The sequence below is a fragment of the Grus americana genome, chromosome 21 (genome assembly GCF_028858705.1).
Source record: "Grus americana isolate bGruAme1 chromosome 21, bGruAme1.mat, whole genome shotgun sequence".
Lineage (NCBI taxonomy): Eukaryota > Metazoa > Chordata > Aves > Gruiformes > Gruidae > Grus > Grus americana.
The window spans coordinates 8604291-9559835 of NC_072872.1; the positions used below are offsets into that span (position 1 = coordinate 8604291).

The 955545-nt window shown below is 52.1% G+C and overlaps 26 protein-coding genes and 3 long non-coding RNA genes across 95 annotated transcripts; 15 read left to right on the top strand and 14 right to left on the bottom strand.

The window, feature by feature from the left end:
* The first annotated feature begins 98291 nt into the window (after positions 1–98291).
* Positions 98292–243945, top strand: AJAP1 (adherens junctions associated protein 1). 2 transcript variants are annotated; one of them, XM_054849789.1, is made up of 6 exons: positions 98292–98621; positions 114580–115247; positions 124844–124931; positions 127551–127793; positions 129094–129224; positions 134469–136134. In XM_054849789.1, exons 1-5 carry the CDS (start codon positions 98593–98595, stop codon positions 129164–129166), a joined length of 1101 nt encoding a protein of 366 aa, XP_054705764.1. In that variant the 5' UTR covers positions 98292–98592; the 3' UTR covers positions 129167–129224; positions 134469–136134. The 2 variants fall into 2 exon arrangements, with proteins under 2 accessions (XP_054705764.1, XP_054705765.1); XM_054849790.1 differs by lacking the exons at positions 129094–129224; positions 134469–136134 and adding an exon at positions 243895–243945.
* A 5541-nt stretch (positions 243946–249486) lies between these two features.
* Positions 249487–270166, bottom strand: NPHP4 (nephrocystin 4). Of its 3 annotated transcripts, none has more exons than XM_054849788.1 (29): positions 270045–270166; positions 269423–269598; positions 268694–268825; positions 266685–266857; positions 266303–266367; positions 265871–266026; positions 264787–264923; positions 263792–263958; positions 263588–263714; positions 262259–262441; positions 261630–261765; positions 259385–259431; positions 258460–258671; positions 258164–258355; positions 257342–257529; positions 256593–256753; positions 256002–256182; positions 254854–254982; positions 254501–254703; positions 254202–254428; positions 253905–254094; positions 253678–253761; positions 253426–253582; positions 253022–253107; positions 252259–252344; positions 251792–251963; positions 251114–251293; positions 250219–250362; positions 249487–250064 (listed from the first exon to the last, which is right to left on the bottom strand). In XM_054849788.1, the coding sequence occupies exons 1-29, from the start codon at positions 270058–270060 to the stop codon at positions 249924–249926; spliced, it is 4248 nt and encodes a 1415-aa protein (XP_054705763.1). In that variant the 5' UTR covers positions 270061–270166; the 3' UTR covers positions 249487–249923. The 3 variants fall into 3 exon arrangements, with proteins under 3 accessions (XP_054705763.1, XP_054705762.1, XP_054705761.1); XM_054849787.1 differs by having other exon boundaries at positions 252259–252380; XM_054849786.1 differs by having other exon boundaries at positions 258464–258671; positions 259231–259431.
* Positions 270167–270445: 279 nt separating this feature from the next.
* On the top strand, positions 270446–290205 carry KCNAB2 (potassium voltage-gated channel subfamily A regulatory beta subunit 2). 5 transcript variants are annotated; one of them, XM_054849983.1, is made up of 16 exons: positions 270446–270532; positions 276671–276789; positions 277136–277177; positions 284863–284906; positions 285261–285298; positions 285425–285504; positions 285744–285788; positions 285937–285981; positions 286054–286097; positions 286213–286299; positions 287480–287565; positions 287793–287913; positions 288073–288167; positions 288352–288472; positions 288555–288643; positions 289037–290205. In XM_054849983.1, the coding sequence occupies exons 2-16, from the start codon at positions 276713–276715 to the stop codon at positions 289124–289126; spliced, it is 1104 nt and encodes a 367-aa protein (XP_054705958.1). In that variant the 5' UTR covers positions 270446–270532; positions 276671–276712; the 3' UTR covers positions 289127–290205. The 5 variants fall into 5 exon arrangements, with proteins under 5 accessions (XP_054705958.1, XP_054705960.1, XP_054705957.1 ...); XM_054849982.1 differs by lacking the exon at positions 270446–270532 and adding an exon at positions 272975–273277; XM_054849985.1 differs by lacking the exon at positions 277136–277177 and having other exon boundaries at positions 289037–289519.
* Positions 290206–291911: 1706 nt separating this feature from the next.
* On the bottom strand, positions 291912–323159 carry CHD5 (chromodomain helicase DNA binding protein 5). Of its 5 annotated transcripts, none has more exons than XM_054849708.1 (42): positions 322979–323159; positions 321709–321836; positions 317559–317738; positions 316614–316732; positions 315806–316044; positions 314395–314519; positions 312487–312610; positions 310336–310502; positions 310033–310251; positions 309037–309246; positions 308733–308944; positions 307319–307450; positions 306649–306757; positions 306156–306347; positions 305870–306070; positions 305333–305470; positions 304636–304757; positions 303880–304053; positions 302978–303119; positions 302632–302763; positions 302073–302190; positions 301496–301620; positions 300434–300665; positions 300218–300343; positions 299911–300083; positions 299028–299202; positions 298444–298536; positions 297889–297977; positions 297557–297690; positions 297023–297167; positions 296439–296598; positions 296196–296275; positions 295989–296118; positions 295320–295409; positions 294787–294924; positions 294433–294541; positions 294121–294253; positions 293485–293680; positions 293075–293238; positions 292874–292988; positions 292704–292754; positions 291912–292496 (listed from the first exon to the last, which is right to left on the bottom strand). In XM_054849708.1, exons 1-41 carry the CDS (start codon positions 323040–323042, stop codon positions 292747–292749), a joined length of 5862 nt encoding a protein of 1953 aa, XP_054705683.1. In that variant the 5' UTR covers positions 323043–323159; the 3' UTR covers positions 291912–292496; positions 292704–292746. The 5 variants fall into 5 exon arrangements, with proteins under 5 accessions (XP_054705683.1, XP_054705684.1, XP_054705686.1 ...); XM_054849709.1 differs by having other exon boundaries at positions 305333–305467; positions 321709–321839; XM_054849711.1 differs by having other exon boundaries at positions 298450–298536; positions 321709–321839.
* A 94-nt stretch (positions 323160–323253) lies between these two features.
* RPL22 (ribosomal protein L22) lies at positions 323254–325976 on the bottom strand. Its single transcript, XM_054849713.1, has 4 exons — positions 325830–325976; positions 325304–325408; positions 324411–324535; positions 323254–323472 (listed from the first exon to the last, which is right to left on the bottom strand). The coding sequence occupies exons 1-4, from the start codon at positions 325839–325841 to the stop codon at positions 323328–323330; spliced, it is 387 nt and encodes a 128-aa protein (XP_054705688.1). The 5' UTR covers positions 325842–325976; the 3' UTR covers positions 323254–323327.
* A 598-nt stretch (positions 325977–326574) lies between these two features.
* Positions 326575–331909, top strand: RNF207 (ring finger protein 207). 3 transcript variants are annotated; one of them, XM_054800999.1, is made up of 18 exons: positions 326575–326664; positions 327124–327338; positions 327526–327658; positions 327746–327890; positions 327969–328050; positions 328116–328191; positions 328284–328409; positions 328556–328602; positions 328730–328802; positions 328874–328942; positions 329113–329181; positions 329279–329400; positions 330472–330661; positions 330747–330932; positions 331026–331077; positions 331169–331286; positions 331359–331439; positions 331513–331909. In XM_054800999.1, exons 2-18 carry the CDS (start codon positions 327148–327150, stop codon positions 331673–331675), a joined length of 1923 nt encoding a protein of 640 aa, XP_054656974.1. In that variant the 5' UTR covers positions 326575–326664; positions 327124–327147; the 3' UTR covers positions 331676–331909. The 3 variants fall into 3 exon arrangements, with proteins under 3 accessions (XP_054656974.1, XP_054656976.1, XP_054656975.1); XM_054801001.1 differs by having other exon boundaries at positions 331579–331909; XM_054801000.1 differs by having other exon boundaries at positions 326589–326664; positions 327148–327338.
* A 588-nt stretch (positions 331910–332497) lies between these two features.
* ICMT (isoprenylcysteine carboxyl methyltransferase) lies at positions 332498–337148 on the bottom strand. 2 transcript variants are annotated; one of them, XR_008580149.1, is made up of 6 exons: positions 336893–337148; positions 336648–336736; positions 336401–336570; positions 335359–335576; positions 333965–334506; positions 332498–332704 (listed from the first exon to the last, which is right to left on the bottom strand). XR_008580149.1 is itself a non-coding variant. In XM_054850095.1 (5 exons), exons 1-5 carry the CDS (start codon positions 337127–337129, stop codon positions 334324–334326), a joined length of 897 nt encoding a protein of 298 aa, XP_054706070.1. In that variant the 5' UTR covers positions 337130–337148; the 3' UTR covers positions 332713–334323. The 2 variants fall into 2 exon arrangements, 1 of the variants encoding a protein (XP_054706070.1); XM_054850095.1 differs by lacking the exon at positions 332498–332704 and having other exon boundaries at positions 332713–334506.
* Positions 337149–337530: 382 nt separating this feature from the next.
* ACOT7 (acyl-CoA thioesterase 7) lies at positions 337531–343775 on the bottom strand. Of its 4 annotated transcripts, none has more exons than XM_054850083.1 (10): positions 343638–343774; positions 342723–342840; positions 342130–342286; positions 341544–341635; positions 341294–341408; positions 340787–340801; positions 340084–340170; positions 339233–339349; positions 338817–339001; positions 337531–338179 (listed from the first exon to the last, which is right to left on the bottom strand). In XM_054850083.1, exons 1-10 carry the CDS (start codon positions 343688–343690, stop codon positions 338075–338077), a joined length of 1044 nt encoding a protein of 347 aa, XP_054706058.1. In that variant the 5' UTR covers positions 343691–343774; the 3' UTR covers positions 337531–338074. The 4 variants fall into 4 exon arrangements, with proteins under 4 accessions (XP_054706058.1, XP_054706060.1, XP_054706059.1 ...); XM_054850085.1 differs by lacking the exon at positions 343638–343774 and adding an exon at positions 342935–342983; XM_054850084.1 differs by lacking the exon at positions 340787–340801 and having other exon boundaries at positions 343638–343775.
* A 1764-nt stretch (positions 343776–345539) lies between these two features.
* Positions 345540–357165, top strand: ESPN (espin). 5 transcript variants are annotated; one of them, XM_054850090.1, is made up of 15 exons: positions 345540–345865; positions 346677–346870; positions 349156–349342; positions 349426–349608; positions 349687–349818; positions 349896–350115; positions 350188–350465; positions 351992–352153; positions 352243–352417; positions 352705–352731; positions 353927–354072; positions 354162–354443; positions 356310–356389; positions 356471–356482; positions 356577–357165. In XM_054850090.1, exons 1-15 carry the CDS (start codon positions 345572–345574, stop codon positions 356722–356724), a joined length of 2520 nt encoding a protein of 839 aa, XP_054706065.1. In that variant the 5' UTR covers positions 345540–345571; the 3' UTR covers positions 356725–357165. The 5 variants fall into 5 exon arrangements, with proteins under 5 accessions (XP_054706065.1, XP_054706064.1, XP_054706066.1 ...); XM_054850089.1 differs by having other exon boundaries at positions 349426–349818; XM_054850091.1 differs by lacking the exon at positions 352705–352731.
* Positions 357166–357330: 165 nt separating this feature from the next.
* On the bottom strand, positions 357331–361301 carry TNFRSF25 (TNF receptor superfamily member 25). Of its 2 annotated transcripts, XM_054850094.1 has the most exons (7): positions 360985–361301; positions 359119–359314; positions 358902–359033; positions 358674–358826; positions 358502–358583; positions 358355–358411; positions 357331–358266 (listed from the first exon to the last, which is right to left on the bottom strand). In XM_054850094.1, the coding sequence occupies exons 1-7, from the start codon at positions 361012–361014 to the stop codon at positions 357636–357638; spliced, it is 1281 nt and encodes a 426-aa protein (XP_054706069.1). In that variant the 5' UTR covers positions 361015–361301; the 3' UTR covers positions 357331–357635. The 2 variants fall into 2 exon arrangements, with proteins under 2 accessions (XP_054706069.1, XP_054706068.1); XM_054850093.1 differs by having other exon boundaries at positions 358674–359033.
* Positions 361302–361466: 165 nt separating this feature from the next.
* On the bottom strand, positions 361467–372475 carry PLEKHG5 (pleckstrin homology and RhoGEF domain containing G5). 5 transcript variants are annotated; one of them, XM_054850071.1, is made up of 22 exons: positions 372457–372474; positions 370564–370640; positions 368452–368581; positions 368167–368269; positions 368026–368086; positions 367834–367925; positions 367619–367755; positions 367394–367542; positions 365652–365837; positions 365304–365474; positions 365133–365228; positions 364994–365044; positions 364725–364874; positions 364540–364650; positions 364320–364469; positions 364092–364229; positions 363759–363878; positions 363520–363652; positions 363328–363443; positions 363117–363256; positions 362256–363041; positions 361467–362141 (listed from the first exon to the last, which is right to left on the bottom strand). In XM_054850071.1, the coding sequence occupies exons 3-22, from the start codon at positions 368492–368494 to the stop codon at positions 362132–362134; spliced, it is 2943 nt and encodes a 980-aa protein (XP_054706046.1). In that variant the 5' UTR covers positions 368495–368581; positions 370564–370640; positions 372457–372474; the 3' UTR covers positions 361467–362131. The 5 variants fall into 5 exon arrangements, with proteins under 5 accessions (XP_054706046.1, XP_054706047.1, XP_054706048.1 ...); XM_054850072.1 differs by lacking the exon at positions 365304–365474 and having other exon boundaries at positions 372457–372475; XM_054850073.1 differs by lacking the exons at positions 370564–370640; positions 372457–372474 and adding an exon at positions 369518–369618.
* Positions 372476–374995: 2520 nt separating this feature from the next.
* On the bottom strand, positions 374996–381673 carry NOL9 (nucleolar protein 9). Its single transcript, XM_054849335.1, has 12 exons — positions 381431–381673; positions 381140–381365; positions 380817–380944; positions 380497–380635; positions 379814–379910; positions 378970–379067; positions 378047–378208; positions 377589–377877; positions 376842–376953; positions 376299–376476; positions 375642–375775; positions 374996–375323 (listed from the first exon to the last, which is right to left on the bottom strand). Exons 1-12 carry the CDS (start codon positions 381620–381622, stop codon positions 375195–375197), a joined length of 1884 nt encoding a protein of 627 aa, XP_054705310.1. The 5' UTR covers positions 381623–381673; the 3' UTR covers positions 374996–375194.
* A 49-nt stretch (positions 381674–381722) lies between these two features.
* On the top strand, positions 381723–386408 carry TAS1R1 (taste 1 receptor member 1). The gene is made up of 6 exons (XM_054849339.1): positions 381723–381865; positions 381950–382256; positions 382450–383226; positions 383624–383836; positions 384240–384360; positions 385358–386408. Exons 1-6 carry the CDS (start codon positions 381723–381725, stop codon positions 386287–386289), a joined length of 2493 nt encoding a protein of 830 aa, XP_054705314.1. The 3' UTR covers positions 386290–386408.
* On the top strand, positions 386401–390908 carry ZBTB48 (zinc finger and BTB domain containing 48). Its single transcript, XM_054849336.1, has 10 exons — positions 386401–386908; positions 386995–387236; positions 387918–388029; positions 388421–388513; positions 388822–388908; positions 389275–389429; positions 389854–389990; positions 390100–390264; positions 390363–390451; positions 390549–390908. Exons 1-10 carry the CDS (start codon positions 386471–386473, stop codon positions 390843–390845), a joined length of 1815 nt encoding a protein of 604 aa, XP_054705311.1. The 5' UTR covers positions 386401–386470; the 3' UTR covers positions 390846–390908.
* A 545-nt stretch (positions 390909–391453) lies between these two features.
* Positions 391454–399890, bottom strand: KLHL21 (kelch like family member 21). Of its 2 annotated transcripts, none has more exons than XM_054849337.1 (5): positions 399834–399890; positions 397937–399016; positions 396085–396490; positions 394295–394367; positions 391454–393966 (listed from the first exon to the last, which is right to left on the bottom strand). In XM_054849337.1, the coding sequence occupies exons 2-5, from the start codon at positions 398967–398969 to the stop codon at positions 393673–393675; spliced, it is 1806 nt and encodes a 601-aa protein (XP_054705312.1). In that variant the 5' UTR covers positions 398970–399016; positions 399834–399890; the 3' UTR covers positions 391454–393672. The 2 variants fall into 2 exon arrangements, with proteins under 2 accessions (XP_054705312.1, XP_054705313.1); XM_054849338.1 differs by lacking the exon at positions 399834–399890 and adding an exon at positions 399387–399735.
* Positions 399891–400069: 179 nt separating this feature from the next.
* Positions 400070–404740, top strand: PHF13 (PHD finger protein 13). The gene is made up of 4 exons (XM_054849590.1): positions 400070–400226; positions 400683–400784; positions 401209–401761; positions 402173–404740. Exons 1-4 carry the CDS (start codon positions 400188–400190, stop codon positions 402397–402399), a joined length of 921 nt encoding a protein of 306 aa, XP_054705565.1. The 5' UTR covers positions 400070–400187; the 3' UTR covers positions 402400–404740.
* A 3895-nt stretch (positions 404741–408635) lies between these two features.
* On the bottom strand, positions 408636–427918 carry DNAJC11 (DnaJ heat shock protein family (Hsp40) member C11). 2 transcript variants are annotated; one of them, XM_054849587.1, is made up of 16 exons: positions 427785–427918; positions 424698–424827; positions 422464–422537; positions 421183–421284; positions 416574–416702; positions 415782–415904; positions 414797–414870; positions 413637–413826; positions 413161–413246; positions 412598–412714; positions 411472–411627; positions 411100–411169; positions 410922–410979; positions 410132–410274; positions 409546–409675; positions 408636–408903 (listed from the first exon to the last, which is right to left on the bottom strand). In XM_054849587.1, exons 1-16 carry the CDS (start codon positions 427854–427856, stop codon positions 408878–408880), a joined length of 1680 nt encoding a protein of 559 aa, XP_054705562.1. In that variant the 5' UTR covers positions 427857–427918; the 3' UTR covers positions 408636–408877. The 2 variants fall into 2 exon arrangements, with proteins under 2 accessions (XP_054705562.1, XP_054705563.1); XM_054849588.1 differs by lacking the exons at positions 422464–422537; positions 427785–427918 and having other exon boundaries at positions 424698–424829.
* Positions 427919–428031: 113 nt separating this feature from the next.
* On the top strand, positions 428032–727412 carry CAMTA1 (calmodulin binding transcription activator 1). 13 transcript variants are annotated; one of them, XM_054849895.1, is made up of 24 exons: positions 428032–428095; positions 432252–432345; positions 455667–455785; positions 501466–501533; positions 530879–531014; positions 593907–593978; positions 664019–664172; positions 674566–674706; positions 677041–678896; positions 682164–682290; positions 683075–683209; positions 700509–700648; positions 700886–701082; positions 701426–701504; positions 701870–702185; positions 702546–703069; positions 704267–704454; positions 704873–705119; positions 705604–705675; positions 706579–706599; positions 709439–709632; positions 709825–709899; positions 714826–714856; positions 723907–727412. In XM_054849895.1, exons 2-24 carry the CDS (start codon positions 432282–432284, stop codon positions 723937–723939), a joined length of 4989 nt encoding a protein of 1662 aa, XP_054705870.1. In that variant the 5' UTR covers positions 428032–428095; positions 432252–432281; the 3' UTR covers positions 723940–727412. The 13 variants fall into 13 exon arrangements, 12 of the variants coding, with proteins under 12 accessions (XP_054705870.1, XP_054705869.1, XP_054705871.1 ...); XR_008580122.1 differs by having other exon boundaries at positions 428051–428095; positions 714826–714950; XM_054849906.1 differs by lacking the exons at positions 428032–428095; positions 432252–432345 and adding exons at positions 448243–450216; positions 718914–719095.
* Positions 727413–731054: 3642 nt separating this feature from the next.
* VAMP3 (vesicle associated membrane protein 3) lies at positions 731055–735873 on the top strand. The gene is made up of 5 exons (XM_054849433.1): positions 731055–731168; positions 732575–732656; positions 733378–733536; positions 734217–734268; positions 735057–735873. Coding segments are annotated over exons 1-5 (315 nt in total). The 5' UTR covers positions 731055–731166; the 3' UTR covers positions 735077–735873.
* Positions 735874–735915: 42 nt separating this feature from the next.
* PER3 (period circadian regulator 3) lies at positions 735916–770402 on the top strand. 8 transcript variants are annotated; one of them, XR_008580080.1, is made up of 24 exons: positions 735925–736070; positions 736374–736766; positions 738073–738224; positions 738824–738939; positions 739827–740028; positions 740923–740971; positions 742714–742856; positions 743237–743315; positions 744051–744157; positions 745003–745159; positions 746120–746225; positions 746659–746784; positions 747535–747661; positions 748756–748900; positions 749514–749638; positions 750810–750995; positions 751484–751735; positions 752664–753397; positions 754498–754675; positions 755255–755435; positions 756030–756180; positions 757791–757908; positions 769893–769961; positions 770249–770402. XR_008580080.1 is itself a non-coding variant. In XM_054849426.1 (23 exons), exons 2-22 carry the CDS (start codon positions 736483–736485, stop codon positions 757890–757892), a joined length of 3702 nt encoding a protein of 1233 aa, XP_054705401.1. In that variant the 5' UTR covers positions 735925–736070; positions 736374–736482; the 3' UTR covers positions 757893–757908; positions 760464–761784. The 8 variants fall into 8 exon arrangements, 6 of the variants coding, with proteins under 6 accessions (XP_054705404.1, XP_054705402.1, XP_054705401.1 ...); XM_054849426.1 differs by lacking the exons at positions 769893–769961; positions 770249–770402 and adding an exon at positions 760464–761784; XM_054849429.1 differs by lacking the exons at positions 769893–769961; positions 770249–770402 and having other exon boundaries at positions 735916–736070; positions 755258–755435; positions 757791–761784.
* Positions 763855–769854, bottom strand: UTS2 (urotensin 2). The gene is given in 5 exon segments (XM_054849434.1): positions 763855–765571; positions 766173–766216; positions 766757–766867; positions 769177–769336; positions 769338–769854. Coding segments are annotated over 5 exon segments (480 nt in total). The 5' UTR covers positions 769386–769854; the 3' UTR covers positions 763855–765454.
* Positions 770403–773405: 3003 nt separating the features above from the next.
* On the top strand, positions 773406–781210 carry LOC129215748 (uncharacterized). Its single transcript, XR_008580082.1, has 3 exons — positions 773406–774369; positions 779558–779651; positions 780130–781210. It is a non-coding gene; the product is annotated as an uncharacterized LOC129215748 (long non-coding RNA).
* Positions 781211–783324: 2114 nt separating this feature from the next.
* Positions 783325–787780, bottom strand: TNFRSF9 (TNF receptor superfamily member 9). The gene is made up of 7 exons (XM_054849933.1): positions 787449–787780; positions 787248–787370; positions 786858–786995; positions 786303–786369; positions 786031–786167; positions 785673–785807; positions 783325–784726 (listed from the first exon to the last, which is right to left on the bottom strand). Exons 1-7 carry the CDS (start codon positions 787561–787563, stop codon positions 784599–784601), a joined length of 843 nt encoding a protein of 280 aa, XP_054705908.1. The 5' UTR covers positions 787564–787780; the 3' UTR covers positions 783325–784598.
* PARK7 (Parkinsonism associated deglycase) lies at positions 787236–797413 on the top strand. Of its 3 annotated transcripts, none has more exons than XM_054849935.1 (7): positions 787236–787366; positions 791515–791649; positions 792710–792811; positions 793446–793505; positions 794365–794434; positions 795977–796063; positions 796951–797413. In XM_054849935.1, exons 2-7 carry the CDS (start codon positions 791560–791562, stop codon positions 797109–797111), a joined length of 570 nt encoding a protein of 189 aa, XP_054705910.1. In that variant the 5' UTR covers positions 787236–787366; positions 791515–791559; the 3' UTR covers positions 797112–797413. The 3 variants fall into 3 exon arrangements, with proteins under 3 accessions (XP_054705910.1, XP_054705911.1, XP_054705909.1); XM_054849936.1 differs by lacking the exon at positions 787236–787366 and adding an exon at positions 789092–789236; XM_054849934.1 differs by lacking the exon at positions 787236–787366 and adding an exon at positions 789393–789537.
* A 12951-nt stretch (positions 797414–810364) lies between these two features.
* ERRFI1 (ERBB receptor feedback inhibitor 1) lies at positions 810365–821469 on the bottom strand. 2 transcript variants are annotated; one of them, XM_054849956.1, is made up of 4 exons: positions 821368–821469; positions 813726–813924; positions 813529–813605; positions 810365–812919 (listed from the first exon to the last, which is right to left on the bottom strand). In XM_054849956.1, the coding sequence occupies exons 2-4, from the start codon at positions 813845–813847 to the stop codon at positions 811721–811723; spliced, it is 1398 nt and encodes a 465-aa protein (XP_054705931.1). In that variant the 5' UTR covers positions 813848–813924; positions 821368–821469; the 3' UTR covers positions 810365–811720. The 2 variants fall into 2 exon arrangements, with proteins under 2 accessions (XP_054705931.1, XP_054705930.1); XM_054849955.1 differs by lacking the exon at positions 821368–821469 and adding an exon at positions 820671–821348.
* On the top strand, positions 820785–892248 carry SLC45A1 (solute carrier family 45 member 1). Of its 16 annotated transcripts, XM_054849944.1 has the most exons (13): positions 852773–852956; positions 865012–865073; positions 865842–865953; positions 866405–866470; positions 882809–882987; positions 883775–884187; positions 885221–885313; positions 885766–885990; positions 887048–887787; positions 889010–889163; positions 890305–890481; positions 891681–891886; positions 891953–892248. In XM_054849944.1, the coding sequence occupies exons 6-13, from the start codon at positions 883788–883790 to the stop codon at positions 892232–892234; spliced, it is 2277 nt and encodes a 758-aa protein (XP_054705919.1). In that variant the 5' UTR covers positions 852773–852956; positions 865012–865073; positions 865842–865953; positions 866405–866470; positions 882809–882987; positions 883775–883787; the 3' UTR covers positions 892235–892248. The 16 variants fall into 16 exon arrangements, with proteins under 16 accessions (XP_054705916.1, XP_054705912.1, XP_054705914.1 ...); XM_054849941.1 differs by lacking the exons at positions 852773–852956; positions 866405–866470 and adding an exon at positions 820785–820917 and having other exon boundaries at positions 882812–882987; XM_054849937.1 differs by lacking the exons at positions 852773–852956; positions 866405–866470 and adding an exon at positions 821538–821597.
* A 4676-nt stretch (positions 892249–896924) lies between these two features.
* On the bottom strand, positions 896925–898889 carry MRPS16 (mitochondrial ribosomal protein S16). Its single transcript, XM_054849957.1, has 3 exons — positions 898739–898889; positions 898400–898660; positions 896925–898314 (listed from the first exon to the last, which is right to left on the bottom strand). Exons 1-3 carry the CDS (start codon positions 898749–898751, stop codon positions 898190–898192), a joined length of 399 nt encoding a protein of 132 aa, XP_054705932.1. The 5' UTR covers positions 898752–898889; the 3' UTR covers positions 896925–898189.
* On the top strand, positions 898791–900818 carry LOC129215921 (uncharacterized). 2 transcript variants are annotated; one of them, XR_008580127.1, is made up of 3 exons: positions 898791–898929; positions 899839–900059; positions 900610–900818. It is a non-coding gene; the product is annotated as an uncharacterized LOC129215921 (long non-coding RNA). The 2 variants fall into 2 exon arrangements; XR_008580128.1 differs by having other exon boundaries at positions 898801–898929; positions 899803–900059.
* A 6912-nt stretch (positions 900819–907730) lies between these two features.
* Positions 907731–912444, top strand: LOC129215912 (uncharacterized). The gene is made up of 4 exons (XR_008580126.1): positions 907731–908812; positions 909652–909801; positions 911202–911283; positions 912221–912444. It is a non-coding gene; the product is annotated as an uncharacterized LOC129215912 (long non-coding RNA).
* The last annotated feature ends 43101 nt before the right edge of the window (positions 912445–955545 follow it).

Below are 955545 nucleotides of genomic sequence, written 5' to 3' on the forward strand. Positions count from 1 at the left end.
ATTTGCACCAGCACCTTCGCCAAGTCCCCAGTGCGCTGGGGAGAGCCATTTTCTTGCTGCAGCAACAGCACTGAGGTGTGCTATTGCACTTCCCAGAGCTCTCCTGAAGTCCCTGCACTCCGATTAAAGCAGCCCACCGGCTAGGTGCTAAATTTGAACAGAGCACAGCCAGACCATGAAGGCCTGTTGAGATCCTCCAGAACACGCCAGGCGCCGCAGAGTTTGCTTTTGGACACAATGAAGTCCTCTCTCACTAGCGCTCTGGCTCATAGCAGTTGCAGGAGGGGAAAAAAATATGAGAAAGGAGCAGAACAAGTGAGAGCAGCCACCATAGGCTTTCTTTGAAGCAATTCTTCCTGGTATATACTCCCTCACTCCCTAGGTCTGCAAGTATTTGTCACAAATGCGATTAACTCTCTCAAACAGCCATTACTGCTTTTCATCACAAACCCTCCTGTTGAGCTCACCTGCGACATTTGAAGCTCCCGTTCCCCAGAGAGCCACCAGCAGGCAGCACGAGTTGCCTCGAGCCCCAGGAGGGCTGCTGGCCCCCCAGCCACGGCGCAGGGGACACCCCAACCACCATCGCTCTGCCGAGCCATTGCTCCTGGCCACTCATCAGCTCCAGGTGGAGTTTGCAGGGACACAAGAAAAGCGGACGAGAACGTGCTTCAAATGATGAAGTTGGGAAGTTTGAATGGCAGGCACGGATGCCTGGAAAATAATTTCTGCGTCCTGTTTTGGAGCAGAGCAAAGCAGAAGATGTGTCAACAGGCATCCTGGCTGCAAGGAGACCATTCCCTCCTCTCCTGCACGGAGACGTGCGGCTGCACAAACCTGAGCTGAAAGAGAGCCTCCAATCACGCGGGGAAGATCAGAACACCCCGGCAGCAGTTAGCTTGGCTGAAGACAGCAGTGCACAGAGCAACAACTCGGAAATAATTTTTGCCCGTCTTAAAGCTGCCTCTCTGCTGTGAGGAGCAGAAAGCAGCACAGATCTGTATGGGAGCCAGACATCTGGATTCAGATGGGCACAGTGCCACCGAGCTGCTGCTTGTCATTCCTTTCTGGAGAGGATGCGGAGGAGCACCAGCCACACGCCTCCGTTCCCGCTGGAGACTCCTTTTCTGCAGGCAAAACACTGGCAAGGGCTGCGCCGAGGGACACTTCCCCGCACCCCTTCCCTGGTCCCGATGGGAAAGACGCTCAAACCCATCTCAAAACGGCTGCACTCACCACGTGCCTGTTCTCACATTTTTCTTCCAAGCCATTTACTACTTCGAAGATTTTTTGCCCCTCGGTTTCACATCTCCTTCCAAAACATCACATCTCCCTTAAACTGACTTGAATGTAAATGATGCAAATGCAGGAAGGAGGTAATTAGTCTCTGGAGGCTACGATTGGGATTTAAGCAATGAAATCTTTTTAGATGGGTACAATTTCACCTAACTGAGAAAGGAAGGAAGCCCTAAAGAGCAGCTGATCTGGGGAGGGGTGGGGGTGCAGCCCAGCTATCGCTGCCGAAAGCTGCCACCCCTCTCTTGCAAGAGCTGCCTTGGATTTCAGCGGCCTGAAGGGCTTCGCTGCCCAAAGCCAGGCAGGAGGATGGCTCAGGCTGTAGCTCAGCAGCTCCCAGTGATGCACGCCATTCCCATCTCCCTCCCGTACAAACGCACCGCCCCTTGAAGACACCCACACGCTCATCTCCCGCTCCCCGGCGTTCTCCCCGGGGGCTCCGTGCTCCCGCAGTGCCCCGCCACCGACAGCTCCTTCTGCTCTTGGCCGCGGCTCGCCTCCGAGTCCTGAAAGTCATTTCGCACCCTGGACCGGGAGCTGCAGCTGCAATCAACTGGCTGGGCTCATACGCTCCAAATCACCCTAATGGCACTTCAGAAATGCAAATAAAAGTGAGATGATGATATTTTACGTAAATAAGCAATGTGGCGATCCCAGACTGGCTTGGCCTGCCAGGGAAATTCGCTGGAGAGATATTAACATTGAAATATGTGAGTGTGTTTGCACGGAACATTTATTGTATAACTCTGGGCTCCAATAAAGGCTTGCATAAATTATTCATTTTGGAACTGAGATGAAATGCCAAAAACCCCACCCACCAAGGGACTGCTGTTATTGCTACCAAAGATCTCGTTTTAGTTAGCAACTAAACCATTAAGACAGCATGCAAGGTAATTACAAGTGGGAAGCGAACAGTTACCTCCCCGGTGACACACGCCCTCAGCTCAGGGCGGCTGCTGGTCGTCCCTACGCCAGGCCCTTCTCGGACGATGCAGAACCAGGTCGCTGCTTAACGAAGAGCACGAGCTCCTGCCTGCTGTGCTCGTCGTGGGGAGCCTGGAAGGCCAGCAAGCCTCTGCCAGAGGAAGCCACAGCTCCTGCCCGAGCGCGGCGTGCTTGGAGCTGCGGGCGATGAGCGGCCACCTCGCCGCAAGCTCGGCTGTGGGACCCTCTGGGTCCCTGGACCCTGAGAGCAGCCAGCACACGCATGCCACAGAGGGGAGCGGGCGCCACGGGATGCGGGCTGCCTCGGAGCAGAGCGGGCAGAGGAGCGTGACCGCTGTGCCATGGCTGGGCACACGCAGCGTGAGCGTCTCCCTGTACCGATCCACAAAAAACCCGGGTGGCAGTTGCCATGGCAACTCCTCTTTTTAAACACTGCTGTTAAAGAGTTGCATGAAACCTTCTGTGAGCACCAGGAGCATCATCATGGGAGCCACGGCAGGGGCACCATCCTGGCTGCTACATGGGCTTGTGCTGTTCCCTGCCTGGCCGCATCCCAGCGCTGCGTGGCGAGGGGTTACAACAGGTTGCTGTGTTTTCTGGAACTGCAAAGCTAACATTAAGGACCCAGTTACCCATTTGCAGCTGAAAATTACTTTTTTCCATCTCAAATGCCTGCAGCACCCACTGTCACAAGGCCTAGCTGCAATTAGTCTTCCACACGCCCCCTCCCTCCTCCCACCTCATGCCTCCCCTTCTTGAGTTTCCAGGAGGCAAAACAAGGCGATGGATCACGGAGATGAGTTTGGGGGCTGCTGGTTTTCCTGATTTCAATGGGGAGGGTTGCAGGGATGCCCTTTTTGGGCTGCACGTAGCCTGCCCGTGCCCCAGCTGCCCCCTGCCCAGCCTCACCTCCAGCCTGCTCGCGTGGGCAGTGGGACGGATGCTCCTGCAGCCTCCACACCAGCAGCACCCTCATAACCCACCATGCCCCCATCCTCCAGCACCAGCTGAGCTCTAGAGCCCTTCCTCCCCCCTGCAGCTTTTTATAACCTGGCACCTGAGCTCAATTAGGCTCCTCTGTACCTCTGTTAACCCTCTCCTGCCCGCTTCCATGGCCTGACCTTTGCACACAGGCTGGGATGTAAAGGCTGCACGCTCAGCTGCTCAGGGACATGAGCAGTTGGGTTTCTTACCAGACCTCTGTGTGCCAGCCCGTGCTGCGCCGACCACGCCGACAGCACTGGCTCCAGTGCACAACATCCCTTACCCAGCGCGCGGCGAGACGGCGAGGGAGTCAGAAAGCCGCGGGGGCCAATGCAGGTCTGAGACATGGGGTCCGGCTGGCACGTGGCACGCTGGGGAGCTGATACAGGAACGGCAGCGGCAACGGTGCTTTATTCCTGCGTTAGCAGCACTGCGCTTGCACAGTCACGGGCGTCCCGTACAACCGCAATAAGTTCTCTTTACCAACTCTAACTTTTTTATATCAGCAGCTGTCTCTGCCTCCAGCAGCGTTTTATGGATCATAAGAAAGGCTAAGTGGAAGTTTGGTTTTTTTTTTGGAAGCAGATCAAACAGCCTTAGTCAAACAGCTTCGTGTGGTCTGGAGCAGAGCCCCGTGTGACAGCCGCCACCTGGGCTGTTCCCCGGCCACGCTTCCCCCGAGGAAAGGACGCGTGTCCTGCAGCTCGTCGGGACGCTGCACCGCAGCCCCGCTCTGCCCTCCCGTGACACCGCTTTGGGTGTCGTAGCGAGTGTGGAAGGCAGGAGCCGCAGAAAGGCGACCGTAACGTGACGACCTTGTGCAGCAGCCTGCTCTTGGCTTGTTTCAGCTGTAGGGTGGGGAATAATTTCACTGCAGGGAATGCTAATAAGAGGTTTGTATGAGAGAGAGAAATAGAGAGAGGTGAAGCTACCTATCACAATAGTGAATAACGAAATTAGGAGAGTAATAATTACCAGTGCATGAGATTCCAAGCAGAACAATTATCACAAGTGCTGTATCACTAACTGCCTCGGGTCTCCGCAGACGTCTCCCACCCCTCGATTATTTTCACACCGCACAGCTCCGGGCAGCTCCAGTGCTCTGCTCCGCCAGCCCCCCAGCCCGCTGCCGGCCCCCCACCTCCCGGGGACTGGAGCCGGTACGGCCAGCGAAGGGCTGGAAGAGCCTTTTCTTGCCCTGCTGCTACTGCTCGGGGAAGTAGCCAAGGAACTGCCTTCCCTCATAAGCCCACGTTGAGAAGCTGAAGAGAACAAGCCTGTGCCTGCGATTGGATCTCAGTGGTGTTAGGCTGGGTTAGAAAACAAGCCCCGCAGCACTGCCTGCTCCAGCGCTTTTCCCAGACTTCTGAAGGCGCGGGGAGCACCGGGGCGGCACGTGGAGGTGACGTCCGGCTCCGTTCTTGCCTGCCTTGGGAGAGCCGCAAGCACAGCCGCCCTGGGAGCAGAGCCCGCGTCTCCCAGGGAATGCAGCCTGGGCGCGAATACTTCCAACAAAATTCTGAACACGTCTGAAAAATGCATCTTAGGCTTCAGGGGCCAAGTTGTGCCGTCTCATTGTGTAAGGAGAGATGATATAATTCCAGATCGTGGCATCTTTAGTGGGGATTTTATTTCTTAGCCTGCAGCGGTGTGTCTTTGGGAGGGCTCAGTGTTTTGTTAGGGAGATAATCAAATGACTCTGAGGACCTGGAGACAGACAGCGATGTCAGCCTCTCTTCACAAAGTTTATATTTAAAGCCTGTGCATTGTGCTGGAACGCTAATTTGACATATTTCTGAGGGCTGCCTCTGCCGCCTGCCGCTCCTCGGCATCAGCCAGTGCTCGCAGGCGAGTGCAGAAAGAGGGGGCCAGCTTTTGGCTGCCCACGGGGCTGGGGGGACGGGCGAGCAGCCCTCGCGCCTCCGGCACCGCATGCGGGCGCAGGGGGCTGAGCCCTCGTCCCCCCGGCTCGTGGGGTGCATCCCTCCAGCTTCCAGGCTGGGGGGGCTGGTCGCGTCGCCTCCCTCAGTGCTACGTGGGGCAGTTTGGTGCCGCTTCCCAGCCGGATCGTGGCCGGCAAGTGCAGCTCGGAGGGGCCACAGCCCGGGCCCCCTCCCTCCCTCGCGCCCCAGCCGCTGGAGGAGGGTCTCATCCTGCACAGGCACCTTCCCACGTGGCATGCCGAGGAGATTCAGCCCTGCAAAAATCCAAACAATGAGGGAAAGTGTCAATAAACATATATTTTTTACAGTCCATTATCTTACCCTTGCCAGCTTTTAGAGTGTTATTGCACCAAGCCATTAAATCCCCTCCATGAGCGAAACATGCCATTTGTGTAATACAGTGTAATGGGACCGTTAATGCTTTCCCTCCCCCTGCCGCCGAGCGTTTCCAGGAGAGGCATTAATATCCACATTCACCAAAACAATCCCTTAGTTCCAGGTTATTTGCACTTAATGCAATGATACTGCTAAAATCCCCCCTAAAATTAGCACAGATGATTTTAACAAAACCAAGAAAACATATTAATTAATAATTGCTATGATGAATGCATGGATATAAATAGGGCATTCTGTCTATCTAGAAGCTCTTTCAGGAGCAGAAGGGCTTATGATTTCTTGACGATGGTCATCATAGGACATGAATAATTTGCAGGCTGGTGGCTAGATCAAGCCACAGCTGACTTGCGTTGGGAACGGAGGACACGTTTGCTGCTCTAAGACCAGCAACGTGGTCCGTGTTCACTGGCATTTCCGTTCACTGACCTTCCAGAGTCTATTTTTTAAAAAATAATTAAACGACATTTCCAGTTCAATAATGTTTTGCTCTATTAGCTGTAGAATCTAAGATGCAGAATTAAAATAACGAAGTCAATCAGCCAGTGCGCACAGTCTGTGAAACCAGCAGCCCCTGCCCAGGCTGCAGCCCCAGCTTGGGCTCGCTGCTTGCTGCCTTGCCGCCTGCCGAGGCCGGCTCGCGGTGGCGGGCACAGTGCTTTGCCAGGCTGCCAGCGGAGCAGAGCCCTTCCTTCGGTGCTGAGCAAACCACCGGCTCTGCCAGCTCCAGCCCCCGGCTCCCTCCGGGCTCTTTGCACCGTTTCCTTGCTCCTGAGCCTGCAGCTCAGCTCAGGGCACACAGCCGAGCCATTTTTGCTCTTTTACTGCTTCTTACGCAGCGGCTGAGGCTGCTGGCAGGGTTTGCCAGCAGAGGAGAGCGTGAGAAGCAGCGTGCTGGGATTATTAGCAACTCCCTTCCGAAAGCGTTGCTATTAGCAGGGTGACACGGGGACAGCCACCGCGGTGCTGCGGGCACAGAGCTGGGACGTGCCGTGAGCACCGTCCAGGGCCAAAACCAGCTTGGGGAGACCACGGTTTGAAAATGGCCGGCTCTGGAAGAAACCGGAGTCACTGTGCAGAGCATCCAGCTGGAAGCGAAGCAGAAGGAGCCAGACGACGTCCCTAACGCCGCTCAGTGCGAGGTGCAGCGGGCCCAGCCGCCAGCACCAGGCCCAGCCACGCCAGCTCCGGCACGGCAACTGCGGTGCTAAGCTCACATTTGTAAATGTTTGGATACTGCCGAGATAGGTATCGACAGCAGCAATTAATCCCTCAATTTATGTGCTGACCTGCTGCATAAGAGGGGTCACATTCAATTCAACTACCCAAATATGCCGTTATTGTTGTAGGCAGCAACTTCGCTTCATGCCTCATGCCAGCTTTTAGATTTTGTTCTTAAAATCCTGGCACTAAAAAGCATAACCCCAGGCAGCACTCGAGGCTCACGCTTGGTCGAGATGGGAGAGCCGGCGAGAAGCTCTCGAGGGGAATGTGCGTTCAGGACAGCCGGGGGTAATCACACCGCTTCCCCACCAGCCCTGCGCCCGCGAGAAGCCACCCTACGTGGGCTTTACCCTCCTCCTCCTCCCCCCTGCAGACTCGACCCTTATTGAAGCAGCTTCGGGAAGGCACCTGCGGCGCCTGTAGTACAGGTGGATGCTCCTGAGCATCCCGGTTAGTGCCCGGCTGCCCCCCAGCCGCCCCAAAAAGCGCCGAGCCCCTCGGTGCTGCAGGGCCGCGTGGCCGGTGAGGCCGAGTGCTGGTGCAGCCGGTGCCGGAGGTGCTCGCTGCCTGCGCTGCCTGCGCTGCCTGCGCTGTCTGTGCTGCCTGCACTGCCTGCACTGCCTGTGCTGCCCACGCTACCCGCTCGGCCGTGGCCCTCCAGGGCACAGGCGCCTCGGGGGAGCACAAACCCCCCGTGTGCGGCTGCCCCCAGCTCTTTTCTGGCTTTTCCTTCCAGCGCGTTCACTTGCACATTTTCTATTATGAATTGATTCCTAATCTCCTTTCAGAGGAAGATCAAACAAGCCCTTATGCCTTTCTTGGCTGCTTCCTTTGCTTACTTTTAAGTCATTACGCTGGTTTTGAAGTACAATTAAAAGGGAAGCGAGGATCCCGAGCGTGGGGTGCGCGGCCGGGTGATGCCGTTGTGGGTTGGAAGCAGAAGACCACAGAGCCCCTGTCACCCCCTGCCCCGTGCGGGATCCTCCCGCCTGCTCGCACCGTCTGCGCTGCTGCGGGGGGAATCCACGCCCGTAGCCTCGGCTCTCTGCACTCGTGTTTTATTTCTTCTGAGCAAGACTCTGTCATTAGCGTTTCTCCACCAAGCCACACTGAGCAGCCCAGGCAGAGGAATTAGGAATTCGTAGCGCCGTGGTCCAGCATAACTCAGTTTTTGGTTTGTCCCAGTTCAGCCACAGCCCCGTTGCTGCAGATGAGTCCTTTGTGCATCGTCTGGACATGGCGCTACACGTAAAACTACTCCCATGGTGCCGGCTGCCGTGCCCAGCGTCCTGCCAAACCCACGAGCGGGCTGGCAGGAGGGACGGGGCTGCGCCCTCGGGTGCATCCTCCAGCCGGTGACCCACGCACCCCCCTGCAGCCATCCTAAAGCCAGCCGGCACCGCGTGTCCGCGGCCGTCTGCAGCCTGCAAAGCCATCTGCCTCCCTACTCCGTGGCAGCGAGTGGTTTACGTTAGATAACGCCCGTGTTCTAAACCTTTATCCCTTGCCGTATTCTTAAGGCCTGATACTTAAACAGCAAAGCTGAAACACGCTGGAATTTATAGGATTTTTATGTACGTGCCATTGTCTTGAACAATTGACGAGAATTTGAGAACGACGATGCCACTTTTCTCCCGTGGCATCTTGAGGACGAGCTCAGAAAATGAATTGTCTTGCCAAAGACAATGCCCTTGATGCATAATAGCGGAGCCATTGCCGAACAATCGGGGGCTGATTTTTATTTTGGCTTTAACTCAGCTTTCTCAGCGCAGGTGTCCAATTTGTTCCTGCCTGTATAAATCCCACCATTTAAATGACTCAGCTGTTGGCACAAACCAACCCGGGAGATATTTCCCTGGCCGGGTTTGTACCTTGTGAAGGCAGCGACACCATGCCTGTAAAACAGACGGCTGTGATATACTCCCGCCCTGAAGGAGATTTACTGGAATAAATCGCACGTGAGGTTAAACCAATAGCGGATTCCTCCACCGTGTCTGTCACCCGCGGACTCGGGCTGCCCGGCGGCTCCGGCGGCACGCTGCCCGCCCAAACCCCTGCCAAGTGTCCGGGCGCGGGCAGCGGCTGCTAATTTACTGTCGGGGCTGGCGGCGGGTTAAGTGCCATAATCTGAAACAGCATTTCTGTAACCTTACGACAAGGGTAATAAAACTGAATGAGATGCACCTTGTTCCCTGGAATTTATCAAACTAGGATCGTCTTTCTCTTTCAGGAAAGGTCACGATGCGCCTTATTTTATGGCGCACAAAAGAACAAGGGCAATTACCCCGGTGCGTGGCCGAGCGTCTGTCTTGAAAACTTTTAGGTGTAAAGGTGGTGTTCATGGAAAGTTCAGAGTAAGATGATGGAGAGCCAAGCCAGGGTCTCTCAGCCCGCGGCGAGCCTGCTCCCATCCAGTTTTCGCATCCCCCGGTTTTCCGTGCGCACCAGGCGAGGATCGCCGCTTGCCGGAGCAGAAGCACGGCACGCCGGGGCTGCTCTTCCTCCCCTGGACCTGTGTGGTGAGAGGTGAGGCAAACCCAGTCTGCCCACCCTTGCAAGTCCTTCCTTTTCATGGGAAATATTTGTATTTGAGGGTTTGGGTGGTGTTGCTGCTCGCACAGAGGCTGCCAGCGTCACCTTCCACCCGTCCGCATGCCAGCCGGGGCTTCCACTTGGGGAAACTTGAAGAAACTTCAGAGTACCTACAGGGAATGCCTCCGATCCCCAAATTCCCGAGCTGCTGTTCCACCATCCCCACCCTGCAAGAGCCACCGAAGCCCCGTGTGCCTCAACAGCTCCGGCAAGAACCGCAGCTGCCTCGAGCCTCGGGTTGTTGTGGAGATTCCGAGGATTTCTCCTCGGTGCAGGCTGAGGAGCAAAGTATAAAGTAATTAAAGCAAGCCATCGGTCTTCCTCTGAAGTGGCTGCTACTGGCTGTTTCACGATGGCTTTTACTCTTTGGAATATGACCCGGACAACATTTACATCATCATAAGGTTTCACTTCAAGGGTCTTAAAAGGAAATCAATTATCTTTAGAAATATAAATATTTTATGAAGCTACTTCTTTTTCTAATGATGGAATAAAGAAAACCACAGCCATTTCACTCTTCAGTGACAGCAATGCAGCAATCCAATCTCCAAACCTGCAGCACTTCACCTGAGTCACCTTCTCCGGGCATCTTAGGAAGGAGTCTGCAATACAATATTCTCTGCTAAATTATGCACATTGGAGCTGGCCGCTCTGCCGTCGGAACGGAGCGGTCAGGCTCTGGTTGAAGCCTGCCGTGCCCTGGCTCTGCCCGGCAGCTCCCCGGAGCCCGGGGAGGGCGACGCTGTTGGCACGAGCAGCCGAAACGGCGGCGCTGGGCATGCTGCGAGCGGGAAGGTGGGTCCCCTCGTGCCGGGGCACGGCCGGGCTGGTGGCACCGCTGCTGGGAAGCCGGGAGGTCCCCGCTCCGGACAGGCTTTCTGTGCGGTAGAGGTGGACAGGGCAAAGCCGGGACACACTTCAGAGACGCTGTCGCAGCTGCGTGTGCGCTCCAGGTTCCCACCCCCGGGGGGACCCGGCACTCGGGTGGGAGCAGCACTCAGCACCGCTCCCCCCCTTAACCTGGGAACCCAGCGCCTCTGAAAAACGCAGGCGTTTAGATTTTGATATTATTATTGTTTATATCAAATGAGTGAATTCCCAGCCGCTTTGGTTTGCTCTTACATAATTCAGGCCAATCAGTGCGCTTCCTAACGCAACAAGCTCTTAACTTTGCTGAGCCCTAAGGCATCGCATTTATATTCTGTTCTGCTGCTGTGAAAATGAATGGTGTGACAGTGACAAGAGGAGGAAGGAGCTTTAAAGAGAGAGAAGAAGCCAAAGAGAAAGAAAGATAGTTGAAAGAAGCAGAAAGACAGGGAGAGGAGAAGATACAGAACAGCAAAGTGGTTTATAATGGGAGGACTGTAATTTATTTTGACACTAATCATGTATTATTCATTCGGAACAAAAATAAACCTTATTAACCAGGAAAAACAGATCTCCCGTCTCCAGCCCACGTTGCGACGAGCGAGTGGCGGTGGTGAGGTTCCTGACAGCCGCCAGGCTGGCTCCGTGCCGCATCCCGCACCGCGCACGTCGGTCCTCGCCCGGCGGAGCGGCACCCGAGGGCGCTGCGAGCTGGAGCAGCGTGATGCTCCCGCAGCGGCACGAGGAATCGCTGCTCTTAGTCACCAAGAGGAAAGATGACTTTGGCTGTCAGGGAGGTCAGGTAATGCGCTGGTATTGTTTTCGTGCCCAGCCGATGGCCCTCGTCTCCAAGGCTCTCGACATCCTTTCCAGGCTATAAATAGCCAGGTTGCTCAGCAGGTATTTACTCAGCGAGTATTTACTCAGCGAGTATTTACTCAGCGGGTATTTATGAGGGCGTGAAGCCGAGTAACCCTCGCTGCTCCAACTGCGAGGAAATCCACGGGGTTTCGGTGGTGCCGAAGGGGTGTGCGTGCCTGGACGATGCGCACGGGCGCACGCTGTTGTTTTGCACTGCTGAAGAAGCCTTTGTCGCCGGCGGCAGAGCCGCGTCCTGCCCGGGCGGTGGACGCAGCACGAGCCCTGCAGCCAGCAGCTGCGGGCAGCCGGCACGGTGATGCCTTGCTTCACCCGTTCGGCTGCTGGGAGGTTCGCAGTGGAAGCGCCGCTGTTACTGCAACTGGCAAAGCTCAGAGGACGAGCGCTAAATAACTGTGTTGCTTCCCCGCTTTAGAAATGCGAATGACAAACCCGTAATCAGCAGGGCTTTCCTGCCCAGGCTGCTTGTGAGCCACCCGTGCAATTACGGCACTAAATCCCTCTCCCGTTAGACCAAGCCAGCCGCCTCCTCTCGCACGCAGCTCTCCCACATCGCATCCTCCGCTCCCGCGTCGAAAGTGCTCGGCGTCTCGACCCTGCAGGCACTTCCCCCTGGTTTTGCCCATTCTTCTTTTCCTGTGAGGCAGATAGGAACGGGCGGGAGAAATTAAAACCACGGCTAGTTCACTTCTAATGGTCCCTGCGAGCATCAGCCGTGGAAGGGCTGCAAGGAGTGGAAAGCCAACACGGGGAGCAGGAAAACCCTGACTTGTCGTTCCTGCTGATCCTAAAGCATCGCAGAGTGTATTTTGATCGCGGAGGGCTTTGTGTGCCGGGGAGCCGGGGCATGCCAACCCCTGCTTCCAGCATCCCCGGCCGGCACCAGCGCAGCCCTTCCCATGCAGGAGCAGGAGCTTCCTCTGCGTCCTCGGGGCCTCTCCCTTCCCCACCAGCTACTAACGACTCTCTCCGCTTCTTTACCGTACTTTGTGCACATAAAATGTAGCTCATCAGCATCAAACCAACCCTCCCCGGCTCCTGGCAAGATTTAGGGTGGATTTCAAAGCGTTATTACTGGCTTATGAGCCTTTAAATAATATTGGACTCTGCATATCTTTCAAATCTACTTTCTTTTAATATCCCTGATCAGGTTTTAAGGTCTGAGCCTGGAGATTTATGGGGCTGTCCCCTCCGTAACTCAGTCACGTGTGGCTTGCGCCTTCAGCGTTCACGTTCCCGGTTTTTGAAGCCAGTTTGGCTTCACACTTCGGGGCTTCTGTTTCAACGTGAAAAGCAAACACATTTGCAGCCAAGCCTCCTTTCCGCCAGCGTAAGAAGAGTCCTGGGGAGGGAGTTGTGTGCCACGGCGATGCCGTCCCCCCGCACCCCAAGCCGTGATTAGCCCTGGAAAGATGCCGAGCCGCTGTCATACAGCGAGGCGAGCTTTTTTAAGAGCCGGTGAGGAGCACTGCCCGGTGCTGACCCGTTTTGGAGGCAGCCCTTCCCTCTGCCCCATAACCGCCCGTGCCCGGCGCTGGCGCTGGCGCTGCCCCATCCCAGCCCCATCCCAGCCCCTCTCCTGAGGCAGTGGCAGCACGACGTGAGGCTGGGTTTTGTATCCGGCCCTTGTGTCTGCACGCTTCGGGTCACCGGCTGACAAGTTTATTTACTCGTTATAACACAGAACAAATTATGAAGGGGCTCCCTGAGACCCCCCTGGGCAGGAACCAGAGCGGCCAGCGCACGTGGAGAGCGAGCAGCGCCAATGGAGTTGTGGTTGGAGCAGGCAGTAAGCGATAGGACAGCGTGCTTTGGGAAGCAGCAAATTATAAATTGAGGTATTCAATCTCTAGAAAGCTTACACATTTAATTATCTAGCCAGACCTTCAGGGAAAAGAATTAGAACAATAATTATCAATTTGTTCTTTGTATCCAAGGGTAAATTTAGCATTTAGAGGACAGAGTTGTTGCCGGCTTCTTTTTTTCCCCTGCTCTTTGTAATCCTGATTAGCAAAATGTATTTTAGCCTTTGAAATGAATGATTCCTGCTCTCTGGCCAGCGGAGCTGTTTCCTTGGAAAACGTTCTGGGTGCCGGGGGATTTGCTAGGGGCAGCGCTGAGGACGGAGCCGGGCTGGGGACGGGCGGCTTTGCCCAGGAGGAAGGTGAGGGGAGATTTTTGCCGCCGGTGATTCCTCCGCCTCTGTGCAAAGGACGGCTGTGTCTCAGAAGCCTTGGGCAGTACTCCTGCTTTCTCCCGGCGAGCAGGCAAGGCTGCCCAGGGAAGGACACCCGGGGTCTGCCCCCAAACACCCCTTCCCGCGGCTGGAAAAACGGCTTCGCCTGGAGCCCGGGGTCACCCAACCCTTTCCAGCAGCGCGTGGTGCTGTCCCTGGGTTTCCTTAGTGCCGGAAGGGCGCAGGGTGCTGCTTGCTGGAGGAGACGAGCCGGCAGACCCAGCCACGCCAGCGGTGCAGGGCTGCTGTGGCCACGCAGCCCGTGCACATCTGGCTGCTGCGCCGCGCTCGCCGCCTTATCAACTGCCTTTCTGCCGCGGGGTTCCCATTGCACAGCGTATTCCTGGCGCGTTGTCGCATTATTGATTCCATTCCCTGTTAATAGCCCCCTGTCATAAACCACATAGACAATAATGAGGCATTTTATGTTGATTGTTGATCTATGGGAATTTCCAGAAACCGCATTCTTTATTTATTCAGCAGTGTAATGGTAATTCAATATCGCAGCTATGCAAATTAAGGGTCTTTTTTTTCTTCTGGGCTGGAACCTGAGCAAGTCCCTCACCGGCTGTGGCACTGCCTCTCATCACATCGTTATTGTTCATTCGGGGTTTGTTTTTTAAAGGCCGTAAGGTCCCACACCTGGACCTTCAGGGAAGGTGGGAACAAGCGGGACCCCTGCCAGGTCTGCCCGTGGGACAGGCAGGAAAGGAGGTGAAACTCTGCCCGCCGCCGGGGTCAAAGAGCTCCCTGGGCGCCAGGCTGGGCGATGCTGGAAGCATCCCTGGTATTTTGCTCCGTTACGAGAAAAGGCTCCTCCTGGTCCTGACCGCCGGCCCCCTGAGGAAGGGGCGAGGGCTGCAGGGGTGCGTGCGAACCAAGGACCCCGGCCTGCAGTCCTTAGTACTTTGCACTTATCTGCACCTGACAGGCTTTAATTTATAGATAATGGACATTTTTTTACAGTTATTACTTGAATACATCAGTTTCCACTTGACCTGTCTGAACGACTTCTTGATGGATATTCGACCTCTTTCATAAACGGAGCTTGTCCTTCAGCTCAGGGAGAAAATGAGACATTAACACGAAATACAAAATGCAATCCGGCCTCTTCAGGAGGAGAACAATTCCCGGTCAGCAGCGTCCCCCCGGGCTGGCCGCGGCATCACCCAGCCCTTCCCCTCCTGCCTCGGGCCGGTGGCGAGAGCAGAGCACGCTGCTGCACGGGCTGAACCCCACCGAGCTTTCACTGCTTATTGCTTCTTTTGGGTCCTTTCCATAAAAGTATGGAAAGGATAAAGATGCTGAAGCTGGTGTGGAAAGCCTCCTGCAATGAGCTACATTATTAAAAATGCTCAATTTAATTCAGATTGATAACTGCATTAAAGTAGCGGGTTTTCCCTTCCGTAATTGAGTTACACCTACAGCATTGAAGTCAAAATTATTTTAATCGCCGCCAGCGTTAGGTGATGTATGCTAAATTCCTGGTGTCAATGCGAGTGCTTAGAAACATCAATTAGAGATGCTGCTTTCCGCTCCCTCCTCTCATCGCCGTCAAGCGCCGCGCGCTGCGGGAGAGCTCTGGCTCGTCGTCGGCTCGTGACCTGCTCGCTCTGCCCTCGGCGAGCTCCCACGACCGCTGCTCGTTGCCCTCCGCTGCTCCTCGCTGCTCTCACCTCTGGGAGCATCCCTTGCCGCCGCTAGCCCTTTCTCTCCTGCCCTTTTCCAGGCTCCGTGCCTGTACGGATTTGCAGGCGCTTTTCACGCCAGCTGGTCCGTGGCAGCGGGGAGCGACCCTCGGGGGAGACGTGCCGGCCGCCCGGCAGCCCGTGGCACCGTGCAGGGGTTCAGCCTCGCCACAAAACCCAGGTCAGGAGGGGAGGCAGCTCCGCACCTCCACGGGAGCTGGGCGCGAAGCCGGAGCACGTTCCCGATGGACTCTCCTGGCCCTGGAAGGCTGCGACAGCCCCGCCTCGGTTTTGCCTGTGCCGCATATATTTGGTGCCCAGATATACAACGTGGACACGCACAAACACACAGCGTCCCCCAGCCAGGGAAAAGAGCCAGAGACTCTTTCATTTTGACATCAGATAACCTTGATAAATTCTCTTATTAAATTTAATATCTTTGATCAATCACAGTAAAACTTGAGGAGATGAATTATTAAAATGAAGAATTGCTTTGCAGGGTTTATGGTTATTGTGCTACCTAAATTAAAAATGTAGGTGCTGTTATTTAAAAGAAAAAATATTCCCACTGTCCCTAAAGCCATGTATATCATTTTAGCTCCAGCCAGAGATCTCCGATAAGCAGAAATCACATCGCTCTCCTTGCACACACTAATTAAGCAGCGCCCCGTTTCCCTGAGCCATGAATTACAGGTGGGTCCTCGTACATGGCACGGCAGAGCACGTCACCCCTCCCTTGACGGCGTGATTTCTGTGCCAGGGCGTCGCGCCCCTGGGAGGGGTGGGCGCAGGGACGGGGCTGGTTTTGAGGGGTGGGCGCAGGGACGGGGCTGGTTTCAGGCCATCGGCTTATGGCGAGCGAGCGGCTGGGTGAGCGGGCGGCGAGCAGACGTGGCGTTCCCGGCTGCTCAGACCGCTTTCGGGAGCTACGGGCTTCACAGCAGCCCATGCCACCCGTGCAGTGGTGAAACCAGCTCATGTTAAACCTTCACGGTTTTAACTACCCCAGAGAAAAGTACGCAGCTCAGAGCGGAGGGCATCGCCGCTTCTGTTGCTGCGGCTGCTGAGATCCGAAGGAATCCCGCTGGCTGCTCCGGCTCCAGGGATAAGCGTGGGGCCAGCGGCTCCGCTTGTGCCCGGGCTCAGGAGCTCCTGAGACACGTCCCGCACGAGATCGCCTGCTTCTGCAGGTGGGTCCTGCTCACCGGGGTGCTCCATAAACGATAAACCACTGATGCCCAAACGACCTTCCTTCGGGGCGTGCAGAGCACTGGCGAGGTCTGTGCGTGCCAGAGGATGGGCAAAGCCGCGCGCAGCGCGAGAGCCTCAGCTCCCGTAACCGTCCTGCACGCTACGTCCCGCACGCAAGCCGTCACCCTGCTGATAACCGAGTGCCATTTTTCAGAGCCGATCTCTGCCGAATACTCCACTCCTCTGCCTCACGCTCTCGTTGCAGGGTTGGACAAAGTGTCATTGCAGTGATTGAAACGAAACTCAATTTCCTGGAGGGCTTGTCTTCGCTCCACGCTGCTGTAATGCACAAGCTTCCATTTCCCAGTTAAATGCCTCAGCCTTTTCTTGGCCATTACTCTAATTTGATAACATTATATATTCTTTAAGCTTAATTGTACAAAATGTAATGAAAGCGGCGAAGACGTCAGCACCCGCAGTACAAAAGGGGCAGCGAGGGCGGAGGGATGCGGGCGGGAGCAGAAGGAGCTGCTGCTGAACCCAGCCCCGAGCTCTTGGGGCAGGGAAAGCGCAAGGAGGGAGGTGGCCGACAGCAGGAGCCGGCCGGCCGCCGTCCTTCCCGGTTACCTCGCTGCGCGTCCCGTCCTCGCTGCGCGTCCCGTCCTCGCTGCCGCTGCTGCTGCCGCCCCGGGGGTGGGGGTGTGCGGCTCCCCTGCTCCCCTGCTCCCCTGCTCGCACGCTCGCCCACCCCTTCCCCACCTGCCTGGCCTTTGTACCCATCGCTCAGCACTTTCTTAGTTTTCTGACAACCCTCTTGGTTTTCTTCTTCCTTGAATTGTTTTTTTCTCCAAACCCTTCAAGACACCATCAGTAAAAAAAGGACACTGGGGAATTATTATTAGATGCTGGGTTTTTTCGGTGCTAGGAGCCTTGGGCTTTTTTGGAACGCAATTAAGGCACATCGCTCCCGCGTTGAAAGGCAAACCGTTTCTAAACCCCTGCATAGAACCGATGCAACACATGTTTCCTGCACTGCTCGTGCTAAATAGCGAAAGGCCGAAGAAGGGCTTGCAGGCTGGGGAGAATTTCCGTTTTTCATCCCCTGGTGGGGAGGGTGTTTTACAGAGCAGCGGGCGTGCGAGGGGCGCAGAGCCGGGCACTCGGGCTGGCGGCAGCCTGGAGAGGCACCTCGCCCGGGGACGTCGGCGTGCGCGAGGGGTCCTGGGGAGGGTCCCCCGCAGCGCTGGGTGCTGCCGGAGTCCCGGGGGAAGCGCTGGCTCCCGGCGGCTGGCACCCACCCGGGGGCACGCGGAGCTTGCAGGCGCTGGTGGCTGATTTCGGCTTCGGCGGCAAGGTGACAGCACCCCACGGGGCTTCCTAGCATTGCCAGGGGAAGCGCCAGGGCTGTCAGGATCACGACGTACGAGCTTAACAGCTGAGCGTATGCAGAAAACTTCAGGGCAGAGAGAGCAATTCCTCCACCCAGGAGACCTCAAAATGAGATTTAATCTTTCCCAGCCTTACTTCAGTGTTTGGAAATCCAGGACAAGACGGTTTGGGGTTTTTCTTGTGAAAAGACGTAAAGCAACTTAGATTTTAGGGTCAGTGAGCAAAGAAATGTCCAGGACCTGATGAGAGCTGCGTGCAGCTGACTGCGCTGGGGCGAGCGCCGGCCCCGGGGCTCGTGCTTTACCTGCAGCTGCATCGAGCAAGTGACATCGGCCACCGCCGGCAAAGTCCCCGGCCGCGGCACCGGTGCTCTGCAGCGGGCAGCTAGCAGTGCTGGGGGACGGCAGGAGATGGGGAGGTGGCAGGAGGCGAGAGCCATCGTGCCCCCGCAGCTCAGCTGACACCTGCACAGCCACCCTCGACGAAATGCCACCTGAATTCAGGCAGCTCGTGAAGATACGGCTTCTTCGACTTAGAAGCTGGCAGCTTGACGTATTTTTTTCCCCTAGATTGCAGGGAAAAGACAATTAGAAGGGATGAAATCAAATGTTTTTTAAAAGAGTGTGTTATTAGGCACATGCGGCGCTGCCTTGTCAAGATGAGCTGCGAGGGACCAGCGGGGTTCGGGGTGGATTATGTGTTTAGAGGGATAAAGAGCAAATCCAAAGCTACAGTTGTGCACAAGGGAAAACCTGCAAGGGTATCGGTATGTGAGGGAAGAAGCCGAGGTGCAGGCGGGAAATCATAATTACCTGCTGCTGCCTTTCCTGAAACTTTGTCTGCAGCATCAGTTACGGGTTATTTTGGGAGAGAAGACACTGAACAAGCTTCCACCTTGGCTACCCTGCGGAGAGGCTCGACAGGCAGATCGCAGGGTGGGAGATCTGTTCCCGGTATCTTTTCAGCTCAGGAAGCTTTAGCAATGTCATAAGAAATAACGATCAGCCCAGCTGCCAGAGCACAGGAGCGCAGCGAGCCTCCGTATTTCAGGCTACTTAATCAAAGCGAACTTCTACATTTCTCACTCATCGTGAATTTTCTCTGTATCCTTAAAAACAGCTTTAAACTGCCAGGCTGCAGCTATTTTCCTCCCACTGTTTCCTCTGTGCTGGTTCCTTCCATCACAGCCTGTCAGTCCTCCTGCTCGCAGCTCTTCAGCAGTGATGTACGAGCGTGCCTCCGGAGGACCTCCGGCTGGAGGCAGCTGCCGTGATGGATGGGCTCGGCGCGGGTTTTCCAGCAGCGCCGGGCTTGCTGGAACTCGGCGGGACGCTGGAGCTGTGCGGGAAGCCGCATTTTCAAAGGCGCATTTGGGTTAGGGCTAGCAGGGCGTCCAGCTGTGCTGCACAGCTGCCGAGGGCAGGGCTGAAGCTCTGGGGCGATAGCAGTCACCAGCGGCAGCTCCTCCCTGGAGCTCTGGCAGCTCCTTTCCTCCTCGTGTGCCACCGCAACACTTTAACGCTTGGGCTAACACGTGCAGGTGGCCACGGCCGTGGTCAGCGTCCCCCCTCCGCTGCACCCGGCTGCTGGTTGGTGACGCCGGGACGGCGGGAGGAGGCTGGGGCGGGGGGGAGCCCAGGTCCTTGCGGAGGTGTGCCACGTGCTGCCTGGGCAGCTTGGGGCAGGTAACCAGACCTCCCAGAGCTCGGCTCACTCCCAAAGCTCGGCTCATCTCCCAAAGCTCGGCTCACCTCCCAAAGCTCGGCTTACCTCCCAAAGCTCAGCTCATCTCCCAAAGCTCGGCTCACTCCCAAAGCTCGGCTTACCTCCCAAAGCTCGGCTTACCTCCCAAAGCTCAGCTCACTCCCAAAGCTCGGCTCACCTCCCAAAGCTCGGCTCACTCCCAAAGCTCGGCTCATCTCCCAAAGCTCAGCTCACTCCCAAAGCTCGGCTTACCTCCCAAAGCTCGGCTTACCTCCCAAAGCTCGGCTTACCTCCCAAAGCTCGGCTCACTCCCAAAGCTCGGCTCACCTCCCAAAGCTCGGCTCACCTGCCATCAGGTGGGGTGGAAACAGTGGCCGTGCAGCCAGCCCCCAGGAAATATTACTGTTATATTGACTCCCCTGTTCCTTTGGCACCTGAAATTAATTTTGTATTTGTTTGGACCGTGATGGGTTTTAACCTATAGTAACAGCAAGCTTTTGCCAACCCCAGGCAGTTTAATAGCTAAAGCATTTGATTAAAAAATTTAATAGCCCCAGAATGATGGAACAGCTTCTGTCCACAATATATTAAGCTTCTGGCACTCAGATTTATATGCAGTGTAAACTTCCTTTATACGAAAACATTTGTTTCCTTTCCTGCATCCGCAGCAGAGCAGACTCTTCTCCTGCCCCGTTTCCAGCCACTGACTTAACTGCGCGTTTTTCTGAAGCTGCCGCACGCGGGGAGGCAGGTTCCGGCCGCGGTTATTTGAAGGAGCAGAAGGAAACGCCGGCGCCGGCAGTCGCGGGCTGCCCGGTCAGTGGCTGTGCGGGCTCCAAACGCGGGGCAGAAAGGGCTCCTTGCTCCAGCGGGGCTTTCCAAGGGACCCCAAAGCGAGCGGCTTTCCAGTGGAAAAGCTACCGGGAGTCTTGTGCCGTCATTAATTTCGCATCGTGGGCAGTTCAGCTCCGGCGTCCAGGCTCGGCTCAGGGACACGACCGGTCGCCTCTCCGCCATGCCGTTGAGTTACATGTCCATCCCCTGTCAGGAACACTTTGTAGGAGCCTGAATAAATTCTTGTCACCGGCAGACCCCATAAATCTTCATTATCATTTGCCTCAACCGATCTGCTCAACATTTCGCCTCTCCCCAAGAGTTCCCGAAGTGGCCATAACTCTTCTCCAGGTCAAGGAGTTAATCATATTTCATAGCAGATGGATACATGCCGTTTACATTTCGTTTCTCAGCCTGGTGTTTTTAGGCAAACATTGTCACTTCCCACCCGAGGAACAGCTCGGACTGGCAACCAAAGCCAAGAGCTGGGGCCGTCTCTGAGGGGGGGGTGGAACCTCGCCGGGCTCGGCGGGGATGGGATGGACCAAAGAGCGAGAGGGAGGGGGGACAGCTCAGGGCATCGACTCAGGCTCCTCATCCAGGGAAGGACATTTTCGGCAGCCAGCATCTCTCAGCATCGAGCCCTCGGCCAGGAGGGGCACCAGCAGAGTCCTCCTCCGCTCATCTTCTGGAGAAGCTGGCATTTAATTTCACATCGCTCCTAATCCTCTTACTCCTGTGGACGTTGCAAGGGTGGATTTTGAGCTGTTTCTCGCTGTCATAGCGCCAGGCAGAAATGTGGGCTTTAGGCTCCGCTGTAGGACTTCATAGAGAATTTTGTCACCACGGAGAAGCTCGGGAGGAAGGAGAAGTCCCCCAGAAGCGCAGCCCAGAGGGATGGCTGTGCCTGGCTCTGGGGACAAGGCAGAGGACTGTTCAAGTCCATGTACATGCTCTACAGTAAAAGGAAATTGCCGATTATCTTTGGCGACAATTTATTAGTGAAGAACAGTTTGTTCTTATACTCTTCTGACTGTCTGGCTTTTTTTAGATGAGAAACTCTATGAAATATGCTGTAAAACACCTAATGTGCCTTTTCGGGATAATAATTCATTGTCTGTGTTCATAAATTCACATTTTGCTAAAAAAGGGGGAAAAAAGAAGCAGGAGATCTTGGGTAATTTATAACACTTACTCTGTGCTGTTACTCCCCAGCCGTCCTGATGCTGTTGCTCGGGGATTTGGAAGCTGCACGGAGCCAGCAGTCAGTTTGCAGTCCTTCGTTTCGGCTGTTCGGGCCACAATAGGTTTTTCAAAGCTGAAGAACAATTTGGAAAACACGTAAGCCCACTTCGCAGAGCTGGAGGCGACTATCACATCCCGGAAACGGAACTGCATTTATACCTGCTTTGATATACTGGCCAATTAAGCATTGCCAATGGAACGGGGAAATTTGCATCAAAACGTTGTCTCCATCATGACAAATAGAAGGCTCCTACCTACTCTCTACCTAGAGGACGATCTCATTTCATTTCTAGTTTGTCACTGCACATACAACGTAAAGCATCGGTCGCTCGGCGCTAGGAAGCGCATTTGTTTCCTGAGCCAGCCTCACCCCCCGGCTCCGCGGGGCTCTTCCTGCCCGGCGCGAACAGCGGGACCTTCCTCCGTTTGCTTTCGTCCTGCTCGCAAAACTGAATTATTATCCCCGCAATGATATTCTTAAGGTTAAGAACAAATATATATATAGAGAGAACACCGTGGGAAATTTGTCCGCTTCAGAGTTGACAGAATAACACCGTATTTAAAGCTGTCTTAACAGTTTTGCCATCTTAACGGTAACATTTTTCATTTCATTAGCACCAAGCGCGCTCGCCAAGCTGCTGTTTTAAGACGAGTTTCTGTGTAAAATCTGAGGAGCCTCCGCTTAAGGCCACGTGCCGAAGGCTGCGCCCGGGCGATGTCGTCGCTTGCTGCTTGCTCCCACGGGCCCGGGGATGCTCCTGTTCCCGGGGTACCCCCGAGCAGGCAAAACGGGCGGCAGCAGAGCCGTGCCACCCCCGCCGGCAGGCCCCCCTCCCAATAAAGCTGTAATGAACCCGAACTGGGATTTATTGTACCAGGCAGACGTTTCTTCAATACCTTGAGTCAATGACCTCGGTGTTGGTTTTGAACTATAGTTCAATTTGTACTCGTTGCAATTTGAAACTCAGCACCGTGATTAATCATCGGCCCGGAACATCGCAGGGCTGCACAAAGGGGGATATGGAGATTAATTAGCGAAGGGTATTTGAATGCACGGTTCAGCATCTCAAGGAATCAGAGCTGTTGCATCCCGAATTCTGGCAGCGCGTCCCCGACCTGCCGGAGACGCGCTCCACTTCTCTCTGGGTTGCTCTGCACAAGCACCCAGCCGCCGGAGGGGTGGGAACTGGTTCCCGGGGTGCAAACGGGGTGCGGGGACCTTCACATCTGATAACGGCACCAACCCGCGCTGCCCCTTGGGAGTGGGACCAGGACCCCAGGAACTACTGGGGCACCTCTGCGTGACTCAGCGCGGCGACGTGCCTGCCAGAGCTTTCCGGGAGCTCTTTTCTCTGAGCAATTAACTCGATGAATTGAGGGATGGCCATCCTTTAAAAAAGAGTTATTTTAATATATTTGTCATTTAGATTTGTACTCGAAAATGTGGAAATTGTTCCGGATTTCTCCCGCCCATGAACGAATCCCCCTCGAGTTGTCTGAGCCGCCGCGGCTCCTGCTGCTATTTACCGTGCCGATGCTGCTGCCCTGCTCGAGTGGTTTCCCTGGGGAGCGGCTCGAGCAGACGGGTTCTCTCCTCCCTCTCGACACAAACCCAGCCTGGTAAACCACCACACCGACACAGCCGCGTCCCACCCCCGGCACCGGCTTCGCTCGTGCCGCTGCACCTGGTCTGGCACTGCCAGTAACTACACGAGAGCCTGATTTTTTTTTTCATCCCAGTCCACGACAGATGTCAAATTTTTTATAAAAATATAAATTATAATCAAAGGTAACGCACAGGCAAGATTGGAGCCCAGAGGTAGTGTCGGTCTTAACGGCTTTATTAAAGTTTTAATATTCTCTTCACCTCTAGCTAATCTTGCAGTCATTAGGATTAGGAAGAGGAGAAAACCAGGCTGAGAAGATGATCGGCGCCGTGCCCGGAGTGGCACGAAGGCAAGGGCTCACGTCTCCGGTCCCCCGGCTTGCCCGCTCCCGTGCCCCCCACGTTTTGGGATGCTGGCGGAGGCAGGGGACCGGCAGCCGGTGCTTGTGCTCGGCCGGGTCGCGTTCCCGGAGCCCCATCCCTTGCTGCGAATGTTAATGGTGCCGTTAAAACGATAGTTCAGCCAGGATGTATTGATTTGCTGAAAATGTCCGCACCTCCAGCAGCTCCTGCAAGGACGTATTTTTAAATGGAAATGAAACCCTGAGCAAAACCTAATTTGCTTAAAATAACTGTAGAGGTTGAGCTGTTTTGTGCTGGAAGAACAAATAAACAGATGGAAGAAACGGAGTTTGAGTAACGAGTGCAAGCTTCATATGACACTTTTTAATACAGAATTATGGATGGAATCATCGCAGAGTACATCCTATTTGTATTGTAAAACATGTCTGCTTGTTTAAACAATTGCATCACAGACCTGAGCGCCAGCAGTCTACGCAGGATTATTAATGAGAGCTTCGGCAGGACTTTCTTTTGCAGAATTTCTAATAACTGTTTAATAAATATGTAAATACGCATCCATCCGTTTCAGCAGCGCACGCCAATAAAGCCGAGCGCTCTGCCCGCGGGAGTTTTGCAGAGGGTGCCTCTGCCAGGAGCCCTCGCCGGGAGGCTGCCGCGCTGCTGCCAGCGGGCACGGGCGCTGCCGGGGGGCTGTGGCGGCCGGATCCGGGGCTCTGCAGCCCTCCTGCCCGGTTCCTCCCTCGCTTGCCTCTGGGACGCCCTTCGCAGGGAAAATACGGCACGGCGCGCGGCAGCAGAGATGGAGCTGCCCGGGCGTCGCTCACGGGGCGCTCCGGCCTCTCCGGCTGCACCGGCGCCGGGGCATCGGCGGGTCCAGTCAATAGGTGACACAATTACAGTTTCACTGAATTGCTTTTTCACGGCCGCAGCTCCGGGCAGTAAGAGCCTGACAATAAAAATAATTTGTCGGAGGGCTGTTGATAAAACCCTGCTTATTGCCAGCTGTAAATTCAGCACAGACACTTCCACCTTTATTTCTCACCCGGGGAACAATATCCCCCCGCACCGAGCCGGGAGGAGAGGGCAGGATCTGCTGCAATCATTCTGCTCCTCCACTCTTACCCAGGAGCTCGTAAAACTTAAGGAATGGGTTTGATTCAGCGAGATACGGGCTCTGTGGTTGCCAAAAACGAAGCACAAAATTGCTCCAGCCTGAGGAGATGATCGTAGCGTAGCAAGGTTTCTTTTTCTGTGTCCAATTTACCAAATTCTTGTAAACTGCAACTAAAGAAGCAGAAGCAATTCCAGATGTCTCGTTAAGCTTTTCCTTAACCCTTAATTTTGCCGAAGGAAGGATAATTTGACACGAGCAACGTGCTGGCGGCCCACACCTCCCTCCCGGCCGCTGGAGGGGCAGAAACGGGGGAAACCCAGGGCGTTCAGGCGGGTTTTGCACTTTGCTCATTCCCTCTGCAACTCCAGTGCTTGGGGGCTGCCGAACGGACTGCAGGGCACGAACGTGGCGGGGGGGGCACCGCTGCCCCCCAGCAGGGATTCAAAACGTGAACAGCTGAGCCGTTCGCCCCGCGCTTTGCAGCACTTCCAAGTGACTAATCAATTATTCTTTATTAGGTTTATTTCTTTCATTAGGCATTTCTTCAATGCTTTCAATGTTTCATTAGTCTCCTCTCAAGTTTCAGTGGATTTCCAGCACTGTGTGGAAGAGGATAATTCATTTTATTAGGTCATTTATTTTCTGGGTACATTTTTAAAGGTCAATTAATCCATCTAAATGGAGGAGGAAGTATAGAACACCGTACAGTGCCTCCTTCCACCGCTGCCAGAGAGAGCCCACTGTTAGTCTGCCTGCCCAGGCAGGGAGGGATGGAGCCGCAGGGGTCAGCGCCGCGCATTGCCGCGACATCACAACTGGGAATTACGGCTTCACAAGCTGCTGTCAGGGGTACGTTCACCGGCTCCTTCCCAGGGATGAAGAGCTCCTCAGCCCGAGGGAGGGCAGCCAGCGCCCGCCATTCCTTTTCACCCCGAGAGCTGCTCAGCGCATCCCGGCCCCCCTCACGCCAGAGCATCTCCTGCTCCGGGACCAGCTGGATTTGCGCTGATGCAGATGACATCAGGCCGGGGATGCCCACGTGTCGTGCTGGAAGGGGTGATATTCTGTCTGCGGTTTCGCTGGCTTCGCCCATCAGTAACGCTGCCATCGATGAGACTAAATATTGTTGTGCAGGGATTCAAAACCATCATTTTATAAATATTTTCACCCAAGCAAGTGATTTGTTCCATTCTAGGGCCACGATCATTATGGAAATTTGGAAGCAGAAAGCTACTTGTCTCGCTCGTGTGAATCATCCCATTAATTTCCAAACGAGGGGAGCTGGCAGATCTGCACGTCGGGCAGGGCGTGAGCGGTGCCGAGGAGCACAGAGGGGCCCGAGCCCGTCCCCGCACCGGCCACCACCGGAGCAAAGCGCTGCCGTGCCAGGCGCCGTCACCCCCTCGCCGCTCCCCAACAACAGCCAGGGGAAGCCGCGGTTCGGGGCAAGAGCCGTGGGGGAGCTTTGGTTACGAGGCTCAGTCAAGAAGCTGGCCACCCCGCGTAGGCACTTCGTTATTGCTCCTTACGGGGAACCGGAGAGCTGCCAGTTCAGCCCAGGGAGCAAAAGCCAGAAAAATCCATCACTGCCGCTGCCTTTCCTGTTTGTATTTACATTTTTATTGATGCCTACAGTGTCAGACACCCATTATTTTAACTGGAAAATCCATCGAGCAGTCTAATAAAGCTTCCCTTAAAAAAGGCGACGTGTGATAGAAAGCGCAAACAGCTTGACACCTCCACTGAAACGTAAAAGGTGCGTTTTACTCCGACTGGGAAATACTTGGAAATCTTTGAAAAATCAAACCCTCTGCCTTGCAGGAGCCGGAGAGGAGCCCGTGTCCCGTCTGGCGAAGGGAAGGCGGAGGTTCCCACGCCTTCCTGGGGGGCAACGGCGATGATTTCTCTCACCACCTCTGCCCTGAGCCCGGCAAAGACGCCGCTTTGCCAAAAAACCCCGCTCTGGTGTCAGTTCGACAGCTTTGCAAACCGCTGCGCTCTCCACGTGGAGTTTGGGCACCGATGAGCTGCAGCCTTTGGGGGGGTCTCAGGAAGAGTCGGGGACCCAGGGGGATAAAAGCAGCGGAGAACCAGGCGCGTTGCTCGGCAGGTTGGGACAGCGGCGCTCCAGCGAGCCCAGCAAAGAGCCCGACGCTCGTCCGCAGAAGGAGCCAGCAGCCAGGAAAAACGAGAGTTAAAACACCCCGAGGTGACATGAGGAGGTGATTCCGAGACCAACTTTTGGTTACGTGGAAGCACACTAATGAGGATGCATCATTAGTCCCCATTCATATTAATGACCTGGCACGCTAGTCATGGCTCGGCGTTACCTCGTGCAGGGAGCTGGTGCAGCGGTGCAGCGGTGCAGGATGCGTCCCGGCCGGCTGCTGCGGGGTCCCGGGCTCAGACCCCCGCGCTTTGCTCAGCCCTTTGCAGCGCGGCGGGGAGGGTCGGCGGCTCCATCTCCCCCGCACCGGACCCTCCCAGCTGCGGGGAGGATGGAGAAGCACAAGAAGGGCCTGTGTTCGCCCAGAAAAGGGCTGCTCATAGGTGCTGGTTGCCAGAAAAGCCAGGGCACTCATTTTTTGGCTGTGCCAAAGCTGGCCAGGGTGCGTAAGACAGCCAAGGGCACAGGCACACCAGGGACCCCCCCTCCGTGCAGAGTAGTTTCCCCTTGTTCCATCCTTGCTCCATCTCATTACACGTGTTGAAAAGCTTTTCTGAGGGCTCCTTAAAAAACCCCAACAAACCGACGGGCCGATATTTGAAGCATGCACAGCTGAGGGGGATGTTTCTGTAATTGCCAAAAAATATGGGGTTTTTCTTCTTCCAGTGCAGGAACGATTTAAAAAACCCTCATGATGCAAGGCAGGTTTCAAACCACTTATTAAATAATGCAGAGCAAGAGTTAAAAATTGATGCTAAACTTTATTTTCTTTGGCCTCCTGAGAGGCCGCTCGGCTTGTTACAGCCCGGCGTCTCTGCCGTTTATCAAGAGCCGTAAGACTTGCCGGGTGTTAATGCTTATCAAAGCTCGTGGTAAATCTCCTTCCATTCGCCTCCTTTCCCATCCCTGACTTTTTCAGTGCCATCAAATGCTCTCTCCGGAGGAGCCCCCGTGCTGCGGGCTGGAAGGGGCTCGCTCCGCAGCGGGTCAGCGGCTCGCCACCTTGCCCGGTCCTGCTCCTGCCGCACCCCGGCACATCTCTGGGGGCTTTATTTGGAATAGCTGCCCACAAATGGAAGGGAATAGACGGTGGAAAGCAGACCTCTGCTGAGAACGGAGCTGCACCGGGGTGATTTATCCTGCCGGCATTGCCACCGCAACGCTTCTGCCTGCGCAGTGCTGCAAGAAGCCTCCTGAATCCTCCTCAGAATTATTAGGCAATTAGACTTCCCCTTCTCTCTCTGCCAGCACAGAGCTGATGCCTTCGTGGTTTACAGCCACGCAGGCTTCCGATAGCTGCGCCGCTGGCACGGGACACTGAGGAGACGGTTTAAGAGCCAGCCGGAGCTGCCCTTGCCTGGCACGGAGCGGGGAGGATCTGCTGGGAGGTGCCGTTGGAGCCTTCGCGTGCCGGAGACCAAACACCTCCCTCCGGCCGCTCTCTTCAAAGGACTCGCACAGCAGCGGTCACGGCGGGATGTCCGTGTGGTCCGGAGACCCGGCGGGGAATTCCTCGTGATCCCCATCGTCACAGGCGTCTCCTCACGCTGCCCGAGAAGATGCCGGGGACGAGTGGCCTCAGTGCAAGCGAAGCTCCCGTGCAGCACTTGGGCTTCGCCGTGCAGGGTATCTGCCAGCTCAGAGGGAAAATCCTTCTGAAAACACCCCGTCTGGCTCTAAAATCCTTCTGAAATGACCCCGTCTGGCTCTCTGAGGGTGCCTGGGGGCAGGAGCGGCCGAGCTGGGAGACAAAATCTTTGTGGATGTGTCACAAGTCTCCTGCAACATGCTTAGGTTTTAAACAGGCTAAATAAATATTAATAAACCATAAAGAACACGGGCTCCGTTAGAAAAGTAGAGGATAACAGATGGTCTGTAGTTAACCATAACATCATTTTCAGCTGAGGAGCCGGGCTGGTACACGAGACCGTGCGAGCCGCACTCGAGCCTCTCTCAGGGCTCTCGGACCGTGAGATGTGAACGCTTCGAGGAGCTCCAGCCCATCTGCCGCTCTCTGCCGCAGGCAGCAGGACGGGCTCGCTGCGGGGGGGGCCCTGGCAAAAGGCACCGTGCGCCCCTTCGCCGCGCAAACCCATCGCTGCTGCGACGCGTGGGATGCTGCCACCGCTGCTGCCACCGCTGCTGCCACCGCTGAGGCCACCGCTGCTGCCACCGCTGCTGCCACCGCTGATGCCACCACTGATGCCACCGCTGATGCCACTGCTGATGCCACTGCTGCTGCCACCGCTGCTGCCACTGCTGATGCCACTGCTGAGGCTACTGCTGAGGGTACTGCTGCTGCCACCACTGATGCCACCGCTGCTGCCACCGCTGCTGCCACCGCTGATGCCACTGCTGCTGCCACCGCTGAGGCCACCGCTGATGCCACCGCTGCTGCCACCGCTGAGGCCACCGCTGCTGCCACTGCTGATGCCACCGCTGAGGCTACTGCTGCTGCCACCGCTGATGCCACTGCTGCTGCCACCGCTGATGCCACCACTGATGCCACCACTGATGCCACCACTGATGCCACCACTGATGCCACGGCCACCGCGCAGGGCGCCCAGCACCCTGCCAGCCTGCTCCACCAGTCAGTGCCGTTCGGCGCCCGCCCGCTGGCGGCAGCTCGGTAACTCGGGTGTCCGGCTGCGGAACGTCAGCCCGGATCGCCGGCGGCACAGTGGAGGAGCGGGGCTGCCGGCTAGGCGGGGATGGGGCTGCAAGCAGGGTAAAAAGCCGAGCTTCTGAAAGCAGCCGGTGCCTTGGGGGGTGGGAGGGTTTGTACCCCGGCAGCGCCCAGCCGGCAGAGCACAACGCGATGCACAGTTTTCCCTAAAACTTCCTCCCACACGAGAGGGGCCAGAAACCAGCAATAAGCAGAACGATCTTCAAAGAAGATGTCAAAGCGAACGAGAGAAGAAAAAGCCGTTAAGCTTTTTAATATTTTGTGCCCGGCTTGGAAGAAAAAACAGTAATGCAAAGTGAAGCGTAGTGTAGCGTCCTCAAAATCATCAGGGGAGCCGGGGGTTTTTGGGGTGGTGGCTCCCAGGGCCGGCCGGGGCTTTCCTGCTCCTGGTAAAACCCTTCGTGAAGTCTGCGGCTGGGAAAGATGGAAAAGGGAGGGAATGCATTGTGGGTTTTCTGAATCTGTTTTCTGTTTTCTTTTAGTGGGGCAAATAATGTAAGAAAAATGATCTGGCGGCCTCCAGTCATCATCAGAGGGAGAGCAGAAGGCTCATGGGTTCACTGCAAGCGCGTAGGAGACAAGGAAACAAGAGGAAAGGATGGCGTTTATAAATTGTAGCTGTTAAATCTAAAGGGGGGGAACGAAACAGGAGATAATTGAGCTAACCAGTCATTGCAAGAATAAAATTTAAATTCCAGCAGTCAGCAAGAAAGTTTTCATAAATAGAAATACCAACTGTTCAGGTGGAGGACTTAAAGATCTCTGCAGAAGTGAACGATAAAAGAATTGCTTGAATACATTCAGGGCCCATTGTTCGGGAAAAGAAAGCAGTAACGAAAAGGAAAATAGGGCTCCTCAAAGTAATGAGTGGAGCAGATGGGGGAGAACAAAGGCCCAGCAGCTCCCTATCCAGTTAATTTGTTCCTATCTCATTGGAGAGAATGAGAAGCGGGCAGGGCAGCAACGTGGCTGTTTGATGCTGCGGAAAGGGTACCGTTATTAAAGCTTAGCAAAATAACCAAAGAGGCACGAGCTGGGGGCTGATAAACTGGATCAAGCTCCAGAAATTGAGTTCGGCGTGCAAGTGCTTCCTAAGAGGGTTTCACATCTCTGGTGTCTTTATGATGAATCTAATTGCACCCGTTCCCAGTACAGCTCGGCAGCCTGGGCACAGGGGCTGCTCGCTCTCCACGCTGCTCAGAGATGCTCCGGCAGAGGTGTGCCAGCAGTGATGTGCCAGCAATGATGTACCAGCAGAGATGCTCCGGCAGAGATGTGCCGGCAGAGATGCTCCGGCAGTGATGTGCCAGCAGAGATGCTCCGGCAGAGATGTGCCGGCAGAGATGCTCCGGCAGAGATGCTCCGGCAGAGATGTGCCAGCAGAGATGCTCCGGCAGTGATGTGCCAGCAGAGATGCTCCGGCAGAGATGTACCAGCAGAGATGCTCCGGCAATGATGTGCTGGCAGTGATGCTCCGGCAGAGATGCTCCAGCAGTGATGTGCCGGTGCTGGCATCCACGTAGGGCACCACCAAGCCAGCGCCACGCTTCCCTGCATTACAGCAAGCTGCCCCTAACCTCCCCTACAATGCTGTTTATTGTTCTGGGCTGTGCTTATTTCCAATTATGATTCAGTTTATCCCAATTAAATGCCACTTATACTTCAATGTAGTTATCCAGTCCAATACTCTTAATTAGTTTGTAAAGTATTAGAAGTCAATTTTAATTATTTCCAGTGGGTTTCAGGGAAATCTCAATTAAACGTCTTGTGGTTTTACTCCAAGCAGCAGCTCTTCCTTTGCCTCCCCAAGTGCCATTTCCTTCCCCACGTTTCCCCTCGCCCACCGGTGGAGCCCAGCCGGAGCCGTGGGGATCTGGCAGAGCCCAGCCGGAGCTGCAGGGATCCGGCAGCCAGCCCAGGACACGCGGCAGAGGGTGCGGGAGCCACCCAAACCAAACGCACGGGAGGGACGGGGTATCGGGCAGGGCAAGCGGCCACCAGCGTCTCTGCCAGCTCCTCGGGGGACCTCCGTGCTGATAATTATCTGCAGTCATGTGGCACCTTTCTTTGGTAATTGCTTCGTTTTGCATGGAATTTAATTACAGAAATCCACATGGGGAAACTGCTGCACAGTTCGATTTTACGTGGCTCGTCTGCTTCACGGCGAAGCTGTAGCTGGGGAGATGGGGTACGGGTGTCCCTCTCCTTGGGGCAGCCCCACATCGCCACATCTCGCTGCTGAGAGCCCACGAGCGTTGGTCCAGAGAGCAGAGCAGGCGGCACGCGGTCCAGCCGAGCTGGGCTCCTGCATCCCGGCAGCCGGGGAGGGGGACCCTGTCCTGGCAGCCCCTGCGCAGCTGGATCCCAAATCCCTTTGGATTCATTTTTTCTTACTTATTCCATGCAAATCCAGGGCCAAATTGATTTGCCCCATCTCCTTCTCAAGGTGAGCGGCAGTAGCTAAAATTAATTTCATGTGCAAAATCCCTTTTAAACCCCGGCTTGCCAAAACAAGGTTCACCTAAGCCTTAGCAGAGCGCAGCTCCCGAGTGGCTTCGGGCAGGAGCTCCTCGTGCCGCCCCGCGGCAAGGCTGGGACGCTGCCCCGGATGGCTGCCCCGACACCACCCCCCGTGCAGCCCCGTGCGGCGTGGAGCGGCCGGCGCCTGGCGATGGAGGGTGTTTGCAGGGCAGAGCAGCTGCGGCTGCGAGAACGAACAGATCGGCTGGGGCTTGTTTCGCAGCAGGGGATGCTGAAAGGTGGCTTCACCCGGGGTCTGGTGTCGACTGGGGTCCCTGTGCCGGGCCGTGCCCCGGCCACCCACGCACGTAACACGGGAACCTCTTCACGACGGCGCTGCGTGTCAGCAGACGCTGAAGAAGCAATTACAAATGGCAAGGAGGGGAACAGACGATTCCTCAAACTGGTGAAAACCAGTCTCCAAAGGGCCCCGTGAAGCGTTGTTCAGACTCAGCCTTGCTGTGCAACGTCTCTGCGGACGTCCAGAGTCATCTGGGCGAGCGGCACGTTAGAAACCCCGTCACCTCGGATGCCGACGAGCAGCTGCCTGGCGCTCGCGCCTCTTCACGTGCGGATAAATGCTCCTCGCTTCATCTTCAAGGGCTGGGAAAGCTGAGCAGCAGAATCCCCCTTTTAGGGTAACAAAATAACAACACCAAAAAAAAGATAAAGCAATTCTCGGCTCCGACTGAAGATGAATCCTCCTTTCCGCTCATTATAAAATACCTATTATCTCCCTTTATCTCCTAGCCAACAGTGTTATTTCAATTTAACAGTGTATGAGAAATGCAAGGAAATATAATAAAAGAGCCATGGATGCACTATTTAATGTCAGAATGACAGATGCTTCAATTAGGCAGACAGGGCTATTTCTCCCCAAAATAGATAAAGATGAAATTTTTATAAGATTGCACTGTTTGTGTTTACGATACAGTACTGTTACAAGCTTTCATTACAATATAAATTAAAATAAAAGCTCCTATTTCAGCGGAAACCCAAACAGATTTGCCAATAATTTTGCAAGTCGTCAAACCAGTGGTCCCCTCGGCGCACGGCGTTGCCTCGGTGCCCCGGGGCCGCGGGCAGCTGCACCTCCCCCGGCGCGGCACCGCCACGCTCTCACGGTGGTGGTGGGACTTCCCCCCCCACGCATCCTCCACCAAAGTGACCATGAGCCGTTCCCTCTGAAGCTCGGGTGGGTTTATGGCCCCTCGGCCGCCTGGCCACGCCGCAGCGGTGACCTTCCCGGGAGCGCGGAGGCTGCCGGTGACACCGGTGCCCGGGTTCCCCGCAGCCGCCTCTGGCAATTTGCTGCTCCGGGATGCGCAGGGCTCCCTGCGAGCCCTTGAAATTTCTGAAGGTCTCGCCTTTCGAGCGCTGCTAAATTCCAAGGCATATTTGTACAGTAACTGGGTCAAGGAATAGTCAACAGAAAAGTTATGTCTGTGTTTACCCTGGAATTATATATATCGCTTCAATTATGCATGAATTAAAAAAAGTCAACACGAGCGACACAGTAAACACGTTGGCTTTGCCGGCGGTTTGAAGAGGGGGGATAAGTGGGGAGGATTGTGCCGGGAAGCTTCCCACGGCGCCAGAGTCAGAGGTGGAGCGGTGCCATGGGGTGCCAGGTTGCAGGCACTGTGCCGTGCCGTGCCGTGCCGTGCCATGCCGTGCTGTGCCGTACCATGCCGTGCTGTGCCGTACCATGCCATGCTGTGCCGTACCATACCATGCCATGCCATGTCGTGCCATGTCGTGCCGTGCCGCGGAGCCCAATGGACTGGTACCACTGGGGCCGGAGCTGAACCGGGCACGGGGCTGCGGAGCGTCCCAGCACACGCGGCAGCTTCGGCACCCGCCTTTGCACACCCGCGGTTGCACTTGCTCTGTTGAGTTTATTTATGGCTTGAGCCTGGCTTTAATTGTTTCCATCTTGTGTGTTTTAGCCCGTTAGCTTGTGTCTGATTTGTCACATAGTGCTGAGGATGTTTTGGTAACTAAGCGCTATAAACATTATTTATTATTATATTTCAGCCAAAACAAGCATTACTCTAATTTATTTATTAATCACTTTTCAAATTCAAAGGAAACATCTGTGCAGATTTGCAATTAAGTGAGTTTATGGCTCGAGCGAGATTTCCCTAGAATTTCTATAAATAGATCCCGTGTTTATTCCTCATTGTCTTAATATTTCCAAACAATAATAATCATCACGATAATCCTTCCAGCCTGCTGTAACTCGTTCGTAGCCCTGCGACCCGGCTGCATCCCGCCAGGAGGACGCGGCGATGCCGAAGGGCTGCTGCCCCTCTCTGAAAGCGTCCCACCGGAGCCGGATGGAACCTGCTCACGCGAGCCGGGGTGCTTGAACCAGCCCCGTCCCTGCGGCCGCCGCCGGTCACCCCAGGAGCATCGCTGCTGCCGTCTGACCGCCGTCGCTCCCCGGGAAAGGTCTGCTGCTGCTCCGCAAACCCTGACCCAGCGCTGAAGCCCAGCGCCCCCCGCGCCATCGGCACACCGGGCATGGCTGTGCGAAACTGTTCCTGCTCCTACCTGCCTCCTAATTAAGCCCCAGCGTGTCACTGATCCATCACAGCTTGACGCCTCCTCTTCCCAGCTGAAGCACTACGCCGTGCTGACCCGCAGCCCCGCTCTCCCGCAGCCCTCGGGGCGCTCCGAGCCCCCCGCCGCTCCTCACCGCCATTGGGGTCTTCCCGACAGAGCCGGGACCAGGCACCCCGAAGTGCCACATGCCATTCCCCGTTTGGTACCGGGTGTGTGTTTATCACCTTGACGGCATCCTGGGGACAAAAACTCTAAATGAGGTGTTACGGCTCAGCAGTTCCATCCAGTTCTCAAACTTAATAGATTTGTTAATGATAAATATATTAATGCCATTGGCATTTCGGAGAACGAGAGGATGATGGAGCGCAGGAGAGACCTCAGGACATCTAGATGGCTTAATTGCAAGGCAACGACGTTTGATAGGTGGCAACACGCTGCCTGCACTTGAACAGCAAGTAAACACCTCGTCCCAAAGGACGTAACTTCCAGGCCAAGAGTTTTTGTTCTTGCCCCGGCTCTGGTGTGAGAGGAGCAGCCCAGCCCAGCTCAGCTCAGCCCAGCCCAGCTCAGCTCAGCCCAGCCCAGCCCAGCTCAGCTCAGCCCAGCTCAGCTCAGCTCAGCCCAGCCCAGCCCAGCCCAGCCCAGCCTAGCCCAGCCCAGCTCAGCCCAGCCCAGCCCAGCTCAGCTCAGCCCAGCCCAGCCCAGCTCAGCTCAGCCCAGCCCAGCTCAGCCCAGCCCAGCCCAGCCCAGCTCAGCTCAGCCCAGTTCAGCTCAGCTCAGCCCAGCCCAGCCCAGCCCAGCCCAGCCCAGCTCAGCTCAGCCCAGCCCAGCCCAGCCCAGCCCAGCTCAGCCCAGCCCAGCCCAGCCCAGCCCAGCTCAGCCCCGCTCAGCCCAGCCCAGCCCAGCCCAGCTCAGCCCAGCCCAGCCCAGCCCAGCTCAGCTCAGCCCAGCCCAGCCCAGCCCAGCCCAGCCCAGCCCAGCCCAGCTCAGCTCAGCCCAGCCCAGCCCAGCTCAGCTCAGCTCAGCTCAGCCCAGCCCAGCCCAGCTCAGCCCAGCCCAGCCCAGCCCAGCTCAGCCCAGCCCAGCCCAGCTCAGCTCAGCCCAGCCCAGCTCAGCTCAGCTCAGCTCAGCCCAGCCCAGCTCAGCCCAGCCCAGCTCAGCCCAGCCCAGCTCAGCTCAGCTCAGCCCAGCCCAGCCCAGCCCAGCTCAGCTCAGCTCAGCCCAGCTCAGCCCAGCCCAGCTCAGCCCAGCCCAGCCCAGCTCAGCCCAGCCCAGCCCAGCCCAGCCCAGCCCAGCCCAGCTCAGCCCAGCTCAGCCCAGCCCAGCTCAGCTCAGCTCAGCCCAGCTCAGCCCAGCCCAGCCCAGCCCAGCTCAGCTCAGCCCAGCCCAGCCCAGCCCAGCCCAGCCCAGCTCAGCCCAGCTCAGCCCAGCCCAGCCCAGCCCAGCTCCCCAAGCAGGCAGTACCCACAGCACCGGCCACACCAGCAGCAAGTGGCCTCGACAGCTCCAGTGGCATCTTCAAAACTGCCACGCCTGGGAGCTAAACTGCTTCTAAGGATGTTGGGAAACTGGGTCCATATTTCAACGATGTCTTCCATTTCACTTTTGGGTCTATAAATCATCATCTTTTAGCAGGAATTTCCATATTCTGGCTGTGCTCTGCTCTGCCAGTCATCCCCTCCGAGCGAGGCTCTAACCTGGTTTGCTACCCGGAGACGCAAGTAACACGTTTAACCTTTATTATGAGGCATATTTATTGCTTTCAGGGGCTACCCTTTCCAAATCTCCTCCAAACAGACATTTGTCTTTTTGAGGTTTCCAGTGTTCCCAGTGCAAAGCCTGAGAATCAATACAGCTCACATCGTTTCGGCTTTCCCAGCCGCCAGATCCAGATTGGATTTAAGCCGGGCTCCGTCCCCCATTTACGCTTTAAGCATCCCAAGACAGCGCGCACTCGCAGAGCTTTATTGACTGCGGTGGGGAAAGTGTGATTTATCCTCGCTGATCATCAGTTCAATTTGCCCAAAGGAACCACTCCTCGGGATGGTTGTAAGTAGGACTATAAACGTATTTCATACTCTTCTCCTGCAGTGGAAGAGGTAAAATATAGAGTAGACGGCTCTATTATATCAGCTTCTGGTTATTCTCTCTAATATTTATTTCAGAAGTCCTGCACAAAAACCACTTTGTGCGAGGAGATAAACCTGCTTTTGAACTAATTGCAAATCACTTTTATTGGCAGAGAAGCCGTGCGAGGGAGACTTTACTAAAACAACGGTGGGGTTTAAGTTAGCGTTTGCAGAGTGTGCTGGGGAAACCCAGCAAGGAGGAAGAGAGAGTTCGGCGTAAACCGGGGGCTGAGCCATTTGGGCGTCCTCCGTCGCCCTGGGGCAATGCCAGCTGCCGCCTTTTGCCTCCCTGCACGGTAGCTGGGACCCAGTTTTATGCCGTCTTTCAGAAACAAAGCCAAGATCATCCCGTCCACGGGAGCTTGCGTTCCTCATCCAGAGACATCGGCAGCTGCTGCCCCAGCTGTCGGCACCTCTCCCGGCACGGCTCCCGCGCCGTCCCGGTGGGTGATGCGAGAGAAGCCATATGCTGGCGCAGGGCTATCAGAGCTGACGTCGGCTCGCCGAGCTTTGCCGTCGGGAAGCCTGGGGAGAGCGCTTTACCGGAACGCATCGTGCAGCTGCTTAGCCGTTTCGTCCTTACAAGCTCGTGCTCGAAAGAACCAGTGCCAGCGCTGGAATTGCAAAAGAGCTGGCAAAGAAGAGGAGGGATGTGGAAAGCGGCCAGGTGGTCCGGCAGCCGCAGCCTGGCACCCTGCTCTCTGCCAGCAACCCAGCGAAATTCCTCCAGGGCTGTCTCTGACCTGCATGCAACGGCAGCGTGCAGCTTGTGTGCCATCACAGTGTGCAGCTTGTGTGCCATCACAGCGTGCAGCTTGTGTGCCATCACAGCATGCAGCTTGTGTGCAACGGCAGCGTGCAGCTTGTGTGCAACAGCAGCGTGCAGCTTGTGTGCCATCACAGCATGCAGCTTGTGTGCCATCACAGCGTGCAGCTTGTGTGCAACGGCAGCGTGCAGCTTGTGTGCAACAGCAGCGTGCAGCTTGTGTGCCATCACAGCATGCAGCTTGTGTGCCATCACAGCGTGCAGCTTGTGTGCAACGGCAGCGTGCAGCTCGCGTGCAATCACAGCGTGCAGCTCGCGTGCAATCACAGCGTGCAGCTCGCGTGCAATCACAGCGTGCAGCTCGCGTGCAATCACAGTGTGCAGCTCGTGTGCAATCACAGCGTGCAGCTCGTGTGCAATCACAGTGTGCAGCTCGTGTGCAACGGCAGCGTGCAGCTTGTGTGCAATCACAGCGTGCAGCTCGCGTGCAATCACAGTGTGCAGCTTGTGTGCCATCACAGCGTGCAGCTCGTGTGCAACGGCAGCGTGCAGCTTGTGTGCAATCACAGTGTGCAGCTTGTGTGCCATCACAGCGTGCAGCTCGTGTGCAACGGCAGCGTGCAGCTTGTGTGCCATCACAGCGTGCAGCTTGTGTGCCATCACAGTGTGCAGCTTGTGTGCAACGGCAGCGTGCAGCTTGTGTGCAATCACAGTGTGCAGCTCGCGTGCAATCACAGTGTGCAGCTCGCGTGCAGCGGCAGCATGAGCAGAGCACTCGTACACGTCCAGAGCTGCACAAGAAGCCGGGGCCGCTCACGTCCTGCTCCTGTCAGGACACACGCTATCGCTGCTCCGCAGTTGGCAGCGCGCGCAGGGTAGATGTCAGCCCTGGCAGGGACTGTGTGCAAGCCACGGCCATCTGAGAAATGGGGAAGGGGACCCCGTTTCCTTCGGAGCCGGGCGGTCCGAGGCACGCACTGGAATTATTCGCTTGCAGATAATTTCTGCACGAAGTTCTGTTTCCTCCCAGGAGAGGGCAATAACAGACGGGCGCTGGCTGGGAAGGCTGATGGGCGCCAGAGATGCCCCTGGGACAGACACCTGCACCGGACCGAGCCGCCTGCTCCACGGCTCCTGCTGCCAGCCAGGCCCGCTGCAGGCAAAGCCATTTGAAAAACAAACCTTCGCTTGTCTCCCCTGAAGATGGCTACGGCATCCCAGAATGCATGTGCTTAATCAAATCAGTAGAAATTAAACCCCCTTATTCTCAGGAAATCATCCGTTTCCCAGATAGTCGGGAATGACGATTGCTGGCATCCGCCCAGCCCGTGGTTAACAAGCAAGCCTTGGAAATGCGGCTGCGAGATCCGATGCGAATTATTTGTGCAAAGCTGGAGGATTTCATCTCAGACGAGCTGCCAAAGTGGGAAGTTTTAATAAGTGAAATCCTCTAACATAATTAACCGGTGAAGACATCGGCCCTGGAAAGTTTACACGCTGTGGACTTCTTGGCGCTGCAGACCCAGGGGTCTGGGTCCACGGCCGGTCCCTCGCCGGGAGGAGCTGGAGCCCCCGGCCCGGGGGGGGGGAACCGGGTGCTGCCCTGAAGGGAAGGGCAGGCTCTCCCCCGCACCCAGACCACCAGAAACGAGCCGAGAAATTGAGTTTTCTGTACGAGAACGCGGGCAGGGGCTTGGCCCGTGGTATTTCAGAGCTGGTTTAATACGGAACGATTCGGAAGCCCTGCCAAATGCCCTGATTTGGGATCAGACCGGGTTTGCCTGCAGGCTGCCGTCGCCTGGGCGGGCGCGGGGGAGCCGGTGCAGTTCATCGGCAATTCTGACTGTCAGCTCCGCACAATTCCCCACAAGCGGAGTTTCTTAAAGACCCGCATTAAAGCAATCATGTTGTCTTCTCTCCTCTGCTCCGGTGACAGTTCTCCCTGACACCGCCGCTATTGGAAGCTATATTCATGTCACAGGAGTACGGATCGGCTCTCTGGAGAGTCCTTCTTTACTGGGAAGTGGCATCTCTGTCGTGTAGTCCGGAGAGAAATCAATGAGAAAACGAGCCAGGGATCAGCAGACGAGGCTGATAACTCTTTCCAGTTACACCGGCGTGCCTCACCCTGGCTTGTGGAAGGGGAGAAATGGCAGGGGCGCGGAGGAGGTGGAACGCGGAGAGGGGGAACCGGGCGCCGGGGCTGCCCTGCTGCGGTGGGTCTGCCTCTCCCCATCCCACCTTCGCCCTTCCTGCATTTCCCGGGGAGCTGCTCCCCCCGGGAGCGCAAGGTATCCGTCAGTCAGGAGGTCAGGTGTGCTCGGGGTGAATTTCTTCACGCTCAGCAAGTCTTTCCTGCAGCGAGCAGCAAGAGGGGCAATGCAAGAAAAATGATCAGATTTTCTCCTTCATTGAAACAGCTGAGTATTAGCTCCCGCTCTATAAGACAAAGCGGGGATAAAGGGTCACGTTTCCATTAGATCTTCTTAATTGGGCTTTTTCCTGAAAACACAAAATCAATATTTTCATCTCCGCATACCCAATAAGCTATTAGGGTCTCCCTTAATAATGCAAATCTGGCCTTTGGGCGTGCAGACTGATGGGGTACAGGCAGCTGCCTGCTGCAAGCCGGACGTGCCGGAGGCCAAGCCGAGGAGATGCCGGGTCAGTGAGACAGCACCGCAGCACCGCGAGCCACGAGTGGCCCCGGCCCCCCACGGCACACCAGAGAAATGCCATGTGAAAGGAGCTGCCCGGGCCGTGCCGCAGGGATCGGGGCCGTGCCGGCCGTTGGGAACCCAGCCGGGTGCCAGCGGTGCGCGAGCGATCAAAGACTTTGGTGCCAGAGAAAAAAAAGCCAATTCTGCGCCCAGCAGCCTCAGTCAATACCTGCCAATTCCCAAGAAATTGGCCACCTTGAAGGAACCGAAGTGACAAAATAGAACCGATTAGAAAAATTAAACTCAGACCGAGCTGGAAAAAAGGCCATTCGGCTCACTGAAAACATTATCTGCTCTAATTGGAAGCTTTGTTTAATTTGGCTTTGAAATTGAATTCCTTTTCCTTCCCAGAGAACTGTTATTACCTTAATTCTCTGCTTTGAATAAGACCATTTATACGGTCAAATGCGGCTCGTTTGCAGCACAGCAAACACCGAGTGGTGCGGCTAGCGTTGGGCCCCCGCATGCATCGCTGCTTCACCCTTTTCATTTTGCTTTCTCTTGGTAACTATATCATTCATTAAAAGAGCGAAAGACCGGTTTTACCCCCATACTCCTTCCGAGGCAGACCCGGGCGCTCTTCACGCTCCCCATGTGCAGTCGGAGCAGCAAAAGGGGAGCAAGCTCAGGGAGGGGAAGATTTGCAACCCGGGATGTCTTTGAGCAGGATGCTGCAGCCCGTCCCTCCGCGGTCGCTGCTCCAGCCGGGTTCAGCAGGCTCCAGGGATAAGGAGCCCGTCCTGACGCGCGCGCGGCCGCTGCTGGCTCGGGCTATGAATGGCAAAGCGGGTTTTCCCGTCCCCGTGCCAGCTCCTTTCACCAATTTTAGCCGGCTCGCTGTCGTGTAGCTTATTTGCGGAACGGCAATAGAGGGAAGACAACAGCGTAATGAAAGCATTGCATCCCAATTTCCAAGTGTGGCCAACAAGATCAATCAGGCACTTTGGAAAAATCAAGAACTTTATCTCCAATCAGCCAGCTTTTATCTGCATAGGAATAAACAAGGCTGAGGAAGCTACTGGTAGCAACAGCTGCATTGTAAATAAGCCTGAAGCCAGACCCTTCTGCTGGAAGTAAATAATTGATCTCAGAAAACTTCTGCTTAGGCAAAGCCATTTCAATTACCTGGTAGATGACGACGAGTGCCACGAGAGGTTAATGGCTCTAAAATATTTAAAGAGACGATGTTTGCCTGGGCGCAGTGTAGTTTGTCTTTCATTTACCCAATAGAGGGGGATGATTTGAGAGACGAAGCGGCACGTAGGTGCGACCGGCCCGGCCCTCTCCGGCACGATTTCTTGGGGTGACCGGCGAGGGCCACCGGCTTTGGGGCTGAAGGGCAGAGACGGCTCTTGCGTTCCCACAGGAGGTTTTAGGTGGTCGCGCCAGCCCTAACTGCGACTTCTCCGGGCTCTGGAGCACATCGAGGGCTGCGAGCTTTTCTTGGGGGTTTATCTTGACCGCAGCAGAAGTCTGGCACTTCGTGGAGCCGGGCAGGTGAGACATAATAGGGAGCTACTGGAAGTGAGGAGCTGCTGTGCAGTATGCCCGGGGGCTCCGAACACCTGGACGTTTAGTTTAGTGCTGGGGTATTTCCCCCTCGGCAGAGAGAGCAGCCTCCCAAAACCGCCCGTCGCGCTGCCGGAGCCGGGGAGCAGCGGAGCCTGGATGCTCGGAGCATCGCTGGAAGCAGACCTCCTTTTGGGTGCAGGAGGGAGCCTTCAGCCCATTTCCACTGAATTCCAAACCCAGTGCAGTTTATTGCGAGATGTATTAAATAAGGTACTAGTGAAACAAGGGCTCTTGCGGAGCGCTGCGTGCCTCACCGGCCTCCCAGTCCTTTCCCCAGAAGCGAGGTGCATCCCCCGGACGGGTGCACATGGGAGCGGAGCACCCCGTGCCCGGCTGTGCCACGCCGCTCGCAGCGCGCTATCAAAGCCTCCGTGTTGATCACCGCGGCGGGCTGCGCAGCGATCGGCTTTGGTTTTGCAAGAGCTTTGATCATGATAGCTCAGCTGTGGGAAATGTGTGGTTCCCTTTGTTTCGGTTAACTTTCCTTTCTTCACTTTCATCCTCGTAAATAATTTATTCTTGTTTGTTCTATTCACTTTCATATTTTTGTTTTATTCTCCACTAAACTTCTGCTTCAGTGGCTTGTGGAGAAACTTTGAAGCTCTCCCTCCCTGTCCTCAACCTTTCTGGGGAATCAAAGCCCTCCCCAGCACGGTCGCCAGGAGGGAGACACTTCACCCCCTCGCTCCCGGCTGCTCTTTCCGAAACGCTCGCCCCCCGCGCGCCCCTGTCCCCGTGTGCCTCTGCGGTGACGAGCAGCTCTGGGCGTGCGAGCAGGGGGCACGCGTGGGTGATACCCGCGGATACGGGGCGGGAGCGCGGCTCTGTCGAGGGGCTGACCGTGAAGACAAAACTATTTCTGGCGTTATAACGTATGCTGCTTTGGATATGGCAGGTCAATAAATGCCTTCTCTGAGGAGGGATCGCTTCTCTGATGTTAAAAAGATTATAAATTTTCAAAGCAGAGCACAGATTCGGTGGACACAAACGCCCTTATGCACAGCTGCTGAGAAGGGCTTTCAAAACCACGGCATTGCTTGTCCCCCGTCATAAAACCAGCAGCCCTCAGCTGGCTTTTCCTTTCCCTTTCAGCACAGCGGTTTCTTTAGCAGTTTTAGCTGTTTTCTGTTTTACAGAGCTCTATTTTTTACCTTTTGTCAATATTTGTTCCCCGTTGGAAGATGGCTTTTATTGTATTCACGCTTAGACGAGTCCCCCAAAACTAATCAAGGTGCACCTGCCACTTCCCATTGTAGCTGTTACACCCAGGTGGCTCTTCCCAGGTTTAGTAACTCCACCCGTGCTCACACCAGCATCTGGGGGCTGGTTTGAGATGCGCTGTGATGGCACCAGGTTTTCCTGCTTTGGCCATCAGACCTCAGGCTTTAAAGCCCCCAGGGTTGCAAGGGAGGGGTGTTAGTGGCTCCTCTCCTGGGGTGCAGGGCTGGCTGTGGTCTGTTGGCGTGTGTGGTGGGGGAGAAGATGGTCTGTTGGCGTGCGTGGCGAGCAGAGGACCAGCCTGCGTGGTGGGGGAGAAGATGGGCTCTTTGCCCCCTTGGATAATTGAGGTGGCAGCAGCCTTTTACAAGAACCAGAAAGGTAATTACGTGGAGGGGAAGCGGAAGGTGTTCAGATTAGGGGGTGTCATTTGTTCTGGGGTGGCAAACTGTACTGGTGGTGTTCTTATTACTCTGATGGCAGCACCCAGGGCCCTTCTGAGGAGGGAGGTGCTGCTCCTTGCCTTGATGGGCATGGCCTCTCTGGTGTCCCTTGTTGCCATCAGCATTTACAAGCCTGTTGTGGAGAACTGGGTGCTCTTTCCAGTTTATGGAGGCTCAGTGTGTGTGTTGCCTTGAGCAACCCAGAGTGATAAAGGGGTAATTAGCAGTTATTATCAAACATGACTTAGCCCAGAGGATCTGGGAATGCTTTTTAAAGTACTGTCCCTAATCCTGCAGTCAAGGAATGGACCCATGAAAACTGATTGAGAGCGAGTCTCACCCCTTGTGCACCATGAAATTGTGCCTGCAAGGCTGCCTCGGGGGATGCTGCCTGCTTGTAGCTCCTGTCTGAACCTTCTGGGACTACTGATTGGGATCGCTAATTGGCCTGGCTTTGTGATGGCTGGGGGCAGGGGGCTCCATGCCACTCAGGTGCCTTCACAGACGTATCTCTGCAGCAGAGCTCTGCCTCCGAACGGGTCTCCTGGAAGATGCTGCTGCTGGTCGGTGCCTTTTCTCTGTCCCTCTTCCACCACTTACAAATACCGGGGTGAGCCTCCCTTCCTCGCCTCCATGTGCAGCGCCTGTCCCAGACCCCTGTGCCGTGCCCAGCTCCCTGGCTAGTGCCCTGGGTGTGAGTAGCCAGCATTGCTGCGGGGACCCAGGGCTCCCTGGGGACCCCGAGAGCTGGAGCGTGACTGAGCTGCTGTGCCTGCGCAGGAGGCATCAATCTGTGATCCTGAATAAAGCCGGTACGGTGTCACCTTCTCCCGCAGGAAAGGGAAGATGCAAACCCCGCTTGTGAAAAGGCATCTTCATTTGTAGGGAAACTTCCTATCTGCGACTCTCATGGCAAATGTATTTCAAGCTGAAGGGCTTATGGCAATAATAACCCTCGGATATGTCTTTTTTTCTTTACTGCTGTGGGATTTATAACATCCAGAAAACAGTCAAGCCCAGGATAGCACCTTAACCAACATGCATTATGTCAGTTCACACCGCGTTACCCTCCCTGCATATTTTCTGTAGTAATCGGATTTAACTACTTCCCTGCAAATTGACAGAGCTCGCAGGTTGGCACATAGGCAGACACAACTCTTTGAATTAAAAATAGTTTTCCATGTCAAGGCTCATCTCAGTAATCAGCCCCGCCGGGCAGCTTTGATCTCAATCCCACGAGCTCTGTGATGGCTTTCCAGCGCCGTACGGCTCTGGTGTTGCACAGGCGTGCACACCGGGAGTGCACACATGCTGAGCACGAGTAGGGGTCTGTACGTGTGTGCAGAGATGGGTGGGCTGCTAACCCTGCCTGGGGGACACGCTGTGAGTCCCCGTGCCTCTGCAACGTGCCGAAAACTCCCATTGATTTGAGGGCTGGGGACTGAGCTGGAGACCTCCAGAGTCGTGTGGGGGACCTGAACTTCCAGATCCCGTTAAAATAAGTGTGCTCCCTTAAAATGAGCCCTCTAAATCCCAGAGAAGTGGCAGGTGGGAGCCCGAAGTGATGAGAAAGGGGTGACGGTGGGGCTCGGCTGCCCACGGAGGGCTGGAGCAGCCCGGGATGCTGCATCGTTCTGCTGTAAGAGCAGTCCTGGCTCTGCAACGCGTGTGTGCAAATTACTGGGGCACCGGGTTAACTTGCAGCACGTGGCTTTCTGGATGCTGCCGTAATTCTGCGGCTCGTGGCGATGAGAGCTTGAGCTACCTGGAAAGCGGGGAAGGGTCTTCTGAAAGAGCCCCCTGCAGCTGCCTGGGGAAGAGGCTCTGCTTTGGGGGGGGGAGCAGAGTATTTCTCACATCCCGAGCTCCAGTCTTATTTGGTCGTGACAGGCAAAGAAAAGGCACTTCCAGGAACCAACCTCACAATTGCAAATTTTTCAGAAGCAGAGGCTGGTTTGAAGGAAATTGGAATTTCTTAGCCTGGAGGAGGGAGGAAAGACAATAGATACAGTTCAGTTAAACAGTAATCACAGGTTGAGGAAAAGAGCTGAGAAATTTAAAGCTAATTAAAAGTATCTGAGGTTTTCTAAAACCACTTCTAAAGCAGACAAATGGAAATAACCCACCAGGCCATGATGAGCTTTGAATTTTGTTAGAAATCACAGAAGAATAAATTTAGCAAATCACCAGGAAAGGCTAATGCAACGGTGGAGCTACAGCACACAGTCAGTACTGGTAACTCTCCAAATTCCTGACAATTATCCATTTCAGGAGACATTTCCACTTATCTTACCTCACCTTACAACCTTCCTATTGAACTCTGCCCGTGATTAATCCTCGTTCGTGCTCGCCTTTCTCTGCTCTCCATTATTGCTTTCCTCTGTTTCTCAGCATGGCAACATCCATCCTCACCTACCTGTCCTTTTTTCTGCTGCTGCTCCGTTTAAGGAGGATTAAGCTTTTAATTGGGGGGGGGGGGGGTGCACCTTATCTTGCCGCAGCGTTGCGGAGCTGCCTGGCAGCATCTGAGGCTTCTGGGGCAGCTCAAATCTTTCCGAAAGCTGCAGCCCGGAGGTGTCTCCTGGTGTTCCCTGATGGCTGGGATGCTCCCGACAGCAGCATCCCTTCCACGTGGGCAGAGTTCGGTCTGACCCCGACCAGGCATGCTGGTGAGGATAGCAACTTTTGGCTCTGGGAGCTGACACAGGAATGCTGAGATCCTTTTTTTTTCTGAAGGAAAACAGAAGTGGGAATTTTCCAGAAACTCTGTTTTTCAAAGAAGGACAAATGCAGGACAGAAAAATGCAGCGTGAACAAAGATGCAGCCTCGAGATGTCCTGGCCACGGCACGCAGAAGATGCGGGAGCTGGGGAACAGAGAGAGGGGAAAAATTATGTGATGGCATAGTAAGGAAGAAGAGATGATAATAATAAAAAGGGAAATGAAATAAACACAAGGAAAAAAAACCCAAGCTGTATCTCAATGGACTGTAGGGTTCAATGAGCAGCTGGGACAAAAAAAAATGCAAACACCGTGCTTCCTGAATAATACAGAGATGGGAAAACAGGTGATAAGAAGGCGACTGAAGGAAGGAGGGAAAAAATAGAAAGGAGAAATTACTGAAGGGAGAAACCTGCAGGTGATGTGCTATTTTGCTACACTAATAAAGAGATGAAAGTAAATGGAACAGGAGCAGAGACTGGTAAAAGTCTTACTTTTGTTGGAAAGAATAAGAGGATAAACGTTTTTAACATTTATGAAGTAGCAAAATAAAGCAAAGAAAGGCTGAGAACATCAGGCTCGTAGACGAGGAAATTAAAGTACATAAAATATTTATTCATTTGTGCTCAGTGGCTGTCAGCCATGCATGCATTGGAGAAATGGTATGTTTCTAGGCACAGTTTTATTCTTGCTCCTATTTTTTCCTCCTCTCCCAGAGATGAACAGGAACAATTTGGTAAATAGTAGCTGAATGCTCAGCTCATTTTCTACATTCCATTAATGTTTCATTTCTTAATACCCTCGAAACAAAAATGGGAAGTTGGTATAAAACATCATTCTCCTTTCAAATCGTGGTAAAAAAGAGCGTGGTTCCAGGCCGGTCATCAAGATTATAAACTGGCGTCTGTATTAAAATGGGGATGGAGTACTGATGATACGCGCCAGATTGGAAGCGGCCCTTTAATGAGCCACGGAAAGAGATGTAACACAGGGTTTTTTGTGTCACCAGCTGTCTCCGTCCTGGCCCAAGAGGACCGTTTCTGGAGGATGCTCTTGGCGGCTTCTCCTCTGAATATTTCACTTGATGTCCTCACGGACCCAGCGAGCAGATTCCTCAGTTCGGGCGACTTATCGCTTACTGCACTGGAAAGGAAAGCCGCTTCCTCATTACGGATGTGGGGCTCGATGACCCAAGTGGGTGGCATGTCCCGTGGCCGGAGCACGGTGCCCTCGTGGGTGTGCAGGGGATGCAGCTCCCAACGCCGCCGTCAGGACAAGCAGCACCGTGCGGCTCGGCAGCTCTCTGCACCGGGTGGTTCGCTCGCCGGTCGCTCGTTGTTCTCGTCGTCTGCGTGGCAGCGCTGGCCCCAGGCAGCGGGCATGTCAGCCTCTGGCCTATTGCTAATTTAAATTTGTTTGATGGGGAATCCCGGGTGCTCCGGTGACGTGGCTGGCATCGCCTGCCGCCTGTCAGATGCATTTATCCTCCAACAGCAGCATCCAGCATTTACCAACCCTGAGCTACCTTGCTGCTCCTCTTGTTCAGGCAATGTTTCTCTTCAGTCACCGGGCTGCCCTTACCCGGGTACCTGCCTATTCGCTTGATCTCGGGGAGCCCTGCTGAGCTGGGGTCCCGCGTTGGGAGCTTCCCGGGGGCTGGCTGGGCCGCAGAGCGCTGCCCGGGAGGGGACCACGGGGGCGAAGGGGATGAGCTGGGGTGTGGAGCCACACAGGCAGAGCGGGGCCCCGTGTCCCCCTCGTGAGCGGCCTGTGGGACGTTGTGGGTGGCCGGAGCACGAGCACCCCGGGCGGGAGGAGGAGGAGGCCAGGGCTGGAGGTGCACCTTCACGGGCAGCGCCGCGTGGGGGGAGCTGCTTTGTCCTTCCGGCCAAGGTCGGGTTGGCGTCTGGTTTTGCAGAATTACAAGTGCTAATGTTATGTTACGTGTTTGCCCGGGTCTCTTGGGATTAATGGAGAAGCTGCTGGGTAGCCCGAGGGATTTTCCAAATCCTGCCCTTCCGGGAGCGATATCACGGGGGAGCTGTGAGTGAGCCTTGGGCAGCGCGGGAGAGCGCGCCTTCTCCTTGTGCATCCTTTGCAGCCTTCTGTAAAGCATGGAGATGTCGATTCATTTCATTATGAAGCTCAAAAAACCCCTTGATTTTTGGCTTTATCAAATTATAAATTCTTGGAGAATTTCTTAGTGTGGATATTATGGTTTCTAGTGAGATACTTGGATAATGAAAGCTAAAATCAATTAATTGACTTCAGTTGGGATCTGCCAACTTACACCAGCTGGGAAGATGGTCTCTGTCTTCTGGTGACAATTTTGTCTAAGTAAAGCTGATCCAGCCTGAAGGAAATGAGAAGCCGACAACCACAACAAGCAGTTTCCTGCGTACCCACATGACGCAACTTTCACCTCTGATGCGGGATCAGAATTTTCTCAAAGAGAGAGAGAAAAAACAGAAGGAATAATTTCTCAGGATCACCACTGAGAAATCACTTTAACAGCTTATAATGACACTTTATGGGAGGCACACGTGAACTCCCCCGTCACGGCGATTACAGTATTTCCGAGCCGCAGGAGCTGTGGTGGGCATCCTAACGGTGCCCGACGGGAAGCCGGGTGCCGAGGAGAACCGGGGAGCAGTCACCCACGGACACGCGCCGCTGGGTCCTCACCAGCCGTGGAAATCAAAGAAAACCCCATACGGGGGCGGAGCCTACGAAAAATGGGGGGGGGCAGGTAATTGAACCGTGTAGAGAGTTAACTACATGGGGAAATCAGGCTGCTTGGGAAGAAGTCCTCTGTAGGTTTTCCTCCCGATTCCCTCATGCGTCTCTGACGGTGGCTGACGGCAGCAAGCCGTGTTTTGTGTATTTGACAGGCTGTCGCGAGGTGCTGCGGGGTGCCCCGGCAGCGGGGTGCAGGATGGGTGCTTTGCCTGTTGGCTCCGCTAATTCCGCCTGGCTCGCTCGCTCTGAAGGCTGTGGTGCGCATCACGTCTTTGCTGGGCTCCAGAGCCCTTCGCGTTTCCCCCGTGGCCTTCCTCGCCAGCGTTCTGCATATAGACTCTCTCGCAAGCCCTTGCACTTGATTCAGGCACTGCTTAATTTAATCCTCTAATTTAATCAATACTTCATGGACCGGGTCTTTGTTTTTAAAAAACAAACAAACAGAAAACCTTCTAGCCTTTTTTTTTTTGTGTGTGATTGCTTTATGCAGGTGTAATTAGGTTAATGCAATCAGCGGTGATAAAGCTGCCCTCCATTTAATGAGGGAGCAGCCTTGTTCTGCGTGTCATGGAAGGGAGGGGAGCCTGGAGAAGAAAACCACGTGCTGCCCAAGTTGGGTACTTGTGACAGTACCGCTGGCATCATCAGATTCACAGAGGTGACCCTTTCTGTTGCAGAAATGATGGGAGGCACCAGCGAGGACTCCACCTCCTCTCCCGATGCTCCACAAGATGCGAGTGAGAGGCGGGACACGCTGCGGCCTCAAGAGGCGAGGAAGGATGGGGAAAGGTAGGAGGATGGAGAGAGCGGCGCGGTGAGGAACGCAGGCAGATCCGATGGCTTCTCCGAGGTCGTGCGGCACTTAGGGTGGGAGGCGCGGTCTCTGGTCACGCACGGCGTGAAGGTGCTTGTCCTCGTTCGAGCTCCGGTTGTGCAGGGCACTGGTGCAAGCCTCCTGGTCGCAGGCTCTGTCCTCCCCGTGCCTGCCGGCAGCGCTGACAGAGCACGTGCTCGGTGCTGGCTCTCAGCTTAATGAGACGGTGCGCCCGCTATTGATAAGCGTGAATCCTGCAGCAGTTGTTCCATCTTTAATCAAATTTGTAGAGCCTCAGGCCATTTGTGGGGAAAAAAAGTGTTTTCCATCTGTAATAAGGGGAAAGTTTGGCTGTCGAGGGGCGCAAATCCCGATAATGAAGTTACGCTTTCTCGTTGCGTCTTACTATGAATTTCTTAAGACTAGTCTCAACAAAGTAATGATGCATGCAGAAGATTTTTCAAGCTCTGTAAGAGGGCTGGTAAACAGTAACAGCCGCTTCCACTTCCAGGGCTTAGAGATGCATTACCTGTCTCCGGCTTTCTAAATCAGACCGCGCAAAGCAGGCGGGGAAGCCTGCTCGTACGGAACCGTGGCGTGGATGGCTTCCGTCTAACGGGACAAACGTGCAGCGGGGAATGGGGTACCTGGCAGAGGGCGAGGTGGGGGAGCCGCGGGCTCCCAGCCCCGGGGACGCTGAGATGCGGCGAGGGCTGTGGGTGCTAACCCTGGCGCGGGGCTGAGATCGGGAGCTCTGCGCAAAGCGTGTGGAACGAGAGCCGTGGTTCTGGCAGCTGCTTGCTGGGATTTTTTCAGTCCTAGATCGTGCGTTTGCGGCTGGTTCTTGCCATCTCTGTCTTCCCTCATTTGGGAAAATTCTGTTTTGCCTGCAAGCTTTAGGGCTTTGGCTGCGTTGCGCCTCTACTGAAGAAAACCAACCCCAGTGAAGCTAGTGAGGAAATAAACCCCCAAAGAAGCTACAGTAAGCACCAGGAGGGTGATAAAAAAGCAACAGGAGCATCCCTACCTTCTTGTTTTTTCAAGAAAGGTCAATTGACTCCCTGCCACCTTGGAGCCCATAACAAAATCGATGATACTTCATCTTTAATTTGATTTTTCCATTCAATAAGGGTGGTAAGCATTAGTGTCGCTGTAATTTTACAGAGTACTGTTAGATAACAGGAGAATATCAAACATGAAGATTATGTGCGGTATCAGTGGCAAAATATTATACCCAGTAATGATTTAGAAGAACATTAATGTCTCAGACATGCTATAAGACATGTCATGAATGGCACAATAAAATGTCTCGTTCTTCAAATAATTGCTCGCAGGCTGACGCCTGGCTGTTGGGGAGGCAGATAGGCGCCCGTGGAACCGAACGGCCCATCCGCAGCCGGTGACCTGCCGGCATTTCTCCGACGGCAGGCAGCTCCGCTCTCCTGCGGCTAATCCTGCGTGGCAGCGAGGCGGGCGGCTGATGCGGCCGGAGCAGTGACGGATGCTGCACATTTTAAGCAGGTCGATAACGGGATCGGTGTAGACCACGGTTATTTTTGCGTTTAATTCACTGAATAAAATGAAACAGGTAAATCACTCGGAGGAGATGTGAGCTGATGTTAATAGGCACATTTGTGGCACTATCTAAAAATGAGTTCTGCAATTACTGACTCATGCCATCATTTGTGCTCCACGGCTTGAAGCCTCGGTGGTGCTGCTGGAGCAGCTCTCCCCGCCAGCACCCCGGGGAGACGGGCTGGGGCACTGCAGCTGCCGGGGGACGGGGCTCGGACGGGGCCATGCCCGGACCCTGGCAACGCACGGCAAGCACGTGCTGTCCCCGCGGAGGCGCAGGGCGTGCTCTGCTTTTCCGTGGCCTCGCAGGAACGCGTGGGGCTGAGCCAGCAGAAAGCAGCAGGGCCGGGCAGCTCGTCCAGGCTGCGTTTAGCAGCAGAGGAGATGGCCCAGTCGTCTTGCCTCCCTTGCCCCCGGGCAGGAAAGGGAGGAAAGGGAGCAGTTAGCGTGCCCGTGGCAGGGAGTCAGCAGTCTCTGCTCCTCCAGCTTCCCCGCAGACGTTTGCGCTGTGCGTGGCCCGGGGAGCTCAGCTAATTTGGTGCTGCGGCTGCCCGAGAGCCCGTTCACCCAGGGCTAACAGCAGGTAGCAAAAAGCACAACCACTGCGGCTGAGGACGAGAGACTCCAGGATAAGCGTGAAATTGGATCAGCGCAGCCGTTTACCAGCCAGAGACTCCCACAAGAAGCCGCAGCGCGCCCTGCTCCCCGCAGAGGAGGCTGAGCTGGCACGGAGGCTCGCTCACGGGGGGACATGGGGGGACGTTTGCCTGGAACCGCCCTGGAGGAGCCTCGTTAGAGCGCCGGGCATCTGTCCGGGATGAGAGAAGAGATGAGAGAGATTCTCAAATGATTATGGCTGCATTTTGGTGCTGTTGCTATCACCTCTGGCTGCCAGTGAGCCCCCCCGCAGTGCTGCCAGCTTCTGCTGGGCTCGTTCCCTGCCCGCTTTGCCTGCGGGCTGAACGCGCGTCGCGGGGGGTGCGGAGAAGCGGCTGAGCTGAAGGGGCTGCAGGCAAAATGCCAAAGGAGGGGAGGGGAAGTTCTGTATCCCTTCTGCTGAGTAAACCACTTTGCAGCACCCCAAGGCGCTTGGCAGGGGGGTGCCGGCGTGGGTGCCGCCAGCCGCTGCCTCTTGCTTGCGGTGGGACTGGAAATATCCCCGGCGGTACGAGGCAGCCTGCGTCCCTGCACGCAGCCCAAACGCACGTGAGGGTGCAGAAGAGATGTACGTACCCACACACCTCCACTACTATATTTCAGTGTCTGTGCCAATTCTGTACAGCCGCCAGCTCAGAGGCAGGGTTCTTCTGTGACTAATCTTTCTCCTGCTGCACTTCTGGCTGCCGCGATGGAGGCGTTGCCGGGCTCTTCAGCTGGCTTCGCTGTAGAGGATGAGGCGCCTTTGTCCAGAGGAAATGCAGAAGCTCAGCCGTGGGCACGTGTTTAATCTCTCCCCCGTGGCTGGGGTGGGATGCGGGACCTCCTGAGCATCCTCAGCCCTGACCCTTCCAGGCCTCTGTGCGAGGAATGACGGTGCCGGGGTGGACCAGGCGTTCGGATGGGCGCTGCGGAGCGCTCTGCCAGCTTCCCAGAATAGCATCCTATGCAAGGCCGGATTAGTGCCCACGGAGCCTTGCCGCTGGAGCAGCACGCTGCGTTCCCACCTCTGCAGAAGGAGAAGTGAAGGATCAGGGACCTGGATGACATAGCCATCAACCCTTTTATTGGGAAGGAGCAGAATTAATCGCTCGGATCAGCAGAGTCATTGTGGCTTACTGAAAACAAAACAAAGCCAATTATTATTCAAAACTTGTCGGGGGGCCGTGGCTAATCTCATTACCCGCAGAGCAGCAAGGCACCGGGGAAATCTCACCGTGCCGATAAAGCGCTCAGCAGCTGCACGAAGCAATTACGGTCAAACCTCTGGGCTGCTGGTGGGGATGCGCTGGGGGCTCAGCCCCTCCTCGGGGCTGGGCAGGGACAGGCGGAGGGATGTCCCCAGCCACGCATCTCCTCCCTGCGCTGCCTTTGCGGGGAGCCCCTTCTCCCCAGTAGCGCCTGGCGAGAAAGCGCAAGGCGGGTGCTGTTCCTCAAGCCCATCCTGGTGCCTTCGCCCCCTGTAAAAGTCTGTTTGCTGATGCCCGGTCAACACGCAGCTCGGCAAGTACTCTGCCAGAAGCAAAGAAGTTGTGGGACCGACCCCTCGGTAGGCGCCCCGGCTGGGCAACGTCATCCTGGGGGTCTCTTGCCAGGGACAGTCATCCAGAAGGCATCAGGCACGTAACCCTCTTAGCACTGCGGAACAAAGATGTCTTGTCCCAGAAGGTGGTAAAAGATATTTATGGGTCACCGTGCAGGCCATAATTGAATGGCATTAGAGTGGTGCTACTTTTTAATTTTTTTTCAAAAAATCTTAAATCATTGCACAGCTCTTGCTACTGTTTTAAATTGTACCTTGGCTTTTTAAAAGTTTATCGTGCACTAATTCATTCAGCCTGTTCATTTACATTCTGCTGACAGGGTACAAAATTGCTTCTTTTTTCATCCCAGAAAATTCTAACTTTGGTGATTTATGGCGCCTTTTTGATTTAATCAGGATATTTCCTAAACTTCCATGGCAATAAGAAGACATTTTTCAAGAAGCACCTGAGAGATGGCCGAGCGTTATTTATATCCCTGGTGCACACGGTGTTTCTGAAGGACTTCCCGTGGGTCGCTGGTGGTTGTGCACGGGCTGGAAGCCGTGGGTCAGGGCAGGGGTCCCTCCAGCATCGCTTGACTGTGCTCCCCAGGGAGGACCTGGAGAGCCCCTTTTTTGCCTTTTTTTGCCATTGTGAAAAATGCCCGCGTGTCGTTCTTCCCATCCTCCCACCCTGAAGGAGCCCAAAGCCTTCGGGGAGCCCCTGGGAGAGCTGGGTGCCCATCTGAGGGACCTGCCACCACCAGCGCGTCGCTGGTCTGCCATGGATGGAGGCCCTTTGGCGCTGCTCCGCAGAGCCAGTATCATACCGCTACGTGCTGAAACGCTGTTATTTCACTCCTCCAAACACTGTCAGAGCAAGTCACAGGAGGGATTATTTTTGGCTCTGTTCAGCGTAGTTACCTAGCAATTTGCAGGAGGCTTGGTATTACTGGGTAGTTACTCGAGCCGGGCGAGCTGCTTTGCAGCGAGCAATTCATTTGTTGCATTTGGTTCCTTTTACTGCTCACAAATAGTCCAGACGCCAGCTTGGAGTCTTACAAATTTGTTCTCTGCTGGAAAGATTTCAGCCCTGTTGGTTGTTTGTGAAATATTTCCTCTGATCGTTGCCTTTGAGAGCTCGCTGCCTGTAATTCCCAAATCATGCCTGGGCTCAGTCCACCGGCATGATGCAGTGCTTTCCCTCTGCCCTGTGAAAGGAAGGGAGAAACAGCAACGTGAACAAATATTCTGTAGGACATTGCTTGGAAACGTCTTCCGATATTTTGCTTTCACATTTCTCAGGTTGAAGAGAAATAATGTGCGAGTGCCTTCCTCTTCCGGCTTCTCGCTGCGTGTGTTCCCATGCACGCACAGCATCACTGCTTTAATGAGCCATAAATACTGTTTACATTTGGCTTATTATCTCCAAGGTAATTTATGCTTTTTTGCTCATCCAGGGCGTTCATAGGCCTTCTGTTCCCTGCAGAACTTGAAGAATTGTAATGAGGAATTGTTATTATTCAGCTAATGAGCAATATCGATTGCTGAAAAGCAAAGTCACCGCCTTCCATCCTCCCAGTGTCAAACTGGAGGAGAAAATCCCCAGGGAAAATCCTGAGTGGTGCAGAACAGGGAAAATAACATCCACAGGAGCACTTTCATATCCCGACGAAGCGTTTAGCACGGGCAATAGCTTGGAGCTGGTCTAGCTCACGAGCGGCTTCCGAACAAGGCGCCGCCTCGACGGGTGCTGTGCCTCCAGCCAGCCTTGGCATCCTGCGGTCTGGGCTTGCAGGTGCAAAAGTGAGGTTTTCCTGTCTGCTTGCTTGGGGAGTTCTTGCAGCTCGGTGCTCCCGGGGCCCGGCACCTGCTGGGTGCTGCTCGCACGTCCCGGGGAGGCTGAGCACGTCCCGGGGCAGCAGCAGCAGCAGGTGGGAGCATCCCGCTCTCCTGGCAGCAGCCTGGCAGCACGCACAAGCTAATGAAGCAATTACTATAGCTGAAGGACGCTCATTTAATCTCATCAACGTCGAGGCTGCGTTTGTTCTGCAGCGGGATGATGTTGTCAGGTACGGCCGATGCTTTTCATGGGAAACGTGTTGATGAAACTTTGCTCCCGCGGCACGTGGCTGTTCGTTAGCTCTGTTATCCCGACCCTTTGGATCTCCAAAGTGTTGCCGAGAAGACGAAATGAGAGGGATGGCTCTTTCGGAGCTCCAGCGGGCGCTGGATGTTTGCTTTAAATAGAATTAACCATGCAAATTGAATCATGTGAGCGTAAATTAGCGCTCTTTTCGCTGGTGCTCTCGGTATCCTTAACCTACCATTTACCCCAAGACATCTGCTAAGTGCCATTCTTTCAAGTACTTAAACAGCACCTATCGCTACCAAAAAAGCCCCAGCCCCACGGAACAACAAAGCTGCCGGAAAGCCTGTAATTATCATTAAAGGACTATTGTGCTTCTGGCGATGATAAAGCCGGCGGGTGAGGCTTTCCAGGGCTGCCTCTCCCGCTTGCCGAGGGGAGGGAGGTGGAGCGGAGCTGGGGCCGAATCCTGCCTGCTCCCTTCCCCGGTTGCTCCGGCAGCCGGGAAGGTCCCGGCACACGACTACACCGATTTTGGCCAAACCCTGCCGGGTTTCAGGCAGGGCCCGTGCCCTGGTGAAGCTCTGCGGTACGAGGCACCGTGCAGCCTCGTAAGGGAGCGATTAACGGGGGGCACCCAGCACAGCCCGCCGGGACGGGAGCTACCGGCTGCGCTGGGGGTGGGCACAAAGAATTGGAAATGTGCCGGAGGAGGAACGCCGGGCTGGGACCGAGCTCCCCAGCCAGGGTTTCCACCCCGTGCAAGCCTTGGGCAGGAGACCACGCGTCTGCCGGCAGATTTCAACCTCCGCTATCTCTCGCTGGCACCGCTTCCTCTGCAGCCGATAAGGAGAGAGGGGCCAAGGCTGCAGCGAGCGCGGTGTCGCTCCTCCAAGCCTTCTGCAGTGTGATCTATTATTTACACGGTTATTTAAGCCTTTGCTGTCATAGCTGGGAGAATTAATGCGTTAACCTCGCAGAGAAGATGGAGTGCCGGCAGGCTGGAAGCACCCGGCGCTCTGCCCTTCAGCGCAGGTTTGCTTCTGCACATCAGATCGGAGCTGAAAGCGTGACGGGTGGGGAGGAAGGGCGGAGGGGGTGGCATCGCTGGGGCCTGAGCAGCTCGAAGGGGTCCCACGGATGCTCAGTCGGCTCCTCAGCCAGGCCCCTCGTGGGAAACATCACTGCGATGCTCGCTGGCTTCTCGTGCGATTCCTGGCCCCTTCCTGCAGCGTGAGAAAACTCATTGTGGCTGGTATGAATAGAGTTGGACACAATTCCTCCAAAGCGGTTATGCAAATTCCCAGCCATAATGACACATTGTCTTGTGCGATCCTGCGAACAGATGGCCCAAAGGCAGGCTCAAGATCTGAATTAGTCCTGGGTTCCTGCAACGTAGCTGGGAGCATATGGTCCTCAGAGCTTCGTGGTTTAGCCTTAACAGCAAAGTGAACTGTTTCAGATGAATAAAGGGAAAAGAGGAGGAGAAAAAACAGTATTGTCATGACTCAGTAGTGCTCAGACTCTTCCCAGATGCTGGAACGGTCCCTCACCAAACTGGTGCTTCCTTCCAGCAACAGGCAAAGTTTTGCTGTTGATGATCTGTAAAGGCGCGAGCAGCTCTTCTGCTCTGCAGAAATCCAGAATCCTCGGGAAGGCGCCTGTTCTGGGCGCTTTGTTTTATTGCGAGGCGTTAGGAACTGCTTTGACAGATAGCTGCTTTTCTCCTGCTTGTCACGTCCGTGCTGCGTGTTTTCTCAATCGCTGGTTTCCAACTTGGAGCCATCAAGAGAGGCGTCGGTTTGGGAAAATGGGGCATCGTATGTTCACTTCTTATAGGTTTGTAAATCCGTGAAGCGCTGGGTTTCTTCTCCCTTTTATTTCAACCTAAAGATGTTTGTAAGGCAGCTCATCGATGCTGCTTGGGATTTCTCCAAGGACCAAATGGGAAACTAATACATATGGTGAAAGTGCTGAGCAACGATGATTAATCCTGTCAGTTAAATATCATACAAGTGTTAAACAGCGTATGCTGCCATAACTGCCTCCCCTCTGACATCAGAAGAACCGTACCATTCCCATCAGCAGATGAGCTGTCGCTTCAAGTCCAGAAAGCAGCATCTGGATGGAAAAGGATTTTTTTTTTTTTTTTTTTAAGCTATACCATTTTTCATCAGCTGGGTGTCTGGGTCCTACTATTTGCCTACAGCAAGTTCTTTCAGTAATCTGACTAAGCGGTCCCCGAGGCTTGTAACCGTGAAAGCGCGCGGAAGGGATTTTGGTGCCTGTGCCGCTGCCACGCGGTTTTGTGGTGCTGCAGACCCGGTGGCACCAGGACCGGGCTCTGCCGGCTGCCCCGCCGGGAGCGGAGCGGCTGTGCCGCAGCCCCCCGCGTCCTGCAGTGCTTTCCCCTACAAAACTAGTAAGCAGCACCAGATGTTCCAGATGATTTTTTTTTTTCTTTGCCATGTTTTGCATTAGTGTAAAACAGCTCAGCAGGTCTGCTGGGATTCCCCCGCTACGAGGGCACTCTCGCTCTGGGCGGAGGAGAAACCCCAAACTCAGCGTCTCCATGAAAATAAACAGCTCCAGGCGCGGGGGGACCCCCGGGAGGCCTGAGGCGGCGGCAGGGTAAAGGCAGGGCGTTTCGGACTGGAAATGAAATGGGGTGCTGTGGCGTGGGTCCGTCCGTCCTTGCTGCGGCTGTGTGTCTGTAACGTCACCTTCTCGCACGTGGGCAAAGGGCGAGCTTGCTGCTGCCCCTGGCTTAGTCGTTAGGGTGCCCTCGGAGGAAGCGCAGACCATCGCAGGGGACACGAGTGACCTTTCATTTCCTTGTAATTACAAAGCAGATTTGTAATTAATTGATCCCGATATTTTCTCGAAGAGGGATGGAAAGGACGATGCGGTTTCACATCGGGACAGATGAAATACCAGGGAAGATGACGCTTAATGGGGCAGCGCTGTGAGCTGCTTCTCCAGCCTTCAGGGGAGCTCTCGTCCTCGTGCTGGGGGAGACCAGTGGCTGACGATCAGGAAACACCCCAGGGTTTCTTTCTGCTGTTCCAGCATGGCTGGCCGTTTCCCTGGCCTGCAGAAGAGGGCTCGGCAGAACCAGCCCCCTCCTCCCCGCTGCCTTGCCGTGGCCCTGCCAGAGCCAGCGCTCCCCCGTCCCTCCTGCTGCGACCCGCCGGGCATCGCACACCTCCCTCGTCAGGACAGGTCCCCCCGCGCTGACCGCCAGCTTGGCAGCGCTGCCAGCATCTTCGGTTTCCATGGCAACCACAGGATGCCGTGCCGTTGGGTACCGGTGCGTGCCACGGCAGCGCCGGCTTCTGCTGGTTCCTCCGGGAAGCGGGTGGCACGAGCTGCTTCGCAGCTGGAGGAGCCCACGGGAACCCGGGCACAGGGCACGGTGCATGGCTGGAGCCGGCTGCGGGGGATTTATTTCCTGGCAGAAAGAGAGCAGAACCTCTGTGCTGGAAGGGAACGCTTGCAACCCTGCAGAGAAGCACTACATACATACATACATACATACATATATATATATTTTTAGCAGGGCAGCAAGACAAATGAGCCCAGCTCTTGGAACCATTCATCTAACTCGTGTGCTCTGGACCCCTGTTGCCACCACAACCTTTTCCAAGTAAATTAAGTCCTGCGCCGGGCTCTGTTTGCTCTACCAAGCTGTTGTGCTCCGAGGCACAGCAGCCTGCCCTGGGTTTTTGGGCACCCGTGGTGGGGCGTGATGCCGAGCGTGGGGCGATGACTGGTCTGTTTTGGTGTGAGACAACGGCCTGTCTTTCATTTCTGCTTGCCTAGGGCAGATATACGCCACGACTGCTGGGAAAGCAGCTTTCTCTGATGCCATCCCTGGAGTGAGAAATTCGGGTTTTATCTCCTGCCTTAACCAGAGACACTTGGGATGGACTGTGGCAGCACCACAACTCCCAGCCGCTCACCCCACGCCTGCCCGAGATGCTGCAGGCAGAGCGCGTGCGCGAGGGGATGCAAACTGTTAAAATCCAATCCTGGTTTTGTTCGAAGAGCAGTCTCCTGGTGTACAAGACTCCCTGCTGCCTCCCGATCACTCTTTGCTGACACACAGCATACAAACCCGAGCAGACAAGCTGCCGGCTGAGGCTCCGAACGTGCTCCCTGCGCCCGTGGTGGATGGTGCTGCCGCCTCCCTTTCCCAGGCAGGACCTGGCTGCGCCGACCTGAATTATTAATGCCTGGAGCCGAAGGGCAGGGAGAGGCAGGTTACACCTTTTCCACCCGTCTCAGGCAGTCGGTGGATGACTGATGCTCATCCGTTGTCTTAATTTTTGTGTTTCTTGCACCGGGGGCGAGGACGGGCAAGGCCGGCGCAACGCCAAGCACCGCACGCTGCCGCCGGGGCTCCCTGTGCTCCTGCTCCCTGTGATATACGCACCGTTCTCCTTCTGTGGATTCTAACTTTTACGTGTGCTGTAACTCACTCCGCTTCTCGCTGGCTGTGGCCAGGTGGAAAGGTGGGATTAATCTACCGTGCTTCATATTCCATCGGCATCGCGACCCCCGTTGACGGGGCATCGCTTCCCTGCCCGTTCCCTCTGCCTCTCCCGCGGCTGGAGGTGGGATGCTCGTGGCAGGTCCCTGCAGCCTCGCCTCATCCCCTCCCGGCTGCAGCCAGGCACCGGCACCTCGGCAGATTTCCCACGCGCGTGATCGATGCACCTCGTTCCTTGATAACAATCCTGCAGCTAATAAAAGGGAATAAAATGTGAAACGCCACACAAACAGCATCCCCGAAGAGCGGTAAAGTGCTAAACTGCTGCTTCTTGCAACGATCAGATGAGATTTTTGTCTTTAAACAAATAACCCTAGTTAACAAGAATATTCAAACAGTGTAAGAGCGCATTGAAGGAATAGAGGTGACTCCTTACAGGCAGCGGGACCTATCCTGCGCTCGGCAGCACCCGCATCCCCGGGCAGCCGGGGTGCACGCCGATGGGGAGGAGCAGGATGTGGCACACCGGCCCCGTTGTCCATTTGCTGCTGGAAACGCCTTTAATTTCCCCTAGCACGAAGCAGCCAGACCTTGCACCCAGCGGGTCCGGGTGCTGCCTTGCAGCGCTGGTGGCAGGAGAAGCCATGCAGCAGCGCTTTGCGGGGATTTCAGAACACTTCGTCACCGTTATGTGAAGGGGAAGCACCTGTGCTGCGCCCCGGGACCCTTCCCAGCCTGGCTGGTGGAAATCTCCAGGAAAGGAGCCCCCCGGCGCAGCGCAGAGAAAAGAAGGGGGAAGGCACAGCAAGCACAGAGACGGAGGTAATTTGGGACCGTCCTGGCCTAACTGGAGCTGCCCGATGGAGATGCCCAGCGCAGCGCGGTGGAGAGCTCGGTCTCCCTGGCAATGGTTGCCATGCGATAGCTGCTGTGGCACTGCGTCCGCCTGACTTCAGGCAAACACATTTTTCTTCCCAAGGGAACGCGCTTGTGTCAGAGTCCCCGGGGAGGCACGAGCACGGAGGAGCCCTGCGACGTGACGACTCGGCGCTGCGGGATGGATGGACCCCGCTGATGGGGAGAGGGGAGAAAGAGGGAGAGACCTGGAGGTCTGAGCCCCGAAGGTGGAGCTGCCCCCCCGTCCTGCAGCGAAGGCGTGAAGTGGCTGTCGTGGCAGGAACGAGCGGCACGCTCACCAAACTGTGCCCGCGTCCTGCCCTTCCGGGGTCCTTCCCCGGTACAGAATCCCATCTCGCCGTGGAACACGACCATCAATCACAGTCCTGCGGCAGATGCAGTTTTCCAAACATAATGTGGCCTGGGAGACATTTATAACCCATTTTTGGTGGGTTTTCAGCCCTTTCAGGTCGATGCCCAAGCTGGGGTTTGTTGCTGCAGTCTCACAGCCTCCTCTGCGCTCCCGAAGCTGATGGACAAACAATTTAACGTTGTCACGAACAGCGCCTGGAGCGCAGGGGGTTGCTGAGGCTCCCACCAGCGCAGGTTTCAATAAGCATTGCGTGCGGAGGGGTCCTGGCTTGGCAAAGCATCTGATCACGCACTGGAAATAGTCGAGTAAATGTTTAAAGTGCGTTGGGAAATGCATCCCAGTTGTTTAGAGTAGGGCTGTAACCGCCAGCACCCGTCACTGGGTCGAGTCGGGTCCTGAAGATCCGCCTGTGCTGGGGCGGTGGTTGGCTTTATCCGCTGTCAGCAGCGACTCGAGAGCTGTCCCAACAGAAATCGCCTGGTGTTTCATAAATTACTCGCAGCCGATTTTTGTATCCGCTTTTCCACATGAACAATAACGTTGAAGCGAACGTCAGTCATCAGACAGACATAATTGGATTTGGAAAGTGTTATATTGTGAATTAAGTTGACTGATGGGGAAGTGTCAGTTTTATTAACAGTCTTCCTTCAGATGATAATTTTATATCTATAAGGATGAATTACAAAAGAGTACTTGAAGGCATCAGTTCAAAACGATGAAGTCATTTTAATACAGGCTGACTTTCTCTTTCATATCCTTGTTTCTAAATATTTTATCTCCTTGTGGGAAACTGTAGCTAATTAGGAGCCAAAACCAGCGTAAAAAATGCAACATAACAAGCGATTAGCGTGCATCCGGACTCCGGGTGCGCGGAGCCGCCGCGCAGCAGCCAAGCCCTGGCCAGGGACCAGTTGCCTCCAGGCAGGTTTGGTTTCCATTTTGCTGGGGCGACCTGGCTCCTGGGGGCGATCGCTGCGGGTCCGCTTGTTAACGAGAGCAGAGTGCGTTCTCCTCTTTGCACGCAGACGGAGATCTGGGATGTGTTTAACATCTGAACTAACCGGCGCCAAGCCAGGACCGGGCGGGAGGCGTTGCCATCTCTTCGCATCCTCTCCCAACGCGGGCGACGGAGCGGTCTCTCCTCGCCGCGGGAGTTTATTTATACCGCGTGCCCAGCAGCGAGACGCGGGAGGGAGCGGCTTCGGGCACCAAGCGCATCACCGTGGCCTCGGGCAGCTGCCTCTCAGGTCGTCCCCAGCCCTGGCCTCCTCCTCCTGCTCCCGTTATCCCGGCTCCGGCTGGGCGGGGAGGATGGCAAGCCTGCTGCTTCTGGGGGGGGGGGCACGGGAGCCGGGAGCCCGGCTGGAGGGGACGGTCCCCAGGCACCCCGTCTGCATCAGATCAGGCTCTCCCGTCACCCCGGGTTCTCCATCGCATCGCCGCCTGCCGATCCCTGTGCTTGGGGCTTCCGTGCAAATCTGAACATTGGAAAAAATCTACTTCCTTTCATTGCATTTTTCTGGAAGAAAGAAGCGGGAAATAGAGTAAGAAAAGGAAGAAGGTGGATAAAGCCAAACACTTGGAAATGTCCCCAACTCCCTTCTACTGAAAGAAACGTTATTTGCTTTGTTCGGTATTTTTCACAGCAAGGAGATGTTTTTCCCCTCATCGTTTCCAGTCACGGTACCGCTGAAATCAAAAGCGTTTGGGGTTTATATGTCGGTGCTAGTGGGGCGGCTCAGAGCCCTCTTCTAAAGATGCAGGTCACCGCTTTATTTCCCTTTTCTACTTAAGCTTATTCTAATTAAGAGTGTCTTAATAAATATTTGATGTGCTTTTCAGTGGAAATGGAGGTTGAGAGCCATGCCTGTTATGAGCGCTGGTCAATGCAGTCAGCAATCCAGGAGTCACCTTTGCCCGCTCATTTATCACCGCACAGCGTCCGCTTCATTACGTCTCTATTGATCAGTTAAATACTTTGTGCTTTATTTATCCCACCGACAGGAAGGAGTATTGCAGGAACAAAGAACAGTCAGGTTAGACTAAAATCTAAGGAAGAAGAATGAGCTGATAAAAGCTGTGCTACGCCCGGCTTCTCTTTCATAGGGGGCTTTGCAGGACTTGGAGTGGGGTTTCTTTTACTAATGAATAAAAGTGGCTGCAACCCTGGAAATCAGTGAAAAACCTTTTTAGCCAAAGTTTTAGTGTTCTGCACATCCACAAATGATTTTGCAGTGTCCCAGGCGAAGGAGAAGAAGGTCTGCGCTTCCCAGGGGAGCAGTGCGGGGCTTCAGGGAGCTCTGGGCTTTCATCCCCAGCTCCTCTGCTTCTGCGTCGCGGTGGCACACGGTGCCCTTGGCCTGTCGTCGGGTGACCGTGCCGGGCACGGAGGTTTTCGGAGCTTTGGGAGGTGCTGGGAGCCTCCTGGCGCAGCGGGGTGGCCCGGTCGGGCGGTGAGCGCCAGCTGATTGCCAGAGGTGTCCTCGCCCTGCGCTGCGGATCGGAGGCGAAGAGCAAAACCCACTCTTCCGAACTGCTGTTGTTCTAAAGTGGGTCATCGGAAAACAACAGGCATTGAGCAAAATCCTCCCTGACAGCGTTTTTCCCGGCCATTCGTTTCCCTTCCCCCCGTGCTCCTTCTCCCGCAGCAAGGCAGCGGCCGCTCGCATCCAGGACCCGGGGCCGGACCGATGGCTGCGGCACGCCAGCCCGATCCCAGCCCCGGGTCGAGGCAACCGCAGGCAGGGCGAGCGCGGTGCCGGTGCCAGTGCCGCCCCGGTGAGCCCGTTCACCGGCACGAAACCCCGCTCCCAGCATCGCATCCCTCCGAGCGGATGGGGTGGGTGACCCGTTTATTTATATTTTCCTTGAGAGACGAAGGGAGAGAGCCAACTGCTGCGTTGGCCAATAATGAGATTAAACACGGCTGCATGACGCCTTGGGAGCCTCAGCGCTGTGCGGAAGGATGGAGTGCTGTTATTGTTATCTAGACGACTGCTATAGTTTTATCGCTGGAATAAAACCCCCGCGTTTGCGGAGACCTGGCCTGACCCGCCGTTAGAGATAGAAAGGTGCTCCGTCAGAGGATGCTGTCAGATATGCCCACCGCTTCCCCCCCCTCACAAAAGGAATCCCAGATTTCAAAGCGAAATTACAATTCCGGTTGTTCTTTGGTGAAGATCTGAATCTCTGTCTTCTGCTGGAACGGTTTTGTGCTGAAATGGTTTGAAGTCAGATGCTTTAGCAGCACAGAGAGCGCGAGGCTGGATTTGCATGTGAAATGAATCACGCCTGATGTGATTAAAAATGCCATAAAGGTTGAATTTAAGACTTTTTTTCTTACTTACTATTAAAGTTTTTCAGTAATTTTCCACCCCCACAGATGAGCACCATTCAGATGAATTGGAGAGAAACTTTCTCTGTGATTCATTACTGAGGGGTCTGAGGGGAATTCTTCAGTTTTCAGTGAAAAAGCAAAGCTAAAAATAAAGGGTTTTCCATCAGATAAGTATTTTTGTAGAAGCCGAGATTCTGGGAAACATGAGGGCAGCGTTTTATCTTGTGAATTGTCTGTGGTAACTAATTAGGAAAGGGAGAAGGAGCGGGCAGGGTGCGGTGTGCGATGGGCACGGCGAGGGCTGTGCCGCTGCTGCTCCCGGCGTCCCTGCGACGTGCGGTGAGCCGCGGCTGGAAGGCGTGTTCGGTGCTGGCAAGAACACTGATACAGTGCGATCTGGAAAACAGAGCGCAGAGCAACGGGAAGGGCCGGGGTCCCGGCACGGGATGGCTCCCGGTGCAGAGCAGCTCCGGGCACCACGAGCGAGCGGGAGGCCGGACTGGGATTGCGTTGCTCCGCATCAATATTTCAGCATTTCAGCATTTGAGCGTTGCCAGCGTGACCGCTTGGAAAAGCAACCGCTGGGCTCAGCCGCGGGGATGGGGAGCTGATGCGCGTTTTCCCAGCCACCTCTGGGACCATTAGCACAAGGACGTTGCCAGACCCAGAGCAAAATGCAAACACCCAAAGTTTGCACAGCGTCTGTCCATGCCCGCACAACTGGCCGGCACAAATGTGCCTCAAAGCCCGGGAGCAGCTGTCCACCGGCATCCCCATCCCACCCGCATCCCCATCCCACCCACATCTTCATCCCACCCGCATCCCCATCCCACCCGCATCCCCATCCCACCCGCATCTCCATCCCACCCACATCTCCATCCCACCGCATCCCCATCCCACCCACATCCCCATCCCACCGCACCCCCATCCCACCCACATCTTCATCCCACCCGCATCTCCATCCCACCACATCCCCATCCCACCCGCGTCTGCATCCCACCCACATCCCCATCCCACCGCATCCCCATCCCACCCACATCTCCATCCCACCCGCATCCCCATCCCACCCACATCTCCATCCCACCCACATCCCCATCCCACCGCATCCCCATCCCACCCACATCTCCATCCCACCCACATCCCCATCCCACCGCATCCCCATCCCACCCACATCCCCATCCCACCCACATCCCCATCCCACCCACATCCCCATCCCACCGCATCCCCATCCCACCCACATCCCCATCCCACCCACATCTCCATCCCACCCACATCCCCATCCCACCGCATCCCCATCCCACCCACATCCCCATCCCACCCGCATCCCTGTGCCCACGGACACAGCAGTTAGTCCCTGAGGAAAGATTATTTGCATGACAAAAGGAGGAGGCACATCACAGGCAGCAAACCACATTCCTTAACTATGCTCTTATGAAACAGATGCATGTCAGCATATGTCTTAATGCCAGCATCTATACCGATGACAGCAGAATCAGTCAGTGGCTGGAAGAAAAAAGGAGATCTCTCTCCATCTATGTAGATGTGGGGCTGAAAGCATATTTGTATGTAAATGTGGTTTTTCTAAACGCAGGCTAACTTACCAGTTGCTACAGGAGATATTGCCTATTCATAGCAGGAGAGCTTTTTACCCGAACAGGAGTTTTCGAAAGTACTTTGCATGATTTTTTCCTTTTTCTCCGAGCGTCGGAGTTTGACTAACACGTTGAAAATTAAAAAATAATTGAAACAGATCATATGCAACTCAGCAGGGGCATTATTTTCCGGTGAGTGGCAAGGGAACGGTGCAGCGGTAATGCGCGGCTTTTGTAGCCTTGTCACTTTGATGAATTCTTTAGCAACATCAGAGGCAGCGCGGGGAGACTCGGGCTTTACGCCGCCCCTCCGTCAGGGAGATGCCAGCTGGAGCAGCAGCGCGGGCTGGACTCAGGGAGCCTCATCCCGGGGAAGAGCGTATGTGTTTTCCGCTAATCAACAATATACGTTTTCCTTGTAAACACAAATTGGACATGGGGAAACGTCGCTGGAAGGAGCGCGGGTTCATGCCTGCGCTTTTCCCCCAGGACCCTTTGGCTGATGGCAGAGGAAAGGCCGGGGGGATGCTCCCCTCAAAGCCGGCCCAAAACACTCGGCAAGCCACGCACCGTCGACAGCTTTGTGCAAAAAACCCCCAGCGCCGTGAAGCGTGGGGCACCTGAGCAGGGCGAGCAATGCGAGCAAAGATTCACCTCCCAATCAGCCAGGGAGGCTCCTCCCCCGATCCACGCCGTCGCTTCGGGAACGCTCCCGATTTATCCGCTCCTGGGATACCCTCGGTCGGGTTTACCTTAGACATTAAATTATTCAGCGTTGGTCGTGAAGTTTTAACCCCCATGATGGTCTGGGGGGCGAGCGCGTCTCTGGCGGGCACCGGCCCCTCGTAACGCCCAGCTCGATCCTGTAGTTCAGCGTGGGCAGCTGCCCGCGGGGACTCCTTGCAGACCCCACGGCTGGCGGTGGTGTTTTCTGCCAGCAGGTTCTGCCAAAACAAACCCCGATCCCCTGAAGGCGCAGAGCAAACAAGCACGGGGGCATGGGGGGGGGGGCAGCCGGGCTGGGGTGCTCCCGGGACCCCCAACAGGCTCCCGGCTCTGCAGCGGGGGAGGTCGGCCGGGAACGGCTTCCCAGGGAAAATAAAAACAAATCATGGCTTGGAATCATATCTGCCTGCAAACGTTTCCATACCACATCTGGTGCTTTGAATTAGGACCTGAATATTCATCTCCAAAATGTATAATTTATACTTACAGCAGACAATTCATAATTTAAGTGTTATTGCTCTAAATTAAGTATAACATTTAAGCTGGCTGCGGACCAGATAACTAAAACCAAGATACCATGAAGAAGGAAACCCGCTCTCTTGGCAGCTCACGCCGCAGGGCACCAGCTGGATGCCGGTACCCCAGCCCGGGGCGGCCGGCGGGAGGATGCCCCATCCGGAGCAGAGCAGGACCCGACTGCGTGCAATGCCCTGGCCAGCACCTCTCCCTCCTCCGATGGCAGCTGTTAGAGAAAGAAATTAAAAAAAAAAAAAAAAAAACAGAAACGAAAAAGGAAAATTAAACATGAAAATTTAATTAAATCACCCTTTGATCACTCTCTGTGGAATGGACTTGGTTCAGAAGATTATTTGTTGGAGAGCAATAATAGCTTCTAATTAGGATAGGATTCAATGTGAAATGAGGTTTTTATTATTTTTTTCTTAAATCAACCCGTTTTTCCCCTACACAAATCAACAGGGCTCCGTGCACATTACCAGCCAAATATTATTAAAATTGTATTCTATAGCCCGGTTACTTGCCATTGTTTATCCATTTGAAATTCCTGGTTTAAAGTCAACGCAGAAATACAGTCAAAGCGGTCGACGGAGAATCAGTTTGTGCTTTAATTGCCAAAAGCGGGTGCAGGGTGCAGCTGTGGGTGCAGCTGCGTGACTCCCACGGAAAGCAAGGTTGAAGAAGAGCGTTCTTGCCCACGAAACCCCAGGCTTTGGCTCCCATACTGTAAATCCCCTGAAAGCGCGGCCATGGCTGCCTCGGCTTTGTGAATGAGGCCCTTAAAGATTTGCATATATCATAATAAATGTGAGTCATAACCAGCCAGCATTGAAAATGCTCACCGAAAGAAAGAACCAAATATCCCCATTAGAGCTTTTATCCCCTGCTATTTCATATCACAATAAAATGTCAAAAGGAAAAGAGAAGCAGATTTCTGATATTATTACTTTGAACTTTTCTTGGCTATACTCCCCTGAAGCATGACATTTACCGAGGAGAGGAAAAAAAGGAGAGGCTGGAATATCTCCTTAATCATCTTTATTTCAGCGCTGTGGCATCGAGCGGCTGGCCCTCATCTCCCGCCTGCATCGGAGCGGTGAGCTGGGGTGGCCCTGGGACCCCGCCGGGACGCGGCACCCCCCGGGCTGCTCTGCCGGGGCGCAGCCGAGGAGACGCAACGGGCACCATTTACATCATCATCACCATCACCGCTACCGATATCAACGTGAATATGAACATAACAACACACGGTTCAGTATCGTACCGCGTGGTGTAGTGTGGCAGCAGCAGAGTGACGACATTTAGCGCTTTTCAAGGCATCGGCCGGCCGATCCCGCTGCGCTCCCGGGAGGAGCAGCACGAAGAGCCGGTCCCCGGGCGCTGGCAGAGCCGTGCCGATGGGTCTGTCCTGGCAGTGCCCCAGCCCCGGCTCTGCCTCCGGATTTACGCTGCGGCATCAAGGTGTCTCCTGGGGACCAGCAATGAATCGGTTTGTAAAAAAATTATAAGTCATTAAAAGTTGATAGCGAAAGGAAAAGTGTGAATAGATGTCATAAAAAAGTTAGAAGAATCAAGTGGCTCTTCCATCAAAAGCTTTTACGAGTCCATTTAAGAAATCCATTTTAACTGTATTTTAATTTCATTTACGGACCTAATAAAGTCAAATAGTGTCAGGGAGATTCACAAAGGTGGGGCACTAGCACTCTGTACGACTTCCATTTCTGGAAAAAACCCCACTTTTTGCCACGGACTGAGGTTCCCGGGGCTCTCGGGGGGAGCAGGGTGTCCTCGGGACTGCAGGCTGCGGTGGCCCGGGATGGGCAGCTGAGGAAGCACCGAACGGCAAAGCTGAACGTCGCGCCTGCAGAGCGGGGTGCGAGGGACTTCTCGTGGGCCTGAAGGAGACGGGCTGTGCTCCCAGGCTGCCAAAATCTCACCGGAGCTCGTCCGCCTTCCCTGCGCCCCGGCTCACGGAGGAGATCAACCAAAGTCTCCATTTTACGTCACGTTTCCATTCCGGATTTGCTGGTTAATTTTGCAGATCCAAAGTGGAGCCGCGTGAGCTGTTTCTGCGTTCCCGCCCTCGCCACGGCCGAACCTCGGCAAGGTTTTCCGAAAGGGAATACCAAGAGGGTGAGGGGCCGGATGAAGCGAGGCTATTTAATAAATAAATCAGTCTGGCGTGGCAAGAAAGAACGGGAATTAACACGCACGGGCATGATTTGGCAGCGCTTGCCCTCTCCTCGCCCTGCCAGGCAGCTTCTCTCCTCCCGCGGCCGAGGAGCCGGTGGTGCTGCCCAGAGGAGGGGGCTCGGGGGCTGCGCTGCCCGTTCGCACGGGTCCCGCCGTGCCTCGCACCCCGCTTGAGGCAGGGACAGAATTCAGGGATCCCTGGGCCATTTCTGTGCCCTCGGGAGCATGCGGTGCTGTAAACAATTTTCATTCTGTTTTTGCTGCTTTGCCTTCGGTCCTGGTGCTGATGCTGCTGGGACGACTTGATCTGCGTAAGTGAATCCGATTTAGCAGTTTCGTCTCTTGTGTTTAATTTTCACGTGAACGTAGCAGGGTTACGTGCTGGCACAGCATGGGTCCGAGGCGGGACGGGGAATTGCTAAGAGGCAGCAGCATTACTGACCTTACAGAGGTACCTGGAGAAGGACGGTCTCGGAGCAACGCTTTCCTGCTGGGGAGTTTCAGGAGGTTAAAAACACAATAAATCTACCGGCACTGCGGAATCTCATGCGATCAGGATTCAGTCTGAAGCCAGGACCTGGCAGACGAACGCGTTGACCTGCTCCTTCGAAAGACGGGAGCGGGCAGGAGCGCTGCTGAGGAGATGCTGCGCGTGGGGCTCCGGCTTTGCTCAAACGATGCCGGAGGCAGCTCAAACCCTCCAAAGCTCAGACCTGAACCGTCAAAGGGCCACGTCGAACCCCGGCGGCCGGGGGTCCTGCCCACACCGGGGGGTCCTGCCCGTGCCGGGGCCGGTGGGGTTTGCTGGCTGCGGAGGGGCCAAAGGCAGGGAGGGGAGCGGCGGCTGCACTCGGAGATGCGGGAGGAAAGGTGTTGTTATGGTAACAAATGACTTGTATTCTCCAAAGGAAGCAGGATTTTGGTTAAATAGGGGGGAAACGCAGGGAAGAAGAAAAGGATAATATTTCAAAAAAATTTAATGAGACATGAATTGTACATGCTCCTTCTCTGGAGTGTGTAATGGTTCAAGAGGGAGGACGAGCGGCGTTTACAACCCATCTCACGCGCCGAGCGGGGCTGCTGAGCCGCTGCCAGCGCTGCGCCCGCCGGGAAGCCAAACTTCGAGGCACCCGCTCGGCTCCTCCGACGCCAGCGAGCCGCCTCAGCCGAGATGCCAACCCGGGGAGATGCTGGTTGCTCTAAAGCCTCAGCCTCTGCCAAAGGGCGCTGCTCGTCCGAGGGCACCGTGGGGAAGCCAGAGCCGAGGCACGCGACGCAGGAAAGGCCGGCGAAGGGGAGCACCCGAGCAACGCCATGGGACAGCTTCCCCAGGGGGGAGCGATGCCCTGCAGGCAGCGGGGCGGAGGCAGAGCTGCCCTCACCTGCCTGCCCGCTGGCCACGGCCCCCTGGTCTGGGAGCATCCCTCCAGCGCGGCACAGCCGTGCCGGTGCCGGTGTGGCCATCGCCAGCCTGGACTTCCCTCGCTGAGCGTTGCGCCGGCTCCTGCCTTCGTCTCCTCTACCCAGCAGCGCTGATTTGCTGAAGAAAGGCGGTGGTTTGATAAGGAACACAATAATTAGGAATGTGCCAGAAACCAGGTATTAATAGAAGCGCTATTAGAGAATTTATGGATGATTTAAGATGCAGCCCATTCTGCTAGTGAATGCCTCGTCTGTTTAAGAGCAGTAATTGCCTATTATCTAGCAGCTTCTGATGTGCTTGGCTCGTGCTGGCATGACACACGAAGATGCAGCACATAGTTAAAGAGCTAATGCCAATTCAAAGGACCTGCTTGTAATTTTAAACACAAGAATCCAATAAAATTCAAATGGCAGCTGGGAGGTGAAAAAGCGAACGGCAGACACCAGGCACCAAATCAATAAATAAGCAGGTAAGCGCCCCGTGGCACGGAGGTGGGTGCAGCTCTCGGTGGGTGCTGAAGCTGCAGAAGACAGTTCTGCTTATCTTTAGCGCGGGTAAATTTTACCCCCCCTCACTATTTGCCACTTGTTTTGTGCCCTGTAGCAAAGATCAAACAGAAACCAGTTAATGGCTAAAGGAACGTGAAAAATAATGTAACACCGTGCAAACCTGTGAGCGTCCTGCTCGTTTATCTCCACGTACATCTTCTGAAAAACACCGGTTTGATTTTTTTTTTCACAATGTTGTGGAACCTTTTTTGAAGTGCGCTAATCTACCTGAGAAACCTGGATTTCTGGATCGGGGGGTAAGCATCCTCTCTCATCCGCCGGCTGCTTTCTGCGCCAGCCCCTCTTCCGAGCGGGAGGAGCACGGTGCTGAGTGCGGGCTGCCCGGAGACGCGATGCTTGGGGGAATACCAACCAGCAGAAGCGTCGGGCCAAGCGTTGGTCCCGCTCTGAAGCTCTGTAGCTGAGCTGACCTGCGAATGCCCGTTTCTGGCACCGCGGATGGAGTGAAAGCAGCCGGCGACCATGCGGGAAGGAGAGCCAGACCCACGCTCAGCCCTGCCCGCAGGCGCAAACCCCTTCCACCGCGACCTGCCGATGCTGAGCCCAACGCTGCTGCTGCCACCGCCGCCAAGTCGCTCTCGTGCCTGCGACGGGGCCCCCTCCGTGCATGCCCACCCCCCTGCCTGCCTGCCTGCCCGCCTGCCCACCCCCTGCCTGCCTGCCCACCCCCCTGCCTGCCCGCCTGCCCACCCCCCTGCCTGCCTGCCCGCCACCACAACGGTGCACAGACCACCACGGCAGAGGTTTTTCATATCTGCTGAAAAGAATCTCTTGGTGGCAAAAAGCTTTCTTGGCGGCAGAGGGAAAGTTCCCGCTGTTCAGCTTGCAGGGCTCCAGCTCGCTCTGCGAAGAATAAATGTCTTTTGAATACCAGCCACAGCAGCCGGGAAGCGCGTTCGACTGTCGTCTTGGCGGCTTTTAATTTATAGCGCCTGCACTTTGACGTGTTGATCTTCGTGATTGCACAAGGAATTGAATTTGATTCAGATTTATTTGATCTAATTTGTGCCTCCTGTTACTTATCGCTGCAGCTTCGTAGGCTGTGGATGGGTTTTGTTCAGCCATCCCAATTAAAGCCTGCAAAGTGCAAATACACACAAGAGCAGCTGGAAATACAACGAGCAAAGAGCAAACAGGGAAACAAGCCAAACCCCACAGTGACTGCAAAGCCCGAGCTCTTTGCACCAAGAAGAATTTCCCGTCTCCCCTGCCGCCAAGAGAGACCCACCTCCCCGGCCGCCTCTGCCCTGCTGACGAGAAGACCGCGCTAATGGCAGAGCTCACGCTGCTCGCGACCATGAAATACTGCGAGATGTTTCTCCTGAGCTGCAGTGTCCGTTCTGCTGCCCTGGACATCTTCCCGCTCAGGTTATTATATCCTGCCTCCCTCCCGTCCCCTGCAGTCTCGGTTATTTAGAGCCTCATTTTCGGAGGGCTGAGCACCGGCAATTCCAGCCGACTTCAATCTCCTTGTCTGCAAAAAAGGGGACAATGAGAGCGACCTCCTTTATAAAGCGCTTGGAGATTTGCTGATCAACAGCTGCATCCAGGAGGTCAGCATTAGTAATAATGATTCGGAGTAAAGATGAAAGAGCTTTGCACTTTTCGGTAGCAGTCCCTTTCTGGCTAGTGTGGAATTTTTTCCCCTCCGAGTGGCACCCCCAGTCGCCGGGTCTGGGCCAGCTCCCTCCCCGCTCGGGTGCTGAGCCGGTGCACAAGTGTGGTGGTGCCCGGCCGGTCCCTCGGGAGAGCAGAAAGGGTCCTCCTGGGGCGGGAAATACCGAGAGTCCGTCATTTCTCTCGGTATCGTTAATTGCCCTCGGTGCTATCGGGGAAAAAAGGCCTTCGGGTTTAATCGGAGCGTGTCTAGCTTTAATTCCCATCGGCTGGTTCTCGCAGTGCTCCTCTGTACCTGAGGCCCTGCCGTGCTGTCCCTCCCGTGCAGGTCCTCGTGCAAAGCGGCCAAGTCGTCCCTCGGTTGTCTTCTAATAAGCCTAATGGACCGAGCTCTTTAATTGCCTTTGGGGGAGACATTTTTCCAGCCCTCAACTCACTTCTGCCTGCCTTTTCTCCATGAAGAAGCTTGCCTTCCTTTTGTGGAGTGTTCCCTCTGGTTCTGTTTCCATCAGGCGAGATTTTCTTTTCTCCTTTTTAAAAAAGCCTACGTTCTCCTCGCGGGTGGCACTATAGAAATCCGTAAATAAATAACAATACCATTACATGGCTCTGGCGGGTCACACCGTCACACCAGGATCTCCCGAGTTCAGAAGCAGCCGAGGTCTGCTCCCCCCGAGGCAGGCTCCGAGCATCGAGCGGAGCATCGCCCGCCCCGGCACACCTGCCCGTCCCAGGGAAACCGCAGCTCCCCGCCGTGCGCCGGTTACCGCCGACAATGTAATCTCGCTCCTCCGGCCTCCTGTTGTGCCCAGAAGTGACAATGACATGGCAATCAATGGCAATGATCTCCCAGGTAGCCCGGCTGATAAACACGCTCTCAAGGCTGCTGCGAGCACGTCTGAGCTGCTCGCTCAGAATAAATTGGGTTTGATGTATACAATGCGAGGTGTATACACTTTTAAATTTATTCCATTCCTTCAGTTCCCGTTGCTTCTGAACCCCCGCTCCTGGGGGGGTAGATGGGAGCGCTGCCGGGCCATGCCCGTGTCCAGGCTGCTCCTGCTGCTGCGGGGACGAGGGGGACCCGGCCGCAGGAGCCAAGCGCCCACCTTCACAGCTGCACATCACCGCAGCTTCCTGCGGCTCAGGACCAACCGACTGGTACCCCCGTGTGCTCAGCACACGTGTGCTGCGAGGATACCTCTCCCCCTTGATGGGGAGGCTGTGTAAAAGCAGCTGACAGCGGTTATCCCATCTATTTAAAATCAGTAGCTGCAGGTCAAACACTTGCATTCACTTCCACTGAAAGGGTTTAGCAAGAATTGGGCTTTAATGACTCCACCAAGGCTGCGGTACAAAGCAGCAGCAGCGGGAGCACCGTGGCTTTCCTCCATTAGCCGGGCTGCCGTGCCGGTTACCCAGCTGGCAACCCTCTGAACCGGGCGATCCATGGGCTGGGGCAGCCGCTGCCGCAGGCGGTGAGTGAGGGGCCGTGGGGGCTGGCGCTGGGCTGCTTCCCCGCAGGCGATGGCTAGGGCCAGGCATCGCACCGAGGCGGCAACGCTGCCGGCCTCCTTTGGCTGAATGTTTTCTTTGTGTTTGCTTTGTTTGTGGAGTACATATGAAAAATTAATATAGAGGTGCTAATTGTACTTGGTCCTGAATGTGAATCTGCTACAAGTGTAAACTGAACAGCAAGTGGAAGGGAAGATTTTACTAGAAAACAGGTTTTTGCTTCAGCCAGGGGGCTATAACCAAAGCTCGGGTCTGAAAGCCTCAAGGGGCGTCAGGGTCCGAAACCTGACCAGAGCGAAGCAGCCGTGCACGGAGGGACGGGGCTGGGAGGCTGCGAGCAGCAAGCGCAGGGAGCCCAGCCGGTGCCCCCCCGTGCCTCCGACCCCCCGGGCTGCGTGCCGGGGCGCAGCTCCTCGGCAGGTGCCCGAGCGTGGGGGCACGCAGCGGCAGCCTCCAGCACGGTTTGTGTGCTGGCCTCCTGGTCCCCTCCATCCTCATCCCGCGCCCGACCTGCTGCTCGCGGCTTGATGTAAAAGCGCGGCGTTTGCACAGGGGAGGTGAGAAACCCCGTGTCCCTGCCCCCCCTGGGTCCTTCCGTGCAGGTATCCATCATCTCCGTTGTTTGGTTGCCTTAATTGAGCTTGCTATTTATAGCTGATTATTGGAACCAGGTCGAACTCATCTCGGTGCGATTTCCATGAGGAGACAGGCAGTGAGTCACGCCGAGTCCCTCCCGCCCGTCCCCGGTGGCAGCGCGCGGGGCTGTGCACGCTCGGGGGGTGCGCGCACGCCAGGTCCCTCCGGGTAGCACCGTTTCTGCCTTGCAGCCGCCCAAGGAGAACGCCTCTTAAACCTGAGGTTAGCCTTTGATTTACAGTTTTGTTCTGCAGAAAATATACATTAGCCTTTTGATCTCCAAGTGGGCTTTCGAGAAGGATTGCAGTGAAGTCTTCAGGACGTGAATACTGAGCTGCGTAATTACGCTCCTGGAAACATAATGAATGGCCGCAGCCAGCAGTTCTTGCCGGGTCTCTGCATACTTCAGCCGCCGTTTAACACAATCATTTTCTTTTGCTGGCTATAAATATGTTTGAATTCTCTGACCTCGTGAGCCAGCGTTATTCTCAGAGGCAGAATTATTTCTTATTCTGCGGCTCGTAGGTTGGCTTTGGCCTTGAAGCTCCCCAGCCCCTGACAAGTGCGTGAAGCCCAATTTACAAAGCAAACGAGGCACCGGCAGCAGACCTTGGAGGGAGGCAGGGCGGTGGAGCAGAGCGCCCTTCCCACTCCAGCCCCCACCCGCACCGTGGTTTTCGGGTGGCAGTTAGCAAACCATCGCGCCCCTGGACGTCGCTGCTGCGACCGCGGTGCGGATACGGTTGGTCACGGTCCCAAGAGCCGGGAGGAGCCCGTCCTCCTGCGCACGGGTCCCCTGATGCTACGTGGGCGTTTGCGAACGCGTTGCTGTGCCGCTGCTTGCACCTTCCTGCTGCCCGTGGCAGCTTGTGGCGAGTGAGTCCGTCCGTCCGTCCGTCTGGCAGCCCCGGAGCAGCCCGAGAGCTGCTTCCCACAGACACACCTCGTCCGGGGCAGAAAACAGCCCTGCCTTGCGTGCGCTGCCTGCTCCTGCCTGCACCCAGGACTGTGCTCTCCCTTCATCCGCAGCAATTTGCTTGCATAAATAATTGAGACTAGAGTCTCCTATGACTTGCTCCTCATATTCACTGCTCATCCCAGCGTTCTGCCGAAAACCTGTTTCTTATTAATCGCTTCTGTTTTACAGTAGCTCTCAGCTGTACAGTCACTTATTAGCAAACCTATTACTGTTCCAATGTTCTGCTGACGGTGACCTTGTCCCTAAACCCCTCTCTGCTGCTTTTCCCTATGAAATCACCTTGCTGTAACAGTGCTAGAGTGGAAAGAATTTACTGCTTAAATAATTTATCTAGATTCAGTACAGAAAGTCTTTTGAGGAGATTCATCAGCTAATAAAGAAAATTGATTCTGGAAGCCAAAGTCAATATGGGGTTAGAGAAACGCCACCGCCTGCCGTGGGCTGCCTTCCAGAAGCCTCACGCTGCCACATCTGGCTCGCGCTGCCACATCTGGCTCGCGCTGCCACGCGCCTCCCGAGCACCTTTCCCAAATCGGATCGTGCCTGCCTCCCCACCTGCCAACCCTCAGGCACCATTTTTTTTCTTTTTTTTTTTTTTTGAAGTCCTGTGTTTCTGGTGAGACCCATAGCTCGACGAGGCATCGCTCTGCCTGCTGCAGAAAGGAGGAGCAAGAGGGGGATTCACGTGGCAAAATGCGACGCCACGGGGCGATGCAGCCTGAGCACGAAGGTGACGCAGCCCCCTCTCCGGGCACACTGTGCTCCTCGGGGTAGCTGCTCCGACTTTGGAAGATGGTCCAGCACAAGCCGGATCCTTCTGAGCTCACTGACAAGACCCTGTTCGTGCAAAGCTGCTTCCTGGCACCGATTTTGTGTTTGCCAGGTCTGACCGGCACGTGGGCTCCCGTCGCCCTTGCTCCGTCCTCATCTGCGGAGGCTCGAGGGAAGAGCAATGCACGGGGCCAAGAGGGGCGTGGGAGCGATGCTGTAAATCCGGAGCAAGTGGCAGGGCAGCAACGTCCCTTCCCCAGCTGGCTGCCTGGGCACCCTCTGCCCACCCTTCTCTGGATTTTAGGGAATATTTTTTCCTTTGTGTGATCTGGAAGACAAATACAACAAAATTTAAGAAACGGAAGCACCCAGAAAATGGCTCGAACTGGCCCGCAGAAAGGGAGGTGGGACGTGATGCCGTGACTGGGGACGTGGAGGAGTCCGGGTGCCTTTCGTGGCAGCCCGTGGAAGATGAAAAATAGCCAAAGGAAAGAAAGAGAAAAGACAATTTGGCAGAAACGTTTGGCCATATGGCTGATTTGTACTTCATGTGTGTTTCTCCATATGTTGCACGTACATGTGTTTGTTTACCCCCGTACACTTTGCATGCCAGCGACGGTCTCAAACCCATCACAATTATCTTGTAAAAGACCGAGGGGTTTAGGCACGCTTTCCTTCCCTCGGCTGTTCCTCAGAGCCGTTTATCCCAGCCACCCCCATCGCCTTGAAAAATTCAAGCCGCCTTTGCCCCGACGTGGCCTTTGCCCTCCCCGAGCTCTCCTGGCGAGCCGCGAAGCACGAGGCGTGCAGAGCTGCGAGCGCCCGGCGGGCTCAGCCAGTTCATTTCCCGCGAGCCGGGTGACATTTGCCAGGCAGGGAACCGCTCTCGCCGTCGTCATTGCCTCTGCTGGAACCCGTGTTCCCATCAATAATTCAGGTGCCCTTACAGCTACCCCCACAGATCCCTCCCTGCCTGCTTAATGGAAAGCACGTCTTGGTGCCCGGCTCGGGCAGCGATCCGCGGGCGAGGAGCCGGGTGTCCGGCTGTAATCGTGGAGCTTCCCAGCATCGCTCCTGCAGCAGCATGAGCCCACGCCGGTCTGCCCCTCCAGCCGAGCGGGGAGCCTGGGGCTGCCGGGCGCGGGGGGCTCAGGGGTCCGCTGCCCTCTGAAGCCAGGGAGAGCCGACCTGAAGGTGAAGGTGAGCGTACGACTGGGAATGTAGAGGAGTAAAATCCAAACTCGCTGCGGTCGTCACAACTGAACGAGTATCTCCACGTGCCAAGCCCGCTCCCCAAGCGTGATTTAAGCCGAAAATTCAGAATCGTTTCCTGGTACAAATCATTCAAGCGGGATGAAACAATCGATGGGAGATATAATCTGCGATTCGTCTCTGCAGCCAAAAACATCTCATCTGTGAACACAAACTCATTAGGAGTGTGATTAATGGGGTCTGCAGGCAGGAGTCAGGGGTAGCGAAGCTATCTGCGAGCTCTGCCTTCCGCTTAACCCACACAAACAGCACCGTGCCAAACGGCAGCGGCCCCGCTCTCCAAAGCCAAGAGAGCCGAGCTCGCTCGAGGAGCCAGCGGAGGGATGAGGAGCTCTGCACCACGCTAGCTGTCTCAGAAGCCGTGCAATGCTTTAGTTTTCCAACAGCTTTTTCTTGCTGGAAAGAAGAAATTTTGCACTCGCTGGAGCCGAGGGGAACAGCCAGACCACTCCATCAGCTGGAAAAGCGACTCTGGGCTGTTAGAGATAGAAACAGCCACCAAAAACATTCTCAGGGGAGCAACTGTGGAGAGCCATGAAGAGAGGAGAAATGTGGCTGCAATTACTCGATGAGAGATGCAATTACTCGATGAGAGATGCAGGGGGCTCTGCCCGGCGCCCGTGTCCCTGCCGGAGCGGGGAGCCGGGAGTTTCCCTGTGCCGTGAGATCCCTGGAGCGCAGCCCGTTTTCAGCGCTGGCAAAATTAGTATTCAGGAGGGACCTGATTTGGTTTCTCTTCTAAATTGCCTGCTTGATTAGATATCTCAAAAGCACACTTTGAGGAACAAAGCTCCTTTCACCGCTGTGACCTGACACCGGCGTAAGAAATGACCTGAAGCCTCTTGGTTTCCTCGGCCAGCACCAATTCCTGCTCAGCAGCAGCCGGGGCTGCCTCCCGGCACGGCTCAGCGGTCAGCCTCTGCTCCGCTCCCCTCGGCCGCTGCGGAGCCTCACGCGGCACTGCCAGCACGCGTTTTCCCCCGGCTCCGGCCGGCGTGTGCTCCTTCGCCCTTCCCGTCTGCCATGGGAGATCCCAGGTACAAACCCTCCTGGGATGCAGCAAGGGAAGGTGCTGCCCTGCTGCCTGCCCTGCTGCCTGCCCTGCTGCCTGCCCTGCTGCCTGCCCTGCTGCCTGCCCTGCTGCCTGCCCTGCTGCCTGCCCTGCTGCCTGCTCTGCTGCCTGCCCTGCTCCATCCTTCACCCGCTGCCCAGGGGCTTCACGGCAGCACTGAGCTGTGGGAGCGAGGATGGGCAAGGTCAAGGAGGCTTAGAGAAGTGAATGGGGGGAAGATTTTAGGAATGTGGCTCAAATAGTGAGGGAATTAATTCTGGAGATGCTACGGAAATGATGGCCCATAAAGTTAATGAGATATTGCTGAAGAAAGGGTAAACAATTAGGACTATTAGCTGCAAAGATAAACCAAGACCTATTGCCCTCAGAAACACTGAAACTAATTAAATTGAAAATTACAACATGGGAGTACAAAAACAAAAGCAAATAAATTGAGAGAAAGAATTAACTGGCTTAATATCATGATGATAATATTATTAGCAATAGGAAGCAGGGATTGTATGATTAAAGCTGTTTATTCTCACGCTTTTTCACTGAAAGCGGGCGGCAAGGGACTCGGGGCAGGCGGGGGGGACCCACAGCTCTGGGGGTCTGCTGGGGTCCCAGCCCAGCGCCATGGCCCCTCACAGAGGTGGTTACGGCCTCCTGGTGCCGGTGCTGTCCCAGCCGGAGGTCGGGCTCATCTGCCTGCAAACCCTCCAGTGCCCTCGCCAGCCGCGGCCCGGGGAGCCCTCCAGAAGAGTCATTAGCACTCCAATAATTGGTTCCATTTAAAGGGATTAGAGCCAAATTAACTTTGTGGTTTGCCACCCAGAAATAATCCTATTTTAAGTGGACAGATTCTTCTGCAGCGTCCGAGGCGACTATGAATGGGTGATGTACTGCTCGAGCGCGTTCCCGACAGCCGAGGGGCCTCCTGGTCCTTCCTCGAGGGGACCTCTGGCGCCAACAGCACTCGTCTAAGCAGGGGTGAGGAGATGGGTGCTGACGCGTTAGCACCGGTTTCTGTCGGCATCCCGGCAAGGGCAGCGAATCGAGGAAGAAAACCCAGCGGAGAACAATAAAAGGACACTTGGGGCAGGAATTTGTGCACCGTGGAGGGAAAGCAGAGAAAATCAATCTGCCGTTTGCTGGCCGTGCCCCGGCAGCGCGGAGACGTGAGCCATCGCTCCCAGCCGCCGGCCAGGAGCGCCAGCAGCGCTGACCCTCCCCTTCCCCGGTAACTGAGAGGGGACTGACTCACTCGACGGAAGATTGCAGAGCAGATTCCCACGCGTCTGAGATGCTCTTTGAGAACGTCAGTAAAGCGGATGGAAAGGCGGCGACGGCCGTGGTTGGGCTTTGCATCGCTCACAGCTCCTGCCTGGGAGGAGGCTCTGGCGTGAGCCCCGATCTGAAACCTGGAGATTGCTCAGATCACTGTGAGGCTCCAGCTGATAAAAATGGGCATTTTACTCTACTCTTCTGCTTTTACCCCTTCTGGTAAAGTAATCTTTCCTGCTGCATTGCGAGCCCCGCATTCAGATGTGTGTGGCTTCTCTAGAAAATGACGTTTCCTCCCTTTCCAGGTTTGAGAGGCTTAGCACCGGGGTTAAAGCCTTACGCGATGGCCCGAAGACCCCGACGTGCTTTTCAAGAGCAGAAATAAAGCCAAATGAAAGGCAGCCAACGCACTGGAAATGAAGCGAGAGCTGAGAAGATTGGGAAGGCAGAAAGGGTCTGCAAATTGGGGTCAAGTTTATGGCTCGGTCCCATCCAGCCGTTCTGCGGGTGAAGGTCAGCGACACGGACAGTCCAGCCCCAGGAGCCTGCGGCGTTGCCAGAAGCCGATCGGCCGGAGCGGGAGGCAGCACGGCAGAGCTGCCGCGGCCGTGCCGCGGTGGACCAGCCGCTCCTGCCCCGTTGGGCTCGGTGCCCTTGCGTGCAGAGTCTGCGATATTTGTGATCTAGTGATGGAGAGCAAAGTCTCTCTTTATGGTCGTTTCATTATGATGCTTAATTTCTTCTGCAGAAGCAATTACGTTCTATGGGTGGAAAGCAATATCGGAGACGTATGATTGTTATTGCTATCCCACCGGCTCCTCGGCTGGCGGCTGCCGCTCCTGCGCTCCCACTGCCGCAGGAATAGCAATCAGGGCGCGGGAGCCAGCGGCTGCGGCAGCGCCCGCCTGCGCCGGGACAGATAAGAGGCTTTGCAACCGGGAAGATAACCCCGTCCGCTGGCCAAACATTTACCTGAGCGGGGGTGCCTATCGCATCCGAAGGACGGCTCTACGAGGGCTGATCAAACACTCGCTGACCTCTGGGAACAAGCAAAATTGATAACGCGCCCCATGGCCGGGCCCCTCTGTTCTCCGTTTTCATCGCCAAGTTCTCTAATTATTCGGGAAACGCACCGGCAGCGTGCGTGGTTTGGGCTTTGGTTTTTATTTCTTACACCTTCTTCAGCTAACAAAACTAAATGTATTGGCGTTAATTCCTTTTCTATTTCTTATAGGCTAAAAAAAAGGTCACTTTTTTGCCCAGTTAAATGAATCTGGCGGGAAGTACGAGGTTATTTTCTAGCCAGTGGCCCAATCTGCATAGGTATTGAGGGGGTCTAATTAAAACCGTCTGAACCAATTAGGCACCTTGCGGCCATCAAACATTAGTTTGCTGTGAAGATTAGTCTACTTAACGATGTTTCCTCCATAACTAAAAGTAGCGTATCAAGGGCTACGGTGCTGGAAAAGCAACTGCGAAGGCAAAGGAAAGACTTGCCGAGGATTTGCGGGCGCTCTGTGTCAGGACAGCACCGTGCGAAGGAGCTGGAAAGGTGCTGAGCATGTCCAGGACCGCACGCGTGGGCCGTGGCTCCCGGCTGCGGTGGAGAAAGCGGTGACTGCTGCCTGGACGGCACCGGTCAGCGATCCGTCTGGTGTGGTGCTCGAGGGAGGAAGGAAATTCACGGCGGCATGAATCGCAGGAGCCGGGTCGGGTGCTGGCAGCACCGCGGGTGCACGGGCTCAGCAGGATGGGGATGCTCACGCCGGGCCGGCGCTGCCCGAATTGGCAGCAGGGCAGCCTGAATGCTGACGCCTCGCAGCAGCTCGTTAGAGTGTAATGACATTTGCGGAGCCAAACGGCGGCGGGAGCGCGGGCGAGGATCCGCGAGTAGGTACGGCGTGATATATGCTGCGCGTCGCGAGGCAGCCGGGGCTGAGGTGCGCGCAGGGCGCCGCTCGCCATCCAGTTGTCTGCTTTTAATGGATATAAATGGTTCTCTTTAGTGCTGAAAAAGCTGAATAGATACAAATATTACCAATACCTTCAGGGTGCGCTGGGCCCCATTATCCTTGGGTAATCGAGGTTACGTGGAGCTCTTCTCCTTTATCTGTCACTGTCTCTCTTGGCAAGGTGCTGAAGCAGGAAAACCTCGAGGATGAATTGCCTGGGAAGCTGGAGAAGGGCTGGGACCCCGAAACCTCGCCGGGAGGAGGGAGCACCCGCGTCCTGCTGTGTGCGGGCAGAGCTGCCGGGCTCGGCTGGAGGACGGAGGGGCTCGTCCCGTGCAGCCCGCGTATAACGGCTTTCGGCGAAATCTCTGCAAGTAGTTCCTTATTCGGTACGTTTTGCTTCTCTGTCTTTACGAATCGCAGGCAAAAAGCCAGTGGCATCCTCAAAGGAATCCCCAGTTATTTCTGACTTTCTCCCAGAAACATTGCAATTCGTGCGCTGAGTCGGTATCGCGCAGGACAGTTGCTTCTCCTTCCCCGGGTAAACATCTACCTACGTGCTACCCATCGCTGCGTGCAAGTGCTATTCTGGAGAGCTACAGAAATATCCCTTTGGTAAACAAACCCGAGACTACCCCCGGCAGCGGATTCCAGGGGGTTTCTCGGTCTGGCGAAGCCGGCTGCGGTGGGGAATCCCACAAGCCGCACGCGGCTCTTCCCGCTTCTCGGTGGGAGTTATCTCGCAGCGCAAGTTGTGCGTTCTACAGCTGAATCTATAATGCAACACTCGCAAGCACCAAATGCGCGAGCATTCAAGCTGAGAATTTGCTTTCTGCGAGTGTTCTTACTAATGAAAACAAGGCCGTAAAATATTCCTGGAAAGTGCTTACAAAAGGCTTTCAGATATGTCAAATGATGTTTTTCGTGTTATCTCAAATTTGCTTTCCGTTTCTAAGGAATACTCAGACTTTCAACTCCTCCCCTCCTTTTCCCCCCCTGCTTGCAGTGTACGAGTTGGGTTTGTAAGGGGGAGGAAGGCTGTGCCGTATGCATAACTACATAGCAGCACATCCACAGATCTTCTTACCAAAATGGTAAGAAATACTGAACGGCATTTTTGCACTGAAGCACTCAAGCAGGTTCATAAAGCCCCAACTCTGTTTCCTCCTCCGTGAAAAGAGAGGGGGAAAAGCAGTTTCAAACAGTTCTCCTTCCCTCGTCTCCTTGGCAGAGCAGACGAGGGGCCCGCAGGGGCCAAGCCCAGGTCCCCGCGCAGCGTGTGACGTCTGCCAGGCAGGGGTCGGGACGCGGCCCCCCAGCCCCCCCAGATGCCCTGTGCTCCGGGATCCCGGCTGCCTCTTCACCGATCGCTTCCAGCGTGTTGGCAACGTTCATGGAAAACGGCTTCCCTGCAGAAAAGCGATGCCGCTGCGGAGCCGGTCCAGGCCCTCGGCTCACTTTTTTACTATAGGCAGGAAAACTATTAATATGATGAAAATGACCTCAAATTGCTCTTGCTGGATTATTTAATCTGGCCGGGCTCCTTTCGACTCTCAGCCACCATAAAAGAAGACAAATTGCCTGTCTGGTGTTTAAAGGTTTTGGAATATAGGACAGCATCGATTTTGTGTATCTGAAAAGGTGAGGCTCCCCGGGCTCGCCAGCCAGCGGGGTTGTGATGACAAAGCATCCTTCGGAGGATAACCCAGGGAACAAAGGGGTGGGATGGAAGAGGGGGAGGAAAGCGTCACCTCCCCGGGCTCTCTGCTGCCGCCCGGCTCTGACCTGGCCAGGCTGGGACCCAGCTTGGCTCCGCGGGGACCCCCCTTTGGGCAACCGAGCAGTCGCCCCTCCGTCTCCTTCCCGACGAGCGGAGCAGATGGAGCGCTTTGCCTCTCCCGGGAAGCGTTATTGCCAGCCCTCGACTCGAAGGGGACAAGCGCTCCCCATTTCAGGGGTTATCGAGCCCGCGGGGCAGCCTGGTCCCCGCGGTGCCGCCTCCTGCTCTCCCGGCATCGTGGCCTTCCTCACCCCACCCCACTACCACCGAAATGGCTGGGGAGTCTCCATCGCCCCCCCCCGGCGAGCCGCTGGGGCTGCTAGCCCAGGGAAGAGGCAAAATTGCCCTCTGGGACTTCTCCCACCCCGGGCAGGGGGACGCGGGGCTGCGCACCCCCGTGCCAGCGGGGTTAAAGGCTTTTGTCTGCCCAGCCGAGCTGTGTGCCTGTAAACCAGGGCAAATACACCCCGATCGGGTTCACACGCTAACTAAACTAATTCCTTGTTCACGTTTCCTTCCCCTAATTCCCAGGAATAGCTCACAAAGGGGAAGCTACGAAGGAAAAAGTGATAAATTCTCGGTGGCACATCAAAACACCATTTTTATTACAATTCATCCTTTTCGTGCACTTTGGCCTTTTCTGATTCATTCTTGCTCTTTTGAGGTGGAACAAGGCTGATGTTTTGCAGCTCCTGTTTCTCAAGAGGAGTTTTTTAACTCTTGATTTGCTGTTGTAGCTGCATCGGTGAATGAGAGCCTTTCCCCCTGCGCCTGCAGGAACGGGGGTGCTCCGGGGATGCTCCCTGGGAGCAGCAGGATGCTCTGCTCTCCCTGCATGGGACTTTCCTGCCCTGCAGGATCCAGCCCGGCCATGATGGGGTGCAGTGGGGTGCAGCTGAGCCAGGGCCATCCCCAGCCGAGCCACCAGCCCCCCCAGTTCCACCATGCAGTGCCGGTACGGCGGCGTTTTACAACACAGCGTAACAAAACCTGCAATGTACTGGAAATAATGCTACTATCAAATGCATTCAGCTCTGTTTGTTTGCTTTTAAATTAACATTGGGGATGAAATAATTCACTGAACTACAAAGGGATGCCTCGACTTGACAAGAATCGCAGGCAGGATTTCTTCCACTTTCAGTTATCACAGGAAAAAACATTTCAACATCTTGTCTGCTCAGTGCAAGAAAAATAGTTTTGTACTCTATGCCTGGGAAACAAGGAGCTTATCAAAAAAATCTCAGGCATCAGAGGGACAAGATGGCAGAGGCGCCGAGGAGGCACCTTTTCTCTCCGCTGTGCACAGCCGGGAGCTGCTGCGGGGAAGGACGGGTCTGGGAGTCAGCACGGGGCTGCTCCTAGTGACTGCTGGTGTCCCTGGTTAGGGGATGGGTCCCGCGGAGCCACAGCGGCAGGAGCAGGGGCACCGGCAGGAGCAGTGGCACCGGCAGGAGCAGTGGTACCAGCAGGCTCCTCGGGGCCAGCGCTGCAGCCCACAGCAAAGAGACGGGGGAAGGGAACGATCCTCAGTGATTTTCCTGCACAGCATCCTCTCAGCACGAGCAAGAAAAGCTTCTCCCCTCTTCCCACCTGGGTTGAAGTCCTGACAGCAGCCCACGGCTCGGGTATTCCAGGGGCCAACTTAATCCGGACACGAGGCACACACGTAGGGACGACAGTGACGATGAGGAGCCGCTTTAGGTAACGATTAGGAGCTGCGGCAAAGCAAGCGCGGGTGGATAAGCCGGACTAGTCAAAGAGCACATAAGCCTAGAGTCATAATTAGACGTGGGGAGAGGAGCCATGACCTTGAAAGTATTAGGGAAGAGGACTTCTAATTAGGAGGCAAAAGGGCCAGGCGCTGCTTAACCTGCTTCTAACAGCCATTACACTGCCCCGGATGACTTTATTGCCAAGAAGATTTGGAGGACGAGCTGACAAGCTTGAGCAAAGCTGACCGAGCGAGATGAGATGCCAGGCGGGAGGCGAAGGCACGCTCCTCCACGTCCGGCCCCAAGTCCTCGGGCTGCCCGCACCTCGGACTGGGGCTGGCCGCGAGGTTAACAGCTCCCGCAAATCCACCGGCAGCCTGCAGAGAGGGGGGAGCATCCAACAGCTCCGTTTGCAGGGCAGGCTCCTGCGCAGTACGTATTTCTAGCTGGATTAGGGCTGGAAAAGGCGTTTAAGTCAGGGAAGAGACTGGTGAGGTTTTGCTTCTGGGAAAACCAGAGGGAGACAGAAAGGCGGGTGTCAAGGAAAGGCTCCTGGAGAACATCAGGCCACAAGTCAGGAATTTCCAAACCATTTTAGTGCACAAATCCCTTTAACATTGGCGCCTCGGGAGCAAACGCAACACAGGGCTCGGAGAATGGAATAAGGCAGAGGAACTAAACATTTCTCTCGGCTGGTTGCCCTTTAGGTGGGAAGCTCCGGCTGCTGGTTCTCCAGCTTGCAGAGGGCTTCCAGGAGCACCCCGGCTTGCGACGGCATTTCCCGCACGACGCCGACACGTCCTGTGTGGGTGGCTCCGGGTGGGAAGCTGACGCTTGGAGACTCACCACCACGGGTGAGAAGCTGAGGGATGCAGAAATTTAAGCTTTAGATTGGGATTTATTTCCTTTTCATTGAGCTGGTTTGCTAATTCCGGTTTGAAAGCTGCTGACTGTTCCAGAGTCAACAAGGTTACTGGACGATCACGCTCTCCGCTTCCATCAGGTCCCTTCCACCCCCTTAATGAAAACAAATGCCGCCCAGGACAAGGGCCATCCTTCTTAGTTGTCTTCCTGGGCCCCGAGAATGGGCTTGCTTTAGACTTCTTTTTAGATGTGTTATTTTAACAAATGAACCAAATTATATCCTGGCTGCTCCCAGATACATCTAATTCCCAAGCCATAATGGAGCTGTTCCTGGTCTCTGGCCGTTAACCCTGTTAGTGCCAGCCCCTGCATCTGGTCCTGGGCCCGTGAAATTCAAGTTACTCGAAGAGGGCTGAAGTATGAGAGCAGTTTCCCGCATCAGGGCTCCGAAGGGCAGGAGCGGGGCGTAGCGGCCAATTAACAGAAGCTAATTACCTCTGGCCTGCCCCTTGCCCAAATCCATGCCCCCGAAGGAGGGAGCTGGGGTTGCTGGCGTGGCGGCGGGAGGGGAGGGTTAGTCCCCTCTTACAAAGTTTGCGATCCCAGCTTTGTAATAAACCCCAGCGTTTCAGCCGGTGAAATGCAATTGCCTTTTGAAAGCGGAGAATTAAAGCTTCCTAGACGGCTTATGGCCGACCCCGAACAGGAGAAAAGCAGGGAGAAGCCAGACAGCGGGAGGGGATTTTTGTGCAATAAGCCGGTCCTAAGACTGCGCAGGCAAGCAAATAAGAGTTGATGAGAATTAATTGGTTTGCAGCAGGCCCTCGGCTGCAGCAGCTCAGGTTTCCGGCAGCATCAAACTTCATTCACTCCTAAGGACCTCCAAACTTTAAGACCGTTTTTCCCCCCTCAATATTGAAGCGCTGGCACAGTCTCCAGCTTGCCGGCCCCGTGGGTACCGGGGGGGATGGATGAGCACATCATTAAACAAATGGGAAATAACAGCTTACTTTTATTGAGATGGAAAAAAGAAGACGAGGGAGAGTGGAGAAGTGCTTAAATAAAACCCTGGGGCTGGAAGGAGCAGACAGAGGCAGAGACATCGGAAGCAGGTACCTGCATGGCTCTGCTCCGCTCCGGGGCTGGCACGCAAATCCTGCGGCTGCTTGTCTGTCTGTCTGCCTGCCTGCCTGCCTGCCTGCCTGCCTGCAGCCTTGTGCACTCGGCCCGTGCACAAGCCCTCGTGCAAGGTGTGCCCACACACGAGCCCTCGTGCAAGGCGTGCCCACACGCTCCACGGCCTGCGGCTGCACCCCGTCCCGCAGAACAGTAACTCGCAAAGCCGACCCTCCGTCCCCGGGGACGAGCCGCCCGTGCACCGAGCGGGGCGCTGCCAGAACCCGGCCACGGCGCGGCTGCAGCCCCTCGCAGCCCTCCCCTCCTGCCAGCCGCCAGCCAGGCACCCCTTAAAGGCAAGTGGGGTGCCCCCAGCCCAGCCCTGCCCGTCCTGCCGTGGGGTGCAGCTGCGCCTTGCTCGCCCTCCTGCAAAACAAGGGCAGGAAAAAACTATTTAGTGTTTGGTTGGGGCAGAGACCAAATATTGCCGTGTTTCTCCCAGACTGGTTACATCTGGCGTTCTTCCGAGCGCGTTTGCTTCCTCCCTGTCCTGCAAACAGGCTGTGCCCCACGCAGCGGGCGGGGAGAGGACAAGGCTGTATGAAGAGCACATGGAGATGTTTTTTCTGGCTGTTTTGGAGACGGCGAGCCAGGCTCCGAGGAGAGCTCCGAGGTGCTGGCCGTCCCCTCTCCATCCACGCTGCCCAGCCGGATGCTGGTGGGCACGGGGGGCAAAGGAGCCCGGGAGCCCGGCAGGGCGGGACGCGACGCTGCCGGCACATCCTCTGCCCGACGCCTCGCTGTGCTGCGACAGAGCGGCCGCGGGCTGGGGACAAAGCCACCTCCTCTTGCCGGGGGACGTGCCAGGAGCGCGGCGGCGTGCCGGGGCGGTTGTCCCCGCCGTGGAAGCGGGGCAGGGGCAGCGGGGCGGGCGCTGCCTTCCCGGGCACAGCGAAGCTGCTCGGGGGCTGCTGGGGAGAGGGTTTTACCCTTGAGCATTTGTTTTGCTTCTGTTCTCTGGAGCAAGACACCTGCTTTTCCCACAAACAAAGCCATAAATTGTCACGCAAGCAGGTTTCAGGGGAAGAAAAAGCGGAGCTGGGATGACAGCGACAGGGAGCTGCGCGAGGAGGCGAATTACTTGAAATATTGCTGAAAACTTCCACGCCATAAATATATTTCTGATCACAGCTAATAAATCATTGTAATTATTCTATAAATAAGGGAAAGGCTGGCTGTATGGTACCTGACTTTTTTCTGCAGGCCTCTGGAGCAAATTTGTTAGCATCTTAAAATAAACTATTTGCTCCAGATAGTTTGTTTGTCCTCTCCAGGCTGAATTGTCTTCTCATTCATTTTTCATCACCTTTGGTTTGGTCGTTGGGAATCTTTTTGTGCTTTTTTCCCTGTCTGGCTCTGACAAAGAGATACTGGGGGGGAAGCACGTCAAAAAAACAACTGGAAAGTGTTTGCTTTTCTTCTGTGCCGCGAGGGGCCGTGACAGCAGGGATCAAAGGTTCCTTCCCCGTCCCCCTGGGCTGGCTCGGGTCCGCGTTTGGCTCTCAGCTGGGGACGGGACAAGCTGGAGAAGGTACCGTGCTGGATGGTGTCGAGACGCGGTGCAGAGCCGCACACCCGAGCATCCCAGCCTGCCTGCGCCCGACCGGAGAGCTGCCCGGCCGCTGCTCCCTCCGTGGGGATAAAGACCACGAGGTACAAACCGCGAACACGGCAGGGATGAAGCACAAAGGGTAATTCCGCGTTCCGCCTGGCAGCTGGCTACGAGGGGACCCGGCTGGGCGGCGAAACCCGCGCGGAGGTTTTCCCTCGACGCGTACGTGACAGATTCACGACCGGCTGGCCTCAGTATCTTCTCTCCAGCCGGTTGCTGTTCCTGCTGGAAGCAGCCTCTCTGGGAAGCAGGGAGTGCTGAGCGCCCCGTGATGCGGATGCCAAGCAGGGAGCGGGTCCTGAGCCGCGTGTCAGACGCACAGAAAAACACGGTTTCCATTCCCCGTTTGCTCCGTGTATTTCTGGTGGAGACCAGAGCTCCTGCCTGGTGAGAGCCGCGGCAGTGATGGAGGAGAGCCGGGGAGCATCGCTGCCTCAGACGTCAAATCCCATTTACTTCATTTCAGGTTTCTTCAGTGGGAAAATTATCAATCAACTCCACGTATATTTAGAGTGGCTGTTATGGGGAAAGCTTGTACCTGTGCAGAACCTCATTGCTGCAGCCCCCCCGGTTGCAGGGAGGGAGCCGCGGGGTTTATGAGTTTGAGGACGGGAGCCCAGCAGCCTCCGGTCACCCAGCGCCGGCCCGCGAACCTATTTCTGTGCGAGAGTTTTCCAAGCGGTGAAGGCAACATCGGTCTGCGATGAGACAAACAGTCTCGCGTCAGGCGTTATCCCGGGCGGAGGTAAAGGATGCGCAATGCCCTTGCGGCCGGGGTGCGGTTCCCTGCAGGTAATGCCGCATTCATGCCGGTCTGCGGCCCCCGGCCCCCCCGATGCTCAGGAGGCCTCTCTTTAACGCCTTTTCCACTGGGCTATAAACTCACAACGCACCGTTTTTTCCCTTTTATAGATCAGCATTACTAATTTATTGGAAGTTTGCTGTTTGGAAATGTTCTCATATAAATTAATGGGAAGGTAACATTGAGCCTCAGTCCCTGGGGGAGGAGAAAGCCACGCACGGTCCCTGTGCAGAAGGAGAGGCAGCCCGTTAAATCATCCCCTGTGCTCCGCAGAGGCCGTCGCTGCGAGAGGTCCGGGCGATCTTCCTTCACAACGTGGGTGGGGACCTACGCGCCGCGCGGTCTGGAGTGCTTTCCAGGCGTGCAGACATCTCAGGGCACTTCGCCGAGCGTTTAATTACACGCCAGAGGAAGAAGCGCCCTACTCAGCCAGCTTCCGTCGCCGCCGCGAAGGGCACGGCGCAGACGTATGTGTTCGTGCCAATTAACCGGCACAACAGGTCTGCGCGTTCCTCCGCTAAACGCAGACAAATCCGTATTGAGAGGAGGGGATAAGGAGCTGTCACGTGCGCGAGGAGGAGCGGGGTTTTTCAGAGGCACGAGCCGTTATTAAAGACTGCTCCTTCATCTCCTGTGCTCCAGGAGCAAAACTGGCAGTTTTCTGCCCCAAAAGGAGCGCCTGTCAGCACCTCCCGCTCGGCGAGGGGTGTCCCCAGCCGGGGATGCAGCCCCCGTGCGCACGCTGGGACCCGCGGCAGGGAGAACTCCCGCTGCTGCTGGCCGGGGGGGGGCCACCGCGTCCCCCGCAGCCGGGACGGGGCTTGGAGCGACGGAGCTGACGGGGACCGTCGTGTCAATTAATTCACACGTGCCTCCTCTCCTTTGATAAAACTAGTGCCGCCTATGAGAAAAGCTTCCCGAGTTAAATCACTGCTCCCGCAGTAATATAAAAATGCTGCGGCTCAGGAATACTGACATGCATGAGAGTCGGGCTCACTTTTCTTGCTGAGCCGATGAGGAACAGGAATGATTATTGTGTATCACTTTACGAAAGAGACCTTACTGTAATATACCTGCTGTGCATTGATAAATAGCACCAGCAGATAATAAGGGCCTTAGGCAAGGAGCAAGGAAGAAAAAAGGCTTTCCAGCATGTGAACACAAACGCTTTAAATGTGAACTAAATTGGCCTGATCGCGCCTCAGATTTGCAAAATAAAACCATGCCCAATTGTCAACATCGCTGAGATTTACGAGACAAATATAGCCAAAGCAAAGGGAATGTGTCACAGCCCTGCTGGAGACGCTTGTAGGGTTGAAGAAGCACATACCGTTTGTGAAACCAAGTGCTGTAACTTCGTTATCCTCCGTCCTGCCTCCGAGCAACAGAGAGACAGAAAAGTTCATCAGCCGGGGACACACGGGGACTGCGCCGGCACCAGAGCTGGGAAGAAGCCGGCCTCGCTGCCGGGTCTCTGCTCTTAAGAAAACCTCTTTACGCAGGCAGAGCCGGACCTACGCGTGCTACACGCCACCATCAAGGTGACAAACCCTGAGCGTGCATTAGTGTCTTGGGAAGGAACGTGCTGCAGACGTGCGTGGGAGCGATGGAAGAACCTGCAGAGGGGAACCACGAAGCCGGCAGCCCGCTCCTTCAAGCTCTGCCGAGCGCTGGGTTTGCTCCTGCCGTCTCTTGCTGCTAGGGGCCATCGTTTTAAATCAGCAGCTGCTCCGCACGATGTAGTTGCTGTGTGGCCAACGGGAACTGCAAGTTAGTGAAATCAAAATTACCTTTGTATTGCCCTGACTACACCTCATTTACCTGGAGCGCGGAGTCCTGCCGTAGCTTGAACCCCCCCTCCTGCAGAAAGAACCCCCGCCTAGCTGCATCTCTCCTGTGTTTACCTTACCCTATTTAGCAAAACGGGACTGGATTAGCTTTTCCTTCCCCGCAAGGAACGGTGCAAAGCATCGCACCCTGTGATGGAACCTCTCCTTTGCAAGGCAGAGGAGGAGACCTCTGCTTTAGTTTCACGTCTCCGGGTTGTTAATGCCTCCCAGCCGACAGCCACCGCGCAAAGGAGAGCCACCTTGCTTCACCTTGCAGCAGCTAGATGTAAAACCCGGGGAAACCATGGCAATGCTGAAGTCAGTGTCACCTTCCTAATGATGCCAAGGATTTCTCAGCACAGTTAACAAAGGCAGGTTACTTCTCCAGCTGTTAAAAGCACAATTCCCGGTCTCCTGCTAGCGCTGTCTCTTGGGCGTTTGCTTTTCACCCCAGCTGGTGCCCCCAGGCTCTGCAGCCCCTGCCCGCTGGATCCCCCCCCCCCCGGGCTCTGCAGCCCCTGCCTGCCCTGCCTGCTCCGTAACAGAGGTGCCGGCAGCCGCGCGGCAGAGGGGCGAGGGCTCGGCCTGCCGGAGGTGAAGCCAGCCAAGAGCTGATGGCGTCTCCATCAAAACAGAAGGTGCCTGAGCACGAAGCGCGGGGCGAGCAGGTGGGTTCCCGGTGCTTGTGCTGAAGGCAATTAAGCTGCTCAGATCCTCGTCTCTCCTCAGGGTCCTGCTTCAGAGTCTTTGCAGCCCGGCCAGGAGGCTGGGGGATGCACGCTGGCAGCCAGACAGAGCTGACTGATCCGAGCCCGTTCCAGCAGTGCTGGAACAGAGGCAGAGCCAGAGGAGCTCCATCCCCGCAGTCCAGCTGCTGCAGTCAGGATACTCGTGCCTGCAGGTGTCTTGCACGAGGAGCTCGTCCCCATCCTATCCCGCTCGGAGGCAAGCCAAGAATCCTGACATCCCACCCTGCCCGAAGCTCTACCAGGGGCCCGTGCATTTCCTAAGCGAGCACTGGAAATAAGAACTCTAAGAGCACCTCAGGGCTGTTGCTAAATACCAAGAAGAGGAGAAAACACTGAGCTCCCTGCTTGGCTCCAAGAGCAAAGTGCTCCCCAGCTCTGTCCCCACGTCACCCCCCGCCCATTCCCCGGCAGTGCCCTTGGGGGGGGCTTGCAAGAGACCCGCAGGCAAGAACAACCGCCTGAGCCTGGGCAAAGCCGGTGTGTGTCAGGGACTGCGGCCGCTGGGGCTTGGGCATGCTCTGGGGTCGTGCTAAGGGCATGGGGAAGGTAGGCGTTTTTCCTTCTCTCATTAATCTCTGAGGCTTCAGCTTAATTATGCTACTGGGCTGCTAAGTCAGGGCTTCACGCTTCCTAATTTTTTCTTTTGTCTTGCATATACACATGAGACAGATTTTGCTTCCACAAGGGATATTTATAGGACATATGTTAGAGCTTGAAGAAGCTGATTAGCAATGTTTAGATTAAAAAAAGAAGAAATTGCATGAGAGCAGCCTAGCCAGACAAGTACTATACAGGCTGTTGGCTTCGGGGTAGCGACTCCCCTGCCTTCTTCGCTGGTACTCAGCGCTGGACAAGACCAGCCGGGGGGGGCACGGAGCCGGGCGTGCGAGGCAGGCTCTGCGGCAGGGCCGGCATTAGTCAGCGAAGGCAGGCTGCTCTGCCTCCTCTCCTTGGGGAAGGACTTTGGGGACAGAAGTGGCTAAATAGCGTGCTTCCCTGGGAAAGGGAGCGGCGGCTGGAAAGCTAGCTAACATCCCCAGGCAGGCAGCCCCCGCGGCGGGGAGGCTCTCCGAGGCTGCGGGGGCTTGCGGTGGCTCTTTCAGGCAAGGGGCAGAAGGCAGATGTGCCCCGCTAAATACTTTCCAGCTTTTTCACATCTTCTCAGCCCTGCCCTCCAGCTCCCTGCCTCTTGACTCTTTCCGTCCAGGGGTCTGGAGTGCTGGAGCTGGAGCTGTGCCTCACTGTACGGTCCCATCAAGACCATTCGCAGAGTCCGAGACCTTTCTTAAGTGAATGCAAGTCTCAGAGTCCCCTAAGAGCTGCTCAGAGTATAAAACCTGTGAGGTGCTTTGCAGAATCCTATTTCCTGTCAGCACCGGTCTGAAAACCTGAAGCACGATGTTACAAGGAGGTAGAAATTGCATTATACTCCTCTCTTCTTCACAAGCTCTAAGTAACACTTCTGCTTTTTCCATATGAAAGGCAAATGGGTAATGACAACCTATTTCTATTGAAGAGACAATTTTCACTCCTCCTTGGCGAGTGCAGCCAGGGCAGCGTCTTTCTTTCCACTCAGAGGCAAATTAACGGATTTTGCCTCAAGAAGACGGTGGGTGAAGTGTGGTGTAGCTGGCGAGGTTCAGCAGCACCCGTGGGGTGCCCACACCTATTAAAGCTGGCGGCGGATGATGGGTGACAACGCAGGTGCTGGTACGGGAAACCTGGGACGCGCAGTTCGTATCCCAGGGAAAACCCCTCTTTTCTTCCAGAATATGGGGCTGCGTGAGCATCTGCAACCCGCAGCGCGGCAGCCAGTTCCACTCAGTGCTTACAGCTTTGCACCAGCGTCAGGAACTTTACTCTCTTGGAGAGATGACTCTGAGAAGAACAAGTTAGACAAATGAATTCGCTAATGACTTCCTTCCCTCCTACTTAAATGGTGGGATAATTCACAGTTCCTGCTCCCGCAGCGGGCTGCTCCATCGCCCGCCCCGCGCTCGGCAGCCCCGGCAGCGCTGCTGAGTAAATGAGGCAGACAAAGGGGGCCAAGATTGCCGATTGGCATCCATCTGCCTGTTAAAATGCCACTCAAAATGGGGCGCTGGCTATTTTAAGAAGGCGCAGAAGTGCCTCACGTGTCGCCCGGCCCAATGGCGGGCAGGCAGCAGGCAGGGCTCTCCGGAGGGCAGCGAGGACATGGCCAAGATGCCCAAACTCCGGCCAAGCGTCTCGCTCCCGGCCAGGTTTACACCCCAAGTGTCTCCGAGCAGCCCTGAACCCAAATAACGGCCTATAGATAAAAGCTCTGTGTGCACGCTTGCTTCGGTACCGTTGAAAGCCTCAACTCTCCTTTGGTGTCTCTTTTTTTTCCTGGTTCAAAAATATCCTGGGAGCTTCTGGCTGGTGGCGTTCCAACACAGGGCTGAGGCCAGCAGCTCGAGAAAAGGCTCGTGGCCAGAACAAAGCTGATGCCGAGGGCACGGGGCCTTTCAATACCGGGGTTCGCTTCCCTTATTAGCGTATATAGCGGTATAACAGATGTTTATAGCCAAATCAATACAGGCCAAGTTTCCTGGTGACTTCCAGCCCCTTTCTCGAGCTTGGGCTGTGCTGCCAGGTGCGCAGCTCCCCGGACGCGGTCCTGCCCCTCACCGCAGGATGGGACCCCCGCGTGCAATCCCCGCACCGGCTCCACACGTTTGGCACAAATGGGGAAAGAATATTTTTTTAAGTGGGGATGAGTTAAGAGGATTTGTTTCAGATACAAGATAGCTCTCATTAATGTTTGCTCATTTGGGTTTATTTAAGCCTTAATTGATTGTCTTCTACTTAACTGCGTTCCAGTATCTCTCAGGCTCCAGATCAGACTCTTACGAGACTGATGATTGCACACTCTTCCCTTCTTCTCTCTAAAGATCTTTCATGTTAGTTAGCTAGGTTTAATGGCTGATAAAATTCCTGGGCTTGCAGTAAAGCCGAGCTTTCTCTTTCACGTCACTACGCGTACAGGCTCCAGACAGGCTGCGTCCAGGTGAGTGTGGTGCTCTGACGCCTGCTTTTGCTGAAGCTGTTGTAATGTGCAGCTACAAACATCGCACATCAACTCATGGGTTTGCATGTCACGAACGTCCCTGGGTCTCATGGCTGCGGAGGGATGAGAAGTCTGACTGGGCAGAGCCCTGGTCCAGTTTGTAACTGTCCTCATTATGGGGAGACGGAGAGGGGACCGTCATCGACCTTGCAGCGTCACCGAACGCACGCTGCCTGGCCTGCAAGACGGGATTGCATCGGGGGCTCCGAGGGACCCGTGCCCAAAGGCCAAAGGACCCGACTGCCCCAGCAGGTCGGAACCATGCTTAGGGAAGAACAAAAATCAGCCTGGCCATCATGTAGGACACTTTGGTAGCCCTGGTTCTGCTGGGGCTTGGATAGGAGAGGTCTGTCTCCCCAGCAGCTGAAATCTCACTGGATAAGCTGTTCCTCAGGCCAGCCCCAAGATTTCATCCTTCCCAAAACAGGTTCTTTCCAACCAGGAACCCGACTCCGAACAACGCGGGGATTTGGATGCTGAACTACAGCACTTCTAGTGGCAGCTGGAGCTGATCCACCGGGAGCAGGCGTAAGGAGCAGGGAGTCGGGCGGCGTCACAGGGACAATGCTGACCTTTTGTGGGGCTGCCTTGCTTAAAGGAGGCTCCTTCTGTTTCTAGAATAACTTTATACGGAGGCAGGAGAGAAACCCGGTGACTCAGAAAGGCAGCAGAGAGCGACTCGTTTCTACTTAAGCCTCGCTTTCTGGTGTGATTGTTTGGAACAAAGCGAGCCGTGGCTGTTGAAATGCCCCTTCCTGGCTGGCCCTGCGTGGAGGTGAGGCGCGACGGAGGTTTGCTCCGGTGCGAGGGGACCGCCCAGGCAGTTCTGGCTCTGCAAACGGCAGCCCCGCTTCTCACTCGTAGCCAGGAGCAGCTTCGAAGAATCAGTCCCGAAATTCATACAAAACCTTCTTTTATTGCAGCGACTGAACAGAAACCATCCAAAGGAGCTCGTCTTTTCAAGAGAGACGCTTTTCTTTCAATACACTAGCTATAGGAATAATTTAGCTTCTTACTGACAGCACCCCTGGAAAGAGAGAAAACGTATCAGGCTCTGATGAAACACCTCTTAAAATAACCAAAGCGTTTCCCGACACGTTCGCTTGTCCTCTTTGTGCTCTATTGTCTTTAAACGAGCACAGAGGAATAAAGGCACGAACTTCCAGCTGAAGGAAATCTGGTGGCGGCGGCGGCTGGTGCCAACCTCTCTCATTCGGAGTCGGGGACGGAGGCGGCCGCTCGCCAGGGAAGATCCGCGCTCGCTCGACATTTTTCCTGGCGAACAGATGTGCGGGGTCAGGAGTGGAAACTCCTGCGGTTCTGTTGCTCGGGAGCGGGATGCGGCGGGCACGGCTCTCCCGGGCAGCCTGCGCCTGCTCGCACGGCCGGCTGGTGGAGCCCGCTGCAGCCCGGGGCCGGGCCCGCTCCCCCGGGGCTCCCCGCAGCGCCGGTACCCGCAACCTGTGGCCGGGCTGCCCCGGCCGGCGGCGGGGGGGGTGCGAGGGCGCCCCGGGACTTTCCAAGCACGGATTAAAAATGCCCCCCCCCCCCCCCCCGCCCCGGCGGTCTTTAGGAAACTGCCTTCAGCCGTGCTGGGGGGGCCGGCTCCTCAGGGGACCCCCCAGCCCCGGGGCGCTGACCTGCTAAACGCGCGCCTAACTAGGCGGGCACGCAGGCTGGAGCAGGTGCGTGCAAACCGGGCAGAGCGAAGCGTCCGCCTTCCCCCGGAGCCGCAAGCGAGGCGGAGTTCGCCCGGTTCAGGGAGAAGGAGCGTTTCGGCGGCCCGCCGCGCAGGCGGGGGGGGAGGAGGTGTGCTGGCCAAACGCGGCGTCCTGGGGAGGGCACGGCCGTTTCCCGGAGGGTCTCTCCCCCGCGGCCCCCCTCGCCCGCCGCCTCCGCTGGGGCTCCGGCGCCCGACGGGGCCGCACACAGCCCCGGCCCCGCCGGTGGGTCCGTCCCCGCCCCGCCGCGGCCGCGGAGCGGAGGGGCCGCGCTCCGCCCCCGCCTCCTCCCCGCGCAACTTCCCCGAGCCGCGGCCCCCCGCCCCCGCCCCGCGGGTGCGCGCACAGACGCGGGCGCGCCGAGCCGAGCGGAGCCGAGCCGAGCCGAGCCGCACCGCGCCCGCAGGGGCCCCGGCCGCCCCGCGCCTCCCCCGCCGCGCATGGGGCGCGCAACCTCCGCGGGCGCGCAGCTGCCCCGCCGGCGTTGAGGGACCAGGACAGCCGGAGCGCCGACCTCCGCCGGCCCCCGGGCATGCCCGCCCCGCTGGGCGCCGCCTGCCCCGCCGCTGAGCGCTGCCGCGGGCGCGGGGCGGCGCGCCCGGATGGAGAGCTGAGGCGGTGAGCCCCGCCGGGCCGGGCCGGGCGGGCCGGGAGACGTGACGATGTGGATGCGACGGCTCCCGGGAAGCAGGTAGGGCCGGGGCGCGGCCGCCCCGCGGAGCGAACGCCGGCTGCGCTTCTCGTCGTGCCCCCCCCCCCCCCCCCCCCCCCCCCCCCCCCGCGCCCGGCCGCACTCGCGGAGCGGCTGGCGGAGTTAAAGGATGAACTTGGCGGTGCGGGGTGCAGCCCGGCGGCTTCCAGCGCCCGGGGAGGCGCGGCCGGTGCCCGTTCGGGCGGGATGGCGGGAGCCCCGCCGTGCCTCTCCCGCAGCCCCTTCGGCCGCCCTGCCCGGGGAAACCCGCGGTCTGGGGTCCCTTTGCTGTTCCCTGCACGCCGCCGGGAAGGGGTCCCCCCCCCTCTGTCGCCGCCCCGCCGGGAGCCTCTCGGGGGGCCGGGGCCGGGGCATGTGGGGCGGGCGGGCGGGCGGATGGACGCGTTTGGGAGATTAATCGAGAATTGCAAAGCGGAGGAGACGGCGGCAAAGTGTTATGTAACACATTTTCATTACCGCTGCGAAGTCATCTGAGCCGAAATCTTGTTATTTCCATGGCACTGTGTTCGGAGAACACTAGTTACCGGCCCCTGACGCCGCAGGAATGCCCGGCTGCCTGGGCTTTCGAGCCGCTCTCGGTGGAATTCATTTGGAGCAGCAGCGTGTTAAGCAAGATCGCAAGGAAAACCACGCTGCTGTGCCGTCCGTGCTCTGCTCCTCTCCCCTCCAACCCGATGTTGTGTTTAAAAACTCCCGGGTTTGGGCCGGCGAGTGGTTCGTGTGGGGCAGGGGTCGGAGGCTGCCGCCTGCCCAAGCCCCTCTGCGGAGCGCGAGAGCGGTTCAGGTGCGACGTCGCGTTCTCCGGCTGCGTCGAGGGTCTGGCTGCCGCAGAGGGGTCCCGAGCGGGTGACCCCGCTCCCGCAGCTCACACCGGGCCCTGCTGACGCTCCCCGGGGAGCGGGACTGGTCGCCCCAGACGGCTGCGGGGTGAGCGGACGGCCGCGGCCCTGCCCCGCGCTCCGGCAGAACATGGCTGCCGCTTTGGGGGCGCGGGAGGGAGGCGGGCAGGGCCCCCCGAATGCCGCGGGTGGTGCGAAAGGCCTTTGTCCGTCGCCCTTCGGAGCCGCTGGAGGCTTTGTCTGAGCTTTGGATGGAGTCCTGGAGGGTGAAACTTGAACAGGGGTTTTGTCTGCGCCAGGAGCTGGGGGAGGCCCTCGGCTTTTGTGTTACACTCGCGTGTGCCGTGCACCACATCCCAGGTGCACGTGGCAAGCCAGCAGCCCGATGGCCCCGGGCCTCGTCCCCTGCCCCAGCCCGTGCACCCTGCGGGCCCGCTGCCGCCAGAGACCTCCGTCCGTCCGTCCGTCTGCCGAGGCTGCTGCGCGGTGGGAAGGACAGAGTCTCCGAGGAGTCTGCGGCGGTGTAGTGACCTTAGGAATTACTCCTAGGGAAAGCACCCGAGGGGTTTCTGGGGGTGCCTCGCCTTTGGATTGATTCTGGGGCAGACGAAAAGCCCGGTGGAGCCGGAGGGCTGTTTCCCGAGGCTGGAGCCAGCAGAAGACTGTAATCTTGGAAACAGAGGACGCCCTCTGCTTTTTTTATTTTTGTGAAGAGTTTAGCAATGAAAACAGGAGCCTTCCGGTCGCTTCCCTCCTCGATTCGCCGTGCGAATTTCTTAGCTGTGTATCCTGGATCCTCTCCTCAGCGCCAGGCTGTCCTCTGTACCACCTCTTCAGCTTCCAGTCCCTCCGTGTTTTATTTTTAATAAGAGATAACTTTACTGCTAACCTTGCCTGCTGCTCTCGCTTCTCTCTAACTCTAATTGCTTCTGGCTTTATTTCTGACATTTCCCATGTCGTTTCCCCTCATTTTCTTGAAGACTGCTAGAAAAATAGCTCCGAGAGAAGCAGGAGACCTTTCCAGTGCCCGTTTCACCCTGCGCAGCCTCTGCCTGGAGCCGCTGCCTGGCGCGGGGAGACGGTACCGTATTGCTCCTTTCAAGTCGGATTCCTTTCGCCCCGGGCGGCGGCAGCTGCCTGACCTTGCGGGCCAGCCTTGCTCTTAAGCCGAGGAGGGCGAGACCTGCAAATCGCTCGGCGTGGCTCTGCCCCTGCTTCGGTGCAGGGGAGCTTGCTGCTGCCCCGGTTCCGAGCGCTGCAGGGAGCCAGCCTGGGTGTGCAGCTTTCCCCCTCGTGCCCCTGCGCGTTCCCGGGGATGCTCCAGGTCCTCTCGCCCTTGGCAGCGGGGCAGGTGCCGGCGTGGGTGCCGCAGGGCGAAGGTCTGTTATTTGGGGGGGGGAGGGCAGCTCCTCTGTCGCCTCCTGAGTGTGCACCGACGTACGCGTGCGTGCCTACGGCTGCGTCGGTGCTGCGCGCCTGTGAGGGCACGACGGCTTTCTGCAGCGTGCCGTCTGCCTGGCTTCTAGCTCTGGCTGAGGACTTCCTTTCCGTAGCTTACAAATAGAATATTTTAAACAATATGCCACGATTTTTACAGCATTTAGCTCTGGAATGATTTGCAGCACGAGTAAAACCAGTGTTTGCGATTTCTTCCCGATTGCATAAAACAACTCATTAAAAACATACAGCCCTGCGCATTGGCGCTGAGGAAACTTTATGGGCCCTGTAGCGACTGCCAAAGCAAACATTTTCCATGAATTTCACTCATCAAGTTCACGCTGTCAAATGTAGATTCAGCCGCTTGTCAAAGATGCAAGCCTTGCAGTCTGGGAAGTAATGAGAGCAGTAAGCAGTGGGAGTTAATGGCCTCCACTGAGGAGTCCTTACTCATCCCGCATCCACGCAGGGGCTGAGCTGGCTGCTCCTGGGTGAATTGATTGCCACAGAAATTCATCTAGTGTCACCGGCTATGATACTTAACAGCCACAATAATGCTTGAATAAACTGCGCTTTTATGCAGCGGTTCGTACCTCCTAACTGGCAGCAATTTCACAGATGAGGCAAAGGGAGCGGCACTGGTCTTTAGCAGCCTCTTCCCCATGGCATGAATAATTGTTGTAATAACGCCGGAGCCGGGGCCGCCGCGTTGCCTTTGTGGCGTCTCCGGCGGGGTGACGGATGGGAGCTGCCGCGGTCGCGGAGCTGCCGCTCGCCCGGGATGCTCGGGGGGCTGCCCCACGTCACCGGCCGTCCTGCCTGCCTTCGGCATGCGGGGCACGGGACATGCGAGCCGCCGGCACGTCTGCTCCAGGCGTCGGGGCACCGCGCCTCGGGTTTGCTTTACATAACGGTCATCTGCTGAAAAGGAGGAGTTGCTGGGTTTCCTTCAAAGCCTAGTCTGCAAAGGGCACCCACGGCGAGGTAGCGACCAGCCCAACAACCTTCTTCCTACCTCTCCTCACCCGCGTCCGATCCGCGAGATCTCCCAGCACGGCTTATTTACATTTGTATCTATATGTACGCGTACAAAGCGGCGGTGAGCACCGAGGGCGGCTTCGCACAACAGCTCCGTAGGGTGTGAATAATCCATATGACTTCTGACAGGTCTGAGGTTCATTATGAAAATGTATGCACGTTTAAGCCTTTAAATATAGCTAATAGGAGAAGGATGGGGAGGAAAGATTACGGGAATCAATATGCTGAGCCGGAGGAGCGGGAGCTGCTCCGCTCCGGGCTGCGGTATCTGTTATTCTCGTTAAGGGCTGGGGATGACGAAGTGGGTTACAGCAATTCAGGCCCCACAGAGTTTGGGTTTGAGACCAAAACTCTTCTAGCGGGATAAGTCCTGGGAGCCAAGTGTGTTGGGTGGGATCAGTGGGGAGGGTGGAGCGGCCTCGGCGGCACTTTCACCTCCTTGTTGGAAACAAAGGGCTTTTTCCTTCCTTCCTTCCTTCCTTCCTTCCTTCCTTCCTTCCTTCCTTCCTTCCGGGGCTCCTGAAGCTGCCCCTTGGGCCCGGCTTCTCCTCGGGTACACGGTTTTTATCAGACTGAACTTTTTCACTGGAACAATGTCAAACTCTGGACCTGACCTGCCTCCTTAAAAATGGAATTCGAGTTGATATGAATATTTCCTGTGGCTCTTCTTACTGGGACCTGCACCTACAGACTTTGATAGCTTACATAATTTCCTGTGATGGAGATGCACTTCATCTAATTTCACTTTGAAATGCATTGATTAAATCAGAACTGCTGGGAGATTTAAACCGAGTCTCTGTGGCCTGAACTTAACTGTGGGAGGTTTACCTACCCTTCATCCTTCAACATTAATTTGGTTTTATGAGGATTCCTCGTGAAATGAGGTTTTGTCTGCCGCTGAATTGCTCCTGCTTTCTGGGTTTATCAATTCCTTTCCCAGCGGCTCTGCGAGGAGAAGCTGTGCTAAAGCTAAAGCCGCCTTTCAGCGCGGCGTTGGATGCCTTTGCCCGGAGCCACGGGGGGGACGCGGCAGGACCGATGGGCATTTCTGGCGAGGCGGCATCTCTCTCCGGTGCTCCTGGCGTGGGTTCCCCGGGCGCCCGCACCGCTCGTGGTGTGGGCAGCAGGGCTGGGACGCAGCGGCGAAGCTCTCAGCCGGTGCCGCTGGGCACGATGCTCACGGAGCAAGATGGAGACTTGCAGCGATAACCCCAAGTGCAGGAGGATGCGGCGCTTCTCCAGCGTGTCCTCTCCTCGGTGCCGAGTGATTCAGCCTTTCTGGTACCAAGCAACAGCGATGAAAGGGAAAGAAATGCGGCTTGGCTGGAGATGGATGAGCAGTTGTGTGGAAATAAGCAGGGACGGGGTCAGCGAGCGCCGAGGGCCCCGGGGTAGGAGGCCGAAGCCCCCGCCGGGGACTCGCCCGAGGCCCTTCCCGGCAGAGCAGCGGGGCGTACGTCCCCAGCGAAGCCTTTGAGCCTGGCTCTGCTTTTCTGTCCGAGACCACTGACCGCCTTTGGGCCAGCGCCCCACCAAAATTCAGCAGCAGAGGCTTCCCCAGCCCTCCGCCTTTGCTGGCTGTTGGGGAGAGATTAAATGGACTGCAAAAAAAAAATATATGTAAAAAAAATGAAGCTCATCATTCATAAAGTGTTCATTTTCGACTCTGATCTGCACAGTGTCTCATTGTGACTTGGAAATGATGTGTAGGCAGGAGATGTGCTTTAACACGCGATGATTTCTGTTGAAATTTGCTCTGAAGGTCTTTCTCAGCAGCTCTGCTTTTCTGGAAGCGTTGTTGCATCCCCAGCAGCGCTGTGTCCGTTCTGTCGGTGGCTGCTGGTGCGTCCCCGTGAGCGATGCTGCCAGTGCGCTTCAGCAGCCCCCGGCTCGCCCGATCCTGCACGGTGCTGTGGGGAGCAAAAGCCGTGCCCCGGCCGGAGCGGGTACTGAAAGCAGCTCGTTGGTTCCTGATGAAGAAGATGGCTGGCAGCGAGGAGAGGCAGAGCCTCGGCTGCGAATCTGCTCTTTGCCCCGGGCGAAGCTCTCCGTGGGACGAGGTTTGGCCGTTGCGACGTGGCGAGGTGGGAGCGGCGAAGCTTTCCTCTGCCCGGCTGGGGGGCGAGCGCTGCAAACGCCGCTGGCTTCCAGATAAAGGCTGAGTAAAAGCTGCTTCAAAACCAGCACGCAGGCTGGGAGCGCTGACCTGCTTCCTGCGAGAGAAATACAAGTCTGGACCCTTGAGGTGGAAAAGCCGGAGCTTGCCGGAGTGCGCGTGCCCTAACGGCACAAGGGGGGGTGATTGCGTGCCCGGGACACCGGCGGAGCGGCACGCACCGTGCGAGGGACTGCGCTGTTCCGTGCAGGAAAGCGGTTTGGCAGAGTTGAGCTACAACCTCGTGGGATCGGTTGCTCCCATCCGTAAGGGGCTTTGGCCGTGCCTCCCTTCTGCAGCGTCCCGGGATGTTGAGGAGCATCTCCCTGTCGTTCCCGCTCCGGCCGTGGGCTGGGGCCCTATAAATAGGAAATGTGGCTGCGTAACGCTGGTTAGTAACTGCGTAAAGCTTTTGTGGCTCGGTGTGGGAGGGCTGAGGGCTCGTTGCTCAGCAGACAGCATTTGAGGCTCCGTTAAGAGCAAACGGCGCTAATTGATGTTGCCACTTGACTGGATGTCATTCAGGTTGGAGACGTGGCAAGGTCGGGGGGAGCCCGGGTTTCCCCCCCCCCCGGGATTTGCCTGCCTGGCGAGCCGAGCCCGCCGCACGCGCGGGTTCCTCGGGGACGCGTTCCTCTAATTGCCGGAGTCCCGTGCGTGACCCCGGCCCTGCTCCCGCTGCCTGCGATAGCATCTCTGCCTCCGTCTGCAGGACTCGAGTAATGAAGCGTCAGTTAATTGACATGGATTAGGACATCCACTTAAGTACCCACCGAAACGTGGGTGATTAATGCCAGGAGCTGAGGCCACGTGGCCACGCGTCCCACCGGGAGCGCGGTCGGGCTCTGTCTCTCCTCGGCAGAAGCCGAAGCTCGGCTGAGCCCGCGGCGGCTGGGCGTTACGCGTGGAAAGCGTTGCCATGTCAGGTGCTGGCAAGCGCTAGGTTCGAGGGAGCTCCCGAGGAGAATAAACTCCTTTTCTACAAGTAGCTGCCTTTCCTGGGTTTTCTTATTAAGTTTTCTCTGGGAAGGATGAGGATGAGTTACTCATCTTCGTGTTTCCTGGCTTCCTAAGAGCCTCTCCGCTCCTTTAGCATCCTCCGACGTGAAATATTCAGGACTTACTCTGGGTTCCCATCAAAGTGACATATTCTCTGGCAAAATCAATTTTGCTAATTTTGATGGATGAGGATGGGAACGTTTCTTGTGGGCAGCTCCCTGGGGATGTTCTGCTCAGGCGTCCGGTGGGAAGGGACAGGATTCCATGTTCTTCCCTTTTGTCCCGCTGCTGGTGCGTGGGCCCGGCACGGCGGGTGTTTGCCGAGATACCGCGGGAGATGCAATAAATTGTGGAGGTTTGCGAAAAGCGGCTAGGGATGCGGGAGGTCTGCTATCGCCACCGATCTGCCTGGCAGAGACCTCCGTCTCTCCTTTGGAGATAACGCTCTGAAAAGTTTAATCGCTCCCGCAAAGGGGATTTTTTTTTTTTTTTTTTTTGTAATGAGATGCAAAGCACAGCGATATCTGACTCACTGGCAATTAGGCTCGGGAGGGTGTGGGCCCACAAACAGCGCAGTGTTTTCTAGGCGCTCGCGGTGCCGCTGGTGACTCATGTTCACCTTGATCCCGCAGGATTTCGCTCCCGCGGCTGCCGGAGCGGGAGAGCCCGCGAGCTGCCCGGATGCTGTACGCGTGATGAGGTGGCCGTGCAGGGAGAGCTGCTCTTCTTCGTGGGAAAGAAATTGTTTTGTGCTAAAAGGGGATTTAAACCTCTGTATGAAAGGATCAAGAGTCTTCGCCCCGGATTTCGTTCTCACTGCCGTTGCTTTCTGTTTTGGTTTGGCCTTTTCTCCATCTTTTTGGGCCGTTCTCTTTTCCCACGAAGCGTGTCAAGCTGCGAGCCTTCTCCAGCGGCGGGACGTCCCGGCGCCTGGCTCGGGAGCAGGACCGTGGGGGCCGGCAGCTCCCCGGCACCGTGCCGGAGCCTCGACCAGGCGATGCGATGCCCGCGCTGGGCTCCCCTCCCTCACACCTTTGCTTTCTCCAGGCTTTCCTATTGATGTTTCACGCCTTCAGAGAGTGCTCTGCTGCTTCTATTTTTTTTTTTTATTGTATTTCTTGCTCCATAAAAGCCACCTGTCTATCTGTCTGCTTTTAGAGGCTTTATTTCTCTAACCTCCTCCCTTCCTGTAGGAGTTACTGAACCTTTAGAAATTCTTTACGCTTTCCCCGTGTTCGTTCCCTTGTACGGCTGCTGAGGGTTCAGGGTGGGCTGCGCGTCCCTGGGCTGCCGGGGACGTCCCGGGAGAAAGCCGGGTTTGCATTTCGGTGGCTCCGGCACGAATCGAGAGCAGCTCTTCTGGGAGACCACAGCACCGGAGTTAGACCCGAGTCGGTGGGATTTCCCACACGGACATCCAGCCCTCGCTGCGGGAAGGGCCGGCTGGGCCCCGTGCCGGTCGTCCGGGTGTTTCCAGCGGGGTCAATGCTTGTCTTCGTCCCGGGAAAGTGGAGCTCCTTGGGAGATCGTCGTGAAAATCCCATTAGAATGGGTATTTTCCGCAGTGGTAGCATTTCCCATTGATGGGGATATTGTGGTAGACTCCCAGCGTGCGGCTCCTGTGAAGCCTTATTGTGTTACAACAATGCAACGGACCTATTTTAATTATTTTGTTTTAAAGCTCATTAAGCTGCTACTTTATACGTACTGAGCTAAGTTATCTTATTTTTTTAGATCAAAGCGTTTCCTGCGTACGTTGTAATGACACGCTTGAGCACGTTAATTTAGAAAATGAGATAAGCGCTCGGTTTATTTACCAGCGAAGGGGTGGTGGTAAAGGGCGGCGTAAGCAGTAGCTTGTACCGTGGTCTTCCTCGCTGTAGGTCCCTCCAGAGCCAGAGGGCTGGCTGGAAATAGCCGCTATCTCTTGAAATCACCGTGCCTTCGTGGATACAGGCTTCAGAGGAGGAAAACCCGTGGTAAGGCTCCTGCTCCAGCCCGGGATCAGGCAGGATTACGGCGATCCTGGCGTTCGGCCGCTCGGTTCCCGGGGGGAGAGCCCCGCTCCTGCCGTCCCGTCCCGCAGCGCTCGGGCTTTGCATCCCGCTCGTACGCCCCGACACGGTCGTTTCGTCAGAGGAGGAGGCCCGATCGTCCCACAGAGACCCGGCTTTGCCCACGGATCAGCGGTACCGGGGGTAGACGTGTGGCAAAGGAAGAAAATTCACGAGCAAAGCAGGGAAACAAGCAACTCCTTCATTTATGGCTACGGGGGGAGCATCTTCCTCCGTCAGGCTGTATCCGCATCGGGGAGCTGTTAAACCGAACCGCTGTCCTTATTTATTGCGTACAGCGTCAGGGATGATCTCTAAGCTCCCGGGTTTAGTGCCGTCCTACGTACGTGGCAGTCCCTGCCCTCCAGCAGACCGCTTTTTACGTGTGTTTGGGACAAGGGGGAGATGTTCTCTGCTCTCGTGGTGGTGATGGGAGAGGTCTCGCACGCCCGGACATCTCCCGGGTAGGTGTTAGCAAGTAAAGACTGGGCAGCGATTTTGTGGTGCACTGAGGTGGTGGGACGTACGAGGAGGTTTAGATAGAAGCTAAAATATGGGGAAAAAACCCCTGATCGCCTTAGGTTTATGGGTTTTTTTTTAATATTGCCAAGAATGGAGCTCGAGGCTGTGACGCTTGGACAAGATTTTTGGTGGATTTGGAAATCTGAGAGAAACTTCCCGGCAAGTTGTGTCTGAACCGAAGCTCTTGCTGCTGCCTGATCCCCGGTGCAGAATTCGGGGAGGGGGGGGACACGAGCGAAATAAGTCGGCGACAGGTGCAGGTTTGGGCTGGAAAGCCAGCGCTCACAAACCCCCTTTATCCGGCGGGACAAAAGCCGAGTGTTGTTTCCGACGGTTTGATGAAACGCCCCACTGTCCGGCGCTGCCACGCTAAATGCACGCAGTGTTTGCCGGCTGGGTTGGCCGGGCGCTGGCGGCGTGCGGAGCGGCGGCGGGGGAAGCGGCGGCCGCGGCGGCATGCACGGCGGAGGGGACGCTCCAGCGGTACCGGGGCTGCAGGGGCTGAGCCTGCCGCTGAGCCGTGTCCCCCGGGAAGTGCTCGGGGCGGTTTGTCACCCGGCCGGGGCGGGAGGCAGCATGACCGCCGTCCCCTGCCTGCAGCGGGCAGGCAGGCAGTGCAGGCAGCGTGAGGCAGCTTGCCCGGGCCCTGCCTGGCGACGTCTGGCAGATGAAACCGCAGCCCGCTGGGTCTTGCCGGGGGAGCTAGACCGCGCGCGGGGCTCCTTCTGCCGGAGCAGCGGCGGGTGAATCACCCAGCTCCGGTTTTGCACAGAGATTTGCTGAAGACGTTTCTCTGTCTGAAGGCGCGTGCCGACTCCTGGGCTTCCCGCCCCTGGCGCTTTTCAAATCCTATCTGAAGCGATCCCGCAGGACCGTGGAAAGCACGCGCTACGGCAGACGCGCGTCCCTTTTAGAGCAGGTCGATCTTGGACGACATTCGCCCGCTTGCTGCATTAGCTGGGCTCTGGCGCTCATCCTCAGGCCGGCTGCCGTCACCGAGCACCCCTTAGTCCCGTCGGCGTCCGTTTAAATGTTTAAAAATGTGAAATGAACTTAAACCCCAGACTTGAAGTTTGGCTCAGCTTTGGCAGTGACCAGGCACGCGGCCGCCGCGGAGCAAAGCTGCTTTTGCCTTTGCAGCAATGCCATGTGCGCCCATTCTCTCTTTTTTTCTCTTTCCCACGTTGCTCTGCAAGACCGTGCCGCTTCTCCCGGCGTGGGCGTGGGATGCGCCGGTGGGGTCCCGCACCGGCCCCGGGCTGCTGCGCTCGGGGCTTTGCCCTTTCTGCCTCCAGCGAAGGACGGGACCCGCAGGCGAGAGCAGCCGTGGCCGCGGCACTGCTGAGCCAGATCTGCTCTCTGACAGCCTTGGCAGGGTCTGCGCCTACCGCATCAGCACATTGGCGGTACCGCTGGGTATTAATTATGCCTTCCGCACTCGCGGCTATTCAAATGTTAAAATTGTTTATTTGCAGCTGGGTGAGCTCAAGACAGAGGCAGAAAAGCCCCATGCGAGCAGCTCCCCTCCGCCGCCCTCCTGCCCCGCTCTCCTCCGTGGGATGCGTCTCCCCGAGCGCAGGCAGGGACGGATCCGGCCGCCTCAGTCTCGGCATTTCTGCCCCGGGCAGGACCCGCTGCTTCCCAGCCCCAGCCGACCTCTTTCCGCCCCGTTTTCCGGGGACGTGGGCGCCGTCTGCCTGGCCGCGGGAGCGTGGTGGTGAGGATTCAGCCCATTTCACCCTCCGCTGGCTTCCCTCCCTGATAAATCCCATCCCCTCCGCTGCGGGAAGCGGTGTCGGTTTAATTACTTGTGGGGAGAAGGGGGAGAGCGGAGGAACTTCGGACTTGTTTTAAATATCTCTTTTATTAGTAGGTAATCCTGAAGCTCAGTTCTGTAATATAGATAGGTAGTGATGTGGCACATTTAATTTACCTAGGTGCTACTGTGTGTCAGCTTTTGTGCCTTAATTCCCAGTCCCGGCTTTAAAGAGCTTGGCAGCCATATTTTCTCAAATTTATAATTATCCTGGAAGAAGCCGTGGCTGCGGACAGCACAGTGAATAGTAACTTCCCAGTTCCCGCTGGGTTTGGGTTCAGAGCGACTTTTCCCGGAGCAAAACATCGCTTAGGAGGTCCCAGGGGAGCGGGGCGGGGTGCGGTGGGTGCTGTGCTGGGTGCCCTGCCGGGGTGGTCCACGGGGTCTCCTGCCCATCAACGGCATAAGGGACCCTCGCGTGGGAACGTGCTGCTTCCTTCCTCCCAGCCCAGGCGAGGGTCCGGTTCCGGTGGGAGGGAAACGGTGATGCTCCATTTCCATGGCGATGGCTGCTAGTGTCACAACAAAGGACAGTGGCTGCACTGCAGGGACGGGAGCACGCGAAAGCGGGGCTGGAGAGGAGAGCAGCTGCGGCAGGAGCCGGGTCCGCAGTCCCCACCTCGGCGAGGACAGGCGATTGCGGGCCAAGTATCTGCCACCGCCGCCGAAACTTTCCCCTCTTCCTCTTGCTCCGGCGTGGAAGTCACCCGCCGAGATGCAGCGGCCTCGTTCTTTCTCCAGCCAGCGAGTTCCTGCACATACTCTCACAGCGTGTCGTGCTCCGAACGCCTTTGTAGGACACGCAGCCGTGCTGCCAGGGATGCTTTTCCTGGAGCGTGGCACCCGCTTTCCTGCCGTGTCTTGCCTGGGACAAGCGGACGTCACCCCGTCCCTCCGGCCACGGCTCCCGCTCGTGCTCCGGGCGCTCGCCGGAATATTCTGTCTCTGTCTCGCTCGGTGTTTGAGATATGAAACGCTCAGAGTCCATAAATCATCCCAACAAGGACATAACCTTGATTCCCTGTGCAATACCAATAGATTACCTAACAGGAGGCGTGAAATGGAAGAATGGCTCCATTTGTATAATTCCGCATTAAAAATCAGCCTATTCTGCATTTAATGCTGCCTGTGACGCGGCTCCACGGTCAGGGGAGGAAGGGGCCGGTGCTGGAGAGCAAACAAGTACCTTATGAAAGGGACGCCCATGGGCACCTCTCGCTGGCGCTGCCCTGGGAGTCACGCTGGCCGGAGCCTTTTCAGGCTCGGGGGAGCTGGGTTATTTGCAAGCGGCTTGCAGGCTGCTGACGGTTTGTGTTTCGCAGTTTGAGAGCCGCTCAGTGGCCGTGATCCCGGATAATTGCTCGCACGGATTACCAAACTTGGGGATTTCTGGGGGCACAGCGGTCGCCTGGTTTTGCAGTCGCTGGATTAACCTGCGTCCTGCCCGCTGGCATCGTGTTCCCGTGGCTGCTCTGTGGATAGAAATGCGAAATAACGCGCGTGGAGGGTGGCAGAAGAGGGGCTGTACTCCGTGTGTCCTGACTGCTGTCTGTGCGCTGTTTTCCCCATGGATTTCTGCCCCGCTTCATGCGGTACTGCTCTGCCACTGCACGCAGCCCCATCGTTTCCGAAGCGCTAAGCAACCCTCGGTGCTCCTTATTGACTTGGAAATGTGGCGTAGGTGATGCAAGCAGCGCCCTGCGCCTGCGTGGCCCGTGCACGTGCTTCGGAGTTGCTGCGATTATCTGAGTAGTTTCCTTGAAATCTGCTCCCGTACTGCTAGCGAAGCGCAGGTAGATATTTGTAGGAGCTTCCCTTACCGTGTGCGAATACGGACACCTCTCCAGCCATGAAGCCGTGGGAGCGGATTCATGGTTTGTGGGAGCAAAGGCTTCAGATGAGGAGGGCGAAGAAGGGATTTCATCTTCTCAGAGATCTCTGCTGCTCTGTTCTTTTCTTGAACTGATATTTCAGAGTTTTGTAGAATTTTGTTCTTGAGTTTGAGAAGTATTTTGGGATAACGCTCCCGTTCACCTCCAAGATGGGAAAAGAAATAACGTGAAACCGAAACCGAGCAGTGAAGGTTCCTCCTGCCTCTGCTTCGCGGCGGGTGATGTGCAGGTCGTGCCGTTGGAGGAGGGTTTGTGCCCTTTGATGTCTCAGCAAAGCTCAAACGTCCTCCCAGGCTCCAAGCAGCGGTGACTTTCTGCTCGCGCCTCCCGAGAGGCGAGCGATGCTCTTCTGCCTGTTTTGGGGATGGGGAGGCAGAGGCACGGGGACTCCCCGGGGGCGGCGTGTCGGGAGCAGCGGGCTTTTGTGGGACAGCCCCGGTTTTTTTGGGGCACGCACAAGGTGGCAGGACCTCCGGGCGGGACGTGTCCCTGCTCCCTGGGCTGCCCCTGGGACACGTCCCTCTCGCCCCAGCTTTGGCAGGGTGCTCCAGTGGGGCCAGGGGAGCAGGAGGGGTGGCAGGGGGAGGGAAGGGTGGTCCTGTGGCCGAGCTCAGGGTCCCTGGCTGCCGCCGGCCCCGCCACGCGCTGCCGCATCCCCGCCGCCGCGCCGAGCACATCGGCTGCGTTGCCTAGACAACGGCAACTCCTACACGCTGCTATTTATTCTGAAGGACACTTGCTCTTATCTGTTGTTGCAAAGCCCTCAAAAGATTGCATGCCACGCAAAATTCCTCCGAGGTAACCGGACTCGCTGCTCCCGTCCCAAAAGCTGCCTCCTGGGGACGTGCCAGCCAGCGGGGTGGCCAGGAGGATGGGTGCTCCTTGGCTGACAGGTCCTTGGCTGGCATCACTCGAGGGGAGGGATGCAGGCGGGAGGGTGACCCATGCCGTCCTTGGGGCAGGATGGGTGCTGCCCCATACGAGCCCTGGGTGTCCCCCCCATCGCCAGAGGCTCTGACCTGGGGAGCGATGCCCGGAGCGAGGGACACCCCCGCCTCTGGGTGTCACCCGGCGCTGCCAGGCCGTGCTTGGGCATTCCTGGCGTGTGGGCGTGAAGCCGGGGGTCGCGCGTTGCCTTTTCCCCGCGGGTCTGCCCGAGGCTGCGGGGGAGCAAGGCAGCGATGCTCGGGCAGGTCCCGCGCAGGAGCAAACCCCCGTGAGCGCCAGGCTGCCGTCACTGCAGCTCGAGCGTGTCACGAGCAAGCGGGAGGAAACGGGAAGAGGGGAAAAATTCTGTTTTTCCTGCGAGCTGCCAATCCCCAGTACCGAGGACTGGCATTTTGTCTTTCGGAAGCTTCTATGCAGCAGCTGGGATTTAGTGAGCACCGAGTTTGGGCTCGTCGCTCGCCTTGTTCAGCGGCTGCTGCTGGCAGTGCCTCGCACGCTGCGGCCTCGCGGGGAGCTGCACGGGCAGGGCAGGGGGGTGCGCGGCGGTGCGAGCGGTGGTACCCGGGTGAGCGCTGCACGGAGATGTTTCGGGTGGCGTTGGGGAGTCGGGCAGGGGCTCCCGACATGCCGCCGGAGTGACTGTGAGCCGAATATTGCGAAGGCGACGCTGGGTTTGGTGCTCTCGCTGGAAGCCGGAGCTCCCGACTCCTCGCCGGGGGAGACGGGGTGTTGGCGATGCGCAACACGTGGGGGATGCTCTTCGTGCTGCCCCCCGCGGCACTGCCACCGCTCTGCCGGCCTCTAAAAAAATCCCCACCGACAACGTGTTTTGGGTGGTTTGGGTTTTTCGAAGCCTTGAAATCCTTCCTCCCCCAGCCTGAACTATTTTGGTTTATGTTGTCTGTTTCTGGCTCTTCCCTTTCTCCTTCTGTGCTCTTTCCCTGCGTCGCCTTATTCTTCCCCAAAATAAATGCTGTTACGCTTTGAAAAAATACCCAATTAGGAAAAAAAAAAAAGAGATCCTCTGAGCAGAAAAAGACTGTGCCTGAGAGTATCCAGGTCAGCTCCTTTAGCTTCATTTGCTCACGCATGGAGGGAGTGTACAAATGCTTCTGTCAACCAGATGCACATTTTGTAGTGCTACCAAGGACTTTACGGGGCGCAGCGCTGCGGAGGATTAGTCTATTTAGCCATATAAAGCTCTCATTAACTCCTGCTGAGTTCGACAAAAGTCTTTCTTGTGTAAAAGCTGAATAAAATGGAATAAAGATTTTTGGGCTTTGGCCTAATGGGTTTTTTTCAGGGGGAGGGGGGGGAAATAAATTTGTGTATTGGGCATTTTCAGGCTTCATGTGGAATGGCATCTCGGGGAAAGACGTGAGCGGAGCAGAACCTCACAAGGTGCGGTGCTGCCGAGGACGGAGCGGGCTTTGACATGGCCTGGCCTGATGGAGGCATGTCACGTCAAAGCAAAATTTTATATACCGAGCCTGCCGACGGCACGGCGTGATTTCCAGCTGTTCTGTGAAAAGGATGCTCGTCCTTCCCTGCTAGGGCAGGGGCTTCACCGAGGAAACCACGGGGGAGTCCCCATGCCGCGGGGTCGCGTTCGGCACTGGGTGCGGTGCTCCACCGGCAGAGATGCTCCTGCCGCGGCATGGGCGACCTCCCCGGCGGGAGCTGGGTTACGCGTGCGAACGCGAGAGCCCGTGGGCTCTTCTGCTTCGGCTCGTTGAGGGATCGGTTCTGCTGCCCTGCGCAGGCTGGCTCCTTGGACCGCGGCTTGGGGAGCCGGGCTCCCCGATACCCCGGTGCCACAGAGACGCCGGAGCAAAGGCTCTCGCTGCTGGCACTCCGGTTGTGCCAGGCTGCTCGATAATTCACCTAAAAGGGCTGAGTTTGGGCAAGGCAGACGCTGGCCACTTCCTCAGGGCATCCCGCGGTCAAACCCATCCTGGAGCCGCTGCCGGTGCTTGCAGAGCCGCTGACGCGCGGCGACGTCGCGCTTTCGCGTGGGGGTCCTTCGTCTGCCTTGTTCCTGGTGGTGGGTTCCCAGCGGGTGGGGAAGGGGTGCAGGGCGCCCTGCAATGCTGTTTCGGGGGGCCCTGTCTGGAGCGTGGGGGGAGGACGATGGCACCGCTTTCCCGCGCTGCCGGGGGGTGTTTCGGGTGGCCGTGCCGGGAGGGAGCGCTGGGTTGCCCCTCTGGCTTTCTAACACGGTTGCTGTCTGTCCGCAGGTCAGGTTGCCCGCTCGGAAGCCATGCTTGGATTTTAATAGCCATGTTCCACCTAGCCATGGACCTCGCCAGCTGCCAGCCCCCAGCCAGCGGCGCCGGGGGGAGGCTCTCACCACGGCCGGCGCTCCGGCACAGACTGTCCCACGGCTCGCTGTGGGGCACGGGGAGCGGGGAGGAGATACGGCGCCCCGGCCCCCCCTGGACCTGCACCCCCGAGCCCTCCCTACAGAGACCCCGCGCCCGCCGGCCACCCCCCGCCACCCCGCTGCCCGCCGGCCGCCCCCCGCGCCGGGCCCGCTCCCGGAGAGGCCGGCGGCACCTGCGCGGCCACAGCTTTGCCCCGCGGGACGGGCGGCCCACGGCGCTGCCCGAGGTCATCGTCTGGGGCCCCACGGGCGAGGAGGACTCCCTGGAGAGCAGCACGCTGCCCAGCACCTTCGCCACCACTGCCGCCACCACCACCACCGCCGCGACCACCACCACCGCCGCCGCTGCCGTCACTGCGGCTGCCACGCCGCCTCGCGCGCCCCCCAGCACCCCGGCTCCCGCGCCCGGCAGGGACGGACCCCGCAGCAGCCCCGGCCGCACCAGCACCGCCGAGCCAGCCGCCGGCCACAGCAGCGGTGGCAAGGACGCTCGCCCGCCCCGCGGGCTGGGGGACAGCTCAGGTAGGGTCTGCCGGGGGGGCCGGGGCGGCAGCGGGTATGTCGGGAGGGCTGGGGGGTCCTGGGGCGGAGGGGGTGACTGCGGCACGAGGTTCCCCGGCAGCAGAGCCACCTGGCATGGAGATCAGCGCGCGATGTCGAACGGGAGCGCTCGGGAGGCGAGCGGCAGCTCTGATTCATCGCTTTTATCTGAGGCGGTTTCCAGCAGCTTGCTGGGTTTTTCCCATTAGTGGTATCCATCCACAGCCCATCTCCCGTAATCGCGTTTCGCACGGCGCTCGGGCACGGCGCTGCCTTCCCCCGGCACTATCTGCTGCGTGGACATGGATGGGAAAGTTGCTTCCCATTTATTTCAAATTATATTTGTTATTGCCAGTATTAAACCGTGGGATACCGTTGTATAGTTTACAGAATTTATTCACTGTGCATCGACTGCTTTTAGCCCACAGTGATTTTTCTAGTCGATTCAAAAAAGAATTTTATGGCCTAATCTTAATCCCAATTAATTTATCTAGCCTGCCCTGCTTGGCAGAAAGAGACAAGCCGGCCATAATGTTGTTGCTGACTTAGAGGAGTTATTTATGGTGGCGAAACACCTCCCAGCCTGCACACCTTTGAAAAAACGCTGGGATCGGCTGGGTACATTAGGAAAGGAGTATCGATAACGACTGCCGGCGTGAGCCGCGTGATGAGATTTTCAGCCGTAGCTCCCCAGACCGGTGGCGGTCGGTGCCTCCGGGCTCGGTGGCATCGTCCGGTCCGGGCGCGCGGGGCTCGGTGTGCTGGTCGCCGTCAGCCGGCTGCGGCAGCCCGTCTGCCGGCTCCGTTGGCAGCTCGTGGGAGGACGGTGCCGGGCACGCGCTGCGGCTGCTTCGCGCGGCTGCCTCGTGCAGGTGAGGATGAGGATGAGCCGGCGGAGCTGCCGCCGGCAGATCGGCAGAGAGCTGCAGCCCCGGCAGCTTCCCAGGGGCCGACTGCTTTAATCTGCCGGCTCTTAGCGCTCATTAGGGGCTTTTTCCAGGATTGGAGTTTTTGCTAATTAACTTCTTTTGGCCGAGCGGCGAATACGATAAACTCCTTCCCGGGGCTAAAGGACCTTTTTGATCTCAGCCCGTCCACCCTAAATTGAAAAGCGCCTCAGTTCCAGATCTGCTTTTCCTTCCGGCGCCGGTGCCGAGCGCCCAGGAGAGCCCGGCCAGATCCCGGCACGGAGCGCCGAGCCCCTGCAGCACCCTCGGGACGAGCGATTTGGAGCCAGCGGCCAGCGCCGCCCCGAAGCCGCGGCCGTGCGATCGCCGGTTTTGCTGGCGACGTGCCTGCGCGAGGCCGTGCGTTTTTCGAGCCCTGCTCCTCTCTGTTATGTAAGCTTGAGCGGCTGGAAGCGTTTGTTCTCTGCTGGGAAAAACATATGGCTACAAATTAGGATTAGGTAACTCGTCTGTACTTCTCATTTGCCTCAGCGAGCGTTGCAAGTCCTCGTCCTGTAAGGCGCCGCACGTCGCGATAGGAGCCCGGGGTGGGCGCGCGGGCGGGGAGGGATGCTGCTGCTCTCGCAGCTTGCGGTCCCTCAGCTTTCCCCGGCACCTGGGGGTCAGGGTGGTCCCGCTGGCAGCACTCAAGGGAGTTGGGGCACCCCAGGAGCCGGCAGAGCCCCCCCCAGGGCTCCCGCGGCCGAGCAGACCCGTGCTCCCCCCCCTGCTCCCGTCGGTCGCGTGCTGCTGTCGTGCTAACGAAGGTGCTGCTTCCTCCCGTGCCCCCCCCGGCGCCGTGCCCTTGCTTCGCTGGAAAGGGACTTGTTGGGGGACCGTGGGGGTCCTTGGGGCGCCGGGATGGGGGCACTTCAGCGAAGGCAGCAGCGCTCGCTTAGATGAGCAGTGAGAGCTGTCGTGCTCGCTTAGACCTTCCTCCCGCCCTGCTCCTCCTCGCTGAAGAAGCGAGAGAAAAAAAGGCAGAAACGACGTCTCTGTGACTCACCAGCAGCAAAAACAAGCTGAAAAAAATTCCCCTGGAATAGCAAATACTGTGCTTGTAGGTAGGAGAGGAGGCAGACGAGCGATCACTTGTAATGCCTGGAAAGACGGGAGAGGCTGGTGCGTGCCGCTCCGGTTTGGGGGTGCCCCGTGCGGGGGGCGGTGTTCTGGGTAACCCGCAGCTCAGGTGTGTTTGTCCCGGTGCCACCTCTGCCGCGCGGCGCCTGGCAGAGTGCTGATGGCAGTCAGATGGGGACGCAATATGTTCACCCAGGCGTAGTTTATGCTTATGCTTTTCAAAAATGTGCTTCGTTTTTCGGGGGCTGTCATAATCATTTTACGGTGGAGCACGGAAAGAGAGAAATAATTAAAATTCTGGCGTGCTGCAAGAGCCAAGGGCCGTAAGGAGCTTCACCGGGGCGGCCGCGCAGATGCTCTCCGTGCGGGCTGGGCTCCGCCGCCGCGGCAGAACGTCCTCCTGTACTGCGGGCTCAGCCAAAAAAAAAAGAAGAAAAGAGAAGAATGAATCAGAGACTGTCGGAGCGAAGGCATGAATTGCGCTCGCTGGGTTGTCTGAGGCTCTCCTTTCAGTATTATTAGAATAAAGCCGTCTTTAATTAAACCTTTAAGTGCTTTATAAGGCAGAAGACTTTATGTGCCGTCTGCTGCTCTTAATGGCGATTTGATCGCCGGTACGCAACGGGTTTGGCATCGTGCTCTGCGAGCAGCGTGCTCGTGCAGGAGCCGGTGCTGTGGGACACCCCCGTCCCCGGGGCCGGGTTTGCCGGCCGGGAGGAGGCGAGGGGCCGCGTGGGTGCTGGCGTGGGCACCCGCCGTGCCGGCACTGGAGCCGAGCTCGTGGCATGCCTCTGCTCCCTCCCCGGCGCTGGCCGGCAGCGTATCAGGAATAAATAATAATAGAGATTCATTTCCCCGCTGGGACATGACCCTGCCTTCAAAAAGAGGGTGCGGGAGAGGGGGCGCTGGATGCAAGGAGATAGCGGATGCAAAAGGCTTCAAAGGAATTAATTAAAGATAAAATGTGGTTAAAAGAAGACCCTGGGCGGTCGGGATGGAGCTGCCTCTTTGATCCGCCGTGCGAAGGCACAGGGAGCCATGGCAGCCGGGGGCCGGAGGGGGGGCGAGGGGGCTGCACGGCATCTCCTGGGCCGGCACCCACCGGTCGCCTTTCCGGGAGGCTCCCGAAGGATCCCTTCTAAGGCTGCGCGTCGGCCGCCAAGGATGCAGGACGAGGGCTGGAGCAAGGAGTGAGCGCGGCCGTGAGCTGAGCTCTCTCTGGCAGGGGAGAAGGGACCGTCTTTCTCCCCGGGATTAGCAGATGTCGTGCGTGCGCCTTCACCCACGTGTGTCTAAACGAGCCAGAAACTCTCCTCTGCCGCTCTCCCAAGTATTTACTGCTCAGTGATATTTGCTGTAACACCTGAGAAGATAAGTCCCAGTGTCTTTAGCATAAGCCTCTAGGATCTTCGTTCTTGGCAAGAATATTTCTCAGCAGCAGCAGGATATTCTCCTCCTTTCATCAGTCCAACCCAAAGAGGTTTCCAGGAACCTTGGTTGGTTTTTTTGGTTGGTTTTTTTTTTTTTTTTTTTGCTGAAGAGCTGCATTTTCCCTTCAGGATGAGTAATGCTCACTGAGCTGGGTTTTGGAGCTGATCGCCCTGATTTACCGGGTGGGAAACCGAGGGGCTTTGCCGGCACGGTCTCTGCTCTGAAGGCAAGGGGGTGTTCAGGGGAGCGGGCGGCCCCAGGGCGGTTTCCCAGCCGCTCGGGCAGAGGATGAACCAGCTTCGCACCCGAACAAAGTTTCCCAAGAAGGCTCCTGCCGTATTTCCTCCCCCGTATCTAACCCTCATGGGTTTTGTAATTTATTTTTCTTAGAAGCTGCTAAACGGCAGCAGGGTTTGTGTTAGGGCAAAGTCTGACTGATCCCCCCGGGAAAGGCCGTTTGTGGCTGCGATTGCAGCAGAGCGGCCACACAACGCTCCTGATTGACTATTTCTGTCCAAAAGCGGTTTTTATGGGCTGGATGAAGCTTTCGGGGATCAGATGCATTTTCTGATGGATGCGCGTGTGTAAATCCCGCTGCAATCAAGCACTCGCCTCTCCAGCTCACCCCCGCGACGCCGGACGGGTCCTCCCGGCTCCCCGCCACGTGTCGGCAGACCCAGCTCTGGGTTATTTGGGAGATTTACCCTCTTGCGGCGTTTTGACTCAAGCCAGGAGTCGCGGGAAGGCTGAGGCGGGGGGGGGGGAGAAGGGAGGAATCCGCACGGCACCGGTGCGGGAAGGGGCTTCGGTGCCTCCTTGGAGCCTCCTGGCTGGGGTGTCGCGGGTATTCGGAGCATCTCTTGTTTTCCTACCGCTAACGGTAGCTCAGGATGATGCTCGGCAGAAATGGAATGGAGCTGTTTTTTCCTTTTTTAATTTTATGCAGCTTAGAGGCCTTGACGAGGGTCTTCAAAGAGTTGCAGCTCGTAGCTGTTTTTATTGGGAAAATGAAAAATACGGTCTCCCTAACCAGAGCTGTTGAAGTAAAGGCCTTGGGGGATAGAGGTTCTCTTTGTTTTTAATTAAGAGCTTATATCTCCTGTTCGCTGCCATTGCGCACTTCTGCAGCAGCAAGACGTAAGTCTCGAATGGATTTTCTCATGGAATTAATTCTGTTGATGCAGAGCTGTCCGGGAGCCGTTTCAAAAGGTGGCCAGAAAGGCCAAAACTCAGTGCTTTCATCTCAGCGGCAAATATACAGTCTGTAAAATAACATATATATATATTTATATAAAAAAAAAAAAAAAGCCCTGGCGTTTGCTTGCTTCGATAAGATTGGGTTTTTTCCCTGCACCTGGGGAATTTGGAGTTGCGTTTTGCGGGTTGGTGCCCGCGGGGATGCTGAGGCTGGGTCTGCCACCGCCGGAGGGGACGAGAAGTCCCCGGCGAGCCCGGAGCGCGCTCGGACGGCGCGGGAGTGGAAAAACCCAGCGATATTTCAGCATTTCCGAGGGTTCAAAGAGCGCCTTTGAAGAGCGTTCCCTCCTGGCAGGCGACACATTAAATTCTGCTGCACTAGCAGAAGCGCGGGCGTTTGGACACACTTTCGATTCCATTAAATACTTCTCCTGTAATTACCCTCGAGTTAAATGGTCACTGCGTCAAATTGCCTAGTAAAAGCCTTGTAAGAGGGAACCGCTCGCGGTCCCCTCGCAGGGACGAGGCATTTACAGCTGCCGTGGCCGCCGGTCGGGGCAGCAGCTCGCCGGGCGTCCCCCCACCCGTGCGCCAGCCTCTGCCCTTCCCGCGGCTGGTCTCGGCGCCGGGTACGAACGTGTGGAGTCGCTGGGCTCGGAGCGGTGCCGTTTGCAACGTTTGCCACGGAGACGAGCCGACAAAACCGAGCCACCGTAATCCCAGCTCCCAGGTTCTTTCCCGCAGCCCGCCCCGCGTTTTGGGGGCGCGGGTTTCGCTCTGCGGCACGTGCCCGGCAGAAGGCTTCCCGCGCTGGAGGAGGAGGAGGAGGAGGAGAGTAATTTTGCTTTATGAGCTATTGATTTTATCCTCCAGGTCCCTTTCCTCCACACAGATCGGGCTCCTGGGGCCGTGTTTAAAATAACGCGTTGCTCTTGGCTGCCATCTCTCTCTCATCTCGCCTGGCCCCGGGTGCTGCGTGTCCCTTACGGGATGTTCCCCTCTCCCAGGATGCCCCATCCGTTAGCACCTTCTCGTGCAGATTGGATGTTTCCGTTCGATTTTCCTCTCTGCGGGTCCATATATTTCTTTGAAGGCCCAGAGGAAAGGATCTGGTGTTAGTCTCTATTGCGGTGGACGTTGCTATGGAGCTTCCCAGGGAATGGTCCCAGTCCCCCATCAGGTCCCGTTCCCTCTTGCCGTCACCACCATGGTTAACGCTTAAAAACCATTTCCTGTCCCCTTGAAATCCCCCCGGGCTCTGGTACAGAATTAATATGCGATGCAAAGGAACTTTCTGCTGTGCCGGTACATATGGCAACTTATGTATGTGATGGAGTCTAAAATTATCCAGCCCTTCTTAAAATCCATGTGTCCTGCTCCCAAGAGCTGCCATCCTTCCCAGCGCTCAGCCACCTGCAGTCTGTTCTGCCTGCGCGTTCCCCATTATGTAAGTGCAAGGATTAATTGCATCGTTAGGTTCTCCCGTGTCCCTGCCACCTCGGCGCCCATCTTTGCAGGAGGTCTCGCTTCCGACGCCGCTTCTGTTTTCAAAGGAATCGGGCACTGGGCTGTTTTTATTTTATTTTTAGAGTCTTTCCTTTTATCTTTTTCGGCAGTGTCCCACTGGGAGCTGCTCCAAGATTGCTGTGAAGGACGCGGCCGGGCTGGCTGCGCCGGGCTGCTGCCGGGGCGGGTGTCGCTCCTGACCCGGCACGCACCGGAGCACCAGGGCGGGCGTGAGCTGGGGGCTGGGAGCTGCCGGCTGCGCTCCTCGGGTCCATCGCGACACGGCTCCCATCACCACCGACCTCCAGGAACCCGAAGCGCCGGACCAGAAGTCTTCCTCTGCGCCTCGCCTTCAGCCCGGCGGTGCCGGCGGGCGGTGGGGAAGCCCCGTGGCATTTTTTCCCGTGAATTCCCTTGGGAAATGAAAGCCGGAGGCAGAGCAGCCCAGGAGCAAATAATTTGGCTCTGGCTCCCCAGTTGCTCGTGGGAGGTGGCCGATCTCCCCAGCTCCGGGGAGGACGACTCCGCCAGCCCCCGCAGCTCCGGGCTCGGCAGCTCCCGAGCCATCCTGCCCGCCCTGGGTGTCCCCGCGGGCGGTGGCTGTCTGTTCGGAGCCCCCCCCAGCCTGTAGAGCCACGACCGGGCTCTGCCAGGCGCTTGCCGCGTCTCCTCCTCGAGGGCACGAAGCCCGGCGGCTGCTCCCCGGCGTCGGACCCCTCCGGGGCTGGGGCTGCTGCGGTGGAGGTGGGTGCCGGGTGCTCCTCATCCTCTGCCGCCAGCGTCCCCAGCCCTGGCGCTTGCTTCCCCTGACCCGCTCTTTGTTCTGGCAGCTGCCCGTGCCAGCCGTTCTCCGGAGGAGCCTTGTCACAGCCTGTTTGAACCAATTGGAGTGTAATTGGGAGTAAATGGAGGAAATGGGTCATTTGCAAAATAGGTGCTTGAGTCGAAGGAGAAAAATAACCCTGACGCATCCCATCCCGCTGCGCTCGGCTTCACCAGGGCGTCGGGGCTGGCGAGCAGCCGTCCCTCTGTCCGTCCGATGGCTCCCCGGGGAGGGAGCGTGCGGCTCGCGGCGCTGGGGAGCAGAGGAAGAACCCCAAATCCTGGAGCTTTGCAGCGTTCTGCACCTCCCTGTGTTTTGGTGGGCTCTTGCCTTCTGCTGGCTCAGCACTGGGGCCGTGCCTCTGGAAAACCGCTGTCCGCGGCGATGTCCGTGGCGTGGCTGACATCTGCCGCCGCCTCCCGCTCCAGACCGCATCCTGTCCTTAAAACCAGTTGGGATCCCCGCTCCTCTCTCCGGCTCTTCTCCCGGATCTCCCCCATAGCGTATCCGCTGGCAAAGCGGAACAAGCGCTACAAGATGGTGGGTGTGTGCTTCCTTCCAGAAACCCCGCTGCTTTTATTTTGTTTCTGCTCCACCATCCACCAGAGCTTTGTGGTCGCCAGGCCAGCTGCTGGCTGGCCTCATTGCTCCAAATCTGGGATTTTATGGGTCTCTGCACCCTGAGCGGGGAGGGATCCACGCCAGCTTCCTGGGGTGCCCTGCGGCGAAGCCTGGGGTCCTGCGGCCCGGGCAGCGCGGTAACGTTGACAAGGACGAGTTGATGGTGGATCTTGAGCAAGGATGCTCGGGCAGCGAGGCGTGGTGCTGAGGCACGCGTGCCCGTGGGCAGGGCTAACGGAAGCCGGGGTAGCCCCTCGAGCCGTGGCGTGATGGGCGCTTGTGCTCCCGAAAGCTGGGAGGCTGCTGGAGGGAGGTGTGCCGTCGAAAGGTGACTTACGTCTCTCCGTGCGCCCACGCCGAGCTCTTTCCATCTCCCCTCGGGTGTCACCACGGGTCGCAGCAGCCTTGCACAGCTTTTCTCCTGCTCTTCCCCAGGCCAGAAGCGTTTTCCGTCCCGTTTCTGGGGGATTAGCGGTTCTTTGGAGGTGCGTGGGCCGGGAAGGCGTCAAACGCTGTGCGCCCTGGGAGGTGGCAGCTTTGCCCTGGGAGTCGGGCTGAGCTCGAGCAGCTTTTCTCCCTTGATGAGTTTTGTCGGCAGCGTGGGCAGCGACCTGAAACCCCTGGGGTGCGGCGATGAGTGGGGGGAGACGAGAGAACAAATTTCAAGGGAGTCAAACTTTTGTCCTTCGAGAGAAGGCAGCGGAGCAGCAAGCGTGATCCGTGGTTTAAAATGCCACTGATAAATCTCGTCTGGCCTAATTATCCTGCTTGGAGGCTCGCCGTGAGAGTGGGGCGCGCTGTGCCGAAAGCAGGGGAGCCCCGGCGTGGCCCCAGATCCACCGCTCAGGAGCGTGGGAGAGCCCTGGGCAGCGTTGCCGTGGGAGCGTGGGGATGCTCTGCGCAGCGTCCCCACGGAGGGCGAGCCGGGGACCGGCTGCGCTCTGGGCTGCGGTGGGGGGCACGCCGCCCCCAACAACTCTCTCCCGGGAGGGTTTTCCACCCTCTGAGGAGGAGGCAGGCCGGGCACACACCGCTTTCGCCAGGGAAGGGCTGCGCGTGCATACGGCCGCCGGCGCTGGAGGAGCTGCTCGGTTCACCGCCGAGCCCCGCGGCCGGGCAGGCAGGCAGCCGTCTGCCCACCTCCTGCCCGGGTCTGCGGCCGGGGTGGCCCCACGGGCATCCCTGGCTCTGACCGAGCCGCGGCAGCCGGCCGGGAGCCCGTGCGCTCTGTGTGGGAGGAAGCAGCAATTTCCTTGCCACACGCACCCGCACGAGCTGGGAGCGCTGCGCACGTATCGTGCAGATGTGCACATATATATTTATACATATAGCTGCTTGTTTTCCTGTCGTACTAGCGCTTATTTATTTATTAAAAATACCATCCATCAGGAGCTGCAACATCTGTTTGTGAAAAACGGCACATCCTTGGGCTGCAGCCAGGAAAATCATTTCATTACGAAATTGCAACTGTAAAGCAGCACCAAATCACAAACATACTGTACATTGAGATGCTTTTGTTTCCAAACTGCTCATTAGGAATGATACACGAGCCAGAATTATACCCTGTGTAAGGTGAATTAGGAGAAAATGAGCCCACCCGACCTTCTAAGTGAGCAGCAGTTAGTGCGGTAATTATTATCTCTGGTTAATCCCGCACCCACTGCAAGGCTGCGCTCAAGTTTCCCTTTCCGTCCCGGAGGGGATACGTCTTCACATCTCTTCCGTTCTTCGTGCCTAATTCGGGCTGACAAGGAACATACTTGAGAGGATAGGAAATGAGAAGCCTGGCTTAAAGATTATTTTATGTAAGGCAGGAGAGAGGATTGCGTCGCCGCTGCCGGGGAAGGGCCGGGGGGAGGCGGCGGGGGGGTCCGCTCGGCGGGGGAGCGGCTGTGCTCGGCGGGGGCTTTGCTCGCCGCTGCCCGGGATCCCCCGTGTCGCCCGTCCCCACTCTCTGTTTCTTTTCTCCGCAGGTCTGGCGGTTCATCAGATAATCACTATTACCGTGTCCCTCATCATGGTCATTGCTGCTCTGATAACAACTCTTGTCTTAAAAAATTGGTAAGGTCCCTCCTGGGTCTCTCTGGCTTTGGGGGGTGGCGCAGGGATGGGGACACGGTGGGGACGGGGGTGTCTTCCCAGCCGTGAGTGCTAAAGCCCGCGGCATCCGCCGGGATGGCTCCGGAAAGGCACCTGAGGAGAAAATGGGGTGTTCTTTAATGCCGAAACCCCCACGGGAGGCAGAAGCGCCTGGGCTCACCCGTGCCCCGGCAGCTCGGCCACCTCTCGCCGCGTGGTGGGTGGCTTTGGGGCTCAGCACGTGGCCAGGGTGGGGTGGCCGAGTCCCACGTGGGCCACGTGCTCATCGCTGCTCCAGGATTGCCTCGCTGCAACGTGATGCCACCCGGTGAGGTCAGAGTCGAGCGCTCGGCCGCAGCGGGTGTCCCCGTGAGGGTGCCGGGACCTGCCCCGCGCCGGGTGGCATCTCCTCTGCCGCCTTGCTTAAGCAGCTTTACTGCTGCTCCTTCGATCACCAGCCTGGCTCCGCAAGCAACAACTGCGTTTTCCGACCTTGCCGAACCCCAGGGCCCAAAGGACACCTCCCGAGCCCCCCGGGTGCCGCCGGTTGGAAGCGTGCCCCATCCCCGGAGCGCTCCTCTGCTCCTCCAGTGGAATTTGCTCCCGTTTATTCCCTCGGCACGGCTGGGGCGTATGGCAAAATAGGTTAGCTTTTCGCTTCAGGCGCTCGTGACTTTACCTATTTTCCCAGGGAAACTGCCCTACTTTGAGGTCAGCGTTGCTGGTGTAATGATACGGCTGCAGCTCTGGGCCGGCGGGAGAGCTGCGGCGCGGTGCTGCCGTGCTCGGCGGCGGCAGTTCTCTGCTCCGGCGGTCTCCTCCAGCCCGGCCACCTCCTGCCCGCTCCTCCTGCCCGAGCTCTCGCCAGGTGCCGCAGCAAATCGATTCCTGCGCCCGGGAGGAAATTAGAAAACCGGGTTGATGAAGAAGCCTGCTCGCTCCCTGGGATTAGAGGAAAATCTGTTTGCAGGGCTACGGAGGCATCTTAATCTGGGCAGAGCTTTAACGGAGCATTGCAGCTGGCCAAGGGCACGAGCTGCTCACCCCGCGGACGAGTTTGCTTTGCTGGGAGCGGGCCCGCGGGGAGGCATCGGGGGTGCGATGCTCGGCTTTGTATCTCAGACGGGCTTTGCTGCACCGAGCCTGCCTGGTCGTAGCGGTATTTCCCCCTCCCTGGCAGGGTTCAAGGCCAGGCTGGATGGGGCTTTGGGCAACCTGGGCTGGTGGAGGGTGTCCCTGCCCGTGGCAGGGGTGGCACTGGGTGGGCTGTGGGGTCCCTGCCCACCCAAACCGGGCTGGGATTGTAAGGTTTTGGTGAAAGGGCATGGAAAGTGCTTTATAAAACACTTCTGGGATTTTTCTCTAATCACGCTCATAAGCAGTACATATCATTGATCCGGCTGACCACAGCTTGGCTGACCAGCTCGAGGAGTAACCCAGCACTGATGCCAGAAAGGGAAAAAGGAATAAATACAGCGGTCAGTGCAGAATGGAAGTTGTTTACAGTGAGCGAAATCGGGAAGTCACCGGAGGATACCTGCAGGCGAGCGCGGGCAGCGGTCAGGCACGTCCCAAGCAGAAAAGCAGCAGCCCGAGGAGTTTGCCCAGCTCCAGCATTTCCCAAACTGTGCTGTGGTTTTCCGCACATTTTTTCGGCTACCTCCGACACCGCTTGTGCAGGGGAGGGCCAGCCACGGGCTCCTTGGCAGAGCTGACCCCGATCGCACCCTTAGTTCCCAGCCCCAGCCGAGCTGCCGTCTCTTCCCCCGTCCTTTGGCTGGCGCTTGTCCCGCTCGGGCAGGACGGGCGCGCGATGGCCGCGCACCGTGCAAGCGTCCTTCTTGTCGTTACTGCTGCCCGCCTGCCGTGGCGGAGCTGACGGTAGCTTCAGTGGCTGCCGGGCGGTGCAGAGCAGGCTGTGCCCCGCTGCGGGCAGATGCTGCGCCCCGGCCGGTGCTGCCTCCGGGGGAGCCTCGTGCTCCCGGCCCCGCGGGTCTGCCCCCGCGGCAGTGCCGGCATCCCCCGCCGAGCTGCCATCTTCCAGGGTTAGGATAGGCACTGGCAATCCTGTCCGGAAAAAGCGACGTCTTAATTAAATCGGCGTCTAGACCCTTAAATAGGAACAGCCTGATCTGGGGCAGGTTCCTGCTGGCTGGCGTTCTCCTTCTTTCGCACAAACCGAACCAGAAGTGTTGCACGGCCACGAGATCCCATCGGTGCCTCCGGGGAGCGGGGCTGCCGTGTCAGACCAGTTTCTGAGCTTATTTATCCCAGTAAGTTAAAACCTCTTGGTGCCTCCCAAACGGAAAGGGTTCTCACCTCTGTCTTTTCACTTACAAAATGCTTTAATGTCCTGCAGGTCTAAACGTGTGACTTGCTAAGTAATTCCTCTGGTGGTAAAAAGCTCGTACCTAAATTTAAATTTGATCCCTAAAAAAAGAAAAAAGCCAGGCAAATGACTGCTTGCTTGTGGCTGATCTTTCCAAAGCGCCCGAGTTCTAATCTAATGTTGGGCGATGTATAACGAATGGCCGATAACGCGCGTTCCCCTGCCGAGCGTCAGCGGTGATCGTGTCCCTTCTTCTCTCCCCGCCACCCCAGCTGCGCGCAGAGCGGGCGCCCGCGGCGCAACAGCCACCAGCGCAAGCTGGACCAGCAAGAGGAGAGCTGCCAGAACCTGACCGACTTCGCCCCCGCCCGCGTGCCCAGCGCCCTCGACATCTTCACCGCCTACAACGAGACGCTGCAGTGCTCCCACGAGTGCGTCCGGACCCCCGTGCCCGTCTACGCGGAGGAGGCGTTACGCTCGCCCGGGGATTATAAAACAACCTTCAATGGAAACAGGTGAGGTGGCCGGCGCGGTTTCCCTGCGGGTTGGGGAGCGCCGTCCCATGCCGGGGGTCCGCTGCCCCCTCTCTTCCCCGGGGGGATGCCCTGGGAGCACGTGGCGGAGCTGCTTTCCTCCGGCTCGCCACGCCGCCGCGATGCTCGCCCGCCCCGTCGCTCGGCGTGGGCGCGGCCGCCGGACCTCTCGTCCCGCCGATGAGGGTGGGCGGTCGGCTCAGCGAGCCCTGGCCGTGTTCGGCACCGCGCGTTTCACAGTTCCTGGCTGCTGCCGCCAGCGCGTGAATGCTGCTGGATCCATCTTCCAGCAGTCGCGCTGTCTCCTAAGCGGCGTCGAAAGAGCTGCCGGGTTGCGAATGAGCGGGGTGATTAATGGGGGAGCAGGCGGTGAGAGCCAAATGAACTGCTTCTCTGGCGTGAAGTAACGACGCGTTAACAAGGGGGCTCACAGCCGCTGGCGGCGCGGCGTAAAAGACGCGAGCGCTGGCTCTGCGTGCACCTTGCCTGTGCGGGCAGGGGGGTGGTCGGCAGCGGCCTCGGGCTCCCAGAGCCCTTTCACTGGGCGCTGGTGCAGTCGCACCATGCGGTAAATGCACGTCCCCCATCAGAGCTGGAGATAAAATCAGGAGGAGAGTTTGGAGGGAGGAAAGGAGCCGCTGGCGCTGCACGCAGCCTGGCTGGAGCGTGGCGTGCGTGCTGCCCGTGCGAAGGACGGAAGCCTGGAAACCAGCAGCTGAACGGACATCTTCTTAACCGCCATCATCTGCGTGCGCGTGGGGTTATGCTGGTTCGCGTTTTTCAGGGTTTCCTCAGCTCTCGGAAGGCAGAGAATTGGCAGGGAGTTTCAAACCGTGTCCTTGAACGTACGCGCGCCTTGATTTTGATGTGAACCCCAGCCAGGCAATGCCGGGGTGCCCTTGTTCTGGCTGGAAGGGCTTCGTCGCTTCTCTGCCGTCGGGTGAAAAGGACCCTGTTGGCCTCGGGGGGCTGGAGAGGCGGGGAGGTGGCCCGCAGGAGATGTCCTGCCGCCATTCGGGTCGCGTATCCCCAGCGCAGTTGGCTGCGTTAAGAGGTGCTCGTGCACAGGGGTAAAACGTTCGATGTTCCAGCCCGTCTTTTTTGTCTGCTTTCTCTGCTCTGCACCACCCTGGTTTCCAATAAGCCCATTCGGAGCATCGTTTGAGAGAGATTTGGGGTTCCTTTTCCTCTAAAAATGCTGATTTTTGCAGCAGGCCACCTCGGCTTGCTCCTGGTGTGTTCCGTACCAGCACGTGCAAGCCCGTTTTTCTGCTCGCTGCAGACCCTCTTCTTCTGACCGGCATCTTATTCCCGTGGCCTTTGTGTCTGAGAAATGGTTTGAAATCTCCTGCTGACTGGCCGAAGCCTGTTTGACTTCTGGGGGCAGGGCAGACGCCATCGGGCTGTTTCCTGGTACGTACCGCGCTCCCCCCGCGTGCGCCCCGTGCCCACCACCCCGAGCCCACCGTCCCCTGCCCGGTGCCATCCTCCCGCTCGCGCTTCTTTTGGGGCATCGGACCCGAGCCGGGTGGCTCGCCTGGCCGGGATGCCGGGCACATCTCCCGCCGCGGAGGGGAGGTTGGGTACCAAAATGCATTTTCCACGGAGGTGAATTACAGACAGGCCCGAGCTAAAAGTCAGGGGCTGGGATGGATGTGGACTTGAGAGCGAAGGGTCCCTGCGGCGGCCTCGAACTTCAGCCTGACCTTGTGGTTCCAGCCACCTCTAAAACCTTGACAAGTGATAGTAATTTCCGTGCCGTGAAGTGGCCTGATCTGTAATTAACCTCTTGTTGCATGATGGACAGCCCGTCTCATTCGAGGGTCATGCATCCGACATGCACGCTCCATCGGTACCCGAAAGCTCATTTGGTGATGTTTGATGTCATGAACAGCTCTCATTGCATGGGTGCTGGGGTCTTCCTCCTCCTCCTCCTGCTCCCATGCCCCTCCTTGCGCTGTGGGCAGCCGAGCCTGCAAGCCCGTGTGCGCAGTCCCCAGCAGCCGGCTTCACGCCTCGGGTACTGCTGCAACCCAGGGAGTACAAGGATGTTGTGCTGCTTGCAGCAGTACGTTGTCTGGGGATTTTTTTCTTTTTTTTCTGAGTTAGTTTGGGCCGTTTTCACCTCCTTGTATTGCTTTGAAGGTGGCACGGCCGCGAGCGGTGGCAGGAAAAGCAATTAGGGTTCACGGCGTGCCAGCTCACCGTGGGGCAGCAGTGCCCGTTCAAGCCGTGCGCTCAGGTGAATTAATTGGTCTGTCCCAAGTCCCCGCTGTAATGAATCATACATTCAGTGTAAATGAAATTTCCAGCCTTCCCTGACTGCAGCTTACTCGGAATAGCCTGTTTAACATTATGCTCAGCTATTGAACACAGAAATATAATTAGATTAGAATGGAAGGGAATAAAAAGTTAATGGTCCCGGCCGTGCTCGGGGCTGGCTGCGTCTGGGCGGGCCAGGTGCGGTGTGCGGGGAGGGCAGCGAGCCGGGGTCCAGCCGTCAGCCCACCGGCGTCTTTGCTGCAGGGTCCCGCTGGCACGACCCCGCTGCTGGAGGGGCTTTGCTATTAAATGTGAAAAGGCTCTTACTCCCCATCTATGAATGTTCGCTCCTAATTTCTCCGACTCTTTTGCTGTGGCCGCTGTCCGGAGGAGCAAAGTGCGAAGGTACCTGGCCAGAGAGCTGGCGTTAGTGAGCAAGGGCAGCCGGACGCCAAACGGGAGAGGTTCTGCAGGGTCTTCCTCAACGGCACGTGCGGACGCTGGCTCCGGGACGCAAACGGCAATCATCCGCTGTACCTTTTCCACCCTGAGCTTTGCAGTTTGTGAACTCCGTCCATTGGCTTGAAATGATGTTTTCAAAAACCCGACGCAAAGCCCAAGCCAGCCATCCTAGGATGCCGTCGGCAGCTCTCTCACCTGAAGCAGAGGGAAGGACGACGAGCAGCTCTGAGCTGTTGCCTGCTATGGGAAGCCGGTGCAATTCCCACCGCTCCTGCCCGAGGTCCTGGAAACGCTGTGCCAGAGACTGCGCCCTGGTCATCTCCATAGATTTCCTTAAATAGTCCAAGGCTGGTCCATTAATCCTTGAAATTCTCATTGACCCGTTTTCATGGAATCCATAAAAGGTGTATTGACGCGCTCTAGAAAAATCTATCTGAGTCATACCTGGAGCATTAGCTCTGTAACAGTATTTCAATTATTTATACGGTTCTGGAAGCTGATGTTCACTTTCATTAGTGTTAACAAATGAGATTAATCCAAAAACTGTTCTCTGCATGAGTACACATGCATATGTGTTTTTGCACCAGGGTATTTCTGGAATACACGTGCGTAAGTGGTACCCCGTGGTAAGAACCAGGTGACTGCCATGGATCCTACCGTGTGTGGGGAGGAACGTCGCCACAGCACACATAACGGGAGAAATTGTCATCGTCCCAAAATGGGGTCAACCCAAATCCTTCAGAAGTTCCAAACAGGTTGCTTAATATTTTTTTCCACGCCCGTGACCTCTTCTGCCGGGGCATGGTTGTCAGAGAGAGGAGCTGCCAGGGTCACGGCGGGGATGTCTCTGGAGCGGACTCTGCTCTGCTGTCCTGCAGCCCCACGCTTGCCCGGCAGCGGTCGGCACGGCCCCCGTAGCTTCCCAGGAACCTGCGGTCGAAAGAGGCATCGCAACCCCACGCGAAGAGCGTTTTGCATGAATGCATGTGTGCCAGCTGGGACAGCCCACAGACACGATGAATATTTCAAGTTTCGCATGTCGCTGTGTAAGGTAAAACCTTCCGAGAGCAGATGGCGTGGCTGGTGGTGCCGAGGGAGCTCCCCGGTAGGTTGTCCCCTGTCATCGTGGTGGCCTCGTACTGTCACCGGACAGATGCTGCTAAGCGCAGGGAGAGCGCTGGGGCTGCGGATGCCTTTCCGGCTCTTCTCTCCAGAGGAGAGGCTGGTGGAAAAGGAGATGGAGCTGCTTCGGGCTGCACCTCTTCCCGAGGGAGGGCCGTTGCCCTGGCTGGCTGCTTCAGTAGCCTGAAGGTTGGTGTTGACCCGCTGCAGCTCGGCAGGGGCGGACAGATGCTCTGGAGCACGCGGAGCTCCCTGGCTCTTCCTGGAGGGGTTACGGGCAGCTTTCTCTTCCCAGCCCCTTTCTCTCGGCATCTGCAGGGGACGGAGCGGGGCAGGCGGCGGCACCCCCCGGCCAGGGCGAGCGGAGGGTTGGGGGTCTCCACGCTCTGCGGGCGCACGGCCCGGCACCGGGAGGGGTCAGACGCTGCACCGGTCTCCACGCCGGAAACCTCGCTCCTTGGAAAGGCTGAAAGCACTTTACAAGTTTTAATCGATGGCACTTCACAGCTCTTAGCTGCCTAGTAAGCAAATTAGTACTGCTGAACCGTAGAGCCCGAGCTGGAGGCACAGGACGGACGACGTGGCCGGGGCCAGGGATGGCAGGGCAGAGAGGAGTGCGGGCATTTCGACCAGACGAACACCGGGAGGCTGGTTGGAGTTCAACGCGGACTTTACGTACGACAGGGAGCGAGTACCGAACGCCGCGCTGGCCTAAATGGCAGTCTGGCTTTTGACAGTGCTGATGGCGGCGTAAGGCTGAGCGGTTGCAGGGAGCAGATGTAGGGGACGGCGCCACGGAGCAAGGCTCCAGCCTGGAGAGCTGCAGGCAGCGCTGAGGTTGTGTCAGGAAACCTGGTGAAACTCATCTAGTTACACGGCAAGCAGATGTTGAAGTTGTTTCCCGGGGTCGGATTCATCCCATGCCAACAGGAGCGCCGGGGAGGGTTCCTGTGCTGCCGGCGCGGTCCCTGCCGCGGTGCCGGCTCTCCCGGGAGCGGGCGACGTCGCCCGCGGTGAGCAGCTGTTGGAGCTTTCCGGCAGGTTGCCGGCGGCCAGGCCCCGCTGGAGCGCTGGCTTGGGGATGGATGTCACACCTCGGCTGCCGGCAGCTGCTCCTGCATGCGGGGGACCTGGCCCGGCCGGGCAGCGCGGCGCGCGAGGGCGGAGGCGGCGGCGGCAGCAGCAGCATGGCCCAGGGCTGGGTTAGGTGAAGAGTGAAGCAGTCAATTGTTAAAGTGTTGGTACCAGGCGGCTCACAGGAGAATTATCTGCACGGAGGTCTAAGAAGCAAAACTCTGTGCCCCGATCGCGGCAGGTGACAGAGGAGACGCCGCGGCGGGAACAGCCGCCGTTTTGCAAGCCGAGAGGTGAAATTTGCTGAAGATTCGAGTGGCTTTGGCCGGGTACCACAGCGAACTCCGGCTGTTTTGGTTTGATTTCATACTGGCTTTGGGGCTTTCTGAAATGAAGTTTGAGATTTCGCATTATTCTTGTCCTTAATCCCACTCTCTTTGACTGAAAAACCCCATGGAATGAGATTATACAAAAATCGGTAAGGTTGATCAAGCGCTGACCTACTTTGCTCAAAGAGGCTATTTGGAAGACAATATAAATTTTCCATCCTGCAATGCATGCATTAAATAGTATTCATCCAGAACTATGTAAATGTTCGGCATCGCTGTTAGGGAAGTGGCGATTTGAGACCTGAAAACCGTACCGGTACGGTAACGTTGCTCTGACCCCAGCTTTTGCACAAGGCAGTTAAAATTTACGGCGTTGCATGGTAATTCTGAGCTTTGAACACGGCGAGCAGCTGCCGCGATGGCCCCGTTCTGCCTAACAACAGCAAATGGTTTGTATTAACATTAACAGATAATGAGTCATCATAAAAAATCCAGACTTGTCTTCGGAGGAATAACAGCAGTCCCAGCACAGCCCCGGTGCAGGAGATTAAGGACTCTGTAAAATCTGCCTCGCTAATTAAGGCTCGAGTGTCGTTCTTGGAGATGGCGCATATTGGGCATCTTGCTTAAAACGAACGTTGAGGAAAGAACCCTTGACCATAAAGCGTGTTGCTTTTCCAGGTGCTAATAACCAGCTGGGCAGAGGTCGTAGCATGGGACAGGGCATCGGTGTCACGAGCACGCTGCAGGCAGCCCTTCTGCCCGCGCTGTACGTATAGCCGCCGTACGTACAGCCCACGCCTGGGGCAGATATCGCTGGGCGTGCAATCACACGCGCGTGGAGCAAGCGGCCGCCCGCTAACGGTGGGGAGTAACTGTCTTCGCATAAAGGTTTAGAGATTACGTAGGGAGAGATCTTTCAGAAGATGGCAAATAAATAGCTTAAGAAGAACTTCAATAGGATCTCTGTTTTTGATGCTTAACCAATTCTCTATTGATTTCTTTAGGGCATTTAACTTTAGAAAATCTTGTTAGTACTCATCATCGTCTTCTCAGCTGCCAGAGCGCTCGCTGCTGTTACCCCCGTATGAAAAGCTCCAGAACGCGAGGCTGCTCAGAAATAAATTGTGCTTTGGGAGAGGCCCCAGGAGATAAAAGCGTGCAGGAAGCCGGAGCCCCTCAGTCACTCCCACTGCTCACCAGCTGGGGAGGGCCACCGGCTCCCCCCGCACGCTCGCCCGCTGCTGCCGGCGTTTGCCCCCAGAGCCCTGCCGTGCCGCTGCTGGGAGGAGGAGGAGGAGGAGGAGGAGGAGGGGGAAGCTTCGGGGGGGCGTCAGAGAAGCGCTGTGAGTTGTGAGGCATTTCCTTGTCCTGATTTAATCTTTGTTTTTCTTCTCATCCTTAACAGGATTCCATTGGTGAACCTGTAAAAAATATAAAAAATAATGGGTTACCTGTACCTACCATTTCTGTTTACCAGTAGGAGACTCAAAGAGCAGCGTTCTATGGGCCAAATATATTTTTATAAAAATGAACACGCCTATAGGGAACTGCGTTTTTCAAAGAGCGCGTTTTTTGGAGAAGAGAAAGAGAAAGGTGGAGCAAAGGATCCCGTGGAGGAAGAGGAACCGGCGAGGGACGGACTGGGAGGGGAGGACCGAGCGCTTGGAGCCTGGACGGGGACTGTGACTCTGAACCTGTGCCAATAATACCATTATGTGCCATGTAACGATGCAAAGACTTCGCGAGAAGCCGAAGCTAAGTCGCTAACGCCTGGAGCCGTTGGGGAGGACGAGGGGGGCGTCTCTTCTGGTGGGGTCATTCATTCCGGTCCATACGCATACATACGTGCGATAGATGTAGAGAGAAAATATATATATACACACACAAACACTTTTTCTACTGTAGCAATTTTTGAAGATCTTAAATACTCATTTTTAAAGACGACGTCACGGGCTAAAAGTCTAATTTCTTTAACGCGCATAATACGAACTAGGTGAACTGATGTTTTCTACTTTGGCAGCTTGCCTTTCAAACCTATATGTGTATATATAGGCAGACATATATACATATATGTATGTGTGTGTGTGTATGTATAAGCATATATATGTATGTATACATATATATAGTTTTGGTTCTTTTTGGAAATGCGTTTCCAGTGGTGGCGATGCGAGCGGACCGCAGCAGCGGGCGGCAGGGGTCAGCCCGGGCTGGCTCTGAGCGCGGTGCCGGCGCGGCAGCCTGCCGGCGGGGAGCGGGGCAGAGGCTTCCCAAAACCGGCTGCGCTGCCCGTGGTTCCTCCGGTGCTGGAAGGGATGGCGGGGAGCTCGGGAGGAGGGGTGCGGGGCGGTGCGGGGCAGGGAGCTCGCAGCAGGCAGGGCCCCCGGCTCCTGGGAGCTCGCAGCAGCCCGAGGCGGCGGTGAAGGCTGTTTCCAGACTTTTGTAGCCCGATACATCGTGAAGGGAGATAGGAAGAAGCCCGAAAGCCTGCGTCCGCCCTTCGTTTCGCAGAGCCGCGGTCCCCGCTCTGTTAGGCGTGATGCCTCGGGGCTGGCTGGGGACGAGTTTTAGGCGTGGATTTTCAAAGGATGAGCCTCTCTCGGCACAGGAGACAAACTTCAGCACTGGGATGTGGGAGGTTTTTTGGAAAATGGCTTCTAAGTTGGCCACGACACCAAAGCTTGCTCAGCCCCTTGTCAAGAAACAAGAAAGGAAGAAGCCGATCGACTGCCTCCCGACCCAGCCTGGGGCAGCGAGCTCCGGGGAGCATCTCCCTTGGCTCCCGGGGTCTTGGCCGGGTCTGCCGTGGCAGGAGAAGGTGCGGCCCGCTGTCCGCAATCAAGGGGATCATTTAATAGTATTAAAAAGGGAATTTTGCCCAACAGTTTGCCAGGGAAGTACGGTTCACTGGCTCCGGTTTGATGCGTTGCTCTAGAGACACATCCCATCGCCTGTCCCAGCGTGGTTTAGGTGGGTGCTGACAAGCATGGCAGCCTACCCGCAAGCCCCCCCGTCCAAGTCTTTCCACGGAGTCGGGTGCTGCCGTGCCGTGCCGTGCCGTGCCGTGCCGTGCCGTGCCGTGCCGTGCCCCTCCAAGCCGGTGCCGCTGGGAGAGCCAGGCAGGAGGGGGGATGGCGGCCGCAGGCGGGGGTCTCCCAGCCTGCCCAGTGTCTCACCACAGTTTGCTTCCGCTCTTTACCACGTGCCCTGCTCCAAGGCCGGGCTTGCCCACGTAGGTTGTGCCAAGGCCAAGCTGGGCGACTGCACCGTGCGGCCTCGGCTCTGCTTCAGCTGGGTCTCGGTTGTGTTGCCTCAGCGTTCCGCAGGTGGGAACGACAGCAGAGTTCAGACCAAAGTCCTCTGGTTCTTTTTGTAAACCGCCCTTCGTAAATATTAGCGATTTTTTAGAATTGTCCAGATACACATTTCTACTCATCTGCTAATTATTCAGCTTAATTTCTTTATTATAAGGAGCGTGCAGTTAAAAAAGTAGAAACTTGGTATTGCGCGTAGCCCCATGTGCAGTCTCTTGTTTCCGTACCCTTTTCTGTCCTTTCCTGATGGAATTGCACAGTCTGGATTATTTTTCCCGAATTTTTGGATGCTGCCCCGGGAAGAAGTCTTCCTTGCCAGACCTGACGGTTACCTGCAGACTTGAACCAAACATCTCCGAAGGCGTTGGCAACGCTCCCCTGAGCCCCGAGCATCGCCTCGGGCTCCTCCTGCACCGGGGTCGCTGCCGACCGGCAGCCAGAGAGGAGGGGGGGTTTGGGTGGGATGCCTCCCCGGGATGCCTCGGGTGGGGACGGACAGTATCTCGCTAGGGGAGCGACCCCCGAAGCTTTAGCCTTCCCTGGGAAGCGCGGGGTGTGCTGGCCCTCGGGGGGCCCGGGGGTCTGCCCCGCCATGGGGGACACCCGAGGAGCGTGGATTCGGAGCGGCTGCTCCAGGGCCATCCGTCATCTCCGTACACCGGGGCTTTGGTGGTTTAGTGACCGAAGCGGTGCAGCCCCTGCAAATCACCCTTGCTGGCGCGGGATTTGAATTCTCCTTGGTTCGACTTCCCTGGCATCAATCCACTCCAGCTCAGGAGCCGCGTCGGCCGTGCTGCGCCCGTTGATCTTCCCGTTTCTTTGTACGTGCTGGCTGCACCCAGTAGTTCTTGTGGGTATTCCAGCGTAAGCTCAGTAGCGATTCGACGTCGTAACATAGATCTTAGCTCCCGCGTTCCTGAGCGTTTGAAGCATCGCTCTGTATTTCTGCGTGTGAGGAACCCGCTGGCGGGGCGGTGCTGTGCTGGTGCTGGTGCTGGTGCTGGTGCTGGAGGGGTGCCCTGCCCTGAGCCCGGCACCTGGCTCCCGGGGAATTCCCCACGGAGCTGGGGGAAGGGGAGGGAAACGTGTGTGTCTGTGTGTGTGTGTGTGTGTGTGTGTGTCAGGGAGAGAGAACGAAGGCGAGTAACTGTGACCCCAGATGACGGGAGCAGGTTTCTGATGGCGGGACTCGCACGAGCTTTGCAGAAGGACACGTCCTGGTCACCGAGAGATGAGCCAGGGAACAAAAGTAGATGCACAATCTTCCCTTATTTATAAGGACCAACAGCACTTGCACTTTATCAGAGAAACCCTCCCATCCCTACGCACGCCAAGCACGCCAACGAGGGACAACTGCCAGGAGGAAGGGAAGGAGGGAAGGGCCGGAGTCGCAAATGCAGTGATTCGCGAGGCAGGATCCTAGCGTCCCCACGTCTTTCGTAGCAGAGAGAGATGAACTGTGGTTATTTCATTCCCTACCATTGATGAAAGCCAAAAACAAAAAGAGAAATGAAAACGTGAAGTCGTATTTGAGTGGAATAGACCGATTGAGCAGATCTTTCACGCCGGGGAAAAGGCGGGCAAGCGTGGCGCTTGCAGACGCGTTCCCTCGTGAGCTCCGCCACGTTGCGGCCGCATCTTCTGTCCGCGAGGTCTTTTGGCTGCCACAGCCACAGGCGATGGCTCTGGATGGGCTCCTTCCATCGCCGCCCTTTGCCGGACACAAAGCCTCATCCCGAGCCAGCCCGAAGCTTATTCAGCAATAACGGGGGAGGTTTTGCAAACGCTTGTGCCACCAGGTACTTTGAGTCGGCTGGAGCCGCTCGCCCCAGCAGCGGGGTCTTGCTCCCGCGCGGGGACAGAAAGGACTTACGTGCGTTTGGAGAATTAGGGGTTTTTCTGTTGCCATTGCGAAATCGAGCCCGTTTTCCAGCCCGATAGTGTCGCGCAGGGAGCAGGAAATGTTCCACCGTGAAATACAGCCCTGTGCGCTGGATGGCACCGTTTGCACTGGGATGGATTGAGCCGCGGCTCGCGGGCAGCGGGGCTGTGGGCACGCGGGTGCTGGGACTCGATGGACGGACGGAAATCCGGGAGAGCAGCCGCAGCGGGCGCGGGGTGCAGCCTGGACGCGGCTCCTGCAAAACTGTGGTTGTGGTGTGCGGTTTCCTTGGAAAAACAGAGCTTTTCACTGCGTTTAGTTTCATTGTGGATCTGGCAGCTTGAAAAAAAAGAGTTTTGCTCCTCGCCTTGCCATACACTTCCAGCTAGCTGCTTCTCGTTTCTTTTCGGTTCATTTTACGGATTTCTTAGCCCCTTGGTAGTTACTAAGAAATGCGTCCCAGCTGCTGAGAGGCCACCGAATCCCCAGACGCGTGCTGGCGTGTCCGCGTGTTGCTCGTGGCTCCGGGGGAGAGAGAACGGCTTGGGACGAGCCAGCGCCTGCGGGGAGCCGGCAAAGCTGGCTGCTCCCCGGGGCCGCGCGGACCCTCTCCTCCGACGCTACTCGTTGCAAACGCCGAGCAGGAGCCGCGGGACTTGCCACTGGCGCTGGCAGCCGCTTTTCTGCGCCAAACGAAGCTGGTTTGGGGCTGCCGGTCCGAGCTACTGTGTCGCCGCACCTCCGGGTGCCGCGGGCAGATTGGTAGGGTTTGCTTCTCCGTCCCCTGATTTTGCATCCCGGGGTACCCCGAGGGCAGCGTGGTGCCGTGGCGTCCCCGGGCGCGCAGGGCAGAGCGGGTCCGGGGCGGCTGCCCATCCCTCCGAATCTGATCGTTTACCTTCACTCTGTCTTCCCAGCCCGGGAACGGGCAGCCCGTCCTGCCGCGGCCGGGGGGGGCGGAAAGCGTGCGGGGGGCGGATTTCGGGTTACCTCTTCTCCATTGGCAGCTTGCTGCGAAGGAAGGTAGTTCAGCTAAAATGGTAGTTAAATAGTAGATATTCTACACATATTATATATTTTGTAAAAAAAAAAAAAAAAATTAAAATAGAACAAAAAATATATATATATGCTATCTCAGCCCACCCATTTCAGGATGAATGTGGTTGGAATTTTCATTCAACCAGGTATAAAATCTGTAAGCGATTTTTTCAAAACCAGCAAGAAATCCCTCACCATCTCAGAAGTCCGTGGGTTTGGTCTCCAGATCTCATGTAACGCTTCTCACACATTTTTAAGAATTATTCTCAGCGTTTGTAGGTACATTTTTAATAGTGTCAGGAGTGGAGATAATATTTACTTTGAGAAAAAGTATACGTTGCACAAAAATGTACACTAAGGGCACAGATTTCTGACCCAGATTCTTCTATTTTAGGTTCCGAGGGGTTTATTTTTTTGTTCGATAGGACATGTACAGTGAAGTTTACACTTTATTTTTATTTTGCCAAAAACCGTTTTCTAACATGAGACAGCTTTTACTTTGTAACCGGTTTTACATCACTGAGTACTTCTTTATTTTCCCGGGAAAATCCTGCACCGCGAGACATCCAGCACGTCCGCGGGCGATGCTCTTGCCGTCTGCACACGCAGCCCTGGCAGCGGCCGGCGCCGGCCGGCGTCGCGGTTCCCACGGTGCGGGACGGTGGCGGCGGGGCCCCGGGGGAGCCGGCTGCCTGCGCAGGCGAGAACTGTTTTCTTCCCAAGCGGTTTTTAATTTCTCTCTGTACTTGGAAGCTGTGTGTTTGGAAGCACTGTAAATGCCACCCTGTACCGATTTCCCTGTGTATATTTAGTACTCTGATGTTGCTATTAAAACTGATATGAGAACCGCGCAGCCGGGTGCTGACTGGGTTCCTCCGCGCGGTGCCCGCGGGCCCCGGGAGGGGATGGGGTCGTTTCGGGGGGCCGGGGGGGGGGGGGGGGGGGGCCGACCGCTCGGCAAGAAGGAGCCCGGGGGCTTCGCTGGAGACGTCTCCCCATCTCCCCGGCTCCGCGCCCCTCGGGCGAGCGGCTGAGAGATAAGGGCCCTGCCTGCGTCCCGGGAAGAGGGTCCCGCGCTCCCCTCGGGGTCCCCACCGTGGCCACCCCCCCCCCCCAGAGCCCACGGCAGAGGCCGGAGCACGCCGGGTCCCCGGTCTCACCCAGCGTCCCCCGGGGCTCCGGGGGGACCCGTGCACGTGCGCTGGGACAAGGCGCTTGACAGAGGGAAGCCCGTTAATAGGACGGTTAGGGAGTTAATTAAACGTCACTAATGATGGTTTAAATGAACAGCTATGCAGTCAGGTAAGCGGGCGCTATGGAATCGCTTAACCTAGATACGTGTTGTACCTAAAGATGCGTTTTGCTGTGAGCAGATGTGAATCAAAAAGATACTTTTGTGTGCAAATCGGGGTTGAAATGGGTGACGATGCCCGGGCCGTCGTGCTCCCAGGCGGGGCTGGCCCTGCCGTTGATCGCCGGACAGACGGACGGACGGACGGACCCGGGCACCGTGCCGGGGGGCTCTGGCAGAGCTTGCCGGGCAGCAGGGACAGCTTCCAGAGCCCCCCGTGCTCCCGCCGGCGTCCTCCCCCTGCCCGGGGCACCGCGGGACGGCGTGGCCGCGATTCTTCGAAACGCCATCTGACCTAGAAAGGGGAAAAAAGCCTTTTTCAGTGTCTGTGGGCTTTGAAGAGGGACGGCCTGGGAAGACAGAGCTCAGCACAGCCGCCTGCTGCTTTCGTTCCCAGGCCGTGGCAGCAGCCGTCCCGCGGCGCCGGGACCCTTTGCAGCTCTCCGTGCCTGACGGCACGCCGAAACGGGCACCGGAGATGCTGCCTGTCCCCAGCTCGGCCAAATCCTCCCCAAAAGCTCTCCTCTGCGGGAAAATATATAGGAAAATAGGGAGGGACAAAGTGAGATGCTCTTCATTTTAGGGCCAAATTGCCAGCTTAAATCACCGTGACAATGTGTACAAGCTAACAGGATGCGAATGGCCCCGAAGCTGCATATATCAGCCGGAGAGCTCTGTTCATTTCCAGATACAAGTGGGATTTCAGGGTATGAAATACAGCGTTGGGATCTCATTCCTTTCCCTGCTATTTATCACAGCCGGAAACGTACTCGCCAGCTTGAATTGTTGCAAGTGTCGCTGCTGGGAGAGCAAAGGAGAAATATTGTGCTGAGCGGGGCAGCGTGGGAGAGGGGACGTGGGGGGCGAGGAGGAGCCAAACGGCTCGGGCGGGTGGGTGCTGCGCGGATTTGCACGCTTCGCTCGCGCAGATTGCAGCCCCCGACGGCCACGGGCAGCCCGTTTGGCCGCAGGAGCAGGCAGCAGCTCGTCGCTGCTCTGCTGTTGGGATGACTTCTTGTGCTCCATGAAAGACCATTGCTGCAGGAGCTCCTGCGCAGCCCGGCGAGCTCGGCTTTCTGCATTGCAGCCAACGGGGAGCACCAGCCAAAACGGCGTCCCCGCAGAGCCAGCGCCGCAGAGCCGGCCGTCCCTGTTCCCCCCTGCCAGGCACGGAGCCAGGAGCATCCCCTCCTGCGGCGAGGACCGGGGCACGGCCACCGCCCGCCGTGCCCTGGGATGAACGGTGCCTCGAGCGGTCCCCGGGGCCAGAGGGGCCCTGCCTGGGTCACCGTCCCCTTTTCGGCGCTGGAGGCAGCGATCTCTGCCTCCCTTCAGGGCTGCTCAGCCCAGCAGTGGGGTGAGACTGAAAAATGAGGCTGGAAACAAAACACGAGCGCACTGATGCCACAGCACACAGTTCTGTTAAAAAGTAGGACTAAGCATTATCCAAGTTTAATTATTATAATTATACCGGGGCGAAGTAATTGCTGGAGATATTTTAAGCATCAATCAACACGCTATTTTGAAAAACGAAGCCCTGATTTATCCAGGGCTAGGTAGTAACCATCAACATGCAACAATGCTGCCTGCAGAAGGAGGAGCCCACCGAGAAAGGGGTTTTTAAGCTGGTCACGGCTTCTTATTTGCAAGTAGGGATTTGGGGGGGGGCTGGGGAGAGAGATGAGAAGGGGGGAGTTGGAAAAGGGTCCCCTCGCCGCGGGGACTGGTCGTGCCAGCATCCCTGTGTCCCGCGAGACGTGCGCGAGGAGCCGGGCTGCAAGAAGAGCACCGGCTTTGGGAAGAGGAGCCGTGCCCGGTGCAGGGACCCCACCTTGGCGGTGGCTTTGAGGAAGATCAACGGGGGCTGGATGATTTAGCGATGCTGAAATCATTTCAGCTTGTTATTGTGCTTTCTATGGCTCTCTGGCTGGAAGTAACAAATTGTCTGCATCGTTTTCCAGATGGATCATTCTTAAATCATCCAGGACAGGCTTCAGGGCTCAGCAGTGAAGCAGTAGAAAGCACTTCAGTTCAATAAATGCTGGAAACGTGCTATATTGAGTGCTATTTCTTATTAAAAGTTTAAGTACATCACCCGAGCTGACGGGTCTCACAGCCACGATCTCCGTGCTTCACAGCCCTTCTAAGCGCCGTCAGTTCCCCGTGGGGATGGGGGACAGGGACGGGGCCGTGCGTGGGGGCCCGTGGAGGGGACGCTGCCCGATGAGCTCAACCTGCCTGGACGGGTACCAGTCCCCGGCGCGCGTCCGGCTGCTGGCCTGGCCCAAACGTGTCTGGACTTTGGGCTGAACAAAACCTTGTATTCAAGTGGGAATTATTGGATTGACCAAAAAGTCCCGTTGCAAAGCAGAGGGGTTTATTATTGCTGTTACCGGTCGCTGAAGCAGCCCATGGGTCATCCAGCCCGGGCTCGTGCCGAGCCCCCGGCGGCAGGGCGTGCTGCTGAGGCAGCGGCGCTCACATCTCAGCATTTGGCCGCGGACGTGCACGCCCAATAAATGACGAGCGCTGAGAGAGCGCTTTATTACTGCCAGGCAATTTGTGCTAATAAGCAGTTTGGAGCAGCAAAGCCTCTCAGCAGAGAGATGAATTATGGCAGGAGGGCGTTGGAAAGGAAGAGCCCCGAGGATGCAGCAGTGGAGCAGACCTGCATGGAAAGCGCCGGCGCAGCCCGCGGTGGGCTCGGTCCGTGGTGGGATCAGCCCACGGTTGGGGTCAGCCCACGGTTGGGGTCAGCCCATGGGATGGGGAGCATGGCAGCTGCCCACGGCTTGCACTGGGGACCCGCTCCCCGACGGGACTCGTGTCTTCTCCTGAAGACTTGGGAAGTGCGTGTGGATGCGATTCGCAGGATTCAAATGCCAGGCTGGTGTTAGATCTAATCTCGGGTTTTATTGATGCTGATATGACCTGAGCCCCGAGACTCCGGGACCCGTTCAGCTCTGCCAGCAGTGACACGTCTATATGTTTTTAATAAACTCACCAGATGAAATCCTCGCTGTTCCTGTAGCTCTGTTCATTCTCCAAGCATGATATTAACTGAAAACTCGCATTTATCTTAGTTCCTTGTCAGGCCAAAACGGGGCCGGGGTTATTATTATCTTTCCCTTGCAGATTTTCAAGCGTGAATAAGCGATGTGCCTGGAGCAGAGGACGGGAGGCAGGAGCTGGTGGCGGGCATCCTGGGCGCCCGCTCCTCGCTCTGCCGACGCAGAGGACCAGCGCGGGAGCTGCGTTAGCAAAAGCCCTGGCGGGACCCCGGGGCTGCCGCAAGGCACCGTCCCCGTGCGAAGCCGAGCTCAAGCAGCGATGCCACGGGCAGCACGTCCCCCTCCGTGGGCGAGCGGCGTCCTCTCGGGTGCGGTATTTATTGACCTGTCAAAGGGCTTAGACATGGCTGAGCGCGCTTCCCCCTGCAACAATCGATTTCAGTCGGCTTAGATGAGGGAGCAGTTGATTTCTTTGCCTGATACTCGCTCTGGCCTTCGATAGCCGAGTGTTTAGAAATACATCGCTCGCCTCTTGTTTCCAGCGGGCAACCCGAACGCCTACGGCCCAGGTACGGCCTTGGGGCTTTAACTTCCCAGAAAAAGCCGTAATTAGGCGATGGTCATTCAGCCTCGGGATGCCACCGAGTATTTCCGAGTTCTCTGCTAACCCAGAGGACTGTCTGCTCATGATGGGACCGGCTCAAGGCTTTCCTCCGAGCCTCTCCGACCTCGCTGGCTCCGTGACCGGGGCGGATCTGGACCAGCCGGTGCCCCCGCCGCGCTGCGAGGGACACGGCCCCGTTGGTCTCCATCCAGCGGAGCCCGATGCGGGCAGTCGGAGCGCAGCATCCCGGTCCAGGGCCGGGTGTCCTGATGGTCCGGCGGTAGAGGCAGCCAGACTGCCGTCCTCGCCCGGGCGCGTCTTTCCAATTACCAGCACATCTTTCTCTACTTAAAAGGCTGGCCAGCACTTTGCCCTCGGTCTGTAAAAAGCACATCTTGACATTTGTTTTTCCCTATCTCTTTCTCATTCGTGTTTTCCTTCTCCTTGCTTCAGACTCTGCTGACATCCAGACCAACAGCTATACGCATAGCAGTGGATCGCAGCCAGCTCCATTTATCAAACGGTTTTGTGAAGCCATGAGAGGAGCAATATCCATGTAACAGTCCATAAACCGGTACATCGAAGCAATTAGCCGTGATCGCGGTCCCTGGGACAGAAGAGCCCCACATTCACCAATTTGCTTTCAATCAGCCCAGAGAGCCTCTCGGCTGGGAACCCTCCGGCAGCCGGCGACGTCCGTCGCTGCCACTAATGCTTTGGGCCGGTATATTTGCACTGTTGTTCTCCCGGGGTTTTAGAAGGCAGGAGCCCCCAAAGCGGGGCCCTCCCGGGCAGAGAAATGGGGACGCTGGGGCTTCTCTGCAGCCGGACGTCGTACCTGGCAGGGGCGGGCGCTGGCTCGTGCGTGCCCAGATCCCACCAACGTCTTTGCAAGTCCGGTGGAGCGTGCAGCTGCAAAACAGGAGCCAGGGCTAATATTTAAAATGCAAATAAAACCTTTTCCCTCAGGCTTGGCAGGTTTTAGCGCTGTCTGGCTTCAAACCATTGAGTCCCAGAGCCACTGAGGCTGGCTCTCCTTGGGCAGAGGGTAGGGCAGAGCAGCGACCGCCTGTGCCGAGCTGCTGACGCCTGCCAGGGTCTCCTCCGTCCTAGGAGCGGGACAGCGGGGAGAAGCAGCCAAGAGCCCCCCCAAAAACCCTCCCCTGAGCCCACGTCCCCCTCGGTGCCGGGGAGCCTGGCAGCGGGGCGAGCGAGCCCTTTGGAGCAGACCCCGTCCGGGGAGACGGCACGCTGGCAGGGACAAAGCCCGGTGACAGCTGAGTGACACCGAGCAGCGGCCGCCGGAGCCCGGGAGCATCCTTTCCCCGGGGTCTGGGAAGAGACGGGACGGTGCAGCCTCTCCGGTGGCAGCCAGCCAGAAGCGCTCAGCACATCGAATGAGCAAACAAAGCGGCGGGACAAGAGGCCCGAAAGATGTGCCGGAGACCATCCGAGCGCAGTTTTAACCCTCTGAATTGATTTGGAACGGTTTTCTGGCCAAGCGCAGCCCTCGGATCACGCTGGGGCTATACAAGTGGAGTGTCAGCTTGAGCCAGGTCCGAGGGCTGCAAAGAAAGAAAAGAAAAGAAAAAGCGAAGGTTGACAAGCCCCATGAAATTCCTTCCCAGAGTCCAGCTGAGGCTCCCCGCGAGGGAGCTGAGCGGGGGAAACGCAGCGTCCCCGGCAGCGGCAGGGCCGGCGTAGCGATTCCCAAGGGAGCGAGGAAGTAGAGGCTGCGTTCTCAAGGGGAAAAAGATGAGAAGAGGGAAAGGAGAAAGAAAGTAGGTGAGGCATCGGTAGGATGCGGCAGGAACGGTACCAAATGGGCATTTCTCCTCAACTTAAGCAAAGTTTGGAAGAGCTATTAAAGCAGGAGATCAGTGAAGGGGGAAATTGAAATGTTAGGGGCTGAAACGGAAAATTAGGCACAGATAATGGCGTAATGGCACTAGGGTTTAAAGCACCCTCCAATCATTTGTTGTGAAGAGCTGTAAAATGCTCCCATGTGAGATCGTCTCTCTATCCAAGTGCCCGGCGAGCAAAATCCCCGCAGCCGCAGCGTGACGGGCACGGCTGCCCTGGGGTTGTGAGTTCCTGCCGCCGCTCCCCGTCGTTACCGATCGGTGCTACAGAAAGCAGGATAAAACCCGGAGATGAAGAAGGGTTCGGAGATGCTCAGGCAAAGCAGCAGCAGCAGCGACACCCAAGAGAGCCGATTGCCGTAGCCCTTTCCAAAAAAGCAGCAGGAGCTGGCTTGGCCACCCGAGGCTCTCCGGACTCGGCCCCTCTTGCCACGGCTCTGCTGGAGGAGATGGGGCCGGCGGGCACCTATAGCCAGGCACCGCGCTCAGCACCGCCGGCAGCGCCGTGGCGGCAGCAGGGATTAGGTGTCTGCCTGGGAAGCCATGAGGTTGGGCTGGGGAGGCGAGAAGGTGCTTTGAGATTGGAGTCAAAGACTTTTGATCTAAAGAGGATTTGGAGTGGAGTCAGACGCGCTCGTCCCCCCACACTTTCACTGTCAGAAGCGGTTGGAGCGGCCGGCACCCCGCTCCCACCGGCACTTTTGCCGGGCGGTGCAGCCACCCCAGGCCAGGGCTGTTCCAGCGGCTGCGGGTCCCAGAGTCGGCACAGAGCCTGGGCTTAGCGAGCGCTTGGGGTGGGGTACCCCCCGGTGACGTGATCTCTGTGTCGGTACTCCCTGACCCGCTGCAGAGTGTACGTGGAGTAAATCACTCCTGCAGCCTAACGGGGGCTTGCACCCTCTGTCAGCGCTCTCAGATCAAGTGCAAGCGCACGCGGAGCGCGGCCGGTTACACAGAAAGCTGCCGCAGAGCCTTTCCCCTGCTCACGCGGGCTGTGGGAAGCAAAGGGAAACTGTGAACATGCTGCACATAACACACCGGGGCTGAACGTGGCCGCGGGAGCTGGATGGAGCAACAGTGTGCGGTGGGGTGGAAACGGCGTCGGGGATGGACGGAGAGCCTGTCCGCCACACGTGCTAGCAAGAAGGGCTTTGCCATGGCTGCGAGGACTTGAAACACAAGTTTCAAAGCAAGAAAACCCCGCCGAAGGAATCCGTGCTGCTGCAGCACCAAACACAACTGCAGCTGGGCACGGCTCAGCCACGGCACGGCTATCGGCAGCCCGAGTCCGGGTGCCGCCTCGCAGGGGCTGGGGACCACCAGCACCCAGGACACGTCCATTTCAGACAGAGAAGCTGCTGCTGCAATCCTGTCGTGTGGCACAGCACCGGGGCTGGGCTGGGTGCTGAGTCAGCCCCTTTCACAGGTGGGCAGGCAGGCAGGCAGGCAGGCAGCTGCCCGTGGGGCGGGGGTCTCCTGGGCTTGATTGGGCCGGGGGGGGGGAGGTTATTTAACACGCAGGTAAGGAGCCAGCGCTGCCTGTGTCCCAGCCCCTGCCTGTGTCCCCTGGGAGCCTGGTGGCAGCTCGTCCCTGGCAGGTAAGGGGTGGCCCGGGGGGGGGGTTGCCCCTGCTCCCCAAGGCTGGCACCGCGCGCTTTTCCTTTCAGCTCGCAGTAATAAGCCCGGGTTAGGGAGATGTGCAAATCTGGCAGTTGCTATGAGACCCACTTGATGGTTTTGATGCAGTGTGGAGGCAGGTGAGTCATTAAGAGGAATATTGTGTTTTCTGGCACCATTTGAAAAGCTGCACAAGTTTTCTGGTGGGATGCAAATGCCGAGCATCCCGGCTCCCCCTCTGCAGCAAGGGCACGCAGCGCCCGGGGAAGCTGGGAGTGGTGGCTTCTCCGTGTCACGGTCCCTTTTCCTTGTGGCTTTCCAGGCTGTCGATCTCCACAGCTGCTAGCTGCTTACAGGAGAATATTTCCCGGGGTTAATTCTGAGGAGGAGAGAGCTTAACGCGTGCTTTGCTCTAATTGTGGCTCGGTCTCTGCCAGCGGAGCCGGCGCTCCTGGGCTGCTCCCGCTCCCTGTCCCTGCTCACGGCTCCTCCAAGGCAGGCGCGGATGGAGAGCTGGCCGGGAGAGCCGGGGTTGCCGCGTGTGGCCCTCGGGCGTGCCGCAGCGGTGCCATCGGGACGAGGAGGCACCCGCGTCCCCCAGCGGGACCTGGACCGGGGGTCCCCTCCGTGGGTGCCGGCGGTGAGCGGGAGGGGAGGGCAGAGCGCAGCTCTGGCATTTACCGGATCGGGAATCGTCAAAACGGGGTCTCGGGCTGCGGCGCTCGCACCGTGTGCGGTGACTTACGTAACCGGCGGCAGGAACCGGCGCAGCAGAAATTTTTAATTACGTATTTGACTGTAATATTCTCAGTTTGAATTCATGCAGTGTTGGTTAGTTACCTCAGTTAATTAGAAATTTTACAGCTGGATAAAAAAAGTTTATAAACCACTGAAAAGAGCAGGGCATTCGAGATGGCAACGGTCTCTGCCCCCGCTTGTTCTGGCGGAGCGAGCCGCTGTGCAGGAGCCGTGCCCGCGGCAGCGCCCGAGTTCCCGCGGCAGCGCCCGAGTTCCCGCTGCCCCCCCGATGGTTTTGCTGCGGACGCTGACCCGCTCCCTCCCACCCTGCGGGTTCGGGGCTCCTTGGCAGGAGGGGTCAGCGCAAGCTGCCGGACGAGCCTGGCCAGGCTCGGGCGTCCCCTCACGGGAACGTTAAATGAGGCTTAATCTGGCGGTAATTCGTGGTCACATTAAATGTGATCGATGGGCCCCAGGGGTGGGGGCGGTCGCCCTGGCAGCTGTGATTTAAGAGCGGCCCAAGGCCAGGAGACGGTCGATTCGATTCGGAGGTCCTGTTTTCGCAGGTCCCCCGGCTCTTATCTACAGACCCCAAAGCGCTAATTCAGGCTTTGCTAACAAGGTGGTTTCCTTCCTCCCTGGCAGCCCTTTGTCGAAGTCTGGTAGAGCGGAGGTTCCGGGACGATACTGATACCTTGACGTTATCACCGTATTGGAGAAATGGGTGTTTGCTCCCTCGCCGCCCGGGAAGCGCGTCTCGGTGAACGCCGGCCCCTGGAGGTGCCGCGCCGAGGGGTGTCTGTGGCAGTAACGCATCAGCCTGCAGCGTTGCGGCCCTCTGGGGAAGAGGGATTCAAGGAGGGAAACATTAAAATAATACCTGTTGTAAAGGAGCGTAGCAGCGCAGGCTGTTATTTACATTTGCGGTAATAGCTCGGCGCTGCGGCGGCTCACGGCCGCGTGAGGGGTCTCGGGGCTGCGCGCCAGGGATAAAACCGATGGATGCCCACGCTTCCCTTGGGCACGGGGCTCACGGCGGAGGCTGCTCCTGCGATTCGGCTGAGCGCTGCAAGGCTGCTGCTCACTGGGGCTGGAAACCCAGGGGCAAGTGGTCCCCAAGCTGCCGGCCGGGGATTCGGCCCCGGAGCTGCCCGGTCCGGTGCAAATTCGGCGTCTCCTGGAGCCCGGCCGGGCTGCTCCCCACGCAGCTTTCCCCCCCCAGCTCCTCGCAGCCGCTCACCATCCCTGCTGATGGCTGGCGTGGGAAGCTGTCCTCTCTGAGCAAACCTGCAGGAGATCCCTCCGTGGACAAGCTCTTGTCCATACGATTTTAAATTATTTTTTTTGAGACTGTGTGATTTTCAGATTCGGTGCCATTAATACACAGAGACAGTTACCACAGATGAAAGATTGGAAATGGCTGATGGTTCATGCGGATGCTCGAGTCTCCTCTGAAGCTTACAGCCTTGCAAATGGAATAAAAGTGTTTCTTAAGTATTTGAAATCAGTTTTATTTACGTAATCTGACAAGTTACTATGTGCAGTCCTTATCTGACTCCATGATTTATGGGAAAGATCCTCAAATCTATATTTAAAATTATGGTTAAACAGCATTTTTTGCCTCTTCAGCTGAGGTAGAAGCACCATTAACAGCTGTTGCCCTAGAGCTCAAGTACTTCGTTAGTTTAGGAAAATTAATTTTTTTCCATTAAATCTTCCTAGGAGTCTGACGCTATATTTGCTTGTAAACTTTCAGTAATAAAGAAAAAAGTCTTTTGGTAGTTGTGATCTTTGGTTTCCTCCTGCCTTTAAGGTCTCGTGTACGTGCAACCCTGGGCTGCATCCCTTTGGCTCGAGCACCGGGAACCCCGCTGCCGCCGGGGCAGATGCGCAGCCTGGATTTTGGTGCTGGAGTTCAAGTGCGGCCGCAGAGCAGGAGGACCAGGAATGGGAGCAGCCGCCCGAGAGTGTGGTCCCAGGGCGGGGGTGCCCCAGGCTCAGCCCAGCTCTCGGGGTGCTGCTGCCTGCCCTGAGCACCCACGGGCAGGGTGCTGGAGCGGGGGCTGCGGTCGCTCCGGACCCCCTTCTGCTGGCGGGGGAGCCGACCGAGGCAGCGGATGGCATCTCATCACCGCCGCGATGCCCAGGTGGGAGGAGATGCTCTGGAAGTTCTCGGTGCTCCTCTTTGTCCGTCTGCTGCTCAAATCCTGCGGAGAGGTGGCTTTTCAAGTGCAGATTAATCTGAGTTAACTTGGCTTTCTCCTCGTGAGGCCAGAGGAAAGGCCAAAGCCTCTTCTCATGGGTACAGCTGCTCCTGGCAGGTTCGAGGTTGTCTTAGAAGACGCGGCACTGCTTTCATGCTCCTCCAGCTCCGTAACGAAAGAGCCGGTAACAATCGTGCGTATATATGGGTGTATTATTCCTAGCCTGGAATATTAGTTTATATTGAATTCTATCCTATTTTCTTACGTCCTTCTAGTTTAGCTTTTTTCTTCTCCTGCTTGGACGTGATTCCTACACTTTGATGCAAAAGTTGATGGAGATGGGGTGCAGGTCTCCAGCGGACGCTTGCACCTCTCCCGAGGATGCCGCCGGTGTTTTATTTGCAATCGCATAAGGACTGCGGAGGCGAGGAGCTCCGGAGCGGAGCTGAACAGGGAGGCAGTGGTTGTGTTTCGGAGAGCCGACCTGTGCAGCAGGATTTATGGAGATATTCGATGCTTTATGGACAGCACAGTAAACTTCTCTTTGATAGAGCTTTAAATATTCACTTGCAATATTTACATAAGCGTTGTAACAGCTGCAAAGGAGTCATTAAGGACTACTTACGGAGATAATCCCGATTTTAAAATTCCTTTAATGTGCATTTCCAGAGAGATTACCGCCACATCTATCTGGTCAATAAAGAGCACATGCCCCTCCGTAGGGTTTGAGGGCAGACCGGGAAGGCAATCGAAAATAAGCAGGCAAAACATATCTGGATTAAGCTGTGTTTGTTTCTGGCTTCCGTTGGCTTACTTTGCAGCCTAATGCCATTTCAAAGGAATATCGGGTGTGCTAATTAGCTCCCGAGCCTGAGCAATCAAATGCGCGACTGATAAAATCGATCGATGCCCCCGATAAAAGGTTTTCCTCATCCAGTTCAGTCCGCTGGAGTTGTTCGTGCTTGCAGAGAAATGAAATGGGGTTTCCAGTCTTCCTTAAGTGGCGCGGCAAGGTGTGCGTTCCCGCGCGGTTACGCTCGTACTACGAGAGCCGGGGACCGCTGTTGCGGCCGTCGATTGATCGTTCAGGTGTTCTGGGGCCATTTCGTTGCTGTGGGTTGGTTCTGTTTCTGATTTCATAACCGTCCTCAGCACGTCCTGGCAAGGATGGGTTTTGCCGGTGTCAGACTTGCTACCGCAGCAGGGACCTTTGGCTGGGCTGCAGCGGCTGCTCTTTCTTGTCCGCCGTGCGTATCGGGCTTCATCTTGCAGAGCCTTGCTCGAGTCCCCCGTGCCAGCAGGCTTTCTCCGGGGCTGCTCCGGGAAGAGCTCGGTCCCATCTAAGAGGAGATGAAGGCGACCGAATTGCCAAACCCCTTCTCGCGCACCCGGCGATGGCACGGTGTGTAATGCAAGTCAAAGGAAACGTAAAGATTTGCAGATCCTGACTCCTTCCCCAGACTTTTAACATTTCAGCTGGGCGCCGGTGGAAAGACGCTAATTTGAGCTGGCAGCGATTCGTGTTCACTGCTCGGGACAACACGGCATCGGAGAACAGGCGGGAGCGGAGCGCGGTGAAGAGTGGCTGAGAGGCACGGGGGGAGGGATGCGCGGGGAGCCGCTCACAATGGATTCAAAGGAAAAATTAGGCTGCCGGTCTGTACCTAACAGCGCTCCTGGGCTCGGAAATGCTTTTGCAGAGGTTTTTGCGAGGCCTTGCTTGTCGTTTCCCCGGAGGGGCAGCAGAGCTGTGGGGAAGGGCAGGAGTCGGAGGCAGATGTCGGGCGAGGGCAGCGTTTCACGGGGCGGGCGGCCGAGCAAAGCGGGGGGCACGGGCTGCTTGCAGACCCCATGTGCGATCCGCTGGTGGAGCTGACAGCAGCTGCACAGACTTTTTTTCCCTTTCCTCAAGCTTACAAAATGGGAAAATTTCCCTTGGAATCGTGAAGAGATAATAAATATGGATCGTGTTGCTGTATGAGTTTCTTGCACGGCACAGCACTTTAAATTAAGCACTGTAAAGCGCCGCTGAACGTAATGGGAGAACAATCTGGGCTGAACAGAATGCATAATCACCGTTCCTTCCTTCCCCGGTCCCACTGAAGCCTGGACCCCTTCCCTATTCCTACTGAATTCCCGTGGCAATCCCGATTTCAGTAATCCCTTGGCTCTCTGAGCCTGAGACTCTGGAATCTCGGGACCACTCGGACTGCTGTGGGCTTCCCCGCTTGCCAGCCCGCGGTCCCTCGGGTGGGTGACGGCTTGCCGTGGAAGGTGGCAATGCACCGACCTCGCCGTTCCCGCAGTGCCAGCGCGTCGCCTGTCAGTTATTCACAGGTCGCAGCGAAACCCAGCTTTGCCTTTCTGTCGAACGCCTCATCCTGCGGGACTTGTACTTCTCCTGGTTCTAAATATTTGATTGTGGCTGGGATTTTGGGACGCTATGAGCTGCGGGGCAGTCGGCAGTCACCCCCCATTCCCGTGCGATGCTCCCCACGGGGCTGGGTTCAGGCAGTCGGGGCCAGAGCTCGGCCCCAGCCGCTCTCCCGAAGTGATGACTTGGAGTTCAGCACAGCAGCTTAGATCCAAATCTGCCCGGTGAGAGTGATTTCAATAACTCTGCCCTGCCTCCGAACCCGCAGAAGTTTACAGAAATAAACCCGTTTGGCACTGGAGCCGATGTGAAATGGCTTTGCTGAACAGCCCTGCTTCGCTGAGCCAGCAGTGTTGCGTTTGAAATCTCTCCAGCCCAATGAACTTCTCCTGCCTCCCAGGCGGGGGTCTGCGCCTGGCAAGCTGCCCTGCGGCGAGGGACTCGCTTTGGAACGAGCCCAGATGCAGAGAAATACATGGGTTTTCTACCCAGACAAGCCTCGCTTCCTCTCTGCTTCGCTCCCTGCCCCAGCAAGCGCCGGTTCCAGCGGCGATGCCACGGCACCGCTCGGCTGCAGCTCTTTGGCCTTTGGGGCAAAGCTCTGGATGGGACGTCGCTCCCTTGAGCTGGTCCTGGTGACGGGGGCAGCACCGCAGGGATGCTGCGTGAGGCCGCCTGGGGCTGCGGATGCTGGGGAGGAGGAGGAGGATGCGCACGGGGTCAGACATCAGGATTCAGCTCCAGTCACGGCGTCTAGGAGCGGTTCAGTTGTCATCCCCTCCGCTGGACCAGTCCTGCGTCCTCTGCTGCGGGCAGGGTGAGGGCAGGGGGGCAGCCGGCAGCTTTTCCCAGGGCGCGCTGCTGAAACTCGCTCCTTTCCCCGAGCCTGGCTTTCCAGCCCCTGCGCGTGCTTCCCACCAAGCCTGACTTTCATGCCGGCATAAGCAAACGGCGCTCTGTAGAAACCGCGCCTTTCCTGGGCTGTCAGATCTTGTCTTGCCTGTACTCCCGGGGGAGGCGAACGAAAAATTTCTAAGTAAACACTTGGGAATAGGTGCAGGGGAGAGGAACCAGGACTCTGAGGATATTCTCCCTCTCTGCCAAGACTGTACACGCTCCTTTTAATTTCAAGAGGTATTTTTAGCTCCTTCCTTTCCAATTATCGCCATGAGAAGGCTGTGGAAAGGAAGAGGAAAGCAGGAGGGAACTGGCTCTGAAGTCTGCGGACGGCAGCTGGGTCCGCCGGGTGTTTTCTCCTTGCCGTGCCCCCCGCAAACGCCCGGGGCTGGGGAAGGCGTCCGGAGGGGGACCCAGGGCAGGGGGGAAACTAAACCCAGAAAACAAGCTGCAATTTCAGCTTGTAATTGTATTTGGTACGTAATAGCTGAAGCAATAATTGTATTTGTGGAGCCGAAAACTGAAAGGAGATAAATGGTTTAATTTGAATCAATATTAATTTTATGCAATGTAACTTTTTATCACAGCAAACACAATTATCGTACTTGGGATCCATCAAGAAAGAAAAAAGTCCTTTTAGCTCAGAAAACGCTCAGCTAACCAGGCAGGGCGTTTGCGGGCTGAGAGGATTGTTTATTGCTTTAATTTTGATCGGCTGCACATTTGTGTTCTAAAGGAGCCGATCGCTGCAGGAGCAGGCAGGAGCTCTGCCAGGACGGGCAGGCAGGGCTCACCACCGGTACTGCTGCAGAAAACAAGGCTCAGCAAAGCAACAGGCTGCCACGATCAGGGAAACGGCTGAAAATAAGGAAATAGTCAGAGCTCTAGCATTTGCTGAGACCTAAGAATCCCTGCCCCTTGTCCTCTGTCTGAGAAGCCATCCAGGCAACGAGTAACCGAACGGCTGCAGCGGCCTCACTTGCGTCCCTTACCTTCCTCTTCGCCACAGCTAGCACCGGAGCAGCCCGAAGCGCGCAGGACTTGCCGTTGCCCTGGGGCTGCGCCGATACGGGGTACCCGTCGCACACCTCCCCGCGGCAGCAGGCGTGCCCTCGGTGATGAGAGGCTTTTTAATTACGGCGTCCCGTCCCTGCTCGGTTTGAGCTGCATTCAGAGCTGAGCTCTCCTGGGAGAGGAGCCGAGTGGGACTCGTCCCGTGTGCGCGGTCTGTCGGAGCGGAGGTGGGGAGCTCGTCGCTGTGCGGGGTCCGGGCGTGCGACCCGCCGGGTCTGAACCAGCATTGGCTGCAGATGTGAGCAGGCAGGGCTGCAGGCAGGTGCTGGCAGGAGACTGGGTGCGTTTCTGGTTGCACCCAAATGAACAGCGTTTGCAAATCGTGTAACTGGAACCGAACAAACCACTGCGGCTCCACCGCGAGCCTTCGTGCCTTGCGATCACCTTTTAAAAATATCGAAAGGCTGCTTCGGACAAAAGTGATCTTTTCCTTACAAGTCAAAGCTACGTGCTGCCTTTTTTCTGAGTTTGGAGACAGGAGGAGGTCACCAGAACTGGCCTGTGCTTGGCTTCAGCAATGCTCCCGGGTGGAGCCGGTGCCGTGCTGGTCCCAGCACGGATCTTCCAACGGGATGCAGGGGCCAGGCAACGTGTGCTTGGCAGCATCCTTGGGGACCGGCCATCTCGATTGGGTGTGGGAGCCCATTCGTAGGCGCCCGCCCGCTCCTCCCTGCATCTGTAAACCCTGGGGAAACTCGGGTTTACAAACCTGGAGCATCAGCATCCTCAAAAACCATCAGTGTAAACCGTTTTAAAGCAGAGTCCTCGCAGGCGCCGGGTTTGTCTCCTTCTGAAGCGTCGCTCCTCAAACTGCGCGCCAGGCAAGGGGCTGCGTTACTAACGCACGGGCGTTAATTGGGAAATGCTGGTACCGTCTCGTATACACCAAGGACAGCTTCTTGAACAATCATCGCTGCAAAGTATTAAACACAGCATTTATCTTTCTGAAAATTGGTACAGGCTTTGAACATTGATTTTTACCTTAGGGCTAACGTGTTACTTTGGGGAAATGGCTGTAGAATAAAGGATGTTTTGATCTGTTTTGCTTTAACCTTTTTAAATACATCTCGAGCGCAAACGCTGACTGCTCATTCATTACCCGTTTTTGATCGCCCGCAACATTTGGAGGAAGAGGGGGGGGGATCAGAAGGACGGAGCGGTTATTGCTGCCGACAGCAGCTCGTGTCCGTGGGCTGCGGCATGGCACAGCGTGCCTCCCGCTCGCTTCGGGACCCCACCGCTCGGGCGCGGGGACGGGCGCCGGGCAGATGCTCAGCCCATGACCGGAGGCCGGCGGGACCGGCTGCGGCACAGCGTGGCATCTCGTCTGCGTAGGGCTCTTTGCGCTGACTCGGGATTCTTCTCCTCTAACTTCAGGTAGCCAGAAGCTGGGCACATCGCTTGGGCTCGGCTCCCTCGAGGTGCCCTGCAGGGACCCAGGGATGCTCGCCGTGGGTTTTGGGTGAGCCGGGTGCCAGCGTCCCCCAGCGTGCCGAGCACGTGAGACACGGCTGCGCCTCCCGCCTGGGGCCGTGTCGGCGTCCCAAAGCCTCGGGCGGTGCAGAGCCCAGGACGGGGCAAGTCCGGAGCCCGTGAACTCGGGAGAGAAAAAATCTCCCTTTGGGCTTTGCGGAGCTGTCGGACGGGCCCCCGCCGGTGGGCGCGGGGCCACAAAGGGCACGTCTTGGCTTGACGACAGAGATGCTCAGGCACCGATTTGGGGCAGTAATAGAGGGACAGGCAGAAGGACTCGTTCTTTTTGTGCAGGCCTGGGGAGGTCTGTCCCTGTTACTTCTCTGAGAACCAAAGAAAAACCCACCAGAGACAGATGTCCAAATTTTAAGGTCATTTTTTTCCCTTTTATATGGTAAATGTATTAGCTGAGCAGAAGCAATGCTCAGTAAGTGCCTTAGGACAGAAGAGCCGTTTTAGGGAATTGGCTGAGAGATACGATCTTTCACTTAAAGTGCAATAAATAAATATACTTTCCTCTTCAAATAACATGGGGAAGCTATGCCATGAATCTTCCAGAAAGTTAGAAGACCTTTGAAGCATTCGGTTTTAGAGAGAATCAGTCATGTTACACATTTAAAAAGCAAGCAGACTGGGAAAGTAAACTGCAAGCCTCTCTTTAATGTGCAAAAGTTTTGGAAAGTTTTGTTTTTCACGGTGACTGATGGTTGAACGGGCCCGGTCCCTGGCTGAGATCCGCATCAAGATCACGTTATGGTAAAACGTGTGATTTTGTAACGTGTCTTTCGCACGCTTTACTAAGTTCTCGTGTTTTATGCCGCCTTCTCATCAGCGCCAGGCTCGTAAGGCTGTATAACGCCGGGGCTCCGTAACGTTACAGGCGACTGGACGAGCTGCCGCGCTGCGAGGCTTTGGTGCCGCGAGCGTGCCGTATGGCGCGGTCCTCCGGCCCGCAGCAAGGGGGCTTCGGCCGCCGCTGCCGGCGTGGGAGTCCCCGCTGGGGCACGCTGCCCTCGAGGGGACGGGGCTGCAAGGGCATCTGCATCGCACCGGCTTGCAACTGAGGTCAGCGCAGGCAGGAGCCACCCAGGAGGGGCCGGGAGCAGAAGACCCCGACCACCGGCACGGAGCCGGTGCCACGCTGCAGACAGCGTTACTGCCTCCGAACGCCGCAGGCTCCAGCCACGGATGCTCACGGATGCCGTTTCCCTCGCAGGAGGTCGCAACGCTTTTACCGAGAGCAGAGGCAGCTCGGCATCCAGCTACTCGGCGAGCTTTCCATCCCTGCGTGCCAGGGCCGGACCGGGCAGGAGCCTTGCGAAGGGCTCCGGCGCAGCAATCGCTGAATGACCGTATTCAGCAGCAAACGTGAAACGAGGGAGCGGAACCGAGCAGGGGTTTTTCAGGACAAAGCAAGCGGGTGTAGACGACCATTTGGAAAGAAAACGTATTTGGGATTCATTGTTCCCTTGGAGCAAATCTCACTTTTAAGGTAGAAAAGCCTTTTGACTAAGTGCAAAAGCATGTACTGCATTCTCCTGGAAAGAAAAATGTGTGATTCACATCACTTCTAGTGCCAAAACCTCCTAAACCTGTAGAGAAAGGCTGCGGCAGTTATTGTGCTTGCACAGGCGCCTCGGCCAGCTGTGCCCTCGTCTCGCCCCGGGATGCGGCGTAGGACGGACCCTGCAGCATCTGCCCAAAGATTCCCAAAAATGCTACTGGGGGAGACCAAGCGATCCTGCTCGGCATCTCAGCAGCCTTGCGAGACCGGGATCAAATAAAGCACTTCCCGTCATCTCCCGTGTTTCTCCTCAGTCTAATCATTAACTGGAGCATGTCCGCGTTCCTGCCACCGCGTTTTCACTTCAGATGCGGCAGAGGTCACGAATTCCGGAACCAAACAGCCTGGCAGCTGCTTCCCGTGAAATCCCACAAAGTATTTCAAGTATCTCCGTGAGGTTCCCACGACGCGTGTGGTCTGCCCGTGTCCCAGCGGGAGGGGGCTGCTCGTGCCCCAGGGCTGGCGTAAGCGATTCCAGGCTTTTAAGAAGGAGGGAGGGGGGGCAAGAAAAAAGAAAAAGTGGTTTAAGGATTTAAGCAGAGGCCTCTTGGCGATGGAGGGAGCTGCCTGGGGTGGTGGCTCTGGCCAGGATGCCCTTGGGGTGATGGAGCCGGGTGCCGGGCGCTGCCTCTCTCTGCCCACCCGTCCTCGGGTGCGAGGGGTCAGAGGAGGTAGAACCTGCCGAGGGCGCGGAGCGCGGAGGGGGGGTTTGATCAGCTCTGCGCTGGCCGCCGCCTCCCCGACAGCATTCGCACACCGGCGATCCGCCTCGGCGCGTCTTCAGCTCCCGCCCTCGAAACTGCAATTAAAGCACCGGGAAAAGGCGCAATAAACTTGACCTATAATAAACACAGTCCCGCACCCGCTCGGGCTGTTAACCAGCGCTTTTCCCGCGGCGTTCCCCGGGGACCGCGTAAAGCAAACGCCTGGGGCGTTCGGTTCGGCGCTCGGGGAGCCTCGAGCTGGGTTATAGTCCGAAATAACGCTGAAATACAGCGCATCGTGTCAACGGCCGTTGCTCTCTCCGGCATTTGCCGTTCTAAGGCAGCAGAGTGCACAAAAACTTGGAAAGTTAAGGGGAATAAGGTGAAACGGCCCGTTTCCTGGAGCTGGTATTTCCCAGCAAGTTTCCCTGATTTCAATAATGTGAAAACACTTCAGTATATTTCTGACATTTTCACATCAAAACATAATTATGTTTCACTGTTCAAATATTTAGCAGAAAGTTCTTAACCAGTCCTTGCTACATTAATTATTCCTATTAATTATGTATAAATTTATAAATAGCAATAGAATTAATATTTAACAGTATTTTTATTAGAGAATTTCAAAAGCGTGTTAAAAATCTGCATATCTGAAACGCTACCTTTTAAGTCGAAGGACAGTTTTCTTCTTCATCTTCTTCCTCGCTCTCTGTCTTACTGGCTTAAACACTTCTCCCTAGGGATGATATTTTTAGTTCTGGGGTTTGGTGTTTGGGGGTTTTTTGTAATCATCATTTGTAGTAGGACGCATAAATTGGGCGCTGCTAATTAGAGCTGTTCCCATGCAGGCATTACTCCCGGGTGAGGGCTGTGCCTCTGTCCCGTCCCCGGGGAGCAGTGCACCTGCGGCTATCGCAGGGTAATTAATCACCGTGAAGCTAATTGATTTCCTCCCAGGAGGGCTCAGAGCGGCTCGGCGATGCCCTGCTGACCAGCTGGAGACGGCGGGCTGGCGGCAGAATGGCCGCGTTGAGGTGGCCACGAGGCTGAGATGCGCCTTCGGTCGGCACCGGCGCGGCGTTGCTGGCGCGGGGGGCTGCCGGCGCGGCGTCGTGCCAGCGTTGTGCTGAGCGTGAGGTCCCAGGAGTAGCTGGCGTGCCTCGCGCGGGGCACAGCGTCTGCCGAGGTCTCGCAATGACGGCGTGGAAGGCCCCGCGATGGCCGGTCCCGTCTGCACGCGGCAGCCGCGCTCACCGCAGCAAGGGGGTCCCCGGCCAGGCAGTTAGTGCCCCGAAGCGTGATTTTGGTAAAACTGATGAAACTCTTTTTCCTAAGAGATGCGCCTCTATCAGAAGAGAAAATAATAATCATCTTTTTCCTGGCGTGTTCCACAGACTGGAACGAAAGAAGAAAAAAACCTAGAATGAACGAATGGAAAATTTCTGTATGGTTTCAAACGGAGGAGAAGGAAGTAAAGCCCCTCCGTCGGCCTCCCCCGCTGCTGCAGAGGGGCTTCTCGAGCCCGCGTTACGGGCCCCGGGCGCGATCCGTGGCGAGCGGGTTGCTGCCCTCCTGCCTCGCGTCTGGAATCGTTTCCAGTCTTCCATCACCTTGAAAAGATCCGCATACGGTGATGGCGCTTGGGTCATCAAGATTAATAACGGTAGACTTCTGGTGTTTAGTCAGGGAAAAACACCTGGAGCTGCTCTTTTATGACTGATTAATTAGGGGGAAAAAAACCGCCGTGGTTCTAATTGGCATTTGAGTTCTTTCTGAGTTTTAACATTCATGCTATGCAAATATATCAATTCCTAACAATGTCTAACAAGATCATTTGAAAATGAGTCTCCCTGGGGGATGGCAATCACGGCTTTGGGAAAGGCCTGAGCCCGTTTGCCTTCCACGTACTCACGGCAATCAACAGGGAAGTCGGCGTCTCCCGGTCGGCACCCGACGCGCGTCCCTCGGGTGCCTCCCAAGCGCCGGGAAAAGGCGCCTTTCACCCAACTCTCGTTCCAGCCCCTAACTGGGAGAGCAGAGAGGGGCTCCTGGTCTTTTCTGTCTTCGTCTCCGCACCCCCCCTTCCCTTCGTCCCCGCTTGCTTCCTCGCAGCCTGCCGTGGGAGCCGGCGATGCCGCTCTTGTGGCGCGAGGAGCTGGGCTGCGCCTCCGGCCCCTCTGCCCGGCACCAGATGTTCCAGCAGAACGAACGGAATCGCCCATGATTAATTTATCCTCATAAAAAACCCATGGCTGCCTCCGACTAATAGCTGGCTCGGCGGGTGCTGTGTGACTTGGCTCCGGAAGGGCGGCCGCCGGGGCCGTCTCGGCGCTGCAAGGTGTTCCTGGAGGGCTTGTTTACACCGGAGTGATAAAACAAGTCCTCGATGTATTTTAATGTGCTAATTGGGGGTTATTACGGCCCTTTTTATTTACGATTATTTTACAAATGTAATACTCCGTCTGATTTTACGCTGCGCTACGAGCTTTGAAAGGATGATAATTACCTCTCATGTAAACCTATACTTATATAGAAAAAATGACGTGTGAAATGAAAGGCCTGAAGAAGCGGCATAATCTGTGTGTGCTTTGCGTAGACGTGCAGGATACGCGCCCGCTCCGCTCCTGGATGTACGTGGTATCGACGCTGGAGCGGCTCGTTAGCGCCGCTGCCGCGCTCGGGCGCCGAAGGCAGCGCGAGGGGACCGCGTCCCTGCCACGTCCGTCGGGTTTGCTTAATATTAAGGCAGCCCTCTGCGTGTAAATGCTGGCTGGGAGGGGATGAATAATTCATGGCCGACATGCGGAGCGGATGGATTTTGCCTCGTTTTCCTGCCCGGTGTAAATCCTGTGTGCGAAGGGCATCGCTGCCCGCCCCAGAGCTGTCTGGAGAGTGTTGCCTCCCTCCCTTGCTCCCCACGGGTTTCGGGCTCCGAAGCTATCGGGTTGGGAGGGTTTGCTGGCAATGGCTTGCTCTGCTCCACGCTCAAGATTGCCTTCGCATCTGTTCGTCTCGTTATATGGAGCGCGTCGTGCCGCAGCATGAAAGATTAGCTACGGATTAAAAAAAAAAAAGAAAAAAAAAAAAAAAGAAAGTACAGGGCTGTAAAAGCAACAAGTTGGCGAGGAGCGAAGGAGGGTACCGAAGCACCCGGGTTCGTTTCGGCTCCCTCCCTCCGTAGCGCATCCATTTCCCTGTGCCCGCGGGAAAATTGCATCAGCTCCCCGAGCTGGCAGGGGAACTCACTGCTGCAGCTCTTCCCTCTCGCTGCCTTTTCTGTTCCTTTTCCCCTTTTTTTTATCTCCAAGGCCCCAGGGTGATAATTATTTTTTGACTGGAACAATAAGCCAAAGCTCTGCGACTGGCAGGGATAAGTTTGGGTTGTTATTTATTTTAAATGACTAAGCTGATTTGCTTAATGCTCATCTCTCAGCCGGGGATGCGGAAGGGGCAGCTCAGCTCGACCTCTCGCTTTGCCGCCGCGGAGGAAAGGTAAATATTTCCTCGGGCAGAAAGTTTCTCCGAGCCTTGCGAGATGCGGCAGCCGCTGCCTTCCAGCGCAGGGCCAACCTGCGGCCGGCTCGGATGCGCGGAGTAACGTTAAGGAGGACTCTGGCCCCACCGCTGTCACCGCTACCCCGGAGGTGTTCGCGAGGGTCCGGTGCAGCGTGAAAGCATCAAGTGGTGGGGGGATCCCGGGAGAGATGGCTGCGAGCTCGGGGCTCCCGACGGCACCTCGGTCTTCCCTGGGGAATGGCGGCAGAGAAGCGGAAGGATGAGATGGGCTGTGCTGCGTCCCCTCCGTCCCCAGCACGCGAGCATCGCGCGGGGGAGCGAGGTCGGACCCACGGCACCCAAAGCCCCTCTCTCTCTGGCAACGCCGCCAGCAAGGACGAGTCTCAGTTGCATCAAGAATGACATTCTAGCTAAATTTGAAGGGGTTTTTTTCCTTCTGATTTTGAAGTTTGCCGGGAAACTTGCTAAGAAGGCTAATACGGAGGTTGAAGCCTTTTCAGAGCGCAGCCAGCTGACCCAGTTAAGTCGCCCGTCCCCCGGCGTAACAGGATCAACCCTTCGGCGCGCTGCGTCACGCCGGGGACAGGGGAACGGGGGAAGGCATCCCGCAGGCTCCGCGCGCGGCCGCATCCCTCCCTGCGAGGTTCATTTTGGTCCCGGGAGGGACTGAGATCGTCCCCATACCCTCGGGCTCGCCTAGAGCGCTGGGAAGGACTTGCCTTATGGCGGATGCAGCTCGTGGGTTTGCTCTGCTGCCGCTCCGCTGCTCGCTTGCCTCTTGTTTTTGCTTTATTTTCCCAAAGCGCTCACAAATAAGCCGCGCTCTGCTTTACAGCCCTGGCAGGCATCCGCTTTGCCGCCCGGCTGGCTGCTGCGGCTCTGCGGGGCCGCTCCTGCCCAGCTCCAGCGGACGCTTCAAGGGCGCTTAATAACAACCAGCCAAACGGCTTGCGGCGTCCGAACGCGTCGACGGGCCGCTCTTGGGTGCTCTGCATCCCGCCGGCAGCCCCGGGAGGACGCTGACAAACCACGAGAGGATGGTTTTACACCTACGGCTGGGCCAGGCAGCGTCTCTGGTGGGAGCTGCCGCAATCCTCCCACATGTTTGCGTTGCGGCAGATGTTGCTTTATACGTTTTCTTTCCCTTAAGTCTGTGGTTATTACTGAGAGGCAGAGACGCCAGGTGGGACCCTAACTACCAAAATCAGGACTCGTTCAGTGCTTTGATGGCATCAATTAGCTTCCGGGTGCCGGTGCCAAGATCCCTCCCGTTACGGCAGGTAAATCTCTCGCTCTATAATAGTCTCACGTGCAGCGGTTCAAATGACTTCCATTTCTGTTCTACCGAGACGTACGTCCGTGTGCACCTACGCACGTGTCGTAGGAAACCCCTTGCTACGCTGTGACTCTGGCCGATATTCTGCGTTCACAGACGCGCTCGTTTTTCTGAAAACAGTCGCTTTGCTGCTGCCGTCCGTGTGATGACCAAGGCCCCAGTGAGCCTGGTTTCCGGATCAACGGGGGAACAAACCCATGGAATTATAAGTGAAAGAAAATAAAAAGCACCAAACCAGTCCGTTTTCAAGACATGGAAGATGGATTTCAGACTGTCTGGGGGGGGTCTGTTCCTTCGAGCGCTCTGTACCAAGATGGATAACAACATGGTTTTCAAGTGCTTTCGTGAGGAGCGAGGCGCTCGGCACCGCTCGCCACGGTCCATGGTGGCCGCAGGGCGATGGGGGGATCCACGGCGATGCCTCTGCGCCGGCAGATTCCTCTGGAGCGGTTCAGGCCGAGCGGGGGAAGAAGGGAAGTTCAGAGGTGGGCTGTGCAGGGGGAAGCTTTCCTGGGCGCTCTGGATCTGGAAAGTTCCTCATTTACATCAGGCGGAGAACTGGGACCGTGGTCCCGCGTCGCTGCCGGCGATGGGCGCAGACCGAGCAGGAGCGGGGAGAAGCCTTGTTGTCCTTGGTGTAACCGTTCGGTGGATAAACAGCCACGTTTAATCTTCGCTCAGACACCTTTCATCAGAACTGTATTAACTTCTTTTCTTTTTTTAATGAGAGAGTATTAAATCTGAGAGGATTTGCAGCAGAAGCGAGTTTCATATCCCGATTTCCGCACCCAGGAAATCAACTACTGAGTCCAATCGTTGTCAGAAGCAGTTACCAAAAAAAAAAAAAAAAGAAGAAGAAGAAACTCAAAATCTGCACAGAAGAAGAAACACAAAGTCTTTGGTGTGAAGGGAAGAGGCGTATCTCCCTGGAGAATATGATAATTTATAATGAAACATTATCTACAGACCCATATGTTACATTTTCTATTTATGGCTAATTTGCTTAAGCATTTATAATGTGCACCCCAAGGGAGGACAATTTGTCTTTGGGCAGCTGGCTAGCCAGGGAGGGAGGAAACGACGCGCTGTTTCATCTGAGCACGCCAGCAGCCGGGAAGCAAACGGCGCCCGCCCCGAGAGGTGCTCGGAGCTGAGCTACATTCGGGGAGCTGAGCTGCAGTCGGGGAGCTGAGCTGCCTTTGGGGAGCTGAGCTAACTTTGGGGAGCTGAGCTGCCTTTGGGGAGCTGAGCTAACTTTGGGGAGCTGAGCTACCTTTGGGGAGCTGAGCTACCTTCGGGGAGCTGAGTTACCTTTGGGGAGCTGAGCTAACTTTGGGGAGCTGAGCTGCCTTCGGGGAGCTGAGCTGCCTTCGGGGCTCTCGCCGAGCCAGCCGCGGCACGGCCAGGATGCTCGCCATGGCGGAGGGACGAGCCGGGGGGGCACCGGCCGCCCTGACGGTCCCTCGGTCACTGCCCCCAGGCTCGGGGCTGCCCCCAGCACGCCCAGGGCTGTGGGCTAAAGAAGTTAACCTCCCGTGCTTATGATTTTTGGCGTAAAAAAATGAGGGGCCAGCTTCTCCCAAGGCAGGGGGTGTCCCCGGCATTTCCCACCGGCATCTCGTGCCTCCCGGCCGGCCCAGCAGCGGGTGGTGCCGAGGACACGGCTCTGTCCCTCTGGTGCGATCCGGCTAAAGCCGGGAGCGGTGCTGAATGAGAAAGCCCAAAGAAAATGTGTGTGAAAATGATGAATGCTCCTCTCAGCCTTGCTACGAGGCTGAGGAGATCCTGGGATATAAACATGACAGTTTATACGCCGGGTATGACTGCTCTGCTCTTCCCGGATGATGCTCAGCCACAAACATTTCAATCACATCCTCAGCGAGGGGTGGATAACCCAGATGACTCTCTGAATCACTCTCTGCATCACTAAAATATTTTCAGATCTGATCCTAGACGTCTCAACAAGATGTTCACAAATCAGCCCAGGAATACATCTCCCTGCCTCTGATGTTCAAATTTTGCCCTTGAGCTCCCAGAGGGGAAAAAAAAAAAAAAAAAAGGAAAAAAAGGAGATTTGGAGATTTCCTCCCGCTATTTGACCCAGATGGCTCCTCGCAAACGCGCAGAGGTCGTCGGGGAGCCCCGGGTGTGCTGGCCCCACGGCAGAAGAAAACTTCATTTCGCTGGAGCAAGGCTTGCCTGCACAGCCGCAAGCTGCCTCTGGAAGTGACGTCGTTCCCTTCGGCGCGAGGTGACGGCTGTTCTGCTGAGGTCAGAGTCACGGGTGCTCCGCACCTGCGGGGCCGCGGAGGCGACTCGTTCCTAATTCCGTGGCTCCTTCTGTGCTCGTGGCTGGTCACGCGGGGACGGAGTTAACGTATCGGCCGTCGGTGGTACCGGTGATAAGTTCGGTCACGCTTTCCGTTCGGGGAGCAGAAGGTTCCAGACCTGGCTTTCTGCTCTAAGGTGCTGGCCTGCGTCGACGCACGGTTAGCTGCCACGCGGCTCCGTGGCGAGAGGAGCAGGCGTAGCGCTGGAGCTGGGTGTAAGCGCGTGTGTCCGGAGGTGCCGTGCCCTTCACAACTGTGGTAATTTCCCGGTCAGCTCCCGCTTTCCTCTGGCCACTTACATCCCCAGCCAGCTCAGCAGCAGCGGAGGAGAAGCTCACCCTCCCCGAATACTCAGGTGACAATTTTATGGATACTTCACGCCCCTGCAACATCAATCCAGCTCTCAGCTTTGCCTGGGTTATTGATTAAAAGCATATTAACGATCAATAGCTGGTCTAATTTGCAGGGCTGCTGTAACGGCCGCCTCTCCGCTCTCGCGGGCGCAATGCTCGGTGGCAGCGTGCCGGTCCCTCTCCCTCGCCCCCTGTACAGCTGCCTGATGTGTGACCGGGAATCTAACGTCTCCCTGATACAATATCAGCCTCCCAGAGCGGATTTCCAGAGAGGAAATCAAAGCGAACTATTAAAACTCATTACCATTTTTATCTCCAATGCTGCAGATTCTATTTGCTATAGTTTTATTTGAATCTGAATGCTCATTGTATTTGCACAGGCAAGAATACCCTCTCTTTCTCCCCCTCATTTTTGTTCTAAGGAACACTCGCTCGCAGCAGCCGCACACATCCCTTTCGGAGCCGGGCTCCGGAGAAGAGAGCGGGTTTGAAGTGCTGAAGCTCGGGGGCTGCAGGGTTGCTGGGAAGCCTGGATTGCCGAGAGGGAAGTTCAGGAGCACGGGCAAACGGTGAAGTGTTTTAAACCAGTCAGCGGGTGTAGCCTTCGGTGCTCTTCCTCGTCTTGGTCCCTGTCGTCTGTGAGCCGCACAAGGATGAACGGGAAAGCTGGGCTCCGTTAGGCTGCTGCTGGGCTCCGGGAGCCCCCGCGTTCCCCAGCCCTCGCGCCGCCAGCCCGGGCATCTTCTCGAGCAGATGCTGGAATCGCTTCCTTTTGCCAAATTCAAAGCTGAGCATCCGTTTTAGCAGTAAATCCTGACGCTGTTTCTCCTGTCCCCTTCCAGCGCCTTCGCTTGGGCGTGCTCCTGCGCTCGCTCGGGGGCTTCTCGGCTGCCTCGGCGAGGGGCACGCAGAGCCAGCCGCCAGCGGGGAGCGGGCGCCGGGAAGCAGCATCGGTCCCTCTGCGCCCATCGAGACGGACGGACTCGACCCCCCCCGTTGCGCTCGGGCCTCTTCCTCGGCCTTTGGCACGGCCTCGGACATGGGGTGCTGGTGCTTAAGAGCAACGTCAAGAGACTCGACACGTCCCCCCCGGGGCTGTTGAGAGCAGAGGGATGCCAGCCGGCAGCGTGCCGGAAGGAGCCAGGCCGTTACCCCACAGCGTGCCGCCGTGCAGGGGTCCTGCCGGGTGCCCCACCGTGGCTGCCTGGGTCTCGTTTCCCCTCACCCACGCGGGCGGACTCATTTTCACGCTCGCCTCCTCCCTGGGAGGAGCCGCGCGTTTCCCCTCGCATCGTGTGCGAACCACGTTTCACTGCAGCCCACGTGCTGGTTAAAGTTAGAAACAGCTTGAGATGATGCTAGCACCGAGGCAGCGCTCCCCGCAGCGCCGAGCAGCACCGAGCACCGCGGCTTGGGGCCCGTGCTGAGCGGTGAGCTGCAGCGAGACGGGGCGACCTGGCCTGAGCCCCCCCCTCGAGCCCCCACGGCAGCCGGGAGCTGCCAGGCTGGGACCGGGCCGGCAGCAGGAGCATCCCACGGGATGCTGGAGCGCGGGGTCGTCCCCAGCCCCAGGGTTCCCGTGGCAGCAGCAGCAGCAGCATCACCTTTCCCGGGCTGCTAAAAGTGACCGTCAAGTGGCAGATTAATACGCGCTCGTAAAGGCGAAGAGCTCAGATCTTCCTCCAAGGCTTTGGAGCGAAGCTTTGATGCTTCACTCAAAAACACAAGGAGAAAGTGCCAGAAAGGGAGAGCCACACGCCAGTATTTTTAGAGCCCAGCGTGTGGCTGTTGCAGCTGCTGAAGCCGCGGCGCGTTTGGGCTCATTACAAACAGTTTGTGCTTCTCCCATGGCAGCCTGGCCACGGGGATGGAACGATCGCAGCCGATCGTGTGGCTCCCCACGGCTCCCACACCGTGCCCCGAGTACGAGACCTTTCGTAACCGCCGTTGGAGCGGGCTGCCGGCGTTCCCTCACCTGCCAGCAGCCGCTTGGCGAGAAAACACTAATGGGAAATCAGATGCAGAAAGGTGAATCCCAAAAACTTCCCACCCCCCGGTTTCCTTCTCCTCTACCCAACACCGGTGTGTTGCCGTGATGGTTTTTATTATGAAAACAATAGATTTCATAGTTTGCCAAAAGAGACTAACAATATCGATTTACCCGCAGCAGCACATTTCCTTTGCCATTACATTTTTATGGAGCATAACGAGCTGTGTGGTGGGTGTGATCGTTCCCGAGCGCTAAGGTAAGAGCTTCAGTAGATGTGAACGTCGCTGGTAAGAGCGTTCATACGATCCGGCAGCTCCTCACCCGGCCTCTGCTTCACTGCCGCGCTGCGCAGTCGTACCGGAGACGGGAAAGGCTTTGAGCAGCAAACAGAGGATATTCTCAAGGCAGAGAAGATGCTGCGCAGCAGCTTGCTCTCTGGTGCGATGAGCATTTAGTCTCTGAACCAGTTTTCCACCTTCCAGCTATTTACGAGTTTCCCCGAGACACGGTTCTGTCTATCGATGCACAGAAATTCGCTCTCTGCTACCGTACGTCGGGGCTTCGCCTCGCTGCGGGGAAGGCTCACGGCTCCGGACGCTGAGGGTTGTTTTTCCAGCGCTGGCTGCTCTGAGAGTGTTTTCCCGCGTGCCACAGATGTTCATTCCAGCTGTAGCCAGTCTGGGAGTGCAGGGAAGTAATTTACAGCTGGGAAAAGGCAGTCCGGCTGAACGCAGGTAACTTCCCAAATCTTTCCTAAGACATATTAGGCAGCTTTTCGTGATTTCTCTGCGTAATTTGTCATTGTTATGCTGCTGTAAATTCTGCCTGGCAATGGGTGCAGCAGATGGTCGGTGGCGATTTATATTTTAACGCCGAGGCCATGCATAAACATACCATATGTAAAACCAGGGGTGTAAGTGTACTCGGCCTCTTGCTGAAAACCGGGCTGCCTTTCTGGCCCACGTCTCACTTGTTAGCAGTATCCTGTCTAATTACAAAGTCTGGGCGTTTCTTAATTGGGCCGCGATGCTCCCGATGGCCGCAGACCGCCCTCAGCCGTGTTAATCCGGGTTGTGCCCATCCTCCCCGCCCAGGTGCTGGGAAGCCGAGCTGCAAAGGTGTTGCCCGACAGCTACCGCAACGGCAAACTAATAAAAACTATGTGGTGAAGTCATAAAATTATAAAAAAAAGCTATTGAGCAGTAATATCGTGCCCCAAACCCCGCGGCCTGAAGGGTCGAACGGGCATCGGCGCAGCCAGCTGCTCTCCATCTGCGCTCCCATCCTTCCTGCCGACGGCCATTGTCTTCTCCTCGGCTTTGCGCAGGTCCTCGCCGTCAGGGAAAAAAACCCTTCAAAAGTCTGCTCTCGTCCGCAGCGGCAACGTAAACCAAAACACTGAGCGCTGCCCGCTTGTTCCTTCGCCGTGCAAAACCTCAGCGCTTGGCCGGATTGCTGCCGGACGCCACGCTACACGTGCCAGGATCGCACCCCGCGCCTCTGCCCTTCCCTGTGTGGGAGGAGACGCAGGCTTTCCCAAAACGCCGTCCTTTCTGCCGAAATCCTATCCCCTCCCCAAGTTTTAGCACGGGAATCTAATCTTTTGCAACGAGCAGAGGTTCTTTTTTGACAGCCAAATTAATATTCATTATTCATCAGGGAAGAAAACGCTGAGCTGTTTATCATTGCTTCATTAGATTTAGCCAAATACCAGCTAAACATAATTACTTGCATAAATTCCTGTGGCAAGGCTTGAAATTTGTAGGCAAAAAAGAAAATTCAAGGAAGGACGGCAGGAGTTTGACTCGTGGGTCTTAGCAAGGGTTTCTGAGCCCGATGGCTGCTGCAGGAGCAGACGTGCGCTCTAGGAAGCATCTCCCCGGTCCTCATCATCTCCTTTCCTCATCGTTTACGGCCAGCGAGAGCACGCAAGGTAACTACAGCGAGCGTCCCCAGGCGCCGCGGCTCTGCCCGCCTGCGTTGCTGTTCGGGAAGGGACGTGCCGACGAGAGAAGCGGCTCCGGGGCCGCAGGCCGGGCGGCTGCACCCATCACCGGTCCCTCCCAGCGCTGCCGGTGCCGCGCGCCCGGCACGGAGAACCTGCAACATCCCCAGCTCCGTCCTGGGAGGCGAGGATGGAGCTCCCCCAGGTGCCCCCGTTGGGTTTTGTGGGCAGGGAAATGCAACCTGTTCCCCCTTCCCACACACTTAATTAAAGCAATCAAGGCTTCCCCCTCCGCCTCTGCTTCCCTGCCCGTAAAAGCAGTGGTAGGGGCTGCAGGAGCCCCAGCTGCCCTGCCCAAGCCCAGCTCCGTCCCAGCTCCGTCCCAGCTCCGTCCCAGCGCGCCCAGGACGCCAGGGGGATGCTCTGCAGCGCGTGTGGAAGGCAGGTCACCTCTCCTTCTCCTCCCCAGGTCCTGACCGACGTTAAATCCCTCCGACAGGCACCTGAAGAGGAAGCAAAGGCTCTTCTCTGCCTTTCAGACCCACTTACTAATTGCAAAGTGTGTTCGTTTTAGCACCCTGCTATCCCATAATTGATGTTGGATACCTCTCACAATGAGCCTGATTTAAATGTATACATGTTTCTCCTTCTCCTGAAACCCTGCTGGCTGTGAGACACCTAATTAACAGCAGAGCTTTCAAAGTCTCCCTAACAAATGCATCCCTGTGTTTCTTAGCACAAGGACTCTCATTAGTGAAGCAGTGCTTTGTGATTATTTATACCCCTTCTATAATTAAAAATTCTGAAAGCTAATTACAATTATCCATCAGTTTTTCAACATACCGGGACTTGAGTTTTTCACCTTTTTTTTTTTAGCATTGTTTTTCTTTTTAAACCGACATCCCCCCGTCCCTCAGGCGTGGGCGTGCACAAGCCCCCTCCCAGGCTGCGCCGTTCCCACCCCCCCGGCCGCAGCTCTGCTTCCCGCCGCACGCCGTGGCCGCTGGTTATTTGCTTTTGTTGTGTGCTTTGCTCCGTCGTTGCCAGCGATGGTGTTTGCTTTGGTAGCTGAAAGCGGGAGCAAGCGACAGCAATTGCTCCTGGCTCCGAGAGCCGAGGGAGCGTGCGAGGTGCTCGCGCACGTGTGCGAGGTGCTCGTGCGTGCGCGAGGTGCTCGTGCCTGTGCGAGGTGCTCTCGCACGTGTCGGGCTTGCTGCAGCCCCGGTGAAGCGATGCTCCCCCTCGTGTCGTGACCCCCCGTAGCACCTTTCGGGGGTTCGGAGCGGGATCGGAGAGGGACTGTGAAAAATGACTTTTGAGCAGAGCGTGTTCCCCGCACGGGCTGCGGCTGGGAAGTCATAATCTTAATATGAACATCTTTAAATATCCTTACTAATGGGCTCATTCTTTAATTTCCTGAAGCAATGACAGTTTCAACAGACCCTATATCACAGCGAAGATGGGATCTGTCGCCGAATGGCTGAATTATATTTCATCCTTTATTTTTATCAGCTCTGCTGACTTACTTATTACTTTTAGAGTCCCGGCTGGCTTTTGTCTGGCCTGTACTTTGCTGCTGCTCGTAGAGAAAAAAGCAATAGTTTATAAAGCCATTTTCACAGCGTCCCCATAATTTTAGGCCATGTCTGAGGCTTCATTTTGAATGAAACTCTGTAGATAAACTGTTATTCATGGTGATGTCTGTGAAGTCCTTGGCAGCCCCCAGAGAACGCTGCCTGCTTATAAAGGGCTTTCCCTCAGATTTATTTTTGAAGAACAAAGGGCAATTTTCCCATCTTCGCAGCAGCAGCAGCAGCCCACGTGGCAGATGCCGCTCAGGGTGTTCTCTTGCAGCACTTTTTTTTTTTTTTTTTTCCTTGAAAACGTAATAAACTCCCGAGCTGCGTGCGGCTGGAGAGCGAGCCCTGGGATTGCTTCCCACGCGGGAGCTGGGTGGGTTTGCAGGAGGCGGCCGCTCTGCGGCTCGGCGTCGGTCACGGTTCCCACCGGGCTGCCCTGGGCGGGCGGGTGGTGGGAAAGCCCCCGTGGGTTTCCCCCCAGGCATCCCCGGGTGGTCCTGCTCTGCCGCTCGGCGTGGGGGCCGGAGGGTGACATCCCCCCTGCCTCGCTCCCCCGTGCCTCGTCCCCAGCAGTTCAGCCTGAAACGGGTCCCCAGCCTGGCTTTAAGCATCTGGACGTGACGAACGCGGGGGGTGTTGAGCCAACAGAGCATTTGGTCGTGTTGTCCCGGATGCGTTCCCATGCTCCCTGCTCCGCTCGTGTGTTGGCTCCGGCGTCGCGCGTGCCCGCGGGAGCGGTGAGCGTCTCCCAGCCCGGGCGCTGCCGGCACCGCTCGGCTGCTCTGTGGCACCGGGACGGCTGGGTGCCAGCTGGGATCCTCGCCGGCCTCTCCCGCTCACCGAGCGGTTCAGGGCAGCTCACGGCACGGCACGGAGACACGAGCTGCCGGCAAATGTCAGTGACCTCCAGGCGGCCGCGGTTTCGGGGACGGGGAATTCTCCAGGCAGAAGAGGAGAGCGGAAAGGAGCTGGGGGGGCGGAGGCGAAGCACATGAGCAACTCCGAGATCTTCTCCCGAGACCCGGCAAGTGCCAAAGTTAATACATTTAATATATTTTGTATGCGCTATGCCAGCCATTAGGAATGTGCTTGTTCTGTCATTGCTCTGAGGCAATCACGGTGAAGCATTTGTCCTCTGAGTGCACGGGGAAAAATTAGAGTGCCCTGAGCCGAATTGGTCAGCCAAAAATAATGTACGGCTTTATCCTTGGAAGGAAATTGGGCATTGATTGGAGGACAGAAGCTCGGCACAATACTGAAAGCAATGTGACATTTCCATACATTAGGGAAGCGTGCGCGGTAGGCGTAATTTAGGGCGTAAATCACCAGTCCCCAGTCGCGATCCTTTGCATGCCTTCGCCTGCGCTCAGGGAAGAGCGGCTCTCGCCGGGCGCCGTGTCCCAGTCCCTCGCTCGGCGTGTCGCCGGGCACGGCGCTGTCCCGCGGGAGCTGCCCCGCTCCTGCCGCAGAGGTCACGGCAAGGATCAGCGATTTAGCACCGCCGTAAAACCTCGAGCGGGGAAATGATCGGAAAGCTAACGCGGTCACTGCGTCACTAATTCATCGGTCACAGGGGAAGGCGATGGAGCAAATTGGCTTTGGTGTAAATGCCGGCAGCTGCCGACCCGGCCCCAGCCTGACCCCGACCGTTGCCTGCCTTGCACCGCTGCTGACGGGTCGGGTGGCGTGGGAGAGACCCGGGGATGGTGGATGGGGTTTGCATCAATGGCGTGTTTCCAAGGCTTTTCATGTTATTATTCAAAATCTCCTTAGCAAGAGTTTATATTCCTTCAGTTCCTGTGCCAATGGATATTAAGAGGGGGGAAAAAGGCAACTCCTGGCTTAGGTAATTGTGAGATTTGCTTCCAGTGCTGCTGACACGACGGTGGGAGCATCTGAGCTTGATTTCTTCCTGGAGAAAGGCTGAGCAAGAAGAGAGTCTTCGCTAAGGCATCCTGCTAGCACGACGCGCTGGGCAGCTGCCTGCACGTGCTGCCTGTGCCTGCTGCCCGCGCCTGCTGCCTGCACGTGCTGCCTGCGCGGGCTCGTGGCTGCTCAGCAAGTCCTGGCGTGCTGCAAGCGGCAAACGGGGAGCGCCCGTTCTGCGCCCTGGGGAGCGTTCCCAGCCTCGTCGTGCGGCGCAGGAGGGACGACCTGTTGCCACTCACGAATAAACGGCCTATAGGAAAATTCAGCCCGCGGCTTTCCCCGGGAGCGTGCCCGAGACGGCAGCTCCTATGGCCCTTAGCAGGCCCGCGGAGGCGATCTCGTTAGTCCCCACGCACCCGCCTGGAGCAGTGGAAGTTCAGACTGGACTGGCGCGACACAGGGAGCTCGCGGTCGGCGGAGCGGCAGCTGCGGGGGGGTTACTGCGCGGTCGTACGGCCGCTTCGGGAGCCTTCGGGGTGTGTTCCCGCAGCAGCGGTGCGAGCGAGTGGATGTGCGCCAGGGCGAGAACATCCTCGCCGCGGCCTTCCTCCGTCTCGCCTCACCACACCTAAAACCTGGAACAGCCACAAAGCAGCGAGTGACCTGGAGAAATCGCCGAGGTGCCCACCTCCCGCCCTCCGGTGCACGTCCCCCGTGTTGTCTCCGAGTGCCGGGCTGGTGCTGCCACCAGTGCGGGCCAGTGAGCCCCGGGTGAGCGGCACGACGATGCCTGGGCTGGGACGCTCCTTCGGGGAGCAACGGCTGCAGGGGGAGAAGCTGCCCAGCCCCTTCGGCCAGCAGCGCTTTCCCCATCCAAACCATGAGAAATTTTTCTCGGCTCTATGAATATTTAAAGTAACTTGCAGGATCTCAAGGGCTCCCTATCTGCCCTTCCTGGGCATGGTAATGAGCTCTGAATATGGAATTAGGAACAATTCTAACCCATTCATGCCTTTAATAATGAGTCAAATAATTCCAGTGCTCGTTGGCAGAAGTTCTCTGGAAGTTTCCCGCCCTGCATGAGCCGAAGCGATTTCACCGCCGCCTGAGTCAGAAGCTTTTCTCTTAGCAGCAGCTCACAGTCCTGCAACGCCCGGGACGTCGTGCGAGCCAGGTCCCGGTGAGCCCGCCGAGCCTCCGTGCAGGGAGTACGCCGGTGCTGCCGCACGTGCCCTGCGCTCGGCCGGTGCCACGGTGGGTTCTGCCCAGGTCCTCTCCCTGCGTGGGAAAAGGCGTTGAGAAGTCTCCTGGTTTTCATTTAATTGATTTTGCTGTGGTTTTAATTAGCAAAAGGGGGATCGAGCTCCAACTTGAGGGCATTGGCTGTAGCTTATTTATGTTTTCCATTTCAAGTGCATTGACGTCTATGTCATAGCATTTTTCCCCTTCAAATAACTCGCTTGTAGTTACCCGTTCTCATACGGACAGGATGCTTCCGTTGCCTCAGCTGGGTTTCTAAAAGGCTGCTAACAGCACAAATGCCAGCGAGGCTCAGCACCGGGTGACACGAGTCGTGGTCCGCTCCCGCGCTGGCGGTCGGTGAGCTCCTCTGTCTGACGGGGCATCGTCAGGGCCCCCCGTTCAGGGGCACGCGGCGGCCGTGCAGCGATCGGGAAGGGCAGCGTGCTTTTATTTCAGAGCAAACTTTCCAATTCCAGCCGTAACTTGAGGAATTCCCAGGCACGTCCGATGGACGGAAAGCCAAGTGCTCCGTTCCCAAAGCTAATGCAGGTACAGACGACAAGAGAAGAAAGGAGCTTATGACTAAACATCACAGTGGCCTGAAGAGCACAGCAGTATTTTAAGCTACTGCCTGCTATCTTTGGTCTGTGACTCTCTGATGAGTAACAAAATATTTGCTTTTTTTCCCTTTATGGGTCTGTCATTTCACTGGCAGAACCTTGTCCTATTGACCCGAAGAACCTCAATTGCAAAGCTATTAAAACCTAATTTTCTATACCAGGCTCCTGAGACAGGCACTAACTTTCATAGAATAATTCATTTCTTCCCTCTGTAAAAAAAAAAAAAAAAAGAGGCGAGGCGTCAGAGTGCCTCTTCAAAGGGAAGCCCGGGACGGAGCGGCGCAGCCAGGCAGCAGCCGCCGGCGTGTTTCCTGCTGATATCTCGCTCCGCAGTGTCCTTCCAGGAGAGGAGCAGGAGCGCTCCTCGGATAAACGCCCGTTTAGAGCCACGGAGCGCCAGCTGTATTTACACAAGACAACTGCTGTTTACCGATAAAACACAAATCCCGTGCCGCCGCGCTCCGTCCTGCCTGTGGGCATTGCTGGACGGCCAAGGTCGGCGATGGTGCCGGCAGCCGGGCGGGCAGGAGCCGGCAGGGCAGCTCCTCTCCCGTCTCCTCATGGGACAAATAAACTTCCAGCCGCCTCCTCCAAAACCTTCGGGTTTGCTTGGTCCCAGGAGCCGGGAGTCGGGTGTTGGTGGCGGAGTGAGCAGAGTACGTCGGGAGCTTGGGGACACCGCACTCGGGTTTCGGGAAATCGGTGGGAAAATGGTGCTTTTGCCGGGCGGCTCGCTCGGGTGCCAGCAAACCCTGCAGCCAGCGGTGCTCCGCCGAGCCACCGTTTAATATTCTCCGTCGTGATAACGCTTTGTTGGATAAGTGCTTTTTTAAACCCTACAGATAGATAGAGTATCTGGAGTGGCATTTTAAAAGAGAAAATTGAGACAAGATTCATTACAGGCACCAGTAAATGTCAAACATTTTATCAACTGTGTAAAGTGCCGTGTTAAGCTGTCTTTTCTCCCCAAAGCTTGATTAAAACTATAAATGCCTTTTTAATATTAATATTATTCTCTTCTCCGTGCTGCTTGTTTGGTTATTTGCAATGGCAAGAAAGGGCTGGTGGATAGTGGAGGAGGCAGCGTGGGCAGGAGAGGCAGGGGTGCAGGCAGCGGGACCCCCGCAGCTTCGCAATGCGGGTGCCGGGCTGGGGGCTGCCCGCGGCGGGGGGAGCAGGCGCCCACCCACCCCCTGCCCCGGGCTGAGCCCTCCCGCCGCGGGACCCCCGTCCTGGGGCATCCTTTCAGAGTCGGTCCCGCTCGGAAACACTCCTACACGCGTTTCTCCCTGTGGTGGGTTGACCCTGGCTGGAGGCCAGGTGCCCACCAGAGCCGCTCTCTCACTCCCCTCATTCACTAAACAGGGGAGAAAAGGCATAACGAAATGCTTGCAGGTCGAGATAAGGACAGGGAGAGATCACTCACTAATTATCGTCACGAGCAAAACAGACCAAACTCAGAGAGGGAATTCATCTAATTTATTACTAGGCAAAACAGAGTAGAGGAATGAGAAAATAAAATCAACTCTTAAAACACTTCCCCCCACCCCTCCCATCTTCCCGGGCTCAACTTCACTCCCGGCTTCAACCTTCCCCCCCCTCAGCGGCACAGGGGGACGGGGAGTGGGGGTTACGGTCAGTTCATCTCACGGTGTTTCTGCCGCTTCTTCATCCTCAGGGGGAGGACTCCTCTCATCGTTCCCCTGCTCCAGCATGGAGTCCCTCTCACGGGGTGCAGACCTTCAGGAGCAAACTGCTCCAGCGTGGGGTCCCCCACGGGGTCACAAGTCCTGCCAGCAAACCTGCCCTGGCGTGGGCTCCCCTCTTCATGGGTCCACCGGTCCGGCCTGGAACTTGCTCCAGCGTGGGCTTCCCACAGGCCGCAGCCTCCTTCAGGTGTCTCCACCTGCTCCAGCGTGGGGTCCTCCACGGGCTGCAGGTGGAATCGCTACACCCCCTCATCCTTCCTCCATGGGCTGCAGGGGGACAGCCTGCTTCACCATGGCCTTCACCACGGGCTGCAGGGGGATCTCTGCTCCGGCGCCTGGAGCTCCTCCTCCCCCTCCATCTGCACTGACCTTGGTGTCTGCAGAGTTTCTTACATCTTCTCACTCCTCTCTCCGGCTGCAAAAGCTCTCTCTCTCTAAGTGTTTTTCTACTTCTTAAATATGTTATCACAGAGGCGCTGATTGGCTTGGCCTTGGCCAGCGGCGGGCCCGTCTTGGAGCCGGCTGGCATTGGCTCTATCAGACACAGGGGGAGCTTCTAGCAGCTTCTCACAGAAGCCACCCCTGTAGCCCCCCCGCTACCAAAACCCTGCCACGCAAACCCAACACATTCCACCCCTCGCCTCTGTGAATCACATATTCAAGAATTATTAAAACATACATTCAACAGAAAAACTACACACACACAAATCACATCTACAAGGAAAAAGAAAAAAGAATTCCCCCCACCAGAATCAAAGCAACACTATCACAACACTAAACAAGAGTAGACAATACACACAGAATCCACCTCTCGTCCCTTCACCGCTATTTCACTCTCAATCTACGTTCAGTCAATGTTTTGCTCGTTACCTCTTCCAATTACTGTCCTTATCTCGATTTTCTCCTGCCCCACGTTGGGCGCCAAAAAGACTGTGGTGGGTTGACCCTGGCTGGAGGCCAGGTGCCCACCAGAGCCGCTCTCTCACTCCCCTCATTCACTAAACAGGGGAGAAAAGGCATAACGAAATGCTTGCAGGTCGAGATAAGGACAGGGAGAGATCACTCACTAATTATCGTCACGAGCAAAACAGACCAAACTCAGAGAGGGAATTCATCTAATTTATTACTAGGCAAAACAGAGTAGAGGAATGAGAAAATAAAATCAACTCTTAAAACACTTCCCCCCACCCCTCCCATCTTCCCGGGCTCAACTTCACTCCCGGCTTCAACCTTCCCCCCCCTCAGCGGCACAGGGGGACGGGGAGTGGGGGTTACGGTCAGTTCATCTCACGGTGTTTCTGCCGCTTCTTCATCCTCAGGGGGAGGACTCCTCTCATCGTTCCCCTGCTCCAGCATGGAGTCCCTCTCACGGGGTGCAGACCTTCAGGAGCAAACTGCTCCAGCGTGGGGTCCCCCACGGGGTCACAAGTCCTGCCAGCAAACCTGCCCTGGCGTGGGCTCCCCTCTTCATGGGTCCACCGGTCCGGCCTGGAACTTGCTCCAGCGTGGGCTTCCCACAGGCCGCAGCCTCCTTCAGGTGTCTCCACCTGCTCCAGCGTGGGGTCCTCCACGGGCTGCAGGTGGAATCGCTACACCCCCTCATCCTTCCTCCATGGGCTGCAGGGGGACAGCCTGCTTCACCATGGCCTTCACCACGGGCTGCAGGGGGATCTCTGCTCCGGCGCCTGGAGCTCCTCCTCCCCCTCCATCTGCACTGACCTTGGTGTCTGCAGAGTTTCTTACATCTTCTCACTCCTCTCTCCGGCTGCAAAAGCTCTCTCTCTCTAAGTGTTTTTCTACTTCTTAAATATGTTATCACAGAGGCGCTGATTGGCTTGGCCTTGGCCAGCGGCGGGCCCGTCTTGGAGCCGGCTGGCATTGGCTCTATCAGACACAGGGGGAGCTTCTAGCAGCTTCTCACAGAAGCCACCCCTGTAGCCCCCCCGCTACCAAAACCCTGCCACGCAAACCCAACACACTCCCGTACGAGGAGAGTTTCTACAACGGGTCCTTCTCGCTAAGCTGTATTTAATTAAAAGCTGGCTCTTTGTTGCATGAGCTAATTAGCACTCTTTGCTTGGAGGCTCAGACTCAATCAATATCTAAATCCGTGGTCTAAATCTAGCGCAATAATAAATAGCTGTGCAGGCTGTTGCACGAGGATCCCAAAGCCGTTGTCGTCTGCGCCGTGAGTTCAGCACCGGCGGCGCTGAGCGGCTCTGCCAGAGCTGGCCCGCGGGGCCGGGAGGGGCTGGCACGTTTCCCCAAAGACTCCCTGAGTTTGCAGGAAACGTGCACTTTATAATAGAGTTTTCCTCCAGGAATCGCCTGTGCTTCCAGGTAGGAGGGGAGCACGCCTTGGGAAGAGCTGTCGGGGCGTACCTTGCTTGCGGGGCGCTTGTTCCCCCCTAAACCGCCCGCAGCGGGGTGCAGCCTGAGCCCCTCCGCGGGTCCCTCCTGCATCCCTCCGGCATCCCTCCGGCATCCCTCCTGCCTCTGCCACGGAGCTGAGCCAGCCAAACTGTTTCTCTCAACCGAGATGATCAGAAGCAGCTTTTCCAACAAATTATTCATTATAAAAATTACTTCTGTTACAGATGCATCTGATCCTCCTAAAGGGCGCGGTTTCTGATAGCAGCATGAACTCATGAAAAATACACGACCTGGAGCGTCTCTAGAACGTTTATTTATCCAGCAAGTCTCGCTCGGGGCGTTAACGGCGCTGCTGAGGGTGCCGGCACCAGTGACTGCCACCTCCGAGCCGCCGGCTCTCTCCCTGCCAGCCCTGGGTCTGGGTTTTGGGACTGGGCGGCGTTCCTGCACGCCGCCTGCCGGCACGTCGCTGGGGAGCTCCGAGTTGCATCTTGGCCACAGGATAACCGGGGGCCTGCAAAGACCATGGCATGGCCAGCACCGGGTCTGCTAGCGAGGTTCTGGGGGCCAGCACGAAGCCTTGCTGGGAGGCGGCAGCTTCCCCCGGGCTCTGGGGAACCGCGGTTCCTCCTGGTGCTGAGCCTGTGTTTTTCCTCTGTTTTCCTGCTATTTTCCCTGCGAGTCGTCTTCAGCCAGGAGCGGGTCTGCAGCTTCAGCCTGCCTTCCTTTCCCTAATTGCGTTAATAATGCCGCCGCGCTGTGGGATGGACGTGCTGGCACCATGAGTTATGCTGGGCTGTGGCATAGCAACAAGGCTATCAATTAATTTCATAGAGAGCGATAGGTAAAATAAATGGCGGTGAACGAATTAACTCTGTTTTGAGGATAAAGGCTGCCTGTGCACAAATGGAAACGCTCACGCAGGCCGGCGCTTTCGCTCGTGCCGGTCCCGGTGAGGCGGGCAGGAGGACGGTGCAGCCTGCGTGGGAGCCGTGCCGTGGATGCCCGCCGGAGGGGGAGCGCCGGCAGGAGCCGTGCTGAGCCCCGAGCACAGGTCCCATCGCCGCACTGCGAAGCTGTCCATGAATTTTCCACTCACGCTGCTGTATTAAATCAACAGACTCACCCTTCAAGCTCAGCGCTTTACCGAAAGTGATGCGGTTAGCTGGTGGAGGTATGAACCGATGCTTCATCTGGCTGTGCCCTCGCAGCAACGCTTAGCCTCGCTGCGTAACCACCGTTCAGCAGAGTCACTTAAAACGACGTCTAAATTGAGAGGAAAAAGGGGTGCGGAGAGAAGCCCAGTGAGCGCTGGGGGAGTCTGGCGGTTGCTCAGTTGTGGTAATCAGGCATTTCGTGATGCTCCGTGCGCAGGGCACGATTCCGTCCCGGTGACTTTGCCTCCGAGCGCTCGCAGTTTATGAATGAGGCAGGCGGTGAGTACGTTGTTGACGCTTAACAGCCCCGATGGGTTTGGGCCGGCTCGTCTCCCCTCGCACCCGAGGGATGTCCTCAAGGGAGAGATGTGGGATGGAAAACACTCTTTGGGGATAACTTCATCCCTGCGTTGGCTCTGATACTGGCCCGTGCGTTAAACCGCGGTATCAGACTCTTACCTCCCATACCGAGAGCACCGCTGAAGCGGCTGAGAGCCAGACATGAAATTACCGTAGCAAGGTTTGCATTTAGTTTTTAGGTACGGGCTGGGAGCGGGAGGTTTGCACGAGCACAGAGAAAACGGGTGGTTGGCAGCTCCCATCTGTGCAGTCCTACAAATCACCCGTGATTCACAGTTATATAAAGCTTCTTATATAGTAAACAATCTCGTTAATAAAAGCAGAAGTACAAGGTCCAATGTAATCCAGCCAGTGTGACTAACTGGATTTATAGGCTCACTCCCAGTGCTCGGTGCAGAAGCGGAAAGATTCCTTAGATCTTACAGGAACTAATTTTCGCAAAGATCCTCGGCAGTGATTGTTCCCGCCCAGAGAAGGGACGGCGGCGTGGAACTAGGTTAGCGTGACGTGGGGGGGTTTAATTTGCTTTCCCAGAGCCCCAGTCTGAACAGCCCACCGTGGTGCTACCCGCTCTCCCCCTGCGTGGGCTTTGCATCCGTGGAGGCGGGCGCAGAGCTCGGCTCCCATCTCCCCCAGAGCCGCGGCTCGGTGTTTTCCTGCCGGCTCCGTGTCGGGAGGGAAAGCTCTTTTTCCTTTGACTGAAGCAGCAATTGTGGGGTGACCGTCACCTCTCAGGGTGCTTTCGCAGAGACAAACGTGTTCCTGTGATCGTGGCACTTCATGTCTTCCCTGTGACCGGAGCTTTTCCAGCTTTCCATCGCCAGGTCTGGGGTGCGATGAGCTGGGTCTTCGCCTTACCGTGATGGCTTTGTTCGTGCCGATTGTCGGGGAGATTTGGTGCGCGGTCTGGAGAGAGGCTTTGGGGAGGGCTGCTGAGAACAGCGAATATTTATAGGCTGTTACAGCAATGGCATTTGCAGATAATTTTGGGTAGTAAGGGAAAACAGCAGCGTTTGCTTCCCCAGCTACGCAAAGCTACCACGCTCAAGTGGGATAAAAAGTTATCATTACGAGAGCGTGCTTTAATTATATATTGGAAGAACTAGAGGTTCAGCTTTGGCGTTGACGAGGAGGAGCCTGTTAATTGGCTTATTTTATCAGCCAGCGCGTGCCTCACGGTTTCACTGCGGCAGCGCTGGCAACGCGCACGCCCATGGGTATCGGCTCCGGAGGCAGCAGGCAGCGTCCCGGTGGGACCGGGCGTCCTTCCCGGGGAGCGCCGCTCCGCTCGCTTTTCCCTGGCCCTGCACAGTGTCGATTAAACTGTCGTAAGCTGCGGTGCCATATGTCATCTTTTCCTACAGCCTTTTCAAAGCGCGAAGAAAGAGACAACTGTGAGAGGTGGCATTTCCACGCTCGGTACCGCAACATATGCTTTTCGTGAATAAACTCGGCCTATTATAATACAGGCAACAGGTAGCGTGCCATATTGCTGGGCTGTTCTGGAGACTTTGGAAGTACAAGTGACGGCCTCCGAGCCGGCCCTTGTAAAGCCGCTGCCGTCCCGGCATGTGTCTGGGCTGGATCCCGCCGGGGAGAGTGCCGATACCCCGGCTGCAATGCCCCCGCACGGCAGTCGGGCTGCCCGGTGCTTGCGGCGGCTGCTGTCGCTGTAACCGAGAACAGCGCAAATCCAGAAATGCAGCTTAGCTCACCGGTACCAACCATCCTTCCAGCTCCTGCGGCAGCTCTTCGGGCCACCAACGTACGAGATCCAGTCGCTCGCTGCGGGCTCCCTGCTCGCCTGATTTCCCAGTTCTCTCTTTGCTTTCTCTAAAATCCTGCTTAAGGCTGCCCGGGCTCAGGACCATCGCAGCATCCCCGGCGGCGGCCGTTCAGGCTGGCTGCCTTAGGTAAGCGAGGGAGGGACCTCGCAAAACTTCTTCCATTCCGAGGCTTGTTCAGTTAAAAGCCATTGTTACGGTGCGTGCGCTAATTATAACTTTTTAGCCCAGAGGATCAAAATGAACTTGTTGCTTATAATTCTATAATTCAAATCTACTGCGATTAGTTGGGATGCTCAGAAATTTTCAAAATAATTCTTCTATATAAATGTGCTTTGCTGATGCGATTTTTTTTTTCTCACTTGAACTTTTTTGGTACGCTTATAGGCAAAGGAAACTGCCTGGGGATATGTTTCTTGCAAAAAGCAGGGATGCTGATTCTTGAAACTGTTATGCTGGTGAACGGTAATAATTATCCATGTTGGTTTAATACCACAGTGTAAGATATCCCAGGCAACAGAGCACTGCAGAAGGGGAAAACGCCCCAGGGAAACACCGAGCCATTTTCTCTGGTGAGAACGGCAGCGATTTCCCATCAAGGTGAGGTCTTGAGACTTTAATTTGGTGCTTCCCTTAGAGGTGCAAAGGCTGCGGAAAAGCCGGACCCCGTCTGTGCTTGAAGGGCTGAGAGGCCGTTAGTCCCTTGCTAACGACCCTCCGGGGCAGCTCCAGGGACCCACCGCAGCGAGAAAGGGGATTTTGGAGTTTGGCTGCCGCGTTTTCTGAGTAACGCGTAGGACGCGGCAGGGTTCGAAGTGCTGGCTGGCAAAAGGGGAGCGATGCCCAGCGCCTGCGGGTCAGGACGCAGCCTGGTCTGACCTGTGCTGTGCTCCCCGTTTTCCCTCTCTACGTGGCTGGAGGCGTTCGCTGTCATCTCCGACACCGGTGACAGAGCCGCCAGCCCCGACGGCTGCTGCGGTCCCGTTCGCGGTGCCTTGCGTGCTCGCCAGCGTGGGTTTGGATGCGGGCGGATCGCGGCCCTTCGCTGCAGAGATCCGGTTGTGGGAGCGTGCGGTCCCTTTGTCACGAGCCAATAATGATTTGAAATGACATCCGCGTCCCTCCCGGCATGTACGCTACGAATCGCAGTAATTCTGTGCCATAATGAAGCCAATTAGTGCCGCGGCTCTGCCGGCACGGGAGCCCCGGGAAGGCGTGCTGGGTGAGGATGCCTGCGCATCCCGGGAGCGACCCACCGGGCGCAAGCCGTGCCGGAGCGTAAGCCCACGCTCCCGGCATCTCCCTTCCACGCTGGTGCACCGCTGCCAGAGGCCACGTACCGTGGAGCCGGGGGGAACCGGAGGGATCTTGCGAGGCAGTGGGTAAGTCACAGCCGCCGCGGCACGTGCCCCGGCGTAAGCACCAACCTGCCCAACGCGTGTCAGAAACGCCAGTCGTGGCCTCTGTATCGCTTACATTCAAGGAGACCAGGGAAACTGAAAGGGAAAAAAAAAAAAAAAGGACTAGTCTAAGTTTGCAGTGGAAAAATGCAATGCTGAATTATTCTCGAGAGGGGAGCTGGGTCTCCTGAGTGCACGCAGCAGCTCTTTTTCCTGAACGCGCAGTGAAAGATTGGGGCAAATTCTCCCAGGAGTTTTTAATTTTCTGTCCAGTGATTTCAGAGCTGTTTCCATCCCAACTCGTGAGTCACTGCGGCAGGAGGTTGCACGCTCGCATTCCCGGCTGCATCCTGCCGGCACCGCAGCTCCTTTCCTGGACCGCGGATCGCACCTTTCGACTCTTTCCCGATTCCTTACTCTGCGCTTCCAGGAGTTCCTGCAACGAGCTGCTTGCTGCACTTCCAGCGGAGAAGATCATACTCGTGCTTCAGTTCATTATAAATAAGCATCCAGGGAAATATTAAGTCAGGAATTAAATTCCAGCTACTTACGGGGCTGACGCGGGAGTGCATCGTCTGAGGGGCAGATGGCAGATGCTGCAGTGAGTAGAGCGGCTTTCCCGTGGCGCTGGCTCCCGGCGCTGGGCGAGCGCTGCCTGAACCCCCGGACGGGGCAGCGGGGGCCGGGACCGGCAGCCCTCCCCGCCCAGGACCGGCCCGCTGGGCTCAGCACCCCCTCCCCGGGGGCAGCAGCGGTTTCGGGGGATTGAGCTGGGGTCTGCCGGCGGAGGAGGGAGCAGAGGTGGGGGTCGCGCCGGCCAGCCCCGTCCTTCCGCGCGTCCTTCCTTACGTCTCGTGCACGAGGAGTTTGCGCTCGAAGGGGGAAACCCGGTGAATCTTGTCGAAAAGGTTGCAATCTGTTAATAAGTTGCTCATGTAATGATCTTAATTATGGTTTCGCTGAGCCAGCGTTGTTGCCAACGCAAAGGGAAAAAAGGAGAAAAGGAAAAACGTCTCCTGGATTAGCAAAGGCCGAGTACCGCGTTCCTCTGTGCCGCCGCGGTTGGTCCCTGTCGCGCAGAGGCTGGGGAGCGGGACGGAGGGGAGGCCAGGCTGCGTCCCCCGCTGCCGCTCGTAACCAACGCGGGGGCAGCACCCGCGGGGCGGCCGAGCACCCGCGGCTCCATCCTCGCCTTCCTCCAGCGTTCTCCCCGTGCAAGGATCTCCGCGGGAAGATGCGGCTCTTTTGATGGCCGAGGCTCGTTACGACCACGCACCGGTTGGGATCAAAATAACTTCCAGGCTTTCAAGGCGCGCAGACGTCGGGTTCCGATCAGCGCGAGGTGCACTGGGCACGGCCCCCGTTCGGCCGGCGGCTGGCAGCCCTTGCAGAGCCCGCAATAAAACCGCCACGAGCAGTGATGTGTTTAAGCGTATGCTTAAATGTTGCACTAATTAGGGCTTGTAAGCACATGTGCGGTAATTACGTTTTTACGCCGTTAAGACTGCAGCTACTATTAGTGTATAAATAGACGGAGCAAAAGCAAATATGTTTGTTTCTACCTTACCTTGTGCGCTAGAGAGAGAAGCACCAGCTGCCTCAAAAGCCGTATTTATTATTCACTCAGAACACACTTTAAAAAACCAGGAATGAAAGCAAAGTCAAAATATTTGGTTTCCGCGGCAAGCCGAGGCTGCCGTAGCACTTCTTACGGCACGGAAGCTGAGGAGCCGCACGCCACGGAGCCATGGTGTAAAACAAAGGGAAGAATATTTTGAGATCAAAAGGTTCCTGCTCAGCTCGGGGCTTTGGCATCGAGCTGTCACGGCGCTGAGTTCTGTCATTCCAAGGGCACGGATCCGCAGCCACCTCTGCCGCTCCCGTGGTAATGAAGCTTTTCTGAAACCCTCCTGTTTGCTGGCTCTTTGCACCCAAAAAAGTCCAACCGCCCCTTCGATGGCTCATTTCATCAAGGGAGACCTTGCAGCACCCTGGGAGCACAGCGGCCACCGTTCCCCGCTGCGAGGTGTGCGGCGTGCACGCTCGGCTGCTCCGTCGCTGTTACCTCGCTCCGGGACGGGGAGGTCCTTGGCAGGATTCACGCGGCCGGTACCCGCTCGGACACGACTGCCGGAAGGGATGTCCGCGGGGATGGGGCTGGAAGGAGGGCTGGCTCCCAGCAGCACGCGGAGACGTGATTTAGGGGCCGACAGTCAGGATGTTCTGAAGGATGCTTTTCAGGGCGTAGCGCTCCCGATCCCGTACAGGCACCGATCGCGTGTTTATGGCGATGGCACGTATGGTAATCACAGGCGTTTTGCCTGAACGCGTTTAGGCGTTTTCTCCTATCAAGCCGCGGCCCTTTTCAGTTTAAATGATGCTCCTGGGTTTTGGAGGACGAGTTACGGGCAGCGGGGAAGGCACGAGGCTCTGGAGAACTGGAGAAAAGGAGAACTTTGCACCTCGCCTGTGCCCTCGTCCTCCCTACGCATTTCTCCCCACCTCTGCTTGGCCCGTCCCCGTCCCAGGGAGATGAAATAACAGATAAATAGCAGATAAATAACCAGCACTGTGACGGGTGCTCCCGGCAGCAGGGGACCCAGTCCCAGCCCCGTTTCGGAGCGGTGAGCCGATCTCCACGACCCGTTCGCCAGCCCAAAGTTGGCCAAACTTTCATGAACTTTGGGTGCCGGTTAGCTGGGGTGGGAGGTCTGGAGCGGCCGACGGGCACCACCGCGCGTTCCCCCACCCACCTTTTGCACATTAGGAAGCCGAATAATCCGTTTTTCCCCAGCCCCAGACGGAACAAGCACGTCATAAATATTCATCTGCTCGAATGAAAGCATTAGCCCTTGTTTCCTCAAGTGGAACTAACTGAAAATTGATGATAGTTTTCTGAAAAATGCAAGATTATGTACACAGAAGCAATTATATATAAACTTATTAATTATTTAACAGCTTGTTAATGAGCGAGTTTCGGTCTCGTAGCTCGGGCCGTCCCGCCCGTTTGCTGCCGCGGGTGGCGGGGCCGGGGGGAGCCGAGGGCCAGGGATGCGTTTCACGTCTGAAGCGATGCCCTTTGGCGGCCGGCCCGGCGAGGTGACGGTGGCGGGGCCGGGATCCAGCGGCGCAGCAGACCTCTTCATCTCCAGCTCCAAGCGCCTGCTCGCAGCCCGGAAGCATTAGCTGCTTTATGCGCTTTTGAAATTCTCATTAAACATGTATAAATGGAAATCGTTTGATTTTCTAATGCAAGCAAACGATTTGCATTGATAGAAAACGCGTGTTCCTTGAGCAGCGCTGGTGCGCCAGAGCAGCCGGCACCGCCGGCCGGGCTGCCAGCACCCGCTCCGAGCCTCCTGCAAACGGAGTTTCTCACTTTTACAGCAATTCCCCCCATCCCGAGCTCCGTCGTGTGCTGTCGGCGTGAGCTGGTGCCCGCTGTTAGGCGAGGGAGGTCTGGGCCAGGTCCTGTGCACCACCAGCGCTCTGCCATCACTTTGGAGGTGACAGCAATGCTAAAGTTCGTTTCAAGAGCTGCTGCGGTGCCGTTTTCAGCAATATTTTTCACATCGTTACGACCCGCGCTAGAATTGAGATACGGCCTGTAAATAGGTGCACGGCACGTGGGGGGATTGGCGGCTGATGAAATCCAGCAAGCCGTTTTCCTTGAGCTCGGTGGAAGATTTGTGCTTAATAAAAGTACAAACTAATAAACACTTGCAAATGCAAATAAGGGGAGGTTCATTACTTATGCTAAGGAGATTATGTACATTACTTACAAGTAGATTACTTACTGAGGCGTTAGTGGAAACGGAAAGCAAAATATTGGATGTAATCGTATAGGTGGGTTCCTCGGCACGTGGAAATAGCCCAAGCGTCCGTCGTGCGGCGGCGCGAAGGGCGCCGATCCCCCCGGTGAGGAGCGGGATCGCCCCGGCGCAGGACCGGGGAGTGGAACTCAGCTGCAGAGCACGCTGCTGGCATGGCACAGGGTGAAGCTCTCGGTTGCCCCATCGGAGGGCAAGTCGCCTCTTGGCTCTTTCTCTCTCTCCCTCTGTTGTTCCCGAGCAGAAAAGCCTGGCTCCTTCTCGCTGAGCAAAACCTGCCAGCCCGGCGAAAGATGCGTTTCCCTCTGAGGCAGGACGGGCAGCGGGCGCTGCGGCCGGGCGCTCTCTGTACGTCTCTGCTGGTCCGGGTGATGTCCAAGGGACGGATCAATTGCTTCCTCCTTTAATTCTCTTTCCTCTTCAGACAAGAGGACGTTTTAAAATTAAATGCAGTCTAGATCATTCAAATTTAAGATAATCTGCTTCCAGATTTCAGAACCGAGTTGACAGCAATTATTTTTTTCCTATGAGCTAATTGGCTTATTCCTAAAGGAAGAGATGCAAGACCTCGTTAATGGAAGGCTGCAGAGATTGTGTTTTAATTTGGGCAAACGGGAAAGCTGTCAGGCTGTAATCTGAGCCACGGAAAAACGATTAGGGGCATCATTGGAGCCACATAAATCCCATCGGCATAGATGGGGACAGAGAGGCAGGGTTGCCGATGTCTTGGTGACCGTTCCTGGGGAAACAGGACTCCGCATCAGTCAGGAAAACACATTCCCATTGTTTTATCGATTGTTATGAACATGACGAGCGGAGCGGATGGGACTTCTTTGCACTTTTAATGTTTAAAACCTGCCGTGGAGGCTCGCTCAGCCCCGGCCGGGCAGGGACCCTGCGCAGGCAGCTGCCTGCAGCCCGGCGGGTTTGTTTGCACGGGCAGGCGTCTCCTGCCCAGCCTCCCAGGGGAAAAGTCCTTTGAAAAGCCACTCGCAGAAGCTGTTGGCAGCAGGTATTGAGGTGTCTCAGTGGAAAGACTTCCTGCAGAAGACGTGTCGGTTAGGGGGGAGAAAAGAAGTCCCACCACATTTTCGAATACGTGTCGCTGATGAGGAGTTTCGTTGCATTATTCATCCTGGAAAGTGTGTAAACCAGGAAAGTTAGAGAGGGCAATTGGTGTTTTAACATGCAAATGGCAGCTTTTATTCCTAGCGATAGAACTGCGAGATTTTTAATTGTGGAGGCTGTGCGCTCGACACAGCAGCCCGACAGCTCTGGCTGGGGTCTCCCCGTATTTCCCTTGCTGTCGAGCGGCTCTCAGATCTGTGATAATTTAATTAACCTGCCCTATTCTGCCGCCTCCCCTGGCGCAGGGCAGAAGGATCCAGACATCCAGGGAGTTACTTCTTTGCCTGAGCACGTACGTCTCCTCCACAAAAGTCACAGCACAGCAATTTCCCCACCTGGAGATCTCATTGTGGGCTTTTAAATTATAGATCATTTTCATAGACGCGTGTCAACCGCTCGGGCTAAAGAAGAAAGCAATCTATGACACGGACGGCGTGCGGTCACGTCCGCGCTGACCCTGCCCGCGCAGCTCCTGGGCATCGAAGCTCTGGGGGAAGCGGGGAGCCAGGGCTCGCTGGCCGTACTGCGCGTCGTCACCTTCGAGAGCCGGCTGAGAAACCGAGGTGCTTGCACAAGGGCAAAGGAATTTCAGGAGTTTAAAGGTAAGCTTTGACCCCGCCGCTTGTCGGTGCGATGCTCCACAGCTCTAAAAATAGAGCCTCTCCGACGGGGGAAGGATATTTTTGGAAAAGCCGGTTACTGCCGCCAGTCTCGGAGTCTTCCTTTGATTTCCTTCTGCACGTACACTTGATGAAGTGCCGAGAAAGAGCTGGCGCGCGCCCTTGCAAGGCAGCACGCTCTGCGGCGTGCACGCCTCCCCCGTCCCCGCCGCCCCCCGGGCACAGGGACCCCCCTCCCCAACCCCCGGGGGTCGCACCGCACCCCGGCAGAGGTGGGGCTGGGGGTCCAGACCCAGCCCGGCGTGACGCACTGGCTGGCGGCGAGTCTGCACCAACCCCAGACCAGGGAGCGCGGCCGGGAGTGCCAAACCTGGCCAAGCGCCCGCCCGCGGCTCCGAGGGCTCGGCGAACTCGCCGGGGGTGCGGGACGCCGCGAAGGGAAGGGGAGCGCAGGGGGCAACGCCGCGGCCCCGCTCCCAGCCGGCCGGCCCCGCGCGGAGGTGCCGGGCTTTCAGCAGCAAACTAACGAGCTGCTTGCAATCAGGTAGGAGGGCCGGGAAGTGGTGGGAGCCCCAAGAGATGCAATTAGTCATCACTTCACTCGAGGCACCACAGCGAAGCCTGATTTGAACCGTCAGAAACTCTGATCCCGTGGGTCGGGCACGTGCCCCGTAATGAACTGGCGGGAATGCCCCTGGCAGTTTATTTACCGGAATCACTGCTCAAAACGCGCGTTGAGAGGGACTCTAAATATAGGGAGGCGGGTAGAGATGATGAACTCCAGCTAGATCTGCTCGGAGGGAGCAGGCGCGTGAGGTGTGTTCTTCTTTGTGCGGATGAAAAAAGAAAAATTGACTCTTTTTGGTCCTGGCTCCCAGCAGACAGCCCGCCCAGCTCCACCACATCTCCCTGATAATGATGGAAACTGCCTCGGATCTCGCTTACGAGCACCGAAATTAATACCGGTCTTCATTGGAAGTGGCACAGCCAACTGCTCCCCAAAAGGTGAACGTTAATATTCTGATTTTCAGTTGTTAGACCCGTGTTCCGACCTCGGAGCTGCAGAGGTGAGGGAATGAGGGAGGAAAGCGCAGCTCTGCAGTTTGGGTACCCCAGCTCCGTCCCCGCAGCATCCGTGGAGGGAAGCATCTCTCGTGAGGCCTGATGCTATCGGGAGGGTTGTGTCGTGACAGCTGCCGCATCAGGTCGCTGTCTTGGAGGGTTTTCAAGGCAAGAAAAGGGGAGATAAATCTTCACGGCTGCAACCTCATTATCTGCGTGGCATTTAAGCGTAATTTATACCCGACATCTCGCCACTTCTCTGGTAGGAAATTGCATTGTTGGTTCCCCGGCTCTCAGCTTCTGCGGCAACTGCGTCAGAAATATTGAAATAAATCGATCCGGCTTGAGTTCCCCGTGCATTTTTATTGCCGATTTATCAAGGCGGGCAAGGCACTAAACGAGCTCTGTTGGCAGGAGGAGGAGGAAGGTGAAGATGTGGTGGCCTGGCTGCCCGCCCCATCGCCAAAAGGGTTTGGACGTCTCTGCAATCACCGCCGCTCACGCTAGGGATCCGGCTGAATTCTCTGTACCGCCAGTCTTCCTTCTTGTCTTTTTTTTTTAATCACATCCTAATTGGGAAAGCAGCAAAAGCTTTTAAAAAAAGAAAACAAACAAACAAAATTGATGAGCAGCGTCAGGGGAGGAAAAAAAGCGTTTTCTGGCCGGAGTCCTTGGCGCGGGTAGGAAATAGCTGCTCCTCTTGGAGAGCGTTTAGTCCGCTGCGAGCTGCCAGCTGAGGAAGTCAAGTGAAAACCAAGTGCCTGGGAGCCGAGTTCGCTGCAGCGTCCCTCCCGTAGTGCCTCAGCCTCAGCAGTGGGTACTTGGATCTTTATTCCCAGACTAAATTGCTTTTGGAGCTCCGACTCGTTTGTCAGAGAGAGAGAAAACAAGCTGTCGTTTGGCCCAGCAGCCTTCCCGGCTCCTTCTCCCGGCTGGCTGCGCCCACGTGGGGGAGACGTGCGGCGAGCAGCCGCGCTGCCCGGGGCTCTCCGGTGCCAACGCGTGCCAGCGCGGAGAGACGGGCGCCTGGCGCTGGCGTCCTGCGAGAGAGGCTGACGCGTGCGGAGCGTCGAAGCTGTGAACTCTTGCGGGAAAAGTTTCGCACGTCTGGGAAACGTCGGAGCCGGTATCAAGCCTCGGAGCTTCCCGGCTCCTCTGGGAGAGCGGCTTCGCTCACGCGTGGTGCTCAAAGCAGCCGTCGCCAGGTGCGCACAGGAATTAGGAGGGTGTCTGCGATAGGCTGCAAGCTAAGTAAGAGCTGATAAATCTCCAGCAGTCCGTTATATACGCAGCCCTGTTTCCATACGGATTGGGTAGCAGCGCAGGGTATAACGCTCCTCCGTTTCATACCCCCTGAACAATGCGGGGGGCAGTTTTGATCCTTTCTGACCAGTCTGTATTTGGGGGGTGAGGGGTTTTTGCTTGTTGTCCCTGTGGGGTCTTTTGGCTGGTTGGTCCCTCTTGCCTGCGGGGAACCGGTCCGTCCGAAAGCTGAGTCTGGCCTCGGAGCATCGCCCGCCGCCGCAGGCAGCCACGACCCGTGGCCGTGGGTGAGTAAAACGCTGATCCTCACGCGTGGTTCTGCAGCTCCCGGAGCCATCACCCCTTTGCCGTGGCTTTACGCCTTTCATCGCCATGGCCGTTGGTATCACGGGCCGCTTCTGCAGCCAGCGCTCCCTTCCCCGCGGCAGCATTGCCTTTCCTCCCAAGCGCCGAGCAGCAAACGTTTTCCGTGTAGGCTGCGTGAAAAACTCATTACAGGGGCAAGATTCATAGAACCTTATCTCCGTCCTCGAGGTCTGCTTCGCAAAGGCGGGAGGGGGGAACTCACCGATTTTCACTAACCGCCACGCGCTGGCCCACAGAATTCCTTGCTCCGTGAAGAGCGCTCCTCGTGCACGCCTGTTCTTCTCCTCTTTCTCCGTGGAGCATCCCAGCTGTCTCTAGAGAAATCGGCAAGTCCTTCCTAGTCCACGGGGAAGCGATGCTAGATTGCTTTTTTTAGCAATGCTCCTTTTCGGTAGAACTTGCAGAATTTCCTCCAAAGTTTTGGCTAGGAAGAACAACATAGTTTTCTTGCTTCGGCACAAGTTAGGAACCCAAACGGAGACGTTTAATGCCTCACAGGGATTATTAGAAGCAAAAAAAGCACTGGAAAGAAAGCATGCCGTAAATCCAAGCCTTTCTGTAAGCTCTAAATCTGTTACACGTTAGACCGGAGTCTTCTAAAACAAAAGTGACTGCACCAAATAGAGACTGTTATTGTTTAAATATTTCTGCTGGGAAATGCCGCATGAAGAGAAGCCACAATAGCTGCCCCGACACAGGATTTATTAGAGCAAGTTGGCACCACTCTATTTGTAGGGAGCGGAATATGCTTGTAGAGATTATACCAGATTTACAGTGATTAATAATGGATTGGACATGGCAGACTTCAAAGGGTTTGGCTCCCTCGCAGTTTGGTGGTAGGTTCAGCTGAGCTAAAATCGCAGATTCGCTCCAGTGGTTCAAACAAGATTTTTTTTCTTCGGAGAGCAAGGCTTTCGGCCGGCCGGCACCAGCGACGCCCCGCTCCTCGTGCCCTCGTCCTCTCGGCTTGGTGCAAGCAGCACGGCCGAGGCGGCGGCACGCCGAGGGTGCCGGTTCCCTGCGGACTCCTGCTTGCCACCATGGCCGAGCCCAGCCCCGGCGAGTGCCCGGCCGGCTCCTGCCCCGCGGGAGGTGCCCTGCTCTGGGGAAGCCGCTGCACCCGCCGAAAACAGCCCGAGGCCCCCGGCACCGTGGCTGCTGGGGAAGGTGAAGCCCTTAATTACGGGAAAGGTTCTTCGCCGAGCTGGAAGGGGGAGCGCGCCTGCCGGGAGGATGAGTGGTGGTTTTGTCATCAGCCTGAGGGATTAAGCGAGCCGGGAAATGTAGGGCATCCCTCCCGCTCGCTGTGTCGCCCGGGCACACGTGGACCTCGAGCTATTTTTAAAGAGCTTCCAGCGTACGCCGTGGCCGTAACTTTTGGTATTAAACACCTGACATCCGCCCCGTGCCGCAGGACCTCTCCCGCTTTGTCCGGAGGCTCCTGGCCGCGCTGAGGACAGCACAACAAACAAAGAGCAAGACTTTTAAAATTAATAATAGTGTTATTAATTATGTGTTGTTGTAAATACGCCCTCATTTGATCTTCGTCAGGCGATTTAGTGGTGTCCTGCGTGCAGCTGCGGTCGCGCTCTGCCCAGCCGCGTCCCTTCTCCTTCCCCGCCTGCTCGAGCGCTCGGACGTACGCCCGTGCATCTTAATGTAAGATCGCTCAGACGAGGCAGGAAAAGGCCAGGACAAGCGCGAGTTGCCGAGGAGCCTCAGACAAACGTATTTCGTAAGTGATAAACGCTTCGGCGTTAATCAAGCGTTATTGTGTGTTATAGTTGGGAGGCATCTCGAGCTAATGAAGACGTTTTCCCTCTCTCTGCCGTTATCTGGGCGCCTGGAAGCGCTGCGGAGGAGCTCTCATCCTGCTCCAGGCAGGGCTGATGGGATTTGCACCGGTCCCAGTTGCCATGGAGAAAGCGTTGGATGGCTTTAATACATCTCCGCGAATTTCTCCCCGGAGTTTTCCCGTGACAAGCTGGACTGGAGGTAGCGTATAAGAAGCTATAATCTTCCAACTCTATGAAAAAATGATTGATGGAGCGCGAGGGGCGTAACGAGCTTACTGGGGCTCTGGCAGCTCGTGGCGCGGCAAGGCGGGCGCCGGGAGGGACCGGCCGTGGTCCCCGAGGGATGCGCCCCTGGACCGGGGCTGCGCCGCCCCCGCCCTGCCATCCAAATCCCTGCGTCCCTGGGGGGCTCAGCCAGATGTGTGTGTGTCCCCTTGCCGTGCCCCTCGTGTGTGGGGCGGGATGGGGACGGCGGCCGTCGGGCTGTGCCCACGTCGGGCTGTGCCCACGCTGCCATCGCCATCCCATCGCCATGGCCACGCTCCTCGTCGCCGGTCCAGACGTGTCTCTCATTAGCGCTGCTCTGTCAACAGAGCTCTGCTCCCCACCTTCTCGTTAACGTGCGTTCATGGGAATTAGAGGAAAGGACATTAAACCTCTATTTGTTTTCGCATCAATGTATTCCCATTTAACAGTCTGAACGTTTACATTTGCCTGTTTGCTTTTGAAGCTGATGAAAACACGAATGATTCATGTAAACAAAGGAAAAAATCATTTCCAGCTCGGTGTGCCGAGAAGCAAATCGCTCACCCGCCCGGATCGCCCCGGGTTCCGTTTTGGCTTTTTTCCCCTTGATTCATCCCGTCGCCCTGCCTTTAACCAAAAAGACTGCGGGACACGGATCGTGATGGCGTGGAGTAACCCTGAGCTGGACGTTTTCAACCAGAAAGGAGACGACAGGAGAATTAAGAGGAGCAGAGAGAGAAGCGCTGGCTGTCAAAACCCGCAGCCGTTTCTGGAGCCTGACGGAACGAGACCCGGGCCGGTGGGTTTGGGAGCCAACCGCGGGGCCGGGCGGCTGGCAGTCCCCCTGCCTCCTTCCCCTCTTTCTGCCGTTTTGGTTTGTTATTTTTCCCACGCGCACGCCCCCGGTGGCGCTTCCAGCTGCTTTAGATTCTCTAAACATTTCCCTTCTGCAGCTCATGGGCTTTTGAAATATGAAGTCCATCAATCACCGGGTAATGTCACCTCCGCAGCGGTTTCTGCTCCCGGGCAGCCGGGCACCGCACGGGGCCGGGATTGGGGAGCGGCTGCTGCCGTAGCCAAAAATCAGAATATCCGGCTCCTTGTTCTCACCTTCCGGTGTTTTCCAGGGGTTTCGGTGAAACCCCTCACAAATTCAGCCGCTTGGCTGGAGGCTGCCCCAGCACTCGGCTCGGAGGACGATTTCCCGTGGAGAGGAGAGGTTGCACAGCAAAGCGCACGCTTCAGCCGATACGCCGGGGTTAAAAAGTAATTAATTAGCGAGTTTATGGTGTTTTCCCATCTGAAATTCAAAACAAAAATTATGCAGAACATAGAAGGTAATTAGGAAGCAGCAAGCTGCCACACACCTTTAAAGAGCTCCGAAAAGCGTGGTGTTCGTCAGCAGGTTTGTAAGGTAACAGCGGATAACGGCTCCTGCCCTCGGCCGCCGTCCCGGCAGCGTTCGGCACGCTTCGCCCTTCCCTTTCGCATCCAGGGAGGGCCCCAGCAGCACCCGAGCTCCTCATACGCTCGGAGCCTAGCTGTGATCAGAGTCGCCATTTGAAATCTATTAGGATGAGAAAATCGCTTGGTATTTTATGTGCCTAGTTTAATTTTTTTTTGTTTTCCCTTGCTTTTACAAGTGGCTCCTAGCGTGTCACCCACCCCCTAACGATTCAGCTGCGCAAGATGTTCCACCAATTTATTAGAGTGGAGTGCACGGAGCAGGTCACGCATACTAAACGTGAAGTTTTTACTACAGTTGGTTCAATAATCTGAAAGAAAAACTTCTTCTTTTTTTTCTCTCTTGTTTTACCGTGTACCAGCTGCTGCTTTTGGCAGGGCGGTTTCTGAGCCGGGCACCCAGCGATGCCACTGCGCTTCCCAGGGAGAGCGACGCCCGGCAGGCAAAGGGCATCCCCTCCCTGCCCGCTGCGGGAAGCAGCCCTGTGCCGTGCCGTGCCAGCCGAGGCAACGCGGGACGCATAGACTTCACCGTCACCCGTCGGGAGATGAGGCGGCCATTGATCCGCACGCGTGTGTCGGCACTAAACCAAAGTGGAAATCGAGGGTTTGCAGTGCGTTCCCTCGCAGCCAGGTCTGTGATGCCGGGAGCAGCGGTGTTTGCATGGCGCGCCAACCCCCTTTGCCAGCCCGGCCTCGTCTGCGCGGAGGCTGGCGAGCGTTCCTCCCGGGAACCTGCCTTTGCCTGCGTCTCCGAGGCTCCTCGCCGTTCAGCGGGAGGAAAAGGCTCATTCTGGGAGCCGTGACCAAGGAAGCCGCTTCCCGGCCGGTGGGGCGACGGGTGGGGTGGCCGGGCTCCCGTCCGGAGCCCTGGGGTGGCCAACGGCCCCGGGAAGGCGGCCAGAGCTGTTTGCCCACACGACGATATTTCCCTCCCTGGGCAGCGCTGGCCTTCCTGCAGCACCGTGTGCGTTTGGCAGCCGCTCCAGCTTCCAGCTGCACTTTCGTCACCTGAATCCCTCATCGCCTGCTCTTGCTTGGGGGTTGCTTTCTGTTATTTTGCTTAGGTTAGAAGATGGGGATGCTGAATGCCAGCCCGAGGCAGGGCAACCGGCGTGTCCGGCGCGGCTCTGCAGCCCCGACCCTGCTCCCAGCCGCAGGCTCTCGGCTCCGGGGTTCGTTCCCACGCTGCGAGCGCAAGCAGGGCTAATATATTCCTGAGGTAAGGCCGACTAATTAACATACAGCCAGTTGCTGCTGCTCTGCTTCCCCATTTCTTTCGCTTGTCGAGCTCAGAGTCATATAACGGGAAGTTTTTAGGAATGACAGTTTTACACAAAATACTGCGTTTCCTCTTTCAGCGCGTGGGGCGGCTCGTGGTGCCGATGGCTGCTGTTCGCTTCCCACCGGTGCCGAAAACAGCGCGGGGGTCGTGACTGGCAGCCGGCTCGGGCAGTTAGCCGCGGGGCGCCTGGTTCCCCTCGAAGCCAACTGAGGCAGCAGCGAAAGGGAAAGGGGAGCAAACGGCCGAAAACGCGGTCCGAGCATCTTCTGCTGCGGGAGCCGGGCGCTGGACTCGTGGGCCACAGCCACAGCGGCCGGCCAGCAGCAGCGGTGCTCGGGGGACTCCTAAATGAATTTTCTGATTATTATGGGCAGTAATCGCGTCGGTTAAACAATTTTAAAGAAAGACCATTCTTTTAATCGTGTTTCTTGATGGTTTTCCCTACTTTTCCCCCGCTTTCCAGTCTGTGCGGTTGAGCGCAGCGCCCCTGGCAAAGGACGGGGGGGGATTGCCATGAGAAATGGCGGTGACACGAGCCGGGCCGAACGGACGGCTGAAGAAAAAAATCATCCTCACGAAAATGCCAGCATCACCCCTGGCAGGGAGAGCAGGAGAGAGATGGCGTTTGAAGGAGGAGAACACAAAAGCCTCTGTGGGAATGGTACCTGCGCAGGAAATACGGCCCCAGGGGACGGTGCTGGGGGATGCCGGGGCGATGGCTCCTCTCAGCTCGGGTCGTCCTGACCACGCGTATCCTGCTGGTTCTGCAGGTCTCTGTCTTCTGCTTCTGTTCGCTTTCTCCCTCGGTTTCCTTTCTGGCCCTCTCTTTCTGCTGTTAACTGTCTTTTCCTTTGATTTTAGGCTGCTCCCTCCCCAGGAAGACCGGCACATCTGTATTCCCCGCAGCGGCAGCCCTGCCTCCTGCCCCCGGTGCATCCTCGCTCCTCGGGCTCGCTCGTAAACTCACCGAAGCTGCTTTGCCCGCAGTGGCTGGTTATCCTTCCAGGAAATTCACTTCTTAAGTTTTGCCTGGGTTTCGGGCGCGTTTCGGAGGCTGCCGGGCCGTGCAGACCCTCGCGCCGCCTTTTCTCATCACTTAACCTCCAGAGATACCCAGGGGTCCCCCCGATGCAGGACCTGGCGGTGGCAAAGTCACCGAGGGCGGTGGGTGCGGAGCGGGCGCTGCCGACACGAAGGCGTGCGCGTTATTAGTTTGGTTCGGTGCCTGCAATCAATATGAGCTTGCTCAGGGTAATTTTTTTGTGTCTTTGGAACAGTTTATTTGGTCTCTGGAGCGCTCGTTTTCTAGAGCAATTTCTCAAGCCTTGTCCAAGCGTCTTGTCATGTCTGCACTAAGTGAGTTTGAGGGCGTTTTCTAGTCGCTTTCTTGTTTCTATTTTATTTTTCGATTGGCTCTAAATTTACATTGAAGTGTAATTCAGTTTTGTTTTGCTGACTTGGGCATGAGAAGAAACACATTACTGTCGTCAGGAAACCCCTGCAAGACACTTGGCTTTTGAGTAACCTGCGGAGCTTTGTGGGTTCCACTTTCCTCATCCTGAGCCCTTTTCCCCTGATCGCTCTTCCCCTTCATCGGGCTTGGGCAGTGCCAGGGGACTCACTCAGGGATGCAGGGACCTGGGGATGCAGGGACGGGAGGATGCAGGGATGGGGGGATGCAGGGACAGGAGGATGCAGGGACCTGGGGATGCAGGGACAGGAGGATGCAGGGGTGCAGGGACAGGAGGATGCAGGGACCTGGGGATGCAGGGACAGGAGGATGCAGGGACCTGGGGATGCAGAGACGTGGGCATGCAGGGATGCCATGTCCCCACAGCCACGCCAGCCCTGCTGCCCCCAGCCGCTCTAAAATCAAATTAAAGGATGGCCCACGAGCACAGGAGAGGGAGGAGAAAGCCTGATCTTTACAGATGACATTTAAGCCTGCAGAAGGCCGGTGTATTTTACCCACTGTCACATTTAAAAGGCACTGAATTCATTATACCATTGAATAAATCATTTTTTTTTTAAATGTATTTATCCGGAGAAGAGCCACTGCTTTCCAGTCAAGAGCTCCTCCTGCTAGGACAAAAGCTCCCAGCGCGGGAGCGAACAATCCAGCGCCTCCTCTCCGGCCGTGCCCGCAGCCGGGACCCAGACCCCACGCCGCCGGTCGTGCCGGGACGATGCGCCGAGGCTTCGTGTGGGGGAGCGGCCGAGGGCTGACAACGGCCCAGGGTGCTCCCCCTCCGACCGCCAACGGGCGCAAAGGGTGAAGAGCCTGAGATGGAGCTTGGGAAATCAGGCAGGAAAATAATCAGCTCCCAGCTGAAGTGAGGAGATGCTTGGTATTTTACAGCTCCTTTCATACACTTTACAGAAACTAATGGTTACACAAATAATACCATGGGGATGATAACGGGCTATAAATAATTCAGGGTTCTCAGCACGGAGCTGCCGTGTGCGGGTCTGAGGAGCGTGCGGGCGCCTGGGCACGACGCCGGTCCCTCCGAAAGAGGCGCAGGGGAGCGGTGCCCTCTCGCCGTCCCGGCAGCCCTCCCGGCCGTGTCCCTGCCGTTTTCCCAGCCTTTCTCCCCTTTGCACCCGCGTCGCCCGCCCCCCTGACCGCCGCGGTGGTTATCGGCGATGCCCTTTGCCGATGATGCCGGGAGAAGCCCGAGGTTTCCTGTGCGTGCTGGGACCGTGCAACCGGCTCGCCAAACCCATCGCCTTCCGCGTTTGTGCGTGAGCGGCTTTGGCTTTCTGCCCCCAGGAAATGGCTGCGTGTCCACATCCGAGCCGAGCGTCTCGGGAGAGCGGCTGCCTCCCGCTAGCCGGGGGTCAGGGCCAGGCACGCACGGGAAAACGGCTCTGCCCGGCTCTGCGCCGGCGCGGCAGTGTTTTTCACGAGTATTTGAGGTTTTGAGAGAGCCGTCGTGCAGAATTCCCCATCTGCAGATGTAGCGGTTTCAGTTTAACTCTGCCGCTAAATATTTTGACAGCCTCCCTTCTACAGCCTAGCACAGCGTGTCATCTCGTACGGTAACGGGCCCCGCGGCTCCTCGCCGCGGCACGCTGCATGCTCCAGGGCGGCACGCCGCGTGCTCCCCGCTGCCAAAACGGGCTGCGCCGGGCTGCTGCGACCCTCCTGGGGGAAACGCTCCCGGCTCGGACCCCGGAGATGGGAACGGGGGCGAGGCAGAAAGCTGCCCTGCCGCGGGGCTCAGCCCGTCTCCCCCCAGAGATTCCCAAACGTCGTGTGTCCCCCACCCCGCTGGCCATCTTAACGTCTCGCCCACGACCTTCTCGCTTGCTTAATGAGAACGCGACCAGAAAAGTTGGCGGCAGGACCCACAGCTCAATTAACCAAGAGAACAAAAACCTTCGACATCGCAATTTGGAAACGGGTTTGTTCTTCTCAGCCCATTTCGCGGGGAGGAATTGATCTGTCTGATCTCTTATCTGTGACTATGAAATTGTATTTCCCTCTTAATAGGCCTACAAATGTTACAGACGAATAGTTCCGGAGACACGCTGCAAACGGCAGGAATACTAAAAAGGGACAGTGGGTTTTGCTCGCTTTGGGTTGCGGAAACCAGCGCGCACGAATGCCGGGGTCTGCGTCGGCTCCTCGGGGACGCGTCTCAAAAACCGACATTCACACCCGACTCCTGCCTCGCTCCGGCTGGGGAGGTCCCTAAGAAGCCGCGTTTAGTTTGGGCATCCCGGGTTTGTCCGCGATTTCACCTGCGAGTTCGCAGGCGCTGGCTCCACGCGTCGACGCTCGGGTCGCAGAAGGTGAGGTGCCGGCGTCCCGTCGGAGCTGCGCTCCCCGCCTGGCAGGGGCCGTCTCGCCCGGCAGCGTCTCCGGCGTGGAGGCGATGTGCTGGTGCAAAGTGCCCCCAGCCCTGTGTCCCCCCCTCCGCTCCCGTCCCCAGGGAGGGTGCTGGGACCAGACAGCCGAGGCGAAGCAGAGGCGCGAAACGTTGGCTCCAGCCCGGGAACGTGGAGCTGCGAGCAGCAATCCCAAACCACTGCTAAATGTGTTAGAAACAGGAAAAAAGTCAGCCTCCCTCCCGCCTCGCCGCTTCAGAAACCCGCACAAGCAAGGAGACTGGAAAGCACGCCGGCCCCGCCACGGGCCTGTTTGATGGATGAATTCGGAGCGGCCCAGGCGACCTTTTCGGGAGGAGATGGATGCCGTGCCCGTCCCCGCGCATCCCTCGCGCCTGCCCGGGGGATCGAGCCCTTTGCAGGACGCTGCTTGGCAAAGCCCCCGCCTCCGTCGGTCGGGGCACTCGTCGCCGAACCGTCACCGTATTTAAATGCGTCACATTAATCACTTTGTCATCCAAATACAGGTGGATTAATGCAGTCGCTTAATACTCTGTTTAAGCAGCTGATTTTTAAAAAAAGCTAAATAATTGAGGGAATTACTGTAAAATTAGGGAACTTAGCAGTTTATTTACTGCTTATTGTCAGAGCTGCCGGCCAAGAGAAGCCGGTGGATGCTCGGCGGTGCGGCAGGGACCGGGGCCGGCAGGGACCGGGGGCCGGCGGTGCCGTACAGCCCCGGCTGCGGACTCTGGGACTTTGTTGCCCCCGGGGAGCAGCTCCTGGAGCCGAGGGTCGAGGTCCGGCGCTGGCTCCAGAAGCCCTTTGGTCTCCCCAAACCGCAGCCGTGGAGCGGGATGGGGCTCCCGGAGCTGCGGATGGGTCTCCCGCCCGGACCGCTGCGGCCAAGACTGAGCAGGCAAGAGTGAAAATAACTGTCACGGGAGGAAACAAGCTTCATCTCCTCGCGCTTTAATACGGGAAGTATCACCTGCTCCTCCAGCTCCTCTCATAAACAGAGAATTTATCTGTCAGTAAGCTAAACCAATATAAGTTGAATAATATTTGTTGATTAATGTAGTCGATGAATTTCATCTTTTCTTTAAAATATTTGCTGCATATTTCCGTAAATTATTCATCTGGTTTATAAGGCAAAGCAAATATTTGTGAATAGATATGAATTATGTGATTTATAAAAATGAAATATTCATGAGCCATTTTCATTATTCACCTCGTCCTGGAATCGCTACATAAATCTGATCAAGCAAATAGATTTGGTGAAGCTCAGCCCGAATTTACGGATGCCAGGGAGCTCACTGGCTCCCGCGCAGCAAACCGGAGTGGATTTGGCCCAAACGTTTGAATGGCGTGCTCGACCCCCGCTCCTCGGGCTGCGGTACCCGCTTCACGCAGAAATCAGCTTTCACCTGAATTTCAGCAGAGACAAGGGCAAGAAGAGGGGACTGACGGTTTCCTTCGCCGACAAGGACACTGGTGCTGCCGGGAGGTCGTGCAGCACCGCGGGGAAGGGCGCTGGGGAGAGGTGTTTCAACTCAGAACGACGACCGCAGACAGCGGGAGCATCGACCGTGCAAAATGAGTGAAAAACTGGATAAAAAGCCTTGCCGTCGGGCGGCTTCAAACCCGGCGCTTGCAGATGCCCTTCGCCAGCCTTCAGCTTCCCACGCGTGCCCCCCGCCTGCCCGTGGTGCCCCCTCTCCCACCCGCCTGCTGCCGGGCTGCTCGGGCTCCTGTGTCCGAGGATGCTGAGCCGAGGAGGTTTCGCCCTCTGGTCGCTCCCACCAAGCTGCTCTCCCTCCTGCATCCTCCAGAACATCGTCTTTGCCTCCTGCCTCTTCATTAACAGCAATTTACTTTACGAAGGTGTTGCCCAAACCGCCGAGCGGTGGGAGCAGCGAGAGAAGCATCTTGTGAAGGACATGCTCGAGCGAGGGACGTTCATCTCGGCCTGTGCTTTCCCAAAACCAAAAAGCACCTTGGGGTTGTGAAACGGGGACAAGTATGGAAAACGCCGGGAGCAGAGCTGTGACCCCAGAGGAGAGGCCCCAGGACAGCGGGGGACAGCGGGGACCCCCGGCCACAGCTGCCTCGCAGGGACAGGGTGAGTCTGGGAACAAATCCGATGCCACTCTTAGAGTTAAAAATAAAAAATGGAATGTTAAAAACTCAGTTAAGCAGATGCTTAACTTTTAGGACGTGAGTAATGTCTCCAACTACGCTGGGACTGTGGGTCTGCTCAAAGTTGTGCGCACTAAGTGCTGCTTGGACCGGTGCCACCCGGCGCTCGCTGCTGCTCGGTAATGAACTCGGCTTTTTCGGAAGCTGCAAAATGAGCACTCAAAAATTCAGCTTTGGGGACCTTCATATTTTCCAAAGTGTTAAAGTGCTTTCTTTTTAAATAGCAAGCTTCCATTTAGAAAATAGACTGCTCCACAGATAGCATTATACATCTTCTGCCACGGGGGTGTTTTGCTCAACACTGCGCGGGGACATCATAAAACCCATGTGCTTAGCCAAGTGGAATTGCTGACTCTATTACCCTGGTCAGAGAAAACCGTCTGTCTTCATCCTCCCTCTTATCCATCAGGAAGGGGCCGATACGCATCCCAGATCCGCAGCGGAGCCCATCGAGCTGAATTCAGTGGAAACTCTTTGGGGATGCAGAACCCGAGGCCGTGGCTCCTCTCCGCGTGTTGAAGAGGTCGGATCGACCCGTAGGGTCGTTCAAATCCACCGCAGCGTGGACATCCCGCAGCCCTCGCCCGCTCTCCCGCACGAAGGCGGCGGCGGCGGCAGGGCTGGCTGCTGTTGTAACGCCCGCCCAGAAAAGAGGGAGCGATTGCTCCGCAGCCTTGTGCACGGCAGGGGCGGCCGACGCACCGAATCCCCCAGGCGAGGGGTGGGCGTGCGGGGACCCCCCGGGGCAGCGGGAACCCCCGGGCAGTGGGGCTGGCAGCCACACCGAGGAAGGACAAGGGGGTTTGGGTCCCCGGCAGCTCCCTCTGCGCTGCTGGCACGCTCGCTCGCTCGCAGCCCCTCTCCCGAAGGTCACATCGCTGCCCGCGAGAAGCGGCGATGGTTTATTCTGGCCGGGGCAGTTCCTGAGTTTTCACACTAAACTCCAGACTTGTTCAGCCGTGGGATGGCATTTTTCCCCTTGCCGGCTCTGGAATAGCCACAGAGAAGCCATTTATCAGCGCTGTGTGTGCATCCAATCTCCGGGGCTCTCTGCTGCGCCTCCCGTTAGCGGCCGTCTCCGCAGCACTTAATGAAGCAGCTACTTTGAGGAGACAGCCTAATGAATTTGGAAAGTTTTTGACCCTTTTATTGCAACGTCTCAAATATCAGGTATCTGGAAAATAGTTTTAATGTTGCATAGACCATTATGAGCCAATGTATTTCTTCTAGGTACTCTGCTCTGAGACGTGCAGCAGAGCTGTGGGACAGCGGCCAGCAAACCGGAGTAGCGGGAGATTCAGCTGTAGGGCTTTTCCTTAGAGAGATTTCTCCGTTTAATGCTCCTTTTCCATACAGCATCTCTCCTGTGCCTAGCAAGCCAGAGGTTACAGCGGGCTCGCGGTCACCGCAGGCAGAGCCGGCATCGGTTTTGCCGTCACGCCGAGGCTGGCCGTCCCGCGGAGGCGCTGCCAGCCCGCGGGTGCCTTTCCCCCCAGGAAAACAGGCTGCACCATTGAGCCTGGGGTAAGAGCAGGTAAAGGCAGCAGCAAGCAGCAGCTCGCTGCTCTGCAAGGCTTGCACGGGCACGCTTCGCGCCGGTACGGCAGCTCCTCCAGCCCCTGGGAGGGCAGGTCTGGTGCTGGCCACGGGGCACCGAGAAGCAAAGCCTCTTGTGCCAGAGCATCAGTGTTTCCATAAATACGCCTTCCCCATCAGAGGGCACGGCGGCTGCTAAGCTGCTTAACGGCTGCACGCGCGGGCGATGCGGCAGTGCCGGCAGCGGGAGAGGCGGCTCACCAGCGGCACTGCCTCCGACAGCGAGCTGGGCTGGCCGGTGGCGTCTCCCCGGGCAGCATCTCCCCACGCGGGGTCTGGCCACACCTGGGTCTGCTTCGGAGCCCGGTCAAACTCTTTGCTGCAGCCATCCTGCTGTGAAGAACGTGTTCCCACAAAGCGAGCTCGGTGTTGGGAAGCCCTCCTCGGAGCAAGGGTGTTTCTGCAGGTCTGGGGGCACCGACGAGAGCACGAAGCCCCGGGAACACGCTCTTGCCGAAAACGGAGCAGATTCTCCTGTACCCGCACTCTTGGCAGGAAAGCACGGTTGGCCCCGTGCATGGAGGCGTGCTGGGCGAGGGCTGGACCGCACGATGCCCGTGCCCTGCGCGATGCCCGTGTCCCGCACGGTGCCTGTGTCCCGCTGCTCCTCCGTGCTGCGGGATCCGGCCGGGAGCGTCCCACGGGCGCCTCTCCCCCAGACCCGGCGTTCGGGGGATTTGGAGCCAACCTTTGCGGGTGGGTTAAAACCACAGAGGCTTTTCCAAAGCAGGAGGGAGGTTGCGCAGGGCGGTTCTGCTGCTGCAGCAGGGCCACCGAAGGAGGGCACTGAGCTGGAAACCCCCCGGGAACGACCCGGGCAGCGGCTGGGAGAGGTTTCCGTGCTTCGGCCCCAGCTCGGTAACGATACACACTTCAGTAACGGAGAGAAATTGCACCCTCGGGTTAGTGCAGCTGGAAACACACCCGCCAATATTGGCCAACGTTTGTTTGAGGTTTTGCCTCCTGGCTCTACACGGTCTCGACAAAATGAAGCACGGCAGGCACGCCGGTGAGGGATCTGAACTCAGACAGCAAACTTTGTAGTGCGTTTGGATAATACAGAATTTTACACGAGAAAGTCAAGAGCTTGGCAACTTAGAGACAACCGAGGCTTTCAAGGGCAAGGCAGTAAATCGTCCCCGTTCACAGCCCTGCTCCAGAGAGACGGGCAGCGGCTGCGGTGCATCGCTGCTCCGGGCCAGGGCACGCCTGGAGAGCGGCTGCAAGCCCGTCCCAAGGGGCACAGGACCCCGGCGGCCAGGGGCGCACCCGGAGCGTGTGGTCCCCTCGCCGGGCAGCCGCTTTCCCCAGTGCCGCAGCCCGTCCTCCCGCACCGCTGCCTCCCTCCTCGCGCCCGGCAGGCAGGTAGAGGAGCACAAAAAGCCGCTGCCGCCGCCTCCGGACTCGGGATTTCTGTTTTCAAGTTTCTTCTTTTTCCCCATCTGCTTTGTGGAAAGCCTTTGTTCCTTAGCCATTTATTTTTTAAAAGAGTAGATAAAAATCTGCGCTCCTCCAAGGGACATTAATTGCTGCTACTTCAGAGCACACGGGGCCGGTAATTACGTTTTTCGCTCAGCAGCTGCTGGACTCGGAAACCGCTTTTATCCCAGAAAAGGGCGGGCGAGGCACGCCGCCTCCCAGGTAAACCACGCGCGGATCTTCGAGCGCTGCGCCAGCGCCTGCGTGCTGCAGGACGGCGGGCAGCCCCGGAGCAAGGGCTGAGCGCGGGGCAGCGGCAGCCCCAAGCAGCCCTCCGCGGAGCGCAGCCTCCCCCCCTACAAATCCTCCCGGACGCCCCTCGCTGCCTCCTCGCGCGGGACAGATTGTTTGTCGGCACCGGGAAACAAATGCAGCCAAAGCCGCCGCTGCCTCACGGCAATATCGGCTATAATTTTAAGGTCCGTTAAATATGATTTAAATATTTTTTTACTCATTAGCAATAATTTAGAATGATTCTCTTTCTTTTTTTTTGGAAACTTCAAGTATGATTGTAATAGCTTTGTAATTTTGGGCTCTATCATTAAAATTAATGATATCCTAATGCTCTATGTGCACTAGAAAAGTCTGATCAGTTTTTTCCCTTTTATATATCATTACTAATAGAACATTTTAATGGCTGTAATTTCCAGCCCTGTAGATGGAAACCTAAAAATAGGAAGAAAGCCTATTTCATCACGCCATGCCAGCGCCTAAATAATTCAATTACATAGACCGGAATATCTGAAGCTGGGTGTGTTCCCAGCTGCAGATAACCAAAAGTACTTGGTATTACTCTTAGAGCAGGGCTGGGTCTTACAAGGTCTCGCCCTCCATTCCCCGCCGGGGATGGATGCCGACGTGCGGCCGCAGCAGCATCTTCCCCACCCCGCGCCGAGCCGGGGGCCGGAGGCGCTGCCGGGGTCCTGCAGCGGGGCAGCACCGGGGCTCCAGAAGTTCAGCCCCCCTCGTAGTAAGCACAAACCGTCCTGTCGCCGGAGGGCAATGCCCGCACCCGTGTCCGGCAAAGGCTCCTCCGCAAACTCCTCGGGCTCCTCTCGACAGCGTCCCTCGCACGGTCCCTGTCTGTCCCAGCCCTCTCCCCGCTGTGGGCGAGAGCATCACCACAGCCGAAGCCTAAAGCTTCCCTAAAACCACGCTAAGCCCCTGCTTTATTACTCCCCACGCTCTTTCTCCTGTTTAGGCACTTCTAAAGCCTTTCATCATCCTACCCACTCCTACGTGCAGCTCACTCCTTTCACGTCTTTACCTTGCAGAGTTTGTCAGACGTATTTCTCCTATTTATTGGCTTATGCTTTGCCTCCACTACCAAGAATTCATGATTAAATTCTCACTGCGAGTTGTTTTGGGTTTTTCATTTCTTTTTCTTTGCCTCAGACAGTGAGAGATCGCTCTTGTGTGCTCGTTATGGAGCCGACATCTCCCTTTGGCGGCCGGACCCAGGTGGTGGGTGGGAGGGGAAGGACGGTGGGGTTCCAGCCCACGCGTTTGCTCACCTCAATAATGCACCATTTTGGTCCAGATCCGCCGTGTCGCTGCCGGTCCCTTGCGAGCGGAGCAGAGCGCGGGCTCGCCGAGGCTGCGGTGGAGGTGGTGACCGTGCCGTCACGCGCCATCGGTGCGGCGAACCTGCCAACCGCGCCAGCCTCACCCGCACCGCGGCTCTGCGGGCATCACGTCGGCTGCCGGGAGAAAGGAGGAGAGGCGCGGGAGGGAAGAAAAGCAACTTTTATACATCTTTATGAGCAGCTCGCGAGCCAGACACCTTTATGTCAAATATTTGTTTTACAATAATTGCCCGGTCTGAGCTTTTCTGTGGTTCCCCCCGCGAGTGCCATACCCCGAACATCACCTCGTACCACTGCGCAGGGAGGGACGGTCGGCCTCCGGAGGGGAATGGGGCCGGTGGGGGGATGTCAAAGAGCATAATTTAGCAGGATGGACCCAGTTCCCTCCCAAAGCCCAGCAGACTGTGACAGTCACCCCCCTCCTCAGCTGCGGGTACGCAGGCATGGCCAGGCTTGCAATGCGGGCTGGCAATTAAAAACCTCTTCTGAAGGTCTCTTCAGGCTCGAACATCGTTTACTGCCTAATAAGGAGAGCTTTTATATTTTGGCAGTTCTTTTCCCATGGTATCATCAGTGCTCAGGAGAAAAAGTCAAAGCAACGGAGAAAATTAGCGCAGCCGTAAGTTATTGGGCTGGAAGCAGGAGCGAGGGCGGGAGCACCCTGGTCCGTGCTGCCGGAGCTCGGGCTGGGCACCGGAACGGGATGCGCCTGCAAATGCCACGCTGTTAGAGCACGGCTCTTCCCTCCTCCATTAGGCAGATGAGATTCGCAGGGGTCGAAGCCTCGCCTGAGAAATGAGCGTGGAGGAACAAGCCGGAGACAATTAGGGAAATGTCAGAAATCGTGAAATTAGAGACGAAAACCCTCCGAGCGCGGATCGGTGCGAGGCAGCTGAAGCGAGGAGCGGAGCTGACCCCGGGCTGGGTGAGGTTACGCTGCCGGGTGTTTCCAAGGCTGTTTCCAATCCAAACCCCGTTGTCGGATTTGCCATCCCCTTCCTGCGGAGAGCCGCGGGCATGGCTCGGATCCAGCTTTTCCCACGTGCTTGGGGTCCCTTGCGAGCGTGCGGCAGCATCAGCGGGAGAGCCTGCGTCCCCCACGAGAGCCGTCCGGCTGCCTGCGGGGTCACGGCATCCCCGGTTCAGCCCTTCCCAGGCTGTAAAGCTACAGCCGACGTATGCAAAATGCAGTCGGATGGAGCTCCGAGGGCCGTTAAATCGATTCGGCTGTTCGCAGGTGTCCACGTCAGGAGGAAAGAGGCTCTGCCGAAAAAGAAAAAACCGAGGGAGCCTGGGGAAAGTTGCGTTTCTTTTCAGGTGGGAGGCAAGCGCGGGCAGCTGGCGGGGGCCTCAGCCTCCCTGTGTTGCCCCAGGTCTCCGAATCGATGTTTACCACGGGATGAGGCATTTACCGTCGGCTATTCGAGGAGCTAATCTTGGCCAGCTGCTAGCTGCGTGTTCAGGAAAGAAAGAAAACATTTGTATTCCGCCTCATCTTTCGGTTCCCAGCGTGGCGATGCTGTAGCACCGGTCCACGTTTCGGTTTGGCTTCCGTGTTAAAGTTTGGGTGCCGAAGGGAATACGTTATCGCCCGAAGAGCAGCATCCACAGCAGCCGGCTGCAGAATAACACATCCATTTCAAATTGGCAAGAGCGGGCTCAGTAAAACAAGGTGCCGTTCCTGCCAAGACGCTGATTTACAATGCGTCAGCCCTGACCCTGCCGACACTTTCCCCGCGAAAGGAAGTGATTATCTGCTTCCAGCCCTCCGCTGAGACACGGCGCGAGGAATTGGAGCTGCAATGTGCTGTATTTCAATTACTCTACGCAAGTGGCTTGCCCGAGTTCTGAAAGGATTCGGGATGCGTTTCGCCGTGCAGCTGCCGGCGCTGGTCCAGCCCCGCGCGCCCAGCCCTGCCCCGCAGCGGGAGCAGACAGAAGGGGTGCGGGCGCCCCGCTTTTCGGGGGGGGGGGGGGGGGGGCGAGAGGATGGACGTGTCAGGATCTGCTCCCAGCAGCTATCGTCCTGCTCCTCTCGCCCTCGGAGGCGAGAAGCCAAGGTCAGGCAGCGGCAGGTTTCCACGCTCTGCAGCAGATCGGAAACCCACAACAGCGAAACGTTTGGACTTGTTGTTCCCAATGTGTGCAAAACAAAATCTGTTTGAAAAAACAAACCGGGATAAAAAAACTACTGGAAAGAAAACCTTGTCAAATTCCCAAGGAGCAAGGTGGACTCGCTCGGCTCTGGGCGCCGCAGCCCGCAGCAGCGCCGTTTCCAGCGAGGAGCTGGGGTGCCCGGCTCCCTCCCCGGGTGCCGCACACGCCTGCGCCCAGCCCAGCGTCCCCGGGCAGCGGCTCGTCCCATCTCCGCACCGCCCGGCCCACGAGCGGCAGCCGTGAGAGGGGGCATCGCCCTTTGCGCTTCCGCCGGCGCGTAGGAAAACGCCTGGATGGCGCCCGGGGTCTCTGTGGTTTGGAAAGGGGTCGGTGTGCCCGTTTCCGAGAGCAGGTCCTCGAGCGCTTTGCGACGTTTTCCCTGTGTACGAGGATCAACATTTTCTTAGAAAGTAAGAATTTGTCATCGCGCTTTTCCCCCTCCTTCCGGCAGCGGGAGGTTTTCCTGCCCAGCACGGGGGGAGCACGTGAAATGGTGGCACGGCCCCGCTGAGCTCCACGTGTGCCGTGAACAGCCACGGGACGCTCGAGCCGCCAACACAATCCTTTCCTACTGCGAGGTATTCAGCATCCGTGTTCAAAACCGACACGCCTTTCTATCTTAAAAATACTAACCGGGTTTTATCGGTCGCATCGAACTTCTCCACGTGAGTACTGCTCTGCTATCGGCTATACGAGCGTTGCAGCCTGGTGACAGATATTAGAGCGTATTCAGAGCTGTGTTTTGCTGCTCCTCTCCTCTTTGGAAACCCCGTTCCCGCTGGGCTGTTCAAATGCCGGTGCTCGGGTCCGTCACCTCCACGCTGGGAGCGCAGCCCTGACCGCAGCCGTCTCCGAGCCCGCAGTGCTCGCTGGAACTCGCCAAACTTCTCTTCTCACAACCGGAGAAAGTGCTCAGGGCGGCTATTAAAGTGTAATCAATCAGTGTCAAATAAAAGTCATCAGAATATGACTGAGAGTCTGATTGCCTGTAACCAACATAATTAGACAGTGAGGATTTTCTTTCTTTTCCCTTTCTGCAAGAAGGCTAAAAGCCTCCAAAATTGGAGCTAATATCCTGTGTCTGGAGCGAGGTGAATTCACATTTGACCTATTGTTCAAATAAAAATTCTCAAATCCAGCCCAACCTGGAGACGGCAATCACGGCAAGGACTTCAGCACAGACCTATCTGGAGAACAGCACCAAAAAAAAAAAAAAAAAAAATCCCTGAAATTTGCTTCTGTTGAGTCTGCGTGCTTGGGCGGTTTTCAAGGGTGACGGGGCAGGAGAGAAGGTCTTTGTCTCGCTCGTTAATCACCCCATGCGAGCAGCCTTCGTCCCAGCGCAGGTGAGCATCACGCTGGAAGCATTTGCTAAATAAAGCCACGTGCGCAGCGGCGGCAAGGCAAGGGAGATAAACCGGCCTGAGGTGGGAGAGAGGGCACGCGCCGCAGGCAGATCCCTCTCGCCGAGGCACCGGCGTCAGAGCCGGGAAGCGAAGGATGAGCCGATAACCGCAGGATGAGCCGATAACCGCACGCCCGTGGTGCTGCGGTGCTGCGGTCCTCTGGCTCCGGCGTGCCCGCACGGTGCCGGTGCTGCTGTCCCGGCCGGTCCCAGCCCGGGCATCACGAGCATCCTTTGCATCTCCAGTAACGCCGCACCGATTTCCTCAGGCTGACAAAAGCAGGCCGTGTTTCCACGTTCCCTGTCACCGCTTATCCGTCTCCTCTCGCCCTCCAAATCCTCTCTCCAGTTATACTCGCTTCAATGAAGTGCTGCCGTCCCACTGCACCCACCCTCGCCGTCCGGCGCTGCCTCGCGTGCCGGCACCCCGGCATTGTCCAGCTGAGCCGAGGCCGGCGGTGCGGCTCATCCCACGGTTGCAGAGGGGAAGCCCGAGGTTTCCTGCCTGGTTGGCCGTACCGTCTGGCTGACGTCTAGGTGGGGTTTGTTCCTCCAGCTCATTCCTTTTTACTCTTTTTTATCAGATATTTGATGGTTTTCTCCTGTCGTCCTGCCTTTAAGGCGACCTGCAAAGGAAGCAAACAAATGAGGCTCTCACTGTTTTGCCCTTTTTACTTCACTCCTTGAATGTTTTATTGGCCCGTTTCTTCCTCACCCCGTTTGTGCGTGTTTTGGCACAGAGCCTGTTTGGGAAGGTCTGCAGTAGGAAGGGCCGGCTCCTTTCCCGGTGTAATTCTGCTCCTGGCGAAGGCAGGCTGCGTTGCAGTGAGCCCCCGGGACTGGGTCCGCTCTTCCCAGGGCCAGGTGAGGTTTGGAGCCCAGGGGGGTGCTGGGCAGCCCGAGCTCGCTGCCCGGACGGACGTCCGCTGCCGGAATGAGCCGCCAGCTTCACCAGCTCTCCGGTCCTCAGCATCGCCCCACACGGTCCTCAGCATCGCCCACCACAGGGCCCTGCCTGTGCCGAGCATCACCGGGCCGCCGCAGCCGGCAACCAAACCATCCAACTGATCTATTTTCCTAAGCACCGAGTAATTAAAAAAACAGCGCATGGAAGTAATTCCCACTTAGGAGAAAGGACCTGCTGGAATTCGTGATGGGGAGGAGGCATTCAACAGATGTGCATTAGCATAATGTGGAAATGGCGTGAAGCACGACGCTATTTTTCTCCCCAAGCCGCTTACAGTAAGTGGAGCTGCCCTCCCCTCCGCTTCAGGTTTTCCTAGCGAAAAGTGGGAGCTAACGCAGCCCGGGGACAGGGTGGCTGGAAGTCCCGCTCGAGCCAGCACCAACCTTTCTCCCAGGGCTGGCCAGCGCCGGTGCAAACCAGCTCGGGGAAAGCCGGGACAGGTTTCCTTCGGAGGCGGAAGGGGTGGGTGAGCTGAGCTGGGGCAGCGGGACCCCTCCCCGGGGCGCCCGGCCCCCCGCCGCAGCCCCCCCCGCCGCTGACATTTCTCCTCGGCTCTGGCATTTATTTTAATCCGCCTTGGTTTTGCATTTCCCTCGTGGGATTAACAGGCAAAGCAGCGAGCTGTCGATACATAAAGCTTAACTCACCCCGCGTGAGAGCCACGGCCCGTGGTGCGAGAGGAGAAACTGAGGCAGCCTCACCATCCTGTGCGAGGGATGCGAAGCCCAAAAAATCCCCTGCGGGGCAGTTTTTGTGCCTGTCGAGCGCTGGCAGAAGTCATCAGACACACGCACGCACACGCCCAAGGGCCCGCACCAGCCCAGCCTGCATGGCAAAGCGAGAGGAGCCAAGGCAGCCGCTCTCCGTCCCTGTCCGGGCACCGCCTGGGAGACGAGCAGATGGACGGACAGACAGGCCACCGTGCATCGGGGCGGACAGACGGATGGACGGCTGCTCGCCATCCGGCATCCTCCCGGCTGCACATCGTCTGCCCGCAGGCTCCATCTTGTGGAAGGTGCTCCCCCGAGGAGCCCGAGTGGGAAGCCGCCCCTTGGCGTGGGAGCCGCCATGCGTGGGTCCGCTCGGCACCGCCGGCGTGTCGGCACGGCAGGAGGGTCCCTGGTGGGATGGCAATGCTGGCACCCAGCCGGCACCCCGGCTCCCCCGCTCTACCTCCATGGGCTTAATAATACATTACGCCCCTGTACAGTTAATCAGAGAAATAAATGCAGTGGAATTTATTGCAACAGATGGAGGACAATTTTCTTCTCATCATTTAACCGACGCACCGAGCACCTCCCTCCGCAGGGTCCCTGCGCGGCAGAGGACTGATACGGCGAGCAGGTGTACTACGCCGTGCTCATCCTGCCGCTCCGGCACAGGCAGAATTTATCTCTCCCCATCAGGGGAATTTAGATGCAGCAAGCAAGAGGAAGGAATGAAACGTGGTGGCAAGTCCCGCCATGCTGTACCGGGTAGCGATGCCTCGGGCTGTGGCACAGCAGCACCGGGGCTTTGCCGGCAGCACCAGGCGGCTCCCACCGCCCCGGCCCCTGGCGCTGCAGCAGAGCAGCCTGTCCCTCGTCGTACCCCTCAGCGCTCGGCTGCAGGACAAAACTGAGTGGGTTTCAGGCTGCTGCGTGTTCCGCCTTCATCGAGGTTTATTTCCCTTATAACGTGACACAGGGATTTCACTGTGTGTAATTTAATGAGACATTAGGAAAGAATTAATCACTGGAAGCAGCGCTCACGCCGGACTGCTTGGCTGAGAGGAGCCCCGCTCCCAGCCCTCGCTACCCGGGCCCGGGTGGTGCAGCCCCTCGGGAGCGAGGGTTCGGCGGGCAGCGCCGCCGCGGACAGGCAGAAACGCTGCCGGCACCGTCGCTGCCGGCTTTCTCAGCCCAAGTGACCCGGGTTCCTTTGCAATCCCGCTGTTGCCTGAGGCTGGGGACACGGCCGGAGGGACGTGGTTGGAGACGGCGCTCGGTAGGAGAACAGGATGTGTGAAACTCTCAAGAGCACATCCAATTTCCACTCATTAAGCCGTAATTTCCATCATTTTAATTACATAAAAGGCAGATAAATGGTGAGTATGCTCCTGCTTGTGCCTTCTCTCTAATTATTAGTCCTTTGCACGGGCCAGTTTGCAAGGAATCAGCCTTTAAACAGTGTCCAACCGGAACAAGTTCTGCTTTGTTCGAATTATCTCGTTGGCCGATCATTCCCCAGAACATAATAAAATAAACATTAATTACTGCTTCAGCAGGTGCAATCTTCTTGAAAACACTCAGCGCCACTCAAGCGCCATTGTAGCCTCGTGCTCCGCACTTTAAGGCACGTGGGTAAACAAACTCACCCGGCAGGTCTGAGTGTGCGAGAGCCTGCCGCTCCAAACAGGCGGCTTGGGAAAGTTCGGAAAATGCGCGGGTACGGCAAGGAAAAAGCCAAGCCTGTCGCCCAAAGAGGCTGGAAGATCCGGCGGGATGCGGCAGGGTTGGACCCAAGGCGAGCAGCCGCAGCAAGCCGTGCCAGCGCTTGCTCTCAGCTTGCACCGGGCTGATCTGGGGCTCGGCCGCTCTGCAACGGATCACCCACGTGTGAATGGCAGCCCCCGGTCCCCGCGCAGCTTCCAACGGCGTTTCCAGCACCGTTACTCAAACACCCCGGCACGGTCAGACGGGGGGGCCGGAGGGGCCGGGTGCTCCCTCCGCAGCTGGGGATGGGCACAGCTGGGGGCACTCAGCACCACCCCCAGCTCACCTACAAAGGGCTGCTGCAAAGCCCAGGAGGGTTTTGGCCAGAGGGAGAGGGCTCTGGGGCGAGGGCTGCCAGCCGGTTTCACTCCTCCCGCTGAGCCTGGCTTTGGAAAATCCCTGCCTGGTCCGATCTGCCGAGGAAACCCCTGAGCATCGGCTGCTGGTGGGGCTGCCGCAGGCTCCTGTGTGCGGCCGGGCTTTGCACCCCTGCGGCTTTGCTGCCCTCAGGAAAGGTTTCGCACTGGCAAAGCCATCGGAGAGCCAGGAAAACGCTGGTGTGGGGCAGGGAGGAGGATTTCCCAGGAGCAGCAAGCTTCGTCGAACACACGTGAAGCCTCCTCGTGCTCAGCCCTGGGCCAGCTCTGGGGACACAAGGTGGGTCGGGGTTTGGGCTTTGCCGGCCAGGGAGCTTGGGAGGTCTGGTGGTCTCAATTGCTGATGCTGAGCCTTGAAGTTTTGGGGGGGTCCTGTCCCCCCGGGGAGAAATCCTGGGATGCAGAGTGAAGGGAAAGGCAGGGCTGCAGCCGACAGCCGTTGCGATGCTGATCCGAGACACAGGCTGTGCCGAGCGGGTTTCTGTACCGGTAACCGAAGGGATTTGTTCTGTTGGGGACTTTCAAACATGGGGGAGAGGAATAAATCTCAATTCTCAGCACCCTTCTGCCACACTGACTTGCAGCAAAGCAGTGCACATCTGCCTAATTAGAAGCAATACTTGTGGCAGATGAGTTTCTTCCTCTGAGATAAGTGGGATTTCTTCCCACCCGTGCCTCTCGAGAGCGTTTTAAAGGTTCCCTGCCAAGGGACCCCTCTGTGCTCCTGCGGCCAGCGTAACCTGCCGCTTTCCTCTGTGGGTCGTGGCCGAGGAAGCGGCTGCGTTGGGGCGTGTAGATGTAGCCCCTTCCCCCGGCTCTGCCCTCGGGGTACCTCGCTCCTGGCCCGCCGATGCCCCCGGGACGGGTGCTGGCCTGGAGGGTGCCGACTCTCACCAGCCAGCTCAGAGGTCTGGCATTGCCTCTGGTGTTCTGGCTTCTCTGCAAGCAAGGAGGGGTTTAGCTCGGTGCAATCCGGGCGTGTTTTAGCTGGGAGAGGGAAGAGACGAGTCTAAAGCCAGGCAGCAGGATGACATTTTTCCAGCCAGTTTAAGTTCAACATCATTAGACATTCCTCCTACACATCGAGGCACAGAAACGCCTCGGCAAGGTCTCTCCCTGGCGGGGCTGCCTTCTCTGAAGCTGCTCCTCACCTCCCTCCTGCTCCTCCACCTGCAGAAACCCGGCCGTTGGGGTTTTCTCTCGGAGTTACTAAAAGCTTTAAAAATGAGGGCAATTTTCCTTGCCCATAGCCCCGCTGCCAGCCACAGTGCATTTCCAAGAGGATCTCTGCATTTCATTAGATGCAAAGCTCCTGTCTGAGAGAAATCAATGCAGCCTGACTCTTAAAGACAAAAATCAATCGTAACTCTGCTTTCCAAGCGTGGGCTCATATGCATGCATTGACTGAAGAGGCTCGGGCAGCCTCCGGGTCCGAAGGGACCGTTATGGACTGGTGGGTTGGGCGTCAGCAAGAATAAAAACCGGCTATGAATGCAAAGAAAGCACAGGCTCTTCTCTGGGGTGCGGTTGTTTAAGGGGCCGGTTCTTGCCAGTGTGGGGATGTGCCCCAGTGCCGTGAAAACCCATCTCGGTGCAGGTTTCCATGGAGAAGGAGGTGGAATCAAAACTTAGCCTGTGTCAGCACATCCTCAGGTGTGCCTATTCAAATACCGATACCAAAAAGAAAATGTCTGAGTTTCCTAAATATTCAGCACTGTTACTTCAATGCTCTGGGCTTGCATTTGTGCGGGAAAAAAGGAATTTAAAAATGGTTTTAAATAAGAAAACAGTTTCGTGTTGTTTTGTTAACGTCCCCCCTGCCCCCAAAGGGCTGCGTGTTTCTTTTCCTTCGGTGTTTCCCCCGAGCAGGGTGCCCCGGTGTAGGGGCATGGGGCAGCCAGGGAGAGCCCGGTCCAGCCCCGGCATCCCGGAGGAGGAGGAGGAGGAGATGCTCTGCGGATAAAGCCATATGTTGTCAAGTTAATAAAAGACCTTGGAAAGCATAAATCCTCTGTATGCTGGCTGCTAGCCCAGGTGCATAATTTCCTTGCCATGGGGGGAGCAGACGGCAGCTGTACAGCTCCTGTATTGTGAGCTAATGAAAAAGCCCACAATGAAACGCTCCATCCCCTGCGGACGGCGAGGGAATGCGGCGCGCTCTGTCAGAGCCATTATTTGTGTTGGAGGGGAGCCTGGCAGGCTGGAGCAAGGCTTCCTCCTGCCCCCGGTGCTGGGGAAGGACCAGTCCTGCTGCAGGCTGGCTCAGTCGAGCACCCGGGGGTCCCGGGAGGCATCTCCGTGGCATGTGCCCCGCACCGGGGTGGGGGGGGGCGGTGAGCCGGGACCTCACCTGTGGCACAGAGGGAAAGGAGCTGCTCCTGCAAAAGGGGAGAAAGCCCCTCGTCCTGCTGCGTGTTGCTGACCTGCAGACCCCGTTGCTGCAGAAACAGAAAGCTTTGGATGCACTCAGTGGGATGAGTGTGGAGGGGAGGAAGCAGCGAGGGCTGTGCGACCCCGAGACTCTTGCTCTGCCCCGGCCGGAGGCTGCTCCAGGCTGCCCTGCGCCCGCTGGGCTGCGGGGTTTGTTCCGAGAAACTTTTTTTAATCAGTAAAACAAATTCTCAATGACCCACCTGAGGCTGAGGGGGAACAGGGAAGCTGTTGTGTATATGACTCAACCGTAATGCAAAGCTATTTCCTTTCTCATTTGCGAACCTGAAAATTCAGGCATACACAAATTAATGAGTATTATTATGAGCCTCATTAAAAGAACTGTTCTTTAGGGGGAACCATCTTCCCCAATACAAGCACTGCGTTCTGTTTGCTCGCCTATTAATTGATGGCAAACTGTGAAATTCTCAATTTCACTATGATTAAATTGTGCGGTCTGTAACCTGCCGGCTGGTCGCCCTCCCGGTGCAAGCAGCGATGGCGCGGGGTGCTGCGTGTGGTTACGGAGGTCGGAGCTGGCTCTCGCCCATGGGCACCGGGTCCGGTTTTGCTCGGATGAGTGCGGTGCCGCTCCGAGGACAGCCCTACGCCTCTGAGGCCGAGCGAAGTTGCTTCGCTTCCTGCGGCTCCAGCGAAGATGCCGGACTTCTCAGGGAAATAAATACCACGCTGGGTTTTTTCTCCTCATCCTCATGTGGATTGATCCAACACAAGTGTTCATCCTCGCCTTAAGTAGGGAACCGGCGCCGCATCTCAAAGCCTCATTTTGCCTTTTGCCATTAAATTATATTAAAAGAGCTTTCATGTTATCTCTTAAGTAGGTGCTTTTCATTCCAGCCACATTTCCTCCCTTACCGCCAGCCTTCTCAAAGCAAGAGCTTTCCTTGCGTGTACAGAAACAGGAGGCGTCTCCGTTTCTGTCTCCCCTGCGGATTTTGGGCCCCTTAAACACGACGCGGTGTTACCATGCGAGTGACCACCTCTTTCCCGCGGGCACACGAACAGGCGTGATGGGCTCCTACCCCCTTGGCACGCTGACCGTGCCGACGCGGCGGCACTGAATTATGTCCCCGTTGCCTGCTGCTCCCGGAGGACGGTGTCAGCTGGGGAGCGGGGAGACTGGGACCCTCGCTGTCATCTGCAGGTGAACTGGCGGAGGAGGAGGGATGGTTAGCTCATGACCTGACAGCACAGAAACCATCAAGGCAGCCGCGCCGTCCCTCGGATGCCCAAGAACACCACTGACTAATTGGGAGCGATGCTTGGCCCGAGCCCCATTTGGAGTCTCGAGCAGATTTGTCTTTTACAATGGACAGAAAAACTCAATTTTCAAGAAGTGCATCAAGCCCTTAATTGGGATTTTAATTCCTAAATGGCAGCGGGTGCAGCAAACCTGGCTCCCCGGGCTAATGCATCCTGGTTATTAGGGAGAAGACACCCCTCGAACGGGGAGAGGCGGCAGCATTTGCATAGCAATGAGGCGTTCTGGCAGCCCCGCGCGCCAAAGTTGATTTTCTTTTGCATCTAAAAGCAGACATGAGTGGTACTTATTAATTTGAGTCCACCTCTGAATGCACTTAACGATTCAAGTCCAATTAGTTTTCAGAGTGCCCAGGTAGGAAGTAATCATTAAAAACATGTAAATTAAGTTACTGGGGAGCTTAATAGATTAGTCATTGACTTTCTAGCTTATGTTGGCTCTTAACCTTCAGCTTAAATTAATCACCAACAATTTCTCTGAACTGGCTACAAAAGGTTAGAGCCCAGGGGCTGCGGCATGGCCGAAACGAGAGCAGAGCCCTCCCTTGGCACCTCCCTGGGGGAAAGGAGCCCGTGCTGGAGACCCCCTCTCCTTCCCAAAGCAAAGACCCTGGTTGCCGCAAGCGCTTCGTTTGTGGGTAACGAGCTGCTGCGCCCGAGCCGGCGGGGGGGGGGGCTGCCTTCAGGCAGGGGGGTGGCCCCTGCCCAGATCCAGAGCCCCAAACCATTTACCCCATGTGGGAATGGTCATTTTCTTAAGTTATGAACAGCAATGTGTTTCTTGCCTTCGGGATGAACCGCTTGTGAGCGCAGGTCTCTGCCTAATTCTCCCCATCTTTGTGCCGGGCTCTCTTCCCACCACGCACCACCAGCGCGTTTCTGCAGTAACGGAATCTGTGGCAGCTGGAATTAATAAGAGTGAATCTGAAATTATTTGGGGACTCCTAGTAGATGCCCTACGAGGTCAGGAGGTGCCTAATAGAAAGATGGAGTTTCCTGGGGCAGCACGAACCTCTTGGTCTGTGGCGGGGGGCACCCGCAGAGCCCCCCGCTCCCCCCGAGGCATCCCCAGCCCGGCTGCATGGGGCACGTGCCACCGTGGGCAGCAACGATGTCACGGAGGGGAAAACGAAGGAAATGTCTTCTAAAAAGATATCTGGCTGTGAGCATTTGAAAAAGCTATTTCTAAAATTGCAATTACCAGGAAAGAGAACAAATTACCACTTCAGGGACCGTCACACGTGGAGAATCAGAGCTTTGGGAAATAATCAGAAGAATATATTCACAGGAGTGCATTATTTATATTGAAACATTTTAAAGTAAAGGTCACAAGGAGAAGCTGGAGATTAGTAAATAGGAAAATGCAAGGATCACTTTACTGCCATGATGATTACGGTCCGTTTTGATTATGAGTGCGTTAGTCACCGAGACACATCGCCCAGGCGCAGGCTTTTAGGAGTTAAGGAGGTGACGGACCCGCACGCACCCCTCAGCGGCACCGTCGCTTGTTCCTGCTCCGGACCGGAGACTCGCGCCGTGGGCAGGAGCCGGCGGGCGCTCTCCTCCTCAAGCCCTTCAGGCAGCTTCACCTCCGAGAAGCGGATTCCCCCGTCCCTGCAGACCCTGGGCACGGCTCCGGGACCTCGGGGTCCCACGGCTCCCACCCTCAGACCTGCGTGATCGCCCCCCTGCCGCTCACCTCGCCCTGCAGCAGGGTCTGGGCGTTTATTGATGCTACCAACCGCCTTTAAAGAAAAATCCCAGGCGGGGAGAGTTTTTCTCCTCCGCACCCAACAGCGTGCGTGTGTGATACAGCGGATCAGTTCATCGTGTTCCCTTCTGTGCCCTTCAGAGCTGAGTTCTTGCAAGACAGCTGTCTCTTTCCTCCCCTTGTCTTATCACGGGCCATTTTTAATGCTGCGCCGACCTGTCAAGCTTCCCCTGGCTCCCGCTGAGCTATTACAAAAGACTTAGATGTACAGAGAGGTCGTCTTGGGCAGCACCAGAGCCCGTACGAGGCGCTGGGTGTGTGCCGAGCCCCTCGTGTGCCACTTTGACGTTTGGGGGGGCCGAGCAGAGCAGCCACATCTTCCGTGGGATGCCGGAGCCAGCCCAGCTGGACTGTCAGGCCGACCCGGCTGCGCTCAGCTCTGCCAACAGCCCCCCGGCTCCTCTCCTCCTCCCTCCCTGCTGAAGTAGCCCTGAGAAAATATTTGCCGTTTATAAGCAGCAAAAATAGGATTGATTTACTGTAGTGACATCTCAAAACATGAAGTGGCACTTTTACACTCGTATCGCCCATTAGACATCTGAAGGCATCAGCACAGCCCATTTCATTTTTAAAGACGTACAAAATGCTCAGAGGAAGCCATTTGACATCCCCATTCTGGGAGCTATGATAGCGTGCTGAAAATAATACAAATGCCTGAGAAGTCTTACGTCTAGTCGTTTCAGTCCCTGCTTTCCCTTCGAGTTGTGTCAATATGCCGCTAAAGAGCGAGTAAGTGTTGCTCGGTAATTTTTCTAAGTGTCGCAGCTGCTGAAGAAGCTGCCCGTGGACAGTGCGCTTAAATCGAAGCGGCAGTCGTGTCCGCATCTGGCGGGCGCGCCAGCCCCGTGCGTGGGGAGATGCTGGAGCACCTTATGGGAGATGCTGGAGCACCTTATGGGAGATGCTGGAGCACCTTATGGGAGATGCTGGAGCACCTTATGGGAGATGCTGCTGCTGCATCTTGGGGCAGAGCCTTTTCCGGAGGCAGTGTGTCTGAGCAGCCTCTGCTGCCCAGGAGGAGGAGGAGGAGGAAGGCTTTTCAGGCGAGGAGCTTTCCTGCTCTTCCCTGGAGCTGGGTGGTGGTACCCCCTGAAATCGCTTCCCTGCACGGGGCATCCCACCCATATCCAAGCGTGGGGTGCATCGCCCATGGCCTCGGCCACCCTGGGGGTACCCCGAGCGCGTGGGGCCGTGTCTCTCCCTCCGGCTGGGGGGCTTTTCTCTCCAGACCCAGCAGCAGCTCCGTGCTGGAAACACTCGCAGCTTTTAATGGCATTAATCCTTCACCAGGTGCCAGAGGGGAAAGAGCCTGACTGTGTTTCTGAACGGTAATAGCTGCGCACCGAATAGCGCCGGCCCTGATTTATTAACGAGGAGGAGATTTCACAGGCTCCCGGCTACTGACAAATGGCCACAATTTTAGCCCTCCCTCCCCCCAATCAATACCTTTTAATCAAATCGAATCGCACCAAATTAAATTAAGGAAAGTGTCCAAAATAACCCCAAAGTGCCGGTCTCGGCACAAGCCGGCGCAGGGAGCTGCGGGAATTAATCACCGCTGTGCTGCCGGCGAGAGGAGCCCCGGGGCCGGGCAGGGGAGGGAGGAGGGGGGGCAGGTTAGATCTCGCCCCCCAGCACCGGTGCGGGCGGCCAGCGGACCCACGCAATCCCCACGTTTCCTTGCCTCGACTCCAGCGGTTTCCTGGAGCCTTCCCCGCACCCGGGGATGCCGGAGAGCCCCTTGAATTACGAGGTGTCCCGTGGCCGAGGGCCGCTCAGGCGAAGCGTTTGTACCACCCGGGATGCGCTGAAGCAATATGTAAGGAAACAAAAGGACTAAATCTCTGTCTGTTGAGCGTACAAAACGAACAGGGCCGTTTCTCTGGTGTCCAGCTTGGCACAAGCAAATCCAAGGACCTCCCGCCTCTTCCCGAGGCTTTCCTCGCTCCCCCCGCGTCCCAGGGCAGTGGCGCGACTTAAAGGACTGTCTCGGAATATTTTTTATCGCTGCCGCTCTATTGCTCTTGCATTTCCGTCGTGTTTGTGCAGTTTCCTTATTGTTCCTTGGGGTTTGCTCTATTTAGCTGCTCATGCTTCCACTAAGTTTTAGAGCTATTTCTGCATATGAATTATTCTCTGACATAATTTTGCAGCACTGGTTATATTTAGAGAGCTCGTTCATTGGGTGAGGCTTTCTCATTTTCCGTTTCGTTGGGTGAGCTCCTCTGATTTCTGCACTCCATATTTCAGGCTCCAGTTGATGTGCGCTAACTAATTACATTGTGGGATGCCAGATGAGGCCGAGCTCGTGCTTCCTCCGGTCTTTGTAGTCATTTTTATTTGTGATAACGCAAAAGGCAGCCGTGGAGAGACACGTCCCCCTGCGTGCGTATTACAACTGTATCAGCTTGTGCTAGATCAGCTATGGAAGAAATTTTCACCGTGAAGAGAGGAAAGCTGTTGCGGTGGGACCCGGATTACTTTATGTTTTCTGTCCATTAGGGGCCCGGCTCCCCGCTGCCGTGTCGGCATTCCTCGGCCGAGCGCGGCTCTCTCCGTGGCCACGCGGACGGCTTTGCGGCATGGCCGGAGCCTCCCGGTCCCCGGGGAGGTTTCCCTGGGGGCTGCGGCGGTTTGTCCGTCCGTCCTCACCCGGCTGGCCGCTTCCCCTCCACCTTACGCTGCTTCTCCTCCACCGCTCCTCGCACGGGCTCTCGTTTCCCCAGCCACGTCTCTCACCTCGCTACCTTGATCTATTTTTAAAGCTGCTCTTGTTTTTTCCTCCTCATCCTTCTGCCTTCCATAAAATACTTGACTTTTCACAGCGTAATTGGCATCTTACATGTGCCCTGACTCCCCCGACAACCGGCCGTCAGCTCTCGGGAGCATCCCGGCAGCCCCCCGCCTGCCTCCCCAGCCGCTCGCCCGGCTCTGGGCACCACCGACGTGCCACCACGGGCCGACTCCGTGCAGCGGGACCTCGCTCGCGCCGGGAGCCCCTGTCACCCGGCGGTGGCTTCGGTGACCGGCACCCCTCCTGGAGCTCCTCATCTGAGCCCAGCATGCCAGCGCAGCCTTCGGAGAGGATGGCTGGGCTGCTGGAGCTGTGCCAGCTGCAGCAGCTGGAGCCTGGCAGAATTAAAGTCTTAATTGCCTGTGATAATTAAAAATCTGAGGAAGTTTCCCCAAAGCATGAAGCTGTGTCCTGGCCCGATCCGAGCGTGCGCAGTTACGGGCGGTGAAAGGGACGGCTCGTTTGTGCCTCCAAATCAGCCCAGCAGTGGTTTGGGGATGGCTTGCGTTGCATTTTTTTGGACTTTTTTGGCAGGCTGTGAGGCAAAGCTGCCCGAGCCCTTTTCCCCGGGAGGGGATTTGGTCCAAGCCCTGGACCGGTGGTACCGTGCAAGCGGCTCCTACAAACTGCATCGGCATCCCGGCCAGCAGGTCCTGGGGAGGGGGCTAGCAGCGCTCGTTAAGAGTGGTACCAGCCCACGGCTAATTAACAACTCTGTCGGGAGGGCAATGCCGGGGGGGCACAGGATCCCTTCGCCGGGGGAAGATGCTGTCAGGAATGAGCTTCCTGAGGTGCCGACCGGTAAGGGAGGGCCGAGACGGTGACAGAGCTGTAGGCGTGCAGGGTCTGGCCCTGCGCTCACCAGCACCGGTCTCAGCCACCAGCGAGGGAGCCGATGCAGGAAAGACTTTAATAACCACCCTTAGTCCTGTGCATGCGGATAACTGCAGCTGCAGATTTATGGTTCCAATTAATTGTGCGAGTAAATGAGAGGCACCCAGGTGAAACCACAGACAAGACGTTTCCTGTGTGCTTTTCCCTCCTTGGCACTTGCCGATCCCTCCCGGCCCCTGGTAAGGGCAGGGCAGGCTGCTGCAGAGCTCCGTCCTCCCCCGCCGAGGAAGGCATCCGGGACAGATCCGTGTTCGCAGCAGCCGCGTGAGAGCCCTGGCAGAGGATCGCTGCTGCGGGAGGACGACCTTGCAGTCCCCGCTCCTCGCCAGCCCTCAACGCTGCCGCTTCCCGGGAGAGAGCTCCATCTTCCCCGTCGACAGTGCATCCCAACTCCCAGTCATCAAGAAAATCTCATCAAGCTCCCTCCTAACCTTTGTGCAAAGGTCGTGAGAAATGCCAGGGCCGTATTTCACAAGAAATATGGGTCCGAGCGGTCCCAGGCTCGTAAAGTCTCGGGCAGGAGATTCACAGCGGGGCGGCCAGGCTCTGCCTGCCTGCAGCAGGAATTACCCAGCCCTCGACGAGTGCCGCAGCAGGCTCCGGGGAACGGTTCCTTTGGAAGAGGCTGACCCTCCGCGGCTCGCTGCGATGGATTAGGAGAGCCCGGCTTGCCTGTGCTGCCTTATCTGCCCAATAATTGAACGGAATAAGCTCTCTTATCTTTCTGGTCCGGCTTTTCCCTGGCAGTCCCCTTATCTTGCAGCCTTTGGAGATTGCGAGGAGCCGCGGAGCCTCTCGTGAGGGTGCTGCATCCATCTGCTCCTTCTGGGCTTGGGTGTCCCGGCACGGTGGGGGGCACGTCCCCGTCTCTGCCCCTCATCCTGCCGCAGAGACGCAGGTCCTGCCGGAGGGGCTGTCCGGGAGGATGCTCCCGCCAGTGGCTGCAGGAGCGAGGATGCTGCTGGGGGCTGGGGCTGCGAGGGATGTGCAAACCCCTCCCGTCTTCAACCAAAACAGCACCAGAAAGCCAGAGAGGACCCTGCCTGTGTGCCCGGACCACCCAGGGCCGGCACTTCTATCACAGCGTAGTTTACACCCATGCTGTACTCTGCCGCGTGGTCTGCTCGTTGCCTGGCTAATACAGGGAAAATTGAGTCTGCTGCCGGTTACGGCTGTGGCTCTGGGGGGTGTACGGGAGCGTGGATGCCTCTCCGCTCGGGCAAAGGTGGGACTGAACTCTTGGAATCAAATCCGGAGAACTGGTGCATCCTTTTTGTCACTGACCACCTCTTTGCTCTGCCTTTGATTAACGCCTTTCGTTGCAGGCACCCAAAGCCCTGTCCATCGAGCAGCTCCATGCAAAGATTTCAGGGAAAAATACTGCATATTTGGGTTTGGTTATTTCATTATTGGTTATTATCGATTGTATGAGAAAATGGAGGATAAAAAGCAGCTGTGAGTGATTGCCACTAGATGGCAATGAAAATGTCAATGAGTGTTGTCATACCAGCCTGGCAGGGCTGGTGGCCCTGGGCCACCGGTGGCACAGCCTGCGGCTCCTGGAGTCACTCCCGGCTGCTAAAGGCCCCCCAGGAGCGAGCTCGGCCCCTGGGCCGGGGTACCCCTGTGCACCCGCAGCCTCCTGCCCGTTCCCGAGCCCTCCCGGGGAACCGAGTGGGACACAAGCCCTCCTGCCCTTCGTTCCTTCACCCGAAGCCTTGAAGTTATTCCCCTGCCACATGTGATGCCGGAGAAAAGCTTTGCGGCGGACGAAGCGGTCGGTGGTGGGGTTTTATCTGCGATGCTCAGAGGAAAGCACGTAATTGGGTCTCTTAGGTAACCTGCGCCGGATTGAAGGCGGCTGCAGCTGCACGGAGCTGATGGACCACTGAGGAGACATTAGCATGTGAAATGATGACCATTAACTTGATTAAAGAAAGGACACAACACGCATTTTGTTCTTGTATCGGAGCTGCTTCTTCCCATGAATCGTTGGTTGGGGATTTCGATTTCCTTATGCCAGGAGACAAAATACCTCGGAAAGGATGGGTAATTGCTTATGGGCTGAGTTTTTCTAGGCTAACTTAATCTTGCCAGGGATTTGCTTTTAGCTCGAATGCGAGGACGGATTTTCTTTAAGATCAGGATGAAAAACACTATCATATATTAGAAGCGGAATAAATCACTTCTGAGCACTGGATTTACACAGGCTTTTCTTAAGTGATGGCTCACCTGAAAAAGCCAGCCCCAGTCCTACCCACAGGGTGCGATCCCGACCGTGCGCTCGGCTCCTGGGAAATGACTGGGAATGCCTGGGAAAACCAGCTGGGCATCCCAGCCCGGGATTGCTGCCTGCAGCAAGCGCTGCCCTGGGGACGGCTGGGCCCCGCGTCGCTGGAGAGGGGGGGTCCGGCACCGCTGGCCCTGACACCCGTGTGGGTCAGCCGGGACGCCGCAGGAGCACGCAGATGTGCTTGTAATTAGGATGCATCAAATCGGTTAAAGCTGAAGACAAAGAAAATTAGAGAAAATGAAGAGGAAATGAAAGGGCTCACACAGATGCAAGAAAAATATTTTTAGTCCTTCTCAGTCCATGGCGTCTGTTGTTTTTGAAGAGTCCGTGCTGAATCCTCCCGGGACTTGCTTCCTTTCAAATGAGGTTGCCATCTCCCAGTGCTGCAATTAGACATGTCCGCACAGCTTCTATTTAGTACAACCAAAGCACTTAATTTTCATTAAAAAGATGACATTGTGAGCAGTTATGAAGGACAGGAGGCAGCCAGTGGTATCTGCGTTCCTGAGGACAGAACGGGACACACAGATGCATAAATTATCGGGCTCCCGTTCCACGTTCCTTCTTCCTGCTTCTCTGCAAAGAAGATTGACTCGATTGTAGGTGCCTCTCCTCGTTTCTCTTCTTAAATCCTATTTCCATTTGCGGTAGATAATTCAGTATATCCATAAATTAGTGTTGAACATCAATTGGTTTTATGGAAGCGTTGAATAATCTCCGCCTCGTGGATATTCACGGTCCACCCCAGGATCCCCAGCAGAGGCAGGGGAGGCGGGTGAGCGTTCACGGGAAGGACCCCGTCCTCCTGCCGTACCCCCGCGGGGTCCCACCAATTTCCTGCGACCCGTCGCCAAAGCCAGAAGGATATCACAGGAGCTCTCACTCACTTTTAGCTCTCCGTAAGGTGGGAGGTAACAGGGCTGCACGCACCTCCCTCGGCATCTCACCGGCGTGAGTGCTTCCCTGCCCCGGAGCAAGCCAGGGATGCGCTCGGGCCACGGACACCGTGCTTCGCATCCCGCCCCATCCTGCCACCGCGCGCTATCGTAGCCAAACTTCTGCAGTGCCTTTTCTCGCTCCTGCCAAAACATTGCTGTTTTTAAAACCGCAAACCCCTGGCGCTGCCTCCTGCCTTGACAGGGGGGCTGCTGGCACCGAGCCGATTCGGCCAGCACCGCGGCAGCCAGCCGGCTCGCCGCACATCCAAGTAGTGAGGTTTACAGCGCAGCGTGGCCAGCTTCCCCGGGAGCGGCAGCGAGTCTGTGCAGCCACGCTGGGCGCAGGCAGCCGTCCTTGCACGCTCCGACGATGGAAACCTCGCGGGGTGCCGAGAGAAGGGAACAGAGCTGGATAAAATAGGGTCATTTTTATTTTTCAAGTTTTCCACGTTCATGAAAGCAAAGATTCGTGTGGCTGAGCCTGAAGACAAACTGCTTCAAAGAGCAATTTTAATTGAAATGATAATGATGAAATTTTTGCAGCCAAAATTGAAATATGCATTACAAGTGTTCCCTCCTCCCGCGAAGCACGTTCGTGAAGAGCAATAACAAAACCAGGGATCTTTGGTGAGAGCCCTTTGGTCCCACTCTACGAGTGGTGGCAGTTTCCTCAGTCCACAGATTATCTTTTTCTCTGTAAAAATCAATAAGTGACTGCAAGACCCAACTCCTCTGCAGCTCTTCTCGTCTTCCTCCTCTCCCCTTGCTCCCAGCTGGTTGAGCATCGCCGCGGCACTCCCCTCTACCCGCGCCGGGCCAGGCGCCGGCAGCTCCACGCGCCACGCCGGCAGCGCGCAGCACCGACTCCCACCGATGCGGCTGAGCACAGCTCTGTTCCTGCTCTGAAATCCATCACTGGTGCTCGGAGCTGGGGCTGTGCCGTATGCCACCAGCGTAACGGCCCCCCGCGAGGCGCCGTGCAAAGGGCTGCCGTCCCTCGCCGGAGCCTGCGCCGCCATGCGCGGCCTCAAAAGGGTGACGTTTAAGACGTTTTTAGAAAGCAGAAGGCAGAGGTGCTGAGTCCCTGCTGCGGAGCAGAGCTGTGCGGCAGCCACCTCCCCCGTGGCTGCAGTCCCATCTTGGAGGTTTCTGGCAGTGCTTTGCTTTTCCTGTCAAACCCCCCCAAAAAAAGGGTGTTGAGGAGGTAGGAGGAGAGCCTTCATCTCCCCCCGGGAGAGGAGCAAGGCAGTGGGGAGGGGCAGGGGTAGGCAAGCCTGAGCACAGGGAAACCATCCTGAGCGGAATAGCTTGCGTCTGATTTTGATGAATAACTGTCGAAAACAGCAATGACGATTGCTTTTTAGCAGGCTGGCACCTAGGGACGCCTGACTTTGCTGCTGATGAAAACAAAGCGGGTGGGGGGAGTGTCCGTTGGCAGGTGCCGGTCCGACGGTGGGACAGGCAGGGGATGCTGCTGGGGCAGAGGAGGGGGCTCAGGCAGGCCGTCCTGCTGCCGGCACTCAGGGAACCCGGCTGGGAAATGGGACGGGTGCTGCCGGACTGACCTGCGCTCCCGCGGTGCTGTGGCTTTCGGGTCCGCATCCATGGGATACCCCTCCTGCCTTCCCCGTGCGGGCAGCTGCCTTCCCGCTGCCGGCATCTCCCGGTGATGCCCAGAACTCTGCTGCTGTGCATTGCAGATCTCTGGGTAACATCAGGGAACCTTCCCTGGGCAAAGACCGTCCAAAAATAACCCCCAAATCCCTCTCGGTTCCAAACCGTTACAATCATGGCACGTTCCTGTGCAACCTGTGACTGTGCCCAGAGCGATGGCCAGATGAGGCCGCGCGTCGTTCTTTTTACCCGGCACCAGGCATCTGTTGTTGCCCTGCAAAGCTGGGAGAGAACAAAGTGGCATCTGACAGGCGGCCGTGACGGGGACACGTGTCTTTTGAGAGCTAAGCAGAAGAACAGAAACACATCTCGGGGGAGCAGAGGGAGGGCTGCACCGCGGCGTTACCACCAGTGCGGCAGGAGCAGGGAGTCCGCGTGGGGCTGTAACGGGGACCCCTCTGCTCCGCGCCCCGTGCCGCCGGCAGGTTGTGTTGCCGTTGGGTTTAGTGCCGCTCCGTCAGGTTAGCAGATGAAAGTGCTGAGCAGGATGCTCCGGGATGCTCCCCCGGGGTGGGTCAGCTCCCAGCGGGGTCAGGATGGAGCCCCGAGGCTGTGCCCCCCCCTCCCTGGCTGGACCGCTGCTGGCTCCTGGCAGGAGCACAGGGGCCCGGGGGGGTGAAGAGCTCCTCCGCTCCCCAAACAGAAAACGAATGCTGGTTCCCCTCTCCTCGGCATTAATCTCTGTCCCTCCTGGGAAATTACGCCATGATAAATCTTTATTTCTCATGATGGCTTGCCAGCTTTAATAACGGTTTCACGGGGGACGGGAGAAGCCGGCGAGCCGGAGCCGGAGTGCAGGCTGGAGGATGCTCCGCTCCCCCTGGAAACACGGACGGGTCGGGACTGATTTATCCTCCTTCCCCAAGCCCTGTTTGTCCAGCTGTCGCACAGGGCCAAGTGAATAACTGTTTCCTCAGTAAATTTAGCCTCTTCTTAATCTTCAGGCATCCAGGATTTTCTGGAATTTATTTGCTACCCAAATGGAGCTGGATGGCGAGAGATGTAGGGCTTCAGAGCCTCCTTATGCAAGGATGCCTGCCTCGCTCTTGCACCCGCATGTGTGGGCAGAAGAGCCGGTCCCCGCCGGGCGTGCTCCGGAGCCGGCCGCATCCCGCATCAGCCCCGGCTGAGCAGCACCGAGGGACGGCGGGTGCCCGGGCTGCCACCACCGACAGCGGGATGCTCTGCCGCGTAACACAGCGATACCTGCGCCCCGTTCTGCTGGCGTCTGGAAGGAAAACACGTTGCATTGCAGCACCTCGAAAGGGCTGGTTGGTTGCTTTGTTTGCTCGAATGTGTGCACGTGGCGGTGCCAGGGATTTTTATTGTTTTCTAACTCAATCCAAACCATTTGTAGAGCTGCGTATAAGAAAAATGGAATTTGTCCTTAGTTTCCACGGTATCCGAGTGGCGAATGTGAATAATTGTGTTTTCCTTTATTTGTGGAAGTAACTGAATGGCCAAATCCAATTACTTCTGGAAATTCTGCTGCGATGCAGAGACCAGCGTGAGCCCCGACTCGGTTTTCTCTGTACAGGGGTGGCCGGTGGCCAACGCTCCCGGTGAGCGCCGGGATGCTCAGTAGCCAGGCTGCGCTCGGCCGTCCGGCTCCCCTCCTGCTCCTCTTCCCTGAGGAGGAGGATGGGTTGAGAACATACATTTCAACCCAATGAAAACGTGACCCACAGATGAGGAAGAAGACAGAAAGATGCTGCATGGGGAGAAAAGACCTGTTGCATCTCGTCCCGGGGGCCGCGCATCCCCTGGCCCCCGTCGCCGGGCCGCGCCAGGCACCCGTATGGTGCTGGTAACGGCTCGAAGCGGGTCCCGTAACGGCCGGAGGAGAAGGACCCCGGGGACTCCTCGCCGAACCTGCAGCCGGGGGCTGCTCCGCTCAGCCTGGCAGTCAGGGCGGCAGAACAGCTTTAGCCGGGGCGAGTGTCAAATGTTTTAGCAGGGAGTTACTATAGAAACTATCTCAACTCTTCTTTCTGTGCAGCCTCGTTGCCACTAATAAATAGCCTCATTATTTTGCAAAAAGTGCTTTGGAAACCAGCAGCACCACAGTTCGGGCCAATACAAAATTAATGATCGAAAATAGCGGGGCCGTTTTTTTCCTGCACCATAAAAAGCAGGGAGGCCGGGGTTTCCATTAGGGAGAGTTATGGCTCATTTCTTTGCTTTTGCTGTATTTATGTTTTATGGATTGAAAGTGATTTCAGCCACTATCACAAATTACTAATTCCCACATTACATTAAATGTCTGTGAACAGGAATGGCTCCTGCCTATCAAAACAAACCGGTAAGTTATGTGCTGGCAGGGACGCGGCTCGGGAGCAGCCCAGCAGCTCCGACGGTCCCAGCTCCTCCCTGCACGGCTCGCTGGTGCCGGCTGATACGGGGGGACCACGGCAGCCCTCATTTCCATGACGAATTTCTCCCTTCTCTGCTGCCCCAGCAGTCGCAGCTGCCTCCACCTCTCTGCCCGGCTACTTAAAACGTGCAATTTCCATTTCATCTCAGGCATGCTCTTCCCGGTGCCCCGAGCAGCCCAGGAGAGGACAGTTAAAAATAATAACAGGAATAACACAGCCCTCCAGAGAGAAGCTAAAGCACGCATTGCTCCTCGTATATTAATAGGTCCTGCTGTTAATCACTGCTGTTGCTGTTCCTCTCCCAGCCGGCGAAGCGTTTCATCCACGCAGGGCAGTGCCTGGGCTCGGGCACGTGCTGGGGAGTGAACGGGCGTTTAGGATTGGCACTGGGGTCTTAGATGTTCGTGGAGGTCAGCCCTCTGATCGGCTGGCCGCAGTCACCGTCCCGTTGTACGCGCCTGGATCTCGCTTAGAAAATCAATCCCTCGCCGATCCCTTCAGTGCCGGAGACTCCGGCAGCACGCTTCCCTGCATCTGGAAGATCATCAAACCCCAGACGGGTTTGGGTGGGCAGGGACCTCCCAGCCCACCCAGTGCCACCCCTGCCATGGGCAGGGACACCCTCCACCAGCCCAGCTTGCCCAAAGCCCCATCCAACCTGGCCTTGAACACTGCCAGGGAGCCAGGGGCAGCCACAGCTTCTCTGGGCACCCTGTGCCAGGGCCTCAGCACCCTCACAGGGAAGGATTTCTGCCTCACATCCCATCTCCATCTCCCCTCCTGCAGCTTCAGGCCATTCCCCTTGGCCTGTCACTCCCTGCCCTTGGCACCAGCCCCTCTCCAGTCTCTGGATCTGGATTTTTCACAGATCTCGTCTGACTCCGGCTGTGAAATCTAGCTCGTTTGTGCCACCTAGAAAACCTCCGTATTTGGATATCAATAGCTGGAGCGTTTTGCTCGCACAGCCAGGCTGCACTTCATTACAATATCACCCGTATTACCTCAACCGCAGGTAGTCGGACGTACGGTTCAGCACTGAGTGACTCCTGTAAGTGAAAATGGAGCATTGGTAGGGGAAAGCTCCTCAGCCAGCTCCCAGACCAGGGCTTTTTCTGACAGAGAGCTCTTGCTGTGCAAAACCTTCGGCGGGAAGTGTTGCATTTTGCTCTTTGCGTTTTGCGCTGCCCTGCCCGTAGCTGCCAGGCTCTGACTCTGCTCAATTGAATGTTATCATCCGTGGATCCCAGAGGGAAATACTGCCCGGGAGAAGATGAGCTCAATATTTACCTCAAGGGAGGGTGGAAGCTGATAGTCCCCACAATAAACCATCAGCGCAGGTGCGGCATTGCTGTGCACCTTCCCCTCCGGCGTCGGCAGGCATCTCCTCCCTGCTACCGGTTTGCAAAACCTTTCGCAGTCAGAGTTTGCTCTCCTTTGCCTTTCGAGCTGGTAAAAGCTGGATGTCATTGTTTATATTTTCATGCCGTGTCTCTATATGTAGGCTTTTTTGTAAAGATCTGAAAGAAAACTAGAATTGATCACACTGGTTTGCCCCTGGCATGAATCACCACGTACAAATAGGAAATACTACTCTCCACGGCTCTTCTTGGAGATCACGTTAATGACTTGCCATGGTGCAGACCCAACATCTCGATGGGAGGCAGCCAGGCATCAGAGAAAATGATGGGGAATATAATGAATCATTTGTCTTCCCTGTAGAAGGAAGAGTGGCAGTGGGAGAAACAGGCTCTTAACTCTTCAGCTGCTGCCGAGGTCTCTGACGGGCGAGCAGGACGGGGAAGGGGAGCACAGGAGACGGACGAAAGGACGTCACCACGCTGGCGTGTCTTCAGCATTTAAAATGGATTCAGGCTCGTGCTCCAGAACAGCAATTCTGGATGTCGGCAATTGCTTATTTTGCTGCTAACAATGTAGGGCCACTTATGGAAAAGGATTTCGCTTTCTCGATAACATAATAAAGTAGACTTGGCTTCGCGGGCAGCATCCTTCATCTGAGGTCCTGGGCACGCTGGAGGCACCCGCAGAGCTACAGCTCCGACACGGGCCGGCGGTGGGAGAAGCTGCGTCTGCTGGAGCCGGCGGAGAAGCCGAGATGAGGAAAGCCCCAGAGCTGCCCTCTCCCCGGGTGCTGCCTCTCCCCAGCCGCTGCCCGATGCCACAGGCTTCATCGCCCAACTTTTGGGCTTCATCGCCCCCCGCGGGACGCCCCGCCGGGATGTCCCTGCCTGCTGCTGCCCAGGGCCGCGCTGCCCACCCTGCCGGCTCGCGGCTCCGCCACCAAACTGGCCATGCAGGGCAGGTTTGGCAACGCCGGCAACAGCTCCGGCACGTGAATGGGGTGGCTGCGTGGTTACGCGTTGCAGCGGGAAGGGGCACGTGCCTGACCAGCCTTGCACTTGGAAAGACAGCGACAGGCAGCTGCATTAGAAGAATTTGCTCAGCGCGCTCAGCACCAGCCCCCTAATTACGGGTGGTGAAGGGGTGACTTTACACAGCGGCACCGGGAGCTTCATTATATTGGTCTTGGCCTGTCCTTTATCAGGCAATGAAAGCGAAGGCGCAGGTGAAAGAAAGATTGTGCGGGGAGGGCAAAGGAACGAACCTGAGCGCTCTCGCCATGAAGGATAAAGGGGTCCGAAGAGGCGAGATGGGGGTGAATAATCCAAAAGTACGTTGTAAAAGTCTGTTACAAAATCTGCTACGGTCTCTCCAGGTGTATCAATACAAACTTTCTGGGGGTGCCTGAACTGCCGACGGCTGGGAAAAAATTACCAGCTCCCATTTAATCAACTCTGCTCATTGTTTCCCGTTGAGTGAATTAAAAAGCTTTCAGCCACACGTACAAATTGCGGTCCAAACTCACGACTGATAAATGTTCCTTTTGAACTTCAGCACAATAGGGGAGCCGATTAAACTTTTAACATTTTGAATCCTATAATTTATTTAAAATGTATTAGCTGAAAGAAAAGAAAGCGGAATACTTTTTTCGTTATTATTTTCTTAAGAGGAGTTGATGTTAGAGATAGATAACGTAGTCCAGTAAGCCTGGCTCTGACATTGCCATTCAACCCGAGTCCCATAACTTGGGCTGAAATTGCCGACTTTCAGTGGAACCTGGGACTCAGCTGGGCAGGAATTTCCCCGGCAGAGTTTGGCAGCAGCATCCCCCCCGGCAGGTCCCATGGCAGAGCAGGCAGCAGGAGCGGAGCCGGTGGCTCTGTGACCGTGGGTTTGCACAGCTTTTCTTTCAATAAACTGAGACTTGTCTTCCTGAAATGCGGTTCTGCATTTTAACTCGACTCTTGCTGGGACGAACAAGCCCCAGTCACCCTTGAAGTCTGACAGCGTAACTAATATTTGCCATTTAAATAGGGTAACTGCCCGCGGAGCACGAAGCGAACGTTACGCAGCTAACCACTGCCCAGCTCCGCTCCCGGTGCTGCCGCGGTGCCGCCGCTCTGCCCTTGCCCTGCCAACCCGCCAGCCCGGCGCTCGCCATCCCGCAGGAGTTTCCCCAGCCATACGGACGGGTCTCATTAACCACCACACATCCCAAGTGGAATTTGCATGGAACAGCACCGCATATACACGCGTCACAGCCCAACGAGCTTTCCATGATTGTTGTTATTACCATAATTACTGAAGGAATTAGTAATGATAAACCGTTGAGAGTTAAAGCACTGGAGGCTAAAGAGCCGTCTGATGCATTGAAACGCTGGGAAGCATTTTCCAAGTTAAGAGCCATACAATATTTACCGGGGATGGCAAATGCGAGGACGTAGGATGCTCGGCACAGGACGTGCTTGCAGGAGGCTGCTTGGAGCAGAGGCTCCGGGCTGCCGTCGCACCGGCGGGCATCAGTGACGCGTCTGTTCGCAAGACTGAAAATCAACGCAAGGAGAAGGAGAAAGGCCGAGTGTCTGGGCTGGGCAGGCGGAGCTGAATCCCGCCTGCTGCAGACCGATAGCAGGGATGCGGCCGTAATTCCCTCCCGGCTGGCTGCTGCGGAGCAGATTCCCACTCTGGCTCGGCACCGGCCCTCACCGGCGGGACTCGCCAGGAAGCGAGGCTTGGGGTTGCTTTTTCCAACCACGTTGCTGCCGCACATCGCCGAGCTGACAGGATGACTTTCGTGCTCCGGCCCCGGCCAAACCAAGGGCACGTTTTCCCTCCAGGATCTCACCCTCTCCATTACGCCGGGCGTCTGCGTGGCCAGCGCTCGGGCAGTTCTCATCATCGCACGGCTCCTACCTCAGGCAGCAGCCTTAAACCCGGCCTCTCGATCTTTTTTGACAACTTAATCTTTATTTGCTACTGACAACAATATATGTAATTGCAGCCCTTGACAGATAAGAGCACTCCAGACACCGCAAGGAATAAGTGGTGGCGCCTGGTCCAAGCCCAGCGCGTTTTCACCCCTTCTTGCCATGGCTGCGAGCTCTGCTCCGACGGCAGCAGCGAGAGGGATGCTCCGGCCGCCGTGTGCTGCGCGCAGTCCCCGAGTCCAGCCCCCTCCTGCCACGGCTGAATTTTTGCGCCCACAGGAAATTTGCATGAAAGCCACTGGATCCCCGCACGTCCCATTAGTTCCAACAGAGAGAGGTGCTCCGGCGGTTTTTGTGCACTTCCATTCTTGGGGCTGGGGACCGGGTGTGCAGCGGGACGCCGAGCAACCGCCGCCTCCTGCAAGCCTTATTGCCATCTCATAATCGATACCCCTGCCAACAGCGATGCCAATAACTTTAATTCTTGATAAATGGCAGGCACAAAACTGAGCTATTGTGTTGCTAAAAGAAATTTAATTAAGGGTGAACAGAAGGGATTCATCACTTGGCAGCGTAGCCGTTAACATCGGCTGGCCGTCCAGCCCCCATCGATGGCCTTTCAGCTCTTGCCACAGTTCACGCCGGTAACAGCGGGTCCCTGAGCACTGGCTGCATCGGTCCCCGCTCCCTAAGACCGGCCCATTCCCATCACGCAGCTCAATGCCTCTCGTCGCCGCACAGCCAAGCAGGTCTCCAGCCCCCCCAGCGCCCCCCCAGCACCCCCCCAGTACCCCCCAGCGTCCCTCCTCACCCCCCTGCGGTAGGGCACGTCCCGGCACTGGGGACTCGGTGTCGCCCACGGCCACTCGCAGCCACCTCCAGCCCACCCTGTGGCCGTGGGGCTGTGCGGGTCGGTCCCCTGGACGTGCACGGAAGGGATTTTGTCTCTGCGAAGTTTTTAATTACGGGCAGCCTTTTCTTCGGGACAGACGCTGATTTATGTCTGATTATTTTTCTTAGCGCATCTGTGACATAATCAGGGTTTCCTCTGCATGCACAGGAAGACTTTCTTCATTAGTTATTAGATTTCAGCCCCCAAAGAGCAAATTAGGGGACATCAATATGCAAATGTAATGCTTCTAAACTGATAGCGCCAGAGCTTCCTCCGGAGGGGAACAAAGCTGCCGTGACATTTGGCTTCCAACTCTTTGCATTTTGGGGGTAGGGTTTTATACTGTCTTTAATTTGTTTTTTGCACTGGAGGGAGCTAAAAATAAAGCTTCCACAAAAGTTGTTCTTTTTGCTTGCCTGGTTGTGTTTGGTTTGGCTTTTTTGAAATACCATTTGCACCGTGTTGACAAAGCTGGCCAGCCTGCAGCCGGAGGGGCCGAGGCTTTTCCAGCCCGCGCTCAGGTGCCGTCCCGGCGATGCTCTGCCCGGTCCCCGTGCGACGCTGCGGTGGGCGAAGGGCAGTGACGCCAGCACGGCTGCCACGGCGAGGTAATTTAGCACGAAGGACAGCTTGGGGATGTGCTGGATGCCAGAAAGTGCGCGGCATCACAGATGGCTTCAATTTGGGCTGTAACTTCCCCAAACAAGCCATTTCCCCGTTCAAGCCCTTCCAATCCCACCCCTGGGAGTCCTGCGGCAGAGCCAGAGAAGCCAACGGAAAGAGCCGCCGGCTCTGCTCCCTGAGCGGGGCTTGCTCCGCCAACGGACCCTCTGCAGCCCACGCAGGGTCCGGCTCCCGCAGAAACGCCAACGCCACGATGGGAGGGTGGGCTTTAAATCCGCAGGAATTTCGCAGGCTCCAGGGAGGATATTCGGGCTCCCGGACCAAGGTTTGAACACGATGCAGGTCAGCGGTGGTTTCTGCCCCCCTCTCAGTGCTGGCACAAACACCCGCTGTCGGGGACGGGACGTACCCCCAAACAAGGGGGCAGGATCCGTCCCGAGCGCAGCGCGGCACTGGCTGCCCCCGCATCCCTCCCAGCCAGCGGTGCCCCCTCGGCGGGGAAGAGGAAGAACGTTAAATTCTGCACTTTGGGAGAAAGGGATGTTTTTAACAAATACTCCATTAACTGCCAGCAGGATTTGATTTTTTTCTTTTTCTGAGCGTGCAAAATGCGCAGGGAGCTTCAAATGGCGCTCGGTGGCAGCTTGGCTCCTCCGCTCCCATCTGTGCAGCGCTGCCTTCAAATTAACAGCTACGCCAGAGCAGCCCCCACCCCGGTTAAGCCCCCCAGCCCCCTCCCAAGCCTCCCGCATCCTCCCGCATCCTCCCGTGTGCCGGGGCGCTTGGGGCTGCTCGGCTGCTTTTGTACATCCAGCGGGGAGGCTCTGGGTGCTCCGGCGGCTGCTTTGCACGGGAGCACGCAGGGATGGGGAGGCAATCGTCCTCACCACGCCGTTATTTCTTTGTAAGAGAAAAAAAAACACCCTCTTTACATCTTCCTAGGAGAAAAGCTCCCTCCCTGCATCCTGGCCTGGCTGGAAACGAGGTCAGCGCCACCGGGACAGTCATCAGCGTAATTACCGTGAGCAATCAGAATTTGTACGGTCTCCTGACAAGAGGACTCATAAGTGAGCACGAGAAGTGAAACGAGTCCCGCCGCAATTATTAAGCAGGGGAGAAGTCAGTGGGTGCGGGGGGAGTGATGGTGGGGTGCCCCTCGCCCTCCGCTCTCGGGAACAGAAAGGGAAACGACGCTGGACTGAGACCCGGGTTTGGGGGCATTTCTGGATGCCAGAAAAAGAGGTAAAAATTTACCAGACCTCTTTTATCTAAATTATGTGGCACTTCCAAAGATTAAAGATCCCACACAAGCCAGCAGCCCCCAAGTTATCAGTCTCTAGGAGGAAATACGAGCTCGCGGGAGCCGTGCCATAGACGTTTGCAGAGCATCAGCGGTAATGGATTTCATCATTCTTTGCTGCGGATTGGAATAAAACGGCCTTTCCATGCGGAAGGCGAGCCGATATTTCACGGGAAATGGGTATTTGCGAAATCATCAGGCAAACCAGCATAAAACCTCTGGACGAGGTGTTGCAAACCTCTGGAGGAGCACTGCAAACCCACAACGCTTTTGCACGTGGTCAGAGTTAACACCCCGGAGACACCAAAGCACTTGCAGGATCCGGACCCGCTCCCGGCACCGACGCGCCCCGCGTCCGTCACTGCCAACAGACGCGTGAGCCCCAGCGTCTGTCCCTGCCTTAGAGCGGCTTTTGTCGCGGCACGCCTCTTCTCACCGCCTTCATCCTGAGGCCGGAGCTGCCCGCTGCCTGCCGAGGCACACGCTTTCCCAGCGGATCTTCGCTGCCGGCGATGCCCGTGCAAACGGGAGGATTCCTCGCGCTGCCCGGGAAGGGCTGCACGCCGCGCGTCCCACCTCCGCCGAAGCATCCCTCCCAGCCCCAGGACCACCCCAGCCCCGCGCCTGCCCCCCGCATCGCCTTCCCCTCCCTCCCCTGCCTGCGCTCGTTAATGATGTACTGCAAATCAAAGCTAGCGCGGCGCTCTCTTTTTATATCTAATCGCGGCGGGGAGAATTATAGCTGCTCCGAAGCCAACATTTATACTTTCTCTCCGGGGGCCCTCGCGGCCGGCGGAGCAGCGAGGTGGGCTGACGCCTGCGTGACGTCCCTGGCCTGAAGGTGACCACGCGCCCACCCACCTGCCTCACCTGGGAGATTAAAGGCACGAAGCCCCCAGGTATTACACGGCCTGCGGGGCACCCCCATGCCGGGGGACCGCCAGGGTAACCCTTCGGTAAATATTCGGGGCAATAAGGACGTCCAGGGAAGCCCCCGGCAGCAGCAGCTGTCGGTTCCTGTACCACCCCCAGGGCTGCCAATGCCCTTGGCTGGATTTCACCCTGCTCTGCGCCAGCCCAGCCTCTGCTAATAAGTAATTAGGAGATAATTAACATTTGTAGCATACAGTGGGAAACATCTGGGCCTGATAATGTATGAGGAGCCTTCGAGGGTGATTAATGGGGTCCGGAGGAAGGAGAGCTGCGGGTGGCTGGGCAGAGCATCGTGTCGGAGAGGGTGGGCTGGGGACGGGGGGGGACGGGCTGGGACAGCCCCGGGGATGGGGACGTGGATGGGGACGTGGATGGGGACATGGATGGGGACATCTCTTCCCAGCCTGCTCCCGAGCAAGGGTGGGAAAGCGGAGAAGTTCCCCCGGGAAGAAGGTTTCTCAGTCGGGAGACGATCACTCAGAAGCGACCCGGACTCGGAAGGAAAACGGAGGGCGTTTGTTGGAGCTGGTATTTATTTTGTGTGACTCCTACTTAATTAAGTAGTTCATTTGCATAACCTTGCGCAGTTGCTTCTGTCATCATGAAATTCAGCCATGTGCAAACAGTTAGCAAAAAATAACACACATAACTCAAACTTATGTTTGTTGTAAAAATGGTTTTACACGATGCGGTTAACCGGGCCTGACGCACAGCCCAGAACTGTCTTTCCTTCCCATTTAAAGAGAGGAATAAATCTCCCCATTGATTTCCGGGGAAATTATTTTAGATTTTGCTCAGCTCCCCTTCGGCAGATTTCCCTTGCTAGCTGGCTGCTCCGCAGCGGAGGGAGAACCAGCGCGCTCCCCACAACCACTCACACGTTGCTTTCCCTGCAAATTAGCAAAAGGCCAAGCCGAGGGGTCCTGAAGGCCCAGCGTAACCTTATTAAACCTTTCTCTTCCTCTTAAAGGTTACCTGTGCTCAGGTCTCTCCAGCCTTTTAACTAGCAGCATGCGTGTCGAATAATGAAGGAGCCAAAAATACATAACGCGCGCGTACAGATATGTATTTTTAGGGCTGCTCTGACCTTCTGCAGCTTGCCGCTCTCCTCCCCGTGTGACACCAGGACAAATATCCCTGCTGACACTCGGCGGCCGTTGACGAGCAGCCCGCGAGCAAGCAGCACCGCGCCACGTGGGCTCGTCGGCTTTCGGGCAGACGGTGCAGCCAGGAGGGTTTGGCGCTGCGGGACGCTTGGCAAACCCGGCTGACATTTCCCAGCCTGCCCTCAGTAAAGGTGGGTCTGGGCGATGCCAGGGACGAAGGGAGCTCCGGAGGCGCCGGGGAAGAAGCCGGGGCATCCCTGAGGAGGGGGACTCCGAGGTTCGCCAGATCCTGCCCTGCTCTTTTCTTTTCTCGCCTGCGACGGAGCGGTGCCTGTCCCAGGGCTGCAGCACGTGGCTCTGCGCGTGCCGCTGCTCCCACCCTGCCGGTCCCCGGGCCCCCCGCCGCCCACCGCCGTGGGTGAGCATCCCTCCTCCAGCCTGGCGTTTCTAGGGCACCCGTGTCCGCGGCGGCTCGAGCAGCGGCTGCCGAAGGACTCGCCACCTCCCAGACCGATGCTGCAGCCGAGCCCTCCTGCAGCTTCTCACAGCAAAAGGGCCCAGCTTGGGGAAAAGCATCCTCACGGGCAGAAGCTTTTCACTGGGATCCGAAGGTTTCAGAGGTGTTTGCAAAGTTTTAGCGTGTTAAGCATGAACAGGTCCGGTTTAGTACTCTCTTTGCCACTCCTGGGTGGCTGCAGCATCGGTGCTGAGCCTGAGGTCGGGGGTTATTTCCAGGCAGCCAAAAACAGCTGGAACAGCTCACCCTCGGGTGCACTCACTATGGAAAACCCATTTAAAGGTGCCCTGCGAGGCTCCGGCAAGCGGCCGAGCCCGGGATGCCCCGACACACAGACAGGGCTGCCCGGCACACAGGGGAGTCGCTGCTCTGAATCCCCTCGTTAGCAAAATTAGCCAAGAGCAACAACCCCCACGCGCGGCCCCGTCGCCCCATCGCCAGGAACACACACGCTTGTGTCTTATGGCAAAGGAAGAACAATTCAGTGTCTAGAAGTACCCGGGAAGGTAAATGCATTAACCTTAGCTTGATCCTGGAGTGTAATTACATAAAGCCTGGCTCCCAAGTAAATTAGTACATTAATAACAATTTTGTTCCTGTAATTACTATCATTTCTTAGATCTCGCAGCTATTGCCTAATTCAGCCGTGTGTGCGAGGGCATTTCCACCACCAAACCCGCCACCGCCTGCGATGGCCCGGCCTCGGCCACACAGCTCTGTGCCGTGCACAGGCTCCCAGGAGACCCGAGGCTGTTTGTAGTTTAAATAAAGATGCTACAAACAAATTAACTGATGCTTGTTCGGTGAAAGGGTCAGGTTGGTCCCCACCTGGAGGTAACACCTTCCGCCGGCCAAGGGGTCGGCTCCGATGTGCGGGATAACTTCCACCGACAGCCTGCTCCGTTTTTCACAAGGCGCAGACGCCGGTCGCGAGGAGAGGTCCCGGGAACTGCCCAGGGACAAACCCACGTCCGTCGAGCGATTCCTCTTCACACAGGGGTGACGGCGGGGACGGGCACCAAGCCCAGCGTGTTACAGGCAGAGCAGAGGAGCTGTGGCAGCACCGATGCCCACACCAAAGCTGCTGGGTTCACCACCGGTGACACATGGTGGACGCGGCTGTGGAGCCGCCGGCTCCTCGGGGACCCCCGGCCCCGCCACGGGCCATCCCCAGAGGCTGCCTCTCCATCGGCTCCGGAGGAGGAGGAAGGAGCATCCTCTCGGATCTCCATGGAAACCCGCGCCGAGCGGCGGGGAAGGCTTTAATTTGAAGTGCTGCTTTGGCTGAGACCCTGGGAGCAATCGGCAGGAGATGAGCTGCATTAAGAAGCAGCAGGGGTGGGATGCTTCTCTGAAAATGGGTGCCAAAAGAGTATATCTGATACATTAGGCTTGAAAACCTGCTTCCAAAAGGCAGGGAGCCGAGCTGGGCGAGCCCGTCACAGCAAAGGATTTATTTCTTTCATTTGGCCCCTTTTTTCTGTGCGCAAATTATCCATGAAAAGACTTTGATTTTTTTTTTTTCCCCCCCAAATTTGTTCATTAATTTGAAGCGAGGGGCAGATGGTCCGCGCAGGCAGAGCTCAGCGCATCCTCTGGCACGCACTGCGGGTGAAGGCAAACCCCACCGCTGTCCCCACGCTGCGTGGACCTCCCCCACCAGCCCAGCAGAACACCCAGGTTTGCAAAAGCTGTGCTCGAGAAATATGCAGGCCTGGTTTTGGGCAGGTACGCCCAGGGTCAAAATGGGCCGCTCCGCGCTCGGCCACTGTCAGCAGCACACGGGGCTCACCCAGCTTAATTAGTTCCAGTTTGCCAGCGTTGGAGTTAATCACCCAGCCCAGGGGCTGATGGCAGGGTGGGATGGGGTGGGGTGGGGTGGGATGGGATGGGATGGGGTGGGGTGGGATGGGATGGGGATGGGGTGGGATGGGATGGGATGGGGATGGGATGGGGTGGGATGGGATGGGGTGGGCTGAGGAGCTGCACAGAGCCAAAGCCCAAGACCGTTGGTGATGCTCAAGCACCCATCATCCAACAGACTCCAGCCAGAGACCCCTGAGGCCGAGCAGAGGTCTCCATCCCACAGCTCCCCGGGGGGGGGGTCCCATGGCAGCATGGGGTGATGCGGGTGCTGCCGTGTCAGCAGAGGCAGGGGCCTGACGCCTGCGCAGCCGGGCTCACGCCGGGCGAGGGCTGGCAGCGAGCAATCCTGGAGTTATCCCGCAGCAGCAGATGTAAACGTTAGCCTCCGTCCCACGGGGAGTCCAAGCCCGCACTGAAGGCAGAGGACAGCTTTTACGATCAAATCTCTTTTACAGCCTTTCTCCGGGAAAGCGGGTGTAACAGCAGGGCACGGCTGTTCCCAAAACCCTGGGTGACACCGCGTCAGACACCAAGAGGTGACTCACCAGAAATTTCCAGCTGTAAAAGCAAAGCCCGTCCCATCCGGCACGCAGTGAATAACCACGTGTGCCGTAACTCCGGGTAGGAAGGGCAGCCCCTGCCCCTCCGGCTGCCCAGCAGCCCTGAAGCTGGTCTTCTCCGGGCTGGCACCGCTGGAGATGCTGGTAGCAGCCACCCAGGCGATTGGCACTCAGCAAACTTGCAGGGTGAGAAAGGACATGCCTTTCTTCGGGGAGAAAATACAGAGCATGGAAGTAGAAGACGCTCCATCATACATGGAGCCGCACACTGCAACTAGCAGAGACCTGCCCGAGCCCTCTGGCATCTCCGGTCCCATCTCCCACCCCATGTGTATGTTGGAGATAAACAGAAGGCCGTAGCCTCCGAGGCTTTTATCCAGGACTTTTCATTTAATTTAATTACTGAAGTATGTTTCCCCCCTGAGATAAGATCTGCATGACATTTGATAAGCCGTACCTCCTGGCATAGTCCACTCACGCGCACCGGCTACCAGCTGCAGAGATTGAGAGACGCCAATAAATGGGTCTTGTTGCAGGAGGCAAAACCAGCATCCCCAGGAGGAGTCTTGGGGCACCCCGGCCGAACAGCTCGCGGAGCAGCAGGAGCGGTGGGAAGCCGGAGAAAAACCGGGTGAGAATCAAATATTTGTTTGGGCTGGGAGGTGATGAGCGGCTGTTGGTGCTCGGCTCATCGTGTCCCCAAAATCAAGTGCTCTCTAAGCGTGAATTCGGGGGCGCACGCTTTGCTGTACCTGGTTTGGAGACCTCCCCGCCGGACTCCCACCGCCGAGCCAGATGATCCGGTCTCTCTGCCACGAACACCTTGTCCCCGGCCGCTGGGAGCTGCCGCAGGAGCCGGAGCCATCTCGCCAGAGGTGCTTGCTTTGCCTACGGCACCCACAGAGTTTGTTTAAAAAGCTTAATGGTATTTGGAAGTAAGAGGTAAACACTCGATGTCAGTGACCTTCACTAAGGTGGACGCTGCTTCCCACCGCTATGCGATAAATTAATTGGTAAATGAACACAAAGCCCCAATTCTTCATCAAATGTCAAGTCTGGGACAGGAAGAAGGGAAATGATTTAAAAGCAACCACCAGTTTATAAATGTTACAGATTTCTCATTATGTAGCTGCGAATTATTATTAAAAACTACCCTGCGTTTCAGCGCTGCCGTGCCTGCCCAGAGCAGCCCGCGGTGGAGAGGCTCTGTCTCCTTCACCCCATGGCTGCAGAATCCCATCAAAGACCCCGAAACCCCTTGCAAACTCAGAAGCCCCGCTCGACTCTAAACCCAGGCAGGAGTCGAGCTCCTCGGGGAAGCAGCCGGCATTTCTCACAGTGATTTCACACGTAATTGTGAGGCTCCGCTCACCACGGGTCCGGTGCTCCAGCCCCGGCTGCTGCCCAAGAGCATCCGGCTCCCACCGGGCAAAGGCCACCGTCGTGCTCTTTCACCGCGGAGCTCGAAGGGACGGGTCCATCACCCTCTGCCCAACAGGACCCGCTTAGAGAGCGAGGACATGTTTTGAAAGTGCCCTTCACATCTCATCCATCCCGGCTGAATGGGAGCGCAGCAGCCGCAGCTCGGAGGCTTTTCATCTCCTCCGCCAGCCCTCCCTTCTGCTGGAGATGCTAATGAAATGCATTTCCTACAGCCATTGGTTCACGTATGGAACCTTCAGCCCGGTTTTGATTGAGTGCACTTAATATAGTTGCTCTTGTTGTAGAAAGGATTTTGAGCCTGGTATTTTACAGCCTTGATCTTAAAGAAATCCATTAAGCAGAGCTTTATCTCTGGGTTTTGTAACCATTAAATCGGGTTCGTATCAAGTCGGTGGTGCCTTTCAGGAAAACTTGTGGGACAAACAGGGAAGGAACCTCCCCGGTGCTGGGGCTGCTGTGCCGTATTTGGGCTATGTCTTAGGAACCAAAAGGGGATTTTTCTCTGCCGAAGAACATCTTACACCTCGCTTCAGAGAAGTTCAGGGTCCGAACTTCCAGGGGACAAGAAAGACTCGTAATTGGCCTGACAAATATTCCTTAGTGTGGCCAGATAACCATTCCTTCCCTCTGGAAGGCGAGCACCGGGAATCACGTCTGGCTTCAGCCACCAGACAGCCACCGGTCCCGGTCCCGGCAGTCGTTGTCCAAGCGCTGTCCGACTCAGCGACGGCACGCAGCCGGCAGGTTGAGTTACCGTGTGCCTGCCAAAGACAAAAGCTAATAAATTAATCTCGGGTGAATTGAAGCATTTCATTTAGATTTTGACCTTTCAAAAGAAAATGAATAATGCATTTCAAAATAAAAACTCATTTCAGACTTGAGAATCAAAACACTTCCAGCTGGAAATGCCAGGGCGACGCATTCTAACACCGAAGTGTTTTGATTCCGTAGGTGGGACGACTGCTCCCTTCAATCCCAGTGCCAGCAACCGCCCCGAAGGCATCTGCGCCCGCTGGGTTTTCTCTGCCCTCCTCCTCCTCCTCCAACCCCACCGGGCTCCTCGGGGAATTCCCGGGAGTTTTACGGAGCGGAGCGGCGGTTTCCCACGGTGTTGCTGTTGCAAGGCACGGCATCGGCCTGCCGGTCACCCTGGGCTCCGGCAGCACCGCCAGCCACACTCAGCACCCGGAGCAGAGACCGTACCGCAATAGATTCATGGTGTAACTGTCCCTCCATGTGTTGTCACTTAATTGACAATGAAATTACGTTCCAGGATATGTTCCGAGAGCCAGATCTGCCTCTCCCGGCTGCCATCGGCTTCCCCCGCGGGAGGAGAAGGTGCCTTGCCGCTTGGCCAACGCTAGCCAAAAGGCGACGGCACGGCTCCATCAGCGGGACGCTGTGTCTGCCGTAAGAAGGTGCCACGACACGCCGGCAGGGCCGATGCCAGGGCACCTTCCCGGCCCCCTCCCACCGCGCAGGGCAACGGCAGCCGCCCTCCGCCGCGGCCAAGCCTCACCGGCAGGTTGGAGAAGCGTTTGCTTGGTGCTGCAGTGCCGCTTTCAAACGAGTCTATCAGCTTTCAGTTTGGCAGACTCTAAATACTCATTTCAGCTAATAAAGATACCCGGTAATGTCGTGTTACAATGCTGGCAAGCTCCCAGCAAATGTTATGGTGAGCCTTTGTTTAATTAGGGATTTCTCAGGCAGTTGCAATTTTGGCCCCATAATGGGCAAAATAAGCTGGGTTTAAAAGCTGGAGGCCGAGGAAGACCCTGCTGATGCCCGGGCATCTCAGGAGCCTTTGCCCAGTCTGAAAAGGCATTTTGCTGCTGCAGAAGCTTTTGCACCCAACTCCCTTTTTTCTTTTTCTTTTTTTTTTTTTTTCCCTCTGCCTGCTCCTGCCTCCCCCGAGTCCCAAACACAGCCCCAGAAAGGTTGTTTGTTCTGCGAATCAGTAAAGTTCAGCCGCCACAGCAGCACGCCAGTGACGGCTCCTGTCTGGGTAAGCAAATGAATTTTGATGGGTTTTCCACCCACCCCGCTCAGGATGGGAAATGCCAGCGCTGGTTGGCAAAGCTCACGGGGAGACGCAGCCCACGGAGGCAGCAGGAGCTGAGCAGGAGCCGTCCCAGCCCAGCCACCCCGGTCACCTCCCCGCGGCACATCCGCAGCCGAGGAGGGCAGAGAAAGGCGCCCAAGCAGCAGAGCGGCAGCACGCGTGCCAGCATCCCTCCAGGCTCCCAGCATCGCTCCCAAGAGAGGGGAGCCCACGTCCCGTGGCGCTGGGCAGCCGGCCCCGTGCTGGATGCCTCCAAGCAATGGCTACAAACCCCACCGGGACCCAGGCGCCTGGAGAGGCAAAGCACGAGTGGAATCAAACCGGCCGTGGAAAGCCTTCAAAGGCTGGCTGAAGCACCGGGCAGCGACACAGCGCATTCCTGCCTTCACCTCACCAAATGAGCCCAATTAACGAGCTGCTGCGGAGCAGCGTTGGATCTCCATTCCTCGGGAAACGCCGGGAGCAGAGCCCCAGGGGAGCCGCAGGGGAAGGCAGCCCCTCGCCAGGTCCCTCTGAGGATCTGATCCCCAGGTGCTGCGCTGCCTCGGGAATCCGGCCGGATCCAGCAGCATCAGTGCCCATCGGCCGCCCGCGGAGGCGAGAGGCAGAGCGAGGAGACTGAGGCTGCCCGGGTGAGCTCGGCGAGGCGAAGGCAGCGATGCTCAGGTCCCCGAAGGGTCTCGCCTGCCCCGAGAGGGCAGAGCAGTCCCAAGAGTTATCGAAACCACAGAAAGTGCTTCCCAAGCTTTCCTTCCCTGAGCGCTTCCGTGATGAGATGTGCACCAAGATTTTTGGGGTGAATTAATTATATCGTTACAGGAACTCAATTTTCTTCCTGACATGAATGAAATGGCAAGAGAACAAGGAGTTGCATGCTATGCACGCAGTGCTACGAGTTTATTGTCATTAACGGGGACGATGACTTCATTAACAAGCGTGAACCCAAGCAGCGGCCCCATCCCGGCCCCTGCCTGCCAGAGCCGGGCAGCAGACGCAGCTCCTGCGCTTGCCCCGTGCTCGAGCAGCAGCAGCAGCATTTCCAAGGGCCGCGTTTCTAATCGGATCAGCTTTTCTCCAACAGCCTCGCCAGTTCTGCAGATTTGGGGTTGAAACAGCCGGGCGCACCTTAACGTGTATCAGCGAGAGGCACGCGCTGCAGCAGCCGCTCACGTTTAACGGCAGCGCGACTGCTGAGCCGCCAGCTCGGCTCAAGCCCCTGCGTCGGCATCCCCTGCCCGCCGGCATCTCGTTTACCGGCGGCTGTGAATGCCTGGCACTCGAGCCACGGCCGAGGGTACGGCACCAGCTCGTTCATAAGCCTCAAGAAGTATCGTTGTATGGAAATGTAATGAAAATTATTCAGCTAATCTACTTTAATAACCCGACTTAGGGGCCTCTCTGTGCTGCAGACAGTGTAATCATTTATAAAATATTAGCTGTCATTTCCGATCAGTCCTAGGGAGGCAGAGGAACTCGGCACACGACTTCATTGGGGCTACTAATGCACCGGCCTGGGACCCGTAAGGAGAAGGCACAAGGGGGGCACAAGTCTCCCGGGGGGTCACGGGCTGCCGGCCGGGGCTCTGTCCCCCACCAAGCCATGGTGGCGGGGCAGGGCCCCCCCTTTGCCTGCCTCGGCTGACTTTTTCCTCACCGCTGTTTGTCCCCTTCCGTGCAGTGAACCTAACGCATCACGGCACAAGCGATAGGTGTGCCACAAACTGCCGAGGAACTGGGGGGGCCTTTTAGTACCCAACAAGCAAGATTACAGCGTGCTGGGAGGGGGCCGCCATCCCTCAGCCCCGGAGCTGTCAGCCCACGCTATTTCCCCATCCTTCCCCTCCCCTTCTCCAGGGAATTTGGGGTGACACAGGGGACCCCTGCACTCCCCCCCGCAGGGCTGATGGCACCGAAGCCCAGGCAGCACCGGGATCCCAAAGTTTCTACCTCCCACGGAAGAAAATGCCCCCACACGCTGCCAGTTCTGCACAGCAAGTTTAATTGATCAAGGATGAGTAAAAAAAGTATCGAAAACCCCAGAAAACTGGTTCAGCATGTACAAAACTCATTGTAGAATACAAAATACTTTAAAAATATTCCACAGAATCAGATCTGCAAACTCTTTAAGTTAAAAAAAGATCCAACATGCCTAAAATATAGTAACGCTTAACAAAAATAAAGACGCCCCGTGGTCATGACGCACGGTAACCAATACATTCGCTCGCCCCGATTTGCACAGATGGAGCCGCGTGGCACCACCGGCGCTCACGGCAACGCCCGGGGATCCCGGCCGACAGCAAGACCTCCCAGCTCCGTACGGTGACTACGAGGGGACGGGGCTCACGCCCCCCATCGCAGAGACGCAGGCATCCCCGAGGCGGCGCTGGTGCAGAGACCAGCCGCTCTGCCACGGGCGGCCTCACTGGTAGAGGACCTTCACGCAGAAGGTTTCCTCGTTCTTGTCCTCGTGGTCGTTGATGTGAATGAGGATCTCCTCCTCCCCCGCGCCCTGGCTTGGGGCGAAGCGCAAGCCGATGGTGTACACCTCCCCGCCGGCGACCTGCGGGAGCACGGCCGTGAGGAGAGGTGGTGGGACCGGGCCAGGAGCCCTCCAGGCGCCCACCCTCCCCAGGCCGGCACGGCCCTCCCACGGCACCGCTCCCCTCGAGCATCGCGCCGGCAAGGGGGGGCCGGCCGGCGGCAGGAGGCCGTACCTCGAAGGAATCCTCCTTGAACTGGAGGAGGTCGGGTCGGTTGGTGCACAAGAAGTAGAGCCTGGGCGAGGGGTAGGGGTTGGTGTAGGTGATGCGCTTGTTGCAGCCCCTCCCGCCTCCCGCGGGGAGCGAGATCTCGAAGGCCTGCGGGTCGAGCACAAGCCGTGGCAGAGGCGGCACAGAGCACGGACGGGGCAGAGGGAACGACGGGCGCTCCTCCAAACTGGCCACGGAGACCTGCCCCCCGCGCCAACACACCTTACGTCCCCCCCTCACGTTTGATCTCTACCGGCAGGTACAAAGAAACCCCCTTCGAGCACGAGCATCCTCCTCACGCTGCCATAATTACCAGCCCGAACGAGAAAGGGCCGGGGGAGCAGCTGGGACCGGCCAGCTCATTCTCCAGCTCATTAACGGAGGTCCCCGGGCAGAGCCGTGGCGCTCGCTCAGATAACGCCCCGCGGCACCGGAGGCAGGCTGGCACGCGGCAGGAGGCCGGGGCTCCGGTTTAAACGCCGATCTGAACTTCCCCCGGTACCGAGGGGTTTGGGAAAACGTTCTTAAAAGGAAGACATTAGCCAAGAAATCTAATTTTCTATCCGAGGCAAGGCCTCTGCCAGCACAGGGCTAATCGAAAGCAGCATGCCGCAGCTTTAATTTCACAACCGGGGACACTTCAGCGGTGACACCCCGCAGCATGGGGCTGCCTTCAACGCAGCCGGAAAGACATCTCACCTCGGGCTGGGGCGAGATTATTCGAGCAGCCAAACGTGTGCTCAGGGTGGCAAGAGCCAAAACACCCACAGATGTAAAGAGAGGAAGGAGCAGGCACCGCCCCGGGTTACTGGCCAGACCACGACCGCCGGTCCAGCACCACCACCACGTTTTTCCATACCTTGGAGATGAGGGGCTGCCGGCAGGAGAGGCAGAGCAGCCAGGAGGACACCAGCTGGTGGGACTCCACGTCCACCAGGTTGAGGTAGATGAACCTGCTGCCGGCCCGCCGAGGCCTCACGCCGACGTACAGGTCCTGGATGCCGTTGGCGGGGAGAAGGAAGGTGCCGGCCGGATCCACCTGCAGAAACCAACATCAGGAGCTGCAGCCGCCCACGGTGGCCTATCGCACCTCCGCGGCGTCCAGCTTGAGTATGAACTAGACCCGATTGCTCCTAAAAGCCTGCGCAGCTATGCCAGCACTACGGAACCCCGGCTACACGAAGGGTAAGAGCCGCTCCCCCCGCCCGGGGACTCCCTCCCCTCGCAGGCTTCCCCGGGGAGACTTTTGCTTTTGTTTATGGGACAGCGATGGAGTTTTTGTGCCTTTTATTATTCATGTTCGCAATTATGGCCAAACGGATTCTAGAGAAATTGTTAGTCTTCGGATAGTCTCATTAACGCAGATAATTTGCCCTCTGGGGTTCCGTGCCAATGATCCTACACACGACAGCTCTAATCAAAAGATAATTATCGCAAACACTTTACGGCAGCAAATTGTTCCTAATTCCGAGCGGGCTGCCTTTCCAGAAGGGAATTCACCGGGCTGGTCCGGCCCCGAGCCCGCGGGGGGGGTTACCTGCAGCTCCTGGGGGTGGGAGGTGAACGCCCGCACCCTGCGCGGGGCCGGGGTGCCCCGCAGCAGCAGGGAGAGGCGGGCGAGCTGCCCGGCCGTGCAGCTGACGTCCAGGCGCTGCAGCGAGTGCAGGTAGAACTGCCAGATCTGGACAGGCGCCGCCAGCCAGGCGTCCCTGCGGCAAACAGACGGACGGACGGGGCTCGCCGACGGCTTCTTCCAAGGAACGCGCGTTGGTCCCTAAAGCACCATCTAACGCAGAGATAGCCCGGCTGGCTCACAAGGCACTAGCGTGCGCACCGGGGATGCTCTGGCCAGGGACTATTTAGAGGAAAAGGGAACGACACAAAACCCTAATGGCAAACAGTTTGGGAAGCCGCAAGCAAGGAAAGGACGGCGCGAGCTCCCCTCCTGCCCTGCCACGCGCTCGGGGTTCGGCTTTCCCGCTTTTCTGGGGTCCTGCTACTTACGTATAAATAGCAACAAAGAACTTTTTGATCTGCGGGCTTGGTCCTCCGGCGACTTTTAAGAAGATGTCCTGCGGCTCCCCAGGCCCCTGTGCAGAAATCAGAGCGCAGTTCCAACAGTTAACCTGGAGATCAAACCAGATAACGAGGACTCTGGGGTTTCCCGCCCGTTAGTGGAAAAACCCGCCACCAACCCACTTACGAAAGCAGATGCTTTCAGCATCCAGTTAAGCTATGTTATTAAGTTATTATACAGCTTGGCTGAGCTCTTCCAGTATTTTTAATTACAAAAGAGGATACAAATGACTATTGCATTCCAGGTCCGCATCTGTAATCAAATTTTGGCAAATTTTCCCCAAGTTTTCTAACAAGCCATAATCCAATTACCATACTAACGCGTTTCTGCAACAGCAATTAGCAACTATCCTTCGTCGCCATCTGCACATACGTGGGCAAGTTGATTTTTCCCTCCGGCCTCCCCCAGCTGCAGAGCAAGCCCTCCCCACCGCCCCGGTGTCACCCAGCGGGGGGATGCCCTGCCCCGCGTTCGGAGATAAGGCACGGCGTTCGGCTTCAACCACAAAAACAACACAGCTCCTTCTACTTGGGAATGAAGGGCAATTCCGGCTTCATCGCTGCCGGCGTTTCACTGCCACGGGCTGACAAACGGGGACGCTCCGTGGGCGCCAGGCATTTCTCTGCCGACAGATACAACCCGCAGCAGGAGGACACAAAGGACAGACTGATGTCAAAGCATAACCAGTACCATATTTTTGGTTTCACAAATGATGTCAGGGTCGCTGCAGCGAACAAACATCTCGGGCTCCCCCCCCGGCATCCCCACCGGCGCACCTGCGGAGGAGAGACAGCGAGGTGAAACCTAATTCGGCATTTTCTCTGGTTGTGCTTGCAGCACTGCGCCCCCCCCAGCCGCAGACCAGAAGCCCTTACGCAGGGTACCAGCACGGGGCACAGGCACACCAGTGCGGGGAATTAAACATAAAATTAATGCAGGCAAGCAGATGAAGAGTGAGCGTGGAGCCAAAGGCAGCAAGAAAGCAGAGGTGAGCTCCCCGCATGCCACCCACACCTCCAGGAAGGCCCGTATGAACCGTGGAAGCTGACTAACGAGGAAGACCCCCAGCCCTGCCAGACACACCACAGGCTCACCGGGGAGAGTGTGCCAGGGGGGCAGCCGAATGGTCTTCTTCAGGAAGGTGAGCTCCGGGTGGTAGAAGCGGAACGTCTGGTCCACGACGTGGGGCTGTGGCTCCACCTTCACCCGCAGGAGCGCAATGGGTTTCCCCCCGCTCACCTGGAAGGAGACCTGCCGGGGGGCGGCGGGAGGGACAGAGTTTGGCGAGAGGGACGCTTCTCCTCCCGCGCAGCCCCTCGAGCGGCGTTTTCGCCCGGCTCCCTCACCTGGATGTGCTTTGTCCGCCCAGCCCCGCTCTCCCCCAGGGAGGGGGCGGCCACGTCGGCACCGGCACCCAGCCCTGCTGGTCCCTGCGAGGTGCAAGACCGGATTGCCTCGGGATGCAGCACGGCTACGGCTGCGCAGTGCTCCCTGCGGCGGGACCACCCTGCCCCACGCAAGCAAACACGGCAGAGAGAAACACTTCCCCCTCAAAATGGGGGCCTGCACGTACCTGCGCTGCGACGACCGCAGGGTCCGCAGAGAAGGTCTGGTATTTGAAGGGGATGCGGACGGTCTCATTGGGGCGCAGGTAGACCTGAGGTCTGAGGTCATCACGGAGGTGGAACATCTCCTCCTCCACTGGCGTCACACTCTTGGTCAGCTCCTTGAAGTGCCGCCACTCCCTCGGGTCTAGTATGACGCTGGGGAAGCGAGCGAGCAGTGGAGATGCTGGTGAGGACCGGTCGGGAGCCAGTGCCACCCTGGCATCTCCCCACGCACACAGGAGAGACCCCGCTTCGACCCCCACCTGAGCTCAGGGTGGTCAACCTCGATGGTCACGGTGTGCTGGACGCCATAGGGGTTCCTCAGGGCAAACTCAAAGAACTCTGCCGTCCCCAGCACGGCGTGCACGGTGTGGGTGGCGGTGATGGCCTGGTTGAGCATCCGGGAGATGCTCTCGCCCTTGACGTGCTCCCGGTAGGCATCGATGATCTGCAGGTCCTGCATGTGCCGGGCGCGCTGCTCCTGCCAGCCCTGCCGGGACAGAGGGGACCGTAAGCCCAGAGCCGCCGCAGCATCCCCGGCCCCCGGCACCGCTCTCCTCACCGAGAGCTGGGGCGTCCTCCCGCCGCTGGCGTCCTCCTGCTGCCGCACCAGCGCCATGCGCCGCAGCTTGCGCCGGCGGGCGGCCGCAGCCTCGTTGGGGACAGCCGGGGGAGCCAGCCTTGCCTCTGGCCGGCGGCTGCGCAGCACGGCCGCCAGCTCACTGTCCACCTCAGCCAGCCTCCGTGCCCGCAACACCCGCCCGCCTGGGGAAGAGAGCACCGTGGCACCGGCGGGGCACCCCCGTTAGCGTGGGGCTGGGAAGGGGAGCACCGGAGGGGCAGAGACTGGCAGAGACCCTGCCGACCCGAACCCGCACGGGGAGACGGGCTGAGCCCCAGCCCGGCAGAACTCACCACCGGCGGCATTCGGGGAGAACCAGCTGCCTGCCAGGACGCTGCCAGTGCTGTCTGACGTGCGCACGGGGCGGGAGCGGGACGGCGGCGAGGACGGCAGCTGCCCCGGGGTCTCCTCACACGGGTGGCCTGCCAGGAGCAGAGATGGGGGAGGTGAGTGGAAACCATCGCTGTTTCATCCTTGTAAAATCTACCACAAATTTCTATCCCCGCTGCAGCTCTTTGCAGACACTTGAGAAGAGCAGGAGCGAGCACCAGGCTCCTCTCGAGGCTCTGCGAGCCCTTCGGCGCTCCCTCCAGAGCCTACTGCCGTTACCCGCACGCAGCCGCCCACCCAGAGACAGACCGGCATCAAAAGCCCAGCGCCATGCCGAGCAATTCACTGCCGAGCCCCTCACCGGCTCCGGTTTTCATTTCCGGTGCTGTCGCCGGCACGGCAAACGCTCTCCCGCAAAGGTGCGCCCAGCAGAGCCGGACCCGGCTGTAAAGCTGCCGGGTGTTTACCCGGCCTAGAAATCCCCGCCCTGTCCTTCTGGCAGGGCAGCGAGCTCTTCAACGCTGTTTGTAACAACAGTATTTTGAATTTAAAAAAGATTCCTCCCTCTCTCCTTTCACACGGTGCGAGTTAAACCTATCCCTGGGTTGTGAATCTCATTCTCCTTCCCAGGAGCTTATCGTCCCTTTGCAGGCAAAGTACGGAAACGATGATTTAAGATATCTTATAATGGAGCTAATCTTTCTTCTGAAGATAAGATTTTAAAACCTGGAGTCACTGCACATTTATAGGATGGGGAATTAAATATATAAAATAAAAGCGCCCAGCAGGTTCTGGGAAGAATAGCATCCTTACAAGCGCGGTTTGCTTTCGGGTACAGCCTTGCGTGCGCCGCCCGTTTCTCCCGCAGCCCCGTGCTGTTTGCCAGCACCTGACCGCACGGCGCTGCCCCCGTGCCACCGGCCGCCTTGCACCAGCATTTCCAGCCGAGCAGGCAGGAGGGACCACAAGCGCAACCCCGGAGCCACACGCCTCTGCCCGCAGCCCGGCAGTGCCCGGAGCCGAGTGGCTGGCACCAAGACAGGGGCTCCGGCCAGCACCGGAGGTGCACCAGCACCCAAGCCTTTCGGCTGCGCGAGCCGCGGGCTCTTACCGACGTTGGCCAGGCAGAGGTGGAGGCGGCCCCTCACCGCCACGCGGACACCGAGGGGCCGCAGGGCGCCGTGCCGCAGCGCTTCCCGGCCCATCACCGCCACGTCCGGCTCGTACTCGGTGGTGGCCACCTCCAGCTCGTGGTGGGTCCTGACGGCCGCCCGGCCCTGGCGCAGCAGGGGCTGGGGACAAGCAGGGACAGGAGAGGGTAACGCGTTACCAGGGAAGGCAGGTCTGGGGGGCGAAGGGGTCTGGGTAAGGACGTCTCTGGCTGTCCCGCCTGGGGAGGGGTCAGCCCTAGAAGGCGGCAGGAGTCCCAGGAAGTGGAAGGAAGCTAACGTTTTGCCATCGCTCTCGAGGAGATGACAAATCCCACGATTAGGGGCTTGTCCGGCTGACATCAGCCGGGGTTACACGGAGGGGCTGACAGCAGCTGGGTTACTAACGGCACCAGGGCAATGCCACAGCGTCTCAACGCAGGACAAAGGAAGGGTCAGGCTGGTCCCAACCCTCCTGCACGCTAACCGGGGGTCATCTCTGTCACTGGCAGTCCCAAGGGCTTGAGGGGAACGACTTCCAGTCTGAGCAGTACCTCCAGTTTAACGGCAGCGGAGCCAACAAGGAGCAGGGAGTCTCCATCCCAGACGTCAATCTGGAGGCTGTGCTCGGCCAGGTACCGCACAAACCAGCGCTGCTCCCCGCGCCGCAGGAAAGCGGGATCCACCATGTACTTCAGCTGCAAGCCCGGCGGTCCTGCGAGACAGGCGGCATCGTCATGGAAACAGAGCTTCCGGGACAGGGATGCTCTCCTGCTCCGGAGAAGCCTGCCTGCTCGCACACGCGCTCTCCTCCACTTAATGAACCTGACGGTCAATTAGCGGTGTCCGAGGTCCCCCGGGACTGGCACCCTCCCACAGAAACACTCGGTCTGCACAGACCCCCCTCTCCTTTCCATGAACGGCTCCAGGTGGAGAAGGAGCTTTGTCAGCCACAAGCGCTTGGTGCTCTTGGGACCCGAATTTAATAAGACACAGAAAGAAACAAAGAGAAGCATTCAGCGAGGAGGATCAGAGCCGCTCACTGCGGGCGCTCTGCTCTCACACACTGCCTTTCTTTTCAAAGGCGCTTGGCCGCAGCGGGAGCCAGCAACCTCAACAGCCAAATCGTGCCACCAACATTTACCAGTGGTTTACTTCAAAACGTTGGATGTTTTGAACATTTGAACCAACTAGCGGAGGTTTGCTATTAAACAGCCAGTGGCTCATTCCTCAGCCCAGGGGCAAGCCCAAATGTGACTGACAGAAGGAGCGGCCGCACGAGGATGCTAAAAGCAGAGCTTACCGGTGCCGAGGGTCCCATCCTTGTTCACCTGGACAAGGAGCTGCGCCGGCACAGCCTGCCCGGCCGCCAGCCCCCCATCCACGCTGACCAGCCGCAGCCGCGGTGTGGTGACCGGTGGGAAACGGTAGAACTGGAAGGTGAGGAAGATGGTCTGAGGCCACGTCCCCTCTGCGCCGTCCCGGGCATCCCTTGAGCGAGAGAGAGGGGTTTGGGTTAGCTCGTGGCGCAGCGCTGCCTCCCCATCACGAGCCCCTCGTGCATTTGGCACCCGCTGAGAGGCAGAAGAACAAGAGAAGATCGGCAGCATCGCAAGTATTTGGACTTCTCTGAAGACAGCGGGCATATGGTTGGCCTCGGCTTTCCAAAAAGCTTCATAATTCCAGCTGTCTCCTGCCATATGCTGTGACGGAGGAGCCCAGTAAAGGCAGCGTTTTACCTTCGCACAGCACACTGCCATCCGGGAAAAAAACCACAAGTGGGGCCTTACCCAGCCAAAGCCACCCCACGGGTGCCAACTTTTTCAATTCTGCATGCATTTATGGAGAAACCCTGCATTAATCAGCTTTTACATCACATTGTGGCTAATGGATGCAACAAAAACACTTGGAATATGATTTAAGAGTGCCCTGAAAGGATGAGAGCATCACCGCAGAACGCTCCGGGGCTTTGCTTCCACAGCAGGCGCTGGAGGCAGCGGCACCTTTGTAAGAATTTCTCCCGCTCGAGCGGGGAACCGGGTTGGGGGGTTTGGGGAAAGGACTCGCCCCCAGGAGGCCCCTCGGATCTGCCCACAGAAGGCACCATGAAGAGCTGCCGTCCCACCTGCCAAAGGCCAGGAACTGCAGGATTATTTCGTTGCCTTGCAGAGGGTCGGCTTCCTCCAGCTGCGGGCTGAAACTCGCCGGGTCCACCGGCTCCGAGATTTCTACTGGCTCCTGGTTGCGATCCAGGATCTCCGGGAAGCCGGCGGCATGCAGGCGTGCCAGGGAGGCGCGGGACAGCAGCGTGCGGGAGCTGACGGAGAAACGGGGATGAGCTGCGCGGAAGCGACCGCAGGAGACCAGGGAAGGGCCGGGCGATGGGGCGCAGGAGCCCGGGGAAGGGCGGCCGAGCATCACCTGCCTGCCTGCAGCCCCACGGCGGCGATGGGCACCTGCAGCGGGGCGAAGGGCAGCGCCCGCAGCTGGTCGCCGGCACAGGGCTCCGGGTCCGGCGAGCCGAGGTCGGCCTCCAGGTGAGTGATCCCCCCCTCCTGCCGAGGGCTGCGGCCGTGCGGCGCCGGGGACTGGCCCCTGCCTCGCGGTGAGGCCGACAGCTGGGACACCGATAGCTGTTGGGAGAGCGGCGAGCGTGAGCGTCCGCAGCCCTGCGCCGAGGGAGCAGCCCCCCGAGGCAGCCCGCCCTGCACAGACCCCCGTGGCAAGGTGGGCCAGCAGCCCCCCCCCGCTAAAGCGGCTCAGATGCCGCATGCTCTGGCATCGCCGCTCTGCCGAGAAATGGCTCGGCTCGGCTGCTGGAGGGTTCGCACCTCTGCTTCCTACTTAGCTGCTGCGTCCTCCCTGGCAAGGGGAGGGATGAGAAAACACAGCAGGAAGATCAAACCGCTTAACGCGGTCTTATGAAGCATTTCATTTCATCAAAAATATTTGTGTGCATTGATCCCTGCATCAAGATATAAAAAAGCATAAAGAGGGATCTCAGTATTCACAGCTCTCCCTAAATCCTGGTAGCTCCGCACGAAGAAACCGTGTGTCACTGTCAGCGCGTACCAGGGACAATAGCACCCAGCAAATCTGGGCTGTCAAAAGTCAGAACTGCCCTTAAAAACACATTTGGGGTGTGAAAAGAGCTCAGGGAATCGTGCCCAGCATGTTGTACGCAGGGTCCACCTTGCTGCCCCGGAGGAGGGGGATCTGACCAGGACGCTCGGTGCCTCTTGGCCGCAGCAGCCAGGAAACCGGCAGAGGACGGGACCGGCAGCACGTCCTCAGCGCGTGGGTCACCCCCCGGGAACGCCGCTGCCCGCCACCGCGTGGCACTTACCCCTGGTCCCCGCGGGGAGGCTGCCATCTGCGGCGGGGCCGACAGACCTGCGGAGAGGGACGGGAGAGATGCTCTAGCGGAGCCGTCACCCCCCAGCTCCACCGCCGCAGCTGCGTCCTCGGCCACGAGCCCCCTCCTGCCTCCCCTTTGCTTTTGGGGGGTGGGACCAGCTTATTGAGGTGCCTTACCATTTCTCAACCACTTATTTGACTTATTTTTCTAACAAGTCCGTTGCCTGGCGGGGGAAAACGTAGCGCATCTCCAGAGCCATCCATTATTTTGCCGGGAATTAGAGTAAGTTTGCCGTAAAAGGCAGCTCCTCTGTCCCCAGACAGTGCCGCAGTTCCCCTACGGCCACGAGGCACTGCCTAAGTGGGATGCTTAATGAGACGTGAAAGTTTTAGGATACTTAAGGTTTTCATCGCTCCTCCGTTATTCCTTGTCACTCCCTTCATCTGTTCATGCATTCGTGCCCCGAAACGGTACGAGCTTTATCGTGTTTATATTTGGCTGCTCGGCTCGCGCGCCGGCACAGCTGAGCTCGCTGTGCCGCTGAGCCGCGGGTCCTTCGGAGCAAACCAGGGGCACAGATGTTGTATTTCTGCATCCACGTGATGCCGAGACCTTATTTTGCTTTCACCACCATGCGTATTCCAGCTATTTCCTGCTGATTGCCATACAAAAGAAAGCGCCCCGTCTCCCTTACATCTAAGACAACCGTTTTCTCTCGGTTAGGAGGGCTTTGGCCACTGGTAAAGAGACGATGGACAGAACCATCAGCACCACCGGCTGAGCCTCCCCTGGCCAAAAGGGCCAGAGAGCAGCATGTTCCAACGGAGCACTACAACAAGTTAACAAAATGCTCTTTTCAGCAGCTCAGGGTACAGGCTGGCTCTCACGGGCAGCTGCTCACCTCGCCGTACGGCTCCAAGACCACCACCGTGCTTCCTGAGCTCTCCCCAGTGCTGCCAGCCCCCCTGGAGCCAGGGAATCGCCACGCAGCTCACCCCCCAAAATCACCCCTCACCGGGCACCCCAGCACGCTCCCCCCAAGCCGGGGTGTGCCAGCCCAGCGCCGGGTGCAAGCTCACCGTCGGTGCACGCTCACTTCTCCCTTCACCACGCTGCAACTCCCAATGCCCGGGCCACCACCGGCTGGAAGGCGTCCAGGAAAACCTCTCGAGCAGCCACGTCACAGAGAGCCTGACCCAGCGCTTCCCCAACATCACCAGACCCCTTCGCTTCACCCATGAAGCTTTCTGCTCCAAAGCCCCTCACACCAGCAAACCCAGCTCCTCGCAGGCAGAAAGCCAGGACTTGCTGCGGCAAAGCCACGGTGCCACTGCCATCTCGTGGAAGGCACAGCAGCACCGGAGCCGGCGCCGGAACAGGCAGCCGCCGCACCGGGCATCGCCTCGACCCGCGGGCTGGCAGCTACCCGCTGCTCACCAGAGGAGCTGGACAAGCTCATAAAACGTATTTAAACACTGCAGAGGAGAGGGAAGTTTGTTTTCCACCGCTCACAAAAGGTGGGGTTAGACAGAAAGAAGGTGGAGAGGATTTCCAGGAGCCCGGGGCACTGACCCTACTCCGCGCCCAAACCCAAGCCAGCGGCAGTTCTCCTTCTGCCTCCAACACGCACAGCAGACGGGCGCTGAAACCCCGACCACCTGGCACCCTGCGCTACACGTAGATGTGTACGTGCACACACGCACACGCAGCCTGGTTCTCCCCGGCTAGGCGCTGGCACAGCCCGTGCACGCCGATGGAACGCGTGCTGCTGTCACGCTCCCTGAGCGGCGGCGCAACAAGATTATTATTCTTTTTCCTTAGTCTGTAATTGACATCTCTCCTGTCCTCACGTCTGGAGGGATTCGGAGTCCAGAGAGACGAGCAGCGGCACCGGCAGAGAACAACGTGCTGCTGGTGCAGCCGCTGCGCCCGTCCAGCCGCTCTGGGTGTTGAGCACGGGAGCCCAAACACCGTCAGAGTGACCCGAAACGGGAGTGGGCAGGTGCCGTGCCAGAAATCCCTGGGGATTTTGCACCTGGCTCAGCGCTACTATCACAGGGCGACGTTGCAAGTTAGAAAACAAAGAGCCGAACTCAATTCAATGGAAACTTGGTTCGCCCTGGTAATTCACAAACTAGCTCGCTGGGACTCGGTGCAGTCGTGTTTTTTCTCCTGAGCAGACACCAGTGTCACACTCTATATTTTAAATGTCAGCGATCTGGAAAACACTCACTCAGCGATGGCGTAGGAGGCTTCTCCGACTCGTCCCTGTCTCTACGTAGGATCTCTGCAGCAGTTACAAGATGTTCTTCCGAGTCGGTGGAAACATGGAATTGGACAGTCCCAGACTCGGTGTGCTTCCCCTGGAACTGGAAGCGAAACCCCTTCAGGCAGCACGCCACGCGTACCTCCGAGACCACCCCCGTGCCCTGCAGCTGGAGAGCGGCGGTGCAAGCCGGGGGCAGAGCTAGCAAGGGGCTGTGCTTTAATAAGCTGACCAAATACCCCATCCCCGCGGAGGCAAAACACACCCCCTGGCAGAAGGGTTTTCTGAGCAAGTTCTGCAGACGCTCATCCCTCCCTGGCAGGGAGCGACCCGTGCAGCTGAGCACCGCAGCCGTGTTTTGGCTGCCACCCCCCGTGACTCCCCAGCCCCAGCCTCCTCTTGCTGATCAACTCTGGGGCGCCAGGTCTCTTTTGTGTGCACATCACTCGGAATAACCCACCTCAGGTGATAGTGGCCCCCAAAAAGTATCGCGATCAATAACTGCGCTGACCAACTACGCGACAGCTCAGTCTGCACGTTTGCAGCAGCCGAAGTCGGCGTCCCCGTGGATTCGCAGTGCAGAAGCGAGCCCTTACCTGGCGAGAGCTCCTGCCGCCCGGCGGGCTCCGGTACACCAAGGCTTGGCAGGGGCCGCGGCGGGCACCACCGCGCAGGGGCAGGACCACCTCCGCCTCGCCGGCGGCCAGGACGGGGCTCCAGACGGCCCAGCGCACCGAGCACATGTCAGCCCCCTCGCCGCGGGCGCTGCCGGACAGGGCCTGGGGAGAGAGACGGGGGAGGGCTGGGGAACCCCGGCAGACGGGAAAGGTGGCGTAAAGGCTTCCACTTACCCGGCGCATCCACAGCCTCCCCTTACGCCAAAAGAGAGGCACAGAAGCGAAGCGAGAGGTCTCTACCAGCGCCCGCAATCACCCTCACAGCCTGCTAATTATGGCAGGGAGGACAAGGTGATCAGCTCGGCAAGCGGCTTTAGGATTAACCGCTCTGCACAAGGCTGTGCCGCGGGGAACCGGCTCTGCCACCGCCCCAGCCAGTGCTGCCGGCACGGCCAAACAACCAGATCTGCGTCTGGAGCCCCAGATCTCCACGGATCCTGGGGTTTCAGCTTTTTTAAGGAGTTGAACCCAACGCCTAACTTCCAACGGCATGGCTCAGCTTCTCCCCCCCCAGTACAAATCCCTCTGGCCTGGCGCGTGCGTCCCGCTTTATCAATACCCCAGGTTTTCCCCCCAGTTTTGCTCTGGACAGCTCTAACGAGACGACACTCGCTGTGTTTTCAATAAGCATCTTAGCGGGACGATCAGGGCCTCCTAACGAACCCACGGCCATCAACTCAGCCACACTACGGGCTGCAATAGCAAAGGGTCTCTGGAGGGGATAACCGAGCCCGCTAAGCCGGGTTTAACCTGTGGAAGGGTTAAGCTGAAGTACATATAAGTGATCAGTAAGTAGGCGTTGGGGAGCGTGGTCTCTGCAGTCAGTACAGAGACTTCTCCTGGCTTTAAGGTGCAGAGCACATCAGGCTGAAGCTCCAGAAAAAAACTCAGCGTTCAGGGAAGGAAAAAGAAAAAAAAAAAAAAAAAAAAGCAGGAGGGGTTAACTTCTTTCTGGCATAGATGCTAAATTCTAAAGAAAAGCCTTTTTTAAATTAAAAAAAAGCTGAAATTTTCCAAATTAGCTCACTAGAAGACTATGGGACCACTGCAGGCTACACTTCTCCATATACATAGTGGGGAAATGTAACCGCGTGTAATTAAAATGACTCAATAGGCCCATTTGCAGGATATTTTGCACAGCAAGGACTGGGGGTGCGGGACGGCAACGCGGAGCAGAGGATGGAGTTACTCAGCAGGGCTCACTCCCCGCTCTACCAAGGGACGAGGCGCAGGCACGCTCAGCCCTACCTTCCCGCCGGCTCTGCCCGAGGCACAGAAGACGTACTCCAGCTGGAAGCAGACCCCGAACGCCGGGTGAGGCACCATTTCGCTCAGGTGGATGCGGCTCCTCAGGACCAGGGCTTGACCTGCACCCCTGCGCCAGGACGGAGAAGCGGCTGTGGGCAGTGCCCGAGGCAGGAGGGAAGCAGCAGCGGAGGGTCTCCCCGTTACCTGGCTCTGGAGCCCGGCACCCTCGCGCAGCCGCCCTGCGCCGCCTCCGCCTCCGGCACCAGCACGGCCACCTGCGGCGCCTGGATGAAGCGCAGGCCATTGTGGACGCCGACGTGCAGCCGCCGCTCCCGAACCGTCACCTCGTTGCCATCCGGTGCGGCATTAGCCTGCAACAGGCAAGTTTTCCAGCTCAGGCAGCGAGGCAGCACGGGGTGGCACAGCATCCCCCCCTGCACCACCCGTGGCCAGGAAAATTCAGGCAATCTGTCAGAAAAATCCAAAAAATGATCCCCACCCCCCAGCAGCTGATGGATATTAAAATGTTTTGTCTTTATGGCAGAGTTGGTGCAAATCTGGCAAATAAAGAAGGATCTGACCAGCAGTCCTTACTGCACACTGAGTGCTGCTGTTCCCGAAGAGATGTACTACGATGAGCACTGCACCTTATCTATGATGAGTACTGCATCTGATCCTTGCATTTTCCATAGCAGAGCAAACCCAGATTCTGCTTATTAGTGTCCGGATGTTCAAAACAAACCCAACACAGAGCACCAGCATGCTAAGCCAGCAGCAAAGCAAAAGGTTTGCACAAAGAATCAGAGACTCCAAGTGAAACAAATACACAAGCATCATTTCATAGAATCATACAATGGTTTGGGTTGGAAGGGACCTCAAAGATCATCTAGTTCCAACCCCCCTGCCGTGGGCAGGGACACCCTCCACTAGACCAGGTTGCCCAAAGCCTCATCCAACCTGGCCTTGAACACTTCCAGGGATGGGGCCTCCACAACCTCCCTGGGCAACCTGTTCCAGTGCCTCACCACTCTCACAGTAAAGAATTTCTTTCTAACATCTAATCTAAATCGACCCTCCTTCAGCTTAATGACCCTCCTTCAGCTTAGTTTATCTGAAGCTTTCCGCTCTGCTGAAAACGAAGCGCCAGCACTACTGCTCGGGCACCGTGCTTTCCCCTGCCATAACCGCACCAGCACTACCTTCAGTAAGCGATCGCTGTTCAGTAAGTCCAGCAGTTCTTCCTCAAATTCCTCCAGGGAAGGGTACAGCTGGACGGACAGCCTCTCCAGATAGCAGGTGACCGGCTTCATCAGCCGGGGTTTCTGCAAGCAGTCATCTGAAAAGACAAGGCAGTGGCCACAGGTCACGCCACAGCCAGGGGGACGTCACCGGGACCGCAGGGGCACCTGCTGCTGGACCTGAGCCGAAAGCAGCACCGGGGAGAGGTCGTGGTCGCACACGGGATCCCCAGCTTCCCCGGCACATCCGCATCCTTACACCCAGGAGAGACCCAGAAGTACCCAACGCCTTCGGTGTCAACGCATGCAATCGGTTTACTTAAAGCCACCGCCACCTCTGCGCTGGGGCGCACTGCCGTGCAGGACGCCGGCTCTCCCCTCTTCTGCTCTCGAGCGGTGGTCTTCACAGCACCGGGGGCTCGGCTGCTTTGGAGACCTCGCTCAGCTTTAATGTTAACAGTTACGACCCCCACGATGGCTAGCAGTTGGGTTTTCCAGGCAGTAAAGCTGAAGAATAATTCAGCTGCAGAATTCAGAGTACTTTTTACCCTCTCAATCTTCAGATTGGATAATTTTAATCCCAGCAGCTTGAACGGCAAGGCTGCTACCCACAAGGAAAGATTAACGAGGGCTGAAAGTGCAAGAGCTTGTCCCCTCGAACCTGCCAGATCCCCCGTGACCCTGAGCCCCGCCGCCAAGGAGGATGACTTTAAACAAGCTGCAAGGGCTTCTCCTAAGACTCTGCCAAACGACTGTAATTAAAGCGACCATCACTTATCCCTAGCAGTTTCCCAGGAGCGAAGCAATTAATGAAGGAGAACAGACCGAAGCTATTTTGACATCTTTCAGGATGCGCTAGAAACACAAGGGCTGCAGCCCTGCCAGCCCTCGCAGCCGGAGATGCTCTTGCCAAGGGGCAGCGCTGCAGAGAACCCGTCGCTGCTCCCAGAAGCCCCACGCCAGCGCCCTGCCCGCAGCCTCCCCGGGGACCTGCCGCCTTGAGCGGGAGCGGGGCAGGCAGTGAGGGAAGGGAAGGAGCCCTTACTTGTGTCTCCGCGCGCCGGCAGCACACCGGGAATGTTCTGCAGCCCAGACACCAGAAGATTTTCAGGAAGGAGGTGAAATATCGTCTCCAGGGGCTGGTGGGGCTTCAGGGTGTACTGCAGGTGGCTCTTCTCCATCACCGTCAGGTATTTGTTCTCTGAAGAAGAGAAAACATCCTGAAATCACCAAAACCAGGGGGAGACGGCTTCGCGGCGCTGCCGTTGAAGAAATCATTATCCACAAACGCACATGCTGGGACCAAAGTGAAACCTGGGGTTGCCCGGCCAGGCTTTTCCCGGCTGGCAGTAAGGCACATCCACTTAGCACTGCCAGGGCACAGACCACGCATCGCATCGACCAGACACAGACGATACTCTCTTATAAGAGAGGCCGCCAAGAAAGGAGTGAGATGCAACATCTCGCTGCTGCTTACTTTCCACGGGGTCCTGGAAGCGTGGGTGCAGCAGGGCGCGTGGGGTCCCGTGGTACAGCTTCAGCCTGAAAGACAAGAGCACGCCGGGAGCGGCCAGTAAATCCACCCTGGAGCACGCCATGACCTGCTGCAACGCCTCTGCTCAACAGCAAGCAGCGCTCTCCTGCTCCGTCCCCATGGGAAAAGCCCTGTCCTTTAGGGAAAGGGCAGGCATCGCTTACAAACCCATCGCTGCTTCCCCAGCAGCAAAGAACTGCAGTTCTATAAATGCTGGCTGTGTCTCCGCAGCCCCAGGACCACCCTTTCTCCCCCCTACAGCGCCATGCACGTTGCCACCCCAATTCCCGGTGAGCCCCATCACGCGGTGCCGGGGCAGACCTACGTTCTGTCCTCAGCAGCCAGGTCCGTCGCCTCCGACCCGCTGCCGAAAAGGGGGATGAACCCAAAGCCGCAGGAGAGATGCTGAGAGCCCCCGTCCCCTTTGCCGGCCGTCACCACCACTTCCACGACGGCGGTGATGCCGGGGTGGTTCAAGGAGGTGTGGAAGTAAACGGTCTGGGACAGGAAGGAGAGAGAAAGGGGATTTCAGAGCTGGTGGCGGCAGCTGCAGGCAGAGCAAGACCTGTTGCATCTGGACAGCCCGCGGCACAACCAGAACATCCACGGAAACTTCCAGGCAGCGGCTCATGGCAAATGTCCTCTGGCAGCGCTCGAAAACCTTCACCTCCTTAAGTCACAAACATCATTAACTTTTTATTCTTATTTTTGGTTGTTAACAACCATTTTTCAGAGTAACTCACAGGCTGCAGACCCCGTAAGAGCAGGGTTTCAGCACACCCCCAACCCGCAGCACCATGGCGAGCCCCATGCCGGAAAAGCCAAAGGAGCTGGAAACCCTCCTGCTGCGGGGTGGCCCGGACCAGAGGGGACAGGACACAGGTCACCTCCCCGGGACAGGATTTAAAGCTAGGTCAATCCTTCTATTAAAAACTCATTACCATGGTGTCCCAGGGAAAACATTTACTGTAATCACAGGCTGTCAGGAAGGGATAACGGAGAGAGACATTACCGCATCAGCCAGGGAAATAAATTGTTATTCTATTATCTTTTATTGCAAAACATTGAAATAATGACCGCTGGCCGCAGATCGATGCCTGGCCTTGCAAAGACACAGAGAGCCCTTAAAGTGGATCCCTTGTAAAACCAAGCTCGCCGTTCCCTCCGTAACACTAACAGGGGCTTGCGACAGCGTGCTCCTCTCCCCTGAACCCCGCGGGCTGCCTCTCCTCTGCCCCTCGCCTTCGCAAGGCCCCGAGCGCTGCGGCTGCACCGTGAGCGTGCCGGGCAGGCTGCAGGGGATGGGCAACGCGATTCAGCGACTGCAGAATTAGGTGCTGTGCGGCACCTAGCTCGGCTACAGTTTTTCTCCCATCTCTCTTCAAACAGGCAGGGGTTGGCCAGTAATTAAAACACTTGGGGAAGAAATACACAAGTCAATGCCTTTCAGATACCGCTAACGAGTTAAATAAATGAAGGAGCACGGCTCCAATCAGCGCTACGCTTCATCCACAGCACAGAGTGCTGGAGGAGATGGAAACAAAATTTTCATTAGAAAACATCTTGGCTGTCGTCCATGCTACAGGGCAGCAGGATCTCCCCAGTAAGGGGACACCCCGATTTACTGCTGGTATCAGCAGCAATGGAAGCTCAGCTTTGGGTGAGTTTAATTCCCAGGTAAGCAGGGAAAAGTGCTGTGCTGGAGGGCGAGAGGCTGCGCCTCCCCTTCCTTCCCATTTGTGAAGTAACACTGCTCTCTGCCGCCGGCTCTGATCACAGCAGGCAGCACACGGCAGCACACCGCAGCTCCCACGCGGTTACCCAGCCCCGGAGGTAACCCAAGACCCCAATTTCCCATTCCAATAAACCACGTGTAAAAGTTTAATAACCGGGCAGCGCCTGGGATGCACCGGGGCAAAGGGTCTGGACGTGCCGGAAGGGAAGAGGGCTTGCTGCTGCTGCTGCTGCCTGCAGGCAAGGGAACGCACCGCTGCAGGGAAGGCTCAGCGGCAGACAGAAGGACAGAGCGACGACGGTGCACGCTTAGGGCTTGCTGCTTTCAAAGGCTCACGGCTCAGCGTGCTGACCGCGCGCTCCGCTTCACCGGACTGGTGGAGTAAACCAGCACCAGAGGAGAGCAGCTCCAGGCTGAACTCGAGCAGAGACGGCTTTTCCCTTCGTGCATTAAACACCTCCCTCCTCCGACCCGGCTCCTGCAGCTCCAGCAGCCTCCCCGCGGGATCGCTGCCCCCGCCGCCTCTCACCACCCCACCCCAGGGGGCTGCCGGCACGCTCCCAGACCCAGCCGGCACGGCCGCTCCCCCGGCACCCTACCTCATTGAAAGCTGCCCTGGGCAGGCGCGGCGGGACGGCGCGGGCAGTTCTCCAGCCGCTCCTCCACGTCCTCCCGAAGAAGCGGTGGTAGGTGGCGTCGAAAAGGGAGAGGCGCAGCTGGTACTCGGCTCCCTGCAAGGCACAACAGGACGGGAGGCGACGGCACTCGGGCCGGCTCAGCGCCCCAAGCTGCAGAAAACACACTTTGGTAAGAGAGGGCAAATAATTCCCGTTTTCTAATCGACGCCCGGATCAGGCACGTGGCCGCACACGGCTTCGTGCGTCGCTGGAGAACCGGCCTGAAAGCCAGAGGTCGAAGGAGCGAAGCAAAAAGCGGGAAAACTGACTATTAAGCATATAAAAAATAGGGTGTCAGACCTTTACAGGGCTACCTAGAGATTTTAATTTTAAAATACTTATCTAAATGAAAAATTAACAGAAATTAAATTAGAAACTAATTAAACACTACCTCAGATTTGCAGGTGAAAACGCACGGGATCGAGGCACGGCTCCGGTTTGTGCTTCTGGCACATCTGCAGTTAGTCCCCCCAAAACAAGAAACCTCGTCCCGACCCCCCCACGCCCTTACGGGCTCAGCCCCACAACCGGGGCAGATGCCGGCGGCCCCACGGAGCGTCCCCACGGGCCCAGCGAGGGGGCAGAGCTGCCCCCCACACACACCCGCTGCCCCCCACACACACCCCCCGCCCCGCCGGGCCCCCCCCGTACCTGGGTGAGGGCAGCCCCCTCCAGCGCCCCGAGCACGCAGCGGAAAGCGGCGGATGGCGGCGGGCGGGCCCTTCCGCGCTGGCGGGGGGGCGGCAGGGCCAGGCCCCGCAGGAACACCCGCTCCCACTCGCCCATCGCGCTTCTCCCCGCCCGCGGCTGCCGGGGCGGGCGCTGCGCTGGAGGCGGGAGGGAAACACGGAGCCCGATGAGACGCGGCCGAAAGGGCCCCCGGACCCCCGCAGCCCCCCGCGGGGCACGACCCGCGTGCGCGCACAGAGCCCCACGCGTGTGACCCACAGACACCCAAATGCACACGCGCACACACCGCAGCCCACACGTGCGTACGTACATACATACACACACACATATATACATACATACATACATCCACACACACCCCACACACACACACACCCCCCCGCCACAGGCACGCCAGGCCCATGCCCCCCGGGGATGCATACACGCGTGGGTCGTCCATGCCGCGGGGTAAAGCCACGGACACGCGTGCCGGGCAACACGCGCGGACCCGCGAGGCGGCCAGCACACGCTCGCACACCCATAGGCAGCTATAGGTGCCCGCACCGCCCGCCAGCCCGAGCCCCCCCCCCCCCCGCACACTCACCGCGCCCCGACGCCATCTTCTCGGGCACGACCAACCTCGCGCCGGACCGGGGGGGGGGACACGGACGCGCCGCCGCCGCCGCTCACCACCCCGCCGCCCGCGCTCCCTCGCTCGCCCCCCCGCCGACGGGCAGCGAAGAGAGGCGGCGGGAGAAGATTTCGGAGCGGTGCGGAGCGCGGCGGCGGCGGGGAAGCGGCGGCGGCGGAGGAGGCCGTGTCCCCCCCCCCCCCCGCGGGTGGTCGCGCCCGGCTCAGCATCGGGTTACTAGGGCGATGGTGCCGCACCGCGAGGGGCGGGGCCTCGCCGCTGGGCCCGACCCGCGCTGCAGCCAATGGGGACGGCGCGGGGGGCTCCCGTCATTTGCATGCGGCGGGAGAGGCGGGCGGCGCGGCCAATCGGCGGCGGGCGGGGCGGGGCGGGGCGGGGCCTGGCCTGCCCCCCACGAGGGCGCCGCGGCGGAGCGGTGGGGAGCGGCGGACGGCGGGCAGGTGCGGGGGGCGCGGGGATGGCGGCGGGCACGGCGGGGGTGGCACGGCACGGCACGGCACGGCACGGCGGGGGTGGTGCTGGGGGCGGCCGTGGGGATGGCGGAGCCGGGCACGGCCGCGGGCAGACGCACGGTAAGGCCGGGCCGCCGCACGCCCCGGCACCGGGCCGGCGCTCCGGCAACATCTGGCTGGTAGCCCGGGAGCGGCGGGGGAGGCTGCGCGGGGCAGCCGGTGCCCCTTCCCGCGGAGGGTCGGCTCCGATCGTCGGCCGCGCCCCGGGCATCCTCCCAGCGCTGCCGGGCGTTATCGGGGGGCGGCCGGCGCAGGCGCGGTCTCGGCGGCGCTCCGCGGGGACGGAGGGAGACGCTCGGGGCGCCGGGTGCGATGCGCGGCCCCGGTCCGTCCCGCCCGCTGCCCGGGCCCTGCCGCTCCCGCAGAGCCGCGGGTTTGCTCACCGGCTCCGATTCTGGCTTTGCCCGGCGCCGATCCCTGCCCCGATCCCGCAGGGCCCCGGTCCCTCCGGTCCCGCCGGGAACCCCGCTCCGGGCGGGGAGGATGGCTCGGCCCGCCCCGTTTGTCCCCAGCAGGGCGAGGTGACCCTGGATCCCCGCTCGGGCGCCGGTGGCCTGCAGCCCGTCTCGTCGTGCTTCAGCCCCGGTAACGCGACGTGCTGGCAGAGCGTAAATGTGGGGGCTTCTCCCCAAAACATCTTCCCCGGTTTTGTAATCGGAGCCGCTTTGCGCACAGCGGAGACAAAACCGTCACATTTTCTACGGAAGGCAGCGGCATCGTTAACCGAAATGACACGTAGGGTCGTTGGAGAGGAAGACCCCTCTCCCGAGGACTCCCTGTCCTGCAGCCCAGCCCTTCCCTCAGCCGGGCCCGAAACTCTTTGGCCCACGAGCCCCTCTCCAGCCTCTGCTTTTCAAGGCCGTTTTCCTTGCGATGGAGCAGCCCCGCTGGTGCCGTGCCCGCTCAGCCAGCGGCTGGGTCGCCGTGCTGTCGTGGCTAACGCGGGCGTCCTGGGACCGTTCGCGCGGGCGCTTTGGGCTCTCGCCCCGGTGAGAGCCTCGGCCGAAGAGCAGAGCCATGCTCCGCGCCCTGGGAGGCGAGACCGGGTCGCCGTCGGCTTTGCGTGGGTAGGGCATCGAGCCAGCTTTCCAAAAACCACACGTTTCTTCCAAAAGCATCGCTGGGAGCTGCGGTGCTGCGTCGTGGGTGAGTGCCAGAGCAGGCAAGCTGGGCAATATACGTATCCACTATGTACTGCATATATATACACATACTGCATATATGCAGTGATTTTCCAGCTGGTTAGCAAGAAACGCCTCTGCTCGCAGCTGCTAATGGAAGATGCACCAGAGCTGCTTTTTTTATTTTTTATTATTCATTATTATTATTTTAATGAGGAGGGCAGCAGGGCCGGCCATCGTGTCCCCGCTCTCAGCGTGCTGGTCTGTGGGTCGGGCGCGTGGCAGAGCGAGAGCAGAACGACTTGGTGCGTGGTTTCCAGCGTCTGCTGGGGAAGCAAAGCTGCCACTGTGCTGGTGCTGGGGAGCGCTCCCCAAACGGGATGGGGTTTACGGCCTCCCCTGCCTGTCCACACTGCTAGCAGAGCTGCTGCAGCGTGGAAAGCCGACATCCTGCTGGGATCACCCACCCAGGCGGTGCTGAGTGGGTCCCTGTCAGTGCCGGCGCGGTCCGGAGCGGGCACCATGCTTGCTGGCCCCGTAGCCAACAGAGCTGTGCCAGGAGGGCAGAGAAACTGGCAGGGTGCCGTAGTGAAGCTGAGCGGGACTCAGCGGATGGAGAGGCACCGAGTTTTCCTAATTTATAAATTAAAAAAGCGCTGCTGCACGTTTCCGAAACCCTGACCCCTTTTTGCTGGCTTGGCCTCTGGTTTTCATGTAAATCCAGCTGCCAGCCGCATCGATGCTGTTATCGCTGCAGGGTTACAGTGCCCTGCTGCCCCCGGGTCCGGCGTGCTCCAGCTACCGGGGTGTCCCCGAACCGCGCGCTCCAGGGTGGGCTTTTTGCCCAAGATGGCCAAAAAGCAAAAGCCGCTGAGAAGGTGTGATTGGTGTGTGTGGACAAGGAGGAGGAGGACGGGTGGCAGCCCAGTGGGACGTGGTGGCTGGGCAAGCCCCAGTGCTGGGAGGCAGCCCCGCAGCGTTGCCTGCGGACACCCGCATTTTATTCTTTAATAAAAACACCCAGCCTGATTTAAAGGCATCCGGTGATGGAAACGTTCGGCTCCAGACTCCCTGCGGCTGCCGGCTGAGCCTCCTCTCGCCTGAGCTGCGCAGGGGTGGCCGGCGCCGGGTGGCAGCCACTCGCTCACCCACGCACGCTGCTGGTGCCGGGCTGCGGCACCGACACGGTTAAGGCACCGGCGGGATGGGGGAGCCAGGCTGCACGCCACGGCTGCACGCCACCAGCGGAGCCAAACCTGCCGAGTCAGGATGTGAGAGCGGCAGGGACGGCTCTGCAGCGTCCCTGGGTGCTGCCGCATCCCGGGGTGCCAGGGGCTCAGCCTCCCCTCCTCCGCCAGACACCTCTTCCCAGGGACAGAGTGGGAATGGGGTAGGAACCGTCATCCACTGTGTTTGCCTCCGGCTGTCGCAGCCACTCTGCACCGGCACCAGCGCCGCTTCCTGAAACCTGCAGAGCTTCCAGCTCTGCTGAGGTTTTATCTCATTTTTTTTGCCTCCTGACTGTGCATCTCCGTTTGAGCACCAGAGCCAGGTAGGTGTGGTGCTGGGGTGGCCGGTGCCCCCGACGCAGCGGGGAGCCTGCCCACCGGCTCATGGGGAAGGGGCACGCACTGACGGTGCTGCACGTCGGGGACCCGCGGGTGCTCGGTGGCCTGACGCACCCCGTTGCTTTTGTGCTGGCGTACGGGAAGGCAAAGCAGGAATAACCCCGTCTGACGTGTCGCGTGTGGGTTTGGGCTCTGCTGTTGGCTGGGGGGGCCGAGCAGCGCCGAGTGCCTGCGCTTTGGCACGGTCACAGGCCACCTCACGTGTCACAGCTAAACCCCCAACGCCTGCCTCGGTCGGTGTCTTAATGACCGGCTGGTGAACGCGCTCGAGCCCACCAGCTGCGGCCGGAAGCAGCCCGCGCCGCGATGGCAGCCGGGGGGGGAACGCTGCTCTGCAGCAGAGGCTTCCCCGGGCAGAGGGAAGGGGCAGGACTGCTGCTCTGCGCATCCCTGCAGCATCGGGGCTGCGTGCCGGGGGCCGGGAGCGGGTGGGGGGTGCACGGGACCCAGCGCGGGGCACAAACAGGCAGGTGACGGCAGGGCAGCGTGAGTAATTGTGCTAAAGTCACCGTTCCCGTGGGGTGTTGGGGGGGGGAGGGCATTTGCTGAGGGTGCTGTTTGCAAACTGGGTAAAAAAGGGGTAGGAATGTGAAGACGGATTGCCGGAGTGGGGAGATGCTCAGCGCCGTCTCCCCCACACCCCTCACCTGAGCAGCTGGGCAGGATGCTGGGGTGCCCGGGGTGGGGGTCCCACAGCTCCCCCTGCCCCAGTGCCTCACCCTCGGGGGCTCAGGCTCATCAGTGGGTGAGGAGGCTTCGCCCTTATATTCCAATTAATTCTCCGGGCAGTTTCACCTCCTCTTGCTGTGACAGCAGTGTATTTGGGAGGCTGCGGTCCGCAGACCATCCCTGGACTGGCCCAGCAGAGCTTTTGCTCCCAGGGGCTTCCCAGCCACAAATCCTCCCCGCATCCCAGCGCCCGGGCTCTCCCCAGCGCCATTGTGCTGGCCAGGGATGGGGATGGAGCAGGAGCCAGGTGGGAGCACAAGCTCTTGGGGTGCCCCTCGCACCCTGGTCCCAGGCACACCCCGCAGAAGAAAACACTTTTCTTCCCTTTCCCTGCATCGCCCTGCAGAAACTCCTGCAGTTGCAGGCGCACGGTGCTGGAGTGGTCTTGGGGAAGCACCAAAATGTCGGCACGACGGGGACCGGGCTTTCGGCAGCACCTATGACTTGGAGCACCCGGAGTTGTGGGTTGGCCCCGGGGGCTGGGATGCTCCGGCTCCTTGGGATGCAGAGCCCTGCCCCGTGTGCCGGCGATCCAGCAGCACTTCCCAGCAAAGTTCCTGAAATGCTGCCGGAGACTTGCCAGCCACCGCGCTCGGCTCCCCCCCCGGCATTACCACGAGGTAATGGATGAGGGGTGTCAGATCCTGCTGGAAATTGCGGAGAGTTGAGCTCATCACGGAGCTGAGCTCATCGCACCACAGATCCCCGGGACACGTACACAGAGCCAGTCCCAAGCCCTGCAATAAGTTTGAGTCCCGGTTTGTGGCAGTGCAGGCAAGGAAGCCGCACGGCTGCCCCCACTGCGACTGGGGCACAGGGGTCCGGCTGTCCCTCCTGCAGGCATCCCCCCAGCTCGCTTCAGCTTCATTATGCTGCCTCTAATTAAGCGATGCTGGGCGGGCATGAAGCAGCTTGCAGAAACATGCATGACGGTGCCCGGGCCGGTGGCCACTGTTGACCCTGTGTTGGTGCAGGCAGCTGCCCGCTGCCAGGCGAGGGCCGTGGGGAGCTGTGAAGGTCACGCGAGCAGCCCCTGGGAGAAGCGGGAGGGGGTCGCGATGGCTTTGGGGGGCTCGGGACACACAGCGCAACGGTGCGGGGCCACAGGAGAGCAGCTGCCTCCTGCCCTTTCAAAAATAAACCTGGCTTTATTGAGCCCAGCCTCAAGCCCCGGCGTGGCTGTGGCCAAAAGGAGCCGCGTTTCTGCGGTGCTTGGGGGAGGAGGGAGATGGGGGTCTGCACCGGGACTGGGGGCCGCAGCGGGGCCAGGGGCCACGGTGGGCGGGCAGGCGGCTCCGCGGGGACGGGCTCGGCTGCCGCAGCCGCTGCCATTGGGCCGCGTGGGCTGCAGGGGCTGCGTCGGGATGCAGGCATGCTGTGCCAGGATGCTGGGGGGATGCGGGATGCGGGAGGGATGCGGGATGCGGGAGGGATGCGGGATGCAGGCATGCTGTGCCAGGATGCTGGAGGGATGTGGGATGCGGGTTGCGAGCACGCTGGATCAGGATGCTGGAGGGATGAGGGAATGCGGGATGCAGGCACGCTGGGCCAGGATGCAGGAGGGACGCAGGATGTGGGAGAGATGCAGGATGCGGGAGAGATGCAGGATGCAGGCATGCCCTGCTGGGATGCAGGCAGGATGCGATATGCAGGCACGCTGTTCCGGGATGCAGGCGGGATACATGCCAGGACATGAGCAGGCTGTGCCGGGCCACGCACCCGGAGATCTTTCAGTCCCCATCTGGGGGAAAAAGCAGCGGCGTAAAGATGGCATTTCCCAGGCCTAGAGAGGGATGGGTTAAATTTAAAAATCAGCCCCAGTTTTGTAGGCAAGCATTGCGGTTTTCTGTGATCCTGGAAACCGCTGGCGGTGTTGAGGCATGGGGAGCGGGAGCAGGACCACGGCTTCCTCAGGAGTCATGCCAGGTGCCCCCCTGGCATGGGGATGGGGATGGGGACAGGGAGGGTGGGGGTGCCTGGGGGCAAGCCCCCCTTTCCCTCGCAGCTCTTGCCTCCCTGCTCACACAGTTACGTGCGGGCTGCGGGAAGAGCCAAGGTGTTTTCGTTCCCTTGGCTTGTCCCTTGCAGAGGGACCCTCTGGGGGCTGCTTTAGTGTTAAACACCCGCAAAATATTTAATTTTTCAGCCCATTAATGCTTCTTCACCATTTCCTGATATGTCGTAAGACCTCCATGGTGTGGGTCGGTGCCTCGCTGCCGCAGCCGGGTTGCCCCATGGCATGCCCTGCTCACCTCCCGTGGGCAGCGAGGTGGGCAGCGGGCAGGCAGCGAGGTGGGCAGCAATCAGCCCCGCTCTGCCCTCCGCGGGAGCCCCAGAAATCTGGGGAGAGCAACCGAGTTGGGGAGTCGTCGGCACAGGGCATGGGATGGGCTTGGGATCGGCAGCGGGTCTGGGTGGGAGCCCTGGGGTCTGGGGCCGGCAGAGCTGCCGTGCCCTGCCCGCTGCTGCCCGCAGCGCTGCCTGTGCCACACGCCCATCCGGCTTACAAGCTCCTGCAACAGGAAGCACCGTCATGCACGCGCCCCAAAAACCCCATTTCTTCCTCTTTTTCTCTTCCCCTGTGGCAGGGGTGAGGCGGCAAGCGGCTCCGGGGAGCCCAGGCTGGCTCCATGTATCCCGAATCCACCACTGACTCCCCGGCGCGACTCTCGCTGCGGCAGACGGGCTCCCCAGGGATGATTTACAGGTAAAGGCACGGAGTAGCGTCCGGGGGGGGGCTTCAAACCCAGGGGTGCACCCTGACGGATGCCACGGTACGCCAAAACCACCCCAGCACGCTTAGTGCAAAAACTTACAGGACTGCGAAAAAACAGGCAGCGGCAGCAGCATTTTTGGGCGCTGATGCCTGCCATGGGAAGAGTGGGTACTTTTGGGGAGCATGCTGGTGCCCGCTGCACAGTGCCCCCCGTGATGCGGCACAGACGGGTGCCACTGACCCTTCCCACGGCCGCCGGCTCTGCCGCTCGTTCCCGCTCTGCCTTTCTAACGGGGTTTGTGGCATCTTTCTTCTTTCTCCCCTTTGCTGTCGGAAGCGCGAGGTACGGGAGCCCCAAGCGCCAGCTCCAGTTCTACAGGTAACCCAAACCGTCCCCTCCCCAAAAATCCCCCCCGGCAAGCGGACGCGGCCGAAGCCCCGGTAGCCCCTGCCCATGCCCAGGGCACTGCTGGCGCGGGCACTGCTGGCACAGCTGTGCCGGGGTCCCTCCATGCGGGGCGAGCATCGCCGGCGTGGCGCCGCGTCTTTGCCAGCTCATGGGTTTGGCAGAGCGACACGGGGACCCCGCGTGTGCAGCTGGGTAGGTGGGGGGGCTGTCCTTGCCGGGCTCCCCAAGCAGCGGAGTGTGGCCGGAGCGTGGCTGGAGGGCAGCCACCACGGGGCTGCGGGCCTCGGCTCGGGTGGGCATCCTGCGCCGATGCTGCGCCAGGAAGAGCCCGCTGGCTTTTCCCGAGGGCAGCTCCAGGAACCCAGCCAGCCGCTCCGCTGCTCCTTCCATTAAGAGAAGCGTCACTAAGTGGCACAGAAGGCAACGCTCCCCCCCCCCCATCCTTTTACCGTCTGAAATGAAGGCAGCACTTCTCCCGCACACCGTGCCAGCAGCCGTTTTGGTGCTCCCAGGGCCGCAGCAGCCCGGCAGCAGGGGACGGGGGGCTGCCCCCCAAGGGAGCCGTGGCCTCCCCGCTCCGTCCCTGTGCGTGGCGGGGGGAGCAGAGTTTGGCCGGCACCGGGGTGGCTCAGCGGCACTGCGAGCGTGCCTGTCCCGGTGATGTGCCGCCGCCGGCACTGCCGAGCCCAAGGCACGGGAGGGTTTTGGCTGCCGAACCGGCCAGGCAGAGCCGTGCACCGGAACCGCTGGGCACATCTGGCGCAGAAGGCTGCGAGGCCAACAGGCAGGAGCCACCTTGCCCGTGGGCTGCCTGCAGGCAGCTGCCACTCGTGTCTGTCACCCAGCCCCGTGTTTCGGTCCTGCCACAGCCCAGCTCCGACCCTGCACCGTGGGGCGCGCAGGAGGGCTGCAGGGACCGGCCCCCAGTGCCCCCGGCTGTCCCCAGTGCCCCGCGTGCCGATGGCACGGGACCTGTCGCTGCAAGGCGAGGGGCGGCTGCGGGCAGCGGCAGCGATGCCAGCGTTGATAAAGCAGCGGCGCATCCCCGGGCTTTTAGCGAAGCGGCCATGAATAATTTAGCTCCCCTTTGCGAGGAAGAAAATCCCCTAATAGGGCTAATGGAGCGCGGTGAGAAAGCTGGGCTCTGGGGGGGCCTGCCGCAGCCGCCAATTGCTTTGGACGCCAAGCGCCAACGCTGCCCTAATGCAAAAAAACCCGGCGGCCGCACGTCTCTTATAGCTGCCCCGGGGCAGCCCGGCCGCCCAGAGCGTTGCTGTTGATGAGCAGCATCCCCGGCGCGCGGGTGAGTCGGGGCCGGCGGCGTGAGCGGCGAGCGGGGATGGGCGCAGCCGGGGGTGCAGCCCGCTGCGGGCAGCAGGGAGGGTTTGCTGTGCGGGGTGATTCGGGATGTGGTGGCTTGCGGGGGGGTTCGTTTGGGGGTTGGGGTCTTCTTGGTTTTAGGCAGGCTGTTGGTTGCCAACAAGTTCCCAGCTTGGCAAGCCGGGCCGGACAGCCGCCTTTCCGAGCAGCTACCCTGCGCGCCCGACCGTCACCCGCTTGTTGTGCCCCTGACGCGCCCTGATGGTCTGTGTCCCATCCCCGCTCCCTCCCCGCAAAACAGCCTCTCCCGCTCGGGCACGGCTGCTTGGGCTTCGGCAGCTTCTGCAGCCCCCGCTGCTTCTTGTCCCTCGGGCAGCATCAGGATTTCGGCTAACGAACAGCCCGTGGACGAACCTGCTGCCTCCACGCTCTCTCTGCCACCCCGTAACGTTGCTCAGCCGAAAATCAGGGAGATGTCGGAATGAGGCGGCCGGTGGATTCCCACCCCGCTCCCCAAAGCAGCCCAGACCAAACCCCCCCCGGCTCTGCTTGTTGCAGCCGTTTCGTTGCGGCACGGTGAAGCTGTAGAGCAGCCGTGCAGCCGGCTCGGAATTTTCCTGGCCGCTCTTGAGCAAGGGGATCCCACCGGGGGCGAGGTGGTCCTGCCGGGGACCAGGGGATCCCCCCAGGGCCGGGTGCTGCGCCCACGCCCAGCAGGAGCCCCCGGTGCTGTGTCCATTAAACCCAGCAGCCATGGAGAAGGGCTGGTGCTGGCGGTGCCGGCTCGGGCTTTGAGGCAGGGCAGGAAGAGGAGGCTGTGGCCAGGGTTCGTTTGGCTTTGCTGCAGGAGAGGGGGTCCCTTTCCGTGTCTCCCCGCCTTCCCAAGCCCTTGCTGCGGAGCAGGAGGAGCACGGGAGGGTCTCCGGCAGCGCTGGTATCGCAGGAGCTCCCCGGGGTTTTGGTCCTGTCCCCCCCTTGCCAGCTGCTGTTCCGTATCTTCTGGGTTTTCTTCTTTTTTCTTGAGGTCACACCTCAGTGGGAAAGTGCACTTTGCTTTTGGCTCCTGCTACTGTAAATTTGAGCTTCGCAGGGAAAGAAGAAACCACTGGTGGGAGCCTGGCCGCAGCACGATGCCGGCACAGCTCCGGCACGGTGTGCTCCCAGCTCCCAGTGGCCGCTTCGGCACCAGCGCCGTGGTTTTGGCCCCGCTCCCCGCTCCTTTCAGACACTGAGTGCGAGGGACGCTGCAGAGCGCGGCAGGGAGATCGATGCCGGCGCCGCCACGGGTGAGATCCCAGCCGTAGAGGCGGCGGGTGCCACCGGTGGGTGAGGAGCCCGCTCTGCGGCAGGCTATTTTCAGCAGCACGCACCGGCTGGGAGGTCGCTGCCGTGGCTGCGGGGAAGGCGTTGGCTGGCGGCGCGGGTTGCGGCAGCCTGCCACAGGCACGGCAGCCACCACCAGCACTTACGACCCCCTCTGCGGATGCCCACCCTCCCCGGGGAGCCCCACCGGGCCACCTTTACCCTCCTGGCCTCTCCCACCCCTCCGTCGGCATGCGGTGCCGGATTCTCACCGGCAGCACTTGTGCCACCACTTTCCCCTCCCCGGTGGGGTGCCGGGCCCCACCGCGGCCCTGGTGGGGATGCAAACCAGTGGCAGCCCAGCGGGTGTGAGCCGGGAGGCGGCACAGCCGGGGCACGTGCCAGGCTGCAGCAGCTCGCGGAGCTCGGGGTGGCCGTGGCGGGCACCCGCCGCAGCCCCCGCTGCCCATCACCGCCCAGCCACAGGCTGTGCCATGGCCCTGCCGCGCTGCCGCCCTCGCCCTGCCTTTGCTGTTCGGCTCCCCTTGCCCCGCTGAAGCCCCCCCTCCTGCTCTCCCCTCCCCGTGCCACAGACCCGCCGCAGGTCCTCGCAAGGGCGGGTGCCGCTGGGGCTCCGGCATCGCGGCACGGGCACGGCTCTCCCACGAGCGGCGGCAGAGCCCGGCGTTGCGGCAGGGCACTTTCCCAGCTCTCTCCATAGCATCGCTGAGCGGTCGGCGGCGGGGCCGGCCCGCAGAGCCCACGCTCGGGTGGCGGGATGCTCTCCATGACGTACAGCGAGAGCCTGCGCAGCGTGGCTAGCCGGCACCCCCCCGAGTGGGGGCTGCCGCCGGCCCCCCAGCCAGCGGACGGGCTGGAGCTGCGGCGGCTGCGGGACGTGCGGGCGGCGGCGCGGGCGAAGACGCTGGAGGAGTTCCTGCGGATGCACGGGCTCTCCCTGGCCGACAGCACCGCCCGCGCCACCGGCATGAAGTACAGGTAAGGCAGCGCCGGTGCCGGCCAGGGTGGCGAACGCGGCGAGGGCCGAGCGCATCTGGCCCAAGATGTGGGGACGGAGCAGGGACGCTGCTTAGCGTGGGTTTACACCTCATCGGGAAAAGCCTGGCCTGCAGGATTTCACCGGTTGCCCTGTGCTGCGCCGAGGTTGGGAGGAGCCGGTGTCCTCGGCAGAAAAGGTGATGTCGTGCGGCGGGGCAGCGCCGTTACCTCTTGCTTGCTCGATGGTCTTTGAGCGTCTCACTTGATTTTCCTTTTTGCTGTTGGGAAGTTGCAAGCGCAAACACGCTCCGTGCTTTTAAAGATCGGGCGGTTGGAGCGAAGAGCTGCAGAAACGCTCTGTCCGTCCATCGAGCGCTTGTTGCAGAGCTGGTGCTCCATTAATTTTGCATGCGGGACCCGGGCGCGTCTCAGGATTTCAGCCGACTCTTGTCCTCCTCGTTACCCGCCCGTGCCGGGAGGACGCGCCGGGCAGCCGGAGCCGTCGGCCACGGCTCCCCTGAGGGCACGCGGCTGCTTTTCCCAGCGCGTCCCCCAGCGTCGCAGCTGGGGCGATGGGGCACCCCCGTAACCCAGCCGGGCCTTGGGCCGGGGCACCGGGGCTGGGGACAGCGGCTGTTCCCCCCCAGGAAAGTGCAGGGGTGCCAGGGGTGCCCCTCGCCTCCCACTGCAGTGAAGTGCCCGGGGGGGCAGCAGCTGTGCCAGCTCCTGCCGTGCTGTGCCGTGCTGTGCCGCGCTGTGCCGCACCGCGGGTCAGGTTCCCCTCCGCTCACGGTAACAGAGGTAACATTTACACGGTGGCAAGACTCATCTAATATTCATGGGGCGGTTATTAATTGATGGGGAGAGGCTGGCACAGGCACCCCCAACGATGCTCCTCCGGGCATGTGCCCGCTGCCCCCAAAATCTCTGGGGTGTCTCCTCCTCCGGGGAGCTGCCAATTGCTGCCGGGTCCCCCCCACCCCGGGGCCGGCGCTGGCGCTGGCGGGATTACCGGGCTAAGGAGCTTTGCGGCAGAGGGAAGCGGAGGAGATTACAAGATTTCTCATTAGGTCGGGGCTGAACGTGCGTAATTTCCCCCATGAGCCAAGCCCCTGCCCCGCTCCTTGCTGCTTCCCTGGGGGCACAGCCGGCGCGGGCAGCGGGCAGCAGGCAGCAGCCCCGGCCCCGAATCGGTGCTGTAGCACGGCCGGTTGGCATCCCTCCTTCGGCGGGAGATGCCAGGCTGGGTTTCACCTCAATCCGCTTAGCTCGGGCCAGGCGGAATTTGGGGGATGCGACACCGAGGGGGTCACCCCGTCCAGCTTCGGCAAACCACCGGGCTCTGCCCCCGGAGTCTTGTGTCTGGCGATGTGCACACGCTCCGGCCGGGAGAGCGTCGGGCTCGCACCGGCCTGCGAGGAGGGATGCTGCGCCACCGCGGCACGGCCGGAGGGAGACAAACGGCCCCTTCGCCCCCGGGACCCCCGCTGCGCCGTGAACCAGGGCCGGGCGGGAAGCGTTGCCCGCGGGGGATGCTCGGTGGGGGGGTCCCTTCGGGGGGCACCCGCTGCGGCGCTCCCCTTCCCGCCCCCCCACCTGCCCGGGCGCCGCTCGCTCGCTTCCTGAGCTCATCAAATATTGAGGGCAGGAGGGCTGCCGGGAGCCGGCCCCACGCCCGCCGCCTCGCAGCCCCCCGCCGTCACGTTGGCAGAGCGGCGGCGCGGGAGGAGCTCCCCGCCTCACCGGGGGCGCCGGCTAAATTTAGGCAGCTGGCGCGGCTGCCCGCCGGAGCAGCATGCAGGTCTCCTTTGTGTGCTCCGAGCACAGCATCAAGAGCCGGAGCGCGGAGGACCGGCTGAACCGGCAGAATGCCGGCAGTCCCAGCCTCGGCACCCGCGGCAAGTTCCGGGCAGTGGCCATGGTGGCCCGCAGCCTGGGGCAGCTCTCGGTGCAGAACGCTCCCTCCTCCAGCGAGTCCAGCGTCAAGCAGCCGGGGATGAAATACCGGTAGGAGACGGGCACGCTGCTCGGGCGGCAGATCTGCTGCCTGCTCGGTGCTTTCTCTGTTCCTCACCGAGCTCCGGGCGGTGGGGGGGGCTCTGGGGGGCCGGCTGTGCTGCACTCCCCCACTCCCTGGCTCGCGTCCTGCTCCGTAGGTTTCTGGGTGCTAAAAGTGCTGACCGTGCACCTCCGTCGCCTTCCTCGCTGTTCGCTCCTGTCCCCTCTCAGGGCGGCTTTGATCCAGCCTTGCGTAAAGCCAGCGGGATGGGGGGGGAGGGACCCTAAAATTTGGGGTAGGATTAGTAGGATCCCCAGCGCCTGCCGAGCCGGGCAGGCTGCCGAGCGGGGAGGGTCTGAGAGTGGCGGTGCGCGTTAATCCGCGGGCTGCCATGGCATCAGTACGGCCCTGCCGGAGACTCGCCCCCCCGTGAAGCATGCGTGGAGCCGTAAGCCAGGATTTGGCCCTCGGCTGCCCATGGGGGGCTTGGAAATGAAGGGCGGTGTGTGCACGCTGTGCCCCCCAGCCAGCACCCGCAGGGTTAATGCGGTCCACATCCCTGGCACCGGAGCAGAGCGCTGGGGCTTCCCCCTCCCTCCCTCCCCCGGGATGAGCGTGCACCCAGGCGCGGGGCTGGGGGCTCCCCCCGGGGATGAGCGTGCACGCCGCGGTCCAGCTGATAGCTGCTGCGTGCCCAGATGCGACCGGCGTTGGGCTGCGAAGCGCATCAGGCCGGCAGAGTGCTGGGATGAGTCCAGCCGTCACCCACCATCATCGTCCAAATCAGCCGAGTCCCCTCGTCAGGGCGCTGGGGTTCGGGGTGGCCCCATCCAGCTCTCAAATGCTGAATCCTTGCAGCACCCCCCGGGCTTGGCGCTTGTGCCCCGCGGTCACGTCCCGATCCGGAGCAGCAGCATCGGGGGACCACCCTCTCCCGGGCGCTGGGTGACCAGCTCGGGGGTCCCCGCCAGCAGCTGCGGGGGGGACGGTGGCACAGGGGGATGCTCCGTGCAAACGGGCGGGACAGGGAGGCCATGGGGCAGCGCCGGGGAACACTTGGCCTCCCCCAATATCTGCCAGCGTCTCCGTCAGGCGGCCACCCCACGGCCACAGCCTCTCCACGCCATGAAACGCTCTAAAAATAACGAGGGTTGGGGAGGAGCGCCCGCGCCTCCAGATGTTGGGCAATAACGCAGCGGCACGGAAGGACTCGGCTCAGCTCGCGATTCACCGCCGCCATCGGACCACGGCTGCTCCCTGCCCAGCTCCCCGTGCCCATACCGGCGATGCCGGCGGTGACGGTGCCTCCCGGTTGCTACGCGACACCCGCGCGGGCGGGCTGCCGCGGCTCACCTACACTTTATTTATTTTAACGTTCGTTCCTCAAGCCTTTGTCATTTTTAACGAGAAACTGGCTCTACATCACCGCGGTGAAGGCGTCTGCCAGCCCGGCCTCCTTCCCAAAAGCTGTTCCCTGGTTCCTTGTGCCGGCCAAATTTTCGGCGGTGCTCCGTTTCTCCAGGACCCGTCTCGGCTTCCCAGCACCCTCTCCTCATGCGAGCCTTGCGCTCCCCTGTGCCACGCTGCAGAGAACGGGCACAGCTCGTGCCGCATGTGGGACCCTCCGGGCCTGACCGCCGCTGTGCCCTCTCCCCTTCTCCTGCCCCATCCCCCTGCGCCCGCGGCGCTGTCGGGGGAGCCAGGCACCCCGGCCTCGTCACAGGGAGCCTTGTAGCCGGGTCACTGCCCGCTGCCGCTCCGATTACCCTGCCGGCTACAGCAGCAAATGGCATCAACTGCGCCGGGGCCGGCCGTGCCGCTGGTGAGCCACAGCGTGCCTGGACCAGGACGGCTTTTTAATCAGTCACGGGGGACCCTCGCTGCGGGATCGTCCCAGATGGGGATGGGGACAGGGACCAGGGACCACCACCGCACCTCCCAGCCCACACGGACAGGGCGCTCGGTGGCACGCGGATGCATGAGACGGCATTTTGGGGCTTTCTGGCGGCTTTCCTAACAGGTCTCTGTCTTCCAGGAACCTCGGGAAGTCTGGGCTGCGCGTGTCCTGCCTGGGCCTGGGTAAGTGCCGGGGTTTGCCGCGGCTCCTCTGTCCCACAGCTGCTGCCAGCGCTCCCCGGCAAGGGCGGCACTCGCCTGCTCCAGCGACGCTTTGCCAAGGGAAGGAAAGGGTTTCCCTCCGGCCTGGCGGCGGTTTTGAGACGCGGCCCAGAAGTTGTCAAATTATTTTCTCTTTTTCTCCTCCAACGTGATTGGAAGTGACCGGGCTGCGCTGGGAGCACCGTGCCGCACGTGGCGGGGCCAACCGTGGCCACCGCGTGCCGGGGCTGTGCCAGGGGAGCTGGGGTGGGTGGCCGGGGGCTCGGGGCAGCAGCGGTCGGTGCTCACCGTGCGTGCACCCTCTCTCCTCTGCAGGTACGTGGGTGACTTTCGGGGGGCAGATCACAGATGAGGTAAGGATCGCACCCCAAGCCAGGCGGGGAGGGGATGGGGCCGGCAAAGCCGCAGCGCTGGTCTCGGTGCACGTGGTATGCCAGAGCTCACCCCCTTCGCTGACCCTCCCCGCTCTCCCCTCGCAGATGGCGGAGCAGCTGATGACTTTAGCCTACGACAACGGCATTAATCTCTTCGACACGGCAGAAGTCTACGCCGCCGGCAAGTAGGTACCCTGCTTCGGCAGCAGCACGAGGGGCCTCACCGCATGCCCCAGCCTCCGGCACCTCCGAGCTGCAGCGGCGCTGGGAATCTCCCGGGTTTGCCGGCTGCAAAGCGGCTGCCAGGACGGGGCAGCGATGGCTTGCTCGCGGGGGGTGATGGCTCGTGCGGTCCCGCGCTGCCTGTGGCTGCCTGTGGCTGCCTGCACCATGGCCGCAGCAGCTGACCCCCCTTCTCTCGTAGGGCCGAAGTGGTGCTGGGGAACATCATCAAGAAAAAAGGGTGGAGGTAAGCCGGACTTCACTCCCGTGCGGCAGAGCCGGTCACCGTGGTGCCAATGGGCTGGGGAAAGCTGGCAGGGAGCGGGCAGGGAGCGGGCAGGGCACACGGGGCTTTGCAGGTGCCGTCAACGGTGACTTTCTCTTTCTCCCTGCAGACGGTCCAGCCTGGTGATCACCACCAAAATCTTCTGGGGAGGAAAGTAGGTAGCGCGCCCACCCCGTGGCAGAGCGGCCGGAGCACGCCAGGCTCTCACTCACCTTTCCTTTTCCAGGGCCGAGACGGAGAGGGGACTGTCCCGAAAGCACATCATAGAAGGTAGGGCTACTCGCTGGGCGCTGCCGGCCTCGGCACCAGGCTGTGCCGGCCCCGGCTGCCGTGCCCGCTGGCGGCACAGAGCCCAGCACTCCTGACGGTCCCGTCGGTGCGGCAGGTCTGAAGGCGTCACTGGAGCGGCTGCAGCTGGAGTACGTGGACGTGGTGTTCGCCAACCGGCCCGACCCCAACACGCCAATGGAAGGTGGGTGCTGCGCCGCGCTCCTCCCCGCCGCCTTTCATCACCGTCGTGGTTGGTTTGCGCCAGGCTTTCATTTCAAGGGCATTTTCCCTTCCCGAGCAGACCCCCCCCTCCTCCGCCACGGTCAGCCCACGCCACGGTTCTGCCTCTGCTGCCCCCAGCCCGGCACCTGGGGCTGCGGCAGGGGTGGGTTGGTGGGGTGGCAGCTGGTCGTTGCCCCCATCCCAGTGAGCCGCTCGCTCCGCTCTGCCAGCAGCAGCCGACTCCGCTCTCTCTCAATCTCTCTTTTATCACCAGGGGACCCATTTAGTTCCTCCAAGTCCAGGACTTTCATCGTAGAAGGTACTCCCTGCCCGCACTCTGCCCGCCAGCCGCTGCCTGTGTCCCAGCGGCATTTTCTGGGGCAGAACCCCCACTCCTCTGTGATTTCCATCCCTATCCCCCCGCCCCGAGCAAACCCTGCCGTAAAACGCACAGGCGGCAGCAGCAGCACAATGAAACCACCCCCTGCCCCTTCGGACCATCTTGCAGTTGAAGGGGAAGAAAGCAAAGAGGGTCCCCAGCCCCCCCGGGCTCCTCACCACGGGGCACCCTTTGCAGCCGCGCTGGGCACCACGGCAGGGTCCCTCCTCGCCAGGGCAGCTGTGAGCACGCCGGGGCGCACACGCCAGCGCTGGCCAGACGAGCCTCGCGCCCCTCGCTCTCCCCGCTGCCCGCCTTTGGCTGCAGGAGCGCCTTTGCTTGGCCCCAGCCCGCATGGCTCAGGGCCGGCTGCCCCCAGAGACCCCCGCGGCCCTCGCACAGGGTCCGGGGTTCCCTCCCTCTCCTGGGTCTCGGTGCATGGGCGATGCTTCGGGTCCCTCCCCCTGCGGCGGTGCCAAGCACAGTGCTGGTGCTGGTACCCCGTGGGGCCGGTGCCAGGAGCCTTGGGCTGCTCTCTGTGCCGGGAGAGCCAGCGGCACGTCAGGGTCAGCCGTGGCCCCCGGCCCACCCCGAGCGGCTGCTCCCTTGGTCCCCGTCCTGCTCCTCTGAAAGCATCCTCCGGACACAACCCAGCTCCCACCTCCCACCTCTGCCTCGGGGAGCGGGATGCTCGCCAGCCGTCGGTGCGGCGCGAGCCCCCTTCTGCTGGCGCGGCGCCCCGCTAACCCCCGCCTGCTGCTCTCCCCTTCCCTCCCGGCAGAGACGGTTCGAGCCATGACCCACGTCATCAACCAGGGGATGGCCATGTACTGGGGGACCTCGCGCTGGAGCTCCATGGAGATCATGGTAGGGGCCCGGGGGCAGCCGTGGCGGAGCAGCCCCAGTGCCGCCGGTGATGCTGATTTAATTAGACAGCAGCTGTCAGCAGCCAAGCGCTTGCAGATGCGCTTGAGCCTTAATTATTTTTTGCGGCAGCTCTCGGGGCTCGGCCAGGGGGATCGGGGAGTGGTCGGCGGGGGAATCGGGGGGGGGGGGGCGGTGGCGGGGCACTGAGGGTCCTGGCTCTTTGGCAGGAGGCGTACTCGGTGGCCCGGCAGTTCAACCTGATCCCACCGATCTGCGAGCAGGCCGAGTACCACATGTTCCAGCGGGAGAAGGTGGAGGTGCAGCTCCCTGAGCTCTTCCACAAGATAGGTACAGCAGCGGGGGTCCCGCCCTGGCTCCCCCAAAGCACAGTGCTCCCCAAAGCCCGGCGGGGCTCACCCCACGTCCCTGGGGCTGGCCAGCCCCTGTGCCGTGGTCCCCGGGGGAGCTGGGGGGCAGCAGGTCACAGCCCGCTGTGCTCTGCCCCAGGCGTCGGAGCCATGACCTGGTCCCCGCTGGCCTGCGGCATCGTCTCGGGGAAGTACGACGGGGGGATCCCCCCCTACTCCCGTGCCTCGCTGAAGGTGAGCCCGGCCGGGGCTGGGGCATCGGGACGGGAGCGGGGGGAGCAGGGCCTGGGGGGTCCCCATGGGAGCAGGAGGTCCGGGAGTCACGACCCAGGGAGCCTGGGGATGCCCTGCCCGCGCAAAGTCCCGGTACACCCCGATCCCACCGTGACACCCCCTCCGAGCCCCCTCCCGTCCCCAGGGATACCAGTGGCTGAAGGACAAGATCCTGAGCGAGGAGGGCAGGCGGCAGCAGGCGAAGCTGAAGGAGCTGCAGGCCATCGCCGAGCGCCTGGGCTGCACCCTGCCCCAACTCGCCATCGGTAAGGGGCTGGGGGGGGGGGGCCGGGGGGGCCACGGGGGACGCCGGGCCACGCTGAGGCTCTGCTCTCCCTCCTACCCCAGCCTGGTGCCTGCGCAACGAGGGTGTCAGCTCCGTCTTGCTGGGCGCCTCCAATGCCGACCAGCTGATGGAGAACATCGGAGCAATACAGGTCAGTGCTCCCCGCCTCGTCGGCAGCACGCCGGGGGAGGCATTGCTGCGGGGAAGCGAGCAGACCCTGCCCGTGCACGCTGTGCTGCTGCAGTCCTGCAATGCACTGCGTTGGCAAAGGAGGTCGTGAACCTGGCCCGAAACAAAAATTACGGGTTTTCTTGATCCAAAGCTGAGCAGAGATGAGGCTGTGCTGGGCTAAGAAGGCAGAGGAGGAGCCCAACCGAGGCTCCCCGTAACTGGGTCACTCAGCCGGCAAGCTGGGGCTTGTAGCATCAAGGTGGCGGGGCGGAGGCGGTGAGCGCGGCACGGCTGCGTGCCATTGGTGGCTGCATCCTCCCGCGTGCACCAGTGCCACGATCCCAACTCCCAACGGCACCCCCGTCCCCCGCAGGTCCTTCCGAAGCTGTCGTCTTCCATCGTCCACGAGATCGATAGCATCCTGGGCAACAAACCCTACAGCAAGAAGGACTACAGATCCTAAGCGCGCGCCCGAGCGCGCCGCCCACCGCGCAGCCCTCGCCGCCCGTTCGCTTGCTTACGCTTTGTTGGAGCAAAGTGGAGAGTGTGGTTTGCACCGCGAGCCCGACGCTGCGAGCGCCAAGAGCCAGCGCTCCCGCCCGCCGCTGCCCCGGACCATCGTACCGCTTCCACCCGGCGTGGCTCTGGAGCACGGGGACGGCCGCTGGCGGGGAGCGCACGAGGGCGAGCTCCGAGCTGCCCGGCCGCCCTGCCCGCAGCCGAAGGCGCCACCGGCGCGGCACGGGGACCCGTTGCATGCGTCGCTCCCGCCCCCTGCGTTGCTGGAGGCGGCGGGCGCGGGGGCGCGGGCGGGTGCTGTACGCCCACGAGGCCGACAACACGAAGCTGTTCCCCAGCCTGCGCTCCGCCCCTCGCCTCTGCCCTGCCCGCGTCGCGCCGGCGTCACCAACCTGCCACCGGCACCGCGGGGCTGCAGGCCCACGGGAGGGAGTACCTGCTCCCGGGGGATGGGGAGGGATTGGGGGCAGGGGGGGCAGCCACCCGCCCAGGGATCGGGGTGGGGGGAGCGCGTGAGCGTGCACGTACAGACACGCACATATAGCCATCCCTGTATCTGTACACGTTGTGTGCAGACAGCTACGTGCAGCTGCGTAGATACAACGCTTCATCCACAAGTTCCTTTAGCTACCTTTACGTATAGATGCACCTATATACGCACACACACAATTACAAATGTATATACGCACACACGGATACATCTACAGCTGGATCTAGAGCTGAAGCCCTGTCCCTCCCTCCATCCCTCCACCAACCCGTGTACAGATACCCACACCTATGCAGGCAGGCAGAGGTATGTAGATACGTATGCACACATCTATGAAAATTACATATATAATATGTATACAACCATAGAAATGTGGATGTGTATTTGTGTATACAGACATGTATAGCTATATGTATATATCCATATATGTAGATCTATAGCTGTGTACCTATCCGTGTAAATATATTGATATAGCTACATATATATTTCTATGTATATAAATGCACACATCTATGAAAATTACAGATATACACAGATATATGTGCAGATGTATCTATATCAATAGCTATATAACTACATACTCTTATCTGAACCTATATATAAACATATGCCTATATATATACATGGACATATACATATTTGTAAGTTAGCACTACAGATATATATAGATAGATAGGTATCTGTGTACTCTGTGTGGAAACACCTATCTCTGCCAATACACATATCTATCCGTATCCACACGCACACGTATATACGCACAGCCCTATATACAGGCACACATAAATATCAAAAGTACAAATTTATGTACAACACTGTCGCTCTGCGCACAGCGTGTATACGTATACGTGTGAGCGTTTATCTACTATATACACAGATACAGCCACACTCCTGTCCCTGCCATGGGGGGGTGCATACACACGCACACACGGTCTCTCACAGACCGCACGTTCAAGCCCTAGGTACACGCCTGGGGGGTCTGTGTGCAGACACACACACACACACACACCCCCACCCCTTTACATGTGTCAAATTATCTCTGTCTATACCTACATACCTTTATCTATATACCTCCTTGTCTCTACAGAACCACACCGATGATGGCATACATATATATACACTCATACATATGTATAAAATTACATGTGTGTATCTGCGTATACACACATGTATACTGTATGCATAGCTGTATCTATACACCTTTATCTGTATCTCTATCTACACTTATGTATAAATATATAAAAGCTACAAATACATATGTGTCTGCATAGATACACACACAGATCTATATATCCATATAGGTACAGATATGTATATAGATATATCTACATACGTATGTGTGTATATATACATATATAAGTTACAGATACATTTATGTGTATATACACAGAGATACATCTATGCGTATGTACACCTACGTAAATATCGATCTATACATCCATACCTACATATATACGCCTATTTACCCATACTTATTCCTGTATATATACACACCCCTCTATATATTTACTTACATAGGTATGTAAGCACATATGAACACACGCGTATTAAAATCACAAAAACATATACACACGCATATAAAAATATACAGATGTGTGTGTATATATATGCGCACCCACATAGATACAGCTGTACCTGAACACCTATACCTTTAGCGATACCTATATACCAACACCTATTTATATCTATGTACGCTTAGATATGCACACACAGAGATCTAAAAATCACAATTCTATGTATATCTACGTGTATGTATACGTATAGATATGGATCCACACCTATACATACCTGTAGAGGTGTATACGTACATACACACGTAGACCGATGTACGTATATGTAAATGCACGCGCACCCAAGTAAAACTTACACTACACACGTGCACACGTGCACACACCCACACGTACGTGTCGGTCCACGGGTGGCAGAGCCGGGGCAGCTCCACGGCCGACAGACCCTGCGCGTGCGTGCACACGCGTGTGCGCAGGACGGTCCCACGCCCCGCGGCAGGACCCCCGCCCTCGCTCCCCACCCTGCCAGGCTCCCGCTGCGTCCTTCCGAAAGGATTTATTAAAACACAGAGAACAGAAACTGGGACACACGGAGCACGAAGGGGATGCGGGGGCGTCGCTTACAGCTGCCGTCAGCCTCCGGCGAGAGGCCGCCGCCGCGGCGCAGTCGGTGTCACCACGCTTGCGGGTGTCCCCATCCCAGCTCCGGCCGTCCCCTCCCTCCCTCCCTCCCGCGTCGCCTCCACCCGCGCGCCCCGAGCCCGGCACGCCCGGACCCCCAGCCTTGCCACGGCCCCGCTGCCGGGATGGTGCCGGGGCTCCCCGCGGCAGCACTGGCGCACGCCGATGCTCTCGCCGGGGCTGGGCAGGCTCTGGCAGCGGGGCTGGCAGCAGGCATGCACTTGCTCAAACACCACGAGGATGTAGAAATGGATCTCACAGGGAAACTCGGGAGCCGGCTCGGCCGGGAAGCAGGGTGCCCGCCGGCCTCCCCTCACACCCCACACGTGCCAATAAAACCAGACACAAACACCGCGACTACCTCCCGCCTCGGCTCAGCCCCTCGCCCACACAAACTCTTCAAGTCTTCAATAAGAAAGTGCAAAAAATGTACACGGAAATGAAAGCCCCGTCCCAGCCGCTCCGGCGACGGCGGGGGGGTCACATCGGTTGAAGCACACTTGAAGCGGGAGCAGGAGAGCCCGGCAGCGCCGGCGGCAGCTCGTCTTCCACGCAGGCAACGCCGCCGCGTTTCCCCCGCCCTTCCTCCAGCGCCAGGGTGGCGTTCGGCTGGGGGGCTGGGGAGCGGCCCCCGGGGGCTGCTGCAAGGAGAGGGGAGAGCTGCCGGTCAGCCGGGCTCCGGCACGCGCTGCGGTTGCTCAGCCAGAGGCCGCATCCCGACACCGGCACTCGGGAGGCAGCACAGAGCGCAGCCCTCGCACGGCCCCCCCGCCCCATCGCACGTCTGCACGTGTTTTCCCACGAGGCCCCTGCGAACGGAACGCGGAGAGCGGCGAGCGCAGCCTTACCTCAGCTGGAAACGGGGGCTGCGGAGGAAAATCATGGGAACGGCTAAATATCTGTGGTGGGAGAGGAAACACCTTGCTCGCCCGCCGTCCCTCGGCGTTGCTCCTGGCCCACCACAATCCGCCCCCGGAATTTCTCTGCCCAGGAGCGGCCGCTCCAAACCCCGACCTACCGGTCACGTACGGTCCCAGAGGCATCTGACTGTAGTTGACAATCCCGCCTGGCCCAGGACCTCGGAAATTTGGCCCGAAGTTGTTGTTGTAGATCTGGGAGGAGCCGAAGGAGCCCTGGGGAGGTAAGGAGGGAGAAGAGCCGCTGACCTGCAGCCCCGGTGCCACCGCCACCCCCGGCGAGGGGCTCCGTCCCCGCTGACCTGCTGGACGGCGGGGTCCCCCCCGCGGGTGGCCAGGCGGCTGAGGATGCTCCGCTCGGACATCTGCAGCCGGGCGGCCACGGGCGGGATGCGGGACAGCATGGAGGGCAGGCGCGTCACGTCGGCCTTCATGTCGCTCAGCAGCTCCTCGAGCTGGTTCAGCACTGCGGGCAGAGCGAGGCGGCGCTCAGGCGGGGGCACGTCCCAGCCCCGGGGACTGGCGAGCCGACGGCAAAGAGCGCTGCAGACCCCCGCCACCGCCCTCGCCGGCAAAGCGAGCTGGGGAGGAGCGGGCAGCTCCCGGCCGAGGGAACGCCAGACGGGGACAACCTCCCAGCTGGATTTCCCCACGGTCAGGGTGGCAAACCCTTCCGGACCCCTGGGGCAGGCTCCCCTCTGCCGGCACGCACCCTTGTGCAGGACGGCGTTCGCAGGCTTGTTCCCAGCCAGGGACTCTTTGGAGAGATGCTGGTGGCTCTCGGCAAGGCACTCCACTTCAGCCAGACGGGCGTTCAATGCCATGGCCGGGTGATTGGGGTCTTGGGTCATGTTGAGGTACGCAGCCCTCCGCAGCTGCTCCTCGATCACCAGGGCCTGCTCCAGCAACTGGGAGGCACAGGAGGGGAAGGACTCAGGACCAGACCCCGCTCCAGCGTAAACCAGTACTGCTCCACAGGCTCCAGCTGCCCACGGGGTTCACACCGGAGAGCCGCTGCCCTGCCGTGCTCCCTGCTCACCTCACTCCCTAAAACTCCTGAGGGAACAGGCTTAGCCCTTTTCTTACCCCATTCAGACACCGAGCATCCCAGAAAGGGATTTGGGCAACATTTCCACAGCATGGGACGTGTCGGGGGCGGGCAGAGCACCCAGCCCACTCGCAGAGAGGAGCCCAGCGCAGCCAGCCCCGTCCCATGCGCTGCGCCGCACGGCCTGCGAGCTCCCCGGGACCGAGCCCTGGGTCCCTGCTCTCCTCCGGCAAGCACGAGCCCCTGACAAACCACACAACCGCTCCCTGCTCCGCTCCCAGCCCTGGACCCGCAACTCGCCTTGAACCGTCGGGCAAGGAACTTGTTCTTCATCTCGAGGTAGTTCCCCTTGTGTATCTCCGACTTGAACGGCTCGTTCAGGATCACGTAGCGCGGATCGTTCTGGATGTCCTGCCAGCGGGCATAGCCGTGACTGGTGCGGAGGGAGCGTCAAGGGAAGAACCGGCCAGCCGATGGCGTGCCCACCGCCCCGCAGCAGCGCTGCGTCGCCAAACCCCCCCCCGGCTCGTCACCGCACCGTCACCCCAGCTCCCACGCCCCGCGCAGGCCTCCCTCGCCTCGTCGCCTCGCTCCCACCGAGTCAAAGGGTACGTGACAATTCCTGCCAGCAGCCAGTAGTCGTGTCGGCGGTGCCAGATGTCGTAGATCTTGCCGGAGGAGACGGCAGCCCTTTCCTCGTTCTGCCACAGCGTGTGCAGCTCTGCAGAAGCAGAAGCGAGACAGCCCGGTCAGGCAGCGGGGCTGCCGGGGACATCGCGTCAGGCGGGGTGAGCGATGGCATTTCCCAGGCGGCCACGGGCACAGCACAAAATGGAGACGCTGGGTGCGAGGCGAAGCCCCATTCTCTCTGCAGCCTTTTTACACGGTTCGTGTTTCTTGCCTGGGCTCAGAGCTTCTGCGCAGAAGCTCTGCAGGAGCAGCCAACGCCTCATCTCTTGCTCTTACCTGTAAAGCCGCCGTCTGCAATGTTGAACATGAATCGGAAGTTCATGTTTCTGTCATCCTTCTTCCCATCCTCCTCTTCCTCTTTGTCACCGTTTTGCTGAGCCTCGCTTTGCTCCTTCTCCTCCGCCTTGGCGTCCTCTGCTTGGCAAACACAAGAAATTGCGCCTAATTGTACCCCGCGTAAAGACTGACTGGTGTCATCCTCGCCCCACCAGCTGCCAGAGGAACTCCCTGCCAAAGCCACTGCTGGAAAAGCCACCGGCCCGCGCTCTGCTCTGCACCGGCCGACCACCTGCCTCTTCCAGCAATTCCTACTGTTTGCACGGCAAGCACAGGCAGTGCCCACCGCAGCGGGGTCTTGTTCCCGCTCGTGCTCCTCAGCATCACCAGAAAGCACCACCAGCTGCTGCAGGCTCTGACAGTCGTCCTCGCCGTCCCCCCACCGACACGGTCCCTCGCCTCTGCGCCAGGCACCCGCCTGGCTTTGGAGACCCTTCGCGCCACTTCTCGCCCCAAAGCCTCCTCCGCCTCACCTGGTTTGACTTCTTTGTCCTCCCCTTTCCCTGGGCTGCTGTTCAGCTCCGGCTTCTCCAAAGGCTTCTCTTTCTCTTGAATCCCCTCATCTGCAGAGGGGAACGGGACCGTGAGAAAAGCTTGATGTGCAAAATGCTCTCCGGGGAACAGCTTACTTGTCCAGATAGACTCTCCCTTTTAAGGTAAACTGATTCTATTGTTTGTAAGTTCAAGGTGTTTGAAAAACTTCTAACAATATTCTTCTGCATTTTATCAAAAAAATGTATTGAGTTTTCCCTCTTCCTTGAGATGTCTGGAGGAACATACTGCTAAGAACAGAAAATGCCCCACACAACAAGCACTTCTCATCATTTACAACCTGGAACTGTTGTTTTTTCAGGAATTGCTACAGGACCTTGTGACATTCAGGTTTCCCCACGTGATGTGGGGAAGAGAAAGACCCAAGCAAGGTGCAAGCGCTGGAGCCTCCCAGCAGAGGGAAAGCCAGGGGCACCAGCGCATCCCGGGTGGTAGGGTGCCCGCCCTGGTCTCCACACCACTTCAGCTGCAGAACTCCTCCAGCTCAAATCGATGCCACTGCTGGCGCCAGAGCCCCACGGCATCCCAGCCCCAGCTGAGAGGGCCGCCCGCGCACGGGGATGGCGTTCATCCGAGCAACAGAGACTCACCTTTCACCAGGGGCTCAGGAGAAGGCTCAGCCTTTTCGCTCTCCTCTTGCTTCTCTTCCCTCGGTTTCTCCTTGCCGTCACAGCTTTCCGGGTGCTCTTCGCTTTCCACTTTCTCGGCACTCGCAGGCACCTTAACGTAAAGCGCCCGCACCAGATCAGCCAAGCCTTAAGGTCTCCCGGAGGAGATGCTGAAAGAAGCCGCCCTACCTGGCCGTCAGACACCTTCCTGGGCTTCTGCTCCACTTGGTCCTTTTCCTCCGGGAACCCGAGTTGTGTTTCTATTTTGTCTGTAGCGACAGCGAAGCAAGGAAGCTGTTGAACGGGGCCCCAGAGGGCCGTGCACACTGCCAGGGTAGGCGGATGCCTGCAAGGACTTCTGGAGCCTTGGCCCACCTCCCTTCCCGAGCCAGCCCAAGGCCACCGTGCCCTGGAAGCCCCAGGCACCCCTACCTGCAAGGGCCACGGGTCCTGCGGGCACGTGTGCCGGGCTGGCCGGGATGGGGGTGTTGGGATCTGACGACACAATCTCGCTGGACTTCTTGCTCTCCGGGCCCTCGAGAATCAGATCCGGGGTGCTGTACTTCCCATTGACGTGCTCGAACTCCTGGACCTGGGGCAGAGGCCGCAGCACCAAGTCAAACGCAGCAGAGACGGTCCCAGCCCGGTGCTGCAGAGCCGGCGCGTTCAGGCTGCTTCACCCGCAGAGTCACCGAGCGGCAGGATCGCCGCACCCACCCTGCCAGGGACGTCTGACAACGGCTCCGAGGCCCAGCAAGTCTTGGAGTGATTTCTCTTTTTTGCCAGCCAGGCTATTAAATACCCGCTCACCCTATGTCCCTCCCGGGGAAAGAAGCAGCAGGGTTTGAAAGGCAGTTTGCGTTACCGGCACCTATACGTTTATGACAAAAACGGACGCGCACCGAGCCTGGGAGACTCAGGAGGGGATCCCTGGTGAGAGGCATTCAGCAGCCCGCGAAACCCACAAGTCTCCAGAACATTCCCAAAATGGCACATTTGAAATTTTACTCACCCACCTTCTTCCTTACTAGTGACATGACTCCTATCCGAGTCAGCACGTGCTGGCGCGACAGCCCTTCCCGGGGAACGCCGTCCGCAAAGGTTTCGGCACCGTCTGCCCCCGGCTCACACAAGTGTCTCATGAAGAGAGAGACGTACGCCCTGCGGAAGGAAAGCCAGACCCTGGTCCAGCTGGGCCCACGGACTCCCCGCTGAGCCAAGCACCCACACCGTCTGCTGTCACCTGCGGGCGAGGGCAGAGTCTCACACCCGCGCTAAGATTTAGCCTGTCATAAAGAGGACGACAGCAGCCCTCTCAAATGAAACAGGCGTTGCCTCCCCAGAAAGAGACCTCAGGGGGGGTGTGCAGGCACTGGGGCTTTGTCACCGCACAGCCTCTGCCTTGCCCTGGGGAGCACGGCCAGAGATGGTGACGTGGCAAGACAACGGGGTGATCGGAGTTTGTCCTCAACGCCTGAGCTAAGTGCTCGCCGCGATCGAACAGAGCCCAGGACAGACCTCGCCCTGCCTGCCTGGGACCCCCCCCGTACCTGAACTCCTTCTCACTCTTCCCTCGCAGATCCCGGACCAGCCAGTGAGAGTTGAAGGCGTCCTGGGGCGGCATGCCCCAGCGCATGATAGCGTTCAGGAAAGCCTTGCGCTGCCGGGCATTGAAGCCGAGAACCTGCAGGGAGCGGAGGTGTCGCCGGGATCACAACGCGGCCTCGCACGCCTGTGGCATCTCGGAGCCTCGCGGCTGTCACGGGCAGGCTGCACCGGGACTAACACGCTGGCAAGCCGGCACGGAGCAGTCCAGCCCGCGAGCCCAGGGCAGCCCCGGCACAACTGCGTGGGTCGTGCTCCGGCTGAGGCTGACGCTCACCTCGATATTCCCCCCAACTCTTGCCAGCAAAGGAGGGAGAGGCTTGTCCCGGTCACTCTTCAGCTGTCTCCGGGATTGTCTTCTGCCACCTGGAGTCAAGCAGCCTCAGTGATGGATGGGCCCAGGCAGCGAGGAAGGACGGCCGAAGTGCTCGTGTGCCCCAGGCCTCCCGCGCTCCCTCCCGAGGGGAGCAGACCCCCGGGCAGAGCAGCAGCCCGGGCTGCAGAGCCCCTTCCACCCGTCCCGCTTGCCTCCCCGGCTGGGGCACCCTTCTGCCCTTACCCGGCGAGGGGGCACCACGCCTGTCCCTCCTGCGGTCCCCATCCTGCCACCACGAGGACCAGACCAAGGTCCTGCAGCGGCCAGTGAAGAAAACAGCCGGTTGCTTCCCTGCCCTGGGATTCTCCTCACCTGGCAGGCAAGTGGGGATACCTCCCCCGGAATGGAGGCCCAGAAGCACGCCAGTCCCTCCAACCCAGATGTTTCTGCTGCACCTGAGTGCCGGGGGCTTCCCGCAGAGCGAAATCCCGTGGAGTATCGAACACATTAACTCACTCTGACCTTCCGGCCTCTCTTCAAAGTCTTCATCCTCATCCTCGGAGCCAATGGAGTACTCCGACTGGTTGTCAGAGAGCTCGTCCTGCCACTCTGCAGACCGCAAGGCGTTAGAAGAAGGGTTAGAAGAGTGCCTGAGCAGTGGGATCCTGTCCGGGAGGGACAGGAGACAGCGTGCCCACGGGTGCGACTGGCATCCACTGCCAGGCAGCGAGAGGGGACACAACAAGCAGGAAATCGCGCTCTCAGGTTTTCCAAAATTAGTATTTTCCTATACAGAAAAGGCCCAATTTGAAATATTTTGCCCACAGACATGGTTTTTTTCCAAAATGCTTCTGGCAAAACCAGAGCTTACAGACCAAAAAATAAAAAGAAAAAAAATCTTTGAAGAATTCCTATCCTGCAGAGTTTAGGAATCTGGGTAGTACAGAGCCACGCAGTCTACCAAACTGCAGAGAAATGCCAAGCAACGACTCGGCCAATACGTCCGTGAGGGAACCTGCTTGTGCTGCTTTTCAGAGCCAGCCCGCAGGGCCCACTGCCCACCCCGAGCCCGGCCAGCAGCCGAGCGGCCGCAGCCGTACCTTGGTCCTCCTGCGAGGCGTCGTTGTAGTTGACCTGCTTGCGGATCCTCTTCCCTTTCCCCAGGTTCCTGGCCAGATCTTCCTGCTGCTGCTCATAGTGGTGCCGCAGCAGCTTCTCCCAGTAGTCGGGGTCCACGTTCTCCTCTTGCTTGATGATCTCACGTTCCACCTCCTCCTGCAAAGTAAGAGACAAGAGGTTTGAGCTCGGGCAGCCACAGACGTGCCCGCATCGCCCCATGCCTGTCCTCTAACGGCACTCCAGGGAGAGAGGGAGGGCACTGAGCCACTGCCTGGCGTTTGGCGTTTGGCTCCTGGGTCTTTGCCCAAACGTATTGACCTCGGTGCAAGGTTGTCAGGGGGCTGAGACAACCTCCCACCCAGAAAGAGCTGCTCCGAACACTGCCGTCCATCCCACCCTGCAGTGCCCACGCTCGCATCGAGGGAAAAAACCTACAGATCTGCAGAGACCTCCCAGAACAGCAGCCTGCTACTGGCTTCATCAACAGTTGAGGGAAATAAGTCAGTCGGCTGCTGAGTGGTACATACGCGGCACCGTGCCCGTTCCCCGTCTGCAGGGGAACGCCTTCAGAGGGGCGGAAGGCACCTATGGACGCTTTGATTGAGTGAGGTCCTGTGCCAGCAGGACAGAGCCCGGCTCGCACCCCGGGCTGCGCAGGACAAAGACCACCGCGCTTCCTCTGCCCACGGCCGGAGCCATCGGCCCCAGGACCCTCAGGGCTGGAACAATCTACAGCAGTCACAGAGCCGGGAGGAGTCCTCCTGCCCCCGCCAAAACACCCGCAAGAACAGGAAAGGGAGCGGAGGAAACACAGAGGGAGGTACAAAGAGGTGCGATTGTAAGACATGATACTAATCACATTACCACACCATCCTCTTCTCTCACAACATACTGGGCCACTTTAAAGGAGCTGAGATACTCGTTCATGTTCTGCAGCTCCGTGTCATCAGTCGCATCCTGGTTTCGGTCCAGAAGCTTAGAGATGGCAGCGTCGTCGTAGTGGATCACGCTGCTGTCATCCACGTCCTTATTGTCACCTGGAGGGCAAAGCGAGGGGAACAGAAGCACAAATCGCCGTGCCGGAGACGGCCCACTGCCAGAGCCAGGTGAGCCCGGTGGGGCGCAGGGCCAGGGAGAGGGACAGGTCGCCCCAACAAGGGGGGCTACACACCTGGTGGGGTGCCACCGTGCTTTTTTTTCATGCCGGGAGTCACTGCACCCCCTTTGGTTGACAGCGTATCAGAGAAAGGGGTGACAGCATCTGGCATGGCGATCCGCTGTCCCTGAGACACCATGCCTGCGGGCATAAGAGGAGGAGGACGAGCCCTGGCAGCTCAGATGGGGCCCCATCACGTGCAGAGCGTCCCCAGTGCCTTCCCGACCTCACCTTCCACATCGTCCTTGAAGAGCTCTTCTGTCCCAAACTTGAGGATGTCATCCAGCTCTTGCTTGGTCATGGAGCCCGACTTGGAGCCGAGCCCCGGGCGGACGACCAGGTGGGTGAGCATCATCTTCCTTTTGGCCACCTGCGTGATGCGCTCTTCAACAGAGGCTCTGGTCACGAAGCGGTAGATCATCACCTTCTTGTTCTGCCCGATGCGGTGAGCTCTGCTGAACGCCTGCAGGTGGAGAACAAAGCTGTCGAGGGCGGCACCGTGCCACGCCGGCCGAGGGACCCGAGCTTCTCACCCCCCAGGCTGCACAAAGGCACGGCGAGGGCAGGGCTGGAGTCACCGTTCAAGGCTGCTACGGGGCAGTGGAGCCGGGGGGGTCCCCAGAGCCAGCCGGAATACGCTGACCCCCTCCGCTGACTGCGGGCAAGCCAGCTTCCCCACGCAGGCCCCTGAGCGAGCGCTCTGAAGGCAGGCAGCGAGGACACGGTCCCCCAGAACCCTCCGGCTGCAGATCCACCAGGCCAGCCCTGCCCCAGCACGTCCTCTTGCCTAGGGCCCAGGGAAAGGAAACGCTGGCACAAATGGACGGCAGCAGTGGACGCAGCTTTGGAGAGGACCTTCTCCCGGCCAGGAAGCACGGGAGGAAGAGGCATTTCTCTTCACTTTTCCACTCTTTTCAGAGGCGTTGGCTGCTCCCCTGCTCCAGCTGTCATTTAGCCCTTAGCGAGGGTCCGCCCCGGGCTTTGGGAAACACAAGTGGGAGCTCCCCAGAAGAGGGGGGGGGCAGCCGGTTGTGAACGAGCAGCAGGAGGAAGCAAGAAGCCCGGAGGAGAGCCAGTTTACGTGCCAGGTCCCTCCCATGCCACAGACCGGCCAGGGCGAGGCCAGTGGATGCGGGAAGGGGGCTGCTGAGCAGAAACACACCCTACGAACACAGCAGAAAGCATCGGCAGCTCGAGAGAGAAGAGACCGACTTCCCTGCGCAGGGTGTGCGAACAGAAGGCAGAGCCACAGAGGTACTTACTATATGGGAAGGAAAAGGAAAAGTCAGAAACCTGGATGTCATTGTGGGGATTCCAGTCAGAATCATAAATAATGACTGTGTCGGCCGTAGCAAGGTTTATGCCCAGACCGCCGGCGCGGGTAGAGAGGAGAAAGCAGAACTGCTGAGCACCAGGAGCTGAGAAAGACAAACCCACAGGTGGCAAATGGTGAGACAGAAAGGAGTGCGGCTTACGTGGAAAGGTGCGGTACCGCGCTTTGGGGAGAACCATCGGTCTAAGGCAACAAGCAACAGGCAGGGAAGGCAAGGAGTGAAAAAACATCGTTCCTGGGAACCAGTTACTGGAGAAAACGCAGCTCCAGAGCCGAAGGGAAACTCTGCCGTGTACCCAGGCCTCGAAGGGAAATGCAGGAGTCCCTCAAACTAAGCGGCCTGCCGTTGGCACACTCAGGGTTCATCATGGGACACGATTCAAACGACACTTAACGACACGGTACGAGCAGCCGGCGCTGCGCCACAACCGACACACGGGCAACACCCCCAGCGCCTGCCCTGCGGGCGAGCGGGGGCTCCCGGGCACAGCCAGCCGACCCCGCGCCCTCTCCTCGGCAAGGCAGAAACGCGAGTACCGTTAAACCTGTCTATGGCCTCCTGGCGCAGGCCGCCGGTGATGCCCCCGTCTATCCGCTCGTACTTGTAGCCTTCGTACTCCAGGAAATCCTCCAGCAAGTCCAGCATCTTGGTCATCTGCAGGGCAAGGCGACCCTGGCACCAGCGGCTCTGCACAGCCCGGCTCCCCCCGCGTCCCCCAGGGAGCAGACCTGCCCCGGCCGGGTCCCTGCCCGCAGCCCGAGCTGGTGGCGGTACCGCCAACGGCAGAGCACGGCCGACGGGCAATCGCCAGAGGAGTGATGCTCGCGTCTCGCCTTCGACAGGCGGCTTTGCCAGCACAGGGGAATCGAGTCCGAATGCCCCCCCGCCCCCAAAGGGGAGCACTATTACTACTTTCTCCTCTTTACCCATAGATATAAAGAGGTTTTAAACATTACAGGGACTCCCCCTGCAAGAGAGCCGGACGCAGCCCAGCCATCCACTCATCTCTATCTGTTCCTAGCACAAAATTCTCATACAAAACAAAAAAAAAATCCTTTGAAAATGTATTTATTATTAATCCTTCCCTACGCTCACCTGGGAGAAGATCAGAACTCTGTGACCCCCATCCCGTAGCTTCTTCAGCATCTTTTGGAGCAGCATCAGTTTCCCAGAAGATTTGACCAAAGAATTCCCATCGTAGGATCCGTTGGGCAGAACCGGTGCCTCCTGTGAAGGCATCCTGGTTAGCCTCTTCGAGGGCAACACTCGTTCACTTCACAGAGACATTCACATGCGTTTCAAAGACAGAATCCTTGTATGAAACCGCTTGCGTGAAACCTCCCACCATTAACCAAAGCAAGATCACGGAAACAGCCCCCGCCGACAGCTTACACACAATATTCTGAGAAATGTCTCCATGGTGCAAATACAGTTGACGTACCACCGCCGCCACAGGAAAGAGGTACGGGTGATTGCAGCACTTCTTCAGGTCCATCATGATGTTGAGCAGCGAGACCTGGTTCCCACCACCTTTCGAATTCAGGGCTTCGAAATTCCTCGTCAGTATGAATTTGTAATACTTCCTGCAGGAACGGGCATGGGACGGACACCCTTGTTAGTCCAGCCAGATGTGGGACTGGCATAAACAGGACGGTGCTGAATTAAACCCCACTCGCACCACTGGAGCTTCAAAAGAGACATCTGGACATTTTTAAAAGCGACGGTTCAGCACCCTCAGCCCGGGGCCAGGTTTGTTCGATTGCTCTGCAGACATCATAGCCCCTGTAAGCAGGACGGACTGGGGGGCACAGCGGCTAGGAACGCTCCCCGCTGCCAGGTGGAAACTGAGCCTTGCCCCACCGTGCCGGGAAGAAGCCACGTGCGCTTCCCTGCAAGTGCCCCAATCTCGGCAGAAGACCCGCTGAAGCTGAGGAAGTGAAGCCCAAAACAAAGGGAGCCGAGCAAGCGTCCCCCAGAGCAGCAGCGATGCTCGAGCAATGCCAGGCAAGCTGGCAGCACAGGCTGGTGCCCTGGTGCCGGTAACAGGAGAAGGGGGGTCAGCCTCAGGGTTTTCTCTGCACTCCCCAGAACTAGCAGAGCCACACCGACAGGCTGCCAGCATCAAACGCTTCCCGCTGAGCAGCCGGGACTGCACGGAGCCCAATTTAACCAGGCTGAACGCGCTCCCCGGTGAGCCATAAAGGGCTCCAGCTCTTCCGCAGCAGGCCTGAGGACAGCGGGGTGTCTCTGAGCTGTCGCACCCCACGGACGCCCCGCCATGCTGCAGACGCAGCGGAGTGAGGGAAGCCAGCCGCCCCAGGGAGCTGCGCTGGAATTACTCACTTCTGCATCTGGCTCAGCTCCACTCTCACGATCAACTCCGTCTTGGCCGGCATGTTCTTGAACACATCTGCCTTGAGCCGCCGCAGCATGTGGGGACCTAGCAGGTCATGGAGCTTTTTGATCTGGTCCTCCTTGGAGATGTCTGCAAACTCCTCCAGGAACCCCTCCAGGTTACTGTGAAAGCAACCAGAACCACACAGCACTGAGCGATAATGGGACGCGAGAGCAAAGATGTCTGTTTGTTTATGGCTGAAAAACAAGGGCAGAGCTCTAATGGCACAGGGTGAGGTAACCCCCCGTGCCTGTATCCCAGCAGAGCGAAAGCCAGACCGAGGAGCCGCGCTGATTGCTAAGGGGAAATTCGCGCTAACGGGAGGTCTGAACAAGTTCCCTGAAGTACCTCTGCCCCCTCAGAGAGGGAGGAGAAGGCAGGTTTCAGTTCCTCACTCACAGATCTCCTGACCGATAACAAGGCAATACCTACCCACGGGACCCAAAAAGCAGTAGGCCATGGGAATAAAATTCGAGTTTACAGAAAACGTGCGTGTAGCTGTTAGGACAAACCCCGGGGATGATGCGCTTTGCCATCTGCCTGCCGGCACCGACCAGTGACAGTGGCACAGCAGTTACTGGATCCAGGCACCCCCGCACAGACAGGAGCCCCGGGGAACTGGAAAACCTCTGCTGAGCCACCCCAGAGACCGGCTCCCAGCCGCTCTCCTCTCCCTTTTCGGGGAGCGAACTAGCGCAACTTACTTAAACCTCTCGGGAGTCAGGAAATTGAGCAGGTGGAAAAGCTCTTCCAGGTTGTTCTGCAGCGGAGTCCCGGTGAGCAGCAGCTTGTAATCAATTTTGTAGCTATTTAATACTCTGAAGAACTGGGAAAAGAAATGAGGTTAGGTGAAAATTGCTCAGAGGAGCCGATTAGTTACCTGGGGACTCCGCAGGTTGTACCCACGGAGCCTCGGCGGTGACCTCTCCCCCCTGCCGGGCACACAGAGCGGACTGCAGCTTGCACGTCCTGCTCCGGGCCATCCCCATCGGGCACGGGCAGCAATCCCGAACGTCCGGGGGTCACACCGCCTGCCTCCTCCTGCGCTGGGGATTGCACGTAGGTCCCAGGGGCCGGAGCCTACGCTTCGCCTCAGGTAAAGGGGAGAGGAAGGAGAGGGATGGATTCCCTTCCACCACAGCCCATCCAAGGGCTGTCAGGCTGCCAGGCAGGCAGCCAGGCTGCCCCCTCTTCCACTGCTGACGGACTTTTAATGCCAGAGGATGTTAAAGGGAGCAAATCCACCGAAACGCGGGCCCCAGGCAGAGCCTGTGCGGGGTGAGGACATCTTTCGACTCCCGGGGAGGAAGGCACAGTGCAGCACGCTGCCTGTGCTGGGGTGTTGGATCTTTGCAGCATTGGCTGCACCACAAAAATAACTCACAAACATCTGCTACCTACCTTGGACTGGTTGTTCTTCAGCCTGTGCGCTTCATCCACCACCAGACAGGCCCACTCTATGGAGCCCAGCACCGCCTGGTCAATAGTGATCAGCTCGTAGGAGGTGAGCAGGACATGAAACTTGATCTGGGCTTCCTTCTGGAAAAGGAGAGGGAGAGAAAAGCCTGCATAGGAGAGCAGGGAACGGGGCGGCCTCCACCTTTGCTGCTGCTGTACGACCCAAGGAGGGAGGGGCTGCCTGCACTGCACAGCACAGCACCGCACCAGCAGCGGGGCCGAGGCACGAGTCGTGCCCGCAGAAAATCTATACCCATCTGCAGGTCAGAACCAAGCAGGGGACTACAGAAACAGGAAAGGGTCTGGCAGAAATCTTTGGAGCTCATCACAAATCTCCTGCATTTGTAAACAGCACCAGCTTCCCTCTTTGGAAAACACCCAATTAGGGACCAAACCAACCTCCCTCTCTGGGTCAAATTCTGCTCTCTCCCCTTCTTGCTGATGGTTAAGTACTGGGCAGGGCACAGCCTTAGCTCCCACCTTCATACGGAAGACCTTCTTCCCACTCCGGATGGCGTTGTCTTCAAAAGAAAACTCGTTTTCCCGGATGACCGACCGGCTTTCTTTGTCCCCTGTGTAGGTCACGACATAGAAGTCGGGTGCCCACATCTCAAACTCGCGCTCCCAGTTGATGATGGTGGAGAGAGGAGCGCTGACCAGATACGGCCCTTTCGAGTGGCCCTGCCCAGGGAGACAAAGTCCAAGCTGTTCTCCCCGTACCGAGCAGCTCCCGGCCACCTCGGGGACTGCTGGATGCTCCACTCACCTCCTTGTAGAGGGAATACAAGAACACAATAGTCTGCACGGTCTTCCCCAGCCCCATCTCGTCAGCCAGGATTGTATCCGTCCCTTGGGCCCAGGAAAATCTCAGCCAGTTCAGCCCTTCCAGCTGGTAAGGATGGAGCGTGCCTCCCGTGGCGTCGATGTACCACGGCTGCTTGTCGAACTTCACTGTGGGCTGGAGAGAGAGAGTCATGAGGGAAAGCAGTGAGAACCAACTCCCCCTCCTTTCTCTGCGGCCAAGCACAACCCTCTTTAGCCCTGTGGCACCGAACAGCCCCAAAAGAGCTGCAGACACGGTCCCCAGCACAGCACAGCCCTCGGGCTCCTCATAGTGAAGCCAGCCCAGAGCTTTGAATAAAAAAAGAAAAACCAGGAAGGAACTAGAGGAGAAAAGCGTAGCAGGATGGGGTGGCCAGACAGCCCTCCCTCCCTCTGGGCTCACGCACTGTGGCGCTGCCCCCGCCGCTCCTACTCACATCCACGAGAGGCGTTTCGGGGGGCTTTTCCAGCTTCTCCTCTTTCAGCTTCTTCCCTTTCTTGTTCAGCTTCTTCAGAGGGCGCGTGTCCTCCCCCAGCATCAGCTCCCTGCAACAGCCAGTGCGCATCAGGAAAAGGCAGGCGGGCATTCCTCTCCCAGTCCCCGAGCCGAGGGACAGACACGCTTCTCAAACTCCGCCGCCTCTCTCCCCACGGGAGCTTTTCTGGCCTAGTTAGCAGGGGTACTCATGGAGAGTTAATTTTCCCCTCCCAACAGTCTGCGCAACATCATCCAAAATGGAGAATAGCAATCTCATCGGAACACTGTGGTTCTCCCCCAAAACGGACAGGCAGCAGCGCCACGGAGCCGCCCCGAAGCACAGCGAGACCGTGAACACCAGGGCAGTATAAACGCAGGGGAAGGGGAGCACGGGCTGGAAAGCAGCAGGTAGGCAGGATTTCCAGCAGCCCTGAACCTGCGTTTCAGGAGGCCCAGCTTTCTGGAAGTGCCCAGCCACCGCTCTCCGAAGAGAGGTCCCTGCGAGCGCTGCCAGTATGGTCAAAAGGGGGGCACCTACGAGTGCCCGGTGGTCCCAAACGCCCGCGCAGGCTGCCCCAGCTCTGCCTGGCTCGCCCAGGCTGCGGCCCCACCGCCCAGCTGGCCCCTACCTGTGGTTCCAGTAAAGGTGCTTGAGGTTTTCGTAGTACGGGATGTCTATCTCGTCGATCTCCCAGGTGCACTGGTCATAGGGCAGGTCTTTCCACTTGATCAGGTAATGGATGTCTCCCTTTTTATCAAAGCTGTAACGCAAGGCACGAAAACCCGATCGGTGAAATGGCACTCGGCCACCGGGAAGCAGCTAACCAAACCCTGGGTCCGCAAAACTGGGTGCTTCATCCTCTGCTTTTACCTCCAAGACCACAACATCCAAGCAGAGGCAGAAAAACATAAAGTATCAACACTTTCCGGCAGAAATGCCTATTAACCTGCAGCATGTGTTAAATCGTTAAGCTTTAAAGGTTGCTCTTCCATTCCACCAAACAATTCATATTCCTGTTTTACTAGGACTCGATGAATACCAGCGCTCACCCTCTTTCTCCTGCAGCATTCGCTGCTCTATGAAGTTTTGCTTACACTGAAAAATGAATAAGCATGCTACCGAGTCTGATTATATGTCTACAGGGAACAAACTCTTGCCTTATTAGCAGACGATGTAAAGCTCACATGAAAATTAGCCAGGCAGCTTTATTTATTTTCTGCCAAACAGCCTTCGAGCAGAGTTATCGCTTGAAATTTCAAGTTGCCACTTGAAATGTAGAAATTCAATGAAAAGGCGTCTCTAGCTGCTCAACATAAAAAACCATCTGCACAGCACGTTTCATATGCAGGAAATTTCTTCCACAGAAAGGAAATGCAATGTCAGGGCTATGCAAGGGAGTCAGGCACCTGCCCAAACTCCTCTCCCGGGGCACAGTCCGTATCGGGCTGCGGCAGACATTTACAGAATGATTAGGCTGCAACAGGGACCCAAACAATCCGGCTGGGAGAACAGAACAACTCTGCATTCTCCTTTGGGAAAATTTACTGTCGCTATTTTTAACGTGCAACATAGCAGAAATGAAAATAAGGCACGGATTCACTTCTGGCCCTGGCTTCACCTCAGGAGCAAACCTCCAAGGCAACAGAGTCCTCAAAACAAGCCAGCAGCTGAAATTCCACCAGCCCGAGACTTTGGCTTTGCAGAAGGATGGCAAGAACGCCCCGGCCCCGGGGGCAGAACTCAGCCGAGCACAGAAATCCCGCAGCAGGCAGTCCCAGAGGCTCAGCTAACGGCGTAAACCATCCGCGTGAGAGCTGCGCACGAAGAGAAAACCCGCAGAGATCACCGACCCGTGGCTCAAAGCTTCATCTCCAGAAGTCACAGGGGTCCTGGGGAGCGCGGCAGGGCTCACCCTTGCCGTTTCCTCCCTGGCTTGCAACGGCATCGCTTGGCGCCAGCGCTACCAGGGGCTCAGGCACCCTGGCACGTGCCTTTCTCTTTCCGTGGCCCACTCACGCACCCATCCGCATGCGGCTCCTCACCTGTGGTTCAGGATGCGGTGGATCATCATCCACTCGGGCTTGATGCCATAGCGGTAGAACCGCTCCTCCATCTTGGCATACTGCGGGTCTTTGTTCTTCCGCTTCTCCCTCTGGCTGTCCTCATCCCCAGAGCCGTAGTCAAAGGCCGGCGGCTCGTCCATGTCGTTCTTCCGTTGGTAGTTGCGGTACATCACGGTGTGGTAGAGCTCCAGCTGCGGCAGGAGGGAGCCACACTCAGCCCACGGGCGGCGGGGCGGGGGAGGCAGGCACCGGGCAGGGGCACGGCACCACCGCGCTGGCTCACCTGCAGCTCCTTGACCCAGGAGCAGTGCCAGTAGGAGAGGCCTGCCCACTTCACGAAGAACTCGCGCTCCGGGATCCCCTCCAGCACCTTCGGCGGGGGCAGAGCCAGCTCCGCGTCCGGGGTGGGCAGCACGGGCGGGAGAGGGGCGGCCGGCGGCTCTTTCCAGGCCCAGTGCAGGATGCGCTGGACTTTGCCCTTCAGGGGAGGGCACTGGGGATAAAAAAAGCAAACAGGCAGGAGTGCAGAGTTTAAGGGGAGCCCCTGTCAGGGACCGCGGGGAGGAGGGCAGACCTGGAGGGCAGAAGGGGTCTCACAATGCCGAGCGGACAGCAGCCATCCAGGCACGGCAGGGAGAGCGCGGCCAGGGCTCCCGGCAGCGCCCCTGTGCCGAAAACTGCTGCCAGAGGGAAAGCCCAGGGCGGAGAGCGACCGACCGTGGGTTCGCCCCGGGCTGCGGGGAGCCGAGCATAGCAAACCTGGTGACCTAAACGGTCCCAGACCCTGGCTGCATCTAGCTCACCCCGCAAACACCGCCACCTCACCTGGGCGCAAGCAGAGCGATGCCCAGGCCCCGGGCAGAGCTACTCCATCGCTATTTCTAGCGGGGCGGACAGACAGGAGGCAGTGAGGGCACGTGGGGCGGCCGTGACACTGCTGCATGCCCCGCAGGGACGGGTCTTGCCACCAGGCAAGAAAGGCCCCTCTAGAGGCCGTGCATCGAAGGGGGCCTGACATCCCATCTGCGAACTGGCAGGGAAGCCGCCAGCCAGCAATCCCCACGGGCAGAGCGTGCAGGCAGCAGAGCCGCCCAGAGCCCTCGGGCGCACACAACCGGCAGCGATGCTCCTCCGGGAGGGGATCCACGGCAGGGGGCAGGACAGCGGCCCTGCGGCAGGGCACGGGGACAGGGTGAGGGGCAGTGGCAGCCAGGAGAGCTGCTCCCAGGCTGGGGGGTGCGGGAGCAGGGATGCGGTGAGGAATGCTGGTAACACTCACTGTACAGCGAGGGCAGAGCCATTCACCGTTTGGTATTTCTGGCAGCGGCGGGTTCAGGCAGTGGAGGTGGTAGGAGGATGGGCAGGTGTCACAGCACAGCAGCTCCCCTCCGTCCTTACAGACCCGGCAGAACTCCATGTGGTCGTCCTCCTCCTCCTCACCACCTTCCTCGTCCTCCTCCTCCTCCTCCTTTGGCTCCCACTGGATGCCCTCCTTCTCCTGGGGAAGTGCAGCCAGCGTAACGCCAAGGGTTTCCACCAGCCGCCCACCCGCTTGCACCCACGGGGCCCCGACCCCACTCACGCAGTGCGGGCAGCTCCACTTGCCCTCGGGGGCCTTCTCCAGCTCGGGGTCCAGGCAGACAAGGTGGTAGGCACGGGGGCAGGTGTCGCACAGGATGATTTCCCCTCCCTGCTGGCACACCTCGCAGTAGTCCTGGTGGTCCGTCTCGTAGCCGTCCCCTTCTTCAACTGCAAGCAAGGGACGGGTGGACAGTCAGAGGGACGGCAGAGCCGCCGGCTCTCCCGGGAGGGCACAGGACGCTTGCTCCTCTACCATACAGTTAAGGAAATAAGGAAAGCGTTTCGCCTCGGACCCCTCCTGTTACATCCCCCTACCTCTCTGTCCCTCAGCACCACAGTTCATCTTTGCACACAGCATCATCTCACCTCTGTCTCTCTTTCTCTCTCCACACTGTATCATCCTTTGGTTCCTTCAGGCTCTCAATGGAGAATGCCAGAACCTGGAGAGGTTGCAAGGGAGGCCAGTCAGAGAAACCTCCCCAGGTACCAGCGCCACCAACTGCAAACGCACCATGCAAGGGTGACACGGCCGAGGAGGAGGAGGAGGACGACTCCTCCTCTCCTGGGACTACTCTGCTCTTCCTGGGTGCTCACTGGCACAGAGGCAGGAGCTCTCTCAACTCGGCACAGATGGGAAGAGGGAGGGAAGGACAAGCGCCGGCACGGCTCCTCTCAATTCCCAGCTCTGCCACAAACTCCCGGTGCAGACCTCCAACCTTCTGCTCCTCCAGCATGCGGCAGGAGCTGCCTAGCTCTGGCACGACCCTCACACAGCAACAAGCCAGGAGGAGAAGCGATGCCCTTCACACGGGAGACAAGGAGCCAGCCGGCCAGCCTCGTCTCATCAACCATCAGGGAGGCTGGCCAGCATCATGCCCTAACTGTCCCCCAGCCCAGATGCCGCCCTTCCATTTCTCAGAAGCAAAAACCCATCGGCAAAGCTAAGAAGCCAAAGGACGTGCCTGGATCCGAAGCATCTCATCCCAAATGAGGACACAAGGCAGAAAAGCAGCACGCGTCCCGCAGTGGCACTGGAGGCAGAGACGGCGTGGGATGCCAGGCAGGCCAGCACTGGGAAGCCAGGCAGGGCAGCACCACACCCCAGCAGTCCCCGTTCGCACTCGGAGCCAGAGCCGGGCTTGGGGCAGCTCGGCACGGGGGACTGCTCTCAACGGCAGCACCGTGATGGATGTGCCATCGCGCAGAATCCAGCCGCAGCCCTCCGCGAGGGACGGGATGAAGGAATACGCACACGACTGTGGCCACACAGCCGCTGGGAGACCCTGACAGATGCTTTCCACCGCTGTTCGCGTGCCTCCCTCTTCCTACATTGCTACCACAGATCTACCACCTGCCCGCTGCCTGATCGCACACCTCATGCAGACAAAACACCCCTTGTCTTAACGCCTTCTCGCCTGCAGCCAGCCCTACTCCACTGGAAGCTCACCACAAGCCCTGTCTCTCCAGGGGCTGCTCCTCAGAAAGTCACTTCCCTGGAAGCCCCACATTGCTGCCCACAAATTCTGGAACTTTGCTGCTAGAGCACAGATCCCGGCAGGATCACATGTGAGGCAAGGTGCCAGCTGCCCACCCTGCCCGTGACGCACCCCTGTGCCCAAAGCACAGGCAGGGTCCTGGGCCAGGCAGGGGTTCAGCTGCCCTGGGCGCCTGGGGCTGTGAGCAGGCAGCGAGACAAGGCAGGCGGGCTTTGCGAGCCACGGCACCATGGCAGGGCAGAGCACCACAACCACGGTGCTCCCGAAGCAACTCCGAGAGGCAACACAGAGCTGACTCGAGGGCAGATGAGCCCCAGGCGGCAGCTGATGGCTGGAGAGGAGCCCGGAGGGAAAGCTGACAGCGGATCGACGGAAAAGCCCTGCCGACGGGCTGCTCAGCTGCCACCGGCACTGCAGGGGTGAGCCAGCACCCCACGACGGGATCCGCTCACTGCCTTCTCCCAGGTACGAGCCCACCAGCAGCAGGGCCTGGACATCAGGAAAGCACCTCGCACTCCACACACACAAGCACAAGCACATCCTCTGCCACTGAGCCAGCACCAGACACGGCCTGGATGGAGCTGCCAAGGCCAGGAAACACCGTCTGAAGAGGGAAATCCAAACAGAACAGGAACAGAGTACAAAGGATGGCCTACTCCTCTTTTTCTTTCTCCTCCTCTTCCCTCTCTTCCCCAGGCCAGCCGAGCACTCGGAGCGCACTGAGGAGCTGTTGATGCTGGCGCTGTCAAAGTCGGATTCCTCCCGTTCCTCCTCTTCGCTCTGCAGAGGGGAAAACCAAAGCGCACACACAGTCTGAGCGCTGGCATCCCAGCAGCCGCTCCCAGAGAACAAGCCCCCGAAGACCCACATCAACCCCTGTGGGATCATGGACCAGCAGCTGAGCTCCTCCGGGCGCCCTCCTGTCCGCATGAATACCCTAGCCTGCGCAGCAGGGATGGTGGCAGGGCAAGCGTGCTCCTGGCACCAACAGACGGGGTTCATAGGAGGGTGTCACGAGGCGTTAGGAAGCAGGGAAATCTCCTCGATCAGATCGACGTCCCAGCCATGCAATCAATCAGCATGGTCCGGACTATCACTAGAGCCCAAAGGCAATTACCTTGCGGTGCGCAGCACGCCACCGGCACAGCTCGGTCCAGTTCACAGCACCGTCAATGTGCAATCACCAAGCAAATCTCAGAGCACATTTCAAATACATAAATCAACACGTCAAGTCCCTGCTCGGCCTCCGGGACAAGAGGTGGGCTCTGGGTTTTCCCTGCAGCCTGCCGTCCCGGCCAGCACAGAGTGCGGAGATATCGCATGGTGCAGCTGGCCAGGCACGTTGGGAAAGGCTCAGCATCTCACAGGCATCGGCCAGCCGCAAGAGCCCGCTGCTGTGACAATGTCATCCTGGGTGGAGACACACAGAAGACAGACACGTGGGGGGACGACCCCCTACTCCCACTCCTGTGCAGTCAGGGAACCCCTTCTCCCCTACTTGGCAGAACTTTGCTCCCTCTCTCGACACCCGTTTCAGCTTGTGTCAGCCCGGCTGTGTGTGCACGCAAAGGCATTCACGCCTGACCTTCCTTATAACGTGAAAGGAGTTAAACAGGCCCAGCATTCAATGGCGTCAAAACATAACAACGCGTCTGAAGTCTTATTCTGGAGACTCAGGCATGCAAATCCCCGATTTGCACACTATTCATCAGGTGCTTAGCGCTCCAGCTGCAGGAGCCTCTTTGTAACTCTCGGAAAGGTGAATGCACAGATCGAGAGTGCACCCAGAGATGGGATGAATTTTTCGTGATGAGTGATTGAAGAAACGCAGCAGCGAGCGGCTGCCTCACATGGCTCCTTTTGCTTCAGCCTCTGACGCACAAAGGTATTTACAAACAGGTTGTGTTATGTCAAATAGAGCTAGAGAGTCAGTGAGCTCCAGTAAGGGTGAACTAATGGGATTTTGATCAACAGTATTATCAAGGCCTACAAGAGTTCCATCTCTATTCAATAGTTATTTAAGAGATTTATTCTTTAAAATGCTCTGCTGTTCTTTAAAACACACCTGATATTCACGTGCTGACAAGATCACGGCACACAGACTGCAGCAGAGCCCTGTTGCCCTGCTCTTACTGGGAAGCTCCGGTACCCCTGGGCTATGCTGCGGGATCACAGATGCCCAGAGGCAGGCTATGCTAACGTAATTAAAGCAGTCGATAATTCTCTTTGACGTACAGTTCAGCTGGAGCACAAGCCCTGAAGAATTCCTTTGCAAATGAAATCTGAAATGATGGCATTACCAACCTCATCACTAAAGGTAAATGTGGTTATATGATTTTAGCAGAAATTGTGCCCAGACACGATGTCTTTACAAGTCTGAGCCTGGACACAGCTCTATATCAAAGGGATGAACAAACGTGCTGATCGGAGACTAGTGCGTCGCAGAGAGACACAAACGAGGCTGTGACACGAGGGACGCTTCCAGGGGAGGGCTTGTCCTGGCATTTCCCCGCTGCAACCCCCACACCCAAGGCCCTCCACAGAAAAAGGTGGCGCACACTTACAGAGGAGCCCTTTTTCCTTTTGCTGGGGATTCCTCCAAACCGGAATTTCAAGCCTGCCATCTTTTTCCCCTTGCCCTTTTTCTTCCCGTCTTTGGAGCCTTTGATTTTCTTCCGCACACCTGGACCTAGAGAAACAGAAGACTTGTTTGGTACTCTACAAACAGCTGTCCCCCAAATCACTCCCAACCCCAGGATTTACAGGGAAGATGAGAGAGCACTGGGCACCCCAAGGAGCAGAGCAGCAGCTACCACCATCCACACAGCACGTCCTTTGGGGCAAAAGGCTGCAAGCCCGGACCCGGCACTTGCAGACAATCAGAGAAGGAAAGCATCTGCCCTGGGATGCAGGAGAGGGACCGCAGCTCAAGGACACAGGGCTGTGAACACCCCCCAAACAGGGACTCGGGGACTGTTAGGCGGGGAGAAAAGAGGCGGCCGTGGAGAGGCAGGACCGCTGCGCTGAGCCCACCCTTGGTCAGCTGCCAGCTCCGAGCTGCTTGTTCAAAACCTCTCGAGGCATCAGGAATTGATGACTGCACAAGTGGAGCAGAAACCTTCCCGAGGAGGAACACAGCACAAACAAAGGGCTATCCCTCCCTTTCCACTACTGCCCACTTCTACAGCGATTCACACAGCCCCTTCCGACCATGGGGAAAGCAGTACCCACCTGCTGTTAGAAATAGGAAAATGTTTACAGCAGGAGACCCCTTTCAATACAAATCAGACTATTTCCAGAGGAGCTACTGCAGATTTAGACGGTTGGTTCACTCCTTGCAAGTGGGCTTTGAAGTCAGTCACCTTCCACCCAACTGCCGGGAGAATAAATCCTTTATTCTGAAAAAGAGCTGCAGCCTTACTGCCAGTGCCCTTCCATCACTGAACTCCTTGCCATCCCAGAGTCCAAGCACCCGGCTCCACTGCCAAACGGTGCACGTTTGTCTGGCCAGACCATGCTGCTCTGCCAACACACCTCTGCCCTGGCCTTGCTAACCTACAAATCCTCTTCAGCTCGGACACCGGACCCTGGGGATACCGCTGGTTTCTGGGGGGCTTTACAACCCTGCAGAATCCCCCAGGAGAGAAGACGGCACAGAAGTACATGGCCCAATCATTTATTTAAGACACAAGAATGAAGTCGAGCATTAATTGCCCCCAACTGCCAAAAGTCCAGAGGCCACCAGGGTGATCTGCCACTGTTCACAAACCACAGCCCCTCTAGGACTTCTGCAAGGGAAACAGGAGCTGCAGCCACACCTCCAGCACTGCCTTCGCCTCCCCAGTTTGCTGAAGATGCTTTCCCACCTTTGCCAGCCCGAAGGTGCAGCTGGCTAGCGCTGCAGGCCCGGGAGGCGGGCAGTACACCACCAGTGAGAGTGGCCCCTCCGCCCAGACCACCGCGGTTGGCACCTACCCTTGCCCTCCTTGGTCTTGGCCTTCCTGATGACAGTGGGCAAGGCAGACTGCTGGGGGCTGGCGGCGAGCGGCGGGGCAACGGCGACGGTCTCCACAGCTGCAGCAACGGCTGCTGCTGCCGCTGCTGCTGAGCTGCCCTTGAACGGGTTGTTGGCACTGAACTCTCGCCACTTGGCGCCGAGCACGGTCATCATCTTGGACATGGGGATCTTGGGGTTCTTCTTGGCGATCAGAGGCCTGCAGGGCAGGGGAGATGGAAATCCACGGGTTAACAGGAACGCTTCGCTGCGCATCTGCCCCGGTTCGTCGTGTGCTGGTACTTCAGCCCCAGAGATGTACCAGTGACACATGCCTCCTAGCAGCAGGTTGCTGTGGCCCGCTGGCACTAGCTCTGCTGGCAAGGCAGCAGCAGCCAGAGCTTTCTTAAACAAGTACATACACAAAAGAGGGCAGACCTAAACTTCCTCAGAGATTGTCTTTCCCTGAAATACCTGTCATGTTTTGAACGGCTCACAGTACAAGCAAAAATTTGTTACTGTTACTCAGTTTTTCTCATTAAACTTTTCAAATAAGCACACACAAAAAAAATGGCATTTTGGAGAGAGGGAGAGGAGAGAGAAACACTTCAGCTGTTTTCCAGTCAATCCTGCAATTAAAATGAGGTCCTGAGGAACATTCTTAGCGAGGCAGGGAGAAGCAACAAGGAGCTCGCAACACAGAATTTACTTCACAACTCCACCCACTTGACCGAGCATCGCCCAAACCTCAACCACCACACCAGGCCCTGTCCAGACCAAGTTTCCTACCTGAGGAACTGGCTGAAAGCCTTATAATTAGTCAGAGTATGATAATCTTCTTCTGAGAAAACGTAATCTACGTCATCGAGGCCCCATTCCTCCATCAGCTGGGCTGAGCTCTTGGGCTCCTGTAGATTTACAGAGAGACGTCATTAACGCAAACGACTGCGGCTCTGCAGGTGAGCAGCACGAGGCAGGGTCTGTCACGTGCTCTGTATCAAACGCTCTCCCTAGTCAGTGACATGCAGGGATTTGTTTCTGCGATTTAAAAAACAGAGCATGCACGAGTACATAATAAACTAATGCTTCACACACTTCCAAGAAGCAAATTAACGTGGCACCATCTGAATGCTCCCTGTGCCACGTAACACAACACAAACCCTTGGCAGGTTTGACATCTCCGAGAAACTCTATTTCCCTCCGCATATAAGATAAACAGGGAAATACCACCTTTCCCCTCCCAGTTTTCTCATCTGCAATCTCTTCCTCGCCAAACCCAGGACAAGCGTCTCATGAAACCCCCAGGGCCGCCTTCTCCTAAGCACGAGCTGCTCTGCCGCTCTCTGTCCCTATGTTCAGAGAACAGACGCAATGAATCTTTTACTGGCGGGATGTGGGTAGATGATCCAAGAAGGCAAGCTGCCTCAGACTGAGAAGCTGCCATCCGTCAGAAGATCCAAGCTACCTGACTAGGCCTCCAACCTCACAGTAAAACACACCAGCTTCGTCACCGCAAAAGGTACTGTGAGGACTTGTGAGCGCACATCGCCACGTGGCCAAATCCCCAGCCTGCCGGGGAGTGCTTCGCTTACGCTGCCATGCTTTATAAAGGGAAATTCTTCACCAGCGCAAGGTGAAAACATGGCTCAGCTCTGAACGAGTAACTCGCAGGGATCTGGCCACACCCCGAGGTCTCGCCCTCTAGCACCAGCTCAGAGTAAAGGAATCTGGTACCTTTAGACTTCCATCCTCATTGTCATCCTCCTCTTCATCCTTCTTTTTCCGTTTTGTTTTCTTCTCCTTCTTGTCCTTCAGTTTTTTCTTCTTCTTTTTGTTGGGGGAATAGTCACTCCCTTCACTCTCAGATTTCTCTTCAATCTCCTCTTCGTTGTCTGACATTTCATCATTGCTCCCCTAAAACGGAAAGTGATGGTGGAGAAAGAGCAGGGCCTGCCCCGCCTCCAACAAACCCTCCCAGTCGGCACAAAGCAACTGCTGTCACCAGCCAAGGTCAACCCTGCTGTTACACTGGGGGGCTGGGGGAAAACACCACGAAAATCAGATTTGGGAACAGCAAGAAGCACCTGACCACAGGAGAGACAAATAGAAAGAAACCCTTGTTTTATCTGGACCTGTTCCTTCAGAGCAGTTCTGCGATCCCTAGCCAACCTTCTGCCCCAAGTCCCCACCTGTGAACAGAGCCATTCCCTCTCTCCATTCCAGGAGCGCTATAAACACATCTGCTCACGCAAGGCAGCCCGCGCCCTGTGGAAGTACTGGAAAAAAGAGAGTGTTCACGCAATACGGATAAAACTGTGTTTTGGAAAAGCTTGTCTAGGCCAAGGTATGTGGAATGGAACCTTCATGCTTTTGCCCCAATACTCATTCACCGAGGAGGGGAAGAGAAGCAATGCTGAGCCACAGCTGTGCAGATGGATGCCTGCTCTGCCTCCATGTTGTAACGTGCTCCTCTGAAAGTGCTGAGACGCTGCCAATACCACAGCGTTCAGGTACAGTTTTGGTGAGCGATGGTATAAACAGAAAACCAGGACACAGCAATCCAAGTAAGTGAATGCGCATATTAAAAATAGCTGTGTAGTAAACCAAAGAGCAACTCCTCTGAGAGGCAGCTAACTGCTCCGCTAAAAGATCCTAAATTTTCAGACGGGCAACATTTAGACAATGTTTTTAATTGCTACAATACAGGTAACATACGATGGTCTGTCTTGTGTTTGCTTATGGCTTTACACAAATAAAGTCACATTCCTCTTCCACTGTGTGAATAGCTAAGAAACTAAGGAAAGGACGAGATGATCGCTTCAGTCATGTGCAATCTTTCGGCTCACCGGAGCGATATTGTGCTGGGTTTTGCTTTGTTGCTGTTTTCTTTTTCTGGTCAGCTGGGCACTGTGTGCTGCAGTGGAACTGTGTGACTACAGGAGGATTTCAGCTGTCATATGAACAAAACAGTCCTGGTGGATGCACAGGGAGTCTTGAAAGGGGCAGGAGAGCAGATTAAGTCAGGTCAGCCTTGCTGAATTCCCTCACTTTCACTGACAGGCAGCCACACGAAACCTCCCATCTCCAGTGGAGACTTGGTCACACGCAGCTTTGGCAGCAAGGTGAGCCAACCACTTCAGAAGGTCCTGGGCCTGCTAGACGGCTGACAGATGCATTCTGCTTCCCCACAGTCAGGAGGGACCGGGCTCTGATAGGTCCCAGATAGGACTTAGCTACACCAAGCTGGGGAGAGCTAGAGCAGAGACCGGTCATATTAATTTAGGTTTCTTTCTGGGAGAGAGATCGTGACCCACTGCACAACTCTGACAGCAACCACATTACCATCCTAACGAATGTCACCACCAGCCGGTGGAGCGCTCAGTCCCAAGAGAGCCAGGGAGAGGACACGTGCATTAGGGCATCCCTCCGACCCGCCCCGGACCTGGTGCCCTCAGGCAGAGGGGCGCAAGAGCTGAGCGGGAGGCAGCCCCGCGGGGAGCGCCCGGCTCCGCGGGGAGGGACGCTCCAGCACCGCGGACAGCGCCCGGGCCCGGCTCCAGCACCGCGGACAGCGCTCGGGCCCGGCTCCAGCACCGCGGACAGCGCCCGGAGCTCCCCCCCGGCAACGGGAGTTTCTCTCAGCGCCCCAAGCAGCGGCTGCCGAGGTGCGCCTTCGCTCGGCCGCCATTACGGAGTTCTGGTCCTTCTCGGTTCAGAACAAATCGAGCCTTTGCTTCAGCAGGGTTATAAACAGTTGTAATTTGGCACGGAATAATTGGTTGCCATGGTAACTGCTGCAGTACAGGTTGAAATTCCCCCTCTCCGCTCCCTTCTCTGACAAGGACCTTCATCTCCATATGCTGAGGTTCAAACCGCAGCCTGGGTATTTTATGCAGATTTTTCTGGGGGTTTGCAGCATCAATTCCTGCACCAGGGCTTCCGTCAGCATTGCCGCAAACTGAACGAGTTCCACTGCGGCTGACGCAGGCGAATTCCTGCACAAGTGCGGTGTGGCAGCACTCCCACCCCACGCACCAATGACAAAACCATGGGGGACTACAGTCGGTCACGGCGTAGGCACTAGCCCCACATCACAGGCTCGAACCTCACTCCCACCTTCCTCTAGCAGGGGAAAAGTCCATTTACCCCACAAAACTCTTGAAAAGGAGTTCAGGAAGAGGAAGCCTCATTCAAGGCCCCCGTCTCTCACCTCCTCATCCCAAAGGCAGCCCGGGCGCTGCTCAGTGCCTACGACAGCTGCAGCACCATCTTCTCACTGGCAACGAGGGAACAGTCTCCCACAGGCGGAACCAAGGTTGGTTAACACTGCCCACACAAGGCATTAATTAAAAAAACCAAGCACACTCAATGTTCAGCCTGTTATTTTCTCCCCACCCTCAGTAAGGCAGCAGTCAGTCTTGGTACAACCTGCACACATTGCTGCTGGGCTCAGGCAGGCCAGCATTGACAGAAAATGAACAGAGGTGAAAATACAACGGGGGTTTATTTTATCCTTCCCCCACCCCCCCAAAAAAGCAGCACAGAAAAAAGATGCTTCCAATGATGAAGAGGCACAGGGAGGCAGAGGGCCTGAGCCAGCTTTGTGTGGCGTCTGCAGAAAGAGAAGAACGTCACCATGGCCACGAAGGAAAAAAGCTTCCTCGGGGCCACGACTTCTGCAAAAGGCTGGCAGGCAACACAGTGCAGGATGGAATCAGCTTTCTTTAAATCAGCAGCTCATCACTCTCCCATTAGCAGCAAAAGCACTTTAGTGTGCTACCTCGTCCAGCCAATCTGTTTTTAAAAATCCCATGGGGAGCGGCTGGAGGAGGGGATGGCTGGAGGAGATGGCATCATTCAGCCTGGTGTGGCAAGGGAAGGGGTGGAGATGCGCCTAGTTGTGCCAGGTGAGCAACTTCTCCTCAGCCACAGCATCACTGGGAAAGAAGGGGGCTGAAGAACCGCCACTCTTCGCCCCTCCTGCCCAGCAGTCTATTTGCATTAGTCAGCGAAAGGGCCAGCACACAAGATGTCTGCTCCTGTCCTCGTGTCCAGTGCGGATGGGAGAGCCAGAGCCCGTGTGGCGCAACACAGCAGTAAGCCCAGCTCCGGGATCACGCTGCGTCCGAGCCGGGTGCCCTGGCAGAGCACATGCAGTGCTGGTCAGCCTTCCTGACAGACAGCAGACCCCCAAAGCAGCCTCGGGAAGGCTGATCCTCGAGGACATGACGCCACATCTCTATTTTCCTACAGAAGGCCCAACAGCCCTTCCATGTGCCAAATCCTAGAAGTCCCTATGCTGCCTCACTTGCAAAACACCCTGGACAAGCACGGCTGACACCAGTGTCTGCAGAAACCTCCAGGCCCTGCCCCAGTCGTGCCCCCAACGCAGGGGTATGCATCTTCCTCCTCAGGCACACGAGACCCAGATGCCGCGTCGGTACAGGACGTGCAGAAAGATTGACTGCCTGCCCCCGGAGACAACAGGAAGGAGGCAGAGGGCTTCAACAAACGGGGACACACGGTACCATCGCGCATGCCAAAGTACACACCACGGCCAAGCCCCTGACGAGGGGCCGGGCAGCCACATTGCTGCCAGAATGCACGGTGGCCATTTCTCCCCCCAGCTGCTCTCCAGAGACTACTCGTAGGGCAGATTTCCCCCCCAGAGCATCCTTGCTGGACAAGAACCACTCTCACTCTGGCTCTGGGTCACCTCCCAGGGCCAGGAGAGCGCTTGCTCGGCGAGGGAAAGCCCCAGTAACACCTCCCTTTCCATCCACAGACACCCGAGAGGTGCCTGCCAGCAGCACCCTGAGCAGCCTGACTCTGCACCACAGCTGAGAGGAGCCCCCCAGCCCAGCACAAGAGCATGCAGCATTACCTCCTTCTTCCTCCTCTTGATTTTGGCAGCCTTGCTGTCTTTCAGCTTCTTGGATTTCTTTTTCTTCTGCACAGTGATTTGCTCTTCTGCAAAAAACTCATCCAGTCCTTCCAGCACCCCATCATCTTCTTCTGGGGACAAAACGGACAGCTCACGCGGACGGATTGCACAGGCACACAGGACACTGCATTCGCGTTTATCCTCTCAGAGGGAGGACTCAGAGCTCCGCAGCCTCTCCCGGAGGCCCCCACACCAGCAGCTGATCCGCTGCTGCCCCTCGAGGGAGCCCCAGCAGGGTCCTGCCCAGGAGCGCCTGCCCCGGCACTTCTCCCACCCAGCTCCTCGCTGCCGCTCGCAGACAAACACCCAGGTTTTGGCAGCCTGCGTTCCGCTCTTGGGGCACAGGGACACCCCCAGGCGCTGCCTGCTCTTACTGATGTGGGTCTGCAGGCAATTAGGGAGTGGTAGGCTTTTACCTTTCAGATCTCCAAGTAGAGCCCATTAAAACGGATTCAATGGAAGGCAAACGAGGGAGAGGAAGGCCTCGCATGGAAGACAAGTGCCACGGCTCACGGGAGGTGGTTCTGCTGTGGCTCCACGCTCGGGGAGTGCCACGGGCACACGGTGGGGCTGCGTACGCCAGCTCAGGGACCCCAGGCAGAGGCACCCATCCCAACACAGGCTCTCACCTTCCCGTCACGGTTACCTCCCCAAACCCAGCACCCTGCCCAGTCCTTGCATTTCTTTAAGGCCTACGTCAGTGGTTTTATTTTTAATTTCTGAGCTTATACAGTCATAACGCTCCAGAGTCGCCGGGACCCATTTCTTGTTTGACTTCAAGCCGTGCCGGTTTCGGCTCCACCGAATTCACGGGGAGGGGCGGGAGCCGGGCAGTGCCGGGAGCCCCCGGCCCGTCCTACCGGAGGGGGGTGCGGAGGAAGGGACCCGGCTCTCGGGGCGGGGGCCGGCACACGGGGAGGCCCCGGGCCGGGAGCGCAGCCCGATGCTCCAGCCGGAGGCAGAGCCGCGCTGAGGCGGGAGGGCCCGGCCAAGCCCCGGGCCTCGGAGAGCTGCCAGCTCCGGCCGCCGCGCCCGGGCACAGCCCCCCCGCCCGCTCCTGGGGCACCGGGGCTGCGCTGGAGGAGCGGCGCCCAGCGGAGCCCGCCCCGGGGCCGGGCCGGGAGGGCGAGGCCGGCTGCCCCCGGCCGGGCCGCGCCTCGGGTAACACCCCGCCGCCGCACACACCCCCGCCCCCCCTCCCGCCGCCTACCCGAGACGTCGTCCTCGTTCTCCGCGTCGTCCAGCAGCTCCCGGCCGGCCGCCGGCCCCCGCATGCCGGGCGGCGGCAGGGCCGAGCGCCGGGGCCGAGCGGCGGGCGCGGCCGCTCCGCGCCAAGATGGCGGCCGCCGGGGCCACGCCCACCCCGTGACGCGCCCCAGCCCCAGCCCCGCCCCCAGCCCCGCCCCTCCCCGGCGCTCCCCGAAAAGCCCCAAACCCCCCCCAAAATCCCCCCCCGGGCCCGCCAGCCGCCAGCGCAGCGCGGGGTATCAACAACTCTCCCCGCCGTTTATTCCAGGAAAGCAAAACTGTACAAAATGGCCGCCGGGCAGCAGCCCGGCTCAATCCTCCTCCTCCTCCTCCTCCTCGTCCTGGTTGATCTGGAAGTAGCGCAGCTCATAGCTCTCCTTGCTGTTGGCCACCACGCGCAGCCAGTCGCGCAGGTTGTTCTTCTTCAGGTACTTCTTGGTCAGGTACTTCAGGTACCTGCGGGGACAAGCGCGGTGCAAAGCGGTTTCGCACCCCCGGATCTGCCCGTCGTCCCTGCGAACCCCCTTTGGCCGACACAAATCCCCCTTCCTGTGGGATTCCAGCTCCGCCAGGCACAACGTGTCCCACCGGGCACGTCCTGGCAAAGCTTCCACCAGGAAACGGCGCTGCTGGGGAAGGACGCTGGCACCCCCACGACATGGAGCCGGGACCCCCCTCGTCCCCCGAGGCTGCCACCGCACGCCGTGTTCAGACCCACACGGAGCGAATCTCCACACAGACAGTGGGTAACCGCTGCCGGCTCCCGCAGCAGCAGCAGGGACGTGCCGGGTGCGGCACCAACACAGAGGAGCCGCAGCAGCTGAAACATGGGTGCTCACAGAGGGGGCACCACCCCAACACCACACACAATTTTCCTCTCCCCAGCATTTCAGACCTCCGGCTGCCTCACCGTGCCGTCACTGCCGCAGCAAAAGCCACGCTTACAGAAGTCAGACAAAGGACAGGCAGCGGGCAAAAGCCTGGCGGGACGAGGGGTGGAAGAGCTTGGCTGCGGATCAACCCCTGAACTCCGCACCTGGCGTCCTTTCGGCTGCGTGTCCCCCCCAGCCGCCCGCCCCAGCAGGAATATTGACCACGCATCCCTCTCTGAGATCATTCGGGAATGAGCAGCCACTGCACCATGCATCACAGCGTTTAACCAGAAGTCTTGGCGCAACTCCTGCCCCGAGATGCCTCTTCACTGCCAGGCCCTCCTGCCAGCCAGGCTCCCATCTGAACACCAGTGACCCCCCGCTGGGGGCCAACCATTGCCAGCAGCCACCGACCACGGCTCCGGGCACCGGCAGCAGCCGCCCACGGCTTGGCGCAAGCCCAGTGACGTGCCTCGTGAGCGACCGGCGCCACCAGGACATGGGGCTGCCACGCTGCCTCACCTCTTTGAGAACGGGACCTCCGACGTGACCGTGATCTTGCTCTTGCTCCTCTCGATGGTCACCACGCCCCCACCCAGGTTTCCTGCTTTGCCGTTCACCTTGATCCTTTCCTGCAGGAACTGCTCCTGCAAGAGAGGAAAGCCGCTGCCTAGCCGGCGCTGCCAGCTCAGGCCGGACGAGGCCTCCCCAGCTCGCCTGTGCCCGGCGCTTCGGCTTTTTGTTAGAGCTGGGGAAGAGAGGGAAGTGCCATTCCACCCAGGGGAAGCGGAGGAAAGCCACCTTCCTGCGGGCTCTGAGCCTGCCAACACCTTCCAGAACTAATCCAACTGGCCCACTCGGCCCCGCACGTTTAGCGAGGCAGGGACACAATTCCTGCCTTCCGAGGGGACGGCCAGTGAAGTGATGGCTGGGCTAGAATCCTCCGAGGACACCTCAGCCACAGCCCTGTGCTTCAAACCCGTTTTCAAGTACAGTTGAATAAAAACAGGTTCATCAGCACTGAACGCAGCGCGCTCTGCCCTCGCCACTCCTCGCTGCCTAACAGAAAGCTCACCCCAGGAGGGATGAACGGTAACACTGCTCAGTAGGTAAGGAAAACACTTGCGCTTTACCTACAAAGTGTTTCAAAACAATAAACCCCTCCTCGCCTCCAGCGCCACCCAGGCTCCCTTTGTCTGCGGGGTGCTGCTCAGCGCTGCGGACTTTTACGCTGTGCCGTGGTGAGGGGCAGAAGCGGAGAGCAGGGGCAGCGGGGGCTGCCGGGGCCATGCCGCCAGTACGCCGTTGGGAGCGGAGCCAGCAGCCCCCCCCCCGCTCCCCCCCCCGGAAAGGCCCGGTGGGGCAGCGGGGCCGGCACGTCCGCCCCCGGGGAGGCGGGGAGGCCCCGCACTCACAAAGTTAGCGGCGTCCATGATGCCATCCTCCACGGGGTGGGTGCAGTCCAGGGTGAACTTCAACACCTGCTTCTTTTTTTTGCCACCTTTCGCTGCGGGCTTCTTCTGCAGCGGGGGGAAAGAGAGAGCCGTGAGGGACCGGCTCCAGGCAACGGGCCCGGGGGCAGCGGGGAGGGGGCGAGACCGAGCGCCGGGCTGGAGGGAAGGGGACCGGGCCGGGCTCCAGGCGGGGGAGAGAGGGAACGGAAGGGGCCCGGGCCAGGATTCGGGCCGGGGGCAGCGGCGAGAGGGAAGGGCCCCCCCCCACCACGGCCGCACGCCCGACGCTTGGCGGGCTGCGCCCGGAGGAGGCCCTGGCCCACGCGCAGGCCCAGGCCCGGGCCGGGCCACGCCACGCCGCGCCGCGCCAGAGAGGACCGGGCCGGGGCAGATGGGGCCGGGAGGGGGGGGCAGAGCCCCGGCAGGGCCCGTGCGGGGAGGACGGGGGGAAGACCGGCCAGACCGCCCGCCGCCGGCGGAGACTCACCACGGGCGCCATGGCGGCTGCAGCGAAGGGGCAAAAAGGGAGGGCCGCGCCGCCCGCATGCGCGGAAACACCCTCGGGCGGCCAAGGCGCATGCGCCGTCCGCCGCGCCGCCTGCGCCCACGCCGCCGCCGGGCAGCGCGCAGTCCGCCTTGCGTCGCGCGCCGCGCGCAGGCCACCCTAACCGACAGCTGAGAGAATCGATGGCTTCCGGTTTCCCCCTCTCCCCCTCCACCCCCCGCACGGCTCGGATTGCCCCGCGAGCGCGTAGTGCTGCCTGGCTGGGCGGTGCACGGGGCGGGGCCGGGGAGCGAGCTGGGGCGGGGCTTAGAGCTGTGGGCGGGGTATTGGGCGTGGCTTCGGTCTAGGGGCGGGGCCATGTGGAAGTGGGCGGGGCCGGGGCAGCGGCTGGCGGGGCGGCGGGGACCGAGCACCGGGCACCGGGGCCGGCAGGGACCTGGGCGCTGGAGCTTCTCTGGCGCACAGCGTGCCCCGGGCTGCCTCGCTGCCCATGGCGTGCACATGTCCCTGCACCCCGGTCCCCGCCCGCGGCACCCCCAGGCCACGCGGATGCCGGTGCCCCCGCAGCCCCGGTGCGCCCCGGGCCCACGCCGTCCCGTGTCCCCACACCCCGAGGGCCGGCCCTGTCGCAGGGTGCCGAGGAGCGCGGGGCTATTTTTGGGCCGTGGCGCGGCAGCCGGCCGGCAGTGCCAGGGGGCCCCGCGTCACGGGGGGGGGGGGGGGGGCATCGCGCTCATTCCAGCCGGCGCACGGGGAGCAGCGGCTCGGCACGGCACGGCACGGCACGGCCGATCCTCCGGCTTACAGACAGGGAGAGGTAAAGCCTTTGCCCAGCCAGGGTGCCCCCCCTGTGCCGGGGACTGGGGGGTCCCCAGCGCGTGGGGCAGCTGGCTGCCGTCATAGGGGATGCTCCCTCCGGGGGGGACACCCAGCCCCGGGGCATCCCCCACCCCTGTTCTGGGGGCATTCTGCTGCAGAGGCTGCTCCTTGGCAGGAGACACCCCATCCCAGGGGATGCTCCTGCTCTGGGGACACCCGCCCTGGGGGACACCCGGCACAGGGGGCCATCCCACCCGGCCCTGCTGCCCCCAGCCCACGGTGCCGAGAGGAAGGGGCGCGTTCGGGGCAGCCTCATGCTGTGCTGCTCATAACCTAAAAATAGGCGACAGCTCACAGGCCCCGGGGCAGGACTCGTCCTTTCCGCACCGGCCACGGTGCTCGCTCGAAGCGGTGCCGTGCAGGGCTCCCCGGGCACAGGGGGTTAAATGGGGCACAGGGGGGGCTGCTCTCTGCCCTGCAGATGGCCGGCGGCATCTTCTCCCCGCTGGGGAGCTGCTCGGAGCTAGAGAAGGCCAACTGCCACCCGCTGGTCTGCCTGCTCTGCCACGAGCCCTACCAGCACCCCTGCCTGCTCGACTGCTACCACAACTTCTGCGCCAGCTGCCTGCGGGGCCGCGCCAGCGACGGCCGCCTGCGCTGCCCGCTCTGCGGGTAAGGGACGGACCCTGCCCAGGGTGACACTGGGACCAGGGCAGGGTGCGCAGCACGTGGCCAGCAGCCTCTCGTGGCACTGCTCCCAGTGTCCCCAAAGATGTCCCCGCCTGCCCTGGGCAGGTGTCCTCATCCCCATCCCGATCCTGTCTCTGTTCCCATCCATGTCCCCATCCCGTCACTGCAGGCACCCCTCAGTGGTGAGGGGGGGCACGGGGCTGCCCCCCGTGGACCGGCTCCTGCAGTTCCTGGTGGACAGCTCGGCTGACGGCGAGGAGGATGTGCAGTGCGCCAATTGTGACCGGCACTGCACCAAGGCGGTGAGGGCAGCGGGACAGGCAGGCGGGGTGGGCAGGGGACCCCTGCCGGGGCCATGTCTGCCACCAGCCACCCCCCTGCCCACACAGGAGCTGGACACCATGTACTTCTGCAACACCTGCGGGCAGCCCCTCTGCACCCTGTGCCGCGAGGAGACCCACCGTGCCAAGATGTTCGCCCGCCACGAGATCGTCTCCCTCTCCAAGCGCACCAAGGACATCCACAAGAAGTGCCGTGAGTGCCGTGCCGCACCGTGCTGTGCCAGGCTGCCCCGTGCTGTGCCAGGCTGCCTGACACCCCCGTCCCTTGCAGCGCTGCATGAGGAGCCCTACATCATGTTCTCCACCGAGAAGAAGTCCATGCTCTGCATCAACTGCTTCAGGGACATGCAGGGGTGAGCAGCCACAGCCCCACGCCTGCCTCGTGCCCTGTCCCGTGCCCTGACGCCCATGCTTGCAGGGAGAGCCGGGCGCACTGCATCGACATCGAGACGGCGTACATGCAGGGCTGCCAGCGCCTGGACCAGGCGGTGATGGTGGGCAGGGGCCAGCGGGTATCGGGGAGGCGGGGGGAATGGGGGTCCAGTGCTGCCCACAGCACTGCAGCTGCCCCACCGCCCCCGGGCAGGCCGTGAAGGAGCTGCAGACCTCCACGCGCGAGGCCATCGTCCTTCTCAAGGCCATGATCGAGGAGGTGCGCAACAGTGCCAGCGAGGAGGAGGCAGCCATCAACTCCCTCTTCGGCCGCATGCAGGTGCGGGACAACCGCCCACACATCGTGCCCTGCGCCCGCGGGTGCCCGATGCACGGGCACGGCAAAGTTGGGGCAGCGGGAGGGGACTGGGGTGGCCATGGCACACGTAGCAGCTGCAGGACACGAGGCAGCCATGCCGTTTGCAGGAGCAGCTCTCCGAGAGGAAGAAGACGCTCCTGAAAGCTGTGCAGAGGTGAGGGGCTGCAGGCTGAGCCTCCTCCCAGGGGTGTCCCCCCCTCCCAGGGCATTTTGGGGTGCCCTGGAGCCAGACGGCTCCCCAGTGCCCCACAAAGACCGTGCCTTGCCCTGTTCCGCTGCAGCCAGCATGAGGAGAAGGAGAAGGCGTTCAAGGAGCAGCTCGCCCACCTCGCCTCCCTGCTGCCCACCCTGCAGGTAGGGGCCCGGGCTGGACACGGCTGCCACAGCCCCGAGGGGTGCCGGCAGTGACACCCCCCCATGCATAGGTCCACCTGGTGACCTGCTCGGCCTTCCTGAGCTCCGCCAACAAAGCCGAGTTCCTGGACCTGGGCTACGTGAGTGGTGCCAGCGCTGCGGGGTGGCCAGAGCATCCTGCCGCAGCGCCATGGGGTCGCTGGAGCATCACGCCGCGGCGTTGCGGAGCGTCCAGCGCACCCTGCAGCAGTGCCAGGCTCACGGGCAGGGTGCCGGACACCACTCACCGTGCCTTGCTGCTGCCTTTCAGCAACTGATGGAGAGGCTGCAGAGGATTGTCAAGCTGCCACACCGCCTGCGGCCGGCCCAGACCAGCAAGGTAGAGCCCTGCTGCCCACCCGGGGCCGAGCCCCTGCCTGCAGCACCGCACAGGCAGCCCCCACCCCAGCCACACTTGCCCTGTCTCACCCCCCCAGATCAACAGCGAGTACCAGGCAGAGTTTGCCCGCTGCCTGGAGCCCCTGCTGATGCTCAGCCCCCGCCGCTCCGTGGTGGGCAGCGCCGGCAGCATCGGTCCTGGCATCGCTGGCACAAACATGTAAGGTGCTGGGATGGCACCCGGTGCCAGGGCACATCCTGCCATGCATGCTGCTGTGTCCTCTGCCGTGCACCGTGCCACGCATCCCCCTCGGCATCCCACCATGCCAAGCTTGCCCCCGCTGCTGCCCTTGAGCCTGTCACCTCAGCGGTGGCGCGGAGACAGCGTGGAGCACAGCTGCGCTGACGAACGACAGGCGCGGAGGCTTCAAGTGACACTTCTGGGAAGCGAGGCGGGCGGGCAGGCAGCGGGGCGGGCAGCGGGGCGCCTGGGTGAGCCTGCACCCCGCTCCCCAGCCTGGCCCCCTGCCTCGGTCCCCGGAGAGCTCTGCCCCTCTGCCGCGGGTGCTGTGCCGGGGCCAGCTCCTGCTCACCCGCACACCCGCGGCGCCGCAGCCTCTTTGCCCGCCACTATTTTTATCAGAATTTCAGGGAAGTGCCCAGCCGTTCCTCGCCCGGGATATATTTAGGCCCATTGATGTCACGGTGGCACTGGCCCTGCCAGGCGCTCCTGGCCGGAGAGGACAAACGGGCGCTGCCGCCCCATGGGGACCGCTCCTCGCCCCTGGCCAGGCTCAGCGCTGCAGGGCAGCTGAGCTCCTGGGGGCTGCCGGCCCCGGTGTGGGCAGGGGGAGAGCGGCGCTGCACGGTAGGACCGGTGGCGGTGGGGCAACAGAGCCGGGGTGGTGGGAGGCTGCGGGACTGGGGGAGATGCAGGGGCAGCGGCACCTGCCAAGGGGCCAGGAGATGCCGGCGGTGAGGGAGCGAGCCGCAGCCTCCCCTTTAGAAACCAGAGTATGTCAAGCTCAGCTCCTGCCTTCTCCCTGCCGCAGCTGGTTCCAAAGCCGTGGGCATCAGGAGAGCAGCCCACGGAAACCCGACTTTTGGGGCAGCAAAAGGCGCCTCCGACTGACCCCGCATGCTCGGGCAAGGGAAGGGACGTGGGGGGCTGGCACGTCCCCAGGCACTCCGGGGGTGAGGGGTGATGGGGCTGAGCCAGCGGTGGGGCCCCTTGCACCTCGCCCCCGCTGCCGCTCGCCTGCAGCGTGCTGCTGTCACCCTCTCCGCACAGGCTCTCCGGTGGCCAATGCTCCAAGACCCTGATGGTGCCTGGCTGCCCCCCCGCCAGCGATAAAATGTCCACTGGCCCCATGGTGCGGAAGCCGACGATGCACCGGTACATCAGCACCAAGGTCCTGCTGGCCGAGGGGCGCGAGACCCCCTTCGCCGAGCACTGCCGCAACTACGAGAACACCTACCGGGTAGGGAGCACAGCCCGGGCTGGGGTGGGCTGGGCCGGACAGGAGGGTGCTGCTCACGTGGAGGTCGCCCCTCCTGGCCCCCCAGATGCTGCAGACAGAGATCCAGGGCCTGAAGGACCAGGTGCAGGAGCTGCACCGTGACCTCACCAAGCACCACTCGCTCATCAAGACAGAGATCATGAGCGAGATCCTGCAGAAGTCCCTGCAGATGGACGTGCAGATCGCAGCTCACTACTCCGCCGTGGAGATGATGCGCAGCGTCTTCGAGGAGGTACGGCCGGCACGTCCCGGCGGAGCAGGGTCCCGGCAGAGCACGGTCCCTCTGTCCCACAGCACGCTGCCTGGCTCCCTCTCCCCCTTCCAGGTCTGGGAAGAGACGTACCAGCGGGTGGCAAACGAGCAGGAGATCTATGAAGGTACCAGCAACCCCGCTCCCCTGGCCCTGAACCCCCCGTTCCTGCTGCGGGGGGGCAGCTGTGGCCACAGCTCGCTCCTCTCGCCTCCCAGCCCAGCTCCACGACCTGCTGCAGCTGCGGCAGGAGAACAGCTGCCTGACCACCATCACCAAGCAGATTGCACCCTACGTCCGCTCCATCGCCAAGGTGAAGGAGCGGCTGGAGCCCAGGTGAGGGGTGTGGGGTGGGACTTTTGGGGCTGGGGGGGGACCCGGCCATGGCTCAAGCCCATCCCGCCACAGGCTGCAGGAGCCCCGGGAGCCCAAGGAGGAACAGGCGCAGATGCTGCTCAAGATCTGCGACGACAGTGAAGCAGCACCAAGGTAGGCGATGGCCAAATTCCCCCCGCACCCTTTCCCGGCCGCTGACCCCGCCGAGGTGCCTTCCCTTCCCCAGGGACGCCTTGCCCGGCAGCAAGGAGCGGGCTCTGGCCAGCCCCAGGGAGAGCTGTGTGCCCGGCAGCGTTGCTGGAGACCCCTCTCTGAAAAGCAAAGACTGCTGCAGGGGACAGCAGGAAAACAGGGCCGACAGCACCGCCGAGAAAGAGCTCACACTGTAGAGCCCGACACCGAGTGAGTGTGCGGAGTCGGTCACCACGTAAAAGCTGTGCCCCGGTTGTCGACCGGCTCCTCTTGCCTTGTGCCATGAGCGAAGGCAGGAAAAGAGCGCCCGGGCACAGTGTCTGCAGCGTTATCAAAAAGCTGCCTTAGGGCAACTTTGTTCGCCTGAAAAAGAATTGTCTTTATACTCTCCCTCTCGTGTGTTAGAACTGAAATAAAAGGGCGCAAGCGTACGTGTCTGCTTCATTCTGCAGCTCTGGACAAAACAGGCTGCCAGCTCAGGGCATCCAGCTGCCCTTAAAACCACAATGTTTGCAAACGTGGGGAAAACAAACCAAAAAAGCCTGGTGTAGGGCAGAGCTGGAAGCTCACCGCAGGGTCTGAGCGCCCTGCAAACTGCTGACAGGCAGCGGAGGCAAAAATGCAGGCAGGGTGCTGGAAAGAGGCGCTTTGCTCCTCCTGCATCTGTGCCATTTAAAAGCTCAGGGACTGCTGTGGCACAGGAGGGCAGGGTTTGATGGCTTACTCCAGCTTTTCACTAAAGATTCGGACACCTTCCCTGTGCCTGGTGAGCTCCTGCCTCCTCACGAGCTTCCAGTCACAGCATTTGGGAAAATAAAAGGTTCAGAGAGGCTGTTGGTCTCAAAAGCACCGAGAGCACTCTGAAGACGTTGCTCTAGGTGAACTCTATCTCTTGGTTTTGGTGCCAACACCTCCCACCTCGGGCAGACCCTGCCACAACGCAGCTGGAACCGGGGTCAGAGCTAACACTGGCACGCTCTCGCGAATTAGGATCGAGGTGCGTTTACTGCAAAGAACAACTTGAGAACAAAGTTTAGTTTCCGTTGTCAGCTCGCGTCACACTCAAGCAACAATCACTTTGTTTCAAAGTACACTCGTGCAGGTTCACAGCAGAAATGTTAACGCCTACAAGAACTAGTTAAAAATTAACTCACCTGAGGCACGCTGGCTACAACAGCCTTCCCTGAGGACAGGTGTCGGAGGCACAGAAAAGCCTGAGCAGAAGCCTACAAGTAACGACGCAGAGAAATCAGCGCTCTCCGGCTGGTGTATTTCCACATTTGCGTTTTTGTCCCAAGCTAAAAACACGCTCAGTAAAAGGCAAAGTACCAGTTAAGCTGATGCTCTGTGTAGAACACGCTCTGGCATACAGAGGAAGGACTCTGCATCAGTTAAGCGAGGAAAGACGGAGAATTCGCCCCATCTCTGCAGCTGCGCAGCCCCGCGAGTCACCGCGAGCACCGGTCGTGCTTCAATGCAATGCTGCGGTGTACTGAAAACCCACTGGAAGTTGTACACATAAGGATCCCAGTTTCAACGGTGTCATCAGTGCCTCAAGAGATCTCCAAATAACCACCAGACAGAAGCTGACAATATTTTTTTCTTGGTGTTTTTTTTTTTATAAAAAAAGAAAACAAACCCAAACCCAAAGCAATTTCCATCAGTGCCCCCTTTCCTGAGCCACACCACAGCACCTTCACCAAGGAACACCGCAAGCCCAAAGCATGAGCTGACAAGCCACTCATTTCATTCCAGCTAGGAAGAATACTGTAAAACTCAAGAAAACAGTGAACCTCTTTGGTATATAACGACAGAATAAGTTATACCACAAAGCTCGAGTAGGAACCATTTCCAAAATGGTAATGTTTAAAATAGCGTTAGCTAGCCAAACTTCTTGCCCGTTTGGAGAATTTCCCTAGAAGCATCTCCTAGTCACGCCAACATCCCAGGTTTCACCCAAAAAAGCAGGCAAGAATCTCGAGCGCTAAAGCCCTCAGCAAGCCTGGCAGCTGGGTCCTTTCCCAGCCCAGAATCCTGGGATCTCTGCAGGACGGAGGCAGCCTGGCAGGATAGGAAGCAGTGTGATTTGGAAGCGGGAGCAGAGGTGCTGGCGGGGAGGCTTGGGAAGGCGGCAGCTGAAACGGTGACTCCCGAATTCACGGCAGCAGCCGAGGGAGGAGGGAGCGGGCTCACTCTCCTGCCACGTTTCACAGAGGCGCTCGCGATCCAGCTGCACGAGGCAAGCGGAGAAGGCTCCCTGTGAAGGTTAATCGCGGGAGAACCGATTGGTGCCACGCTGCCGGCTCTCCGGCAAGCAGTCGGTAGGCAGCCCCTGTGCCTGGAGAGCAGAGCTGGAGGCCTGCTCCCGTGAGCCGCCCCAGCGCCAGCTTGCAGAATCAGGCCTAAAGAGATTAAAGCCGTGCCGCCTGACTCACAAGGTCAAAAAGCTTTAAAATCGAATTATGCCATAGGAACAATCCGCTGACCGGCACCTTTCCTGCACACGGGAGCGGGAGGGCAGAGCTGTTCTCCGGAAGAATCGTTCCAGAGGCGTTTCAGTACAATTCGGCTGTGCAGGCAGGAGGGTTCGATTCTCTTCAGGGTCGCTACAGGCTAAGTTATCTAGAAGATCCCTGAATGTGCAACGAAGGACTTATCTTGAGGAGGACGAACGAGCTTCTGATCTGCTAGTGATTCGGCAGGGCGCCCAGCTCCGCAGCCCTTCGCCAGCTCCTCCTGGGCGGCCAGGAAATGCCAAGAGGCTCCTCCCAGCACCACGCATCGTCCCTCGCTCCGCGGCACCTGGAGCCGGGCGTTTGCTCAGCTAGTCCGGTGTTGGCCTGCGTTACAGTTCCACTTTGACTCCTTTAATAAAAGGGAGACCCGATGGCACCTTCCTTTTGTACTCCAGGTACTCTTCTCCAAAGAAATGAATGAGCGTGATCTCCTCCTCCTCAATCCTCTCCCTGAAGAAGCGCCAGGACGCCAGCGCGTAGCCCACCACGCAGATGGGATTGCAGAGCAACACCTGCGAACAGACACCGGCGGTTAGCATCCCCTCACCTCCTAGAGGAACCGAGGATGCTCCCCGCCCCCACATGCTCGTCACCCTTTATTAAGGTCGCCATGAGGTCTAAACACTCTTGAAAGAAAAGATCCCAGCACCTTTTGTGGAATTTCATTCTGGGGAGAAATTAGTGCTTTTGAAGAAAGCAGCCCGCGGGCAGCTGCTGGTTCCTGCCACCCCAGCTAAGAGCGGCACCATGGCTCTAGAGAGCCCGAGCATGGCCACGCTGCTCCGCACACAGACTTCAGCATCTCTCTCCAGAGAAATAAAACCAAACGCCAACACCCGCCAACGGCAAGAAGAACGTGACTAACGCAGCACTGAGTTACAGCTCGACTACAGCTAGCTTCCAGTTTGCCCTCTGGCCAGGGCCCTGGGCACTCTTAGAGGGAGTTTTCTTTGCCATCTGGCACAGGAATGGTGTTTGGCAGGAGCAAGGTTGAGTCCAACTGCTCACAGAATGCATTTTGCCGTAGGGATGCAAGGAAACTCTGGACACCAGCTTTAGGCTAGCAGCGGCTCACACCCTGAGCCTCCAAGGGCGTTCCAGCTCAAACCCCGGCTGTGCCGCCCCTGCTTATTCCACACAGAAAATTAAGGCGATAGGGTCTTGCCAAAACTGTGCGGAGCAGAGCGCTTGGGGTTTCCTGAACCCCGTGTGCCGGTGGGAGGCAGGAGGTGTCAAAATCCGCGCTGGGGCCACCCCTGCCGCTGACTGCCCGCAGTTTGCATCCCGTTACGGGTGTGGGAGAGCATTAAGAAGAAAGACCCGGGTTATAAGATGAAAGTATCTGAGCGCATTATATACGATACCTGTGTTCCAATACTCCAGTAAAACCATCCCACGTAAGATGGGTGCCGGAACCACCCATACACCCCACTTGTCACCAAAGTATGAGTATCCGATTTCTCATTCTGAACAATATGGTTGAAGTTGGAGCCAGCTGTGAGCATGGCCGCTTTCCTCAGACAATCCCCAAAGATCACCATCAACAACCCTACAGTACTCAGCCAGGTGATCTGCTTCAGCTCTGCAAGTGAATAAGGACGGGTCACAACAGGTTCGCACAGGTCACGCTCGCGGTGCGGGGGGTCACAGGGGGTTGGGTCTATGGGTGGCTGCCCCCCCTGTCTCAAAGTGCGACAATGTGTAAAACACAGCCAGCGTTCCATGCGCTGCCAACCCACCACCAAAAATAGATTAAAATAGCGTCCCCTGCCACGGAGCCACCCCCAACACAGAGTCAGTATGTCCTTGCAGCGGGTCACCCTAAGGGGAACCCGGTGCCGAGGCAGAGCCCAGCTTTACGGTGTACGGTAAAGCCGACGTAAAGCACAGCCAAGCAGAGGTGCTCGCCTGGACACGGGGAGCTCCGCAGCCCACACTGCTGTTACGAAGCGGGGAAGGAGAACGTCTCCTTTCTCCCTAAAAAAAGGAAGCCCCCTAGATTGGGCAAACAGCAAGACCTTTTGCCAATTTGATTTCATTCCAGGCCAAAAGAAGACGCCCAGAAGTAACTGAAGCGTCGTTCTTTGTACCACCAAAGCAGCTTGAAAGATACAGGCAGAAAAGGGCTGAAGACCCGCCACACGGCAAAGATGGCCTGGCGTGTCAGAGCGCAGGGTTCACTCCCCCCACCCCTGTGCCAAAACCGAGAGGCTTTGAGCACAAAGAGATTAATGCTGCGTCAAAGCCCTCCTCCACTGCCAGCACATGCCAGCTAAGCGGGGGTCACCAGCGCTTTGCTACCAGACGGGTGGGCCCCGGGCGAGCCACGTGCAGCCGGCACTACCGGGCAGAGCCGGGGGATGGCAGGCAGGAGGGTGGGCGCCAGGGAGGGGCAGGGCGGCCGACCTGGGAAGAGAAGCTTCTCCAGCGTGAACTCCACCCAAGAGGAGAGGGCGGCCAGGTTGTACTCGAAGCTGTGGTTGAGCAGGAAGGAGTCCAGCGAGAGGCTGCGCGGGTTGTTGATGGCCGTCACCAGGTACTCCGAGTAGTGGAAGAGGGACAGGGAGCACATGTACCTGCGGCGGGAGAGAGGCAACGCTTGGCAGGGCCGGGGGCCATCGCACCCGCCCGGCTGCCCCGGCCCTTCCCTTACCATCCGAAGTGGCGCCAGGCGGAGCGGCCGGCGCTGAGCAGCAGCCCGCAGCCGAAGGCGAAGCCCAGGAAGCCGGCCCGGACAGCGATCTGCAAGCGGAGGGAGGGGAGAAAGCGGTGCCGCCGCCGCCCCCCGGGCCAGGGCCCCGCCGGGGCCTTCCCCCGGGGTCCCCCGACCGCCGCTCCCCCCCGAGTGCCTCCCCCGCCCCGCAGCACACCCTCCCCGGGCCCAACTCCCCCCCGCACCTTGTAGAGCGGCCGCGGGTAGAGCAGCAGCAGCGCCGCGTTGACGCCCGCCACGTGCAGGACGAGCGCCAGGCGGCCGCGCAGGCCGGGGGCGGCCAGCAGGGCGGGCGGGGAGCCCAGCGCCACCGGCAGCGCCGCCACCGAGGCGCCCAGCAGGAAGGCGGCCAGGCTGGCGCGGGCCTCCCGGCCCAGCCGCCCCCGCCGCGGTCCCGACGCCGCCGCCGCCGCCGCCGCCATCTTGGCGGCGCCCGCCCCGCCCGCGTCGCCCTGGAAACGGCCGCGCCGCTCTCGCGAGAGCTCCGCCCCGCGCAGGCGCAGCAGCCATGGGAGCGGCGCCGCTCTCGCGAGAGTTGCGCCGCCGGTGGGAGCGGGGCGCTCCCGGGGCCGCCCCCCCCCCGCCCCGCCCCCAGGCCCGGGGCCGGTTTGGCTTTTGGTTCGTGTTTAACATCGCGGACGGGAGCACCCCGCGCCGACAGCCCCCCCCGAGGGGCGAAACCTCCGGGCCGCCGTCCCCTCGCCGCCCGGCGGGCCCCTGAAGGCCAGGGCGGGACGCGCCGCACCGCCCGGGGTGTTTGGAGTAAAGCTCCTGAGCCTGGATCGCTGCTGCTTGAGACCACGCAAATAAAAAGCTACAGCCGTTTTATTTCTGTCAATGACAACAGACTTTATTTATGCCACAGGATTCCTTAAATAACTTAGATGTGCACGGAGAAACTACCTAGAGATGGCAACGAAACGGTCCGAGACATTCAGTACGATACGGGGGCGCGTTCCCGTCGCGGGTACCGTACGTAAGCTTTGGTGTGCAGTTGTGGGACGTACCGGCAGGTGTAACACAGCATCACAAAGACTCGTGGCCTCGCGCGTCCCCGTGCTGCCACGCACCTCTGCCCCGCGCCGGCACGGGCGGGAGCTTCGCTTACGGGGCTGAACGGTGAAAACGGGGCTCAAGGGGTGAATGGCGAGCGACCGGGAAGCTCCCGGAGGCTTTCGGGGCGCTTAAGCCACCTAAAGCACAAGGTCTACGGCGCTAAACCGATCAGCAGCGAAGCGACCGCACCGCCGCGGCAGCTCCGGCGGCACGCGGGGGCAGGCGAAGGCGCGAGGCCCGGCGCGGACCGGACACAACACTAACGGAACCTGGACGTTTGGCGGGCGGAGGCTGCGAGACGCGGGGCGGGATCACTGCCGGGCGGCCTGCTGCATCTGCGCCTGCCGCTTGGCTTTCGTCTGCAGGTACCTGCCCTTCCCTTCCTCGAAGCGCCGCTTCTCATCCTCCGTCTCCGTCTGCCAGCGACGGAAAGAAAGAAGCCACCGGTGTTAGCCGCCTCGGGGCAGCGCAGCTCTCCCACACCACACCTTGTGTGTGCAGGAGGGAAACGCTTCCCTGACAGGAAATGTAAAGGAAAACCTGCGCTTTGTGAAATACGTGTTTTGACAGCTAACATATTCCTGCACGGAGCAGGAGGTCCGTGCGGGATAAATTATTAATCAAGAAACAGCCCCCAGTCAGCAGCGCCGCATCAGCAAAGCCCTGCGGGCATCAGGAGAGCTAAAAATAGGCAGGCGTGCTGAGTGGGGAGCGGGGACGTGGGGGCCTCCATCGCTGCTCGGGGTCCCTTCCCGCACATCTCCAGCACAGGCAGGAAGGAAAGCTGCAGAGCCTGCAGGCAGCCTATCCTCAACCGTGAGACAGGTAAAAATCCCCAATCTCCACATGGGCGATTTTCAGCAGAAATTAAAAAACAAAAACCCACAACCCCTGAAGCCTGCTCTGGAAAGGCTCGTTCATGCTCATATTTTTCTGCTGAATAGTTAAAGGGAAGAGGATTTGTTGGACAAAACGCCGGCTGCGGTCTGCCCCAAGAGGAGCAGGAGAGGAGCTAGCCCGGCTGGCTGGCAACGCGGTGGGGAGAGCTCTTACCAGCAGCTGCGGGACGGGCAGGGGCTTCCCCTCCTTGCTCAGGGAGACATAGGTGAAGAAGGCGCTGACGGCACGGTACCGCTCCTGAGGCTCGTCCACGAATGGGTCAGCATCCACAAAGACTTCGATTTCCATGGATTTATTGCTCGTGAAGGTCATGCGCCCCGAAATGGTGATGACGCTGCCTGCGTAGCGGAGAGGGGACGGTTAAGCAGGTGGACCTGCTTCTGCTCAGAGGAAGGGAGCAAGGGGTCCTGGGTGTTTTATGTGTAAGCCATGTGTTAAGCAGAGCTTCTCGGCACAGGACAAGTCTAACAGGGACTAAATTTCTCTGCCAGTGCATCCTGAGCGCGCACCCAAGGGAGCCAGGATGTGGCACCGCAGGAGAGCGAAGCGCCTGCCACCCCCCCCGGTACCTTTTTTGATCTTCTTGTGGAAGTTGATGGCATCCACCGAGGCGGTGACGATGTTGGTCTTGCAGTGGCGGGCGGCCACAATCCCAGCAACCTCGTCCATGAGCTTCATGGTGACACCTGGGGGTGGACAGAGAGTCCCATCTCAGGGAAGCCAGCGGGGTTTGGGAAAAACCACATGTAGGTCAGTAAGGCCTTTGCACAACCAAAGCAACGCTGAGGAGTCGGACCAGAGACTGAATCCCAGCTGCAGGAAAGCCCCGGTACCAGCACAAAGACTCCTGTCAAGAGTACCGTCAGGGCGACATCCTCGCAGACCTGGGCTAAGATTTAGGCCAGCTCTTGCTCTCCTGGCTTGCTTTGAGCAAACCTCAGCCTGGCAAGGCAAGGTCAGTCCCACAAACCTCCTGCATGGAAAGAGCTCTGAGCCACATTGTTTGGGGGTTTTTTTGTTTGGTTTTTTTTTATTTGTTTTTTGGTTTTTTTAAGGACACAATTAGATGAAGAACGGCACCCAGCCCTTGACAAATGCGCCTCTCCGGAGGCACGGGGCACGTCATTGTCCGCTGGATGTTTATAATCGGAGATTTGCAGTTTAAAAGACAATGACAAAATTGTAGGATTTACAGTTCGAGTATGCCAGTTTTCAGGAACTTTTTTAAGCATAGAAAAAGACGAAGCTTTTGTCTGAACTGAAGCAGCACTGAACCTCACAGATGGTGGAAGCAGGCCTGTGTGCCTTCAGAGGCAGAGCCTGCCTCCCAAAAACACCGAGATGCATGAGTTGCTCTCAAACCACGCTTCTGCTCCAGGGAAACACCAACCGGCCGTTGAATGGCGCAGCGCTCACTCACCTCCATGCACGAAGCCCAGCAGCGTGCAGTCCGACGGTCCCACCAGGTGGATCAGGCTGGACTGGCTGTAGCCAACAGTGTGCGGCTCTGGTTAGAGAAAGAGAGCAAAGCGGAGGTCAGAGCTGCTCGGCCAGCACCCGTACGCCACCATACACCCCTGTCTTAAACCGTCTGAAGGAAGAAAGCATGGGGCTGGCTTGTGCAAAGCTGAAGTGTGTTCAAACCAGTGTTTAAATTGGCCCCGAGAAGTCCTGAGAGCAGAGGCTCTCTGCCACCTCACTGGCTGCCACTTCCCTCGAATGCCTGCCCATCGATTTTGTTCCAGCTCAACTCATTTCTTCTTTTAAAGCTTTCAAAGAGCCCAAAAGCAAACGGGTGAACTGGACGGACGCGTGGCTGTACACTTTCCCTCCTCAGTCCACCAGCCACAGCCACACCTGCCGCTTAGCCAGAACAGCCACGCTTTTCCCTCGGCGTGAAAACTGCGGCCCCCATGCCCCCCACCCAGTACATGCTGGCGACATCTGACTCGCCGCTAAATCCACCTCTGACTGCTGGCAGAGGAAAACCACTCTCAGGGACGGCTGCATTTTCCATCTAATGAGACGTGCTAAAGGCACAGAAGAAGCCAGCCGAGCGCCCGGCCACTTGGCATTGCCTCCTTGGGGAGGACACCCGCGCGGCAGCACCCATAGAGCCTTACCTTTCGTCTGCCTATCTGTGAGCAGGGAGAACAGAGGGGAAAAAAGCATTTGAGCAACTTTCATCCTGCATCATCCCCCCCTACGATCCCCACGCACCGCCTCTCCCCAGTGAAACACTGGCTGATGAACTTCTTGCTAAGAACTGACTTCCAGAGAGGGGCTGCAGCCGCAGAGCGTGCAAAACCCTCGCCCAACGCTTGCTTTTACCCTACACTGAGTGAAACTAGCTCCCACTGCCCAGGAGCACAAGGAGCCGTGGCAGGAACCGCGTTTCGGCAGAGGGCATCCCACCCTCCAGCCCCAGTGAGGGATCACAGGTGCCCACCTGGCTCCCCCTCCGCTCACGTACTGTGGCTCCGAAATCCCATCCCCATCCCCAACGCAGCGTTTCAGAGCATGCGCTTGCAGCCGCAGGTGCCCAGGGATGGCCAGAGTTGCCTCAGGGAACAGTTCGGCCTCCCAGCACCACTGGGACATTTCCACGGGCCACACACCACGCGGGTTACCTGGGTTGATGACGGGGAAGATCATGTCACCATTTCTCTGCTTAGTTTCCAGCCGATCCAGCTTTTGCTCCTCGTAACGCTTCTTCCCCTCATCTTCCTGCTCCTTTCTCGCATACTGGAAGGAAAGGCCAGTAAGAATGGGGCCAGCAAAGCCACCGGCTCAGCCAGGGGCGCTGACGGGGCCAGGTTAGCTCCTTTCCCCTGGAAAGGGTACACTCCAGTTTTCAGGGAGCAAAGCAAGCCATCCTACCTGGATGGGGGGAACCTCAAGGACCTTGTTCACATTCTTCAGGGACAGTGGCACGTACCACAGCGTCGCCTTGTTCGTCACCTTCTTCGCCCCTGGAGGAGAGGGGGGCAGAGGGTGACCGCACCGACACCAGCAGCGCTTTGCCTGCAACCGGCACCGCCGTGGTCCGGGGTTGGCCGCACGCTGGCGATGCTGCCGGCACAGGGCAGCTCCCTGCCCTGCCGGCTCCTGCTGGGCTCTGGCTCGGAGCGGATGTGACAATGCGCTTTTGGGAAGCCATGCCGGCAAGCGGAGCTGGTTGCCACAGCAACGGCAGAAAAAGGGCCTTTTTCAGGCCACGGGCAGCAAATTAGACAGGAGGAGTTAATGGCGGATTTTTCCATTCTTTGCTAAAAACAGTCAATGGAGCCGTAATCCCCAGGGAGTCTGCTTGGCTTCCCTTCCCAGCACCGACCCACCCCCAGCACTCTCAAGGCAAGATCTCCCCCCTGCCCGATGCTGCGGAGGACAGGGTCACCACCACGAGCTCTCGGCTTGTCGCAGTTATTCCTGGAGTCTTGGGACAGAGCTGCCAGCAGCCACCCACCTGTTAAAATGTTTTCGGACATGACGTTGACCTGGACCTCCACGGAGTGCCGGGAGGTGTAGGTGATCTCGGCGCTGACGTTGGCCACCTCGCCGATGCAGACCGGGGAGAGGAAATCCGTCCGCTCCACCCGCGCCAGCGCAGCCACGCAGGCCTCCTGCAGACAGCGGGACGGCGAGGGTAGCGGCTACAGCCACGCTGCGCAGGACTGCAGCCGGCGGCTCCCCGGGGCAGGCCCATGCCGCGCATGGCTCTGGCACTTCGACCTCCACCTTATCAGCCGGTGGCTGTGCTTCCTGCCTGTAACCGACACCGGGGCCGCCTCTAACTCGCCCTTCGTGGGAGTTAAAACATTAACAGCAGGGTAATAACATTTCTGCTCATAAACCATAATTTCAGCAGGACGCTTCCGGCTACCAGGGCAGTTTGCACACAGGAGCAAATGCTTCCGGTGTGGGGGGATGACGGGGGGGCCCCCAGGGATGCCCGGTGGTCGCAGGGGACCCACTGCTCTCAGCAGACCCCCGAAGTGCAGCGCGGGGGTTGGAGAGTCTCTGAGCCAGAGCCTGCCAGGCACTCCGGTCCATACTCACCCCGGCCTGCGAGTTGCAGTGACGGGTGCTGATGATGGCTCCCGCCTCCTCAATCATCTTCAGGATGGTTCCCCCATGGACGTTCCCCGCGACGTTGGCATCGTCCGGGCGCATGATCCTGCCGGGGGAAGGACATGGGAACTCGCACCCCCCTGCTGTGCCCCCAGCCCAAGTCCCGGTGCAGCTACCCAGAGGCACCGGTATGGCCCTACCGGATGAGCTGCTGGGCCATCTCACCACGCTGATGCCGGCAACGTCACCGGCACTGCCTGCATGTGGCTTCCTGCGAGCGGCGGTGGAAACTGCCCTAAATCACCACTGGGTGCGGAAGGACGCATTTCTCCTCTGCCAGGGCAGCCGGCTGCTCGGCTGGGTCCACATCTCACCGCCACCCCACCGCGGCAGAGACCCAGCCGGGCACATGTCACCGCTTGACCCAGCTTCCCAGCAGCAGCGGCGGCTTTTGCCAGAGTGGCAAATAATTGACCGGAGGAGGGAAAGCGAGGCACGGTGGCGATGGAGCAACGGCTGCACACCGGCCCGGAGAGGAGCTGCTCTTTGGCAAGGCAGCCGTGCCAGGGAGCCGCAGCGGGCAAAGGCAGGAAAACCGGGTGTGCCCTGCCTGCCCTGCCCACCCTCCGGAGCAAGGGCGCCGTGCTGCTTTGCCGTGCCGCTTTGCCATGCCCTGCAGGCAGCGTCGCTGGTGCAGGCAGTGTGCCTGGTGCAGGCAGTGTGCCTGGTGCAGCAGCGTTGCCGGTGCCGGCAGCAGCGCAGGTAGCACCGCCGGTAGCATCCCGGTTGCAGGCCGGTCCCGGTCCCGGTCCCGGCGCCCGCCCGTGGTCCCCCAGCCCACCTGCCCTCCCCTGCCCAGCCCTCCCCGGGTTCCCGGCAGCGGGCGGCGCGGTAGGGCCGTACCTGGAGACCTGGATGGCGGCCGGCCCCGGGCCCGCGGCCCCCCGCTCCGACATGGCGGCACCGGCGCCCCGCCTGCAACGGCGCTGCGGCACCGCCACGCCTCGCCACGCCACGCCCCGCCCCGGGGGAAACGCCCCTCCGCGCCGTCCCATTGGCGGGCAGCGCCTCGCCACGCCCCCGTGCCGGCAAGGGGGCGGGGCTGTCGCTCTGCCCGCCGGCCCCGCGCAGGGCCGCCCCGAGGAGCCGGTGCCCCGGTGCGCGGGGGGCGGAGCTCCGGTGGCGCGCGGGGGGCTGTGCGTGCCCCACCGGGACAGGGGCCCCTGTGCTCACCGGTGCCCCCGCGCCCCCCGCTCCATGCCGAAACCGCCCCACGACGCGGCAATTTGCTACCGGCACGGGGACGTGCCCGGACACCCCACCCCCCCCCCGATGACCCAATCGCGGCCGGGAGACGCCCGTGACGGCGGGAGGTTTCCAGCACATTGCCGGTTTTCCCGGCGACGCTTTCCCACGCTCGGGCGTGCAAAAGTGTTTACTCACCGGCAGCACCCCGGCGGCGAGCGGCCGCGGGAGGTCGCGGCTCTGCGACCCCGCTACCGGGCACTGCTGGGCATGCCGGCGGGGCTGGAGCTCGCAAACCTCCCCCAGCCCCTTCCCTCCCACCCGGCCGGCAGCCTGGCCGCCACATGGCAGCAGGGCGTCCCGGCGAAGCCCCCGCCGTCAGGGTGCCGTCGCGGTGCCCCAGACACCGGCCCCACCGGGGGGCTCAGCTCAGCCTGGAGGGGCTGCGGCCCCTCCGCCTCCTCTCGCTTGGCTGCCCGCCCCGAGGTGCACCCTGCCTGCCTCCCCGCCTCCCTCCTTCCCCGGCGCTGGCGGCTTTCTCCGGTTGGGAAGGAGCTCCGTGGGGCGCCCAGGGTTTGCGGGGCGGGTGGAGGCGGCGGCCCAAAGCTGGATCGCTGCCGAGCGCAGGCAGGGGTCACACGGGGACAGGGGTGATCGGGGCAGATGGGGAGGGATGGAGGGGGTACGGCGCCCCGCTCTGCCCGCCCGGCCCTTCCCGCCTGCCCTGTCCTGCCGGCGGCCCGGCAGGAGGGAGGCAAACCGGGAGGGCGGGCAGGCAGGGAAGGGCGGGCAGGCAGGCAGGGCAGTGCAGGAAGGGCAGGCAGGGCGGGCAGGCAGGCAGGGCAGTGCAGGAAGGGCAGGCAGTGCAGGAAGGGCAGGCAGTGCAGGAAGGGCAGGCAGGGCAGTGCAGGAAGGGCAGGCAGGGCGGCCGTGCCGCTGTCTTCGGTGCTGAGCGCGCGCCGCCGCCGCTGTCCGTGGTGCTGACGCCGGGCGTGTCCCAGCCTGCCCGCGCTGCCCGTGCCCGGGGAAACCGCCGCCGCTGCCCGCGCTGCCCACGGGTCCTGCCGTCGGTTCCCGCGGTGCCGGCCCCCCCGCGGCAGGAGGAGGCAGAGCAGCCCTCCCAGCAACCCCCCGCTCCTGCCCGTGCTACCGGGACCGGCAGGCGCACGTCGGGGGTGCCGGAGGAGCCCATCACCGCCGCGCCTCTCGCGCTGGCGGGCGGCGGGCGAGGCACGGGGCCACCCGTGGGGCAGGCGGGGCGGGGGCAGCATCCCCCAGGGCCGCGGACGGCAGCGCCGGCGGCCGGGCACGGCCAGCTCCTGGGGTCCCCCGGGCCGCCCCCGGTCCCGGTCCCGGCGGCAGCCCGGCTGCCCTGGCAGGGGCAGGTGGGAGCGGCGCGGGGGGCCCGGGCAGCGGCACCGGGCAGAGAGCAGGGGCAGCAGGCGGCCGCCGCGCCGTCGGGCGGGGCGGGCGGAGGGGCCGGCCCCGAGGGAGGAGGAGGAGGAGCCGGCGGGGCCGAGGGGCGGCGGGGCGGGAGCGCCGCGCAGTGCCAAGCGGCGGCCGGGGCCGCCGCCGGGGCCGGCGGGGCCGGGATGGCGCTGGAACGGGCGCTGCTGGCGGCGCGACAGGGCGACGTGGAGGCGCTGCGGGGGCTGAGGGCGGCCGGGCTGCTGCGGCCGGGGCTGCGGGACGCCCTGGGCGCCTCCCCCGCGCACCACGCCGCCCGCGCCGGCCGCCTCGCCTGCCTCCGCTACCTGGCGGCCGAGGCCGCGCTCCGCGGGGACGCGCGGGCGCGCAACGGGGCCACGCCGGCCCACGACGCCGCCGCCACCGGCAACCTCGCCTGTCTCCAGTGGCTGCTCACGCAGGGGGGCTGCGGCGTGCAGGTGCGAGCGGGGACGCGGGGCGTGGGGGGGGGGGAGGAGGCAGGACTCCCGTGGACGTGGGCAACCGGGGAGGCTTTCCCTGGCCCCGCGCGGGTGGCGGCGGCCGCGGGGAGACGGTCGCGCGTGGATCCTCCAGCTCTGCCGCCGGCGAGCCAGTGTTCCGGCCGGCACGGGCAGGACACCGCCGTGTAGAGCGGCTGGCAGCCGGGGGACCCCCGGCGTCGCCCAGCCCCGAGAGGGGGCACAGACTCTCGGGGCCGTGCCGGGGCTGCCGGCCCCTCCCGGGGTTACACAACGGCAGGACCGGGGCGGTAAGCGGCTTGCCCCGGGGCCGGCCGAGAGCTAACGACATGTGACGGGCCGGAGGAAGAGGAGGCGGCGGAGGGGCTGGACGCGGGGATTAAGCGGGAAGGACGGGGTCAGCACGCTTCGGCAACCTCCTGGCCGGGGGCCAGCTCTGCCCGCGCCCCGCCGAGCATGGAGGGCAGCCGGGCCGGCGGCACAGCGGGGCTCCGCGGCGAGCCCCCACGGGCAGGGGCTGCCTGCCGCCAGCAGAACAAGGGGGGCTTTGTGCAGCGCTCTCTGTGTGTGGATGCAGGCCCCGATGGAGAGCAGACACGCTTGTCCCATGGCCCCTCTGATGGCACGTTCCCCTCCCGCTAGCCCTGCTCCATGCAGACGGGACATCCGCCCCGGCCAGCCCACCCTCCCCGGGGCCAGTTCCCAGCTGGGGGATGCCCCGCGACCACCCATGGTCCTCCATCCCACGGACACTTCCAGGTGCCGACGGCCACCCCGCTTCTTCCCACAGGACACAGACAACTCTGGTGCCACCATCCTACACCTGGCAGCCCGCTTCGGTCACCATGAGGTGATTGACTGGCTCCTCCGCTTCGGAGGCAGCGACCCCACGGCAGCCACCGACACAGGCGCGCTGCCCGTCCACTACGCCGCGGCCAAAGGGGATTTCCCTTCCCTGCGACTCCTCTTGGGACACTGCCCCAGGTAACGGCCCCCGCTGCCGGCGGGCAAAATGAGCTCCACGCTGGGGGCTCACTGTCCCACCAGTGGGAGAGGGGCTGGCAGGGGCACAGGGTGCCCGCTACCACCACATCCCTCCCTCCAGCCACCGGGCAAGGCGCCAGCGCTGGGGACGGATGCCACAGCCACCCTTGTCCCCCGGCTCCAAGGGCAACGCAGCAGCGTTATCAGGCTGGGCAGCCAGCTGCACCTTCTTTATGGCCCAGAAAGGGCGAGGAGGACAGTGGCGAGTGCTGGCAGAAATATTGCCACCAGCCGCCGGGTCGGTTCCCTGGGCTCCTGGCGCAGGGTGATAACACAGCCGCCTTTGTCCGCCTGCCGTTATGTAAATGGATTAGGCTACCCGCCGAGGAGAGGCCGCTCCCCGCACCAGAGGCGGCCTTTCCGTCCACCCAGGGCCGCGAGCATCACCAGACGTGACAGCCCCGCTTGGCTGGCACTGCTGCGGCAGCGTCCCTGCTTTGCCTCCTGAGCGGTCCCTGGGGCCGGGCTGGTCCCTGGGGTACACGGCACCACAGCCCACCAGGCATGCATGGCAGGCGATTAGGCAGCCCCTAATCTGATTTCCTGTGGTAGGCAGAGGCGGCTAGAAATAATATACAGCCCCGACCGAGGTGGAGCCGGGTGATGCGCTGTTGCTCCACACTGTGCCCAGCAGGCTCAAGGGCTGCGGATGAGAAGGGGTGCACAGCTCCCCTGCATCCAGGGGGTCCCAAGGCAGCAGGAGGTGAACTGGGGCTCAGCACCCCTCTGTCCCCGGGTGCCACAACCCCAGACCCCCAGGCTCCCCCCCATCCTTCCCACCAGGCAGGGCCACAGAGCCCATCGCAGGGTGCCTGTACCCCCATGGCACTCACCACCTGCCTCTGCTCACCGGCTGCAGCCTCCCCAGCCCCAGGCCCAGCTCTTTATCCCCTTGCCCCAGGTGTGCTGGATCAGCCCTGGGCACCTGTAGGGATTAACCCCCTGCAGCCCACAGCCTGGCCTTGGCCCAGCCACGGCTCCCGTTTAGTGCCTGCGGTGTCAGCCCCAGCACGGTGCAGCGCTGGCAGCAGCCCTCCCATGTTGGCTTTCACGCTTCTTGCTGGGGTTGCTCCACTGCCGTCACCGCCTTCCCCCCTGAATTATTTAGGGCTGGCCCTGCTCCCAGCCCCGCGCCTGCCCAGAGGCTCCGTTACAGCTGAGAAATCCAATCCCCGGGTGCTGCTGCAGGATGCTCGTGCTCCCGGCCCATCTTTACACCAGCCCCGTGGGGTCCTCAGCAGCTGGCGGCCTGGCGTGGGGTCGTAACCATCTGGCAAAGCAGTTTACCGGTGCTCACCCAAGTGGCTTATCCCCTTCCCGATTAGTGGAAAATGGCAATCCGGCTGAACGTGTGCCTGTGCCCCCGCCATCCCCCTGTCCTTGGCCCAGCCTGCCACCACTGAGCCCCAGCCCCTTCTTGGGGAGCACCCAGCGGTGTGCGGGCTCGGCGCTGCGGCACCACAGGGCACGCACCCTGTGGCACGGCATGGCAGGAAGGCAGCGTTGGCCATAGCCCGTCTCACGGTTACAGGGATCAATTATTAAGGGCCCACGATCGTTGCGATAACAGAGCAGAGTATTTATTGCTCTTTCTTTTTTAAATATTCAACAGGGTTTTTTTATGGCGCACTTAATAAAACAGCTTCCTGTGCGGCGGGGATGTGGGATGCAGGGATGTGGGACATGGGATGCAGAATATGGGGCTGTGGGATGCGGGGATATGGAATTGGGATGCAGGATGCAGGCTGTGTGATTCAGGATGCACAATGCGGGTCGTGGGGATGCCAAGGCCCGCCGTGGCGGCGGGGGGTGGCAGGGCCGGGCAGCACCGTGGTGCAGGTCAGCCTTTCCCCACCGGCTTCCCTGTGGCCAGTGCTGCCTAAGCTGCTTATTTAAAAATACTGCTAAATTGCAGTGTCCAAAAACAGCCGGAGGAAGGAGCTTAGCCTAAGCAGGCTGATTAACTTAGTGACCTCGCACCGCAGCCATTGCCGCTGCACGGGGACCCAGCGGGGAGCTGCAGGGTGGACAGCTTCCAGCCCACGCTGCCCACACTGCCCGGCCCTGGCGCTGTTCTGCCTGCCCCTGGCCACCATGTCCCCTGTGTCCCTGGTGTCCTACATGTCCCTGTGTCCCTGTGACTCATGATTCCCCTATGCCCCTCTGTCCCGGCACGCTGCTAGTGGCAGTGGCCGTGGGTGACGGGCGCTGTGCCCCGCTTGCAGCACGCTGAGTGCCCAGACCAAGACGGGGGCCACCCCGCTGTACCTCGCCTGCCAGGAGGGCCACCTGGAGATCATCCAGTACCTGGTGCAGGACTGCGGGGCCGACCCCCACACACGTGCCCACGACGGCATGACTCCGCTGCACGCCGCCGCCCAGATGGGCCACAACACCGTCATTGTCTGGCTGGTAAGCACTGGCTGGGTGCGGCGTGGCAGTGTGGTGGCGTGGCGGGCTGTTGGCACCGGTGCTCAGCCCACCCACCCGCGCAGATGAGCTTCACGACAGTGAGCCTGTCGGAGCGGGACGCCGAGGGGGCCACGGCCATGCACTTTGCCGCCAGCCGCGGCCACGCCAAGGTGCTGAGCTGGCTGCTGCTGCACGGCGGGGAGATCACCGCCGACGGCTGGGGCGGCACGCCGCTGCACGATGCTGCTGAGAATGGCGAGCTGGAGGTGGGTGCTGGCAGTGAGTGGGGTGCCAGGGTTGGGGGGCGAGCCCTCCTGCCCTGCCACGCACCCCCCTCTCCCCAGTGCTGCCAGATCTTGGTGGTGAATGGCGCCGACCTCAGCATCCGCGACCAGGACGGCTACACGGCAGCTGACCTCGCCGACTACAACGGCCACGGCCACTGCGCCCAGTACCTGCGCACCGTGGAGAACATGGTACGCTAAGCACACAGGGAGTGTGCGGAGCCCCACCGCTCCTGCCACACCGCCTGACCACACGGCTGTGCTGGCAGAGTGTGGAGCACCGTGTGCTGTCGCGAGACCCCTCGGCAGAAGGGGAGGGCCGGCAGCCCGACTCAGGCATGTCGTCGCCCAACACCACGGCATCGGCGCCCCAGGCACGCTTCGAGGTGGGCTCCCCCGCCAGCACCCTCTCCAACTACGACTCCTGCCACTCCAGCCAGTCCAGCACCGGGGAGAAGAGGGGTGGCCCCCCGGGGGCCCCCGCTGCCCGTGAGTGTGGGGCCAGGGCGTGTGGGGCGGGGGACGCTGGGCCATCCCCCCCTGACCCCCTCCCCTGTGCAGGGGTGCCTGAGCCGGCGCTGGCGGACATGCAGGCATACATGGACATGCTGGACCCCGAGATGCAGCCGCGGGGCCGGGGGCCAGCAGGCGAGGGTTCCCCCCTGCCGCCACCCCCTGCCTTCCCCCCGCCGCCGCCCCCGCCCCCTGCCACCCGGCCGCCCCCGCCGCCCCCAGGCTACCCCGCGCCCACGCCCCCTGCTGCTCCCCACACCGCCGACATCTACGTGCGGGCCAAGAACAACCTGCGGCACGTGGAGAGCCAGGCGCTGCGCCGAGAGGTACGGCCCCGTGCACCATGTCCCATGCACAGCTGCTGCTGGCCACGCAGCTCAGGGGACGTGCCACCCGGGGGGGAACATGCCACCGGGCACCGAACCCCTGTGGGGAGCTCTTAGCTCTTCACAGCACCGGGAGGGGACAGTCCCAGCTTGAGGCCGTGTGCCCACGATGCTGGCACGCACCACAGAGCCAGAGTGCAGCAAGCCAGGGCCGGCGATGCTCCAGTGCCTCCATGGCACTGGGCGGCCCTGCTGCACCGCCGCACCGGCTGGGGCACCCGGCGGCACCGTGCAGGCCAGCGTGTGGCTGGCCATCGCAGCCGCGCCCACACGGCCCCGGCGATGCCACCGGAACCACGCCGAGCTGGGCGTGGGCGCTGCGCAGGCTGTAACCCGAGCAGCCGGCTCCGGTGTCGCCCGCCGCAGGTGTCCGGTGGCACAGCCGGTGCTGCCAGGCGCTGAGAGGGCTCAGCCGGGCGTGCACAGGTAAGAGGGGTGCAGCCCCCCGGGGCGGGCTGGGGGGGCATAGGGATGCAGTGGGTTGGGGCCACCCCGACCCCCTACCATGGCTCTTGCCACCCCACCGGGGACGGGAGCCCGGTGCACGGCCACGGCTGGGGCACTGGCAGAGCCTGGCGCCATGGGGAACGGGGGCACGCAGGATGGGGGTCTCGGCAGAGCAGTGTGTGCCAGGCCCATGCGGGGCTCGGGACCCCGTTGTGCCCCACCCTGGCCGTTAGCACTTACCAGGGTCACAAGCAGCCCTGCCTGGGGCTACAGAGCCGGGCTGCCCTGGGGAGGTGCGGGCGTGTGCCAGCCCGGTGCCAGAGCGGTGCAGGTGCCCCATGCAGCGGGGCTGAGCGGCACGGACCCTCGCGCCAAACTGGGGCTGGGGCTACCGGATTCGGGAGCCAGGCTTGGCACAGTGCCCACGGCAGCCAGAGCAGGAAGCGCCGAGCTGGTGCTTGTTGACTTAGCTGGGGCTGGCAGCGGCGGTGGCGCACGGGGAAATGCAAATAGCGGGGCCCCCAGCACGGGGAGCGGGGCCATGCTGCTGTGGCACCCCAAACGCAAGGTGCGGCCAAAGCCCCCTGCAGCACCGGCTCTTGGCAGCACGACCCGCAAAGCCGCTGCGGTATGCGCCGGGGTGAGCTGAGGCTGCACTGCCTCAGAACCCCGTTGAGAGGGAGGTTTGGAACCAGGCCCCGGCCCCGCGAGGGATAAGCTCCTGGTAATCCGCAGGGCCGGGGCTCGGCACTCCTGTTCCCAGGGGGTTATCCCGGGGGAGGCTCGGCCGGGCTCCTGGGCACAGGCTATGGGGTCACGGTGCCAGGCACCAACAGCACATGCTGCCACCCCGGCATGCAGCCCTGGTGCAGCCTCGTGCCGAGCAGACCCCTGGGGCACACGCCTGCCGTCCCCCCAGGCTGGCATCTGCCCCATGGCCCCGCTCTGCCACGGTTCTGCTGCACGGCCACTCTGGTCGCAGCTGGTATGGCGGCACTGAGCTGCGCTTCCCGTTGCAGCTAGCATCACGCGAGAACAGCCCTGAGGGCCTGCGCCGGGCCGACTCCACCAGGCGGTCAAGGAATTTCGGCAAGCAGCCGAGCACCGGCGACTACTACAAGCACCTGGGGCACGGCACGGTCGAGCAGCCTGGACCCCGGCGAATGGCACACAGCGAGGAGGTGAGCCCCGGCCTCACGACATCAGCCTGCACATGGCTCAGCGGCACCGGCACCGGCACCGGGCGATGTCTGCCCATGTTCTCTTTCAGGCATCGTCCATCTCAACGGACACCATGCGCAATGGGGAAAGCAAGCCTGGCGCTGAGCTGCCGCCACCACCACCACCCCCACCACTGCCTGATGCTGCCTGCCCACCGCCCCCGCCGCCACCCCCGCCGGCCGAGACCCCCGCCGGCCCACGCCGCTCCTCCTCCTCCATGGGAAGTAAGTGGCAGGGCGCCAGGCAGGCACAGGGAGCGATCCCAGGCACTGTCCTGTTGGTTGCACCACGGCGCCAGCCGCCCTGGTGCGTGTCCTCTCATGGCGCTGCAGCCGCGCGGCTCCTGACGGCCTCTCTGTCCTTCTTTCCTCCGGTGTCGGCGCGGGGGCCCCCACGCCCGCCCGCCCCCGCCTGCTCTCACTGCTGGCCGCTTCTCTTCTCTCTTGTCTCGCGGTGGCCAAATCCTTCCTCTGCTGCGCGCGCTGCGCCGCCTCTCTGCTTCTCCCCCTAGGAGGAAAGGCGCTCAGGCAGATGAAGAGTAAGTACCGCGGCCCCGCACTCCTCCCTGCTCAGGGGGTGCCCCAGTGCGGGGCACGGCCGGAGGGGCCTGACTGGCACCATCCCATGCCAGAGCCAGGGGGCATTGATGGCCACCAGGACCGGCAGCTGCCCGCACCCTCCTGCCTGCTGAGGCCTCGCTGCTGCATTGCCGGGCCAGCATGCCACATGGGCACCCCGAGCGCTGGTGCGGGGCTGCCGAAGCCACCAGGCAGGGCTGGCGGTGCCGGTGCCCCATGCCCCCCATGTCCCCTGCAGCCCTGCCACCGGCCCCGCACACAGAGGGCCTTTGTTTGCACTCAGCCGGCCGGCGTGACCCCGCCACGTGAGCACACCGGCCGCTCCCCCGCTGCTAATTGCAGCCGGCAGGCTTGGCCACCGCTCAGCGCCCGCTTTATTAGCACCAGCTCCCAGGGCTGGAGGGTCTCAGCCGGCGCTGGATGGCAGTGCGCGCGCCCCACCGGGCCATCAGCACCCACAGCTGTCTGGCCCTGGCGTGGCGTGGCCGAGCTGCGGGCACCGGCATCGGGGAGGGGGCTCTGCCTTGGCACGGCACCATGGGTCATTAGGGACCTGCGCATGGCTGGCACAAACGGTGGGTGCTCGCGGGGCGGGCGACACGGGCATCCCTGGGGGCACCGCTCTGCCCCAGTGCCAGTGGGGCTGGCTCACGCTGTCAGTTTGTTGCTGCCGGGGGCTGCGGGGAGCGTAGGGGGTCTGGTGAGATGGCCATGGGGCCGTCCTGCTGTGCCAGGGCTGCCACCAACCACGGACCCATCCCTCCACAGGCAGGTCACTGCTGTCACAGCACGGTGCCGCGGGGTGGGTGGCACTCACAGCTGGGGCTGTACTGGGGTCCCAGGAGCTGGGTGCTGGGGTGCTGCTCCAGAGGGTCCCATGGACCCAGTAAGCTGAGTGTTGCTCCAGTGGGGTCCCACGGACCCAGGGAGCTGCGGTGCTGCGGTGTGGTTCCTCTGGACCTGGGGAGCTGGGTGCCGGTCCCATGGACCTGGGAGGCTGGGTGCTGGGATGGCACTCCAGCGGGGGTCCCAAAGGCTCCCGGGTGTGGGGGGCAGTCAGCCGGCCACCCCACAACCCCCGTGCCCCACGAGCCGGCGGAGGGGGACAGGGGGCTGCCGGCAGCGGGGCCCTTACTGCCCGCCCTGCTCCCCCAGGCACCAAGTCCTTCAACATGATGTCCCCCACCGGCGACAACTCGGAGCTGCTGGCCGAGATCAAGGCCGGGAAGAGCCTCAAGCCGACGCCACAGAGCAAAGGCTTCACCACCGTCTTCTCCGGCAGCGGCCAGGCGGGGGCCAACGTAGGTGGCGGCGGGGGGAGCAGGGGAGCCGGCGGCGGGGCGCGGCGGGCTCCCACCCTCCCTCCCTCCCTCCTCCCCTTCCTCCGCAGGCAGAGTCGCCCGCGTCCTCCCCGTCGCCCACCAGGACGCCCACCCCGCCGGCCACCCCCGAGGCCACGGGGCCGCCGCGCTGCCTGGCAGGGGGCTCGCCGGAGCCGGTGCTGAACGGGAGCTCGCCGGTGCCGGCGGCGGGCGCCGGGGCGGCGGTGGATGCGGAGGCGCTGGTGCCGAGCCACGACGAGCAGGGCCGGCCCATCCCCGAGTGGAAGCGGCAGGTGATGGTGCGCAAGCTGCAGCTCCGGATGCAGGAGGAAGAGGAGCAGCGGCGCAAGGTAGGGGAGTCCGGCGCGGTGCGGCGGCGAGCGCGGCGCGGGCACGGCCCAGCGGCTCAGGACCCGGCGAGACGGCGTGCGCGGTGGCATCGCCTCCGGCTCCCGGCCGCGCCGGGGGGAGCACCCCCCCCGCATGCAGGGGCCAGAGCCCCCTCGCCCTCTTTCCCGCCGCAGCCCGGGAGCCGCACGCCGGGACCCGCCGGGCAGCCGATGCGGGAGGAGGACGTGCGGCACCTGGAGAGGCAGCTGGGGAGCCTGCGGGTGATGCAGGAGGCGCAGCCGGTGCAGCCGCCGCCGGGGCGGCCGGAGGAGGAGCTGCCGCCGCTCCCGCCGCTCCCCGCCGCCCCGGCGCCCCAGCGCTTCGCCGTCGCGGAGCCGCCCACCCGCGGCAGCCAGGCCCCCACGCTGCCGAGGAGCCCGGCCGCGCCGCCGGCCACCCTGGGGGGCCGGGAGGGCCCCGGGGCGGGGGGGACGGGGAGCGGCCCCGGCGCCCCGCACGACGCCCGGCGCGAAATCCAGGGCTGCGGCGTCTCCGTCCGCAGCCTCAAAGCCAACTACGAGGGGCCGGGGGGCGCCCCCGCGCCCCTCCCCAGGGTCCCCAAGCGCAAGCGGGCGCAGCCCCCCGGCAGCGCCCGCCGGCCCGTGCTGGAGGAGGAGTACGGGGACGGGGCCCCGCGGCGGAGCCGGCCGGCGCCGCCGGAGCCGAGCGGCCCGCGGGAGCTTGCCGAGGCGCGCAAGGAACGCGCCGTCTTCCTCTTCCTGGAGCACTGGAAGAAGCGGGCGCTGGCGGCCGGGGAGGAGCGGCCGCGGCGGCTGGGGAGGCGGCGGCCGGCGGCGGGGCGGCTGCTGGCCCGCTGGAGGAGCGTCGCCCGCCGGGTGCCGGGGCGGCAGATCCGGCGGCTGAGCCGCGCCGCGGTGCTGTACTGGCCCCAGCACTTCCTGCCCCACGTCGGCGGGTCGCCCCTGCCCCACGACAGCCTCCCGCTCGACCTCTTCATGCTGGGCTACTTCCAGCTGCTGGAGATGCCGCTCAGCCCCGAGGAGCGGCGGTTCCGCCACCTCCTCTGCTACGAGATGTTCGACCGCCTGGGCAGCCACAGCTGGCACCGCGTCCGCCGCTTCCACCGCGCCGCGCTGGAGCGGGTCGAGGCTGGCCACCGCCGCTGGCTCGACGGCTTCGAGGATCTGGTGCAGGAGTTTTTCGGGGACGGCCCCGCCGCGGTGGCGGAGAGCCCGCCGGAGCCCCCCAGCGCGGCCCCGGGCGGGGAGGGGGGGGTGGTGCCGGTGCCGGAGCTGGGCGAGTTCAGCGAGGAGGACGTCTGCCGCTTCATCGACCGCAGCTTCTCCTTCTGGAAGGAGAAGGAGGCGGAGATGTCCGACACCTGAGCCCGGCGGGACGCTCGGCAGGGCCAGCGGCGTGGCTCGGGGCTGGCCGGCAGCAGGCGCCGGGGGCAGCCGGGGGGGGGGGGGGGGCGGCGGGCAGCAGTACCCGGTGCCCGGTGTGCTCAGGCGGCTCCGGGCAGTGCCGCGGCGCGGCTCGGCGGAGGGCTCGGTGTCGGTTCGCGCGGCCCCGGGCCGGGGTTGCGGTGTGCCGCTTGGCCTGGCTGTGTGTTGTGCGGGGGGGGCGCAGCGCCGGGGCTGCGCGCCCCTCTGGCGTGGCGTTTGCGGTGCCGGGGCGGTGTGGGGCCCCCGCGTGTCGGTGCAATAAAGCTGTGGTGTGCTGCGAAGGGCTGGCCGCGCCGCGCACTCCTTCCTCCTCCCCGCGCCGGCAGCAGGCGGGCGGCGAGCGCGGCTCAAGCCCGGCCGCCGGCGGGACGTGGGCAGCACACGGCGGGGCGGTGCCGGTAACGCGGCTGTCTGTTGCAGGAGAAGGAGGAGGAGGCGCGCCTGGCCAGCATGCCGGCCTGGAGGAGGGACATCCTGCGCAAGAAGCTGGAGGAGGAGAGGTGAGCCGGGGCCGGGGGACGCCGTACCGGCCGCCCGCCCCCGTGGCTCCGCTAACCCCGCTCTTCCCTTTGCCTTCGCAGGGAGCAGAAACGGTGAGTGCCGCGAGCCCCTTCCCCGGGCGGGCGGGCACGGCGGCTCCGGCGGCTCCGGTGACCGCGGCGCCCCGTGCCCTCCGCTGCCGAGCAGGAAAGAGCAGGAGAAGCTGAAGCGGGAGGAGGAGGAGAAGGAGAAGGAGCAGTCGGAAAAGCTAAGGACTCTCGGGTACGATGAGACAAAGCTGGCGCCCTGGCAGCGGCAGATCATCCTCAAGAAGGGGGACATAGCCAAGCACTAGCCACGCCAAGCCGCGCCCCGGCTCTTCACGGCGGGAGGAGGCCAGCGGGTCCCACCGCGGACCGGGACGGGCCTCGGCACCCTCCTCCCGCCGCGGACGGCCGCGTAGCCCGCCCCGGAGGAGACCCCGCCCCGGGCACCCGTAGCCCCCCCCGTCCCGCCGCCGCCGCCGCCCCCCCCCCCCCCCCCCGCGCTGCCCTTCGCCAAGCGCGAGCTGTCGCGGTGTGCGGCCCCCGGCTCCTCGCGCGCCGCCCGGTTCCCCCTGCCGCGGCTGGGCTGGCCGCTCCGGCCGGCTCCCCGCTCCCCCCCCCCCGGCCCCGCTCGCCGGCGCGTCCGCAGCGCGTTCGCCTCCACGCCTGCCCCTCCCGCCTCTGGAGCCGCTCGCAGCCGGCTCCCGGCTCGCCTCCGCCCCGGACCGCCTGCCGTTCCCGCGATTAAAACGATAAACCCCGCCAGCAGTGCCCCGCGCCTTCCTGGGGCTGCCCACGCCACCCCACCACCTCCCCCCCCGCCCCGCCCCCGTCACCTCGGGTGTCCGCTTCACCGGTGGTGGCCCCGATGCCGGCGCAGCCCCGGGAAGAAGGGCCGGGTCCCGGCGGACGGAGAACTCGCCACTTTATTGGGGCGGGGCAGGCACGCCCGGCAGCGGGCGGCCTCGAGAACTATCCCATGGGTTCGCGGCGGGCTCGGCGCCCGCTCGTCCCGCGAGCGGCCGGGCAGCCGGTGTGCGGGGGCGTGGGGGGGACATAAATAGGGGGGGCGGGCGGGGGGGGGGCGAGGAGGGGACGTAAAACTGACATAAAATGTCTACACGGCATAAGTAACAATACTTAGGGGTACGGCTTGCCGAGGCGCCCGGCGAGCCGGGGCGGTGCCGGGACCTCCCTTCTGCCGGGACGGCGGGGCCGGGGCTCAGGGGCCTACCGGCAGGTTCCGGCGCAGCGCCTCGGCGCAGCCGGCCAGCTCCATGCGCTCCAAGGCGGCGAAGACGCGGTCAAGCGTGGCGCTGGTCTGCTGGCACCAGCGCTTCAGCATCTCGTACTGCTGGTCGCGGATGTGGGCCACCTCCAGCTCCACCAGCTCGATCTCCGCCTCCCGCAGCTCCAGCACCCGCATGAACTCCTTCCAGCGCCGCACCGGCACCGCGTCGATGACGGCGTAGAGCTGGCTGCCCTGCAGCAGTGCGCCGCGGGGCTCCGGGGGGGCGGAGGGCTCCGGCTCGCCGCCCGGCCGTGCCGCACCACCGGGCTGCTCCCGCAGTAAGGCCCGGTGCTCGGGGCTCCGCCTCGCCGTGCCAGCGGCGTGCTCCGTCAGCTGGAGGGAGCACGGCTGGGTCCAGCACTGGCCGTCCCACACCCCGGCTCTGACCTGGCACCACGACGTGGCCGCGGTCCCGGTTGCGGGGGTGGCCGCCCGCGGCGCGGCGGGGAGGGCTCCCGCCGGGGCATCGTGCCGGAGCCGCTTCCTCTTGTGGTAGATAGCGAGGGCGCCCAGGAAGAGGGGCCCGGTGAGCGCCAGCAGGACGTACTCCAACCCCGAGCCTGCAAGGAGGAGCGGGACCACCCCCGTCAGACAGCCGGCGCGCCGTCCCCCGCGCCACCGCCCCCGGCCCCGCCACCCCCGCACCTCCGCCGCCGCCGCCGCCGCACGCCCGCTGGCACTCCTTGCCGCACGTCTCCGGGGCGCTCCTGCAAGGAGAGGGGAGCCGTGGGCGCCGTGCTGCGCCACGCCGTGGGCCCCACGCGTGCCCTCGGCTGGGGCACGGGGACGGCGCTTACGTGCGGCACGGCCGGCACTCGCTGCCCTCGGCGTAGAAGTCAGGCTTGCAGCTGCCGCAGAGCGTGTCCTGCGCCTCCGAGCCTGGGGAAAGGGTGGGCGTCAAGCAGGGCGGCCCAGCCGGAGGGCGCTCGGCCGGAGGGGGCACGCTGCGGGCCGGCCGGCAGCACTCACAGGGCCGCTGGATGAGTCGCCCGGTGCAGGGCTGGCACTGCCGGCAGGAGAAGTCGCTGCAGCGCTCGTCGAGGCAGTCGCGGAAGCGGCCGGGCTCGCAGCCGCAGGCGACGTTGCTGGTGGCCGAGCAGTTGCTCAGCACTCTCTGGAAAGCTGCAGGAGACGGGAGGTGACTGGCACGGCACGGCACAGCACCGTGCGGCACGGCACAGCACGCCGCCAGCTCACCTTGGCGGTCGCACTCGTAGCAAGCCTGGCACTCGGAGAAGGTGTTGGGCTGGGCGCGGAAGGTGCCGGCGGGACAGGCGGTGCAGACGCTGTCGTTGCCGCGGCCTGAGCAGGGTCTGACCAGGAACGTCCCTGCGGGGACAGCGGGGTGATGGGGCGACGCGCCCGGTGTGCCACGGAGGGCCGTGCCGGGCCGTGCTGCCCAGGCGGCTCTCACCTGCGGGACACTGGGTGCAGCACCGGCGAGCCCCCTCGATCCAGTTCATGCCGGCGGGGCAGGGGGGTCTGGTGGCGTGCCTCCGCGGGCGGCTGGGCGGCCGCACCAGGACCCGCTGCCCCCGCGGCACGGAGCGGTCCCGGCACCTCGGGGGCTGCGATTCACTCGCCGCCAGCCACAGCGCTGCCAGGATCACCTGTGGGCAGGGAGAGGGCAGGGATGCAGGCAGCCGGGGGGGGCCAGCCCTCGCACCGTGCTCCCCAATCTAACGGCCGCACACGCTGGGCTACCGGAGCCAGAGCCGAGCCCGGCCGGTGCCGCATGAACACCGGCGCCCGTGCCGGGCAGGACGGCCGGAGACGCGGCCCCGTGCCTCGGAGCTGCACGGGTGTGGGGCCCCAGGGCCGGGAATGCCCCGCGGCAGCCCCTGCGCCGTGCTTTCCCCGCCGTACCCGAGTAAGCGGCTTCCTGCTGGCGCCGCGGGGCACGCATGCCGCGGGGGCCGCTGTGCCACCGCCTGTGCCCGGGGGCCGCCGTCGGGTGCCCCTCGCGTGTTCTGCAGACGGTGCTGCCAGGCTGGCCTGGAAGGGAGGCCGGGGACCGAGGGCCGGGATGCTCGGCCGCCTGCCCCTCGCCGTGTCCCCGGGGACGGGGACGAGGAAGTCGGGCTCACAGGCCGCTGGCCGTGCCGGTGCTCCTGCTCACGGGATGGCCAGCCCGTGGAGGCTCCTACGGCCGGGCGCGGGAGGGTTAACGCTGCCGGCGTTGACTTTCCTGGGGTTTATCTCCCTCGCAGAGGAGGCGATTTCCTCCCCGAGAGGAAGCCATGCCCGGCTCACGCTCTCCCCGATGCTATCGCGCCTCGTACGTGCGTTCCAAACTAGGTCACCGCTCTCCTGCCCCGGGGAGCCGGGCGCTGCACCCAGGGGAGCCTCGCTACGCGGACGGCCCCAGCGGGGGCGGCCAGGGAGTGCCCGCGTCGGCACCCCCCGCCCCGGGACAGGGGAGGGGGCCGGGGACAGCCGCGGAGCCGGCAGCGCGGGCAGGGAGCCAGGGGATTCCTTGCCGGGGGCTGGATTTCCCAGCCGCGATGGCCCCGATTACGGTGGCTGAATCATTTCTATTAAACCCGCCGGCGCTGGCGGACTGGAAACCGCGCACGGGCCGCCCCGCTCGCAGAGCGCCGACGGCAGACCGGGGCGGCCGCCTCGGCCCCGGCTGCCAGCGGCACGTCTGAGTCACCGCCGAGGCACGACCGTCCCATGGCGGGACCCTGCCTGCGGGCGGGCGGCTGCCCCCTTCCCCGGCGGCGGGAGCAGGTGCCCGCGGGCACAGGTGCCGTCCCTCCGCCGGCTGCGCGGCGGGGACAGCCAACAGCCACCGCTTCCTGTGCCGCGCAAGCGCCACCCCTGCCGGTAACGCGGCCCCGGGGCGGCCTTCGCTCCCGGCACCCGTGTGCCGGGACACCCACCCGGCCCAGCCCCGGGACGGCCCCATGCAGCCGCCACCACCGGCGGCGCTGACTCGGGCCCGCCGGCCGTTGGCACAGCCGGTCCCCGTGGCGGTGCCCTGCCTTGCAGCCCCGCGGCTGAGCCCACGGTTCCCACCGCTGCATCGCGGCCGTGCCCGCAGTCTTCGTGGCTGTGCCATGCCTGCGGTCCCCGTGGCCGTGCCACGCTGCAGGCGCTTCGGCGAGGTGGACCCCAGTCCCGGGCGTTCAGCCGGGGCGGGGGGAGAGCGTTTTCGGCACGCTTGGCACTGGGCTTACCCCGCCCCACCTCCTCCAGACCCCCCCGCGGCCGCGGCCCCGGGACACCCCGCAATCGGTGCCAGGGGCCCGCAGGACCCCGGCGCCGCCACACTCACCCAAGCCGCCCCCGGGCAGCAGCGCTTCATCCTTGCGGCCAGTGCGGCTGGGTCATGCCGGGGCGGCGAGGGGACCGGGGCGGTGGGCGCAGCGGGGTGTCGGGGCAGCTCAGCGCCCGGGCAGGGTGCCCCGGCACCCCATCGCCGCCGCCGGCAGCCGACGACGCGTGGTGAGTGAGCGCCAGCCCTCCCCACACAGGCTTTTACACCCGACCGCGACAGGAGGAAATGCTTTTTTGGAAATGAGTCCAGAGGGTGCGAAACCGTGTGACGGGAGCGCCGGGCGCGGGAGGGACCTGCGCCGCCTCGCCGCGGGCCGCCCGGCCGCCGCCCTCCCTTTCCCGCTGGCACGGAGCCGCCGTGACCGGGGGGATGCGGGGGGCGCGGGGAGCAGCACTGACAGACACACACCCCCACACCCCCCCCCCGCCCCGGGCTCCGTCCCCTCCCCGAGCCCCGGGGCACGCCGCGGCCGAAGGAGAGGCGAGGCGAGGCGGGAGCGAGCGTGCACCGGCTGCGTTTATTGCTCGGCCGGGACGCGGAGCACCGCCCGGCACGGGGCGGCAGCCGGAACTCCGGCCGCCGCCACGTCCCCCCCGCGGCTCCGGCCCCGGGCGCTGCCGTCCGCTGCCGCCCATCCCACCCCACTGGGGGAAAACCCTGCCCCGGCCAGACCCCGGGGCCACCGCCCGCCCCAGCCCAGCACCGTCCTCTCCTGCCACCGGCCCCAGCCTCCTCCCCGCGCCGCCCGCAGCACCGCGCCACCGGCGCCGCGTCCCTCTCGGCACCTTCCCCACTCACCACCGCCAACGTCGTCATCCCTTCCTCGCCCCCCGGAGCCGCCCCCCGGCCCGCCGCAGCCCCCCGCGACCCAGGGCCGACTGGGCCCCGCCCGGCAACCCTCATCTCCGCGGACAAGGGGTCGGCAGGAGCCATGCGCCGCCTCCGTCCCCGCGCCGGGGAGAAGCGGGCAGCCCCTGCCCGGGGCACGTCCTCGCCGAGGGGACCGGTCTGCACCCCCGTCCGTGTCCCCACCGGCACGGCATCCCAGCGCCCGCTCTGCCCGGCCCCAGCGTTACGCTACGGTTAGAAGCGGGAGCGGCTCCTCGGCGCGGCCGCGCGTCCGTCCTCGCCGCCCCGGCGGCTCTCAGACCTCCCTGCAAGGCACAGAACGGGGAAGAGATGCCTTCAGCGCCGGGACCGGGCCCCGGGCCAGCATCCGGGAGGGCCGGAGCATCCTCCGGCAGCGTGCGGGGCAGGAGGGCGCTTACGAGGCAGTCAGCGTGGAGTTGAGCAGCAGCGCGGTCCGGATCCGGTAGAGCTGCGCCAGGGTCAGCTTGCGGTGCTGTGCCGCCTGCGGGTCCGAGAGGGTCCGGCGGGCAGCGGCCGGGGGGTCGCGACCGAGCCCCCCTGGGAGGGACGCCGGGCTCTGCACCGGCTCCTCCGGCTCCGAGAGCTCGGAGGTGGAGCTGCCGCTGCTGCCGGGGGCGGCCGGGGGGCCGGGGGTTTGGCTAGTCCGGGGGGGGCCGGCGCAGAGGTCGGAGAGGCTGCGGCTCTGGCTGAGGGAGGCCGGGGGGCCGGGGGGCAGGAGCTGGGGCAGGCTGGCCTCCGACTTGGACTTGAGCACCCTGGCCGGGCAGGGCAGGAGCTGCACGGGCGTCCGGCGGCGCAGCCGGGGCGAGGGGGGCCGCGGGGCCGGGGGGGGCTCCCGCCCCTCCTCGGCCGCCCCCTCGGGCTGCTGGCCGAAGTCCCGCAGGGAGGCGGGCGAGAGCGTGCCGTACGCGCTGTCGATGGAGGACGAGCGGCAGCCGCTGGCCGGGGGGGCCGCGCCGCGGGGCAGGGGCACGGGCAGGGACCCCGCGGGCAGCTGCCGGCTGGGGCCCTCGGCCGAGGTGGGGGTACCGGCGGAGGTGCCGGTGCCGACGGAGGTGCCGGTGCCGACGGAGGAGCTGTCCGAGGTCGAGCCGAAGGGCCCCGCGTCCCAGTCCGGGGAGGAGAGCTCATCGCCGCCGTCCGCCGCCACCACGGCCAGGGTCTCGGTAGAGCCGTCGGAGGGGCTGCGGGGGCAGCAGGGTGAGGGGGGGCCGGCGCCGGGCCGGTGGGGTGCGCGGGGCCCCCCTCCCGCTCCCTACCACCGCTGCGAGTCCGGGCTGGCGCTGCCGCGGCGCAGGACAGTGGGTGAGCTGGCGGCCGAGGCGCCGCTCTCGCCGTCCTCCTCCTCATCCTCCTCCTGCTCCAGGCGCCGGCGCTGCCTCAGCCGCTGCAGCAGGTTCTGGGGAGGGGGAGGCATCAGAGAGGCCCGGGGCGCCCGCGGGACCCCCACCCGCCGCCCACGCCCCTCACCTGGGCGTTGCGCACCGCCTCGACCCAGCTGCGGCACAGCGACTGCCCGCTGGCCTGGAAGGTGTAGGCGGCCACGGCGCTCCCCAGCTCGTTCAGGTAGATGAGGAGGAAGGAACCTGTGGGCAGGGGCTGTCAGCAGCATCCAGGGACACCCCCCCCCCCGCAGCCCCCATCGCCCCCAGCGCCTCTCACCTGGGTCCCTGAGCTCCCGACAGACGACCTTGTCCACCAGCAAAGGCTGCCGGACCACCTTGGTGCGCTCAGCCTTCTTGAGGGGCTTGGTGATGAGGAAGAGGTCAGTGAAGAGGAAGCAGTAGACATCCATCTGGAGGCAAGAGCGGGGCCGTGGGCGGCAGCTGGCATGGCGGGCAGGGGCGGGGGCAGGTGGGCAGGGGCCAGGGCCGAGGCTCCCCGTCCCCCGCAGTCCTCACCTTGCTGTCTTTACCTTCCCGCATCCGCAGGCTGCCCTCGAGGAGGAGCTGCCGGGTGTCCTCTGGGGAGGTGCCGGGGATTGGGGCCGTCAGGTCCAGCCGCAGGAACTCCTTCAGCAGCTGCCGGCATCAGTGCCAGGCATGACATGGGGTGGCATGGCATGCCCAGGCATGGGGTAGCGTGGCATGGGGTGGGGTGGCTTAGCTTGGCGTGAAATGACATAGGGTGGCATAGGGTGCTATGACACGGCATGAGGTAGCATAGCAGGGGGTGGCATTGAGTGGCATGGCATGGGGTGACACAGCATGGCAGCTCCACCATGCCCAGCCTACCTTGTCCACCTCGTCGGTGCTGCCCTCCACCACCTCGTAGGAGTCGATGCGGTCGAGGATGGCGGCCAGGCGCTGGCGTTCCTGCCGCTGGCGCATCCGCGAGTTGACGTGGTTGATGAAGTGCTCCACAGAGCCAATCTGTGGCCGGGGAGGTCAGTGTAAGGGGCTGGGGGGGGGGGGGTACCACCCCATGCCGCGCCCCACCACACCGTGCCCTCGGCCCCGTACCATGGCAGTGATGGCATCGCGGGCACATGGATCGTCTGTCTTCTTCAGCACAGACTTGAGGAGCAGCGGGTACTTGGTGAGGCGCTGGTGGGGCTTCACCAGCATGTCGCTCAGCTTCAGGCGGCTGCACTGCTCATGCTTCTCGGCCCACTGCAGCACGCAGGCATCAGCCTTGGCACCAGCCCCGGCCCCAACCTCGGCCCCGGCCCGCTCCCCTTACCGTCACATAGGCGCGGAAGAGCTCGCTGTCCCGCAGCAGCGCCCGCATGTACTCCATGCAGCCCTCCTCCTCCATGCAGTACCGCACATAGGGCTTGAAGAGGGAGCCAAACTGGGGGACGCAGGGGGGTCACAGCAGGGCATGGTGAGCACGGCCCCCCGCCGTGGCATGGGGTCCCCACTCACCATCTTGAAGCCGTTGAGGAAGTCGATGGGGTCGAGCAGCGCCCCAGTCCGACGCGCCTTGGCCAGCACTGGGGCCATGACACCGCGCCACAGCTCGCGGTGCAGCCGGATAATCTCCCCAATGTTGCCAAAGAGCCGCTCGGCATCCACCTGCGGGTGGGAGGCAGGCAGCTGAGCTGGGCCGGCACCCTTGCCCTGCCAGCGTGGCCAGACTGGGGTCCCATCCCCGACCTGGGGGTCCCCAGCCTCTGCAGCCCCCCACTGCTCACCTCGCAGAGCAGCCCCGACTCCTGCAGGTTCAGCAGGCAGCAGAGGAAGAGCTGCGGGGACAGAGCGGGGAGCCGGTGGGGTGCAGCCATGGCTTCCAGCCCCCTGCCACGGCGCAGCACGGCTGCTGCCGGCACTCACGTCAGTGATGACTTTGAGCTTGCGGATGTAGGTGGCCTCAGTATGCAGCAGCTCCCAGATGGCTTCCTGCTGGTGGCACTGCCGGCGCGACAGGGCCTGCCGGGCTGAGTGTCAGCACCGTGCTGGTGGCTGGGCAGAGCCACCGCCGCCCCCCAGCCCCTCTGGCCCTACCTCCGCACCCCGGATGATCTGCTGCCAGCTGTCCTCCAGCACCAGCCCGGCCTCATCCCCGTCCTCCTCCCAGGAGTCACGGTCAAAGCGGAGCTGGGGCGGCAGCTTGGGTAGCCCAAAGTTGCCGTAGGCGTGCAGCCTGCTCGCCAGCTGCTCCAGCTTCTCAGTCTCCTGGCCAAAAGTGGGGAGCAGAGTGGCTGGGCAGGGGGCCCGTGGGGATGTGCCATGGACCCCCTCACCCTGCCCATGGAGCTGGGGGGGCTCGAGCCCTGGGGGGACTCATCCCAGCTCCCTAGCATCGCTGCGGGAAGCTCCCGTGCCCCCTCCCCGCGCCCGTGTCCCACCTACCCGCCCGAAGGAGGCAGCACCGGTGCCGGAGCCGAAGAAGCCACTGAAGCGGCTAGCAGCGCGGTTCTTCCAGGTGTCAGTGCCATTGGCAGGCAGGGAGCCACCACCGTGGAGGGCTGGCTCAGGGCCGGGGATGCTGGCGTCCCCCAGAAACTCCGTCATGTTCTTCCTCCGCCGGCCTGGAGCCTGCGGCAGGGACAGCCGGTGCCACCCAGGTCAGTGCCCGGCACTGCGTGCCCAGGCCACTGGGATGGGGGCAGCAGCACGGCGCAGCACAATGCTACAGCAGGGCTGACCTCGAGCGCCCGTGGGACAGACAGACACCCAGATGGCACCCCCGGGCAGCGGGGTCCCCCCGGCCACGCTCCCCTGCCCGCACTGACCTGCCTACCTGCATCCTGGGAGCGCGGGGCCCCAGGTGCTGCCTGGCCAAGCCCGGCCGGTCGTGGGGGCTCAGGGCATCCCACGGGGTGCAGCACCCTGGCTGAGCCTCCTGCCGAGCTGTGCTCCCAGCTCAGACGGCAGAGCTGGAGCCGGGCAGGCTGTGGCCGGGCTCCTCCGAAACAAAAGGAGGTGGGGCCAGCGCCGAAAACCTAATTTCCCTCCTTGCTAGATAAGCTAACCAGAGCCGAACAATTCACCGGCAGAGATCAAAGCCCCCCCTGGCCGGCCGCGAGAGCTGGGTCACGGCCAAGCACCTCCTGCCAGCCCAGGCACCGCTGCACCGGCTGCCTCTCAACGTATCCCTGGGCTGTGTGGGGACGCGGCCGCTTCCATCTCCTCGCCCTGGCACAAAGGGCAGCAGGGCCGGGGTTCCCTGCCTGTCACCGTACCACAGGACATAGCGTGTTGTCACCACTGCCGCCACCGTGGCCCCACGCCCTGCCACGTCCCTGGTCCCCAGCAGGGAGAGCCACCGCGGGCACCATCCCCGTTACTCACCGTGCCGCTGCGTCCCCAGGTGCCACAGCTGCTGCCAGCCCCATCACCCTGGTGCAGCTCGGCTCCTGCCTGTCCCCAGGAAGGCAGCTGGGGCCGAGACCCCCATGGGGGCAGTTGGGTGCCGGCTGGTGCCCTGGCCCCGCTGGGGCTGTGCCGGTGCCACAGCCAGGTGTCATACTGCTGAACGCGGGCGGCCACCAGCCCTGGCCACGCGGCCAGCTTGCCAGCTTCCAGGGCCACCAGCGTGGGGCTGAGCACTGCGTCCCCTCCACCAGCACCCCTGGAGCCCCTCCCCATGAGCGTGGCAGCCTGCTCCCATGGGGAGTGTGGCCCGGCCCCACACCTTATCTGGGGCCAGGGTCCACGGGGCAGGACCGAGCTGTGCTAGGCAGCTGCCAGGTGCCGCAGCGAGAGGAGGGCCGTCGGCCAGGGCGAGCCTTGGGGCCAGGGTGGCACCGAGCGGCTGCCACTGCCGGGGCCCCCGGGGCTGCTGTTTGCCTTTGCTCTGGTGCCAGGCTGTACGTGGCATGGCTGCAGGGCCAGTGCTACTGGCTGAGGTGCCACACCTGGCATAGGGTGCTGCCCGTGCACCACCACCACCACAGCACAGCCGGCACGGCACAGCCAGGAGCTAAACTGGCTGTTGAGGGCTCCAGGGGGGGCTTCAGCCCACGCCACACAAGACCATCCAGGAGACACCATGCCACTGCCCCACATCCCCATCTTCCCCACAAGGATGGCTACAGGGGGATCCTGTGCCCTGCCAGTCCCTCACCCCAGGGGTTGGCACCGGCACTCACCAGGCTGTCAGCACCCTCCCGGCATCCTGGCACCGGCTCCGGTGCTGGTCTGAGGAGCGCAGCAGTGCCAGTAGCGTGCAGGATGGGCAGGCTGGCTGACCTGGCATCCCGTGCTGCCTGCTCCACCTTGAGCTCATCCCCAGGCTTGGCTGTGGGAGCATTGGGCGGTTAGAGTCCCCCAGAAGCCGCGGGGTGGCCAAGCCTCCCTCCGGGCCCCCGCCATACCTTTCACTCGCAGGTAGTGCCCCCCGAAGCGGTACGCCTCGAACTGGAGTGAGAGCGGCGTGTGGGACTGGTCCAGGTAGATGTCCACCTTGCCCGGCTCAATTGCCTTCCTCTCAAAGACCGGCAGCAGCACCTCCCTGTGGGGACAGGAGCCCCGCATCCGTCTCTGCATCCGTCCCTGCATCCGTACCCACATCCAAACCTGGCAGACTCACCCCAGGGACTTCTTTTTCGTGGCTGGCACGATCTCTGCCTCAATGTCGACGTTGAGGTCGAACTTCAGGGTGAAACACTCCTTGCTGGGGTCCTGAGGAGAGGTGGCAGCCACTTGCCCAGGGCTCCCTCCCACCTGCCGGGGCCCCACCGCTGCCCGACCGAGTCCCCAGGGAGAGAGGCTGGTGCCTTACGTCCGTGTGCCTGCGCCAAGCCTTCTTCTTGGGAAGCTTCAGCGCTGAGCTCCTCCGCTCCCTGCGGGCACAGGGCAAGCAGAGTCACGGGGACGCCACAGGCTGGGGACGCACAAGGGACACGCAGGGCCGGGGGCTCACCCTCTGCTGTCCACCGGTCCCTCTTCCTCCTCCTCCACATCGGAGGCAGGGCTGGTGCGTGGGGGGCATGAGCGCGTCGACATGTTGCGGGCCAGGATGGAGCCTGCAAACAGGCGTTGAGCTGGTCTGTGCCGGGACCCCCAGCTCCATCCCACTCCCATCCCTGTGCCATGCCGGCCCCGAGTGCATCCCCTTCCCATTGCTGCACCGCGCCGGCCTTGAGCGCGTCCCGCTGACGCCAAGCCGCCAGTAGCAGCGGTGCTGGTGGCATCCAGCCCGGCTCACCTTGTGGGGGCAGGTCAAAGCGGATGTGGCCGTCGAAGTGCATGGCGCCATGGAGGTGGCCGTCGCAGAGCTCACACAGGCTGAGGGGGCTGCTGCAGTTCAGCCGCCGGCATTCCGCGTGGTGGCATACCTGCGGGCGCATGTGGCAGCTGGGCACGGGCTGCCGGGGAGGGCCAGCCGCGGCACGCCAGCAGGAGGGACAGGCAGCACCACCGAACTGCTGCTGGCACACCGCTTGTGGGCAACGTTGAGGCCGCAGCGGGCGTGGGGAAAGCAGCGTGAGCAGGATATGGCTGTGAGGCAGGGGGGGTCTGCACTGCAGAGCCCCCTCCCTGCTCCACCGCACTGAGCAGGGACCCCGGGAAGGCTGCACATGGTGAGCACGGGGAGGGGGAGCCGGGGGACAGCCAACTGTGCCCATGCCACCCGCGCTTCGCCAGGTGCCAGGGAGGCCGCGCTCCCGTGCCGCAGCCCCTTCGTGCTGGCGAGAGCAGTGTCCCCATGGCAGGACAGAGGAAGCGAGCGTCTGTAGCGAAACAATGCTCGAAGCCGGCGCGTTTCCTCCGATTGTGCGCCGGCTGCAGCCCCAGCCCCACCGGGCATTCACAGTGGGTTATTTTTAAACCCCCGGCTGGGCCCCCAGCACGGTGCACAGCCCGTGACCCCCGGCCAGCACCCGCCTTGGTGGGGGCTCTGGCTGGACTGCGGTGCCATTGGCCACTGCCAGCAAGCCCCACTGCACTGCTGGCACGTCCCCATCCCTGCGCGGGACACCCGTTGCCACCCTGCATGCGGAGGGGTGTGAGGGACTGCCAGGGAGGAGGGAGCCCTGCCTGGGCTTGCCTGCAGCGCGCCGTGCCGCTGTGGGGAGGAAGCGCCCGTGCAGCTCCAGCCACCCCCGCTTCCTGCCCTCCTTCCTCCCGGCACTGCTGAGGTCAGAGCTGACGCGTTCCCACCACCCGCGCGCACCCTGAGGGGCCGCCAGCCCCTCTGCAGCACCCACTGCCGTGGCACCCACTGGTGTCCTACCCCGGGCCATGAGGCGGCCCCAGCCATGGAGACTCACCATCCCCGCCCCGGACGCCCTGGTACCCGGAGCCCAGTCCTCCTCCTCCTCCTCTCCCACCGCATGTCCCAGCCCAACACTGTCGTGGCACCCGTGGGATGTGGAGCACAGCCGTGGGCTCTGGGCAGTGACCGCAGCCGGCGCTCACTTGGTGGGGATCCCTGGGACCTTCAGCAGCCACCCCACTGGGATGTGGGGCTCCCAGTCCACCCTGTGCCGGCGGCTCAGTCCTGGGCTCGTCCCCGCAGGAGGGACTGGGCAGGATGCCCAAACCTCTCTGCCCACCCCAGGGATCAGCTCCCGGCCTCATCGTGCTCCCGGCACACGGTAGCTTTTCCCTGGGCAGCTGCCCCACAAAGAGAGGGGGGACGTGATGCAGCTCCGTGCCGCAGCAGGACAAGCCCCCAGCCCAGCCAGGACCCCCTGCCACCTCATGGTACCCGCCAGGCACCTTTGGAGGAGTGTGGTGCAGGTGGTAGGGTGGCCCTGGTGGGTCCCTCCCGGTGTTCCCAGCTGTCCTGGGGCAGCCACAGCCCAGCACCCACCAGCACTGGCCCTGCCACCCCAGCCGTGCAAACAAAGGGCAGCGGTTCACCTCCCGGCATGGCCGGGCTGCCATGCTGTGCCAGAAAGACACCACCCGAGGTCCGGCACAGGAACTACAGGGACTCCTGTATGAAGGTCCATCCCTGCACCCAGGTAGCCAGTGGGAGAGAAGGGACCCTAAATCCGTTCTGGCATCATGTTAGTGACCGGGGGGAAAGACGGGCTGGAGCAGATCAGCCTGACTCACACCAGCTAGGTGAAACGGACAAACCGCTGCCGTGCCGTGAAATGCCGGCAGGACCGCGACACCACCAGGGAACGCATGCCGAGCACGGGCTAGGGGGACACGGCTGGCAGGGAGCTGCCGACCACGTCGGGGGGGCTTCAAGGAGTGGCAGGTCAGGCAGAGCTGCCGGCTGCCTCTTCTCACCTGCAAGACCAACACCAGGCGCTGGCAGGAGGCAGCTGCCCGGCACTGCCCACCACCCCGCAGGACCCACCTTGGCTGCTCTCCTCTCGCTGGTGCAGTCAGGGTTCTGGCAGCACAGCACCGTCTCCTCTGGTGGGCACGGCTCAGCTGTGGGAGAGAGGGGGGGGTGTCAGTGCTGGGGTGCCATGGTGAGCCCCCTCCAACCCCACTCCCAGTCCTGCCTGTGCCAGGGGGCCGTGCTGAGTTCCCGCACCACAAACCTGGGTTTAAGAGCTTCCCAAAGCACTCGGGCTCAGCTGTGGCTGGGCCTGCCTGCTCCTGCCTGCCCGCAGCCTATCCAGGGGGATGGAACTCCATGCCCAATAGCCAGTGCTGCATTCCCGCTGGGGGAAGGTGCTGTGCAACCCGCAGCCTCAGGATCTGGCACCCCAAGTCGCAGGAGCAGCACACAGACCTGCCCCAGCTCCTGTGGGGCCAGCGCGGACTGGGGGCTGCAGCAGGAACGCTAAATCTGCCACTTGCCAGCCCTCAAAGGGGCTTAGGAGCCACGTTAAGCTTTGACAGCTAAATCGGCCTTGGGGACAAATCCTATTTTGAAGGCTTTTGTTATGTGTCTTGTCTAATCGTTTAAAAATAACAGATTCCCAGTGGCTTGTGGCAAATGAGCAGCATGAACACCCTCCCACACGGCAACCCCACCGCAGGGCTCCAGTGGGAAGCTGCCCTGCCGGGCACGGAGCTGGTGCAGGGGATGCGGAGAGGCTAGCCGGCAAGGCTGCACCAGGCAGTACGGCTGCACCAAGCAGCACAGCTGCACTGGCCACAGCAGCAGAGCAGCCGGCACAGGGGCTTCCCCCACCGCACCACTCCCCTCTCCCGCATCCCTCCTGCCAACAAAAACAGCATCCGTGCCGGCCCGAGTGGGACTGCGGCCAAGGCTGGGGTTAGACTCAGTCTGCAGGAAAAACCGCCTTTTTGGGCAGTGATGAAAAAGCCGCTGCTTCTGCCCACAGAGGGGGAGTCAATCCAGACCGGCGCTGGCTGCCCCAGCTCCCAGCAGAGATCCCGGGCACAGGCAGTGCTGCCACGGCACAGCGTGCACTGCTGGATGATGGTGCGGGAGCAGCCGGGCAGGGCTCGGCTCACCACCCACCAGGAGAGAGCTGGGAGCTGGGGCTGCGGCGCTGCCCCCACGGCGGGAGCACAATGAGGGCTCTGTCCCTGTGGCCGCCCCGCAGCGCCCGTCGTGCCGGGCCAGCCCCCCGCCCCCCGCCGCTGCTGTTTCACTTGACCTATCGGGAATAATAACGGAAACAAATAAGAAATTCTTTCACGCACCCAAGGGAAAGTTTTCCAAACTCACCAAAAACTTGAGGCCAGCCGGAGTGGCCGGCGATGCCAGGGACCAGCCCTGTGCCACAGCTGCCAGCACGGCCAGAGCCGCGTGTGGCTCTTCCCAAACTCTGACCCTGGTAGCGGGTCACGCGCGCACCGGGGCCTTAGGCGCGCCGGACAGGAGCTGCTCAGCAGAGAGCACACAGAGGGAGCCCCAGTTTCTGGTGGAGGCGGGAGGGTGTCCAGGTCCCCACCAGATGCTTGTGGGGCTAGAGGAGGGATCCTGTCCCCGCCACCTCCTCCTCCCTGCTGCGTTATCATGCCCAGCTCTCCCGGTGACAGTAGGTAAACGAGTTTGAAACCGGACCGTGCTTGCACCGGAGCGCACTGTGGCAGCTTGCTGTTTCAGACATCTGCCTGAGCCGGGAGGGAGCGGTGCTGGTGGCACAGGGCGGTTTACTTGGCGCTCCGCAGCTGCACCTGCAGCATCCACATCGCATTCCCCGGTGCATCCCCGCTGCAGCCAGAGCTTCTCCCAGCCCCTCGCCCTCATTGCCAGGGCAGGAGATTTTTGGCCAAGTGCGGCTGCCCACAGCCTGCCAGCCCCCCGTGACCCCTGGCCACCTACCCCTGGGCTCCTCGCTGATGTCCAGGCTGGAGCTCCAGGAGAAGCGCTCCACCGCCCCGTACTCCAGGCCTGCCAGCCCGGCGGGCAAAGCCTCCAGCTCATAGGCGCCCCGCTTCCTCCAGTACAGAAACATCCTGGGGCTGCGGCCGGGGGGCCCCCCGGAGCCGTGCCCACCCCGCCAGGGCCACCGGCGGGACTAACCGGGGGAGCCCGGCTCCGGCTTTAAGAGCAGATCACGGTCTCCGGACAAGCAGCGCATTCACGCCGGCAGCCGGGAGCCGCGGGGCGGCCGAGGGTGCTGCTGGAGGCTGCCCAGCGCCCGCGCAGGGGGCGCACAAAGGGCCTTTCTTCAGCCTCCTACAGACATTGCACAAATTTCACTTTCCGCCGTCTATGAAAGACATTCGGCTGCAGAGACAAGACGCGCTTGTGATTAAAATAATCGGCATGAAGAGGGGGGCTGTTCAGTGCTCTGCCGTCGGATAGCTTTGGGGGGGGCAGGAATGCGCTGCCCCAAGCCCCGGCTGCACCCCCCATGGGCCCCCAGCCCACACGGGGCTTTAGGGGGGTTTTCCCCGCCACTAGATCCGAGCAAATGGGAAAGCACCAGACAGGGCTTAAAACCCACAAAAAAACCATCTTTGTCCTGCCCCCTGCAAAACTCTCCCTAAAACAGGGGAAAAACCAAAACGGCACGCAGAACGATCAGCCTGGCTAAGCCCACCCTAGCCCCCAAACCTATCGGCATCAACAGCTGCTTCTTCCAAAGGCGCCACATGCTCCCCGTAGCTTTGCTGTTTCTTGGCGCCCCATGCCAGAAAAAGTAGCCAAAAATTAAAAAAGACATTGCTGCTGCAAAATTAACAGATGCCAACACATTAAAAGAAAGAACAATCCTGCTTTGCTTGGCACATCCTCGATGTTTTAGGTACCAAGTAACCAATTTCCTATCGATCGCAGAACCAAACGTCCTCCACCCTTGCTGGCAGGATGCTGCGCCCAGGTTCACACATCCAAAGCCCCTGGCCACCCTGTTGCTGCTCGCGATGAGCGCCGGGAGGCAGCGTGGTGCCCCTTGCCCGAGCCTGCAGCATCCGCCTCAGGGCCCCAGAAAGCCCTGCCAGCTGGTCCCCCTGGAAAGGTCCAAAACCAGACACGGGAGGCTCAGCGTAGGTGGGTGGGGGTTACCCGCTCATCCCCTGGCTCCGGGGGGGGGGGGGCCTGCCCAGCCACTGCAGGTCCATCACCCTCAGCCAGGTGAGGTGGGTGCTGGTGACAGCACCGAGGAGGGTGCTCAGCCCCAGGGGTTTCAGCACTGGGTGCTTCACCGTCTCACCTTTCCCGGTGCTTTTTCCAACAGCCTCCCTGTGACTTGAACTCCCGTCTTGCCCCACCCAGGATTTTCCCCGGGCTGCACGAGGGCCCCTGTATTTATTTTAGCCACTGTTTGGGCCAAGTCCTTCCTTCGCTGCCAGACCCAGCCAGATGGGGATAATTAGGCCTGGATTAAGTTAAAGCTTTAACTCTTTAATAAAAAGCAGCAATGCTGCACAGCCCCTCGCAGCTCCTCTCCAGCTCCAGCCCCTCCCCGCTAGCCATCCCCTTTAATATGTTGGTTTACAGGTACATGTTTCTGGAGCACTAGGAAATCTCCACACCAACCAGAGAAAAGCATTTTTTGCACATTACTCACGCCCGCAGCAGCCGCCAGCCGAACAGATCCAGCATGGAGCAGTGCGCTGTATCCCCCCCTCCCTCTGTGGGAAAGCCCTGGCCACGGAGATCTGAACAGGCACCCGCGTGGGGGCTGCAGGCCAAGGACCGAATGCCCCCCAGCTTTGGGACCCCAGCAGGGCTGTGCCGCATGAGCGGGAACCGCCTCGAGAAGCTGGGTTATTTTTGCAAGCGCAGATCCATTAGTGTCCTACCTGCCAGAAGTTTTGGGGTTTTCCCCCAAAAGGTCCCGAGACACCCACTCACCTCTGTGGGACGCCCACAGCCTCACCTCCGCTCAGGAGCAACCCGCTGCCCCAACAAAGAGCTGGGGAAAAGAAAAAAAAAAAAACCAACCCCAAACCCAGCAGGGTGCCTGGGTAACCGGTCCCTCCCTCTTGTCCCATCTGAGCCCGACACATCCGAATGGGGCACAAGGCGGAATAAAGCAGCGTCTCAGCCACAGAGGGCTGCGTGGGGCCAGCGCTGCCGGCGAGCGGCTGACTCCCTCAAGCGGCTGTACCTGCCTCACCCAGCAGAGAGCTACTCCAGCTGCCCCTTCCTCGCTGTGAAACGCCCAAGGCACAAGTGAGCCACAGCGGAGAACCACCCACACAAGCCGTTACAGCCACGTTACAGCCACGGTGAGGTTCTCTGAAGTGCAGAGCAAACAAAGGCTGGATCTCACGGAGAACCACTTCATGCCACAAACCACTTCGATTTGAGGCGAGAGTGCCTGGATGGTTAAGCCCCTGTTAACCTGTAACTTCTGTCAGCCACGTCCAAGGCAACACATGCTGGGGAGAACATTCAAACCAAACCAACATTTTTAACAGCTGTTTATTACAAAACACCAAAATACATACTGAAAATATAAAACATTATCAAAATGGACATGCTGGAGCACCTACACCGGAGCCTTGCCTGGGGCCTCTCGGAGCTCTGCAGCACCCAGACTTCTGCAACCACCCCTGGCTCTCGCCAGCCTCCAGACGAAACAATTCCATGATCCGAGTCCCCCAGCTTTAGGTGTAATCACACTCGAACGCATACTCCCTCCTCTTGAAATGCTTCTTCTTTTTCAGCTTCCCAGACCCCAGGATGCTGTAGTTATAATCAGATGTGACATAAGGGATCTCTCCCTCAACTCCTTGCTGAAAGAGGAAATCCAAAACCAAACAACTTCAGAACTCATACCTTCAGGGAAGGGGAAGCACCTCCCTCTGCAGACCAACAGAGCAGACTGGTGGAAAGGAGCAAGCTACCACCAAACCAGCCCTGTTCTGGTATCTGAAACACGAGAACGCTCTCTTCTCCCTCATTTCTATGCACTGAGGACAATTTCCCAGAGAGATAGCCATCTGCCAATGCCCAGCCCTCTCTGGGCACACCTAACCCTCAGAAATGAGAAAATTGAAAACCCGCCAGCCCAAGCTCAGGCAGCTTCCACCCTCCTCCACTGCGGCTCCTACCTGGCCCACGAGAACGCAGTTGGGGATGGCAATACTGCCAAGGAGCAGACAATTCACTGCTCGCAGGTTCTCCGGCGGCACTGGCGTCAGAATGTGGTAAAGCTTCTTCTCCATCTCAACTCCTCGGACGATTCCTGAAAAAAAAACAAAAACAAAAACAAAACATACACACTAAGTTAAGACTCAACTCCACCTGATCACTCTGGATCGTATAACCGGAGGCAGCTGAAGCTCTTTGAATAAACAGCTCTTCTAGAACCAAGGGGCTCAGGATCAAACTCCCAGCAGAATCGTCATCTTAAATTGAGTTGCAGAAGGAAACCAATGGACAACTACAGGGATTAGGCATAAGCCATGCAGAATCTGCTTGTGAGAACGTGAATCCAGAAAGCAAGTGAATTGGCAAGTTTCTCATATGAGAGAGAGAGAGAGAGAGAGAGAGAGAGAGGGGGGGGGGTGGGAAGCTCCAAAAGGTGCTGCTCAGCAACATTCCTCACAGATGTTAGCACAAGTTAATGAAAACTCCAGGACATCATCAGCTCTGTGACCCCCCTTTTTCAGTTGATTGTCACAGAGCAGGCAGTTCCGTCACTCTGCAACCTCTCTGTCAAAACACGACAGGCAGGAACACAGTGCGAGGTTTCCCGGGCAGCTCACCAAAGCCAAGGCAATCACAGACCGGTGTCTGCGTCAGCAAGACGGGCCCATCGGTTTGGCATCTGATTTCATCTGGTATCCTACAGAGCCCGACCCAGCCGGCGTTCACTGCATACATGATATTGGTCGGAGCAACATCGGTGTGAATAACCCTGAGCGCAACGGCATTGAAAGGTACCTGAGGGGGGAGAAAGAAGAAAAAAATTGTATCATTGGCTCAACACCGCTTTAGTTCAAGTTCCGAGAAGATAATGCTAAGTAGCGAAGACCTGAAAAGCCCCCAGCCTGCACCTACAGACAGGCGTTATCGCAGCAGCAAACACAACGGCTTCCATGCTAACAGCTCAACACACAGAAAACATGTGACACACCAACATCTGAACAAAAACCTCACGTTTAGGTACGTGGAATGAAGTCACTATCCTTTTGCTGATTACGGTCTTTTTCCCTCTTGCAAAAACATTTGCCGTACAAGCAGAACAGTCAATTACCCAGAGCTGGGCTCTCTGCAATGTCTCCAAGCCTTTCAGAAAGGCTCATTACCTGGTAGGGCACAAGACTGTGGAGTGGGAGCACGGCCCCTATGTCTGGGGACTGCAGCTGACCCAGGTAACCCAGGATGGACATGTCACGCAAAATGCCGCTGTGCACTCGCCTGGAAAGAGAGCCACAACACGTGAGGGACAAGTAGCACGCCGTCATGCAGTGATTCAAACTGGATACCTGGAGCATGCCATGCAGGACTAGCTGCTATTTCACACAAGTTTAGCTTTTAAAACTTCTGCTGCTGAAGAAAATTTACAGCGGGTTTTATTACCTCTAAGGGATCACAGGATTTAGGGCAATGTTTCAACTTTAAGAAGGCATTAATTAACAAGGGTGGTGTTTGGGTGATGGGTTTTTTTTGTAACAAACTCTGTTACTAGACAATGGGTAAGGAACCTGTCAATTGGACAAAAAAGGAGACACTATACCCAGCAAGTCCAAGCGGGTGTTGTGCCCAGCATGGAAGCAAGCGGCTAGTGGTTACTGGAAGCAGAGCAGGGGGGAACAACCCCCTCCCCTCCCCAACCTAACAATCCAACCCTACACAAACCTCCCCCGAAAAAAACACCCAGAAACCCAACCACCCACCACCCAAAAGTAACCCCCCAGTAAGGAAACTGGTAAGCTCTGACCGATTTAACGGAGCTCTCGAGGCAAAAGCAAAGCGAGAGCCTTTACCCTCAGGGCCACGCGCAATTTTGTTAAGCACACCACCCACCACGTAGCGCCGAACTCTCTACTTACGCTTCACCTGCGACCCCTGCTCGAGGGAATTCTGGATGGACATACAACAGCTTATACTCGGGAGCCGATGCATCTCCCTCCTCCTCAGAGGGCTTCCAGTCCTCCGCTCCACTCCCGCCCATCTGCTTGCACTTGCCTTGCTGCTTGCCCTTGGTGTACAGGCCGGGCGTGAGGTGGACGTACTGCGGGGTGAGCGGAGCCATGGCTTTCCAGTCGTACACGTCCATCTGAACAATGTGGCTGGGTGACAACAGCCGGATGATATCAATCAGAAGCAGCAACCCCTCACCTTTAGGGAGCAGAGAAAACATGATTGCTGCCGCTGCACGAACAGGGTGGAACACTGCTACAGAAGACCAGCACTAGCTCAAGGGGGGCAAGCTGCATTTACTGGTTCCAGTCTCGCAGATTATTACCTTCCTTCCGCACCACCTCGAGAACAGATTTATCCCCTTTACCTTTCACCCAGCCCATGGTGTTGACGACTAAAGGCACTTCCTTCTTGTAGGAGCTGAACACGTACTTCACGACATCGAGGTATCGTTCTGTATCCTGCTCACAACTAGTCTGTCCGTAATACACCATCTTACGTGGCGTTTGTTGATGAGTGAATGGTGGGCCTGAAAAAGCAAGTGGCCAACTTCTAGTGGTTTCAGTAAGTCAAATCAAAAACCTCCCATCCCTGTAGCACCTACAGGCAATCCCCTCCAAAATAGTCTGTCCTCTTTTCACAGGCCTGCACCTAGGGAGAAACTTCTGTCACCTGCAAGGCTCCATGCCAGGAGTTTGGTTTGGTTGGGGTTTCGGTTTTTTTCTTATTTGTTTTGCTTTTTAAATCACTAGTTACACATTCAAAAAATTTTAAAACAACAGTCTTCTAACCAAAAAGGAAACCTGCCTGGCCATATCCTTTTTAGACAGTGACCCAAATCCACCAGACCACAAATACCAGCAATTTCTCTGGCCGTAGTGTAGGGGGTTTTTTTTGTTTTTTTATACTTGTAAAAACAGCCCAAAACCTGTGTGGATCCACTTTGTATTTCTTAAGCTAGTTTTATCTATGGACACCAAGAACTGGGAAAGATTTTCCCAAAGAGACCTTTCAAACCTGAAAGGCTGAAAATCCACTTTGACAGGCCACAGCCTCTTCCACCACCTTATAAACAACTATATTCTCCTCTCTTTAAAGCAGAGAAAACAACTCATGTTACTCAGGGACATTTGCACGTGCGGCTTTGATGCCCCAGCGAGAAAACTTTTACAGCCTTTCTTTTATTTTCCATATGCAGCAAATTCCCCTAAAGCACAGCCTCTACTCAGAAAGCACCTTCTGGAAATGAAACGGGTTTCCGGCAACTGCAGAAAACAGCAAAACACATACCAAGAATTGGCTCCGTTACGTTACTTAAAGACACACATCCAGGTGGCGTAAATTCAGTTTGACCTATGTCACATTCCATATATTCAACCGAGGGAAGGCTGCAGTGAAAGAAGCCCCCATATTAGCGTCCACCAGAAAAAAGAAACAGGACACGACCTGGAACACATCAGAAGCACAATCTCATTTTGTTCCAGGCCGTCAAAATTAAATTCTTGAGCAGAATCAAAGCACCACTTGTCTCCCTCCTTCCCTCACTTGAGGGGGTGCTAAGTGAGAACGCAAAAGGCTCACCTACAGTTCAGCATTGTGTTACAAGAGCTCTGGACCCGTCCAGCTTTAGGGGAAGTAGCTAGAACAATAACTGGAGGCGGTACTCATTAGGGTACCACCTCTCCCACATTAACTGGGCACCCTGGGACCAACCACATGGGATTTATAAACTTTATCAACTTTATTTTAAGCATGAAGTGGTCAGAACAATAAGCTTCTACACCTCGCTCTGCCAAGAATCTTCAAAGACACTAACAAATTGTAACTTGCTGTGGTTTTTTAAGCGCTGTAACTCCCAGTTCCTTACTGAACCCTAACTGCTTGGCACCCAATTAATTCACATGCTCTAAGACAGCAGTTTAGTAGCATTTCAATAGAAATGTTTCTGTAGGCAACTTTTCTGAAAGGAACCCAAGACAAGAATGCCTGTTTTTCTGAAGTTTTGTTTCTTTCCTTTAAAAAGATATCCACTTTCCAGTCGCAACAGCTTTTATGAGGATCTTGACAGACAGGTTTTTTCCTTCTCCTAAATCCCATGCAGTACTTAAAACTTGCAGAACATGAGAAGACTCACCGATTCAGTAACAGATTGATTAGGTATCTATTAAATGTCGATTTCCCGGTGTTTTTTGGGCCACACACCAGAACCAGGGGCACACCTTCATCTTCCGCTGGAAAAACAAACATACTCTGAAATGGACCAATGCTGTCAGTTGCTCTGATGTGCCCAGTTTACATAAATTTGTTTACCAAAAAAAAAAAAAAAAAAGCCCCAATCCCCTACGGACCCTGTAGTCTGCCTAGGATATATTCCAATTAAACAGAAAAAAATTCTGTTGAAGAGAAGCACATTAAATATACTGGTGCAAAGGGAAAAGGCCCTGAAATGAGAAGCAAGCCCTAGCACTAAAAGCCAGCATGTAATACCCCAATTGCTCATGGTATTTTAAATGTTGCCGGGTAAGTAAGGGGCTGTTTTTCCTACTTGCTACAAAAGAGAGTGAAATTAGAGTTTTGACGTCAGATTGGGAAGCGCCTTTACAGCGGTGAGCTGCCTGTCTGGCAGCAGAGACACAAACCCACTCGAGGTGATGCACAAGCTCAGGACTCCTGCTATTTAGGGGACAACAGTGAAACTCAACTGGTGCCAGTCACAGAGCACGCTCACTCTCCCTACCTTGAACTCAGGAAAAGCCTCATGTATTTCCTTTCCTCAGGCTACCACAGCCCCCACCTCACCACGCACATACCACTCACCACAGCACGCTTGAATCAGCTCCTCCAGTGCCAGGAACATGCTCTCTGACACCAGCAGCCCACGGTCAGGGCTACACTTCACAATACCAACAGATGCCAGAACCGCATCTTCTGGCGTGAAGCTCGTTTCTTCCTTTTTCTAAGGAAGAGTGAAAAATCGCTTAGAGAGATGTGTGTAAGGCTGTGCAGTGGCGTTGCTGGACAGGCATAATGAGTGAGGCGGTTGCCTCGTGCTCACCATGAGGACCGTTCTGGGGAAGGAGTGGCATCCGCACTGCTGCCAGGGCGGAGCAGGCCTCATGACACCCACTGGGTCTCACCTGGGGCTCGAAGAGCCGCGACAGCGGCGGGTGGCTCAGCAGGAACCGCGTCACCGGCGTGTCCAGGTGCTCCAGCAGCACCACGGCGCACTCCGGTGAGAACCGTGCCATCACCTTCACCCGCGCCTCTGCAACGGGGGGAGACGCCGCCCTCAGACCGCGCTAACCGGGGGTGGCAACGCCGCACGCAAAATGGCGGACGCCCCGCACCGCAAGCAAAATGGCTGCCTCCCGCCCCGCACGCAAAATGGCTACCGCCCCGCACACAAAATGGCGGACCGCCACCAGCAGGCCCCCCTGCACTCCCCCCGGCAGGCACTCACGGCGGCGGACGCTGTGTGCCCGCATGGCGGCGCGGGCGGCGGCGCGGAGCTGTCGGAGGTCGGCGGCGGCCGGTCTGTCGGCCGGCTGCGCCTCCAGGGTGAGCGCGCAGTGGGTGGCCGGAGAGAAGACCGGCAGCCCCGGCTGGTGCGAGGCGACGGCGAAGCCCAGGAGGCGGACGGCGCCGTAGAGGCAGCGCAGGCGGCATTTCCCGGTGAAAGTCAGCGTCTGCGGGGAGAGGGCAGTGAGGCGGCGGAGGGAAGGAGGGAGCGGTGGGGCCGGTCGCTGCTCACCTGCCGCGGCGCCAGGAGGAGGACAGCGGCGCCCTCCCCCGCCTCCACGGCCGTCAGGCCCGCCTCGGCCGGCGGCACCATGCCGGCACGGGCGAAGGAGGCGGCGAACTCCCTCCAGGCTGCCTCCGCCCGACCCCCGCGGGACTGAGCCCGCCGGGGGCGGCGGGCCGGCGGGCCGCGCCGCGCGGGCATGACCTCCCCAGCCTCCCTCCGCCTCCTCCGGGGCCGCCCCTCAGCCTGGCGCCGCCCGCCCCGTTAAGAGGCGCCGCCCGCCGCCCGGCGCCGCCCCACTATGCCGCTATCCGCCCTGCTCTGTCTCTGCGCGGCCGCTGCCTCCTTTACCCGCCGCGGCGACTACCGCCTGGCCGGCCTTTTCCAGATGCACGGCCCGGCACCGCGGGCCGCCGCCCGGCCGCTGGAGGACGGCTGCGACGAGTGAGTCCCCCGCATCGCCCCCTTTCCCCCCCCCGCCAAACCCGCGTTTTTTCCTCCCTGAAAACCACTTCTGCCTTTGCACAGCACTGCTGCCTTCAAGAGCCACGGCTACTGCCTGTCCCAGGCCATGCGGTTTGCCGTGGAGGAGATAAACAACTCCAGCACCCTGCTGCCCAACGTCACCTTGGGCTACGACATCCACGACACCTGCTCAGAGCCCGCCAACCTCCACGCCACGCTGCGTGCCCTCGCCCGGAAAGGCGGGCAGGAGGTCGAGGTGCTCCCCACCTTCCACCGCTACGAGCCTGAGGCGGTGGCAGTCATTGGGCCCGACAGCACCCAGCTGGCCCTCACCACTGCCGCCGTCCTCGGTGTCTTCCTTGTACCAGAGGTAAGCGCGGCTCCCCTGGCAGACAAGGAAAAGGGCTCTTGAGGAGCGACAGTTTGAGGGAGGATGGGCTCAGAGCTGAGCACATTCCCTCTGGGTGCGCTGCCTGCCCAGCCCTAACTCTCTTTGGGAGACGGGCTGCCTGTGCCCGTCACCTGGGGGAGCGCAACCCCCTTTTTCCCGGCTCCCTTCGCAGATTAGCTACGAAGCTTCCTTGGAGGCGCTGAGCCTGAAGCGGTTCTACCCCTCGTTCCTGCGCACCATTCCCAGCGACAGACAGCAAGTGAAGGCCATCTTCCTGCTGCTGCAGCGGTTTGGGTGGACATGGGTTGTACTGCTGGGCAGCGACAACGCCTACGGCAGGGACGGCTTGGATGCCCTCTACAAGCTGCTGACTGCAAGCGACGTGTGTGTCGCCTACCGAGGCATCATCCCTGTCAACAGGGACGCCAGCAGCCCGGAGCTCCGCAACCTGGTCAGAATCCTCACAGATGTCAGGGTCAATGTCACCGTTGTCTTCGCCAACAGAGGAAGTGCCCGCCCTTTCTTTGAGGTGGTGGTGCAGAGGAACGTCACTGGCATGGTGTGGGTGGGCTCCGAAGACTGGTCATTAGACCAAACCATCTGGCAGGTGCCAGGCATCCAGAGTATCGGCTCAGTGATCGGCATGTCGGTTGAGAAGACAGCATCCATGATGCTGGAACGCTTTGAGTCTTGGAAGACAGCAGAGGAAAGCACTGCACCTAAACGTGCCGGCAGCACAGAGGCAGGTGGGGGGATTGGAGGCAGTGCACAGCTGCGCTGCACCCAGCGCTGCACCAGCTGCCGCTTGCTTGCCGCTGCCCCTGACATGTATGACGCTCAAGCCTCCTTCAACGTGTACTCAGCTGTGTACGCCGTGGCCCACGGCCTCCACGACCTGCTGGGCTGCGCCTCGGGGGCATGCAGCAAAGGCACGGTCTATCCCTGGCAGGTAAGAGCAATGCAAGGAAGGATTTTCCTCGTGGATCCATGAGGATCCTTCCACATGGGGAAGATTTTCCCCTTGTGCCTAGGGGTTTTCTGTCCCTCCGGAAGGCTCGTGTCCCAGCTGAAGAGCCTCGTGGGCTCCAGCTGTCCGTCGCAGTCGAAGCAGCCTGGACCCAGACCCAGACCCCCACCCCAGATCACTTCTGTTCCTCCACCACCAGCGCCTCGTTGAAACCTGGAAGGGACTTTCTGCAGCTGGGCACAGGCCAGCTGTTGGGGGTTGGAAAGAGGAGCTGGAGCAGAGAAGGGGCCCTCTAGCACATCTCCCTCTGAGACAAGGTGCTTGTCAGCAGGAAGCTTGTCTTTGGGAAAGGCTCTTTTCTCGCTCTTCTGTTTTACAGCTCCTACAAAAAATCAAGCAAGTAAACTTCTCCCTGTACAAGAGCCACATCTCTTTTGATGCCAGTGGAGACATCCGTAAAGGCTACGACATCGTCATGTGGAACTGGAGTGGCCTGAGCTGGGCTTTTGATGTGATAGGAACTTTCAGCGTGAACCCTGACAGGCTGAGTGTTGACCAGGGCAAAATCCTGTGGCACACACAAGATCGCCAGGTACTGTTCCGCATCCAGATCTTAGTTATTGCTTACTGCCGAGCCAACTACATCCCCAACACCATCAGCTCTGGGCTATTTCCCCATAGCAGGACAAAAAAATGAGGGCAGACGGAGGCAGTATGGGGAGACAAACCGTGCTCTGAGCATCAGCTTTCATCCTTCCAAAAAACAAGCAGGGCACATGAACCAAAAAGGCTCCTGCTTTTACTTTTAAATGGTCTCACTTTCCTGCCACCTCTCTAAAAACCGCAATGCTGTGAGCTCTTGGCTCCCGCCCAGGGTCTGTCCTGAAAGCTGGCAGCAAGCTGCCCAAACACTGCCAGGCCTGGGCCCGGCGCTCAGTGAGGTGTCCTGCTGCCCACCCCGCTTGCCTGCCTGACTCTCGCCGTGCTCCCGACAGGCTCCCACCTCTGTGTGCTCTGAGGCCTGTCAACCCGGGGAGAAGCGGCTGCAGCGGAGCCACCACCGATGCTGCTTCAGCTGCGTGGCCTGTCCATCAGGAACCTTCCTGAACAGATCGGGTCAGTACGCCCCAGGGGGCTGCTCCCTCCTGCCTGGCTCCCCTGCCCACACCCTGCCTCCTCCTCTGGTCAGCTCCTTGCTTCTCTCTCGCTGTTCCCCCAGCCTCTTCCCTCCCACTCTCTCCTCCTTCCTGTGTTCAGTAAAAACCTCTGAGCTGACCTGAACACGGTCGCTCCGAGTCCCGTTTGCTTACCCACGGGTATGCAAAGCCCAGGTTCCAGCGCTTTCAGGGAGCGCTGCCCACAGGTGGGCCCATGCAGGCAAACAGCCAGCAGAGACGCTGCTGGCAGAGCCCCTTCTCCCGCAGCCAGGGGACAAGGGATGTCCGGCCAGACAGCTGTTTCCTGCACCGCATCCTCTGGGAGGGAAATTCAACCCGGTGGCTGCCTTTGTGCCCCAGGTGGCACTCGGGGCTTCCACAGCATGCGGTCACTAGCAGCTGCCGTATGGAAATATCCCCTGCCTGGGACGGGCGGCAGGAATCTCCTGTCTCAGAATCATTGGCCACAGGAGAAGCCCCTCGCTGGCAGCTGGTCACTCGGCAGCCTCAGCCACGCGTTGGCTGAGGGTGGGGGGAAAGGGCCAGCTCTGGGTAGTGGCAGGAGCAGGGAGCCCCCAGACATGGCTGGTCAGTGTTGCTGTCCCATACCCTGCCTGCAGGAGGGGGGCTGCTGCAGACCCATCCCAGTTTCACAGGTTAATGCTGGACGCACACCCCCTTCCTGCCCACATGCCCCTGAGCCTCGGCTCACCCTCTGAGCTCCTGTGGGCCTCGTGCCTCTCAACTCGAGCACTGGACTTTTGGGGAAAGAGCCCTCTCTGCTACTCGAGGCTCAGAAGCGCTCAAGGTGAAGGAGCAGGACGCAAGGAGGGGGCAGCTCTTGCAGAGAGCCTGGGGGGCAGCAAAGGCAGGGTGGTCTGCCAGGGCAGGTGTCTTACCGGGGTCCGTGGTGTGCGAAGTGCCTCTGTCACCGCCTGGGCTCGTGTCCTCTGCAGACCCCTATGGTTGCCAGCCCTGCAGGGTAGACGAGTGGGCCCCGGCGAGGAGCGAAGCTTGCTTCAACCGCACCGTCGAGTTTCTGTCATGGTCTGAGCCTCTCTCCTGGGCACTGCTGACCCCCACCATCCTCCTCATGCTGCTCATGGCAGGGCTGGCTGTCCTCTTTGCCCTGAACGCATCCACGCCGGTGGTCAAGTCTGCAGGTGGGAAGATGTGCTTCCTCATGCTGGGCTCTCTGGCCTGCGCCTGCAGCAGCCTCTTCTGCTACTTCGGGGAGCCCACCTGGCAGGCGTGCCTGCTGCGGCTCCCCCTCTTTGCCATCAGCTTCACCGTCTTCCTCTCGTGCGTGGCGACTCGCTCCTTCCAGATCATCTGCATCTTCAAGCTGAACGCGCGCTGGCCGGCCCTCTACGAGGCCTGGCTGCGGCGCAGGGGGCCGCCGCTCTTTATCGCCGCCAGCACGGCGGCCCAGGCGGTGCTCTGCCTGGTCGCGGAGGCCGCCAGCCCCTCGGCGCCGCGGCGGGACTACGGCGCGTCGGCCGAGCGGGTGGCGCTGGAGTGCGCCCCGAGCGCCGCGGCGAGCAGGGCCGCCGCCGCCGCCTACACCGTGCTGCTCAGCGCCTGCTGCTTCGCCCTCAGCTACGCGGGCAAGGACCTGCCCGCCAGCTACAACGAGGCCAAGAGCCTCACCTGCAGCCTGCTCCTACACCTCGCCTGCTCCGCCGCCGTCCTCTGCACACAGGGCGTCTTCCGCGGCCGGGAGGAGGCGGCGGCCCGGGTGCTCAGCGCCCTCTGCACGCTCGGCGCCCTACTGGGCGGCTATTTCCTCCCGAAGGCCTTCGTCATCCTCCTGCGGCCGCGCCTCAACACGCCCGAGCACTTCCAGATGGCGATCCAGCGCTACACGCGGCGCCTGGCCGCCGCCTGAGCCGGGGGGGGAAACCGACCCGCCGCTCCGCTGGGCCCTGAGGCGACAGGCGCCCGCGCGGCCCGCCACCACCTCCTCCTCTGGCCGCGGCGCCGGCGCGTCACCTCCGGCGCGTCCTTACGTCACATCCGGCGCGCAGCCAAGATGGCGGCGGCGCGCGGGCTCCGGTAGCGGCGCGGCCATGGCGGCGGCGGCGGCGCACAGCGTCCGCGTCCTGCGGGAGCTGAACCGGCAGCGCGCGGCGGGGCAGTTCTGCGACGCGACGCTGGGCGTGGGCGGGCGAGAGTTCCGCGCCCACTGGCCGGTGCTGGCCAGCTGCTCCCGCTTCTTCCGCGCCCGCGGCCCCGGCGGGCCGGTGGCGCTGCCCGAGGGCCTCGCCGACACCTTCCAGCTCCTCCTCGACTTTTTCTACACCGGCCGCCTGGCGCTCACCGCCCACAACCGCGCCCGCCTGCTGGCCGCCGCCGAGCAGCTCGGCGTGCCCGACGCCGTGGCGCTCTGCCGCGCCTTCCGCCCCGCCGCCCCCCGCCAGCGGCCCCGCCGCGCCGCCGCCGCCCCGAGCCGCCCGGGGGAGGCGGACATCGCGGCCGCGGCGCCCCCGCAGCCCGGCGGCCCGGCGGTGCGTGATGGGGACGGGAGGGGGGGGCGAGGGGGAAGGGCTGCCCGGCGGGGGAGGCGCGGTGACGGCCGCCTGTTCCCTCGCAGGCCACCCCCCCGGCCCCGGAGGAGGCGGCGGCGGGCGACGGCGGGCGGGGGGACAGCGACGCCGAGTCCCTTCCCGAGAAAAAGTCCCTGCGGAGCAAAAAGAACCCCTCCCCGGGGAAGGCGCCCGGCGGTGTGGGGGCGGTGGGAACGCCGGGGAGCAGAAAAGGTACAGCAGTGCCGGTTGAGTGCCCCACATGTCATAAAACCTTCCTCAGCAAATATTACCTTAAAGTGCACAACAGGTAAACGCTCCGACTTTTCCTTCCCCTTCGTTCGCGCGTAGGGATCTGCGCTGCACTGCATGCCCCCGAGGCTCTGCCCCTTCCCGACCGGGGTGGGTGGACGACCTGGCTCGCTGTGGTGGGGCTCGCTGCCTCGACGTGTCCCAGGACGGCATGGGAGGGCCGCTCTGCCCCCCTGGGGCGGGCTGGCGTGGAGCTGAGGGGGTTTACATGTCTGCGAAACCCACGACAACTCTCCTGAGTTTCCAGTCTTGGAGGTCAGAGCCAGCCTGGCTCAAAAAGGCGGCATTGAGGGGCTCGTGCGGGGGATGTGCCGGCCGATCATCCTGCTGGGCTTTCAAAATGAGCACGGGCTGTGGGGGAACGTGCCTGGGGCGCGGGGAGCTTCGGGGTTGATACTCGAGAGCGAAGCAGGTGCCTGCAGGCAGGGCACGAGCTCCAGCGTGGGCCGAATTATAGCCCTCCAAAATGGAGGTTTTTGCGGAGCACGGCGAGCACCGACAGCTTGCCTGCACTCCGATGGGATCGGCAAAGCTGGCGTAAAAGGCGGCTTTTGGGGCTGTGGGGTGAAAAAGTTGCCTGGTCCTTTCCTCTCCCTTCCCAGCATCCTTGCTGGGCCTGTTAGCACATCTCTGCTGTCAGACTGGCCGTGACAATGCTCTCCGGTTGTGTTCCCCCTAGGAAACACACTGGAGAAAAGCCATTTGAATGTTCCAAGTGCGGCAAATGTTATTTTAGAAAAGAGAATCTCCTGGAACATGAAGCCAGAAATTGCATGAACCGATCCGAGCAGGTACGCCTGGCGTGCTGCCACCGGCAGTCTGGAAAGCGGGTGCCGTTTGGCCTGAGTGGAATTAGAGCCTTTTTCCAGCCACAGTCCGCATCACACTCGGCTACTGAACAAAGCCCCTCATCAGCACTGCGTGGCGTGCGGACTGCAGCCGGGACCTCCCCTGTCCCTCTCTTGATGAGGATGGCAGCGGCTTTTGTCTGATTTACCAGACAACTCTCGTTTTGTCTGTTCTTTTCAAGCACACAAGAACAGTCTTTGTACCATAAAAGATCCAGACCGCTGCAGGCATGGGTTAAACGTCATAACTGGGTCCTGAGCACTGGCCTGAGCCGCTGGCTTCGCGTCAGGCTCTTGGTTCTGCGGCAGCCAATGCCTCCCTCGTCTCTTGCAGGTTTTCACGTGCTCGGTCTGTCAGGAGGTGTTCAAGAGGCGAATGGAGCTGCGCCTGCACATGGTGTCGCACACGGGGGAGATGCCGTACAAGGTCAGAAGGATGCCTTCCACCTCCCTAATGGCTGCTAGACGCTGGTGGGGAGGAAAAGGGGGCGAGCCTTTCTGTTTCGGGGCAGCTGAGTGCACCAGCTCCTTTCCCCAGCCTGTGGCAGCCCACCGAGGGTTGTTCCCCACATCTGAGCCAGAACGCGCTCCAGGGAGGCACCAAAGCCAGGCGCTTTTGTGTGCCACGTCAGAACGGCGCTCCCTTGCCCGGCGCGTTGCCGGTCCTCTCCTGGCGCCGAACTCGCCGTTTGGGGGCGGCAGGAAGGTGACTTACCCTCCCCTCCTCCCTTCCAGTGCTCCTCCTGCGCCCAGCAGTTCATGCAGAAGAAGGACCTGCAGAGCCACATGATAAAGCTGCACGGCGCGCCAAAGCCCCACGCGGTAAGGGGAGCCACAGCAGCAGCGCTTTGAGAGGGAATTATCCCACGCTTGGGCCCAGTCTAGAGAGAGACTAGCCCCTGTTGTCCTGCCTGGCTCCGTTTAGCACGGCGGAGAGTTACTGAGCTGCTGGAAACAGGTTTTTTGGGTACAGGAGCAGTCCTCACTGTTTTTTTTTTTCTGATAGACCCAAGCACTGACCAGCATTTTGCTTTTGCCAAGCTGCCTTGGAGCTAGGGGTGCTGCTGCAGCTGGCCGCAGGCAGGGCCCCAAAGTGGTGGCGGAGGGATGGGTCTCAGGCAGCGAGTGGGTCCGTTGCGGACGTATGCCAGGAGCCGCCTAACCCCGCACTCTCCTGTGGCCTTGCAGTGCTCGACCTGCTCCAAGTGCTTTCTGTCTCGGACAGAGCTGCGCCTGCACGAAGCCTTCAAGCATCGGGGAGAGAAGCTGTTTGTGTGCGAGGAGTGCGGGCACAGGGCCTCGAGTCGCAACGGCCTGCAGATGCACATCAAGGCCAAACACAGGTATGATGCGACCTGTGTCCTCCCCTACCTCACCCTGGCTCTCCTGGCTGCACTTCCTCCCCCGAAGGCCCTGTCCTGGGCTGAAATTCTCCCAGAAACCTGGTGAGGGGCCAGCCACCATCCTGCTTTTCTTGCTTCCAGAGGAAGTGCAGACTGTGGGCGCTTCCTCTGAGCGTGCGACCATAGTAATACAGGCGATGCCCAAAGCTCGTCAGCCCAGCCAGTTCCTGTTCATGAAGCGGCCTGGGCTGGTTATTCCGCCCCGTGGCTGCAGAATGGTATTTGTGGGGCTCCAGCGGGCTTTAGTCTGAGACGGGGTGATGTAGGATTGAGTTACAAGAGCGCCGGGCAAGGAGCAGCCGCTCGCCCCAGGGGCTGAAGCTGGCAAAGGCAGAGATGACGGTAGCGCTTCCCCCGCCCGCAGGAACGAGCGGCCCTACGTTTGCGAGTTCTGCCACCACGCCTTCACGCAGAAAGCCAACCTCAACATGCACCTGCGCACGCACACTGGCGAGAAGCCCTTCCAGTGCCACCTCTGCGGCAAGACCTTCAGGACGCAAGGTATTCCCTTGGGTGCACGGCTGGGGACAGTAGCACCGTGCTCCAGGATGGGGGGCACATGCCACGGACCCATGGCGCTCTTCGCCTCTCTCCCCCCTGCCAACGGCAGCCAGCCTGGACAAGCACAACCGGACCCACACCGGGGAGCGCCCCTTCAGCTGCGAGTTCTGCGAGCAGCGCTTCACTGAGAAGGGGCCCTTGCTGAGGCACATCGCCAGCCGGCACCAGGAGGGGAGGCCCCACTTCTGCCAGATCTGTGGGAAAACCTTCAAAGGTAAGGGCCAGGGCGGCAAGCTTTCATGCAGCATTTAGGAACCACCCTCCTTGCCGCGGCGTGGTGCCCCCCCAACGGTCTCTCGCGTCCCTTCCCAGCTGTCGAGCAGCTGCGTGTCCATGTCCGCCGGCACAAGGGCGTGAGGAAGTTCGAGTGCACCGAGTGCGGCTACAAGTTCACGCGGCAGGTGAGGCATTCCCTGGCTCCGGGGCCCCCCCACCGAGCACGCCATGCCGGGGAGCTGGCCCTCACTGGGCCCCTCATCCTGCCTCTTGCTTTTGCAGGCTCACTTGAGGCGCCACATGGAGATTCACGACCGGGTGGAGAACTACAACCCCCGGCAGCGGAAGCTGCGGAACCTCATCATTGAGGACGAGAAGGCCGTGGTGGTGGCGCTGCAGCCGCCACCAGAGCTGGAGGTGGGCTCAGCTGAGGTGATCGTGGAGTCCCTGTCCCACAGCTCCCTGCCCGAGGGCCTCCCCGTGCAGAGACTCTGCTCAAACGAGAACTTCTCTACGGCAGATGTGATCGAGCAATCGCTAATTATAACAACGACGATTCCCGAAGACTGTGAAACATAGCGCAACCTGCCTGCGCGCCTCCTTCCTACCAAAACACAATAAAGTTGGAGCCGCTCTCTGCCACGCTTGTTCTGTTCAAGTTGTGCATGCGCCCCTTCCCTCCTTCCTCACAAAGCTCCTGCCCCAGGTTGCAGGGAAGAAACTCCCCTTTGCATGGCTCTGCCCCTTCCCGCAGGAATCGCCTCCCCTGTTACATTTGTGCCTTATTTCTACTTTGTTCTGTTGAGCTTCTGATCCTTATTACTGTTTCCTTACTGCATCAAGGGCAGGATATGGCCCGCATCTGCTCATCTTTGGGGTAATTTAGCTGTGGCTTGACTTGAACCGCACCACCTCAAGGAGTTGGACAATGCTCCAAGCTCCTGGTTTCAGGTGGTGGATTTGTATTTGTCTGAAACAACGTGGCCCAGGGTGGCTGTGACATTGGGACCCGAGTATTCCCAGGGTGGGGGAATATGCCCCAAAATTGCAGCCGTGCTTGCCCCCCCCCTTTCCCTTTACTCACCCAGAAGGCAGAAAGTCTCCGGTTTAAACGTACCTCGGGCCTAGAACGAGAAATGTTGTAGTAAAACTTACTCCAGCACTCCTCCCCTCAAAGACGACAGAGATTTAGGTAACACATTTTATTTAACTTGACTGCTGCAAGTAAATTTAAAAACAAACTAGGAGAATAAAAATACATTATCTGCAAATGTAAAATGCCTTTGTTTCAAAGGATGGTATTTAAACTGTACTTGAAGATTCAGACAATGAATTTTACAAAAAAATAAATACAGATCTGTAACTGTTCAGCCGGTTGGGGAATTTGGGGGGGGACGACACAGGTCCAGCAGCAGGCGCTTCGGTATGAGACGCAGCATGCGCACTATTTATAGTTCGGCAGAAATACTTCGGTCTGCAACGTGAGTTCAGCTGCACAGCGCACGCTGCCTCTCCCCGAGCACGACACAGCACCGCGGGGACAGGCTGCTTCAGCCTCACGGGGTGGCACGGTGGGATGCGGCCGTTACCCCCAGAGGGGAAGGAGCCACCCTAAATTGCCGGCCCCGGTGTGTCCCCCCCATGCCAAGGCGGGGGGGGATTTAAACCGAGGGGCTGCCGCAGTGGGGCAAGGCCCTTCCGCTGACGCATTCAAGGCACTGTCAAAGTTTTGGCCTTGGAGAACAGCCCAGATTTGTGAGCGGCTTTCCCAAGTTCTGCAGCGGAGGAGCTTGGCACCAAATGGCATTCAAGGCAAAACAGATGTTTTTAAAGCTGTGAAGATGCTGATGTTGCAGAGAGGGGGCTTGGACACTACTCAAGTACATGGCCTTTCCACCTCTCAATTAAGTTTAAGTCCAAAGCTTTTTCCTACTGGTTAAAAACAAAAGTCGGAACAAGTGAACGCAGCCAGGCAAGGCTTTGGACCTTGTCACACTATGGTTTTCCCAAAGCCGCGACACTGGTTTTTGGGTGAGCTGTACCTCAGTTTTAGCTGCTGGCTTGTTCAAGAAACATCCCACAAGTAAACTGCGCACAGCTTCTCTTCAGCTAAGGTAGCTGGAGGAAACAGCCCAAGCTAGCTAGGTGACTTGGGTGAGTGTAAAGGCAAATCTTTCCAGGCCAAAACCACCAGCAAACCTCAAACAAAAAGAAGAAGAAAACCCCAACCCTAAAATAACTACCTTTCAATGCGCAACACTCTGACTAACGTCTACACCTTTGCCAAAATGCCTCAGTGGCGTTTTCCGATTGCCCGAAGCCCAAGAGCTCCAGCAAACTGGAGGGGCGACAGGCAGTAAACCCCTCCAAAGGTCCGGCGGGTTCCTTCACAAGCCATCCTGCATCATGGTACCTGAACACCGCCATCAACTCTGCAAGCCTGCGGTGAATCTCCCCAGGAAGCCGCGCTCACCTTTCCCAGCAAGTTTGGGGTTTTTTTAATGAAATGGTACAGCACTGACTTAGCTCCTTCAAAATGGTGAAGAAAGGAAAACTCGCCCTTGCTGCACGCAGCCTCCCTGCCCTGCCCAGCCCAGCGCGCCGTCCGAGAGCTTGGCACAGGAGAACTGACAGCAAACAGCCTTCACCACAAGAAGCGTTTTTTTCTGCCTAGGTCAGCCCCGCTACTGACAAGCCAGGAAGGCAAATACCTGCAAAAGTTTAATGCTGCAACTTAAGAAGCTCCACCAAAAGACAGGAAGAGCCACGGTTCAAAGGGAAAGGCAAAGCTTCATGGCCAGCCTTGGCGAGATACGTGCTACAGGACATCTGTTCTTTCTGAAGGCACGAACGGGAACCGAGGAGCACGGCGACAGGGCAGGAAGGGCCGTGTTCTCGCGTTCACCTCGTGAGAAGGTCTCTCCCCCCCAACCACGCAGAGGAGACACGCACAGAAGGTTGGTCTTCCCCTGAGGCACTGACCGGAGGTGGGGTTCCAGACCAGTGCCCTACCAGACCCCTCCCGAGAAAGAAACCAAAGAAAGGAGTTTGGTGGCAAACGAAGCGTTACAAGGTGAAGGAGCTCCCAGTGAAAGCGTCTGACCAGAAGCCATAAGCTGCGACGCTGCGGTGACATTCAACGCGATCGCTTTCCTCAGAGTTCACCTCTCAGGTCTCCTCTGCAGGCGGCGCGGCGCCTTCTCCCACAGAGGGATGCTGCAGTGGAGGCCTCGCTGTCTGCCGGCTGTGGCTCCACAATGGCATGTCAAACGTTCAGAGTTTTCGTTCCCTCTACGATCAGTACGTTTTTGTGGCCAAGCACCGGTTTGCCTCTGCCTTCTCTCAAAGCAACACTGATTCTGGATAACGAACTCGCGTCCAGCCAGAGGGACAGCGCCTTCCCCTGCTAACGAAGCTCGTTAAGGTTCTGGTTGTGAAGGTTTTGGTGCTGCCTGTTCAAGTTGATGGAGTTGTCCAGCGTGATGCCGTCGTCCTCCTGCGTGGTTTCCGGCATGAACTGCCGGAATATGCTGACGCTGCCGTGCCAGAAGATGGGCTCAGGGAGTCGGCCCACCACACTCCACGTTCGCGTCTCGGGATCGTAGGCTTCCAGGACGTCCGAGAGCTCAAACGTGCTGTCATAGCCACCAGAGACATAGAGCTTCCCACCAAGCACGGCCACGCTCCCCCCAACGTGAACCTACAATTGACAGATAAATATACAGGGCCATGAGAAAGGAGGGCTTTGCCCAATTAGAGAGATGATAAAGGTGTTGCTTGGCCGGGGCTCAGCGCCTGTCGCTCCAGCTTGGAACCGGCGCTGCCCAGGCACTGGGAGGAGACACTTTTGTGGCTTCACTCGGCTACGCGATCACAGTCTGGGATTGTTTTTTTTCAGGTCACTGTGATACACTTAAACGCGCTCCATGTGCACAGGGTTATAACCTAAAGAGCACTTTGTGTTCCAAAGGTTAATTAAGCCGGTTTTTAACGGGGACAGGCACGCAGTAGGTTGGTAAGCGTCCTACCTGAAGCATGGCAGGGATTTTATCCCATTCATTCTTTGCTGGATTGTAAACATCCACTTCAGCCGAGTCGTCTCTGCAGGAGGGAACACAAAATTACTCTTTTGCCTCCCAAAAACCTCCTGCCTTGTGAAACCCCCAGTTCAACAGCCCAAAATGCCGCCATGAGCACTTCTGCTCCAGTCCTGCTGCATGTATTGGAGAGCATAGGGTTCCTGTACAAAGTCTGAGTTTTGGGACACTGCCTAGGAGGGAAGGCATACAAGATGACCGGAGACCGGGTGAGCTGCTCCGACCCACAAGCCTGCTCACAGTCCACCGTGCAGCTATGCCACTGCTGGGTCAGAAATCGCTGCGCAATCCTGGGGGCTTTCTCAAATCCAGTCTTTTTTTGATGTGTCTATGGCAGGCGTGTTCACAGACTAACCTTCTGCGAGCCCGCAGTTCACAGACCCGTCTGCACACTTTAACTATGGATAACGGCAGCAGGCGAGTCAGAGACTTCCAAGTGTGAGGCTGAAAACCCCGATGGACGGGAAGGGGAGCGAGGGCAGAGCTCTCACCGGGCAGATCCAGGCACTGGCGACGGTCAGGCCAGGACATCCCATCCTGTTGCAGGGAGCTCCAAAGAGGATGTGGCCAAAGGCCGTGCCATATTTATAGTTCTAAAACTAGTCCCACTAGAGGGGATGATCAGTCAGAAGCTTTAGTCTGAGCTATTAAAACTAACCAAAAAATGAGTTTGCGACTTTTATGCCTCACCTATTCCTCTGTCCTCCAAAGATTCTCTCTCAGCTTTATGCAGAGCAGCAGTCCACGTGCAGCACGTGAAACAAGGGGAGAAAACCTGACCCCGGTAATCTGCTCCTTAACTCCTGCAGATGCCTGAGCGATCAGAAATCCTGAAGTGTCAATCATCGGTATTTTAAAACAGGTAAGAAAAAGGAAAACCTATGGAATTGGCTTGTGACATGTAGCCGAATAGCCAGGCCCCCCCCGCCAGGACTGACTGAAATTCAAACCGCTCAAGCTGCTACCTGCAAACAACTGCCAGGAACCAATGCACTTGGCTGAACCCAAACAACTCAAATAAAACGTCTGGGGCAGAAAATGCTGCGTTATGCAAAGCCAAGAGGAGATTAAAAACTGAAAAGCATCTGGAGGCCATCACAGAAGTCTATGTTTGCTCAAAGTCGACACAACAAGATGAAATGCTTCAGCCCTAGCGTGCCTTTCAGTTTATTTTTAATTAAGCGGATAACCAAAGTATTTGCGCCACCAGGACAGCTTCAGACGGGTAATGAAGTCCCGATTTGGAAAGGCGCTTAAAAATAGTGACCAATCACTTCGTCTTCAGTCCTCTTATCTCTGCTGAGACGGAGGACGTCCTCTCCTGCGCTACACTTGACCGTTTTCTTGGAGCTTACTCACTTATTTATAGCAACAAGGGGGGGGTTGGACCAGAAGCCAAGAAAACCGAGAAGTCTATTTCAAAGCAGCGCTGCTGACTTCAGACATATTTATACCTGGCTGTTCCCCAGCCCGCGCGTTTAGATTCAGACATTCGTACACAATTTGAAGCATAGTTCTTTGAGGTCTCGGCACAGCAGAAGGAAAGGAAAGCGGCGTGGCAGTTTGCAGACCCACTTGCAGCACCAGAGGAAGCACCGCCATCCTTTCCCAGCGCTGCGCTCTCCTGCGAGCACCCGCAAGACCCGCAGACCTTCCTGGGGACACCCCGGCCTTGCCCAGCGAGGACACAGGCAGGGGGGTGACGGCTCCCCGCTACTCACCTAACGAAGTACATGAGGCCATTTAGAGTGACGGTCTTTGGGGCGAAGGACCAGGGAGGCAGGTGGCCGCAGTTCACCAGGGACCAGAGGTCGCTGTCGGGGTCGTAGCACTGCATAACCATGGACTCCTTGCCGGCCAGGGAGCCTATGGCGAACAGCTTGCCGCGGCAGGAGGTGGTGGAGCAGTTGTCCATGGGGTACAGCATGGGCTGCAAAGCCTCCCAGCTGTCCACCGAGTGGTCGTAGCGCTCTGTGCTGTCGGAGGCGATCACGTACAGCAGCCCGTCCAGGACCGTGGAGCTGTGGTATTCTCTGGCTTTCAGCATGGGAGACACCTCCGTCCATTCGTTCACACTGGAGTTGTACCTCCAGACGCAGTCGTACAGCCTCGAGCCATCCGATCCCCCTGCAGCACAGCACAGCCACATTTCACAGCCTGGTTTCACAAGGGGAAGTACTGCAGGGCAGCGGGGGAGAGGGCTGGGCTCGGCACCAGGATCTTTGTTCTGTCTTCCAGCTAACACCTTTGCCATACCCCCACACTGTTCTGCTTCCCAGGGCCGTATATCATGAAAATATTTCAGTACTGGGGGACCACAGTAGCCTGCACCGCCAGGATTTTAACAGAAGTTTTGCACTTTTTATTTCCCAGCAAGCCGGGAAGGATTTCTCCCATGCCATTCCTAGTCTGTATTCAGCCACAACTCATTTAAAACAAGTCTCCCAGGTCTGACTACCTCCACCCTTCCAAATAACCATTTTCTTCCCCATTTTGCAACCCCCGCTCCTTTGCTATCCAGAAGCTGCTGTGACATAGCAGAGACTAACACTCACCAGCGCCTGGCTGCCAAGGCAGCGTTCCTGCTGCCAGCACAGAAACCTTCCAACCCTCCCTGCTGCCCGCGCTACAATGCTGACACTAAGCAGAATGACCCAAGGTCCCCACCAGCAGCGGCCTTGCTGAAGGACGGGGCTCCCAGCAGCATCGGCACCCCCAGACCAGCCTGGGATTGCTCTGGAAAGCTTCCATGGGACGTCAGGGCGTCCATACCAATGAGCTGCGTGCTAGCCCATTGTTTTTACAACCCTGCCTTTGAAGCGGAGCCTTGTTTTCTACTTATGACTACAGAACAAGCAGTTTTCTGTTCACCTGCACTTGCCCTGCCCTTCAAATCTTTGTCAGCATGTCCCGCACACCCAGAGCAAGCTGTTCTGCAGCGCCTGCTTTCTCAAGCCTTGGTTTGCTACAGCCGCCGCAGGGCTGCCGCGCCAGCTGCGGGGCTGTAGTTCACAGGAGACATCTACAGGCAGATGAACAGCCCAATTTACACATCCACGTCACCTTGACAGAGGTAATTATAGCCCCAGTGGACTGCAAGCAGGCAGGATCCTGGGGGAAGGCACCGTGACTCACGGGTGCTGGCTGGCTGAGGAACCCGGGGCTTTCTGACGCGCCTCTGCCTCCAGCACGCGCTTGGCTTGTGATTCACAGGACTCTGAACCCAAACCAGTCTTTGCAGCCAGAAATTCAAAACCCTCCCCAGTCACTCCTGTCCCCTGGAGCGAGTGGTTAGAAAGTTTCACCTGTGCAAAATCTGTGACTTCTGCCCACGTGCTCAGGAGCATCAGTCATGACAAAATACCTCCCGGATTGAGACCAGCTGCTAAGTCCAGCACCCGCTCCGGGAGTCCCTACGTCTGTCTTCAGGCTGCAGCTGCGCTGAGCCTGAGCAGAGCTTCCAGCTCTCTGCTACCCTGAGAAAAGCCAAGTCTCCCTGCTAGGACCCGCAGGGACCCTTTCCTTTTCAAAGGAAACCTCAGTGCTGGCACTTTTGCGCCCCACGCGCCTTACCGGTGACATAGATGTCATTGCCAAGCGCGGCGACACTGTAGCCCCCACCCAGGTGCTCGGGGAACTCGGCCAGGTAGCGCCAGTGTCCGGTGCGCGGGTTGTAGCAGTCAACGGTGACAAGTTCATCGCAGTCGCGGTCGCAGCCGCCGACGAGGACAAGAATCTCAGCGAGGCCAGTGGAGGGCCGGGGGCGCATGCGGGCGCAGGGCCCCCGGTCGTGGCGGTCGAGACGGGCAGCCTGGAAGTCACGGGCCTCACGCAGGAGGCGCAGGCAGGGCGGGCAGCGGGCCACCAGCGGCTCGCCCTCCACGTGGGCCAGCAGATAGAAGCGGCGCACAAAGGGCAGGCGGACATGGGCCAGGAGCTGCGGCAGCAGCGGAGCACGGGCGGCGGGGTCGGCGCGCACCCAGCGCAGCGCCAGCTGGAAGGCGGCCTCCTCCTTGGGGACGCAGAGCCCGTCATCCCGCAGGTAGGAGAGGAGGCGCGGCAGCGGCAGCCGCTCCAGCTGGGCACCCAGCTCGCCTACATGCCGCAGGACGAAGCGGTGGGCAGCGGCTGCCAGCGCCGGGCAGGCAAAGGCCTCGGCGAAGTCCTGCATGTCCAGGGCGTTGGCGGGCTCCAGCTGGCGCGCCAGCCAGGCGCCGCAGGCCTCCTTGACGGCGGGGAACTGCAGCAGGTCGGCGGCGCGCAGCAGGCGCTCGGCGATGTCGGGGCCCAGCCCGCCCACCCGGCCGGTGTAGGCGAAGTCGAGTAGGCGCGCCAGGCACTCGGGCTCCACGCCATGCAGCCGTACCCGCTCAGCCCGCGCCTCCCGCAGCGCCCCGCCGAACATGGCGCGGAAGTAGCCGGAGGCGGCGGCCAGAACAGCGCGGTGCGCCCCAAACTCCCGGCCGCCTGCCACCACCGTCACGTCCAGCAAGCTCCGCTCCGCTCGCAGTGCGCTCAGCCCCCGCAGCAGTGACACCGCATGCGCCGGCTCCCCTGTCGTCGCCGCCGCCGTCCCACCGCCGTTGCTGCCTGCGCTGGCTGCCATGCCGTGCCTGTGGGAAGAGCACACGCTGCGTCAACCCTGAGAGCAGCCTGCAGAACAGAGAAAAGGGAAAAAAGAAAGAAAAAGGTGGGTTAGCACAAGGGAAAACGTCCTCTAGCCGGGAAGCAGGATAAACTAAACAGCTCTCAAAAATATCTTCCTTGCCCCGTCACGGAGGAGCGGCAGTTGCATAACGCGCTGGCACTGCCAGCGGCCGTCCCTGCGTGGTCTAATTATACTTGTGAGCAGCCCGTGTCGAGGTTGCCCGGGATGAAGGCGGCCTCGTGAGCTCTGTGAGCCCGATGGCTTCGCGGCCGTTGCGCCTCAGCGCCGGGCACCCCGCGGGAGCAGCCCCGGCCCAGCAGCGGGTGCGAGGGGTTCCTTCCCGGAGGCACCCCACCTCCCGGCGCTGCCCGTTACCGAAGGCCAGGCTCCGGAGCGTTACGGGCGGCGTCCTGCCCGGCTGCCCCCTCCCCGCACACCGCTGGAATAAAAGAAACGCTTCTTCACGGAACTCGTGGCGTTTCAAGCCGCTCTGGACGCGTCGGTCCCACGTCACGCTCCGCGGAACGCCGCACGGCGCGGGCGGGCCGCGCTCCCGAGGACACCGGGGAGGGCAGCTGAGGAGCGCGGCGGGTTCGGCGCTGCCGGGAACGAGCGGGGGAGGCGGGGGGGGGCCCGGGCGGCTTCCAGCGGAGCCGCGGCTCACGAGCCGGCGAGAGGCGGCCGCGCTGCCCGCCACTGCCTCTCCCCGCCGCTCCCGGCCGGGTCTTGCCCCGCGATAAACCGAGGGCCTTCCCCCTCCCGCCGGGGCCTCTCGGGACGCCACAGCCGCCCCGGTAAGCGGTAACCAGCCCCCGTGCTCACCGCTCCGCTCCACGCTCACCGCTCCGCTCGCCACCCCGGCCCCGCCCTCCAGCGGCCCTGCCCAGACTGCCGCTCCCGGCGGCCCCCGCGGCCGCCACTGCGCATGCCCGCCGCCCCGCCCCCGGCCGCGACCGCGCCCCCGCCTGGACTACAGCTCCCGGCACGCCCCGCGCGGGCGGACTGCAGCTCCCGGCACGCCCCGCGCGGGAGGACTACCGTTCCCGGCGGCCCCCGCGCGGGCGGCCGCCCCTTCGCCGCCTCCCGCCGGTACCGAGCGGTTCGCGGGTGTCGGCGCTGCCCGGTCGCTGCCGCCGCCGCCGCCCACGGCCCCGCCTCCGCCTCCCGCGCCGGGACATGGACTCCGACTCCTGCGCCTCCCCGTTCGCCCCGGAGGTGAGCCGGGGCCCCTGGGGGGGGTCGGGGGGAGGGGAGGAGGCGGGGGGCGTCTCCCCCGGCCCGGCTCGGCCCGGCCCGGCTCGGCCCGGCCCGGCCCGGCCCGGTCGGCCGCCGGTGCCCGCTCCCCGCCGCCGCCGCCCCGCCGCGGGGCCGGGGCCATCTTGTGCCGCCCGGGCGCGGAGGGCCGGGGCGAGGAATGGCGGCGGCGCGCCCCGCCGTGTCCTGCCGCGGGGGGCGGCCCGCCTGCGGGCCCGGTACCGAGACCGGGGGTGCGGGGGCTGCGGGGTGGGGGTGGGGGGACGGCGGCGGCGCTGCCCGGCGACCGCCGCCGCGGGGGGTGGGGGTGGGGCGGCGCGGGGAGCGGCGGCGGGCGGGGCCCGGCTGCGGGGAGCGGCGGCACCTCCCCCTCGGCCCTGCCCGGCCCCGCCGCTGACCCCCTCCCTTCCCGCGCAGGACTTCTCCCCCGCCTCCCGGCGGCACCGCACCGTGGAAGACTTCAACAAGTTCTGCACCTTCGTCCTGGCCTACGCCGGCTACATCCCCTACCCGCAGGAGGTGAGCGGGCACTGGGCACCGGGCACCGGGCGGGCGCCCTCCTGGGCCTGCGACCACAGCAGCGTCTGCCGGGCTCTTGTGTGAAATCGGCTGCGCCTCCGCGCCCTGTCCCCGGAACAAAAGGGGGAACTCCGGCAGCGGTGGGATGGGTGGCAGCTTTGGGGTGGGCTGAGCAGAGAACACAGCCCAAGTTGCTCCCACGGCCCTCCTGGGGCCAGGGCAGCTCCAGGCTGTGGCTCTGCCCGGCCAGAGATCCCTGTGGCGGCACCGGGTACGGGGCGGCGCGTGGGGAGAGCGGGAGCTCGCGCTTGGGCGAGATCGGCCGTGCGAGGCGGCGCCTCGGGGGAAATGGCGCAGTGTCTCAGCACCGCGCGCCAGTCAGCTCCAAGGTAATGCTCTTATCCCCTTTCTCGACGTCTTTCAGGAAACGCCGCTGAGGAACAGCCCCAGCCCTCCCAACAGCACTGGGGGTACGATTGACAGTGATAGCTGGGATCCCCGGTTCAATGACATCTCCTCTTCTGTTTCCCTGCCCGCCAAGAACAGAAAGAACTTTAGTCAGCTTAAACGGGCGAAACCGTACGGTTCCCTGTTCCAGCGGGCAAAACCCGGCAACTTCCTGCCGGAACGAAAGCAAATTGATAAGATCAGGAAGAAGAAAAAGCTGAAGAGGAGGGAAACAGAGGTGTCAGCAGAGGAGGACTACGAGGAGAAGCTGTTAGAGCTGGAGGCAGAGGACTCTTATGTAGAGACGCCCATGAGCCCCTCATCCGAGGGTGACCCTCAGTCTGCGACTGAGCACTGCTCGGTGTGGGACTCTGACACGCCTTCCAGCGTCTCCTACCCTGCTGTGACAGCCGAGCAGACAGTGGAGATCCAGAGTGTTGGCAAGCGAACGGTCATTCGGCAGGGCAAGCAGGTGGTCTTTCGGGATGAGGACGGCATCGGCGACGATGAGGACATCATGGTGGATTCGGGTAGGTGGCCTGGCTGTCGGAAGAGGATTAGCCAGGCGGAAGCGGCGGTGCCCTTGCCGATCTCTTTGGTACCTTACTTGTAGCACGAGGGTAATGCAAAGACGCGCTGCCTGGGCAGAATTAAGCAGCGGTCGGGTTTTTGGGGGGAAGAGGGGCTTGTTTGGCTGCTTTTGCAGTAAACCGAGTGGAAAAACTGCAACTTGATAGAAGCAGGTGGTTCTCCTCTCCTGGCCCACGGCCTCTCTTGTACTGCTGGGAGACTACTTTCTCTTAAGACCTGGAAAAGTCAGCAAAGTGACCGTCTTTGAAGCCCAGGTCATTTGTTTAGCACGTAAATTTAGAGCGTAAATTCCCAGTGCAGGTGAGAGGCGCTAGCCGTGACAAACGTAGCTTTGCCGTCTCTCTTTGCAGATGATGACTCGTGGGACCTAGTCACTTGCTTCTGCATGAAGCCTTTCGCCGGGCGGCCGATGATTGAGTGTAATGAGTGCCACACCTGGATCCACCTCTCCTGCGCCAAAATCCGCAAGTCCAACGTCCCAGAGGTCTACATATGCCAGAAGTGCCGGGACTCCAAGTTTGACATTCGCCGTTCGAACCGCTCCCGGACGGGCTCGCGCAGGCGCTTTCTGGACTAGGGCAAGGAGGGGCGTGCTGGGGCGCTGCTTGGGCGGGCGGGTGAGCTGTGGACGCCGGCCGGGAGGCTGGGGAGAGCTCCCCCGAACTGCTGCTGCTGCTCAGGCTGAAGGGCTGCCCGCCCGGCCTGCGGTAACGGGGACGAGGAATTGCCGCGTCATGGGCAGCCGGGGCTGGAAGAGGCCGACTGGTCAAAACCGCTGTCAGATTCTGATTAGCTCAAGGGACAGACCGAGCTCTCTGGGTTCGTGGGGTTTTGGCTGGGTACAGCTATGGATTGGGTGATGTCTGGGGAATGTACAGTATCTTTGCCACGTATGTTTTCTCATCCCATCGGGAAACTGCAAACCTTCTCTGTGCTAGGAAACTCCCCCTCCTGAGGAGTTTCCAGAGAGGAGGAGGAAGAGGGAATCTGTGTGAAGAGTCTGAAAAGTAAATGGCCATGTGTTTTAATTTTAATGTAATATTATACCTGCCTGTTTTTTCCATATGTATCAATCTTTGATATCTAAGGCTCTGTAGGAGCGAGCATCAATGTGTACCGGCCTCTGCGCGATCTGCCGCCTCTTCGGCAGGCCCGGGCAGCGAGGGAGTTCTGAGATTTGGCATCGTTTGAGTGAAAACAGGACTTCTTCCGGTGCCGAGGCACTGGCACATTTGAAGGAAGAGAGCAGCCCTTTTCTGGACAGGCAGCGCTGGGGATTGATTGATAAACCACATTGGATTTCTTCCTAGAAGGTCTCCTCTTACGGTGATTTTTCGTGACTTTGTTTTGCATGATCGGCTCAAGTGTGTGTGTGGGGGGATACCGTTTGCCCTGTTTCCCGGCCCTTCGTTACACTCTACGGTGCTGTTTTAAGAAGACGATGACTCTCCCTTCTCAGCCCAGAATTCAAACGTGGACTATAAAAGGGGCCGTAGTAAACTTAGAACCTGGCAGGTCTGCTCTGGGATTTGATCGTTTCCATCCGAGTACTACAGCAGAGTTGACTTTTGGTTTCACTGTTTGTTTTTTGAGACTGGATTTGTAATCCAAAAAACAGAGTCTTTAACCTATCGGTTGCAAATTATATGGATAAAAGCCAACGCAGGCTATGCAGCTGGCAAAATGAAGTGCAATGAAGACCCATCTGGTGCAGGGGAGGACAGGAGAGTGCCAGGCCCCTGCCGACGCTGCAGTCCCTCAACGGGACGTCCTGGCGCCTCAGCCCAAGGGGAATCCATTGGGAAACATGTCGGGGAGTTGAGGCTTGTACGCAAGGCTGCCAAGATGGTGGCGTTCTCCTCAGTGGCCCAACAGAGTGAGCCGTAGGTATCGCACAAATTCGGCTTATGTTTCAAGGTGTTCCTCTGAAGTTACACCTGATGAATGATGCGTGCTCTGTCCGGTGAGGCCATGAGGGAAGAGGAGTCACTGGCTGGTACCAGGCCAAGGTGAGACTAGCCATGCTGGTAGGAATGCGTCCACGTCAGTCCTGCAGATGCACCACGTTGGACCACCGCCTTCTGAGTGCGGGCTCATCGGGAGGCACATCCTGCTGACGACCAGGGCTCTTTGCAGTACATGGAGTCAGGTGCCCTCCGTCGGATGACTGACACAGGGCCGCCAGGCGGATGGTCCAGCACCACAGTGCCCTGGGGGTCCGCTGCGAGGGTCGCGGGTGCGGGAGGTCTGCCGCCCCGGGTCAGGGTGATGGAGCTGCACGACGTGCAACGGTTCTTCAGTCCCACTTTATAAAAATCCCGTCCCACCAAGCTGCAACAACTGACTCTGGGTTCTGAAAAACAGCTTCTGCAACATCTTTGCACCATGACAGCGGTGCACTGCCTTCTGGAAGGTACGTGGAACCACCAAGGAGTTTGCCAAAGACTTGTCCCCGACAGCTGCCTGACTGTTCTCTGCAGCCAGAAAAATAACCAAAGTTCCCAAATGCTGCCATTTCACTCCGCAAACAGAAAGGCTTTGGAAGACCCCGGCCGCAAGCTGCGCGAGGGCTGGACCTGCTCTGAAAGTCAGTGCCTCTGTGTTTACAGCACGTCTGTGATTCAACTGGACCTTGGTGGAACGCATTCCTGAAGCTTTTGGGGGAGAAATGGCAAACCACCAAGCGAACTGCCTCTCTTTCACAGAGGTTCGATGCTAATCAATGTGACTGACTCTTGTTCTGTTACCTTTTCAGATTTATCCCAATAGATGGTGTCTGACGAGTCCAGCACGTTACAGTATCAGCAGAGAGGAAAAAAAAAAGTAACATCTCCATTCTTTTAGTTCATCACTTTCAACCATGTATAATTATAGTTTAATTCAGAACTTTATTTTTTCATTAAAACTGTTTTAATGAACCATGTTTTTTTCTTAAACGTGAAACAAGTGAACAATGATTTTGTTTTATTCCAAACCCAGGAGCCTGCTGTCATGATTTACTGGTGTGTAACGCAGCTGTGCCAGGCAGCAGCAAGACTCAACGCTTCAAGCGCCCTTCCCTAAAGGATGCACGGTCAGGCAGGGATAGGAAGTGCCGAAATGTGTGTCTCGTGCTGACAGGTATCCCCACCTCCTTGTGGAGCAGTTGCTCCCTGCCCAGCCTCTGCCTCGAGTAAACTGTGGTGGAGCGTGCCGGGCCCAGCACGGGGCAATGTGGAGCGATGGGAGGTGGGCGATGAGTGGCTGAAGACAGCTGGGATGCTGCCCTGGGCTGATGGGGACCCACGAGTGCTGGGGAGAGGGCTTGGGTCGGGATGCCTACGGCGTGGCGTGGTCCTAGGTCAGGATGCCTATGGCGTGGCACTGTGCAGTCCTGGGGGGGGTCCTCCGTGCAGACCCCCTGAGGGCAGGCGTGGTGCGCAGGGCCAGGTACGCCAGGCGAGGCTACTGGCCAAGGCAACCCTGTGCCCGTCCTGCTTACCGGAGAGCCAGCTCGCTGCGGGACCAGGCACTGCAGCCTCAGACATGCACCTCAGGTGAAGAGTGGCCTGCTCAGCCAGACCCAGACCAAAAGCCCTTTATCCCCACAGGAGCCCTGCTCCTTCCCTCCCAGCCCACCCTGCCAAACCGATGCCGGCACCTTGGTGCCACCCCACAGCCCGTGTGCGTGCCATGACCTCGAAGGCGCTGCTACTCAGCCATCTGCGTTCGAAGCAGCTGCCTTAACACCTCGGCAGACTTAAAAGATGTCTTGGCTCTGTGGAAATGGCACTGGATCATAGTAGAAACTAAGTTCTGGTTGCTTATAGCTTCTACTTTAATTCAATTTGTAATTTTGTATTGTATAGAGCAATAAACAGAAGTGCCGCAGGGTTTGTAGCTGTAAAATTGCAGCTTCTCCTCAAGCAGAAGTGGTGGTGGTGAAAGCAGGGTTCTCAGGTTGGCCTTGCAGTCTCTCTAGAACTTTGCACTGATGGGAAGTGAGGGAGAGAGCAGGAGGTTGGCTGGAGTAAGGATTCAGCCGGAGACTGACCCCAAGCCTGGCTCCAGGAGGGGATGGACAGGATGGGACAGGCAGTGGACTCCACCACCTGGACACAATTCAGCAACGCCTGACAACTGCAAACACTGCAGGGAAGTGAAAACGGAGCTCGGGCAGAGCAGAACCTGCTGCAGCGGCCCCATGGGCCCACGGATGGGGAAGGGCACTCGCAGTACTTGAAAGGAGGGGAAAAGCAAGAGCCTGAATCCTTGGTGGGCTGATCGCACAGGAAAAAACAAGTGAAATACTTTTTATGATGTTTAGCCAGGGAACACGGCAAGGCCTGCATCAATATTAACCATGAGGGATTCTACTGTAACGAATCGCAAATTCAAATGTTCAAAGTGCAAAGTTAAGGTTCATCTGTCCCTTGCACAAACCTCTTTGCAATTAGACAGAAAGATAACTCTGAGGTGCTGGGGGAGGCAGGAGAACGGAGTTGTTTCTGGGACGAGGACGCAGCCGTGACAAAGAGGAAAGCACCGGCTCAACTCCAAGTCCTGGCCAGGGGCCTGAGCCATCTTCAGGTACGAATGCACTGGTTGAGTTGCACCGGAGGTTTAGATAGTTTTTAGAGCAGAACCGGTGCCTGGAGCTGCTTGTAGCCTTTCACTGGGACATGGTCATCAAAGACAAGAGCATGCACAGGAAAACAAGGGAAGACCCTGAAAGGTAAATCCTAAACCTGTATCTCCGCCTCAAGAATTCCCAGTTTAAAGGCTTTGGCTGAAAAGACCGTCACAGGTTCCCAGATCCTCATTAAGGCATTTTAATTGTTTGTGGGGTCAATTACAGCCGGATGCGTCACCTCATGTTTCTATGGCGTTTTAAAGCTTGCACACAAAGATGCTGCTACCCTGCTACAGGTTGTAACTGCTGGAGTAGGAACCACGCACTCTGCCTCTCATCAATGTCCTTGTTCAAGTGCAGCAATACCGTGGGACAGCTTGGCATACCGAAGGGGTTTTTAGAGTCACATCACTATTTCTCTGTTTTAGTGCAGACAATACACAAGAAAACACTTTCATGACAGCAGAAACTATCTCAGGAAGCTGTCAGAAATGAGGAGAATTGGTTTATTGTCCAAACGTTTTTCACAAAAACACTTCTCAGTGTCGTTGCTCTGCTAGATACAGGGCGATGCTAAGGTTGTTCTTTGCAATTAGCAGCAAGTGTTGTCACTATTTTGCACTTGCTTATACAAAACTTAATTCCCAGTACTCCTCCTGGGAGCATTTTGCCACATCCTAGTCACTACAGACCATACACTTCATGTGGTGACAAGACACGAAAAAGGAATTTCTGATGGAGATTTTTGCCGGTTCAACTAGTTACACGTACAAGCGACCACCAGAGGCCAATAAGCAGGATGTGAGGGAGGGTGCAGGTATGTTTACTAAACTTGCGGCCCTTGCTTTTCAGGAGTTTCTCTTCAAGAGCATCCTACAGCTGCAAAGGGAAGGTGGGCTACTTCTCAGCTGAACAGCATTTATTGCACATTTTTTACATTTAATTTCAGATCAACAGAACACTGGTCATAAGTGAAATAAAATCCTGAACCAGGAGCAATTCACAACTGAGTTTTGTTTTGTTTTTTAATAAAAACGAGTGGACACCCCTTCACCGTATGAACTTGTTTTTTAGAGGAGGGAAGCATCTCTTTCAGACTGGCTGAAGTCAGCCTGCTTTTGGAGATCTAATTCTCCTGTTACAATGACTGGAGCAAAGGGAACCACAGTTGCGCAGAGAGGGGCCAGGTATGTGCCAGGAAACGATTTATGGGAGCAGTTGTCAAGAGCAACAACGTGCTGCCAAGATATGGGTTTTTCCCCCCTGCCTCTCACGTGTAAGTGATGAAGGCTGGTCTAGGATTCACCAGGAGCAGAACTGTGGCTGAGAAACAGCCACAATTGTCCTTTTTCTGTATGAAAAAGCCTCGGCAGCATTGACGTACGCAGCGTGTAAGCAGACACTCTAAGGCTGCTGTTTCCATCTGCTGTGTCACCAGAACGGGGCTGCCCTTTTTGCTGGTAAATCACTGGCGTGGCTTCTGTGCAAGATTAATCCGATGGACTTATGTCAAAACTGATGCTTTTTAGAAAGGGAAGCTGAATTTTACATTTTCAGCTCTTTACCTGTTTGGCATCTCTCCTCACTTTGGTCTGGTTTACTTGCATAAACTACGTTCCTCTTTTTCCTAGAGATAAATTAGATGGGAAGACAGTAGCAGCACCAGAATGAAATTAAATTAATTGCTGTCCTTCTCCCCCACTTGCTTTCCTCTTTGCTTGAAAACCTTGATAGCACATGGTTCTGGATGGCAGAAGAATTAATAAGACTATTATACCCCGTGTCCTTGCCTGGAATAGTAATGTTTGAAATTAGCAGCTGTATGGAGTCATGCTGAAGAGGTCCACTTTACTACAACAGGCAAAAGAACTTCATTCCGAACATACCTGTTCTTAACGTTTCAACTACAGATTTAAGATGGAAAACAATCTCTGTCCTCCTTCCAACAAAAGGATTTACACAGAGGCCTTCCAGGAGGTGGCTGGAGAACTCCACTTGCCCTCAGGAGCAGAAAAATGTACATTACCTACCCAGGAAGTATGTGGAGAAGTAAGAACAACAGGTCGTCTTCCCTGCTCAGTGCAAGATGTACGTGAGACCGCACAAACGGGCTGTGGCCAAATCACAGCAGGAAAGACTGGGCTGCGTGACGGGTGGTGCTCAGTGCCCGCTCGCACCGCCTCGGCAGAAAGCACTGCGCATTCAGAGTCACGTTGCTTTATTGGTTACTGAGCCACAATTCAGAGAAATATTGCCTTGGGGCCACCTGTAGAAGCAGGTTCTCTCATTTTGTCTCCTAACATAACTGGTAGGACACCACCTGCTATATGGATCGCAAAAATAAAAATGTCTCTGTTCAAACTTGCAGCAGCGGCGTCCGGGGGAAGGTTCCGTAGTTTCTGTTGACCCAGGTACCGTAATGGATGCACATGCTCTCGCCAGGCTAGCCATCTGCATCGATTCTGTGAGCTGTCAGATGAGAACAATAAATGGAGACATGCCACTTCTGTCGGATGAGACACTTCCCAGCTTGAACTTACCACTGTACGAGGGAGACAGGTGCATTTGTGGCTGCTAACTGAACGTGATTCATATACGCCTCTAATGTATTTATGGAAGCTAAGTTGGATATGCTTCTTAAACTGGGCCAGGGAGCTGGTCTAAAGTAAACATCAGGTTTGTGCCCTTCAGCCACTTCCCCAGACCTACAGGGGTACCAGTAAAACTTGTCGCTAGCAGATAGCGGTTTCACAAAATTATTCTGGTGGGAAAATGTTTTGGCAGACAGATAAATGGGGATGAGAAAGAAACATGGCTCAGGCCTCCACCTTGCCTTTGTACATTCAGTTCAGACCTCAAACAGCAATTCCATGCTGTGAATTGCCGGCAGGGACAGCAGCAGCTGTAGGAGGCCCCTGCTTCCCACTCCAGTCAAATATATACGGTTAGATGGGACAGACAGCTGCAGTGGTGCTGCTGAGCTCACGCTCCAGAGGCACATCGTGGCCAGTCTGTTTCAGCAACCCCCATTCTGCATGCGTCGCCACGCAGAGCCGAAGCAATCCCTGACTGGTTCCTGAAGGAAGCAGCAGGGCTGTCCTTGCTACTTACATTGCTTTGGTATCCTAAGGGCCTCATTGTCAGCTGACATCACTTGGTGCAGAACTCCTCGGAACTGATAAAGCACTTTCAAACTCTTCTCCTCGCCCACGCAGGGGTCATAGAAACCCGGCAGACCAGCCTTGAACCAGAGAAGGACAGACTGAGCATCAGGGAAGGGACTTTCACAGCTCTTCAACTGACCAAAACCATTTCTTAGTGCCAGAACAAGGTGTCATTAAAAAAAGAGTTTTGTTGCCAATGAGATGAGATGCTAAGGAATTGTCTCCCCAGTGGCAAGTTCTAAACACAGAAAAGAGGGAACCAGGGGGTGGGACGTTTCTGGTGTACAGCCTGAGCCCGTAACATGCGTTGTCCCACACTGAATACAGAGACACTGTTTCTTTGGCACTGGAATGCCCAGAGAAACAGAAGCTCTTGGAATTTTCTAACACTCGGAATGTAAACGGGTTCTGTAAATGAATCTAGAGTCTCTAGCTTCAAGCACATTGGAGAAATCCCCTGGTAGGACAGCATCGAAGTGCTGAGTAACACATTCGAGCTCTTGAGTCTGGGCTTTGACAGAAAGGCTATGTACCTTGGATGCCTCTGTAAGGATGAGTTTCGAGTCTTTCACCAAGCACTGCAGCGGCACAGTCACATCTATTACTTTCACCTTCTCATTCTTCCTGCTGTTGTCGTTAACAAACTTCCCATACCAGGCGTTCACTACAATCAAACCTGCATTTCACATGAAATCACAGATGTAATGAAAGGCTTCCCACTGACAGCTAGGCAGACGCTGATGAAAAGACCATCCCAGCATTTTCTCTTGCTTTCAACGATACTTAAACTTTCCCTGCCTGGACCCACGCTTCTCAAGACAGAACAACATTTCTACTCAGGTGTTTGTTACAGAATGCCGCACTGATGTGACAGTCCATGGGGATGTCAGACCGCTTTGGAACATTCCCTTGGAAATTGCTAGCAAACATCAGAATTCCAATTTCCACTACGATCCAGGAGCAAACTGTGCAAGTGAGAGACCAGTGAAACCTAAACTTCAGACTACAACTTCTGCACACGTTTATACGCACCCCTCTCTTTTGTGAAGAGGTGAATGTGGACTGTTGTCTCCAGCCTGTTGATCCACCTCACAGCATGTCCCAAGACAATATGCAGTGGATCCCAACTAAGCTCAGGCACCAGAAACTGAATTGTAACGGGACTTCCTCACTGCGTGCGCAACAACAATCACGCTGTGCTTCATTAGGGGTGGAAATGAAGAAACGATACCTTGTGCTTAGCCCCATCAACCACCCAGCCTTTATATTGTTCCTTCCTCTCTCCAAATCTACAGAGCAAGTCAATGGCGTTGTAATCTTTACCCATTCTGGCTTCCTCTGCTTCAATTATCCTCCGGACAGACTCTTGCATTAACCGGACCTGTCGCAACACAAGGGGCAGAGCAAAAATCAAGCAGTGTCAGACACTGTGTCTGAAAGAGAAAAGCCCAGAGTGGAAACAGCTTCCTTTAACTAAGGGAAAGTTACGGGAAAGCCTTACCGCAGCTTCAGCCTCCTGCTTCTTCTGAAGGATGTCGCTGGCTGTACTCTCCCGTTGCTTCTCCAGCTCTCTGGCATAAGGAAGTCAAGGTCACATCAGCTCTACACAGCGGATGGGAGTCAGCCACAACGTGGCAGATGTTGACTTACCCACCCCAATTAACACTGACCCTCAGCCTCACGCAAACGAGCACCGTTTTAAGGGTCTTCCCCACCTTTCAAGATATTTGCGTAGGCTTCCCGAATTCAGTAGTATTGATGATGTAGTGAACTGCAGCGCCTCAGGTGAATATCCCAGCCTTTGCACAAGGCCCCCGGAAGCGCTCAAGTGGGACTTCCCAGCTCTGAATTTAAAACAGTCTTGCGAGCTCACCTCTCCTTTTGTGCCCTGAGGTAGGGTTTGATGATTAGTCTATGCATGGCAAAGTAGATAACTAGAGGTCCCACGGTGGCATAGAACACAGCACTGGGAAGCAGCTGATCTGTTAGGTGGACAGGGAAGAAGTAGGTCTGGCTAGCCCTGTTCAACCTGGAACAAAAAAAGAACAGAGTGACAGCTAAGAGGAAACGCAGAGTTTAATGTGCTTGATTAAGTACACTTAGCAGCAGCGTATGCTGCTGGACAACTGCTGAACCAAAGGAAAGATGAATGAGCTCAAAAAGGTGGAAATCTGATACACTGCAACAAGACAATGGCAAGGCAGACAGCTGACACCACCCAGAGCCAGACTATGATGTAGCAGACATCTCACGATAGTGATTTTTTAATCTTAGGAAAATTTATTTGCTCATGAACTTCACCAGGGAAAGGGATCAACATCATCATCAAGAGAAAAGAAACTGCTTATAGAGGAGGTCTATCTTCATACCATTGGCATGTGCCTTCCAAGGAAGGAGTACACTAATAATTTTCTGACACTTATAATAATACTTCTTTTAGAAACCATTAGTTTTCCTGGGACAGAGGTCATCACAGCTTTACCATTTGAGCATCGTGGCACGTCCCCTGCTGGCACCAATTAATTGCACTGCAGTAGGTGAACCCTAAAAGCTCTGCCCCTCCTGGTGAGCTGCATCCTACTAGTAGCATAATCACCTATATTAATTAGTGATAGTTCACCAATTCAAGTATATACTTGTCTGCAGTGTTACAAAACAGAATGCAATTCAATCCATTTCTACTAATAATATTTTCGGAAATCTTCCATCCACTTAACGTAATGCTCCAAACCTTACTTTAAGCTGTATTTTCAGAATATTTTGATGCACACACACACACAAGTTCTGAAAGAGGTGGCTCAGAGTAACACCAGCAGAAGGCACACATTGCTTCCAACGGGCACCACTTGCACTAGAGGCGAGAGCTGCAACCTTTCACAGCCATATATCAATATACCTGTACTGCCCTAAGATTGGGACCTTCCCACCTGAGTACTGGAAATAGAATAGTGCAGGTTACGGTCAGCCTCTGCAATCTAGAGTTGTAATCTTGAACTGACTTGATTTTCAAAGACACTCCTTGGGGAACACCAACACTGACGGTGGCTCCTAAAATGCTGTGCCTGGAAATCTTCCTCTCTGCTCCATACTCCACTATGGTCCCAAAGAAACCCGCCCTAGAACGACAGAACCAAAAACTGGTAAGACAGGGAAGATGCTTGAATTTCTTTTTACTGAATCGGCTAATTCCCCAACAAGTAAAACATGGAAATACATCTGTGTGCAGCAGATGTTGGCCACTGGGAGATTCATGGTCTATCTACAAGGTGAAACCAGCCTTTTCAGCTTGTAAAGCAGTAAACCGTGCACAAGAACTCCTGGCATTCCTATTGGTGACGATACAGAGATATCACACACAATTATTTCAAGTTCCACTTACCCAAAGAGGCATACAAAGCCTCCACGACATTAATTTCAGCAGTTACTAGACTCAATTAATGAAAAACAGATTTCCAAAGATAGGAGAAGCATTTGATTTGCATGGAACCTGGAGGCCTACGACAGCAGGAGATGACAGATTCTTCAGGCCATGAGCAACGTGAATTTCTTCTTGCACACTTACTTGAGAGAGCCTTTCACTCGTGTTTGATCCTCATCCTGAAACTTATGCTGATAGCTGACCATCATGAAAGAATGGGGGATTCCCAGCTGAAATACAAGAGGCACAAATGTATGAAAATGTACCCTCAGCCACCACTGAACCTTCCCCCAAATTTCCTTTCCTGTCCTGTAAGTGGCACAGAAAACATCGTAATGCTTGCCGCTTCCTCATCACAGCCTGCAATCTCTGCAGCCTGTGCTGCACATCCTGACCCTAATTTGAGCTGATCCACATCAGAAATTACAACGTTGGGTGCAAAGCGTCATGCTCTGCCAGATGCAGCTGGTTACCTACATTACATGTTCATACGAGATAGTACCAACTGCTCCATTACCCTCTAGTCCCAAGCCAAAACACTGCTGGGATGGAAAAGCTGAGGCTCCTCCCTCCCACGGGGTGATATCTCTGTCCCCTGTGTGCAGCAATGGGACTCTCACCTGTAACGCCACGGTGAAATGGCTGGTTTTTGTATCCCGGACAATACTAGTGTTCATGGCTGACTGGATGCCCCACCGCCACTGCAAGTACCCCATTGTGTTCTTGTCGAGATTGCGGGCTAGCACTGTGGTGAGGCCTGGGCGGATCCCACGGGACGAAAACTGCAGGGCACAGTTTGTAGTGATGAAACTAGGAGAAATAAGGAAAGCCTCATCAGTGAGAAAACACAGGCTCCCAGGTGGCCTCCAACTCCTTCTTTCCCAGGAGCCTTGCTGAACATGCAGAGATTGTCCTGCAAGGAGCGTGATGCCTGAGGGTTTCAGGAAACTAATTTAGACTGTACCAACCACAGCACTGCCTGGAAGAGCAGTATTGTACCCTGGTTTACTGCTCTGTGCCACAATGCTGTGGCCAACACAGCAGGCTACCGTTCAGCCTTTGCCCTTCTTGCCCTAGGCAGGTAAAGTCCTGGTCCTCTGTAGAGCAGCAGTTCTGGTTGCTAGAAGACAGCAGCCCTGCTATTTAATAATCCTCAAGCATCAGCTCCAAAAAACAGCGTCAGAGGACTCCACAGGGAACAAGATCCCTGTAAAAGCGCTGAAGAATGGCATATTTACTAACTTAGAAAATACAAAACGAAGGAAGCCTACGCTGGCCCCTACAATGCCCTGACATATGGCCACAATCACAACCTTACCCTGTACTCCCCTTTGCAACTAGAGACCTCTATTCATTTGTCAACAGACACCACGCTAGTGACAAGTTTGGCATTATTTCCCTAAAATATGACATATCATCTCCTCTTTTGCTGTCAGAAACTCCGTCTCGTGCCTGGAAGCCCCGGAAGAGCTCCCCAATTTTTTGTTCTGTTGCTCTGATTGGAAGATTGTGCCTCAAGCATCGTGAATTCACGACAAGATCAAATACAAATCTAAGGATGTGGAACGTGGACCTTCCTTAAACTGTAAGTATGAAAATGGAGGACACCAACACACAAAAAGCATTTTGATAAGTGCTAAAGCATGACTGTAAGTCTAAAGAAGAAATACCTTATTTTGTAGGACAGAAAACAGATCCAGAATTAACATGGAAGAGAATTCAAGCTTTTTAGTTCCTTAGTGTGGAACATTAACCATTAGACTATTTTTCTAATATTTACCATCTTGGTGTAAGATTACGGAATATCTTCAGACCGAAGAGAGGTCCCTGAAGGTCTCCTGCTCCAAACTCCAACTGTTTAAATGCACAATGCCAAACAGTTAGAATAAAACATCTTTTACAACAGTGACAAAGTACTTCACAGGGGTCATTTACATCACGGACATTTTACCCATCTAAGTAACATTTACCATGTATTTCAGCATCCTCTCTTTTCCGCTAGTTTTGCATTCAGAATAAGAGGTGTCACACTGAGTAGGGTCCTCATGAGTAAAATAAAGCCAGTTTCGTAGTGCTACAGGATACTACTACTAGCACCTGCTCTGGTTGCTCCAGTGAAAACGGAGAAAGCACCTCCATCCCAGTCCCACAATGGCAAACAACAAAGCTTGGCTGCTGTCCTCTCAGGATGAGGCCCCTTCTCAGGACAGCCTCCCAGTAATGTTGTCAGCAGTTCTGCTGCTGCACTGTCTCAGTGTCTGCACAGTGTGCCTGACGCTTCACCCGCTAGTCTGGGTGCCTTCCCGGGCTGCTACTCCATGTTTATTTGGCGCCGTTCAGTCTCAGGAAAGGAAGCAGTTCTTAGAGACCTGACGCTTTTCATGACAAAACCTGCAAAAGCAGTTCCAACTACATCTGCATCTCCCAAGGAAGTTTATTACGTGGGTTTTTAAAAACATTTTTAGTCAACTGACTTATGACAATACCCACAAGCTCCTGTATCGCCAATAATACAATATCCTGATGCAAATCAAACGCCTCAAGTCTATGAATTCTCAAACGAGAGGAAAACTCCCATTTCTTACAGGCTGAGGAAACAGGTTAGCAGGAGCTAGTGTGTCAAAAGGAAGGCACAGACAGCAGCCACCTGCCAGCCACAGCGGTGATGCCATGAGCTGCAGTTCCCTAAAGAAAACAAACATGAGGCAACTAATCCAAGCAGCCTGACACAGACTGGACATAACCATGCGTAACAGCACTCTTACCTCTCCCCATCCCTTGGCAGACGTCACTCGTCTCAGAGCAAGATTAATCGATCCACCTCCGTTGCCGTTCTGGGTGGAAAGGTTACCAGACAGTATTGCTGTGTCCGTGGCAGTCAGCGGTGCCTGAAAAATGAATATATCATTACCGATTACTCTGATCCCAATTCACACATTTCATACATGTTCTGCAAGGACGTAATCATGCCTGCAGAGACCGTAAGCGCAGACAGACAGGTAACACCCCAGTTGACTCCTTGTCATTCACTAAGCCCAGGTGTTTGAACCAGATGTGGCCATACTGGCTGTAAATTTTGTAGTCACAGATAGAGTATGGCAACAAGGGAGAGAATTCTTACAGTGCCAGACATTTGTGGCACCTCTACAGTACCACCCCGAAGTCCTGACCCTGAGCTGCAAACCCTTCTAATCTCACCAGCAGACTAAATTTCTTCAACTCTATGGAGCAGAGGAAACACACTCCCTTCTTTTACTTACCCGCATCCTCAAAACTGGGTGCCGTTTGTTTCCATACCCTAAATACCCCACGTTCAGTGACAATGCCTGTTTCCAATCTCAGTTGAGCCTCCCTGCTAGCAGGAGGCAGCACAGCCACACAAACACAGGCTGTACAGTCCACACGCAGCCCTGCTGGAACTGAGCTTCCTCCTCCTCCTCCCCCTGCCCACGCTGGCAGTCGCATCCTTTGGTACACCAAGATGAGACGCCCCTGAGCAGTGTTCCGTTTTCTGTCGCTTTGCACTGCAGTGCCTCATTAGCTCTGGCCCTCCTCACCTCAATGGACTGGGAGATGTGCATCTTGTTTATCTCAATCTGGGGGAAGCTGCTCCCGGGCACATCTTCGTATTCTTCATCGTAACGATCAAAGAGGTCAGTGGCATCTATTCCAACACTAATTGTTCCCTATGGAATGACGAGGGAAACAAGTACTTAGCATTAACCAACGTCCAACATACAGAGGCCAAATGGGTAAAGCATCCTTGTACACAACTACATTTTTCCATGGTTTTCTCTTGTTCCGCAATTACTTTTTCCACTCTAAAATGCATTTCTTACACATTCAAGACAAACAAAACTGAATGATTACAATATTGTCAACGAGAACTATAAATCATAAAATAAACTGGATAAAAGACAGATTTTCAGTGGGAATGCAACTTGTGATACTAGGAGGTAATTTTTCTATGGTGACACATTACAGAAGTAGGTAGAACACCTTTACACAGCAGGTTTCTTCTTCCCCCACAACTGACTCTGCTCTGTCAGTATCTTAAAGTTGAAATGACATATATTAGAAAGTGATTTTCTTCAATGGAACTTGGCCAGAAATCCTCTAAATGCTTTCTTAGGAGTCATCCAAAACAACTTAGTTTTGAGCTGCATCATGCACTTGCAATTGACCTCATTAGTCAAAAATTTTGTTTTCTTTTTCCTTTTATATCTTGTAATCGGAAGAAAAGCTTGACAGAGAGACTTTTAGCAAGCAGTATTTCCTTTCTCGGGCCATAGAAAAGTTTATTCCTACAAAAAACTAGGCCACAGCTAAATAGTCTGGCTACCTGCTGCTGTGCTCACTCAGACTAACTGCAAGAGTGGGTTTATTTGAAAAGGGCACTATTAGCTCCTTGTCTGGGTCATATAACTTTGAGAGGCTTTGGAAACCTCCCCTATAGACCTATTAAACAGCATTCCAGCTCATACAAAATGTACCAGTTGCAATAACAAACCCCCCTCTGCGCACCAGCGCAGCACAAACTCTGAGCAATTTGTATAAAGAAACTCAATAGCCGGGCAGGTACAAAACCCCCTCATGCAGAGTCCAGGTATGGATGGAATAAACTCTTATTTCAGTCTGAGTGAGCATTTTTCCTCGCTCTAATCAAATGCTGAACCATAAATACAGGAAGAATTGCAGAGTTTGACAGGACTCAAAACTTTTCTCTGGTTTGGCTCCCAACTATTTCTTTGCTGTGGAGATTCCCGACCTCTTCTCAATGTTTATTTTCTGATTTCTTACGCAGCAAAAGTTGGATAAATATTTTAATGCAGGAAGGTGCGATTATTTCCAGGACGACTCTGGAACAGGGGCTGTGCCCCAACTGCTTACAAACGACTCTCGGCAGGCCGGCGAATTCAAAGCGATTTTCCTCTGCTCTGTTTGTGGCAGCACCAAGGAGGAGCTCCTGCCCTTTTTGCAGAAGACTACTTTCCAGGAAGCATCTGCAAAGTCACCTTCAAGGGATCTGCCCTCCGGACACTACAGCTTCTTCAGTTTCAGCCCTCTCCTACATTGTGCTGTTCCTTGAAACGAGGCCAAAATAACAGTGAAGAAAGTCAAAACCACTGGCTGCTGAGGAAGCGGTGCAGCCCTGCACTGCTGCTCCAGCCCTCTGGAAAAACATGGATAAGAACAACCAGAGGGAAACAAAGCGCCAACTCCACTCCATGAAATTCCAGCAAATCACTCCAGAGTGGCAAACCAAACTTGTCTAAATACAGGTGAGCATTTATTTTAACAAAAGAGAGGACTATTTCCATTTTTCCCTGATGCTCTTCAGTTCAAGGAAGAGCAAAACCCAAGACCTTTTGTACCAGAGGTAGGATGGAAAGAAAGGTTTTCCACGTGGAGCGCCATATTCAGTGCAGAACCTTTGCCAGACTGCAACTTTAAATTCCAAGTTAAACATTTTCAAACAAGAGATATCATGCTGAGTAGTAAGCGTGTTGAATTTGAATGGCAAAAAGACAGATAACTGTATTTTCAACTCGGACCGGGATATAAGCAGCAGTAAAGCTTTCTCAGGAACTTGCACTAAAAAAACACCACTGGAAAACATCTTACTGTACTATGTTTGTTCATACCACAACGCTTGTACCCTTTTGTAAAGATGCACCAAGGTCCACACACGTTCCTGAAATTCATTGCACCTCCCTTCTTCAATTCGCACTCAAAATCTCACAATTTCCTTTTTCGCACCTATGAATTTCAGAACAAATATCCCTCCTGATGAAAAAAAGGAAACCACCTGAACCTATCCATGAAAATCCACAAGACCCATTCAGAGGAACAGAGCATCTCCGTTCCCTCCACAGCCCCTCCGCAGACCTTCAATGTAGCTGCCTTTCGCCAAGGTGAGCAGTGGACTCCGTGCAGACACCTTCCCTCCCGCCAAGCAGGTGAAGTCACCCTCAGAGGTCTGTGGATCCTGGCAAGGAAACTGGCTCAGGCGCAAGCACAGGAAAAGCAGCAGATGGTGAAGTTAAAAATATTCCCAGAGAACGACAGCACCCCCTATGCCACCGGATAATAGAGAGGGGAATGCTGCTGCTCGCAACTCCCCATCAGCCACCTGCTCAGACCATTGGAAATGGCAAAGCCCTCTCCAAAGAGCGAGCGGCAGGGAAAAAACGGCAGAGCTCTGCTCGGAAGTCGGCGCTGCACGCACGCAACATGCTGCAAAGCACCTTGGCTCAGCAGGGTGGGAGGCTGGGGAATGGCACGACGGAACCATCAGAGCTGTTATCTTTTAAAGGCACCTTCATCTGCCATCCTGCGAATACAAACAGACTTAACCGATGGAATCAAGAGGCATGCCAGGGAAGAACATACCCCCTCATTGCCGTTTTTCTTAGGGATTTACCTTCTGGAAGGTGACATATGGAAGCTGTGCAAGACTAAGCCTTGAGGGACCTGCACTTCTTAGGTGGTGACCTTCCGCAGCAGGAAAATAACGGGATTTAATTTCTGCTAACGGGAAGCGGTTCTTCTCAAATCAAGTAATGAACTTTTCAACCCTTCTGCATGTCTTTGAAAGCAAAAACAAAGCTCTAAAAGCAAATAATAGACTCAATTCGAAACCTGCCAAATTGCCTACATCTGGTTATTGCTCAACATTGCTGGTTAAAACGCTTTATTTTGCTGGAACCATTTTATAGAACTGACAAAATGTTGGAAATTTTAAAACAACTTGCATTCCTATATGAAACGATCACAGCTGCGCTACCTAATTCCACAGGAACACTGCCTGGAGAGACATTTCTAGCGGCTGCCAATCAGCAATTGCTGTAAACACCCAGATGGCTAATTTTATCACAGGACACAGAGGCTGAGGCTTACAATGCAGCTCTGCTTTTTACTGCTCACAGCCACGGCGAGGCGCCCGGAGAAAACATCAAATTCCTTAAGCCACAGGGAAGCATGAGGTGGAGATAACCATGTCCCTCTCTGAGAATGCCCTTCTGGCCCCAGTCACCCTCATCTCCAGCACAGACAGTTCAACTTGCCTGTTTTGGGGTATCCAGAAATCCCTTCCTGCCTGGAATAATATTCACACAACACCCAATGATTATTTACCTGTCCAGTACAAACAAGTTCTTAGTACCTGTGCACTGTCCGCAACAGCCTGGTGATCTGTATGACTCGATTTGCTTTGCTAAGACCAGCACAGATACAAAGCCTGTGCCAAGGCGAACGTCTCAAAGCTCTACAGGTCTTCTCAAATGGATGTTTTTCTGATACAGCCCTAAAGATTACTGTACTTGCACTTCTGTCCTCTCAGAAAACATTGTGATTTTAAACTGCTGGCCACAAAAACACCAGCAATCTTCAAAACCAACAGTAAGAGCAGTAAATCAACTGGCAGTTTGTTTCTCGGGCTATGCAAGTTATGCTGCAATGCTTCAGAAGTCTGTGTGTGAACACAACGACCCAGGAGACCTCTCGTCTTTCAATGGTACTGAAAGAGCAGAGCCACCTGTGCTTTAGTGCTTCAGGATGCAGAACTTGTGTTGACTGCGAGCCTCTAGTGAGAGCTCTGGGGATACCCAGTTTTCCACCAAGAACAGAAGCATTTATAAATAAAAGAAAAATTGATGTCTCCTTACAGTTTATGTTTTCAAGACAGAGGAAGTTTCTCTACATAAATATCTGCACGGGTACCTTGGGGTAGACAGAGGAAACTAAGGCCCCCCACCATGGACCATTTCTATACCACATAGAAGAAATGGATTTCCAACACATTTCAAAAACCAGGTACAAAACGTTTTCTGATAGTTTAAACAAAGAAACCCAAGAACAGTACAGATACAGGTAAACCGAAGTCTGAATACATCTGGTGAGTGCACATACAGCTCTTGGATAATGTTATTCACTGCATGAGAACCAAGACTTTTGTGATTCAACAAGCTTTGAAACCTCACTCCGTGACAATCCTGACAAAACCTGGGTTTCCCTAGTGTACTTATCAAGAAAGAAAAGAAATTCACTATGCGCAGATACCTAAGGGGCTGTTTACTACGGCCCCTCATCTAGGCTCATCACACCCTGCGTATTCGTAATAATTTACAGATTCACTCTTGAGACTAGGATGAAGTCTTTGCTCACCTTTGGATTAGTTCGCTGCTGCAGTCGTCTCTCTTCCCTCTCTCTCTGCAAACGCTCAAATTCTTCCCTGATTTCAGCTGGAGTTCTCTTCCTTTCCACAACCTGCTCAAAGAGAAATGAAAACCAAAAGATTACCAGAAAGAAGATGTTCAGGGTATTGACTGCTTATGGGACTGAGGTCCCCTGCTCTAGCATGCTCTTACATATTGCCCCTGCTGCTGCTGTAAGCTGCTCTGCATAAATTTCAATCCTCAGGAGTTTGGAAGTGAACACCTTGGCCAGATCAAATGGCAGGCGCAAGAGAAAACCCCGTGCTTTGAGAGAAGGGAAAGCAGTCTTGTTATTTCTATTCCCTTGAGAAAAGCAGGGCAAGTAGCTTTCAAACCACAAGTACAAGACACTGCAATGCAGCTGTTACCAAGAGCTATCCATTAACTTCTCTACTAGGTGTAGACACAAAACCGAAAATGACAGAAAGTTTCTGGCCTGAGGGAAACTGATTAACTGAAAGGCTTGTGATTTTAGGCTACGCTGATTCACATCTGTTTTCCTTACATGTCTCAGGGAATGAGGGTTTTAAATAGGTACGGCTCCAGGTATAGATAGAAAGAGTATCGGATTGAGCTGTTCAAAAGAAGATCAAGTCTGCCACAAGCAGCTCAAAAATGTCTGTTACACACTGCCAGCTCCATATTTCTTGCTACAAACTCCAAACTTGACCTCGGTACTGACCTGACCCAATACAATATGATTCTGCAGCAGCAAGCAGCATAGTGCAATCAACTAAGACTGGCAGAGACTAGCGAGGGGACTTAACAGCAGGAGAGCCAGGAATGGACTAGCACTCTTTCAAAGCCCATAAAAACCCAACCAACAAAAAAATCCAACCCTAAAAAGCACAGAAAGAAAAAGTAATTCCAAACTCAGAGGCTAGTTGATCCTGGGAAGAAGTTTCCCATGAAAAAGATGAGACTAGATGGATAATAATGACACATTTGTCTTAGAGATGTTGCCTGTCATGGCAATATCCTATTAGGGAACTCTGAATGTCAGGTTTATTGTTCTCTTGTCAAGTGAAAAACCTAGGTCTTCTTTGAAAATCCATCATGGTGTTTCAGCAGAGAGAGAGAGAGAAAGACAGAAATAACTAAACAAGGCTGCCTTCAAACAAACAGGCATTTATTACCATCAAGGTGTCAGTGCAGCTCGATAAAACAAGAATGTCAGATAAAGGTGGGTTTGGCCAATTCCACTGGCCATAAAGTGCTAAATTACTCTCACCTCCCATCCTTCCATTTCCAGTCCTCTCCTCCCATATATGTCATAGATGGCTCTGGTCTGTGGATCACTGAGCACTGCAAGTTAAAATCAAAGGAGAGGAGAGAACTCAGTTTTTGGTCTTCTCCTCAAATTTCAGACCAATGCACTAGTGTCATTTGGAATTCAAGCACAGATCCTGGAAACATTGTTCTACGGTTGCATTCAATGTTTACATTAACTCCCTTTAACCTTTTCACATGCTATATTAACAGGACACACTGACTTTTCCCCCAAAATAAATTCCCTTTTTTTCCCCTCTTAATTCTAAAATCAAAAAGTGAAGAGAACACAACAGACTAACTGAGCATGCAGCGGGCTGTTTTCCTATCGCTTCCTTTGACTGAAGGGTGACATAAGCCCTCTACCAATCAATGGGATTATTAGCAACGCAGAGATAGCAGTCCCTGGTAACTGTCTGAGGAGGAAGGGCATTTACCTCTGCCTAGCTTTCAAAGCTTTTTGGTGCTCTGCTCCCTGTCTTCGATCTTCCTTACCATCCCTGTCTGCTGATCGCCTCCCACCCAGTCCAAACACGTGGGACATGCCAAGCACCAGCAAAGCAATTTCCATGAGGCAGCTTACGCCTCGCCAACCATCAACTACAGGGTAATTGCAAAAATGCATGTAGAATTTCAATCTCCCAAAGAGTCACCCAGCGCAACGGAAAAAATAAAAGACACCAGGAGACTGCAGAGCAGTTACTTTGGAAAAAGACCACACATGGAATTAAGAAGAATCTCAAAAATGTAAGGCATATTTAAACACATAATCTCTCATACCACAGCCTTCCTTAAAAAAAAAAAGAATAAGTTAAAAAAATCATCAGTATTTTTCCCACAGGGTTCCAAGACCGGCTTTACCATCATGTATTTCTTTGGACTGTGGAGGAACTGATGAGTCTTCAGGAAGCTGGGTGTGTATATTAAGGCAAAAAGAGGCTTACACTAGTAATTCAGTACACTGAACTACTTGCAGATTATTGAACTTGCTAAATGTCACAGGCAGATACTATTTTTTATAAATTCTGATAAAATAGATCTTTCATGGTGTGATATTAAGAGATGGAAGAGGAGGGGGAGAAAATAGTCAGGAGGTGGGGTGGCTTATTTTCAAGATGTCAAAATTTTTGCTTGTAAAATATTAGGTTCACATTTGGTACTAAACGAGCAACAGTCTCCATATACATCACAACACAGAGCCAAGCAAAGCCACAGAATTCAAAGAGAAAGCTGACTCTAATGTAAGACTGACTCACCACATTAAAATGGAATTATTGAAGCATCCTGAGTTTTTATTCCTCATGTCATCAATGTAAGACCTTCACCGCTCTCCCCAGCAAAAGCTTCCATATGTCCTAATGCCTAACTAGGGACAACGTAAAAGACTCCACCCGTGTTCAAGTCCAACTGGAGGAAACAAATCCTTATCATTCAGAAAACAGGAGAGTTAAAAAAATTTTAGCTCATCTTTGCTGTTTAATAGAGGAACATTTTCTCATCATTTTGCTTTAGTTTCTCTTTAGGCTACAGGACTGCGCATCTAGTTTGCCGCGCCAGTTTTTTAATGCAGAAGAGTCCTACCAGCTTCTAACCTATCTGCAGCCTAGGTGCCTCTCACTGCGCTTGCGAAATGCTGCAAGCTGATTCTAACGAATCACTCCCTTGTGCCTCAGTTACGCTACATACTACCTATGGGGACACCTGGATTTAAGTAACCATCATCTTAATTCAGAGTATTTTTAAAGGGCTTCGGCCTCCTTGTTTGACAAAAACCCTCTAACTGCTACAAATCCATTGACTTTATCTCATTCCTAGAATATGGAAGAACTTGCTGAAAAACAATGGAGACCGCAACCACATGACAGAGAACGGAAATTCAGGATGCATCAGTTCAAAAGTAAAATATGAAACTGTGTTTCTGTTTGAAGCTTTTCAGGCTTCAGTCTTTTCAGAAGCAAGAGAAGTGGGGAAAAGATTATTTACAACACGCAGAAAATAAGACAGAGACTCCACCTCTCATTCATTGCAGAATTTACACTGCATCGCTCCTCTGATTTACGGGACAGAAGCTAAGTGTCAGCATATTTGACTATTACTTTGTCATAATACCTATCTTTTTCAAAAAGCAGGAAGACACTGCCTTCCTTCCAGAAAAACCCCGAGAACGGTTTCTGCAGACTTCAAACTTCCACTGACCTTCATAAGCTTGATGAACAAGGTTGAACAGCCGCTCAGCTTGCGTTTTGAGCTCTGGGTCTCTGTGCTTGTCTGGATGGTACAGCATACACAGCCGGCGGTAGGCAGCTTTTAGCTCTTCCTGAGAGGCCTGGGAAAAGCAGTAAAAATGCATTAAAGTACCACCAATGCCATTTAAAAAAGACCATTCTCAGGGTCAGCCGTAAAAGAGAAGTCCATCAGCTATTACATTACACTACTTTTACTTACACAAAATCAAGAACGGACTTTTGTTTCATTACATAAGTTAATGAAATGTTCAATTCTGCACACCAATATTTTCCACACCATTTACAGTGCAACAAGTGACAGCACCAGCTCATCAATGTACACCTAAGTATAAAAAGTTAAGTAAAAAAAAACCCAAACCACCCAAGCAATCTGTGTTCATACACTATTTTTATTAGGTAACTACTGTCTCCTCAACTCAGTGCAGAAAAGCAAGGAAAAATAAAGTCAATTCAGGACAAAAACACTTGAGTCCAGAGATGTGTCATTCTTCAACCTTTGAGTAGATACTCACGGCACTCCTCTGCACCAGGAGAAACGTGCAGAGTAAAATAACCGAACTGACATGACGGGCACTTGCTGGCCTCCCTCAAGCAAACACCATCCTTTTGATTCTAGCCAGGGGTTACGACAGACAGGAACATGACGCCAGCAAGCGAGAAAGGGGCACGAGGAAATTACTTCTGATAACAGAATTTAAAGACACAAATTCCATTTACTCCTAATGCTCCTCAGTGATTGACACTTTCACAGTTTCCAAGCTTTCACTGTGGAAATAAAGGCTGTAAAAGCTCATTTCTTAAAGTAACGTCTGTTTTTTCCAACGTGTGGTAAGAAGAGTCTGGGTTTTCATCCAAGAAATGCATTCATTTGTGTACCAAAGCCAGAAATGGGTTTGATTTTGAGGACAGTTTAGACTCAATGTTTTTTTCTGCAGGCTTGTGCTATTTCACATCAATGTTTCTAAATGATATAGCAAAAGGGGACCTGTGAATTTGCTGGCCCTGAGACAATAAAGGCAGCTACAGATTTGCTCTTATCTTCTTACTACCTTGTGCTTTCTCAGACATTGAATTTAAACTTGACTGAGAAGGCAGGGGAATATATAAGTCTAAAATGGCATTCTTGAATCAAATTAATGATAAATGCTTTAATGTGGTATCGATTATATAATAGAAATAAGCAGTTTCCTTTTCACAAATGCCATGTTCAATAGAACGTTAGATTGGGCCTTTCATCATCATTGAACAGCTCGGGTCATTGGTTCAATATTTCATGAGCAACAGCCTCCTAGAGACCACTGAAGAAAGACCAACATAATTTCAAATTGCCAGGAAACATGTAAGTCATTAATAATCATATGTAAGTTACATTTTTATTACCAAAATTCCAGGCAAAATTAAAAGGCGTCCCATCTCCCCAATTGGGGTTTAAACAGCTTCATCTAGCATCTTAAACGTGCCACCGCATTTTTAGTGGATTGAAATCTATAGAAGATTAAACATCCAGACGCACGCATACACAAAAATCGCAGCTCGGTAGGCTTTCTCTCCTCATCAGGGCTGCAAAGTTCAGCAGTTAACTGTCGTCCTAAGCTCAGCTGCCACAGCACACGGAAAAGCCAGTTCACTGCATTCCACTGCTACCAAACACAGTGCTACTGAATTTAATTAGCGAGGGGTAATTAACAGAGCAACTACCACTCTCAGTTGGAATTACTCCCTCAAAGACCATTTTAACCTGGTTTCCAGCTCCCTGCTGCACCAAACCTGAAATTTCTGGTCTCTAGCAAAGAGCTGGAAGCCTCGGTTAACTATTAAGCCTTCGCGGTGAATCTCCCAAGCAGTTGCAACCCTGGTGCAGTCCCTACGTCTTTCTTTTAATCTCTACGTCTGCACACTGCTGACATTTGGGATGGTGAACTACAAAAGCTGCTGAGTGATCCACAAGCACAGCCCCCTGGCTTTTAACAAGACGCGGGCTTGAGTCGCTCGGAAACGTTTCTAAGAAGAGCAGCCTTTAACCACATGGTGTTAGGGAGTTCTGCAAACCGAACAGTTACTGTCGCACATTTTTCCTTCAGAAATGCAGAATATATCCACAAATAAGACTGCCACTGAGGCCGCAAGTACTGACAGTAACTCCAAGGATAATTTTTTCAAATCTATCAGACTGAATTGCTTCTAAGTCTTGAAGTCCTCTTACAAGCAGCTGTAGTAGCTCGGTAAAAGCTTTCTTTAGCTCAAATTGTTAACAGCTAGGCCAACGTGCGTGAACAGTCAAGTCTGTTTATTATATATACACACGCATACATAGTGTGCGTATATATATTGCTATTGTATCTAATGAAACAAACTGCAACACAGTTTATACATTCAGATCTTTGGCAATTTGCCTAATTATTACTCTAAAAAACCCTAGCTACCTCCCATTAAGTTCCAAACTGTTCTAGTGCCACAAAATCGCACCAGTTAATACTGGTCTGCTCTTAAAAATGAAATCGAGTCCTGCGGGTCCTTCCTTTTGCGATGAGAGAGATGTTTGGCAAAAAACCGTAGGTGTTTCCAGTTTGGAAACATTTGGAAAGCCCACAGAGCACCGATTAAAACAAGAACGAACACGCAACCGAAGAAATAAGGATGTTTTATATATATGTATATATCCGTGGAGAGCGAAGTCCACGGCCCAGCTGCCGTACGCCCTGCGGAAAACCGAACCCGCAGAATTCACCCCGAACCACCACGTCCCGCCCCGCCCCCAACGCTGCGCACACCACAAGCGGCCCCGCGATGCGGTTCGGAGGCCTGAAGCCCTGCTCCCGGGCGGCGGCTGCCTCAGCCCGGGCCGGGGGACGCCCCAAGGCAGCCCCGCTCCCGCCCGCCGGGCCCCGTAACGGCCGCGGCCCGGCCTGCCCATGCGGGCACCGGGGTCACGGCCCGCCCCAGCCCTCCCCCGCTCCGCTCCACTCCGCCTCGCCTCGCGGCGGCGCCCCGCCGCCCGGGCCCGCCACCTGCCGCCGCCCGCCGCCGCCAGGCCCACCTCCCGCCGCACGTTGAGCAGCGAGTAGTAGTCCTCGTTGTCCGGCACCTCCTCCCCCAAGGCCGCCGCCATCTTCCCGACCTCTCACCCCGCGCCGCCGCGCGGCTGGGCGTGGCGGCGGCGCGAGAGCGGGCGCCAAGCGCGGCGCCGCTCGCTGCCGCGCTCCCTAGCGGCCCGGAGGACCGAGCACGGGCGCATGCGCCCGACTACTCCTGCGCGCGCGCGGCGGAGCCGTCTACACATGCGCGGCGAGGCCCCGCCCCAGATGAGCCGTGAGGCGAGGCGGGCGGCGGTGGGTGCGGGATGTCGCGGTGAGTGCTCGGCTCGGCTCGGCTCGGCCCGGCCCGGCCCGGCCCGGCCCGGCCCGGCCCGGCCCGGCCCGGCTCACTTCACTTCGGTCCGGTCCGGTCCGGTCCGCTGCGTCTGAGGGAGCCGCGCGGGATAGGCGGGCTTGGCCCTGTTCCCCGCGGCGGCCGGCGCCCTGAGGCGTTTCTCCCGTTGCGGTCGCTCCGTGCCCGCGCACTCGTCCTGGCCGGGAAGGGGCCGAGTGGCGGCTGTGACAGCAGCCAGCGGGCTGGGCCGGGCCGGGCCGAGCCCCGGGCCGGGTGGTCGGGGTCTCTGTATGCTCCGTCCCTAGGTAAGAGAGGGAGGGAGAGCGGCCGCAGGCGGCCACACGCGGTGCCTCTGCCGTCCTACGGGCACTGCTGGGCCGGGCTGCTCTGTACGAGGCAGCGGCCGTGGGGGTTACACGCAGACTGCGGCCGGTGCTCCAGAGCTGCTCGGAAAGGGCTGTCAGTTTAGCATGCTATTTCTGGAACCACTATTCGCGTGCGTTGCCCTGAGACATCTTGTCTGGCACAAGTAAGCGGCTCATTTCCACACCGTTTTGTGCCCAAAGTGCCTTTATTTTGTGAGTAGCTCCTGGCTCTTGCGAGGTTGACTTGCACAGGTTGCTTGAGAAATGCTGCAGCCTGTTAGAGTGCAATATTGTGAGGTCAGACCTTCTGACTCGCACAGAATATGAAGGTGAGCAAAATATTACCTCAGCAATGTTAAACCCCCTGGCACAGTACAACTGTTAGGGAGCAAAGTGTGGCTAGACCTTGTTCTCGTTTGTCACCAGTGTAAATCTGGAGCAGTTCAGGACCGCAGCGCTGCTTTGGAGCAGAGAACATTGCCCTCGAGTGTTAGGTGCGTGCCTTCTGGAGAGCAGACAGTCGTGATGGTGGGTTAACCATGAGAGGGCACTCACCGAGTCTTGCCTATAGTGACATGGAAGGAAATGCCCCAAAAGTGTGGGGAGCAGGCAGAAGTTTTAGTGGAAGGGCTTCCCAGTCTGTACTTTAACCTGTGCCTCCTTATAAAGCATGCTGGCGGACAGACTGGGTATTTGTTGGCACTGTCACTTGATAAGGTGGCCAGGAAGAAAGATAAGGCCTTTCCTGCTCGTGGCTGGCTGTTCCCCAGTGACTGTATCTGATGCTGGTGTAGGGGCTGCTGCAGTGATGTTGGGGTGTTGCTGGCCTCAAAGAGGAGCTTTTGAAAGACCTCTCGTTAACACCAGTGCAGCCTAGTGTGATGCTGAAACTGTGTTTTCCCATTTCAAAGCTCAGCTAATCTGTTTTGGATTTTATCTTCACATAACTTCTGATTGAAAACAGGAACGTTTAAATACTTATTAAGTTTTTTTCTGGTCCAAGGGTAGTTAACAAGGAAGTATTGATTGTGTTACAGAAGTTCCTCTGCGCTCGTAGTCAGTGCTTGGAACAAGAGGTCCACAAAGGCTTTCTGAGAAACCATGTAGAAATGAGTCTGTTTTACAGGGAATCACCTGGCAGCATGCTTTTCCTGAATGAACCCACCTGGTAGACCTTTTTTTTGTTTTTTTCCCCCACGTGGTTTAGGAGTCATTGAGTCTGTGCAAAAATGCAAAGACGACTCAAGTTCTGAGGATGTGAGTTGCCGTGGCAACATTATTTCCCATGGATTTTGGTCCTGTCATAATTGTGCTCTTTTTCTAACGTGGTTTGGGAGTTGTGTCATCCTCGGGGATGTTAGTGGCAGAGTTACTGGGAATCCTTCCCCTTACTGGATTGATCTAACACTTTCCTAAAAGACCCAGCTGCTTGGTGCCAGCTCTGGCCGCTGTTCTGCATGCATCACAGATGATTCAGGAGAATTTTTTGGGAACGGTCCACAGATGTCACATCTTGGCAGGGAAATATAGGAAGAGAGAAATACGACTTTAGGGAGCTAAATATGAACTGTGCTTTCTAAGCATGTAGAGATAGCTCTTTAAAATCCTAAATTATAACAGAGGAAGTATAACATCTAGGGGAAAAAAAAAAGAGAGAAGTACTTGTTTGTGCTTTACTGACTTGCCCAGGTTTAGTTCAGGGTCAGTGCTCCTCTCGCCTGTGTCACTACTCGTAGGTTCCTCACGCTGCATGAGAAAGCACGTGGTGCTGTGTGGCATGCGATCTTTGCGATGAGAGCAGCAGACCCCAGGAATCAGATCCTGGCTTTGGCCGGGCTTCTGCTCCAGTGTGTGTAGCCTGCTCCTTTTGCAAACTGTGAGTAGCTTTACTAGCATCCTGATACAGCTCTGGCATTTTCCAGAGGGCAGGATCTACCAGTACCTCTCCTCCTCACATGTAATTGGTTGGGTTCCTTCCTAGAGTGGGCCATGGAAATATAAGAAACTCTCATTGTTATTTGTTTGTTTTGCTAAGCTTTAATGTCCTAGATTTTTTTATGGACAGAAAAGAAACTACGTGCTCTGTTTAAAAGACATTGAGACCGCACCCAGAAACGGAGTTGAGCGTAATGATCCTGAACATCACCATTCTTCGCTTAAGGTGCTGAGGTCGTAAACTCGGGTTCGGTGGTGTTCTGGGTAAGCAGCGGAATGCGCTGGAAGGGGTTTCCATGAGGGCTCGGCAGTCTGTCTCAACGTGTTGGAAGGGCGTGTCTGAAGCACTGGCATTTCTGAGCTTGGACACCGGTGAAAAAGGGGGCAGCAAACTGAACACCCCTGTCTGGAAAACTGGATTTGGAGCTAAAAGTTATTATTGTAAGCTAAGGGAAACATCCGTGCTTGTGTGTCTCTGTGACGCTAGTGACTCCCCTACAAGGTGCAGAGGTGTCCCGGAATCAATTAGCTGCTTCTGCTTTAGAGCCAGTGATATGAGTGATTCCTTCCATCTACTGAATCTTTCACCTAAGCTAGTGGGCTGGGTGGGGAACTGTCTTCCCTAGGCTGTTAAGAGTGGCAAGGGCCTGTGAGGAGGCCTTGTTTAGCAGATTTTCTTAGTAACTGGAATCACGTAGTCATCGCTGGAAAATTGCCCCCGCACAAAGTGTTTTTGCTAATATTAACTTTAGTTCCATCTCAGCTCAATGGAGGGAAAAACTAGAAAGTGCCATAAATTCAGCCGAGCTTGTCAAAGCTGTCAAATTACCACCTGACAAAGCTCCTACCTCCTAATGATTACAGCCATCAGCCAGAGAGGAAATGTATGCCGATGGGGCTTTCCAGCGACAGCGCCAGGGTTCAACATTGTTAGACTTTTAATGTAGTGTCATCTGGGGGCTCTTTGGCTTCAGTGGAGGATGAAGCCCTGAGCAGAGTTAGTTAGTTAAAAAAAATAAAAAATCCAAGGATGTAGACTGGCATGCTATCCCTCTCTTATCAGCCAGGTTAGTGCTGACTACTAAATTTTAGTAAAGGTCTTCTTTGGTCCCGTTTGTTAGTCTTAGGAGTCCATAGAGATAATGTCTTTTCACGTATGAAAGACGCTATTGATTTTCTGTTACTGTTGTCCTGAAATGTGCACGGCGTGTCTATGGAGCAGTGACAATCCTCCATCACTAGCTTTATGGGAAAAGAATGGTTATTGAATCTCTCCCCATAAAATATAATCTCTTTCTCTCTTCCAGAATTTGCCAGCCCCTGTGGGAGTCCCTCACGTTATCTTTTTGAGAAAATTGATTTTTTTTGTCTCTGCTTTGTACACTTGTGTTTAGTCTTATTTTTAATTTGGCTCATGTGATACGAAACGAAGACTTCCCTAACATTAAGCATGCTCAGTGTTGTATTGCTTCTTTTTCATATAGATGAACACTTTCAGAAGACTTTAAAATAAAGATATTTGCTTGGCACAGGTCTCTCTTGTTGCTGGGAATTTTTTTACTCTGGGTGAGTCATTGCCCTGCTCTTTCTTTCCAGGCAGGTCTGAGGTTTTGACAGCTTTTCAGCTGTTTACAGGTAAACTCGGGGTAAGTTTCTAGAGTCAACACAGGCCGATTGATTTCAGATGAATGATGCCGTGGCAGGGAATGCAACTGGCAGCACCGTCTGCTCGAGGAGCAATGGTCTTTGAACTTGAACAGTGGCAAAAATACTCTGTCAAATTTGTCCTTTCCTCTGTGTAGCAAATAACTGACTATGGGACTTTTTCCTTTCAGGGAGGAAATGGCAACATGAATTCATAGATCATGAGTAGGATGCCAAAGCCAGAGATGACAGTGCTCTTGAAGAAATGCTGGGTAGAACAAAAAGGTAAAAGGAACAGCTAATTGAGTGCATTTTGGAGCCTGTGGGACTTCATGTGGTACCTTCCCTCGTGAGGCGAATGGCGCACCCCCTCAAACCGTAGCTGAGTTTTCCGAATCCCCCACCCTCCATTTTGCATGAAGTCCCAGTGATGCCTCTCACTCCTGACCTGCTCTTTCTATGCTTAGGTCTTCCCCAAAGCTGCATTGTCCTGCACCTAACCCCCCTGCGAGACTCATACTTTCGAATGTGTCCTTGCATGCACACGCTTGCAGGTTCAGCAGCCGTCTCATCCCGACCTGCAGCTCACACTGCCAAATTAGTCTAGCAATCATACCAGGTTGTCTGCTGCCATGTGTGGTCACGAGAGCAAACAGAGAAATAAGAGATGAACTCAATTGGTTGATTTGCAGCCAGTGCCGTTCCCCTGAGGTGACAGTTCAGTGCAGCCATTGCCTGTACTGTCTTCTGACTTAAACCCAGGCAGATACACAGGGTTAAAATGTTTGAAATGCTTTGCAAACAAGTTGCCTCCAGGAGGACTAAATTGCTTTTGGCTACTCTGATGCTTTGTGCTGCATTTTGTGTTAATGCTGTTGAGATGCCCAAAGGAATCGCTTCTTATTGGCTCTTTCATTCTGAGAGATTATCTCTGTAACTGAGGCGTGATAGTCCACTTGGGGACTTTGGGAAGTCCGAGGCAGATGTAATCACACCTGCAGAGAGCTGTGCAGTAGGAAGGCCTTCGTTACACCTATCCACGGCAGCGGGAGTGGCGGAAGCAACTGATGAGAAGCAAGAAAACCTTCATTAGTAATGTAGCTCTCCTCAAGTTCTTTTCATACTTGTTTATGGAAGACTGGCTTTAATCCCCCCAAAGTCAAAAGCAAACGTTCTCCTTGAAAATGTTCCAGGTTTGTAGTAATTATCCGTGTGTTGCCCCCTGCCTCTTGGTTCTTCCTGGTAGCAAGCGTATGGGACAGAAGGGCATTTCTGTGGCAAGCAGCAGATCCTGACAGTGCGAGAAGCAGAATGAGGTGTGAATGGTTGAGATATAGATAGATAGATAAAAATAACAGTTCTGTTCTGCTGGAAGGGTCACCTTCAAAACAACAGTCAGGGAGGAATTTGCTATAGTTTAGGTGTTGGTGCCAGTTGTAATTTTTATGCGCTTAAACAATTTCTAATCAAGGCACGTCTGTCACACAGCGTGTTGTGCAGCGCAGGGTTTAGGCTTTGGAACGTCCTGGCACCACAGCCTTTCCTGAAGATCATTAGTGTGGTTTAGACAGTGTCAGAAATTATTTCTTCAGGCTGATTCGTACTGCTAGGACACCTTCTGAAAGATCCAGCAATTCCATATGTGCATCAGGTGTCTGGGAAGGGAGATGCTGGCTCTCTGTTGACCTTCAGCACCTCCTTGTTCCCCACTAACGTGTGTTTCCTGCAGCAGCTTAGCTTAAACCAGCACTCGGTGTCTTTGGATCCTTTCAGCCAAGCACATAAAGAGCCTGTCATGGGGACAGAGCTCTGCGTTAGGGCATCACTTTCATCTGTCAGAAGCTGTTTTCAGAACACGTAGAACTTGCCAGAAAGCCAACCTTTTACACTTTGAAGATGAGAAACATATAGGAATTATTTACAGATACCATTTTCCACGGACAGCCCTCTGGATTTCATGCGTTATTGGTGGCTGGAAGCTGGGAACCCGTATTCTCCACCAGCTCTTCTCTCTCCCAAATCAGCTTCCAACTTGCCTCCAGTAGAGTAATAGTTCTGTGAGAAGTCAATGACTTCTCCTACTATGTCAGTGAGAATATTATTTGGGCTCAATTCTACGGTTTAATTTTGCCTCTATTCAGTAAAATACTTTCCCGTTGTTGCCATGATAGGGAGCTGCTCTGGATACTACAGGATGTCCAAAAATCCCTGTTATGTTTAGGCTACATCATGTCACAGGGAAGGAACACCACCAGGTTCAGCTCCTTTGGTGAAAAAGCGGTGATTTGTCCTGTGTCATTTGGGAAATGTAACCATGTTTGAAATGCCATATAGATATCATATGAAATACAGATTGTTTTTTTGAAATGGTTGTAGGTGCATAAGCTATCAGATATTAAAAATTATATTATTATATATTTTAACTAACACCAGAGTTGAGAATTCAGGCATACTTAAAATAGCAATTAGCAAATTTCTGTCGTCAATCTGTATTTTGGGAGATCTGATAGTTTTGTTCATTCTTTTTCTGCATATGCCTGTTAAGGCTGTTGGTGTATTCAGCTGTTTCTATAAACTTGGATGTAAATCTGTTATGCTCTTTGAGTTTCAAAATTCTTCACCATCAATCTGGAAAGCTTTAAGTATGCTAAAATTGGAGTGCAGTCAGCGTTGGCAAGGAGCTGTGTCCTTACGGTTGTGCTGGTTCCCCAGAGCCAGGGCTTGTAGCCGTTCCCTCTTCCTCCTGTTCGCTGTTCAGGGCCCTGGAGCCCAGCCAGCGCAGCTCGGTGGTGGGTCGCAGCGCCCTGCAAGTCCGGCATCACAGCAGGCTGGGTGAAATGGGGAGCAAGGAGTATTTCAGTATTTGCTGCAGTTTCAACGAAGAGCACTACGCGCGTGGTTTTTTGCTATTTGTGCCGCTAAATGTTAGCTCAGGGAAGATGCGTAGTGCTATTGCTTTAAGGTGGCTAGTGGCCACTAGCTGTGCTCAGCATTGCCTCTGCCAGCTCCAGCATCGCGGCACGTGCTGTCAACTCAGCAGTGGCTGGAGAGCTCAGATAGGACCAGATTTGGCATCCGCATAATCGCTTCTGCGGACGTTGTGCTTTGGGTGTTGCCAAGTCCTCGCCGTTTCTTCTTTCTTCCAGCACATGGTATTTTAGATGACCCTGAGGATAGACAGTTGCCTACTAGACTAGCTGGTGTTTTTTTAGTTTTTTCCCCTCAGTCTTGTCAGCATTCAGGTTTTCAGTTGCAGAGGAGCACTGGGAAATACGTATTTGATTTTGCTTGCTGTCCTGCTAAGGCTTTAGCTTGCTGGACTTGGTGAGAGATGGCAGCAGTGGGAGTTAGTGTGCTGTTAGTCGTTCAGGTGACATGGTCTGATAGACAAAGCTCTCTAGCTAGTTAAGGAGGATGCTTATCCAAGAGAGTCTTGCATCCAGTCGTTGAGGGTTGTGTAGCCTCATGTTACCACTTGATGCAAATTCTTGTGCTCTAACGCAGGTGGAGCTTTTCAAAGCGCGTAATACTATGTTCATGTTTAGCCTCTGTCTTGCAAGTATACAAGGAAGGTGAATCACTCGTATACTTTGATCTTAAAGTTCGGTATTATTCCTTTTCTGTAAATGGTTTGTCAGACAAAATTTCTTAGTCATTGTATTTGAAGATCTTGCCCTCAATGTCAGAGGCGAGGCGGTTGGAGGAGATGCAGTTACAATTCCTCCATCTTTGAATATTTCATTTGGCATAGGATATTTCATGGACCCAACAATGCATTTTAGTAAGACCATATCAGTGGCTGTTACTACAGTTGTTGTTACTAGGAGAGCTCTAAGTTTTTCTGGTTTTTGTTTGTGGAGTTTTTTTGGGTTTGTTTTGGTCCCGTCCACCCCCCAAGAAATTGTGGACATTTTTGACTAGTACAGATTAGTCCCTCAGATGAGCCATGGACAGCCTTTCACTGCAACTTTGGGTGTTTTAATCCAGATATTTGCTTTCAATAAGCTTGCTATGAACTGTACAAGCACCTTTTGTGTGGATAAACTTTCAGTATCCCTACTGAGAACAGAAGTTGAAATTTTGATTTTGCGGAAGTTACGATGAGTATATTATCTGCCACACGATTTGTCTGCTTCCAGCCATACTCTTCTTAAGTAAAAATTTGCCCTTTTTGAATAAAAGCTGGCAACTGACTGGCATAAAATAAGGTATTTTCAGAGACAGACAGTGTAGCTTGTCCCATAGTAGATGGTGGATACCTACCAGTAATGTACCACTCACTTTATGGGATTAGTGTGGCTAATGAATCATTTATAATACTTTGGTAAACAAGGGCTTTTGTAGAGTCAGTGCACAAGAAGGAAATACTAAGAAGTCCCCATCGTGATCTGGGATATTTTTCTTTGAGTGCCATCACACTAGTTATTCCTGGTGAAGGATGAAAAGTGTTTTCAGCATTCCTTAATCATAGTTGCCTGTGGAAAACTTATTTTCATTGGAAGTACCGACCTGGCTGTTGTGAGTGAAAATCCCTTGGGAAGAAAAGTTGTCACTGATTGAGGTACAGTGGCTCTAAGTAGTTCAGTAAGCATGAGGTGGTTGTGTGCCTTATTTTCCTGAAGAAGTGAATGCTTTTGGGATTCATTAAACTCTTTTCAGTCTGGACAGCAGTGTAACTTTTTTTTAATGCATTTTAGGGCTCACACCATGTAACAAGTCCAATATGCTATCTGCGTGACTCCAAGATAAAGACTTGGGGTAAAATTACATATGTTCCTGAAATGAGAGAGACTTGCAGCACTTGTCAGCATGTTGTGTGGCCAAAGCGCTGCCAGTTCAAGCACAGAGGTGGTGTTCAGCTGTGGTTCCTAGACTCTGCACAAAGGAGACAGCTCTGTCTTTCTCAGTCCATCTCCAAGTCTGTGGTGGTGAAGTGGCTTCTATCTCGTACTTTCGACAGGCTTTCCACTGTGCGCGCTGTTGTTTCCTTCCAAGGAGCTGTTACGTGCTACTGAAACTATCATGGTTTCGTTGTTTAAGCCTTGTGTCATTCAGGCAAAACGTAATTGTTTGGATTGTGATGGGTGCTTCAGGTAGGGACGTAATTTTATCCCCCAGAGTAAGTGCTTAATGCCAAATACACCAGAAGTAAGCGCAGTCCTTAGATTATACTCCTGATCAGCGCTTAAATTCATCGGCAGGCCTTACGGATCTATTTCTGAAATGCTGTCTTCAGGCCTGTCGTCCAGGTGACTGCCCACTCCATTGATCCCATACTAATTTCTGCAACAAAGATCTGTTTCCTTTTTATACTTCTAATTAATTTTGATCAATTGGTAATCCTACACAAGGATTAACTTCTAGTTTTAATATTATCATAAAGCTACTTAGGTTGTTTTTTAAGCTGGATGAGGTGTTATCGAAATTGACATTGTGCAACACTAGGTCACAGGTTTTACTGTTTAATCAGAAATGGAAGTTGAAAGACATCCTTCCAAGTCTAAAAGCTAATTCCAAGACTAACAGTTCTCTTACAAGCTACAAAGAAGTAATTTTATGCATAAATCTTTTCTTTAGGAGCGCTTGCTGATTTTGAATGTGTCTCCCACTCTAAGGAGTCAGTGGAAGTTGCTTTAAGCTGCATTTTGTGCTTACTGTAGGTGAGTTGGTAGTACATATCGAATTGTTGGGCGCTGCTATAGTGTTGCTCAGTGTTGCATGGCGAGGTCCTTTCAGCACTGTGAAAATGGCAAAATTGTGGTCATTTGGAGCAAATTTTAAAACGTGCGTGACAGGCTCTTCATAGACATAAGCAGGGATACAGTGAAGGTTGTGGGCTTCATCTAAATATTCACGCGAGGTTATGCTGATGTAGGTTTTTGGAAGATACTGTGCATTGTTTTCCTGGCAGAAATAGCCTTTTAGATAAACATTAAATATGGACTGTCAAAAAAAAAAAAAAGAGAATGCGTATCACTTAACGCCGAAAGTGAGGCTTCATAAGGACCTTTTTCAACTTGTAGTTGGATAAAAAGGGTAACCTGTGTAGGAATAGTCTGTCCTTGCCTACAGTTCCGCAGGTCTGGCAGAATCATGTTCCTGGTTTTACCTTTGTGCTGTCCCAGGCTGAAATACTTCATATTTAACACTCTGGGTTCTATAAATAATTGACGTGCCTGTCTAACCAACTGAAGATCAGCAGCAAATTGTATTGTTGTTGAATAATAGGGTTGTTCTGCATTCTTTACTCCTTTACATCTTAATTTTCACTCTGCTACTGAGAGTGTAGGAACTGATTTACTCCAGGAAAACAAAGTATTACTGTTCCAGTCCTTCGGGGGAGGAAGTTCAGGGGAAAGTCAAGAACTCGCAAATGAAACTAAGCAAAGACTAGCTGTTTCTGTGTATTTTCTGCATATACGCTTTGTATATATTTCTCATTCCGTGCAACTCTCGTGGGTCATATGGGAAAGAATTGTTTTAGTGGTTAGACAAGGTTTAGGCAAATCTAGAAAGAAAACTCTGCTCTATAGCTAAAACTAATGAGAAGATATTAAAACAATCATTTTTGTTTAGAAGAACTACTGCATATCCTCGATGACAGAGAAGAAAGGTTTTGTGTAATAAGGCATCGGACAGGCACCCAAGGGCTAATTTGAGTAGCTGCACTGCCGTGGTACCGCTGGAAGCAAACCACCACTGATTCTAGTTTGATACTGGAATGATGCTTCCAGTTGCTTTTTCTGTTCATAAATAATGATGCAAAAAGTCAGGGAAGTTCCTTCTCATTGTGAATTTATAGCGTGGCAGAACCCAATTGTGGTGGAGTCCTTGAGATAATGATTTCCAAAATAAGGCTTTTTAATTGAAAGCATGAGGGCTCTATTGTTTGTTAGTGATGCTTCCACACTGCGCATACACAGACTAAATGACAGGAGTGTGTGAATGAAGACTCGGTTTGGTAACTCCAGGACAGGTTTGTGGGCAAAGGGCAGAGCCTGGGTGGTGCTGCCATCGGGAGCAGGCTGTTCCTCGGGAGCAGGCTGACTCAGTTAAATTTGACTTTGCCTCTGGCTTCCAGTTCCTGGATCTACGAGGCTCTGAACACCTTCTGCTTCCGTTACCATCACGAGTTTCTCTTCTTTTGGTTCTCCTTTTGTTCTTCCGTCATCGTCTTCCATCACTCGTTCTGCTTGCAGTGCCTGAGGCTGACATTTTCATACTGTGGTGACTAAAGTTTAGCTCCTAGATCTGTATTTATTCAGTTAATATAGACAGCAGTCCAATTTCAGAGGAGTTAAGTATCCTGGAAAAGATGTTTGTTTAAAAGTAGGAACAGAAATGTAGGAGCATACCTTTAGGGATCTCAGACTTAAACATACTTCCCTGTTATTATTTGCTTCAACTATTGCTAGAGATCCGATACCAAACTAACCTGAAGATTATGCTATCTTGTACGTGCCAAGGGGAAAATAAGAGTTATGGGAAATGGCCTTTTCCTCAAGTAACACTGGTGGCTATATGAGTTTCTGTGCACCCCGTCAGCTGCATTCAATGAGCTGGCACTGCCGCCTTTGTCAAGCAGTGTTTCCTGGCCAGTCCCGAGCTGGGAGCTGTTCCTCCGCTGCCCAGAGCAGAGCCAGTTGGGTACCAACCTCGTGCGTGCGAGCTCTGCATTACTGACCCACTGCAGGGTTTATGCTTTCTTCTTGCTTCTACGGTAATAAGTGCAGTTTTGCGTGCTAGCAGAGGAGAGGGGTTAGGGTGTGGGGGTAAAAAACGTTCCCAGAGAGCAGCAGCCAGGCTATACAGCTTCTTAGAGGATGACGACAGCTTAAAAAAAATAAAATAAATCCTTCCATATACCTTATTGAAGACTGCACTAAAATTATAACTGAGGCGCTACCATGGATGACAATCATATTACCTTCTTAAAGTACATAACTTGATTGTCGTCTTACAACAGAAAGCAAAGAGAAATGTCCCGAATATACTGTAGGAAATTGTCTTTACTAAATCTAGCCTAGCATTTATGAGCGTTGTATTTATTATTTGATTTTGCCAGAATTACATAAACAGGGGGAAAAAATTGTTAATGTAAGTTGACTACCAAAGTAAATCACAGCCTAATTATTCTTTTTTTTCCTGGCTAAAATTAGAATTTGATATAATGGTCAATAGACATTTTCTTTAATTTTTGAGACATAATTTCTAATACCTAATCCAAATGAATTGGAGAAAGTTGCTGCAGAATTGAAAAAATAAATTATCTGAATTTTATGGTGACTTACTGGTAAATCCCCTTAGTTGGAAGCTTTAATTTACCTCATATTTCATTTTTTTCCTCCTCTAACTGGTTTATGGGTGTATATTACAGCAAAATAATTGTTATTGTCTTAGTGCCGCCAGGGTGCTTGGAGCATGAACGGTGCCCCGAAGTGAAGACAGAACCTGGCCTGTTCATGTAGGGTAACAAAGGACTAAGGCCCACAGAGGGAGGAACAGTGGGGCTTGTGGCCGAGGCAGTGTGCCGCAGCGCACGGCATGGCAGGCGTTCTTCCCGGTGTTGCTGGCTGCGGCAAAATGTTTGAGGTTGGCACCCGTGTAAGTCAGTTCCAAAGCTGTTGCGGAATGAACGGGGGTCTAGCATTGCACCTCCCCAGACAGCCACTTGTTTCCCTTCCGGATGCGGTGCTGGTGTAGAGGAAGAAAGCATTTTTGCCCTTGTCCTTACTTAAACAGGAAAGTACTGTGTTTAGTGTTGAGGCTACTGGCTTAAATATCTAGGAATCCTTTATGAGGCTTTGCACAGCAAAACCACCTTTCCTCCAGGGTCCATTAAAATCGCTCAGGCTCTGGAGTTGTGCTTTGGTTTAGTCTGGTGTAAATTCTCTATAGCCAACAGAGTTTGACTAGAGATTATGGGAATGTAGTGTTTGTATTTCTGAGTGAAAGAAATGGGCTCAGAACTGCAGAAGGAATGGGGAGAAGAACATATATGGAAGATGACGGAGTTCAGCCTCCTGCTAGGGCGGTATACATTTCCATCCATTCTGAGTGTAATCCAGTATCTGTAGTTCCTGGTAACGTATATTCTTCAACTTCCACTTGTGGTTTGGGGCAGGTTATTTGGATGGCAGAGCCCTAAAGAGAGTATGCTGCTCTGGAGAACCTTTCTGAAGAAATGCATGTTTGGGGATATTTACCCGCTTTTGACAAGCTTGGGAACTGGCAGTCATACTTCACAAATGCAGGGAAGTATGGTGAAGTAATGGTGGATCTGTATGTACACATTGACTTGGTTAAGTCTTGGGTTTATTCCTAGAAGAAACAGCTTCTGCTTCCATTTTGTTTCTATCATTGTGAGGGTTTTTTTTAAGCATCTCTATTCACGCTTTGAAGAGTATTTTTGTAAAAATACTTGGCATTCCTTGCTTCTAAATCATGGAGAAACTTTGTGCAAACAATTCAAAAGAAACGGGGTTCCAACGCTGTCATTATAGCTATTAAAACTGTCTGAATTGTTTTGCTTTTTGATGCTTGCCATAGCAACGGTGGATGTGTAATTTGCTGAATATCCTTAACAGGATATTTGAATGTATTCTTTACCATTTTACTTCTGTGTATAACTAAGCATGCCAAATCATCACATTAACCCAATTAACGAAGCCAGACCCACATCTACCATGGGATGTCAATGAAGATTTTTTTTTTTAAAGAACTTTGTATTTCACCTCCCTCTTAGCAAAAAAAAAAAAACCACCAACAAACCCACCAAACAAAAAAAACCCAACCCAAACACTGTACATCAGAATAGCATCAGCTTTTATCAGTATGCTGTTAAAAATTATTCATGATTCAGACTGCAAAAACTCCCGGCACATCTACTTTCTGGCCGCTTGTCAGCTGGAGGTAGCTCTGTGTTTGTGCCCTAGAAAGGTAAGACAAGCCAGTTTATCCTGCACACGCACAGGCTCTCTTGCAGTTTGGTACCTCTGTGCCTTAACAGCGATTAGACCTTTGTTTTTTAAACAGTGGGGAGCAGGGAAACCTGAAAGATACCAGCAGTACTTGAATTCACATGGCTTGTTTCTTATTGTTTTATTGCACAAGGAATTAAATGGAAATATTTGGGGCTCTTCTGGCATGTTTGATGAAAAAATCCATGTTCAAATAGCATCCGTAATATTACATAGATCTCATTGCTGTAATAACCTCATGCTACTGTTAAAATGATGTATGATTTCAGGTACATAAGATTCAGCTTATTAGGGGGTTTTCTCCTGGTAGGAACTCTTATATTGAGGAAGAGAATGAGTTCATTAGCCATATGTAGCAGAGTTCATACACTCCTTCAATAACCCCTTAAAATGCCTTATTTGTCCTCATCCACGCAAATTGTCATCGTCTTTACGGACCAGGAAGGATCTACAAAGCCAGGCAGTGCTCCCGAAGACACTTCATAGAGCGGGCTGCACGCTGCTGTCGAGCCAAGGTAGGTTGTGTGTGTTCTGGGAGCGGAGCTGTTGCCTGTCAGTTCAGCAGAAGTTCCTCCTGCCCCAGACTGAAGTGGCTGAGAGAAGGCAGCAGGCATCCTAAACAACCTTCTCAGTCAGACTGCATGGACCTCGTTACTATAATGAGCCATAGAAGGATACAAGGAACTACTTGAGCTTTGGAGAGAAGAGATGGACACTGACGCATGCAGCTGATCTCACATTCAGCAATGTCTCCGGATGATCTCAAGGTCTAACCCCATGTGGAGTACCTTATGGTCATTGGTTCTCAAGAGTATGTCGGGGAGTAACGCAGCGGGGGCTGTGAACGAAGTAATGCACATGCCGTCTCCCTGAAAAGAATGGAAAGACTCTTTGGGGCAGTGGTTGCCATCCACGGACTTGGGAGCAGCCTGGGTTCCTGCCAACGTTTCAGCCATGAGCATGGGTGTCTGCAAAAACAAATCCAAATAGCTCTCAGATCACTGGATCTGGCAGCAGAGTGGGACTTTGTGACTGGAAGAGTTGCGTTAGCTTCACCATTTCTCTCATCCTCTTTTCATTGTGTAGTCTTGCCTGAATATCAAAGCGGAAGCTCGAGCCCCTGATCGCCAGCCTGACCTTAATCTTGGGCAGGAGACTGCCATGCCAGGAGAGAAGCTGGTTTGGAGGAGACGAGTAGTGGGTAGGGTTGGCACTCTGAAGGAGCTGCAGGCTGTGCTGCCTGGCTAATCCAGGTGCCCGCCTCTTGCTGAAGAGTGAGCGAGGCAGGTCTGGCCATGGGGGGTAGGCACCAGCGCCGCCGGGGATGAGTTCAACGTGGGCTGGCCCTCCGCGTCGCAGTGAGCTGTCAGCTGAACCGCTGAGACATGCGTTCAGGAAATGGACTTCCACCACTTAACTGCAGAGGGATACCTAGTTTAATCTAGTACGGCTTTTTTGCCAAAAGGTAAACTGAGGAGCACCAACCGTATGGCTGCCTTGTGTCTCTGGTAAGTGTATGGACCACCTTGGAAGGACATCCAAGGAGAGGCATAAATTCCCTAGAACTCATCAAGAAAATGATAGCTCTTTGCCAGTATGGCATCCGGAAAAGTTTACAGTGTATCTCGAACTGAAGAGAACAATTATTGTAGCCGATCCTGTAGCTGCAGTAGTATGTGTTAAGCTTTATGGCCGTCAGGAGTGAGCCTGTCGTTCTAGAGCCTCTTCCTCAATGTGCCTTTCACGCTCCGTCACATTAGCAGCCGCTGAAAAGAGGAAAAAGGAATTTTCCTTTCTTGTGCCTTAGAAGACCCATCTCGCCATACTTCTCTTCCACCTTGGCTCGAAATGGCTTTCGTCCTTGGCAAATCCAGGCAGCCAACAGGTCGTCTTAGAGAAGCTCCGCTCTCATGAGGATCTTAGGGAAAAATACCCTTTTTGCCTGTTCAGTCACACCCATCAAAGGAAACAGCCGTTTCAATCTTCATTTGCATCGTGCAGGCATTTGATGTGGTCCAGTTACACGGAGCTCTGCTTGAGAAGGCAGAAGTGCCAGCGCACTTTGACAGAGACGGGGAGAAAGCTCAGCCAGGCAAATAACGCATCCCTCTCGCAAGGCGCTTTCCTTTTTTAACAGGACAGAGCAAGTTGCTTGGTTTCTGGAGGGACTTTGCAACAAAAGCTCCGCGCGGCCCTGGTGCGGTTTGGGTCGGTTAGCTAGCGCGGCGCTTTGGAACTGCGACGGGGAAGATCCTCTGGCTGTGTGCGCTCCCTCCCAGCAGCACGCGGGGGAAACGCAGGTTCAGCGCTAACGCTATCAAAAGGTGGTAACCCCCCCCTGTATTTACAGATCGTCTTTTTTAAAAACAATTACTGAAAATCTCTCAGCTTGAGGTTTTGTTTGCTCGCTTAAGAAAAAAATCGCAGCTTTTAAGTTTCAATGTGGATGCGGTGCCTGGTGAAACGTGTGAGGGGGGCCATCCCCACGCTGCCCCCAGTGCCCGGAGGAGCCCGTGAGCGGTGGCCGAGCCGGAGGCCACAGGCAGCGCCGGGCGTGCGGCGGACACAGGCCCCGGGGCAGAGGGCCCGTGTTCCCGGCGGGGAGCGCAGGAGCGGCGGAACGTTATTTGTCTACTGGAGGCCAGGCCGGAGAGCCGTCCCCGCGGAGCGCCTGGGCTAACTGAGGCGGCTCGGCCGCCGGGGAAGGGGGACGCGGCTCTCGCTCCGCCGTGAACAGGGCGGCTTGGCGTTACAGGTGCCGGATCCGCCGTTCGCCCCGGCTGGCGGGCGGGCGGGGCCGGGCCGTGAGGAGGGCGGGGCAGGGCCGGGCCGCGGGGCTGCCCCCGCCGGGCGGGGCGGGGATGGGCGGGCCGCCTGCCGCGCCAATCGGCGGCTTTGTTTAGGGTTACAGGGCGCGGAGGGGGCGTGCGCCCACCGGGGCCGCCCGCAGCCAATGGACAGGGCTGGGGGCGGTGGCGCCGGCGGCCGCCCGGCTCGTTCGCCCCATTGGCCCCGCGCGCGGTCGCTCTGGAGGAGAGCGCTTCCTCGTTGGCTGCCGGCGCCGGCGGCGCCGTGCGTCAATCGGTGCGTCCCGCTTCCTCCGCGGCGCGGTTGGCTCTGGCGGCCGTCAGTCGCGCGGCGTCGCTTCCCGAGTGGCCGCTGCGGCCATCAGTAAAGCGCCCCGTCCGGCCCCCCTCGTCTTCCCGGCGCGGCCGCTGAGTGGCTGCGGCGCGTGTCACTGAAGCGCTGCCGCTCTCCGATTGGCGGGGCGAGCTGTCCGTCGCGCCCATCCCCTACGGGCGCCCGCCCTCCACCGGCCGCGATTGGCCGCCGCGGGTGTCAGTGCGGCGGCTCCCCCAATGGGCGGCGCGGGGTGTGCGCCGTGCGCGCGGGGTGGCCGGCCCGGCGGCGGCGGCGGCGGCAGCGGGAGGAGGCGGCGCGCGCCTGGGTCCCGGTCGCGAGGAGGCGGAGGAGGATGTGGCGCGCGGAGGGGAAATGGCTGCCGAAAACAAGCCGGAAGGTGAGAGCGCGGCCGGGCCGACTCCCGCTCCGCGTCGGGCCTGCCCACCGCCGCCGCGGGGCTGTCGGCGCGCCGGGCCTCCCGCGCCGCTCCCCCGCCCCTGCCCCCGCCGCGGGGCGGCGGCGGCGGCCGGGCCGGGCCGCGCGGCGCGAAGTTTGGCGGCGGCGGGCGCCCCCGCGGGGCCGGGCCGGGCCGGGGCGGTCGCGGGGGGGTGGGGGGGCGGCGGCGGCGGGCAGGCCATGTGCGGCGGGCAGGCCGCGTGGCGCCGGGGCCGCGGCGGCCGGGCCGGGCCGAGCCGGGCCGGGGCACGGGCACGCCTCCCGCCGCCCGCCGGCACGTGCCCGCCCGCCGCCAACATGGAGGCTGTGGCGGCACGGCCGGCGCGGGTCGGCGCAGGGCGCGGCGCGGGGCTCTGGGCCGCCGCTCGCCGCTGACGGCCTGGGCCCGCCGCCGCCGCCGCCCGGGGGTCACGCTGCGCCGGGCCGGGCCTGGCCGCGCCGCCCCCGCCGCCCCCCCTTCCCCCTTCCTCCTCCTCCTCCTCCCCCGCCTCCCCCACCGGCGGCGGCGCACGTGCCTCGCGGGTGCGCGCTCGCCCGTCACGAGCAGGGCGGCCTCGTCCGCGGCCCCGCCGCACCGGGGCCTCCGCGCCGCCGGGCAGCGGGCGGGCCGGGGGTGGGCGCTGCTGGGGCGGGCGGAGCGGCGCCGCCCGGTCGAGCGGCGGGCCCGGAGGTGAGCGAGAGGAGGGCCCGGCGCGCCCCCGCCGGCCGTGCGGGGTGGGGGGCGGCGATGGTGGCGGGGGGGGGGGGAACCGGGGCGCCCAACTCCGGCCGAAAGTTACCGGCGCGGCGGGGAGCCGGGGCGCGGCGTGTCCGCAAGGGGGTAGCGCTGCTCCGCCCGAGCGCGGCCCCGCCGGCTCTCCCGGCCGGTCCGGGTTGGATCCTGCGGGCAGGCGGGGGGTCGCTCAGCGCCGCCTCGCCCGGCCCGGCGTTGCGCAACACGCCCGGTGCCCGGTGCCGGGGCCTCCATTTTCCAGGGCGGGAGGAGAGGGCGGCCGGTGCTTCGGGTCCCCGACTCGCCGGTTGCGTAACTGAAATTGGGCGAATTCCCGCCTGGATCGATCTCGTTGCCGGGGGCACCTCGAGCACCTGCCGTTAGTCTGGCCAAGGGGGGTTTCCGTACCCGCCACGGCCGGCGTACCTACGGCCTCGCTCTTAACCCGTTTGCGCTCTTTGCCGGGAAACACCCTCTTAGGATACAGGGGTGGTCGTCCCACCTCTTCGTCGGGATTTTTCCTCAAAGTGCTCTGGGAATATCTCCTTTTTCGGTTGTTCCTTGTGAGTTAGGACCCGTAGAGCCTCTGTGGGCATGGCCGCCTCTGGTTCGCTCTTTGCCGTGCCTCGTCCGGCATGATGCGGGCCGAGCGCTCTACAGAAACGTCAGTTTTAAGTAGTGGTGGTGATGATGAGCATTGTCAGCTTCATTTTTTTATTAGTCTCTGTGATGCTCCCAAATTTGTTAGTTCCGTCTTTCCTGTGGTCTGGAAAAGACTGGGCTTCGTTCTTTCCTCATTTGCGTTGAAGTAACTGATTGACCCCACCGGAGTAGGAGACGCCGGCCGGTTAGCACGGGCGTACGTGGGAAGAGAACGGGTGTCCGTCTGGACTTCACAGCTCGAAGTGTGAACTTTTGGTTCTGTACTGGGCGAAAGTTGTCCCCGAAGCCCAGATCGGGCTTGATTCTCTTCTCGGGCTTCCCGCGCTAACGTGTGACAACGCGTTTTGCGTGAAAAGCGCAGATTTCGGTGTGCTCGCTGCCACGAGGCCATGGCTTTGCAGAGCCGTGCAGACCTGTGCTCCTTGACCTGAAAGGTGATTTGGCCTTTACACTTCTTGTTTAATGCAACTTTTATCATGCTTTGTATTGGTAACTGATTTTTGTGGGCCGTTGAGGCGTGCTCTTGCCGAGCAGATGGGTCTGAAGCGGCGTTTGCTTTTGTAACGTGGCACTGCGTGCGAGCTGCTGGAGAAACCTGTGGCTTTTGTGCCCGGCGTTTTAAATGCGCCCGTCCGATGTCGTAACCGAGCATTCGGCTTGGCCGGTCGGTGGTCGGTTCTCTGCTTTGCAGCCGCGTGGGGCACGGGCAGCAGCACCGAGGCGGGAGCGGAGTCTTTGTCGGCTTGGCACCAGCGCCCGTCTCGCTCTCATAGTAAGCGCACAGAGCAGCTCCTGTGCTGACCTAGTTCTCTGGTGCATTTTCAAGGAGGCAAGATATGAACCATTCATTCCTTAAACTTAAACTCCGCCTGTCAGAAACTTAAATGGGAATCGTTTCAAAGTGCGATTCTAGACAAGTGTTTCACCAGGAGTACAGATGCTGGAGGAGAGAACACAAGTCCCTTTAGGTTTTTGTTACTTGAATATTCAAAAAATGAATTTAAATGGCAGCTAGCGGGTTAGTTGCACAGAGAAGCACTGCTATTATCGGGGAGCAATCCACTCCATCCACCCAAAGCCTCGTGAGCAGCAACGAACAGCTCTGCAGACCTGCCCAGTCTTGAAGCTCCAGTCGGGGCTTCTCCTGCCCAGCTGGCAGCAGAAAAACCTCGGCGGGAGGTGAGGGTTTGAAATGAGGCTGGCGTCTCTGTTCCCTGCCTGCAGGAGAGATTTCCACATCTTGGAAAACTCGGGTGAGTCTCCTCTTTTCTGGTTTCCTTAGGCAGGATGAAGTTGGGCTCTGACCGAGCAGCTCTTGCCGTCCCTGCAGTAGAGGTCTGTGGCTTCTGTAGTTTCTGCCGCGTTTTGCGCATCTGAACTGAAATGGGAGGACTGGCCCTTGGGGGTGCCCGCTTGGCTCTGAACTTGATCGGGGTGAGGTCTTCCTTAAATTGAAAAAAGGAAAGTTTTTCAAAAAGTTCAAAACAGAAAGAACGTGCATAGAGAACCTTTCTTTGTATTTCTGTGTGTTCTCGTGGGCAGGTATCTGAAACCGCTAGGTTTAAAGTAGAGGAGTGCCCCTGCACTTAAATGAAGTGGTGCAGCAGGGGCTGGGCGCTTTGTCCTGGGGTAAGTTGGTTACCTGCAGCTATTGAATTTTACCCCGTTAATTCAGGCAGGGCCTGTGGGTGGGAAAGGCAGGAGGGGGAATTTCTCCTGGTAACTCCTGCCCGAGCCGAGGACATGGTGGGGACTTAGGTGGGTTTGTTGTTGATACTGACCGAGGAGGAAGTTGGAGCTTCAAATATTATTGAATGCTGAGAGACTGTTTGGGCAACATACCTTTTGAAAACAAAACATTCTTGATTTGGTTGTTAAACAGCAAATATTTACCTTCCTCTGTGGAAGTGTTGCATAACGTTTTATTACTTCAACAAACCCAGCTTGTTGTGAGCGTGATGGGCTGGGTTTTGTGCCGTGCTCCCTGTGCTGCTGTCCTTCTGGGCAAAACTGGACTGTCACGGCGAAGAGGCAGGCTTTGGCCCAGCTCGGTCCGCTCATTGCCCCGGAATTTTTGCCGAATTTCAGCAGTTGGGATTTTACCAAAAGGGTCTGTTGTCAGAGGGGGAAGCGAACTGCCTTGAACTGAAGTTTCTAGACCCGCTCGGAGGGCTGTAAGCCAGCAGGACACTTCCAGAGAGTGGACTCGAGTCGCTCTTTCCAAACAGCAGGAATTACGTCTGTGTGTGCGTGCAAGGTCAAATTTTTTTGAGTACTTTTTGGTATCATAACCGTTCTGTGCTTAAGATTCCTGATATAAGGCATGGGGCTTGTTTAAAGCTCTAGTTATTGAATCCAGTTCCACATCTCCTGTTAATGGTTTTCCACACGTGGGTTGTTAAAGCTACTCCTGCAGGAAGGTTTCCTATGGATGTTGTAACTCCGGTTTCATTTCCTGTAGCGGGAGGCAGTGAAAGGATTATGTACAAGTAAGGTTAAAACAAATGTAATCTTTCAAGACTTGGTGCTAACTTTACATTGCTAATATTTTTAAATGGTTCTTCTCAGGCGCGCAGTGTTTTAAAGAGCTGCTTAGGAAGGTGTATGCTGTCGGAGGAAGGGGAGGTAGCTATCCTACTTCTCTGTCCGGGCAGTCCTCAGAAAGAGGGAGCTGGAATGTGACCTTCCTTTTTTAGTGTCCCTTCTGTCTCTGCTTCAATAAACCAAATATATCCGCAGGGGACGAAAACCCAACAAAGCCAAACCTTTCCATGGAGTGCAGCGAGGCTGGTGGAGCGCGTTGTGGAATACAGTGCCGGTTAATTAAAACGCAGTGCTTCCAGCAGCTTCTTGCATCTTCAGTGTTTCCTGGCTTCCTCTTCCACACCTTGCTGGGTTTTTATTTTTAGTTTTTCCCCCTCGTTTTGTATCTTCTTTTCATGTCCCCTTCAGCCCTGTCTTGTGTTTCCCCTGTTTTAAACCCTGTGGGTTTTGAAAGGCAAGTATGCCTGCGGGTGCTGGTGTCCGTCCTAACCCCACTTTCTGGGGGTGCAGCACCCGCCCTCTCCCCGGGGCAATGCTGGAGGCTGCGGCCGCGTACGGAGGAGGAGCAGGAACGGCTCCCGTTATCGCTGGGAGCGGCGAGCTCAGTGTCCTTCTCTTGCTCTTGTCCCGTCTTCAGTTCACGGCTTTTGGGTTTTTTCCTGCCAGTTCTCGAGGTAGGTTTCCAAATTCAAACTGTTCATAGTTTAAAAAAAAAAAAACCCCACCACCAAACAGTAAAAATATCGGCGGCTGGTGGCGTATACTTCAGAGTAAGGGATTGCACTAGCCTTGGCTGGTACTTTGGGAATTCTGGAAAATTGGTTGTAGTGTTGCAAACGGTTGTAATATTGAAAACCGTATAAATGGGTGGTTTATTTTTGCTAGGCCTGACTAATAATATCCGTCTCTCCTTAGTTGCACTGCAGTTGAATTTGATGATGTAATTTTAGTGAAAACCAAGGGATGAAAGGAATTGATGATGGGTCTAAAACAAATGCATCATTGGTGACAGCGAGCAATGGTCTAATCGTGCTGTTGCACTTCTCGTGTTTAACAGCAACACGGTGAAAGTCACTTGAACGCGCGAGCTGCCAGAAAAAGTTGAAGCACTGTTTTAGCGCTCTAAGGATTGCTTTAAACATAGTTACTTTTGTGCGCCTTCAGAATTTAACCAAATTCTCCTGTCTTGTATGGTTAGCAGGGTGCTTTAAAGCGCCTGCTGGGGTGGGAGAGGAAGAGAGGAGCCGCTTTGGTGGTTGGGGGAAGTGGACTCCAAAGTGCTGAGCACAGTGATAAACACGCGGCGTGAGAAATAAATAGCTAATTGTGTAAACCAGACCTTCTCACCCAGCGCGTAGGCTTTCATTAAGAAGAATTGTGCTATCAACTCTTCCCCAAAACGCAGCATTTGCAGTTTTACATAACTGCGTTGTTTAAATTGAATTCAGTTATGTCAAGAAACTTTCTGCTATGTGAGAAGGATACAATAACTTGCAAGGAGCGCGTTATTGGTGGGGCGAACCGGGACGGTGATACGCAGCAGCAGAGTCTGGGCTATATTTGTGTTTCTTACACTTTTAGAATGGTTTGTAGAGCTTGTCATAGCAACAAAGTATTTATCACAAGTGTTCCAAGAAACTAGGCTAGATTCAATAACTGACTAGAGGAAAATTATTTTGTTGATCATCCTTGCTACTACTACCACCCCTATGATTTCCTCCCCATCCTCTCTGGTTCTCCTCATTCCTCCCGTTTGACAGCATGCTAGTTTGTGCGCAATGCCGTTTGCTCCTCTTTCACTTCTTTTTACCTTTGCCCAGACTGTTTACCCTTTCCTTGCGTCCCCCCTCCGTCCCTCGGCTGCTTCTGGGGCTGCCGACGTCCTTCGCACTGAAGGATCAGGAACGCCTTGGCTCTGCCGGCGTCCGTGCCGAGTGCTGGCATCCAGCGGAACCTTGCTGGGAAAGCAGCGCTGGAGAGCTGGACCTGGTTATCTTATCTTAGCCTCCCTCTTCTGATATTTAGAAATCTGCTTTTGTTGCCAAGAGATTTACAACTGTAATCGTCCAAATATTTCTAGAAAACAGACCAAAAGCTGTTGGGTTTGCTTACATTGCTACTTGTTTACTGATTGAAAATGCCAGGACCGAAGTTTAACTATGAGAAATAGCGTGCCAGTCCTTCAGCTGTTTAGATTGGGGATAATTCTTTGCATTTACTTCTGCCAGATTGAATTTATTGGTTTTCTCTGTGGCTAGAGGTCAGCAAGCGAAAGAACGTAGGAGTTCAAGGGGACTGCGTGCCCCCCCTGCAGCCCAGGACCTGGCGGGGCCAAATCAATACGTGCGAAATACAAATCTGTAAAAAAAATTGAATGTCTTTGGACTAAATCTAGATATCTTGACTTTCATTTTTGTCTCTGTCTTTATATATCGTCTTTAGAAAAGCGAGTTATTGGGAGAACAGCTTTTGGGAGGAGTTTTGGAAAAGCCGAGAACCACAGCCCCGAAGGACGGGCGAGACGTTGGTGCTTTGGGTTGGGCATCGACCTAACCGCTACCGAGCTCTCTGAAACACGGCTCGGGCTCGTTGTTCTCCTCCTTGGTTAGTGTATTCGTTTGGGTGCCACTTCTGAGCTGTATTTACTCGGTTCTGCTGCTTAAGCAGTGATGTGGCGAGTGGCATCACGGTTAACCTGCCGCCCTCCCGTTCCATTTAAGTAGCCAATAATGACATTGTGATTTTAGCTGTTCATTTTATACGAAAGCGCCTATTGTAACGTTTAAACACCTTTTACCTCTCTTGTGAGGTAGTTAGGAAGATGGCCAACCCTAAGTTATTGCTTCATAATAATGGGTTTATAAAACTTGTGTTTCTGATTTTATAGGCTTATTCTTTATATTTACTTCCAGTATAGAGCTGTCTGCAAATCAGCAGTTGATCAACACCCATTCAGCCATTCCCCAATTATAAGTTATATTGATAAACTGCGGTAGTTAAATGGTCTACAGATCTAAGTTTCACCTCCTGGATCTGAGAAGATTTAAGAATAAGTTAAAGAAAAAAAAAAAGGGGGGGGGGGAAGAGAGGGGTTTGTTTGGAGAGCAGGGGTAGAGCGTAGTCTCACTGTGTGATTTGCTGTTGTGTGCTTTAAAAGTTTTATGGCCCATGTTGCATCCCTTGGGAGGATAAAGTGCAAGGAGCATGAACAAACCCATAAAATTACGAAGGCTTTATGTGGTATAATTAATATGGAACTTTCCGTGAACTTTATGGTAGTTGTACTTTCTTAATTTTACGCGAGTTTCTGCTTTGCTATAAGTAATCTTGAAGATTGCTGATAGAACTCAACTTTTGGATTTTCATACCAAATTATGACAAGATAGGTTGTAGGCTGCTATATTTTAGTAAACAGCTTCCTTACTGTAGTTTTCAGAATTGGCCGTGCATGCCTTGGGAAGCATTCCTGAGCTGTGGCCAGCTTTGCACTAAAAAAACCCCCTTGTCGATACAGCTTTACTGGCAAATCCTCCTTGTGCAAGCGCAGCTTTGCTTGCAAAAGCACTTTGTATTGACACTGGATGGGTTTGCAGATCACAATGTCATAAGTCGCACCCATAGCAAAAATAATACGAGGAGGAAAGTACAACCACAAATCTGGCCTGGATTTGCACAGTAAAATCAAATAAGCATTGTGAAAGTGCAGCTCCTTTTTTAACTACAGAGGAAATTTTAGTTCTAAATAAATGTAAAGTACTCCCTCTGGGGCATGCTGGCTGCTCTGGAAGTTGGCGTGGATGCTGAGCAGCATTGATTCCTCGGACTTCATCAGAAGACTCTGGTAGCTGAGTGGGTATGTCGAGTTGACTAGAAATGACAGATTTGATTCAAAGCAAAGGACAACCACGGTTTTTTTTTTTTCCCCCTCCTCCTCCCTAAAGATTGATGTGGTTTAGTTGGAAGGATTGCAACTTGGAATGAAGAAACGTTGTTGCTAAACGCAGGAAAAAGAATTGTAGGTGAGATGCAGGCACCGGATGGTGAAAGTGACTTTCCATTGCTCTAACAGCAGAAAGGTCTGAGATGCTAACACCAGGAGTTGGAAGGTTTGGAGTCAGCAAGTTCTGATAACTTCTACCAAAACATTTTTAAGGGGTCTATTATCCATAGGCACTTTCTGGATTAATAATACTGATAATTGATGACAGTGGAAGAAAGTTAATAAAATGAGCTGAATAATTAGAGGTCTGCCAGCCCTGCAAAATAATGGAATGAATGATAGAGGACTTGACTGATACGGAGGTAAGGGGAAGTAATACAATTAATGTCAATTAAAATGTGCCCATGGAAAATAAGCTGATGAGATGTAACTGGGGATGTAGTTTGGCTGATAAAAGCAGTAATGTGTGCTGTAAAATACTTTGCCGCCTTAATGAATTGAATGTAGTGCAATGCAATATTTTGAACGAGAAATGAAAACGGTATGAAGTTGATGTAGGGAATGTTAAGTAGGTACCAGCTAAATTGGGTGGCGGATCTGAAAATGAGTGTGGAGTGGCTGGGGGCTGCCATTGCTCCCTACCGTGCCCCAGGCAAGTCGGCGTCTTCGTGGCTGCTCTCAAGCGTCGCGACATGCACGGTTGCAGAGCTTTGGGCAGACAGAGATGGTGGGAAATAACAAGGTGACGATCGCACGTGCAGAATGTTGTCTGGGAAAAAGATGTGGCCGAAAAGCAATGGTCTGAGATGCTCGATGCCAAGCGAGAAATCCTGGAAGGGTAGATGAAAAAATAGCGGAGAGGACCTTCTTCCCAATCTCTCTATCGGTTCAGCAAAGATCGATGCTGCCCGCCTGCTCGTTTGCCCAGGAAGAAGTCCGAAACTCCACAGCCCTGTTGATTTAGTCCAAGGCAGTTGTACAGTAAAGTTCCCGATAACTCAGGGAGCGCACAGGACTCATAAATTATAGAGCAGCTCACGTTTATCATACACATCACTGCTTATCTTGTAAGCTCATCTGCTGTGCTTGCACGAGTAGTTGATTTAACAGCATGTATATTGTTGAACTTGACACATCCAAGAGTATAATCAAGCTTTAAAAATACTAGAGATGTCTGGCTGCTGGTGTGCGCTCTTCGCCCGCTTTCTGAAATGATTGCAGGATGGGTTCTCTCTGGTGTGCTGCAGGTCACGGGAGATTTCTGTATCGTATGTAATTGCAGAGGGGTTTTATCATGACGCTGGCATCTGTTTAAGGATATAAAATTATTAGATACGTGAAAGGAAAAAGTTAATACCCTTTTTGTGTATGTGAATGCTCTGGTTCTTCAGGTGGTGGTGGAGGGGTGAGAGAGGCATAAGTTAATGCTTCTGGGACTTCTACGGGCTGCTGTTGGACTTGAGGGGTTTGGGTTCTCTTTTTCGGTTTTTAAGGGGAATTGATGCACCTTCTATGTTTTTAGCAACAGAAAAGAATAATTTTGTATTCTTCAGTATTTCTGCTGCCGAGAGCACCCGGGCATGGTGAGGTAGGCAGATTTCCATCCCTCTGCCTCACTCACGCTGAGGAACTACATTCACTTTCTGAGCTGTCTGTGGAAAGAAAAGTAACTTGTTTTTAATCAGGCACAGTGTATTTTAGTTTTAAATGAACTAATAGACCTCGAGTTGCATTTCTGGTGCAGCCTGACAAAATTATAGCGGGTACTAGGGCTCTGTGCTTATTTAGTTGCAAATCCTGTCAAGTGTGAACTTCATTTATGACTTTCCTGGCAGGTCATACCGCTGTGGTCACAGCTTCTATAACGTTTTGTCGCCGTTGCTTGTAAAATTTGTCACTGAGGGAAATAATAATCTAAAATAGGCACAGGTAAGCACACGCAGGCTGCTTGTGCACGCATCCATCAAAGCTCTTCTCAAACTTTGCAGCCACAAGAATTAAACTGTATTTATATTTCTGAAGCTAAAGTGCAATTTCAACAGAAAGCTGTACTCTTCTTTGCAATGACAAATTGCCTGCTCTTTGATGAGGGAACTGGTGGGTTTCCAAGTCCTGCTGTAGCCAGGGGCTCCTCGTGGAAACTGCCTGTTCTCCTGTGTGTACATCACGTGTCTTCTCTTCTTTCTAGATGATCACGGGAACAGCAATGGCAGTCATGTAAAAATCTTTTTACCGAAGAAGCTACTTGAATGTCTACCAAAATGTTCAAGTTTACCGAAAGAGAGGCATCGCTGGAACACTAATGAGGTAGTTAAATCTCTTATTTATTGCTAAACGTACCAGCTTACGTGATGCTTTTGGATTATTTTTTGAGAGCATGCCGTGTAAGTTACAGAGTATGAATTCCCTAGCTCTGGAACCCGTTGTTAAATAATAAAGTCCTGTTGCATGTTGAAAGTGAGCTTTGAACTAGACGTGAAGGCAAATGTGGAAGCTGACTGCTGGTTTAGTAGGAGTCTGTTGCTCGTGTGTGTGTATGTCGCTTGTCTCGGGCAAATCTTGTACCATCTTACTGACATGTTTCAGAGTTGTTGAAAATTAGAGAGGTGTTTTGGTACCATGTTAAACAAAATGTTTTCTTACTTATGCATAAAGACTCCCGAACAAAAAAACAGTGCATGTTCTTTCTGGCCAAATGGGGTCCTGAGAAATAATTAGCTTACACCTGTCTGAGAAATCTTGTGAAGGATGGGGGACATAAAGGACTGGGCATTTTATACTGGAATCCAGTTACTCTGAATGTGCTAGTTTGCGCAGCTCCTGTTAACACATCATAGTGGGGTTCCTTGGAAGGAAACAAGTATTTCTTCTGTGTGGTGGGCCAAGGTAGCGTTGAAGAAAATCCCAGTAGCTCTATGATCCCTTGTCTTCATTCCTGCTGGGCAGCAAGGCTGGAAGCTACACCATATAGTTTTAGTTTTCAGCAGCACTGTCTGACATTCTTTGCTGTATTTCTGGGAATCATTTAATAATAGAAGCAATCAACTTTGAGAAATGACAGTGAAACTGCAGTTAGTATCTGCCTGTTGCAAGCTAACTGTTCTTCTCCCTCTAATCAGTCATCAGTAACGTCTAAATGTGTTAACAAACACTGTACTCACGAGTTTAACGACCGCAAGTGGCAAGCTGAGCGCAGAGTCAAATACGGATCAGTTCGTGTGTGTATTTTTCAGAGTTGGAGTCCTTCACCCCCCTCCTTCTGTCTGAAAGTTAAAGTCAAGGATTTATTTTCAATGTACTAAGTACTGTGACAGAATTAATCGGGTCTTTTGGGGAGCTGCTGTCATTGGCTCTTTTGTGTAGATGTTTTTGTCCTGGGTCACTTGAATTGAAATGTAAATTGTAGGAAATGTGGGTTGCAATTTATTCTTGTGATGATTGCGTTTATACTAATGGGAACGGGGCACGGAGTAACAGCAATTCCAGTGGCTCTAAAAGATGATGTTTTGACAGAGTTGAGAAGGAAAGCTCCCCGTGCAGGTTGGTGGCAGTGATGCTCCCTCTTGTCATTGGAAGCAGCTTGTTGGTTTTCAGTCACTTTTCTCTGGTATTTCTGTTGTCCCTATTTAGAGCCTTGTGTATACGTTTACATACGCAGGCTTTCAGCTTTCTCTTCTTGAACGATGTTTGGTGTGTGCAGTCTCCCAGGGTACAGAATGTGGCAAACGAAGTTAATCATACAGCTGAAAATCTTTATTATTCATAAGCATGATGCAAACAGGAAAGCGTAGGTGTGTGCGAAGTGTTAATACTAGAAGAAAACTAAAATTTGGACGTGTGGCCTTCCTTCTGAAGGATGTGTCAGCATTCTGGAGAGGGGGACGTGAACGGTGTTGACGATGCTTGCCAGCATATCGCTGGTGCAGGTTTGTCATACCGCAATTCTGGAGGGGTTGTTTGCTAATAATCACCAGTCATCAGCGGGTATCTTCAAAAACCAGAACCAACCCACTTCTGTCGTCTTGAACATCAAGTTTCTCTCGTTCATTTGTATCCCTCCAAAATCTGTCGCTGGTTCTGTACATGGGTTATTACCGGCGCTGTCTCTGCCAGCGCGTGGGGTGCGTTGGTTGCAGTTTCCCCATTGCATTATTTAAAAGGAAGAGCTTTTCTTGCGGTCAGAGATTTTTGGCCTCGTTAGCTCAGGGGAAGAAAAAAAAAAAAAAAGAAAAAGGCAGAATCTTCTGCCTAGATGAAGTCTTGGAAAATTTGTGTTAATTACGGGGGAGGAGGGAGCTTAGCTTACAGGTTTTATTTCCCTCCCCACCCCTAACCTGGGACTTTAATTCTATTCACTGTTATAAAACTTGAGTTTTTCTTAGGGTATAATTGAATAATAATGCAGGACTATGTTTCAGAGTCATTCCTAAGGGAGTATATTTTTTCATCTGAGTACACAGGTGTTCTGTCTATGCTGGTGAAGGCCTGAGTTGTATAAAATACATCTTTGGCTTCTAGATTTTACAGCGGTGCTTCCGGAATCTTTGAGGTGATTTCAAAATCACTGGCACTGCCTGTGAGGTGCCTCACCGATAGGGAGGTTCGTTAAAAGATGTACAAGAAATAAAACGCGTAAAGTAACTTGCAGATCTGAACGCCGATGACACTGCTGTCCTCCCTCACACCCGTATCTGTTCGGACAAACTCACGATGTCTGGTCTCGCCATCGACTCCTCCCGCGTGCCGGCGCGGTGGGAATTGCTGTGGGATGCCGTACGGGATGCGTCCGAGGGGTGGCTGACTACGACCCGGCTGCTTGCCGAAACCCTTCAGCATCGCTTTTTGTGCCCCTTTGCATGGCGATATTTCAAGGAAACTGTGGCGTGGTACTTGTACGCATCAGCGAGCCCTTGAAATAAAGCACAAAGGTATTTTCAGCCCCGGGGCTGGCAGGCAGCATAAAGGGGGGACGCGTGGGGCTGGCGTGTGGGCTTGTTCTGCCGACGGGTCCCTTGCATCCGCAAACGAGACGCTGCCAACGCTGAGTGCGGAGGTCAGGGAGCAGCTGGCGTTTGTTCTTTCCTCTACCAGGGCATCGCCATGGGAACGCCGCAAATAACTTTTTCTGGGCGCTTTCATCTGCAGATTGAGGATAATGGTCATGTGTTGCTCTGGAGTGGGTAATTGGGATGGAGAAACAATATCCTTTGAGAGCTGAATAGGTTGTGGTTGACTTTACACTTAGTAAAATAATGCTATGAGCAGTGAGAGAAATGGAGCATTTAAAAATGCTTAGAACACGTTATCAAGATGTTTGCTTTCTGTCAGATGATGCAGTTTTAGCTGAAATGTTTGATGGAAATATATTTCCATATCAAGATGTCATCTCATCTTAAATCAAGTTTATAGTGGTTTTATATTTCCTAGTGAAGGAAGTGTTTCTTCTAATTCAAATTTTTTTTACCAGAGGTACAAAATCATAAGTTTAGTCAAGCAATTTAAGTACAGATTTATGTTTTTCTGAGATGCCTGTGAAAGTGTATGTGCGCTATTTCTCTTCCTCTGGGGGAGGATAGAAGGGGGATTTTCATACCACTTCTCACGTTAGGCTAAATCGGTTAATTGCCAGAAATTCCACAATGCTCTGTGCGTGTGAAGGAGTTCCTTGCTCTCGGGTTTGAGTTGTCCTTTGTTTCGAACCGTTTTGGTGTTTTTGAGCAATACAGATCTGGGTCTGGCCGCAGCGAGGGGATGGAGCAAGGACCTGCCGTAGCGTGGTGCTGCCTGTAGCCCGACGGCGTGGAGTGGTACGGGCGGGTGCCGGGCTCAAGGGTGTCGGAGTAACCTTGTCTCTGCACGGCGCTTGCCAAAAGCGGGCTTGCAGCTTTGAGCAGAGATGCCTTTCATTAATGGAGTTGGCAGCCGCAGTCATTAATCATCCTTGTAAACACTTAATGACACAGTATGAGAAAGAAGAAAAAGTTAAACATCAGAAATGTAAAATGCTACCTAGGGCTTTTGTTTCTGACAGGATTCTATATTTACACTCTCTGTTGGGAGAAGCCCAGAAGTTCCACGGTAGAAAATACCAGTAGTAATTGCTTCGTGTGCTCAGGCTTTTCTGGAGGGGAGAGGCAGAAACGCCCCGTTTCCCAATGTGATATCTAGCATCAACTCTTTACAGGTTTCAGGCTCAGGTATTGCTTGGTGGTGTGCGAATAAGTGCGGTTACAAAACTCTGTATTTGGGCGTTACTAAGCATAGGAAGTAATTCTTTGACAGTGCCACATTGGGGACCCTGAGCTGCATGCTCACTGACATCTCTGATGTGGACTTGCATTTTTGCTTTGCTTGCACGACGGTGACATTCTCCTCTTCCGCTTGACATCGAGTTATTTCCATTCTTTAAAGCACAGAGAAGATCCCAAAGGTTCAGAGGATTGCCTGCGGGACATAAGGGACCCAGGCTGTTTGGGAAGGGAGTCTCAAGCATTCAGGCTGGCTGTTGTGCTACGAAAGGCTGGCAAGGAGGCGGTGAAAGCCGTAGGTCGCCTGCCACCTGCTCCTCCAATTCCCCCTCAGCCCCCCGGCAGGAAGGGCCAGCAGCCGGTTGCCGGCACGGCTCCTGTCAGCAGGTTTGTTCATCCAAGTACCGCTCGGGGTAAGGAACGAGCAGTGCGACATAGTGTACTTTTCTTTTTTTTTTTTTTTTTTAAAAATGCTTTTAAGTGCCTTTTAGAATTAACTCTTACGTCTGAAAACTTAAACCACCAATTTGTTTCAAGGCTGCCCTGGACGGTATGGTGTATTGTAACACGTTGCTGCATTACTGTACCAGTTCATAACCTTATTTCCCAAAGCAGCTTTGTGCGTTATAAAGTCATGGGGTTGAGCAAGTGTGCGGGATGAGCTTTTGTCATCGCCACAGTCAGAGCGAGGAATTGGGTGTCTGTCCACGTTGCCATATGCCATCAAGGTGGTAAAACTCGCTGGAAAAGCAAGAGCGCTTGTTACAGTTTCCTGAGGACTGCAGAGTTGTTCAGTGTATTTGGTTTAATGTGTTCAAGTTAATTCAGATGTTTTGCTTAAGCGCAGAGTTTCCCGAAGCCAGAGGCTGGCCGTCGTCGTGAGAGCTCTGCGGCTGCGGAGCACTTACAAAGCTGAACGGCCTCGCGGTCTGCATCGGCTCTGTGATCTCTCAAGAGCAATGAGAATATTTAATTTTGACTAATTGCCCGCTGCCCATGCAATCATGGAGTATAAAATATTACGGCGGTATTGGCCAGTGCTATTATTAGAAGTCTTGTTGCTTTCTGTTCCTCCTGATGATCCTCTCTGCCGGAGGAGCAGCAGGGAAGCGGTCGCAGCCCGGCTTGTGCACGCTTCCCACGGAGCATCTCCGCCTGCCACCGTTGGTCTGGCACGCAGGGTTGCCCGTCGGTTTGTGCTGAGCTGGGGCTGGAACAAGGTAAGGTAAGGTTTTGTGAGTGAAAGGAAGTGCCCAGTTGAGGGCAAAGCGTTTGCCAAGTGCTGGAACGGCCAGAGCATCTGTAAAATCACGTCCCCTGTTTCAGCGGCGGTGGCTGTTGTGGCTGCGAAAGGCACGTCCCACCCGAGTTTGGCGCTGCCTGGTTGGACGCTTGCTCTGCCCGCCGTCTGTACCACGCTTTCCAGAGCATCTCCATCCTCTTGGCCGACAGCAGAAACGTAGGAAAACCCACTTTCTTTAAGGGAGAGGAAAAAGCTCCAAAAGTGAAATCAGCAGGGAATAATGCTTACACCCTGGCTAGAGCCGAGCCGGGAGTAAACTGTTTGTACACCTGACTGATGCCGTCTAGCACGTGTGGGCGGCTTTTCTCGCTGCGTGTGTGATTATGATTTAAGGCTGATCAGTGAACGAGATGGAAATTTCTCTTTAACAGAAGTACTTCATTATGGGTTTATTTTGTGAAATTAATGAAATTCTGTGCTTTGCTTAATGTACAAAGCAGGAAATCTGCTACTGGCTTTGCTTTTGCAGTTTCTCAGTCATGTTTACATAATTAGTAAATGTTGTGAGCAGGCTCGGTGATTTAGCAGAATTGAAAGGTTACTGTTCCTGGCAATTCTAAACAAAAGCGGCAATACCTGCTACGGGGCACGTGCTTTAATAGAGAGAGATTCCTCAGCTTCCTCTTAGGAAAACCTAACTTTTTTTCCTTCCCTTTTGTTAATGTTAGGACCAATGTTGTAATTGTATAATGATAAGTCTTTAAAAATGGCTGATTTTGCAGTTCTGCGCTGTTAATGTGTCGGAGTCCTGGGACCAGATTGAATCCTGTAAAGCATAGCAAACAGATGAAATGTATTGTTTTGGATAATGTACTGCCCTCCTGTTTTTGTTATTTTTCCCCGAGTGAATTCAATTGAATGAATTAAATTAACTTTTTTATGCTTAATGATAGCTAAAGAAAAACATCACTTCATAATTAATTTTAGCATATTATACACAAAGTATAAAATGCCGATGGTATTTTACTCAATGGCTTTTTGGCATTAGTCACCTATCAAAATATCTCTGAATATTGTTACCAATGTTGAAACTTTCTAGCAATTAGCTTGGTGTGGAATTGGCCCAGTCTGAGCACACATTGTTTGTGGGGGCTCACCCGTTCTCGTGGTACATGGCTGCTCTGGAGTACAGTGTCAAAAGGGAACGTGGAATCTGGTGCAGGGGGAATGAGAAGTTGGACTTAGCGGTTATGCAAAGCCTTCTTCAGACGTGAGAGAACCAGCAGACTGCAGCAATTTAATTGTTATTTAGCTGTTTATCTCCAGGAACACCAACAGTAGTGGTAGGTACCACTGCATCACAAACTTGGGTCTCTGGCTTGCCCAGCACCGAGTAAAAAGCACTCACTGGTGCAGTATGCGAGTTGTACTTTGTACCATGTTTTACAAGGGAAATGTTACAACAAAGTCAATTTACAAAGTCAATTTAAGTGTCTCTCTGCCAGGGACTGGCATATATAAACACAAATGAATCGGTTCACTTGTCAAATGGATGGAAACTGAGGATATTACATTTTGTGAGCGATTGAAATCCTGTCTTCTCGGTCTCATGTTCGCCACTTCCAAGGGTAGCTGTTTTATTTTGAAGAGAAGAATCAGGGGATTTAGATGAAAAAAAACCCTAGATACGAAGGAAAAATTAGTCCCATGTGAACGCTTTGGGGCGTGCGGCACCCATGGCACCGGCTCGCACCGGGGTGTCCAGCTGCGGGCAGCTGCCTGCACGTTGACTGTGCTCGCTTCCCCATCTCTGCCTCGGAGGAATTCCTGAGGTGTGGGGTCTTCCTGATGATAGGATTCGTGTTAATGCCTTCCGGACTTAATTGGCTGCTGAGTCACAGCAAATCTGTGCTTTTCTTGTTGAATTATTTCTAAGTCACTTGCTTTCCAAATCATTTCCTCCAAAATGAGGTCGTCTTACCAATCTGTAGCGTACATCGCAGTTAAAGGACCCAGCCTCGGCACGCGGGTGAAATAACAGCGGAACAGCCGACTTTGTGGGTTGGTTCACAAAAATCAGAATTGATAAAGTTGGAAATTATGGCAAGAACTTAGCTTTAACTCCAGCGCGTGCCAGTCGCTTTAGGAGCAGAGTTTGCCAGACACTGCTGGTGAGGGGGATATTGAAATATTGAGAGTGCAGACCTTCCCGCTCTCTCCAGCAGCGCACGTAAAGCAGGAGAGATGCAGGAAGGCGCGACGTGTTTTTTGGAAAAGCACACGGGCAAGTGAGATTGTCGCACTGCACTTAAACTTTGAATGCGCTGATATCCTGTTGCTGGTGGCTTCTTTGCCTTACGAAGACCTAGTTCAGGGGGTGGGTTTGTTTCTTGGCTTCAAACACAAAGCTGTTTTGGTCCAGATGAAAGACTCCAGACTTAACGCCTTGACTGGCAGGGGAGGGATGCTGAAGTGGAACGGGATGTAATGCCCTTGGTGGGTGTCTTTCCCCTAAAGTTATCAGATGTAAATATTACGCTCTCTGCATAAATTTAGCGTAGATAATTGACTGCATCTTGCTTGGAAATGGGTACCAAAGGTTTTTTTTTTTTTTAATAGCTTCTGTGTAATTGAAATTCCAGGAGGAGAGGCCTTTGTCTTGGTAACCATATTTGAATTACTCTCTTACTGTAGCCTGAAACGGATACGTTACCATGTTGGGAGTTAGTTCAGTTGCGCCTGTGTCAATACTTACTGTATTTCCACAGTCACAATGAATAAAGCAAACTCTTGAAAAAGAGTGCGTAATACTTGCCCTGCAAACAGGCGATCCGTTTGTGTCTCACGTAAGCAGCAGTCTGCCCAGCAAAGGTAACCTCTCAGTGCTGTAGCAGGACTGCACGCCGGTTTGTATCCTGAGCTCTGAAAACACTACTTTTTTTTTTTTAAATAATAAGCAAGCAATGCACCGATATGGAAACAAGGGGCTTGTGGAAGCCATTCTGCAGGGAGGTTTTTAAAAAAAAAAAAAAAAAAAAAAAGCTGCTAGGAGTGGGAGCCACCTCCGTGGCCGGGGTGCCGTGGCCGGAGGGTCTGCTGCAGCAGGCACCCCGCGCGCCAGCGTGCCCGGAGGAAGCCGGCCGGCCGGGGCGCGCTGCCGTGTGCTGTGTGTGAATTGCGAGAGCGTTGATGTGATGCCCTGGAAGGTATTAGTTTTACTCACTGAAGCTCCTTTGTTTTGCAGAGATCTTGATGCAGACGCCCTTTTGGATTTCTTTTTAATAATGTGTGACCCTTCACCTTTGATCCCTTGACCTGCATTACTTTGGTAACCATTTCATTTTTTTAATTTCATTTCACTTTTAATTTTGGTGTGCAAGCTGTAACATTTCATCGTTTTAAACTGTAGCGTTCTTTGACCTCCCCAAATGTCTTTTTTTTTTTCTATGAGGATATGTAATGTTGGCTTTTCTTGAATAAAAATTATTTCAGTTGTTAAAAAAATAAAGCATGTAATTTTCATTGGTTTTTGCTTCTTTTAAGTTTAACTGTGTGTATGTTTCTTTTATAGTACATTACTTTTTTTGACCTGTGTTCTCCCAGTATTTAATCTAATTTATTTTGACATTTCTGTACATCTTTGGTTTTAATTTGCGTTTCTCTACAGTTCTTTTGGTCAGTAACACACATGCTGTTTTCCTTCCCCCTTCCAGTCACATTTTGATACCCCAAAGTAATCATGGGAGCATTTAAGATACTTGTATGAATAAGAAATATTCTTTATTGTTAAAATTTTGTTCCCTGTCCTGAAGATAACTTTTCTTACCATCAGCTTAGCACTGATAGCTGTTTTAATAAAAGATTAGGCTTTAGACCAAAATGAAAATCTCACTCGAAACTCAATTTACATTTATTTTTACATTATCATTGAAGCCAAAAGGAAAGTTATCAATGCTTAAAGAAGCACTATTGCCTGAACGTGGGAATGAAAAGCCCCCAAAGTTTAGTAGCTGTTCCTTTTCCATTTTTCTGTTGAAAGGGTACAGGCATGGCATATAAGAGATTTTGGCCACATTCTATTTCTATCTTATAAGTGATCATAGGAAATCTACTGAGCACGGCCCACTGAAGCACAGATTATTTTTTAAGTGTCTCATTATTTTATTCTCTAACATTTAATGCTGAAGTTTTAATTGCACACAGATGAAGCTGCTAAATGAGCACTGAAATGGATTTAGGTCTTCTCTGAGCCTTGTTGATGCTTATAAAACTTTATATCGTTCATTAGAACCACAGATTAAAATTCACATATTACAAGTCGTCACCTGGCCGCTGCCCGTGTCTGGCCCCTCTCGGAGGAGCCTGAAGCCCACCTGAAGCCCTGCCGACATTTCCCGGGAGAAGCAGGGGCTGCAGCCAGCTCCCCTGCAGGGTTTGCTGGGCTCTGCTGCCCCGCAGGGCTGAGCCTCGCCTCCCTTATTTCCCTGGAGCCCCCCACACGGCTCGGGGGGTCGGGCCCCAGATTTACCCCTGAGCAGTGGGATGCACCATCATCGCCAGAGCCTGTTCCAGGAACCATCACCTTCTTCTAATTGTCGTCCGTGCTTGAGAAAAGGGTATTTCTAGCACTAACCTTTGTGCGTAACAGCAAGATCTCTGTTTTTATCTGCCCTTCGTTGTGTTCGCAGAGTCACCCGTTCAAATAACGTGGCAGTCAAGAGCAGTGTTCACAAAATTCTGCCGACCAGTGCCTCCTCTGCGTTGATGTGCGTGTTTCTCTCTTTGAGCCAGCGGCTGGAGCGAGATGGACAATCACGCAATCAGTGTGCGAAGTGTTGGGGTGGCTTTTTCCTTTTCCCCTCCTGTTCCAAATTTTAGCTGTAATAGTTTTTGTAGGCCTGGAGTCATCGATTCTGGTATACAAGGCTGCTGCTCCTACATCGAGCGCGTTTTGGATAGCCGAGATTTGGCTTTCACTCTGGTTTTAATGCTGCCTTGTCAGCCTGAGAAGTATGATCCTCCAAAATCATCTTGAGCTATTTCACCAGTCTTCAGAACAGGGTTTTTAAAACTCAGTGGAAAAAATATTTATTTTGCCCGAGAAAACTCCTCGCAGACTATTTTTCTCTTCCTTGTAACACGTTTTATATCAGCAGCAGTTAGACGTGAACACCTTGACTTTCTAAGAAAGCAGTTTTTAAACCCCCTTTATTTAGACATCTGGAAACTAAAGGGAATCTCCCTTCTCTACGCAGAGGGCTGGCTTTCACCTCCCTCCTGGTAGAACAAACAGCGAGGGGGGAAGAAAAGTGATGGAATAAGAATGTCTGATGTTGGGAATTGGAACCAATAATCTGAAAACCCATGAGGTTAAAAGATGGCTAGAGTTTCTTTTTTCAGGAGATGTTTTGTCATGTCCATCCTGCCTTCTTTCCATAAGGTAAGCTCTTAGCGATGGAAGTCGCTGGGTATCCCTCACAAGATGTTTGGTGACACGGAATGATGCATGCTATCTTTTCCATGATCCTTCCAAGTCTTCCATTGGATGCAGATGGTTATCTGCAGAGAAGGGTGTAGGGAGTGCGGGTTGTGCCTGTTCAGCTGTTGCATGGGCTTCCGGGATGCTGGAGCTGCTGGGGAAGAAGGGTAGAGCCCTTGGAAAGGGAGGATAGGCATTGTTGTTTCCTCTGTAAACAGCAGTAAATATCAGCCAGAAAAGCTGCTTCGTTAACACGGCAGTGGCATTACCCGGGCTTAAAGTCTGTCTTCGGGTTTCTGCTGCAGTGTCACTGGATGACAGTAGGTAATATCGGCAACAGTTGTCTCTTGTATGCCGAGAGAGGATGGGACTTAATTCATTTTACCGAGCTTGTTTTTTTACTGAACAGGATCTAAAATACATGTTTTCTTTAAACACTTAATCAAAGAACTACAGAAATGCTGCAAAATGTTGGCAAAGCGAAATGTTTGTCTATTTAAATATTGAGAGAATACTCTGTTGAGAGATTTGTTCCTGCTTACGAGGTTTTTCTGTTATTCAAAGTCAGAATATTGATAACATCCACTCCTGCAGCAAGGCTTAATTTTGAAAGTCGTGCAATATCTTCTGCTGCTGGATGCTTTTATATGCTAACCTTAATGTAAGGCTAAATAGCTGAAATGAAACACTTGGGACGTTTACTAGATCTAGCACATTGCACGTGGTGCAGTTCGGGTGGTGCAGCTGGGGCAGGATTAACCTAGTCTGTTCCACCCAGCAGGCACACTGGGGTACGGGTCATCTGCTCGTGCCGTTCCTTTAATACCGCACACAGGCAACAGGCAAATTGCTCGCTGCAGTCTGGACGACTTTGAAAAAGAGATGTTTCAGTCAACACAAGCAAACCTTGTTTTTTTATGTTAATAAATCTCATCTAAACATGCAGGATGAAGAAGCGTGCAGGACAGAGATTATTTCCCCCTCCCTCCCAGTCTGTTTCCAGGAAAAAGCAGATTTCTGTGCCGAAGCTGTCCGTGCAGTGAGTGGGCAGCCATCCCCTGCCAACGTGCTTTAGGACAGGCAGCTTCTAGGCGGGAGTCCTGTTGCTGTGGTGCTCCGAGGGGAAGGGGAGATGTCACTTCTCGGAGGAAAGCCCCGTGCTGCCCCGGCACACGTCGGAGCTGCGGCCATGGGGGGGACCGCTGCCCTGGCAGTGGCTTCTTGGGCTTGGGGGTGAGTTTCCCACGCTTCTCACCTCGCTCGCTGCTCTCTGTATATATTGTTTTGCAAAGTCCTTAAATAATTGAATTACCGCTATTGCTTTATTCTTCAAGCTCTCAATGTGCGTTAAGGTCTTTGATCGCTGGAGGGGTAAGCCAGCACCATTGGGCTGCCTTCCCCAGCTCAGTCTTGTGCTTCTGCTTTTACTCTGCTTCCAGTAGAACTCCCACAGTAGTGGAAACCCTGCGTTTGGCTTTCTGTGTGTGCTAGAGCTAGGTCCTGTGTCTTTCCTGCGCTCTTAGCTGCAGACCTCGGGTGAGTAAACGTTCGGTGACAAAAATGTGTTTTTATTTCTCCTTCAGGTCTGGCTTTTCAGCTCTTCTAGACATTGGAAATTCCAGTTTGTGTTTGTTTTTCTCTGGATTCCTTCCCACAAGACAGAAGTGAATTCAGCATGGATTATTGGGGAGAGCCTTGGCTGGGAATAAGGATAATTGCAGTGTCTGGCTGTGCCACAGATTTACTGATGATTTCTTTTAAGTTATTCACCTGCGCTGTATCTGTTTCCTCAGCTGTAAAATACGGGTAATTACCTCCATTGTAAAATGTTATGGGGTCTGCTGGTAATTATATGAACGAAGTGCTAATTATAGTGATTATTACTTGGACCTAGTCTAGATCTGGGCGACGTCCCTGTTGTGACGAACATAGGAATAGGAAACAAATGCTACAACTTGCCTTTCTCCATTCCTCGTGAGGCACCTGGAAGGCGAAGGTGCTGCGGCACTTGAACGTAAATTCCTGATTGCATTTACATTTTTAAAGAAGCACGGCGCCTTTTTCACCCAAGTCAATCTATTCACTTCCCATCTCCCTTGGTCCTCCCACGTTAGCGGGGCAGTAGGCTGACGAGAGGCTGAGAAATTACTAATTCGGTAGGTGGATCCACGTGTAACTTGATAATAAGGGCTTGTGCTTTGGCGCACGCTTTTCCTCTTGGAGACGCGTAGAAGAAAGCAGCTTGGGACGGTGCTTTTCGGGACACCGACTGGGTCGGGCCGGTCCGCGTGCTACCTTGGGGCTCGGTTCCTTTGGAAGATCTGACCTTGATGTGAGGAAAGGCATCCTTCCACCATTGAGATTATTTCCCTCCTGTAAAAGACTACAGCTTGCAAGACTTTATTATCAAATGTTTTATTTGCCTTTCTCTTCTCCATTTATTTAGGACATGGTTTCTTTGTAGCTGGGAACAGCTCTCTACTATCCGCTAAGGCAGGCTGGGTAGTGGAGGAAGAACTGATATTCTTTAAGGTAGAAATGGAGCATTTTCATCCAGAAAATACTGCTGCTGCCGCCCGGACGATGCTCTGGTTTCTGATGGTAGCAATAATGAGCAATGTCTTACATCTGCTAATGATGAGAGCCTCCTGTCCCATACCAGCCTTCCCTGGACACACGTTTCGTGGCGCAGTAACACCAAAACCCGTGTTCTTGGTTCGCCTTGCTGCAGTTCCTGCCTGCTCTGTTCTGCCACGGCTGCTCGCTTTGCCTTTCTGGGTTCTGCCAGACGGACTTTGGCCCCCACCGCCATGTACCTGCTTGCCATCAACCTTGGCCTTTCTTTGCCCTGGAAGAGCAGCCGTAGATCTTGGTAACGTCTTCAGAATTTGGTATCAAGCTAGAGGTGATGTGCTGAGCAGCTCTTCCTTTCTCGTAGTTTCATGACTGCAGCGAATTTTTAACTTTGAAGTGGAGGGTTTAGTCGTTGTCCAGTACGATAATACAAACAGGCTTTCCAGCAATGGAAAGGCGACTTCTAATTGCAGTTTTGCACTTGGATTTTCCAAACTAGATGCTCATCTCTGACAGCTTATTTCTGATCGGTTCTACATGTAGAATCAATCTGGTGTATACCCCATCCTCACAATATTTCAGGTGTTGGCAACACAAAGTCCATCTAATGCAGCTTATTGGATTATTATTCTGTTTGGGGATAGCTAAGGGAGATGACCGGTTCCAAGTACAGGTTTTTCCCAAGGCTTCTAGGTTTAAAACTTCTTAAATCACAACTGGAAACCTACGAAATACTTGTATTTCTTTCTGGCTCTCCAGATGTACGTCTGGAAACATATTCTTTGTGCCAGGACCTCAACCAAGCAAGCCTGTGGCGAAGGCGCGCTGGCAACGGTGTGCCGAGGTTTGTGCCACTCTTCCCCTTTGCACGCCCTGCGGCGGCACGGGGCTCTCCCGCCCTGCTGCTGGGGCCGCACCGTGCGGTTCCAGACACGTTAAAACAGACGTTACCGAGTACTGAGCATCACTCGTGCCTCGCTGTAAGCATCTAAAATATCAGACAGTTGTGTGTGTGTGTGTCTGCACTCCACCCAATATTCGTGTTAGATTTTATGTTTTTAAAAATCCTATTGACTTCGGAAGCAAAAAACGTGGTTCATTCCTACAGAAGCATAATCTATTTATTAAGATTAATTAATATGGTGTGAGATACTTCAAAGGTGAATAATGGCATATAAATGGGGCACAAGTGAATTGATCTCTGTGCACTCTGCAAGTCTTGGCTGGTGATGAGGCACGTTGAATTGCTACGTAACCGAAGCGATAATCAGGAATTCAGATCTGAGAATTTAGTCAGCTCTTAATTTTACAGTGTTCTCGCAAAAAGCGGGAAGGTGTATGATATCTGTGGGATTTCTGTTTCTCAGTATCACTCTGCTGTAAATTGACACTGTAAGTAACATACAAACTTTTTTTTAAATGTAAATCTTTAGTAACATAATAATTATAAACACTCTCAAGTCTTCCTCCTCTTAGAAATTAGTGAACTGTCTAGTTTTCGTTGCGGTGGCAAAGTGTTGCAGAAAACCACTGTAGCTTACGATAAAAATACTTTCAAGTATCTGAATTAAAATGTGGCATCACCACGAAAACAAAAGTATTAAAGCGTAAGTGATTCTAAAACAACGTGCTGCTAAACAGAGACATCTCCAGTTTTGAGAGCAGGTTTTTGAACACCAACGTACCCCCTTGGGCAGCAATTGCAAACCCCAGGGAAACAGCTGAGGTGGCATTTTTGTTTGTCAGGGATTACTACAGGAAAATCTGCTTTCACCATTTTTTTATCTTTTTTTTTTTTTTCAATTACCTGTCATTACTTGGCTCTCTGAATTGGTAACTCGCACGCAAACACGTTGGACGGTTTCGTACCCTGCACGCAGAGCGGAGGAGCCGCAGCGGTGCCGGGAGCTGGCCGCAGCCCCGTGTCGGCCCCGTCCCGGCTGTGCCGGTGGCCGTGGCGTGTTTGGCGTCGCCTCGTAACCCCGGCCCCGCTCAGCAACCGGGACGTGGCGCGTGCTGGCAGGGCAGCCCGGCAAAGGCAGCCTGTGGAGGAGGAGGAGGAGGAGGGTTTCCTTCGCTCGCCCCATTTCTAGCTGCCCCCGTCTCTGTATGGACGCGGAATCCCCACAGGAGGGTGCTGTGAAGGCATTTAATGTGCGGATTTTGCAGGGAAGATCAGAGTTTTGAGGAAACAGCGATTCGAGGGAAGCCAGAGCCGTGTCGTTCTGGCAAGGGCAGCGGGAGAATTGTCCCCAGGGAGGGATGCCGGGACAGCTCCGGCCTTGGCGCCCGCTCGCAGCATCCTTGCTGCCTGCGTGAAGGTGTCGGGGCCGCGGCTGACGGCGGCGAGAGAGCCGGCAACGCGGGTGGGCGCCGCAGGGTCGAGTGAGCAGGAACCGGCAAAGCATCCCGGGGCTGTTGCCGCTCCTCCCGCTCTCGGCGGGTGCTGGGACCCTTCACGATGAGCATCGTCCCTGGCCAGCGGGCCACGTGGCTTCTCACCAGCGAGCCTTGGAGCCACGCGTCGACTTCCCCTCTCTATAGAGAATGTTTAATCCGCAGAAGCTGCAGAACCCGTTCGGCTGCAAGCAGAACCTCTGCCTTCTGTCCTGAAATACTGTGTAAATTAGAGCGTTTCATTCAGCGTGAGCAGAAAGGCTAATGAAAAGTCAGAGAGAAAGCTTTCCTTAGCTGTAAAACTTTCCTTTCAAATCTTTTAAGTAAAATAGGTTATTCCTTTTGTATAGCACATACTTGTGCCAAAATACTTTCCTGTGACAAGGCCGGTTAAATAGCATTTCCCACATGCTGCTCTCTTCAGCTGGGGTGCTGCTTCAAACAGAAATTAAGTACGATCACTTAAAAGCAGGCAGAAACCCCCACCCCGGGGGGGGCTCGGGCTGCTCTCCTTCCCCTCACGCACCCTGCTTTCTTCTCGTGCTTTTCACTTTTTTTAATAAACTTTTAAAACCAGGGATTATAGCTGAAATAGAGATCTCTCTTTGGGACGACCTCTAGAACACATCGGGGATGAAATTAATTCTGTGATAGAGGATGTGGGCGCTCTGGTTCTTTGAAAGGCAGCGAGGGAAACTGATGGAGCTGTGTGATGGGGGTTAAAGTCTACGAGCCATTAAATAGGAGTACGTCGCTCTTGCACTTGGCGACCGGGGTCCGTGTGTGGGTCCTGGGGGGGGGGTCACTGCTGGTGCCCTTCTGTACCAGAGTTCGGCTGTCAGCTGTTTGGGCGTGGGGCACAGAGGGTGCTTTCTGCTATCCTGCTTTTTGGCTTCCTCTTAAATTGCATCACCTAAATCTTTTGACGGGACGGATGATCACAACATGTACCCAGTAAGCACGGTGGAAGGATGGTGCCCGGCAGCAACGTTGGAGCTTCGCCTCGTTACCGGCATGATGAAACCGAGCCGTTCTATCTGCTCGCGCGTTAAACTGGCTGCAGGTTATTGCGAATAAACTTGGATTTTGGCTTTGTCACGCGAGGCTTTCTGCTTCCTGGAGGGATTTTGGCTTAGTGCTAACCAGCTGTAGTTTTGGTAGGTTTTGGTTACCAAGCAGAGTCTATTTGGCCGTTGGAAAGTTAGAGCATGAATTCTTGCACCGATCAGCTGCGTCACGTGCGTCACCGCCGTGACCTCTAACTGCTGTTACTTCAAACACAGTTAACACCCTTACGTATTCTATAGGATCTTTTCCTCCTGCCATCTCAAATGAAAAATAAACAAAAGAGCTAAAGCACGCAACATGCTAAATAGACTAATAAGCTGTGAAAATACTTTACGGGGAAATCTGGGGCAGGAGCTGTGTGCTGAAGCAAGCCTATTAGCCTTGGCAGCAGAAAGGCTTTTGGAGGCGTTCTTTGGGAGAGATAATTGAAAGATTTTTTTCAAATGTATCTGTATTATTTTTTTCCCTCTTTCTGAGTAGTTTTAAGAAATCCCTCCCTCCTTAAATTGATTACCTCTCGGCATCCCAAGCCTGGGCTTTAAGTACCCGCTAAGCTGCTCCTGTGCTGCTTTGACTTTGCCTTTCTGTTAAATGTAAAACAGCTTTTAATCTTCTCATTTAGATGTTTTAATAGAAAGTAAATGTTTAACTTGCTTTGCTGTGGCATCCGAATCTTTAATCCACGGGAACGTTCGTAATGAAACGAAACGTGCTTTTGTTTAAACCGGGCGTTATCAGCCAGCCGAGAGACGTTTTGAGTAGCGGCACTTTGTGGGTGGGAGTCGTGCGTGTCTGTCCTTTCCAGCGGTGGCAGAGGTTGCCACAAACGCCCGGTGCCCCCTGCACTAGAGCTGCTGCCGAGATGCCGGTGCTGGGAAACCAAAATAATCTTCCGCGAGCTGATTGATGGGCGACGGGTTTGTAGGAGTGTGATGGGGAGGGTGGCGAGAACCCTGTTTCCGACTCTGGGGAACGGGGAAAGGTCTGTAAATGTGCTGTAAGCGAAGCGCTTAAGAGTACTGCAAGTTTAGTTGCAGCTTGTCGTGGCAGTGCATGTTTGGAGATCACAGACGTGTTCCGATGGTGTCAGGGCTGTTGCTGCTCTAGTAAGCGGGAGCTGAAGCACTGTGCTCGCCAGGGAACCTGTGAAAAGTGGGCTAGCATCGGATTTGGTCCCTGTTACACAAAATGGGGTTTGCACTTGGTTTATTTATTTATGCTTAAATTTAATTTTATTTCTTTAAAGGGCATTTATGGCTCCAGGACACAAACACTGCTGGCAAATTAACAAAATTTATCAAGGGGGGAAGCAGAGTCAATATGGATGGAAACTGTCTCAGGTGCAAAAGCAGCTGCTTGTGCCTGCTTTGGTGGTGAGGGCAGGAGCAGCAGCTACTTATCTTTTCGGATGCATTATCTGCCTCGAATAAAAATCGGGATTTTTTCAGGCTGAAAGCACAAAAAGTCCTGGAAGACCGAGAGCGCTGCTGAAGCTTTTACCTGCACGTTTCCGATGAGGCAGTGCCGTCTGGAGGGAGACACCGTTCAGGGCAGCACCTGCAAATGCTCCATACGCACCATTTCTACCATTTTAAAAATAATTGCATTAATATAGGTTTTTCTGGATAAATAAAGTGCTCTAATTTTCAGGCTCGCAGTGCAAGTTGATGAGCTCTAATTATGTAAGTGCTGGCTTTATAAATAGCCGGGTGCATCTGGCAAGCCCCAGTCGTGGGCACGCCGAGTTACCCTGCGCTCGGTAGTCAAAACTGGGAGGACGGTTCTCCGCCGGTGTTTTGGCTTCTCCCCTCGCGCTCCGTGTTCCTGCCAGCCCCAGCTTGCCGTGGCTGGTCCCCGTCCCTGTGGAGCCCGGGCTGGCGATCCTTCCTGGGGACGGGGGCGAGCTCGGATGCAGGAGCATCCCGTGGCACCCAAAGTTGTACCCGATTTCTGTGTCGGCTGGGCTGCCTGTGGAAGCCAAGGAGAAGATGACTTTCCGTAAAATGATACATCTACTTCAGAACAAGAGTGAATATTGGGATTAAGTGCTTCGTTTGCAAAAATGTAAGCTCAGTATTTCAACTTTCTTAATGAGCTCCTGCACAAGAGATTGCCAGATTTGACTTTATTTCAGAGGTACTTGTTACCGCACTCTTCTCCCTAGGGGAAAAGGGAGCTGCTTTCCGCCTCTTGCGGGCCTTGCATGGAGCCATTGCCTTTGCAGCAGCCATGTTTCAGCATTAACATCATCTTTCCTGTGGATGGACTCTGCGCAGAAGCTGCTCTCCTGGGGGTACCTGCCTCTGCCCGGCCGGGGTCCCTGTGCTGCCCGCGGTGATGCTCGTGAGCTGCGTTTTCTTAGTATCCTAAGTCCTAGCAAAGTCTGGGAAACGTGGCGGGGGGAAGAGCAAAACCATTTTGTCCCAGTAGATTTCACCTAACAATTTGTCTGTGCTGGTTTTGCCAACAATGGAAGAAAGAGAATCCCCGTGTCTTCGGAGCTGGGATGCCTCGGCGGGTCACCGAGGCTGCGACTGGTTGCAGCTGAAGCCTCAGTGCTCTGCCAGAAAACCCACCCCGAAATGGCAAATAGCCCATTGGGGTGACTTGGCATGTGAGGAGCTGGAGCTTCTGGGCTGGTTTCATTCCCCGCATCAGTCCGCATAGACACAAATACCTACGTTTGTTATCCTTGCTGATTTTGTTTTCTTCCTTAAAGGGAATTGGGGGAAAAGTTTGGAGATGTCTTTTTTTGCCGGCTTTTTGTTACTGCCGAGGTAATGGGCAGAAATCCGCTTGCTCCTCCCTGGCCGTGGCAGGGCTGGACATGCCGTATCTCATTTCCAGCGGGAATTTTGGACTGAGGTCTGCAGCATCAATACGCTTTACGGGCTGGCGTTGCATCGCAGGCAGGTGCTGATGGAAAGTGATGTCATGGGGCATCCCAGCGGCGTCTCTGGCGAAGAACTTGCTGTTTTCCACAAGATGAGTTGTGAGCACTTTGCATCCATCCGCAGGAAACAGAGCTGCTCCTTCTCTGTGCCCTGGATTTACAAGTTGGATTTACAGCATATTAACTTAAATGTTTTATTTCCCGAGTAGCAGTCATTCTAATTAAATGAATTTGCAAATTCTGCCTGTTTGCCTTTTTCCCTTGGCTTTGATTCTTCTTTGACCAAAATCCCACTCTCCCTAACGGGTCGTGGGCGCAGTGAGGTGCTGGGGAGTCGAGGAGAGCGGCGCGGTGCCGGGAGGGTTGCGGTGCGGTTGGGAACGCCGGTGAAGGTGTTTGCATTTCCCGAAGCAGTGGATTGAAATGCTGCATCAGGCATGTGTATCACCAAAATAATAAAAGTATTATGAAAGCAATCAGGTGTAAGTTACCCGCTTGGCGTGTTGGAGGCAGCTCCTCCCGTGTGCAAGGCCAAGCGACTCTGAATTCATCCCCCGGGATTCGGCGTTGAAACGTGTTCGCTGCCAGCTGACAAAAGAGTCAAGCTCGGATTTATTACACCGGCACCTGCAGTAAAAAATGACAGATGATGGAAATGTCTTTAATTATCATTCAATGCCACACCTCTGTCTGCTCTGGTCTCGGTGCTGCAGCTGTTGGCACACACTTTATTTTAAAGTCAATGTGCTTATCTGGAGAAGAGCCCGCTCTCCCCGAGTAAATTGGCTGGGGGGAGTGGGGAACCGGCGAGCTCCTCCGAGGCGCAGCTGAGCAAATGCAGATTTGTGTTACGCTCGCTTGCGTTCGCTGCCTCGTCCCGTTGCTGGACTTCCCGGCAACTTCCCGCTCTGTACGGAAACGCGCCCTCTCCGAGCCCAAATTAATAATTCCCCGGAGGCGTTGGGCAGGCTCCGTGCCGGACCGGCCGCCCGCACCGCACCCGGCTGGACGTGCCCACCTCTGCCTCACCATCGCCCTGCGACGGCGGGGCACGGATAGCAGCGAGCGTTGCAGTGCGCAGGCAAACATAATTAAACAAGCATGCGGCAGTAATTGGCTGCAGTTGTTGGTGGGGGGGAGACACGTCTCAAAGGCGACCGCGGTTTGCAGCAAGGTCAGGGGAGACAAGCTGCGCCGTTACTGCAGCAGAGGTGCCGATCGGTCTCAGTTCCAAACGACGGTTCCTCCGATGTTAACTTCCCGTTGCAATACAAAGCTGCGCGTGGCACTGGGGAGTGTTAGTACGGAGCGCGTGTGCAAAGTTAGACAGATATGCAGATAGGTATACATTTGGCCGTGTGGTGGGAGGGGGCCCAGGTGCTGCTGCCCAGCTGATCCCCGTCCCTGGGATGCCCGGCCGGCCCCAGCTGCGGTCACTGGGAGCTGACAGGGCTGCTGGGGGAACTGGGACAAGCCCAGCAGCTGCTGGGCTGAGCTCACTGTGCTGGAGCGTCCCTGCGGTGCAGAGCCCGGTGGTCCTGTGCATCCCTCGCCCCCCCACGTCACCCTTGCGGCTCCGTGGATGCTGGTGAGTGCTCCTGCTCAGGCAAGCCTGCACGCTGCCTCTGCTTGTGGCTGTTTTGGGGCAAAAAAAGGCAATTCAGAGGGAGAGCTGGGCTGTGTGTTGGCTGGCGTCGGGGCTGTGGGCTCTGCCGTAGGATGCCTGTGTCGGGGGTGCCAGCATGCGGCGATGGATGCCGTGCTCCGTAACTCCAGCGGTTACCGCATCTGTGGAAATTGCCAGGGTAGAAAATGTTTTGTGTTACCAGGAACACGTCGGGTATGTGGGTGGGTGCGTAATTCCCTGCCAGCGTCTGCAGTTCCACAAAGCCCTTCAAAACAAACCACCGCCAAAGCCAGGTTTTAATCGGGGCGTGTGTTTAAAGGGAGCTGACGGGGAGGGACCCTCCACCCTCTGATTTCTCCTTGTCTTCGCATCCCTGCGGCTCGGCAGGGGCAGGGGCTGCTCCGGCTCCCCGGGGCTGAGGACTCGGCGTCCCTGAGCAGTGGAGTCCTGCACGCCCTCATGCTTTGTAAGAGGAAAAGTTGCTGTCAGGGCTTCCTTATCACTTGCCTGTGTTCACCAAACCGCTCGGGGGAAAAAGGTGTTTTGGGAGAATTAAAACATCTGATTCTTGATGGCTTCCGAATAACAGCCAAGGCTGGAGCTTTCCGGACGAGAACTCCAGCAGCTTTGTACCACGTGGAGGAAACAACAACCCACGAGTAGGGGTGGTCAAAGGAGTCGGCCAGAAACCATCGGAAAAATCTGATCTTTCACAAAGCTTAAGAGAGAAAACAGAAGTATTTTGATCTTGCCGAAATGCTTTTGATATTGGAGCACTTTCCTTGCTTTCAGTAGTGATTTTAGGAAATGCTAAGTTGGAAGCAAAAACCAGAAACCATCTGGAAGAGAGAGGTTTTCTTAAATGTCCTTTCACAAGGTGCCCTCGCTTTTGTGTGCGGAACAGGGAGATGTTGGCTTTTGGGGGGCATTTTGCCTGGCAGGAGCATCTCGCACACCAAAACTCATACTTTTTTGGTGGATGCGGAGGTTTCCCCCCGGGGTTTCGGCCGGAGGAGCCGGGCAGGCACGCGTGGCTGTGCTGAGTGGGTGCTGCTCTCCCTTAACCACAGTAAACCCCAAATTCTACAGTGGAGCAATCGGCTGAAAACCGGGGGCTTTTAAGAAGTCTTCAAAGCTTGTGGCGTTAATGTCCTCGCTTCTTCGGAGTCTGGGGGGCCGGGGCTGGGTGCGGGGCATTGCTTTCCTGCGAGCCGGGCTGGGGAAGTTTCAGAGCAAGTGGTGAACTGAAGCGGTTTTTAGTATTCATGAAAAATGCTTGTGACAACCTTACCCCAAGTAATGAGAAGCCACCTGCAGTTCGGAGCAGTACTTGATAATGCCGTAATTAGATTGGAGATGCAAAAAAGCTCATTAAAATTAAATAACATATTTGTCACTGTTTTAAGAGGCACAGATTGCCTCAAACCATGCTGGTCTCTTGACCTTGAGTATTTTGGCATAGTCGTTGCTGTTGAGAGCATGAAAATAACGTCGGAGCATCCTGCGGGTGGTTTGTGGTGGGGGTTCTCGGCACAAGGTTGCAGGCGCTCGCCTTCCCCCGGCCGCGTCGTTTGGCGCCGGCTCGTTTTCGCTGCTCTCGCCGAACGGGGCCGTGTGCCCGGCACCTGGACGTGGCGCGGGGGGACGGACCCAGCCCGGCGGTTTGCAGGCTGGGGAGGCAGCTTGTGAGAAGATGGGAGAATTGCTCGATACAAGGCTCGAGGCTTTTCCTCCTTGGGAGCGCAAATTGCAAATGCAAATATAGGCAGGTTGTGAATTTGTGCAATGCAGAAACACGGGCTTCTGAAGACATTTGTCTCTATCTCTTCAGTTTTTGATGAAATACAACAAAATGTCTTTTAAATCCCCTTCTCCCCTCCTGCCTGAAAAGGAATGTGCGAAGTCATAACAGCATCTATTAACAAGACTGTAATTTTCCAAAATTAATTTTTAATGACTAATTAATCTCATTTTCAGATGTTTTATACAACACCTATTGTTTAAACCCCGTTTGTTTCCCCACAATGTCACCAGAGAAGAGACCGGTGTTGGTTCCGGATCTCCAGCAAGAGCATCCGTCGCTGGCTTTGCTCTCGCCTGGGCAGGGCTGCTCCCCAAAAAGGGCTGCCCCCGCCGAGGAAGGGGGGCTCTGGGGAAAGGCAGAGGTCACCCTTTCCAGAAGGGATTTCCCCTTTTTCCACCCCAAAATGGGGCTGCTGCCAAGCAGACCGTTCCCCTTGCTCGGGCTCCCTCCCTCCCCGCTGCTGCTGCTGCTGCCACGCGCTGCCCTTCGCCTCCGGCTTCTCTTCTGATAGCTTTTATGCACGGAGAAGAGAATTAAAACCAAAAAGTGGGTTTTTCTTCTTCCTCCTCCTCATTGTGAGTAATAACACGTAGGTGTCTTGGAGCGGGAGCGTTTACAGATAGTTGGTATTTTCGGAGCGTGGGGATTTTCCCTTTGCGGCACTCGTGTTGTGAACGGCACCGAAGACACCGCGTCAGCTCAGCCTGAATCATCTTTTTAGGCTGGGTTTCTGTTTGTGTGTGTGTTTTCTTGTTTGGGAGCTGGGGGAGAGGAGCGACAGGCAAGTGTCCCCGAGCTTCTGAGGAACGAGCATCCTTGCAGGATCACAGCCCATTGGTGTGTCTGCGGGAGGGGAGTTTGTAGTGCGACTTCTTGCGCCTTATAGACAAACTTCATTTTTTTAAATAATACTTTTTTCCCTCACTTCGGAATGAGCTTTGAAGGGTGGCTAGGAATTGGGTGCTAGCAGCTCGTGCCGCTCTGCGGCTGGGCACGCTGCTTGGTTTTGCTTATTGCTGGTCACATCAATGTTTTCTTTTATATTCCTGGCACCAAATGGGAATTTGGGGAGTATTGGGGAATTTCTGCAGTGAAATGTCTTCTGCAAAACCTCACTAGTGGCAGACCCCGCTCGTGCTGTGTGGGCTGAGCTGCGAGACCCGCACAAACCCAGGTGTTTGGAAGCACGTTCCCTGCGCAGCACCCCTGCGTCCGCTATGGCACCGAGGGTCTCCCGGCACCGGCCGGCTCCTCTGGGAAGGGTCCCCAAAACCCGTACGAGAGCCCGTCATGGGCAGGCATGAGCTGAGCCTTAGAAAAATAAAATAAGGTGTTTTCAGAGGCACAGGTTGAGATCGCTCGGGCTGGGTGTTTGGTTATTAGAATAATCCTCATCCGTCGTCCAGGCGAGGGAGATGCGAGTGAACGGGTCTCGCCGTCCATGATTGCCGCTCCGCCTCGCCTGGGCTCCCGGCCGGGTCCATGCGGGTCCTTTGAGCACGTCTCCGGCAGCTTCAGAGGAAAAGAAACCCTCCCCAAGAAAACCATTTAGTCTTTGTGGTTGCACTGAGGAATCTGCTGGCGGAGTAAACCCTGGGTAAACATCCTCAATTTGCTGCCTCCTGAAATGGAGCAGCTTTTAGAGTTTCGAGCCACAATTTGTATTCAAATGAAGGTCATTTGAAAGGTGTAACATAGTAAACAGCCATTATTTCATTTTGATAGTGGTACTAAAATTATAGTGTTGGTTGAATTATTTTAGTATAGGACCATTACCATCTCCCTAAAACACTTATAGGGATTTTTATATCAGTGCTGCAGTCCTGAAATTAGAGGAAAATTAAAAATCACACGGCTGTGGTAGGGAAGTAATTTTTTTGCGAGCATGCCGTCGTTTTATCGTACATTCTCTTTCCCTCGCCTCTCTGCCAAAAGAGAGACACGCGTCTTCTGTCGGGGGCTGCCGCTGACAGATGCTGCTGCTGCCGGTCCTCTCCCATCCGCTGCCGTGAGCCGCTTCTGCTTCGGCTGCGCGTTGCGCTGGGGCAGCGTCCTCGTGCTGCGGCAGTCTCCGTGCTGATCGGTCCCAGGGTGCCTTTGCCAGGGAAGGGAGCTTTGCCTCTAGAAAATGTGTTTGTTTACACTAAATTTAAAGTACGCGCGAGGGAAGGACAGCCCTAATGATGCCGTACACGCAACGATGAGTTGACGGCGCTAACAGGAGGAGGAGAGCTGGAAGTCGCTGTGGGCAGCCCTGCGACATGTGAGCATGGGACGTGTTGGGGGAGAACCGGATCGATCTCTCCCGACTCGGAAGCGAATCCCCAAGAACAAATTTCTGTGCGTGGAGCCGGAGGGAATGCGCCTGTGCTCACATCCTTGTAAAAATGCCGCCGTGCCGCAATGAGCCTTAAGAAGTACGCCAGCCACTTCCAGGTGACCAACGCTGGCCTGGGACGTTTGGGGGATAGAAGGGCATCTTGGTGACGAGCTGAAGACTTAAGAAAAGCCGCTGCTTTCCCAGTTTGAGAGTTGACCTGTACGGCTGGACTTCGTGGCACGCTGCTCCTCGTTGTGCCCCTTAGGGCGCCCGGCGCTCTCAACGCCCGGACAAGCTTTAAGGGCTCACCTTGCTGAACACGGGGAGACACCAGCTTCCCAGGAGTCAGCCCTGTCATGAGCCACCTGTAAAAATTTAGATTTTTTTTTTTTTCCCCACAAAAGACGGTGCCATCGTATCGCCTGACTTCAGTGCTCTTTGTCACTGTGCTATATTTAAAAAATACTTGTGTAGGGGAGTAGATTCACACTTAAAATCTCTCTGCGTTTATTTTCTTAGGAATACATGTAATAAAAGTTTGAGTTAATAGAATGACAGCGATTTCCCCCATCGGGGCTCCGGCAGCTCCGAGCGCTGCCAGGTGAGGGTGGCTGGCCAGAGCACGGCAGTTACGGCCGCTATTAGCAACACGGTGGAAGGGTTGATGCACAACGGGCTGCACGTGAGCTGGGGCCATCGGACGTGAACGAACTCTTAATCGTGAAATTCCTGTAGATTATTATAGCTGCCTTCATTAACGTTTTCACACTCGGCTGGCTAACAAATGAGGAGAAGGGCTTTCTGTGCTGCTGGAGTTATAATGCTCCGAATACAATCCATACCTCGGCGTGTGCCAGAGGTCTGCGCCCTCACCCTGTGGTGTGCAGAAGGGATTGTGTGCATTTTAGGGGGGGGGGGGGAATAACAGGTGTTCTGTGAGTATTTTTAGGGAAAATCTTTATTGGCAATAAGCTGGTTTCAATAAAACGAAGAAATACCTTGCAAATAAAATTCCCCTTAATTTATCATTCCTCAAAGAACTGAAGATGTGAAATTTCTAGTTTCTAGCTGCATCTTTGGCAAAGTTCAGATTGGACTTTGATCTGGTTTTAGGGTTTTTTGATCTGCTGCTGCTTAAACTCCGGGGTTTTTCGGTTGCATGAGGAGGATGCCAGTGCATATCCACTGGGAAAAAGCATAAACTCTAAAACCTTGGAAGTTTTGCTGCTTTAACGGTGCCAAAGCTGACTCAAATGATGCACCACATGTGGAAGGCGTTGGCCACGGAAGACGTTGGCCATGGAAGGCCACCGCATCACACTGCAGGTGGAGGACATGCCTCGTGTCTCTTCCCCAGCTTCGCTGTGCCCCAGCTTGCTCCTGCTCACAGTTTTGTTGCTGGAGCACTCTACTCTGGCAGCGTGAAAAGATGTTTTCATGATTAAATCGTGGGGCTCTTGAGCACAGGGCGATGTCAGGGTGGACGGTCTGTATTCTTGGGCAAAGGATGCTCTTGTAGAGCAGCTCCTCAAGAGGTTTCAGATGGGAAAAACTTGCAGCTGGATTGGGATGCCCTCAGAGATGAGCATCGCAACCTGTTCCATATTTATTATGGGCAACAATTTGACTAAGGGAGAATTTAGATTAATAACATTCAGCCCAGAGAAGTAATTTCCTTTGAGAAAGCGATTTACATGCACTCTGCCAAAAAGAGCCGTCACCGTGAGCTCTCGTCGTGTCAGCTCCAATAATGAAGTTGGAAATAACATGGGAGGTTAATAGGTCCTACTTATCTCCTTAGTGCTGGAAAGGAAGATTTACAGTGCGGAGCCTGGTTTGCATATTTGCATTGGAAATGGAAAGGTTTTTCCCAGCCAAGATTGATGAGACGCGGTTACAGGGCGTCTGCTCCGCCGTTGCTGACGGCCGAGGCTGTAAACCTCCATCCCGGGGGACGCGTCGTGCCGGAGGGAGCTGCCTTTCCCCGGGTTGCTGGCCGGGGACTTATTTAGATGCCAGCACCACTGTTCAAGCGATAATTATTTTTAACCGCCTGTATCTCCTCTAAGCCTGGAAGTTCATACAGAAGTGGCTGCCACGCGGTGGTTAAAAGATGGGTTGAAGCCTGGCAGGTTTTCCCTGGGAGCTGCCCGTGGCGTGCGAACGGGAAAACGTCGTCCGGAGATGCGGTGGGAGGAGGCGCCGGCGTGGAGGATGCCTCTGGGGCCGCTGCTTGTGCAACGCCATCCTCTGCACATAGGTTGGAGTGTGTTTTATCCTGCCTTAACCCCCGGGGAAGGCGATGTAGGTGATGGTCCATAGGGCGGGGAGCTGCCAGACTGTGCTGGTGTGTGAGCCAGGACCCGTTCCCTTAATTAGAAATAGTCGTGACCTTGTCATCGCTGGCGAGGACGCTGCTGCCTGGCCTTTCCGTGAGGCTGGAAATAGCTGGAGCCGCCCCTGTAATTGCACCTTTTTCCCCCCCTTCCGCCTTGCTTACGTACGGATGCGGCGGCGCGATGCGCGGGCGTTGGAGCCCTGTCACTTCCAATTACTCTTATTAAACTCCCGAAGGACTCGTGGCACGTTATGGGCTATTGCGGGAGCTATTTCATTTCAAACAGCAAAGCTATCTGCGAGTTACAGGAGTACAAAAAAGCTCTCAAATTCTGCTGCTTTCCTCCCATCACTTAGCTTTTTAGAAAATAGCTTTCTAACTGCTATTCTCACCCAGCAGATTTATGTTTGGGTCCTCAGCAGGTTGTTGGGCCCTTCTGTACTGGGAGTGACACAAACCTAAAAAAAAAAAAAAAAAAAAAAAAAATCCCTCTCGAAAATTGAAGTCACATAGTGCACTGAAGCCTGCTTAAAAGAATAACTCTAAAAGGGATAGAATTTTTAATAAATGTTCTGTCCAGCACAAACTGTAAAATATTCATTTAAGTCGGTTATTTCACGTCAGCGAGCAAGTGCAAGAAGAATTAACTTTCTGAACAGCTTAAGGTACAATTCAGTAATAACCTGGGCCATTTAATGAATGAAATATTTAACATAATTTGCATACGTTTAGTGATGGGATACAGAGTCCAACAAACGGAGCTGTGAGTCGGGGAGGAGAACAGGAATTCCCGGGTGTGAACCCAGACAGGTTCCCTCGGCAGAGCAGCGCCGGGCCGGGAGCTGAACCTGGGGGCCGCGGCGCTGGGCATCCTGCAAGGCGGAGGGTGGGCTGTCTGTGCGGCCGGTCTCGTCCCCGGCTCTCGTCAGCCCTCCCAGCACCAAGCCCCTCCTGGGTGGGCGAGCAGGACGCGGTGCCGCCGTGCATTTGGCCCCTCTGGGTGGCCTTCTTCTTCCTCCCCGTACTTCTCGTATATCCGCAAGTAGCGTGGCCTGTCCTCATCGCCTCTCCTCGCCGCGCTCGTCTCCATGGGGGGGGGGGCTGGGGCACCTTTTCCTCCCCATCTTGGGCCGTCCCACATGAATGAACCAAGCGGATGGAAACAGCGTCGTCTGAAGACAAGGCTGTGAGCGGACAAAGTCCCCGAGAGCGGGCGTCCCTGTGCTGGCGAGGGAAACTGGGGCCGGTTGAGGTGGCAAGAACCCCAGGAAAGGAGAATAAGGTAAACCTTGACGCCTTCCCCCATAAACACAGAGGGAGCTTTAACAGGCATTAGGTGACCAAGCAATTTGTTCTCATCAGGTCGCCTCAGGAGGAGGTAGTTGCTAATTTACATCTGCCCAGAAATTGCGGTTCGTAACTGCAAGTGGCAGGGTTGGATTCTCAATTATGCCCAATTAATATGGGGCTTTTGTTTAGTTTTCCCTGACTCAAGGGCTCTTTAATTCATTACGTCCTCTTTCTTATTCTCTAAGCAGCCACCCTTCTGGAAACGACACGGTGAAATAAGTGTGTATATCTGCATCTCAGGGGTGGGGAGCGGGTGGCCGCCCTGGGGAGCGCGGGACGGACCTCCTCAGTGTGCGGCGGGTCAGACCCCTCTTTCTGGTGGGCTTTTCAGTCCTGGAGCATCGCGATGGCTGCTTCTGCCCTCTCGTTTCGAGGGTGTTCTGGGTGGGAGGATGAGCGGCATGGCACACGGTGACCCGGGTTCGGCAGCAGACTTGACTCATCCGAAGGCTCTGTAATCTTTTATTTCTTTATCCCAATCCTTTTGCAGCCTGGCTCTTCCCTCCCTCCCCCCCGGCACGCTGAGCTGAGGTGTCTGCCGTGCTGCGTGCCCCAGAGCGCTCAGATCTCCTGGGGGTGCTGCCATTAACCCAGACCCTCGTGGGTGGTAGGAATAATGCATTTTCACCTCCAATCCCCGTTATTTTGCCTTTTGTTTGTTTGTTTGTTTTAATTTTTTTTCCCCCCAATGCTGCTTCTATCGTGTTGATCATTCGCCTAGTTTCTTTAGTTCTCTCGGCTGCTTTCCAACCTGTCTGATCCTGGTTTCTAAATGCCTTTTGTCATATTCACATGCTACCTTCCCACCGCTCGCCTTCCAGGTCGCTGGTAAATATTCAGCAATAAAGGATGTAGGCTGAAGTCTAAATATAAAAGGAGTTAGGCAGGGAATCCCCATCTGGCCGGGAACGCAGAGCTCCTTGATGACAAGACTGGCTCTTAAGAACTTTAAATGCTTAAAGATAGAGCAGAAGAGAGTAATTCTGAAGCACATCCCTTTGTTAAACAAGACCTTTTTTAAAAAAAGGTATATATTTTTAAATAACTTATGAGCTCCCCGCTGTGGGCACAAAACGCAGACTTGGATGAGCGTCCGAGGTCCCCTCTCGGCAGCTGGATTTGGACTACCTTAAAAGAGGGAGGCTTGTTTTCATCCCTGCTGTCGATTTGCCTTGACAGCGCGTTAAAGTCAATATTATCCTAAAAACGTTCTGCTTTCATAACGGGCAATTTTGTTTGTGTTGAAAATGCTTTGTTTGATTTCTGGAGCCATTCATTACGGGATCAAGGCTTCGAATTGGAGCCAATTAGGTCTAAGAGTTGCTTTTAAAAAGCTTTTTCCAAACGCCGAGAGCCCGAAGGTTAAAACGCAGTGAACTGAGCATCCAGCCCGGCTCGTGGGGAGTCTCTGCCGGGCGGCCCCGCTGCGGCGTCGGGTACCACCGGGGCCGGCATCCCCCTCGCTGGGGCTGCATCCCCGGCGGGAGCTGGTGCCTGCAGTCATGCTGTCTGCGGTCGCTTGCTCTTTTTCTAGATTTAGTAAGAAATGCATCAGCATCCCTTTTCCTCCCTGAATTCCTTCTGGGAATGGAGCTAGTAAATAGCTGTTGCGCTAAAAATAACACCAGCACCAGCCTCAGCAGCCTCTTTCCCTTCCCTGGCTGCTCAGGGACCCGAAGGGCTCCCGCCCCGGGAGCAGATGTTTGCATATATGATTATTTTTATTTAAAAAAAAAAAAAAAAGAAAAAAAGGCAGAAATCAACCACTTAAAAATGTAAAGACCATGAAACCACCTGTGATGCTTAACCTTTGGAAAACATTATTAGTGCTCTCAGCCGTCTCCTCTCTATTCAATAAAAGAGGAGGCAGCCCCGGCACAGCCTGCAGTGATTTCCCAGCCGCTGCTGGCAGCCAGACGGTGATCCGGGATTGCGCAGGCGGCCGGACCGCTCCGGGGGCACGCGTCCCTCGTGCTCTGCCCTGGGTCACACGGGCATCATCCCTGGTTTGACACCAACCTCCTGGTCGACTCCCTTCCGAGGAGAAATGTAAGAAATCCTGGGCAATTTGCTGCCCTGGTGCTGCTCGGAATTGCAAACAGCTTTGATCACACAAATAATGTCCTTCTCGTCTTGTTTTTTTTTTTTCCTCTTGTCTTTTTTTTTTTTTCTTAAATGTTTTCTCAAAAGTGAGGAATGAGTAAAATCTCAGAAGCCTGAGAATAACTTGCCAAGAATTTATGGTTCCCTGATGCCGCTCTGGTTTTCGGTTGTTTACTTTCTGTTCCAACACATCAAAGAATTCTGGGTTGGAGGGGGAGTTTCCAGCGGATGAAAAGCAGCTGGGAACAGCAGGTCCTTCTCGGGGGTCAGATCGCCAGGACGCCCCAGACTGATGGCCCTGGGTTAACGGTCACGGCTGGCTGCCTACCTAGAGCAGAAATATTTCCACTTGCGTGCCCCACACAGGAGGGAGGACGGTTCGATTGCAGCCGTGAGCGTAACGCGTTGCGCAGGAGCCGATCCCATCCGTTAATCAGCGTTCGTGAGCTGCTTCCAGAAACTTCACCTATCGTTCCCATTTCTGCAAAGAATCCACCAATTCACTGGGGGGGGGACATCTGGGAAAAAACACCCCCAAACCAACCACCCCAGCAGCACCGGCTGGGAATGGGAAATTGCAGCCGGGTTCCAATACTCATTTTTCATGTGGGGTTTTGTTTTTTTCTTTTTCTTTCTAAACCTCAAATAACAGTTAAAAGGAGGAGGAAGAACTTAATGAGCCGTGAACGCTTAAAATGAGGAGAGAGCCTAGCCCTTAGATCTACAACGCAAATGGCTCAGATCTTAACTTAGCCTGGGACCAAACCTCGGCTTTCTAAGGCGTTTTGGTGTTTCTTTTTTCTTCTGGTGTTGCAGTGGCTTTGCGGCGGGGAGGGCTGGGGGACCCCGCAGACCCCTGCAGACGTCCATAGCAGCTCCGTCCTGCCCGCTGGAAGGAAGACGTATTTCTTAATTGGTTGTGTAATGGGATCCTTTCATAATGTTTTAATACCAACAATTTTGAAAGGTCTTTTTTTTATCCCGTTGACACCCAAGGTTTTGTTTGAGGTTTATTTGGATTAATTGGGCGGATGTTTGGGGAAGAGAACAAATACCTGCTGATATTTGATTTTGCTCGCACAGCTGTGTCATGAAGAGAAATGGCAGCAGAAGACCTTAAACTCTATTATATTGTCCCTGGGAAGATTTGTGAGGGATAGTTGGGTCCTAGAAATAGAATTTCTGAGCCTCTTCACTGCAGTTAACCGCAGGGTTTTCGGGTCTGAGCATCGGGGTGACCCAAAGAGGCTTTGATGGACGAACGGGCGCCGCGTTTTGCATCTCTGAAGGCTGCGCGGTGAGGAGCTCTCACTTTCTGCTAATCGCTCTGTGGCCTGCGAGTAATGAGTAATTAATTTATACTAATATTTGAATAATGTGTTTTCTGGCCACCTCTACGTGTTTACTCCTATATTTGACATTGGTCCTTCTTCCATTTAGATTTTTTTTTTTTTAATGGAGCCATACAAGATTGTGATGGACTCTTGCAAGAGATTGGCATCTGGCGATGCAGTGGATGCGCCTCGAGGAAGGACTGCCAAAAGCCATTAGTCTCTTGGCCCCTGTTCTTTTGGGATCTTGAATACTTAGTAAAACACTGGGGAGTTGTATCGGTGCACTGCACGGCTTCATTTCAAACTCTTTTCGTAAACTTTCATCTGCCTCGGCTACAGGGCTGCGAATGCTGTGATGCTCAAGGCGGGATCGGTTCTATCCGTTCACAAACGCGAAAGAGTAAAAAGTATTATAGGAATGACAGCAGCGAGCAGCCTTGGTAATGTTTTTAAGATTAAACGTTCTTGCGCAATGACACAGGGGCACTTGTGCGATGTTTACAGGGCACCTTGGAGAGCTGGTAGAGTCTTCCATGTAAACAATCCAACAGGAATAAAACCGTTAAATAATCATTTAAGGTAAAACAACTCCTTTATTTAGCTAGGTATTCAGGGGAACAGAGATCCGTGCACTTGGAGGGCCGGAGGGGACGGATGAAGCACGAAAGCAGCGGCAGCAGCACCCAGGACGCCCTTTTCTGCTGATTAGGATGTGGGGGACCGAGTTCATCGCAGACCAGCGCCGCTTTGGCCAAGACAGTAAAAGTACCAGTTGCTGCTGTTTCCGTGCTCGTGGCTCCTGGTCTGACCAGCATCGTCATTCGAACACAGCTTTTATCATGATTTAATATGTATCTCTTAAGATGGATTTTAATTCCATGTTTGAAATAAGAAAACGCCGTAAATCAGAGACAGAATCTGTTAACATTTACAGTTTTAAATGAATTCCCGTTGAGAGTCTCTTAAGCTAGATTTATATCTGATTCTGCATTGAACTGTGTCGTTATGTGGGACTGAAAAACTCTTACAAAATTAGGCATAATGCAAAAACATGCTGAAAAGACAGTTCTGCAGGAATGCGGAACATTATTATGTTAGAGAATATTGGAGTGAGGAATACGCAGAAAGGGACAATTACCGTGGCTATTTTCCTTTTAATGAACCTCGCATGATTCTTTGGCGGAAGGGTTTGCTGCAGTCGGTCTCCTTGCGGGAAAAGGCAAATTGAGAAAGCGCCGATATTTTCATCTCACCCGGCATTTCGGCGTGGCTGCCCCCTTGCGAAGAGCAGGACTTTGTGTCTCAGCCGCGTAGTGGGAGGGAGGACGAGCCGGACTGGAGGGTGATGCCCGTGGCCAGAGTGGGGGGGCTGGAAGCAAAGGGCGCCTTGGAGGGAGCAGACTGCAGCGAGGCCGACGTGTTCCTAATCCTCGGGGACGTGCGGTGGGTTTCTGCTCTCAACGCGGAATGAGAGCTGGGGCCGGCCGGAGATCTGCTGCCCGGGCGGGCTACGAGTGGGATCTGCATGCACAGCATCCTCGCAGCATCCTCATAGCCAGGCGCCACTGCCTGCGATGTAAGACTATGTGTTTGGCAAGTTGGGAAAGAATAATGGCAAGTACCAAGCACAGTGTCCTGCTCCGACTAGTGCTATTCATTTCATGTCCGTGGTTTACTCTTTGAGACCTGAAAGGAGGACATCTCTGTAGGCTCCCGGCCAAACGATCGTAGCAGCAGGTTGCAGATAAACAAACCCCCACGTTTTCCTCCAAAATGTACTCCTGACACCACCAGTCCAGATTCTTACAGCTTAAAATCCACCAGCATCCTTCAGCCCCCTTGTTCACCAGAGCTGGAGATGTTGGACTCGGCCAGTCTTGACTGGAGATACGGAATTGCCTTTCCCAGGAGAGCGTACCCCGTTGGCAGGAGGCGACGGGAACAGCTCCGGGTTTTCCTCTCTGTGGATCTCCTCCGGTGTCGGCCGTGGGGTTGCTCCCTCGATGGGGGTTCTCGGCTTCAGGTGCTTCCTCACCTGCGACAAGCTGCTGCTTTCCCTTAAAAAAATGGAAATGCAGTGGGTTTGAACTCTTCTGATTTGCTTAGAAAATAAAAAAACTTAGTGCATTTGCTGATGATGTGCTACTTAAACCTCAGTAAAGCAGGAAAAAAAGGTTAATAACACAGAGACTGCCTGAAGTACTAGTTCAACCACTGTTCTTCCAACTGAAATTAACTTTGCTGTTTTATTGAGAAAAGCCAAAAGAGCTAAATATTCTCAATTTGTCTTCCTCAACTGCAGAAGACAATAAAAATAGGAAGTACTGTCTGGAAGATGTTTAATAATACAGCCCACATGCCTTAGCTGGGGAAGAATTAGAGAGGTGAAGGGATAAAAACCCCCTACCTACACCAGTACGGTGGTGTGGTTTATACAGAGCTCCCTGGTGTTGCTCCCTCGTGTGCGATGCTTTGGCCGGGCTCGGCAGGAGACCGCCAGCATAAGCACAAAGTGATTCGATGGCAGAATCATTTGGGGCCTTTTCTCTCCCAAATCTGTCTTTCGCTAAAGTTTTTAGGTGAAGTGTGCCCTTTGATATCGCATTCAGCAGGGCTGAAAATCTTGTGTTGCCCACAAAGGCGGGTCAGCAGAAGATGATCTGGTCTGTCCCACCGTGATGCACCGAAGCCCAGCTGGAGCTTCCCGGGCGATGGAGGAGAGCTGCAGAAAATTAAATGTTCCTCTTTGCTTCTGCGGGAGTCGAGAGCAGGGTGGCAGCATCTCCCCAGGGTGCGTGCCTGCTCTGCAGCACGGGGACGCTCTTCGGCATCCTCAAACCGCATCGCTCTTCAACTTCTGTAAAATAATTGAGGTTTTTACTGCTATGCTGTAATTAATGCATCGTAGGTACGTAGGTATCTTACTGAATTTTCTTTATCTCACTGCATATTTGACTCTCTCAGGCTATTGAAGGGAAGTCCCGTTTGCGGTCCTAAAACTAACAGCGACAGCAAGGCGGCAGTTCACGTGTTTCTTTAAATCAGAGTTTAGTCCAAGGTCATTTAAAAGAAAGAATAACAATAATAAAATAATCATGTAATGACCTGTGGGTATTTTCCAGTAACTACAGATTGGGCATTATTTAATATCACTGTCTTTTACTGACGATCCTTCAGTTTGGGACTTAAATGGAAGATAAAATCTATCCTAATCCCATTAGGCACTGGCTGATTCAAGGTCTCACTTTGCTAATCCTTGCGACTAACGGTACTTCTGAGCCAGGTGGTTCAGGACGACCATTGCTGAGTGCGTTTGTGCAGGATGAGGGTCTCACTGTTAGAAAGACCCATTACTTATTCAAATTTGCCATTTTCCATGTGAATCTGGCAGGTGAAATTGCGGAGCAGATCTCGTTTAACTCTGGTGCCTATTAACCGCCGCTTATTCGCTTGATTGGGTTTTGTTCTTTTCCTTTCTATGTGTTTCAGAGAAAATAATTTCTTGTCTTAATCCATTTTCTTCACGCCAGGTTTAGCCTTGAAAATAAAGCACCTAAGTTGTCCACTTGCTGCTTTATAGACGTTTAAGAGTGAGAAGGGCTAGCCGCTTTGAGCTCTGGTCATGCTGACCTGGAAGAAATGCCTTGGTTTAACTGAGCTGGGCCTTACAAATCCGTACAGCTCAACTGGCGTGTTCCTTCTAGTAATAAACAATCTCCAGCAACTTCTCAAATTAAAATTTTAATGAAAAGTATAGCAGAGTGGGCTGAAGTCTTATGTGTGCTGGAAAAAGATCTATGAATGCGGTCTAAATGGCATTGTGTAAAACAATCATTAATTATTAATTATCAGCAGAGAGCGTCTGAATTTGCTGGGATGCAGGAAAGCGGTTGTTAAGCGAGGATGCTATGGGGCACCTTTCTCTGCAGAGATCCAGTTCTCCATTTCCGTGAGGCTTCCCTGGCAGCGTTTAGGCGCAGGCGTAAGATCTGTTGTGCCTTGGGTTTGGGCGACGTTGGCCGTACGTCTGACCCTGTTTTTTTTCCTGGTGCACCCCTGTCTCTCTCTCTAAGTTTTCTGCAGAAACGTGTCCAGGCCTGTTTGAAGCTGTTTTTTTTTTTTGTTGTGCTGAGGCTGCCATTGGTTTCGCCCTTCTTTCATGGAGGAGTTAAACCGGCCGCTCCCGAGTTAAAACTCGAGGGACACCCTTTGGGCAGCGCCCCGGGTGCTGCTGCCCTGGCGTTCTTGTGGAACGCCATCACCGTCAGATGACTTGATCAGCTATCGGAGCTCAGGATCCCTAAATGTCATCCTGTAATGTCTAATTAAGGCTGCAGTTTGAAGACATCATGTACTTTAATTGAAAACTGTAAGAGTAATCTATTCCATTTTTTTCCGTTAAATTAATAGCGTGGACCTTTAGCAGATGGTTAGCGAGACGCGGTTATTAATGAAAACATCCCCCCGCCTGCAATCCAGCCGCTTGTTGCCGTTGCACAACGCAGAGAAACGAGATGTACATCTCCCCAACCAAACGCACTTTCCACTCCGTGGCTTTATTCTCCTGCGGTGCCAATTAGCGGTCCCAGGGCTGCCATCGTGCCTCTTCTGCAAGATTTAAACTCTGCAGAGGTGTTTTCTGCCGGGCGAGGCTGGGCGAAGGAGCTGGCAGCAGCCAGGGCTGCGGGTTGTCTTCCGCGCTCTGGCGAAGTAAGGAAAAGCAAGAAACACTTTGTGCCCCCCAAGTTGTGGCTTTTTTTCATCCATTAGGGTACTAGACCAAGTGGTCTGGCATAAGCTATTGCATGATATCTTCCTTAAACAAGGTGCCTCCGCTGCGTGCGAGCACGCACTGTGTTAATAGGGGTGAGCTCTGCCCCTCCATCCTCGCGGGTGAACGTCACGGGCTGCGTTCGCTGGTCCCAGGTTTCGGTAATGAATCTTCTGTTCCCCCCTTTACGCTTCCTCTCTCCCTCTCCCCTCTCCTGTTGCTGTGCCGCTTCCCAGGGGGACAAGCAGCAGCAGCGGAGACTGGGGAAAGCCGGAATATTTATCACTCTCTCCTACGCAGAGGCTCTAAAACGGCTTCTGCAAAATAAATCTCCTTTAAGACCCTTCCAGAGCAGGGTTTGGCTTATTGCTCCAGGAATAAAGAAAAGCCTTTTCTTCCCCAGGCGACTAGCTGGGACCCCCAGCGGTGACAGCTCGGGAAGCTGCTGCATTCTGGCGACTTGTGATTTTTCTGTCTGCCAGAAAATGGGCATTTAAACCCCAGCCTTTGGTGGGGGAGCTGTGGTGGTGGGGCACAGGGCGAAGCAGAGCACCCTTGTGTAGGTGCCATCAGGCGGCTGATGGAGAAGGGCACCCAGGGCGAGAGCATCGCTCGGGGATGGAGGATGCTCGGAGGGAGGAGCGCCAGGGATGCAGGGATCCACGTTTCCCAACAGCACCGTTGTCTTTGTGGAGGAGGAATTTGCATCGGCTCTGAGGAGCTGAAGTTTGGGTCCCGATGAGGCAAGGACCTCGTTACAAAGCGGATCTCTTCCCCTGCCGAGGGTGCTGAGGAAACGGGGACCGACGCGGGTTTTCCACGCAGGGGACAGAGGCGTAGCGGAGGTTTTGTGCACGGCAGCCCCCCCGTATCGCCTCCCCCTCCCAGGGCAGGGAGCCCCTCGGCACAGCGGTGACTGTAAATGATTCAATTAGTTAGCTGCAGATATTGATAATAAAACCTGGCTTCCATCTAATTAGATGGAACGTTAGTTGGTGTACCCTTACTCAATTAGAAAAATACATTTAAAATGAAGTTTAAATTGATTTTTGTCTTTAATTCCATCGCGATGGAAGAGGCGATGCAGTAACTGGAAAGCTTGCTTTTAGGTACCTTGCATCAGGCACCAAACGAGGTAACGACGCGCCGCCCCGCTTCTCTCCGCTGCATTTTGGGGGCAATTCAAGCGAGTCCCGCCAAAGTGTGGCTGCTGCTCTAAGGGTTTTGGGAAGAAGATTCATGGCATGCATTGGAAAGCCAAAGCCACGCAAGTCCAGCCTGACAACCGACTCTGGCTTGCCTTGGCAAAATGCAACACTAGGAAACCTCCATCCCGCCACGCTCCAGCCGGTACCGGTAACACCGGCTGTCAGTAAAACCGTGGTAATGTTTGGGTTTATTCCCCTTCTCAGCTTCAGCGCGTGCACACCAGCATTTTGGCTGTAGAAAGCTGCAGATGGGTAACACTTTGAGACCAAGAAAAAACCACTACCTGCAAAAGGAAAGAAACCACTTCGGTTTAAAGGGGGTTTTTTTGTTGTTGGCAGGTGTTTGTCAACCCAACAGCAGCCTGACTTGTGTTTCTCTGCTGGTTACTCAAAACCTTTGTTTGCTTTTCTCTTCCTCCTGACTTCTCCCCAGCTCATCGAGCCACGTCCCTTTTGGTGCTGTAGTGCTATTTTAGGCCAAACAGCTGGACGAGTGAAATGGTCTCGCAGTTCTTGTTCCAGTGATGCTAAACGAGGTAGTGAGACCTTGCTCTGTGTGGCTTTCAGATCAGTTTGTATTTGTGGCATTCAGAATATTAATGGCTTTGAGAGCGGGCACAGCTAGAAAATGAAAACGGCTTGATCCCAGCTGAGAAGATGCTACATAATCAACAGGAATTTGTATTTTCATTTCAGAGTGGAAGGACGATAAGGAAGCGATGGGCTGGAATTTGTCTTTATAGCGGCAAGGACGTGGAGATTTCCTAAGAGAATAAATGTGCTTGCTTAAGAGATTGCAACTTTATTAGCTCTGTGGTATAAATCCAGAGATGTGTACAACCTCTCCTGCTTTCTCTTAAAACATGCATATATTTCAAGCTTATTAATTTGGATGCATATAATTCGTACAGAGTAATAACTTTAAATTCAGACTTTTTTTTTTAAAAAAACCCAAACCCTAATGATTTATTACTTTGGGACATAATAGGTCTGCTGCCCCTTCTCCCCACGCCTCTGCTCTGGGACGGGATGCTCCGTCCAACGGCATCGTCGGGACGTGCAGCTACAGCTGCATCCTAAACACGTACGTCCCGTGCGGCAGCCTTTCCCAGCATCTCCTCCGGGCTTCGTTCAGATCCAGACACTGCCTTCTGCCGGGCAGGGGTATTCCTTGCGAATTTCAGAGCTGTTTGTAACCTTTTCTGTTCCTTCCAAGTAATGTGTGTGTTGGATCCCTGCCCGTCGGTCCATTCCTGCTCGGTGACGATGTCCTCCTCAGCCCTGTACAGAAAGACGAGCACGCTTTACAGAAGCTGCTGTGTGGCACGCAACGAGGAGCTGCTCCTGGCCGCTCCTTGTCCCGCGCTGCCAGGCTGCGGCTCGTCCCCTCTCCACGGCAGCTGGACGCGGGGGGGTGACGTCAGGTTGCCCGCGCTGCTGCAGCTCCGGGTGGTTATGTGCCGTCGTTAAATATTGAAGCGGTCGGGAAGCTGCAGTCACGTAGCCATGGGTGGGAAGCGCGGTGCTGGCTCTCCTGTCCGTCGCTCCTCGGCCGGGGCCGCCGGCGCAGCACCCGGCGCTGATCACGCCTGCGACTCCGTTCCTCTGCTCGGCTCACGCGAGGCTTAGCCGTGCAACTGCAGCCCAGGGCTGTTGGGGCGAAGCTGGGGGAGAGCGATGGGACAGGCCGCGGCGGCAGGCTCTGGGGACGCTGCAGGCCGCGCGCGTCCGTCTAACGCTGTTAACTTGGCTTTACAGCTGTCGGCTCTTGGGTGCATTTGAACTAATAATCTTAACAAACGGGGGAATGCAAAATAAAAATAAATGCTCATTTATATAAAAATGCTTTCAGCCCGAACAACAAAGTATAAATTAAACCACTGAATTATATGACCAGTTTAGGATAACACATAACTTGTGTGATTTTAATGTTAAATCATCTAATTGCTTTACACGATGCTTCCATTAGCTGATCAAATTAAGCCTGGTTTCCTCAGCAGTGTCTTATAAGCGACGAACGTAGGGCTCAGTCCTGCGGGCTCTCGCTTGGGTGGGAAAGCCGTGCTCTGAGCGTTGCTGTGAAGTCGGCAGGCACGGTCAGGCACAGGGTCTGCGCAACTCTCAGAGTTTCGACCTTTCTCAGCAGCGCTCGCTCGGCTCGCTTGCTGGCGTCGTTTCCAAAGCTGGGCTTAGAAGGGATGCGCGGCCGGGCGGGATGTCCCGGCCGAGGGGCTGCTGGCCTCGGTGCGCGGGACCCTCGCCCGCAGAGATGCTCTTGGGTGGCCTTGGGGTCCACCTGGTGCCGTTCATCCTGACCGGTGCCTCCGAGGGACTCGCCAGCGGCGATGAGCTGGGCGTTCGTGGCACGCGTCCTTTTATTGCCTTTGCTCGGATTGTAATTAAGCAGCAAAGCCGAGGACAGAGAACTGGGGTTTCAAAGCCTGGCTCTGTCTCGTCTGACCTTGCTGGTGCCACGCTGCCTTTTGTTTGTAATCTCGGGCAAGAAACAGCCCAGAAAGGGTTTGATAGGAGACAAAAGCAAACAATAGCCTCGCTCCAAAGATACGATGAATGGGATGTAATTGAATTTTTTTGGTGAAGACATTGATTTGACCCTGGAAGACACACAGAGTGAATCATTAGGGGAATTAACGCACATTAAAATGCAGGGTTTTTTTTTTTTATCAGAGGGCTTTTATTGTGCCTGTAGTTTTGTTTTTAATTATTTAATGACTTTGTGTCTTCTAGTGATAAATCTATTTCTTCCCCCCTTTTTTTTAAAGGAAGAGTGGTGTTGGTGTGACGGAGGGGCACACGCCCCGAGTGGTGATGAGTACTGACCGGCTCTTTGTTAGCAGCCCTGCCCGTGCCCACAGCGCAGATAGGTGCACGCTTTCAAAAAGCATCTCTTCGAACTGTTGATAAATCATCAGCGTTCGTCTGACCACTTTCTGGGCCTTGCAGATTTATTTTTTTTCCGGTCCGTGTATAGCAAAAACTCTGTAGGGATTAATTTATTGCAAGAGGCTGTGTGGGACATGGTGTTTGGGAGGAAAATCTCCAAACTTGGGCTGCTCGGGGTGGGTTTTGACAGTGGGTTGTCGGGGTGCTGACCGCTCCCAGCTGCGGCTCCGTCTGTGCTGCCTGCGGCTGCAAGACTTCTCAGAATCCCCACCCTTGTATTTTCTGTCTCACAGGTGGTGCTTTCCTCATCACACTGACGGATTTGAAAAAAATAGCTTTTTTTATGACTTGAGCTGCTTGGGCTTGCCCTTCAGCTTGCTTTGGGCTGTGCTTGGAGGAGCTGCTCGCTGTGGATTTGCGCGTGTGTGCATGCTGCCTGCGTCATCTCTTCCACGAAAAGCATCTCCTTTCGCTCCTGCCGCCTCTGACTTCGGAGTGCGGTGCCAGCCCCAGGTTCTGCGGTTTCCCGGGACTTTCCTGGGCGATGGACCCAAAGTCGTGCAGTTACAGAGAGCAGAAAATGTGAAGGATGGGATTTAAAGGGGGTTTGCCGCTGACAGCAGAGAAGCCTTCCCCAGCCCGGTCCCGTGCATCCCACCCCTGGACAGGTTTCTCCATCCAGGCTGCGGGCGCTGACCCGAGGCGTCTCTCTGCTGAGCTCCTCTGCTTCTCATGCCTGGTGCACGCAGCTCTCCGATCCGTTTCCCTTAGAAACCCGGCGTTTCGCTGTGGAGCGCCAGCTTAGGGTTTGCCCCAGTGCCCAGGGTGTGCCTTTCCCTGGAAACTCACCTTTTTGCCTGGCTTTGTGTGCGTGCGCGTGCGAGCGTTTGCCGCCAGCGTCCCTGAGCCGTCTGTTTCTCGCAGCTCCGCTCCGGTTTGAGGTGGCAGACGAGAGATTATTCTCCCAGAGTCTTGGTGCTTCTGTAGTGACAAAAGTCAGCACAGAGGTGTCAAACCATGAGTAGGGATTTCTGCTCGCTTCTCCCCTGCGCGGCGCGGGGTTGCGTGCCGGGATGGCGTTCAGCTCTCCTGACGCCGGACATTGTTCGGGCTCTGCGTGCCCGGTTTCGGCTCCCCCTGCGCCAGCAGCCGTGCGAATCGGATCGAGGAGCTGGTGGTGCGGTAGGTCGCGATGCTGAGCACGCCGGCCCCTCCTCGCTGGTGATGGCGAGACGTCCCGGTGGAGGATGTGGTGCTCTGGGGTTACGGGCAGGCATGGGCAGGGCTAGCAGATGATGCACAAGGTTTTGGGGGGTTTTGGGTTGGGGTTTTTTTGCCCCATTTGCACGCCAGTCCCTGTAATTCTGAATACTCAGGACATGGAAGGCAGCGTGGAGGATTCACTGTCTCTTTGCTGTACATGTTAATTTATAGCACTGCATTTTCCTTGTTATCCAAGATATTTCCTCTGGAGGAGGGAAATCAGGCTGTAATATATCATTAAGCAGAAAGCCTGGGGGAGCTCCTATCCTGGTTGATGTGGATCCTTCTTTTATCCTGTTAGAAGAATTGAATTACACGTTTTGAGTTCTCTGAAGATCCAGCTTGGACTCTGGTTGGAGCTGTGGCTTTCCTTACTACAGCAGCAGGGGTAGGAGCTCCCCGGACATCTCGGTAACACGCGTGTGTGTTTTGTTGGGTCACCGACGTGCCCGCAGCAGCGATCTGCAGCTTATTCTTTGGTTTGCCCAAATTTGCTGAGCTGGCGTGGGCCGGTGGCGTGGAAACCAGCGTTCTGCCTCCAAACGGGAGCGTCCCGTTGCCGCAGCTCCTCCCACCAGCGGCAGTGATGGGGTGAAGGTTTTGAGCGTGCGGGGTATGGGCCGGCTGGAAGGAATAAAGTAAATGAGCCTGGGGCAAGAGTGACGTTCATTTACCTGAAATACTTTGGTTTTCTGCGCTGCAGCAGGGTGTTTTATTCAGCCACGAAACTCATACATTGCTTTGTTCTCCTTACGGCAAATTGATTTTGAGTAGGAATAGGCAAAATCCTGTGCTAATCTGAACCCCCCCAAACCTGCCTGTTTTTGCAGGATTTTGAGGGTGAATCAGCTGGATCCATCTCTGTGTTGAAGGGATTTGCTTCTGTAAGTACCTGCTCGTGCAGACCATCCGCCACGAGCGTGCAGGGCATTTGGATGTGCAGAGAGCTCCCGCCTCGGCATCCGCTGGTGCTCGTTCCTGCCTGCGCCCAAAGCTCATGTGGCTGTAAGGTGCGAGGTGACGCAGATTTGTAACGTAGCAAGCCGAGGATGTAACGTGGGACGGGTCGGGAATAAAGTTCTGCAGACTACAGCACATTTGGTGGAAATACTGCACTGGCTTTAAAAAAAAAAAAAAAAAAGCAGAGATCTCATTTTGTATTTTTGGAAGAATTTTAGTTGCAGAGTATTTTATGGTTTTTTTATATATATATACTTACACACATGAAATCAGCGATTGGCTCCTACAACTCGCACCCTGTGTCAAAGCTGTGAGTTAATGCCGCATCGGTGGCTCTTGCGGGGAGCGATGGGCGATGGCTCTTTGGAGCCCGACGGACTCCTGGGGCCAGACCTTTTTGGCCGTGCCGTGTCTGAATTTTAGCACTTGCCTCCAATTCAACTGCGGCTCGTGAAAAAGTGCAAGGTTTGGCATGTTCTCTGGGAAGGTCAAGAGCGTAGATGCTGTGCCAGCGCCTGGCGCAGGGCTGTTTTGATGTTGAATTTTATGCGGCAATTAGCCAGAAATGAAAAAGAGGTGTTTTCGGAGCCCCGTGTCGCTGCCGCTCCTCCTGCTCACGTAGAAGCAGCACTGCTCCCCTCGTCTGCCGCTACGGTAATCGTTTAAAGATGCGGCGTTGGGCTTGGGAAACGAGGGGTGCAGCGGTGGATTCTGGGAGAATTTATTTGCAGTGTAAACATGTTGGTTAGGAGTCATTAATATGACATTCACACAACTCTAATAAAGTACATAACACGGAGATCTGGCACCGCTGCAATACCCGGAGGACATTAAGTATGAGTCTTAAAACTAAGAGTATTGGAAACAAGATATTTTTATGTCTCGTTTGGGAGTAATATAATTGCATTTTGTGGCTCTAGCAGATGCTTGGGCCAGCTGGTGGGAGAGCATTGTGGATTTTTTTAGCTTTGGTACTATACAGATACAACCCTTATATAGAACTATCTTTTGAAAAAAAGAAAAGAGAAAAAACGATCCCCTGGTCGAAAGACCCGTTTCTGGTGTGTGCGGGACCTTGGTGGTGGCGCAGCCTGCAGACGCTGCAGCAGCTCCGCTCTGGTTTGAGGCGACCGAGCAGTCAAGGCAGCTCCACTGACCTTTCTGCTCAGCTTTTGCTGTTGCAGGTCTCTCTCGGAAGGGAGACTCTGGACCCGGCTGCGAGGCAGTTTTTGGAAGAGAACCATCCAAAACCTACATATTTCTGAGTATTTCTTCGTGGGTGGGGAAAAAGGTTTGTTTCCAGCAGCCTGCAGACTGCAGCCGCAGGGGTCCTTGGCCATCTCTAGGCGTCGGGACGTTGCTGGTGTGGTGACAGCAGCCGTCGTGGTTGGGGACGGTCACCGGTCCCGCATCTCCTCCGGTGCGGATCGGCCCGGTCCCTCCCGGGGCTGCCGAGGATGCTCAGCCTGTCTGCGGCGTGGCCGCCCCGTAGCCGCTCCGTGTCTGTACCAAGGGAATTGATGGGCGGCCATCCCATGTTCGTCAGGCGTATGTACGAGCACCGTCGTGAATTATCTTGCTGGCGCCGATAATTTCCTGCGAACAAATCGGTTCTGATCTGGAAGTAATCGCCCGTATCATTCCTGCAAGTGGGAACGATGACTTATGTTAATGTCACCCGCTGGCTTTTTATGGCAACGATTAATAATTCAGTAATTCTCTCTGCAGTGATGCTGTTCTATTTATAAATATTTAATTGAGCTTCCCACGTCCGTGTTGTCGCTGCCCTCCCCTTTGCCTCCTGACGTAACGCCAGGCTCTTGGCAATGCTGCGGTCACTGAAGTTACCAGCAAATTGTCTGTGCTGGAAAATGTTAATGCCGTTCCTCATTTGCATCTCTTCGTTACGTTATTTAAGTCTGGCTTTGGTGGTGTGAACACGACCGTTGAGCGAGCACGCTATTTCAGGCAAGGCCTGATTTAAGCTGCAGACCTAACCCGGGGCTGGCGGCTCCTTGTCTCTGTTATGAATCTTCTCTGTTGTAAAACCTTCCAACACAGCCATGCAAATAACTTTTTTTTCTTTCTGCGTTTCTCTTTCAGGAAATTGCAGCTTATTTAATAACGTTTGAAAAGCATGAAGAATGGCTAACAACTTCCCCTAAAACAAGGTAACGTTGCTCGTGCTTCAGCCTGTGAAAACGCACGTTGACTCGTTCTCGCTGATGACTTGACTCGCTCATCGATGCCTTGGCCACCGAGTGAAAACTCCCAGTCATGCTTGATGGCTTGTGACACCAAACTCTCATTAATTGACTTAATGAGCGTTTTATTGAATGAAATCAGATTGATTAAAAATGGAACAGCTGCAATCTTGACAGGTTAAAGTTTTAACCCGATTGTTCAGGATTTGATTGTATCCCTTCATGTGAATAGATTTGAAAGCCTTTGAGCGAGGTTCCGGGCTCTCTATCTTGACGCCGCTCCCCGCAGCCTCCAATTCAAAATAAATAAAAGCGTGCCAAGCCCTCCCCGGTGCTCTGCCCCATTAACATGCAGGCGCAGGGATTGTTTGCGTTTTGGTGTTTTTCTTGCCGGGGTTAAGTGTTCGATGGCGAGGAGATCCCAAAAAGCCGCATTAACAGGCATGTTTGCAGTTTATTATTCAGTAAATGGCATGTCTTCCTCGCAGTGCCATAAATGTTTAACTCCTCCGCTCCCCTGAGAACCGACATGTCAAGTTTGGGCTGCGGATGTTTTCCTGCCGTTTCAGTTGTGTTCAGGCTCGCAGTTTCCCTATGTCTCCCTGACACGAAAACTGACTCTTGCTTTCTACTGTTGTGGGCTTTCTTTCTTTCTTTCTTTCTTTCTTTCTTTCTTTCTTTCTTTCTTTCTTTCTAATCCGTGGTTTCCTATTGAGGGGCCCTTGGAGGGACCTTTCCTGCCGATGGCAGCCAAGGGGCTCACCTCGGTGAGCGTGCAAATGCTTTGTGTCACTCCCCTTCCTGGCTGCAGGACAGCAGGTAATACAATAATATTAGAGAAGGTTTTTTTCTGACCTGGTCATCCCAGTTTCGAAATGAATGCAAACTAATTTCTTGCCGAACCTTTGCCAGATAAGCCTATGAAGTGGTCGGAAAACATGAACTAGTCTGGGTATATGTGGTGTTATTACAGACATGAGATTATAAATGTCTTTGTAGCGGTGTCTTATGATTTGAAGAGTTTGGTTTGCTAAAGGCGATGCATGACAATAATTTTCTGATGAATATTAGAGTACCTTCCTCCTGCACGTTTACGCTTGGAAGAAATAACGTGCCAGGAGAAGGAAAGTTGTGATGGCTGTTCAAGGACCTTCTGAAATTGTTGAGTTCAGTTGAGTTAGTTTTCCTTTTTTTTTTAATATAAAAATTAATTGGAAGAGTTAAATGCTGAGTTCATACAATCAGGGCTCTCGGTATTACAGAATTAATGACATCGATCCAGCGCTGAACCGGAACACTCCCTGTTCTTTGTTTGCTGCTGTGGGTGCCACTAATTTAATCTCAGAAAATGAATAAAAACGAATTGCACCACTGACACTTATGGAGTTTCTTAATCAGGTGATGTATAGTGTGATTTGAGGAACGGCTGCTGGGCAGGTCGCTGCCGTGGACTCTGAGAGCGGTCGGACGATGCAGGTCAGGAGCTGGCGGCTGTCGGAGCCGTTGGCCGACGGTGGGTATCGGCGGTGGGGTTTCGCCGCCGTCCAGTCCAGCTTCCTGCGAGGAGCCGCCGCTGAGCCAACTCGACGTGGTGTGACCTGCCCGGTGGCGGGCTTGAGAACCAATTAGTTACTGAGCTAACGCAGAAGGTGGCAAAAGAGGAAGGGTTCCTTTCCAGCCATGCCTGCCGCTTCTGGACGCCTTCGTCTTTTCCTCATGGAGAAGTTCCCGTGTTTACAATGCTGCTTTGGTCGCGGATGGAGGAGGAACCCTCTTATGATACTGTTGTGGTGGCATTAGAGGAGCTGTGAGAAATCTTTTCAAGGTCTCTACGATCGTCTTTTTTTAATGAAACTTCTTGTTGAGTGACTCTAGTTGATAAAATATGCTGATATAAAGACACAGGAATATTATTACAACAGTCTTTTGAGCTCTCCAGTTTATCAACATAAATTAACGAGTACACCTCGCAAGGCGTCGACCTTGACGTTTCCTTGAGATGGTGTTTGGTTAGTTGATAATGTGCCAGATAATCCGCAATGGGTGTTCCAGTCAGCAGGGTGAACTGGGGAAGCTTTCTGCTAACGCAGCAAGGCTGAAGCCTCTGACATTTCCAAGTTTAAATGCAAATCGTGCTGACAAAAAAAAAATAAATTACTTGACATTTGTATATCAAGTAGAACTTAATTGTTATTTACATTGGAACCTCAATGACAAAGCCGACTTTCTTCGTCCAAAATCGTTCTGCTGGATGGAGATACTTTGCTTATCTGTTTCCAAGTGCCTTCTGTAATTATCATTTTTAGAGTGTATTGAAAATATGCTCGAGCGGCGCAACGTAGCTTCACCTGTTTCACAAGTTAGGCTCAGGCAGCCGAAAAGATTTGGCCGTGCCCAGAAGCTGCAAGGTCGGTTTTCCAGCTGGGAACGCGATTCAGATGTGTTGATGCACAACGCCCAAACGTGGGGAGATCTCGTGCCCTGAAAAAACAGTTTAATGCAGGACCGGGCGTTCAGTTATTGGTTATCGAGGACAAAGCCGTATTTCTCCTTTCAGCGGATGGTCGTTGTCTCCCCGATACCCGGCGTCAACGGCTCCCTGCCCCTCACTGCGCTGCGTTTACATTGCTGCCGCACGTACAGCAAAACATGCGGGCGTTTGGGGCAGGCGTGCAGCAAGTACCAAGCTCTTGGTTTATTCCTCACAAAGCCCAGAAGATAAACGTTTCTCGGGAAGTGTTTCAGGAACCTGACGCTGTGATAAGCTGTTGCTTGTACTAGAATGCAAAGTGGCTGGGGAAATTCCCAGATGTGGGTTTTTCAGCCCGGAAAGAGCCCAAATGCTCGTTTTAGGCAGTGGGACTTGGCAGCGATTAATATTTCTGCAACTGAAAGAAGTTGGGCGGCAGCCTGCTCCTACAAATCAATAGCGATTTACATACGCCGTCAGTATCCATTTGGATAATTCAGTTTTACTTCTGCTACCTACTGAGTTATATTTAGCATTTTAATTCCCCTCTCCTGCCTTCAAGAAAACAAGCATCACTTTGGTCTAACAGGCAGGGACAGTAGGCTGGGCAGCGTTTCCCACTGATAAATCCCGACCTAATAAATCACAGGGTTGTTGGGACTCGGTTCTTGCAGCAACAGCAAGCAAAGACGGCTGAGCTCCGTTTGCGGGTCTGCGGGGAATGGGAAGGGCTCGTCCCACCCGTCAGAGCTCTTCCTTCGCTCGGTGGCCGGCGCGGGCTTCGCAGGGTGAGCCCAGACTTTGGGGCGGTTGGACCCGGCTCAAGTCCTAAGGACGTGCCAAGGTAACGAAAAGCAGAAAAATAAGTAACCCGACTTTCTTTCATCATAGACATCACGTCTTGGAAAGGACTATTCTACCGTTTGTTCTCCTCAACTTCTGCTGATGCTGGTGGCTGAAACAGGGGATGCAGACGACATTAGGCTGGTTAGAAATCACTTCCCAATTGAAAATGCACTCTCAACAATTGTTGTTTTCCTCTGTTACTTTTTTAGCGATTTTTTGCTGGCCCCAGAGTTTTGAAATTTCCTGAGAAATTCAATTCGTTATGTTAAATGTGGGCTGGTGCCTAGGCTGGAGCGGAGGGTACGAGTCCGCAATGAGATTTCGAGGGAGCACGGTGGGAAAACCTAATACAATGGCTGCTTCGGCGAAACCGCCTGGGGGGATGCAAAAGCGAGAAGAAACGCGCCTGTCTCCCCCGGAGAGCATCGCCGTGTGCGGTGAGCCCTGCTCCGTGCCGGGGGGCACGAGAGGGGCTGGGCAGGGATGGGGTCAGCATCCACCAGCCCCCCTGAGGCGGGGGCATTGCTGGGGAGGATCGACCCTGCTCCGCGGAGGGAGGCAGGATGAGTCCTGCCCCAGCGACGCGCCGTCCCGCCGCCCAAGGAGCACGCCCCGTTCCTTACCTGTCCATCGGTCAAGCTTGAGGAACGTGTTTTAGCTTGGATATCTTTATCGGGGGCTTCTTGAAGATAAGTTAGGATCTTGCAGTGTATTAATTTTTGTATTAAATAATTAATAGTAAAATTAATTGAATTATTCAATTTTCAGGTAAAAAAACAGGGTAATAAATATTCATAACTTAATTTATTAAGGGAATTTCCATTTCCTGTGTCATTAAAGTGAGATTAGCTAAGGTTGGGTTTCAATGAAGATTGAAAACAATCATGCTTTGGAATTAATTTACTGCGTTAGGGCATTATTACCTGGCGAGGCGGCGCCGCGATGCGCTCTGTGCGGGAGCTGTGTCGGGTAGGTGCTGCTGCCAGGACGTCCTGCGCTCGTGAACCGAGCCGGAGGCTCCGTGTTGAGGAGAAGCTCGTGCGAGCTGGAGGTCGTGAGATGGCGACCACCCCGAACTTGCGATCGATGGCAAAAATTCTGTCCCTCTCCCCTTCTGCTTGTCGCAAAGCAAAATACTCTCGGGACCTCGTTCAGACTTTCAAGGCACGTTTTAAAGGTCCTCGCTTTCTCGCATAGCTCGTACCCTCTGCGGTATCCAGGACCGTCAACCTCACCAAGCGCAGGGCTGAAATTTTGGGGTTTCTGCTCGTGCTGCTGGAAACTCTGTTTACACGCGTGGGGTCGCGTCTGACCTATTTTTCCTTCATCAAAGGCAATGTGTGTGCTGTCAGCTCCTTCTGGCTTGGGATGCTGCTCGACATAATCCCTGCTAAATGTGGCACATCTCTCTTTACACTGTAAAGATTTCATGACTCTCAACGCTTTCTTCTCGCTGCTCTCAGTATTTCCTACTCTTTTTATTTTTTTTCTTTCCCTGAAGAGGATAAACAGTGCAGAGATGGTTTAAGAGGCATTGATTCATACAGATTTTTAGCCCCTCTGGTCCAGGGGTGTTGCGACGCCAGTAATGAATTCCTTTAAACAGCTCACCCCGTTTGTTTTAACGTGACCGAGCAGTGGAATCTGGGAGCCATCGGGACGCCCTGGCCCAGAGCAGTTGACGGTCTCCAAGTATTTCCTGCAAACCCTTCCCACACGCCCCCCAGCCTGGGCAGCAGGCAGAAGCTGGTGCGCCGGGAGAGCTGCTTTCCCTTTGTGTTCAACCAGCCCAGGAGAGCTGCGTCACTGTGGAACGCAGCGCCGACCGGCCAACTCGGACAACCAAGGCGAGGTGTCCGTGTTTCCATCACGGACGGGATTCGCCTGGCACGGACGCTGCCGGTTGGCTCCTCCAGCCTGCTGATCTCTCCACAGCCACCACGCATGGTCACCGGGCTCCGACTTGACAGATACGGCCAAGGAAAACACATGGCGTTCATTTTCGGATAAAGTGACAGTCAAAATTTGGGCAGGCTCTGACCATTTCTAGATCAAACGTTGTGGGACGGGAGGATGCTCAGGGTTTCGGAGGCACCTCGGTACGAGCGAGTCCCCCCGTGTCGACCGTGCGGACGGAGTTTAACGGGCTGTGAGCCAAATAAGAGAGGAGCTGCCTTCGTCCTGGTTAGAGCAGATGAAAGGTAAAAATGTGCAAGGAGAGATTTTGGGTGGGGGCTCTGATGGCTGGAACCAGACCTGCCAGACCATCCAATACTTTCATGCATCTTATGCTGTCAGAAGAAGGGTCCCGAGAAGGATGGAGGGTTTAATTGCTGTTGCGGGCGGCTCAGGAGATGCCCTTTTCTATGTAACGTGTAAAGGCTGCAGAAGGGCTAGGAAAACTGGTATTTGTTCATACCATTTTAAACAGCAACAAAATTAAGTCTTTGTCGCATTTTAAAGGCTTTGCAACTTAATTTATATTCTGGTATGGTAATGAAGAAGCATCTTTTGTCCAGGAGGTGAGATATGCAAAAATAACCTTTAAGTTGCTCATAATTAACCTTTAATGATATTCTCTCATTTTTTCCCAATACATTCTCCGCATCAACAACAACGTGCAGAAGAGTGCCTGAGACTGCTTGTTGCATCTTAATGGCCTGCAAATACCAGCTGATGAAGAAGAAACTCTTTCCTGGGATTATCTCTTGACAAAGTTTTTTCCCTCCAGGAAGTCTGGCCCTGAAGTCGGAGCGCTGGGCTGGAGCCAGGCGTCGTGGCTCTCCCCGCTCTCCCGTCCTTGACGCCCAAGGTCCGGTGGAAAGGGGCGCGTCGTGTCTGGAGGGTGGATACGGTGTAATATTTATGGCAAATACAGCATGATTTAAATTGCGGATCGGTGCGTTAGCAGGCGTGTGATAGAAATCTGGAACTGGGAGGAGGATTTTTGCGCCCCGTGTGTGCGAAGAGCAGCCGGGAGCCGTGCATCACGGCGGACCTGCTGTTCAGATTGGAAGAATACAAATTGATTTGTATAACAAACCGCGTTTGTCAGAAGATGAGGAGCTGGCTACAGAGGCTGATTATTGTGGGATTTTTTTTTTTTTTTGGTGCTGAATAACAGTGTTTGTAGGTAATGAGCAGGCTTTTATCTTGCTGTGGCACGAGGAATAATTTGCTAACCTGCTAGCTGGCGCGCTTGGCAGGCGCACGTGCTGTTCGTGCGCACGCTGCTGGGCTTCTGGTGTCCTTTGATTTCTCTAAAAGGGTTGTGGTCTTCCTGGATATTTACAGAACTGTGAAATTACTCCTTTTTTTCCCCCTCCCAAAAGGTCCTGTCCTTTGCACTAGGAGAGTTTCTGCTTTCGATTCTAGTGTGCCTAAACAGCAAAGGCTTCTCTTCTCCCGCTGCCAGGTGCCGACTTCAGCCTCCCGCTGGGCTTTTCTTTTTTTTCCCCTTCCCTCCCAGCTTTTTGAGCGGCGTCCTTTTGCAGCCGATGTGAACTGGCGCAGCTGAGGGACGTTTGTCGCCAGAGGTGCAGGCGGCGCGGCAGGGTGTAATTATTCGACTGCCGGGCGATGCGTGAGGAGCCCGGGGCGCTGCTGGGCGCACCTCGGTGCTGCGGGAGGGGTGCTGGTGCGAGGGTGCTGCTCGCGGCTGCCTGCTCTCCTTTCAGCTCAAAACTTGCGGCTCTTTCTCCAGTTCGTGTTCCCGGCCCCTTGCTCGCTGCTCCCCAAGCTGCTGTAGGTTCCCCGGGCTGATGATGCAGGTTCGCTTTCCTGCAGTTTGCCCTCCCCTTCCCTAAGGCGTTGATCTCACAGCGCCCCAGTCCTTGCTGGGGTTCTGCAACATCAGCCGTATAACAACGGTAATGACGACTGTCCTGCTCGTACCGTCACCGTCAGGACGGAGCGACGTATTTTTCCATTTCGCTGCTGCTTTTCTGGGCTTCACCCACAGACTGCTATGCCTGCAGCGTTCTGTTTCCATGTGCCTTTACGCATTTTCTGTAGGTATGTGGTTGGTTTTCCAGGACCTGCGCATCCTCGTGCTTGCGTTTAAGAGGAATATCTTGCGGGAGGCTCCTTGTACGTCACGCAGCAGAAATGCTGGGGAAGTGCGTGAACCTGCTCAGGCCAAATGTAGAGGAGCTGGTGGGTGAGCAGTAAACGCGGAGGCTGAGGACACAGATACGGGGGCTAATATTTTTTTTCTTCTTTTTTTTTCTTCCTCGTCCTGAGAAACACAGATTTACAGAAATCTGGGAAAGATTCTCCTGGGGTTACACTTGGTTAGCATTCTTGTTACGTGCGCTGTAACGATACTTTAATATAATTAAATTTTAAATTCCATATAGAATCCGGTAGGTAGGCAGACGTACCGGTATGTTAAACTTTATGTCACTTAAAAGTGGTTTTCAAGTACATCAGAGGGAGACCATCCAGCTGTAAAATTATCTGCTTTATGACGCTGCATCGCGGCTTTGGTCTTTTTGTTTTAATTAAAAATGTACCTTAAATCTCACACCCTCGGATAATTTCCACCATGCCTTTTTGTTTCCTGTAATTTACTGACAGAGTGTAAACACACAAGATCCTTCTGCCAGTTTTTGGTATGGTTTATGGGGCGGGGGGAAGTTTGTTAATCAGGATCAACACTTTGGTGTTTTCCTTAGCTGATCCGGTGCTGCCTTTCCTTCCGTCCGGCCGGGTGCTCGCGACGTGATTTGTGCTTGGCCGTAGGATTATTGTTTCCTATTGATTCTGAGGGAAATAAAGCAGCAGTAAAAGCCCATCGCGAGCTTCCCGGTGGAACGTGAGGACTGGAAGCTTTCCTGCCAGAAATCCTGTTGTCTCCTGCGCAGTGACTCTTACGCCGCCGACCCAACGGGTCTCAAAGCGAGCGTCGCCTCGCACTCCTCCTCCTCCTCCTCTCTCGAGCATCGCCCGGCTCGGTCCAGCGACGCTGTGCCCGGTGCTGCCGTGGGTGGCTTTTAGGCACTGGATTCGGGGCCGGTGATGCTGAAGATGTTTCTTTCCTGGGGCCCTCCCCGCCGTGTAGCTGCCAGAGGTGATCCCCACCCCCCCCCAGCTCAGGAATTCTTTTTAATTCTGGGAAACAGAGTTTCACTTAAGAACGACTCCACGTACCTGGAAAGAACTGGGTTTTTTTCCGTCTTCTCCAGTGTGCCGTTGTCCCAGGGAGTCTTGTTTGCTCGCTGCTCAGACGCCTGGCACTTTTACAAACTGAGCAGTAAAATCTATCGACTCTGGCAAAGCCGTCGTGCCTTCTCGCTGTAGAGCCGAAACGTGCCAGTGTGTACCGTTTGAGTGGTTTTTTCCAGCCTGATTTAACAGTGCCACGTGCAGTGTGAAGTTGCTGAACAGCGTGGCTGTATTTTTAATGATAATTTCTCAAGCACTGGTCGAGATAGCGATAGAACCAACTCCTCCCGGGTAACAGCTGCGTGCCGGTGCCTGCGCTGAACGGACCCCGTACGGCTGCAGAGTGTCTGTGGCTTCTTGTCATCAAAAATGCAGACTTGGTGGACGTGGTGAATCCCATACTCCTCCTCTGATGGAGCCAGCGACCACTGGACCGTCGCTCCCGAACCTTGGAGTGCTGCAGGCTGTTAACTTCCATCTCCGTAGAGGACCCTGCACGTCGAGGCATGCCCGCCGCCGGGCTTCAGGCAGCAGGGACGTGTTTAGGGGAGGGGTACCAGTGGGTCCCTCGGGGATCGGCTGGCACCTCCCGGCTCCTGTCCCGGCAGGCAGCAGCATCCCTGCCTGTACTCGGGCGTGTGACTCCCGCTGCTGCCGGTGGGAGTGAATTGTGCCCATAGTATTATTTCTGTATTTATTTTATAAATGTCAATGATGAACTAAATGAAGATAAATAAGGCTGTTTCCTCTCGCTGTTTAATTTACAAAATCTAAATGAGACTAATAACATCTGCACTTGTTCCATCTTTCGGCTGGCTGGAAGACGGTTAGTGGCTCTGACGGCTCTCTGCTCAGCTTGTCTTCCAGTAACGTTTAAAACCAGAAGATTTTACAAACGTGGTATTAAGCCATTTGGTTTTGTCTGTGCTTCATCTTACACCAGTGGAGAAGTTGAGGGAGCGATGCAGATGGCAGAAGAACACCATCTTTACAACTGAAATTGCATTGTTTTAAGTGCTGTTGTTAAATGCAAGCGATGGGCGAGTGCGTCACGTTGAATTGCAGCGATGGGGGGGAGCAGAGGTGGGAGTAAAGCCTTACGTGTGACATCTTATCTGCAACCTTCCCTTCCCCATCTTCCTTCTCCCCGGAAAGGGGAGCTGTGGCCACCCACGGCTTCCCCTGGAGAAACAGGGAGCCGGCGTTCGCCCTGCCCGCGGGGCCCCGGCAGGTTATCGGCGCTTTCCTCTCCCTCCGTAGTCTGCGTGGTTTGTTCGTGGGGCCGAGGACCAAAGCGATGTACGGAGCATCCCTGCGCCATCGCGTCGGTGCCCTCTGGAAGGTGGCCGTTCGTCTCCCATCAGCTGAGCCTCTTGCGCAGCAAATGGGTCACGCAGGGGAGATCTACTCGCTGGATAAGCAATTAGCTAAAATAAGCTACTCAAAGGACAAGTCATGCAGGACTCTTGCTCTGTAACAAATGAATTAATTGACTTTGGTGTATGTGGATGTTCCCTCTGTTGTACTTAACTGCTGCTCCCGGGACGGGGGTGGCCGTCCCCGCCGCGCTCCAAGGTGACGTGAACGCCAAATGTGTTTTAGAGGCTTTTTCTGGATCTTCTGAAATGGCAGGATGTTGTGAGCAGAGCATTACCCGGGGCTGTGACACGGAGCTGCACCGCGTGCTGCTGGAACGAGGATTACAAATCTCCAGGCCCTCGGGTGTACCGGTGAGTCACCAAACGATCCGGCCAAGTTACCGGGTTTATTTACAGTAAGTAAATTAAAGCCCTGGTACAAATCTTTGCTGTGTAACAGGATTTGTGAGCAGCTAAGAAAGGTTGAAACTGTTGGACCAGTTACCAAGAAAATATTTTGTGTGTAAGGGAGGATTTGGTTCACTGAATAACGCGCTGTCCCAGCCGCCAGTGCTAAGGTGAAACGCGTCCCCGAGTCGGGTTGTCTCACCATCCTGCTTCTTATTTCTACTTTGCAATCTTCAGAGGGAAACTTCTAAAGCCAGCGATGCTGACGTCGTGGAGGAGAGGGGAATTGCCTGGGCGGTGAGCTGCCATAATTTCTGGTTTACTGGTGCATTTGTTCCCGTGCCGTACTGGTGCCAGGGCTAGAAAGTGTTCGTCGGGCGCTTGACAAGCGCAGGGCCGATGCAACAGCTCCTGAGCAGCCACCACCGAGACGTCGCTTCTTCCCAGGAACCCAGCAAGACCTTTGCTCCGGCATTTGGATTGGTTTGTTCCGGTCATCATCTGCTCGGTGTTCAGAAACACGGAAGAGCTGTGTTCAGAACAAAAGTTGCCATCCTAAAGGTTCCAATTTTGAGTATTCTAGGAACTTTTCAGGGGTCTGATTGGGAACAATCCTCAGGAGGACAGCACCCAGCACAGCATCCTCAAACATCAAGGGCACCCATAGAGGAGAGGAGCCTACCATTCCTGGCCTCACGGCTTTTGTTAGGGTGTTTTTGAGAAAACGGTGTATTTCTTATTTCTTACTTGTCCTGAGCTCTCCGGCGTTCATGGTGGTGCCGCACAAACAGCCAGGCGCAGCCTTTTCCGTTTGTTTTGCGTTGCTTCCCCCTCATTGCCCCGACCTTGCTCGTATTCCTGGGGAGGGACGGGCGTAGAAACAAGAAATACAGATACCGGGCGCCGGCCGTGCGTGCTGCGGGGCTGCGTCTCCCTGCTCAAGGGCGTTTATGTCCCAGACCGCGTCAGAAGGTCTAACCAGCTCTAAATTGCTCGGCAAACAATTTTTGGATAAATCATGCCCTTTGATAACAGTGCCAGTGAAGAGCGGTTCCTTGTTTTGTGCTCTGCTTTAAATTTAGGATATTGAAGATTTGGAGGATTTTATAATCTCCGCTCCACTTGCTTGTCCTGCCTCCTTCTCTCCCCCCGGTTTTACTCCCAGGCTTTTCTAAATGCTGCTCTGTTCGTTTTCTCCTTCTCTTAAATCCTCCCTCTCATCTCCTTGACACCCGAAATTTAAAAAAAAAAGTCACTTCTAAAGTCTGCAGTGCTGCTGCACAGATCCCAGGTCTGAAGGGACTGCTATGTCTGATACGACTGACTTTGTTCTGTCCACCCGCCTCGACCAAAATCCCCGGTATTGGATGAGATTTCATAGCCAGAGGCTTGGGAAGATTGCTCACCTCTGCGGGCTGGCGTGAGCGCAGTCGGGCTGCGATTGCGGACGGGAGCGATGGGGAGATGCAAGCGTGAGCCCCGGGGGATGCTGCGGGGTCCTGCCGAGGGCTGGGGGTTGTGCCGGTGCTGGGGGACGTGCTCCTCGCCAGCTAAGCCAGAAACTCTTCTAAGCACTGGAAGAATTGCTGGAATTGGAAGAAAATCCCAGTGCACATATTCTTGCTGTATTCTGTATTGCGTAACTTAAAAGAAACGGCGTTGCGACCTCTGCCTGCTCCTCTGAGCCTGCAGTTCGGGGAAGCCTCCTCTAAAAGCCAGGAATGAAACACACTATTTGACCTGCCTGTCGTTTCCTTGAGCTTTGCGTGTGATCAGGCACGCAGGAAAAATGTATGTATTCTTTAAAACGCAGAGAGCCCAATTTCTCCAGCAGCACTTTGCAGCGCTGTGGGAATCGGGTACGAGAGCTGTCGGCCGTTTGTCCCGGCGCCCGGGAGACGCAGGCGATGGACGCGGAGATGTGCCCACAGCAGCATTTTGTTGGTCACGCTTTCCTTCCCTCACACTCATTGAATTCTTTTTTAATTACTTTTTACATTTATTTTGATGCCGTTGGGCAGAGATCCTCCACATGTTTACGGTGCCAAGTGGTCCCGTGGCCGCAGCCGGCCGGGTCCCAGCGAGCCGGGGCACAACTGGCTTTGCTGGGCTCCGGGCTCCGCAGTGCCCTGCCCCTCCCTGATTTTATTTTATATTTTTAATATTTTTTCTTGAATCCTCATGTTTGCCTCTTGCAAGATTTTTGCAAAGAGAAGCACTCTGAAAGAGATCAAGGCCTGACCACCTCATTTTTGTTTCATTTTTTTGATGGTGGTTGTTCCCGTGAGAGCTCCATCGGGTTAGAGAAGTGGTTATTGCTTGTGTTGTGCTGCGCTCGGTGCTGCTGCCCTGGTACGGTTCTGCTGAATGGCCTCGTGACATTCAAACTAACAAGCAAACGGTGCATTTTAGGGGTTTTTAATCTACTTTTAATGATTAATTCTGCTTCCTGCTGTTTAGGAGCCACTAATGGCAATGCAATCTTTTGACAACTTCAAAAGAAGTCTCATCTGAAGTAAAAATAAAAATAAAAACATAACCCCTGTGCACTTGTTCTCAGGACTTTCTGAACTATTACAAGTTTACTTGAAGCAGTTCAGTCTCTCCACCTGCTCAGATAAAAGTAAAACTATGATGTACAAAGTATTGTTACTTTTCCATTATTATTATTATTATTATTATTATTATCAATTATTGAGTTAGTTCTTTCCGAAGCCGTGCTTCGTCAGAGTTCCATCTGTCTCCTGTCACATCGCCGTTGCCTCATTCCGCGTGAATTATCGTTCCTCGTGCTGTGGGGTGTTTCTGCTCCGGACCAATCTCTCCTGGCATGGCAGTTTGCCCTCCCACACTACGGGAATTCTTTCTCAGCCCCGGTGAAAGTCCTGCTTCGTTAGCAGGTGACTGGCTAATTTGCAGAGTCGCTATCACAAGTTTTAAGGCTCTCTGGCTGAGAGTCCTGGTAATAAATGTATTAGATCTTAATTCCATTCCATCAGAAGGTGGTGGTGGTGGTGGAAATTAGAGTGGGCAATTAGCGGGATAGGTAAGAGACCACGGAATGGCGGGCGCAAAGCCCGCACCGTGTTGGGTACCGTGCCGCATCTGGACATCTCTCCCTGCGAGCGTCGGGCATCGGCGTCGGGGCGCCCGGGCTGCTGGTGAAAAAACCGTGAGGATTTTGCTGCGGCTGGCCTGGTGCGTGCATATCCACCTGAATTAAAAAGGATCGGGTGGCAACGTCCCAAGGGTGTGAACGGGGGAATCACGGGGACAATTGTGCCCTTAAACTTGGAGATTCTTCAAGCATTTCATAGTGCTCATCTCGGCAATTAAAAACCAGCCAAGCCAGCTGATAGCAGGCACGGTCTCGCAGTTGTAACGTGAACGTGCTGCAGTAGCGAGCATCTGATAGAAAGGGGGTTCTGCCCTTTCAAAGGACGTTAGTGCACTCTTGGTAATGTATGCAAAAGATAAAATAAGTAGGTGGGGGTTTTTTCCTTCAGATTATATAACTCATATGGAAGCTAACATTTAACCTCAGTTTCTCACTGATATTAATCATGGTTTGGTCAAGGTTTAGAAAGTGAAAATCTTGCACAGCGCTAGCACAATTACAGCTTATAACTCAGTTACAAAAATTAGATTGAGTCTCGAAGCTTGGCACATTAAGAAAGCAGATTTAAATACGCTTAGGATTTGACGGCTGTGTCAGATAACAGCTTGCGGGCGGCAGGGGAGAGGAAAACCGTGGTGTCCGTGGTTGGATTAAAGCCACCCCGGGAGCCCTGGGAGAGGCTGGGTTTCCTTGCACGGGTGGCCGGCGCTGCGTCGGCGATCCCGCGGGAATGGCGAGGCGTCCGGCAGGGAAAGCTCCGCGTCCCGGTGGGGTCCCGCTGGGCGGAGAGGGGCTTCGAGCGGCGGGTTTGGAGGGGAGCTGGGTGTGGGGCGTGTTTTAAGCCTCTGTTCTCGTCTCGCACTTGCCCTTTGATTGCATTCCTGACGTACAGTTACAGGAACGTCACCCTTCGATTCGCCAAAATAAATCCCATTTCCCGTGTAAGCCCGGCGGTTGTTGGTGACCTTAGGGAGGTGTGAAACGCGTGAATCGCTCTGTAAGTCGCTAGGGATGACAGATCCCCGTAAACCCGTATTTTCCTTTCAGAGTGTACCTGGATTGTCCATCTCCGTCTTCTGGCAGGCAGTTACAGAGGCTATGAAAATAACGGGCACGTGGACTCATCGCTGCTAAGCTAAAATGATAGTAAAACACCTCGGCTGCAAAGACAGCAAAGAACCCCGATCAAGCGGTAGAGTGCATGCTTTTTAAGTGAAAATGTTCTGCATTATATAAATTCAGTTTAAGAAAGTATTCATGAGAGGATTGGTTGGGTTTTTCCCACGTAAATAGCCAGAATGAAATTGTAATTTTTTTTAAATTATTTCCAGAAATCTTGTGTATGTAAACATATACAAGGCTCTATTTTATTTTATTTTTTTAGTGCTTTTTTTAAGCAAACAGAAAAGGTCATGCTTTTCTTATCAGCATTTCTGGTGCCAGTGCATAGGACCAGTCACCGCTTGACTCTTCTCTGTCGACCTGAGCTTGGAAAATAACAGAGGAAAGAGCAAAACGGGAGGGTTTTCATCAAAGGAAACTGGGCAAACATTTACCCTTCGATGCCGGGTGGAGACGGTGAGCACGGCTTTACTGGGGGTGCGACACGAGGTTTAAAAGAGCGATTCGTGCTAACGTAGATGGTCTCCAATTAGGGCATGATAGAAAAAGTATTTTCTGTTATCAAAAGTTAGTTCAGGCTAAATTAATCTGAAAACGTGCTATTTCATCTCGACTAAAAATACTGTAATGTAATTAAATTCAAAAGTAGGATGAGCTGAGAGGGTATAAGAAAAGATAAGCATCGGAATAAGACAATAATTGAGTTTGCATTGTAAACACATTCCTATCGGAATTCAGGATTTTTTAAGCTGTTTCATTATAAATTTTAAGTCGAGGGTTCTTAACGGCTTTGGCGTATTTTGGAGAAGTGGCTGACTACCTTTGTTTGTTTGTGTTCTTTGTTTGCAGGATTTTCTATATTTGGGTTTAATTCTCTCTTATCGTCTACTAGTTCATTAATAAGTTTGAACGCTTAAAATTGGAAAATGTGTGTTTCCACGTGAAACCGGTGTAAGCTTTTCATCTAATTTTTTAATAATTGGATCTTTACTATAGAAAATGGATAAATTAGGTTAGTATCTTTAAAATACTCGACGTATTAATTCTGAAGTGTGTCACGTTAAATGTCGGAGTGGACAATTAGTCTTTTTTCTGTGCCAAAGTCGTTTGCTCAGTTCCTGAAGGCAGCAGCGTAGGAAAGGGGTCGGGATGGTGTCGCATCGTGGCATCCTTCCGGGGCGTGACGAGGATGCGCGCTCTACTGAGTCATCATTTGCACGCAACTGTGGAACGCTGATTTGAACGCTTTCAGCCCAAAAGACGGCTGTCGGGGTGTGTGAGGAGCGCTACGGTTAGCAGGTTGAGATTCATTTTCCTGGTGCTGGCATCCGCATCTTTGCGCAGCCAGTGCCGGCCGAGGGATGGAGAAAATCGACGCTGTCTTGCTCTTGGCTTGATCCAGAAACCCACCCGCGGGGGAAGGGGGATGGTTCGGAAGCCGCCTCGCGTCTCCTCGTAGCGATAACGGCTGATTTGGTGCCTCTTCTGTGATACCGCGTGATCTGTGCGGTGCCGGCACGTTACGTTATGGCACGCTCTCGCTTTTTGCAGGAAAAAATGCAAAAATGTTTCCTTTCTGCTTGCTAAAAGTACTTTACCCTTAATTCTGAAAAATTACTTTGTGGATTTTCATATTTCACAAACCATAACTAGATTACTACCTTTAACTGGAATACTTTGTGTTAATGAAGACTGATTGGGATTACATAATAGATTTCCTCTAAAGAAGGCATTATGTGGTTATTTTTTACTGTCTGGCATTCTAGTTAATTGCCTTGTCATCATTAATTGATGGGACTAAACTGATATAAATAAATAGATTATATTCCCGAGGTTAATTCGAAAGAGAGGAGGGGCTTAAAACAGGTTGCTGCGGGGCGTTTCAGCACGTGCCTCGAACGCAGCGTGCAATTAGTGACCGCTGATGAGAGCTCGTGCGGCGAAGGTCACGCGCGCTCAGTCGGTGTCGCCGCTCGTTGGAAGATGGATGGAGCTGAGCTCGGCCCTCCTGGGGAGGAGAGGGAGCGCTCGCTTCTCCCGGCCAAGGCCAGGGCAGCTCGCGCTGCCCCATCGTCTAAATCTGTTGGCTCGGCTCAGTCCTAAGCTTCAGCCCAGCAAACGGCCGATGCTCCTGGCTGAGGACAGCCCCAGGTTAATCCAGATTTATGTAGATAGTTACTATTAATCAGCAATCGACTGAATCCGTGGGTAAATTGACATTTTTTTTAATTAGATTGCAATATCGCTTAAAATACTTTTGCCTGGAAAGAGAGAGCCGGTGGTGGTTGAGCACGGTGTCTCCTCTACCGGCCCTTCCCGTAGCGCTCTGCGCATCTTCCGACGTGCCTTGCTCTGCCGAGGGGACGGATTTCTGCATCTGCATCCTGACACCGCTCCCAGCCTGGAGCTTTGGTGCTGTGCAAACCCCTGCTCTGGAAGAGCATTCCCCGGCGCTGTGCAGGAAGCTTCCTCCCGCTCCCTCGCGCATCCCTCGCGAGCATGTCAAGAAGAAGAAAATAACCCCCCGCTTCCCCCAGGCGCCGGGAAGGAGCTGCCTCGTCGGCTTGGTGGAACAGAGGAGCTGCGTCGTCACCGCCGGGGAGAGGACACCTCGGTGGCTTCTTCCTCCTCCCTCTCCAGCACCAAACGTCTTCGTGCCTTTTTTTGGCAGCTGCCGCCGCGGCGCCGTTTTGTGGGCTGCACGTGCAGGACGCGGCGTTCCTCCGTGGTGTTGCCATTGCTGGGGGATGTTCGATACCCGGCGGTGCCCAGGGTTTGCGCTGCTTCTTCAGGTTCATTTTTGGGGGTTGCGTTGGCTCTGAAGGCTGGCAGGTGACAATTCGTAAGGCTTCAAACCATGGGGCAGAGCCAGCGAATGGTTCCTTACGTGCTCACGTGCTTCACACGCTCCGTGTCTTTCCTGGAGTCCCCGCTGCCCTCCCCTGTACCTTGTCTATAGTCAGTCCTCGCCCTGTGCCGGAGCAAAGTTTGGGAGTTGACCCCCTCCCATCAGAGCATCGCTGGCTCTTCCTGCCGGAGCCTCGCCAGCCCCCGGCTCCCCCCGGCTCCTCGGTTAGTCCTGGTGCTGCCGCACAGCTGAGGTCTCACCCGGTGCCCAGAGGACACCGAGGTCTGCCATCGCTGTTCTGCCAGCCGTTTTCCTGGCTGCAGTGTTGGGAGTTCATCGACTGTCGTACTGCAATTCCGTTTTGAAGCCGTTCTCAATTAAAATTTATAATTAACGAGTTATCATTCAATTTTCAAATATTTACAGATTTTTATACTGTCTCAAGTCCTGAGCCAAGCTCCGCGCTGCTGGTGGAGGGAGAGCCAGAAACCTTTTTCCTCCCTCTCGGCACAGAGCTGCGCTCTCCTCCTGTCCCTCCCAGTTTCCGACCCCGGCACACCCCCCGCAGCTCCGGACAGCCGTGGTGCCGGGGGAGGCGGCGCCTGCCGGAGCCCGAGGAAACGGGCATCGATGGCGTCCTGGCAACTCCGCCAAGAATACGGTATTTCGGACAAAGCTGAGGTACGGCCCCGCTTGGTTGCGGACACCCTTGTTAGCCTTGAGCCGATGGTTGTAACGAGCAGGGAAGGTGAACTGGAAGTAAGTTCACTAAATAAATAGAATTTTCCTTCCATTTTCTCCCCCCCCCTTTGTGGGTGCCACCGCTGCACGGGGAAGCGACCTCGCTTTAGAGCTGAGAACTGCAGAAGGCCATCTCAAAAGAAGTTTTTTTAGAAGTTAATTGGAGCGCCGGGTCCTTGCCATAACGACCCGTTTCCATGGAGAGGGCAATCGATAACGCAAACACAGCGGGTGGGGAGCCCTTTGGGTCCGTGTGAGCACAGAGATCGAAGGGGGGCTCTAACAGATATCGGGATGATTAATCTGAAAATGGTTTAAAGCATTCACAAGGTGTAAGAACTAGTTCCCAATAAATCAAATGGCATCCCCATGGGAGTAAGGAAGAGGAATAAATGAGGGCTAAAGAAATTGATAAAGATCCTCGAGCAATAGAGAGACGAACGCCAGTTCTTTTAAAATTATATTTAAATGAACAAAGTTGATTTAACTGTCTTTTTTCATGCCTTGTATAAGATTTAGGTCTATAGTATGTCATTATATCAAGAAATAATTTGCCAAAAGACTTTTTAGCATTTCGTGCGCGTTCCACTTAATGACAATTTTAATATTCTTACTTGGGTCCTATATCGTTATGAGGAGGTTTCAATTGCTCGGCGTTCTGAGGAGTTCATAACGATTGTTTTGGATTTCTTTTTCAAATCTGGTATAGAGTTCAGAACCATCAACACATGAATTATCACGTTATTCAGTAAAATTTTTGGGAATGCTGTTGTTGGCTGCTTACAGCTTAGGGACAGGGCAGTTTCCAGAAGGATGTTCCTGCTTGGTGAGCCTCCGGGCGAGGTGCTAAACCAAGGTCTGACTTAGGCACTGCTGGAAGGAGAAGAGCTCGCCCGTTACCCCAAGAACAGAGGGACGGGGGGGGAGCGGCCCCTAACAGCACCCGAATTTATCCGGCCAGCGCTCGGGGCCAAGGGCTCTGCTTGCACTGCAGACCCGCCGAAGCTCGGGGAAGTTCTTCCCTGACGTCAGGGGTTTGAATGAGGTCGCCCTGCTGAAGAGCTCGTGTGGTATGCAAAAGTGATTTAAAATAACGCATAACCTATAAACGCCCTGGAAATTCCTCCGACCTTGGTAATGGAGCATCTCTCCAGCAGATGTGATTTTCTTTTTGTACGTGAGTTTATGGTCTCGAGATGCAGATACTGGAGTCAAGAAGCAGATCAGATAAACGGAGGCGTAGGAACAAGTCAGGGTGATCCGTGATGCTTTGTGGCTTTGCCAATGCGAGGTCTGGCAGTGGAGCTGCCTGACTTTTCCATTGCCCTCCTTTGGGAGGTTTTTAATAGTCAATATTTTGGGTCGCTCAAAATCACAATGGTGCACAGAAATGATTTCCTGCAAAAAACCCCCCCACTCTGACTCAGAGTTTGGCTGTTGGTACTTTGACAGGACTGCAGTTCCTGACTGCGATGCGCCGTAAGGTGTAAGTCGGGGAAGGATGACATCCAGACGATGCTGTGGAGGGAGACGCAGCAGAAACCGCAGCAGGGGTGGGAGGAAGACGGTCATCTCTTGTGTCAAAAGCACTGACGATGCAGACTTTTTTTTTCCCCCTCTGATTTTTTTGGTTGGCCCTAAAAATAAAGGAGTTGTTAATGGCTGAATTAATCAGGCTGAGTAACCGCGATACACAAAGATGCTGGATGATCTTTTGTGGAGTTCACTCTTTGGCAACAAAACGCGATACTATTGAGCGTAAATGGCAGCAGAGTAAATGTTTACTGAGAAGTCAAATCCTATTATTAGTTGTATTACTATTATTAGTGCTGTTATCACTGTTCCCTATTTTCTGGTTGTGTCAAGAACAAGTACGGAGAGCAAAAACGTACAGGCTTTTCCAGGGCATTCATAAAAATCTTAGCACAGGAAAAGCGGTCCCGGTCGGCGTTGTTGTTAAACGGGGATACGTGCCCCGTAGCTGCCCCGTCGCTCTCCATCTCCGCAGCCTGCTGAGGACTTCGGGGGGGCACGGGCAGGGGGCTGCTGCCCCGCAGCCGAAGCTGCTGTACTTGGCTGTGCCGCTGGTCGCATTCTGCCGCAGAGACATCGCTGTTGGGAGGACGGTTTAGGGCAGACTTCGGTCCCGCTGAAGTCAGCAGAGCCCCGGACGTTACTTGGTTTAACCTCTAGCGACGTACCGTGCAAACAGAAGTATCTGGAAGATGCATTTTCGCGGCACTGGTGTCCCGATCGCTCCTTAAATATCCCCGAGGAACTGGTTTCAGGGTAAGATTTGTCAACGGGTGTCCTGGCACACACCAAAAAACCACCCAGTGCTTTTATAGTGCTTTGTAGCTTCTATTTCAGTCTTCAGAATTTATCCTGATTTTATACAAATGCTTTATCTGGCAGCCTGCGAACAGTCCTGTGATACGGTACAAAAGCCAACTTTGTCCTGGCGCACACTTGTTCAGTCCTGTTTGTTGGAGCCGTAGGTAATTACTCCCATACTTAATGAATAGTATTTCTTTTATTGACGAGCACGGAGGCTACGTGCTGGAAAGAGAAGGTAAGGATTAAGTTTTATGGCCTACTGCTGCTATGAAGAGGAGCATCTAGACACCAATTAATGTCCCCTTGATGGGATTAGCCATCGCGTTAACTGCAACTCTGCATAAAATCCCTAAGTCTGTTATTTTAGACTTCAACGTCTTAAATATTGTAGATACAAAATAATTTGACTTTCATCTTAAATGCAAATGGCCTTTCATTCTAGAGACAAAAAAAATCCAGTGTATTTACGTTTTCTTGTGATTTATCTCTCATGGATAAGAACTCAACTTCTGAAGTCTTTATTTCATCTCTGCAGAGGTCACAGATCAGGTATTAGATTTCACGACCGCGATCTGGAGTTCCTTCGGTTGCCGCACTAATAATCTCAACTTCAGGCGAGGACAACGGGGACGTTAAGGGCAGCGGCCTCTGCCCGCAGGGTGACGCGTTCTCGGGTCCGCAGCAGGCACGGCAAAATCTGAGCATCCGCATGAAGCTCTGGTGAGGGGCTTTTCTGTGGTTTGGGTCCCACGGAGGAAGGCTGAACGTATGCCGGGATTTCTGTTCTTCCGGGGCGAGTGCGCGCCATTGCCTGAGGGAAAAAGCCAGGCTTTTTGGGGAGGGGAAAAAGGGTTTATAAAACCGGTTCCTGTTGATCTGCCAGTGATACAGCTGTGACGGACCAAGTTCCTGGAAGTCTGAAAACATTTGTCCGTGTAAATGTTCTTTTACATCTCTCTGTACGGAAGAGAGCTGTAGGTACCCGTTAGAGCGTCCTGTTACCGGGGACGCGCTGCCCTCTCACGGGGGCGTTACGGCTGTGCCTCGCTGTTGGGCGACCCCTTCCCCGTGCTGACGAGGGAATCCTCGTCACCTCCTAAACCGACACCGAGCGCCTGGGCGTCTGCTTGGCCCCGGACGGGCTCGTGCTGGAACGCGGGGGTGAGGCGTCCCGGTCCGTGGCCTCTCCTGGTTTTCCATCTGCACTTTGATCTTCTGATAAGCCGTGGGTACAGCGGGGGGCAAACGTCAGGGTAAATGAAGACTTTGAGAGCAGCATTTCTCGGGGGAGAAATAACTTCTGTCATCAGATTTTTATTTTTTTTTTTTCTGTAAAAACAAGAAGTAAGAGATGAGGTATTTCTGAAATCTTGATGTCAGCCAGGAGCAATCCCGACGGAGAGTCCCTGTGCACCCCTCCTTGCCCTGCGAGTGAGAGCTGCCATGCGAGGGCTTTCCAGCTGCACACAGTGCAGAAATAAAAGGAGAAATTGGTAGATGGTTGCTTGAAATCCATCCCCTGGCATGTCTGATACCCTGCAGAGCTCTGCTCCGTCCGCGGCTAAAACCGTGCCTGCCCGGGGCTGCTGCGCGGCGAGGCGTTAGCTTGGGTGGGAGCTGCCAGGGAGCGCTTGCTCCGGCCGCTTCTCCCCTTCCCAAATCCAGGCAGCGCTTCGGTGTGGGTTTTCGCTCCTGACACCGCGTGCTCCGTCCCCCTCGGGGCAGACGGGCAGGGGGGATGCCGGCGTGGGTGGGTCTCTGCTGCCGGATGAGATCCAGAAGGGCCCGATGCTGTCGGGTATGGCCGGGAACCGACTGAACGCAATTTCCAGCGAAGCAAAGCGAGTTGGTGACATAAACTGCATAGACAACGCTTTCAAGCAAGTTGTCCGAGTATCAGATGAGGGAATTACGGGCCTGCGTCAGTTTTTTCAGGTGTTACTGTGTGCGCTCTGTGTTACTTTAAAGTGCCCCACGTTGGCCACACACAGTTTTTCTTGGTGTGTTCGAAGAGGTACATGATTTCCCTTGAGTATTGTATTCTCAGTCCTCTCTCCAGTTTAATTAACTATCGACAAGAATATTTTGAGGCATGATTTTTTCCCAAGATTTGCAGAGTATTTCTTAAACCCTTTCTGAAGCCACCTTCCCCTTCCACCTTGCCCTGTGCTTGTATTGCCGCCGTCTTCTCGGCAGAGCTGTGACCACCGGCATCGTGGTCGGTGGAGCCACCAGCGGGCTCTGGGCCGTCTCTCTGCTTCATGAGCATCGCTGCTTCTCCGCTGAGGCGTCTGATAAGAGAGGGCTGCCTCGACTCCTCTGTAGAACGGGATTCTTCGTTATAATCATCTTGAGATGATTTTGCTTCCTTGTCAGTGATACGAGACACCTCGCAAGACGTAGACCTGTGTTTTGCGAGTTCGGAGGCTAAAAAGTAGAAATACCTTGTAGGTGTAATAGCAGTGGCTCCTGACGTAGTATGGTGTGGTGCATGACGTGTCGTGACGTAGTAGTGTCGTGTCGCGTTGCGTGATGTCTCGTGACTTGTACGTTGTTTTACCCCAGATCTGGGAGGCTTCTCCAGAGATGCTCAGCAGGAGAACGATCGCAGTCCTCTTTTAGGAGCTAACACAAAACCGTTGAAGAAAGCAAGCGTGGTTAACCAGGACTCCTGCTTTAGCGCCTGCTTGGCTTAGCTGGGACGCTGGGGTGAGCGATGTCAGCGTGTTGGACCACGACGCCATCAGTCGGTCCTGCTGTACTCTGGGACGCAAACACTGTGCGCTCTGCAAGCGCTGGCTTTGGTTTCCAGCGAGGCAGCCCCTCAGAGAATGGCGTCCTCGTGCTTGTTGCTGGCTTGTTTCACACCCCTGGGAGGAGTTAGGGTTCTCGGGAGGAAGGCAAATTCAAGGACTTTGTCCTCTGTGTTCCTTGGGAAACAATGATTCAGTGCAATGATTTATTGCAAGGCTCTGTCTCTCTTTCTAGGGCTTCCTCCAAGACTCCGGCTTTTCCCAGCCAGTTTCTGCATCAGTAGGTTGCTCCTTTGGGAGAGCGGAAGTTAATTTCTCATTATCGCCGTGCATAGATTCAGAAGATGGAAGATAGTCCCCTTTTGCTGTCCCTTGACTCCCTGATAACTTCATAGCCAGAGAAAATAGAGCTAACAGTTGCACAGGATAAAAAATAGCATAATCCAGACTGTTAGCAGCAGCCATTTCTCAGTGCAGAGTGTGGCAGGGGAGGGAGGGAGGGAGGAAGGAAGGGGGGCTTCATCACCCATGTGTCGGGGTGGCTGCTGCCTACGGACAGGTATGGTACAGAAAGTGTCAGGTGTGTGTTACCCTTCCGCTTTATCGCTTTAGCTGTTGCTGCCCTCCAGCTCCAGGGACGGCGTATGCAGCAGCACGGAGTGAGAGGCGTCAGTGTTGGGGTCAGCCGGGAGAGGATTTCACTGGCTTTGCCCTGGCAGCCTTTTCCCCAACTTCTGCGGCCCGCAGCTGGGTGGAACGGTGCTCATCTCACTGCCACGGCGCTGGTGACAGGCACTTTCTGGGCTGGTAGGAAGCTCTGGGGCTGCTGATGCTCCGTTGGCAGCATCACACCTAGTTTTGTTTTTTTTTTTTTTTTTAAAGAATTGAGCTGCTTTAAATATCTGCCTCGGCAGGGAACTGAAATAAATACAAGATGATAAAATAAAAAATCAATTTTAGAGCCGTGGATCTTCTCGAGGAAGGGCTCTGGCTGATCTTATTCTGTTGTCCTGGGAAAAGAGTCACTTCTGGCTTTGCAATATTTACAATTCCCTGCTGGCAACCCGAGCTCCTGAGGCCATAAAATGTAGTTGTCATTAAATGGTACATCTGACATTTACCAAATCTTGATGTGACAATTTAGAGGGAACTAGTTGCATTGAACAGCCCTATTAATATTGCAGGAACATGATTAGGGGAACATCTCAGTCTTTATTTTAATTTATGAGCACGAAGCATCAGTTGACGAAAATATCCTAATCTTAACTTGTCTGTCTACACCCTCCTTGTATCTAGTTTGTGTTGATGATAAGTAGGTTTAGATTCTTATTATCCAAGCAAGGGCTTTTATATAAAAGAAACAAACCCCCCTCAGAAGAGGACTCGGAGCTAGAGGTAGGTATGCACATCTGAATCGGGTGCCAAATCCAAAATTATATTTCTGGAAAATCTTCCCTGGAAATCCCCTCTGTTTCCCACTGGGACAAGCTCTGCGTTACCGCCTGTCCCCGTCTTACTGAGAGAAACTCCGGTTTGTCCAGTGGCCGGGTCCTGGGCTGGAGGTGAGCATCCTCAGGAGCCCCGGGTGGCCCCAGGTGACCCAGCAGGTCCCGAGACCCATCAGCTGCAGGGTACGATTGTTCATTTTAAAAGTAAGTCCGAAATTGGAATTTAGCATCTCCTTCCCGGCTGTAGCAGGAACAATTTGGGCAAAAGTAGCTCTTATGCTGTTGTGGCAATTTATGTGAGAGCCGTGGTGGTAAATAACAGGGGGAGAGGGAGGGAAGCATCTCAGGTCTCATCAATACCTAAGACAAAAGGCTTTCTGCTGTGCAATTACTCTTCCTGTCCTTTCCCCTCCTTCTCCCAGGCCGCAAGCAAGAAACCTAAATAGAGATCAGGCGGCTTTTAAATGCCACAGGCTCATAAAAGGGAGGAAATTCAGAGTTGTAACTTTGCTGTGGGCTGTTTGGGTCTGCAGGCAAGTAGACCATCCTGCAAGCTCCACACAGTGGGACCAGAAATAATTGCACCATCTCTGCAAAGAGCCCGGCTGCCCTTGCTTCGGGGCTCAGGCGTTCACTCCTGCGCAGCTTTTGGGGAGACGGACGAGCGACGTGCCCAGCTGCTGGTGCTGAGGGCAGGTCCCCGCCATCACGCCTGGGCTCATGGGGATTTCGGGGTTTTTTTTGTGAATTGGAGGATGGGGTGTGCGTCTCTGCTCATGGAGCAGCAGCGGTGGTGGTGGTCACGAAGGTTTGCTCGTTGGTGTTCCCAGCCTGAATTAAATGCAGTGATTTACTGTACACGAGCAAGGCAGGCAAAGCGCTCGTCTCCTCCGCTGCTGGGGGAACCCGTGTTTTAGGATTGCTCTGCTCTGCTCATCCCAGTCCCTTTCCTTTTGTTTGCTGCCCTTTTTTGTAAGAGCAACAAACCCTTTCTTGTCTCATCGCAAACAAATTTATTCTGGGTGGAGGGGGCAATGCTGTTGACCTTTCCTGGGGAATCACCTGGAGTGAGTGCACGGAGTAGCCCGGTCTTTGGTGTAGAGCAAATACAGGTGAGGTGACCTGCTGTGAGATCGTGCTGCTGTTTCATGGCCACGGGTCTGCTTTTTGTCGTCCGCGGTGCAAAACTTGCAAAACTGGGCTGTGGCCATCCCCACCGGGAAGGGATGTGGGGGGGCACGTGGTGGCCAGGCTCTGCGAGGGTCTGCTGCCCCCTCCGGCAGCCCCAACACCTCCTGCTGCAAACGCCAACAGGCTTCTCGGTGGGTTTAGAGCACTCTGGCTTGTTTGCTTTCAGCTGTACCGTAATATTAAAATACTATTTTATTATTTTCCATTTAGTCCTGCATTAATGAAAAGAGTGCTGTGCAGCTGCAAAGTAGTAGCTAATCAAATCAAGTAAATTGCCATTAATGTTCCAGTACTTGTCATTATTGCTGCGGTTCCAGGTGGAGTTTAATACAGAGGAAGAGGATTGCTTTCCGTGTCCGATGACGCGCAGGCAAGCCGACTTTGCCTTCTTGCAGGCTTCCAAAACGTGCGCCGGCAGGAGCTGGTAGGGAATTGCAAACCCAGGGTAGCTCGTGCTCGGGCGTGCGGTTTCGTCCCCCTCTTCTGCAAAGGGACAAACGAAATCCCCAAATTCAGGCTGAGCAGCAAAATCCCCAGAGGAGGTCTGGGTTGTGTCCTGGGAACCCTGTCGGACCCCATCTGCCGAGGCTTCCCGCAACCATCAATTTGCTGCTCTTGGCTGTGTTTCTGTGCCGGAGAGATAAGCACGGGAGATCTTCCCTCTCTGTTCTTTCTTATAGCAAGAGAAATTATAGCAAGAGAAAGCAATGTATATGGGGTTAAAATTGCCTCTCATTTCATGAAGATATCTTTAAAGACCAGTCGCTTTCTATGAGCCGGAAAGCAACTCGATATACTCTTATCAAAATCGACAACTGCTTCAGAGATCCTGAGGAGATTTTATTCCATTGTGCTTTATTTTATGTCGTATAAATCTTGTTAACTGTTTTCCAGTGACCTTTTACCGTGTTCTTTTTTCGTCGCAGAAATACACCACCAAAAAACCGATTGCAGAATGGCAGCGAGGTTGCAGAGCTCAGCTCTGCGGTCCCTTCACCCGCGCGCTCCCTCCTGGCACTGAACGCTGGAAAAGCAGTATTTTATTTGCATCAGAAATCTTTCGGGTCCTTCGAGCGTATGTTTTCCAAAAAGCCACACGGGCGAGCGCTGAGACACTCGGCAGGAGATAAGTTCCCGCGCCGTCTTTTCATTACTCACCCTAAACATGCCGGTAACTCGCTGTCAGCCATAGGGCACGTCTCCGCGACAGCGACGGGGGGAAATCTTTGATGCTCTGAGAAGGGTTTGAGCTGACATGTGCAGCGACTGGAGGTTTATGGAATAAACACCGAAACAAGATATGTAATATCTCCACTGAATTAATCCCGCACTATCTACGACGCTGTCGAATAGACGCCGTGGCTGCGCTGACACCCGAGTGTTTGTTTTCAGGGCGATGCAGAGGAGGAGAGAGGAAGAGCAGCCTCACCGAGCCCTTGGGTCTGGGCTGCTCCGACACAGGTGGTGGCAGCAGGAGGAGGAGGCGGCAGTGGCAGCGTACTTTGGGGGAACAAGCTCGGGTTTCTGGTCACAGGCAATAAATATTTGTGTGTATGTGGGGAAAAAACCCCCACTATAATTTCTGTTTTAGTAAAAATAGTGCTAGTAATCACTTAGATCAAAGATCATTTTGGTCTTGCAAATGTATGTGGAAGTAGAAAGTCTGTTTTCAAAAGAGACTTTGTGCGGTTTCCCGTCCACATTCATTAAATTTGTCATGCGCGTTCGAGAGGGCAAATGCTGAGCGTGAATCCAGCAGGGCATCCTTTTGCACGTACCCGAAGATGCGTACTTATGCGCAGAGACAAGGGAAAAGGATGGTTTTTGGTAGCAGATCCCGCGATGATTGCTGATGGTGTTTGTCTTGACGGAGGAAGGGTGTTGCATTGGTTGATCTAGGTAATTTCAGCTGGCCGATGGCGCTAAAAAACCATCAAGAGCTTGTTTTCCTCAGTGGTAAGGTGCCTTGATGCACTTAATGGAGCATTGGGATGAGTTACTCTGTCATTAACAGCTTTTACATCAACGTTACTGCCCTGTTATTATGTGATAAACATGGGTGACGGCGACTGTCTTCAAATGGAGTATTTTGTTAGAGAAGGATGAGAAGAGGGCACCTGCAGAAGCTTGTTCTTGTGCCGCTGTCATGGCGTCGTGCTGTTTGAAACGTAGAAGCGGGAGGGAAGAAGGATGCTTTTCCACCTGGGCCAGGCACTGATTTCTGCTCTTTGGCCTGGCTCTGAAGTCACCAGCCCATATTGTGTGACCACAAACCGCTTCATTTGGCTTATTTATGTAAAGACCTTCCTTGTGTCGGCTGGCCTTGCAAATACTCGGTGGGTTTTGTAGCCGTTCCAGGTAACGCTCTGCTCTGTCCGAAACCGCCTGGCTGCTGACGTCCAGGACGTCGCGAGGTGCGAGGAGCGATGTGGAGTCTGGGCTGGATGGGGCTGGCGGGGCCTCTCCCTTGAAAGGCTGCTTTCTGTTAATTTGGTTTGTTTATACCAGTGAAGTGCTTTACTTTGTCAAAAGGCTCTAGCCAAAGCTTTCCAGTGAAAGTTGTTTATTGCTGCTGCCGCTAATGTCGTTGCGACCTAAAGCCAAATCGCTGTGACTAATGCAGCGCTGCAAACGCCTGCAGCATCGACAGCACCGCTGCCTGCGTGGGATGCATGGATGCATGCTGTCTTTGCAGTGTTGGGGTTTTTCTTTTTTTCGTTTTTTTGTTTGTTTGTTTTTGTATCACAGCAGAAATGCCCCTGTTGTGTATCGGCTTAGCAGATGGCAAAACGTTGCCGTGAAACGTGGTGCAGAAAAAAGATGTTGACTCTTGTCTGTTGGGCAAACGTCACTGTGCCTTTATTGATATTCTAACGCGCCGACGTGGATTCTAAGCAGAAAATGTTTTCACGCGTCTTTGAAGTCAAGGAGGTGCTCAAAGGAGAGAAAGCTGCTCTGTGTCTAACGCTGGTCGAAGCAGGAGCAGCAAACCCAGTGTATAAGCTCACGCTTTTTCCCTTCCGTTCTTTTTTGCCTGTTTGTTGCCTTTTTAAGCCAACATCCATATTCTGGTGCTGCGTTAGAGGTGGTTGTTATCTAATCCTGCTGATGCGTTAAAGAGAGAGAGATTGTCTGTAATAAAATAATAACCATCCTTTTTTTCCCTTAAGCTTTCTTTCCTTCTTAATTTTCAGCATGTAGCTGAGCCCAAGCATAATATGTCCTGTGAAAATGCTGGCTATTTTATGATAAGCTTTCCTTTTTTTTTAATACCTCTCACTGGCACACTTACTTCGTTAGGTACGAGATTCTCGAGTAACATTTTGCAGATTGCAAAACATCAGCTAATCCGGTTAACAGCAACAAAAGGTGAACATTTATATAATGCCAAATAGAGAATATTGCTTTTCTGTAGAGACTTCCGCTGGTCTGTAGTACATTGCTTCTTGAACTCTCTTCGGGTGGTTTTTTTCTTTATGTCATCCAAACCTATTTCTTGTTTTCAGACCGCAGAATGGTTCTATGATCCTGTACAATAGGAAGAAGGTGAAATACAGGAAGGATGGATATTGCTGGAAGAAAAGGAAAGATGGGAAAACCACCCGAGAGGATCACATGAAACTGAAAGTCCAAGGAGTGGAGGTAGGAGCACGGGGGGGCGGCTTTGGGTGGTAGCTGGGCTGGGAAACAGCGGCTCCCCAAAACACGTTCCATGTGAAGTTGTCCACACGCTCAGAAAAATATTTATATTTGCTGAATTCCAGCTTTTTCCCCCCCGGCCCCCCAAAATGTGCATGTGTTCTTTATTGCTAAATTGAGGAGAATTTGAATATAGCTTCATGGTCGGATGGTGTTCCTGCTCTCTGGGTGCCGTGAGGTCGTACAGCTGCGGTGTTGAGGATGGACGCCAAAGTGTCTTCACACCAAGCGTCTTCTGGTAGAATACATGTTTTTTGCAACAGGTCCTTCACAAGGGCGACCCAACGTCTCGGGGTGGGTCGCTGAGTGTTTTTTTTACCGTGTACGCTTTGTATGTATGTGATTCGATTCTCACAAAATACCAGCAAGTGTTTGGTAGCAGTTACCATCATTTTCCTTATGCTCATTAAGCCTTGGTCTTACAGAAGGCAGAAGTAGAATTTCTGTTTAATTCAGACCAGAATTGCACTCTGCCTTGAGGCGTGTTTTGAAGGAGACCGTTGCTCTGCTGATGGTATTCAGCCATTCAAAGAAATTCAGGTAGATGATTTCACCTGACACAGAATTTCTGGAATAAGCCTGTTTGTTCTAAAATAGGTCGTTGTTTGACACTACAAGTCTTTCTTAAACTCCATCTGTGTGAGGAAAGAGCTGTTTGACCACACTGATCACTTCCGATGTTAAAGGTCTGCACAGATGTGGATAAGAAGTACATTTATGTAACTTTTATATTTTAAAAAATGGGAATTACATTTTCTGATAGTAGAAGTCCAACTACAGAGCTTCGTCTAGCTTAGTTCCTAAGATAACGGGGCTGTATTCCCTGCATTTGATACTGAGCTTGGGGCCAAAATGGTAAACGGGAGTTAAAATGCCTAATTGTAGCATTTAGCTGTGTCATCGAGAAATACTCTTATTTCGGGAAATGAATAGCGAAGCCGTAATGGTATGTGTTTGTATAAGCTGCATTGGTTGCTGCAGCTAACAGACTGCGTGCATCGCTGCGGACAGACAGGGACGTGGGCAGAACACAGCGCAGGTCGCAGCGTTTGGAATAACCGCTGGTGTTCGATGACAGGCAAAGCTTAACCCTGTGCCTGGCCAGCTTTCAGGCTGGGTTTTGGGCTAAGCCAAGCTTTCCAGCCTCTCCCCCACCAGGCCCGTCTCGGCAGATGTTTTGCGTGGAATTGACACCAGCGCAGGGGACGCGGCGCGGCCGGGCGCATGGAATGCATCTCGTGCTCCAGCCTCCTTCTGGGCGATTTGTCATTCTTACGTTCTGTCTGTTTTAATGAGGTTTTGGGTTTTTAAATAGTATGAAATGGATTGCATTATATTACACCAGAGGGGCATAACTTTGTTCCATAATTTTTACATCCAATAACAATGTTTTATTATGACAAGCCCCCAAAAAAGTCCACATAATAGAAATTGTGCGTTGTTTTTGTTTCGCGTTTGCAGAGCGTGATTTAATTAACTTCTGTGAACCTTAACACTGCAGAATACCAAAACCTGCACTGCAGAACTTCTCGGGGTGGGGGGGAGTGGTGATGACCATTGGCTACCACACATACACATGATTAAAGAAATACTTTCTGACGTATTTTTTCAAAGATAGAGCAATCAAGCACTAGAGCGCCTGACTGCATGGATGCGCCTGGCGATCACATTTAACCCAAATAGCCCTGCACTGAACCCAATAATTTCTATTTTATTGAAGTGTGCCTTCTGGAAAGGAACAGATCAGAAATTGGATGTATCGGAGCTGGAGGATGCACAGCTTTCAGGGTTTCTTCCTGTGGCTGATCACATTCGCCACTTAAGAAAATGCGTCAAAGTACTTGCTTTGTGATTTGGATGTGCCGGGCTTTGGCCATTCATTCCTATGTCTTTCTCCAGCTTGAGAGCCCTTTAGTACCTGGTATTTTATCTCCAAGAAGGTAATTTGCCCTCTCTTCAAGTCCCTCAGTCTGCTCGCTGGGAGCCCAACAGAGCCAGCTCTGAGCCTCCTGGCTTGGGCAGCCGCGGGATGCGGCCGGTTTTACAGCTCGTGGGTCTGTGCAGCAGATAAAGCGGTAACCGAGCACAGACCTGGTCCCTGAGCAACACTGTGAATAATTCATGGCAAGTTTGACTGGGGCTCAAAACTGGAGGAACGCAACTTTACATAAATCTATGCGTTAAGTAGCGCTAAGGGTGTATCAAAATCCAGACTGATCAGCTAAGTGCTGAAAAGAAATTAATTTTTTTTTTTTTTCCCCTGGGTATCAGAGCACACAAGGATTCAAGTCATAGTAATTTATGTATAGAAAGACAGAAGGAAAGAAACCAGCTGGAACAGGCAAATAGAGATTTGAGTCTGAAAATGAACTCCTGCATAAATCTGGGTCTGGAGGAGTTGGGTCGAAACACCTCTTGTACGGCGTGTGCTGTGGTTTCCGACGGCTGGAGGAAGAGCCGCAGCGAGCTCTGCTGCGCCGTCCCCTCGCTGACCGGCCCTGTTGCCCCTTTGCTGTCCCATCTCGCCGACCGCGTGGCACCTAAGGCATTGCTCCCCGTCTCCGTGCCGAACAATGCAGAGAAAGTTCCTTTTCTTGACCTCCAAGCGTTGCTTGGGCAGAATTATGTATTTTTAACCTTCTCAATTAATTACTTGATCAGTACAGCGTGCTACTTCACGGGTAGCGTTACAGGGTTATGTTTCTGACACCATCCTAATGGGAAGCGACGTTCTTTACTTGGACGCATAGGCAACAGATTTAAAATAATAAAAAAGGCTTTTTTCAAAGTTGGAGTGATACTGTAGTTAAGCACATTAGGGTTTAACAGGGCATGAAATAACTGTCTGCCTTGTGGCACTGCCAGATCATCTCAGCAATTCTCACAGCCAGAAGATAAATAGGTATCATCGTCGCACTGATGGAAAAATACTTGCAGAGCCGACGGCCAAAAGCATCGATAGCATCCAAGCAGAGCTTTGGGAACTGCAGCTGATGGGCAAGAAGGAGAAACACGTTGGCCCCCGAAACCACTGACCAGCCGATTCTGGAAAGGGATTCGGATTAGTAGGTTTAATAAATAGTTAATTCCTGAGTGTCATCAACGTGGTGGCTCCTGCATCTTTCCAAGTTTTGGGTAAGGAGAAGAAAGCATTTTGAAACAGGAAGTTTACACCAGATACTTGGGGATGTTGGTGTCTGTCAGTACCATAAAGAAGGATTTGGTGAGCAAGGACAATGCAGCTAAAGGAAGTTTAGGAAATAAATAAGGAATAAGCTAATTTAAATAGGAGTGCACTAATTTAAATAAATGAGGAATAAGAGGAATAAACTAATTAACTGAGCGGATGCTAAATGATACCGGCCTGAAATCCTCGAGCTATTGTCTTGGTTACGATCACTGTGCATGAGGGTTTTGGCTCTCACTTGGTTAATCTGATGCACAATCCTGTTAGAAAATGCTGGATAAACCAGAAAGGAGAAGTTAATTTGGCCTTTCCCTTAATATACCTCTTTGTGCAATTCTGTGTGGAATCCATTAAAAATCTCCAGTCCGTGATCCTTTTAAAAATTCTAATTAATTAGGATCCCTGGTGATGTGTTCCTAACCAATTCACATAATTAAAAATTTTAACTAATAAATAAGAGTAAGGGGAGTGTTGAAATAGCTTTAACATCTTTCCGGACTGGTGCTGCTCCGACTTCACAGTCGGCTGGCTCAGCTGATGCATTTGCCTTGTGCACAAACCTTTCCAGGCACCTGTAAGCAGCACATTCACGTGAATTCATAGGAAACTGCTGCTAGAATTAAAACTAGGTAGTATTTTTATAGGGAATTTCCCTCTCGTCCCCTGCGTTTTGGAAGGTTGGCGCCGATTCCGTTGCTCTGTATTCTCTGTCGGGGATGTTTTGGTCTCGCCAGACCCCGGCGCCTGCAGAGGAGTTAAAGGGTTCCCTCAAACGCGGGCGAAGCCGTGCCCGGCAGAGTCCCTGTCTGAGCGCGAGCAACGCCGCCTGTGACGTGACTTCGCGGAAGGACCGGCAGGATCCTGATGCTCTACAAAACCCTGACGGCTGTAGCGCCCGTCGGTGAGGATGCTCCGGTTCCTGGGCTGGGATGGCAGAGGGAGCGGTGCTGTCAGCCGCACGGTGCCCGTCACCGCCAGCAGCCCCGGCTCCTCGGGGGGGTCACGCTCGTTTCCCATCGGAGGGACCGGAGGAGAAGATGAATGTGCCGGAGCTCGTATATTTGAAATATCTCGTTCTCTCATAGATAGATGTATGTTATCTCAGAACAATATGATGATCTTTATGAATTCCTTAAAAAAAAAAAAAAAGAAAAAGGTAAAACTTGATTTTAGTCTTATTAAGAGAGAAACTCCCTTGTGGAGATGGAGATGCAGAGTATCAATTTTGTATGCAGGACTTGTATTTAATTAATATCATAACAGTCCCTTAACACTATTACAGATTAGTCCACGAGGACAGGAATGGAAATTTTAGATTATTCAATTACTGCATAAACCCTGGGACATCGCCATCAAAACTTGCAAAAGGCTTCTGTAGCATTTGGGTCTGAAAAAGCAGCGTACCTAACCTCGGTGTTGCTACAACCTGGGTGATAATAGCGTCATTTACTCTTACAGCCTGTGAGCTGGGAATACGTGCTAAGAGCGAGATGACTTTTCCTTTTAGTAAATGACCAAATGGGCTTTTCTGTATTATGTAAAATAACCCATCGTGGAATATTAAACTGCAAAATGTTTCTGCATCTCTCAGTTCCCTGCTACTGCCGGTGGAATTTACTTCTAAGTTATTACTGGTGGGCGAGAGCAACCTCTGCGATGGCACGCTCACGCAGCACTAATCCGGAGAACTATTCCTCGGACAGTCGGATCCAATTCGCTTTAATTTACACAGGCTTTGCTCGCCCTCAGAGGTGAGTTGTGTAGTTTGCAAACTAATTAGGATTGCATTGTTCAGTCGGGCTGCTTAATGCATTCCAGTGAAATCCTGCGGAATGGCTTTGGAGGAGCGATGAGAGTTTAATGGGAAAGGCTTTCTGAAAACGTGACACACACGTGTGCATACATTAACGCAAACAAGCGCAGCCCTGAAAGCAAAGGAGAAAAACTGCTCGAGGAGCAGCAACAGTTTTTGTACAAATCTATTCTTTATCGTCATCGCTAGCGGTGTTTTCCTTACATCTCTCCTAATATTTGACTTTTGCCATTTCTCACCAGCCTGTCCCTCAATCTCCCATAGCTCATTAGAGGGCTCAGAGTCCGAAGCATCTCCCCATCTTTGCCACAGCGTGCACATCATCTTTGCCGTGGCGTACACATCTCTACAACGGACGCAATGGCCCGATGCTCGTACAGAAACACAGAAGGTGTTGGCTCCTCATGAGCCGTGGTTGGATTTTTTTCTCTTCCCCATTCTAGGTGGCGTTTACGGCATCCAGGACGTAGGGTTGTGATGGCGTCTTAATGATTCATGCGTCTGTGGCAGTCCTGGGGAAATCAGAGAGCTGGTTTACCGTTTCTGAAGAGGAATATGGATTATCATTAAATCTGGAATGGGTCTCCCGAGAGTCTCTTCTGAAGGGAACATACATATCAATAATTCCTTTTCTATATCAGGATCCTAATGTATTCGCTTGCAGTAGCATAAATTCACAGCAAATGGTCGTGGATTTTGGCATCTTTTCCCAACGCCCTGTACGTGCCGAGAAGATTTTATTCTTCAACAGACTGGTGACGTACCTAATCCTTTAATTGTCATAGCTTATTTTACGGTACATAACTTCAGCAATGAAAGCATTCTTAATATCTGGGTGTCTCAGAATGAGTATTCAGCAGAGATCAGGGCCACTGGCTGGTGTATGATGTTTGGAGATGCTCTGCCCAGGTCTGGTGCAGCCGGAGTCGCATCCGCCTGGAGCCTCGGCAGGAAAACGGACGCACTGGTTGGTGTTTTAGCAGGCAGGTGCATGCAGGAGTTGTTTATTCAGACATGCTATAAAATATTTGGCTTTATTTCCTGCATGGACTAACTCATGCCAAGCCACCGGTGCATTGCTGTGCAACGCTCCAGGAAAATTCATCTTTGGGAGAGTTGAAATGCTCCAAACTCACCACTCGCAAAGCAGGTCAGCGGCGCTGCTGCTGCTGGGCAGCGCGGTGCAAGGGGAAAAGAGGTAACGGGTGACATGAAACGTCAGCAGATTCAGGCAGCCGTCCTCAGGATGCTTTTGGTCCGATGGAATTAACTTACTTGTGGGGGGGCTCACGGTACGGGGATGGCTCTTCCTGGCGGAGGTGAGGGGACCACTGGCTCGGCATGGTCCCCTGGGCGACGCTGATGTGGTTGGGGGGGAAGAAAGAAGGTCCGCGTTATTTCTCGTTACCCTGGCACACGCAAGAGTGTCCTAATCGCAGCTCTTGCAAAGCACCTCGAGCCCGTGCTTGATTTTAAGTGCTGTGCCCTGATATTGCTACTTGGTCAAAAGTCTGAAGGGCGTTCTCGATTTCGCGGGAGGTAGATGGCTGTCGGTGCAGCCGCGGGTTGCTTTGACTCCCGTGCTAAGTGCTGGGTTGGATGCCTCCCGGCTGGGGAATCCCCATCTCGCTCCGTACTGCGCACCATGCAGCGAGCTCCGGAGAAGGCGTTTGCCGTAACCGGTGAGTGGATGCTTGTGGGGAAATTACTAAACCTTGAGACAATGTCATACAGCTTTTACGCTGCATTTTCTTCACTCTCTCAGCCTGGCGGCATCGGGCCAGAATAACTAAATACCGTCTACCGGGTGAAAGTGTTTCACTTACGGATCGTCACTTCGTCTGTAAAGTTGGGTTACTGGGAGGCTTCCAGATGGAGACACTTGGTAAAGGGGAGGAGCCTTAGACTGAAAGAAATTAAAATAAATTCTCAAAGAAATAAAGAGTCTGTTTCTTATTCCTGCTCCTGCAAATAGTCTTTCCAGTGACATATTGGGAACAGACTGAATTATAGCAAAATCGGGAACAGAGGAGAGCGGAGGCATAGGAAGAGCCGATGTTACATTTGCATTAACTGATGTAACGCCAAGCAACTGTTTTTACACTCCATTAGTTCACACGTTGTTTTGGACACGAACCAGAATGGAAAACGTTTTTGGTTTTGTTTTTGTATGATTAAGGGAGAAAAGGTGGAATGAAAGGATTAAATTGCTTTCTCAGGCTTTCCCCCCCTGCGTTTGATTCCTTCCTCCATGAGTTTTGTGTGATTTCAGCGGGGCAAGGGATCCTTACCCTTCCTAATCTGCTTTTAACAAAAGCCAACTTTTAACACTTAACAGATTAAACTTTCTTCTCTGAAAACAACTTGCTTCATGGCAACAACTGAGGTTTTTGCACGAGCTGTATGAAGCAAAGCTAAGAGCGAGAGCTCTCGGGGTTGCGGCTCAGCGTGAGCGTGTCCGTGTTGGATTTCGGTGAAAGACAGGTAAACGGTGTGGTGGGTCAGCGACTGCGAGCGTCAGAGCAGCAACGCGTTCCCGTAGGGGGGCTTGCCTTGTGTGCCTTAATTATCCTTGCGGTTTGAATGCTGAGAACGCCAGTGCAGGTGGCCCGTGGGCAAGTTCTGCCCAAGTCAAGGGCAACCGTCCCTTCAGCGCGAGGCAGCAGGTCTGCGGTAGCCGTTCCGGTAATTGCTTTGTAATTGGCTGCATCACCTCTCCCCCCCCCCTTAATAAAGAGCGTGAATAAAGCTGAGCCACAGGTGGTAGGATTTAATTCAAATCCCATTCACTGAAGTCAGACCATTTTTCATTCAGCATGTAAAGGTGGTTTTGCTGTAAATTATTCCAACAGGATCTCTGTGGACTAATGACATTAGCGTCTGGATAGATTGAAATTGTTTGAGTAATTGATGCCGCAACTGCACCACGCACTGCGGGGGAAAGGGGAGGACGTGAGTTTGCACACCCCTCCGTTGGGGAGGAATCGGGGGGCTGAACGTGCTGGATGGGGTGACAGACACCAGCCCCCGCCGCGGGATGGGTGCTACCCCATTTCTCCATCTTCCTCTTGTTTTGTCTGCAGAGCAGGGGTAGACATCATGCTTCTTTCTGCCCACCCCCGAAACCAAACCAACCAAAAATTAACGTATAGACTTTTATATTACTTAGCCATCCTTATTAAATAAAAGGTTAGAACAAGTGTGCGGACACAAAGCAAGCTAAGGGGCACCCCTGGGCCCCGCTCTGAAACGTGAGGTTTGTGTCCCTGCAAAGGCTGTGCAGCGCAAATACACATTGACATTTATATTGACTATTTCGGTTTAGAGAAATTCGAAATTAAATATATTTTCTGCCAGCTCTGTGGGAAAATCCATTTATGAAAACAAAATCCAATAGGAGATGTAAAGATTGGTGGCGAGAAATGAAATATTTTGAGAATAAAATATATGGAGATTGGATTGCTGGATCCGTGGCCTCAGTTTAATGTGCTGGGGACTGGAGGTGGGAGCGGAAGTTTATTGGTCCGAACTTTATCCCAGTGTTGGCAATTTAGATGAGACAGCTTACAGCAGAACAAAATAAACGTAAATACTTTTTGGACCAGAGACAGTGGTCAGCATTTACTTTTTTGACCACGCAGTTGCCCTTCTGTGCAAGCGTAGAGAAAGCCAAGCTCCAAAGACTGAAGTCCTCACTGCAGGTCGCTCATCGCGCAGCTCCTGGAGCGTTTTAAGTGGGGTGCAGCGCGGCGAGGTAAAATCATTGCCGTTCCTCGCAAGATTAAAAGGTTTCCTTTTTCTGTAGGGATCCCTGCGATTGCAGGGAGGATCCAGATGCTGAAGCAGCGTGTGCCTTGTAATCTTGTAATTGCATTGTGGGCTGTGACGGAGATAAGGGCTTCCACTGGAAACGAGGAGCCTCGGCGTCTCTGCGTTTTAATGTGTTTCTATTTATTTATTTATTTTGCGGTGTGTTGGAAAGGAAAACAAATCTCGTTTGCTGTATTGCTGCTAATTTTGTATGCATCGGAGATGCATTAAACATTTTAATTTCCTGAGTTCCTGTTGGAAAGACGGATATCACTTCCCAAAGCGTATGTGGGGAGGGAGGGGAAGCAGTAAGAGCGCAGTCGTGTTTGGGTTTGAAGGTGCTGGAGTTCCCAGACAAAATCTGGTATTGTCCCCAAAACGCAGCACAGACACAAAAGCTGGCCAAATGGGATTCCGGAGTGCGGCCCTGTCCTGCACGTGCGCGTGTTGTAACAGCCACCACTTTGCAGGATATTATTTACTCGCCCTTTTTATAGGCAAGAGATAAGAATTAATTAGCCAGTGTTTGTACAACTCTTTGGAAATCTAGAGCATCGATTGCGTAGTCATGCCCAGTTGTCAGAAGGAAAAGGGAGGTGGGCTGCGGAGGAACGGGGCTGCGGTGGCCCGCGAGCGCTGTCGGCACGTAAAGTCCTTCCCTTTGCAGAGCCAGGCGCGGCGCGCGCAGGCTGGCAGCGACGGTCGTGGTCGTTCGCTTGTGCAAACCTTTCACACGTTCCCAGGCGTGGCCCCCGTCTCCGGGAAATGCGTGTACGTGCTCTTCATGACAGGGCTGCATGAACAAAGTCTGGGGAAGTGCAGTCCTCCCGGATCCAGGTGGGATGCTCCAACTGCGCTTTGCTGCCGTGCGTCCGTGAGCAGCCGGCGGGGAGAGCGGTACTTCCCGGTTCAGCTTTGTCAGGGTTTTATAGATAGTCTCACTTTGGGTGCCAACCGTTTGCAAAATAAAAAAGTGCTGCCAAAAAAAAAAGGGGGGGGGGACACAAAGCAGGTGAGCATCTTAAACAAAAGGGCACTAATGAGATGTTGGCTCCTGAGATAACGGCTGGTGATGGGACGAGCAGACAGGAACAAGATCGTTGGTGTTTTCCATTCACTGGATATGCCGGGTTTGAACCCAGGGCACAGCCAGCCATTGAACTAAGCAAATACTCTATTTCTTAGAATAAATTAACTGATGCTCTCATGGGGACTCACTGAACTCGGGTTGTTCAGCACTTTCCAGGGGAGACACTGCACCCTGCGGGGTAAACCCGTAGCCGGAGCTGAGACAAGTTAGTTGCCCAAACCTCAAGGAAGGAGTTTGAAAGAGGAGCCGTTCTTACTGTGTCTGCTCTAGGTCAAATCACAATAAAAAATCGCAGGGAGAGAGGGCTGTATTGTACCACTGCTACAACCAGAAAGTACAGCTAACCCTATCGGCAATTAATGCAGCAAATGTAAATTGCTGTATTTCAGAGGGAAAAACTATTTTTCTACTCCCTACTTGTCTTAAAAATCTCATGGATGGTGGGTTACATTTAGCAGTCGCCTCATCTTTGCAAAATAGCTTTTCGTTATAATTGTATGATAATGCATTCGTCCGTTCCGGTGTTTCCATATTTCTGCTGCCATCGCGTGGCTGCTGGGGATGAGCAGCGCTCTCCCGCCCGGGGAGAGACCCCGCCGCCGTCCCGGGGGGCTGCTGGCGGGCGCAGCCACAGCCTGACCGCCCCAAAGACCCCCCCGTCCCCTCCGCTGTCAGTGCCTGCCCCTCGCCGGGGCTGCGGCGGTGCTCTCCGCAGCCGGGCATCCCCAGCTGCCCCTTCCCAGCTGGAGCTTCTCTCCGTCCCTTGGTGCAGCTGCTCTGGCCGGGGTCGGTTTTGCTTTGCCACCCGCCAGGGTTGCCGGGCTCTCGGCAGCGGCTCCGGTTCTCCGCAGGCGGGAGCCAGACGGTGCTCCTCGTGCAGCCTCAGCTTCCCCCTCCTCCCGGTGACAGCTTTGCTGTCCTACGCGTTGCATTAGAAGGCGTCAGGATGCGATAAATTCGTGTGCGTGCCTCGAGACGGAGTCGTCCTAAGGAGCGTTGAGCTCTTCTGGCAGCCTCTCCCCGGGAGCGGCGGTGTCGCCCACCGAGTAGCCCGGTCACAGCCTGCCTTTGGATGGGTTTGGGATTTGCCAGGCAGTGCTTTTCCCTGCGATTTCCAGTGCTCCCCACCTCTCAGGCGTTCACACCAGGGATTTGGAGTACTGCTTTTACATTATTTTCAAAAAATAAATACCCAAAACCTGGTAATGACACAAACGTTCTGCAGATTAAAGCCAGGGAAGATTCGATGTTCATCTGTAATTGCAAAGCTTTGCAAAGCTACGCTTGGTTTAATATTTTGGTGAGTTCTCAAAATGAGGTAAGATAGCCCTGAACTTTTATAAGGTAACTGGGTTTCACAGAGTTAAAGATTCAGATCTCCAAATTAATTAATAAATTAAGTTAAGATTCAGACCTCCAAATGCAAAGTCCGAGGGCTGGCGCTGGCACGTCCCGGCGTGCCGCGGTTGCCCCCGCAGGGCTGCGCGCGGTGGAGGCGGTGGTTGGCAGGGCTGTGCCAGGGCGCCCGTCCCGACGCGCCGCGGCTCCAGCTGACCGTCACCGACGCGCCGCGGTCCCTGCGGCCGCCTTCCCGCCCTGCAGCTCTTCGGGATGGCCTTTCCACGCCGGCTGCTGCTTGTCACTTGCCGCAACAAAGATGATGCATTTTTCCATTACAAGGCCCTGTGCTGCTGAGGACCGCAGTGTTTTAGAGCACGATAAATATGTTTTTGAAGATGATGCCTTCTGTCTGACCCAAGTATATTCTATAATCCTGCGTGGGTGTTTCTGTTGGTGGTTACACTTTGCCTGCAGTTTTTATGCGCCTGTTGCCATAAACAAATTTTGACTAAAACAAGAATGAGGAAGCATTTTCATGCTTAAGCAGTGGAAGTTGGTTACAGAAATGCCTGTGGGTTTGCTGCACTGGCTGATACTCCTGCTGCTTGTACTTTTGAGCATGGTGTAAGCGACAGCTTTGCCCCTTTCTTGTCCTTTTGTCGGCCACGCCGACTGTCGTCCGTGGGGATAGGTTTCCATTCAGTCTGTGATGTCTTACCCACCACGGCCAGAGCAATTTATTTTAGCTTTTTCCTGCTAAACGGAAGCATGGTTTTGAGCTTAAAAAGATTAAATTCCTTCTCCTTTCCTGCCTCCCTTCACGCCTGTCCTCTCTTAAGAGAGGAGGCTGTGTCTAGTGCTTGGACTTAATTTTTAACGAGGGCGTTTCCCTTTGTTCAGCTTGTTGAAGGCTGTACGTAGCTCTCTGAAGACAGAGCTGCAGACTCTTTGGGAAACAAATGAGTGGTATTAAACGTAGCAAAACTTTTACAAACTGGTTGCAGTCCAGGAAGTGGCATTTACCTCCACCGTGACACCGGGCATGGGACGATGCTCCGCGCCGAGCAGCACGCCGCGGCTGTTACGCACAATTTTGATAGAAGTTTGGTGGTAGGATACGGGGTGGATAAAAATACGTCAGCATCGACCATAGTATATTAACTTGAAATATCTGAGAAACATCCATCTAAAAATGGTCAGTTTCTTGTCCCTCTGACTTTCATATTGAGAGATAGAGACTTCAGTGTCTTTTTAATCCCTCCTTGCTGGAATACTAAAAAATACACTTATAATTACAAAAACATGATCGATTTTTCTGCATTAAATCACGAACTTTCTTGTGAACACTTGCTAAGGTTTCTGCTCCTGGCTCCAAGCCTTGCGGTCCAAATTGGCGACCCACCCCCGTCCCCATCCTTAGGGCAGGCGGAGCGGGCAGGGAGAGTTCCCGAAGCCCAGAGACCTTTCAGCATCGCACTTGTCACCTTCCGAATTAACACTTTTTGAACTACAGTCATTGTATCAAGCATGTGGAAGGGTTTCGATTACAAACCCAAAATCCGAAGGTTTATTGATGGCTGGAGGGCACGAGAATTTAATACTGGCAAGTCGTCTTGTCAATTCACAGCATTTAAAAAACCAGCTGCGGTTGAGATGGTTCTATATATAGCAACTTTATTTGAACAGTCCACGTAGCTTTCAATGTAAATATTAATTCCATTATGCTATAAACTGTTATTTATCATGACAGAAAGCCATAAAGTTATTTTACTAGACTATCGCCAGTAAATTGCATATCCTCAATGAGATGCAGCACACATTGAATTCCAGCGGCAATTACCCAACATACTTTATACATGTTGGTATTAAACACGCTTAAACATGAGTCACAGCTGAAGCTTATGCGGAAAACCCTCTCTAGCTGTTATCCAGCCCAGGCGATGCATCAGCAGGAGACGGCACTCGTGTTGCTGCGAGCACCGGCCAGGGCTGGAGAGCAAAGTGCCACGGAGCAGTAGCTCACAGGTACCGCTTCTTGCGTATTATATGTTTGACTTCTTTAATTACCTAAATTACTCATTAAAAGTGCCTCATAATTGCCTGACTCTGAGGTATTGCGAGAAGCCCAGGTTTTAATTACGCCTTCCCCCCCCTCCCTCCTCCCCCCAAGATACAGTGCCTTTAGACTTGGACAAGGCGATTATTTAAAAAGACGGATTTTCACTAGTTGTTGCTTTAAATGAAGGTAGGTGTCCCTGCCAGAGGTGTGGGCTGCTGGTGACAGCGGTCAGGACTTTATCCTTCTTTATACAGTGTGCACGGGGTTAAACCGGCTGCGCCAGCAGCTTCCACGTGCTCTGCTTTGCCCCGTGGATCAATTATTTCTCACGGTGCGGACGTAGGGGTACTTCCAACTCTGCAGCATCCTGGGTAGAGGACATATCAATAGAGCCACTGTTGTGACAGTCCAGAGGATGTTGCACAATATTACAAATTTCAGTCGGCTTTATGAATGCTGTCACTGATTGCAGCCTTCGGTGTGGACTGACCTTCAGCGTAGATTAGATCTTCCATTCTATAGCAGAAAACAATATCAGGGAAACATTAAAGTTCATCAGCAGTTGGATGCGCTTGTGCTAGCAGAACAGCGAAGGCTATCTGCCAAAAAATATTGACTTGTTGTTGACTTTTATCCACAAAAATAACTCTTTTTATATATAAATGTATGAGAGCTCTGCAGTGGCTGGTGTTAGAGGAAAACCCCAATAGAGTATTGACTAAAATAATTAGTTTTAAGAAATTTTGGGTTTAATTTCTTTTTCTTTAATGACTAATAAATATCAGCTACCTGTGTCACAAAGTGTTGCCCTAAGCAGAAGAAGAACATAAAGCGCATTGTTTCATATTTGTAAATATTTGATACATTTGTGTGAAAACTGGGGGGAGAAGAAGGCTCATTCCATCAGAAATGTCTGTAAGATCAACTAGATTGCCTCCAGTACCAGAAAGATTAAAACTGCGAGATTGTCATTGGAGGACTGTTCAGATATCAAAGGATCTTCTCAGCGTGTAACTGCCCAGTATTTGCACTGTGAAAACACCTTTGAAATTGCTCAATGCTTCATTAAACAAACAAAATCTGAAGTGGATTGGGGGTAGTTCATGATTTTAACGTTAGATTATCAAAATCAAAGGAAAACGTGCAGCAATTGTCGAAAGTCCATTTTAGGAGGAAAAACCCCAAGCAGAAGATTGTTAGCTGCAATGTTTCTTGATATCCTATAACCAGGAGGGTACATTAATTAAAATACAGATTGCAAGGTGAAGAGGAACGACTGTGATCATCCGACCTGTGTAGCACGCGTTGGAAAATTCCACCTACTGATGCCTGAATTCCGTCTGTGACTTCTCGTTGAGCCTTTATCTTTCAAAAAGATGTTGGCTGTGATTTAAAGATAGGAAAAGACGGAGAATCTGCTGCGCGCTTAGGAATGATGCTTCAAGGGGCTAATTGCTTGTACCGTTCAAATGCTTCGTTTTATCGCTGCGCTGGCTCTGTCCCCTATCTTCTAGGAGCCTGCGGCTGGATCTCTTCCACCTGGCAGGGCTGTCGGTGCCGTGGTTAGGGGAGGTGAAGTGCTGATGGAGGAGGCTGCTGTGCTTGCGGCAGCCCAGCGCCCGTATGAGCCCCTCGCAGACAGACTACATGTGTGCTCTTGTGAGTCTCGTGCAAGCCTTGCACTTTTCCCAGTTTCCATCTGCTTGATATTTCTGAGTTTATACACCCCAGGATTTTGTGAGAGTTTCTTACCCTGTGCACAGCAGGTACTGCCCAATTCCTGCTTCTTATCTACCGCCCATCCCTTCTCTGTGGGATTCCTGGCTTCCGTAAGAAGTTTCTCCCACTTATTCCCAAGGTCTGTCTCCCTCGCTCCCAGACTGCGTGGGTCTTTGGCTGCGTTGCAAGGCGTGGTGTTCAAAGGGACACATTTTTCTCAAAGAAAACCCAAATTCTGCTCTTGTTCAGAAAACCACGGTTTTCTTTCTTACATTCATCTTTTTAAGTTGGATTTTTAGGTTGCAAGAGCTTTATTCTAATTTTGTTGGGTTTTTTTCCTACTGAAAACTCAGGCGAAGTGTGTGGTTCTTCGCTGATACCGCTGTGCAGCCAGAGCTCTTGGTGACGCAGCGATGCACTTGGGAAAAAGACATCGTAAACTTGGCCTACGTAGTGTGGAGAAGTAACCCAACTGCTGGCAAGGATACCGCTAGAGAGAGGGTCTACCAAATAAAGCTTAACTATAGTATGTTGTAAAAATATCACAATGGAAAATTGGCAAGTGTACATCCCACCCGACCACTAACGAGGCGGGAGGGAATGTGGTCAAATCGTTGAGCCAGTTCCCAGCCCGGATGACAGGGAGTCGCTCGACAGGCCGTGCTTCGACACGAGCGTGGTTGGTACAAACAAGCCCAGATGCCCTGGACATTGGGACAACGCAAGAGGGAAAATTCGGGTGTCAAAGGCCGCTGACAGATTGGCTTCGTCAGGAGCGTGTATCCGAGTCGGCACAGCCGGGGACCTCGGTGCTGGCCAGGACGTGAGTCAGGGCCATGCCCTCTCCAGTCCCCTCGGCCAGAGGCACAAAACCGGCCCGGGAGAGGCGATCAGAAACAGAACCTGAATTTTAATGTGTGTTTATAAAATGCTTCTGGTGGCGTCGCATGATAGGTGGATCAGTTCTCCACTTTCCGCTGTGCCACGTTACTTTTTATGTCTTATTTCTGATCTGAGCAGCCCTGTCTCTTCTCTTGCGTGAATTGTTTTAGAACAACGCTTTTGTTGCTCTTTCGAGAAGACTACTGATGTTTCCCCATTCCCTAAAAGCCCTCCCATGCGCTCCAATAACCTCCGTGTCCTTCCAGTGGCTCCCCTCGAAACACTAAGACCTGGTTAACACTGTCCTTGCCTCCCATCCCAGTTCTGTCACCTTTTCTTTGGAACCCGTTGGTGGCACCTTGGCTCTTTCTGCATCTGTTTCAAGGCCCACTTCTTCACCTTTAATGTGTTTAGAGTTTTGCCCCGTTGACGTGTTCTTGTCTTGATTTCCCACTTGGCTCTGCAGTTCCCTTCACCCCTACCGATTCTGTCTCCTTGTCCATCAGCTGAGGGGAGACCTTATCGCTCTCTACAACCTGAAAGGAGGTTGTAGCCAGGTGGGGGTTGGTCTCTTCTCCCAAGTAACAAATGATAGGACAAGAGGAAACGGCCTCAAGTTGTGCCAGGAAAGGTTTAGATTGGATACAATTTCGTCACCAAAAGTGTTGTCAATCCCTGGAACAGGCTGCCCAGGGAAGTGGTGGAGTCCCCATCCCTGGAGGTATTTAAAAGACGTGTAGATGTGGTGCTTGGGGACATGGGTTAGTGGTGGACTTGGCAGTGCTAGGTTAATGGTTGGACTTGATGATCTTAAAGGTCTTTTCCAACAAAAATGATTCTATGATTCTATCTCTTACCCCTCCAATGCTGTCCATCTAAGGTTGCATCCAATGTCTTGTCTTCCTCTGCCCTTGTTTGCCTTCCCTGTACTACACTGCGCGTTCTTTGGGGCACGCAATGTGCCTTCATCTTTTCCAGAGAGTACTGCGTACATCTGCAGGGCTGTATAAATGATTAACCACGCTGATGATAAAATGTAGGGCATGGTGTGTTTTTGGATAGGAATTACATTGCCATTGAGGATACATTTTGCTTCGAGTGATGTAAATGTCTTTCACCAAGTAAAAGGAGCATCTAGGACCTTCACGAAAGTCCTGTTTTTATTGCGCAAGACTCAGGGTAACAAGACCTTGAAATGCTTCATCCGTACAGGGGTTTTTATTATTGTACATAAACAGAAGTAGGTCTAGCTCTGGATTTGGGGTTTTTCCTCCCCGAGACCCTTGAGGAACGTGTTCAGGAAACACAATCTCAGATGCCTACAGACCTCTTCTGATCTTCACTCTTTAGGGGTCACCATTTGAATTATTAATCAGATAACCATCTTTTGTGTGACGGAGGAGTTTCAATAGCGGTTTGCTCTTTTGATAATGTAACAAGTTTCAAGATGTACAACTTTTCCACGCGGGACTCAAGGGAGCAGGGAAGGGCACAGCTGGGAAGCAGCGAGAAGCAGCAGGTGAGCTCAGCTCTTGGCAGTTCCCCATGTAATCTGGGGAAAAAAGGAAGCAGCCCTTGGACAACCTGGTGGGAAGATGCAAGTCGAGGGGTAAACCGAACACGGGGTAACGAAAGGGGACGGCGCTTCCCCTGCTGACGCGGCGCAGCCAGCAAGATGCTGCCCGGCGGGCCTGGAGGTCATACCTGGAAGATCTGGGAAATAAAAGCGTATCGCCTAGTTGCTTCCTTGTGCCTTCCCTACGTAATTAATCAACAGTTACAGCCTGTCAATTAGGCTAAGTGGGGAACAACATGTTTCTGTCATTTCAGCAACTTCAGTTGAAATGCACTCCCGCGGGTCGGGCTGGCAAGTGTAATCTGGTTTGGTTTCCTTTTTATGGCTTCTGTCCACTGGTTGGCAAATGAGGGAATCGAGTAAAACAGAAATAGCGCACGCCCGGGGTAGGCAGGAGTGAGCCTCCACTCTCGGAGCTGGTGACGTTCTCGGGAAACGCTGGGAAATGCCTTAGAGGAAGTTACAAGTGTCCGAATGGTTAAGGTTAAGCTTAATAAGGTCAAGAGAAAATTTTGGAAGTCCCTCTAACAACATTCACAAAGTACTGCTGTTGCTCTTTTATCAGCATTGAGGGAAAACATGAACGTAGTGTCACTTGCAGCTCTGCGCGGATTCATTGCAGGGAGTCTCCACCAGAAAGCGCAACAGCTTTCTCCGCGTTTTCACGTAACTTGCTGCTCTCCTGCAAGAGAGGCAGGGGTGTTCCTACGCACCGGCGTTACCCGGCCGTGGGTGGGATGCCGTCCCTCTGCAAGGTGGCTCCACGCCAGCGCTGGTGTCCCTCTGCAGCACGTGGTACCCCCTTCGGGGTCGTGCAATGGGTCTGCGTTGACTTTAGGTGACTTAGAGTCATTTTTGGAGCCCAGCGTAATCAAGTTGTGCTGAAAAACCTGGAGGAGTCCAAGAGAGGAGTCACAACAGCCCCCCTGCTCCATACTCTGGTGCCCTGATAAAGTGTTTCCTACCCAGGATCTTGGAAGAACATCCTTATTTTATGAATGACTTTAGGGAGAGGAGCAATCCCCACCAGGAATCCGTCGGGGAGGGTGGATTTTATTATATTTTGCCAGTAAACAAAAACTGGTACATTTAATATTTGCCCAAGTCCTGTGGGATCTCTCTGACTAATGCGAAATGACAGTTGTCACAATATTCCGTATAAATACTCGTCTGTTTGCAGGTGTCTGTTCTATTTTTAATGTGATCCCACCTTGCTGTGAGGGAGAAAGGGATGATCGACGGACTCTGCACCTATGTCTATCATTTATATTGTTTTCTCTTTCATAAGAATTCAAGGATTTTAATACACTTGCTAGCTTACCACGGTAATTGTTATTCATGTAATTTAGCTGCAGAGCACAGATTGCTGAGGCGATGCTGAAGTGATTGCTCGGTAGCTCTGCGTAGTGACGCGAGCGGTGGGTGACTGCAGAACAGCAACCTGCGCTCCGTCATTTCGGGTCGGACCGAAGTGCAATAGGTTGGATTTAGTGAGAGTAAAACATGAAGGGGGGGGGGCGGAAATTAAAAAAATTAGGAGGATTTGTAACATCTGATTCAAGTGTACATGGTACAAGGAGCACTTCATACCATGTTTTGATAAATTTACGGGCTGTTTCTTTAGTTTTAGTTTGACATGTTTGATCCAGTATTAAGCAAACACTCTTACGTGACTGGTATTTTTCCTCGTGGATAACTTGAGCCCTTAATGTATTAATTTGCATATATACGTATCTATTTATGTACATAGATATATTTACATCGCTATAATTTACTTGCACGCATTCAGTGAATTATTCATGAGGGACGTTTTGAATTTTAATTCATCAGCATCTTGCTTAACGCAGACCGTAAATGTATTTCTGACCTCAGAAACAGGAAAATTCGCCACGATATTGGACCCGGACGCTTCCCCACAGCTCTCGGAAGGGTTTCGCTGGAGCCTGGGTGATGCACTTGCTCCCGCCCCGGCCCAGCAGCACCCAGGTTCCCGTTGCACCCATCAAACCTACGTCCCACTCACCGCAGCGATTCCAAATTTTGGGAACCTGAGCAGGAAGAGCCTCGGAGCAGATCCCCTGGTTTAACGCCTGTATAACCGTAATATTGACCTCCAGTGGAACGCGCCAGCTGATGTATTTACATACCCTGCCGGGTTTAAGCAGCCTCAGCCAGCCTTTTGCTCTGACGATGAATAAAGCATTTTTGTAGCCTGCTCAAAAATCTTCTAGCTGTGTTTACATTTTAATAGGCACTGCTGTAGAATAGAACATATTTTTATCGCTTACATTTATCAGTAAGAGCAAAAACTGAGTGCCTGGTTGCAGCTTTGCAGAGAATACGCTCTTCTAAGTAATCAGTACATGAAACTATTTAGGGGAAAATACCATAGAATTTTTAACTTGTCAGATAACCGTGCTGCGCCTACATTTGATTGCTGATATACATTATCGGAAAGAAATTCTATTTAAAAATAAAATTTTCAGCAATGTCAGCGTGGAATAAAATGAGCAGGAGGTGGAAAGTCGCATCTTTTTGTTTCATGCTGAAAGGGAGACCTCTATTACTTTCATCTGAAAAAAAAAAAGTGAAGTTAAGCAAAGTATGTAAGCTTTTGAAATAGCTTGTTCAAAACACGTTGCAGTTGCAGGATGGTTTGCCTTCATAATAGCACTTGAGGCACTTTGATACCGAAGGAAGCCTGGCCGGGAAGGCAGAGGTATCGCAGCGCAGAGCTTTTTGGTGCCACTCCTCCCTTTCCAGTGGGAAAATCCTGCCTGATGGGTGCAGACGAGAAAACAGTCTGCAGTCCGTGGGTGATTCCTGGGTGGTGCCCCCCGCAGCGGTGTTAGGAGCAGGCAGGGTCTGCCCGTTCCTGCCTGGGCTGCCCGTCCCCCTTCCCCAGCACGCGAGATGCTGTGCAACGGTGATGGCCGTGCAAAGTGCAACGGTGATGGTCACGCGACGCACCGTCAGCAGCACCCGCTGTCACCGTGCAGCACAGAGCGAGCAGCCAGAAGCCTCTGGGGGGGGAAGCCTCTCCGTCCTCTCCTGGTGTTCCCAGGAGGCAGGTCATTAAAACCACAGATGCAATTCAAAAATGTGCTCGCAGACGTTTGTTTAAAAGGACTGATCGCTGCTCTGAGGGCGGGTGATGCCGTGCCGTGCCCATTCCGCAGGCTGATGGGGTGCAGCTGAATTTCGGGGCTAGCCCCACCAGCCCATAAAGCAAACCGCTCGGAAGGCAGCGGCGTGTCGGCAGTTCTCACCACCCGGCGTCTGGAGCGGCTGCAAAAGCCGGTTCTGTAACCAGAATATGGCGTGGCGTGATTTAGGAGGAAGCTGGGGTTTTGCAATCTGCGGGCAGTTCGGGCTGATGGATCTGCTCGCTAAAGCTAATACGGGTCTGCTCAGGACAAACAGCTTTGCCTGCAAAGCCCCTGCGTGGAAACTTTTCGGCACCGATTTGATGGGAAGCACAGTGGCGATGGATGGCAGCATCCCACGAGCTGCATGTTGCTTAAAAAAATTAATTGGGTGCTTTAAAAAGTTAAACCAAAGTTTTGGGGTTGAATATTGAATTGTTATTCAGACTCTGTTTTCGGTTGGAAAAAAGGAACGTTGATTAATCTAATCCTCTCAAATCAATTTCTTTTAAAGCGAATTGACTTTGTGTTTTGCTTAGCATGACAATTTGCAGGCAGCAAACGCCTATCGGCACATATACCAGAGAAAAAGTATGGATTAAGTCATAGGTAAAATAGAAGCTAGTTTCTGATACATAGCGATTTCAAGCTATTTCGGTAGCCAGCGTTGGGCAGCTTTCAGCTCACGCTCCTGTGAAACATCAGCTCGTGGCTTTTCCAAGCCGGTCTTTGGCATGTAGCGCTGCACCGTGTCTTGAGTTAAGGTGCGTTCTCCACCCCAGGAAAACACGCAAATTAGGGCATCAGGAACAAATTATTCCTTTTTTTTTAACAAGAAAAAAAGACGACTTTAGATTCGAGGAGAGGTTGCCCGGATCCCTCCCGACAGGCGAAGCGACGCCCAGCGCCCAGCCCGGGGAAGCGGGGGCAGAGGAGCAGCTGCACGAACCGATTCCCTGTAATGCCCCGGGACCCTCCGGAGCCCACGTGTCTCCATTTGCTTCTGCCGGGGCGCAGAAAGTGCCGTGCGTGCATCAGGAAAGGCCTGCGATACCTCGCTTTTCTCCTGGTTTTCCCCATGAGTCGGTCGTCTGTGGGAATGCTTTCACTGTTTCAAATGCAGGTGAGGCCCCAGATCCTCCGGCAGAACTGTAACGTCTTTGTTCAAGAGCCGCGGCCGGCTGTGCCGAAGGGAGAAGGGAAGGGGAAGGCGTCACAGCGTGCAGCTCCCTCCGTGTCCCCCCGCCGGGTCCGAGCCCGGGTGTTTTCCCCGCCGCAGCTCCAGCATCCCGGGCAGGTGGCTCGCCGGCTCTCCTCGGACCTTGGCAGTGCTTACTGCTGGCACCGGTAACCATTGTAACTGGAAAGGCGTGGGATTAGAGACTGGTAGGGAAATAAAAATATAACTTAGTGGGGCTTTAAAATATCGTGGTACATTTTGACCTTCAAGGTGAACTCAGCTAAATGACCTTGCAATAAGCCATTCCCTCCCCGCAGATGCAGTGACATTTTTGAGGCTGTAGAGCATTAAAGAGGGGGAGTTCTCCTTTTTTTTTTTTCTTTATTTTTTTTGAAAAACAAGGACACGACTTTAGCTGGGTGTCCACGTTGTGATGGACGTAGGTTGCTCGCTACACACGCAGCCCGGGAACGGCCGCTGCTGCCCTTGCCTTCTCTTGGCAGCCGGTGTTTTGGCTGGCCAAGGGCTTCCTGGCTCCGGCGCCTTCTCCTTCGCCGTTGTTCTGAAGCAGCCGCGGGAGCTCCAGTTGCAGAGGCAGCTCCCCGTTGGCGTTAGTCGAGCATGGGCACCCAGGCTGGCTGGCCGGTAGCTGTGCAGCGTGGGATGGGCTCGAAACGAGCGTGTGATCCTTCTCCCTCCCCACGAGCATCGTCTGCGGGCGTTATCTGCAGGCAGCGCAGCGCGGCGGTTTGGTCGGCGTCCAGCGGCTCCTCCGCAGAGTGCTCCATCACGGCTGTCTCCGTCTGGGCGTCCTGCCCTCTCCGAGGAGTAAATAGGGTTCCGAAAGGGACAAATGTGGTGGCTCACACAGCAAAATGAAGTTAAAATGCAGTAATAACAATAGAAGTGCTTATTATAAATGGAGCGCTCTATACAATGGGAAGGGGTGTTTGATTATTGAGGTTGAGAAGTCTTTGTCAACTGCTGACAAATGTGACGTCGCAGGGATTCCTTATTACTTCTTGCCCTGCCTTTTTGAATGTTACTTTCTGTTTTTTCTCTGCGCTTCTGAGGGCTTTTCACGTGCTCAGTCTGCTTTGCTGCCTGTCGAATGGTGTTTTCCTGCCTTCGCAGGGATAATCCGTCGAATTCCAGTATGCTGCATTATTAAGGCTGCGTGGCGGCCCTTTGAGCCTGGCGATGCCGGCCTGGCTGCCTCAAACGTGCATCACGTGGCAAGAGCCCAGCGGATCTTTTCCTTCTGACCTTGCTCACCACTAAAATATTGTCCTGTGGATATCAAATGAAAAGGGTACAACCTTATTTCTTCAAAGATCAGCCGATCTAGCCCAGAGGCGTAATAAAATTCCAAGCTTTGCTTTTAGGAATCATCTTTTATAAGTAATATTTTTCAGAGTTAAGTGGTAGGTACACAGTTGAGAAATAAAATAGCAAGGCTCAGTGCCTTGGAGCTGTGTAGGGTTTTATGTTGTGGTGATGGCTCGGTTTCGTTAGGAGAGTTCATGATGTAAAGATGGTCCCTTTTTCTGTGGAAGGTGCTTCAGTACAAACTCAGTCCAGTCTCGCTGCTGCTCCTCTCGTAACAAGAAATGGTGTATGGGTCTGCGCTGGTGCTCCCCACAAAAGCCTTCGAACGTCTGAAGCTCTCTGTCTCGGGGTGAAGATGCTTTCAAGTTGCTTACATTAACCTTGAGACCTGTAAATACCCGGGTTTGTTGTTTGAGTTGAAGCAAGGGCAGAAGCGTTGGGAAGCCCCCAGTCAGCAGGATCCCAGCCTGATCGTGCAGACCCCGGCTGTGAGCATCCCAGCCCGCGAGCATCCCGTCCCACGAGCATCCCGTCCCACAAGCATCCCGTCCCACAAGCATCCCGTCCCACAAGCGTCCCGTCCCACGAGCATCCCGTCCCACGAGCATCCCGTCCCACGAGCATCCCGTCCCACGAGCATCCCAGCCCACAAGCATCCCATCCCATGAGCATCCCGTCCCATGAGCATCCTGGTCCGCACTGGCCATGTGAACTTACACGGCGTGGGCAGGGAAGGTACGGCTGCTGGGTGGGGGCCAGAGTCTTGTCCGCACGGTCTGCGCTCTGGCCGTGACTGGGTAAATGGAAAAAGCCTTTTTTCGGTCCAGGGCAGTAAGAGCACTGCTGTTTCTCATGCACAAAACGGGTCATCTGTTGCCAAAACAGACTCTTGCCGTCTGCCCGCGGGTCTCGTGCCATCAGCAGCTGCGTTCGTGGGGAGGTTTTATGGCCATGTGGTGTCAGACAACAAATCCGGACTGCCATGTGAACGTGGTCATTAGGATTCTGTGCTTCTGCCTGTTAATGATAGCACAGAATAGCGATAATTATACAAAGCATCATTTAACGTCATTGCCAGCGTGCTCTCCGTTTATTTATACACATTTTCATTCACAGTCAGCAGATCCCAGACTCTAAGAAGCACCCGGTAAGTAGAATATCCCATGGCCATTACTAGGCTGCAAGTGGTGTAATTCGGCTTGCTGTACCGTAGGCCGTTTTCTGAGTTATCCGAGGGGGCCTTACATTTCTTTTTGTTCCTTGGTTCACCCTTGCAATGTTGGAGGACCAGTTCCCGAAGTAACGTCTGCTGCTGCTCGCTCCTTCTCAGAAATCCATTAAAAGTTCATTAACCTTTTTTACAGACATAAATTCAAAGTGCTGAAAATGGCTGGAGTTTAGAAAATGTGGGAAGAATATGAAAGGCTTTTCTGTTTCTTGTCGAGCAATCTTACTTTGTTGCTGTAAAACAACTTGGATGGCGAAAACGGGGCTTCTGTCCGCGGGGACACTCGGTTCAGAAAATGTACGCTGGCTTCCAGCTGCGTGTCGTTGTTTTACGGATGGGGCAGTGCTGGCAGCTAATAGTCTATTTTTGGTGGAAATGCACCGTCGGTATTTTGTCTGTTTGCAAAGCACCTACAGTACAAAAGTTAAATCAACATTTTGAAGTTGTTGAGGTATGGAAGTCGGGTAAACTACTCACTGATATTTTCTTCCGTAAGGGGAAGTAAGGATTTCTGTATGTGATGGGATCCAGGTCCCAGCAGCCGGATCTCGGCTCCGTGCCCTGTGCCACCCAGCACTGCACCTTCCGGAGAAAGCGCAGGGAGCATTTAGCACTTCTCGGAGCTTTTTTAATAGTTACGGGTAAACCCCAGCGTTGTGGCACAAAATACAACTGTGGTATGTCACTTGGCCTGACATTTATGGCAAGTGTAAACATTGCTTGCTCCTATTGTTCTTGGATAAAAACACAGGGTATCCTAAATATTTTGGGACTTTATAAACTTTGTTGATCTCATAGGTAGACCTTACGCTGTCTCTAAAATGAACTGCAGCTCTTACTCCCCGGTTGCCACTTAGGAGGAGGCAGACAGAGGACAGACAGGCTCTCGTACCTTCCTTTCGGTTCTGCGGGAAGCAGGAGGAGGCCTTTGGTGGTTTCCCTACCCGTGGTTAAAACTCTTGACTTGTTCAACGAGATGAGACCTTGAAGTAAATTTCTCTATTATCTGGAAGTCGTGGAAGCCGATATTAAAAATGGACTTCATTTTATTTTACAAGGAGTCAGGGCATGTCAGACTGCTCATAATTAGTAATAAAGTTATCTCTGCCTGACTACTTTTTATGATGTTTTTATTTTTTATTGATATAGTCACACTGATGCCGATCATTCCCCGGAGGCAATAACGGGGTCACTGTAACAGAAACATCTCCAGTTTTGTCAGTGGGACCCTCCAGGTTCTCTTTTGGTTTTTGGCAGTCTTTAGTGATAATGTCTGTGTTGTTTAAGTTCACCTTTCTGATTACTCACATCTGAAGGTGGAAAAAACAGATTGCGCTTTGTTTCCTCCAGTAACAGGGAAGGACTCGTAATGCTCAGGCAGAATGTATCTGCCTTTTCAGATTTTTAACTTAAACTGAGATCTGCTGCGCTCATGTTTCTTTTTATAAAAGCATGCAAAAAAGTATCCTCAAAGTAAAGTAAAAAAAAAAAAGTGAACTTGAGTTCAACATTTGGAGATGAGCCTGTTGCTGTTTTTCCATCCCACTAGCCTAAAGAAGCAAGCACAGAGAGATTTTCCTGCTGCAGCAGCAGTGCCAGAGGTTGCTGTCCTCCCGGAGGGGAGCAGCTCCCCCAGTTTGGACGTCCCCTAACCCGTCTCAGCTGGGGCGATGCAGGAGGGTCGTACGCAGGTGTTGCTTAGCCCGGCTCACGAGGGCAGAGGAGGTTAAGTAGCTGGCCCTGCCAGCTGGTCTGAGGTAGTCATCATTGCTGGTGAGGGCTGGCAGGATCTGGGACAGACCCCCCAGAGCTGCGGTCCAGGAGGACGTGCCGGGGTACCCACGCTGCGGCCAGGGCTTCTGCGTCGGGCATCCTTGCTGCGATGGAGGGGACGGCTGCGGGCCCACGCCTGGAGTGCAAATGTGTCGGCAAAGAAGAGTTTATCAATCAGCCATGAGCCAGACGCTTTCTTTGTGCCGTTTTGAGCGCCTGTGGCCGGCGGGGCAGGTGAGACTTTCTCTGGAAGCAGGTTTACTGCGGGGGTGGCGGGGCCGTTCTCTGTGCAATGTAAGTGGCAGGGGGGCACTGGCCTCTCGTTAATGGGGCTGTCACTGGCAAATGGGAAACTGTTTTGGCGTGTTTATTGTGTTACAAGAACAACTCTGCAGTTGCAGAACAGGAGAAGGTTTCTTCTGCTTTGCTGCATTGCTGTGTTTGCTTCCTCCCTCTCCCTGCTGTCCATCGCTGCTTTGCAAGGAGCAGCACGGGCTCTGCTGGTCAGACGCCCTAAGGAAGCTCAGTACGGAACGTTTCTCTGGCAGACGTAACCTGTGAGCTGTTGTAGCCGGTGTAGGTTGTAACAGATGTGACCTTGGCTGTCTACTTCTCGGTGAGAAATGGGAAACCGTGGTGAAAAAGCCTCGGTAAGTGGGAGGCCAGGCAGGGGAGCCGTGAAACTTTTCTGTTTCATCTTCACTTTGCAAGCTGTCCGTGCGCTTGCTAGCACGTGTGTCTTCCAAAGTGCCGTGCAACACGTTGGAATCACGTTGCAAACTTTTTTCTGTACCTGCAGGAGACCTTGAACTATAAAATAGCGGTTTATTATCTGCATAACGCTGGACTCTTGCAGTAATGCCAATGTCAGAAAGAGTGTTAATAAATAATGAACAGCAGAATGAGCCAAGGGTTGACCTTTTGTAGAGCACCATCTGTTGCCAGAGCTTCGCTCGAGCTTTCCTTCCAGCGCTGCTTTCTTTTCCCGTCCCCCCTTTGGGGATATTGTAGGTTTCACTCTTATTAATAGCTTTTGTCTGACTTGTAAAAACTCTTGTAAAATTGAGAGGTTCCCGGCTTTCGTGGGAGACAAATAGCTGGGGAACTAAATCACGGATGTTTGTGGAACTGCCAGTGACTATAAATGACCCTTCTCGGACCAAACCCGTGTGGCAGAGGAAAACGGCATGAAAACGTTCCGGATGCCGTGAGTTAGGGAGAGCGTCTGAGAGCGTCCTTGGGACACTAGATCATAACTGGAATTTACAGCTGCTGCGTTTTCCACTGCCTATATTGTCTGGTAACGGTAAGGTGAGAAAGAAGCAAAATCCAGGGAAAGAGTTTGCCATGTATTTTAAGTTAGGGCTCGCTCCTGCGCTCTTAAGAAATTGATCCGGCACGCGTTAGGAGGTTGCCTGCGGGTAAGCAAATGAGTCGCAGCGAGCGTGTGGTCCTGGTCGACGGCTGGGTGAGCATCACGTGTGTCTCGTCATGTAATTTGGGAGGAAATTACAGGAAGAGAAATGACTCAGTTCTTCAAACTGGTCATAAATTCATTAAATGTTCAAAAGCATGCAAGTTCATCCCCTCAGGTTTGGGGCGTAAGTGGCCCATTTGGCACATGGTTCGGGTTTGTTCTCCAACCCCTTTAGCAATAGAGCCATCAATTGAAGGAAATCACAATCAAATATGATCTATGCAAAACTTCCGTAATTCCGTGTAATTTCCAGAGCCCTGAATCATAGCAACCCGATGCAGGGAAAAATCTATTAAGTGATTTCTCCTGCCTTTTGAGCCAAAGGTGGATGATGCCCTACAGTGTATTTTCTAATGTTGTGCAGAACCTAAAATGTTCCAAATGATGAAACTTCCATCACCGGGCCAGGAGGTGATTCCAAAACGTAATAAATCATACTGCCACTGAGCTTTCCTTGGTGTTCTGCCTGAGTTGAGGAAGAATTTCCTTGTTTCTACCTACTGTAAATTTCCTACCATCTCCAAAAAACCGTGCCTTGGTGTCCGACGGTTTCTTTTTTGGGGGCTTTCCAGCCGCATCCCTCGGTGCGAGCGGGGTGGTGGGCTGGGGCGAAGCTCCTTGGGTGGTGCTGGAGGCTTTTTTTTATTTTCTTTTTTCCTCAATGTTTGGTATTAATGGAGGTAACTTAGATTTAGCTCATTTTAGCCTCTGTATCCTGACTCAGCTCCAAGGAGGAATGTTTACAGTGTGACTCCCTACATTTTATCTGTAACTTTAAATGGAAGGATTTTCTAGTTAAATGCCTTGCTGGCTCCTATTTCAGAAGTGTCTTCTGCTTTGACTTGGCTACAGTTCGGATGCAAATCATTCCCCTTCCCACACAGTAGCACAAGCTGATGGTTGTAATTATATTTGTAACGTTAGAGATGCTGCAGAGACGAGTCCAACTGCGCGTGGATCGCAGGAATCCTCCCTGAGCGACGTCGCTTCGGTATTATTCGCCTTTCGGGCAACGCAGCACAGGCGTTTAGCTAATTTAAATCTGGAAGTGCTTGAAACCCGAACTATGAACAGCACACACAAAATGCCACTTTTACTGATGAAAGGGGACCGCGGGGTCCTGCTGGGTGGGCCGGGGTCCCTGACCTCTGCCTGCAGGTTCCCTTCCCTTGGCCGCGCGTGTCCGGCGTCTCAGGCTGCGCCGGGGTCAGTGTTTCCAGGAGTTAATTTTGGACTTGGCCGTGCATCGGTAGCCCTCCAATTTATGTAAAAAGTCACCTTTGCCTGCGATTCCCCCTGTTCCTGTCCTCCCTTCGCAGTCTGTCTCTCCTAAAGAGTGCTGACGGGAGCTCTCCTCCTGCCATGTCGTTCCGGAGATCGTCAGCGAACCCTGCGGAGAGGTGACCTCCGTCAGGAGAGCACGACCGGCGCTGGACCCAGCCCAAGCCCGAGCCCTCCTCCGACGGGCAAGGTGACATTGGGCCTCACATCAGCATTCGCGGCAGCTCCCCCTCCTTGGAGAGGAACGATTTCCTTCAGAGCAAAGGGGCCCGTGTGCTGTAAAGAGCAGAGCCCCCGGTAACGGGGGAAGAGCCTGGCCCTGAGCTCCCTGACCCGAGCGTGCACGAAGCCCAGCTTCGCGTTGCAGCAGCCCTTCCGTTTGATTTGCTACGGTTATTTCCACTGCCCTTCTGTCGGCGATGCTGGGGCGTTGATGCTCCGGTTCGGCAGGCGAAGGCGGCTCCATGGCGTGCCCCGAGCCGTGCCGCTCCCGACGCCGTCTAGCGTGATGCCTGTGCCTTTTCGTACGGAGTCCCGGGGGTTCATTGCTCTGGACTGCTCCTTCACCAAGCCCAGCGATCGCTCCATAGCTTTCCTGCGGCGTTGGCAGCGCAGCCACGGTGCAAGGTGAGGGGGAGGCAGCCATGGGTGCCCCGAGGGGGCCGGGGAGCTCCCAGGCGAGCCCCGAGCTCGCTCCTGCACGGCACCTCACTTTCTGCTCACGTTGATGTTTTGTACTGAATTTTCTCACTTTTTTGTGGGTTTTTTTTTAAGCTAGCTGTAGCTGGAAAAGACAGAAAATTTAGAACTTTCCTACTTTGTCTCCAATGGCCGTTGGCACTTCTAATTGAATAGCTGGACTTTTGCTCATGGGACTGCTGCTCATCAGAATGAGATACTCCACAGTATCTTCCTCCTGAAATGTGGAAACAACTTTATTTGATTCAAAGTACATGGAAAGATAAAACTTGAAAGTCAATTGACTTAAATGTGGAAAAAAAATGCAGCTTGGTTATTATGGCGTATGCTAAATTTTAATAGCATTTGGAAAGTGTTTTGTGGGGTAGAAAGGAGAAGCAAACCCATCAAACCTCAGCTGTGTTCTGGTTTATAGTGCAGAACACTTTTCTGCTGCCATCCAAAGGCTTTAAAATGTAATAAGGCACGGATGAACCCAAGGGTTTCAAGATATATGTAAAAAGCATGCGTATAAAGGAATAGAAGAAAAGGTTCCACTGCAGAGCAGGTAGGATTTAGGCAGAGATGCTTTTAGTGGAAAAGTCTCTTTGACTCCTTCTGTTTCCTAGATAATTATTTACTAACATGTACAACTACTTAAAGAATAACGTTTTGAAAAGGTTTGGAGTCTCTTATGTATTATGGTTCTTCTATTTAAGAAAAAAAAACCCAAACCACCACAACTGCAGTAGTGTACTAATCCGTATTTTTTTTAAATACACTGAAAAAATCAATGAGAGAAGCTGCTGTTCTTTGGTTAAAAAAGTAAACCTGAAGAGCAATATATTTCAACAGTTTGAAATATTGGTTGTCATTTCTGACTTGAGCAACCGCTGTCACAGCTGATGCCTAGTTTTCATCTGTACCTTCGTGTTTCTGTTTGAAAGACCCTATGCTTTCTTGCACAGATTTATAGTCTTTTTATCGTTATATGCTAATAGTATTTGTTAGGCGCTTTTCGCCAACTACTGCAGGGAATTAAGCCCGTAAGTCTTTCCCTGATACTAGTTCTGGTGTTCTGTCCTGTTAGTGCATCGCTTTTTAGCAATGCCACCAGAAAAAAACCACCCAACCTAAAAAGGAAAAATAGAATTCAGGCTTAACTGGATTTTACTCTTACTTGTCGTGATGTAAGCCAACGGCTGGAATGGCCTTCCCAGCTCTCTCAGGTGAGTTATCCAGAATTTTTATTGGCAAAATGGGAGCCATGAATCTGCTCAGTTACTTGGTATTTAAAAAACCTGATTCGTGAGTATCTCCAGGCTGGTCTCTGCGGTTCGGTCCCCGCTCCGTGGCTCAGGCTTTGCACTGGCTTTGAGCGGCAGCTGGGACACCAAATCGAATACTCTCCTTTAAAAGTACTGGTATAAATGTGTATTTTAATGAAGGTTACACTGATAATGCCTGAGATTAGGAGAAATTTTTGCTGGGCCAGCTGCCCGAGGGCACGGGGGAAGGACGGGCTGGTCCAGCCTCACGGCGCCCGTTTGCCGTAGGGAAATAGCCGTTTCCTGGTGTATGGATGATAGCGACTATCCCGATGGGCAGCTTTCGTAGCCTGGGTGTCTCTGGTTTGCTGCACTGAAGCTCCCACCGTTTCTGTGTAACAAAAAGTTACTGCATGTATGTGCAGACTAGATAATTTTTCAAAAAGCTTTTCCTTGACTGTAGCAGCTCCCCTGTCTGTTAGGAGTTTAATGGAGGTGAAGCGATGTGCACTAAAACCCTCTGTATACATCTGAACACGGGTTGTCTTTCGAGCAAGCGTTTTTATCAGATCGGACCTCTTTAAGGTCCCAGGTCTTTGAGTGACCCAGGCTCGATGGCAGAACGAGCCGGATCCCTCAGCTTTCGATGCAGGGGCTTCAGTCGTGCTTTGGACAACCAGAGGATGTCCTTTCAGGGCTGGGGCCATCCATCCTTGCTCTTTTTTTTTTTTTTTTTTTTTTTTTCCTTTGGATATCAATGCAGATGGCCTGCCTGGAGAGTGGTATAATCAGGTTACAAAGTCAGTGGTCCTAGGAGTTTCCAGTTAAAAACAGTAAGTGGTGGAATGTGCTGAATGGCATCAACAAAATTAGACACTAGAGATGAGGTACTTTGACGTGTTGTTACAGTATTATTTATTAAAATAAATTATAATTGTACAGATAAATCATGTTTCTCATAGATCTTGTTCTGTAGCTACTCTACTGGCAGAGAGAGCAGAAGGTTGCTTAGGATGCAGGATAACGCCTTGAGGAGTTCCTGATGTCTCATGCAAAAGGTTTTCAGCTTCCTCCGTTGCATCTCGTGCTGGTGGTTGTCAGAAACGGGAAACCAGGCTAAACGGGGATGGACCTAGTGTGATAATGTCTGTATTTCATGTCTGCCGGTGGATAATCCCCCCTCCCGATTAAATTCTGAACGTGTTTCTGTGAAGATTTGTTTACTGACATACTGTGATGATCCTCCCTTGTACACACATGCACAGATGCAGGTGAGTCGTGTGACAGGAGGTGCGGCGGTCCCGTCAAAAATACAGCGATGGCTGGAGGGGAAACACAAGCACAAGTTGCTTTTCCTTAGACTTCTCTTGGGTCTAGCTGGGGAAGCCTATACATTGTCTGAGGAGCAGTATTAATCCTCAGCTTCTGAACAAAGATGCTGCCTTTAATAGAGCTTGCTTTTGAAACATAACTCCTGGAGTTGTACAAATACCCCATCAATAGCGCGGCGGCTCATTGCATTGTCCCCAGTGCATGCAATCTTCATTATTTGCACTGTTGGTAAAAGGCGGCGTTTCTAGCAGATCCGCACTACTCCATTTAGCCGAGAACAATGATTTATTCCCCCCTCGCTGTTGGACACCCTCTGTTTCCCTGGCTAATAACGAACCTTGCTGCGAGGGAGGGGATGGGGAAGGATGGCTCGGCTGCGAGGAAAGGCAGCAAACCAGACGCTGGGAAGAAAAGCTCCTGCTCCCTGTCACATGGCATTAAAACACATATATGTTGCTTAAAGCCCTAAGTTATCTGCTGATAGAGACGTTACAAAAGCAGGCTTTAATTCTGAGTAGCCTGGCACCCCGAACGGGGCTGCGGTTGGAAGGTGCTGTCTTAATGCCGGCGGTTTGGGACCGTACGTCCCCTTGCCCCTACCTCTGGGGCTGCCTCTTTCTCTCTTGCTTTCTGCCGACGTCGGGACTTGAGTGAGTATGGCAAGTCTTGTGCAGACCATCAGTCCATCTCCGGCGTCCCTCGTGGATACTCTGCCCTGCGCTTGCTCCTCACCCGCTTTCCCAGGCTGCAGAAGGGTCTTGGGGCAGGTGAGAGGGAGAGAACACATTAGTAGCAGGGGAGGTCAGGGACAGTTCAGTGGCTTTGTTTGTTTGTTGTTGAGGTGTGGAAATCCCATTAAATTTCCCAGACTCAGCACTCTGGGCCTTAGGAATAACCTGCTGGAGAGAAAGGCAAGCTGCTGCCTTCAGAGGCGTTAACAGGGGGTCGTTAGCTCCGCAGCGTGAGCCTAATGTAGGGCAGGGCAGCTCTCCCAGCTCTCGGGAATCCCGGAGCATCCACTGCTGGTGATGGAGAGAAGCAAATATCGGGAACCTCTGACTGCCGGGTGTCTCTGCCTTTTTCACCTCCCACCAGCGAGCTTGCATGTGGGATGATCAACTAAGCGCCTGTGCATGGCTTGTGGGTAAGGGCAGAGGGTGTCTTCAGTCTCGCATGCACCTTCCACCACAATTTAACAGCTCGTGTGTGCTGAATAGGTGCAAAAAGCATCCTTATCCCAGGAAAAGGACAGGGAAGGACATCCTTGCTGTGCCACTTCAGACACTTCCCCTCTTTAAAACTGTTCTAATTGGGCAAACTGGTACGGCAGAGCCGCGCGGTTATCCCTCGGGCGAAGGAAGAGATCTGTTGGTATCTCTGACCAGCTGTCACGCAGAAACCTTTACCAGCCACTTTCCTCCGCTGCAAGTGCCAATCATGGCAGCAGCTTGGTTTCACGGCTGCGTGCACGTGTGGGCTGAGTCATTTGTCGGCTCCAAAGCCTTACCTCTCCCAGAGTCATTACTTTCCAGGGTACAGCCTCTCTCCTAAAGCTCGCTATTCAATTATAATTCCCAATTGACCACTGCTGTTGAGATCCGTCAGCTAGCCAGCTTTTAATCCATTAAATGTGTGTGTTACAGATAATGCATAGCCATATTTTTTTAATATTAGAATGCTGTTTGGTACTAAGTCAAATGCCGTACAAAATGTTAAGTGCCTTACAAATATGTTGCCTTTGTCAACCTGACTTTGAACCTCCTCAAAGAATGAAGTCGGGCTTCCTTAACAAGAGCTATTTCCCACAAAACCAGGTTGGTGAGCGTTAGTTGTAGCCACATCCTTTCATTCCTTATTAATTGAACCTCGTATCAATTTTTTCCACTGCTTCACCCAGGACTGATGTTAGACCAGTCAGCCCAATGTGAAAGAATGAGAGGTTCGTTCTGCTTGACCTTTTTGGATATTGCTTAAGAGAGAAATTATACAGAACGCAGGTATTCCATGTGATTAAAAGTTAGCAGCCCTTCCTGCGTTACAAGTGGCAAATGTGACAGTCTGTTTACTTCCTCTCATTACATATTGCTATATACGGTGTACAGATATTTGATGTAGTTAACGATTGATGCCAACCAAAAATTAGTGTTTCTGGTGACTTTCTAAAAAGCAGAGCACCGTGATGTTAAGAACAACAAAATCTCTTCTCATTGCTGCAGACGTTCAACATGTGCATTGTTACCTCTGTGACTGAGATAAAAGCCTGTAAAATTGGGTAGGCGGCAAAACCAGGGCATGACCGAGCCGGCGTTCAGGGGTGCTACGTCCTTGGGGGCAGGGGGAATTAAACAGGTTAGCAGTGAAAGAGCATTTGCGCTGTACCTAAGTGGGAGACGTGTCGAGCAAAGTACATCAGGTACATCAAGGCAGATAATGCTGTCATGGTTTCATTAGGGAAACAAAAAGACCCATAAGTAGAATAAATTTTTGGCTTCTTCCAGTAATATATTAGAATAAGCCAGCAGAGAAGCCTGCAAGTTTGCTTAATCCTAGGAAAAAATGCGATGCTTTTTATTTAAACAGTCTTGCTTCAAGCTTAAGAGTGTTCTTATTTGGGAGTATGTTTCCAGTTATTTGCAATGTGCTAATTACCCGGTGGCAGAACCTAAATGGGTGTAAATTGTCATATCTCTGCTGACTTCAGTGGAACTGCGGCAATTTGCACTTCAGGAGGATCTGTCACCTAGATTCCTGCCAAATTTAAAATCCCTTCGCTCTAACTTGGCTGGGGAGCCCCAGGCTCGCGGGAATACAGAAGAAAGCAAGCATTTTGCAGGGCTTAAAATTCTGCGCGTCTCATTGATTTGTTAGCGTTTGTGTTTGTTATTCAATCCGCCACAGAAACGTGTAATGGATACTTGAGCAATCTCGACTGATGAGAAAGGATTCCTGCTTTGGATCGCACCGTTGCCATGGAAACCGCTGCAGCGGTACCCGCACGGGCTCCCCGCGAGCTGGAGGGGGGCATCTGTGATAATTCAATACGGAGGAGGCAGCAACACGCGCAGCCTTCAAAAGCCTCTGTGAAGAACGAATTAAAGGCTTGTGCCTTCTCTCGCATCTTTTGACGTGACCGTGCATCTGGCCGGCACCTCTAAATGCCAGCGGAGTGGCTGGGGGCGGTTGAAATACCCTTCCTTCCCAAACGCCCTGATTTTTACAAACAGCTAGCCCTTCCTTTTCAGAGCAGACTAAATGAGAGATGACTCAGGGTGATGGTAAATAGCAAGTGGGGAATTCCAGGCAGAAGGGCATAAATACAGATTTGTTTGGCCATCTAGCATCCTGACGTTTCCTGCTGTAATGGCCTTTTAATTGATTAATCCTAATATAAAAGATTCATGTTGTCAGCTCCCTCCACAGCTTTTTTCCGTTCGGTGTCATCTCGGAAGTCAACAAAACTGTCTCTCACATTGATGGGAGCCACGGAGAAAACGGTGGCGGTGGCAGAGCCAGGCGCAGGAGGCCCTGGTGCCTCTGCAGCAGCTCGGTGCCAGCCCCCTTACCCGAGCATGAGAGGCGGTTTGTGCGCCGGTTGGAGCCGATGGCAGCTGTTCTGCCTGTTGACCGCGCCGGCGAGTCTTCCAGCAACGAAGACCAGAGAGGGCACGTCTCTGGAGATCTGCACCTCTCACCCTGTGTCTCTTCCTTCAGGGCAGGTTCTCCTCTCTGTCCAGGCTGTCGGCAGGGCTCTTCGCAGCCGCTAATCTTACCTTGGCGTGTTGATCGTGGACCCTTCCCTACAAATCCTGCGGTGCCTGCCGATCTTCCGAGGGGTTTTCTCCTGGGATGTCGCAGGAGGTGGTCAGCTGGTTTTCTGTCTCCACCAGGGCTAGAAAAATGTTTGAGGTAATAATATTACTAGCAGGACGATACCCAAGAGCCTCGTGAGATGCTGCCCCTGCATCTAGATGCATCATGCAGCTTTGGACAGAATTTGTGAGAAGCAGCAGTAAGAGGAGAAAACAATCCTTGTTTTTTCCCTTACTCTGCTCATTCATCAGTTACATCAATATTTTAAAAACAAATGAGGGGCTTCCCTAAAAATAGCAGTTATACGAGTGCTTCTGAGAAGATTTCGTATGCAAAGCCTTTACATTTTCTTAGATTTTAACATTAAAATTTGCCTTTCCCTTTATAAAACAAAGCACCTGCATCCCTGCCGGCTGCTTCTCTGTTTTCCCTCTCATGTCTGAACTTTCTGAGCTTACTACTTGCAGTCACCCTCTCCTGCCGTGGGCGTGCTCTGATCCAGTGTGCCCTTTACGCTCATCCAAAGTTGGCTTTGCTCGGATGCATCTCGACCACCCTCTTCCCCCGTGCTCCTTGCCTTGTCTCAAGCCTCTGATACCTCTGACAGCCTCTCCCCTCTGTGCATCCTTCCATTTCCAGCTCTTTTTCTCCACGCGCACCCACCCCCCTTCCTTTCTTTTTGGCTTATCTGCCACAGGGCATGTATCTTGTCCGGTGTTCAGAGCTCACTTTCGCCTCCTGTTAGTCCCCGATGCCAAATGCCTCTGCGCTCGCTGGCTGGGTTTGCTTTTCCTTGTGCCTTTCTCACGAGTGTCCGGTGAGGTGCATCCTTGCTCCTCCTCCTGACTGTCCTTCGCCGGGATGCCTGCAGAGAACTTGCAAGTGCTTCGTCCGATGAAGCGCTGCGATCGCTGCCTGCGAGGCAGAATGTCCTTTTTTCCATCACTCCTCCGTGTGTCTTGCAAGGTCTCTTACGTGACACGACAGAGTCCTCTCCCCATCCATTGTATCTCACGTCCACACAGTATTATAACGTTATTTGTAATCGCAACGAAGGACCTGGGGCCACCTTGCTTTTCTGCGTAGCTTAAATAAAGGTGAGGTGAATAACGACTGTCTCGCTCCCTCTGTGCTTTTAACTCTTGCTATTGTTAAATACCGGCATTGGTTTTTTCACCTTGTCTGATGCTAACTGTATTTATTCGTGTTATATATTGCCTTGGAGGCGTCGGTATTTGGCGTTCGTGTGAGTCAGTGGCTCAAAGGATGCAGCCCTCTCTGCGTTTCTCTTGCCGCCTGCAGGTACGTGGAAGTGAGTGTAATAATCCTCTAGCGAGCTGGGCACGCTTTCTTAAAGAAGATAAATCCACAGGCAGCAAGAGATTTTTCCAGAATCTTATTTATTGGCCATCTGCTTGTATGTCTCATCCCTTCCTCGTTCAGGGGAACGTAAAGGCTGTTGGACCCCATTTCCAGATGAGAGGGGTAAATACTGGGGTGGGGAGAGCAGAGCGGGCTGCGTGGGTGGCCTCTTGCCAACACCTCTGACTCATGTCCTGTTGGTTCTGAGTGACTAAATGTTAAAATAAATATAGGCATTGATTTCATAAAGAGGTGTAATATACCAGGTAGCAGATTTTTGTCTACTTTGGGCCTAACTCATTAACATTTTGCTTGTACAGGCGTTATCGCGCTCTTTATGTGGCTTCTCTGGTTGGCCATATGGGTTTGTTGGCTGCATAGTATTTTTCAGCAAAGATGCAGCAAACTTGCCATCTGGGTGATGTTTGCCCGGCTACTTGAAATAGTTGCGGGGTTTTTTGTTGGTGGTTTGTTTTGGGTTTTTTTGTGGTTGGGTTTTTTTTTTTTTAAATACAGACATCAGAAGTTTCTGTTATCCCCCATTTCACCGTGGGCAGTGCGCAGTTTGCTTTCCTCAGCGTTGAAGCACTGGGCAGCGTGGCCGGGGTTTGGGAGAGTTTGTGTGGGGATATAACAATCCTCTCTGTGCTGTGCCACGTTATGTGCAAAGGTCTCCAGAACTGAGGAAGCTGCCTTGGCAGCTAATAGAAAAAACTGTTTATTTGCAAACAAACATTGATATTTCAATAATAAGGGTGTATTTTATTGCACCGTTCCTAGATCGGTCCGTTATGTAGAGGAGATCTATGGATGCAGGGATGACAGCAGAGGAACTGCAGGAGCTGTCGGTATGGGGGTGCGAGCGTACTGGAGTCTGCCTCGGCCGTGGGAGCTGGGAGGATGCTCCCTGTGCCAGGGAACTGCCAGCTGGGAGCTCATCTTCTTCCCCGGTGAACGCCGGGCCTGCTCCTGGCGACGCTGGCCTGGGTGGCTGGTGAGCATCGCGGCTCCGCTCTGTGGCGTTCACCTCGCTTGGCTCGGTAGCAGAAGCAGGAACGCGCGATACCATGTTACTAAGCAGCATCTGGAAAATTGCCCTTAGGTCTTACATTCATGTTTGTAACCTTTGTAAAAATATTATTTCCCATTGCTACCCGGTTTTTATAATGTCAATATACTAAGCTCTACCTCTCAGTATTACATCTTACACACAGCGCTGCCTTCTTTATACCCTAGAGCACATGTGTTTTCTAAGCTGGCTTTCAAAAATGGCCGGTTTTCAAAAAAAACCCAGAACTCACGGGAGAGTTTGCTGTTGGCAGGGAAAGAAGTTTTCATCGTGGTCTGGAGCGAAATGCGCAGCGGATCTTTAATTGACGTTCACCTTTAGCATTCAGGGTTCTTCTGGCTCCAGTTTGAAAGCCATCGTGGTGGGTCATTATCTGCAGAGATTAGCTCTCCTTTGGGGCTTTCTCCTGTGCTGCAGCTCCAGTGCTCAGCCAGAAAAAGCACCCACATGCGGCGCGCCCCAGCCGCTGCCGCCAGCTCTGGGTCTGATCGCCTGCAAGCCGCCGTGTCCTCGCTCCCGCTTGGCTGATGCCGACAGCGCTGAGCCCTTGACAGCGTGGAGGGCGAAGGGCTCGTGGCCGGGAGGTCGAGGTGACGGCACGAGATGCCTGCTGCGGGGTGGCTGGCTCCATCACCGGTCCGGCGCACGCGGAGCTCCCGCCTTCAAACCTTCCCCCCTCCTCCTCCGGAAAAATGAGCTTCCTTTCTAGTAGTTTTTCAAATTTTATCCTGTCTAAAAGCCTTATTATTGTCCTATTTTTCCCTCCGTGAAATGCAGAATTAAGAAGCTGCATTTGAATTGCGGAATGGATTGCCCAAAAATATGCGTTGCCGGAAAGGGCAGTCCCTAATCAGCCGTCGTAACTTCAGTCCGTGTCACGGTAACGGCCAGTCACTGTGCAATGCCGCTGGTGGTGATTGAATTCTGTGGAGTTGCACTGGAATTGAAGCGAAGGAATACAAATCATGTACAACACTCTTAGTGAGAATAGCAAATCCTAGCATCTTATGTTTTGACATGTCTATTATTTATATGCAAATTCAGTCTTTTCTGCAGAATTTCCTTGGAGATAAACATTTTATTAGGAAGTTAAGGGAGAGGACACAATACGTTAATAGAAGATAATCAACGCGTAGCTTGTGACTTTGGGAGCATAACGATGAGAAAGAAGGAGACGAGCCTTTACATAATTTCTATTCGTTGAGATGCATTCTTGTTTCCCTCTGCCCCACATATGTTCTGCTTGCAGGCTGTGTAAAACTCGCTTTGTTAAATCGCATGTGTTTAGCGATACTTTGCACTCTGAAAGATCTTTGCAGCTAAAATCGATGTCTCATTGTCTCATACGTGTGTGTAGGGTGGCTTTCACAGGCAATTGCGTGTTATTTGGAGTTTGTTAGCCTCGGACAGCGTGTGCTGATTGCAGTTATGGCGTTTGCGATCCTAGGACGCTTCACGAAAGGAATAATCGGTAGCTGTAGGGCACGATGAGGCCGCTGAGCAAGGCAATGTTACATTATTTACAAAACTATACGCAACGGAGGAGAACAGTGTCTGGGAAACACCAGTAGAAAGCAGAACAGAAAAGGACAAGTTGAACTGATCAGGAAATGGGTTGTTCCATGAGCAGAAATAAAAAGCTTGTTTGGCTTGTTTAATCTGGCAAAACCAAGGCTGAGGGGTGATGCAGTTGCTCCATCTGCAAATGTCAAAGGAATAAAGCGGGGAGGAGAGAAGCCGCCTGAACTGCAGGACGGTGCCGGCACAGGAGTTACCTGGCCAGGAACGGCTGCGGGTGAGTGCGCGTTGGTGGCGGTCTCTGTTTCTCTGGGAGCCCTGAGTCTTTGCACGAGCCCTCTCCTCGGAGCCGGGGCGCAAGCGAGGATGGAGCTGGGCAGGAGCCGAGCTCTGAGGTCACCTGCGGCGTCTGCGCGTGGGAGCACGGGGCTCAATGGCCAGAATCGTCAGCGCTGGCGAAAGCTACGGCATCGGCCGCTCTGGGCAGGAGCCTGCTTTTTTCCTTTTTCTGTCCTGGTTTTTTCCCCTCTCCAGAGCGTAGTTAGATTGGTGTTTTGTGCTGAAACATGATTTGCTGGTTAATCGTGCTCAGTGGCAGTTTCATCGTAAGACGCTGGAGAAGCCGCACCTTTCTGGGGTGACACGATCAATATTTAGAAGGCTCTGAAAACTGCAATTATCCCTGTACTTTTTAAATCCCTGTCTACATTGTTCTCCAAATGACTCCATTTCACATGCTGCTGCTACCGTCATGATGAATCATTTCACACACAACTTTGGGATGATGACTTCTAAATTTAGGGCTTGGCTTTGTGAAACCTCCCTGACTGTCTGTCTGTGATGAAGAGCAGTTCTGCTCGTAGGTGCCGACAGCAGAGCTGGATAGCTGGGCGCTTTCGTGCGCTCGTCCCACTCAAACAGTTGAGGTTTGGCTTTTGTGTAAATAAATAATGTGTGGTTGTATAAACCAGCGGATAATATGTACCTTGCAAGCAAACCCAATCTCGCAAAGTCAGCACAGAGAACTGGTCACAACAAAACAGCCGTACGCACTACCTGCAGAAAAAACCTGTCTTCATGAAGATGCCTGTGCAGCTGTGCAAGCACAGGTATTTCTTTGTGCTAGTTGTGTTGTGCTTGCAAGGGTTTGGTGGCCCGACGGTCCTTCAACAATATGTTGCATCCTCGCACTATGTATTGTGTGTTTTTAAGTTGTCCGTAAAACTTTTAAGTTTTACGTTTCAAACTGAATTTGTGCCCTTGCCAGTAGTAGTAATAGAATTAATAATTACATTGTTGTAGAATTTCTGGTTTGCAAAGTGCATTACAACCGGTCTGTAACTAATTGGTTGCCTGTAATGACAGAATGGTATCAGAGACCTGGGCCACCATGGCTCTCCAGCACAGCTGATCGGTGGCTGTTGCTGCGTGTTTTATGCCCTGACGATGCTCGTGGAGCCCCGATCCTCGTTTGCTTGTTGCACGAAGCAGTGTGTGCCGCCTCCAGCCCCGGCACGCTGCGTGTGCTCTGTGTGCCAGGGAGTCCCACTGCCTGCGGGAGACAATGCTCTCTGCCCCTCCTGGCAGACTGCATCTCAGCTCTGCTTTTTTTTTTTTTTTTTTTTTTTAGTGCATACTCAGCTTTCTTCCCTGGACTGATGATATTGAAGGGTAAAGGATCCTCTCCAGGAGATGGGGGTATGTTATCAGTCCCAGGACCTAAGAGCATCGTTGGGTCCCTGTTGCTGTTATCGCTGCATCTGTATCACTGTGGCTCGTTCCTTTTGTTTGTTGACTATTAATAGAGTACTTAATCTTACCTGGGCAACAGCAACCAATGTTTTTTGGATAAACATCTGTACAGATGTTTGCTTTAGGCTTTTAACTTTCAGCTGGAATATATTTAATTCAACTTTCTTTGTTTGAGCGTCCTCTCTGTAGGGGTAGTTTGAATGTTTAAATTTCCCCATCACAGGCATAGGCTGTTAAGTGAGGGGAGGCAGACGTCTTGGGGAACAGTTCATGAAGTCAATCCCCTCTGAATGTCGGAGGGTAGCAAAACCAGCTGGCCTGTCGAGAAACGTTGGGCGCTCAGCAGAAATATTCGCAAGTTAGAGAGGAAAAGGACCTTTCCTTCTCTGTGAATAACGCCGTAATGACGCTGACAATGTAACTTTAGGTGAGCTATTTAAGCTTGATTCATCATTTGTAATAGCAAATCCTGACAGCCAGGGAAGAGACTTGATGGTGGAGGTGACCGAAGGGTGTTGAGGTCCCGGATCCAGAGGCGGGTGCAGCTGCAGGGAGATGCTCACCCACGGCTGCACATTCCCTGCTTCAGCTGGCGTTCGCCGTGCTGGTGTTTGGGAAATACCCTTCTCCGCTTGCTCACGGTGCTGGTGCTACTCTGACCCGGCTCTTTCCCAGTTGCCAGTTTCCCTTGGTGCTTTCTTCTGCTTAAGCACTTTTCTCCGTAGTTCTGTTTCCTCATCCACTCGCTGAGTGTGTGTTGTGCTGAGGATGGTCCTTCTGAGCCTGTTCACTTATTAGTTTTTGAGCTGCGTTCATTGCAGATATATTTACTTAACAAGGTAAACAACAAAGTAATGAAGCTCTAGTCAAGTGTACCTTCGTTTGTTTTAAGTATTAGAACCTGCAGAAGATCGTTTAAGTGGGAGAAAACAATGCCTGTGGTCCACAGAAGGTGGTGTGGGATCGTGCCGAGGCCAGGGGCTGTGGTACCCCCTCGGAGCGAGGGGGGGTCGGTGCTGCACAGGTTAACGCCGAGGCTGCAGGCGACCCTGGGACCGGTCAGGTTTAAGTGCTTCGTGTGGGTAAACCCCCCCGTGCGCTGCCTGTAGCCGTGGAGGGAGGAAGCCTGCGAGATGCTTTTCAACTTTAACTCGGACATTGGGGAAACAGGGCCAGAAAACCCCAAAATGTTTTCAAATGAGCCGTGAAAGAGTGACCGATGCTATGCTTGGACCATCTCTATGTGCTAAAGTGTGCAGTCCAAGACTGAGACCCTTTGCATAAAGAAAATCCACATCTCAGTAAACATTTTGCTGGGAATAGCTGGAAGCAGAGAGTCCGCAACCAGTCTTGGACTTCTGTAGGAATTAAATGTTCTCAAGGAAAGGAGTGTTACTTGGTGTGCTGTAGCACAAAGACAGAAACGGGGTCGTGTGTCCAATGGAAACAGGTGAATGAACACAGAAACCAGATTTCTAAATATTTATAGTACTGAGATAATATCAAAGACCATGCACAGATGTGCAGAGAGCTATGAATGAAATGAGTTGTAAAAAAATATTGCTGTGAATTTTCCAGAAAGATTTGGGTTAGACAGAATCCTCTGAAGCATTTACTGCTTAGGAAATTTGGTCAGGTTAATTGATTTTTACTCTTGCATCTTCATGTATTTCAAAAATAGTAGCCAGAAAGCATCGTTTTAGGGAAGTTGTCCTGCAGTTGCTCTTGCTCAGACAGAGTGCCTGCTCTTGGTGAAAGCCACCTCCGTACGTATGTCTGAGGGTTTTTCAGCCTTTAAGTGTATCGGTGCCGCTCTGTTTCCTAATCCTTAGCGTGACTGACGCTCCCAGGTCTCCTGGCCTGAAATGTCAGCACTCCCTTCCATGTGAGAGCATTTCTCCTCATTCTGCTGCACGTATGCTGTTATTCAAATAATAAAGACCGTTATTATTGCTAAATAAATAGCTGTAATTAATGAATAATGGGCACAGCTTGCTTTGCTGGTTTACCCTTGACTAGTTCCCCGGACACAGATGCCTGCAGCTCCCCGGCAAGGTAAGCGTCAGGACGGATCTGCTGGGGCACGTGGCGTGCAGGTACTTTGTCTTGGCTATTAGAAGTGCTGCAGAGGGAGAGCAGACGAGCCCGGCATCACGAGCGGCTGCCGCCCCATCGCCCTGCAGCTCCAGGGCCCTGCCGGTGCCTTGCAGTCAGTCTCAGTCCTGAACAAGGCGGGTGAATTCTCGTCGAGGGAAAGGGAGGACGAAGCCGGCGGGACCGTGGTTTCCCCTGTTATCCAGCCTCCCTCCGTTTCTTTCTGAGCCAGGTTTGTCCATGTGCTGCCCAAGCCCAGAATTGGCAAGCTATATAGGCAAGATTAATCCGGCTGAGTCGGTAGGTAAAATAACCTGACGGATGCTGCTGCTCCGCAGGTTAAGGCAGTCGGCCGGGGCACTGCCAGTATCATCACTCCAAATCCTGCCCGAGCTGATGCTTCAGATACTCGATGAGTACCCGTGTCGACAGAAAAATAAGCCAGCAGCCGGCTCTGCGGTCAGCCCAGGCCAGGCTTTGCCAGCCATCCTCTCGGCACCCGGCTCCGCGGGTCGTGGTCACGTCGAAACCAGCTGCTGCGGGCAACAGGCGAACCTTGTGTGGTCACCTCTGCTCGTGGTCTTCCCCGTGCTGGTGGGCAGCGGCCACGGTCCAGGGATCCCTTCCCACCCGGGATTCGGCCACTCTCTCCTTCTCCATAGTTGCAAAACAGTTTCAATATTTTACGAGAAGTCTGTCCTCTTAGAATAAGGTAATTGATACAAGCAATTTCAGTTCCCTTTAATATAACAGATCTCAAGTGTGAAACCTCCTTAGTTAATGATCAGCATAAAATAAAAGTCTTTTTTTAGTGTAAGTTCTCAGTTAATTTTACAGTTCGGTTGAAGTGAAAATATCATTAAACTTTATACTTACCGGACCTCCCCCGCTCTGCAAGAGAGGGATAAGTTGGTGTCTCAACAGTTGCCGCTGAGACTCGATCATTCTCCAGTCCCTGTTTCTTGCACGCGTCCGACTCGGCCGGCATCACCAGTGTGAAGTGGCAGGGCAAAGACGAGGGCTGGGTCACAAGCATCCCTCCTGGCGCTGCAGGCTCCGCGCAAGCAGGATAGGTCCGGTGTGTAGGCCTGTGGGAAGAAATGTGATGAAATAGCTATTTCTCAGTGCCAAATCACCGTCTCGCCTGCTGCGTGCATCACGTAGGGCAAAACTCAAACGTAAGAGATGCTTTGTACCGTAGGGTACATCGATGAGGGCAAAATCATGTCCCATGGGAAACGTTTGGGATCCTAAATTGCGTTGTGTTTGCCGGTACTGGAGGCACCAACGGAACAGACTTCACACTCCAGCTGAAAAACGCGCTGTTGGTCTGGGAAGGGCAGCTCATGGTGAACGGTACTGCTGTTCTAGCCTGGGTTTTGGTAGGGTGCCCAAAATTGGCTCTGAACAAGCACTGGGAAACCGGTACGGTTGAGAAGAGTCTCCAAGGGTACGATATCCTCCCCGAACCCTGCAGGGATGCTCAGCTGACAGTCACGGTCAAATCCAGCCTTAGCACGAGTCAGTCCCTCTCTTTTCCTTGACGTCATTAGAGAAACACGTTTTTATTCTGCACTAAATTTGCAAGCGAACCTTGAAATAAAGCAATGATACTTGTATTTTATAAATCAAGTGCTAGCACTGTGAGGTGGCATCCTTACTATTAAAAAGATAATGCCTAATTTATTAGCAGTGCATACCAAATTAAAAAAAAAAGTTTGAAGATAACCTTTGCTAATATTACTTTCAGCATTTAGTTCAACACTGAACTGAAGGAAGTCCTCGGTGTTGATCCGAAGGCTGCACTGGTTCAGGGTGGCGGCACGAGGACAGGGAACTGCCGAGGAGGAAATCCTTTGCTGTCTGCCTGCAAAGAACAAGGAGCTTTGAAGGGTACGGGAGCTGCGGCGCTTTGTGCTGCCGACAAAGGACAGAGGATGTGGTTTCGGCTTTTCATCCTGCTGCTTTCCCTTCCTTCGAGGAGAGCATTAAGTGCACGTTGTGATTGATTTTTTTTTTTGTAGTGAGCCAGGTGAGAGCAAGCCTCCTTCCTTGAGGCAGGGGAGGTAAACAGCCACATTTGCTGTTTTTAAAGCCAAACCAGGCTGTAAGCTAGACTCTATCAAAATGCAACGTTGCAAGCAATGAGCTTGGAAAAATGAAGGCAAAATAACGGTTTTCAATTTAAGAGTTTAATGCTGTATGGGAAAAGATAACGAGGAAACAAACTGTTAATTTCTTGCACTCTGGGAGATGCTGTTGTTAGAGAAAGAAGTGTGAAAGATGCTCTGTTAATTTGGGGGGAAAAAGGAGTTTGGGGAGTCAAAAGGTCCTGCTTCGTGAGGGCAGGTGCTCTGCAGTGATCACGGGCTCCTCGCAGGTGTCAGATTTGCTCTGCCAGATCTTCTTTGCATTTGGTTCAAATTCTCGCTTGGATTCTGTTAAACATCACTTTGAGATTCGTGTACGGAAAAGAAAAGTTCCCTGGAAAAGGACCCTCTAAGCCCTAAGTGTAAACTTTAAAACAAAAGTAAAAGAGCATCTGCTGTTGATAGATAATTTTTTTTTGGGGTGGGCTGGGGATTTTAAAACGTGTTGGTTTGAGCTCCTGTTGGGGAATGCCGAGCCCGGCAGCTCCAGGGGCTTGTGCCCAGCTGCAGGTTCCCTGGGCAGCTCCCTCCTTTGAGGTGTGAATCCGTGCACGGGCAGGACCCTGTCAGCGGTTTTGGTGACTGCTCAGGCCCCGATTCATTTATCTTGGGGGTTTGCTTGAAACAAAACAAACATACAAAAAACCTAAAGAAGCAAAGACTGAGTTTTTAAGGAATGATGCCACTTGTTTCCCAATAAAGGAATGCTTTATGGCATTTTGTCCTCTAAATTAACTTAAATACGCAGTGGGGTTCTGCAGGGGCTGTGGCTTCACACTGTGATTCTTCAGCCTAAAAGTTTTGCTCTTCTTGCATGTGGCTCTAAATCCAAATAAATCTCGGGCAAAGTAGCATCCTGGGACGTGACGGTGACAGAGCCGTCCCCGTCAGAGGCACCGCGACGGCGCCTGGGAGAGTGTCCCTGTCCTTCTCCCTGTCTGCTTTCACCTTAACGACATAACGTCTTCATTAGCAGCCCTGCTGGTAATCTGCTGCTGATGGAGATTAATAGAGAAAATATTTTTCTAAACACTTCTGTATGCATTTTCATTAATCTGTGCTCAGAAAATTAATCTTGTGGGGCGACCTGCAGAAGGTGCTAATTGCAGTTTCAGAAGAGGATTTATCAAAAGTTTGCAGAGGTGCAGCAGCAACCGCAGAGCGGTGGCAGGGGTTTCAGAGGGAACGTCCCTGTCCTTCAGACCCTTAGGCTTAATGCAAATAAACTCATTTCTTTTTAAAAGCTCTTTGAAGCAAAGTGCAGCCTGGGCTCTGTGGGGGCTGTGCTCTTGCCCCTTCAGATTCAGCATGGGTTGAGAGAAGAAAGAATAGGTGAATAATTGAATTAATATCTGCCCTTAATACTGTGTCATTATTTTCGAAGGCTGCTCAGGCGGGGGGGGGGGGGGTGTTGTTGGTTGGTGGTGGGGTTTTTTTGACAGTTACCAATAATGAAGTTTGGCATGAAAATGAAACTGTGTGTGTTACGTGAGTGGCTTCGGTATGATGATGATTTATTGTCCGCTTTTACTTATGAAAGCACACTTGGTAAATTCCTTGTGATTTGTAAACCTACAGGCAACGTGTTGGATAAAAGTGATGAATTGGCCGGCTGAGGGAACAGATTTCTGTCCACTCATGGGACTCATTTTTAATGACACTGTTTGCGGTGTTAACATGCGGTTTGGGGAAGCGAGCAACCCAGGATTTTCTGTGTTTTCTTCTGCTTTTCTTTCAATCTTGAACGTGAGTTGGTTTCAGTGACTGAGAAAATATTGCTTTTCGATTTTTGTGCTGCAGCCGGCTTACATAAGACTCAGTGCATGGTCAGTCTCAATGAAGCATTTTATCTTGGCAGTAAACAAGTATATGAGCGCGTATTCATGCCTTTTCTCCCAAACGCTGAAAAACTTCTGTTTACAAACAATGTCTAAATTTACACGTGTCGCTCTGAATCTTCCTGTGATCTGTTTGGCACCGTGAATGTCTGGGTGCTAAGAATTGCATGTGAAAGTGTTGATTTTCTTTTGAGCTGTATTTAGCCAGTGAAAATTTTAGAAAGCATTTGAAGTTTCTCTGTATGATCCAGTTTTGTAAGAGGGGACTGCTCTCAAGGGAAGGCATTTCACCATTTCAATCTTAAAAAAAAGCTGAAATAGTAAGTAATTTCATGTTCAAGTAACATTTCAGTTCTTGCTCAGGTGACATCCTTTAATTAGACCCATGCATCTCACCTTGGGGGAGCTGAGAACAAAGAGCGTCCCTCTGAAACAGAAGTCAGCCTTTGCAGGCGGTGGGGGAAACGAGGACCTCGGAGCTACTCTTGTGAGAATTAAACTGTCCTGCTGGAAGCGGGAAGAACAGCAGTAACGTGGAAAGGCTCTTCTCCAACAGTTTTGTACCCCAGGCCAGCAGCGTCCATCCCTGCAAACGGAGGGAGGTTTTTCGGAGCACCTTGTTGGCAGGAGCAGGGGAGACGGGACTCAGAGCCGCAGTTCAGCACACGCGTCCTGCTGCTGCTGCTGCTCTAGAGGAAGAACGTCTTTTCTGTTTACAGTAGCGAAGCTGTACTTTGTACTCACGTTCAAGGAAAAAACTGTTTGGGTTGAGAAAAACACTGATCTGTCATACCCAGTAAACCAGTCTGAGAAACGGGGATGAAAAGAACAGACCTAATGACATAAAGCTTAAAAGTTTATTTTCTGAAGTCTCGCAGTCTTTTCTAATCACTATCAGCCTAGAAGATATGTTTTGAATGTTTTAATTGGCTGCGACGGGGAAGACGGAAGATTCCCTCTGCGTGAGAAGTGGTGGTGTACTAAAAATGATTCGGCATCCTGTTTTGTCAAATATCATCAGCGCCGTCTTGCTCTTCTTGAGAAAAAATATGCGGAAAGCACTTTAAAAGCAAAACTGTTGAAACTGCCAGCTAATCACTTGACTTTCATTTGTCGATGCCCTGCGACTGCCTGGGTCTCCTTCCCTGTGCACCGTCACCGGCGGCGGTGGCACGGCGGGACCCTGCAGCCTGGGGAAGAGCTGGGGGTGGCTGCACCCGGAGCTGGGTCAGCACCCCGCTGCTGCGGTCACCTCCAAGCAGCGAGGGCTGGGTGACCTCCAGTGACGTGACGGGGGACTTTGCAACCCTCATTACCTGCTAAATAACCTGCGGGCTTGATTGGTGCTATTTGTTAGCATTTACAGCTTCTTAGTTAAAAAATAGAAAAGGTTGAAGAGGGATGTGTAAGCTCCCATCTGTGTGAGCAGAGTTTATACGATTAATTTGTGTGAAGGCTTGCATCTAGTTAATCCATAATTAATCAGCAAAGCCCACCGGTTCTATAATTGGATGCTAGTGACAAGTTAGTTAAAGCAAAATTAAATCCCTTCATGTCACGTTTGTGTACGGGAGACACTGCAGATTACGTACTTAATCGATGTGCCTTTGCCGTGGGTATCTGGTCGTTGCTGCTGCAGCCGAGCAAGCCCGGGAGCATCCTTACCAAGCGGCAGGTCCGCAGTCCCAGCACAGTGGAGTTGAAGGTCTCGGGGCCACGTGGTAGCTGGTGCTACGTGGGCGATGTGTGGCGGGACTCCCCAAGTGTCTCTTCGAGGAGAACAGTCCATGCAGAAGAGCGAGGGCCAGCTCTTTGCGGTGCCCCCCGGCTGAGCAGCCCAAAGGGCGGGAGGAAAGGGACGGCCCAGACCTAAGGTCCAAGATGTCTCCACCTTGAAGTCCCGTTCCGCCTGAAAGAATGCAAATAGGCTTCTTGTTGGCAGTGTGTAGACAAAGCCTCTTTAGACATCTGTACTTTGAATACCAGTGATAGAAATTACTATTATTTTACAAATGAGAAGAAAATTTGCTCTTAGCTTGCAATTTTTGCTTGTATCCTCCATAACATCTCAGGGCACATGGAAGATATTTAGAGTCGTATTTTCCTTGCTCAACAGTCCAAGTGTCATAGAATCATAGAATCTTTAAGGTTGGAAAAGACCTCTGCGATCATCAAGTCCAACTGTGTCATAACTGTTAAGTAGTCCTGAAGAACCCTTCAGAGGCCAGAGCAAGAACTGGCAAAATCTCAGAGGTCACCTCACCTCAGGAAGACAGGAGGAAGGTCTCTGACTTCTGCCGTTGTTCACATAGAGGACACACTGGTCTTGCGTATCTTGCTGTAGCAGACCTCTTCCAACATTCATTATCTGTCACAAAAATGAGCTTTCCATTCTCTGATAAAAAATTAATACAAGTAAAACGTTGACCTTTTTGCTGCTTATTGAATGTCAAAAACACTCAGCTGTTTGCTGGTGGTGAACTTCAGTAAATTTAGACACACTAATGTTGAGACATTAATGCTTTGCTGTTTGGGTTTTTGGGACAGGAATGAAATATTTATAAGTTGCTTGCAAGCAATATAAACTTATTATTTCTACAGCAACTTGTCCAGAAAGACATTCCTGAGAGCTTGCTTACTGTAGCTCCTGCCATTGCTTGTGAGCGATAGTGAAGCTCTAAGGATTTTAAATTGGAAAGGGAAGATTTAGTATTGGCATACGCAATAATTTGTTTTAGGTTGTGTAAATGCTGTTTAATTAAGGGATTCATTGGAAGGAGGTTTGGAGGTCAGGTCCAAGTTTTCCATGCGCTTAGATTCAGCTTTCAGAATTCAAGAGCTGTAAGGGGAAAGGCATATCCACTTCTGAAGCTTCCTTGATGGAGTGCAGATAGCCTCCCCACAACCACGCTCACTTTCCACTCGATACTTCTGCTGCTGTAATGTGAATTATGCCACCTTTGCAAAGAACTAGAAGTCACCCGATGGAGAAGACTGCGTGTTGATCGCTGAAACGCTGACTTCAGTGGCTTCTGGTTTTAAATGTAAGAGGCATAGAGAGAACAGGACCGAGGAACCAAGTATCTCGCAAACCAGCTGAACGTGTCCTTGCGTAGGCACGGTGTACCGCAATAACTCCAGGGCTAATTTTGCATGGGAGAGGCTGCCAAAACAAGATTTCGGCTAAGGCTTCTGGTCCATTCCAGCACAAAATTAATCCAAGATAAAACTGCATGTATAATTAATAGCTCCCAAACGTCCTTTTAGATATTTATATATTTGATATAAGTTGCATTTGTTAGACTTGTCTTAGTTTACCCGAATCTGAAAGGCAGCGAATGCATCAGATATGCGATCGTACCCTGTGCCCTGCACCCCACCGTGGTTGTTTGCAGATCTGGCTTTTTGATGTCGCACACGTGCAAAAAATACTGGCTTAGCCTGTGTTTCTCCATGACTTTGTCTGGTTTCCCCATGCTGAAATGGTCTTTTTCTTCCTCCCCCCCTCTGAAAAAGAGACTTAGCCTGATAATAAAAACTTCTCGAACTTCTGTGCAACCTGCCCGTACGATGGCCGCGGTGGAGGCAGCTGGGCTTGAGGCGGCGGCGGGCTGATGGCAATTAGTGGATATTTGATGTTCTCGCTCCGAGCCCGTCCTGGTCTCTTTCCCACAGACCCGGTATTCGCTTTTCACTCGTTGGGTGTCCCGTGGGATTTGCTGCCCTGCTCTCTCCCAGTGTCCCTGTTGAACAGGGCGCAGCCGAGGGCGTCCCGACAGGAACACAGGTTGAAATCCAGATCCGAGGTCAGCAGAGGAATCGGTGCTCTCCCTGCCGATGCCTCTTGCCCAGCTTTCGGCGTAGCTCTGCTGCGCTCCCAGTCGTTTAATTATTCAGCCCTTTGCAATCCATCTCTAATGTCGAACTCCCCCTTTTCCACAGTGCTGACTTCCAAAGCCTGTCTGTCCCCTGAAAAAAAAAATTATTTCCTCTTTGTTCATTCTAAGTTTATCAGACATTAATTTAATCAAGAAACCCTTTGTTCTTTTCTTACAGCAGATGTTAAAATGGAATGACTAATCGCTTTCTAAATCTTTTTATAATTGTGCATTTGCTACCTCAGTCCTGTCTCCACTAAAACCAGCTCAATAATCCTTTCTTTGTGCAACACTTCCTCAGATATAAGCATATTTAGACCTCTACCTATCTTCACTAACCTCTGCCAAATCTGTTTGGTCTCAGCCCCCCCTAACAGCTGAGAGGACCAACACAGACATTAATAGTTCGTACAGGTTTGTACCTGATTTTCCATTTATGTTGTGGTAGACGTGATTAAAGCCTTCGAGTAAAATCACAGCTAAATCCTGTCATAGCCTAGCCCTTTTTTTGTTGTTGCTTTTTTCTCCTATTACGATTTTAGGCATTTCTGTGACATATTTTTATTGCCAGATTAGGAGGAAAACACTTGACTTGTTTGCAACGTTCTCATTATATTGTCTTTATAACATTTCTAAAAGAGAATAAATATAAAATACTTCTGTGCGTTGTGGTCATATTTCAGTCTGACGTTAATATGCTCCACGATTTTCCAGCTCGCAATTCTTCTAACCTTGTGGTGACAGTCACGAAACCCTCGTACCTGGGGAAACGTGCGTTGCACAAGCTGCTGGAGTTGAGACGACGCGTGGGGACGCTGAGCGCGCGTCTCGGGGGCAGCTGGGTGGGAGCAGGAGGTGGAGGTGAGACCATCCACCTCTCCCAGAGCCTCTTCTAGTAAGGAACCCTTGCTATGAGGAGGCTTTGGGCAACGTGGTCTAGTGGAGGGTGTCCCTGCCCCCGTAGCAGGGGGGTTGGAACTAGATGATCTTTGAGGTCCCTTCCAACCCAAACCGTTCTATGATTCTATTGCAAATGGGTAGTTCCTTTTCAATTTAAATTTGTTCAGCCTTGTTTCCTAAACTTTTGTTTCTTTGTCTTTCTCTCCTAGGCTAGTCACTAAGTAGGCAATTCTCTCCATGAATATTTTTGGTATTTAGTTACTGTGAACTTTTTGCCTTAGTTTTTTTTTAAAATAAACCAAACAAGCTGTGCTCCAGCTCTGCCATGGCAATATGTTTTTTCTGGTCCTCTCTTTATGCCACCTCCAGCTTTTCAGCTGCAGACACCAAGTCTGTTTGTTTCTTTTTATGTCTGGTTTCCTTCCTCTCTCTGGCATCCCTCGAGTATGCATCTGAGATGCAGATTATCTCCCTTCGCCCTGGCGTTGCACGGTTGTCACATGAAGCGGTGTGCAAGCTGTGGCTGTGCAATCCTTTCCAGAGCCCTCATTGCCCTCCAAGAGACGTTCCTCCATCTTGGAGAAACGGTTACGCAGGCGCTCGTTTTCCTTGAAGGGAGTTCATCTTCCGAAAACATCCTGTTCCTTCTGCGTGACGACCCTGCCGGCGCTGCCTGCTCTTCCACGCTCCTTTGGTCACTTTAACTTTTGTTTGCAGCAATTCCCCATTTGTCATCAGATCGCTGATGCAAAGATTTAATAGCGCTGGGCTTCAATTCCTGAAGACCATGACCAGGAGACTCTGATCTTAATTTCCAGTGAGCAGCCACGAGATGAGGCTTGGCAGCAGGACAGCTGTTGCTTATTTTGAAGCAATATTGACTGGTGTATTCGCAAGATGCCAGTTATCTTAGTATCCAGAGCCAGTTCATGATGAACGCCTGTTTCTCTGTCATAAAGTTCAGATGTATCTTGTCTGCCAGCGAAGAGGGGTACTTCCCCTTAAACTTCTCTTTCATGGAAGAGAAGATGACGTTATTCTTGAGGTTTGGATGTTTTACATTTTGGGGCGTTTATCATGTCATTCAGAGCATCCACGAGAGTAGTGTCAGAGCAGTGTTCATACTGCATGGCCTCTCTCCTAGATCATCCTCCTAGAAATCAGTGATTTGTACTCAGCCTTGCTCTTACCCATCATCTGAAGCATCTCCCAGGTCTCCAGAAAACTCTGGAGATGTTTCTAGAATATTCAAGCTGGCGGTCGCCAAGCCGTGGGGATCTGTGGTACAGGAAAGCGATGGGCAGGAATTACTTTGGAGCAGGATGCCCGGCTGGGTTATCACCTGGTTCGGAGTGGTCCAGCGGCCTCCAGGATGCCTGACTGCATCATCAAGGTCATGCCCCACGGGGGTTTTTTTCCTTGTGATTGATGGGTTTTGGGTTTGGTAATGAGGCGGGTAGTGTGAAGGAAGCTCTTTGTGTCAGATTAGGCGGTGGTTTGAAAAGGATAGTTCGTGACTAATTTGCTGTGACTGCTGGCCCTAAGGAAACTTTCGGCTCCTGGAAAGCTCATAATCCCGTCGAGGATTCCGTGCATGCTCCCCGCTTGAATTGTCCCCAAGGGAAATCGTGGCGATTTCCTCCTGCGTCTCACAACTTTGTCCCTATCCAGGCAGCGTCCCTCCTGTACGGTTCTCACCAGGGCCGGGGTGATTAAGCACTTAAAGTGATTAATCAAATTTCTTGTGATGAGAACTACTGTCATTCATTAATCTGAATGGGATTATAAATAAGAGTTGGCAGATAGGGGAGACAAACATGTTGACAGATAGACCCGCTGCTTTGAATACAAATTACACCGCTGCATCTGGAGGGTTTTCATTCCTGGCAGCCTCGGGATATAGCTTCCCTAAAGGTAAAATTAGACTGAGATTAAGGTATCCCCATCTTAATAAAGAAATACGTGTTTATGAACAGGCAGCTGCTGCAGGTGGGCGTGCGGGGCTACATACCAATGATCTACAGCAGGACTGGGTTGTGGATTTTGTTTCTTACGTAATTCATGAAAGATTTTATGAGGTTAGTTTTAGTCAAAACTCAAGGATAACCCAGTTGCAAGTGCATGGCTGATATCAATTCGAGGAATCAAGTAGCAGGCTAGCGTGGGCAGCCTCTATTGAATCGTCTTGCAGTTGACAGCATCACAAATAACAGAAAATTCCTATCGAATGTTGTGCTTGTAGAGACATTGTGTAACATTCACTTTTTGGAGAAATAGCGCCTTGTGCTTTTCACCTCATGCTTTAGCACAGGACGTGGTTTCGGCGACTTAGGAAAGATATTGAACCCCACCGGCTGCAGCAGGGCTGGAGTTCCACCGCCAGGGATTAGGTGGCCCTGCGAGTCGTTGCTCTTGGTGCAGAGCAGCAGGCAGGATTGCTGCAGAGCACGCTGAGATTAAACCTATCGTTTCTTGTTGAACTGGCCTCATGCATTTCTTTTCATAAATATTTAAAGAATTCTTAGTAAAAGAATTACCAGAACAAAAAATTAAGGGTCTGATACCTGGCGCGTCCCCCTGTCCTCTTTCTCTCCAACGTGGCACCTCTCCCTGCATCGCCTGCGTGGCGAACTTCAGCAACAGCGCACCAAATTCCTCCAGTTTCGGGCTAGGGAAAAAACCCAGCTATGTGGTAAAAGAGGAAATGTTGCTATCCTTCAGTATCAAACAGGTAACGCGGTTTAGCATCTCTTCCATGTATCAATGTATTACATACAGAGTCTAAAGAGTAGACCTACGGGCAATAGCATTCACTGGAAAAATCAACGGAAGATGCTAAAATGCATCACCTCGTGTGCAGATTTCTGACCATTAGCCAACGTCCTTAGAAACGATTCTTCTAACAGTAAGAAAGTTAAAATCTGCAATCCTTGCAGTGACTGCAGAACTCCACAGAGGGAAAACAGGGTTTGAAAAAGAACCCATTAAACATTTAAGTATTTCATTAAATATTGAACTTTTCAAAAATTGCTTTCTAACAAGTCCTGAGGTAAACAGAACGATATTTGATAACAACAGCTACCAGAAGTGACAAGGTCCTGCAACGAATAGAGCTTGTCTGTAGAGTTTGAGGCTGTGGTAACCTCTCTTCCCTTGATTAACCATCAAACAAGGTCCCTGGGCTCAATCCAGAAACCGTTATCTAGGTATAACTGCTGGTGACATCAAGGGCATCAGGAGGGTTTGAAACACCTCAAAAAAAGAGCCAGTAGGATTAAAACCAAAATTCTTGCAGCAGGCGGAATGCCTGAGCGGCAGCCAGTGCTTCGATGCTGCAAAGGGGTACGCTGTGATGCTGCAGCCGCGCCAGATGCAGCCCAAAAATGAAGGGTTGGATTCTCCGGGATTTTGCAACCACATGGAAATTTTAAGGTATTTTTGAGATCTGCTGTCAGTATGTAGGGACTCAAACTGGCAAACTGTAAGCAATTGCTTAAGTTTTTGTTGACATTGATAAAAAGCAAACTGTGCCAATAGTGCAGATCAGTGCTGGGATCTGAGCACGTTTTTTGCACTTTGCTGAATCAAAGTTGCTATCTATAAACGTCAGAGGAAAATCCCAACCTGTCTAACGTCTCTGTTTCACTAACATCAGAGTGAGAAAACATGTTTAGCAGTGTTTTATTTGAAGATTTGCTGCAGTAATGGGAAATTTTGGATGCCTCCCTACATTATGATGCTTTTTTCCCGTTTTAGATCAGAATAAGACCTCCAGGTGCAGCCCACCTGCCCCCCGGGGTGATTCTCAGCGCTGCAGGGTTCAGCCACGGTTACTTTGCTATTGTAAAATGCTGAACCGTGGCCAATCCGTATGGCGAAACGTTGAGGTCGGTTTCTTGTCGCGTCCCCCTCAATTTGGTGTCGCCGTGCATCGCTCTGCCCTACGAGAGTTGTCAAAACCCGCTTCTCCGCTCGCTTGGCTGAGCCCCCATCGTTGCTCCCCCCTCCCCAGCCGCATCTCACTGCCGCGGGAGGAGAAGTAAGATTGATGGCATTAGGTTCCCTGTGCGTGGTGTTGGCATCGAGTCAGGGGGTTTTATAGCAGCACGTTGGCTTTTCTCGCTGAATTTTGATTAATGGAGCAGGCGGGAGCCGCTGCTGTCTCCCAGCTCCTGCGGCTGACAGGGGTGAGCCTAATCTGATGTTTAAATGGATTTGGAACGTGTCCGTGCCTTTAGCATCCCTGTCCTGAAGGAAGGACCATCTGCTACAAGATAACCCGATCTCGGAGGGCGCTTACTTCAGGTCTGTTTGAAAAGAGAGGTGACACACGTAAAATTTGAGGGTTTTCCCTGATGCTTGCTAATTTGGTGGCCAAGAGGCAGCTCGCGTTAGAGGCTCGGCTTTTAGTTGCCTTGCTTTTCCACAGTTTTGTGGGTACTTGTCACAGACGCAGATGGAAAATGGCTCCTGCATGTAAAACAAATGCATTACTACAAACAGCTAACAAATTCCTCTGATCGTGATTTGTATGAAATCCAGAGAAATCGGATTTCAAGAAGTTTGGATAGTGTCTCTGATGGGATATGAAAAAATTGGTGAAAAGAACCGGTAACGGTGGCATCTATATGAACAGATCACGGAACAGTCTGCAATGGGGATGGGAGAGTGGGTTTTGTTGTTGCATTTTGGCTGATATCTCTGAAACAGGTTACTGCATCGATGGGCACTGATATGAGAACTTACAAGCTGCTTTTCCATTTTTCCCTTCCACGTCTGAGAAACCTGTAGCGGATGCAGCCTGCGTGCTATCGCACGGCTGCAGTTCCCGCCTTGTGCCTTTCCCGGTGCGGTGCGTGGCTGCGCAGGGAACGGGCAGGCTGAGGCTAAGGGCAGAGCTTGATTGGGCTCAGATACAGCCGCTAATTTAGACCTGTACCCTGTTATCAGGATGATGAGAAGAACGAACCTACCACCTCATTTGGCTTTCCCCGGAGGTTCGATCCACGGCAGCAGCGCTGCCGCTGCAAGCAGAATGCTGTTCCCTGATGGAAATTGGTGGAGGAGCTCTGAAGTCGTCGGTGTAATTACAGAAGGAGATCCCGCGCAGTACGGTGCTGTACCGGGATGCGATTAACTGCCATCTTGAGCGCACGCCGCTCGACACCACCACGAGAGCTAAGGGCGGCAGCGGCTTTCCATCCTCCCGCACTCCTGGTGTCACAGGCCATTGAAGCGGTTTTTGTCCCCGTCGCTGGTTCATTAAACATTGGTATTATGTTCCTACCGGGGGTTTGGACGTCCTGCTGCGGGCCGTGGGAAACGTTACGTTTGATTTTAGGGCAAGCGGCACCAGAAGCAGCTTCCAGCGATGCGCCTGCCTTTGCTCGTCACGCCATTGCAGAGCAGAGGACTCGGCAGAAGCCGGCACGCGTTGGAGCCCGTGTCCAGGCAGCTTGAGGGGCCTGAGGCTTCCCTCGCGTCGGGTGTTTGGTGACCGGTGCTTCTTGGGCTTCTGGCTTCTCCCATGCCTCGGGTGGCTGTAGGCAGCAGTCCTTTCTTTTGCAGGTTGGCTTGATTCGGGAGCCTTTTCCTATGGAATTTCATATCCTCTATTTACATGATTTCATGCTTTTTTCCTTTTTTTAAACAATGTTTTGGATTTCACTTGGCTGGTAGTCAGATTCCATTATTTGGGGCATTTTTTTACTGCTGTTGCCATGAGCATGTTCGTTTGAAAAGACTGTTTGTTTAGGGATCTCGGTGCAAATCCCGTGCCATTCGGGTTCTCACAGGGAACGCGTGCCCTTTCTTGGCAATGTTCCTTCCTCCCTCTCTTTCCTCTCCGAAAGGAACAAGGAGGATCTGAAAAACTGGCTGGCGGGGAGAAGGACGCCAACACAGCTGCCCCTTGGGAGGAGGGGGACATCTCTGATGCCGGCGCTCTGGGGGTTGCTGTTTGGGAAAGGCACCGTGCCAGGAGCGTGCACCCGTGGCACCGAGCAAGGAGCCTGGTCCATCCCCGTAAGCCCGCGGGCAGAGGGCACGGTCCTTCTCCCAAAACAGCTGTACGGATCCTGCTTGTGATGTCTGCAGGCTGCTGGGGTATTGGAAGTGGAAACCTTACACCATAAAATTACTCGAGTATGTTTTAATAATTTAGAGCCACAGGTCTTACGTGGTTTGTTCTCTAAAGATTGATTTAGCTTCTTATTAAGGGAATTGGGAATTCAGTGTGAAAATCTGAACAAAATCTAGGCGGTTTTTATTTTATTTTTTTAAATATCCACTAGTGTAACTCACCGGGGAGAAGAATTTCAAAGCCTGTCCAACCCTATCTTGAATTTTTGATTCTCTTGCTTTCCTATTTCCATCCCCAAGGTGTTCTTGTTAAGGAAGAACACCTCAGCATTATTGTATTATTTTTAAAGAAGCCACAATCACTTTAAGGAGCTCAGGATAAAAAAAATCCACTAATACTTTGATTTCCACCCCGTCCGGTTTTCAGAAGTCTGATAACGCAAGATGTAGACTGCATATAAATGGAGGGGTAGGCACTTGTAATTGAACAACTCTCCCCCTCTGCCCAGAGAAGGCCCTTTTCCCTTTAATTATCCATTGATTTCAAAAAGGTGCAAGATGAAGTGGAGCTGGCAGGGCCCGGCTCTCCGGGAGCAGCATGGGGCTGCAGCGAAGGTGCTTACAGCCACGAACTTCTGGAGGCAGGTAGGGATTTCGGGGGAGCTGCGCGGGTCGCCGCTCTCGGCTGGTTTGTCATCGCAGAGAGGGATCCCCCGCCGCTGCAGGACTTCGGGGCAGCGTCTGTGCGCCCTCCGGCTCTGAACGCCGTGTCATTTGCAAGGACAAGCGCACCCCTCCCCGAACAGCGACCGCGTGCTGCGGCAACCGATGCTGCAGCACCGGACCGTGCCGACGCCGCCATGGACATCCCTGTCCCGCCGCGGCAGCGGGGACGGCGGTGATCCCTGCGGGCCAGTGTCCGCGTCCCTCGGCCGGTGCCGCTCGGGGCTTCGCGGGGCGGAAGCTGGTGCCGGCTCCTCCGCCGCAGTGCTCCCGCGGGACGTGGCAGCCGCTCGCGTCTCGGCCTCTGTTCTCAAAACAGAAGTCAATAAGCTGCTGAAGTGGCGTTTCTCCTCAGACGCTTCAGAAATGCCGTTTCTTTTCTCCTGGAGATTTTGTAAACTTAAAAGAGAATCATGAAAAAAATGTTCTTCCCTGTCCAGCCCATTACTTCAGCCTGCTCAGGACAGAATTAACCTTGGCAAGCCTTCCAGAGGAGAGAGTCATTCTAACCTTAAAAATCTGCTGATTAAAGCTGGTTTCAGGAATTCGATTTCACTTAATGCGTTGGCTGAGCGCCCAGCCTGGCATTAACATAGCCACAGACACACAGGCCTCCGCGTTCTTTACCTCCCCGATAAAAAAAAAAAAAAAGAAAGAAACCCCAGCTAATGAAACCCCTTTTGCCTGTTTTGAGCAGGAATTCATTTTAAAGACTCCTTTAGCTCAAGGCATTAAGCGTGCCCTGGTTACCTGTCTCCTAAGGCCAGCCAGGGAGGTAATTCCATTCTCCTAATTAGTTGCAGCGTTGTGTGTGAGTCCTGTGCAGAGGAACTCGCCTCTACGCACCCTCTCGCTGTAACGCCGCGTGCGCTGTGCCACCAAACCTTGGGGTTTGTGTCATCTAACAGCGCTTCGCTCGTTAACCTTGAAAATCCTCCAAAACAACGAAGCTCTGATTTCTAAGGTGTCTATTTATATCTTAAACATTTCTTTATGCCTTTTTATCCCACAATTAATGTAGTTTTTATTGCTGCCATCACTCATCTTGTCTTTACTCCAGAAGCTGGGTTTCCAGGGTCCGTCTCTCCCACCGCAGTGCGTTTCTCTGCAGCCCTGTTGTCTCTCGGTGCCAGCACACGGTGCCCATGAGGAAGAGTTCCCCGCTGTCTCTCCCGGGCTGGGGGGCTTGCTTACGCCTGGATCTCCTCCACCCCAGCTGCCCGAGTTAGGACATCCAGCCCCAGAAGGTCAATCCAGAACTAGATTCCCATGTTGTGCCGCGTGGGGGGGAAAAGAAAAGAAAAATAAAAAACCCACAACACTTTCTGTATTTTGGATGCTTTGTAGATTCTGTGAACTGTTACGAGTTTTCTTAATGGTTTGCTGAAATGTTGAAAAACAGTTTTGTGGAGGTAGGATGCTTTTATGTAATTCTGTATCAACGCCTCTAGAATTATATGCGAGACAGATCTGGAGATAGAGAGCAGCTTTCCTACCTACTAGTGCAGGGAGCCCCAAGGAGCTCAGCATCAGTGCTCGTCGTTATTTTTTGCTTTAATCATGGTGAAGTTTCGATTAACTTCACAGCAAATCGGGGTTGTGAAGCGAGCGGGCTGTGCTGATCTTGATATATCTTGACTTGTACCGCATGAGGCTCTGTGGGTGTTGCGGAGGCTGCTCCAGCGGCATGCTCCAGACCAGCTTTCCCGTCCTCGCTGGGAAACTGGTCGGACTGGGAGATGCTGCACCTACCAAGCCGCTTTCTGAAGCGGGGGGACCAGCCCTAAGTCAGCAGAACTGAACACAGAAGACCTTTTAACGCAGCCCCCGGTGCCGCGCAGGCAGGAGTCGCTGTCAGGGATTATCTTAAACAAACGGCATCTGCTTTTCCCCAGGCTGAGTGGTGGGATTTAAATGTTAAGCTTTTCTTTGGATTATTTTCTGCAGGTTTTTTTTTTCCTCCCTGCTTTTTTTTGAGTGTGGAATGTACCCTTGACACGTTTAAAAACATTATTAATCTTTCTCATTTGTATTTTAAAAATAACTTGGCGATAGCAGCCAGCAGTCCTTAAATCCTTTCTAATTCAAGCCGACCTTGCAAGCGGTGATCTTGGGGAGGAGACGCTGCCGCCGGCCTCCCTGTGTGCTCGCCGATAAGCGTGTGCGTTTAACGACACACCTCCGTGCTCGCCCTGTTACAGGGCACGCTAGCGATGTCGGGGCTGGCAAGCTTGCTGCTTGCAGCGTGTTCCCATAGTTTGCGAGGTGCTTTCCAGAGAGAAGTACTACAAATGAAGACTCACCGGCCCCTTTGTGTTCGTGTGAACGGCCGGTGTCCTGCGCTGGGGGATGGCACGGACGGTCACCCCCGCCAGCGCCGGTAAAGCCTTGATGCCACGCGTCAGCCTTTGCATCCGTATCTGCAAAACCAGGTATTCGAGTCAACTGGGGTGGTGACTTAGCGATCAGTTTTTTCCAGTCCCATCCACTTAGGTCCCACTTAACACAGTTTAAAGTCTTGCTGAAGTGTGGACGGAGCCAGGGCTGTCCTGTCCTGCAGCCGCCGCGCCCGGGAGGATGCTCGGTGACGATTCCTGCATCCCGGGCTGGTGCGGACGCCCTGGTAGGGCGCAGACAGGGCTGCGAGCGAGTGAGGAGCACGTTAATTGTGAGAGTCGTCAAAATCGATGCAGTCACTGGAGTAAAACAAAAAAGGAAATTCCCCTTAAAAATCCTATGCAGTTGGATTTATTTCTTTTTTCCTCATGTAGTGGCAGAATGCTGCTGTGCTTAAAATATACGTGGCCCGCAATCTTTCAGGGGAAATATTGAAGAAAGCTGTGAGCAGATTGCTGGGCTGTTGCAATCTCACATTTAAGGAAAACTAATCACCTTCGGTACGGGAGAATATATCATTACAAGCGCGCCCATCCCCCATGTGCGCTATATTAAAAGCCATCGGAGTCAGAAAATAATATTGCTTTCTTAATAATAAACAAATCTTGTGGACAGGAATTGTACTGGGATCTTTTAAATTAAAAACAGTTTTGTGTGTTTGGTTTGTGCTGGGCTTAGCTTCCAACTGACAGCGGGGTTGAAAAGTTTTAACATACTGGAAATTCGATTCTTTTTTTTTTTTTTTCCTGCAGAAAGAATTCCTTAGCCTTACTGATTTCAGTTAATCAGAGCAGCAGAGTTCATTTACAAAAAAAGAAGCAAAAAAAAAAAGCAACTCTGTTTTGGCATTTTGCTGTATAAAATACCTGACAGCAATTTTTTCAGTTTATGAACCTAGGTAACCTGTAGCAATGTTTGAAACAAACGTGGAGGTGCTATAATCTGGTGTTGTGCATTACCAGCCCTGAACCAGCTTCAGAGCAACGTCCTCTGGTTGTGGACAACCCGCTGCCGCCCCCGTCCCCGGCGCTGCCTCCTCGGGCGATGGTTTCCTTCGCTAACCCAACTTGCTTTCTCTCTTTTTGTGTCCCTAGTGCTTGTACGGCTGCTACGTCCATTCCTCCATCATCCCCACGTTTCACAGAAGGTGCTACTGGCTTCTGCAGGTAGGATGACGACAAGTTCCTCCACCCTGGCGGTAACCCGGTCGAGTCGGTCCGGCCATGTTTGACTGTTGCCGGGGAGGTCGGTGGTCCCCTGTTTCGTTGTTTGGGGGGATTTTATTTGTCTGAAGGGGATACGGATTTTCTCAGTTGTATGTCTGCGTTCAGAGGTATGGTACATTTTCTCTAGCAAATACAGAGCTGATCGATGCCAGCTCAAATGTTCACTAAACACAGAGTCAGCCCAAGTGAGACTATTTTTGGGTTTTCAGTTGTGTTTTCCCGTTCTGAAGCGAGGCGGGCACAGGAGCTCGGGAAGCTGACTGCCGTACCGGGAGAGAAATCCGCCCTGCGCTGGGTTTGAGTTTGAGGTCAGCCTTGTGGCCAGCTTTCCAGCGGTGGATCTGCTTTCCTCTGGTGGAGTGTTTAGTCCCAGGGGAGTTTTTTGGGGTCACTCAAATGATTCTTTTTATTCTGGCTGTTGTGGGCACAGTGAAGCACCTGGAGGAGTTGAGCGGACTTTTCCTCTTATTTCTGCAGGGTTTGGGTCGTGGCCCGATGCCCCCCCCGGGCTCCTTGGGCTGCGGTGGGTGTGCTCGGGTTCCCATGCGGGAGTTTGCCCAGGGTGAGCGTTCGCTGGATGGAGATGCTAAGCCTGCATTTGCGGAGCTGTTTATATTATTGACTGGTTACCCTTGCTTACAAAGTGGAAGCAATTTCTTTTGTTTTGTTAAAAAACAGCATTTGACACATTGTAATAATATTATTGTTTTAAAGATTAAACACACACACACACACACCCCCCCGAAGTCCTGAAAACAAACAGGTCTGAGGAAAGTGACATCTGTTTCAAGAAGCAAATGGGAAATAATCCCTTTTTCCCCCTGGTTTTGCAATTGCACTTCCATATTAAAAAAGAAGACGCTGCTGCTGTTGCTGCTGCATGAAAGACGCCCCATGACCCACAGAGGACGGTGTCCGCACCGTGGACGTAATCAAAGGGAACGTGCACAAAACGTCACCGTTCTCTGTGATGTTTATGTGCATCTCAGCTCTATTTGCATCCTCTGCGTGTAAATGCCACGTGTAAGTAAAGGGGAAAACGCTTCGCTGCAGCAGTGAGAGCGGTATTTCACCTCCATGGAGGAAAGCTGTGACTCCATGGAAAACACAGCACAACCACGTCGATCTTGCAGACATTTAGTGCTTTTCCCCGCAGTCTCTCAGGGTCCCAACCTGCGTCCGTGGTTGGACGCAGTGAGCAGCAGGAAGAGGGGGAGCGGGGCGTAGGTGCGCCTAAAGAAGCCATTAAACGTTCACGGTTCAGTGTGCTGAACCGAGCAAAACCTCTAAACTTACGTTCCGGTTTGCCCCGGGCAGCAGACAGCTGCTTGTATCGTTGTTTAGCATCCATCTCTGCCAGCGCCCATGACGGATGGCGTGACACGAGAATTCAAAGGAAACCGTGAATTCTCTCTGCATAACCGCTGGCGTGGCACGGTGGTGCTTCCCGGGCCGGCATCAGTCCTGGGTGTCCCCGTGAAGGCAGAGGGGACCACGGTGGGTGGAATAGCAGGTCACTTGGTTCCTCTGCTCTTGCCTACTCAGGAACAGGAGTTTGGGCTGGGGCTTGGTGAAAGCATCCTCCATCCGCTGCCCCGGGAGTTCGGGGAGGTGCCAGTACTGCCCAGGGCTGAAGGGTGCTGCAGGCCCCCCCATCATCACCAGTCTGCCCAGGCGCAGTCACCGCAGGTGCTGGGAGGTTTCCAGCGTCCCTGAAGGGCAGCTTGGCTCATGAAATGTTTTCACATATAAACTGAAAATGTTAAGGAAGGCCCCTGTTTCTGAAGAAATTCAGGGCAGACAGCAGAGTCCTTCCTATGAGATCCCAAGAAGAACAGATGATGCAAAATCAAACTGCAGAGCTCCATCCTAAAATGGGGCTGTCACCTTTAGGGAGGTTTGCTCCCAAACCACAAAGCTTTCTCCATTACCTTCAAAGGAGGATTTTCTAGCTTTGCTCATCTTTCCATCAGGAATCATTTCGCGTGATTTCAACCCCTTACCCAGCAGTCTGAGCGATGCTCATGTAGCCCGAGTGCTCCCCAGCCACAGGCAGTCCCCAGATCCTGCTCCGTTGTGGGCTGGCCAGCCTGTGCTTGTCTCCGCGGAGGTCCTCCCTTCATAGGTCACCCCTCTTTGATTGTGAGCTTTGTATTCCTTTTTATTTTTGTTGCATGCTATCTCAAATTATTGCTGGACTTGGCTGTGTGGCAGTTAGCAAGGTTATATCTAATGAGTTGCGTTGCAGCACCATAGGATCGTGTGCCCTGAGGTCTGGCTTGTCCACATTCAGGGGGGGTGTGTCGATGTTTAGGTATCTTTGCTCTGATAATTGCTTTGGATTGCATTGAGCGGATGGGCAGTACGTTTCTTATGAGCCCATTTGTAAAATGTGATGCAGGATATCTCATCGTAGATGCAGTACACTGGCATTCAGGAGCAAGGACATGTTGTGCCTTCGCTGTGGGAGGAATAGGGGTCTGTGATTCATGACAGCATCTCCCAGGCATAAATGGGCATCCTTCAATCATGCGCTCAAGGTTGTGCAGCCGGAGAGAAAAGAGCTGGCCAAGAACCGATGATGCTTTTCTAACATCTGCACAACATTTCTGTTCCGCTCCACAGTGAATTTGGGGCAAGTGAAACCAGGAGAGAGGGAGAAGGTATTTTGTGCCTCTCCTTCAGAGTTTTCCACTTCGACACCATCCGATAAATGACTTTCATATTCCAAAACAGGTACAGACATGGCAATGTTTAACATTAATCTCCAGCAAAAGGTTTGGCTTTTTAGTTCAGAGAGGCAAATGGGTGATTTTCACTTTTTTAGAGTCTCATGTAGTACCTTCCTGGGAAATGGAGTGCTCTGCCTGCGAGTCTGGTCAATAGGAAGTAAATACAATTAGTCTGTGATGCCGCCTGTGTTTTATGGGATGATCTTCCTCCAAATCCTATTGTCAGGTTAGATATTGATTGAAAATCCCCACGCAATTGTTCTTGATCTTTTCTGACTGGCGTTTTCAGCGTAAAGGCCACGGCTCAGACAAGCCAGAGAGACTCGCGGTCTCTCTTGTGCATTTATACTGTGCTGTAGCCATTAATTATATGGTGGTCTCTGATTTCTTACTTAAACAACTTTGCGCTGTCATTTATGATTGACACAACATGCCTTCTCCCTGAAGGCTAGTCAAAGGGATAAGAAACGAAAATCGTCATTGAAGCCGTCATCGAAACCATCAGCTTGAACCGTCCGCAGGCAAAACGCAGTTTTCTCAGTCCCTGCTACGAGGAGTTATCCTGCCATAGAAGGCATCACAGCTGGGGTCTCCTCCTCCCTATTCTGAAGGGGTTTACTTTTTTTGAGACATTTTAAGCTTTCTTCATAATGGATTTTAAACACCCAATCACCTTTAATTTTTTTAGTAGATGTAATTGCTGAGCAAGCATTGTCGTGTCTCTGCAGGAGACCATCCATCCCTGGGCGCTGGCAGCCTCTCACACGGACCTCTTGGAGCTGAGTGAAGGAAGCGTGACCGTGGTGGTGGTGTTTTCCTATGTTGGGTTCTCATATTTTTCTTTTGCTTTTCTGATTTCTAGAAATAGAAGATCATGCTCTGAGTGACAAGCAAAGATAGGGCTGATGCAGATGACCTGTACAAGGGGTGCTAGGGAGGATGCTTCAGTAGCACTTTTTTATATTTATTTTTTTGCATTATCCGTTAGCTTCCTGAAAGCAGCAGTGCCCCAGCTGTCGGCCAAGTGCAGACAGAACGGCGCTGCTGAAGCCTTTTCAGGTGTGAGCCGTGAGCCGTGGCAGGTCCCCAGGCTCCTGGGTTTGTTGGCTCGTCTGCCAGCAGGACGTGCCTGCACGAGCACCCGCGCTGCGCGGGGTTAGACCTTCAAAATGGCACCAGATTGTCTGACAACGCAAAAGGAAGGAAGAGAACCTGTTGGTACTCACAATGACCAATGCAGGGGAAATGTGGATTCTCAGATATAGACAATTTTCAAACATTGGCCCGGCTGAGTAGCAAAATGCAGCATTCCCTTCTGTGGGTTGGTAATTGGCACCCCAGGAATTTAAAATTAATCTAGCTGCCAGGCTTCTGGGACTGGCTGCTGTTTGCGAAGGGGATCGGAGGCAGACTTCATCTTTACCCGTTAACAGCGATGCATCTCCTGTTCTCTTCCACACTTGTGCCGTACAGCCGGAGACTCAGAGTGTGTTGGACAGTCATCGTTTTCCATCCTGCCTTTAGCAGATTCTGATATCTTTTTTTAGAGCTGGTGTTAAGGTGCTGTGGTTATGGGAAGTAGTACATTAAAAAAAAAGTGTTGCCCTTTTTCTTAATTCAGAAGTACATAAACTGTGCTATAGGATCATGCTAAAAACTTTCTGTGAATTTAGACAGCGGCTAAATATTAGTTCTTCGTGACACAGGACAGAACTTCTCATAGTGCCATCTTTTCTGCAATTGTCTGCCTAAGTATGGGGAAAATGTGCATTTTAGGCACTTGAGTTTCATTAATTTATTTGGGGTTTTGAATGACTCCCTGCTTTCTGCAGTAATTTAGTAACAGGAACAGTCACAGCAAGGCGAGATCAGGAATCCTCAACAGAGTGCTGCCAGCATGATAGAAAAATTGGAATAAAAAAAATGAATTATGATCATATATTCAAAGAAAGCCTATGCGTTTGCTCAAAGAATGTTCATTAGCTCATTCGTTTGCCAATAACGTTTGCACAGGTGAGATTTTCTTGATAAAGACACTTGTGGAAACGGGAGGGGCAGGGAGCACGGACACGAGCGGATGGGGTGTTCAGCCTGTTGGTGTTTTCCTACTCATCTTGGCCGATCAAACCAATTAAGGCTAACAAGCATTGCAGAGCAATATGTAGGCAGATACCTGTTTCACATGGTATGCTCATTAACTGCTCGCTGAATAATTAAAAATTGATAAAAAAGTTTTTTCCCATATTCTTCCTTCCGATACACTTGAATCTTCAGCTGTTTATTACTATTAATGTCCACGCTGATGCTTGACGTTCCCTGAGCGTTCCCTTCCTAAAAAGCAGCTTGTCCAAAAGCTGTGGGCAGAAAGCAGCAAGGCCTGGAAATCAGTTAAAACATTTTATGTGATGTCTGCAGCTGTCCTGCGGAAATTTGGTGTTCATTCTGTATTTTTTTGCCTCAGTTTTTCTGGAAAGAGAGGAAAACCTTCCCTTGGTGGCTTTTTTTTTTTTTTTTTCTTTTTTTTATGGTGTCCCAGCAGAGCAGCGTATCCCAGTCTGATCACTTGTGCTGTGCTGCGTCAGCAGCATCTTCCACATCCCTGGCTGCAGGAGCAGCAGACAGCTTGAGGATTTTGGTCTTTTTCAACACAAATTGGAAGCATTACAATCATAAAAATTCCTGAGACTTTTGCTTAGTAATGGGGTTTTATTTTTCATTTGGGTGAAATAGAAATGACTGGGCAATAAAGCATTGAAGGTCGTGTGCTGTATGTGGGCACCGGCTATCGGTCCCATATTGTTGGGGAGCAAGGTGTAAGTTAGGCTGTTGGCATCATGAGCCTTTGTGGTTTTTCTAGCGGGAATATAAACTGCTGCCACTACGCCAGCACATTTTACCGAAGTGAGTTTTAGCCTGTATGATGCAATTAAGTGCGTATTGAAGGACAGCAGAATATGGCACGGGGTCCCTAACGGGCGCTGGCCTGGTTCAGCATCCTGAGCACGCCGCTGTGCCGACCCACGGTGTCATGGTGCAGATGGGCTGGGTGACCTTGGGACAGCGACTGAACGGTCTGAAGTCCGGGATCCCATCAGAGTGACGGTGGTGATGGCGCTCATGACCTGTGGTGGAGGCACTGTGGGACCTACAGCCTTTAGCGCTATTTACTCTTGCAACGTGTTCGTGCATGGTCTCTGCCCCTGGTAGAGGCTGTTACTCAGTGCTTGCCATAAAGCTAAGGACATCCAGAAGCAAAGAGAACCGTAAGGTGGTATAAAGTGCTATTTACCATTTCTGCACGGTCAGAGGCTATGGATATCCGATGGTTCGCTTCTGCAGAAAAATGCAGAGCGCGTCGCAGGCAGAGCCTAGCTGAGATGGACCGCGATACTGAAAGGACAAACTCCCACGTTCCTGAAATGCAGCTGCAACAAGGTCGAAAGGAAGAAAAAAGTCCTGCCTTTCTGATGTTCAAAATGCCGTGATTTCTAAAGGCTGAGATGTCTCCTGACTGCTGTAACACTCTTCAGTGTCCTCCTCCGACCCAAGCTTTGGCTTCTCCTTTGGTGGTGGTGTGATGGGGAGAAGCTGACGTGAAGCCCTGGTGATTTCCACCTCGGTGCCCCTTCAGCAGGGGCATCTCTTTGGAAAGGATTCTTTCTGCAGGACCAGACGAGGCTCTCCCACTAACAGCTGGGTATTTACAGAACAGAGCTTTTAAGCAGGCACACTTTAATTGCCTCAGGTTCCTAGTTTTTAGTGCAAAGTGTGCACGTGGAGCTATGCTGTGAAAGAAGACATAAGCGTGGTGGGAGCACATGGTGCTGCCAGGAGAGCAAAATTGTCTTTTGCATCGATTTAGCTCTGAGATGCAACATGAAAAGTGCTTTCGATGATACCCACTCTGGCCGGGAGTCGATAGGATACAGCAGTCAGTCCCCTTGCGTCTCTGTTGGGCTTCATGATGCTTCTGCGTGCAAAACCATTTTTGGTGAAAGAAAAAGTTGTGGATACCCTTTTCATGCTTCCTTAATATTCCTTTGACGTGATCTCTCTGAAAGACTGCTCTCTCCTTTCTCTCCTTTCATCTTCTCATCAGCTCTTTTTGAAGGCACAGTGCTCCTTGCCATGTCTCTGCTGCCTTGCGATCACAGGAACAGCCGTGTCACAAGACTTCCTATCGTGTTATTCGGGGATCGGTAAAGATCTGAAATACTCCTGGAATTGGTGGAGCTGTGCAAAAAGTATTGCGCAGTCCAACTGAAATTCTAAGGGTTTTGTTAACTCTTTTGTAATAATTTTCTGGTTTCATCATTCCGATGATTTTGTCGTTGGGGTTTTTTTGTAAATATTCTAACAAATATTTACTCCTGAAAATGAATTTCAGAACAACTATGTAAGCGAGGTGTTAGCTGTGCCTCCTCGCAAATGCTATAACCCTTTTCATTCCGTTTGGCTGGAGGACAGAGGCTGCTGGGTGCGTTAGCCCGGTGCCTGGCTGCCCTCTCGGCAAGCCTTGCTCTGCGCTGGGATCCCCCTCGGCAAAGCTCTGTTTAGCAGCGGGATGAAGAGTTAAGTGGGTTTGAAGGAGCTTTTTTGTGGCCCTGCACATTGCCTAAAACTCAAGTTCCGTTTAGCATGAACGCCCCGAAACTTCATTTTAACTATCATTAGAGATAGCTTTAGCAATAAAAATTCATGTCACGCTCTGATGTTCTCCAGTGTTTTAGCAAAATAAAAACGAAGCAACAGCCATGACGCTGCGGGCCGTGTTGCTGGAAGACCTCTCTCCTTTGCCTTCAGCATCAGAACCTGAGAGGGACCGTTCCTCTTTGAGAGGAGCCAGCTGCTGCAGGTCTGCTCTTCGTCATCTCCCTCCTGATCGCTCCTGCGTCTCCCCGGGGCCGCTGTCGCTGCCAGCTCCGTGATGGGCACTGGAAGTCACACGCGGCGACAGCCGCTCTCTTCTCCCCGACACTCGTGCCCACTCGCTGCCTTTGAAACATCTCCTGTGCTTTGCAGCTGAGCGATGGGAGCTCCTGCGCCCTGTGAATTGTGCTGGCTGAAGGTGGAAACGCTTGCAGCTCGTCTCTTGGACCAGACCGGTGCTTGGGCAGCGTGGCTGCTGTCTCTGGCTAGGAGCTGGCTGACGCGTGACTCCTCTTGGACAAGGTGCTTCCCTAAAGGTGCTTGCTTGGTTTTGCTGAATTTCTGGCAGGCAGAGCACCCCCCGAGCAGCGCGGGTCAGCCTGGGCAGCCCAGGGAAAGGAGGAGTGCCGGGGTTGTGGAGGTAGCCGGAGGGGAGCAGCCCCGGTGACAGCACTTCAGTATCTGCAGTGGTTTGCTTGGGGGTGATCCCATCGAACAGTATTCTGTTTTCCACTCGTTTCTCATCCCTGACTTGCATTCAGAGCAGCTGCATCCACTGAAACCCACCTCCAGTCTTGCAGTTGTCTTTTCATACGGACACACAGGATCTATTCCAGTGGAAGGCTATTTTTGTTTTGTATTTCCTCCTTCAGCTTTTACTTGCTTGCTAATGTTAGCTGCTCATACAGTCTTCAGCTTCGCTAAAATGAAATTCTGTCTGGCAGAGCTCACCACAAGCTGTCTTCATCCCGACCATCTCCTTCCTCTTCCTAAGAGCAAAGCTGTCCTGTGCACCGTGCGCCAAACTGCCTCTGGTTTCACAGAGAGCGCGTCCTGTTTGCTGTCGGGGGAAGGACGAAACGCTGGAGGGAGCAGCGTCTACAGGAGCCCTCTTTTTTTGGGAGAGCCAGCAGTGCGGCTGTGTTTTACACCCATGCTCGCACGTGGGACCACGAAAATAAATCAGGATTTTGCTTTCTGGTTTTTGTGGCCGAAATTTGTAGTAGATAAAATTGAGCTTGCGACTCAGGCTGGGCCATACCCTTTTATCAGGCTGGGCCATACCCTTTTATCAGGCTGGATACCTTCAAAACAAAGATGTGTTTTGACACCCGCAGGATGAGTAAAATGGGACTGCGGAGGAAGGCAGCAGTAACCTTCTGCTGATGTTCCAGCAAGGGGGAGGCGGAGAGGATTACAAATGAACTGGTATCTCAAAGGCTGGAAACATTTTAGCAGGAGTGCTTTATCTTTTGTAATGTTTTTATAAATTATTTATTAACACACTTGCTGCATTTTCCTGAGAAATTGGATAGAAAAGCAAAATGTATAGCTGGCAGATTATATTCCGGAAGAAAGACACCAGTGATTAAAAAACAATTTCCAACCCTTTCAAACACATAACTTTATTTTAGACGAGTAGTCTGCTATTTTTGTATCGCTCTCCACCATTTTAAAGAAAATCCCGGATTCGTTCCCTAGATATATGAGGAGACCGACGTTAATGTGAGCAAACTAAAAAGCAGTCAGGGTGCTTTAGTTGTTGCTTAAATAATCTGGTGTCATTTATAGAGGAGATGCATTTCCCAAACTGCTGTGGGACGTGCCTGGGTTGCTGATCAAGAGGAATTATTACAGGGGCGACGTAAGAAAGTCCAAAACATGGCTGACTCCCACAAAAATGGAAAGCAGACGTTATGCTTCTGGCTCTTGGTGGAAACGATGCACCATTTGCACTTTACGCCTGACTTGGGGGATTGAAAGCAGCGTCTCCATCGCTTTATGGTCGCTGCAGTCCTGCCGTGTGCTGTCGGTGCGGCCGAGGGGGGGGCAGCCCCCGCTGGAGCCAGCAGCATCTTTTTATGCACAGTCGAGGCGGCACGGCATGGATGTGACGCTGGCCTTTCCTCTGCCCGTTCCCAGCAGCTTTTACAGGAGCACCTGCCTTACCAAAAATGCATTTTGCCCCCGCAGCTGCAAAGGGAACCAAAAGCCGGGCTGGTTCGGGGGAGCCTGGGGACCCTGCTATCCCTGGGGAACATCAACACCTTGACGACGGCACCCAGAGGTGACGCGACTGGAGACCAGATTGCTTTTGCTGTAGCATATGCCCGCCTGTTTGCCCAGGAAGACCCCGGGACCGTGCATCTTTCTGGATTCTGCTCCAGTTTGGACCAGTGATGCTATCACCAAGATATCCTCACGGCAGGGATCGCAGTGATGTGACAGCACAACTCAGCTGGAAATTAAATCAAACCACAGGCTCCAAGACACTTATTAATATGCTCTGTATACTGAGGATTAGGCTTTTGGTGACACTTAAATTGAATTCTAATGCTATTTTGAAATATATAATACGCTGAATTTACTTCACCTCAGGTTTGAGTTAATGGTTTATTAAATTATGCACCTTGCAGTAGCAAAGCTGTTTCCTGGTGTAGGACACTGAGGCTTGCAGTAGCAATGCAGCAATTTTGCTGATCTCATCTACATCCTCCCCGGTCAATTATTAGGTCTGCAGGTGTCCGTGAATGTATTACACCGTCGGCTGAAGTTTCACCCTCGCTGGAGAGGCATAATTGGGGATTGGGTTGGAAATTCTGTAGTGAAGCAAATTACAATTTGAGTTTAGAGGTCTGGAGTTTGTTTTGGCGTGGGCAGCAGAGGACTTGGAGCAGATGCTGCAAGGCCGAAGTCTCTCCTTCGAACACAGGGTATTTTCTTTCTTTTACTATGCAGTGTTTTGGCCTGCAGTGAGTTACTCCCTTTTTGTATTTCATCTGTTAAGGCATGCTTTTATAAGTGTTTCAGATAAATCACTTCCTGGGTGCCCGCAGCTTTTCTTGCCATCCTTCTGCCTGCGTGAACTTCTCCCTTATTACCCCAGTTGCTTTTATTCTCAAAATAGTCTCTTATTTATGAAGGAGGGTCTGTCTATTCCCTTTCTATTGAATGGCTGCCTTCAGCTGTCACTGATGTCCTGCACTGCTGCCGCCTGCCCTGGCTGACGAAACCGTGATGCCTCTTCTGCCTCGCCCTGCCCTGCTGGTACGAGGACTCTCCCTCCGTCCCAGTCACCTCTTCTGGCCACCACCTTCATCGCTGCATCCCTCTCAGCAGTCTGCGCCTGCGGTGATATCTCACCTCAGACTGATGGATGGGAAAGTGGCCGTCACGTATGTGGACATATACATGGTGCGCTACCCTTAGACAAAGTCAGTAAAGGTTATTAGAAACGGCCCCGGGGTCGCAGTCTGCGCTATAAAATGATGCGCCCACCTCCGAAGCTGTGGGAACGGTGTATACAGACCACGGTCTTAGTCCTCTGCGAGATCATTTAATGGTTTCCTATAACATGTCAGTGAAGGGGCAAAAGCTGGAGGAGACCGACCTAAATGGCTTTCCCTCCCGAACAGGCATCATACCTCAGGGCATCATTTTCTGTGTCAAGGAAGAAGTGCAAGATTTTTCTTATCATGCATTTGTTTCAGTTAAATGTCAGCCGGTTTGCATCTGCTCCTCACGCTGCTGAAGACGTATGTCGTGTGACAGCCTGCTAGCTCGCACCGGAGTTATTAGCCATCAGCAGTAAAGAAAGCACGATTTAGATAGAGTGAAATAGAGGTTGAGGTTTTTATCAGTTTAGTCTCTGTAAAATGGGATGGCCTCTTCCCAGGAAATTAGATTTCCCGATAACGTAACCAGCACAAAACAAGTCTGTTGGATTGAATGTGTCTTCATATTGTCCTCCTTTTACAACCAAATATTGCAAAAGATTCCCGAGACAGGTTGAAGGCATTTCCGATCTTGCAGCAGGTGAGAACAGTGCACTTGACAGCAGGGATGGGTGGCAGGAGGACGGGATGGGTGACGGAGCGCCCGCCTGGACCCCAGCGCAGTGCCTGCCATGAACGTTTAAGTATTGTCTGCCCGCAGTCCTTAGGGACGTGCACGACAGTATTTGCGTTAGAAAAATACGTTTGGCTGGCATCGCCACTACTGGATTTATTCGTAACGATGGCTGTTAAACTGACCCGATCGGGCCGCTGATAACAAGATGGTTTTCTAGGTATGGAGTAGCTATTGCGTTGTCGGGGGAGGAAATTCAGAAAATTAGATGAGTCTGCGTGACCTGACTCTGCCTTTAGGCTTAAGGTACCTGCTGCTTTTTGCTGGGAAGAGCTCTGCCCTGAAGGAGGGCTTCCGGCAGTCGGTCCATCGCTTCCCAGCAGGACTTGGCCAGGAAGGTGCAGTTCCCAGCTCGGGTACCGTCAGCGTGCACGTGCCAAGTGCTGCAGTTGTCAGCAGATTGTTTGGTTGGAGCGTCCCGGCGTCTGTCTTATGGGATACTTCATGGTTAGAAGTACTTTCAGAAAAAGTTGAGGAAAATGGGTTGGGGTGGTGCATGCTGTCACGTGGGGTAAGGCGAAAACGGGTGAAGAGCAAGGAAACCCACTTCAAGCGGAGCCAGAGGAGAAAAGAAATCCAAGCTCCGGAGCAGTCACGAGAGGGGTGACATCCAGAGTATTTGGGGTATTTGAATGAGACTGGACAATTGTCTAGGGTTAGAATATTTTCCACACAAAACAGGCCTGTGGTGCTTGTTTAAACACTTTTTCTTTCTGATATTTTGATGTTCTGTGGAAAAACAGTGCTCCTGCACTTAGAGTTACTTGGAGTTTGTCCGAATGCGGTGCGTGTGCCGTAGACGGCTGTTAATCAGCTGCTGTCAGGAGTGCCAAGCAGGGCATAAAACCAAAGGTTTTTTCCGGTGCCGCCTGGTTCTTTCTTGGAAATTTAAGTAGTGCTCTTTCAGTTTGCGTTAGATCCACGTGGAGATTGGAGATACCGGAGACGCTCTTGGCCTGTCTCGTTCCTTTTGTTCATGAGTTAATAGATCTGTGGGTAGCAGCATCACCTCAAAAAAGCTTTTCTTTTTTTTTTTTTTTTTTAATCGTATTAAGACAAAACTGTATTCTAGCAGAATCTTGCCAGGTTTTCAAATAGCAGATGATTCTCAGGGAGAAGGCTTTACTTTTGTTTAACTGTAAGCATCACAGCACTTTAGTTTTGTTCTTCCCTCGGTTCAAATTGACCCTTGTTGCAATACCAGGGGACACACCACCCCCCCGGTGCCAGATACTGATGAGGAAGGGACAGCGATATGCAGTGCTACCTTGTCGGTATGCGTAAGGCTGTTTTCTGACACGAGACGAGGATTGAAAGTGATTTTGTCACTTCTTTAATGTCTTTTAAGAAAACCAGCAAACCCTAACAACAACAAAACAAAAAAGCCCACCAACCCCACCTGATTTATCGATGGCTTGAAACCCGGTATTTTTCCTAGGTCAGAAGTACTTGCTCTGACAAGAGAAGGCCTTTCTAGAGCTTTACTTTAAACGTATGGGATCAAACGGGTTAATTAAAACCTTGGTTACAACAAAAGTCAGCCAGCAGAGAGACAAGCTTGTAAACACTGAAACCTCATAGAGGAAAGCACGAGAGCTGTGAAGGAAAGGAGGCCTGCGAGAATATTGCATCACGGACTAAAACCTGCACAATAATACTGCGTTACGTACTAAAACCTGCAAAAGAAGCCTCTGGCAGCTCGTCCCATGCCAGGGCGCGGGCAGCAGGTGGATGTGCTGGGATGCTGCAGCGTATGGAAGCACCGAATTGCCGTTTCCAGCCTTCCCCGGGACGGAGGGACGGCTCACACGCCGCTTCTCTCAGCTGCCCTTTTGCCTGGCACTTGTGATAATCGCCATTTATAATTCAGCGAGCCGTCACGGGCGCTTTCTGCTGGAAAAGGGAGAGAGGAGGCTGCCGGGATTTTCACCATTCTTCATTTATATTTGTTCCTGGCATTCTTTAAAAGCCGGCATCAATGGCTCCATTTATTTATGAACGCAGAACAGCTTGCGCTTCTTTCTCTCTATAACCTGCACTTGAGCCTTCTTTAGGGATTTTGCTGTTTTTAAGATAGAGCGTTAGTATTGTGGTGCTTTCAGAAGCCAGGAGGACCTTCATCAGATGCGGTTCAGCCAAGCATCACCAAGTGCTTCAACCTCCATGGTCCAGTATGGAGACGTGGTCTTTGTGGACACAAATAAGCGTCTCTTTATAGTGTCTGCGTATAGATATTTAATACTTTGGAGAACTGTTGCTTTTCTGAAACACATCAGTTGAATTTTGCTCATCTAATGCTTTTGCATTTCATGCATCTGTCCTGCTAGGAGTTTGCCTTACATGCATACTGTAAAACTTTGTAGGAAATGGAATCTGCGTAGGAAATAGATCCCCTTCTCGGGGTGCAGGGAACATCAGTTTTGCTGTGAATGGGTTGAGCGCAGTACAGAAATCAGCCCTGAACTCCTCCTGCAGTGCTTGGCACTTGCACAAATAGCTCGAGCCTCAAATGCTGTTATTCTTTTGGTTTTATTGAACATTAAATCCATCACAAAAATATGCAGAAAGAAAAATGAACGCAACATCTTTCAAGGTCACTCGTTTCCGTGGAGACGACGTAACTGTGCTGGGCTTTCTGTAATAAAGTAGCATTGGTGCAGGAAACCATACATTGTGGAGTGCCAACTCTGAATCGTGTAGCATTGTTCCTCTTTGCAGGGAAAAATACAGCAGATTTGTCCTGTAACCTGCTCCTTGTGCAGTGAGGCACTCTGATAAACAGTAATTATAACTATTACGGGGTGTCATCTCCTGTCTGCCATTTACTGACCTTTTCTTCAGCGTGATTTTCTTCTCGGCAGCCCAGGTAACTACATATCCCAGGGAAGACAAGCTCTGTGAGTGTCTAGGACAGTGCAGCAACTGAGACCCACTTGAGTTCTGAAAGGTGCTTGATTTGAGACCCATTTAATATTTACATTGTGCTGTCAAATCTGGAAACCTTTGAGAAAAAAAAGTTTTTCCTAAGTTCACCTTGTATTCATTGTGGGGAAGAGGAAGTTGCAGCTGTTACATGCTGGGAAGCTGCGAAAAGAAGTCGTCTAAAATAGCTTTTCTGTCTGTAATATCATTTTAGATCCTAGAGTCTTTCCAAGCTCAAAGTGACCCATAATCCTGCTTGTACAGTGAGAAACACTGTCCTTCCAGGGAACTAAACCCTCGTTTTCAGGTGTTGTAGGATCCCAGGAAATCAAATCTGAAATCCATTAGAGATTCAGGGATTAATATGACCCGAGTAGTTCTTGGAGGGGCAACTCTGAGTTCAGGGAAAGAAGCAGTACCGATTTTGGGGTTTTAACAGTGGTTTGCTGAAACCACGTGAATCAGTATCATGAACTAATCACAAGCAAAGCCGTCAGTTGCTTTACAATGTCAGTGTCTTCGTAGCTTTACTATACGTGAAGCAGACCTAGGCACCGTCTTTAGGCATGGGAAGGGGTGGATGATCTGTCCCCCTTGCTGTGACCTTGAAGCAGAGCATCCCTCTCGCAGAGGCTTTCCGGTGCTTCGGCGACTGGGGCTGCATGGGCTCAGGTTTCCAGCCTGACGCTCGTGTTGCAGGGGAAAGGGAGGAGAGGATGTGGAGTGGTCTTGATGAAAAAGTGTTTTTGCTTTTTCTCTTGAAGGATATTTGCAGTGAAAACTGTACATGAAATTTATACTCCTCTCATATGATTTTGACTGGGTTTAGTGCACAAATTCTCAGTAGAAAATGTATGCAATAAAATTTTGATGTGGAACTATAGCTCAGCAGAATCTTTTTTAAGAAATCCAGCTCTGGAATATTTATTTTGTATCTAGTTTTAGTGCCTATTCCTTCTGCAGATGCCCTCGTTAGCCTGCTAACTGTTTATGAAGAGTTCGGCCCCTCTCATGCCTGGATCCCAGCATCCCAGCACTGCCTGGAACATTTCTGCAGTGCCTGCCGGTGAAGTTTTCAGGGGAAAACGCAGCTGCGTGGAGTGCTCCTTAAGGCTGCTGCTGTTGGCTTTTTCTGCAAGCAAATCCATGCTTTTTTGTTAACGAAGAGACCGGAGGGCGTAGGGCTCACTTTAGCTGGGGGGCGAAGCCTGCTCTAGGTAAAACGTTACCACGCTGGTGGGCAGTGATGTGGCCGACAAGAATACAGAGCATTTGATTGATAGAAAGTCTACTGGGAAATAGTTTTAGCAGGAAAAGTGCAATAAATCTGGATTTATTCTCCTTTGATGCTCAGCGTGCAAAAGGAGAGCATTTCAGGGAAGTAGGAAAGGAATCTGGGATGGGCACAATGAAAATTTCAGGGTAAACCTGAAAGCTGTGAGCCCCTAAAGTTTCCTTTTTTGCTGTGGAATAACATCCCCTCGATGCCAGCAAGTGGGGTAACCCCAGTATCTGGGATGAGTTGGCTCAAGGCACTGAGAGCTTTTTCCTAATGTTTAGCGATAAACTTTTGTCTCCTGTGAGTGAACATTCTGCTTGCTTTGCCGCTTTTTTTCAATTTAAACAGGAGTACACTGAAACCCTCTTGCAAAAACATTTATTATGTCAGGCAAAACTGGAGGGTTTGGGTTGTGTTTCACTAGTCTTTATTCTTCTTTACTTCCAGTGTTCTCGTATCAAATTTTCACTCGAAAAATACTGCCCAGAGGCATGGGAAACGGCACATGGCTTTATGAAATATACCCCCATCCTAGGATACGCCATGTTTTTATTTTGTGACAGTCCAGAATTCAGTGCACGGCCTAAATATTGTGGCATCCTATTTGATTTTTGAATTGTTGGATGGACTAGGCGCTATAGCTCATGGACAACATGATCATTTTTCCTTGTGGTTTACCCCTTTTCTAGATTACTGTCTGCGAGTTTCAAAATGGAACAGGATTCCTCCGTGGTTTATAAATTAGGGCCATATTACAGCAGCACCCAATAGTGCTGCTATATTTTAGATGGTGTCAGGGTTTCTATTATAAACCTCATTTTTCAGAGGTTTATAGCTCAGCCATAAAAGTTCACTGTATGCCGGGACTCAGAATGTAACAGCTGCACCGCAGCCAGGCAGAGGATGTGTTTGCATGTATTTTTACAAGCAAATCAAAGCACACTGTGTGTGTACGTTTATGCATAGAGAGCTCTGTCGTTATCTTAAAAATCAGTATAAATTTATCCTAACTTTTGATTTCAAAGTTAGTCACTTGGAAGTTAGGAAATGCTCCCTTTTTGCCAGCTTTAATTCTTCCTGTGTGCCAGCCTGCTCTGTGCGCTGAAACCCTGAAAACAGATCTGCGACACAGGCTATACCTCTAATATTAGCTACATGCTTACGCGCCTTTGAATGTATATAATCGGTAGGTTTTCTTATGTTGACATATGAATAAGACACCAACAGCCTCCTTTTAATAGCCTGGCATAATGCTTACACCTGCTGTAGTATAATTTGCTGCATTTCAACAAATAAGCTAGCTGAAATGAATGAAGAATATCTTTCCGCAGCGCTGCGAGCGCTCCTGTCAAAAGAAAACAAAAAGGGGCTATTTGTGGCCCCGCGCTATATGCAGCCATCACACGGCTGCAAACGTGTCTTTATACGTGCAATTCAAACAGTCATCAACACAGAAGCGGTTTTGTATATACAAACAGCGAAATAATGAATAAAAAAAAAAAAATTAAAAACCCACACAATCTGCAAGTTGGCGTTAACCTAACTGCAGCTGAATGCATCTTTTGTGACATTTTGGCTGTTGTTGCCTTTCCATCTGAGTTTTAACGTCAATGTCAGGTAGGCCTGTCTTTAAGCTTGTGTTTTTCTCTACGTTGAGGCATTTTGACCTTAGTGCTACTGCCCTAAATTAATTCTTGCTCCAAAATTCTGCGTGGTACGAGGAGCCCGATCAGGTCTTTCTTCAGGCGCCGTAGTGGCAAGAAGACATGACGGGCTGGTTTTGTTTTAAACGTCACATTGAATTACTGCGGGGAGCATGTTTTTACCATCTCTTCCCCAGGTGCTCCTCAGTGTTTCTTATCTGAATTCAAACCCGAGTAACAACATGCTGTTAGGTGTATGAGATGTAATGACAGGGAACTTCGTATCGCACGGCGATAGGGGTGTTACGCCGCAGCTAACCCCTAATCTGGCTCCCTTCAACGTGCACGGAGCCGGACTGCTTTCACGAACACACCTGCACAGCCTCATTAATTAATATCCTGTTTTACATTTCATTTTAATAAAGCCTTTTCATTACGGAGCTTGTTCCCATGGTAGGAAGAATTGAAATTCTTTGCGAGAGCATTATAATTAAGCTGTAGTGCAATGGGGAGGAATGTGTCTTGCTTGGAAAGTGTGTCTGTCTGAGCCGTCTCGTTGCGAGGGAGATCCCCGCGCACTCGGGCACTGCTCCTTTGGCTTGCGATTTGGAAGATTTCTGTCTGAGAGATGCCGTCTGCCCAGGGCGTTGCACCTTTGCTTGCCATAGTCTCAGGTTGTATTTCACAGGCTGCAGAGATGGAAAGCAACCTCTCTAAGGCAGTAGTTCCCAAATTTTAGGCTCGCTGGACCATTTGCAGCTCTTGGACGTGCTTGTGACTGGCCAGGGCAGCGACAGGGGAACAGGTTTTATTGCTGAGCTTGGTTCTGCGCCTTATTTATTTACCGTAGGCACAGTTCAGGGCTGTTCCCAGCCGAAAACCCGGGTGGGGATGAACGGGTGAGAGGTCTGGCTCATGGAGCCGCTTTGGGTGTTTCTTTGGTTTAGTATAAAATACTAAAGAGTGGCAAATACAGGAGGCGAAATACTTTGTTGTTTTAGGTCTGTTGTGGCTCGTTCTTGTAGTTTAAAGATGGATGTACCTAGTATATACACAGATGCTTGTAACGTGGAGATTCATTTTGGTGAACGTGAGGAAACTGGGGTTCACGATGAGGTTAAAGCATCGCTGTTCAAGAAAGGCAAGTCAGCAAGAGGAGTTAATTAAGTTGTGTCAGAATTACTTGTGAATTTGGAAACAGATTTTTATTTTCTCTGTGACAAAAAATAGGGTTTATAAAATTAGACAAAGCCTGCCCGGGAGGAGCCGGTCTCTTCCTGCCTCTGACCTCAGGGATGCTTATTTACGAGGTGTACGGCAAGAAGATTGAAATGCTTCATTAGCAAGCAACATTGCATGTTATTTGGAGAAGATCCTAATGGAGTAAATTAGGAGAGAAACATCTGTTGCGTTCTGTCTCAGTTTTAGTGTTCAATTTGGTGCTAATTCCGGCCTTCCGTGACCTTTATATACGTCCCTTCATCCTAAATACGAGACATGCTTTGTTCGTTAACTGTGGATGTGCATTGCAACCTTTGAACTGAAATGCTTCAGCGTTCATCTCTGCCCTCTAGGAGATTCGTTCCCTTCTTCTTTTCCTTCATTCCTGAGACCTTACAGACAAAACGTTAGAGGTGGAGTTGAAGGGAAAGGAGGCTGAGAGGCAGCAAAATGCAGAGCCAGGCAGAGAGAGATGTGTCTATACACATGCACGCATGTATAAGATGCAGAGTTCTGCCCTCTTCCCCCTTTTGTATAGTGATTTTAATGTAAAAAAAATAGCTACAGCTTATAACAGAAAATTAAAATCTTGGTTTACACAAAATTTATGGCACATTTAGGAAAAAATATTTCTCGCAGCTTCACGTCTAACTATCCAGGTTTGGTGCAAAGAGAGGTGGCGTACAGAAATTCTCTTCCTAAATGATACTTTTTCCACTGACCGACACGGTGCTGGTGGGCACAGAGCCGCTCAGCTGCTCCGACAAACTCGGCACAAGATGCTGCTGCTGCTGCTGGGCCTTTCCCGTCGAGAAGAGGCTCCCCTCGTTTGCGAGGAAGATGAGCTGGAATTGGTGGGCGCTCTTCATCCGACGCAGGTGAGCGTCAACGCTGTAAGTGCTAAGTTGCAGCCGTCATCACAGTCGCAGAGGAGTTTTCTTCAAGGCTTAAAACACTTGCTCAAATTAATGATCAAAAATGTCAAATGTGTCCACAGCTAATTATTCATTAGATGCGTAATTAGTGTGAGATGATCATGACATTTTACTGTTATTAATTTTTATACTCTAATAGGAATTAAATCAGTCTACGATCACAGAACACCAGTTTGAACTCTGCACTGGAGATGGCTGTTGCTGGGCTGGGGAGGATGCTCTTGTGAGCCCGTGCTGCCAAGGGCTGGGCGTTGAAGCCGGAACGGCGTTATTCTGCCCTGTGCAATAACAGGGATGCAAATGGAAAGCGCCATCCTGCAGGGATTTGGGGAGAGGCCGTGGGCCTCATGCCAGATAGAGAGGTGCAAGGTTTGCGGGCAGCTTGCAAAAAGACAATGAAATTACAGTGAAAGAGCTGGGATTTCATTTGGGTTTGTTCTGAAGGGAGCGGAAAGAACTGGCTTTGGTGAAATCCTCCAGTCACCCAGTCAGTCATTACTTTCAGGGTGTGTAAGGAGGGGTATCCTTAAGTTTATTGCAAACAGTGGGCAAAATTCTTTGCATTATAACACACCTTATCCCTAGACAGTGTATTCTAAACAAACACCTTCTGCCTTTTCTGACCGGGTAAGACTTTTACTTGGCAGTGGTCTCCCTAATTGCATCTTCTTTCAGTCCTTGCTGGGAAACATGCCTTGCAAGCGCAGTATTGTGATTAATTTACATGAAGGATGCAGTGCTGAGTTTCACCGCTTCTCTTCCCTCGCAAATATATTCATTCCTTAAAGGACGTTTAGAGCTTTTACACCAACAAAAAAATTGGGATTCTCTAGCAAATATAAAAACAAATAAGCCTGGGATGCAGTGTTTCTGTTAAAAGTATTCGTTCATGCTATACTGTGCCACCAATCAGTGCTGGGACACTTCTAAGGAAACTTGCTGATGGTCGTCCATATTCTGTCTCCATCCATTTCCCGTCAGAAGAACGTAGGAGATACCGAACTGGGAACCTGGGCACCTTCCTGATTTGGTGAACTCAGCAGTCTTAGACAAGAGTGCATGGGGGCCAGCTGCCATAAAGCCATTTCTCATAGGTGGACTCCACTGTCTCTCATGGACACCTTATCCGACCTGTTCTGCAGGTCCTGATGAATTTTTCCAGCAAGCGTTGTCTGATGAGGAGAGCAAACTGAGTTACGTGTGACCATGGCAATAAAAATGTAATGATGAAGGGACAGGTGCCAATAAAAGAAACATTCGTGAAGATGTCCTTAGCAGACAGAAATAAAATTGCTGCAAATGTAGATAAAAGTTTGGGAATATAATAATTTAAGAATATAAGCCCCCTTAAAATAAAATAGAGGATTTCCTAAGCATGCTGCTTTCTTCATAAGCTTCGCAAGTTCTGCTGCTAGAGTCATGGTTCTGGGGAACATACTAGAAGATCTATCTCTCGAAATGACAATTCCTCAGGCAACGGGAATTTCCTTGCATGGATGTCTCCGCTGATGTGGGGAGCAACCCAGCCAAGTGAGCAGTAAGTGGCATTGCAACCATAGCTCAGTGCATTAACTGCAAACAAGTAATTATTTCTGCATGTGTTGATTTTTAAGGCATTTTGTTCTGAGAGAGCGTCGATGCTGTTGGGTTCCCTGAGATCAGCTTTTAACTTTCTACTGTATCTCTGCTCTAAATAGAGAGTTGCAGGATGCAGGTAGACAGGCTGAGCCTCCTAAATACCAAACCTAGTTGTCTTCATTAAAGCAACACAACTCAAAAAGAGCAAAGCCAAACGTATTGGGTTCTGTTCATTAAGAGACTGGCGGGTTTCTGGCTTTGTTGTCTTTTAATACACCAAGAACAGATGCAGGTTGACAAGTGGCATCAGCCAAGGGACACAGCTTTATAAGGTTGTGTTGAAGCGGGGCTTGGAAATAGCCCGCTGAAATCTAATTTGTAGCCAAGTGGAATAAATTGGAACTGATAGTTATTCAATTAATGGCATGGGCAGCAAGGTGAGGTCTCCTCTCAAAATAGCAGAATAAGGTTTCTTGACAGGGAGGTTTGGGAAAACGGGGCACAGCACCAGGTTTTCAATCACATTCAGCCATTAATCATCTAAGTAGCAGGAGGGAGATGTGATTATTATAGAGAAGCTCAGCAAAATGGTTTGAGTGAGCACTTCCCAAAAGTGTGATGGAATCCAAACCCGAGCTGTTGGACATGCCCCGGAGCCTGCCTGGAGCCGAGGATTTCCTAGACAGTGCTGCATAAACCTGTAACCTCCGTCCTGCAAGAACCAAAGGCGTGCTGTCCTCTTCTCCTGGGTTTCTTCGTACGCACCCATGGCATCCCAGACACTGCACCTCTTCTGCCATTCACCTGCTGAATTAGAACTTCCTTTTATATCTGAGAATGTTGTGTTTGCTTGCTGAGGAGTTCAGTAAGAATGGACACCTTTGGTATCTTTTTAGTGCTTCTTGTGCATCCAGTCATGCAGAGTAGGTGGTTCGCTAATGTATTCGCCAGACTTCTTGCAGATTCCCCTGGTGCGGTGTTTCAGATCTTTGGATAACTGTGTGGTGATGAAACTGCCGTAGTTCGCTCCACCACAAGCAGACCAAGAAATATAGAAAGGCTTTTTTTTTTTTTTTTAATCAAAAGAAAAATTTCTTCCTATGCAAATGGCTGCTGTAATAATATTATCAGTGTTGCCTCAGGCTTGCACAAGCTGAATGGAAGAGAAGTTGAGCTTATGGTTTTCAGCAGAATGGTTTTGGGCTTTATCAGTTCAGTGTATAAGTAGGAAAGGAAGACTCATTTTACCTGGAATAATGGGATTCTTTGGTTGCACTTAAGTGTGAGCCAAACAAATAATGTAACAGGAAAGTTCATGTCGGTGGCTGGAAGCCGACCGGATCATCTCTGCGCTGCTGTTCTCAGGGCACCGAGAGCCTGGACAGCTATAGCTGTCGGTACAGCTTGTACCCTCACCCGGACCGCGCAGCTGAGCGCTCCTCTCCCCGTGCATGCTGTCTGCCGCAACCCACACGCAGTGCCGAAGCCTGCGTGCTTGGATGTTTTGGTGCCGGCTGCAGCGGGGTCAGGCTTTGGCGTGCAGCACAGAGAGCACGAAGCTCGTTGGCAGCCAAGGGCTGGTTTGCTGCTTAAGTGTGAACCACGGGCATCGTGGTGGGTCTGCAGGACACGTGCTGGGCGCTGAGCAGCCTAACGCAGCAGCAGGAAGCAAACAGCTTGTTTGAGAACACGGTTAATCCCCTCAGTCCAGGCTCTGCAGCCACTGGACCACTGAAGCATGAGAGCAGGACTTTCCTCCTTTCAGCACTCTGCAAACCCCCAGCGCTGCAGCGTGTCAGCATGCTGCACTTACACATCGCCCGATGTCCTGCTTTCTGGTTGGGAACTGCAATGCACGCTGGCACAAGCAAGAGATAGCAAAGCAAGGGGTGCTGAGGGTTTTTCCAAAGTCTGAAAGTTCTCCTAACGCAAAGTTTTGGTGGCGTGCTGGTGGTTGAGGTTGGGGTTTTGCGGTGAGTACCTTTGATTTGGTCTCGGTGCAGCACGGCTCCCTGAGCCTTGGGCTCCGTTCGTGTAGGGCTGAGCAGCATCACCCTGCAAGCTGTTCTTCACAGAAACCCAGGATGCCAGGTCTGAGGCTTTCTGATTTATGTTGGCACTTTGTTCCCAGTTATGATTATTAAAGAAGTCATGAAAAATTAGATTAGATCTGAGGCAGAAATCCTTCCCTGTGAGGGTGCTGAGGCCCTGGCACAGGGTGCCCAGAGAAGCTGTGGCTGCCCCTGGCTCCCTGGCAGTGTTCAAGGCCAGGTTGGATGGGGCTTTGGGCAAGCTGGGCTGGTGGAGGGTGTCCCTGCCCATGGCAGGGGGGTGGAACTGGGTGGGCTGTGAGGTCCCTGCCCACCCAAACCAGGCTGTGGTTCTGTGAAATCATTAACAATTTGATATTGTAGCTTTCTCATTATAAACTTCTGTGGGAAAGGGGAATTAATTTTTCTGTGCAGTCAGAAGTTGTCAGAGGAGATCCCTCCCTTCCTGCATAACCAGATCAGAAATTCCTTGCGTATGCACATTGACCCCTTCTCTCTGGGGAGCACATTAGTTGAAGTTACACTTCTAATTAAACTTGTGCTGCAGAAGAGGAGTGTAAAAATAATGCAGAATAACGGTGGCAGGCCTGGAGGAATTTGTAGGAGTATTAAGCAAGGCAGAGAGTAATACATCAGGCAGCTTTCAGATCGGGACTCCAAAGAGGAGGCTGCTCGTGACAAATCTTTTCCGCTTGTACATAAGATATTTTTTCTGTAAGCAAGAATATCAGGAAAGTCGTAGGATCTTCTTATTGCGGCAACATCTCGAGCTGTCTCTTGATGTGCAAGCACTTTATCATCTCACTGGAAAGCAGAAGGCGTGCCGGGATGAAAAGTGGTTCTCTTTCCATCTTTGTACTTTCTGGTCCCTTTGGAGCCCATTACCATGTGTGCACCTTCCTCCGCTCCCTGTTCTCACCCAGCAGTGCCTGACGGTAAACCGGAGATGAGTAAAACGCAGGCCTGCTCTTGTTTCCCCATTGCGTGGCAATTGATTATCTTTCTGACTTAGATTAATGTCTGCTAAGAGAGAAGTGTAAATTTGGTGTACCAGACCCATCTGACAAACCCGCCGTGTTTCTGGCTCCTGGCTATTTTTGGTTTTGCTGATGAACGCTTCTCCTCCCTTCCTTTACGTCACACCCAAAGCCAGTGCCGCAAACACAGCTCCTGGTGAAAACAAACGCCCCTGCTGCGCATTGGCAAGGGAAGAGGTGGGTAGTGCAGGAGGGACGGGGGTTTTGGCACCGGGGGGCAAAGCTGCCGGCTCCGTCTGGCTGGGAGCGTGTCCCCTCGGGCTCTTGCCCCCCATCGTGAGCAGAGACAGCAACAGCTTGCTTAGGCCAGCCTGCGCATCCTTCCCCAAGCCACGTGTCCTTAGTCCGGGATATGCTCCCTTAGCATATCTGTAAAGAAAAGGTGTAATTCCATTGTGAAGAAAGCCACTTGAATAAATGGGGAAACTGAGAAAAGATGCAGGTGGTCTTATCTAATGCTGATATCAAATTTACAAGACAGACATGACCTGTGTTCTCAACCATGCTCCACCTTACCAACTTGAAGTAGTAATGATGAATATTTGTCTTTGGCAGTGTGATATTGGCGGGGGGATTCACTTTGCCATGGTTGTGCTCCCATGAAAGCTCGGGAGAGCTCCAGGTGTTCTCTCTTTAATATTGCATTGATAGCCTGATGGTTTCTTGCTGACAAAACTTCCACAGTTCTTAATATCAGCCTGTCTGCATTCATCAGCTGCAAAGGTTTTCCCTCCTGTCGGATACTGGAATAGCATTAGACAGAAAATGGAGAAAGCGTAGGAAGCCAGAATGAACATTTTTTAATCTAACCCCCCTATACGAGGGAGCTGGCGATGACTGGAAGTTGTGATGCAAAGCGGAGAAATACTAGATGTCATTTTAGTGAAGCATGTGGAAATATATTTTTCAATATTCTGCTTGTGTCCAGCTGCAGTACTAAAAAAAAAAAAGCTCACGGCCTACGCAGCACTCCTGTACGGGTCCTGCATGGAGCCTGGGGGGGGTATGCTTTAGGAACATGGAGCGATACTTGGAAGGAGCTGCGAGTCCCATTCAGCAGTCCGTGTGGATTCAAGGTGAGGGATATCCATGCCTTACTCTATCATCCCTTAAGAGTTACTGTCTTCAAGAGCAACCGTTGCTCCTCTTATAGGCTATCCTACCGTTTATCAAGGAAATACTGTGCAATACCGTCGCAGTTCAAACTTGATATTCCCGTGGTATACCCAGAGGTCTGTTCCTGCTGGGCTGCAGAGCAGCGCTCACAAAACTTCAAGCCAGGGAGGCATTAGGCATTTGACTTTTAACCACACTCCTCTTTGGCATAAATATTAACGCAACATGCGAGGGTTATCAAACTGGCACGTGCCCTGTAAACTGCAGCAGCTCGCTGGTGGATCTCACCACTTCTTTGTTAATGGGAAATTTATCAGTTTGTCGTGGCGGTTCTGGTAACATCCCTTTGAGACTGGTTTTGAGCCCAGTAGTATTCAATATTTTATCAACCATCTGAAAGAAATTATAAAATCATTACCTGGAAGTTTTATCACCACTTCCATGTGTGAAGTTTTACAGGGTAATAAATATTGATGAAGATGGGTCACAGAAATTAGTCTGAACACAGTTATTAGAGATGGGTGGAGTTATCAACATGTGTTTGAAGTGAAGAGCAAGCTTTTGCATCAAAAAAAAAAAAAAGGGGTGAAAGCAGACTCACAGGGTAGCAGCAACCAGCGGTCTCTGAGAATGGCTTCCAATCCATAAATCTCCAAATCTGTGGAAGTTGGGACTTTGTACGATTCTGTGATGAGTAGTGCTAGCACGCACCTAGCCATGGTCCTCTCACTTTTAGAAGTGGAAAACTGCAGAGTTTTTAGAGGAGAGCTTATAGTGAGACAATAAAGCAGCTCAGAGAGGAGAGTGAGCGGTGATTTGATCACAGCCTATTAATTGCACTTAAGCAGTTTGAGCAGATAAAAGCTCAACAAAAGATACAGTACCTCTGTGCCAAAGTCGGCAAAATTAAAACTTTGACTTGTGTTTACAATTTGAGTGATGAATGCAGTTATCAAGGGAGCAAGCTGTTGAGGGACTCCCCCTCCTGAATTTGGTGAGCTTTGAGAAGGTGTGCATCTTGCTTGGCGGGGGTCACTGGCGGGGACCAGCGGCTGGAATACGCCTGCCTGTGTTGCCGCGTGGGGAGCCAGGCTCGGTGTTAGCAGTGCAGTCCTCCAGCCTTAAGAGCTAGAAAAACATGACACGTGAAAAGTTTGCAAGATGAGCATTGAGCTCTGCAAGACAGAGCTCAGAACCTGCAGGTCTGCAGGGTTTCTGCCCGGATCATTTGCACAGCAGCAACGGCCTTTGCAAAAGGAGGGAAACTATTGGAATTGCACATAGGGGATGCCCGTCGCGGGGTGGGGGGGGTGTTGAGGCAGTGATGCCAGTGAGCCTGCCAGTCCTGGCAATCCTCGTGTGCCACTTCTCAGGCAGCAGAGAGGCCAGGACAGTTAAAAAAAAAAAAAAAAAAAAAAAAAAAAGGCAAAAATCCCTATCCCAGCCAAATGGAAGCCTCTCTTCGGAGGAGGTGCGTGCCAGGTGTGGAGTGCAGGCAGCAAGACGGCATGCTGCCAGCTGGCAGGCAGGGCACCGGCACTGGCACCACTCCTGCGCCGAGCTGCCCGGCTGCTGTCCCCGAGCAGCGGGAGCCGAGGTGGGCTGCCTGCGGAGCAGGGAGAGGGCAGGGGAGGGGGGAAGCAGGGCTGGGAGGATATTTATATGTGAAAGACTGTCAGGGCTGGAAAGATGAAAATCTGTTGTGCTCTCCCAGGGCTCCTAACTTTCTCCCCTCCAGGCAGCTGCCAGGATTTCTCTAAATATTTGAGATGGTAAAGGGCTTAAACTGGATTACTCCTGGACATGAGCAATTATAATTGTAAATGCACTATTATCTGAGCACTCTCCTGATGCTATTTTGGCACTGGTGCGTGACACAGTGACAGGGAGGGTACGAGGGTCAAGTGCAATGTGAGCAGAGCCCTTCCTGGCACCTTGCTAGCTGGTTTGCAGTAGACCTGACCTACTGGGAGTCATCCCTTGCGAAACATCCCCTTCCCGTCGCCTGAGAGCTGCAGAAAGGGCTCCCAGATGCCTCAGGCTTCAATAATTGTATGTGTTGCGGCTGTATTTATTAAATGGATAAATACCAATAAGGAACAAGTGTAAACCCGGTGCATTTTACTGTATATCAGTTTCAGTTGGAGTTTTCTGGACATGAATGTTCTTCTAAGAAGGCTTGGATTTTTTTTTTTGGAACAAAGCATAACCTTCTGTTTTTTTCTGAAGTACAGTATTTAGATATATTCATGCATATTTAAAGCTGTGCCACTCAGCTGATCCTAATATAAAGGGGGGAAAAGCTGTATTCAGTTAGCAAAAATAATCACGACAGAAAGCATATATAGCGTCCATTTCAATTCACACATAAAACAGCCCTCTGGCAGCCCGGCAGCCCTGAGATTTACCCTGGTGCTTGCTGCTGTCGGGATGGACAGTGGCTGGGGGAGGAGGAGGGTGGTTGTCCTGGCTAGAGGCCGGCTGGACTGCAAGCTCCATGTTTCAGTATGAGATTGGTCTCTGCCTCTCTCCTGCCTCTCCATCTTGAACTGCAGTCAAAAAGCTGTCGGCGTTCTGCAGCGGAGACGTGCTGCTGCAGCCGCCCAGCCAATGCCCCGGCCTGGACTGGAAGAGCACGCGGCCGCACGCCCTGGGAGACCCACGTGCATGGAGTACGGGAACTGGGTATTCACAAGAAGAGTCCAACAGAATGCTCTTCGAAACGCTGAGGATGCCGGTCCGAGGGCTATTCCAGATGGAAGAAAACACGGGGAGGACGTGGCTGCATAGACAAACCCGTGCAGACAGAGTCACTGCGCAAAGAGCGTGGCACGTGGAACGGTAAATCACGACTAGAAAGAGCATGTGAGGACCAGCGTGGGGTCCCCCTCTCTGCACCGGTGGAGGAAGCAGCCCCCAGCGGGGCCAGGACCCACCGGGCAGCAGGAGCAGGAGGTCTGGCATGGGCAGGGGCCTGGGGCTGGGTCCACCGGGGCAGAGTGGGCAACGGTGCAGCATCTCACGGGAGCCCGGCGTCAGCCGCAGCGGAGGGTTTGAGGGGCTGCGCAGAGGGCATGTGCTTCGGCAGCTAGTGCCCCAGCAGCACCGCGCCTTTATGGTTTTGTGGTTAGGGGGATGCAGTGTTAAAAGAACCTGATGTTTGTAAACGCGTTTGAGTTTCAGTGTTGAATTTAAGTGATCTGAGTGATTGGCAATGTATTATTAAATAGGAAATCGGTCTGTTGGGCACAAAGCGAGATCCCTGTTCCTGGCAGCAAAGGGTGCGTTAGGAGGAAACGTGCTGCACAAAATGCAGCATTTTCTACAGCCTGAAATCATTCCCCTTCCCGGAGCCAAGAGGTCGGGAATTTACCTCCTGCCTGGTTTCCAGAGAGATCCCTGTGTTTCTGTCACACAGAGCAGAACAGATCAGAGGATGTTCAGCAGGAGCTTGGGAGACTGGTGATATATGAGCCTTTTAAATGAAGTGTTTGCATATAGTAGTGTTGGAAACAGGTAGCCAGTGATTCGCACGCACACCCACGCGCTCAGCATCCTCGGCATCTCTCTAGCCTCTGGGAAAACAGCTGCCTTCTGTTTCCAGCAGTACAAGCCATGCGACTTCAATGTTTCCCTCTCCCATGAAAAGCACAGAAACAGATGACGTGCATGAGCTTCCGGCATGATAGGAACGACCGTGATGTCCCAGCTACTTGTCTAGAAAGCTGGGCAAAATCATCCGGTGTCATTTTTGCTAATACTTCTGTTGGGAAAATGAGGTAGGGTTTTAGCCTGGTGATGAAATAGCTTTCAGGATCATGTAAGGCTTGATTGCAGCTCTTTAATTAGCTGTCCGGCACAGCTCATCCCTCTGCAAAAGGGTGTCACCGGTGGTGGGCTGTGCACCGGGAGAGCAGCGCCATGGTGCTGCCGGTATTTAGGTTAAAGCCTGGCATATGTGCAATATAGAGTTTCCTTCACAGGAAGGGTTGATGGGAATAAAGAAAAGACACCTTCAGTGTGTCCCTCGAATATCTGCTGATCTCTGGTTCCTCGCTTGGTGTTTGAAAATGGTTTGAAGTCGAGGTGTCGATAAAAGGAAAGCTTCATAAAACAATGCCAACAAAAATAAATGAAATCCTTTTATCTGATTCCTTGCCGGTCCCCCGAGGTTCATGAGATGTGGGGTGGGGGGACCGCAAGGTCATCTGCAAAGAGTAAGCCGGAAAGGCTTCTTTTTATACCTGCATGAGCAGTTAACTGGAGCATGCCGCAGAGTGTTTACGGCAGGATTTTGGCTTCACAATGGATTAAAAGATTTTAAAATCCATCTGCAGAATATCGTGAACTTTAGCATTGTTGTGTGTTCAAAATAACGTTAGTCTTTTAATGTTTGATGCACTGGGAGCCTGGAGGGGAATCAAAGGATTTTGAAATGGCGGGAGAAGGGGAGGGGTGGCTCTTGGCATTAACGGGGTCCTTTTTGAATTCGTGACACGGGACCTCCTGCCCGGCAGAAACACCGCTGCAAGCTCAGAAACCATCCGTGCGGAGTCAACATGTAAGGACAGCTTGGGAGCTGCTAGGCTCAGCTCAAGCATCCGAGTCGCTCCTCAGCCTGCGTAGTGCAACTGTCCTGATACGGGCTGGGGTCTGGGCTGCAGAGTTGGGGCAGGTTCCCTGTCCCTTTCCCATGGCCACCGCCAGCTTTGCTTCTGCCTCAGCCGAAGCTCTTAGCAACTTCATTTTATCCAGAGAAGCTACTTTGAAAGGGAGATGGTGAGGCTGGGTCTGCCATATGAGCCAAGGCTTTCTCACGCCTCTACAGAAAAAGATGCCCTTGAACACCCCAGAGCGTGATCTGATCTGGGAAGGCGTTCATCGTGTTCAGAAGGGCTCTCCCTGTTGCTTTGTGTTACGTTGGGTGATTGTCTGGTGTCTGCAGCGCCTTTGCATGCAAGTGCCCCCTTCCTTTTGCTTTGTTGCCCCTCTTGCAGAAGACACCCTTTTGTGTACGGGGTAGTGGGGAGCTGGAAGCGTGCAGAAAGAGGAACGGTGGCTTGCCGTGGTTGCAGTGTGGGCACAGGTACGGCTGAGTAGGCTGGGGATACAGAGGAGACAAAGTTTGCCCTGTGTCTGGATAGAGCTCTATCTCCATCTTTTTGGGGGCTCATGTGAACTCAGGAAGCCTCTTTTTAAACCCACGCTTAAGCTGATTTTCTGAATTATTCAGAAATATCGTCAGAATTAGTTCCAAAGTCCCACAAAGGCGTGGCCACCTGGAAGAGTTAAGCAGTCAGTAAGAGTGCAAGTTGGCAGCTTTCAAAGGCTCGGGGTCCTCCTGCCGTTGGTACATCTTGCTGCGGCAACTCGGGGCATTGGGATGCGGAGGTGCCTGGTGCTGACACCCAGACCTGCTCCTGGTGCCCCGGGACAAGCCTGCTTCTGCCATCAGCTCCTGATGCCCTTCCCTCTCGCAGGCGGGGGAGAGCAGAGGAGTATCTGCCAATACAAAGCCATGCATCTTGGCCTGTGACAAATCACTTTTTAATTGCCTCAAGGAAGAAATCCATTAGTCTTCCCTTTACGTGAGAATCATAGCAAAACTCTGCTAAACGTGAGCAGATCATGTGCTCCAAATAATGCAGGCTCTTCCGCCGGTTTCAGTTTACATCGCTGTCCAGCTTGGACGATTAATTTTCAATGCATCAAAATTGAACTGTCTGAGTCCCTCCTGCCCCCTCCAAGCGGATGCTGAAGAAAGCTCTGCTGACACAGGGAACGACGTTGTGGTGATGCATTAATTGTCAAAGAAATTCATCTTGTCATAGTCCTCAGTTCCTTCTTTTTTTTTTTTTGGCTTTTTGGTTGATCTTTTTTGAAGCAAATGACAGTTCTTTCTCTTGTTAGAAGTGCAACCAATAGGACCTGGAAGTCTTTGACCCTTCTGGCAGCAACGTTCCTTAGCTTTCCCACAGCGCACGACTGCAGCAAATGGGCAGAAACCTCAGAGCATGTTGTTATGGCAAATTATTGCCCTGCCATCTTAGTTTAAGCCTTGTTGCTACGAAAAAGGGTTCAGAAGGGCCTCAGAGCTGTTGACAGCTGTGGCAATCACAGACCGCTTCTGCTGTGGCTGGTGACCATCTCAGCCAGGTTTGTTGCTAATTTTTAGGTATCTTTTATAGGAAGAAATCCAGTTAATGGTAGAACCTGAATATTACCCATCCACACTGTTTTTTTCTCTCTGGGCTTTTCCAATTTTGTGAGGATCCACTGCATCCTGGCGCAAGTTTGGAGCAAGACAGAAAGAAGAAAGTCCAGGATGTGGGACCTCCTGTAAAACCAGCCTCTCTATCCTCTTTTTTTTTTTAGTGATAGCCAGTCATTCAGTAACAGACATTGCCTCCATCGTGCTTTGTCTTTACGGCATCTGTTGTGGGTGACAGACCTGGCTGGCGGGTGTCGGACATGGGCATCCGACCCACCGCTGATGCTCCTGCGGAGTCGGAGCAGAAACCAGCCTGGTCTGGAGCAGAGCGCAGCAGCGTGCTGCTGGCCGTCCCCAGCAGTCCCTGCAATGCTGGCTAAAAGATGCAAAAAGGATGAAAAATCTGGCTGGAGTGCATACAAAACTGGAAGGAGCTGATCTGGAGTCTTGGTCACGGAGTGGCGTGATCTTGCTGTGTTCAAATGGTTGCCTAACCTCAGGTAGAACAGTAGCAATAAATACTGCTTCATACCATACAATCAGGACATAAAATGCAGGGAGGACCATTTTTTCCAGACAAGGAATATCATTGTTGGATGTTTCAGTGTAAAAAGCGAGACCAGAAAGGGTGACTGTAATTGAAATTTGCTGTGTAGAAAAGGATCGGTGCTACAAGGAGGAATCTGGGGTCAACACAGGCAGTTTGCTAACCCTCTGCAAATTTTACTGTGTTGACTCTGTTACTTAACTTTATTTCTAAGTTATTCTGTAGAAACAAATCTTGTAATGCTCACGCATTTGCTCTGCTCTTATAAGGCATATGTATCTTTAAAATTGCAGATTAACATTATGTTAAAATTCATTATTATAATGTGCACAGGGAAATTATACTAATATAAACATTTATGATAGAGTGTAATTGTTGAAATTTCAGCAAATAACCCCAGTTTAGTACCCAACCTGTAACATGAAACACTTCTCTGGTCACAGCTCTTTCTTGCTTATGGGACCAATAAATGAATTCACATTTGCAAGTTAGATAAATCCTTTGAATGTATTATTGATGCAAACAAATGAGGATTGGGGCTCTAGACAATACCTAATGAAGCTGACTCGACACAGGCTGTTCCTGCTGAAGGGTGCCAGGTTTCGGTGCAGGAAGATTGATGCCTGTTTCATCCCATAATTATCCCATGGCTTACTCTCGCTTTATATGTTCCTTGGCTAGGCACAAAGCTAAGGGCACCATGGTAAGTAATTAATTAATTACTGGGGATCCACTGGCAGCTATTAAAGCTCACGCTCAGTTGATAGCTTGTGACTGTCTCTGCGCTTTGATCTCCTCGTAGACTCAGGGTGTTGACTCTCCCAATTATTTTTTTCTGGTAAATATTGCTAATCAGAAGATCTTTTAGAAGAGGTTTGTACCTTTTCCGAAGATGGTCGCTTTTTCGGCTGCAGACTCCAACTGGTGCTACATAAACTTAGTTAAAAAGCCCTACTCTATACATCTGAATTATAAATAAGGTGCACAGAATTGAAATAAATGCCAGCTGAAAGGCTGCAGCAGTACGTGGCGGAAAGCACCTTTAACCTGCTGGAGAACTGAACATTTCCCTTCCCTGACAAGAGGACCACCTGAGAGCAAAAGGTTGCTCTCCTCTTACGCCGTTAAGGAAGGCATTCCCAGCTTCAGGACTTAATCCAGAAAACAAATCAGATGCTGTATGCGATAGGGTGGGGCGAAGCTGCTCTGTATGCTTCAAAACTGCTTCCGCGGGCTGCAAGAGTCAGTGATTCCACAGTGAAAATGAATGTTTGTGATACTGTAAAATGGATTCAGCCCAAGTTAACAGCATCCTGTTTTCTCTCCAGGCATTTCTGGTCTCGGCTCGGTTCTGCAGGCTGCATATTCGTTCTCACATGCGGTATCTGCAGGCCTAGTGCAGGACGCAGAGCGCAGCAGGTGTTCACCAGGCCCGTCCCATCGGCACTGCGCTGCAGGTCAGGGATTTGTAACCTTACTGGGAACAAGTCACTTCACCTCCCTTTCCCTCAGATCTCGAGCTGCAAAAGATCATAGTCTTTCCCTAAATTGTCTAGACGCGGTTCGGTGTTTCGAGTCGGGTGGCATAGGCGTAGCAGCACCCTGTTTGAGAGGTGTTTGTGCCTGGCGGGTACTGTAAAATTTCATTTCAGCTGAGCGGAGACAACAGCAATAATCGGGAGATTTTTCTAAAACACAGAGGCCAGACTGCTGCCCTTAGCACCTTTTGGAGTAGGTTTGTTTCTCCTCCTCAGGAGGGCAAGCACGATTCTGGGGGATGACGCTGTCTTTTCTGACATAATTTAGAAACCAGCCTCCGTGCCTGCCAAGGCACATCAGCACCTTCTGTAAGATACAGGGGGAAAATTTATACGTGTACCTTTTTGACTCTTCCACTTCTACGTGTCCTTTTTCAGGACCATAATTCAGGTGTCTCAGAGAGATGACATCCCAAATAGCATCCCTTGATGGGCCACAACAATGGTGCTTCTAACTACAGGGTATGCTGCCTGAAAGTTTGTTAAGCGCAGAAAGGCAGAAGTGTTTTAGGGCAGGGAGGGATGGCGGTGGGTTAACGAGACCCCAAACGCAGCTCTGTTTGCTGACTCTCCTCTGGCACGATGTGGTAGATGATGTTGGTCGTTCTTGTATTCCTCTGAATTTGAGGCTACGCTGCTGGAAGTGGTACGTTTTAGAAAAATGGGCATTTACCGGGTAACTGTGGGGAGCCACATCTCTGTGGACTTGTTGGCAGGAAGGCATCCCTGTGGAAATACACACGGCATAGGAGTCCAGGCAACTATCTGAACGACCTCCAGAAATGCCACCAGGGAAGACGAGTTCAGGGGCGCTGAGCTGGACTCTTGTGTCCAGGAGAGAAAAATAGCATTTTGCTTTGAACGCCTCGATCTAGAAGTGGCAGCTGGAGTTTGCCTGTTTCTCGGCTGTAATTCTCGCTGGCAGCATCTTGAATGAATAGACCTAATTGGTGGTTTTTCTCTTCTGCGCAGGTGGCAACCGACTGGCCGGTTGGCAATGAATAATGCATTGGGCTAAAGGCTTCCGAGGGATGGTTAGGTGGTCAGAGAGGTCACAGAAACTATTGTCGAGGCCTAAGCACCGAACGGAGCTCTAGCAACTTGATTAATTGGCGAAATTAGAGAGGCTTTGACCTACCTCACAGAAGCTTAATGAATTAGTTGATTAGTTACAGAAAGTTGTTTTACCACAGCAAAGCAGGGAAGGTCATTGGTCTCCAGAAAATGACCTCCACTGGAAACTGCCAGAATGATGCTTTTGGGCAAACTGTTTTTCTCACTCTGGTGGAATGAATGACATTTCCAGACCCTGTGCAAAGCATGACAGAAAGGAGCATATTAAAACTCTGCAAATCCTGCAATGCACAGGACCTTGCATTCTTTTTCAGCATCCCAACACTGATCAGACTGGCTTGCTCATGGCTTGTGCATTCCTATTTTCCATCTTTCTTCCCTTCTTTTTACATCTTTGTTCGCTGTGTTGATCTCTTTGAAGAACTTGCCGCCCTCCCTCCTGTTTTGAGCTAGCTATGCAGTCTATTCAGTAGGAAAGCTCATTCTCCAGATGCTACTTGAAAATGACCTAAACAGATAATTTTTTTACCATGAATTAAAATCTGATTATATCTCAAAAAATACCTGGATCAATAGCAGCCTATTTTTAAAAGAAAAATGTCATCTCTTTCATATTTGCCATTGGGCAAGAACTTGTGAGTTGGGATGGGTAGAAGGATTGGTATCATGGCCCTCAAACCTGATTTGATCAATAAAGTGCCTTAAGAGAAAATGGAATGGCAAATGTAAGCATGTTAGACAAAGTAATTGCAATCTGTTGTGCATGAAATGAAAAATCCCAGTTTCCTTATGAGTTATTCAGATATATTATCAATTATGCAAAAAGCACAGATATTATTCATTTGTATTTTATTAATTTGTGATACGTTTAAGACCTGCTCTGTTGTGTATAAGGAAAATAAAATAGTAGGTAGAGATTTGGTAAGTATTCAGTTACAGTTTTCATTCAGGAATGCCCTATAACACTATTCCTGCCTAGGTTTGAAAGGATAAAACATTTTCCTGCACTTGACACACCCAGGTACAGTTCATCATCAGGGGCTGAATAAAAAGGACTGCTAGGATTAGCATTTTGGAGCTCGCTCATTACAAGTCATTGCACTTTTAAAATGAGTTCCCATTTACATTTTTTGCCAAAAGGCAGCTGTGAAAAAGCCCTTGGACTAAACTCTCCCCTTAGGGGGTAAAGCAACCTCCAGTATATTTTAATGGATTCTTGTCAAATTACTGATCAGAATAAATCCAAGTGCTCTCGGAGACTGAATGTTTCTTGTTAAACTCTCCAAAAAAGAATAGGATTGATTTGGAAATGTCACTTGTGATTTAAAAGCTTAAAGGTGAGAATGTCGGGATATAATCATCAGCAGCTGATTTTTCTTTTATTTATTCCTTGTTGTCTGCATGCAAATGCGATGCCCCCGAGTGACTTTCTCGGCCAGTCCAAACCGGTGGCCAGCAAAGGCGGTACGTGAAGGTACAGAGGTGGGTCCGAGATCTCAGTTGCGTCTCGTGGGTCAGGAAACGCAAGCAAATTCAAGTGACGGCAGTGTGAGATGGACACCTCACGTTGTCTTCTTCTGTGCCACTTTTTGATGAGGTTTAAGTATTTTAAGTATTAAAGTTATCACACATCTCCCTGTGTTTCCAGCCAGGGACATCCCGAGAGGGATTGGGCTCTTACGCACAGGGGCAGCTTCTGAGGCGGACGTTGGACCTGGCTCGGCGGCTGTCTCCCCGGGGGATAAGGCACCTGCGGAGAAAGCAACGTGTTCTCTTTTCTCTTTTAATGCAGACAGTTCAAATCGGGATTTACCACTTACTGTCACATGATGACATCAGCGTTCCCCTGCACAAGGAAAGGCAGCAAAAAATAGTGATATTTAAAGAGTAATTTTAGCAGCCGAAGTCAATATGACAAAAGACCCGCTAATAGGGAGGAACTTATTGGGTCCTCAGTTCTTAATTTAATTGGATTCTCTCTTAATTTAAGAATAGAGACAGGATCCTGCAACACTGTGCTAACTTCCAATATTAGGAAACACGGATGTGAAATACCACTATCATATCCACCCCGAAGCCAAGGGCACAGCAGTTTCAAAAAGGAAAGGAGCAAGGTGTCTTTGCTGGGGAAACGCAGGGAGGAGAGGAGCCCTGTGTTGTTTCGCATCTGACCAAGGTGAGCCGACGTTCGACCGATGGGGCCTGAGATGGTCCCTTTGCTCAGCTGGCTCCCTGCGACAGCAGTGTCGCTGCGTCCTCCCTCTTGGTTGTGCACCCTCGGCTGTGCTTTGAGCATTGACCTCCTGCCTTCACAGGCTCTTTCTGTACTGGGGAGCACACAGCACCATTTCTGCCATATTAGCATTTGCAAACATAGTTGATGCTTTCTGAAATGAGAGGTGCTACAATAAAAAGTCCAGGGTTGTTGCCCTGATTTGCAGAGACTTTTTAAAGAGATCTTCTGCCATTGGAAGGCAATCTTGCAGCAATTAATGTAAAATTACATTTCAGGTGAACAGCGTACATCATTTTAGAGATTAATTCTTCTGGAAATACGATATTTCATCACTCTGGGTATTACTTTTGAAATAAACTCCTTTATTTCTTAAAAATAGAATGCGAGCCTATAAATAGAAATCATATTGTGAATTCAGATTTTAACTGAAATCACTGATACAAAGTATTCCAGATACAGTCTTTGAAGAAGTCTGATTGTGATAATCCCACAGCATTAGGATTCTAGTGTGCTGCCAAAGGTAGGAAAAGATCTGGTCTTTCTTCTTCAAATACAGGAAGCGTAGCCATTGCTGGGGACCACCGGGTCCATTCTCCATCCTAGCTCTGCCCCGATGATGCGCATTGCTTCTGCTCATATTATCTTTGTGGAATTTGAATAAGATTCAATTTCCTGACACCTAAGGCTCTTTGTACCTTGCAAATTCTTATCCTTAGTTCTAAAAGAGGACGCATTCCTTTTGCCCCCCCATAACTGTGGGCAAACAAACATGCCAAGGGCGCAGCCCTGTTATTAGCATGAGGCAGACGTGGTGCACTATGTGCTCTGCAGGTAACTTGCACGCGCCCAGCTGTGACTGCTCCTGGGACAGTTTAAACGTAGCGTCTGTAATGTCTGGATTTACTTGAGGGGGGCAGGCAAAGCAAATGTGCCAGGGCTTAAATTTGGAGTGTGCTGGAGGACTTTGCTGAGGTCGTGGAGGGCAGAAGGGGATGCCTGAGCATAATGCCCGGCACAGCTCGGATTTAATTTTGAATGGGCTCAGAAAAATCTGCACTGAGAAATCCATTGGTGTCGAGGAGAAGAGCAGAAACCGTTCCTGGTGTCTGGAGTAAGAGGTCCCAGGCTTCCTATACATCACCTTAGTGATTTCACCTAAATTTCTATTTCCGTCGTGATACTGTAAACGTATGTGAATCCCGTGCTAAGTGTTTGTGGTAGCAGAGGTCAAGGAAGTACCGGATGCTGTGCCCGTAGCAGAAGGGAGAAACTCGTCTTTTTGCTGCTGCTGCCAGAGCAAGCAAATCCCATGCCAGCCGTACGGGGATCCATCGCTCCGCAGCTGCCTGCATATGGCAGAGGAAACGAAACACTGGACGGGAAGGGTTGCGTGTCGATAGCAGGTCTTTGCCAGGTGCTTGCGCAGACACAGTGGGTTCCTCTCCACGTCGCTGCCTTCGTGCTCGTGCATTCAGGCAAAGACGCAGACTCGAAACCAGCCTTCCTTCCCAGGTGCTGGTAGAAAACGAGCCTGTATCCTACATGTGCCTTTTTACCCAGCGAACTTGTGCTGACAAACAGTCAGGTCCAGCGAGGCCAAGGAAAAACAGCGATGAAGGAGGCAGCCCCGGGGCTGACTGCTGCAGCACGGCGGCCGGGGCGTTGCTGGCAGCTGTAACCGGGGGGAAGGTGGCGTGATGCACACTCCTGCTCGCTTGAACCGTGGGCCTTCGGCGTCAGCCCTTCAGGGAGTGTGCATCTTCCAGTGCCAAATTGGAGTGATTCCTAGAAACCACATCCCAGTTTGATTTTTTTTTTTTTTAAGGGAAAACCCCATCTTTGAAACAAATAAGAACGACTGCGAGCAACAGGGGGAGAATGTTGATGTTTCTCCGGTGGGAGTAAGGCAGCATATGGGTAGTGCAAGGCTCACAGCACCTGCGGGGAGCAGACAGCAATATTAATGCCTTTTACGTCTGCCGAGGCAATTGCTGGAAAAATCCTTCCATGAGTCCTTGCTTGTTGGCAGGGCGAGGAGGATTTTCGGAGCAGGAGGGTGCTGTGCTTGGCAGCGTGCCCGACCCGTGCATCTGCAGGTGCTGCCATCACTGGGCAGAAACGCTGTGCCTCGCTGATGCTTGGCCATCGGCATCAGCTTTGCAGCACTGAGGTCGAAGACGAGGACAGCGTAGCCCCATACAACAGTAGGTGTGAGGAGCCGGGCTTGGCTTTGCTCACCCCCGCCCTTGTGCGTACCCCTGCATCCCCTTTTCCCTGTGGTGCCACGCAAGAGAGTCAAGGATGCCTCCTTATTGTAACCGGCTGCTCGTTTTACATGGCAAAGCTACAGATTGCACAGCAGAGTCTCTGGGCTGGGATGTGATCCGCTCAGTTCTGATACGGCAGGTCCTTGCATCCCTCCATCCTTGTAGCACGTTACCCTGCCATCTTCTTCCTGGGCCTGGCAGCATCGTGTAAAGGCTCTGAAAGCGTCCTTGCAGAGTCCTTCATCCGTCAGTGTTTTTCTGGTGCTGCTCCGGGGACGTAATGAGCGTTTGTCAAGGAGTAAATGAGTTTAGAGGAGGAATGACCTGACCCAACGCTTTGCAAGTGATTAGCGGTGAGTGATGCTGCTGGGATGGAGCAGGACGAGCCCACAGGTGCTGAACAGAGCTGGCTTTTCCAGAATCACAACGCCCTGGCCTGCCTTTGTCTGTGATGGCTGGGAAGCAAGCAGTCAGTGTAGAGAGAGGATGGGAAGCTGGAAATCACTGCAGTCCTTCCCTTGCTAAATACAGGTTGAAGCGATTAACAAGAAGCATCTTCAGTTTCCCCAGATAAAAGCTAGGCTTTTCTGTGTCCCAGATGCTGACATCTGGCTTCTCTTTAGTGTCCTTGCAGCCACCGTGATCTCAGGAAAGAGGCTGCAGAGATAACGTCGAGGAGAGGGACTGGGTCTGCCTCTACCATAGCTGCAGAGGATGTAAACTCTCGGTGCTCACCTGCTTAGTTTCTGCTGCCTTAGTCATTTTTAAGGAAGAAACCTACGTTAGGCAACGGTTACGCAGCGTATTTTATGGTATTTTGCCCTGGTTTAATCGTGTAAAGTTGCTAAGGTGTTTAATTCAGCACTTTTCCTGCATAGTTGGACAGCGTAACTCAGTTTGAGTTCAGCTCCGGTAGCAGCAGCGTGGAAAAGGGACCTCAGTTTGGGGAAACTTGATCTTTGATTGCTACCCACAAGACTCCTGCCACAACATCGGTGTCCCTCTTACAGGTTTGCTCAACCACTCTAGCGTGTCGTGCTGCAATGAACGTGAGGCTTGGCCTTTTTCCAGCCCCTTTCTGATACCTGACCTGTACTCACCTGAAGAACGGCTTGGGGTTTGCTTGTTGTTTATTCCTCTGGTCTGTTCTCTGCTGGTTCATTGGCTTTAACTTCTTTATTTTTTATGTTCTCCCAGTGAATGAGCGGTGTAGCCACAGTGATAGCCAGTGGTTTAACGTCACCTCCAGGTTTGCTTGCAAATGATCTCTGAATGGATCTGACTGTTGCATCTACCACATTGTGCCAATACGGTATTTAGCAAGAAGCAAAGGATTTCTTACGCGCCCACCCCTGTATTCTCACGTATGTTTCCAGCCCTCAGGATAAGGGCACAAATGCATACAACGTATGCATGCTGCTCCAGCTTACCCAGGAGTGACTCCCGGAGCCAATGCCTCCCAACTGGGAAGGCATTGCTAACGGTGCTGTTTCCTGGGCTGTGCGGAGCATCAGCAAGATCCGTCCTATTTGCAGCTCAGAGTTCAAGCTTACAGCAAAAGCCCTTTATTATATTGCTCAAGGCAGAAAATAATTTCCATCCCGTCCTGTGAGACACCATGGGAAAGACTGCCTTTTGCACAGGATTCCCTGCAATGAGGGGGCAGCAGTTTGATGGAGCAGGAGGGTCAGAGTGACACCAGTGCCGCATCTCACGGTAGCAGCCTGTCTCCTCTGGGTCCGGTGGGCATGGCAACCACGGCATGTGCTTTGGGAAGGGTCTTCCCAAGGCATTCCCTGCCCTGCCGGAGGCTCCCCGCCACAGCATCTCCTCCCTCGCAAAGTCTTGGTGTTTGAAGAGTGAGCACGAGCTGCCCTGATTAAAATTTAATGAGGCTTGGTATTATTGAGGGCCCTTTAGTGTCAGTTCTGCACTCATCAGCAAATAAACATATCAGCTGGTGGTGTGGGGGCGAGCCCCGTCTCTGCCAGCAGCCCGGGCGGCCGCGGGGTCAGCTTCTGCTGGAGGGAGTTGGTGGGGAGAGAGCGGCTCGGGGCAAGGTGGGGAGCTGGGCGGCTGTTCATTTTCCTCCGGCAGCTGCTGGAGCAGGGGTTCCCTTTTATTTGTTATTTGCATACTTTAGCCATTGGAATTGAATTTGTGCCCGTTAAAACTAAATTAGCGCTGCCTGGAATTTTAAATAGGCTCTGGCAGAGCAGCACATTAACTCTATCTGAGCAGTTTCTGCAGGTCCCTCCTCTACAGGCGTATGATGCACGCTGGAAACCCCTGCAAAATGTTGATTATTTGCACGTTCCTGAGGATAATCGGAGTGCCGATATTAGAGGTGATGTATTACAGTTTTGAAAGCCATCAGCTTGGCTCAGAGCCAGGTGTAACTTCCAATACTTAAAAAAAGGTATGGTGTAAAAGTCTTACCAAATTGGTTTGCGATTCCTTGGGTTTAATACTATAGCAATGCCATGAGGTCTGGGTCCCTGCGCCCACCGTTCCTCGCACAAGGCTCTGGCTCTACTCTGGCAAGCCCGTTGCCGCCTCTCGAGGATCCCTGGCAGGTCCGCTGGCACCCCCTGACCCCAGCCTCTTCTTCCTCATATCCTCAACAGCCTTTCTGTTGTTCTGGGCCCCCCCGCTGATGGCGCACCCAGGACGTTGGCTGCCCTGACCTCGGGTTTGGAGCCCTGTTGGCTGGGACCCTAGAAGTGACGCTGACCCCTTGCAGTCTGAAGGGACGCTTTGTGCCTTCCTCCCAGCCCTTGTCCCCATCCCAGGCGTGGGGGCCCCACGCTGGGTCATTCACAGCCCTTTCCTGGAAGGCGTTCAGGACTCGAGTAGCCCTGCCAGGTCTGGCAGCACGACTTGCCCAGCAGCTCTGGGAGTAAACGGACGCTACGTGTTGGACTCGTTATTAAAATCATCTCTTTTGTTCGATAGCGTCTAATGAGAAAAGAGAAAATACACCTGAGCGAAACAGTGCATCTTGTTTACAAAGAGTAAAAAAGCTTATTCTTTGCAGAAAAACCTCTATGTTCAATCAGCCAGAGATGCTACAGCAGAGTTTATGAGACAAGGCTTGGCTGCCTGTTCCTGGTACCAGCCAGGATCCTCAAATTCTGTTGGATTATGTATTGGATATCTTTCATGATTATGAAATAAGTGAATGGAGCTTCACACTGGTGTTCTTCCAACGTTACGCACTTCTCAGCAGTCCCTGCTCCAGACATTTCCCAGGCACGCTTCCATCAGGTCCTTGTGTAGGCTTTATTTTGCTTGGCTATGCATGTGTGTCTGTGCATCATAAAACAACCGAGGAACTTTCTTGTTTGAGCCCAGAGAAATGGGTCAGCACTATACAGACACAGACAACCTTTTGATTATTTTTTTTTTCCTTCCAGAGCCAAGTCTGTTCCTAGAATGTCCAAAACTGCTTTGTGGCTTTCCAGGCTGAGGGAGATCGCACAAACGCGGGGCGCATCGTCCCCAAGTACAAAATGACGCGGTGCACATCCTTTATTGCTGCTGCGACTCCTCCATCCCAGGGCAGGTGCTGCACAGAGACGGGACTGCCCGTTTATTGCCTCCGATGACAGGTCTCCATCTCATGGTCCTTCCTCATGTAATAATAAAAAATACGCTATAGGCATCAATCGACAGTCAGTAAATTTGGCTCCTTTACTTCTGCAAAGCCAAAGCATGACCTGTGACCAGCCCTGGTGCCTCTTGTCGGGTGCCCACCAGGCAGCCGGGAGGGGAAAGGCTGGGAATCGGCACCATGGCTCAGAGCAGTGCAAAGCAAAATTTCTAGAATTTTATATAAAAGTGGCCAACATGACTCCTGTGTAATTGCTTTGAATCCAATTAACGCTGCCTGAGTAGATGTTAGGAATTATAAAGAGGAATATGAGTCTGAGCTTGTCACCTAAACTATGATAATATTCCTTCAAAGGAGGCACATTTGCAAACATTATTAATTACCTGGGGAACAGCTCAGGGTTTAAACTGAATTAAGGGGGGAATGCGTTTTTGTGATTTCGGGTTTGATTGAGAGAGAGAGATTACCGTATTCTTGAACAATGGAGCAGTTCTTTGTTACAGACCTGGCAGCAGAATACAGGGAGTTAGTCTGTGCCGAGTCCCCCGCCCCCCAAAACCAATTTACCAGCAAGGATATTATGCCAGGAATTACCTGGGGCCAAAAGAGCTTTTAAAAGTGTTTAGCACAGACTCCTATAATCAGAAAAAGCCAGGAGTGCATAGCTAAAATTTGGCTTTTTTTGTTTTCCATGAAGGGTCATTTGGCTTTAGGGTGCATTGGAGCTCTTTTGGGTTTTGTTGTTCTTGGGGTGGTCTGTGGGTACCTTTGTGAGGTCCTGCCAAAAAAAAAAAAAAAAGCCTTTGGATGGAAGTGGAGGTACCTGACCAATTTCCCCAACTGCTTCTGGTGGGCAGGTGGCAGGGGAAAGGATGGCATGGCCTTGGAGCAGGGGGGTGCAAGGTTGGACGGGCTCGTGGCTTGCGTGGGACCAGCAAACCCTGATGCGGTGCAGGCAATAAAAACCAAAGGACCCAGTAAATTAGCTGCAGCGCAGGCTGCAGGAGAACTGAGTACAAGACTGGTGTAAGAACAAGACTGCTTAAACCCCATTAGCCAGGGAAATACCTAGGATCTCTCTTCTCTTTTTTTCCATTTTTTTTTCCTGCCCTCAGTGTAAAGAAATCATCAGCTTGTCCAAAATGACCCCATCCTAAGCCAAAACTGCCAGACAGATCTCACTTTCATCAGATGTCTGCTCGTCTGAGGAGGCACCTGGAGCTGGTTTAGCCCCTGGTTTTACCAGCATCACTGCACCTGAATGGATTTAGAGCATTCAAGAGATCTAATTACTGTAATATAGAGCATAGCTGTGCGAGTCCTTTATAAACCCTCCCTTGGGCCTGTACCCAGACAGCTCTGGGAGGGAGGCTTGGCAAATGTGGGGTCCTTCTCTGGCCAGACCTGTGTGGCCATTGAGTCTCTACGTTGACAGTGAGATGACTTTTCCTACAAGCCATAGAAACCTGGCACTTCCTTAATTGCAGTGTGCAAGCTGCACTTGAAAATACTCTCAGAAGGTATTTGCTGCTTGGCTCAGCTGTGAGCTGAGGATTTTGGGGAGTTTCATGTGGAAATAGCATCTTCCTTCGGCCCTTGAGTTGCTGCTGTCACCAGAAGGTAAGTTTTCTTTTAATTTTATGGTGGTAAAAGCCCCAGCACCTTTGGTGGTGTCTCTGGCTGCACATGAGGAGCCTGCAGTCACATCCCTTGAATTGCTAAGCAACTGTGGTCCATCCACTCTTGTGGAACAAACTGAAACATTGATTTATCTATTTGTTTTGCAACCAACACTGGGGCTTCATTACGCCATTCCCTAGGGACATACTCGCATGTGCTCAGATTGGAAATTAACTCCTCTTGCCAAAAAGCGTCTGTGGCTTTGTTTTTAACTTTGAGGAAAAGTCCAGAAGTGTAACGCTTTGCTTGCTGGGTGTTTGCTTGTGGCTGTGGGCTCTTTTGGGAAGAAAACATGGAGTCTCCCTTCCCTGGGCTGCTGGGTGCTGGTTTCACATCTAGGTCTGACGCAGGATGTCGTTTGAGCCTCATGTGCCATCTGTAGGTCTGTGATGTATGCTGCTTGTAACTGTACCACAGCTAGTTAGTCAGAGAGATGGTTAGCTGAAAGCAGGATTCAGCAGCAGTACAGATAGAAATTTAAGATGCCTATCCAGTACAAGCAATGAGGGGAAGCAGCATACCCCAAAACTGGCACAAAGCAGGTGAGAAGAGGAATGCAGGTGCTGAAGCAGGGCAGGAATCTGTTCAAGAAGTGCCAGACTTTGTGCACGATCACTGGGAATGTTTTATAGAAATTATCTACCCACACAAATGTGTGAATTTGCATGTCATGTAGGCAAAGCACAGTACTCTTAGTTTTACAAAAGTGCATAAAAGCTGGGTAGCAGCAGCCTGAGAAGCAGTTGCCTGTGGCTTCCTGGCACCCTGCTTGCCAGGCACCCCTAAGCCTAGCTTCGTGAAGCAGGACTGATTTTGGGGACAGGCGAGTGTGGTCTGTGGCAGAACAACTCCTCTGCGCCTTTGCTGAGTCCGCTGCTTCTCTTGCAGCTTGTTGGAGGAGTAAAGGTTTGAGAGTTGGACTGCGATTTGCTGCAGGTGGGAACCACCAAAGGTTCCCAGACAGGATCAGTGTTTAACTCCTGGTGAGCTGAGAGGCATTGCTGCTGCAAGAGTCGCTCTTTGGTAGCGCTTGTAGGCATGCCCTAACCCAAACAGTAGTGTCTACTGAACCTTTGTTAAAAGACTGGGAAAATGGAAACATATGCATACAAAATTAGATGATCTGTTGCCTTGTGTTGAGCATTAAAATATATAATAATGTGATATAATGCTTAATTACATGTGTGAATATTTTGTTATGTGGTTGGATGCATTCCCATATGGAGCACAAGTAAAGTTTGAACGTGGGACTTCTGGATTCTCTTGAGCTAAAGAAATACCTGATAGCAAAACTGGGCTGGCACTTTTGATGTGGAGCAGAGCTTTTGGGGGTGTTACAGCACACTGTTTTATGCGTAGTGTGTGGTTTGTAAGTCGGGAGCTGCAGGGCTCTCGAATGAGATGCCTGTTCCAAGAACAAGCGGTGGTTGGAACTGGCGTGGCACAGGCTGTCCTGCCCCGGACACCACTGGCATTGTGAGATCTGCTTCTTGCAGGCATTTCTTTACCAATTGGGCTGCCAAATCACACCGTTTCACGTGTGAAGCACACACATAGCAGACCTACTCCATCTTCCTGCATGTGGTTTGTGTGACCACCTGCATCCACCCCTGTGCCCGTTCTGCTGGGGCATGCTGAATTTCGCTGACGGGTATGGCACGTGTGGCCAGCTTTATTACCTTTGTGCAAACCGCGTGGGAGATCTCCTGTGTCCATGATGTTCTTTTCTGCCACCCTTTAATGATCCAAATGGTCTCTGCTAGCCCATAGCTATTTGCTTTTGATATAAGCTTTTTGGGTCGCTTTCTCCCCAGAATCTGGATGCTTTTCTTGGTGGCTGATTTTTCCATAAGCAAACAGAAAATAGATTATAACAAATCTATAATCAAGCAGATTTAGCTTGATGAACTGAAGCAAACTGCACAGGTTGTGGCAGCTGCAGTATACCCTTCTCATAGGAACCAAAAACAGCGGCTGTCTCTCAGCTGCACCAAATGTCATCTTATTGCACAAGGATATTTTTTTAATTGGCATCTGGACTCAGATCTTGGCTCCAAAAATACGTGGGGCAAACTAATTTAAGGATTTATTTTTTTCCCTTTCCCCTTAGAACCATAATAGCTAAACTCTTCCCTGCATCTGTGGTGTCTCAGCCACCTCTGACAGTGAGACTGTATGGTCCAGAATCTGCTCTAGGGGATCCTGGGAAAGGACTGGAAGAGAAAAATGCAGAGAGGTTCTGCTTAAGGATGGGTGTGGGACATCTGTGTTCACTCTGCGTGCTGTTGGGGATTAGGTCTGCACCTAAACTTGTCCACTTTGCTCTTAAAGTTCCCGGACCTCCTGAGAGCATGCTGTGGAGCCAGGGAGCAGGGGGGATGTGCTGCTCGCAACCTCCCCGACCTCACAGTGCAGAAGAAAACTTCTGTTCCACGTTCCTGAGAGCACGTACCCTGTGCAACCTGAAATCCTGCAATTGCAAGACTTAGGCTGAGCTTTTCCATGCCTTTAGGGTAGCTCTGTTCTTCAGAAGTTCTCCTTCAGGGCAAAAGAAAATGGAAATATATGGAAATGGAAAATAGGAAGAGGAGGAAGCTAGGAAGGTACATCAGGTTTGAGGAGTCTGGTGTAATAAATTAACAGATAAAGAGGCTATCAATTGGATTCTCTAGAACTTGCCCCATGTTGATGAACACAAAGCATGTTTGCTCCCTCAGCCCAAAACATGTTCACGATTATTTTTCAGAGCATTTTCAGGAAGTAGCAGTAAGTAATAATCTTTAAAGTTTGTTCAAGTGCTGCTCATCCTGAGATTTCCTTTTGGACTAGCTGTGCATTCCAGCTCCCCGGCCATGCTTCAGCTCCCCATTCCTCACATGCAAAATCCATTATTAAAATGCACTTAAGCAAAACACAGCAAATGGCTTCCCTTCTCAGACGGAGCAGAGCTGGCTGCCTCTGCTTGTACCAATGATGGTTTGCTGCTGAAAGAAGAGAAATGATGAAGTATGAGGTTATTTAAAGCTCGGTCTGCCTTGGCAGAAAGTGCTTAAAATGAAGATGTTGCTGCTGAATAGAAAAAAGAAAAGAGAAGAGTAGAAGGCCCTGGGCCAAGGGTATTTGGCACCGTGGAGGTATTATTTGGTATTATTTGAAGAACTATTTAGCCAGTGACTAGATGGTGTCTGACACCTTGTACAAGAGTTTCAGGGTTGGGGAGGGCAGGATATGGTAACATAAGACTGAGGGGTTCCCATGCCATGAATCTCTTGACTTGAGGCATCCAGCAACACCTGCAAAGAGTTATAGGTCATGGTTTTGCTGTATTCAGTCTAAACATACAGGAAATTACTACTCAGGATTATTTAAGTAAAATTAGGGCTGTTCTCTGGGTTTGTTGACAGTCTTATCACAAGAGCATGTTTTGGCAAAAACATTGCTGTCTTAGGGGTGCGCCCCTCATCCAGCTGGCACTCCTAAGGGGCTTCTTAAAGGTGAAAACAAGGCTTCAGCAATGTCTGTGTATGGCCTGGCACCCTGTAGGAACAGTGAGCTTGCTTTTTTTTTTCCTTACCCCACCCACCCTCAAATAACTATAAACATCATTTATTCTGTAATGGAAATTAATAACCCATATTCTATTTGATGTTGTGTCCTGTTAGTACATGAGTATTACATGTACTGCGTATCCCAGGGCAGCTCTTATGAGCTGATAAACGGTGACATATTTCTGTTTACTTTCCTTTCTCGTGGGGATGCTGCGGTGCTGCTGGAGATGCTCTAATCCCGTTGTGCTTCAGTCACAGCATCCGGGATCGCATCTGCCCCAAGGGCACCTCTCCGAGCCATGTGGTGAAGCACGTGCCTCCCTGCGCAACACAGAGCTGGCACTTGCAATGAGCTCTCTCCCTTCTCCCTCCCCACCCCCCCAAAAAAAAAAGTGAAGAGGGACAGACAGCTTTTCCTGCCCTTGAAGTCAGTTATCTGACTGAGAAACCAGGGCAAGGAATATACATCGACACCATGCAGACAGTTGCTAAATCACCATAATCAAGCTTAAATTCTTCTTATTCTTCACTATAAACCTGTCCTAAAGTAGGTTAGTGGATCAGAGCAGATATGCTCTATATTATTTATAGGTTGTTTCTTTTTGGTTCTTGCTGCTTGGCTGGATGCTGCTGAAGAGGACTCCATGTTCCAGCAGTCTTTCTCTTCGCTGCAGCGTTAAAACTTTCTATTTTTGTCTGCAGGAATCCCATCTCCCTTCTCTGCTAAAATCAGTACGCTGGCAAGGCTGAGAGTCTTTCATCACATGCCATGCCAAGATCTGAATACGATTAAAAATGCTGTGCTGTTTCATTAGTGGGTGAGCACAGGTATCACAGGCAGCACCCAGCACAGAATTTGCCTGCCCTGCTCCTGGGGCCAGCATCCTTCAGGGGACATTTTCAGGGAAAGCTACTTTCCTTTACCAAAAGGATGCTTTGGCCAGGATATTGCTGCACAAGCACTGTTACCCCTTTGAGCCAGATAACTGTTCAGGAGCATTTGCAGCAAAAGCAACAGTCATTTTTGGCTACAAGGATGTTTGAATTCAGCAGGTTCCAGCAGCCCAACACAGGGCTGCCCTCTCAGCTGTGTGAGGCAGGAGCCCTCATAATTTTCAAGGAGCTAAGGAGCTCTAGTAATTTAAAACCACTGTCAGGTGAAGAGACTCTACACAGCAGCCAAATGTGATAGACAGGGTAGGGCTGCATAATTTATGAAACTGCATTTCTTTTTGATGAGATTTTGAGTCTAAAAGCTCTGGGAAGGGTGTGCTATTTCTTATTGCATCTCTGAGCTCAAATTATGTCAGATTCTGTGGGCACAGTCTGTGCTTGTGGGGGGGGAAAAAAAAAAAAACAGTGCAGCCTGAGATCGCTCTGGCTGCATGAGCATTCCTGGTCCAGCTCAATGCAAAGTAAAACAGCTCCTTGCAAATCTCTGCCGAGCGTTCCCAAGGATTAGTCTCTCCATATCCACAGGGAGCGTGGGCTTTAGCAGTGTGCCAGGGATTATGTGCACATCCCCAGCAGTCAGTGCTGCTCCTGCTCAGCCACAGGACGTCTGCGGGGCTGGTTTGTTCCCAGGTGCTCTCTGCTGTGTCCAGAATTACAAGGTCCAACTGCGTGCTTTTAAACGAATTGGCTTGGATTACCCTTGTGTTCAGTATCTCTCTGTCCCAGGCCCCTTTTTGTATTGCATGATCTGCCTGGACCCCGGGTCCAGCGTGGGTCTGTAAAAGCTGCCTGAAGCAGCAGCCAGGATCTTTCTTCCAGGCGTTTCATGGCCCTGGCTTGTACAGCAGTGTGAAATGCTCATCACAAGTTAATTCCCAGTCGCACCGTAACCTCTGAAAGGATAGAGATTTAGGGTCATTGTCTGCATTAAAGGTGTGTGGACAGTCATTGCTTTGAGTAAATATCAATGCATCAGCCCAACAATTCTGTTTTTCATTGTGAAGATGGGTGCCTGATGTTCAGAGTGTTGGAGGTAGACTGCTTTTGGTACAAGGGTTCCCTTTTTGAGCATGTTATTCCAAGTAAATTACTGCAGGCAGTACTGCTTGAGGTCAGAGAGGCTGGTATCACCAGCTGTACTAATGTCTAAGGATTTGGGAGACATTGATATTTTCTGGAGATAAACCCCTAGAAATCAGGGGAAGTGTTATAAAACTGCAGCCCAAGTTCCTGTTCCCTTATCTCTGTATGAGTGTTATCAAGAGTTTAAAATATGTGTGTGATAAAGCACTTCATGGAGCAGTTGCAGTAATGATGTGTCCTGAAAAATATCTTTGCCTTCTTCAGGGATGGGTGAGCCCAGGAGAGCTGTGCTGCTGGGATGGGAAATGGCTTCTTTTGGTCAGATCGGTGTTGGAGCACAGGATGCTCTGATACTGGGCCGTCAAGAATCAAGACCTTTTATAATGCGTATTTTTAATGTTGAGCTGGGAAAGAGGGAGAAAATTGGAAAGATGTTTCTTAGTCTTGTAGGTGTTTGGGGTTTGTTGGGTTTTTAAGATATCATTAGAGGCGGTCATGGGTTGTCAGTGTTTCTCTTAATGAACAACTGAGGTCAAGAAGCAAAAAAGATGTTTGCATAAAAACAAAAAGCAGAGGGACACTGAATAGAAGTCTGTTGTAATACTGTTACATAGCTCCGTGGTGCAGCCTTGTTTGATATGCTGTGGGTGATGCTGGATGGTTGAGTGGGGATTTGAGGGGGCCAGCAGAGATCACTCCCTGGAAAGGTCCTGTGTAAACAGAATCGAAAGGAAAAATATTAACAGGCTAAGAAAAGAGAAAAGGTGTCATATAAATACTGTGTAAGATGAGGAATTGTTCCAAAAATTGTGGAGAAGACACTTCTGTCCTTTTTACCTTCTAATACTAGATAAGGGAACAATGAACGTTACTAAAGAGCAACAAAAGTCAAGTCTGATTTAAGGAAAAGAAACACCGTGAAACTGCTGTGAGATGTTATTCAGTTCTCGGATGTGGTAAATTCAAAATGGAATTAAGATATGTGTGGATGGTGACAGCATCCAGAGAAATAACAAGCGACCTTGTTGGGGGAACTGGCAGAAGGGATGTCAAACCTTGGACCTTACTGGGATTGGCCACACTTTTGGGGCCATTCAGGGCTTTCTGTCAGCATCCCCTTCTGCAATCGACCTCCCTCTCATGCCACAGCACTTTCTCAGCTCCATGGGTGAATTTCCTCCCTGTTTCAGGTCTAGCCTGCTGCTATCCATCACTTCTAGTTTGCTTGAAATTCACCTGTGGGAGCCCACAGCAGATGCGATACAGATGTGGGTATGTGGAGGAGCATCCCTGCCAGGACAGTGCGGGATCGTGTTGAAATGTGGGCGCCACGCTCCCCAAATGTAGCCTGTCAGTCCTTCCCAGTTAGGCGTGGTGGTTTTCCTTGCGAGGCCAGGGCGTCCGCTGGAGAACTGACTGGGCTCCCTAACGTGGTGCTGCAGCGAGCCATGCAAAGGTAATTCAAGGCGGCAGTGCTAAAGATTGGTCAGCCTTGCTGGAAATCTTCCAGTGGAAAGAAAATGATGCTGAGCTGACACCAGTGCCAGGCTTGAGCAGGCGCCATCACAAGCCCGTACCGGGTGGGACCCCGATGCACCGTCTCCCCGGTGTCTCGGTGGTGTGGGTCTGCTCTGTGCTGGGAGGTGTCCTGGGAGTGTCCCTGCTCTGCCGGGCGCTCTTCAAATTCATCCTGTTAATGAATGGCATCCCTAATCATCAAAATGTTTTTCATAGGAGCTCTGGTGATCGCATGAGCTGTATCAGAAGTCATTAATTCTGATCTCTGGACTCTAGGGGACACTTAGAGCAGCGAAAAACCTTTCCTGGTTAAGGCTTCCCCTGTTAGGCAGGTGCTGGACTGACAGTCACCCATGTACAATCCTCCTCAAAAAGCAGCTGGAGTGTCCCTCTTCTGCACCATCCCTCAGAAGCAGAAAGGGCAGAAGATTCCCTAAGCTCTGGAAAAGCTCTCATTTTCCCTGAGATAAATATTTCTTCAAAATAATACGGCAAGATGACTGTCACACTCTCTTAGATCAAAATAATATCACCTGATGTGTTATGTGAGCTGTGATTTTTTTATTATTATTTTCCCTTTTTTTACTTGTGGTCATGCATCCTCTAAGGTCTTTTAATGTAATTTGGGGTTATTTGTGAATTCCAAGGTGAGGGTTCAAACTGCCAGGTTGAGGCTGCCTATTACACTGAGCAGCAGTTGGAGGATAAGGGCTTTCCAATCTGATGGCTTATGGCTATCAAGCAGGGAGGTAATACCTAATACTCAATAAAAAGCCTAAATCTAGCCTATGGAACAGAATGGGTTCTTTCTAAAGTGCTTCAGTGTTGAGACACATCTAAATCAAATTATTGGGCAAGGGGTGGGTTTCTGCCGTGGGGCTCGCAGCTTCCCTTAAACACTAACTGTGTGCGACGCCTGAGCCGAATACCCTTCAGAGCTGCTTAAGAGCTTCTCTTTTCCATTTTGGTGATATCTTTCTAAATTATACATTAAACTTATCAGGGTGAGTAATGCATCACAGCTTCCCTATGTCAGACTTCATGTTACTTACTCAGCTGTAGCTTCGTGTTTACCTTTCCCTTCCGTTTATCTTCAGGCTCTGTGCTAGGATGGAGCAGACCCTGGGTCCTCCTTACCAGCAGCTTCTCTGCTGCAGAGATGCTCTGTAGGAGACTGGAGTGTGACTTCTGGTCTGAGCGCTTTAGAGAGGTGGAATGCTGCCCCATACCAAGGCACTGCTGTCTCATGAGAGCAAGCCCTACCACGCTGTAATTACCATGCAAGGTCCCTGGAAGATGTTCTGTTTGATGGAACCTGTCCTATGGATCCATGGAATGCAGGTGCTTTGCTGTGGGCTGGTTTTGTGCTTGTGGAGTAAATGAGCCAAACGGTCCAAAGGATTTGAGCCATAGTCCCACAAGGCAAAGCACGGGAAGAACGGTCACAGTGATTTGGCAGCTCCATAAGCGTTGATTTTGGGTAACAAGGGACTGATAAGATAGCTGTTGTAATTTTAGGTGCTACAGGAAAAACAAGTAATTTGCTATTTTTCCTTGCCAATATATCTGAGGCCGGATAGCATTTGGTGAAGTGCAGCTTTAAAATTGAAAGCCAAGCAATTTTCTTCCAGTGGCTCTTCAGAACACTGTGCAGCAAGATGCAGCTAACAAGAAATGCATCTCTTTGTTTCAAGTACTTTGTATTAATGCTGGCTTCTTTTGTGAAATTACCGGGCTTTGTTGCTGAAATCCTGTGCCCATCGGCCTCTTGTAGAAATCGTATCTTGTCTTCAGGCGCTGATGACAAGCGTGTTTCTAGAGCTGCTGCAACAACTTCTGAAATGTTGATATTGCACAAGAATGGCAAAGGAGGCATTCCTATGTCTAGGGGTTTTTTCTCCTCTTGCAATTTCCCTGTGTTATGTTGCCTTTTACATTTCTTCCACAGGCTGTTAAATAATTCACTCCCAGGGAGCCGGCCGGAGTTCCCTCTCTGCATACTGCCTCTCTCTTCAGCTCCCTCTGCCAAGGCTCCCTCCCCTGTTTGATCTACCTGTCTCTTTGGCCACAGCAGGCACTTTAATATGCAGATGATCTGCAGGACTGGTGCTGTTTCAAGTAGTCCTTTTATAATGTTCCGCTTCATTTTATTCTGATGTGTGTGTATATATAAATAACTGGATGCCTTTAGTAGGTTGCAACTATACTCCTGAGTCACACATGCAGCATTTTCCCTCTGCTTTTTTCTTTTTTTTTTCTCCCCAGAAATCAGTAGGCAGATGTGGGAATCAGCACTGCACTTTCAATAAATGCAGTCACTCAAACGTCTTTAGCACCTGAGTGGGTTTTTTTCTGAACAGCAGTCAGCTTTAGCTATTTGTATCACCCTTTCCCCTTATTATGTTTACATTTCTATAGCAAAACACTGTATGTTTTCAGCAAAATTAATCAGTGTAATTATATGTGATTTCCAATGTCAGGTTCAGCTGAAACACTGATTTAGGGTGGTGATTAGCCCTATCAGAAGCGATGAGGATGGAGAGCTAATCTGTGCCTAAAACTCTTATTTTGAAAGATGCCGTTTATAATCTGTTCATAAATTGAATATTTCCTCAGAACCCCCCCAACCGATTTGAATAGAAAATGTATTTATGCTAGATGGTGGTGCATCTTGTTTGTTTTAGATTGCTGCTCTGCTGTTGTTTGCAGAGGCTGTCGTTATTCAGACAGAAAGGGCTTGAGCTAGGTGCAGGCATTTATTAACAGGACCTCTGCACCTTTGTATTTGGCTGAGGTTATACCAAATGAAACATTGAAATTATTTCAATCTGCTTAGTACTTATCTTCTGATACCTAAAAAATAAAATAAAAAGTCCAGTGAATATGGTTTATGAACAGTGCAGCAAGAGTAGGCACATCTTGAAATGCTGTTCCTCCCACGTAAAACACCTGCGTGTGGCTTGCTGTCTTGGTGCATCCCTCGACATAGAACAGTCCTTGAACCTTGACAAGGTTCATGAGGCAGGTTCAAGGTTTGCTACAAGCACAAAGGAGTCATGGAAGTGTGGATTTATTCTTCATTTCAACCATGCAGCCTTTCAGAATAAGGAGCATTTTAAAGATTGCAAGCTCCAAGAGTGATTAATCTGCTATTTTAGTCCTTTAGAAAGTGCAGTTATATAGAAACAAAGTTCTCATGTTGTAAAAAAAAAGTTCAGATCAATTAAAACAATTTACTTTGTTGCTAATGATTTCAGACCATTGTAATTTATTGGTAAATAAGTGACTTCAAAAGCACGTTTGTTCAGTGGGTGCACAGAGGACATGTTAACAACTTCTTGGATAAATTAAGTCTGAAATTTGGTAACAGGCTCTTACTGCAAACCATTAGGGTCAGCTCACAGCACAGCTTGAAGGATTCCAACTTTTGGAGAACAGCTAGAGCTTCTGATGGGTTTTCAGTGTTCAGAGAAATGCAGGTAGCAGGGGAGCGGTCGTGGGACAGACTCTGGAGGAGCCGAGGTGCTTGCAGCCTGCCAGGTTCTTTTCTTCTTTTTTTTTTTTTTTTTTTAGTAGAACTGAACAGCATTAAAAAAACCTAGTAGTCGGTGCCAGTTTTGTTGGGGTCTCACTTCTCCTGTGGACAAGTGTGCTGCAGCTTCAATTTGCCTGCTTGGTAAAATAGGCTGTCACATGCCAGGGACAGCCAGATCTGTCAAGCTCCGCGCAGTTTTCCTTTATTAGTTCTATTGGTTTTATTGCCTTTCTTATGCTCTGAGGGATGATGGTTGTTTAGTGACAAGAACCAGGAAAATCATTCAAGTTGACAATGCTTTTTAGATTTCATTTTTTCCTTGTGTCTCTATCTATAAAAAAGAATGACTTGACGACACAGTGAACTTAGTGGGGAGTTTGCGCTATTACTGAGAACTTGCCTTTAAGTTCTGGGGTCTGCTTTTGTTGCTATCCAGACATCACTGAACTACGGTGATGTCTGGACTTTTACCTCTCCTACTAGAAACCTGGGTTGGTACCTTACACCTTTTTGTATGGCAGGGATGTGCTTTGGTTTTTGGCAAACAGTGACAATCTGGCTTCAATTTCCTTAAGCATGGCGGTTGTTCTGGTCGTTTCCAAATTATGTGTGCAAGTTGAGAGGGAAGATTTTTGTGACACTTTCCAGTTTCTTGCAATAGTGAGCCAGTTGAAACACTTCTGACATAATGCCAAAACATGAGGAAACCTGGAGAAAACAAAATTCAAGCTATCTATGATGGAGGATCTCCTCTGGCTGTGCACGGGTTTTCGTCATTAAACATCCTCTGCCTGAAGGGAGGGATGCCACGTTCCTCAGAGAGCTCTCCTAATGCAGAGCCAGAAGGAGACTCTGCAGGGAATCCATGCATTCACCCGCACTGGTTTTGCTGCTTGTAGTCTCATTACGTATTCCTTTATGGGTTTCTTTAATGCTCCCTGATGTGGCAGGCAGGCAGCATGTATCGCATGAAATATCTGCCCTTCAGGCTGGCGGAGCAGAACGTGGTCTCCCTTATGCTTTAGCATCGCAGCATCTTCAGTAGCCCTGGGATGGGCAGTGTGGCTTCTCCAGTCTCAGAGTTTAGGAATAACGTAATCGGCTTTTGCATATGTAACGAGAACAGAATCCCCTTTGCTTTTCTGCCGTTCTGTGTCTGTCACTGTGCACGCGTGGCGGAGGCAGAAGGATGGCGATGCCAGCATAACCGCTTCAAAGGGATGGTGGGTACCAGCCGCACCGCTGTTACAGTCCTAGCAGGCAGAGGTGAGAGCAGCCGCTGCTGTGCAGGACATTTGCTGCTTCAGGCGTGTGTTTTTCTGAGAGAGAGTAGGCAATAACATGGGGAATCCCAGAGACTTGAATTTCTGCTGTAGCTGACATTTCCGCTGGTTCTTGTGCAGATGATGGAAACGTTCCTGGTGGCCATAGAAATGTTCCTGGTGAATGGGAGAAAGTAGCCACAGCTCTGTGTCTCTGCCAGGCTTAAAATCTTTCCTGTTGAGCTGTTCGTGAGGATGCATGACTGCAGTCACCCCAAATCATGCTGTTGCTGAGTCAGCACTGAGGTTTTATTCCATGTTAGAGAGTAATGATCTGTGGCTGGATGAGTGAAGGCACTTGTATCAAGCAACAAATAGGAGGCATCTGGACAGGGTCTCTGACTCAAAAAGGCAGTTTTTGCTGGCAAAAGTAAAATGTTCCCAGGCAGAAAACCTATGCAGGATACGTACGAATGCTAAATATTGGCATTTTCTGGCAAAGTGCAGCACTGTATATTTGCTCAAGGTAGATCAGGCTATGAAGATAACTTTCCAAAAACCCTTTGGTTAATTCCTTCCCTTAACATAAGGGATATATTTGTGCCTTTAAACTGGAGTTTAGTGGAGTCGAACTGGTACAAGCAGACTAGAATTCATCCCCGCGAAAGGGAACAGGAAATGGAGCAAAAGAGAAAAAGATATTAGGACATCAATATTCCTCTCAAAAATAATCCTATCTGCAGTAACATGTGGCACACTTAACAAGAGATGCTCAGATCAATTCACTTGCTTTTCATAGAATCCCAGCCTGGTTTGGGTGGGCAGGGACCTCACAGCCCACCCAGTGCCACCCCTGCCATGGGCAGGGACACCCTCCACCAGCCCAGCTTGCCCAAAGCCCCATCCAACCTGGCCTTGAACACTGCCAGGGAGCCAGGGGCAGCCACAGCTTCTCTGGGCACCCTGTGCCAGGGCCTCAGCACCCTCACAGGGAAGGATTTCTGCCTCACATCCCATCTCCATCTCCCCTCCTGCAGCTTCAGGCCATTCCCCTTGGCCTGTCACCACATGTCCTTGTAAACAGTCCCTCTCCAGCTTTCAATACTAATAATAGCATTCTAGTCTAATATTTTTTCATACTATTGAAAGGGTTGTAACTACATGTGAGAATCACTGTCTGAAGATGAAGTTCAAGATCCAAGATGTGCAAACTGAAGAAGAAAAACTGGTCTATCCTTTTTTTTTTAAAGGACAGTAAGATGAGGGTCTCTGTTCCTCTTCCATGTTCCGTGCAGCTGGGGCAGGGGGATGGACACAGATGGACACAATAAAACCCCACAAAACCAAAAAAGCAGTAAATTTGGAAAGTCTGGATAGGGGAGAATATTGCTGTTTCTGGGATTTCAAGGGCTGTTTTCATAAGCTGTTCATTCCTCAGTTACCTATTTTTTAGATGCATCGATGCCTAAGCTGAAAAAAACCCTTTGATCTGCGCTCACTTTCCCTAGCATTTACAAACTTAAAAGTACTGATGTTAAACTTTAATTATCCCCATGTCTGGCACTGGATGTTTCGACTACTGCTGCTTTTTTGGGATGTCTCAGAAGATACCAGTGTATGTAGCTGGGTCGAGTAGCTGATGGGTAAAATGAATAATGACTTGCCGTGTGTAATAGTCTGCGTCTTACTGGAATTCAGCAGCTTCCCTGCCTTTTCATATTTTGTAAGGTGTACAATGTTGTTGGCATTGTGTGTTCTTTTCTCTTGCTAATGTGAGCGTACACTACAGGCAGCAGTGCTCAATTTATAAAATATCTCCACTTCATTGACACTTTTGGTGGGTAAATTTTTTTTTTTAAAAAAATTGCTGCATACAACAGCAAACGCACTACTACTTGTTACATTCTTCAGAAGGCATTGCCAAACTTCACTATTGTTATTAGCACATGCTGTGAAATAAAAAGATCAGGGAAAATCTCCAAAGGAGCAAAGTGAGAGACAGACGTGGAGTTACCAAAGAAGCTGGTGACTTGTGTGCCATGTCTCCAAACACTCACGTAATAAATTCACTCTCACTACTTAAAAATCTAATTGGCTGTAGCGTCGGCATCTGTCATCCACTCAGCCTGAGCCCAAGGGCTAAACAAAGCTCACCTTCTGCTTAAATAACAGAGCTTTTGAGGTTATTGGTGCCCTGTCATCTGCTAGGACGTTACCCGGCTGCTCCTGTGTAGTGGATTTGAGACTGATGGATTAGGCTGAAGAGCGATTCGCTTTGCTTTAGCCATGTTCTAGCATCCCTTCCGCTCGTTGCAGATAACAATAGTATCTCTAGTTAGCAGCCAGGTTGGTGGTTCTACCTGGGAGTTTGAGGCAGGACAGGGCTTGCTATCTGGTTTACCATTCTCTTCTCTCAGTGTATGGATGAGACACCCGATTTTGAGCAAAAAGGAGCCAGGAAGGAGTGTGTCGTCCTCCTTCAAATTCAGACTTGTGTCGGTGCCAACCAGAGCTGCTGGTCCACCCTGGGAGTGGTTCTGTGTTTGCTCTCATACATGAAAGAGAGAAACAAAATCTGATTGTCTGGCGGTACAAGATGATCTCCCTAAAGGAAAGCTGAATACCTACACGGCTAGAAGGGACTCGGGGTCCTTGAGAGGTCTGATAAGGAGACGACTCTGCTCTCATCAGCAGGTCAGAGAAGCCCCTCTGAGCTGCGCAGCAGCACTGGTGGGGTTCACGTTTCCTTTCAAGATTTCAAGGCATCCACCTGGGAGTCTAGAAATAAATATACAGGAGGCCTGGAGAGCTGGGTTCAGTTTAACAGAGCCTACAGCAGGAGCTCTTAGATGCTAATCTCTGTTTGTTAATCTCCTCTGTCTGGGGAAATTGGAGGCTTCTGAGTGATAGTGAAGAAGAAAGAAGGGTGTCTAATAATCTTTTTCTTGCAATTCAGAAGAAAATCAAGTCTGATACTTTCTTTGCCTTAGGATTCGATGTTTCCATTCTAAAGTGCTGCATCAGTTCCCAGCTGGCTGCTGTGAGTCCTTTTTAGGACACCATGCCTAACGAGTAAAAGCCAGCAACCGTCGTGAGAATGGAGGAGTGCTGCGTGTCCTTGGCATTGCAGTTTGGGACATCCCTGATACCTGCCCATCTCCGCCTCTGGGGACAGCCCCAGTGTTGCCGGCCTCGCTATGCATCTTTAATTTGGACTCTGGCATCTCTATGAGCCCTCACATCCAACGCAAGGTAAAGCTGGACTCCAAAATATGTACCACAGGAGGAGAACTTTGGATTCCCTGGCACTGGCAGTTACTCTTGTCTGGAAAGGTTATCCAGGCGCAGCAAAGCCTTCAATGAATAACCTATATGCTATCTAGCAGTGTCATAAGGGTTAGACCATAGAAACAAAAACATTGCAAGACTATCAAAGCCAATGTTATGAAAGTGTTTTGAACGTTATTGATGTTCTTCCTCCGGGAATTGTATTACCAGTCACTGATATCAAAAGTAACAAATTTAAAGAACCTATAAATGACAAAGCCCTCAGAGCAAAGAGTAAAAATAAAAAGGACTTCTTGACTTACCACGTACCATATAGGCTGCGTGGAACATTAAATAGCATTTATCCCCTATTCCCCCAGGCAGGCATCAAGGTCGTGCTTATATCCTTTTCAGGCCCCGTGTCTCTGCTCTGGCTGCGCTTGTGCAGATCTGTGGGAAGGGGCGAGGGCTGGTGTGCACCGTGACCTGGTCAGGGGAAAGAGTGACACAAGCTGTGAGGAGGAGCACGTCCCCATCAGACACGTCAAAGCCATTCACCTGGTCCAGACGCCTGTCAGAAATAACAGGTAGTCGCACAATAGCAGAGCACAGCTGTATGGGGAGTCAGTCACACCTAACGAGATATGACGGAGAGTCCGGCGTCCTCCCGGCTGCGCGTGGCTGCTGATTGTGGGAAGCCGCAGCAGAACCGGGCAGAGCTGGCTGCTTGGCTCAGCTCTGGCCCCTGGGATGCTGCAGGAGCTGCCGTCAGCTTCCAAGGCTGCAGAAAGCTCCTTTTCTGGCCAGCATGTGCGCGGGCGCGTTCTGGGGGCTGGGAGTCCACGGCGTCCTCCGAAACACTGAGCTGTTGGTCTCCATTTCACACATGTGCAAACCCTTAGATGCATCCTTAGTCCTATATCCTTCACCCCTGCATGCTGACGCTCACGTGCGCTGCCGTGGGGAGTGTATGTGAGTTTTGAGGGGCAATCAGCTTCCAAATGGTTTTAACACATTTGTATGCATATAAAAATAGCTTAGAGCTTGATGAAGCTTTAGGAGCAGCGCCAAGGGATAGCACATCTCTGGAGCTTGTAGTGAGCTCTGGGTACATTCTCCTGGGGTTTTCTTGTTTGGTATTTGGAAATGTCAGCTTCCTATTGCTTGGTCCACCTACAACGATAGCAATTAAAAGACTAAAAAGTGACGTATCTTCAGGTACGCACTGAACTGTTCTTAATTCACAGAAATGCATTAATATTAAAAGTTAATAGTGTTATTGAGGCAAACTAGGCCATCAGCACATAAGAGAAAAAACTCGTACCATCTGCATTCCAACCAGAATTTGAAGTGGTGCATTCTGTTGATATAAACTTTGAAAGCACTTGGTGAATGTCAGCACAGCTTTGAAATTAAAATTGCTTCTTATTTCAGACCAGCTATTGTTGTATCTCTGGCTTGGGCGAGCTGGGAAAGGATAGAAGCCACTTGGGGCACACTTTATAATGCTGGCATTTCTGGAAGGTGATGAGGATGGAAGCGTTTTGAGCTTAGCTCTGTCTGAGCCCGTTTGAAATGCAATGACAGAATTCCCATGTAAAGATTGTGATAAAAACAGAAAGAGGGAGAGGAGACTCTGTACTTCAGAACGAAGAAAATAAAAAGTCCTCACATATGTCAGCTGAGGGATCTCTGGCTCACACTTGTTGGGGAAAATAGTCTGAATGCAGTAGCAAATCTTTTATAAAGTAACAGTCTGTAAAGATGCTGGCACTCTTATATTCAATACCTTGATATTTATGTTTGCATGCACTAATTTGGCATGCCTTAGCTCATGTTCGTGTGGATGGCATAACATGGTTTTGCACTATTAATGCAACTGCAGGGCAGAACCCTGCTCTACATCTGCAGCTTTGGTGTCTGTGAGGTTCCTTACTGCTGCTTTGTGCGCTAGCAAGCGTTTGCTTTGTCTTACCCTAGAAAGAGCTGTGATTTGCTATTAAATCAGGTAATCCTGGTATCTAACTTTGACTGTACTGGTTAGCAAATTCTTTAAGATGTTCTGAAAATGAAAAGCACAATTCAGGTGTAGGACACCTTGAAATATAAGATGGCTTTGATTCTCCTCTGCACCACTTTACATGCAGAAGAAATTACACTAGTCTGAAAATGGTTGCACTATGCAGGTTTAATATAAGGAAACATAGAGGTGTCATTTAAGTGTCAGTCTTCAAAGGTGGAGAGTTGCAGCATATGTATAGTATAGCAAGAAATTTCTATGTCTGTAATAAGTCTTATTTGTCAGGAGGAGTACCTCGCAGGAATTCAAACTCAGAAATCTTTGTTTTGCCCTCAGAGTTATTGTTTGAACAACCTCAAGGCTTTTGCAGAATGAGTTGTAAAACCTTGGATAACTGGAGAGAGCAAGTGACAGAGAGGAGGAGGAGGAGGAGACGCTTCGATGATTTCCGTGGCAAATTTGTCTCCCTTAAAAGGCAATCGATACTAGATGCAGCAGCTGGGTTAAATGCATCCATTGCTGCTGTTATGTGAGTTTTCATGAGCAGGGAGTGTATTAAGAAAGAACGTCTCTAAGCTGAAGCAGGGCAAGTTGCTGTCCCTAAGTTTTCTCTGCACGCTTTTATCACGGTTATGTTTTTGTACATGAGCAGTGGCATAGCTTTAGAAGATTATTAAACTGACTCAAACAGCTGCCCAGGTACCTCCTGTGAGTGACTGTTCAACAGCTACTGACTGGTCTTTCAAGAATCCAGCTGTACTGTCATAAAGGATTGAGTGGGAAACAGTAAAAAACCATAGTTTTGAAAGAGGCAAGAGCAGTTTTTGCTCCTCCAGCTCCTCTGCCTTGCTTTGTGGTTTGAAGTCTGAAGCCCACTGCCGTTCTCCGGGAAGCCCTCTGCAGACTCGTCTGAGGGTTGGAGCCGAGCTGCGCTGCGGTGGCAGATGCTGCAGCAGAGAGGGATGTGCTGCTGTTCGGTGCCCCCCGCACAGGGTATTGCCAACACCATGAGCGTTGGGTGCTGAAGATTCAGGTCTCCTCGGCCCTTCCCAGCAAACACGCTCATGGTCTCTGGTGGGTTTGTTGCTCTGGAGCAATAAGCAGGACAGGAGATTTCCCTGCCACGTTTCTGTCCCTGGGCACCAGGACACAGGACTTCTGCATCAGCACCACTGTCTCTGCTGGGTGTTTCTAGATAAACAGAAGCAGTCCCAGCCTGTGGCAGAATTATCTTGTCCCTGTCAGCTGCCTGTGTAAGTTAAAGCTTCCAGCTGGGAGCAGTGACACAGATGAAAAGAAATTTCCATTGTCCGGAAGAGTAATACCTGCATGAGCAAGAAGTGCCTTTTGTTTTATTTTGCTGCAGGCTTCTAGTTGCGCGGTATCGTCCTTCTGCTATACCTTTTACTAGCACAAGAGGCATTGCTATGAAAGATAATAAGCAACTTGGAAATCAATTTTTTTTTTTTTTGAACTTTGGAGGCCAGGAATTACAGTGCTGTGTTTTTCTGTATCTTTCAAAGTGTATATTAAATCAATGCAATCCCCAGGAGTGTTCAGAGGCAGCTCTTTGTATATAAAATACCTTCAAGTATATCCCATTTGATGATGTATTAGTAAGTATTTGGTATTTGTTCTATATTAAGACTCTTACTTTGTTGCTTGCACTATTTGAATACTGCCTGATGATGACTGGGCTGATCCATGTGCTGTTTGTAACCCCATGGGATTACTGCCAGGCACGTGTATGAAGAAAAGCTTATTCCGGGATCTCCAGAGTTTTCACTGGACAGGACTCTGCTTGTTTCTGGGGGTTGTCCTGGGGCAATTCAAATCAAACCACCCATATTGCTAAATCCTGAACGCCACCGTGGAACTTTCTTTTAAGGGGGAGAAAAAGACTTCAGGACCGTTTCTGCTCCTGTATTCCCTTTTCCCGAGATTGTCCGGTGGGATCTGCTGTGTTCGGCTCTGCTGGAGACCCACCATGGGCAATGCTTCTGCAAGGCTCAAGGAGGAGGTGCTCGGTACAGGGCTCTCGCTCCTGTTTGTATTTGGGTGTCTCTGCCAGCACGTGGAGGGTAAATCAGTGTTTTGGCCAAGGATGCTCTTTGCAGGCTGGCCGTTAGGGACCTGAGAGCAATGCTCCTGAGGAGCAATGAGGATTTGCCCATGTCACTGGTGTCGTAGGGATGGGACAGGCACAGTTTGTTATTGGGAGAAACATATGGCTCATCAAGGGGTGCTAGGAGCAGCCAGAGGAAGAAAGATAAAGAAGGATTAAAAAAAGCAAAGAACAAAAGGAAAACCTATATTTTTCTAATCCAAACCCTGCCCTGTGGTGGCTCTGTAGCCTCAAGTCATTCTTTTGAGACATGAAATGTAGAATAGAGTACAATTATTTTCCTGATTACACTTATCTTCCCTTACCAAGGTATTGAAGAGGAACTGGGGAGCACATTAGAAAGCATATAATGCACATATATATACAGCCCTATTAAATCTTGATTTTCCTTTAAAACAATTGCAGGAAATCTCACTCCTATAATTATGCAGGGGTCAAAATAATATTTTAGCTTTGCAAGCCCTTCACAATTCATCGTTCCCTTGTTTGTGGTACATGTAGCTGTATCGGCCTCTCACTAGTATCTCATCTCAAAAATCAGTGCATTTAAACATACAAAAAAATCTCAAAAGGCTTTGGGCTGAAAAAACTAGGAAGGTGACTCTGTTCTGGAGTTGTGGCCTGAGCAACATTTGGAGACATAAGGTGTAAATCCTGCAACAGCAGACATGGCCAGGACGTTGTGGTGGTGGTGAGATGGAGGGGCTAGCCACTGCCCCGGAGGGGACCCACCGCTCCTGTGCCCAGGCAAGGAGGATGACATTTAGCACCCGCTCCTGAGCCAGTGGATGTTGGGATTCTGACTTAGCCAGATTTAAAACCATATATGCACTGATGTCTCTCTGCCCGGCCGACCCCAGGGATCCTCTCCTCCTGAGGAAGCTTTTGAAGGAACCTAAGTTCCCCCAGTTCTTTCATGCAGCTGGAGGCGCAGGATATAAGGTTAACTCGGAGCTGTACGGGCTAAAATGGATTTCCCAGCAAAAGGGGTCCTGCTCTGCAGCACGAGCTCTGCTTTCACATCTGGCTCTGGGGTCTCCCTCTCTTCCAGGTGCTCTGGTGCTTCAGCTCTTGGCTGCCGGAGCTGTGCTATGTGTCTGTTAATTGTCTCGTTCTCCCTAATTAAACATGCCCAGCTTAAGGTAACTTAAGGCAATGGGTTGTGCATTTAAAGTCAAGTTAGACTTTTTGGTTTTTACTGTTAGTGTGAAAGATTAATATATTCTAATGTATCAGCTACCAGGTTGCCTTCTGTAGCGTGACCTCAATTAGAAATTAGTACAACGATAAAGAAATTGCTGGGTTTGAAACCCAGCAAATCTTGTCCAAAGCTAGCATTTAGTCTCTGGAAAGGAAAAAAATCCCACCACTTCTGTGTCTGTGTTGTGTATTTGTGCCTTGTACTTCAGGTATTCCAGGCTCCACCCTCAAACCATTAAAAAAGCAGGGGAAACCCTCTAGATACTTTTCTGCTATTTACAGCAGTTTCTATCTTCCACACCTCTGTATGTCTGAGAATAGTTTCATTCCTTGGTTGGTTTTTAGATAATACATCAATGATACACGGACAATTCCAGTACCTGTCTCCCAGTTACCTGTGGGTGCTGAAGCACCATGTAATGGCAGCCTCTCAAAACTGCAGAAACCTTTTTGCATTGTTTCTTTTTCTGGATGATAATCTGTTAGGTATTAATCCATTCACCCTACAGAGATGGATGTGAATTATGTTCCCAGAAAGCTGAGATTCGTTTTTAACCTTTTTGATGGCTTGAAGAATACAAAATAAACCTCATGAATGAATAGCTGTCATAAAAGAAAAAAACCTTTTTCATGATTTCGGAGGTGAAAGGGGGGAAGGGAGGCACAGGAGCTGCCTCTGCATCCCCCTGCCACGCTTCTCTGCTCCTTCTGCCCTTTTGCTTCGTGGTTTATCCATTAGGGCTGGAAAAGGCTGGTTTCACCTTCCACATTTTCAATAATGCATAGTACTTTGAGTTTGACATAGCAGAAATAACGTGAGTACCTGGCAAAAGCCAGGGAGACTGGACACATAGTGGAGCAGAGCTAATGGCTATTGCTCCTGGGGCCCAGGGCTGTATTTGGGGATAATTTCCTTGCAGGGTGGCCAGGATTAAATTCACTGATGCTCATCATCCCTGAGGATGATTTATTTCCTTTCATCTTTCTAGCAGGGAGTACGAATGCAAAACTTTCAGCTCGGAGGTTTTTGTCCAAATAAAATATCTTCAGCTGTGGTCATCGGTGATTTGGAAGCCCCTGCTAGTGAGATTTAGCCTTGAGCTGATTGCCATTGCTGAGCAGCTGAAAGCTGGCCAGAAATGGCTTTTGATTTTTGCTTTTAAAAAAAAGAACAGAACCAAAAAAAAGCTTGCTTTGGGATGTGGACAGCAAGAAGGGGGGAGGCTTTTGTGATTATCTTTCTCTGCCTCAGAAGGGAGACTTCCCCTTGTGTGGAGGACTGACTTTGGGTAGTAAAAAGCAAGCAAAAGCAGCTGCTGAAATGAAAGAAAGGTTTCCCTTGCGGCCCTGCCGACTTGGAGCGCTGGTGGTACCTGTCATTCCTTCGTCTGAGCATTAATCAGCCCTTCACAGGCTGGCCGTGCTTTTCTTTGCTTTTCTGCCCTCCCTGCCTGCCAGAATTGGGGAGCTGTTTCAGCTTTGTGTTTCTGCTAATGTGAAAAATATAAACACGGAGTGGGCTGGTGGAATAAACAATAGCTGATTTACTTGGTTAATTTAAATAGCGTGTAGTGGGTAGCACAGGGAGGCTGCATTGCTGCTCCAGCAATCATGCTGGGAGGGAGGTCTGCAGCACCATTACAGGCTATTATTATTTTCTGGATAATGTATACATTTTCACTATTGCATAGTTTTTCTCCTTCATTTTTCATGGGAACTGCACTAGATTAATGGTTAAGCCATGGAAGAAACATAACGCCGTGCCAGTCTGATTTATTGACCACTTAGTGCTGATGAAGCTGCAAACAAGAGTCAGACAGATGTTGCAGCTGCATTTTTCTTTATCAAAGCTAACAGCTTTTTGTGGGTTGGTTTTTTGTTGTTGGGTTTTTTGTTTGGGGTTTTTTGTGTTTTTTTTTTTTTTAACCACTTCTTGCGCCGCCCCCTGCTTACCAGGGATACTGGAACAAATTTGTCCACCACCTGAAGGAGACTCTGCTGAGGAGGCGGATTAGATGGCTCTGGTGCAGCGTGTCGAGGAGACTTGCCCAGGTCAAGGGCAGATGGCAGCAACTTTGACTTGGATGCATGGGAAGCGTAGCAGCTCTGTAGAGGCTCTGGGCATTGAAATTATGGGCAGCTTTCAGACGGGCACGTTTCCAGAGTCGTCTGCAGCCCAGTCCGGGGCTCCCTGTAGGACCTCCCTGCTGCCCAAGGGAAGGGCTGCTGCCGTGGCGCGTCCGGTGTCCTGGCACACTTCCTGCATGGAAGTTACATTTCTCATTTTTCTCTTAGTCTTTCACGTCTCTCGTGTGCTACCGGTATGTCTCCATAAAGAAATAGTGATTCTTTGCTGATTTAGAGTTTTCTGAAACCTATTCTCTTACTTTGCATCAAAACATTTCAGTTTACGATGTAGATTGGCATTCATGAGACTTACCAATCTGAGGTCAACTTTTAGATGTAGACATAAGGAACAAATCTGTTGGTTTTCTGTTTAGTTTATCTGTAAAAAGGATGAAATCCAGTGCCAGTCCACTCGCTTCTGCTGCAATGAAGCCAGGAAGCCCTGTCGACCTGACTTGGCTGATGACCCACAGTCACTATCAGGCAGTGAAAAATACAGTTTATCCAAAATGAAGGAAGAAGCATCTGCAGAAGTGCCAAGTCGCCCAATGCTGCTGCAGCAGCGTGTCCTTGCTCTCTTCTTTGAAACCTCTCTGAGAGGAAGAGGTGTCTCTGCATGAAATCTCTGAAGCATGTTACTTTTTATTACTTCATCATCTAAATCACTAATTACATTACCTGATGGAGACTATTTGGGTGTATAGGTAATCATTTTTATTATCTGAATCTTTTCTGAATTACGTATGAGAACCATAATGTTTCAGACCTCCCCAGTCCTGAGCAGCACCATCCGCTCTTGTTGGAAACGGCTCGGCCACCCTGCTAATTCCCCAGGAGCCCCGGCTGTCCCCTCCATCGCCTTTGAAGGGTAAAACAGGAAGGCTGAAAGGAAAATACGGCTCCTTTTTGCGTGATGACCTGAGGGTTTGCATTGCGGTGTGGAAAGAGGATATGGTGTTTTAATGTGTCCTGCTCTGGCTGTCTCTCATCTGAGGCAGAAGATGTGAAGGTTTTGAACGTATGAAAATTGAACATAAAAGGTCCAATCGTTTGTCTCCAGGAGAATCTCAGGAATAAAAGAGCCAGTGGTTTTCTTTGCTTCAGCACTTTTCAAAACTGCTCCAAAATAAGTTGTTGGCAGTTCCTTACTAGATTTCCTTGCCTCTTCCCTGTGCAATGCAACTCTTTTTAACACAGGCTGCAAGAATTTCATACAATCTAGCAGAATCTTCACTAAAAATCCCCTACTTGCAGTTTTCATCAACGGGGCGGGGGGGGGAATGCAAGTTCCTGCTTGCACATCTTCCTAACTTGAGAGCTGCTCCTCCAGGCAGAGGGACACATCTGGTTACTGGAGCCCTGCTGAGTACCAGCCCGCAAGGGGATGCAGATGGAGGAAGGGCACGCTCTGCGGGGCTGCTTGTCACGCTGCTGTACGCGGTCACCACGTGAAGGGGTGGCCTTTCAGCTGCCAGCACCATCTTGGCAAGCCTTGAGGATCTGCGAGACGTGACCAGCTCCCCTCTCGTCTCAGGGACGTGCCAGATGCTCCCCACATGCAGGGTGCATGAGGGGGTGCACGGTCACCCCCGCACCCGGCAGTGGTGAGCAGTGTCCTGCTCCTGCCCCGGGCTGGCTCCAGGTGCAGCTGCCTGGCACACCATGCCTGGCCTCAGTGCTGTGTTTTGCCGGTCAGAAGTTACCTTCAGCTGGTCTTTCCTCAGTGCAGGCATCCACGTGCTGCTCCAGCCCTCCGCGGGTTTCATAAGCAAGTGCTCCCATTAGCACAACCTTTGCAAACGAATGATGGCTTGTGCTCACTCTCCCACTCGGAACAGGGCTCTAACAGCATTAATGAAACATTAGAGTTTTAATTACACCATTATCCTATTTATTTTTATAAATAATTCCAAAGCAGTCATTAAAGTTTGTGAACTTAGGAGTAAATGACTTAAGGGAAAGAAATCAGCTTCTCAATCTTGTTATTATCTATTGTACAATCTCCCTGGGATGCTGTTGGGAAACTAGCGGAATTGTTGCTGTTGTTAAGATGATTCATTTACTCGCAGGGTGGTAACACACTGCTCAGCTCCCCGCTTGAAGCGCCCGTGTCAGTGGGACGGCGCTGCAGTGCGTCAAAGCGGCGTTGCATCCCCTCTCTCAGCCCCTGTGAGAAGGTGCACGGGGAGAGAGGGGAGCATTGAACAGCCCTCGGGAGCAAGCACCTTGCGGTTGTTCTGCAGCCGTTCTGCAACGGACACAGCCTCTTCCAGTCCTGACTTCTGTAGCTCGCTGCTTTTGTTGTAAAGCTGCAAGATCTTCAAAAGACAAGAAAATTCAAGCTTGTCTGAAAAGAGCCTGTCCTTGGGGCACTCTAATACTGTTTGTGAGCCTCCCTTGCTCTTCCCTCTCTCTGCTGCCATGCAGAAAGCATGGCTGTTGCCTACATGCTCAGGTGAATTTCAGTATATTTGAATAGCCTGATGTGGACCAGAACTGATGAAAACATTGGATCAAACAGACCGCAGGTCCCTTAAACCAAAGTAAATGGCCTGATGTGTGTTGCAACTGGTGTTCGTGGGACTCTTGCAAGTATTCAGTGTTGTACAGGCTGGCAGAAAGAATCACCCTGACCACACAAGGGGAGCAGGAGAGTTGCAAGCAAAGGGCACTCGGGGCGGGGGGGAAACTCCGTGCAAACTGTTGTGCCTCACCTTTTGCTGCCTCTTTTAAAGAACAGCTTCGATCTCAGGGAAATCTGGTGCATACTGGGATCTCATTATGATGCTTTCTGACATAGTTTTGATTAGGAAGGTAAATGCAGAGAGCCCTTAGCAGGGGGAGAGGCCCAAAGACATAACTTTCACTCTGCTCTTCCCGCAGAACCCAGACATCGTGTTGGTGCACTACCTGAACGTCCCTGCCATCGAGGACTGTGGGAAACCGTGTGGGCCCATCTTGTGCTCAATAAACACAGACAAGAAGGAATGGGCAAAGTGGACAAAGGAGGAACTCATCGGACAGCTCAAACCGATGTGTGAGTATCTGGAGGCAGGCGCTTTTGCCCTTTTGCTTTACGAAGGGTTAATTTAGAGTATGATGTCTCTCACTGCCACCAACCTTCCCTGCAAAGGAGTCATTTGTCACTGTCAAACTAAACTTGCATCTGCATGCACTTTCCTTCTTCCTGATATTCAGTGCTTCTAGGATGCATAGTATGAGAACTGCCCAGACCGTCCCCGAAAAGGTCCTATCCCAAAAAAGGTCCTCTCTGTGCACTGGGGGGAAAAAATTGTACCTACGGTCTTGCGTTTTCAAGCGCCGTGTATAGGCACCTCCTCGGTCGCAGAGAGCTGTTGCAGTATTGACAGGTAGGTTTCCCCCAAGGGCACTCCATGTTGGTGTGGTTCAGTGTCAGATCGGAATGGGTTGCTCTTGTTTACAGGTGGGCTCCGTGGAGCTGAGCGTTTCAGGGTGGGTATTGCTTACCACCTTCTAAACTTTGCAGCCTAAAGAGAAGGCTGCTTTGGTGTGCAGAGAGATCGGGAAGTTTGCTCTGCAAACAGGCAGCTCTGGAGTTCTCTGCATTTGCCCCGGAGTCTGTTTTCTTTCACATCACAGTTACGTTGTATGTCTTTCTCTGGAGAACACATCCCAATGTGCACACAAACACCTTTTTGCAATGATAGAAAGTTTAGGTGTAATGTGGGTCTGTAAGCAAGAGAAAATTAACTGCAGGAGCCACAATACCAAATCTAGGTGCTTGCATCTGAGTCAACAAATACCAGGTCTGCTTTTCTCCCTCACCCCTGCCTCCGGTCGGATGCTGGTGTCGTGCCCGGCTTTCCATAATTAGAGGTCACAGCCGCGGAGTGCGTTCTGATGTGTCTCAGCCATCAGCGAAAGATCAGCCTCATGCTGACTGCAGCGTTAGTAATCTAAGTTTGCACTGCTCCTTTGTTGCATCCCGAGCTCTGCAGGCCCACGTATTCCTTTTCCACGCAAAGTTGGAGGGCAGAAGACAAGCAGAAGAGAAGGAAGTGACACATTTGCTAAAGAGAATATTGCCCCTGGGACTGATAACCTTAGACTGAAATCCAAGATGTTGAAGGTGTAGCTGAGACTGGACAAGTACTTTAACATTAAACAGGAGAAGAAGTGGCAGCCTGTTAAAAAATCTGCAGTGCATCAAGAAAATTATGTGAAAACTACAACAAACTCGCTGTAAATTTAATAACACTTGGCTCTTTTATGTCTCAGGAGGGAAGAGTGAAATTCTGCACAATTATTCAGAGTATATATGCGTGTACACGTCTCTCTTTATGGGTACATATCCTGGGAAACGCATCCTTGGAAATGTAGCTAAAATAAAAGCTTTAGATTCTGATCAGACCTAGAAAACAAAGAGGACATGGATAACCGTGTTCAGGGAACACAGAGGGGCACTGCTCGCCAAGAAGCCATCAGATTTGGTTCCAGTATTGGGTGTGCCATGAAATTCTGGAGCCAAGCACATTAGTTTCATCACATTTTTGCATTAATCACATTCTTTCACAGACTTCACAGTTTGATTGCCCGATGTTTCCAAATTTCTCTGCCCTAAAGCGGATTTGTCAATGACAAAGCATTGTGTGTGGTGTCACTGGTGAAGTGGCAGTCTCACCCTTTTACCAGTTCCGTGTTGCAGGCCATCGAGTTTTATTCCTTTGGACTTGGAAGCTGTATGAGGTTTTTGTTGATTCTTTTGTGTTCCTGGTTGCCATTTTTCATAAGAATTTCGTGTTTAAGACAAGTTAGTGGTGATACAGCCAGGGAGTGCGTGGAGGTCCAAGGGCAAGTGCTGTACCTGCAGGAAGGTTTTTGCATCCTGTTTCAGACCACTGCTGTCATTCAGAATTAGGAGGAGAAGCTGATACTAGTTCTGCCTTTGGGGAAAATGCCTCTTCCTGGTCAGAGACTAGTGACAGCGTCCAGTTCTTGACTTGCTGAGAACAAGTGCTGTTCGTTCAAGTCCTACTCAGCCAGGACTGGAGTCGGGTATTAAAGCTTTTGACCTCTGACAGGTATTAAAGCTTTTATATCAGAATCTAGGATAGCAGAGAGTCAGTGGTGTGGCATCCAAAGGCTGGGAGCATGTTCTCTTGGCGGTATATGCCTGGTGAACTAAAAGTGATGTGGCAGATGGTTGGCAGGGAGAGAGGCATTGGTCTGAGAGTCCGAGCCAGACAAATACATCAAACTGTTTTTCCTGAAATGTAGAGACCCTGACTGGGATGACCAGGGAGTTTGCTCACATTTCTTGCATCCATAATTCACTCAGCTCCCTCTTCCTTCCCTGCTGCATCGTCCCAAAGTCAGTCCAGGCTTCAGCAAGTGTTCAGCAGGCATCCGGGAGGGACACGGGCTCTGGGTGCCAGACTGCGTCACCTCCTCAGTGTGCTGAGGTCCAGGCTGCTGTGGGCTGGCTCCTCCTGTCCTGGTCTTGAAGGAGACATCTGCAAACCCAGAGCTTCTCTACTGGCTTCAGAGATGGTCTTTCCTAATGCTGTGGCCGTGCTTGCGCTGGTGGTTATGGATGAAAAAAATACCTTTTTGGGGTGGCCATACAGCTCTGAGAGCTTTATAGAAACACAGGTAACTTGTTCTAACGTAGCTGGTCTGTGAACTAATTAAGAGACTAAAATTAACCCATCTAAACATCCATGAAAGGTAAATACTCACTGCAGATGCTCTGAGGATTTGGGGTTTTTTTCAAAATCTTCAACTGAGTTGACACTGTAAATTAATTAATCAGCCTGACTTCAGTTGTCGTGGCTTTGGACTTTTGGTTTTGTTCTGATATATTTGTCACCTGCCTTCATGGTGGGACATGCATGACCTCCTGATTGTCCATCTGGACACTGTCACTGGCTTGTCAGACCTCAGTTTGGCAGTCCTTGAGGCTGAAGCAGACAAGCCTGGAAGGGCCAGATACACTATTTGTGACCTCCAGCAGAATGGTTCCTGTCTCCTTCCAGGCAAGGAGATGAAGCACCTTGTCTTAGAGGTGTAAGTGTGGTCAGGGAGGGCTCTCAAGCTTCCACTGAAACATCCTACTGCTGATGGCGGACCTGTAATAATCTGACTGTTGGCAGCGTCCCGACTGGTTGCTGAATCAAAAGGGTTGTTGTGTGTTGCTTCTGTATGAATGCAACCTTTTGGGACATTTGCGCAAAATGAATAGCGATAATAGATGAAAATTCTGTGGGAATGTTGTCTGAGACACCTGTAAGTCATTTCAGGATGCCTGGTATGAAGAATGGGCCTCAATTTGGCATTGCTTTCAATCCCCCCCCCCCCTTGTGCCCCGTTGTACTCTTGCTTTGAGATTTCTCTGCACAGATTAGCAGATGTCCTTAGAGGCATCTGGTGGTGAAAGCAAAATGCAGTGGCAGAATCCAGCACAGCAGAATTCTGTATATAAACTCCATATGATCAGCAAATTGTGGGCCAGCTCATGTTGGGGGTTTCTCCAAATCATCCCCTTTTGGCTTTCTCATCCCTCAGCTGGCAAAGTGTGAGTTACAAGCTCACAGCTGGTGCTATGTTGCAATCCTTGTTTCAGGTCCACTATAATTAAGAGCTATCTTTCTTTCAGGGGGAGGGGAAACCTTTTTCATTCCTCTGCTGCATGGAAACTGATTGCTCCTGCTTGTGCCACCTGCATGCAGCCACAGCTGGGGAAACTGGAGGTTTCACATGGCACCCCTCAGACTTAATACCTGTGGGCATAGGCAGCTCTTGCCTCTCCCTGGAGTGACCAGTTCTCTGTGAAAATGAAATTATCTGGGGCTCTTGGAGGTGACCTGCAACTGCATCCCTGTGTCGTCACAACTGGAGAGGGCATTAAACGTTTGTAGCCCAGAATGAAGTTGAAATAACAGTAATTGGCATTAATGCGGTTTGGAGAATTGAGTTGTTGGGTATTTTCATCTTGACTTAAATTTCTATTCAATTTCAGCAGTTGTGTTTAAGGGGTTTTTTAATCTTAAAAGATCAGTTGTAGAAAAATGCTATGTGGGACCATTTTTACCATTCCCCAACCGGTTTGTCAGAGCTACAAAGTGACCTTCAATGGAAACTGAAGCTTGCCACCTTAGTTCCATCCGACCTCCACATGAAAAGTACCTTGGATTCTTTAAAAGAGTTTGGGTCAGTGTTGCTGGAATAGTACTTACATGTTACTGTAATTGGTTGTGTTTTGGTTTTTTTTGTTTATTAAAAAGAGAATGCAATAGTAGGTGCTAGATAGGTTCTCATATCCCCTGGCCACTTAGACTTTTGGGTACCTCCCACTCGCATCAGCTGCATAGCCAGTATCAGCCACCTTTCTCATCTTCTCACCCAGGCGCATCTCTTGTCCCTGTAGTTACTGCAGGTGCAGTGCTCTAAACATCGGTGACGTGCTAGAATTGCACCTTTCCCCTCCCTCTTAGATCTGTGGTGGCCGTTATATCCCCAGAGGTGCTTGTTCAAATGCCTGTATGGGCTGCTCCTTTGGAAACATGGTTTCCCTTGCGGCTCAGTCTTACCTACTGTAGAAAGTTCTACTTTGCCGAAAGAACAGAATTAGCAACTGTTTTTCACCTGGTGCTCTGGGCAGTCTTTCAGCTGCATTTGGAGATACCACAGTGAAATAGTCCTGCTAGCTGAAATTGAGTGTTGACAGTAATCCAGTGTCAACCGGACTGCTAAGCAGTAATGAAAATTAATTTGGGGGAAGCTAAACCAAATAGTTTCCTGTCCCCCTGAAAGTTGGATCTTAAACCAGATGCAGCAATTACATGGGCACACCAGCCTTTATTTTCCATTCTTTCCTAGTATTTTCTCTCCCCTCTCAACATTCAGCTGTAGTAATTGTCAGACTCGGTGCTAGAGCATCTACTCAGGTGGCGGTCCCCTTTTCCTGGCAGCTCTACCAAGATGTTAAATAATAATAATAATTGTCCATGTGGTTAGGGTGGCTTCTGACCACCCAACGAGGCCTGTGGTGAAGCCATAGAGACCAGGCCAGGGTCATGCCACCGGCAGAGCTGGAACCCAACAGAAGAGCTGGAAGAGCCGGATTTTCTCATCCACGGTGCTTATGAAGAATTTTTCCCCAAAGTCACCAAGATTTTTGCGCAAAAAAAAAAAAAAAAAAACAAAAAACAAAAAAAACCCCACAACCCAAAAACTTTTTAAAACACAAAAATGTAAAAAAATTTAAAAAATAAAAAAAAGGAGGCAGGCCTGGCCGGCGCCCCGCGGGTGCCCGGGGCGGGCAGCGGGATTTGCTCCCCCGGGTCCCGGGACGCCGCCGCCGCCCGTTCCTTATCCGCTGGCGCCACCTGGCGGCGCGGGGCGGCCACCGGCCGGGTCCCGATCCCGAACCCGGCAGGGCCGTGATGCCCTTGAGGAGCGGGCGGCGGAGGGAGCTCGCCGCTGATGGAAGCGGAGTTTCGGCAGCAGTGGCGGGCTGGACGAGTAGTCACGGCTGTGCCCGCGTCCCCCGCGGCGTGGGACCGTTGGTCTGTGGAGCTTCTGGTACCACCTACGCTGAAATGCGGTCGGGGATGAGCACCTTCGCTCTCTAATTACGCTCCATGCAGTTCTAGAATTCTATAGCGGGGCTGCCTAGCAAAGCAGATCAGAAATGACAAGTCTTGTGGAAGGGAGCAGCCCAGCGATAGCAGCTTCGTCCTGATGAACATTGTCAAAGGCAAGAGCTAGCACAATCTGCTTTTTATTATAGGTGAGTACCACATAGGTGGCCTGGGAGAACGGTTTGAGAGAGTTAGCTTAAGCACTGCTCTTTCATGTGTGAGCAGCCTTGAACTTCAGGTGCCCGTAAGTAAAAATTCCTTTAGCTGTAAATAAAAGACGCAGAAGTCTTGCTCTAAGCAGCTTCAGAAGAGTTGGGTCCCAATGGTCCCCTCTGAGGGCAACTGAACCACAAGTACTTCCCACTTGCTATTAAGCATCCTGTTGCATCTGAGCAAAGCTTTAAGGAAAGGTCTAATTTTGGAAGAAAGACTTCTCTTTAAAGAATGGCTGAGAGTGAAACATCTGTATAAGCCCTTACAAAGATGTTAAAATTTGTGAAGCATCATGAAGAAACAGTAAATGCACGTGGTGATCTTCCCTGCCTGCATCCCTAGCAGCAAGACTCAGGAAATCTTTCCTTCATAACCAATAATGAGTGGAAGTGCAGGGCTGGAAAATCAAAGCTGAATTGTGTGTGGGCATCCAGATGAGAAATGATAAATCTAATGGAAATCTCCTCCAGCTGAACTGAGAAATCAGAGCAAGGCCTTTACTTCTGTCAACACCAACACGGTGAAAATTGAAGGGACAAGGCTGCCTTTTTCAATTGACCATTGCCATGGAAACAGCCTCCTGGTGTCAACAGTTGGTGGAGTGGGATGCAGGAAGCAAGGCGGGCTTTCATTCCCATCAGCAGGATGGTGGGCCAAAGGACCTGCTCCTGCTATGGTCAATGCTTGTAGGATTTTTTTTTTAAAGCATTTTGTGTTGATCAGGAGCAGCTGAGGGCAGGACTCTCACACAAGGGCTGTCTGAGATGCATCAAGAGGGAGAGGCAAACAGAAACATGACCTTGATTATTCCAAACACTCTAGCTTTGTCAGTCTATCCAACTTCTCCATTTCATGTGGGAGATGTAATCTTTGTTGCGTAAAATGGATGAAGTGGCAAAGAGGAATGTTGAAGAGCACTCAGGGTGAAATTACCAGATTTAAATGTGGGAAGGTATTTTAAGGACAAGTTTTACTTAGGGTGGGGGAAACCATAGAGAGGGAACTGGTCAGAGGTTTAGTCATTGGTGGTGGTCGGTCTAGAATGGAGGTGAGACAGTAAGGTAGGCTTGAGGTGATGAGGAAGAGGAAGAAAACTGCAAGACTGGAGGACTGCAGACCTGGTAATCATGGAGGACTGAGTACTTGTGGCAGCAGAAGAAGGCAGAAATAGCCAGGCAGGTGTAAGAAACATGGACAATCCTGTTTTTCTGCACGCAAGTTTCCATTGGCTTCTGAGCTGCCTTTTTGCTGGTAATCTAGATCACTCTTCATTCCTTTGCTCATGATGGTCAAACAAAGTCCTGACAGCACTAATGAATGAGGAGCTGCTGGGCCAACATTGGAAGGTCATTTTTATTGTCTTTTCATCAAAACAGAAGAAAGGTGTGAGCCCATGCTCACAAAAAGAGGTTGGAGGCATTTGTGCTAGAAGCAGCATTAGCACTCTGAATTGTGGACCTTCCTCCAGCCTCGCTTCTCTTCAAGCACCCAGTGAAATACCAGTCATTCTCCCTGGCTCCACTGCCTCAGTGCTACAGGCACTGTGCAGACTGTGCGTGGCAAGGAATATGTTGCTGCTATAATGCAGCTGCTTTTAGACCCATTTGTGGTATCACTGGAAAGTCTTGGAGCAGTTCACAGCTTTCATCCTAAATTATAAGGAAATGTAGGAGGAGTCTGAACAGAAGTCCAGATTATAATACTTTCCAGAATTTCTGTTAAGCTTCAATCTTTTTTTTGTCTTCTTACATTATGGCTGTATCTAATCAGATGTAGTTTGACTTTTTGAACCACTAAGAAACAGGAACAGTGCGTGTGTATGCTTTTTATTAACCTTCCTTTCACAGTGCACTTTCTTCCCTATAGAAGTCTCCTTTCCTGCTGATTCATTATGTGTCAGGAAGCCAAGCGTGACATGTTAAAAGCCATCTTGATAGTATTTGGTATTCAGTACTAACAACTCACCAGCTCACAGGAGTTGTTTTTTTTTTTTTGAAAGGGGGAGGGAGAAAATCTGCATATTGGATGTGCCAAGATAGTGGATAATTTGCATTAAGCATCCATACATTTGTTTTTTGCAATCTGTCACCCTTCACTGGCTTTTTATTTTATAACCTTCATAACATACGGGGAGCAGAAGCACTAAAAGAGTCACACCCTGTGGACAGAGGCTGAAGCCAGAGCCCTTTAGGATCAGCTGGAGCAAGGCTAGAGAAGGACCTTTCCTCAGCAGCAATAGATCCACGATAGGACTTTGGTATTCTGGGAGGACCTGAAAATAATAGGCGTAGTACTGTAAGTATCCAACCATAAAGCTGTCCATTATTTCTTAGCTTCCAGCTCACAGCTTGATTCAGACTTCAGAGCCATCATTGTGAATACACAAACCATGAGACACAATTCACTTCCCAGACTTGTCCCCTGCAATATGCTGCTCATCACTGGATGTAGCAGCAGTAGGGAGCAAACTCGGGCATCCTGCTGGAAAATAGACTTTCTCTACATAGCAACATGTATGTGAGCTCACTTCTTTGGTAGAGCATTTCTGAAGTAACTGGAAATAATTTAATGCAAAGTTTCTCAGTAATAATTACAGTTCAGTAACTTTATATAGTATAGCCAAAAGTATTCCAAATACATTATTGCATTTTAATCTCACTGTCAATGTATTTTTTTGCAAAACTGCTATTTGAACATCAGTTGTTAGGCATAACATCACATGTGACAGAATAACGTACCTAGAATAATAAAACAAATGTGAGTGGAGGTATCAAAGCCGCAAGAATATATAAACTTTAACTTAGACATAATAACAGATACTGAGTGTTAAGAGGAAATTCAAAATTGTGAACATACTAGAAAGCAAAATCTGTTGGGCACAATAACAATAAATGTGGTTGTCAAGCAAGCAGAGGGGGACTCATTACTAAACTAACTGCAGCACTTTAAATAGTGATATGAGGAAGAATACTTGTAAACCTTATTTACAATATTTCTGCAAGTTATCCAGCTCAGCCGATAAAAATATGAATTCTGTAATATAAAACTAGACCAAGATGAGATGCTCTTACGCAAAGTAACATCAGTGGGTGATGAGGCAACACAGCAACAGGTGATAAAGCAAGCAATAAAACTGCTTCACAGAGCAGATCCAGGAACTCTGTTCCACTGCCTGCTTATGGCGTACCAAACAAGCAGCATCGAAGAGGAGAATAGGAGATTGGTGTGATATCCTGCCTCTTTGGCAACAGTCATTAGCTGTCATAGACGCACCCTCATTTGCTTCTGATCTTCCTGCGTGAAGCAGCTTACAGCTTGTTGCTCCAGAGTCTGCAGATACTTCTGGCTGGATAGCGATTATCAGCTCGATGTGCTGTTGCCAGCATTTCATGACCTCGCATCAAGGACCTTCACCACACAGGGATCTCTGTATTTAGAAGTTAATCCTACAAAGTTGAAGTCTGTGGGACTTCTAACTTTGATTTGGTGTATTCTGGTTAAGGATTTTAGAATACAATGTGCAAGGAACCTGCTTTGCTAGAGTATGACAAAGATGCTCCTGAAAAGAAGCAGCTCTTCAGGCCTGAGCTGCCAGGCATGGGGACGTCTTGGAACTAATGCGGCCGCCAGCCAGCACTTTCTAAAGTCTGCAAGTGAGCTCTAGTGAACACAAAGGATAAATAAATAATACGCAGATATAAATTGCTTAGAGACACTAAAGGAGACAGAAGATGCGTTGAGTCAGTTATTACGGAGAAAATATTTCATAAATGCTATTTCCATTGTAAGTCAGGTTGAGATTATTGCTTTTACGTGAAATTCTGCATCTAAAAAATTCTGAGAAGGAACATTTATTCAAATAATTTCTGTGCACGCAGTTTAGCATTCTTATTTAAATAGCCAACAGGCCAAGAGTGTCCCCAAGAACTTCATTTTGCAACATGTTCTGCAATGTCACCCTCCTGTCCATTTTCCCAAATTACTAAAAATGTTGTTCAAGTCTGAGGATTAACTCACACAGTATCTATTAGTGACACCCAAAAAATGAATCAGTCTTCACTGCTGCCAGCCAGGATCTGACAACGGAGACCTGCCGAAAGGTTTGTATTTGCTGTTAAACTGCTGCTGGTTTTATTATAAAACTAACCAATTTGGGTTTTGTATCAGACAGAAAAAGATTGTAAAATGCTCCTTGGAATTGTACTGTTTTACTTCAGTGAAACACAAGTATTTTGTTGCTTTCAGGTTTTTAATGAAGGTTACATGCACTTATTCAGGTAGTCCTTACAAATTTTCTGCTTAGAGAGCCACCGGTAACAGCAAACTGGAAGAGAGAAAGATATTCTTCTGAGGGGTTTTTTTTCCCCCCCCCTCTGTATGTACCTAATCCAGGAATTGTATTTGGAAGCCTATGGATATCAGGGAGCAGAGAATAGTAAAACAATAACCATTACTGTTGTTTTTTATAGGTCTCCTTCAGTTCTGACAAAAAGCAGCAGAAATAAGTTTCTGCTGTTCTTCTGGAGTGGCTTTTGATGGTTTCTGGCGTGTGTTTAAAGCTTCTGACAGGAAGTTTTACTGTTCTTTTTGCAGTTCATGGCATTAAGTGGACATGCAGCAATGGAAACAGCAGTTCAGGGTTCTCGGTGGAACAGCTCGTGCAGCAGATCCTGGACAGTCACCAGACCAAACCACAGCCTCGGACACACAACTGTCTCTGCACTGGTACCTTGGGTGAGTACCTTGGGAGGGCACAAAATGATTGCAGCTTGATCCAGACTCGGAGTAGGGTTTGTAGTACTGAAGTACTAAAAATGCTCTATCATGAAACGTTGAGACACAGTGAACTCGGAGGTGACAGAAGTCTTGAGCATAAAAAGATGCGGCTGGAACTTATGTAAAAAATGTCAACACTTTGTAATGATAAGTGCTCTCTGTACATGACCTGCTCAGAAAGGCATATTCTCTTCTACGTGGTCAAATTTTGTTGCCAAAGCCTCAAAATTTGATGTTCTTCCCACTTCATCCTCTGAACTCCTTACCCTGCAGCCCACTTTGCTGAAGAAAATGGGCTCTGGTGATTAATTACAAGGTATCACTGGGATATGACAGGTTTTATTTAGGTATCATGAAAATACAGGAGACTTCTTTCCCGTTAAAGAAGATGACTTTGTTTTGAGTGAGACCACGACAGCAAGAAACAGCAGCCTTAGTAGTAGCATTTTAGAAAGAGAGTGGGAAGTGGAGTGATTCACTTGTGCAACTCATCTGCTTTATAGCCACCCCTTCCTAGTACTTTGGTCAAGTAAAATATATGACACATTAATTAGTCTTTAGCAAGATTTATAAAGAAAAGCTGTCAGTGCTTCAAAGGGTTTGTTTTTCTTCTTTTTTTTTGGGGGGGGCAGTTGCATTATACAATCAAGATTTAAGTAAGAATGATGACCTCTGAGTCATACCTGAGTTTTGATTAAAATTCAACCCTTAAGGCTTAGTATTTGATCCAGGCTTGCAGATCTGAACATGAATCCTTTTATTCTTCCCTTTGATGTTTTGTCTTGTGCTAAAAGTCTGCTGCATGCTTTTTAACGTAACAGTATCGCTTTGTTTTGTAACGGCTTGCACATTGACACCTACATTCCCAATTCCTTACTCTCATCTGCGAAGACAGCAGCGTGAAAGCCTCTCCCTTGTTCTTGTTCATCCCTATACCTAAGAGAATAGAGAGATTTAATACTGCGTTTAGTCTCAAAAGCACTGTCCTGAACTACTTTAGGTGACCTGATTCAAATCTTGAGCACATAATACAGAAGTTCCCCTTCAAGGGCAAGGAACAAAAGATTTAGCAAATTGCAGCAGCTACACGGACGCTTTACGTTACCCAGAAGATGGCATTTATAATTGTAGCCATTAGCTATAAGGAGGAGGTTTCTTTCCCCCTTTAGTCATTATACAGTACCATAATTAATGTTCTTACCTCATTCTAGGGGAGAATGAATCAATTAGGGAAGAAAACATCAAAAATTCATGGGCTGTTGTTCTTTAAGCAACAAAAGCAGTCCCTGCACCAGAGTTTGTGGCTAAGGTGCCTTTGCAGACAGAATTGTTTATTTCATCCTACCTGATTTCCAGGCTCCCAGGAACTTGGGGGATGTTCATCTTCTGTTGGGCCAGTAAAGGTGCCAGCTGGCTGAACTCCGTGGAGGGTTGTCTTCTGGTGACCTTTGCTTGAGTGTTCTTCAGCCGCTCCGATACTAATCGTGCGCTCCATGTGTGACCTCTCACAGTACAAAATGTTTATTTGTAAGCATATGAACGGCTTAGAACAAGAGACGCGCATCACCGTCCTTATGGGAGGGAGAGCTTTCTTTGTGCTGGCTAATGTACTATTTCTTTAATAATTTGATTGGCAGCTGTAATAGATGCAATGATGACAAGAAGATAAGGGTTGCAATCCAGGCGGCAGGGCGATGCTAGGGACAGGAGCATGATGTGGCATCTGTCACCTCCAGATTACCAGTCAGCATCCGACCCGCAAGAGCGGTTGTCAAACCACCCAAAATCAGCCAGCGAGAAGAGCCACGCATCTGTGTCACAGGGGGCTGAGGTCTTGTCCGTGGTGCAGATGAAGCAGGGCCTGCGAGGCAGAAACCCTCTGCTGACAGCAGCAGCCCTTGCTTTGCAGGCTTTGCGCTAAGATGAGGCACGTTTAAGTAACTCTGAAATTTGTCATAAATGCCAGTTCCTCTCCTCCTAATGTGTTGTCTGATGGGGCAGGGAGGAAAGGGGTAGGTGCAGTGTGGGGTGAGGGGAAGGGTGCACACGTGCCTGTTTTGAGGTTGCTGTCATGGCACACAATGGGTCTATGTATTAGACAGAAAGGGAGCTGTAAATGTGGCACTGGCAAGAAATTACTTTTATTTCCAAGGTCTCTTGTGCTCTCTTATATGTGTGCTCACACTTGCACATGCGTAAGCACAGCTTTCCTTTGCTACAGCCATAAGATACGCAACTAGCATTGTCTTAATTTTGTGTTTATTGAATGGCAAATGTTGTTTTCTGGCACAGGGGCAGGAAGCAGCGTGCATCACAAGTGTAACAGTGCCAAACATCGCATCATATCACCAAAGGTCGAACCAAGGACAGGTGGGTACAGCGCTCATTCAGAGGTACAAAATAACGATGTCTCTGAAGGCAAGAACGAGCACAGTCACGGCAAGGCCTCCAGCCGAGAGAAGAGGAATGGCAAAGTGGCGAAACCAGTGTTGCTCCATCAAAACAGCACTGAGGTTTCTTCCACCAACCAGGTGGAGGTCCCCGACACGACCCAGAATTCTCCTGTGTCCATCAGCAGTGGATTAAATAGCGATCCGGATATGGCGGATAGCCCGGCTGTCACTGGCGTATCCAGTATGGCTGTAGCATCAGTTATGGGAAGCCTGTCACAAAGTGCCACCGTATTTATGTCAGAAGTCACCAGTGAAGCTGTGTATACCATGTCACCCACCTCCGGCCCAAATCAACACCTTCTGTCCTCAGATGCAGCTGCACAAGGACTAGTACTTGCGGTGAGTTCAGACGGACACAAGTTTGCTTTTCCAACGACTGGCAGTTCAGAGAGCTTGTCGATGCTACCCAGCACTGTCTCCGAGGAACTTGTGCTCTCCACAACTTTAGATGGAAATAGAAAAATTCCAGAAACCACCATGAATTTTGACCCAGACTGTTTTCTTAACAATCCCAAGCAAGGGCAGACTTATGGTGGGGGAGGTATGAAAAGTGACAGCATCAGTACCAACATAAGGCAGTCACCCACAACAGAACGTAGTTTCAACTTCAACACAACCCTCACAAAAGAAATTAAAACTGAGGACACATCTTTTGAACAACAGATGTCCAAAGAAGCATTTTCCTCCACTTCTGCATCTAACACTCTCACCCTCACTACTGGTTCAGGTTTGCTTCCATCTGGAGGAGGTTTGAGCCCAAGTACCACCCTGGAGCAGATGGACTTCAGTGCCATTGACTCCAACAAGGATTATTCTTCCAGCTTCAATCAGACCGTCCAGAGCCCTCATGTTCATCAGACCCCTTCCCCCAGCTTCTTTCTGCAGGATGCCAGCAAGCCTCTTCCCCTTGAGCAAAACACTCACAGCAATTTGAATGACACAAGTGGCTCATTTGTGAACACATTAGGAATCCCCAGTGTGAAAACAGAGTCCTCTTCCCAAACCACTTCCAACTGTAATGGCACAGTGGAAACCAGAATAGAGTCCACCTCTTCTCTCCAGCTCATGCAGTTCCAAGCAAACTTCCAGGCTATGAATGCAGAAGCTGAAGTTCCCATGGAGACCTCCCAGCAGGCAGAAGGGAATGAAAACCTACTTAAATCAGGGGATCTTCAAGCCTGCAGCACAGAACACTACTTGCAGCCTGAGGCCAATGGGGGTATCAGGAATGGGAACAATCTCCCTATTCTCCAAGGAAACATGGTACAAGGACTCTATCCTGTGGCCCATCCCAACTTAAATAACTCCTCCAACATGGAGCTTAACTTGGACCACTTTGACATCTCCTTCAGCAACCAGTTTTCTGATCTAATTAACGATTTCATATCGGTAGAAGGTGGGAGCAATGCTCTCTATGGACACCAGCTGGTGTCAGGTGACAGTGCCGGACTGTCTCAGCCTGAAGACAGTAACAGAGCAACCTACAACCAGGCTGAAATGTGCATTCCTTGCTGCAGTCCTCAGCAAGCCAACATGCAGCTCAGCAGCACAGAGACCGGAGCCAGCACGATGGCATACATGCATGTGGCTGAGGTGGTCTCAGCAGCTGCGGCACAAGGCACTTTGGGGTTGCTACAGCAGAGTGGGCGCTTGTTCATGGTGACAGATTATTCACCAGAATGGTCTTATCCTGAGGTAAGTCTAGGGCTTTTACTCATTAACATTTACTGCTCTATCTTTCATTGCTTTGTTAATAAGGGCTCCCAAGAACTGTTTTGTTAAAGCTTTGACAAGGCTTTTAAAATATTTCTCTTAGAAGTCAGAGCATCCAAGGCCATTTGCATGTCTGAGTGTACTTTTAATTAAGCACTTCATTACCCTGACAGGGCACTTTCTTCACTTAGGAAGCATCTGAACAGAAATGTTTTGTTTCATTGAAAAGCAGAGTATTTCCCACCTGAGGGCTTCACAGTGCTACCTAGGCACATTAGAGCAATAGAGTTTGCAAACCGGAGCTGATCCTTAAGTCTGGCTCTGATGTTCTCAGTGGAGTAATTCCTGACCTGCATTGCCTTAACGAGTTCAGCATTTACCTCCATCCCACAGACTATCCAAAATCAGTCATGTGCACCACAAGTTAAAAACATCAGCAGCACAGACTTTTCTGATGTGAAGGAGTGCTGGAGGAAAGAGGCTGTTTTGAGCCAGTAATGGAGAGGCAGGTTGTTTTGAATAAAAAAAAAAAAAAAAACCTGTCCTTTGTGCTTTTGTAAGCCCAGCCTTGGAGCGCTGTTGTATCCGTTACCTTACGGAAGTGTATAATAACTGCTCAGGAAAAGATCTCTTGTTCCCATTGACTGGTGCTATCTGATTATCAGTTCTGCGATGCCACCCCCATCTGACAGCACTGGATGGGGAGTTTGCTAGTGGGCAAGGCAGCAGAAATATACAATAAGCAGCAGATGAGGTGGCTTAACTTTCAGCTGAATGATCCAGTGACAACTCCAGGCCCGCAGTGTTACAGGAGCGGGTGATGAGTTGGTATTCAGTGGCTCTAAGAGTTCACATACTCTGCAATATGGGACTTGGCGTGAAAACAGGGGTGTTCACTCTGCGGAAGGAAAGAAACTGAGGTTGCCAGCATGCAGGGCTGGCCAATGGGCACTGATGAAAAGCCTCCTTTGGGAGTTTCTGTCCTCCATTTAGTTGCTCTCGCTCCAGATGAGTGCATCGGGGCCAGTGAGGTGGTGGTGCAGGCTCAGGCATGGTAGGCAGCTGAAGGCATCCCGCCACTCCTTTCAGCCTCACCTGCTGTTTGCATGGTCTGCAGCTGCAGGGAAATCTGGCACTGTCTGGGGCAGGAGATGCCCAGGGGCATCACCTCTGCCAGCTGCCAAATCCAGAGTCCTTTCTAAGAGACAAGGTGATCGCTGATCATTGGCCACTCACCACCAGCTGGAGTTTACTTTCTCTCAGTCTTGGTGGAAAACTGGGTCTGAATGCCAGTCTGCTGCTTCTCTGGAGTGTAACACAAGCTGAAGTGTCAGCACTGTGGTGGTCACTACTAGTGTTATCTGACTGTTTAACGTGGAACAATAATACAATGATGGTCTGTCACCAGCTGAACCCAGTTAGGCTTCATTTGCAAGAAGCACAGTATTTTGGGGGCATTTGGCTGGGCTGGGCTACAGATGCTGCTTCTGCCATGCCTGTTGTCTGGACAGTCAGTCTGGCTCTTTCTTGCTTGCGTAGAAGGTCCCAAAAATCAACAAAACAACAGCAAACCTCCAGCCTTTCTAGTGCAAATCTTTCTTTTTTGCTGCTACTATGGAAACCTTTTTTTTGTTATCCATTGCTACAGTAATGAGTTGTTCAACTCCTGCTGGCAGAGCTTGTTTTATATCTGTTTTATACAGACTACAAGGCTTAATCCATCTGTCATCCATCACCAGAACATTTTTCAAAAGCAACACAGGTCCAGGATTGCTCTCTGGTTGTGTGGATTCATACATGGGGCCTCAGGTTTTGATTTGCAAGCAGCTCAGGGCAATACCCGAGCTATTCATTTTCTTGACTTGCTGAACGATAGTTGGTGCTCAGGTTGTGAACTCATCAGGGAGGATCAGACAAGCCAGCAGGAGAAGCGCGCTCGTCTCCCAACGAACGCCGATGCGCGGGACTCTTGGGCCCAGCCCTGCCGGCTTGGCGCTGGGGTGCCCTTGGCCTCCCGGGGCGGAACCGCTGTCACCCGGCAGACGTTTGCAAGCGTTCCCCGCGGCGGGGAGCTGCGGCCCGGCTCTGGCAGAGCTGCGAGGCCGCCGGCCGCGGTGGGTGCGCCTACCGAGAGCGGGCAGGCCGCGCTCCCGCCGGCGGCCGCCCGAGGGCAGCACGGCCGCAGGAAAGGGGCGGGGAGGGGCGGGGACGGAGGCCTCCCGCAGCACCGGCCGGGGCGCCCCGCTGCTGGCGGAGGACAATGCAGCGGCGGCGGTGCCCGGCGGGGAGGAGGCCCCTCTCCCGGCCGCTGTCAGCTGCCGAGGCCTGGTGCCGCTGCGGTGGCCCCGGGTGCCCATGCTCCTGGCTGGGAGAAGATGCCGGGACCCGGCATGGATGCAGCTGGTGCGTTCCCACGCCAGCAGGAGAGGGAAGCGCTGAAGACTTCCCGTGGGTCACTCTGGTCCTCAGCACATGCGGTTGGCAGAGCCGGGGTAGGGGAGGGAAGGGGAAAAGTCTGGGACGGGCTTAGCCCAGGGTGCCAGAGCTGTGGTCAAAGGACCTCTCTGCAAACACAGCCCCATTCCGCGTCACCCCACTGTCCTCACGCTTCCTTATTTAACCCAAGTTCCCAGAAAAGCACAAGCTGTGTGATTGCTGGTTTTAGCTGAGATCTTTTTATATCACGATCTGTCAGATTCACGGTCCGGCCTCTCCCGTGCTTCCAGTTGTGACTTTGGAGGCAATGTGCTGCCTTTTGTGTCCTATCCGTATCAGCAGCCTTCCGTCTGTATCAGCAGGGTCAGGGCGGTGATGGCGAAGGTGCAGCGTGCTTGCCGTGATTGGCTTGTGGCACTTTTCAGTGGCAAGGAGACAAGCCTGGAGCCTGAGGAGGCGATGGTGGGCACGAGGTGGGGATGGAGCACCCAGAAGTTACAAAAGAAAGGCAGGCGGTCTGCAGCGAGGGTCGCACTGGCAAAGCACAGGACTTGAGTGTACGGGCAGGAGTGGGGAATAGAGCAAGCATGAAGGGAAACAAAGATGCCCTACTATGGAATACTATTTGCATTTCTCCCACAGTGGTGGGAGACCGGGCCACTGGTGTTGACTGGTGCCAAGGATCTGTGTTAGCTTGGCACTTCTGTTAGCCCTCATGATGCTGTTTGCCATTCAGCCATTTCAGTGCATGGTCCTCTCTGGGGATGGTCTCTTCTGTAATGCTTTTTTTTTTCCCCCCTCTTTTCTTCACAGGGAGGAGTAAAAGTCCTAATTACTGGTCCATGGCAGGAAGCCAGCAATAATTACAGCTGTCTGTTTGATCAGATCTCAGTGCCTGCATCTTTAATTCAGCCAGGGGTACTGCGCTGCTACTGCCCAGGTAAGGAACTCTCTCCTAGAGCTGGTGGTTTCAGAGCAAGTTCTTAGCCTAATAGTGTCATGTATGTATGTCTTCACTAAATTCATGGACCCATTGTGAAAGGTAGTGCATAAACATCGAGAAGCTTTTCCTTTTTCTTTGACCTATTTATTGTGAGAACAGCAATTTAGGATCTTGATACATCACAACAGATCACAACAAATATTATTTAGAAGCTCTGAATTAGCTTTAAAATAATTTGAAATAATTTATAATACTTCTAAACATTTCTTTAGTTTTGAAATAGCAGATTAAAGAGCAACTGTTATTCAGGGGTGCACTCACTGCTCTGCTGACTCTTAATTTGTCTATATTCTGGACTTTGTCCTTGGTACTTACAGGATGAGAACACCTCCAACCTCTCTGCAGAGATTTTCAGTAGCGCTAGCCCTCAGTGTATGATTTTAAGTGTACGCAGAATAACTTAGCTTCATTGTTAGGCCCCAGCTTCCCACCAGAAATGCAGTGAGGCTGGTTAATCTTTAGGAATGCATGTGATTCTGCCTCCTGCCAAAGCAATCCATTAGATGACTCTTAAGCTTACAACCTTCATGTTTGAAAATACAGATTGGCATTTTGGACTCTTCAGTTGTCTACTCAGAAAAATATTGTCAAACGCCCCCTCTCCTCTCATGGCATCTGCTCTCAGCCTGACGCTTAGCACATGGGGAGATCAACAGGATAATGCCTCGCCATGCATTTCTGCAGGGAGGTCTCTGTTTTACCACATGCTCTTTCCTTTTAGCTCATGACACTGGGCTTGTGACTTTGCAAGTTGCCTTCAACAATCAGATCATCTCCAATTCTGTGGTGTTTGAATACAAAGCCAGAGCTCTGCCAACCCTGCCTTCCTCCCAGCATGACTGGCTGTCCTTGGATGGTAAGAAGCATGCGATATTCTTTAACAAAGCTCATTGAATGGTGGGACTGTGAATGAAAGGAGCAGCTCCTGGTGTGGGGGAGGGATGTAGAGGGATGAGTTTGTGCCATGGGGAAGGTCTGTTGCACAATTAATCAAAGACCTCTTGCTGAAATTTCTTATTAGTTCTCGATGTGAACAAAATATGACTCCATTTGATGGGAAGGAGACAAAGGGGTGTTTTTCTCGTCTGAATAGAAAGCTGATTGTTTCCCCAAAATAGGGACTACCCAGTCCCTAGCAGGAGAGGCTCATCTACCCTGCAGTTCTCTTCCCTGAGGACTCTGAAACCTGAGCTTGTCTAGAAAAATGTGTATTTACATAACCAGAAAGTGGGAAGATGGTGAGGCAATTTAAGGAATGAGGAGACTTTACAGTTAGCCACTGCCATGATGTCTACATCCTACGTCGTTATCTAGGAGTTACCAAATGGGGCAGATACAGATTCTGTCAAATGCCTGAGAGTCTCAGTGCCAGAGCAGTCCGTGCTGACAGCAAGCCAGGCATGCTCTGCCACATAACAGTTGCAATCAGCCTTTTTAGACTCCTAAGAGCATCCCTTGTGCCTTGCAGGGATGAGACGGACACCCTAATAGCGTTAGCTCTTAGCTAAGCAGTTGGCAGAAGAATCCATGATTGATCAGAACAGATCTCTGGTACCTAAATGTTGCGCCAAGGGATGGGAACACAGGCTCTGGATTTATATGGCAACTCTGTGTGCAAGTTTTAGGTTGAGGTTTACCTGGTAACCCTATGCCTGCAAAATGCATTTTATGAAGGGGCAAGATGAGGAGGATAGCAGGGGAACCTGGAAGCCTGAAACGTTCATTTCTCTTCCTGAGCGTGATTGCTAGAGAGGTGCAGCTTCCAATTCAGACCAAGGAAATGCAGGGAAAGAGCTGGTTTGTATGACGCTCTGGGAAAGGACCGGTAATACTGCTTTTATCTTTCTTTGTTAGAGTCAGCTGCTGAAGCACTGCATTTTGTGCAATCTTAGCAAAGTCCCAACACTCCTGCTTGGTGACCCATTTGCTAAGTGTCTGTTTTCTCTGCTGAATACAGGAGACAAATATAGTAAGGTCAGATCCTTGGTCTTCAGAGATTTCATAGACAAGAAACTAATATTAATGTTACAAAACACTACAGAAAAGTCACAGGAGTATTTGTTTGCACAGGGCCATACTGAAGGCAAGAGAAAAAATGAGCTAATATACTGATGCAGTTTGTTCCTCAGTCAATTAACATCATTCTATTTTGTCTGTCAGCTGCAAACACGATAACTGTAATACAACACATGCTTTGGGAAATCTGCTGTGCGTATTACTTTTGATACCAGTTTAATGCCTTTAAAATATGGTTATCGTTACAAAGATTTGAATTGTATGTTACTCTGTTGTTATTTTATATCTTTGATGAACGTGGCAAATACTTAGAACTGTTTAACTGGAGAAATACTGAACAGTTTCAAGGTCTATTCAGGCCAGCTACTTGTCAGTGTAGGCAGGTAGTATTTGAAAGGCTGTTGGTAGGCACTCTCGTTCTGTCTGGGAAGCCCTGACAGGTAAAGCTTTGTTCATTAAAGCATTCATTAGAAACTTTCTCCATCCCATTAGCAGCTGTGAGCCTAGGGACTAATACCATGGGTCAAATCCGAGCACCCTGACACTGCTGATTAGAGCATCTGTAGTTCATCTGTAAAATGTGAGTGCAGGGGGAGGTGAGGAGGAGCCATTTTTGGCTGGTTTCTGGCAGAGCCGGGTGTGTATGCGTGCAGAGTCTGAGCTGATGCTTTTGGAGACAGTTGGGGGGAGAAATAATAAGAAAACAGAATTTTCTTCAAAGTAGCATCTAGTATGATTTCAGTGGCACAAGAGAGACATTTCAAGGAAGTTGGGGTGGCGCTGTTTGTAAACACAAGCGGAACGGAGACAGATCACTGTGGTTATTGCAGGAGTAGAGAGAGGTTTGTGACTTGGCTGTAAAGGCCTACTTGCAAACAGAAATGGAAGTAGCTCTTAAAGAGAAAGTGCACATAGTCTTATGTTCAGCATCAAAATTGAGTTTGCTTGACTTCTGAGCATTGGAAGAGTCTGCAGGTGCTTTTCATCTGCTACTAAGGCTGCACATTGCATGTGAATTACAGCGGATGTGGATGTGATGGAGATTGATATTCAGCTGTTATCTCTTCAGTGTGGCATGCAAAGTGGATAGGTTTTAAAACCCTTGGTTGACAATTCCCTCAGTGCTGGTGAATTCAGAGGAGCTGCAGAAGGTGGCTGTGAGTGCTGTCTCTGGTGTTCTTGCAGTTTGGCAGCTCCTGGTTAGCAGGCAAGCTCTCAATTAGAGATTGTTATGATGTGGTAATGGTGGAAGGGAGGGGGACTGCAGCAGTGAACAAACTAGGGCATTGCTAACAGGGAGGAGAAAAAAAAAAAAGTAAAAGGACCGCTGCATTGCAGAGGCCCTTCAGGGAAAAAGACTGAATAATTTTACTAACCATGACTTATCAGAAGCCTCTGCCTTGATGCACAGTGCTCCAAAGGGAGGAAATTACACTCTTATTTAAAGGACCAGCAACATCTTCCTGTTTATTCTTAGAGAACAATGTTAGCTTAGCTAGCTAAGGTATAAGGTAATGTGAGTTGATTCTATCAATAGAATAAATATACAAATCCCTGTCTTCTCTGTTTACTTTAATTGCCCTGCTTTCAATCCTTGCCCTACTGCCTGTTATGTAGTCTTGAGGGAAGGATTTTGAGGAATATTTGTAGTCCCAAAATATTGACTAGAATTTTAAAATTCTTTTTCATTAACTCAATGGAACATTTTGAGTTCCTTTGCACCGTGCTGTTAAAACACAGTTAATGATTCCAGCTAGTATCACCACTGCCAGAGAGGCAGGAGTAACAGTCAACCATACCCCATACGCAGCATAGTAAAAGGATAAGCAATTTGCATCTTACATAAGTTCAGATAAACAATCGTCTTCCACAAAGCTCTTTAAAGACAAAGGCATCCTATATGTGAACTGTGTATTTTCAGTTACATTAGGACAAAAATTAATCTTTGTTCAGTTCTGCAGATACCTGAAAACCTTTAGCCTCTGTTTCTTTCTTAAGTATGCAAGTCTTTAGCTGCCTGACCATGCCCAGCTCACAGCATAGTGGCTTCAATTTCTCTGCAAGCTCCTCTTGAGAATTTAGTGTCCAGTTATGGGATTTGCATAGTTGTTGTATGCATAATAGGCTGTGCTACACAGGCTGTAGTGCAGCACCAGACATGAAAGGGCAGACAGTAGTAGCTCAATCGTGAAAGGATATATGGTGTAAACAAAACCAATAAATAAAATACATACATACATAAAATTACCACTCTCAGGTACGGATGGCTCCCAGTTAATGCTAAGATAGTAGGCACACTTGGAATCACACCTGTAGACGTTTCCAGATTTCAACAAAGATGGGCTAGCAAAGAAGCATCTGAAACCAAGCATGCAAAGCCGGAGTTCCACAGTGACCAGCAGGAAAAAGTGAGCACAAACTTTTTTACGGGCTGAGCAGCTCTTGGTGCAGGCTCAGAGCGGAATCGCTGCTCGCTGGGGGACATTGCTGTACCTCCTATCACAGAGGAATGCCATAAGATCCATGCAGCGTCCCTGTGCAGTGTTGCAGTGGGATCTGCTTCCACCTGGCTACTGCACTAGCAGAGAGCAGCAGTGGTATAATGTATTGTGCTTCTTTCTCATAAGCACTTTTATAGCAACTTTTGGTCTAAGTTATTTTAAAGGCAGGTGATTCTTATGATTATTTAGGGAACATTTAACCAGTGCCTGCAGGACTCAGGGTCTGGGGGAGATATGATGAACAAGAGGGTGGTTTGAGTTAAACCATGGGTATTGTGTTTCCCAGAGAAAAACATTTCATTAAAAAATTCCCCAGTTTATAGTAATGGCTACTCTTGGAAGTAGTGAGCTTGGGGCAAGGATAAAATCCCACCTTTTTGAGCCCAGAGCAAGTATTGGCCATTGGGATCAGGGAGCAGTACTGCAAACAACTGCCAAGTGTTGTGAGACTATATCCCTCCGTGCCTCCTGTTTATAGGACTGAATCAAGCCAAGTGCCGGAATGTTCAGAGAAGGAGTTTTTAAGGGGCAGCCCGTTGGGTGGCCATCCTCTGAAGGGCTTCTTCCTTTTTCAGTGGCTATGCTGCACTATAAAGGATAGCGCACCCTTTTCCAAACTATACGCAGCCACCCTTGTTTTATTCTGAGTTTTCCTTATTTTACCCCACAAATGAGTTAGATCTTTTACAAGTAGACAGTGGACGGATGCCAGCTGCTGATAATCTTGCATTTTTTTTCTAGTTAATTAATTCTTCTCATAAAGCAAGCATTCCCATGTGATCCCAATCTCCTCTGAAAAACTTTGCAGCCTCTTCTTTTTTTCTGTATAAAATTGACAGTTTTCAGAAGCCATCGTGAGCTTCTGTAGCCATTTGACCACAATTTTCATTCACTGTCTGTAGAGAGGTTCTCTTAAGTAAGAAAACTCAAAAGCGGATGAGACCCCTTCTGAACTGAAGGACAGGGATCTTCCAGTGACAGATGTGTAACAAGTTAGAAAGGCTTTCTAGGACAGATTTCCAGTGGAAAGCACGCATGTTTGCCCTCCACTGAAGCCTTTGCTGCTTTCATAAAGTGTCTGTAGAGATGTTTCCTGGGACATGATCAGAAATTCCACAGAGAGTGGTACGGGCGCTCCTTGGCATTACGCTTGTGCATCTGCAGAAAAGAGGTTGGAGGGGAGTAAGTGCTGCCATAGGGATCCCAAACAGAACTTAGACATACGGGCAGGCAGGATGTGAACTGATGAGTCAAGTGCGTATGAGATGGACAAGGGTATGACTGATACTGAATGTAAATGGTACTGATGCAAGAGAGTGTAATAGGCAGCCTTTCAGCTACTGTTGGATTCTCAATTTAGGATTTGGCTGTCTTTCCCAGCTGGAAAACGTAAAAAAGACTGGGGGGGGGTTGGTGGCTCACTCGTGTTAGCGTGACATGGCCATACCTGTGGCACCCAAACTCTCATTTTGGCATGTAGGAGGTGAATGGGATCACATGCATTCAAGTTATCTGTGACAGTACAGCATGTGCGTGCTGCCTGTGGCATTGCAGTTTGACAGGTATGTGATCTCTGTAGTGTGGTGGTAAGTGTGCAAGATGGTAGATGTTCATCACCAAAATCCACGGCGGGTATCTGTTTACTGGGACCAGATGCCCTTTCTAGCATGCAGATGTGATGAGATGCAGACAACACAGTCTCGTAGGAGAGATGTGCTCAGTAATGGTGAGGTCCTCAGAAACGTTGTTTCGCAGCCATAAGAGACTTTCAGTAGAAAAAAGTCTGTATCCATAAACACATCACTCCTCTCTCCATCAGGGTAGAGGTGACTGTGTGTTTAACTTTACATCTTGGATTTTACCCTAAAAGATTATATATTTGGGTTCTCTTCAGGAAGAGGGATGAACATTTTGTACTGTGTTACGGGGCTGTGGGGATACGTGAGTGTGGGTATGGGACATGGATACCTTGGTCCTTATTGGGAACTAAACTGTAAACTTGAAATGTTTCTATTCATCCTCCTCTCCTCTTTACTGACTCCTAGTCAGTGTGGAGGCTTTGGCTCATTTGTTTATATTCCTGCTGAGATTCATTTGGGTTTTTTTTCCCTTTCACACAGATCATGAAGGACAGGCTGCTTGGCTACAGTTGTTTCAGGAAGCCTGTCTTCCATTGCTTTGACTGCATTTCCCAGACTATCCTTTTCTCTTTTGGCTATAACGTCACTGAATTGAGATGGGGAGTATTTCATTTCCTGTTCTGGATATTGTCTTTTGAGTCAGCCTGACTTCGTGGTCAGGCATGTGGTTCCTCTGGAAAGTCTGTGTTTATTCTCAGGCTGATGACTAAACATGCTTCACTGCTTAGGTGAGTCTGTGCTGAGTCTGCAGTTCTTTTTTGGATCCAGTAACTGCACATACATTCTCTGGGATTTTATGTTGGGTTTTAACGCTCTGCAAATTTGCCGTAGTAGGGCAATTAGTAAAAGCGTAATTATTTTGTGGGCAGGGAGATGCGGAGAACTGCACGTAAGAGCCTGGTTGCTTGAAGGTGACGCAGGTATTTCACGTCCCGGCCCTAAATCACTCTCGCTAGGCAAACACCGGTTTTCCGGAGAGGCTCAGGAGACACCTGCAGTCGCCCTCCCCGCCGGGAGCGGCAGGGGTGGAGGCCGGGACGCGGGGCAGGGCGCTGGGCGTGCACAGGCTCGCTCGCTGCCCGCTCCCAGGCTGCAGAGGGGAGCCTGCCAGCCGCCGGGTGCCCCGCAGACGAGAGGCCGGGGCCGCCGAGCACGGGGCGTGCGGGAGACGCCGCCGCGGCGCGCGCTGTAAACACGGCGGCGGCCGCCAATGGGGGCCGGTGACGTCACCGCCCGGGGCGGGCGGGGCGGGGCCCGGCGGCCGCCGGCAGCGGGGCGGCGGGGAGCGGAGCGGGGCAGGGCCGCCCGCCCGGCCGCGCCGACACAGACAATGGAAGGCGGCGGCCGCCTCAGCCGCCTCCCGCCGCCCGCGGCCGCACCAGGCCGCCGCTGAGCGCGGCGCGGGGAGGCCGTCGGACGGGGCTGGTATCCCGCTATGGCGGCGCCGGGGAGCCCCGGCGTGGGCTGAGGGCGGCGGCGAGACCCAGCGCCCCCGCTCCCCGCCGAGGCAGCCTGAGCCGAAGCGCCCGGCGGCGAGGTCTCGGGGCTGTCCCGTCCGTCGTCGTCCGTCCGTCCCCCCCCCCCGCCCAGTTCCGGGCGCCCCGAGCCCGGTACCTGCGGGCGCGACAGGGCGTCGGGCGCGGCGATGGGCCCTTGGGCGCGCCCGGTGTAACCGGGGCCAGCGCCTCGACAGACCCACCGCCCGCTCCCGCGGTTCTTGTCGCGGGCTCGTCTACCGGCTCCAACGCACGGCGTGCTGGCAGGGCGGGCGGTAGCCGCGGGCCGACCGGAGCTCTGAGGCGGTGTTCCGCCCCGGTGCGGGCGAGCTACGGCAGCCGTTTGCCCGTGGCGGGAGAGGTGTGGCCCATCTCGGCGCAGAAAGACGCGCACATCTCCCCATGCTGGACCGTGCCGCCCAGCGGCCCCAGAGCCAGCTGCGGAGCGGAGCCCTTCGGTCCTGCCACGCTGCCCCTCGGCGCCAGCATTCGGGCAGTCGTGTGCAGCGCCATGCCCCCGGTCGCTGAACGTCGCTCGGCATCATCTGCTGCTGCAGACGGCAGGACTCTCCTCTTTCCGAAATATGCCAGCGAGTGCTAGCCCGTGCACCGCGGTGGCAGAGGTGCGGAGAGGGCACAGCTGAGACTCCTGCCAGCGCTGCGGTAAGACGGAGGAGCTCCAGCTGGCTACGAGAATGCGAAAGACGACAGCCAGGTCCGCGGGGGAGCCTGCTCTGTCCGCCCCTGCTGCAGGGTCTGCACCAGATGCTGGCTGGAGCCTCCACTGATGCCTTTGTAGACTCCCAGGTCAGTCCTCTGGTGCCAGATGTTGTCGGTTTATTTACCTGGAAGCAGGTAGAGGTACTACAGAAGGGTCCGGGACCCCCACCCTTTGCAGGTGGATGTGCAGATGTGACAAAGTACTGCTTCCAGTAAGTATTGCAGGATGATGTGTTGTGCAGCATTTGTTTGTGTTTAAATCTGCATGCTTCTGTGTTGTCTGTCACTCTGCTGTACTTACAATGTGAACGCGTGCCTTTTTAAGCTGTTCGTGCCACTATTCTCCCTGTGCCCCCAGCTGTGGGACACGGTTACGTTTCCATCTACTCGCCCTCCCTCGTTGGTCCCTAGCCCTTCCAGAGTGATGTTACAATGCGGGCTCGGAGTTGTGACAGCGCTTTTATTGTAGCATCACGCATGCAGAAAGACGGAGTACATCTTAACCCCTCTAGCTCACAATCTCGTATTCTGAGTTGGTACAGTGTAGGATGAGCTCAGTAGCCCAGACCTTCCCTGGGCAGTTCAGGAATGCTTGAAGCACACGCCTGCTCCATGCCAGGTTATTGCAAAACTTGTTTTGCAGGGTGCCTCATCAAAAAGGGTAGGACTAGGAAGGGGAATTCAGAAGACTCTGTAGGCCACTCCCAGTTTAGAGATGGGGTAGATGTGACTGATGTCTGACTTTTTGAAAGCTTCCAGTGAAGGAGATCTCGATCTCTTTTGCTGACCTATTTTAGTGTTTCACAGTTTTGTAGCTTGCAGCAGTTCCTGTTTACCTAATTTTGCAGCAATAGAGACCACTTTATATGGTTCTGCTCATCAGTCTGGTGATTCCTGGGTGAATATTTTGTTTCTTGAGTTTGCATTTTTTTATGAGAGAAAACTTAGATCAGAATTTTTACTGTACTTACAGTACTGTAGCACAGAATACTGCAGAGTGCCCTGTGAGGTGCTTTTTTCCTGTTGATCGCTCCTTTAGCACGTAACCCTTGGAGGGGAGGGAGTCTCCATGAGCAGTGGGTAGGACTGTGCAGGTGAGCAGCAGGGCAGCATGTACTCCTAGGCTGTTGCTCTTTGCGTACATCCAAACCCACATCTTTCTTAGTGTTGGCACCTATTGGAAAGCACAGCCAGTTTCTGATCTGAGATTCAGAGAGTGACCTTAGGCAGCCAACTGTTTTTATACAAATTACTAAATAGCACAAGAGGTGACGTCTTTAGCAGTCTACCCTACTTATAAAATGCATCAAGTCCACGTGACGTCTCTAAAACCTTCCCTGCTTTGCTAAAATAGCTGTTCCTGGAGAGCGTGAAAATCTTGCCATCCCTAAGCTCTGGGGAAGAGAAGCTGGGGCGGGGACGGGACGGGACACATGAAATAAGGGCAGCAAGTGCTTTGTTGCTGTTGGTATGAAGACTGCCACTTGGGGGAAAAGTCAGCCTGAGCCACCCCCCTTCTCCTCTTCTCTAGTAATGGCATGATAAAGAAAAGGAGGGGAAAGTACCATCTTTTGAGGGAGCACCGGCTGCTGGGGTTGATGGAGAGGAACAGAGTGGTCCCAGATGGCATGGGAGTAATAGCTAAAGTCCTACAGCATTGGAAGAACTATGGGAAAAGTGTTGCCAGTAAGAAGTCTTGCCCTGGTAGGTGGATTAATGGCTTAAAATCAATGACAATGCCTGTATGTGCAGGTCTGGATTACTTCATTATTCCTGCCCATGCCCAGCAGTGTTTATGTCTTCTGGGAAAGCATGGACTTTCTTCAGCTGTCACTTAGACTCAGAGTGTAAATACAGCATTTTCCTTGTCTTATGCCTCACTAGTTGTGGCATTTTTCACTAATCAAATGACCTGGAAGTGACCTGCTTCACCAGCACAGATAGGCGTTTGTCTTAGAATATTAAGTAAAAATTGTAAAAGCTTTCATTTGCTGGTAGAGATCATGACCTGTAATAGCTTACTGCTAAACAGAGCTTTTTTTGTAAGATGCATTGAGGATGGTACTGCAGTTTCATTTCAGAAATACGTGTTCCTGCAATGATGACGCCTCGGAAATCAGTACTAAACCAGATCGAATTGATACTGCAACGTGGAAGGTGTTCAGGATTTTTACAGTATTGAAGAATTGAATACAATTTTATAGGCAAGTGACAGATGATTTGTAAAATAGGAACAGAGCACTGGCACTCAGAGAAGTGATGTGTCCTTAGACTGCTTCCATCCCCACCCACAGCTTGCATTGGATGAGAGAATATGATGTGTCTGACTTGCTCTGCAAAACAGAACAATGTCTTTGCGCTGCGTGTTGGGTTGTTTTTTACAGTGATCAGCTATCACACATGTTAAATTCAATCTGCGTGTGTTCATACAGTGAATGTTATAACACAGAAACCGCCATTGAACAAACTGCACGTACTGAGAAGCCAGTGCCCTAAGAGTGGCTTCTTACCTCCTGAGTATTTAAGCACAGTACTTGGGAACACGTGCAAATGCAGATCTTGCACAGCACCGTTAGTTCAGTGGTTAGAAGTCTGTGGGGAAAAAATTACATCCTGGGCAGATGCTGCCCCAGTGGAACGTGCAGGAGATCATGCACCCTCATCCTTTAGTCCTTCCGGTCAAATACTGTCTGTCGTTTAGGTTGTGCAGCATGGCAAAAAACCCCAGACCTCCAGGTGAGAGCGTAAAAAAGAGCAAGTGGTATAGATAGTGCTCACTGCTGAGAATTGCTGATTTATTTTTCATCAGTGCAAAGCAGTATTTTCTCTGTAATAGTTCTGGCTGCGCTGCCATGTCATGAGTGGCACGGACAGTTTCTTGGTGGCTGAAGCTTGCTCGGCAAGAGGATGAAAGAGGAGATCCTTTTGGATCTTTACTTGTCCAGTAAAGCAATGTGCAGAGATTAGAAAAGCAGTGTGCTCTGCTAATTTCTTAAAATTGGCTTGTCAAGCAAAGGAGGCCTTGTGACTCACTGCTCTGTGTTGGTATCCTCTTAGCTCCATACCTGGACCATAGTGGTGTTTTGGGTCCAGCACAAAGAAAGTGCAAGATCTGAGACTCGATGTCTGCTAACATGTGGCTTCACTACGTTTTGTAATAAAGCGTGAGCAGGAGACAACGGTTTGAGCCAATGCCCACCCATCGGGAACACTGCTTGCATGGCTCAAAAAGAGAAATAATACAGTGTCTTTGGAAGAGGTCTTGAGGTTAGAAGATGGGGAGGGCCGTGCAGAGCAGTGGGCTGTCGCAGGGGGGCAGGTGAAGAATTGCACTTGCAACTAAGCTCTGCAGCACAGGTGTTTCCCCCAGATTTGGTCCTTGTTTTTCTATACTATTTAGGGTGGGGACTCCACCCTTATTAAAGTCTCGAGTGTCTTGTCTCCTGCTGGCAGGACAGCGTGGCTGAATGAGGGAGTGGTAGAGTGTCTGGGTAGTGCTGCAGGAACTGTCCCACTCAGTGTATAACCACCAGCATTTCTGCTAGCAACCCTGTTGCCTCCTTGCATGGAAAAAACTTGTACAACGTTTGCAAGTGCTGTGTTCTGGCTACCCTTTTAATATAGGGTACCTGCAGTCAGGAGCTGCCACAAGCTGTTAGCAGGCTTCACAGGGCAGGTGCTTCTGCAGGCTCGGGTGAAAGCTTGTGTATTGGGCGTAACTGTGCAAGTGCACGCACTATAGCTCTGTAAAATGCTAACTGATGTAAATAACCGTGCATCCTTAAAAGACTTGTACCAGAATAGTTTTGCATCTCTAGAAATGTTTTGTCCATAACTTGCTATCATTACTGTAATCAGTAGTAGGCTCTTTCTGAGGAAAAATTAAAAAGCAGCTTGTTCTGCACTCAAATGACGGTTCATGTTTTAGGGAAATGAGTATGAGATTCAAACCAATTTCTTAGTACAGATCAAAATCTGGCCAAGCAGCTCTTTCCAGTCCCTCCATGCTGAGACAGTCAGGCTCCCTGGTGCTGTGGAGCAGCCCAGCCCTGATGTGATATTGGCACAACTGGTTTTCTCAGGACAACTGTACCCTGCAAATAAATACCACCGTGAATAGTTTTGCTGTGTTTCCTAAGCTTGGTTTTGAGTCCAAGGGATAGCTTCTCACTCCCCTGTGAAGGGCTGAGGACAACAGAAGCGAAAATGGCTCTGTGTGTGATGGGACAGATCCCTAAATTAAGACATGACCCAGGGGTGCACTTGGGGCTTGCAGAGTTTCACAGAAAGTGCAGGGTGAGAGGGGTGAAGCATGAGCAAGCGGATGCGTGTAGTTCCATTGGATCCCAAAAGCTTCAGAGCTCCCATCAGATGAAAGCGGCTGCTGATGGAGAAGGCCTGTGAGACCAGGCTGTCCTACCTTGCCGGGGCTTGGTCTGTTCACAAAACAGACCCTTAGGGCCTAAAGCCACCACCTCTTCCTGTTATGCTAAGGAATAATGGCAAGAAGTGGTTTTGATATTACATTTTTCTTGTTAAATTTGAAAAATAATTTCCAGAAAAGATACAATGTTCGTAATGTTTTTCTGTGAATTTGAGGTGTCTCAGATACGAAAATGCAGTCGTTTTCATCACCTTCATGGAGGCGGCCTTGAAGAACAGCTTCAGAAGCCTTATTTTGTGGTTTCTTTAGGAATATTGTAACGTTTCTTCAGAGTAATATGTAATGGAAAAATTCGAGAAATGGAAAAATTTGCAAGTCTCATTTTTTGGCTCACACAGAAATCTGAAATTTGATCATCAAAAGCAGGGTCCTTGGGTAACACTTTAAATATGTGGATATGTTTGTATCCACGTGCATCTTTGCAGACTTTGGAAAGAGCGAGAGTGCTTCCAGTGCAAGACATCTCCTTGTGCTGGGCTGGAGCTGTTTAGATTTCCTGTATAACGTATCAGGAGAAAAGCTTATTTTGACAACTTGATTTCTATGCTGTTGAGCTCTTGTCTTCAGTGCACTGCAAGATAGATACTTGTCGTGAGATCCTCTGTTGAATGTGAAAGACAAGAACGTGGAACCTGTGCTCCTGTAACTTCATTGCCTGCTAGGCAGATGGCTCTCCACAGACCCCTGAGGTGAGCAAGACAGAATTCTGAGAGCATCACTAGCAAAATAAGAAATAATAAGGGATAAAGGGTCTCGAACTTCTCAGAGTGATACCTGTAACATTCAACTCTGTGGCTCTTATGGCCCATCTCTTTAATTATTGCAAGGTAACTTGCATAACTTCAGGACAGCTTTTTTTTTGTTGTTTGTTTGTGCTTCATTTTGATCCTGTTTGTGGTTTTTGGGCTTTGCTGACTGCTCTTTTGGCAATTAGAGTTTTCACAGGAAAATGCATTAGAGAGCAGGACTGGGTCAGGTTCTGTCATGTTTTCTTTACCACAAAACATGTTTTTCTTTTGCGACAAAGCACAGTGCTTTGTTTAAAGAATGTGTTGCGGTGCTGTCTGATACCTTTATCGTTGAACTGGAGGATCTTGTTTCAGACCTCAGTTATGTTCATTACATAACACACACACAAAAAAAAGCAAGCCTTTGCTTCCCAAAATGTGTGGGTTTTTTTTCTGTCCAGTTCCTCTAAGTTTTACACAGCTGTAGCAATCATCCTTCTATATAGGCTACTAACGTGTATACAGATACATCAGTTTTACAGATAGACCGGGTGTATCGCATACAACGCATGTGGTACGTAAAGCTGACTTTGGTTTTGACCCTGTTGAGCCCAGGACTATAAAAAGGAAAGATGATGTTTTCGTGCCAGTTCCTGTGGCATAAATTGTACTTTTATTTTCAACGTTATGCTGTTGTCCTTAGGGATGAAGCTGGCCAAGTCCTGTTACTGAGAATACAGACGTGATAATGTTTCAATACAAACTGGCAAACTTGGGACTTACAGAATATTGATTTCTAGGAGGTCTCTTAAAGACTTACCCTTTAATTAAGCCTCTGCAAAATCTAAGTTTTCAAGGTACAAGATCATCTTTATTCTTTGTAACTTAATTTTAACAGGGTAGGACTACTATAGCCTGGTAAAATAGTTTGGAAGTTCTCCCACCTGTGGACGTTGATTTTTAAAATGATCCTGAGAGATGCTGCAAGAATCCACCAAGAAGAGAGTGTGTAGAAATCGATATTTGTATGTGGTTTGCTTTTGGGAGCCTAACTGAAAGCAAGCAGGTTCCCTGACCCTGCTCCAAGCTAGGAAGGAAGGAAGGAAATGTGCTGTTTAGGGGGTTGAATGACCAGGGCATCTTCCACACAAACAGTGGTGTGGGTTGTTCTCCCTGCAGCCGGGGGGCAAGGCATCTGTTGGCTTATTCGCAGTGTGTGACCTGTGCTGGCCATGGTCCAAACGCCATTGATCTGGCGTGCGTGGGAGAAGAGGAGCCTTTCATCTCACTGCTGAGCCCCGGGGGGGGGAACCTCAGAGGAACGTGTCGTTCCCTTTGGCCGTTCCTCTGTGCTAAGGTGCCCTTGTTTTGTTAAGAATGTACCAACTCTTGCAGCATAGCTAGTTGCTGTCTTCCCCTTCCAGTTCTCACTCTCTCCCTCCCCTTATTTTTATTTTCTTTTTTTTGTAGACTAGTGCAGTGCATGCACTTCAAGTGACCAGTCGCTTTTGAAGGGGACACCTTGGTGTACTTGATACCACAGAATTTGTTATGGAAACACTATACATAAGTAATTTTGAAATTGGCATCAGTTGTGGCTTTGTTCTAGCTGCTTAGGTAGCAAGTTTAATTGCCTGGAAAACAGGCAGCACAGAGATACTTTCCATTCACTACCGCCCCACTTACCTTACTTGCTGCCTGGAGCTTTCTAATCCAAGGGTGCACCCTGCTGCTGGGTAAATGCCGGCAGTCTCTGCTAGACATGGAAAGGGCTCCTTTCGCTCTCTGCTGGCGCTCCAGAATGTATGTTTCCACTTCCCATTTTACTAATAGTGGCATATTTCTGATCTGCCTGTAGACTGAGCAGCAGTTTACAACCATCTATGAAAAGCACCGTTGTCTTAGTAAAATGCTGAAGATTACAGGTTTAAGACTGCAATGAGTTTATAATGTCTGTCCTTCAGGCTCTTGTTAAGTCAAACAGATACCTTCTGCTACCTAAAATCAGGTAGTCCTGCCCTAAATACTTCTCGGGAGCATTAATAGGAATACGTGGGAACACTAGATGCTATTTCAAATTCTGTTTCCTAAGAAAAGTTCCCTGCTTTTCTTTCTTTTTTTTAGTGTTCCCATCTGGGGACAGTGGTGGTGACAGATGTCCCTTTAGTAACTTCAGTCCTCTGATGAAAAGTGCCAGGAAGTGCTCAGTGTCATTAGCTTGGCATCAAGAAAGGTGGAGGCTTCACTCATTATAGATCACAGAGCCTAGAGAGAAGAGCCTGGGAAATGGACACGAACCATGGGGCCCTCCATTTCTCTTCCACAATGGTTTCAGCTTGCAAAAGAAAAGGGGGGGGGGATAGTAATCTGCATAGTGTACTTCTGCATCATTTGGAACGGAATAATTTTCTGCTGTTTCTGACTATACAGAATAATTCTTCTCTTCTGACAGCTAAATGAGTAGGAGCAAATCCCTGGTATCTTGCAGCTCTGGGCTTGTTCTGTAACACCAGTTCAAGCCAAATTTCTTCTTCTTTTAGAAAAGAAGCTACCTTTGCCTATATGAGGTTGAAGGCTCAGATATGATACCCAGTGTGTGTTGCTACTCTTAGTTCTAATAAAATGTGGGTGCTGGCCACCCAACTAGAGAGAGTGGCATTATACATGCAGAATGGAGCCATTGACCGGTGTGGCAGATGTGGCCCCGTTTCCTGGTGCCTGAGTTGTAGCAGCTCTGTTTGGCACAGGTCTGCAGTGAGAGGGGATGGCTCAGCCGTGCCGGGTCTCTGTCAGTCTCTACAGCGTACGTGCTCTGCCTGGCAATGGGGAAGGAGGAGACAGCAGCATGGACTGCACTGCAGCACACTGCAGCAGTCCCAGAACAAAGACTTGCTGGGAAAACAGACTGGTGTTGCTGCTGTGTGCTGACCGCAGTTCAGAGATGAGGCCCTCAGACTGCATCTGTGTTATGAGTATTTCCTCATGTAACTCTCAGTCATTTTCCTAGAGGCTTTGCAATTAACAGGACAACTGAATTATTAATAAGGCACTACTAATAAGTAATAGTGTTTTGGACTAGGCGAGAAAGGCTGTAGTGAGCTCACCTCTGAAATGAGGGGGGCGGGGGGGAGCTGGCTGCACTCTCTTGTCCCTGGCTCTTGAGCAGCCAGGGTGGGATGCTGCTTTACAACCCACTGGAGCTGGCCAGAAGGGAGCGGAGCTCTTGTCTGCTGCCAAACCGCAGCAGCCTCTTCGGGAGAGGGGGATGTCTGTAGCCAGCGGCCCTGAGCTGTTTCTTATCTATGGTCTGCAATATGGTCTTCAGTGCAGTACAGCAGAGAGATCTGTATCTCTCTAATACCCTCTAGTGAGAGTTGTGCCCTGCAGAGTGTAGCACGCAAGTGCTTCTGCAACCTTCCAGGGAGGACTCTGCATGTAACCAGGTCACTCGGAGAAGACTTTCTCTTTTAAAACCTGATCAGAGCTTGTTCATTTTGATGCAGATTCCTCTTACTGTCGGTGGGCTTTGTTCTGGGGTTATCAGTGCTCTGCACCACCACATCATCACCATGGATGCATGAAACCAAACAGGATAAGAGTTGGTTTTTCCCCGCAGTTTACTATATGCACTGTTAGCATGATAGCAAGATTCATGAAATGTTCCCTACGCACAAAATTATCCTACCCAGCTTCACATGAGCTGCATGAAGCTTCTCTCTTGTGGGTCACCGCCGCTTGAGCTGCACTGGCTTGGCCCTAAGCACAAAAAGATTGCTTGAGTTGATCTCTACAGCATCAGGTTTAGCAACGTCCTTTTAACCTATCTAAATCTCCCTGCTCGACTATTGAAGCATTACTAGCTGTGTCACAGTGCTAGATTACAATGCAAGGAGGGGAAAATAAGTAATATAACCTTTAGACTTCTGCAGAGAGCTCAAGAGTTGTACTGCTTTTCAGAATGATGGTACTGGATTATCAGTGCCCATACTCTCTGATTTCTGGGTAGTTCTGTTTCTGGCACTTGGCCAAAGCTGTTTTCCAAGAAAGGGAGCCTGTCAGAAAAGGAGCAAGTGCCTTTTTAAAGGTTCCTTTTTCTAAGCACAGAAGGAAGTGGGGGAGTTGTCTTCCTCCAGGTACCATTATTTGCATGGTTTCAGGAGTTAAGCCAAGCTGAATTCAGGATTCTTGTGAAGTAGGGGAATTGACTCTAAAATGGAGAGTATTTTGACAGATATGATCCTTCTGAAATGCTGTCTGAATGGTTATATTTGCTTAGGGCTTACTTGTGTTTTCAAAGAAGTTGCATTAGCCTAGTCCCTTATTGTGCAGATACAGCTAGAATCACAAGGGAAGAGATCTGTCTTCTGCCTGCACTTTTCATTTTTCTGTCTGTTTTCTTGAAGGAAGTTCTCTGGACTTGCAGTCAAAGGGATGCTGCAGGAACCTGAAGAGCTAGGATGCTGCAGGGCAAGTGTCCCTGTGCATTGCCAAGCAGAGCAAATCTCCTGTGTGACTTCCAGGATAGTTCTTTGGGGCTTCCTGCAGTAGGCTGCCAAAACCTGAGGTTTCTTTCCATGGAAATATCCTTATTCTGGCTTTCTCCAACCTAGATAACCAGTTCAGGATGTCAATATTGGAGCGACTTGAGCAGATGGAGAGGAGAATGGCTGAAATGACAGGCTCACAGCAGCACAAACAAGGAGTAGGAGGCGGGAGCAATGGGAGTGGGAACGGAGGAACGCAAGTGCAGGTATGAACCCCGCTGTGTCTAGCTTTATGCTTTCTGGCCAGAGTTTGGTTTTGGGGGGATTGGAAAATATTTTAGTTTTTCCTAAACAACAAGTCTGGTTTGTGGACGTTTTTAACAGCAGTTGGCTTTCACTCACATTTGCCACTGTCTTAGTACTTCTAGAAGTGGAAGGCTGCCTGCTCAGGGCAGGTTGCAGCTCCCCTCAGTGGTTAAACTGGGATGTGTGTGGTGTTTCAGTGCGTTTCTGGGACTGGGACACTGGGCAGCTGCTTTGAGAGCCGCGTGGTGGTGGTATGCGAGAAGATGATGAGTCGTGCTTGCTGGGCAAAGTCCAAACACTTGATCCATTCAAAGACTTTCCGAGGAATGACGCTGCTCCACCTAGCTGCTGCCCAGGGCTATGCTACACTCATCCAGACCCTCATCAAATGGCGGTAAGACCCAGCCCGTTGGACTCTTGGGTGTCAATACAGGCATGGCAGAAGCATACGTAAAGTCTACTTGGTCCAGATTTCTAGTTGTCCCTTACAAACAGCCAAGTCCCTGAACCCTGTCCCCGATCTGACGGGACTTGTCTCTTGAGAGAGCGAGTCCAGTCACTGGATGTATCATGCTCTTAAAGTCTCTGGTGGGGGCACCATCTGTAGTAAATATGTGTGTCGCGGGCATATGTGTGGCCACTTCTTTGTGGTGTGGTGCATTGGGTAAAGCTGTGCATTTAGGTGATGATCTTAATGTGGCTGCAGAGCATCATTTGTTCTACTGTTTCCTCTGCAGCACCAAACATGCGGACAGCATCGATCTGGAGCTGGAAGTTGACCCTTTGAATGTGGATCATTTCTCCTGCACTCCTCTGGTAAGAGCAGAGACTGAAACTTCTGAGAGAGTCTGAGGACCCTCTGGAGTTCTTCCTGATGTGTTATTTTCCTAATGTGTTTCACACTGACGAGTAGATGTTTCTTGTGTGTCTTTGCTGTGTAAATGGTAAGACATGACACTGTCAGCTTCCTGGCATTTTGTCGACAGAGTCCACACAGAAAAAAACCCTTGTCATTGAGTAACGTGAGGAAAGGGGACAGAAAAGGTGGTTTTGGTTTGTGTTTTACCCAAAATCTAGTCAGAGTTGTTTTTCCATGAGCTGGGGACCAGACTCCACTGTGTTAGCAAGAAAGGAAGAAGGCAGCAGGTCACCCAATGACTCAATTGTCTTTTCTTTTATAGATGTGGGCATGCGCCCTAGGCCACATGGATGCAGCCATTGTGCTGTACAAGTGGGACCGCCGAGCCATCTCTATTCCTGACTCCCTTGGGAGACTGCCACTGGCCATTGCCCGATCTCGGGGACACGTGAAGTTGGCGGAGTGCTTGGAGCAGCTACAGCGAGATGAGCAAACTCAGCTTGGGCAAAACCCCAGGATTCAGTGCCCCTCGAGCACAGACTCCAACACAGAGAATTGGGTGTCCCAGTGGCACAGTGAGCTTATTGCCTCTCAGGAGCCTCAGAAGGGAGTCACTGTGATTTCCAGTACAAACACAGGTAAAATGTTTGAGGGCATGCACTGCTTTGCTGACATTTGACATGTGAAGATCTGAGAGCAAGGAGCTCACCTGGGTGGCAGATGCCACCTGTAGCCCTGCTGTCCATGCTTAATTCTTTTCTTGCAGGCACTTGCGTAAGTATTGAGGAGTGAATGCCTGCCTTAGAAAGACGTGTATCTTAAGAGTGGTTGAGGTAATATCCTCCCTGAGTGATAGTTACTCCCTTTGCACATACTGTTGGGTGTCATAGAGCATGGCACAAACTTCCACCTGCAGCTCTGCGGCAGGAACTGTTGTAGTTTCTAGAGCGATCATGGGTTGCATGTTTCGTTTTGACCATTGATCTGTTTGTTTCCAGAGCTGAGACGACCAAGATCAGAACCTTCCAGTTACTACAGTAGTGAGACTCAGAAAGATTACCCTGCACCCAAAAAACATAAGCTGAGCCCTGAATATTTTCAAGCCCGGCAAGACAAGCTGCTTTCCACTGCGCTGAGCCTGGAACAGCCAAGCATCAGGAAGCAGAACTCCAGCTCCAAGCAATCCGCCACTGAGACAATCAGCCCCAGTGAAGGGATAAGGGACTACGGCCGGGAGCTCTCCCAGCACATCCCAGAAGTTACTGGGTACCGAGGCTCTGGCAGCCAAGCAGGCATCAAATGGAACCCAAAAGACATTTATATTGGTGTGTCTGCTGTGCAAGTGGCGGGGAGCCAGAAGGGTGCTGCACTGGGGAAGGACACTGTAGCCCATCGGCTACGCCAGCGAGAGCAGATGAATGTGCTGATGATGGCTGACAGGGAGATGGTGGATGCAGAGCTCTTGTCCTACAGGGACAATGCCGGGGATGAGGACTGCTTACACCACATGGATGACTTGCAGGTAAACATACCCATAGCACCAAGATCAGCAGTCTCAGAGAACCTGGTGGCTGCACAGAGGAGCCTAACTGTGAGAAACTTCTGCGGAGGCCTTTAGAGGCTCTGAATTGTATTTTGTGAAAGGAGGTGGCTATACAGTCAATGTATACTTTCTTCTGGTTTCAGAGAGTATCCTTTCAACCTGGACACAAAGGCTAATGGTTAGCATTTAGGGTCATGCACTGGTGTATGCTTCCACAGTGTACAGAACTGTTTGCAGTTTTGCTAGGAAAAAGGAAAAAGCAGAGCCTCCTGATCACACCAGAAAATGAGACTAAGGTGGCTCCATGGTCCTTTGGGAACTGGAAAGCAGTCCCTACGAAGACAAGGTGACTTGAGAGAGGCAGTGCTGTGGTTGCAGGCCAAGCTGCTGCACTTTAAAGGGCAGGGAAATAAGAGTGGAGAAGGGGAGAGAGACAGTGGCTTTGGGGAAGGAAAAATCCCACCAAGTATGGAATAGAGGAAATAAAAACACCACAGAAGCAGAACAGACAGATGAGGAGTTGTCACTGGGGGAAGGATACTGCGTTTGGTCTTCTGAGTGAAACAAGTAATGGGAGCACAGCCTATGTGCACTGCCTTGGCATCTCTAAATATTCTCATCTTGCTGGTGTAACACAGATGAAGCAGATCTTTGCAAAACAAGAACTGTTTTCTGTTCTCTGTATTAAAAATTCCTGTGAACCTTGGTGGGTGGAGGGATATGCGGTTCAGGAGGGTTCCTGACAAAGCTGTGGTCCCAATGGATTTAAATTCTCTCGATGTGCCTTTATTGTTCTGTCATGCTGTACTGCACATCTTGGTGAAAGACTGGCAAGATCGCTTTTCCTTTGGAACCAAGGTAGTAGTGACGGCTGGCAGTAGCGTACAGCAAAGGTCCAATGACATAAACCTTTTACCAGATCTCTTAGGCTCCCCATAGGCTCAGTGAAAAAGAGGTCTGGGGAATATGAAACCCCACAGTGCTTTGTCAGAAGAGACAGAAAAGCAAATGAGCTTTGGTTAATGAATTTCTCTCCAATGCTGAGCCAAGCAGTAGGTTCCAGCTACCACAAGTTTGGGGAAAATGGGGCAGTCTGGCTAAAGCTGGGCTGTAACATGCAAGCACGAGGTTCCTGCTACCAGGCAGCGAAAGTTTCCTCTCCTCTCCCCGTCCCAGGTGAACATGATGACACTTGCAGAGCACATTATTGAAGCTACGCCTGACAGGATCAAGCGGGAGAATTTTGTGCCAATGGAGTCACCACTGGTGGAGAGAACAGACAGTGCTGCCATGAGCACCACAATGAGCTGGCTGGCCAGTTACCTTGCTGATGTCGATCATCTGCCAAGTGCTGCACAGATAAGGTCAGTGAGAGCTGTGAAGTCACTCTGGGTTTTTGAGCAGTCTGAATGCTGGGTAGCATGCACTGATTCTTTAGCTGGCAGATGCTATTTCTCAGTAGGATTCAATGCTGGTGTTCCAAGCCCCGCCACACTCTCGTGGTCAAATGTACTGTTGCCAGCACAGCTACAAATTCATGGAAGAATGGGAGTGCATGCAACAGGAGGGGAAACTGGCCACGAGGTCTGACTGGTGACTTCTCTTCCAGTGCCAAGTCTGCGCAATGCGGTACAGGCAGGCTCAGGAATGTGGGATGTTGCTTGGAGAGAGGGAGGGGAGCGTGAGCTTCTGCCTTGAACTCAGAAATGTTGTAGTCCTTATCTGTGATGCCAGCCCAGGTGCTTTGTGAGCCAATAATTCCTACTGTGATTGGTATTTCAGAAGTCTGTATAGTGAACCCCTCACCCCTTCTTCGAACACCAGCTTGAGCCCTGCAGGCTCACCAATCAGTGAAATAGCTTTTGAGAAACCCAGCCTTCCCTCGGCAGCGGATTGGTCTGAATTTCTGAGTGCATCCACCAGCGAGAAGGTAGAAAATGAGTTTGCACAGTTAACTCTGTCTGATCATGAGCAGAGAGAACTCTATGAAGCTGCCAAACTCGTCCAGACAGTGTTCAGGAAATATAAGGTATGTGGTCAAAACATCCAATGTCTTCCTTGTTAGGTGTGAGAGAGTATAATCTGTTACAAAACAAAATGTGGGTAATGCCCACTCCTGGGACAAAAATAGTTTCTGTCATAACCTTTTCAATGCTCATAGTATTTGCTTGTTGATGTTTACCCAGCAACTACCTTACTGGAGAGAGCATGCCATGCCATAGCATGCCCTCTGTGCTGGAACAGCACTCACAAAGCGTATCCTTAAAATATGCTCCAGATGGTCTGATTAGTTGCCTGCTTGGTGTAAAGATCAATTTTGAGGGTTTGTCCCTTATGTGAATTGACAGTAGAGATATCTCCAGGAAATGCCTAGACCCGAATCAGACCAGGTAGCACTGACAGGAGAGATTTAGAAGTAGGTGCCCTGCAAGCTGCTGTGAGCTACTTAATGTCATCTGTCCTGTGTTTTGGTGCACTCTGAGTACTTACTGCTTCTTTCCTTCTCCACGTAGGGTCGTCCGGTCCGGGAACAGCAAGAGGTGGCTGCTGCTGTTATTCAGCGTTGCTACCGAAAATACAAACAGGTAATCAAGGAAGTGAAATTTTGTGAAACACACCGAAGTGCTGTGAACGCAGCCCTTTGTAATGGGTGTTATCCCACTATTCCTCTTGTATGCTATTCAGCATGCAGTAATGATATATCCTGCTCGGGCAAAATTGAAAAGGGAAGAAGATTCGTGTCCTGAATCTTAATTTTTGAGGGAATCCTTGAAAGGATTTTGTTTGTGATGGTAACTGCATTTTTGCTGTGAGATAGAGGGCAATGATGTATTGCATACTGGCCTTTATGCATGACTAGTTGCTTGCCAAATTTCATTGTGAAATTGAAGTTGGTTGCCTTTGCTAAAGGCGCAGATGGAAAATAGGTTGTTTTGTTTTGCACATACTAAATGTTTAAACTATGGGAAGTCACGTGTTTTAGCTTGATGCAAGTTGTTCCAGGACTAAGACTGTTCTCCAGACTCTAGTTGGAGACATGCTTTTAGGCTGAGTTCTCAACCCCAGAAAAAGAAGATATTTCTTCCCTTTTGGTTGGTTGGGGTTTTTTTTGGGGGGGTGGCTAGAGCCCATGTCCCTCTTTTTTTCCCTGCTAGGCTTAAGCTGTCTGATGCCTGGTGGCATGTTACATAAAGTGAAAGGCAAGATGCCTGTGCTGTTTTACAACCTTCAAAACCATTTATTTGGGGAGCCTTTCTAGTGTTAGGTGACTGCATCATGATTCACATTCAACCTGTCACATGCCTGTCATTCTGGAGTGATGCTTCCTGTAATAGAGAAGCTTAATTCCTTTCAAAAACTGCTTTGTCTTGCATCCTGGAATCACTTCTTTTTGAAAGAAGATGGTTTGGTTTTTGGTTTTGGTTTTTTTTTTTTCATTCTTTATTTGCAGAACTAACATTAACTGTATTTTTCTGTTTCTCCCTAAGCTTACTTGGATAGCCTTGAAGGTAATACAAACACAAACACTATTTTGGAAACAATTCCCTGTGGGTCACTAACTTTAACATTCAATATAAACCAGGAGAACCTGGCATTTCAAGAAACATTTTAGTAGTATCCACTAATAAATGCCTGCAGTTGAGAAGTCACTGACAAACCAAACCTTATGGGAGATACGTAGGGGCTGCCATGCCACAGCATATCAATCTAGTAGTACAACTGAGGAAAAAAAAAGTGTCTCCTGCTTCTACAGGTACTCATACAAGCAGCGATGGGCTGAGGCGTGGGGAAGGTTTTGAAGCCAGTTTCTGGAGGACAAGCTTTCCTTTGCTGCTGATTAGCCATCACTCGGTGATCTTGCCTTGGCATTTGGGGAGTGCAGGAGAACATTTATCCCACCCACGCAGCCAATGTCCTCTGCATGCTGCCTGCCTGCTAAAGTATTTTGAGCATTCATCTTTGAAATACCTGTGCCCTGAATTCCTAAGACCACCATCTTATGTACATTGCTGCTTATACCAGAGGCGTGACTGTTGATGCCAGTCTAAATTGTGCATGGCCCATAATTTTCTACTGTAAAGATGGATTTCCCAACTGTGCAACATCTTGCTGTTATCATACTAGAATCAGTTGAGCTTCCCTCAGAGCTACCCAGAAGGCAGAGTATGCTCTTCCTGGAGAGAACATGTCCTCAGGGTAATTTTCCATCCACAGTTTCCTCCTGCACCATGGTTTTCTGTCAGTCAAAGTACTGTTCTATCAGCACAAGTGGGCTGAGCTTTCCAGGATCACTGTACTAGCCAAGGCTTACCACTTCACGGAGATTAGGTGACTTCTCTGTTTATCCTCTTCCCAGCTGGAGGGAAAAAGAGGAGGAGAGGGAGCAGCTAATCAGTTAAGTGGGTCTTAGAGTTGGATGCAAACATATTGGGTTCTAGCCTATCCAGTGACTGCTATTTCCTCTATTATGTTACTGTATTGCTGAGATCAGCACTGCCTTATGACTAGATTTGAACAGTCATAGCTCACATCACGGTTTCCTATTTGAACCCTTCTGTTCAGGGGTTTGTAACTCAGCCACAGAAGTCCCATCTGGGCTAAAAATTGGAAGGAAAACCATGACCAGCCTGTAAGTGGACTTGTTTAAAATAGCTAATTTAAAACTTCAATCTGATCCATTTCATTAAAAGTGTTAAAAAGAAAACAAAACAAACAAACAAACAAGATGGGAATTAATAATGGCAAAATATAACTGCACCTAATGACTGCTTCAATTCCAAAAAGTGAAATTTGGTAAATGGTGGTCTGTGATGATATTGGAGGGTATTTTGCTTTGGGCTGATGTTTGGGGGGGCTGGTGTCTGTTTGCTTTTTGGATTTTTTTCCCAAGAGACAGGAAAACTCCATTGAAATACATTAGGACATTACCCTACACAGGGCAGTGGCTGCTATTTCTGTGTCTCATCTGTCTGATAAAGTGAGCAGAAGTCATAGCTGATAAAATATCCAGACACATAAGTTTTGAAAATATTAAAACTTTCAAAATAAGATCAGTAAACACTGAAAACCTCTGTCAATAGTGTTCAGAAGTGTGAGTGCAACTTCTATACATTATTCTACATCTATATCTTAAAAAGGACTTTTAAAAACACGCCTGAATGCATATGGTTTCTGTTAAACCTGTCCTGGCTGTGTGCTCTCCCAGCTTCTTGTGAAAATTAACTCTATCCTAGCCAAAAAACAGGACAGTAGCTATCTACTTGCATGCTTTAAAAGGAAAAGGATGTAGAATAAAGCAAATTTCTTTTTAAGAGTTTGCGCCTGCTTTATTTGGAATCGTGAGGCTAGAAATAATACAGTGCTAGAGGGAATTTTGGATGCGTGTGCTCGTGCAAATTTGCAAGTGCAGTGGATGTTTATTACAGACTTCTAATGAGATTTAGTTTTGCCTATGATTTAGGCTCAATATTGGACTCAATTAACTGTAGTGGGTTTTGGGTTTTGTTTGGGCTTGGTTTAAGTTATAATCTTGTGTTATGCCACTTGACATGCTTGGTTTTAAATGGATACCTGAGCAATCAAAACTTTTGCAGTATTATGCTATGGCACAGAAACAAGAAATGAGCTGTTTGAAAGTTAAGTGTCTTAGGAAAGTGGAATACACTTGTGAACAGCAAATTTGGTTCTTAAAGTAATTTGTTTAAAAGATATTTTTAAAGGAAGACACAAAAAGGTGTATTTTGGTTTTAGTTAATTTGGTTTGGAATAGTCATTCACACTGCTTTATCCTTATAGTCACTTAGCTGGGCATATTTTGCTGCTGCTGTTACGAGTCTTTACAAACGATGGCCCCATAGAAATGGGCATCCTGTACATTGTAATGAGATTTCTGTATGCAAGGGAAACAAAGCATTCCTCTAAGTGTAGTCAGTTGGTTTATCTCCAACACAGACCTACTGCAGTACAAATATGAAGCAGTGTAAACACAACTCAGGATCAGCTCCAGATGTTCCAAAGTTGTTCGTTAAGTGTAGGACAGCTGGATCTGGTCACTGGCATGTACATGTAGAGCCTCTGTTAGCTAGGTATTAAATAAAACCAATCCTGTCATACCATTCCAGAGGCAGCAAAACAGGTAGTTGCTTTCTCGACGCAGACTGGGTTCTGCACCTAATCTCACAGTAGTTCCAGTTTGCTGTCACCCTTTTCTTTTACGGTTCCCAATCAGCGAGTAGATACTCATTTGCTTCTCATCATGTCTCAGTGGCACAAGAGTCTTTCACCATAGGAACCTGCTTCTTGCTGGTTTTATTGGAATGCCTCAGCTTCTCTTTGTTTCTCTTGTAGTATGCACTTTATAAAAAGATGACGCAAGCTGCCATTCTTATCCAGAGCAAATTCCGAAGTTACTATGAGCAGAAAAAATTCCAGCAGAGCCGACGAGCCGCGATGCTGATTCAGCAGTACTATCGCAGCTACAAAGAATGTGGGAAGAGGAGGCAAAACCGCCGGGCAGCCACCATTGTACAACAGAAACTCAGGTGAGCTGTTGGGATGCTAGATGCTACCAGGATCTTTACATGTTGTTTTTACACTCATCGGGGCTGTGCTGTAATTTACAGACAAAGGCCAGTTGGAAAAGGACAGTGGTTCATAGGATAATTATTCTTGCATTTAGTATTATTCTCCTTGGTTTTGCCTACGCTTCAGTGTTGGGGTTTTTTTGTGTTTAGAAGCAGTCTGCTTACCAAGAAGCAGGATCAAGCTGCTCGCAAGATTATGCGGTTTTTACGACGCTGCCGCCACAGGTATGACGCTATCTTTTGGTATCTGCCCTTCATTAGAGCAATGCAACAATATTCATTTGTGTCAGCAGTGAATGCAATGTAAAGGATAACAGAATCAGCTTACTACAGATCTTTTAATCAAATAACGAAGCCCAGCTACTTCCAAGATATACTGACAAAAATGAAATCTCTAACTTAGGACTGTTGCTGAAAGAGTATCATGTTCATCGCTGATATGGTAAAGCAACCCAGGTTGTGTTGGGCAGACACAGAATAAAGAAACTTTGAGCAAAGCAGCGCATGTGATTTTAAAAGCTGGACTTGAGGAAGTCTGAAAAACAGCTTACTGACTCACAGCTACAGCTTGTAAGCGCTGCACACAGCATTCATGGTAGATGGGAAAGTGCAAAATGCAACAACATCTAGTGTACGCTGGAAATGCCTTTAGTTTGGTCACAGGATCATTTGGTAAACTCTCATCAAATAGGGGTTCTTTTTCATGTGGATAGGTGGAATGTGCCAACAGAGCAGCAGACAAGTTAGTTCACGTCAGCCACTCCACACATACCTCAGTAAGCTGGGAGTACAGACACAAACATGAAGATGAATCATCTCCTGCCAGTGTGGGAACCTGCGCAGGCTTGCCAAAGTGCTCGTGTGCGGCAGCTACCACCACCACATCACCACTCTGCTACATGCAGAGCGTTTGTTTTGATTTTTCAAAAAGGATCCCATATATGATTAGGTTGCAGACTGGAACTTTGCCTAGACTAAAGTGAATTCAGATGTTTCTGACTCTGCTCCCTCCATTCTCACCACACATGCATTTCATCTACTCAGGAGCTGGTCAGACCTGATGCATTTTGAAGCATGTCTAGTTCAGCCCAGTGACGTTTGAACAAGGAGAGCTCTGAGAGGCAGAGAGGCTTGTGATAAACTTGATTTTAGAAACAGACTCCGTCCTTTTTGTAGGATTTCAGAGCTGCAGTTTGCAGGAGGTCAGTGTGGCTCATGTTGTAGAAGGACATGTTACCTGCAGGTTCAGTGGGAGGTAACATGTGTGGACAAGAAAGAGGGCTTTAGAGTTTACAGACCAATTCCAAATGCACTTGAAACAGCCACAGTTGTTCATGTAGAAGCACAAGTGGCTTCTTGCTCTCAGCAGGGCATGTTGGTTTTGTTGTGTTTGTTGGGCAGCGTGTCCCACTGAAGCAGGCAGAGGCTCAGAACTTCCATGTTGTCTCAGATCTGCTTGAGATCCAGGCCATCCCTGGGGAAGCCATGTGCCCATTTCCATCTGTGGAGGCGGTCAACCTGTCGGAGGCTCTTACAGCCGACTCGCACACACAAGCCCAGAGAATGCGTCATGACTGGCTGGGTTTCCCACCAATGTCCGGGATGTGCCACGCACTTCAACCACACTCAGTTAAGTCTCCAGCTGCCGGGTAACGCAGACTCTCCAGGGCTTAAATTGCCGATGATTCCAGCAGTCTTTCTTGCATTCAGCTCATTGCCTGCCTTTTCCTCAGTGTCTGCTGTTTTCCTTTGTAGAGAGACCCTACTCATTTGCATCACTGAAGTCTGCAGGCAAGTCCCTTCCCTTTGCCTGTAGTCAATCTCCTCTCTCTTCAGCAGTGTGGTGGCTGCTGCTGTGTGTGTCTCTGGGAGATGGGTTTAGGTCTTGGGTGTTTATAGGCAGGAAATAAAAAGAAGCAGCAAGGGGGATCCATCGTCAGTAGGCTCCCTCTGGCTTATGTCGCGCTGCACAGTACTCGAATTTCTCCAACGGTGCAGTGCTGTCTGTGTCCATAGGCGCTTTGTTGTGACTGCTGGGGAATTTGTCCATGGTTCTCGGCAAGGATGCAACAGCAGAAAAAAGTAACTTATTTCCACTGAAGATGTTAACTGTGTTTCAAAACCGCCTTGCTTTTCCTTCTGAAACAAAAATGATCACACATTCGTGGTCACGTACTTTCTCCAAGCCATCATAAGAGTTTAAAACTGTGTTAGCGTAGCTACTATTAATAACTGACACAACTTTGAACCAGGAGCATTCTGGCATTGGCAAATGCTAAAAGTAAAAGCAAGACTTACCAAATGACAAAACCAGCATTTAGAATCTGCTTGAAAAAGCTTACTAGATTTACAGAACTATTTAGAAATGCAACAAATTTGGGCCTCTTTCCCTGTATTCCTCCTGCTTGCCAAAAAAATCTCTAGCAAGCAGTTGCAAAGAAAGGTGTTTTCTAAAACACTTTGTGGTCTGTGCACTTAGGCTGCACCTGTGATCTAGGGATCATGCTGCAGGAATATCTCGTGGACCCTCAGACTTTCCTGGCTGCCAGTACCATACAGAGAGATCTGGTCCCTGTGCTTGTTTGTGTTCAGTGAGCAATGACACACAAATTGGTTCTTAGAGCTTTGTTACCACACAGGATTTTGAAGACAAACAGTTGAAGTCTTTTGCTTGTGTAAACAACTGCAAGGGAAAAGTAGAATACTGGAAATGATACAGATCTACTTATTAAGATGGAGCTTCCCTTGCTTCAGCATCTCAGCTGACTCAGACTGACCGGTTTGCTTCCTCACCCCCCGCCCTGAGGGGGAGATCCACGTGCTTTCCCCAGCACAGCCATACGCTGGCGAGACCACCCACATGAGTTCCTTCCCAAGCTTGGCTCTGAACCCCCTTTCTGAGCTGCCCCGCTCGCAGTGCATGTACGCTGGGGTACCAAGTGGAACATGAAGGAATCACTTCCTTCTCATCTGCTTTTCTTCAAGCTTTCTGAATTTTCTCTGTCTTAATAATTACATTTATTCCTCACTGCCTGACTTTTCTTGCTTACCTCTTTCTAAGGATAGAGTAATAAAACTTAGGATGTTAAGTAAGTTTAAAACCACCTCTCTTTAAGCCTCCTAATTATATCCCTTCAGTCTACTCTGCGTCCTGTGTAATGCTTAAACAGGATGCGGCTGACGATGATGTGACTGGAACTTAGGCTAACAGCCCCACACACTGTTTCAGGAGTAGTGCTTGTTGGAATCCCATCACGGACTCCTCTTGAAATGCTCCAAATTAGCACACTGCTGCTATAAATGAGAAATTAAGCGAGCCCCAGGCTTCATAAATATTTCAGCCATCCAAGCTCCTGAACATCCAGGGGCAAGTCATAACAACCAACATCTAATGTTATCTAACGCTCTGTAGCATAAAAATGGTACTATGGAGCCACTTGTTAAACCACAGTGCCTTGTCAGTACAAGAGATAGAAATGACAGATATTTTTGAAAGATGTGAGGCAGTGAGAGAAAAGAGAGGATGCACAGGGAACAGCAAATAAACAGGATCTTGGAGCAGATTTCTGTCAGCTAATAGGCAGAGGTGGGAGAGGAGGCTGCAAAAGCCACTTGCAGTCTGTCGTAAGGATAGTGAGCTAAGTAAATCCATAAAGTTCAGAAATTTAACCTTAAAATACAGAAGTGTTTAACCTAGGTTTTTGTCCACAAGCAGATTCTGTTGCTGGGCCAATAAATGACTCCTAGTAAGAGCTTATTCTGTAGCCAGGCAGTATTTACTCAGGCTTTCCCCTGGCAACTATCTGGTTGGTTGTTTTTTTCCTATTTTAAATTGATCAAAGTCTACTTTAAGCCAATTATGAGAACTCTTTCTCTGCTAGCATTTAGAACAGCTCAAGTGGTCATCTTGTCCTGTTTAGCTTATTAGCTTTTTGGCACAAAGGCTCAGTAGTGCATACGTGGTTCCTATCAGCTTGAGGATCCAGGGTGCATAGGCATGTTGGTCTTGTGTTTTCTGATCTGAACGTACGCTTGTTGCCTGATCAGATGGTATTTCAGATGTTTTGAGGGACTTAGAGAGAGGTTCTGCAGTTGGAGCTCTCAATAATGGATGTGTAGACATTGATGAAAATCAGAAAAGAAATGTAAGTTTGAGTCGAATGTATTCTTAGAGAAGATGTTGGAGCTCTAGTAGCTGAATATTATCAGGTGTCATGGAGACAAGTGGTCATTCATCAGCAGCAGTCATTCTGACAGTCAGACATGTATCGTTTCCTTTTGACTTTGGGGGAAAAAAAAGTATTTATCCATCTATTGTCATATTCTCAAAGATCCGGTGAAAAACATGCATCAGCCATAACATGGTATCAACATGACTTGTCACAGAAGTGTTGTTTGTCGAGAATGAGAAACAGAAACTTCTTGGCCTCCCAGGAGACCTTCACCCATCTTCCAGTGGTGCCTGGACCTACGGGCTGACACTTGACTAACTTTCAACCCAAAACTTGCCATTACACCTGCTGTGAGTTGAGCTGTCTCCTGGCACGCTGTCCTGTGTGAGGCAGAATAAGGGTTTGCATGTTTTATGGTTTTGGAAAGACTCCGCCTACTCGGTGGTCTGCAGGTATGACCCATCTAGAGCCGCAAGGAAATGCGAGAGCTCCAAAGTGAGTTGGGGTTCACTGAGCTGAATCCATATGTGGTCCATACAGTCAGCTTTCACTGGGAAGGTAACCTCCTCTTTCCTATTCTTTTTCCGATTATTAGGAAAAATCTGTTCTTCTGAGAGGTATCTACACTGTCGCTAGGCTGTGATTATGATCTGCAGTTTTTTTATGGAGTAGTATTTGCAATGAGATAGAAACCAGACGATCGCTGCAAGGGAAGGCAGGATGCAGCTAGAAATGCCACGGGGATGACAGTATTGAGTTGATTTTACTTGCTTGTTACTTCCTGCCCTACACCACCTAAACACAGGACTGCTCTTCCCTGGTAAAGAGGAGGAGTCCAGTAGGCAGGAGTGGGAAGGGTTCTTTCTCTCCAGGCAAGCAGAAGCGTTGTCTCCTCCTCCCTGAAGTGAAGCTCTTGGTAAGGTATGGTTATTGCCATGTGTATGCTAATAGCTCTTTGGTATTGTTTTGCAATCTGAAGCCCACTGGTGGACCATAGGCTGTACAAAAGGGTGAGTGTAGCTGCCTGCTAGCCAGTTCCTCTCTTCCATTTTAAATATTTTTGCTTTCTGCTTGCTTGCATGGGGCTGCAGCCGAGATATGCCAGTAAGTTTCACCTCCATTAATTATATAAAACAGAATCCTGTATAAACTAACCCTACTGCAATGACTAACACTGCTGCTTTTATAACAGGACAGAGCTCCGCAGTAGATGTTACCAATGCATGAACGTGTGAAAAAGGACATGTATATTCGTCATGGGCATGCTTAGGTGGCGTTGTCGTTGGGATATTTTTTCAGTATCTGAAATGGCTGTTAGTAGATTTTGGAACTTGATGGGGTCTGCACTCACGCGCACTCAACGAGTAACAACGCCCTTTGTCGTGGGACTGCGACAGCATTCCAGCTAGATCGTAGGAAGCTGCAGTACAGATGCATGCAGCCTACTCAAGATGGGTGTTTCTTTCTGCCTGAGCCAGAGGGAAGCAGAAGAGCTCTTCACACTGCTTTTTACTCCCTAAGGTGGTTAAGCACCAATGCTTATCTTCTAGAAGCTGGTCTTTGTTAAGTCACACATCTGATTACCTTACCAGGGCCAGCTTTTTGACAGCTGCTTCTCTGAGCTGATAATCTACGTAGGGGGAAGGAAAACCAAAAACCTGAAATGAAGACGAAGATGCTGTAAGTGTGTTATAGTAAGGGCCAAGCGAGCTTCTGTTGGGAGTCTCATTCTCAGTGTGAAGAGAGTCCACTCGCCTTTCTGCTCGGCACGTTAGCGGGCTGGTTTGCTACCCGACGGCAGGGTGGGAATACGCCAAAGCATTCCCACGGCAGGTTGCAGCCCCTTTCAAGGCACGTGCCTGAGTTGTCAGCAAGACTGCTCAGTACTGTCTTGCATTTGAGAGGTGGTAGGACAGCAGGGTTTTCTTTTGTCAAAAACTTCAGTTGGAAGTAACACCATTCGTGTGCTTATTACTACTGTTTCAACCAGGGAGGAGCAGCAGAGGGGAGGGATGACCTGGACTCTCGCTTCCACATAACAGTCTCAAAAGAAAACTGAATTGTTGATCGTGAAGTTTTGCTGATTTCGAATTGCAGAGATGATTTTTATAATTTAGGAGTGAGAGTATGAATCAGGGCTTAAGCCTGCTGGAGGCATTGTTATTTGTTTAACTATTGAGCGTACTAAAGAAGCAATAGCTAGTGGTGTTTCTTTCCAAATTATTGTGCTACCATTTTTTGTTGCATGCCCTCAGTTTTTTTGCAAGTAACAATTTGAGTTCTTTACTAACAACAAATGAAGTAAGAATCGGATAAAATGGGGACAAAGGCCCAGTTGTGCCTTAACTGTTTAAGCGCTCCTTTCATGGATCTTGCCCTGGCGGAGGGAAGAGGAACATTACTCTTGATTGCAGAGATACCAATGCTGTGAAGTTGTTAGCTGGAAAACTATAGCTCCAGGTCTTAGCACGTATGGTAACGTGCTTTGCAACTAACGCAGGTTAACTCAGGAACTGTGTAAAAATAGCTTGTATTCTTATAATGGTGGACTAACTGGGTCACTTGTTTTTACTAATCTGATGCTTTGTCTATAACTAGGGCTGGTAATTTTTGGTTTGCAGTTGGGTGTCTGGTTTCGAAAGCCACTTGAAGAAAAAAAACCATAATTTGTTTTTAGCTGCCCGGGGCTGAGGCTGGTTCAGCAGCACACCTTCCCTCCCCGGCAGGCAGCATCTTGACCTCCTTCCTCCTGCCCCGAAATAGGCCTGAGCAAGGAGCTACAGCTTCTCAGACCTTGCAACGCAGCCTGCGCCTATTGCAGCAGGAATCCTTGAACTTGAATCCTTGGTGTGAGATGCTGGGATGCTCAAAATACATTCCTGCCTCCACCTACTCCTATTTTTGCAGGTTTGGTGCTCTCTTCTCAGTCTTCCTTGTCTCCAGAGAACTCCTGCATAACTGATTTGGCTGGCTGGTGCAGGCATGCCAGCACGGTTCCTGCTGCATCCTGCCCTCGGGCACCTCCATCTGCCCTGGTGTCCTTGGGCTCAGGCTGCCCGCAGAACACCCCTGCTCGGTGCACTCTGCAGCCTGGGGAACGGCACAGGCTGGAAGCTGTGCTCCGTTCTCCGCTAGCAGTATGGTGTGTAACCTTTGCATGCCAGACAGAAGGGGATATGTTTTAAGACGTTTGTTCTACGAATAGGAAAAATAATTTAAACTTAAAATGTGCATACCAAAACAGGCTACTTAGATTCAAAACTGATAAGAACGAGCAACATACAAGTTGTGCGTGGAAGAATAAAGCAATTGTGCTATTGTGTCTTTCCATTCAAGGTTAGGATTCCTACTAAGAAAGCAGATGCGTGCTGCAGTCTCAAGATACACACAAACTGACCTATGTTGCGTGGTCAGTGCACTAGTAGAGGGGACTGTAGAGAGGAGCAAGTGCAGGGTCCAGGCCCACAGCAAGTGCACAGCTCCCCGGACTTGAGCGAAGCTGGGGAAGGCACCCCTGAGGGCATGCTCCGTAGCTACTCTGTGGTGATTCTGCTCTAGGTGAAGCTGACAGGCTGATCATCAGTATTGGGGGGGAAAAATAGTTGTTGCACGTTAAGGCTTTGTGTATGTAACAGCGTATGAGAAATTTGCAGAAAGCAGATTCTGGAAGTTTAGTAGCATTTGCAGGTTTTGCCTTGAATGGCAAGTGATATGGGATTGATCAGGAAATGGGGGAGTTCTCTGCTCATCTGGAAGAAGGAAGCTATGAAGTATCACAAAATGTATTAGCTGCTCTTCTGCCAAAATAAGTCTGTTACAGCAAATGATTCTTTGCTGCTTTGCATTCAGTCTACGTGCATACGCTGCTGGCGTGCATGCACATAAGTCAAGTATTTCTGGGCCTTCTGATGCACACAAGCTGACACATCCGTATATGCTGAAGGAACGCATGTGAACATATGTCTGTCTAATATACAAATTAAATGTATTCTGTACACTGACACCATGCTTACGTAGTCTGTGCGTGCAGATAAATGATCACAGCCATTTGCCTTCATCTTTCAGTTTGAAAATCTCTTCTCAAATTGATTTCATTAATTTTTCAGGATTTAGTTGGATTACATTATACCAGCATCAGTAAAGAGGGCGAGGCAGGAGATTTTATTGACCAACTTACATGAGACAAGACTTGCTGTCTTTTTGCGGTAGAAACCAAAAGACTTTCTAGGAAAAAAAAAATATCCAGTTGCTATTGCCTTTAAGTAATAGTTTTCATCTCAGGGAACCTGCTCCAGTGAACAGATTTCAGCTAGTCGCAGTGCTTGCTAAGCAAATGTTTCCCTGCTCATGGTTAAACCATCTACTGTAGCCTCCTGTGAAGGAGAGCTTTGCTCAAAGCCTGGATGTAGGACATGAACAAAAATACATGGCCACCTGAACTGTGACACTCTGGAGAGGATCACAAGGAGAAAGTCTTTTCACATCATTAGGCTAGCGGATCGCATTCTGCCTACAGCAAAACTTCTGTTCTCTCTAGGGCAGAACAAGCGCGCTTGTTATCTGTGACCATGAGTAGTAAAGAATGTATTCATTCACGGCATCTTTCACTGAAAAATAGATCCCCTAACCCCACCCCGTTTCTTCCGGTTTGATTAAATGCCGCTCTCTGGTTTGGGGAGCGCGCATGTAACAGCTGAAGTCAGTTCCTCTGGTAAGTACAACTTTATTTCATACCTGAATAAACAACACCCACTATATTTTGTTGTTCTCTGCATACCCTTCCCTCTCTTGGCATTTCAGCAACAAATCCTTTCCTACTCCTGTGCACCCAGGACTTGTATTTTGTGTGTGGTTTTAATTAGTGCTATGCAGCAGCCGTTGCATTTAAGTACTCGGTTTCTTACGTCTCTTAGTAAGAGTGAGAATGGGGGAAAGTTTTAAGGGATTGAAAAGTCCCGTTTGTTCGAGTTCAGGACGATGTGAGAAAAATGTCATGTTGGGATATGCGTCACTGTACCTGCAACAAACGTTTTCAAAGTAATTTCTTTTTTCATTTACCTCTTGCAGGGGCTGAATGTATTTGGAGCTCAAATGGGTGTGTTAAATCGCAGACCGCGTGCTCTGGGGTGTCATTCTTATTGGGCCTTTCTGTCTTTTTTGTCTTGCTGCCCAAATGAGATATCTGGAAAAAGGCAAGAGCTCCCTTTTCTTAAATGTCCCACAGGTCATTTCGGCTCTCAGAGCAACAGGTAACTCACCAGACAGGCTTCTCTGGCTCCTGCACCCTGTCCTTTATACTGATCGTCAGCATTCAGATTCATTAAACATTTCCCTGGCTGGGCATTATGGAGTAAATTTGATGAAGCAGCTTTGTGTTACGCTTTACCCATGAAGCCATCGTTTGCTGTAACTTTTTCTAAGTAGGCCTAATTCATTTGCTGACACACTCCCATACGAGACCGGGGAGGGCGCGTGGGGAGAGGAGCTGCTGCTCGCTTCTGGGGCTGTTGCTTTCTACATTGCTTCAGCACGTAATGATGCAACCTCCTGTATGGCATCCAAGTAAGTAACACAGTTCGAAGGGCAGAAGCTTTGTCTGGCTGGAGCAATCTGGGAACCGGGACGTAGCTCCCGAGTGTCAGGGTCCAAAGCTCATGGTTGAAATCATCTTCTTTTCCCTTTCTGTGCGTCAGCACCACGGCTGTGATTCAGACACCTTATCGGTGGTCATCTCTATTGCACATGCTTTTTCCGTCCATCTGCTCTTCAGCAATTGCTGAGGGAATGACTTTGTACCTTAGAGGCACTTACTGTTTAGAGGAAATGTTATTTGAGAAGGTTTTTGTTGAAGGCTTCCTCAGCGCAACACTAAATTTACAGTCCTTGCAATTTTGTGCACAGTTTCAGTAGCTGCTGAAGTAGGATGGTACTTCTTGCTTGGAGTCTTGCAGCAGACAGAGCCCGTTACCCTTTCTGGTGTGCTCTGGCTTGCAGCCGTGAGTCGCCCGAACTGTCCTCACCTCCAGTCCTCACACAGCCGGAGGCACTCCCAGAAGCGATCCAACCCAACGTCCCAGTGCCTGTAGACCTCTGGAAAGGTTTGCACACCATCCATCAGCATGTGGCCTGCTGGTATTACTTGCTCTCAGGGCTCTCATTTTTTCTGTTATTTAAAAAAAAAAAAAAAGTGTCACTCTACATCTACCAAACTGGATTGAAACAGAAGAGCATCCTTTCTGCCACTCCATTCTATAAATTCCAGTAGCATTCTTTTTCTTAGAGCAGTTTATTAATGCTTGTAAGTGTAAATGCTACATTTGAGCCCTCTTCCCCGCCTGAATTTAAGAGTGGAAAAATAAGAACCAAAGAAGATCGCCTTCTAGCATGAAGGTAATGCTATATTGTTCATTTAAAAGCTCTCCTAGCAGCACTTACTCAATGGATTTCTATTTTCAAGGGTCCTACTTTGTCCGAAATTCTTTCCTGGTCAAACTATTTTTAACTGCATTTGAAAATTTAGAGAGTTTATTACACCCAGCATCAATGAAGCCCAATACCAGCCTCACAGTCACATTGACACTTTATGTTGTTGTAACAAAATCAAATCAAAGTACCAATGAGTAAGGAACTTACTCAAAAAGAAAAAAAGTGTAAAATGAGGACTAAAAAGACTTTTAAGATGCAGGAAAGGCTGCAGTACACACTATCCAATAAAGATTTAATTGGTTGAAAGCAATTAGGTGTAGGTTCTTTTGATAAAGCAATTCAGAGGCTTGTTTAAGAACAGTTATTTTAAATGACAAAACAAATGGATTACCTTGGTCTGGTATCTAGCTTGAGGCATAACCTTGTTCTGGCACTTCATGTTTAGCCCTGGCTTGAGGAAGAAGCAGAGCATTCACAACAGCACTTCAGTGCTTCCCGAGTTGTCTGTCTGGCCACAGATTTACTCAATTCCTGATAGCAGTTCAGAGGTGCTTTAGTCCAGCTCTGGCTGTGCTGTGGATCCCACAGCCTCAAGCCTGCTGCTGGGAGAGAGGCGAACTTCTCTGCCCTCTCCGTGCCAGCTCTTCTGAGCGAGGAGGAGAGGTGGTCAGCTGCAGACTGCAGGTCTTCATACCTACCGGGCAGGGTGTTACACAAATAAAGGACTCGTAGTACCTACCTGCACTCTCATTTTTAATGTAACACATGCACAGTTTTGTAGACTGAGCACAGAGGTTAGTTTAATTAAAAAATGTGGTAGCTTAATAAATTTGGATGGTCATCATCTTGAAGCTTAAGTTTATAAATGCTGTGGAATGCAGGGTTTGTTTTAAGCCATTACACACTAAACAGCATCTTTCAGTAATGTACCTGTGACAGATTTCAAAGTCTGTAACTTTGTTGTAGGGAAATTCTGTACTAGAATGTGCTTGTGGTTTGAAGCAGTAATTATGTTTGCACCTTTTTATAAGCCTGAAAATCTGTACACCAATGTAAAGCACACTTGACAGAGGAAAGTGTTGCATATTTCTGAATAGGATCTGTACTAGTGCAAATGTTGAGTGGTGTAGTAATTCCGTTGGCATGCGTGTTCTACTTAAACAGATTCAATAGATCTGCACCAGTACAGATATTGCATGCTGTAGGTTGAAGTTTGCAGCGAAGCATGTCTTGCATTCTTCCAGCAAAAGTGCTTTGTTAGTGTAGCCCTTGCATGTTGAAGTGCTAAACGAAGGTATAGCATGTCTTGGTGAAGGAGCCACCGGCTTATCTAATGTGCATGTTCTCAGTAAGAGATCTGTAATAACAGGTTAATTTTACATTACAGTACTGAAGTGCAACAAAACACTTGGAAGTTGCACTGCAAATCATGCATTAATGTATGGTATCTTGAATATAGTTAATCTAAGCCTTAAAAATTGCCTAGTGCACAGAGGCACGCTGCATTTTTCTAGCACAGCAGTGATCTTGGCTCACCTTCTGCTCCTAAGTGGTGCAGTAATAGAAATATTAGTAATAATTTCAAGGGAGAGGCTGCTTTTCTGCTGCAAGAGAAGGAAGAAAACTAAATATACTGAAGATGGTCAGTTTGTCATTTGTGAGCAATTTCACTTACTGTACCGGCCCTCCTGTGTTTCCTATAAGGGCAGGACGATCTGGACTTACCCGGCAGGTAGCACTGTAGTACGTCATCTCCCACTGGGGTGAGCAGAGGCCGGCTGCTGCTTTCTGTGCAGTGCTGGAGCCCCCACTCCCCTGATGTCAGCAGGGCCTTTTAGGCGCCTGCTCGTCTAAAGCCAAAATTTCCCCGTAGAAAATTTATTCAGGTTCTGAAAATGGCACGTGCATTTGGACTAGTAGAGCCCTCTGTCTCTCCATACATGATATTCTCAAACCATTCGGTGGAATTAAGGTAATTAGCAAAGGTCTGACTTGCATATTGGTTAGCGTGATTTATTCATTGACTCCTGTTTCCCCCAGTTTCACAAATAAAGAGAACGCCTTTGCTTGAGCTTTGGGTCGGCTAAAACAGAGTTAAAAGCAGCCAGGTCCCTTTGGACTGTGACTCTGAGTAATAGTACATACAGAAAAACTGAATACAGAAATCAGTGAAATGGAGGCATATTTATAGAGGTCAGTTTATAGCCTTCATCATATCCTTAGACTAGCGGGGTGGTGCAAGAGCCAAAGGAGGATGTGTGAGTGGAAGGCTACGTACGGAAGCTGCAAACTGGCATTGCTGCTGCTTAGCTCTCCCGACATCTTTTACTCTCTGTACTTACTTAGGCTCTGTTGAATTCATTCACTCCTAGTTAGATTCTGTTACACAGGCTTGCAGCTCTGACAGAATTCTTTGTACTATACCTTTGTTACGCGTCCTTCCAAGTTTCTGCTACGTCACTTGGGCACATACGTGCTTTGCTAAATCACCTAAAGTTAGTCTGCATTCTTCTCCTTTTGGGCTGGCGCTCTCCTCGCAGTAGCGGAGGGAAGGCAGGTGGCAAGGGGATTGTGCTGCAGGAAGGAGCTCCCTGCAAAAGGAGGCAGAGCCAAGCTGCCCCAAGCTCAGCTGAGCACCTGCCTTCGGGTGCAGGGGCAGCACAGGAAGTCCCCGTGGATTTGTTCTGCCTCCTCTGCAGGGAGCCTTCGCTGACGTGCAGCCAGGTTGTCGGCCTGAGCAGAGGATTGCTGCTACTCCGGCACCCATGCAGAATTCTGCTTTACTTGATGGGATTGAGAGGATTCCCTTCTCTTCATCCTTTTAATTTATCAATTATTTCAGCTTTCAGTGATGATTTAGTTCTTACACTGACAAGTGCTAGAGGAGGTAACATATCATATGTGTTCTGAAGAGTTGAGAACTGAAGCATCAGGGCACATCTAGAGAGAGCGACTCTGCCAGGTTGTAGGTTCATCTCCCTTGGCATCCAGCGTCTTCCACTGCTGGCTGGGAACAACATGAATCTACTATCGACAACGTGCTAGAAAATAGAGCCGCTAGCAGCTGGAACAAGAGTGAAGTAAATTACCTTTCCCCACACTCATCCCTGTTCCTTCTACTCGCATATAAACACCTTCTCACATGAGATTCTGTATCAACATTGAGCTTCCCTTGTAAGTATGACTGACCGATTTTCCCCTGCTGTGCTGGGCACGCCATCAAATCGCTGCCGCTTCAGTGATGTATGGAGAAAAGAGGTCAACGCTGACAAGCCCCTTTGCTGTAACAGCTGGAATAGCAGGCAGCTGCAAAATGGGTTAATGAACAGCAGCCCAAACCCCCCCCCCAAGCGATTAAGTAGGCTGATCCTATGATTCTTTAGTTAGAAGTATCAGGAAACAACAGAAGCTGGAAAGAAGTATGTCTTTCCAAATGCGTTTGTCTCTGCTTTCTTGTGGCCCATTCTCGTGCTTCCAGCTGTCTATGGTGTCAGGAACATACTGCCCTCCCATCATTGCTCTGGGAGCTGGCTCTTTTGCAGGGGAGGTTAGAGCGAGGGATCGTTTTGATTTTTTTTTGTCTTGAAAGAGATTTGCAATAGAAGTGTTATATAGCTCCTCTTTGTTTTTTCAGAGTGAAAGAATTGAAAAAGGCCAAGGAACTTGAAGATCCGCAGCAGCATCCCGTAGCAATGTGACATTGCTTTTCAGACTGTTTTCATTTTCTGTTTTTAGCAGAGACATGCAACAACAACAACAAAAATACCCACTGCAGTTATGGAAATACCAGCTGCAGGATTTTAACAGTAATGTTTTGGTCATTGCATTTGCACTTTCATGGACAACTTTTAATTTGTTCAGCAAGACATCTTGGAACTCAATCTTCTGTTGGATCATGGGGAAAACAAAAGACACCAGGAGGAAATTGTGAGTTGCTTCATTCTCCGAGAAGGAAGAAGCGATTAATTATCCTTTTCATATAGGGCTGTATTAAACAACATGTGGAACTGTACAAATATTATACCAAAAATATTGTTAAGAAAAGGTGGGAATGCACAAGCAACACAAGAATGCTGTTCCTGCACCTGTCAGTCATCTCCAAGAAACTGAAGCTTTGAGAGTCTCAGTGGAGGGGCTTAGATCAGTCCATCTTTATTGGGTCCATGCATCCTCATTTCCTTCGCACTTCTGTCCTTTGTGTTTTATTTAAACCTCTACAGCACACTTAATGCAACTTTTTAAATCTGCAGGTTTTTAATACATCCCGTGGGAACTCACAGAAGGGGTTGGTGTATGAGGTAAACAGGTCATGCGTGAGGAACGGAGAGAGCAGCTTAAGCAAGTTTTCAAAAGTTTTTTTGGTATTTTTACGAGAACCTGCAAACATATCAATTGTCACGTACTTTCTCTCATATTCAGCACTTTATTTTTTAGCCTTACTTCCATGTACTATTATTTTAATTAAGTTCTTCAGATGATTTGTAAAGCACGTAGCTTTTTCTCTTACGTACTTGTCGAACCTCTTGTCGTTTTGCAGAGTCACATACATATGTTGCCTGGACATTTTATACCACCTAAAGATCAGAGTGGTGCTGCATTCTGGCCAGTAAATTTCTTATTTTGGCTACTTCATCAAAATCTGGGCAGTTTCTGTATATATAGAAGGTAGAAATGGAAAATGAGAAAAAAATATTTGAAAGGGAATATATTGATTAATTACTAAATATTTTATTCACAAAGGGTCAATAACTTGGCAAGATAAAATTATTATTTGTATAGTTTTGTCTGAATGAACGAGAAAAGTGTGGATGTATTGTTTGTACATATTGTATATATTAAAACAAAGAGATATGTGCATGAACTCAAGAAAAAGAAATGAACAAAGCAAAGCATTAGTGGCTATGGTCTGTAAAATGAAACAAAAACTTTATTTCACTATAAGAAACTTTATTTTAAATGTTCTTTAGAAGAACATTTTTGCTAAAGCATGACTAAATGGCAAAAAAAGAGCTACTGTATTTAGACTTAGGAAAAAAAGGCAGAGCAACATTACTTTAAAAAAAAAAAAAAAGAAAAAAAAAAGGATATGTTTACATTTGATTTTGGCTACCAGGAGTTCAGTTTGGTTGGATTTAATTTATTTATTCCTTCCTTCCTTTTTTTTTCCCCGTCTTTTTTTTTTTTTTTTTTGCCAATGGTGCCAAGTAATGTGAATGCTAATATTGCTTAAGAAAATTAAGTTACTTTTGCAAAGCAGATAATCATAAGAGTACAAAAACCGTATCTAGCTTAACACCATACACTCACTCCAATAAAGAACACTTAGAATGAACATAAAATGAAAAAAAAAAAAAAAAGAAATAGTACGAAAGTAGAAAATATGTTTCACATTTTCATATCTCCTGCTGGAATTCAGAAAATGTAATAAAAATTGCACAAAAAATTTTAAAAAATTAAGCAAAACTTAAAAAAAAGATGCAAACTGATCCTGTAGGGGTGTCATGGTATATTGCTATTTCCACATAGTGAGGAGCCAAAGAAATTAGATTTTTTTGAAATTGAGCTACTAATTTAAAACTGTCACAAATTCTCAACAGTGGGAACCAGGTTCTGATCCTTATTACACAGGAATGAATGTAAGGGAAGAAACTCCTGATGTCTGTGTCGTTACTGTGGGTTATGTACGTGTGTCTGAGATCAGAAACTGCTCCCGTGTGTTTGTTTTGCTCGTGGCAGTTTAAAATTTCTGAATGGACTGGTGTAAATTTGAGGTTGTTAGTTTTGGAATAGTTGTTCTTGCTTGATCCCGGCCACCAACTGCAACGTTTAAACGCAAGGCTCATTGTGAAGCCTAAAAATATTCACATGTAAGAAGCTTTTAAACTGGTGTCTTTAAAAGAAGAGTAAAAACAAAGATTGTGGCAAAAAAAACCTGGGGTCAGTGCTCTTGGTGCCTTTTCTATAATTGTACCTGTTTTTAATTACTTCTTTTCACTGCCAGCATTGAATTACAGTAGACGTGCTATAGCTCATTATCAGAATTCTCTTGTACATTTCTGAACTGCTGCTTTATGATCTGATCCAATTTAAAAAAAGGGAAAAAAGAAAAACGAATGGCGTGGCGCTCACACTGTGCCTGTGGGCTGCCTCGTAGCCTTGATTTACCGCCTGGAATTGGAACCTTAACCGCTAAATTTCCCTCTCGTGCAAAAACAGGAGATGCTGAAGAATCTCCTTTGGAACGAATTGGAAATGCTCTGTATTAATACTGGAAGACCTCCCACACTTTGAAACGGAAACGTTGCTCCTGTTAACCAATCTGTGACAATATAGAATCGACCTTTTCCTAACAAGAGTAGTGACCTCAGTGGAAACGTTTTAACTCCTGGTCTTTGCGGAAAATGATTCAGTAATATACAGAGCTATTTCAAATTACTCTTCCAGATCCATGGGCCTGGTGGTGTATCTACTAATATAGATCCTGCTTCAGCCAAACATTTAAGCATGTACTTGCTGTTAAACATGCAAGCAATTCCATGGGCGCAGCAGAACTACTTGCATGCTTGCAGCCAAGTACAGCTTCTAAGTGCTTTGTTGTGTCGGGCCGTAACCCTTCAGTGTATCACTGGGGAGTTAGAAAGACTCCCCCCCGCAGTGAAGTGATTCTGCTCACCCTTTTCTTGGTTGTGGAACTTACATTTTCACGGAAGATACATAAATGCAGCTTTCCGGGAAAATTCAAATTCCCAAGTGCCAGGAGCCAGATCTTCTGTCTTCTGATAATGGAGTTGCTCCTTTGTGAAACACATTCGACAGCAGTAATACTGTGTGAAAGAAATACAGAATATAACATGAACCCCCTCTCTGGTTGCACGCTTATGGCAGTTCCACACAATAGCTGGTGCCCAATGGGGGGTCCCCAAGACTTGCATGTAAAACTAGTATAGATGTCTTCTCTTTTGTAAGTTTTATTTTTGTAACCGTGCATGTAAAGCATCACTGAATCAATGGATCTGTTGAAGAACTCAGCTGCTGGAACCATGCAAAATGTTTTGAATTGCCCTTAAAATATGGAAAATGTTTTCTGAATGCTTTATATTCTTTCTGCTGTAAATTAAAAACAAAGAAAATTTCCCCATACAACGTGTGTGCCTTTTTTTAAACACATCTCTTTCATCCTGGTTTAAAATAGCGACGTAGTCCTTTAGTCACTGTGCCATGTAGTAGCCATGAAGAAAATGTTGCTTCTACTACGTGACCTGCTTGTAAGTAGCATCACAGGTTTCGCCAAGACAACTACAACTACACAGAAGCATTAAAAATCCACTTGTCCTTAAAATACAAGTTCTGCCCAGCTGCAGCTAGCAGCCTGGTTTGGTGGAAATGAGTTTTCAAGGCAATATGCAGTAGTTTATCAAATTTGGAAACATTATGTGAAATTATGTAAGGTGATGTAATACTATGTATTTGTAAATACTTCACCAGCCCTTAGATGGCCTCAATTCGGATTAGGTTTTCTAACACAACTTAAAGCAGTTCCATATAATTGTATGGACACAGTAGATATGTAGTCATCTATGGACAACTAGCTTTTCTGAGATCAAATTATTTTCAGTTCCTCTTCAGCAGACAGTCACTTCCAGGGCAGGTTGTCTGGGCTTTTCGTGAGAAACAGTGCACACCTAGTAGCAGAATGCTAAATCCCACACTGTGCACAAAGCAGAGGCGAATCTCAGTAGATTTCAAGGGGCCTGCTGATGCAGAAAGCTTAATAACACAGTAATAACTGAGACTTAATAGCTAACTGTTGCACTGAACAGATACATAAGTTAATGAACCAACCCTCCATAATGCAAGTTTTGTACCTGAATACAAGGCTAGCCTAGCAGGGAAAAATGGCTTTAATAAATTAATCATCTGGTCTGTGAAAGACTATGTTAGTGCTGTTATGAGTAAGTTCCTCCAAAACCCAAGACCACAACTGAAAATGAGAGAGATTTCATGAAGAGAGCTTCTTCTGGACTACAGAGAAATGAGTTTAATTAGGTTTCTCTTTAGATCAGCATTTAACTTCCTGATTTGCTCACAGATACTTCCTTGATTTTTCAATTTCACGTGTGTGGTGGGTTGACCCTGGCTGGAGGCCAGGTGCCCACCAGAACCGCTGTCTCACTCCCCCTCCTTAACTAGACGGGAGAAAAGGTATAATGAAAGGCTTGTGGGTCGAGATAGGGACAGGGAGAGATCACTCACTAATTACTGTCACGAGCAAAACAGACTGAACTTACTTAGAAAAATTCATCTAATTTATTACCAAACAGAGTAGAGGAATGAGAAAAATCAAATCTTAAAAGACCTCCCCCCACCCCTCCCACCTTCCCAGGCTCAACGTCACTCCTGGTTTCCACCTCCTCCTTCCTCAGCGGCACGGGGGGACGAGGAATGGGGGTTATGGTCAGTTCATCACACGTTGTCTCTGCTGCTTCTTCATCCTCAGAGGCAGGACTCCTCTCATCATTCTCCTGCTCCAGCATGGAGTTCCTCTCACGGGAGACAGTCCTTCACCAACACAAGTCCTTCCCATGGCTGGGCTACAGTCCTTCACAAATGGCTCCAGTGTGGTCTCTTCCATGGGGTACAGACCTTCAAGAGCAGACTGCTCCAGCCTGGGTCCCCCACAGGGTCACAAGTCCTGCCAGAAAACCTGCTGTGGCGTGGGCTCCTCTCTCCACGAGTCCACAGGTCCTGCTAGGAACTTGCTCCAGTGTGGGCTTCCCACGGGCCACAGCCTCCTTCAGGTGCCTCCACCTGCTCCGGCGTGGGGTCCTCCACGGGCTGCAGGTGGAATCTCTACACCCCCTCATCCGTCCTCCATGGGCTGCAGGGGGACAGCCTGCTTCACCATGGCCTTCACCACGGGCTGCAGGGGGATCTCGGTTCTGGTGCCTGGAGCACCTCCTCCCCCTCCATCTGCACTGACCTGGGTGTCTGCAGTTTCTTACTTCTTCTCACTCCTCTCTCCAGCTGCAAAAGCTCTCCCTAAGTTGTTTTTTTTCTCTTCTTAAATATGTTATCACAGAGGCGCTGATTGGCTTGGCCTTGGCCAGCGGCAGGTCCGTCTTGGAGCTGCCTGCGCTGGCTCTATCAGACACAGGGGAAGCTTCTAGCAGCTTCTCGCAGAAGCCACCCCTGTAGCCCCCACCACTACCAAAACCTTGCCATGCAAAGCCAATACACCATGTCTGTTAATTCCTGGGTTCTCTATTAGCATCGTGGTTGGTTGACCCTAGCAGAAAGTAAGCGCCTACCAGCTGCTTGCTTTTCGGGGGGGGGGGGGTGGGGGGGGGGTGGGGGGGGGGTTGTAGAGAATCAGAAGAGCAAACATGAGAAAGAAAAAAAATGCCTGGGGTGAGATAAGGACAGTTTAATCAGTGAAGGAAAAAAGGAAAGGAACAAAAATACAAAAAGCGATGCAAATGCAGGCAGTTACTACCTCCCACCACCCGCCCATCCAGCTTTACTGCTGAGGATGAGGTTATCTGGTGTGGAATTGGCCTTTGCTCTGTTTGGCACAGCTGTCCCAGCTGTGCCCCATTCCAGCCTTTCGCCCATGCCCAGTGCACTTGCTGTGGGAGCAACGTGAGAAACAGAGACGGCCTTGATGCGGTGCAACAGCCAAAACATTAGCATATCAGCACTGTTTTAGTCACAAATCAATACAACAGCACCTTACTAACTGCAATGAAGACACCAACTCCATCCCTGCCAGGCTTTATATAGGCATAACCCCGCTAGGTCGCTGCAAAATAAGCCCGGGGTACTTCTGAGCTTGGGTCACACCAAGAGCCCTTCACAACCAGCTAGAGGGATTGGAGCAAACCCACCTACCTCAGCAGGCCTGCACCTTTCGGCATCTTCCACTTGCCCTTGGGTGATGCAAGGCATACACTGATATGATTTAAAAAAAAAAAAAAAAACACACAAAAACAAAACCCAAACAACTATGCACACTTTTCCCACAATGATATCTGGAAAAAAAAAAAAAACCACCACAGGGACCAGCAGTTCAGGCCAAGCATTTGCTAGTAAGGCAATGTAATTGCACCACTTCAGAGGGCACTACCTCCACAGAGACCTGCGGTCTCATACACAGGCAGTGGCCCCGAAAGGTACACCGAGAGGCACTAACACACAGAAAATGGACCAGGCCACATCCTGCCCAGAAACGGGCTGGGGGGTGTGTGTGTGCGCGTGCGTGCACACATGTGCACCTATACATTATACATATGCACCGCTAGCAGCTATCCTGGCCTGGCACATGCATGCAGGCCAGTATAACGGGCCCTGCAGAAGAGCAACACGACAGGCCTGGCTGGGTCCCGGCACCCAGACAGATACACACAGATAGTGAGACAGACGCACAGACACACACACACACACCCCCCCCCCCCCCCCGACACAACAGACACAGACACACGCACCCCCCCGACACCACACACACACACACACACACACACACACACACATTTTCTCTCTCTCTCTCTCTCTCTCTCTCCCCACGCCCCCACCACTCCCCCTCCCCCCGGCGCCTGACACGGCGGTGACAGGCCCCTCCCCCCGGCGCGCCCCCCAACGGCTGCACCGCGCGCTCGCTGTCCCCGCCCCCTTCGGGGGCGTGGCCTCCGGGCACCGCCCTGTATGGGGGCGTGGTTTCCCACTGCACCGCCCTGCTGAAGGCGTGGTATTGTTATGCTCCGCCCTTTATGGAGGCGTGGTCTCTATGCCCCGCCCCGAAGTGGCGTCACATCCTGAGCGCCGCCGGGGTTGTGTGCACTTCCCGTTAGGAGCCGCCCGGACGCTCTGGCCGTGCAGTGATCCGATCCCCACCGGCAGGATGTGAGTGCGGTGCGCCTCGCGGGGGACATCCGCGGTCGGGGATACCCGGGGAGCAGCGGCGGGCCCGGCCGAGGCGGCTGTGCCCAGGCGGGCGGTGCCGGAAGAAGGGGCAGGCCTGCTGCGCAGTGCAGCGGCCCGGCCTGGCGGTGTCGGCTAGGTGCCCCTGGGACGGCGCCGCCCGCGGGCGGGGGCTTCCGGGAGCGGCTGCTTGTGGAGGCCGAGCCCAGCCGTGACTTGGGCCGCACGTCCCGAGCTGCTGCTCGTCCGGGTACCCGGGCGTTTGGCTTCTGCTCGGGCGGGCTGTCCTGTCCCCGTGGCTCGGTGGTAATCCAGGCGGAGTTCTGCCGGCTCCGGGCGTCTCTATGAAAGCATTGCCCACGTAGCCAGAACCCTGAGGGAGCGCTTTCTGGTGACCAGTTTGTTGTTGTGTTTGGAATCTCTGCTCTCAGGAAGCGATTTCATTTCTGAGACTTTTCAGTCTGTGAGCAGCAGTGAAAGAGCATGAAAGGGTGACTTAAGTGCCAAAACAGAGGAGCAGTTATATTGTATTATACATGGACTGTTCTTGAGCCTTGTTACAGGCTTCCTGGTTTGCTTGTTGTGTGTCTGTATGCATTTGTTCTTGCTAAATGTAAATTAGAAGTCAACGTGCAAATATGTAAATACAGCCAATACTCAGATTCAGGTCTCCTGAGTAACAGGATGCACTACACAGTACATGGAAAAAGAAGCTGAGTACAGATAGTTCTAGAGATATGCAACAAAAACTTGGTAAAGCAGTGAAAAGGGTATGAGAAGTATGTACAGAGGTTCTTGCATCTGTTACAAAGATGCAGGGTGTTGCAGCTGGTAAAAAGAATTCAACTGCCTGAGATTATGAATTCAAAGCTGACCAGAGGTAAATTGTTGTATGTGCTGAATGCTTTTTCCTTCTTGTGCTTTCTTTTGTTCCATGTTGTCTGTTTCAAAAGAATAGAGACAGACGCAACCATTGGAAAACCACAAAACCATTAAGTGTCTGTATTTAATTTTTTGTAAACTGCTGTAGCTTGAAGCTTAGTATTTGTGCTCGTACTGGAATACGAGAACACCCGTGAGCCCAAACTCTTTGAGCCCTACGAATTTGTAGGAATCGTCATATGCTTTATTGTAAACTATAGTATTAGCAAGCCACTGCTGTCTTTTAGCATGTCAGGCAGTTTGGGACACTGCCTGACTTACACCTATTGTCAGCTGTTAAAACATCACTTCTCCAGTAGGAAACTGCCCTGTATTTATTCCAAGGATACAAGTCGACTGTTTTCAGGAATGTCAGGTAACTTGTGTACTCTAAGCATATCCAGTTAAAACCAAGAACACAACCTGTCAAAAGCTAAACAGAATAATGATGACTTTCTTTACTGCAGGTCAGCCAGTATCCCTGGAAGCTCAAATGTGGCTACTGGCGGTAATCGTCGTCTTCAGCAGACTCAACACCAAGTAGATGAGGTAAAAGTCTAGTCTGATAGCAGTGTGGTCATTTTCCTTAAGGAAACCTGTGTAACTAGAAGGGATATTTTGGCTAAAGCAGTTTCCCTTCATTGTGTGAAGGGAAAGCCTAGTAGCATTCGGCTTGCTTTATTATACTTGTGTCATCTTAAGTCTTGCAAAGGTTAAAAAAAAATTTTAAAAAATCCATTCAGCTGGAGTGGGAAAGTAGAAAGAAGTTACCAGTGTCCAAATATTAGCTGCAAACTCGGTGCTTGAGGATTTGGCAGAAGTAAAGATAAAAGCCTTTGTTCGTACAGAGAACAAGCTTTTTTCTCATCAGTAGCAATGAAGGCTGACTGCCAAATATGACGTGTCCAGATTTCTGTGGAGTCTGAAAGCCAGACTGGCTACCGACAGGGTTGTGTGGGTTTTTTTTTTTTGACGTGTGGTTGACCATCATGTTTATATGCCTCAACTCCTTCTGAAGCGAGTCAGGAATTATTTCCCAGGTTTAAGGGAATGCCAGCACAACTGGCACTACTGGCATTTTAAAGTAGGTATGAGGGGCTTCCAGCTGCAGGTGAATTTCATGGTTTGGTTTAAGCTTATGACTAAAAGGCAGTAGCTCCTACTTCTGGGAGGAGAATATTAAGAGTACCATGTGTTGCAATCTGTTGCCTTTAAGTTCCACAGTAGGTGGTACAACTGATAACTTACTGTAAGCATTGAACCGATGTAGGTTGTTGACATCATGAGAGTGAATGTGGACAAGGTATTGGAGCGAGATCAGAAGCTGTCAGAGCTGGATGACCGTGCTGATGCACTGCAAGCAGGAGCTTCCCAGTTTGAGACCAGTGCAGCCAAGCTGAAAAGAAAGTATTGGTGGAAGAACTGTAAGGTAACAATGGCTTGTATACTTACACTATGGATAACTACAATTAACACTATTACAATCAGCATCTCAAAAGGCAGAAGTAAAAGTTACTTTAGCCAATGTTAAGTTACAGCATACATTTTTAAAATGTGGCATAGTGGTCAGGTGAAGTAACCAAAAGCTGGATTACCAGCTGTGCTGCTTGATGCAAGACCTTGTCTGAGATGGTAACGGCCAGAGGGAAACACCTCAGTAATCTGAGGCTTTGGGGAACAGAAAGAAAAAAGCCAAAAATGCATAGGTTGAGTTAATGTGCAGGAAGTATTAGAAAGCAGAAGGATTCCTGTACTTGTAGCTGTTGGCGAAGGTTGGAATCTGGTGAGCAACAGAGATAGTGAAGGATGTGGTATAGGGTAAGAGTAGGAATGATGTTCTTTTACTCCTGCTTGTATGGTCACCTGAGACAGGCTTTGCATGGAGGCACAATGGAAAAGAACCTGTTGGTCTGCTTTGTCTGCATGCACAGCCTACTGTCTCTGAGTGATAGTGGTGAATCAAGCCTGCTTGCTAAAGAAGTTTTACTCGCCCTGTTAGATCTAGTACACGGTGCAGAAGTAACTTACAGGGGCTGCTTTCTTGTACCATAAAGGCCAGTTAATGCTGCCGCATTGGTTGTAGTAAGTGTTGTATGGCTTTTTTCACAGATGTGGGCAATATTGATAGCTGTTGTTCTCATTATCATCATCATCATTATTGGTAAGTTTCACCAAAATGGGGATTTCTCATAGAGCTGGAATAGATGGTGTTAATTCACTGTCTGGTACAGTTTAAATAAAGCCAGGGTACTCAAATGAAAGTATATATAACATTCATTTGAAATAGCAGTGAGGGCTTTAAGAACCCTTGCCAGCAATGAGTGGTAGCCTGTGACCACTGTGGGAGCTCCATCAGCTGAATCCCAAACGCCTGTGCAGAGTGAGAGAGGTGAAAGTGGAAACAGCAAGGACTTAGAAACCAGGAACAAGCTTGGTTTTTTTTTACAGCTGCATGTTGCAGAAGCATAAGGAGAAATACCATATGCCTCACTTGTCTGAGAACTGGTTTTCATCTGCCTCAGCTTCTTGCTAGAGGAATCTTTTTCCAGTGTGGCAGTTCCAGGTGTGCTGCCAGGAAGGCTTTTTTCAAGTAGGGACTTTGCTGGGTGAAATGATACTGATGTTGGGTCAGGAGAGCAAGCCAGGAACATATAGTTCAGTGTTTTGGTTTGAATTTTCATGTAATCCCCAAGTATTTCATGGGAGGACAAAGTTTAAGTTTGTGCTGTAAGACAGTAACAAACCTGCAGTAACCATTGGCCACAGATACATAGTCCTGGGGGAGAAATACCAGTGTGCAAGCAGAAAGGGAAACTAAAACTAGGAAAACTAGCCTGGGAAGCTCTTAAATCCCTCTTAACCTAGCTCTAAGTTCTTATAATGTGGGATTGTTATGGTGAGGGGCTGAAGGAGACTGTCCTCTGTGCAACTTTTTTCTTCTTTTTGTAGTCTGGAGTGTGTCTTCATGAGTTACAAGAAGAAACTCATCAACTGAAGGTGTCCATCTTCAGCCTCTCCACTTCAAACCTGCTGTATTTTCAGCTTATTTACTGCTGTTTAAAGCAAAACTTATTTTGATTACTGGAATGTTAGCTAACTTTACCTGGTTGCCTTAAGACACTTCTGTCATAAATTACTAACAAGCACAGCCCACCACTTGCACAGTGCCTTGATGACCTGGGGCACAGTGCTGGTGAGGAGGATTTGGCTCTAGGATTTCTACGGTCGATGCTGTAACGGGTCACAGGCTCTGTGCACAGTTTTGGGATTTATCCGCCATCCTCCTCACCCACCTGCCCCTCCTCGGTGCCATCGCGGGGGGCTCGGCTCCCTGCCCTGACCTGTGCCTTGCAGGGAGCGCCCGCATCCCGGGCTCTCCCCGCCTTGCCTTAACGCAGGGGAAGAACCCGCACCCCACTGAGCACTAATGCCTTCGCTAACGCCGAACGCACGCAGCCGCCAGGGTGGAGCCGCAGCGGGGGCTGCCCCGCCGTGCCCTCCCGGCGGAGACGGTCTGCGGGACGCCGCTCGGCCTCGCCGAGGCCAAAGGCGCGGCGAAGTGCCGGCCCGGCCCCGCCGTGGCCGAGGGGCGCGGTCCGCTGCCGGCCGCTCTCCGCCCAGGTGCGGCGGCGGGGACGGTGCCGCACGTGGCGGCGGGGCTGGCGCGCGCACGGGGGCCGCGTGAGGGGCGGGGCGAGCGGCCGCGGAGGCGCCGCCCCGCCCCGCCGCGCGCCGTCCCTTCCAATAAAGCGGCTCTTGACCCTGACTCCGCCTCCTCCTCTCTGTCCGGGGCGGGGCGCGCTGTGGCGCACGTGGCCGAGGTGTGTGGGAGCGGGGCCGCCGCGTGCGGCCGCCGTTACGTAACCGCGCGGCGCTGGGGCGGGGGCGCGGCGCCTCACGGCGGCCCGCTCGGCAACGGGTGCTCTCCGGCTGGGCTGGCGCGTCCCTGCCTGTTCGGAGCAGGTAGGGCCCGGGGTCGGCGGGAGAGGCGCGGCCTCCGGGGGGCGGCGGAGGGGTCGGGGGTGGGGGGGAGTGGGAAGGCGAAGCGGCGGCCGCCCGGGAGCAGCTGGGGGGTCTCTCGACTGAAATCCGTGCTGGCGTCTGCTCCTGCGAGCTGAAGGCGCAGCCCGACCGTAAGAAGCGGGGGCGCGCCGTGGAGAGTCGCGCAGGAGAACGGAGCCAGCCCAAAAGACCGGTCGGCTCGGCAGCGAGGGGTGGGCTCGCTCCTCCCGCGCTCCCTTGAGGCAGTGTTTGTTTCTCCCGCAGGAGGCTCGCGGCGCCCGTCCCCTGTACCGAAGGTCGAGGGTCTGAACGTGCGGGGGAGCCAGGCCGCGGCGGTCGATGCCCCTGCCTTGTAGCGTTCTGCGGATCGGAGATGGACGTGGGCAAACTGCGAAGCGGTGGCTCGGAACGCGGCGCGAGTTGGTCACCGGCTGCCGGGGCTGGGGACGAGCGAGAGGAGGCGTTCGGCCCTGCCTGCTCGGGGCTGCAGGAGGGAGAGCATCGGGGGGATGCGGACTTAGGCTGTGCGATGTGTGCGGGAGCCAGCTCCAGCAGGAAACAGTTCAACGGGCCAAACTTCAGCAGAACTGATTTCTGTAGCCGTGAGTCAAATGGCTGTTCAGCTGGAAGTTTCGTGAGGCAAAGCAAAGTTAACAGGTAACTCTTGTCAGCATGTAGAACCGATTGTCCTACTGCTTGAATTGACGTGCTTAACTTGGGCAGAGAGCTAAAGTCAGAATGAAGGACCTGGTGTAGCTGTGATCCAGAGTTCTTGGGGCTCGCTTACTTCAGTACAGCAAGGAAGCTTGCCTGAATTGCAAACCGTGATGTTTATAATGGTCTCGCATGTAGATTAGATTGCTGCTGCATGCTTCCTCATAAGCTGTTTGCCTCATTCTTAGATTGGCTGATCCAGATACGTACGTCATTGACCCTTTTGTGGCTTCTATATATACTTAATCTAAAGGCTGCATTTAATGGTACTAAAGCAGAAATCACTTAACATTTTTCCCGAAAGCTCAGAAATTCAATGAGGTGCTAATTTCTTTTTTTTTTTTAAATAAAAAAAGCAGTTCAAGAGCTGTTAGTTATGCAATGTTGAACTGTCACGTAAAGTTAACATGCAATACTTGAACTTATTTAGTGATTTATATACTAAGAGTATGACACTAATAAAAATGCCAAACAGACAAGTTATTTAAAATAATGGTGTTCATATCTGTAGGATTAGAATCAGTCTGCATTTTAGAGGATATTGATTGCTTATTTTTCAGTCAGTGAAATAAGCAAAAGAAGCGGGAGATTTTGCTTGTTAATAACCTTGCAGTTGTCGAGGCCGACGACTGTTAAAAGTATAATGAAGGCTCCCAAATCACGTCCGGAATTAAATCTTTGCATCCCTGTGTATTTTGAGGACCTCACGTTTCCTTGAAGTGCTTATAATCAGATTGTAGAATCATAAAATCACAAAATGGTTTGGGTTGGAAGGGACCTCACAGCCCATCTGGTTCCAACCCCCTGCCATGGGCAGGGACACCTTTCACTAGACCAGGTTGCTCAAAGCCCCATCCAACCTGAATGCAAACTTCAAGGCTAGAAAGACTTCTATACATAAAGAATCAGCATCTATTCATGATTCTAATACCACTGAGATTTAGAAAATCTAGAGTAAACATCAGCTTATTTTTAGTTGCTAAGCATCTTAGCAAGTAGATTGATTGTGAAGTGACTTTGCCATCCATGACATGTTGGAGTTGGAAAGGAGGAAGGTGGAGGAGAAAAGAGTAAGTAGCAAAGAAGTGAGAAAGGCACAACAGGAAATAAGTGAATGAGCATTAGGACATTTCCAGATATTCTTTAACTCTGTGACCAAGCCCATCAAATGTTGATTTAGTGAATAATTAGGTGACAGAAAAGATCCTATACCAGAATTCTCCAGTAAAGTTTAACATCTATTTTACAGTGAGCAGCTGAATGGGAGCCAGTCTCACAGAGATCTGATGATCATGATCCAAGAAATGAAAAGGTGTTTGCCTGAAGAGAAAAGGAGTTCCAGCAAGCCCAGTACTATCAGTGCTCTCAACTATGCCTTGCAGTGTGTCCAACAGGTCCAAGGTATGTGTGGAAAAAAATCTGGAAGCGTAGAAGCTCTACAGCAGCTTGATTTGAATAGACATGTGTCTGGCAACAAATAACATTAAAACAAATGAAAGCATTCCAGTTATCCTGCAAACAATTGACTTTCTGAAGCACTGTGTTGGGTTGGGGTTTTTTGTTTAAATAATCATGTTATCTTTTCTATTAAAATGGCCACCTACTGCTTCTCTTTTCTTTGCAATTCTATCAGTAATAGGTACCTACTAATAACTTTCTGTGTATATTGGAAAAAAAGCATTCCCATCCCACTTTGAAAAATTATTGGATAGTCTGTGCTTTCCAACAGAACTAAGTAGCTGAAATTGTTCTTTTGCCATCATGTTCTGTCCTTTCTACTTCCTCATGCTCGTTCTCTGTACCATAAATAGGTCACTCCAGTGGTATAATCAGTATTCCTTTTTCCTTTGTCACTACACAGACCTTCCTCATCTCACCTTGGACTTCACCAAAAAGATGGCAAAAATACAAGGGCTGTAAGAAATACTTTCAAAGTAGTCTCCTTACTGACTTCCTTGTGTTTGTTTTGCTTTTCCTGTTTTTTTTTTGTTTTCAATTAGCAAACAATGACTTTTTCCAGGCTCTGAATGACCGAAGAGTGTTTCAGACAGATGTGATGACATACAGCATAGAAGAGTTGGTGGCAGTTGCATCTGAACACACTCCAAAAAACACTGTAAGGAATTCAGGCACACTCAAGGAGTCCATTGCTTGCTGTTTCACCCTCTATTTAGTCGTCTTACATTGTTTTATGGAAATAGAATGTGTAAGCCTTTAAGTTTTAGCCAGACAGGTCTTTGTGTTTTTAAAGGTAGATCAAGACTACTTCTTATCTATGCTGACTCAGGGTACCCAACAGCAGTTAGTGAAGAAATACCTTTTGTTCTTTTTTTTTCTTTTTTTTTTTTTTTGCCAGAAGCAACAAATATCTCTGAGAATCTTACTTGAGAATTGATTTACAGTGTAGTCATCTCTTGAGACAGACTTAGCAGAATGTTTTCAAAGCTGATCAATTCCATAGTTGTGAGGGATTTTGGTTTCTATTTGTAGTCCTGGAATTTTTTTTTTTTCCTTGATTTGCAGTATGTGTCATGCTTTCTGGCTCTGCTTCAAAGAAAAGAATGTTTCTTGAGATTCAGTACTGTTAGATGCCATATAAGAAATACTGCAAATCCTTTCTACTTGAAAAGTCTCAGAATACTTTTGTTTGTGGAATTGTGGTGAATACTCTCAAATTTGAGGAGAAGTGTGTGGAGTGATAACCAGCCATTCTGGACAATGGCAAGCATTACTATAATCTGTTTTGATACTGAAGTCGTCTTAGCATTTTTAAATAATGAGTAAGCTACAGTAGCATTGGAGATTGTAGTAACTCACACACACTTTAATTGGACACTAACTTAAGAACACATTTTTGAACCTCTGTCATAGGGTGTGGTGTGTGATGGTTTGGGGTCGGTTGGTTTGTTTGTTTTGGGGTTGTTGTTGTTTTGGTGTTCTATCCTTACAATATTGCTACCATGTGTTGGGGGAGGATTGCCTTTAACAACGTTTGTTTTCCAGGACACATTTGTGGCTGTATTTTCCTTGCTTTCTGGACGCATAGTGCATATTTCTGAGCAGGCAGCATCCATTCTAAACTGTAAGAAGAAAGTGTTGGACTCCTCCCGGTTTGTAGAGCTGCTCGTCCCTCAGGATGTGAGTGTGTTCTACACGCACACTGATCAGTCCCACCTGCCACTTTGGAACATGGAAAGTCAAACAGGTGGGACTTGACAATGCTCTTAAATGCTTTATGTGTCTTTCTGTCTTTGCAGAATGAGGATAGAATATTTGTTCATTTTAAATGCTTATTCTAGCAATATATGTAGGCCACGCTTGTTCCCTTTCCACTTAAAAAACTTGAGCTATGCAGCTAGTCCTAGCTAGTCTCCCAGAGGCTTAACTCTTACTTGGGGTGGGTAAAAGTCAGATACCTCATTGTTTTGTGTACCATCTTACTCATTTCAAATACTGCTGCTTTTAAAAAAGAAACTAAAGGTCTAATTGTGAGTTTAAAGTTGTTTAATCCGCATCTCACGGTTGCTTAGGTGCTTTGTATGATCTGCAGCCTGCTCTGAACATAGCTCACTGAACCCAAGTTTTAAGCTGACTTGCTATTTAGTGGTGTATGTGCCTAAATGGTGAGTTTGGAGTCCTATGTTATTTGTGTGCAATTTGAGTATAGCTCACATGCCAAGGCCATGTCTTGTGCCCGCCTAGCCGCGGGGCTGTTCTGGCATCAGAGCTGGGAAGTCCAAAATCCTTGCTACCAAAGGATGTGAAACATCAGAGGCTGCTCATAAAGCCAGGAATTTTCACCCTTCTTTTCCATAGTGATGCACTGGGGAAAGGAGTTTTTTAGATCATATGTGTTTCCTCTGAATTTAGTTCCAGGTCAGCCATTTCTTCAAGAGCAAGTGGGCTGGAGAAGAGAGATAACATGTGAGGTGGGAGGAGACTGTTGGAACAGCTAATTCAGTAGCTAGTAAAGAGCAGGTTGTGAGACTTCAGTCTTGCTCGCAAAGTCTGGAGAATGCAAAGTTTAAAATAGTTCTGATAGGTGTGACCTTTTTAAGGATATTAACTAACTGATACTTTCAATGTGTGTTCTTATTAGCCTCTCTGTATGAATATGCCCAGGTGAAGTCCTTTTTCTGCAGGATCAGGCAAGTACATTGTTATAGTGATATGTTTGTGAAGGCTGGGCAAAGGGTACAACACTGAGCAGAAAGAATGTTCTGTTGTTACAATTGATCAGTGTGAGCTCATAGAACTCCATGACAAAATTGGCTTATTGTGTTTCATATTGGCAACCAGCAGGACATTTTGGATATCTTTCCCATAATGATGCTTAAACTTGCATGGGATAGAAGGAAAACTGTTCATAATGTTTCTTTTGAACCTCTCAGTTTCCTTCAGTACTGTTATGTGGGAGAAGAGCAATCTTGTGAAAAATTGCTGTTCCCCCTTTTACATTTTGAGAGTGGAGGCAAAGGGTGTTTTGCTTAAGATTACTTCAGAGTTTGTGACAAAGGCAGTAACAGAAACTCAGTCACCCGAGTCCCATTATGACACCTGAATCATGAGATACTATTTGCTGTCACTATGGAGGCAGTTTTTTGCTTTGTGCCTGGCTAATCTTAGTGCTAAAAGAAGAGGGGAAAAAAATGGAGATTGGCCTGTAATCTTCAGTGCAGTTCTGTTCCAGACTCAGGTGGTCTCTTGATTTCAGTAAGAATTGTGCTTCTGACCAGATACAATAATTATTCCATTGCTGAATCGATGTTTCAAAAACCCTTTGTCTCTTGAATTGTGTAAGGGCACTTGGAATAAATACAACAGGACCAATATAAATTTTAAGTTGAGGGAACTGTTTGTAGGATACATAAACATTTTGCATTAGTTTTTCTTCAAAAATAAACCTAGGCAAAACCTGACATTATTTCAGATGAGATCTCTTCTTCCTTTATAGAACAGAACCTTTTGATTATGTGGGCTTCATGAGTAAAAATATTTTTTTCACAAGCACACAACTAGACTTAAGTATGAAAATGTTTTTTGTGGTTTAAACTTCTGCTATATCCTATTTCCATTTGCTTTTTTTTTTTTTTTTTTTGCAAAAGGGGGAGGTCTCAGTAGTAGTTTTTATGACACTAACTTCTCTCTAGAAACATTTTACAAAACTAAAGATCAAATAAGAAAATAAATTTTAGTGTAAGTGATAATGTCCAAAAATTTATCTCAATTCTTTCTGTCAGAGCTGGGTAAGATACTGCAATTATAACAGGTGAAAGAGCACTTGCAATAGAAACAGGCAATCACTGATGTAGTTGTTACACAGCCCCAATTAAGACCTCATCTCAAATGGTGTGTGCTGCTACTGCTCACACATGTTCTAGGAAGATTGTTCTCCTCACGGGAGGAGGACAATCGAAGAACAACTATTTGTGAACCGAACGTGGAGGAGTCTTACTTATTTAGGTCAGTGAAACAAAACTTGAGAGACAGAATTTTTTTTCCCCCTAAAAATGGTACAGAATGAACAACAAAGAAAGAACTGTTTAAGTTGAAGGAGAGCACAAGATCAAATGGATGGTTCTCATGAATACATTTGGTCTGAGAGTTAGAAGGTGGTCTTTAACCGTTAAAGTAACAGCATTTCTTGAACAGCCTCTGAATGGAAGTACTAGAGGCAAAACACCTACTTGGTTTTAAAGGGAGCAAGATCAGTATTGCTGAATCTATTGGCCTTGGATCACAAGGGAGTGTGTGTAGGACCTCAGAAGATTCTGATTATCTGGGTTCGTGTGCTCAGCATAAGTTCTCTGTGCAGGGCTCTCGGCCCTGGAATAAAAAAAAGTATCTGAATCTTGAAACCAGTGCATTAATCCCTTTCACTTTTCCTCAGGGGTGGTAAAGATCAAGAACAAGAAACGCGTTGTTACCCCTTCCGAATCACCCCGTACTTGGTCCATGTGTGTACTTCTGTCCATGTGGATGCAGAATCCTGCTGCTTAGCTTTGGCTGAGAAAATTCACTCTGGATACGAAGGCAAGTCAGGAGACTCCTGTGAAAAAAACAAGCCAATAGGAAAATGCAGTATATGAAAGTCTGCTTCCTTTGTTTAGAACTTGTACTTGGGTAGTCTTACCCATATACCTTCCAGTTTGTGTGCGTGTGTATGCATGCAAATCCAGAGCATCTGTGCCTTCTTTGCAAGGCCCTGAAGCATTTGACATCATCTCATTATTTTTAGTTTTGAGAGAAGTCTGTAGCACCTAAAAATTTGTAATGTTTCTATGAGTTACTGGTCAGAAAGCAGCAAACAATTAAAAATTTCAGGAGCCAATAACTGTCATGAGCAAAAGTAACAGTTAGGTTTTCTGTCTTAGTGCATATTTTGTTTCAGTAAATATTTCTTTATCTATTAGCTCCTCGAATTCCTATGGATAAAAGAATCTTCACCACCACTCACACGCCTGGATGTGTTTTTCTTGAGATAGATGACAGGTGAGATTTGAATCTTAAGACCTGTGAGGTGTGTATGGAGAGGTAGCAATAAATCTTTTGGCGATGCAGCTGGAGACCCAAGTAAAGTAGTTGAACTGTGCAGTTGGAAATAGTTAATTAAGCAAAGTAGTTTTGTGTTAGTCTGGTCATTGAAAAACATCTAGAACTCCACAGATGTAATCTCCTTTGTTGACTTAAAATGTGAATTAAACGGAACTGCAATCAGCTATTCAGGGCATGGGGACAGACAGTGGAAAACCCGCATAATGCAAAGCTCTGGGGATCACAGTGTGGAGATACAGCTGTACTGAGCCGAGTCAAATAAATTTGGCCAGACTAAAGCTGTCTCCTGCAAAGCCACAAGAGAGTTTTTACAACACACTTTGCAGCATCCATGTCAGCCATGTCAGGTTTCTTGCTGACATTTTGTCTGTGACCTGTTTCTTCGTGACCCTCTTTTTTTTTTTTTTTTTTTTTTTACTTTGCATATAGAGGAGCACAAAACTGTCTGCAAATGTGAAAATCTATTAGATCTCCGGGTGCAGAAGTGTTAGTCATTGGTATTTGCATGTCTGCATTGCACTGGAGGATTATTAGATGGGCTGGAAAATGTTCTGTAGCCTTAGTTCATGCCATTGTAGATTGTGCATGGGGGCTTCACTGACAAACAAAGGGTTAAAGATTTAAATACTCAAAACTATATTATAATCAGTGATAATGTGTTCCATGTTTCAGAGCAGTACCTTTATTGGGTTACTTACCTCAAGATCTAATTGGTACATCCATACTGATGTATTTGCACCCAGAAGATCGTCCTTTGATGATTGCTATTCACCGGAAAAGTAAGCACAGTTGTTTTAAAGAGGAATTTCTACTGGTTTTAACATTCTTTCATTATGATATTGCTTGACATGTGACTGATCTGCAGTCTAGACAAAAAGAAATGAATTAATGAATTAAAGCAACCAGTTTGAGATTAAAGCAAATTCAAACCTGGAGTTTCAAAGGGCTCTGTATTAGGTCTGGCTGAGGTGGAGTTAATTTTCCCCAGAGCAGCCCTGATAGGTGCTGTGCCGTGTATTGATAGCTAGCAAGGTGGTGATAACACACCAGTGTTTTGGCTACTACTGAGCAGTGCTGGCACAGCATCGAGGCTGTCTCTCCAACATTCCCCACACCCACACACCTGGAGGCTGGGGGTGGGCAAGATCTTGGGAGGAGTGACAGCCAGGACAACTGGCCCAAACTGACCAAAAGGATATTCCATACCATATGACATCTGCTCAGCAATAAAAGCAAAGAGAAAGGAGGAGAGGAGGGGGGACCATTCGTTATTTACATTTGACTTCCGGAGCAACTGCTACGTGTGCTGAAGCCCTGCTTCCCAGGAAGCAGCCAGACATTGCCTCCTGATGGGAAGTAGAGAATAAATCTTTTGTTTTTCCTTTGCTTCTGCATGTGGCCTTTTGCTTTACTTAACTGCCTTTAACTTGACCCACAAGTATTTTTTCATTTTATTTTTCTCCTTTCCCTGTCCTGCTGAGGGAGGGGAGTGATAGAGCAGCTTGGTGGGCACCTGGCATCCAGCAAAGGTCAGCCCACCACAGACCCCAGGCATTAGTGTTGTGCTTGCACTGCTGTGTCATACTGTAAACTAAACCTTGTTTCTTGACTGTTTTTGTTTCAGTACTGAAATTTGCTGGCCAACCTCCTTTTGAACATTTACCTATTAGATTTTGTACTCAAAATGGGGATTATGTCATACTGGATACCAGCTGGTCCAGTTTTGTGAATCCATGGAGCAGGAAAGTAGCGTTCATCATTGGCCGACACAAAGTTCGGACGTAAGTCAGTTGTCAAATTGATCTGTTAAAAGTGTTTTTCATTGAATACTCTTCAAAACAAAACCGTCTCAGTACTGAACTAGAGACATAATGTTGCTCCTGCAGTCTGTGACAACTACCTAGCATCTTGCAGCCCATTTCTTCAGAACAGCATTAGTCTTGTTTATTAAGTATGAAAATAAGTCAATTACTTTGAAGTAAAAGGCAAAGCCAACTTCTTTTTTAGCTTATATTTTTGTATATGGTTGATGTCCGAATACTGTGACAATGGACGTACCAGTTTTAGACAAGCCAAGTAAAAGGTAAAAAGGAATGTAAAAAGTAGGTCACTTAAATAATTAGTTGACATTCATTCCTGATTGCTTCACAAAAAAACCCCATTAATTGACAGACCTGTAGCCAAAATCACCTTCTAGTTTGTTTTCTTGTGGAACATTCACTTGATACAGAATCTAAATATTTACCAAGGCAACTTCTTTAAAAAATTGAATTAGTATTGAATGTGCAAGTTAATTTTTCCCATGTTTCTCCTTAGTTTCCAAGAGATTTGGAAATATGACTGTCTGCCTTCCTCTCATCTGGTTTCTTTTCTAGGAAATGGCTTTTTGGGCTGGCCTTTTGACTTTTCAAAGTGATCTTTTATTCAAGATTTTATGGGGTGTGAATTTGTCTTCTGAGTGAAGGGAGGCAGAGGGGCAGATGCTTGTCAACCTTAACTCATGTCGCTCTGCTGGTGTACTGACTTCCCTGGGGGCTTCACATGAAGCACTGCTCTCACAGCACTGCCCCACTACCCTAGCTGAGCTGCTAGTGGAACAGATGACATCCCTTTGTGTTGATTCAGAGAAGCAGTCAAAATAAAATAATGATTAAAAAAAGAATCTGTTCTAGCTCTGGTTTTTAGCTACCATTTCTTCATCAAATTAAAAGTAAAAGTGAAATTTTGTTGGCTCTCTCCAGAAGCCCTCTGAATGAAGATGTCTTTGCTGCAAGAAGTAAAGAACCAAGCAATGTTGAGAAAGAGATAAGAGAATTGCAAGGACAAATTTACAAGCTGCTGCTGCAGGTAAAGAAGATGAACGAATTTCAAAACATTGGCTGGCCTTTTGAATGAGAGGCTAAAGAAACTTGGGTCTGTTTAGCAGAGTACTTTGAGGATGATCTTTTAAAAGGTTTGAAAGGAAAGTTCTAAATTGAGATAGGCTTGTGTGACAGCCTTAAAAATAGGGCTCTGGGGTAGCCCACCTGATTGAAAAAAAAATATTTTGTTTGACATATTTGCCAAGTCTTTATATTGAAAGATAAATCTGCATCTTGAAACAGCTTTAAGCATGGTAGAGAGTTTTTCCCAAGCAAGTGGTAGAGCCCAGAGCAATACCAACTTTTCACTTAATATTCTTAGTTTACTTGAAGTTCTGTATTGCAAAGTTTGTTGTTCTCTTCTTTTTGTTCTGTAAGAGGATCATTTTTTTCAATTACAATTTTCCCCCCTCATGCAGCCAGTTCACAGCAATGTTTCCAGTGGTTATGGAAGCCTTGGAAGCAGTGGCTCTTATGAGCACTACATCAGCATAGCATCTTCAAGTGACTCCAATGGGAATTGTGCAGAGGAAACACAGGAACCAGTAAGTCTATAAATGTGTCATTGCCTGCAGAATAGTAAAAATAAAGTTTTAAAAATGAAAATTTTTACTGTGAACATATGCACTACTTATCATGAATTTTACTGAAGTGGGAAGATACAGCTCTGTTCACGGCAAATGCACTTAAATTGATCAACTATAGAATGCTGGCTTTTGGTTTTCACTCTTATTTTTGCTGACTAAAATGAACAGATAACTACTACAGTAGTTCACTAAAGTAAATTGAAGACTTGTGTAAGATCAACCTTCTCAAAGAACCAGTGGACTCGGAGAAAAATTGAAGGAACCATGCAACCAGGAAGAGGATTGATGCATGTGGAAGCGTTTCTGTTTGCTTGGGATTTTCTGTTCTGTTTTAAAAAGGGCACTAGAGGTACAGTGTAGACTGCTATAGAAGAGAGTGGAAACAGCGCTGTCCCAAAACAAGCATTGCAATTACCTAGTTTCCTTGTGAGGCTCCTTGGTAAGTCATCAGCTTATTCCCACTCTCAAGGCTTGCATCGGTATTAAAACATTCAAATGCTGAGGCTGTTTGAGCTTTATCATAGTTAATTAAATTAACCGTGATAATTAGATTCATTAAATTCACAAATAGCAATAGATACCAGGCTTAGGCTGACAGTCTACTCCCTTCTGGTTTGGAGAATACAAGAACCCAAGTCCATCCTAATGGTCTCCTGTGCCCTCTTTTTATTAATTTTATTCTGACTTTACATTTTCACGTATCTCAAGATGACATTGCAACAAGTTTGTGCAGATGTCAACCGAATAAAGAATCTGGGACAGCAGCTGTATATTGCATCAAGGAGCAAGCCACAAAATGGAAACGAACAGGCTGTGAGCTCAGAAACGCTAGGAGGTAAGTTAGTGTAATTATGATCCTTAAGGTAACATGAATTCCTGTAGATCCATAGCCGTGAGCTTGGCTAGCTGGTATTATGCTGAAGAACTTAAGGTGGCATTTTAGCATGGCTTAAATGTGGTAAGTGGGGGGTGGGGTTGTGTTGTTTTGGGTTTGTTTTTTAAACAATCAAAACCAAACAAAAAAAAACCCCAAAACTTGCCCCCCAGAAAAACCTTCAGCAGATGCAATAACTTTTTAACTGCTCCCTGAGAGATGGAGAAACATATCTGTCTCTTTTTAGGTTAATAGACTTTTACCTTTTTTTTTTTATTTATTTTTATTTTAATATTTTCTAGTGAAAATGCAGACTTGCTTGTAGCAAGTATCAGTCTACTATGGAAGCTTCCTTTAGTTACTTTACGTGGGCTCTCAGAAACAATCCTTAGGTTGGAAAACACTACCCGCTTCCCACTGAAGCAGTGGTTTAGTTACTGAGTGCTTAATATTATGCTAATGCACGTTATTTGCAGTTAGTACCTAGCGCAAATGTATGGAGAAAACCAGATGCTTCCTCAAATATCATAGGAATCTGTACTAAAACGTTTGGCAGTGTGACACTCTTGACAAAAGTTTTAATTAACACCTAGTTGTGTTAATAAGAGGACAGTAATGTGAATGTTGATACTACTCTGACCGATGTATCTATGCTATAAGAAGCTCTAAATTACTGTTAAATAACAGATTGGATTCTGTGACCTATAAATTGAGAGAAGAGTAATATTAATTGCAGCTTTGTTTACAATTTAAATACAATATTTTTTCCTATGTTGGTTTTTTTTGTGTTTACTAGTTGTTCTGAGTGGGTGTTTAAGGTGGTGTGTGGGTTTTGGTTTTTTTGTTCTGAGGTGTTCTTTCTCCTTCTCCCTCCCCGTCTCAAAACACATCGAGATGAAAATGCAAAATAACTTCGTAATGAGAGCTGTGCTGTCATAGGCCATATATCCCTGTATAATATATATGTATCCAAGTGTGTATATATGTGTGTGTCTTTGTGGGGTTAGTGTTCACATGCCTCTGAGAGGAGTCTTTGAGGATTCCTTCTGTTCTAGGGAAGAGGCACACTGCTTCCTGTTTTCTTCAGACACTGAGAAGTGATAGCACAGAAGAACTAGGCAACGCATTTTATGATGATTCAAAGAAGACACCGCGTGTTCCTTCCTATCAGCAGATCAATTGTGTTGATAGTATCATCAGGTAATAAACTATGAAGTGATTTTAGTGATACGAGTTTAAGATTGATTAGTGGAAGATAAATATCCAAGCAGTTGCATTGGTCTAAACTGTCTGGGTTTTGAGTTGTGAGATAAATTTGAGATGGTTTGTAAAGTTTTCTGTCTCTGAGCAATCCATCCCAATGCTCAGTCAATCTGAATTACACAGTAATGAAGAATGTAGGGCCTAAGATTCGGTTTGCATCTGTTGATGTTTGTCTACTGGTAGTTTCACCGTTGGTGCAATAAGAGTTTAAGAGAATTTTGATGGGCAGAATGTATCAGTGTCTTCTCAATACACACTTTGAGAACATCTATATAAAACAGAAAGTTGATATAAAATGTCAGTATTTTTTAAGCTAGTGGATAACATCGTCTTTCTTCTTTCTTTTTTCTTTTTTTTTAAGAGTAATTGATGGATTTTATTTAAAATACTCCTTAGAAAGCAGATATGTGTCCAGAGCTTCATGCAGTGAATTTAAAATACTAGTTAACAACCCCTGGATCTCCAGTTTGGATTGTTCATATGTTTGTCTCTCCAAATGGAGAAAAAATGCAAAGTGGGGAGAGCTTCCTGTGACATGCTTTTATTTCAGATATCTAGAGAGCTGCACTATTCCGGCATTGAAAAGGAAATGTAAATCTTCTGCAAATACATCATCATCTTCAGAAGATGACAAGCAAGTCCAGCAAAGGCAGCAGGAAGTTGAGGCTTTGGAAGGTAACACAAAGTATACTGACAATCATAATAGAACCACAACTGCTTTATTATTTCTATGCCACTGTTGTATGTTCCAAGGTTTATGTCCACTTTTTAAATTGTTGTCACAGTAACAGCACAAGTATTTTGGTTATGTGGTAAATATTTGCCTACCTTGTCCAGATCTCACAGTTAAGCATAAGCTACAATATTCAGCCTTTGAATGTAGAATGCATGAAAAGAACTATTGTTTGTTCATAGAATCATAGAATGGTTTGGGTTGGAAGGGACCTCAAAGATCATCTAGTTCCAACCCCCCTGCTACGGGCAGGGACACCCTCCACTAGACCAGGTTGCCCAAAGCCTCATCCAACCTGGCCTTGAACACTTCCAGGGATGGGGCCTCCACAGCCTCTCTGGGCAACCTGTTCCAGTGCCTCACCACCCTCACAGTAAAGAATTTCTTTCTACTCGTTCAATCTAAATCGACCCTCTTTTAGCTTAAACCCATTCCCCCTTGTCCTGTCACTACACTCCCTGATAAACAGTCCCTCCCCATCTTTCCTGTAGGCCCCCTTCAGGTACTGGAAGGCCGCAATTAGATCTCCCCGGAGCCTTCTTTTCTCCAGGCTGAACAATCCCAACTCTCTCAGCCTGTCCTCACAGGAGAGGTGCTCCATCCCTCTTGATCAACTTCGTGGCCTCCTCTGGACTCACTCCAACAGCTCGATGTCTTTCTTGTACTGGGGCCCCCAGAGCTGGACGCAGTACTGCAGGGGGGTCTCACCAGAGCAGAGTAGAGGGGCAGAATCACCTCCCTCGACCTGCTGGTCACACTTCTTTTGATGCAGCCCAGGACACAGTTGGCTTTCTGGGCCATGAGCGCACACTGCCGGGTCATGTTGAGCTTTTCATCAATCAGTACCCCCAAGTCCTTCTCCTCAGGGCTGCGTTGTTACTAAATGAACCTTCTGTTGCTCACTTATTTTATGCCATGTTTAGTATGTGCTGACATTGCACTGGCATATTAATGTTATATTTATTTGTATATAAGGCTATCTTATTTAATAGTCTGCATAGTTACTGGTTGTTTCTGAACCAGTCAGACTTGATAGACTGGGAGCATAGTGCTTGGAATGAAATTCCATGTAGAAACTTTGTCATTTATCAATGGACACTGCTATGCTTTCAGCAGTTAATTCCCACACTTCAACATCTGCTGATCGGGGAGAGACGCTGAAAGACCAGACAACTGCAGGCATGGTGGGAGCTCCTCTGACAGACCTGACCCTGTCCAACAAGGCTCCGAGTGTGGTGTCTGTCACCAGCCAGTGCAGTTACAGCAGCACTATAGTGCATGTCCCACACCCTGAATCAGGTACTAATTTGACTCACTGATTTTTAAATTTACACAATGTTTCTAGACTGAAGTACACAGTGAGAAAGTTTCGTCCATTTGAGATGCGTTCTCATGAATATGTACTCTGACATACAATTAAGGTACTTCTGGGGAAACTGTTAAGAAAACTGGAGCCTGGAAATTTTAATGGGAGAGTTATTCCATTTTAATGCAGAAAGAAGCATAAAAATGATATTTAACTGCTATTGTTCTAAGAAAGTATGAAGAAAGAAGTGCCTCTGTAACTTCAAAGTGAATTAAATGTTTTCCAGACCATGCAAAGTAATTTGCTCAGTTGATGTTAGTGTAACTATATTTGAGTGTAAAGGGTGTTTTCTCCCCCCGCCTTTGCAGCCTGTATCTGCTCAGTAGCTCAGACGAGATTGTTTTCTGTGTAACCCTCTGGGTGTTGTGGGAGTTGACACCAGAGCAAAGAGTGAGTGATTTATTTTCTTCCCTCTTCAAAGAAGTGACTACAATGGAGGATACTACTGTTGGAAGTGAACAAATTGAGCTGCCTCCTGTGAATGCTCAGAGTCTCACTGTGGTACCTGAGGACCTAAAGCCAGTTGGGCTAACAAAAGAGACGTTGTCAGCCCACACTCAAAAGGAGGAGCAGAACTACGTTGACAAGTTCCGTCAGAGGATCTTGCTCTCTCCGTTTAGGACTTACCTTCAACAGGGGAGCAGAAGTAACAACGGACGTTCCTGTGGCCAAGGTAGGCAGCAGATTTGAGAAATAAAGACTTATTAGATAGAATCATAGAATGGTTTGGGTTGGAAGGGACCTCAAAGATCATCTAGTTCCAACCCCCCTGCTACGGGCAGGGACACCCTCCATTAGACCAGGTTGCCCAAAGCCTCATCCAACCTGGCCTTAAACACTGCCAGGGATGGGGCCTCCACAACCTCTCTGGGCAACCTGTTCCAGTGCCTCATAGTAAAGAATTTCTTTCTACTCGTCCAATATAAATCGACCCTCTTTTAGCTTAAACCCATTCCCCCTTGTCCTGTCACTACACTCCCTGATAAACAGTCCCTCCCCATCTTTCCTGTAGGCCCCCTTCAGGTACTGGAAGGCCGCAATTAGGTCTCCCCGGAGCCTTCTTTTCTCCAGGCTGAACAATCCCAACTCTCTCAGCCTGTCCTCACAGGAGAGGTGCTCCATCCCTCTTGATCAACTTCGTGGCATCTTACTATAGCTGCAAACAGAATACTTCCTTCAAACTGCCAAGGCTTGACCACAGCATTGCCCACACAGAAGGGCTGCTCTGTCTTGGTTGTTTGCTATCTCAGACTTTTCACAAAGCGGGTAATTACTGCAATAAACCCTGCAAATCCCAAGTAGTTTATTTCCTCCCCTTGAAGGAATGTAAAAGATCTGATTGGGATAAGCCAAAATGATCGATAAGAAAATTGATGACATGAAGGAAAATATTGTAGATATGTCAGCAAGTCTATCACTGTAGTGTATGGAAGAATTACCGAGAGGAAAGACAGCTCTCCGAATAAGCCACAGTCAATTATCTGGATGTTTTTCTCTTTTCTCTTGTCTGGTTTTTTTCTTTTTCTTTCTTTCTTTTTTTTTTTTTTTCCTCCTCTAGGTCAGTCATTTCAGTGAATGTGTCTATTTTTCTTCCTCCTTAGGAGATTCCCCTTCAAAGCAAATGAGCCCAGCTACCTGTAAAAAAGGCAAACATGGAAAATTCAAGCGCCAGAAACCTCAGAGACAGTCCTTGGATAGCCGCTCTTCTAGTAAAAATAGAAATAGTCTTCCATGTGAGAAGAGAACAAATCAGAAACCGTCATTCTCTCCCTCAGAAGTGTCCTATCTGAGCTCCTCCAGTATGAATGTCCTTCCTCCTGTGGGATTTCCTGTCTATTCGGATCCACTATCTAGTTTTCCAGCCTCTTCTGTAGGAGAGGAGCTTGCCCTTAACTCATTTAAACCTGAGTCCATGTCATCATCACAACTATGCTGTGAAGCACAGTCATGCCCAGCACTTTATCCCCCAAACATAGGCACGTTTATGGCTGTATTTTTTCAGAGTTTCCCCATGTATGCTCAAATGCCTCAATATGTCTTTCTTCCTAGCCCTCAATATGTTTATCCCCCCTCTTCATATCCATGCACTACGCTACCTCCAGCCCCTCCTCCTGCTCCGTCACCAATAGCACCACACTCTGTGGATCCGCCCTTTCCAGCCCCTTCTGCCACATCCATGGAGGACCAGCAAGAGGGCCAGCATGACCAGGCCCTACTGCTGAGTAGCTCACGGAGCAGCTCACCGCTTCAGCTGAATTTGCTTCAAGAAGAGCTGCCAAAATCTATGGAGCTTTCCATTAGTACTGATGTTAAAGCACGTGCAGAAGCTAAATGTGTAAGTAACACAAATTTTTAATGTAGAGGAGAAACTTGACTTTCAGAGTGTTCAGTCACCAGAACCAGTGATGATGATCTGTTTTTCGGGGTCACCAGATTTTGTTAGCTGCTTTTTCCAGTGGCTGTGCTATGTAGACTGCAGGGCACAAATAGCACAGGAGGCGGAGAAAGCTGTTTATACTTGCACCCGTGGGACCTTGTAACAGTACAGCGTTGGCACTTAGCAAATGACAGAAATGTGAGATCTCCTGGTCTAGCCTGCCACAAGTCGCTTTTGCTCAGCATGGTGGCAGCAGCCTTTTCAGTTAAATTGCCGGCAGGAATTTTGGGTTTGGGGCTTTTATGCATGTGGAACTTGGTTAGTGCTGCGCAATTCGCATCCTTTTTCACCTGGTCCCACAGTCTCTGTGGAGAACCAAAACGAAGGGAAGATACGCTTCTAATTACTCCCTCTGTCTCCCAGGGATGCAGCTAATGAACGAAGAACAGGGATCCATGTGGGTCGGTTTCCATACATGGGCATAGAAAAGGCCTCTCCAACTTCCGCGGTAAACTCAGAGGCAGGAATCTGAGCTCTGCAGGCAAGGAAAAAAATTTTGGCTCCTGAATCCAGATTGGGCTGGAAAGGCTGGATCAGCTGAAACTGCAGGGTAGGGTCCTGAAAGGGGAGTTGGTGTACCTGTAGCCGCTGAAGCGGTGAGCTTCACGTAATGAATCGGGGAAGACTCTCATTTTCCCTGTAGTGCACCATCGCTTGATATGCGTGGCTGCTTCATGCCATCTAACAGGATGACTCCTGCTCTCTTGTCAGCAGAAAATATTAACTTAATGCAACAGTACAATATCTTGGCCCAGTGGGGAAGGATCTACAGCAGAAACCAGTAAACTATAGAGTCCAGATGCTTGTTGCTTTCACCCATGAAGAGTGTTATCCCAAGTTCTAGACCACCATTCATTTTCAGAGCTAGAAACTCCAAATTTGTTGAGTTGATATGAGAACTTAGTCAACATGTGACAGATTGAGTAAATGCACGACCTTCCTTTTTCAAACATAAATGTAACTTCCATGGATGTGTTTGTTTTGATTTTTCTTTCCAGGACAATGATCCAGAAGATAGTGGTAACAGTGCTAGCCATTGTGCTCCTGGTGAATTTACTGACCGCTCACTGTACGAGGACTCCCAGTCGGGTACAGGTTCAGCAGCATCAGGCAGTGGATCAGCTTTATCTGGTTCTTTAGGCTCTGGCTCCAATGAGACTTCTGGTTGTGGCACAGGTAGGGAAATTTGAGATTTGGATGTTTGGTGCTTTTGTGCTAGATGGCTTGCTAACAGGTTGGTAATTTATAACAAGATACTGTAGTGGGAATGGGAGATCCCATTACAGAGGATCTGTAGTCTTTTCACCAACTTGCAGTGTTTGAAGCCAAGTTTGTTTCAGTCACTGTAGTTGGAAATGGGAATCTAAGTGGCTGTTCCTTTAACCTGTAAGTCACTCTTTCATTTTGCTTATTATCACTTTACTCTGCATTAGATACGGGCTTACATGTTATTTGAGTAAGGGTAAATCTGCCTAGAGCAGGATCTCTTGAAACAGAAGCAGAGAAATTGAGCCAGTCAATTTTGAGAAGAGTAGATAGAGCTTTGGAGATCTGGAGTAACTTAACAGAATGCACTATATCTTTGAATTCTCAATAGGTAGTAATCACTTGCTAATTACTCCGTGTAATCTGGGAGTACCCGTGTTTGTATTGCAGAATTAGCTAGCAAGAATACACTGGTGTTCTCTTACTTTTTGTGCTGAATTACTAGGATTTCTGAGGCATCTGCATTCTTTTTTTCATGGTAATTCTCAGCAGGTAGTGGGAAAAGCAGCAAGTATTTTGCCAGTAATGATTCTTCTGAAGCTTCCAAAGAAGAAAAGAGTCAGGAAGCAGAAGAAAAAGGGACAGCTCATAAATCCCAACATGAGTCAGCCTGGATGATGATGGATCACACACCTGAACAAGTTCTAATGACTTACCAAGTGCCAAACAGGTTGGAAAACATCAACAATTTCTGACATACAGTTTGGAATTGTGTATAGAACTGTAGAATTAAAAATGAGACCATGGAAACAGTGCACATACCAACGAAACTGCAAGAAGGTGTATTAATTTACTGTTTGTGCGTTTTAAGCCCTGGTTATTTCCTTTTGTCTATTTTTTCCCCACTTTCCCCATCAGTTAAAATACGGTGCCATGTAACCTTTTTGCTGAAGTGTTAAGGGGATTGGTTATAGTCCTGTGCTTTAAATGCATAAAGGGGTAAAAATGCTTATGTGTTATTTGCAAGTTGCTTGCAATTAGCTTATGTATAATTTGTAATGAGATTCCACATTAAAAAAAAAATACACCAAACACAAAAAAAACCCCCAGCACAAACAACCAAAAAACCCCTGACAGGCCAGTATTGAAAGAAGCCTTACAAAGCAAATCAGGCATAGCAAAGTGTAGTTACTTTTCAGCAGCTGATGCTGTCTAGACTTCAGCTATAGATACTGGTGAAGAGAACTCTCCCAGCGTGGTTACAGTCAATGCCTGCCTTGCTTCATTTAGTACAGCTGTATTCACAGGTATCTGTTCTCTGCAGAATTAAAGAGGAAGTTTTAAAGGAGGATCTGGAGAAACTGACAGTCATGCGAAAGCAGCAACCTCGGTTTACAGATGGGCAAAAGAAGGAGCTTGCAGAGGTGCATACGTGGATCCGGACGCAGACTGTCCCACTGCAAATCAGCACGCAAGTAAGGAGTCATGAAAAGAATAAGCAGCAGCTTATTCATGCCTTGGCTAGCCAGAGGCAGTGCCATTTCTAACCAATGCAATCTTACAGTGCTGGGGTCACTGATAGTTATTGCTTGTAAACAGAAGAAGGAAATGTGCTAGAGTACGCTAGCCAGATGAGAAATGCCAAAATACAGGTATTTCCATTGTATCTTTTTGCAAGATGTGCAAATTCTTTGTAGGAACCACCTGTAGCAAAGTTTCTTCAGCCACACTGTTGGGTGAACGGAAATAGTGTCATGCTCTCACATAAGAGTATCTAGTGATGTTTTTTCTCGTGGTGTTAGCTCTTTTGCTTTCTTATGAAGTTGATTGTTGCTATGATTGAATAGCATGTAACACTGGACCGTTAGTGAAGATTAATTGTGTTCAGCAAACTGAAAAATGCTCGTAATCACAGAGGAGGTTCAGGCATATAGTAAGAAACACAAAAGTAGCTGGCTTTTTGCAGGTGGATTCATTCTTTTAAGAATTATAGTGTCTTATGCCTGATTATTTTATCTGGTATAACTCTTGGGCACTCTGATAAACTACTTCTGATTTATATTAGTATGTGTTAGAGAATGTCCTAATCAGTTTAACATGCTCCTGGGTGCTATGAAGAAGAAAAGAGCAAGGCAGCACTAGTCCCACAAAGATCTGTCATTCCAATGATGAGTTGTACAGAAAATTTTAAGGCAGTGTGGGCTGCATGCATGTACTCACGCAGCAGAAAAATCTAACGTCTGTTACAGCACTGCGTGCTCTGTGTACTAGGATTTTCAAATGTGGCATTGTGAGCTGTGGTATTTATTCTTAGAGCAGAAAAATTGAGAAATCTATGTCCTTGGCTCTGGAACAAGACGAGAAAATCAGTCTTTGTTTTCCTAATAGCTCGTAGATAAACGTCTTGTGTGTCCTGTTGTGGTTAGGACCGTGTGTTTGATTCAGGTAGCGAAATGATGTCTTGCAGAAAATTCTGTTGAATGTTTACATCTCAAATGTTACGAGATGTATTGGTATGCAAATATAAATATTTGATATCTAAGGTGCTAAAACTGTTCCTAAGCAGTAGGTCGTTTCCAATATAGATTGTCATTCTGTGAATGCAACCAAGCTTCTGAAGGTGGAGAGAAATGCAGGATTTCTGTTTTAATACTTTATTTCAATATTGTACCATTTCTCAAGCACAAGAAAAATCTGGTCTGTTGATACTCTTGGGTATTTCATCCTTGTTTTGTTGGTCGGTACGGTTGCTGTTCAGTCTGAAGTCCAAATCCTTAATCAGCAGCTTGCTTATAAAGCTGAAAGATAAGGTCTTCAAATTCAAGGAAGTCACATGCCTTTTTATCTCAAAGCTAAAACTGTGTGTTCCACTGACCAAATAATTCATTTCTGAGACAAGATAAGTTGGAGGTGCAAGTACCTGCTTCTGAAAATATCTGTATAATCTCTGCCTTTAGAGAGATTTCAGCCCATTGGTGAGAGGTTTCAAGAGATTGCAACACATCATGCTATCAGGATTTGACTCTCTGAAATATACTCATAAAAAGGAGAATTTAAATTACTATGTTCTTATTCCTTTTTAAAGGGCTGCATTACATGCGACATCAGGGAACCGTGTTGTGAGGCTGCAATGACTGATGACAGTATGGAAAACAAGGGAAAATCACCTCCGCTCCTGCAACGCTGAAGACATCAGCACTCGTGTCAGTAAAACTGCTTGGTGTAATTCCCATTCTTGTTTCTTCTGGCTTTGCTACGTACTAGCAGTGAATCTATCTGGCTGTCTCTTCCCAATGTGAGCAGTCACACATGTGAAACTAAATCTTCCTCCATTACCCCTCCACTCCTGGCATGACTTTGAAGACAATCTTTCACTGGGAGGCTGTTTCCATTCCTGATCTCACAGACTTGACACAGAATGGGTTATGTTTCTAACTTTTGATTGCTCAGCGATGAGCAAAATACAAAGATTTTTTTGGTTTGGGGTTTTGTTTCTTTGAACTTGGCACATAAGAGTGTGAAAAGATGCAGTGGTTAAGAACCTACAGTGATGAACCTAACAGATCAGAGCATGTTTACTCTCCAAGTAAAGTAAATGTGTTGAAACCAGCATTGAAACCAAGCTACAACAGAGTGCTCTTCATTTTTGTTTGTTCAATATTTAAAGGTCTAAACTGAAGATCCTAATAGTCTGAGGCTCTAAAATCACTGTAGCTGGTTCAAGAATCCAGTCGGCTTTTTAATGAGCAGCTGAAAACTGACCAAGTTCTTCTGCATCAAAATGCCTTTCACCAGCTTGTGCCCATCAAAAAAATAAACTGAAGTAAAAAGAAGCAAAGCTATTCCCTATGTTTTTCATGATGAGTGTTTTGGAAGCAAGTTGGTTTATAGCTTTTGCTTTTAAAGCTGTGTTTCTCAAGATAGGCATTTAAAATTAATTGAGGGTAACTGGTTTGCAAATTCACTAGAGATTAAATTAGAAATGGCAATCAAAAAAAAAAAAAGTAGTAACAATTCAGGAATTACTTCCTTATACAGGATCTACTTTTTAACAAAAGACCCATGGAAAACCTCCTCTATCAAGGCACTATGGCCTAGTTATCAATTCAAGTAGCTACATGCAGTCTTTTATTGTGTGTTGCTAGCACTGAAGGCAGATTTGTATCTTAAGTTTTGTGTTGTTCTATTAGTTAGATGAATTGAATCCAGACATGGCAAATAGGAAATTTTGAGCTATTTCCCTATTTTCTTTTTTGTTGTGGTGATGTCAAAAACAAAAAGAAAAAGAGATTGAGCTTCATCTTTTCCATTGTCTTGAAAAGTCACACCTTATGGAGCCAAACTTGAACATCAGTCCAAATATTTGTTACTTCTTATCACTGTTGACTTCCTGTACAAGTTTTAACCTCTTTCTTTATAATGGAGTCTCTGGCTGTTGAAGTCCATGGTTTGTGCATAACATGAGTTTGTTGTTCAGAAAGTGGTAACCACTTTCTCTTTAAGTATGTAAAAGGACTCATTCTCATGTTAATACTTCTAGCTTAAAGCTGAATGTCTCAAAGTGCTCTTCAAACACGACACACTTCACTAAAACCTAGCAAATTTTGTCTGATTTCTCCTTTGTTTATCAAAAGCTGGATGTAATCAGGTTTTCCTTGTGGTGTTGTTAATCACCTTAGCCTTCTCAACAAAGAGTTTTAGAATGTAACACGTTGTTCACCCTTTTGTTCTGTGTAACTCTTCTCCTGTGTGAAGGTTTTTCACTTTTTCAGCTTCATTTACTAGCAAGCTGCAAGTTGTTAAGTGAGTTAAAAATACTGTGATCTGCAGATCATTGAAGGAAAACTGTATTTATCTAAAGGATTTTGTTACTTTTTAAAATCAACTCCGTGACAATCTTAGCCATTAAAGCTTATTTCAAGGAAAGTTATTTTTGCAGAATTTGAAGTTTTCAAGGCTAATTTAACTCAGGCAGTGTTCTTTTTTGTCGTTTGTTTTGGTTTGGTTTGGTTTTTTTAACAGTATGCTTGCTTGCTCTCTTCATACGTATTGCTTTCTATTTATTCTCTAAGCCGCATTTCTTTATTTGTCTTTCAGTTTTTTCAGCTCAAACTTGTTTTTTCTTCAGTGTTGTAAATCAGCAGAGGTCCACACATCCTCAGTACTTTTTGTGTTCAAACTTTAAACACTTCTTAAAATAAGAGACTTCAAAAGGTGTTTACATATAGGAGGTTATGTATTCAAGTGGGAAAATGTGGGCAATACCTTATACCTGTCCTAGTCTTTTTCCAGCACTTTCCAAACACTGTATTCTGCTTTGTAACCACACTGCCTAAAATATTTGCTCTAAAACATGTAATAAGATGGTTTGTGTATATATTCTTTTCTTAATTGTGAAGCTTCTTAACTAACTTAACTGTCAAATTAGAATGATGCGCTAGAATCTATTCTAGTTAGCTGTGTTAAATTGACTGCTTTAGTGTATTTTGAGGCTTAGTGAAATAGAGTAATTTGAGTGTTCAAGGTAAGGACAGCCATCTCCTTCAAAATAGTTTAAAAGTGTAAGCCAGAAGGAAAGTTTGGATAATCAACTCTTTTGCTGTACAATATTTCCACTGTTTTTTTCCTGAGTATAAAAAGGAGATGGTTTGCGTTGTCTTGGCAGGCATATGTGTCAACCATTTTATAAAACAGTGGGACTTAGTTTAGGAGAATAGTAATATGTACCTAACACTTGAATAATGCTTTTCGTCCATAGGTCTGGAAGCATGTCAAAAAAGATGACTATCGTTATCCCAGTTGTGTAAAAAGAGGCAGAGATGCAAAGGACTTGCACAGATGCATACCCCAAGTTCATACCAAATCCAGGAGTGTAATTTGGGGATCTTCACTCACTGTATCCTGTGCTGTCTTTGCTACAAGTGGTCAAGATTCTGGCCTGTTTATAGAAACTTGGTCATATTAAACGTGTGTCTTGTTTGGAGATGTTAACCCTTCTTGTACCACTTATTACTATGAATTTGTGCTCAGTAGGATCATGTAGCAACAGAAATCGTAGTCAAGTTTTGTAGTGCTGTGAACACCATGCCCTCTGACCGTGTATAATGAAGGTGCACATGCCTATGAGTTCAAATTCAAAGCTTGTAATCTCGACTAAATCTTAGGTACAAGATTCTTTGTCAGGGGCTACACTAGTCGTGGGTTACAGAAATAAATTTTGGTATGGGAGAAGAACATAAGAGGAATGAAGAGGTGAGTCGGTGCCCTGTGTGACGATTAAACTAAATTATTTGCCCACAACCACAAACGATCTTGGCTGCAAAACCGGGTTTAGGAGAAAAAACAGTTTCCCAGGCTACTATTTACCCTGCTAGAACACAACATCTTGCAATTAAATGCCTTATCAAGCCTTTTTGGAAGGACTGTGTTTCCATAAGTTTTCAGGAACTGTTAATTTTTACTTCAGTTTGTATTAGTCTTTCAGTCTTTGTAGTTTGCTGGAATAGTCGAAGTGAGATCCAGTTCTGATCTGAAAGACCAATGGAGTAAATATTGCAGCCAGATTTGCACATGCTATTTTGTTTATGTGACTTTGCTTTGCCTGGCATAATTGTTGCAGACAGTTTAGAGCTGCTTGGAAGGTCACTTTTTTGGTGATCAAAGGGAAAACGCGCAAGTACAGTAATGATGCAGTTACTACCCCCTGTGGGGGCATCAGCAGTTTGGAAACTTGGTGGAGTTCACTGGCAATTTTTTTTTTTGTTATATTCATAAATACAGAATTACGTTTTTAAGAGATGAGTTGATGTGCAAATATTTTCATGGCATTGCTATGAACAGGAGGGACCCCAGTTTTACAGTGTGCGATAAATATTCGCTGAATGAGTAATGTATCGGTAAGTTTATCTTCCAGCTGAATGAAGTTTTAAATCACAATCGAATGAATTTTTACATCAGTTGATAGGAATATTTAATTGAAATAATATTCAGCTGTGGTTGAATTTACAGTTGTGATTTTAACTGTATGCTTTAAAGGAGCTTCTGGTTTTATAAATAAAACTGAAAAAATATGCTGCAAAGGAACTATTTCAAGTGTGTGTTTACTTTTGTTGTTTGGTAATTTCTAGAAAATAGACTTTTAAGAATAGTCATTACTTTTTTCTGATTGTACGTAGGTGTTGAGGTTGTGGATATGGTGAAAACGGTCATGTAGTGGCCATTCCTCTTGTTTTGCCTGGGATTTTGTGGAGGTTTTTATCTCTCTCTACCTTGCCCACTTCGGGGCACATTATTTCCTTTCTGGTTGCATCCCACAAAGGCAGGCAAGTACCTTTTGAACGTCAAGGATTATATTTGGATGTGTAAGCTGTTGGGGTTTGGTATGCAGGATTTAAAGCTTCTGTCTGTGCTGATTTTGTTAGAAAAGGTAAATAATAAACACCCTGGAAGCACTTTGGCCCCATCATGCTAAAATTTGTGTTCTAGAGGAAGTAAAAAGAAACAACTCATGGGCTTAATTCACAGGCACGTCTCATAGAGCAATAAATTTCTTAGCTGATTGCACGGAAACAATTTGCTCATCTTTTTCTGCTTTAAGGGACTTTAGAGAGAAGTGTGGTCAACAGTGCTTGAAGAAGCCTGCAGGAGAAAGGCAAAGTCACTGCAGGGAGTGCAAGGTACAGAACAAAAGATGTAGCATCTCATTAAAATTGGAAAAGAAGTAATCTTAGATAAGTATGTAACTGAAGTTGCTTCTTACAAGGTAAGTGATGCAGTTCCTTGAAATACAGGCATCTCAAAGGTAACATCAGCTATATTTTTGCTGATGGTTTATTAATTTTTAAAAGGGTGATTTGGTCATTCTAAACATACTTACAAATTTGAGCCAAATTATCTAGGTAAGTTATAAGGAAAAATGAAGAGACTTGTAAAATGAAAAAGTTTAAGATGGTGCTATGTTCTTATTCAGAGATCTGGGCAGTGTCAGTCCAGCTATGTTACTGGTTTGTCAATAGTCATCCTTCTGTCAGCTGAAGTTCTTGCCGTTATAAATCTGTAGCTTTCACCTCTGCGTGGATGTCAAAGGTGAGCTGAATGATATACTTCTGTATTTTTGGCAGATGGTGAGAGATAAGTATCAGACCTGTGATTCTTAACTTTCCCCAATCTCAAAAGTAATGGGATCATAGCTTTTCTGTAGTAGGTTTGCTCCACAGTTACGTTAACTTTCAGAGTGTATATTGCATACTGCTCCTGTGCATCTCAAACTGGTGTGTGCCTGCTTGGGTCCCGTTTGATGCTCCAGTTTGCCACCCAAAGCCTTTACAGGCAGGCTCAGGCTGGCATAGACAGGACTCTTGTGGCTCGCTTCCCCACCTTTCTGCCTGCTCCGAGAGCTCTGCCCTGTCCAGTGGAAAGACAATCAGCCTTGTTCACCGGAGCTCTTCCTACAATCTCTTTAGTTCTACCTGACAGCTCCAGCCTTCTTGTCTCTAGTCTGCAGAAGAGAGGAAAAGCTCAGAGCTGAAAGCTGGGAGGAGCTATTGGTTATAGCAGGATGGGGGAGAAGTGGAGTTTGCCCTTCTCTGTTGCGGACTGGCTGGGCTCTCTGCTCTTGGGCCCTGGAACTGAGTTTATCTGGCATTTGTCACGAATGTTTCCTTCAGTAAGGAGGCAGTTAGGTGTGCATCAGGGTCTCAAACAGTCATCTTTTTGAGAACTCCCGGTCACGTCCAAAAATGCAGTCTGAACTCCTTCCTCCTGGGGCAAGGACTGTGAATGACTGGAAGTTTCAGGCTCTGCTGAAATTCTGCTAGACCAGAATTAGCTGAATCCCACACACACACACACACACTGATGTGCTCTGGCCTAGCTGAACACAGTAAGTTGTTTTGCTTCTTTAGATGCTGTGACTGCTAGCGAGTATTTTTGCAGTATTGAAAGCCAAAACAGTTTGAGGGTTTATAGCTCGATCACCTCGTGTTGACTCCATCCTCACCACCTGACAGCTCTCTTTATTCTGTTATGTAAATGGCTAGTGAACTTTTCAATACTTGTAATATTTTTTGATTATTATTCATTGTGGTTTTATTTATTTTGCTGTGTTTGCAATTTTTGAAGTGGGATTGAACAGATTTCCACCACTGCCACCCCAGTCTTTGTAGGCTCTGCACCTTTCCCTGTCTATGAAATAAATCTTAGATGGCTATTCACTTAGATAAATTTGAAGTCTTTTCTTACAAGTTTTTATTGACCGATGAGGTGGCAGGAAAGGAGTAATTTCCAGACAGGTGCTGACTTGCTCCATTGTGTAAGAGAAGGATGAATGTTCAGAATATTTCAAATAGCTGCACAGTGCATCCAGCTGCTCTGCATTTGTAAGGACATTTTTCTTTGTTATAGCTGGCTTCCTCTGTCTTACAATTTATGTGAAGTGAACAAGCTGTATCAAACCTATAGGCCTTGTTTAAACAGCACAGTCAGAGATAAATGATCTGTGTTATTGAGATCAATGTTAGCATGTGTATCACTGTTAGGTGAAGTTTTATTCAAGCTTTCTGTGAGCCTTGATTAGCACAAGGTTTATGCGAAGTATGTATTGAACAAGGAAGGACGGGCTTCACAGCTCCAACCGTTTGTGCGTATTATCAAGATTGCCATCCTCCAGGGACAATTCCTGACTTTTTAGCTCTATTCATTGCAGATACTCTCCAGAAGTACATAGGATTGAAAAAGTATGCTGGTACTCTGCATACAAAGGAGTGAGACTAGAACCCTTTTGCAGCTGCTCTTTTGTTTTCTCCTTCATTTACTATAGATGCCAAGATAAAACAGCAGCATAAAAACCGTATGGTGGCGCAGGGGAACCAATCCTACTGCCCTTGAGCGCTCAAGCAGGACGTGGCTTGCCCTCATAACACTTGTGATCTGTGTCCGTACATCACCTTCCCACGTCTGTGTGTGCAGCCATATAAGTGCAGGACACAGTCATAGAATCTTTTAAGTCATGTTATCCCTGTCTGCCTCCACTGACTGTCCACTATCTGGGTGTAAAGCCGTGACATAGACAACCGTAGTGTTTACCTTCCATGCTATGCTTGGTGATAATCAGACCCAGTTCTTAAAGCCTGCATTATGCATAGGCAACCCTGTTGTCATGGGCAGCTGAGGACTAGGCAAGGTGCTGCAAAGAGATAGGTTTGTGGGTCTTTTTTTACAAGTGACCAAGAGAAGCAGTTGTTATCTTTCCCCAGCAGTAGTGGGAGCAGATGCTTGATCCTGATGTGCTTATTGTTTTTGTGGTGTCTTGGGGATGGCAGGAGGGGACTGGGCACTGTTAAGCTGCCATCCCTCACCTTTCTTCCTGCACCCCAATGTACGTCAAGTGACAAAGGAGAAAGTCCTCTTGCCTCTGGACTTAGAGGCAGTTGAGGCATCACTCTTCTGGGGGATTTCACAGGACCCCAGGGGAATCTTGCATCCCCTGCCTGAGTTCTCTTCGTGTTGCATATTTATCTCTCTGTCCCATTACTTTCTTCCTGTTGTGCTGAACTCTAAGAAAATACTACACTGCTCACAGCATAATTGCAAAACATCAAGAATTTATTAATTTTCGGGTAATAGAGTCTAAAGTTAGGAGCTGTCTTTGTATTTCTTCATTCTCATTTTAAATCAAGCAAATCTATATACATGTTTTCAGACATCTGTATAAATTATGCAGTCAAAGTCAGGGAAAGTTTCTTCTCCTGTTTACACACAATATTTCCAGAAGCACTCGGAAAGATTCCCACGTTTCTTGTACTGTTTCCTGTCCTTGGTCAAGAAGCGGCCCAGCAAAGCAATTCGAGGATGATTTCCATAGAAAGTCTGCAGTCAAACAGCATTAGAGAGCATTAGAGTCAACCAGCATGTTGGATGGTAAGTGTTCCCAGTGGGAAAGTACGCTCTTCACCACCCCAGCTGGTCACACAGCCCCGTGTTCTGACTGGGGAAGGAGAGGTAGCTGCCCAGGGTGCCCTCTGATTTAGATGATGCGCTACAACTAGTCCCTGTCTTCTGCCTTTATATTTAATCCAGCCAACAAGTGAACAGGAATTATGTTCTCTATTTACCTAATGGTTCATAACAAATCTGATAATACTGTATTGTAGCATGGGGAAAAAAAAATGACATGCAGCTAATACTGGCCTCGCGAAGCTGGAAATTGGCCTTTATTTAGAAAGCTGCTTTTCTGAGGGGAAAAAAGTGGGAGGTTTAGAATGAAATGCTCTGGATTAGTTTCTTTTTTTTTTCTCCCCTGCTTATCTAACTGCTAAGTGATTTCAGTTTAAGAACACTGTGACATACTTTAGTCTATACTGTTTATGAAGTCTGTGGATCTTAAATGATGTCTCAGTAACCATTCAGTGTAGTTTCAAACGTGGAGTCTTATGTTTCTTGTTTCAGTGACTGATGGTCATTTACTTACCTCTTTGATATTTTCCCTTGCATTGTAGCTGCTGGGGCTAAGACCTGGTAGAGGAGAGACGTAATTAAATGTTTTAGCATTCAGAAATTGTGAACCTACACAAGTCACTTTTTGTGCCGTAATGCTATAGCCAGCAGAAGTCTTGAGCTGGAATGTTCAGAGGACGAGACAGAAAACCCTGTGCTGCAGCGCAGCCAGTTCTTGTGGCACACAGTTCCAGTAGGATCAGGGACTCTGAAGATGGAGGCTGTATTGTCCTCTTCATCAGGCATCTCTTATGTCGGTTACCCCCCAAACCATCTATTGCTATTGATTCTGCACTTCCTGCAAGAACTGATGGTTTTTAAGAGACACTGCTATTTTGTTTTGTCTGCTAGTTCCTAATTTGGAGACTTTTCCAGCTAGTATTGAGCTGCAAGTATGGCTGCTCAGCAGGTTTCCCCACAGTCTCGGTTAGCTAAATGACAGCTGCGTGTCACCTACACGTGATGTTGTATTTCAGTAAATACCCAGGAGTCGGTGCACAGTATCTGGGCAGGCAAACCATGGGCACTGTCCCATAAACTGCTGTGGTAAATCCTCACCTGCTTTGTTGTCTTCAGTCAGTGTGCCCAAGAGCTCTGGCAGAAACTGAAGCAAGGAAGTGCTTCTTAGGCTGCCCATCCGCTCCAGATTTGATCTTGAATCTTCATCAGCTGCAAATGGAGGATGACAGAAACAGGCATATGGTAAGAGTCTTTTGTTTTGAATCCCTGTTTCGATCCATCTCAGATGATTTCTGATCAGGCCTGTTGGCCCTGCCTGTTGAAGATTATCATGAAACCACCCATCATCCATCCTCATTTAATGACTATAATAGAGGATAGCTGGGTTTTGGTTTATTCCTTCCGAAGCTTTGAGAAAAGCTACCTTCCTGATGTAAATCTCAGATTGTCATTTCTTTGGCAGATCTTTCTTTAAGATAGTTTTTTGACCAACAGCAGCCCCTCCCATCGCTTGGGGAACTCGCAACCTAATCCTTCTGGTACTCAGCTGTAGACAACCCAGGCTTGTATATAAACTATTTATTTATTTTAGTCCATTTCTTTATCAACTGTGCTAGAGCTTTTCTATGAATAAAGACAGAACTTCCTGTTCAAGGCCTATTAACCTGCTCAGTTTCCCAACTATTAAATGCAATAAAATGGGGAGACGGGCAGGAATAAATGTAGGAAATCTTAAAACTTATTTTGGGAGCTATGCTTCTCAGTGCATTTCAATCATCTCTCTCAGTTAATGTACGTACCAGTACAGATATTATTACTTTTTTGGAAACTGTAACAGATTGCTGATACCTGATGGAATTAATTTATATGTGCATAGAGAATTTAAAATTCTGTAACTAGCCTGTACCCCAAGGCAGGTTGCCAACAGGAGCCCTTAGTGGTGTTATACTTGAGACAAATAAGGCTTTTGTAATCTGAGCAGTAAATTTCATACTTGCTAATATATCACAGACATTCAAAATTGTGGGCAACGAGAGGGTGCTATTATCAAACTCTAGTTGTGTAGATGAATATCGGTTTGTAGTTGCACTTTTAGATGATACTATGGAGTCTTAGTTGCTCTTAACCTGCAGGGATGGGTGAGACTGTATAGCTGCTTGATAGGCAACACATAAGAAAATAATCTGCTGAAAATAATCCTCCAGCATTCCAAAAACTTGGACCAAGATCAAGAACTTGAAGACCTTGGACATCCACGTTGTTAGTTTGTTCACTGTACGAAAGGACAATTGCAGAGGACAGTGGGGATTTCAGTGTAAGACTCTAAGATGACTGTGGCTTCTCTGTGCTATGTGGAGACAATTCATATCTCTAGCCTTGCATTTTTTTTTTTTTTTACTTCATAGCAGTGTTAGCAGGTAAATTTGGCTTGAGATTTAAAAATACCAAAGCAACCCTCTTTAATACGGAGTTCTACTTCTATCTTATCCAGCCTAGAGACTCTATATTTGCAAGGAGGATTTAATAAGCCTAATGGATGTCTTCAAACAAATGCGGTAATTGTTAGAGCCAGCTTGTTCACCCTGTGATGTGATAGATGTTATCCATACTGAGTCATGGTTGCCTGTAAATGTAAGTAAGTTACATAGTGGAAGGGTTGAGAAGATGCTGGCTTAGTGAGTCCAAGATTTTCAAAGCAAACTGGGGACTACTGATACCTATAAACAAGCACAATGGCTGTTGCACCTGCAAAGCAGGTAAGAACAGCCGCTTTTTTAATAGTCAGCTTTATGCAATAACTTTGGGTTTGATTTGCCTGTTCTTTCAGAGCTCATTTCAGAAACTCTTCCAGCACAAGTCAGGTCTGATGACAGTAACCTTCCGAACTCTGTGGTGCATTTTTACTGAGCTATTTCAGTCTTGACTTATAGTATAATTTGAAACTTTGAGGACAGTTTTTTTCAAGCAAAGATTTATTCTTTCACTGGATTGAATGGAATCTGGATTAGTGCAAACAAAGAGCATGCTCAATACACTGCTATTTTTGTAGTTTAAGATGGACTTGCCTGTTCTTGATCTAAGTAGGACTGCATTAATCTTTGCAGTAGGTTTTCTCCCTTTTTAAATACAACTTCAGTTAAATGTAGCTCATTTTAAAGTGTAGCAAGAGGAGAGACTGTACAGCCAAGTTTCTTTAAATTGCCCAATGCCTACTAATACTATTTCAAAGACAGACGCTGTATATGCCAGCTCGCATTCAGTGTTAGAAGGCTCAGATGTCTTTGTCTCCTGGATCTCAAAGCAGCAGAAAGAAATATTTAGGGCACCCAACCTCCCCATTTTACAAGACTAGCACCCACTGATTATATCACTTGCGCTGCTAGTGCACTGAAGACATTCCTGCTTTTTCTACAGCTGAGCAGCACAGATAAAGGCCCCTCAGAAAGCATACCTGCTTCTCTTCTGGGTTTACTGCTCCAGCACTTGCTTTATGGCCATTAAAATCAAAAGACTCTTACCTGAGAGTTGATAAGACATCTCACTGGCGTTGATGATGGGGAGAGATGAGAGAGGACAGGAGAAGCTGATAATAATGAGACAGCAGAATACCAGCTTATGCATCGTTGCTGTGTTGAATATATTTCGTCTTCGTCTACCCCTGTAATGCAGAACTCCTGTCTTGACTGTTGCCCCTGCTCCCAGTTTCACCCGTTATATAGCTGCTCATGACCTCATAAATATCATCATGTTCTCTCCCCCTTAAAAAAAAAAAAATCCAATGAATTTATTGCCCATTGATTCTAAATGGAAACCACTTTGCATTGATGTAATTTTTCAAGGTAACAGTTCATAGACAATAAATTTACTGTCTTATAGCTTGGTGTACAAAATGGATATTATATCAAACCAAGCACAGTAAAGTTTATAAATCTGGCATTAAAAAAAAAAAAAAGTAACTTCCAGTTATAAATCATAAGTTAACAAAAGGGTCAGACGTTGGTTGAAATGACCAGGGCAATAAGACAGCTGATTTATGAGCCTTAGCAGGCTTGACGCAAAGCATCTGATATGAAATGCACTTTTTTTTTTCCCTTTTGTGAGATGGATGGATGTGTTTATTGGATTTGGGGTTCTTGTGCCAGAAAAAGTGAAAAAGAAGGGGAGTTAAAACATCTAGTTAATTTACAAAGAGAATGTTAGGGGAGTTCAATTATTTATTTTTTTTTCCTTGTAGCATTTCACATCTATTTATTTGAGAAGTCCTCATCCAATGTTGCCCTAGAGGATTGTCTTGGCAGAAAAGGTACAGCTTCCATCTGGAGATTTGCTTGGTACATATAAACTACTTTGGTTGATATTGACACAGGTCCCTTGCTAGACTGAGACACCCTTTTTCATTTCACTTATCTTCTCTGTCTCTCAGTTGTAAGTAAGTACTTAATTCTGCGTGTGCTAGCTAGTGTTTTTTCCTGTTTGCCTTTTGCTGTTGTTTAATGCTAACACAGTAGTAGTTGCCATATGTAATCTCATAACTTTAGTCTTTATTTCCCTCCATCTAGCATATTTTGTCTTCTCTGCTTACAATTTCAGGTTTCATATCAAAGAGCAAGGACTGGGCAGACTGGTCCCTCATCTTCCTTGTCTATGAAGCATCACATCTATCTGCGTAGAGTCTTGAAAATACAGAAAGTAAGCTGATGACAACTTACTTTCCTTTAGGTGGTGAGAAGAGTACACCTGTTCAGGTTCATGATAAATTGAGGTTAGGTAATTTTCTTTCCTGCCTCTCTAATCAAATGTTTGTGCCTTCAAATGCTCTTCAAAATACTATGAAATCCAATGACTATTACTAAAGTTCTTTCCCTATGCTGAATTGTGTGATAATTTTAAGTTGCAAGAGGAATGAACTTATCTGCTTCCTTTTTTCTTTATTAACACTTCTGGCTGAAGATTGATCTTCATATTATACATTCTGTGGCTCCTAGGACTAATTTCAAATTAGTCATATAGAACAGATGTATTTCTGCTGCAGGTCTCATTCAAAGAGAGCATGCCTTGCACATGCATGGTTAACAGGTTGTCCAGAAAAGCTGTGGGCTCTGTGAATCACAGAATGGTTGAGGTCGGAAGGCGCCTCTGGAAATCATCTAGTCTCAAAGCAGGATCAGCCAGAGTAGTTTGTCCAGGAGAATGTCCAGTCAGGTTTGAATAACTTCAAGGATGAAATGGGACAGAATTTCAAAACTAAGCTTGACAATGCCCTGAGCATCCCCATATAAGTTCAAATGCTTTGCTTTGAGTGCAGAGGGTGGGGAGTGGGAGAGGTAAGGGAGGACCTTCAGAGGTCCTTCCAACCTAAATTTTTCTATCATCCTGTGTGTACAGAGAGGTCTAGTATTGACCTCTAGAATACATGCTGTAGGTGTCTGAACTGCAAATCCTGTTTCTCTGGACTTCTCTTTGCTGAAGTGAGTGGATATTGCAAAAGAATTCCTCTACAGAATTAACCTACTGCATATTATATGACTCTTGCCCTGTGCTTCCCTACAAGAGAAAGAAGTAGCCAGAGAGGAATTCTCTCTCCTCATCTGAGTCATGCAACTCTTCGTTCCAAAACTGCAGACAGTAATTAGGTCTGATTTGATGCATGATCTCACTGTTGGTGCTGGATGCTCTGTACAAATGCTTCTCCTTCAGTGAACTATCAATGACAATGGCATTATCAATATTCGCTCTGAGCATCCTCCAAGGAAAGCTAATGAAGCACTCTCCACGAGCAACTTATGTCCTTTGCCTTCTCTCAAGGAAGACTCAGCCTCTGAGAGCCATCATGAAGTGCGTCATGTGGAAGTTGGGCAACTTGCCTGCAGCTTATTGCCTTTACTCAGATTTGAAATTGTCACTTAGACACTCTTTCCCCTACCAAAATGTCAAAGGCATTTTCCTCAGGGGACAGTGCACACGTCATCATGCAAAGCAAAGAAACAGCTCATCCTAAACAAAAAACATGGGTGATAGAGGTAAATGTGAATTGCACTTTGAAAGCTTGGAAACTGAGTTGCAAGAAACTGTTTTAATTTTTATTACAACTACTGTTTTGTGGGAGAACTTTAAGTTGTTCTTTATACTGATAGACTTTCTTTCAACCGCTTCAGTTTAAAATAACAGGGCGGCAGCAGTCCAGATAAATTACTGAGCAAACTCTGAATAGTAAGTGTATTTTACCTATCATAAAAGATTATCCTTAATTAACAGAAGAAACAACTATTCTTGGTTTAAAACGATGGCTCATGAAGAATAAATTGCTAATGAAGTCAAGAACGCTTTTTTTTAAAAAAAAGACACAAAAACTCCAACCAAAAATGCCCCCCAAAACTATCCACCTTCTGAATAAAACAGTAAGGATGAAATCTAATCTATAATACAAAAGCTTTTTTCCCTGTTTTAAAGTGCTTTATGATAAGTAGGCACGAGTTGTTATTTTGGTCAAGTATTGTGATAGTTGGCAGGAATTTCAGAGATGATGATGTGATTTAGCAGTAGCATTTGTATGAGGGACTTTTGCCTAGGATATAACTTTTGGTGTACCTTTCTGGCTTGAATTTAGTTTGCATGAAGAGACATGTGCAGTAGAATATTTTTGTATTGACACTAATTGCAGATGAGCTTATTACTATATAAATGTCCAGCTCTTCCTTGAATTTTACTAGAATTTTTAACTTAACATCTTGTTTTGATGAGTTATACGTATTGGCTGGTGTGAGAGAAAAAAATATTTGTAGTGTTACTTATTTCCCTGCTAGGGTCTAGCAGATCATTTAGGGGGTTTGGGGTTTTTGCTTCACTGTCACTGCTGATTTAGCAGATATCTGTCCTCATTAACACCTAAGAAGTTAACTTTAAATTTCTCATTTTAGCTAATTATTCAGCTTTGTAACATGATTATTAGATCCATTTTGCATACTGAAATAGCTGCCTTGAGAAAGATCATATGTGCAGTATGTTGTTTTTCCTGCCACTAGCTTGCATTGCCTTACATATGCTCTGCACTTTAGAGTGTACTGAAAATAGCCTGTTGGGAGACTCGGAGGATCAAAAGTAAAAACTAACCATAACTTGGGCACTTGCTGTTAACTTCCTTTTTTGAAGATGCGTCTTCTGTCCACTGTGTGTGAACTGTAATGTGGTGCATGTGGCATATGTTCTGTATAACCAAATAGCATATATGGTGCATTTGGGTATGCACAGTAGCATTTCTATCTTAGAAATTTCTCTCAAAGTTATGTAAGGTCTCCGAGAGTTTCTGATCTAGGTTTTCTTGTTCTGTGGTGGGCTGAAGGTGCATACGTGAGTATCTATGCTTAACTGAACACGTACCTCTGCGTAAATGAAGACGGCAGGTCCATAAAATATCTGGAGGTATTTTATTTTGCTACAGAATTGGCAAGTGGTCTAAAAATTCTCTAGTACAGGATCACAGCTGCCAAAACATTGCTCCTTTGTAGTATAGTTTCCACCAGTTTGGGGGAAAATAAACCCTCTTGATTTTTGGCCCTGCTGGGCTGGCTCACTGTAGTCTGGGTATATTCTCCAAGTGAAGCCTGACAAACTGGTCCTTAATTCCCCTGTCCTCTTAGCACTACAGAATTAGCAAAGTGAAGCTTCACACTGTTTGACATGAAGGAAAGTAAGTCTGGCATGACTGGAGCTTGGAAATATAGCACATTGATATCTTATGGGAATCAGATTCTGGATAATGTAGCCACAAACAGAGGAGCAGAGACCAGATCTTGAAATAAGGTTTCTTCCACAAAAAAAGGTAATGGAACTAACTATGTAACTACAGTTTATTTTTCAAACTGAAAGTATGAGAGCAGACGGTATAAGGAAAGAGAGGAACGCTTCTGCAGCAAGAATGGAACTTTCTCTTTACCTTTCTCCCACTCTCCCAAGGTATCCCAAATAATCTATTCAATCCTAATAAGAAATTATGATCTGGACAAAAGCTGAATAAAAACTTCATCTTTTTCTGGTCAGCACACTGTACAGGAAGGAGTGCAAAGCAGCCTTGCTGAAAGGCATAGGCTGTGAGTCAGTGACTGTTCATACTTACGCTCTTGTTTCATTGGCTATGGAGCAAGCTACAGACTTGGGCTTATTTTCTTCGGAGATGCATTTCTGCTTCTGCAACACTGCTGCACTTGGAATCAGTAGAAGTTTCCAATTTAGGCTTCTTTGTTGCGGAGAAATCTGTCATGAGGCATTTTCAAGGCAAAGTACTGGGGTTTTAGAGACCTTCCAATAATCCAGGGTAGTCCAAATCAGCTCTGATCCTAGACACAGTGCACCGATCCTTTCCTTCCTGGTGTGGGGTGTGTGAAGGGAGAGAAAAAGAACTGGTATAGGTGAATACATTTTCCTATTTGGTTTTCTGAATAGGGCTAGATTAAGTTTTGAGTGGCTGTACTTTTTAACAGTTAGGAGTGTGCCTCGACCAGTGACGGGTACCTCATTTTTTCAGCCTATGTTTCAAAGAAAAGGAACCTCCTCTGCTCATGCTGGCCGTGTCCCCCCTGGGTTTGGGGAGCGATAACGAGTTGTGCCCCGGAAGGTGGCGCTGAGGAACCTGCTGAAAAGGCGGGAGTGCCCGGGGAGCAGCGCTGGCCTCAGGCCGCTCGGATGGGTGGGCATCGGCTGAAGACTTATCCAAGGTAACTAAACTGGGGAAAAGTAACCGTGTGGTGTTGGGTTGGGCGGTTCAGGGTTGGGGCTTTTATTTTTCTTTTCTGAAAAAGGTTTTATTGCCCTTCCCTTCTTGCATATACATACGTTGCTCAGCTAAAGAACTCTCTTACCTTTTTTGAAGAATGATTAAATAAAGTCCAAGGACTTTTAGTCTGGAGGAGGTATCCATACAATGTATTCCTTAGACATTATTTTTTCTTGAGTAGCTTCACTGATAGGAAGCAGCTGGTATTGGTACTGCATCAAAAGCTCAGTCTGCTAAAGAGCACCACAACAATTATGTGGATCAAAGTAAAGCAGACAATCAGGTCAGGACAGAGTCTTTACTCTTGAATGGTGCTTACGTGAAAAGTGATATGATCTACTCTGCTTTCTCATTTACTATGACCATCTTTTTCCTTCTCCTAATGCTTTTGCTGCCTTGGCATTTCTAGAAGCAGTCAAGGCTTCTTCTCATGTTAGGAAGCTTGGAAGACCTCCCTTTGTTATCTGGTTTAACTCTCTGAAACCACAGTTAAAGCATTTTGTGCCGGATTCTGACCTTCACGGGGCTTTTGTGTAGCAGCCCCTTTGTTAGTCCTTTCTTATGCCTTGTTCCATTCCACATGGTAGTTTACCTTCCTTCTCCCTTCCTGCTTGTGCTGTTGTTACATTCCTGGCACAGTTCCTCTGTCTGCAGTGCTCAGCTTTGTCTGTCTGTCTGCTATAGGTGGAAGTGTGGGAAGCAGAAAGGAAGGAAGGAGCTTTCAAAGGGAGGGTTCGGGAGGGTGCTTGCAGGACTCGGTCCTTGTTTCGGCCTTGGCACAGGACCATGGACAGGGCACGGAGGGTGACACTAGGTGCTGCTGGGAGCCCTGGTGGCTGCACAGGCACCAGGTAGTTGCTTGTGGTGTTTCTGGTGTATGAATTCATGAATATACCGAATAAAGCGCGCTTCTTTTTTTTTTTTTTTTTTTTTTTTTTTTTTTAAAGCTAATTGTCTTCTAGTTTGGTGAGAAAATGAACATCTTCAGCAAATAGAACTATGGAGTTTAGCATTGCTTTCTGTTCCCCTCCATCCTCGAGCACATAAGGTTGTTCACATCTCTGTCTCCCTGCGGTTCTGGTCTCAAGAGATCCTAATGTCCAGTCAGCCTTGGTTCTGTCCCTGCTGGCCCATGTTCCCAGGTTGTCTGATAGCATCTGTAGGGACGAACTTTACTGGATATTTAGTTTGGCAACTATTCCCCACTGTTATGTTGCTATATTTGTTCTCAGGATGATTAGCTTGGATGATTCCCATCAGCTATGGTACTCTGTAACTGAAAATCTAGTGTATCATGTTGATAGCTTTTTTCCTGAAAATGTTTAAATAACTGGTAGGAACCAAATACTACTATTTGTATATTTTGTAATAACAACATTATTCAGAAATCGGTTTTAATTTTGATAGGCATTGAAACAGAACCCTTAGAATCACAGAATCATAGAATGGTTTGGGTTGGACGGGACCTCAAAGATCATCTAGTTCCAACCCCCCCTGCTACGGGCAGGGACACCCTCCACTAGACCAGGTTGCCCAAAGCCTCATCCAACCTGGCCTTAAACACTGCCAGGGATGGGGCCTCCACAGCCTCCCTGGGCAACCTGTTCCAGTGCCTCACCACTCTAACAGTAAAGAATTTCTTCCTAATATCAAATGTAAATCTACCCTCTTTTAGTTTAAACCCATTACCCCTTGCCCTATTACCTGTGTTTGGTTTTGTTTATAGTACTATAGAATAAGCTGCCTTTTTCTGCAAATGTGGATCGTATGTATCTTGTATTCTGTATATTCACAGTATTTTTCTGTGCTAGGGTATCTTTGTATCTTTGGACTTTTGTGTAAGTACTGTTGTTATATAAAATATTTGTATGTTCATAGTTTTATCAGTGGTAGATATTATATTTTTCTTTTCAAAAGAATAGTGCAGTCTTCCTGAAGTTTAATTTAGGTTGTAATAAGAAATTATCAAGCTAATCCTGCTGCAGAGCTAAGTGACTGCTGCACACTGTGGCATTTTCACTCTTGTTCTGTTCTTAAACTTAGACCATTCGTTATTTTGAGGCTTTTTTCTATACAGATTATTTTCCTAGAGCCTGCCCACACAGACATCTATAAGCTGAGGATTTAAAGGAATTAACTTCAGCTTTAATATTTCTGCATCCTAAGGCTTCAAATGCAACTCTTTAAAAAGATGGTACCACTAATGTCAAAAAGGGAAGCAGCAATACCCTGCTGATTCTTTTCTTAGTAGTTTGGATGACAGGGTGGGCAGGCCAGGCTGTTGTCTTGCACTTTTTCTGGCTCAAAGTGAAGAAGTGCAGAAATACTAAAGCAGCAAATTGCAAGATATGGATGAGGCATAAGAATTGTCTTCCAGATTTTCCTGCTTGAGACTACTTCATACTCTGTTAATTGCATGGTGCTCTGCCTCATTAGTTTCTTGTTACAAACCATTCTATCGGAAGCTTAATAAGATTTTACCGTCTTTGAAGATGGTGCCCTGTTTCTTTATCTAAATGAGCAAGAGGATAAGGGCATGTATCTACAGTGGGGCTGGAACAAAGGCAACTTTGTCAGACGTGTCCTTATTCTTTTATTTTTCTGTCCAGACTTTCACATTTGGTGTACACGTGTTCTTCCCGTTTTTACCACAGAGGCTTAAGATCACTTATCACCCTAATATCCACAGCTGATATTAGAGGACAAATTTCAGGTAGTTCTGCAGAAGTTCAGTGCGTGGGCAGGAGCCACTGACTAATTAGAGAGGTACCCTAATAATCATTGGCATTTAACTGTCCTGCTTAGCATAGGCAGTAAATTAATGGCTCACAAAAGCAGACTTTACTTTTTTGCTTTGCTTTCCAAATGCATAATCCCTTTAATCCTTCACTATGTGGAGTTTTTTTGTTAATTAAATGGAATCTCTGCAGGCTTGGTGATTCACATTTCAGGATAAATACGTGTACTTAACAGGGGGAAAGTTGGCATAGGTCTCACTGGGCAACTTGAGGTTTGAAGTGGTTCTTTCAAGGTTATTTTGTAAATGAATGCATGTGTCTTGGCAGTCAGCCACGTAGAATCTTCCCTTCACTGAGAGGGATTAAGAGATGGAGTTTATCAAATAATTCCCGCTAGAAGCGTTAACTGATTTTTCTCTGTGATGACTGACTGACTTTCTGACTGATCTTGACTAGAGTGGAAAGCTGTCCCTGGGGATGGGAGTGATCAACAGGAGTAGGAAAAGGTGAAGGAAGCAGATATCGGATCTTTGTCTTCTGATTTGTCAAGTTGACTGTTTCTTGTTACACTGGAACTAAGTAATGGGAGCAAAATCCTCTTTCCTGTAAGAATTCTCAAGGCAGATTTATGACATAAGAGAGTTTTGGAGAGCAGTCCATATTTAGCCTGCTACTCTTATGCCTTTACTATGTGTGCATTTTTTATGAGTAAGGCTTGTAACAGGCAGGACCAACTAGTTACTTCTGAGCAGAGTCTGCAGAAGAGATAGGGAAATAAGAAAAAACCCACCTGTGCATGGAAGCATATGGTTTCCATGCTTGAAAGAGTGAGGTTAGTACCTGTATCACAAGGAAAGGATATATATAAAAATGATGTGCTCGTTTTAGCACAGTCCTGTCTTTTTTTCTTTATCGTCTTCCTACCAGCTGTGTAGCTCCTTTTTTCTAATGTGCAGAACCATCCGGTGAAGAAGAGCCCTCATATAGCAGAAGGTGAAGGATACGTAAGACCAGGAGAGGAAATGCTGCAGATTTTTGCAAAGAGCAACGCTCAAACTGGCTTTCAGATGCCATTTATGTTACTGCTCTCATTCCATCCATTTCTCCACTAGTCCTTGTAACAATCCCCCTTCCTTAAGCTGGAGAGGAGGATGGGGAGGTATTTCTGGCTGTCTGTAACCGCTCAGCTGTATTCTTGGCCTTTTCGGCTGAGGAAGGGAGTTGCTTTACAAAGCCTAGAGCGTGCATATAATATCCCATCCCAGCACCCATATAGGTTTTCTAAAAACCCTATGCAAGACAAGCAGGAGTTATGCTTAGAAGGAAATAATCCATTGCCAGCCACCACCTGTGGAAACAGGATAGTGCGGGAAGCCTCCAAAGCCACCTTCATTTACTACTCATTCTGCCACCATACTAATGTTTTATTTACATGATGATCTCCTTCTGTGTCATTAGGCATGACTGGAAGAAGGTGCAGAAACAGTTACAGAAGGTGGGAAAATTAGTACTGCCACAGCACAGTAAATCCTTTTCCTGTCCTGTAATTCCCTGAGGCATTTTTAATCACTCTTGAAAAGCACATAAATGTTATGTGTTACAGCCTCACTGTTTCATGTAAGAAGTATTCTGGTCATAGCCTACTCTATTGATGATATAGTTCTTTTCTTTAACTTGAGAGTGAAAGGATTTAGAACAGCAGCTTCCTTTTCTCTTATTAGAAGTCTGAGGGAACCATCAAGCATTTTCTGTGTCTACATCTCTACTTCTATAAGGTAATACACTTATTGAGGTGGACCATAGCAAGTCAAAAAGATGCATTATTAAAGGTGGCTGGAGCACTGATAATGTAAATTGGGGGATGGGGAATCTCTTTGGCCTTCTGATGAGATTATAGCTTGATAAGACAACTGTGGTGCTGAACTGCAATGTTGCAGCTTTTCTGGGGTTGATAATGTTTCCTCCCACCACTCCTTTCATATACCTGTTCACTGTATTTTCCATTCCAGTTTAAGAAAAATATATTATGCTTTAGATACTTCAGTGAATTTTGCTTTAGGCATGTATGTACACTTTCTTCAGAATTGTGTTCTACTCTTTCGAAGTTGCTCTAAAATTTTTATAAAGGTGCACTGAGTAAAGGTAGTGTGATACCTTTTTTCTGTTGTGTTGGTGGGTTTGTTTGGGGTTTTTTTGCCTGCTTACAGGCCCATATAGTGTTCTCTTCAGGTTAAATGGTTTATACTTGTTCTAAATGGAAAGTGTTGAAATATCAATGCTGTGAATATTAGAAGGATTTTTTTTTAATATAAACATTTCTCAAGTCTATAGTGTTGTAGCTAAAAGCAAATTGACTCTTTGACCTCTCTACCCACCTTTCTCTTTTTCCAGAATTGTATTTGTTCTAAACCTGCTGAAATGCTTGTGTACAGGAGAAAAGTGAACTAATGTAACCTGAGACTTGGTTTAAAACTGACTTAAATGGGTAAGTCAGACATTTTATTTCAGTTTTGAAATGGCTTGTTTCAGTTTGGATTATGTAAACTGAGAGTAGATTTAACAGGTTTAAAATACACAATGAGAAGTCATCCTTAAATTGAAGTAGGTGTCTTTGTATGGGGTTTTGCACTTGGTAAATCAAATAAAACCTGGTTTATTTTCTTAATGCAAACAGGTTGGACAAAAAGGAGAGATTTTTCCCTGATTTCAGTGGGTGTTCAACTGGTGGGGTTTTTAATTCAAATATAATCCAGTTTGCTTCAGAGTATCATAGGAATAGTCTGCTGCTTTAACTGGCAGGCACCCAGGATCTAGAAGGTGAAAGGAAACATAATAGGTGATATCACAACAAACTCTTGCCAAATTGAGGTTAGAGGGAATTTCCATTTTCTTTGTAGATGGTATTAAAAGTTCTTATTTACAGTGCGGGCAATGACAGTATCCAACAGCCTTTTTCATGCCAGTTCCAGGGATAGAAGGATGCTCAGCCATCTGTTCCTGATGCACAGCTAACACAAAACCTGTGGGATGAAGAACCTCCTTTGAGAGACTCTGAAGAAAGCATCATATTGGGGAAGGCTTGTCCGTAGCTGGTACAATGCTTGGTGATGGAGTAAGACTTTGTACAATTTTAAGAGTGGAACTTACCTCAACACTTGATCACCTGTTTAAAATGCAAGCAGAGTGGTACAAGTTGCCTGTTTAATACTATTTCCTCTGTGTTAAGTCTCTTCAGAGTGGACAGTCTCCTCGGGAGGTTTTTCACGTCATTAGTGTTAGTATCAGAATGACTGTCAGAGAAGACTATGCTTCTGTCCTATGAAGGATCTGATAGAAAGACTGAAAATAAGAAATCATATTCCCACTTCTAAAAAAAAAAAATAAATGTTACAATGTTTAGATGTTTGAGAGGAGCTATTACAGTTTCAGAGTCTCTCATCCAGAAATATCAGGCATAGAAATGCACAAATGCGCTTGGAGGAGAGAGACAGAAAATCTTTTGCTATGAACCTTTTGCTTTCCTTAGCCACACAACTCCTGCAAGAAATTATGAAGCCAAGACGTGTGACAAACATGGTTCTAATTACTGATGCCAGTAACTGTGCCAGGAAATGGTGCTGGTTCTGGAAACAATAAAAAAGCAGCAGGGTCCCCCTGCTTAAACTTATCTTTAAAGAGGATTTGTCTCCTTTTTCCATGCCTTCAGAACTCTGCCTGACATCACCTGGGCCTCCGCACACAGTCTGGCTAAGAGGACACTTTCTGACTTCCAAGAAAAACAAATGGAAATGCAAAGAGCTTGCATCTGGCCTGTTACCTCATCCTCAGCCACCTGGACTGCTTGAGAGTCGTCATGGCATTCCCAGCTCCTTTTTGCTTGCTACATAATAAATTTAAAAGGCTGTTGAGAAAAGAGATGTTCACTGAAAGAAGCAGACAACACTTAGAGCTCAAAGAGGTAGAAGGACTGATCTGCATTATTTCTATGCGAACCCATAAGTTTCTTCAAGTATTAAAGAATCTGTACGTTCAATAAAAGCTCCCTGTGAAGCCAAGATGCACATGATCTATCAATTATTTGTCATCACCAAAAAATACTTCTTTTCCACAGCCCTGGTTCTGAATTACAGACAGTCAGGCTTTACTCCTTCCTTCTGCCTTAATTGCCAGTATTCAAAGATACATGGTGCAGTTTCTTCCCCTTCACCCTTGCCGGATGAAGGATTTTACAGCGCTCAACATGCATGCAGGAAGGCTGTCATCCTCTGCCTTAAGAAACAGACAAATTCAGCTACAAATTCTGTTCAGGAAAGCTAGTAGAAGCTTAATTCTGATGACAATGGTTCTTTTTATCTAGTCATTGATGATCCCTAAATCTTCCTCTGCAAAACTTGAGAGAACAAAACCTTCAAATAATTGCATGTGGCATCCTGAATGATTTAGATCAGATGCTTTGTGGCTTGTACAGTAGCCACTTGTCAACTAACGAGCTGCATATTATCTAGCTTTGACTGAAGTTTTGTTAGCTGCTGTGGGTTTTTTCAGAAGACAAAAGAATAATTTAAAAATTAAAAAAGGAAGTTATAAATATGTGGGGTTTTTGCAGATGCAGACTTCCGAACAAACTTAATTGATGAGTCTGCCTATTGCATTTCCATAGCATACTGTCAGAAGTGGCTTTACAGCTGTCTGCTACATGCATAATGAAAAGGAGTATTTAAGCAAGTTCTTCAGTACTTTTAAATAAACAAATCTATTTATGTGGGGTATAGAATTGGAACAAGCTTCTAATACACTTGTTCTATGTGATCACAGTGAAGTCAAATTGCATGGCACACAACAATGAATTACGTTCAGCGAAGTGCATGATTCTATGGCTATAATTTGAGTTCTTTATAGAAGGCCACAATTCACAGAACTTGAATATTGTATGAATCTGAAAACAGCTAAGCCGTCCAACTATCTTAGTATTTACAGTGCTGCTTGTATCATAAACTGTAATGTCCTGCTCTGGTGCTTAGCGGCAAAACAGATCAATTCACCTGTATTCATTTTCAGTTCTATGATACCCACATAAAATACAGCACTGCTGCCAAGGCATTCTGGTTGCAAGCAAGCACTGCACTCTGTAGTGTAAAGTGCCCCAGTCTTCCCTTTGCATTTGTACCACGATTTATTTCGCTTTTGAAAATAAGGTATCTTTCAGTCTTTGCTTTTGGGGCTTCTTGGTTCTTATTTATACATGTGTCTGCTTTGTAGATGTAAATGCCTAACTTTGTACTTCTGTGAAATACTTCAATCTCTGACTCTGCTTCTGTGGCCAGATGATGAGCGTTGTTGTGAAACGCAGGTACATCTGTGTATGCTTGACAACAGATCCTTGTGCCAACAAAACCTGTTTCATCATTAATTCAGGCTTCTGCACTCTCAAATGACAGAAGTTACAGGTAGAATTATCCACATAATCCTTTGATTGAAAGGAAGATTGCTCCTGACATTTTATTCCGAATGTATTTTCTTTCTGTGAATGACTATTCCTAGAAACAGTCCAGAAAGCCAATTTTGGTGTCAATGTGTCCCTTCTCAGAAATCAATATGCACTTATTTAGGATTTTGGGTTTGGTTTTTTTTTTTCCTCCACAGGCTTTGTTTTGATTCATGGGAATTTTACGCCACTCTTGAAGCTTCAGTATAAAACAGCAAAATCAAACCATCTGGAAAAAGTGTTGTAATGAGCATCACATTGTTCAGTAAATAGATTTACTTCTGCTTCAAGTACAGAAGAGGAAAATAAGGGTTTTGCACCATCTTTGGAGCATTTCAAAATATATGCAGAATGCACTAACAAAAGGTAAAATTCCAGGTGGTATATCTTTTTTTTTCCAAGGAGAAAACACCAGGTGTTTTGAGTTTTTACAGGATGCATACATTAATTCTCATACATTATGTGTGGATTAGAAACTAATCACAAGCAGGACTATTTTCTCCTGGTCTAAGATATCCACTTGTGCAAAGGTTGTTCTTTGATTTATAAATAGATTTACGGCTTTTCACGTATCCTGTTCGTGTCTTTGTGAACTTGACGTAATAGTCAGTTCTCATGGTTGAAGGTACTAATGGAGAGGAGAGGAGACTTGGGCTAGGTATAAAAAGAAAGATTTATTTAAATATGCTTAACTTCACAGTTCAGGCTCCAGTATGATATTTATTTTCTCACATGCTGTTTTATATTTACTTGTACACAGGTTTATCAAAATGTCTAAGTGTGGTTTGATGAAAATCATCTGCTACCGTAATCTTCTGCTGAATGGAGAGATGGGCTGTCATTCTTCAAACACAAGAACAACGTTCTCTACGTTGAAATCACATAGAGGGGAAAATCATCCTTTACATGACGTATTGGTGGGTTTTCATTCTATTTTTTAATAACATTTACTGAAGAAATAAAATATTTGGGTTTGTAAAAGGTTAAAAATGATGTTGCAAATGCCATGACTCAAGCATGCGTTTTCTTTTTTGCTCTTTAAGACCAAAGTAACAGTAATTGATCAAAGAGACAGATACAGTGTCTGATGTTAAAATCTTTCCAACCTCAGAGTTACAAAAATAGTACCAGAAATGTATCACATCTACATCTGCCACATCTGCAATGTACATATTATGTTTGCATCACCTAAAAGATCAAATGTTGAATGATGTAGGACTGAAGGTGGTGCAGTCCAGCTGCACAGTAACATCTATTTCTAAGATCAAGTGAACCACAGCTTTTCTCAGTGTTTCCACTGCCTCTCTTAAGCCAATCAGTGTAATATGCCAGCAGATGCAAGTTATTATGAAACACTTTGCAGCTCTAGATCTTTATGGCTTCCTCTCTCCTGCATCGAAGAACGTATGTAGCAGCTGTTCCTAGGGCTGATGGGATCTGAAACGAGGTCTGTCTGTACTTGCACATGAAACCCAAAACTGCTGGGTTTCAGCCAGGAGGAGCTGCAGCTCTAGACTCAAGAGGATGGCTGGCAATGATAATAGAGACCATGAGTGTCCCATGTGGCTGTACTATGCGCTACAGATCTCCTTTTTAGCAGCAAGTGCTTTCAGACTGCATGTAAATTATGGCTCGGCCACCATTTAAAGCCATTCTGCCCTTCTATTACTGCTTTTAAGTGCAGTACTTTTTTCTATATGTAGATCAAGTACCACTTCTTAGAGATATAATTTGTAGTCCTAGAGGAAGAAAGTCAGCAAACTATATTTTTTGTTTATTTATTTATTATTTTTTAAAAAAAATAAAAGATGCACTTTTTCCTCAGGGGCTGGGCTACTTAGCGCTCTGAAATTCAGATTCTGATACACTCTCTATTAATGTAAACAGGTTCTTGTTCTCTGTTCTAAAAGTAAATTCAAATGTGGTTGACCTGGACAGTCCCAATTCCTAGTTTGCCAAAAGATCTCTGGATTCTGTGGATTTGCCGTGGTCCTGATATTCACCTTGTTCTTCCTCAGGAAAGCGGCAGCTGCAGGCATCATCTTCCTGAATTGACTGTTCAGGTGTGGTGTGCACTAAATAAAAAGATCAAATGTTCACTTTCCATTGTATTTATTCAGCCATCTTATTTCACCCTTCCTCAATCACAAGTGCAGGAAGTCAGCAAGAAAAATTCTTCCAATTGATTCAATAATCTGAAATTATTCCTCTACAGCATGTACATCTGATAAAACTAATTTATCATACTTTGTTTTCCCTGATGCAGCAAGGGCTGCTAGTGCCATTTGCCAGAGGAATGAAAGGAAGACCAACATGGAGTTGTTAGATTTCTGGAGTAATGCTATTGTCTCCTGTATTCAGAATTACACTAGAAGATAAAGCCCTTATCCCTGGGAAAGGGGAGAGGGAGAGAGAGAGAGAGGGAAAAAAAAAAACAACAAAGAAATTCCCAACTATAAACTATTTTGGATGCAATTCCACCTCATCTTTGTGCTGAACTCTTTAGCTTTCCTGGGGCTTATTAGCTCTCAGAGGGCAGTGCTGGATTCAGACTGACTCCGCATCTTGTGCAGCAGTACGTCCTGACTGAGATCGCCTCTTCTACTGCAGCCAAAGTGCAAATATGCTCAGTCCAGGCCATGCATACTGTTTCTGAGCAGACAGAACCAGAAAGTGCTGTTGCCGTGCATGCCAAGGATGGTACTTGGAAGTAATCAACAGAACTGACCCTTAACCAGACCAGCAAGGCTCAGCTGAGCTTTTTCACCTCCCATGAATACTTCACTTTTATGGGTATGCATGCAGTTAACCTGCAATGTTGACAGAACACCCACAGGTAATTAAGTACTTTCTGCAATAAAAATTCCAAAAATGTTTTCCTTTCAGTGGTGGTTTCTGACCTATAAGGCCAAATAATGAAGCTATCTGCCACTGTCTTTGAAAGATACTTAATAACCTGGATTCCTGATTTCTGTCTAATTTCAAAAAGAGAAACCGAGTTGAAGAATGTATCTCTCTTACTTTTCTTGAAGACAGCATGTAGTTTCTTTTTCTGCCAGATACTGAAGCATACGCATGAAGGTAGCAGAAACACTATGCACAACAGCCCAGCTACAGCAAGAGAAATTCTGATAACGTCCATCTGGAGATCCTTCCCTAGGAAGCAAACAACATTCTCTAAGAAGTGTTACAGAGCAAAATTCTACTGCCTTTGAATTAGCTGACAACTTTGTCTCCAACTATGCTTCTGGATAAGTCTGCAACACCTGGAAATGGATAGAAGGACTCCTGCTTTAAATGGTAAGTGAATGAGCTATAGTAAGTTTCAAAGTAGGTCATAATTCTGTAGCTCTATAAGCAATATTATACAACGACTCACCTGGCACAGTGATAGCAAATGGAATTGCAGGAGATGTGGTAGGTAGAGTAGTGACTAAAGTGGCATTATCTGAAGCATGTTTGCAAATGACATCTTTTGCTGCAGTTCCAGGCTCCAAGACCTGGTTTGCAGAGCACCTGAAAGACATTTTAAGCAAAACAGGAAGGTAAAAAAAAAAAAAGAAAAAACAAAAAAAACCCAAAACAACAACAAACATGGAAAATAATCCAGTCAAGTGTAATAGCTGTAGCATTTATTTTTAGATTACTTACTTTGTCCAGTTTTTACAGGAGCCGTTGGGCTGATCATTAAAAGTTCCATGGCGGCAAGTTTGGCACCCTTCAACAGGAAAGGACAGGTAAACTTGTACAAGATGAGCATTTAAAACATGTGAAACATTATTTTTGCCTGCTTGTACAATGACTATGATCCACATTTACAGAATTACTATTTCATAAGCTGCTCTGAGTATGCAAGACAAGTATCTCCCTGCAAACTATGGACCAGTACAGCACTCACTTACAGTCAGTTTATTTGGCACAAGATGCCACAAATCACGTCTAACTCCAGAGGTGCCAGCTCCCTTTCCCATGTGCTGTCACGCCAAAGAGCTGTCACGCAAAAGGAACTAACTGGTGCATGCTTTGAGCTGCAGTGGGGTTTGCTGCTGTGCTTGCTCCACACACGCTGCAAACTGTTTGGCAGTAGTGGCAGCTTTTATCTTGCAAGGTCCTCACTCTAGTTGTTTCCGCGCTGTGCAAGAGGCAGTGGTGCATCCAGAGCAGAGCGCGCAAGAGGTTTAAGCTGGCGGGAAAAGGCAACCTTACCACTCCCGGTGTTCTCCTGGCCCACGTCGCAGCTTCGGTCACAGCGGGAGCAGCTGTTGCCACTGCAGCGATACCCCTCCTTGCACGTGCATTCAGCATCGCTTGTTGAAGAACACTGTTTTAAATACCTGAATCTTCCTGCAAAGTAGAAACAAGTCTTAGGTTACCTACCTACGTGCTCGGGCATACCTGGTGCGGGGCAGCAAAGGCTCGGGACCGTTGCTCTTCCGCAACTTAAGCTGATAGCTTCAGCGAGAAGCGCCGCAGACGCGTGGCATTATTTGGCCAGTGCCGTTTTCACTCGCAGCGACGTGACAAGCTAACGCACGATCTTTTACCCCAGGGAGGGGACAAAGTGGCTTGTGAGGAGCCGCCGCCGCCGCCCGGTACCTTCGCACTTCCGGCAGAGGGTGCAGCCGCCGAGTCCCGCCGCGCTGGAGAAGGTGTCGGGCGGGCACTGCCGACAGGCCGCGCCCGCGCCCCGCCCGCAGCTCGCTATCACCACGAAGGTACCTGCGGGCCGAGATAGAGGATTGCTGCCGCGGGGCCGCGCGCAATGCTCGGCGCCCCGCGGCCCGGCCCGGCCCTCACCCGCTGGGCAGTCGGCGCCGCACGGCAGGGCGGTCGCAGGGCCCGGGCTCAGCGCCAGTGCCAGCAGCGCCGCCGGCAAGAGCGCCCGGCCCGCCCGCGCTGCAGCCGGTCCCATGGGGTCGGTGCGCGGCGGCGCGGCCCGCTGGAGTGCGCGCGAGACGGCGGGCGCCGGCCCTTAGGGGCCGCCCCCGGAGGGGCCGGCTGCGTCAGCCCGGGGGCGGTGGGGAAACCCCGGCCCGGCGGGGCTTTCCGGTCCCCTACCCCACCCCCCCCGGCGCGACCCCCGGCTCTGCCGGGCAGCGCCCGCAGCCCTCTCAGCGCTGCCGGGCAGCGCCCGCTGCTGCTCACCGGGGCTTCCCGCTGAGTCCCGCGCGGAATCCCCGCGAGGGCTTGCCGGCCCGGCCCGGCCCGGCCCTGCCCTGCCCTGCCCTGCCCTGCCCTGCCTGTCCGCGCCGCGGGCAGCGGGGCCGCTCCCCGGCCGCGCCTCCGAAAGGTGAAGGGGAGAGTCTGGGTGGCGCGGCTCGCGAGGGCAGAGGGGGTAGACCGCACCGACATGTCTGGAAACACCTCCGCCGTGCACGGAGATACTGTGTCTGAAACCACCTCGGGACGAGGGCAATCCCGCAGCGCAAAGATAACGGCGCTGCAGCCTGACGGCGGTCCCGCCAGCGCTCGGCGCTTCCCGGCGCGGATCCCGCTGGCTCGGGCCGGGATGGCGGAGGCGGCTGAAAGGGAAACGGTGCGACCCACGCGAGCAGGGGCGCGTGACGCTCGCTGCCCACCAGCGGGGCGCTGCCCGGCCGTGCAGCCCCGCCCCTTGCGGCTCCACGCGGCCAATCCCCGCCGCTCTCGCAGGGGCGCGTGGCCGCGGGCGGTGTCCTCTGGGCCGGAGCGCGCCCTGTCAGGGCAGCAGCCGCAGCTGGGGGGCGGCGCCGGGAGCGGCCACGTGCGGTAAGAGTTTTCCAGGCTGCGTTGTAAGTTACTAGCGAACGCACTCTAAAGCTTGCGCGTGCCCAGCACGCAGGCAGGCAGTAAGTGCGAGGACCAGCCTGTGGAGGGTTTTGAGTAAAGTCCAGCGTGGGTAGCACCCAAAACCTCCCCATGCCACGAGCAGAAGCCTGCACCGATTCCAGGAAAGCCCCAGCAAAGTCCTTTCCTGTGACTTGCTCTCCTTTTACGTGACCCGGACTTGAGCTGCTCTGCCAGAGCTCTTGCGAACCCATCACTGCGGAAGCAGACCACGACTGCCAGCACCTGCAAAGTAGTAGTTTTACACAACAGGGCTATCTGCAGTCCTAAAGAGCTCCTTTAACAGCTCACTCTTTCAAAATATTGAAACTTCTCCTTAAAACCAGGGAAAACTCTGCCCTTGAGCCACGAGCATTTTTCTGTGTACTGTGAGGCTCGGGAAACAGGGATGTCGGTGAGACCTTTTTGGCAGAACTTGGGAGGAGAACAGTGACTTGGTTCAGCACGCTTTGTAGGTCTGAGGGCTGCCTAAGGAAAAGCAGAAGCAGCTCGTTTTGAAGGTACATGCCTTGCCATTGCCCTGCTGTGGAAGGGTTACGTCATCACGGTGGTGGGCCCCGGCGTGCTGCGTTCTGAGCGAACGTGAGAAAAACGGAGCGTGTTGCAAATGGAAAAGGAGGACAGACGCGCGACCGCGGTGGGGGAGGGCGGGCTGCAGGCCGGGAACGCTGAGCGGGGGGCGGTGGCCGCCTCACCGCGACGGGAAGGCGGGGCCGGGCGGGGGCGGGGCCGCCCAGAGTCGCCCGCGCCTCGGCCGAGGTGAGTCGCCGCCGCCGCTCGCGCGGGCTGTGTCGCGCCCCGGCTCGCCGGGTTTGGCCGGAGGAGCACCCCCCCGGAGGAGCACCCCCCGGAGGGCGGTGGGCGGGGGCCGGGGCCGGGCCGGCGCTTGCGGAGGGCGTGGGTTTCGCTGGGCCTTGCGGGGAGTGCGCGGGGCCTGGAGGCCTTACTGGGGTTGCACCGCCTCGGCAGTCGCCGTGGTGGCTGCGCTTAGCGCCCAGCGGCGGCCGCAGGCAGGATGGGAAGGCCGCTTGCTTGTCTTCCGCGGACCGAGCCTGCTCAGGTCTGTGCTCCGTGCGGTTGCAGACTGCAGCCTCGCTCTGTAGCGCTGTTTGTGGTCTGCCGAAATCCTCGTTACGTCGGATGGCGCCGCGTCCTAAAATAAACACACGAATGTGTAGGGACGCGGCCTTTCATACGGACTGGCAGAGCTGATGACCCTTAAAACTTGCCTTGCCTCTGGTAGCTAGCTGTTTGGTCGGGGCTTTGAAGGCTGTGATTTTTTTCAAGCCAGCCTTCTTAGAATTTCTGATTCAGCCATCTGCCAGAAGTCCCCATCTCAAGAAATGTGCATGTACCCATGTAGGGGCATACGTTTAGCTTAAAGGTTTGAGGCAGCCTGTGCGTATGCTGGTACTGAGAAGCAAATGGAAGATGTGTATTTACTATGAGTAGATAGCTTGTTAAATGAAGCAGCTTAAATGAACTCAGATTCTGCCTTCTCAGAAAATATTCTTGCCCTGGTAGCATTTACAGCATGATGGTTATTTACACGTGTACCCACATAGAGAACAGTACTAATGCTCAAGAATTTGCCAGTGTATTACAATAACTATCTAAGGACAGTAGGGAGAGACTGTATTTTGCTAGATTGGGGAAAGAGAAAAGTTTTCAGGATCAGGTGCCTGTGTGCATCTAAGGAACTAATGAAAGAGAGGGACACAAACTATGATCTAGAATATTTTTCTACAATAAGAAGCAAATGCAGTGTTTCTGCATTGTGGCTATTCAGGCAGTCTGTTGCTAGTTAGTCAAATTCATAGGAAAATTAATTTTGCAGAATCAATGTATACCTTCAAGACTAATTATTCAGAGGCTCCAGGTTGTCCCGAAGTTATTGCTAATACCTATGATTTGAGTGTACTTGTTCAGTTGGCCTTGCGTTTGACAGTACACAAAGCTGCCATAAAAGTGGGATTTGACACACTGAATTACTGTGCTTGGACTGGTTTTGTGTGCTGCAGGGTATTCTACTGTATATTACTGTGTTCTAGAAATAGCGTCTTTCTAAATGAGGCTAACGGCAGGGAACAAGCCTGAAAATAGACGAAGTTAAAGCAGGATGAGGGGATGGTTTTCTTTCACGTGGGGAACTAAACATGGATCTCATTTTATGAAGAGCTCCCAGATGCTACATGCATTTCTGGATGGAAAGTCCCTACATAGGAAAAAATCCGTGTCTCGTAGTGTGGATGACCTGTGAAATGCTTTCTTACGCTACAGATGCTTTCAGAGACTTCTGTCGTACCAGTATGAGTTAGTGCGTATGTTACATGATGTAATTAAAGTTACTTTAACTTAACCTTCAAATGGAAATTTGGCCATTCACCTCAACTTGAATTTAGGAGCTAAAAAAAGTCTTAAGCCTAGTTTGTTCCACTTGCTAAAGTCTGTGGTCTGCTCCCCCATCACACATGTGCACACACGTTTCTCCCCCACAAAATTGTGAAATACAAAATTGTGAAAATCTATTGCTCAGGTTTTGCAGGGGCACTGGTCGAGTCATCATAAGTCACGGGAAACTCTTCATGAAGCGTGCTGTGTGGAAACTAAATACCAGACATGAGGTCAAAGCTCATGCAAGCCCTTTTTATAAATGCTGACCTGGGTAGGAGTCAGTAGTCTGGGTATGAGTGAGGGTGTGCAAATTGAAAACATCTCTGCCACCCACCTTGAACCCTTCTCTCTGGCAGAGTCAAGTCATATAAAGTCTTGATTAGGCCAAGCTGCTTCCTGTTCTGTGCCTCCCACTGCACAAATGTCCTAATCCCTTAATATCGTAATTCATTCTTTGTAAAAAGCTCTGTAGTTAAATGGGATTGCGATGAATATTACTTAAAGCTAGTGAACCATTTTGAGGTGGCTTAAATGAAAGATAATGCAAAACTGCAAATTGCTCACTGTTAAACTTCACCGTTAGGAAGGCTTTGTACTGGAGGATTTACCTTCTAACCACATTGTCTCTTTCTATCCCCTGCAGCCCTTCCCTTCACAATCATCTCACCTAATAGCAACCCCTCAAGATATGGCCTCAAAGAGAGCATTGGTTATTCTAGCAAAAGGGGCAGAGGAAATGGAAACTGTAATCCCCACTGATGTTATGAGAAGAGCTGGGGTGAGTATGCGGACAATGAAAAATCTTTTTGTGAGTGCTTGGTCAAGGGAAAATCTTTGCCTCAAGTCGATGTTCGTTGCTAGTTCAAGCTGTAGTCTGTTGTATGAGGTGAAAATTTACTTGTGCCTTCTTACAGGTTAGCAAATATTTGTGTCATGCCCCAAATAAGCATGCACGACAACTGACATTTGTGCAAAAGATAAACTTTTAAAATGTGAGCCATAATGTAGACTAGAGTGGATGTTTCAAGTAAATTTTATCATGTCAGAAGACACGGCTACTCCCATGCATAGTAACAGGAAGTGCTTTTTTTGTAGGGGCCTGGACAGCTCAGTACATTACAGCTCATGACATTATGTAGCTTTTCTTGAGCTCCTTTTAAAATTCTGTTATTAACTGGAATTCTGTCTGGTGGGATTCCTCATGCTGTCACTTTTGCAACTGTAGTGATACACAGCGTTATCATTTGATTAGGTATGAAAATAATATTTTAAATTAACACACCAACTTCACCTGTATAGATATGACTAAAATAAGAATTATCTTCCCCCACCACTTTTGTCATTCCATTAATGTACTCCCCATTTTGGCTGCCATAAGAAGCACAAGCTTGTCTGCTTATTTAGTGAATGCGAGCTGTGCCGTGCACATCTATGATACTATGACCAGGCATCTAAAAGTCAAAGGAGAAAATTGAACATGCTGTAAGTGTGTTTGAGAATGGCTCGAGCCTGCAGAGAGACTTTAATTCATTATCTGATCTACTTAGTCTGCCTCTCCTGGGCTGTATTGCTTTGTGTGGTTTAAAACCTCTGGGATCAGGTATTCTCTAAATGTCCTGTTTGAAGAGTTGAACTATTAGAGGATTTGTTAACCTCTAGGTCAATATCACTGCCTTGTGCATTTGGACTTAATCATGGTTTGGGGAAGCTTAAGTGTTGCCCTGTTCTTGACAGCTTGCAGTAGAGCTTCACTCATTCTGTATAGCACTTAAGAACTAACATATAAGAAAAATGCCCTGGATTCTTGAATTGTAATGACATATGTATTCTCCTGTTAGATCAAGGTGACTGTTGCAGGCCTAACAGGAAAAGAACCAGTGCAGTGCAGTCGAGATGTCTTCATTTGTCCTGATGCCAGTCTTGAAGATGCCAGAAAAGAGGTTGGTCATCGCCCTGATCTGATATAATGGCCTTTCTCACAGTTTTGGAGGTGAATTTAGAAAGCTTACTGTTACTTTTAGAAATATGTTGCATGTTATGTTAGCTCTATGCAGTAGTGAATCACAGAACTGTACATCCTGCAGTTCCCTTCAGTATTGTCCTGCTTCATAGCACGATAGGATCAGACAGATTTCTCAATTCTGCACAGGTATTTGTTTTTGCAAAGCATCAAACATGCAGCTTTATTTTGCGTGTTAGTTGGCCCAGCAAAATACCGTGATTTGGAACAACTGGAAAGTTCTGAAGGGAAGCTAAACAGTGCTATGGTTAGACCTGTATAGTAAGGTTGGAGCAAAACCACTCGTGCTTACAATGCAAGAGCTGCCATTTGCTTGCTGAAGCCCTTGAAGTTAGTTCTGTGACACACTTTATCAATAACAGGCTCTTACTGGAATAGGCACCGGTATTTTGTCCATAATTGGAACTGGTTCTCTGATCGTAAAGTGTTGTTCAATGGAAGAAAAGGTAGATCCCTTTGCTTCTTACTTGATTCAGCTGTAGTGGCCTTAAAAACAGCATAATGTATGTACCAGCCTCTGTTCAACAGAACAATTTTATCTTTTGTTTGCTTAGGGGCCTTACGATGTTGTGGTCCTGCCTGGGGGTAACCTTGGAGCTCAAAACTTGTCAGAGGTAAACTGGTATCTTAAAGATTCATGGGCATCCTCATGAGTAGTGGGTGGTCTACACTTGCTTAGTAATCCTGCAAATTCAGTTCAACATCTGAAAATTCTCTTCGGAATGAATCAGTAAACTAATTGTTCATTGTCTTAAGCCTTCTTGTGAATATATAGGTGGGACAACTGGGTAAATTCTTGGACTTGAGTACCTAGTTAAGCAGAATAAAAATGGAGGGGTGCTCTGCATTGTGGGGAAATCTCTGTTCATAATCATATGAAGATGAAACAGTTGCACGTGAAGATTTAATTTCGTGAAATATAAACCAGGCCTAAGCCACAGGGCTCTCTGTTGCTTTGCTCAAGAATTCTGTCTCTGGTGCAAAACTGTTGTAGTGGTGGTATAAATCCCACGTGGAAGGCAGGCGGATGAACAAAACAAGTTGATCTGTCAGATAGGATTCAGATGGTATCACACAGTTTGTAAGCCCTGGAATATGAGACAAATATCCCATATAAATCTTCTTAAGAATGATAGAGACTGTTTGGAGGTACCTCATGAATACTCTTTCCTATTTGTCTTGTGAAGTCTTCAAACAACAACTTTCTATGGCCACGGATTAACCAGCTTTTATGTGGGCCAAGTACTTCCTTGCAGTTCCTTCTGATTTCCTTGCTCTTTCCTTGTGGGGCAAGTATTAGTTTTAGTTTTTCTCCTTAGTGTTTTCATCGCCCTCTGTCCTGAGGCAGGATGGAGAGTTGTCGGTTGGTTTTCTTTGTAAAACTTGTTTATGAATTTGCAGTGGAAAATATTTAAACGGTGCTTCAAATAATCAACCCCAAACAATGACTTTTGATATGGTTTCTTCATACAGTCTCCTGCTGTGAAAGACATTCTGAAGGACCAGGAAAGCAGAAAAGGCCTGATTGCTGCTATATGTGCAGGTAGGGTAACAAGGCGTCTTCCTTTGTAAAGCATTTGGATATTTGGAAGGGGTGTGCAGACAGTATCCTGTCTTAGAAATCTGTATCACTGTAATTTAGTAGCAGGGATTTGTACTATATGTGCACCCATCAGTGCACTGTCTTTAAAATAAAAAATGAAAGGTAACGTGCTAGAATTTTTTACAAAATATTTGCTTATCCTGGTGATCTTTCTGTGAGGCCACAGTGTTGACAGAACATCGTTGCTATAAATTTCTCTCACATCTCCTCTCCTGCCCTTTAACGGCAGAAGGAAGGCTGTAGATATAGAATTACAGGCTCACCCTTCCTCATATGAGTGGTAGCAAAAGATGGAATTACTCTGAGGAGAGGGTTGTCTGCTTACATATCGTGCACAGCTAGGTATCCAGTTCATTCCTTTGTAAGATTTGTATGTAAAAAAGCAAGATGAACAATTGGCAATACTCTCAACTTTACTGAGAGGCTGGCCAAGGTATGCGTAGCTGAGAACGAGGAGAGTGGCGATGAGCGTGTAAAAGACAATCTAATGGAGCATGTTTGTGGAGTGTATTTTCACTTTTATTTTCTGGTACGTTGCTGGGGGTTTTTTGCTTTCATTCTCCAGTTAGGTGATACACAGACAGAGTTGTGAACATTCTTGAACTCGGCAGTGGTAGTCTTCTACTTCTCTATCTGTATGTCTTGCAGAACAATTGCAAATTCCCGGTTGCCCAATAAAGGCCTTTGATTGTAATCGGGGAGGTTCATTTATTTAGTTAAAATAATTCTTAGAGCTGATTCCAGCTTAACACAAAGAAGGTTATTTCCTGCATCATATCTGAAATGAATCAAATGTACAGAAATGAAACTCACATTAGGCAAATCCTGGAATTCCCGTAAGGATTTTCTGTCAGGTGATCTAAGACTTCTCGACACGAACTCCTTCCTCAATTCAGGCCAAGGAGGAAGTATGAAAAGAAAAGAGAAAGACTGTTAAAACCAAAAACTTAGCAGTTAGCCCGTGATCTGTCCAAAATACTGCTTGGCACACAATTGCAACATGTAAAGGCTTGCTCAAATGAAATTTTATCTGTTAAATCTACATTTAAGGCTTAATGAGGGTGTAAAGGAATTGTACCTAGCTAATGTTTAGATTGCAATGCAGACTTTTTGTTCTTAGTTTCAAGCAGTTTTAAATGTAATGTATTGTCTGGAAGCAAAATGACCATTGTTCTTGACTCCTTCAAGGGCAGCACAATCGTTGGTAGAACAGCTGCTTGAACTGGGTGTTCTCTGAGCTTTCTCTTTTCTTCATCTGCTTCTCTGCACAGGCCGTTTTGTGTAATAGAATGGGAGAGATTATACAGCTGTGTTCTTTTTGAGGCTTTTTGCATCAGAGATAGTGCTGGCATCATTTTTATAAGAAGTAGTCTGTCCACATTGAGCTTTGGCCCCTTGAGGGCCTGGTGCCTGAACATGTGTTCTTGAAAGTGTTTGTAGCAGAAAACAGTTCCTCACTGGTGCAACTTCATGTCCTTGCAGGTCCTACTGCCCTTCTGGCACATGGGATAGGGTTTGGAAGCAAAGTCACAACACACCCTTTGGCCAAAGAGAAAATGATGAATGGAGGTATGTAAGGACCTCTGTAAGTTTCTCTCTAAACCCTTCTCAGAATTTCCTTTTTAGCTGAACCCTTGATTTAAAGAAAAGAAAATAGCTTTTGTATCTTATTTTGTATCTCTGAATTTCCTTAATGCTTTCCTGAACATAATCAAAATTCAAGTGAATATGCTAAGACTGTATTTCTAAGTCTGTTTAACCTGAAAATACAGGCTGCATTAACATTGTCATCCTTGGGGAAAATACGCTGCTGCTGTCATACCAGGAGCACTTTTTCCCTTATCCTCTTGAGGCTGAGCCATCTCTTGCCCTTTTGGTTCTTTGCCTCAGCAGTTCCAACAGCAAACCTCAGCAGCACCTTTCCTGCTCTCCCATGAGTAGTTCTTTGGTGCTACAAGCAGCTGATGGGTCCACACTTTCTCACAACCAAAGGAAGTGGCAGTGAAGCGCTATTAAGAGTGGATGCATTTGGAAAAAAGAAAGTTGTGAACAGCTACACAAAAGCAGTCTGACTTCCAAAAGTAACCTCACAGGAACTGACTGGCACAGCGAGCACTTCTTGATGAGCTTGTAGAATCAGAGGTGCATTCCCATACCATGTGAACAAGCTGGCAGAGCTCCCTGTGGGCCCTTTTCCTCCCCGAGGACTGCAGGCAGCGATGAGCTGCTTGGTTCCGCAGGGGCAGGGGAACAGTGCCCAAGGTGGACTGGGCCCACACAGGCGGCTGAGGTGCCTTCTGCGGAGCCTGATGCTGGTGGGGAGCTGCCACTCCTCAGCTGCTGTAGCCTGCAGGCAGCGGGCGGCAGTGCCCTGCGGCAGGCAGGCCTATGCTTTGCAGCAGCAGTGGGCACTGTGGTGGAGACTGACCCTCTTTCTGTTGTGTGTCCCCCCCAAGAACACTACTGCTACTCTGAGAGCCGTGTGGAGAAAGATGGGAACATCCTCACCAGCCGCGGCCCTGGTACCAGCTTTGAATTTGGCTTGGCCATTGTTGAAACGCTGATGGGGAAGGAAGTGGCTGAACAGGTGAAGGCACCCCTAATACTGAAAGAGTGAAATCCTGGTGTGGGAGAGGGAGTAGGACTATCTTGGATGGAGAGTCTTGTCCTTTGTAGAATAACTGTAAGATGCACTGTTGTAAATAGAATTTAATTGTGGGTGAAATTAGCAACTGTACTTACCTAAACTGGGATACCTTAACAAACCAATGCTCTTTACTTCTGGAAAAAGATCCTGTTAGCAAAAAGCTTTATCACGAAAAAGCAGCCAGCATCTAATAATCTTAGTTAGCTCTTGGATGGCATTTAAAAATCACATGGGAAAATGTTTGCTCAGTAAATAAAAATGAAGCAACCCTGCTTGTGTGGTGTTTCTTTGTGTGTCTTCTCCCAGCCCAGACCTATGAAACCTTTTTATTGCTATGGCTACCAATGTACTAGTCAAAACAACTTCTATCTAGAATCTCACACAGTTCTTCTGAAGTATGAGATGAAATGAGAAGGTGGTCAAGCACTGGAACAAGCTCCCTCTGAAAGCCATCATGGCCCCGAGCCTGTCGGTGTTCAAGAAGCATTTGGACAACGCTCTTAGATACATGGTTTAACTTGTAGGTTGCCCTGTGTGGAGTCAGGAGTTGGACCTCATGACCCTTGTGGGTCTCTTTCAACTCGGGATATTCTATGATTCTGTGACATAGATGATTAAGTTGTAACTTAGAATTTGTTAAAACAATATTTAGTTTCCTGTATACAAATAAGGCAAATAACCAGTATTAATTCTAAGACAGCATGGAACTAAATTAGAAGTGGGAATTTTTGCCCACTTTAAGAGGTTAACCTTGTCGAGCACCCTACAGTTCCTACAGCTAGCAGGTTGTCCACGATACCGTTGGAATTTGTCTTCCATGTGAAATGATAGCAGATCCATTGAGCTATTTAGGCAGCTGATGTTCAGCATAAAGCAGGAAGTTTGGACTTAGTAGCTTACCACCAGTGGCAGTGCTTGTTTTGGCTTACTATAAAGCGGAACTTGGTACAAGCCTCGCTTAAGTGAGCCTGTGTCAATTTAGAGGAGTTGCTGGACAGATCTCTGGAGGAAGTAGTGGAGCCGTAGCCCCATGAGAATTAAGAATTTGGTATCAATTTTTGTCTTTGCTACCTTTTTTTTTTTTTTAAACCAAATAACTCTGCTGTTACCTGGCTCTGTCGGCAATCACACTTACAAGATGGCACCTCACTGGACTGAAGTTGCCACAGCAGCTGGAGACCTGGTTCTGCATACATCTGAAGTGTACAATCTGAACTTTAGAAAATGACTGCATAGGTGCCTTTACGATTGCTTATTTTAACGGAAAACAAGTTCATTCTCAATTACTGCATTTTGGTAATGAAATACATAGGTACTTTTGCAAATTTAGAATTAAGAAATGTCTCGACATTGTTAGTATCTACTGGAAGAACTGCTTTAGCTGTATGCTCTGCCTCTAATTTGTTTAGGAAATCTTTCATATGTTTCTCTAGCTTTGAAATATGTTCAAGATATGCAAAAAGTTGTGATCTATGTAAGATCGGACATGTTTGTTCGTTAAAGCGGCACATCTAACTGGTATTGCCATGCAAATGTAAACCAAATGATGGAAAGATTCTTTGTCCTAGAATCTGGAATAATCACTTGGTTTGTAAATGGGCATGATTCAGAATATAGGAAAAGCTGTGCATTCCTGGGCTGTAGTACTGCTTTATAGCATTAGAAGGAAAATATTTCCATGCTTGTATTATATATATTTAGGCTTCCAGAAATCTTTTAATATAAGGCATTAACGAAGCCGCCAGACATTTGCTTATACATTTTTATTTTTATTCTAAGGCTGAGAGAGTTCACTTTACAGAATTGAGATTTTCAACGTGTACATTTGGGCTTTCCCACTCCTATGAAAGTAGCAATAGGAAAAGCACTCAGTAGAATGAGCTTAGCGCCTATTAATGTATCTGGTTAATTTGCAGATTCTTTCACTGCATTCAGCAGAAAGGACTTGGTTAATGAAATGCGGTAAAGCTGCTTGCATCACAGTTTCCTTCATAAAGCTGGCCCTGTGCTCAACCTTTTACATTGCAGATGTCCAGCAAACGTGAATTTACATGGGTTCTTCGAAGCATTGTTAAATCAGTCTTTAAGTTAGGGGAGGTGCATGAATTAGGCTAATCTTCCTCTTAGGGGGAGTGTTTAGAAGGAATTTGCCAATTCGGAAAAAAAAGAAAAAATTGCCTTCCAATTTGTGAAATGCTTTTTTCCTCTCTCCTTATCCATTTCATGCAGAGGTTTTTTAACTGTTACATATCTCTTTTCCTAAAATACCCTTTATCTGCTGCTGAAAGATGAGATGAGGTACTTTTCTGTTCAGTGTTTTGTGAACGCTAGAAACTTTGTGCCCTTTTATTTATTGGCAATTTTAGAGCCTATGTTAACTGGATATTTGCTGCCACAGAACATGGCTTAAAATGAAGAGAGTGCATCCATTCTTCTCTAGCTAGCATTTACCATTTTGTTCCCTGAGAGTTGGAGGATTTGGGGGATTCTTTGTTGGTTTTCCTGCTGAGAAGGTAGTCAGTTAGCATCTGCTGTATGCCTGGTATCTCAAGAATAATGTGGGGTTTTTTTTCCTCTCGATTCTGGTTGTTGTGTAGGCTCGAATGCATAATTGAGAGTGAGCTCTTTTATTGAATTGACAAGTATGATCCAACTTGGGAACAGAAATCTACACAAGATGGCACAGATGCTAGTGCCAGCAATGAATACTTGCAATGCTGAAAAATACTTTCCTTCAGAATGAAAGACCTTATAAATGAAGCAGCAGCTCTGAACCAGAAGAAAACCAAAAACATGTGGAGAGTGAGCAGTCTGGTTTTGATGCAGTTCTTTGGCAAGTTTCTTTCAAAAAAGGGAAAGCAAAGTACACAGTGCTGTACTGTAAGCAGGCACAAATCCTAACCCAGGAATATGTCCCTCCAAGCAACAGAGAAAGGATGCTTTTCTAGAGAGAGAAGGGCATTACTTTTAAAATAGGTGGAGACAAACACAACCATAACAGATGCAAAACAGCCTGCACACTAGTGCTTACAGCTGTAAAAGTACAAAAGGGAATGGGCTTCATTCAGTAATTAAAAGTCTTGGACAGCTTGCTAGCCATTTTGAATACACATACTATTTGGTATGACCTAACTACAAGGCATGAAACCCACAGTGACTGTCAGAGCAAAGAATGGTTACTGAATCAGATTCTTTCACATGGCAGGAAGTTAAAAGGTTTCTGGGAAGAACAGCAAAAAGGGACAGGCTGCCCCTGCTGGAACAATTTATCTGGCCTTCAGCCTCTTCCCTGCCATCTCTTGAGAAGCAGCCAAGGAAGGGAAGGAGGAACTTGCGTGAATCACTGTAGCAGGTGCCGCCTCTGACGCTGGCCCAGCTCCTTCAGTTAGCATGCGTTCAGTAGGGCAGGTGTCCCAAGGCAGACCTGACTCTTCCAGAACCAGCCCTGCTGTACATGAATCTCCTGTGTCCAGGAACATCCACCTTTCTGCACTCATGGATGCTCAGCAGAGCTCCGTGTGCAGAGCAGGCCCAGCCACGTGACCCAGAGGTGAGGGAACTGAATCCAGGTCTGCTGTATCCTGGGTACTCTAACCAGCAGATTACTAGTTAAGGGACTAGGCAGCATTATTGGTTTGCCTTTTTCTGGCCATGCTTTGGGAAACAGAGCTGACATACATGATAGGCTCCAGAAGCAGGTTCAGACTTGTAAAACCCAGTATCCTATTTTTTTTAGGTTACTTAATTCCTCTATATTGTCTAGTTGCATTGAGGACTCCACTGGGTGGCACAGCAGTTAGGGATTGCAGTGCTCTGTGTTGCGCTCCGTCTCTGCAGCAGCTCTAGAGCCTTTGCGCTTTCTACAAAACTGTTCCGTGTGCTAGAAGGCGTCACTGACTGAGAGGCAAGCTTTTATACTCAGGCTGCTTGTTCGTTTGCCTAACTTCATTCAACAGTTTCTAATTATACTCTTTGTGCAACCTTAAATAATTCCTCCCTACGTAGGGTTTACGGCCCTTCGAGTCTTGGAGATACTTATGTACCTTTAACAATTTAATTCAAGGCCATTCCACTAATGGTGGTGGTGGGGGAGATGTAAAGTTGTCCGAGAATTTCACGCAAGCACTCATATTCTAAAGAGCAGACTTACGGTATAACTATTTTTACAGTTTACACTGGCAACAACTCCGAGCAACAGCCAGAACCTGCCTGCAGTTCAGGTGCGTACTCAGTTCAGTAACAGCTCTAAAGGCTGCAACCATCCTCTCTTAATTGATGGTTATGGTAAAATTTCCTTTGGGATTCTCGGTGTTCCTTGCAATCTTGTAGAGCTGCTGTTCTGAATCAAAGGAATCCCCTGAGTGTGAAAGGGAGTATTTCTGCAGGTGCTTCTCCAAGGAAAATTTCGTCTGCTGTGTGTTGAACAGGGCATTTCCTCCACTATTAACTGTGTACTTTGATTCACACTATAGCCCCAGATATTTGAAGATCTTTATTTTTCAGCAGTGTAAATTTAAAGTGTGATTTTGTGACTTAAGCCTTCCAATCTAGTAGCAAATTGAGTTTTCCTTAAGCCTGCATTTTTATTTGCTGTTCAAGACTTAGTGGAGAGAGAAGTAATTTCTTTCTAAGGCATCAGTGAAGTTCCCCAAATCGATCTGTCTCCCGTGTGCTGACCAGGAATGCCCAGAGTAAATTTTCAGGTTTTTGGTAAGAGGTTTTGAAGTCATGTGCATTACAACACCACATGCGTGAGACAGACTGCTCTCTACTTCAGGATACCCAAAGTATTGGCCTAAATTGCTGCCAGTTCCTAAAAATGAAAATTTTCTTGAGTGGTGACCATCACTCCTTCAAACAGCTTGGAAACAGTTTTTTCCAGGGTTGAGCAGCAGCTGTGGGCACTGGGAGCCCATCATGGCCCTGACCAGCCTCACCTGAGCCCTCTCAGCACCCTCCGCCCATGGCCCAGGAGCTCCATATAAGCTGTGGCTTGGGCTCAGCTCTGGTTTTTCATGAGCCTGATTTACTGAGGGGGCTTCCTGGTTTGACTTTGGACCTGCCTCTTTGCCTCGGAGCTGCTGGTTGATTGATCACTGGACTGCTGGCTGAATCCACTGCTTCTGTGGGATCTGTTTGGCTCTCCTTGCTCAGGTACTGTGGGGCTATGCCTGTTGTGGGTGTAGGGGCTGCCATGGCTGGTGTTGCTGTTGCTTTTGGCTCCGCTTGTCTGCGGTTGTGGAGAAGCTCCTGCTGTTGCTCCCTGCCAGTTGGTACCACTGTGGTTGCTCTTTGAGAATGCAGGATTTGGTGCTGGGCAATACAACCTCATTTGCTGGCTCTAAACTTGGTAACAAGGATACTTTTGCTCTGTAGTTTAGTTGGAAGCACTTTAGTTCTCAAAGACTGTTCATGGATTTTGCTTCTAGAATTTAGGAATTTCTGAATTGCTCTACTCTTAGGAGGTATATTTTTATGGAGGTGCTTGCAGTTACAGCTCCTCTTTAAACCCAGTGTTTGGGTTTTCTGTGCTGTTATGTTTCAAGGAGTTATTTTGGGAGACTAGTCTCTGCAGTTTCAAAACCACTTTTTAAATTGCATGCATTGCACTGTAAGTATTGTCAACTCTGGGAGCTGCCTACTTTTGTACATTGAAACATTTCCAAGTTATAATTAGCTCTCCAAGAAAGCATTGCTTACTTCCACATATATGTAGCTCTAGTCTCAGACTTCCACTTTCTCCTGTATTATTTGGTATATGAATTGGAAAAAGCCCTCTCACAGTGGAGTCACCAGCTAGGCAAGATAGTGACTGGCAGATAGGAGGCAGATGAAGCCGACTACTGATGGGCATAGCACTGTCGTTCGCTTTTTAACAGGAAATCTGCTGTTGGGTGGGCAATTGCTGTCTCTAAGAGAACTGGCAACAGAAGGTGCATTTATCTGTGCTAGTATCTCTCATCGCCACATCTGATGTGTTGATTGGTTGCTCTGCTGCTGTGTTTTGCAAAGGACTACTTTCCCTTCCTTTTGGTTGTGCAGAAGGGAAACAAATGCTTGTACTAGGAAACTCTAGGAAAAATGCAGCTCTAGGATCCGTACTGGCTTACGAAGGCATAGGCTTTGCCATCAGCTTTCAAATAAATCCTCTGGAGCAAAAATAAGAGTGTGGGGTGGTATTTTTGGTGTGGGTTTTGGGTTGGCTTTTTTTTTTTGGTTTGGTGTGGGTGGGTTTTTTTTCCCTCCTCGGAGTACTACAGAGCATTAACACCCTTAACATCATTTACAAGAAAGGAAAAAGAGAGAAGCGTTACTGCCAAGCCCCGAGGGTGACCCGGTAACGGTGCGGTTCCCATTGCCTCTCGCGGGGCGAAACGCTCTGGCGCGGAGCGGGCGGGCAGCGCCAGCGCGCCCCCGTGCGGGGCCTGCGCGCCCCCGCGGTGTGCCGCTCCCCACCCCCCCCCCCCCCAAAAAAAAAAAAAAAAAAAAAAGTCGGCGGGCTTTGGCCTCTCTAGGTCTGGGCGGAAGGGCTTGGCCGCTTGTGTGTTACTTTTTAGAGAGCCCCTTTGGGGGAAATATCCTGCAGCGCTGTGGCTAGCGAGACTGTCTGCATCCGGTCGTATTGCTCGAGAAAGTCAGGGTTCAGTATTTGTGTTACATTGGTCGCTCCCTTGTGTGTGACTGTACGTCCCAGTGTGAAGCTTGGGTCTTAAATTGTAAACTGGACTGCTTGTAAAATAGCTGCCTTACTTGTGCTGCTTCAAGGCATGCAATAGCATCCTGTCTTATCGTGGAGATGGCTTTTAATCAAGTTGGTCTGATTAAGCTTAGATGACAGGAGAAGTGTGGTCTGGGAGAGGCAATATGTTCAGAGCACCCTGCAGTGGCCTGCTTAGTTATTAGCGGCCCAGGAGGCTGAGCAGTCTTGAGCTAACTCCTGTGTGTAGTGGTATGTTACCTAAAGCTAGGCTTGAACTGCTCCCTGTGCATGCTGGCTCTGTCTCAGTGGAGCGGTAGTCTGCTCCTCTAGTGGAAAGGTTGCTTGGGGAGTGATGGGGTCCTTGCCTTGTCCCCCGGAACAATACTAGTGTGTATTGCATCCAGCACAGGGCATCATATGACTGATAAAACCTATGGAAGAAAATGGCCTACCGTGGTCTCCTCACTCCTAAAAGCATGTATGTTTAGACTGTTGGTCTTCAACAAAATGCTAGCATTAAACCATTTAACTTAAAGCTAGGAGCTTAATAGTTCTTCCTTCAGGCTAGCCCTTCATCTTCGGACCCACATGCCAGTTCTCCATCAGCTTCTGCGTAAGGCAGGAGCTCACTGGCACTTGCCTCGCTGCCATCCGTTTTTGAAAGAGTGCATCTCGGATGGGGCTGTCTGCCCCTGTGGCTTTTAGTGAAGCGACCACTTCAGCTCATCAGGTTTTTGCAGCATGAGAAGATAATCTGTGAAAAGACAGCCCTCCCTCCCGCTAGCAAAAGCAGTTCAGGCTATTTTAATCCCATGAGCAACATAATCTGTCAGGGTGTGTGCCATAGTCTCATCTCCGCCCTGAATTGTTAGAGGCCTCTGCCTTGCCACGTGCCTATCTATCGCTGTGCTGGAGTGATGTAGATTCTGCATCATAAAAGCGCAATCCCAGTTCCAATTGCTTAAGCTCTAAGTGCGGGGGTGTGCAACCAGGATGCAGGAAAACTTTTCTTGACTAACTTGTCAACGTGATAGATGACAAATGAAGTCACCAAGTGCAACCTAATATGGTTGGAGCCTCGGGTTGCCTCTGGACATTGCTTAACAGCCAGTAAATGACATCACAGGGATTGCAAGGCAATCAGTAACCTTGCAAAGGTCCCCTTGCTGTTCGCTTGCATCTCCCTTGCACCTTGCCATGCAGCGGTTGGACTCTGTGGCATGAGCTGATGTGATCCTTAGTGTGAACTACACTGAAGCTGGTCTGATAGCTTTACACCTAAAGACTGCTAAGTGTATAGGGCTGGTTGTATGTTCCCGTTGCCTTCCAGAAGGGCACTCTGTAGTGCTGACCCTGCCCTTGAAGTTGTTGTGAGCGCAATAAACATGTTAACAAAGGTGTAAACTATTTTAGGTAACATGCGCCTCTGTCACCTGGGTAGGTGGTGGGCAGGAAATCATTCTTCTGGGTCAGGCCTGATGATCCTATGCTCAATCCAGAGACTTGGTGCATGAAGGGCATCTTAGTATTTTATCACAATGGCTCAATGTGTGAGGTTAGCATCCTCAAGCAGATTCAGGGTGGTGATGGGGGAGTAATCTGGCATGTTTTTTCCTCTAGTGTTTCATGGCAGTATATTTGGACTCTGCTTCCTTTGTGGCTTTCACATGCTAACAATTTGGAGGCAACAGTTTTAATCTTCAGGAAAAAGCTGCAGGTTTTAAACATAGAAGCATGTCTTCCTCTGAATCACTTTGTAAGGAAATGAATAGCAGTAATGGTTCCCATGTTTCAGTGGCATGCCACTTAAAGTTTGGAATACCTAACACCTTTTCCAAAATTAACTGCAACTGGGATCAAGGTGCACACAAATATATAAATAATATAGCAACCGTCTATGAGCAATCACGGGTGTGGTTTCCATATGATTCAGAAAAAATAATGAGCTGTGTGGATGAAAATAGGCATTTGGGCGGGGATTATGCAAGGCCTGAATTACAATACAGGATGGGTGGGGGCAACACCTCTTTCAGCTTACAAATGCTAATCACAAGCTTAGCAGCCAGAAATCTCTACAGTGCTATTTAACAAATATTAGTAAGTATAATTAAACTTTGTGTGCTAGATTTTCAGTGCCAAGGAGCTATGAGAAACAGAAATTTTGCTGTATGTTTTTAGTTTTAAATGAATATAACCTGCTTTGGAAAGCAAGCTGTCAAGAAAAGAGAATATCAGGCTACTTTAAAAAAAATAAAGTTTATCCCACGAACACTCAACACAGACACATACACAAAAAATCAATAGGTTACCTAACTGCAGAGACCCTACAAGCAGATGATAAAATGGTGCATCTTGTTACCTCCATCTCAAATTTCCTTCTTGACAGTAATCTAGAGAGTAGATATTTAATGTACAGCTTGTAATACTATTAAAAGTGTTTATAAGGGCCACAGTCTGTAATCATGAGTTTGAAGGGTGGGAATTCCACTGTGACTGATCTGGTCGTCATCTCAACCCTGAATTCCTGACAAGACGCAGTTTGAACACCATCAGCAGCTACTCCCTACTATAATAACTGCACTTGCAAAATTGGTCTCTTTCTCCTGGACTAGATGGATGCTTTTCTTTATCATGTCAAACCTACCACTTCACTCAGTCTATTTGAAAACAAAACCAAGGCTGCAGCAGGAGGAAAGGCAATCTTAGTGAGAGCTCTTCTGCAGTTTCAGTACAGTTGCAGTTGTGTGCCTATTACAGTCTGGGAGCGAATGGAAAACTAATAGTGACAGCAACAACAGCGATCAGTAATTTTAAATGACTGCAGAATTTAATGATGTTGTCAATCAGCATGCTTCCAAATCAGGTTTATTTTCTGTTTTGATTTATCTCTTATGATGCAAGAGAAAATGACAATGGAGAGGTTTTTAAATGACCTCCCACTACAGCTGTGTGTTATTTCATGACATTATCATCTGTTTAAGAGCAAGTTAACATGGTAGAGAAGTTAAGCTAATGGGTTTTTCAAGTCACCAGGTACTAATGCAGCCTCTTCCTTTCAGGAATAGGTATATCGAGGGAAACATCCTATCCTTTAGTTACCAGCTAGACTCAGCTCTGCTGGGGTGATTTGCTAGTCTGAAACACACCAAGTGTGGGATGTTTTGCCAACATCAGAGCAGCCAAGCAGTGCTAGGCAATGCTGACCCTTACACAGGGTAGATATGACAGATGCTTCTTGCTGCCACTAGTTACTTAGGATGTGCTTTTCCTTGTGGTATCAACAGTTTTGAGCCTGGGGGAGAGGTCACTGCCCCACATGCACACAACACCCCTTCTCACCAACTTTGCTGCCAGCCACATCTCATTGAGGTCTGCTCGATGATCGTGGGTTCACCCTGGGGCTGCTCTGGATCCAGCCCTCCGTAGTTTGTTGCGGTACAACTCCTTTTGCCCCGGCACAGCTGCCTCCTGGGACCCATGAGTGCTCACTAACATTGGTGGGTGGTCACAACAGCGCTGCTGAGGCAAGACAGAGACTGCTGGGTTGGGATAAGCAGTATGCGTAGTCCACTTCTTGAATCAGGAGGCTGTGGGAAGCGTTGCCTTTCCTCAGATGCACATCTCTCTTCCCTGCTTTAACACAAATACCTTGACTCTTCAGACTTCAGCGTATCACAAGTCGTAACTGCTCAGAAGTGTGATTATTCCAGTCAAATCTATCTGGCAAGGGGCTTCCTCCTCTGAGGCAAGCTGTCAGGCCTTGCCCAGATGAGCCCAAGCTTTAAATATTCAAACATATGATGGGGCTATTGCAAAAGCATGTTGTGTCCTGACAAGTCTTATCATGTGGCAGGGGATGAGCAGAGAAATGTCTTCTGGCCAGAACTTGCAAAGCTTCCCTCACAACTCTACAGCCTTAATTACTCACTTGGAAAACGGAATACAATTTTTGGATCATGTAAACTTTGTTCCCCAAAGCACAGAAATTTGGTCTCAAAGAATATACAAGCGAGGCTTCCACCTGCCTGTGTCAGTGACCCCCTCACTGTCACCTGGAGAGAACCCCTGAACTGTGGACCAAGTCCTCAATTAAACCTTATTACTTTGGATTTTTAAAGGGAAAATGGCCAAGATACTTAAATACTGTAAGACTTGCCTGTAAATGACTTGCTTCATACTGAAGAGGCATGTGAGCTCTGTAACCTGTTTGAATGTCTCGCTTGTAGCCAAGCAGTTCCAGTCACTCTTTTCAATTCAGGTTCAGTCTGGTTTACTTCAGTTATAGTTGCACTAAACTTAAGTTCATAATTTAATTTGTGGAATGAGACTTAATGCTGTGCTGTTATTCAGCTGACACGCAGTAGGAAAGATAGCATCCCTACACAGTAATTTTTATTTTTTTAATACTCAGGACTGAGTAGACAATACCAATACTTTCAGGAAAGGAGTAGGCAATTCTCACTTTTCTAGGAGAAAAACTGTAATGGTGGTTAGGTTAAAAGTCTTAACTTTTTTGGAATTTCAGAAAAGGTGATGTAAGACTCTTCAAAAGCACGAGATTTAGAAGGTTTTTAAGCTTTTCAGCACTATAAATATGAAAAGAGTTTGTACTCAGAAGTAGATCTTATTCTGAGGAAGTAAAAAATGTCTTGCTGCTACATTAGCAGAAAAGGTTTTAGCCCAATGACGAGGGAACTTCCACTGCTAACAGAAGTGAAATTAAGTGCTGGGCTGGGGAAACTGTAACAAATACCCCATTTTATACCAAAGATGTGTTCAGATGTTAGTCACTTTTGAAGTGTCTTTGGCTTGCCTTGTACACGTGTCGAGCAATAGCATCAGACCGGTGTGAAAGGCAATGAGTTAGGACAGACAGCTTATCTGATCACTGTATTCACAAAGAGAACAGTGAATAAGACTGGCAGCAAGTGTGATGGCTCAGACTCAAGTTTTACTTCATCCAAAGGCAATGCCTTATACATCCAGTAATACGGAATGCCGGGTCTGGCCTCCCTGCCAAGGGGGGTTCATTTCTCAGTGTGCACACTAGCCATGTGGCTTTTCCTCAAATGCTTTAAGCCAAAACAAACCCCACAGCAAGCATCTTCCCTGCTTTCAGTGGGCATCTGGATGGGGAAGCTTTCTTCTTTTTCCCATCCAAGAGCAGCTTTACTACTCGTTTGAGAGTAAATGCTATTAAGGGCAGAACGGAGTTTTGAGGCCTTTGGGATTTCAAGTGCTCCCAGGCAAAGGGAGAAGAGCAGTCTGCTCAAGCATGGGAACCTAGGCTAAAAGGGGGTTCCAAGTATCAGGAGTGGAGTGGGACCCAGAGGCAAAAGCTGGAAGAGATTTGCAGGGCAGTTGCTTTGTTTTAGACTGAATTCTACTCAAATGACAACTACTGAGTCTGTGCTAAGTCTCACAATGGACAAGGAATGAGCTGCAGCTTAGCAGTGTTGATATGTTTGCTGCAGCAGTGATCGTGTAACTGAGAAGGCATGTTATATTGGGGTCCTACGGTTAAAGCTGCTTAGATTTAAGGGGAAGGTTGCAAGTACCAATTTGACTTTTTCCACCTGAGAAAAATCTAGGGGGTGGAGGGGAAGCAGAGCTTTTGGTAGGATGAATATTACAGTCAACAGACTTGCACAGGATTAGCTAACTTGTTTATGTTTTGGAGGCCAATCTGCGTGGGTTCTTAGCAGTCTTATGGCATAGCAGTAGGTTTTTAAGTACTCTACATAAATGAAGCTTAGCAATCTCCCCAGCTACAAAAGCTGAGTAATTAGGCATGACTGAAAAGCTACATCTGACATTTTTTTTCATTGAGTATAATTCCAAGGATGGTAAACTGCTTTAATCTGAAATAACCTCATTCACAAGAAAACTTGAAGACTTCAGACTGCCAGATCAAGGCAAGTATTTACCTGCGTGCACAGCTAAAAGATCAAAGCTGTGCGATGCTTCGTATCTTCAGTAACCTTATCCATGGTTTACATACTACAGTTAAATATACTTGCGTTGTGATGAGTATTCGTGATTTCCTCTTCCTCTCAAGAAGAAAAAAAAAATACAAAAAAATTACTGTGCTATGCTCAAGCTTTTTTCATCCTCAGAATATGAGTGGCTCCTCTTCAGTCACCCTTAATGTACAAGTTAGTTCTTTTTTTAATAAGTGAGAAATTGAAGGCAGGAACGCTACTGCCCTCTCTTTTCTGTACAATGGTGCCCAACATGCTTTGGGTGACACTAGAAATAACAAACGTTATTAATAAATGTAGGCCAAATATCTTACAGGATGTTTTATTTATTATAGACACCACACTACCAGGTAGTAAGGAGGAATTAAAAATTAATGCTGTGCAATGTGAGTTATTGAACACTTCTGCAGAACTCTTAATTAAATGCGAGCCAAATTCAACATTTGTTGCACATTTAACATTCTTCACTTTGAACTTTGCAGTAAATGCAGAACTCAAATGCACAATTGCGTACACTATTCAATAAAGCAAAAACCAAAATGTATCATAAATAAGTATTTTATAACTTTATTAAACTCAAGACATGGCAATATTCAAAATACAAAGTGAATTCTTTTTTATTCAATACTGTACACGATGCAGAAATATCAGTGCATTTCTATAGCATGTATTTCACCTTCATTTAGTTTGTACTAAAATAAAAAGTAAGCTTTAAAATAGCTCAAACATATCATTCAGCAGTTTAAACTGTAAACAGCTTGTTTATTTCTGTTAGGAGGAACACATTCATCTTCTGTACCTCCGTTAACGAGCACCCTTTCTCTTGTGCTTATCTGTAAGAGGATAAATGTAATCAAAATGAGCATGAGAAACTGCTAATGCACAAATGTGGCGCCTCAATGAACTTCAGTGGCTCGCTGAGGCACTATGAGGAAAAATTAAACAGCAAGAAGCAGCATCTGAAGCAGCGAGAGATGGGACTGACACTGTAAATGGAATCATGTTTTTTTCCTCACACCTTCTTCCTCCCCTAAAATACTGAATAGAAACCAAAGCACAAGACCAGCTTGTGCTGTGTTTCTGTATTTAATACAGTCAGAATTTCAGACTCTAGGTGAGTATGTAGTTGTTACTGCCTACTGAATAGCAACCATATAGCTGCTTGTATCCTCTGCCGCTTTCAGGACACTTTCACACATTTCTAGGATCCAGCAGGAAAACAGCAGCAGCAGAGGTTTAACAATAGCTGGTCCAAGTCTCTCCTAGGAAAAACTGCAAAATTGAGCCAAGTGTGTCTAGCAACTGAAAGACTCCACAAAACCTAACTCCCTTGAAAAGTCTATTAAGTGTCAAATTAAGTTGTAAAATATTCATCTTTCGAAACGCACTTCTAATATGCTAGCCAAGTCTTGAAGTGGATATCAGATCTTGCAATTACCTTCTTGCCAGGTTGGCACATCTAGTCAAAGAGGATAGAGTCTGTTCTCAGCAGTTACTGTGTGAAAGAAATTTTGGAAATGCCTGATACGAAAACTGTACTGCATTATCTGCTGCTTTGTTGGCTTTATAAGTGACTTGTAAGCAAAGCTAGATTTTTTTTTGATAACATGACTACCAAATACATTCCTCTAGGTAGCATATAACTGGCCAACTGTGACTACTATCCCTCTGTATGTTTCTGTGGAATCCTTGTAGGTTTTCAGCTATACATACCAAGACGGAAAACAGTCTTAAGAAACATCGGAGATATGCAGCATACGAGGACTTTTACCATCTGCTTTCCAGTTCTCAGGGGACAAACTGGTCCTACATCATTATCTGAGAACCTTAAGAACTTTGTAACATGATAAAGTTCAGCTCCATCCTGAACAACTGAGCTGAGACACTGCTCCCAGAGACTATGGGGAAACCACATAGGACAGGTGTTTCCGTTTCAGATGACCAGCTATGTCCATTCTAGGTTTCGAGTCCAGTTTTGTTGGGGCTGAAGTGGCTGTGCAGTCACCAGACCAAGACTGAACCTCTTTGTTAGAGCTACTTTCTTCTGCTTCTCTGAAGAATTTCTCATACTTGTCCAAATATGGAGGCCTTTCAGGCAGCAGATAGTAGTGCGTTGAACTGGCCTTCTTACCGTTTTCAATAATCGGAAGAATGCAAGGGACCCTGTTGGAAGATCCTTCACTATTTTGTCTCTGTAGAGCTTTGCTGCTGACATACTTAGGATCAGGTGCAAAACTCTGGGTGGGGGGCATAACCCCATTGAGGTATGATGGCAGGCTTTTGGGACTTGGTGTCCGGGAGTTGCTGCGTGACAAAGGTTCTCTTGGGGGCACTTTTGGAGGCCTGTCTTCATCACTGTACGCACTAGAAGCAACTTCTGCTGACCACCTTCTGTAATCTGGTTTGAGAGCCCTTGGAGGTATGGGAACCCTCGGTGGAATCTCTGGTTTGTCTTCGTCAGAGTTTGGAGAAGACCTGTTTAAGTGTCCAGATAGTCTTATTACTGGTTTATTAAGAGATCCAGCTGGCCCGGAATGGGACCTCCGCAAACGTCGATGCAGCTGCTGTGGAGGGGGATAAATACTGGATATGTATCCATTTAGGCTTTGTGAGGGGTTGGCATCTTCTGGTTTTGGTCCTGTTGGAGCATCAAAGTATGCGTAGTTGATTTGTCCACAGCCCCTAAAGCTCCGCCGGCTTGGAGCACTGGATTTAAAAGGAGGAAGTTCATAATCTTCTAACAAAAAGTCAGTATCTGAGCTAGTCAGGAATTCCACCTCTTTGTCAACCTCGTCTGGAGTAAGGTCTTCAGAAATAGGCAGAGGGGGTAGTGGCCTGGAGCTACGGTCATTGGAAGATGCAGACAGAAATTGAATTGGCCCGTTTTTCACTGGCATGTGAGGAGGTGTTTCTTCAGAAACACAGCCCATGGTTAATGACAGTTTACTAAAGCCAGGAACGAGATGGTCTTCATATCTTGAAATCAGCTGTTCATTTTTGGGACTTACAGGAGATGGACTGGATTTCTGAGATGGGACTTGGATGCAACTTTCAGCAAAGCTGTGGTCATTCATGGAAGCATGGTTGGAAGAGTGCCCTAAAAAGGTGAGAAAGTCTTAGAAACATTTTTCTAAGTAACACTCTAGCACATGACTTTGCCGCTGCATATTTAACTATTCAATTCCTTCTAATGCAACACTAAGTAATGTTTGCTCAATGACTCCACTAGTAAAACTTAGCTATTATAGATCTTTTCTGGTTGTGAGTTTATGTGCTTAGTTGAGAGAGCAGACAATTACGTTATTGTTTTAGGCCAGTACTCCAGTTAAATGAGGTAGTTCAAGAGACTCCAAGCATAAGCAACAGAACAGAGCTACAGCTACAAAGATCCCGGCAGAGGACTATAACAGAACAAGTGCTATTTTACTAGAGGGCTTTTCTGTCAGAAGTGTAATGGCAACTCAGAGGCCTCTAAGTACAAGGAAAAGGTTTTTTGTTTAACTTGATCATGTTATTTAAGATGTTTTTTTCTTGGGCTTGGAGAGTAGTATTTTCTTGAAATATTTGTATTCTGTCACCAGAGGGCAGCCTTATATCCAGAATGAGACAGCATTTAGTGTCTTAGTGAAGACTTGAGGATTTTTTTTTTTCCAAGACAAATCCATTACACTACCTAAATACACATGTGTTTGGTCTTTATACTTACCAATGGATGGTAAATGTTGCTCTGTTGATGGATTCAAATTATATGCCACTGCTATAGGGTCCACATTAAAGAACGTACTAAAAAGAAAAGAAAAGCTTTCACTGTAAATAAATCATAGCTTGGTAGTGGCACAAGTATTATTAATGCTCATCTCATATCCGTAAAGATGCAATAGATCAAATTTTAGCCTCACTCACTTTTCAAATCCACTGTGGCTACCCCAGCAGGTTTTCAGAGTCCCCATGCCTGGACTAGTGCGAAGAAATCCGGTTTTTAATGGGACTCTCATCTCCTGAGCAGCAACTCCTGCAGTTGACATTGTGCACTGCTCTCTAGTGATGTCTCGCGACCCTAGAAATTCACAGTCCTTGACAGGTTTCCTGCGGTTTTCATTCCCTTCAAAAGAGAGGAGGACATAAATATCAGAAATGCAAACTTGATGAGTTAATCTCTCATCTGAAATTTCAGTATTTCAAGGAAATAAATAGCTCTGTAGAAAGTCCTTCTGTCCTAATCCTTGCCAATAGGAAAACTTCACCAAACTTGTTCTTTTGTGTCTGACTGCAAAATTAAAGTACAAAATAGATAAGTTCTCTTACAGAATTCAACTGTATAGAAAAAAAGAAAAATATGTTCAGTAAAGCTATTGATATATGGCAACTATGCATCAACAACTTCAGTTCTTGTACATAAACCGCCAGTTATTCCTGCAAAGTAAGTTTTCCAGAACAATCTCTTTAACTTTCTAATAGCCATGTATCTTCAGCTGTATGTTTTTGCTAACGAGTTCATGGTTTCCAGTGTGGCCAACATATAACAGCCTAGTCTGGTTTTAAGTATTACCTTTAATAGCCTAACAAATAGCTTTTGCTCCAACAGACAGAATTACTGACTACTAGAATCAGAATTCCAAAACTTCTTTTGTATAAAGCGGTTGCTATTATTAACAAACTTAAGCATTAAGATACTTTAAATCAGCCTGAAGTCTTCTAGCTATTTTGAACAAATTGAAATAATCTCGGCTTAAACTGTCCTGCTGTATTCAGATTCATTTTGAATGTGTGACCAATGCTTTATCTGGTCTGTTCACGAAACAAAAAAATGCATTGGCAATTACTTTATATTGAATAGGTAATCACGGTCTAATGAACAAGGTGACTCACAGGGCTTCGTTTAGGAAATTGAGAATGGATTATTGAGGGGCGGGGGGGGAGAAGGGGGACATGGAACAGACGGTGACATGACACGACAGTGTAAAAGTAGTCAACATTATGAAGGCTGGAGAAATTAAGTCCAAGACTATAAGCAAAGATGTTCTCTGGGCCTGTGCTTCATCTACACAAATATTCTAAATTCAGCAAGTACAATGTGGTATTATATAGCTGTTAAAAACAACAAAAACAAAACAAAAAAACCCCACACAAAACTCAACCCACCCAAAACAGCTTAGTTTGTATCTGTCTTGAGAATCAAGAATATGACCAGTTTCTTAACATGAACTTCCTTCTTCCTCCCCCATGAAAGAAAAAATTCCACCTAAAGAAAAGTCAACCAACAATTGGGGGCCAGCTACATCAGTGCAGTACACATGTCAAGAAAACCCCTTCACAGTATGGTACTGCAAGAAAATGGGGTACAGGAACAAGTATTGCCCCTCTACCCCACTCTTGTGAGACCCCCCTGCAGTACTGCATCCAGCTTTGGGGGCCCCAGTACAAGAAAGACATCGAGCTGTTGGAGTGAGTCCAGAGGAGGCCATGAAGCTGATCAGAGGGCTGGAGCACCTCTCCTGTGAGGACAGGCTGAGAGAGTTGGGATTGTTCAGCCTGGAGAAAAGAAGGCTCCGGGGAGATCTAATTGCGGCCTTCCAGTACCTGAAGGGGGCCTACAGGAAAGATGGGGAGGGACTGTTTATCAGGGAGTGTAGTGACAGGACAAGGGGGAATGGGTTTAAGCTAAAAGAGGGTCGATTTAGATTGGACGAGTAGAAAGAAATTCTTTACTGTGAGGGTGGTGAGGCACTGGAACAGGTTGCCCAGAGAGGCTGTGGAGGCCCCATCCCTGGAAGTGTTTAAGGCCAGGTTGGATGGGGCTTTGGGCAACCTGGTCTAGTGGAGGGTGTCCCTGCCCGTAGCAGGGGGGTTGGAACTAGATGATCTTTGAGGTCCCTTCCAACCCAAACCATTCTATGATTCTATAAGTAACAGCTTATGCTTACAGTAAATCTGTTAAAAAATGGGTGTTCTATGCAGATGTGTAATCTTCCTTTTCCTTTAAGAGGAATTATACTTATTTGCAACATGAGGGATGGGCAGACTCCTAAGCAAGACTGTAAACCAGGTGCCCATGGATTAATTTCCAATCTAATGCCACTATTTGCCTTTTATAAACAATTGTTTGAGAAAGAACAACTCAGCTATGCTTTTCCAAATTTGAATTGGGTCCAGTATTGATCATCCAAGCAAACAGTATATACAAAATAGCTTCTGACTGTATGTATGTTTATAATGTGCAAGACCTAATCACATTCTCTTAGAGTGTGACGGTTTTCTTGATCGTGACTACCAGTGATCACCCTTGTGTCAACAGAAGTGGAATTTTTTTATTCAGTACAAGACACCCAGTGTATTTTAGCCAGGCATTTAAGAACTCTAGACAGGAGGCTATTAGCTTTAATAGAGGTGAACAAGGGCCAAACCAGTGTTCTGGCTGCTGCAGCAGTGCGTTAGAGTCTCAGTCCTACTAACTTCACCCCTCCTGATTTTTGTAAAGACTATGTTCTTCCTTTTCAGACAATCTCCTTAAAAGCTATCTTAACCCTGGAAACTTTTGCATTACACAGTCAAGTTGGACCCTTCCCAGTAATAGGAATAGCAGATTTTCATAGTAAAATTAAATATATACAGCCCCAGGAAGCAATAACGTAGTTCTGATTAGCAAATTATTTCAAAATCTCTAGTAGTTCTTCCTTCCAGTTCTGTAAGTGCAACCAGAACCATTGTCTACAGGGGAGCAGAAGACTGGAGAAATCCATTTGTCAAAAAAGACTTAAGCAGCAGAGTACAAGTATAGCACCAATTCTAAAATTACTTCCTATCATGTTAACACAATTCTTCAATAAAACATCCATCACATCAGCTCACAGTGCATTGAGCAGCAATTTTTCGTGCCTCAGATCCTATCAGCAATGAATCAGCGAAAGAAATGAAGGAGAATGAATTGAACTTAAGGCTAATGCCTGTGAAGGAGTTTGTGCTTCCATTTCAGTATTTTTTCATTCAAGTCAAATGCAAGTCACAAGTTGAAAAATCATTGATACAGAACACTGATTAGTCAGCAAATAATAGTACTCCACCTCGGCACACGTACAAGATCTGGCAAGACTATGAGCGAGACATTGATTATGTTATAAAAAGTAAGGGGGGGGGGAGGATGGTGGCGTTGCTGTAGGTTGAGAGCACATGTAATGTGCTTGCTATGATAACATACAACCCTTGCAGGGCTTGTTAAGAAGCCCAACCTCCATCAGATCCCACGCCAAAACCACTGCTAATAATTACTGTGTCAGCTTTCTGAATGCTGTCTAAATCTCAGCTCTCAAGACTGATAGTTGCACAATCACCTCTCTGAAATCCCTCTGGAATGCTAAGCTCAACTTCTGAAATGGACTTAAATATTTACATACTCTAGGAAAAGGTAATTTTCACTTGTTTCAATCAATTTTTTTTTCAATAAAGCACAGACAAATTTTGCAGCCATAAAACTTGCTTCTAACAATAACCTCTTTGTGAATTCACAGAAGGTGACTTGCCTTGATGTTTCTGTGGGGAGTTGTGAATGGATAGAGTTATGAAACTGTCCTCCATGCCTTAAGCTAGGAGTATCAAGAGAGGTAAGGCACGTGCTCTTTCACTGTATCACCTAGTTATTTTTTCAATGGAGTCTAAAGAGTTGGTGCTTATATTTTAAAACATGCATAAGCTTGTTTGAAGAAACTGTATCTTAAGAGGGAGCCGTGAGGACACGTAATTGAGGAGTACAAACTCTGTATTTCATACAGTGTGCTATTACTAAAGCTGATCAGTACATATTTCATGAGGGTATATTTTTTTTTATATATATATAGTAATTAGCTTTAAAAAAATAAATTACAAAAGTCAGTCATGAAGATATAAACACCAACAGTTTCCACTGTAACTGTTGGCCCAATCCTGCCTCCTTAAAGACTTAAGGATCTAAACTTAACTATAAATAAAATCAAACGACATTTGCTAAAGAAAATGGGTGCTATTCTGGATCTCAAGCTTGTTTGCTGCTCATTTGCACAGAATGGGTTTCTGGTTACTCTACTTGTCTGGCCTAGTTATGCATAAATTGTGGCACTTAGATCGAAGCACTTTGAACACTTTTGAAGAAGTTACTGTTTCAGTGTTATTCAGAAAAAAACAAGTGAGTTCAAACTAAAACTATAGCTAGTAATTACTACAGGGCAGATACAAGCCAAGGCGATTCAAAGGTTTGTCAGTGCATTAGGATTAGGAAGCTATCAACACGATCCACTGTAAGGAAAGGTAACTGTGCAAAGCAGATACTTTTTAATCATTCATACCTGCTCACATTAACAAATACGAATTATTCTAAATATCAGAGATTGATTATTTTTTTACAAGGCCAAATACACCTTTAGATTTGAACTGATGAGTGATGAATATGAGAATGGATATGTGTAAGCTGAAAGTTGTCAAATGTATCCATAAACAGTAGGGTATCTACATAGTGAGGAATGTATATAGAAATAGATCAGAAATTTTTTGTGAGACAAAGTTACATAAAACATCCCAAATGTACAGTTTTCATACTGATATGTCACTGGATACTTGTGTTATAGCAACAGTAATCCTCTATTTAGAAACTAAGAAGCATTTACATATATTTTAGCTCAACACTCATCACTGATCACACAGAAAATCTTGTTACTCCGTTCCCTGCTGATCCAGTCCCAATGCAACCAAGTATTTGAGGCAAGTCGGGTTTGTAATAAAGAAAACCTTTCTGGTATGTACAGTAGACCAAAGCATGCTCTAGAATGTTTCACATAATGGGTATGGAATACAGCAATTCACTGTATAGATTTTTGAATGCCTGCACAAATTTTGGACAGATTTTATAAAGGCAACACTCTTGACAAGCAGCTTATATACTTGTAAGAAATGGGGGGGGGGGGGGGGAAAGACCTGCTTACTACTTTTGGGAGGGAAAGAAACGTGGCTACCTTAAATCAACAACCTATTTTTGCTCACCTTGCCACCACATATCTTTAACAAATCTCAGAAGCAATTCACAGGAGGAGGGGCACATTTTTGCACTACAAGTCATCCACTCCAGCTAGCTGTTCCTTATTTGACAATGTGATGTAATTTCCTTTTTTTCTTTTGACTTTCTATTTAACATAAGTACCTGAGATAGAGCCACCTCTTTTAATATTTAAGTATTTCAGACTTCTAATTGGACTTTAAAAAGCCTAAGAGCTGTTAGTATACTTTTTGGAATTCCACATACTTAAAAAAAAGAAAAAAAAAAATCCTCATTCTGTAGTGGTCATATCATCCCTTAAGTGCTTTTGTCTTTGCAACTAGATGAATGCTCAGTAACTGACATCTAGCAGAAACAGCCTCATGAGAAGGTTAGTTTAAATCTATTCATTTAATAAATAATTAGATGTTATTTACTATGTACCAAACCTCCACAGTGCAGTTCAGTATTCCTCTGAGTCACAAGCCAAATCATGCTGAGATCCAGGTGGCCTAAGAAGATTTTTCCACTTATAGGAATTCTATCCTTTACAGTTATTATATAAATGAGGCATAGCCTTAGCTTTGAGAGATCTTTCTATACCTTCTGCCAACCAGAAATGGACCACTGTGTGGTAGAAAATTTAAGACTATGATCACTTAGTGAAGATGGATAAAAATACTGCTCAAATGATAGGAGGCTGCAAAGAAAATTAATTCTACAGGTATACCCTGAGACAAATCAACTGAACAGCAGACAAATAATATATTTAGTTTATAAGTCAGCTATTTTAGATTATATTCAAAGAACTGCAGTTCACCAAGGAGTTCAGTTAAAATGTGGGCTACCATTTCACAGTCCTACACAGCAACTGGGAGGAACCTGTAAATTGCCAGTAGAAAACTAATAATTAAACAGCAAGACAATTGCCTTGCCTCTGCTTGTCAGATTTCAGATGCATGCTTAAGGTATGGTACTTCACCCTCCTGAAAATTTTAATGCGAATATAGCCAGCTTACACTCAGGAAATAAAAATTCCTTTATAGCTGACTCAGAGTCATAACCATAGTGTTATACACGCTATGATAAGTTTTAATTCTGTTTTCTACTACAGAGAATTGGAACAGTTTTCTGCTGAAATAATTCCTGTACTGCACAGGATAGCAGACAAAGGGCCTCACCAAGAACATATGCCCACCCAAAAGATGTTTCTATTAAAAAAAAAAAAAAATTCTCCCATATAGGTAAATTGCTAAGGAAACTAGATTTGTGCATAAAGTAACATGGGTGAGTTGAGCAGTTTGGTTTCCTCTTTTAAAGTTTTACTAGCTTATAAATGCAATTCACAAATGCGTTTGTGATACAGAGGCATCGTTCACCTGTCATTCCAGTATGACAGATTCAAGTATCCCCAAACTGACCAGAGACCTTGTTCCCAGAGCCTTTCCCATCCACTCTATCAATATATAATTAAGTACTGTTATCTTTAGATCAAGCACAACAAGTTTTCTGCTTATTGCTTCAGCAGTACTGCATAGGAGGGTCCTTAGTCTGTGCGGTAGAGAGATGAGACCATTGAAGGCTCAGTCACTCTGGACTGCTCGCTTTGCGTAACCAACATAGTGCATGTCCGCAGCAAGCATACATGCTTGAGAGATGCACTGTAAATACTTGAAGGGTACAGTGGTGTCTCCAGATTTAAACACCACAGACTTGCTATTTTAGAAATCGAGGATAAGTGTGTACTGGGGTATTAAGTCATGAAGAAATGTTTATTCTAAATTAAGTCATCCTAAATTAGAGTGCGAAGCACAGAGCCTGAGCCCACAATGTGGTCTCTGTTTACTCACAGGAGCGAGAGGAGCAGCTCGGAGGCGAGTGAGAGAGAACACTGATACTGTTTCGGCTCAGGAAGAAAACGCATGGCACGCCACGCTGACTTCCAAGAATGTGGCCGCGGGCACTGCTGACCCCGAGCGGATCCCACCCGGAGGGGCTCCTGTCGCGTGAGCGCTTCCGATCCCCGTGAAGGCGCGCTCCCCGCCGCGGCGAGCAGAGCGGGTAGCACCCGAGCCGCCTCCCCGCCAGACCCCGCAGGTAAGCGGCGCAGCGGTGCGTCTTAGTCCCCCGGTGCCACCCGTGCCAGCACAAGGGCAGAAAACACGCTCCCGCTCCTCCCCGGCGCGCCTCCCGGGCCGCGGCCCGCCGCCACCTCCCGCGCCCGCTGGCGTGGGCCGCGCCGGGACTGCGGCTCCGTGCCAGGGGCCCGGCCAGCCCTGGCGCCGCGGCCCGGGCGACCCGCATGTGCCGCCGGCGGCCGCCCGCTCCGCCGGCTTCGGACCCCGCTTCTCTCCCTGGCGGCGGAGCCCGGCGCGGCAGGTACGGGGCGGCCGCGGGCCGCGGCCGAGCCCCGCCGGGCGGCTCAGGTGCGCGGCGGGCGGGAGCGGCCTCGGCAGGCCGCGGCAGCGGGGGACGCCTCGCCTCCATAGCAACGAGTGGCGCGAGCGCGGGGCGGCGGGAGAGGCTGCCGTGGGAGCCGTCACTCACCCCGAAAGCGTCGCGCAGCTCCGCATGTCCCCGCGCGGCCGCTGGCGCGACACGCATGCGCCAAGCCGCAACAGCGCCCGATCACTGGTGCGCCGCGCGCGGACGGTCGTTCTTATACCGGGGGGCGGAGCCGCCAGGGAACCACGCCCCCCAGGCCGCTCCCCTCTGCACGTTGCGCTCTCGTCGGAAAAAGCCTTAAAGGGGCGATGGCCGCGCGTGGGCCAGTAAAGGTGCTGTGGCGGTTTCCAGGCGGGCGGGTGGGCGCTGCCGGGAGGGTGCGGGCCTGGGCCTCGCCGGGCACGGGTGGAAAGTGGGGACTATAGGAGGCCTGGGCAGCGGCAACAGCAGCAACGCTGTCCGCTCCTCTGGGCCCGTCCGCGGGAATAGCCTCTGGTGCGCCCTCCGGGCAGCGCTGCTGGCACGGCGCCGCCCCCGCCTCGGCTCCCCCTTCCCCCCTCTCCGCCCGGGCCTGCGGGGCCGGCCGCCTCTGGGCTGAGCGAGAGGCGCGTTCGCCGAGCGGGCTCCAGGCGGGGATGACCTGAGCGCGGGGCCGGCCGGGGAGCTGCCGCCCGTGGTTTGGCCCGGCGGCGCAAGTGAGGAACCGCTGGGGACTGCGGCCAATGCAGAGGCGGCGCGGCACCGCGGGAGCTCGCAATCGGTCCTACCGGCGCGGGGAGCAGAGGCTGTGAGGCAGCGCTGGTGAAACCCTGCCGGCGCCGAGCTTTCCCCGCGGCGGCTGGCTTCACGGAGCAGACGCCCAGTTCGCCGGCGTCCTTTCCTGCCTCGGCCGTCTGCTTGGCTTTTCCTGGCCAGTGCGCTAATTCTTTAACGGAGCTACCCGCTCGCCCCCCGCTTCAAGTGGCCTTCCGCGTGTCACCAGGTCCCCGTTTCCCGGGGGATGGCGGCGGTTACTCGTTCCGCTGCCTTCCGGTCTGCCCGAATCCCGTTCCCGACACTGTCAGGGCCGGTCACCCCGGCGCTCAGGGCCCGGCCGCTGTTCTCCGGCTCTTCGGGGAGACCTGCGCGTCTCGCTAGGCTGGGGACAGGCGGCGGGAAGCCCCTTCCCTCGGCTCGGGAGCCGTTCCCCGAGGGCGCTTCTCCCGCTACCCGCGCGAGGCCGGCGGAGCCGTCCCGCCGCCACCAAGGGGCGCTCGCTCTCCCGCCCCGAACAGCTGCCGGGGGCGGGGGGATCCCGCTGCCCCTCCGGGCTTTGGCTTCGCGGTCTCCCCCCTGTTGATGCGTGCTGCAGCTTTTTCTGTGGTAGCAGCGGCCTCGCCTGAGCGCTGAGGTGGAGGTAGGCCTTGCCCACGCGTTTGGTGTCCGAGTATTTTGCAGTCACAGGGAACACTTGCCCTTCAGTATCGCCAGAAGGAAAAAAACCCCACCAACGCTTTCATCGTTGTAGCAATTGCTACTGTGAATGTCCATTTTCCTGAACTTTGTGTTGAAATAAATCCATCTTTGTGTGTAATGATTTGTTGGTATCTTGAGTAGTTGTATGTGGGTTATCACAGATTTGACAGTGTATTTTGTGTCTAAGCATTTGTGATGGTAAAATGCAGTAATTAGAGCAGTAAGATTCTCAGTGAAAGCTGCTGTGTAAAGACTCTTTTCTGAGCATTTGCAGGCAATACTGTTTATTGCAGCCTTAACAACATGAACCTGTTTTTTGGTCAGCTTTGCTGTATAATGCAATCATTTCTTTGTTGGACAAAAAAACATCGATGTGGGACTCTCAAACTCCCAGCACTGAGAGTTGCTAGCAATAGGATTAACAAAATGTGTCAGCTATATTCTTTGAGCTGGAACAGTTATTAGTATTGCTAAGAACAAAGAATGCTTGATTTCATTGCACGATGTGGTGCATGTCTACAGTTGACTTCTCCTGCTTTCTCTTTTGGGGTTTCTATTGACCTCTGGTTAAAGTCCCCCATCTGCCCTTGCTCTTAGGCACAGTAGGCTCTCCTACTGCATATTTGTATCATAAAAACTGCTGCATTGCTGTACAAATGAAGGTGATGTGAGAAGAAAGGAAATTAATATAAACTAGGACAGATTTTTGGTGGTGTTTTTTTTTCTTGGATGTGAGAAACTATGAACAGGTCCTCTAAAGTTGGCTGGAATGTTATGCAGATGAGAGAAAGTAAAAAGAATATAAGGGGGGGGTGGAAGTCATCAAAAGAAAGGAGGAGAGCAGACAAGTGACGATTTGTGGTTCTGATGAATTAGGGCACGTTGTGTTAACGGTGAGACTGCGCTACGTTGTGTTCAGGACACGTGCTTAGAGGGGGTAGCAACTAATGATGATGGCTTGCACTGAACTGTACATGCTCAAAGGCTTCTTCCAAATGCTTTGCTGTTCTGTTGCTCTGGACTTGAAGACTGTGACTAATTGTTTCTGTGGATGAACTGCGCATGCAACATGGGTTATTTTAAGTTTAAATTGTCCTGGTTTCATATATGTGTTGAGGAGAAAGTAGTCTTTTTTTTTTTTTAAATTCTAGTATGTTGATGTATGTACTTGCTGATGGTGCAAACAGCCCTAAATGATGTTATTAACAGATACAAAGGATAGGCTTATTTTTAAAATGAGTTGCACAGTGTTGACGTGACTTCAGTAGGACAAACTCTTGCAGTGCCTCCATGGTGGAACACGAGGAATAGTAGATGCCATAGATATTTTGCTTTTTAACTTGTTTGTGCCTGAGAATCTTTGGTCTGGGAAAAGGTAGTTCTGGCTTCCCCTGCAGATGTTACCCTGTGGCCTCTGTACTTCCATGAGCAGGCCTGGTTTTACTCTGTTAGATAATTTAGTTGTTAGTTCACGTGCATGTAATGGTATGGACTTTTTGTCTCTTACTGTTTAATGACTTTACTTATAGCCTTTGTTCACTAAAACCCCACTGCCTTAAATTTCTGAGTGTTCTACTGAATAAAAATATTTAGTAATGGTGTTACTCGTAATAGTTTCTGTGCTGACTTCGGCATAGAGGAAACTGAATTCTGTACCAGCAGGTACATTCACATTTCTCTCCCTTCTTTGCAATATGAAGTTACTTCACGACTCTTAAACCACCTCACAGTTCTGTAGGCATGTGTAAACCACTCTTTGCAATTTGCTAATTGCCCTAAAGACTAACTCCTAAGTAATCTTGGACATCCTGGTTGGTTAATACTAGTTAATAACAAGTCTGCTAAAAAAACAGCTCATGAGGTATTACAAGATGCTTCAAACCTCTCTGGTACCCTTTTTTTGGGAGATGGATAGCAGACTTATCTGTATTTAATAAAAAAAAAAGTCTGAACTCTGTGAAAAAAGAATATCGTGGAATTTCATTCATGATATTCCCTTTCATTCAAGCATTCCCTTTGCAGAGGGAATCCCTGTGATATTGGATGTGCTTTGATCAGAGTTGTCCTATTTCTAGCTTGCTTTGCAGCATATGCCTTTTTAATGATCTCTGTTCCCTTGATATTTCCTGTTTTCAACACTTAAAATTTGTGATTGCTATTTCTGTTTGTTTTGAGAGGAGAAAGGCATAAATGTAAGCAGCAGCTGGAGAAGCAAAAGGCAAAATCTCTAGCAAGGTAGAAAATGATGAAAGTAAAATTTCATGCTGAAAGACTAACATGGGAAGTAATAGATGTATTTTTAATATGGAATGTCAGATACAGCTCTTGTATGGTCATTCTGTAGATTGTAATGATTTTTTTTGGTGAGCCAACTTCTATAAACAATAACTTTGTTTTACAGTAGCTGCTGCTGTATTATTGCTTAATCCTACTTATTTGAGGCAGCTGCTCTTGAGCAGGAAGCTTGGGGGTTTTTTCCGTGGTTTCTGGTAAGCGTATGTCCAGTCAGGTTACCTGAAAGGGAATGAGTAGCTTAGGCACTCTTCGGCCTTGTTAATGACTAGAAAAGGTAATTGTGGTAAGTCATCAGAGAGGAAAAGCTTTTCTGAAGAGAGGTAAACGAAGTGTAAGTTGGATGCTGTGTGTGGTGCTAGTTTTTGCATGCCTAGTTATGTGAATGAGGGTGGTGTAGATAGACTTCTACAGCACCTCCAGAGGTGCTTCGGCAGAGCCCAGACCATCTGTCACTTTAGGTATTTCAGATACAGCCTTTATGAACTCTTTAGTAAGAGATTGCTTGGGAAAAGCAAACCTAGCCAAAAGCAATGCAGAAGGTGGTCTATGAATAAATCTTTCCATTATGAGAAGTCCTGAATTCTATCATTATTTGATAGATTAAAATTCAGCATGTTGGCCTTGGATTGGATACCAACTTCCAAAATGAATGAGTTGTCCCTCTTAGCTCTTTCTTAAAAATCACAGCCTTTACGTCCAGCAGAATCAAGATGTGCACTGTAGAAGTTAAACTGCGTGTGATTGTTCCATAGGTTCATTTCATAGGTCTTATTCAGGTTCTTATCTTCTGTTTTGTGGTAGTCTGACAGAGTGGATCTACATATGAATATTGAGGTTAAGGAGTCTGGGTGGTACTCTCTCACTTCAGTGATGCATGCGTTATGACAATGTAAACGAAGTACACAGATAATAAAATTCTTAGTTACCTAAGTTTTGAAAATCTGTCATCCTGAAGTGAGGGAAATGAACTTGAGCATCTGTTAATTTGAGGGAAAAAACCAAAACATACAGGACACATGGGAATTGCTGTAGTCTCACTGAACTGATAGCAAGTCAGAGACCGGTGCAGCAGTGGTAAACTCACGTGCTGGTACATGAGTGGAGAAATCATATTGCCCCAATTACAAGCAGTTAAACTTTATACTTCTAGTCTTACTGTATGGGGGATGTTGTATGGTCTACTGTGGGACAAAATGTGTAGGTGTGCAAGGAAGGGGCAGAGACAATGAGTTTGAGTGTAAGGCGTATCCATAGATTAGCAGTGCAGACTCTTGCATTGCAAGGGTAACAATATACTACTGTGCAGACCTGATGCTGAAATTCAGCCTCGTACAGGGGTCATTACTTAGGCTTTGTGCAAATTCACCCTATACAAAACTTTAAAGCAATTGGATAATGCTAAATTGCCTCTTAAGTCATCTGTAGAAACTGACACAGATAGCAAATCTTTTATGCTTCAGGCACATGGAAGTGGTTTGTGATGCAAACATACTATCTAAAGTGGAAGTACAGCATCGCATTTGTGAGCTCTCATCTGTGTACCTTGATTACATCTCTGAATGCTGCGAATGCCAGAAGTTTTACATGGCTTCAAAAACTAGGCACAGAGAGCCTGATGAAAGAAAAATCCATTAAGGCTGTAGAGAAAGTGCCTGGTATCAGACTGCTGGGAATTGGGAGAGGACTGCCCTAAACATCTCTTGTTTCCTTTTTTCCCCATTCTAGGGCAATATTGGGTTAGGTGGACCTTGGGATTTGAGGCAGTATGGCTGCTGTTAGGATACATCTCCCTTTTAGATTTCAATCAGATTCTTCCATCATTTTCTGCTTATGTAACTGGGTACACAATGATTTAATTCTGCTTATAAGATTCAGCTCAGGTCCTTGTCTCTGAAGAAGTGTCCTGAATCCTTCTAGGAAAGCATCACGCTGTTCCTTGAGTTTGGAGAGGGCAAAGAAGGGAACAGGATTAGGAGAGAGCTCCGCATCTTTTTCAGTGTAAGGATTCATCGTTGCTGTGAATGAGGAACATGTGCTTACTTCGTTGGTCAGATTCGCGTGAACGCAGTTACACCAGGCAGGTATAGGGCAGAATGAGTGTGTTGCATTTCCAGTTTAGCCAGAAGACCCACAGAAGGGAGGAAACTCATGGGTCAGTAAAGGAGGGCTAAATTAGAGGTTAGCATATTCAAGTGTCTAGACAGCAAATACAGACATACTGCAAAAGTCAGTCTGTCAGGGAGTGGAGAGTCTAGATTAAAAAGCCATTTCAAAGGCATGTTGCCTGGATGGGGTAATCATGTGCTCAGACTTTTTCAGTACATAAGCATAAGCTGAGTGAGGGAAGAGATCAAAAAAGGACACAAAGATTGACATAGATTCTGTAGCAGCTTAGACTGGAATGGAACTTGATAAATTAAAAATAGCTGGTTGTTCACACTTGTGTTTCCCAGAAATGGCCACAGCCGCATCTGTTTTTTACCCTCCGCTCTGTAATATGCGAGTGCCTGGCAGAAATGTTATATCCATCCTGCTGCTGTAGGGACATCGTTATACAGTCCTCCCAGGCTGAGTTCATTCTTGCTCTCGGGCATATAAACTGGTCATCAGGAAGCTGAGCACTAGTCTGGTGAAATACCTGGAGCTCATTTAGTCCCTCTTAGATTGGATGCTTTTAGGGCAGCGTTGAGAGATGTTCCACTGCAGGCTGTTGGGCGGATCAGCAGAAACAAAGGAGCTGACTCAAATCCCAGTCTAACTGCCCTGTTGCATCCCATCTCCTTCCTTACAGAGCCAGAGGGCTTGCTGTCAGCTGACTGGCTCAGCTGTGGTTTTTATGCCCTTTAGGCACAGTGTTTCACACAAGTGTAGCGTTATACATAAAGACAGTTGGGGGGAAGTTCCAGGAATCTACCCATGTGCAGTGTTAGGGTCTGCAGAACCTCTGAAGTTCCTTTTCCTCCTTCCCAAGAACATGTTGTGTTCTGTTACCTTTGTCTATTATGCTGTTTCTTTTTCAGTGTGCTTTTTCTGCCACGGTCATCTCACTACATAGGTAGATGTCATCTTTGTGGCAAAACTAAACAGCCCAAGAACAATGGGATGCATTCACACAGGATTTGCAAGTAACAGTTTGCGGTGACTGTTCTTCAAAACAACTAGAAGCTATGTGACTAGTGGCATAGTGCTCAGCTCAATCTGTTGCACCCTACTTTGTATGTTGGCTTTGATAAACTGCCGAAGTGAGCTTGAATCTGAAAACTGCAAAACACTCTGTGTGTGTGTGCAGTGTTTCTTATCCCCGCCAGGGGAGGGATTTCTGTCTCTTTGCTCCAAGAGGTCTCAACTGGTTTGCCCCCTGCCAGGAGTGTATCTTATTCAGGGGCCTCTGAACTGGTCTTTGCACAAGGTAAAGTTTATTAGTTACTCTATCAAAGACACCAAGGTAAGGGACATAATTTGGATCAGGTAGACTGTCTGTGGAAGGAGCCAGTCTCGGGTGATCTGGGCACTGCTGCAGATGCTGCTGAGGACCAACATCCACTGAGTCGATCTCCAGGCACACCATGTTGCATTGCTCGGTGTGGGATGCATGGATTGCTGTGGTCAGACCTGTGTTTTGTCAAGACTGAACAGGAACTCTTGAAAAATAACTAAATATTGTCAGCACCTGTAGCTGTTGGGTATTTTGCATTGGCAAGTCTAGAAGTCGTCAGTCTTTTACAGTCGTAATTGGGCAGTAGGCTTCACTGAGATTGGAAAGAATGGTAGCAGCCAGCTCTTTGCTTTCTTTGCACCTTTTCTTGTGGCTTGTTCTATCCTTTTTACCTAATAAAGGCAATGCCATAATCTGTTCTTTTGATAAAATTGTTTATTTATAGAATATCATCAATAGATGTGGCTTATGATTTCTACAAAATAAATAGTAAGCAAAACTGAGAGCCTAGAAGTATAGCATGCCATTAAAAACATAACCCTGGGAAGCCTTGTGTATCAGGTGTGTATTTGTGAGACCTCTGAAAGCAAGAGAAGGAAATTTCACAGATTCTACAAGATCTGAAGGTGGAATAGCATGTGTCTTCAGTGAGCCAGGGAGGTAAGAGCAGATTGAGCAGGAAGGACAGTGTGGGTAAAGCTCAGCTGGTTCTCATTCTGAACTAGTAATTTCAGTTGAAAAGCTCTATATATAGAAATGGTATTTGGAAACAGTTCTAAGTGTATCATTTTAGAAATTAATAGTTTGGGAACTTGATTCCCAGAGAGTATAGAGTTAATTTTATTCATATTTGAAATTCTGCCTATATAGGGCATGTGGAAGGGGACACAACAGTCTGCTGAGAATTTATATTTTGAGATGCATGCTTGCATTTGCACTACTGATCCCTTGCTACAGACATCCCCAACAAAGTGCGACTGTGCTGCTGAACTTGCTTCTGGTTTTTTGTCATGTCAAAATCTGACATGTTTTGTAATGTCTATTTATGAATGACATCTTTAATTCTAGAGCCTAATACTTACTTACCTGAACACATCTTTGTGCCTACTAATAAAACACTAATTTTCTGAGAAGCCGAGCACTACAGGACGTAAGGAGTTTGCTGGAAAAGATTAATGCACATCTCTGAATTTCAGCTCTTACTTGTATCTACACATGGAATTAAATAGCTGATATTTAAAATATTTATTTAGAAGTATTTTTAAATGTTGGTGTCTCTAGTCCCCTGTCTCTAGTTAAGGTCATATATATATGTGTGTGTGTGTGATCTAAATAACCTTTGTGAGGTTTAGAGAAAACACTAAGGTCATGCCTTTAAGATAGGGTTGCCTCAGAACATTTCAAATTGGGCATCTCAAAAATTGAGGCACGAGAATAGCTTTTCACTCTTAAATGTATACATCATATGAATGTGTACATATATGTGCATATGTGTCTACAGGACAGGTCTTAACTGCACTTGCGCATAACAGTGTTGACAGCAAGCAGATAAGAAGGGGTGCAAAAGCTGGTGTGATCACAGTAATTCTCAACAAATTTTCTGTACAACATTTTGCAATCTCTTTTTATCTCCCAGCTTGTCTCCCCTTTTTTTCTTAGTGTTTGATTTACTGATTTACTAACTTCATTCACCAGCCTGATCTATTTGGGCAGAAAATGAGATTCCTCTTGTGTTTGCACCCAACGCCCACACAGTTCTTGTTTCAAGGCACTGAGAAATATTGTAGTGCGAACTCCTGTGCTTGATTCGTACTTCTGAACCTTGTGGCAGTTGGAATTTCCAGCCGTCACCAATGCAAGTTGGCGGGAAAAGCAAAGCTGGGGATGTATTGACCAGTAGTTAATAGAAATCCTGATAGACAGATACCTTTGCACATAATTGCATTAAAATCAGCTACTTGATTACTTACATTCTTATGAGAGCATTTCTACGTGATGTGCACTTGATATTTTATGTGTATTGGCTCTACTGTGAAGTGCAAGGGGGAAGGATTACAAGGTGAACCAGAATTTATTAATGCTGTAGGAATAATAATCTGCTTTTAGGAGTGAGAAAGATGAACTTTTGAGGGTCTTGGTCTGCTGTTCAGTATTTTCACAGCACACATAAACATGGATAGAATTATGAAAATACAAATTAAGGGATAGAATTACGAAAATACAAATTAAGGCAATAACCTCATTCTGTGTGTTTCCCTGCTCCTCCCCCCCCCCAAAAAAAAGACAACTAAAAAAAATTTTGTCCTCCTTTAACATACCACATTGAAATATGTCAAGCACTTTTTCAAACTCTGAATTAAATTCCCTTCTGTTTTCAAATTTAAGACATTTACAAGGGATAATTGATGATGCAATTTCTTGTTTTTAAGTACATTGCAGAAAATTAATGGGAAGTATTTCATACTTGATTTGAGGGGTGAATCCAAATGATGGTAGAGGTTTTTTTAGCAACTACATAGCTTGAGTTTTTAGTACATCTTTGTTTTTAACTACTTAAGTTATATGGTGTTCGTTCTGTCATAACCATCACCTTTTACTTGTTAATCAAAATGGTGTGAGTACCGTCGTCAAATATATAACCTTTAGTCAGTTTGGAGTTTTACATTTTTAGTGTAGATTTGTGGTAATGAGATGGAGCTGTTGAAAGTAGATGTGAAGAGTAAAGTATGAGCAAACTGAATTTGCTGTTGAGCTTGAAAAATACGGGGAGGAAAAAAGTATTCCTGTTGTGTGGCTGGAAGTAGCTCTGGGGGAGAGCAGCGAGGCAAGGTCTGGGTGGTGAGACTGCGCCTGCATGGCCTGCGGCACGGCCAAAACTCAGCATCCACGATTCCAGAGACCGCACTCTCATCCTTCCTCTGCAGGGTCACTGCAGGTTTGGGAGCTAGCATTTCTTTGTGGAAATGTCTTTACTTCTTCCCTGATCTGCTGAGTGTCTTTATGCACTCAGGGCAGAGCAGCTGATGAGTCTGTCCAGCCCGCTGCAGCTTGCGTGACCGATGTGCCCAGCCTGCAGCAGCTGCAGACTTTGCTGGGCAGGGGCCGGGAGGCGGCAGTGACGGTGGAGGTGGCCTTGGCATGGATACTCCTCTCTGGTCCTGTTCCTAGATCACTCGCTGCGTGTTTTGTTCTCCCTCCTCCTTCGCCGCTCTTATGTGCTCGTGAATGCAGGAAGAATAATTTTCTTTGTAATTTAGCAACTGGGAATCCTATCCCAGATAAACTTTAACATTTCCAGGAAGTCATAGGTTCCTCTCTTCAAAACATAATGAGTTTGTCTTTGTTTTCTCCTTCTCTAATTGGCACTTTCCATTCTAATAAACCAACACCCACAAACTGTGCAGCCACATGATCTTTTCAGTTAATACAAATCGTCATTTCCAGTCCAATAGACTCAGTTAATTGTGCAAACCTGCAACACACCCATAAAGTGGCTATCTAGTTTGTTATGCAACGATGAATCATGAAGGAAATGTGGAGTATAATTAAATAGAGCGATGCAAAGACAGTAGTATGAAGCCAAAATCAAAGTATAAGTGATAATCATCTGTATTAAATGTTTGTTTCAGCATGTTGTTTTCAGAAATTACTTAAATGATAAGTTATCTGCCTGCTGCACACATGCCTGGCATATGTTTTGACAAGTTAAAAAATGACCTGCAAACTTGTAAATAAGCTGAACCAAGCCTGCTATCAAAATAGTCTTTTAGGGAAGGAAAGGTATGTGGCTCAATCTCAGACTTGGCACACAGGCACTTTCTAATTTTGGTGTGATCTCCCAAGATTTCTAGTCTTGCTGGAAGCAGGAGTTTCTAAGTAAAGCCTTCGTGAAGTTTCTGCTGTGAAATGACTTCTAGTAATACAGGCTCTATCTCCAAGTTACTTTAGTATCCCCTCACTGTAGTAGGGAAAGATGTTGTCTGTATATTGATGGAGAACTTTGGGCTTACGCAGAGGACAGGTTTTCTGGTGATGGGTTACTGATTTCTCTTAAATCTTCTTGTCATTACTTTGAATATAAGCTTTATGTATAGAAATGCACACATGCAGAGAGGTGGCTGCACAGTACTCTGCAAATATGTTGTTTTGCCCTTTCCCGAGCTGCTGACTGTATACCAGAGCATTCGTCTGCTTATTTGCTTGTCTTCCACACACAACAAACACTGGTGATAACCTCTGGCACGTTTGTGGTAAACACATTAAGAATTGTTTTCCTTGTCTGTCAGATGATACTGTATTCCAGTGCAGCAGCTGACAGCAGTTCAGCAGCATTTTCTCCTGAAGTCAGCTGGCTGGCTCCCAAAAGACAGCCCATATTTCAATGGAGAAGAAAGATAATACAGAAGTATGTGTAATGAAAGTAACATCCGCTCAGGGTCTTGTGTGTGTGTGTGAGTATCGAGACAGTGCACAAACTGAAGTTCTGAATTTGAATCTTCTGTTTGGTTGTGGATCCAACTAAAGCAGAGAAATTTGTGCGGGGAAATAAAAATAACACGAGAAGTGCCCTAATGGGTCAGACCAACAGTCCATCTAGGCCAGTTGTCGGACTCCTAGGGGAGCAATAGGAAAGGCTACTTTGGGGAAAGCTTGCAAGCCTAGCCAGATCTGTGGGTCCAGTCCTTCTGTGCTCCCCCAGAAGCCACAGCTGTTGTAGCTGGGTTACATCCCTGCCTGGTCCTGTATTTTTTGGTTACAGATCAGTTTTCCATGCACTTATCTGGTCCATTTGAACCTGCTGAGCATGGATGCCTCCACAGCCGCTGGTGGTAGCAGTCTCTGGGAGCTCCCTGCTCACAGGGTAAAGAAGTGTTTTCTTTTATCTGCTCTAACCCAATTTGCTACTAGTTTCTACAGGAGCCCCCGCTTCTAAAATTACAGGGTCTGGCAAATAACTGAGGTGAGCGCTGCGTGTTCAGCTTGTTTACTGCCTTTATGGGTTTTGTTAACCTGGATTGTAATCTGTCCGGTCTCCTGTGCCCTTCTCCCCCCACCTCCGATGGAAATCCTAGCCCTGTCAGTCTCTCCTCGTGAGCGTGTCTTCCTGTCATCGTTGTAGTTACCTTTCTCTCTGCATCACCCTCGATGCAGAGGCCAGAGCCACGTGCCAGACAGACGCTCTGTCTGATTGGCTGTATCCTTCTACTTTTTGTTGTCTGTTTTTGGCAACTGCCGCAATTTGAGCTGCCGATTGTGGAAGGCTGTTGTGCGTGGCTTGGCGGTCTCTTTTCTGAGTTGTAACTGCCGGTTCTGGGTTGAGTGTTGCATAGGCCTGACTTACGCTGATTTTCCGTAGGTGCATTAGCTTGTCTTATCTGCACTGAAGCTCCTCTGCTTCCTAAAGCAAGTAGAGGCCATGGGAGTTACTTCCTCTGCAATGTACGGGTAGTGACTTTGCAATGGTACTACAGTTCCTATTGAATTGATGTACTTGGATAGTTTTGTTGTACTCGCAGTCTTGCTTTTACTGAAATTTTTCTGAGAAATGGCAACAGCCATTGCTTGTTTGTGATTACTGGGTTAGTGATTGGAGGGAAAGAAGATTAATTTATTTTTTCATTCAAATCCTTCAAGCATTTTCAGTGTAAAAAGAGATTGCTGAGGAATAAAAGTTAATGGAAGCAGCAAGCTAATTAGTTTGAAGTATAGTAGGTTAGGATACGGTTCCATCTGCTGGGGTGGGGGCACCACCGCTGCTTGAGTGAGAGGCAGGAAGACAGATAGCCGATTTCAGCAGTCAGCACAGCAGCCGTTTTCAGGCTTTTTAGTTTGCCTTCCGGGCGTTCTTCTGGGCTTTGTTGGGGAGGGTATGCTTTATGTTTTGAGGCTTGGAGATTCTTAAATCAGTCAATAGCATGAGTTGGTTATGGGTTATTTTAAAACAAACACATGGTGTAAGGAATGGGTGACTTTAAGCAGCCTGTGTTCCAGTACAGTCACCAGCAAAGTTGCCCCTTCAGGGCAGGGTGAGCTTGTGGTGGCTCTCAAGGGCCATCCAGGTCCAGCATGCCCTGTGTCTCTACATCTGAGAAAGGAGGAGGAGGGCCTGGAGCAGGTAGCCAACCATCAGCCTATCTGTGACACGTCACTGGAGCTGACTGCTGAATCCCTAACAGATGGTGACCAGAAGGTGAAGGTTCTGGAACAGATTGCCCAGAGAGGTTGTGGAGTCTCCTTCTCTGGAGATATTCAAAACCCACCTGGACGCAATCCGGTGCAACATGCTCTAGGTGATCCTCCTCTAGCAGGGGAATTGGACTAGATGATCTCTAGTGGTCCTTTCCAGCTCCTACCAATCTGTGAATCTGTTCCTCTGCCCCATTTCTGACATGTGTCCTGGGTTCGGCTAGGACAGAGTTAATTTTCACCAGAAGCTGGGATGGGACACAGCCAGGACAGGTGACCCAAACTAGCCAAAGGGAGTATTCCATACCATGTGACATCATGCTCAGCATAAAAGGGAGCTAGTCAGCTAGCTGCTGACTGGGATAAAACCATGACAACGTGTTTCACTTCCGTGTTTGCTGGTGGGTTCTGTCGGAGGCGGTACACAGGGATAGAGTTGAGTAAGGTGTTACATATGTTTACATCATGTTCGGTGTAAAACAAAATTTACAGTGGAGCATTAGAGCACATTGCTGGGAGGGGATAAAATGGTTCTTGAGTAGATAGCCTCACCATAGGGCGCTCGAGGAAAAGGATATTAGCAAATGTCCCAGGGATAGTGCCTTCCCTACCTGTTTGCTTGCTGAGGAATTGCAGTATGATACCTGACACACCACTGCCCTTCGCTCCATGCTTTGAAAGTGCCATGGATGGTACGATAAATTAGACTCAGCCTAGATAAGAGAGTTTATTTTAAGCTTTCTCTTTTCCTCTTCAAGGTTGCATGAATAGCCAAAGTCTCCATCTGTCTCTGTAAGGCTGATTGCTCTGTAATTCACCTCAGCGCCAGGTTGCTTGGCCAGACTAGGTGGCAGGGCTTTGTATCTCGCCTCAAAGCTGCAGGATGCCCGTGGTTCTCCAGGGTATTTTTGCTATATGGAGTTTTCAGGGGCTGCTTTGTCTCTTTTAAAATGGAGATGCCTAAGAATATTCTATGCTGTAAAAGTTATGTTAAGTGTATTTAATCACTGAAATTTACAGTTTCTGGGAAATTACTTAAACTGCACCATTGCTATCTGTACTTGAGAGAAGCTGGAGCAGCTTGCTTGTACATCAGGTTCTAGTAGCTGGTGTTTATTTTGTAAAGAAGATATCAACAATGTTATTTGGCAAGCAAGTGAACAGGAAGAAATGTCACGAGAGTCATTATTTCTTGGTGTCAAAGTGAAAGGGTTGGCTTGATAATTCGTCCTGATAGCTGAGTAACCCTGAGTCACCCAAAGTGAGACTTGACTGCTGAAGTCAGATTTGAGGTAGCTGGGATATCCCAGCCTGTAGTCTTTTTTGTTGTTGTTGTAAAGTGGAAATCCTTTTCCCGTTGGGTGGGAAAGCAGTCTGTCAGCATTTTCCACACGTTACTATGAATTTACTTGGAATTCCTTCAGGGGTGGCTTGCACAGCCAGGCTACATCTCGCATCTGCCCCAAGTTCTGTAGAAATTAGCACATGCCACAGGAGTCATGATAGTATTGCCTTACGGTAGAAGCTGTGGCTTCATCTGCACTGCTCTGTCCAATAGTCTCCAGGGCAGGAGCTGAAAACAATGTACTTGCTGTTCATGGTGTCTGCTTATGAGAGATTTTTTGGTGACACCCTGAGGAATGCTGTGAAGGAGAGACTCCAGTGCTGCTTGTGGATGCAGTTACTTGCAGAGTGGAAAAGTCCTGGGCATCTTTCATCTTGCACCGAGGAATTCAAGCAGAGAAAGTGACATGGGATCTTTCTTTGCAGGGACCTGCAGGCATTCTTAGAGTTGAGAAGATTTAAGGAGCAAACTGAGGAGAGAATGAGAGCAAGAAATCCCTGGAGGGTTTCTAAGCAAAAAGCAGCAAGCTGTTTTAAGTGTAGGGGATGGTGTGGCGAAGGTGAGAAGTCAAGGGTGAGCAAAAGGAATGAGGAGGCAAGCGGGGCTTTAAGATGAGTACGCTGCTATGAAAGTTAGGAAACTAAAGGAAGAAACTGTCAGAAGAAAAATTTCTGTGGTTGAAAAGGCAACCCATTTTGTCATCTGCAGCTGGGTGTAAGGGGGAACTTCCTCACAGTGAAGCAGTCCAGCATTGGAACAGGTTGCTCATAGGGGTTGTGCGGTCTCTGTCCCTGGAGGGTTTCAAGACCAGACTGAATCAAGCCCTGAGCAACCTGGTCTGACCTAATGGCTGATGATCCTGCCTGGAGAAGGAGGTTGGACTAGAGACCTCCAGAGGTTTCTCCCACCCTAAATTGTCATATGATCCAATTTGTACTAACTACAGGAACACAGAAAACTATAGGAGGCCTTTGTCCAGCTTGCTTGAATTTAATTTTTCCAGATGACCCTGCCCAGAATATACGCGCATTGTTTGTTTTCACAATACTTAAAACCAACACAGCGATTAACTTTTCAAAAGTTCCCTTCTAAAAAATGCTAGACTGAGGAATTACATGTATTAGTGTAAGGGCTTGGGGGTATTTTATGGTGAGTAAAGCCCTCTTACAATTTCAGAAGAAGTTGTCTTCCCCAATAATGAGGTAAGGACAGAAACTCCCGAACGGCTGCTGTGTTTAAAGACAATGAGTTTCACAACTGCCAGACCCAGCTGCTGTGATAATATGTCCCAGGAATTTGTTTGAACACTTAGTTTAACCTTTTTTTTTTCTCGGTCAGCTAGCTGTGGCATGGCTAGAGAAATGTTTATAAACATCTCAAGTTACTATGAAGTTACAGGATTCTCTGTCTGAAAGTGAGTCTGGGCAAAGAACCTGGATTCTGTGGGTGTAAGCCTACAGACTCTCATTTGGACCAAAAGAGAGAAAAGGACATTGCTCATTTGGCTGTTCCTTGAGGTTGAGTCAGGACGGGTGGAACAGAGTGAGCAGTTGGCCAAAGGTGAGGGTGCTGCTGAGCCCTTCCCCGAGATGGGCTGGAGGCGCTTGGCACAGCAGCCTCCGGCCCTGGGGACGCTGGGGAGACTGAACGCTGGCAAGATGCAGCCTCACGTCTGACGCAGAGTTTGGAGAGGACTATACCGATTGCAGTTGTTGCAGAGCAGTGCATTAGGCATGCTCAATTGGAAAGAGAAATAAAAAGCTGTATGTGAAATCATCTTTGTTGCTACGATGACAAAATATCTGAAATGCATTCTGGCAATGTGGGAGGGAAAAGGTTAAGCAAAGGTACTGCATCTAGTTGTCACAGTTGCAGCCTCACCTGGGCCTCTGGCCAACAAAGCCAGTATTTCAGGTTGGTTAGGATTCAGAAGAGGCTAGCCCTCCTCTTAAGTATGTTAGATCTGGCTGCTGTCTCTGAAGGAGCTAGACTGGAAAACAGAAATGAGAGAAAAGCTGAGCCTAAGTGTCACCTTCAGTCCTGCTTTTCTGTGGAAACAGGGAAAATGCAATTGTGCTTCATCTGCAGATGACCGAGTAAGAAGGATTGTGCCACACATGTTCCTCAAGGCTGGCTTAGACAGGTCCCGGGGCACTGCCAGCCTTCCAAGGACCCTCGCTGACTCCTGAGAGCTGCCAGTTGTATCAGAGAGGACAGTCCACAAGTGCTTTGTGTTGGTAGCAACACTGAGCAATCTGCCCGCACTCCTTTGCAAAGGATGACTCCCGCCCCAGAAAGACTGCCTGTGACTAGCAATTCTTACTTTTATTTGCCTAGGCTCTTGCAGTACTGGGTATTTAAAGCACCATTATAACTAGTCAGCAGGGTTCCTACAGAAATTCCTTTCAGAAGAGGTAAGCACTCATGGACAGGAGGGCAGCTTGCTGAGCCATATTCAACCCCATTTGTATCTTACCTGCAGCTGAGAGAGGCTGTTACCTAAAACCCACATTAGAGAATTTAATAAGTACTGGCATTTCCACCTACGATCGATCCTGTCTCACCAGCGGTCCCCTCCTGTGGTCACCTGCTGATTGTCCTTGCTGAAGGATTAATTTTCGCCAGTCGTAAGACTTACTAGCTCAGACATTTGCCAAGGTTATAAAGTGGGAGCTGGACCTTTAAGAGGTGCTGGCATAAGTCTGTTGGCAGTGATTTTTCCACATCAGAGAGAGGCTTTGGAGCCAGGAGGATCACTTAGAGCGCGGTGGGTGTTGTTGACCTTTTTGGCTGTAAGTGATGGGGCATTGCACAAAGGAAACTCGATAACCAGGTTAGCTCTTTCTCTGTGAGGAAAGCTTTTATCTGTAAGGCGCTTTTTTTTTTTTTTTTTTTTTTTTTTTTTTGTAACATCCTGCTTTAAGGAAGTTGGTATTGGCAACTCCCTCAGGCAAGACACAGAATTAGATGGATCCTTTTTTTGGTCCAGAATAGCTACTCCTTTATTGCTACCAGCAATGGAGAGACTACCTCTTTCTGTGCTTATGCAATGACTGCCATTAGTCATTGTGGTGCTGTTAGGAAGTTAAGAGCAGTTATTTGCATTGAGCTCAGCACACAACTTCTGGAGTTGTCACAGCAGGCAGCTCAGGTTTGTTTTGCAGCTTCCCCTTGCTGTGATGAATGTGTTAACTTCAGAAATGTTTTCCTCACCTTGTGGCCTCTTTTGTAGTTAGTCTTTCATAGAACCAGTAAGGCGATTTCCATCACTCCAGCCTCTGCTTGCCTAACCCAGATGTTTCTTAAGCAATACCAAAATATGTGCGGCGCTTGCCATGTGTAAACTTGTGTGCGTGTGTTAATCGGAGGAAAAGGAAAGAACCCTTTGTGGCCGATTCCTCTGCTTGGAATGCCGAGAGGGAAAGCTGGAATGCTTACTGAGCCACCAGTGGTTCTGGGGACAAACCATTTCTGCTTCTTACTGACCAAAGAGAGTTAGGGAATGGAGCAGTTCTGTAAGGAATAGTTAGTGTGAGGTTAACGCGTCATCTTCTGTTGTTTTGTTGAAAGTTGGCAAGGTGAGATATACTTTTAATATCTGCCGCCTCTGTCCCTTTCTGAAATGTGCTCGTGCCCATCAAGGACAAGCGACGCAAAGGTCCTGAGCTGATTTTTATGAAGCTGAAACACTGTCAGGCTAACTATCTGCATCCTTAAGGATAATAAAATGAAAGTCCAAAAAGCTGCTGGTGAGGAAGAGAAATAGATTTACACAAATACAAAGCAAAAATTGGAGATGATCAGTCTCCAGTGATGGAGAGCCTAGAGTTCTCCTGTCTCTGTCTGAGGTGGGAGGTGATGCATATAGAATCATAGAATCTTTAAGGTTGGAAAAGACCTCTAGGATCATCAAGTCCAACCACCAACCCAACACCACCATGTCTACTAGACCATGTCCCGAAGTGCCATGTCTGCATGCTTTTTGAACATCTCCAGGGATGGTGACTCCATCACCTCTCTGGGGAGCCTGTTCCAATGTCTGACCACCCTTTCAGTGAAGAAATTTTTCCTAATATCCAACCTAAACCTCCCCTGGAGCAATGTGAGGCAGTTTCCTCTTGTCCTATCACTTGTGTGTAGTGATCAGAGGGGAATTCATTGCTCAGCTGTTTGCCCTCTCCCCTGTTAGCCTGCTCCCACAGCCTTGGCACAAACACCAGATATCAGTGCTGTGCAGAAGCTGCAGCTTCACTTGTGTGACTCAGAGGATATTGGGAACCGCTTATGTATCAGCCAGATGTCACTGCCTGTCTGCAAAGAGCACATGCAGTTAGTGAGGGTACTTTATTCAGCAATGTAAGAAACTGCCTGAGATTTTTACCCATTGATATTTGTGGGTTTTTTTGTCATTTAAGCTTATTTACCAGTCTGATTTAACTGTATAAACTGTAGAGGCTAGAGAAGCATTAACCCAGGTCTGCTGTCCAAATACACACAAATTCCCAGCTGCATGGATAACAGCAGATTCTTGTTCTTACTTGAACATGCTAATTCCTTCTCTTCCTGCCTCAGATTTAAGAGATCTGGGCCTGTGTTGCTGAGAAGGTAACTCTCTGGGTTTAGTGGAGCTGGCAGGTAAAACGGCGCAGCCTCCCTTGCATCCTGGCCTTGCCTGTATTCAGTATTTAGCCTTAAAATGTGTAAATACATGTTTATGTTAGAATTCGGCAAATACTAAGGTGTTTTCTGCCAGGCATCTTTTATGAAAGCTGTTTGCAATTTTGAGTTAAATTTTTAGTAATGAGAAGTTAATATTTGTATGGAGAAGAAAAGTGGAGCATTCTTGGGACCAGAGAAGGGTTTTCTGGTTTTGTCAGACTAACCATGACCTGGAGCAGCAAAAGGATGATTCTCCATTTCAGAGTGCAAGGAGGAAGTCGCTGGCCCTCTGCGACATACCTTGAATTCCTACATTCAGTTTAGAGCTGGGGCTGAACGAGAAGAATAATTGGAAAGAAAGAAGCTAGGGATAGAATTAACAGTTCTTTTAAAATGTGGTTTCGAAGCAGTGGTAGAAGCAGCTTCAGCTTCTGCTTTCTCACTAAAGGTTCTCTAAATATCCTTTAGGAAATGACATTTTAGTCCTGTATGAGACTCCTGCGTAGAATAATGCATTTCCCATTTCTGCTTTCATCGTCCTATGCATCTTCGGTGAATGATTAAAAAGCAAGGTATATGAATCCAATTATCGTAAGTAAAGTGTGATTAGTATCATTGGTGTATGTTGGTGCAAGAGAGCAGCTGCAGTTCCTAGACACAGAGATGAACATTCCCTCTGCAGTGCATCCAGCTACATTACAGTATCACAAAGTGTAGTGGGAAATTCTTACAGAATGCCAGCAGCTACCATGGATTTGGGAGGAAAAAAGGGAGTTCATTTTGCAATGAATTGGCTGTTTGAATTGCAGATCACATAGCCAAGGGTTCTGCTTGCCTTGATGATGCACTTCATGTTCTCCTCTGTTCTGCTTTTTTCATAGAGCTTCTTGCACAAAGTTACCTTGCATAAACTTGCCTGCTGGGAGTGTTGTGGGATCACTGCAGTTTCAAGTCTTTTTGTTGTCTTAGCGATCCATGCAGAGAAATTACAGCATCAGAAAACCAGGAAGGATGGTAGAGTAAACCTTTGCTTTTGTGTTTTGTGTAGAGAGAGGAAGTTTTATTGAATTAATTGTCATTTTAATAGCTGTAAATTCTTATGCGTGTCTATTGAGATGTACTATCTGCAGTGACTGAGACAAAAATGCAACTTGGAGAGTGCTGCATTGACAGGAAGTGAACATCTACTCTAGCTGGCATTCTTTGTCTGTTTTGGAGATGTTAACTCTCTCATGCTCAACTCCTATCCAGTTCTGACTTCATTTAAAAACAAACAAAGCCCAAACCAAACAAACTGCTCCCCCCGCCCCTTCAGACCTTATCAGTGATACATTCAATTTAAATGTTGGCTGAATCCATTTTAGTCTGCAATAAAATACAATGGGCGATCCTGCCTTAATGTTTCTTAAAACTATTAATATTGTGTAACTGTAGCATATATCCTGTATTTCTAGAGGCCCTGCCTTCCTGGACACTGGCAGATGTCTCTAGACCACGTTTTGTGCTTACTTTAAGTGAATTAGAAGCTTTCAAAAGGTTCAGATGGCAATTCCTACAAGGACAGACCTATAGGAGACAGTTTGGTGGATGTGTGGCCTTGTCAAATATCCAGACGTTTTGAGAAGGCCAGGCGTTAATCTACAGCGCCTACTGCTTGAAGGAGAAGCTTTCAGAAACATCTCCCAAGACGGTAGGTTTTGAGGTTTGCCTTTTGACAGAAAGACTGACAAAGCCAGTGAAGGCTGCGTAATTGGAAAAGCGTTGTTTGTAATTTGGTAGAAATACCGAGGGATTGGAAATTAATTCTGTTGATGCAAAACGCCTACAGGAAGCATAAGACTAGACTGCTTAACTTGGACAGGGGAATTGTCTTCCGGTGAAGTTAGCTGGATAAAGATTTACTGCAGAAATGCATCTGTTTTAATGGATAGATGTATATAAACACAGAGGAGCACAGACCACTGAGCCCTAGTTGATTGGGACACGCTTAGATGAGTCATTGATAGGATGTAGTGTAGGGATGTATCCAGCATCACAGATGTGCTCATACTATGTGTCCACTTTGGCAAACATTGGCTTGTAGTAGAAGAACATGAGGAGGAGGAGGGTTACACAAAGCTGTAAGAGATGCCAAGTCTCTTCTGTTCATGACTCACCAAGGCAGTGGCAGCTTGTACTTGCTGCTCCCTGACTAATACAGGGGTTATTCCCGAGCGTTCAAAGAATATTGGAGGTTACTAGTTCAGAATTTTTATGCATTACATCATTTTATTGCAATGACTGACTCATTGGGTCAGTTTATTTAGCAAGTAAGCAGTGGTAAGCGAGGGAACCGTAACGGGGTTATACCTGCATTGGCTCAGCTGACAGTACAGTTTGCTCCCTGTTCTAATTACTTGATAAGATTTATCTCCTTTCCCGGAGGCAGAGAGAGCACAGCAGTACCTGCAGGCAGTCTATGAGTCTTAAACAGAAAACAGTTGGGGGGTGTGTGTGCGCACGATTCGTTTTGCAGATAAAAAAAATAAATCCATTATTACCTGAAATCTCATTTTACATGGCTTTGTGTACAGAAAGCAGTATCTGTTATCTATAAAGCAGCGTGCTGTAGGCTGCATGGAAAGGGAAGAGGCCAACCTGGGAGAATCAGTCTTTAGGTGTAACACACACGCACGCACATTTTCTGAGTGCAAAACAGGCATAGCATCGCCCCAAAAAGACAAACAGTTAAAGGCAGTTCTAATGTCTTATTTTCCCCTAGCTACTTGTCTGTCAGTCACTAGCATCGGGAACAGAACGTTGCCTGTAGTAGTAAGGGACACTTGCATCATCAGGAAAACAATTACCTGGATATATATTTGCTAAGAGATAGGATTCTCATATGGGAAGGTATGCCTGAGAAAGGAGAATGATGCTATGTTGCATTCCTCCTAATCTTCTAATTTATAAGAATTTATACTTTCTTGCATATTCTAGTTAGCTACCATGCAAGGTCTCAGTATGATGAAACTGAATGTTTATAGATTTTCAGTAAGACTTTAAAAGAAGTAGTATATAATGCAGAGTGCTTTTTTTTTTACCTTGGGCAGAACTCTTTATGTAGAGTATAGGCCCCAGGTTGTGTGAGTTTGTCCTGCATCCCCACATAGGTGACAGCAGACTCTAGACGTAGTTAAAACCTTGTTAAAAGGATTTTATTTATTTATTTATTGTAAAGCTTGCCCATGATGACACTACCAGCGGTTGAGTTTGCTGATGCAAGGTGGCAGATCTCAAAGGGTTCGAGACTCAGGACAGATGGATGTCTTCCTTACGCCATAATATGTTAAATCATGAGGAATACTCCCTATTCTGAAGCAAAAAGAAACTGCCTTACTTTTAGTTTCACCAGGACATAATTGAGTTTGATCTCAGCACATGAAAATATTCCAAATGGAAGACATTTTTACTGCATTCTTACGTAAATTACTTGCGTGTTTCTCTAGGTTACAATGAAGACATTGTCTCTCAGAGAAGCAACTATAGTTTGGAACCTTCTGTAGTGGGGGAATATAATGCAATGTAATATAATATAATTACTATTCTTTCTAAAAGGGTTTATGCTAATCAGCTGGAATACATTTAACTGGTGCGGTCTTTTCAGTCAGGAGTGGTGGGCTTCACTGTTTGTAAAACCCACTGAAATTACTCTGTGATTTTTCAGACATGGCAGACATTTATGAATGTAGGTTCAAGACTTGCCCATAGAACTGTGCTGCCATCTTTGTGATGATCCTGCCCACTGCCCCTGCACACTAACTGCCCTGCAGTGTGCAGAACTGCACTAAGTCATGTATCGTTAATACACTGCTAAGGACACACATTCTGATGTCACTTGTCATGAGGTTATGGATGCTCTCAGCATCTTGCAGCAGAAAGTTGCAATCTGGAAGGATTTGCAGATAAATACTGTGGATCCATCACCTGGAGGAATAATGCTGGTGGAGTTAGGCCTTTGTGAAAAGAAAGGGTAGAGAGAAGATTGACAATCTGGGTTACGTCTATGGGTTGCCTCTACTGGTGAAGTCAGGCAAAATAAGCTTCCTTCAGAAGGAATGTGGCATTAGAACTACTTTAGCGTGGATTAGAGGAACTGATTTGGTTTGAATTGATGCTACCAAGATGCTGTTAAGGACCTGAAAGACCACGGGCATTTTAGAGGGCTTATCTCCTCTTCCTGCCCCAGGACCCATCATGCCTTTTGTTGTGTTCGCATTAGCTGAAGAAGTCAAATTCACTGAACTCCTTGATTTGTAGTCCGTCAGCTTAGAAGATGATTTAGAAAGCGACATTCCCTGTCTGGTTTTAGTTCTTGTCAGCCACAGGATCTTTCTCCTGATGTGGAGAGAAAAGCTGTTATAACTGGAGCCCAAGGCACTGCTGATTCATGTACATTATCTCTCTCTTGCACTCTGAAATCACTTGGCACAAGGGAGATTCTTCTGCTCCAGTCTGCCCCACCCTATCTAGACCTTCTAGAAAATACCCCCTTGTAAAAAAAAGTCTTTGCCTGCTGATTTCTATAGCAACACAGAGGAGTCAATTGCTTATTGTTGAAGGGTTTGAACATAGGTAGTGTTTCCTTATACTACAGAAAAACCCTTCCAGTAGCAGGACTTGTGGCAAAATGACTAGCATTTTTAGAGGAAGGAATATTGAAGGCTCTGCAGACAGTATTGAACACTAGAAAGCTAGTGGAAACATGCACACAAATCCCGCCTGTATGGTAACCACCATCATGAAATGAGACACTATTAAGACTCCACGTTTACCTAACGAAAAAACCTGTGTGCTGTTTTTTCAATAAGCTGTGGGAACATCTTGAAGTCTTCACTAAAACCTCTCCCAAAGTAATGGAAGCTTTCTCTGAGTTCAGTGGGGGGTTTTTTTTTGCTGTTTGGTTTTGTTTGTTTGGGGTTTTTTCCCCTTCCCTCTTCCTTTGTGGGTTGTGTGAATACTCATGCAATAACCTTTATGGTTAAGAACACTAGATCTTTGCTCTCTTTTTTTCTTGTTCAAGATTGTCGAGAGAAGTGTGCTGATTACTTAGGATGTAGAGATTTCAGTGAGAGTAGGCAAGCACAAATCATGAGAAAGGGAACAGTGCAGAGAAGCACTGTTTGATGCTCAGCAGAGATCAGATGCTGTGTCCAGATTAAGGAGCAGACACTTCAGGATCCTGCTTCTCCAGTCATCCAGGTCAGGTACCTAAAACAGTGCGCTCTGTCTACCTGCTGGCCTGCATATTCCTTTTCTGTCTGTGAAAGTGAAGCAGGGATGGAAAGTGAATTGCTAGCACATGCCCAACTCTTACTTCAGTGTAAGGTCAAATTGTGGCTGGAGCCAAACACGCATTGAGACAGCCTAACTGTAAGAGTTTAAAGTAAGGCCCTTTAGGCTACCTTGTAGACAGCATGGGAAGAAAAAAAGCGATTAATACATGTGAAAAAGTTTTTGTGAATGTTTTGTCTTTTGTATCTATTCTTCCTTTTATGGCCTAGATGTCTGAACAGGAAGAGAGAATTCACTGTTAACTGTTATTATGATGAGGGGGAGGGGTATTGTCTACCTGTGGCAATCGGAAACAATTTCTCAATTGTTTGTAGTGTCTGTTTTTAACACGGGAATGCTTAAATCATCTGCTTTGTCCTTAAAGGGACCATTGAGCTTTTTCTTCCATCAGCCAAGTGATTACAAGGCTAGTGGAGAGAAGTATAGGTAATTTTCTTTCAGCAAAGGGTGGCCTAGTAGATCAAGTGACTATTAGGCACCAACTCTGCTTGTAGAGTGGGAGGAAAAAATAAGAGCTTGGCTTTGGTTCTGTTCATTCTCTGAGTTTACTCCCAAACTTGGTTTATAGGAGACACGCTCCCAGCAGCTCTGAGACTAGCCAGACACAGTGGCACGGAGGTGGGCATTGTTGCTTCCAGACTGCGATTTTTGATGAACAAATGTTTCTTGCCTAAAAGGAAGAAAAAACATAACCTAAACACAAAGTATTTTCTTAGCAATTTTGCATTATGCTTTTGTCACTAGTGCAGGAAGTGCCTGAGGGGTAGGCAAGGCTTCTTCTGGACTTTCTCGTTTGCGCTTCCTGTGGTCAACTTAAAATACAGTGCTAAATGATGTTTAGAAAGTTTTTAAAGAGACAAGATTAGCAAGAAATTACTTTGAACTTTACACAGATAGTTGAGAATCAGCCTCTACATTTCCATGTTATTGCTACCTCAGTGAAACTCCTGACTTCTTTTTGGGAACGATGGATTTAATTGTAAAAAGTGAACTGATAACCATTATTAGTGAGCAGAGCCTAAAAACTTTAATCCAAGGCTGTAGTTAGATACGCAGGAGCTGTACTCTGTAAACTAGATTAAACAAGCAGTGCCCCCCACCCCTTCTGCCAACGTTGTGCCATAGTTGAGAGTGGCACAGCTGTGAACTGGCGGCTTGGAGAGCTGGCCTAGCTGTTGGACCTATGCATACGGAAGAAAAGCAGTGATATGGTAGAATTTGTGTCATTGTTTACCACTTGTATATCCTTGCAGATCTTTCCTTTGAATTTCTGCAGGTAGTCTGAGGCTGTTTATGATCACATTTCTGTATGGGTGCAGAGTTCGCGTGATGGGCAGCACAGAGTGAAGCATCATATGCATTCCTCAAGTAAAGGTGAGGGCAGCATGGGTGAATAAGCTGTGTTCTAGTCTCGACTGCAAGTGCTGCAGAGTCGTCTGGGAGCGAAGGCCAAGCCTTCTCGGTCTCTAGCACCGCACAGTGGCGTGCAGGACTCAGCGTGTCAGAACTACCTAAGTGCTCTCTTTCCTGCTCATTCATTGTGAGCCTAATGCTTTTGGGCTATTGGTTACTGCAAACCACAAATGCTAAGAGACAGCTTTTCTAGAATCTGTTCCATGTCTGAGGAGCTGATTGACAAGATGGTTGGTATTTTCTATGTCACAATTTGTACTCCAGCTCACATTGCTTGCTTTCAGTTCAGTTTGCTTTCAGCTGCAAACATGCCTATGAGTCTATGACGTTACATTTCAAAGGCATTGCTAATCTTTCATATATAGCTGTAATTGTAGCAGCTTTTTAAAACAGATGTTCTCTAGCGATTTATGCTAAAAAGTGTAACCAGACTTGGCTAACTGATATTGTTAAACACCAGGGTTTTATCAAGAGCATCACAGATTACTGCCATTGCACTGCGGTTACTAAAGATGAGTAAAAGCGTGCTATGTGTGTATTAGTGTTGCAGTATGAACCTAGATCCCAGAAACGTCACAATTTGGAGCACTGAGCACTATGTTCTTCCTCTGTGGTTCATAACCATCTTTTTACAATCTGAAAAATTCATTCATGAGTAGTTTTACTCTGATTTCATCCTAACAGGGGCCAACGGCTCCTCGATGGTTTCTGACAGATGGATAAAGCTTCCCCTTCCTGCTGATAAGAAATAATCTCCATATGCAAACTACTAGAGAGTCTGTTTTATAGCTGTGCCCATGTCCACGTGGCCTCTTCTGGGAAGGCGTGAATAATGAAACAAACTTCTCTGCACACAGCAGAACCGTGACTGAGGAGCGGCCTTTCGTTTCCAGATTCCACCTGCATACTCTCATGAACCATTTACTGTAAAGAACAGGCATTAAGACTGAACAGGAGTAAAGCTTTAGGAAACATGAAGGTTACTTTTAGCTTGCTTAGAGTGTGTGTTGCAGAAAATGACTGTAACATATGTCTACAAATTATATACTGTTTGGATGATGTTCAATCTATAGCACTACTTAGCATCCAGAAAGAAGTTTAACACTGATATGCCTTTATTAGTACTCAGCTAAGTTCCTGAGGGGAAAAAAAAAAAAAACAAACCAAGTTCATAAGGTGCCTGGAAGACCTATACAGATATAGGTAGTGTTTTAAAAATATTTTGCCATATTCGTTCCTAAGTGTTACCAAATGGTAGATAATGTTCATCTTTGTAATCAATAATTTTGAGTGTTTATGCTTATAAATGTAACAGTCAGCGGGGGTTATTTACTGTCATAACATCGGCAAAATGTTACTTGCATTCAATTGCATGGTAATAGGCTGCTGGAAATACGTTCATAATGTACGTGTAAAAGTAAATATGGCCAGTGAAACAGCGTGTGTGTTTGTCCTCAGCACCCTGAGCCTCACCTCTCTCCTTCTTACAGCATCTCTTTAATCAGGTGACAACAGAGCTTGTGTCACTAAGCAGTCAGTCTTAGAAATAGTTTTTGTCTTGTAGGAATCCTGCCGAAAGACTGTAAGGTCCACATAAGCGGTCTAGAATACGAGTCACTTCCTCGTTCTCTGACTCACCCCCACAGGCGAACAATTTTATGACCTTTAAATAATTGCTTATGAATCATCTGGAGGGCTGTAAAGGAAGATGTGTGGCACTCATTTTCGTGTCAACACTTTTCTCTGATTGTGATAGGATATTAGTGAATCGTAATTAAGGGAGAAGAGCACTTGCACGAACATCTGCAGGAGCACTGGGACCTCACAGAGAGTAGAAGCGGCACAAAACATGGCATTTCTTTGCTTTCTTTTTCCTGTTAGAATTTTTTGGCTTTGTGTTACCTTTTCATGTCAGTATTTCTTTCCTTGAATCATTGGCCCTTTACTCATGTCTTGATGATTACACTTCTGTCCATGGTTTTACTTTTTCTTACCTTGCGTAGCCTTAAGCTTGTACACTTTCTCACGTCTTAACAGCAGTCTTCTCAGCACAACAGAGCCAAGGTTACACACCTATGCAGTATTAGATTAGGCTTTGGATCACAGCCTGAAATGCTATGCTGAGTGTTACAGAGGGCTAGAAGTGGTGTCCCCGCTACACTCTGCACTCAAAAGCTGAGGGGCAGTGTCCTAATGGAGCACAGCTCATTTCTGTCACTGAGGCTCTTCTTGCTAACTTTTGCCCGCTTGCTTGCATGAGGGCAGGAATCATTACTGTTTACTTGGTGTCATCAAGCTGTAACGATCCAGCTCTGAAAAGCTGATTTACAGTCCGCCAAATGAAATGCAGAAGTACATGTAAGTATCTAAATCAGAGGGCTTGTCCTTCTGACTTTTAGTATAAAATATGGTGGTATGTTCTAAAAACCACTGTGGATGTTCCTATTTAAATTCTGTGTTAGCCAAGAGACTGAGATGCATGTAATTCTTGAGTAACATGGCAGATGTCCAGTGTTCCAAGAAATCTTGCTGACAAACTTTTTATTATGTCATGGTCTTTTCTGAGTCATTTTGAAGACAAATGAAATGTCTTTCATGTTGTATATGATCTTAGGTGACACTATGAGCAAAATGGAAATTCTAAATCCACTTGCATTATTTCTGCAACAGGAGGTCAGTACTTTTTTACATAATATGAAAGTAAAAATGCAGTACAGTAATAGCCCTTTAGCATCCCAGTTTCCCATTTTGTAAAATGGAATGATTCGGTGGAATGAGAATGGAATACAGTAATATTGTTAAAGCACTCTGTATAGTATTACCCGTTGGTGAGTCATCGGTGGTGATTCAGTCTCCAAACGGCTTAAAATGCTGTTTGAATAGGATAGTATGGGATGTAAGATAGCTTGTATGGGAAAAATGTTTTCTTTGCTCACGTAATAGTATTGGCTTGGCAATGAAAATCCTGCTGACTTGTCAAAATATACCCACAGTCATATGGGAACTTGAAGATTATTTGAAGACTTTTGACCGTTTTGAAGAGCCCAGTCTAGCTGATTAGGCCTGATCTGTAAAAACCTGAGCTTTGCCTCATAACCCAGAGGAGTCAGGAGTCTACTAGCATAGATTGCTGTGAATGACAAAGCTCATATCCAGTGATGAGGACAGTACTTGTGGCCAGAATAGCTGGCCTAGGAATGTTCCCATCAGCTTTGTGAGGAAGATTTTTGAGTCGCGTCCAGGGATTTTCGGTGCGTCACTGAGTTACGTGGCTGGCTGTTTATAGACTGGACAGTCCTCAAGAAATCTGTGCTTTTCCAGTCAGATGCATAATTCTGCGGCCACCTTAGGTCAACGGTAGATTTTTCAGCCTCTTTAATGAGACCGGGAGTTGGATACACACTCGCCATCTCAGAAGAGTGCACAGGTTGCTCTCCAGTTTGAATGGGGCTCCCATGCTTTTAACAAGCTACAGAACAAGCACTGCTTACTTTATGTGTAAGCATCTCAGAAGGTGGAAGGTTTGGTTAATGCATGTCTGCTCAGTCAGCTGTCCTGGGGGTTTTTGGTTTGGTTTTGTTTTTCTCCCCTCCAGATTTAGGATTTCCCCTGTGTACGCCAGAAAAGCCCTAGCTTTGTGTTTTCGAGGTTATGGTTTTTGAGGAAGATGAAATTTCCCAGACTCTGCAGGCACACCAGTCACTTGGGGTCCTGTAGCTGCCGATTAATCTGTGAACTGCATGCTGTGCTCAGGAAGAGATGGAGCAGGAAGGATTTGCCTGTTCAAATACAGACTTCTGCTTTGGAGCTGTTTGTCTTGGTTTCCTCGGTAGACAGTGGAGAGAAACAGGTGTTGCTGGGTTGTGACTCGTCCCATCCCAGGCTGTGTCCCAGTAACCATCTGGCCGCTCAGATGGTCAGAAACAATGTGGTCAAAATTTCTTCAGAGCAGGACTCATTCATGCCAGGACTAAATATTCCGTATTTTCTTCACAAGCTCAGAGCATGTTCGCAATTAGCTGAAAATTACATTATGTTTATTTGACCCATGCATAGTCCTCTTCAAAATAACAGCTTGATTACTATTGTGATAGGTTTTCATTGGGTAAACTCAGTGGTTTTTTTCCTCGTGTTAATTGAACAGAGGAAGAAAATACATACAGGTTAAGAAAGTTTTTGGCTATTTTTTAACGGATTAGGTGGCCAAGTGGCTCTCCAAGTGAGCTCATGCTTCATCTACTGAGAGCGACACTGCAGGTCATCCATTCATACCAAGCCAAGAATAACAGTCTCGTTCCTATTAAACGATTTTTTTATTTTACCTTCGTGCTGGCAAATGCAGCTTATTGAAGGGCTCTGAATTTGAGTAGGGTCTTCACAATTTCAAGCAGAGAGAAGTTTTGTGTCACAGGAAGCTCTGCACGCTTATGGCTCTATCTTTGCTATAACTCTGATTTTCAAGTGTGCCAAAAAGGCTGGCCTTCAAGGGCAGTCTCAAGAGATTAATCTTTCTCCATTAACCAGTCTTGGTGAATGAATCCTGGCAATATTCCCCTTTCAGGATCTTGATAGAATACTCTCAGACTTCTAACATTTCTTCTAGCATACGAAACCAGACTGGAAGAATTGCTGAAGTGTTAATTTACTATCTGGTGTCTGTCTCCTGGAGGAAGAGGGACAAAACTGGAAAGCAGTAGTCTCCCACCAGAACCTTGGCTTGAGGTGAATAGATGAGTGACAAGGTCTCTGTTCTGCAGTGAGGCCTCTCTGACCTTTCGCTTCCTGTTGAGTTGTGAAACAACAAAGTAAACATTTAACTGAATGTGGCAGCCTGAGACAATTGGCCCTATTGTAGCAGGAATGCCAGTCCCTTCTTTCTCTGCATAAATTCCCTTCACTGGCAATGCTAACAGAGCTGTAGTGGAAGAAAGCCAGGCCTTTCATTGGGCAAGACCCAAGATTAAGCAGAAATACGAGTTGTTTGTGGCTCGGTCCTTGGAAGTGTCCTGGATGCAGCTGGGCTGCTTAGGATTGCCCACGGTCAGAGCCCTTTCAAAAGTGTTTTGTTTGTAGCTTAGGAAATGGATTTGCAATACCGAAGTCTTCAAAGTTCTGCCATGGGGGTTGGTGGGTGCGGTTGGATATGGCATCACTTTTTTTACTGATACAACCCTTCCAGAGTAGAATTGCTGACGTGCTCCTTGTACAAAGGGGACTCGTTCTTCATGCTCATTTCCTTGATCTCCTAGCACAGTCATGACTCTGCGTTCCTAGTTGAGGTAGGCTTCTCAGCGTGAATAAAACCACGAGTTCTAAAATGCTATAAAATTACCTGAACTTATTGTTCATCCAACTCAGATGTAAGTAGTCTCTTCCCTTGTTTCAGGCTCACCAGTTCATACCAGCCTTCAACTGTGCTTTGAGATGATCTGTCATAATGTCGGAGCGTGCATAACCTCCTGCTGAAGAAGACCCAGTTAATACTGATGCACTAGAGCCGACCTTGTGTATTACCAGATACAGTCCATGAGAACATTTTGTCCTGCCTTTAAAATACTGTCTACTGTACGTGTAAGTAAACATTACAAGTAGAAAGAAACAATCTGGAAATACATTCATTTTAATGGTAGTTCTGCCCATCTGATAAATCTGCTGCTCTATTTATTGTGGACTTTTTTATTTTAGAGCAGATTGATAAGCGAATTGCTTTTGAACAGATTACATGTCAGTAAGGATGGTACATGTTTAATGGACATTTAACACACTGAAATTTATAATAAGTTTTACTTTTTCCTCTTGACTGTGCTAGACTGCAGATGCCAGTCTCTTCTGACTGCCTGTAAATAATTTGATAGGCTGAATCAAATCTACATTTGGAATACTTTTGCTTTCAAAGGATATAGGTCTTGTGCAAAAAAAGCAGCATATGAGCTGCATGAAGATCTGCCTTGTATCTATCCCTTGGTCCCCAGACAGCGTTTTCCTCTCTGCGGCACCTGTATATTCTCAGTCTATTCAGTCAGAGAATTGTCTTGTGGAGTATTTTAGTTTGCTTTTATTATTGTTTTCATATCAAGTGGAAAAAAGATATTTGAAGTGGTGTTCATAGGAGGGGCAGTTTAGTATTATCTGCAGATTTTCTGCTTGCTTTAGTTCTCGATTCATTTTGTGCACATATCCCATTAGTATGCTGGTAGTCTCTCTGCAGATGTTTCTGCCAATGTATCTTTGCAATAACATTTCTTAGTGAAATGGGGCTGTACACACGATCTTTATCTTAAAAAGTTAAGGGAGTTAGGGACCAATGATGTCTGCGTATCGTGCCAGCTCTCCAATTGAGCTCTAGCTACAGACAGCCCTCGCTTTGGGTGAGCCTTGAAATTCATTACTTCCGCCGTGTATGCAGAATTAGAATATTTCATGGACAATGTAAAAAAAATCAACAAAATGGGTAGTGTATACACAGCTGACCACTGAGCCCTGCCATTTTCTGAATGGGAAAGTCTTCGTTGTTTTGGACGCCCTTCCTGGATCCACCTTCTTTTTCTCTGAGACTGTGTTCTAGATGGTTTCCACAAGCATGTATTTCCCAGACTGTTTTCTAGGGGGACTTTTAAATGCCATGTACTTTGATCTGCGAAGTCTCCCACCTGGCAAGGCAAGCTTGCCGCTTCTCTGTGAGAAAAATTAAGGGCTTTATAACTGATGCTTCCCCAGTTTTTCAAGCACATTGCTTCCAGCACCACCCAATGTAAATGAGTTTCCGTTAGTCACACAAGAATTTTTTTATGACCTAGTATGCAATGATGTATTTTTAGTCCAGTGTTCATGAAATTGTTGTACCTTCGTGTTCATAACATCATTGTACATCAGTTCTTTGTCAGATGGGCACCTATAAGCTCTCTAGGAGGTGTCTTATGGATGACTTCAAATTCTCGTGACTTAGGCCTGCCAAATTTCTCATGTCTTCTTTTTTTGCGAGGATCCATTTGAATGAGGCTGGACTTCAAGAGCTGCAGTTCAGACACCAGTCTTAAATTACTTAAGCTGTCATTGAAATGAATTTTCTTCAAGGTTTGTTGCTTTCTCACACTTGCCACTGTGATCACTGCTATGCTGAGCTCTCCTAATTTTTTATTTCTGCCTGCTAGTGAATCTTCTAGATGGACTTGTTACATTGTAACTCATAGATTCATAGAATGGTTTGGGTTGGAAGGGACCTCAAAGATCATCTAGTTCCAACCCTCCTGCTACGGGCAAGGACACCCTCCACTAGACCAGGTTGCCCAAAGCCTCATCCAGCCTGGCCTTAAACACTTCCAGGGATGGGGCCTCCACAACCTCCCTGGGCAACCTGTTCCAGTGCCTCACAGTAAAGAATTTCTTTCTACTCGTCCAATATAAATCGACCCTCTTTTAGCTTAAACCCATTCCCCCTTGTCCTGTCACTACACTCCCTGATAAACAGTCCCTCCCCATCTTTCCTGTAGGCCCCCTTCAGGTACTGGAAGGCCGCAATTAGATCTCCCCGGAGCCTTCTTTTCTCCAGGCTGAACAATCCCAACTCTCTCAGCCTGTCCTCACAGGAGAGGTGCTCCATCCCTCTTGATCAACTTCGTGGCCCTCCTCTGGACTCACTCCAACAGCTCGATGTCTTTCTTGTACTGGGGCCCCCAGAGCTGGACGCAGTACTGCAGGGGGGTCTCACCAGAGCAGAGTAGAGGGGCAGAATCACCTCCCTCGACCTGCTGGTCACACTTCTTTTGATGCAGCCCAGGACACAGTTGGCTTTCTGGGCCATGAGCGCACACTGCCGGGTCATGTTGAGCTTTTCATCAATCAATACCCCCAAGTCCTTCTCCTCAGGGCTGCTTTCAATCCATTCTCCACCCAGCCTGTAGTTGTGCTTGGGATTGCGCTGATCCATGTGCAGGACCTTGCACTTGGCCTTGTTGAACTTCATGCGGTTCGCATGGGCCCACCTCTCCAGCCTGTCAAGGTCCCTCTGGAGACTCAGTAGGTTTTGATAGGTATATTAAAAGTGGACTGTGCAAAAATATTATACTGTATTCAAATCATAATACCTATTACTTCTGCTCTGTGGCTTAAAATGGACCACTATGTTGTTTAAAAAGAAAAGGAGTCTTAGCAGCTGAACTGTTTGAGTTGTCCGGCTCCTATCAGTGAATGTTACAGCCTAAGGCTGGCTTTGCTGGAAGCACAGACAGGACGAAGCCCCTCCTGTGCGTTTTCCTTCTTTGTAGCAAGCTGATTAATTCCTGAAGTAGAATTTTGATCAGGGCTGGGCATGGAAATCCTATCTTGCCTTTGCTTGTGTGGATGAAGGAATTATGGGGGGAGCTGGTATTGCCAATGAATGCCAAATGCTGATCGATGCTTCTTCCGTTCTAGTCACTTAAAAATTTACGTTTATGCAAATGAGCTGCTATGCCCTCTTGTTTTTACCACACTTGAAATAATGGAGGAGCTGACTGTCTAGCAGAAGCAATGAAACCAGGCAGAACACTACTTGCTCTTTCAGGTATTGTCACGTGAGAAATTTAACTGTGCGTATTTGCCTCACTTTCTGCCTCTGTTTTATTTTGTCACTGTAGTTGCACTGATGTTTTTCCAGAGCTTTCCAAGGCTTGTTCCTAATACTACACCTTACGGGCTTTCCTGCCTGTATTGCTCAGTGTTTGGGTAACTATCTTGAAAGAGAAAATGTTTTCCAAAGGAAAAAAAGAGTGAATTGACTTTAGGGGCTAGAATGTAAGAGAGGAGTCACCTCACATGGAGATACTGGAAAAGTTTTGTCCTTTGGTGCCTTTGGGGAAATAGGCTCTTTGCTGCTCATGCTAGATGTTACCTGAATGCTGTGTGGGATTGTCCACCTGTGCGTGTGCAGCACCGCAAGTCACGTTCAGTGTTTTTGCTCGCATGTTCTTCCTCTACTTGTTCCAGAGATATACTCTTTCTGCTTTAGTCTTTCATCTCCGAAAGATTATTTTAACTTCTCAAAATTTAATGGAAGACTCTGCAGATGGATGGCTTAAAAACTGCTGTTCAGCTTTTTCCCTCTTGGGAGGTTTATTTGTGTCCTGTTGGCAAGGAAAACACAGATCTTTTTTCTAGAAGCAAAATTTATGATTCTTCCTGCCTGTTTAAATTCACTCAATCCTTCTGGAGTTCATCCAACCCGCAGTTTTCAGACTTGGAACAAAACTGGCATTGGTTTGTTTAGACCTATCTCAAATAGGAGAGTTTTAAAGCTGGTATTTTAAAAATATTTATCAGCGTCTCTAAATAAAGAGCTTCATAGGACTGACTCCAGGTATTTTTTTTTTGATACACCATAGCATTACCACTGAACTTTTGGATTGGCTCCAACTTTTCCAGGAAAACTGCATGTAAACTGTCAGGATCAAAGATTGAAAATACATATGTACATGCATATATATATATATGAAAACAAAACCCACCCAACTAAAAAACTCTATAAGCCTTTCCTTGAAGAAAAGTATTTTATTTGCTAGTTCTAAAAAATTATTTAAGGCACAGTATTTGAAAAATGAAGAGGATTTGTCACTAGTGCTTCTTACTGTGAGGTGACTCTTCTGTCATTTGAAATTCGTAAACACTGTCTGGGCTTCTTCCTGAGGATTTTATCTAGCTTGCACTCACTCTTTGCCTTCAGAAGCAATTGTGTAAAACTTTAGGTCTCTGTGGTGTCAGATCACAGCGGAGTATCGCATTGGTCTTCTCCAGATTTAAATTCTAAGAATTTTCTTTGTTGAGATCCACCTGTCAGACAAGTTTTGTTACTTACAAAAGTTAGCTCTGTAGAAATTTGAAGTGTGTGTTGCTTTTAAAGTGAAGTTGCAGAAACCTTTTGGAATCTAAAAACATTAAGGCAGGATGAGAGACAGACAAAGGTCTCGCACTGCACGAGAACCTCGCAGAAGTACAGCGTTGCTGGAGGGAAAGGGCAGGTATTGGGGCAGGGGAAAGGGGTTTGGATGGCAGAACTGTGGAGAGGAGGGGAGGAAACAAAAGACAGGGGCTGTCCTCTCCTGCAGTACTTCTACTGGAGAGAAGGGAAGGTATGTACAAGCCCAGACGTTTTTCAGCCTGCGAAAATTTCACGTTTATTTTTACTCCTGCCTTTTCCCCAGTCTTCAGCAGTTCAGTCATCTATATGTATATCCTGCTTCTCACCAGAAGCAGCTGCTCTATGTTGTCCCAAGGATCTCTCCTTTGCTTTTTGTGGAATTGTTAACAAAGCCATTTCCTTGTTCTGTCTCCTGCAGTTCTAAAAAAGAATACCAATTTAAACATGCTACAGGAGGTTTTATGCAAGCCTAAAATATGCCTTATGGACAAGAGTATTGTGCTGTTATTTCTTCAGATGGCTTTACTGTAATGAACTTTTCACAGCAGCTGCAGGCATGTAGGCTTAGGGTGGATGGTATCTATCATACAGGCTGTAAAAAGACTTAAAACTGAGACACAGACTGCCAGATATGTAGCTGTAACTTAGGCTTTAAGGGAAACATTGTGGTTTGGGAGTGGTCTTTTACCCTACGTGGGTGTCCAGAGATGTCAATACTACCTGAATTTTTAATGATATGAAATGATAGGATAGCAAGGGGTGCAAGGGGGGACGTTACTTTCAGTTTTCTCATGTTAACAGGGAGAAGATTATTAGTAGAAATGAGAACTCAGGTTGTGTGAGGTAAATTTCTTTTTTTTTTTTCAGTAAATAGCATTCCTTTGAATAAAAAGTCCTGAGTTCTCAGTCCACCTATTTAATATTTTTATATGTCCTAATATTTGCCTTTGAATCAATTGAAATATTAACAATTAAGAGGTAATATTTAGTTCTCTTTAATTTCTGTGTTATGAGCGTTACTTGGGAAATAGCGTTAATGACACAGATTTTGAATGTCAGAATTTTGTGTTTCTTGTTCCTCAAAATTCCTTTTTAGATGGCCGTTTGAGCATTTGGTGAGGACGAGTACAATCCCATCTATGACAACTTCTAGCAAATTGAGAAGAAATGCAGTCTTAGATAGAATTATTTTCATATATATTTTGGAAAATAGGGAGCTGTTGTGCAAGAATGCCCTGGTCTAACCTTGTCAAGATTGTCTCTCCACACTTCTTGTCAGCTGGTTTCTCTGAGCAAGTGTGGCAGCCGGTGTGTTATTTCACAGGACTCTGTTGTGACAGGAAGCAGAAAAGAATTTTATTGGCATGAGTTGAGGACAGCAGAGAACTGTAAATCGGGCAGGAGCCACAAAATCCATTTAAACCTGGGTTCCACTACTACTGCTGCTCATAGAGCTGCTTTCTTTGATAGGTCAGTAAACTCTGTTTTCTACTAAAATGGCAGCATAACAAGCTGCGTGGTACGTATTCAATATTTCCTCATTGGTCAAAAGAGCATCCTTTTCCTGCGAGGGCAGGCCAGGTAGAAGTCAGTTTACAAAATCGAACTGACACAAGTGAAGCATCAGCAGAACAGAATTAGGTGGTCAGGAGAGATGCCCAAGCTCAATAGCCAGTTCTAGTACATGCCTCTCTGCAGCAAACAATGTGCATTAGAAATGCCTTTTAATGTGCTTCAGGAGCTCAGTTTGCAAATAAGAGTTTCTCTCCGAGTCACATCCAGTCGTGTCAATTAGAATGGCATTCGTTCACAGTGACCCCAATGGCCCCAAATAATACCATTTAATTCGTAGTCATCCTAAATGCAAAATTCTGGGATATATAAAATGCCTATGTTATTTCCATATGAAGTCACACAAATGTCCTTAGGAGCGCTGCACTGCAGTCAGCAGATCCCTTCTCATTATTGCCCCAGCGTTTGAGCACAAGCATTCTTGTTGCATATACTGTGTGTGTAAATTAGCGTTAGCTTTTAAAAATATAAGAAACAGCGTCCCTGACTAGAAAACCAGAATTTTTTGCTCAGAAAATGAGTAATCAAGCATTTAATTATTTTCGTGTAGGATAAATAGTCTCTTATTAGGATTACGTGCTCATGCTTCTACCAAAGTGCAGATTTAATCTATTCTATGATGAAAGATTAAAACCACAAATCCTGTTTAATAGTGGATCTCCAGCAATAAGTAGCTGGAGATGTCTAATTTTATGGCTAACGTCCGACATGAGAGTTAATAGTAAGGACACTTTTGTACCTGTTCCACAGCGAAGACTAACTTGAGTATTGCCTGTAAGATAAGAATCAAACGCTTGCTTATATATGAGGAGCATGGCTAAATGTTCCAAACGATGGCACTTAGTCTTGGAATGGATACATCATTTTGCAGTAATTCTGCTAATTATTGGTTACTTTGTCTGCTTAGTTTCAGAATAGGTCTCTTCAGACTAATTAAAATGTCCCTGTAAAATGTTTTATTGTAAATTCCCGACGGTCAGTCCTTGTTCCTTTATGCTACATTATTTGTTTGTTACAAAGAATACGTGCATTTGGTTTGAAATGGCATTTGTCCAATACATTTATTTACTGGCTCTTACTATAAAATATAACTCCATGTTAGTATAGCTTTTGAATTATGCAGTTTATTCTTTTTTTTGGCAGATCTAGAAATCTTGAGGGGTTGTTGTTGTTGGGTTTTTTGGTCGTGTGTCGTCGTGTGTGTCGTCCGTCCCCCCACACCCCACCCCCACCCCCACCCCACCCCCTGCTTGAGTATGCTGACACAGTTTCAATAATTTATCTGTTGGGTATTACACAAATGGGGCAGAGGGAGAAGCATTGAGGCGCTCTATAAACCTTGAGCGACATGGTAGAAATCTAAGTAACTGGATAAAAACCTGTTATCCAACTTGTGAAATCAGCTAGATGGGGCCTGAAAGAGGATTTGCTGCTTGTTGGAATATTCCCTTCTCCAGTGGGCATCGTGCATACTCTCCGGGGTATCATGGTTCAGGAGGCAGCAGTGGTAGAATCCAGAATTTTTGTGAAAGTTATCCATGAATCTGTGGTGGTAGCAGTTTAGCGGTAATTTGACTTATAATATGTTCTGCTCGTGACAGCATCAGCGATTTGGAGCTGTATTTGGTGGTTTCCTAATACTTGGAAGTAGAAATACAATAAGAGTTTTTGAGATTAGTTTAACACGCCCCAAAAACCAAAACCTTCTGCACAAAACCAGAAAAACCCAGCACTTTAGTACGAAACATTAATGGTATGACCTTAGCATGAAAATACAGACACATTTGCTGATGTATAAGAAACATAGCAGTAGATGAATAGCTGCTCATGAGCAGTTAGTCCTAAGAAATGTATCAGTGTGCTAGCCTTTCCCCTTCAGTTTTTTCCTGTCTTTGGAGGGGCAAAGGGTTTCCTCTTGTGGGTGGGCACAGGCCTGCCTGTTCATATGTCTCATAAGCAGATTCCTTTTATTCTTCAGGAAAGTACAGTAATACAAACTCTATTGATTGGTTTTAAATTGACACAGGGTTTCCAGAGCAAGACAAAAATATACATGTGTAGTCTGGATTCAGTCCAAAGCATCTTTGCCTCCGAACTGGTTTAGGCCAGAGAGACAGGATGTTCCACAGAGAAAAAAACCATGTGATTAAAGAGCATGAACAAACACAGGGTGTATTATTAACAAAATACCAGACTGCATTTCATGTTGGGTTTTCTGGCTGGTGATCCATAGAGTTGACCCAAAAAGTTAACAGAGAGACAAAGGTCCGGTCTGTTCTAACGTAACTAATAATCACAAAAGACTCCCTGAAGCCTTCTTCCTGTATGGCGGTCTCAAAAAGCTGTTCAGACCGGTCCTGACAGTGGTACAACACACCGCAGTGAGATTCTGTGCTCAGGAACGTGTGCTGAGAGAATGTTACAGCATCTGCTGTGGAGGGGCATACAGAACACTTCACTGTTCTGTATGCCTCGGGCTCCCTGTTACCTCTAGGCTCCTTATGCTGTCGACAACATCTTTCATTTCTGCCTTGTGTTCTGACTCACAGGTCTGTCAGTGCCATTCTGTCTGTCCTACCTTGTGGACCCTTCCATGTTCAGGATGCGGCTGATATCTCCACATCCTGATCGGCAGCCGTCTAGGCCATGATCTGTATGGGCAGACTGTGAGTCACTCTGCTCTGTGGCAAGGATGCATGCGGTAGAGGCACGAGGTGAAGGCTATGTGGTGCTTGGAGGCTTGTGGAGCACCTGACTGTGAACTGACAATACATTTTGGTCATAAGAAGGTATATAAGATGGAGTAGTCTTGGCTGGTCACATGCAAGGAAGAGAATTGAAAAAAAAATGGAGCCATTTTGCAGTTGTTGATAGCATTGGGAGATTCTGCTACTGGGAATTTGCATGCCTTTGACCCCAGAAAGCCTGAAGAGATCCACGAATCTTCACCATGTAAAAGTCTCTTCAGGAAGTTCAGTTAAAAAGTGTCCGGACTGCAGTGTCCCATTCTGTCTGCGTGTATGCCTTTTCCTGGGAGGCTGCACTTCTGCTCTCTTCCTCTGTTAGCAGGCAGCTGAGATGCCAGCAACCCTGTTAACGTGTGTGAATCTCGGTGGGGTTTTACAAAAACTGCTTTCTGCTCTCTGGGCCGTGTGTGGGGATCTCAGGAAGGACAGCATCAGGCCCTTTTGCATTTATTTTTCATAGAAGGCAACTTTATTACAAATGAACTTATATACCCTGGGTTTTCCTTTTCAGGGCTTCACAAATACTATCAGTTTTTCCATTTGTGTTTAACACTTTTAGCCAAACAGAGAGCTCTAGCTGTAGTTTAACTCCTCTTTAATGTTGCAGGCTCATCATATTTAATATTCATTTTTGCCAGGAGGGAAAGGAGCGTTTGGTGCTGTGGAAGCAGTGGGCGTCAGATCCCTAACAGGCATTGCGCTGCTGTTGAACACGACAGCTTTTCCTGTACTGCCCACAGCACCACTCAGGAACGTGTCTCTTCCCTCACAGAGATGCCAGCTGCCTTCCCTTCCCGTCCAGTTCCAGCTGTTAGTCAGCAGATGCACTCCACTCCTCTGGATCCAAAGTAGAAGATATTTTCACTAACGCTTCCTCGCTCTTCTTTGTTAACTAATTCTTCTTTGTTATTGCTGAAACTGAGATTTCCCAAGGCACTCTGGGCACGGGGTTGCCTTGAATGCAAGGAGAGGTACTGTGGAGCAGCACGTATCGGAGCTCCAAGGGGAGGCCCTGGGGTGCCTGCCCGGGAGCGGGGGGTGCGAGCGTGAGTCACAAGCTGCAGAACCGGGAAGGCAGGGGCGTCAGCGCCGTTCGTGCTTGAATCACTCTTAGCCAGCAGCAGGTCAGCCGGCGGATGGCTGCAGCCTGAAGTGAAAGCTTATAACTCGCCAGGCAGCGCACAGTTCCAAAAGCGAATATCTGCATTTCATCAGCGTCTTGTATTGTGTCTCTGAGAAATGGTATTCAATTGCAGGTAATTGGTAGTGCTTCAGTTTCCTGTGGCTTTTCACCTATTTATTTGTGTTGGGTAAGCTCAACTGCTTTATAAACATGGAAATGTGCTTGAAATCTGATGAGCTTGCAACACAAAAGAAAACCTAAAATGCTAGTAGATCTCAAGTGCCAGAACTGTGGAGCTTTCTAACAAGCTCCGGCTCAGGTTTGCACGTAATGGTGAAATTAAAACTCGGCACTTCTTTCAGGCTCAGTCAGAGAAATCATTCCTAGATACCATAAACAAGTAAAGGACCCAATTATTCTTCAGTGCTTGTGTTCTGCAAACAGGACAAATATGTGAGAATCCTGCAGCGGTCGAGAGGAAACTGTGGTACCAGTGAAGTCAGCTGGCCTAGAAATCGTCTCATGTGTCCTCGGTATGAAAATGCACTGAAGTTTCACCACAAAATGGCAAACGTAACGTACCGTGACCTGTTTTCTAACCCTGGGACAAGATTAAATTTGAACTGGTGACAGGTATCAGAACATTTGCCTAAGCAAACACGGTAAAAGTTGCGTTAAGCCTTTTGGAATGTTCAGTCGCCAACTTCTGCATGATTTGCATGATAAAATCTCAAAGAATGGAATTGAAACACTTCTCATATGTAAAGTAACAATCATCAAGTTCTTCCAGAATGCTCTATCTTTATACTGAAATGTTTTGCAGATTTTTCTGTAAGTTAGGTGGAGTAAAAAGGCAGACTTACCATCTTGAATGCAGTTTTCTGATTGTGTCTCAAATGCATTAAGCTGGAATTGTGTTTCCTTAATCCAAACGTTTTGAAATTGAAATTGCTTTCACTCAGAGTTTGGTTGCTATTGATGACACAGCTTTTTATTTACTAGCAGAGAGAAGTTCTAGTCGGAGGTCGTAAGTCACGGGGTTTTGTCTCTTCATCTCTCCTTCTTGCAAGATCTCCCAAATTCTTCACGAGTCTTAAAAGTATTCCTGTTTTTTAGTAAACAGTTTTCTGTGGTGCAGACTTAGAGGTATTTTAGCTATTTCCTGACTGTTGTCTCCAAATACTTGGGAGATTATTTTGTCCCAGTACCCTACTGCACTGGTACTGAACCTTGTTTTACAGCCCAACATCCTTCTAGCTCAGTGTTCATCCATCAACAAAACTCTGCCACCTTTGACATAGGTGCTCTGATTGGTCAATGGCGGCGGAGCATCTTTGACCAAACACAGAACCCTGAGCATTTCTCATTAAGGCCTTCGGTGAAAATGTTGGTGCCTGCAGCTTCCTGTGAAGCCGAGCAGTTTGGCGAGAGGAGCGTGATGGGTGGTCTGCCAGGTAGCGCCAAGGTGGAAGCTGCTTGCTTTTGGAATGGCCTCCCTCCTTCTGCAAAAAAAGGGGGTTCCTTCTCCTGCTTTTGGACTCGTGTTGAGCTCTTAGTCCTAGATTGTCCTGTTTATGCTTCTAGAGATTAGCTTTCTCTCTGACTTATGGAGCTTACTTATTTTTCAATGACTTGCAGAAACTCACTGTCAGCAATCAGATCTTCAGACATCTCGTAGGACTCTGGGGTGCTGATTCACTGTCATCTCACCTTTGGTACTATTTAAATAGCAGTCTGAGTTGTTGGCTTTAAGGTATATATGATATGATATGCATCGTCTTGCAGTCCAGAGCAGAAATAACTATAAGAAATATCTACCTTTTCTGTGCTACTGTTGACAGATTTTACCCTATGAATATAGTAATGGGCAATCTGATTATTACAGATGTTTTTATAGATTGTTATATTTGTTGTTATCCTAATGTACTTAAACACTTCTGATTGTCTTTGTCTGCTGGAGGGTGGGAATATTTTGTTTGGTTTTTCCTTTCCTCACTGCCTCTTACTTCTGTTACCTGTTTTCCAAGCTGGTTACGTATATTTGCTGCTATTTTTAGCTCCTTTCTGTCTGCCATTAACCTCGAATTTCCAAGACTGTCAATACCACATTTGTGACAAGTGTTTTCTAATTAAATTCCCCTCTTTTGAACTGCCCCAGTTTAGAGGATCCGACCAAGCAAAGATGTATTTTAAATACAATTTCTGATTGCTAGAGATGCACCTTTTCCCTCTGCAGGTATAGTTGGCAGCCCAAGGTTTGGCTACAAACCTACGTTGTTTCTTGTTTTTCAGGTCAAAGTAACATCCAGTCAGACTTTGCATGGCATGAGGCAGAAACAGGATTTTCTAGCGCGGTGAGTACTTGCAGAATCAACAGGCTGATGATTTCTAATGACCAAGAATTCAGGAGACACTGCATCCTAAATAAAAACAAAAGGGGGTCACTAATCGCCGAGTAAATTCTGTTTCACCTCTACCTGTTTTATAGGTAGCTTCAGGGAGAAATTTAGGAAAGGCACATTGCGGATTGACTTCATGTGAGCTCTCAGGATGATCGCAAGGAGCACTACCTAGGGAAGTTCACAAATGGAGCTTTGAAGGAGCTGTTTAAAATGATAATATGGGTAGGGTTTTAATGATGGTCTTCGTGTGAAGACCTTAAATAGGAATCCTGTAGCAGAGGATGTTTTTCCCTTTAGCACTCACTGTCTTTGACTTCAATTGTAAACTCTTTTCTCTTTCATCGCTTTGCTAGATGTAGACTTTTAAGCCTCTCTTGGCTTTTTTTGCTTCCTCAGCTGAACACAGACCAGAAGTGTCTCTTTACCAGCTTTTAGTTTGCTGCTTTTCCAGGCCATTTTCATCAAATGGTTCCAGGAAAAGGTAGAAGAGACCTTGCAAGGTCCCAGAGTTCCTCTATTTCATCTCCTTGGCCCAAGGCAGGATCTAATAACCCTAACCTGCTCTCAGGCATCTTTGCAGATGATCTTAAAAGTCTCCAGTGACAGAGACTCTCCTATCTCCATAATCAATCTAAAAATCTTTTTAATGGAAATTTTTGCTCCCTGTCTAACTTATAAATACTAAATAAAATAAACAATACTATTTCATTAATTGTACAGGAGCACTCGCATTTTGACATGGGCAGCAGAGGGAGAGTGCTATGAACTTGACTGCCGTAGCTTCGTTTTATCTTCTGGTCCGACCCACCGGATGAAAGAGGGCACGATTAAGGTATGTCTAGTTTGCTGCAATAATGACCCCCCTGCTCACCTTGACCCCTTGATTTTCTTTAAGGTTCTGTACCCTGAAGAATTCTCATTTATTCTGATGTGTTTTCCTGATCCTTGCTCGTGCTGGTTTCATGAATGAAAATTTATTTCCCATCGCCAGTGAGGATTGTTAGTAAAACTGGTGTTACAGAAATACAGATGGGAGAGATGCAGGAAAGGGACTAAATTAGACCCAGACGATACACAGATAAATGGTGTGCAGATTAGGGTTATATTTCACAGCAGGGCATACAGTAATGATTTACCTGAGAAGGAATAATACCCTAAAAAAACAGACAGAGAAAGTGCATTTCCTAATATTGCTTAAAATTAGGCCCCAAAGGCAGCGCAGTGAATGCCAATTATTTTGTCCAAACTCTGAGTATCCATCCATTTGGTACTTTTTCTTGCAGTGTAGCCTGGGATCTGTTGCGATCCAGAAATAGGAGTCTGGGAAAGCCACTATCCGGAAGATGCTTGTAAGTCACTTTGGAGCTGTGAGGGAATGAGGGCAAGTGCCAGTACCTATCCAAAGGAGCGGATGAGCGAGTCAGATTTTCTGGTGGTGGATTGCATCGGTGGTGGTGAATTTACGGGTGGGCAGAAGCAGGAACTCGGGTATAGAGTGCAGGGCAAGAACCGTTCAGAATGGAATTGTGTGTCACATGCATTTATTCTGAGCCAGGCCCTTCCTACACAGTAGCCAATCTATTAGAAATACAGATTTCTCTGGTAACTGCATATCCTTTGATTTATTTGAATACTATGATACAGTTAGTTTCTTGCAATCGAGGTGCCTGCAGTAGGAGTAATTACTTTCTCATTAAGTCCAAAAAGTTAGTTACAAAGTCCATCAAGTCGTGCCTGCCTACAGGCAGCGTTTGTTGCAACCGAAACCCTCTGTGCTGTGGTCTGTTGATGCACAAGAGTCACGTCTGCAGAGCCACGGTCGGTCCCGCTCTGCTCTGGGATGATCGACAAGTACTACTTTAACGGCATCATTTCCACTTACTCTTGGCTAAAGGAAAGCAACAGTATGATGTTCAGCGATGCAGCAGATGTTTCAAAGTCCTCATCAACGAGATTACCCTGTTACCTAAGTTAAGCATGTTACGGAATTTCAGAAATGCAAAAAGAAATGTCCAGTCTAGGTTTGAATTGGCTAAAAAAGTTTTGGGATTCAACCACGTAGGGGAGGCCTCCTGTGATACCGGCTTTTGACCAGAGTTTTATGGTCTTTTATTTGTCTGGTGTCTGTTCTGTCCCTAAAACACTAGTGCAAGGAGGAGATCAGGAGAGGAAATGCAATTGGACAATGCACTTGGTTTGCTGTAGAGGAATCATTTACCTTTGCATTGCTTACTTGCCTCCTGTCTTCTGACTTACCGTGACCTGCGAGGGAACATTCTTCTACCACTGCCAAGGCATTCAGGCGGAGCTAATTGAGCAATTAAATTATCAGGTGATGGAAGTAAAAATCTCATCCACACAGTGGATGGATTTAGCAATCCGACTCCTTTTAGTTTATGACTTACTATTATGTAATGTGCGCGTTGCTACATAGGTGCACACTATGTGCAAAACAAAGAGGCGAGCAGCTGTTCTGACGTACGCTTTAGCTGACACGGGGTTTGTGACTTCTGTCAACTGACCGTAGAAGAAGGTGACGGTTGGGGTTTCTGAGGATATACTGTCAATGTGGACAGTCCGTTTAATAGAACTTCCCTTCCCAATGCCTCCTTTCTTGGAAGTCTCATGTCAGAAGTTTGTAGCTGTGGCTGAGCTAACAAACACATGAAAAAACCTTTCTTTCCAGTCGTGTGCATTTCACCTCTAAGTATCCGTGAAGGAGGGTGCAAAGCTAGGCAGTGTCCAAGTGATGGTGGGTTTATATAAAATTGTAAAGGGAAGCATATTCCATTTTGGTGAAGAATAACAAAGATGATGATGATGATGATCTGGCTGAAGATCCATTTGTTATGACAAGTAGAGGCAATCTAAGATGCATGTCTTTTCTGAGAACATCATAGACGTGTTGTTTGTCTATGTCGGCTGTCCAGCTCGGCAGTTCTGGGAATGATATGAGTAATAAAAGCACGTCAGAATTCTAGCTCCCTCTTCCTGTACAGAACTACTACTACACAGATTGTTGTTTTAGCTGCAGGATTGGTAATGGTAAAAACCACACCTGTCCACAGCAATGCTGTCGTTATTAAACAGGTAGAGGGCAGAACATTAGAAATGCTGTTGCGACAGAAAACATAGGGCAACCTGAAAGCCTAGAATGGAGAACCGAAAAGGATGCAATGTGCTCACCAGGACAAACTTCTGCAGTGAGTCTGGAGCATGGTGTAATGGAGAAAATGCTGCTGCTGGATAGATCTGCTTTGCTCCCAGGGCAGGAGTTCTGTGTGTTGATCTGATCACGTAATGTCAGACCATATTAGATTAGAGGGGGGAGAGAGAGTCTCTTTTGGCTTGGTAGAAAGGTTTGATTTTAAATTAAAGGGGACGTTGCAAAAGGTCACGAACATTGACTCTGTGAGTTAAAATAGGTTGTTTCCTTCCCTTTTATTGACAGTACAGAAGGTCTTAAAACAGTCTACGTGGTTCTGCCCTATTGAAATTCGCAAGGGAAGGTAATTCTGAGGGGATGTCCAGACTCAGTGTGGTCCAGTATGCCTTAGAGCTGAGGGAGAGCTGAGGGTCATCTCTTCTGTCGGGGAGAATGCGTAGTATGCACGAAGTTCCCAGGACCGATATGTAATAAGGCTATGTGCTCCTGTATCTGTGAGCTGGGTGTCCAGGCTTTATTGTTGCTATCATCCATGGAAAGTAAAGGGCAGGGCCCGTCTGAGGTTCATGGACTAGCTTTGGTGGCATCATTTCTCCTTAGGCAAGTGGGTGGCTTGAGAAGCTGTGCAAAGATAGGTTAACGAGTTAATCTGCAGGAAGATGCTTGTATCAAACCTGTTTTTCTCCTATCCAGCTTGCCCAGAAACAGAAGACAGTGACAGAAATCTACTTTAAGTTGTATAAATCTCAAATATTAATTTTCACCTCTGTCCTTCATGGCTGTTCTTCAGCTGTGAAATCTGATCCCTGTATCACGTGGTGAAGACGTTTTCATTTGATACTCGAAATGTAAATGAGCCCATGTTCCGGTATCTTAGGATGTCCACTTTATTTTTGATCAAAAAATTCTCCGATTTTATTATCTCCATGTAGCCTGATCACACAAGCAAGTCTCCGCATGCACTTGGATTTTTAATTAAAAAAAAGGGGCGGGGGGGAGAGAAGTTGGAAGCATTTGTCACTTGGGCACGGGAAGGTTGTCTGGCATCTTGGCCAACGTGAAAAGGAGAGCCAGGAGAATACGGTCTGTTTGAAGAAATGGATTTGAGGTTATCGTGTCCTACTCACTGACCACAGGACCTCAGAAGGAGATGGTTTTTTACTTTGCTAGAGATGGTAAATTGGCTTAGTGTGGAGCGGATGTGATCTAGCTCTGTCCCTACTGTCTTTGAGAAGAGAGGTTAGATAGATGCAAAACTCTTCCTTACGGCTGCAAAGGACCATTAGGCTCAGCCTCAGAAGAGGGCAACCAATTACGCATGTACCAATTCCTACGTAAAGCTGATCTAGAAGTCGCACTAAACCTTTATATGGAATCAAACCCATGGATTCTTGGTGAGCTCTGCTAGTCCTACACCCAAAGAGCTACTAATATTGGAGTGCTAATATGAGAAACTAAGTAACCGTGTACCTGCAGAAATTGCTTATTCCTCAGGGGTGGGTTGGGGGGGGTGGGGGTGGGAGTGTGTGTTAGAGAAGTCAAACTAACAGCAAGCCTGTTTTTATTCTACCAGGCAGGAAGGAGATTAATTAGATTACTTTGAGGCCTGACCTCCAATTTTGTATCCAAAGGTCATGGCTCTTGTTGGAAAGATCAATTAATATATCAGTGTATCAGGCTCTCAACACAGAAGTGCCATCCAAACAGTGCACAGGGAACCTTTGCGTACTGTGTATTTGCCCTAGGAGGTAGTTAATCTGGGTTACTGTTTGCTGCCTGTTCCATTTCTGTTGCTCAAGAGCATTAGCAAATGTTTATTTGACAGAATGTTCTGTTCCTCTAGTCTCCTTTTGTTGGTTTGGGTCTTTTCTCTTTTTCTCTTTTTCTCTTTTTTTTTTTTTTTCCCCCCTCCTCTCTCCTAAGAAAAGGCAAGCCAACCCCAGAGCAACTCTAGGCTGCAAACATCACGTTGCAGGCTGGACTCTAGTCAGAGGAGTTTCTTTACTGCTGATGGGGGAGAGTAGAAAACATCTTGAGAATGATCTGCCAAACAGGGAAAGGGCCTTTAACCACCGAGTAAGAAATCAGAAGAAAGGAGGTACTTACAGCACTTTGCCTTACCTGAAAACGCTCAACAAATCGAATACTGAGGTGAATAGTATTTAGACCAGTAGAAGCAAAAACTAGGCTTGTGAATAGCAGCAACCACGTGTCCACTAATAGCCCCTGTTGGAAACAGGACTGCTACCTGATCTAGTATGGCTGCTTTCCCGTTGATTTTTAGTAGGAGGTTGTGTTTGACAGATCTCACTAAAGGAGCTCCAAAGGCCTCTGTGCTAGTCCTGCAGGCATTGCTTTGCAGTACGCCGATTAATCCATTTTCTTCAAGTGCTATTCATACACTGCATTGAAAGCGTGGAGCACTATACAAGTCTGTATCATTCCCCTGTGTATGTATGAGGCAGAGCAAGTGGTAGTTACCAATGCTGGTTAAGACTTGAAAGTGACAGAAATCCCAGCGGCTAGCGACAGAAGGGGAGTAGGAGATGATAGGCTAGGAAATGACTCAGATCATATAAACGTTTGCTTCCAACATGGTGGGGTGCTGGAATACCGCTGTCAAAGATGGACATTCAGGAGGGAAACAAAGTTAGGATAAGATGCTAAAAACCCTTCTCCCTTTGACGATGCTTCAGGGAAAGATAAATTGTACTCTTCACTCAGCAAATGTTCTCAAATTTTGTTCCCATAGGAGAACGTGCTGAGCCGTATACACTCGTCAGGTCAGGATGCACAGCCCCCACTTGTTTCTGCCCTCTGCGGAAGTCTGCTCGTGGCTGTACTCTGGTGCTTCGAGGGTTGCTTTGGTGTTCTAGGCAGACAGAGGCCCTGAAAGAGACTGCCAAGCTCAGAGAGTGGCATAGGGGGTGTCACAGAATCACAGAACGGTAGGGGTTGGAAGGGACCTCTGGAGATCAGCTAGTCCAACCCCCCTGCTAAAGCACATTCACCAAGAGCAGGTTGCACAGGATCACGTCTAGGTGGGTTTTGAGTATCACCAGAGAAGGTGTCCTTTTTCAGTTACTTCATCTCTTCCCTCTTCTCTGCCTCAGCAGATGCGAGAGGCAAGGAAGGCTGTCCGAGTGACTTTGGGGTCACCCAGGAATATTAAAAGCACTTCTCTGTATCTGTTCACACCAAGTGGCCGTACCGGACCCCAACATCTCTCTGTCTCCATAAGGCAACTGATTGTTTGGGATGGCACGTAGACATCCCTATAGTCTCTGCCTTGTCGCTAGACACTTTCAGGCAGAAAGGGGATGACAGCCCCTGCCTCTCCTGTCTGACAGGTGCTCTGTACGGATGGAAGAGGCTAAATTAAAAACAGCACAAGTAGACTTTCTGGTTTTTCTTGATAACTGGTATAAAGGAGAGAAGGGAGCAGTCTGTGCACTGCAATTAACATTGAGTGCTATTGCAACTCATCCTGTAATGCGATATAGATACAATCTCAGCAGAAAATTGAATGCTGCACTGAGTCAGAAACATAGAGCAATGCTGGGTTTTGAAGAAAGTAATTAGCCCCAGGGACCCGGTGGCTTCTCATTTCCCCTGTGGTAAACACAGGGAAGTGGAGCGGTACTTCCCATAGGCTTCCAAAGTCAATTTAGACAAGGTACAGAGCCAATTTATAAACCGAAGTTTTAATGAATGCTTAGCAAGAGGCAGGCGCATGTCCGGTCTTCCTGCAGCGCCTGCCACATATCAGCCGGTGCCACGCGGCTTTTCTTTTGTGAGCTCCGAGTACCCTGTCTCTGTCCGGGCGCTGCCAAGCCAGCCCAACCCCCTGCCGGCGCAGCTGCTAGAGAATGCAGCCCTGCGCAGCACGGCCTTGGTACCCTCCACCACCTCTCCTGCCAAGGGCAGTCCTGTGTGACGGCCTCGCCAGGGTCACCATTTTCCACGCTTGCCTGCAGCCAGGTGCGGTGGCCTGCCCTCGGCCCAGTGCCTCACCCGACCACCTCTACCCGTCAGCCCTCGGTCCAGCAGCGACCCATCCCTTCCTTGTGCTGCCCTGCACTTGGCCTTCACAAAAGCCGTGATTTGAGGTTTTGTAGAACTTGCTGATCACATGAGTTCTGCTTTCCTTCTCCAACAGAAGATCAGAAGTGTACTAAATCACAGAAATAAGACACCCAGTAGCCAAGAAAACTTTGATCTTACTGAGGACAGGACCTAGTGGCTGGAAGCTGCAGCTCACAATTAATATGAGAAACAAAGAATTGAGCTGTTCCGGTAACATAGGAGGGATGGCAGTAATCTCTATTTATGCTCTGTCATTAAATGAAAATTGAGTTTAGTTCTAAAACATATGTAGTCCATGCCTGCTCTGTGTGACTGCAGGTTCACACATCCAGGATTCTCGCTCCTGCTTTCCTGCGGTTTGTTGCATCCAGGAAAAAACCCTGCAGGGTCTTTGGGGCATAATCATGTCCTTGTCTCTTGCGAAATGCAGAGTTCACTCGAGGCATCGCAGTGAAATGAAATAGTGTCCCTCAGTGAGTTTGCCACACTGCTTTGTGCGTTCCTGCACCTCTTTCCCCAACAGCGACACTTAGCACCAATATTTTTCACTGTAAATATCTTACATGCCTGCAGTAAACACTTTTGTTTGGCATTTGTCCAGGAGGGCACGGTCAACATAGCCTAGTATGTGTGTTGCCTCAGAGGAGAGTTTTTCCTCAGCCATTTCCATTTGCTGGAGAAACAGAAGATGCTAAAGATCTTCTCAAATACCATTATTTCCCTGGTTCTGTATCTTAAAGTGTTGGTCGCAGGAGCTGGTTAGGCAGTAAATGCAAAACTCGTCATTTGGACTCTTTCGACTGTTTGTAGGACTGTAGCCTTCTGATACCAAGTGCATTCTTGATCTGGATTCTGTAAGTGCCCTCTAGTGACTGACTCTCTGAACTGTGTTGGGTTTTCACTGTCGGGGAGAGACACCGGCCATTGACGGGGCGGTGGTTTGATGATGGCAGGAGCTAGGTTAATGCCCTCATATTATTTTGAGGGCAGCACTAGTTTGTCCTGCAGAAGCAAACAGAAATGCTCGTGGAGCAGTCACTGCACAGAGCTCAGGAAGACAAACGACTAAATGCATGCACGCTGCTATTGTGGAAATTGCACATCTACACCAAAACATGAGTCAAATCAAGTGCAAACCAGTGGAAGAAAAACTATTGGGCTGTCGCCGCACAACACTTAAATGGTTTCAGTGAAGCGCGGCATTAGTGAAATTTTTCTGAATAATTATCCTCTAAGGTTTGAGAAGGGGCCACGGCATTCTGCTTTTCGTTTGATACAGCCACTGTAGACTAGGCTGATAGATTACCGACATTTCGTTCATACCGTAACAGCATTCTGTTTTTTCTAAAGCCAAATTGGTTGTTTTTAGTAAAGACTTTGCTTGTTTAAAAAAAAAAAAAAAAGTTTCACCTGTTTTACAAAACAGTTTGCACTACAGTCCAGACTAAGTCCTGCTTTGCATGTTTGTCAATAGTGGGGGCATTTCTGTCTCTTCCTATTACTAGAGCTGTACGCACAATGTTGCGCATTGTAGTTGCCTGGCACGCTTGTCGGGGCATCTCAAAGATACTTCTTAAGGAATTGTTTCAGGAGCACAGCCTCACCTTGCACCCAAAAAGAACAGGGTAGATTTGCTCTGTTCCCAGAAAGGATGGGAGCAGACGCAAACTCCTTTTATACTTTGTTATATCCACACAAGCGCAGACAGCAGTTGTCAGAACACACGTCCTTGTTTCTTTAAAAATTCACGTTCTTATCTCGTATAGCAGTTCACTGTGCTGAGTTTCTGTTCTCAATGAATTGACAATTTTAATGCAAATGGATCAGCGCTGCTACCATTGCTGTTCATTCTGCAGCAAAATACTGGGTTTCGTTTCCAGTATTTTGGGCGAGGGTGTTTTGGGGGGTTTTCTGTTTGTGTTTTTCATGCTTTTAAGTAAAAATTCAAGTGCCCTTTTAAATGCTTAATTGCATCCAGTAATATAGCCAGCGTGGGAGTTTAGTGAATCTAGGTTCAGGAACTGATTTATCTGGGCTGTTAAAGTCATATGATAATATGCTAAGGGCCAGATACGGAGGTGGTGTGCAATATATGAGACTTCTTTATGTTCTTATGTTGTATTAGCCTCCCACCAGCTTCCTTACGCCTACTCAGTTGACATGTAAAGGATGCTAGGGCGGTGTAATTTACGTGGTAAGTTCCTCTTACCATATAAGCATTAAGAACATATAATTGAAATGCATCTCACCTCGTTTGAACTTGCTGCTTTTTTTCTGTCTTACTCTCTGTATTTGCACTGTGTTCCATACCATAGGCCATAGACCTTATTGGCGTGACTGGGCATTTACAGAAATATACATTTACTTCTTCAACTGATATCATAAATGTTGTGGAAAGCAGAGTTTCTTTTGGATTTAGCAATGGAGCAAAAGCTCTTGTGTACCTGGAATACATGTACAGGAAGCGTCAAAGGGAAGAGGGCAAATTGGCATCGGCTCTCAAAATGACCTGGAAAAGGGGATTGCAGAAGGAGCAAGGACAGTTGGGATTTAGAGAGCGCTTCAGCCTGTGTGATGAATGCCTGTAACTGGGTAACTCCAGTAGTAACCACCGATAGGACATGAGGAAATGGAATGAAGCTGAGTCAGGGAGAGTTCAGATGGGGACGTTAGGAAAAGGTTCTTCACTGAAAGGGTGGTCAGTCACCGGAATAGGCTCCGCAGGGAAGTGGTCACGGCATCAAGCCTGTCAGAGTTCAAGGAGCGTCCGGATGACCCTCTTAGTCAAATGGTTAATGTTAGGTAGTCCTGTGAGGAGCCAGGGGGTTGGACTCGGTGATCCTTATGGGTCCCTTTCACCTTGAGGTATTCTGTGATTCTAACTCTCGCAATTTTTGTCATTGGCAGAAATAATTTTAAATAAGACTGCCATGAACTTGCCATTGAAGAAACATCTTGGTCCCTGGTTTGCAAACTCATCACCCTTACAAATAGCCTAGGCTAGAGCTGGCACCTATTTAAATTATTCTTGTGCAAAAGAACAATATAGCACCGAGAAAACTGCAACGTTGCCTTAAGAAAGTTAATAATGTCACTTTTTGTTAACTGCACTGGACAGAATGAGGAATAATGTACGTAAAAGGAAGAGTTGCATCAAGCTTTCTGAGGGATCACAGGAATATTTGGAGCATTGAACTTGCTTGGAAAAAGACTGTATTTAAAAAGAGATGAGCCTGATGCTCAGCAGCAAGTGTGCCAGGGCTTTACTCATAGCTTCTTAAGTAATCACTCTGCTTTCTAGTTTTCAAGAAAAAAAGTCTCGAGGAATAGAATAGAATTTCAGTTCGTAGAGACCTATAACTATCATCTAGTCCAACTGCATAATCACTTCAGGGCTGACCAAAAGTTAAAGCATACTATTGAGGGCATTGTCCAAATGCCTCTTAAACGCTGACAGGCACGGGGCATTGACCACCTCCTTTTTCTTGTGTTGTCCGTCCCCCCCCTCCCAGTACTGTGAAAAATCAGTGCATATGACTGGTTTGTGCATATGAAAATATCTAGAGTCGTGCCCGTGTACAAGAGGAGGCGATACAGACGTTCTCTCCTCTCTCTCTTTCAAAAAGTATGGAAGCACCAAGTGTTGAAAAGCATACGTGCTGTATAATATCACTGGCAATGAGTTTGCCAAATCTGCTATGGTACCAAGGCCTAGCGCAGCAGAGCTGACTCAGTCAAATACTCTCTTTCAGTGAGAGCTAAACATTGGCAACAAATAGGTAAGAGATCTCAACTTTTTCATCAGTTCTGAGTGCTTTCTTTAATCTAACCTTTCCACTTAATAATTAACCAATAAGTGGCATGCCAACCCCACCCCAGCCCCTGCAACCTTGAATCTTGGTCTCCCAAACAAGACAAAGGCTTTTTTGTTTTTCCTTTTGAAAGATTTTAGCATATGGACAATAATTAACTTGTCACTTCAGTGTGGAGTAGGAAAAGAAGGATATTTAGTTCTTTCTGTATTATTCCCAGGTTGGGGTGTTCAAAAATGACAGCTTAAGCTAGACCACTTATTTGTTCTAAAGAGCAAGAAATACGCAGTGTTTCATGCTGGGCGCAGAGAAGCTTTAGTCTTTTCCATGCTACAGAAAGGGAAATTGTCCAGTACGCAACAGCATCGCTGACTTGGAAATTGTGCAAACTGACTTGAGATAGGCTTGGCAATTATTCTTCTGTAACTTACGCCGCTCTGGATTTTCCTTACCTACTGCCCTGCCACCTCACCTCCTTTGTCATGCAGCTCAGGAGGGGACAGATTGAAGTCCTCCAAACTAAGCAGCTTTTCCGCCCTTTAAATAAAGTGAATTCTGCTAAATTAGAAAAGAAGAAAAGGTCACTTTATTTGAGAGTCTTTCCTCCCCCTTGTGTCTTCAGAAGAGAATACAGTTTCTGAAGTTTTCTTACAATGTTGGCAAGGCAACCCTTTTTTGCCAAGGGCAACCAAGCCATACCCTTATTGCAGGCCCATACGGTTTGTTCTAAGGAGGTCTCTGAGGCCGTGCCCATGGTCTCCCGCACAAACACAGCAGTGCAGTGCGGCCTTTCTGAAGGAAGAGGGGTCACGTGTGATCACTACCAGCATAGTTCTTCCTTGACTTCTTTGCTTGTATAAGAGCAGGCTGTCTGCTGTTCTGTAGGAAGCAGAGGATAGCTTGCGGAGGCCATGCGCAGGACCCTCCACAGGCATAAAAACTTGGTAACTTATCATGCCTCTCCCTCTTTGGGTCATTGAGCATTGCTTAATCTTTGCTCCAGGATTCACGTGGCCTTTGGGTGTTCTGAAGTGGCAGCCCCTGAGCACAGAACAACTTTCACAGTGTGTCTGTTTGGTACAGACTTTGTATCTCCCCCCAAAAGAATCAAGTCATGCTCGGAAAAGAAGCTGCCAGTTCCAGGTGGATCACTGAAGAACGCAGCGGAGCCATTGAACCTAACTGAAAGATAGATGCATTTTTAAGATGAAAAAGGAAAAAAAAAACACCCAACATCACACAACTGAAAACCTGTTCTTCAAGAGAGAGAACAACATACTCTCTGTTGGTGGCTTGCACAGAATTTCACTTGACTAGAGCTAATGTTTACCTCAGAGAAAAGGATTATGAGGATAATAAGATAGGTTTCCGAGAAACGGAGGAATGGTCCTGATCCGAGCGAGGCAAATGACCAGGTCTGCTGGCAAATGAAATGGCGAGCCTAACACGAAGCTGTAAACAGACAGAGAGGTGAATACGCTGCCAGAAGCCACTTCGTGGAAAGACTTAACAAGAGAGTTCAATGAATGTCAACCATCTTGCACCCAGAGAAGGTAGGAGGGAACAGCATGGATTCATAGCAGTAGGCATTCATCACCAAAACTCACTCTTTTGAATGCTGTTGGGTCACATTAGTACAAAGTAACTGAGTATCTTTACATTTCAACAACAATTTATGTGTAAGCTCACAGAGGAGAGGAGATTTGTGGTTTCTGTTTTGTCTAAAGCCCAAAGGATGCTGATAGATGAATGCACAGCAGGAATTGCTTTCATTCTCTCCATTGCTGTTACCCTGGGAAGGAGTAGAGTGGCTTGTCGCATCGTCCCAAGCGGACAAACTGTGCTAAATGGTGTAAAAGTTAATCCTCGTAAGCTCCGAGCGGACAAATTTATTTAACTGAACATGGAATATACATGAGCTTAATGTCTCAAATACGTTCACAGGGAACAAACGATTGTGTACGACGGCCACGACTGCCTGCCGGCATTAAAAATATAACCCGCTTTCCATGCCTGGGTGGAATGAAAAGTAGTCTTCGATGGCAAGGAATGGGGCTCTTAAATGCCCCGTTCATCTGCTCAGTGTTTGCAGAGCTCTCTAGCGCATGGGCAGCGGGTGGGACCAAGGCTGGCAGGAGCACAGGCCGTTGCACTGTGTTGTCACTTGTGGTCGCTGAAGGGCTGGCTGACTCTGGGGTTTGAGCAAAGGCGGCAGCAAACAATTGTGACCGGTCTGACAGCCGTAGTCTTGTGGCCCATTTAGCTGTTCCTGAGCATGAGAAGCTGGGCGGGCGGCAGCTGGTGCTACTACAACTACTGCTGATGGTAACGGCTCCTCCCAGCAACAGCCGTCTCTTGCCCTACTTGTCTGATCCCTTTGGCAGGCAGCAGACCTGCCTGCTTGTGTTCTCTTACCAGCTGTGGCACCCGGCTGGACCTTCTCTGGTTCCTGCCCTTCATTGTTAGGGTTGCAGGTCTTCATTTTTTTGCCTTTGCTGCTCAGAAGCATGAAGGATCTTTCCAGTGGCTGGGGCATCGGAGGCATGTAAATAAAAGGGATGCCCTCAGCCCGTGGTTTTGAACGAGAACGTGATTGTTTTCTTCCAGAGCCACAGCAATGGTTTTAATCAATTCATTAGGAATGCGCCTTCTAAAATCAGCCTGTTCTCTCAATAGGCAGCAAATGGAGCAGTGGCCACTGTATCTGTATTGTGGATGAGACCCTCTTGTAGGAGGAGACGCAGTATCCCGCTGTGGCGACAGCCATTTGGCATCAGCACTGAGAAGCGGCGTGTGGCAAGGCTAGGTTGATGTAGGCTCTGGAAGTCCCATATCTGGGGAACTGAAAGGAAGAGCTCAGCACAGACAAGCGAGGGACATCTCAGTACCGAAATTGCCTGAAATCTGCCAGGAGGATTGGGCATAGAATGTGTGTCAAATGAGGAATCTGCAGCATCTTTGATAGGAGCCTGCAACAGCCTTTGGCATGACAGCAAAAGAACATGTGTTGTTTGGGGCAAATAGGTGTATTTTGGGATGATTCTGTTACTCAAAGATGTCTGTGACATCAGACTGACTCTCCCATCTGCATTTAGTTTATTGGCGTGACATGGGCAAAGGAAGAAGCGAAAAGGTGAACTGGATCCAATAGCCGAGAGCAACAGTGCCTGTGCTTGACAAGTTTCTCGTTCGCTTTTACCTACTCTGGCAGAATTAGGCACGTATCTTAGGGTCAGTTTGGGAACAATGTGCTTACGCCCTGTCTTAGAAAGAAGCGAAAGGCAAAGTTTTTACTGTGACCGTTGACGTGCCAGTTGGGATGCGGTTTTGAGGAAGAACATTTGTGAGGATAGGCGAGGAGCCTGGTCCTGCTTTCATTTAGACCGGTACAAACCCTGTTCTGCGCTTGAAACGTTGTCGTGCTGCGAGCGAATAACTCTTAGTGTTGTAACTAGGTCCTTGTCGGGCTTTATATGAACTTGTGTGCTAGCTGAACCCCACCCACCTCGAACAGTTGTGCTGTTGCTCTTTGGCGTCTTTTTCAGATGTTGTGGTCACACCACCTACTGCATAAATGAGAGCTAGTTTTCTACAGACAAATGGCTCGATACCTTTTATTCCTACTGTGACTAGAGATTTATGTGCAGGGAAGCCATCATTCTACAGGAGCTAAATACTAATACATACTAAGGATTCATGCAGTGTTATGGTAACCTCTGGAGATAAAATAACACATCCTTAATGCATAATTGCATGAGTTTGGAGATTTTTAAAAATGCACAGAGCAGACCATACTACATAATGACATCTTTGTTTGCAAACCGTGAGGAAATTTGAAACGTAAGATCACAAAATATGGCACTATGAAACAAAATTGCCAAATCACCTTATCGAAGGAAGGGGGGAAGACTTGAGCAGTAGTGTTAATTAGAAAAGTGCAGCATCATCTACGGCAGCTACTCTACGACCCTATCAAAAACTATCTCCACTCCAGCTGGAAATTCTACGATCACGATCCACGTCCCCTGCGATTACAGTGCCGGTATGGGCTAAGTCCGTGGAAACGATGGTATGGCAGCTTGCACCTGTCTGGGGCGAGCATCGCTGCAGAAAGCCGGCGCTGCTAGCAACGAGGCAGTTGGGGGTGCGGTAGGTAGTTTGAAGTGAGAGCGGCCGACTTCTCTCTTAGCTGGCGCCTAACGAGCCCCTGCCTCAGCGTCGAGGCCTCTTCTGGGCAGTCCGGACGGCTACGGGACCGCTCCCGGGGGCGGCCGTGGGAGCGGAGCACGCGTGCGCGTTCGTGCCTGCTGCCGCCAGAGCTCCGGAGAGGAAGGGGGAGGCTGCGGGGCAGGGGCAGCTCCGCCCGGAGCCCGCTTCTGCGGCGGCAGACGCGGCCGTGACCGCCTTTCGGGGCGGTGCGGGGGGCGGCCGCGCGGGACGACGTCGCCGCGCGGGACGACGTCACCGCACGGCGCAGTGCGGGGCTGGGCCGTGCACCGCTAGAGGTAAGGCCGCCGCGCGGGGAGGGGCGAGAGAGCGGCGGTGGTGGGCGCCGGTGGGCGCCGGTGGGCGCCGGTGGGCGCGGGGGTTGCTGCGCGCTGGCGGCTCCGGACCCGCTTCCCGCTCGGGGCGAACGGTGCGCTCGGGGCGGCGAGGGGGCCGCGGCCCCGCCCCGAGGCGGTTGCGCAGCGCGTGCAGCCCGGCTCGTTCTCGGCTGACGCGAACGTTTGGGAGGCGGCGGCCCTCGCGCCGGGTCAGGGTCGGCCTTTCCCCGTGACGCTGATGTCTGTGGCGCGTTCGGAGCCCTCGATACCCACCGCAGAAAAATCGGGACCAGATTTTGCCGAAGAAGGAAAAACTCATTTTTGGCGTAGAGGTACCCAGGAGGAACGGCCGATGGCTGGTCCCTGCGCACCACGAAAACGCTGGCTGTGCACACGCGTTTGTGCAGATAGCAGGTGACAGAGCCAGCATCGTCAGGGCCCTGTGGATTGAGATGTGCAGTTGCTGGTAGAACAAATGTTGAGTGCCAAAAATCACAAATAACTGTTAGTGAAAGTTAACAGCCACCTAATTTTTTTCCACGCTGCAGGAGAGGTTTCCCGCTTTGAAGCTGTTGTGGTCGCCAGGTAGATTCACCTGAGGATGGGCCTAAGTCCTTTGAAGATGTCCTCTGGTGAATGATTCATAAGTTGAGGAAAATGGGCAATGAGGAATACAGGCTCAACTCATAGTTTTACGCTGACTTTTTGCCAGACTGGTGACACCCTGTCAGCAATAGCCTTTTGTTCCAAGTAATTGCAGATAGCGTGTGTTTTTGAGCCACGCAGAGGAGTTCTTTCCTTCTGTCGCTAAAAATTGCCGCTTAGGACTCGCAACGCGATCTCTTTTCAACGCGCAGTACGGAGCGAGAAGATAAAGGAGGATTTCGTAGGAAATGAAACTCACAGATGAATGTAGGGAGATCGACACCCTGGCTGCAAATAGCAAGGTGTATCAGTGGTGAAGGGGAGTGCTAGCACAGCTGCATTGTCATGGCTCTGTGAAAGGGTCGTTGGAGCATCTGTTGTGAATCTGGGGTTTCATTATCGCTGGTATCTCTCTCCTAATTTTTAACAAATCCTGATTGCGAGGGAATTACTTTGATCTGAAGGCTGATAAAGGTACTCCTGCAAAATCAGTACTCTGCTTATAAAAGATACAAGTTGTAAGAAGTTTTCAGTAATTTGTGAAGACACTGTCAAGGGGAAACACTGATGCAGGCATCTTCACAAAGTCTCCAGGCGCTTCTCCTTCTGTTGGTCTGTCTAGGGAACTTTGTGTCTAATGAGCTTTCCCAAGAAAACGCAGCTTGCTGTTGGCACCTTGGGAGACAGAGGTTGTCAGGGCTCATAGTTACAATTACAAATCACTCGTTTCTTCTCTCTTACGTGGTACGCATCTCGGTCCGAAGAGGAGCAGTCTCGAGGGACCTGTGGTACAATGTTAGCAATACGTCGGTAGACATCTTCTCCCTCCCGCCCTTCCTCCTCCCCCTTGGGCCCCAAATACAGTCAAGTTACCCCAGCCGCAGTCTTGTGTGAGGTGCTCAGCATTCAATTTTGCACCGTGCAACATCTCTCTTTGCACACTTGCGTGGAGCTGAGGATCGTTCTGCGTAGGGCGTCATCTCACCACGCTTAACAACCGTTGTGTCAGCGTGATGGTAAACGTGGGTTTATGGAGTTCTGCTTTTGGTAATCGTTGGGGATACGCAGCAAAGAACGGCATCGCGTAGACAAAGGGCTACAGGAAGAAAGACTGACGTGTGAAGCGCGCCTGAGGGGAGTAGCAGAAAATGGGAGATTTGTGGGAGTTCTGTACGGCCAAAGTATCAGAACAACCGGGAGTCTTTTTCCCAGGGGAACTGTAAACAAAGAAGTAAGGAGATTTGGTTTTGCTTACTAGCGTGCAGCTGCGAGGGTTTTCCTGAAGAGGTACGGGTGATGCAGAGCCATCCTTGCACAGCAACAGCCTTTGGTCCGTGGGCAAGAAAGCATAAATAAAAGTTCAGGCTTCGCTTATGAGCCGTTTCCGTTTCTGGCAACGAGAGGCAAGAAATCACATGTTGTTCATTAATTCAGCAGATCTGTCAGCGCCTATCCTGAGATGCTATTTTGGAACTCATTCGGCTGTTCCACCTGGCACAGTACGCACACTTTGGCTACAGGAGCAATTCCGATGAGTCCCGAGGAGTCTGTTCAGCACTTGAACGCTATTAATCTCTGAGAGAGCAGTGGCAGTGCTGAGGGTGGCTTGTGGGGTATGTATCATCTTCTCAGGAAATAGTTTGAAACTTCAGTTCCTGTGCTGAAAAATGATATCAACTTCTGGTTTGAGCGTATTTGTTGTCGGCTGACCTTATCCAAGCGTTCAGCTTGCGTAGTCTGAACTTCAAAAACACATTCTTTGGGCGCTCTGGTAAAGTCTTATGGAAATAGAACCAGCAAGAGGCAGAGGATCAGACCCTGTCCTCGCACGAGAGCGTCTCTGCTAAATTCAGGAACATAAATAGGAAGAAAACCAAACTCGATCATTGCGAGAAAATCTTCGCATTAAACCTCGGCCTCAGCGTGGGCAGCAGGAACGGTAGGATCAGTACAAACGGTGATTTCACATTGCAGCAGGAGTCTGGATCTGCAGCTAAGCCACAGCTTTGCTGTATTGTAAACTTAGACCGAGGTCGCGATTCATCTTAATTTAGCTCAAGTGAATTGCAGGTAAATGTAAACTCATTGCTGTTATGGGAACTCCTGGGAAGTGCGACGTGTCTGGCCACTAATTGTTTTAAATATTTCGATCTTAATCCCGATGACGGTAGGCGATGCCTAGGTAACCGAGATAGGATCTCCAGCGTCTTGTTTGTGCAAAGGTGGAAGAGACGTGCCCGTAGAACGTATATGCCTTGTGACGAGATGGAGAGAAAAGGTTGTAACTGATACGAAGGCCATACTCGGCAAAAGATCGAGAAACGGCTTGACCTTTGGTAAATGAAATTAAGCAGAGTTTTTCTTATTCGAGCATTTTATTCTGAGCTATTTTTCTTCCAGACGCCTACCCGCGATGATTCCACCGTCTGCAACAACCCCTGTCAGCGATGCTGCGTTCTTGCCGAGCGTGGCTTCTCAGGAAATCTGGCGGTCACAAGTTCCAGGCTATTCTGGATCGGTCGCGCGGCACATAAGTCATCGGGCCAACAACTTCAAGAGACATCCGAAAAGGAGAAAACACATCCGCCCTTCGCCGCCGCCGCCGCCGAATACTCCGTGTCCTATTGATTTGATTGACTTTGGGGATCTCCAGCCTCAGAGGTCTTTCCTAGAACTCCTGTTTAATGGATGCGTTCTCTTTGGGCTGGAGTTCAGCTATGCCATGGAAACAGCCTACGTTACCCCTGTGCTGCTTCAGATGGGGCTTCCGGACCAACTGTATGGAATGGTGTGGTTCATCAGCCCTATATTAGGTAACTTTTCTTTATGTTATTTCTTCCCTCTTGTTTTTTCCACTACACAGAGGTTACGTGTTTTTGTTTTCTCTACCTCAACTGTTCACAAGTATATTCTGTGTGCTCTCGAGGTTAAGAAGCGCTAGCCGTAATTTTAGGCAGTTGAATGGAGAATAATTCTTGCTGTGTCTTGCATGAAAGGGGCCCGGTGCGATCAAAAGGTCTGTTCTTTTAGTGGCTTCTCAACCTCTTACATCTTGTGCGACGGTAAGCTTTGCTTACTCTGTTCCTATGTTTAAAAACTAACAAAAGAGGATCGGCGTATCCGTTTATGTCCCTGTGAAAAAAGGCATACAGAGACGGTTCCCAGGGGTGTGTGAAAAAAGCAGAGCAGGATTGCTTTCTCCCATTCAACTTTCTGGAACAGATGAGGCCTTCCAATGATGAAAGACCGTTAACTGCTACTGTTACAGGCATTGGATTACTTGCCTTAGCATGGAGGCAGGACTAGGAACGTATCCGTTACTATGGAAAGAACCATAGGATGGGCTATTACCGCTCGGAACCTTTGCTCTGCCCGTTCTTATACTCATGGGATGTGCTTCGGAAGAAGAAAGTCGATAAGTCTTACTCACAGGCTGGCCCAGAGTAACACAGGCACCTTTCCAACTCGCGTGTTTGCTTCCTGCTATCTTCCGAGCTAATTCCACGGGCCGCCTCCCATCTAAGACAGGGTAAATAAAATAGCTTGTAAGGAACGGAGTCCTTTAGAACGTAAAACTCTTGTATTTTTACTCTTTGCCTGATGTCAAACTCTGCTATATTAACGATGCAGGGCGAACCGCTGTGACAGCGAGCAGCGGCACGTTACGTGATTCAGTCCCCAACCTGGGAAATGCCAGGAAGCGCGCTGTGCGTGCACCTGCGTGACCGGGGTTATCACTATGCCGTGGTGTCCCACCTTTGACTGCCTTTTAAGCTACCTATTTTAAATCCCCTGCGAAACAGGCTCGTAGAAAAACACTGCTTATTGGTGACTCCTTTTTTCTAGGGTTCTTGCTACAGCCTTTGCTGGGTGCCTGGAGTGACAGATGCACATCAAGATTTGGGAGGAGAAGACCTTTCATTCTGGTGTTGGCAATAGGTGCGTCTTTTAGAAACAGCAGGTATAACACTTGTAAAGTAGAAGCGTCGCGCACCTCTGCTGTTCGGCACTAGGCCAAACAAAATGTCTCCAAAGCGTCGGGTATCGTGACTCTGAAGAAGGCGGCGAGCAACACCGAGGCGATGCTTTGGCAGCCCGAGATTCGCATGTAAAAGTTTCTCTTGTCAGAGTCTGAAGAGATGATGTTTTGAGGGTCAAGAATGTTTTTCTTTGGCCAAAACCAACTCCAGACGTTTGTAAGCTTGCACGGCAGAAAACAATCACGTATATCCTATAAGCCACGCTCGTTCCCCAGACTGCGATGATCCGAACGAGAGCGATAGTGCTTGCCGCGAGGCTGCGTGGGTAGCGTAATGCTTTTAGGGCGTGGAGTGATGCGAGGCTTTTTGCTTATAAGCAGTCGATTGATTTTGATTTTGTTTTATTCCCAGGAGCGTTGCTTGGGCTCTCGCTTATGCTGAATGGCAAAGATATAGGGAGCGCCTTGTCTGACACTGCGAATAACCACAAATGGGGGATTGTTCTTACGGTCTGCGGTGTTGTCCTCATGGACTTCAGCGCAGATTCAGCAGACAATCCCAGTCATGCCTACATGATGGATGTATGCAGCCCAGTGGATCAAGACAGGGGCCTCAACATCCACGCTTTGTTAGCAGGTATGCTTTCTCGGTGCTTCCCAGATGACGGGAACCCTAAATAAACAAGCCCTGCGTTGAGAAAGCAGAGCCTAAATCACCGGTCTATTCCTGTATAAGCATAATAACTGAATACCCGGAGAGGTAGCACTAATTAATATCGGAAACAAATTTCCGCTTACCGCAAAAGGCTTTTGTAACTACCAAAAGCCAAACGAGACACAGTCCCGGGTTATTCCTATGAAGGTTCCTCGTGTCATTTATAATGCCTATGGAAACAAAATTATCCCTCGAGGGAGGAGGTTCAGCTTCCTGCAGGGGTGGAAAATGCCTTTTTTAGTCGCTCTGTCAGAGAGAAAAGCGCACGCTGGGCGCTATGATCCCTCATTGCTGTCACCTTCAATTGCCATACTGCCCTAGTCTAGTTTTCCTCTCCATCGGGAGACCGTTCCACGCTCTTGAACGCGTTCATAAGAAAGAAAGGATAGTGTCGTAAGGCTTTTCACCGCGTGAACGGAGCGAGAGAGGTATCCGGTGCCCTCAGAACTTCTCTGTTCATCGATAGTAACGCAGTGGCAGTTTTGTACACCGTCAACGCGTTGCCGAGTAACGAGCTCGCTATGCTTTTGAAGCGATTCGGTCTGTCCTGGACGCAGTTAGATCTGCGTTCCGCTAACTGAGCGAGGAAAACGGATTTTCGCTTACTTTCAGGAAAACAGTCTTAGCTGACTGATTGCAGAGCCTTGCCACGAGGCTGGCGGACGCTTCTGTTTTACGGACTGAAATAGTCGAAGGTAAAGCGGTTTGTTCTCGGCAAAGAAAGACCTGTCATTTTTAATTATCGCTTTTACGGTGCTGACCTTCTCCCTCTTTCTGTACCGTGTTTGTGTGTCCAGACTGTCCTCGTGGTGCGGACAACCGTGTTTATTACCGCATTTGAATTGAAAAGGGGTCTAGTAGTAAAACAGAAATAACGTGTCGGATTCTACTCACAAAATCGTTAGACAAATGATGCTGTGCTGTTACTGACTTCTGGGATCGGCTAGGGAAGATAATCTCAGCTCTGTTTTTCCACCAGGTCTTGGAGGTGGCTTTGGTTATGTTGTTGGAGGAATACACTGGGATAAAACCAGTTTTGGAAAAGCCGTGGGAGGGCAACTTCGCGTCATCTATGTCTTCACCTCAGTTATACTGACTGTCGCTACCGTGTTGACTCTAATTAGCATTCCAGAAAGACCCTTAAGGTCCTTTACTGGGAAGAAAAAGGTGATGAAGAGTCCAAGTCTTCCTCTCCCTCCTTCTCCACCTCTCTTCTTTGAGGAGGGCGTAAATGAAAACTTTGCTTCTCGTAACTCAGCTCACTTATATGCAAGTTTTACGAGTCCCGTGTCCCCCCTCAGCCCGCTCACACCCAAATACGGCAGCTTTGTCAGCAGAGACAATTCCTTGACGGGAATTAATGAGTTTGCATCGTCATTTGGGACTTCAAATATTGACAGTGTGCTTATAGACTGTTTTACAGGCGGGCACAATAGTTACTTGGGACTTCCAGCTAGCTTGCCCAGGCAGCCTGTCAGCGTCAGCTTTCCCCGGGTGCCTGATGGCCGTTATCAAGGAGAAAGCGGAGTTCCGGAGCAAGAGGAGAGCAGCGTTGTGCCGGGGCCTGACGGCGAGGCGCTAAGGGTGGGCTCGCTGGATGCGATAAAGCCACGGTCATCGGGGATCCTGAAAAGACCTCAGACCTTGGCCATTCCGGATCTCGTAACGGGGCAGTGTCCAGAAAATAGCAGAAGAAGAAACGTAACCTTCAGCCAACAGGTAAGGATAGAAAATCAACAATAAGACCGTGCAAACGTGAGCATTCATTTAATCTCTTCACATAGTTTTAAACGTGTGGTGCACAAATCCATCATTAAAGAGTGCTCGTGACAGTTTGCTCGTAAAAGTCATTATGGGAACAGCATACCTGCTAAGACTTTACCAGTAAAATAGCAGGTAGGATGTGAATTATGACGGGCAGGTCTGTCAACCGCCTCTGTTAAGATGGCAGAAACGGGAGTGTTCCCCTCACACTGGGCCACACGTGAAAGTTAGGTCGGTATTTTTAGCCCTGCTTCGCCACCCAGGGAGCTACCACGTGAGAGCAGAAAAAGACATATTTTTATTGAGCCTGTATCTTCCCTTTCCACAGAAATACCCGCAAGATAGGGCCAGGGATAGGAGTCTCCCATGAGCTTCTCCTTATGGCAGTCATTACATCTGGTTCCATCAGGGAGGTGAGGTTTCCCTTACCCAGGGATAAGACTCTGACCTCACCTCCCACTGTTGGTGATAACTTGGAATGTCTGAGACCTCTGTATGCTGGCCCATTTTTTTATGATCCGGGATGAGGTAAACTGTCCTCTGTTGTTTTTCGGTTTGTTTGCCTTTTTTTTTTTTTTTCCGGGGGGGGGTGGGGTGGGGTGGGTGGAGGGGGGGGGGCACGAGGGGGGGGGGCATGGTTTTTTTGTTTGTTTTGTTTGGTTCGTTTGTTGCTGTTGCCGTACTTTGACCCAGTTTGCGAGAGCAGGCTTTGTTAGGGCCAGGATTTTACATACCACACACATAGAGATCGAGCATCGAGGTTAGTGAGCAACGAGAATGCGTTTCGATTAAAACCAGCCTCCTCTTCCTCGATGTCTCTAAAACTTGAGGAACCAAATTCACCTGAATGTGGGTACAGCTGCTGTTAAATGCAATGGAATTTATGCCTTCCCTCCGCTAGCATCTGGATGTGGTTGCCAAATACCCCAGAGAAGCGAAAAGTACTGTTTTAGGCATACTGAAAGCTGCAGCGCAGCGCTGCTATTTAGCATTCGTTCCAAGGCTGAACTTACAGTTTAGCTAAATACGCTGTTCTTAATCTCCAAGTCAACACGCTGCAGCAGCAGAGTTTAACTGTGAGACGATCGGATAGGTGTGTAATATTGCATAGGTTTGCTCAAAGGATGTCTAGGTTTTTCTTACCGTGTTTGTTCACCTGGGAGTTCTTATGACGCAGGTTGCTAATATCTTGCTGAACGGTGTTAAGTATGAGAGCGAGCTGAATGGATCAGGCGAGACTTCTGAGCAACCACTCTCCGTGAAACTTCTTTGTTCGACCGTCTGCCAGATGCCCAAGGCTCTTCGTAACCTCTGCATCAACCACTTCTTAGGTATTCAGAAAGTGCCCTCTTGATTTCACTGTGAAGTAGTCTACCTCGGGTGAATGTTCTTAAATATTTTATCTATTGCTGCAACGGCTGTTAACTAGAGAGGATGTGATTTGTTCCATGTACACTCACCAATAAGGTAGTGTCTGTTATTTAGTTTCTTGGGACACCGATAAAGGAAAAAAAAAAAACCAGAAACCCAGCAAAACTCTAAAGCCTATGTTCCTAGAAAACGTGCCTAAATCAGCGCGTCTGTTAGATGGAATGTTTACACCAGGATGAGAAACGTAACTGAGCCGAGAACTTGAAACTACCGACTTTTTTATTTTTTTATTTTTTTTAAAACACTCTGAAACTGGCATTACTGAGCAGAAAGACAAGCTTAGTCGTATTTCCCTGCTTACACCCAAGATCGGCGTTCGCTTTCCTCCCTTTGACAGCACACATATAGGGGTCCCAGAACAGACCGTGAGGAGGTGCAGAACGTGACACCACAGGAGTGCCCGTAACCAGTGCACCGTTAACTTTACCCTTACCGGTGCGTGACTGATGGTTAGGAAGGGCTCGCAAGCGATCCAGCGTACGCAAAGTTGGACAGAAGGTAACAGGTAGTTAATACTCATTGGCTGTGAAGGGAACGAAGAGACAGCCTGCATCGGCGTCACTGACGCCGGTTTGCGAGTAGTAGTTTTTAGCGGTGTCGAAGGCACTCTAGACGCCATGACATAAGAAGCGCTCCTTCCAGTTCTGTGTGGGAGGACGACAGCAACCTGAAACGACTATGGGATGAGCTGCTCTGTGAAACCGAGCGTCGCGTCCTGTCAAAACTCGAAGGCAGCTCAGACTGCCGTAACCTATTTTTCTGCCTTGCTAAACCGGTGTTCTGTGGCCTGCGGTCAGCCTCTGGGATTCCACTTAGGAATTCAAAGGATAAATTTTGGTCTCTAAAATCCTGAATGTCTTTGACAAACATTGTAACGCATGGGGAACAGCAGTCTCGGATACACGCGGCTGAACGTTACGTAACACGTTGCGCAACCTCTCTTCGGTTGTGATTTGTAATATGGCTAATAGCGTCTGTGTAAACTTACAAGGGGAAACAGATAGTCTGTAATCCTAATAGGTTACTTCTGGCTTCTTTCAGGATGGCTTTCGTTTGAGGGGATGTTACTCTTCTATACCGACTTCATGGGAGAAGTAGTGTTTCAAGGGAATCCGAAAGCGCCTCACAACTCAGATGAGTATCAGAAGTACAACGCTGGGGTCACCATGGGCTGCTGGGGAATGTGCATCTATGCATTCAGTGCTGCTTTCTATTCAGGTACTTAGTACAGCTGTCTTAGCCACCGCTGTGAGAAAGATGCACCTGCTCCTTAGGCGGCATTTCTGCAACACGTAGCCTGGCATTTATGTTGCGCGTAGCCTACCACACGGCAGGAGAGCTGAAGCAGAGCGTTCTTTTTCACCATTTTATCCCAGCTAGTTAGCTTAGCCTGTGCTGACAGCAGATGAGGTCAGCAGTCCAGCGAAAACACAACTCTCTTAGCATATTGTTGATTGTTGAAAAGCTCAACATGACCCGGCAGTGTGCGCTCACAGCCCAGAAAGCCGACCGTGTCCTGGGCTGCATTAAAAGAAGTGTGACCAGCAGGTCAAGGGAGGTGATTCTGCCCTTCTGCTCTGCTCTGGTGAGACCCCACCTGGAATACTGCATCCAGCTCTGGGTACCTAAAGGGGCCTACAGGAAAGATGGGGAGGGACTGTTTATCAGGGAGTGTAGTGACAGGACAAGGGGTAATGGGTTTAAGCTGAGGAGGGTCGATTTAGGTTAGATGTTAGGAAGAAATTCTTTACTGTGAGGGTGGTGAGGCACTGGAACAGGTTGCCCAGAGAGGTTGTGGAGGCCCCATCCCTGGAAGTGTTTAAGGCCAGGTTGGACGGGGCTTTGGGCAACCTGGTCTAGTGGAGGGTGTCCCTGCCCATGGCGGGGGGGGGGGTGTTGGAACTAGATGATCTTTGAGGCCCCTTCCAACCCAAATCATTCTATGATTCTGTAAGGTTCCTTTCACAAGTGGCATTTTCAATGTACGTTGAATCCAGAAATACACGTGGCCACTATAGGCACAGTTCCGGTGAGCAGCACTCGGTGCCTGCGTGTCCCCAGCAGAGCGTCCCAGTGTCACACGCCGCCCCCGCACCTTGTCGTGTGCGTCATGTTTCCGCCCCCCCAAGTAGTTCCCATTTACTCCTCCGGGACAGGGGGCACTGCCGGACCTCAGCTCAGCCGTGCCCTCCACACAGGTAGGGCAGCAAGACTGCACTGTGACAGTGGGATTTGGAAGGGGTCCTTGGCACTCACGTGCGAGCCACCGGTTACTCAAAGGCGTAACGGTTGCTGCCGAGACGTGGCTGCCTGACGGCTGGGCTGCAGGGCCCAAAGGTGCACCCCTTGGGTCCACTGACCGGCTAGCGGCAGGGAGGGCTGCGATTCACCCCAAATGCTGTGCCGTTGTCTTGCAGCCGCCCTGGAGAAGCTGGAGGAGCGGTTCAGCACACGGACGCTGTACTTTGTGGCGTATTTGGCCTTTGGGCTGGGCACGGGGCTGGCCACGCTCTCCAGAAACGTCTACGTGATCCTGTCGCTGTGCACTACCTATGGCATCCTCTTTGCCACGCTCTGCACGCTGCCCTACTCTCTGCTCTGCGACTACTACCAGAGCCGCGAGGTGAGCCCCGGGCCGGGGAGGGTAGAGGGGCTGCTGTGGCGCCCCCTTACACTGTGTCCCCCGCAGTTCGTAGGCTCGCAGGCGGAGGGCACGCGTCGCGGGATGGGCGTTGACATCTCCCTGCTGAGTTGCCAGTACTTCCTGGCGCAGATCCTCGTGGCCCTGGCCATGGGGCCGCTGACGGCGGTCGTGGGCAGTGCCAGCGGTGCCATGTACTTCGCCAGCCTGGTGTCCTTCCTGGGCTGTCTCTTCTCCTCCCTCTGCGTCACCTACGAGCTGCCGCCCGCCGAGGAGCTGCCGCCCGCCGAGGAGCAGCGCCCGCTCTTGCCCCGTGCGCGGAACGAATAAATGGGAGAAACTGCCACGGCCTCCGCTGCCTCATTGCGTCGCCCTCGGCCTCCCCAGCGCGGCGTGCTCACGCGCCCCCCGGACAGCATCAGCGGGCGTGGCAAACGGTGAGAAGGTCTGCGCTGGCTTCGGCGAGGGGCGAGTCGGCGGCGCCTGGCACCGCTCGTCCTTCCCCTGAGGCGGCAAAGACCCGCCTGTGCCCCTGGGGCCACGGCAACAGGAAGCGGCGGTGTCGGCATGGGGCCGTTCCCTCCAGCCGCCCCACGGTGCCATCGTTCCCAGGGGGACGAGCGGCAGCGTCCGGCCTGAGGCAGGGGACCTGGAAACATGGTGCCCGGGCAGGGTGACCACGATCTCTTGGGCAGCGGCAAGCTGCAGGGCTGCACGCACCACTGCGGGCACTGCCACTGCGGGAGTGCTGGCGCTGCGGCGCTCCGACGGCTTCCTGGGCAGAAGGTGCCATCTCACGGCCAGGCAGAGCGGCCCGGTCCTCAGTTGACGAGGGCAGCGGTGACTCCTGTGAGGCCTTGGCGAGCGGCGGGACCAGCCTGTGGGTTGAGACTTAACCTGCGTTAAGACTTTTAACTGAGACCACGATGGCTTGCGATGACTTAGCAGGAGGATGGGCAGTTGTCCGTAACCCAGCTTTGGGGAGAGGGGTCTGTGCGTCAGCCTCCCTTGGGTAGGAGCTTACTTCTCAAAGTTCAGTTGAGAATTTAAGAAAAGTCATTTGTCTGAAAGCCTGCAGCACACATCATCCTTGTTTTTTGTACAGTTGTACCTCGTGACATTTTAAAATCTGCATGGGGAACAGTGACTAAGTACTTGTCGGCTAGAGCTGCATCTTCCATATCCCACTGAAACTAGTGAAAGAGCTTTGGGTCTCATTATCTGTGAGAATTCCAAATTTACTCTCATTTTGGAAGGCGGTAAACGTGTGAGATCGCGTACAAGTTCCATTTAAGCCCAGGAGTCTTTTAATTTTTCAGAGCAAAGATGAAAATGGAAATAAAACTACTTCTGGGGTTCCCATCAGCCTGCCTCCATATTTGGGTAGGCAGCCAAGGTTTACCGAGGCTGATGGGCACTTAGGCGTTTACTCGTGCTGTCCGTGGCATCCCCGTAGAGGTTGTTTTTGCTCACTTGGTCTTTAGGTCCAGAAGAAGGGTTTCTTTGGGGGGGCAGTCATTTAAAAGGACTTGTACTTGACTGTTCCCCTAAGTTTATTCAGATGCTTGATCGACTACGTCAAGATTAAATAGCTTGTGTAATCTTTAGCTGTCGCGGCTTACTGTACTCCAGTGCTGAAAGCATAACGCACAACTTGTAAGACTCTCTCGTTTTTATCATCCGCCCTCGAATATTACTTTTTTTCTCATTTTAGAAGCAAGTTTCATGCTACTCGGTATTTACTTAAACGGAGGAATGCTGCTGAAGTTACCAAGTCAAACCCTCGGAGGTAAAGGACTGTCAGATTGATGAGTCTTTACGTCTTTTTCTCTTTGTTTGGGCTTACCTAGCGTCATATCTGCAGGAGTATCTGTGACGTGCCATTTCCTCGATTACGGGATGGCCGTCTCCAAAAATGTTGAGGATGAAGCTGGAACAAAGTGACACGAGAAAACACACATTTGGCGCTTCTGATTTCTGACAATCTAAAGACTTCACTTTGGAGAATGTGTCTTTTCTTGTCGGTCTGCTGTGTAACCTTAATTTCTCTTCCTTATCTTATTGAACTTTCAAATTCAAAAATGACTTTTTTTTTCTGGTCCTGCTAGCTAATGCGGTACCAGTTCTTAAAATGTTTTCTCATCTTAAGTTTTGCAGCCAGCGTTACTGCACTAAATGGGTCGTGAGCGTTTTCCTTTTCTAGGTAGCTGGAGTTGCAGATCATCTTCAAAAGATTGGCAGAATTGATGAAATCAATGTATTTGATGCTAACGTTTGTCTCTGCTTCCATCTGTGCATAATATTACGAAATACATTTATATACTTATAAAACTATTGCTATGCCCGTATGCATTGCCTAATGGAATATACGTGACGTTTTCTGTTTTATGGGATATGGACTTTTTTTTCAATGTGTATTTATGTAGCGTTGACATACACAGTACTTTTAAGACAACATCAACGTACGTTAATTTGGGGCTCTGAGCGACGCCGGTGGCGTCTAGAAAAAACCCAGAGCCTGCCACCGTCGCGCAGAGTCAGAAGTTGCGCCAAATGCATAGAAATAACTTAAAAAAGAGGCATCGCTGACTTGCTTATTCTCTGCCTTTGCCGTACATTTTGTGTTTTACAGAAATTACCGTATGCGGTCACTGTCGAACTGTGAGCTGCAAAGCGACGTTTACCTTTCGGAATCCAAACGCTTCAAATATTCTGTCTAAATCTCCGAGCTGCTCTTTAGAAGTAAGACGCGCGAGTTTAGGCAGGAAAGTGATTTTACGCCGTGCTGTAGTTTGATCTCTTTGGCGGTGCCTCAAGGTTAATTTCGATTAAGTCCTTATCGTTAAAGGTTGTTTGATGGCAATTATTTGCGGACGTTTGCAAATGTAATTATAACACGTGTACAGAAGTAGGGAAAATGGGGAGAGAAAGAGAAAGCACCTAATCGATTCTCTTGTGATTGTGATTAGGCTAGCTGTAACCGTTTCGGCATGTGTCTGTGGTTCACTTGACCTCTGCCGTTTCTCTCAAAAAAGGCAACCTAATGATTTTGGAAGTTCTGCTGTGTCTTTGAATGAGGAAAATAAGTCTTTTCAAGAATCACATAAAATAAAATTGCATGGCTGTATATATAAAAAAAGAAAAGCTATATTGGGAACTGTTTGAAAAGTGTTGTCTAGACAATTTATTTTCTACTAACGAGTCATTAGTCATCTTGTACTCTATAAGAGATGCACTTTATTTTATTAAAAAAAGAATTTGTCTCGGGGTAAAAGGTGGCTTTCTTAATGTACATTCTCCCTCCCTCAGACTGGAAGACGGCCTTAGCCAGAGACTTTCGGATGCCATTATCGTAACAACACCCAATGGGATTGCACTAAGTACCGTAAACATCTTGAGAATTCTAGGACTACTGGAGCTGAAAAGCCAAGGGAGATCTCCAGCATCCATTTAATTTATGTAACTTGACATTTTTCCCATTCTCCGTACTTCCGGACATAATGATTCATTTAGCCTAGGTTTTCTGTTGAGAAGGGTTTTGTTCGCTAAGGACATGGCTGCTGCTACTTTCCATTGCTGTTCCTCTGCCCCAGGTTGCTGCTTCTGTAGCAGGGTCAGTGGAAGGGAAGGCGCTAGCGAAAGCGGGCCTGCATTTAGGGTGGCAAATCTCAGGCTGCAACACCCAAGACAACAGCAAAAGCTGTAGGGCAGCAGCGCCAGGGCAGACTAGAGGTCTTTTACTAGAATCCATAGTTTTCCTGGTATTGCCGTCCATGCCGTCTCCTAGCAGGTTTGAGGCTTCTGGGGAGACTCTGTTCCATGCCGTACGAGGAGTTCTTCACGTTAAAAGCCTTTCCCGCTCACTCGCTCTCGTGTATCCTGTGCAGAAACAGTAAATGCACAGAATTCATGAGAATTTTTAGCGTAGGCAGCTTCCTGGTGCGCGGTTACTTTTCTTAGCTCGCACAACTTTTGAGGGAAGAGGGGAAGGTCATGATACAGCTGAGTAAGTTTAATAGCTTCTTCCTACCAAGAAAGGAAAATTCTTGCTCTTTTTGCCCTAGCCCTTGCTCTAGAGAGAGTATTTAGTGCAGCGTCTACAGTAACGCGTATGCCCTTGAACCTTGATCCCTCTATGTTCCATTACTATGTACGGACCCCTCGAGCGACAGGTCGTCACGGCTCTGAAGAAGAGTATCGACTGATCTCTGGAAAGGCAGGTTCAGCCCAACACGTAAATGGCGTTCAGCGCTTGTAGCGAACCGCTACCGTTTTTCTCTAGCACGCTCACGGAGGCCGCAGCCGTACCCTTTTCCCAGAACTGCGCCTCTCGCCATTTGCAAAATACCAGAATGGCTCATTGTAACTTGTTCGCAGCCCTCGCCCGTTGACAGCATCGCACCAGCTATCACAGAATTACGCTTTATAAGCTCGGTATGCCAATTTATTTTTGGGGGGGTTTTTTTGTGCGTTTTAAAGCTTAGGCTGTCCTGTACTGGCGTGCGGTACTCTGCGTCTGCACAGAAAAATCCACCGCTACCTTGGCAGGCTGGGCGTACTGTGGCCCAGAGGCTGCGCGCTGTTGCGCAACCTTACTCTTCTCATCCACGTGCAACAATTTAGGAACCCCCAAAAAAGTCATTCGTTCTGTCTCCACAAGAAGAAACGGACCCGCCCCTTGCACGGACAAGGAAGAGGGAATCGGGTGAGGAGAAACACCCCGTTTTCTGTAAGCCCCTTCCTATCAGTTGCACCTTGTTTCTCAGCGTAGCAGATCCCTTAGCAGGGGACTCGAGATTCAACACGATAGGCAAGGCAAGAGACGAGGTGAGAGGAGGTACTGCGGAAAGCGACTTCCGCACTGCCAGACTCTCCTCTCAGTACTGCCCTCATCGACCCGGTGGTATTATCGTGTTTTGCGACTGTAGCGTCTGATGCCGATAGTCACTCACCCTGTCGCATTACAGAGCACCCCCGTAGCACTTTGGAATTCAGAAGGACGTGAAAGCAACGGCTTTACTGCCTCGTGTATGATTGTGGGATTCTTTATTTAGTAACAAAGCAGTGGGTGTTTTTTTAACAGGAAAAAATAAAGGCAGGCCTCCACCAAACTGGCTCAAAAGAAACCTTACGGACCTACCTTCTTGTGTTCAAAGCGGAAAGCTCCAGAAAGGGGAAGCTGTGCGGTACCTTTAGATTACAATGGGAAGAACAGCGCAGATGCAAACCTTTACCTTTGCAGCAAGGAAATCTAGAGTAAGCCTGAGAGGAACTTCCTAGAAACCCTGTACCAGAGTACAGTCACCACTTTTTAATATAAAATGGGACTCTGAACCTATCAAATATATGGAAGAAGGGGGAGGTATTAGAAAAGCAATGCCACCTTTCACAGCCTCATCTGCTTCTAAGAGCAGTTTTTTAATCATCTACTCTTTTATCTGAAAGCAGAACTGCCTGTTCTCAGTATTGTGATTTTGTTAAAAGCAAGCGCGCCCCTTTATCTTTGAGCATTTTGTCTATTCTTCCTCTGTTGGAGTGGTTACGCTACAAGCCCTATCGGGACGCAAAACTGGAAACCTGTCTTTGCCTGACCTTTGTAGAGTCGTGTAAGAGCTACGCCAAAGGAAACCCCAAAAAGCAAGCGGCGTATCTAAGGTAGGAGAGAGACTTCAGTGGGTTTCTTGCTTCTAAGGACAGGGTCAAATACGTGACAAAGCAGTAAGACCCGTCTGTCGCTTACTGCAAGCCCTGCTCCCTCTTTCCCCGAGACAGAAGTCTTTCCCTTCTGCTTGTATGTGAATAAATGGACCCAGAACTTCTCTGGAGAAACTAAACAGAAAAGCAGCTGCAGTGCCATTTGCATTTGTCTGCGCAGGCCTCTCCCGGACCGACGGACTGACTCGTTACGGTAAATCAGAGCCAGGAGTCAAAACGCTTGACGAGCACGGCAAACGGAAGCTGGCAGTAGTCACGTCATTGCTGCAGAAAGCAATGTGCTACAGCTAATACTGTGCCTTTAGAAAAAGGCGCGTATGCCTACTGGAATGGTGCTGTACCTGCATTATAGTAGGAAAGCTCCTTTTTTATTTGCCGCACCTAATTCGGCAGCAATAGTAAACTTTTCGGAGCCGAGTCTGGACAGAACAGCGCACGCACAGCATAGAGTGTGTAGAGTGTGCAAAGGACACTTTAATGCGGTCAAATGCCCTGAGGTGGTGGGGTGCATCCTCGGGGCGGGCCGGTGCCGTCCTGGGCCGCCTGGTAGCCCCGCGGCCGGGGCGTCTTTCAGGGCGCGTCGCCGGGCGAGCCGTCCGTAGGGGGCGCGACGGCCTCCTGCGCTCGCCGCCGCCGCCGCAGCCTCTCGGCTCCGGTAACCGTCATGGGGTGGAGCGGCAGGAACCCCGCCAGACCTGCAAGGAGAGGCGGTGAGCCGTGGCGAGCCGTCCCGGGTCCCCACCTCGGCCCCCCGCTCCCGGACGCCCACCCCGGGCCTACCCAGGAGCTTCTCGGCGGGCCGGGAGAGCTGCGCGCCGCAGCCCAGCCAGTGGCGCAGCCGTTCCAGGTTGAGCCCCGCCACCCTCTCGCCGTGGGCGTTGGGCAGCGGGTCGAGGCAACCGAGCTGCTCCAGGTACTTCCCGTCGCGGGCGCGCCTGCTGTGCGCCGCCACGATGCGGTAGAAGGGCCGGTTGGTGCAGCCTCCGAGGGCGAAGCGGATCACGACGTGCCCGCCGCGGTAGCCTTTCAGGAGGCGGCTACCTGCGAAAAAAGCGCGAGGCGGTCAGGGGCCGGGCCGGGCCGGGCCGGGCCCGGTGGGCCGCACCGGCGGGTACTCACCGAGCTGTACCATGACGGCGGCCGGGCCCTGTCTGCGACGCGGCGCGATGACGTAAGAGGGACCGGAAGCGCGGCGGCCAGCGCAGCCTTAGGCGGGCGGCGGGGCCAGGGAGCGGCCTGCTCCTCTCCCGCAGCCCCCGGGAGCAGAGGCGGGTGCGCGGCAAAGCTTGGGTTCTTCTCGCCAGCCGCGGGTGAGTGTCGGGGCCGCCCGGCGCTGAGAGCCAGGGTTGCCGGGGGGGCCGCGGGTGTCGGGAGGTCTCCTGCCCGCTGCGGTGTGGCCGGAGGGGAGCGCGCAGCAAGGGCTACCTCGAAGGGCTCTTTGTCCCTCCCTGGGCTGAGCCGGGGCGTGCTGGCGGAAGGAGGGGGTGAAGGCTGTGGGGTGCGCGCGCCCCGGAGCGGGGAGGGCTGGTCTGGGCTGCAGGGCAGGGGGCTGGCGGGAAGGGGAGGGTACCGGGGAGCACGGGCTGGGAGCGCTCCGTAGGCGCAGCTGTTGGGAGCGGCGGGACGGGGCGGGGGACCGATGCGGACGGAGGCGCAGCTCCGTCGTTTGGCTGTCTCCAAATCCTTGCGAGTAAGAGCCTGATGGATCTGTGGCTTCCCTGGGGAAACGGGATCTTTGGGACGTCTTTCTCCTTCTGTCTCTGTCCCCGATTCTTTCATTCCTCCCGCTCTGCCCTTTAGTCCATCGCAGGTTTTTTTCTTTCTCCATCGTGATCTGTCTGGTTCTCTGTTACTATTTCTTAATTTTTCCCTTTCTGCCCTGCGGCCTGTCACTCTTTTCTTCGTCTTTCTCTGTACAGTGCTCAGTCCCTGCTTTTTAAAATTCCTCCCTCTGTGTCTTGTAGCTCATCACGGTTTTTCCATTCTCAGTCTCTGTCTGGCCCCCGGCCCCTAACTTTAGAGCCTCCCTCTCTGCCCTGTAGCCCGTCACTATTATTTTCTTTCACCATCTTGCTCTGTCTGGCTTCCCTGCTGCTATTTTTCATTTCCTTCCTATCTGTCCTGGTTTCAGCTGGGATAATTTTCTTCCTAGCAGCTGGTACAGTGCTGTGTTTTGGATTTAGGATGAGAATAACGTTGATGACGCACTCATGTTTTAGTTGCTGCTAAGCAGTCAAGGACTTTTCAGCTTCTCATATTGGCCTGCCAACGAGAATGCGGGGGACGCCCGAGAAGCTAGGAGGGGACACGGCCAGGACAGCTGACCCAAGCTGGCCAAAGGGATATTCCATACCATGTGACGTCATGCTCCGCATATAACCGGGGAAGCTAGCCGGGAGGCAGTTTGGCTTGAGAACTAGCCGGGTATCCGCTTCAGTTGGTGAGCAATTGTGCTGTGCATCGCTTGTTTTGTATATTATTATTATTATTATGTCTTCCTCTTCTGTTCTATTAAACTGTCTTTATCTCAACCCACAAGTTTTACCCTTTTTTTTTTTTTTTTTCCTTTTTGGCGAGGGGGGCAGCGGGGAGCGAGCCAACGGTTGCACGGTTGTTTTAACTGCCCGCCGGGTTAAACCACGACAGTCTTGTAGCCCATCGCTATTCTTTAGTTCTCCATCTCTGTCAGGTTCCCCTGTTATTAAATCCTCCCTCTCTGCCGTGTGCTTTGTTTCTTTTTTGTCTTTCTCTCCCTGCCGCTTCCCCCCCCCCCGTGCTGCCTGTCCCGGGTTTCTTTCTGCATCTCCATCCCGTTTCCTGTCCTTGTTTGTCTGTTGCCGTCCCGCTGCCTCTCTTCCTCTCTCCCTGCTGCTTCTTTCTCTATCTCTGTAGGGCTTCCCGCCTTTCACTTGCCGTCCCTTTCCCTGCCTCGTGCTTTCTCGCTACGCCCCTGCTGTCCTGCCGGCTGCCACTTTTCTCCTCTCTTCTAGTGTCCTGCAGCCCACTCCTTGGTTTTCACGGCGGCCTCCGCCTCTGCACAGCAGCCCATCTCTCCAGGAGCCCGACAGACCGACCGTCCGTTCCCCGCCGGACTGCCGAGGTGTCCCAGGGGCAAGCCCCGAGCCCCGGCGTGACGTCACTCCTGGGACTCAGTCCTCATGTGACTGAATAAACGCTTGCCGTCTCCTTTGCCCTCCCAGCAGCGTTTGCACTTCATTTGCACGGGGCGAGGGGCTGCGACGGAGGGCAGGGGAGGAGGTGTGGGGGGGGTCAGGCGATGGCCCCTGGTTCCTGCTGGGCCCTAGGTGCAGGCAGTGAGGCTGATGGTGCCCCAGGTATGGGCAATGAAGCTGATGGCCACGGCCCCTCCCTGTAATGGGCTGGGGGCAGCCGGCATAGAGGGGCTGCTGTGAGCCAAGGGAGGAGCGGAGGCGTCGCTGGGCTGCGGCTGCACCGAGAGAGAAGGTGAGTGGGGCAGCGGGATGGGCCGGCGGGTCCCGGGGAAAGCCCCGAGGAGGGCGGCGATGCCCATGTCAGAGGCACGGAGCAGCGGCGGGGTGGGTTGCCTGGAGACGGGCTGGGGAGGTTTCGTGCCGTGTCGGAGCCGGGCGGGGAGACCACTCGGAACCGGGAGGAGGAGGGGGGGCGGACGCCGTGTCGGAGCCGGTGGCGGCGACGCGGGGGGGCTGGCCGGCGGCGGGCTGGGGGTTCAGCCCGGAGCCGCGCTGCGGAGCTCGGGGCTGCTATCGGGCTCGGCGAGGTTTGCGGGTGAGTCGGCGCGAGGGCACGGGACGGTGTCCCCGCAGGGTCAGGAAGCACGGAAGGCTGCCTCCCGCGGCACGCCGGGAGTTGTAGTCTTACGGTACGCGCCTGCCATGCGGCGTTTGCCACTGCGTGCCGGGAGGTGTCGTTTTCGCGAACGTGACTGCCGGACAGCCCGAATTGCTCTCGCACGAGCACGAGGTTTGGTTTTGTTGTCGGTTTCGAGTGGTTTTCTGCAGGCTTCCAGCCGCCCCCGAAAAGGTGTTTTTTTTCCCCGCCCCTTCCCGCCTTTATTTGATGCCCCGCCCCCGGGCCGTCCCCCTGGCCCCTCTTTTTCCCACGCTGCTGTGATTTTCTTTGCTTGTCTTTACCTCTCCTTGTCTCTCTTTTCTTCTGTCCTGCCCCCTCTTCCTCTCTCCCTTTCTCTGTCTTGTTCTACTTCTCCCTCTTCTTTTTCTTGCTATGCTTTTGTCCTGCTTCCCTCTATCTTTTATTTTCATCTTCTGTCTCTGTCCTGCAGCCTTCATTGTTCTTTCCTTGTCCATCTCTTTTTCCTGATCTGCATCCATCTCTTTTCTTCCCACAGTTTCTCTCTCCCATTCCCTGGTGTTTTTTTCCTCTCTGCACCTGTATGTGCCGCTCCATGTCCCTGCCTTCCTATCTCTCTCCCTCCTTCTCTTTCTCTGTCTCTTTGTCTTGCTTACTGTTGCTGGTTGGTTTTTTTTTTTTTTCTATTATTCATTCTGTATCTCACTGTTCCTCCTTCCTGTTCATCTCTTACTCTCTCTGAGTCTCTGTCCTTGTTTCTTCTCTCTTCTGCATCTGTCATTCTCTCTCTGTCACTCTCATTGGCTCTCTATCCCAGCGTCCTACTCTTCTTGCCTATTTTGCAGTGTCCCGCTTTTTGTCTACTTGTCCCTCACCTGTCTTATATATCCCTTTGTCCTTTTCCTGTCTTTCCTTGTCCCTCCGGCCACCTACCCATCACTGTCTGTTTTGGGGGGATTTTTTCCTTTCTCTGTCACTCTGCTTTGGTCCTGTTACTCTACTGCTCTCTGTGTCTCTAATGTTTCTTTCTCCATCTCTCACCTACTCTTTGTCTTCTTTTTTTCTGTCCTCCATTCTCCCCCTAAGTATTTGTCTGTACATCTCCATACCCCTGCCTGTCCCATCTGTTCTCACTATATCCTTCTGCCCAGCTTATTGTCCCATTATTCCCCTCTGTCCCGCTCCCTGGCCTTTTTTCTCATCCTGCAGTCCGTCACTGGTTTTTTCCTTTTCTGTTTCTTTGTCTTGTTGTCTTTTTTTTCTCCTCCTCAACTCCTCTGGCTCAATCTTTTTCTCTCCCTCCCGCCTTCTTTATTCCTCTCAATTTCTCCCTTGCTCTGCGTGTTCTGCTCCCCGCTCATCATTTTCAGTCTTTCCCTCTGTTGTGCTCCCTAACCCTGTTTTTCTTCCGCCACATCCCTGCAGGGCTCCTCATCACTTTTTTAGTGATTTCTCCATCTTGCTATCTTTTTCCTGACTTTTTTGACTGCCCCAGGGATGGAAACGCAGCCCCACGAGTTGCCATGGACTGACACAGACCGCACTGGAACAGGGTGAAGCTCAAGAACACCTGCAGTACATTGATGCTATCATTGTATGGGGCAACTCAGCAGCAAAAGTTTTTGAGAAAGGGAAGAGAATAATCCAAATTCTTCTGAAAGCCGTTTTTGCTCTAAAGCAGAGTAGGGTCAAGGGAGCTGCAAAGGAGATCCGCAAGATGGATGCGGTCAACAAAATAACAGCTACGTCTCCACCAACTAACAAAAAGGAAACGCAAGCTTTCTTAGGTGTTGTGGGCTTGTGGAGGATGCATATCCCAAATTACAGTTTGATTGTAAGTCCTCTTTATCAAGCGACCCGGAAGAAGAACGATTTCAAAAGGGGACCTGAGCGACGGCAAGCTTTTGAACAAATTAAACGGGAAACAGTTCATGCAGTCCCCCTTGGGCCAGTCCAGGCAGGACCAGATGTAAAAAATAATGCGCTCTACACCGCAGCCAGGGAGAACGGTCCTACCTGGAGTCTCTGGCAGAAAGCACCAGGGGAGACTCGAGGCCGGCCCCTGAGGTTTTGGAGTCAGGGATACAGAGGATCCGAGGCCCGCTACGCTCCAACTGAAACAAGAGGAATTGGCAGCATACAAAGGGGTTCGAGCTGCTCCAGAAGCAATTGGTACCAAAGCGCAGCTCCTCCTGGCACCCCGACTGCCGGCGCTGGGCTGGACGTTCAAAGGGAGGGTCCCCTCTACGCGTCACGCGACTAATGCTACAGGGAGTAAGTGGGCCGCACCGATGACGCAGTGGGCTCGAACATGCGCAGTGCACGGGTATTAACGTATTCATCAAGGTCACGTTGCTCGCATCCTCGGGATCCAAATGTGATGCTCCTTGGCTCTGCCCCCGACGCACGCCAAGCCCCGCCCCCCCGACGCACGCCAAGCCCCGCCCCCCCGACGCACGCCAAGCCCCCCGACGCACGCCAAAGCCCCGCCCCGCACGCCAAGCCCCGCCCCTCACGCAGACTCCGCCCCGGACGCACGCCAAGCCCCGCCCCTCACGCAAACTCCGCCCCGGACGCACGCCAAGCCCCGCCCCTCACGCAAACTCCGCCCCCGACGCAAACTCCGCCCCCGACGCACGCCAAGCCCCGCCCCTCACGCAAACTCCGCCCCCGACACAAACTCCGCCCCCGATGCACGCCAAAGCCCCGCCCCTCACGCAAACTCCGCCCCCGGCGCAAACTCCGCCCCCGACGCACGCCAAGTTCCGACCCTCACGCAAACTCCGCCCCCGACGCAAACTCCGCCCCCGATGCACGCCAAAGCCCCGCCCCTCGCAAACTCCGCCCCCGACGCACGCCAAGCCCCGCCCCTCACGCAAACTCCGCCCCGACGCAAACCCCGCCCCCGACGCACGCCAAGCACCGCCCCTCACGCAAACTCCGCCCCTCACGCAAACTCCGCCCCGACGCACGCCAAGCCCCGCCCCTCACGCAAACACCGCCCCTCACGCAAACTCCGCCCCCGACGCACGCCAAAGCCCCGCCCCTCACGCAAGCCCCGCCCCTCACGCAAACTCCGCCCCCGACGCACGCCAAGCCCCGCCCCCGAGCAAACCCCGCCCCGACGCACGCCAAGCCCCGCCCCTCACGCAAACACCGCCCCTCACGCAAACTCCGCCCCCGACGCACGCCAAAGCCCCGCCCCTCACGCAAGCCCCGCCCCTCACGCAAACTCCGCCCCCGACGCACGCCAAGCCCCGCCCCCGAGCAAACCCCGCCCCGACGCACGCCAAGCCCCGCCCCTCACGCAAACTCCGCCCCGACGCACGCCAAGCCCCGCCCCTCACGCAAACTCCGCCCCGACGCACGCCAAGCCCCGCCCCTCACGCAAACACCGCCCCTCACGCAAACTCCGCCCCCGACGCACGCCAAGCCCCGCCCCTCACGCAAACTCCGCCCCGACGCACGCCAAGCCCCGCCCCTCACGCAAACACCGCCCCTCACGCAAACTCCGCCCCCGACGCACGCCAAAGCCCCGCCCCTCACGCAAGCCCCGCCCCTCACGCAAACCCCGCCCCGACGCACGCCAAGCCCCGCCCCTCACGCAAACTCCGCCCCGACGCACGCCAAGCCCCGCCCCTCACGCAAACTCCGCCCCGACGCACGCCAAGCCCCGCCCCTCACGCAAACACCGCCCCTCACGCAAACTCCGCCCCCGACGCACGCCAAAGCCCCGCCCCTCACGCAAGCCCCGCCCCTCACGCAAACTCCGCCCCCGACGCACGCCAAGCCCCGCCCCTCACGCAAACTCCGCCCCGATGCACGCCAAGCCCCGCCCCTCACGCAGCGCACAGCGCATGCTCGCTCGGTGCTGCCGCCTGGCGACCAAATTTCGGTACTGCAGCGGCAGCGCCGCGCATGCGCAGTGCAGCGCCACGGCCCCTCCCCGGAACCGGCTGCCGGCAGCCGGTGTGCAGGGGCTGCTGTGAGCAGAGGGAGGAGCGGAGGCGTCGCCGGGCTGCGGCTGCACGGAGGGAGAAGGTGAGCGGGGCAGCGGGATGGACCGGCGGGTCCCAGGGAAAGCCCCGAGGAGGGCGGCGGCAGCGGTGCCGCCTCCGAGGAGAGGCGGGGGGGCGGCGGGGTCCGTGTCACAGAGGGGAGGGGGGCTGCCCGGAGCCGTGCGGCGGGTGGGGGGGTGCGCGCCGTGTCGGAACCGGGCGGGGAGACCGTCCGGAGCCGGGCGGCGGGGGCTGCCCGGAGCCGGCGGGCGTCCGCGCCTTTCGGAGGTGACTAAGGGGAGGCGGGGGCGGGGGAGGTCCAGCCCGGAGCCGCGCTGCGGAGCTCGGGGCTGCCGTCGCGGCTCGGCGGGGCTTTCGGGTGAGTCGGCTTTCGGGTGAGGGCACGGGACGGTGTCCCCGCAGGGTCAGGAAGCGTGGAAGGCTGCCTCCCGCGGCACGCCGGGAGTTGCAGTCTTGGGGCACGCGGCTGCTGGTCGGCCATATTGGCTCCCCGGAGCACGCCGGGAAGTGTAGTCTTACGGCACTCTAATGGCTGCCACGCGGCGCTTGCCAGTGCGTGCCGGGAGGCGTCGTTTTCGCGGACGTGGCTGCCGGACAGCCCGACTTGCTCTCGCAGGAGCGCGAGGTTGGGGTTTTTTTGCTGGTTTCGAGTGGTTTTCTGCAGGCTTCCAGCCGCTCCCGAGCAGCGGTGCGGCCGTGCTACGAGAGCGTGAGTGCGCGTGGTGAGGCGTTGCCCGGTGTCCCGAGACGAGCACTACCGGTCGGACTCTCCGGAAGCCTGTCCGGCAGCCCCAGGCCGCCCCCGAGCCCTGGCGTGAAGGCGGCAAGCTGGCCCTCCCCTGTGCTGCTTTCTTCCTGAACGGGGGTGCTGGCGGCAGCGGCAGCAGCGCGGGGAAAGAGCGGCATCTCCGGAAGCCCCTGCAGAAGGAGGAGGGTCTCCGGCCAGGGCCGACCTCCGGTAGTAACGGCCACTGCTTTTTCCTTCCCTCTCCCAGGCCATGCTGAGGACGTGGTTGCCCGTCCCTCCCTTGGGGATGCCGTCGACTGCACCCGCCTCGCCTGTGCCTGGCCTGGCTCGCCTCGTGGCGTGGGGGCGAAAAGGGACAGGCGGCAGAGCGCTTACCGGCCGTGGACAGGAGCTGCCCTAAGGGAAGCTGGAACGGCCCGAGAAAGGTGAAGAAGAAGAAGAAGAAGAGATGGAAGGCTCTCCGGCCAGCAGCTGCCTCCCGCTGCAGGCAAGAGAGCGCCTGCCTCGCCGGGTGAGGAAAGATCCCTCGTTGCGCTCCGTGGCAGGTCAGGCTGCCGACGGGCACCGCAGGGTTGCCACGCGTAACCCAAAGCACGGTGCGGCCGCGTACCGAGCGAGGGAGGGAGGGAGGCTACTCATCTAGGAAGACTCATCTCCTCGGAGCTGTAAGACACCCGTGTATTCTCTTAGGCGGAGGACAGCCGAGCGACCGGAGTGACAGCAAAGGAAAGGCGGAGAGCAGGAGAAAGAAGCGTCTGCGCTGGCAAGCTCTCCTGGCAGCGCCGAGAGCCAGAGCTGCAGTGAGTCCTGGGCCCGCGGGGCCCCATCGCCTCTCCTCTGTGTCGCGGGCCCTCCTCTGCCCCCCTCGCTTTCCCACCCCGCTGTGGCGTTTTTTGGTTTGCTTTCTGCTCCCCGCTATGTTCTTTTTCCATCTCGCTCTGACGGGCTGTCTGTCCCCACCTTTTTTAGGTCCTCGCTCTCTCTGCCCTGTAGCCCGTGGCTATTGTTTCCTTCTCTCTCTCCCTGTCTCTCTGTCCGGCCCCCAGCCACTGTTTCTGCATTCCTCCCCCTCGGTCCTGTAGCCCGTCGGTATTTCTGCCGTCTCTGGCTCTCTCTGTCCGGCTCCTCGTTCCTGTTGTTCGAGGTCTTCCTTCTCGGCTCCGTAGCGAGTCATCGTGAGTCTCTCTCTTTCTCCGTCCCTCTTGAGCCTCTTCCCTGCCCCTCGTTTCGAAGGCCCGCCTCTCTGTCCCGGCACCAGTCGCTACGGTTCCTTTTCTCCGTCTCGTTCCCTGTCCCTGTTTTTCTAAAGTCTCCCCTCTCTGCCTCCTAGCCCATCGGTACCTTTTTCTTTCCCCGTCGCGGTTCGTCTGGCTCCCTGTCCCTCCTTCCTTCCCTCCTTCCTTCCCTCCTTCCTTCCCTCCTTCCTTCCCTCCTTCCTTCCCTCCTTCCTTCCCTCCTTCCTTCCCTCCTTCCTTCCCTCCTTCCTTCCCTCCTTCCTTCCCTCCTTCCTTCCCTCCTTCCTTCCCTCCTTCCTTCCCGCCCCGCAGCCCGTCCCTTCGTTCCTTTCTCCTTCCCTCTCTGTCCCTCTCCCGGTCCCCGGCTTTAAACTCTGCTTCTCTGCCCGGTAGCTCGCCACCGTCTTACCTTTCCCCGTCTCTCTCTCTCTGTCCAGCTCCCTCTCTCGAATTTTCAATTCCTCCCTGTCACTGCAGAAGCCTGTCGGGACTTTTTCCCCTGCCCGGCTTGCCTCTCCCTGTCTCGCGATTCCTCCTTCTCTGCCCTCTTAGCCGCGACCGTTTTTATATTCTCCGTCTCTCTCTCGGTCCGCCTCGAGATCCCGATTGTTTTTTAAAGGGACCGAATCGTCGAGGTTGGCAGAGACCTTTAAGATTATCGGGTGGAACCGCGAACCTGGCGCTGGCAAGTCCCCCTCTGCCCCGCAGCCCGTCCCTTCCCTTCCGACGGCCTCTTTCTCCACCTCTCTCTGTCCGGCTCCCGGCCCCTCTTTTCCACTTCCGCCCTCTGTACCCTGTGGCTTTCCCCCTCTTCTTTCTCTCTCTGTCTCTGTTTGAGGAGGAGCAGCTGCCGCCCCAGCGTTCGCACCCCGTTCACGGTGTCGCGCGCACGCTTCTTCTCGGGCGCGCTTCCTCCTCCTCCTTTGGGCTCGACCCGAGGCTTCCGGCAGCAGTCTCCGGGTGTCGGATTTTGTAAAATAATTAACGTAACTGAAAGGTGCAGCGGCGGGATCGGCCCGGGCGGGGCGCCTCCAAAGAGAGGGACCCGGAACAAAGAAATCCCGGGGCCGTTACACGCTTGGGTCCCGGACACCCGCCCCTCGCGCGCTGTCCGCGCGTCCCTTAGTCCCGCGGTGACTTTTGGTCTGGGGTCTTCTACCGTCGTCTCAGATTCTTCTTCTGTATAGCTGTGGGCGGTGCGTTATTCTACAGGTGCTGCTGCGCCGATGCTCCGTACGTTCGCAGTAACGGGTAGAGCGGAAGGCTCCGTGGCCAGGGAAGAGCGGCACGGACACGTTCCTGCTTGGTCCGTTGCACCGGAATTTCGACGGCTGGGTTCGGCCGCTAAATTGATGGCGCTACCGGAAGAAATTTCAGAAAAGTGAGTACTGTGCTTGTCTTTAATCTTTTAAAGTAATTTTTCTACGGGCGCCCGGTCCGTGGCTTAGATATTTGGTTTGCAGCGAAACAGACCCGGAACGTTGCTCCAAGTAGCGTTCCGATTCGCTGAAATTCCCCGTAGTCAGAGAGCAAGAATCGTGAATATTGCTTGGCGGTTTGAAATCTCAGGTTTTCTCTGAAAGCTGACCTGCCAGAATGAGCCGAAAGCAGGCCGAATGCCAATAGGGATGCCGCAGAAAAGGTCCTCTTCTTGACAGGAGAAGAGCTTGGCGAAACGTCAGCGCCGTTTCCTGTAGGGCCTCCGACGTACCGGTTCAGCAAGCGTGGGCTTTGTGCGATTCCCTCGGGGACGATCGCGAACAAACGTTGTACGGCAGAGAGTATCTTAGCTTACTTTCCATCTCCTGCTCGGTTACTTGCAGAATATTTAATTTGGCGTCGCACGGACCCAGAGGGACGGGTCCCCAACTCATGCTGGTAGGGCAACCCCAGTACCAGCCGGTAAAATCGGAAAAGAGTACGATGTTTTGAAACGTTTGCCTTGCGAGGAGAAGGGCCGTCTCTCGTTAGGCAACTGAATTCTATGACCGATTTCCACGCCTCACGCGCGTGCGTGCGCGCACACGCGCCCCCCCCCCCCCCCGCCCCCCCCCCCCCAACAGGCAGGCTTTGAAGGAGGCAGTCCCTAAGGCAACGCGATCTAAAACGTGGAAGTTTTTTTTCTATTTTTAATAGTTTCTTACGGATAGGGTTATGATTTAGAAATACGTTCGCCTACCGTTCCTTAACTGTGTGGTTTTGGTTTTTATTTTTTCAAAGAAAGGGTGGCTTTTTCGTCGATCTCTTTGTGAGAGTATCAAATCAGGTGGCGGTAAATACGTAGAAGCAACTAGGCGTACTACGGCGTGTACCGGACAGCGTTGGCGTGCCGCTCTGCTAGCAGCGGAGAGCCAGATGAGTATGCCCGTGGTAAGTACTTGTTCTGCCTCTGGCTGAACGGAAAGATTCTCATGTTGAGGGTTCCTGGGCTTGTCTGTGTGATTAGCGTTACTTTTTTTTTTTTTTTTTTTAATATGAAACAGGGTCAGATAATTGTTGATGAGTGGGACTTTGCGTACTCCTTTAGGTAGCTTTTCGTACTGAACCTTAGATCGGTTAAAAAACTTAATCTTTGTGCGGTTTACGCGTTTTGTAGCATCTGTGGCAGAAACAACTACAACTACATTTATCCTGTAGGTAAGCTGAAAATAAAAATGCGGTTTCTCACCTGATTTTTCTTTCGGAGGAACTCTCGCCCCCAGCGGCTGGTTTTTTTGCTAGTGTTGTCGGGGGGAAGGAACGGCGGTGCTTGCCTGGTTTCTTCCCCTAGCCAGGGACCTGAAACTTTTTCCTCAGCTGTTTCACTAGAAATTTACAAGTGTCGGTGGTCAACAGTGGCAGAGAATTGGGTGGCATTTTCAATTTCAAAGGGAAGGAACATGTTGATGTTAATTCTGTTACCAAAAGTGAAGTACCAGCTGCTTCCTCTTTCTAGATCTTCTCTCCTTTCGCCGTCCTCCCCGAGGGGTAACGTGGCCACGCTGTATACCTTTTCTGTTCTGGTACCATTCGTTTGATACGCAGGAGTGCTGTGAAATAAATAGAAGGGCTACGGACAGACATCTGCCATCGTTGCGGCTGCCTTAAATCGTGTATTTGTCCCTTTAGCCCGTCATTTCCTTTCCGCTCAGTTGAGTTACGTGCAGCGTTAGGTTCCAGTCGAGAGCGGTGCCGCTGAACAGCGCTCTCGGAGCGTGTGCGGAGGAGGGCGACCGAGATGGCGAGAGGTCTCCGAGGCAAGACTTAGGGGGAGCGGCTGAGGTCACTTGGTTTGTTCAGCTTGGAGAAGGGAAGGCCGAGGGGTGACCTCATCACAGTCTACACCTTCCGCGATGGGGGACGGCGGAGGGGGAGGCGCTGACCTCCGCTCTCTCCGGTGACCGGCACTAGGACCCGAGGAAACGGGACGAAGCTGCGTCAGGGAAAGTTCAGAGCGGACGTTGGGAAAAGGCTTTTCACTGAGAGGGCGGTCGGTCAGTCATGGAACAGGCTCCCCAGGGAAGCGGTCGCGGCCACCGAGCCTGTCAGGAGTTCAAGGAGCGTCTGAACGATGCTCTTAGTCGCACGGTTTAGTTTTAGGTAGTCCTGCGTGGAGCGGGGGCTCGGTCTCGGCGATCCGTATGGGTCCCTTCCAACTTGAGATACTCTATGATTCTGTGAAATCTTCTGGGTTAGAAACGACCTTATTGTAATAGAGAATTCGCTGAACGTGGCTTTGTGCAAGGACTGTCGTCTTAGAATATCTTTTTTTTTTTTTTTGTCCCCTACAGATATGAGAAAAGCTCTGTCCAGAGATATGGAGACGAAATCAGTTGTACCTCATCCCGTGACACCGGAAGACATTGAGTAACTGTAAGCTGTGATGCTCAGTGAAATTACTAAGAGCGTTAAGTTTCCCGTGCCTTTGCTTTCACTCTCCCATTCTCTTGTCTTGCGGCACGTGGAAGCGACATCGGGAGCGATGGGGTGTCAGAACCAGGTCCTCCTGCCCGTCGCTGGTTTTGCTTACCTTCGCCGTCTCTGTGTACCAGTCTGCGTCTCTCTCTGTGTTCCTCAATCCCTGTCCTCTCTTCTCTGTTCTGCTTTGTTTCGCTGCGTATGTCCCGTTCCCTGTCCCACCTTTATCCTTCCTTCCTTCTTCCTTGCCTTTTTCTTTGTCCTTTTGTCCTGCTCCCCGACCCTGTTTCTCGCTCCATCTGACCGTCCTTTTCCTGGCACCTCTGTGTCTCTGCTCCTTGCCCCCGTCTTTCTCTCCCCTCTGCCCAGTCCTCGTCTCCCTCTTTTGTCTCTCTGTCCCTCTGTCCTCCTTCTGCCTCTGCCCCTCTGTCCTGCTCCCTGCCCCTCTGTTTCTCACTCTGCCCCAGCGTCCCGCTCCCCGGTCCTCTTTCCCTCTGCTGCTCTCTCCTTCTCCCTGCTCCCCAGCCCGGTTCTCTCACGCTCCCGCTTCCTTTTTTTATTCTCTGTTGCTCTGTCCTGCTCCCCGTGTCGCTGCCCCTCGCCGTACCTCTCGGTCCGGCTCCCTGCCCTTATTCTCTTTTCCTCCCTCGCCGTGGCGCTGCCCGCCCAGGGTAGTTTCTGCCTCTCTGTCCCGCTCCCCGTCCTTGTTTGTCGGTCGCCGTCCCGCTGCCTCTCTTCCTGCCGCTTCTTCCTCCCTCTCTGTCAGGCTCCCTGTGCCCGTCCTTCACTCGCCATCCCTTTCCTTGCCTCGCGCTTTCTCGCTCGCCGCCGCCGCCACCCCCCCACCACCCCCCCCCATCCAGCTGGCTGCCACTTTTCTCCTCTCTTCTAGCGTCCTGCAGCTGGCTCCTCGGTTTTGGCGGCAGCCTGCACATAGCAGCCCAGCTCTCCAGCAGCCTGACGGACCGACCGTGTGTCTGTTCCACGCCGGACTGGTGAGCGTGGCTCTGGGTAGGACAGCCGAGGTGCCCCAGGGCCGGGCCCCGAGCCCCAGTGCGGAGTCTCTCCCGGGACCGGCTCTGTGTTTGACTGAATAAACGCTTGCGGTCTCTTTTGCCGTGCCGGCTGCGTTGGCGCTTCCTTTGCGGGGGGGCTGTGATGGAGGGCAGGGGAGGAGGTGTGTGGGGGGGTCAGGCGATGGCCCCCTGTTCATGTGAGGCTCCAGCTGTGGGCTGGAGGAGCCCCAGGTGCAGGCAGTGAGGCTGCTGGTGCCCCAGGTGCGGGCAGTGAGGCTGATGGCCACGGCCCCTCCCTATAAGGGGCTGCTGGTGTACAGTGGCTGCTGTGAGCCAAGGGAGGAGTGGAGGTGTTGCTGTGCTGTGGCTGCACGGAGGGAGAAGGTGAGTGGGGCAGCCTCTGAGGAGGGGTGTGGGGGGGTGGGTGGGTGGCAGGGTGCAGGTCAGAGGCACGGAGCCGGAGGGGGGCTGCCTGGAGCCGTGTGGTGGGTGGGGGGGTCTGCACCGTGTCGCAGCTGGGCGGCAGGGGTTGCCTGGAGCTGGTGGGCGTCCGTGCTGTGTCGGAGCTTGTGGGGGGGGTGCTGGCTGGCGGTCCAGCCCGGAGCCGCGCTGCAGAGCTCGGTGCTGCTGTCGCAGCTCCGCGGGGATTTCGGTGAGTTGGTGCGAGGGAATGGGACAGTGTCCCCGCAGGGTCAGGAAGTGTGGAAGGCTGCCTCCCGTGGCACGCTGGGAGCTGTAGTCTTACGGCACTCGGCTGACAGGCGGTGCTTGCCAGTGCGTGCTGGCAGCTGTCGTTTCCCCTTTTGGAAAAGGCACTGTCTGCCTCTCACCTCAACAAAAATGCTCTAGCTCTGGTTAGCCCACACAGCTGTTCCCAGCTGCAGCACCTCCCCTGTAGCCTGTCCTATAGCCACAGACTGCTGCCTGACCCTGTCTTCACGTTAGCACGCTGGCCCTCAAAGATAGTTTATTGCACCATAAATGCTGGTGTCATTAGCATCAGTTTGGAGAAAATAGCGGCATCTCCAAAAGCTCCCCCAGAAGAAGGGGTTGCTGCTTCAGGCGAGCTACAGTCATCACTGTGGATGAGAGTTGCTGGTTGTTTCCCTCTCCCAGAGGCCAGTGGTGAGGGGTCAGTTGTTGGTTCCTCTCTGGGGATGTTGTTTGCTGCATCTGCCTCAGGTTTGTGTGGGTTGCCTTTGACCTCCTTCTCCTAGAGGCACAGGCAAAAAAGCATAGCTGGACACTTACTGGCCGCACAGAGGAGCTGCTGCGGCCCAAGCCAGAGGCCAGAAAAAGGCAATGCAGCTGAAGAATAAAATGAAGGGGATCCAGCTGGCAGCTTCATTAAAGAAACAGAGGAGGAGGACCTCCTGCAGGCAGGAGACCATCTCTCTGGGTTAAGAACACCTCTTAGCACAGTCCTTGGCAGATCCGATCTCTAACGTGCGCCGCACCATCAAAATTCCTCCTTTAGACAAATATCATAACATCCTCTGCGTAGAGAGACGTTACCCCCCAGAGAGTCTGACTCTGCAGTTTTATCTTAACCACACTTTTGCGGGAAATCGGACTAAATGTAACACAACTAATCCTATTAAATCTCGCTCGAGCCGGGCCCAGAGGGGACCAAAGGCATCGGGAGTATTTCGGTCGCGTAGCGACAAAGCTTATAAAGTACTTCCGCGTCGGGGAGGAATTCGCACTCTAGGATTGGTAACTGTGGATTTACAGATTCTCCCGAAAACTGTAGAAGTTCCAATCTGGCATCGCACCTTTTTAACTCGCGTTAAAAGGACCGATACCCCATTAATAGAAAAGCCCTCGGGATTTCATTTTTTTCTCCGATGGTTCATACCATCTTTAGGGGTGACCGAACTGGAAAAAGTGATTTTAAACCTATCAGGAGAAATTGAAAAACCGGCAAACTATACCGCTCGTGGGTTAACAACCTTGTAAATTGAAATTGCAGAACTCTCAAAAATTACCCTCCAAAATCTTACGGCCTTAGATACGATGTTAGCGTTGTAATAAGTAATTGGAGGTAATTTGGTGATCAAAATGGGTTAGACCAGAAAAAGCAATCTTTCTGCATCATTCTGCACCAGAGAACATCCAGTTTGGCAAAATGTTGCAAATTGCAGTGCTATGTTACTATGACAACTTGTATCTCTGTAACAAACTACCCAGACTTGGAGGAGCCACGATAACCGAAGAAGCCGAAAAGCCGAAAGGCACGAAAATCAACCTATAAAGGGGGCTGTTTAGCTTGTTTGCATTCGCGAGCCTTTGGTGGAGCTGCAACTCCCCGGCCGCCCAGCGCTGCTTTTGCTTTCCTACCTTAATAAATACAGATTGAATTTATAACAAATTTGGTGCCGTGACTCGGATCCAGACAGCCGACTCGGACTTCAACTCTGGGAGGGCGCCCCATCCTCGGATGGTCCCGGAGGAGATTCCGACTTAGCTCACCTGGATTTTAGGAACTGAGATAGGAAAGCAAAAAAAAAAAAAAAAAAAAAAAAAGGAGGAGAAAAGAAAAGAGATACTGCATTTCCCCGTAATTTTTGTGCACGAAGAGCCGGACGAAGACTCGGGAGTAAGTATATTGCGGTTCCGTTCGGTCGGGGTTTGGGTACCCGGAGTGCGAGTGACTGAGACGTCCACTGGGCTTAGTAGTCCACCGGGCGAAGTGAGTGTGGACCTCCTAATAGTGCGGTTCCCATTGTCCGCGAGGGCGTGGGCCACGAACGGAGGGAAGCGAGTGAATTTGAGTGAGAGAAGGCACTTTCGGAAGATGGGACAGGAGGAAAGTAAGGCTTCTGTTTCCATGCAGGAGATACGGGGTGGGGGTGGGCTCCCTGACATACCCCAGGATAGGCCTTTAGGTCAAATGATTCAATATTGGGATGATACCCCTTATCGAGAAGGGAAGTCTAAGGAGAAAATGGTCCATTATTGTATGAAAGTATGGGGAGGAAAACAAATAAGAAAAGATTTATATTGGCCAATTTATGGATCTTTGGAGGATTGGATATGTCAACAATTAAATATATATGTTAACAACAAACAACCATTTAATAAGGAGGGGACTGAATATGCCTTTTTATGGATTCTGGGCACGGCTCAGACCGCTAATTTGTTTCCATTGAAAGAAAAGAAAAATGATAAGAAAAAAAGGTGGGATATAGACGAACCTCCAGCGTCTCCCCCACCCTATGTTCCCCCTCCTCCGCTACCACAAGAACTTGAGCAGGATCTCCCTCCAACAGCACCCCCAGACCCTGGGGAAGATGCTCCTCCTTCTAATCGAATAATAACTAGAAGTCAAACTAGAGAGAGAAGAGAGGAAAATTTATTGTATCCGTTAAGGGAAACCGCTATGGGGGGGGCACAACCCGGAGTCAGATTTGTATCTGTACCTCTCAGCTCCCGGGATGTGAGGGAATTTAAGAAAGAAATGGGACACTTGTTAGAGGACCCATTAGGGGTAGCAGAACATTTTGATCAATTCCTCGGACCCAACGTTTACACTTGGGACGAGATGGAGTCTATTTTGAAGATCTTGTTCACACATGAAGAGCGAGGGATGATTAGAACAGCAGGCATGAGACATTGGGATCAGAGGCATCAGCATGGTCCCGCCGGAGATGTAAAATGGCCCCTACAGCGGCCCCATTGGGACAATCAAGACCCTGCACATAGAAATAACATGGTTGATCTCCGGGATATGATAATTCAGGGGATTAGAGATTCTGTACCTAGAGGGCAAAATATTAATAAGGCCTTTAATGAACAACAGAGGAAAGATGAAACCCCCACCGAATGGCTGGAGAGATTGAGAAAGAGTTTGCAGCTATATTCTGGGTTAGACCCCTGTCGCCTATCGTTGGCGTGACGACCTGGTTCAGGAACGGCACGACGACCAATCCCAGGTCGTTCGGTCCATCAGCTCGCGGACACCAATGTGGTGGACGGCAAATGGCGTTTATTGGTGGGCGACATAGCATTATATAGCTTGGGTTTACAACATCACATCCGTCTGCTTACGTCGTAAATTAAACACTATTGGCTATTAGGAGAGGGGTCTTATCTTTCCGTACAGCGCGACATCTTCCGGCCGCCAGGCCCTAGCTATCTACATTTCCCCCCTCCCTATGCATAAGTAAATTAGTTAAAATATAACAATTCTAAGAATAAGGTCTATTTCTATTCTTATTCTATATTATATGACACTCTTAAAAAGTATATGTTATAAATTTGAATAAAAAGATAAGGCACAATAAACGGGTGGAAGTTAGGGGGTAACCGTTAGTAATGGGGTGTAAGTCGGGGTAACTTCAGGGATAACTGGGGGTGACACTGAGTAAATACATTCTTAAAGCAGTTGCTGGCGTTCTACTAACATAATGTTAACGCTCTCTAGCCGGCTCCTAACAAACGACACAATTTTATTCACTATACAGGGTCCAAAGATCAGTGCCATCATGATCATTGTGATTGGCCCTATCAAGGTAGATATCAGGGTGGTTAACCATGGTGAATGGTTAAACCATGATGCGAACCAATTTTGTTGTACCTCTCGTTCCCTTTTTTGTTTTTCCAATCCCTCTCGCAATCTGGCCATAGTGTCTCTCACTACCCCTGTGTGGTCCGCATATACACAACACTCTTCTCTTAGTGCAGCGCACACCCCCCCTTGCTGTAAGAAAACCAGGTCTAATCCCCTTCGATTTTGTAACACTACTTCCGATAATGATCTAATTGATTGTTCTATTGCAGTTATTGATTGTTCAATTCTAGCCAGGTCCTCATCTACTGCCACCCTCAGGGCGCTGAATTCTTTGCTCTGTTGTACCAAGGATGTTACTCCTGTGCCTATTCCCGCACCTCCTATGATCATTAGAGTAGCTACCGTTAGTGCTGTAAAAGGTTCTCGTTTTGACAGATGATGTTCTGGGGTAATATATGAGTCATAGGCATATTCTTCAGGATGGTAAAAGATTTTAGGGACTATAGACGCCTGGACACAATATTCTGAGGATTCATCAAATATTTCCAAGGACAAACAAGGTGTAAGTCCAACAGTGGAACAAACCCACTTGGCATTTTCGGTCGGTACTAACCACTTCGCAGGGGTTTTATATTGTGCATTATTAACACACAGTTGTTTTTTGTGCTTTGGGACTTTGCCTACGCACATGCCACTTCCCACCACCTGTGTCAATGTGATGGCTTGTTTTTCTGTGTCCCATATACACTGGGCCGGATTTGTACCATTTGCCTGTAAAGGCATGTCCATTATTCCTACAGCTTCATAAAAGGGTGGTTTTATCCCGTAGCATAACCAGCAATGCTCTGTAAGGTTTGGGTTAGTTTTGTTCAATAGTTTGTAGCTGGCCTGCATCATTTTCCAGAGAGGATTTTCATAAGGGATTTTGGTGGTGCGTGGTGTGGTAGTGCATGGTGTGGCAGATGTTTTCTGGTTGCTGGTCTTTTTAGTCACGTAGTCCTGGCTGCGAATAGCCCGGACCACTTTCTTAACAATTGCTTGGTTAGGGCCTACTGGCAAAGGATCATTCGGGACAAACTCTTTTTTTATGACGATTAAGCCACCTTTGTCTGTCCCTGGTTCTGTGTATCTTATTCCCCACATTTTTCCAAGTAACCAACTGTCCTCTTGGGACTTGGTAACATTTAAGAAGAGGTATTGACAATTTCCGCGTCCTCGCCATGCTTGCGGTGGAATGCACCCATATGGACCCCACTGGACCTTTAGGTATCTATCTCTACCGCTACCCGGTATCCAAGCAGGGGCTATGGTCTCACATCCCCAATAGCTGCAATAATATTGGTTAGGGGAGTTGCAATATCCCTTTCCAGGATTGGAGCTAGGGCACATATAAAATCCTAGGTATTCCCAACATCGGTCTCTCGGGACAAGCTGACACAGAGAGGCAGTAAAGCTTGGTGCACCTGATGTTATTTGAGTTGCGATAACCTGGTGATCCTCAAACCGAAAGAGGGACCATTTAAATGGCTGATGAGGGTGACCTGATTTTACCTGTTCTATGGTGACAAGCTCTAGGATCAAAATCACACAAAGGCATCGCGGCCCCCCCCCCCTGCAGGGGCTATTTTGTCGTTGTTTGGTTTCTGCCAGTGCGGAATTTCCAGGCTTGGACGGGGTGCTTGTCAGCTTGTTATCTTCTTTTGTCACCGGGGTGTACGGGTTACGGGGGTGTCCAGTGATCCGGTCCTGTGAACAAAAACTCACAGTTTTCATTAGCTTTATTCTGGAGGTCCGGTTTAATAGACTTAAGCGGACACCACTTAACTATTCCATCTTTTTTGACAGCGGCATATCCTCGCCCTGTAAGGACTAATCTCCATCCTTGTTCCCATTCTCCCAGTTCATTTCTAATTATGACTAACGGGCCTTCCTCTAACGCTCGAGTGGCCCAATGTTTTTGGGTGGGACTATTCACCTCTTCTCCCCTGGGGAACTGGTTTAGCGCTAATAAAGCAGTCGCTAGTAAGCGCGCTTGATCTCCTGAGGGAACAGTGTCGGTAAAACCTTCTGCCTTTGCTAATACTTCCAATTTAGATTTTAGAGTTTGGTTTGCTCGTTCGACTATGGCTTGTCCCGTGCTATTATACGGGATGCCGTGTACTAAAATAATGCCCCATTTCAGAGCGAATGCTTGGACTGATTTGGATACAAAATTCGAACCGTTGTCCGTTTTGATCTGATTAGGGACGCCAAGCCAAGCCATGGCTGTCAGCCGGTGTTGAATGGTTGCTTTGGAGTCGGTCTTAAGGTGTTGTGTAGCTACGATCACCCCGCTATATGTGTCTACAGTCACTGCTAGCCACGCTCGAGGCTTCAGTAATTGACAGAACGTAAAATCCGTCTGCCACACCTCGGAGGCTTTGAGACCTCTGGGGTTGACTCCGGGTTTCGGCACCAGACCCTGATAGCCAACTGGGTCAAGTCCTGCTGAAAACTCAATTCGTAGCTAAATCGTGGATGGATATAAGGAAAAAGTTAGAGAAAATAGAAGATTGGCAGGAAAGAGGGTTAGATGAATTATTACGAGAAGCTCAGAAGGTGTATGTGAGAAGGGAAGAAGAAAATCAGAAGAAACATGCCAGAATCTTGATGGCAGCTGTAAGGGAAGGGCAAAATCAGGGCAGAAGAGGAGAAAGTCCCCGGAAGGGCCCAGTAGAACTGAGACAGAAGAGACTTGGTCTACAGGACATAGAATGTTTTTATTGTCACAAGAAGGGACATCTGCAGAGGAATTGTCGGAAAAGAATGCAGGATGAGGAGATTTTTAAGGAAGATTAGGGGGGTCAGGGGCTCTATTTGCTGGGGACCCCTAAGGTTACCGAGCCCTTGATAAAATTGAAATTAGGTCCTCAGCATGAAGTGTTCGAGTTCCTCGTGGACTCGGGCGCCGAAAGATCAACCGTCCAAAAGTTACCATCTGGATGTGTTGAATCAAAGGATAAACTCCAAGTAATTGGTGCAAAGGGGGAACCTTTCAAGGTGCCCCTGATAAGAAATGTAGCAATAGAAGCCCCCAATAAATATGGAATGGCAACATTTTTACTGGTCCCAGAAGCTGAGTATAATCTTTTGGGATGAGATCTGATGGTGGAATTAGGAATCAATTTGGAAGTAGATCAGGAGAAATTGAAAGTAAGATTATGCTTATTAACTGCGGAAGATAAAGCCAAGATTAATCCAGAAACTTGGTATAGCCCAGGATTGGTGGGAAAATTAAATATCAAACTGATCACGATCTCTATAAAAGACCCAGACCAGCCAATTAGGATAAAACAGTATCCCATGTCCAGAGAAGGGAGAGAAGGGTTACAGCCAATAATTGAGAGGCTTTTGGCCCAAGGGCTTTTAGAACCCTGTATGTCTCCTCACAATACTCCCATATTGCCCATAAAGAAGCCGGATGGGTCCTATCGCTTAGTACAAGATCTGAGAGCTATAAACAAACGTACCATTACCCGGTTTCCTGTGGTAGCTAACCCGCACACTATACTTAATCGGTTAAGTCCAGACTATAAATGGTATAGTGTTATAGATTTAAAGGATGCTTTTTGGGCCTGTCCCTTAGAAAAAGAATGTAGAGACTATTTTGCTTTCGAGTGGGAGGACCCCAAGACCCATAGAAAACAACAATTACGGTGGACCGTTTTGCCTCAGGGATTCACAGAATCCCCAAACTTGTTTGGACAAGCTTTGGAACAGTTATTGGATTCTTATGAATTAAGCCAGGGACGAATCCTGATACAATATGTGGACGATTTATTGATTGCTGGAAAAAACCAAGAAGAGGTCAGAGATGAAAGCATCAAATTATTGAACTTTTTAGGCCTTAAGGGATTGAAGGTCTCTAAGTCCAAATTGCAGTTTACTGAAGAAGAGGTAAAATATTTGGGGCATTGGCTCACAAAGGGACACAAGAAATTAGATCCTGAAAGAGTGAAAGGAATTTTGTCTCTAACAGCGCCCACTAATAAAAGACAGATAAGACAGTTATTGGGATTATTAGGGTATTGTCGACAGTGGATAGAAAATTACAGCAGTAAAGTAAAATTTTTGTATGAAAAACTAAGAACGGGTTAGTAAAATGGACCCTTGAAGATGAGGAGCGTTGGGAAAACATGAAAAGAGACCTGGTAGAGGCACCTGTCCTCAGTTTACCCAATATCCGTAAAACCTTTCAACTTTTTATCAATGTGGAAAACGGGACAGCCTATGGGGTCCTGACCCAATGGTGGGCAGGACAGAGAAAGCCTGTAGGATATTATTCTAAAATACTGGATCCTGTAAGCCGCGGGTGGCCCACTTGCTTACAAGCAATAGTGGCCACTGCATTACTGGTAGAAGAGGTTGGAAAGGTCACCTTGGGAGGTGAACTAAAGGTATACACCCCCCATAACATTCGAGGAGTATTGCAACAACGAGCTGATAAGTGGCTTACGGACAGTCGATTACTAAAATATGAGGGAATTTTGATTAACTCCCCTAGGTTAGAAATGGAAACAACCTCTATTCAGAATCCTGCCCAATTTTTATACGGAGAACCTAGAGAAGATTTGACACATGATTGTCTCCAACTAATAAATTTGCAGACTAAGGTAAGGGAGGATTTGGAGGAGGATGAATTAGACGACGGAGAAAAATTATTTGTGGATGGCTCCTCACGAGTGGTTGAAGGACAACGGAAATCGGGATATGCTATTGTGGATGGGTGCACCTTTCAGATAAAAGAATCAGGACCATTAAGTAAATCTTGGTCCGCACAAGCGTGTGAGTTATACGACATACTGAGAGCATTAAAACTTTTGGAGAATAAAATTGGAACCATTTATACCGATTCAAAATATGCCTTTGGGGTGGTACATACTTTTGGAAAAATTTGGGAGGAGAGAGGCTTAATTAACACCCAGGGGAAGGGATTAGTCCATGAAAAACTAATCCAAGAGGTATTAAAGGCTTTAAGGGGTCCACTAAAGATAGCCATAGTCCATGTAAAGGGACATCAGAAGGGACTAACCCACACAGTAAGAGGAAACAATCTAGCCGATGCAGAGGCAAAAAGGGCTGCATTATTAATGGTTCAGACCTTGAGGGAAGAGCCAGAAAAGCTAAAAATAGATAAGGCTTTTACTCTCCAGGAATTGGATAAACTAAAACAAATTGGAGCAAAAAGAGATGGTGATAAATGGCTGCTACCAGATGGCAGAGAAATTCTTCCAAAGGGATTAGCTAGGGGAATACTGAATAAATTACACCATAAAACCCATTGGGGAATTCAGGCTTTAGTAGACCAGTTCAAAACAAACTATGCCTGTGTTGGAGTATACGGTCTAGCTAAAAGGATTTTAGAGGGATGTTTAACCTGTCACAAAGTGAATAAACGACAACTTAGGGAAAAGGTTCAAGGGGGTCGCGAACTGGCTAAAAGACCATTTGAGAAAATACAGGTGGATTTTACTGAATTGCCGAAGGTTGGGAGATATCAGTATTTATTAGTCTTGGTTGATCACCTCACGCACTTTGTAGAAGCCTTTCCAGTGGTAAGGGCTACTGCAAAGACAGTTATTAAAATTCTCTTGGAAGAAATTATTCCAAGGTATGGAACTATTGCGGTAATTGACTCAGACCGAGGCCCACATTTTACGTCCAAAATAATTAAAGAAACAACTGAATTGTTTGGTACAAAATGGGAATACCATACTCCCTGGCACCTACACAGTTCCGGGAAAGTAGAAAGAATGAATGGGGAAATAAAGAAACACCTAACCAAACTTATGGTGGAAACAAAATTGAATTGGGTTAAATGTCTATCGCTGACCTTGCTTTACATTAGAACTCAACCAAGGACAGATACTGGTATATCCCCCTTTGAAATGTTGTATGGGATGCCTTATGACTTTGGATTATTAGTAGAGCACCCGAAGGTCGAAGATAAAATTTTAACAGAATGTATTTTAGAACTGACAAAAAGGAGACAAGAACTAAGAAAGAAAGGTTTGGTAGTACAAAGACCTCCCTTGGACATTTCCATCCACCGAATCCAGCCTGGAGACCAGGTACTAATCAAAACCTGGAAAGAAGCCTCCCTGACGCCTCGTTGGGAAGGACCCTTTGTTCTTCTACTTACCACAGATACAGCTGTACGGACAGCGGAAAAAGGGTGGACTCATGCCAGCAGAATTAAGGGACCTATCTTCCCAGAAAGGTGGACTGTAACATCGGAACCAGGAGACCTCCGAATAAAGGTAAGGAAAAACGAGACCGGTAAATGAACCACTCCAGATCAGTGGTTCAAATACACTACGAGAGGTCACCTTGAAGTGAAGAAAGGATACCTGACCAAACGGGGGTGGGGGGTGGACTATACAAACTAATAGGAACCCCTCAGGTTTTTCCCTTTTGTTGTGAAAATAGATCTCCGGGGAATACCCTGCTTGAAACCCGGGCATTTATGTTGGGTTGTTTGCCAATGTTTAAATTGTAAATGATCCTGTGTTTCATTTAAGAGACAACCTTATTGTACAGTGTGCTATAAGATTCGCCTAGAAACGGGCCCAACAACCAAACAGTTGGAAATATATTTGAGAGATAACTCACTTTAAATTATTAACAGGATAACAGCTAAATTCCCCTGAAGACTACCTGCTGCTGCCGAGAAGATATTAATATCCCGTTGCTCTCTGCTAAAGAGTAGACGAGGAAGGCAGAGAGGTACCGAACTGTGGGGACAATGAAAGTTGTTATCCTATTGATAGTCAGAATTGGAGATGAAAATTATACCAAGCAAGGATCCTGAATTGGACGCGGCCTGTGAAGTGTTGTCTAGATTTGATCAACAAATTACTTATAAATAAAAAAAGGGGGGATTGTAATAAGTAATTGGAGGTAATTTGGTGATCAAAATGGGTTAGACGAGAAAAAGCAATCTTTCTGCACCATTCTGCACCAGAGAACATCCAGTTTGGCGAGGCTTAACCAAAATGTTGCAAATTGCAGTGCTATGTTACTATGACAACTTGTATCTCTGTAACAAACTACCCAGACTTGGAGGAGCCACGATAACCGAAGAAGCCGAAAGGCACGAAAATCAACCTATAAAGGGGGCTGTTTAGCTTGTTTGAATTCGCGAGCCTCTGGTGGAGCTGCGACTCCCCGGCCGCCCAGCGCTGCTTTTGCTTTCCTACCTTAATAAATACAGATTGAATTTATAACAGCGTCGCAAGGTGGAGTTCGCACAACGCTAAATGCGAGTCGTCGCACGCGTATGGATCATTCAGGGGAATTATTGACTGACGTACCTAAAATCTGGGAAATTAGTTCTCGAATGCGACAAGTACCAAAAGACGATACATCTCGGGGTTTTACCGATACCGTGTCGGGGTTGACTTCCCAGGTTCCTGATCTATCTGTGCGGCTCAAAAAGGCCCTTGCTGTAGCAGCCTTAGCGATCGTAGGGATTGTACGCGTAATAGCGATTTTTCAATCTTGTATAACCTGTTTTTCCAGTATAGTAGCAAAATGGCAAGGAGCTCGGAGATATAAATAATTGCAGGGATGCAATAAAAACAAACGGAGGGAACTGTAAAAAATATAGAAGCCTAGCTATAAGAAAACTTATGCTAACTAGAAAGCTGCTTAAGGCCTAGTACTGTTTTAAAGCCTATAATCATGGGAAAGGGGTTTCTAATCAAGGTAATAGATAACGAAGCTAACCGACCCCAGCAGCGTACAATGCCGCTACGTTCCTCGTACGGTCCCTACCCAACCGGACAACAGGCCCGGGAATATTAATCTTACAAAGTAAGTTGTTACAGACAGGCGCATCCGCAGCAAGGATACCGCGCTCGCCTGCAAGAAGAGGGCCATCCGGCGGACACGGGTGCGTGACCGCCGGCGACCGCCAGAGACCCCCGAGGACCGCCGACTCAAATCACCGAGCGTGCGTGACGGGGAGGAGAATATGGAAATGAATTCTAAGAAATGATTATCATAGGACTGCCTTTTCTTGGAAAATAATGGATACGTATATTTTGATTCTATAGAACCTGCATCTCGGTAATCACCCGGACGCACGTTTGGCGGAGCCGTTTCCCCCGTGCATCCGGCGCTGCAGTAAAGCAAACCTAGGGTAACTCACCTCTGGTAGATTTAACAAATCTGTTTCCCTCTCCCTATTTTTTATTCCTCCCTCTGTACCCACTCACTGTTTAAATTTTTATGTTTCCTTCTCTTCATCTCCCTGTCCCTTTTTTAATATTTCTGTGTTTCTTGTATCCCATCAGGTTTTAAATTTTCTTTCCACATTGTCCTCTACCCATCTTCCTGTCCCTACGTTTTATTTCTTGTACTCAGTTGCTTTTTAAAATTCCTTCTACATCTCTCTGTCTCCCTTTCTTGATGTTTTAAAATTGTTTTCTATGTTCCCTATAGACCTTTGCTATTTAATTTCTCTTTCAACAACTCCATATATCCATCTCCCTTTCCCTAAATTTTAATTCATCCTTTTCTTCCGTATACCCCGCCGCTTTTTAAATTTTCTTTCAATGTTTCCTTCTATTCTCATCCTCATTCCTACTTTTTTCTTCTTTCTGATGTTTCTTGTAGCCTATCGCTTTTAAAAATTTCTACGTCTCCCTCTATCCGACTCCCCGTCTCTATTTTTTAATTCCTCCTTCTGTGCCCTGCACAGGGTCGCTGTAAAAATTTTCAGTGTCTCCATTTATTTAGTTTCCCATACTCGGTCCATTTTTTTTGTCACGTACCTCATTGATTTTTAGTTTTGCGCACGTGCTATTTTCCCCCGTTCTTATTTTATTCTCATCTTTCCTTAAAGCTGTCGCATTTAAAATTTTCTTTCTATGTCTAAGCTTATTTGCTTTGATGTCCCTATTTTTTGTTTTCCCATGTGCCCTATACCTCATCGCTTTTAAAATTTTTTCAACGTCCACTTTAACCAATTCTGCCTTATTTGTTTCTCATCCATCCTGTACCCCCTTGCTTTTGAAATTTTCTTCCTACGTCTCTCCGTATTTTTCTCCCTATTCTTGTTTTGTAATTTTTCCTTTTCTTTCCTTAATGCCCCTGCTTTTATCATTTGCTTCCTCTGTGTGTCTCTATCACCCTACCCTTATTTTTTTTGTCATGTCTTTCCTTAATGCCTTTGCTTTTAAAATTTTCTTTCTATGTCTACTTAAACCCATTTGCTGTCTTTATTTTTAATTTTTTTCCCATCTGTTCTGAACGCCATCGCTTTTTCCATTTTCATTCCACGTCTACTTTTATCAAGCTCCCTATCCGTATTTTTAAATTTATTGACGTCCGTCACGTACCCCGTCGCCTCTTAAATCGTATTTCCTTGTCGGCATCTATTTTTTACCATATCCTCATTTTAAATTTTTTTCTCGCCTGGCTTAATGCCATCCCTTATTATGTTTTCTTTCTGTGACAACTTTTACGTTGACATCTGTTTTTTTTATTGTTTTCTTGTCTTTCCCATACTCTGTCGCTCTCCAAATTTTCTGTTTAAGTCTCTATATCTAGTTTTTCGTCCCATTTTTATTTGTTCTCCTGCATTTCCTGTACCGCAACTTTTAAAACTTCGTTTCTGCGCGTGCCGGTTTTGGACGAGATAGGGTTAGTTTCCTTCACGGTAGCCGTTACGGGGCTACGTTTCGGATTCATGCCAAAAACAGCGTGCATACTACGGCGGCGCTTTAATTATCGCCGATATTTTGTTGTAGCTACTTGCCCGCTCGTAAGGGTGTTTTGTAGCGTTTCTGATGCATATTTTTCATTTTCTATGGTTTTCTGGCGCTTTCTCTCCTTTGGGACTCATCTAGTTCCGTTAAGGGAGTCAGTCGGAGAGACTGTCGAGGTTAGCTGACAATTTACAGTAAGTAATTTACTGTTCAGCCAGCGATATTTTTGAGAAGGGCTTCTCACAGGGTCTATTCCGGCTTTGTCATTCGGTCTTATCTAGAACGTAGTTCCGGTAGAAGTCAGGCGGTACGTGCGGTCTCGCTCAAAACGACGTGTAAGCCCGGAGCATTTTGGGGTTTTTATAGTAAACTAACAGATGTAATTTTCAACAACAAGATTGTCATTGCATTTAATTAACTACTTTGCTACAAGATTTAGCGTACCATTTATCTCTTTCTGTATACAGCCCAGAAAAATCAAAACTAATTACATACCCGGTCACATCATCGATACGATAGATGGAGTCGCAGTAAAAGAGCAGGTATCATTGTTTCCAGCCAGAGCTGCTTTCTCTATTCAGCACTTAGTACACCATAAACTCAAGACAGGTAAGAAAATTCACTGCTGCTCTTCCGGCCGCTTTTAAGCCTTGTGGTGGTCAGCCCCTCCCCTTTCCCAGGGGCTGGTGGGAAGGATGGTGGGCGGGGCCCGGGGTATATGAACCGCAGGCCTCTGCCAGGGAGCTCAATCTGCCTGCAGGCTTCTCTGGTATCAGAGCTATGCTGGTCCTTCAGTCAAGGGCAGCTTTAGTATCAGTTTGGCTTTTTAGGTAGATACATCTGAGATAAGAGCCTCAGGACCGGTCAAGGTTAAGCAGTGTATTTAATAGAAAGTATGCTTTATGCAGATTTGGTGGGGTTTTTCATTTATTAGTTTTCAGGTCAGTATTTTTATATTGAGCATTCTGAGGTTTGTAAGATCATTTAATAACATGTATTTCTTTTTTTTTTTTTTCTAGGTCCATTGCATTTTACTGGAATTCCTGATTTTACAGAAGAAGGAACCTTGGTTTTTTTCTCCAGTTTTCCTGTAAGCTATGTAAGTTGCCAGTATTATTTCTCTTAATAGGACTGACGATGAGATTATCTAGCAGGGGTTAGGTTCAGCATCTTGTACGTATTCATTCACAGAGTTTTAGCATTTCTGAAGAAAGCAGCAGGGATGTAAGGTATAGTGTCTCTCAGGCTACGGGACAGCTCGCCGCTTTTCCCGATCGCCCACGGAGTACCACGTTGTTCCTAGAACCTTTGCGGCTCACTGCAGGCTTCTCGTAGATTATAAGCATTGGGACTTTGTTTTGTTTTGCAGGCTCATAGCTCGCGGAAAGATAGAAGGTAAGAGTCATCTGCAGAACGCAGTGTAAGGCTTTGAGGAGCGGCCGACACGGGGGGTTTGGGGGGGCGCAAATACAAGGAGAGAGCTGTCAGGAAGGAGCGGGGTTCCTTCTCGGAGTTCAGGAGAAGAGAAGGAGTTTCTAAAGTTTTGGGACCGAGGGACAGTTGTGAAAGAGGAGGGCTCATCACCCATTCTCAGATAAGTTTTACAGGTGGATTTGGGTGCCGCCGAGGACTATTCTAGCTCAGTCTCATCGCAGCCGACCGGAGGCACGACGATCCCGAGACGTGCGGCGTAAGTTATCCGGCCCTCGGCACGGCCATAAGCGGAGCTGAATGTCAGAAGAGTCTCATCTTGTGAAGCATGGGGTAGGTTAAAATATACCTTCCTGAACTCTGAAGTCTCTGCTTCCCTGTACCTTCTGCTTTCTTTATTCCCTGACTTAATTTTTGCATCCATCCCTTCACCGTCCATCTGGATGTCACAGTTACTTAGAGACACAGACTAGGCAATTATTTCCAGCGCAGGCTTGAGCGACCGTATTCCCTGGAATTTCACGGTGAAGAGGATGCGTATCGCCCGCGCTCGTAACGGTCTCCAGCCGGGGGTCTGTCTTTTATTGTGGTCCTGACACAAAGCTTTTTCTATTTTCTAGTTTTACCTTTTTCCGTAAGCGAACGATGAGGCTTGCTCTAGTACCGGTCACGGCAGTTATGTTCTCTTGTTCTTGGAAGCATTTAAGGTTAGAGTAGAGGAGAGGGCTGTCTGGGAGCAGTTCCATTTGGGCAGGCAAAGGGAGCGGGTTGCTCATCGGCACGATGCTAGACCGGGCAGGGCAGTTCCAGCCTGTGTTATGTCTGTGTGTCTTGTCCTGTGTGTCTCAGCCCTTCCTCGGGTCTCAACGCCCTCTTTGCACTCAAAGGGCAAAGTGTGCTTCTCGGTTGCCATCCCTAGGCTCTCGGATGCCTCCGCTCATCGGCGTAGCGCCAGTCGGGCGCTTCTTTGCTTGCCTAGCGAGCTTACGGCGTGGATCGTTCTCGCGTGTCGGAAGCTTCCGGCGGGTCCTCTTTTTGCAGCCTCATCCCCGGCCGCCTCGGGAGCTCTGCTCTCCAGCCGTTCCTTTTCAGGGACCGAGGCTTCTTCTCTGCGTCGTTACATTCTTAGGTCTTGAAGAGAGGCTTCTTGCCGCATCCCTCGCCCCGGTTTTGACCGTAGCTTCTTACAACTGGCTATCACGGTCCATTCTTTTCTGGGGTTGCCATAGAGCTTCTGCGCCCGGGCGTCACGCCCTGTGGGTCATCTTGTTGGGCAGCCTCTCCGGTCCGGGAGTCGTTCCTCTCGCTGAGAGTTTTCTCTCACTTGTGATTTGTGTTGTTTGTAGCGTTCTGTGTAGCGTCGATCCCCGTGCGTGTGTGTCTTGGGCGTGGAGCTGCTCTGCCCGGGGCTGTCGAGTCCAGGGTTAGGCGGAATAGCGATAGAAGCGTACGGTTAGCGTGTCAGTATGGCCAGTCTGGAATTGTTTGGCTCTCGCTCGGCATCTGGCTGACTTGTTTAATTATCTTGGGGTTTGTTTTTTTTTTTTTTCCAGATGCAGAGAGAGAGAGGAAGCGCACCAAAGAGCAGCACAGGAGGGGAGCAGAGCGCCGTAAGGAGGTGGGTCGGCCAGTGGAGTCGGAGGGAAGATGTGGCTGGTGGCTACATGACTCCATTAAGATTTGTGTGTGGCTTTTATTTTGAAGGTGCAAAGGTGGATATGGACCCCGTCGGACACAGGAGGTGACTCGGGCCAGGTGAGCGGCGACTAGCGGGCTGAAGTACAGCAGTTATTTTTCTGGTGTTGCATTGCTGTTTAAGATACAGGGATCCTTTGTTTGTGTTTTCTAGGCGGGGCGCAAGGACGGCAGCCCAAAACGACGGAGGCCAGGTGAGCGAGCGGCTGAGGTCAAGGAGGGGGAGATGAGAATCAGCGTGGGAGGCTGTTTTGGGCAGCGTCTGAGCACGTGCCTCTCGCTTGATTTTTGGCAGGTGCCGCAGGGAGCCTCGGAGGGGCGAAGCCGCGTGCCGACGAGCAGTCAGAGGAGGCGAGGCGCTTGTCAGTGTCTAATAGCAAAGCAGTATAAGGCAACTTGTTTGAGCATTTCCCTCGGGTTTTGCAGGCGCTGCGTGGCCACCCTCGGAACCGGATGTCCGTTTGAGGTGAGCTGGAGGAACGGCGAGGGCGGTTGTGGGAGCGGTGACTTCTGACAAACGTATGAGTAATTTTGTGTCTCTTGGCGTCTTAGGTGCCACGAGGGATGACGGCTGCAGGGGGTCAGTCTCTGGACCGAGCAGGTGAGCGGAAAGACACGGTGCTTCTGAGGAGAGGGGGGCGTTGTGGGCAAGGTTGGTGTTGACCGGTGCGATGCTGACTGACAACAATGTTTTGTTTGTTTTGGTGATGTGTTTACTCTAGGTGAAGAGGGTCCAGACGACTGCCGGAAGATCCCAGTTAGCCGATGCACAATGTGCATGTTGTTTGTTGTGGATGGATTCAGATCCTCGGCCCTCTGAAAGCTAAGTTGAGGGACCGGGGCCAGGGAGGGAGCGGGCCGAGGAGGGGGCAAGTTCGGGGGTCGCAGGGGAGATGTGTTGCGGTTAGCGTAGGGGCAAGAGCTGTCTGGCAGCGGTCCCCTAGGGTGGGCAAAGGGAGCGGGTTACTTGTCAACACAATACTAGGCTGTGTTGGGCAGGGCAGTTCCAGCCTGTGTCTGTGGTATGTTTGTTGCGTGTCTTGTCCTGTGTGTCTCAGCCCTTCCTCGGGTCTCAACGCCCTCTTTGCACTCAAAGGGCACGGCACGCTTCTCGGGCGCCATCCCTAGGCTCTCAAACGCCTGTATTCATCGGTGTAGCGCCAACGGGGCGCTTCTTTTGCTTGCCTAGCGAGCTTACGGCGTGGATCGTTCTCGCGTGTCGGAAGCTTCCGGCGGGTCCTTTTCTTGCCGCCTCATCCCCGGCCGCCTCGGGAGCTCTGCTCTCCAGCCGTTCCTTTTCAGGGACCGGGGCTTCTTCTCTGCGTCGTTACATTCTTAGGTCTTGAAGAGCGGCTTCTTGCCGCATCCCTCGCCCCGGTTTTGACCGTAGCTTCTTACAACTGGCTATCACGGTCCATTCTTTTCTGGGGTTGCCATAGAGCTTCTGCGCCCGGGCGTCACGCCCTGTGGGTCATCTTGTTGGGCAGCCTCTCCGGTCCGGGAGTCGTTCCTCTCGCTGAGAGTTTTCTCTCACTTGTGATTTGTGTTGTTTGTAGCGTTCTGTGTAGCGTCGATCCCCGTGCGTGTGTGTCTTGGGCGTGGAGCTGCTCTGCCCGGGGCTGTCGAGTCCAGGGTTAGGCGGAATAGCGATAGAAGCGTACGGTTAGCGTGTCAGTATGGCCAGTCTGGAATTGTTTGGCTCTCGCTCGGCATCTGGCTGACTTGTTTAATTATCTTGGGGTTTGTTTTTTTTTTTTTTTCCAGATGCAGAGAGAGAGAGGAAGCGCACCAAAGAGCAGCACAGGAGGGGAGCAGAGCGCCGTAAGGAGGTGGGTCGGCCAGTGGAGTCGGAGGGAAGATGTGGCTGGTGGCTACATGACTCCATTAAGATTTGTGTGTGGCTTTTATTTTGAAGGTGCAAAGGTGGATATGGACCCCGTCGGACACAGGAGGTGACTCGGGCCAGGTGAGCGGCGACTAGCGGGCTGAAGTACAGCAGTTATTTTTCTGGTGTTGCATTGCTGTTTAAGATACAGGGATCCTTTGTTTGTGTTTTCTAGGCGGGGCGCAAGGACGGCAGCCCAAAACGACGGAGGCCAGGTGAGCGAGCGGCTGAGGTCAAGGAGGGGGAGATGAGAATCAGCGTGGGAGGCTGTCTTGGGCAGCGTCTGAGCACGTGCCTCTCGCTTGATTTTTGGCAGGTGCCGCAGGGAGCCTCGGAGGGGCGAAGCCGCGTGCCGACGAGCAGTCAGAGGAGGCGAGGCGCTTGTCAGTGTCTAATAGCAAAGCAGTATAAGGCAACTTGTTTGAGCATTTCCCTCTGGTTTTGCAGGCGCTGCGTGGCCACCCTCGGAACCGGATGTCCGTTTGAGGTGAGCTGGAGGAACGGCGAGGGCGGTTGTGGGAGCGGTGACTTCTGACAAACGTAGGAGTAATTTTGTGTCTCTTGGCGTCTTAGGTGCCACGAGGGATGACGGCTGCAGGGGGTCAGTCTCTGGACCGAGCAGGTGAGCGGAAAGACACGGTGCTTCTGAGGAGAGGGGGGCGTTGTGGGCAAGGTTGGTGTTGACCGGTGCGATGCTGACTGACAACAATGTTTTGTTTGTTTTGGTGATGTGTTTACTCTAGGTGAAGAGGGTCCAGACGACTGCCGGAAGATCCCAGTTAGCCGATGCACAATGTGCATGTTGTTTGTTGTGGATGGATTCAGATCCTCGGCCCTCTGAAAGCTAAGTTGAGGGACCGGGGCCAGGGAGGGAGCGGGCCGAGGAGGGGGCAAGTTCGGGGGTCGCAGGGGAGATGTGTTGCGGTTAGCGTAGGGGCAAGAGCTGTCTGGCAGCGGTCCCCTAGGGTGGGCAAAGGGAGCGGGTTACTTGTCAACACAATACTAGGCTGTGTTGGGCAGGGCAGTTCCAGCCTGTGTCTGTGGTATGTTTGTTGCGTGTCTTGTCCTGTGTGTCTCAGCCCTTCCTCGGGTCTCAACGCCCTCTTTGCACTCAAAGGGCACGGCACGCTTCTCGGGCGCCATCCCTAGGCTCTCAAACGCCTGTATTCATCGGTGTAGCGCCAACGGGGCGCTTCTTTTGCTTGCCTAGCGAGCTTACGGCGTGGATCGTTCTCGCGTGTCGGAAGCTTCCGGCGGGTCCTTTTCTTGCCGCCTCATCCCCGGCCGCCTCGGGAGCTCTGCTCTCCAGCCGTTCCTTTTCAGGGACCGGGGCTTCTTCTCTGCGTCGTTACATTCTTAGGTCTTGAAGAGAGGCTTCTTGCCGCATCCCTCGCCCCGGTTTTGACCGTAGCTTCTTACAACTGGCTATCACGGTCCATTCTTTTCTGGGGTTGCCATAGAGCTTCTGCGCCCGGGCGTCACGCCCTGTGGGTCATCTTGTTGGGCAGCCTCTCCGGTCCGGGAGTCGTTCCTCTCGCTGAGAGTTTTCTCTCACTTGTGATTTGTGTTGTTTGTAGCGTTCTGTGTAGCGTCGATCCCCGTGCGTGTGTGTCTTGGGCGTGGAGCTGCTCTGCCCGGGGCTGTCGAGTCCAGGGTTAGGCGGAATAGCGATAGAAGCGTACGGTTAGCGTGTCAGTATGGCCAGTCTGGAATTGTTTGGCTCTCGCTCGGCATCTGGCTGACTTGTTTAATTATCTTGGGGTTTGTTTTTTTTTTTTTTTCCAGATGCAGAGAGAGAGAGGAAGCGCACCAAAGAGCAGCACAGGAGGGGAGCAGAGCGCCGTAAGGAGGTGGGTCGGCCAGTGGAGTCGGAGGGAAGATGTGGCTGGTGGCTACATGACTCCATTAAGATTTGTGTGTGGCTTTTATTTTGAAGGTGCAAAGGTGGATATGGACCCCGTCGGACACAGGAGGTGACTCGGGCCAGGTGAGCGGCGACTAGCGGGCTGAAGTACAGCAGTTATTTTTCTGGTGTTGCATTGCTGTTTAAGATACAGGGATCCTTTGTTTGTGTTTTCTAGGCGGGGCGCAAGGACGGCAGCCCAAAATGACGGAGGCCAGGTGAGCGAGCGGCTGAGGTCAAGGAGGGGGAGATGAGAATCAGCGTGGGAGGCTGTCTTGGGCAGCGTCTGAGCACGTGCCTCTCGCTTGATTTTTGGCAGGTGCCGCAGGGAGCCTCGGAGGGGCGAAGCCGCATGCCGACGAGCAGTCAGAGGAGGCGAGGCGCTTGTCAGTGTCTAATAGCAAAGCAGTATAAGGCAACTTGTTTGAGCATTTCCCTCGGGTTTTGCAGGCGCTGCGTGGCCACCCTCGGAACCGGATGTCCGTTTGAGGTGAGCTGGAGGAACGGCGAGGGCGGTTGTGGGAGCGGTGACTTCTGACAAACGTAGGAGTAATTTTGTGTCTCTTGGCGTCTTAGGTGCCACGAGGGATGACGGCTGCAGGGGGTCAGTCTCTGGACCGAGCAGGTGAGCGGAAAGACACGGTGCTTCTGAGGAGAGGGGGGCGTTGTGGGCAAGGTTGGTGTTGACCGGTGCGATGCTGACTGACAACAATGTTTTGTTTGTTTTGGTGATGTGTTTACTCTAGGTGAAGAGGGTCCAGACGACTGCCGGAAGATCCCAGTTAGCCGATGCACAATGTGCATGTTGTTTGTTGTGGATGGATTCAGATCCTCGGCCCTCTGAAAGCTAAGTTGAGGGACCGGGGCCAGGGAGGGAGCGGGCCGAGGAGGGGGCAAGTTCGGGGGTCGCAGGGGAGATGTGTTGCGGTTAGCGTAGGGGCAAGAGCTGTCTGGCAGCGGTCCCCTAGGGTGGGCAAAGGGAGCGGGTTACTTGTCAACACAATACTAGGCTGTGTTGGGCAGGGCAGTTCCAGCCTGTGTCTGTGGTATGTTTGTTGCGTGTCTTGTCCTGTGTGTCTCAGCCCTTCCTCGGGTCTCAATGCCCTCTTTGCACTCAAAGGGCACGGCACGCTTCTCGGGCGCCATCCCTAGGCTCTCAAACGCCTGTATTCATCGGTGTAGCGCCAACGGGGCGCTTCTTTTGCTTGCCTAGCGAGCTTACGGCGTGGATCGTTCTCGCGTGTCGGAAGCTTCCGGCGGGTCCTTTTCTTGCCGCCTCATCCCCGGCCGCCTCGGGAGCTCTGCTCTCCAGCCGTTCCTTTTCAGGGACCGGGGCTTCTTCTCTGCGTCGTTACATTCTTAGGTCTTGAAGAGAGGCTTCTTGCCGCATCCCTCGCCCCGGTTTTGACCGTAGCTTCTTACAACTGGCTATCACGGTCCATTCTTTTCTGGGGTTGCCATAGAGCTTCTGCGCCCGGGCGTCACGCCCTGTGGGTCATCTTGTTGGGCAGCCTCTCCGGTCCGGGAGTCGTTCCTCTCGCTGAGAGTTTTCTCTCACTTGTGATTTGTGTTGTTTGTAGCGTTCTGTGTAGCGTCGATCCCCGTGCGTGTGTGTCTTGGGCGTGGAGCTGCTCTGCCCGGGGCTGTCGAGTCCAGGGTTAGGCGGAATAGCGATAGAAGCGTACGGTTAGCGTGTCAGTATGGCCAGTCTGGAATTGTTTGGCTCTCGCTCGGCATCTGGCTGACTTGTTTAATTATCTTGGGGTTTGTTTTTTTTTTTTTTTTTCCAGATGCAGAGAGAGAGAGGAAGCGCACCAAAGAGCAGCACAGGAGGGGAGCAGAGCGCCGTAAGGAGGTGGGTCGGCCAGTGGAGTCGGAGGGAAGATGTGGCTGGTGGCTACATGACTCCATTAAGATTTGTGTGTGGCTTTTATTTTGAAGGTGCAAAGGTGGATATGGACCCCGTCGGACACAGGAGGTGACTCGGGCCAGGTGAGCGGCGACTAGCGGGCTGAAGTACAGCAGTTATTTTTCTGGTGTTGCATTGCTGTTTAAGATACAGGGATCCTTTGTTTGTGTTTTCTAGGCGGGGCGCAAGGACGGCAGCCCAAAACGACGGAGGCCAGGTGAGCGAGCGGCTGAGGTCAAGGAGGGGGAGATGAGAATCAGCGTGGGAGGCTGTTTTGGGCAGCGTCTGAGCACGTGCCTCTCGCTTGATTTTTGGCAGGTGCCGCAGGGAGCCTCGGAGGGGCGAAGCCGCGTGCCGACGAGCAGTCAGAGGAGGCGAGGCGCTTGTCAGTGTCTAATAGCAAAGCAGTATAAGGCAACTTGTTTGAGCATTTCCCTCGGGTTTTGCAGGCGCTGCGTGGCCACCCTCGGAACCGGATGTCCGTTTGAGGTGAGCTGGAGGAACGGCGAGGGCGGTTGTGGGAGCGGTGACTTCTGACAAACGTAGGAGTAATTTTGTGTCTCTTGGCGTCTTAGGTGCCACGAGGGATGACGGCTGCAGGGGGTCAGTCTCTGGACCGAGCAGGTGAGCGGAAAGACACGGTGCTTCTGAGGAGAGGGGGGCGTTGTGGGCAAGGTTGGTGTTGACCGGTGCGATGCTGACTGACAACAATGTTTTGTTTGTTTTGGTGATGTGTTTACTCTAGGTGAAGAGGGTCCAGACGACTGCCGGAAGATCCCAGTTAGCCGATGCACAATGTGCATGTTGTTTGTTGTGGATGGATTCAGATCCTCGGCCCTCTGAAAGCTAAGTTGAGGGACCGGGGCCAGGGAGGGAGCGGGCCGAGGAGGGGGCAAGTTCGGGGGTCGCAGGGGAGATGTGTTGCGGTTAGCGTAGGGGCAAGAGCTGTCTGGCAGCGGTCCCCTAGGGTGGGCAAAGGGAGCGGGTTACTTGTCAACACAATACTAGGCTGTGTTGGGCAGGGCAGTTCCAGCCTGTGTCTGTGGTATGTTTGTTGCGTGTCTTGTCCTGTGTGTCTCAGCCCTTCCTCGGGTCTCAACGCCCTCTTTGCACTCAAAGGGCACGGCACGCTTCTCGGGCGCCATCCCTAGGCTCTCAAACGCCTGTATTCATCGGTGTAGCGCCAACGGGGCGCTTCTTTTGCTTGCCTAGCGAGCTTACGGCGTGGATCGTTCTCGCGTGTCGGAAGCTTCCGGCGGGTCCTTTTCTTGCCGCCTCATCCCCGGCCGCCTCGGGAGCTCTGCTCTCCAGCCGTTCCTTTTCAGGGACCGGGGCTTCTTCTCTGCGTCGTTACATTCTTAGGTCTTGAAGAGCGGCTTCTTGCCGCATCCCTCGCCCCGGTTTTGACCGTAGCTTCTTACAACTGGCTATCACGGTCCATTCTTTTCTGGGGTTGCCATAGAGCTTCTGCGCCCGGGCGTCACGCCCTGTGGGTCATCTTGTTGGGCAGCCTCTCCGGTCCGGGAGTCGTTCCTCTCGCTGAGAGTTTTCTCTCACTTGTGATTTGTGTTGTTTGTAGCGTTCTGTGTAGCGTCGATCCCCGTGCGTGTGTGTCTTGGGCGTGGAGCTGCTCTGCCCGGGGCTGTCGAGTCCAGGGTTAGGCGGAATAGCGATAGAAGCGTACGGTTAGCGTGTCAGTATGGCCAGTCTGGAATTGTTTGGCTCTCGCTCGGCATCTGGCTGACTTGTTTAATTATCTTGGGGTTTGGTTTTTTTTTTTTTTTCCAGATGCAGAGAGAGAGAGGAAGCGCACCAAAGAGCAGCACAGGAGGGGAGCAGAGCGCCGTAAGGAGGTGGGTCGGCCAGTGGAGTCGGAGGGAAGATGTGGCTGGTGGCTACATGACTCCATTAAGATTTGTGTGTGGCTTTTATTTTGAAGGTGCAAAGGTGGATATGGACCCCGTCGGACACAGGAGGTGACTCGGGCCAGGTGAGCGGCGACTAGCGGGCTGAAGTACAGCAGTTATTTTTCTGGTGTTGCATTGCTGTTTAAGATACAGGGATCCTTTGTTTGTGTTTTCTAGGCGGGGCGCAAGGACGGCAGCCCAAAACGACGGAGGCCAGGTGAGCGAGCGGCTGAGGTCAAGGAGGGGGAGATGAGAATCAGCGTGGGAGGCTGTCTTGGGCAGCGTCTGAGCACGTGCCTCTCGCTTGATTTTTGGCAGGTGCCGCAGGGAGCCTCGGAGGGGCGAAGCCGCGTGCCGACGAGCAGTCAGAGGAGGCGAGGCGCTTGTCAGTGTCTAATAGCAAAGCAGTATAAGGCAACTTGTTTGAGCATTTCCCTCGGGTTTTGCAGGCGCTGCGTGGCCACCCTCGGAACCGGATGTCCGTTTGAGGTGAGCTGGAGGAACGGCGAGGGCGGTTGTGGGAGCGGTGACTTCTGACAAACGTAGGAGTAATTTTGTGTCTCTTGGCGTCTTAGGTGCCACGAGGGATGACGGCTGCAGGGGGTCAGTCTCTGGACCGAGCAGGTGAGCGGAAAGACACGGTGCTTCTGAGGAGAGGGGGGCGTTGTGGGCAAGGTTGGTGTTGACCGGTGCGATGCTGACTGACAACAATGTTTTGTTTGTTTTGGTGATGTGTTTACTCTAGGTGAAGAGGGTCCAGACGACTGCCGGAAGATCCCAGTTAGCCGATGCACAATGTGCATGTTGTTTGTTGTGGATGGATTCAGATCCTCGGCCCTCTGAAAGCTAAGTTGAGGGACCGGGGCCAGGGAGGGAGCGGGCCGAGGAGGGGGCAAGTTCGGGGGTCGCAGGGGAGATGTGTTGCGGTTAGCGTAGGGGCAAGAGCTGTCTGGCAGCGGTCCCCTAGGGTGGGCAAAGGGAGCGGGTTACTTGTCAACACAATACTAGGCTGTGTTGGGCAGGGCAGTTCCAGCCTGTGTCTGTGGTATGTTTGTTGCGTGTCTTGTCCTGTGTGTCTCAGCCCTTCCTCGGGTCTCAACGCCCTCTTTGCACTCAAAGGGCACGGCACGCTTCTCGGGCGCCATCCCTAGGCTCTCAAACGCCTGTATTCATCGGTGTAGCGCCAACGGGGCGCTTCTTTTGCTTGCCTAGCGAGCTTACGGCGTGGATCGTTCTCGCGTGTCGGAAGCTTCCGGCGGGTCCTTTTCTTGCCGCCTCATCCCCGGCCGCCTCGGGAGCTCTGCTCTCCAGCCGTTCCTTTTCAGGGACCGGGGCTTCTTCTCTGCGTCGTTACATTCTTAGGTCTTGAAGAGCGGCTTCTTGCCGCATCCCTCGCCCCGGTTTTGACCGTAGCTTCTTACAACTGGCTATCACGGTCCATTCTTTTCTGGGGTTGCCATAGAGCTTCTGCGCCCGGGCGTCACGCCCTGTGGGTCATCTTGTTGGGCAGCCTCTCCGGTCCGGGAGTCGTTCCTCTCGCTGAGAGTTTTCTCTCACTTGTGATTTGTGTTGTTTGTAGCGTTCTGTGTAGCGTCGATCCCCGTGCGTGTGTGTCTTGGGCGTGGAGCTGCTCTGCCCGGGGCTGTCGAGTCCAGGGTTAGGCGGAATAGCGATAGAAGCGTACGGTTAGCGTGTCAGTATGGCCAGTCTGGAATTGTTTGGCTCTCGCTCGGCATCTGGCTGACTTGTTTAATTATCTTGGGGTTTGTTTTTTTTTTTTTTTTTCCAGATGCAGAGAGAGAGAGGAAGCGCACCAAAGAGCAGCACAGGAGGGGAGCAGAGCGCCGTAAGGAGGTGGGTCGGCCAGTGGAGTCGGAGGGAAGATGTGGCTGGTGGCTACATGACTCCATTAAGATTTGTGTGTGGCTTTTATTTTGAAGGTGCAAAGGTGGATATGGACCCCGTCGGACACAGGAGGTGACTCGGGCCAGGTGAGCGGCGACTAGCGGGCTGAAGTACAGCAGTTATTTTTCTGGTGTTGCATTGCTGTTTAAGATACAGGGATCCTTTGTTTGTGTTTTCTAGGCGGGGCGCAAGGACGGCAGCCCAAAACGACGGAGGCCAGGTGAGCGAGCGGCTGAGGTCAAGGAGGGGGAGATGAGAATCAGCGTGGGAGGCTGTCTTGGGCAGCGTCTGAGCACGTGCCTCTCGCTTGATTTTTGGCAGGTGCCGCAGGGAGCCTCGGAGGGGCGAAGCCGCGTGCCGACGAGCAGTCAGAGGAGGCGAGGCGCTTGTCAGTGTCTAATAGCAAAGCAGTATAAGGCAACTTGTTTGAGCATTTCCCTCGGGTTTTGCAGGCGCTGCGTGGCCACCCTCGGAACCGGATGTCCGTTTGAGGTGAGCTGGAGGAACGGCGAGGGCGGTTGTGGGAGCGGTGACTTCTGACAAACGTAGGAGTAATTTTGTGTCTCTTGGCGTCTTAGGTGCCACGAGGGATGACGGCTGCAGGGGGTCAGTCTCTGGACCGAGCAGGTGAGCGGAAAGACACGGTGCTTCTGAGGAGAGGGGGGCGTTGTGGGCAAGGTTGGTGTTGACCGGTGCGATGCTGACTGACAACAATGTTTTGTTTGTTTTGGTGATGTGTTTACTCTAGGTGAAGAGGGTCCAGACGACTGCCGGAAGATCCCAGTTAGCCGATGCACAATGTGCATGTTGTTTGTTGTGGATGGATTCAGATCCTCGGCCCTCTGAAAGCTAAGTTGAGGGACCGGGGCCAGGGAGGGAGCGGGCCGAGGAGGGGGCAAGTTCGGGGGTCGCAGGGGAGATGTGTTGCGGTTAGCGTAGGGGCAAGAGCTGTCTGGCAGCGGTCCCCTAGGGTGGGCAAAGGGAGCGGGTTACTTGTCAACACAATACTAGGCTGTGTTGGGCAGGGCAGTTCCAGCCTGTGTCTGTGGTATGTTTGTTGCGTGTCTTGTCCTGTGTGTCTCAGCCCTTCCTCGGGTCTCAACGCCCTCTTTGCACTCAAAGGGCACGGCACGCTTCTCGGGCGCCATCCCTAGGCTCTCAAACGCCTGTATTCATCGGTGTAGCGCCAACGGGGCGCTTCTTTTGCTTGCCTAGCGAGCTTACGGCGTGGATCGTTCTCGCGTGTCGGAAGCTTCCGGCGGGTCCTTTTCTTGCCGCCTCATCCCCGGCCGCCTCGGGAGCTCTGCTCTCCAGCCGTTCCTTTTCAGGGACCGGGGCTTCTTCTCTGCGTCGTTACATTCTTAGGTCTTGAAGAGCGGCTTCTTGCCGCATCCCTCGCCCCGGTTTTGACCGTAGCTTCTTACAACTGGCTATCACGGTCCATTCTTTTCTGGGGTTGCCATAGAGCTTCTGCGCCCGGGCGTCACGCCCTGTGGGTCATCTTGTTGGGCAGCCTCTCCGGTCCGGGAGTCGTTCCTCTCGCTGAGAGTTTTCTCTCACTTGTGATTTGTGTTGTTTGTAGCGTTCTGTGTAGCGTCGATCCCCGTGCGTGTGTGTCTTGGGCGTGGAGCTGCTCTGCCCGGGGCTGTCGAGTCCAGGGTTAGGCGGAATAGCGATAGAAGCGTACGGTTAGCGTGTCAGTATGGCCAGTCTGGAATTGTTTGGCTCTCGCTCGGCATCTGGCTGACTTGTTTAATTATCTTGGGGTTTGGTTTTTTTTTTTTTTTTCCAGATGCAGAGAGAGAGAGGAAGCGCACCAAAGAGCAGCACAGGAGGGGAGCAGAGCGCCGTAAGGAGGTGGGTCGGCCAGTGGAGTCGGAGGGAAGATGTGGCTGGTGGCTACATGACTCCATTAAGATTTGTGTGTGGCTTTTATTTTGAAGGTGCAAAGGTGGATATGGACCCCGTCGGACACAGGAGGTGACTCGGGCCAGGTGAGCGGCGACTAGCGGGCTGAAGTACAGCAGTTATTTTTCTGGTGTTGCATTGCTGTTTAAGATACAGGGATCCTTTGTTTGTGTTTTCTAGGCGGGGCGCAAGGACGGCAGCCCAAAACGACGGAGGCCAGGTGAGCGAGCGGCTGAGGTCAAGGAGGGGGAGATGAGAATCAGCGTGGGAGGCTGTCTTGGGCAGCGTCTGAGCACGTGCCTCTCGCTTGATTTTTGGCAGGTGCCGCAGGGAGCCTCGGAGGGGCGAAGCCGCGTGCCGACGAGCAGTCAGAGGAGGCGAGGCGCTTGTCAGTGTCTAATAGCAAAGCAGTATAAGGCAACTTGTTTGAGCATTTCCCTCTGGTTTTGCAGGCGCTGCGTGGCCACCCTCGGAACCGGATGTCCGTTTGAGGTGAGCTGGAGGAACGGCGAGGGCGGTTGTGGGAGCGGTGACTTCTGACAAACGTAGGAGTAATTTTGTGTCTCTTGGCGTCTTAGGTGCCACGAGGGATGACGGCTGCAGGGGGTCAGTCTCTGGACCGAGCAGGTGAGCGGAAAGACACGGTGCTTCTGAGGAGAGGGGGGCGTTGTGGGCAAGGTTGGTGTTGACCGGTGCGATGCTGACTGACAACAATGTTTTGTTTGTTTTGGTGATGTGTTTACTCTAGGTGAAGAGGGTCCAGACGACTGCCGGAAGATCCCAGTTAGCCGATGCACAATGTGCATGTTGTTTGTTGTGGATGGATTCAGATCCTCGGCCCTCTGAAAGCTAAGTTGAGGGACCGGGGCCAGGGAGGGAGCGGGCCGAGGAGGGGGCAAGTTCGGGGGTCGCAGGGGAGATGTGTTGCGGTTAGCGTAGGGGCAAGAGCTGTCTGGCAGCGGTCCCCTAGGGTGGGCAAAGGGAGCGGGTTACTTGTCAACACAATACTAGGCTGTGTTGGGCAGGGCAGTTCCAGCCTGTGTCTGTGGTATGTTTGTTGCGTGTCTTGTCCTGTGTGTCTCAGCCCTTCCTCGGGTCTCAACGCCCTCTTTGCACTCAAAGGGCACGGCACGCTTCTCGGGCGCCATCCCTAGGCTCTCAAACGCCTGTATTCATCGGTGTAGCGCCAACGGGGCGCTTCTTTTGCTTGCCTAGCGAGCTTACGGCGTGGATCGTTCTCGCGTGTCGGAAGCTTCCGGCGGGTCCTTTTCTTGCCGCCTCATCCCCGGCCGCCTCGGGAGCTCTGCTCTCCAGCCGTTCCTTTTCAGGGACCGGGGCTTCTTCTCTGCGTCGTTACATTCTTAGGTCTTGAAGAGCGGCTTCTTGCCGCATCCCTCGCCCCGGTTTTGACCGTAGCTTCTTACAACTGGCTATCACGGTCCATTCTTTTCTGGGGTTGCCATAGAGCTTCTGCGCCCGGGCGTCACGCCCTGTGGGTCATCTTGTTGGGCAGCCTCTCCGGTCCGGGAGTCGTTCCTCTCGCTGAGAGTTTTCTCTCACTTGTGATTTGTGTTGTTTGTAGCGTTCTGTGTAGCGTCGATCCCCGTGCGTGTGTGTCTTGGGCGTGGAGCTGCTCTGCCCGGGGCTGTCGAGTCCAGGGTTAGGCGGAATAGCGATAGAAGCGTACGGTTAGCGTGTCAGTATGGCCAGTCTGGAATTGTTTGGCTCTCGCTCGGCATCTGGCTGACTTGTTTAATTATCTTGGGGTTTGTTTTTTTTTTTTTTTTTCCAGATGCAGAGAGAGAGAGGAAGCGCACCAAAGAGCAGCACAGGAGGGGAGCAGAGCGCCGTAAGGAGGTGGGTCGGCCAGTGGAGTCGGAGGGAAGATGTGGCTGGTGGCTACATGACTCCATTAAGATTTGTGTGTGGCTTTTATTTTGAAGGTGCAAAGGTGGATATGGACCCCGTCGGACACAGGAGGTGACTCGGGCCAGGTGAGCGGCGACTAGCGGGCTGAAGTACAGCAGTTATTTTTCTGGTGTTGCATTGCTGTTTAAGATACAGGGATCCTTTGTTTGTGTTTTCTAGGCGGGGCGCAAGGACGGCAGCCCAAAACGACGGAGGCCAGGTGAGCGAGCGGCTGAGGTCAAGGAGGGGGAGATGAGAATCAGCGTGGGAGGCTGTTTTGGGCAGCGTCTGAGCACGTGCCTCTCGCTTGATTTTTGGCAGGTGCCGCAGGGAGCCTCGGAGGGGCGAAGCCGCGTGCCGACGAGCAGTCAGAGGAGGCGAGGCGCTTGTCAGTGTCTAATAGCAAAGCAGTATAAGGCAACTTGTTTGAGCATTTCCCTCTGGTTTTGCAGGCGCTGCGTGGCCACCCTCGGAACCGGATGTCCGTTTGAGGTGAGCTGGAGGAACGGCGAGGGCGGTTGTGGGAGCGGTGACTTCTGACAAACGTATGAGTAATTTTGTGTCTCTTGGCGTCTTAGGTGCCACGAGGGATGACGGCTGCAGGGGGTCAGTCTCTGGACCGAGCAGGTGAGCGGAAAGACACGGTGCTTCTGAGGAGAGGGGGGCGTTGTGGGCAAGGTTGGTGTTGACCGGTGCGATGCTGACTGACAACAATGTTTTGTTTGTTTTGGTGATGTGTTTACTCTAGGTGAAGAGGGTCCAGACGACTGCCGGAAGATCCCAGTTAGCCGATGCACAATGTGCATGTTGTTTGTTGTGGATGGATTCAGATCCTCGGCCCTCTGAAAGCTAAGTTGAGGGACCGGGGCCAGGGAGGGAGCGGGCCGAGGAGGGGGCAAGTTCGGGGGTCGCAGGGGAGATGTGTTGCGGTTAGCGTAGGGGCAAGAGCTGTCTGGCAGCGGTCCCCTAGGGTGGGCAAAGGGAGCGGGTTACTTGTCAACACAATACTAGGCTGTGTTGGGCAGGGCAGTTCCAGCCTGTGTCTGTGGTATGTTTGTTGCGTGTCTTGTCCTGTGTGTCTCAGCCCTTCCTCGGGTCTCAACGCCCTCTTTGCACTCAAAGGGCACGGCACGCTTCTCGGGCGCCATCCCTAGGCTCTCAAACGCCTGTATTCATCGGTGTAGCGCCAACGGGGCGCTTCTTTTGCTTGCCTAGCGAGCTTACGGCGTGGATCGTTCTCGCGTGTCGGAAGCTTCCGGCGGGTCCTTTTCTTGCCGCCTCATCCCCGGCCGCCTCGGGAGCTCTGCTCTCCAGCCGTTCCTTTTCAGGGACCGGGGCTTCTTCTCTGCGTCGTTACATTCTTAGGTCTTGAAGAGAGGCTTCTTGCCGCATCCCTCGCCCCGGTTTTGACCGTAGCTTCTTACAACTGGCTATCACGGTCCATTCTTTTCTGGGGTTGCCATAGAGCTTCTGCGCCCGGGCGTCACGCCCTGTGGGTCATCTTGTTGGGCAGCCTCTCCGGTCCGGGAGTCGTTCCTCTCGCTGAGAGTTTTCTCTCACTTGTGATTTGTGTTGTTTGTAGCGTTCTGTGTAGCGTCGATCCCCGTGCGTGTGTGTCTTGGGCGTGGAGCTGCTCTGCCCGGGGCTGTCGAGTCCAGGGTTAGGCGGAATAGCGATAGAAGCGTACGGTTAGCGTGTCAGTATGGCCTGTCTGGAATTGTTTGGCTCTCGCTCGGCATCTGGCTGACTTGTTTAATTATCTTGGGGTTTGTTTTTTTTTTTTTTTTCCAGATGCAGAGAGAGAGAGGAAGCGCACCAAAGAGCAGCACAGGAGGGGAGCAGAGCGCCGTAAGGAGGTGGGTCGGCCAGTGGAGTCGGAGGGAAGATGTGGCTGGTGGCTACATGACTCCATTAAGATTTGTGTGTGGCTTTTATTTTGAAGGTGCAAAGGTGGATATGGACCCCGTCGGACACAGGAGGTGACTCGGGCCAGGTGAGCGGCGACTAGCGGGCTGAAGTACAGCAGTTATTTTTCTGGTGTTGCATTGCTGTTTAAGATACAGGGATCCTTTGTTTGTGTTTTCTAGGCGGGGCGCAAGGACGGCAGCCCAAAACGACGGAGGCCAGGTGAGCGAGCGGCTGAGGTCAAGGAGGGGGAGATGAGAATCAGCGTGGGAGGCTGTCTTGGGCAGCGTCTGAGCACGTGCCTCTCGCTTGATTTTTGGCAGGTGCCGCAGGGAGCCTCGGAGGGGCGAAGCCGCGTGCCGACGAGCAGTCAGAGGAGGCGAGGCGCTTGTCAGTGTCTAATAGCAAAGCAGTATAAGGCAACTTGTTTGAGCATTTCCCTCTGGTTTTGCAGGCGCTGCGTGGCCACCCTCGGAACCGGATGTCCGTTTGAGGTGAGCTGGAGGAACGGCGAGGGCGGTTGTGGGAGCGGTGACTTCTGACAAACGTAGGAGTAATTTTGTGTCTCTTGGCGTCTTAGGTGCCACGAGGGATGACGGCTGCAGGGGGTCAGTCTCTGGACCGAGCAGGTGAGCGGAAAGACACGGTGCTTCTGAGGAGAGGGGGGCGTTGTGGGCAAGGTTGGTGTTGACCGGTGCGATGCTGACTGACAACAATGTTTTGTTTGTTTTGGTGATGTGTTTACTCTAGGTGAAGAGGGTCCAGACGACTGCCGGAAGATCCCAGTTAGCCGATGCACAATGTGCATGTTGTTTGTTGTGGATGGATTCAGATCCTCGGCCCTCTGAAAGCTAAGTTGAGGGACCGGGGCCAGGGAGGGAGCGGGCCGAGGAGGGGGCAAGTTCGGGGGTCGCAGGGGAGATGTGTTGCGGTTAGCGTAGGGGCAAGAGCTGTCTGGCAGCGGTCCCCTAGGGTGGGCAAAGGGAGCGGGTTACTTGTCAACACAATACTAGGCTGTGTTGGGCAGGGCAGTTCCAGCCTGTGTCTGTGGTATGTTTGTTGCGTGTCTTGTCCTGTGTGTCTCAGCCCTTCCTCGGGTCTCAACGCCCTCTTTGCACTCAAAGGGCACGGCACGCTTCTCGGGCGCCATCCCTAGGCTCTCAAACGCCTGTATTCATCGGTGTAGCGCCAACGGGGCGCTTCTTTTGCTTGCCTAGCGAGCTTACGGCGTGGATCGTTCTCGCGTGTCGGAAGCTTCCGGCGGGTCCTTTTCTTGCCGCCTCATCCCCGGCCGCCTCGGGAGCTCTGCTCTCCAGCCGTTCCTTTTCAGGGACCGGGGCTTCTTCTCTGCGTCGTTACATTCTTAGGTCTTGAAGAGCGGCTTCTTGCCGCATCCCTCGCCCCGGTTTTGACCGTAGCTTCTTACAACTGGCTATCACGGTCCATTCTTTTCTGGGGTTGCCATAGAGCTTCTGCGCCCGGGCGTCACGCCCTGTGGGTCATCTTGTTGGGCAGCCTCTCCGGTCCGGGAGTCGTTCCTCTCGCTGAGAGTTTTCTCTCACTTGTGATTTGTGTTGTTTGTAGCGTTCTGTGTAGCGTCGATCCCCGTGCGTGTGTGTCTTGGGCGTGGAGCTGCTCTGCCCGGGGCTGTCGAGTCCAGGGTTAGGCGGAATAGCGATAGAAGCGTACGGTTAGCGTGTCAGTATGGCCAGTCTGGAATTGTTTGGCTCTCGCTCGGCATCTGGCTGACTTGTTTAATTATCTTGGGGTTTGTTTTTTTTTTTTTTTTTCCAGATGCAGAGAGAGAGAGGAAGCGCACCAAAGAGCAGCACAGGAGGGGAGCAGAGCGCCGTAAGGAGGTGGGTCGGCCAGTGGAGTCGGAGGGAAGATGTGGCTGGTGGCTACATGACTCCATTAAGATTTGTGTGTGGCTTTTATTTTGAAGGTGCAAAGGTGGATATGGACCCCGTCGGACACAGGAGGTGACTCGGGCCAGGTGAGCGGCGACTAGCGGGCTGAAGTACAGCAGTTATTTTTCTGGTGTTGCATTGCTGTTTAAGATACAGGGATCCTTTGTTTGTGTTTTCTAGGCGGGGCGCAAGGACGGCAGCCCAAAACGACGGAGGCCAGGTGAGCGAGCGGCTGAGGTCAAGGAGGGGGAGATGAGAATCAGCGTGGGAGGCTGTCTTGGGCAGCGTCTGAGCACGTGCCTCTCGCTTGATTTTTGGCAGGTGCCGCAGGGAGCCTCGGAGGGGCGAAGCCGCGTGCCGACGAGCAGTCAGAGGAGGCGAGGCGCTTGTCAGTGTCTAATAGCAAAGCAGTATAAGGCAACTTGTTTGAGCATTTCCCTCGGGTTTTGCAGGCGCTGCGTGGCCACCCTCGGAACCGGATGTCCGTTTGAGGTGAGCTGGAGGAACGGCGAGGGCGGTTGTGGGAGCGGTGACTTCTGACAAACGTAGGAGTAATTTTGTGTCTCTTGGCGTCTTAGGTGCCACGAGGGATGACGGCTGCAGGGGGTCAGTCTCTGGACCGAGCAGGTGAGCGGAAAGACACGGTGCTTCTGAGGAGAGGGGGGCGTTGTGGGCAAGGTTGGTGTTGACCGGTGCGATGCTGACTGACAACAATGTTTTGTTTGTTTTGGTGATGTGTTTACTCTAGGTGAAGAGGGTCCAGACGACTGCCGGAAGATCCCAGTTAGCCGATGCACAATGTGCATGTTGTTTGTTGTGGATGGATTCAGATCCTCGGCCCTCTGAAAGCTAAGTTGAGGGACCGGGGCCAGGGAGGGAGCGGGCCGAGGAGGGGGCAAGTTCGGGGGTCGCAGGGGAGATGTGTTGCGGTTAGCGTAGGGGCAAGAGCTGTCTGGCAGCGGTCCCCTAGGGTGGGCAAAGGGAGCGGGTTACTTGTCAACACAATACTAGGCTGTGTTGGGCAGGGCAGTTCCAGCCTGTGTCTGTGGTATGTTTGTTGCGTGTCTTGTCCTGTGTGTCTCAGCCCTTCCTCGGGTCTCAACGCCCTCTTTGCACTCAAAGGGCACGGCACGCTTCTCGGGCGCCATCCCTAGGCTCTCAAACGCCTGTATTCATCGGTGTAGCGCCAACGGGGCGCTTCTTTTGCTTGCCTAGCGAGCTTACGGCGTGGATCGTTCTCGCGTGTCGGAAGCTTCCGGCGGGTCCTTTTCTTGCCGCCTCATCCCCGGCCGCCTCGGGAGCTCTGCTCTCCAGCCGTTCCTTTTCAGGGACCGGGGCTTCTTCTCTGCGTCGTTACATTCTTAGGTCTTGAAGAGCGGCTTCTTGCCGCATCCCTCGCCCCGGTTTTGACCGTAGCTTCTTACAACTGGCTATCACGGTCCATTCTTTTCTGGGGTTGCCATAGAGCTTCTGCGCCCGGGCGTCACGCCCTGTGGGTCATCTTGTTGGGCAGCCTCTCCGGTCCGGGAGTCGTTCCTCTCGCTGAGAGTTTTCTCTCACTTGTGATTTGTGTTGTTTGTAGCGTTCTGTGTAGCGTCGATCCCCGTGCGTGTGTGTCTTGGGCGTGGAGCTGCTCTGCCCGGGGCTGTCGAGTCCAGGGTTAGGCGGAATAGCGATAGAAGCGTACGGTTAGCGTGTCAGTATGGCCAGTCTGGAATTGTTTGGCTCTCGCTCGGCATCTGGGTGACTTGTTTGATAACTCGGTGTGATTTTTCCAGATGCGGACTGGCTAGATGCCCACCGACGAGCGGCAGAGGAGGAGAGCAGAGCGCCGTAAGAAGGTAGGTCCGGACAAGTTTGGGAGTTGCAGGGGATGGCTTTTAAAGTTAGCGTACGGGAGAGGGCTGTCCGGGAGCGGTCGCCTTCGGGTAGGCAAAGGGCGCGGGTTACTCGTCGGCACCGTGCTAGACCGCGCCGGGCAGGGTGCTTTCAGCCCGCGTGCGGTTGTGTCGTGTAGGTTGCGTTGTCTGTCTTATGCTGTACGCCGCAACTCCCTCAGGTCTCGATGTCTCCGCTGCTTTTTGTGATCACCAGGTACCTTATTAGATCTCATGAGTCTTGAATATCTGTGCTCATTGGTATTGAGCTCATCAAGCCAGTTTCTCTCTTGTAGTTATAGCTTAAAGCATAGCTCTGTTTGGCGTGTATTGTGTCGTAGATGTTTCTGAGCGGACGTCTATTGTGGCGCCCAGCCGGGCGCTGCCAGCAGCTCCTCCGAGCGTTACGTTTGCCCCGAGTTCTTTTCTCAGGTTTCATTCCCCACGTTTTTAAAGGCCTTAGATCTTAAAACCCGGCCTCTGATGCATCTGTCATTTCAGTTTTGACAGCCTCTTTCTCTCGCCGGCCAAGGCCGTCGCCTCTTTCCCGGGGCCGCTATAAAGCACCCGCAACGTTGCGGTGCCATAGGGCTTCCTCTCCAGTCTTACCTTCGCCACGGTAGCCGTTCTTGCTCGCGGCCTTCTCGTGTCTCACGGTCGCGTTTGCGGAGTCTGTGCGCCGTGTTGGGGTCGGAGCCGCTCCCCCCGGGGGTGTAGCAATGTTAAAGACAGGGGTAGCATAGCTTTGTGGCGTGGCGGTAAAACATTGGTGTGACCGGATTCTTTTGGTGAAGACGCTACAGTCCATCTCTGGGCAAGTATCTGTAGACAGCTGTCACAGTTTCATTGCATTGGCGGGGGTCAGAAGCTGTACTCTGGCCTTCTGGGAGCAGCAGTTTGTGCGGTAGTTGAGTGGGTTCAATCTCACATGTGCCTTAGTTGGTATATTTGGGGTTCGGTGTATCTCTCCTCTGTTTGTTTTAGCTCTAGTTAGAAGGCTTATGCAGAAAAGATGACAGACCTTTCGGTCTCATCAAGCTACCGGTCAGCGGCCACCGCCTTACTTTGCACAGTTTGTTTGGGTTTGTCAGAGGCCGAGCGACAAGCCGTGCGTCACAGGCCCCCGGAAGAGGCGAGAGGAGCGCCGGACAAAGGCGGGCCGGCGTCCGACGTTAGCGGATCGGCGTGTCGGCGACTCCGCCTAGTTCACGCTTTTCCGGTTGTATTTTCTAGGCGCGAATCGATGCGCGAACGGGATATCCGCACCGGAGCGAACTTAAGCGAGGCGAGCGATGACCGGCGCGCTGACGTAGCAGTTTTCTGAGGTGTCGTATTATAGACGTAGCTAAAATCACATCCCGTCCTTTGAGTTTTGCAGGTGGCGGTCAGGCCTCGGCACGGCAGGCTGAAGATTCCGACTCCGAGCGGCCGAGGAAAAGGGACGGGCGAGAGGAAGGCGTTTCCAAGGAGGGCTTCGTCGCAGCGGAGGTCGACGCCGGGCGGCACGTCGGCGACCGGCGACGCTCTGTCTCGTGAGGGATGAAGCGGAACCCGGCGGATGGGGGAGCGTCCCGGTTAGATGACCTTTTCCCCATGAGAAGGGAATCTGGAATCTGCCCTCTGAAAGGTAATTTAAGGGGCAAAAATGGTGGTTGGGGGCAGGGCCAGCAGGGGTTTAATGTCAGGGTAGCAGAGGGCTATTTAGTCTGCCTCGAGTCTAGGGACAGATGGGGTCCCGGGTCCATCGTGCCGGATGTAAACATTCTGGCCTCTCTCAGCGTTGCAGCATCATTTCCGTGATGTGTGCTTTTTCACGTGTACGGCGCCTTACGGCAGGTCTCTAGGTTCTGCCGCACGCGCTCGGCGAGCATCCGCGGGGTCCGCGACGCCTCGTCGCTTCGGAATACGTCCCGTCGAGCGTTTCTCGTCTCGCGATCGGAGCTTAAAGCGCAGCTCGCATCGCAGATGTTTCTGCGAGGTGGCCTTTGTGGAGGTGGTCCGTGCCGGACTCACAGTCGTGCTCTAGAAACTTCCGCCTCAATTGAAGTTTGATACTATCTTTCATCCCTGTATGCTGTGGGATGCCGGACTAGTCTAGTCTTGTTGGTGCCGAATACAGGGCCATTTTGACCCAGCAGAAGGGGCCTGGGGGAGTCCAGCTTGGGCGAGAGCAGGGATTGAGCAACTTGCTTGTCTTGCACTGATAAGCACCGGACCTGAACAGGGGCAGGAGATGAGCAATTTGTTCATCTTAACAAGATGCGGCGTCTGACGGGTCTACTCCTTAATCAACTAAGTGACGCCTGGGGTGAGGGGGAGCCTCCTTCGCAGCTCGACCTTACTTTTGTAAAACTAAACAGACCACCGCTCCTCTGTACTGAACACGTTTGTTCTCCGCCACTTCCCCCCCCCAGCCCCGACCAACTGCACAACAAGCCTTGTTAAGGGCCAATCGGCACACAATACCTGACTTAGTCCCACCTCGCCAAAAGTATAAATCTGGCATTCAGAATCCTCTTTTTTGAGGACGAGAACTCCAACTATCCGGACGGGTCGACGGGCCTGGACCTCTCTCTCTCTCCTCCCCAAGCAGGGACGCCTCTTTGGTAAGACTTGCGCCTCCGATTATGTCGGATGTTACCCTGGGAAAACTATCATTAACAAAAGCGCTGAACTATTAACTTGAGCTCAAAATTGTTGCAGTAAGTGCATTTATCAACGTCAGTTCCAAACTTTTTATATCTGTTGCCTCAATAAACTACCTATTGTTCTTTTCAACTTTGCGAAACTGTTTCAGTGAAAGTCCTTAGTGGGGCTCTGACAGGCAAACGTTGACTCTGATATGTGGCTACACACATAATCCTTTAGATGTAAACCGTTGACCAAGTCTGGGACTAAGACTGGACCTAGCCGCACCTAGGCTCCTCTCAGCGAAGGAGTTTAGAAAGCAAGGGGGTCCTTTCTGAACCTCGTGACTCAACGGGAGGGCCTCCCTCAGCCACACATCAGACTCGTACCCTTTCACGCGACATATGCTTAGAGGCCTGTGTCTTAAAGCCTAGCTTCTCACACACACCCCCGTTGTTCTGGTGTTGTGTTGCCTTGCCGCAATTTGTGTTGGTTTTGACCACCATCTGAGACGTCTTGTTTTGTAGCGCTTTGTGTTGTATTGCCTTGCGCAGCCCTGTCTTTGGCTGGGTATTGCATTGCGCTACTCTGTATTCGTATTGCTTGCCAACGGAGACCGCCTCGCGTTACGTGGGCCCGCGCTCTGCCTCGCCTTGCGCCGCTCTGCCTCACGTTACGTGGGCCCGTGCCCTGCCTTGCCCTGCGCCGCTCTGCCTTGCCGCTGCCTGCCAATGGAGACTGTCTTGTGTTCAGCGACCCGGTCCTCTGTATAGCGTTGCGCGGCTCTGTCTTTGGCTCTGTATAGCGTTGCGCGGCTCTGTCTTTGTACTGCCTGCCAATGGAGACCGTCTTGTGTTCAGCGACCCGGTCCTCTGTGTTGCGTTGCGTGGCTCTGTATTGCATTGCCTGGCCCTGTATTTGTATTGCCTGCCATTTGAGACTGTCCAGTGTTACATAGCGTTGTGTTAAGGCATGCTTTATATTTGGTTGTATAATGCATTGCAGTGCTTGGCGTTGCCTGGTGTTCGGTATGGCTCTTGTTGCATTTGGGTGGTTGGGCATTGCAGAGCTGGCATAGAGAGCGGCCCCAGCCCAGGATGGTAATCTGTCAGTACAGTCGGTTGGGGCGGAGGTCGTACGGGCCGTTTTGCGAGGCAGAGGGTAGTTGTCGGCCAGCCGGCCCTAGAGCTCTTCCGTTGTGGTTTTCAGGTGCCACGGCACGATTTGGATTCCCGCACGACACCCTCGAGTGAGGTTTTTGTGGAGTATCCAAGTAACAGCGAAGGAGCGGTGCAGTTAGCAAGGCATCTTCCCCGGTCCCTGCCTATGAGCGCTAACTCTACAGAGTCAGGCGGAGCGGCGATGGTGTCTTAAGGGACAGGGTGAGGCCGTTCCACAGATGGGACAAGAATCGGGGCCGTGGCTCGTTGTGGCGGGCAGGTGGCAGAACGGCCGTACGTTTGGGTGAGGGGGTGGAGCGTGAGGTTGTGGCGCTGCCTATTTTTGTGTGTGTTGGGCTGTCTGTGTGTGTTGTGTAACTGTTTTTTCCAGGTTGAGCAAGCTAGTTTGCTGTTTGAAATTAGAATAAAAAAAAACCCCAGCTGGGGGATTTTTTTTTTTTCCTCCCCCGGCTGGGTGTTTTTTTTCCCCCGGTCCCGGCCGCTCCGCGAGGCGACGTTCGTCGCCAAAGTTTGGACGGCGGCGCGGTTCGGGCCGGGGTTTTCGCCAGGCAGGGCGAGAGATGAAATTTTGATGGTGTCTCCCGGGAACGGCGTTCCCGAGGAGCGCCGGAAGGAGCGGGCGATGTCCGGTTGTGGTGGAATGGACGGGTGTTTGGGTGAGGGGTGGGGTGTGAGGTGGTGGTGCCGCCTAATTTTGGGGGGTGGGGGGGTGTATTTCTTTCCAGGTTGAGCAAGCTAGTTTGCTGTTTGAAATTAGAATAAAAAAAACCCCAGCTGGGGGATTTTTTTTTTTTCCTCCCCCGGCTGGGTGTTTTTTTTTCCCCCGGTCCCGGCCGCTCCGCGAGGCGACGTTCGTCGCCAAAGTTTGGACGGCGGCGCGGTTCGGGCCGGGGTTTTCGCCAGGCAGGGCGAGAGATGGAATTTTGATGGTGTCTCCCGGGAACGGCGTTCCCGAGGAGCGCCGGAAGGAGCGGGCGATGTCCGGTTGTGGTGGAATGGACGGGTGTTTGGGTGAGGGGTGGGGTGTGAGGAGGTGGTGGTGGTGGTGGTGGTGCCTAATTTTGGGGGGTGGGGGGGTGTATTTCTTTCCAGGTTGAGCAAGCTAGTGTGCTGTTTGAAATTAGAATAAAAAAAACCCCAGCTGGGGGATTTTTTTTTTTCCTCCCCCGGCTGGGTGTTTTTTTTCCCCCGGTCCCGGCCGCTCCGCGAGGCGACGTTCGTCGCCAAAGTTTGGACGGCGGCGCGGTTCGGGCCGGGGTTTTCGCCAGGCAGGGCGAGAGATGGAATTTTGATGGTGTCTCCCGGGAACGGCGTTCCCGAGGAGTGGTCCTCTGGAGTTTTGTATTTGCCTGTGATCGCAGGTAGTAGTGTTAACACTAGCAGCAGTGTTGGTTTTGAAGGCAAAGGGTGTGGGGTGTTACTCTATGTGAGCAGTGTGGAGGAGGACCAAGTGGGCACACAAGAGGGTGTAAGGGATGTTTTAGAAGGATGGGCTTGTAAAGGTTTTGTCTGATCAGTGTAGATTCCTGTGTAATAATGTAAACTAATGAAGGTGTTTGGTGTTATTCTTCACAGGCAGGGAATCAGAGTAGCTATCCAAGTGTCCGCAAGCTGCATGTGTTTGGCCGGGGGGTTGAAGCGGAGGATCCAGATTCCATTGTAGTAGAGAGCTCTGGAAAGAGAAGAATGTTAAGCGAAGCAGGAGAGATGGACTGTCAATGTGCCCGAGCTAATAACTGTCATTGGCCCGAGTCCTTGCTGTGGTGATAGTGCATCACTGGAAACCTATGTATTAATGCCTAATGTTGTTGTTCTTTAAAGAAAGTAACAATAAAGGTGAAGTAATAAAGAATGATTTTTTTTTTTGTTCTGCCGGTTGTGAAATGTTTGTGTGTCAGTCATTATTTGGGTGTTATTGTTTGTCTTAGAGTTTTGTCCTAAGGGGGGGGGGAAATAATTTTGTGTGTCTGGTGGTGGTGGTGTGTTTGTCTTTGTGCTTCTGTGTCCCTGGAGGCCTTTAATGTTCTCTCCTTTTTTTTTTTTTGTAATATTTATGTTTACAATATGTGTGTAAGCAAATGTAGTGAAGTTAAAAAAATAAAAATAATGGTTTAAAGGAAAAAAAAATCAGAAGCAGCAGTAGAACATGTCACCTCCCTGGGAGTAGTAGTTTTAAAGAAATAAATAAAAAAATATAAATTTATTTATTAAAATAAAAAATCTACTCCCAGGTTGTGTGAAATTTTCTACTGCTGCACCAGACTTATTATTTTTAATGTTTTTATCTATACAAACTATACAGATAATAATACAACCCTATAAACTACAAAATCGTACAGGTAAACTGTACAAACCCCCCTCAATTACAATAAAACTACAGCAATCAAAATTTCCACCCTATACCCCTCTTCCAGGACCTAAACGAACCATAGAGTTGCCGGTACCCACACTAGACAGGAGCCAAAACCCGTCCCGTCCACCAACCCCCCGCCACTCTCTATGATCCCCAGTCCTCCAAGCCCTCCATTTTAAAACCTCTATGACCGGAAGCCCTACTCTGTGATCGGAAGTCCTCCATGGGACCAGGAAGTCCTCCAACACCCCCGGCACCCCCGTCTCTATGACCGGAACTCCTCCATCGGACCTCTGAATTCCGCCGACTCCGACGGGAAACATTGTCCCGAAAACCCGGAAGTGCCACAAACGCGAATAAAACCATCCCCCGCCATCGGAAGTCCTCCAGACACACCGGAAGTCCGCCAATTCCGGCTAGAAACAGCCCGCCCCACGACCGGAAGTCGGCCATTTTGAAAAAGTGACCTTACAGGGTGGAGCCTATGGTTGCGACCAGACCCCTAGGCGGGGCCCACGATTAGGGGAGGAGCCTACGGCAGAGCCTAGGGTTACAGCACCCATTACACTCTAGGGTTCGGCTTGCAGCTATTAGGGTTACAGCAGCTATTAGGGTTGACAGTCTTAGGGTT

Bases quoted from the DNA above. Each gene is read 5' to 3' on its own strand.
- AJAP1 (XM_054849789.1), top strand. From the start codon at position 98,593: ATGTGGATGCGACGGCTCCCGGGAAGCAG. The intron at 98,622-114,579 runs GTAGGGCCGGGG...GTCTGTCCGCAG, and splicing joins CGACGGCTCCCGGGAAGCAG to GTCAGGTTGCCCGCTCGGAA. The intron at 127,794-129,093 runs GTGAGGTGGCCG...TGCTCGCTGCAG, and splicing joins ACAACCTTCAATGGAAACAG to ACCCTCTTCTTCTGACCGGC.
- NPHP4 (XM_054849786.1), bottom strand. The intron at 266,368-266,684 runs GTAGGTCTGCCC...CTTGTCTTTCAG, and splicing joins CTGGCTGCTGAGGACAGAAC to GCTGAAGCTGTACCACGGGA. The intron at 258,672-259,230 runs GTGGACCCTGCG...CTCTCCCAACAG, and splicing joins CCCTCCTCCGGGGCAGCAAG to CTATCGGTGTCCCAGCTGTC.
- KCNAB2 (XM_054849981.1), top strand. From the start codon at position 282,624: ATGCAGGTCTCCTTTGTGTGCTCCGAGCACAGCATCAAGAGCCGGAGC. The intron at 282,836-284,862 runs GTAGGAGACGGG...TCTGTCTTCCAG, and splicing joins CAGCCGGGGATGAAATACCG to GAACCTCGGGAAGTCTGGGC. The intron at 288,168-288,351 runs GTGAGCCCGGCC...TCCCGTCCCCAG, and splicing joins ACTCCCGTGCCTCGCTGAAG to GGATACCAGTGGCTGAAGGA.
- CHD5 (XM_054849707.1), bottom strand. From the start codon at position 323,042: ATGCGGGGGCCGGCGGCCGGCCGGGAGCTGCTGGACGACGCGGAGAAC. The intron at 314,520-315,805 runs GTAGGTGCCAAC...CTGTTTCTCTAG, and splicing joins CAAGACCAAGGAGGGCAAGG to GTCCAGGTGTGCGGAAGAAA. The intron at 295,410-295,988 runs GTGAGTCTCTGT...TCCCCTCTGCAG, and splicing joins TCCTGAGCCCCTGGTGAAAG to ATGAGGGGATTCAAGAGAAA.
- RPL22 (XM_054849713.1), bottom strand. The intron at 324,536-325,303 runs GTGAGTGCGGGG...CCTCTCTTGCAG, and splicing joins TCATGGACGCCGCTAACTTT to GAGCAGTTCCTGCAGGAAAG. The intron at 323,473-324,410 runs GTGAGGCAGCGT...TTGTCCCCGCAG, and splicing joins GAGGTCCCGTTCTCAAAGAG to GTACCTGAAGTACCTGACCA.
- RNF207 (XM_054800999.1), top strand. From the start codon at position 327,148: ATGGCCGGCGGCATCTTCTCCCCGCTGGGGAGCTGCTCGGAGCTAGAG. The intron at 328,603-328,729 runs GTGAGGGGCTGC...GTTCCGCTGCAG, and splicing joins CTCCTGAAAGCTGTGCAGAG to CCAGCATGAGGAGAAGGAGA. The intron at 329,401-330,471 runs GTAAGGTGCTGG...CTCTCCGCACAG, and splicing joins GGCATCGCTGGCACAAACAT to GCTCTCCGGTGGCCAATGCT.
- ICMT (XM_054850095.1), bottom strand. From the start codon at position 337,129: ATGGCGGCGGCGGCGGCGGCGGCGTCGGGACCGCGGCGGGGGCGGCTG. The intron at 336,571-336,647 runs GTAAGGGAAGGG...CTCCCGCCGCAG, and splicing joins GCCTGGCGCCACTTCGGATG to GTACATGTGCTCCCTGTCCC. The intron at 335,577-336,400 runs GTCGGCCGCCCT...ATTCACTTGCAG, and splicing joins GGAGAAGCTTCTCTTCCCAG to AGCTGAAGCAGATCACCTGG.
- ACOT7 (XM_054850083.1), bottom strand. From the start codon at position 343,690: ATGTCGGAGCGGGGGGCCGCGGGCCCGGGGCCGGCCGCCATCCAGGTC. The intron at 342,287-342,722 runs GTGAGTATGGAC...CGCTGTCTGCAG, and splicing joins ACTGCAACTCGCAGGCCGGG to GAGGCCTGCGTGGCTGCGCT. The intron at 341,636-342,129 runs GTGGGTGGCTGC...CCTCTCCTCCAG, and splicing joins GTCCGAAAACATTTTAACAG to GGGCGAAGAAGGTGACGAAC.
- ESPN (XM_054850087.1), top strand. From the start codon at position 345,572: ATGGCGCTGGAACGGGCGCTGCTGGCGGCGCGACAGGGCGACGTGGAG. The intron at 345,866-346,676 runs GTGCGAGCGGGG...TTCTTCCCACAG, and splicing joins AGGGGGGCTGCGGCGTGCAG to GACACAGACAACTCTGGTGC. The intron at 349,819-349,895 runs GTACGCTAAGCA...CTGTGCTGGCAG, and splicing joins TGCGCACCGTGGAGAACATG to AGTGTGGAGCACCGTGTGCT.
- TNFRSF25 (XM_054850093.1), bottom strand. From the start codon at position 361,014: ATGAAGCGCTGCTGCCCGGGGGCGGCTTGG. The intron at 359,315-360,984 runs GTGAGTGTGGCG...CCCTGCCCACAG, and splicing joins GCTGCCCGGGGGCGGCTTGG to GTGATCCTGGCAGCGCTGTG. The intron at 358,267-358,354 runs CGGAGGTGCGGG...GCTCCTCCTTGC, and splicing joins GCGTGCGGCGGCGGCGGCGG to AGGCTCGGGGTTGGAGTACG.
- PLEKHG5 (XM_054850073.1), bottom strand. The intron at 364,230-364,319 runs GTACGGGGCCGA...CCCCGGCCACAG, and splicing joins GCGATGCCATCACTGCCATG to ATTGGCTCTGTGGAGCACTT. The intron at 363,257-363,327 runs GTGAGGGGCGTG...CCCCCTCCCCAG, and splicing joins AGGCGGTGCGCAACGCCCAG to AACCTGCTGCAGCGGCTGAG.
- NOL9 (XM_054849335.1), bottom strand. From the start codon at position 381,622: ATGCCCGCGCGGCGCGGCCCGCCGGCCCGCCGCCCCCGGCGGGCTCAG. The intron at 380,636-380,816 runs GTGAGACCCAGT...ACTCTTCCTTAG, and splicing joins CGCGGCTCTTCGAGCCCCAG to AAAAAGGAAGAAACGAGCTT. The intron at 378,209-378,969 runs GTATGTGTTTTG...TTGCTTTTTCAG, and splicing joins CGTAACGGAGCCAATTCTTG to GCCCACCATTCACTCATCAA.
- TAS1R1 (XM_054849339.1), top strand. From the start codon at position 381,723: ATGCCGCTATCCGCCCTGCTCTGTCTCTGCGCGGCCGCTGCCTCCTTT. The intron at 381,866-381,949 runs GTGAGTCCCCCG...GCCTTTGCACAG, and splicing joins CTGGAGGACGGCTGCGACGA to CACTGCTGCCTTCAAGAGCC. The intron at 382,257-382,449 runs GTAAGCGCGGCT...CTCCCTTCGCAG, and splicing joins GTGTCTTCCTTGTACCAGAG to ATTAGCTACGAAGCTTCCTT.
- ZBTB48 (XM_054849336.1), top strand. From the start codon at position 386,471: ATGGCGGCGGCGGCGGCGCACAGCGTCCGCGTCCTGCGGGAGCTGAAC. The intron at 386,909-386,994 runs GTGCGTGATGGG...GTTCCCTCGCAG, and splicing joins CGCAGCCCGGCGGCCCGGCG to GCCACCCCCCCGGCCCCGGA. The intron at 388,909-389,274 runs GTAAGGGGAGCC...GTGGCCTTGCAG, and splicing joins GCGCGCCAAAGCCCCACGCG to TGCTCGACCTGCTCCAAGTG.
- KLHL21 (XM_054849337.1), bottom strand. From the start codon at position 398,969: ATGGCAGCCAGCGCAGGCAGCAACGGCGGTGGGACGGCGGCGGCGACG. The intron at 396,491-397,936 runs GTAAGGCGCGTG...GCTGTGCTGCAG, and splicing joins CAATGACATCTATGTCACCG to GGGGATCGGATGGCTCGAGG. The intron at 394,368-396,084 runs GTGAGTAGCGGG...TCCCTCCTGCAG, and splicing joins GGCCTCATGTACTTCGTTAG to AGACGACTCGGCTGAAGTGG.
- PHF13 (XM_054849590.1), top strand. From the start codon at position 400,188: ATGGACTCCGACTCCTGCGCCTCCCCGTTCGCCCCGGAG. The intron at 400,227-400,682 runs GTGAGCCGGGGC...CTTCCCGCGCAG, and splicing joins CCTCCCCGTTCGCCCCGGAG to GACTTCTCCCCCGCCTCCCG. The intron at 400,785-401,208 runs GTGAGCGGGCAC...GACGTCTTTCAG, and splicing joins ACATCCCCTACCCGCAGGAG to GAAACGCCGCTGAGGAACAG.
- DNAJC11 (XM_054849587.1), bottom strand. From the start codon at position 427,856: ATGGCGGCGGCCTTGGGGGAGGAGGTGCCGGACAACGAGGACTACTAC. The intron at 412,715-413,160 runs GTAAGTGTGCAA...CTGTCGTTCTAG, and splicing joins CGAGTGAAAGGCTCTCTCAA to GGCGGGTTTCTTTGGGACCA. The intron at 408,904-409,545 runs GTAAGTAGCAAG...CTCATCTGACAG, and splicing joins CCTTAGGATACCAAAGCAAT to CTCACAGAATCGATGCAGAT.
- CAMTA1 (XM_054849906.1), top strand. From the start codon at position 449,934: ATGTCCCCTTCAGCCCTGTCTTGTGTTTCCCCTGTTTTAAACCCTGTG. The intron at 703,070-704,266 runs GTAAACATACCC...TCCCCGTCCCAG, and splicing joins ACCACATGGATGACTTGCAG to GTGAACATGATGACACTTGC. The intron at 706,600-709,438 runs GTAATACAAACA...TTTCTCTTGTAG, and splicing joins TTACTTGGATAGCCTTGAAG to TATGCACTTTATAAAAAGAT.
- VAMP3 (XM_054849433.1), top strand. The intron at 732,657-733,377 runs GTAAAAGTCTAG...GAACCGATGTAG, and splicing joins CTCAACACCAAGTAGATGAG to GTTGTTGACATCATGAGAGT. The intron at 733,537-734,216 runs GTAACAATGGCT...CTTTTTTCACAG, and splicing joins ATTGGTGGAAGAACTGTAAG to ATGTGGGCAATATTGATAGC.
- PER3 (XM_054849426.1), top strand. From the start codon at position 736,483: ATGGACGTGGGCAAACTGCGAAGCGGTGGCTCGGAACGCGGCGCGAGT. The intron at 749,639-750,809 runs GTAACACAAAGT...CTATGCTTTCAG, and splicing joins GGAAGTTGAGGCTTTGGAAG to CAGTTAATTCCCACACTTCA. The intron at 753,398-754,497 runs GTAAGTAACACA...TTTTCTTTCCAG, and splicing joins CACGTGCAGAAGCTAAATGT to GACAATGATCCAGAAGATAG.
- TNFRSF9 (XM_054849933.1), bottom strand. From the start codon at position 787,563: ATGGGACCGGCTGCAGCGCGGGCGGGCCGGGCGCTCTTGCCGGCGGCG. The intron at 786,996-787,247 runs GTACCGGGCGGC...TCTACTTTGCAG, and splicing joins CCTCTGCCGGAAGTGCGAAG to GAAGATTCAGGTATTTAAAA. The intron at 785,808-786,030 runs GTGAGTCGTTGT...TTTGCTTCCTAG, and splicing joins ATTTGCTATCACTGTGCCAG to GGAAGGATCTCCAGATGGAC.
- PARK7 (XM_054849934.1), top strand. From the start codon at position 789,493: ATGGGAAGGCCGCTTGCTTGTCTTCCGCGGACCGAGCCTGCTCAG. The intron at 791,650-792,709 runs GTGAGTATGCGG...TTCTCCTGTTAG, and splicing joins ATGTTATGAGAAGAGCTGGG to ATCAAGGTGACTGTTGCAGG. The intron at 796,064-796,950 runs GTATGTAAGGAC...GTCCCCCCCAAG, and splicing joins AGAGAAAATGATGAATGGAG to AACACTACTGCTACTCTGAG.
- ERRFI1 (XM_054849955.1), bottom strand. From the start codon at position 821,307: ATGGAGGCGAGGCGTCCCCCGCTGCCGCGGCCTGCCGAGGCCGCTCCC. The intron at 813,925-820,670 runs GTGAGTAAACAG...TCTCTTTTGAAG, and splicing joins GAGCTGCTCCTCTCGCTCCT to GGAATGAAAACCGCAGGAAA. The intron at 813,606-813,725 runs GTGAGTGAGGCT...TTTTCTTTTTAG, and splicing joins AGCCACAGTGGATTTGAAAA to TACGTTCTTTAATGTGGACC.
- SLC45A1 (XM_054849941.1), top strand. From the start codon at position 883,788: ATGATTCCACCGTCTGCAACAACCCCTGTCAGCGATGCTGCGTTCTTG. The intron at 884,188-885,220 runs GTAACTTTTCTT...CCTTTTTTCTAG, and splicing joins GTTCATCAGCCCTATATTAG to GGTTCTTGCTACAGCCTTTG. The intron at 887,788-889,009 runs GTAAGGATAGAA...CTTATGACGCAG, and splicing joins ACGTAACCTTCAGCCAACAG to GTTGCTAATATCTTGCTGAA.
- MRPS16 (XM_054849957.1), bottom strand. The intron at 898,315-898,399 runs GTAGGCCCGGGG...CTCTCCTTGCAG, and splicing joins GCCCGCCGAGAAGCTCCTGG to GTCTGGCGGGGTTCCTGCCG.